The sequence below is a fragment of the Equus caballus genome, chromosome 7 (genome assembly GCF_041296265.1).
Source record: "Equus caballus isolate H_3958 breed thoroughbred chromosome 7, TB-T2T, whole genome shotgun sequence".
In the NCBI taxonomy this organism is placed as follows: domain Eukaryota; kingdom Metazoa; phylum Chordata; class Mammalia; order Perissodactyla; family Equidae; genus Equus; species Equus caballus.
In genome coordinates this window covers 94,761,264-95,914,696 of record NC_091690.1, presented here as the reverse complement: position 1 = coordinate 95,914,696, position 1,153,433 = coordinate 94,761,264, and the positions used below count along the sequence as shown (strand labels likewise).

General features: G+C 37.6%; 4 protein-coding genes, 5 long non-coding RNA genes and 1 pseudogene across 30 annotated transcripts; 4 read left to right on the top strand and 6 right to left on the bottom strand.

Annotated features, from left to right (window-relative positions):
* The first annotated feature begins 40,005 nt into the window (after positions 1-40,005).
* Positions 40,006-106,789, top strand: LOC102148103 (uncharacterized). Its single transcript, XR_001381256.3, has 4 exons — positions 40,006-40,129; positions 53,597-53,753; positions 65,075-65,143; positions 106,269-106,789. It is a non-coding gene; the product is annotated as an uncharacterized lncRNA (long non-coding RNA).
* A 62,578-nt stretch (positions 106,790-169,367) lies between these two features.
* Positions 169,368-170,996, bottom strand: LOC138925063 (uncharacterized). The gene is made up of 3 exons (XR_011440749.1): positions 170,878-170,996; positions 169,803-169,903; positions 169,368-169,501 (listed from the first exon to the last, which is right to left on the bottom strand). It is a non-coding gene; the product is annotated as an uncharacterized lncRNA (long non-coding RNA).
* A 41,218-nt stretch (positions 170,997-212,214) lies between these two features.
* Positions 212,215-259,790, top strand: SLC5A12 (solute carrier family 5 member 12). Of its 2 annotated transcripts, XM_001504990.5 has the most exons (15): positions 212,215-213,168; positions 220,481-220,546; positions 221,712-221,763; positions 222,645-222,712; positions 226,752-226,906; positions 227,027-227,167; positions 231,777-231,906; positions 232,861-232,949; positions 238,799-238,911; positions 244,445-244,512; positions 248,740-248,826; positions 251,064-251,233; positions 254,221-254,324; positions 257,345-257,472; positions 259,359-259,790. In XM_001504990.5, exons 1-15 carry the CDS (start codon positions 212,830-212,832, stop codon positions 259,509-259,511), a joined length of 1,863 nt encoding a protein of 620 aa, XP_001505040.2. In that variant the 5' UTR covers positions 212,215-212,829; the 3' UTR covers positions 259,512-259,790. The 2 variants fall into 2 exon arrangements, with proteins under 2 accessions (XP_001505040.2, XP_070129565.1); XM_070273464.1 differs by lacking the exon at positions 222,645-222,712 and having other exon boundaries at positions 212,500-213,168.
* Positions 225,071-226,871, bottom strand: LOC138925062 (uncharacterized). Its single transcript, XR_011440748.1, has 3 exons — positions 226,732-226,871; positions 226,565-226,624; positions 225,071-225,208 (listed from the first exon to the last, which is right to left on the bottom strand). It is a non-coding gene; the product is annotated as an uncharacterized lncRNA (long non-coding RNA).
* Positions 259,791-263,296: 3,506 nt separating the features above from the next.
* Positions 263,297-714,901, bottom strand: ANO3 (anoctamin 3). 9 transcript variants are annotated; one of them, XM_070273456.1, is made up of 30 exons: positions 712,968-714,901; positions 702,656-702,746; positions 702,294-702,467; positions 578,765-578,839; positions 454,921-455,115; positions 453,813-453,884; positions 440,373-440,491; positions 392,959-393,117; positions 382,094-382,194; positions 368,118-368,162; positions 362,898-363,029; positions 359,742-359,848; positions 355,260-355,315; positions 351,433-351,554; positions 347,013-347,147; positions 340,576-340,672; positions 335,659-335,719; positions 307,904-307,986; positions 307,372-307,512; positions 306,658-306,822; positions 299,187-299,223; positions 295,026-295,137; positions 294,194-294,251; positions 287,146-287,243; positions 284,340-284,473; positions 283,302-283,454; positions 279,778-279,925; positions 275,567-275,647; positions 275,283-275,388; positions 267,744-270,827 (listed from the first exon to the last, which is right to left on the bottom strand). In XM_070273456.1, the coding sequence occupies exons 3-30, from the start codon at positions 702,433-702,435 to the stop codon at positions 270,645-270,647; spliced, it is 3,117 nt and encodes a 1,038-aa protein (XP_070129557.1). In that variant the 5' UTR covers positions 702,436-702,467; positions 702,656-702,746; positions 712,968-714,901; the 3' UTR covers positions 267,744-270,644. The 9 variants fall into 9 exon arrangements, 8 of the variants coding, with proteins under 8 accessions (XP_014597374.2, XP_070129557.1, XP_070129560.1 ...); XM_070273459.1 differs by lacking the exon at positions 712,968-714,901 and adding an exon at positions 671,752-671,851 and having other exon boundaries at positions 702,656-702,844; XM_070273460.1 differs by lacking the exons at positions 368,118-368,162; positions 712,968-714,901 and adding an exon at positions 671,752-671,851 and having other exon boundaries at positions 702,294-702,832.
* Positions 322,429-340,427, top strand: MUC15 (mucin 15, cell surface associated). Of its 6 annotated transcripts, none has more exons than XM_005612224.4 (4): positions 322,429-323,179; positions 329,200-329,927; positions 332,157-332,306; positions 334,169-340,427. In XM_005612224.4, exons 2-4 carry the CDS (start codon positions 329,237-329,239, stop codon positions 334,327-334,329), a joined length of 1,002 nt encoding a protein of 333 aa, XP_005612281.1. In that variant the 5' UTR covers positions 322,429-323,179; positions 329,200-329,236; the 3' UTR covers positions 334,330-340,427. The 6 variants fall into 6 exon arrangements, with proteins under 6 accessions (XP_005612281.1, XP_070129568.1, XP_023501960.1 ...); XM_070273467.1 differs by having other exon boundaries at positions 334,265-336,422; XM_023646192.2 differs by lacking the exon at positions 322,429-323,179 and adding an exon at positions 326,117-326,356.
* On the top strand, positions 412,012-547,151 carry LOC111774385 (uncharacterized). The gene is made up of 9 exons (XR_002809396.2): positions 412,012-412,344; positions 443,116-443,246; positions 446,513-446,678; positions 495,422-495,487; positions 499,613-499,661; positions 504,350-504,465; positions 510,850-510,942; positions 515,445-515,502; positions 546,301-547,151. It is a non-coding gene; the product is annotated as an uncharacterized lncRNA (long non-coding RNA).
* Positions 713,616-761,279, bottom strand: LOC138925061 (uncharacterized). Of its 8 annotated transcripts, none has more exons than XR_011440744.1 (4): positions 760,847-761,275; positions 757,899-758,078; positions 717,326-717,508; positions 713,616-714,901 (listed from the first exon to the last, which is right to left on the bottom strand). XR_011440744.1 is itself a non-coding variant. In XM_070273470.1 (3 exons), exons 1-3 carry the CDS (start codon positions 761,198-761,200, stop codon positions 717,497-717,499), a joined length of 498 nt encoding a protein of 165 aa, XP_070129571.1. In that variant the 5' UTR covers positions 761,201-761,275; the 3' UTR covers positions 717,326-717,496. The 8 variants fall into 8 exon arrangements, 2 of the variants coding, with proteins under 2 accessions (XP_070129571.1, XP_070129570.1); XR_011440746.1 differs by having other exon boundaries at positions 757,899-758,072; XM_070273470.1 differs by lacking the exons at positions 713,616-714,901; positions 757,899-758,078 and adding an exon at positions 739,558-739,689.
* Positions 761,280-832,693: 71,414 nt separating this feature from the next.
* LOC100072226 (NEDD8-activating enzyme E1 regulatory subunit pseudogene) lies at positions 832,694-834,154 on the bottom strand (annotated as a pseudogene).
* A 270,957-nt stretch (positions 834,155-1,105,111) lies between these two features.
* On the bottom strand, positions 1,105,112-1,128,726 carry LOC138925298 (uncharacterized). Its single transcript, XR_011441233.1, has 5 exons — positions 1,128,593-1,128,726; positions 1,116,376-1,116,464; positions 1,113,571-1,113,682; positions 1,113,088-1,113,282; positions 1,105,112-1,106,083 (listed from the first exon to the last, which is right to left on the bottom strand). It is a non-coding gene; the product is annotated as an uncharacterized lncRNA (long non-coding RNA).
* Positions 1,128,727-1,153,433: the final 24,707 nt, after the last annotated feature.

Sequence of the window (1,153,433 nt, the reverse complement as noted above, 5' to 3'; positions counted from 1 at the left end):
GTCTCTTGACAATGAGTTATCTTTCTTACCCAACTGGTTTCATGTGTTATTAATTTTGACTAAGTGTTGGACATCACGTATAGAAAAACAGTACAGCTTGAGGTAATATATTTATACCTGAAAACGGACATACCTCTTCTTCTGTCGGGCTGTGAATGAGGGATTGAGTCAGTTTGGTCAAAAGTTGACCTCCGTTGGATTTTGTTGTTGCTAAAGTCACCTTCAGTGCACAAGATACTTCAGTTTACTCAAGCAGTGCACTCTTGCTATTTTGTGTCTTGGAGTGCTGGATTTTTCTCAATTTACTGTTCCACTTTCAGCTTTCAGCAGTCCCTGCATGCTGTGTTACGTTGGGAATCTCCTTCCACAGCCTTAACCGTCCGCCAGCAGTATACTTCTGTTGCTTTTTACTTGGTTCTGGACTTGTTTTGGTGGAAGGGAATCTCCCCAGTTCTATGAGTCCAGCCTCAGTCCTAGGCAGGATCTTTGAGCTTGGGTCTCAGGGGTGTGACTTTCTCAGTATTTTTGCCCCTCACCTCATGGAGTCCAAAGTCTGCCTTGTTTCTGTAGGGGACCACTCAAGGGAGAGGAAATTTTCCCGATTGTCTTTCATTGGTAGCTGATCTCTACTTTGTATTAGTGCAGAGGCCTCTCCAAGCACAGAGGATTATTACTTCTACCTCAAGCGATTTCCTATTCTTCCTTCATGTGATTCTTCTTTTATTACTCTTTCAAAGTAGTGAATTTTGCCTGAGCTCTGAGGTCAGAAGACTTTTCAGCTTAAGGCATCTGCTTCATATGAGAAAATGGTCCAGGGAAGGAAGTGAGGTTTCTTGCCTGTGCCCAGCGTCATTCTATCACCATCTGCGTGCGTGTGCCACTAAGGGGGTTCTCTTCAACTTACTGCCCTGCTCCAAATATTTCTCGTGACTTACTAACAGGGGTCCATGGAAAAGAGCTTTTGGATTAGTGTAGACGCCCTTGTGTCTGGGCTCCCAGTCATCCTAAATTGTCATGCTAGTCCTTGACTCTTCAGAGTGTATTAAAATTTTAGCTGTTTTCTTTTTGTCCTTTGTTTCTTGTGGCTATCTCTCCCTCCTATGTTCTGTTGACTGTGAAACAGTTCATGCGTCTCTTCTTAGAAGGACTCGCCACTCTTTGGGATTCAGTTCACTTGGTTGCCCTGCACTTTCAGTTATCTGATGGACTAAGAATGATCTAGAACTTTGAGGATTATCTAGCTTTTTCTTCATTGTTAGCGTGGGGGCAACATTCTCTTGCAACTTTCTACATCATAAGTAGAGATGCATCCAAAAATGTACTTTTACTGAAAACACATATTTACAATACAAGTTTAAGGTAAAGGAAAATAATGGAATGGTGAACATAGGATTTAGGGTGATGGCTACTTTATTTGGGGGCGACAGGGAATGGCTTGGAGTGGAAATAAATGGTTAGATATAGGTTATATAACAGTTTTAGCTTTTTGAGTTTGGATTATTTAAAACACCTAACTAATCACATAAACAAACAAAAAAATAAGTGGGCCACACATAGACTGATGATGAGAGGGTACTGTAAAGCAAGGACAAGTTTAATCTAATCCAGTGCACCTGAGTTTCAAAAAAAAGTTCTGATAAAGGATAGATATTTATGGAAACAACCAAAATGTCTATTGATGGATGAATGGGTAAAAAAAATGTATATACATACACACACACATACATGAATATTATTCAACCTTAAAAAGGAAGAGGGCGAGCCTGATGGTGTAGCAGTTAAGTTCGCATGCTCTGCTTCAGTGGCCTGGGGTTTGCTGGTTCCAATCCTGGGTGTGGACCTATGTACCGCTTATCAAGCCATGCTGTGGCAGACGTCCCACATATAAAATAGAGGATGATGGGCACAGATGTTAGCTCAGGGCCAATCTTCCTCAGCAAAAAGAGGAGTATTGGTGGTGGATGTTAGCTCAGGGCTAATCTTCCTCAAAAAAGAAAGAAAGAATCACATTAAAATATCAAAAAGGGAAGAAAATCCTGCCTTTGTGACAACATGGATGAACCAGGAGTACTGTGCTAAATAAAATCAGCCAGACACAGAAAGACAATTACTGCATGATCTCATTTACATGTGGAATCTAAAATAGCCAGACTCACAGAAACAGAAAATAGAATGATGGTTACTAGGGACTGGGGGGAGTGGGATACGGGGACATGCTGGTCAAAGGACAAAGTTTCAGTTATACAAGGTGAATAAGTTCTGGAGATCTAGTGTACAGCATAGTGACTGTAGTTAACAATGCTGTATTGTATATGTGAAATTTGCTAAGAGAATAGATTTTAAGTGGTCTCAACACACAGAAAAAGAAAGAAAATCGTAACTATGTGAGGTGATGGATATGTTAATTAACTTAATTGTGATTATTTCACAATGTTTATATAATCAAGACATCAAGGTGTATAATTTAAAATATCTATTCGTCAATTATATCTCAATAAAGTTGAAAAAAAGGATAGATATCTATTGTAGGGGTTATTTGCCTTCATATCATAAAGGAAGACAAGCATCGATCTTACTGTAGTGATACTGAAATGATTGATCTCCTCCTGTGATGAAAATATTATTCAAAATCTTTTGCTCTTGGTTAACTATCTTTGGAATGACTGTTCAGATTAAACCTGTTCTAGGTGAAGATATAAATTAAGCAAAGTTTATTTCTAGCACCTTTCTGTGAACTCATGGTCCATATCTTCTCCACGTCTGTCACCTCTCACCCTTCCCATCCTGTGTAACATCCCACTTCTCAATTTATCAAGAGCCTTCTGGAGTTATGTGCTTATCCAAAGGCGTGATTAAACGTCAGAACCTGGAGGCCATCCCCAACTCCTCTCTCTTCTGCTTCACTCATATCCATTTTACTTGTTCACTATCTCTTGACTTAATCACCTCTTCCCCATCCCTCTTGCTACTTTCTTATGCAACTAACTCCTTGTCATTTCTCTCCAAATTATTGGTGTAAGTGCCTCCTAATTGGTCCAGGCTTAACCAGGATTGCTCTCTGGGACACACTCATTCATCACTTCAATTTTGTCAACGTCTCCTCATCAGCTACAAGATAACACCCAAGTCTCTTAGCATTGCACACTGAGCTCTCTTTGACTTGCCAATCTGGATCACTATTAGAGTTAACCAAATCCATCTTTCTCATAGCTGTAGCCACTAGGACCTGGAGGTAATATCCTAAGACAGAAACCATTTGGCTGTGTCTTTGAGACTTTTATTGACCTATGGCCTACACCATTAAAATGAGTCAAAAATGCCCTTAATCTCTTAAGCTTTCGCTTCAAGTGATACTTTCACAAAGTGGTTTTTGTAATAACTTTCCAAGTTCTCGTCCATCAATTCTACCCCTTGTTTAACACAATACTCTAACCACATGCATTTAAACAATCAGGAGAGAGAGGTTGTTGCTTTGACCTTTGCCCTTTGGTAGTAGACGTTTTCTAAATGGGTCCCACGCCAAACTTTAATTTTCAAAATTCCAGAATTTGATATATCAAGATGGTAAAAAATAGACGTTTCATATCTTTCCAACCTACACTTTAATTTCGAGGGACTGTAACCTGGATCAAGGTCCAGAAAATAAAATGAACAAAGGAGAGCTGATGAGTAGCCATGCAGTCATTCAGAATAACCTCGTCTTGAAAGACGTCTTAGTAATAAATGGAGGAGGGGGCAAGGTTTAGATGCTTTTTCACCCCGTAACTGTTCACTGCTAATTGTATTTTAACATTAGACTTGAATGTAGTTAATCACGTAAGTCTGCTCTCATGACTTCCTCAGGTGCACTTGTTCTCCAGAACTAACTTGCAGCTCCTCAAACTTCCGCACTGTTCCACTGAGAGTTGGCATGGATTCACATTTAGGAGATTTTGTTCTGGAATTACAAATAACTAATCTTGAATGTTGGCTCTGGCCTCTGTGAGTGTGAGAACTTTGGCCTCATTTGCAAAATGTTGATGAGAATTTTGAATTCAAGGATTGTTTGAGATGTCTTGAGATAATGTATACAACTTAAGCGTGGTCCTTAGCACAATCACAGAGGAAGTGCACATTATTATGATGATTATTATTCCACTCTGCCTTTTCAAATGTGTTTTTTCTTTCTCTTGAAATTCTCTTCATCCACCCTCTTTTGCTAAAGCTGCCCCAAATCTGGGTGGCTTCTTTTATTAGATACTGCACTTGTTACTGAACCTCTTACTCTCAAGTTCGTGTGCCCAATGCCCAGCAAGCCAAACCCTGAGACAGCAGTGCCTGGAGATGGAGACAGGTTTATTCAAATTGGCCAAAACGAGAAGGCGGGAGCTTGGGTTCACTCAAATCTACCTCCTCAAGACTAGAAAGTGGGAGTGGGGGTGGTTATAGAGCTAAGGGGATGGCAGGAGGAGCTTCCAGAAACAAAAGGGTCACTCCCGATAAGCTGACAAGCCCTTGGGCAATCTGACTTCTGGGTGTCAATGGCTTCCAGCTCCAGCCATCTGGGAGCATGACCTCCCTAAAGGTATTCTCTTTCTTCTGCAAAACGAGCTCGCAAATCTTCTAGAAAGCAAGCTCACAACTCCTGGAGACCTCTGAGTCACTCCTCAAGTTAAACAGGAAAACAGCAAATTGATTTAATATCTACAGTACCCCTCAGGTATCCAGCTTCACTCTTACTGCTTTTATCCTTTGGAAGGTGGGAGATGCTACTCTCACCAAGTGCCCGTTGCCCCAGAGTAAGTATGCACTTGGGGTAAACGATCACAGAGAAATTTCTGGACTTTATGCTGGGGATTCTACAGGCTTCTGGCCTTCTCTCCAGCACCTGCTTCTTCATTAACCTTTGGAGAGGATGAGGTTTTGTGGCCTCTCAAGGCTAGCTCACAATGGACATTTAGCCTTTAACAAAGAAACAAGCCTCTTTCCATATACATTCAATAGGTGTGCAAGCAAGGCTAGCAACAGGGTAACACAGCTTGTAAATGTTAGGTCTTTTTTCTCAGTGCAAATATGCAGATAGCCTACATGAAAATGTGTAGCTCACTTTGGTACAACTTGTTGAGCAACAATGATCAATGATATCAACATTGTCTGATACCACAAAAAGAAAAAATCATACACATGGTTTGTACCAGAAGAATTTCATAGGGTTACATTTTTCTGTGACTCTAATACACCTACAGTTTTCTACTTGTTATCTACACAAACTGTATGTCATAATTCATGTTACTTCTACTATTATGTAATTTTATTTTGAAAGCTCGAATCACTCATATTTGTTCCTCAAATGTACCATATCTATACATGTGTGTAGATACACACATATTTTATCTCTGTGATTCCAGCACATAGCGTGAACATTGGCATATAGTTGGCAAATCTCTATCTGTTCTGAGAATGAGTCAGTGCTGGAAATCTGAGGCTTGCTAGCAGTTCAGTCAGGAAGCTAGCCTGTCCCTTCTGTGCAAAGCTGATTTTTACATCTTGGTCCCCTGGATCTGGTGCTTTTCTGGTCTGCATACACTTGAACTGAATCCCCAGGGTGACCTCTTCCACGTATTCCCACCAGCCATTGAATCCTTCCAGGGAGAACAGGAAGTCTGGCACTGCTTTTGATGACACATCAATGACGTGATGTCTGGTTTCTATTAAAAATCGAAAAGCAAGAGATATGATGCCAGAAACAAAAGTATAGGCAATGTCATATATAAACATTAGTATATTGCTTAATAAACTGAGCAACCAGGCTTGAGGGCTGCCTGTGGATCCTGGACCACAGGGGACAACGATCGAAGCCCCCCCGGGCAAGGATAGATAGCACATACCACAGGCAGCCACAGGCTACTTCCACTGTGATCTTTTTGGATTTTCTGGTAAATAGACCCAGTTACATTAGCTAGAAGGGTGTCATGAAGCTTCTGAGTTCAGAGTTTTAAAGTAAAGAAGACCCATTGCTTAAATTTTGCACACACGTGTGGTGCCCCTAAAGTTGTCCCAGGGGAGGGGTGTGACTTGGCCCCATAGAGCCTCAGGACGTAGCTGTATTTGTGCTATGACTTGAACTAGGACCCAAGGATTCCTCTATCTAAAAATGTAAACCAGTGTATTATCTAACAAACAGCTGAGTATCTACTCTGTGCCCTGCTCTGCATGAGGTTCTGGAAAAAATATAGATAAATAAGATGAGTGTTTTGCTCTCAAGGAGCACACGATATAGTGGGAGAGATAGGCATGTAACTTGCAAAAGCAGTTCAGTGTATGAAGAGAGATGATGGGGGACGTACAAAGACAAGAGATCTAACAGACTGGGAAAGGGTCACTGGCTCTTTTCAGGGGGAGAAGATGGCAGTCAGATTCCAGGTGCTCACCATTAGTTATTCATTTTTCTATGACCCAGGAATTAGTGATGCTTAAAATGAAGTGTACTGCGTGGACAGGCATTATGAACTGAATGCTTCTGTGCCCCCAAATTCATATGCTGAAACCCCACCCTCCAATGTGATGGTACTGGGAGATGGGGCCTGTGAGAGATGGTTAGGTCATGAGGGTGGAGCCTTCAGGATAGGATTAGTGCTTCATAAAAGAGACCCACAGAGCTCTCTAGCTCTCTTTCAGCCATATGAGGACACAGCAAGAAGATAGCCATCTATGAACCAGAAAGAGTGCCCTCACCAGACTGAATTTTCTAGCTTCTTGATCTTAGACTTCTTAGAATACAGAATTGTAAGAAATAAATATTTATAATTTAAGCCACCAAGTCTATACAGTATTCTGTTATAGCAGCCCAAACTGACTAAGACAACAAGGTGCCCTACTGATATAACAGAGCAAAGTGCCATGAGGTCACACAGGTAGGACAATTTTTTTGTCAAGAGGAAAGGAGGAATATTAATATTTAAGCATTAATATCTAACACTTAGTCTTACTATGTGCCAGGAAATAGTCTAAGAACTTGACGTGTACCACCTCACTTAATCCTCTAACAATCCTATAAGCTAAGTATTATCTTGAGAATGAGAACTTTCTGGAGAAAGGAAAGAAAAAAGTCACAGACCCAGCAAAGGTGCTCCGTTGTGGAAGACAGAGCAAGGGGTAGGAATTGAGTACACCCTGGGGAGAGCAGCTAAGGAATGTCCCATCCAGAAGATACCTTACTTCGACTTGAATCTGAAGCAACCTAAGGAAACTAAGGGTCTCAAAAGGACTAGTTGGAAGGGATCGGGGGGCACAGGAGGGCCAGGTGGGTAATTAGCTTTGTCTGAAAGTTCATTTAAAAAGTTAGACCTCAAGTTTGATAAGTGGTCTATCCTCAGATTTTTACTTCCTTAGGAAAATGACCTTCTCTTTCTTTCATGTGGATAGAAACGGATAAAAACTCATAGTAATTGCTTGTGTTTTTTGAGAGTCTGCTGTGTGCGGGAACTGTTCCAGGCACCCAGCACACATTATTTCATTTAACCCCAGTAACAACTGTGTGAGGAACGAGCTCTCTTCATTCCCATTTTATCCATGAAAACACTGAGACTCAGCGAGGCTCAGCCACTTGTCCAGGGTTCGCGTCTCTCGGGAGGTGACTGAGCCATCACTGAAACCTCCAGCAGGCTGTTCCAGAGCTTGCTCTTTCATTCCCAAACTGAGGAAAGTGGGAGACTGTAACTCAAGACAAAACATTTCAGCTATGGTGGAAAAATCAGAGAAACAAATTGTAGCAAGATGTGTTCTTTCAAAATTAAATGTGGTTTAAGTATTTAAAGATTTTTGCTATGAGGCATTCCCCACGATGGAGAAATGTGCGTGGCGTGGAGCGTTGGGAGCAGCGCTGGGAGCTCTTAGCCATCGCTCTGCGGTTTCCTGCAGCTGTGACTGTCCGCGGGGCTGCAGTCTTGGGTTATCTTGTCCCTAACCTCCTGGTGCCAGAGCCTTGGGCATATGAAGATCTTCATTTGTGTATTCGTTTCTTGCAGACCCCTCCATCTCTGAATCGCCTCTGGTTCTCCCCAGTCGGGTGCTCTTTGTTGTGCTAAGACCTTGCCCCGCAGGAGGCTGTTTTTTCCTTATTTCAATTGCCTCATTCTTCTCCAAAGTTATTTTCATCTCGAGGCGAAAAATAAGCCTGTCTCTTGATGATTTTGTTGATTTTTCTTTGGAAGAAACCTGCAAAAATGCTTTTCAAAACATTTTAAATGGCAGCAAACAGTCGGAGAGGTGTTTAAATGCAGTGGAAAAATAAGGGATTCATGAGGAAAGGATTTTAAGGGAGTTTTCATAGAAAAAATGTTCAAGCTGTTGAAAATGCAGCTTTGTCTGCCAAAGTGACCGTTCTGGTGTCTTCACACAGAACTCTTCTTTCCCAGAAACTCAGGCTCCCAAGGTGCTGAGGTGAGGCAAATGCAGAAGAATGGGGGCAGCCCAGCCCAGCAAGCCGAGGGGCGGCCTCCACTCCTGATGGCTACCAGTTGGAGGACCTCTGCCCGCCTCAGTTTTCTCATCTGTAAATTGGGGATAATTGTAATAATTACCTCATGGTTCTTGTGAAGATGAAGTGATATGTGTAAAGCTGTTTGCAAGGTGCTTGGTACATATGAAGAGCCAAACACCAGTAGATATTATCATTAGTAGACCATTACTACTTTATAGGTGTCTTTGCTCCTGCATTGACTTTAAAATGACAACAGTAGAAATATCTGTGTGTTGGTATTGCCTCTTTCTTCATTGAAAGGAACCCCGGAAGCCTTCAGCCTTCATCTAGTCCTGCCTTTTACCAGATGGGGAACCCTGCTCGATTCTCCCAGAGGCACAGGAAGGGCTCATTCCTGCTGTGGACGGACGCCTCACTCTCTCAGGAGAGCTCATTGCATTGTTGGAAAACTGGCTCAGACTCTTAGAAGGTCCCTGTTCTAAGTACTGCTTTCCAGCAATTTCTACCCATTGGTCTGTTTGGGTGGGTCTAGTCCCTTTTCCATATGACAGGTCCCCGAATGTATGAAAATACATGCGGAAGTTACTTACTACTCTGGGTCTCGGTTTACTCATATGTAAAATGGGGATGATTGTTTCACCTTCATGGGGCTCTCCTGAGGATTAAAAATCTATGTGTTTGAATAGAGCTTAGCATACAGTAGGTGCTCAATAAGCAGTCATGAGCCAACCCAGCTTAAGTGCCTCCCCAGGTCCCCTGAGTTTCTGGTCTAGGTGACTCATGACTCTCAAGGAAGACGGCCTGGCATCACCTGCTCTCCTGCAGGCCACTGAGCGGGAGGCTTGGGTCTTTGGTGGGCTACACGCCAGCCTTACCCCCATCGTGGTGGCCCAGTCTTCTTGGCGCTCTCTCACAGGGTCAGCCAGGCCCACCGTGCTGACTTTTCTTGGTCCCGCACGTCACTGGCAGTCGTGCCCTGGTGGTGCCTTGCCTCACTTCTTACCTCTGCTCCAGGGCTCCCTGTGCCCCTGGGGCTCAGTAGACCTGGGGACTCACTTGGTACCAACAGGAGTGCTGTGAGGCCCTGGGAGAGGCCATCGAAGATGCTGGATACAGGCTGCAGATGAGGGTCACAGACACTGACAGGCCGGCCCCGTGTGCCACGGCTGACACCGTAGATGTCACTACTGCTCCCTCTGGCCAGAAGGGACAATCCTGAGATGTGGTGGAGTCAGTGTCCCATGGGCACTCTTTAACTAATCAGAGCTTGGAGCTTTCCTTCCTTTTCACTCCTGGACAGAGGGTTTTGGAGCTCAGTACTTTCCGGCAGCTCTCTCAAGATGCCCCAGGAGACTGAGCGCTCAGTACTGCTTGGAATAAACGCTCTTAAAATTGTTCTCCATCCTTCCCTGCCCTGTTTCTTTCTTCCTTTCACCCCGTCTTCTGGGAATGTGATCTCAGTACTTTTTTGAGAGTTAGCGTGTAAACTTTTGTCTCGGGTGCTGTGTTCTTGAGAACCGTGGCAAAGGGGTAACATTATTATTTTATTGCTCCTCCTGTTCTTCTTCAGACTTAATGTGATTATCGGCTGATTATCAGCTCTCCACTCTCCTACTCACAAAATGAAGCTTTCTTCTTTGCTTTATGAGTCAACATTTTTGCCCAGATTTTCATGTCTCTTTTCACTCCTGCCAGAGAGCTCTTCCCACAGTCCTCACTCTCTGCCTTGAAACGTCATGTGGCGATTTGATCTAAGATAATATGGTAACAGAGCAAATGGCTTGATACATCACTTACTGGAGGTAGTGTGTTTGAGTTTTCAGAGGAATTTTCTGAAGAAACACAGCCTTAACCAGAAACCAGGAGACAGCAAGCTTTTTCTGTAAAGGGTCAGAGGGTCAGTATTTTAGGCTTTGCCAGCCATGGCCATATGGTCTCTATTGCAACTATTAAACTCTATAGGTGTAATGAGAAGGATGCTATAGCAAATACATAAATGAGGGGCATAGCTGTGTTCCAATAAAACTTTATTTACAAAAACAGGTTTGGGGCCAGATTTGGTCCATGGGCTGTAGTTGCAGACCTTTGCTGTAAACAATGGAATTATAAGAAAACAAGTAAAGCAGAATTTGGGGAAATTGTGGGATATTCAATATATCTCAATTTCAGTTTTTCATTTCAACTCATTTTAATTCAGTGAAAACATATTGAGAGAAGGAAAGAGAAAAACTCTTACTGAAAGCCTCCAATGAGCCAGGATCTAGGCAAGGGATTTCTATATGATGTAACTGTTGGAGGAGGTCATTGAGAGGATGTGACTGCCAGTCGACCCACAAGCTGGACCTAGGCAATTGGAGCTTCTTTACCCCTTCCCCTCTTCCTGAAATATGCATTCTACCCACTGTTCTCACAGTAGGAACTATTTTCAAGGACACAGCTGACAAATTGAAATGGCAAGCAATAGGATATATTGGAGTATATGAGGAAGCCATTTGGTATAAACCTAATTTGGCCTGACTTTGTTTTTTCCAAAAGGGCCTGACTATGGGCTTTGAGCATGCATTGTATATACATTTCCTATGGCAAGGACAAAGGCCCTTGAGATAAAGGTGCAACTTTCCTCCCACTCCCAACGTTGGCATTTCCTTAAAGATTAAGCATCTTTCCTTAGGTTAGGAACTGATTGCGGTGCTTACCTGTGACCACTCAGCTGGAGACAACAGACCTGCCATCCTCCTGTGTTCACTGAGATAGCAGACCTACCTGCTGTTTCCATCAATCGCTGTGCTGACAGAGCAGTCTTGCGACTATTGTAAAAGGGACATATCAATCCTATGTGAAACATCCTGTTTGGGGGTATATAACCACTCTGTGCACCCCACTTCTTTGGTGCCCTTTCTTCCTTCGGGAAGAAAGGCCCCGGGCCGTGGTCCTCATATTTCAGCTCAGAATAAACTCACCCAAATTTTCATCTATAGATTGGTTATGGATTATTTTCATCACACAGCCTTAACAGAATAAGGTGTTATTGGGACCATCTGGATGGCAGACATGACTGAACCCAGTTAATGTTGCTATATAAACTTTTAAGATCCTGGTAGGTGGATATGGAGATCTACTCATCTTGCAGCTGCCCAAGAGGAGCCTCATAAGTTCACTTGCTTGTTAGACTGCCACTTCCCAATCTGGAACGGGCTGCCTCTTTCTTCAGTCTCTCCTAGCCCTTTGTTTATGGGGGCCAATTTGCTAATCAGCAATAACATTTACTGTTCTTAGCAATCTTCTTCTTGTTGTTCTATTTTTGGATGAGATGTGCAAACTGAGACTCAGAGATGAATGAATCATCTCTTCGTAAAAAGCAGTGTCAAGATTCAATAACCAGCTCCCTGAAGTCCTAGATTAAAGGATTCTAATTAAGTACCTACTGTGTGCAAAGTTCTGCACTTCTGGCTGCATAACATACAGGATGAATAAGACGGTGCCATTTCAGCTGGAAGCAAAGTAAAATATCAGCAAAATAAGATAAGACAGTCTCATGTCCCAAAAGAGGTCTAAAGTACTAAGGGAGTTTAAAGGAAGTGCACACCACGCAAGTGGGGAGCAGGAAAACCCTGCAGAGAGGGTGGCAAATAGGTTGAGATTTGAAGAATAAATATGATTTTGAAAGGTAGAGATAAGAAAGAGTGTTGGTCCAAGAAGAGGAAAAGTAAACAAAGCTGAGAAGTCTAGAACAAGTAGAAATATGCCAACTGAGAAGGTGCAGGCCATCAACAGCCTTGCTTTCTTCATAATTTGGCCAAACACTTTGCTCAGCCCTCTCTCTGCTTAAAGGTCTCCTCCGAGTCTAGCTCTGGCCTGGGCCTGGCCATTAGTTAAGTGAGGTCAACTTTGTCTAATCTTCTCTTGGAAGGGTGTCTCACTGAGAACTTAGGATGAATAAATAGAATTTTTTTTATTGAGGCATAATTGACATATAACATTATATTATTTTCATGTGTACGACATAATGATTCAATATTTGTATATATTGCAAAATGATCATTACAATAGTCCAGTTATCATGTCACCATATATAGTTACATCAGTTTTTTTCTTGTCATGAGACCCTTCATGATCTACTCTCCTAGCTACTTTCAAATATGCTATACAGTATTAACTCTAGTCACCATATTACGTTACTTCCCCATGACTTACTCATTTTATAACTGGAAATTTATACCTGTTGATCCCCTTCACGCATTTTGCCCACTCTCCTCTCCACCTCTGGCAACCAGCAATTTGTTTTCTGTATCCATGAGCTCATTTGTTTTGTTGTTATGTGCCATAAAGTTGGCTGTGACTCCTGGAGATGCTATGAATGAGTGATGTCTGCAATGTCCTGTCCTCAGCAGCCCCACTCAGCTCCTGCAGAGCCTATGGCTGCCTTTATGGAACCAATCCATCTCATATTTGGTCTTCCTCTTTTCCTGCTGCCTTCTACTTTTCCCGGTATCATTGTCTTTTCCAGAGAACCTGGTCTTCTCATGATGTGCTCAAAGTAGGACAGCCTCAGTTGTATCATTTTTGCCTCCAGTGATAGTTCAGGCTTAATTTCCTCCAGGACTCATTTGTTCACCTTTCTGGCAGCCCAGGGTGCCCGCAGAGCTCTCCTCCAGCACCATATCTCAAATGAGTCTATTTGTTTCCTGTCAGCCTTCTTCACTGTGCAGCTTTCTCACCCGTACATAGTAATTGGGAATACGAGGGTGTGGGTAACCTTGGCCTTGGTCTCTAATGACACTACCTTGCACTTGGTGATCTTTCCTAATTCTTTCATTGCTGTCTTCCAAGTCTCAGCCTTCTCTGGTTTCTTGTCTGCAGTCTCCATTTACATTGATGACTGAACCAAGGTAAACACAATCTCTAACAGTTTCAATGTCTTCATTGTCTATGTTAAAGTTGTGCAGTTCTTCTGGAGTCATGATTTTTGTTTCCTTGATGTTCAAATGAAGTTCTGCTTTGGCATTTTCTTCTCTCACTTTCGTCAGAAGTCGTTTCTTTCTGTCTTTTTTTTTAAATTGCAGTAACGTTGGTTTATAACATATACATTTCAGATGTAAATCCTTATATTTCAATTTCTGTGTGGATTACATCATGTTCACCACCCAAAAACTAATTACAATACATCCCCACACACATGTGCCTAATCACCCCTTTTGCCCTCCTCCCTCCCCCCTTCTTCTCTGTTAACCATCAATCCAGTCTCTGTTGCTATGTGTTTGTTTGTCCTTATTTTTATCTTCTACTTATGAGTGAGATAATATGGTATGTGACTTTCTTCCTCAGACTTATTTCACTCAGCATAATACCCTCAAGGTCCATCCATGTTGTCACAAATGGCCGGATTTCATCAATCTTTCTACGGCTGAGTAGTATTCCATTGTGTGTATACACCACATCTTCTTTATTTGTCCCTTGATGGGCACCTAGGCTGCTTCCAAGTCTTGGCTATTGTGAATAATGCTGCGATGAACATAGAGGTGCATGTATCTTTATGCTTTTGTGCCTTCATGTTCTTTGGATAAATACTGAGGTGTGGAATAGCTGGATCATATGGTAGTTCTATTCTTAACTTTTTGAAGTATCTCCATAGTCCATAATTTCCATAGTGGCTGCACCAGTTTGCCTTCCCACCAGCAGTGTATGAGAGTACCCTTTTTACCACATCCTCTCCAACACTTGTTTCCTATCTTGTTAATTATAGCCATTCTGAGGGGAGTGAGGTGATATCTTATTGTAGTTTGGATTTGCATTTTCCTGATAGTTAATTATGTTGAACATCTTTTCGTGTGCCTGTTGGCCATCTGTATATCTTTTGTAGAGAAATGTCTGTTCAGTCTTTTGCCCATTTTTTAATTGGGTTGTTAGATTTTTGTTGTTGAGATGCATGAATTCTTTATATATTTTGGATATTAATCCCTTATGTGATATATGGTTTACAAATATCTTCTCCCTATTGTTAGATTGTCTTTTTGTTTTGTTGATGGTTTCCATGGCTGTGCAGAAGCTTTTCAGTTTGAGACAGTCTCATTTGTTTATTTTTTCTATTGTTTCCCTTGTCCTGTCAGACATGGTGCTTGAGAATATGCTGCTAAGACTAATGTTGAAGAGTGTATTGCCTATGTTTTCTTCTAGAAGTTTCATGGTTTCAGGTCTGACATTCAAATCTTTAGTCCATTTTGAATTAATTTTTGTGTAGAGTGTAAGATAATGGTCTACTTTCATTCTTTTGCATGTGGCTGTCCAGTTTTCCCAACACCATTTATTGAAGAGACTTTTCTTTCTCTGTTGTATGTTCTTGGCTCTCTTGTTGAATATTAGCTGTCCGTAGATACATGGGCTTATTTCTGGGCTCTCGATTCTGTGCCATTGATCTGTGTGTCTGTTTTTATGCCAGTACCACACTGTTTTGGTTACTGTAGTTTTGTAGTATATTTTGAAACCAGAGAGTGTGATATCTCCAGGTTTATTTTTTTTCCCTCAGGATTCGTTGGCTATTCAGGGTCTTTTGTTGTTCCATATGAATTTTAGGATTCTTTGTTCTATTTCTGTGAAAAAGTGTTGTTGGAACTTTGATAGGAATTTCATTGAATCTGTAGATTGCTTTAGGAAGTCTGGACATTTTAACTATGTTAATTCTTCCAATCCAAGGGCACAGAATATCTTTTCATTTCTTTCTGTCTTCTCCAATTTATTTCAACAATGTTTTATAGTTTTCAGTGTACAGATCTTTGACCTCTTTGGTTAAGTTTATTCCTAGGTATTTTATTCATTTTCCTGCAATTGTAAGTGGGATTGTATTCTTAATTTCTCTTTCTGCTACTTCATTGTTAGTGTATAGAAATGCAACTGATTTTTCCATGTTGATTTTGTATCCTGCAACTTTGCTGTATTCATTTATTATTTCTAAAAGTTTTTTGGTGGATTATTCAGGATTTTCTATATAGAAAATAACATCTTCTGCAAATAGTGACAGTCTCATTTCTTCCTTTCCAATTTGGGTCACTTTTATTTCTTTTTCTTGTCTGATTGCCCTGGCAAAGACTTCCAATACTATGTCAAATAAGAGTGGTGAAAGTGGGCATCCTTGTCTGGTTCCTGTTCTTAGAAGGATAGCTTTCAGTTTTTCTTCATTGAGAATGATATTAGCTGTGGGTTTGTCATATATGGCCTTTATTATGTTGAGATACTTTCCTTCTATACTCATTTTATTCAGAGTTTTTATCATAAATGGATGTTGTATCTTGTCAGATGCTTTCTCTTCATCTATTGAGATGATTATGTGATTTTTATTCTTTATTTTGTTAATGTGGTATATCACGTTGATTGATTTGTGGATGTTGAACCACCTCTGTATGCCTGGAATAAATCCCACTTGATCATAGTGTATGATCTTTTTAATGTATTGTTGTATTTAATTTGCTAGTATTTTGTTGAGACTTTTTGCCTTGATGTTCATCAGTGATATTGGCCTGTAATTTTCTTTTTTTTGTATTGCCCTTTTCTGGTTTTGGTATCAGGGTAATGTTGGCTTCATAGAACGAGTTAGGAAGCTTCTCCTCTCCTTCAATTATTTGGAAAAGTTTGAGAAGGATAGGTATTGAGTCTTCTTTGAATGTTTGTTAGAATTCACCAGGGAAGCTGCCTGGTCCTGGACTTTTGTTTTGGGGGAAGTTTTTAATTACTGTTTCTATCTCCTTACTGGCAATTGGTCTGTTCAAATTCTCTATTTCTTCTTGATTCAATTTTGTAAGGTTGTATGATTCTAAGAATTTATCTATTTCTTCTAGATTATCCAATTTGTTGGCATATAGCATTTTGTAGTATTTTCTTATAGTCTTTTGCATTTCTGAGGTGTCCTTTGTAATTTCTCCTCTTTCATTTCTGATTTTACTTATTTGAACCCTCTCTCTTTTTTTCTTGGTGAGTCTAGTTAAGGTTTGTCAATTTTGTTTGTCTTTTCAAAGAACCAGCTCTTGGTTTCACTGATTTTTTTTTCTAATTTTTTTCAGTCTCTATTTCATTTATTTCTGCTCTGATTTTTATTATATCCTTCCTTCTACTGATTTGGCACTTTGTTTGTTCTTTTTCCAGTTCTTTAGGTGCACTGTTAGATTGTCTGAGAATTTTCTTGTGTGCTGAGGTAGGCCTGCATTGCTATAAACATCGCTCTTAGAACTGCTTTTGCTGTATCCCATAAATTTTGGTATGTGGTATTTTCATTTTCATTTCTCTTCAGGTATTTTTTGATTTCTCCTTTGATTTCTTCATTGACCCAATTGTTGTTCAGTAGCATTTTGTTTAATCTCCACGTATTTGTGGACTTTCTGAATTTCTTCCTATAGTTGATTTCTAGTTTCATACCGCTTGGTGTTATTTCAATCTTCATAAATTTATTGAGGTTTGTTTTGTGGCCTAATATGTGATCAGTTCAGGAGAATGTTCCATGTGCAATTGAAAAGAATGTGCAGTCTGCGATTTTTGGATGGAATGTTCTGTATATATTTACTAAGTCCACCTGGTCTAATGTATCATTTAAAGCCAATGTTTCCTTATTGATCCTCTGTTTGTATGATCTATCCATTGGTGTAAGTGGAGTGTTAAAGTCCCCTACTATTATTGTGTTACTGTCTATTTCTCCTTTTATGTCTGTTAATAACTGCTTTGTATATTTAGGAGCTCCTTTGTTGAGTGCATAGATATTTACAAGAGTCCTATCTTCTTGTTGAATTGTTCCCTTTATCATTATGTAGTGCCCTTCTTTATCTATTGTTACAGTTTTTGTTTTAATGTCTATTTTGTCTCATATAAGTATTGCTGCCCTAGCTTTCTTTTCTTTGCCTTTGGCATGGAGTATCTTTTCCATCCCTTCCCTTTCAGTTTGTGAGTGTCTTTAGGTCTGAAGTGTGTCTCTTGTATGCAGCATATATATGGGTCTTTTTTTTATCCAATCAGCTACCCTATGCATTTTGATTGGAGTATTTAGTCCATTGACATTTAAAGTAGCTCTTGATAAGTATGTACTTATTGCCATTTTATTACTTTTTTTCTGGGTGTTTTAGTAATTCTTCTCTGTTTCTTTCTTTTTCCCTTATGGTTTGATGGCTTTCTTTAATATTGTTTAGATTTTTTCTCTTAATTTTTTTGTGTATTTATTATAGGTTTCTGGTTTGTGATTACCGTGAGGTTCATATATAATAACCTATGTTTATAGCAATCTATATTAAGTTGATGGTCTGTTTAGTTTAACCTCTTTCTAAAACCTCTGCTCTTTTTCTCCCCTCCTCCTACGTTTTATTTTTTGATATCATATCTAACTTCTTTTTGTGTGTGTATGTATCCGTTACCCTCTTATCATAGAAATAGGTAATATTAGTACCTTTATCTTTTGACCTTCATATTATCTTCATAGGTAGTTGATCTGCAAACTTTACTATATTTTTACCTTTCCTAGTGATTTCATTGTGTTTTTTGGGATAATTTTCTTATTCCTCTTTGTGGTCTTCTCTTTCCCACTTAAATAAGTCTCTTTAGCATTTCTTGTAAGATTGGTTTCTTGGTGATAAACTCCTTTAATTTTCACATGTCTGGGAAACTCTTTATCTCTCCTTCCATTCTGAAAGATAACCTTGCTGGGTAGAGTATTCTTGGCTTCTGGTTTTTTCCTTTCAGCTCTTTAAATATATTGTGCCACTGCTTTCTAGCCTGTAGTGTTTCTGTTGAGAAGTCAGCTGATAGCCTTATGGGGTTTCCTTTGTAGGTAATTTGTCGCCTTTCTTTTGCAGTTTTTAGGATTCTCTCTTTATCTTTAATTCTGGACATTTTAATTATGTGTCTTAGTGTGGGCTTCTTTGGGTTTATCTTATTTGGTGCTCTCTGTGCTTCCTGTACCTGGATATCTGTTTCTTTCTTTAGGTTAGGGAAGTTTTCAGCTATTCTTTCTTCCAACAGATTCTCTGCCCCTTTGTCTCTATTCTTATTTTGGTACACCTTTAATACAAATGTGAGCATGCTTGATGTTGTCCCAGAGGTCTCTTGGAGTGTTCTCATTATTTTTAATTGTTTTTTAGTTTATCTGTTCACCTTGGGTGATTTCCTCTAGTCTTTCATCCAGCTCACTGATCTGTTCTTCCGTATCATCTACTCTGTTATTGAGTCCCTCTAGTAAATTTTTCAATTCCAATATTATATTCTTCATTTCTGATTGGTTCTCTTTTATATTTTCCGATTCTTTGTTGAAATTCTTAGTGAGTTCATCCATTCTTCTCCCACAATCAGTGAGCATCTGTATGATTTTTTGTTTGAATTCTCTGTCAGATGGATTGTTTATTTCTATTTCATTTAGTTCTTTTTCTGGGGTTTTGTCCTTTTCCTTTACTTGGAATCTGTTCCATTGCCTCCTCACTTTGCCTCATTCTCTGTACTTATATCTATGTATTAGGTAGGTCAGCTATATCTTCTGATCTTGGACAACTGGCCTTATGTAAGAGATTCCTTATGAGGTAAACCAGTGTGCTTCCCTCTCATCACCAGTTCCACATGTTCCAGGAGTGTTCCCTGTGTGGGTTATGTGTGCCCTTTTGTTGTGGTAGGGTTCCTCTTGCTGCAGGTGCCCAGGGAGGCTATGCTGTCTCCCTGGCAGGCTGGTTGTAATTCTCAGTGGCATTTGGCTGCTATGGACACTTCAGTCACTTTCTTGGGTGTGGGGAGCCCCAGCACATGGCTGCAAGGTCTAATAGCACATTCCTGCTGCAGTTTTTCTGTTAAGTGAATAGGTCCCCAGCATGGATGGTTGCTAGGCTCAGGGGCTCAGAATTGCTATAGGCCTCTAGCCTGCAAGACTGTTGTCAGCTCTCTCAGGATTGCAGCTGAGTGGGGTTAGCCCCAGACATGGGAGCACCCAATTGATTCAGGCATTGGAAGGTGGAGCCAATCCCCTATGTTGCTGTATGAGAAGCACAAGTCTTCTGCAGCTGACGAGCCCCATGGCCCACAGGTCCACACACACTGTCAACAGAGTCCTGTGCTGTGCTTGTGCCTAGACCCACTGAAGCAGACCCAGCCGCCCCACTGCAGAGGCCCCACACACTCCACCAATGCCCCACACACTCCACCCACTTCTTGCACATGCCCTCTCCATCAGAGGTAGACCCACTCACCTGGCTGCAGAGGATCCAGGCACCCAGCCTATCCAGCCCACAAGTTGCCTGAGGGCTTGCTGTTGGGTGGGGCCAGTCCCTAGGGCAGACTACCTGCCTTGGCTGAGCTGGATTAGATCAGTGCACTAGTGGGCAGGGTAGACCCCTGGGCTAACAAGCCAGGGAAAGAACTCCAATGGCGTCTGCCAGTGTCTGTGTCAGCATGCCAGTACTAGGTCACAATAATGGCTGCAGCCAACGTCCCAGTCCCTGGAGAGGTCTCACCTCTCACCAAGATGCACCCAGAGGGTATCAGGTGAGTCTCTTCTCACCAAAGGACGTTGCACCTTTCTTTCTGGTGGCTTTAGTTTGCTTTCCAAAACAGGTGAATTTGTGCATGGGCCCTTTAAGAGCCAGCCTTTTTTCCCTTATGCCCAATAGCTTTTCTGGGGGTATTCCCTATTATAGTTAATAGCCAGCAAAGCCAGATATTATGATACTCATCTCAGTTGTGCTGAGTCCAAAAGTTGCTTATAGCAGTAACACTCCCAAGCTCAGGCCCCCCACTCCTCCAGGGAACACTGCATACCTTAGGATTGTTCCTGTCTGGCCGTGAAACACTGCAGCTTGTAAAGGCGGCTTTTTTCCTCCCAAGAAAGGAATTTCTGCCTCTTCCACCTTGGTCAGCATGGTCCCTTGTTGCAGGGGTTCTTTGTATCCAGTTTTCAGTTCTCTCTCAGAGGTAATTAGTCCAAGAGTAGTTGTAAATTTGTTGTGTCCATGGGATGAGATGAGATCAGAGTCTGCCTACACCATCACCTTGACACCAGCCTCCAGAAGTTATTTCAAGTCATTGCTGCTTTCTGCAAGTAAGATGGTATCATCTGTGTATCTCATATCTTAGACTGTTGATATTTCTCCCATCAATTTTTGCTCCTCCTTCATGTGAGTCTAACCCAACTTTTTGTATGATACATCTGCATGCAGATTAAACAAATAGGAAGATAAAATGCACCCTTGTCTGACACCTTTGCCTATAGGAAATTATTGTTTCTCTCCATGTTCTGTCCTGATCACAGCTTCTTGTCCACAATATAGGTTACTCATCAGGACAATCATGTGCTGAAGCATGCTCACATTTTTCAGAGCAGCCTGTAGCTTTTCACGATCTGCACAGTAAAAGGCCTTACTGTAGTCTATAAAACATAGACTAACCTTCCGAACTTCTTTGGAGCATTCCAACAGATAATCGCAATTAGATCTCGTGTGCATCTCCCTTTTTGAAATCCAGTTTGGACATCTGGCATTTCTTGCTCCATATAAGGTCAAAGCCTTTGCTGCAGCACCGTGAGCATCACTTTACTTACATGGAAAATTAGAGCAATGGTCCTGTAGTTACTGTGCTCCTTGGCATCTCTTTTCTTGGGGGCTCGGATATATACTGAGTGTTTCCAGTCTATCGGCCATTGTTTTGTTTTCCACATTTGTTGGCATATTCTCGGTAGGATTTTGACAGGTTCAGTCTCTGTGGCTTGAAATAATTCTATTGAATTCCTATCTACCCCTGGTGACTTATTTCTTCCAAGTACTTTCAGGGCAGCTTTCACTTCACCTTCTAGAATTATGCGTTGTTCCTCACGAGACTCTTCTTCAAAGGCATCTGTCGTCCTTTTGTCCCTTCTGTGTAGATCTTCAGTGCACTGTTTCCACTTTCTCTTTATTTTCTCCTGACCAGATAATGTGTTTCTTTGTGGGTTGTTCAGCATTCCTAATCTAGGTTTAAATTTCCTTTTTATTTCTTGAATCCTCTGGCATTTTGCATTGTTCTCTTGCGTCTCTTTGCATTGGCCATTATAGTGGTTTTCTTTATCTTTATTTGACGTTTGCTGAAAACTGTGTTCAGGATTCTAACCCAGCTCTTGGCACCTTTTGCTTTTGCTCCTCGCCTATCCTTAACAATTTTTAGTGTTTCTTCTGTCACCCATCTCAATTTTTCTTTTCTTTTTTATTCAGTCATTGTCTTTTTACTCTTTTATTCTTTATTCCTTTTACTTCAGAATTCTTCCTTAATAATACTTCTGGTTTCAGTCCATACTTCTTCTGGTTCTCGGTCAGTTAAATTTAACAATGCAAATTAGTTTTTTATGTAGACTTTAAACTCCTCAGGAATGTTGTTCATGTCGTATTTTGGCACTGAAGTTTTGTTAGTGCTCTTCCTCACCCTTACTCTGATATTTGATATTAATAGTTTGTGTCACTACCACAATCTGCTCCTGGTCTTGTGTTTTTTTTTCTTTAGATTCTACATAGGCGTGAGATCCTATTGTGTGTTTGTCTTTTTCTGTCTGGCTTCTTTCTTTCTTTTTGTGTTATTTCTTGAGGAAGATTAGCTTTGAGCTAACATCTGCCACAAATCCGCCTTTTTTTTTTTGCTGAGGAAGAGTGGCCCTGAGCTAACATCCATGCCCATCTTCCTCTACTTTATATGTGGGACATCTGCCACAGCATGGCTTTACAAGTGGTGCATAGGTCCCCCTGGGATGTGAACTGGTGAACCCCAGGCTGCTGAAGCGGAACGTGCAAACTTAACTGCAGTGCCACTGGGCCAGCCCCTCTGTCTGGCTTATTTCACTTACCATAATGTCCTCAAGGTCCATCCCAATGATTGTTACAAACGGCAAAGTTTCTTCTTTTTAATGGCTAAATAATATTCCATTGTGCATATACACCATGTTTTCACCCATTGATGGACATAGGTTGTTTCCATGTCTTGGTTATTGTAAATATTGCTGCAAAGAATATGGGGGTGCATATATCTTTTTGAATTAGTGTTTTCATTTTCTTCAGATCAATACCCAGGAGTGGAATATTTTTTTGAGAAACCTCCATACTATTTTTCATAGTGGCAGCACCAATTTGAGAAATAGAACTTTGATCAATAGGAAGAAAAGGGCATAGAATAGGAGATAGTGGGCTAGAGGCTGAGTAGATATTGGAAGAAGGGAATGCAGAAAATAGTTACAGGTAGGACCAAAGCTGCAGAGTCTAAGATTCATCTCATAAAAGAATGGGCACCCCAAGATTCCTTAATTTCCTGTCTTTTACCCTGCCTAGATGGTGAGGTCTACAAGGGCAGGGACTCTTGTCAGTTCCTATCAACATACTATCCCCTGCATTTAGCACATCACCTTGCACATTCTATGTGCTCAATCAATGTTTGCTGATTGGTTGCTTGAAAAGCTGAATTCTGCCAGGTTCCTTTCTCAGTTAGCAGACTGGAGCCTGAATCTTGCAGTAACTTGCCACAGCCTTCCTCAGCAGGAACAGCCTCTTCCATAGAAGGATTCCTATAATCCACTGGTGCTTCCCACATGCTCCTCTCAGTCTGCAAAGGCTCAAAGCCAGGAGGAAGTGCTCAAACCACCTAGTGTAACCAAGAGTCTTGCATCATTCATAGACAGAGGGAGATTTTCCAAATTCACGGTGCTGCGGAGAGATGAGGTCAAACTGTAAGAGGTCAGTGGTGCTCTTAACACGGCCTTTGTGTTGTTTTCATATAAATATTTCTACCGGGACATTTTCTGGCAATCAAAGCTGGCTCCCAGGACTGTGGGGAGAAGGGGAGCTTTGCTCACCACCTGCAGATGGTATGCACTGGAGTCGATTCAGGACCCGTGTGATTTGATAGCATGTCCTTTTTCACTGCCGTCTTGATGTTTTCCCACTGAGTCAGTGTCTACCCTTGATCGTTTCTTCAAATGGGAAACAGCTGGGCTAAGTGAAGTCCACGTCCACATTCCCCACCTCTGCCCCCTCAACAGCGTCCCCACCTCCTTCTCTGGCCAGGAAGCAGCAGCTGTTTCTGAGACACTAATCCTATTACAGATGTTTTGCTAATTACTAAAAAGCTCAATTTGACAGCTTGTTGGGGGGACAGCTGCATCAGATACACACATTTATGCACTCTTTGCTGCTCACCTCGAGAAGTTCTGTCTGAGGGCTGTTATATAATTTGGTTGGAGTGGCTCTGATAGGGTGCCTCTTCACTGACATAAGTGAGTTTCTTTAAGAAAAATCAAACAGTAACCTCTCAATCCTTTCACAGAGAGTGTAGCTGATTCATCTGTGTGTCCCTCTTGCCCTGCAACGCCTAATCCATCATGGTGCTAGTGATGCTTGGAGGAGTAAATGAATGAATTTAAAATTATATGATGCAGTTTTCTCTTTGTCATGGTTGTACTTTGACCACAATGCATTTGATCCATTTCCTTGTGCTAAAGAGTAAACTGAAATAGTATCTGGGAGTAAAATTTTGTGATAATAAAAATACCTTACATATATGAAGAGTTTTACATGTTGTTTTTTTCATGTACTTTATTATTATTATTTTTTTTCAAGGAAGATTAGCCCTGAGCTAACATCTGCCAATCCTGCTCTCTTTGCTGAGAAAGACTGGCCCTGAGCTAACATCCATGCCCATCTTCCTCTACTTTATATGTGGGGTTCCTACCACAGCATGGCTTGCCACACGGTGCCATGTCTGCACCCGGGATCCGAACCAGCGAACCCCGGGCCGCTGAAGCAGAACGTGCGCACTTAACTGTTGCGCCACCAGGCCGGCCCCTCGTGTACTTTCTTATGAATAACGTTCCTTCATTTTCACTATTCTGTAGGGTAAGCGAACACATTATTTTTATGTCTAGGTTTTTGCTCTCCCTCAATCCCTATGTCCAACATAAACCTAAGCCATTGATTCTGCTTCACAATGGTTCCTGGTCAGATCCTTACACTATCCTGCAGCATTGCCAGCTTAGCTCGGACTGTCATTTTTCTCTCACATAGATCCCTTGCAATTGTATCCTAGCTGGTCTACTAAACTTCTGATACTCCTAGTCACAATATTGTCATGGTCTTTCCAAAGCATGGAGTTGATCTTGCCCTTCCCTTCTTCTGACATGCCAATAACTCCTCACTGCCCACCAGATCAAGTCCAAACTCATTATTGTGATGCGTAAGATCCTTGCTTGGGTCCAGGCCCACCTCTGCTTAGTTCCCAAATGACTTATTGTTGCTCTAACATCTCACGCCCCTTCATATCTCTGTGCCTGTCCCATGCGGTACAGTTTATCTGGGATGCCCTGGTCTACTCTGTGTTTACAGAACTCCTATTCATATTTTATGACTCACCAAAACACTCACCTCATGTGTGAAGGTTGCCACGACTCAGGAAGAGTCAAGTGCCTTTTTTGTTTTTTTAAAGATTGGCACCTGAGCTAACATTTGTTGCCAATCAATTTTTTTTCTTTTTTCCCCAAAGCACCCCCAGTACATAGTTGTATACTCTAGTTATATGTCCTTCTGGTTGTGCTTTGTGGGATGACACCTCAGCATGGCTTGATGAGCAGTGCCATGTCTGTGCCCAGGATCCGAACCAGTGAAACCCTGGGTTGCAGAAGCAGAGCATGCAAACTTAACCACTTGGCCACAGGGTGGCCCCTCCAGTGCCGTTTTATGTAGCACTTTAGAAAAACCCTCCCTAGCACTCAACAAACTGTAAGAACATGGTTTGCATGACTAGTTCCTCCACGAGGCCATTGGCTTAACTTTGTACTGCCCTCGACTGTAGCCTAATGTCAGTCACATAGCAGTTACTCAACAAATGCTTGTTTAAGAAATGAATTTTATGAATGAGGAAAGAAACTGTGCGATAGTAGCAGGGAATGCCACTTTGGAGACAAGTTCTAATCCCAGCTCTTCCACTAACTAATTGTAACCTCTCTGGACCTCTGTTTTCTCATCTATAAAATGAAGTCACTTGTTTGGACTATCTGTATGGTCTCTCCCAGTGCTGAAGATTTAATACTGCACGAAGTTCTAATGGGTTTTCTTTTTCTTAGTTAACAAAGCCAAGGCCAAATTCAATATCTCCTGACTTGGGGTTTAGTTATATTTAATGTTCTTAATTGTTTCAAAGATTGAAATGAAATAGGAAGCTATAGTAAGAGGAAAGGAATTATGGATCCTAGTGTTGGTAATATGTTGCATCAGTCCCTCTGGTCTCAATTTTTCATTAGCATAATGAGGGTGTTGGCCTAGATTGCAAATATGTGGCACTCCTTACACCACTTATTACTACTATGCTCGAGGCAGGCATTGCTAATCAATTACTGAACTCTTTCTCACTGAAGCTGTATGCAGGGATCAGAATTCATTTCTACATAATGCTGCAAGAAGCCACTTCTATTCTATTGGAGTCTTTTAAATGCCAAGAATGTACATGAGATTCAAAACAAAAGAAACCTCTCACTGTTTTTGGTGCTAGATATTTTCTGAAGATGCTCTCAGTTCTGTTATTTTCTAATAGATCCCTAGTGGGCTTTTGGTGTGTTTGGACTTAGGTTTCTAACCGCTGTGGGTTACAATGTGGAAGAGACCATGCCTGGATTCCTGGAATGAGTGGGCTTTTTCATAATGAGCTCATGCATAATCACCATCCTGTGAGTGACAAGCAGTCTTTTATTTTATTTCAGGTCGAATGCCATTGACTTGGTCTCATGAGCCAACAAAGGCTCCACATTGGAAGCATCTGAATGGAATGGAAACCAGTCATCCTTGGGGACCGATGTCATAACTGGGGACAGAAATGGTGCATGTTCTCATGTATATTTTGTCTGCTAGTGGACTGCTGCGAAGTGTTAACTGATTTTGGCATCCTCATCTGCTTTCCAGAAGGCCTGGTTAGCACAGAATTTGAGCACTTGGGGAATCCTTGATGCTTTTGGAAAGTAGGTTACATCAGAACATTCTCTGAGTCCTAATTAAATTAATTTTCCCTTTTTGTTTCTGAGACACAATAAATTAAAAATAAATACTTGTGGAGTGAATGAATTCTTAGGCTTCTCCCTAGACAGCAATTCAACTGCCAAGTGCCATGTCCTCTCTGGACTGGCCTAACTCAATCTAGCACATATAGCATCCTCCTTCTGTGAGCTGCCCTAGCCCCCCTGACTTTGGAGACAGCTGACTGTGGGATGTAAATAGATACATTTGAACACACGGGTCTCTGAATAGCCTCTCGGTCCCTCAGGCAGGACAGCACCTTATTCCTCTTTGTGTCCATTACAGGGTCCATTGCATAGTCAGCATTCAGTAACTACTTAACAGTAAGTTAAGATCCACAGTCATGTAAGATAGGCTCTAAGATGAGAGTACCAAGGGAAGAGAGGAAGATTCACTGTGGCACGGGATAATGTAGGCGTAAGCCACGGAAGCAGAATCATACCCTCAGGAACACAGGCTGAGGTGGTCCCCTGGATTGGTGAGATAACATGTTATATTTGTTTCTAGCCACTACCATCTTCAGAGAAATAGAGACAACTTGGAGCACATTCAGAGGAGAGCAACAAAGCTGGTGATTGACCCGGAAAGCGTGTTGCACAAAGCCTGGCTCAGTGCTCTGGAGGCACATTCCACTCAGGGAAGAGAGGGCTGAGAGCTGGGTTGACAACTGGTAACAGTGTCTGAAGGCTGCCCTGTGGCCACAGGATTAAGTTTATTGTATGCATCCTCATGAGGCAGAAGTGAGATTGGTGGGTAGAAAATACACGCAAGTGTGGAGATGGGAGCCCTCCTCAATATGTTCCATGGAATAGCTCATGCTTGCCTCTTACGGGCATGTGTTTAAAATCACAAAATCCCCAAGCAGCCATATGTTTACCAGATTAAAAGATGTGTATTTACTACACAGGACTCAACATTCCTTTTTGGATGAGATATAGGATGACATATTGCTACACGGGGACAGATACTTGGTGCCTATCCTCTGCTTGGAAAACTTCAGCCAGAAAATGAATCTGAGAGAGGAAGCATGTCACACAGCAGACGACCTAAATAATTACATAAAAATCTAAACTGTAGGACTTGGTTACCAGGTGATCCATGGTACTAGTCTGTGAAACCTCTGGACTATTTTAGGAACTAGAGCTCAAATATATTCAGTTTGAAAACCATTTGACTAATTTCTGTCGTCATCACTTATTTCTAACAGAGGCAGGGGCAGTGGGTCTGGAGGTCATGGTAAGAGCATGAGCCCCATGATTTGCCAGTGAAGCAAGGCTGGTCTTGTTACAATCTCCTATTGGGAGGTTAATAAAAGGGATGTCTTTCTAGAAGCTAGAGTTGCCAGAAGACGACATGTACTGCCTTGGTACATGGTGGGGTTTCCAGAGGGCTTCAAGCATGGACTCAAGAAGCACTCTTCTGGCACACCACAGAGAGTAGAATAGTTAAGCGCATGGGCTTTCCAGAGTTTCAGTTCTACTATGCCCCTCGACCACTTCTGAGCCCCAAACACAGCCATGGGGAAGCCACAGCACACGCTCTGTCATTTCCATCTTCGCTCTCATCCGCTTTTCTTAAGCCATTCTCTGCACCTGTTTTCATCTGATTCTCTCCATCCAGTAATGAATTTTACTGTTAACTGTCCTAAAGCCATGCCTTTCTCACCCCTAACACTTGATGTTTTGTCCTGTGATTCTCACCATCACTTTGGCTTCTCTTTAACCTAGCTATGCTCCTAGGATAATCATAGGTTCCCTTGGCCTGGGAGCCTTCTATCCTGAGATCTCTTTCCCCTGGTCTCCCTTCTACAGGTTGCCTTTAACTCCTGTGAACAGATACAGCGGCAGTCTACAGATTCCTCGATTCTCCAAATCCTTTCTCTGATGCAAGCTCACCTGGTTCTCCAGGTTGTGCAGACACGTACCTATGTAGGAAGGAGATGCCCTCTCCTTTTAGCCAAGCATGTGGAAGGTTGAGTTCTTCCAGCTGGCTCTAATTCTACCATTTCCAAGTGTAGAACAGAGATGTTGCTAAAAAAGCAACAAAACTGAGTGTGCTACTCTCCCCCAACATCTGTGCTTCCCTCACTGAAGCATGGTTTGTACCACACCGCCTCATTAAAATGCTTTTACAGACGACAACATTTTAGATTTGATATCTTCTCAAGGAAAAAGCAAAACTGAGCAATAAAGGAAAATGAGCTGTGTCAACAAAAAACATCTGACCTATTTTGCAACTTTTCTATTTAGGTGCACTTGTTGGTAAAACTGTATATTCTTAAGTTTTCTTTACTAACTTGTCGTATAAGCCCATGTTAATGACATAGAATAATGACTGTCTGGAAATGATTTTTTTTTTAAAAAACCTTTCCATCTGCCTACTTCATATGACATGCTTGATCTCTTATGCATACTTTACCCTCAGAAAGCTGGTCTTAGATGTGTCAGTGCAATCAACAGAGATGTTTCATCTCAGAATGCTGTTGAGGATATTTCTTCATAATTAAATATGAGCTAGTAGAGTATTTTAAAAACACATTTCTCTTTGGATGGGAACCAGAACAATCACAAACAAATTATCTGGAACCTAGAGCATGACAATGAAGCTGAACTGTAAATGTGGAAGCGGAGAATGGGGCCAGGCACCAACCATGGGGCTAAAGTGTGTGTTTCTATGCATCCACCTGAGTCAGACCTTTGGATCAAAGAGAATGAACAGTACTCTGGTTTCTTTCATTCAACTGACATTGCTTAGACCAGTGGTTCTTAACCTTTTTGGGGTCACAGACTTCTTGAGAATTTGATGAAAGCTTCAGACATCTTCCCCAGAAAGAGATGCACTCTCCCCTGAGTAATTTTAGTCATGTAGAGATCAAACAAGAGCCTCAGGCAAGGAGGTGGTGGGGTCGGGGGGGTGGGGGGCGGTTAGGAACTCCATATAGATTTAAGGTCTGATTTACAGTTCAGAACTCAACTAGCACTATTTTTCACATGAATTATCACCTCTGGTTTTAGAGTTTCAGACCCATATTTTAACAACTTGCTAAACATCCCTACTGAATAGGCATCTATATGTGTCATCAAGCAATTCAAATTCCACTACCTAAAATTTAACATCTAAGCTCAAAATCGGAGTCATTTTGATTTCCACTCCTGAATTTCTTTCAGTAGTCAGTCAACAGGGTCATCCCTTCCCCCCCAACCCCAGCATCTCTTACATCTGCTCCCTCCTTGCTGCTCCCTTGGGTAGTCAGGTCCTGATCACCTCTAAGATGGTTTGGCAGAAGATTTCTAATTGGTCTTGTCTGTATCAGCAAAGCACAGCTTCAAGCTTTTTTACCTTTGGCTTAAAAGCATTTAGTTTTCTTCTATATCTCATAGATTACATCCAAAATTCTTAGCATGATATTTAAGATTCACCATCCAAAACTTTGATTTCTGTTTTATTAAAATGCTTCCCTTTACATGGTGAGTTCATGTCTGCTTGCAGAACTCTTGCCCTACTTGTCTTTCTCTCCCCTTTTCTCTTTTTCCTGTGAACTTCTGTATTCTATACTTACATTTCTTTTCAAGCCATATAGATATGGGTTTATTGAGGTATAGTTTACATACCATAAAATTCACCCATTTTCAATGTGTGATTCAGTGATTTTTAGTGAATTTACAGAGTTGTACATCCACCCTCACAATCCAATTCTATTTTTATTTTAACTGAGTAATATCTATAGTGCCAGGCATCATGATGAGCACATTATTTTTACAATTATAACTATTCTGATGGTAGTAATTATTTCCAGTTTATGAATGAAGAACTTAAGAATCAGGAATGTTAAGTAATTGTCTGAAGTCACACAACTATTAGTAGGTTACATTGGAGTCCAGATCTGCCTGACTGCAAATACCATACTTTTAGGCAATCTCACATAACATTTCTCAAATAAGGAAAAAATCCTACTTTAAGACCATAATCTACTAAAGCAAAAGTGGATTCGTTTTATCCATGGTAGTATCCAAATGTCTAGCACACTTGTAAGAAAGCAGTGAAGATTTGTTAAGTGACTTCATGAATGCAGACCAATGTTTCATGATATTTTAGAATTACTCCACTGTTACTTTTGCTCAAATGGTTGGCAGTTGACTGTTTTAGGTGTTGGTATAATTTATGTAGCCGTGACTTGAGATGGGATAGGGGCAGGGTTTGTTAGTTCTGTTGCCACGTGAGGGGGATGAATAGGGTGACTAACTTATGTCATCCCTGTGCTAAATAACCCTATGGGGTTTTACTTTTGTAGTCTATAACATGGGATTTCAATACCCTATGTACTCACCTTGAACAATGAATGCAGTGAGAAAAATGTGAGAGTAAAGGTGGGAAAAAAATAAAGGAAGAAGGAAGGAGGGAAAGAAGGAAAAATTACTAACCCCACTTGGGGGAATGTGAGCAACTTCTTTCTCTCTTGCTCATGTCTCAATGGCATATCCATCCCCTTTCCTCCTTACAAAAAATAAAGAAGAGATACGCTCATAATTCTCTTTTGATTGTCCCCCAATTCTGAGATTTTCTAGTTAATATGGATCAGTATAATCACAGTCACATAAAACATTGTCTGTGGCAGGCTTTAACTTCATTTACAAACAATTAAACTTTGCCAAGTATGATGAGAGGAAAGAAGGGAAGAAGTAAAGAAAAGGAAAGGAAAGGAAGCGAAGAAATGGATGAAACTGCTGACAGGGAACGAAGAAAGGCATGAAGGTCAAGAGACAAGTCACTGAAAGAAGAAAAGGGAAAGAAAGTAAAGGGACAAGAAGAAAGCAAAGAGAGAAACAAGAGAGAGAAGAGAGAAAGAAATAAAAAGACAGAGCGCAACAGGAGGCGTGTAGAAAAGTATGAAAGGCAGAGAGAGAAACTAAGTTCAGACTGTTTCGCCAGCCCTGTGCACTTTGAAGCAATACTTTCTGAATCCATGCTTTAATCGCAAGCCTTGAAATGCAGTTGGAACAGGAAAACAGCCTCCTCCCTGACATGTCTCCAAATGTTTTTCTGCTGAAAAGACTGCCTAACACATGCAATCCTTCTGTGTCCCAGGACATGTTTGAAAGCAAACCTGGAAGACTTGGTCTTCCAATTCTATAAGGAGTGAAGGGTTTTTGCCTTAAGTTAGCAAGACTTGGAAAAGCTCAGCTCACAATGCACACTGGCCAAGGGAGCGGAATGTGAGTTTTACATTGCTGCAGGAGGGCTGGCTTGCTCAAGTCTTCGTGGTTCTGCTCCAGTGTGATCTCACACATCATGACAGGGATTCTATTTCACTCCAATGACAGTGGTCCTCATTAAGTCAGACCTAGAAGGCTTGGCAAGGCAGAATAAAGATGACCTTGGCCTGTCTTGGGGGACTCAGTGAAGGGGAAACACGCTGGACTTTCTATCGAAATTTTGTAGTTCAATTCTCAAGATAATTCAAGAACCATGCAAACCTTTTGACTCCTTTTTCGCAAGTGGACTATATGTTCTGTTTATCTGCAAAAATGAACACAGCCATTTCTGCTCAACTGTTGTGTTTTTCAAGACAATGATTTGCTACTTGTTTTATACTGAGGCAAAATGATAAGACACATCTGTAGCTCACAGAGAAGGCTGTTTATAGCATCTGCATTTTTACCATTCCTTCACTAGTACACCGGAGATTCTGATCGGGCCATTCATATTTGTCAGAGCTCAATTGTTTGTTAAATGAAAATAAAGCTGGCCGCCAAAAATGTTTTATTTAATTGTGATGATACTTGGGCCATATTCACTAGAAATTCTTCACATTTCAGAGCCCTGAAAAACAAATTATGAGAGTATATCTTTTTTATAGACTGAAAGTTTGTGTCCCCTCCCAAATTTGTATTTTGAAGCCCTAACCCTCACTGTGCTGGATGTGGAGATGAAGTCCCTAAAGAAGTCATTTATGTCAAATGAGGTCATAAGGGTGGGGCTCTGATCTAATAGGATCAGTGTCCTATAAAAAAGAGACACCAGAGAGCAAGCTCATTTCCTCTCTCTCTCCTCACACAGACATGTCATGTACGGATGCAAGAAGGCGGCCCATTTACAAGCCAGGGAGAGAGCCGTCACTAGGAACTGAATCAACTGGAACCTTGATCTTCGCCTTCCCAGCCTCTAGAACTATGAGACATAAATTTCTGTTGTTTAAGCTACCTGGTCTGTGATATTTTGTCATGGCAGCCCTAGCCAATGAAAACAGATTTTTGTACTGAGAAGTGGGGTGCCCTTGTAACAAATGCCTAAAAATGTGGAAATGGCTTTGGAACTGGTTAATGGGTAAAGGTTAGAAGAGTTTTGAAGTGCCTGCTGAAAAAAGCCTAGATTGCCATGGATGTAGAGATAAGGATGTTAAAGGTGATTCTGCTGAGGGCTCAGAAAGAAAAGAGGAGAGCGAACAGAAAGGCTCCATCACCTCAGAGAATGCCTAAACAATCATCAACAGAATGTTGGTAGAAATATGAACATTAAAGGCCATTCTGGTAGGGTCTCAGATAAAAATGAGGAACAAGTTATTGGAAACTGGAAGAAAAGTGACCTTTGCTATAAAGTGGCAAAGAACTTGGCTGGATTGTGTTCTAGTTTTTTAGAAGATAGAATTTGAGAATGGCGAGTTTGGACATTTGGCTGAGGAGATTTCTGAGCAAAATGTTGAAGGTGTGGCCTGAGTCCTCCTGAATGCTTATAGTAAAATGCAAGAGGAGACAAATGAATTGAAGAGGAAATTTTTAGGCAAAAGGGAACTAGAACTTAAAGATTTGGAAAGTTCTCAGCCTGTGTATATTGCAAAAAATGAGAAAGCATGTTCTGAAGAGAAAACCAAGAGTGTGGCTGGACTATCATTTGATAAAGAGATTATGAAATTATATGAAGAGAAACACTGCCAGTTTGAACTGAAAGAGATCGAGGCAGAATAAAATGAAGGAAGTCTGTAGGACTTCTTAGATTCTACGGGATGGGACAATAGAGCTGTTTAGCTGCAAACATGTTATTCTCCAAGAACAGGGAAGAATGACTCCAGAGTTGGATCAAGATCATCAAGGCTGCCTCCTTGGTTTCAAAAGGTAGGGCCACCATCTTGGTTTCAACAGGTTGGGTGGCCCCTGCCCAAAGCCTCGTGGGCAAGACGTCCACCCAGCAGAGCCATGGAGAGGGGACCTTTGCTGGACAGAGCTGTGGAGTTGGGGTGCTGCCCCAGTGGGTCTGGAAAGTGGGGTCACTGCCCTAGTGGGGCCAGAAGTCAGAACATCGGACCAAAGAGGATTATTCTCATGCTTTAAGATCTAACAGAATTTGCCTCAGTAAGTTTTAGATTTGCTTAGGACCCGTCACCCCTTTCTTCTTTCCTATTTCTCTCTTTTGGAATGCAAATGTCAATCCTATGCTTTTCCTATCACTGTAGTTTGAAAGCACATAATTTGTGTGGCTTCACAGGTTCACAGCTGAAGAGGAGTTTTATCTCAGGATGAATCGTGCCTTGAGGCTCACCCACATCTGATTTATATTTAGACGAGACTGGACTTTGGACTTTAGACTTTAGAGTTGATGTTGGAATGAGTTAAGACTTTAGGGGTTGTTGGGATGGAATGAATGTATTCCGCATATGAGACGGACATGAATTTTACGGGGACAGGAGCAGAGTGTTATAGACTGAATATTTGTGTCTCCCCGAAATTCGTAGGCAGAAATCCTAATGCTCAGCGTGATTATATCAGGATATGGGGCCTCAAAGGAAGTAGATAAGGTTAAATGAGGTCCGTAAGGGTGGGGACCTGAGCTGGTAGGATTAGTGTTCTTTTAAGGAGAGACCCCAGAGGGCTGTGCTCCCTTTCTCTCTCTCTCTCCATCTCTCTCTGTCCTCAAGCACAGGCACTGAGGAAAGCTTATGTGAGAACATGGCAAGGTGATGGTTGCCTACAAGCCAAGAGACGAGGCCTCAGAACGAAACCTACCTTGCCAGGACCTTGATCTTGAACTTCCAGGCCCCAGAGCTGTGAGAAATAAATTTCCGTTGTTTAAGCCGCCCAGCCTGTGGTATTTTGTTGTCACAGCCTGAGCTGACTAAGATAATATTCTTTACTTTGGTAGGAAGGAAATGGGATGGATACGCAATCAAGATGTGACCAGAAAAAGAAGTCGATTGTGTTTCCTTAATGGTAGACAGTGATTTCTCCTTATTTCTGAGCCCAACACTTTCATGCTCTTAAGACGTCTGGGGTTAAGTAAATATTCCCAGAATGTTTTGACACTAATCTACTGATTCCACTCTCATATACAAACGTGTGAAACGAAATATTCCAGATACCATGTTTTTTCCTCAGAGACATTAGTGGACTTACATTGAATGACTGCCTTCAAAGAAGAAAAGAAAATTCTACGGGAAGGGACTTTTCATGTTGTCTTCAGCCTATAGAGTCAAGGTACCCATTCACAAAAGCTCCAATAGTACGATGACTGTGATATTTACTAAGTAGTTCAGACTTGGTCCAATTTGTTAATATTTTTAGAGGATTTTTTAGACATTAAGCATTAGGACCCTTCAAGAGACTCTCTCTTTAAAGAAATTTGTGATCTAAGCCTGGTGGTGCTGCGTCTGCTCTCAGGAGCTGGCTTTCATCAAGGGCTTTCCACCTACCCCACTGCCTCTCCTCTCTGGTCCCTCCTCCATTCACACCCCTGTCCCCACTGTCCTAAACATACTGAGTGACCTGCAGGCCCCTGAAGGTTCTAGACTCACTCACATCTCTGCCTTTGTACTTGCTAATCTCTCTGTTTGGAAAGTGCTTCCCACCCAGATAATCATATTTATCCATTTTAATTTTATCTATTTAACTAACACTTAGTGAGAGCTTTTTCGGGATTTGAATACAGGTCTTAGGACTTCAGTCTGTGCTTTTAAATGTGTGATATGTTCTCACCAAATCACCCGCAGACGCACTTTCTCTGGGAAGCCTTCCCTCAAAGGCTGGTTTCATGGTTTGGTTGTTTTTCCCGCATGTGCTGACAGCCCCTTGTGTTCACCATCATTGTACTTAGCACTGTGCTGTAATTGTCAATTCCTTTCTTTCTTTCCACAAATACATGGTGAGCTACCTGAGAGAAGCACTATCCCTTTTATCCTTGTCTCCCTCTTATTACTTGGCACATAGTAGGCCCTCAATAAATGTTGAAAGAGTGAATGAAGCAATTGACTGGGTCATATGCTGTCTCTAAAGTGTTGCTTCTCTGGATTGACTGGTTTATAGTAAAAACCACAGGGGGACTCTTGGTTTGGAAGTTCCATCCTGTTTTTATAAGTATCCAATTTTGTTTTTTGTCATTATGCACCATGCAGAAGAAGCCGGATACAATCATCAAATATTTATTAAGAATCTATTATTTGCCTGTGTCTGACGCACTGGGGATATATTAGCATCTGTGAACAAGATAGACAAACATGCCTGCTCTCGAGAATCTTCCATTCTAGTTGTAAATCACAGGTTGGGTTCTCTGGGAAGCACACTCTGACATGGAGTTTACAGATGAGGATGTTTGTTATGAGGAACTCTTGGTATCAGATTCTGCGGAAGGCAAGGAAAGGAAGTAGGATCAGAGAGAGGGAAAGTGGAGCAGCAGTGCAGGCATGATGACACTCCTGGCCACCCCACGGGGAGGTGTGGAGCTGAAATGGCCTATCAGAGTTGTCCCAACTGAAACGGCTAGGCCTTTGTCCCCCACCTGATTAATCATTGTACCTGAGCTCTCCCAGGAAGGGGATGACTTTGGGCAAGATGGCTTTGTGCAGCTGAGAATAGCCCTGAAGCGACAGACAGCGGAAGGCTTCCCGATGAGCAGGAGGGGATCTGATAGCGCGTCATCACGTCCACTGCGTCATATATGGTGCACATCCTATAGTGTACTGAAAAATACGTAAGCCCAAAGCCCAGATCCAAGGGGTGTTTTGCTTATTTTTTGGTTTGTTTCAGCAACAAACTATTTTAAAAAATAGAAAGAGTTGATCGAATTTATACGGTTTGGGAAAGAAGAGAACACTATAATGCTGATTATTATATAGGAGACTGTAAGTAGTACAGAAATGTGATTATTCCAATTTCAAGAAATTTCATTATTTTCAATACACATAATTTTTAAAAACAAAGCGGAGCTTTAAATCCTTTTTATAAAAGTATCATGGAAAATACATACAAAATGCTCATGTACATACAGAAAAGGGAGTGCTTAATGTGATTCAATGCTTACAGACTTACAAACGTTACAGACTTATAGTCTAAACTGAGAGAGTTCAAAAACTTAATTCACCAAGAAGAGCACAAATCTTTGTCAAAATTCCTGTTCTAAACTTCAGCTTGGAAAATATAGTCATTGTCCAATTTGGGTCCATTCCACCATTTGGGGATGAGTAAGCTAATGAAGATGTTGAGACCCATCAAAGAAAGACCTCTTCTTGCTGGCTCTCCAATCTCTGATTATGCTACTGTCTCCTCCCTTACGTGCTGACAAGCATTTGGCTAATTCAGGAGGCATCCTTTTGGCCACCTTCACTGTCTCTCTCACTTCCATGATTCTAGGGAATAATTCTAGCTGTCACTGTGCAGCAGGATGGACACTTTTTAAGATTCTCTACCCCGACTTTGAGAACTAGACCGGATGTGTGTGTACATCCACTGTCTTCATCAATAACATTTAGCTGTCTCCCAGGTCCAGTCAAGGTGACCAAGAGATAGAGAGGTGGACTATAACTCTGGTTTAACCACTAGATCCCTAAATTAAACATATCTGATTAGAGTGACAGATGTCTCCCCGCCTAACTGTGTGATCTTGGGACAGTAACTTAACTTCTCTGAGCCTTAGTTTGTCCTCTGTAAAATAGTAACTACTAGAGGAATGTGTTAAATAGTGCATGCTAAGTGCCTAGTACAGTGTTTAGCAAACAATAAGCACTTAATAAATGTCATTTCTAAACACTTTTTATTGTTATTCTCGTTAACATCGGCACGAAGGGACTGCGTTCATGTAAACCGTCATGTAACTATGACCTGCTCAGCTGCGTCCTATTGTCCCACAGGAGGCCCTGACATTAAGAGAAGAGCAGCAGCTGGTGTGATAGATAAAATATGGACAACCACGGTGTAAAAACAGACCAGTACAACTCCAGTCTCTTCAAGAGAGGGCATGGTAGTTTTTAGGCACTGCCCCTTTGTCCCTTGAGAGGAGAGAGGCAATTTATCAGGCTCCTATAGCTTGATAGAAACGCTGCTTGCAAATGTTCACCTCATCTTGGTCTGAGTCTCTCTTTCTTAAAATAACATCTTGTAGGTTCTCCTTGAAATGGAGTTTTAAGGTCAAGTACATTTGGAAAATGCTGTAAGTCTATTCTTCTAGTGGCAGCATTAGCGTATTAAAACCTCTGAACAATCTATGGTAAAGAGTCCCATCTCACTTTAACCCAGTGTTTTCCAAACATATTGGCCATTTTTCACACACACTGCCACCTCACTTCTGATTTTTTTGTCCTAGAACCAATACATAGCCCTGGTTGATTTTATTTTCCTTTTTTTCTTTTTTTTGTCCATGCAAACCACAGACCATGTCTCTCTCACCTTCCTAGCACCTCTGATAGCTAAAGGAGCAGGGCACCCCTGTCCTGCCATCTCCTGGGCACATACAGATCCAGGACCAACATGGCTTGCTTGCCTCCTACCCTGAGGCCATAGAAAAAGGCTCACCGAATCTCAGCCTCTACTCACCACAGCACGCCCTGGCATGTCACAGGCACACACCAAGGGTCCAAACAAGGGCTTGCGGCCCTGACCTGTGGCAGAGCAGACCTCCTCACAACTAGACCTGGGCAGCTCTCCCATTGAATGAAATGGCCTTCCCAGCACAAGGCGGGCCTGAGAGTAAAGACAGCCCTGATGCCCAGAACTCAACGTCGAGTGACAGGTGCACAGTCTACAGCAGGACCCGAGGCACCCTGGGCCCCTGCTGCACACTGCTCCCAAGAAACGGGAAGGCGCTTGGTCAAGTTAGTGTACCTCACGTAGTAAGTGAAGAGAAACACAGAAACCCACACATGTGCACGCACATCCAGACAAGCACACACATTCCTTGTGTGTTTTCCACAGAACTCCACACCTTCCTGGGCAGATAAGTGTCTCTTACTCCAAAACCGGTGATTTCTTCTCCCCTACCCAGTAGAAGGGAATCTTCTGTGAGAGAGGTTAGCAAAGCCATCTTCCAGAACCCTGGCATTTCTGAGTGAACGGTTAAAAATCTAGTTTCTGAATGTGCAAAACTAAGTCCATAAAGTATCTCCATGAGCGGATGTGATAGAGGAGAAAGGCAGCGCTCTTGATGTTAGGACACTGGGGTGTGGGTCCCGGTTTTGCTATTGAGTAACTGTCTTTAGCAAGTCATTTGTTGCACTCTTTGTTCTCCATTTTCCCCTTTCTTTAGTGCAGGCCAATAATGCCAATTTCACACTTTGCAGTTGAATGTGCTATGTACACACACACTGTCCTCATGATACGGAAACCCTGAAACGGTTATTCCCATGGCCGGAAGGCATTTGAGAGATTCTAGAGCCTGCCTTTAGAAAAGGGAATGTCTGAATCACTACTGAGAGAGCCCTTGCTTGATTTAATTCCCAACTCAAAGCAAGAAAGTTTGCACATGGGAAAAATATGGCTTTTCAGACATCACAGCAGGCTCTCCACAAATACTTGTCCAATTGAATTAAGTTGAAAACATTTAACTGATGCTAAAACTTCAAGTATGCGAAAACAATCTCTCCTTTTCCTGTAACTGGTCTTTCTATCCCGACTCTGTATTCTACTCGCTGCAGATCACCCGATTAGTCACTTCCGGGTGAGCTCAGTCAATTTGGTGGAAAGCTCAGGCCTATTCAGGATTTTCTTCTTGTTCTCCCCAGTTTCTGTGAGAGGCGTCTGTACAATGGTCATCTGCCCTGGTATCTTCTAGGGAGTACGATTGTCCCGTTTGCTCTCTAATCTTCTGCCGAGGACACTGAGCCTTCCCCACGTTTACATCTATGGAGGTCTGCGCCCGGCGCTGGCTTCCACGGCCGTGGTCTCCGCTACCTTCCTCGTCCCGTTGCTCCCTTCTTCCTCCGCCTTCCCACGTCTTCCTTGTCTCTTCCCCTCTTCCCTTCGCCTTCATTTATTTCTTTGTTTCTCTCTCTCATTCCCTGCCCCCACCCCCACACATACCATTTGTTGAACGCACAGCGTCAGTCCTACAAAACTTGCTAAGATCTGGTCCTTGTCTTAAGAAGCTCTCAAATAAAGGAGCCTGCATCATCAAAGTGAGGCCAAGAATTTCAGCCTTGAAAAAGCCTGAATCTCTCAAAAGAAGTTTTCCATTCAGGAAGCCAAATCCCCAAGCCCCAAAGACACTGACTCCTAAAGTCATCCATCTTGTCTGCGGCTCATCCAAGCCCGGAGCCTACCCACCTCCTGGCTCAGTGCCAGAAACTAGGGCGCTGCGGGGAGTCCGGACGCTTCCTTTGCGCGAGGCTGAGAAGAGGGAGGCTCCTGTTCGCTGCCCCTTGTTAATGGCCGTCCCTTGGACTGTGGTTCCTGATGAGGTAAATTCCCTCGGCAGGCTGAGGCAATATTTTCCAAAAGAAAGCAAGTTGTGTTTTGCGTTTGCCCCTCCTCCTCCTTGCGAGCCGCGCTCGGTTCCCAGCCGGGTCTGCCCACAAGCGACCATCTGGCTCGCAGCTGCTGTGTCCGAGTGGAAACGCTCGGCTTGAGGCCTGAGCGTCCAAGGGCTCCTTTTCCTTCTTGTAAATGACAACGTCTGCGTTGTAGGTCAGCCCATCCTTTCCACTGGAAAGGCAACAGCTGCCATTTTCTTTCCTTTTTCTTTTCATACGAGGTTGTTTCCAGGGGGAGCACATATGTCAGGCATATGGCAGGGAACTAGTTGGTTTAAATCGTGAGCGTGAGCAGCCGCGTTTCATCGACCCTGTGAGCGCAGCTGCCCCGGAGAAACGGTGGGGTTAGAGTGGTGGGATCCGGCCAAATGCGGGTCGGTTTGGTCGAGAGCGCCTGCTGATTGAGCGTTAACAGTGGTCTCAGCACCAGACAAGAACCTCTCCCTCCCATTTTCCTGCCCTAAACAACCGCAGTGACCGGTTAGAAATAACAATAGGTAGTATTTAAGAGTGCTTGTTAGGTGCCGGGCGCTGTGCTGAGTGCTTTGCATGCATTATTCTGTTAAATACTCTTATCGGCCCTAGGAAGTGGTTATCAATGTTACCCCACTTCAACATTTTGAAACCTGCAGCTTCAAGGAGGTGGGTCATCTGTGCATGGTCACACAGCTTGTCTGGCCTACTTTGTGCTTTCTCAATGGCGCGATTAGATTATCCTCAGCTCCTTGCGGGCAGGAGTCATGAATTGTCCACCACTGAGGTCTCAATACTTAGCACACAGCCTCAGTCACAGAAGATGCTAAAACAAAACAACACCAAACCCCCAAAACCCAAACTCCCCCAAAGCCAACAACTTGTGGAATGAACAGATGTTGAATGAACGGATAATAAATTTGTGCCTTTTGCGGGAGAAGGCTGTCTGTTTTCTCTCCTAAAACCACGAATCTCTCTGACCAACTTTACTGAAGTCGTCTACACTCAGGACTATGGTAGAGAAAAATGCCACTGCTGGACCGACCTCTCCAGAAACTGTTTTCGCCGCACATCATCCGGCAGTTGGCCCTTTTTATATAAAACTATATTGCAATTAATGTTGTCTTATTTCCGCCTGCAGTTTTCCTTTAGTCAGGCTGCTTGCTTCATTAATATATCCTCTTTGTTAGGCTTGCTCCATCCTGTCCACCTTCAAGTTCCAGCTCAGACTTGTCTCCTCCAGCACGCCTCTCCCAGGGTTCCTTGATCTCTGCTTTCTCCTACAGTGCTTATGACTCTTTAACACCAGTTAGAATGTAGTGATTGCCAGGAGCCTAGCAGATTACCTTTAGAGGCTAAGGGTTTAAGTCTAGTAAACTAGGTAAAGAGAACTGTAAGCAGATAGAGTTCTGTGTCCTGGACAGACCCTGGGGTAGTGGTCAATAATAACTTAATGCTCTAGCTTTTGGGCCAGATCCTTGGTCTCATGTCCTTCACGGCTAACACACCCTTCTTTCCTCTGCTTCTTTACACCTGTAGAGTTCACACTGTCTCTGTGTACACAGACACAGCCTTGTAATAAGAGTATTTCTTCATACTGAGGTTTTAGACAATGTTCTAATTGACATTTAAGTGTTTACTCGGTGCCAGACACTTTATCTACGTCACAGCATGACTCCGGTACTCAAAGAGCAGAGCCAGTCTAAACTGGAAGTATGCAAGTTTCTCTGGTTGGGGTTTTAGGAGGACCCGAAGGTCTTGTGCAGTCGAGGTCTTGTGGATTCCTTTTCCCTGAATCTTCTTTCTCATTTCTTGCTTCTTCCTCAACTTCCGTTCTTGGAATTTCATTCTCTTAGCTGGTCCTATAAAGGGGTTTACATTTGGGTTTTGATGACCGTAACATTAGACCTTGAGCTTTTGTTCTGGAAAGGCTGGCCATGCAGAGACTAGCTGTCAGACTGGCTGTGAGTTTTTCTTTACTCTCTGAACACTTCTGTGTCTTAGAACTAGGGTCAGAATAACCTTGTGGCTGATATTTGCTCAGAGGATCATAGTTTGTGAAGCACTTTCAGAAGACCTCTCTTGAGCCTTCAACTCCCGGTAAAGATGAGAGGGTTCTTATCCTTATTTTGCAAATGAAGAAACCAAGAGTTAAAGACAGTGAATTTCTGGTCCATGTCACACAGTCCAATGTCATTTGAATGACTGACGTGGTGTGCCCCCAGCTTTTTCCAACATACCATGCTTCCCATTCTTAAAATCTCCCCAGACAGTGTTAACCACCTTAGGATGACATGGGACGCTTATAAAAAATACCAATGCTGAAGCCCCACCCCAAGTGATTGGCATTTCATTGGTATGTTGGGAGCCTGGCCGTTATTATTTTTTCATGTCCCTGTTTTTAATGTGAGAATCATTGATCTATAGTCTTTATTTCCATAGCACTTGGTGAACTGCAAAGGATTCTAAAAATTGATAGCAGCTGTAAAGACTAGTGTTTTCTTCTTCGCAGCAGTTGCTGAAAGCCAGACTGTTAAACGGTTGAATCTCTGGAAAGGCAAATTTTCTGTTGCTACATGAGCTTCCAAATCCAGCTCCTCAGTCATTCTAGAAGACAGTTTCCCGCTCCAGACTGTATGCTGCCCCAAGCGAAATAAAAGCCAGAGGTTATCTCCTTCAACTGGCCAGCTGTTGGTATTTATAAAGCTATTTGTGCTCCTGTGATCGTTCTGCCATGGAAATTATATTTATAAGAGCTATTACCAGCTCACTTTTATATCTGACCAGCAATCCAGAGGAAAAATGTTAGCTAGTTTACAGTTTATACTTCCTCAGAAGTTTCATGGTGAAAACACATTTTCCAGTAAGTACATTCCTCTCTTTCTCTGGGTTTCAAGCAGAACATTTTAGATGTGATCAGTGGCTTGGATCCGGAAGCACAGTCTGCTCCTCCAGCCAGGGAGGCTGGTTTGCTAAGAAGCAGCAGGCCAGTGTGGAGTCAGCCTGAAGGCCGGGTTCTCCAAGCTCAGTGGACTAGAAGCCCCCTGTATCCTCAGGGGTCCTCATTTTGAGTGTAAGGACGGGGTCAGTTTTTCCTTCCGTGCCTCCATTGGAAGGTGGGTCTGATGTGCTGGGAAAGTTACAGAGAAAAGTGGAGGGAGGCAAAATGAAGAGAGACTTTTTCTCTTCTAAACAATTAAAACTCAGCTAATTGGAAGCTTCAGTTAATCAGAACTCCCTTCCACTGCAGTAGAACGAGACAAACCCTAACAAGACAAATTTATTATAAAAGCAATTAGAAAAAGAAAACCTTCCTATGTCCTAGGTTCTATTAGAGTGTAAGAATTTGAAATCAGAGATGGTCTTTATTCATCTTTGTATCCTTCTAACGTAATACAGTGCCAAAAGTATATTTGTACTTAATATATTTGTGTTCAAATTCATTTTTATTTTCATCAAATAAACGTGTGCTCATAGTTTAAAAAAAAAAAAAGCCAATATACTTTCAATCCTTTTAATGAGAAAATAGTAGCCTCTAGCTTTCTCCCGTTATACTCTGGTTCCATTCTTTAGCAACTGTAAAATATTTTGGTTATTTTTTCTGACATTTTACTTCTTATTTCTAAATAATGCATTAATGCTGACTTTTCTTGATTTATAGATTTTAGAAATTATTTATTAACCTGCTGTCAACTTTGGACAAGGTCTGCTGACCTATTGTGGTAGATGAGCGTGTGGCTGAGTGAGCTGCGGGGACCCTCCATCTCCCCTGATTGCTCCATCCCTAACCTCCTTTTTAAACATAGTTATGTCACACTTTTTGTTAAGCACGCATTTACTTCCATGTAAATATTATTTGCTACTGAGTCAAGTAGTATACTCTGATTATATTTTCTTTCTTGTATGTTTTGTTTTCTTTCTCAAGTTAATTGCCTGTTTTTAAGCTGAATTTGTCTATAAATTTTTCAGTAAATTCCTTCTAACTGCAACACAGTTCCAGTATGCCTCTCAATATTATTTTTCACATTTTAATATGTTATCACATGCATCAAATAATCTCGTAGCTCCATTTTGATATTTTTCTCTTGGAGACCTCTTTTTCTACTTTGCTCAAATCTTGGTGGGCTGTTCTGCAGAACTGCTGAACAGCTGTCGTCTTGTTTGTGGTATGCAGTCTCTAGGGTGGCCTCCAGAGAGCTCATCTCATCTTGGTATTCATGCTCTTGTGTAATCTTCTCCCCTGGAGTGTGAGTGGGAATTATTAATCTCTTGTAACAAACAGAATATGGCGGAAGCGGTGGGATGTCACCTTCTGAGTACAAGGACTATGGCTTCTACCTTGGAAACTCTCTCTTAGGCAATGGGGTGCACGCTCTCTCTCTTTCTCTTTCTCTTTCTCTCTCTCCTCTTCCTAGCACCTTCTTTTTATTCCATGGATATAATATCTTCTCTTTTCTCTCTGAGTTCATTCCAGGTGGTCATTCAGGTACAGGGACACAGTTGAAGTTGTAAATAAACACTGAGCCCAGATTGTGAACACACTGGAAAGCAAGGGGTGTTCTGTAAACAGTCAGAAGATCAAATGACTCAGGTCATGTATAGTCCTTAGCGCTCTAAGAGTCATGTATATAAAACATGTATGGCATGTATAACTCTTGTGTGTTAAGTGTTCTTAGCACATGAGAGTTCAAGAAATATGGGAAGAAGAGAAAGGAGAGAAGAAGGAGGAAATCTTTTTAATAATTTGGGTAAGAGAGAGTCTTGATTTGAACTAACAGTAGCATCGGATATAAAATAAAAGGAAGGATCAGAGACCCCTTAGAATAGTTGGAAGACCATCCTATGTGATCAGTCTATCCATTGTTTCCTGGTGATCTGTTAGTATAATCTACTTAGCTGACAGAATCTACTTATCTTTAGATAATTAGCTTCTTGAGGGCAGAGAGGAGTCCTCATGTAAGTTGATTACCTGAAGTTTTCAAGTTAGAGCTGTGCCCAAAGCGGGGTACTCAGCATTTGTTGTCTCTTTCATGCTGCCTGCTGACCCTCTCCTCTCCTCACTGCATCGCACAGGCCCTTGTCGTTCTGCCAGATGACCCGGTTCATTCAAACACGATCATTTGCATTTTAACATTTTAACCTTGAATGAGGGACATTCAATCTATTCCATTTCTCTCTGGCTACTTGGACTATTGAAAGCAGAATGCCATTTATGGAAAAGGACTTATGGGGAGGGGAAGAGCAGAAATGAGAGGCTGGTGAAATACTTCCCCTGTCAGCACCAGAAAGAACCTCACTGCTTCTTCAAAAACAATCATCCACGCCTCTCTCTGAAAAGAAGCAATTTGTCTTAAGCCAGAAATATAATGAGAAGGAGACCAAGTTTCCACAGATGAAAATTATATTCATTATATAACACTTAAGCAATCTGTGGGAATCTATGAAAAAAATACTCTCTTTACAGCCTCTTGCAGGGACCTATATCCATTGCAGTAGACACACAGTGTAGATTTGCCTTTGCCATTTGTATGAACAATGTATATAGCTCATACTAACTAGTCAAAAATATTTTGGACAGATGCTCAGGATACCTGCACAGGCATTAGAAAAGGAAGGAACAGAGTGTAGCACTATGCTCTGTAGTGTCACCAGAGTTATACTTCACTCTGACACTCATAGAACCTTTATGGTCCAATTTCCTACTGGGTAAATGTGTAAGAAACATATATTCATGGTTTTTGAATGGATAATTAAAAATAGGGTGCACCATTTCCACCCTTCCCTCTTTTCTTCTTCCAGTCTCTTCTTCCTGCCACCTCCCTCTCTTCATTAATTAACTAACTATTATGTTCCATCCACTGAGTGAGGCACATTTAGGAAAAAAAAGCTTCTGTTATATTAGTTTCAAACCTGGGAATAATTTCTGCCATTAATCAGGCCTTAAATTTAAATACAGTCTCTGACAATCTGAAATAGAGTTCTGGGTGGGGACCTCGCCCATGCCCGTGTGTTATTGTGTATTGTCTGCTTCCCCTTCATCCACCTCCTCCAACTCTACTTGACTGTGAAGTCCTGGTGGGGCAGGAGACTAACTTTCGTTTGAATCTTTTTTCTCTGCCTTCTGTTCCTCAGCTTCTCACTTCTCTCATAGCCAGAAATGTAATTCTTCACATTGCAGGGCCTCCATAAAGACTCTTAAAATAGAAATTGTAAACAAGCAAAACATGCCATCAGAGAGGGCCAGAGAAATTGCTATGGGAGATTGAAGAGGAAATTTCACGAAGCAGGCTAGTGGGGCAAAATCAAAGAATCAATGGGTAGAACTCTGGAGTGGGTGAGCTGCACACACGACTGTGGAACTGTTCCCTCAAGGGACTCTGCGGAAATCACCTGCCCTCTCTCAGCGTTGCACCGTGCTCTTGGTAAAATAGGCATAATAGTCTCTTTCCTTCCCTCCCTCCCTGGACTGCAGGAGCATGAATCGTATAACATGTGTGAAAGCAATCTGAACTCCTTGGAAGTCAGGAGTGACAGACTCAAGGCATGGTATTATGATTTTCTGCCTGAAATTTGGCATCTAAAGCAATGACTTAAATAATATTATTTGAAGTTAAAAGAAATAGTATATCTTATTTATGATGATCTTTTAATTGCAAGAACCTAAAGGCATATAAAACATTGGTTCAGATGACCATTAAAAATGTGATTTGACTTTTTTTTTTTTCTGGGAAAGATTTGCCCTGAGCTAACATCTCTTGCCTGCCAAGCTTCCTCCTTTTTTTTTTCCCCTCCCCAAATCCCCAGTACATAGTTGTATGTTCTAGTTATAGGTCCTTCTAGTTCTTCTATGTGAGCTGCCACCACAGCACGGCTACTGACAGACAAGTGGTGTGCTTCCGCATCTGGGAACTGAACCTGGGCCGCTGAAGCAGAGCATACCCAGCTTTAACCACTATAGGCCATCAGGGCTTGCTCCAGATGGTTTTTTAATCAAAGCACTTACTTTACTTTATTAGTCAGGAGAGGCTAGGCTTGTGCTGTGGTAACAAATCACCCTAGAATCTCAGTGTTTTAACACTTGAAGTTTTGCTCACTAATGTAAAATCTGCTGGAAGTCCGGGCGACTCTGCAGGGTGGGGATTCAGGAGTCCATGCTACTTCAGTCTGGGGCTCCACCCTCTCAACGGGAGGCTTTCTCCGTGATTGCTGGGACAGAGGGAAGGGAGATTGGAGAATTGTGCAGAGCCTTTCATCGACTCAGCCTGGAAGTGCCACATCCCATTCCCACTCATATTTTATCAGTCAGAACTAGACACACGCTCCTCCTTTCCCCTAAAGTGCTGAGAAGTATGGTCTCCCCTACAGACCCAGAAGGAAAGAAGAACTGGGTATTGGGGAGTATTAACAATGTCCACTGTACTGCCATACTTACAAATACTGTTGGAATATGCTCCCAAGTCCACGGATAATGAGGCATAAGAGTGATGAAAATGAAACGCAATCCAGCACCAACAACTCCTTTCAGAGACAGGGAAACTAAAGATTTATGCCTGAGGTCCTGAGGTCAGTGATGATGAGTCAGGACTAGAACTCAGAGCTCCTGACTCCCAGTTCAGAATGCCTTCTGCTCCACGAGCATTTCCCAAGTGCTTTCCTTGGAAGGTTAGTTGGTCTCTTACATGCAGAAGTCACTCTGTGGTCAAGTTACTTTACAAAGATGGGGGTAAATGCTGAGATAGATGAGGCTAAATTGGTTTATTTGCAGCAGAACTTCTCCGGACCTTTAACATAATAAAGTACATTGTGAATCTTAAGGTGTTCAGAAATTACCAACCACTTTTGAACACAGGAACCATCCTCTCCTCTCCAATATTTATTTTCTTCAAGGTACCTTGTAAGTGAGGATCACACTTCAGGAAATGCTACACTATTATATTACACTTGCAAAGTTGTTATGCAGGCAAAGTTACTCTTTGGAAGTTACCCTTATCAATATTGGTTAATAAATGGGGATTTTTTTCTCTCTACCCCTCCTTAGTCTTCCATTTCTTTCATACCCTGACTTTGAGGGCTGTATCCCAATGATGCATATCGTTATTCTTACCTTCATACGTATCTCCATTCGTATAACAAATATTCAGTGAGTATACACTCTGTTAGTATCAGGTCTGACACTAATCTTGCATACGTAAAGATGAACAAGGCATAATCTTTGTTTTTACATTGCACGTAGACTAAAATGGGAGACATATTCCAAATAAACAACATAACAAAGTGTTCTAAGTGCTACTGTAGACACGGGAATGATATTCTATGGGTGCGCAAAATAGATGAGTGTGACAAAATTGTGCTCTTTCTGGTGAACTAAAGAGTCCGAGGAGATTTTCACGGGAACAATGATTAAATCTTTCCCTGCCTTTATTTGAACAAATGGTCCCCTGGACCTTGGTGCCGGCTTTACTCTTATACCAGCCACGCTGCATCTCATCCACTTGGGCCTCTGGGATAATCAGTGTCTTCTGGAATCTTGGTTTAGGAACTCATAGAGTAGGTCTTCCTCCCTGCTCCCACCGTTTGCAGGTTTAGTTTTCCTCCAAGTCCATAACAACAGTTTTGCTCAAGGCAAGACCAATGACCCACAAAGAGAACTACTCCCAGTCTTAGAAAACCTCATGCCACTAAAAACTTATCTTCTGTCTTTAAACCAATTTCAGTCCAAGTAAAAGTTCTGAAAGAAACAAGAAACATTTAAATTGTTCCATATGGGCCACTGCCTTCCAAACATCCTTCTTGTTCCTCGTCCTTGCTTTCTCCATCTCCTTTTCTAAACATTAATTGAGCTCCTATGAGAGTGCCAGGTGTGGTGATGGGTGTGCTGGGATCTTTCAGTTCAATCCCCCACAGTGGCCTCTCAGTCAGGTACTTTCCCCATCATTTTACAGGCACAGAAACTGAGACAATGAGAATATACATCCTACCCGGAGATACATATACAAACGGATAGATGAGCTGAAACTGAAGCCAAGTTGATCGAATTCCCAGATCCAAAAATTTTTATTTATAACATACTGTGCCTTATTCCAAGGCCTCAGAAGTGTCTGACTGCAAACATGTTGGCCATTTTTTTGGCATTGGATCCTCTTCCCTTGTTATCTGCCAGCCCTCCTCCAATTATCTGTGGGAGTCCACAGGGATATCTTACATATACTCTGCTCCAGCAGTTCCTAAATCTATCACCATTGGGATGACCTGGGAAAATTTTTAAAATGAGATTCCTGGGCCCCACCTTTAGAGAATTTTGAGCCCATGGGTCTAGAGTAGGGCCCAGGAGCCTATACTTTTAAGAAAGTGTCCAGGTAATTTGATGACCTGGCAAATTTTGGAATACTGGTTTTTTCACGTGTCATCATATACCAGAATTGGAGATTGAAGTCCAGATGGAGAGTAAATGATCAGCAAAGTGCCTTGTGATAATATAGTTCAGAAAATTAAATAAAGCTTTCAGCTCTCTCTCACTGGTCTCCAGTACCATCTTTCTTCCTGGAAAGTATAGTCCAGGAATCAAAGAACTAGGCTTTGGTCCTTTCTCCTTCCTTATCTGCTAAAAAAGGATAAAGAACCGTAACAACTATACCACCACAATGTATTTGGAATGTGAACACACCAGCCCACCTCACCCCCACTCTAGCACAAGCCCATCATCTCCCTGGGGGGCTATCGCAGCATCCCTCTAAATGGTCTCCCTGCTTCTACTCTCAACTCTTGCTCTAGGCGCATTGACCTTCTTGCTCTGTCTTGGCTTGATTTCCACCCTTGTAGACTCTGGGTGAAATATTTATAGGATAATTCTTTTGTGTTTGTTTTCTCCATGTTTTTCAACCTTCTCCTCCTCCACCTTGCTTCTCTCACTTCAAGTGGATAATCAATCATTGTAATGCTTTGCTTCAGATATTTTCACAGTCGAAAAGGTAAGCGGCTGTAAGACTATAGCTTTTCTAGTTTTGTAGAAGACTACATGCACTGAAGAAATTATGCAAGGTGTTTTGGAGGCAGAGACAACCAGCAAATCATCTTTGAGGGGCATCATATCTAAGAAGGTGTAGGAAGGTCACTGGGAAGGTCAGAGATGTTGATGAGACTCAAGAACCAAGGATGAAGCAAGCCTCTCAGTAGATGGCTGGGAGGTACTCAGGGTAGCAGAGATACCATATTTAAGGAAACTATTACAAGCTATGTCAGTGGTGTGGTATGTTGTGACCGTGATAGACTGGAGGTTGAAATACTTCATCTCTCATTTTTGGGGTACTGTGTAAATATCCAGGACCCCAGTTACTGGGAGGAGGATGGTTTCCCTAAATGATGGACAAAGAAGTGCACAGCCTTGTGGGATATGAATGCAGCATATTGACAATGAATATTGATAATGGGAAAAGGTTGAATTTAGAATTAATTTAATTGATAGAAAATAAAGTCCCTGTTTTTTGCACACCTGAGTTTTTTGTGAGTGGTATGTGCCATAGGAGAGAGATGGGAATATTGATGAAAGGCATCCAACTGAGCACTCCAAGTCATGTTGTAGTCATCAAAGACATCCTAGGGAAATGACCCAGAGACATTCATGTGCAGTGCTATTTCTGTCTGTCAATATGGCTGCAAAGCACTCCATAATTTCAGGCCAACTGTTTGTTGACAATAGTGCAGACCGGGAGTAAGTTCCAGATTAGGTACTACTTCTAATTTTAAATATTATTGGAAAAGCATTATCTGATAATATTTTATTTGAGCAATATCTGTGAATAATTGCAGCCTTGAACTTGAATATAATAGTCTAGTCTATTGTAATTGGTGAAAAGATGTTTTATGCTTTCCCATCTTCAGCAGGAGATTGTGATCTCCTTGAGGGCAACTCTGTAGAGTTTTAAATTTTAATTTAATTATTTTGCATTACATAGAACGATGCCTGATACTAGTAGGTGATTGGCAAAACTGAAAAAGGAGGAGAAGAATGATACATATTAAAAGAGGAGGAGAAAGTAGGTGAAAGAGCTGCTGATGAAGGAAGAAGACAATAGTAGAGAAAGAAAGGGAGAAGAAAGTAGAGGGAGGATGCAAAGAGATGAGGAAGGAAGCGGAGGAAAGAATTGTGAATACTTGACAAGCAGAAGGAAACAGGAACAGGCCAAAGTTGCTAGCCAATTTCTCCCATTTCCCCCTCAGATCAGAACAGAGGGTGATTCCTGGGCACCTTCAACCTGCACATGAGGACACTTCCACCTCTCTTGGCAAGAGTTAACCTTCATGTGAGCAGTTCTGTAAAGCATGGAGACCAACCAGTAGCTCTTCATCGACAAGTTTAGAACTCTTAGTGTGGAGCGACAAGATTCAGAAGCGTGTTCTTCCTTCTCTCTGATTGTTGTACTATTGGGCAAGGTGGCGTTGTGTTCAGGCAGAGAGAGGGGCTCTAGCTCTCATACTCTTCAATTGGTGCAGCACATAGCTGAGCTGCAGGTGTTCCAACTGGAAGGGTCTTCCATGGATATCATTATTATTGTTGAAGATTAGAAACACAAAAGAAATGGCAGGTTTTCTCTTCCTAGAAATATGAAAGTAAGTCCTTCCTTTCACTTCCTGGGAATATTGCCTTTTCTCTAAACACATCATTGATTTTCCTCTGTTTCTGAATCATAAATCCAAACAGTTGTATCTTGTTTACTTTTCTCTTTTGACTTTCATCACCCATGCCATCAGGAAATCTCAACAAGTTGTGCTGCGATAGTGGCTGCCTCCCTGCTAATGTAGGCAAACATAGCCAGGAGTTGGCAAATGCGGCCTTGGCAAAATCACTGTGGAAAGAAAAGAGGAGGTAGGTATTTATTGGAGTAATGCAGAGGAGTAGCCAGAGACTTCCATCGGGCAGATGTGCCCAATAGTCTCTTAGAAACGAATATACACCACTTTATAGCTGCAGAGTGTCGGTGCGCTAAGTTTCCTTAGGAACGTACAGCTGTGCTTAGGTTAGGCTCCTTTACAAAACTCACTCTCTGTATAAATGAATTTTTCTCATAATTGAAATTGCTCATTTCAAGTCTAAGACTGAAAAATGTTAACAAATAGTAGTATTCAAGAATGTATTCTCTACTCATTTGCCTTCTTGCACAAGGAATAGTGAAGTTGTAATGACAGTTTTCTCTTAAACCAAGGCCACTTTTATGGACCTCCACTATTTTTTACTTTTATTTTTTTGAGGACGATTAGCCCTGAGCTAACTACTGCCAATCCTCCTCTTTTTGCTGAGGAAGACTGGCCCTGAGCAAACATCCATGCCCATCTTCCTCTACTTTATACGTGGGACTCCTACCACAGCATGGCTTTTGCCAAGTGGTGCCATGTCCCCACCCGGGATCCAAACCAGCGAACCCCCGGCTGCCAAGAAGCGGAATGTGCGAACTTAACTGCTGCTCCACCGGGCCGGCCCCCCGGACCTCCGTTGTTGATTGACGATAAAAGTTTGTGTTGCATTGCAGTTTTCTGTCTTCTTCTTCTATGTTAAACAATAAATTGTGATTTTTAAAGGTCTATCTTTCTCTTTCTCTCTCTCTCTCAGACTCTGCTACCCTTAGGCTTATTCTGTAAGCCTGTCAAAGTGTATGGTTTTGGTGTTTGAGCTTTCTGATGGCTATTTCGTGAAGTAAGGGTCACTTTTTGCTTAATTTAAAGGCATATTTGGAGGATTTCGTTTGCTAGAAATATGAGCTGAGGAAAATGGACTATTGCTTTATCTAAATTCACATATTGCTTCTTAACCACCGCAAGAAACTCTCCAGTCATTTATTACTTTTAACCACACAGGGATTTTATACTTTCAACTGCTTACCAAACTACTTTTTGACTTTCTGCCAAATTACTACCTTGTGCCAGTGCAAACTGTCATCCTGGAAAAACACACTGGTCAAGTCCTGAGCTTCTGTGTGTGTGTGTGTGTGTGTGTGTGTGTGTGTGACAGAGGAGTTTGTCTCTCGAGCTACTCTCTATTTTTTTTTTTCTAGGAAGATTAGCCCTGAGCTAACATCTGCCGCCAATCCTCCTCTTTTTGCTGAGGAAGACTGGCCCTGAGCTAACATCTGTGCCCATTTTCCTCTACTTTATATGTGGGACGCCTGCCACAGCATGGCTTGCCAAGCGGTGTGTAGGTCCACAGCCAGGATCCAAACCGGCAACCCCTGGGCCGCGAAGCAGAACGTGCAAATTTAACCACTGTGCCACCAGGCCGGCTCCTCAAGCTACTCTACTATTGAAAGAAATTAAAGACAAGTTTTGCACAAATAAATTGAAGTCATTAGGATGTTTTTGACTTAAGCTTATTTTTATAAGGTCATCACTTGAAAATACCTTAAGATATAACCAACTTTGCTTTTGTTTTAGGTATGGCCTGAATGCTTTCTATGCACCAGCTATAGACCTTCTGGTGCCCAGGACTGCTGTTTAGCGGGAAGAGATTGTAATTCCATCCTCTGCCATTCGTCATCAGTCATCGATGACTTCATCCTGAGACTCAGTTGATTCTCTCTCCAAAACACAAGTAATTTTAGTTACCGAATTCTATGAGGTTACCATATTCACAGTCTCTTAGTGTCAGCTTTTCTTGTATATTGACTATGACTAAACTAAGCTAGTTTAAACTCTATCTTCCTGTGTTCCAAATGTCCCACACGACAGTCCCTGCTCAGCCGTGCTGCAGCATAACATGATACTCTGCTGCCATGTGTGTTTCCAGTATAAGGCCACTATACCTCGGCTCCAATTTGACCAAATTCAGCTGCTTCCAGAACACACTATGACAAATTAGAGAAAGTCTATAATCAGCAGAGGATTTTTGTGGCTTGCAAAGGCACCCCAAATTGCCAGTAATGAATATTCCATAAGCAAGAAGGCTTTTTTAGCTCCAAATGCTATTAGGGAAGCAAAGATTCTGTGAAAAATACTTATTTTGCTAAATACTTTTGAACTTAGCAAATGACTTCAGAGATTAAGCAGAAAGACTCCAAGCAAGAGTGCCATTTACATCCAAAGTGCGATTTTCATGTACAAGCTGACTTCAGATGAAACCTCTCAAAATCATATTCATCTTCCAAAGGAGATGAGAAATTTGTTCATATTTTCCAAGGTTCAATCTCTAAGCCCAATCAATTTTGTTTGTATTACTGGAAAATTTCTATTTATAAAAGATGGGAAGTGTCCTGCCAGTGATTAGGAAATAAATTGTTCACTGTTTGGAAGACGATCGGCTTTCTCAGGTGGCTAGATGACTTCGTATGCTTTGGGGTTTTGCTGCAAAAGTAGAACTGCGTTAAACAACTTGATTTCACACAGATATGTTTGGAATGTCTTAGAGCTGAAGAGGCCTTTGAGAGTATCCAGTTAAGAGGCATGATTTTAAAGATGAGAAAGCCAAGGCCTGGGAGTGAAAGACACATCTCCAAATTTATGCTGCAAGTTAGGCTGCTCTAACCCTTGTGAGTTTCATTCCCTCAGGTATCTCATCACATTAATGTATCCTCATTTTTCCCCCTATTTTTTATCAGTTAGTTATTTAGGACATACTGTGTACCGGGCACTAGAGTAGGTTCTGGAGACACAAACACATAGGAAAGAGTCTCCATATTCATGGAGCGAAATAATGCAGCGAGGGCAAAACAGCTACAAAACCAGTGATATATTTAAAAAGTTGTTATATTCAATGTACTATGAGACCATGGAATAGAGTGTGAATGCCTTAGTAGGGGAGGTGAGAGGGGCTGATAAAGACCAAGAAGGGAGTTCAAGAGCCGAGGCTTACAGGCTCGTTAGGATGAAGAATATTTCAGGTAGAGAGAAGAGCGGGTGCCAAGAATATGGTGGACGATAATTTGAAGGACAGCAAGTAGTTTAATGTACAATGGGATCGAAAGGAGATGATGCTAATGTGATGGGCATCAGTCAGATAAGGAAAGGCTATGTTTACTGTATAATGGTTTGAATTCTGTCACTACATTATAGGAAGATACTGAAAGGTTTAAGTCAGGGCGTGTTGTGATACTATTTGCAATTTAGAATCACAGAGATATCAATATAGAGATTGTATCAGAGAATAAGAAGACTAGAGGCAAGGAGGAGACCTTGGAGGCAATAGCAGCAAGGGGGCAAGAAACAGTGATGGTAAGAACTAATGTGACAGTGGGGATAAAGAGGAGAGAAAAGGAGGCAATGAATTTGATAGGTCTTCATAATCGTTTGAACGTGGGGAGTCAAGGAAGGACAAGAACTGGGAATAGTTTGAGGATTTCTGTCTCAGACTTCTGGTGGATTACCTTTCATCATGATAGGGATTCCAAAAAGAGAAACAAGTTTGTGATGGGAATTGAGTTTGAGATGCTGTGATACATCCTGATGGAGGCATCCAGTGAATCTGTGGTTCTAGAGATCTGTCTGAGCTACAGTTAAAGATTTAGGGCAGTTTATTCTTCCAACCCTAAGAGCTACTCAAGGAGAAGTTCTGCTAAGATAGAGTTCACTGTTCTATCTTCATTCTTCTTTTCCTTCTTCCTTTTGTTTTTCCTCCTAAAATATTACTTTAGTCTGGAGCCATAAGGTTGAATTTTGAATAACATTTCTTCCATGTTCAAGTCTTGTAATATTATTCAAGTTGTATACGGTCTGTGAAAATCAAGTTTCTCTTCTGTAAAAAGTCAATGATATCCCACAGGGTAGAGGTAACTCTAAAATGAAGTAATGGATGTCAAGGGAGTTTGAAGTGAAATGCTGATAGGAAGATTTTGTATTGTTTTCATCATGAAAAAACCATGGCTCCAAAGCCATCTCATAACCTGAGGGTATAAAAATGTACGTATGCAGGCTTGTGCACACACACACAGACACACACACAAGACATATATTGTTGTCTTCTCTTTACTGTGTTAGCCACCATCTTTGTTAAGGTCTCTAATGTCTTCCATTTGGATTGCCAAAGAATCCTATTCTTTTTTCTTCCTATTTGTGATTCTCTCTTTTAGTTACGTGTGCTACAACAATTCAAGACTGCTTTTCTTTTAATATTTTCAACTTACTACTTAGTAGCTTGCTAGAGCTTGGTCAAATCACTTTAACTCTTGAAACCACAGTTTATTCTTCTTTAAAATGTGGCTAATAACACGTAACTCCCCAGAGATGTAAGAAGTGAAGGAGGTAATGAATATGAAAGAACCTCACAAACTACAAATCACTACATGAATAGTAGATGCTTTTCATTCTCCTTGTTTTTATTATTACATATTCTAGAGCCAGCCCTGGAAGCCTAGTGGTTAAAGTCTGGTGCTCACCACTTCAGTGGCCCAGGTTCATTTTCTGGTCACAGAACCACACCACCCATCTGTCAGTTGCCATGGCGTGGTGGCGGCTCACATGGAAGAACTAGAATGCCTTGCATATACAAGCATGCACTGGGGCTTTGGGGAGCAAAAAAAAAAAAAAAAAAAAAAAAAAAAAAAACAAACCATAAGAAGTATTAACAGAGTAACTTTAAAAAAAATTCTATCATGTCATCCTCCTCACAATTTTCAAAAATTTCCTACAGCATCAAGATTCAACACATCTTCTTTGTTTTAAAAGGCCACTATTCTGATTCCAGAAGACTCCCCTGACTTTATATTCCTTGTCCTCTCCAATTGAGCCCATCTGCTCACTATGCTCTAATCATTGACCCTATTAAGCCCGTGCTCATATTGCCCATATGAAAATTCTCATCTTAAAAAATACTCCCTCTTCATCCTCAGCTACCTCCCCTTTCCTTTGCTTACATTTATAGCAAAACTCCTCAAATATCTCTGTTAGCTGTCTAAACTCCCTTGCCTTCCATCTTTTCAGCAGCATTTGGCACAGTTACTCCCTTGTTCCATTCTGAGATACCCTAGGACACCACTTTTCTTGGTTCTTCTTGTGACTCAATCACTGCTCCTTCTTAGTCTCCTTTGTTAGGTCCTTCTAATCTTCTTAACACTGCAGGGTCTCAGGGCTCAATGTTTGAGCATCTTCCCTATCCAGTGTGCTGTTCAGGTGAGCTCATTCTGTGTCAGGACATTAATTACCATTTATATGCTAATAAGTCTAACATTTACCTCTTGCCCCAACTTGTCCTTTAAACTCCAGACTCACATATTCACCTTCCTTCTGAACATCAACATTTAGATGTCTGATTATAATCTCAAACGTAACATGTCTAAAACTCTGTTTTTTTCTCCTTCAAATCTGTTCCTTTCACAGATTTCCCCATCTGAGTAATTGGAAATGCTATCCCTCCCACTTAATCAGGTCACAATTGCTTGAAGTTGTCCTTGACTCCTCTCTTTTACATACCACATCAAGTCTGTTTTAGTTTCAGGAGGCTGCTGTAAAAAATTGCCTCAAACTCAGTACCTAAAACAACAGGAATTTATTCTCTCACAGTTCTGGAGACCAGAAGTCCAAAGTTTAACTGAGCCCAAACCAAGATTTTGGAGGATCTAGGCTAGAATCTCTTCCTTGCCTCTCCCAGCTTCTGGTTGCCCTGGCAGTCCTCAACTTGTGGCAGCATCACTCCAACCTCTTCCTTCCTGGCCTTACTGCTTCCTCTTCCTTTTTGTGCCTATGAAGCTCTCTCTGCCTCCTTCTTAGCACACTTATCATGAGTATGACTACATTTAGGGTCTGCCTGAATAATTCAGGAGTATTTTCTCAGCTCAAAATCCTTACCTTACCTGCAAAGACCCTTTTTCCAAATAAGTAACATTTTCAGAGATAGGATATGCTATCTTTGGGTGGCCATTATTTAGTCTACTACAATATCTGTCAAGAAATCTTCATAGTTCTGTTTTCAAAATATATCCGGAATCTAACCATTTCTCACAGCCCCTCCGGAAGTCCATCGTCTCTCATCTGGGTTGTTGCGGTAGCCTCCTACCAGGTCTTCCTGGGGCCGAGCTTGTCCTCATTGGCTGATTGTCAACCTAACAGCCAGGGGAACTTTTAAATTTAAATCAAAGCATATCACTGTTTCCGCTCATAAGGGTCCAAGCCTTTCCATCTTCCTCAGAATAAGATCCGAAAGTTTAACCAGGATTTACAAGGCTCTCTTTAATCTGGTCTCCCATCACCTTTCTGATTCATCTCTTACCACTAATTCTCGTCTAGGTTACTCAGTGAAAGGCATGCAGCTCCTTAAACACACTGAGTGCGTTCCCACCTCAGGCATTTTGTTCTGTCAGGAAGGTTCCTCTTCAAGTTGGTGTCATGATTTGCTCCTTCACATTCTTCAAGTTTATACTCAAATATCGTATTTTCACAGTGACTTCACCTGACTGCTCAATTTAAGAGCAAGTTTCCTCCCTGTATCACTTTCTAATCCCTTACTGTGCTTTATTTTTTCCCTTTAAAACACTTATCACCACATCATAAATCATAAGTTTTTTAAATTTATTGTCAGTCCCCCATAATACAATGTAAGCTCCATGTCAATTTCATTCCTTGACTGGCATATGGTCAGCACTTACACTTTTTGAAAGGGCCTAGAAGGCACTACTAATACGATCGCAATATATAAAATAAAATCTTAAGTATACCCTGCTGAAATTGATGAACAGCATTCATTTCCTCTTTAATATACACCAAGGGATAAGCCATGCACATCTAATGGAGTGCTATCATGAGATTCTTTCTGTTTTAGTGTTGACTGATGCCCCAACGTCTGAGAATAATACAAGAAATTCTAAGTGCCCTCATATTCCTGAGTGAGATGTTGATCACCTATGCAGATTTACAAAGGTAATAGTTGAGCATCAGTTTTGTGGACAATAATACTTCAAAGCTTGGAAGGTTGGAGAGGCATTTTTTGGAGAGAATTTCTATGGAGAAGGTTGTTGGATTTGAGCAATGTTATTCTTTGCCCTACCTAATCCTGTACCTCCCAAATGGGGTTGGATGGGGTGGGCTGCTTATCTATTATCTCAAGCCAAGTGACAGTGGCCTCAAAAGAACCATGCATGGAGTCTGACTTGTGTCCTGGAGTTCATAGGTTATAGGGACTACTCACAGTCTGATGCCTACAACATTCTGAAGGGAATAGATCATGGCTTTCTACTATCTTAGAATAGCTGTATTGGAAAGTAACTTCACTTCTACCAACATTAAATACAAGTTGAGTGTTTTATTGATGATTGATTTTTGACTCTATAAATGGAGCCAACTTAGGGTCATTTTGGATTCTTCTCCAAGGAAAGTCTAGAGGGATGATAGAACCCCTATCCTTGCCTAAGATGAAAAACCTTGGCTTCTGTTTTATAGTCTGGGCTTCCACGAGAATTCTCTCAATATAGTGGGTAACATAAAACAACAGCTTGAAACCCACCAATCTGTTGGTGAAGAAAACCAAAAATGATCACTGCATGATGTGATAAATGTTATACGTCTGGGTATTATAAGGCATTAATCGTAGCAGAGAGGTGGAAACAATGAACTCTTCCTCAGGAGGACTGGCAAAGTGTTCTTAAGGAAGTAAGCTCTGAACTGGGTTTTGGAGAGAGAGGCAGAGCAAGGAGTGGCATTCTGAGTAGAAGAAACACTCTGTGAAAAGGCCCAGGGGAAAGAAAGAGGATAGAACGTTCGTGGAAGAGAAAGAAGTGTAGGGTGTATAGTCGTGGGGTTGACAGAGTGAGGGGAGATGAAGTTAAAAGGAAGAAGGTCCCTGGAAGGGGTCACAGATGAACATGTCATAACCTGAATTTTTCTCATAGATAAATTCTAGAGTATTTATTGATACTATTGCATGAGTCTCCGAAAGAGTCTTCTCTCATTTACTCCTAATTCTTTCTCATCCATCAATGCAAATACAAGAAATGACATCTTTTTGCTTAAATCAAGCCTGTTACACTCCTCAGGATGAACTAGTAAAATCCTTCGCCTGGTCCACCATGTCCTGCTTGGTCTCACTTCCACCTGTAGCTCGTGCATCCCACGCTGATCTCCATTCCCTGTACTCCCACCAAAGTGACACCTCCTTTTATTTCTTTTAATGTGCCGCTCCATGGGGCTTTCATTGTTCCTTGTGCCTGGAATACACTTTCTTTTGCTGCTTCCTCCTCCATGACCACTGTCACCCTTGGCACCTAAATTGACTGCTGTATCCCCTCCATCTCTCACCGGGATCATCGCCTCCTCTGGGTGACACCTCCAGAGAATTCCAAATGCCCCTAACATTTAGTCTTACCACATCACGTAAATTTCTCATCGTTGTCATTGTATATTATTTGTGCAATCTCTGTAAGTTGTCTCAGGGAAGTTGCCATGCATTTTCCTGCTCACCATGGCACCGTTAGTGCCCAACGCATAGGCTCAAGTACCCTCACACATAGTAGGTGTTCAATAAATATCTCTTGGATGATTTATTAAGGAATTCAGTTACATATAAGATAAATACAGGTAATGATTTTTGGCTCTTTAAAAAAATAGGAAATGATAAATATTGGTCAATCTAATATATCCCCAAAAGTCTAATTCTAGTTTTCAGTGTCTACATTTAAAGTTTTTCTATTCTCCTTATGCAGAAGGAAAAACATTAAACTGTCTCTGAAGTAATTTTTACAAGTGAAAATTGAATGCATTGCAAAATATACAATAGAGGTGATCTGCTGTGACAATAAAAATAAATACTTACACTAAGGCTTGAGCAAGTCCAGATGCTTTGGTATGGCCTTTTTATGAAAGCTCCTTCTATATTACCACTGTCGAGACTAATTTGCTTTCTATAAAGCTTTAGTATCTATTACACCTGAAGCATACAAAGGAAAACTGCCTGGGTTTACGACGGTAAGTTTGCTGAATAGAATATAACATATGGTTTGAGTCACTGAATAGAGGAGCTTTTATTTCAAAACCTGAACACAATGCTAAGAGCCAAGTAATCTTCTCTTTAGGAGGGAAAATGCCGTCACTTACTGATAATTGTTATTGTTTTGTGGATTCAAATATGTGGCTGTTTTAGTTCCATAATGGTTTTAGTTCAAACAACATGATGTGTCCCTTTGAGGTCTGTTCCCCAGACCTAGAAAGGGCCCATAAAGTCGCAATGGAACAAACTGAGGCAGAGTGAGGCCATGTCATATGATTCTTTAATGTATTCGTTTAGTCAACAACCACAATCAAATTCCTTTAATCAGATTACAGTCTAAAGAGTAAACAGATGAGATTTAGTCGTCTAGTTAACTGACCTTCCCTCTTCCTGCCCCCAGGGTCGGCTGGAGCAGTGCCTCTAGACACTTATTTTGAGTATGAATCACCTTGGAATCTTGTTTAAAATACAGATTCTCATTCAATTGGTCTGCGGAGATGCCAAAGATCCTGCATTTCTTTGAGGCTCCCAGGTGGCTCGAGTGCTGCTGGTCGTGGAGCACATTTTGAGTAGCAACGACTGAGACCACAGGGTCACAGAAGACTGGAGTGCTGCCTTTGTACTGGGTTCTGCTGGGTGGTCTGTATGCACTAAATATTGCGCTGAGATAGCCTAGTATAACAACGTCCTCTAAAAGTCTTCGCAATTGTTTTCTTTTCCTTTTCAAGCCTGAACTTGAAACTGGCTGGTAGCCCTGATTCTGTTACTGGCACCACCATTCTCCCAGTTATAAACACGTGAAAGTTCTGAGTTGTCTTTGCCTACTCCTTCAGCCTCCTTCTGTCGTCTACATTCACTTCTATGGCAAGTCATATTGCTAACCCAGTCCTGCACCTGCCACTTCTGTCTCCTTTTTTTTCCCCCATCCTTAATCATCACAGGCATTTACTGAGAACACACAATATGTTGGGCTTTATAAGCATTATTTTTTAAGCCTTAAAACAATCATGAGTCAGGTTGTTTTAAATTTTTGAATTCACTTTATTAATGAGGAAACTGAGGCCGAGAGCACAATGTGTCAATTCCATTAGTAATAAGCATGGAGTGGAGGTGTAAACGCAGATCTGTCTGATTACAGACACTTCTCCTCACCAGTGCAGCTGCCGCCTTCTCACTCACATCCCTTCCCTTGAGTCTACATTAATTTTGACCAGATTTATTAGTGCTTGCCGGAACCTTAACTAGTATGCTGTAGGTATGTGACCTTAATCATATTATGAGCATTTAAGTCTTTCCCATTGAATCTATTATACACACCCATGCCAGAATTTCTTCCCAGTGCTCATTTCTAATGATGCCTTATTGCCTCCCCAAAGTCTCAGTGGCATTTGAGCTCCTGCATCATGTGGTCACAACTTACCTTCCTTCACAAACTTTCCACTCCAGCATAATTGAGATGCATGCACCCCCTCAATGCCTTTTATCAGGACAGTCTTTTCCCATCTCAACAATTAAAATCGTATCACAGAGTTAGGGATAAAATATTAAATATCACCTTCATGAAGTATTTTTTGGTTTTTGGACTAAAAACATTCTTTAACTTCCTGCATATATGTAGCACTTTATGCCCTCTTTTGACACTTAGTATAAAAGAGGCAACGAGGGGTCATAATTTAACTACTAGCTAAAGACTTGAATTCAAGTCTGAACACTATTAAATCAAAGCAACTTTCTGGGCCACAGTATTCGATTATGCCGATGAGGGAGCGAGTAGGGGCTCCATCCAGTCCCACCCCGAGCCCAGCAGTCTTTCTCAAGTGGACTTCCATGAGACTCCAGCTCTACTGCCCTGGTGCATCCGCTGCATGCAATGAATTCACATATCTGCTATGCATCCAGAGTGGTACCCTGGATGCACCGTCCTTGGAAGCACTGAGGACAGAGTCACTGAAATCATTTTTGATGTTCTGTGGTTCAGATGAGGAACACTGTTGGAGACAGATTGGGAGGATGAGGCACACTTTTGTAATTCATCCACCTGGAAGGGACACTTCTTTGTAATTTGCACAAGGGCGCTGCAGGTGCAAGCAGAGACCTTGGACGCTAGAGTTGTTTATAAGCTTAACCACTGTAGAAACTCCAGGCATAACTGTTATTATAACTAGTCTTATTGATATTTCCCCGGTGGACTGTAATTTCCTTGAGACAGAGGTCGTGTCCATTTTGGTACGCGCCTTGCCATCACCCTCTCTGACCCTGCGCTTGTGTTGAAAGTCCTCATTCATACCCAGTCCTATATAACAAGTCTTTTGTATTTTCTTCTGGTTTAAAGAAACTTCGTCTTGCTACATCTGTGTTTTTTCTTAAGGCGTTATAAATTACTTTTGAAATTAGGTAAGACAGAAGGGAAAAAAGAAGGAAAGGTAGGCAGAAAGCAATTATAGTGATTGAAAAAATGTTGCTGTCTTTGTTTAATTTCTCCTGCAGACTTGCCATGCTGGGAGAATTGGAGGGCCCTGCTCTCTGACATTCGGGCGCTAGGCTTTAGGAGCTTGGGGCCGCTCCTCATGTTTCTCCTCGTGGAGGAATGTGCCTGCTGCGGGGCTGCCCACTTTCACGTTATCCTGGGAGTTAGAAAAAATTATTAATAGTGGTGACCATAGTGGGCTGAGAACTAGAATGAACTTATTTCCTCTTTTTCTCGGACCAACTGCTGGATATGCTTAGATCTCACTGGACGTAGAAGAGGATGATTCTTACCAACACCCTTTTGCCAACCTTGTTGGCGGGCCCCCACCTGGATTTAATTTAACTTAGAGAGACAAAAAATTGGGGCATTTCTCATATTCCTTGTATTTTGGAATAATTTATATATCTTACAGAAATAAGGAAGAGACTGAGTGAAGGAGGCTGAGCCACATTTATATCTCTTGTAATGCCTCGAATTGGTTGCAAAATAATTAGCATAAATTAATTGGTTCACCATTATAGAAGCCCCTACAGACCTCTTGTTTTATGTTTACTCCCTTCACTTAGACAAAAACGCCAAACCCAACACTACCCTCTGCCTCATTGTCCTGAAATGCTGTAGTTTCTCGTGAAGCTGAGCACAGAGGAGCCCCACTTAGAACTCCAGCAGCGCCCGGTCTGCTCTGCATCCACTCTTTCTTGCTTGCTCCTTGGCTGGCTCACCTCTCCATCACCGCCTCCAGGTTTTGAAGTCTGTTTCTGATCCCGTGATTTTGAAAACCCATTCAGAATCTACTCCCCAGTGTCCTGGATGCAGGTCCCTAATTAGTGCTGAGATCTTTGCCCTCCCACTTCTGCTGTCTTCTGCATCCCCTCAACCTTTGGGTAAAAGACTCTGCCAACCTCTGCTCCTCAGGCCCCCACAGCAAGACGAGTGTATGGTTAGGGAAAGGATATCTATTCAATGACTATACTGTTTCTTATTTTCCTACAGATTGTTTTTCTTGGTACAGATACTCATTCCCATGTTAAAATATCTGCATATTTGAGAATAAGCAGTATATAGAAAACATTTGGGCAGCCAACCAAAAGCTGGCTTTCAACCGGCAAGCTTAGGGATCACGCATCATGAAGCCTTCTAGGGGAAGGGTCTTCCTCCCCTTCTTCTCCCATAAACTCCAGTATTAAATCATCTACCTTCAGAATCTCCTATGCTATAGCCCTCTGAAAGCTCACAATAATCTCTCTTCGAAATGTTTGCAATAATATGTGTGATAGTCCACAATTCTTTGTTGATAAGTCAAATTGCCATGAGAGTCACCTTCATTCAGAATCTGAACTTCTGTCGCCTTTACCCGCTGGTGTTAGTCCTATATCCTAAAGCAGTTTCTTCTTTCACGTGGTTTTGCTTCAAATGGTTGAAGAAAGTTATAGTTCTTCCCCTTATTTTAACCTAAATACATTTCAGTTCTTTCTACTGTTCTTCATATAACTGCATTTTCAAATTTGTTACTAAAATTATCTCTTTCCAATCACAGGCTCTAGAACTGGTCTACTTGGGTTGAATCCTCGCTCCGCCACCTACCATCTACCATCTGTGATCTCAGGCAAGTTGTTCAGTGCTCTAGTGTCTGGTTCTTTATCTGTAAAATGCCAATAAAGCTAATAGTTATCTAAAAGCTTCTGTAGAAATCAATTAAGAAATATGTAGAAGGTTTGCACTGGATTAAAAAATCAACCCAATGCATGGTTTAGGAAAGTTCAGGAATAAAAATGGAAATACCACTTCTTCTGATAAAGAAATATTACTTCTCTCCAAGATACAAAGATTTCATTGGCTAATTTAGCTGTTTCACTACATTCTTAGGTTATATTTCTCTCGCAGTAAACTGAAAATCTCAGGAGAGCTCTTATTAACCAGACTCCCTCAGCTGGGGTTGGAAAATTAACTTTTAGAAACAAAATGCATGACTTTACATTGATTCATATTATATTTAGCATTTTTTTGTCCATTATTTCAGAGTTTTAATTCTCTCTGAAATCCAAAATATTTACTATCTTTCTTGATTATGGCTAGCCACTTTAAACTGATACTAGCTCATAGTTTGGTTTCTTGTGTTCCTTAAATACAAACTGAGGCACCAGAAACCTTTAAAAGGAGGGCTCTATTTCCCTGGGAGGCCCTGAGAAGGCTTCTCCCTGTAGAACTCATGCTTAGCACATGCAAGTTCATTGTCTGTTGAATTTCTCCTCTTGCAAAGCATTTTTTAAGAGTGTAAATAACTGTGCTATTCAATCAATAAGAAGTATTTTTCCAAACGATGATGCTATTTGGAATAATAGATCACGTCTAACTGGTTAAAATATCTGCTTCATGTGGCTGCTGAAGTAAATGTGATGATGCTCCTCAGCTCTTCATTAGAGCCCATTGCAGCCGGTATTGCTTTTAGCAACTTTCTAAAAAGCAATAATTTGGTTTCTGATGTCTAGACATTCTTTTCCCCACAGGACTCCACTGAGGCTGGCTGAGACTCAGGCTGTCCCAACCTACAGAATTTATATAGATGAGGCCTATTTTCACTGTCAAGGAGCCAAATCCCTCAGGCAACTTTGCCGAAGGACTGTTCCACTCATTTTTTCTCATCCCCAAGGCCTTCATTCTAACATTGGCTTCCCTTATTAACAAAAAGCAGGAAATAAGCTCCTATTTGTGAGAAATGTCCTTTCCATTAAGAAAAATGGAATCCTCAGGGAAAAATTGACCCTTTTCAGCTGGTAGCTTTCCCAGGAAGTTGACTGTTGAGGAGTGTCTTCAAACTTACTTGTTGGGTTCAAATGACTAAATGGATAGTGTTCCTGGTAAAATGACATCTTCCTTCTGGGTCAAGTCTTTCTAAATGGCCATAAATATCAAAGATCAGTCGGGTACTTTTTCTGTCTGACTACTCTTACACCAACCTTGTTGGGGTGAAAGTGGGAGGCCGGGAGGGAGATTCCAAATCCAAATTTAAAAATTATAAGATCACAATTAGAAACTATTCTTATATGATAGGTGATATGTTAACTCATGTGTTTTCCTTTACAACAAGGCATAAGGATGGTAGAAAGATGACTTGGCTGAAAGTTAGAAGACCCAAGAACTAGTGCTGGCCAAAGTATGGTCTTGTAAACTTGATCTAATGAATTTTCCTTTCTGGACTATAAGTTCCTTATAGGTAAGGAGGAATCTGGACTCAGATAGAGTCTATAGCTCTTCCCAGCTTTTATACTTTGGAAGATACCAGTTGAGGCCTCACCTTGAACGAATACAGTGCAAGTTGTGTAGAGAGTGAGAAAAGAAGGAAGAGGAAATTCGGGGGTGTGGAAATGTTTCTAGATCGTGAAGATCAGAAAGGAGGAGCAGAAGAAGCAGCAGGTTGTATAGCCCAGATCAGCTATTCTTGTAGGACCCATTTCCATACAAGAGAAGAACGAGGAGAACTTTAATGCTTAGAGAGATGGGGAGAGGGTGTGTCACCAGCTTTGCCTTTATAGCTTTATACTTTTCCTCACTTCCCACCCATGGAAGTATGATTTCTGTGCCTGAACAATAAAACATACCCAGGGAATCAGAGACTAAAATATGGTGAAGGCTGGAGGCATTGTGAGGGTTCTGGTGGTACTTGATTTTGAGAGCAGCAAAAAGCATGGAATGTGCTGGTACTGGTTGTCCCATGGTTTAAGGGACCCTATGGGTATTCAAAGGCATCATGTTTTTACTGTCAAAAGAGGCCCTGCCATAGCATGTCTTTCTTGTGGTCATATGGTATAAAAGAGAAGATGAACCAGGGTGGCGTGAGAAATCTTAGGAAATTTTTACACAATAGTTTCATGGGAGTAGGCAGAAAAATGTAGAGAATTTAGTTTCAAGTATCTTTTTAGATAAAGTTTTATTTTATGTAGTTATTATTTATGTGTAAATAGCTTATAACTTGTCCCTCTCCAAACCCCCAAACAATCCCACTGCCATAACAGATAATGACAAGGACATTATCAGGAAAGGTGGGAATAGGGAAACTAAAACTGTGTCTTCTTTCAGGCTTTGTCTGGCACTTTTATCATCCTCTTGTGGGCTCTTGTCATCTTGTGACATACTGTACTTGTCCCTGAATACTAAAAAAGGCTCCAGATGAATCTAGCAGATCCAAGATTCATGTTACCAAATATATTACTTACATTTAAATGTACTCAAATAAATTGCCTCCATTATGTCCTTCATTGGATGAAAGTTACTAGATTATTTAACTTCTACATATAGAAAAAGGTCCTGATTTGACTTTTCAAAACATCTTAAAACAAGAGGAAGTAAAGTGTATCATTATATGGCTCGTTCCATAGATAAGAAAAAGTAGAACAATGGAGAACTTCATAATGCCTAATTATAATACTGAGGGAAAGAGGGACTTTGGGAATGTATTTTGGGGAGCTCCGTGATTTCAAAACTTTGACCCTTCATTTGTGTGCCTCTTACTTCAATTTCAACTCCGTAAAACACTTTAAAACAATTAAAATTATGCTTTTTGTCATTGAAGGCAATCATTGATGATAATTTGAGCTGCGATCTTGAAATGTATTTCAGGAATAATGACAAAGTTTTATAAGTTGGCTTCCTAGGAATCAGTTCATTCCAAAAAATCTATCAGATATTACAAAATCCTATGACCCCACTGACCTGGAAAAGCATTACTACAATTCTGAGTCTCAACTTATCTATGGAACATTAAGATTTTATAATTCTGGGCTCCTTGAATATGCTACATGTTACACTAACTGTTTGCTAATTTACTAGTCATTATTTTAGGGAGAATGAGCTCAACCAGAAATAACACACTGTGACAAGCATATGTGTGTGTGTGCTAAGGCATGACCCAACACTCAAACCATGGGTCAATCCAGTGACTGATGGGAGCAGCAAGAGCAGGGCAAAGGCAAGCAAGTGACTTTGATCTCCTCTTTTCCCGACACTGGGCAAGTGCCAGCTGCAGTTCCCAGCTTTTGCCAGCCTTGGCAGCTTGGGAGATGGGAAAGCAGAGAGAGTTTCTTCTGATGCCAGTTGTGTGTCTCAGGTCACAGGCGTAGACCTCTCTGCTTCCTGCCAATCAAAGGACTGCTGCCACTTTGGGCGCCTGAACAGCTGGGCCTGAGATCCACTGACCAGGCAAATAAATGCAGCAAACAGAGAGAGAAAGAATCAACAGAAGACTCAGAACAGATGACTCCCGGAGGAGCAGTGCTGTTAGAGGAGACAGACAACAACATTTGTTTAAAATATAAAAGATCACTGATAAGGAATCAAATACAAAAACTCCCAATCTTTTTATATTTATAAATATGACTTGAGAACTGAAAAAGCATCTGATCAAGTAGAAAAAGATGAGGGTCATGTCTGTGACCTTAGTTAGGGCTTGGAATAAATGTTCCGAAACAAAGAAAAAATATCAAGAGATGGAAATTATTACGGACAGGAGTCTTGGAGAACAGATCCAAGATACTCAGTATGTTAAAATAATAAGATTTCCAAAGGAGGAAAGAGAATAGTTGAATAAAAACAACAAATAAATTAATAAATTGTTATGAAGATGGAAAAGTACTCACTGAATTTTAGATAGTCATGATAAGAGAAGATAGAGAAAAGTTTTTGTTTGTTTGTTTGTTTTTGCTAAGGAAGAGTCACCCTGAGCTAACATCTGTTGCCAATCTTCCTCCTTTTTTGATTGAGGAAGATTCACCCTGAGCTAACATCTGTGCCAATCTTCTTCTATTTTGTGTGTGGGTCACTGCCACTGCATGACCAACAATGAGTGGTGTAGGTCCATGACCAGGAACTGAACCAGAGGCTGCTGAAGAGGAGCACATGGAATTTAACCACTAGGCCATGGGGCCAGACCTTAGAAAAAGTTTTTGATGGAAAACATAATTTTCTTACTAAGAAGAAAAATCAAATCAGTACCTGATTCTCATATGAAACACTGGAAGCTAGAACATGGTGGACTAACATGTACAGAATAGTTAGCAGAGAGGATTCAACCCAAGTGTAACATTTGTTTGGATAAGAGACAGAAATGTCAAGATGTCAAAGACTACATACCACTCATCCATCCCATCTGAGGGAATATTTATGTAGGAACTCTAAAAAGAAAAGCAAACAAATCAGAATTGAGACTTCAAGACAGTGGAATATGAGTTGGAGAGAAAGAAAGGGTGATACGTTTTGTAATAGTTATAACCAAAATCTAAGTGAAAAATCAGAATGTGACTGGGAATGTGGAATCTAAGCACAAAATAAGAATGACTGGACTAGAAAAGACAGACTGCAGGGGAAACCCTAATAATTGTCTCTAAGGAAAAGAACAGCCTACTCAGGAGTTTAAGGAGGCAGATAGAGGGGGAAAGTAAACACCTCTTACAGATTTCATGGGGTCAAGAAGGCATCGTCTCTCATGGTCTAGCTGTACTGGGGAAAGAGAAATCACTGATGACATAGAACGTCTTGATCAAGGGAAAAGCCTCCATCATTTAAACAAATAATTAAACATGTGTCTAGTTATTGTGTTCAGAAAGGAAAGTTAACTATAAATAGAAGGTAAGCGCACAGTGGAAATCTCACATTACAGGAGGAAATAAAGAGCTTCTCGACCAAACCAGTAGAAATAAGAAAGAATGCCAAGAGGAAAAAGGTGAAAAAAAAGCCAAACAAACTAGGAATAGATTGATTTACCTGGATGCAGGGATCATGGTAATACTGGGGTCTAGTATGTGGTATACTCTCATGAGATATTTATTGGTTGAGTAAACAAATGGTAAGTATGAGATCCATCTTCTTGGCCAGATTAGTAACATTACAGGTTAACAGCATTTTAAATAAAAATCCTAAATGAAAACCATGATCATTCAGTGGAAGGTATTTCCACTGGCCACTCTTTCCCTTGGTCTTCATGCCTAGCACTAAACAACATCTGTGCAATTACTATAAAATGTGGTACTGGAACAGGAATTCCAGATTCCCAAACTGGGTGGAGTTGCTACATTTCATTTTTTGCATTCTGATGCTGGTATTCCACCCCCTAAAATTTTCTAAACCTGCAGCAGAGAGAAAGCCCTTCGAGTTAAATAGAATTCAAATTAGAGCAGAGATTCTTTTCTAGATGGGGGGCCTTGAGCAAGTCAGTTAACCTCTTTGAGCCTCAATTTGATTGTAATAATTATGATGATAATGAAGGTGACGATAATAACTTTTAAAATGTCCATCAGTGATTGGTCACTTTGTGCCAAGCACTGTCCATGCACCCCCCAGGTACTTGCTTCCCTATGCAGCCTGACCTCATTCAGCTGTTTCCTCATCATATGGATTGGTCATCAAGCACCCACTATGCCTGGTGGATGTTCTCCAGGCATGGACCAGTTATGAGTCACTGGAATCCATCCACTTCTTACTCCCATTCTGCCCTTTCTCAACACAGCTGGCACAAATTTTGCTCTTTGTTCTCCATTTTCTTACCTGGTTTGCTCTAGAATTTCGATATTCTCTTGTCTTCTTGCCTGCAACATTCTAACTATTACTTTTAAAATTCTTTTCAAAAGTTAAAATTTTTTTTCAGAAAAACAAAATGCAAGAAATAAAATGAAGGAAAAATATTCTTAGCCTCAGACTTTTTACATATCAAAATGTTATGAATAGTTTTCATATCCTTAATTTTTATTCTGCATTATCATTTCTGTTTTTCTTTGGTGAGGAAGATCAGCCTTGAGCTAACATCTGATGTCAATCTTTCTCTTTTTGCTTCAGGAAGATTGTCCCTGAGCTAACAGCAGTGTCAATCTTCCTCTAGTTTTTGTATGTGGGACACCGCCACAGCATGGCTTGATGCGTGGCATGTAGGTCTGCTCCTGGGATCTGAACTGGCAAACCCCAGGCTGCCAAAGTAGAGTTCATGAACCCAACCACTGCGCCAACAGGCTGGCCCCTATAATACAACTTTTAAAGGTTGTTTAGTTTTCCCTTTATGGATCAATCATGATATAGCAGTCATAAAATGGAAGCTATTTCCAAGTTTTGCTCTTTTTATCACTGCTACGCTGTTGTAGCGAAAGCTGTGTGTCTGTGAACAACTATTCCCTTAGGATAAGTCACTGAGATGATGAAGACTTGGATACATAATTCCAAAATGAACTTAGAAAGATGATATTAATTTCTTATTCCAGTAGCAGAGTGTAAGATTTCATATTTGCCCACATCTTTACTAAGACACAATACTGAATTTTTTATCCACCAATTTTATGGATGAAAATGGCATTTTATAATGGCATTTATTTCATTAATGAGCTTGAGGAGTTTACTGTATTTATTATCCATTTATATTTCTTCTGTGATTTGCCTGTTGGTGTCATTGCATCATTTTTCTATCATTTTTCTATTAGGGTATTCCTTTCGTATATGGATTTGAAGGAGATCTTTATGCATTAACGATATTAGTCTCTTATGATTCATTTAAAAAAAATTTTCCCACTTTGTCATTTGCTCTTACTGTTTTTTTTCCCCCAACTTTTTCTTTTAAGATAAGCCTTGGTTTACAGAGTAGTTGCAAAAATAATCCAGAGAACTCTTGTATACCCTATAGCAGCTTTCTCTTATGTTAACATCTTACATACCCACAGAACAAGGATCAAAACCAAGAAATTAAGTTAGGCCCAATTCTATTAATTGAAGTAAAGAATTTATTTGGATTTTATCCATTTTCCACTAATATCTTTTTTATTCCAGGATTCCACATTGCACTTAGTTGTCATGTCTCTAGTCCTTCCAACTTGTGACAATTCCTGAATCATTCTGATATCAAACCTGAAGTGAGTTCGCTCACCCGTTGCGCAGCAAGCCAATCTCTGACATCTGGGGTAGTGGAAGAAAGTAGGAATTTTATTATTGCACAGTTCTGGGCAAGGAGAGAGGGTAGCTAATGCTGAAATCCCAAACTCCTCAAAAAGCTAAAAGGAAGGGTTTTTATTTGGGGCTTCAGGTAGGGGAGGGGGAGCATATGGCCTTGCTCATTGGAGCTTTCCCACCAGCCTGTCTTTGGCCTTGAGACTACTTGCAGGGAGGAGAGAGCCCATGACCCTGCTGGTCAGCAGCTTTCCCTCCAGCCTGTATCTCCTTGTGGGGAGGAGATAATCCAGGTGCTTGTCCTTGGCGGTGTCTGTCTCCATGGAGGATAGTGGATTCTGGAGCCAGGAAGCCAGAGAGTAAGCTGGGAATGAGTGTTTTGGTTTTAACCCCATATATGCTGGGTTTAATGTAGGGAAACTGACATCAGGGTCGGTATCAATTCCTTGTCTTTCATGACTTTGACACTTGAAGATTATTCGTGTAACTTTTAAATGTTATTTTTAGATATGCTTAACTCGTTATAAATTTTTATGTTAAACACATTAGTATTCTTCTTTATGGTTTCCACTTTTGATGTTAGATGTAGAACGCTTAGAAAGTAACGTCCTGCCACAAGATTAGACAAATGCTTCATAACGTCTTGTGGTACTTTTATTCCTCCATTAAAAAATATATTTAATTTTATTCTTTCTGGAATTTATTTTGGTATAAACCATGAGGTAGTAATATAAGTTGTTCATTTGTCCTCAGATATCCAGAGCTTTGTCCCAATACCATTTATTGAATAATCCATCTCTTATATAAAACTTTTATGTGCCTTTGTGATTGATCTATTTTTCTTCTCCTTTACCATTCCCATAATGTTTTAATTTGTGTACTTAACAACATATTTCAATACTGCTATTTTCCATTTGAAGAATGTACTGCCTATTCTGCTCATCTTTTTCTTCTAGATAAATTTCAGAACTATCTTGTCAAGTTCTAAATATTTCCTATTGATGTTTCCATTATCTCTTTCTAAAATAGATAGCTTTATAGAGGAAATGACTTTTATTCCATATCTCCAAGTTAGTTTTCAGTTATGTGCAAATCTAATTGTTCAACTCAGAATTTTTTTTCTTACTTTTCACTGTTTCCATTTTTGTGGTAACTTTTAAAGCATTTATTAGTTTCTATACTTATTACTCACATAGGATTAGAACTAAGACTCACTGATAAATACTAAACAACTTCAAACTGCCAGTCAATTTAGTAAAAAAACCCAACAAATAAACACGTGGAACACTCTACAGAAAAAAAAAAACAAGGAAAAATTCTATGGTGTTAGATATTAATTAATGCTGTTAGAATATTTTTAGTTGATGTTTTATTTTACATAAAGAGGTATGTTGAAAATTGTTAGCAAAGAAACACCATAGAACATTATCATCAGCTTTGTGATATACATAAAATTTGTCAAAACTATGTTCTACTTTTACCATAGAATTTTATAGGGTCATGACAATTATGTTTCAAAACAGTTTACAGCCACAGAAACAATGCTTACAGCATAACGTTGCAAGTCTTAGTGGTTGATAAGAAAGAAAAATTGTAATTGCAGTGAAATGATTGAGAAATGCCGTTAGATTTAACTGAACAGGACCCATTCAGAAGGAGCTGTTGCAAATCAGGCTTGTATCTGATGTCTACAAAAATCAAGGCACCGAGAACAAACATTTATAAAGTAGACATTTACCAGACCACACTGTCTAGTAGTATACTCATAACATCAGATTGATGATGATAACAGAAATTGTGCACCCCCTGCCCACACAGACATACACACAAATCAAAGCGATAGTTGGTCAGAGTTCATCATTCTAACAGTCTTTATGCAATGGATAAAGTCTAAAAACAGGGCCAGCTTAGTTGCATAATAAGTGTAGGTAGAATCTTCTTGGAAGATATACCCAAGACTTGGTTCTCAGTTCCAGTCTTCACTCATCACCCTCTGCCTCAAATCAAACCATATCTTTAGGTTGGGGAAGTAAAATTATAGCTTTTGGAAGAATAAGAAATAGGAATCAGAATAAGAAAAAAAGGTAATAAAGAAATAAACAGAAATTCACAATATTTTGCACTGTTTAAAGGGTTTTTACATAAATATCTTGGTTCATTTTATGATTATTAACAACTTGTGAAGATTTTTTCTGACAGTAAAGATGATTAAAGCATTTAAAATGGTCTAGTATACTTAATTTGCGATTTTTATGATTAGGAGAGTTTGACTGAATTTGTAGTCATTGGCAAATATTGGAAAAGCCTAGTGTGTTGAATGAATATTATCGATTGTGCAAGTGGTATGTATATATTTAGTGAAATTTTTATTTTTATTAACTAATGCATTGGATGTTACAAAAGTCATACAATACTGGATTCCTTTCTATTCATATAAACCATTTGGGTACAAAAGGATCCATTAATACACTATAATATACTTTAAACTAATTTTTTAGAAACGTACATGAAAAAAATTTTCTAGATGTATAGGAAAATGACTGGAAGAAAGTACGTGGAAATGTTTATGGCAGATCTTTACGGTAAAATAGGAGTAATTGTTATTTTTAAATATTGTTTTGTAACTTCTAAGAGTTCTACAACAAACGTATTTATCTGTCAGGCTAGCAAGATTATGCTATAGTGAAAAACAACCATGATGGTTAATTTTTCTGTCAACTTGACTCAGCTGTGGTGCCCACTTGTTTGGTCAAACACTAGTCGAGATGTTGCTATGAAGGTATTTTGTAGATATAATGAACTTTTACAACCATTTGACTCTAAGTAAAGCAGATTATCTTGCACAATGTGGCAGATCCCATCCAATCAGTTGAAGGCCTTAAGAGCAAAAACTGAGGTTTCCTGGAGAAGAAGGAATTCTGCCTCAAGACTCTGTTGTGGAGATCCCGCCTGAGGTTCCAGCCTGCTGGCCTGCCCTTTGGATTTTGAATCAAGACTCTAATATTAACTCTTACCTGAATGCCCAAACTGCCAGCCTGCCCTTCAGATTTTGAGCTGGCCAGACCCAACACCAGACCCAACAATCACATGAGCCAATTCCTTAAAATAAATCTCACCGTATGTGTGCTATTGGCTCTGTTTCTCTGGAGAACTCTGACTTACACAATAACCCCCCAAATCCAAGTGGCTTAAAACGGCAGCGTTTGTTTCTGAATCCTGCTCTATGGTTGCTGTGGCATATCTATGGGTGTTGCTTCCATGTTGTTGTCATCCTCTGCTAGGCAGAGTGACAAAGCTACCAATACCTGTAACCTTGCCAGGCTCTGTGGCAGAGGAAAAACATGATGTGGCCAAGATCCTGCAAGCCCCTTGGAGCTTCTGCCTGGGTGCGTGTCACTTCCACTCACATTTCATTGGCAAAGGCAAGGTGTCTGGCCACATCTGAGGCCCATGGTAGCAAAGCACACTCCAGCCATTGCCTCAAATTGTGAAGAGCCCTAACACCTACTGCGACATAACATTGACCACTACCTGATTAAAATCAGAAAATGTATTTATACAAATGCATTTAACAAAATTGCTAAAGTTAGTTGGACCAGTGCTTTTGTGTAATGTGAAGATATTTGATGTGTAGGTTTAAGCTATAAGGTCAACATAACTCTTTCGAAATATGTCTGTAATTTGTGTGAACAGATAACATTTTTCCCTGCACATATGTTCTTATAGCCTGAGCAGACAGGCTTTTACTAAACGTGGTTAAACGACCTGTGGATTGTAGATAGGCTGACCGTCAACCCTGCAGTCTTAGGTCAGTGTTCTTACGGTAGTACGGTGAGTAACAGCACAAACTTTCTCTCTCAAAAGTGTCCCATTTTGGATAATAAAACATATATTTACCTAAAATTTATTGTTATATTGTAATAAAGAGTCAACTTGCCTATAAACATAACTATTACAACAGTAATGAAAGCACACTTGCTAACTAGTTATTAGTGTCCCTTTATCTCAAGTAAGCATTAGAGAAATACGACAATTTATTACCTCATCTGGTTAATACTCATCATAAAACCCTGTGTCCCTTAACGACGCTCATGCCTCATTGTGGGATCCCAGGCAGTTTGATATCAAAACCCTTTGGGAGAAGCCTCTTTCCAACACTCCCTTTTGCTTCCAGAGCTCCCTCAGCAGCCGAGAGCTAAAGAGAAGCGAGGCTTCTTGGGCCTTGCAGCCTTCTAGAGCAAAAGAGGCAGATCCTTCCGCGACTCCTCTCACACCTCAGGGAAAAGCAGGAAGTAGAAGAGAAACACCGGCCGGCCCTACTGAAACAGCCCTTCTGCTGGAGCTAGGAGAGGGCGGGAAGGGGCCAGGCTGGGCTTCAGGGATGTGCTGGGGTTTCTTTGGGCATCCTGGAACGAAAAGACTAAATCTCGCTTCCCAGAAAGAATTGAGGCTTTTGTAGATAAATCAAGTCCATGCAACAATTTAAAGAGGGAAAGCAATGGATCTAAATATTAAAACAAGGCAAAGGTCAGATATTGAGAGGGAGTGTGATGAAATTCAAACAAAGTCAAACAAAACACATGGGGATCTGACTTGGGCTGGCTAGTGCAATCAAATATGCGGTGTCTGTGGCTCGTTTTTCTCATCACTGGCCATATGGAACAATGGGTGGTTCAAGTTGGATTAAACATTTGAGTCTAGTGTGGCTTCTTTGCAAACTAATTTCTAAGATTGGGCACAGAATCAGTTAGACTTCTTGTCTGAAAGTTAAAAAAATATCTCAGACTGGGACTTGATTGCTTCACATAACCAAAAGGCCCAGGGCTATATCAGCTTCAGATATGGCTTGAACAAGGGCTTGATTTGGGGCTTGGATGGACTCTCTCCCCGTCTCAGATCTGCTTTCCTCTATGCTGGCTTAATTTTCAGCTAGTCTTTTTCCCTGTATCCTAAAGGTGGCTGACAGCAGTTCCAGACTTTCACCCTAACGTCACAGGAACTCCAGTAGAAGAGAGCACGCGTCTTTTCTAACAGTTCTAAAAAAGAGACCTAAGGGGCTAGCCTGGTGGTGTAGTGGTTAAGTTCACGCACTCTGCTTTGGCAGCCCAAGGTTCACAGGTTTGGATTCCAGGCGTGGACCTGCATGCTGTTCATTGAGCCATGCTGTGGGAGTATCCCACACACAAAAATATGGAGAAAGATTGGCACAGATGTTGGCTCAGGGCCACTCTTCCTCACCCAAAATTAAAAAGTTAAATAAATAAATATATAAATACCTAAAACTAGATCTCCATTCAACATCAACAGAGATGAATCACACGCCCCTTTAGAATGTAAGCTCTGTGAAAGTAGGGAACTTACCTGGATATCATAGGTGCTCAATATATTGTATTTAATCAATTTCTTTAACAGATGCCAATCCTTGGAACCAAGAGTGGGGTTAGCCCTATTCGAATCCCATGGACTGAAGGTGGGGAAGTAATTGACTCCCTCAGTCCTCCTTGAGTGTACCCATCAATGACAATATCTGGTGTTTATCACTCAAGAATAGTTTTTCTCATTTTTGAAATTCATATGAATGAAATCATACAGTATATATCCTTTTGGTCTGACTTTTGTCTTTCAATATTATGTCTCTGAGATCCATCCGTGCTATTTTATATATCTGCATGAGTAATATGGATACACATGCAATTATATTATCTATGTGCATATAGGTGTGTGTTTATGTGTGTCATGGTCTGTTTCTTTTTATTGCTGTGCAGCGCTTCATTATACGAATATACCACAATCCTTTATTCATTTTACTGTTGATGGGTTTGGGAATGTTTTCTCTTTCTGGTGATTGTGAACTGCTGCTATGAACATTCTTGTTCATGTCTTTTGGTGGATAGAAGGCTCGATTTTGTGAGAAACAGCCAGGAGTAGAATTGTTGGGCCTTGGAGTTTCGTTTAGAAAGGTACTGACAAACAGTTTTCTTAGATGGTTGTACCAACTTACACTCAATATAAGTGCCTTCTACATAAGTGTTCTAGTTGCTCTCCACCCTTCCCCAAGCCTGATGTCCTCAGCTTTTTAAATTTTAGCCCTTTTGGCAGGTGCATAGTGACGTCTTTCTGTGATTTTAACTTGCGTTTCCTGCTGTCTGGATATTGAGCATCTTTTCGTGTGTTTATTGGCCTTTTAGATATCCTCTTTATGAAGTGGTCATCTAAGCTGTCTTCACATTTTAAATTCGTGTTGTCTGTCTTTTTCTTATTAATTTGTAGAAATTTGTTGTATATCCTGGGCTATGAGCCTGTTTTCAGTTAATTTTTGCTATCTAAAAAATTATCCTAAATCTCAGTGACTTAAAACAGATGTTTTGTTTTTCTCACAGCTTCGTGGGTCGGGATTTCAGACATGCTCACCTGGGGAGTTTGCACCTGATCCACAGCTATGGTGGCGAGGGCTGGAGGGTCTACTTCCAAGGATGGCTTCTTTACTCATCCATCTCCATCTGGGACCTTGACCCTCTGGCTTTTCTCAGTATGGTGATCTGAGGCTGGTGCACTTCTTAGGTGGCTGCTGTATTCCAAGAGACAGAAAACAGGGCTGCCAGGTGTATTAAGAGCTTTTTCAGAATTGGCACAGTATCAGTTCTGCTGGATTCTATTGCTCAGTGCAGTCAAAAGCTGGGCCAGATCCAAGGAGGTATGAGAAACAGACCAACTCTTTGTGGAGCAGTAAGGTCAGAAGGCAGAAGAGCGTGTGTAACAGATGTGCACATATTGGAAAATACAAGTCCTCTTGGGGAAGAACAGGGTATTTAAAATACAGATAGAAAAGTGTCTTGTCACGTATTGACCAAACCAACAAACTGTTGACTATATCATAACACTTGGAAATTATATACGTTGAACCTCATCACTCACTCATACCAGCTCCCATAGGCTGGGTGGCTTATAAACAATACAAATGTGTTTCTCAAAGCTCTGGAGGCTGGGAAGTCCAAGATCCAGGCACTGGCAGACTCCGTGTCTGGGGAGGGCCTGCATCCTGGTTCATAAACAGCCATCTTCTTGCTGTGTTCTTAGGTGGCTGAAGAGAGAAGGGAGCGCTCTGAGGCCTCTTTTAATAGAGGGTTAATCCCATTCCTGGGGGCTTCATCCTCATGACTTTAATCACTTCTTAAAGGCTCCACCTCCTAAGACCATCACTTCAAGGGGTAAAATTTCAACATGTGAATTTTGGTGACAGAAACATTCAGTCCATTGCTCTTTCTTTTCTTTCTCTGTTTGTTTCCACTGTCCAACTTCTAAAACTCTTGTATACAGTTTTTGATAAGCTTTCATAGGAAAGCCCAGAAGCCCAGGGCTAATTGAAAATAAGCATTTCCTCCTTACCATTCCCAACCTCGAGCACCACACCTCTTTCTTCAAAGAACAAACTGAGAAGGGTTCACCACCGATGTCCATTTTTAGAAGATTTTTAATCTTTGTCAGTTATTGCACAACTGCTTTGTTAACTTTGCAATTTCCATGTTCACTTGGAGGGTGGCAAGTCCGAGTAGCTATATAGCCATGGCCTAATTCCAAACTTAAAACTTTTCTGGCGTTAATTAATTTTGAAACTAGCCCCAATTGCCACCATACTTATAAAAAATGATTTAAAATTCAATATCCAAAATCATAATTTAGAATAATGGACTGAGAAAAAAAAAGCAATAGCAAGGTTTTTTATTAGATTTTAAAATTTTTTCCATATACTTCATCTCATTAAATGTCATAAAAACCCCATGAGGTTCACATTATTATTATTCTCTTTTACCTAAGGAAACGGGATGAATGTGGGTCAGTAACTGCATTCAAGTCACATAGTTAGCGTATGACTATTCTGGGACTGGAAAACAGCACTTCTGGTTCCATGCTGTTTTCATTAGACTACATTTTCTGCATTACAATGTAATATAAAATGGTTGCTACAATGACAGGAAACTGCCCTCTTTCCAGTAAAGCTGCGAGACATATGGTGATGAGACACTTCGATGATGATAATGATAAGAAAACATTTAGTTATCCATCATGTTCAGTAAGAATTGCAATTCAAAGTGTTAATTCTGTAGCCCTAAATGTTCCTCAGTCATCAAATAAATATTTAATTATTATCTAATAAAACCAGAAGTCTTAATTGAAAGCTACAATGTATGAAGTACTATGCTAGGCTCTATGAGACCCAAAAACATCGCCCACATGGGCCCTGCCTTCAAAACACATAAAACTAATTAAGGAAACAAGAACGTTCACTTGGAATAATTAAATAAGACTTATGTGGCTTAGGTGGAGTGGGAAAATGAAGGTGATAGTTTTGCAGATCATTAGAATATGGACAATAGTGAGATGCAGGGAAAGAAAAGAGATGTGGTATCAGTGCTGGACTCTTAAGGGTTCAAATGTATCTATGGAAACCATTGATAGCAGTGATTAATCTTCCAAGACTGAGCCAAACCATCTGCTTAGTCGTGACATATGATAGCTGATTAGATGTCTAGAAGAAGGAGCAGGAATTAGAGAGAAGGCCAGTCTTTCCTTCCTGGGGACTGGGAAGTGGAGACAAGCCACATGAAAGGGTGTTGATTAGCATGTTGCCAAGGGCCGGGGGAAAGCCTGGGTTTGGTTGGCCACTGAGTTAGCAATAGGTAAAAACTCTGTTTAAAGTAGAAAGAGTATTCTCTTCATCTCTGTGGAATGTGGGGATAAGGGGGGGTGTCCTCTAGGACATGCTTCTCAAACTCAAAAGTGTATGAAATGCTCCTGGAAATCTTATCAAAAGAAAAAAAAAAAAGATTCTGACTCAGTAGATTTGGTGTGGAGCCTGAGATTTTGAATTTTAAAAACTCTGTTGCTATTGGTCCACTCATCACACTTTGAATAGTGAGACCGAAGGGCACAAGAAAGAATCATGTGAAGGGAGAAAGTTCAGGAAACACAGGTGAAGAAGCAGGGGCAGGTTGTATGGGTTCAGAGAGAGGCATAGCAATGAGAATTTTGTTGGACTGGAGCCTCTGGATGGGAGGTAGAATAGGGAGTACAGGTAGGGAGAGAGATGGATTGGCTGCGAATCTGATGACCAAAGCCTTAGGGACTCTCACTTGATAAAGGGGACATAGTGAGACATTGTTAAGCGCCACTGCTTAAGGCTGCTGTCTCTGCATTCTCACTTCTGTCTCACTCTTTTTCTTGTTTGGTGGTGCTGGAGTGACTAGGGATATTTTGGGATCCAACTAAGGGGAAATTGAGTTGAAGATACATTTAGTTTGGGTTTAGCAGGGTATATTTATGTGGCTTGCAGTGCCCTCAATGTATACTTGAGTCAGTGTTAGCCATCTCAGGGGAGCAGTGCCTTGCAGGAATAATCCTAACTCCCACTGTGCCGTCTCACTCAGTACTGAGACTAAATGGTGCAGGGCCAGATGCCGTACCAAGATATGAACTTTCCTGATGCCCCTGAGCAGTGGAAGGACGCAGTGGAGGAGAAGCAAGGTTTGAAAGAATGAAACCAAAATCTAGTCGGAGGAACATTTTTCCAATCATGAGATACAATATTTAATGCTGCATATTCAAGCTCTTAATAACATCTAGTCCAAATAGATATTCTCTCCTATAAGGAATGTTCTCAATAATGTAGCATATAGTATTGTTAACAAACCATACATGAAATTTACTGCATACAAACAATAGAAATTATTCTGATATTGAGAAGTATATCATGATAATTTTTTCCTGATTACATCCAAACCAGTAATTTATTAAGAAGAGATACATTTTGATTATAAGTAATGACTAGGCTATTATTTTTTTTTCATTATTATTATTTTTTTATTGAGTTATTGATAGGTTACAATCTTGTGAAATTTCAATTGTACGTTAATGTTTGTCAGTCATGTTGTAGGTGCACCACTTCACCCTTTGTGACCACCCCCCACCCCACCTTTCCCCTGGTATCCACTAAACTGTTCTTGGTCCATAGTTTTAAATTCCTCATATGAGTGGAGTCATACACAGATTATCTTTCTCTCGCTGGCTTATTTCACTTAACATAATTCTCTCAAGGTCCATCCATGTTATTGCAAATGGCATGATTTTGTTCTCTTTTGCAGCTGAGTAGTATTCCATTGTATATATGTACCACATCTTCTTTATCCATTCGTCTGTTGATGGGCACTTAGGTTGCTTCCACGTCTTGGCTATTGTAAACAGTGCTGCAATAAACATTGGGGTGCACAGGACTTGTGGGATTGCTGACTTCAGGCTCTTTGGATAAATACCCAGTAGTGGGATGGCTGGATCGTATGGTAGTTCTATTTTTAGTTTTTTGAGGAATCTCCACACTGTTTTCCATAGTGGCTGCACCAGCTTGCATTCCCACCAGCAGTGTATGAGGGTTCCTTTTTCTCCGCAACCTCTCCAACATTTGTTGCTATTAGTTTTAGATATTTTTGTCATTCTAACGGGTGTAAGGTGATATCTTAGTGTAGTTTTGATTTGCATTTCCCTGATGATCAGCGATGATGAGCATCTTTTCATGTGCCTATTGACCATCCGTATATCTTCTTTGGAGAAATGTCTGTTCATGTCTCCAGCCCATTTTTTGATTGGGTTGTTTGATGTTTTGTGGTTGAGTTGCTAGGCTATTATTTTGATTAATAATTAAATTAACCAACCAGAATGAATCAGATGAATACATTAGAAAGAGAAGTGGATACCCCAGTGATTTGAAATGAAATACTAACATGGACAAATCAACATAAAACTTACACTACAACTCTACAATAAAAACAGCTAGGACAACCTTGTTAAAGGTTACCATTAATTTAAAAATTTTAATTTCATTCACAGAATAAGAAAATTTGAACTGTCCCAAAATCTGACAGTCCATATATGAAGAAACATTTGATATTGTTTTTTCCCCCAAATTTGACAACTATCTTAAAAATTTACATGAAATTATCCATCATTGTTTAGAAACTGAAGAAAGTTCTCTATGCTATCAATAGTAAAAAACAAATTTTGATCAACAATGATAGAAGAAAGGCTGACATCTTTCTATTCTCTCTTTAGATAATGATATTACTAAAGTTATTTTCATATGAACAGACATTCAAAGAGTATGCAGGCCAGGAAATACAAGAAAAATATTATAAAAGGATATTAGGCAGTTAATTATGTTTATCAATAATAATTAACTATAAATAATAAATGTTGTATTTCTAGAGTTTTTGATGTTTATGATGTACGTCAGCTTTTAACAGTAGTTTGTTGTGATTTCATTTCTAATTCTAAGCAAATCATCTGACTGGGAGAGAGATCTGAAGTGTCATGGGACTCTTTAATGTGTCCATGGCGGGTGGGGTGTTAAACATGGAGGCATGAGTACTCTGAGAAGTAAAGTCGAGGTGAGCAGTGTTATGCTCACATAACGACACTTAGACACACATGTACACGTGCTCCTCCCACAGGCTCACTAAACCTCAGGGTTCTAAATGAAGCAGTGCTCCAAAATTGCCTCTCCTTGGATCTCAATGCTTCAGGAGACTATAATGTAGCAGTTCAGGGCTTAGCTTTTGGGAACACAGTGGTGGGATCCTAGTTGAGTTCTTGTGCGCATTGGCTGTGGGTCCCTGGGCAAACCATTGAGCCTTGCTAGGCATCGTTTTCCATATTGGTAAAGTAAGGATCACAGAGTGGCTGTGAGGATGCTTAGCTCTCATCATCATTATCTGTGACTCTTGGTATAACCATTCAGTTGTCTCCAGTGGGGAAAGAAATGGAGGAGGTCCTGGGAGAAGTATGGAAGTTCAAAGGCAAGTCGTCTCCCTTTATCTCAGTATCTTAGCACAATTTTCAGCAGGCAGGCTTGAAGACGAAAAAAAAGAAGTACGTTTCTGTTAAAATCAAGTACAGTCCCAGGACTATCAGATTGAAAATAGGGGTAACTTTTGAGAAAATAATGCACAATAATGTAAAATTTTGGGACCCTAGCACTAATTATAAGCCAGCCATATTTTACTGGGTAGAATATGAAATAATTATGATGTGCTTTTTTTTTCTTTTGAACATATGTGATATCTACCTATATAGAAAGTTTTGGACTTGATTTTGAGTTTTAACTCTGTGACTCCCTGGGCCTATGAGGGTGACAGGTGAGGTGCAAGTGTGCTTCCTGCCTTCCGGAAGCCGGCAGTGATGCCAGTGGCTCTAAGTGGACACTCATGCCCCAGCTCTGCGCTGAGGGCTTATGAAGTTATCTCACTTCATAATTATAATAACTCTAGTGGTAGATTCTGTTATTATCACTGTTGTATAGATAACGCATTTAAGGCACAGAAATGTCAGGAACTTGAGTGAAAGTTCCGATTTGACTGCAGAAATTCTGATTGCTGAGCACATACACTATATACCATTTCAGACAGGAGGGAAAGAAATAATATGAAGAAAATGATGTAAAACAAGAAAGCATATTACGAAGCACCACTTCGTGGCCTTGTCTTTAAAACTCTGAAGTGCTGCAAAGGCAGAAAAGGCCACTGGAGCCTGGTCGACGCTGGGGAAGGCTTCATGAGGGAAGTGACTCATGCTACACCTGCAGGAAGAACCAACATTTAGATAAGCAATTAAAACAACCAAATAACATGATGTGACAGGAAAGACAGGCAACAATTCAGTTGCTGTTACCACTGGTGGAGCCAGATCTCAGCAACGAAAAGAAAGAAGGCCTTGTCCTAGCAAATATTTTGACCCAAGTTAAAGTCAGTAAAAGTGGTGGCCCAAATAAGCCATTGGAGTTTCCCCCCTGTCTTAAAGAAATGGAATGCCCTGATTCAAGTCATAAATCTTGCTGGTTGAGCTTTCAAGAGTAACAGCAATAAGTTATTGTGTGTGTGTGTTTAACGGACAAATGGCCATTTCTTCTCCAATGGGAAATTATTTAAAAATCATACAATAAGGCAACAGAAGAATGTGAGTCACGTTGCGCCAAATCGAAGTTTAAGGAATGTTTCAATACCAAAGTTTACCTGTACTTTCCTTAGCAGGAAAGCGGTTATTGGGATCTACGAGCTGGGTTGTACAAGGTGTTCCCGCGGTTCTGGGAAAATCATGAATCACAGTAATTCGTCCCTCATGGGATCTTGGCAGAACTCTAGCGTTACTTCACAACAGTTGTGGAATCTGCCTGGGCTACCTCTGCGAGCGGTCAGTGATGAATGGCCAATAGGAACACGGGGCTTTGATTTGGTTGAAAGGGTTCGAACTGACACAGCACACCTGTGAGCACTGCTCTCTGTATTTTGAGAGTAGCAACAAATGTTTCTGATCCTTTGGTCCCAGAACATCTAGTTATACTTATCGACTGGATAACTGAAACAAGACGACTCTGACATCTCACAGCATTGTTGAATTTCTGTTTCTGTTTTTGTTTTTTCAAATCTCAGAGCCAAAACCATCACTTCATTTTGAGTCCCAAATGAGCCGAGTATAATATTTAGCCTGACATTGATCTTTAAATGTGAAAGCTGAAATTATCTGAGTTCATGTTAGCCCTGCAATCACGCCAAGAGCTGCCACCTTCTTGAGAAGGCTCGGGCCCGGATGGGGAGTGATTTGTCTAGCAGGTGGCACTAGGGATGTGTGGTTTAGCTTTTAAACTAGGTGGTTTGGCTCCTAAGACCAGAATTTGATTCAAATTGTTATTCGTATCTGCCTGGCTCATGACATCTTCATAAATTCCAACAGGAATCAATAAGGGTGTACAGGCCCTTGGTCCTTGAATCACAGAATTTTAGGACCTTAGTGATTTCAAGTCCAATTTCTTCCAATTCCGTTTCCTCCTTCCTATGGTGATAGGTGAAATATTTAACAATTAGGGTGGCTGGACATTGACCAATAAGAAATGAAAAAGCATTTAGGCTAGCCATGAGAAAGGAACCCATACCAGTAGTTTACTGCATGAACATCAGTTATCTGGTCCATTCTTCTATTCAAAACCATCCCAACAACTAACAGCAAGAAAAATAACATCCAAAGAACTTACAGAACATAACCAAGTTCACATAGCTAATTGATAGCAAATGAGTACAAGAGCCACACTCTTTTAACTTCCTAAAGCAGAGAGGTCCAGTGGAGAGAGCCTTGGTTCAATCAGTTTGCATCTGAGATGCACAAGTTAGTCTAATAATGACATATGAGCCATGAGACCAGCAGTTGTACATATATTCATTCATTCACTAAATATTTATGAAGTGCCAACATGTACCTGACTTTTAAACTAAACCTTGAAGGACAGGTCAATAAGCATATTTCAGATAATTAATACATAGTGGTTAAGTGATGGCATTGTTGAATGACAGCACTATTTCATAAAGATCAGGGCAGATTGAATGAGGAAGCATTTGTAGTACCTAGAAGATAATAGTCCTCAATACATATTATTAATTTATTTGATTTCCCCACGTATTGCATTCTCTTTCAATGTATATCCACAACCCATTAAATATATATTTCTCCAGCCTTCAGAGAATTTTCAATAGATGCTCTTTCTCTCTCTTTCTCTTTTTTGGGGGGTTTCAATAAACTTGTTTATGGTTTTAATAAATTGATATCCATACATCTTATGGATAACTTGTACTTCTAAATTATAAATTTAGAACTTCTACTTATAACTTCTAAATACCTATCTCACAGATTCTATCACTCAGTCAATAAATGTTTATTAAACTCTTACTCTTAGCTCTAGAATTTTGTAGACTTTATGAAAAACAAAATAAGGCATAGCAAGGTCTTTGAATGACCTTCGGTGCTGAGACAAAGTAAAACTTGCATGTAAAGCTAGGGGAACATGTTCTAAGCTGTGTGCTGTGGAGCACTAGTGGGTTTGCACAATGTTTGTGGGCAAATAAGTCTAAGAAACTCTGGGTTGGACTTTTTTTAATTATAGGACTCTATTGACCTTTTAGTATCTCATGACTGTTGTGGAATTCTGAAGACAATGGTAAAATTATATTATGCAGTGTTTCTCAAACTCATTTGACTTGAGATGCTTATTTTTATCAGAATACCTATTTGCATTTACCTAGACACTAATATTTCACAGAACTGATTTTGGGAAATGATTTAAGGGCTGGGAATAAAAAATACCTGGGCACTCGTCATTTTTCTGCCACCAAACAATTATGTGACATTAGACAAATTTCTTAATTTTTCTGTGCCTCTATTTCCTCAACTTTTAAATGGGTGTAACAAGACCAATACTGCCATCCTCTAAATATTGTATAGAAGAAGAAGTGGGAAGACAACTGTGAAAATAATTTTGAAAACTTAACAGTGGTATGTAATTGAATGCCCTTGTAAGTCAACTGGAAGAAAATAATAAAAGATAATTTACAGGAACATACTAGAAACTACTTCATTGTGTGATTCTGCTAAAGCATTTCCTGTGCTGATCATGAAAATCTTAAAAACACTCTTTTTAATAAAAAATTGAAAGAATAGCTTAAATTGTCAAGCAAAGATCATAATGCTTGTAAATTTATCGGTCTGCATAAAAATGATTCTGGTTTCTGCACTATTACTCTAGCAACTTGATAGAAAGCCTTCAGTAGCAGATGGCCGAGGGTTTCCAAATAGTTTCCCACAGAATTGTACTCATATGTAGAATCAAGCGGCTGATGTAATTTTTGGATTGTTTTCAGAAAGCAATGTTAATGTGTTTCACTTAATTCCCAATGAATATTCAATTATAAGACTTTTTTCTATCAAAAGACAATATGCAATAGTTTTTAAATTCTTTACAGAATCATTGAACAAGGCCAAAATAATCATACACCAGTCCTTTGAAATACTTACGGAAACATGTATTGGATAAGCAGTTTCAGGAGAACAGAAGTTTCTCTTTCAGTGTGTCCCAGGGAAATTGGTTATCTTTATTGTTATCATAGATTGAAAGATTTCCAGAAACATTACTAGTGTCTTGATTTGGGTTTTAATGGTGTGTGGCTTTCCTAGTATGTTGTCATTGCCAACAAGGCAAACTGGCACAAGGATGGCGGACTTTCCTCCTAAAAGTGAGAGAAAGCAAAGGACATAGGAAGGCTAGCGGGAAGGCCAGGGATGCTCAGTGACCAGAATGACTGTAAAGAGAGCAGGGCATGCAGTCTTGTCTTCTCCTATGCTACCAAAGGCACTGCCAGCCTGGGAGAGAAAGACAGAATGCTGCACCGACATTCAGGATGGAGTAGACAAGAATCTTGGCTGCTCACTCTCTAGCTGTAGCGTCTGAGGGGCAAGTCTCATGGTGCTTCAACCCTCATTTTCTCTTATGTAATATAGGGATACTATTATTTATCTCAGAGATTGAAAGGAGTATTAAATGAAAAAATAAATTAATAATAGTGGCTGGTATGTGGTAGGCATTCATATATATTCTTTTCGGAACATGAGTTGGGAAGAGAAACCACCTTGCTCTTTCACCAACTGATGGTAGCAATATTCTCATTATTTCTAACATTCATTTCATATGCACCCCTTTAATGAGACACCAGTCCCTTTGAAATCCTTGGGAGCAACAGAAAAAGAACATAAACAGGGTGTTTACTGTGCATACTCCAAACACTTCCTTCCTGTGCACATGTGGGAGCTCCACACAGGATCAGGAAACTGTTGGTTCTACCTTTCGAGGCCACCCAGAAGCTCCAGCTGGAGCAGTCAACTCTGGCTCATTTTCCCTGGATTGGGGACCAAAGGGGACCCTATTACACATCTGATCTGCTCTCTCTCTGTCTTGCATACCTAGTGTCTTATAGTGTAGCTCTAAGAAATGGACCAAAGTCTAAGCCACATTCCTTGAAGACTGTCTGTCTTTTTGAGCTTTCTCCTCTTGCCATTAGCCAGGGATTCCTGGCCCTCTCAAAGGTATATGAGTCACTTTCTTAAATTCTGTCTATAAGCAATGTCTGCTTAAATATTTTTTATTAAATTGACCAACCCAGAAACTAATTAATATGTGTTTTCATGATGCTAAAAGAATCCTCCAAATGTTTGCTATCCAACCCATTAAAGACTCTTTCCTTCAACACAGGTTCGTATTCAGCTATCCCATTGGTTTACTGAAGACAATATCTCACAGCCAACAATCAGAGGGCAATATCATGCATAACTCAGATTCAGATGACTCTAAGTGCTACAGATCTGATCCCATTGTGCAGATTCACTAGTTACTATTTCTATGACACTGAACAAAACACTTGGCTTCTCTCAATGTCACTTTCCTAATCACGAAAATGATAACAGTATCTGTCATAGGACTGTTGTGAAATTCAAATGAGAAAAATACGTACAGAGTGCAAAGCAAAATGCCTTGGCCACAGTAAATCTTCAATTGCTATTACCTATTTTTATTTATTTTTTTTTGAGGAAGATTAGCCCTGAGCTAACATCTGCTGCCAATCCTCCACTTTTTTGCTGAGGAAGACTGGCCCTGAGCTATCATCCATGCCTATCTTCCTCTACTTTATATGTGGGATGCCTGTCACAGCATGGCTTGACAAGCGGTGCCTAGGTCTGCACCCAGGATCTGAACCGGTGAACCCCAGGCAACCAAAGCAGAATGTGCGAACTTAACCACTGCGCCACCGGACTGGTCCCTACCTACTCTTATAATAATCATTAGTATATTTTTATTAAAAATAAAAATTGAGTATGGGGAGATAGGCAAATATAAAATGTCTTTGGATAAGTCAAATTAGGAACAGGGGAAGGTGCAGCCTAAATTACAAATCTGTGAAAGAAGAAATTATTTCTGGAAAATAGATCCAGTTTTGGAAAACAACTCAGAAGATGCAAATTCGTATCTAATGGAAAGTGGCCAGCTGCTTCCCAAAAGAGTCCTCCAGTTTTCCTTTATGTCCCCAATATACTAAAAAAGTACTTCTAACCAGAGGACAGTTCTCGAACTCAGCTGTTAGATGTGTTTTGCTAACTGAATTCTATCAGATATTTTAGATTTGTGTTTTGTTGCATTTTTTTAGGTTAACAGTGACTTCAGTGACTTTTTACAATCTCTTTTTCTTGGGTTTGTGTACCAGATTTTTTCCCCCCAAGTTATTTGTGTTTTCTTTGAATATAATAAAATTATACTTTCTATTAGTGAAATTTGGGAAGTGAAATGAGGGTGCTATTTCGATTTTTCTAGGTTTATTGAATTTGCTAACATAATCAGAAAAATCTTTAACTTGGTGCTGTTTCAGTAGATTTCTTTCAAAATATGCTGATTCTGAGTTAAACTTTGGACTAGTTCCTAAATTGAAGATACCTCTTAGTGTATCTGAAATGCCACTTTTATAAACTTTTGTTCTTTGCTGCAGCTGAAAATGACAAATTCAATAAAACTTGTTATATATTCTTATGTATAGCTTTTTCCTCAAACCCCACAATTATTTAACTAGATCTAAAAGTTCATAAAAAAATCAATATAATATTTTCAAGTTTTCCATGGTTAAGTTACGTTGTAGATACATGACCCCATAATCACAATTCCTTGGATCTCTAATTATATAATGGCTATGGTTAGTGGAATAAGGACTAAACCAATTTTTTATAATGCAGTTTAGAAATAGGAAGATTTCATAGACATTCATTGTTGCAATATTTCCAAGGGGAGAGAAAGCTATTTGGATATTATGCACTGAGAACAAGACTTCACCTAATATATTCAGACAACTGCGGCTAATTTTTCTGTCTAATTTGCTTTACTTCTCCAGTTTGCTGTATTTAGGTTGAGCTACACTCAAAAATCTCATTTTGCTGAAACTGCTCCTGGGTGACAATCGTAGGCCCATCAGACCAACTTAATGCCACGTTAAATCCATGGGCTATATTTTTCACTCTGCATTTTGTGAAAAATATTATCCCTAATCTGCATGTGCAGTAAAGGTAGCCTTCTCATTTTGTCCCATTTCCTTCCCCTTATCCGTATCCAATGTGGAGAGAACTTTGAGAATTATAAGATTTGAAAGATATGACCTACTTTTTTCTAATTTCATATATTGTTTGTGGAAAATAGAAAATAATCAGTGAGTCTGATAATAAATATAAATTCCATCCCTATAATAGAAAGTGACTAAAATTATTATCTCTGTCACTTTTGAAGAACTTTAAGAATGGTCACTTTATTACTAATTAGCACCATGTCTTTTGAAAGTAATTTGATCTATGTATTAGAAGCCACAAAACTTTACGTCTTTATGGATCAGTTCTTTAGCCGCCTAGAAATTTATTTCCTATGTAAGAGCAAATAACAGTTACTCAAAAATATTTATTGTAGCATTATTTACATTAGCAAAACTTGGAAAACAATAAAATTCCCAACAGTAGAGTGGTTTAGGTGGCTTGTTTTTCAATTAGATGAACTATAAAGAGCTATTAAACAAGGTAGTCATACAAATTATTATGACACCTAAAACAATGGCTGTATCTATGGCAAAAAGTTTAATGTTTGATATGGAATCAAAATGGTATTTATTCGTGTTCACAGCTACAAAACTATTCATACAGAGAAGAGAATATGAAAATCGAAGACAGTTGTATGTTCAAGGTATGGATTAGAGGTAGCTTTCTCCCTCCTTCTCTTCTTCCCTCCCTCCTTTCTTTCCTGCGTTCATTATTTCCTTTAGTATTATTAAGCGTCATTTGTAAAATACATAAAAATTAGGGGAAAAAATGAATGCATTGTATCATCCCTCCTCAAAAATATCCGTATTAGCAATTAAACTTTCTATTATATCTACACATGAAGTGGATAATTGATTTGGTTTATGGTTGGTATCACACAATGGAAATCTTTCACCTAAAATATTGAATATTGACATAAACATACAAACATATTTGTTTGAATTGTTCATATAATTGCCTTTGTTTTTCATGCCAGTATCTCTGGATTAAAAAAAGAAGCAATCAGGCAACTATATTCTATTCTGAACAAGCAATTGATCAGGCAAACTTTCTAAATTAACTGCTTCAAAGATTACATAATACTAAGTTAAATGGGATAATACGGTAAATCCAATGAACAAATTAGTCTCAGAGAAGATAACCATGTTTAAGATTGATACATATTTTCCAGACCAATTAGAATGTTCAGTTTAAAGACTATTGAAAAACATTTTGAAGGCTAGATTCCAAACATCTGAAACATGTCTTAAATTAAAATTTTCTCATTCATTATGGCTATTCTCTATATTTTGTAATCTTGAGAGAAACTCCTAATTTAGTAGCAAGATGTTACAGGAGGTATGTTTGATAGGGGAGCCAAAGACCTGTGTTGAGAACGTAGTCTGTCACACTCTTTTGTTGACCTTGGGCGATGTAATAAATCCCTGGAACTTGGGTTCTTCAATTCTGAAATGAAAGAGAGAGTCTATAATTGCCCTGTAGGATTTAGAACACCAATATTCACTAATAGGACTCCAAAAATAAAGCCTTTATTTGGGTCTCTTTTTTTCCATGAATGAAGTAGATGACTACTTATTTAGTTCACAGCAAGAATTTTAGGACAAAAAGTATCTCTCCTTATAGTCTTAGAGACTAAGAGTTCCATAAGGACTTCAGCTGATCAAGGCATACTATTTTCTGAGAGGAGTCATTAGTTAATTAGAATTTTAGCAGCTATGAGTTTTCTGATTAAGCTAACTCTTCTTTTTGTCCCTTAGTATGAGTTTGGACCCTGAGGTCCTCAATATATTTTAATGGTAAACAGAGACCCAGGATACAGGGCATTGGCAGGCTGACAGCAGGCCTTGTGATATTTGGGGAAATGGAATTTAGTAAGAAATGTGATTGGAAAGAAGTGGAAACGCAGGACAATGCACTTCTTTCAAAATACTGTGTTCCACTAGCTCTTTTCTAATCCAAGAGAAGAGTCAGCGAGGGAGGCTGGTAATTTTGAGCGACAGCTTCTTAGCAGACCAGACTAAGAAAGGTAGATTAGGAATTTTGTAAACACTAAAGCTGTCTCAAGAACTTTCAAAGCAAGAAGGATACAGTTAATTAGGTAAATTATTTGTCTCCAAAATAAAGTCACATCATTCTGTCCCTGGACTGAGTAATTTTCCTCATTTTTTTTCCAACCCAAGCTAATCTATCTCTTTGAATCCTCCGGAATACGTTATATTTCCAAGTTGCATGGACTTGTGTTGTAGAAATAGTCCCCCAACTTGCTTTCTTCCAACTTGGCTTCTTCATAGAGCAAACAGCTTATTTTACCTTAAATGACTGTAATAGCAAATGTCTGGTTGGCCTTGAAGAACAGCCGTTTGTATGAGAAGGTAGCAATTATTCTCCAACTGAAAAAGAGTCTTACTGTTTTCTTTTCCTAATCCTCCATGGATGAAGTCTTTAAGAACCATGATAGAAATGATAGATTTGAAATCTTTCTTGCTTTGCCCACTAAATTCACATTATAGAATTAACCAGGCATTCTGGAATCAGGGAACTCATTAAACTTTTAGCATTTAATTCTCTCCATTTATGTTTTCATTTCCTATTTATCGTCTACCTCTAATTTTTAAATTCACCTAAAAACCAGACGAGAAAGCAAACTGAAAACTGAAGTTGCTGTTCACTGGAAAAGGTTTCACAAGAAAACGTGAATTGCCTTTAATGGCTCCAGCATTGCTACCACTTAACTTTCATTGGGGAAAACATCTCAGAAAGGTAAAATCACATCCACTGTTATTAGTTTTGTTTAAAAGAAGCATAGAGTTTCAACTGATCAATCATAGTTTATCGGCTTTCCTCACGGTTGATTTGAGCAATTCAGCAAGGATTTTTTTCCTAAATTACATTATATATGAAGTTCCCAAGATTTACCAGATAGTTACATTACCTTCTAAATGTTTTTCTGCACATATAACCAGTTCAACTAAAATTTACACCAGAGAAAATGAATGCTAACAGACTGTTTTAATTAAGAATTACATCCAACTGCTTAAAGGGTAAAATTTTTATAGAAAGCAATTCATATCAAGTTTACAAAAGGCAAATTTCAAAATGTTATTATAAAATAAGTCCATTTTTGTAAATATGCAAGCATACAAAATATTTGAATAAAAAGACTTTTGAGTTGTTTCAATTTAATTTTGTTTGTATTCTAAAAGGTCTGCATTGCAAAGGTATCAGTTTTGTAACAAAAATAAGCCATGAAAATTTTCTTTAAAAACTAAGTAAGGTCATTACAACAGTTGGGAATTTTTTTTTTTTTTTTAAAGATTTTATTTTTTCCTTTTTCTCCCCAAAGCCCCCCGGTACATAGTTGTGTATTCTTCGTTGTGGGTTCCTCTAGTTGTGGCATGTGGGACGCTGCCTCAGCGTGGTCTGACGAGCAGTGCCATGTCCGCGCCCAGGATTCGAACAGACGAAACACTGGGCCGCCTGCAGCGGAGCACGTGAACTTAACCACTCGGCCACGGGGCCAGCCCCAACAGTTGGGAATTTTTTTCAACTATTTTATATTTCATTATATATAGTATAGTCTTCCATAAATTAAGCAAATAATCAAGGAGAGAAAAGTAGTAATTTTTACTTATAAGTGAAAATAGTATTTATTATTTCTCTAACTTCCTAAAATGCACTATTGCATGTACTTTTCATTATTTTTATTTTTTTGCATTTTAAACATTTCAAATTCTTCACTCGCATATTAGACACCAATACCTTTGTCACCAGCAGGAAAGGCTAAATGGTCAACAATGCTGGTGTTTTGACTACGTGAATGTTTCCGCTTGGACTTTGATTTAGGAGAATTAAGTTACAGATTTAGACAAGTTTGACCAAAAGGTTTCCGCCTTCGTCATGATGACCGTCCCTACAAATGTGGACTGTTGGGAAACAATTTTCTCAGAGTAGGTATTTCTTCTACTGACGAAGCTTTAATCAAGTCATTATCATTTCGTGTAGTCCTATCTCAAGAAAATATTGTGTCCCATACTTTGGATTTCATAAGAATTTTAAAATAGCTTTGCATTTCAATTCTAATGAAAATCATTCCTTTTTAAAAAAGTGTTTTAGTTGGAAATGATTTCAAACTTGTGGAAATGTTGCAAGAATAAGAGTAGCTGATTGAGGGGGCTGGCCCCGTGACCTAGTGGTTGAGTTCAGTACACTCCGCTTTGGCAGCCCAGGTTCAGTTCCCAGCATGGACCTACACCACTTGTCAGCATCTGTGCTGTGGCGGTGACCCACATACAAGATAGAGGAAAACTGGCACAGATGTTAGCTCAGGGTGAATCTCCCTTAGCGAAGAATAAAGAATAGCAAATTGAACACTAAAAAATGCTTTACCTAGACTCAATGATTCTGAAAGTTTTGGTCCATTTGCTTTATTATTTGCTCTCTTTTCCCTCATATGAGCCTATGCTGTGTGCATCATGTCCCTTCACTCCTAAATACTTCAGTGTATACTCCTCAAGGTAAAAGCATCCTCTTACATAACCACAGAACAGTTATCAACCTCAGTAAATTTAACTTTGATACAGCACTTTTTCATCTCTAGTGTGAATTCTAATTTTGTTAATTGGCTCAAACATGATCTTTAGACCCACTGCGCTGTGGTACCTCAGTGTTAGGACACTGACTTCCTTCACTGAGGAAAATTATCATAGAGACAATCAGAGGAAACTTTCTGTAATATCTACAAGAGATGTTGTCCACAGTATTCCAAGGGGGTCCTTTATAGGAATCCACAGCACAATCTTGGGTGCAGTCTCACCAGCAGAAATAGCTGCGTGCCTCCTGCGTACCCATGGACACTGAGCATGCTTTCATGTTTATTTTGGTTACCAGGAAATCTAAAGCCGGAATTAGGTGGGAACTCTTGCAAGAACGTATGGTGGTTTGTTTTCCTTTGTACTGTGCCCAGATTTATTATTTGTTTTCTCTTACTGTCTCAGTCAGCTCAGGCTGATATAACAAATTCCCAGAGCCTGGGCAGTTTATGAACAATAGGAATTCATTGCTCACAGTTCTGGAGGCTGAAAGTCTGAGATCAGGGTGCCAGCATGGTTGGGTTTGGGTGAAAACCCTCTTTTGGGACTCGGATTGCTAACTTCTCCTTGTATTCTGACTAGACAGAGAGTGCACAAGCTAGCTTAGTGCTAGAGTAGTGCTCTTCTTACAAGGGATCTAATCGCATTCACAAGGGCTCCACCCTCATGACCTGATCCCCCTCGAAGGTGCTACCTTCTCACACCATTGCCACGGGGATTAGATTTCTATGTTTGAATTTCTTGGAGACACAACATTTGGTCCGTAACACTCACTTTCCTTTGTTTCAATTTTCTCATTTATTTACTTTACCCTTGATGCTGCTTTAATTCCTTCTAGAACAAAGGCCAGGTATAAATAAACAAATAAATGGAGTGAATACATACATACGTGCATATCTAGGCAAAAATGTCGTGTATATAATATTGTAGTTAGCCTTAAGGCAAATAAAGAACCTCCATGCCCTAACCAGAGGTCTGTGGGTAGCACCTCCTCATGCCCCTTTCTCTGTCAGCTGCTACATTTCCAGCAGAGAATCAGGTGCCAAATTCACATTCTCTCAGAAGAGAATCTCTGATTCTCTAACCAACCTCAGGATTCCCGGGAACCCAACCAGAGATGCTGATCAGGGCAGACCATTGCCAACTGTCACACATACTGGTGACACTTGGATATGTAGATGCTTCAAATCCCCTTGACAGTTTGATAAGGTTTTGTAGCATTCGTGTTGCTAAATTTAATTCACTTTCAGATTCCAGACCCGTTTTGGTGTCTGGCCCCATTCATACCCTAAGCTGCTCAGTGAAGGCTGAAGTCATACGTGGGAGCCAACTGTGGGAAATGGAGACTTTCAGGCTCCCAGAACAATGGCTTTTGTTCTCCTTTTGCATTTTGAAAACCTTTTTGGTCAAAACTCTGAATGCAGCTGACTCAATCCAGAACACTTCAGTAGTAAAAAATGACAGACTGCAGGTCAGATATAAAAACATGAAATTGAGAGAGCAGTTCCTTGAGATTTCTTTACTAAAGGACGCTTCTCCTTCAGGTCAGGGATTTGTTTCCTGGGTGGGAAGCCCCATGCTGACCTACGTAGAGTTGGCTCTATTGGCAGAATAGGAGATTGGGATGGTTTATTGATGCCTCACTTGAGAACGGATTTGACAGTTTAGAAAACAGAGCCACACACAAGACCTTACCTGATTTTCACAGCAACCCAGTAAGATAATCACAACATGAACCATGATGCCTATTTTATAGACGAGGAAGTGGTGATCCAGGGAGCTTAAAGCTGCCCAAGATCAGGAAAGTTCTGCCTGTACCCTATTTGTCTTCTTGCAAACCCCAAACCAAACCCATCCTTTACCCATTTCACTGATGGCATCACCACGCTTTCAGTCTTCCAGAATAAATAGATTAATCTTCAACTTTTCCTTCTCTGGAACTCTCTGCACTTTGTGAAGAAGCCAAGCCCTGTTGTCTCTGCTCCTAAATGTCCCTGCCATCTGTTCCTTCCTTCTGTCACTTCATTACCCTTGAGTGCTATTGCTGTGTTACCGTGGACCTGAATTACAGTAACCATTTTCTAGCTAGTCAGCCTGCTACCAGCTTTGCATTGAGCCCAGTACAAATCTGTTCCCAGAGTGCTCTCTAACCTAGATAACTAATCATGACCCTTCTTGCTTTAGACTCTACAGTGCATTTCTACTGCAGGTAAGCAGTTTAGATGACTCAAGCTGCCAAGAAGAGCTCTCCATTATTAATATCCAACTTTATAACTTCATTTTCTACTACACCATACATTCCCAACCTATAACTTATATTACAACCACCACATTCTGCTTGCTATTCTCCAAAAGAACTATTCCTTCTTTAGTTGCTGGGTCTTTGCTCAAGCTGCTGGTGCCATTCCCAAAACCCATCCTTAAGGATTTGACTCAAACATGCCTCCTGCAAGAAAGCTCCTGTATTTCTCCAGCTGGAATTCATTTCCTTCTCCCACATACTCCAAGGACTCTTGGTTCATGTCTATTTTAATACTCACTGGCATCCAACCTTTTAATAATCATTTCTTTGTGTTTTGTCTTCCACATCAGACTAGAAATTCTGTAAGGATAAGGCCCAAGTCTTTTTTATTTGTCATTCCCTACATCCACTTCAGTCCTTATTAGTAGGCATTCAATAAATGTTTGCCAAGTTGAATTACTTGAGGATCTCAGGACTTTGGCTTAAGGTGTTATCTCCATTTTTGTTAAAATGAGGATGTCACCTGAAAGATCAACACTTGGAGCAGGCACATCCATTTCCTCTGACTATGGTTAGGTCATCAGAACAGCCGAAGGCAGAGCTATGTTCTGAGAGACTGGGAGAGGAGACAGGTAAATCAAGAATGGGAAGGTCTGGTGCCCGTGGCATTTTTGCGTAGATTGGGAAGAGGAAGATGGCTTATAAAGGGCTACACAAGCTTACAGAGAACACATGATGGCAAAAGAAAGGGGAGAGGGAAGGAAGGAAGGAAGCTGGCGTTTTTCCCAAGCACCAGTCCTGCACCAGACACTTCAGCATAGGTTTATATTTAACCCTCACACTAGCCAGGAAAAGAAGATGCTCTTATGCCAGCTATCAACTTATTTAACAACAGGGAAATTGAGAATCAAAGAGATTTAGCGAATTTGAACCCAAGTATATCTGATTACAAGCCTCTTTTGTTCTCTGCCGTGTTAACTTAGATGGATGCTTGGGAGGGAATGAATAGAAGTGAAAAGAGACACAAATAGCGGATGGGCGATCAGGTGTTATTGGGAAATTTCTATTTTTGTGATTTTGCCTTTGGTTTATTTTTTTGAAGAACAAAGGAAAATATATTCTGACAGGAAAAATAGACTTCAAATCAGATTTCAACCTCATGCCTTGTTAAGCCTCTGCCTTTTTCCCCCTCTAAAGACTTCCCATTTCCAATTGTACATTCTGTGGCTTGTCTTGGATCTGGGGGAAAAGAGGGGTGGTGGACATGGTGAGAAAGGTAGCTTTTCATACGATCACTTTCTTTTAATGAATGAACTATGGTGTAAAAGTTAGTCTTGCATATTTTAGGCCATAAATCTGAGTGGGGCATGCTGTCTGGCAAAAACCAGTAGCAATATGCTAAGTGTTTATTGCCAAAAGCAATAGCATCATGACAGCAGATAATTATGAACAGTGCTAGTGAGCAGTACTGGGAAGAGACGGCTCAGAGAAGAAGGCACCAGAGGCTCTGACTGGAACCAACCCGATTCTCAAACCCTTGCATCTGATCCACCTTTAAGCTCAATCCACTTTTTTCCTTAAAAAGCCATGGGCTTGTTCGGAGTGACGAAACCCCTTGAGAATCACCTGGAACCAGGAGTAAAATGATGATCAAGGGCAAAGAGGGTTAAAAAGTGTTGGTATTCCGGTGTGGGTTCCCGAGGACCCTTGTTATTTAGGCTTTTTCATCCAATTTTTGCTTGTGATTTCCTGTGGACGCATTTTTATTAGGTGCAATAGCTGGATCTTGCTGTTTCTTTCTCTTGGTCTGGAGTCAACTCGTGAATGAGGGCAATTCAACCTCCACAGCATGGTTGGGAGTAAAAATGTCTAACGAATTCAGGCTGTGAAGGAAAGTCTGCTACGGGTCTTTCATGGGGAAGGGAGAAGAAAGGAGCAGTCAGGCTGTTGCCTGGCAGTGGCTGGGGGCAGGGTGTCGTCTGGTCTGGACGGAGGGTTTCCTGCTGGAGTTAAAGAGGCCTTCTGTTACATAAGACCTGGCTGGCGCTGCTCTGTAGGCAAAGCCACCGTCTGAAGGCCACATCCCAGCCTGCTCTCAGGAGCCTTTGCCGTGGCGCTTCAATGCTTAGTTCATCTTGACAAAACGCTTCTGTTTACAAGGCTTCATTTTATCTGAACCCGTGTGCTTGCTGTGAGCAAATTTCTCCAAGAGGAAATGAGGCACAGCTACCACCAGAACATTTCGTTGATCTAATCTCATCAGGGATTTTGGTCTTCTAGCGAGCGAACTATCCCCATAAATCATGAATAACCACTTTATCTGTAGAAAAAATTTTATCCAGGGAGGATCAAGATCTTTCTTTAGAAGTATTATCTACTTCTTTTTTAGAACGTTCTGAATGTAACCCGTGGTCATAATTAAACGTGTTGGTTTATTTTATGGTATGGTACGATGACGATTTCCTTAGGCAGAGGAGAGAAGCAAAATATTTGGCATGGTACATAATGGAACTAACCAATCAGAATGGTTGCTGGCTGTGAATAACCCACGTGTTGTAATTTGTGAGCCCTTGGAGATTATCAGCCCTGTCTTTAGGGGTCAATGCCCTCTAGCTAAATACCCGTGCTGGCTGGCTGACTTTTATCAAGTATCTGCTTTACTTATTTTAGCTGATTTAATCCTCATGACATTATGATGTGGATAAAATTATTTACATTTTATTGAGGAAAAAAAGCTCAGAAAGGCCAAACAATTTGCTTAATGTCACACTATAAGCAAGCAGTGGAGCCAAGATTTGAACTCTTACCATCTGCCTGACACCAGTGTCATCTACAGCACATGGTCTTCTTCATTCCTGTTGTCTCTGATTGTCTGCTGTAGACACTCTACACACAGACAAGTATATTAAATTGGCAGTCTCATTTGAACACCACTTGGTCCCCTCATTATTTCAGTAAACAAGCCTATATCGAATGAAATGCCTACAATGTGCCAAGCACAGAAAAATCAAATGGCCGATACAATGAATGAGCCCTAAATACTGCTTTTATTAGTACCGTGTTCTACGTCCAACCTACTCGAGTCATCTTTACCACTTTGGTCAAATGTGAGTGCTTCGACCTCTCCCCTAAGACAAAATTGTTATCTTTTGGCCTCGTGGAGACCCTTTAGGTCTTATTTCCCATTTCGTGTTTAGTGGATGAGGAGGATGGAAGGCTAATTCTGGATAAGCAGGTTATTGGTAACAAATGTCTCCTCGCCCCCTGCCCACCAGCCTGGTTCCCCCCAACCTAGAACACACAGTTAAGGAGAATGTGCTGAGCAATCCACATCTGTTGGTACCAGTACAGACGAGAGGAAAAAGTCTCCCTTGGTCTTAATTCATTCCGTGTGTATTTACTGGGTGCCTACTATATGTCAGACCTACTATGGGAACCAACCTTCCTGTTTATTTCAGCTATGACTGTGCTGCCCAATCCCTGTTCTATTTGCAGCAGCATTTGTACTTTTGTATTTCCGTATGCTTGCTTCAAGCCTTTCCTCGTTTATGGCCAAGAGCAACATGAAGTCTTTGAAGCAGAGTTTATAACTTTGTTTTTCTATTACTAATATAGCATGCTGTTCTCATCACAGGTCTGATTTGGATATTGACACAGTGACATTTTGGAATGTTTTCTCTGAGAGCCAACAGTAAAAAGAAAGCAACAACAACAAAAAAAGCACAGAGAGTTCAGAACAAGTAGGTTCCTTCCAGAAAAGTCTACTTGAAGGAATTAATTTCCTTTGGTGCCTTAAAAACCAAGTGTTTGGCGTCATAGGACAGGTCTTGGTATTTTCTGAAAAAATTACTGAGGAGACCTGGGAAGAATGTGAGGCCGACCCTGTCACTCCTCCTCTTGACTCTTCAGTGGCTCCTCGCCATCTCTTGGGTGGATACGAGCTCCTCAGCGTGACATGTGAGGCCTTTATGATGCAATAACTCTTCTTCCTCTCAGAATCTGCTCAAGAATCACCTCTTCCAAGAAAGCCTTCTGGATATCCTCTCCCCAATAAAACGGGCCAGTCCTTCTTTGTGTTCCTACTCCACTCTTCATGAACATTTATCATGTTGAATTTCAGTATTGATTCCGCACTTAAGCTCCACAGCCAGAATGCCGGGGACTAAAACTTGATTTCCACAACTTAATTACCTGACTTTCAGCAAATTTCTTAAAATCTTTAAATATTTGGCTCAAAGATGTTAAGAATCTTCCTTATTCTTATACAGTTTCCTTATCAGTAGAATGGAATAATAATAATAATATCTTCCTAAAAGGTTTGTAATGAGGATTAAATGAAATAACATGGGGGCCGGCCCAGTGTCCGAGTGGTTAAGTTGTCACGGTCTGCTTTGGTGTCCCGGGGTTTGCCAGTTCAGATCCTGGGTGTGGACCTACACACTGTTCCTCAAGCCATGCTGTGGCAGCATCCCACATAGAAGAACTAGAGTGGCATACAACTAGGATATATAACTATGTACTGGAGCTTTGGGGAGAAAAAAAAGAAGAGGAAGATTGGCAACAGATGTTGGCTCAAGGCCAATCTTCCTCACCAAAAAAAAACCACTTTAAAAAAATGAAATAACATGGATAAAGTAGCTACCATAGGATGTGACATATAGCTCTTAACAATCTTACACCTTATTATTATTGAATGCCTATTTGTCCTCCTAGACAGTGAATTCTTCAAGTGCAAAATCTGTGTCACTTATGTTTGTATTTGGTGTCTGATGATGTTCTTATTTAATTCACGGATAAAAGCTTCATAGAATAAGGTACAATTATTCTGGGCTGTATTATGGGCTATATTAGTTAGGATACCATTAAACAATAACAAAATAAGGTAAAGCAATACAAGTTCATTTCTTGGTTCTGTAAAATTCCAAACACGTGTGTCTGATCATCAGGTCTCTCTCCTTCAAAGTGTGCTACAGAAACCCAGGATCTTTCCAAAAGGTGGCTCCTCCATCTACAATATATAGCTTCCAAGATCATCAAGCTCATCTGGATCTGAATGGCAAAAGTGGGGAGAGTGGGGAGAAGGCACACTTGCTTCTTGACCACCTTGGCCCAGAAATAAAACGCCTCACTTCTGCTGCCATTCCACTGTAAAAACCATGCTCTCCGTCCCACAACTGTATGCCGTGGGAGAGGTGGGCAATCAAACATTTCTAATAGATCTTAAAGAATATGATAAGTAGAAGATGACAGGGAAGGGTGTTCCAGGGAAAAGAAAAGATGAGTGATGGAGGAAGGAAAGCTTATGGTTAGAGAACCAATAAGCTTCTCATTTCAGGAGGAATTCAGGATATGTGCTGGTCAGCACAGGAGACAAGAATGGGAGGTTGGACTCAGTACATGCACTCCATCGTGAATGTGCACTCGGTGTCGCACTTGGCCTGGGGCTCCATACTTGGAAAGGCTTCACATAATGCCTCAAACTCCAGTGTGAAATCGGAAAATGGGAAAATGCCTGAGCCCATTAGGTGATGACTGATTGTGACCATCTTAAGTAGGATTGCCAGATTTAGCAAATAAAAATACAGGATGCCCAGTTAAATTTGAATTTCAGATAAAAAAACTGTTTTAAAAAGTATAAGTAAGTCTCATAAAATATTTGGGACATTATACTAAAAGGCTATTTGTTGTTTATCTGCAATTCAAATTTAACTGGGCATCCTGTATGTCATCTGACAACTGTATTTTAAAGGACAAGAGGAGATATCTAAATCATTTTTCTCTTAGTTGTAATTGTAATTCTCTGTAACCTAGATAAAGATTTTAGGGATTTTTTCGTTTTCCAGTCAGATTTTGCACCAAAAAATAATCCTCTGCCAAATCATCCTCCTTTCAAATTGACTCAAATGGTAAAAAAGAGAGATGCATTATGCGGAACCACAGTTGGCCCTAAAAATAATCAGCCCATTATATGATAGGACTGCAAGCAGGGAATACAAATTCTATGGCCATTTTCTATAGCATCTGCCCTTTTAAGAGCTGGTGCCAAAGGCTAGTTACAAAGCTGTGGTCCATCAACTAGATCATGAACACAGCTGTAGTCCATTGACTAGATCGATTGGTTAATGATGCCAAGTTTAATTCTCCTGGGAATGTTCAGATTTTTATCCCAGACCAGGCTGTACCTCTAATACAAGCCAGTTGTCTTGTAAATATATAGTAATAATAAACAGTGTTAGTATAGTAGGAGTAACAGTAGGAGTAATAGTAGGAGTAATAGTAATAGCATCTTTATGGATCACTTACGGTGTGACTTTTACAATTGTTTCCTGTGAATTAAGCTATTTGATTTTAATAAGGTAAACTTTGTCACAGAGAAGTTAACTAATTTGCCCCAGTCTAAACAGACAGTAAAGGGAAAAGCCAAGGCCACGGGGTGAAGGATTGGCAGGAGCCTGCCGGTGGTAGTTGGCTGCGTTAGTACAACTGCCCCCCTGCTGGGACAATGACTCAAAGCATGGACACTTGCATGTTGAGGCGCAGCCTTGGGGTGAGCCAACTGACTCAGGTTCCAATCTGCCTTTGACACTTTCTAACTAATAGTTTGGGTAGCCCGTTTAATTAACTTCTCTGTATTTTAGTTTCCTTACCTATAAAATGGAATTATGGTCGCAAGTTTATAAAGTTATAGTTTAAAATGGAATTATTTTGTGCAAATAACCTGACGTAACATAGACTGTCAATAAATAGTGATCAATATTGTTGCTATGAATATTCACTTCTGTCCAAACTGGTTTGCACAGATTTTTCTTGTCCTTATAGAAATGAGGTCCCAGTGTTCACATGTGGATGAAATAGAGAAAACAACTCTGTATTATTTCTCTAGTTACTCTTCATCCTATTAGTGTAATATCTTGTATGTCTGTTTTAAATAAATGATAAACATAGAGTAACAGATATTACCGTGAAAACTAAGAAATAAAGGAAATAAAAAGCTCAGCACTCTTTGGTGCTTGTTGGTTCAAAACGTCATGATATTCTTTAATTTTGCTCTCAATGGAATGGCACTCTCTCTTTCCTAATGACTTAAATACTTATTCCTACCAAATAAATTAAAACAAGACAGCCATTTTTTGATGTGAAATATGTGATTGATGCTTTGAAAAGAAAATGCTGATATAACACTGAAAAAAATTCCTTGATTTCTACTCTCTGTTCTCGGACATACCACATACACACTCACTTTGTGCCTTTGGTTATGCTCTTCTCCTTGCCTCTCTCTTTTCTGTATTTCTACCCTTTATTCTAGGTTCTGCTGCCTCAATTTTCACCCTGTAGGTCTACAGAAAGAAATGTAACTATTTCTGAGCATCCAGTCTTTTCTGGCCAATCCCTTTTCCAAACTCATGTAAGATTTAGCGTCTTTCCAATAACTATAAGTTAGCATCGTTAATTTGTAAAATTCATACAATTAAAGCTGATTGGTAGAGACAGCGTAGAGTTGAGAATTCGAGTCTCTGTGGTTCCACTTCCAGGGAATTGAAGAGAGTTAATCGTATTTACCTTTCCCACAACAATTTCAGTATTGATACATTAGAGACATTTAATAAATGTTTGCTCAAAGATTACCGTAATTAGGTAACTAATATATGGCAATGACTGATGTATAGTAGATGCTGAAAGTACTAATTTATTTCCTATTTTTATTGTAACCCTGATTTTTACATGGCCATGCTAGCTCATGGGTCCCTCGCTGGGAGTTGAGCTTGACTTTGTGCAGGCTCCTGACTAGATTGGCCCTGCTTTCCCCAACCTGAGCATCTCAAACCCTGCTTCTAACTGATTTAACAAGTCCTTAGTCAATCAGTTGGCTCTGATTTCAGCTATTAAAAGCCGCTGCCATGAGTAGGATGCTGTTAATATATTTTCAGGCATAGAGGTTTTGAAGGGATGTGGTAGATTGTGTTTTCCAAAGACAATCATCTCATCTATTCCTCTTGCAGTGTGACATTGACAGACTTGCAACAAGAAGCTGCATTTATGCCTTCTTTCCACCCTGCGAACCTGGATGGACCATTGTAACTGCATCTACCAACATGCATACCAGAAGTGACATCATGTCTTTCTAGCCTGGCTCTGTCTCTCTTGGAACATGCACCTTCTGGGAATTAAGTCAACATGTAAACAGTCCAGCTCCTCTCAAGCCCCCATCCTGGAGACAATATGTGAAGAGGCCGTAGATAGATAGATAGATAGATAGATAGATAGATGGATGGATGGATAGATAGACAAAGATATATATAGAGAGATGCTTAAGGTACCCCAGCTGCTCTAGCCTCTAACCTTCTCAGATCAGGTATCAAAACATGCCAGCGAGAAGCCCTCAGTGTGATACCAGCTGCGATTACTGTCTACAACCTCACTAGAAGAGCCCAAGTCAGAAAGCCCTTATGGGCTGCTCCTGGATTCCCAACCCACAAAATTGTGAGAGATAATAAATGATTAGTATCGTTTAAGCCAATAAGTTTTAGGGTGATTTGTTGTGCAGGCATGGTAACCGGAGCAGGGCAATTGGGAAAAAAAGTTCTTTGGCCCAATGAGGTCCAAACTGTCAGACAGATGAGCCATGTCTTAGAACATTCCATCCTTAATCCGTGACCACTGTGATGGGCAGGCAGGGACTCTGCCCAATTTGTGAGGTTTCCATTGATTCCTGGGATTGTGGCAGCTGAAGAGGTCTAAGTTCTGTCCTGAAAAACTCATGGTTCTGGAAGAATAAAATATACTTTCTTCCTAATAGCTTTTCCAGTAATTAAAGTTTTATTTCCACATCCTTTTTAGTATGTGTAAAAATACTTTCCAAATCACTCTTTCCTTCAAAGTGGGAAAAGGAGGGGGGAAAGCAGAGGCCGTATGTCTCCAAATAAATGTAATTACCGGCCCTGCCTTCCACGAGGTCACACACCTATGCTGAGGGCATAGGATGGCAGAGGGAGATTTTCACATCTGGATTGCATCAAATCATATTGGTTGCAGCTTGCAGACTGCAATTTCTTGCCAATTTTCTTGTTAATAATCCCTTTGTACCATGAAAGAAAAAAATATGGTTCTAAGCTCTTCATAAACTGGAATTGGGCGATAGCCATGGAGGACAACAGGCAACCCAGACTTGCTCCATGTTAGCAAAGCTCCCCCCTCACTCCCATAACGGGAGACAAATGTGAGGTCTACACAAGTGGAAAGGAGGAAATGGGACGGTTGTGCTCCTGGCCATGAGCAACGTGAATGAAAACAAACTGTGCAAATCCTGAAGGGGCTGAGAGAAAGAAGGTACACACAGTGCATCAGTGGAAAACGTGCTGAATGGTCCCTGAGTCGGTCTGGAACTGCCCCAGAGGGAAGGGTTTCCTGAGGCCTCAGTCTGGCAGGCTGCACACAGCACTGCTGATAGATGATTGTCAGGCCCAGAAAAAAGGGGAAGGATTGAGGAAGGCAAGTGGGGGCAAAATTCTTTTTACCACGTGTTTTAGCCTGACTGTGAGTAGAGTCAGGAAAGGAGAAATCATGATTCTCAAACACAACTTGGGCTCTTGACATAAAGAGTTGGCATGAACTCTTACAAATTTAAGAACTGAATTAAAGTGATTGGGAAACAAAAGCTAGGTCCTACTTCTTGGCTCCAATGAATAAAAAGCTGTGGTTTATAGTTGATGCTTAAAAGCCTTCTAGAAACGTTTCACCCTAAACTATTTCTGGACCATATGACCAAGTATTTTTGAACAAGTGAGTACCCAATGCTCCAAATTAGGTCATTCAGTGTATTCCTTTATCCTTAATTTAGAGTCATGGCTAAGAGGATGGATCTTGGGCTTATATCCATATCTCTAGCTCCCTGATTGCTTGGGCAGGCTTTGTAATTTCTCAGTGCCTCAATTTACCCGTCTTTAAAGCTGAGGTACTATGTGCCTACCCCAGAGTATTTTGTGAGGATTAAGTATAATGAAGCACATGCAGGACTTAGGAGTGATGCCCGGCACATAGTTAGTGCTCAACAAGTTTTGGTTATTACTCTCATGTTCTGCTATCCTGGTCTGACCCACTCTACATCTACACATAATTTTCTAGGCTGGCTTTCAGTCTGTTGCCTTACTTTCCTCCCTATGGTGTGGCGAATTGACTATTGCCGCTTGTGGCATTTGTTGTCACAAGTCATAGGTAACGACGAATCTCCTTGTCCTTCCACTTAGTCTGAGATACTTTATCCACAGTTTAAAGAAATCTTTTTCACATTGTCTTACTAACAGTATTTAAAAATCAATTATTTAAAAAACCAGCCAACCAAACACTAACCTCTGGGTGTGACTGAAGAGATCATTAGTTGGTCATATGCTCCATGCAGCCAAGGACCATGTCTGTTTTGTTCACTATGCTAGAGTACATATAATCCAACAACATCAGTTTTATTTTTCATATTTTTTTGCTACAGTTAGTTCCAGAATACGCTGGCCCCCTGCAGAAATGGAAGCTCTATCAATCAGGGTTCCATCAGGAAATAGATGACTTACTCAAACTGGGTAATTTGAGGAGAAATTAATAAAAGCAGTCATTTGAAAAATGTGGGTAGGGTTAACGAAGCGTAAAAAGGTCTAGTGCATTCACTCAGGGCCACTAAGGGTGGGGGAGCTGGGACCACTTACGGACCTGAAGAGACCAGAGCAGAGGAGATCTCCTAGGAGTCAGAGGAACGGCAGCTGTACGGAGGGAGAGGCCTGGCAGGAGCTGGTCTTGGTAGGACACAGGCAATCCATGGACAACCAGCAGGGAACCAACCAAGGACATGAACATCCTACCTCAATGCCCCCCTGCCTCGGGTCTTCTGCCATGGACAGAGCATAACTGGAAACCAGAGGTTAAAGGAGCCTAGGCTATAGTCCCTTACGTTTAAGCTCCTGGAGCCCAGCGGAGGGAGGGAGAAGTGGGGAGACTGGATCTGGGAACAGGCAGAAGACCCACAGCACTGGAGGGAATATTGCTATCAGCCACTCCTATGCTGTGCTTCTTCAAACCCTCTAACCTGAACTCTTCCCACTCAACCTTCAGGTACTCAGTGTCCTCAGTCTGTCCTCCAGGAAATACCCCGTGATCAGGAAGTCACAGCTTCAGTTATTTCAACAAATATCCATGGAACAAGGGCAAGTGAAATAAGCAACTGCTCTTGCCCTCTTGAACCTCTCACGTACTTGAGGGAGAGACAGGCACGCCAACAAATAATTACAATCCAACGTAATAGGTGCCAGGCAGGATAGAGCTGGCATTAACTGCTATGGGAAATAGAGAATGATTTACCTTTTCTTTTGTGCTGAAAGGCAGGGCCAGTCAAGAAAAGTTCCACAGATCATATGTCAATTACAGTGGGCATTCAAGAACAATTAAGTGTCGTGGTTATTCCTCCCAGAGACATTATTTTAAGCCTTATTTCTGACTCTTATATTAAAAGCTCCCTCCCTTTTTTGTAGTAAGCAGCTTCTACAATGGCTTCCAATGATTCTCACCTCCTGATATTCATGTCCTTGTGTAATACCTTCCCTTTGAGTGTAGGCCGGCCCAGTGACTTGCTTCTAATGAAGTGAATATGGCAAAAGTGATGCGAGGTCACTTCTGAGATTAGGCCCCAAAAAGACTCTGGCTTTCAGCTTGCTCTGCTTCTCTCTCTCTCTCTTTCTCTCTCTCACTTGCTTTGAGGGAAGCTGGCTACCATGTCATAAGCTACTTTATGGAGATCCGCATGTGGCAGGGAAGTGATGTCTGCCAACGCCAAGAACCAGTGAGGACAAGAGGGCAGACAAGAGCCACATGAGTGAGCATGGAAGTTAAGACCTGCCTATTGAGTTTTGAGAGATGATTGCATCCCCAAAGGATACTTTGACTGTAGCCTTGTGAGAGACTTTGAGCCTACTGACCCAGCCAGGCTGTGCCTGGATTCCTGACCCACAGAAACTACTAGATGTAAATGTGTGCTACTTCAACCTGCTATATTTCTGAGTAGTCTATTATGCAGCAGTAGATAATTAATAGACTTCTGGATGACATTTCAGGCATCACTCATTAGGCAGAGAATGGAAATGCAAAGCAGGGCTTTCCCGAACCTCTCATCTTCATCGCAATGGACCCAAGCACTCCCCAGGCTGTCTGTGCCTAAGACCAAATCTGACTGCGCTCAATCTTGCCACAGCACGGTAGTTATTGATCTTTTTATCTGTATTTACATAATTTAAAAAATTAAGACCATTTTTTTAGAGCAGTTTACGGTTCTCAGCAAAATTGAGGGGAAGGATTTCATATGCCCCCTGTGCACACATTTCCACAACCTCCCCCATTATCAACGTCCCACACCAGAGTGGTACGTTTCTCACAATTGATGAACCTGCACTGATGCATTGTGATCACCCAAAGTCCATAGTTTACGTTATGGTCCATTCTTGGTTTTGTACATTCTGTGGATTTGGCCAAATGTATACTGACATATAGTGGTTGTTATAGTATCATTCAGGATGTTTTCACTGACCTAAAAATCCTCTGCCCATTCATCCTCTCCTTGCCCCTCACCCCGATCATTTTACTGTCTCCATAGTTTTGCCTTTTCCAGAATGTCATATAGTTGGAATCGTATAGTATGTAGCCCTTTTAGGTTAGTTTCTTTTACTTCATAATATGCACTTAAGGTTTTTCTATATCTTTTCATGGCTTGATAGCTCATTTCTTATTAACCCTGAATAGTAGTTCTTAGTCTGGATGTACCACAGTTTATTTATCCACTTATCTACTGAAGGACATCTTGGTTGCTTCCAATTTGGGGCAATTATGAACAAGGCCACTATAAACATCCTTATGCAGGTTTTTGCCTGGATATAAGTTTTCAACTCCTTCGAGTACATACCAAGGAGTGCAATTGCTGGATTATATGATAAGAGCATATTTAGTTTTGTAGGAAGCCACTGAAGTATCTTCCAAAGTAGCTGTACCATTTTGCATTGTCACCAGCAATGAACGAGAATTACTGTTGCTCCCACACTTGCCAGGAATTGGGGCTGTCAGTGTTCCAGATTTTGGTTCCAGATTTCAATTTCTCTGATGTCATATGATGTGATTATCTTTTCATATGCTTATTTGCCCTCTGAATATCTTCTTTCGTGAGGTGTCTGTTAAGGTCTTTGGCTCACTTTTCAATTGAGTTGTTTGCTTTCTTATCATTGAGTTTTAAGACCTCTTTTTATATTTTCGATAACAGTCCTTATCAGATATATCTTCTGCAATTATTTTCTCCTATTCTGTGTCTTGTCTTCTATTCTCTTGATATCGTTTTTCGCAGAGCAAAAGTTTTTCATTTGAATGTCAATTATTTAGTCCGTGGAGCATGTGTTTGTTTTTTAATCTAGAAAGCATCACTGCGTCCAAGGTCATTTGTGTTTTTTCCTGTTATCTTGGAGGAGCTTTATGGTTTATATCAAGCTCTATTATTCACTTTTGAGGTAACTTTTGTGAAAAATGTAAGGTTCATGTCTAGATTCATTATTTTGCATGTGGATGTCCAGTTGTTTCAGCCCCAGTTTTTTTCTTTTTTTTTTAAAGATTGGCACCTGGGCTAACAACTATTGCCAATCTTTTTTTTTTTCTGCTTTATCTCCCCAAACGCCCCCTGTACACAGTTGTATATCTTAGTTGCCAGTCCTTCTAGTTGTGGGATGTGGGACGCCGCCTCAACGTGGCCTGACGAGCGGTGCCATGTCTGCGCCCAGGATCCAAACCCTGGGCCGCCCAGCGGAGTGCGCGAACTTAACCACTCGGCCACGGAGCCAGCCCCTCAGCCCCAGTTTTTGAAGAAGCTATCTCTGCTCTATTGTATCGCCTTTGCTCTTTTGTCAAAGATTAGTTGACTGTGTTTATGTGGGTCTATTTCTGGGCTCTCTGCTCTCTTCCATTGATCTGTGTCTGTCCTTTTGCCAAGACCACACTGTCTTGATTACTGTAGCTTTATAGTAAGTCTTAAAGTCGGGTTGCATCGGTCCTCCAACTGTGTTCTGCTTCAATGTTGTGTCGGCTGTTCTGAGTCTTTTGGCTATTGGGATTTTGATAGGCATTGCATTGAATCAGTAGATCACTTTGGGTAGCATGGACATTTGAGAAATATTGTCTTCCAATCCATGTACACAAAGTAACTATCCATTTATTTGTATCTTCTTCAATTCCTTTCATCAATGTCTTACAGTTTTCACTGTACAGGTTTTTCATCTCCTTAGTTAAATTTATTCATAAGAATTTTATTGTTTTTGATGCTTTTATAAATGGGATTGTTTTCTTAATTTCTATTTCCAATAGTTTGCTATTAATGTATACAAACAAAACTGATTTTTGCATATTGATTTTGTTTTCTGCAATTTTACTGAATTCACTTATTAAAACAAATCGTTATTTTATGGAGTCTTCAGGGTGTTTTTTATTTATATAAAGTCATGTCATCTGCAAACAGGGACAATTTTACTTCGTTGTTTCTGATTTGGATGCCTCTTATTTCTCTTTCTTGCCTAGTTGCCCTGGCTAGGACTTCTCGTACTATATGGAATAGAAGAGCAGGGATTTTTGCCCTGTGCCTGATCTTAAAAGAAAAGCTTTCAGTTTTTTACCTTTGAGAATGATGTTAGCTGTAGGCTCCTCATATACAGTCTTTATTATGTTGAGGTACATTCCTTCTATACCTAGTATGTTGAGAGTTTTTATCAGCAAAGTATGTTAAATTTTGTCAAGTGCTTTTTCTGCATCTATTGAGATGATCACGTTTTTTGTCTTTTGGTTCTGTGACTGTGGCGTATCACATTTATTGATTTGTGTATGATGAGCCATCCTTGCATCCCAAGAATAAATCCCACTTCATGTTTTTAATGTATTGTTGAATTGGGTTTGCTAGTATTCTATTGAGGAATAAGATTTTTGCATCTATGATCGTTAGAAATATTGGCCTGTAATTTTCTTCTCTAGTAGTGACCTTGTCTGCCTTTAGTATGGGGGTGATGCTGGCCTTAGAGGATGACTTTGGAAGTGTTCCTTCCTCTGGAATTTTTTGGAAGAGTTTAAGGGTTGGTATTTTTCTTTAAATGTAGTAGAATTCACCAGTAAAGCCATCAGGTCCTGGGCTTTTATTTGTTAGGAGATTTTTGATTACTGATTCAATCTTCTTACTTGTTATTGGTCTGTTCAGATTTTCTATTTCTTCATGATTCAGTCTTGGTAGTTTGTATGTCCCTAGGAATTTATCCATTTCTTCTAGTTTATCCAAGTTGGTGTCTAATTGTTTATAGCAGTTTTTTTTGCTCTTTTGTTATTTCTGTGGTATCACTTGTAACATCTTCTCTTTCATTTCTGATTTTACTTGAGTCATCTCTCTTCTTTTTAAGTTAGTCTAGCTAAAATTTTGTCAATCTTATTTTTCTTTTTTAAAAACCCAGATTTTGGTTTCTTTGATCTTTTGTACTATTTTTCTGGTCTCCATTTATTACTACTTTGATCTTTGTTATTTCCTTTCTTCTGCTAATTTTGGGCTTAATTTGTTCTTCTTTTTCTATTTTCTTGAGGTGTAAAGTTAGGTTGTTTATTTGAGATCTTTCTTTTTTCTTAACGTAGGTTTTTATCTCTATCAACTTCCTTCTTAGAACTTAGAACCACTTTTGCTGCATCTATACGTTTTGACATGTTGTGTTTTCATTTTCCTTTGTTTCAAGATTTTTAAATTTCTTCTTTGATTCATTAGTTTTTAAGAAGCGTGTTATTTAATTTCCACATTATTTGTGAATTTTCCATTTTTCCTCCTCTTATTGATTTCTAGTTTCATACCATTATGGTCAGAAAAGATACTTGGTATGATTTCAATCTTCTTAAATATGTTTAAGACTTTCTTTTTTGTGACCTAATATATGATCTATCCTGGAGACTGATTTGTGTGCACTTGAGAAGAATGTTTGTTTTGCTGCTGTTGGATGGAATGTTCCATAAATATCTGTTAGGTCCATTTGATCTAAAGTATTCTTCATATTCGATGTTTCCTTATTGATTTTCTGTTTGGATAATCTAGCCATTGTTGAAAGTGGAGTATTGAAGTCCCCTACTGTTATTACCTTGCTGTCTATTTCTCCCTTCAGATTTGTTAGTATTTGCTTAATACATTTAGGTGCTCTGATGTTGGGTATTTATATATTTACAATTGTTATATCCTCTTGATAAATTGACCCCTTTATTAGTATATAATACTTTTCTTTGTCTCTTGTTACCGTTTTTGACTTAAAGGTTATTTTGTCTGATATATGTATAGCAACCTCTGCTCTCTTTTGGTTTTCATTTGCATGGAATATCTTTGTCCACCCCTTTAATTTCAGCTTGTGTCAAAATATCTTCTAATTTCCCTTGTGTCTTCATCTTTGACCATGGGTTATTTAAGTTTTGTTGTTTTATTTCCAATTATTTCTTGATTTCCAGATATTTTTATGGCTTGTTTTTGTCTGAGTCATTGTAGTCAGAGAACATGCTTCATATTTTTTCAATACTTTTAATTGTGTTGAGATTTGTTTTGTGGCCCAAAATATAGTTTATCTTTGTTCCGTGTGAATGTTTAAGATGTATATTCTGCTGTTGTGTATGAACTGCTGATAGTATTTATTTTTCAGGTTTTCTGTATACTTAATATTTTCATCTAGTTCTATGGATTACTGAGAGAGGAGTATTATATTCTCCAGCTATAATTATGGATTTGTCTATTTCTTACTTTAGTTTTATCACATGATTTTTCCATATATTTTGAAACTCCCTATTTTAAGATCATACACATTCAGGATTGATATATCTTCTTGGTAAATTGACCTTTTATTGTCATGTAATGTTCCTTTTTATCTCCAGTAATGTTCTTTGTTCTAAAGTCTTCTTTTCTAATATTAATATAGTTATAAGATCTATTTTTTATTAGCATTTTAGGATATATATTTTTCAGTCTTTTAGTTTTAAATTTGTTTGTCTTTATACTGAATGTGATTTTCTTGTAAACAGTTTTGCTTACTAAATCAATATGACTATCTCTGCCTTTTAATTAAGGTGTTTATATTTAATGTAGTTATTCAGCTAACTGGATTTTCATTGATCATTTTGGCCATTTTGCTGTTTTCCACGTGTCCCCTTTGTTTGTTAATTTTTTTCTTCCATCTTTTAATTATTTTTATGCTTCCATTTAAAATCCACTATTAAAAAATTGGTAATTCCTCATTTTGATTGCCTTAGTGGTTGTTCTAGGGTTTACAATGTATGTTTTTAATTTGTTAGAGTCTACTTTCAAATAATATTATTTCACTCCCCATACAGTACAGTTGCTTTGCATCAGAATAATTTGTACTCCTCCCTCACATCTTTTGTGCTATTGGCATAATACATTGTACTTTACATCTGCTATAATCCACCAAATATATTATTACTAGTTTTGCTTCAGGCATTCAATTATATTTTCAGTTTTTAAATATGGTGAAAGTATCTTTTATATTGTGTTTTTGTTTATTTTTTGCCATTTGCAGAACTCTTCATCTTTTTCTATACATGCAAGTTTCAGTCTGGTATCATAATCCTTCTGACTGAAGACATTTCTATACCATTTCTTGAAGCACAGCTTTCCTAGCAACAAATTCTCTCATCTTTGATGTATCTGAAAAAAACAGTTATTTTTGACAGATATCTTCACTGAGTGTAGAATTGGAGTTTGGAAAGCATTTTTTGCACTCTGAATGTCAGGTTATTATCCCCTAGTTTGCATATGGTTTAATGAGATGTCCATTGTAAATCTTACCTTTGTTGTTCTGTGTGTAATGTATTTCTTTCCTGATTGCCTTCAAGATTTTTTCTTTATCTTTAGTTTTCAGCAGACTATGATGCATCTAGGTATGTGTATGTGTGTGTATTTGTGTTATTTATTGTGTTTATAATTCTCTGTTTCCTGGATCTGTGATTTTATGTCTTTCATTATTTCTGGAAAATTCTCAGCCATTTTCTCAAAATATTTGTTTGTCCAGTTTTCTCCCTTTTCTCTTTATGGCATTCCAATATGTTTATGTTAGACCATTAATATTGTCCCACAGCGATTGAGTGTTTTATTCTATTTTTTTTCACTCTTCTTTCTTCTTTATGTTTTCATCTGGATAATGTCTATTGACCCATTTTCACCAAGCATAATCCCTTTGAGGTCCATCTGAGTTGTTGTGTGTATCAATATTTCATTCCTTTATACTGCTGAGGATTGACCTACTTTTACACTTATTGATTTTTTTCTCTGTTATCTTAAGTCTACTAATGAGCACCATAATGTGTACATTTCTATTTGACCTTTTCGTAAAGTTTCTATCCCTCTGTTAAGATTCCCCATCTGTCCATTCATATTGTTCACCTTTTCAACTAGATCATTTAGCATGTTTATCATAGCAATTTTAAAGTCCCCATTTGATAATCCAATATCTCTGAGTCTAGATTTATAATTTCTTTGTCTCTTGACAATGAATTTTGCTTTTTAGTATATCTGATAATTTTTATATTGAATGATGGACATCACAGTAGAGACAAATAATATTTACACCTGCAAATGGTTACACTTCTCCTTTTGAGTCACTAATATGATGGTTGAGTCAATCTAGACAGGCATTTGTTTAAGTGTAGGTTTTATTGTTGCTAAAGTTACTTAGTGTTCTATAAGATTAAAATTCCTTAAGGCTGACTTTGTGATTAGGTTGGGGCTGGGATGTCAGAGTTTTCCTCAGTGTTTGTGTTTCATTTCAGTTTTTAGTCATCTCTTTATACTTCTGCTATGGGTGGGGTACCTTGATCCATATTCTTGCCCTCTCCCCCGTATAAAACTGCTGTTATTCTTTACTCAGTGCTAAGCTTATAGTGGGAACATTGAGGGTTCTCTATTATCCAAGGCCAACCCTGGGCTTCGATAAGCCTTGTGTGTCTGAGCCTCGGGTTAGGTTTTCATCATCATCCCTGCCCTCCTATCAATAGCAGCCATCCTTTTCTTATATCTGTGGTTGGCTTTGTGTAAGAACTTTTCAACTCTTCCCCCAGTGGTAACTAATCTCTCCTTGGTGTCAGTTTAGGATCCTGGGCCCAGGTTGATGTTCTATCTTTCTGCCAGGTATTGAGGCTTTTATTTTCTATCTTTCTACCAACTGCAATTGTCTTTGCCTGTGTCTTGGAGGTGACAGAGTTTACTTTCTCCTTTAGAGGATTCATATGAGAAAAGGTTCTGGGAAGAAAGGTTCTTAACTCTCCTACAGCTGTAGCTGGTCACTTCTTGCAGGTCTGCATTACATTACCCAAAGGGCTTCTATCTTGTTGCCTGCACTACCCTCAAACTTTCTCATTAGTAGAAGTTCATGGAACAGAGCCTGGGAGTAAATGTGAACTCCCCCCATGTCTGGAATCCCAGCTGTTCTAGACGGACATTCAGCTCACGTTTGTCCTTCAAGAATTTAACATTTTAGCTGATTTCTCCTTGGCCACTTATAAGGTCACCACTTTTTTGCTCTATGTTCTGCCATAGTTTGCATGTACTATCTCTTGTTGGAAGAGCTTGGCCTTCTTTGGAATTCAGGTTATTTGACAACTTTGCAACCTCAACTCTCTGTTGAGTTCAAGAAAAGTCAAGAGGATGTAGTTTATCTGAACTTTTCTCACTTGGGGTTGAGAATGATGCTGTTTCCTAGGCAGAAAGAGCTTCATCTTAAGTAAAATCAGAAATTGAACAATATTTTCTTGAGGGCTCCACCATGTGCATATCATCCTCCTTTCTGATTTGGGGAGATACAAATATTGATAGAATGTTTATCCTCCATTTTAGAACATTAAATTTTGCAATTTAGGTAAATTAATGAAGAACATAGAACTGTTATTTTCTAAAAATAGTAATTTATTTGTAGCATGAGAATATCTTTTTTTAAAGATTGTTAAGAAATAGAATTAGACCTAAGTCAGAGATGGAATCATAGGCTAAACCAGACCCCGTCAGGGTGTCCATATTTATATAGAACACATCTTCAAAGAAAGAATTTTAATGAAATGTCATATAAGCCTATGGTGTGCCTCTTGCTTTCATTTATGAGGAAATATTTGTGCATGATCAGATATTCTTTTGTTGAATTTCAGGTATAATTTACTCCAATTTATTCAAAATGTCCTATACGGTGACTATACATTCCAGTTTGTCCAGGGCTGTTCCAAGTTTAGCTGAAAAATCCCTTATCCCAGGAAAATCCCTCAGTTCCAGGTAAACTGGGTAGGTTGGTCACTCTATGACAGAGACCAACAGCACTGGTATTACCCAGGGGCTTGTTAGTAATGCAGAATCCTGGCTGCATCCCTGACCTACTCAATCAGAAACTGTATTTTCATGAGATCTGCAATTGCTTCATAGACACATTAAAGTTTGAGAGGACTGTTCTAGAAACAAGAGATGAGAATCTGCATATCTGATATCTAAAATTCCTAGGACATTTTAGAAAATGTTTTCAAATGTTTCTATTCTTCACTCTCTTTACTACAACACCAACATTAATCAATTTTATGAGCAAATCTTCATGTGTGACCCACCAGGACTTAGTTCATTATAATTATCCTTTGGGAGCACAGAACATCAATTGGGTATCAACTGTTTTAGTTCCACTAACTTTCTGTGTGTGTGTGTGTGTGTGTTCTGTGTGTGTGTGTGTGTCTGCTTTGTAATTAGATTCACTTTTTTTCAAGATATTTTAATTCAGATATACTTAGGTCCCTGAAGAGTGATAGTTAAATTCACTAAAATATGCAATAAGCAAATTACTATATTGAAGAACTAGCTAACCAATAAAATGAGTAATTTTCTTCTATTTTCTAATAGTTTGGGGCTTGAAAACTATATCATTGAACTTATCTAGAAAAATTCATGAAATTTTTCTAATCTTTGGGCATAGCAATACATTTAATTTTCATTTTTCTGAAAATGATAATCTAATAATTATATTTAAACATTCATAAAACAAGTATCAACATAATAAATTAGGTCATTTGTATATAACAGAAGATCTTTGTTCGTAGGTCCTTCCAGCTCTCTGTATAATCTAAACATCTACATATAATCTAAACATACAGATTCTCTTCTTTCCCCTTTGGGAAGGCAACATCCACCCTACAGAATAGTAGAAAATTTAATTTTTCGTATTTTGATTTTGTCCTCTCTAAAGCACTTTCCTTTAGCATTGCGAGTTTTCCACCTCTGCTCTCAGATCCACAGAATACTCTTCTGAATCCCCAAAGCTTGTTTAAGTTGGCAGAAAATACTAGAAAAATTCCAGCAAGGCTCCCTGTGGCCCCGGTCCAGAGACAAAGCCCAGATTCACTACTGGCCCATTACCTGAAACCTTGATTGCTAACAGCACTGCAGGGTTGACTGCAGCTCAGGAATGAAAGTGTGGCTTTGTGGGGGGATTAGGTTTTTCTGGCCTTTGCTTCCCTTCGTCCTTATTCCAGTTTAACTAAGGTATTATACAGCACAGCTTTCTTAGACAAAACACCCACTTTTCTTTCCAAGGAAAATGGTATTGTCAACATAAGATTTAAATCAAGACAGACCTGAGTCTGTCTTTACTCTCTCATTAAGAACTGAATAACTTAGGTAAAAATCACAGAAGTTCTATGAGCCTCAGTGTCCCCACTCATAGCATGAATAATAATGAATATCCTGCAGGGCTACTGTGAGTTAAATGAATAAGTACGTGAAAAGTACAGGGCACAACGCCTCCGCATATGTTAATTTTTTCCTCATAAATGTCACCAGGGTGGATCTCCATGGTATTTGTAAAGTGATAGCACTTGCAGTCCTAAAAATGAAAATTAAGAAAAATCTATAATTCTGTACATATGGCTAGGCATATGTATTTAAACATGTTCATGTGTTTTCCACAACTATAATTTATTTTCACAATCTTTTCCTAGTTGACTGCCCAAAGTATTAAATGCCTTTGGGGAAAGGAAATAAAACAACACATGCTCTGATTTGTCCCAAGCCAATTCCTTATCTTTTAGACAGACTATACAAAAATGAGATTGTTTCCTCGAACATATATCAGTATACACGAAAGCTCACGCGAGAACCTTCTTCCGTCTTGAGTACCGACCTGCACTCTTTTCAGGCACAGGATGTGATGAGTTTCCCCTTGACGCTGTTTAAGACAAAGACTGCATTTTTTGCAAATATTTAAATGTATATCCTACTCTCCTTATACACACAGGGGACAGTTTGATAAAGGGATTTGGAGTCAGAATACCTGTCCTTTATAACTGTTTGATCCTGGGACTTTCACTTAATCTTTCTCAGTCTTAGTTTTCTCGCATGTACAATAACAATAATAATGATAATTATTATAGTAATAAATACAACAATGACGATAATTGCCATTAACATTTATTGAGTGCTTACTATGCTCTAACTCATATATATTTATAATCCAGTTTAATACTCACAATTGTGAGGTTGGTATTAGTATTGGATCCAGTTTACAGATAATAAATTGAGTCTCAGAAAGGTTAAGTGGCATGGCCTAGGTTTTGCCAGACGATAAACATTAGAGCTGGTGTTCACAGTTCTGCTTCTATGCACTGCACTCTACTGCTCGCCACCAAATGAGCACAAAAGTTACTTTTCTTGGGCTTGTAATTAGGAGCTGATGAGTTAATGCAGAAAAAGAGTACTTTCTATACTATAAAGCTATACCAGTGTTTGTTATTATTCTCCCATTTTCTCTATTAAGATCAAAATGGCAGGTACACGTTTCTCTTTATTCCATTGCAAATAGGGATGATTGTATTAATTTCCTATGGTTGCTACAATAAATTACCCCAAATTTGATGGCTTAGGACAACAGAAAATTTTCTTACAAAATTAAACATACTCTTCTATTTCATCCACTAATCCCATTCCTTGGTATTTATCCGAATGAATAGAAAACATATTTTCACAGAAAACCTTCACACAGATGTTTATAGCAGCTTTGTTCATAATTTCCCAAACTTGGAAACAAACAAGGTGTTCTTCAGTAGGTGAATGGATGAACAGGCTGTGGTCCATCCAGACAGCGGAATGTCATTCAGCACTAAAAAGATGGGCTGCCAAGCCGTGAAAAGACATGGCGGAACCACATATGCATAGAACTCAGTGGAAGAAACCAATCTGAAAAGCCTATATACTTGTGGTGGTTAACTTTATGTATCCACTTGACTGGGCCAAAGAGCCCCCAGACATTTGGTCAAGCATTATTCTGGGAGTTTCTGTGAGGAAACATATATGGTATGTTGGTAAAATATATGTATATATAGATACACAGAAAAAGAGAACTTACATGATATTCAAAAGGTTACAGGGTTAGAGTCCAGGAAAATAAGCAATGGTCTCAATTGTCAAGTTGGCTGAAAAAAGAGTAGCTTGGAGGTTGTTCTAAGAATACAGATAGAAAGAACCATGTTAATCCTTAGGAATAGGGATGAAGAGAGTTAGCCTACCTAGAAGTAAGAAAAGTGGGGACCAACTTCTAGGCTGTAAATTACATAAAGTCAATTAGAACTGAATTCAGATGAATAGACACATAAATTATATCAAACGTCAAGTAGCTACTTGTCTTGTTTCCAAACCTTGCACGTTACACGGGCAAACTTTGAGATCTTACTGGGTATATAGTAAAGATATGTATTCACCAAATTGAAAAACTCAGATTTTTATGTGTAGCAACTTGTGAGAACTATTGTGAAGCAGACAGAGCCTGATATAGTGCTGTATAATAGGAGCTGGATTTGACACAAACTTACGTAATAAAATGCCAGACAACCTTCTGCTTCTACTCCAACCACCACTGGCTCCATTTGCAGTAACAAAAGCATGACCTAGACAAGTTCTCTTATGCACACACAGCCTGACATGCAGCCGGGGAAGCTTGTGAAGATGGGGAATAACCCTCCATTATGAAGGTCACGGAGTTGTCCTGTCAATGTGATTCAGGGACCATTACTTTTGATTGCTGTCAGATTTTACAGCTTTCCACACCTGCAGCTCCCCGCTAGACTTGAGATAGCTCTTTTGCAAAATTCTTTTTCCTTTTCCGCATCTACGAAACGGAACTTCATTTCGCTGGAGCCATGCCAGGTCTTCCATTTTGCAATCAGCAGGTCTTTGATTTAAGTCGACGACTTAGCTCCCTGGTCTGACGGGGAGCATTTTTTCTGCTCCACCATTCTCCTCAATCTCTGCCTCTCAAAGCTGTCTTCACTCCTACACACATCTCAAAGAAGTAGACAGCATTCCTGCCCCGTGTTAGACTCATGAAGGATTCTCAGTCACAGCATCATGAAACTCTGCCTTTTTGTGAGGAGTCTCCCTTGCCATACCTAACGTCCTAATCACCATCTCTCTAATCACCCAAAACATAGCCCCCTGTAGTTTTGTTAGTACCCAGAAGATGGTCCCTGCCCCGTTTCAGGTTTTAGGGCAGAGGACAGGCAGCTCCTGTTTTAGAAAGAGATTATAATACTTAACCAAGACAATGTCTTGCCTTAAAAATAGCTAGCATTTACCAAACAATATTCATGTCTCTTTTAATCCTCATAATCACCCTATTTAGTAGGGACCATAATTATCCATTTTCTAGCTGAGAAAGTCCCACTGACAGGTCAAATCACTCAAAGTAGCATCAAATAACTAGTAAATGATGGAGATGAGGTTCAAATTCAACTCTGCCTGTGCTTTTAATTTCGATGTCTCATCACACTATTGAAGTGTTTGCTGGAGCTACATTCACACCATGGCTCTGCCATCCTGTGATCTAATACATATAACCCTCAGAGAAACCTCTAGCTAACCAAACCTTCGGGAGAAGTGGGAAATACTTTCTACAGGGAGTGTTGAGGCACCAATCTCTCAGTTCAAGTTGGCAAAAGTGACCAGCTCCAATTACGCAATGTAATTTCGGCCTCTGTCTACTTCCTAACAGTTTTCGCACGTTGCCAAAGGGCTAGGACCAGAAGGATAACTTGTAGGATGTTTGGATCAGGGTGAAGATAGTCCCTTTCATCTGGAAAAGAGCTTTTAACTCTTGGGGAAAAAGTGAGTTTGAAGCTCTGAATGTGAGATCAAAATTGGAGAAAGAGGTCAAAGATGAAGTCCCTGAAAGAGGCCATATGTGTGCAATAGTGTGGGCTGAGCAGAGGACGCAGACAGATTTCAATGTCTCCATATGCAGGAAATATCAGGATCTGGGATTCCACATGGGCCTCAACAAGACAGCTGGGGAGTAGAATCTAGATGGGGGAGACCCCATATCTTTACCACATCAAAAGATAGTCCAGCCCATTGGTTTTAATAAAGGGGCTGTGTCTTTTGGGTGCTAACCGTGTGCCATGTATTGTGCACAACAAAATACACCAAGTCATGCTGTTTGTTCTCATGATACTCCCACAAGAGACACAGTGCTACATTTTTTATTCCTAAAGAAGCTGAAGCTCAAAGGAATTAAATTCCTTGACCTCCTTCTGGTGCTTATATTTGAATTTTCAATCTGATTTAAAAGATGATGGAAATTACCAAACTTTGGTGATATGTGTTCATATTTAAGTTCATGTTAAACTATCGTGTATGGTACCCACACAGAAACCAAAGGGTGGGCTCCAACAGGTGTTCCAAATGTTGGTCCACACATGGTGATGGTTTGTGTCAGGTATGCCTGCATAGCTTTGGATAGTTTTGGGTTTTTTTTTTAAGTAGCTTCAAAATCTTGCCTCTCCAGGATTTGGGGAATATTGCCTTCTACGCATTATCTAAGCATAGCAGGGGCTGGGGAAAAGACAGCTTGAGAGTAGTTCATGTACAAAAACTCCAAGAATTTAAATAACTGTTAAATGAGTCTCTGATGTGAATAAGCTGCAAAATGAAGTAATCGAATTTAGGCTTTATAAATAAATGAAACAATATTTAAAAAAAATTTTCTCCCCAGAGTAAGCTTTTTAAAAAAGATCTTTAAGGAGAATGTTCCCAGTATGTTCTCAAATCCTAGGCTTCACTTAAAATGAATACTTGTTTTATTCAAACCTATATTCTTTTTCTTTGAATCCTAGACATTGAACTAAACCAAAATGGTAGCCTGTCACAGAACTACTCTCCACGGCCCTACGCTTCCTGTGATGCTGTATTCACTAGACACTCAAAGAGCACTCCTGGGACTTTCTGGTGTCTCAGGAACAGGCTCTAGTTTACCTCAAGTTCAAAGAGCCATTTTCTTCACTGGGGCCTTTCTATATCACCAGCCACCCCGCTGTGCAGTTATGAACGTTCCTCTAAGGTCCAGACCTTTTGGCACCTCTCAGGACGTCAGAAGAAGCTCCTTGAGGGAAGTGTTTCAAGAGCAGGGGCTGTGATTTTCCAATTGTCATTGCCTTTGCATGAATCTTAGCATCTGGGAGCTGCTGTCTGTTGAATTATGTGTGTGTTAGTATGTGTCAGATTTGGGGAAAGGCGTTGTTTCAGCATGACATTTAGCATCAGTAACTGATTTTAAGAAACAAAACCCATTCTATTGAAATCTTTTATTAGAAAACATGTCCCACAGTTTACCCAATTCATTCCAGGCCTTTCAGCCAGTGAAGTGTTTATAGTTCTGACTTGGGTAAAATAGAATCTTTCAGGGATATGTCAGTGTTTCCATTACGCCCCTCTTTTTCACCCCAAAGTAGCACAAGTTTATTAGTGTGTCCATAAAAATTAATATTCCACTGAAACCTGGCACCAAACCCTAAAGTAAATGTTTACATATCCCTTCAAATATTAACTCAGTTGTTTCTACAAAATGATAGACCTGCCAGGCAGGAAAATTCTCAATTCATAGACTTTCTCAGCTAATTCAGCTGAGCTATCCTTTCAATGACTAAAATTAGCTAAAAAAAACAGCACCTGAGATGACAGGATGGCAGAAAAGGGCTGAGAGAGAAGAACTTTATTAATTATCCAGAAGCTTCCAACATGAGGTCATCCCGAAAAGTGGAAACTATCAAACTAAGCAAGTATAGCCAAGCAGGAGAGTTATTTGCACAAAAACATACATCCCTGGTCTCTGTCAACTGCATGTTAGCTGTCAGGAAATGGCCTGAGGGCCAACCCACGTGTGGCCGCTGTGGGGGAGGTGCTTGGGACAGAGTTGCAGATGGAGTGCTGACTGAGCTCCCGGCTTATTTGGCTGACCCAATGGCAGTGAAGCCAGACCCCTGCCAATGTTTAAGACAGCAGATCCATTTTGGAAGGCTGACAAAATGATTCTCTGGATGACTGAAGGACCAGTGAGGGCAGGGGAAAGGAAAATGTGGTGAGCTCAGGGGTGAAGACACAAAAGAATTAAGAAGCCAGCGTCTCTTCTTTCATCAGCCCCCATCCTGGTTCTGCTTAGATTGAATCCTTGTTCCGAGTTCTCCTTGACTCCTCTCATGCCTTCCTCTAAATACCTATTGTAGTAAAAAGGTATATCAATGTACCTATATGTCAAAATCAGAAGACTTATTTGATTCAGGACATGCCTCCACCACTTACTAGCTGTGTGGTTTTGAGCCAGATACATCCTTACCTGAATAGTCCTTTCTTTATCCATAAAGTACACATCTAGCAAAGAGTTCTCAATTAATACTTAATGTTACTAAGTGCTGCCCCTTCTGCCTAACATGGTTAGGGTCAGAATCACATGAGCTGACATATGTGAAACTATTTTGTTCATCATCATCATCATCATCATCATCATCATCATGATTATACTACTAATAATAAGTATTTATTATGTGCCAGGCAAGGGTTAAGAATTTGGCATAAAATGTCTTACTTAAATCTATACAACTCACATCTAAGTCATTTTTGTTTTTTGACTTTTCAGATAAATAGTCAGAGGCTCTGAAATTTTTAGCATCTTTCCCGAGATGCTCATTCTCCCCAACTTGCCAATATATTTAGCAACCTAAATCCCAGATGGCTTACATTTTTTGTAGATCTTGACAAACTGATTTTAAAATTGATATGAAAATGCAGGGAACCTGGAATAGCCAAAACAATTTTGAAAAAGAAGACAAACAAAACAATTTAGGTGAAATTCACTACCTGATTTCAAAACTTATGATAAAGCTGCAGTATGCAAGATAGTGTGGTATTGGCATGAAGGTAGACATATGTATCAGTGAAACAGAGAGTTTAGAAATAGACCCACTTAAATGGCCATGTGATTTTCTACAATGCCAACAGGGGAATTCATTGGGAAGGACAGGTTTTTTTTAAAAATGAAGCAGCAATAACTCTATCCACGTGGACAAAATGTACTTTGACCCTTATCCCACATCGTACAAACATAATTAAACATTCATTATAGATAGAAATATAAAAATTAAAGCTTTAGAACTCCTAGGAGAGAATCTTTGTGACCTGGGGTAAGCAAGGAGTATTTTTAAAATTGTATACAAACACACTATCCATAAAAGACAAATATATATAAACCCGATTTCACCAAAGTTAAAACTTCTGCTCTTCAAAAGATGCTGTTAAAATAATGAAAATGCAATGTACAGTTAGGAATAAATTTTTGCAATACATATATATGACCAAGGATTAAAAATATAGAGAGACCTCCTCCAACTCAATAGTAAGACAAACACACTGTGTGCATACTTAAATGAGGTTCTAGAATGACCAAAACTAATCTATGGGGTTAGAAAACAGATCAGTGGTTGCCTAGGGTTGAAGGTGGGCAGTGATTAACTGAAAAGGGGAAAGAAAGACTTTCTCTAATAATGCGGATTTACTATTTTGTGAGTTACGTATTGGTTAAATGAGTGTGTGCAGTTGTTATAATTCATCCAAATGTCCACTTAAAATGTGTGAGTTTTATTATATATGCAAATGATATCTCAATAAAGTTGAATTTAAAATATGACCAAAATGGTCAACAATTTGGACAAACAATATTTTGAGATTATTTTGTGTGTGTTTTTGTGTGTTTGTTGAGATGGGAAGATTGTTCATAAAAGAGAGACTCAAAAATAGCTTCCTGTTTATTATTTTTTTCTAGTGTGGTGATGTCATTAGTGGTGATGTCATTTGTAGAAATAGAATAGTTAGGAGAAAGAGCAAATTTTGAAAAAAATTAGTTAAGTTTTTTAAATGTTTAGTGTTATGTGTCTATAAGACATCTAAGTAAAAATGTCGAGTAAATAGTTAAGTATGTGGGTCTGGAGGTTAGCAGGGATATCTTGCCAGAACGGGTAGATTTGAGAATCAGAATTTCAGATTATAATTAAGCCATACGATGGATGAGACAATCCTTGGAGAATTTGTAGTAACAAAATAAGAGGCCAAAGACAGAACTACAAAGAACACATGACTTAAGAGATAGGCAGAGAAAGAGATGCCTGCTAAAGAGAGTAAGTTTGAGCAGCTAGAGAGCTAGGACAAAACCAGCAGAGTAAAGTGTCACAGAAGTTAGAGTAGAGTAAGTGTCACAGACATTCAAGGAAGCAACGTGTATCACTTCAACTAACATTTAGTTTAACAAAGCAAGTAATAGGGCCGCTCTGACTTCAAGGGGGCAGGGCGGTGCCATCCTACCAGGTGCCAGAAAGGGACAGAACAGAGACATTCGTGATTGCCACGGGTGCCTATGATGCTAAATTTCCTCCTCCTATTTTCAGCCCCTCCTCTCATTGCCACCCTCCACTGCTAAACCTATTTTTGCTGGATTCCATAACTCTCCAGTCTTTGTGGAAAATCTACCCCTTTCTTCTCTATATTATTTTTTGCTAACACTGTAACCTCTGCTCTGTTCCAACAGTACCACTGCTTTTGTCAGAGTTTTATCGAATTGCTCATCCACTGATGATGTTTTCTGTCATCTTCATTGTTTATAATTAAACAACTTTAAAAGTTCTCATATCCTAATTTCAGTGGAGTCTCCAGAGGGAGAGGATAGAAATAGATGGGTCTAGTTTATTATCTTTAAGTGGACATTAAGTAATTACGTTTAATTTATCATGTTTTTCTTCTATACTTCTTGCTTTATGTACCCTGAATAAGAAATCATTACCCACCCTCGAGATGTGAAGATATTTACCTAAAAGCTTTATAACTTCAACTTTTATGTTTGGGAATATAATTCATATAAAATTAAGGTTATGTACAGTTTGAGGTAAAATAAAGTTGCAGCATTTTTCCACGTGAATGCTTTCCATGGACCATTTGGTAAAAAGCCCTTCCTTCACACATTGTATATCTTTGTCACTTTGTCAAAAATCATTTGCTGGTATAAAAGTGGCATATTTCTGGGCTCTTTATTCCATGATCTATTTTTCTATTCTTATGACGGTACCACATTATTTATAGCGATATTTGAAGTTGGGTAGTGTCAGTCCTCCAACTTAGTTCTGATGGTAAAGGATGCTGCTACAGAACTGAATCCTTAGTAGCAAGGGGAATGGTAGACTTCCTGAACAGTAGAGACCAGGTGACAACACTTAACCATCAGAGGCATGGTGGGCATAATTCCCATATGGCTAGCAGAGTCCTAATGGCCTCCATAAGATCCTGATCCATAAGGATCTATGGATATGCCTTTTAGAACATGGTGTTCGTAAAGTCAAAATAGATGGGCAGCCATCTGAACAATAAGTCATGATCCATCACCCGGTTTCAAATCTTAGGCCTGTTCTAACCCTCGGAAGCCATCAGTTAAATGAGAGCTCCCGTCACCTTAGTGGTGATTCCTTCATTGCTTCCCCAGACGGACCCATGAGCATTTGTAGCAGGGAAAGACAAAGCTCAAATTGCGAAGATCTGCTGGATGCAAGGTCTGAGCTGACACTCACACCTGGGGAACCAAAATCCCATTTTGGCTGTCTTGTGAGAGTAGAGGTGTGTGGGGGTCAGGTAATAATTGGAGTTCAAATCTGTCCTGTCTCACAGTGGGTCCACTGCATCCAAGGGGGCACCTAGTGTTCATTTCTCTGGTTTCTGAATATGTGTTTGGAATGGGCGCATAGGTAGCTGGCAGAAGCCTCACACTGATTTCTTGGCCTATGGAGTAAAAGCAGTTGCAGTAATAACATTATCATACTGACTTAGAACCATATGTAGCTGGCTAGTCAGAACTGGTCGTATTGAATCCAGAATAGAAGATTCCAGTCTGGGTTCCCAATATAGAAGTCTATTTTGAGGTTTAGTAACTCAACCCAGAGACATTATTTAATCCTAATTTCTTTATTTTTTTCAAGATTCCTTTGAGTAAAAAATCTATTTGTACATGAACACCAAGAGGTAGTTTATCACATTGTTATTTTGACATCTAACTAGAAATTACTTGTCAAGAACTGTGAAGGGTCTGAGATTTCACCCTATTTGTAAGCTAACAAGTTAGCCTACCACAGTTTCATTGATGCTGGCAGACGACATGTTATCTATAGGCCAAAAATCGCATTATTCAGGGCACAGCATGTTGCATGATCTTTATTTTTGCATTGGTTCTCCTTATACTCCAAGTTCCATGGGAGTAACTTGGAGTAGCGCACGGTAGATCCTGCACACATAGCTAGTTTGCATCAGAGTTGAGGACCCTCAAGCTTATGAAACCCCGTTTAATGGACCCTAAGCAAATCTACTCGACATCTGCCTTAGTGAGAGACCTTGTCACACCTGACCCTAAAGAAACTTGCCCTCTGCTCTAGAGGAAGACATTGTCTTTATCTATGTCTGTCCACCATTCCAATATCCTTGAAAAATAATCTCAGACAAAGGCAAGATGTGCAAAAACACGGAGAATTGTCTTTCAACATTAGTATATCTTTCTCTTTCAAATTTTGATTAAAAAATTAATATATTACATGAGATATAAGAGCTATCAATAGACAACTATTGAGACACTATTTTTCGTAGTAGAACCCCGCTCATAGCGTCTCAGCCTCCACCATTGAAAAAAAAAGGCAGGTATTTTTTCTACATTAATTGCACCATTTTTCCAGGAGTTTACACTTTTCTCTTTTTACTTTTTCAAGCATCTTTGGACTAAATTTACACCCTAAATTAAGGCAGAAATTGATTGTGTAGCTGAGACCATCATTTTAAGTCTCAAGAGAGTCCCTTTTGGGTTAATGTTGATGTATTTGTTATGTCATTCCCTTTGGAAGCTCAGCTGTCAAATAAAGGAGAGATTTTCCAAAAGGGCCCTCAACTGAACTTCACATTTTTTTCCCAACCCATTTCAGCCAAGCGCTAAATTGGCATTCTTTCTGATGTGAGCGCATAGTGGAAAGAACACCAGACTGAGGTCCAGGAGACTCATGTTCTAATCCCATTTCTTCCATGAGCTTGCTGTGTAACCATGGACAAACGTGTAGGGCTTTAGGTAGCACAGAAGAAGAATCGTTTATAAACACATCAAGCCAAAAACAATAAAAGAAGTTTTGCCAATTTCAAATTACATATCTGGCTTCTAAATTTCAAGGTGGATTTTTTTCTTTAATAGTTATAACAATATTCTTCCATGTGAGAATCAGACCACTTTAATGTAGTTCTTTTAAACACAGAGAGGGAAAGATCAAATAAAAAGTATAGACATTCCAAGATGTTTCTAAACCTATAACTAGGGAATGAGTCAATCTTTTATGTCAAAAATATTACATCACAGAATATCACAGAAGTTTTAAATCAGAGAAATTCTCAAATTTTATACTTTATATAATATATTCAAAGTTTTTCTTTTCCTCCCCTTTGAAAATATTGCATTTCTTATTTCAAAATAAGATTGTTTTAAGTATCTATCTTCCTTTCTTATTCTCTTGCCGCTCTAGATTGGCCTAGAAGATTAATCATTCATCTCTTTATTGATTTCTAAGTTTCTGGCTTCTTTCCACTTTCATTCTGTCCTTTCAATTTAATCTTTTTAAGACTTAAACCACCTCTGCCTATTGGGTCAAGTCCAAACTATACCTTCTGGCACTTTTAACCTAGGATTATCTCGCCTAGTCAACTTCATCTTTCTCTGTACCAAAAGGGAACTCCTGTCCCAATCAGATGAAGACACTTATATGTGCCTTTAAGACAACATTTTCATCTCAACTTCTGTGACTTTCTGATTTAGAACTTTCTCATCCATCATCTCTACCTACCTGACTTTAACCTTTTCTTTAAGGTTCAGTTCTATATCCAAATCCTTTCTAAAGCATTCCTTGATTTTTCTCACATCTTAGCAAATCTTTTAGCTTTTTGATAACCGTTTGTAGGACTGGGATTCTAACATAAACAACAAACACTTTAGAGTTTTGTTGTCTTATTTTTCCATAGGTTGGATTTTTTTAAGGGCAGAAACTTAACTGATTTATTTATCACTCCTCAAAGCCATTGACTCCCACAATTTTTCTTGATTTGATTGGTTCGATAGTGACTCAGTATGGCTGTGTTTGCCATTCTTTTCATGCTTCGCCATAAGCAAGTCGAATATTCCTTTGTTGTTCTTCTGCATCATGGGGGTGATGCAAAGTGCGTGGGTTTAGTGGGTTGGACCAGGATTTGTAACCTAAGTTTACACCGATATCTTCACTTACAGTTTTAACCATTTAGATGAAGAATGAGGAGAGGGTTTTAGATTTAGCAATTTGAGAGTTATTTGTTAGTTTTGTAATTGCAATTTCAATAGAGTGGCAGGGAATAAATCCAGATTAAAGTAGGTTAACTAGAAAATCGATAGAGTGTCTACTAATTTATTCATACAATCTTTCCGTTCAATAAACTCATTTTTCAATTGAACTATTACTGTGGTCTCTAATTATTCTGATCTCTAGTCCTCTCTCTTACTAAACCTTTCTCACATAGTTGATTGGATAGTATTCATAAAACAGAAATCCACCACCTCACTCTCTTGCTTGAAACTCATAGATGGCTTCTTACATACCGAGTGCAAAATAAGATCCCAGCTTATAAGCATAGCTCATAAGGGACCACCATGTGTTCTCCAATGTCATTTCATAGCACTCCCTGCCTCATGCTTACTGCTATAGAAACACTGAACTGTTAGAGATAAATAAAACACACATATTTAAAAATGTATTACTAATCTAGAAAACAATCACTAGAGAGACAGTCGGATATTACATGTCTTTTATGAATTATTCTTGCCAAAAATCTAGAAACTGGATCTGATTAAGTAACTTAACCTAACTACAAATTTTAGAAAATACAGGGTTGAAAAAGGTTGTGGAGTCAAACCATGAGAAATCAATCATCAAAATACAGGCTGTAGGAATCTCTAAGTAATAATTGCCTGGTTTCTTCAAACAGAAAAAAAAAGTGATAGAGGGAAATCTACAGTTCAAAGAGATTTAAGACACATCAATCAATTGTAATATGTTGATGTTATTTAGATCCCGATTCGAGCAAACAAACTATTAAAATTAAAATAATATTTTGACAAATCAGGGGGTATTTGAACACTGACCAGATAATAAGGAATTGATTTTTATATCAGCTAATGCTATTTTGGATTTTTTAGAGTACTTATCTTTTAGAGACATGTACTGAAATATCTGCAGATGAAAGGATACTATGTTAAGGACTAGCTTCATCTTAATTTGGTTTTTGGGGTGGGGGTAGGTTGAGAAATAAACGGAGATAAAGATGAAACAAGACTGGCCAAGAGTGGATAATTATTGAAGCTGGGGGATGAGTTCACATTCTCTTCTCTACTTTTGAATATGTTCAAAATTTTCTGTAATACCAGATAAGAAAATAAAAAGCATTATCAAAGTAAGCAATGACTTATAAAAGTGTATTTTCAAAACAAATTGATAATAAAGTATAATTACTTGAATGTGAATGTTAAAAAGGAGTTTTGTTGCTTAAAAAGATTGAGAACAGCTAGCCTGAAGTATGCTCCAGGGTGGAGCAGGGGCCCACCAGGCAGGAGGCCGTGCTCTGGAGCAGCCACTCCCATTGAGACAGTCAAGTGTGGGTCCTTCCCAGAGCCCTGGTGTCCTAAATTCATCTTCTCTTTTCTACAGAATCATAGCCTAGCCCTGTTCTGAGTTATTCCAAAATGCTGGCCAAAGGTCTGTCAACTACAACTTTGAAGGCCTCAAGGCTTCAGAACTTCCCTCTTGTAATACACTGGACAACTACATCCTGAATGTGTGTATGTATACTGGTAAAAATACTTTTAAATTTATATACATTGTGACTAAGGGATTATATTTTTTGTAATTTGTATTAATTAAATAGTAGGACATGTTCCATCAGGTGCATTCAAAGGATGTCATCAAGGCATGGTTTATAATATTGAATAATTGCCAGTTAGTTAAATGACCAATATGCTATTGAGTGTAAAAAGTAGGTGATAAACTGTATTTATATAGTGAGCCTTGTATGATAAAATAAAATTATATATAGTGTGAGTGTGTGTGTGTGTGTGTGTAAACATGACTGAACTGAATTTTGAGACATGAATTATTGAGTTTCTATCCTCTTCACCCTATCATCACACATACACACACGGACACCTGAATGGTCTTCTCCTAGACCAGGAAATTAACATTTCCTTTCCACTGCTCTAAATAGTCTTGCACACTCACACGATTTAAATCCAACAATCACTTTTTAATTCAGAAGGGAAGATTTCGATCTCCTGAACAGGTAGGAATTGCTACCATAGACAGAATAAAATCTTGACCTTTTTTTTAGGACACCCAAAGAAGATCCCTGTCACAGGCAGCTTCTGTGCTCTCCGAACCTTAGAACCACTAGGAGTGGTTCTGATGGATCTTCAGAAAGACGGGTCTTGAATCTCTATGTGGACAAAAGCAGAGAGGAGAGGACAGGGAGATGCGAAGAAACTGTGAAAGAGGTGGTGCTTGTAATCCCAATTCAACCTCACAGTTGACAGTGGAGTGCCATACCCAAATGGGAAAAGAGGTACCAACACAAAACAACTAGTTGTGAACAAAACAGAAACTAATTGTGGGAAGATACTGCTGATTGGAGGAATTCCCAGGATTTGGCTGAACTGGGGGGAGATGATTATTTTAGAGATTTTGAGAGACAGAAAGGGAGAATGAGGGGACTATTGGGCCTAGTAGCCAAGGAGGCACCAAGAAAGGAGAGTTGAACATTGTATTGGAAAGACAAGACAAAACTTTAAGTGAGCAAGAAACTAGAGTAGAAGCCACGAGGCTCAGAAGCAGATTATGGAAAGGGTCAAGCTAAGCAATTAGGGAGTAGGTGGGATTGTAGATAAAAGAAGGATACCAAGATGGGACACCAGGGCTTGACTGGAAGGGGTAGTTTTATGGAGCAGATGATCAGAGGGGAGATTAAGGAACTCTGCCTCATTTCATGGGGGATTGATTCTACATTTCTACCATTCTGTACTTGGGCTATGTTTTAGTCATGATGATTGGACTTCTGCTTTGTTCCTGTGACTATATCTTTACCATCTTTACCGTGCCTCCTTTTGGTAATTTGTTCTGTTATCTTTAGTACCATCCTTGATAAGGTAAGCTAGTGAGTATCTCAGGCTCTTTTGAACCTTGGCTGGAGCATCTTTTGCAAGGGACCAGAGTTCTATCCTTGAGTTTTGACCTTGTAGTCCTGAATATGCAAGGAGTCATAAAAACTAAAAAAAAGTCTTAAGAGAAAATTATTTCCCTTCTAGGTTATCATAGGCATTTGTTGCCAGGATCTTTATAGCATTTCATTCTAAACTTCCTATTGTGACTCTTCACCGTCTATCTCTCTTTCTGGGCTTCTTGGGTCATGTTGAGTCTTGTTGCCTTGTCAATACTTCATTAGTATCACCAGATATCCTGGATACTACATGATGTTATTGGGTTGAATTGTGTCCCCTCAAAATTTGTATGTTGAAGTCCTAACTCCCAGTACCTCGGGCGGTGACCTTACTTGGAAATGGAGTTGTTGCAGCTGCACTTAGTTAAGATGAGGCCATACTGGAGTCCGGTGGGCTCCTGATCCAATATAACTTGTGTTCTTATAAAGAAGGGAACCTTGGACACAGAGACTCACACACAGAGAGTCACTTGTGAAGATTGGAGTTATGCTGCCATAAGCCAAGAAACTACCAGAAGGTCTAAGACAGGCCTGGAAAAAAATCCTTCCCTAACTCCTTCATGGGGAGCACAGTTCTATCGACACCTTGATGTTGGACTTCTAGCCTCCAGAACTGTGAGGCAGTAAATTTTTGTTGTTTAAGTTTGCGATACTTTGTTATGATAGTGTTAGCAAACTAATACACTGTCTGCAAAGCGCCTGCCTGGAATTCTTCCTTGTGTTATTACACATTTCCACCTCTCCCTAAGCCAGTGCTGTCCAAAGAAATTTTGGCCTTGACGGAAATGTTGTTTGTCTTCTGTCCACATTATTAGCTAATTGTGACCTTTGAGCACTTAAAATATATCTACTGCACCTGAGGAAGTGAACTTTTCATTTGCTTAATTTTAATTAATTTACATTTTCATTAAATATCTACATGCGGCTAGCAGGTACCATATACAACACTGCAGCTCTAGCACTTGCCCCAGCACAGTGGGAGCGTCTACTTCTGGGTCCTAGTCCTGCTCAGTTTGCGTTTGGCCTTCTATGATCTGCACTATCATGCAATGGAATAAGCCATGAATCACAGAATTTGCCACTCAGTTTGCTAAATCCTGTTGATGAACCTTCTCTCAGTGGCGAGAGTTCAACCAAACTGAAGGGAGCAATGAGGAAAGGGAGGGATGCTGGATTCTAGTCCATGCCCCATCTTCTGTTTAGCCTGCTGTCAAATGTTCCCATTGGGCTAGTGGGTTTTAACATGAATCATGACTGCGAATTAAGCACTAGGCGGTAATTGTTGATTAATTTCAGCCAAGTCACGTGACTAGCCACAGAGATTACTTACTAACTTAATGGCCTTAGCTGACACTGAATTGGTGCCCAGAAAATATAAGGTTATAACTCATATTTCCAATGGTGTACGACTTCCATGACTCAGTCAAGCCGCAGGAAGACATGCAATCTTCCTTTATAATCTTATTTTTCTGTTTCTTCTCACAAGGACGTTTCAGTTGCTCTTGTTTTCGTACAGCTTCTTTGTTTGGATTAAAGCTTTCTCTTACATTTTCACTGATTGGGATATTTACTTCTATTATTTGAGGAACTTGCTCAATTAATTTTTGTATTATAATATCAAATATGCACACATCTTCCTAATGAGACTAGGAATTTGTGCAACTACATTATAATTTCAAAGAAAATCAGGTTTTTAATCATTGGGGCATTTACCAAAAAGCCTTAGGGGAAATTATTTCCTGATACCTTGCTCTGTTTTTTAATTGTTCTACATTAATCTTATTTTTCTTTTCTTTTCTTTTCTTTTCTTTTCACATGTGACATAATTTTGAAAATTCTGTTTTTGATTTGGAAGACCTCAGGAGGTATTTAACTTTTTTTATGAAGAAATTGGTGAGGGAATTATGAGGAAATAATAAACATTTTGTTTAGAAAGTATGGCATTGAAAAAGCAATTTGAAATGGAGGGGCAACTTCAATGTACTTTTTAAACTGTTAAAAAATGATGTAACTAAAATGAAAAATAACGATAATGTGAAATGCTGATGAGGATGCAGAGAAACTGGACTACTTATACATTGCAGGTTGGAATGTAAATTGTGTGTCTACTCTGGAAAATGGCTTGGCAGTTCCTTTCAAAACTAAAAATGAACTTACCATACGACATATCAATTACTCTCTTGGGCATTTATCCCATAGTATTGAAGACTTATTTTCACACAGGAATTCATACACAAGTGTTCATAGCAGCTTTATTTGTAATAGATCCAAATTGGAAATTACCCTTAAACAAACTATGGTACATCCATACTATGGAATACAATTCAGCAATAAAAAGAAACAAACTATTGATATGTGAAACAACTTAATGGACCTCAAGGAAATTATACTGATCGAAAAAGCCAATGTCTAAAGGGTTTATACTGCACGATTCTATTTATGCTACATTTGGAAATGACATAATTGTAAAGATGGGGAACAGATGGATTAGTCATTGCCAGGGGTTAGGAGTGGGAGGAAGGGGTGGATGTGGCTATAAAAGATAACACCGAGGACTCTGGTGGCAATGCTACAGTGGAGTATGTTGATTGTTATGGTGGTTACACGAGGCTACACATGTGACAAAATTGCATAGAATCACACACACACACACACACACACTAGTTTGTGCATAACTGGTGAGAGCTGAATAAGCTCTATGGATTGTAGCAATATCAATTTCTTGGTTTTCATATTGCACTACAGTTGTGTAAGATGTTAACATTGGGGGAGACTAAAGTAAGGATGCATGAGACTTCTGCATACATTCCTTTCTAACCTCCTGTGAATTTATAAGTATTCCAAAATGAAAAAAATCTGAAAGCGTTCCATTGTGAAAAATTTAGTTTCTTCTCCATAATGCTTATGCTAATTTCCTTGACCACACCTAAAACATACTTCTTTTTTTAAAGCTTTAAAGCTTTACTGTTTTGTTTTTCACATTTAGTTCTATGATCCATCTGGAATTCAGGTTTTTTCCCCAGCTTTCCTGAGGTATAATTGACAAGTAAACTCATAGAAATGGAGAGTAGAATGGTAGCTACCAAGGGCTGGGGGATGGGAGAAATGGGGAGAGGTTGGGTGTACAAACTTTCAGTTACAAGATGAGTAAGTTCTGAGAATCTAACATATAGCATGGTGACTATGGTTAATAATACTGCATTGTGTACTTGAAATTTTCTAAAAGAGCAAATCTTAAGCATTCTCATCAGGGAAAAAAGATAACTATGTGAGGTGATAGATGTGTTAATTAACTTGATTTTGGGAATAATTTCACAGTGAATACATATAGCAAATCATCACTTTGAACACATTCCTCTTTTGATCTAAAGAATGGAAAACAAGAAAATGCTATATCATGTGGAATACATGATTTTATGTTTTACATTTAATTACTATTATGAAAACAATATATTCTGTAGTAAAAATAAATTCAGATATTGTAGAAGAGTAAAGTAAAATTCCCTTTCTCTCAGGAATTTAGCTAAACTTCCCAAGAAATCACACTGTAAACAATTTCTTATATATGATTGAGTATCTAGTTTGCATGGATTTCTAAGTCTGGACAATCCATAGTGAGCAGGACAATGTGTCTATGCTTGGAAATAAAAAATCAACAGTAAACAAGATGATAAATAAATGAGACAATTTCAGATCGTGAGAAAGATATGAAGAAAACAAGGCTATATGGTAAAGGGTAATACGTGAGACCAGGGAGAAACATTAAATCAAATGGCCAAGGAGAGCCTCTTGCAGATGACATTTGATCAAGACCAGAATGACAAGAGGAGCCGCGTAGGTGAAGATCTGGGACAAGGTCTGTTTCAGGCAAAGGGATCAGCTAGTACAATGGCCTGAGCTAGGACTGAGTGTAAACGTTCTAGGAACAGGAAGACATTCACACGGCTGGGGTATAGTGAAGAGTGGATCTGGGACCTGAGGCTCAAAAAGGAGTCATGACAAGACCATGTAGATTCTTGTAGACATGGTAAGCAGTGCAGATTGTTATAAGTGAAATGGAAAGCTACAAAAGAATCTGAAGTAGAAGGATGACATAATCTGATTTTCACTGTTAAAAGATCAATTTGGTTACTGTATCAAGAATGGATAATATAGAGGTGAGGAAAAGAGAGCATAGTGGAAGCTGAGCAATGAGTTAAGAGCCCAAAAGTAAAGATAACAGTAACTTGGATCAGAGCGATAGCTGTCATAAACTTATTGTAACAGTCCAGACAAGAATGTGAAGGTTTGGGTTTAGAGCAGTAGCAGTGGTGATAGAGAGGAAGACTTTAGTTGGGGAGATATGTAATAGGCAGAATCAATAGGAGTTTTGACTAATTAGATGTGAAAAGCAGTGAGTGAAGAGTTTAGGATGACTCTCAAGTGACTTACTTGGGTAACTGGGTGGAAGATATTATCACCCACTGTAGAAAGTGTAGGAAAAAGAAGAACATTTTGGAACAGGCTCCGGTTTGGATATGTTGAGTTTAAGGTGCTTGGAGAATAAGTAGGTAAAGTTGTGTGGTAGAGAGTTGATATATGGATCTGAAGTTCTGAAAAGATCAAGGCTAGAAATATAAATTTGAAAATTATTAGCATATTCATGTATGTCACATAACAGCCTATCTGTGGGTCTGAGAAGACCACTGACCTTAATACTGTGGCATAATAGTGATACTTAAGTGATGCTCAGATTGTGGTCTGACTACAACTGTATATATATACACACACACATGTACATTCTGTTCTCATTCAGTTCTCTTCAAAGTACCACGGACACGAGACTAGTAGCCTTTTGTGATCAAAATGCCAATAAAATTCTGAATTTTCTTAGGAAAGTAACACGGAACAAAGAGCAAACATGATTCAACAAAACAATGTTGCATGTGCAACTGGAATATGGTGTGTAGGCTAATTGTTATCTTTGGGATACTGGGAGATGAAAGAATTCTAAAGAAAGTTATATGCTAAAAATACATGTTAACTAATCATTGTTAGAGGAAGGAGGAGGGAAATTCGACCCACAGATTAATGGATTGGACTGAAATCACACAATAAGTAAATGACAGATTGGACAGTGAGATTGAGATCTCCTAGCTACTTATCCAGGGAATTTTGTTTTTAATCACATAACACTGCTGGGTAAAAAGGCTGGAAGATCTAGCATATAAGGCCAGGCTAAAATAATTGGGATTCTTTTAGTTTTTCAGGACCTAAACTAAGAGAAAAATGGCCGCGATTATGAAATAATTGGGTTTGATGAGACAGGATCTGATACTGAACTGTGGCACAGGAGAATGTTGTGAACAAAAGAAGGCATAACTACTCAAATTTCCTTTACTACTTTGTTCTCATATCCCTGTTTTCCACTGCAGTTTCTTATCCTTCTGGCTCCTGGTACCCATCCTCTATCGTGGAAAGTGAACCTTGAGGTTTCCTAGAGTCATTTCCTGTGTTGGGCTTTACTATCAATCTAAGACTTTGGCCTCAGAATAGGGACCAAACATTGCCTGGATTGACTCCTCATAACCTCTGGATTCTTCACCACCCCTAAATTCTATCCTCAATGATAAAGCCCAAAGATTTAGTTTCAAAATTCTAGGATACAGGACTAAGAAGGATCCCTTGAAAGCTAGAAAAGATCAATTTAGGACAATCTAAGGACCTTGGATTAGCAAATTTCACTTCAACACAACCATGAAATAGAAAGCTAATTATGAACTTACCGTGAAGACTCAGTAAGGCACTAAGTGACTCCATGTAGCCGCTACCTAAATAGCTCTGGATACGCAATCACAAGGAATAAAAGTAAAATAAAAAAATCATAATGAACAATTCTGGAACAATTGCTATGTGCCAGTCACCATGCAAGTCACTTTCATATACATCACCTAATTTAGTGCCAGCAAATATACAAAAACATTACTGCTGTTCTTACTTTACTGATGAAGAAATTGAGGATCAAAGGGTAAGTGACTAGTCTGAGATCTATAGCAAGCAATTCTTAAATGATGCAGGAAACAGAAAATCTGGAAAGATCCAGAATGGAATGGAAGTTGGATGAACCATGTGAAGGAGAGAAGGCCAACAAATGACTTAAATGTGACAAATGAGTGTATACAGACGCTAGTGCTCAGATGGTCTCTATCTTTGCTGATGTCAGAAAAGGGAAATTCGCTAAGCCTTAACATAAGATATTGGTGTCCAACAGAGGGCGGGATTTCCCAGCAGATAGGCCTGCAGAGTGCTGGAATAGATAACTAAGAGATGTTTTGAGCTCTCCACATTCTTTCAAAGGAATTACTTTACGTGTAATCTTTTCTCAGAACAAGAGAAGATATTTTACACACACATAAACATATATATGATTATATGAATTATGTATATATTTACTCACATAATATTAGTTTAAAAAACTGATATGCTAGGTTCTATGCTCAGTATTTTGGGAGACACATGGTGGAGTGTGATAGATCGTCCCTATCTATCAGCCTCCTATCAGATTCTTAAGCAATGCTAGTGAAAGCTGTGGAGAAACAAGTAAGATGCTGAGGGAGTGTCTAATCTAGTCTAGTATCACTCAGAATAAACGTTCCAAGGAAAGTGCTGCCTAAACTGAGACCTGAAGGATGAATAGACAGGATCCGGGCAGAGAGGAGCAGGAAAAGTATTTCAGGCAGAATAAAAAACAAGTTTGAAGTGGGAATTGTGTGGCTTCTCAAAATCTCTCCAGTGGTGGAATCCATTTCTTAGGTCCCTCCTGCTCTCATAAAGTTCCTGGCATCACTGTCCCCTTTATGGTTTTGGGGAAAGCCACTAAACCACTCTGCACCTACTTTTCTCATGTGATGAGTGAGAATTCAGGGAGTGTCTCTCCAATGCTCATGGTGGGACTGATGTGAACCCACGGGAGTGAGCGATAGGAATGGACTCAGACGACCGGGCTTCAAGGCCTGGCTGTGCCACATACTAACTTGATGACCTTAGAAAAAAATCCAAAAATTCAACAGCCAAGAACAGAAACATGATCATGAGTACAGACAGAATGCTATTTCCTGGCAACAAAAATAAGGAACTTCATTCCAGCTAAGAGGAAAATTTATCCCTCTAGATTGTTTTCAAACTTTACTGGCATCTCATTCACCTGGGCATGTTAAAACACAGATTACTGGGCCCCACCCCCAGAGATGCCTATTCAGGAGGTAGAGGATGGGGCCTGAGAACGTGCATTTCTAACAAGTTCCCAGGTGATGCTCATGCTGCTGGTCTGGGGGTCACACTTTGAGAACTTCTGTTTCAGAATATGTGGTCTATTAACTAATTTTCATGCTGTTGCTTTTTATATCAGTGAATGCAACTATTTCTTCAGTTCGCATGGCTCCTTCTTTCAGGCAATCTCAACTACCACCCGAAAGTGCTGCAATGCAAAGGTACAAACAAGCAGATTTTAACCAGTTTAATATTCCAGCCTCTATTCCAAGCTCCTATTTTGGATGAGGTCTTTCATTTGGTCATTTTTAAAGAAAATAAAGTAATTGACCGAGTCATCAGAAGCTCCCAAGGATTCAAAACCGCTAAGTATAAGTGTTCATTTTCGTTAAGGCTGGGAAACCACTTATGATTATTTTCTTGAGAATTTAAACGACAACAAATGCAGCAGTGTTCAAATGGGTATTTCATCTCCTCTCGGCAGCCTTTTTACATCGTCTGACAATTCCCACCTCCACAGCATGGGGGTTCATAAGCTTGTATTTCTTTGCTAATTATTTCCTCTTTTCAGAATATCTTTTTCTTCCATCCTGGAAGAACGACTTCCAAAAAGAGATATTTTCAGATTATATCATTAAAAATTCCTGACGTAAAAAAATCAAAACCCTAGGCATAAATAGTCAATTGCTAATTCTCCGTTTGAAGCAATTATATTCTCAACATCAGTGACATCTACATTTATACAAGACAATCTTAGGATAACATTAATTAACTTAGGAAAGCATTGGGTTTGTATCACAGTTTGTTCATCTCTGCAGCTCCTGGCAGCTTCAAGTTGACCTGAGTTCTCCTAAAACTTGGGAGACCAGTTTTCACGTGACCACTGACTATAGGTTGGGGAGAGGACCAGCTGGGAGATGTAGAAGCAGCTTTTCATGTACTACTTAGAAGGATAGGACATCTACATTGTACCCAGAAGGCCTTGGAGCATTTTTACAGTTAATTTAGGCAGAGCTGAAACTATAACTCAGGACTCCAGCCTCCTAATCACGCTGCCGTCCGAGGTTCGCGCGTGTCTCTCATTACTTCTTTCAATGTCTCTCATTCTGCTTAACGCCGGATTCCGTGACTCCGCTCGTTTCTCTGTCCTGCCTGACCCACTCACATGATTACCTTTAACAACTACTTCAAAGCTCCAGAGGCGTCGAACCCTTTTTATGGTAACTCACAAAATCCAACAGTTTCAAGACCTCATAAAATTAATCTTTCTTGGCCCACAAGCCTAAAGTGGATCTCCCTGAGTAGAGAGTTGTCCCAAACTGTGCCTGTCACTGAATCACTCTGTAATCAAACGACCTGGAATCTCTAACTGCGCTTTCCCATCCTTCCATTCCCAGATCCCAACCACCACCAGGATTTCTGGACTTTTCCTATAATAAACAATGGATGCCTCCTCCTGCCCCTCCAGGAGACAAGACTTTATACTTGCATAGAAAATTGCTGTTCAGAGGGTCTAGAGGCCTGAGAACTCCCCCCACGGACAAGCGGGGAGGTAGAGACAACGTTCCAAAGACGGAAGGAGACCGCAGTCTCGAGCAGGAGGACTAGCCGACAATGAGAGCAGAGTAAAGAGTGTCTTCAGTGTGACCTAGTTATCCACTGAAGAGCCACTGACGAAGAGGAGCAAGACTGGAGAGAAGCACAGTAATTCATTAGCTTTAATTTAATCTGAGGCCTCTAACGAGTGTCCATTCCTCCAAAGGATTAAATACTATATTTGCTGGTCACTTAAATTCACCATATGCACTCACAAAAAGTGATAATCTGATAAATAAATCTGGATAGTATAATTTATACTCATAAGATCAGATATCTTAGTATCATCAGGTATCTTAATAACAACTAAAACCAATAGAAATCAGTAGCAAATCAGTAACAAATAAAAACTTGTGGCCTTATTTATGGCAAAGCCTCATATGTGTGAAACAACAGTTTACAAAGCGTGTCTTGCATATGTTATCCCAACTGATGTCCATTAGGATCTAATATATAAGAGGAGATTATTACTCCCCTTTCACAGATAAGAAAGTTCTAACGACTCACCCAAGGTCACACATCTAGTTCATAACAGGTAAAGGTCTCAAAAACTTGTGTCCTTCTTTGAACTCCTTATGTATAAAAATATTGTACGCATGAGGCTAAAATGGCTGTATTTTCTCGGTTTCCGTAACGATATAATATCTTATTTTTTCTTGTTTCTGCTTTGGTGTTGTCTTTCCTGCATCTTTGCCATTTGGTCATCCCCTGCCTGACTACCAACGTTGGAACTCCTCAGAGTGCAGTCCAGGCCTGTCTTCCCATCTCACCTCACACTTTGCTTAAATGACTTTATCCATTCAAATGGATTGAAGATTCTATCTATGTGCTAACAACTCATAAATATTTTATTTCCACCACATTCTTCTGATTCCAGATGTGACTACCATTCTTACATCTCCTCATGCCAGTGCAAGTTTAGTGGATCGAATCTCGCTATCTGAACTCTTACTCTCGACCCACCTTCTACCTCTTCACAGAAACTTGTTTCTCATCCAGTGTTTCCCAAATCAATAATGATGCCATCATATAACCAGACACCAAAGTCCCAAACTAGGAGTGACATCTGTGACACCTTCACCCCCTTCACTTCCCACATCAAAGCAGTAAGCAAACCCTCTTGATTATGCATCACCCAAACAGGTCTTAACTCTGTTTCCCACCATCCTCACTGTTAGTATACTTTCCATCAATGAGGTCGGTTCTTTTCAAATTGCTCCTTTGAGTCTAGTTTCAACAATGGAAGACGATGATCTTTCAAAAATGGAAATTAGGCCATGTCACTCATCCCCTGCTTTCAAACCCTCAGTGTCTTCCTTTTGGCTTCTGGAAGGCAAATTACTGACAAAGCTTCTAAGGCCCTTCTCTTATCAGCTCCGTCCAAACTTCAACTCACAGCTCACGCCTTCTTCCCTCCTTCACCGCACTTCTGAGCACTGGCCTCCTCTCAGTTGCTCCAATGTGTCAGCCTCTGTAATGCCTCAGAGCCTTTCTGCGTGCTCGCTCCACTTCCCACAGTATTCATATATTTTACATCTCGTCATTCTTTAAGTTGTGGTTTAAGTGTCATTTACTCAGGAAGATTTTGTCTGACTCTCATCTCTTGATCTAAATTAAGGCCTTCTTTATATACTTTCAAGCATCCTATTCTTTAATAGTACTTATCACAGTTTGAAATTATTTAACTCTTTGTATGATTATCTGTTTATTTCCTCTGTAATTCTTAGTAGATCATAAGAGCAGGTATTAAATCTGTTTTTCTCTCCTCTGAGCCAAGGATCTAGCATAGTCCCTGGTGGAATATATATTGATATTATTTATTTTTGAGTGAATAAATGAAAAGCTTTTAAAGTTTACTGTATATTGACTTGGAAGTCCGAACTGCTAGTATCTGGTCCTTATTCGGAAACCAAATGCCATGTGAGCTAGAGCAAGCCTTCCCCTCTGGGCACTGTGGTTTCCTCACCTGCATAAAGAAGAGGTGAAAGTCTGTGTTTTCTAAGTTTCTTTTATCTCCAAACTTCCCTAGATTTATTACTCCAGTAAAAATCTATCTGGCAACCATGGCTGGAGTCTCAGAATACTTTGAATAGGTCTCCAAGTGAAGGGGAAATGGCTTTATTTGTATCATTGTGACAGTTAGGAAAATTCTGCTGCTGCTTTTGTATATTTGGAAGCCAATTTACTATTATATCTCTTGACTCTGCCTCTCTCTTCTACAAGAAGTTTAAATAAGATAAACTTCATAGTCATTAATCATAAACTGGATTTGTGTGTGTGTGTAAGATCTCATCCAGCTCTCCATCATGAAGGGCACCTTGGCTCAATAGCATAAATTTCAGTCCGAGATTTAAATGTATCATCGGTCTAGTCTATGTCTTCCATTCATTGTATAAAAAGCCAGAGGCTACTGAGTTATTTGGGATCATAAAAATTATACAATAATCCAAATAATTTTTATAGGCCATTAGTGGTCCCAGCAAGGAGGAATCTGTCATGTTGATTTCTTATTAGAGAATGTCTGGAAGACAATACAAAAACGGACACATTCAAGCAAGTCAACACCACTCAGAAGACAAAACAGTCCTTCCAAATGTCCAGTGTTTATCTTCCACTGAGTTTCCATTCCTGCATAAGGTATCTCCTCTTACCAAGTCTTACTCTCCCTTTATTATAGATCACAGATGTTGGGCTAATAGTTTTATAAACTAGTCCATACTTTTTGCTTTAAAATTGGTTCCACATTTACAAGACAATTTTGGAAAGTTGTGTGAACTCAAATATTTATGATTGCTGTTAACCTCAGAATTAAATATGGTCTTCCCCTTAAAGCACAAGGAGGCATTTTTTTCATTAGGTTCTGGAAACTTACTGGCTCTATTCCCCAAGAAGCTTGAGATCATTTATCCTAAAATTATCTAGTAGTTGAGAAAACTAAAGTAGACATTGGGAAAGCCTGCCCTGCCACAGAAAGGCAGGGACATGAGCAGTGAATGGCATGCCTCTGGCTCTGCAACTTTCCACTTAGGCTCATCTCCAAGAGCTCAAGTTAAGTACATGATATTTTTCCTCTCTCCCTTATGCCTAGGACCTTGGTAGGGGAGTAGGTATATTTTTGCTTGTACTAAAATTTCCCATAAAAAGACATTTATAGTGAGTTTTCATAGATGTGTGTGACTTCCATTTACTTTATTTGCTTCACTTTCCTTTGAAAATTTTTTAACTAGCAAAGAGTAGGGTAAAGAACATGTATTTTGAAACCAGGTAGAACATGCTCAAATCCTGGTCCTCTTACTCTCTTCTCTAAGCCTTAATGTCCTCATTCACATATTGAGGACAGTGCTCCCTACCTCACCAAGATGCTGGAGGATTAACAAGAAAGATGTTCTAAATGCGGTGCTTTAGGATACGATCAATATACAAAATATTGCTATTATTATAGTCACTATTATGAATGGCCTCCAATATTCCACTTCCTATAGAAAATCGTGGTTCAATGATATGTATGCAGAGTAAGGAGCAACAAATGGTGTTTCAACAAAATTTTGGGTCATTGCCTCTTGGCTCTTTGGTGATAATAACTTAAGCACTTTCTCAGCTGCTATGCCATCACTTTCTTTAAACTACTTATTGAACATCGTTAGAACAAGTCAAGAGCCTGCAGTCACACAACTAACAAAGCAGTGGAGCCAGGAATCAACAAAGACTTCTCGATTTAGAATGCTGTACTTCTTCCTCTCTGATGTTAGACTTTTTTCCTCCTAATTCAAGGGAACAATGATAGCTTTCCACAGCTTCTGAAGCAGTGCTTCGTGGTACGTACTGGATAAAGATGTGCTGGATGAATTAATGAGATTTTCATATCACGACTATCATGGGCTGTGAGTTTAGTTAAAAAACTGAAGGGCGTCTATTCCAATCATATGTGGGGGAGGACGGTAGAAAGGGGTTGCTGTGGAGCATGTTCCACTCATTGAGGGAAAAATTAAGGCCAGAGCATCTACTCCACAGCCGTAGAGATTCTTAGCTCCATACACAGTAACATCATGAACTTTCTACCTGTTAGGCTGAGGATTTCGCCATGGCCAGTGGATAGGAAATATGAGAAGCAGAGAGGAGTTACAATGCCCATAGATTTCTAGCTTATCCAACATAGAAGATGATGGAGGAATTAACTGAGAAAAGGAAAGATAGTTGGGAAAGCAAGTCTATGGAATCTGATAAGTTTAATGTTGGAAATCAAGATGAAGTTCTCTCAGCCATATGATTGGAAATGTCTATAGTTTGTTTGTGATATGAAATCAAAAGTCATGTGTGAGAACAGAGTTTTAGATCCAAATTTGGCAGTTGCTGAGGCTACATTAGTTGCTGAAACAATGGAAAGAGGTGCCTATAATATGTAGATTCTGAAGGTTTATGCAGCCACATATATTACTATAGATAAACAGGAATTATAGAAGGAAATAGGTGCCGTGTAACTTTACATTCATTTTGCATGGTAAATATGAGTTTCTAGAAAAATTTTAAATTTGATGCGTGCTAAGAGGTACCATGGCATAATGCTTCTCAGTGTAGACTCTGAAGCCAAACTGTTGAGTGCAAACTGACTGCCGCTAACCAGCTTGCTCAAGGGACTCAGGCTCTCTGTGTTCCAGTTTCCTCATCTGTAAAACAGGGCTAATAGTAGGACCCACCTGACAGGTGCTTGGGAGGATTAAACCAATTATTTCATCCTTAGAAATTATTTAAACAAATTCTGGCACATCATAAGGTCTCGATGAATGTTAACTGTGATTGCAGGGGGAATATGAGCAAAATACTTTGGATGCACAAAAGAGGAAAAATTTATTTCTTCCTGGAAAGGTCAAGAAAGGCTTTCCTCTTCCTGGACTGCTCTTCCTTGGCCATTTTATCTGCCTGCCAACCCACATTTGTGCCTCAAAATCCACCCAGATGTCATCCTTTTCCGTAAACTCCTGTGTTCTTCCTGCCTCCCTTCTTTACCGGCATGAATCACCCTACTTTCTATGTTGCTTCTAGATTCTGTACCTCACCACCATCTGTTGAATTGTTCTTATTTACTTTAGCATTTGTTCTTAACTTTGGTGAAAATTCTGCTTTGCATTGAATATTGGAGGTTATCCTTTGAACATGCTAGGAACTTATAGTATAATAAGTGTAAAGAAAAAGTACAAACAGAAGAGGAGTAGGAAAAAAATCACCTGAGGATTTTCCCTAGCAACCATTAAACCATATTTTACTACAAACAACTAAACCAGAATGATGTCAAAAGAGATCAGTAAAAGAAGATAGATTGTCCAAAGAAAGAAAGGAGTTTTCTTTTCAATGAATGGAGTTCAGAGAGCTGGATAATAATTTTGGGAAAATAAAATAAGAGCTAGAAACTCACATTACATTTTAAAGCAACATAAATCTCAGATGAATTTGACTATATTGCTTTTATTAAAAAATAAAATACAAATAAATATATTATTATTAGGTGTTTGGAATAAACGTTTTCTAAGTTTACAAAAAAGGCAGAAACTATACTTTTAAATTGCATTTGATAGAATAAAATGTATAATTTCCATATAGCAGAAATACTGCAAACATAGATGTATAAACTATATTGAAGAGACAAAGCTGAAAAAAATATTTGCAGCCAATACAGTCAAATAAGGGTTAATAAACTTGACTTACAATAGTTTTTTAAATAAATAAGAAAAAGACAAACTCATACAAACAAAATCAATAAATGACATAACTAGATAATTCTAAAAAGAAGAAATATTAACCACTAATAAAAATATTTTACCAAACAGATAATTAAATATATAACATTAACCCCTATTGAGACATCAATTTAAAGCTATCAGATTATCCATTTTTTTTTTTTTTTAAAGAGTAAAATCCATTGTTGGCATGGGTATGGCCAAATGAGTCTTACATAAATTGTAAATGGGAATGTAAACAGATGCACCTTTTTGGAGAGTAATTTGACAACAGGTTATGTAACCAAAGCTCACAAAAACATTCATTCACCCTGAGCCATCGACTCTGCTTCTAGAACTTGATACTAAGGAAATAATCGGGTTCATGGGAAAATATGAATGTATGAAGACTGCAGCACAGAAGTCTTTATTTATAATTCTGCTATCCATAAGCATTTTTAGCATAAATTCTAGGGTACCCATATGTTGGTTACTTATCAGTCATTAAAAGCTAATAAGATCTGTATTTATTGACATAAGAGTGAACACAATGTATTGTAAAATATAAAAGCTGTTTTAAAAATATCACATTTATCATGAATTCATATTAGTAAGAAATACACATATTATGTCAGGAGGAGTAATAAATTCATATAAAGTTGTGAAAATGTACATAAGATTATGTGTAGGGTGGTATTATAGATGATTTTTATGTTCATCTCTTTATATGTTTATAAGACCATGTTGTCTAGAATAAATTTATAGCGCATTTGTAATTGAAACATTATTATTATGAAAAAAAGAACAATGTTGCCCAATGACCAAATGGATTAAAAAATAATACACTTCTGTAGTTTGCAATGGCATTAGCTTGACCGTTGGAAACGGTCATCTTAAGGCCTCCCCCTGGGTAATTGGAAACACAGCTGCTGAGTCTCACACAGGACTAATTCTAGACGCCAAATTATGTTTTCCTATTTTTCCTTCTCTTCTTAATTTTCCAGAGTCTAAGAAAACAAAATACTGTGAATTATTAGTCCATGGAAAAATTACCAAGGGAAAAAGACCATTTTTAAAACCTTCATTTTTTATAAATAATTTACTTTGTTCTAAGACCTAAATGTTCAAAACACACATGATTTACAGTTTAGAATGCCAGATCTATTTCCCATGGAATGCCAGATACATTTTCCAGCTGTGTTGTTTATGAGGCTACATTATTTATCACAGGTGTCAGGGGGTTTTTTTGTCTTTAAAATTCTCTAATTAGCACAAGAGGAAAGAGGAAACCTGTTTACTTCATTTTAGAAACAGGATACAGACGCAACATAAGCAGCTAGTCTCAAGATAGATGTGCTAGAAGCTGGCAACAGTTGACATGTAACATTAACATGTATCATTTGGGGTGTATTTTGTTAGAAGAGCATCTCCTAATAAAAAATATATTGCTAAATTGAGTACGAAATAGAATCCTAGAAATGACATGATTTTTATTTTTTATTTTAATAATTCATATAGGGTATGAATACCCAACAAACAAATAATAGTAGCCCTCTAGCTGATATTGAGATAACATCTTTATATTTCTTTAAAATCTTCATCAAGTACTAACTGCCTTTTAATACTTCCATCATGTCTCGTCTCTGTTTCACTGTTGGAAGACAACTTTCTGTGCCTTCTTAAGAATTTTCCTTTGAATAATGATGTTGATGCTGCTGCTAATAACCACAATAAAAATCACTATATTTATTAAATACTTTACAGGAAAACACAGCAACTCTATTACAGTTATTCCCATTTTATAGATAAGGAAATTTATCAGAAAAAGATGTCTAGGTAGTCATTGGTAGAGATGGAAATCAAGACCAAGTTTGTCTGATTCTGACGTAATCATGGCTTGATACTGTTGTCTTTGCCAATGCATTCTGACGGAGAAGATATGTTTCATTTAAGTAAAAATAGAATGTAAATGTAAAACACCTTTTTGTGCCACCCAGTATATTCTTGGTTCTAGGGTCTTATCTTCTTCAAAGTGTTCTATAAATTTTTAGACACTTGCACATAAGAGGAATAAAGAAAAATGAAACAAAAGGTGACAGCTGCACTAAGGACATAAAACATCAACCTAGAAATAAATGAAAATGATGCCCAGCTATTACAGAGCATCTGCTACAAGCCCAGTACTTTATGCCTTAGGTTTTGTGGTACACCATTCTCAAATGTGCTTGATTTTACTTCTGCCCCATAGTGTGTTAGGAGAAGTCAACCAAACGCACACACACACACACACACACACACATGCACACAACTATTCAATGTGCCATATGCATGTCTTTTCTTTAATTGAAAATACATTATGCACTTGAACACGAACTGGATGAATTGGTTAACCTTTTTTCTGGATATATGTATGCAGATGTGGATGCAGAATTTTGTGTTATAAGTAGCTATGTGAGGGTTTTTCTTTGCGATGTCATTTCTAATAGTCTTTACCAGTGCCAGCTTTAAGATTATTACGTCTGTCTTTCCTCAAGTTATGGCCCCACTGAATTCAGTGGTAAGCAAGAGAAAATACCTCTTTCTCATGTTTTGCTCCTTTTTCTTAATATGGAAATTGTTACACTGTCTTTTTTTCTTTCTCTTCCCTCCCTTCTTTCTTCACTTCTTTCCTTAACATGTAATAATGAATTTATTTTTATAAAAAGTAGCTGTAATATATGAGACAGATCTTCGTGCATGTATTCTGGAACAGTATTGTTGCTGGAATATAATGTCAAAATATCTACTTGATTTTAAAATTACATTGAAATAAGTATATTTTCCTTTCACGTGCCAAAGTACTGTTTGTGTCTTGGGGACTGTGGTGGACAGAATTTTGTTCATATCCTATGAGGCTGGTACCTATGACTTGCTTCTAACAAACAAAACACGACAAAGATGATGAACTGTGATGGGATGATGTCACTCCTGTGATTTGTGATTGTTACTATGGGTGTGCGTGTGTGTGTGTGTGTGTGTGTAAATATGTATTGGTCTTGGTATCACACATGACTTTTCTCCCTTCTTGATGAAGTAAACTGCCACATTGTGAATGGCCTATGGAGAGGGCTGGGGGGTGAGAAACTGTACCTCTAGAAGTTGAGAGCAGCCTGCAACAAAAAACCAGCAAAGCAACGGGAACCTCAGTCCTACAATCACAAGGAGATGAATTCTGTCAACAACAGGAGGGAACCTGGAAGCGGAGCTTTTCCTATTGATGACTCTGATGAGGCCATGGCCTGGCCGACACCTTGGTGGTAGCCGTGTGAGAACCTGAGAGGAGGACTCGGTTAAGACGTTCTTGGACTCCCGACTCATGGAACCTTGAGATAATAAATGTTTGTTCTTTTAATTTAACTTTGTTTGTGGTGATTTGTTACACAGCTTTAGAAAACTAATGCAGGCTCTGAACATCAATTTGCATTTTACTGATTCCTGTGTGCAAGTGGAGGCTCATATAGTCCAGTAGATAAACTGCTGGGTGAAAGAGAGTTTACTTTACCAGAGTAGTTTTTATCAGTCTTTTGAGTTGAATTTATGATGAGTTTCTCTGAGGCAAGGAAAACTGGTTTGAATCTTTCAAATAGGAAGAGAGATGCCTTTTTTAGGACTTGATTATAAATACAACAATTTCACATCTTCCTTTCACCTTATGGTCTCAAAAATTTTTAAGCCTCTCTTAAAAGTATTTTAAAGGCTGTGGGAAAAATCTACTATTTATGAGCTTTGGGAAAAACAGGAACACCTCTTTCCAGTTTTAAAAGATGCTAATTTTGATTAAATAATTTCTATATGAAATTATGTATGGAATGAGTATATTTTAATGTTCTATAACTATGAAATGAAAAAATCTATAATTTGTGAATCAATTCATGGGGGTAGAGAAGTCATCACTCACTTATTTTTAAAAAATTAAGGGAAGAAGTTCTTGTCTTGGGAATGTTATTTGCACAGCTTTAATGATCACGTACTGAAGGAAAGCCAATAAATTTAACAGCCAAGACAGAAAGGTTTTAAGCAGATACATACACAAGCATTCTTGCTCACATCACTCTAGTTTCAGGACAAGTTCCCTATTTTTTCCAAAGAGTATCCTTTTGCCCATGATCTGGATTCTAGAACCTCCTATCTATTCAGCTGTCTTGATCTACCATTTAACCTTCTCTTCCCCGGATCCTCAGCATTTTTTTCTATTGGTTCTTTCCTTTCTGCACAAACTCTCTCTGCTCCATAATCTTTCCTCTTCTAAAAATCCTTTTCCAGCTCTGCCCCTCCCTCCTTCTCTAGCTATTATCCTCTCTCCATATTTCCAGTTTCAGTTGAAGTTTTCCTTATTTCCTTTTAGAATTGTTCCTTACGATCTTCTCTTGGTCTCTCCACTTTCCAATCTGTGCTTCACCTTGCTAACACACAAAGGGGAGTGTAGTGGCTCCCATTCTCCTTCATGCTGAAAACAATCCTTTTGTGTCATGTGGAGTCCTTCGTGCTCCATCATCCGTCTGTTCTGCAGCCCTTTCTCTGCCATTCTCCTACTCACTCTTTCAGAGTCTGTGTCCTGGACATCTGTGTACTAATCTCATCTTGCCTGTCAAGCTGTATGCTTCTTGAGAATAGGACCTGAGCCTGGTAATAAACGCTTATTAAAAGCATGAATGACTCAAATTCTGAATCTAACGTTGGGCTTGCAACAAAAGGTTGATATGGTTTATGCAGCCAATGAACCTGAGTAAGATCATGACACAGATGTGGAATTTATTTGCAAAATAACCGCTTCAAGACTTTCAGCAAAGTGGTGTACATGCTCCATAGAATCCATATGGTAAATGTTCTATCTTGGGTCAGATTTCTTCCACCTTTCATGCACACCAAGGCTACACCCCTGTTCTCAGAGCTGTTTGACCTCTCAGGACACACTGTCCTGAGAGCATCTGGGAGCACCGAAGGGCTAAGAGAAGTGGTCCTTTTCGTATTTTCATGCTTTCCTTAGGTTCTAAGTAACTTCTCTTCTACCTAGAGAGGACAGGAATAAGTAATATTTGCACTCAGAGAAAGAGACTGTCTTGGGTCTCAGCTAATAACCTGGGAGGTAGATCAGGCATGCCTGAAAGCTGAATACCAGGACCCAAAACACGCAGCCCATATATGGACTCTACAGTTAGTCAAAACAGACTCTCATGTGGCAGCTGCTTTTCATTATATACTGCAATCTCTGAAGTTTATTTCTTGCTTTTATTCCCTCAGGATCAAAATCTTCTCTGTTGGCCTTGAACACAAGAATTTCATACTCTGGATAGGCTAGACGTTGACCATAGGCGCTGTAATCAGTTCCATGAGTACTAGAAACTGTTATGCTTATGGAGCTTCTGAAGATGTGATGCTTGACATCGTTGGGGAATGATCCAGCTGGAAGATAGCCTAGAGAGATGATAAACAGACAGCCTGCATTTTCTAGGGTAGTTTTCAGAGGGCTAGCTCTGTTGTGGCTATAAACATATTAGCACTTGTTAGGAAATAAGATTCTTGTTCTTAGAGATCTGGTGACCATTACGATAATAGCTCCCCTAGAGAGCAGTTTGCATTATTTGCAGCAGGGTTTGAGAGCATGAGCTCAAGAATCAGACTAACTGGTCCACATTCTGGCTCTCCCATTAATAGCTGTGGGATCTAGACCAATGGAAAGCTACTCAAGCTCTTTGAATTTTGCTTCCCTCACCGTAAAATGGGAAGGAAAGACTACCTACCCCATAGGGTTAGTGTGAGGGGCAAATAAGAGGATTTGTATAAACCATTCAGCACCTAGTAACTGCAGAATAGATGTTGGCCATTCTGATTATTATTGAAATTTTATAGATGAAGGAACAGAAGCCTAGAAAAGTGTAAATAAGTTGCTCGAGATAGGTAGCTGGTAAACAAGTAGAAACAGAGTTTGGATCCAGATCTCCTTAGCACCAAACCCTGTGCACATTCACCTCACCACGTTGCTTTAAACAGAAATACCCCGTGACGTGCTGAACCACACACTTCATAGCTTCTTGCTGAGGGAAACTCAGGCTCAGGTTTGTTACACCTGCTTCCTTTTCCTGGGAGGAGCTGCGGGTAAAGTGGGAGGGTTGCGTGGGAGTGATCTACAGAAGGAAAACCCTCACTCCTCCCTTGGTTTCTTGTGGCTGAGCCTCGGTTGGTTAGCGAAAGAACCAGAGGATGCCCTATTCACTGGGGTAGAAGCAAGGTACTAACAAAAATATTTAGTAGCTGGTTTAGCGTGGACACCAAACAATCAGAATGGACACTGTGGCTAGCCCCCGATCACTGTCCTGGAAGTCCCTTGCTATGCCAAGTTTGTGTCCTTTAGTTGCTAGATTGTGGGGAGGTCTGTGGGCTGGCTTGGGGCAGAGACTTTTTCAGACCAAAGGAAGTATTTCAATATTTTAACTATGGTACAAACATGCAGCAGCATGCCAACTGAAGGTCAGCGCTGGAGGGACGTGCCTTTCATCCTGGTGACTGGTTTGGCTTCCAATCCTGGATACGCTAGTGCTTTTACTTAACAGTGAGTTTTAAGGTGAGTTATACTCAGTTTCTTGGCAAGGGAGGACTACTTCAAATCCAGAGTCAAGTCGGATTCCATAGCCTGAGTCCTTAATCCTATGTCAGACTACCCCAAACTCAAGATAATAAAATTCAACAGCTTCAGTTGATAGTCGAGAAAACTGAGACCTACATGGCTGATAGTGACGGAGTCAGAACTTGAACTCAGAACTTCTCACTTTTCATCTGGAGATTTCTCATCATGTCACATTTGCCTTTCTAATCAATGCCAAAAATAATATTAGTCTTCCTTGTAAAAATCTCGCCTGCTCGTTATTTCATCTCCCTGGTCGGGAGGACTCTGATAAGACAGCGCCTTATGCACTTTGAATCCTATCAAGCATATGCAGTGATCAACCATCATCATGTGCAATGGCTTAGAACTTCCGAGAGCTTCCACAGCTGGGCGGTCATTCTTGTGGTTTGCTAAGTTTCACCCAGGATTATTTTTTAACACAAAAAGAGACTCCTGTTCAATCGAGCCTCTCAAGCTGTTTTTGAACCAGCTATACTTGCTCAAATCTGATGAAGGTACTAGTTTTTTCTTCATTTCTGTGTGATATTGATAATTTGTGATATTTTTGAAACTCAGAACTTATCACAACTTCTCCCGTGTCAAGATGAGCAATCAATATATTTGCGGAACATATTGGCTTAATCAAATACCCTGGCATGCTTGATGAAATAGTGTTCTCCAGGCCTCTGATCTCCATTTCAGGAAAGGAAAGAAATCAGGGGATAAGCAGAATGTATGTAAGCAAATGAGTCAGAAAAGTATCTACACGGGGCACATTTGGCTCCCTTTCTGTTTATACTTACTTGTCTTGCTCAACAAGAATTTTAATTTGGTTTAATTTTAATTTGTCCAATTTCCTGACTTCTAATTGCCACCATAGGTTTCTGAGGAATGAAAATGACTTGTGACAAGTCATGCCACTAGAAACAACGTTGAAACTGTGCAGAAGTCCCTTTAAAAACAAATTTAAGCTAAAGACTCTTGCCAACTCTATAGGGTTTCCATAAATAAGACAGTTTTGCATTTTTTTTTTAGGAAGATTAGCCCTGAGCTAACATCTGCTGCTAATTCTCCTCTTTTTGCTGAGGAAGACTGGCCCTGAGCTAACATCCGTGCCCATCTTCCTCTACTTTATATATGGGACGCCTACCACAGCATGGCTTTTGCCAAGCAGTGCCATGTCTGCACCTGGGAACCAAAGCGGTGAACCCCAGGCTGCGGCAGTGGAATTTGTGAACTTAACCTCTGAGCCTCCGGGCCAGCCCCAAATAAGACAGTTTTTTAATGTTTTCACTCTTATTTATTTTATATATTTCCTAAAGCCTATCATTATTCAACTATTCACATTCTGCTATGCTTTTCCTCTCACTCAGGTTTAAGTTGAATTCATATTTCTCTAGCAGGTCATGTGTCATAGTAACTAAAATAATAGAATTTTCATTTATTTCTTTATATGTTTAGTCTGTATCTCTGTTTGCTGTGCAGTAGTCCTTGTATCAACATCATGAGTTTGTTGTGAGTTTTAAACAAAAACTCATGTAAAACACTTAAAAAATGGCTGGCATTCATTAGTTATTAATAAATTTTACTTTTAAAAGTAGATTTCAGGTCTAGTCTATGAAAAGAAGGAAAAGTACCCTTGGGAATGCATTCAGCTGATGGCAGGGGTCTCTGCACTCACCTCAAGGGACACCTTTGGGTCTCTGATTCTAGAATTACCCTTGAGATGCCATCTCTGGTTGTGCAAATTGTGCACTGCACAGATCTGAGAGGCACAATTCACATGGACCTGAGGCTTAAAGCAGCTTCTGTTTAGAAGCCACTGCTGACCAGACTGGGATTCCTACAGTGCCCTCCTAATTGATGGGCAAGTTGGGAAATGCCATAAAAAGTTCTGTTTCTACATTTCATTTCATTTCTCTTTTCTTGTCTCTCAAGCTGTGTTCTCCATCTTGCTGTGTCCACTTGACTTTGATTGCTTCCTATTTGGTTTTTATCACCCTGGACTTTCGGGTTGACACCTGTTTGCACTATGGGCTTATTTTGCATTGAACTCTATCTTTCAAATGACTTTGACATCACATCTTGGTGCCACAGCTTATCCTGTCCTACACATATATCTGAATATAGCTGCTGATGTCTAGATTTCCTTCCTGCCTAGAAATGAAATCCACATACCTGCCTTTTCATCTTTCCCAAGTCTTGGAGAGAACCACACCCCTTAGAATCTATGGCTCTTATGCTGCCCCAAATCTAGAGAACGGCATCCCCTGCTGCCCCGTTTGATTCTTACTAACTCAAATCTTCTCCAAGTATGATCCACAACTGTTGCACAATCATCTGGGAGTGGACCACAGGAATCTGAATAGTAAGCTTCCTGGTGATCCTTTTGCACTTTAAATTATGTGAATGACTATTTTTAAACCCATTCTACTCTACCGTCAGATGGCAGCTTCCCCCCATTTTAGACCATCACCTCTCTTCTCAAAATTCCAATAGCCTTCTCACTTTCATCTTCCTACCGCTTAGTCTGCTACCGCCGGCATCAGTGTCCATATGCTCTGTCTTCTTTCTGTTACTTCAAATGGACTCTCCTTGCTCCTACAGAAGACCAATCACACCGTGAATGTCCTGGATACCATTTCATCTTGTGCAAGAACTTTTGTCAAAATTACAGCAAACCTTTTGGGGTGTACTTGAAAACTGATTCTAAAGTGTATATGAAAGATAAGCTTTCAAGAATAGTAAAGACTACTACAAAAAGAGTAAATTGGAGCTTTAAGAATAACCAAGTATTAAGGAAAACTATAAGAATGTATTAATAAAAACTGTGGCGCTGGTATTCTCATAGGCAAATGGATTTGTGAAATAAAACAGAGAATACTGAAACAAATATCACATGCACACAGATAATTTACACATATATATTTTTGTATGATACAGGAGGCATAAAAATATCACTGGGGAAAGAGTATATTTTTAGTGCATGTTCCTGGGAAAAAAAGACTCACTATATGGAGAAAAATGCAGTTGGATCCCTACCTCATACATTATACAAATATAAACCATAAGTAAGTGAAAAGCTAAATATGAAAAATTGACTTACAAAACCAATAGCCAACAGAAAAAATGTAGGAAAATATTGTTGCAAACTTCAGACAGGAAAGCATTTCTTAAACAACAGTAAAACAGCACAAACTTTAAGGAGGAAAATGGATTGAATTGACTAAATCAAAATTTAGACTTCTCTTCAGCAGAGGACCCTACAGACAAAGTTAGCAGATGAGTGGTTTATTGATAAGAGAATAATATTTGAATATAGTAGAAAATCAACTAGAAAAATAAAAAAAGAAAAAAGAAAGTAAATATATGAATAAAAAATCAAAAATGGGAAATGAAACACAACATAACTTTATGATGAGATACACAAATTTATGGTGATCTTTGAAATATGAATTAAAACAATAACTTCACACCCATCAGCTTAACAGAAATATAAAATTGGGTTATACCAAGTGCTCTTGAGACTGTGAGGGATCCTTGTGCTCTGCTAATGAATGTGTAGCCAGTGGGACCCTTTCTGGATAGTAATTTGGCATGACCTAGTGAAATAAGTTACTGTATCTCTCACAAACAAATATTCCTCCTCCTATAAGTATATGCGACAGAAACTCTCCTGCAGCTCCATAAGAGGACAGCTATTAGGAAGTTCATCAGGGCACTGTTTAGAGAAACAGGGTGACCTGGAAGTCAATTACTGCAGATATGGATAAGCAAAATGCAATGGATACATTTGCAGTGATGGGCTACCATGCAGCAGTTGGAAGAAATGAATTAGATTGATGACAACAACATTGATAGATTTAAGGAAAAGAAGTCTTGAGTTACTACTCAGCTATCAAAAAAAAGATGAAATCTTGCCATTTGCAACAACATGGATGGACCTTGAGGGTATTACGTTAAGTGAAATAAGTCAGAAAGAGAAAGTCAAATACTGTATGATCTCACTCATAAGTAGAAGATTAAAACAACAACAGCAATCAAACACATAGAGACAGAGATTAGACTGGTGGTTATAAGAGCAGAAGGGGAGGGAAGAGGACGAAAGAGGTGACAGGGCACATGTGTACAGTGACGGAGGGTAATTAGACCTTGAGTGGTGAACATGACGTAGTCTACATAGAAATAAAAATATAATTATGTACACCTGAAATTTACATAATGTTATAAACCAACGTTACTGCAATAAAAAAGTCTCGAGTTTTAAAAGAAGAGAGATTTGAAACAAGACCTAGAAGCCAATCATTTTTGTCTAAAACATATACGCCTAAAATAATGCTATATTTTGTTCAGGGATACATACATATCTAAGACCACACTGAAACTTTAGAATGGATTCACCTTAAAGGTGGGGGTGGTAGGGAAACGACTGTGGCGGGGATGAAGGTGGGTACGCTAATAAAATGAATGCAATTACATGAAATAAGAAAGGAGCCTTACCGGGGTCATCAAGTATCACGTGCAATGAAGTGAGGAGAGTGAGGTCTTCATTTCCTTGTCCCTGTTGTCCAAGAAATAAAATTGTCCCAGAAACCTACTAGCACATTTTGCCCAGAACAACTCAACTTGAAACTGTGCTCCACTTTTATTCCTTGCCATCAGAATTTCTCAGGAGTTCAGTCTCTTATGTTTCTCCTATGCCAAAGAATATACTTTTTTTCTCCTAAAACATGTGGAATATCCATTAATATTAATAGGAGTTGAGGATATACTTAAGAGAAACCAAGAAGTACTTGGTGAAATCCTGACAAAGCTCATCTTCTCACGCTGTACACCATGTCTTCTCAAGTGTGGCACTGTTGGAGATGCTTGTTTATCCATGGAGCTCAAAAACTCTGGCCCATGTAAACCACACAATGTTTGTATAAGGCTGCTTGGCAGACACCAGTAAGGAGACATACCTCCAGTGTACTAGTTCTTTATACATATATAGCACACACATATATATATATATCTCCTGCACCTTGAAGGTGTGTGGAACAGACGCAGAGTAATTCGTAGTAGACTGAAGATAGACCTGAAAATACTAAGTAACTTAAAAAATTGTTGAACTATAGACTAGAAAAGTAATTTTTGAGCTCGTCACTGGGCCCTTACAAGGCTTGCTGTTCCTGAGAACTAAGTGACGACTTGTGTGTGACAGGATGAAACGTGCAGAATTTACAGAAGTTTCCCCTCCAAGTGCTCAGAATGGTGGAAACCGTGGGGAAACTTTCCAGGCAACCTTATATAGTGGAAAGAAATCAGGACTAAAATTGTGAGGCCTCGCCTCAGATTCCCCACACTGCTTCTTTGAGAGGAACAACTTGAGAACTCCTGTGCTATCCCGGAGCATGACTTCCTCATCTGTAAAATGGTGGATAAACCCTTCTTAGCTGCAAGATTGTTGCGGTGTTCTAATGGTGTAACAAAGGGGAATGAGTTTAGCAAACTTCTGCTGTAACAACGTAAGGGACACTAGTGGTGATCGTGATTGTTTACCGCCCCAACGATGTCACCTCACTGGCTTTGAAGGTGAAAAGGAGAAGAAAACAAAAGGTGAGAATAGAGAAAATCACTTTGAATGTAGGACAAGAGCAGAAGAGATTCTGAACTTTGCATCTATTGAGAAGTTGAAAAGAAAAGTCCTATCAGCCCAAGAATCAGCACCCATCTCCATAAGTTTCTTCCCAGTGTTAAGACAAGAGCCCTGAAGTTGAAGCTCACTGGACCTGTGAATTTGGGGTCTTCAGCGTGATCAGAGTTGAACATCTTGCATTTCAAAATGTGACTATTGTAGGATGGAAGGAAAAATTGGGTGAAAAATTATAATTTTTCTTTCATATGGGGACATTTTCTGAGTTACTGGAGGTGCAAACACAGTAGGGAAACCCCTGGCAATTGGGACATGCAGTCACCCAGAGTGAAGATCACACTTGGGTTTCCTACGCTGCATTAGCTTCTGGGTTAAATCACTTCACAAACACAGTAGCGAAGCTGAATTTCTCTAATTCTATTCTCACTACACAATTATGAGAATCATGGGAACTTTAGTCTCTTTGAATTTTGTTCCTTCCCAGCTAGTTTATGGAGTCCCCAGAGAGTAACTTGGGGCTTGTGAATTCACTCCTCTCAGCTAACATTGGAATTTTTGCCATTTCCTCAGGCAAGTGTAGTGCATGCAGGGAATGTAGCAATTTCCCCTGCCACGTCCCGGTGCCAGCCATTTCACTTCACTCAGACATTGTGAGTCAGGATGTTTGTCACATCTGTTGTTTTCTTGGCTTCTCCTCCCTTCCTGATGTGACTTGTCAGCTTTCTGCCTCCTACTGTGTGCATCCACAATATTCCAGTCATCCTTTCTTAAGTTTATTCTTTATTCTGCCAGGCCCTCTATAGACTAGAGGGCATAGCATTCAAGGTCTCAATCAAAATTTTAGCAGAATTTCTTTTATTGTTAACCACTGCTTCTACCCAAGACTCTGGCACAAGTTCCTGGAGAAAAACATTGAATAAACGGATAATATGAGTAGCTCAACCACTATTGCACTAAAACAAATTCCTCTACACTATAACTGGGTATCCATCTTTATAATAGTTTAGGTGCCTTATCTCCCTCTTTCATAGACTGATTTTTTCATAATGATTCTTGGCTTTTCATAAAAATACAAAAAAGTTAGAGAAAATACAAAGAAGTGAGGAGAGAAGTGAGGAAGACATTCTCCAAAGGAGGAAAAGCTTGCTCAAAGCTGTAACAGCAGGAATAATTGTGTCCATACTGTGGGATTCCACAGCTGATCAAGTTGAAGGACGCACTTTGAGAAGTCATTAAAACCGGAGCTGCCTTAACTAACAGTTACTCAGTTCATCCAGGGCCTTGGAGTTGATACAGTAGAAGAAGGGAGGCTTTGTAGATTTCTAAGCAATAGATAGCCATGGACAGTCACAGTTACAGGATGGCTTGGAATGGGGAAAGATTACAAACAGAGAAAACTCCTAGGAGTATACGAATAAAACATGTGTGAGATGATACAAACTTAGATTCTAGTGGTGGTAAGGATGGCAGGTAGTGGTTGGAAGGAGAATGAAAGACATTTTAAAGGGATAACTGAGATAGCAAACTCTTCAGGAAAAACTTAAAATTCCAAGTCCATTTCAGAGAGTTTAGCAAATTGAAATTCATGAATCTCCTCTTTACGGTGTTTCTATTCAGGTGATTTTCACTCCACGGAGTCTCATCTAGGAGTTGCTCTCTCACAACTTTCTGTTCTGGAACAGAGAATCAAGCCCAGCTGGATTCAGGTGACTTCCTCGGATCATGTTAGGACGGCTGCCTTGCAGCTTACAAGCTCTAGGCTCTCCCGGATCAAGGCTTACATGTCGGTTCCCCCAAACATATATATTACAGTGTGGTATTGGCAGGTTCAATGTGAGCAATAAAGTATACAAACCATCAATAGCTTCCAGGTTTTGACTCCCAAAAACTGGAAAATAAAAGCAGCGATGTGCAAAAATGGGAAGAGAGAAGATGACATCAACCTTGAGGGCAGGGCAATGGCAATGATTTTGGATATGTGGTTTGATTTTGGATGTGTGGTTATGTGGTGAAACATCCAGTATACAATTGAAAAGGAAGGAAATAAATATTTGAGTCACTGGCCTAAGGGTAATAACTGAAACTCTGAGAATAAGGACGGAAGAGAAGCCTGAGGTCACTTGTCTCATCATGGATCATGGGGAGAAAGTCCTTGTGGTTCCCCTACAGGACATCCAGCTGTGAACACAGGCTCTTTTCACTGCAAGGCTGTTATCAGAGATGTCGCCTACAAATCAAATTGCTGGTTGCGGGACCTGTCCTGGCCACCCATCTGTTTGGGGTCATGCTGACCAGTGTGCAGCTTCCTCTTCCTGGTCTCCAATGCGTCCGCTCTAGTGCCTCCACAGAGAAGTGTGCGCTGGGATAGTGACTCGGGTGTTCCCTTCGTGTTTGCACAATCACTGCTTCATAAAGTCTGACTCCAGAAGGAGAGGTGATATATTACTTTCTGACTTTTGGAAATATAAGGAAATCCCATCATTTAGTGAAATAATGCTTCTTGTTTCCTTCACTTACTCCACAGGTGTCGTTCAGCTTTCTTCCTCTAAACCCTCCGTAAGTGTCTTGGGGAGTGGGAAAAGCAAGAACACTTTCACTGGGAATCACCACTGTGTTCAGGAGGTCTCCGCAGCTTTTTAAAATGCCAGGTCAGCAAAAGACACAAGCTTCAGAGACCACAGAGCACGATGTAATATTTGCAACCACAGTGAAATTGGCTCAAATAATTTATTTTGAAAAATTCCAGGCTGAGGCCAAGGTATAGAAAAAGAGCTGCATAATTTATAGGTCCCATTTAAGTCGTCTCCCTGTAAAATTAAATTCCACCCTGTTCCTACTTCTTGCAACAGTGGTTTCCTGGCACTGCTGCCCGGCGTTGCTCCTGAGAGCTCTACTCCTTAGAGCAAGGGGAGGCTGTCTGCAAGCGCCTGATTAACCTGCCAACTAACTGAATACGAAGCTGTCGTTTAGGAAGTATCAAAACAATCTCCGCTCCATTTTCCAGATGGACTGTTCCAAGGGCCAGAGCATAGCTGGCCGAAGAGAAATCAGTTGTGGTTTATGAGAAGGCAAGTGAAGCATGGGCTTTGGAATGATGCAATGCTGGAATCTAGTCCAAACGTTTTACTGCCTCAGGGTCTTTGCACTGCTATTCCCCATGCCCAAATCACTGTTCTCTGAGCTTAGCTTATTGCACTGCTGACATCTTCTCATCCTTCACATCTCAGCTTATTGTCACTTCTCCAAGGAGACCCTCCCTGACCAGCCCAGTTAAAGTAGCACCCTTCTTATGCTCTCTCTAGTTATCATCATCATAATCCTGGCTGTATTTACTCCAAAGCATTTTTCTCCAACTGTAAGTATTTTTAAAATTTGTATGTTAACCTGTTTTTAAGCTTTCCCTTCCCTCTAAGAGAGAAATTACTTGAGGGCAGAACTGTAAGCACATCTGTTTTATTTTCGAGAAGTGGAATAGACAGTGTCATAGCTCTCAAATTTTTTGTCTCAGGACTCGTTTTATATTTTTGCAAATCTCTGTAATGTCTGGCTTAGTAAAAGAGAGCTCCATTGCCACATAGGCTTCTGCATTCAGTTTGTTGTGATGTCCTATTCTGGTTGAAGAACATAAAAAAATCAAAATATTGCACACTGTCTTCCTTGCTGGTACACCGAAAGTTGACGAGCGGTAGTTCCCTAAAGTTTAGCTGTAAAATGGAATTTGAAACCATATCAATGAACTTCTCATTAGCTGTTACATTATAATTCATTGGTCTTGCCCTTTGAAAGCATCTTTTATCTCTGAATTGTTTTGTAATATCATTCATTGACCATCTAAATCGATACTGCTTAACTCGTTATGCATATCTTTCAAATACTGACATAGTTTATGACAGAATATCACAAAGTCTCATTTGTTCATATCTCCACTAATGTCGTGAGAACAATTTTTAAGTATTAGAAAGCTATTAAGCTCACAGTGACATATACAAGTTTTTCTAACTCCTAATTTTCTCTTGAAAGCTTAAATGAATGGCAACAAATACTGTCAGCTGCTTGTCTTGTAGTGACAGGATCACTTCATTTTTTTTTAATTCTTTTTATTAAGATCTTATTTTTTTAGAGCAGTTTTAGGATCATAGTAAAACTGCAGGGAAGACACATATATTCCCTGCCCGCACATACACCCAGCCCCCCACTGTCAACATCCTTCGCCAGGGTGGCACCTGGGTTCCAGTTGATGAAACCACCCTGGAACATCGTAACTACCCAAGGTCCATAGATTACATTAGGGCTCACTCTTGGTGTTGTACATTCTATGGGTTTGGACAAATGTATAACGTCAGGTATCCGTTAGTATGGCATCATTTAGAGTATCTTCACTGCCCTGAAAATCCTCTAGGTTTGACCTATTCAGCCCTCCCCCACCAATCCCTTGCAACCACTGATCTAATATTTTGTTAAGGATTTTTGCATCTATGTTCAGGAGAGATATTGACCTGTAGTTTTATTTTCTTGTAATGTCTTTGTCTGGTTTCTGTGTTAGGGTAATGCTGGCCTCATAGAATATGTTAGGAAGTGTTCCCTCTGCTTCTAGCCTCTGAAAGAGATTGTCTAGAATTGGTATAATTTCTTCCTTAAATGTTTGGTAGAATTTGCCAGTGACCCAGCTGGGCCTGGTGCTTTCTGTTTTGGAAGGTTATTCATTATTGATTCAATTTCTTCAACAGATATAAGCCTGTTCAAATTGGTTTTTCCTTCTCTTGTGGGTTTGTCAAATTGTGTCTTTGAAGAAATTGGTTTCTTTCATCTAGGTTATCAAATTTGTGTCACAGAGTTGTTTATAATCTTTATTATCCTTTTAATGTCCATGGGATCCGTAGCAATGTCCACTCTTTCATTTCTGATATTAGTAATTTGTCTCTCCTCTTTCTTTTGTCTTAGCCTGGCTAGAGGATTATTGATTCTGTTGATCTTTTCAGAGAACTGGCTTTTGATTTCATTTATTTTCTTCTTCTTCTTTTTTTTTTTTCTGAGGAAGATACACCCTGAGCTAACATCCATTCCCAATCCTCCTCTTTTTGCCGAGGAAGATTCTCCCTGAGCTAATATCTGGGCCGATCTTCCTCTATTTTGTATGCGGGATGCCATCACAGCATGGCCACTGACCAGTGGTGTAGGTTTGTGCCCAGGCACTGAACCCAGGCCACCAAAGCAGATCATGCTGAACTTAGCCACTCGGCTACCAGGGCTGGCCCTATTTTCTTTTTTTGTTTCCTGTTTACAATTTCATTGATTTCTGCTCTAATTTTTATTCTTGTCTTCTGCTTACTTTGGATTTAATTTGCTCTTCTTTGTCTAGTTTTCTAAGGTTGACACTTAGACTGTGGAATTTAATCTTTCTTCTTTCTCATATGTTTATTCAGTGTGATACATTTCCTGCTAAGCACTGCTTTCGCTGCATTCCCCAAATTTTGATAAGTTGACTTTATTCATTTTTCAGAAATTATCTATAAAATATCCAAGTGTGAGTAAGCTTAATTTGACTCTTATTCTTTCAAATAAAAATAGTGTTCCATGAAAAATGTTGCTAGTTCATCTTCCAATTCAAACAATCACACAAGTGGTTTTCCTCAAGACCACTATCATATACACACACATTATCATATCACACACACAAGAATGTTTTTGTGTGTGTGAACACAATGACTATTAGTGAAGTTTGGTGCCACTGTGTTGATTTTACCCACTGTTATTCTGAACCATGAGTGCAAATGTCAGCATGGTGAAATGGTCAGCAATGGTCAGCATGGTGAAAAAGGCAAATAATGTTGTAATGTTATTATAAAAATTTCTTTGACCTCATGGATCTCATGGAAGGGTCTCAAAGACGCCAGGGGGGTCTGGCACTTTGAGGACCACTAGAGCAGTGGTTAGGAGGATAGATGGATGGCTCTGGGGTCCGTACCTGGGCTCTACTCCTTACCATTATATTCACAAGCCCTCTGTTCTCACCTTTCCTCAGTTTCTACATCTCTAAAATGGGTGTGCTAAGGATATGTGTCATTATGCATTTGTATAACACCAAGGTAAACTCTAATGTAAACTGTGGATTCGAGATGATAATGATGTGTCAATGTAGGTTCATCAATTGTGACAAAGGTACCACTGCAGTGGGGGATATTGATAATGGGGGAGGCCATGCATGTGAGGGGGCAGGAAGGTATATGGGAAATCTCTGTTTTATCTGTGAATCTAAAACTGCTCTAAAAAATTGTCTTTGTGAAAAAAATGGAGGCCGGTAATAATACTATCTGCCTCAAAGGGCTATTGTCAAGTTTAAGTAGGTGAATGTGGGGCAAGTGATGAGAACAGTGTCTGGCATAGAGTGAGTGCAACATGATGTCAGTTCTCTCTATTGTTTGTTGTTGCTGTCCAAGCAATCAGCAAGCATCTGGCACAGAGTTGGTACTCCCTAAATATTTGTCAAAAAGAATAAATGATTAGACCAAGTCCCACCACATACTAGTTCTGGGTTCTTGGGTAAATGATTATCTTTGAGCTTAATTATCTTTTAACAAGGTGGACAAAATTAACAGCTTTACAGATCTATCATGAGAACTAAACAGAAGCATATATGTGGAAATGGTTTCTAAATTTCAGGTGCTCTAGAAATGTTATTTTTTGCAAACAGTGAAATTTTTCCCTTATGGACTTGCACTAGGACTCTTTCTGCTACAAGTGATTAAAACCATGTAAGGAAAAAAAAAAAAGCCAGTCAAATAGATGTCAGTACACATTTCTTAAAGTACAGTTTCAGGCATAATTGAGTCCAGATAGTGCCATTTTGTCATCAATCATCTGTCTTTCTTTACTTCTCAACTTCGTGCTCCTTGGTATTGCCTCATTTCTCAGGTTGGCTCTCAGGATCTAGTGACAGAAGCAATCACCAAAAGCTTTAAGCTTACAACCCACCAGCTTAGAAACTGTAGTGGGTCAATCATTTCCCAGTTGATGTAGTGAAGTCCTGGGTAGTACTCTCATTGACCCAGCTTGGGTGGTCGTATGCCCATATCTTCACCACTCAGAGGGCTAGATTCTCTAAGAATTCCCAATAGTAATTGACAGATGTGGACCAAACGCTTTCCTTTAGAAGCAGAAGGTGAGTCAGTCCTACTTTAACTACATGGATTGAAAATGGAAGAGGCATAGTGTCCCCAAGGAAATTTCATGTCCTGTGACCAAAAGAAGGGAGAGGATTGTGGCAGGCAAAAGTAACAGGTGTTTACTAAGGGTGGTATCAGACAAATGTCGGCATGTTACCTTTATATAGATTGATCGCATACAGCATAAGTCCAGTATTTTAACAAGACTCTTTCTAGTCAATGGAGTGACTCTGACAGAGAATGTCCGAGGGGATGAGGCACGCAAGTTGGTGAGAGTGATTGAAAGCTTTGCTTTATTTACCTTCAAATCCCATTCTGTGAGTGGTCTCTTGTTCCATCCATGCAGGAGGTAGGCCTTTCCCTAGAAAACTGGGTCTTTCATTTCTGTTACTAAGTGTCATAGTCTCAAATGAACAATTTTGTTTTCTTCTGTTTCTCATTTTTCACTTTCATCCAGCTCAGAGAACAATCTCTAGACTTACTGTTCTGATGGCCGTTCTTCCAATTTGATTTGGTTCTGTTGTTCTGTTGAAAGGAAGCATAAAGTAATGATGTGAGTACTGGTAGGCACGCAGGATGGAGTTTGACTCCTTTACTCTCTATGCCAATTTAGAGTTGTTTGACCTCTGTGAGCATCAGTTCTTTCAGCTGTAAACTGGGGAAGATATTAGTGGTTGTGAGTATTCAATGGAGTAATGTGTGAAAAAGCCCCCTTATAGAACCTGGTCCGTAGTCTGTGTTCAGTAACAAACAGTTCCTTCCCCAGACCCTCTGTCTCCCGCTCCAAATGTGCATTCTTTCCGTATCTCTCATTTGCAATGCCCACCTTTGTTTCATCATGCTGAACCATAACCCTCTTCCAATTAAACTGGTGTTTCCAATCGAAGCATCCTTGAAGTCTCCACAGATAATCCCCACTTTCAACATCTGTTCAGAAAGACAAAAGTCTAAGGCCAGACTTAAAAATAAGCAGAGTAGGTGACCACTTAGAGGCAGACAATGACTTAAACAGTGAGCATCAGAGGCCTTCTTGCCCTCAGCTTTCTTTCCCACCCACTTGTCAATTGTAAGAAATTTCCATTTAGGATAATGTTTCCCATTTAATCAATGAATCTCCATTAGCCTTGTTTAGACGTAGATATTTTTCCTGAAGGAGGTAGTTTATAGCCATTAGTAAAGAACAATAGTAATTTGTTAGTCAGATTAACCTAGAAAGTAGAGGAGTTTGAAAAAAGTGCATAGAGGACAGGATAGAGCCTGCGACACTCTACAGATGACAGAGGATAGTAGTGGTGGTGGGTAAATTTGGGGCTGATCCTCAGTGGATCATGCATTCTTCGTTCACCCACTTAGCCAGCACTTATGAAATACCCATTTTGTGCCTGGCAGAATCCTAGGTATAAGAAATACCTTGGTTGAAAAAGATAGGCAAGTTCTGAAGTCTCATGAAACTCACAGGCTAGTGGGGATGACTGACATTAAACAAGTAGTTGCAATAAAGCCTGGTGAGTTCTATAATAAGCTAAGTCCAGGTCCTCTAGGAGCAAAGAACTAAAACACCTCACCTCCTGAGCCCAAGGGATTCAGGTGAGGCTGTGTGGAAGATGTGCCCTTTAACCTGAGACTTCCAGGATGGCTCAGATTTAGCCAGAAAATTAGGGAGAAGAGAATCTCTAGGAAGAGGAAATAAAGGTTATGCAGGCCTAGAGACTAAAAACTAAAACAAAAACGCATTGTAGATTGAGGGCACAGAAATAAGAATTCTACCTACCTGAAATACAGAATACACAGAAAAATTAGATTAGAGACAAGTCTGGAGAAATAAGCAGGGATTGAAGTCATGTGAAATCCAGTTAAGCGGTGTGAAAGGGAGTATGTGCGCCTTGTTAAGGCAGTTGTACCTTACTCTACACAGGATTTTAAGCTGAGCAGTGGTAAGATCACATGTGCCTTTCTCAGGGTCGCTCTGGTTATAACAGATTGGAGGGAAGCATGAATGAAAGCAGACAGATCACTTAAGTTGCTGCAGCAATCCAGCGATGGTTGGCAGAGCTCGTGTGGCAGTGATCAGAATGATGCTGCTGCTGCTGCTGCTGCTGATGGTGGTGGTGGTGGTGGTCATGACTGTGAGGACAGCAGTGATGATAATGGTGGTGGCAATGATGGTGCTGTCTTTAGGCACCATTAGGCTTATTTGTCTTTGAGGCTTCTTGGCTGCGCTGTTGAGCACTGTAGCCAGCAGCAACACATGCCTATTTAAATTCAAATGAAATAAAATTAAAAAGGCAGTTCCCCGGTTACACTAGCTACATTGCAAGTGCTCCTTAGCCACATGCAGCTAGTGGCTACCCTATTAGATAGCGCAGATATGAACATTTCCCTCGTTGTAGAACATCCCTTCAGACAGCCCTGCTCATCACACGTAGAACGGCTTGACTTCCAGCTATATTTGTACCGTGCACTAGATTTACGACTAATCTTATCTGTAGCAGGAGGAATTAAAGCGCGGACACAACACTTGAAACACAGTAAGAACATAATGAGTGTATTTTAAATGAAAAACATTTCCCAGATTTAACTCTTGTCTTTTATCAAATTATTTTTATCAAATTATGTTTGCATGTAGTCAAGCTCAAATTCCACTTCTGAAAATCAAACTCTGCCTTGTGCTTTTGGACAGGCCTGAGTTACTCTCTTGCTAACCAATCTAAAATCCCATCCATTGCATCACAAGACGGTGTGTCTTGGTGCAGGGGTTTTTAAATTTTATGCTAGCCATAAACCTTTTATTTCAAGTCAATATGTTAGGAAAGCCCAAAATACATAAGCGATAAAGTCATAACTTCTCTGGTGAAGTGGTGGGAGAGAGCCCACCTGTTCTGCCTCTCTCTTGCTCCCCCACATTTCTCTTTAGACAGATTTATGAGATTTTAGGGCTCAACAGAACACAGCTTGAAAACACTGTTGTAACAGAAAGAGCGTAGGACTCAGTGTCACAAATCTGTGCTGCAATTGCAAGCCTACTGCTTACCAACTGCACACCCTTCAACAAATCTTTCAACAGCTAGGGTTTTCATTTTTGATGTCTCTATAGTGAGTGTATCAATAGCCCTTTGTTCACAGGTTTCTGTGCAGCTCAGCTGAGGTAGTATGTGTAAAAGGAATTTGCAATCTGTAAAGCTATATTCCAAGAGGATGTAATGCCATGATTGCTTCTCTTGTCAGATTCCATTCAGGAACGAGAGCCGGTCACCTGCTAACACACGATCTCTTCGTCAAAACTGACAAACTGCACACTGAATTCTAGGATCTACCAGAATGGGTCAGCTTGTGGGAACAAAGGAGAGCCTGAAAAAAGAAAATTGAGTTTACTGATTCTTGCTTTGACCTGCTCACACAGGACTTCCAGATTCCCTCAAATTGGCTCCCAACTATTTCAAGGGGTCTGCAGGGGATTTCTCACATGTACTTATGAGCAAGTATGCCATTTATAGTCAGTAAGAAGCTTCTCCTATTCCTTCCTCTCGTGTGGTGAATCCCCTGTTCCTGTAGGTCCTGGACGGGACTTCCCTGCATTTTCTACCTCTGACCATTTCCGTGAAATCTCTGCTGTCTACATGGTTTCCCAGCACTCCTGAAATTGCCATCCATCAAGGCACCAAAGAGCACTGTGCCCCCATCCTCTTCACTGTACCCGCACTTCTGTGTGTTCTTCCCAGAAGACCAGAAGGGTATACGTTTTCCTGACTCAGTACCACATGATTTCCCAAGGGCACAGAAGCATCACTGCTTGGCTGCCATAGCTCACAAGGTCAACCACAGAAAGAGTTCTCTGGTTTTTGGCCAGGAACTGCTCTCTGCAGGAGTCACACATGGGTTCTTGAGGATGTGATGAAGCAGGGGGATAAACTGACATCTAGGCAGGGATGGGGCCAATGTCATAGTCAAGAAAACAACACCAAAGTGCCATATTAAGGTTGAGTGGGGTTGGAAACAGCTTGTGATGGGTGTATGGAGTGAGTCAGGGTCCGTAGCTCAGGTCTGAGTCTATGAAAAGTGAGAGGGTTAAGGGATTACTTTCAGGGACTTAAGTTTTTCTACACAGATGTAAGGAATTTAGCCACTTGTATCTTTTAATTAATGCTGTTTCAATAGAATGGTAATTCTAAAACCTTGGAGTGTATACTAACAGAAGGCACATCAGAATCTTGGCAAATGAGGAGGAATGTCACATGTAGTTTGAAAAACTCCTTGAGTGGATGGCGTGTGCTTTCCTCCCACACATGGCAACGCTATTACAGTGTGTAGTCTACATGGCCCATTGGCTGGCGAGGTGGTTAAAGGAATTGCAGTGTTAAATACTGACCACATTCAGTCACTGACGGCAGTAGTCAGCCTCCAAAATGTCCCCCGTGATCTCTGCCTCCTGGTATTTATGCCCTTGTGTAATCTTCTCCCACAATGAATCAGCACTGGTCTGTGTGACCAATAAATTATGGTGGCAGTAAAAGTATGTGTCTTACAAGACTAGGTCATACAAGGCATTGAAGCTTCCTCTTTTCTCTCTTTGACCAATTGCTCTTGGAGAAGTTGGTGGCCATGCCATGAGGTCACTCAGGTAGCCCTGTGGAGAGGCCAATCAGAGAGGAACTGAGACCTCCAACCAACCACCAACATGAGCTTGCAAGCCACATGAGTGAGTCACCTTGGAAGTGGCTCCTCCAGCTTCAGTCACGCCTTCAGGTAACTGCAGTTGTGGCCATTAGATGGTTACAACTTCATGAGAGACCTTGAGCCAGACTGCTCAGCCAGCCGCTCCCAACTTCCCGACCCGTAGACTACAGGATAAATAATAAACATTTATTCTTCCTCTAAGTCATTAGGTTTGTAGACGATTTGCTATGCAGAAATAGATAACGAAGAGAAACTTACTCTAATTTCGTTACTGACACTTGGGGTCAATTGTACCCTTTCTTTTCCACATTGGGCTACATAAACATTCTAAATTTTTAGAGATCCACTAAGAAGGGTGAAAAAAAGACACCAAGGGATGAGTATGCATACAGAAAAGTTAATTTTTAAAAAATTTCATATAAAATATTTGCTCATATGAAGTTACCAAACTGTCTTTAAAAATTAGAGGAGAGGAAAAAGGTGCTCCTTACAGATAGCGATATATTTATCAGACATTCGATGACAATATTAAGGACATATTCACCATGTCTGCAGATCCAATGAAACAGAATCGGTTAGGGAATAGTTATTAGACAGAAAAAGATTAAAAAAAATCATCTAGATAGTGTGGATCAATAGGCCACAAATAAAAAAAATAGTTTTAATTGAAAAAGACTATAAGTCCTCTACTCGAGTGTTTCATTTATGTATTCTTGGATTGCAAGTCACAGAGTGCAACCTGGCTATTCTCAATAAAAAATAATTTATTGGAATGATATCAGGTAGCTCCTAGAAATTATGAGAAATCTGGAGAACTTACCTCAAAAATGATAGGAATAAGTTCAGTCTTGTTATCTAGATAACAAGGACATCTCTGATTCTCATGAACAGCCCCTCCTGGAATGAAAATGTGTGACTATTTTTATTCTCAGTCTGACTTCACTTTGTATGAGAGTAAGTATCCTGGGCACACAGAATCTAAGTGCTCCATTATATGCCCATTTCTAGGCTAAGGAAGCGAATAGCATTTTAATTATGCTCTCCGCTCACCCTGAGTCATGTGAAGATGTAATTTTCCAAATGAAATTTGTTATTGTTATTATCAATAGGAAGGAAAAATAGGTTCTGGGTGCTGTAAAACAACAAATGTTAACCACCAAAGGCAAACTGTTCAAGCACAAAATAGCAGAGATATAGTGTGCATGTGAGAAAGAGATTCAGGATTTTAGACACCATTGGGTTCGAATTGCATAAATTAGCCACCAAATGCTCATCAAACTTAGGCTATACTGATAGCCAAGGAATCAAACATGAGAAAAGTGATAAATATATTCTAACCTGACTACACTAGGAAAATTGGCCGTAATATATTTTTGAGATGAAGATAGATTATTCTAGTATGTTTATAAAGACACACACACACACACACACATACATATATTTGTAATGAGTAGAGCCCACTTCACCAGCTCAGGGCATATATAAGGTCACAAATATAGCATTTTTGAATAAATTGCTCAAGGCTTCGTTGCTGTAATTTGGTAGGATGTTTTGTTTCTCTTGCTCTCTATCTTCTAGTATCTGAAAACTCTCAGTTCAAAGGGCCCAATTACACCTGGCTTCCAAACACCAGGCAAAAAAAGAATTAAAGAACTAAAAGTTATGGCACATACTTATCACTACTGTAGGCCAATTTCAGGCCCGAACATAGTACCCTGAATGATTGCTCGTGCTATTTCTTCCGCTTCCATGGCAAACGGGATTATGCATTACAGATGATGACATCACAAAATGGAAGCAGCCCAGATCCCAGTGATCATGTGGAGGAGAGCTGTGTATGAAAGATGTCTGGGAGAGTTGTCCATCAAACTGGAAGTGACGCATAAGCCCTTATCTTGTTAAACCGCAGAGACTTGGAGTTATTTTTACTTCAACATAATCTATGACTAAAACGGAGCGCTCCCTATTTGAGTTCCTTTGAGGATTATAGTTCTCCAAGAATATGAACTCATCTCCTTAGTCATTAATTCCAAAGCATAAGCTTTTTTTAAACTAGATTAGTTAGTCATGAACCATGACTAACTAATGTTCTCTTCCCCAAATATTTAAGGGTCCAGGCCAATAATCTAGATGGCTAATCTCTCATAGCTAGCTCAGCTTGGATTTGGAGCTCTTGGGCTTTCCAGCTATCTCTCTTCAGCTGGGAACATCCCAACCTATCAGAAAGATTCCAATAAAATTTTATCTCAAAGAGGTGGTGTTTGAGGTCTCTATTCCCTTCTTCCCAGGAAACTCTTTGATCGCTATGCAAATTTACCAAATCTTCCCAAGGACGCAGCTCTATATATGAGAGAGTAGTGAGGGGGCAGTCTTTGGGAGAAATTGGGAAGCTGGACAATGGATGGGCAATCTATAGCTTCCTGGCAAATTCTGGTCAGTGACCTGTTTCCGTATGGTCTGTAAGCTAAGAGTGGTTTGAACATTTTTTTGAGTTTGTAAATGAACAAGAAAGAAGGAGAAGGAGGAGGAGGTGGAGAAGAGAAGCAGCAGCAAGAGAGACCCCACAAGGCCCACAAAGCCTTCAACCCCTACTCCATTGACTCCCTGGTACTTACAGGGAGTAACCATTTGTTGACTTCTGCTTTAGGAAATTGAGTTAGAAGTAGGCTTAAATTTACGTAACTATGAGGAATCAGTTAAGTGACACATCCTGGAAAAGTATCTACTCCAAAGTGATTTTTTGTGTCCCTATTTTCAGAGATAGACATGGATAGCATCGCTTTTTAAGTTCAGCCTCACCCCACTATCCTGCTAAAATGTAACAGTATACGTTTGCATGGAAATAATTTTGGAAGGTTAAATGCCAAAATATCAAAAGCAGCCCTTTTTGTATAGAAATTCTTCATAAGTAATTTAAAACTACTTTTTGCCATTCTGTATTTTCCAATTTTTTTTCAATACACATATACTGCTTGTATTAATTTCAAAAAGGAGTTGTGTCTAATCCTGGGAGACTTGAAAAACAGAGGGACTGACACATGGAATGCATCTAGAGGCAAGGCTTATGAAAAACAATTTCAGAAACTAGGAAAATTTTTTCTGGAGAAGAGAGAACTTAGAGGAGCTGTGATAGCATCTCTGAAATTTCAGAAAGATCCATCAGAGCAGAAAGGCGTTAACTTATTCTGTATGATTAAAAGGGGTAGGATTAGGACAAAAGGGCCATCCCACAGGGAGACCAAATTCTGCTGATTGTAAGAAAGCTCTTTCTCAAAGTCAGAGCAGGCCAATATTTACTGTCACGGAAGGCATTAAGAAATACATTCAATAAAGATTTGGAATGGAATTCTAAAAGACGCTGGATCATATGATGTGAGACCAGACAGGGGGTTCTGAGTCTTTTTTCTACAAGCACACAACATTTTGTGCATTGGAAAACACTGCTGATATAAATAATACATCCTCCATCAATCTACTCATCGACATGATCCCTAATCATTGCAAATTTTTTTCTAATCATTAATTTTTAGCATCTCTTCAATCAAATTCATAAGTTAAGAATCAAACAATCTGATTGTATTCCTCCTTTCCACCCACAGGAGTCTTTCAACAGAAACCTGGTGCCTGAAATGCCTCGGGTCCCACCCCTCAGCATGAGACAAGAGAGCAGGAGTAAAGGAGAAACAAGGGAAGCAGAGGAACAGCAGAGCAGGGGCTGCGACACCGCCAGGGCTCTTTCCCAGAACTGAGACGAAATCACCAGGCAACTATGTTTTCCCTCCAGGAAAATCAACCCTGTCTTGCTTCTTTTCATTGTTTCTGTTTCTGTTTTTTTTCTTCCTCATCTTTTTATTTTATTTTATTTTTTTTTAAATTTTCCTTGTCATGCTTACCTGAAAGTGATCCAAAGAGAGCAGTAATGTGTCCAAATGGCAATGTTAAAGCAACCTGGGGAAATGAGCTAAGTAAGTTGTGGGATCAAAGACAGCTGCGTTTTCGGTACAATTAAACACTTTTTGGGAAAAACCTACAGACAAGAGCAGGGCTCAAGGGGCAGCCATTGGCCTTCAACCTGTAAGTCAGGAGCCAAACAGCATGGAAATCAGCCTCACAGTCTGGGGACGCAAGGAATCTCTGAGACAGATCACAAGATCCGTCTCTTTTCCTTGGCCTGAAAAGCTACTTAAGATTGAGTTATAGGATGCAGAGAATGCTTACATGTCCCTGGAAAGCACTTCCCTTCTCCGTGCCTCATTTTCATCTGAGATAAGGTTAGAACTGCTGTTCCTCATCTGAGGTCCCTGGGATCCTTAAGGATTTAGGAACAAGAGGTAGTGACAAGAATTGTTAAATTGTTTTTAATATCTCTGAAAGTTCAATGGAAATCATAAGGCCATGAAAGTAATCACTATTGAGTTTGATTTTGTTTGGAATTCATTAATACATTGAGCTCATGCTGGTTACTTAAAGGTGATGAAAAATGATACCTGGCAATTGATAACTTTGAGGGTTTTCTGGGATGTGATCCGTGGACCAGACATTGGTAACAAAACATGGTCATCTTGGTCATGATCAAGAGTGAAGCTCTCAACTCAGTGAAAAAAATAAATAAAAGAGGAAAAGATAGGAAACTTCAGAGTAGGCAACGTATAATTGTCCTGTAAGTCCTCACATTCTCTGGTTTGAAGTTTCTAATTTCTGTGGCCTAAATTGTCATGATTGGATTTTAAATTGTTTATTTCAAAATTAATTTCCCAGGGTAATCTTGTGAAACTCACCCTCCTATGAAGAGGCAAATGGATGACACTTTTCTCTACAGAGGCAGTAAATTCTCCTATTCCTTTCTTTGACTGTATTGTAGGTACAATTTAAAGGATTAACCAGCATTTGGAAATGGGAGCATCAGGCCTCACTTGCCAGGACTTTGTCTCTTTGAGAGTCGCTATTGATGATCTTAAGCACACCAAGACATTTTTTCTTTATATTTGTTTATATGAAGCTCTTTTTTAAAGAGAAATATTTACTTTAGATCTTCCCTTTGGGCCATGACAGGGATGGAGTTGACAACCACAGGAAAATCTCAGTGCACCCCTTCTCAAACTACAGATGTTTTTGTGGGCAGAGTACGGTCCCTTTCTTTTCATAATGTACTATTTTAGGTCTTAAACATCTGCCATTGGTATTATTTTAATCCTATAATTGGTTTCCTGGCCTCCAATCTATCTTACTATTGCTGCCAGATCGATCTTTCTAAGGCACAGTTCTGAAAATACTTCTTGCTCAAAATCCATCAATAGCTCCTCATTGAGTGTAGAAAGAAATGAATCTCCATGGCCTGGGATTCAGGGCACTGTATGGTCTGACCTTGAAATTCTTTTCAGACTTTCTTCCCATTACGGTCCCCTCCACTTTTAAGTCTAGCAATAACACTGTACTTGTCATCGTCCATTTTATCAGGCATTTTTCATGCCTCCAAGCCTTTGCCCATGCTGTTCCCTACAGCTGGAATTCTCTTTCTTTCTATTCTTAAAAAAAAATCTAAGTCTCTGGGGACCAGCTAAAATGTTTCTCTAAAAAACATAAAGTCATTTTACCTGTGTACTTCCATAGAACTTTGCACGTATTTTAGTCAACTTTATGTTGTATTTTACAGACCTGCTTGTAACGCTTGTAAACTGCTAGAGATCAAGAATTAGCTTTCATCTTGACTCTCTGCAAGAGTCTCTAAAATAATTTAGTTGCCCCCAAAGTGGTCAATTGCTACGTTATTCTTTGAAAACTCTCATGGGGAGAGAAACTGACTATGTAAGAAGAAGGGATATCTTCCTGTTACTTTAGAACCTAAAGATGAGACTGCATTCAAAATATTCATGTTTAAGATAAGCCCCCACAATTTTTATTAAAAGCTTTCCTTAGCTTTTTAACTTTAATCTTACCAAGTTCCCAAATGGAATAACCAATAATCTGGGTTTTTAATTTAATTTAATTTTTCTAGATCAGGAGCCTAGGTGTCTCTGGTGGCTGCTGCTGGAAAATCACCCATCCACTAGATACTTGCCAAGGGTCCTGAGCAAAGATTCTGCTGATTGCAGGAAAGAGAACATTCTAATCAAGAAGAAGTAGATTCTATTCTACTTCTGCAGGAGTCAAGGAAGAGAAGCTTGAAATTCTAGGTAGGAATTATCAGCTGCTCAGAAGTGTCAGGTACAGAGGAGGGTCCTGATATATAACTAACGTGATGGGTTACTAGGTGGGACATGGAAGGGATAGAAACTGGAAGATGAAACAACAGGTAGAATTCAAGAAATAGATGAGACTCAATGTTGACAGTAGGGGAAAGGATCAAATTATTAAGTATGGTTAATTGTTTTCCCATTGTTATTAAAAACATAAGAAGGTCTATGTCAGAAAGTAGCATGCTTTATCCAAGTGAGCTGAGATGCTTTCAAACAAGGGAAAACTCTTGATATTTAGCTAAGTTAAGCAGCCTTATTTGGTAAAATGTTTGATTACTATTAGATTTGAAGAAATATTGAAAATGGCTTGCAGACCCCTATTATAATCTGTGTAGACTCCTAGGAGCCCATGATGTAAGATTTGGGGGAATGGTTATAGTGGGTCAATCCCCATTCTTCCACCTTCATTTTTGGAACACGAGGAACTTGACATTTCCCTTAGCTTTACCTTCTCCTCCTATTATTTTACTCCCAAAAAAGGTCTTCATTTTAAAATCTCTGTTCCCTCTGAAGCCACTCATGTGTAAATGACTCAGGTCTGCTATCCACGCTATTTCTTCATGAAACCTCACTCCACCATCTGCAACTATTTGAAGATAAAGAGGTCCAGATCCAAGCCTCACAAAGAATTTTCTTCAAGAGAGGCTTAAAATGCAACACATGACGCGAGAGTCACATGGCACCAGGTGAGAAGAAGGCCTTTCGAGGATGCTGGAGAAGGTGCTCAATGGAGGGAGACCGGAGGGCTGTCCCTGTCAGCTGTGACCTGTGCATTTTGCAGAACTGTCCCCCTTCCCTTCTGTGCATGGATAAGCTGTGCTCAGTGAGATTTTCTCTTTTTATCCATTTATTTTTATTTAGAAAAACAATACATGGCTCCCTATAAAAATCCTAAAGCTATAAAAATATCAAGTAAAAAGTCAAATTATTTTTTTACTATGCCCTAGATCTCCCCTTTTACAGCCAGTCCCAAATCAGTCTGTACCCTTATTCATCTCTTCATGTGCATTTACTAAGATGTGTGTGCATATGTGCCTTTTATCTACACATATCTTTTCACTCTAAATATGAAATAATTCTATTTCATGGCCATCATTTCACATAAATTATCATGTCAGAGGTGAGTGTTCTTTCCGCAATCTTATTGTTGAACTAGAAGTAGAAATATGTTTTTGTGTCTTTTTTCCCCCTGAAGATTTGGCCTTCTGCTGAATTCCAAATCATAGGTTAACCTTCCTCTGTTCCACAAGCAGAGGATAATGTCAACTGTTAAAATCTGCCCTTCTCGTTGCTCTTCCATGTTCTTCGGGGAGAATCTACCGGCCTTTAAGAGAAGGGACAACGACAGAGCCCTGTCTGTCAGCAACGGACTATTTCAAAGGGGCAAAAATACAGGCCGACAGTCTGAAACCTCTCACGCCAATGAGCAGCCCGCCCCGGGCCGGGGTGGCCTGGGCATCACCTCTGCCCCCTTCTCCTCCTTCACCTCGTTCTGCCTGGCACGCACTCCTTCTCCTCTGTGCTCTTCTTGCCTTTCTTGGCATCTCTTTGTTCAGTGTTTCCACTTTTCTATTTGGCATCTCCTCTTCCTTTGCTCATATTCTCCTTTTCTCTCCTTTCTTACTTAACTATTCTGTAGAATTACAGTATTTTCAAAAACACGTTTTTGTAAAGGCTTAATTAAACATACTATACATATTAACACAATGAATACTGTATAACCATTAAAATTTATGACGTGGAAGCACATTTTTGACACAGAAAAATGTATATAATACGCTGTTAAATATTTTAAAAATCTACAAAAGCATCTATATATAGTAAAATCCTACTTTGAAAAATAATTCTGTCTATATAGACGAGGAATGTTATAAAACGGTTAACAGGGTTTATGTTTGGGAGGTAATAATGTTATATTGTCTTACGTTATTCTTTTTCAATTTTTTCGTATTTTAAAATTTTTCCTTGTTTAGTATACATGGCGTGTAAAGTGATTTTGCAAAGGAACTTCAAACACGCTGACTTTACTGAATGAAGTTATTTTGCCTTTTCTAAAATTGTGGTAAGATAAATTACGCAGTTAAAAATGCATAGTAAAAGGAGAAAATGGAATTAAAATGAGAATTTAAAGTCAATAAAAGATAAAGTGAATTTTCAACCACGTAGAAGACTAAAGAAAAAAAAGAACAAGAAGGAATTCTTCCACGCAGGGGAGGCAGGACCTCTGCCACCACCGGGAAGACTGTCTCTGTTCCGTTCCAGGCTCACACTGGGCCAGCAGTCAGCCCAGAGGGCACTTTGGGGCAGAGCTCTGCAAATACACTTGTGCTTTCAGTATCTTCCTGAGGACAAACAAAATAATATAAATTAACTATAAATATATATATATATGTATACATATACATAAAATGTATGTCTGTATACAGGCAGGTAGGTAGGTATGTATGCATGTATGTCTAAACTTAAAAAGGAAAATAAATTGTTCTTCATTTATATACGACTCTTGATTGAATCCCTACCCCCAGTCCTCCCCTCTCGCCTGAGGTTCTTGCCCCTAAAATCAAACCCAGAAGATGCAGGGCAACCACACAAGAGATAAGCATGCAGAGGCTGCCATCTTGTGGCCCTCTGGAATTGCTTCCACTGGCCATCAGTTTTACTGTTCTACAACACAGCTGGTTCAGATTAGACTTGTTTCAGACTGTAGTCTACAGACTATGAATGCAAATCCTATTCGTACGTTAGAGCAGGATTGGGGTCTCACACAGTCATTTTTCACCACTTTTTAAAAAGAAAGGATCGTTTGAGTTAGGGCGTGTGGCTCATTTCCGGCAGTTTTGCCATTAGCGTTGTTCTGAATGACCTACTGTCTTCAGCCATTGGAGGCATTCAGAAGTCCACAGAGCACCTCCCTGTGTGTGTTTGCTGCATTCTGAGGACTTTCCCCAGACAGCCGGGGAAGGGACAGCCTCACAGAAGCCTCTCTGTGTGTTAGCCTAGAAGAGAAAATATTGGAAAGATGTCTTAGAATTTCATAGTGTGCAAAAAATTTTATCTAGCAGCTCTGTTCACACACACACACACACACACACACACACACACACACACACTTCCTCTATTCATTTGCTTCTCTAGTGTTGGAAAAGGCCTGGTGGACTTCAAATTACCTTGTGTCATTTTGTCAGATGTGCAGATGGCTCCTTAGTCAAATAATCAACACAGAAATTACTAAAAAGACTTCATATCTATTCTAACATAGGCTCATTGGACATAAGAAGCACTGTACATACCAACTGCCAACCAACGTCTGAGAGTTGCGGCTTCTGGAAACAAAACACTGAAGCAGTGAGTGAATCTTTCAATGCAGCTCCATAGCTGACTCATCCTCTCCTCCTGCTAATTCATTTCTGGGGAATCTGTGTCCTCATGGGCCCATCACACTCACACATCAGACTAAATTGTCCCTCCACCATCTCCCTGACCCGGGGTTTCTAAATCTCCCGATGTCTTGCCTCTTCAATCATCTCTCTCTTTCTTTTAACAATATTATTTCCTTCAGCAACTTCCTCTTTTAGTGTATAAATTAACTAAAACTCCCTCATCTTTAAAAATACAACAAAAAAATCCCAAAATAATAAAGCTAGTTTTGCACAATCATATATTTCTCCTCAGCCACCATCCCTAGTCTTCTTTCTTCTTTCCCTGCAAACCTCTCAGAGGCATACTTTATATTTCTGCATTTCTGCGACTTTCACGATGTGATTTAGATGCAAGGACGCAAGTGAACACACGTAGGTTAAGATGTCATCAACACTGTGGCAATATTTTAAGTCATAAAAGTGTAGAGGTCATCTGGGGAAGGAACATAGTTTGAGAATAAAAGAGGGTTGATGGCTAAAGATCAAGAAATGCCTGAATATAAGGTGTGGACAAAGAGAGAAGAAGTAGAAAACAGTCGATGGAGGGGGCAAGAAGATGAAAGAACCAAGAGAGTTCAGTGTCACTGAGTACCAACAGCAGTAGTATAAGCAACAGTAAAATAATAATAACAATAATAAATATATTGACCACCCATTTTGTGTTAACCCCTCTTTTAGGTAATTGTATTTTTAAAATTTAATTCTCACTTCAATCCTCAAGGTAGATATCATTTTTCTCTTGTACAGCTGAGGAGTCTGAGGCTCAGAGGATTTATTTTTTTTCCCAGTTTTACAAAATCGTATGGCAGAGGCAGGATTAGAATTCAATCCCCTTTGTAATATTTCGCATACCTCAAATGACACTTTATAAATCTGTATGTAAAACTGTCTCCTTTTTTCTGTCCCTGTCTTCATAAACGCCCAAGCACTCTCTGGATGAACACTCTCGTCTCTCTCCCGGCCTCATTGCTCTTGGTCCCGTCATCCTTCTGCAATGTGTTGATTCCTCGAGATACTACTCTGCTTCTTCATCTTCGTTTCCATCACAAACCAACCTTCCACAAGATCACAGATCCTGTAGATAAAATCTTACTTCCTCAATTAAACCCTCTGCCTCTAGGGATAGCTTTCTTAAAAACCATTCTGATAAACTTCTCTCTTTCATCTTCCATTTTGAAAAAAGAAAAGAAGAAGAAGAAGGCGTGTATAAGTTTTCTATTGCTTCTGTGATAATTCCACAAACTTCGTGGCTTGGACAGTACGAATGCGCTATCTTCCAGTTCTGGAGATCAGAAGTCTGACGTGGGTCTCACTTAGGTACAACATGTCAGCAGGGGTGTGTTCCTTCTGGAGGTTCTAGAACGGGCAGAATCTGTTTCCTTGCCCTTGCCAGCTTCCAGAGGCCATCTGAATTCCTTGGCTAGTGGGCCATTCCTCCACCTTCAAGGCCAGCAACATCAGGCTGAGTTTTTCTCACGCTGCCATTCCTATTTCTCCTTCTTCTGCCTCCCTCTTCCACTTAGAAGGACCCAAATGATTACTTTGGCCCACTCAGATGATCCAGGACAACCTCCCCATAGCAAATTCAGCTGATTAACAATCTTACTTCCATAAGCAGTGTTACCGGCTCTTTGCCATGTAACCTAACATGTTCACAAGTTCTAGGGATTGAATGTGGACATTTTGGGGGGGCCGCTATTCTGCCACTATACTGCTTACCACATGGAGTTAGAGAAGATTCACTAGAATAGTGCAATGAACTCCCGTGTTCCCTTCACTGTCATGACCCTTCTCTCCATACATCCATATCTACACATATTACTTGTGTAGATAGACATATGTGTATTGTATCTGCACATATAGGCATATTATATATATATTATTTATGAAACATTTGAAAGTAAGTGGCACACATTGTGACCTTTTACACTTCAGAATGTAGCTCTTAAGAACAAAGACATTCATTTATAAGCACAGTGCAATTAGCTGGTACTGCATTTTGGCAGCAATACTACCTGAGTGATGCTGTGTCCGCTCAGTGCGCTACACTGGGAAGCACATGCTCTCAGGCTATTCTCCTGTTGGTGATGCTCATCTTCATTACTCGACTTGTGGTGTTTGCTGAGTTTCTCTGCTACACAGCTACCATTTCCCCTTCATAACGTATTAGTAGTCTGTGGGGGGTACTTTGAGACTGTAGACTTGCTAATTCTCATCCTATCAAACATTTCCACAATGTTGTTAGCCTACATTGCTGATTCTTGCCTGAATCAATTATCAGTAAAAATGACTGCAAAGTTGGGATTTGTTGAAAACCTTATCATCCTTTCTGTACTTACTAACTTGTATTTTATTATAAAGATTATGCCAATCTTCAACTCACAAAGTTCCAGTAGCTGTTCAGGGTCTGTAGAACAGGCTGCTAACCAACGTCGTGAGAACCATGGGGGAGTGCAGGGCCACAGGATGTAAATTTTCCACTCGATAAAGTCATCTCCTATGGAGACTCCAGCTCACCTGTCAACTGTTCTGTGTTTGTTCTGATTGCGCCTTGGTCTATGTGATAGGAAGACAGGTCTTCAAAGAGAAAAGGGGTAGCATGAGCTCTTCTCCAGCTGGCCCACTGGGTCATGCCAGTGACATGAGTGAAGAGGTATGCCTGTGCTAAGTGTTGGGATGGGAAATGGTAACATGCGTGTCATGCAGTTGACTTCCCTGGTAATGAGGCATTAAGGGTATATGAATCTGGGAAAACTCAGACTAACTTTTCAAAATCCTGAGAAGGGATGCGAGTCTCTTAGACATGAAAAGAAAACCCAAATTCATCCTCCTTGACAGCTGTTTACAGTTATTTCCCCATGACCACATTCAATCACAGTTTATAGTAACCAAACTCAGGCCACAGACATTGTCATCTATATGATGTTGGAGACTCTGATTATATTGCAAAGTTCACTCAGTATTATCATCATGAAATGCTTGGTTGGACAGATCAGGCCATCGAGATGTCCCTGGGGTTTCCCAGCCCTTTTAGTTCACTGATTCTAAGTAGATAGCCCTGGCTGATACTGGACTACGGTATGAAGTGATCAAGGTTCAATAAGTCTCTACTAATTTTATACTAACTCTCAATGCTGTGCTTAATGACATGACCAAAGAGAATGACAGACTAGTATGCCTGCTATTAAGAAATACATTATTCAGTTGGATAAAGTGAAAATAACAAAACAACTAGCATATTTGATGAGGAACAACCTCTGAGATTCAGGACCTTTGTGAAGGAACCACCGTTTAATTGAGTCTTAAAAATTGGGTGGGATTTGAACTGAAGGAGAGGAGAAAGGATGGTATTCTAGGTAATGGAAACTGCAAGAACAACCTGTGGGAAGCAGAAATGAAGATGGCACTGCTGTGTAAAAATCAGAATTAAGACTGAAGAGGAAGGTTCATGTTGGAGAGCAAAGAGGAGAATGATTTGTAGAAGTAAGACGAAGCTGGTGAATGAGAGATGGTGGAGCCCAGGCAAAGAAGTTTCACCTTAAGATGACAGACAGTTGTTCTTGAGAGAGGTAAAAATAGTACTTTAAGAAAATTACATTGTAGAGACTTGCAGGATGGATTAGAATGGATGGAGATGAGAGGTAGGGACATTACTTAATAGGTGCTGTGAAATGCTTTGTAAACAGAATGCATGATGTGAAGGAGATAAATATGAAGGAGAACCAGAAACAGAATGAAATCCCTTGGAATGCAGAAGGCAGAGTGAGTTTAAGAGATTTCGGAGGAAAAATCAAAGTAGGTTAGAGGGACCTCGCAGACTAACAGCTAAACCCCACAATCTACTCCTGGCCCCCAGCAGACAGTGAGCACACACAGCAACTGGGTGTTTCTACCAAAAAAAAAGGTGAAATGAGCACATGAGATAATTATTCAGTTAATTCTCATTGAAACACCTTCATACTGACTACCTATTCATTATTTCAGAAGGCTTAGAAATGACTTGTAGAGCACAATAAAATATGATAAATTGGCCTGGGTTAAAAGAGATCCAAAAAAATACAGAAAAATTCATAAAAGACTAGACACAGGATGAAAGCATAAATAAGGTTAATCATTAAAACTATAAGGACCACACCATTAATATGGGTGTGAGCCAGAAATTTGGCTGTAAACTATCCAGCAGCTAATCCCAAAAGGAAAAACTTGACAATTAAACAAACCAGTGTTATCAGATAAAGCTATATGGCTTACTAGATCGATTTTAAGTAATCTTGGTTCTAAATTTAGCACAACAACTTCCCATTATAGGTATTTCAGGTTAAAGTTATTTTTCTCTGCTACAAGACTCTCCATTTCTCTCCCTACATTCCTCTCCCTGACACACACTCTACACACAGATACACAGAGAAAAGTATTAGAGCCGAAAGTAATTAAAGAAGAGCTAATGTCTGGCCACTTCAGCTAATATTAATGGATAATTCAACACTCCTCCACCTCCTCATCCAAAAAAAAAAAAATCTTAGAAAGTATTCCCTTGAGATACAAATACAGAATTGATCGTTGTAATATTATACCTTGTGATGGACTTGATAAAATTAAGAATTTATAGGTAGACAGGGTGGGCAGGAGAGAAGTGAGAGAGAAGGAAATGGGATTTTCTTTTAGATTTTTTCCACGATCTGAAAGCTTATCACAAACCAGTGTTTGACCTTGATTGTAAACATGAATTTTTGCTGAATCTGTTCCAAGAAGTTAGCTAAATCTGGCAGGCAGATAATGTTGCATACCTAAGGAAAGATTAGGAAACCCCTGCAAGTCAGACGTGAAGGAGATCAAGGACAAGTTGAAATAACATTTAGAAATAAGCACACAGTGTTGCTTGCAGTAAAGTACGATGGGCTGTTTAATCAGATACTGCGGTCTTAGGGGAGGGAAGCATTTATGTGCAAACTCATGGCACAGTGAGTTCTCCAAATGAGAAAGAGCTCATCAAAATATAATGTTCCTTCTCTAAATTCCTGTTGTGATGGGTCTCAGGTACTTCACAACAAGGTCTTAGTGGATTCCTGCTTTTATAGGCAAAGCCACTGCAAAGTCTTGGGATGCTTTCATTTTTGTTACATCCCAGCCACCAACCCCAAAAGACTCTGCCTCTCCAGTCGGAGAAAGTGAAATTACAGCTTATATAATACAAAGAAAGAATGTTTTATTTTAGCAAGGGGGATTTTATGGAAGTTATTCAATAATATCCTTATGAGCCAAAAGGGGGCGGAAAAATGACTTTGATTAGAGTGTGAAATTGAATGGAGAATCAAACACATGTATCGGATGACATCAAAACATATTCAGTGTATGAGAATTGAAAGGAAGCTCGTGTCTAAGAAAGCAGCAAGCCCTAAGGGCAAGGCCATAGCTTTAGAATCACACAGATCTGGATTTGTGTTCTGGCTCTGGCACTTATTAATGCTATGACCTTGGGATAGTCAAACTACTTTCTCAGTCTCAATTTCCTCATCTGTAAAACAGGAATAGTGATACCTATTTCTTAGAGTTGGTGGAAGACATAAGGGGAGATTCTATTTAATACAGCTTGTATAAAGCCAGGCACATGAGAGGTAATTAATACACGATGACGACTTTACCCATTTAAAGGAGTTTTTGAGATTCTGGGGGTTTAAAGATATAGTTCTTACCCTCAGGAATGCAGAGTTTAACAGAGGAGTCAGGGAAATAAAGAAATAACAAATAATGTGATATGTATTACAGTAACAACTTGTATAATATTTCAAGAGATCACAGGCTAGTCATTGATGAATTCTTTTCTGGGTAGCTGGGGAAGGCTTCGTGGAGGACACAGCATCCGGACCAGTCTTAAAGATGAGGAGCAAGTTTTCCATTTCTCAGCCTGAACAAACATAAGGATGTGTGACAACCCTGGAGTAAAGTCTTAATGGGGACAAGGCACAAAAACTGAGGACTGAGAAATAAGTTGGAGTTAGATTTCAAAAGGCAAGATACATTTTGCTAAGGATTTGGAATTTGTCTTTAGACACTGGGGGCTATGGATGGATTTTATGATTTTTAAGCAAATGAATGACTGGTTTAATCTGTTTTAGAAGGAGCCCTGACAACTCTATGAAAGAAGAAGTAGAGAATTGAGAGACTGGAGAGAGAAGATAAATTGGCTGTCACCATAGTCCACGTGAAAAATAATAAGTGCCTGGACCAAGGCAGTGGTAGTGAGCATGGAAGGGGTAAGCCTGAAATTCCAGAGACTTTCCAGAAGTAGATGGATAGAACTTGGTAATGGCTGCATACTGGAGATTAAAGAGACAGGAGTTTTAACGACACCTACAACAGATGTGGACATGATAGCCAATCTGACAGAAGAGGAAGAGCAGTCCTGTGGACACAGTATTGAATTTAATTTTGGACAGGCTGATCTGCAGTGCTGAGGAGTCATCCAAATGGAGATGTGCAATAAATAGTTGTGCATTCTGGTCTGGAGCTCAAGAGTCAGAGATGAAGATAAAAGGTGAATGCCTGTAAAGAATTATGCCAACACAGCAATAGTTGCTACTGACTGACACTGATTATGTGCCAGTCACGATCTAAAAGCTTTAATACATTGTTTTATGTAACTCTGTCACTGTCTTCCTGTTGAAGCTGGGAAACCTCAGAGAACCTAAATAACTACCCATAAAGAAAGTGAATTTCACTCCTTAGAGGGAGAGCATACAAGGTCAGTTGAGAAGATGTTACTGTGAGTAACAGGAAGGTAAACTCAAACTCTGTAATTTATTGTATTCACATCATTGAAATGTCCCCAAATGGATAGGTCCGGCTGAAATTTGGCCCTAAACCTCAACCATGTCTCATAAGAACCAGCTTCCATGCGACTCCTGCTCTGCCGTCCACAGGTTTACTCTGATTGACCAGTTTAAACCATATGCTCACTTCCTCCCAATTAACTTGGCTGGAGGAACATGCTGCGCTGACTCACTTATACCCGGTTTCATGTTCATCCTGGTGAACCAGCCACTATAGCCAGAAAGGAGGATGGGATTATGCTAATTGGCAAAGGCCTAGCAGGGCCTGATCTTGCTTTGTTGATATGGGCATCAATCCCATTCAAATTTTAGGATTGGAAAAAGTTGAGTTCTTTAGGAAGGGAAAGGGGATGAAGCAGAGACAAGTAACTTACCAAACAGAGTAACCATGAAAGAGGAGCAAAGATGAAATTCTGGAAGGCACTATACTTAAGGGACAGGTAAAAGAGGCGACAGTGCTGCAAGAGAATGCGAAAGAATGAGGAAATAAGAGGAAAGCTGGGAAGAGCAGTGTCTCAGACACGGAAGACAGAGGAGTTCCAGGGTACGCTGGAGGCTGACTGCAGAAAAGTCCCTTTGTGTTAGTTCTTGGGAAGGGATTAAGCTATTACTAAACATTGCCAAAGCCTTTTTAAGTGAATAGAAGTAAGAATTATACTCTAATATGATCGTGAAACATCACTTGATATTTTCCAATAATTTTCTCGTGCTCTTGAAATAATTCTACGATTCCTTTTTTCCTTTAAAGAAGGCAATGTGGAGAGTCTGATGACAGGCCTGTTCATAGGTTCTTCGTTGTGGAGGGCCCTCTGACTTCCTACATGGTGGAGGAGCGCTCTGTGGTGCCTTTGGACTGAGCATGATCTCCATTGAACCCCATCCCCAAGGCCTTAGCAGGCACTCAGCCTGTAGCCACACACTTCCTATGCACAAAACATCCTCTCCAAGACTGAAGAGGCAGAATGAAAAACTGTTTCCTACTGGACTGGGTTATTCACAGCAGCTAAAGATACAGCATTGCTCTATAGAGGAGCAGAGGTTGGGGGCAGGGGGTGTGACAGACCCGTGTTTGAATCTAACTTCAGATGCGAGTCTTGTGAATTTAACCAAGTTACTACATCCTCTGGAGGCTCAGTTTCCTGACAATAAGATGGGGAAATTAACGCTACCTTGAAAAATGTTTATAACTTTAAATAAGATAATATATGCTTATTAACTATCACGACACATCATAGTTGTTCAATAAATGGCAGTCGTGAACTCTCATGTGTGATCTTTAATAGCTGATATTATTATCTATCATGAGAAGGAGGCAGTATGAGTAGTGGTTAAGCACACAACAAAGAAAACCAAGTTGCCTGGGTTTGAACTCCACAGCTATTTTTATTTTTTTAAAGATTAGTACCTGAGCTAGCAACTGTTGCCAATCTTCTTTTTTTTCTTTTTTTTCCTTTTTCTCCCCAAATCCCTCCAGTACATAGTAGCATATTTTAGTTGTGGGTCCTTCTAGTTGTGGCATGTGGGATGCCACCTCAGCATGGCCTGACGAGCGGTGCCATGTCCGTGCCCAGGATCCCAAACAGTGAAACCCTAGGCTGCGAAGTGGAGCCCTCGAATTTAACCGCTCAGCCACAGGGCTGGCCCCCTCCACAGCCATTTTAAATCATATGTCCTTGGACAACTGTACCTCAGTTTCCTCATCTCTAGGCTACTGGTAATAATAGTACTTTCTCAATGGGTTGAAGGAGAATTAAAAGAGAGGATAGATATATAATTCTTAGGTCTGCCTCCGAAACTCAGTAAATGAGCAGTAAACACTGGCTTGAATTACTACTACACAGGGTGATGATGGGAGGGTTGTAACTTTAATAGACCATCTCAGAGATGTTCCAAATGCTAGGGCACTTTTTATCACCCGACCTCATTTCATGAGAGCGCAGATGAGTTTTTCGTTGGTTATCTTTAGACACACAATCTTGTTAAGGACATGTGATCTCCTGGTGGGTCCACACTGACCTTTGCGCCCAGCACTCAACGTACAACGTGGTCAGAGCAGCAGCAGCCACCTCCAGGAGCTGTAAAATATAAATGACATACATTCTGTGACCCTCCAGATCCAGATAAGATCGAATCGGAGCTGCACTGTACACTCTCTGGAATTTCCAGTCCCTCCTCAGGCAGGACAGGGTTTGGCATTCTCACAGTCAACTCTGATGCTGAGCTTTTCCTCTCTTCTGAGTTTGTTCAGGAATGTGACCACTCTTGCCTTCTCTCTCATGCTCTCGTCAGTTCTGTAATGGTTTTCCTGGAAGCTCTGTCTCCTCCTTGAATATCAGGAGAGAGGAAGGCAGAGAGGGAACGATGACAGAGGTCATGAGGGCACTTCAGCAGACAGTGACAATCACTGACAATTTGGGAGAACGAAAGAAGTGTTTGTATGGTAGTAATTTAAAAAATTTCCAGTTAGACACATGCTGTTGCATAAAGTCTTCATAGTACTGGACTTTTGACACATTATTTCACCTTTCAGTGTATAGCAGCCTCACCCCACCTAGCTAATGTCTCTCTTTTCCTTCTTTTTCTTGTCTCTTTAGCCTTTTGCAACTTCACCCACCATCTCCAAAGGGGTTTATTTCTCTCTTGTTCCTTTACTTCCATTGACATAGACCCTTAGATTTTCACTTTCTCTGATGTGGCTTTCTTAGAAAGGAGTTTGCTGAACAAATGCTTTATCGTGTTACCTCTGAGTAACACTTAGTAAAGTTCCAGCACATAGGACGTGCTCAGTAAACATATCAGTTCATATTAATGGTGATAGTAATTATCAATATTGTGATTTTACCAAGGGGAAGGGCACTGGTCACGGGAGCGAGATATGAGGGTGAAGCATCCTCTATTGTTGCTTAGATAGGACCTTTGGACAAGTTTCTTAACCTCCTTGTTCTCATATTCCTCAACTATAAAATAAGGTATAACCTCAGTCTCTACCTCAGAAGGGGGTTGTACGGATTGCATGAGAGAATATGTAATTTGCTTAGCACTGTGCCGAGAAACACTTAACATTTAATATGTGTTAATTATTGTGATTATTCATGAAGTGCATGCTAGTTTGGTAAACACATTTTCAAACCCTCAGACACTCACAATCAGGTGTACCCGTGACTTTCCTTTCCAACCTACTTCTGAATGTCTGGTGCAGTGGTCTGCAAAGGGGAGTTTTTCCACTAGTGGATCCAGGGTACAGGAAAAAATACAGGGGAGATATATATATATATACCCTTAACAATATGTAAATATGATTATATAATAGACATCATATAATATGACTAATATCTATATATCATATCATACACCCCAGCCTAATATACATATAATATCCTAATATATAACATAAAAATAATATATCTATCCTGACATTTGTATCTTATATATTCTCTTAAATATTTACATTTAAATAGACTTTAAAATGTAATATATTAGTACATGTAAATAACTTGTAAGTAAACAAAATACACCTATATGAGAAGTGTGATAGAAAATTTTGCTGATAGGGAGTGAAATTTTTTTAAAGTTTGGAAATCAACTTACAAGTTTCTTGGCACAATAAACAATAATTTGCTACAAGATACCAATTTGCCAGGCCTAGCCAAACTCCGAGGAAGACTAGCAGTCGATGACTTATAGGAGAGTCACAGCATGGGCTGAAGCTTAAGCATAATAGGTATCTACGATGGAGGCCATGTATAATAATAATTACTGCAACAACTAATATTTATTAAGTGCTTATTATACATCAGACGTTGGGCTAAGTGCTTTGCATATGCCATCTCCTTTAAACCACACCATCACCTTCTGTGGTTGCTGCTAGAATCTGTATTTTACAGATGAGGAAATGAAGTCCCAAAGAGGCTAAGGAATGTGCTTAAAGTTACAGAACTAGGAAGGAGGAAAGTCGGAGTTTATACTCACCAGCTCTGGCTGCTGGAGACATTACAGCTCATGGCTGTCTGGCTCTATAATTCTTTGTCACACTTGACCAAATGCAAATTTTAAAATCTGTTCATGGAACCAATCTTATCTGAGCATCAGAGCAAACCTTCAAGTTATAGTTAGCCATTTTTATGGATAGCATCATTTCATAGAAATTGATGTGCTAAAAGCAGAGGCCACCAGACCACCGGTCTGCAGACTCCATATGGTCCTCTTTCTCCTATGCAACCATTGTTCTCAGTGAAAACTTGAATTTTGACAGAGTTGAAACATCAGAGATTTGATATATTTGTCTGATGCTTCTACTTTAATTCCAAATGTCAATGTGAAAGTGTCTGGAACATCTTTTGTTTCCGATCAAAAGGTTTTTTTAATGAATTCTAAAATCTATGAACCACACAACTTCAAATTACTTGTGAAATGTAAATTCCTTTTCTTCTGTTAATGGCCGCTAAAGTCCTTTCATCAAGTTATAAGCTGATGAATCAAGAAACAACAAACAACTAACTCCTTTTTGTGGAGCACGAGCAGGGGATGGATTTATTCTACTTCTTGGCTGACTATTACCTTCACTGATTTTTAAGCTCCAGCAAAAACACGAGCCTGTACTTACACCTTCATTGATAAGCACATTCCCTGCAAAAAAGATGCAGTCATCTTAGGAATAAATGTGTGCCAGTGGATATAGGCATATATGGTTATCATGCCAAAATTTCACAGCAAATGTTTGCTGTTAAGTAGGAAGCAGAAAAGGGAAGAATGATTCCCTGTGCTTTCTGTGGTTTCTGAGGGACATCTAGAGTGAGAGAGAGAGAGACTTGTAAAAAACTTTGAAAATTCTCTAGTCCAATGTTTCATGAGCAGTAGAAGTAAAGAGAAGAGGAGGGCAATTGTGTGGCTCACTCAGTCCTTAAACTCTTCCATACAAAATAATGACATGATGAAAAGGACTTGTTTTTGACTTGAATGATCAGGAAAATTGCACGAGTACTCCACTCCACCACGCAGATTAGACCACAGCACATAAATATTTTCTATAGCATATGCTCTACTGCTCCAGGATCTAGAAGAGGCGTTGGCAAACTTTTTTGTAAATGAACAGACAGTACATTTTTTTTATTGCAGTAACATTGGATTATAACATTATACAGCTTTCAGATGTACATCGCAATATATTTTGAATTCTGTGTAGATTACATCATGTTCACCACCCCAAAACAAATTATAGTCCATCACCACACATGTGAGCCTAATCCTGACTTTTGCCCTCCCCCTTCTCTCCTTCCCCTATGGTAACCACCAATCTAATCTCTGTTGCTATGTGTTTGTTTGCCCTTGTTTTTATCTTCTACTTACGAGTGAGATCATATGGTATTTGACTTTCTCTCTCTGACTTATTTCACCCAGCATAATATCCTCAAGGACCATCCATTTTGTCACAAATGACTGGATTTCATCAGTTCTTATGGCTGAGTAGCATTCCATTGTGTATAAATACCACATCTTCTTTATCCATTTGTCCTTTGATGGGATTAAAGATTTGAATGTAAGACCAAAAACCATGAAACTTCTAGAAGAAAACATAGGCAGTATGCTCTTTGACATCGGTCTTAACAGCATATTTTCAAGTACCATGTCTCACTGGGTAAGGGAAACAAAATAAGAAATGAACAAATGGGACTACATCAAACTAAAAAGCTTCTGCACAGCAAAGGAAACCATCAACAAAATGAAAAGACAGCCTAACAATTGGGAGAAGATATTTGCAAACCATATATCAGATAAGGGGTTAATATACAAAATATACAAAGAACTCATACATCTCGACAACAAAAAAAACAAAAACCCAATTAAAAAGTGGGCAAAAGATCTGAACAGAGATTTCTCCAAAGAAGATATACAGATGGCCAACAGGCACATGAAAAGATGTTCAACACCATTAGCTATCAGGGAAATGCAAATCAAAACTACAATGAGATATCACTTCACTCTGCTCAGAGTGGCTATAATTAATAAGACAGGAAAAAAGTGTTGGAGAGGATGTGGAGAGAAGAGAACGCTTGTACACTGCTGGTGGGAGTGCAAACTGGTGCAGCCACTATGGAAAGAAGTATGGAGTATCCTCAGAAAATTAAGAATAGATCTACCATATGATCCAGCTATTCCACTGCTGGGTATTTATCCAAAGAACTTGAAAACATAAATGCATAAAGATACCTGCACCCCTATGTTCATTGTAGCGTTACTCATAATATCCAAGACTTGGAAGCAGACAGTGCATGTTTAGGTCTCTGTTGCACTCATTAACTTTGTCGCTGTAGCAGGAAAGCAACTGTAGATTGAACAAGGGTTGAGTTAAGACTAAGGACCATTGTTTGATGATCCCTGATCTAGAATTCCAAAGGCTCCAAAACACCTTCACCATCAGTCGTTTGAATACCGAGCCTACATATGCATATAACATGTTCATATGTATAAGTGTGTACGCATATAATAACATCTCTCATGACGGAAACTGAAATCCTTCTAAATTGTTTCTCATTTCAAATTGATTCTCTCATTTAGGTGTCATATCAACTTCATGACATGGGACGGGCAGGCTTTATTATGTATGTGCTTTCATTTTGTAGAAGATAAAGCTAAGATGCTAGCTAATTAGTAGAACTTGAGCCAAGTTTTTCGAAAGCCAACGGTGGGCCTTTCTTGTTGGGTGATTTGAAATAAGTCAATTATAGCAAATGCTGACCCCACTCAAACAAATTTATGCCCAGATTTTACAATGCTCTCTTTCAGGAAATATAGATACCAGGTACACCTAAATCTGGAATTAGAGTAACATACAATTAAATTTATATTAGTTTGTATTTCCTAACAAATGGAGTTCGAAGGTTTAGTTTACAGCTTCATCAATATGGACTTCATTATATCTGTATCTGGAGGAGCAAACACCCCTGCTCCCACACCAGAGGCATGGCCTCTTAGAGCATGAACGTGAAGCTTCCTTTATGGTTTGCATCGGTCCACGGAGGCCCAGAACTGAGTTAGGGGGTTGGTACTGTACAGAGCTGAATTCCTCTGAAGAAGAAAATGGGGGATTTTTATTTGATTAGTTGATTGATGGATTTTGCTCCTGAAGAGAAAAAGAGAGAGAAGAGGAAAGGGAAGAAAGGAGATGAGATGACTAACCAAAATAGAAAATGGCCAAAAAATACCAGTTAAGAATAGCGGTGGCTGGTATTCAGTTTCAAGCTGTTTGCATTGTGGTGATGTAAACAGCCCTCCCATCCACAGCTTCCCAAAGCTTTAGTAACGTCAGCTCCACATTAAAGGCCCTGGTGCAAGTTCACGTGCGTGTCAGTCAAGAAAGGAAGGCAGTGCTCCTGTTTTGGGTGGTGCTGTCTGAGGCTCTGTGGACAGGAAAGAAAAACCCATGCTTGGGTTAAATGTCCATTCTCTGAGAACAAATTACCAGGCTTTCCAAGTTGGAAGGGGCCCAAAGTAATCAACACGCCATCAAGTGGCTTATTGATCTACTTGAACAACAGTGCTATTCCAGAGTCCACCTGAGTGAGGCTGTACTGCAGCCGCTGTCGATTTTTGTCCTCCACTTACATACCAAATTCACCCATCCTTAAGCCAAACCTAGTTCTGCTTATACTCAATCCTAAACAAAAAATTTTTATCTTCTAATGGATTTCTGCTAGAACTGGCTTTACGACTGGCTTGGCTTTATGACTTGGTCAGTCCAACAGAACTAAGTTTGTGAAGGGAAGTTCCAAAAATATGGTCACTTGGTCTCCATGGCCAAGCTTTCTGTCTCTATCAGAGTCAAGAACCCAGGAGCCTACCCATGGATTCTCTTACTGGGGCCTGACATAAATTCTTCAGTACATTTTTTTCCACCAGTGACATCTCCAACACCACAGATTCTGTCGGATCATGTGACCCAAGTGGCAGGCCCACTTGCACTGCAGCTGAGATCTGCTGCAGAGCCCTTTCTTTCTCTGAGCCCTGATCAAAGCTGACATCCTTTCATGGCACCCAGTGTACGGGCCAGAGCAGTATTCTAATGTGTGAAACGGGTTGTCTCCAGAAAAGAGAGACTTCCAGGAATTAGATTTCTTCGTGGAAGAGGACGCAAGATGAACAATTTGCCTTTTTCTTTAAGGGAGTGTTCTGGTACATGCCTGACTTCTGGCCCTCTAAGATGTTTCTCTAAAGTGGCAGGTCTCTAAATATTGTTTATTTACTTACCTCTGCAACACTGCGTCTTAAAAGCATTTGCATGTTAGTCGCCTCTAGCTTATCCTGGTCAATCAGTATGATGTCCATGATGTCCTGGATCAGTGTGATATTCTGCAGGATGTCAGGACAGAACCTGATCTCCTCACCATATTGTGACAGAGAGAAAGAGAGTTAGCATTACCCTGGGGTAAAATTTTGAATATATTGTCAACTATTTGTTGTAAATGTCAGCATTTGTTGTAAATGTTTCTGATCTTCATTCCTGATAGGATGGAAAGGAATACCTTCACCAAATTAATGGTTCATATCATGTACCTGAAGCCGTACCGTATCAATCTACTCTAGGGAGAATATCTTGTTTGACATGGTAGCTGTGAGTGTGGCTACTCCTTGGTTGAACTTGCAATAGTCTATGTCATTCTCCAGGATCCATCTGATTTCTACAGGAGCCCAGACTAGCAAATGAAATGGAACTATGAGAAGGACTCTCACTCCTGCTTTCTTTAAAGCTTGTAATGGTTTCCTCTGTCTGCCATCTGCCCTGGGACGTGATGTTGTTTTTGATTTACCATCTTGGCCAGGTGTGGGAGGCAGTTCCAGAGGTTTCTGCTGAACTTCTCCACTGAACCAGCAATTACTCCAAAGGCCAAGGACCCAGTGTGGGGGTTACTCCAATTGCCAAGGATGCCAGTCACAAGTACACATTCATGGATTGAGGAAATTACCACCAGGTGAGTTCATGGACCCAGTGGACTCCCTGTCATTCAGATTCTGGGGAACATGCTGATACCTTAGATCTCTAGGCACCAGAACCCTTAGAGACACTGTGTTCTACTTACTATCTCGACGACACTCATTGATTTAAGACTCCTTGACTACCACTCTGACTTTCCCATTTGTTATAACAATTGTGACATCCTAGTTTCTGGCAGTTAAGTCAGCCACCCAGCTTCCTTTGCTTTAGGGCCCCAGCATCCACATTACTATCAGTGAGCCAAGCTCTGTGACGGCCCCTCCAACACCTGATCTCAGAGGTGTTGGTGCCTCTCTCCCCATCACATACCCACTACTTGGTGCATAGCCTGTGTTCTAGACCTTCTGGTGAAGCCTAATCCTCTGCTGGGTCTTCTGGCTTCCTGTAATATATCTGTCCAGCTTGCTCACTTACCTTTTTTGAGCCTACTTTTTCCTTAATAAACTTTTAATTTTAGAATATTTTTTGATACACAGAAAAGGTACAGAGATCATACAGAGAGTTCTCATACACCCACCCAACCATTTTTCGCTGTTGTTAACCTCTTACATCACTATGCTAAAATTGTCACAACTAATGAACTAATTTTAATACATTATTATTAGCTAAAATCCATACTTTATTTGGATTTCCTTAGTTTTTACCTAATGTCCTTTTTCTGATGTAAGATCTCATCCAGAATTCCACATGACATTATATCATCGTGACTCTTTTGGCTCCTCCAGACAGTGACTGGTGACTGGTGACAGTGACATTAACTCTAGCCAGCTCTGGTGATCTAGTGGTTAAGATTCAGTGTTCTCACTCCCACAAGTTGTTGACACATCATCCATCTGTCGGTTGTCATACTGTGGTGCCTGCTGTTGCTGTGATGCTGAAAGCTATGCCACCAGTATTTCAAATATCAGCAGGGTCACCCATGCTGGATGGGTTTCGGTGGAGCTTCCAGACTGAGAGAGACTAGGAAGAAGGACCTGGCCACGCACTTCCGAAAAACTTGGCCATGAAAATCCTATGAATAGCAGTGGAGCATTGTCTGATATAGCACTGGAAGGTGCGAGGATGGTGCAAAAAGATGGGGCAGGGCTCTGCTCTGCTGTACACGGGGTCACTAGGAGTCAGAATCCACTCCATGGCACTAAAAGCAAAGACAGTGACAGTTTTTCAGAACTTCCTTATTTCTGATAACCTTGACAGATTTGAGGAGTACTTATTTTGTACAATGTCCTGAAATGTGTATTTGATTGATACTTTTTTCATGGTTACACTGGGGTCCTGAGTCAGTTACTCCCTTTTTCCATCATCTGCCATGGAGATTCTGACACTTCAACTTTACTCATCATGGGCCATTACTTTCTTCAGTCTTCTAGGAGCCATGCTAGTGGCAAATTTGCACCATTCCCTGGGGTCCTTGCCAAGGTGTTAAATATAGTATCCTAGGAGAGGTCCCCAGGTCAGTAAATTCTCCTTTTTCTCATCTTATGTTATAGACTCGAGGTATTGATGACCATAGAAAAGATAGGTTCTCAAGAACTAATGAAATTATGGAGGTGTCTCTTGATATTCATGGTAGTTTAATTAGTGGGGCTCTGAGAAAATCAAGATTCCATTTCAAGAAGCCAGGGGACCCCAGATAACATTTGGGTTGGCCATGCAGTGTGTAGTCCTCTGACTGGCACACAGTGGATAGACAGTCCACAGAGGTGCATTTCTTTTCTGGTCTTTTCCCTTCTGTAGGCTCGTTCCCATGAGCTGGCCCTGGGAACAAGGTGGCATAGCATGCCCCCTCAATGATCCCTCGGTTCCCCGGAAAGATGGGATATGAAATCAACTTGTAGAAAAGTTTCATCCAAGATGATTCAGATCCTAAAAATTATTGAGAATGTCTTTTTTATTCTACCAAGTAATACTATTTTTTCCTCCACACTTAATGACTGTTCCCTCCAATGAAACTTTATGATTCATGAAGAACTTCAGCTAAATTTCCATCTTTATGCTTGTGACCTGTGACCTTTGGTGTAGATAGGCAGTAACATCTTATTACTAGATAAGACAATGATTAACAAAAGCCAAAGTCCAAAAATAAATCTTTAACTGAAGGAAAAATAGTCTTGGTTGTGTGCAAATAGCTAAGTAAAAGTCTTAAAATTTTTAATGAAGTAAGATTTTCTTATAAGTTGCACGTCTATAAACTTTATATCCTCAGGAGTAAGACCCTTTATTGTTATCACTTATTGAACTCCATCTGTATGCGTGGTACTGTATTGATTAACTTAACTACTTTACAAGCATTATCATATTTAATCTTCACAACTACCTTTGATAGTGTTATTCCCATGTTACAGCCGAAGAAACTAAGTCTCAAGGTTTTCGTAAATTTCCTCAAACCTGCAGTGTGCAGCTGAGCTTGGAAAAGAATCCAGATTTGACCAAAGCCATGATCTGTCCACCAGGGTACTCTTCATGTTAAAAATAAAATCTACTTCTGCCTTACAAGGTCACTAGTTGATTTTTAAGACCCCCTCCCACACTTCCTTTTTTTTAATTTCATTCCAGATTTTCAAGTTCAGTTGGTTACTCAAGACCAGAATGCAAGTGTAAGAACTCTCTTAGGGAAAGAGAATGTCAGGTATACAATAAACGGACAGACAGAGCCATGCTTCCTAAAAATTGAATTGTTTCTCTTGAGTGGGAAAAGTGTCAATTGATTCTTATGAATAAACTATATAGAAGCTCCTAAATTTAACACACAAAGTCAAACACAAATGTTTCTATTATTAGGTTTATTTGCTCTTGTGGTTTTCCCCTTTGTCAGTGAGGTTGACTTTAATCCCTGGCCATTTGGGGCGTTTTCATTCTTTGGTGACTAAAAATAAACACATTAAGAAGTCAGGCTTAGTGGGAGAATTCAGGGCACGGCAGCATATCAGCTACAGCGTGTAAGTCTTCCTCCACCTGGGTGGGAAGACTGCGTGGGAGGGTGCTTTTTCACAAGATGTTGGAGGATGGGCCCCTTCTCAATCTCAAGCATTTCCGCAGTGGAGACATTGCCAGGGAGTGGGGGCTGGAAACCAGAACATTCTGGAACCTTCTGTGACCAGAAACAAAGTACCAAGCACAGCCTAAAAGTGGGCCTGAGGCAATTGCTGGAAGTGAACTGAATTCATTCTCCCTTTCCAGGACCTCACATATCCCCTCTAGAGAGGGTGACCGTACATCTTGGTTTGCTTGGGGCAGTCTCAGTTTATATCTTTTCCCCAGTGTCATAGCACTACCCTTTTCAATGTCAGTGTTCCCAATTAAGATGATGAATCATAAATGACCCAATGTCTTCATTTATAGATGACCTTCTTATCTTTCCATCTCCACACCCCCACTAGATAATAGATATCTTGGCAGTATGACCAAGTTTCATTTACCCTTGCATATTTCCTCAGAACTTACCTCTGCCTCTTTTACAAAGCTTGCACTCAAGGAATGCTTGTTTTCTTAAATTGATTGCCGTATTAATACCCCCATAGTAAAAAAAAAGAAAGCAACTAATATGTATGGAAAATCTACTGTGTGGTAGATGATGTCCTAGGCATTGATTTCTATGATCTCTTTTGGTATTCATAACTACGCTGCAAGGTATTCCTATTTTACTGAAGAGGAAACTCAGAGAGATTAAGTAATCAGACTAAATTGTGTAGTTAGTACATAATAGAGCAAAAATACAATTCAGTTCCATTTGATGCCTAAGCTCGAGATGCTGTTATTTTCCTCCCTGCCTCCCACCAGCTGCATATGCCAGTAGCCTCATATAACTCTTCTACAGTTTATAATGCCTAACAGTATGGAAACCTCAAAACAGCCCTTTGAGGTAAATAGCATCGTCTTCGTTTTAACAAATGTTGTTTGTTTTGCTCAAGGTCACACTACAGATTAGCAGTAGAGCTGGGTTCCAACTCAGTTCCTTTCACTAAAAATCTCAAATTCCTTTGATCCAATATTTTAAAAAGTACGATAGGGAAGCAGCTCAGCTGGTGCTCTCCGCGTGCTGGGATTGCTGTGCCCTCCCCTCTCTCTCCCAACCCTCCTTCCTCGGAGACACTGGATACAGTCTTTTAACTTATACAGATGATGAGTTTTCAAAAATAAAAATAGTGCATTTATTTGGCTTGCACTACGTTTTCCTAAAATTGTTATCAAAAGTGCTTATGATTAAAAATTTCACAGTATATTTTTCCCAATTGATAATTTTTGCTACTAACCCATGCTTTCCCATTAGCAAAACCTCAGCTATCTCAAACAGACCTCAGAGACCTCAAGCAAAGTCTAATGATTTGGAAACATACTTGGCAGGGACAAGGAGTGGGACGTTGAACTTGAAATGCGGTAAGTAAACACACAGTATAATCTCATCCATGTAGGCATTCCATACATAGATATATTGTAAAACAAATGGGAACGAGCTTCTTCAGCCCATGCCTCCCATGGAGGCACTGATAGTGTAAATGTTTGTCCATAAATCTTTCTTTCTAATCCCCTAGAATTTTTAAATATAGTGCATAGCAAGATCATTCGCAAATGTGCTTTGTTACACATTCTTCTCTAAGTTCTAGTTGTTATGATTTCCCACGATGTTTTTGCTTCACAAGGAGTCTGAAATAACGCTGATTTGGAAAAGCTTAAAATATTTGCAAAATGGGCCATACACTTGCTTTTCTAGACTATAAAAATAACAGGAAGTTACTTAGAAGCATAATGGCCGCAAATACCTACAGCATCACTAAGTAAACTCAGCTGCAGCCTTGCCTGACAGGTTTCAACTGAGCCAGAATTTTTAACACATTTATAAGGACATCCTCAACCCAAGATACAAAGAGCTCATTTAAAAAGAAAGAAAAAAGTGATATAAAAATGCAGAAAGTGATAAATTACATCAGTGCAATGAAATTGGGAGGATTTCCATAATCTAGACATTATAGATACAGAAGTAAGAGCAAAAACAAGGGAATTCCAATAGGAAATCGGACTTTTGTCCCCCTGGATTGGGAAGTAAATATTTACAAGTGATAGTATAGTATATCCTGTGTTATATTCCTATAGACTTTGTTCTTTTCAGAATAGTGTTGGAAGTTCTGGTGCAAATGTTGAAATGTGACAGCTATTGCTAATAGCGATATGATTGATACCACTTTTGAAGTTCCTACAATGTGCCAACTCTGTGCAAGGTAGTTGGCACATACCTTTCATACTCACAACAATCCAGTGAAAAGGGTCTCATTTCTATTTTGAAGATGTGCAATGAAATATCAAAGAAATTAAATAACTTGTTTGAGATAAAATTAGTAAATGGCTAAGCAAAAATTGGAGCCTATCTCTGACTCAAATCTTCCACTTATTAATAAGAGCTTCCAATTATTGACACTTAAGTATGTATCAATCACTTGATTATCACATTTCAGTCTGCTAAATTATCCCAAAACTATAAGCAGAACCACCAAGATCAAGCTTCAATAAAAAAAAGAGAGAGAGATAAATGAAATAAAACAAACTCAAGTCCCCCCGCAAGGGAGAGCTAGCTAAAAAGCTTTTCATGGTACTTGTTTGGGTGCATCTGTGGAACTCCTGCAGAAAGCTATACTGGCAAATTGCATCAACTTCTTCTAACTCCCCTCACCCCACTGCCCACTGTGCCTCGTGTATGACAGGTATTATCTTGAGTTTCATGATGAAGAAAGAAATACATAAAGCAACTTTCCCAAGGTCAAAAAGTTGGTAGATGACTGAGATGAGATTTGAATTCAGTTTTTTCTGCTTTTAATGTAAGATGAAGCATTTCTCATTAATTTAAACCATTTCTAACCAGGCACCTGAAAAACTGAACCCTGATGGACTTCTTTTTATGAATTTTCTATGTGTCATCAACCAAAACAAAACATCACCCAGGGGTGTGCAACTTAACCTACTGAGGTAGTCAAGTCTTAGAGTAGAACTGGAAAGTATAGAATTAGAATAGAATTTCTAAGAATTCTCTCTTAGAATAGACTTCCAAAAGACACACACACAAATATCATTGAGACTCAGCACTTGAAGAAGAGTGAGTGACCTGTGTCCAGTGTGGATAGACCTCCATTATTACTAGCTTGATCTCTTATGATGGAGGACAATGAGATCTCTGATTTGTCGCTAAACACTGAAGAACTTAATCATCCCAATCATGGCTTCAGACAAGTCACTATTGGAAAAAGCTATATGTTGTAGTTACCATGCACAATGCAGTTTGGTGAAGTTTTCTTTCGATGTTGCATTTGAGGCTGGGCCACATTTATCCATATGTTCCCAGTGATGACAAATATTCAGTAAAATTCAATTTAGGAAATATGCAAAAGTCTTTCACTTACAGTGGTGTCTAGTGATGGCAGGGGTGGCATGACGAACACTGGAATTGATACAAAATTAGGGACTAAAGAGTTTCCATGGTAACCAATAAAACTGCAGCAGAGCTTGCCAACTATACTGTACCTTCGAGTGCATTTCCAAAGAATCTGAATAATAAAAATCACTTAATATTAAAACTTGCTTGAATTTAACTGAAATTTTTGTATTTATAAGGTACTTGAACATGTGACAATATCACAGGACCGACACAAGGGGCCTTGGTTATCACTGATCTATTTCACTGGTGATGTGTTGATTATCAATGTTCAGGCAGACAGGATAGATAAACCCATCTATTACTTTTGAAAAGTCTCCCATCAAAGCTAGAAAAGTGAGTAAGCTGAAATTGATTTTGTAAGAAACGCTCAGTACAAAGGGCGTAGATTTTGGAGTCACCCAGACTAGACTTGAGTCTATAACCACCACTTAGCAGCTGTATGACCTTGATCTTGACCTTAGACAAAGCACTTCGATGTACGTTTTTTTCATTTGTAAAATGAGACTATCATTTCTACAGATTTTTATAGCCGTATAAGGACCAAAAGCTTATGGTATATGAAAGTGTCACACAGATAGTAGATTCTGTCCCCTTTGGAAGCTCATTTAAATAGTTCTATTTTAATGCCTAGAAGCCTGAACCAAGTGAGAAATTCTTTTCCTCTGTGCTTGTTTAGCAAAATCAAGCCCATAGTCAAGCATGCTGGGGGGTTTTCCCTTTGCCATTCTAGAACATTCTATAACTGCTTGGTACCCAAGCAGAATTAGTGAAGGACCTCGATCCTTGTGCTCAATTGCCCTCCCAACTGGATAATCCCCTGAGATGTTCCACTTGTTTACCTTAGATGTGCACTGCCATTAGTCTGCTTTAATATTAAATGGCATTCTCTACTGGACTTTGAAATTTGCCTCAAAGTTTTGAGTCACGATCTCTTCACATTTGTTAAGTGTACGCAGAATGAGTGAATCAAGTTTTAACTAAAGTAACATTAACGTTTAACTACACGAATATTTTAACTACAGCTACAACGAATTCTGGGAATCTGATAGGATGGAATCTAAATTTCAGTTTTTATTTATTTACATGGAAAATGTGTTTGGAGATAGACAGATATTTCAGCTTTTTTTGAAAAGCTTGAAAATTTTCTCTTAGTTTTTCCCTTTTTCCCAGTGAAACAGGAATCAAATGTGGATTATAAAGTTGGAGGGCCCCTAGAATTCATATAACTTAGTTTAATTTACTGAGTGTCTACTATGGGGAAGGAACTTTTAGGCACTGTGAGCACCTTGGAGAACAAAATAAACAAAGCCCTTTAGGGAGCTTACATTCTGGTGGAGGGATGCTAACTTCTAGAACATTAGACAGTATGTTAGCAGGATACAGTTTACGGAGAAAAAATAGAGTAGAGAAGGTGAATTTAGAATGTGGTTGTTTGCAATTTAAGTAGATTAGTCAAGGAAGGTGACATTTGAGCAGACATGAAAAGGTGATTTATTTACTTACATTAATCTAAGAATCTAATTATTAATATGACATACCATATTTTTACAAACATTGTAGATAAAAACCAGATAAATTTGCTAATTACATGTCCAAAACCACCAGATGGCTTAGTGAGAGGGTGGAGAAAGACACTTGGTCTCTTCTTGCGGGTAAAGGATGCTTTCCACTCTATCACACCAGGGCTTGAGGAACCAACTTTTTCTAGTGAAAGTACGTGAAGGAAATTCAAGTGTCAAACCCTGAGTGTCCCAAATCCTCCAGCCTTCTCAGATAACCTTTCCTTTTAATAAGGAAGAAAGAAAGAAAAAGAAAGAAAGAAAGAAAGAAAGAAAGGGCAAGACTAGAAAGACAAGACAAGAAAGACAAGAAAGCTCAGTCTCCTGACTGATAGAATAGGACCTCGAGTGATGTCCCCACTTTCACCTCAAAGAACATAAAGAATCTCATGAGGTCTTTCTCCAATTTTCGCTTCTTCTAGAGTTTCAGTCTCCCCTATGTGTTTTACTTCTCTCAAGTTTTCCTTCCTCATCCCCCATCTTGAGCCCAAAGATGAACACAACTTTCTTTCCCTGTAGTTTAATGATGAAACACCAATACAATACCAGTGATGTAGCAGGTTTTCCCTAAAGATTGGGGTAAAGAAGGGAATTACACTCCAGCACAACACGACAAAAATTTAACATTTATCTGGGGATTTAATGTACGGCGTAGTAACTATAGTTAACAATACTGTATCATATACTTGAAAGTTGCTAAGCGAGTAGATTTTTTTAAAATTTACTTTTTAAGTTATTTTATTGAGGTCATAATGGTTTATAACATTGTATAATTTCAAGTGTACATTATCATATACCAGTTTCTGTATAGACTACATTGTGTTCACCACCAACAGTCTGGTTTTTATCCGTCACCATACATATGTGCCCCTTTACCACCTTCGCCCCCCGACCCCACTTCCCCTCTGGTGACCACTGATCTGTTCTCTTGATCTCTGTGTTTACTTATCTTAAGAGAGTAGATCTTAAATATTCTCACCCACTCCCACCCCCCAGAAAGGTAATTGCTAATTGCTTGTGGAGTTGGAGGTGTTAACTACCTCTATTGTGGGAATTGTTTTGCAATATAAAAGTGTACCGAATCATCCAGTTGTATACCTTCAACTTGCACAGCCTTATTTGCCATTTATATTTCAATAAAGCCAGAAAACATTTTTTAAGATTTCCTATTAATTATTTCTACTGTTAAAATTCCTTTGGCTCTCCCTCACAATGGGACATTCTCACCGATTTTGAGAAATGTCCCTGCCTCCAGCCAGATTCTTGTACCGTTTCCTCGTCTTCACTCCAATGCCAAGTGTCCAACACCATTCCCACTGACGGGAGGGGGGAGACCTATTGACCTGCAAGCAGAGTTCTATTGCCTTTTCCACTTTGTCCTTGAACCCGCCCTTTCCATATTCGTAAAAATACCAGCCAATCGAGAGATTTCTATTGTGGGCCACGTATTTTGCAGCTCAAAGGAGGAGCAGAAACTCTGGATTTGCAGTTTTTTCTTTCCTGACAAAATTCTTGGATATGGCCCCTTTCTCATCAGTCTGTGTAAGCAGAAGCAAGCACTGTAGAGAATTATCCTCTTCAGAAGAGGGATTATTTGATGCCCCCTGGAAGGCAGAAATGGCTATAGTCCATTTGCAGTTAGAAAAAAAGCAACCATTTCTGTTGAGCTGTAACTTGCTATCCCCGGTTTGTGCCCTAGGGCCTTGTTTGGGAATTATGCTCTCAGAAGGAAGAACTCTGGGGGGGACTGCTTGCACAACCTGGCTTAAGCAGTTTATTCACATTCTGGGGAGTTCTTTGAGCCATCCTTGATGATGTCCACTGGATTAAAAAAATCCATCACGTAAAATTATTAGAGTAGATTAATGTTACTGAGGCACAGTTCTGATCTTGTCACTTCCCTGTTTAAAATCAAAACAAAACAAAATGGCAGTCCTTTTATCCCACTGTTCTGCTCCGGCTCCCATTGGCTTTTAGAACAGATGAGAGGAGGAAGTCTAGTGACAGTGCTGTCTCACGACGGCCAGGGCTGTCGGTGCGTATTTTCCTCCTTTCCATCCCAGGCCGAAATAAACACGGTGTCCACGGTCTGCTATTAGCAACATTGTGACAATGGTGTCTTTTCTTCTGATCCCTATCTTGCCAGTTCTTTACCCCTCCCTGTCTTTGGTAGTATTCAATGTCCTCAAACTCTCTTCCTGTTCCCTATTGTAACTTGCTCCATTCAAGGCCCAGAAATATTTCACACTACAGAGACTATTAATGATAACAACTACAAGTCTAACCTATTAGGTGGTGAGTTACTGGATGACGGGGGCTTGTTAGGAGAGTGTGTATGTGTGGCAGGTGACAGTGTTCTACATTCTAGCAAAGGTCCCAGCCTTACACTCAAGGCACAAGGTAGAAATGGAGGCATTTGGGGCACCAACAAGAGGGTACAGGAGATACTGGGATTTCTTCAGATCCAAAAAGCATATTTTCCTCTTTCCCCCCATGTTAATACTTCTGACAAACCTTCTAATTGATATAGCCATTGAATGTGCTAGTTCTTTTGCTTTCTCTTAAAAGTTACCAATAAATTGAGGCTATGCCTTATAATCAGCATGAACTTTGCATAGAGTGAGTTTTAATGGGAAAGAGGAAGAGAGTTGGAAGGCATTGAATGCTACCAAAAGGAGGAAAGAGTAAAGAAACAGAAAATTACTGAGAATTAAACTAATAAATTGATGCTTTGCCAATAAATTGATGCTGTGCCAGTGAAATGTTGGAAGCAAGGAATACCTTGCTATGAGAGGCACGAAGTTTCCTTCACATATCAAACCATTAAACATTCTGCTTGCCGACTGTCTTGAAATCCAAGACTAATGGAAGTTATGTAGACAATACCGTTTCTTTTTTTATCTTTTCTTTATTTTTTTTTAATGGTTTATAACATTGTGTAATTTCGGGTGTACATTATTGTTTATCAGTTCCTGAATACACTTCATCGTGCAACCCTTGGTAGTCTGATTTTTGTCCATCATCATACATATGTACCCATTTATCCCTTTCACCCACCCCCAATCCCCTTCCCCTCTGGTAAGCACTAATCTGTTCTCTTTATCCATATATTTGTTATCTTCCACATATGAGTGAAATCATGCAGTATTTGTCTTTTTCTGTCTGGCTTATTTTGCTTAACATCATACCATCAAGATCCATCCATGTTGTTGCAAATAAGAAAATTTTGTCTTTTTTATGGCTGAGCAGTATTCCATTGTGTGTGTGTGTGTGTGTGTGCATACACATACATATATATATACATATATTTATACATGTGTATACCACATCTTCTTTATCCATTCATTTGTAGAAGGGCACTTGGGTTGCTTCCACATCTTGGCTATTGTGAATTGTGCTGCAGTGAACATAGTGGTGCATAAATCTCTTTGGATCATTGATTTCAAGTTCTTTGGTTAAATACCCAGTAGTGGGATAGCTGGGTCATATGGTATTTCTATTTTTAACTTTTTGAGAACTCTCCATACTGTTTTCCACAATGGCTGCACCAGTTTGCATTCCCACCAGCAGTGTATGAGGGTTCCCTTTTCTCCACATCCTCTCCAACATTTGTTGTTTCCGGTTTTGGTAACTGTAGCCATTCTGACTGGACAACACCGTGTCTTGACAAAAGCTAATTAAAACCAGCAGAACACGTCGACTCTTGAGCTTCAAGCTCCTGCTATTTCACCTCAGGACCTCATAGATAGAAGGATGGTGTTTTGAACCAATATTCACCTGACTTGTACAAGTTGTTAACATGCCTTGTGGATTGAATATTAACAATTAAGTGGTGTTAATATAAAGTACGAAATAGTCAAGTCTCCAAAAGCCAGAGTTCTGATTTTCTGCTGAGACCATTACAAACAAAAACCTGTTATACAATTAGAATGCCTCATGGTAAAATAATTAAAAGCTTGGGTTAAGATAAAAATATTAAAGATCTAGTTTTCCATGAAGACTGATCATACCGAGTCTGCAACCTTGGAGGAGGAATTTTAACCACAGGACACAGATAGCTCCTGGCAGAGTCTTTGTGTATTTATTTGTGCCTAAAAGCACATTTCAGGCAGCAGAGCTTCCTGTGGCCTAATTCAAATCAACGGAGCACAGTAGGGAGTGAAGACGGTATCCAGTCTAAGCAAATAATCAAAGCTTTATGCAGTTCTCCAGACGTCAATAGCAAAATTAGAGTTTCCTCTGTTTAATAGAGGAATGCGTCTGACCTTGGGCATTATGGGTAATTTATATTTTCTTCATTTATTTTTTTGATTATCTCCTTATTTTAGACAGTGGCTGCTGTTTACTGGGCACTATGCACCAGGCTTCGTTCCTCTGTCTTCAAGAAGTTGGTCAGCTACGACAGCTGACTGACTCCTTCAGACACACAAATAGAGGTTCTTTAACAGGTGAGGACATTGCAGAGAACAAAGGAAGACCCCTTGAAGGCTGCTTCCTGCGTGGGTTGGGGCGCAGGAGATGCGAGTCAGGGAAGACTCCCAGAGCCCAGGAGACATGAACTAGATCTTGTGGAAGAGACAGGCTTTGTAGAGGTGGGGTCAGCAAAGACCCCTGAGAAGGGAGGAGAAGTCTGAACAAAATAGAGAAATTGTCCCCCAAAGGCTTGCTGGGGGCACTTCAGAACTATCCACAGAGTCGAACCAGAGCAGAAACAGGAATCTATAACTGGATTTTCATTCCTTCTCTTGTTTGTCCTGGTCCTAACTCTGACTTAGCCTTTGGGTACAAGTGTTTTAAACCAGTCAAAATGAAGGACAGATGGAGAAGAGAAACCTGAGGACTACAAACAATTTATTAATTACTGGTAAATCCATTTTCTAAGGCCTAGAGTAGAGAGAATGGACTGTTATGGTCCAGAGTGCTCCACTGTAAACACAGATAACAGCCAATGAGGTAGATCTTACTGTCTTTCATTTTACAGATCCATCAAAAGATGGTCAGGAAGTTTGAGGTGCTTAAAAACTCGTAATAACCCTGCAAGGTCTCCTCCTCCCCATGCTCCAGATGAAGCTCAGAAAGCTTAGACGACTTGTCAATAGTACCACAGCTCACTTCTGGTTGAGCGGACTTGAGCAAAGGTCTCCTGACTCCTAGCTCTTTGCTCCTTTCCCTCCACACCCACTGCCGCAGGCAATTGCAGGTACACATCCTCCACCCTCCCTTACTCCAGAGAAAGACACCACTGAGGGTTCTGTTTGCATTTTACAGATTCCATTTCACTAACTGAAAATGCTGAGGTGGTCAACTTGTATCACTTCCATGTTTCCCAGTAATGTTTAACCTTAAGTCAAAACAATCTAGGAGATAAAAGAGCATGTTATCTGGCAAGTCCATTCCACCCCCGGTGTATTAATTTCAGAACACATCTGAATTCCTTCTCTGTGGCATATGCTTTAATAGAGGAACAGACAGCTCCTGGCCAGGGTCAGATTCTGAGTTCTCCTCTGTTGGTACCAGTACCACTTTGTAGTCCACGTTGGAGATCTTCCCTGAGCACAACCTGGGGCCTGAAGATACACACCAGTGCCTCTGGTCATCACTGTCTTCGGAGAATCACAGCCTCCTCAAGACAGAGCATCCGCTGCACTGAGCTCTGCTTTCAGAAGGAACTTGTCCCTGAGACCTGGTTGAAAGCAACTCTCTGGTGCCGTCCCCCCCAGCTATGGAGGTGAAGAGCTTCGTGGTTTGGGATTATGTCGTGTTTGCAGCCCTCTTTATCATCTCCTCTGGAATTGGGGTGTTCTTTGCTATTAAGGAGAGAAAAAAGGCAACTTCGAGGGAGTTCCTGGTCGGAGGAAGGCAAATGAGCTTCGGCCCCGTGGCTTTGTCTCTGACAGCCAGCTTCATGTCAGCTGTCACTGTCCTGGGGACCCCTTCTGATGTCTACCGCTTCGGGGCTTCCTTTGTGGTCTTCTTCATTGCGTACGCACTTGTCATCGTCTTCACATCAGAGCTCTTTCTCCCCGTGTTCTACCGCTCCGGCATCACCAGCACCTACGAGGTGAGACAGCTACTCTCTTCTTCTTCACCTTGGGAGGAGTTGCTATTTTCTCTCCACTTGAACCTTTTTTGTTATTCTTTTTTTCCTCTAGTAATGCACAACCTCCCGAAGATAACACATGGTGGCTGAAGAACGCTCTCTTATTTCAGGACAATTACACGTCATGGGAAAAAATGTGTCATTGTCATTGGGAAAAGCTTAAGCTTGGGCTGCACACACCTGTTTTTCCACCTGTAGAATGGGCATGTGAGGTCAATTCCATGAGGCTCTTTCAGTGATTAACTGAGAACCTGTGTGTAAACACCTAAGGAGTTCCCTAACTTGTAGGAGATTCCCAGTGAAAGGGAGCTGAATTCATTGTTTAGATTATTACCATCATTATTCCAAAAAGCACACAGAACACATACTGTGAATGTTGTCATTTTCCAGCTATGAAAACTGAGATACAGATAAATGACTTGGCCAAGACCGTATAATAGATAAGGCCCACTGAGAACCCATTTTGTCTGTATCCTTTTCCATCTGATAGTAGAGCTGAGCACTAAAATACAAATTATTACTACGCTGCAATTTTTAGTGAGGAAATGGTAATGTTATTGAAAAATTAGAAAATATCTTAATGAGAAGGGATTGCTAAATGATATAGGAATTATTTTAATGAGAGGAAAATGAGGCAGCAGTGTTCTTATTTTGCAATAATTCTCAAGAAAAATATCATGCTAAACATTGAATCCGCATGTCTGATATTTAAGTGTGATCATAAATCAGTTTCTATGAAAAGGGGTTTATTCCCTTGTCGAACATCAGCCCTACTGAGTCAGGGCAGAGGACTCTTAAGAGACCTATTTTTTTTAATTCTGTAAGCCAAATGATTTTAAAGGATTACTCTAGACTTCAAAAGCCATTTAGGCAAATAAACACTTTTTAGAAAGTTTTAAAACTTATGATTCCACAGATGATCATATCCCAAATATCCAACATCAATCTCCCCTCCCCCCAAAGAAGGTAACCAGGATGGGGTCTTACCACAGCTGCCACCCGGGATGCAGATTCAGGAGAAAATGACTAACTTTATGTTTAATCCTAAACATGTAGGCACATATCCCTGCTGCTCAGAAGTGTGCTTCAGAAAATATAAATATGTCCTAGATTTTCCCATTTAGCTATTAAGGTTTGACTCCCAAAGGCAGTGCTAGCATTTTAAAAAGAATCGCCTAAGTAACAGCTAGAGAGAGAGAAAGAGGGAGCGACAGAGAAAGGGAGAGTCAGAAAGAGGAAGAAAGACAGAGAGAGGAAGAGGGAGAGACAGAGAAAGGGGGAGAGAGAGGGAGAAAGAGGGAGAGGGCGAGAGAAGGAGATAGAGGGAGAGAGAACTTAAGAGTCAGGAATTAGGAATTCCATTCCTAAGTCCATTGGTTAACAACAGGATGGCTTTGTGCAAGTTTCTTAACATTTATCAGCTCCAGTTTCCACACAGAAAATAATAACTCCCCACTTTCCTGAAGGCTTTGTCAAAGGTGAAAGAGCTCTCTAAACTATAAAAAACTACCCAAATGTGGAAAATCATTTTTACCCCTAACCAGCCCTTCGATAAACGCGCGTTAAGCAGCTACTATGTCCTAGGCACACTCGAAGCCCTGGAGACAAAGCATTGAACCAAGTCCCTGCCCTCATGTAGCTAACTATGTAGCAGAGAAGGGCAGTCAACAAACATGCTGTGTAAGACAATTATAACTGAAATTTATATGCTATTTAACGGTGTGCGGAGCACTGCTTTGAGTACTTTACATATATTAGCTCCTTTGGCCTTAAAATAGCCTTTTTAGGTAGTTACTATTATTATCATCCCCATTTAACAGACTAGAAAACTGAGGCACACAGAGTTAAGTAATTTGCTGTGTGTCACACTGCCAGTAAGTGGCAGTTTTTCGAACCAAGGAGTCTAACTTTAGAGACTATAGGCTGAATCCTTGCGCTGTCAGGCCTGCTAAATATGGTACAGAAAAAGTGAATGGGTGTGGGAGAGGGAACTGACGCTGGTTTGGGTGGAGAATGTTGCTAATTCACTCAGGGGGGTTAAATGAGACTTCAAGGACAGGAGGGCAGTTCGGTGGAGATCCAGCGAAAGCAGGCAATCGCAGTTTAGAAGGGAAGACAGCGCGGGCTAAAGGAGCCACAGACGCTAAGGCCCTAAAAGGGGCGTGTGAGCAGCACATTTGAAGGATGGCAAAGGAATTAGGGCTCTCGGAGAAGAGGGGGCTGAGGGGAGGAGGACGAAGGATGTGATCAAGGAGGTGGGAGAGCCCTGTTACCTGGAGGAGCTGCGAGAGGGCGGGGCGTCAGACAGACGGAGGGCGTGGGCTATTCACAGGGCAATCGGGTTGTCACAATGATGGGGGCACGACTGGAGCTGGGGACACTAGATGTCTCACAGTATGTGAGACACACACGTCTACACGAGGTGATTGTACCATGAGCTTAGGGATTTCTTAGGGCGTCTTAGGGATGCCTCATTCTCAAAACCTACTGCAAATGCAAGTTAGTAGTACTTTACTACATAATAATATTAGCTTTTGAAAATAAAAAGTTAGACACACACACTATAAATTAGTATATTTTCCCCAAATTAAAATGGAATAGAAGCATTGTCTCGTGGTTACTGAGCAATCTGCGCGTTCCATTTGTGCCCCTCAACACAGACTTTGTTGGTGTTAGTAAAGTGCTCCCCTTACGACATTAAACCAACTGCAGATATGTGAAGAGGAGACTTGAGCCTCCCTTCTAATTATTAAATTAGTACAGACCCAGGCAACATAGAGATTTCATTGAATTTAATCTACAAAGTTTGTTGCCCTCTACATATTTTTAAATTTTTAGTACCCCAATAATAGGAAATCCAGATTGTGTAGCGTCCACATGAGGTTATTTTGGGCTTGGCTCTTGCTTTCTGAGAATCGGCAGGATGGCGCAGGGGCTCAAACCTGGACTCGTGACTCAGGCACTTGGCTTTGAACTCTAGCTCTGCTACTCACCAGCCGTGTGACTTTGGGAAAATTACTTAACTTCTCTGGACCTGATTTTCATGTACGTAAAATAGCGATATAAAAGAACCACTCTCGAAGGAGGTCTGTGAGGAGTAAATGAGGTGTGATACGCAAATACTTTTAACAGGGCCTAGCAAACGGTAAATGCCACATAAGAGTTTTGTATTATTATTGTTGTTCTTGTTCTTGGTGTTATTGTCCCCAAATTTATACCACTCAATCTCTCTGTAGCAGCTTGAATTTATGTTTCTTTGTTCATCTTCCATTTCCTGTTACTTATCCATAGATATTCTTTCTAGGGTCTTTGAAAGGACTAAAGGCTGAAAGAGGTGGAGCCTATGTCCATCCCCCCCCCCCCCTCTTGGAACTGTGATGGCCTTGGCACTTCCTTTGACCAATAGAATGTGGCAGAAGTGCTGTGTGAATTTTGAGTCTGGGCTTCATTGGGCTTATAACTTCTCCCTTTGCCCTCTTGGAATGCCGTCCTGGCATTGCTGTGTCAGGAAGCTGGTCTCGTTGGTCCAGCTTTTGGAGGATGAGTGGATACACAGAGGAAAAAAGAGGCACCCTAGTCAACAGCCAACACCAACCGCCAGGCATGTGGGGGAGGCCATCTTGGGCTTTCTCATCCAGCTGCTTGCAGCCACATGAGAGCCCTGGGGAAACAAGGAGAGGAATCACCCAGCCAATCCTCAAAATTATGAGAAATAATGAATCCGTCGTTTTTAAGTCAGTGAGCTTTGGAGTGGGTCTTATACAACAATAGCCAACTGATTTAAATGCTTTGAAAGGCAGTGGGATTTCAAGACTGAGACGTGCCGTCTGTGCTCCGTTATCACCAAGCCTGCCCCGCGTCAGAACATAAGGAATTGTTCTCACTCTGAAGCTACAAATAAGGTTCAGCTCATTTGCAATATCATCCATTTTCATTATCTCCACTTGGACAGTTTATAATTAGTCTCATCATGTCTCCGCTTCAGTTAAGTTAATTCCTTCTTTCTGTTTCATACACGAATAAATCCAGTCTGTTATCATCTACCCTTAGCACTAGTTTACAGGCTGGTGTCTACCTGCTCTCTCCTTTTTCTTGGACTTCCTACCTAAACCACGTGGCTTCTGAACTATTCTCTTTAATCCAAACTTTTTCATTATAATAATGCACAGGCTACTATTTCAATACATCTTCTTTTGTAATGGTTTCTAAGCATTATAGACTACATACTGTTTTTTTTGTAAATCGCTTTCCTTTTAGTTTTCCTTTAAATTACATTTGTGGTATTTTAGTAATTATATTTAAATTTTGAAAAATTAGATGTGTAGGTATAGGATACTATTATTGAATATTATTTTAGTATAGTAAATGATGTTCCAAAATATTTATTGTAAAATGGATGTTTAAGGTCTGAACTATCGTTACGAGGCCATCATAAGGTCCCTATAAGGCCTAGCTTCTCCTCCAGGTGAGAAGGGTCACTTCAGCATTTGGGCAGAGGAGTGACACGATGTGATTTGTGTTTTAAGAATGCTACTCTAGCTGGATGCTGAGCGTGATGATAAGGTTTCGACAGCTGAAGCAGGGGCCTAGTTAGGAGGTTGTTGCTGTAACTGACGTGGGAGATGACGGCGTATCAGAGTGGCAACAGACGGGACAATGCAAGTGGACATATTTTGAAAGTGGGGGAAACGTACCAGGATTCTTTTATGAACTGGATGTGCAGGGGAGAGAGAAAGAGGAGTCAAGGATGGCTCCCTGTTATTTGGGCTTGACCCAACAGGAAAAGCGGAACTGCTATTTTCTGATAAGGAAAAGAGTGTGGCTAGATCAGTTTTGGGGTTTTGAAAATAATCGAACATAATGATGGTAAATATTACCTGCAGTATGTTGTTTTTGTTTTTTTTTTTTTTTTTGAGGAAGATTATTGCTCAGCTAACATCTGCTGCAAATCCTCCTCTTTTTTCCTGAGCAAGACTGGCCCTGAGCATCCGTGCCCATCTTCCTCTATTTTATATGTGGGATACCTGCCACAGCATGGTTTGACAAGCAGTGCACAGGTCCATGCCTGGGATCCAAATCAGTGACCTCTGGGCCACCAAAGCAGGACATGCGAACTTAACCACTGTGCTACCGGACTGGCCCCCAACCTGTGGTATTTTTTAAAGCAGGCAATGAAGCATGCAACTTTTCTGCTGAACTTCCATTTTTACTTTTGACTATAGTAATAGCTATGTACACATCAAAATTCACCACTGAATGAGTGAGTGACTACATGGAAAGAAGGAGTGAATACCCTCTTCTTTCAGACGTAGAATTATGCAGTTGGAATAGTCTCTTTTGTTTTGTGAATAAGAAACCAGAGGCTTGGATCACAGAGTGAGATGGTGGCAAAGCTCAGACTAGAATCCAGGGAGGTTTACTTCCCACCCAGTCCCTTCTTTGCACGCATCTGTTTCTCAAGACTGTCTCTCTCGTTTGACTCAGTTGGCTGAACTTAATGGAACTAAACTGAGATTTTAAAACCATTGACTCTTTTCTGGATCCCTGCTTCAGTTTTCTCACAGCCTTCCCATTTTTCAGGAATATTTTCCCTCTGCTTCCCCAGACTTCATGTGCCATCCAGTTCCAAAGCCAACACCACATATTTTTAGATTTTGTTACATTTCTCCACTTCGGTTACCAATTTGTAGACAATTACCTATTGCTGTATAATAAAACAGCCCAAAATAAATCTTTTAAAACAACAATTTGATCTTCTCACACTTCTGTGGATCGGCAATTTGGCCTGGGCTCAGTAGCGTCCAGTAAGACAATAAGGTTCTTCTGCTGGTCTCATGTGGGGCCATCTATACGACTGCCATCAGCTAGTGGGTCCGTCTAGGATAACGCAGATGGGACAGCTTGTCTATGCTACATATGGTCTCATCCTCCAGTAGGCTATTTTGGGTTCTTTATGTGATGAGAAAAGAGTCCCCATCAACAAGAGGACATACCTCATTACACAAGCAATTTTAAGGTCTCCACTTGTATCATATTTGGTAGAAATATTACTGTCTTAAATTGTGTTCCCCCATAAGCAAATCCTGAGACAAGGAATTGAATGCAAGTCATGTTTTGAGAAAGAGATTCTATTAAACATTGGTAGGCCAGTAGCAAGTAAGACATGGAAGGAAAGGAAGCCAATCAGAGGTGTGTTATTGAGCAGGTTACCACTGTGAGCAACTGGGGTTCCATCTCACCAGGGACCTCTGGGAGACAGTACAGATCATGTCTCAGGGCTGTCCTCCCCAAAAGGCAAAGAACCAGGAAAATTATGTTCAATTCCTTTTTGTCATTGGCTGAAAGCCATAACACCCCCAAAGACTTCTAGAGTGCCCTGTGCAAGGGCGGAGAGAAAGCCCTGAAGCAGATTATCACAGGACAGGTGCGCTGAGATGCCATCAACATGTCCTGGAACAGTGAGTGCCAATAAGCTGTGGGTGTTGCACCCACAGTGACTACTGCGGTCACTAAGCTCCTACCACATTCCTCTCCCTGTACTTGGCATTATCATACACTATACCATTAGATCTTTGTAAGTGCCAATTTTAGAAAGGGAAAATCAGGGTTTAGTGCAGTAAACGAATCTTCCCAAGGGCATACGATTTGAATCCAAGTTGTCCTCACTACAAAAGTTTTGCACTGTTTTCTCTCCTCTGATACCTGAGACTTTTCATTCCGCACTGATTCCTTACCTCTTTAAGAAACGTTCCTTATATCTGGTGCCCTCATTCACACGTCTGATGGAGTACGATCTGACTCACAGTGTACTGGATGTATCGTCTGAAGAAAGAGGGTCTGAAAATGAAGTGGTTCTTTACTTGGGGGGAGGTTTGAGCAGGGAAAGTTGGGAAATGGGGATCAGTGTGAAACTGAGTGACAATTCTGCCAAGAGGAGTTCTTTCTAGAAAGAACTTCATAGAGGGGCCCACCTTAAGCCATGAAACAAAGCTTGTGTCTCGTTTCCAGGAGAAGGACAAATTACTAGTTAACTTCTGACTTAATCAAAACGATTTTTCTTAAATTCAAACAAGAAAACTACTACCAATTAGAAACTACTCCCAAGCACTACTACCATATTTTTTCCTGTTGTCCCAAGCCTATATAGCGTAAAATCACATTATAAATCCAAAGCACTGAACTGACAGGAATCCCAGGAGAAAGAGGACTTTCTTCGCAGCACTTTTGCAAACCTCGCTCACTCTTTGCACGTCCTTCTCTCTGTTCTTTCTAGTACTTACAACTGCGATTCAACAAGCTGGTTCGCTACGCAGCCACGGTCATCTACATCGTGCAGACGGTAAGGGGTAAGGGCTGCGGAAACGTGGAAATGGGGGTGACAAGACATGGGTTCATTTATTTCAGGGGGCAACTGGCTCAATTAATGGATAGGCTTAATCCTAAGAAAAACCACTTTCTTCCAAGGATAGCACTTTCAAAATATATGATTACATCGAGAGTTGTCTGCATTGCACAGACCCCTATATGTCTGTACAAACAATAACAAACAAATGTATATCATAAACCACATAGGAAATAAGACATTTTCTTAAAATTTACTTTGAACTCATTTAATTTGTACAAGTTGCTTTGGATATGAAATGCTCTGGTAATTTCTTTTTTTTCTTTCTTTCTTTTTATTTTTTTAAACTAGTTAACTGAGTTGAACCAGAAATACCTGTTTTGCTGAAAATCATTTTAAGACAATATTTTCAAACCAATACTCCCCTTTCCCCTCTGGGACTTCTCTCCACCTCCAGCTCTAGGACCTTCATGCTGCCCCAGGCTGTGGCACACAGTGGTCACGCCTTTCCTCCTGCCTGCTTCCCTTTTCTTCATCAAAACTCCCACTCACTGACTGAAGGATTTAAGAGAGTGAAAAGGAGGACAATAATGCTCCTTGACCTGTCCGTAGATATTTATCTTTTAAAACCCTCACATGAATCTCTAAGGGGTGAAATTCCATTTAAAATAAAGTGGGACTGCGCCCACTTCCCTCAGTGCTGGGAGACGGCAGACATGCTCCCGTGGAGAGCAGCCATGGTGTCAGCCTTCCCTGCACAGCACCCACTCCTCACACACCTTCCCATGTCCACTCGGAAATCCATATTGCACCAAACTGCTAGGCGTGTTTGTGTCATAGTGATACGTGCCTAAGGAAGGCGGGGATCAAAAACTTAACTGGGAGCCCATTTTTGTGTCCTCCAGAAATACACCATATCTAGCCATAAAACCTCAAAATTCACAGCAATCTTAAAAGTCCAACCCTCTTCATCTAATGCCTATTATCCCTTTGGCAAACTAGTTACAGTGGTGGATGCCTTCAAAATTAGAGTGGATGGAAATGAGATGCTGGTGAGCAAGTTGAAGGAGATATATCTCCAAGTTCAGCGAAGAACTTCCTAGGCAGCTCTCTCCTCCATGCCACTTTTCTCACTGTTGACCCGATCCTCATTTCTACCCAGATTCTCTACACGGGAGTGGTGGTGTATGCACCTGCTCTGGCGCTCAATCAAGGTGAGTTATGGACACTCCCCCGGGTACACTCCACCATTTGTATGCCTGCGTGTTCACCTCGCAGAAATATACATAAAACCTCTTGTTGGGGCGACTTCCTGTGGTTAGTGTGCTCTGAATTACTCTCGTAGTTACAACAGAAATCTAAAAATTGAGCATTGAAAATAATGCAAACAACTGGTTACTTGATTTTGCCCACATTGTTCCGAACACCTAGTTTGATTGTTTTTTGTTTGCTCATGTGTTTTGCTTTTTAGTCACTGAAATGATGGCAGTTTGCATATTGTATATGCACAACCACTAAGTAAGGTCATCTAAAAGTCGTGGTCCTGTCTCAAAGATTTCATGGCATAGATAATCCAAATGCACGAATAAAAGGTGCTTGTAGTAATTACTTTAAGATTTACACTTGACCTTTTCAAGAGAATAAAATCCTAGAAACAAAAAGGAAAGGAAAAAACAAAAGTGAAATAAATTTCGTAGTGATACCTATAATATCAGAAGGCCTCAAGATTCAGTTTAATGGTGCTATGTACTTAGATGGAGAGGTGTTGACTCATGGTTGGTGTCTAGGTGACTCTGGAGCACTCAGACGAACTTTAAGAAAAGAAATATTGGTGCAAAGATTGGAAGCTCCAGAAGCTTAGGAAGAAAAGTTTGGCTTTTAACATTACATGAAATGTATGGACTTGGTTGAAGTATCATAATGTAATAAAATAATCTTTATCAGAGGTGAGAAAATTTAACCTGAGAAAACTCTAATTTGATTTCCATTTGCTCACAAAGAACACCGACAGAAATATTCTGACTTTTTCCTTATAAAGCTCGCTCTTTTGCCTTCCTCAGAGAAACCTCTTTCACTGCTTTTTCTCCTTCCGTAGTGACTGGGTTTGATCTCTGGGGCTCTGTGTTTGCAACAGGAATTGTCTGCACGTTCTACTGTACGCTGGTACGTATCTAGCCGTGAACAAGCATTTAGCACCATCTCCTAATATGGGATACCAGCAAATCCCAACCAGAGGGCATCTAATTATAGCAGAAATTGCTGTTCCAAAATTAAACAGAAACATGCTGGCTTATCTCTCACAGTTTCCTGAGGAAGGTGCTGTTATATTATTTAAAATTCTTTTAATTCTTTTACCAACCCTGCGTAGAGTTTGGGCTCTGAGCTCATTCGAGAAAGCCATGACAAAGGGAAGATTTAATGAAAGAACTCCTTGTCTAGAGGATAAGTGACTACATGCAACTTCTGAGAAAACAATTTGCTCCTTAACAGTGATTAAAAACCACAGGTAGCGTTCATCCTCCCCTGTCTACTGGCTGAGAAATACACCATGCGTGTGTGAGTGATCAAGGATGGCTGGTGTTTTGTAAACATGAGGATTCCACAGCTGGTTCTTGTCTCTTATCTTTGGCTAAGCATGGATTACAATTATCATTTGGCTTTACACACGCTCTGTGTTTAACGAAGGAACCTGGGTGGTATCGGCAACATATTTATATAACTGTTCCAATCAGTTTAGTTCAAGGAACATTCACTGAGTGACGATTTTTTGCCATGCCCTGCAATGGGAATCTTTTTTCTTCTGAGTCATTGGCACCATATACAGAGGCAACAAGTGACCAGCTCAGAATACGGCAGTGGTTCCCTGACAGCTGGATTCTCTTACGTCCTCTATAGAGAAAAATAGAGTAATTGATATATTATCAGATGGTAGACCATGTAAGTATTTTGGCATTATGTGCACATCACATATTCTTTTAACATATATCACAATACACAACTTTAAAATGCCCTTATCGCTCTTTTTCATACTTGCAAATCCCAACATTTCTTTGCACAGGAAGTTTTATCTTAATTGTTTTCCTTTCCATTCTTACTCCCATAGTTCTATTTCAGACACGTCTCTCCTACTTAGGTTAAAAATAGCCTCCTGCTCCTCCCACATCTGTGACAGATCAGCTGCTCTGAGGAATCTGCCCATAGAAGGATAACTGGATGCTCAGCTAGGGCCTGGCTAAGAAGCCACAGTAATGGGTGACAGAGACAGCGGAATACTGTCTTCCAATCATCATCATCATCATCATCATTGTATGTAATTTTGGGATTAAGAAAAAGAATAACTCTTGTTTGAACAACAATAGAATATAAATCAGGAACAGAGTAATCAAACAGTTTATAATCCTTGCCTTGTTGGGGATTAAGACATTTCTTAAATTTAGACCCTAAATTAAAAATTCATGGCAACATTTCAGGGGATCCATTTAAATAAAATGGTCAAAGCAGAAAAAGAGAATTAAAACAAAACAAAACCTCAACTGATTTAAGCAAGAGAAGAAAAGAGGAAAAAAAACACATGGAAAAAGTAGAACAAATGGAAAACAAAAAGTAAGCTGTCAGAAACAAGTCTGGATATTTAATCACCATGGCAAGCCAAATGAACTAAACCGACTACCTCTTCCCCCGCCCCTGCAGGCCTCTGTCAGATTAATCTTCTAAAAACATCCATTTCTTCACACTGCTTGACTGACCTGATTCTCTTCTTGCTTCCCATTGTTCTCAGGATAAAGTAAAAGCTTCCCAGCCTGATGTTGAAAATCTTCCATTATGTGAATCTATCCACCCATCTAATGTCTTGTCGCCTCACCTCTGTTCCATCCGTCCTCTCTCCAGCCGTGCTGGAGGCTTCAGGGTCTCTTCAAAATAGTGGCTTATTTATCAACACTTTTGCTAATATTGCAGTCGCTCGACTCTGATAGTGCTGGTGGTACAGAGCATTCCTAAGATAACCAGTGAGAGAGATTAAAAAACAAGTAGTGATTCCTGCCATCCAGGGGTTTGCAATCTAGTGAGGTCAAGAAACACTAGGTTCCAAACAACATAGACTGATTAACATATAAGTGACACTAAAGGCACAATCAGGGTTATAGATCCGTGGGGAGAGTGTGTATGTGTGTGTGTGTGTGTTTTGCTGTATGAAGGAGTCATAGAGTCAGAGAAATTTTCACGGTGGCCATAATCTGTCTTTTGACGAACAATTGATAAATCGGTTTGGTCCCTTGCCTCGTGTCTAGCTGATGTTCAGGTCTATGCATACTTTTTCATAACCAGCGCCAAGTAGCCTTGGAAAACTGAGGTCTCTGACATTTGGTCTTCATATCACTAAAATCTGATGTTGTGATTTGGGTTTGGAAGTCTTACCATCTGTAAAGAAAATCAAAATACCACTATTTAGGAAGTGGGAGGTAAGAGATTGATTGTTCCTCAAATCAGGATTTGAACAAAATATACAAATACAATGCTTCTGGCAGGGACTTTAATGTCTATTTGTTTAATTGAAGTTTAATTTTAATTATAAAAGAAATGATGGGACAACCTCCATGTCTTCTTTCTTCTCAAGATACAGATGAAGCCTGTCATCTTTTCACACAAGTTCTTGACACTCTGGAGGAGTAACAGGGAAAGATAATTCTATTTTTCAAGTTAAAAATACCATATGCTTTCATTCTCATAGTGCTTATTCATTTTCAAAGCACTTTTTCTAAGTATCACCTCATTAATCTTTCCCGATTTGCTCACTTCACCTTTGCCACCACCTAGGGATTCTATACCTGGATCACTCCAGCAGCCTCTTTCTTTCCTTCTTTCTTCTTGGCCACGTGTTCTCAATGAGAATTCCACCTTGCAATCACTTGGGGAGCTTTCAAATAATACTGCGGACTGGCTCCCGCCCAGATCCCTCAGTGGATTCAGAATCTCTGGGGTTGGGGCTCAAACATTAGGGTTTTTTTTTGGCTTATTTGCAAGGTCCCCAAGTGACTCTAACAAGGAGCCGGGTTTGATGACAGCCACTGTAACCTCTTGCCTCATCACTCCATCCTAAGTTCTGCTATTAGATTTCTCTTCCTGAAACTCTGGTTTGCTCACCTCACTATTTGACCTCCTCTAGCTTTTAAAATTCCCTTCTGCGTGAACATCTGAAATCTGTCATTCTCACCTAGTGCTTTTCTTCTTTATCAGTATTCGATCATCCCAGTTTTCCAGAATTAATTCACTGTCACTATTTCCAAAAAAAAAAAGGAAACTCACATTGCACAAGACAGACCCAGGTGATTACCCTCAACTCCCTCACCATTCATCACCTGTATTCATTAATCACAAGCAGTGTTGATTTCACCTGGCAAATATCTTTCCAATCCATCAGCTTCTTTCCATCTCTACCCTACTTGAAACGCCTGTTATCTTGGGCATGGACTACTGAAATAAACTCTTAGCTCATCTCTCAACTCCTTTTCTTCTATGGTCCTGCAATCTACTGTCCACACACCACTGCAACTACTGTGAGACAAACAAATTCTCTCAGCATATAAGTCTCTTTATTTTCTCTTATTGCTGTTGAGAAATCATTTAAGCAGCCTTGTCAAAACTGGTGTATTCTGGCCTTTTGCAAATTCAGCAACCTCCCTTCAGGTGTTGCTCTACACATCCTTCAGTCTGTACCTCTAGCATTCTTGCATTTCTTCAGGCAGCCATCCTGGTTCCTCCACACAGGCTGCTGCCCTCTCCTCTCTGTCCTCTGTACCTGGTAAGTTTGTACACATTCTTCAGAGATTATTTTGAATGGCACCTCCTCAAGACCAGGTCAGGACTCCCTACTATATGCTTCCATGGTAACCTGTCCTTCTTAATTGCACTTTCCACAATTTTAAATAAATAGCTACATTATTGTCTAGTATCTGCTTCTCACACTAGATTAGTATAACTATGAAGTTGAGGAAGGAAGCTGTCACTTTCACTTACCATTTTTATTCCCACGCTTAACATAGTACTTGGCACATAAGAGATGCTCAGTGACTGTTGCTGAATCCAAAAAAGAACGGAAGAAAGAAAGAATGAATGAATGATTGCATTAGCAGGGAGGCTGTGAAGAAGTGGAAGAGCTGCAGGCCTCCTTTTCAAGAACTCACCTGCGTTCTCTCCATTTCAGGGAGGACTAAAAGCAGTGGTATGGACAGATGCCTTTCAGATGGTTGTCATGATTGTGGGCTTCTTAACAGTTCTGATTCAAGGATCGGCTTATGCTGGTGGATTACACAATGTATTAGAGCACTCAAGAAATGGATCTCGACTAAATATCTTTGAGTACGTCCAATGCTACGTTCCCATATTTTATAAAGATTTTGCTACATGACCACGTCACCTAAAATAGTATCTGGGCATCAAAGGCACATCTCTGTTCATTTACTTCCCTCTGCCCCGCAGCTTTGACCCGGATCCTCTCAGGCGGCACACTTTCTGGACGATCTCAGTGGGAGGCACCTTCACTTGGCTGGGGATCTATGGAGTGAACCAGTCCACCATCCAGCGATGCATCTCCTGCAAAACAGAAAAGCACGCAAAGCTGTGAGTTATTAACAAAGAAACATTTCTACTTTTTCTCCGCCTTTATTGGTAGTTATTATATGCTTCCGTGTGTGTGTGTGTGTGTGTGTGTGTGTAAGAGAAAGAGAAATGGAAGGATTCATTTAACCCTTGTGAAGCAGCATCACCACTCCCATCTCACACGAAAGAGGTGGAGCCGGGTTGGAACTTAGGTCTGTCTACCTTCGCTGGCGTCTTTTGTGACCTCCATGAATTGAGAAGTTACTAGATTAAATTAGGTGCCCTGGGTGGCAAGACAGAGGGAAATAGTACATTTTTCTTACAGTTTCTGTGAGGAGATGGTCCTTATCACTTATTTCATTCAGCATGTGCTCTCTTCAACTATTTTTCTTTCAATGGATATGCCCTTAAAGTTTCCAAGGAGAGGTTAAAAAGGAAGAAATCCTAGGGTAATGAGGCAAGCCATGAGGGGACCTTAGTGGTTCCCACTCTTGCTGGGATGGCCGGTCCCAGGCCTGCTGGGCCTGCTTTCTCTGTGGTACTCCAGTAGGCACACAGCTGGTTAAGCCTTTTCCGAGTCCTGCATCTCATCTTGGATGGCGACCAAAGGAAGCTGTGCATGTTTTTGCAAAACGGGCAGAAATGAGCTAGAATTGCTTCTAAAATGGGCATTTCATCTTCATCACTGTTGTCCAAGGTTCTCCCCGGTTGTCAGGATGCTCTTAACTTTTCTTGGAATGACAAACAGCCACTGTGAATATTTCCACAATTGATTTTAAAATCCTTTCAATGCACAGTTTCTTATTTAGACTGAATAAAAGATAAAGTGCCAAGACATGGTTCGCCATTTTGTATCTTGAATTCCAAAAGGGAATATATTACTTATATATTTTGCACACTCTCAAAAGGAAGAAATAAAAACATTATCTAGTATTCCATCAACTCGCTGGAACATATTTATATCCTATAACAATAAATAATACTAGCGAACCCTCCACACCCATGATCATCACTTTATCAAATAGCAGAATTGTTGAAAATGTATTTAAGATCAAATGTGACTTTGATCTCAAAATCCATTTAAAATTAAAATTCATTTAAAATAAACTAGAGTTGACTGTGTGTCTCTAAAGGGGAAAATCTTTTGGTGAAATAAACATTCTCTGTTAAACCTAGTTTAAAAAAAAATCTTATGTGTTTGTGTTATTTTTTCTTGAGAACATGCCTAATTTCTATTACTACAATAATACCTGAAAGTTAGGAAATGTATCCTTTTTTATCATATTTTCCCCACAAGGTCAAGAACAATGTTTCGTGCTTATTAAAGGTTTATCACTTATTAAACAAAGTAATGCTTCAAGAAGATCATGGTTGTGTGTGTGATAAATATGTGTGCATGATGTATAAACACATATACGTGGACACACATGTATATGTAGGAGTATGTATATGTGTGTATAGAGGAGTATATATATGTGTGTGGGTAAATAGAGGAGTATATATATGTGTGTGTGTCTATGCATACACACACTCTTGCTCATACACTCTCATATGTATGTTTGTGTTTGTGTAGCTCTAAGTCTCATTTAGTGGCTTAGTTTCAATCAACAGAGTCAATACAGTTCCATTCATGATGGTTGCTTGGAATTTGGAATTTGTTGCATTAGTATTTAGCAGATCTGAAAACTGTCAGAAAGGAGAGATACTTATGAGTAAAGAAATGTATATAATTTCCTAAGCATTTAGGACTGCCCCTCAGGTTCCACTCATCACCACCCCTGTGGAGGGACCAGAGCTATGATAGGAATTTTGTGAGAATAGGGAATGATGAAAAAGTAAAAATTTTCTTTAGAAAAGACTTCCCTGAGAGAATCGAAATTGATTAGTTGACATGATTCAGGAGGGAGGAACCAGTGAAAATGGTCCGTGCAGCTGGAGTGCTCATAGCTGGAGGGGAGGACATGGTGGGGCTCTCATTAGTCACATACCTAGAGCCTCAAAGGCACTGCGGGGGCGCTGGAGGCCACTGGGAGCCAGCTCACCTGGAGGCTCTGCAGAACGTTGATGAAACGCACTGCTCTGCTGGGTTATCTGAGTCGGATGTGATGAAAACACTCCATGAGAGTTTAGGAAAACCTCTGCTACGTGGGGAAAACACATCCTGCCACATAGGTAGGTGAAAAATAGATCCATAAATTTCCCACTGATGTGGCCATGGTTCAAACCACAAGCGACTTATTATATATGCATTTAATTGCATGGCCAGGAATGCTGGGTACTCACTAAAGACAACTTCATGCTAAGTCAGATCTTCCTCGCACCTGCAAATAATACCACTTACCAAGTCATATTAGAGCTGCTCCCTGGAAGCTGACTTGCACCCCTGTAGTCTCTAGACCCCAGTTTATCTTCCAGGACTGCTGACAGCACATGATGCTGTGAGGGTGGGAGGAGTCCATGCAGGTATTGGGCCCCTCCCATCACCACCCCCTCTCCCAGCTAAGATAAGCACACCCACATGCAGTCACTTTTGTTGCATTCCCACTGCCTTACTTTGTTTCCCTCGTATCTCCTATCACATCTAAAATCATCTTATTTATTTATTTCATTTCAGTGGTTACTACCTGCCTCCAATCCCAGAACATAATCTCCATGAGTGGGTTCTCTGTTGCTCACTGCTGTATTCCCAGCACCTAGAACAGAGCCTGGTACATAGAGATGCTTAATAAATATTTTTTGAATGAATCAATGAAGTGGCTTAACAAACAGGAGTATTAGCCCTGTAGAGAATCGAAGTTCATTTCTAATGAAAACACATTCACAATCAAGGACTTGAACATTTTATACAATCTTGCCATTGGTTGCTCATTTCCCACAGTTGACTGGTGAAGTTTTAAAAATGTTTTGGGTAATGTATGAATGTCCTCTATATGGCTATATAGCCTACAATATTTTTACAGGCCTACATATATCTTTACTCATTCAGTCCTCATGTTAGTCCTGTAATAAGTAAAGTAGGTGTGTTCCACTCTTTTTACAGATGATGTAACTGCCCCACAATGTTATATGACTCGTCTAAGCTCACATCGTTGTTAGGATAAAGTCTTCCGATCCCAGATCCAAAGTTTTTATAAAAGAATAAATGATATAAAGAGTGCAATCATATTGTACTGAATTTCTACCATTCATTCAATCATTTATTACCCAAAGTAAAATAATTTTATGTGTGCTCTGTGCGAGCTCAATCTATGCTTTGGGGACATAGCACTGTGCTCATTTGAGTGAGGGAAACAGATAAATAAATGAGTAGATTTTACAATTTCAGATAATGATAAATGCTAAAAAGTTGTAAAGCAGCATAAGGAGTAGAAACTGATGAGAGAGCAGGGAGTGACTGTTTCAGAGTAAGGCAGTCAGGGCGTCCTCCCGAGGGACGCCGGAGCGGAGGCTTGAGTCTGCCCGCGCTGACAGCACGAGTACAACCAACGCAGTTTGTAGGTATCGATCGCCTTAGGCACCAGTTGTCTCGGCAAGGGGATCTCTGAATCAACCCCTCCAAACACAAACAAACAAAGAAAACCCAAAGATAAACCTGTTAGAAAACTCCCAAGGAAGTAACTGCTGAGATAAGACCTTTTTCTAATGTAAATAATGTGAAATATAAACTTCTAAATGGAATAATTATGTACCACGTTTGCTTCATAAGTGAGGTCTTTGATTTAAGCGTTTTTTCAAAGTCAGGTACACCTGTGCAATGTAGGTTTCGGGGAGCTTTGAATGTGTGTCCTTACATTTGAATGTGGACGCGCTCGAGTCCATTCAAACGATGGCTGGACCCAAGAAAACGCCCGGCATCACTCTTTACCCCTGCGTTCTCTCCAGAGCGAGATGAGTGCTTGCTGAGACCAGGGTGAGCCCAGCCAGCATGCAGGTCTTCCCTGAGATCAAGAAAATGAGTAATATTTTGAGTTTCAGGGGATAGTAGTGAATACAAAATAACCATAGGATCCTGCAAAAACACTCCAACTGGAATCCAGCATATCTGTTTGCTGTGGGACAAAAAGAATAGCTCCAAAGAACAGGGTAAAATGAACTTAGGTTTTTCATACTTTCCAATGTCTGTAAAAAAACTCAATTTTTTCATCTGAATTAATCTACAAAGTGAATATTTCCAGAACTTGTCTACTTCTACATTTACCTCACCATCCCTCTGGAAGAAAAGATGTTAAAATGTAAGTTGGCTTTTTGACAGTCTTCTGAATCGAGTGGGGGGAAAATCACTTGAACTTACATAATATGACTGATTGTTACAGGAAATTTCATCCAAGAAGATAGATCTCATACCACACTCTGAAGTTTTGCAGAACAATTCCCAGTTTCAAGAGAAAATTCATTGAAAACCTACCACATTCAAATTTTGTGATGTCTAAAAATGTAATATTCTCAAAAAAACAAAATACAAAAGTATAAAATGTAATGACTCTTGAAAGCTGCAGAATTTTGTTTTATGGCAAGAAGGCCAAAAACATTTTCCCATGTGTCTTTGGTAATGACGTCACCACGTGGTAATGACGTCACTGCACTGTCATATGGAGTGGAGGCTGCAGTAGACCCGTGTGTTCTTTTCTAGAGCACTGTATTTCAACTTGTTGGGTCTCTGGGTCATCCTGCTGTGCGCCGTCTTCTCTGGCTTGATCATGTACTCCTACTTCAGAGACTGCGACCCCTGGACTTCCGGCATCATCTCGGCCCCAGACCAGGTGTGTGTTCCCTCGGGCCCGTGGGGAGTGGTGGGGATGTGTGTGCTCCTGGCCATCGATGGGTTATGTGGGGTCCTTCTCTTTCCTACCTGGACCACCAGCCGCTTCTCACACCCTGAGGACTTGGTTTCTTTCGTCTCCTCTTGGGTGACATCACCACACTTTGGGTTCTGACATGGAGGAGTGAGCCTGTAAAGCAAAGGTACCTTACCTTGTCCTTGAAGACAGGCCCAGAGCCGGGGCAAGGTGGGGGAGAGTGAAAGGGGGGCTTGAACCCATGGCTTTGGCGGTTGATGCTGCCTGTGGACTCTTTTCTTCTCTATGTCTCAACTTTGATTAATGATGCTTTAATCTCAAATTGAACAAAATGACCCTTATTTCTATAATGATTCTGCTTATGTCTTCTTGTCATAGCTTAAACACCATCACCCCCAATATACTATGGTAAACGTGCTTTCAAAAGCCCCATTTATGGAGAGTGTGCTCAGGAGGTGCAGTTGCCCCCTCCTCCTCCCTATATATTCAACTGCCCCTCTGTCCTGTGGGGGCTCCTCTCACACAAATCCAGCTACAGAGTAGAACCGTAATACCTGGATTCCCTGAAGACCCGTTTTAAGCATTTATTTTCAGGGTATAATTGTTAATATTAAGGGTAAACTGGCAAGAAAAGGGCATACATCGCGAACATAAGAAAAATTTTAAAAGTTCCTGAACCTCCTAAAGTTCATCCAACCCTTTTTCCTAATATTGACTGTCTCCTTCCTACCCCTACAGCTGGGCCTCAGGTCCACAGAATTGGACTGATCATAACCTTAGTCCGTGCAAACTCCTTGATTATAACTTTACTTTGTATTTTTTTTCTTTTCCATGTCCTTTTGCTATCAAGCTACATTCCCACATTTCAGACAGTGCTGTTGAGACCACTAATCCTGTCTTGTTTTGCCCCCTCGCCAGCTGATGCCATACTTTGTCATGGAGATATTTCCCACAATGCCAGGACTGCCGGGACTCTTTGTGGCTTGTGCCTTCAGTGGAACTCTGAGGTTAGTATACTGACAACACTCTGCTCTGAAGATGATGATGACAGTGATGGTAGTGATGGTGACAACAAGGATGACGAGGATGATGGTGGTAGCAATCACAGTATTCACTGAGTACTTACTGTGTGTCGGCTGCCTGTTGAACGCTTTATTTGTGTGTGCTCATTAGTTGTCACGCAATATTTGATACTGAAGCTTTGCTCATGTTATCGTCAGTTTACAGAGAGGGAAACAGGTTTAGCAAGGTAGATAACTTACACGGAGTGAGCTAGTGACCTGCAGAGGCAGGATGTAAGCTTGGGTCTGCCCCAACGCTAGATCTCTCTGTTTATTTTCTCCACCTTGTCTGAGGCCAGCTGCCCCCACGATGTCACACGACCTTTACACAGGCAGCTCACTCTGCTGGCTTTCTCAGTCAGCTGCAATGTATTCCTGCAGAGCTATCCTTTCAAATCCATTTCCCTGCATCTTCAATAGCACACTCAGGCTGCTACAAAATTATTCATACATGTATTCTGACAAATATATCAGAAGGTTTATATTGTGCCAGGCACAGTTGGTGATGGTGGGGATACTGCAGAGAACAAGACTGACGTAAGGGTTGCCCTATACGGAGTTTGCATTCTAAGAGACATGGAAGATGGACAATATATAAGTAAACAAAATAAACCAGATATTGTTTGATAATGACAAATATCATAAAGGAAAAGACAGAGTGACGACCCGGAGAGAGGTGAGAACTCGGGGTTCTACTTTTAACAGGAATTTAGAGAAGTTCTCTTGGAGTTGGTGACATGTGTGTTGTGATCTAGAGGATGCCAGGCAGGAACCTTTACAGGCAGGGGGAAGAGCACAAACGAAAGCCCGAGGAGATAAGCTGCATAGAGCAGTGGAGGAACAAAGAGAAGAGCTGAAGCATAAGGACCTGGGAGGAGAGCAGATGGCAGAGAATCTGAAGAGGGGAGCAGGCCTCAGATGAGGAAGCGCCTCCGTGAAAGGGGAAAGAGTTTGCATTTGAGGTTGAATGGGAAGGGATTTGAAGACTTGAAGCAAGAGAGTGAGTGATGTCACACAGTAGAAGACCAGCCTGCTACGTAGGGACGGGACTATGATAAGGGCAAGAGTGGTGAAAGCGGGTGATCAGCTGGGAGGCACTTGTCTTAGTCCAGGTGAGAGATGACAGTGACCTGGAGGAGGCTGGCACAGCAGCGCCGAGGGCAGTGCACTAAACCATGATGATGGGGTCATTACTTTTCTTCAAGCCACGCGCTCTGCCTGGTGAAGCAGAGACTCAGCGGCAGGGTAAGCCTCATTGCCCTTCCCGGAGCTCAGCTGCAAAGAATCAGTTATAGGATGGGTCAAGGGCCCGTTTTAGGAGAGTAAAATGATCAGGGTCAAAATTCAAACAGTACCAGAGGATAAAAGTAGAAACTTTGTATCTTATTCCTCAAATGCCTGTCTCACTCCACAGAGTCAACCCCTATTAATGATTGCTTTTTAATAAACCAGAAAATTTCTTTGCTTGTGTGAACATACGTATTTTTTGGCGTACAAAAAAGAGATCATGTTATATATCCTGATTCATTTTTTTAAATTAATATAATCTAGAAATCTTTCCATATCAGTAGTTCTACCTTATTTTTTTTTATCTACTCTAATGTATTTGACCAATCCTTTGATGTAAGGCATAACTGACAATGTGATGTCCTAGTCTCTTCTGGCTGCTATAACAGAATACCATAGACTGGGTGGTTTCTAAACAGACATTTAGTTCTCACAGTTCTAGAGGCTGGGAAGTCTAAGAGGAAGGTGCTGGCAGTCAGTGTCTGCTGAGGGCCCGATTTCTGGTGCATTCATGGTAATCTTCTCACTGTGTCCTCACATGGTGGAAGGGACAGGGACGAGGGGCCACTCTGGGGTCTCCATAAAAGAGAGTAATTATGTAAAGTCGCTAATCCCATTCCTGAGGGCTCCACCCTCATGACCTAATCACCTCCCAAAGGCCCCACCTGCTCAAACCATCACACTGGGGGTTAGGGTTCAACCTACAAGTTTTGAGGGGACACAAAACATCAGTGTGTAACACACGACAATGTATATCTTTCTGAGATTGTGTAAGGATATATGTAGGTTACATTCCAAGAAGTAGAATTAGTGTGTCAAAATACATATTGATTTAAACTTTTCATGGACATTGCTAAACTGACTTCCAAAAATTTGCACCAGTTTGTACACTGAAAACACTAGTGTCTCCTGCACACCACCATCAATGCTCAGTACTCTCAAACTTTTAAACTTGCCAATTTGATAGGAAAGAATGGTAAGTAATTTTAATATGAATTCCCTTGATCTTAAGTGGGACTGGCTACTTCTCCCTACTGCCTTTGGACATTTGTATTTCTTTTCTAGAAAATGTCAGTTCATGTTCTCTGTTAATTTTTTTAAGTTTCCTCTTTACATGTAAGGAAAATACCCTATTGACATACGTCTCATTTTTTCTCATTTTTCCTTTGTGTATTTGCTTTATTAATGGTATTTTTGAGTATATGGAGATTTTAATTTATATTAACCAATTCTTTTACATTATGGATTCTGGGTTAATATTCTGAGAAAGGTTTCTCGATTCCATCATTATAACTAATCACCCAGACACCATTCTAGTATATTTATTGTCTTATTAAATGTTAAAATCATTAAATCATCTAGACTATACATATGGATAAGAAATGAAGTAGAGCTCCTGCCTTATTTTCCTTCTAAGTCAGTAGCCAGTTGTCCCATTACTTTTTAGTAAATAAGCCATCTTTTTATCATTGATTTGAAATACTATTTTTATTATCTCCTACATTCTTCTATGTACTCAGGACTTTTTCTGGATTCTTTTTTACATTTCTTTGGTCTATTTGTCCACAACTATGCCAATATTAATAATTTTAATGACTATGCTTTAAAATATGATAATATCTGTTAGGCTGGTACTTATTCATTACTTTGTTTTTTTTTGGTGAGGAAGATTGTCACTGAGCTGACATCTGTACCAGTCTTCCTCTATTTTGTATGTGGGATGCTGCCACAGCATGCTGATGAGTGATGTGTAGGTCTGTGCCCAGGATTCAAATTGGTGAACCCCAGGCCACTGAAGCAGAGTCTGCAAACTTAACCACTAAACCACTGGGTGGCTCCCTCATTACTTTTTCTATGATAGAATTTCCCTTGATATGTAGGATTTTTCCCAATTATTTTCAGTTAATTCTTTGGAATTTGTACTGAAATCATGATATCTGCAATTACTTTTGAGTTTTCTCTTTTCTAATAGTTACAGTTGTATGTTCATTATCTTATATAATTGTGCTTTGAGAACAGTGATAAATAATTGAGGGAGAGCAGAAAGCCTTGTTTGTCGTGTACTTTAAAGGGAACGGTTCTTGGATTTCACCATTAAATATGAGATCAAGTTTTCATTTCAAAGATTTTTTTACGTTTAAGAACATTTGCATAAAATTAATGAAATTGTAAAAAAACAACAAAAAAGCATATGTTTATTCTACTTTTACAAAATATTTTTATGAGAGAGAGATATTGGATTTTGGTAAAATTTTGGCATTTTCAAAATGGATATTTTTTCTTTTTTTAACTTTTGACATATTAATATGTTAACAAATTTCCAAAATAGCAACATCCTCAAATTCATATAATGACTTTAACTTGCTTATGCTTACTTTTAATCTAGTGTACTGCTGAATTATTTTCACTTATATTCTTTTTAGGATTTTTGCAACTGTACCACAAAGTGAGATTTTTCTGTGGTGCTGGTACTAGGATCTTAAGGGAACTGAGGACAGAAACCGTGAGCACCAGACGACCAAACAGAAGTAGAGGGGACACTCTAGCTTTTATGTCGTCCCTCTCTACAGAGTGCTTTTTTTTTTCCCTCTTACTCTAAGGCTGACTCTCTCTGGACTGGAAAAATAGACCTGTGAATAGGTATTCCCCCATAAAAAAATGGTTCACTCTTGTGATCTCAAATACAAAAATTCCAAGAAACAGACACCCTGGACAGTGCATGTTATAGAGAGATGACTTTTGCTACAATGTTAAGGAGGGTGTCAGATTGGGAAAGGGAAAGACAGGAGTGGGAATAGAATAAAGGGATAGTGGTTAAGGGAGAGAAAAAAAAAAAGATGTCCACCATCTTGTAGCTGTTTTAGAATCTTAGAAATTGCAAAAGCACCCCAGCAGAGAGTCTACAAATCTGATCCTTCTGGGCCAAATCTAGCTTTTTGCTCCCTCTCTCCCAGTGAATTTACTGGTTAACCCTAATGGTTGAAACTTTCCGCCATATACGTTGGGAGCATGGAAGCTCTTTTCACTTGATCATCTCCTTTCTTTATTTGACCTTCACGGAGCTGCAGACAGAGGAGGAGTCTTACAGGGAACGTAAACCATGCCTTGATTCTCAGGAAAATGAGAATGGTACCCTGAAGTACTTAGAGTTTCACTTTCCAGAAATGGGTCTTAGGAAGTTTCTACCTGCTACATCTGTCATTTAGGGCAGGAATTTGTAACTCTTGCACAAGATTGGCCTGGAACTATTCCAACTGAAGTAACCTACAGCTAAAATTAATGGTCCTATTATTTTGCATTACAGAAAAAAGGGAAAGTTAAAATTTTCTTCCATGCCATTGGAAGACATGGAAGACATTGGAAGACAAGCTGTAGCTTGTCTTCCAATGAGCACGGAGGACAGCAAAGTAATCAGCTAATGAATATCAATGGAAAACTTACACACAGCTGGCCAGGTTTTGTTCATCAGCTTGTTTCTTCCCCAGAAATTTGTGGTGGTGACTTTGCATCACAGGAATTTAATATAGATATCTAGTCTACTAGCTAAAATAGTCCTGATGTGTCTGAGGAATTAAATAAGCTTTCCTGCTATTCTGCAAAGAAAACCCCCACTTTCAGGTCCTCTTCACCTGAGTGAGTTTTAGAGCACGAGACTGCACTCTGGTTGGACAGTTGGAGAGAGGATATCCGAGTTGTCACGCAGCTGTGGCTTTCCCTCTTCTCAGTCTCGCCGTTTGCCTGTCTCCCTAACTAATTGCATTCTAGCCACTCTGCTGGTTTCAGTTTGTTGGATGCAACAAGCTTTCTACCTTGTGGCATTTAAATGTAATTTTCCTTTATTCTTGACCATCTTTTCCCCAATTTGCATGGGTCCTTTCAGTGCCTATCCTAACCATCACTTCCTAAGGAAGAATCTCCTAACTTCATCTCGGTTTAGGTCTCTGCAAGACATCCTCTCATGGCACCTTGTCATTTTCCTTCATAAGCATGGTCATCAAGCGTATAATTGGCTGTTAAATGTCTATGTCACTAAGTAGAGTGTAAGGTCTACGTCTTCCTGGTTCACCACTGTATGCCTAGCACCCAGAATGAACGGACGCATACGTGAAGGAATGAAGGAATGAATGATTAACTGCAAACTGTGCTGACTCCTAGATGAGGATAGTCACTACTCTCTGCCTCAAGTCCAGCCTAAACACACACACACACACAGTCTCTCTGCTACTGCCTGCTAACTCATTTAATGTCTAAGGGGAATTAGTGGAAGTTAGAATGTGAAAGCCCAGCGTCTTCCTGGAGTCTGAGGAAGAAATCAAAGGGCATTAAGGACAGAAGCAGCTTTGAGGAGTGAGCAGACAGGCCACATAGTTCCTTGGGAGTCCGAGAATAAGGACATGTCTGCATCTGTGTTTTCTAAAGCCCTGCCTTGTCTACTTGCCCTGGACAACAGGGCAAGCTGGTCAGCTTTATTTAGCTTGGACTGTGTTCTCGCTTTTCTCTCCCTGCAGCACCGTGGCTGCCAGCATCAATGCCTTAGCAACAGTGACCTTCGAGGATTTTGTCAAGAGTTGTTTTCCCCATCTCTCCGACAAGCTGAGCACCTGGATCAGTAAAGGCTTATGTAGGTACAGCTGGTGGATCTGCTCTTCCACGTCATGAAATGTACATGGGGTACATGTCAAAATCCTGCACATGCTATTCAGGACACTCCTACAGGCACAAATGCACACTGAGATACACGAGGAACCTCACATGTAGATTCTTGTACTTCCACGAGTACCGGGAAAGAATGGCCAGGTAGCTTACCTTTCACCAACCTTATTTTCCACGCTCCTCTGTGCTCACCCTAAACTCTAGATCCGCCAGATCTCTTGATTTTGCTCTGTACTGATCATTTTAGTCCCTCTACATGGGAAGATGTTCTGCTCACCATGACCAGTCACTTTGTCTAAGAAAACCAACCTCTTTTCTAAAGAATCCTTTATTACCAAACTCCTAGTAATCTCAACTCAAAGAATAATTATTCCTTGCTTAATTTTATAATTGCGAATTATGTTTATAATCACTGTGGCACTTATCATATTGAGTTATAGTGTTACAAAGTTTGCTTCTTTATAAGTTTAAACAAATTATATGCTTATTTACCTATTATAGAAAATGTAGGTAATTTTGGAAAATATATGTACTTTTTAAATAAAATTATATTTAATTTTGTTCTTGGTTATTTTTTTCCTAGCATATTTTAGTGAGCGTTTTCCTGTGTCATGTATGTATTCTTTGAAAACATGGTTTTTGAGTGATTGTTTAATACTCTATAAAATAGCTTATTTTCTTATTTTTGTTATTGTTACTTTTTGAATTATTTTTTCATTTTTTCGTGATATTGTCATGAAACTCATGTACATGAATCTTTAACTGCATCTGTAATTTTTTTTTCTTGAGTACAAACTTCCAAAAGAGAATTACCTGATCAAATAATACAAACTCATTGACAATTCTTAAGAAAAATAGTTCCGACAAGGTCCAAGGACATCATGTATGGCAGCAGCGAGTGGTGACATAGTTCTCTGTGCTCTTGATATTAGTATTTTTAAAAGCTGGCCAAATTCATGGGCAAAATAACATCACGTTTTTGCTTTAATTTACATTTTTTGATTTATAGGGAATTTGAACATTTTTCAGATGATAAGTAGCCATTTGTATTTCTTTGTGAAGAATCTATTTGGGCTGTTTGTTGATGAGATATTAGAAATTTTATTTGTAAAATCTCTTCATATCTAAAAGAAATGTGGTCTTTGCATTTTGCAGAACATCTCCCAGATCTTTTTAAAATACATTTTGATGTGTAGAAATTATAATATTATATGTGATCATGCATATTATAATTTCTTTAACTATTTCATCCATTTCTTTATGCTTACAAATTTCTTCCCATTCAAAACCCATTTATATATTTCCCTATAGATTTTAAGTAATTTTATATTTCATGTTTAATATTCAATATCTTTAAATTACTTGATTTATGATTTATGATGAGGATCTAAATTGTTCTTTGTCTTATGTAGCTAATTTTCTCAGCATCATTAATTAATCCAATATTCTTCAGTGGTTTTTACTATTTTTAATCATAATAATATACAATATAAAATTCTTTCATCCATAAGAATATATTTCATAATATATACTTATTTTCATTCAATTAAATTTAAAATTTATCAATTGCAGGACTAATACTAGCTTGTCTTATGTTATAGTTTTGTTGTGTTTTATTTCAAATATCTGGTAGAGCTACTTTGTCACGTTTTTTTAAGTTTAAAATTTTAAAATTTTCTACTGTTACTTTTCTTTTTTTATGAAAAAAATGTTTTAGTTCTTCATGCTTATTTATTCTTTCAGATGAACTTTAATATAATTTATTGCATGTCACCCAGCTGTACCCCAGCCCAATGGGGTTGCATTAAACCTAAAAATATATTTGGGAAGAAGTGCCATCTGTGTAAGCTTTCCAACTAGTGGTAGCATTTATGTTTCCATTTAATAATATATTTCCTCTCTTAGATATTCATCATGCTCATGGCTTCCTTCTTAAGCTTCCCCCCCTCCCCCCCTTCCTCCTCCTCCCACCCCCCTTCCTTGTTGCCCTCCCCCTCCTTCTCTTCTCCGTCCTCTCCCTCCTCCTTCTTTTCCTTTTACTGATATTATGAATGGGATGCTTTTGCCATATCTTCTAAACTGTTTATCGTCACTGTGGAAAAGCTGTACCTTTTTGTTTGTTTTTATTTTGTAAAGCATGTATTGGGCCATTTATCCAACTCTTGTTGATTCTCAAAATTTTAACTGATTTTCTAGTAAGTGTATTTATTGGCTGCAAATATTGACAGTTTTATCATCTCCTTATTCTTGTGTTCTCCCAGTTTGTGTTGTTTGCTCTCCATATCCTTCACCTTTTCTCTTATATTCATAACTTTGTCCTTTTCCTCTGCAAACTTGAAGAACTTAAGTTTTTTCTCAATGTTACTGTGGTTCTCCACAAAGAAAATGTCTTAAAAATAATGATTTTAATTCTGCTACTGTGTTTTGTTCCTTACATTTTATTATAAAAAAACTAATCATACAGCAAACTTTAAAGACCTTTGCCACAAATTCCCATATTATGCCACCTAGATTCTCCATTAATATTTTCCTAAACTTGCTTTTTCACGTATCCATCCAGCTCGCTATCCATCCATTAATCCTTCAAATATTTGATACATTTAAAAGTAAATTGCAGACATCAATACACTTCCCACTAATTATTTTAGCATATATATTACTAACTAGAATTCAGTAACTGTTTAAAGTTTTTTATGTAAAATTCGCCTACAATAAAATGGACAAACGTTAAGTATACATTTGCTGAGTTTTGACAAATGCATGCACTTGTGTGACCCAACCACTAAAGATATAAAGCTTTACCATCACCCTGGGAAGTCCTCCCTTGCTCATTCCAGTCAATCCCTGCTCCCACTCCCCTCAAGGGGCAAGTGCTGTTTTGATATTTTCCTCCGTAGATTAGTTGTACCTTTTCTAAAATTTCATATAAATGGAATCACACAGTATGCGCTCTTTTTTGTAAGACTCCTTTCACTCCGCATAATGTTTTTTGAGATTTATCCATGTTGTTTTGTGCATCAGTAGTTTGTCCTTCTTATTCCTGAGTGGTATGAAATTGTGTGGGTGTACCATCTCTTTAAACTTCTACTTCTATGGGTGGACTGGAGCCGTTTTGAGGGTATAATGAATAGAGCCACTAAGAATGCTTGTACAAATCTTTTCGTGAACATGTTTTCACTTCTCTTTGGTAAATATCCAGGAGTGTAAGTGCTTGGTCAACTATCATGATTTTTACAGCCCTTGCAGTCCTTTCTTATCACACCTGGACCCATCTTCACCTAAACTTACTGGTGTTGCACCCTGTCTTGCTGTTTTTCCATCTCATTTGTTTTCTCTTGACCTGTACTTGTGTCTTCACTAAGTCTGTATTTTTGCCTCATATTGAGATTGCCAAACAGTTTCTCAAAATGCTTTCTTTTCTTGTTCCTAAGATAAATTATTTGCAGAAAGCATACTCTCTGTTTGAGCTTTTAGGTTAATATATTCACGCCCTTGTTTGACAACATTTTGCCATAGATCCCATATTTCTTTTTCTTTGTACTTATCCTTGAACAAAGAGAGATCAATGCTGACCACATGTTCATTACCTGGGTATCTGAGTTACCTTGATTCTATTCACCATCTTGCATAATGAGTTAGAGCTAACGGCAGGCAGATGGGCATTACTCCCAGGACAATTCCCAGTTTCCAGCAGATATTATGAATCTGCTGGATCGAGGCAAGAGTTTCTCCTATGCCCATTGTTTGTTGTCTGATCCTCTGAGCTGATGTAGCACTGGGAAAATCCACAGCATTTGCTGCATCTGTGGAGCTCTCTCTCTCCCATATCTACTTTTTTGTCTGTGAGGCCATACACTCTAGGTCTTTATGGAACCCCCAGCAAGTTCCCCACAACTTCCTGCCTTGCAGGTTGCTATTGATTGCAATCTAGTAGCAGTATAAAGATTTGGGGCTGGGGGCCGACTGACTCAATCAATCAATCAGCACAAAAAAAGTAGAACCCCAGGGTTGAAGGATGACTGCCTAGACTTTAATTTGATACGTGCTGGCCCAGCAAGGGGGCCACCCATAGTAGAGAGAAAACATGTCTTTTGTTATTTTCTTCAGGGAGGTGGAGTTGTCCTTATCCATCGAGAATACGGAATCAGGGCAAACGTTGTTTTTTGCAATCTAGTCTATCATCCTTAAAGATAATCAGAACAATTTTAGAATTCTTAAAAGTGTTTATTGATCAGACTTGATTTTCAGTATGTTGTGAGTTTTCTTATTTTTCTGCGTCTTATTGAGAAGTTGAAAATTATGGCATCAAAAGCTGATAGGCTGATTTCAATTTGAGTGAGTTCCTGACAATAAACATCATGAATATCATGTCCTAAACCTGAAATAAAATAATAATAATAATGACAAACACATAGGGCTTGCCAGGCACCAGACACTGTTCTCAGGGATATTTGTTGTATATCAACAAATACATGTATTTGTTGGATAAATTAATTTATTTATGTGTGGTCCCTTCCTAGAATGTGAGATCTTTGGGGCAGGAATTAGGCTCTGACCTTATAGCACTGGCAGCTAGTAAAGTGCCTGACCTGTGGTCAGTACTCAACAACGTTGAATTAATAGTCACACTGGGAACTCAGTGAGATATTTAGCTGAGAGAGAATTTCAAATAGAAAGAACAAAATCATTTTCTCTCCACTTTGCCACTGTCTCTATCTCCAGCCCTTTGTATCTCTCACTCGCTCCCTCTCTTATTTATGTTATAAGTTATAATGGGAATTGAATGTACGTTTAAATGATTTTTAAACAAAGGTCTTTTACAAATATGGCTTAAAAGAAGGCATCATCTTAAAAAGATGACTAAGTCGCATGTACCGGTTGCCTCAGAGGGAACTTCTGCCTCCAGAGGTGCTTTGGAGCAGTGCCTGGTGGCCCTTACAGCGCTCCAACATAGACATGTCAACAAACAGATCATTGCGTGAGAGACTAAGGGCCCCGGGAAGGAATGAATAAAGCACTAAGGGAAAAGACCAGAAAGTCTTTCCAGACTTGCAGAACCTGTGAGGTAAAGTGTATAGATATTTAGCCATTCTAAAGATGAAATACTATCTGAATCCCAGAGACGTTATTAACTTCTCCTTCAGCTGATTGTTGGTGAGTGGTCGAAATGGGATTCATTCCCACTAACTTAGTCTGGATTAGTCTAAACTAGTGCCTTTTCCAGATTTTCATGTTGCTTCCGCATGATGGTTTTCTTCTTGAATCCTGGAAGAAAAAATCGCTGGAGGCTGGATTCCAGCTCATTCTGCCTGACCTAGGAAAGCATGTGTTTGGGAGAAAAGTCCCCCAAATGCCCTTCCTGGGGCTCGTGCTGGCTGAGTGGGGAGGACAGTTCTTGCTGAGATCCCCTCCCCGAGGGCTTCCTCAGACGGTGCTGGGCAGGGGCGCCGGGAATCCCTGCCAGCCAGCTTGCTCATGGTCACGAGTTTCCCTTCTTGCAGGTCTCTTGTTTGGTGTGCTGTGTACCTCCATGGCCATGGCTGCGTCCCTCATGGGGGGCGTCATACAGGTAATGAAAGAAGGGGAAAAGACACATTGGACTTCATAGCAACTTTTTACCCATTTTCTTTTCTAATGCTTTGCCTATTCCTCCAAGTCCCAAACGCTAAGACTCTCTGATACTGGGTCCAAATTAAACAGACATGTAAAATTTCAACCAAAATTATTTTCAGATGGGGAAACTATTAAAAACTAGTAATAGGACTCAGTGACAAGGTACACTGTAATAAAATTAGACACCCTTTTAAAATCCAGATCTGAGAATTTATGATCCTGAAATAAAAGTGGTAATGATAATTATAATAGTAAAAAAACAGTAATTAACATTAGTAGAACACTTAGTGTGTTCCAGGTGCAGTCCCAAATATTTTGCCTCATTGAATCTTCATCGCTTCTCTAAGAGGTAGTGTGACTAATGCACTGATTTTACGGACGAAGGAACTAAGAAGTAAGGAGGTGAAGTAAGTGCCCCCAGACCACGTGGTTAAAGAGTGGTGGGGCTGGGATATGAACCCACCTCTATCTGTTGTCCAGGCTGAACGGCCTCCTGTATGTCCAACTTCCGGTGCCATTAGATGTCAGCGCTAGAAGGAGCCTTAAAGAGAATGTTTCAGTCTCTTCATTTTGTAGATGATTACAGAAAAGAGTGGCAGTATCCTGCTCAGGTTCTCACAGCTAGTTAGTGGCTGAGCCAGGTTTGTGACCCATCTCCTGAGTCACCTCCCCCCTCCACAAATGGCCCCCACTCCCAAAGCAGCATGAGAGAAGCAAGTTTTCTGATTCTACTTCAACCCTCTCTATCCCATTTGTATCTTTGCATAATTTGGACACCCTTTATATTTTCTTGGCATGACACAGGTTTTCAATAAATGTCACTTAAATGAAGAAATGAACAAGCGTAAGAGAGTAGTAATCACTGACTTTTAGAGCATTTGTTCTAGTTCCCAGAGCAGTGTCTCTTTCTTGATCCTTCCAATGACTGTTTACATAGGGTCCATTATTTCCAACTTAAGCTTCAGCGAACTATGTCTGGGAGAGTTAAGTGACTAAGTGATAATTCTCTTGCATTCAAATCACCAAATTGTTTTCTTCCAGAGATATTTGCATTTTAAGCCTATTTGCAGTTGAGGTCTAGAGGGGTCCAGAATAGACCAGGACTCCTCCCAGTCTGGGGTGAGACCTGGGCCATGGTGAGGAGGCAGTTATGGCCGATGCTCTCATCTGCTTGTCCTTATGCAAACAGGTATGCTGGGCCCACATTCTTGATTGGTTAAAATGTGTGCCTCCCTGTTCACACAGTACAGGAGATTCTGGTAGGCAGGGAATGAAAACTCTGATCTTGTGTTTCCTGGGAGAGGTATTTGTCTCTAAGATGGCCTCTCAGTTCTCTGAACTTGACAGGTGGCAGGAGGACAACCGTAATTCCCCTATTTAATTTTCTGAAGGGCTCAGCTACATTAAATCGAATGGAACAACATTCACATGCAGGTTTTAGATATGGGGAGATGGAAAGCAGGTTCCCCAGTGTGAGGCTAGAGCCCAGTTAAACGTTGTGTTCACCACGCCAACCCACATTCACGGCGTGTGTTTGCCGGTGGGCCTGGGGGCAGGCAGCCTTCAGCTCCTGAAACAAAGGCTCTTTCAGTGTTTTAGTTTAGGATTTTACAAAGTGGGATCTGGAGACCCTCATCCTGTGAAACGTTCCAAGAGTGAAAATTTCCAAAGGCGTAGGCTTTGGGGAAGTGCTGCCCCCTGCATTCGCCCCTCAGAAATCCACAGCCCCCGTGAGCACAGTGAAGGCTCTGGGAAGACCCACAGTAAAGACACCTGTTTCACTGTAAATACGTGACCATAGACCCGCCTGTTCAGGGTGGGGTGGGAGGAGAATGGGGCGGGGGACAGAGAATAGCTGCACAGAGCTCCCGTTGCCTGTTGCCCAGTGATTTGCAGAGCTCCCTTGGGGAGAGGCCCTTCTCTCCAGGCGGCTCTCTAATGACTATCAGCTAGTCCTACTAAGGGCTGTAATGACTTTCAGGCACGTCTGTATCTCAGCTTAAGAAGGTGCTTTCCGAATCTCAAAACAGTCCAACAATCAAATGGCATGCCTCTAGGTAATAACAATGATTATAACGTAATAATAATAGTAGATAACCCTTTGGGGGGCACTTGTCATGTCCTCCAGAGTGCTCAGGCACTGTTCTGAGCTTTCTCTTGGATTGCACACTGAATACTCATAAGGCCCACAGGAAGCTGGGATTGTGATCCTCACTTGACACGTGAGAAAGCTAAGCCTCAGTCAGGCACCTCCAACCCCCAAACACAGGTCATCAGCCGTGGCCGTGTCCTTGCAGGAGGAGCTGAGATGAGATTTGGCCGTGGAGGAGAAGGCTGCTGGGTGAGCTTTGAGTATTCCTCCCACTGAGCATGCTTAACGACGACAACAGAAAGAAAGAGAAAATGAAGATTCATTTTGTACACTACAGATATACATATTTTTTAAATCGAGAAACTCTTGGATTTTTCTTTCTCTCTATCAAATGAAGACCTTTATTTCTGGAGGCATATTGGCTAATGACTTTGCAAGAAACTGTAAATTTTCTTCCCCCAAAGGGGAAGATAAACAACTCTCCTGACTTATTGACTCCCCCGTATAATTGTTAGTAAATTAGCTTCCAAATCCAGCAACGATGGCAGCTAGGAATTCATGCTATCAATCAGCAGAGGGAATGTCAAGAATATTAGATTAGCATCGACATTGGAGAGAAGTATCACTTTTAGTCCTGTCTGCCACTGTCTTGTCAAAAGACTATTTGTGGCATTGACGTCTCTAAAAGTTAACCTGGAAATCAATCATAACAATGCTTTGCAGCTCATCTTTCTGGAAAAAAGAACTTACTTTAGAGCTTGGAGAGGACTTGAAGGCCCCTTGGTCCTATTTCTTAATTTTTCGTAGAGAAAGAAGACTCTGAAGTAGAATGAATCTGCGTTAATAACAGAAGATTCTCCAGATCACAGTTATGGAGGCAAAGCCAAAATCAGAATCCAGATATTACAACTATTGATGATGGAATTTTTCAAGAACAGTTTTTCCTTAAACAAAAAATGCAGGCCATTATGATGGGTTTGGTCTGTGCTTTTGACTCGTTGTTTTTTTTAAGATGGTCTTTAGGAGACAAAATGTGGGTTTTAGATCCAAAAAAAACTAGTTTAAATATTTTGAATCTCTCATCTGCCACTTTCTAAATGGAATTATGCCTTTAGTATGTTTCTGTCACTCCAATTTTCTTGTCTATAAAATCTGCTTAGTGATACCTACTAAACAGGGTAATGGTGAGGAGTAAATGAGGTCATTTACTTTGGGTTCCTGGGAAGTTCATCTTGATTACCTGGCACATAGGTGGTGCCCAACAGACATGAGATATATAAGATCTCAGATGTATAAGATCTGGAATAATCTAAACCCCTTGATCGAAGAGCCGTCCAGTTGCATTGATAGCACTAGATATGGCTGCATTGCAGAGTAGCTTTATGTGTGTGTGAGTGTGTGTGCAAGGACGTGTGCACATGCTTACTTGCATGCATGTCAGTGCATGTGTATGCTCCAGACTCTTGGAAGGCCATGGCACAAGGCTCTAGGTTGATAGGCTATTAGTTTAATGAAAGCTGCTTGCCAACTCGCTGGGCTCACTAACAGGTAAGTTGGATTTGGTTGATATAGTTTTCCCTCAAGCTGGAACTCATTGATTTGTTTATGTACCAAATAAATATATCTATAATTTATGTCTCATATCTTACACAGCTTATCAGCTGTTCTTAGTTTGAGCAATTCTATCATTTTGATAATAATTGTTACCCTACTCCTGTCATCCCACCCAGAACACCTCAACAATGTTGAAGCATTAAGTTGGGACAAGGTGGGGAGGCCATTGGATGCTCCATATCCCGTTTTTACGGCTCTATCTTCTTTGGAAATTGAGGGAGTTTGACAAAGGCATTTCCATATCTCTCTCACACACACATACACAAATGCATGTTTCTATGTACAGGTGTTTTTATTATTTTACAAAATGCCTATAATGGAGCCCAGAAAGGAGAAATGATTTCCAGAAGCCATATAATGAGTGACACAGTCAGGACTAGGACTGAATTTTATCTCAGGTCCAAGGGAGAGCTGGTCCCAGGTGGGCCGGGGGATCAGGGGAGTGGAGGTGTTTATCTGATCTGCTGTGCCCCACAGGCTGCCCTCAGCATCCACGGCATGTGCGGGGGGCCCATGCTGGGCCTGTTCTCTCTGGGCATCCTGTTCCCTTTCGTGAACTGGAAGGTAAGAGTCTTTCTCTTCTCTCACGACTCCCAGTTAAGACTGGGCCCCAGGTGTTTCCTCTCTCCTTTCACTCCTTCTGTTAACAAGGCCATTTGTCCTTATTAACAGAAAAACTGTAGCTTCTTTCCACAACAGAGCACGAGCCCTCCTCTCTCTGACTTCAGGGAAGGCTTTTTCGAAGCAGAAAGCAAGGAAAGTAAGAGGTGATCAAGAAACACTGTGTGTCAGGGCATCAAAGCTGACTCTTTGGGGTTTAAACTCTCTTCTCCAAATTAAAGGCCCACAAAGTGAAATTTAAAATAGATTTGAGTTCAGAAATAGTTTAATTTAAAACACAATTGTGAAAACTTAAAGAAATTGTAAATTTCATTTTTTTCTCTATTTAGTTATGTAAAATCATAACTACGTTAATGAACTAATTTAGGAAAGGGAGAGCAGACAAGCTTGGTGTCTTCTGACATATGAATCTTCTTGGTTTTGTTGGCTGACAAGCTAATCACATATCTTTAAGTAAATGTTGGTTGCATGACTGTGTGGTAAGTATAAATAAAAATGAACATTTATTTGGAAAAATAATATACTAGTTTTTAAAATATTTAAGCTATGATACTTTTCTCAATCTAGCAAAATTGCCAGTTTTTCACTTATTGCCATCCATACACTTACATGCATATATTTTTAGAAAATCTTTAGACTCCAGAAAACCTGACTCTGTGCATATTTTTTTAATATGCTATAGGCAGTCACATGGTACACCTAATTAGATCTCTGTGGCTCCCTGACCCTTATTGACCTCTATTCTAGATCAATCTTGTGGGGCTAGGTGAAGAGAGGGGATAAACAGGGGCATCTGGGGACGTGTAGTACTTCCTCTGCTACTAGGAGACACTTTGTTTTAATGACCTTTTCTGATATTGAGGTTGACAAGGACACTTATGTCCTTGGGGAAATAATATGAGGGAAAGTAACATCATAGCCACAAAATACTAACAACTAGCTACATAGCATCATAGTACATTCTAAACATCAATTTTTTGTCTATGTTAGTGGATTATGGTCCTTCTATTTAGTCAGGAAAACCACCTTGTTCTACATTAGTTTTTGAATTTTTTTTCTTATTTCCTGTTTCTTAAGCCCAGGAATACAAGGTGTAAGCAAAGAAAAGATAGGTGAAATTATTGCTTTTGGTATGGCTTGCAAGCTGAAAACAGTTTTGACATTTTTAAACTGTTGGAAAAAAAAATCACAAGAAGAATATTTCATAACACATGAATATTATGTGAAATTCGCATTTCACTGCCCATAACGTTTTACTGGAACACAGCCACTTCTTTGTTTGTGTATTGTCTATGGCTGTTTCTGTGCTACAATGGCAGACTCGAGTAGTTGTGACAGACACTGTACGGCCCACAAAGCCTAGCATATTTATGAGCTGGCTGTTTATAATAGAAGTTTTTGGACCCCTGGTCTAGACCGTGGCACACATATTCAAATCCCATGCATTGCTTTAGTTTCCCCAAACAGTAACGAACCAAACATTGTGCTGCTGTTATTGAGGAAGTTTTTTTCTGAATAAATAGAGAAAACAACAAGCTGTTTTTCTCACAGAGAAGGCTCAGCTACCTAGCAGAGGCTGAGGAGCATCCAGATTTCCTATTCCTGTGGTCCTGGTCTCTGCTACGCTGTTCTGTCTCCATTAGAGGAGAAATGACTCATTGACTCTTCACTGTTTGTCAAGAAATATAACCCTTAAATGACAGGAGTAGTAGATACACTGGATAGTATTTAGACTCAAACAAAAACCCCAAGCTTGGGAGTCAGAAGAGTAAACGTTTACGTTTAATGGCTTAGAACGGCTGTCGATGAAAAGTGACCACATTGTCTCCATTATTTGAGGACTACCCGAACTTCTGAAATTCTCCTACTGGGAGTTGAGATTTCAACAGTTTTTAAGTGATAAGAGAAAAAAGTCAAAAGGAGAGAGAAAAATTTTCTCCCAGAAATCTAAATATAATGACCACTATAAAGCCCTCCCGTGTCTTCATTTAAGAAACACGTTAGTCCTAAGTAAAGCTGAGTGTGGGAGTGGGAAGGGAGGCGGTCTGAGTGGGCTGCTTCGAGTGTGGCCCAGATTTGGGGTGGAAAGTCAGAGGCTCTGAGGCACAGGACTCCTCATCTCATTATTCCTTCAACGGTTTGGTCAAATCTCTAATTAACTCTCCTTTCTCTTCGTCAAGGGTGCACTAGGAGGGCTGATATCAGGAATCACCTTATCATTTTGGGTGGCCATTGGGGCCTTCATTTACCCTGCACCAGCCTCCAAGACGTGGCCCTTGCCTTTATCAACAGACCAGTGTGTCTCATTGAACGAGACGGAACCGATGTCTCCTCCAGCGCTAACCAGCAGGTATGCTGACCTTAAAGACGGTGCGAAGTCCCAGGGAGAGGGGAACCGGGTGAGAGGAAGTGCGTTCTGCAGCAATAAGCTGGCGAGACTTATCTTGCTCTCCTATGAGAATCGCTCTGGGCCGTGCCAAGCATAGAAGAGAGCCCCCAGGGCCCAGCTTTCTGCAGCTGTCCATGCCTCTACATTCCTGTGGACAGGAGGGAACGTGGCAGAGGGTAATTGGCGGTATGAGCACAAAACAGAAAAAATAGTGGAGGATCTGAAAATAGGTGGATGGGCATGAGGAACAGTGTCCTCAAAAAAAATAAAGGATCTGAGTAGAAGAGGTTTATGAACAACGAAATGAGGAGAAAAACTGGACATATTGAGTTAGAAGCGTGCTGTGAACTTACAGCTTCTAAATCAAACTATCCAGGCTTTAACGAAGGGTTTTCCTTTCTATTTCTGGCTGGGATAAGTAATTTAAGATACCAAAATACAGGAGATGATATGGTGTGGGGAGAAGACCACGGCCTTTGAAATCAGAAGCACTGGGTTTGGATTTCGCTTTTCCCATTTATACACTCTGTATCTTTACCCCAGTTACTAACTTGTCATTTCTTGAATTCTCTGAGTCCATGACTGAAAAATGAAGGTGATAGTGTATACTTCAGTGGGTGTTTGAGGGGATTAAACGCGTAGACATATATAGCCAGTAGCTCTGTACCTGGCTTTAATAAATGCGCATTCTCTAATTGTGTGTAGGGACAAATCTAAGAAATGTAGGATTTGTGGAAAAGTATCTCAATTTTGGGCAGCACTTTTCTGATTCTCATCAACACTTTCATGTTCTTGGCCCATTTCCTCTGGGTCCTATGTTCTTAAAATTACCAGATAACTTGACAAATTGCAATTCCGAAGATCTCTCCAGGCCTGGCACAACCTCTCCTCTCCACTGCCATTGTCATCCTTGACCTTCTTGGTCTCATCATTACCAGCTGCAGGACAGGAGGCTACCTTCCTTGCACTATCAGGTTCCCTCCTTCCTCCCGTTTCTTCGCTTCTAATCCATCCTGTTCAAGCGGCCACTACGTTCATGCACCTTTCTGAACTCATGACAGCTGCGCTGAGATGTCTTCAGCGCTCCATGTGCCTACAGAAGGAAGGACACACTCTCTCCTGGAATGAAGTGTCTTCCAAGCCTTGAGACTACCCTGTTTCCAGTGTTACTGCCCTGCCTTCCCCTTCTTCTCATTTTGATTCTATCAGTTTTGCCTTAGGCACATCCCACTCTTTCCTACTTTTGGGTCTTTCATCAAGCAACAGTCACTTTTGCATAAAATGCCCACAAGATGACGCCGCTGTCTCCTAAGGCAGCCTGGACGTGGTCTTCACCCCGTGTACTATGTTGTTCTTTGCTCTGCCCTCCTCCACTTTTGTCCCGCTTTTGCATTAGACAATAAACTCCTTGAGGTCACGTAATGTGTTTCATTCATTAAATGAGGAAAAATTGCATGAAGGAAACAGTCAATACATTCAAGTTTCTTCCATTCTCTTTTCCTCCCTAGAAAGCAGGACTCATCTTTACCCCCCATCTCATAGCCCATCTTTGCAAGCAGAAAGGACCTCTCATTACTAGGATGTCACGCAGTCCTGAAATAGTGACTCTGAGCCCAGGGCAGAGGTGCTTGAGTGTAGCGGGTACAGTTAGCTTAAGAAAGGGAACCTCTAGCACAGTTTCGTTTGCATTCCCACATAGCATTAAATAAGAGGGGATGTTTTCAAATGGCAGGTAAGTCATCTTCCCAGGACATCTATTTAAAAAGTAAAATCAAAGCACTCACATTGATAGGAGGTTGCTGGCCCTGAGAGAATGTAATCATCTGTGTCACATCTTTTGCCACCTGCCTATTGTAAGTGGGCAGTTTTCCCTATGATGTAAAGTTAAGCAAACTTGTTTGCTAAGTATCAGCAGTGTCTTTATAGGACATTACTGACATTGCAACAAAAGCATCACTCCACTAAGAAAGGAGATAAACTCTAACGGCTCTCCCAGGAGATCTGCGTGTAGACTCCATTTGCATCACTCCAGATTCAAACAGTTTGAAGCTGCCCAGAAACTGAAGAGTTATCAGTGCCTCCTTTTCTTAAAGAGACAATCAGAGCACTCCTTTGCTAGTTAGCTCCTTGACTTTGCATGGCAGGTGGAGAACCTACTGTGGGCTGCACTGGGCGGCGGAGTAGGTAGAACACGGCATAGGGCTGTGGTCCCGAATAGGTGGTCCTTTCTATATAGTGTATGAGCACTCCACTATCTTCCTTCCATTTGCCTCTGAGTTTCATTTAGTTTAGAGTCATTCCCTTCCAGAAGTCTTACGGACAAACACTATCAACTTATTTATAGTTCTCAGGCCCACCATGTTGTTTCTTCCTCCCTGCCCATTTTTATTCTGTCCTCTTTTTAGGATGCTAAATCAGGGTCCTGACTGTCTTCTTTACTTAACTACTAACTGTTCTTCAAGAATGAGCTGAGGTACCATCTCCCACATCTGCCTGGGTTTGGTACTCTTTCTGAATGCTCCCAGAATCCCTTGCTCCTGTCCCACTAAGGCATCACCACTCCATTTTATGATTGTTGACTCCACATCTAGACTTTGGTGGCTTACCATCTTTTAATCTGCAGTGTCTATCACAATTTCTGGCACCAAATATGGGCTTAATAACTATCTGAAGAATAAATAACACCAAAGAAATGGAAGCCATGGTCCTCACTGCAATCGTACTTCAGTAGCAATGTTTGTATTTCAGTGATGAAGAGGATTGAGTGGACTACAAAGCACAACCAGTCTACAGTTGAGTGTTTAAAAAATAGTCAAATAGCAAAAGTTAAACTTTAAGTTTTTGAGAGATGCCAGGACATAAAATGAGCCCTCAGCAGTCTTTAAGTCACTGTGGATCACAACTTCAGAACTCTCAAAACTGGTGACATGTGCTGTTGTCGTTCACAGACCTGCAATCGCTGAGACCTGGTATTCGCTCTCCTACCTCTACTACAGTGCAGTGGGCTGCCTGGGATGCATTGCTGCTGGAATCATCATCAGCTTCCTAACAGGTTGCTCACGTGGATTCCTCTCTTTGGGGCCAAGGAAGACATGGGCTAGTCCCATGTATTGCTGGAGTAGGGGGCTGTCTTACGGGTGTGATTTTGGGTCCACCACAAAAAGCTCTTCTTCCCAGAGAGAGATATCTACTCTCTCTGAATTGTTATGCAAAAGCATCCCCCTGATTATTCTATGTATGATTAATAATATATATGAGACACATTTTTAAATATACCCCATATATTATGAGAAAAAGAGATATTTTGACACATGGTCCCCAGAGGCCTGAGTATGAAAAATCCTTTGTGCCATAACCATCAGTAAGGAAGTTTAAATATCAGGAGTGGTTTTTTCCCCCTTCATCTCAGTAAGAGAGTGGAGTTTTCCCCATAACCACCTTGCTCTCTCAGAGGCTAACCTTTATGAACCTAATGGATCAGCCGAGGAGAGTCTTACGCTTCCTCTTGCAAATGTTGTCCTTTGGAGGCCAAACCTCCAGGGTCATGGAGCTCTCTACAGTGAGCACCTTCACTGTCAGCCATTTTTGGTACCGCTGTTTACTATCTGTACTTTGAGTCATAGTCCCTCTGTTGGTTCAATGTCCTTTTTATGCCAAAGCCCATGAGGGGTTGGTGGGGGAGGATGGGGTAGAACAGACCCACTGTAATCTTGCAACTTTGCCTCCTTGGAGCATATATTTTAGCTGAATAAAATATTAAGATATTCCACTTTTCCACTACCATTACATACCCATAAGCCCCATCGGCAATGGGAAGTCAAGATTTCTACTCATATAATCTGGATGGCAACATTTCTGGTGACTGGAAATGCTATGTGTAAGCTCCCATGCCCTAGTACTCTGGGCATGACATCACCAGCTATTCACGTAAATTTAAGCCAATCTTGAGTGTGAAAAGGTATAGAACGAATTTTGTAACCCCAGCCACTCATTTAGTTACAACTTCCCAAGTAATTTTCTTTATATAAATGGATTCAGATGAAGGGTTGTCTGTACATTGTGTTTAGAGTCTGCCCCAACAACTGTGGGGGCTTCCTTGATGCTGGTGGGATACACCTGTGCTTATCAGTCAAGTGGCCCGTCACCTTTAGAAGACAGCCAAAGTTTTAGCCACCTGGTTCCAAAGTAGGAAATCCTAAAATTTAGTAATTTCTAAATTACTAAATCCTGTGGCTTGTCAGTCTAGATATTTTCCAGATGCATGTCAGAATTGACATGTTCTTGTGTTGATTGCACATATTGAAAATTTTTTGCCATCTTGAGCATGAATAACTGTCCTGGTGTTAATCCCTACATTTTCTTTTTCTACAAATGTAGAAAAAGTCATAGTGAAATATCCTTAAGACAAAAAGGGAGCACTTTGTCAGAGTCTAATTGTGCCACTCCACCAAATCTTTGGAAAGAGTATTGATCCTTGCCTCTGGAGACTCTTGCCTCCATGGCACCTATCTTCCGAATGAGGCCCTAGTGCTAACTTGACACGTTTTGGTCTGGTCACTTTGAAAATGTCTTAAAAATGTCTAAATGTTTGTAGGAGAGGGTCAACAGGGAAGACCAGAGACGTTTTGTGGGCCTGCTCATCTTGTGTCCTATTTTATCTCGGTCTTGCTATTTGTCTTGCTTGATCTTAATGGGTGATGATTTCAATTCTGCCTCTTCTGGATAATTTAGCAATTCAAAGATATGCTATTTAGGTTACTCATACATATTGATAAATATAGTTACATCTCTGTTAATCAACACCTTCAAATAGTTTATATTATGAGTCATTCTCTGCATCAGCTGCTGGAAGTTGATTTGACCCAAGATATGCTTTAAAGTCTTCGTTTCTACTGGTAAAACTCTACGGGGCAGCTAAAAGTTATTTCCTTTCATTCCTTTAACCATGTGAAATGAAAATACCATTTCCCAAATCAAGAACTAATACCCTTGTTGGTTTATGCAGTGGCCAGAGCATCACACTACGAGGCCACTGTGCGTAGACCCATGCTGTCCTGTTTTCCCACGTGCAGCAGTTTGACTCATCTGAATCTTGCCATTTGTTTACCTCATCTATCATAGGGCTGCAGGTCTCAGATATAATTCATTAGTTATCAATTCATTAACTTTACCTCTTAGGTCAGGGTCAGCAAACTAAAGCCAAATCTGGCCCGCTACTTGTTTTTATAAATAAAGTTTTAAAGAAATATAGTCACGCCCATTCATTTACTATTGCCCATGGCTGATTTCACTCTGCAAAGGTAGAGTTGAGTAGTTGCAACAAAGACCCTCTGGCCAGCAAAGCGTAAAATATTTACTGTCCATATGTACACATGATTCCTGGCAATCTGATACAATCTAGAAAATTTCTCTGAGAGGATCAAAGATCTAACACAGAGGTCAGCAAACTTTTTACGTCCAGAGCTAGACAGCAAATAATAGCTTAGGCTTTGCTGGCCAGAGACTCTTGTTCCACAGCAGGATTGAAGGGCTGGACATTGAACAGGTGTGTCTTAATGATTGGGAAGGAGGGGTCAGGAGAGTCTGGAGGAGCTGCAGGGAACATGAGGGATTGCCTGTTCGGGATGCTGGACTGGAAGGAAGAAGAAACGGTACAAATAATCTTCCTAATTTTACCAATATTGACTCTGATGACCTCTAATATACCTCATTCAGTTGAAAACTGAGAGCTTTCCTGAAAAAAGAAATTATGTAATTCCTGCTATTCCCTCTGTTGGCCTACAAAGGGGACTAGTAGAGCTTTCCATAATCAATATTTAAAAATAAATATGTTCTCTCTATCTGTTGAACTCTATAGCTGTGAGCTTGACTGCCCTGACAGTTTGTGGATGTTTAGAAATCAACTGCCCTCCACCCAGTGAGCAGTTACGCATTTCTGTCTGTTAACCAGTCAGTCTTGTTTTCCCCCTTATGTTAAGAAGTGACTTACTTCTCCAGCTGACAATGCTGAAATCCTTAAGGGAAGTCCTGGAAGCACGGAACCACCTAATCTATCTGTCCTTTTGCTTATAGGTCACCAAAGCGGCCAGGATATCCAACCACTGCTAATTAGACCGGTTTGCAATCTATTTTGTTTTTGGTCTAAGAAATACAAAACTCTGTGCTGGTGTGGAGTTCAGCATGACACTGGGACAGAGCAGGTGAGCCGATGTGTGAGCTTCTGAAAAATATGCCCTGGCCCAAAAGAATTCTCTTCTTGCCCATTTAAACCATCTGCAAGGGTGGGTGCAGGGAGGGAAGGCAGTGAGTGCGAGAACCTGAAAGAACATGGGTGTCAACTTCATGACCTCAGCTAATGAGCTTCGAAGCAAGTAACTATGCTAACAGGTAAATGTGCCTTTGGGCTGAATTGTTGGCATTGTAAGTCATCAATTTCCAAAGTTCCCTTTAGGCCCTGTGAGTGTGAATTCTAGGAAACATATAAAAATGAATACTAGACAAGGAAAGAAATAGGGGCCCTGTCTAGAATAAGGTGAGAAGTGTGTGCTTAGAGTCAGGCAGCCTTGGGTTCAATCCCCAGGCCATGTCTTACCTTCCTTGGGTAATTTATTTGACCTCTCTGAACTTCAGCTTTCATCCGAGAACTAGGGGGAGACCATACAGAGTGACCTGGAAGCAAGCTTCTCTACCTCTGTGGGGAGCAAATAGAAAGTAAGATTTATTGGGGCAACTTCTTAGGTAGAGGAGCAGCAGGTGCACATAAGCCCCAGCTCTCCTTATCCCCCTGAGGACTGTGAGTGGGCCAGGAGGGGCTAGCGATGCTGTTCAAGGACTGGTAAGGTCACATCAGCCAGAGACCTCTGGGAACAGCCTGTAGTCAGACCAAAGTGGACTTACTAACTTGGCACAGTGCAGGCGGGGGCGGGGGCACTCCAGAGGAGCCAGGGAATGTTACCAGTGACAAGAGGGAAGATGGATACAAATTTTGTAAGCTTTGGGTTGTCACTGAAGGACTGAGAGGGGCCTAAGGGCAGTCGGAATGAAGACAAAGCTGTCTGGGAAGCACTGGTATGAGAGCGAAAATCCCTCACTTATTGTGGCTTTGACAACCGTGGGACCTCAGGAGAAGCAATGTTTCCATTAGGTTTGCAGCTGGTCTTATCCATGTCTGTCCTCTCAGCCTGATTAAGGGCAGGAATGTAAGACTGTTTTTTCTTTTTTAGTTAGGGCTTATTGTCATTCTTTCAGCCTCAGATATTTCACTCTCTAGTAGGGGGCTCCTCACCCATGTCACATCACCTAAGTTGTCGGATGCTTGTCTACCCGCCCCCCCCCCCCCCCCCAATGCCAGAATAACATGTCTATGAAGTAAAGCTGAGTTTAATCCTTGTTGCAGTAAGGAGAGTGCCATCTTGATGGGCTCAGAATGGGAAGGTGGCTGGTTGGGCAGCATATTATTTGGATAAATGGATTTTGAAACAGTTCTAGAAGGAAAGAATCAAGTTATTTACTGGTTCTCAGACTTATCTTCCTGGGCAAGAATTTCCTGGAAGAAATGATAAATCCTATTGATGCAGGCAGCTTCTGTCCCCAAGGCTGAGGTGAGAGTGGGAGGGAACACTTAGTATGTTACTCTTGGGCTCGTTTGCCAAAGAATAACGCAGAGCAGCCTCCAGGGGAGTCTGAGTACAGGTACCCCTGTTCCGATCAAGAGGTCTTGCTGTTTACAGGACAAAAGGCGCCACCACCATCTGAAGCACAGGTTAACCTGTCCTTAGGAAGAAACACTACTACCTCACAGGGTGGCTGTAGAAATGAGAGAGACATACACTTCACACAACACAAGATATATTGTAAATGTTCACTAAATTTTTCTTTCTGTTTTTATTATCATTACAAATAATACCTATATGGATTGAGTCATCAAAGTTATCAATTAGGAAGTACCTTAGGTCAGAGCTATTTGTACTGATTTCACTCTGTATATCATTTTTTTCCAAGGAGGAAGCCTAAGCAAGATCCCCTCAGTTTGATTTGGAATACGTCAAGACTATCTCACTAATAAGTGTCTTTCCATTTTCCTCAGGAAAACCTTGAGAACGGCAATACCTGGAAACAAGGGGACGAATCGGTCTTACAGAATGGACTTAAGCAAGAAAGCCTGGTCCATCTTCCAGGCTATGATCCCAAGGACAAAAGCTACACCAACATGGCGTTAGAGAAGATTACCCATTTCTAAGGCAACACACGCACACAAGCGCACACATACACACACACACACACACATATACGCAGTCCACATGCTTCTTGCCTTTTGGTTAGTAGACTTGTGTAGTTGCCACTGCTAGAAGACAGAGATGTCTAATGTCTATTTATATGTATTTATGAGTACAAATAAAGTGACTGTTCCCCAGGCTGTTTTTTGGAAGACCTCAACTTTCACGTGAGAAAAAACAGCCAAGCCTTAGGTACCCTAGCAACTTCCTTCATGAATGGATTAAAACTGGATTTCATCACAGTCCAAGGAATCAGTTTTTTTGTTTTGTGTCATATTAAACTTCAGGGTGTTTTTGTTTGTTTTTTTTGAAGGTTTTTAACCATCAAATACCTTGGAAGTTACAGGCAGAAGGTGGGAGAAGATATGCACATTAAATGCTTCTCTGTTACTGCTGATAAAATGAGGGAATTAGGCCCACTCATGCACCATACTTCACACACATGTAGACACTTTTCACATCCCCCATCCTCAGCTTCAGTTGGAACACTTAACTGCTATTAACACCACCCCCTCCCCACACGCACATACTTTTAGGTCCTTGCTACTACTACAGCTGTCCTGACCAAGCCTGAAAAGAATTTTGCTTAGCACAGGAGGAGAGACTGGTGTGTCTCAGTTAGTGGGAGCGATTACAACTAGATACGCTGCTCCCTCAGTGCTCTTAGTGTGGTATTTCTTCTTCCTTTCTATCACCTTACGATGGAAGATTGGCCTGTGCTCAAGAAGAAGTCTGGAGTCTTTCTCCAGGGCTGACTAAAGGAGAAACGGATGTCCTAGAGGAGGCTAAGATAGCTTTGTGTTAAAGCACCTTGCAAATAGCTTACCAGCCCACAGGAGATTTCACTAGCCATAGGGTCTTCTTTGGTGCAACATACTGCGTCCCCAGGATTTCTCCTCTGCTCTCTCGGCTCATGCCTGCCAGCTCAATATGTTCCATCAGGCTGAGGTGACGGAAGTAAATATCTTAATAGTTGAACTTTAGAAAATAATTTTTAAAGCTCTGGAGTAAGGTGGGACTACAGATCAAAAGGTGAGTTAACCAATGGAAAAGCAGTGAAAGCTTTTTGGAAGAAGCAAAGAAATGAAATCCGTACAAGGTAAAAAAGGAGCAGTGCCACAGGGGCTAGATCAGAGGAATGATAGTGGGGAACAGACCAATGTCTGGTGTTAGGTATGTTAGGGCAGGTGTCGGATAGTTATTCTGGTGGCCGGGAAGATCAAGAGGCCTAGAAACAGTATGTCAACAGAGTAAGAAGAAATGTCCGAATAGGCATGCATGATGAGTCCCCAAAGCTATGTTGTTTAAATGTGACCCAGGAGGAGAAAACCTTAAAAGAAACATGAGATATGGAAAAAATTGTGGAATCGGTACTTATCATTAGAGAGAGAAGATAGAAGGAGTGGAAAAATCAATAGAGGAATTGAAAACAAAAGGAGTTTCTAAGCCCCAGCTCAAGGCATGCCTTCTTGCCCTCCAGTCTCAAATAGGAGAGGAGGACAGAGGAAGAGGACGAGAGAACTGGCTATGGTTTATGAGAGAGATGAGAAAAAATACATTTGGAAAAAGGAAGAAAGAAGTAAAAAGGGGTATGTTTGGAAAAAAATCAGAAAACGAAAAGGAACAGAATTTCTAGAAACATTTTTGAGGTCCAGCAAGGTAATGAAGCTGTCGATCTAAGACTCTGCGTTTTGAGGGTGCAATTATTTTCCAAATGATTTAGTAGTTAGGACACTCCTATGAATTAGAACCTAAAAAATTATCAGGTGAATGTTGAAATTTGGGCCAAATCTCACTGGCTTAGTTAATCTCTTATGATAGGGAAGGAACAGAACAACAAGCCTAAGAATGTGTTAGAGTAACAGAAGCCATAACGTATAAATATATTTCATATTTTTACATATATTTTAATATACATGTTCTATTTATTTATGATGTGGAATGCATTTCAAGATTTTGAACTTTCATTTGGAATTGCACAAAAACAAAATGTACCAGATAGTTTTTCATTTTGCTCAGATTCTCTTGCAAATTTTACTTACAAATTATCCTACAGATATTTCATTAGGTCAGCACTTTCCTGAAAGTTTTTTAGGATCCTCTTTCCTTTCTAGTCACTAATTCTCTTGCCTGAAGTGTTATCAAAGCATAAAACGACTTGCAACAGGAGGAGACTATTATTATTATAAAAATGCTCTGTCTTCTTTCACGTAATGGAACCTATGGCATTATGAGGTAGCATTTCAAGAGCTTTTGGAGGTCAATATAAGGATTTCACCCAACCCCCTTCTTCATAATTGAACATGCGAAAATCTAAGGCTTCGGGTACAGAGCACATGGGAATCCACGTTTGCCGGGTAGCGAAGCAGAGGGGAACTACGAAGTGCAGAGTCAACAGAGTCGCCGGGTAGTCATAGTCCCAGCGCACCTCTTGCATCCTCACTCCTCCCTTGGAATGGCAGCTGAGTTTTGTCAAAGCTGTTGGTGCAACATAAGTTCTGTCCAGGGCCAAGTTCAATCCAAGCCATGGAAATGGGTTAAACTTGTGTCTGTTTTTGCATGGAATGAGCAGGAATATTCTCAATAAATGGGGCTATGAATGATGAGCTTCTAGGAAGGCCTTAAATGTGCCAAACTTGATGCCAGTCTCTCTATCTTTTGAACACAATCACAAATATTGAAAAAAATGGAGCAGAATGATCTTGATGTGTCTTTCACTCATTCTGAATGAATTCATTTTATTCTTTTGAGGAAGATTAGCCCTGAGCTGACATCTGTTGCCAATCCTCCTCTTTTTGCTGAGGAAGGCTGGCCCTGAGCTCACATCTGCGCCCTTCTTCCTCTGCTTTATGTGTGGGATGCCTACCACAGCATGGCTTGCCAAGCAGTGCCATGCTTGCACCCGGGATCTGAACCAGGGAACCCCGGGCCACCAAAGCAGAACATGTGAACCCAACCGCTGTGCCACCAGGCCGGCCCCCTGAATGGATTCATTTTGATGACTGACATTCTCTTTGTCACTGTTTGGAGCAAGAAGTATAGCTCCTTGACTGAGGTGAGAGATTGGAGTCAAACAGCTTAGGTTCATATGTAAGTTCTGGCACAAATTATCTTGGGCAAAGCTTTTTAAATGTTAGTTTATTCACAAATTAAAAGGAACAAAAATTGTCCTTACTTAACAGGGTTGTTTGAGAATTTACAGAGGTAAATCGTATAAAGTAGTTAGCATGATGACTGGCCCTCATGGAACATTCAATACGTTAGTCTGCAATATATGAAGAAAATGGCATCCATTACAGTATTCATTTTAAGTTAAATTGTTCCACTGCTTCTCTTTAGGATTTTCAAGGTATTGGCTTAATAAACGTATTACTGAAGTAGTTTGAGAATTAGAAATAACACGCTAAACATAAGGTATAAATTAAAAGTCATGCCATAAATTTGCAAACAGTAGCCTTTTCTTTTTTGGTGAAGAAGATTGTCCCTGAGCTAACATCTGTGTCAGTCTTCCTCTTTTTTGTATGTGGGACACCACCACAACGTGGCTTGATGAGCAGGGCACAGGTCTGCACCTGGGATCTAAACCCTTGAACCCTGGGCTGCCAAAGTAGAGCACTGGAACTTAACCACTACGCCACCAGGCCAGCCCAATAGCCTTTTTAATGCTGAGTTTAAATAAAATGTGATTTTCCAGAGCTTAACTTTTCAAAAGGTCCTAAATTCTTGGAAAAAAAGAAAAAAACTGCTGTTAAAAAGATAGACAAGTTTATTACTGAAAAATGCAATATTCGTATCTGTGATTTAAGTATTACATTTGTACATGTAAACCTTGATAAGTAAAGAGCATCTTAACCCAAGTTTGTGACACAACACACAGCTGAAATCAACTGCAATTGTCTAAACAACAACAGAAGGGAAGGGCTTTTCCCTTTGTTCAGTTCAAACAGTGTTTCTTGATTTAAATTTCATTATTTTGCCATTTTATGGGGTTATATTGTTTTGTTCTAAAGAGAAAAAGAAGTAAACCACAGACCAGGGGGCTTGCAAAGAGAATGTTACTGAAATATTTTTATGGTATTACAATCTTAAACATTATTACAAAGACCAGATCAGGAAATAGAAAAAATAGAGGAATTGTCCTTTAATTGTTCTCTTAGAAAGAAATCATTAAAAAATATTACAGAACTTTGGCTCTCTCTATATGCACTTGTGTATTTACAAATCTCATGTGTTCAATCTTAATAGTGCAAGGTAGCAGGGTTTACAGCAGAGTTAACTTCTTTTATCGAGCATTATAAGCCAGAAGTATCTATTTTCAAACAACTAAAATTCAAATGATATTATCAATGATATATATGAAAATTCTAAAAAATTTTAGATTAATCAAGTGTAACTCATAATTGATAGTGAATCATGTGATGGGTTACTTTTATTTGTAATTCTTGGAAAGAGTTAATGCTATTATTTCCTCCTCCATTCCAAACTGCTGACCAAATCCACCTAGATTTACAAACATGTGACTAAGAGAACTCACAAGCCCACTTTTCTAACTGCATATTTGGTGTCTGAAATATCAGGCATCTTCAGAAGACAGAGTTAGGCTTATAAATATTTGGTTACTTAATCACAACATGGCCCTTACTTGGGGTGTCAGGATATCAGTGTGGCTCTCTCATGAGACTCCCATGACAAAGTAGAAAAATAATCCTACCCTATGATTGAAAACGTTACTTGATAATGGTATTTCTGTATATCACTAGGAAATTCAAGATGATATTTTTGTATTTCCAAAATTTTATGCAGCTTTTTCAAAGAGCCCTGGAATACTTCTAAATTTAATGCTGTCTTTATACAACGAGTTAATTTTAGGAAAAAGGCCTACAGAATAAGTATAGATATACAATTATGGTATACAATTATTTTAATTATTTCTTTTAAAAGTAAGTTCAGATTTAAGTGATTTCAAATGATCCATGTGAATATTCTTTACAGTGTTAGGAGTGGAATGCAAAATAGTTATCTACCCTAAAATCTTTTATATAAACAATAGATTAAGGCAGGTCTACCAAGAGACCTAGCAAACATATGTCAAAATAAGGCTTGACGTATGACGTAGCATGACTTCTTTTTCAGTGTTTTGGGTTTTGGATAATTCCTGTAATATTTGGGCTATCCAAGGGCTTAGGACACACACACACAGAAGTAATCATCTAGAGGACTTCATGACTTAATATAATAGGCTGCTATAAATCAAGAAAAGCGATATATAATGGTGACAACTTTTATGGACCTTGACCCATTTGTCCTCAGGAATTTCCAGAAACAACAATTCATCTGTTTTTTGAAAATTTTAAAGCAATTTTCTACACAGGTGTTCAGAACATCCAGTTTCCAATTACAAAATCTGCGTTGACACATTTAAAAAGCTAAGAATAATTTTATGTAGTGTATTCATTTAATGCCCTAATGCAATCGCCATGTAAGAAAATTAATGAGCAATCCCTAAATTGCTTATTTGTACCAGTATAACACAGGCAGGGAGAATTTGGAGAGAACTGAGCAATCAGGCAATGTTATTGACTGACTTGGAATCTACATTATAGAGGTTTCTGTACCTTTATGCTTGACTCTTTTCAAGAATGCTGACCTGAAGACACTGCCTTAAAAATTGATTCAATCTATTTCAACAGAGCAAAGCTTCCTAAAAGTCACTTTAAAATGTCTTATGAGAGTTTAGAAGGAATGTTTAATGATTAACAATACATAATGTATATTCTTTTGATTTGCAAATCAAAAATTAGGGAGTACAAAGAAAAAATCAATATTTAAAATCATATGGCTAAATATACGGTTGCAACATAATTTCTCCTATTGAGAACAAAATGGTTGGAGAAATCCACTGGGTTTCTTCTGGCACTCCCTAAATTGTCTCCTTAATTATGGGACTTTAGTTGCTCTTTCCTCTTTGAAAAATATAATATGGAAGCCAAAAGCTCACATCGGAGGAAGATAAAATTGCATATATTTTTAAGTGCACTTTTGTCTTCAGCAGTGAAAATTGAAACATTTATTTTTTGGCTTGAGTTGTCAATGAAAACTAAGCTTACTAGATTTAGCTTCATAAATCTTAAAATAGATAAAGAAAGACAAGAAAAAAAATCCTTCACTTCTTCTGAATGTTAAAAGATGGACTAAATCGCAGTTGTTTTTCAGTTGGAAAGAAGGCAGGGTGTGTGCACAGCAGCTACTGAAATAGGATTCTGCAACTTAGACGTCTCTGCTTTGCTAGGAAAGTCCCTACGTCCCTTCCACCATCCCCAAAACATTGCTTCTACCACTGTCTTGGCCATCAGATTTGCCTGGCCATTTAATGCCCTCCTTCTCACGTAGAGAAAAGCATCACAAAAGTATACTGGGTAAAAGCCAGTGGGAAAAGTCTTTTCACACTGCTTGTTAGAAAAGATATTAAATTTGGCCTAACATGTTCACCTGGTGGTGTTGAGTGGCATGGACATTGGCAAAATAATTTTAAAGCTTTTGAGGCAGCTTGACTACCACATGGGGCTAGCCATCCATGTGACAATTACTTTTGTGAGAAATGTCTAATTAGATCTCATTAAGTTTTGTTATTCAACTAATAATTTAGGAATATTTTCCTTCTGAAAAACAGAGAGCAGACACTGCTTTTCCAACAGAGGGAGTGAGAATTGAGATAGAAATAAATCTTCTGAGGAAGACAATATAGGTATATGCCTGGTAATCTCTCCCCTTCCTTTGTGGGGAAAGATGTACAGCAGCATCCACAGAGCTGACTGGTGTGCTCAAGACTTCCACCTGGGGCGGCTGTCTGCGGAACAAGAGGCTTTCTCTAGGGAGAACTGCGCTGGGGCTCACACTGGCACAGTCACAGAGCTGTAAGCTTGGATGTAGAAGCTTATTCTCCCTGAGAGTAGACTTTGATTGTACAAGAAATTGGATCTGGTCCTAAATAGGAGACTCTTCTCTTCCAACCTTTCTGCTTTCATTTTTCTTTCCTGAAAAAGATGCCTTAATGCGATGTGTGGATGTGAACACAGTGGCTATAACACTTGTGTTCTCTAGAAAGAAAACCACCGAATGTGGTTGTGGGTGTGGTTTTTCAGATGAACCCAGATGGCAAGTTCAGGTGAAGTAATTTCTCATCATTACAAATATATAAATCCTAGCTGGCAGGAATCAAGACTGACCAATGATTCAAGCTAGAGCCCAATCAATATTCCATCCAGGCTCTGTACTGTGGGCACATTAGATTTTGAGTAGAAACAATTCCAGGGAAATGCTCACCTTTCCATCAGGAGCTGGCTTTTTAGGCCATTTCTAAAATGTTCTTTTCTGAGCTACTGAGAATACTAGAAAGGAGATGTTAACTGATTCCCTGGATGAAACCTACAACTATCCAGAAAGCCTGTTACAAATCTTGTGATTTGGGGGAAAATGGAATGGAAATAACCCGATGACCATCGTAGGACTGAACTGGGCATATCTCACAGAGAATAAGTCCTCACTGGTTTTTATGCAAAAAAAAAGCCTAACGTGTGTGTGTACAAACACACACACACGCACCATATCCTGGGCCTGTGTCTACCTGCCCCCAATTGACAGACTAATCAATTCAGCCATATCAGTCAAGGAACTCTTCAGGCAACATGGATTTTCAATTTTGACTATCAAGTGGAGAAAAAATGGGCAATTTGGTCACCTCTTGTTGAAAGTTGTCTAGGGTGCCCCCACATGCCCTACTTGGCATGAACCACATTTGTGCTAAGTTTCTGTCCTAAGGAGATTTTGATGGTGGTTCGTAGAGCCAGCCTGAGTGTGAAAAAAGAAAATCCTCTGTGTGATAGAAGCATTATTACCCTTCTAAGAATGAATCAAGCTTCCTCTCCCATCTGTTGTTAGCACAAAGCATTACTGGGATCAATATGATACTCCATCTGCACTTTCATGTGCAAAGACTTGATGATGACAATGAGTTTATCAGAAGACAAAAAGTCAAAATTTTTAAGAGTGGGCTAAGGGCTTACAAGAATAGGAAACTATTGCCTTATAGAGCTAAAGAATGGGCAGTCCCCTCTCCCCATACACACTCCACAAATCCCAACCTAATGTTTAAGAAACAAGTAGGATTAAATTTAACATGCACATTATAGGAAAAATACCGTATCACATGATAATTTATTGAGTGAAAAAGGTTCTTTTCATTCCATTACACAATAGATTGTTCTGAGAGTCATTCTGGAAGAATGTGCAGCATTCAGAAGTTGTATCTCATCATGCAGTCACATTTTATCTAAAAGTATGTGCACAGACTCACAGACAAGTGCAAACTATTTTGGCTATGATCCAGAGCAATGTTTAACACACTGTACTGTGAAAGTGCTTCAGCTTTGAACAACTTGGCAAGGCAGACTGCATGCACATATATATTACTTATTTCCTTGAAAAGACAATGTTTTAGAATATGAAAATATATAAGCAGCATTCATGTAATACAGAATTCCTGAGAATAGTGTGTGCTATATAAATCTTCGAGAAATAATTTGTATTCATATGAAAACCATGATATAAAACATTTATCTCATCTAAAGCAGAGTGAGCTAAAACTAACAATCTGTGAAGGCTGTCAATATTTTTCTGTCAACATTGATGAAGGCATAGCTATATTCTACTGTATGATTTCACAAAAGGAAACTTTCAGATAATTTTTCATTGTTTCTCCATTTTTCCATCGGTTTCAAAAAATATTAGAAATATTTTCTAAATCAATGTGTTATAATTTTGTTGTTGAAAACACCTTTCTCTTTTCATATTTTTCTAAGCAATCAATATGATTTTAAACAGAGTGGTTATATAAATATAACTCAGAATGAAAAGAATTTTCAAGGTCATGACTATCATTATTCTTTGCTCTACTGTATGACAAATGCCTTTGTCTCGTGTCTTTAATTTGGTAAAGACATACAGTCTTTATGTCAAGTTCACAGATGTCTTCAACAGGCATAGAGCGTATTTATTCTCAGGCATGTGTATACATTTAACTAACAAAGAAAAGGAAATGCAGACACCACAAAAATGGAGGAGCTTAAAACTCTTTTGTGTCTTTAGTGGAATTAGTTGCTATGAATAAGCAGATGGCAGAAAGAGAACCTCTGTGGAAGTTCAATGGAGGAGTCTCATGTGGCGAGAACTGGTGAGAGGAGGTGAGAGTCTGAGGTCCTTCCTCTTGCTCAGAATCAAGGGGCAAGTCTGGAACTGAATATTTATGACAAAAACCAACCAACCAACCAACAACCATAATCTTATTGGCTTTTCCCTCGAGAGAAAGAAGGAAAAGTTAAAAAAAAAAAATCAGTGTTAGAATTATAAACATAATAAGAGAAACTTGATAGTTTTCCTACTAGAGAAACCACAGCATGGATACAAAGTTGTTTTATTTATACTGTGTGTAATCTGGTCTTTATAAATTTTGGAGATAACTGTGCTTTGTTTAATCAGACAAAAATTAATTGGACAAATAATCATAATAATCATAGATATGTATGAATGTGTGAGTATGTGTGATTCCCAGGAAAGGAAAACTGAGATTAATTTTGATTGTTTTGCAAGGAAAGTGTCTTGATTTCCACCATACATTTCCATAATTCAACTCTTCTAATAATTCCCATGCTGCCCCCATAGCTTATGCCTCCACCAGACTTCCTTTAGCTTAAGTTCCATCATTCCCATTTCATCAGTCTGTGAACAGTCACGCTCACAGATACTGAGCTGACACTGAAATCGCAATTCCACTACAAAGCAAAATGATGTCTTTCACAATTAATTTGACTTTGTTTCTAGAGTGTCTTCAAACATAAGCCAAATCAACCTGTGAAAGAAATAATAACAGAGAGCCCCCTTCAGTAATGAAAAGAAGATGAAACTCAAAAAACGATTTTTTGTTTTACAAATATAAATTTATATTCATGCATCGTTTTCATTAGCTCATGAGCAAGAGTACACACTTGGAAAAGCACGTGTTGCAAGCATCTGGCTTCTGTTGTCTTGAATAAACAAGTCACAATGGTAGGCTGTGTAACTCGTCTCAGAGCTGCATAAATGGTAACTTGCATTATGTATTGTCAAGGTGCAAAGGTACAAGGAAAACCAACATATTTACAGCATTTTAAGTTATCCTGTGGGACCTGTTGTGATAAATCAGGGAGGGAAAAATAAAAGATACTATAAAAGAGCCTTCTGCAGTAAAATATGAATTAGTTGTGTTCTAAATGATATGAGAATAAATACCCATATTTTATAAGTATGTGGCTCTATTGGCATTTAGCAAAAGAAAAAAAAAAGGAAGTGCAACTGTTTCTGCAAGTGATAAAACAGATTGAATGTAGCCAATGCAAAGAATATTATTTCAATGAATGGTAGTCTTTTCAGAATCTTAGAGTTTTGGTTCGATTACTGAATGTGATGCGCAGCTCTTCAACTGCATAGTCAATGTTAACCAGCATAAATTCTCTGTGGCACAGATCCATAATCTCAGCAAGAAACAAGGGGAATTCCTATAAACCTGTAAGCTCACGGGGCGGGGAGTTCTGGCAGCAACGGCAATCACGGCTTTAAGTCATTTCTTGTAAGTATCTCAACTCCACCTAAGGTTCCAAAGTCAGATTAGCGTGTGAGTGAAAACCACACGATCCATTCAGTCATGCTTGGCTTGTGAATATTTACATGGAAATCTGTCTCTAGAAACCTCCCCATCACCCTTCCTATTACACTGCAGCTGATGGAAGGTGGAGGTCTCTAACTCACAATTCCCTGAGGCTGGCTCTGAGGATTTGATCCTGGCTTCCTGCAATGCCAATCTAACCATTTTTTAGGGTCATGAGTCATCTTTATCTTCCCTAGAAGCCTGGATATTCTAATCCCAGAGATGACTGTGAGGCATTTCCAAGTAGCATACTACACACATGGTTTGCCAGGTATACCTTTCTCCTAGATCCCACCTAGAATTTGAAGTTGCCGTCATTCCCACTAATGGTGTTGCCCCTGTGGGCACCAGGTATCAGCTAAGGCCATTCGTGGTGAATAGGATGACCACTTTTTCTCCGCTCTTGTTGCAAGTGTTCTAGTTCAGCCTCATACATCATTTCTTGGACAAGGTACTTCTCCCGTCGTATTCGGTCATACAGGTGCTTTGGTACGTCTGGAATCAGGTATGCGATGATTGACTTGATCCCAAAAACAAGGTGCTGCAAATTTAAGAGGGGAAAGTATGCTTTTCAAAGATTCTGAAATGCTAATTATAAAACAGAACAATCATAAACAATGTTGCATTTGCCTTATAGTCAAGCATCAGAACTCAGTATGTACCATCTAGAGTATTAATACTTTCAAAAATTATATTGGGAATCTTACTGTTGCCTTCCATCACATAATTATTAGGAGGAAACAAAGAATTGTTTCCTGTTTTCATTGACACATGGCGATATCACTTTATAAACATTGAATGAATCTTCCATTCGCATCTATAAAATCCTCATATATTATACAGTACTATTACGACAGGCACTGTCATACACGGATGAAAAAGTTCCCATCCAGGGAAAACCCACGTCTGATAGATTGTAATACACAGCGTATAAATAACCCAGGAGATAGTCTGCCTGTGATGCTGGGATTGGGGGTCAACCTCAAGCACACATATTTTTCAGAATTTCTGGTCTATTAAATTCATATATCATTAAAATTGCTTTAAATATTTTATCTCTATTAAATAATTCTTTCATGATAAAAATATATTACATTCTTAAAAACAGACTGACAAAAGTATTGTATAAAAACAAGCAGGAACAAAAATCAAGAGGGAATATGCCAGTGGTTAAAAGTACACATGCTGAATGAGACTGCCTATGTCTGACCCCTGCTCTGACAGTCACTAGCTGGGTAACCTTATGCAATTCACCTACGTTCTCTGTGTCTCTTCTCTAAAATAGTGGCAATAATACAATCTCTTAAAGGTTGGCACGAGGACTAAATGAGTAAATATATGTGAAGGGCTTAAAGGAGAGCGTGGCACAGTATAAGCATACTGAAATATCACCTCCTAATTATTATGAAGCAGTTCTTATTTTCTTGTAGAAAAGCAGATCAGGAGCTTCTTTCCTGACCAGATATTTGATATTCATAGAAATGTCCAGCAATGTGTCTCAAGAGTACAGAAATAAAAATTTAAAACATTCCTTACAATTTAAATTAGTAAAGAATACGCGCCAAGTCCTAAGCGATGGTAATAAATGACCCTATAAACTGATTCACACAGAGAGAGATGCAGGGATAGTTCAATAGTAAAGAGGAAATCTGTTTATTAAAAATCTAAAATTTAATACCCATTTATCAAAACACTTTTATAACAAGTAACACATGACAATTTTCTTAAACTGATAGAATTTATCTTAAATGAAAAACCTATAGCAAACATCAAACTTAAAGGAAAAAAATCAGAAGTATTTCCACTAAAGTTGGAAAGAAGCCACAGTTACTCACAGCACTGCTGCTGGACACCACACATAAATTTCCAGCAACAGAAAAGGGCAAGCAAAAGAAATGAGGCATAAACCCTGGACGTGAAGCAACAAAACTGCCATTATCTGCACCTGGTATTATCATTTGAAAAGACAACCCAACAGATTTGACAGAATATTAGAACCAGTAAGAGACTTAAACAAGGAATTAAGCTCATCTTAGAAGGACCACTAGCGTTCCAGCACATGAGCAAAAATCAAGCAAAATGTATAATGGAGGATAAGATAGTGTTCATAACAGTAACAAAATATCTACAAAGTTTCTAGAAATAAAAAGGAACAAACAAGAAGGAGAATATTTTAAAATTCTATTAGAGGATACAAGAATGATTTAAATAAATTCCGTGTTCATTAATGAAACAGCATATATTTTGTAAATAAGTCAAAATTTGATTCTTACAAATGTAATTCCAACCAAAATCCTTGCATGATATTTGCAGAAACTTGAAAACGGCTTCTAAAATTTACATGATTAATAACTCCAAATCCCTGAGGCAATTTTAAAAAATAAGAGCAAATGTGGCAGGAGCAGGTAGTGGCTTGCTTTATCAGATATGAAGATGTACAATATTACAAAGCACAGCATTTAAATAGCGTGACGGTGACCGAGGAACAAACAAATGGAGAAATGAATCAGAATCTTGAGGCTGGGATACACCCATGCATGCACAGGAAGTGGGAATATTACTGAAATGGATTCACAACTCAGTGGATAAACAATAGATTGATTAGCAAATAGTGATACAGAAATTACCTCACTCTATGGAGAACAAGGAAAACAAGCTTTACCTTCAGACTCTATAAAAACTCCAGATATCTTAAAGACATGTGATAGGTAAGACTATAAAATTTTGTAAAAAATGTAGTAGAATATCTTTTTGAATTGAATACTGAGAAAAATTTCCTAAATAAACTACAAAAAATAAACACAAACCATAAAAGGAAAACAATGATGGGCTTGACTACATTAAAATTAAACATTATCTGTTTACAGAGAAAATTAACAGGTCATGGACATGGAAAAGATATCTATGTTTATAATTAGTGAATATGTAGAATTTTAACTAGCTAGTATGTAGAATATATAAGGAGATCTTGAAATTTGGCAACAATAAACTGGAAATTCAACTAAAAATGGATCAAGTTTATAAATTTACAGAAAAGGAAACCAAAATGGCTTTCTAGTTCTAAAAATGATGGTCAATGTCATTAGCAAACAGATTAAAACAAAAAAAATTAAGGTAAAATATTACCTTACTCTTATCCAATGGAAAATATTAGAAATTCAGATGATATGAAAATCTGGTGAAAATCTAAGGGAATTTTGGAGAGCAATCTGTCAGTATGCCACGAAACTGCGTATGCATATACGCTAACAATTCCACACCTGAGTATAATATTCCTGAAAAACTCTTAAATGCGTTTACAAGGTAACATGTCCAAAATTCTTAAGAGGAGATTTATTGAGGTAGAGAGAATTGTTGCAGGCCTAAGTATCCATCCATCGGGGAATATGGTATTTAAATTTGATGAAATACCATAAGTAGATAAAAGAAATTATCTAAAGATGGATAGACCTCACAGATAGACCGCTCTCTAGATCTAAAAAAGTAAAATGAAGAAGAGATAAAAGTGAGTTATTACATGATACCTTTGAAATAATTTTGAAAAAAACACTCAAAATAATAGTATATATGTATTTTTATAAACAAACATATATCTAAATAAACAAGTGGAAAAATCCCCTTGAAGAAAAGAAAGTGGGTGCATTTGGAGTGGATAGGTGATGGAGTTAGTAATGCAAATTAAGAGGAAAAGAACAAAGAAGGAATCAGATGGCTCCACGATGACAGGATGCTGTGAACTAAGGCATCTGATTAACTCAGTCTGTAAATCTGAGTTCCAAAAGAAGGTGAAGAATAAGAAAATAGTGTACATTAAAAACACACACACACAATAAAAAAAGACTTTTTAGAATCACTGGATTGGAAACAAGGTTAAACTCTTATGCCACCTGTAATAAAGCAAAAACTCACACGTCATCAGAAGACATTTTTATAGGCCCATACAGTTATTAAGTGATAGAATTTAGTCCTGGATTAAACCTTAGAGGAAAGCATTTCACTTTACACATGAAGGACATTTCCTTACAAAATTTGAAGCACTTTTTGGAGAGCACTTAGGAGGAACAGGTGCCTTTAAAAAGGCAGGTAAGGATGCCTGCTCTGCTTCGGTGGCACGGGGTTCGCCAGTTTGGATCCTGGACCTGGACCTACGCACTGCTTGTCAAGCCATGCTGTGGTAAGTGTCCCACAAATAAAGTAGAGGAAGATGGGCACAGATGTTAGCTCAGGGTCAATCTTCCTCAGCAAAAAGCGGAGGATTGGTGGCAGATGTTAGCTCAGGGCTAATCTCCTCAAAGAAAAAAAAAGACTTTTTCCAGAAGTCTTACATATGGTAATCTTTGTTTCTGTGTAATTTTGGCCATAGGAAACAGATGCATTTAAAGTTTTTCCATAGATCCTAAGTGGTACCTTAGAGAATAGATACTCAATATATTCCGTGGTAAGTTCTTCATGGTACCAAGCTGGTTATATGCTAGGCCAGGAAATAAAACTGTAGCATCTCTTAAAATTTCTTCTCAGAACTAATCTAATATTATTGCATGACTCTGATAATCAAAATCTATGCACTTTTTATCAGTGTTCTCAGGCATAGTTTGTTGAATTATGCAATGTCTCGTGTACAAATACACGCGACTGACTGTAATTAGAGTTGATTGTTCAGAAAATAAGGTTCTCTATCCTGATTAATAGATATGGATTCCTCTATCAGGTGATAACCATCCTTTCCTTTCTAAATTTGGTTACTAGGAGGCTCAAACTAAGTTTTCAGTTCAACTATGAGGAGCTTCTTTCATCCTAGTTTTCTGGTATAAATACCCACTAATCTACCTTCTTCCATTTTCCAGCTCTTGCTTTTTGCACTTTTTATAGCTGTGTCATTACACCCGAACCTTTCACTGGGATATACTCAAGTCTTCTTTGGAAGTCTTCAAAGAGGCAACTAACACGTCAGTTTAAAAGTGGTTGCCTACAGCGATTCTCCTCGCCCGTGACTAACCTCAAACACGATGATGAACGCCAGTCGAGCAGCGAGGATGTGCCAGTACTGTAAGGTGAACTCATACGGTTTGGAACTCCAAGGGGGACCTCTGTAGTCTCGGTACCTAAAGTCCACGAAAACAAAGAATTTGAAGTGCAGAGACCAAAGTGTGGAGGCCCCAAATGTTCTTGATTTCCCCAAATTCCAAAATGACAGGTTAAATGGGCTCATTTACATGTTGAAGGGAGGAGATGGAAGAGTGAAGCAAGAAGAAAAGATAACAATAATTCATAAGGAAGTACCTGCAATAACCTGATTTCCCCATCCCAAGCTCACTCAGGTCAAAGAAGGATAGGCTGTTGTTGACATAGCCCTTCAAACAGCTGGGAGAAAAGAAAAGTACCAGTGATTCAGAGATTCATAAATTTCTAGTCCAATTTCTTTGTCACAAATGACAGGATTTAATAAGGGCCATTATTCCTTTCATGCTAGTTAACTCCTAGCAACCCAGCTCTCCGATTCTATTCCCTAATGTCCACTACGTCTGTCCTTGGAGCTTGCTGAGACAGGCTCTCGTCCTCTACTTTCCCCCAATAGTCCTGCCTCGCCCTTACATTTAAGTGTATACCATACACTAGGCATTGTGGTAATTACTTCCTATGCATTAAAACCCTATAAATATATGTTCCATAGATGTACATGCATATAATGTTATGTGATTAATTATAATTAAGGAGCCAATCAATAAACTTGTTTATTTGTGATTTATTAACTTGTTCAATATGTATTTTTTGAGGACCTATCGATTTGTTAGAAAAATTTTAGATGCCTTGATATTCAACAATGAGCAAAACAGATAAAAATTCCTATCCTGATGGTTAGGTATTAAACAGTGGTCAGGGTTAACTTTTACAATAACCTTAGAACATATATATCATTATCTTCATCATACAGATTAAAGAACTAAGGTTTATAGAGACTAAATAACTTTCTTTAGGCCTAAAATTCCCCGAATTTTTGATCCCAGTTACTATGTATATTTTTAAAAATTATTGAGGTTTTTGTGTATGGGTATATCCACTAAAATTTAACATATTAGAAGGGCCAGCCTGGTGGCACAGCAGTTAAGTTCGCACATTCTGCTTCGGAGGCCCGGGGTTCACCGGTTCGGATCCCGGGTGTGGACATGGCACCGCTTGGCAAGCCATGTTGTGGTAGGCGTCCCACATATAAAGTAGAGGAAGATGGGCACAGATGTTAGCTCAGGGCCAGTCTTCCTCAGCAAAAAAGAGGAGGATTGGCAGCAGATGTTAGCCCAGGGCTAATCTTCCTCAAAAAAAAAAAAAAAAAAAAATAACATATTAGAAATTAAAACTGAGAAATTTAGAAAATATTTATCTATTAATCCATTTAAAATAACTACCAAATCCAGTATAAGTTAACATAAATAACTCATTTTTAAGAAAAATATCGAGATTTTCCAAAAGAAAAAAATATAGTGAGAAGAATGACATTGTTGTACCTGTTTGCAAATCCCTTTGGTACCTGTCTTAACAGGAGAAAGCTAGATTCTCACACGGATTCTGCGTTAAACCTGACGCAACATGCTGTTCTGGTTGAAGAGTAAGTAGAGAATCTGGCCTCACACAGATAAGTAGTTGAGAAAAGGAGGACTATTTTCATAGCATTTCAGATAATTGTTGATATTTTTCTTTGATATTACACCAAAGCTGTACATGTGGTCATTTCTTAAAATTTAGTTGCAATGTGGGAGAATCTTAAAGTATCAATGAAATTTTCATATGGATTTTACATTAAAATCTGTTGGTCTATCTTGTACTTCGAATTCATCTTTACCCATGCATGATTTTGTGACATCAAATATGGGTCATTTGGAAGATATTTTCCCTGAATTATGCAGATCTTCCAAATATTGATACACTTCTACTACAGACTATGAAAAATCACACTCATTAATATCTCCATTGATTTTTATCAGAAAAAGAAATTTGTAAGTACTAAGAAACTTTTAAGCTCACAGTGGTAGATAAAGTCATCCAAAATTCTAATTTTCACTTCAAACCTTGAACTTTATTAATGGCAACAAATACCATCAATTATTTTCCTTAAAATGACAAGCTAGTTTTGTGCATTTTAATAAAAGAGTGTCTGCTAAACACCCAAGTCTGAATAATCATAGTTTGGCAATCCTTATTTCATGATAAAAAAAAGTTTGCTTACTTTGCAAATCCAACAAGCACATAGTGCTTTTCTTTGTAACACCATCATACTTCAGCATACAGTAAAATACTTTATGCACATTTTGTATTTTATCAAATAGAATATTGAAAAGACAATCATTCAAGGGTGGAGACTCAATAAAATTAATAATTATTACTGTTTCATCAAGGACATTCTGAAATTCCTTACTGGCATTTTAAAAATGGTGATTATATAGTGAGGAATACAATCAATACTAGTACTTTTTGGTGCCACTGCCTTGAGTTATGCAAAACCAGAAAATTTTATCCACAATTGCTTTTGCACCATCTGTGGAAATGTTAACATGGTGAAAAAAGCAAATAATATCTTAGTATTATTGTGGAAATAGCATTGACCTCCTGGACTCTGAAGGAGTCCTGCAGACCACCACCGAGAACCACTGCCCCAGGACAAACCGTTCTTAGAACCTGGATTCAAATCCACAACTGTCTCACCTAAACCCTGGATTCTCCAGTGCAGGGACACACCGGCTTCACTCCCTTCCCATCCATCCCAGACCTCACAATTTATCATTTCAACTGCTCTCTCGCCAATACCCTCCCTTCCATTGCCATCTCGTCCTTTTGCCACCTTGCTGTGAAATTCTCCTATCTGTACGAATCTACTCCAGTTTAGCTGCGAAGCAAACCTGGAAAAAATTAAACAGGATGCCCCTATGAATGTGTTGTTTCAACCTCACATAAGCCCTCTATATCTCTTCTTGACATTATTCTACATCACTAGTCACTGAATAAGGAGCTGAGGACAGGTGCATGAAAGGCAGGACCTGAAATGTAAACAGAGCAGGTACCAACCAATCCTATTATGATCTGCCACCAGGTGGCAGCAGAGACACCAGCAAATAATGCTTTAAGGCAGAGGGCTGCCAAACATGCCTACGTATTTTAAACCCTTAAAATCTGCTTCTAGATCATTTATATTCAGAAAAAAGGGACTGTTTAGGTTTTTCACTTTGAATACTAAACCCCTTTACTTATATATATATACTGTTTTGTAAATAGTGCATAAAATGTTACCTTAGACCCCATTTCTTAATCGTAGGTCCAGATTGATGATTAGTCATTTAGTAAAAGGCTAAGTTAGAACTAGATCCCAGGGTGTTGGACTTCAAGTTAAAATCCCCTGACTAGACTCCAAAATATAAAATCAATCGCATGCTTTTCTTGACTGTCTGAAAGGTTGAGACGTTTGTGTTCAGAAAAGCGTTTCAGTGTTCCGAGAAAACACCAGTTCATTGGCAGAGCTAAGGGCTGATTTCATCCTAAACCCGGGGCATGTGTCCTGCATGGGATAAGATACACGCCCAAAGCTGCTCCCGAGGGCAGGAGATGCAGCTTCTCCTGTCACTACTTCCACACCAAAGGCTAATCTCCAGCTAAAACTCCAATTTCTCGCTGTTCCCCAAGTCCAGGGCTTTCTTGCATTCTTCCCTAATACCTGCTTTCAAGAAGGAAAGATATGAAAAATCCGTATCTCCTAAAGCATGGTTCTAAACTGGGTGATTTTGTCCCCTAGGGGATATTTGACAAAGTCTGGACACAATTTTGGTTGTCACAACTTGGGGAGTAGGGAGGTTGCTATTGGTATCTACCAGATAGAGGCCAGCAATGCTGCTAAACGTCCTACACTACACACGACACGTACTCCGCCAAATACAAAATTATTTGGTCTAAAATGTCAATAGTGCAGAGGTTGAGAAACCCTGCTCTAAAATGTGGATTTAAATTTTAACAAGAAGAAGAAAACAGGTCTAGGAACATTTTCTGTACCTTAAAATACCTAGCTGTAAATTCCTTTTGAAAAATCTCTAGTGATATAGCTGACAGTACCTTCACATCCTGTTTCTCCTTACAAACTAGCTTTATTCCTTTCAGTAATTTGATTAACTAGCGTGGGCCTCAATGTCCCCATCTGTAGAGTCATAAGACTGTACTGGATGATTTCTAAGTTCACTTCCAGTTCTAAATTTGACTTCTACACACATTATAATGTTTTTAACATTTTGATACCAGTGATGCATTTACAAGTAAAAACAGAGAGAGACTCTAAAATTATTTGCTGTAAAAAACACTGTCACCCTTTTTATCCCGCTTGATTTCATCCAACAAACATTATAAATGCAATGATCAGAAACATTGCCCTTAATAGTCACAGAACAAAGCTTCCCAATAAGTTCCCATTTTAATTACAAACAAAATGTATCAGGAAAATGTCTAAATTTCAACCTCACTTTTCACCATCTCCAAGATGATTTGCACAGGGGCCATATTTGTATTCATAGACAAAACGTGGGATGTAATCAGATGTAATAGCAATTACAAAGGCATTGGTGATCACAGCCAATATACCAATTCCTTCAAGAATTCCATACCAGATACCTAGAAGGAGAAAGATTAAAGATAGTGAATAAAATGGAAAAATTAAAACCTTCAAATCAATCTTATTCTGGAAAGAATGTTTTACTAATATTGGAACCACAGCTCTGTCCATTATTTACTTTCTCAGTGTAGCATCTCACTATAGATATTACAGCCATCGAGTACTTTTCCACAGAGGGACGGCAGACCCCATCTAGAGAGATCTGAACATTAAAATCTCATAAGAATTGATTCATATCTGTAATGATGAGACATGGCGCAGTTGCTTAAGATTCTTCAAAGCCTAACATGCAGAACTTGCTGAGGTAATACAAACAACAAAAAATTTCCAAGTTCTGCATCACTGTGTAAAATGTGAAATATCTATATTCACTATAGGTTTTGCCTTCATCTTTGTCAAGCACCTTTTTAAAGTAAAATACAAAAAAGTAAAACTAGTTTGGTTTTAAGACCTGCAAATCTCTAGTTGATGTTTTCTGCTTCTTAAGAGGCCAATCTGGTATCATACAGACACACAAAAAGGCTTTGAAATTGTATATAGTATTAACATACCATTGACTACAGTCAAAACTGATGTTTCAAATAGGACTAAAATTGGCTTTAAAAATATCTATATGAAAAAAGAAAGTCCTGGAAAGGAATAAGCAAAAGTGCTACAGGTGATTGATAAGCCTGCAACTCCCCTCCCCCAACCTTCTTTGTTTTTGAAAATCTTCATAATGTGGCTACATTGAGTTGTATTGAAAAAAGCAAAAATAAAAAAGACATTAACATTTACTAGTGGGAAAGATCATAAGACAAGAAGTCAGAATTCACTAAAAAAACAATATTTGAGCCCATCAAAATTTAACATTTACTTTTACAAGAGTAATGATATTCAGTTAAAAGAAACAAGAGCCAGGGAGAAAATATTTGCTTCAAAAAAAACAGACAAAGGGTTATTATACATAACAAACAAAATGTCCTAAAATTTTAATAAGGTAAACCACCCAAGAGAAAAATGGGCAAAGAATACAAATGAGCAATTTGCAATGGAAATGCAAATAGCCAATAAATATATTAAAAAGTTTTCAATCACTAGCAATCAGAGAAATGTCCTTCAAAAACTAAGTTTTTTTTAATCTACCAGGCTGTTGAAGATTTGAAAGTCTTATACCATCCAGAGCTATTTAGGGGTTATGGAAACAGAAACTCTTGTACATAGCTGTTTGAAGTATGACTTGTTACAACATTTGTGGTAATTAACCTGATATCTTTTAAAATTAAAATATGAATACATTTTAATGCAGTAGGCCTACTTTCTGCAATCTATACTACAGATACACTGAATATACCCATATATTGATACTAGATATATATATATTTATGTCTATATCTATATTTATCTATAGCTATATTTATGTATGGTTATTCCTGCGTGTAGTGGGGAAGTTAAGTTAATGACTATAAATTTATGGTATATCCATACTATGAATATTACTACTCTATTAAAATGAATTATACCAATGTGTTTTGAGTTGGAGGATCCTATATATGTGCATAAATATTTTTTTGTATTCTTGTATGAACAAGAAGAACATTGACAAAGGACACATGCCTAATTGATACCATCGACTTCCTGTGGTGGAAGGGAAAGGGAAAGGGGAGAAGGATTGTTGATTTGATACCCTTGTGTTGCTGGTTTGAACAAGGCAATCCTGCAAAGTTGAAAAAGTAATAATCTATGCATTGGAAGGTGCACTAACCACTATCTAAAGCTGTAATGGGACCTTTTTTTTTTTATTTATTTTCTAGATTTTCTTTAATGTGTTTACATTATTTAAATAATGAAATAATAAATATATCCAGATTAAATAACAGCCATAATTTTATTCCTTCAAAAAATGAGAACTCAAGTTGAATGGCATTAAATCTTTACAGGTTAGTATATTTTAAATAGACTTTGTTGGTTATGGAATACATCTAAGTGAGTAAAATTAACTGAAAAGGTAATCTTGCAATATGAGCCAGAAAATTCCCAAAAAAGAAAAGAAAAATTATGTATTTGTGTTTCCATATACTTAGAATTTCTATTATAAAACTACAGCAAACAGTATGCCAAGAATAAGTAGTCATGTCAATAGGATAAATGAAGACTCTAGAAATACACCTAAGTTTATATAGAATTTAGTATAAGCTAACAGAGATATTTCAAATAAGTTTAAAAAAAGATGGATTTATTTAATAAATGGTTTGGGACAATTGGTTATCCACTAGGAAAAAAAAGCTAGGTCTTAATTTCAACCCCTTTATTAACAACAAATTCCAAATAGATCAACCATTTAAATAAAATCATAAAATGCCAACAAACAAACAAAAACTAAACAGCACACATACATCTAAAATATGAAAGAAGAATTAAAACAATGGGTGAAAACTCATGAGTTCTAAAGGAACTTTCTAAGAATGCCATAAATAATAGCAACTATAAGAGAGATATATCAATTTGATTATACACACATTTTAAAACCTTATTCGTGACACAAACCAGTATTTGAAAATGTCTACAACCTGTATAGCAAAGGTTAATATTCTTAATATGAGATAAAGATGACCAAATCAGATATAATGGCCAAGGGGATAAACACAATTAGTAAAGAAGAAATACAAATATATTTATGTATATTTAATCTCATAGTTATAAAAATGCAAGTAAATATAACAAGATATCATTTTTTCTTCCTCAGATTGTTGAGGATGGAACAATAACACACACACACACACACAAAAAAAACCCAAAAAAGCCAAAAACCCCTTCTTATACCTGGAGTGGTGGAGGAAATGGAGAAATGGGCATCCATTCACTTAGGGTGGGAGTACAAATTGGCACAATATTTCTGGAGAACATGTTGAAAAATTATCAAAATTTTAAATGTACATGCTCTTTGACACAGGAGCTCCATCCCAGGAATTTATCTTGAGGAATAATCAGACAAAGTATGTATGAAGATGTTCACCTAAGTGTTGTTTATAACAGTGAAGAACTGAAGCAATCCAAACATCCCTAGTTAGAGGACTGATTGTTTTTAAATGTCGTACAACATATAACAGAAATATGTGTAGCAATTATAAAGAACGAGGCAGAGCTGTATTTATTAACATGGAAAGATACACATGAGATCATTTTTAGTTACAAAGAAGTTTATGAAATAGCATGTTTAGTATGAATCTACTCTCAGCTAAGTTAGTGTTCATTTCCTCCTTTTGATGACTAAAACTGCTCAGCTTTGTTATGGCTGGAAGGGAGCCCGGCAATGGAAACCCACATGGTGCTGAGCAAGATCAAGCCCACTGTTGGCCTCAGCAATGCAAAAACCACTGAATTTCTGAATCTTACCTATGTTAGTTGCTCGGGCTGGCAGAGGCCTCCGCCACTGGGTGACAAATTTGTATGCATCCAGTCTGAGCTCAATGATATTGTTTAACAAAGCCAAAAGAGGAGCCAGAGGGAAAGCGGCAACAAAGATGGTGGTAAAACCAAACTGCAAGACTGCAAAGGGAGAGCGTGGGAAAATTAGTGCTATCAACTGCATCACTTACTGAGTACCTTCTTGGTGTTTTATATAAATCACCCTTAAGCTTTCCAGCATCCCTAAAGGTAAAAACGTGTATCCTATTTTACAGTAGAGGAAACCATAGCTCATACACATTCAGTAAACTTGCTAAAGGGTAGATTGCTAGAAAATTATAAAACCTGCATTCACACTCAGATCTCAATAGATGGAACGTCCCTGTGCTTTCCCCTCTATACCATGGTGGCAGCATGAAGGAAGAGTAAAGAAACAAGAAGTCAAAGAGGAGGCCGTGAAGAAAAATGCCTAGCTCTGGAAGGGACCAAGAGACCTAATGTTGCCCTCTCTTTTAATAGATGAGGAAACTGAAGGTGGAGAAAAAGCAAATGTCAGGACAACACACAGCAGATTTTAACAGTTGGAATGGGAATCTTCATTTTTTTTAATATAATTAAGCAAGTTTCTCAAAGAAGCCAAAACTCAGACTGAGTCTGTGCAAAGGTTCATTGTCAGAAAGAATTATTGCTGTATTTGGGTAGGATGGTACATTTGTTAGTATAGGAACGGGTTCTACTTTATTTTGTTCCTTTAAAATACTTCTTCAAAAGCTAAGTGCTTTCCTATGAGAAAAACCTTCATTTTGGTAAAGCGTGATGGCTGATGGAGGGCAAAGCGTGGGAGCCTTCCAAGGGCACTGCCTTAATATCCTCTCTAGCTCTGCTGAGATAAAGGTACAGATGTGTTTTAGAACACATGGGGTCAGAAAGGAGAGAGATAGTTTTCTCTCTTGAACCAAAGTCTGTGTGAAATAGAAAAACAGTATCAAGAAGGCCAAATAGCTCTGCAGAAGGTTCCTTCCTTACCCATTTCTAAGTACTCATCCATTAGTCCGTGAATATTCATGGGCTGCAGATTCCAATCATTTTCCCACTGAGGTATAGAAGCGTTTTGTATTTCTTGCTTAATTTTATGTCGTGACCACCAGTTCTGGATCAACCTACATCACAGGGCAGACAAAGGGCTTCTGAGATCTTACTTAAGCAACTGGTAACCAATTTATAATGTGTTAAGAAAAGAAAAACACCAACTACTCTGGGACTACACTAAGCATTCCTGAGAAATGGAGATATCTGCATGGTCTCAACTTCCAAGTTCAGCATGGGAGCAGGCCTCAGCCTTCCCAGACTCTATAAACATCTACATATTTATCTGGGAATTTATCCTCCCATACATTTAGGTGCTTCCTGATACTGATCAAACAAACATCCATTTCTATGATTCCTTCCCCCACCCCTATCGAGGAAAATACTTATGTTGCCTGTTGTGGTTGGATCTGAGCCCTTCATTGCTTATAACCCAAAATCTTTTGGGCTGTGCTCTCTGAACATGAGTAAAATCATGTTCCACACTCAATAACTGAGCCCTAGATAGGGTTTCAAAAGATGTAAGTTCTAGTCCCTAACCTGCAATGCATCAGCTGTGTTACTTTTATCAAGTCACTTCACTTTTCTGAGTTTATAAACATGAAGGGTTGGACTGTTAATGATTACGTTCTGCTACTACAGTGAAGAGTAATTTTCAGGCAATGGATCTGTGTCTGAGTCCATTTCTCAGACTTGGAAAGGAAGTAACAATACTCTTTTTCCTAGCCCAGGGGCAGTTTTGAAATTATGTCACAGAAACATCTTGGTATGCAGATATTGTGGACTTCTGGGTAATGAATTATTTTAAGAGTTAGATGAAAATTACCTCTAGGATAAGGTGAATCTCAGAGGACTTGGAGAACAGTACCTAACTCTAAATTTTAATTATCATGGACCTAGAGCTTCGGTGGGAGTTGGAAGAACAACCACAGCTGGACCAAAGCATCAGGCAGTGCTTCAACGTGCCTCCCACGGAGATGGTCTCTCAAGCTCCATGTGGAGAAGAAAAAGGGGCCAGGAGTTCTGAATTCAGTCAGGGCTGTTTGTTTATATTTTATTTATTTCAGTTCTGCTTAAGATTTCACCTGAAGAAAGAGAATTATGGCTTAAAAGTTTGAAAATCATTGCTTTTATGACTGGTCCACTCCTGTAGATTTTCTTCAACAAGGTCTTTGCCCAGCTATTGGAAAAACACCAACAGGATGTCCTGTGTCGTAATACCCTTGGGATTTGATATATGCAATCCACGGTGACCACTTGGGCAAGGCCATGGTGAAAATGTGCTGTCCAAAGTGCATGGTAGATACAGAAGTCCATGGATAATGAGAACAAGAATCATTCTTAATACTATAATGAGCCCTACAACACCTTGTCAGTGCTTATGAAGTACCCACAGCATGTAAGATCCTATGCTAGGCACTGGATACCTAACTCCCTCAGGTATTTTCATATGATTTTCCCAAAGCCCGTGTTTCAAAGAGGTGAGCCAAGGATAGGAAGAGATATGAAGAATGGACTGGGCTCCCCAATCCTTCATTCTTCTTCTTTCTTCATTTAGAAGAGATTGATTTTAATCTGCTTTGAAAATTGAGTATCTGCATAAAATCTCTTTACAAAATGTTCTGTCAGTTATTTGAAAAGGTTTAAAGACCATTGGGTCACCTCATTTAATTTTTATAAACCCCTTATTTTACAAATAAAAAAACATAATGTCTCAGAGAGGTCAAGTAAATTATAAGCATCTTTAGCTTATAGGGACAGAGAAGGAATCTGAACTTGGTCTCAGTAATTTCATAGTCTACGCTCTAAGACTGCCTGCAATTTAACACAATACTTTACAGTAGATTTCAGGGTTAATATCACCTGTGCAGCCCCAAGATCTCTGCTCAGAAATGTCCTGATACCATTTGTGGGCCAAAAAGGAGAAAGAAGCATGGTATAATTTGATGACTAAGCCTAAGCTATTTATATCACCAATTAGCAAGTTCTTCCCTCATAATTAGGAAATTTCTTAAAATAGTCATGTGTTTAAACTTGATTAGGCCTCAAAGCATCCATATCACAATATTCTAAATACACTGTATTTCACTGTATTCTAAAGGATAATATATTTTAATAGATGTAAAAGTGGGCATTCAGCATCCTTCTACGTCAGCATTTCACAGACAGTTAAAACTTATCTAAATGGTTAAAATAGAACGCTCTTATTTTGATGTTATCACAATAATCCTGTTCTAATGATTTTTTTCTTTTTTTGGTGTAACAAAGAGTACAAAACTTCCCCATCCAGGATTTTACCTTTGTTTTATTCTCTTTGGGCGTGGGGAGCGCAGATGGACGCTCTCTTTAATTAAACAACAATCACCTCGGTTTTTTGGTAGCCGAAAGAAACCAGAGAGTTATTTTTATCCTCAAGAACCTGGACTATCAATGATGTTTCAAGGACAGGAACGAGTGTCTTGATGTGTTGAACAGAGTACCAGTCACTCCACATCCATTATTCCCTTTAATCCTTCAACTGTTCTTGAGATGGATATAGCTGTGAATCCCATCTTAGAGGTGTGAAAACTGAGGCTCAGACAGGTTTATGAACTTACACACGGGCCTCCATTTAGTGAGGAGCAGAGCAGGACCTGAGCCCTCAGCTGTCTGATTACCAAGTGCAAATTTTTAACAACTATTCACACTACCTCTATCTTTCTTCTTTGTAACTATATAAAAGGCAAATTTAAAAATAAGTGCTCACGGGTATCCCAGTTCCATGAAGTTGTTCCATATTTGCTTCAAAAACATGATCACTCCCATCTGGAGGCAGAGGTCTATCAAACAGCCACTAGGATGACACTGAAACAGAACAACAATAATAATAATGATCTTGCTCTTCTGGGCTGGCTTAAACATCCCCACCTTCAGACTGTATAGCCAACTCTAAAACCAGGTCACATTATCTCAATGCATAAAGAAAATAAGAACACGGGGGCTGGCCCCGTGGCCGAGTGGTTGAGTTCGCGCGCCCCACTGCAGGCGACCCAGTGTTTCGTTGGTTCGAATCCTGGGTGTGGACATGGCACTGTTCATCAAACCACGCTGAGGCAGTGTCCCACATGCTACAACTAGAAGGACCCACAACGAAGAACATACAACTATGTACCGGGGGGCTTTGGGGAGAAAAAGGAAAAGAAAAAATCTTTAAAAAAAAAGAAAATAAGAACACGGAAGAAACAACAAGTATGAGGACACTTGATAAGGAAGTTTTCAGGAATTATATTGGAATATTGATGAAAATTATAACAGCAATAACAAGGAATCTAAATTTTAATGAGCACTTACTATCTACCAACCTCTGTGTTATGCATGATCACATTTAATGAATGTTCTGGAATCTATATATCCATTATCAATCAGGAGATAGAAAAATCTTTAATTCTATGGCAAAATGTTTATAATATATTCTTTTAAAATAACCTTTTTATCTCAGAATAATTTTAAATCATTAGAAAATTTTCAAAGATAGTACAGAGAGTGTCTGTACACCTCTCACTCAATTCTCCCCATTGCCCCTTACAGTACCAAGGTATATTTATCAAAGCTAAGAAACTGACATTAGTATATTGCTATTAACTAAACTCCAGATTTTATTTATAATTCACCAGTTTTTCAATTAATACCCTCTTTCTGCTCCAGGACCCAATCCAGGATACCCCATTGCATTTATTTGTCACGTCTCCCCAGTCTCCTCTGGTCTAGACAGTTTCTCAGTTTTTCATATCCTTGACAGGTTGGAGGCCTTCTGGACAAGTATCCTGTGGAAAATTCCCCAGTCTGGGTTTGTCTGGTGTTTTCACACATTTAGACTGGGGTTACGTATTTGAGGGGTGGAGGCAGATCACAGAGGTGAAGTGTCATTTGCATCGCGTCTCATCAGGGGCTACATGATATCCACAAGATATCACTCGTGACATTAACCTTCATCACTTGGTTGCTGTAGTGTCTGCCAGGTGCTCCCACTGCACAGTTACTCATTTCCCTTTTTCTACCTTTTCTTTAGAAGTGAGTCATTAAGTCTAGCCCACTCTCAAGATGGGGGCAGGTGTTAAGCTCTACCTCCTGGAGAGGAACCATCTACATATATTATAATGTATTTTTATGTAATAAAAACATGCCACAAAATAGTTTGTCAGCATGATCCCAATTTCGCCTTCTCTCTGTCCTCTGCTTTTTTAGATTTTTATTAAACATTAGCATCAGAAATATACACAAACAAAAATGTGATTAAAATGAAAATTGCAATCGATGGGGTTTGCTTGAAAATTTTGCATTATAGAAGACATTTGGGTAGGAAAGTGTGGGTCTGTTTCTTTGGAAATGGGTTCATGTCCTGCTCATAAGGATGACAGTCTCTATAGCTTTGATCCAGTTTCTATTTCTATCAAATTGGGACCAGTGGGACTTCAAAGGGAACAAATAATTAGGACACAAAGAGCCTGCTTTTCCAGTTCCAGCTCAGTAACTTAAAACTCTCTAATCTGAGGCAGAGAGGAGTTTGCAGTGGTGCTTTTTGCAATGTGAAGTCTCAATTCTCCCATCAAAGCATGCCCTTTCTTTCTAGGATGAATTTAGGACCCCCTGAACATTGCCACATATATATGATAAATGGGTTTGGTAGAATGTCTGAGGCAGAATAATTACAAAGCTACAGAAGCAGATCGTACATCAGCTGCAAACTGAAACTCTTCATTTTTGTAGAGAGACTCAAAGAGGCAAATTAGCTTGCCAGGATCATGCAGTGCTGACTCGCAGTGCGGAATGAATACCTGGGTCTCCAGCACCCAGATCCACTGCTCTTCTACATGACGCTACGATGAGCTCTATTTACCAAATGCATTTGTCGCCTGGAAGGGCTGGCTTAGCAAAGCATATTATTACATGGGAATGGAGAAAGAACATCATCACAGAACCATGTGGTGGCATCACTTTGCACAATGGTAGGAGAAAGTAGGGAGGCTGGATGATGGGTCATTTATAATTTTGTTGAAATTGACCCTTGATGACTTTGTGATTAATACAGCAGAGAAAAGAATCCAGCAGTTTCAGTGGGTCTGTCCCCTTCACATAATGATTCCTGTGAGATAAATTCAGCACTTCAACCCTCTAAAATTCATTTGGCAAACAGAGTCCATACTTAGAATGAGTGATGGGGCATGGATGAGCGTGGAGGAGACCCAGGCTGTCATTCCAGTTACACACTCAAAATCATATAACCTCGGACAACTCAAGTCTGGGTGCCTTCACATATTGTTCTCATTTGTTCCTCATGAGAACCTAGTGAGATGTGTGTTGGTATCTCCATTTTGTAAAAGATGAAGCTAAGGGGCAGATAGGATTATCAGACTCCAATACGCATGTTCCTTTCACTTCATCCACTTTTGTGTGTTTACTCTAAACCCAATTTACATGTGAGCCAGCAATCATTCAGGGATCTCTTAACAAAATCAATTTCCATTATGTTCTGGATTGCACCCATGTGTTACACAAAGGTGGCTGGAAAGCACTGTGTTCATAGCATAGACTCTGAAGCTAACTGCCTGAATCAAATTGACATCAAATTGATGACTTAATCAATTTATAAACATGTTTCTATAATTGTAGGCAAATTATATAACTTCTCCAAGCTTCTGTTTCCTCATCTGTAAAATGAGTGTAAACTACAGTTTTGTGGGGCTAGTGGTTAAGTTTGGTGCACTCCCCTTCAGTGGCCCGGGTTCGTTTCCTGGACACGGACCTACATCACTCATTGGCAGCCATGCTGTGGTGGCGAGCCACATACAAAATAGAGGAAGACTGGCACAGATGTTAGCTCAGAGCAAAACTTCCTCAAGCAAAAAGAGGATGATTGGCAACAGATGCTAGCTCAGGGTGAATCTTCCTCAGCAAAAAAAAAAGAATAGAATTTTTGTGAGGATTAAATGCACAAAGAACACTTAGAAACGATTGATGGAATGTGTTGACATATAGTAAGTACTCATTAAATATTAGATATTATTCTTTGTATATAAGATTTACATAAAATATTTATGTGAGATATTATATAGCACAGTATGAGGAAAGTCCAGGATCGTCAGTCACAAATATTCTAAATAAAATTGTGGCAATTTTTCCTTTCTTTATAATGGTTACCATTATTTGTACCAAGGGTTTTACATGCATGATCCAATTTAATCCACCTATCACCAACACTACTGAGATAGCTATTCTTACCACAATTGACAAAAGAGAAAGCTGAGACTTAGGGATACTGAGATCAAGCGTTTGAGTTGGGCAGGTTAGGGTGTAGACTGTCAGACTCCAAAGACAGATATTTGTTACACGTCACGGTTATGTCCTTTTCTTCAAGACTACTAACACCAATCAATGAAAGGAAAGAGACTTCCTCATTTGTACACCCCATATTACCCAGCAGAGCCTGGAAGAGAGCCTGTGTCAATAAATGCTTGTTGTAATCTGAATTCAGAGTGTCAGTTCTTATCTTCCATTATGTACCCTTTTTATATCTACACTTCTAGGGTTTCTAGCATCTATCACAAACCCACATTTTTCATTTCAATGACTTTTTTTCAACATAAGTAATACTTTTTTGGAACATATGGCCACTACCTATGTCATATATATTGTGGAAAATGTCTAGGATGGTTATAAAACATTTTTCCTGACACCAGTATTATAATTCTTTCCCTGTGACTTTCAAAGGGGAATCATGACTTCCAATAATTTCACAACTAAGAGTAAGCACATCCAATTAAACAAAATTATTGGTGGCAGCAGTTCCTAAAATGGCATTAGTATGCACATCTACCTGCCTGTAACCACTCTGTGCCCCACCCTACACTTGCTCACTCCAGTTGAACACTCCTGGAAAAAAAGGAAGGCTTGGGTCTCAAATTGGGTAGATGAAAGGCCTTTTAGCAAACATAGTCACACTTTTGGGCTATGAAAGAAAACTGCATGTTTGATTTGGGGACTTCTCAGAGGCCTGGGATTATGAAAGGCCTTAGTCTGTCTCTGGCCAATAGAATAATACTCAGGTAGCTTCGAGACAGAGCATAGATAATATCAGCTACAATTTATAGAGTGCCTACCCAGCCCAGGGGGTGTGCTAATTATGTGATGCAGATTTTCCCTCATCTATCAACATCTTTGTAACCCAGTATTTCTATTGCCAGTTTACAGATGAGGAGACGGCTTTTCAGAGAGGTTAAATTGGGGACAAAGAATTAATAAGCAGCAAGGTTAGCAGTTGAGCCCAGTTTTCTGCAATATAAAGCATAAGTTCTTATAAAGCTTGAGGCTTTGTCCATGCATCCCAAGCAATTTCTAGAAGACTCTGGGGAGACAACATCAATGAGGGCTCCCCCTGAGTTTTGGGGACTTTTTAGACAGAGAGTAGGAATACTTCTATCCTCAGTTTTCTCGGGAAATCTTTCCCTAGCCTCTCTCTAAATTAAGGTCTCCTACGAATGCTACCTTCTATTAAACTGGATTTTACATTAGAATAATTAAAACAATTTTGAACTGGAGAAGAAATAAACAATCTAACCAACGAGACTGAACAGCGTCCAGAAACAGACATGATTTCAAGATATAAAATGGGATAAATCTTCGAATCTCATTTTGCTGAGTGAAAAAAGATATTATTTATTAAATGTGTGGCTGCCAATTGAGGCAAAAATCTTGATTACTCTTTAAAACAACAACAAAAAACTCCCAATGGGCCAAAGATATCAATATTTAAAAGAATAACATTAGTGAAAAACAGAAGTGTGAGATTTTTCTTATTTCCAGAATGGAGAACACATTTTTGGCATGATACAAATCCCCAAAGCCATTAACATCAGTGAAATTTTGATTAGAAAAGGCTATACAGTTTTATAAGAAATGCATCAAAGTTAAAAGATATTCAAGAAAATGGGGGGCCAGCCCGGTGGCGCAGCGGTTAAGTTCACATGTTCCGCTTTGGTGGCCCAGGGTTCACTGGTTCAGATCCCGGGTGCAGACATGACACTGCGTGGCAGGCCATGCTGTGGTAAGCGTCCCACATATAAAGTAGAGGAAGATGGGCACGGATGTTAGCTCAGGGCCAGTCTTCCTCAGCAAAAAGAGGAGGATTGGCAGCAGATGTTAGCTCAGGGCTAATCTTCCTCAAAATAAATAAACAAACAAATAAATAAATAAATAAAAGAAAATAAGAAAAGGAAAATGGGAAACATATCTGTAGCAAGTTGGAAAGATTAGAGCCTCATTTTATTTATAAATTTAGGGCAGAAAAAACCAGTCTAATGAAAATGAACAGGAATAGTACACACATAGATGCACAGAAATACAAAATGTCCAACAAACATATGAAAAATATTCTCCATCTGACTCAAAATTAAAGGAATTTAAATCAAAAGAAGATATCCTTTCTAAGAAATAACAAGTGTTGGAGAGGGTGTGGAGAAAAGGCAACCCTCATACACTGCTGGTGGGAATGTAAACTGGTGCAGCCACTATGGAAAACAGTATGGAAGTTTCTCAAAAAATTAAAAATAGAAATGCCATATGATCCAGCTATTCCACTACTGGTTATTTGTCCAAAGAACATGAAATCAATAATTCAAAAAGATATATGTACCCCTATGTTCACCGAAGCATTATTTACAATAGCCAAAATGTGGAAGCAACATTTTGATCTGTGCCCATCAACGATGAATGGATAAAGAAGATGTGGTATACATATACAATGGAATACTTCTCAGCTACAAAAAGACAAAACTGTGCCATTTGTGACAACATTGATGGACCCTGACAGCACTATGCTAAGTGAAATGTCAGAAAAAGACAAATGCCATATGATTTCGTGCATATGCAGAATATAAACAAACAAACAAACATATAGATAAGGAGAATAGATTGGTGGTTACCGGATAGGAAGAGGGTGGGGGGAGGGCGAAAGGGGTAAAGGGGAAAATATGTATGGTGACAGACGAAAACCAGACTATTGGTGGTGAACACGTGGAGTCTATACAGAAACTGATATATAATAACGTACACCTGAAATTTACACAATGCTGTAAGCTAATATGACCTCAATAAAATAATTTTTTAAAAAAAGAAGATATCCTTTTGACTATTCTATTCACAAAAATTAAAATGCTTCTCTTGGCAAAAGTCTGAGGAAGCAAGCTCATACACTATAGGTAGGGGCTAGTATTTTGAAGGACAATTTGTCAGTCTCACTGAAGCTATGCAGAAGCTATGCAAATGCTTACCCTGTGATGTTTCTACTACTAGACATTTTGTTTCTGTGATGTATGTCTTATAGATCAATGAAGACATAGGAGATTTGGAAGATATATCTACATATTTATAGTAATATTTCTTTTGGACTAAAGTTTCCCTGCTTAAAAGAAAACATATTGTAAAATTTGAAAACTCATGAACTAGATAATAATAATTCCCCAAAAGAGGAAAATTCCTGGCCCTAAATTTCTGAATGGAAGAAATGAATTTGATAGAGAATTAAAGAGATCTGAGGCCAGGACCTTGAGGTTTAACCTTTAAGTTCACCTCCTTTTTTAGAAAGATGTAGTTCCTTCATTTCTGAACCCATAGGAACTCTCCTCTACCAAACATGTGTCTTCAGCATGCCTGAAATTCCCTGTTCACTTTCTCTCTCTGTCTTTCTCACCCTCTCCCTCCCACAGCCATTGGCCAGTATCCATGCACATCCCCACACCCACCCTTACAAGGTTACTTACTTCCTCCAGTCTCCAACGGTTAAAAAGTTTATTGTAATGTCCTGGGTGGCCTACGAATCTGTAAAAAGCCATTTAATTCATTAGCATTTATGTGGGGTTGACTGAAACATCTACTAAAGCATCACAACAAGTACGTGTGTGGGTAGACATAAATGTTCACTGGTGCAACTTGTCCCAAATGATCGACTTAGGCCATCCTTATACATCAAAGTACCTGACTTCACAAGGAAAAAGTGACGCGTGATTCAGTACCAATGAGTTGGGAAAGTACAGACAAACCAACCGAATGAAATTTCCCACTTTCATCTGTAGAGTTTTAACGTCTTGTTGACCTAGTTAATGAATATTAGTATAATGTGCTGAATTATTTAGTTTAAAATGTTTCTAGCTTCAGTATGTTTCCATGGCAATGGCTGGACTGTTAAACATATGGCAAATCAGAACCAGTAGTTTAATATGCCTCTTTTTCATATTTTGTAGCAAAGATAGGAAAAAAAAACATTAACATGATAAGTAAAAATTTCCACACCAAGTAACTGTAACGTAGGGTTGCACAAAAGTTATTTTTTTATCTAACAAAACCATTACTGGTGACTGGATAGTCACAATCAAACCCAAATATGGTTTTATTTTTTATGTCAACTTTACTTGGTAGTGGTGGCTCAAAGCACGGTACGGAAAAGTCTTTTGATTGAAAAGGCATGTGAATGCTAATTAGCACAGTTTGCCAAGGCAGGGGACAAGAATTTGCCACCTCTTTTAACAAACTGGCAATGGAACTGTTGACAGTGTTTTTCACTGTGCAAAGATAAGGTGCATCAATTTGACTTACCTCCCCAAAAAGAAAGCGATATAGAAGATAGAACTGTTTAAATTGACAAACTGGAAGAGGAACATCTTCAGAGCAAAGCTATTTTCCCATTCAGATTCCGTTCGAGGATATTCTAAAAAGACACACAGGGCGTATTTACACAGATGAGGTGAATGACAAGAAATATGGATACAGAATCAGAAGCCCCAGGTTCACGTCCTCGCTCAGTCACTTACTAGTTTCATGAGGCACTGTCTGAGTTCTAGTGTCTGTGTCTGTAAAACGCGAATGACAACATCCTGCACAGAGCTGATGAAAGCATCCATGAGATCATCTTTAGACTTTTCCCACAGCCACAAAAATATGATGCCAGTTATTAATATATAAAGATTTTCAGGATTCTCTCTGCTATTGTCGTTTGGAGGGAACCATAAATATTGGAACAGTCCTTCACTCAAACTGGCTATGCTCAATATAGAACGTAAACTGGTGACGGAGTTCTTTGAAGAATGAATATTTTATGTGCAGACTGAAGTGGAACGGTAAAGAGAAAAGAGGGCTACATCAGTCAGAAAAGCTGAGTTGTTAATCTCAATCATATACCTAATTTGTTGGTAATCTCAGGTAAGTCTCTTTACATTTTTTGCAATCACTTTCATCATCTATGAAATGAGGAATTTAGACAAAGTGATTTCAAGAACCCAGTCAACTCTCACATCTTATGGTTCTATGACTCTTAAAACAAAACAACCAAAATCAAACAAACTAAAATGATGAGAGAGATTGGATGAAGATGGCAGCATGTACTGCAGCCTCTGCTCCCACCCAAAGTTCAAATAAATCATAGAAAATATACATGCACCTCTAATGTATATTCTAAGATAATTGAAGAATTCAAGAGAGGTAGAAAATGGGATCTAACTTAAGGAAAAGGTAGGCCAAAACGCACGCATGAAAACATAGAGGGAACAGGTCCTGGGGAAGTCCAAGCTCAAAGCAGGTAGAAGCCAGAAATAGGAGTCACAAGAGCGATGGTTGGTGGGCACCAGTGAGAGCCCTCAGGAGAGCTGACATTTCTCCACAGGTTCTGATAGGACGTGTTTTCACTGTTGTTTCCTTCTAAATAGTTTGTCAATTTAGCACAAACCTTATTTACAAATGAGAATGTGGATTTTTAAAAATTCCCTGGTGTGTAGATTGTTTTCAGTTCTCCATTTCTAATTTTATTACATCATGATCCACAAATGTGTCCTGTGTGATTTCTGCTTTGGGGCAAAAATCTGCAATTTCATTTGTGGCCAAATTACATGAATAACTTTTGTCTATGCATCAAGTGTTTGAAAATAATACTTATTTTTCTGTTGAGTATATCAGTTACATATATTTTAAAAGAAGCTTGTTACTTATGATATTTAAATACGCTATATCCTAGTTTATATTTTGAGTGTGGATTTGTTGATTTATTTTTGTATTTCTATCATTTTTTTGCTTCCTATTTTTTGAAAGTTTCTGAAAAGATTTATAGAAATTGTAACTATTACATTGACCTGGTAGATTATTTGCCAGTATGAAGTATCCCTCTTTCCTCCTCAAATATACATTAAGTTTTACTTTTCCTAATATTATTATGGTGACATCGGATTTTATCATTGCTACTTTCTTGATATAAATGCTCTTATTCCTGAATTGACCTCTGTTTGACAAAATCAAAACTCTTTTCATCTGTTGGCTTGTTTCTTGAAATCTAGTTCATTTTTATACATAATTCATATTATAGATAAACCACAGTTCATCTCTATAGATAACACATTATTTGTAACAACTAACAACCATTCTGATCTAATCTTCAACAACCATAAAACCAAACTGAAAAAAAAAACCCACCGTAGATCAAATATTATATATTTCTTCTCATATAAAAAAGCAAATGTGACAGAATTGAAACTTTGAATTTTTTTGTGGTTTTTGAAAATAAAATATTTGTCTGAAAAATAAATCGAGAAACATAACATTAAAAAAGTCCTTTAAATAAAACAGTGTGACCTCTTCTCAGAAGTAAAGCCTAATTTCTAATTTGAAGCATAAATTTACACAGCCAAAATGATATAGAATATAATGCCACATTTATATTATATATCTATTTATATATGCACACACAATGATATTATATTATTTTAAACAATATCAATATTTTTATTAATTTAATTAATATAGTCCATTCATCATTACTTAATAATTATGAATCCCCAGGCACTATGCCATGAGTTATAGATGGAAGAATTAAATATCAAGTGCAAACTTTGGTATTCCTTTGGTATTTGGTATTAGCACAATAGGTGTTCAGTTTCTTACTATTAATTATGGTTCCCCAAATCACTTCCTTAGATTTGCTTCCATCCTGGGTATAAAGTACTTTAAAAGCAAATGAATAGAAGGAATCAGAGCTAGAAGAGAGCTTTGAGACAATCTAGTTCAAGTGCTTCACGACCAGCTGAAGACACTGGAGCTCAGAGGCTTTAAAGAACGATGAAACAGACCATTCCCATTTATTGAGCACTTGCCATGTGTCAGGCAGCCGACCCACAACAATGGTGAAATAGGAATTATTATCATTCTCATTTTATCAATGAGGAAACTGAGCCTCAAAAAAAAAGGAGGAGGAGAAAGACTCGAGAGAGAAGACCAGCTCACAGTCACATAATCCCCGGGGGATATGACCACTCGGCTGCAGGGGGTGGATTAGCTCTTCCTCTACACAGGATCCCTTCTGTTACTACTTGTACTTGTAAATACATCACAGGGGAAGTGATATGTCATAGTGAAGGCATATAGTTACTCCACAATAGTTAAGTGGAATCTGTCACATTTGAGTTTAAATTCTATTTATTTAACTTATCTTGGTTTCCTTATCCATAAAATGCGGATCCTACTGTCACAGAATTGTGGTGACAATAAAACACAATAACGAATGAGAAGTGAGTGTTTAGCACAGTGCCTGAGATCGGGTGAGTTCTCAAACAGTAAAAGATCACTGCTCAAACAGCTCTGTAATAAAAATGTGTTCCCCAAACTGGGGACCCAAATCAAGTATGAGGAGAGAAAAAAGACATCTTCTGACATAGAAAGTCTCAAGAAATTTAATTTCCAGGTAGCAAAAGAAGGAAAAATAGTGTTCAGCTGAGGAAAAAAAAGGTGAAAGGAGTTCCTGCGGTGCAGGTGACAGAAGTGTGGATGCCACTGGGCACAAGCTGGAGGGCGACCACGGAGAGTGGAGGAGACGGTGGATCAGGGAGGGTGATACTAAGGAGAAAATAGAATCAGCAGGATACTTGATGTTTTTGAAGGTATTTAGAAAGAATTTAGAGTTGGGATACATTAAAGAAAGTATGTAGAAAATTAAGCAAAAATTGCTATTATTAGCGTCGTCAAAAAATAAAAGTTGTACTAGGAAACAGTCGTAGTACACACCATGCCTTAGATATGAAAATAGTTACACAGACACAATGATGTGAACACTAATTATTAATTTGGCTAAAATGCTGATACAACTACTTTGGAGGGAGGGGAAATACGGGTTTGTGTCAACAGGTGGTGGGTGGGGAGGTGTGCGGGACAGGGCACTGCAGGGAACAGCCAGACCTGAGTTCCGTCTGTCACAGTGGGAGGGCAATAGCTTCCTGAAGCTGAAAACCCAGGAATGGCAGTGGAAGCACGTTATTTAGAAATAGGGTAGGAAATAGAAGAAATTGATAAAATTGTTAAAAAGTAGTTCCTTTGGGATATAGAAAATAAGAATGGGTAACACGGCAAAGGCTGGTCTTCATTATAAATCTCTTAATACTATTTTGCCTTTTAAGTTGTATACATGTGGTATAATATTTTGATAAAAATAAATATTTGGGGGGGAACCCAAAGAAGTGAAAAGGTAGGGGAAAAGAAACACTCCCAAACGGGGAGGACTAGGCTTGCTAATTTCTAGCAAGGAGATTTTGTAAGCACTTGCATCGCCTCTCTCTAGTTATGCAGTATAGTCCAACTTCCTATGCCACCTCTTTCATTTTTATTGACAATTATATAACCGAAGTTGATATTAAAAATGCTAAAGTCCATAAAGCGGCTACAGACTGATATGCCCATATATTATTTTCTTACTAAGGAGTAAAGTAAGAAAAATGGACTTACCTAAATTAGTGAGAAAGTAAGCAATTTTTTCATAAGCCTGTAACAAGAGAGAACAAATAGTGAACGTATTCTTTTCTTTCAGAAAAGGTTGTTATTCAGATTATTCAAAGAAACATCTAAAGTATATTGAACAAAATGGCTATATTTTAAATTAAGTAGAGGTATATTTCAAAACTTAGTAGGCAGTGCTTTACATAAACACACACATGCAAAATGCATGTAATACAAATATGCTGTATGTATGTGTATATATTATAGAGACATACTTGATTTCTATAGTAAGAAGTCTTTTCTGGTAGCTATCTTTATTTCCATTTTATAAATCAAGGAAATGAGACTTAAAAAAACACAAAAGTTGCTCAACTAGTTAATGGGTGACCTGGGATTTGGTCATCAAATTGCGCGCACATTTTCTTTTTTGTTGGTGAGGAAGATTGGCTCTAAGCTAATATCTACTGCCAATCTTCCTTTTTTTGCTTTAGGACGATTGTCACTGAACTCACATCTGTGTCAATCTTCCTCCATTTTATATGTGGGACACCGCCACAGTGTGTCTTGATGAGACGTCCACACCCAGGATCTGACCCCGTGAACCCTGGGTCAATGAAGTGGAGTGTGCCAACTTAACCACTATGCCACTGGGCCAGTCCCATGTATGTGCATTTTACTACACTGGAAGGCTAAGTGAAAGTTTGAATTCTTTACTGTTGATTACAAATTTTCCAAACTATGACAGAAATAGTGTGCAAATTTGAATTCCCAAAGAACAAAATGTGTTCGGTAGTTATTTAAAACAAGATTGATAAATCAAATCTGTTGAAGCTGTAAGTCAGTCACATGCCAATAGATTTTTGTAGCATTTTTCATATTCTGCCACCTTCTCCCTGACCCAACATACTCTGCCCATCATTCATATGGATTCAAGGAAAGAAAACATATTTCACAATATTCCAAGTAAATATAGTTGGGAATGCATATTTGCTATAGACAGAAGGCTGATATGTGTATGTGGGCATATATGTGTGTGCACGTAAATATGCCTACGTAACTCCATAATTCAACAAATTATCCTGTAACTTATAAATTCCAATAATTATGCCCATTGGCATGCAAAATTTAAAAGTTGTTTCCCTTCCTTGCCTTCTTTCAATAGAACTATTGTGATTATTCATCTCAGCCATGATTCAAACCTGCCCCTCCCTACAATCTAAAGTGTTATCTGGAGACAAAGATTATATGGAGTGAAATAGGCTTATTCTACCTCTAATGGATTTTTTTAAAGCTATTCACACAAGTTATCATTTTAAAATTTTCGGACAAGATTAACTTGAATATATGAGCACCAAAGTTGTCCCGACAGTAACATGTTCTTTTCCACGCCCCATTTATCAAGCAAGACAATCATGGAAGGGTCTCCAAGGAGTACAATAAGATGGACTTATCAACCAACAAACAGTACTCAAGCAGTCCTGTGCCTGGAGCACTGAGCTGAGTGCCCTCACGAGAGCAAAGGCAAGTTTTATTGAAGTAACTGCCACTTAGAGCATCTGGCTGGTGCCCAGTAGTGCTTTACATATATGATTATTGCAGTTAGTTTTTACAACAATTTTATCAAACAGGTCTTATGATCTCCATTTTACAGAAAAGATGTGTGGTCCAACCCTTTAGTCTACCCTATTCATAATAATCTATTTACATTAGAATTGGTAACCAGTGGTAACCAGGTGTTAGGGAAAGATAGGTACGTTTTGAGTTCTCCACTGATCAGGCCCATGACAGAAACATTGGAATGTATGCCCTGGACTCTAGAGATGGAAGTGTATCATGTGGAAGAATAAGGACCAACATGGAGTATTTATGTTAGCCCAATGTATCTAGGGCTTTTTTTTTGGTTGTAGTGTACTCCATATGTGGTACATGAATTTTAAAATGAGAGGGAGGATGCTAGCAGGAGTTCATTCTGTTATTGACAATGCTGAAATGCTTTAATTGGCCTAATCCTAGATATTTCAAACTATAAGAGTACTTCTGCTGTGATCTTCTATTTTTTCTTTAAAATTACACATTAATCATGAGACCAGACAGCTGTGATGCCACTCTAACCTAACCTTAAGTTAATTAAGGTTTGATTGCCAAGTGACAAGAATGTGCATTTTTGAAATAATTGCACATTATTTATTTTCATTAAAATATTTTTGGAAATATTTCCTTTTATGATAGTAATCATGCTATTTATGGCAGCTTTAAATAGCATAGCATTTTGACAGGCAGCAAAATATAGAAGGAAAAGGATGGAATTGGCAAAGAGCAACTCCTGGTTTCAAATTCTGCCTTCGTGGTTTTTAGCTTTATGCCTGGTGAAAGGAGGTTAAAAATAATAAACTGAGGAACCAGCCCAGTGGTGCAGTGGTTAAGTTTGTGCTTCCACTTTGGCAGCCCAGGGTTCACAGGTTTGGAAGCAGGGCGTGAATCCAGAACCACTCATCAGGCCATGCTGTGGCGGTGTCCCACATGTAATAGAGGAAGATTGGCATAGATGTTAGCTCAGCAACAAACTTCCTCAAGCAAAAAGAGGAGGATTGGCAACAGTTGTTAGCTCAGGGCTAATCTTCCTCACACACACACACACACACACAAATAATAATAATAATAATAATAATAATAATAAATTGAAGTCTTAATTACTGTTAAATTATTTGCAATTTATCTTTGGAAGATGTGGTTCCTGATCTTGTCTGTTTATCAACATTACCCTGGATTCCTTTTAAAATCAGTGATTTCCTAATACTATTGGAAGGACTGACTGGGTCAGAATAACTTGCAGAGTACTTTTGAATATTTTGTTTTGAACACAAATTTCCTAGCCCCACAAAGAAGATTCTGAATGGGACTCGGGGTGTGTAGTTTTCCAAAAGTCCTCCAGGTGACTTGAAGCATAATGAGAGCAAAAAACACTCTTCAATTACTTTCACGATTTGTAAAACGGACTTGTAATCAAATTTTATTGTCCTGGCCCACATTTTTGTCCCAAATTGAATATTTATTTAGGGATGCCATGAGTCACCTGTTTTGAAAGCATAGAGAATGTATATTCTTTGATTATTAGTGTGAATTAAAATAACAAGTGCTGCAAACTTGAAAGATACTGAAGATATGATTCCAAAAACGAAAACACTTTTAAGCACAAGTAATATTCTAGATGCTACAATATTTGAAGAATGAAATATTTAAAATTTATTCAAAGAATATATTCTAAGTGTCTTTTAGGGATTAGGCAAAGACCTGGAGATACAAAAATGAGGAAGCTGCAGCCTCTGCTCATAAGGAGCTTATGCCCTGATGGTGGGAGAAAAGGCAAATCCCAAGCTGTAACAGAAGAGTATTCCCAAGAGGGATTGCTTAATTCCAGCAGGAGAATCTGATGAGGATGGAGAAGAGGCGTGTCCAAGCACCTTACAAGAGGAATAAACACAAAGAGGAGATTATTCAATTCCAGATATGCGATTGAGATCAAACTTTATGGAGAAAGTGAGCCTTAACTGGAATTTTCAAAGATGAAGAGATATTCTCCAAGGAGACAAAAGAAAAAGAGGAAGCACTGTGAACCAAGAGACAGGGACGTGAAATAGCAGAATGCCTGGGAGCAAGCACAGGTGGTTCTTAGGCTTGAGTGCAGAGTGTCAATAGGAGGGAGCAAGACACAACCTTAGACATGAAGAGAAAGGAAAACTGGCTTTAAATAATGGAGGGCCTCTTGTGCCATCTAATGAGTTTGAAATTTATATCAGAGGCAATGGGAATCCATTAAGCAGCTTCAAGTACAAAATAAAAATGATCAAATTTGCAATTGAAAAAGATTCTTCCAGGGCCAGCCTGGTGGCATAGTGGTGAAGTTCATGCACTTTGCTTCCATGGCCTGGGGTTCGCTGGTTCAAATCCCAGGCAGGGACCTACACACCGCTTATCAAGCTATGCTGTTCCAGGTGTCCCACATATAAATTAGAGGAAGATGGGCACAGATGTTAGCTCAGGGCTAATCATCCTCAAAAAAAAAAAAAAAAGATTCTTCTAACAGCAGTATGCAAGGGAGATGGGAAGAGTTGAAAAATAGAGACAGGAAGACAGTTAGAAGACTGCTGTAATAGTCCTAGATAGAAACGACAAGTAGCCAAACTGAATATGTAGAAGTGAGGATGGTGAGCAGGGAATGGATAAGAGAGATGTTACAGAAGCACAATTCACAACAGTCACTGATACGAAGGAGACTGAAGAAATGCAGGAGGAATGACTTAAGGTTTCTGATTGCATACATTAAGCATTAAAAATTCCAGGTTAAAAAAACTGTTTGACTGATTTCCACTATTTTGCCATGCATACATTTCATAATTTCATGCAAATGATAGCTGACAAGCATATTAGATTAACAGAATATTTTGACTGAGGACAAGTTCCTCATCTGGGGGAAATGGTAGCACAGGGATCCTAAAGTCAAGCTACTAGGAAACAAAAAGCACATTTTTATTACCTGTATATTTAGTGTTGGTCCAAAAATAAGAGGTAGCATTTGGTTTTCAAGGTGAATCTTTCTGAAGGCATGATTTTGATATTAATGGTTTTGATCTATCCTTATTTGATTAGGCCTTTAAATCAATCCTGTGTGGTCAGGTGGGTCAGAAGGGCTGTTTAATAATCTAAGTGCCTTAATCTCCTGAGTAGGAAGGAGATGCGTAAATTCACAAGGGCATTACTGTTTTACTCTGATGGAATCTGAGGGATACAGCATTCTTTTCACATTTGTTGAGTGGCTGCAGAGTTCACTTCCTTTATGCTAAATTCATTTTAAAATCTTCTCCTGAGCTAGTTGCAAGGGCAAAAGAGAAGTTTTATGGTATATTCCACTTCCAACAACCCCTGAATCTCTATGCCAAAATGCCCGACAAGTAGAAATGAGCATTTAGAAAAAAGTCAGTCCTGTCTTCTCCCAGGAACTGTGGACGCTTGTTTTATAGCACTAGGCGGTTAACGTGCGTTCTTGTACTTAAGTAGAACTAGTGGGGTTTGAGGATCTCAAAAGATTGTTTCTATGATGATAATAATGCTATCCTCACCCACCTACAGAGGTCTTATTTCTACAATTAGAGATTCACTCTAGCCAGTTTATCCTTTATCTGTGCAATGCAGTATTTTGGAAGAAAGAATATATTAAGCCTCATCAAAGATATAAACTTAGTGAGAACAAGTTGTGTCTGAACCTTGAGAGAGAGGCCTGCATGTACGGAGGCCAGCTGTGACTCCAGGGAACGGCAAGTGAGGACAGGGACTGGAGTGAGCAGAGAGTCGGAGTTTAAGGGATGGGCGATTAAGAAGCAACTGGAATAATATAAAGCTGGTCTGGTACACCAATGGAAACTTCAAATTTTGCATATCAATGATAACAGAAAGAACTCTTTTGTAAGGAAACTATTTGAAGGCAAAAGCTACTATTTTATTCAAATGCAGGTTCTGACCATGACGAGGTCTTCAGCTTTACTGAAAAGATAGCTATTCCGCTGGGTAGGAACCGAGGTCTGAACCCTGGACCTGGAAGTTCTGTTCCCAGAGCTTGTCATGCTTGCCTTCCCAAGCAAAAATTAATTAACTGCACTTGGCTTCTTCATTTTACTTGTCTGTGAAATATTTTCCCTCTTCAAAAATATTAGGCCAGTTCATTAATTCACTCAAGATATTTTTGAAGATCACTAGGTCTTTGGAACAAATCGCCAAACAAACACAGGAACAGAGGGTACTCTTTTCTAAGGCAATAATAATTGATGGCGGAGAATAAATAGACATGAAACCATTAACACTGATTACCTCCAATGGGTACAATTAGTTTATGGTAAGAAGGGAGATGAGTGGCACTTTGTGTTGAGAAAAATAACTTTTACTTAATATATTTAATGTTTTCATACTGTTAATACTTTCTTTGTGTGTGTGAGGAAGATTGGCCCTGAGCTCTCATCAGTGCCAATAGTCTTCTATTTTGTATTTAGGATGCCACCACAGCATGGTTTGATGACTGGTATGTAGGTCTGTGCCCGGCATCCGAACCCAGAACCCTGGGCCACCAAAGTCGAGCGTGGGAACTTAACCACTATGGCACAGGGCCGGCTCCAGTATACTTTTGACAATAACAATGTATTGATTTTATAATTCAAAGCTAAAAAGATAAAAATAATAGACTTTAAAAAGGAAAAAAATAAAAAAACACTAAAGAGAAATAAGACTGCTGAAAATTAGCATAGTGGTATGATTTCTGCATGAACTAATTAAACATTTCAAATTTTCTTATATTTTAGGCACATGTTTGATAAAAAGACATAATACAGAAACTTATATGTGGTTCTCTTTCCCTCCACAGCCAACTCTGAGTATTTAAAAATTTATGAACGGGTAATAGATAACATTTAAAGAAAAATGAGTGAAAAAAATATAAATAAATGCAGATGTGGTCTGAAGAATTTAGAAAGACCAGAGAAGAGATAATCAGCATTTCTACATCTTGGACTGAAGAGAAATAAATAATCAAACTCTATTATTTAAAGATGAGAAAAATTGGAAAAATAAAGAAGATGTTGATATTTTACAAGAACGAGAATAGGAGTATAGATAGAGTTATAGAAAGAAATAAAATTTTAAAATATTGAAGAGAAGCAAATAGGAAAAAAGCTAACATCTGTCAAACATCGTCTATGGAGTAGAAGCAGATCTCATTTCATTTTTCAATACCCCTATGTGTCTCTTTTACTACCCTCGTTTAAAAGATAAAGAAATGAAAGTTCAATGAAGTTAAATGGAGTGGCCAGGATCACACAGGTCCAGCAGCACAACTTGCCCGTGTCCAAAGTCCACCACTTTTCATCAGGACCCCAAGCTGAGGACCTGGCAATACAAACCTGGGCAGTTTTCCCAGGGGCAGAGGAGAGGGGACAAAGGAGAACAGAAGGAACTCTGTGTGTGTGTATGTGTGTGTGTGTATGTGTGTGTGTGTGTGCGTGCATATGCATGCATGCTGGGATGTTGCTCTGCCACTGATTAAACTTTTCTTTACTTGGTGAAAGAGAAATTTTAAAAAATGACCCAAAGTTGCTAGTGAGGTGGCTGTGGTTTTATGGTGACTCATATATAAAGTTAAAATAAAGTACATTCCATTCCTAATTTGTTCTAAATTTTATATCACAGTAGAAAATTTTAAAAGTAAAAGTTATTTTTTTCTGATTATAAATCAACACCTACATATAGAAATTTTAATTTTAGAAATCCATCATCTAAACCACATGGATGAAATATTTTCTGCTAAACTCAGTTGTTTTGCTAGGAATGTGGTTGGGTCTTATATTGGCTTCCTCTAAATACCATTCAAGTATAAAGAAAACACAGACTTCTCCCCTATACCCCCAGTTTTCACCTATTGACAAGTATAAACACTTACCAGATTCAGTAGCATAATGATGACAAAATTGATACAGACAGCAGCAGCAGATGTTGCAAACTGCCAGTGTTGTTTGATAAAATTCCACTTGAACGATGCAAACCGCTCCATGACAACTAGGCGATAAACCACGACTGCGAACACTGCCGTGATCACCAGAGAGATCTACCGTGTGGGGACCAGAGGAGAAGACGGATTTCGCATCATTGACAAAACAGAGGCAAAACCAAAGATCCAACACACTGCCCTCAGAGCTAAAGGATTTACTTTTCCAAGAAAGAATACATATATTTTTTTTCTCCTTTAAGGAACTAAGTAAGTTAGAGTCAAAATAAATAGTGTAAGATTGTTTTGGGGTGATAACTTAAAATGCAAATTTTGCTCAAATTTCCACTTTCAAATGCAATGAATGGAATGCTTGGTTTTAAGACAGGATATTTAATTCATCAGGGCAACTCACATAATTTCCATTTTATTTTAGATGATCTTTGTTTCTCCCGAAAAGTGTTTTTTTTTAAGGATCTGCAGAAACTTCCTTTGTAATTACTCCGGGCCCTGCTGTGACTATCATTTCATTTAATAGCATGTGTTATGAAGGTATTGATCAGGTTATGGTTTCTTGCATCTTGAGGGTCACAAAATGAGTTGGTATCCAAGAACTTCCTTCTAAACCTGGAATCCCACAACATTCTGATATCGAGGGCTATACTTTACCATGAAGAATATTCCTGACATAGAAACAAGAAGACGCGTGACTTTGTCTGAGAAAGGCTGATGTGGCTCAGGTTTTCCACTGATGGGATTCACCCTCTCCATCTTGTAATACTTTGCTTCAAACTGGGGACGAACTGTTTCCTATGAGAAAAACTAATGTTACCTAAACATCAAAGTCATAAACTTAAAAAAAATCCTCCAATTTGGCCTACTTTTACATCAAATTTTGGCAAAGAAGCAACTTTCTAAAAATAAGATGCAAATTATTTTCCAAATAAACCCTAAACTATATTTTAATTAGTACAATTTTCCACTAATGTAATTTAAAGAAACATCATAGAAGTGCTTTGAAAAACTTACTTCATCACTGATCACTGATCTTCATAAAGTAAGAAATCTTATTAGTAAAAAACATCAAGGGAAAATCTAATGGTGTTTAGCAGCTTCCAGCTTGGACATTAAGGGCAGTGAATAATTTTCTGCATCATGTGCTATCCCAGCTTCCTTATCTCCTGGTTTCCTAAGATCTTACCTCCTCTTCTTCCCACTCGATCAGGTCCCACGTGTAGGTCAGTGTACTTCTTCTCCTTTTCCAAAACTCCAGGAAGACTGTGGCTATAAATAGTAATATTATTATCATTACAATTCTTTACTCAACCACATCACATTCTTTCATCATTTTTTTTCCTTTGGACCGATGCATTTCATATTATTAAATTATTAAAATTAATTAAATTCATACAATTGGAATTTTATTTTTCCATCACTCTCCTCTCCATTTCAGTGTGCACTCCTGGAGGGGAGTGAGTTCTTTCCTTGGGCTAAATAAGGAGAGATTTGTTAGCATGACCATCAAAGTGACACTACAAGAGAAGGTCAATCAATATTAGTGAACTAAATATTTACTGCCCCTCTTGAGTTGTACATGCTTATTTAAAATTATCAAAAAGACCTAAATAAGCCTTCTCCAGGAATGACAGTAAAGACCAGATGCTACTCCTCCAGGACGCAGACAAGGATGGGGTAGGCGAGAGAGGAAAAGAGCAAAGTTATCATGGTGGAAGGAGAAGGAAAGAGAGACCACAGAAGACACTCTTTATACATGGACTCAGCATGGACTGGAAGAGACTCAATGGAAAAAGTACAGAAATGACTGAAACATTATCTAGATTTTCTGTGTAAACAGAGATTGTTTTCTTTCTGGTTAAGTGGACTTCACCTCACAGTATTTTAGATTTTGTGGACATAACTAAGAGTTCACACATGCATTCTTAAAAATTTGTGGTATCATTCACCCATCCAACCATCCATCTATCTATCTGCTATTCACTGATTTTGGGCAAGGTACTCTAACCTCAGTTATCTCCGTACCTAGTAGGGGGAGATAGTCATTTAAAGTTAACTTACAGTGTAATAAGAGTTATAATGAATTACAGTACAAGCATAGAAACAATGTTTTTTGAAAAAAATCATAAGCAGTTGATAGGGCAAAGGAGTGAGGTCGTCTTCTCCAACCTGCCTTCCTTCTCCTCTTGAAGTCAATGCAAAACAATGTCAGGGGAAGATGATTCTGATGTTTTGTTGTCTATTTTCTTTACAATTAAAAATCAGCACTGGTATTGGTTAGAAAAAAATACAGTGTTCATAATTACATTATCTTACATTTTATCACACTTTGGAATTTACAAAGTGCTTTCTCACATAGGATTTAATTTTCATTGTCACTTTCATAACGCTTACAAGTAGATATGGCAGGTATTATCATCCCCTAACTTTGGAAACAAAGGTGGTAACTGTGTCCAAAATGGCAGAGCCAGGACTGAAACTCTTGCTAGTTATTCTCCACTCACACTGACTGGCAGATACAGTCCTCAGGTTCTTAATTGTTTTTTCAGGCATACTATAAGTACTACCATCTACTGATTCTCTGTAGTTTTCAAAGAGTAGGTATGTCTCAAAGAAGCTATACAACCAAACTCCATGGATGGCAAGACAAGTGAGATTTTCCAAATACTGATCTTCTTTTAAACTAGTTGGCCACAATCATTGTCACCAACAGGGAGACCTGGAACTTAAGAGCGAAATGGGATATGGAGGAGTAAATTGAAGGAGACACAGAGAAATAGTTCCTTATAAAAGGAAAACTGAAGGAAAAAACCCTACTGTGTTAAGTAAGAAAGTGATTACAAGCCTGGGACTTAACATCTTTAATGTAGCATAGGACACAGAGAATGTGCAACAAATTGCTCATTATCATTGGTCTTAGTCAACGTTTAAAGTTTAAATGTGTCGCATACTTTCTTCTCAATTCATCTTTCCAGCATATACTTGGGCTAGAAATATCTCCCAGAAAATCTAATAAATAAAGCTCATCTTGGTCTGTGACCCTGAAAACTGCATTTGGTGTGACTGTAGGTTGAAGGCAACAGCATTACTGGAGACATATGGATCTTTTTCAGAAAGCAGAGTGTGTACTTTATTTATTTTTTTATTTTATTGTTTTTCCAAGGAAGATCAGCCCTGAGCTAACATCTGCCAATCCTCTTTTTTTCTGAGCAAGACTGGACCTGAGGTAACATCCATGCCCATCTTCCTCGACTTTATATGTGGGATGCCTACCACAGCATGGCTTGCCAAGTGGTGCCATGCCTGCACCCAGGATCCGAACCAGCAAACCCTGGGCTGCCAAAGCGGAACGTATGCACTTAACCGCTGCACCACCGGCCGGCCCCAGAGTGTGTACTTTAAATTTTAATATTAAACTAGCCTTTGTGGTAAAAATCCATTCTCAGCTTGAGATATATTCATCTTATTCACAGATTATTTATTTAAACTCTGAAGTGAATCCATATTCTCACTTCCAAAAATTTTAATTAGAAACAGGGCATACAGAGTAATTTATCAGTATGTCAAATGTCGAGGAAAGAAGGAAATTGCCATTTACTAATCCCTAATAACTTAATAAAAATACAACTAATAATAAAATAGCTAACTGAAAATTAGACCAGCGGTTGCTTCTGGGGGTGGGGTGACTGGCAGAGGGCATGAGGGAATTTTTTGAGGTGATGAAAATATTATGTATTTTAATAGGAATGGTGGTTATTCAAGTTTACGTAGTTTTCACAAGTGGTCAACATATACTTAGGATCTGTGGATTTCACTGTATGTAAATTATACCTCAAAACCCAAATCTTATAAAATAAATATTTTTTAAAATACTATATGATTAAAAATATTTGACTTGATCTCTGACCACCCCTTAGACCTGCACAGGTTTGCAGCAGGAGGCTCGAGCTTGCAGTGGGAGCCTGGGAAGGAATTAGGGGGCTGGGAGGATCGTATCCCCTTCCACAGCCAGTTTCAGGGCAGCTGCAAACCCAGATTACAAACAGAGGCAATTAGACTGAATCTGAGGAGTAGGCTGAGCAATAAAAAGGCAGGCACAATTCCCTGACACAACTAGATTAAATAACCTTGGACAGGAGAAAGGGTATTTATTTATGCCAAGACCTGAGAAAAAGAGTGATGCAGAAGCACTCAGCTGAAGTGACCTCGAGGTCCTCAGGTAGCTAAATGTGTGTGGCCTCGTAGAATATAGTAGGAAAAGCTGAGGCCTACCGTAACCTAGAAAGTGCTCAGTCCATCTAAACACACTCAAATTTCAACAATACCTAACAAAATAAACCACTATGCTGCCCTAAGTCAGCAGGATCTGTCCCACTGGCTCCCATTTTGCCCCCTGGACAAATGAGTAGGTTCTAAGTGATGGAAATGTGAGATGGTGGGCAAAAAGTTCACTCAATTCAGTGCCGTTGTTCTTCCAGAAGAGCTCTGTGAATTTAACCCAGTTCTTGATAGCAGAGGATGAGAAAAGGGGTTGAGCTAGCATCTAGTTAGGAACTGAATGCTGAGTATGGGAATTTCAAGAAGATACAGAAATCTGTGAAGGGCTCCATAAATCAGTGACTTTGAAAAAAGTACCTTATAAATGATGAAAATGGTAAGCAAACATTAGTCATTTTACTATAGTTGATGGTGAAAAGTTTGGCATGCATAATTAACTCTGGGATCCTGGCTGGATAAGATGGTCTCTGAAGCAAGCAGCAGATTCAAAGAATACAGGAACATTAATCACAGACAGGTTTTAGCGAGGATGCAAATGTAGGAAGGGTGGAAGAGCTAGAGAACTGAATCAAGGGTGATGTGGATCAAGGCTGGCCCAGGGAGAGAAGCCCAAGGTGTCCTGCCCTACGTGCCAATCTATATGACCTGAATCATATCTAAAGCTATACGACCACACAGTAACCAGACTCCACCTACACTGATACCATTTTAATAACTTTTTACATTATCTTTCCTTTGTCTAGTAAAAAATAACTCACCTACCCACGCCTTATAAATTTAGCCCTAACCCTCAACACATTGCAGCTCTTCTCTGCCCATGGGTCCTGTCCCCATGCTGTTCTCTGAATAAAGGAGCACTACCACCAGACCTTAAGTGTCCAAGACATCTTTCTTTCAACTCCTCGCCTTGCCGAGCCCACATCAAAGGGGATTTATACAGCTTAACATCTTACAGCTTTAAAAAATCCCAATACACAGGCTACGTCTCAGACTAATCAACATCTCTGGAGACAAAACCCCAGGAACAGTGTGTTTCCAGAGCCTCCACAGACTTCCCATGTGCAAGCAAGATGGAGAACCATGTCCTAGAGGAAAAGCAATTGTGCTTATGAGAGAAGCAGAATGGAAATTAAAGTCATGGTTATTGAGGCAGCAGAACCTCAATATCAGAATGCTGAGGTTGAGCTGTCAGAAATAATGGCTGTCATTTTGTTTTGATTTCTAACAATTTATAAAGTATTTTAATAATCACTTTAGACACATTACTTCTAACCTCTATCACAGTCAAACCTCTATCACAGTCATTCTCAGTTGTTAAAAATTTGAATGACAACTATATATACCAGGTATATATGTAATGTGCCATAAATTGGCTATCATCATTACTCTAAATTTTACAGATTAGGAATTTGGGATTTTGAGAGGTTAAGTGACTTGCTGAAGTCACACAGCTGGTTGGAACCTAAATCATTCTAACTCAAAAATTCACACTCTTTCTACCATCCTACAATGCATTAAATATAATAAAATGACATGTTAATGGATAGACTTGAGAATGGAGATGCTAATAGGTGGAAATGGAAATCTGAGAGCAAGTTGTGAAAGTCATCAAGAAAGAAGTATACTGGAGATGGTAGATATGGATACAGAAGGAGTAGCAGGAATCAAGAGCCTGGGGTTCAAAGGAGGGGACTCTGTCCTAAGGGCAAAGAAAATGGCCAAGAAGGAGCATGGTGACAGAGTTCATGGGATGGTGAAGAGGAGAGGGAGCATATTAAACTTACTTCATGTTAAAATGGAAATGCTTTAAAAAAGAAAGTGTATAACGTGAAAGCCGATTCACTTACAAAGAATGAAGTGTCAATACAGATGCAGATGTAGATAAATAGAATATGGATATATGTGTGTGTGCCTAGGTAAATTAGATATATTACAGCTATAGATACATAATGCCCAAAAGAATATACACTAAAGTGTCAACACTAATTGTCTGTGGGAAGTGGATTACGGAGCACTTTCACTTTCCAAAGTATATGTTGTACAAGAAGCAAGCACTGCCTACCTTCCTTTTACCATCCTAGGTGGAAAGTTTATCAACTCTTCCCCTTGGTTCTGTGAACCCAGGTTGGGCATGGAGTTCGAGGATAAGAGGCCTCCAGTGGAGAAGGGCATTTTGTTATCAGCAGAAGTGGGGTTTCACATGAGTCATGGAGGTAGAAGGAGTATTGAGGAAAGGCCAAAGAAGATACCACAGAATTCTGTTCCTTAGCAACCATACATTGTATCTATTTTTTTACTCCCGCCTCTCTGATTATAATGACGTATTCTTCTCAACCTTAGAAACACGTCCACGAGGCACATGCTGCATCTAGTCCTTGTACTCCCGTTTCCTCATGTGCATTTCCAATGGCTTTTCTTTGTGACCTAAGTCTATGGCACAGAGTAATAAAATCAAGAGCCATGCATGTAAAAGAGGTTAGATTTCATGTGTAGTTTGTTCAAGTCATTTATTTTAAATTTACAGAAAACAAGGCCCAGAGTGGTTGACATGTATCACGGACTTGCCCAGAAATCTGCCAATGCCTCTCGATACTTTATTACACGGCATTACACTTGCGCCTGTACCTGCTTTCTTCTATACCTGAAGGTAAGTTTCTTGAGTGCCTTTTTCCCTAGCATTTTTAGTGCTTGGCACACAGAAAATGCTCAATAAATGGTTGTTAAATTGTGACTCTAACTCCTGGTCGAGTGCTCTTGTTCAAATTATGTTGCATGGAATTTCACTGAAGACATGCGAAGAAAGAGGTCCCTCACTAGAGAAGCCCCTTCTTGATCTTTTTTATACATTGAGCAATCAAGTTCAATTTTATTTGGAAAAATAATTATCACTTAAAAAGTTTTGGAAACTACTTTACTATACTTTGGTGGGGGGGTGGTTATGGGAGGGCAGGGGGGAAGAAGTCAATTCCAAACACAAATGAAGTTACATATGTCTGAATATGGAGAAGTAAAAGGAATTCCAAGTATTGTTTTCATCAGAAGAGACAAAGCCTTCTCAGAAGACAAGCCAGCTGAAATAACAATTTATCAGAACGAGAGCTCTGAGCCGGCCAGCTTGGACAGCACCCAGGCACTACTGAAGACTTTCCTCCACTCCCTAGATTTATTTTCAGCAACATCCTCAAGCATAGTGTTTTCCCCATGCAGTATTGCAACATAGCTATATGTGAGGTAGAAATACAAATCTCACTAGACAGGTTTCACAACTAGCAGAAGGGCCATGAATGTGGAACATTTTAAATTTCTACGCCTGGGGAAAGTTACTGTTTTTTTGGTTAACATCTTACAGAAACACAATTAAAGGAGTTCTCTATGTGAGTATGGAGTGGGTGAATGAATATAAAGAGGCTATAAGCAAAGTTAAGCGGGAAGTGGCTGATTTTGAGCATTTGGGCTGAATGGTACTTGACACAGCCACACCTGGAACTGGTTAGTCAAGACCTGCTTGTCTTGTTACTCTCCTCTTCGTCTAAGGACATGGAATCTCTCTCCAACTTTACTTCCAGTTTTCCTCCCCTCCTCCTCCTTCTCCAACAACATTCAGTAAGAAAGAAAACAATAAATAACTAGATTCTAAGATCATGGTAAGGCCAGCCTTTGAACCCTCAGTGCTGAAAATCTTCACCAATTCCTAAAATCTGACTCAATATTTTCCCCCCTAGGAAAATTCATTTAGAAATAAGAAGCTACACATAAACAGCATCATGTTATAGTAAAGCAATGAGAACTCTCACCACAATCTTGACCAGAGCAGACTCTTTAACTTTGATGTAGAGTCCCTCTAAAGCTACCTCTTCATGTTACTCAATGTGCTATTGGCATTTGTATATTAGATAGACATTTCAGTAGCATTTGTTCAAATTAAAATGGATACTCTCAATTGAATTGCTAAAAAATTGGAGGAGTCCTATACGAATAAAAATTTGTCAGCTTTTTGTCATGTATTTTTTTCATAAAATACATCATAATATTTTTAAAGCACAGGATTAATTTTTCTCAGGCCCTTTCCTCATCTTACCATTCAAGTATTTGATACACTTTCTTTCCTTAATTCTGTTGAACATCATCTGATTACTAATCTAACACTAGCAAAAATAACTAGAACAGTACTTTGTCTTGCTCACTTCTGAAATATAGGGGTCTAGGAATATCTGCTGTATACTGGGCTTTCAATAAATATATGCTGAATGAATTAATTAAAACCATAAAAAAGAAAATAAAAGTCACCTACAATTCCATCATCAGTACACAGCTAATATTAAAACATTGGTAATTCCATCCAAGGTATTTTTCTTGAGCAGTATATTTAGGACTGTTATATTGCTGATACTCAGAGGTATGCCCATGCTGGTTGTTAATTTATGACAGAAAAAAGAAAAAACAAATTCATAGCTGAGCCCCTTAATAGCCTCATCCTGCTCATAGGCTGGTCTGTCCTCCCCAGGAAACTCCACCAGGATGGGACACTGATACAGTTAATCCCTGGAACAGCTGGGGCAATGATCCTCAAAAGAACATCTAGGAATGGCAATGTGGTGCTGGGCAAAGAGCATGGCTTGGAGTAGGAATGTTCTGGGTTTGAAAGCTGCCTGTACTCTCTTCTAATTGTGTGAGCTTGGACAAATGACTGAACAATGATAAGCCTCCGTTTTCGCAACTTAAAAATGAGAAAAATAAACTCATCTTCATAGGGGTGTTGTACAAATTAAATGAGGTACAATTTGTAAGTGGTCTAACTATGCTTAATTCATTTAAGAATATAATATATTATGACCGATTTGTTCAACATTCTGCTAATTGTTAAATGAAGAAAACCTTGTAGACAAAGTTATTGGTTTCTACTGCATAAAGATTCTGTACGTTTTTCTGCAGGAAAAATGGAGCGAGTATCAATTATATATATTTCAATTGTTTCACTTTTATAAAAATTCAGTCACAATCAATCACTTTCCACATAATACTTTCCATCTTTTGCCCATGACCTAGCAAGGGACTTATATCGTCCTTTTTATACTTTTGTATTTAAGATATAGAAGCTGCCTCTAGGGTAAATAATTCAACTAAAACATTTTTTGAGAGCACAGTGTTTGTCTATTCTTACAAAGAGCATACAAAAAGTGAAAATGAGTTGCATCACACTCCCAAAGAGGAAGAAGAGAACTAGCATTTATCGGGCACTTTCAATGTTCCAGACTTTGTGCTAGATACTTTTAAGTTGATAACGTCATTTCCACAACAACCCAGGTAAAATAAAGATTATTAATCTCACTCAGTAGGTAAGCAAATTAAAACCCTCGGAGGTTAAGTTACCTGAGGAGGTCATTTGTCGGAATTTCAAACCCACATCCAAAGTCTGACCGTTCTCCACGCCAAAGGAAAAACTACTCCAAACATAGTTTGGGATAGAACTTTTTGAATTATGTAATTTGTAACATCCTTCTGGGAAGAAATTAGCATCACAAACAAAATGTTTAAACAAATTCCTCACAGACATACATGAGATGGAGAACTTCTGGGAGGTGATCTGCTCATCTACCCAGTGGCCCATCAACCGACAGTCTAAAGTCCTTTGACATGACATCCTTCTTGTTTCTTTTTGTAGAGTCTAAAAATGATTACTAATCACTCTCTTTTCTTACAAATGCTTCTACCAAGACAGACATCTTTGCCCTGGTCTTTCAGAGGATTTTTCCTTTGCAGTAAAACTCTAATAAGATTTTGATACATGCTAATAACTTAATGCTTAAAAATATTTTATTTTTTCATTTATTAGACCACTGAATTTGTGGAGCCAGACATGCAGAGGCAAACATAATGTTTCTTGGTCCACAATTCAAGCAAATACTCAATTAGTCAAAGAACAATTACATTTTTTATATTTACACTTTTCATGTAACTAAAAGCTCCCTGTAGACACAGCCAGAATCTCTGACTTCCTCAAATATTGGGTGGTAGAGTGGTGGCCAGGGGTGTTTTTGACAGTTGACTAATGGAAATGTTGAGTCCGGGATACATTTCGTTTGGGTTTAGTAAGATATATTTATGTGGTTTGCAGGCACTTCCTTGTGTTGCTCAATTATTACTAACTATCCAAATGTAGCCATGGATTCTGAGGAAACTCCTTCCAGGTCATATGCTGAATCTTTCAGGTATCAGGCCAGGGGTTGATGGTGAGGTGCACGTGGCCTATGGTGTCCACCACTGATAATGGAAAAGAAATAAGATCTGAAATATATGGAGCCAGAAACCACTCTATGGAAAAACTATTTCCAAAATTTCATCTCATATATGAAACATACTAGAGATTTTCTCAAATTTATGAGAATATTACAAATGTACGTGACATTACCAGTAATGAATGAAGCTGAAATAAACTTTTCAAAACTAGCAATAATAAAAAAATAACTTTCAATTAACCATTCTAGAGGAAGAGGAAAGACTGAACTACTTTTCTATAGTTTCTCTGAAATATCTTTTTAAATATAAGAGGTAAAAAAATTGCAGACATAAAGCATTACAGAGATGTGTCAGGAAGTTAGTTAAAATGTTGTTTTTCCGGCTTTTGGTTTTCTGTGTATTTTGGAGCTTTTTAAAATTTGTAAATTTGTGATTTTTCCAGATACTTTTGTACCTCATTTATATTCATAATTTTGTATTCTTTTCTTAAAGAGAGCCTCCAAAATTGTATATCTCCTTGTCATACATAGCTATAATGCATCAAACACCCATGTGTCAGCCTCTCTGCTAAATGTTGTACACACGTTAACTCCATAAATCCTCACAGCTTGATGTACAAGAAATCATTTTACTGCTATTTTATTGGCAATGATACCAAAGTTTAGAAAGCTTAATGAACTTGCCTCAAAATGCACTCAACTCTGTACTCCAGCTCACTCTGACTCCTAGGGCAGGGGTTCTGGTTTCAGACACCCATTCCGAGGAGGGGCTTTCTCACAAGGCCACCCTCTCTCATGTCCTTTCTGGAGTCTCTCCTGATTCAGCACAAAGATTTCTTCGTTTTTCTGTAGCTAAGAGCTTCTAGGAACTGTCAGGTTAGTTAACAGAACATGTTTTCATTGTTCTCTACCAAGTGTTTAGGCCCTGATATTCCTCTAAGTGGACGAAAATACCACCATCATTGTACATTCACCCTTAAACTGGATTTCAAACCCCCTTCAGGTCACAGGTTTCCTTTTCTTCTGTCCTGGCTTTTGAGCCAAGGAACAAATCAAGATGCTCCTTCAGAGTGTAAGGACCTAGACGAGGCCCCTCATTCTTTCCTTACCTTGCCCCTTTCCAGGTCAAGGCTCAGTGCTGAGAACACTCAGTGAATAACAACGACTGCTGCTGACACCTGGGTTATTATGGAGCTATTTCAACTTTTCTAATTAGAAAGAAACGAATTAGAGATGTCAGGACTTCCTAATTATCTGCCTTAATATTTTTTTTTCAGAAAGCATTAATAAAGCATTTGGATCTTTTCCTAAAAGTGGCAAAATAAGTTATAACATTATTAATCTGCCAGTTTCGCCATTTTATTATATTTCTGTCTGGTTGTAACTTCACTTAATTGTCCATCTAAAAATAGATTACATAGTTGATAAACTGGGCAACAGTTGTCTAAACAGATTAGACTCTATAACAAAATTAGGGTTCTAAAAGAAGGAAAGTTGTATAACAGTATATCCTCCATCATACAGGAATCCATCAGGTGCATGGTACTTCCACACAACAGAACATCATGTCATTGTTAAAGAGAGAAATATCATTTGCCAGCAGGCTGTTACTTGCACGGTTGAAAAGTTGTTTCGGGTACTAGGAATAAGAGCCTTCACTTCACAACTCTTCTATCAGCAGGAGCCTAGAGGGAGCCCAGAACTCCATCTTGGCAAGATGCCCTCATCCCCATATCCTACACAAACATGCGTGTGCACACACACATGCGCCTTTCCCTCCTGTCATCACTCACAGTTGGGTGCATCAGGACTAAATCGTTATGCTCCTAAACTCTGTTCGTATCAGTTACCTCAAGACCAAAATTTCCAGATCAACCCCTTACCCTCAGATTCTGATCCTCTAGTTCTAGGGAAATGGGGATTGCCTTTGTGACCATCTCCCACTCCTTCCCAACTCTTTGAGACACTTTCCCCACGCCCTCTTTCACTCAAAGTCATGAACAGCAAAGTCTTTTATGTTCTCTCACATTCTTGCTCTAACTGAAACCTGGGACACCCCTGAAACCCCATGTTCCATGTGGCATCCTCAGGAGTTGGTTATTTGTCTCCCATGCCAACAGGTACTGAAGATGAGGTATCAAATTTCCTCCTCCTCATTGCCGCTTCAAGACCATTTTCTCTCCCTCCTCCTTAAAGATTCACAGATTTGAGTCTTACATTATAAATCCATAATTCCTACTCTCTCCTTGTGGAAGTAATCTACTGCTCCCTGGGGACACTTCCACTCTTCTCTGAAAGTTTTTTTAACTCTTGGCTTAAAGTAACTCTTATCAACATGACTCCCAAAATAATTCTTTGAAATTACAATATACACAGATAATACTTCCAGGACCTTAGCTTCTCAGTTCTTCACTCTCTATCTCCAAAGTTGTTTTCTCCAACTCTACCTCACTCATGTACTCCCACGGCATACTTTTGATCAATGGCTGCAGACCCTCCATAATCTCCAATTATCACCTCCATCCTTGTAATCCACTTCCTGTAAACTCCACTTCCAACAATCCCTGGATCCAGATTTTCAATCCATTGACTCCATCGTATTTTCACTGTCCTTTCCCCCCTCATGCCCTCACCTTCTTCTTTATGCATCTTAAGGGTCAATCATTGCACTTAAAATAATTTTTAAAATTCCCTGTGAACATGAGGCTCTTACTTTAAAAAACCAATCTGAATTGTTATCATTACAATAAAATAGAATTTATTGCAAAATTTAATTAATATTAAACATAAAATCTAAGATTTTCTTATAAACACATGTCTTGAGGATATCAGTGGGCTTTTTGTTTGTTTTTCAACTGGCTCAGGTATCCATGGATGCCTCTTACTTATTACTACAACGAGATAGGTTTTAGCATCAACTCTATTTTAATTTTTTGTCTTTATAAGGCTATTTACTGAGAAAACATGCTCACATAATGTGTAGATAGGAATACAATAGGATTTGTTACAGTTAGGTCATTCACTTCTTCGAACTGAATTAAAGTTTGTATGTGCTTTACCAGTTTTACAACATTTCTTAGATCCCCATTTATGTATGTATGCATGCAAGTACATACACTTGCATGTGTGTATATGCTATGTCACAGTCTCTACTTAACAAATGACATTGTCCTAGAATGTCCTTAGGGCCAAAATGAATGGTTTGACCTTTCATAAAGTTAAAGTTAAATGAAGAAGACCATATTATATCACCATATGACTTAACTGGAAAAAAGACAAGCTTGTATGTTAAATAACTGTCAGCATTCATGAATAATCCCTCTATTTCTCTTCTAACAGAAGATTGAAACAGCTGTTATCATCCTAAAGAAAATTTTCAGCCATCAATTTCCATTGTATTTATAAAGTCTATCATTGAAGTATTCTCAGATAATACAGCCATGATGTTATTTATTTTATTATTCATCAAGTATTTCTTTTTTGCACAAAAGTGTCCATGCTCCGAGGGGGAGACAAAACATGAATTCAACTTATATCTTTTCAAACTCAGAACCTGCTATTAATGAATTTGATCTATGAAAAGAAATTCTCTATGTGTGACATCAGCATCAGGCATGTGATGCTACAGGATTTGTAAAAAAAGATGCCATTTTGGATCTAGAGCAATGTTTTAATTTTATTTGAGGCATGGTCCCAAGCTACATTCTGGTTCTATTTTCAGATCCATCAGTGACAATGTGATTTCGTATTCTGGAAACTCCACTTGTAAGTGGTTCCACCATTTCAGACAAAGAGGAGTTATGTCTTCTTCTAATACATATTGTGAGACTTAATTAATGGGTGTGAAGAAACAGGAGGGTTCCAGATGAAAGGCACCACAGTGGCTAAGTAAGCATTGCACAGTGTGTCATCTCAGCTGGCCTGGCTGATCAAATTGTCTGGTAATTGTCTCTTATTGTTGAGTTTCTCTGGAGAAACAAGGTCCAAAATGGGATCAGTCCTACCTAGAACATGATATATACCTGGAAAAGTATCTCAGAGAGACTTGTTTGGCAAGAAATTACTTTTTAACTCCCACTCAGGTGATTTCACAAAAGTTTCTGATCACAACCAAGTGAGCTAAGTAATAACTGAGGCATTAAATTTATGCATAGTTTGCATTTTATGGCTTTACTTCCAGATGTGCTCATGATGGGGAGGGTAAATGGGGTTTATCACTAGAGTCAGTTCTAACCAATTGGCTATGGTTGTCAGGAGGGCAATGATGAAAAGGATTATGAGGCCACAGCTAGGGTCTTTAGAAAAGAGGGGCATGGGAGATGAGCTTTGACTCTCACGGCAGTGAAAGCAGAGTTGTAGCAAAAGTGCCTTGTAATTTCCATGCCTGGTATAGGCCATAATTTATGGTCAAGTCAGAAAGTGGTAATGATATTCACACACATATCTAGGAAAATCCCTAAGGGTATGGTATACCCAATCCTGCCAAGTCATGTTCAGTTCTCTAAGTACAGACATAAAATATTTTTTTCAGTTGAATTTTTTCCTAGCAACTGGCTAATTTGAAAATAACCAACAGAATTCTATTAAGCCACTGCCCATTAACCAGTTCTTTGGTTAAATTTAAGTTGCTTTTCTTCATACCAGTGAAGATACAGCTTAAATATCCTTGAGTAAATATGTTTTAGGGGTTGGCTTAATTTCTAATCAAACTCTGAAGGGGTCTTTGGGCTTCAGAAAATTTAAAACTATGGAATTACCTGTTCTTTCCTGGGGCCATATAACTGGGCAGATTCTTTGCATTCAATTTGAAGTTCCTGAACCTTAGCTAAAGTTTCATTTTCTCTCTCAGCAGTGGAAATCTATCTGGTCGCACAACAAAAACTAAGCATAAACCTCAGGCATACTGAGCTGAACAGACCTTGGCGCCAGTCCCCAAACGTTGATGTGCAGAGTGTCCCAGAAAGTGCAGCTTCACTCTTCTCCCTTTCATAAGCCATGAAAGGAAGTGAAGGAAGTATGCCAGGTTGCTCTTCAACTCCAGTACTTAATCAAGCATTGCCTGGCACTTCTGAAACTCTCCAGCTTCTAAATTGAGAGTGAGCAAAGAGAGCACAGGATGGAAACGACTTAATCGAGAAGGCTCCCAGGACTACTCAGGATCACGTGGCCATTTTCAGACAGGCCCCAGATACTCCCCAAATGCCTGAAAGTCAGCAAGAAACCTCATCTCAGTCCTGGTGATTATTTCTACGTAATGCTTCGCAGTTTTATCAAGGATCCCAGTACACATCAATTCACTTTGTCGTAAGTGTGTCCTTCTATACAAGCGATCTCAGTGCACTGCAGACAGGGCCCCTCACCATGGACCTGACTACACCTTCTCCATTCAGGTTTTAAGTACAGAATACGGCACCTTACTATGGGAAAGAAAGATCTGTTTATGAGTTAGGAGAGCAACACGGGGCCAGCACAGAGCTACAGGTGCAGGGTCTGACTCACTTTGGTTTCCTCACCTGCAAAGGGGGAACTCAGCATATGTTAGAAATTCCAGATACACCAGGGGACGTTACCAAAATCTTGTCTTTTTTTTCGCTGAGGGCAAGAAATGGATGCCCCTTGTTTTGCCGCAGCTCAAGAGAACTAGCCCGCCCCAAGTCAAAACAACCAACCTATGAAAGCTGGAGGGCTGGGCTTTTTTTTTTAACGCCTGAATGAGGTGATATCTTCATGCTGACAGCTGAGAAGCAGGTCAGTCAGGTTCTTGGGTGCTCTATTACACAGGCAAGATAGTCTGGCCCCGCCCAATTTTGCTTCTCTGGCACCCTCCTGCTCAGTGGAACATCGGCACACTTAACCCGTTTGTTTTCTCCAATGCACAGCAGACTTATTCCAGCCAGGACAGCTGTGATATTTCAGTTCCTGGTTGTAAACACCTCCTAGACCTGAAGGTAAGTGTGCTGGGTCACAGAGGATCCCTCCTCCTCCATCTCTCTCTCGCTCTCTCTCTTTCATTTATTTACCAAACGGCACAAAAGCAGGCTCAACTTTTGACAGAAGAGTCTGACAGGGAGCTATGGAGAAAGACAGGTAGTTGTTTCATTAAGTAATTACCTTCCAAATGAGCATTTGCACTGTTGAGTGAGTTAACTTTAAGAATTACTGCCAAATTTGCTAGATGATGAAACCAGATGAAGAGCTCAATATAAACCTTACATAAAGCATACATGACTATGAGAGAGAGTTTCTTTAAGTCATATCTTAGTAAAAGTTTCCAAATGTTTAAAGTGGAAATAGTGACATAAACATATAAATTGAATATTTAGATTAAAATGCATTTGCACTTAAAGGTTCTTGCTAAAGTATTAGAATACGAGAGTTTTTGAAAAACAATCTTCTAATATGATGAGTTACAAACTTCTATACATCTTTGCCAAAGATTTTCTTAATCAAAAAATTGGCAAATGTTGTGTATATAATTACTTTACTTAGACGGTATGTGCACATGTCTAGCACTCACTGGAAATCTAAAAAGCTAAGTCAGTTGCCACAGAAGACACTCTGTGGAATAAGGACGTGGATAAAGTTTCTTAAAATCTTTTTCAGTTTGCGGCTAACTAAGCCTCCTTTTATCAAAGGGATGTCAATTTACCATTTACCCACCTTCTATTTGGTCCATAGATGCTGTTTCTTCTGCCAGTGAAACATGATAGAAGGCTGAAAATCCCATGCTTGGGGATTTAGGTCCAGAATATTTCTTTTGAAGGCACAGTCCTTCTTTCTAAGCTTGACACCCTTCCACCTAACTGTTGTAGTATTGAAGTTTATGACTGAGAACACCCAAGTTAGCAGCAGGCAGTGTGACCTTCTGTAGAATTTTCCTGGATTTATGCACACCAGTCTGTTAATTAGAATGATATTCACAAAGCTTTGAAATTTTTTTCCTGAAGGAAAGTCATATTTTTCTTTTCTTTTTATTTTTTTTCATTTCTTTAAATCAAACAAAAGTGAAATGATATGTCTAAGTTCCTCAGGTACAATCCTACTTTCTGGCTAGTTAAGTCTTCTCACCTTTTTAAAGCCCTCCTATAAAAGAGGCATTTCTAGAAATATAATTCGTTATGTCCTAATTTATTGTGGCTCTTTCATTTAGGGAAAGCAAAATACTGTCCAAGAGTTTTAAAGGCCACTCAAAGTCACACTGAAGGTGTGCCTAGGATACGGGCTACATGTCAGACTAAGTTTCCTAGGACAAAGACAAAGAAAACCCATCTATCTTAATTTGTAGCCTGACATCTATAACAAGAAATGATGAAAAGCAACTGAGAGAAGTGACACAGTGCATACTCTTTCGTTATTTCACTGCAGAAACATGTTTTTATATTACTCCCTCAGTGTACCTCTACTAATATGTTTATTTAAAATTTCTGGTTTTGACTGAGTTTAGAATGACTCGCATTTCTCTTCCCTTGCATGGGTTGATTACCTGACATAAACCAGAGTACCTTCTTAATTTCAAAGCTTGGTATAAAATTGGTATGACTCAGTTACAACAGCAGGGCTGGGTAGGATAATGACTTTATGCATTTAAGGAGAAGCAAAATTATGCACGGAGAATGTGGATTTGCTTCCTTCATGGTCACATTTTTTCCCTCTCTCACCACCTCCTGCAGCCCTCCATACAAAAGTAGTAATGTGAAACTGCTTTTTATTGCCACCACCAAAGACAGGGCAGAAAGTAGTGTTCATTTTCTCTGTGGAGAGGAATTATTTAAAAAGTAGTAAGCAGTGAAACTCACACTTCGAAAGTAAACTTTAAAAATTGTGAAATACTAGAAACAATACAAACATTTCAATATATATAGAAAGGTTTAGAATCTGTGTTTAAGGTACCACACAGTGGCTGGAGATCCTGTTCTTTTTTCTGTTCCCTATAGGGAACAGATAATTCTAATCCTAGGAGTTTTTCAAGTTTGTAGTGATCTTAGCTCTGTTTCTATGTTACACCTTCAAAGTTCCTCTTAGGAGTTTCCACCTAGGGGCAAGAAGAGGCTAAGAACAGGAGGGGAAATGATGCTACCTGGTTCTCCTGATTTTCTCTCCTACAATTGCACTTTTCTTTCATCTCATCTTCTTTCTGCCTCCACAGTGTACCTGGTTGAAAGATGAACTTTGGCACGCACCAGTATGCCATCCATCATAAAGCATAACTTTAGCTTTACATAACAAGTGTGTAACAGCTTAGATATTTGAACTCTAGAGATGGAGAGGGGCTGAGAGAAACATGCAAAGGGAAGGAATACAGATTTCTTTTACTGCCCTCTGGAGCTTCTGTTTCACCTGCATTAGCCTTTGCTGTTTACAAGCATATGTTTTGCTCAATTCAGAATAGGGTCAAACTTAACCAGAATTTCCTAGTCCTTGCTCCAGCAAAAGTCCAGGGCTGGGGTTCGGGATAGCTGATGGCTTCAATTCCTGGCTGCTTCTATCCCTTTAAGATGAAGGGATCTGAGTAACAGGTGTAACCTGGTTCTCTTAGAAGCCAGGGAGCAAAGCAAAGTTATAGCCTTACCTACAACTGTATTAATTTCAGAACAAACTGCAAATAGTATTCACAATATACTGTCTCATCCCTCTTTTCCCTTTCTCTCTTTTCCCTGGAGATAAATTATAGGCAGTAACAGAAGGCTTCGCTTATTTGGGGTGTTGATACCTTAGGTTTTCAAGTTACAGTCAGAAGCTGGGTGAAGGGTAGAGAGATCCCCTGGTGGTTCAATGTTACAGGCAAAGTGAAACAGGAACAACAAAACTCACTTTGTTGACTCTTGGTATGTAGGTTCTCCTTACGGGAAGGGAGCGAAAGCTCAAGGCCACGCTCCTCATGTAACAATATGAGAAAAGTAGAAGAACAGCAGAGAGCTGATTTTCTCCTCTGGTGATCACTTCATTAGGAAGAGAAAATAACCAGAAAGCCTAGGTGTAGAGAACGTAAACCCAACTCCATGATAATGATAAAACAGGCGGCCAAGTCCAATTCATCAACTAATCAGATTACCGGCAGCAGATAATGAAAGAGCTCTGACATTTGCTGTGAACTTGAGTTACAGGAGAAAGATGTTTCTGATAAGGTACTTGTAAGTAGTTTTACACTAAACTGAATTGCATTTTAAATGTGCTAGGTGAGGCATCAGTTCAGCGAAATGTTGGTGAACTACAGGTCCTGGGAATAATCACTCGTTTTGTTAATGTTAATCTGTAAACTACATGGTAAAGGTGCCCAACTAGAAACCACAGAGACAACTGTTGGGGTTTTCTTAAATTAGAATAAAAGTGTATTTAGTGTGTTTGAGAGGTACTTCAGGTAGAAGGCCCTATTTTTCCAGTGCTTAAAAAAATGGGATAATAAATTGCTTTGGTTAAAATAAGAAAATTTGGAGAAGGCGTGCTATGAAAATGTTGGTGGGAAAAAGTAGCTGAGTATGAAATTCGATATTCCTTTGTAACTTTTGTCAGATAGATGAGTGATTACTAGCTTTAAGGCCAAGGTTGGAATCCTAACCCTATCTCTCAGTCACTAGCTGTGTGTCTTTGGACGCATTATTTACATTTTTTAAACCCCATTTAATCATCTATAAAATAGGATTAATAATCCCTTCCTCATTGTTTGCTAGTTTTTAGTAAGAGTTAAAAGAGAAAATATGCAAAGCATCTGATATAATAAATGCATAATAGTGTATATGCTTTCCAATTATGTTAATAATGCTTTAGGATCTAACTGAATTTTCTTGGTTATCACAGAAAAATGAATGAAATATAAATAAATAGAATTATCACAAATGCAAACCCCTATATAGCCCCTACCAGATCAAGAAACAGAGTGTCAGGAGCACACAGCAGCCCATCCACGCTCACCCAGTAAATATTGTCTCTTTCCTTCCCACAGCAACCTAACCTCTAACATTCTAGTTTTTTGCCTGTTTTTGTACTTCATATACATGGAGTCACACAGTACAACTGGAATTTTAAGCTCTGCACTACGTTTGTTATAATCATCCATGTTGTTGTATGCAGCTCTAGTTTGTGAATTTTCAGGTATGATTATTACAGAATTTATTATCCAGTCTATTACTGATGGATGTTTAGGTTGAGACACTTACAAATAATGCCCCTGTGAATGTTCTTGTAGGTCTGCCTGCCTTACTTTTTAAGTAGACTTTTTTTAAGTGATAAGCAAAAAGCATGGAAGATATTATATCACTAAAACCTTAGGAATCCACAGGAACGGACTGCTTGCTAAAAGCTTTTGAAGAAAATATTATATCAGGATGTATTATAGATATATTTAGGTTGTGCCACTATGAAAGAAATCATTCAGCAAGGAGGAGGCCCTTAAAACCAAGCGATAATCAGAGGATCTTTAGAGGCTCCTCAGACCCTAAAGAAAAATCATCAAGGTGGGAGATACTTGTAAAAATTTCTGGGAGAGCTTGTAAGAAATGGCAGGTAGTACTGGACCTAAACAATACCAGTTGCACCTCCTCCCTTTTCTTATCTCAGTCTTCCTGGAGGATTTTAGTGACAAATAAGCTCTAAGGTCCAATTCAAAGAATAGGACATCGGTTCTCAGACTTTATTGTTTGAGGAGGAATAGTCTAACACTTTTTTAAAGAATATTTTTTTCAATTAAAAACACTTTAAATTCTAGCATCCAGCTAGGTTAGAGTCAGTAGACTTGGCTTTCCGTGTCGCCTCTTCCATTTACTAGCTTCCATTACTAGGCACTCTGAACCTCAGCTGCTTCATCTGCAAAATGAGGATAATAGAAGCTATTCTTTTTGCCTCAAGGATCATTGTGAGGATCAAGTGAGATGATATTGTAAACTCTGTCAACTTATGTACGACACTTGTAGAAATATTATTATATTTTAATAGTAATAAATGGAAGTTAATGTTTATTAACTGCTTACTTTAGGCCAGATATTGTTCAGAGTACTTATACCTAAATCATCTCGTTTAGTCTTCAGAACACTGTGAAATCAGATTGTTATGATGATAAAGCAATTGCTTATTATGATGATTGTTTTTTACAGGTTATTAGTGACAGAAGCCAGAATTCTAATATAAATCTAATTTCAAAATCTTTTCCTCATATCCTCCTATCCATGAACTGTGGCACTTCCACACTTAAGAGGCAGAATGATGTGCCTGGATTGGAGGTCAGGACCATGGTTTCAAACCCCAACTCTGCCACTATCTAGCTAGGTCATTTTTTCCACACCCACTCCCAACCAGACTCTTCATTTATACAGTAAGGGAATACAATTAAACATGCTAAAATCCAGAAGTCTTTCTGATTTTCTCTAATTTGGAATTAATAGGGCAAAGGGCATCATGAAGAGTACCGTGAAAAAAAGGATGTTAATTTCAAATTCAAAAAACTCAAATCGGGTACTAATAAAATGTTTTCAAGTTGCGTTCCTGACTGACTCACTTTAAAGCGGTACGCTTAGTATATAATCAGTAACGTCAGCTTCGTAATAAATCTCCCAAATCACATCTTTAGAAAGAACATGTTTTCTTAAATAAGTTGAAGAAATCAGACAGCTCTACATGCCCTATATTTACAATATATAAAAAGTTTTACTTAGCAGTCCATATATAATTATATATATTTCAACTTGTCCCAACCTAAATGATCTTTGAAATAATGGAATAGTGGTGTCTGACTTGACAAAGTTTTCACATGGCATTTGCCTAGAGGAAGGAAGGAAGAAATATTATATGAATAATATAATGCAGTGACTTTAGTTTTAGTACATAATCCAAGGAAAATAAAATTGTTGAATAAAGAGTATGCTATTATCATCTTAGCATTATGTCTCTAGATTTTTATCACTTTAAAAATGTAGATCCAATTAAAAAAGCCTCAATACTTAATTTAATAATTCAAATGGTTGTTATTTTCTTTCAGATTCCCCTTAATAACATCAATACCAAAGAAGGCTACAATGTTCACCTCAGCCAAAATTCTGTTGATTTCAACTTTGTTTAGTTTACTACTATTTGGAAGCCATGGGGAAGGTCTAGAAATTAACACAACACAAAGCATTGCAGAAGGCTTGAAAAAAATAGAAAATGAATCTGTTCCTTTTGGAACTGAAGCAAATTTAAACTCAGATAAAGAATATAGAGAAACCTCCTTTCTCAAGGCAAATAATTCCTCTTCTTGGGATCCATCAAATAAAATCCATAGAACAACAGATTCCTTCAACAATTTATCACCAGACAACTTTACCAGGAGCCCAAGACCCACACCCATGTTCTCCATCAGCCCTCCCTTGATCCACAGCTTTGTTTCTAAATTACCTTGGAACTCATCTATAGCAGATGAAAATCCTCTGCCAGCCTCAGCACCTGCCAGTGCTACATCTGCCATATCTTCAGAAAATGTTACTTGGTCTTCGGCCAACGATACCATGAAAACTCCTGACAACAGTTCCACTACAATTAGCATCCTCCCTTCAGCACCAAACACCATGTCTGTGACCCCCATGACAACGGAACCAGATGAATGGCTTACCCCAACCAGTGATAGCTCGGTGGGGTTTACCCCCTATCAAGAAACAACAACTCTACAGCCCACCTTAAAATTCACCAATAATTCAAAAATCTTTCCAAATACACCAGACCCTCAAGAAGGTAAATATAAATGGATTTAACTTTCCTTTTGTATAAAGTTGAATCTTCAAATAATTCATACAGATTATGTCTAAGGAATGTACCATACTAGAAAAAACGAGGAGACTGCAACAGCACAGTCAGTTCTCACTTTTGGGGGGCAACCATGATATTCACTGGAAATAGTGAAGGGATTTCAGGGCTTAAGTCAGGAAATACTAGTTATTACTATATGGGAACATGATGAGACAGTGGGACAAAATGAGAAAAGTTAGTTTGAAAGGAAGGAGAGACAGGTAATGGTACAGTTTTGAGACACTAGGTAACAATTTTCATTGAATCTTTGAAAGACTACCTGAAATTTCATGTGCTTTTAGAATACCATACAATTAAACTTTAAAAATATATGTATGTGAGTTTTGAAAATTGAATGAAATAAATGAATTTATAAATTATCTGGTACCACATAGCAATCACAGGAAAATAGAAGACTGATACTAAAAAAAATTTAAATAAACTCAACGAAAAGAAATACTCCTTAATTTTTAGTTTAGCACCTAATGAACATAATAAAAATGGAATTTTGCTGCGAGTATCACAAGAAAATTGTATTATGGGGAGATTTTTATGTTTCATTTGAGGGATTACATCAAGTTTTAAAACAAAAAGTAGAAAAGATCTCTAATATTTAATGAAAATTTATTATGTTTTATTTTTTCAGGTCTAACCATGTTTTTCTTTCCCTGAAAATTTAAAAAAATATTCTTTTTTCCCCTTATGAATTCACTGATTTCTAATACAACTTACGAGCAGATTATATTAATGATGTAAATACCAAATCATATATAAAAATTCCTATTTGAAAGTTGCGGCTAGTGTACAGGAACAGTTCTAAGTTTTGAAATCTAGGCTTTATTGTAGCACTGCAACCAATATATTATATGTACATATATTTTAATTTTATCTACGATTTTAACAAATTATTTCATTCATATATATTTTGATATTCCATCAGAAATATTTTTAAAAAGATATTCTCTCTTTTCTTTCTCTAAACCCAATATACATATTGAGAATACTCAATATGAACTCGTACCATCGCCCTTTAATCAAAATAAACTTAGTTAATTTTGCTTCACCTTTATTTTAGCAATAATTTTGCTGTTTATCTTCCAACGTGAAGGTTAATTTTTTTTTTCGCTGAGGAAGATTCACCCTGAGATAACATCTGTTACCAATCTTCCTCTTTTTGCTTGAAGAAGATTCGCCCTGAGCTACCATCTGTGCCAGCCTTCCTCTATTTTATATGTGGGTCACTGCCACAGCATGGTTGCCAATGAGTGGTGCAGGCCCATTCTGGAACCTAACCCAGGCCACCTAAGCGGAGTACACCAAACTCAACCACTAGGCCACGGGGCCAGCCCCTAATTATGTTTTTATAAATGGAGTTTTGTATAGAATTAGAGACCCTATAAGACCCCTTGTCTACCTAATTAATAAGCTTCTTAAGAAATGAAAAAAAAAACATTGAAAATAAAATATACTAAATATGAGTTCAGAGAGCATTAAGTAGTTTATTGATGACTTAGTCTTCAAATAAGGTACTCGGTAAAGGGGATGATAGAGTGAAATTTGGACTCTCTCAAACTCAGACCTACACATCTGTTCTTGATGTGCAGGGCACCGCAAATATCTTGCTTTGGTCTATTGGTTGTATTTGGAAAGATCCTGCATCAGAATATATTGCTTTTTCCTTATAGCGCCTTTTCACTTGGGGTTTTGAGGATTAATTTTCTACTACCTGCTTACTCCCATTAGCTTTTTGCTTTTGAATTATTATAGAAATAAGTTCAAAGTTCATTTCATCATTAAAGACCATCGGAGATTCAGAGTTGATTAAAAACTTAATATAGCATTCAACATAGAAATTAGATCTTAATGAAGCATACACATGGCATTTCAGTACTATTAGTGTTAATAAGTAACAAGAGAGTTATAAAACTAAAACTTAGAAGTATTTCAAGGTAATTCAAAATTTGAAGTGTGGTTTTGTCAGGAAGTATATTTGCCAGTACATCTCAAACACTCAGTAATTTATAAAACATACACACACGTCACCATTATCTAATTTTTAAAAAATTGTTAACATTGTTAAACATTCTTTGGAATACAGCAAGTCCATGTATATATTTCTGTTCTTTGAGTAATTATTTTCTATTTCTTATCTGTAAATTATTTTTTCCTCTCCAGAGAACAGAAATACAGGAGTGGTGTTTGGGGCCATTTTAGGTGCTATTCTGGGTGCCTCATTGCTGAGTCTCGTTGGCTACTTGTTGTGTGGAAAAAAGAAAACGGAGTCATTTTCCCATCGGCGACTTTATGACGACAGAAATGAACCAGGTAAAAACAACATTCAGAATTTCACCTGCACACAATGGTTTCAATTAAGTGAGGATGCTAATGTTCACCACCTTATCTAGAAGGGTTTCAGAGATTCATACGACAGAAACAGACTAAAGATTTAATGCTCTCTGTTTCTCACAGAACACAACCAAAATAATCATGGACCTGTGAGTGAAATTAAAGAGCCATTTGGAACTGTTGCTAATTGCATCACAATTTGTTTAAATAATAATCCCAGAACCTAAAACATATCTATAAAATTGGAAGATAATGGTATGATATTAAGGAAAAAATGGCCATTTTTGTTAGCAAGTAACTGCAAAGCCATTCTCTGCCATTGTTCGAACTCTTAGTAGCAGTAATTTGAATAATAATTTACTCTAATCTGGAGCTCTTCAAAAATTTACACAGAGTAGCCCTCTATTAATTATCCTAATGAGTCTCTAAAACAGAATCTCTAAAGAGTTGCATACATGGGTACATAAAGCCACATTATACCTTAATTCAGGAATGTTCTACTCATGTGATGGAAACGACCAACCATATCTATGAATGACAAATGTATCTGCTAAGAACAAAGCACTGAGTTTGAGCTTAATTATATAACATTAATTGGAACAGAAATGAAATCACTTCAAATGCTTGACTCATCTGTTTTTTTATACTTCAGGAGAAAAAAAAAAAAATCTGATTTCTGGTTTACACAAGGGGCACCTGCCAGCATAAAAAAATAGTTAAATGTCCCTGGTGGATCCCCTTGATAAAGTCTTGTTGATTTTTCATAAGTTCAGGTCTTGCCTGACATATTGTTCATTTTCAGAGTCAAACACATTATTTTAAATTTAACTGAATTCTGCTTATGGGTTTCTAGCAATGCATATAAAATAAAGAAGTGGCACTTTTCAAAATTAAAGGATAGGATTTCGAACAACAGGGGTTTCCAAACTTTCTTTAATCTCAGAATCTTTTATCTATAATCACACGCAAAGGTTCAGTCTAGCAAACTGAGACAATCTAAGGTGTTGTGATTGAGGCACAAGGGAACCACCGAATCTCACTTTTGTTTGACTCCCTCAAGACAGCTTTGAGACACCTCTCTCAAATCCCTAAGGTTCCTGGGAGCCCAGTTTGTAAACAGATGCCTTAAGGAATAGGTAGGATATGAGAATAACTAACTGAAAAATTAGACCACCGATCTAATTAGTCACTACTTAAGTATTTAAAGATACCTAGTACATGCCAAGGTTTCTTTGAAAATAAATTCAAGATCATTAAAGAAATTGGCTGTTTGTTGAAAAAGAAAAAAAAAAATCTCCTATATCGTTAATCAGAAAACCTCAAGCTCATAACTTGGATCTATTGGAAGGAAACATAAACTTTTAAAAATATTTTTCTTCTGTTTCCACCTTCACTCAACCATAAGGCTATTGAGCCACTTGGAAAATCATGACACTGATTTTAGCTCTTCACTGTTTAAAAATTATTTTTTACACCACAAATAAAAACTCCGAATATGCTGACAAGGCTCTGCATTCACAAGCTTCAAAAGTCAATGAGGCATATATCTATACTTCTTTATATCAAGTATTGCTATATTTTTGTTGTCATCTCTCCCTTAGTTCCCTTATTTTTGGTCCACCAGCCGTGAAATTTTGGAAGTTAAACTGTTCTCTTAGTCTTGGAAAGAAATGTGGCTTGAAAAATATCTACTTATTTAAAATCTCAAAAGTAATATTTGCAAAGCCCATATAAAAGACAGACCTATTTACTCATCTAGAACAATTCCTATAGTCTGGCAGATGCCTGAGCGTGCATCTTCCAGACTGTCACCACAAAACAATTTTTTGTTACTTTTTTAGTGCTGCGATTAGACAATGCACCGGAACCGTATGATGTAAGTTTTGGGAATTCTAGTTATTACAACCCAACTGTGAATGACTCATCCTTGCCAGCAGGCCGAGAAAATGCACGTGACAGCATTCCTATGGATGACATACCTTCACTTCGTACCTCAATATAAAACTAAGGGAAAAAGTCTTCAGACGACAAATGTTCGCCTGCGTCCTGGCCTTTCCACAAACCCATCTTCCACAAGCTGAAGCAAGATCACTGTCATATAGCTTGTGCCAAGGAGAGCTGTAAAAGTGTGAGACTAGTGGCAGAAACATAAAGAGAGGAGAAATAATCCAAAAGGTTTCCTTTCTTACTGTTTTTGGCCATGCTGAAGCATCTAGTGAGTAACGTTAATTTGTATTTTGGTCTATTTTTTTCTTAGTAGGCAATGTTTGTGGAATCAGGTAAAACTAAATGCTTTCACCATGATCACCCTGCCTGATAATTTAATTAAAGGAATCCTTCAATGAACAAAGGGACCCAAAACTACATTTTCACTTTTTTTTGTTTGGGGGGGACAAAAACCAATGGATTGACTGACTCTTTACTGCCTTCCCCCATCACGCACACACCTTCTGCCCGCCAGAGTCCTTATACCATGCATCAAGATTGGCATTCTCTTGAAGGAAAATTGGAAGAGTGATTTTTTTTTTTTTAACTTAGCCTTAAAGCTAGAAGGAAAATATGGCACAGAGTCTCTGTTCCTGGGAAATTAAGGTAATGGGAGAGAGGACTGCATTCTAATGCCCTGTACTTTTCTGTGTCAGCACATACACGGTCAGCCCCTTCACTTGCCAGGTTGACAATGGCCTGCATTCAACAGGGCTGTGGTAGGAAAGCTGATCCTAACCAGGGAAGTAACTGATTCCCTTCAAAGGGTGAGGAATTCTGACCTGTCTGATTTATTTGAGGCCTCAGTTAATTGGGTCATTTTAAAAACTCTATGAAAACATGGTGAAAAAGTCAGCCAAAGCATAATCTATATATAATTTTCAGTTTTAAGATGTTAGGAGCAAGATTTATTATGTATTAGACATTATTGCTCAATCATATATGGAATAGATTCTGTGTCTCTAAATGTATGAAGTCCAAGGCTAAAAAAATAGATGAATGGAGATATTAAGCAAACAAAAAGTTTTCTGAGCATCACTTTCAAGAGCAAAAATACTAGAAGCCTAATTCGGATTCTAGTACGTTTCAGTTTGTTTTTAATTACTACCTGCTTTTGGTAGGAAAAATATACTCCTTAGAACAGGAAGGTCGAGGCTTTAGGGATTAGAGGATTAGATCAAGAGTTAAAATTCTCAAAGAAGCAGTGAATGTGTGAAGAGGGCTACCAAAGCAAGAGGCTTTGTTGTTAAATTGATACTTGGGGGGTGGGTGTGTGTGTGAAGAAACCCAGCAAGAGCCACAGAAAATGAGGGCTAGGAAGTAAGTAATGGAAGAACATACTTACCCCATATTGCCATAAAAATAGCAAAGAAGACTGTCCCTCCATTATCAAACAAATATGACACCTTAATGGAAAACAAACAAAAATATTAGTTACACTCTTGGTTATAAGAATCCAGTGTTTACTGTTTGCATTTAGGTCCTATGATTTCTTTTTTCCCCAAAGGAATCACATTATTTTAGTTTGTAAATATAAGCTATCAGATGTTTTCATGGGTCCTGCAACTGTTTCACGTGATTTTCTCTTGGGAGAGAGGAGGGGTCGCATGGCTCCTCTTTTCTTCTCTCTCCTCTTGGATTCCCTTTGGACTGCACTTTCATTTCTACTTAGAAGTGGGCCTAGTACCCCAAGGAAGTATTTGTAGGCCACAGGTAGTCCAGCTACAGTGTCAGCTGTAAGAAGTCAGCTTTTCAGTTGAGGCATAACTAGGTTCACCTCCTGTTAGTGAAACGTCCAGGATTGGGGAAGTTGCAAAATGCAGACTTCCACCAGTGAGCCAGCACTTCCAACAGAAAGGTATCACAGTGCTGTCCTTACCCTCTGATGTTTCAGAATGTGCCATAGGTCCAGTAGTGGCCATAGGAGGTAATCTCACCTTAAACCGTTTTTAAGAAGTTTCATGTATCACTGGACATTTAGCATATAGTCCATGTGTTTTTGAATCAGACATTACCTGAAGTTTTATAAAGAGAAATGTACAATTTATGATATTATCATATCAGGGTTGCAAGGATTGTCTGATTTTAATAAAGTGTAAATTCAATTTACCTTTGCTTTTCATTTGCATAATGTCCTGACTGTATTTATAAGTTAGTAAGGGAGATTAAACCAATACAGCCAAAGCAATATATGTTTGGCAGTAACAAATCTACCATAGAAACTATAAAGAAAATAGGGGCACTACCCTCATAGGAGAGAGAGGCCAATTAGAGGCTAAAGAACCTTATTATAAGAAATGGGAATGCAATGGTGTCTTCTTTGCTCAGTCTACAGTCTAGACGCTGCTTAATGGGGGCATTAAAACAACAGTAATGTATATTTTAATTGTCACATCTGGAGCACACTGCAAAACAATATGTAAAACAGATAAAGGTAGGATGTATTTTCTTGTAATGTAGCATTATTAAAAATATCATTATACAGAGATGTGCTCCTTTTGGAGATCCGTGGATGGGTGCAAGATGCTCTAGACGGCTCTAAACTTCTATGATTGTTAAGACTTGGGATTTCTGAAAATGCCATAAGAACTGGTTTTCACAGCAATCATCAGTATATATTATGCACAGGAGAGAAAGGACCATAACAAAATTCTCCTACAGAGCTCGTAAAATTACACCCGGCAGGAGAATCCAGCTTTTTTGTTCCCAAAGGCATCCCACAGAGATGCCTACTGCTGCAAGCAGCTGCACCGCTGTCTGCTTTCCTTTAGGAACAGACCTAGTGCAGGAAATAGCTTCTTAGAGCGTCAGAACAGAGACGTGACACATGGGGATTTAAAGGTCACCAAGAAATAATGGCTCTCCCCTGCTCCAGAATAGCCATGCTTTCAGGAAAGTCACAAATAAAAAGCCATACTTAACAAAAACTGTGTTGCATGGACATGATTTGCCATAGTTTGTGCAATATTTTCTTTAAAAAACCTTTGCATATTTTTTCTTGCTAGGTTTCAGGCATTTTTTAACTCAATAAATTTAAACATTAACTCTTTAGAAACACATCTACGAGACAGTGAAGGATATCTGTAATATACATGCAATGTGGGATTACATACACATAATGGGAGATAAAGGTAGAATGGGAGTTAGGGAAGACTTCAGAACCTGCCCTAAGGAGGAGTGTAAACACATGAGATCATCGTGTTAGGTCCACTAAGCTCTTACCTGAGGGATATTATGGGAGACCGTACAGACAAGAAGAACAGTTACAAGCCTGAGGGTGCAGCTTGAGGAGCTAAGGGCGTCATTTTGGGTCTGATATAAGGTGCTGAATGAAAATGGGGAGCAGGTGAAGGAAGAGTCAAGCAGAGTATGGGTGGCTCAAGGTTAGATCAAGGGCCACAGGCAGGAGAACAGGAGAAGAGGCTTTCTGCCTAATAGGAAAGGAACACTTGCTCTATAAAAGAAAACCCCAGAAGAAGTCTCAAGAAAATTCCCAAAGCAATATAACAGACTTTTCTAAAAGTAAAAGAGCTTGTCCTGTCTACAAACATATATTTGCAATGAATTATTGTATTAGAAAAATAGCTTGCCTTTATGCATAGGGGGCCTCTGGGGAAGCATTCTATCTAACTTTGTTCATGTGAGTAGGGAATATATGAAGACAGAAGGAAACTGAGCCGCAAACACAGCTATGTGTAAGCCCAAATTCTCCATTATCTTTGACATTGGATTTCTCTTGGAGAGCTGAGTGTGGCTAGAAATCAATAAATGTAGGTATGGTTTAAGGAGATAAATTTCTTATTAGGTTGGAAGATTAAAGTTTATGTCTCCTCTATTTTAGTTGCTAGATCTCTCTCTAGGATTGTTTGATGGCTTCAGAATAACAGAAAGCTCTGGAAACTGCCACTGATATTCCATTAAAGCCCCTCTGGGCTAAGGACAGCAAGGCTCCTCTGGGCAGATTCAACCCTGCTGGCCAGGCTATTGGGCCAGGGGGCAGGGAGTTGGGATCCTGGCTGGTGTTCAGCCCTCTCTCACTTCCTCAGTCCTTAATTCTTGGACAGGGCAAAATCTGTATAACCACCCATGTCCTCTGGACTTGGGCACAAGCTACATCAAACATGGCAACTTCATTAATCCCCTCCCTTCTCATGACCTTTTACTTATTTAGGGCAATATCTTTTTAAAAGGGGATCCTAGGAATCTGAATCAACTGACGAGCTTGTTAACACATGGACTTTTTCTCAGCTCCATCCTTGACAAACTGATTCTGAATTTTAGGACCTGAGGCCCAGGAATCTGCTTTTTAACAAACGTTCTAGGTGATTCTGATGTATAGTCTTATATGGACTAAACCATGAAGTTTGAGTGGCTTTTGATTTTATACCCAGCCTTGTCAAAATTAATTGTATAGAGACCTCTACTTCTTAACAAGATGGAATACCAAAGACTGATTTTTACCCCCATTCTGGAAACAGCCAAAGAATGCACAAAATATACAAAGCACTTACATAAATATATATAAATATAAAAGCATTTCAAGACAGTGGATGTTAGGCAATGATCCTTGAGAGGTGGGAAACAAATGAGGTGAACGTTATGATGGCCTCAGCTTACTACACTGAAAGAGTTACCAGGGTGCAGAGAGGGACAACCCAGACAGCGCCCAGTGAGCATGTATGTGAGCACACTACCTGAGGCAAGAACCACTTGAAAGGACTAGAGGTAACAGTCTCAGGAGCTCACACCGAGTCGGGAATGGTGCCAATTCCCACCAGCCAGGTATGAGGAAATACTCAGTATTTGCAGTGCATTGGGAAGAGTACACAGAACGATCTTGCAAAATAATTGTGGGGAAAAAGATAGTGCTAGGTAGAGCACTGCTGTGAGCCCATCTCATAAATCCTAAAAGCAAGACCCAAAAGGATCCAATTATTTTCAAGTAACTAAATTCCAATGAGATATCTCTACACATCTATTAAAACAGTTAGAATTAAAAAGGCCAATCGTTTTAGGATTAGTGGCCATATGGAAAACTGGAACTCTCATACACTGCCGGTGGGAATGTAAAATGATATTAATGCTTGGGAAAATAGGTTGGCAGTTTCTTAGAAGGTTAAATGTCCACCTACCATATAATCCAGACATTTTACTCCTAGGTATCTACCCAAGAGAAATAACAGTATTCATCTATATGAAGATTTGTAGATGAGTGTTCATAGCAGCTTTATTTAAAATGGTAACAACTTGAAACAACTCAAAAGTTCACAAATAGATGAATGGATAAACAAACTCTGGTCTAGCCATATAATGCAACAGTACTCAGCAATAAAGAGGAGTGATCTAATGATAAATGTGACAACATGGACGAATCTCAAAATAATCATACTGTGTGAAGGAAGCCAGAAAAAATCACACACTGTATGATTTCATTTACATAAGGGTCTAGAAAATACAAACTTGTCTATAATGACAGAAAGCAGGTGGTTGCCTGAGTGCAGCCGTGGGGTTGGGGAGGGGTGGGAGGCAGGGATTACAAGAGGACTTCAGGAAACTCTGGAAGTGATGGCTTTGTTCATTACCTTGATTGTGGTGATGGTTTCACATATATAATTAAAATGTATCAATTTATAGACTTCAAATATGTACATTTTATTATATGTTAATTATACTTTGATAAACTCTTTTACAAATAAACAGTAATAATTGTAAAATTCAGTTTCTCAAACTTGTATGTACATTGGAATCACCTGGGAAGCTTTAAAATATGCTTCTGCCTCGGTTCCAAACCCAAAGACTCTCATTTAAGTGCTCTCGAGAGTGGCTTGGGCTTCAGGAGTTTAAGAAACCCTTCAGGTGATTCTAATAGGCAGCAATTTGAGAACTTTTGGTATGCTATTTCACTTTCTTTGTAAAATTAGAAGTAGTTTAATTTCATGAGCCTGCATGCAAGATACAAATTTAATCATTAGCAATAGAAATAATCTTCTCTTAAAAAAAGAAAATCTAAATATCATTTCACATGGAATTTTATGTCTCTGATGGCAACAATCAGTTATAAAAACAAAGGAAGACAAAGATATTCAAATAAAAATGTATTCGTTTTGTAATTGCCGCAGGGTGACGTTTTATTCAGTTGTCAATGGTATGGATTGCTGAAACTCTTAACTTTGGTAAAAAGCAGTTTCCTGCAGGACCTTTTACTCCCTGCTTCTTAGAAAAAGTAGAGCTCAGGGAGGAGAATGCAAGGGGCTACACTCACCTTGGCATAGATACAGCTATCGTTGAGTCTTTGCAGCGAGCAGTTCTTGTCACAGCGAGGGCACATGAAGACTTCAGTGGCCTTGCAAATTTCATTGCTTGAGAAATCAAGGAAGAAAAAGAAAGCATGAATCTTCAACCTTAGGAAGGTGCTTAGCCCCTGTGGCCAGTCCTGTGGGAAGCAGCAAGGTGGAGAAGAAAAGAGGAAGTGGAAACAGAGGGGAGTGGTGGGCAGATAAGGAGGAACGTAAGGCTGGGGCTCAGATCGAAGTTTTGAGATATTTGTGATACAGAAGTTTTTGTTTGTTTCCTTGTTTTTAGAAATCTCTGCCAAGATGTTGTAACGATAATAGGACATATTTTACACTTATGAGTCTTGGTGGGGCTTTGTTACAGAGACACTTTTACACGTGATTTCATGGCAAGTAGGATAATATTGTGAGGAATACGCAAGGGAGTTTCAACCAAGATCAAAAGCTTGGAAGTGGCTGAGCTGGAATCATATCTGATTATACTGATTTCTCAAGTCTACGAATCTTTCCGCTGGGTTTTGCTGCCTTATAATCACCAAAATGAACAGCATCCACAATTCACACAACTACATAACTCCCACTGCAGTCAGTCGGTGCATCATGTTCATTGGGAACTTGAGGGAGGTGATATTTTTGTGGTGCCTTGACACACACTGTTAAAAAAAGCATAGATCTATCAAACACCAAGTCTAGAATCCTGGCCATCAGACTGAGCCCTGTTTCTAATTCCAGAATCATTAAACTCCTTTTCTGTAAGTTCCTCAAAGTTTAACTTGACACGTAACATAAAAAATATTAAACAATTTTTGACACTGTGTTTTTTAGCCTAGAATAAGAGGTTGGAGACTATCCCAAATTTCTTTAACTTTACTTAACCACTGGAGGCAGGGAGAATGCCCAGCGCTTTGCAATTTCTTTTGCGGATTCTGATAATCTAAACCACCACTTGAATTGTGGCTTTTTTTTGTTTTATATCTCTTGTTAGATCTACACATCAAGCGCTGATTCGAAAGCTATAATAACCACCAATTTAAGATGATGGGAGGAGGGAGCAGTTTGTGCATTTGAGGGTGAACGTGTAGACCCACTCCAGGGTCCTGACGCTCCCTGTGATTCTGTTAACACGACGAAGCACAGAATAAGATGCTTGCTGATGTTAATTTGGGGGAAATGTGAAGGTAGGCTTAAGGGATGGCAGTGTGGAAGCATAAGTAAAGCACGGATTTTAGAATCAGATATATTCATACGGGAAAAGCAAATCAAATCACAAGACATCACCTCACAGCTGTTAGGATGGCTATTATCAAACAAAACAAAACAAAAGAAGTGTTGGTAAGGATGCGGAAAATTTGAAACACTTGTACATTGTTGCTAGGACGATAAAGTGATGCAGCTGGTATGACAAACAATATGGAGGTTCCTCAAAAAATTAAAAATAGAACTACAATATGACCCAGCAATCTCACTTCTGGGGATATATCTAAAAGAACTGAAATCAGGATCTCAAAGAGACATCTGCACTCCCAGGTTCACGGCAGCATTATTCATAGTAGCCAAGGTATGGAAACAACCCAAATGTCCATTGACAGATGAATGGATACAGAAAATGTGGTGAAAACATACAATGGAATATCATTCAGCCTTAAAAAAGAAGGGAATCCTGCCATCACAACAATGTGGATGAACCTGGAGGACATTACGTTAAGTGAAATAAGCCAGTCACAGAAGGACAAATACAGCATGAGTCCACTTATTAAGCATGTAAAACTGTCATACTCATAGAAATAGAACAGAATGGTAGTTGTCAGGGGGTCGGGAACAGGGAAACGGGGAGTTGCTGTTCAACAGGTATAAAGTTTCAGTTACAGAAGACGAGTAAGTTCTAGAGATCTGCTATATAACATCGTGCTTATAGTTAACATACCACAGTGTGCACTTAGAAATTTGTGAACATGGTAGAGCTCACGTTAAGTGTTCTTACCACAATTAAAATGAAATATCAGATACAGGTTTGAAACTTATCTGATCACTTACTACATATATTCCCCTGATCAAGTCACTTACCTCTCTGAGAATCAATTTCTTCCTCTCTAGATGGAGATAATCTCTAACTAGGATATTACGTAAGTGATATTGGTAATGTGCCTGGTACATCATAGTCACTTGATAAATAGAAGAAACCCTTATTACTAAGAATGTTGTCAGGAGAGGCATTGAGAGATCCTTTAGGACTCAACAGCTTTTGAAAAGCTGGTCAATACTGAAGACCACATAAATTGCTTAATGAGTTCTAAAGCCAAAGAGACAAGAGTGGACCAGAAAGTTGAGGTTTCTGCCCCGTGGACCTGAAACCCCTGGCTTGAGAAGCAGGCCATATCTACCTGCTTATTCATTTTCATATTCCTATCATATGTGCTCTCCCAGGCACAAATCTGACCACATTTGGTTTATGTAAGACCAACGAACACGTGTAAATACATACATGAACATACACATACAATAAATAATCTTCAACTTGATTGCTACATAATTCTACAATTAACTGCAGGGCAATTAAGAAATATGACTTTTGGGGCTGGACCAGTGGCATGGCAGTTAAGTGCGCATGTTCTGCTTCCGTGGCCAGGGGTTCGCCAGTTCAAATCCTGGGTGCGGACATGGCACCACTTGGCACGCTATGCTGTGGTAGGCATCCCACATAGAAAGTAGAGGAAGATGGGCATGGATGTTAGCTCAGGGTCAGGTTTCCTCAGCAAAAAGAGGAGGACTGGCAGCAGTGAGCTCAGGGCTAATCTTCCTCAAAAAAAAAAAAAAATAAATATGACCTTAATTTATGTGAACATAGCTGGTAGAAATAAAATAAATACAGCCCAATCTTCAGCTTTTTAATATTTTGTTACCTTGCAGTAAACAAAAAAGAACTCAATAACACAATACTAAAACAAAGCAACATGAAATATAAGCCCTGTGTCCTCCCCCAGCCCACCATGATAACATGTACGACTTAACCACGTCTGACGCCTTCAATGGAAAATTTCAGACCCATGAAATTTTGAAAGTCAAGATATTCAGTGATGCTAAACCTGGTTTAGAATAGAAGGTCTGACAAGGTCTTAATTACAATGTGACAGAAGTAGCAGTGATATAATGCCATAAGGCACTGAAGAAAAGAGCTGGCTAACGCCTTTTAAAACACTCCTTGTACTAAAGGTTAAAGAATACTCATCTCATACCAAAGCAGCATAATTGACTCCACTGGTGCATAAATCAATAGGAACAGCAAATCTATTCTTTTCATTGCCTTTGTTCACTTTCAGCTTAGCATGGGTGGAGGGGGAGTCTACATCGCATGGTAAAACTTTGTGAATGTGTTCTTCATGGAACCAGCTTGAACAGTAGCTAACTGTCTAAGAATCATTTTCTGCTGTTATAAATTCACTTTAAAAGAGTGTTTTTCTAAAACCCTAAAGACTCCACCAAAAAACTGTTAGAAATAATAAACAAACACTGAAAACTGTAAGACATTGATCAAAGAAATTGAAGAAGACACAAATCAATGGAAAAATATTCCTTGCTGATGAATTGGAAGAATGAATATTGTTGAAATGTTCATACTACCCCAAGAGATCTACAGATTTAATGCAATCTCTACCAAATTTCAATGTTATTTTCACAGAAATAGAAAAAGCAATCCTAAAATTTGTGTGGAATCACAAAAGACCCCAAATAGCAAAAGCCATCTTGAGAAGGAAGAACAAGCCTGGTGGCATCACACCTCCTGATTTCAAACAACATTGCAGAGCTATAGTAATCAAAACAGTATGGTCCTGGCATAAAAATAGACACACAGATCAATGGAACAGAATAGAGACCTAGAAATAAAACCATGTATATGTGGTCAATTTTTGATGAAGGAATTAAGAATATACAATGGGGAGAGGATAGTGTCTTCAACCAATGGTGTTGGGAAAATTGGATATGCACATGCTAAAGAATGAAGCTGGACCCCTATCTTACACCATACCCAAAAATTAACTCAAAATGTATTAAAGACTTTAGTTTAAGACCTGAGACCGTAAAGCTCCTAGAAGAAAACATAGGGGGTAACTCCTTGAAATTAGTCTTGGGAATGATTTTTAGGATTTGACACCAAAAACAAAGGGAACAAAAGCAAAAATAAACAAGTGGGAGTATGCCAAACTAAGAAGCTTCTACACAGCAAACCATCAACAAAATGAAAAGGGAATCTACAGAATGGAAGGAAATATTTGCAAATCATATATCTGATAAAGACAACATCTAAAATACATAAAGAACTCACACAACTCATTGGCAAAAACTCTCAAATGATCTATTTAAAAAATAGGCAGAGGAATTGAACAGACATTTTTTCAAAGAACATACAAATCAATAGGTACATGGAAAAAATGATCAGCATCACTAACCATCAGGAAAATGCTAATCAAACCACAATGAGATATCACCTCACACCTGTTAGAATGGCTATCACCAAAAAGATAAAACATAACTGTTGGCGAGGATGTGGAGAAAAGGGACACTTTGTGCACTGTTGGTGGGAATGTAAATCGGTGTAGCCACTATAGAAAACAGTATGGAGGTTCCTCAAGAAGTTAAAAATGGAACCAGTATATGATCCAACAATCCGACTTCTGGGTATATATCCAAAGGAAATAAAAACAGGATCTGGAAGAGATATCAGCAATCCCTTATTCATTGCAACATTATTCACAATAGCCAAGATATGGAAACAACCTAAGTGTCTGTCAGCAGATGAATGGATAAAGAAGATGTGGCACATACATATACATATATATATAAATATTATTTAGCCATGAGAAAGAAGGAAATCCTGCCATTTGCAACAACATGAATAGGCCTTGAGGGTGCCACACTAAGTGAGACAAGCCGGACAGAGAAAGAAGAATACTGCATGGTATCACTTTATATGTGGAATCTTAAAAGAAAAAAAAACAAATTCATAGAAACAGAGAATAGAGAAATAGTAAAAAAAAAAGCATTTTTATTTCAAGACACTATAACTCCGAATCACTACCTCTCTTCTTAGCCTCAGAGGTTACTGATTCAAGAGCATACAGAGAAGTGCCCAAAAAGGGATGTATGTTTCCAATGGCACAAGTTTGCCCAGGAAGATGCTGCCTTCCAGAGTGATAGTGAGTTTGCAAAACTCTGAAACAGATCTGTGACTGGATGAAATGCTTTTGAATAGCAGGTGTTTCTTTGTTTTCATGCTAATTATCATTTGGCCTTCATGAAGAACAAGGGGACTCTGAGATGACAAATCAAGGAAGTTGCTTATGGAACAGGATGCAATTCTAGGACAATGAAAGTCTTTTGTTTTTAAGCAAAATTGTTATACATATACAAACATATACATATGCATATTATACATATTTAAAGAAAACTCAAAGAAATGAATTTTTATGATCCCATTACTTGTCATTATTATCCAGTAGCAAAGCTATGGTTAAAGGATTGACTGAAGGAGAAAAAGTGCTGAGCTTTGAAGGCAAGGAGAAGTGCTTTTTCCCATTTTGGATTGTATCATACAAGGTTAAACTTGACGATATCCTTGTGATATATTAAACAGAACATGCTGTTAAGAGGATTCTTTAACGCCAGGATGACTCCTGCCTCTGCTGAATAATAATGTATTGTTCCTATATCTAAATCTTGAGTTGTTTCAACTTTAACAGAAGAATTATCATTCTGATAAATGTTTGATTTTTGTCAAACCTTATTTCACTACCATATTGACGTCTTAAGTTCATGCTAAAAACATTATAAAGAGGGTATGAAGAAAGTAGAAAGGGATTTTATCTTCTCAGGAGAGGACACTGCTTAGAGCAGGATTTATGTGGCATAAATATTTTGTTTAGATTTCTTTAACTATGTAAGTTTCCCTCAGGTGCAAAATGTAATACTCATCTCCAAGGGTGGGAGTGAAGGTTATATCAAATGAAACAATGTATTTGGAAGGTTTTGATATATGGACATAAGTGTTTAAAGAATTGTAGCTATTATAATTACTTGAACTAACATATTGAGAGGGTATTCTAGAGTATCAAATACTATACAAGTGGAAATTATATAAAACTATCTATTGCATTGTTGAGTATTATGTGGGGTATATTAGAAAGAGAAATTTAGCATAAAGAAAAACAGTCTTAGAACTTATCCAAGAAAATTTGCATATAAAAGCATGGAAATGACCTTTTTTATAGTGCTTCTCCCTTACAAAAAAAAAAATAAAGCAGCAAAAAAATTGTAGTACCACCACCTCTTTTTCATAGTCAGCATTATCATAACGCTTTTGCCAAATCAGAAGAAAGCCCAAACTTTTTTATTAAGTCTGCTAATAGCTTACCTTACTTGACTTGCATTCATTGTTAATATTCCATAGAAGAAAACGCACAAGCCAACAAGAGCTGCAGGAATGAGCATTCCAGTGTACCAGCCCAGCCAAGCAAAGTAGAGCCCGATTTTCTCACCAAAGTATAGCCTGCCAGAGAAAGCAAATCCTTAGCTCAAGGCAACCTAAGAGACACAACAGATATTAATGTCACACCTGGTCAGAACTTCAGATGGACAGTTGAGGCTACCAGTTCAGTTCCTCATCGGCTCCATCTGGGATATCTTAATATTCCTGCCTGTTAATGAATCTAGTAATAGTGATATTGTTTATCTTTAAATATTGTCATTATGGGGGCAATTTATAAAATGTGTTTATTTTTAGGTCAAACTTCTTAACATGGCTCACATAGGTTTTTATAGGCCAGTTCTTGCTTTTCTCTATCCTCCTAGTAGAATCCCTTTCTGTTTTCCATATTGCCTTTGTTTAAATTAGAAAACAGTCTCCTATCTAGGTGGATGCTGAAAGCAGAGTCGATTTCAGTCCATCCGAACCCTTGCCCGGACTCCCTTATGCTGGACACAATCGGTCTGCACAATTCGGTCACACCTTCCTCAACAAAGTTCGACTCTGCAGTTCCTGGAGCAAAGGATTCTTCCCTTGGTTACTGCTGTTCCCTGCCTTTGGAATATTACTTTCACCCCTTCCCTTGTCCAGCTTGTACGTTCCTTCACTTTATATCCAGTCTTCCAGGAAGCCTTTCCTGACTTCCACTCCAAGCCTGAGTTAGATGCCCCCGCTCTTGGTCTCACACTGCCCTCACTCACATTTCAGTGTTCTAGACTCAAAACACTTCACGACAATCAGCCGTCACTCCTCCATTCCTCTCCCTCCCTGTAAGACTGCAAGCAGCTTGAAAGGGGATCTGTGTCCTGTTTCACTAGCACCCACCCCAGGAAGTATTGAAGAAGCTAAAGAAATGAATGCATTTTATTTCCCTTCAGCTGATGAACACAGTTTCTATGGAAAGGGCAGATCAACAAGGCAGTTTTAAAGACTGCTCACTCGCTCTTTCCTCACCAAGTCCACTGACAGTATTAACTGCCACAGAGTTTATAAAAGCTCTGGTAGGACATAATAATTTTTGGAATTCTCTACTACTGTTTGGTCGCCATCTTCTAAAAACGTTTACTTAACACATAGTTCTGTCTCAGCGATAGTTCTAAAGATTGGCGTTTGACAGTTCCTTTGGAGATATTGCACTGGGCAGTGATAGCTGCAGGGAAGAAAATTTTCTGGCTATTTTTCCCATAACAAGATTTCTCTTTCTGAAAAGCATTCTCTTTCTCCTTCATTCTTTGTATTGTGCCAACTAAAATTTGTGCATATTCTACTAGATGTAGAATGGAATCATCCTTCATAAGCATCATTTATCTAATTTTTTAGTTTTTTCCATTTATTTCTCCTAGGGGACATAGAGCAATAGTCTATTCATTTCTTATACAATGATAATGTTATACTTTGAAGAGGGAGCTGATTATATTAACAGCTATTGTAATAAAGCCACTTGTTCCTTTAAACTAGTGTGCCTCTGTAGGTGGAGCAGGGATTTTAGCACATATGCTGCCAGAATGAATTATCTTTATAGTAGTGATCAAAGAGGACTGCACAGACAGATCCCATTATACAGAGAGTATTATACTGAGATTTTTAATTACACATTGTTCAAGGTTAAGAGGAACAACAATATTATTTGACAGAAATATAATCACCTGAGTTACAGCATATTTCAGATCTGTTTCAGGAGAGGGAGAAGCTATTTCCAGGCAAAGAAGACTGATGAAAATGCCCTGACCTGGAGCATTGGTATTCCCAGTCTTCTTAGACCTCTGAGTGTTCTTAACGGATCTTGAAAACCACGACAGGACAAGGAGGAAGGGGGGTCGCTAGTGATATCACTTTATCACACTTCACCCATAGCCACTCTCTTTTGATCTGTTTTATATATTGATTCCTTATGTGACATTTCATCGATGATAGGATTCTGCTGCTGAAATAACCTCTATCATAAAATAAATAAATGTTGAATGGAATAGTTTCAGAGAGAATTATTGTAGTTTTTAAATTTAAATCCCTCTGATGCCTATTGTGAAACATTAAAAAAGGCCACACAACTGTTTTGTTAAGCAGGTTTTGTAGCTGACAATTTTTAAAATGTGCTCTTTGCAGATTCAAATATTTTCCATGGAAAATTAGATTGCAACTAAAATAAACATGGGCTACTAAATGTTTGAATTCATTCTTAAAATGGAAAATGCACAAATACATGTCCAGAAATGATAGTTTATAAAAAGGAAAACGATTGACAGCCCCTCGCCTTTCATCCGGTATTAATGAACTACCTTTTTCAGCATGAGAGAACACAGGCCTTGCCTGGGGGTCTCCATCATCCGTGACCAAAGTATATAAAGAACCCAACTCCTAAACACACTCTTTCTCTCAAACAGATAGGAAGCAACACAACAGGAGACCCATGTCCTCCAAACTGTGTAGTCTTAGAACAATTTAACTCCAAATAATTAAAAAGTCACAGATTTTAAGGCAATCTTCCTGCTGGCTGTAGAAAACTGGGCCTTGTATGAAATTCTATGCACAAGACCCTGTAGTTTAATATGCATGTCTGCCTCATCACCATCTCACTTTTGGTAACAAGCAAGTTCCTAGGAACCTGTTGAAATGCCATTTGTATTCTTTTATGGCCTTCATCTTGGCTGATCCCTTCACCACATCCCTCTCTGCTTGGCCAACTGAATATGAAATATACCATTTTCATAAGCAAAATTTCCCATCTATGTCAACAGGCAAAGAACTGGTAATAGCAGCTGAATAACCTGTTTATTAAAAATAAAGGTTGTTTACTGAAATTACCTGAAGCAGCAACAGCAATGTCTCATATAGATAAGAGAACTAAGCTTTGCACATCCGGATCCATGCTCCACTCTTTTCCTTTCTGCTATGTGCCCCAGGAGGCTCTCCTCTATAAACTGTATCAACTATACTCCCTCCTTCTTCTGGCTTCCTGATGGGCTCATTGGCCAACTCAACGTACCAGCAGGAGATCACAGGGTTGGACAAAAGAGATGCTGGAGTATTTATTCCTTGACTCTCTCCTTCCTGGGCTATGATTTGGCTATAGCTGCATTCTTCCAAAGGCCATAGCTTCTGTCAGGCATCCGCCCTTCTATGGTTATAGCTTTTGACAGGTTCTGCCAACTGCTCTCTCCCCTTGTCCCTCCAGGCCTAGGCTTGGTAACAGCATCCACCTTTTGCTAGTCCCTGGAAGCTTCATCATCATTTGTTGGCTCCTTTGATCCTATTTACACTTCTGTATATAGTTCTTTTATTAAAGTCTCATCAAATACCCCTTCTAGGCTATCAGTTTGATCAGTTTCCTGCTGGGACAATGACTGATTCAGTTATGAGTTATCCTTGATATTTCGGATTCATGAACAGTTCAAAATACCAACATATATAACCTTATAATGTGAATGATCTTTTTTCTTTCAGTATATAAATATTTTTAGTTAGCTAGGGAGTTAATTAAGCTCTTTTTAATACATATTTCCTGAATTTTTAAAAAAAGAACAAATTATCCTCCATCAAAATAAAATAAATCATGAATGTAACAGTATTTCAGGACTAATTCAAATTGAGGGTAGTTACTCACCAGAATATATTTCCTGGAAAGGAATAGACACTCATTAAATCTGTGCTGAACAATAAGTATGTACACAGATGCTATGTTGGTCATTTTCTTCTTTGTTCTTAGATCTATTTTCTACCTTTCCTGGTTTTGATTTATTTTCACAGAGAAGCAGATTACACAGGTTCTCTCGTAAGTTGCTCCCGGTTAAGTTGGGCCAGGAGGTACTAGAAGACTCAAAGGTGGAAAGAAGGGAGAAGCCAGGATCTTCTCTCCTCTCCTGCCCATATCTCCAGGGCTCTCTAGAATGGCCACGCCCACTCCATGGCTCCACTCCAATGCTTTCATTCCTCTGCAGGCAGTCCTAGTCATGGATGGTATAGCTCTTTGCCAACGGCCTAGGAATTTGGCTCTAAAATACACTTTATCCCCTTTTCCCTCCAGTTTGAGGGTGTTTATCAATTTTCTGCTGTTGTTAATGTCTTTATTAGCTGTCTTTATTAATTTCATTGACTTTCTATTCCTGTTTGATTACTCAGCTTTCCCATTCCCTGTGTAGCCAATTCCCTAAATCAAGTTCCTTTTATTGAAAAGACCTATAGTGACTTCTTTTTTCCTGATTGTATCTCTAATGATACAGATGATTTAGTAGGTAAATGAAATAATTCAAAATCTAAGAAAATGACAATAAAATGGCATACTAGTCTTCCATTATCACTCCATCCACAGTACCTGATTAAATCCAGGGGCTGATGCTTGTACCACATGCCCCAGCGTGCCCAGCGCTCATATAATAGATGTCTGTTATTCTGAGGTCCATAGGTTTTGATTGGCAGGCTACTCTTGTAGGCTCCCTGAAACAGATAAAATAAGATAAATTTATATAAAGTCTCTTACTGAAATTTGAACTAAACAGGAATTTCTTTTTCTTTTTTTTCCTTATAGAATAATGACTTATTGAAAGCTTCAGAAATTGTAAACTTAAGCCCATTACGAGAATACTGTAGTAAATGCCTTTATATATCTTTCATTGAAAATATTCTGATAGTTCCTTAAAAATCCTTTCTTAAATTTCTTTTTTAAACCAATGAGATCTCTTCCACTTAAAGTAAACTAGACTTTAGGCTTCACTGTTTGGAATCTAAGGTCTTTTAATAAACACAAGATCTTCACCATCATTGAGAGAAATGGTTGTAGTCTTTAGTTCATAAATTAAGACTATTATTCTGATTTAAGAAGTGACCCAGTCCCAGAAAATATGTATTTCTGTTATAGAAGCAAAGGAATAGAGTAAATACTCATTCACGGAAGGTAAGAGGCCCAAGTCTTAGTCTAAGCGTAAGAGGCCTACAGCATGACCAGTGCTGGTATGTTGGTCATGTTCTTACTTTCAAGGATCCTAAAAACCAACTTCAGATAAGATATTCCAAAAATTGAAGCATGTTTTCAGATTCTTTATATCCTCCCTCAAAAATCTGTCATATGGGTTTCAATTTCAGAAACATAGAATATATATGCCTTGTAGAGGGAAGTGTTCCCTGAAGGCTGAACTGCTCTGCTTCTATAAAGAAAGAGGAGGCAAAAATTTGTGGTGATTATATTTTCTGAAGCAAAACTCAGGACACAGAATTTGACAAAGTCCATTTCCTCACTGCAATGCATGACTTTTACGCAAAAGTTTGATGAGAATTTAAAACAACTGGAATTATGTCTATTTCCTTTCCAACATCATGGGAACAAGAATGAGTGTTAATGATCCCAATAGAGGGATTTTGTGAGGGCCCCCTTGGAAAATCAAAGTGCCAGGCACACAGGCACATAGGAAGTACGAATCAATGTTAGTTAATTTTTGTGTGTGTGTGTGAGGAAGATTGGCCCTGAACTAACGTCTGTTGTCAATCTTCTTCTACTTCATATGTGGGACGCTGTCACAGCCTGGCTTGAGGAGCAATGTGTAGGTCCACCCCCGAGATCTGAACTCATAAACCCTGGGCTGCCAAAGAGGAACATGCAAACTTAACTATGCCACAGGGCTGGCCCATTGTTAGTTAATTTTAGGTATTTGACATATTGGGACCATTGAAAAGTGCAAAACTACCATCTGAATGGTCCCAGAGAACCAGGGCTGTGCATTCCTATGAAGAAAGAGGACACTTTGAATCATAGTCTGCAGGTTCCTCAAGGCTGAACTGGGAAATACACAGATTTCACCTCTGGCTTTCTAACAAAACAGATAAATTAGTTAGTTAAGGGTGGGAGTACAGCTAAAGTGCAGTCCCAGAGTTTTCTGCCCTAAGGGAGCCCACGGTGTTTAAAGCTTAAAGATTGGAAGCTAAGGAGATGGAAGCAAAGACCAAAATTCTGAGCAGGGGACATCCACTTAGGAAAAGTTTGCTTATAAAATTAGACTGACCTATTAAGGTAAACTGCCCTGAGATTGGGTAGGTAAGTGAAAGTGAACCAAAATCTCAGCTTTCTCTCAATCATTATTGATAATCCTTCTAAAATACGTGATTTTCCTTCCTGGCCTCAGTGGTCAGACAGAGGCGCTTCACGGGCTGTAGGTGCTAAGCTTTAGATTCCCTGCGCATCGTTGTTCCAACTCTGCTCAATAACTTCACTCAATCGTATTGTTCTGAGTTGGCAGTGACATGAGGTGGGCTGAGAGAGAAAACTGACCAAAGTGAGGACTCCTGTTCATCCAGGTATTTTCATCCCTTTCCAGAGGACTACGCACCTACCGCCATCCCCATGATCGGCCCCCTCCTCCAAATAACACACTTTTCCTCTGTCTCCACTATTCATTATTGACAGAATTATCAATTCTATCAACATCTTTAGCAAACTCTTTCTCACATATATATCTCTCTTCTTCACTTTCTTTCTTCTTTTTCTTGACAAATTCCCCTGGAAATGTCTTTCTCTCCTCTCTAGGTATCGTCCCTTTTGTAAGTAAAAAATAAATCTCAACTATAGGTGAAAAATATGAGACTGACACTAGTAATATTCCTGCTTCAAGGGAGCAAGTGGCCATAAATTGCGAAGTAAGGTTAATCAAATTATACAGTTGACTTTATTTTCCTCTAAGTAAGCCTTATTTTTCTTCTCTCAAGAAGTAGCATATAAAACCAATAGAAAATTCCTGAGTCCATTTTATTGACTTTCTGTTTTGTTTTAGTTATGCACATTTCAACAATATTGTTTTATAATTGTTTCATGTATGTGTTCCATATGTTACTATCTCTACCAAATAATGAGAATAAATGGGAAAATGACTATTATTTACAACCTATTCCTAATAGGTTCCAAATTTCACACAAGAAACCATCAAATGAACTGTTAGAACACAGACTAGTTATGTAGACAAAATTACTTACAGAGAATAAACCAAACCTTCCTTTGCTAAAGACGTTCTCCCCGGACCTTAGGTTTGCTACTCTGAACACTTTACCGTTCACTGACTATGTCGCATTTGACATGGTGTCTAATTTGTCTGAACCTTGTTTCTGTACCTCTAAAATGTAAAAATAATATATCTACCCCTCCAGGATTATTGTCAGATTAGTGGTAAAATATATGCACAGGGCCTGTCACTTGAAACACACTAACATATTACATGTTATTGTTATTCCTAGTCCTACTATAAGTAGCCACACCATTTAAGTCTGGCTTCCTGGGCTCGAAAGTGTGCGTTTGATACTTCACCTTTCTGTGCCCCAATGTTTTATTTATAAAATGGAGTTAATGTTACTATCTATCTCAAAGGGTTATTGCAAAGCTCAAATGAGATAATCCATATAAAACATTTAGCTTAGTGCCAAATAGGAAGTGCTCAATACATTTTATCTTTTATGAGTTATACTAGACTGAAGACTTCAGGTATAGAAATTTTGTCCTGCGAGCCCTCAGCCTTTAAAAATAGAAAAGGGGTGGATTTTGAAAGTGCATACATTAAACCTCTAAAGACCTCGCTCTTTTTTTAAAATGCAAAATTGCCTTAAAAAGAATATTGTGTGTATGTGTGTGTACGCGTGTGTGTTGGCAGAGGTTGTTTAAAACTGATTCAAATGACTAAGCAGGCAGAGACCCCTAACAGCTTTCAGCAGGCACTTCTACTTAAAACTGGTAGAGAGATAATAATCTGGCAGAGAATCATGTAAATTGTGGGATGTAGATTTTTGTTGAGGGTTTTCCTTAGATTTTCAGGTATCCTAATGGAGTAGGGACAAACCAGAACCTGCCCTGTTTGGGAGTGTTGTAGATACCAAGTGGGTCAGGCATGGAGCTCCATGTTGGAGCAGAGGGTGGGGGTCGGAGTAGCTGAGTGATGTCCAGGAGCTCCATCTGAGGCTAGGATTCCTGACACAGGGCAAATTGTAGAACTCTGGAGCACAGAAGCCAGTATGCAGCCACGCATTATAACAGGGTCTCGGAAGGGACCAAGCCACTTACTGATTGAACACTACTGGGAGAGGGCAGCCGGACTTAAATGAAAAAAATGGGATCAAGCATTGAGCATGAGAATTCTTTTTAATGGAAACTGTATTTTTCAAAATTACCTCATGTGGGGGAAAAGCTGCTATATATGAACCATTGTTTATAAGTTTACAGATACCTGGAAAGAGAAGAAAAGAACAGTTCCTGAGTCAGTTTAAATGACGACTTCCCTCTGAAACAACATACATATACTTGGGATAATAAATTAATTTCAAAACTTAAAATGACCCACATGACTTCCATAGCCACGTCACCTATGAGAACAGTGAGGTTGTGAAAGAGATTGATACTAAGAGTCAAACTGTGTCTTTATCACATTAATGGAGATTTGCAAGGTGCACCTGGCATTTGCCATATCATGAAATATGATGCATTTTAATACTCACTTATTTCAGATCACATGAGCCTGGAGCAACTTAGTTTTCCCTCAAAACAACAAAATTTTGTCAAGGAAGCAGAGAAATTCCCCATCCCCAAAAATGTCTTAAAAGAACATTTGTACTGAGAAATTTTTAATTACTAAATACTGAGCCAAAGAGATATTAATAGCAATCTGTGATACTTAAAATCTCCTCCATCTCAGTGCAAGTGTGGTGAAATGGACACTCTCATACAGCCCTAGTAAGACTAGATAGTGGGAAAACCTTTCTAGAGAGCAATTTTTGTTGCAATGTTAGTATCAGTAAAGAATTAACAATAGTTGTACATCTAAAATTGGAGAATTATTTAATTATTATGATATAATCAATTATATTAGATGCTCAGTAAGAACTGTGATTTGATGAATACTTAGTATATAGTACACCTATTTATAATAATGTTTTCAGACATATTAAAGGACTTGAGAAAATACTCATAATGGTAATTTTTTTATTGCAGTAACTTTGGATTATAATATTGTATAGCTTTCAGATGTACACCATAGTATATTTCAAATTCTGTGTAGATGGCATCATGTTCACCACCCAAAACCTAATTATAATACATCACCACACATGTGAGCCTAATCCCCACTTTTGCCTTCCCCCTTCCCCTACCCCTATGGTAAACACCAATCCAATCTCTGTTACTATGTGTTTGTTTGTCGTTGTTTTTATCTTCTACTTATGAGTGAGATCATATGGTATTTGACGTTCTCTCTCTGACTTATTTCACTCAGCGTAATACCCTCAAGGTCCATCCATGTCGTCACAAACAGCCGGATTTCATCATTTCTTATGGCTGAGTAGTACTCTCTTGTGTATATATACCACATCTTCCTTATCCATTTGTCCCTTGATGGCACCTGGGTTGCTTCCAAGGCTTGGCTATTGTGAATAATGCTGCAGTGAACATGGGGGTGCATGTATCTTTATGCATTTGTGTTTTCAAGTTCTTTGCATAAATACCCAGCAGTGGGATAGCTGGATCATATGGTAGATCTATTCTTCATTTTCTGAGGATACTCCATAATGCTTCCCATAGTGGCTGTACCAGTTTACACTCCCACCAGCAGTATACAAGGGTTCCCTTCTCTCCACATCCTCTCCAACACTTGTTGTTTCCTGTCTTGTTAATTATAGTCATTCTGACCGGAGTGAGGTGATACCTTATTGTAGTTTTGATTTGAATTTCCCTGATAGCTAGTGATGTTGAACATCTTTTCATATGCCTGTTGGCCATCCGTATATCTTCTTTGGAGAAATCTCTGTTCAGATCTTTTGCCGATTTTTTAATTGGGGTTTTTGTTGTTGAGATGTACGAGTTCTTTGTATATTTTGGATATTAACCCCTTAACTGATATATGCTTTGCAAATATCTTCTCCCAATTGTTAGGTTGTCTTTTCATTTTGTTGATGGTTCCCTTTGCTGTGCAGAAGGTTTTTAGCTTGATGTAGTCCCATTTGTTCATTTTTTCTTTTGTTTCTCTTGCCTGGTCAGACATGGGACTTGAAAATATGCTGCTAAGACTGATGTCAAAGAGCATACTGTTTATGTTTTCTTCTAGATGTTTTATGGTTTCAGGTCTTACATTCAAGTATTTAATCCATTTTGAGTTGATTTTTGTGCATGGTGTAAGATAATGGTCTACTTTCATTCTTTTGCATGTGGCTGTCCAGTTTTCCCAACAGCATTTATTGAAGAGTCTCCTTTCTCCATTGTATGTTCTTGGCTCCCTTGTCGAATATTAGCTGTCCATAAGTGTGTGGGTTTATTTCTGGGCTCTCCATTCTGTTCCATTGATCTGTGTGTGTGTTTCTGTGCCAGTATCATGCTGTTTTGGTTATTATAGTTTTGTAGTATACTTTGAAGTCAGGGATTGTGATGCCTTCAGCTTTGTTCTTTTTCCTTAGGATTCCTTTGACTATTTCGGGTCTTTTGTTGTTCCATATAAATTTTAGGATTCTTTGATCTATTTCTGTGAAAAATGTTGTTGGAACTTTGACAGGGATTGCACTGAATCTATAGATTGTTTTAGGAAGTATGGACATTTTAACCATGTTAATTCTTCCAATCCAACAGCATGGAATAACTTTCCATTTCTTTTTGTCTTCTTTGGTTTCTTTCAACAATGTTTTATAGTTTTTGATGTACAAATCTTTCACTTCTTTGGTTAAGTTTTTTCCTAGGTATTTTATTCTTTTTGTTGCAATTGGAAATGGGATTGTATTTTTAATTTCTCTTGCTGTTACTTCATTGTTAATGTATAGAAACACAACTGATTTTTGTATGTTGATTTTGTATCCTGTGACTTTACTGTACTCATTGATTATTTCTAAAAGTTTCTTAGTGAATTCTTTAGGGTTTTCTATATACGAACTCATGTTGTCTGCAAAGAGTGACAGTTTCACTTCTTCTTTTCCAATTTGTATCCCTTTTATTTCTTTTTCTTGCCTGATTGCTCTGGCTAAGACCTCCAATACTACATTAAAAAAAGTGGTGAAAGTGGGCATCCTTGTCTAGTTCCTGTTGTTAGAGGAATAGCTTTCAGTTTGTCTCTATTGAGAATGATATTTGCTGTGGGTTTGTCATATATGGCCTTTATTATGTTGAGGTATTTTCCTTGTATACCTATTTTATTTAGAGTTTTTATCATAAATGGATGCTGTATCTTATCAAATACTTTCTCTGCATCTATTGAGATGATCATGTGATTTTTATTCTTCATATTGTTAATGTGGTGTATCACATTGATAGATTTCAAGATGTTGAACCATCCCTGCATCCCTGGAATAAAACCCACTTGATATGATATATGATCTTTTTAATGTATTATTGTACTCAATTTGCTCATCTAAAATTGGGGTTATTTAATTATTATGATATAATCAATTATACTAGTTTCCTGGTAAGAACTGTGATTTGATGATTACTTATAATAGAATATAGTACAGCTATTTATGATAATGTTTTCAGTCATATTAAAGGACTTGAGAAAATACTCATAATGGTAATTTTAAAAAAAAGATAAAACATGGTAAATGATGCCTGATTCTAATTATGACGTATATTCAATATTAATTTGTAACAATGACAATTGATAAGAATTCTTTAATTTTATTTTTATACTCTTCTGTTTTTATTGTATGTTCTACAAAGGGCATGATATCTTTACAATCTCTTAAAATGTCATATTTTTATTTTTAAAGACTACATAAGCACACAATGCTATCATTTAGACACATTTTTAGTTTATACTCTGGATTTCTCTTTATTTCTTGTTCAGAAAACTTCTGATTAAGTGTCAGATTATTTTCTGTAAGGATTTAGTGTCTAAATTAACTATTTTGACTGCTCAGTAATAAATGAATTATTAATCAGAGGAGAAAGAAAGTCTGAATGTTCTTCTTTTAAAAATGACTGACTTGAAACATAGTTTATTTTACTTATATTACACTCTATTTTAATGCAAATCAGTAGAGATTGGTACAAGTTTCCATGGGTAATCTGTTTTTGTTTTTTAATTTCTTTTCCCTTAATAATGCTTTGTGGATATCTTTTGAAGTCAATAAACAGAGAACTAAGCACTAATTTTCAGTCTCCATGAGTAAAGGGTAGTATATGTTATATACTTTCTATAATATATAGCATGAAACAAATGCCTAATAAATTTGAGGGAAGAGTGAATAAATAGCACATAATTTTCAATGGGTGCATTATGAGGACGTAGCCTAACTTATTTGTCACTTCCTAATGATGGACAGAGTATTTCCAGTTTTATTTCATTACAAAGACACAATGATCAAATTTCTACATATATTGTTACTCAAAAGTCTGATTACTTCTTTGAGATGAATTTCAAGATATAAAATTTCTGTTCCATATTGTTTGCACATCTCACATTTTGATACATATTGGCCAAATGCTCTTGAAAAAAGTTTTCTGTTTTATTTTGTTTTGCTTTATTGAAAGGCTGAAGAATAGAATATTTAGTTTGTGTTCAAAGTGTTGTTATATCCTCATAATTAACACAGGAAAGCAAAGCTTCAGTTGTTAAAATATATTTCGGGGTCTAATTAGCAACAGAAAATTCTACTTTCTCTGTTTTTAATTAGTCTTCTTACCCACTTTTGATATCCCATGCTCATATTTGGTGTGCTGCAACATGTGATAGACTATCCTGCTTCGAGTAGCATTGCTGAAGAAGGTGTCCTTATTGTTTATTATGAAGCTGTTAAGAGAAGGGGATTGGTTTTAATATTCAAAGCAGAGCACAGAATCCAGCAACAGTTACAAGTTCCTGAGTAGTCATCCATCTGTTTTCTCCTCTAAATGAATACATGTGGAGTACAGTAAATCAGAATAGAAACCATCCTCCTTAAAAGAAAAAACATGAATTGGCAGAGAAAAAATACACACAAATAATACAGGACATTATCAAATATTCATTTTGCTATCTTTCAGTTTATAAGGAAGCCTAGATGTCCTCATATTTCTTGTTTAGCATGTAACAAGGAGAGAATAGATAGTTCGTTGGCTCCCGTAAATTTTGTACTACCTTAAGCAATATAGTTCCAAGTAGAACACATTAAAAATTGATGTAATTCCCCATACCACAATTTCCAAATTAGCTGGTCTTGTTTTCAGAAACTTAGCAATGAGCAACAGTTCTCGCTTTGCTTTCATGCCCTATACGGTGAGAGCAAGTGATGTAAAGAGCACAAAGGTGATCCCCAGAAGAAAGAAGGCTGTGTTCTAGCATCTACTTTACAGTATACTGGGAGCAACGAACGAATGGAAGCATCCCAGGCCTTACTCAACTTCTGACACTTCCTGTTTCCAGTTGCTTTATCTCTGAATGATAAGCCACCATTTTCTCAGGCACTTAGTCCTGAAAGATTAGGTCTTCTATGGTTCTTGCTTTCTTTTCACCATCCATATTCAAACAGTTGCCAGACTCAGTAACTTTTCTAAATGAACTACCTCTCCTCAGCTTTGTGCTACCCATCTTGTTCTGGGTCTCTTTGCCTCTTGCCTAGATTATGAGAATCCTCCTAACTGGTGTCCAATTTCCCACGGGACTTTTACAGCTTGCCTCTGATCCTTGGAGCACTCCTCTCTAAACCTGTCAGGAGCTCTCTGTTCCATGCATAATTAAATTTGTTATTTTCCTCTCATGCTCTCTATTCTTGCATTTCAACCTCTCCCTCAGCCTTATTTCTTACAGCTCTGGCTTCTTGTATCTAATTGTCTACTTGCAGGATTTATCACATCTATGCTTCTTCTCAGGATTTTGTTGTTTCTGATAGCTGTTCCCCCAACTCTCCCCACCTCCTTCCATATTTTTACCTGCTTAAAAAGACTATCTCCTTCAAAAAGGCTTTCTGGATTCTCTCCTCTGGATGTAGCTTCTCCCTCACTTATAAAAATGTGCATTTTATTTGTGTCTTTCCTAACACGTTGATTTTACTCTGCTGTGTTTTATGGCAAGCTGTATACCTGCCCATTTTAATTAGACTCTGAGTTCCTCCAACGTTCTGACATTGTGCTTTTTATTTTTGTACTGGATGCACCAAGTTAAGGCTATTAAGTGTAAGTCCTAACAGTCCTATTGATAGTAGGTATTTATTGATTCAGATTCATCAGTTTGACTCAGAATTCCCTGAACAAATATTTCTTTAGCGGATAAATTCCTTTTTTCATGAAGTTACATTATGGAAAGAAGAAACAGATGATATATAAGTAAACAAATAAATTACATGATTTCAGATAATTGCTATGAAGAAAAATGAAACAGCACAACGGCATAGAGAATGCCTGGGACAATGGAACTGTAGATAACATTTTCAGAGAAGGTCTCTCAGAGATGGTGATGTTTGAGTGGGAGTTGAATGATAAGAAGGGTTATGCCATGTGAAGATCTGTGGGGAGAGCATGTTAGGCAAAGAGAACAGTGAGAACAAAGACTCTGAGATGGAATTAAGCTTGAGCTTTTCAAGGATAGAAATGAACCCTGTGTCCTTAGAGTAAGTAAATGGTGGGGAAAATTGTAGAGGAAGAGATGATAGTGTTGGGCAGGGACCACAGCATATATGGCCACATGGCAGATGATAAGGAATTTGAATTTTACTATAAGAGCAAATGGGAGCCACTGGGGAGTTTTAAGCAGGACAGTTGCATGATCTGATTCATATTTTTCAAAGATCACTCTAGTTTCTTGGGTTCAAAAATGAAGGGTAGAATATTTCTATTTGGTGCATCACAGAGCCTGAAAAAGTATAGCAAAAAGCTAAAGAAGCTTCCATGAAACTGTAACCTCTCTCTAAATCTGGAAGTCATTTGGATTTCCACTCCTTCCTTTACTTCTCATAGCTGGACTTAAAGGGTGTTCTAGATCCACCTCTAAGAGTTAATAATGAAATAAATAAAATATTTGGAAGGAGAAGTTTTCCCATTGATTATTGGCTCTGTTACACGTTCTATGATCTGGAAGTCTGTTTCATCCTCACTCTCAACTTCCCATATTCCAGAATATAAGTCAATCCAGAAGAGTGTACAGCAAAGAAGACCCTATAGCTGTAGCCATATAGTACAGTGTGCATTGCTCTATCTTTATATTTATCCTATTTTATTTATTAATTTACATTTTTGTCTGCCCCACTAGACTGGGAGTACCATGAAGGCAAGAACTATGTCACATCCTCAATCTGTATCCTGTAGAAACTCAATAAATACTAGCTGAATGATAAAGGAATAAAGTTATGTTAGTATGTAAAAAGATAGATAGTCATGAACAAATCCTTAAAAAAATTACCCATTCACCTTAGTTTAATAAAATTAAACTAAAATGAATCAAACTAATAAGCACATATTAATTAAATTCAATTATAAATATAATAATTTATTAATTAGAACAATCCATTATTCAAATATGGTATTTAATAGTAATTCTATTATTACTATTATCATCATTAGTTACTTTAACTAGGTGAGTTACTACAATAGTAATTATTTTGAAAGAATTGGGTGCTAGACCATCAACCCATGAGTTTATAATTAATAATTCATTACTTGAATGTCTCTAAATCATAGCTGATAAAGAATTAATAATGTTCACTGAATGTTGTTTATAAGTTAGGTATACATTTCAATACAATGATACATTCTGATTTATTTGGAAAACAATGAAACTGGTTCCAGGTATTTTTATTCTGTCAGCTACTCTCAGATAATGCAAGGTGCCAAGGCAGGTGGTGGGAGAGAAGAGAAAGGGAACTCACTGGTGGATCCGTGCACGGCTGAAGGGGCCAGTATAGCAATCTGAGTTCTCCAGGTCTGGAAAAGCTGTCTTGTCGAGAACCATTGGGTTTTGGGCCATCCATTTTTTGATTCTTTTAAAATAATGTTGCACACTGGAACAAAGTCACATTTTAGAAGCAGATTAGGTTGCATTGCAGAGCTCTGCCCACCTTCTACTACCGTTGCAAGAAAGAGTTTCAAAAAAGACATCCACACACCCACACTCACATCCACACACATGCCTTCCTCCTGCTCCCACAAAAAGAAATTAATTCCAAGTCACAGCAAATCTTGCATTTGTTTAAACTATTTCAGGGTAAGTAGGAAAAATCTTGTGAAAAATATTAAAGAATCATCATACATAAAGATGGTGGTAGGAAAGAACACACAACAATAAAAGCAGCACGGCATGTTTATTCCAGTTGTGTGTCTGTGTACGTATGCATATGTCTACATGTAGCTATAGAGCACTCCCTGACTCTTTAACAAATCCACAGAGATGTGCCTTTACAAAACTGGAGACGGAAAAGAAATACATGGCTAGGACACGCTCATTCAGCAAGGCTAGGAGCCATCAGTGTGATGGAAACAGCAAGGGTTTCGGAGTCAAGCAAAACTGGGTACAAAGGGAGCTGTGCATTGTAGTAGCTGTGTGAACCTGTACAAATTATTTAACTTCTTCTTGCCTCCGTTTCCTCACTCATGAAATAAAGACAATAATACTGACCTTGCTGGAGAGCTGTGAGTTGGTGTTTTAATTTAAACCTGATCATTAACAATAAGAAAAGTTGAGGCAAAAGGCCTTCGCAGTACAAAGGCTCTGTATTTTTGTACAAAAGCTTTGTATTTTTAAAACTTTAATCGGCATATGAATCATCTGAAGATCTTGTTAAAATGCAGATGCTAATTCTGTAGGCCGGGGGCGGGGCCTCAGATTCTGCATTTCTGACTAGCTCCTTGGGGATCGCATGCTGCCATCCACCAAGGGCACTTTGAGGAATGGATTTAGCATGGACCACAGCATATAACATTACGATACTGTTTCAGGAAATCTTACGTCAGGACACCGTGGCCTCGGCTTCAGATCACAGTCAGAAGCCAGTTCTACTGAGGCATATATACTGATTGGAATCATACTTATTTTATGAGGAAAACAAGAAAGAGATACTGACTCCAGAGACTGAGTCTGAAAATCTAAATTCTGAGCTACTCTAATAACAGCTGTGTTTACTAGAAAAAAGTGCAATATTTACACACTATTTATGAGGTCTTATATTTGGCAATTTTGGGCTTCTGTAATAGTAACTCAGTAATAAACAGTAATAGTAATAGTAGCAGGATAGAATATTTTCCCAGACAAGTACAATGTATCTTAACATTTGTTTGGCAAACTCTGCTTAAAATTTAAAAAATTTAGTACAGCAATATGCAGGCAGTTAACATTGTATTTTACGAATTATTTTATTCAAGTCTATTATGGTAAAATTACCATATAAAATTTGAAATAAGAATCAAATCCTGGGGCCAGCATGGTGGCACAGCAGTTAAGTTTGCACGTTCCGCTTCTCGGTGGCACAGCACCAGTTGGCAAGCCATGCTGTGGCAGGCATCCCACATACAAAGTAGAGGAAGGTGGGCACAGATGTTAGCTCAGGGCCAGTCTTCCTCAGCAAAAAGAGGAGGATTGGCAGCAGATGTTAGCTCAGGGTTAATCTTCCTCAAAAAAAAAAAAAGAAAGAAAAAAAGAAAAGAAAAAAAAATGAATCGAGTCCTGATGTAAAATTTAGCATGTGAAAAAATATGGACCTTTCCTTTGCCAAGTAAGGGTATTATTTAGATGCCAAGTCATTTTTGGTTTTGGAGAAACCAAAGTATTTCTTTCTAGTCTAAAATAATAAATGAGCAGTATCTGAGGTGTTCATTTTGCTTTTTCTCATTATAGAGAAAGTCTCTGAAACCACAGACTGTCGCCATATCCTAGCGACTAGGGTACAGACATGTAGAAAACAATTACTCCAGCTTTGCAAACTTAGCATAGTGAAGAAAACAATGGGACAGGAGCTGGAAGATGAATGTTCCAGTAGTTAATTGGCCAGTCACTGAAATTGAGCCAAACATTTCCAATCTTTGAGCTTCAGGTTTCTCATCTCTAAAGAGAGGAAGTAATCCCACCTGTCCTACATCACTAGTTGGCTAGAAGGATCAAATAAATGGAACCATTCTGACCACTTCGAAAGCGCTGATGAGCCACAGAACCTAAACTACTATTTCGGGAATAATTACAAACATACTAGAAATGAATGGGAATTAAAAAATTTTTTTCAATGAAATAAAAGGATTTTCAGACCATCACTGATCTTTTTACAGAAAATAAATAATATTATCAGTTTAGGCTTTTTGTACACGCTTCCCATGAAGGAGCAAATGATGCCTAACAGTGATATGTGGTCAGGGCTGGATTTGAATCACAGGATGCAAAGTTGTGGTTAATTAATTAATTATTTCTTTGATTCTCATTCATTTTTCTCATCTCTTAAGTGAAGTGCTATTTTGAAAATTAAATAGGTAATGCCTGATACAACAGTGCCCAGCACACAGTAAGCACTCAATAAATGTTTATGATAATAATGAGGAAAAGGAGAATTACTATTACTCCTAGTACCACTCCCACCACCATGCCACCAGGGTAACTACACTCCACCAAATCTTTACCATGTTGGCCATCTTGCAGGCTCAAGATTTTATGGCATAATGGGAAGATGACTTCCAATAGAGCTTTAAGTTCCTTTGCTAAAATCAGTGGAAAGGAGAGAATTCTATGGAAATTCAAAGAAATCTGGATTAAAGGATCAAAAGAACTTGGTCAGAGCACAAACTCTACCAAATCAGCTGTGACAGCTGAAGGATAAGGTGTGGGGTGGTGGGGAGTGGTGATAACGGAGTCATTTCTTTTCCCTGATCAGGTTGATAGAAACAGCAGCAATATTAAAACTATAATCATTTCCCATCAACCTGCCTGGAGAAACGACGATCTTCAAAAGCTGGATGATTGCCTGTACATTATTTATCCCTCAGTGTTTACTGGTCAAAATACCCAGGCACAAAACCTCTTTCCCACTTCAAGAAAGGAAGATCCAAGTGAAATCTAAGTGCACAAATTTGACTTTAGTTTCACTCTTTCCAACTGTCTACAAATTGAGTTTTACAATTTTATAACAATGATGAACACACACAAACACACACACACAGCATTTAAATTTTCTTCTCCAAAGGTAGTTAAAACAAACCAAAATCAGTCATTTCTTTAAGAAAGTTTGAACTTGGGCAACTAACACAACATTCTTTTTTGCAGTTTAATATGTCATAAAATTTATAAACGCCTTCCTATTTATTCACTACCCTCCCCATATGCATCCAGAAAGTCAAGGAACAAAGAGAACTATTTGTAATAAGTAAATTGTAAAGAGGTTCGCTATTAGTAATATCTAGGATACTTTAATAATCATTTGGAATAACTGATAACTGAATTTTCATTCATCAAATTAAACAAAATAATAATAAATACAAAAGATAATAAAACATATTACAACATATAATAAAGTATTCATTTTTCTAGTTTACTAAGTTTTACCAAAATACAACAAAAGATTTTTTCCATTATTAAAAATGTTGTTTCGTTAGGACTTATCAGGCATTCGAAACATGAGTTTACTCTAAAACTAAATTATGACAGTATTACATATACAGACATTTGTTGCTATTTTACTATGCAGGATATTATCCTTCTGCAAGTCTCTGAAAGAAAGATGCCTGTTTATCAGAAGACCCACTTATTATACAGTAGCAAAACCTCACTAATTCTATAGAGCACAAGGAAGCAAACCCAAAGATATTTTATCAACACATCCAACATTAAGCAGGCACATGCAGAGAAAAACAAGAAAAACCTGCAGTTGTAAATTTGTATACCATAATATTCCAATGACTTTGACTTTATTATGCAAAAACAACTTTGGACATTTACTATGTAGACAGGGCCAAACAGGCACAAGGGAAATACTGACTGCTCATTCTAATCTGAGCACGTTACCTTGACAAACAGAAAAATCTGACCTGAGGAGCATCATTAATAATTTTTTAAAGGTCATTTGAGTACTAATTCCTTTAATATTCATTCTAATTTCAAGGTTTTTTCCCCCATGATTTACTTTTCTGCCACCCATTCCTACCACACCTGAATGTAATGTTTAAGAGAGATCAATAGTCTCCATTCTAAAATTCAAATTTTTCCTATTCTAAAGTTCTTTATTATAGTCAGCCATTTTCCCTGCTAAAGGAACTAGATTTATCGAATCCTTCCTAAAATGGTCTGATATTTACACTAAATGATTCTTCCAGCTTTTGTGTCATTCTGACTTGTAAGATTCTGCAAATTGTTTAACGGCATACTCTACCACATTCACATTTTGTTTTTGTTAATTGATTCTTTTACAATGAACAGAAAAACAGCACAGCGTAAGAAGCCTTTGGGTTGTAGAGTTCCTTAAATGGAAGCTCATTTCCCCCATGAAAGGAGGCCAAGGCTATTCGGGTGGGAGAGGTTCCTCTGTCTCAGGGTTGTGGTTTGATTAATTGCTTTGTCCTAGCTTCTGTTACCAGACTAGGTAAAGAGATGTTGTTTTGAGATGAAGCTCTGGAAAAGAGGTTGTTTTCAATACTAGGATAAAAGAGACAGCTTCAGTTGGTGAAATTAGAATAGCTCTGTGATTCAAAAGAAGCTCTACGGCCTTGGTACACCACTTCATCACTCTGGATGTCTTTTCTTTGCCGCTTCTGTCAAATAAGAGATTTAGACTGAATGATCCAGAAGGTCTCTGATGGGTCATTGTTTACTTTGATCTTGGTTTTAAAACTATCTTTAAAATTAAAATCTCCTGAAATGCTAACTTGCAATTAAAATCCTCCTTCCACAACATTACAAGGGAGGATTGCAGGAACTGCAATGGTAAACAGAAAAGAGATGATCTGAATGTAACATTGTTAAATTTGGCACAGTCATTCTGGAAATATTTTGAGCAAATCAATAAAATTGTTCTTCCTGAAATTTACAACTGCTGATGTGGATAGTCGAATGTCTTCTTTTATTTTTTTTCCCCAAAATGACAAATTGGTTGCAAACAAATTATGCATCATCCACCAACCTGCCCATTGATTTGCTCCTCCGGTCAGTGTAATAGGATTTTTTCCTGAAAAATAATAGAAATCAGCTGAAGAAAGTCACATGAAAATAGTGACATCAGTGAGCAACAACCTTCAATCATATTGAGCATTTCAATACTCCAACTTCCATGCTTAAGAAAGACACGAAATAAGCCAGTATAATAGGAAGAACTCTGAATTTACATTGTTTTAAATTCAGAAACTGAGTTTTTAATAAGAAAGACACTTTCATAAATCAATAGATCACTTTTGAATATTTGACTTTTAATTCTATATTTTGAAAGTCTGTCTTCTGCTATATCATGCATATTAATCGAGCAATTTGCTTACATGTTGTAAGAAGCCATTCATCCTTCCATCCGCTCATCCATCCATCCATTCATCTACTCATTTATCTATCTATCCATCTAAACACCTATGTAATGAATACTTCTGATTTTGTAAGGAATGTTAAGGTATAACCACTAAAAATTCAGAAGAAAAAAGAGGGTTTCTACCCTCAAAGAAGTTCCTTTACAGATGAGGAGACAAGTGATGGTTATAGCACAGTGAGAAAATGCAGGAAAACAGAGAGGGTTATGCAGTACCTAGGAAGGGATCTCAATTAGTTTTTAGAGATGGTTGAGAAAGGAGACAGGGAAGCCTTCCCAGAGGAAGCATTAGCTAAGTTGAATCTCGAAGCATGAGTGGGAATACTCCTCGGAATACAAGCACTTAGGGCATGGCATTCTAGACAGAGGTAGCAGCATACGAAATGGCTATGGAGCAGACCAAGCACTGCAAAATTCAGGGAACTGCAACTTGTTCCATAATCACTAGAGTATAAATTGCAAGTTGAGGATAGTAGTAAAAGAGGTGGGGGGATGATGAACAAGGCACAGATGATGAGGGGTCTTACCACTAATGCTAAGGTTTTTGGATGAAAAGCAATGGGAAAATATTGAGAGTTTTAAGAAGGTGTGTTGCAGGTCTGATTTTAGAGAAACTAAAAATTCTAATGACAGAAATTAATTCATCTCCTAAATGAGTCTCATTACATATTCACCTGGGAGCTCAGGAATCTCATGTTTGGGGCCTTCTAAAATGCCTCTTTATCCCCACCCATCAAAACCCATTTCAGAGGATCAGTAAACTTCTCCATAGTGTGATATCCAGAATGCAGGCTGAGAGTCAAGACAACCGATGTTTAGTCCTGACTATGTTATTAACTGCTTAAAAAACTTGAAAACCTTCTGAGCTACCATATTTCATTGGAATCACTAGTCATATTACAAGAAAAGAATTTTTAAGTTGTCCCTGTCATACCCCAACACTAACTTCAAATATGGAATTTAAGGCTTGCTATATCTCTCCTAAACTCACACTTTAAATATATTTCCCCTTCATCTTTTTCAAACATACACAAGTTTTTGTGCATAGCTAATTCAATTCTCATTGGGCTATAAACCCGTCTTCTCTCTGAACCTCTTCTACATGGACCATCTTGCACTTTTTACCCATCATCACATAACTGTTCACTAACTATCTTCTATAGGAGGCTGGGCTTCTTGAAGACAATAGTTTCAATTCACTTGACTTTGTATGCCTGGTGTACACTTGGCACATTGTTTGATAAATAGTAAGCACTCAGATGGCTGATGAATAAATGAATGAGCATCTGTTTAATTCAAAGTTGTATTTATCTCCTTTAGTGCCTGAGAGCACTTTGCATTCAGTAAACATTTGCTAAATAAGGTATCATTTTTAAGAAAACTACAAATGTAGCACTGGCTTAAAATAATTTTCAGCATCAAGAAAATCTAGGAATGTGATAAGAGGATATAAATATTATAGAAGCACAGAGGGAAGTGGGATTAAACACTATTCTCTATCTTTATTGCTGCTAGCTTGGAATATTTCTCTTAAACAATTTTTTATTTATTTATTTATTTTTTTGAGGAAGATTAGCCCTGAGCTAACTACTGCCAGTCCTCCTCTTTTTGCTGAGGAAGCCTGGCCCTGAGCTAACATCCATACCCATCTTCCTCTACTTTATACGTGGGACGCCCACCACAGCATGGCGTGCCAAGCGGTGCCACGTCCACACCTGGGATCCGAACCAACGAAGCCCGGGCCGCCGAGAAGTGGAACGTGTGAACTTAACCGCTGCGCCACCGGGCTGGCCCCCTCTTAAACAATTTTTTAAACTCATTGGGAGAAATAAAGAACAAATGAAGGAAGAAAGTCATACAAGATGAATATACATTTTTTAGATGATTTATCTTGTAAGAGCAAATGAAAATTAGAAGAGACTCAATTTTGCCAATTAACTAACACCCCAATTACCCATTAAAGCTAGGATGAACTCTGTGTGACAATTATTGCTACCAAGTCGCCTTCCTTGAGGACTGGTTCTCACTCATATTGAGAACACGTGTGTAATCAGCTGTGTCTGTCTGGCTACATAAAGGGCAAGGTCTCTCTCTGTCTTTGCCGTCTCCTGGTAGCTTGCCCGTGAGGCACATCACATTCTCTCTTGATGCTTGTTCAGTAATAAAAGTGCTTTCGTCTCTTCTAGACTTTGTGGAGAAGTTTTCTGGGTTGGGGGAGATTTTGCTTTTAATTATATTTCCCCCAACAATATACCAGGGTACCTTTAATCTGTGAAGTCAACAATAACCTGAAATTCTCCTTAGTTCTTCTGCATAAATGAACCTGCAGGGCGAAATCATTTCCTACCCATAATCCTCCAACCTGTAATTTATTAACTACATATTGTTCACGTACAGAGCTTTCTTTATTTTTCCCCTAATTTTTCATTGGAAAGATTCTACTATTTTATACCTTGCATTTATCTAGCTATCTACCTACCCACTTATTACAACAACCACTAAAAATTATAACTAAATAATTATCTCCACCACCATTTCCAACCAGTGTTTCACAAAGCCAAGCTGCCACATGGGGAGATGCCTGCCAGGCCAAGAGAGGGAGGCAATCACATGACTGGGACCCTGTGTCCCCTGCTCCTTGTCAAGCAGAGCTGCTCCACTTTATTTACGTATGTTTTTATGTTATTTTATTTTTGAGTGAAGTGTTCTTTGCATGACAAAGTCATCTACATTTAATACCAATTGTGGTAAAAGATTGTTCTTAATGTTTTAAAAACATTTCCCCCAAGTTTACTATGTTTAAAATATTTGTGGGAGGAGAAGCTTGAGAAAAGATGAGAGGTCGACATCATCTAGGAACTCAACCTGAGAAGCCACAGGATGACTGAATCATCTTAAAACACGTTTGACCCTTTTAATGTGAGAGAGGGGTTAGAATAAACAGGAACCACCTTAGAATCAAAATAAAAATAATGAAAGCAGAACTTCATATTTCTGGAATGTTGAATATACAAGCTCAGTACTTCCTGGTAGGATAAAAAGTAGAAAATGTGGACTATTTTAATTCTCTGAAATTTTTTGGTTAGTTAGTTCTGAAAAATCAAGTCCAATATGTAGGCCATATTTACTTTGGAAGAATAATCAAGAAAAGAAATAGCTAGAAAATTTAGGTATATAAAATTCTACATATTTATTCAAGCAGAAAAATCTAGATAAAATGCTCAATATTCATGTTCACACAATAAGTTAGCAGAAAACTTCTGCAGGAAGGGTTACAACTCTAATAACTTTTTCTGAATAATTCTGCAGCTTTTCTTTGTAAAATGTAACATGTAGATTTCAACCGCGAATAAACACATGGAATAGCTGAGCATGAGTAAATATTTTTATACATAAATCTTTAAAAAAATCTTGTCCTAAAGAGCTATGTACTTTTCCTATTTAAGTTCTTTGCTAGTCTTGTATATTTTAATTTTAAGACAGTATTTATGTTTTTAAATCTGGTAACAGCTGACAATTGGAAACTGAATTGGCCATTATGTAAACACTTTGCCACTTAGTTTATGCTTGAATAGCATTCTCTTTTTATGAGCTGCTATCCCAAATTTCAGGTGTACCTTATAAATAAATAAGAAGTAAGTTACTGAGTTAGTTAATACTACATCTATTATTTAAATTGATCTGGAAAGATGTTCCAAAAGAACTCTGTGTTCCAGCATTTCTCAAACAGTTTTCCCAAAGAACACTATCAAATTAAGATAAAAAAAAATTTCATCATCAGATGGAAATCAGTGAAAAGCTGCTCTGTATAACTACCTCTTGAAATTTATAAAAAATTGTAAAGTTATTAAAATATTAAAATTTCTAAGACAATATTTCTTTACTATCTGTAACAGAGTCATTTGGGATGCTTGTTAAAAACGTATATACCCAATCCTATCCTAGATGTATTATGCCAGAATCTCTGAGTGTAGGTTCCAGAAATCTTCAATTTTACTAAGTTTCCCAGGTGACTCTGATGCACTTTAAGACTAAGAACCATTTCCCTAAAAATTCCTACAGTAAATAAACATGTTTAACTCAGAAATTCAGAAACATTTTTAGTCACAGGATATTTTTCTCTTAAGATCCTCTGAAACTAGTATTCCTCTGACACACTTTGGAAAAAGCTGTATACTTTCTAATATTTATAGAATTTCAATGGCATTTTCCAAAAGTTTCCATAATGTGTCCACCATGGGTGATTCTGCTTGTTTTTGAAATACTGGTGGTATAGTTTTCAGCATCACAATAACACACAGCTGCTACAGAATGACAACCAAGAGATGGTGGTGTCATGAACTCGGACCAGGGCAGTGAGAGCCCTGAATCTTAGCCACAAGACCACCAGAACTGGCTAAATGTAATCTTACCAGGAAATAAAAAATGAATATCATTTATAAAGAGCAAAGCCTTCAAAGAGAATATCTTCTTCAAAACCTCCCCATGGATGGACGGACAATATGGTACACAGCTTGGAGATCTAAGCTCTAATTTATACAAACTGAGGACACTCACAATCTTGCAAGGGAATTGTTTTTAATGAACTTCTAAGGAAAAGAAACAATGGAATTAAATTTGGTACAGATTTCTTATAAAAATGAGAATACATGTGAGAAGACTGATTATTCTTTCAATTAGAGTTCCTTAAAACTTACCTGAAAAGTCAAGAGCTAGGGACATGAGAGAAAGGGGACCGATGTGCTCTAACAGACCTTCAATGCTTAAAGCTAGTTAAATACAAGCAAGACGGTGGAAAGACCTATATGAAAAGTATGACACCAAAATTGTGTTGCAATTGTCTTTATAAGACTTTTCCCCCACAGACTACAGCAGAATGAGCATACTTTGAAGGCAGCTGATGAAGACAGAAAAACTATCTTAGAAATTATGAATTCCAGATAAATGGGTAAAGCAAATGTGTTAACTGACATTTACTTTTACACCAAATAAAAGTATAACTGTGGGAGTGACATCAGCATCATGGTGGAGTGAGCTGAGCTTTCCCAGTAATGTCTCCTCTCCAACATACAATGATAAAGACATTCATACTTCAACAGAGGACATACAAACACAACATAAAAACGTTGGACAGACCCATGCAGCCATTAAGATGGAGAGCAGAGAGACTGGAGCCCTCTTGGAGGAGGTGCAACGGGGTAAGAAAAAACTTCACTCCCTCCTATAAAGACTGTGATCCAGGACAGCGGGAGGCCTCCCAGAGGGAAGGAACAGGGGAGGGGACATTCATTTGTGGGAACACCAAGGATCCTGAGGGCCCTTGCAGCCAGAGAGAAGACCTCTACAAGGGGTGACTTCATCAAGCCAACACCCCAGGAGAGCAGATAGTGAGAGCAGAGGGAGAAAACCCATGGAGCATGCAAGAGAGAGTGCCCCTCCCCTAACCTGCCCAGCAGTCAGCTCCAGTGTCTGGAATCTCCACTCAAGGCAGAGGGCTCAGAACACATGGCTCTTGAGCCCAATCCAGTGGTGATAGGTGGTAACTGTGACCAAATAACACCAGGATTCAAAAAAAAGAGAGCCACTCCCTCTAGCAATAACAAACATTATATTAGATCTCCAGACCAGAGAGAAAATGACAAGTACCCAGAAATCAGTCCTGAGGATACAAAAATATGTAATCTAAATGACAAAGAATTCAAAATAGCTATCATCAGAGAACTCAATGAGGTAAAAGAGAATGTAGAGCAACAATTTAATGAGTTCAGGAGCTACTTCTCAAAAGAGATAGAAACTATAAAGAAGAATCCATTAGAAATATTAGAGATTAAAGACACAATGGAAGATATAAAACAAAATGTTGATTCCCTGAACACTCGAGCAGACATCATAGAGGAGCATATTGGCATAACTGAAGATAGACATGTTGTGATGCTCCAGATAGTGGAGGAGAGAGAACTAAGATTAATAAGAAATGAAGAAAGTCTTCAACAAATATCCGACTCAATTAAGAAATGCTACATAAGAATTATAGGTATCCAAGAAGGAGAAGAGAAGGAGAATGGAGCAGAAAGCTTGTTCAAAGAAATAATAGCAGAAAACTTTCCAGACCTAGAGAAGGAGATGGAAATCCATGTGAAAGAGTGTATCAGATCTCCCAAATATATCAATATAAAAAGACCTACTGCAAGGCACATAGTAGTGAAACTGGCAAAAGTGAATGACAAAGAATACTAAGGGCAGCAAGGCAGAAAAAAATAACCTACAAAGGAGCCCCTATCAGGCTTTCAACGTATTTCTCTGTGGAAACCCTACAGACTAGGAGAGACTGGAATGACATATTCAAATTTTTGAAGGACAAAAACTTTCAGCCAAGAATACTCTATCCAGCACAAATATCCTTCACATATGATGGAGAAATAAAATCAATCCCAGAAAAACATAAGCTAATGGAGTTTGTAGCCACAAGACCTCACCCCCTTTACAAGAAATCCTCAAGAAGGCCCTCATACTTGAAAAAAAAAATGGGAGAAATGGGTTACAAAGCATGGAGTAAGGAGATAAATAGGTAGCCAGAATCAGAGCAGGATAGCAAATACTCAAGAATTGCATTAAAGACAAAGGAAAGGAAAACACCAAAAACAAAGATAATCTTGTCATTTTAACCACAAACTCACAACACAAGATGGAATAAGATGTGAGAAAAACAACTAGGAGGGGAAGAGGAAAGGTACTGAATTGGTTTAGTGTAAGGAAATAAGAGGCCATCAGAAAACAGACTATCTTATCCACAAGATTTTGAATACAAACCTCATGGTAACCACTAAACAAAAAAAGCAGAAGAGACACAAATAATAAATAAGGAGAAAACAAAGAAACACAACATAAAAAAAACTACATAATTTGCTTGGTTGACCAAAATACACAGGACGAGAAACAAAGGAAATGCAGGAGAACTGGAATACGAGTGATAAAACGACAGCATTAAGCCCTCATATATCAATAATCACCCTGAATGTTAATGGATTGAATTCTCTAGTAAAAAGATACAGAGTAGCAGGATGGATTAAAGAACAAGACCCAACAATATGCTGCCTTCAGGAAACACATCTCAACTCTAATGACAAACGCAGGCTCAGAGTGAAGGGATGGAAGACGATACTCCAAGCTAATGGCAAACAAAAGAAAGCAGGTGTTGCAATACTTATATCAGACAAAGTAGACTTCAAGATAAGACATGTAAAGAGAGACAAAGAGGGGCAGTATATAATGATCAAAGGGACATTCTATCAAGAAGAAACAACGCTTAAAATATTTATGCACCCAACACAGGAGCACCAAAGTACATAAAGCAAGTATTAACAAACCTAAAAGAAGATATTAACAATAACAAAAAAATAGTAGGAGACCTCAACACTCACATAAATGGATAGATCATCTAGACAGAAAATCAACAAGGAAACAGTGGAATTAAATGAAAAGCTACCCAGTTGGACTTAATACACATATAAGGAACACTCCATCCAAAAATAGCAGAATACACATTTGTCTCAAGTGCGCACAGAACACTCTCAAGGATAGACAATATGTTAGGAAATAAGGCAAACCTCAATAAATTTATGAAGATTGAAATAATAAAAAGCATCTTTTCTGATCGCAATGCTATAAAGTTAGAAATTAATTATAAGAAAAAAGCTGAGAAAGGGACAAAGATATGGAGACTAAACAACATGCTATTGAAGAAGCAATGGATCATTAAAGAAATTAAAGGATAAATAAAAAAATATCTGGAGACAAATGAAAATGATAACATACCATACTAACTCATATGGGACACAGCAAAAGCCACATTAAGAGGGAAATTCATCACAATACAGCCTCACCTTAACAAATAAGACATCCCAAATAAGCAGTCTCAAACTACACCTAACTGAATTAGAAAAAGAAGAACAAACAAAGCCCAAAGTCAGCAGAAGGAGAACAATAATAAAAATCAGAGCAGAAATAAATGCTATTGAAACAAAAAAGGCAGTAGAAAGGATCAATGAAACAAAGAGCTCATTCTTTGAGAAGATAAATAAAATTGACAAACCTCTAGCCAGACTTACAAAGAAAAAAAGAAAGAAAACTCAGATAAATAAAATTAGAAATGAAAGAGGAGAAATAACAACAGATACCACAGAATTACAATGGATTATAAGAAAAACTATATGGCAACAAAATGGACAATCTAGAGGAAATGGATAAATTCTTAGACTCTTACAAACTCCCAAAGCTGAATCAATAAAAGACAGATAATCTGAATGGACCAATCACAAGGAAAGAGATTGAAACAGTAATCAAAAGTATCCCAAAGAATAAAAGCTCAGGACCAGATGGCTTCCCTGGGAAATTCTACCAAGCTTTCAGAGAGGACTTAATATCTATCCTTCTGAAGCTATTCCAAAAAACTAGGTAAGATGGAACACTTCCTAACACATTCTACAAGGCCAACATCACTCTGATACCAAAGCCTGACAAGGACAATAAAAAAAGGAAAACTGTAGGCCAATATTGCTGATGAACATAGATGCAAAAGTCCTCAGTAAAATGTTGGCAACCCAAACACAGCAGTAGATCAAAAAGATCTATTAACAAACCTAAAAGAAGATACATCATGATCAAGTGGGATTTATACCTGGGACACAGGGATGTGTCAGCATCCACAAATCAATCAATGTGATACACCACAATAACAAAATGAGGAATAAAAACCACATGATCATCTCAATAGATGCAGAGAAAGCATTTGACAAGATCCAACAGTCATTTATGATGAAAGCTCTTAAGAAAACAGAGATAGAAGGAAATTACCTCAACATAATAAAGGCCATATATGACAAGCCCACAGCCAACATCATACTCAATGGGGAAAAGCTGATCACCATCCCTCTGAGAAGAGGAACCAGACAAAGATGCCCACTATCACCACTCTTATTCAACATACTACTGGAGGTTTTGGCCAGGGAAATTAGGCAAGAGAAAGGAATAAAAAGAATCCAAATAGGGAGTAAAGAAGTGAAACTTTGTTTGCAGACGACATGATCTTATATATAGAAAACCCTAAAGAATCCATCAGAAAATTCTTAGAAATAATTAACAACTACAGTAAAGTTGCGGGGTACAAAATCAACTTACAAACATCAGTTGCATTTCTGTACTCTAATAATGAACTTACAGAAAAAGAACTCAAGAATACAATTCCATTTACAATTGCAACAAAAAGAATAAAGTACGTAGGAATAAATTTAACTCAGGAGGTGAAGGACTTATACAATGAAAACTACAAGACATTATTGAAAGAAATAGATAATGACATAAAGAGATTGAAAGAGATTCCATGCACATGGATTGGAACAATAAACATAGTTAAAACGTCCATACTATCTAAAGCAATCTACAGATTCAACGCAATCCTAATCAGAATCTCAGTGAAATTCTTCATGGAAATACAGCAAAGAACCCTAAAATTCATAGGGGGCAACCAAAGACCCTGAATTGCTAAAGCAATCCTGAGAAAAAAGAACAAAGCTGGAGGCCTCACAATCCCTGACTTCAAAAGGTACTGCAAAGCCATAGTGATCGAAACAGCATGGTACTGGTACAAAAACAGACACACAGATCAATGGAACAGAATTAAGAGCCCAGAAATAAAACTGGACATATATGGCAGCTAATATTTGAAAAAGGTGCCAAGAACATACAATGGAGCAAAGATAGTCTCTTCAATAAATGGTATTGGGGAAACTGGACAGCCACATGTAAAAGAATGAAAGTAGACCATTATCTCACTCCATACACAAAAATAAACTCAAAATGGATCAAAGACTTGAAGATAAGTCCTGAAACCCTAAAACTCCTCGAAGATAATATAGGTAGTACACTCTTTGATGTTGAACTTAAAAGGATCTTTTCGAATGCCATATCTTCTCAGACAAGGGAAACAAAAGAAAAAATAAAAAAGAGGGGGGTGCATCAGACTAAAGAGCTTCTGCAAGGCAAAAGAAACTAGGCTCAAAACCAAAAGACAACCCACCAATTGTGAGAAAATATTTGCAAATCATATATCTGATAAAGGGTTAATCTCCATAATGTATAAGGAACTCACACAACTGAACAACAAAAAAAAACAAAGAGCGTGACCAAAAAATGGGCAGAGGATATGAACAGACATTTTTCCAAAGAAGATATACAGATGGCCAATAAACACAGGAAAAGACATTCAATATCACTAACGATCAGGGAAATGCAAATCCAAACTCCATTAAGATACCACCTTATGCCTGTTAAAATGGCTGTAATCACTAAGGTTAAAAATAACAAATGTTGGAGAGGGTGTGGAGAAAAGGGAACCCTCATACACTGCTGGTGGGAATGAAGCTGGTGCAGCCACTATGGAAAACAGTATGGAGATTCCTCAAAAAACTGAAAATAGAACTGCCATGTGACCCAGCTATCCCACTACTGGGTATCTACCCAAACAACTTGAAATCCACAATCTAAAGTAACATATGCACCCCTATGTTCATTGCAGCAGTAGTCACCATAGCCAAGACATGGAACCAATCCAAGTGCCCATCGACTCATGATTGGATAAAGATGATGTGGTATATACACACGATGGAATACTACTCAACCATAAAAACAGACAAAATCATCTCACTTGCAACAATATGGATGAAGCAGGAGGGAATTGTGCTAAGCGAAATAAGCCAGAGGGAGAAAGACAAACACCAGATGATTTCATTCATATGTGGAATATAAACAAACACATGGACAAAGAGAACAGTTTAGTGGTTACCAGGGGAAGGGGGTGAGGGGTGGGCACAGCCGGTGAAGGGGAATGCCTATGTGGTGACAGACAAGAAATAATGTACAGGGTCTAGCCCGGTGGCGCAGTGGTTAAGTTCACACGTTCCGCTTCTCGGCAGCCGGGGCTTTGCTGGTTCAGATCTGGGGTGCAGACATGGCACCGCTTGGCAAAAGCCATGCTGTGGTAGGCATCCCACATATAAAGTAGAGGAAGATGGGCACGGATGTTAGCTCAGGGCCAGTCTTCCTCAGCAAAAAGAGGATTGGCAGTAGTTAGCTCAGGGCTAGTCTTCCTCAAAAAAAAAAAACAAAAAAAAAACAAAAGAAAGAATGTACAACTGAAATTTCACAATGATGTAAACTATTATGAACTCAAATAAAAAAAAAAAAAAAAAGACAAACCAGATTGGGAGAACTGATCGTTCCATGATGATAGATAACTCATGACATGATTGATAGTTTTGATTGATAATGGGCTCTTACAAATCAATGAAGAAACTGCTAACACCTTCCAATGGACAAAGGACAATATAGTCTAAAAATATCAAATACAAATAGCCTATAAACCTATAAACAAAAGTTCAATCTTTGTAGTAATTGAAGAAGTACAAATAAAAACAATAAAAAGGTATGAACTTAACTTTCCAAAAAAAAAAGTATAAATGCAAATTAGTAATAAGCACCTTTGCCAGTATCTAAGAGTCAAATGATGCCAAATTCCCCCTTAGATAGCAAAAAGGGAACCAATCTTCTGGACTCCTGACAAACATCTGTTTTGTACAAAGTCCAGAGGAGGTAGGTGTGAGACATGCTCACTTTCTGATGAGATATTTTAACATAACATTCATTCAACCTGAACTGAACCTGAACATTGAAACCCACTGCGATGGTACACTTTGTGATAGACTGCAAGGGCTTCCTCCTTTTAGATCTACAAGGAAACTAGTTTGTGCATAAATTCAACTATAGCTCTTAAAAACAATGCTGAAATCACAGGAATAGGGGCAGGGTGAAGGCATGGGTAATCACTTAGGCTCAATTTGGAAATTCTTTAGCAATTTCACCCTGATATCTGAAGGTAGGTCATTGTCTTGGGTGTCACATTTCTTTCACATCCTTGTTTACATCCTGCAGTCAAATTAGAACTTTTAAAAATAGATAATATCATAAGGATGTAAACCAATAAAATAATAGGAACCCATAATTCCACCCATCAGAAGCAATCATTTTTAGCCTATTATATTTTCTTGCAATTTTATTCCTATTTATTTTACATTGTTGAGATCACATTGTATGAATAAATACATATCCCATATGCATTTTATTTGAACTTTATTATTTATGATATCCCTTTGATTAAGAAATCCTTGTACCCATTATTTTATAAATATTACATTTCATTACAAGGGTATATTGTGATATACTTAAATCTTCCACTATTGAACATAGAAGCTATTTCAATTTTCCGCAATTATAAATAATACTTCAGGGAATGTTTTCATACTTTTTTCAATTATCTTCTTGAGGTAAGAGCTTGAGAGTATGAAAAGCTTTAATGCTCACAGAAAATATTTTCAAATTGAGTTTCAGAATATTTTATGAAGTTTGACTACCACCATAAGTAAAGGTGATTATTTACCATATCTGTACTAGGTTTGAAGTTTACTACTTGAAAATTCTTTGCTAACTTCATAGGTTAAAATTTATTCATTCTTTTAATTCTGCCTGATTTTGTGTATCATGAATATGTACAGACCAAACAAGAAGAAATCAGATGGAGCAAATGGCAAGTACTCTCCCATTATCAGCCTGTCATAAGTCCCAGGTAAGTATTTCAAAAAAACTCCTTTTAGAAGAAGACATAGCATCAGTAGGAAAAAATTCTTCAGAAATCAAGAAGTTGGCCTCTTCCATACTATCAGGTTGGAGACATTTCTTCATATTTTTGAATTGAGCTTTTAATGTTAATTCATATTCATTATCCAGAGGCTCATTTACTTGGTGTCCTGTTACTTTGAGCCTCTTTAAACCTTCTTAGTACCTGATGAAGCGTATAGAGCTCCAAATAAATGTAAATGTTCATATCTTTGCACATAGTAGGAAAACTATTGAATTTAACTTTAAGAAATGATGGAGGAAAGCGATACATTCTGCCTATAACACAAGAACACAGTATAGGGAAACTGATGTGTATTCAATCTTTGCTTGCCTATAGGAAGTACTAAAAAAATCTTTGAACTGAGCTGGGCTCTCATTACCATTTATCCTTTGGTACTGAGGACAGAGCTAAGAAAACATCCTAGTTGAATTGCACATGAGGAATAATTCTTGCTAACCATTGTACAGAGAAGAACACCATATTTGTATACGCAACGATGCTACACACTTACGTTTCCTGCCTTCCACTAAAACAACAGGAGTTCTATCTATCCATATGAAATAGGAAATGAGATTGATCTTGGGAATTATGCTATAAGTTAACATTTGAAAACTACTGTTTTTCCCTCTCTGTAGGCGAGTCCACCTAGAAATGATATAAAACGTCCAGGGAACCAGAAAGTTTACCACATTAGACAAGAAAATTATAAGAAAAAAAAACTGTTCAAAAAACCTAACCTTTGGAAGAAAAAACATTTCTTCTGTAGAAAGAGTTAAATTTATTGCTCTGAGGTTTTGGAAAAACCAGACTCATTTTAATATACACTGAGATAGAATGAAATAAAATTTGAAAGTACCTGAAAGGCATCCTGATATTCAGCCTCTCTGCATACTTGCACAGCGTGTCCCATGGAATGTGAATTTTAATAAACATGATATCAGGGTTTGCAACAGCTGGCTGCAAAGGATAGCAGGACAGGCACCATTATTCAGAACAAGAGCTGAGGATAGCATGCCACAATTTGATCTGAGAGGAGAGAACGCTGTCCCCTTGCCTACCCATGAATCATTGTCACTCCTTTAAAAGGAATATGGATAACAAATTCTTAATACAGAAAAACCATAATAAAAATGCAATAATGCCATTGTTTTAAGAAATAATCACCTACGTGAGTTAGTGCATTTTCTTATACTGACCATTATCAACATGAGAATCCTCAATCAGAACAATCATGAGCCAGTTAGGAATCCGGAGTTATTCTTGGTGAACATTTCATCATGATCCTCTCATTCCTACTCAGAAGGGGTAGAAAACACTGACACTTGCCACCAGCCCTTCATTATTTCATTCACTTATTCTTCTACCACAATTTATTTAAAAATTACTACTTTCTGGGTGCTATGAAAATTCTGGGGAAAAATGGAGTATAAGGCATACAAGTCCATGACCTTACAGAGCTGTCAAACTTGCACACTTACTCTAAGCTTTCCATCCACTTATACTTGTATCAGGAGATCATAAGAAATTACGCATCTTTGATAGACAAGTGGTGTTTTAGCACAGTCAAGTGTGCATCAGAATTATCTAAGGAGCTTTTTACAAAATTTTCTATCATGGTCTAATTTTGAAGAATTCCCAGAATTGGATTCTATTGTTGCAAATATTTTGCTTATATCACTAAGAGAATCAGACGTCTTTCTGAACCAGATGATCATCAAGCTTCTTAGATTTTGTCCAGTAGTCTAACATAAGTAACCATTTAAATAACTGACTATTTTGGCATTATGTATCATTCATGGTCATATTCTACTTTTTTACAAAAAGCCTATACAGTTATTTTCTGAAGATCCTACACTGTCTGAGGCCCGGAGAGCAAGGATCAAGTTTGTGACCATTCTAGCAATGAATTCCACAGAGCTGATCGTTCATGTGATCACAGGAGCTGAACATTTGTAAAAAAGAACTGCGGTTTGCTTCCATTTAGACACATATGCCAGGTTAGATACAGCTGGACTACATTTGGTTAACATTGTTCATTTAAATTTCAACTAGAAAGAACTTGTCAAGAAACGTGTCAAGCTCAAAAGCTTAAAAGTATGGTAGAAATTTATCAGTTTAATTTAAAATCATATATGTTTTATAATTAAATGGCACAATTTTTACATTCATAAATTCATATTTTGCAAATCATTATGGAAAAAATAGCAAAATATGTTTTTACATCAGTACAATTTCCAAAGGACTTTCCTACTTTGAATATATTTATTTTACGTTAAAGGTAAAGAATGATGGAAATAAAAATTGACAGTGACAGAACACATAGTATATTTTAAATATCTACAGGCCTTTGAATTCAGACCAAGGTTACACGCATTTGCTATGCTTGAGGAAATAAGGTGTACAATTTTTTTAAAATGAGCACTAATTCATTCAAACAATTATTTGCTAAAAAAATATATTTTTTAACTCAGCTGGAAATCTGTCATTGATGAAGGAAAAGGGGAACAATTATGATGTTGATATCTCCAAGCTCTTTTTAGTGACTGTCCCAGACTTGGTTGAAAGCTTTCAGTGCAGGAGAGGTAAAGACAAGAAAACCTTTTTAAAACATAAAGCGGCATAGGCATTCACCTATTGAAATGACTGCAGCATCTGAGGCAAGAGAAAGAAGCATTTCATGTTTTACTATAGACACACATTGCTTAAGGATGGGGATAAGTTCTGAGAAATGCATCATTAGGTGATTTTGTCCTTGTGCGAACATCATAGAGTGTACTTACACAAACCTAAATGGTATAGCCCACACACACCTAATGGTGCTAATCTTATAGGACTACTGTTGTATACGCGGTCCGTCATGGACCAAAACATTGTTATGCAGTGCATGCCTAGCTTTTCCTGCTTTATTCATGCAAAAGTTCTTATATTCAATATGATAACAAAGATCCTTCTTTTGAAATTGTGGTGTTGGCTACTAGTGCTACACCAACTTGCCTTTCACTGCCTGGCACAATTTAAATTTCATCAATCCTGACTGCCTACTTAGAAGAAATCACATGGCATGGTAGAAAAAACATGGTGCTTGGAGTCACAAAAACTTAAGTACAAACTGGATCTTTACCATTTACTAGCTCTATGACCATGGGAAAATTACCCAACCTCTCTGATACTCTGTTTTCTCTCCTGAAAAATGGAGAGAATGATCTTAACTCACAAAGTTGTTGTGAGTGTTATGAGAGACTGGACATATGAAGAGCCCAAGGATAACAGGTTATCCAGAACTGGGCATTCTCAGTTGAGAGCATTCCTCTCCAATCAGACCATAGCCAAAATAATGGATAATTTCAAATGTTCACTAGAATCTTTGTATTTTCTTTTTCTCAGTAAACGGCTAACTGATTCATCTTTGGTGGAGCCTGTCCCTTGATATTGTAAGCCTTCGATAATAGGACTTTGAGTTTTACAAGTATAAAACCAGTAACAATCTACGATTTCTGGGAAACTCTGAAGTAGAGTGACTTGAATCAAATGATTGAAGAGTTAAATATTTTTTCTGGTAATATAAACTGGGTATAAATTATAATCAAACTTTATGTGTATATACTATAGTTTCCTTGGAAGATTTATCTCTTCCCTCTGTATATATTTAAATTGTCCTAAGCCTGAATGTTATTGTTTGTTCTTGGGGAGATGTGGGTTCTTTTGCAGCAGTTATTCAAAGAGAGAAAAAGAATGAGACCTTCCAGATTTCAGAAAACATATCTAATGCTCACTTTCCCCAGAATCTGGAAGAGAGACTTCTCTGAAAATAAATGAGTCTAGACTCAGACAAAATCAGTCTATAGGAGACTCATGCATTCTATGTGTAAGATAATTTAAGGCTGAATAACCAAGCCCGTGAGAAATCAACTGATGAATGATGATTGCATTTCCTCCCGGGGTTCCAAGTGAGCTTGAAAATGGAGATCTCTATTGAAGATTAGGCAAATTCTGAGACAAAAACTAGTTTCTCAGGAGCTGGGCCTTATTCTGGTAGGAATGGAGCTCTTTCTCCCTCAGAGTGTCACAGTTCCTGAAGCCTAGGCACGTTGGTCCAGAGTACAGAAGCAGCATGAAGAAGGAGTGACTAATACATGTATGCCTGTTAGGAGACATCTGGAAAGGTTTAACCTCCACAGCAGGAGAACTTGGGTTTCATACTACCAGATAGTTTCTCATTTGTTTTACCTTAGAGTATGTACAGCCAGAATCTGATCACTCCCCACCTCCTCCACAGCTCCCACCCTGGTCGAAGCCACCATCATCTCTGGCTGGATTCCTACAGTGCTTTCTAATGGAACCTTTGCTCATATTGTTGCTCCAATAGTCTATCCATTGCATAGCAGCCAGAGTGATCCTTTCAAATGTAGCTCAGATCATATCATTTCTCAGAACCCCATTTCATTCAGAGTGAAAGCCAAAGTTTTTGCAATGACCTACTCAGCCTTTTATAATCTCACTCTCACATCTCCCTAACCTCTTCTTCCCCCACTCTCCCTCTCACTCACTCCGCTTCTATCATTTGTTCACTTGCTACTACTTGCCTGTCCTTGCCCCATCCTTCTTAACGTTGCTGTATTCTTTTTCCTGTAGAAATATATAGGAAATGATCTTATGTCCTTATTATCTTCTAAGGAATGGGTCTATTTATTATGTAAGTACCATGACGGAAGGGATCTTTGTTTTTTCATTTGTTCATTTATGTATACCAAGCACCGAGTTCTACGCCAGGCACACAGTAGTCACTTACGAAGCATGTGTTGAATGGATGAATGAATGAATGAGTTAACATTTTGAGTACACATTCTACGTACTCTGTGCCTAAGCAAGAGATGATGGAGACAACAAAGCAAATAAGCCAGAATTATTCTCAAAGAGGTGCTATGTCAGGATTCCAATTAGCATCATGAATAGCTGGCTTACCACTGATTATTAATTCATTCCTGTCAAACTCTAAGATGTGAAATAATCTAAGACACTTAAATAAAAGGGATGCTTTAGAAGGATGTTTCTGCATTAACTCTACCATAAAGGAGAGAAAAGTCAAGCTAAGTGCACATACACCTAAGACATTTCTAATTTTATGTCGTCTTCTTTTATAACTTCCTCAACTTAATTTTTTTTTGTTATACCTCTACTTAAATCAAAACAAAACAAAAATAGTTTCATTTTCTTGTAGCTACTGAGCAGGGAGTTGGTGAATGGATGGTGCTGTCAGGAAGAAAGATGACCTTCTCCCTTGGAATCAAAAGCTCCCAAGCGGGCACTACTCTGCTTAGCTTCTGATGAAGGCGGGCTTTTCTGAGGGAATAAAACACCCAGTGCCTTCATACTTCACCTTATTATTTAATAATTCCATCCCAAATTCCAAAGAGGTAGAACATTCACTCTGGAGAGTAGACGAAGTTTAAAAATTGTGGTTTTACAATGTCACTCTGCAAGTCAGTGACAAAGAGCTGAAAGAAAATAGGATGTGGTAGCTCATGGTATTAAGTCCAAGATAAAGACAAATTTCTGATATGATCTGGAAATCTACTTGGATAAAGAAGCACCTATTCTAACAGTTACAGGTCATCTACCCACTCAAATATGCATCATTATCTGCTGATTAAGTGACCATCTAGACACTGTCTAAATAAACATGCAACTTAATGAGGATGTGAGATCTACTCTGTGCCAGGCTCAATGCTTAGCTTAGGCGAATGTAAATTTACAAAATGGGGACTTGTTCCCTTAGGCATATGCTCATTTTCCAGCTAACAAATCTGATACTTGCTGACATTTTCACCATTTCATTTCCCCAAAACTCCTGTCACAAGCCCTAAATATTTTCAATGTAATATTGATTAAAATTAAATTGCAACCAAAGGCCATAGCCTCCAATAACATAAACTTGGATAGGAAATAAAAGTTTATGATAATGCAAAACACTGATTTGGTAGTTCAGATTGCTGTAAGTATTTATATACCAGTTAGTCATCAATTAACAAAAGACTTAAACTAAAAATATACTTAGGTTCTATCTTGTCATCATAGTTAAGCTTCTTTCTGTTTGTTTAGAATGGCAATAGACTTTTTCATGACACTGATTTTTTCTACTAGTGTGGTTGGCAGAATTCTAAGAAGTTCTCCAAGATCCTCATGCCCTACTGTCCTTGTCCTGTACAATCCCTGGGATATGCGGATATGATGGAATATTCACTCCCATGATCGTTATGTTATATGGCACATTTGCTGTTAAGAAGGGGAGATTATCCTCCACGGCAGATGAGCCCCTAAAAGAGACTCAAAACAGCAGAGGGACACAAGGAAAATTCTCCATTGTTGGCTTTGAAAATGGAGGGGGCCATGTGGAAAGGAATGAGAATGGCCTCCAGGAGCTGAGAATAGTTCCTGGCTGACAGTCAGCAAGGAACTAGGGACCTCAGTCCCTACAACCACAACGAACTGAATCCTGCCACAACCACATAAGCTTGAAAGAGTATCCTGAGCTCCAGATGTGAATGCAGCCTGGCCACTATACTGATTTAAATCTTGTGAGAAACTGAGCAAAGAGCCCACGTCCAATCCAAATCCCTGACCTACAGAACTGTGTACTAATAAATGGGTTCTGTTTCAAGCTGCTAAATGTGTAGTAATTTTTTTTTTTTTTTGGCTGGGTAAGATTTGCCCTGAGCTAACGTCTGTTGCCAATCTTCCTCTCTGTCTTCTCTTTTCTTCCCAAAGCCCCAGTGCATGGTTTTATATCCTAAGTCCTTCTAGTTCTTCTATGTGAGCTGCCACCACAGCATGCTGACTGACAGACAGGTGGTGTGGTTCCACAACTGGGAACTGAAGCCAGGCTACCAAAGTGGTGAGAGCACCAAACTTTAACCACTAGGCCATTAGGGCTGGCTCAGTGTGTGGTAATTTTTAAGCAGCAACAGGAAACCAATACAAAAAATGTCAAGAAATCTTGAATTGAAAACTTAAGGCAATATTTTTTAATGATATAATGTTAGAATGCTTATTATGGAAACACGTTTTTGTTCACCTAAACTGCATTTGTCATAGCAGGCTGATTTTAGGCACTAATGTTGGCATAATTAATCTAATCCTAATTAACTCGACCATTAAAAACATCAATGTCCTTACTCTAAGAATTAGGAACATAAGTAAAGATAACCCTTTTGTAAAAATATCTTTGACAAAATAAGTAATTTTAGAAAATTAACTTTTCTACAAAAAAAATACAATCCAGGAATCTTGAATTTCTTTGATATTACACTTGATATTCAGTGTATTGGATCTTCCCCAAAGGCCTTTTATTTTTCTTTTTTAAAGATTTTATTTTTTCCTTTTTCTCCTCAAAGCCCCCCGGTACATAGTTGTATATTCTTCGTTGTGGGTCCTTCTAGTTGTGGCATGTGGGACGCTGCCTCAGCGTGGTTTGATGAGCAGTGCCATGTCCACACCCAGGATTCAAACCAATGAAACACTGGACCGCCTGAAGCGGAGCGCGCGAACTTAACCACTCGGCCACGGGGCCAGCCCCCCAAAGGGCTTTTATTTTATTTTATTTTTTTTGTGAGGAAGATTGGCCCTGAGCTAACAGCTGTTGCCAATCGTCCTTTTCTTTTTTCTCCCCAGAGCCCCAGTACATAGTTGTATATCCCAGTTGTAACTCCTGGTTCTTCTATGTGGGACACCACCACGGCATGACTTGAGTGGCATGTAGGTAAGAAGGAAGTAAGTGAAACTTCATGAGACCTCTTTCTTTCTCTGGCTGTTGTTTGCCATCCTCCCATTCACAGATAAGCAAGTTGATCACTTTTGCTGCTGCCTCTAATTTTCTATTGTCTAGTCACTCTTCAGCTCATGCCCATCTAGCTTGCAAGTCCATCTCCTCAGAGAAATGATTCTCCTTGCTTTCACCAAAGAGCTCCACATCCTCCAACTAAACGGACCTCTTTCTCTTATCTGATTCTCAGCAGTGTTTTACCCCGTAACCACTCTTCCCTGTGACTCCTCATTCTTCCCCTTACACCTACCTCCAACTCCTTCAAATGTCTATTCTCCTTGCCTACCTTTTATAGGTCACTCCCAGGCTCACTGTTTTCTCATTCTCTCTAGGGATTTCATCCTAATACATGGCTTACATCACCATCTATACCCTAAAAATGAAAGCATTTACCTTCAGTTCAGACTCCTCATTTGGGTCTACACACAAATTTCGAACATTTCTATTTGTATTTCTCAAATGTACCTCAATCACTAGTTTCTGACCTTCCTTCCCATAATCCTATCCCACTTTCTCCCCAAATGAGCTCTCTTCTGGTCAACAGTGTTTTTATACTGGTGATTTCTTCTGCAGATAACATTCTGCCCTCTTGTCTTCCCATCATGAACTCCTTTTCTATCCAATCACTTTCTTTCAGATCCCACATGCTAACATAGATACCTAGTCACACTCTCTGTATAACACTATTCTGTTGTAATTTTTGAGTAACCTTCCTCACTATGCCATTTTTCTTGTCTGTTTATGGTTTCTCTCCTCCCATGAGAACATGGCCCATTTTTATCTTCATTCCTATTCATCTCCAGAATATAGCATACAATAGGTGCTTTGTTAATGCTCTTGAATGAACAAAGAAATTGCTCAAGCCACAAGCCCAAATTGTCCTTGAGATGTTCTTTCCTTTTCCTACCATATCCAAACCACCACCAAATATCTATATTTCAACTATATTTTAAATTATTTATCAAATTTGTTCATTTCTCTCCATCTCTAATGCCACCTGTGATCTCTGTGCCTCCAGTCTTGCTCTTCAAATCCATACTCTTTTCAGCAATCCACAGTATCTTTTTTGAAAACAAATATGGGCATGATACTTCCCTGCTTAAAATTATTCAAAGGCTTCCCATTTTTCTTAAGAAAATCATCCAAAGTCTTAAACCACAAAATGGAATTATCTAACCCTAGCCATTCTTTCCAACCTCATCTAGTACCCTTTATTTCCGGTATTGAAAAATACCAGAGTCCCTCCTCCCACTACCATCCTGATATTTGTTCAGTCTACACTATGGTAGAGTTTGGCATCGCTGGTGTAAAAGGTCCCCCGGTGATTCTAATGTGCAGCCAGCATTGTAAAACCACATCTTTTATTAGACCTACATCAACTACTAGTCATTTTTTAAATTTCAATTCAAAGTTTACTTCTTTAATTTCACTTCTTCTGTTTCTTCTAGTCTTCTTTCACCTTCCAGACTAGATTGTTGCCCTTGATATAAGCCATTCTAGCAACATTTACTTGTTTTTAGGTCACTTATCACAGTTAGAAATTATAAAGGGTATCTTCATAAGAATGAATTTTAGATCTTATATCATAAGTACAGATTGAAAGTCACCTTTCAATGAGAATAGCTTCATGCTGCAAAGACACTTAAGTATCCTCTTAGTTATGCAAGTATTAGTCAAGTGGAAAGAGTGTAACAAGATTTTTTTTTTTAATTTGCAGCACTTTCCCTGCTTGAGTAGGCAGAGCTCCTTAGAGAGTTTTGGATCAAATTTCATAAGGCTTCTATGCCCTTTTTGGAGGGAAGATATGCAAATCCCTCAACTGTTTCAAAATGAATAACATCTATTCTGGAGAACTGGGATAGGCTTTACTCTTTCCACTATCAGGACAAGTAGTCATTTGCCTCAAAGCGGAGGTAAACGGGAGGAAAGAGGAAGCAGAGATCATAAGTTGTGCTCAACACAATGGCCACAGTTTGTGGGGATGGTCAATTCCAGTGAAATGTGCAGTTGAGGTTGAATACACCTCCTGGCCAGCTGTCCTGGCACTTTATTGAACTGTGGGAACCAAATCCTAAGCATGTAAATGTGAACTCAAAGAGCTGTAATTGTGGAACCCAGAATTAAAAACCTCTCTTTCCAGGAACAAGAGTACACATAGGGACACTGTCCTGCTGAGAGCCAATCTAGACAAACTGAAAAAACAAAACAAAAACATCTGTTAGCAATGACTGAACAGTGAGAGCTCAAGAATGAATGGACTTCCCTTTAAAAGCAGAACAGGACTCCTTTTGGCTGAACAACATTCAGCATTATTCTTGGGAAAAATCTGGAGGAACAAGGGAGAATGGACATTCCACCAAGAAAACTAGGTGGAGACTGTGAGGCAAGTCATGTCTCTTCCAATTAGACGATGTTCACGATCGATTCCCACACAGACTCTAAGTTTGGTGAAGTCAGGGATGTGGTCTGCTTTACTCATTGGATCCCCAACTGTTTGCACAGTACCTGTCAAAATTATTTGCTGAATTAATAAATAACAGCAGATATGTGAGCAAAATAACTACCAGTATAATAATAGAATGTACATATAAACTGCCCTGGGAACAGATGAGGAAGTGATTGATTCTGTTTGTATGGAGGAGAAATCGCAAGGAAATCAAAAGAACAAAAGCCTATCACAAAACTGAGCTCTTAAGATTTTTTTCAATAAATATTTCTTGACTGAATTAGTCACCAATGATACGGATATTTTAGGCTAAAATTTCCAGAAGAGGCATAAAAAAGGAAACACAACTAAAGGAGTCATTAGAAATTGAGATCAGAATTCCACTTGCCCAATTCTGTAACACTAGGCAGTGTGCAACTAAACCCTTACCTTGTAAGGAGTCAAGGCATTGTATGGTTGTTATTTTATACATATTAAAAGAATTTTAATAAATACAAATGGATAAATTTTTCTAGGGCCACCTCAGGTTATAGTTCAGTAATTTTTAGTGTGTGTTCCTCAGAAAACAAATCACAGGAGATATGCCCTGGGGAAAAAAAAGAGGAGGCTCCAATATCACATCTAAGTATCGGTGAGTACTCTGTTTCATTGATAAAGCTTATTTGCAAATTATCTAGATCTGAATGAAAAGGAGACATTTTTCATTGGCCATTCTAATAGGTGTGTAGTGGTATTTATTTTTTAATTTTCATTTTCCTGATGACATATTATGTGGACGATCTTTTCATATGCTTATTTGCCAACTGTATATCTTCTTTGGTGAGGTGTCTATTAAGATCTTTGGACTGTTTTTTAATTGGGTTGTTTGTTTTCTTATTGTTTATTTTTAAGAGTTCTTTATATATTTTGGATAACAGCCTTTTATCACATGTGTCTTTTGCAAATATTTTCTCCCAGTCTGTGGATTGTCTTCTCATTCTCTTTTGTAAGGGCAGGGATTAAATGGGAAATCTCTGTGTCTTCCTCTCAGTTTTGCTGTGATCTTAAAACTGGTCTAAAAAAATAAAAGCATAAAAGAAAAAGGATTGGAAACAAAATGAATTATAGTTCCATTTAAAACCCAGAAATTAACAGTTTGGTTAACTCTTTTTTTGAACATTTAGTTTTTCTTTTCATGGAGCTTTGTACTTTACATAGGTATAAGCATTCCTCATTCAATTTTTAAAATTGCAAAAATAGTTATGCCCTTTGAAAAATATTTAAATTTATAGAAATATATAGAGTAAAAAAAGAATACATAATTTAAATGGGACTATACATATGTATTTCTTTTACATTTGGGAGAAAATGTACATTTTATAAAGCCATGTGGTACACAATTTCTATACTAAAATATAAGAGATCATATTTCTTCCAGCATATTATATCATATAACTAATATTATTAAAGCACCTACCTCCTTTTCCAACATCAAGCCTTCTGTTCTGAGGTTCTTTTCAAATGTGTTTCTTTTGTCATATTGTATATTTGACTTTCGATAAACCAGGATGTAATCAATCCGCTTTTTGCCATCTTTGAATAGAAGTCCACTGGAAGCTATGTAATTCATGTCATTCTGCAAATAAAGCAATGCTTGTTAACAGTGTGAGTTACACAAGCACACACATTTTGGTTTCAGTCACTTCTGTTTGAATATTGGCAATCCGATACTAAAAAATGAGATATGGAGAGATGATTTAAAAAGTTTGCAATCTACTACAGGAGACAAGCTAGCAAGTGATGTTCCAGGATTTGAAATCAGGCAGTCTGATACCAGAACCTGGGTTCTCTCATGCTGGCATCAAACTGCATATGTTTTCTTCAATAAGGCCCTATAAAAATCACATCAGCTAATGTATGTTGAGTATTTACTTGACATGAGGCCCAGACATAATGCTTTACATGTTTTATCTTATTTAATACCTACAACTTGAATTTCAAAGATAAAGATATTAACACTTAAACAAAATCAGTACTGAGAACCGAAACCAACATAATTTCCTATATTAAATAATGCTCAGACAAGACATTATTTTCCTAAACCTGTGTTCAACAACACTGAACCAAACAGTAATTCTTGAGCTGCTTGCTGCAAGAAATGCTTGCTCCCGGGATATAAGACTGTGACCCAACTAAAACAGCTTATTGACCAAGACGAATCACTCGCTTCATCAAGACAGCTTCAACGCCCTCACCTTGCTGTGCCCACTCACTCCAACTGTATTTCACAGACTCTGCCCCATTTTCAACCATATTTCTGCCTTGCAAGACTTACCTTAAAATCTCCCAGACGAGGTCTGAGAAGCCTTTGAAAACTCTTCCCTAACTTCACATTTTTGAAACACTTCTAACAATACCCAGATAATATTATTTGCTGTAACTTTAATAAAATAAGCTTTATTGATCAAAAGATTTTCCTGATGGTTTTCTTAGAGGGGATGCTTTACCAGCATAATGTCCAAGATCACTGAAGAGCCAGGACTTGAATCCAATTTTGACTCCAAGTGCATGTTCTTAGCTATTATATACGTTGTCCTTCTTTCTCCACATTTTCCATTAAACTATTTGAACATCTGCACCACCTCTCTATTCCATTTTTCTCATACAGGCATTTGAGATTCAAAAAATTTCCTAACCTTTGAGAGCTAGTTGATAATTTCAGACAAAGGCATCTCAGACTTCTTTGGAGGAGCCTGCTTGGGACAGATATGCAGCTAAAGGTAAAAGAAGTGAGGACCAGAACAACCTAGTGGCCAAGGAGATAAAGGCCAAGGGGTCATACAAGTGAAGCAATAAAAAAGATATCTGAGAGACTTTCATCCAACAGGGACAGCTTAGCTTGCCTCAGGAACTCTGGCTTTTTAGAGAGAACAGGTTCAAGTGGGTGAATTCAGAGTACTAGAGACTTCCAGGCAAGGTCAAGAAGGCTGTGCACAACCTTTTCTTCAAAGAATAAAAAGTTTTGAGATTTCCAGGATTATTTTATTGGGTACCACAAAGTGGCTAAATAACCAACTTCAATGGAGTCACCAAAACCTTGTAGTTGCATAGTAATAACAATGACAATAATAGCTGTCACTAATTGACCACTTACCATGTGCCAGGCAATGTGCCAAGTACTTTATAAGGGTAGTTGATTTAATTTTCACAACCCTTTAAGGCAGATGTTGACTAGAGAACATAGATGCCAGAGGTTAATTGACATCCCCAATGTCTTGGACAAAACAATAGGGAAGCCAGAACTCTCGCCTATTTGATGTTAGGTGGTCTTGACATTTATATTAAAAAAGATAAAGAAGCATATACAAGTACACATTACTGGACCAAGGCTTGAGAAGTTACAGAAGGCTAACCAAAAAAAGGCCATTTACAGCTCTTACATGTTAAAGATACTGAGGACTTACGGCCACAGAAGACACAGTTAAGTTCAGACTTCAGACTGCTTTTGCCTCCACTACTCCAGAGACTTCTCTTGTCAAGGTCACCAACAACATACTCATTGCTGGATAGAATTATCAATTTTCTATCCTCTTCTTACTTTACCTTTCAGTCGTTGAATCCCTCACTCCTCCTGTAAACACTGTTTTCCTTTGAATCCCAGGACATCTCATTTATTTGGATTGTCTCCTACTTAAATGGTTACTTGTTCTCAGCTTTTAACGGTTCCTCTCTTCCTTCCTCTGATTTGTTAATGGAGCAGTCATTGTTCCCTTGCCTTCTTTATCTATATTCCCTTCCCTGTGATTCTGTCCAGTGTAGTGGCTTTAAATAACCACCTCCATGCTGACAATTACATAATTAATGTTCATAGGCTTCTGTATCCAATTGCCTTCTTGATTCTTCACTTGGATGTCTAATGGACGTCTCAAAGTTGACTGTCCAAAATGGAATTCCTTATTTTCTCAAACCAAGTGTTTCCCAAAACCTTCTTTACTCTGGTTGATTGCAACTTTATCCTCTCAATTGCCTATCTCAAAAGTCTCCAGTTGTTTTTGTTTCCTCTGTTTTCCACCCACCTAACTTTCAAATCATCAGAAAATTCCTCAAAAATATATTTAGAATCTGGCCACTGTCTTAACACCTCATTACTACTACTATGGTCTCTGCCATATCATCCCTTGGCTGGATTAGTGCAACAGCCTGCCTCCTCTCCTGACTTCAACCCCTGATCCTCTACATTCTGTTCTCCACATGACAACTGAGACCCCTGAGTGATGCCTCACGTTATAAATTATATCATGTAACCCCTCGCCTCAAGACCCTCCAATTGCTTTCCATGATACTCTACTCTTGATCCTACTGTCCCTATTTGTTTTCCCTTAGCACTTGTTAACTTTCATATTATTTAACATGAAAAAATGTATTTATTAATTATCTTTTGTTTACTGTCTGCCTTATTCTACCATAATATAAATTTTATGATGGTAAGAAGTTTTTACTGTTTTGTTCACAGAGTATTTCAAACATCAAACCCAGGGCCAGACACATAGTAGGCATTAATAAATATTTGTGGGAAGAAGGAAGGAAGGGAGGGAGAAAGAGATGGTGTATGTATAGTTCTGTGTATCCAGGTAGGGTTACCCTCAAAAACATAAGGCCAAGAAAATACTATGTGGTCATTTCTCATCCTCTTCCCTTGAATATTTATAACAAACCAAATTATAACAGGTTAAGATGAATAATCACAAAATTGTAGCAGAACTGCAAATGCCATGGCTTGCTCTCTGTTTTATACCTATAACCCACTGTCTTTAGGCATCTCCATGCTAATCTAAACAAGGATTGGGCTAAAATGAAATCATATACAAATTTTCCTCTGTGTTTTCTTTTGTTTAAAATAGACTACCTTCTCCACCTAAGTATCACCTGAGTCTTATAGCACTAATAACATATTTAATCCCAGGTGAAGGCAAAAGTCCTTTAATGAGAAGACACAGAAATCAAATGATTGGTTGGAAAAAAAACTATGAGAAGACAAGATAGTTTTTACTAGATTATATGTGCTTTTCATATTTTAAGAGCAGCATAGACTAAAAGTGGAACCCTGAGAGTTACTGTTATTCATTACTCCAAGTCTAAGCAAAATATATGTTAAACTCCCCCAGAGAAACAGCTACCTTAGTATTAAAAAACAAACAAACAAACAAAGTACATTGGGGCTGGCCTGGTGGTGTAGTGGTTAAGTTTGCATGCTCCACTTCACCAGCCTGGGTTTGCAGGTTCACATCCCGGGCATGGACCTACACCACTCATTAAGCCATGCTGTGGAGGCGGCCACACACAAAAGAGGAAGATGGGCACAGATGTTAGCTCAGGACCACTCTTCCTCAAGCAGAAAGAGGAAGATTGGCAACAGGTATTAGCTCAAGGCCAAGCTTCCTCACCAAAAAAAACACTACGTCCTTTTTACAATAAGTGACCTTAGGTATTATTCAGAAGTTTTGTCTCTCTCTAAGTAAACATGTTCACAATCAGACTCTATTAACTAGCATTTTAATTTATTATCTAATTATTCTATCAATTCTAAATTATTAATGATGAGTATTACTAGTTTTACCAGGCACAATGAAAAGTAGTTATCAAAATGGTAATAGAGAAGCTTGCAAGATTTGGAAATCTCTTCTGATTTATGTATAAAGAATGTAATATAAATTCTATATAATTTTAAAGTTGAGTATTATATTTTATTTTAATATGTGGGGGACTGGAATTGGCCACCCCAAGATATGTCTCTTTGGCACGATGATTATTTTGGGCTGGTTACTTTTAAAAACTGCAGATAGGAAAGAAACTCTGAAAAGTAGAATTTGCTTACCCTTTGTTAAGAGATATTTACATTCGTAAGGGAAATCTTCATCTGTAAATGTGTCTCCCTCTCTGTACCAGGAATAAGGGGGATGACCTTATCTCTAGAAACTCTTAGTCAATGCGGAAGGCAAGGACTTAAATCTGCATAATAATCTTACTCTTGTTTAGTGTACTTGTCTGGTGATCTCCCATAACTGATGTTCTACCCCCAACATCCTCCTTTTTCTTCAGCTGAAGATGATATTTAAGGTGGTGGCTTCAGCCATTTTGGTGAGTTGCTTAGTTTGCATGAACCTCTCCCATGTATACATGTTATAAAGCTTTGTTTAATTTTCTCCTGTTATTCTGTCTCATGTGAATTTAATACATTGTTCAGCCAGAAGGACCCAGAGCGGGTAGAAGAAATGTCTTCCTCCCCTACAAATACATACAGGGCCACTATTAACCAAGTTGTTATTAACCTATGTCCAAACCTGTTGCTTAAAAGCAGAATTGACAGGAAATTTATTACATATAGCATTGTACCTAGACACCAAAAGAACAATTTATTTAATTGTTTGCTATAACAACTGTTGTCCAAACATGAAGTCAAGACTCATCTCTTGAGTTATCTGAAATAGTGAACTACCTTCCAATCACAGTGTGGAATGCGATCAATTTAGAATCAGGTTTTTCATGTTTCCTGTTCCTAGAAAACAGAATAAAACTAGCTCTTTTCAGAAAACCCGGGATGCAGATCATCCCCCGGCGATCTAATCTTTAAACAGTTTTGAAACAACGTAATTATTTAATGCAAACCATGAAGCTCAAGTGCTTTCAGAAAAGCTGGTCTTCCTAGAGAACACCTTGAGAATATGCAAGTTATGGCTCATGTTGATAAGGAACCTGTTGCAAAGATTTTAGCCAATTTGCAAAAAGGCAATACAAGTCTACCTATTTGCATGAGAACACATTTTAGAGTATCCTTCAAATAAAATTATGGCAGTAACTGCTTGTTTGTGAGTTGTATATTTTTTTCCTAGCATTTATTCTTCTCAAGCTAAAAAGCATTTATTGATCACCTAATGTGTGCTAGGAGCTGTGCTAAACTCTAGGGATAAAAATAAGAATACCCTGAATACTCTTAGGGATTTTAGCATATATATGGAGTGACAGGCATGTAAATGTTTAGTTACAGTGCTATCTTATATGTGCAATAGAGTTCTGAGCTAGAGAGTTGAGGAACATCAGGGTGTAGCCAGAGGCAGCCTGATTAACAAGTACTGATAGCAAACAAGGGTCATATTATGTTGGTGAATTTACTGCAGTCCTCTATCAGGCAGATACAAAATTACAAAATCAGCTCATGTCATTAATGTGTAAGTGATTGCTGATTATTTGTTAATCATACTTCTGAGTCAGTAAAACGCAGTATCACACATTGGTTAAGGTATTGAGATCTGGATCAGACAGACTTGGGTTTTAACTGTGTTCTTAGACATGTAATCTAACCTTAGTTCCTACAGCTTTTATGCAAAGATAATATTATCAACATTGTAAGATTATTGTTATGACTAAATGAGACAATGCATACAGAGCACTCCCAATGTTGTCTGACCCACATGGGAGATCCAAAAAATGTTAGCTATTATCACAAGAATGTTGCAGGAGAGCATAGCAACATTATTGCAAGGCTTTAAGTTTAGCAAGAACAAATTACAAAATGGGTGACTGAGAAACAGGAAATTTGCTGATTCTCATAAATTACTATGCTAGATTCTTTGTGCTTTGGAATCAAAGACCAGAAGGTAGTATTTTATCAAACATGATGGCAAGGGGCTTAAGAACGCTGGGCCCTTGCAGGAACGGAATGCCGTCTGCATAACTTGCCAGATTGTTTGTTCCCAGGATACTCCCTAAGAGAATGGCCTTGTGTAGGGCCGGGGTACATTGAAGGGGGGAAGACCAGAACTGCTGAGCTTTGACTTGTATATTCCTGCTGGCATGAGTTCCTGCTATGCTTGTACTTTTTGGCCTGCAAATAAATATGTGGCAATCAGAGGGATGTCACCTCAGTCCTTGAGGCTGATGGTCCCCTGTCCCATTAAATAATATAGAGTGTGTTGTGTCTATTGTATAGACTGTGTTCTGTCTATTTATTCCATCCGCCCCTTCAGCTGGTGCCTAGCTGGTCTCGGCAGCACAAGAAAACAAGGTAAAAAAATGTATAGAATGTATTAATTGGCATTGGGATTTTTCTTGTTTTCTAATGATCCAAAGGACCCCTTTCACTCTCTGGAAAATTATCTTTCTCAAGACAAAGAGAGATGGAAACACAGATAAGCAGTCCAAAGGATGTTGGTGTGAATATGCAATTAGAGAAAAAGAAAGCAGGGATCCTTTACATACACTTGTGCAACATGATTCACTATTAGAGAAAAAGTGCAATAAATGAATGCACAGCGTAATGAATTATTATAAGATAAACACCTGTACAACTACAACCTAAGTCAAGAAACAGAACCTCACCAAATCCTCCTGAAGCCCCCTCGTATCTCCTCTCTCAATCATGATGCCCTCCACGTCCCCTCCCCCAAGGTAATCATAATCCTATAGTTTTTGGTACTACTTTCTTACTTTTCCTTAGTTTCATCACCAAAGGATATATCCTTAAACACAATATGGTTCTGTTTTCAGTTTATGTAAATGCAAATAGACAATGAACAATCTTTTGTGTCTGGTTTCTTTCATGTAATATTATGAGTGTGAAATCCGTCCCTAATTTTCATATATGTGTAGTTCATTTTTTAACTGTTACAATATATTATTTTGTGGTTAAAAGAAAACTTATTTATGCTTTTTACTAATAGTGGATATTTAGGCTGTTTCCAGTTTTGGCTATTACAAATAAACCTATAATAAACATCCATGTGTATATCTTGCAACACGCATGTGCATGCATTTCTACCAAGTATGTGCCTAAGAGAAAAACTGCTGACTCACAGGGAATAATTATTTTCAACTTTAGTGGATAATGCCAAACAACATTCTAAATCAATTTAAATCTCTACCAGTAGTATTTAAGTTCCCCCTGTTCCATAACTTTTTCTTCAGTCTTTTAAAAAAAAATATTAGTTTTTAGCCATTTGCGTGAAATGGTGGTAAGTAGTAATTTTGGGGGATTTTAATTTGCATTTCCCTGATTACTGATGGCTTTCCTAAGGATTTGTCGTCTATGGGCGTTCTAGATAACAAGCCCTTTCACATTCATATGTGTTCACATTTCAAATGTCTATCTGCCGCTGGACTTTTCACAATTTTAATGATGTTTTAAAATATACAGAAATTCTTAACTTTAATGTAGTCATATTTATTGATATTTTTATGATTTGTGATTTGTGCTTGTTTAAGAATTTTTTCCTTCTTCTAAGGTCATGAAAATGTTCTCCTCCTTTATCTTTTAGAAGATTTATTGTTTGTCCTTTAACGTTTAGCTTCAAAGTCTACTGGAATTGCTTTTGTTGCCTAAGATGTTGGTAGGAGCCGCATTTTATTTATTATTTCCATGTGGTTATCCAATTGTGCCAGTAGCCTGTCGTAAAAGATCGTTCCCTGTTGCTGCAGTCCTGCCTTGGTGTTAAATCTAGTTTTTATATACGGGAATACTGAATATTATAAAGATGTTTCCCTTAAAAATATATTTGTGGAATGTTCATAGTCCATTCACCAATCCTTTGATTGTTGACAGAGTCCACTGGCTATTACAAATAAAGTAGTAATAAACACTGTATATATCAACTAATTTAATCTTTAGAAGAACCTGATACATCAGTTCTATCATTAGCCCAGTTACATATGTGAGGCAACAGGGTGGTGGTCAGCAAGCCCGCCAGCGGCAGAGTGTGGATCAGAATCCAGGTAGTCTGCCTGGAAGCACCAGCTTGTAAGCAGCACATTTTACAAGCCCTCTCTGTTCACAGAGATGCTATTCCTTTTCCTTTTACTCTCTGCACCCTTGACTCTTGTTCTGTATTGTGTGTATATTTCATAATTGTGGCATGTTACTGATTAAAAATCACTATTGACCATGGAATTCGATCAATTTACAATTAATAAGGTATTGATTTCATTTCCCCCCAGAGACAGCTCGTGATATCTTGGCAGCAGGGCCTCAATATGTGATTGGCTTACTATTTAGCAGGCAATGGCACACTGATTTTTGGAAAACATATTTTAAGATTCACAAAATAGTATATCACCCAAGGATCCCAAACGGTGCCTCGTCACAGAACTGCAGAAGGCTCCCCTCATGGCCTGGCAGGGTACTGGCATACACGGAGCTTAGGGCAGAGAAGAGAGAGCGGGTGACTCTTCTTTCATGGCACCACAAGGGCAACAAAGTGGCTGGAAGCAGAACTCAGAAATCAGGCATAAAGCTTCTTCTCTTGGTAGCCTAAGAGCAACTTGTCCCTTCTGGAGTTTCCACAAGGGTTTTCTTCATCCCCCTTTTCTTTGACACTTGGTGGATGTGCCAAGTGGACGCTCCATGTACGCTCAGATTAAGGGATGAGGTTTGGGAGAAGCAGGGCAGTGGCTCTTCTCTCTCACAGTTTACGCTTCTTGGGAATACAGGAAGGAAGCAAACCACTTCCCCCTACCCTGACCTACAGGCTGGTGCAGATGGAGTCTGCAGCCTCGCCTGTCCACGGGATATGGAATTGGTGGGACAAAGCTATTTGCTCCAAATCGTAAACAACAGAAAAAAACAACAGCAAAGCACCTTAGGCTTTCCAGACCTTACTCCCAACATGACGTAGATCTAATTCTTGAGCTTCACTCTCCCAGGAAGAAGACTTTTAGAGGAAGAGAGACACTTGGGGATCGGCAAAGATGCCTGTTCTCCCTATTGCTTGGTAACTTCATAGCATTGCAAGTTTCATGGTTTGTTTCTATATCATATTAAAATTTTTTCAGCTTTAAAAATGACTGAGGTTCCAAGTGAAAGAAGTCAGTCTGACTTCCTACTGAAGCTTCCAACCATATAACAGTCTAGAAAAGGCAAAACTATGGAGACAGTAAAAAGATCAGTGGTTGCTAGTGGTTAGGAGGGAGAAAGGGACAACGAGCCAGATCACAGAGGATTTTTAGGGCAGCGAACCTTCTCTGAATGATACTATAATGAGGGATATATGTCATTATAAATTTGTCTGAGCCTACAAAATGTAAAACACCAAGAGTGAACACTAATATCAACTACGGACTTTGGCTGATTACAATGTGTTAATGTAGGTTCATCAATTGTAACAAACGTACCACTCTGGTAGGGGATGTTGACAAAGGGGAGGTCTGTGCATGTGTGGAGGCAAGCGGAATATGGGAAATCTCTGACCTTCTGCTCAATTTTGCTGTGATCCTAAAACTGCTCTAAAAAATAAATTCCTTTAACAAGTTTTTCTTTTTTAAAGACTACGTTAAATGTCACATACCTTATAAGCAACCCTGTATCTCTTATTGCCACTTTCCTAGCAGTACTAGTTAAATGTGCATCTTGGGGACTACAGAGACATCTTCAACCTAAAGAGAGTGCCTAATATAAAACTGAAGGACTATATTTCTTTTCATTTAGCTGCATGGTCCTTTTTCTCTAATAAAACAATGTATTTATTCAACAAATATTTATTATATATTTACTGTGTGCTGGGAATACAGTGATGATCAAGGCAAATGAGGTTATATCCTGTAAGGCAGATATAGTAAAGAAATAAATGCATGACAGAATTCAGATAGTGGCAAGTGCTACGCAAAAATAAGTTTGGTGCATCGGAGGGACATTAGTAAAGGCCATTTTAGATTATTAAAAAGAGAAGCAAGCCCTTTCCTTTTAGTGGATAAAAATTAAAATGTGGGGTTTGTAGTTAGGGCAGTAAGATTCAAGATATAGATGGCAGTCAAATTCTTTTTCTTATAAAAGGGGGTATTAACATCAATAATTGACATAGTTACTGTGTCATGGCGAGTAAATAAGGCAATGTGCATATGTAAGATGGTCTCTTGTTCATGTTAATATTCTATCATTGAATTTATACACAGGGCACTCAATATATGCATGTTAAATGAAACAATGTATAAATGGCAGGAGAAAAAATCATATAAACTATTACAGACATGCTTATTATTACTACTATTATTGTTATTATGTGATGTTTTGAAGTAGGAATATGGAGGAGTGGGAGGAAATTCTAAAGAGGGAGCTCTCTGTGCAGCCAGGGAAGTAAGCACAAAAAAAAGATTTTTTAAAGAAAATACAGCTTCTTAAAGTCAAGAGTTCATGAGATTAGTCCACTGTAATTTTTGTCACACTGAATACTTGGAATTGTCCTGACAGAGCATCTTGTTGACTTAATTTTTATTGAATTGATTTAATGAATGCTTATGAGTTATACAAAAATAATTTACTCAGAACTTCAAATTTGTTATAGTCAGGCAGACAGAGCATATTGTTATTACATTTGCCTGGACTGCTGACAGGTATCTGCTGGTGTATTTCAGTTAGATTAAAAATTTTCAGTTTGGTACATTAATGGTACACAAAAAATCCCTGATGAGGTTGCATTTTAATGTATCAGATTACCACATTTTATGGTAAGTGTATTAGTTATCTCTTGCTGCATAAAAAACAACAAACATAGGAGCTTAAGACAATGCAGATGTATTATCTCCCATTTCTGTGAGTCAGGAGGTCAGGCATGGCTTAGCTGGGTGCTCTGTCTGGTGCCGCGTGGAGCCGCAGTAAATATGTCAGCAGGCTGCTCTCTTTTCTTAAGGCCTGCCTAGGGAGAATCCACTTCCAAGGTAAGTCAGGTCCTTGGCAGAATTCAATTCCTTGTGGGTAAGGAACGAGCGTCTGACTTCTTGCTAGCTGGTAGCTAGAGGCCACTCTCAGCTCCTGGAAGCTTGCTACTGTTTCCCGACATGCGGGCATTCCCTGTATGGCTGCCTACTTCATCAAAGAATGAGAAGAGTCTCCAGAGGGAGTCTGATAGCAAAACACAGTCTTGGACACTATAACACAATCACAGAAGTGATGTTTCCTCTCCTGCCCTCACACTACTGTTCAGAAGCAAGTCATAGGGGAGAGGACTAGGCAAGGGTGTAAACACCATGAAGCAGAGGTCATTGCACAGTCTGTCTTTCACAGTCAGGTTCATGAATTAGATAAAAATTAAAGAGTTGGTTTAAAAGATTAAAAGGTTGATTTTACAAAGAAATCTTACAAAATTCTGTACGAGGGAAGAAGGGCTTATGCCTCAGCCACCAAACTCTTCAATGGAACAACTGGAGGATAACATATCAGTTTGGAAAACATCACAACAGAGGAAATAAACAGGGGAGAAAGAGGACTGTCAAGGGACTGGGCTTTCCTCACGATGCTGACATGTCTTTAGAGCGCTGGCCCTCCTCGCTGTTGCTCAAGTGCGCGGCCTGTAACAGAGTGGGCGCTATCACAAGTGAAGACCCTTGGAGCTCTGATATTCCAGGGTGCTCTTTTTTTCCCCAATTATTTCACCAAGAGGCTGTTTTCTAAGATCTCTCAGGTTTTTCAACTAACTCTGGCTAGAGTTTTTATTTCTGTACAGAGTGAAGCTCACATAAAAACCTGGCAGCTGAATTCACTCCCTAAAGTGCTCCAAAGGTCTTTCCAGGGAAAATCGTAAATGACAACTGAGATTTGTTTTACTCCTACCTGAGAAAACAGGAGATAAGGGCTTCTCTTGCTGCAAAATGAAAAACAGTCCCTGATCTAATTCAAGGTTATCAATTTCACAAATCAGCTGAATACAAAGCACATACTTTGAGATGTGGCACTATTTTTGACCACTGAAATAAAGTTTGAAGGGGAAAATGCAGCTATAAAACCCTCAGTAAAATCTAGCACCGAGTTTCAGAAATAGGGCATAAAAACAGAAAAGTAGCCTGTGAGGCCAGCAATATGGCAAATAACTTAATTTCACAACCCTCATGTGATAAGAAACCTAGAGATGATAGACAAAATAAAACATATGTCTTTTGAAATTCATAGAGGAATTAACAGGAAAGAATGCAAAACTCTAACTTACAGGTGGAAAAAAAAGGTAGAAAATCGTAACATATTCTGGATTGATAGTGTGGCTGCCCTGAGTGGGATCTAGAAATCAAAAAGAAAAATAACAACAGAAGTGGAAACAAACATTTATAAATCTAAAAATAAAATTCTAAATAACAAGCTAAAGAAATAAAATTCAATGGAAGCTGAAAAATATTGAAAGTGAAAATATGGTTCTTCTACTAAATCATGCCAATTCAGATGACTTGGATATCCATATGAAAATAATTAATTTGACTCCTACTATAGACTATATTCAAACATAAATTCTAGTCTAGAAATAAACCCATAAATTTACGGTCAACTGACTTTAAAGAAGAATGCCATGGCAATTCAGTGGGGAAAAATGGACTTTGCAACAAATGGTGCTAGAGCAACGAAGTGTAAAAGAAGTTGCACCCTTTTCTTAAATCATACAGAAAAATTAACTCAAAATGTATCATAGACCTAAAATGTAATAGAGAAAACTGTAAAATTAACAGATCAAAACTTATGAGTACGTATTTGGGACCTTGGGTTAGGTAATGATTTCTTAGATACAGCATCAACAGCACAAGCAACAAACAAAAAAAGTTAAATAGGGGGCCGGTCCCGTGGCGCAGCGGTTAAGCGCGCATGTTCTGCTTCCGCACCCCGGGGGTTCCTCGGTTTGGATCCTGGGTGTGGACATGGCACCACTTGGCATGCCAGGCTGTGGTAGGCATCCCACATATAAAGTGGAGGAAGATGGGCACGGATGTTAGCTCAGGGCCAGTCTTCCTCAGCAAAAAGAGGAGGATTGGCAGCAGATGTTAGCTCACGGCTGATCTTCCTCAAAAAAAAAAAAAAAAGTTAAATAGGACTATCTCACATTAAGTACTTTCATACTACAAAAAAATGCCCTCAAGAAAATGAAAAGGCAAACCACAGAATGGGAAAAAATATTTAAAAACCATATATCTGATAAGGAACTTGTATCCATAAAAGATACGTAACTCAGCAATAAAAACTCAACCCAGTTAAAAATGGGTAAAGGGGGTACCAGCCTATTGGTTAAGTTTGGTGTGCTCCACTTTGGTGGCCTGGGTTCGGTTCCTGGGCACAGAGCTACACTATAGTGGCTATGTTGCAGTGGTGACCCACATACAAAATAGAGGGAGACGGGCACAGATGCTAGCTCAGGGCCAATCTTCCTCAAGCAAAAAGAGGAAGATTGGTGACAGATGTTAGCTCAGGGTAAATCTTCCTCAGCAAAAAGGAAAGAAAATGGTTAAAGGATTTGAATAGAGATTTCTCCAAATAAAATATACAAATGGCAACAACCACATTCAAAGATTCTCAACATAATGAAAATTATTAGGGAAATGCAAATCCAAACCATAGTGAGATACCACTTCTCACCCATTATGATGGCTATATCAAAAAGACAAAAATTAAACCAGTATTGGCAAGGATATGAAGAAATTGGAACCCTTGTATATTGCTGGTGGGGATGTAAAATAGAGAAGAAGCTTTGGAAAAGAGTTTGGCAATTACTCACATTGTTAATTAAACATAAAATTACCAAATCATCAATTTCACTCTAATTATATATCCAGGAGAAATGAAAACACACATCCACACGAAAACTTGTACATGAACATTCATAGCAGCATTATTCATAACAGGAAAAGATGCAATGTCCACCTGATGAATACATAAAATGTGGTGTTATCCATGCAATGTAATATTATTCAGCGTTAAAAAGGATCTAAATATTGACACACGCTACAACACAGATGAACCTTGAAAATATTATACAAAGTGAAAGACCATATATAATATGATTAACAAAAGACCATAGATAATATGATTCCATTTATATGAAATGTAATAGTAGGCATATTATACAGAATATAGATTAATCATTTCCCAAAGTTGGAGGAGCGGGTAGAATGGAGAATAACTGCTCATGGGTACTGGGGTTTTTGGGGGAGACAGAATATTTTAAAATTATATTGTGATGATGGTTGCATAACCTTATGAATATACTAAAAACACTGAATTGTACACTTTAAATGGATGATGGATTATATGGTATGTGAATCTTACCTGAATAAGCTCTAAAAATCAACCTTAGATGAGTTATTGATTGTGAAATGCACAAGAATATAGCTTCGAGAAGCTAACATAGGAACTCAGAGTAGGTGAATATTTCTTAAACAGGATACAAAAAGAAAAAAGTGGATAAATTTGCCTATATTACATGTAAAAACACCTGTTCACCACAAGAAGACTCAGTATTGAAAAATACCCATTATCTCACATTCATCTATAAAGTTGATATCATTTAAGTGAAGATCTCAACAGAGTTTTGTGTGTATGTATGTAACTTAAGAAGCTAATCTTAATATTTATATGGAAGATCAAAGTGTCTTTGATAGGAAATATTTGAATAAGAACTAGGTAAGTGAGCTTATCCTCCAAAATACTAATATTTGCAACAATTCTATAGTAATTAATGCAGCATGATATTCATACAGGAAGAGACAATGGAAGACACAGAATAGAGATCCCAGAAAAAGATCTACATATATATGATTGAAATGGAATTACAAATCCATGTACTCATCATGGACAGGGTAGACTATTCAACTAGTGGCACTAAGAAAATCAGTTATTTTCATTGAAAAAATAAATACTCATAACATAAAAAAAGAAAAAGGATTAAAGACAAATATGAAAACCAAAATTTTAAAACTTTTAGAATAAAATATAGAGGACATTTTTATGATTTTGGTAGGAAAGTAGTTTTGTTTATGTGTTTGTTTTTAACATGAAAGAAAGCACCAGCACCAGTAATATACGGAAAACTATGATAAACACAACCACCTGCAGATAAAACCTTTGTACAGTGAAAGACACCTTAAGGAATGTGAACAAGTAAGCTTTAACTGGAAGATATTTTTCATGAATACAACTAATAATGGACTAATCTCTAAGACATATAACTAACTTCCCTAAATCAACAAGGAAAGGCAAAGAATCCAATGGAAAAAAATGTGATGGTGTTACTAGGCATTTAACAAAAGAAGAAACATCGTTTATTATCTGGAACAAAAGACGACTGAAAACAAATAAAACTCCCCATCATCCAGAAAGGGAATAAATAAATTGTGGCGATACACTTAATGCCACTTGTTTTGTAGTCATACAATGGAATATGACATATCTGCTTAAATATCCCCTAAAGAAGAGATGTTGAATTTTTAAAAAAGCAATATAAAATACACTATATATTTCTTCATAGTTTAAAGACTGGAAAAACAATATCTGATATGGTTTAAGGATATATCATATTTACTAAAAGTACAAATATATTCTTAAGAAAGCTAGTCACCAAAATCAGAATAGTGGTTAACCCTCTTGAGACAAATTGAGGAAAAGGATCAGGGAGTGTCATACAGGAGCCTTCAATTTTGTCCATAATAATTTATTCTGAAACAAATACGGCAAGCAATTTAGATCCAGTAAAGCTCAGTGTTGGACATAGCTTGCTATAGCTCAATATGGTCTAATAATACAGTTTTCAGTATGCCTGAAATATTCATAACAATAATGTAAAAGATCAGCATTGCTATTGACCTCTTAAATCAACAGTTTGGGATTATATATTTGTTTAGCAGTTAAACTCTTACTTGCAACTTAAGCCTCAGTATTCTCACCCTTGTAATGGGGACAATAGCAACCCTTCATGACCATGTTAAGAACTAAATGAGTTAAACACTCTGGGAAACATAAGACGGCACACACAGTATAGTTGCTTTAATCAAAGACCTTTAAATAATAAAACTCCAATTTTAATCATGGTCACTAAAAAGTATACTCCCTTCAGTCAACTACACTCATACATCATCATTTAAAAAAAACCCCAAAATATGGTAAAATAAGCTTATCAGAGACATTAAACTGGACATATTTGATCATCAGTGATTCAGAAGGGATTCCATGAGACTAAGGGGCATCATTAGGAACAAATTATCACCTCAGCGCTCATGTGCCAAAGAGATGTGAACTGTCAAGTCCTAGGTCAGCCACCAAAGACAACTTTCCACATAAATTCTACTCACACCCAGCCTGAAGTCACTCTGCACTTCTTCAGTGATCAGTTGGAAATACAACAAAAAAATAAACTTAAACATTTACTGTAAGTTTGAGAAAGAAGATTTTTAGACTAAAAGATCAAATTTTAAATGCAAAACCAAATCATATTCCATTTTACTGTAAAGGAGTTTGAGGAAATGAAATTTGTAGGGCGTCTGAAGAAAATCCATGTCATCAAAGCATTGCTTGCTACCATGATTGCCATACTCTCCTCACAGAGCTATCAAAACAAAACAGTTCCTAATCAAGACAGACTTGAGGATCTCCAACAAGCGCTTAGGAGACTGATTTAAAATATTGGTAATCTTACACGTCCAATGAAAATATTCCTAAAAAATGCTGCACTATTTCTAGTTATTCAAATCAGTCTTTCCCATGAAAGCCAAGCAAAAACTTAAAAATATGAGAGAATTCACAAGATAACGAGGACCTGCTGGGTCAAGTTCAGGACACACAAATCGGAAATGGAGAGGTAAGCTCCATACCTGAGCACTTATGTCACTTTTACCCTGGGGACATTTGCAGATTCTGCAAATGTGGGCTCTTGTATTAGCACTCCTCTGTGCACTGGGCACCAGGGGTACAATAGTGAATAAGCCAAACAGCCAGTCTGCCAAGATATTTTTAGGACACCTTGGTAGTAAATGTACTTGAAATATTAAGATACTCCCTTCTTTTGGCTCTGTATTCATAATAAATGAAAGGTAGGCAGATGCCCAAAAAGAAGGGGAAGCGCAACACGGAAAGGTCAAATTATACAAGGACAGGTTGAATTCATTTGCATTTTTGCAAATGTGAAGTAAAAAGTTCAAGTCAAAATATAGAACAGGAAAAAAATAACTCTGAAACATGCTAATGGCCCAGAACATTGCCCTGGTCAAAGGCTACTGTTTCACTTGAATATTTAACTTGAAATGGCAGACCTCCAGATCCTGGTATCAAAGTTTCTGGCACTGAATAACTGCTTAGTATCATCAATGGTGTCCTTGACCATACACGGAAGTTAGGAAAATTCACATATGCTCTGAGGCAAACTACTCTATAAACTATTAGGTGTTTATCATTAATCACATACTCTAAGAAGGCAGAGAATAAAATTCCCCACAACCTGCACACCAAGATGGATTTGATCTGATGAGAAATGTATCGGTTCCTGCGGAAAAGATGAGCCCTATGCTGTGTTCCTCACATTTGCAGAAAATTCTTTTTCATGACCTAGCAGTCCTATGTTCTTTTTTCCTTCTCCCTAAAAGCTCTATCAGTAAGACAAGAATCTCTTAAGACCCAGCAAGAGGGAGAAGGATTCTCAACCAGCTATTTTTGCTAATATCATAAAGCAGATGACCTTATCACACTGGCTACAAATAACCTACTCAGAGTAAAAATGAATCAGGTCATGTTGGAAATTTTGGAAAGCTGGCATTGAAAATATGTCACAGAATTTTAATGCCTATTTTACCACAAGCTTAGTTCTTTCCAGTACCAGAGTTACTCTTGTTGTTAAAAGTTAGATATTTATAAAGAGATAGAGAGAAAGATGAACTCTCTGAGGTCCCCATGGATGTCGTTCAAGACTATGGCCCTCGCTATTGGTACTTGTATAGGTTTTTCCAGTGTTAGTAGTTTAGTTTCCTAAACTGTAGAAGAATAAGTCAAGACAAAACCAGTAGTTTTTAATCCTTCTTTGGTAATAGGCAATATCCTGAGAAAAAAACACATGCTTACAATTTATATAATTATGCATACAATTTCAAAGAGTTCATGGATCCCCTGGAGCTGATGTGGGGGCCCCTGAGAGCCCCCTGGACACCCGGCTAAGAACATCTGGATCAGGCAATCTCAGAACCCTCCCAGTCCAGGAGCACATGCCTCTAGAAACGAAGGTCCCTGGCAAGACTGGTTAGAAAGGGTTGAACGTCTTAACAGCAAATCCTCCAAGCACTTTGGAAGCCCCACAGCTAAACCAACAGCGTGGCCAGTATGAATTTATAAGAAAAATTGGCATTAGTGAAGGTACCCAACATTTCCTTTCCCCTCTTAACCTTGACACGGGCAAACCGTTAGCCATTGATGATTAACTAGCTAGTAACTAAAGTTCTTTTCCTTTTTGCAATTACTGATTACAGCTTTTAGTTGTCCCCCTGCCCAAAGTTAACTGTGCCGTTTAGGCAATATGCTATCTGACCCCCACCAGGCTCCTATAGACAACATCTCCCGGGAGCCTGGGTCTCCATCATAATGGGTGTGTGAGCTGTTTTTCAGGAATTAGAACCCCTTGTCCACTTCAGGCTGGTTAAGACCACCAATCCATCAACTGGGCCCACACAGATGTCCAATAAATGACCTTTTGATGTCAAGAGGCTAAAAGCTCCACCCTTAGATCATATTAACGTCACCATTTTGTGAGCATGTGTCATATGAAGAGCCACGAAGTCTGACTACGCTTGTGCAGATCACCAACTGCCTCACCTCTCCTCACCTCCAAGCACCTCTCTCCACATTTCAGACCACCTTGCCCCCATCCCATACATATCCCTGAGTCCCTGTTTTCGGGGAAGCAGATTTGAGATTCATTCTCTCACTTGCTCACTTGGCTGCCTTGTGATTAAAACCCTCTCTCTGATACAATCTTGTCCTCTTGGTTTTTGGCTTTCCGGGTGACGGGCAAAAACCAACCTGGGTTTGGTAACAATCTTCCCTTTTTCAAGACTATGAAAAACCAACACACAACGCCTCGTGTTTGAAACCAAGGTAAGTGAAGGCATTCATATTTCTTTCATTTTGTGAAGACAACATGACTTGTAGTCAGGATCCCAGACATGAAGACCCACTTCTACTTCTGACCTCATATTACTGCACCAATAATCAAGGTTTCAGAATCTTTATCTATAAAATGGTAATAATAAGGCCTATTTACTTCCCTGAAAAATGGTGACTGTAAAATAACTGGCTTGAGTGTCAGACTCCTTAGGTGCTAGACAAACGACAATTGTCATCTGAGAAGTGATTAGACAAGTTACAATATGGCATTGTTTCTCAAAGTTTAATCATATATATATTTTGCCAAAGCCACAGACTACTTATTTAATATTTTTTAAGATTGCACTCTTTCTTAAAAAGATAGCATTTGCCAAAATAACGTTAACCTAAAAGCAAGTTTAGTGTGCTGGTTATGTTTTTTCTAGCAGACATTAAAACAAGGTCATATCTATTAAAAATTTTTAAGTCGTTACTATGCAGCTTAAAATTTATTTTGAAAACTATGCTTTGGCAAACATGGAACTATAACAAGTCACTAAACCTTAGCTTAAATTAAACCTAAACTGGGTTTATTCTTTTCCTTGGCAAACAACAAGACTTCAGACAAGGTGGTTGGAGTTTTGATGCTGGAAAGGGAAGAAGGAAATGCTCCAAGGAGGCCAGGTGGCAGTACCTTGGGCATCTGACGTTCAGCCAGTGAGTGACAGTCCCCGAGGTCTCTGAGCAAGGAGGAGGAGGAAAGGAGGCCAGGACAGAAGACGCATAAAGTGTGAAGACTGCTGTTACTGTTGTCAGGTCCGGAGCGGGAGTAGCTTGTGTCATTTTCAGCATGTAAAAGCTGTATGTCTATTTAACGGCTGTAGTATTTTAAAGTTGGCAAAAAGTAATAGATAATTTGCCACTTTAATAAAGGAGAAACAAAACATAAGGCAGGCATGGTCAGGACATTAGCTTGGAAGGCAGAAAAACTGGCTCTCTGCTGCTAATTTACTGATGCAATTTTTTATAATTCACCTGTGTTTGGAAGCTAAACACAAGGTTGTAATTCTGTGAAAGATCTGAAAGGCCATTAAATCACTGCTCATCTTTTAGCCAATATTGCCCCTGGAACTGCCCATGGCAGTCCTTAGCCAGCATGTTCCTGTATGGACAATACAAAAATATGTCAATAAACAAGGATGGAAAAAATTCATATCTCATGAAAGTTGGATAAGTAAAACTCAGAGGTGCAACTTTCATTAACCTAAAAAGCACACATATATACACACCTGATGTACTTAGCCATTACTTTGAGCCACATGCTAGAGAAACAAAGAGGCACCTATCAATCAACAAATCTCCTTTAGTGCCTACTCAGTCCCAGATGCTATGCAAGTGATTGGGGATAGAGAGGTGAACAGCAATCAGAAGAATAACATGAGTACTAAATGAGTACTGCATAGTCTCTTTGAACAAAAAAAGTTTATTAAGCACCTTTTATTTGCTGCAAATTGTGCCTTCCTCTTTATCGTAGTTCTTTCCATCATATGGGAGCCAGAGCAGCCTAAAATTAAATGCTTATTTTTTGGAGGTAGACAGATCTGGATTTGAATTCTGGTTCTGCCTCTTAACTAGCTACATGGACTTGGATTTTACTAATCACTGTGTTCACTAGTTTGCTCTTTCATATGTATGAGGCATGGATTCCATATGATAGAGAATTAGGTGCTCACTAACAAGAATTGATCTAGCGTTCTTCTGTCCTGGTTAGTTTTAGGTATGGGTGAAAAACAGTAAGCTAGACAGACACAGCCTTACCGTACAGCCATGGGGCTAAATGAGAGGATTCATCTGAAAGTGATAGCGGGCAGTTAATACAGTGAACTTATCGCTGTAATTATTAAACGATGATACTTTGAATGGGGGAGAGGATGAGGAACACATGTACATAGAGGAGTATTTTAATTAAAGTGGCAGGCGTTAAATGACAAATGACCATCTGGCAAATAATAAGCACTTTAAGTTATACATTTAAAGTGACAACTGTTGCCGCGGAAATTCAATTTAAGAAGTGATCATACCAGCCGGAGCTTACCAAAGGTAGCTTTACCGAACAGAGAGGTTCTACTAACCACATAACATACAAGTGGAATGACTCATATCAGGTCAGGTACATGCAAAAAAAGTGAAAAAAAATAAACTACAAGATAAAAGCAGATCAGATGGTGTCATAACCATTTAGGCAAGAGTATATATGAAAACTCACTCTAGCAGTGACACAGAAGAGTTGAGACAGAGCCAAAAACAACGTGCATCTCAGCTCCCTGACTCTAATGTCAGACATTAATGTTCAGTTTCATTCTAACGTCTCAGGGAGAAACCCACTTTATCAAATACCATTTTAATTCTAGATAACTAAGCTATTCCTATGCCATGGCCCATGGTTCATGACCCATAATCAACATATTCCTGCTTATCCATATTGGAATGAGAAACTCTAGAAAAAGGAGGAGCCCTTTGCCCATTTAATGACTGATTTAAAGATGGTATTCTTCCGAAGTTACAAACAATATTTAGAGAAGATATTAAACAGAACTTACAAACAAATTAAATATCCTTAGCATAAGTTAACATTTAATAAATAATGTATAGGTAGTTAAACATTCCACCTTTGAATCTTTACATTTTTGTTTTGAAGAAAACGTCAAAAAAGTTATAAATTTTAGAGCAGAACTGCTCGAATTCTCGTTCCGTTTAGTAGAAGGCGGAAGTGGGAACTGGAGGTGGCAACTATGTGGGCAGGGTTAGGTTACAAGTCACCTGCTTTCCATCTGGGTGTGCAGAGAATATGGATGAATTGTGTCAAAAAGCAGAATTTCTTTGGGTTACCTTTCCATTACCAAAAGAAAAAATAAAACGCTGAGGGACAAGAAGAAATATTGCTGTTTCCTCATTTCTGGGACTTCTCGGGCACCCCCAGCAAGGAAGCCCTCTGGTACCCGCCCCCATCTGCTGAACACCCTTCTGCACACTGAGATCTTTCCCTTTTCAGAGCCAGCCTGTAGCTGCTCACAAAAGCCAATTTTTAAATTTTCAGGAATTTTGTGAACTAGCTGACCTCACATTATAGGTTAAATAGGCCAAGGTGGAAGTATTTACACAATGGAAATCAGCAAAGCTTTGTTTTGAGCCCTTTTACCATGACTGCTTGTAGATGTCAATGCACAAAGAGAGGACACATCTTTGTTGTCTGCCACTGTTCACGTGATGCTTAGTCTAGTGTCTGCTATACGGTGAGTGTACATGAGCTAGACAGATCAGATAGGAGAGTCAGAAAACACATTCAATAATTCCTCTCAAAAACTCTCTCTGGCCTTTCAAATCATAACCACCCAGCCTCATAAAAATCCCCAGTTGTGTAGTTTCCATAACTCCCTCATGATAAGGAGGAGATGTATAGGAATGAATTTTATATATTGGGGAAGGCAGAGTAAAACATGAATTTTAGAACAGTCTCTGGGAACTCAGTCTACTCCAAGGGAGGACTTCTCTTGGCTGGGGGGAGGGAAGCACTCGTAGCAGAAGAGTTTAAATAGGATAAACAGCCTGCTTTCCAAAGAGAGTTTTGGGGAGTTATAGCTTGTGTTTTTGTGTGTGAGGAAGATTGGCTCTGAGCTAACATCTGTTGCCAATCTGCCTCTACTTTACGTGGGATGCCGCTACAGCATGGCTTGACAAGTGATGCTATGTCCACGCCCGGGATCTGAACCTGTGAACCCAGGCTGCTGAAGCAGAGCATGTGAACCTAACCACTATGCCACCAGGCTGGCCCCAGGGAGCCTAAGTTTTGCAGTTGCTTTTTTAGCTTCCTGATATTAGGAACCACCATGGTGTAGGAATAAAGAATGCAATGTTGTTTGGGCTAAAAGATAGTTGTGACTGATTTCTTGGGGACTTTGGAAGCCAAACAATTGTGAGTCATCTAAGATGCCTTGCAAATCAGGCTGGGGTCTGTAGGGCAGTGGCAACTGCATTAAGAAATGGTGAACTAGGAGTACACAGCATTAGAGATGATTCTTAATAACAGTATTCAACAAATGTTTAGATAATGTTATTTTTTCCACTAAAAGCCTCCCCTCCTTTCTGCCTGTTTTGACCCAATCAAACAAAAATGACAGGTTCCAAAGGCCAGGTTCCACAAAAGTAGTGCTTCCTCTAATTTTTGTCCCTGTCCCAGGATCCCTTTTCTTTTTAAAGATGGCCATTTTTCATTCATTAGTGGAAAACACTGTACTTCAGCATCAAAAATGCTGGTAGCATCTGCTAAACTCTAAGATCTCGTGTCAGGATGAGAAATCTCTTGAAGGATTAATCCTGCATATCTTCTTGTTACCAAAGGAAGAATGGCTTACCTAAGAAGGACTAAGATAAAAATTTACATCTATAAACACATAAACATTTTGAGCACTCTGGCAAGCAGTTACAGTTTTTGAAAATATTGCTTTCTAATACAGTGACACCACAAAGGAAAACATAAACACAGTTATAGATAATGTCAGTCCAGTGGCCTCTATTTAGGAATCCTAAAAGCATTCTCTTTTAACCACTGAAGCTCCCTTGTGATTTTTAAAATAAATTCCCTAAAGAATATTTGCTTTATTGATGTATGCATATGTCTTTTAAAAAGACAATGTTCAATATATTTTTAGATACAATGGAATAAACACAAAAGAAACTCAATTATATGCATATATGAACTTGTCCTAAACAGCCATCCCTCAGAGATATTTCAGGTTCAGTTCCAGACCACCACAATGAAGCAAATACCACAATAATGCGAGTAATGCAAATTTTTTGGTTTCCAAGTGCATATAAAAGTTATGTTTAGAGCCTACTTTAGTCTATTAAGTGTGCAACAGTATTATGTCAAAAAAAACATACACACTTTAATTAAAAAATACTTCACTGCCCCAAAATGCTAACTGTCATCTGAGCCTTTAGCGAGTCATCATCTTTTTTGCAGGTGGAGGGTCCTGCCTTGATGCTGATGGCTGCTGACTGATCAGGGTGATGTTTCTTGAAGGTTGGGGTGGCTGTGACAATTTCTTAAAATAAGATAACATGAAGTCTTCTGCATTGACTGACTTCTCCTTTCATAAATGATTTCTCTGTAGCATGTGATGCTGTTTGATAGCATTTTACCCACAGTAGAACTTCTTTCAAAATTGGAGTCAGTTCTCTCAAACCCTGCCTCTGCTTTATCAACTCAGTTTATGTAATATTCTAAATCCTTTGTTGTCATTTCAACAGTCTTCACAGCATCTTCACCAGGTGTACATTCCATCTCAAGAAAACACTTTCTTTGTTCATCCATAAGAAGAAACTCCTCATCTGTTAAAGTTTTTTCAAGATATTGTAGCAATTCAGTCACATTATCAGCATCCACTTCTAATTCTAGTTCTCTTGCTCTTTCCACCACATCTGCAGTTTCTTCCTCCACTGAAGGCTTGAACCCCTCAAAGTCATCCATGAGGGCTGGAATTGACTTCTTCCAAACTGCTTTTAATGTTGACATTTTGATCTCTTCCTATGAATCATGAATGTTCTTAAAGGCATCTGGAAAGGAGAATCCTTTCCAGAAAATTTTCAATTGACTTTGCCCAGATCCATCAGAGGAATCACCAGCTATGCAGCTGCAGCCTTACAAAATGTTTATTTCTTGACTAATAAGACTTGAAACTCAAAATTACTCCTTGATCCATGGGCTGCAGAATGGATGCTGTGTTAGCAGGCATGAAAACAACATCAATCTCACTGTACATCTCCATCAGAGCTCTTGGGTGACCAGGTGCATTGTCAGTGAGCAGTAATATTTTGAAAGGAATTTTTTTTCTGAGCAGTAGGTCTCAACAGTGGGCTTAAAATATTCGGTAAACCATGTTGTAAACAGATGCGCTGTCATCCAGGCTTTGCTCCATTTATAGAGCACAGGCAGAGTAGGTTTAGCATAATTCTTAAGGGTTCTAGGATTTTCAGAGTGGTAAATGAGCACTGGCTTCACCTTAAAGTCACCAGCTGCATTAGCCCCTAACAAGAGAGTCGGCCTGTCCTTTGACACTTTCAAGCCAGCCTCTGACTTCTCCTCTCTAGCTACTAAAGTCCTGGATGGCATCCTCTTCCAATATAAAGCTATTTCATCTACATTGAAAATCTGTTTAGTGCAGCCACCTTCATGAATTGCCTTCTGGAGAACTTGCCGCAGCTTCTGCATCAGCACCTGCTGCTCCCCCTGCACGTCTATGTTATGGAGGCGGCTTCTTTCCTAAACCTCATGAACCAACCTCCGCTAGCTTCCAACTCTCCTGCAGCTTCCTCACCTCTCTCAGCCTTCACAGAATTGAAGAGAGTTAGGGCCTCGCTCTGGATCAGGCTTTGGCTTAAGGGAATGTGGTGGCTGGTTTGATCTTCTCTCCAGACCACTGAAACTTTCTCTGTATCAGCAATAAGGCTGTTTCACTTTCTTATCATTTGTGTGTTCACCGGAGTAGCATTTTTAATTTCCTTTAAGAACTTTTCTTTTGCATTCACAACTCGGCTAACTGTTTGGCACAAGAGGCCTAGCTTTCAGCCTGTCCTGGCTTTTGACATGCCTTCCTCACTAAGCTCAATCATTTCTAGCTTTCGATTTAAAGTGAGAGACATATGATTCCTCCTTTCACTTCAACACTTAGAGGCCACTGAAGGGCTATTAACTGGCCAAATTTTAATGTTATTGTGTCTCAGGGAATAGGGAGGCCTAAGGAGAGGAATAGAGATGGGGGAACGGCCAGCGGTGGAGCACTGAGAACACACATGAGATTTACCCATTAAGTTCTTGCGTGGGTGCAGTTCTCGGTGCCCCGAAGCAATCATAACAGCAACATCAAAGATCACTGATCACAGATCACCATAACAAATATAATAATAATGAAAAAGTTTGAAATATTGCAAGAACTACCAAAATGTGACACAGGCACTGAGTGAACAAATGCTGTTGGAAAAATGGCGCCAATAGACTTGCTCGACGCAGGGCTGCCACAAACCTCCAATTTGCAAAAAATGCAATATCTGTGAAGCACAATAAAGTGAAGCTCAACAAAACTACTCAGTATGCCCGATACAGATATGAAAACATCTGAAGTCAGGTAATTTCTAAGCAGCAAGTTTTCCTAGAAACACATATAAAATATCTGTATTCAACTTGCTTCTAAATGGGAAAATGAAATGTAAATGACCAGATTTGTAAGTAATCTACAAAATCATAATCTCCATGAAGCTCCCATGATTTAAGAAGCACTTAGCAGTCAAAGAGATCTGAACACATTTTAAATTGGTAATGGGTGGGGGGGCTGATCTTTTTTATATATTGCTTAGGTTTTGCTCGCCTTTTAAAAGTTTCTCAGAGCAACAAAGGACTCCTGTTTCGTTAACAAGATTTCTTCCCCCTCTTTGCTTTCTCAGCTTCACGTAACCTGTTTTTATCAGGTGCCTTATTTCGTTGTCTACCTTCCATCTCCATCTAATATTTGAAGATAAATCTTATCAACAAGATCCGACCCAGACATTATCAAGCCCTTTCAAAGACTCTTCACCATTTGTTTAGTGGTGCAGGGAAAAACTCGCTTTCCAGTTTCAACATCTAGGTCTAGTTTTAGGTTATAAACAAATAACATATAGCATTTATGAACTTCCCTTCTTCCTCTTTTTACTTCTCTCCGTCCATCGCCTCCAACAAAATCCCATTTGTGGAAAGCATTAGTAAATATAGCATAACTTGCCACCTATAGTGGAGAGGAAAATGAGAGGTTTGACATCACACAGTGCATTAGACAAATCTCTTCTTCTAGATCATTTTTCCTTAGTTTCTCTTTTTTTCTCCTATACTCCTAAAACTTCTAAGCACCTGCCTCCTCCTTCTGGATTTTTTTCTTTCCATAATCCCATTCTTGCTCCTTTTCTCAGCCCAGAATCAGACCACCTAGGGAGAAGGTTAGCTTTGCCACTCACTATGATTGCATGTCTTTAGAACAGTTATTTACTCTCTCAAATCTTCAATTTTCCCATCTGCAACAATAAGAATACTTTTTCTTTACGGAGAAATTACTATGTGTCAGCACTATTCTAAGTTTTGTAATAAATATTCATCCTTTGATTCCTCACAAATATCCTATGAGTTAAGTATTATTGGCTGCCACCACTCCCCCACCATATCTTATAGATGATCTGAGGCACGGAGAACTTAAAAAGTTTTCCCAACACAGCATGTAAGAGGCAGCACCAGGATCCAAATTCATGTGTCCTTAGTCCAGGGGCGAGGTTTTTAACTATTATCTTATATTGAAAGGTTTATATCTATAAAAGGATGACAAGAATCATATCTATTTCACATACATTTATTACGTAAAGGCTTATGTACTTGGCACATATTTGTCAATTAACTTTAAACTTTGTGTTAATATTTTTAATTTTATTTTTATTTACTATTTCTATTGAGTAAATAAAAGACCAACATCCTGACACTTGGTGCTTCATAAACAAACCATCCTCTAATGTCATTTTTGCCCTTCAGAATCAAACTGAGGGGTTTATTACATAAACTTAAAGGTCCATTCTGTCATTTCTGTAAGGGTTTACACATGGAAGCCAAGCTAAGTGGGAACATAGCTCCAATTTATTTTAATGACGTTTTAGTCCTTCCAGCAGGGGCTCAGCTGGCGAACTCTTAATCTAGCTGTGTGAGTGAAACTGCTTGGTAAGTCTACAGGACGTCGCAAAGGTTTGAGTTTACAGGTATGAAGCAATAGAGGCTCCTGAATAAGGCTCGTGATGCCAATGCACATGGCCCCATACCTGTAGTCTCCCACAGCCTGTTTCTCCCACACTCTGTGTGTAGCCAGCTGTCTGTTGCCTTGGCCACTGCACATACGTGATCTGGTCCAGACTCTGTACTGTGCTTATGCTGCTCCTCCAATTGCCCCAACCCTTCCGCTGCTCCTATTGATAGCACTTTTCAAGTCCCTTTTTATTTTTTCCAACTATGCTTTTGTTTTCCTAGTAAAGCATGACCGATACAAAATAAAGTGAAAGTTCTGCTAGAGATAACAGCTCAGAGAGAACTGCTATCACAAATTCAGAGCTCTCTTTCTCTCATTCTCTCCTCTCTCCACCCCCCAAAACAGATGTAACTGTATGTGTGTATGTGTATATACATATATATCACATATAATATGTAATACATAATGCAGACACATATGGAATTTTATACACACTGTTACAAAACCTGTTCTTACTCAACAGTATACCATGGATATCTGTATTAATCAGGACTCTTTCAGTTCCAAATGACAGAAATCCAGTGAAAACCAGACAACCATAACTTCTCCCCACCACAAAAGACTTTTTCTATGCACACAGTACAAATTATTCAACTCTCTGCCTCTAAAAAGTCCAAGAGTAGAGCTGGTTAGCTTCAAGAGCAGCTGGTTCTGGAGAGTCAAATGTGGTTGTCAGGATTCACTCTCTCTCTGCGATTACATCTCTTCTCTACTTCCATCTCTTGTTTGTTTGTCTTTTTGGTTTTTTTTCTGTTTGTCTCATTGCTTCCGTGTAAAAATATCTTTCTTCCTATAGTTGAGGAGGCCGTATCTTTCCCTATAGCTCTGGGAGAACATCCTAGAGTGCAATTCAGCTTGGGGACCTTGTCCACCAATGCATCTGTCATTATAGCAAAGAGGATGGAGAATTCTATTGGCTAGCTTAGGGTAAAGAAAGAGGGTCAGTCCCACCTGAACAACAAAGGAAGTGATATTTGGGTAAAACAACAGGAAAAGTCCATTATACATCTCTATATCAATTCATTAAACTTTATCTAATTTCATTTGAGTTTGGCAGAAAACAAAGGCTGCTCTAGGTGAGAGTGATAGGTTATTTTCACCTTGTTTTAGCACAAAGAATACACATGAGATCAAATATACACGATACAGGTGTTCCCTAGCCTTTTTCTAGATTTTCAGGGAGGAGTGTCTGAGGCTTCGTGGTCTCAGCAGCCCGTGTAGGGTAGATCTGCTGGGTCAGGGTAACCCAAAACCAGTGTGGGGAATATCACAGTTTTAGATTCCTAGGTTTTATTTGTTGCTGTGCCATCAGCCCACTTGAGGATTAGTGGTGCAGGTTGGCTATGTCTTATTGCACTGTTAAATAGCTGAACGCTATTCAGTTTTATGTTTATATCATTATTTATTTACCTTCTACTGAAGGATATTGAGGCTTGTTTTGCTAAATTACTCTTTGCTATGATTCATAATGATGCAATGAATATCCTTGCTCATCTATCTCTGTTAACATCTCTCTTTTTTTTTGCTGAGGAAAAAATTCACCCTGAGCTAACATCTCCTGCCAGTCTTCCTCTTTTTCTGCTTGAGGAAGATTAGCCCTGAGCTAACATCTGTGCCAATCTTCCTCTATTTTTTATGTAGGTTGCCACCAAAGCATGGCTGATGAGGAGTGGTGTAGGTCAGCTCCTGGGATCCAAACCCACAAACCCAGGCCACCAAAGCAGAGAGCCCCAAACTTAACCACTATGCCACAGGGCTGGCCCCATCTCTAATTGCTTTATTAATACAAATTCCTACAAATAAAATTACCCAAAAATTTTCTCCATTTTTAAAGACAAACTTGATTTCCTCATTCTCCACAAACTTTACGTTCGCTCTTGAAGGCCACACTGATAACTCTATTCCACTTAAAGTTGTAATGATTTCCTAGCATTCTTTTTCATGTTCATTCATTTAACGAGTTTATCGTGAGTTCGTCTGATGATTCAGGCTTTGTGCAAGGTGCTGATGTAATTACAAAGAAAAATAAGCCATGGTCCCCATCATTTAAAAGAGAGTAATTTGCCAGGTAGGCAGATAGGACAAGTAATTACAATTTGGTAAGATTTGTGCTAGGGAAGGGTACAAGTGCCACGAGAGCAAGGACAAAGTGACTGTCCAGGGAAGGAAAAAGTCTTCATTCAGAAGTGATACTCTCTCTTCAACAAGTGGTGTTGGAACAGCCAGATATCCAAATGCAAAAGAAAAAAAAAGAATCTAGACACATACTTTATACTCTTCACAAAAATTAATTCAAAATAGATCACAGACCTAAATGTAAAATGCAAAACTGTAAATCACCCAGAAAATAACGTAGGAGAACACCCAGATGACCTTGCATATGGTGATACCTTTTTTAGATGCAACACCAAAGACATGATCCATAAAAGAAATATTCATAAGCTGGACATCATTAAAATTCTGCTCTGGGATAAAGAATATCAAAAGAATAAGAAGAATAGCCAAAGACTGGGAGAAAATATTTACAAATGACACATCTGATAAAGGACTGCTATCCAAAAAATACAAAGAACTCTTAAAATCTCAACAATAAGAAAACAAACAATTGATTAAAAATGGGTCAAAGGCCTTAACAGACATATCACCAAAAAAAATATACAGATGGAAAATAAGCATATGAAAAGATACATCTGTCATCAGGGGAATGCAAATTAAAACAACAATGAAATACCATGATGCATCTACTAGAATGGTCAAAATCCATAACACTGACAATATCAAATGCTGACAAGGATGTGGAGCAACAGGAACAGGAATTTATTTGCTGGTGGGAATGCAAAATGGTACAGCCACTTTGAAAGACAGTTTAGGGGTTTCTTAAAAAACTAAACATACTCTTACCATATGACCCAGCAATTGTACTCCTTGGTATTTACCTAAAGGAGTTGAAAACCTCTGTCCACACAAAAACCTGCACATGGATGTATATAGCAGCTTAGGAAGCAACCAAGATGTCTTACAGCCAGTGAATGGATAAACAAACTGTGGTACATCCAGACAAATATTATTCAGGGCTAAAAAAAAGAAATAAGCTGTCAAGCCATGAAAAAACATAGATGGACTTTAAACGCATATTACTAGGTGAAATAAGCTAATTTGAAAAGGCTAAATACTGTTTAATTTCCACGTTACAACATTCTGGAAAAGGCAAAACCATGGAGATGATAAAAATACTAATAAAAAGATCGGTGGTTGCTGATGGGGGGGTGGGAGGGAGATATGCAAAGCTCAGAGGATTTTTAGGGCAGTGAAAACGCTCTGTATGATATTATAATGATGGATATATGTCAGTGTACATTTGTTGAAACCCATAGAATGTACAACACCGAGAGTGAACCCTAAGGTAAACTATGGACTTTGTGTATTTATGATGTGTCAATGTAAGTTCATCTTCAGTTAAAAAAACACCATTCTGATGAGTGATGTTAATGAGGGACGCTATGCATGTGTGCAGGCAGGGGGCATATGGGAAATCTGTACTTTCCTCTCAATTTTGTTGTAAACTTAAAACTGCTCTAAGAAGACAAAGTCTTAAAAAAAGTGATATATGACCTGATTCCTGAAAAATGAAAAGAAGAAAGGGGAGGGTGAGCTTTCGTAAGCAGAGGAAACTCCACACGCAAAGGCATGAGGCAAGGAAAAGGACGGATTTGTTCAAGACCTGTGAGGGTGTTGGTTGTGAGAGGAGCAATGTCAAATAAGATAAAAAATAATTCTTATGTCCTCTAACATTTGAGAACCATTGTTCTTATCATCCTATTGTTATCCTCCCCCAATAAATAAACTGTAAACTTTTCAAGGACAGGAACCATATATTATTCATTTTGTATCCACTATACTTTGTATAGTGCGTGGAATACATATGCATACACAAACACACACGCACACACAAATGACTCAATAATTCAACTTGTGATTTTTTTCTTTCTTTTTTTAAAGATTGGCACCTGAGCTAACAACTCTTGCCAATCTTTTTGCTTTTTTTTTCTTTGCTTTTTCTCCCCAAATCTCCCCAGTACATAGTTGTATATTCTAGTTGTGGGTCCTTCTATTTGTGGCATGTGGGACACTGCCTCAGCATGGCCTGATGAGCGGTGCCATATCCGCACCCAGGATCTGAACCAGCAAAACCCTGGGCTGCTGAAGTGGAGCGTGCGCGACCTTAACCACTCAGCCACCAGGCTGGCCCCTGATTTTTTTCTTAAAGTCACAGTTTTTCCTTCTCAGTGAAATATTTAAATTTAAGAATGTTATAGCAATGCGTGTTTTTTTCTTATTGCATAAAAAAATAAAAGGAATAAAAACTCACCTATAATCCCACTACTATAATTGGTGTCTCTCTCTCTCTCTCACACACACACACATATTATAATTTTGCCTTCAAACTTTTCTTTTTTCACTTCCTTGACATGTTCTCAAGTCTTTACAATCAATCTTTTGTTAAGATTGGATCTGAGCTAACATCTGTAGCCAATCTTCTTTTTCTTTCTTTTTTTTCTTCTCCTCCCCAAAGCCCCCCAGCACACAGTTGTTTATTCTAGTTGCGGGTCCTTCTAGTTCTTCTGTGTGGTTCGCCACCTCAGCGTGGCCCGATGAGCGCTGCTAGGTCTGCGCCCAGGATCCGAACCTGTGAAAGCCTGGGCCACTGGAGCGGAGTGCGCGAACTTAGCCACTCCCCCACGGGCCCGGCCCACGGTTTCCGCATTTTGATGTTAGAAACTGACGCATCTGATGTATCCACTTCACCTGCAACCGCTCCTGGCTCCACCACAGTCATCTTTCAGCTGGACTGCTGTAACATCATCCCGCTTCACTGCTCCCTCATCCTCACGTACAGTGATTTTATGAAAACAAATATGTTCAAAACCCTTTAAATTTAGGATAAAATCCAGACTCCCCATCATTGTCCCCCTGCAATACTGTGCTTGCTTATGTCTCTCTCCTCTCATTTTGGTCATCCTGGTATTCAGTCTCTGTGTTCGTGCCACATAGGTCACATATCAGTTTCTCAAATGTGCCAAGCTCTTTGCCACCCCAAGGCCCTCAGAGGTTACTGCTCTGCCTGCAGCGCCTCTTTCTCCCACTCCTTCCTCAGTTAATTTGTCATCTTTCAGTTCCTGCCTTTAATACCTTCTGAGAGGTAGCTTCCCTGATCACTTGAGTAGCTCCCCTTGCACTACTGAATGACCCACTTAATGACAGCTTGTGAAAAGATATTTCTGTTTTCACGTACTTATCTTCTGACTCCTCCACTAGACTACAAGTTTTGCAAGGGTAGGGATTTTGCCTATTTTATTTATCCACGCATATCAGACTTAACATAGAGTCAGTACATGGTAGGCTCTCACGATGCAGTTACACTGGAGCTATTAAGGGGAGATTTAAGGCAGTGATTCTCAAATGTGGTACCAGCACCGAGAGCATCAATATCATCTGAGAACTTGTTAGAAATGTAAATTCTCAGCCTCGACTGGAATTATTCCTAGCAGAAGCTCTGGGAGTACAGCCCAGTCATCTGGTTTTTTACAAGCCCTACAGGTGATTCTGATATCCCCAGTTTGACAAGCACTGTTGTAAGGTATCTACTTAGAAAAAGAAACATACATATTTTGATCAAAAGTTGCTGCAGCCAAAATTTCTTAGAATGTGAAATTTGAACCTTAAATATCACTGACTGTAATCTCCCATTTTATTGAGAAAAATATGTCCAAAGAGAATTTTTAAAAATATTTCAATCTAATAATAGATTAGATAGTTCTACATGTAACTTTGCTCTTAACATAACAAAACATACATATTTCTTATGAGCATTAAGTATAATTATGCAGCACATGCTCTTCCCTGAAAAAGAGTCCTCAAATATAAAACCACTTTCTCACCGATGGCTGAGCATTAATTCAGTTAAAATCAGGTATAACTATGGAAAAATGCATTTCCTACTTCTCTCAAGATGGTTCAAATGATGAATTGATCTAGATGATTCATCAGACACTCTGCCTTTGCGGTGAGTTTTTCTTACAGTGATTTTAATGTTTTATTTAGAGTGCAATCAGTAGTTTTTCACATGTGGAGTGTCCTAAGAAACAGAGCTGTTTCACTGCACAACACAGTATCGATGGGGCTACACAGAAGACAGAAACCTAATCAGTGAAGAAGAGACCAGACTGGATCAAAAATGCCCGTTCTCTGACCTGTATAACTGGATAAAGTGTGACTCAGAATAGCAAATAATTAGACATATACCCACAGAAAGAATAAAAATTAGGAAGCATGTGTAAATACACTTTAAAAAAGTTAAAAGTGAACAAAAAAAAGAAGAGAGAAACAAAAGATTGCTTGAATTTCCGTAACGTAACAGGCATTGTACTAAGCGCCCTTTCTTGGACCATCTTCTATTCTCCTCTCTCCACCCATTTTCATTCACTCAAAATCAAAGATTTTCTGGTTTATCTAATGAAAACCAAAAGCCAAGCCTTTCTAAGTAGAATAGTCTATGATGGAACATGGAATGTGGTTTTTCAACTGGGTTCTCAATGAAATAAATGCTTTCTAATATGTGAGCTTTAAATATCCTGTTGGAAGGATGTCTGGAAGAGGGAAGTAATTTACAGGGAATACACTTGAATATACCTTTCCCCCTCACTGACTTTTACGTTTTAGATACTACATAAGGGATATTCTATTTATTTTTTTTAAAGGAAAGAACGCTTATTTCCATGCCAGTCATTATCATTTTAAATGATCTAACCTTGAATGAGATTTAGAAATTGAACCTCTGGTCTCCCAAGGGAAGTGGTTAACATTTTTAAACAATGAAATGAAAATAAAGCCTTCAGAATGGGATAAAGCTAATTTTCTTATCACCTTTAAAACCATGAGAAAATAAAGATAGCAGGTTGAAAAACACTTTGTCTCCCAGCTTAAACCACAGGGAATTGCATAGTTGTGTCACCTACTTAACATTTAATGCTATAAGATATGCTTCTTTAATTCAGACTTTTTTCTTAGATTTTTCTACTTTGACTGAATTTACTAAAACATCTTGTATAAAAATAATTTCTTAAGGACATTTAAAAAATAAGTACTTTTACAAGTAATTCTATTTTATGTATTTTTGAATCAAGAATTAACTTCAGAGTAGAATTTGTGAATAACTATTTCAATGAAACCAATAGTCAAATGCATTTAAAAATAGACAAAACTTCAGAGAGGAGGCATTTGTTTTGCATGCAAGATAAACATTGACACCTAAAATATAACAATTTATATCACATATTTCTTATTTTAAAAAATACATTTGTAATATTTTGAAATAACAGCTACACTCATCCCCAATTCTGAATTCAATATCAATTATTCTTAATTGGCATCTCCTCATACTTCTAAGAAAACAAAAATGTAATACAGAATTCCTAGATTGATGTACTTTTAAACATACCACAGCCACAGTTGTGGGTTCAGCTGCATCTGGAGTCCTCTACCGCTGACAACAGTCTCAGCTGACAGTCTTCTTTAAAGCCCGCTTCAGCACGACAGCAGAAACTTCTCCCTTCCACCACCGGCTTTTCCCATTAGCTGAGGTGTTACATATTGAACGCTGCACGAATGCTGCACGAAGCATTTGACTGGAGGGTTTTTAGACAACTCTTTAAATGCCTAAGCCTGAATAATGATTTTTTTTAAAAGAGGAAAAGATAACTCACCTCTTTATAAGAACTTATTAGTTTTTATAAATTTATTTTAAGGGGGGTGGTATGGAGTGGGGTAGGGGGCTGCCTTCATGTGTCATTGGTTAATAATGTCTATGTATGATTCACCTAAGTGGCATTTAGTCATAATGTCAAAGACATTTTGATGATTTTACTGTCAATTTTAAATAATCCATTACATATTCTATGTTATTTGAATCAGTTGAGCAGATTAACATAAAAGGTGGGAGGTATGTCTCAGTCTGAATAATAGTGGTCTGGCAAACAAAACTTTATTTTACTGGTGAGCGAGCTAATGTTTTTTTGAGAGTTGAGTGGGGTTCAGTAGGATTTCCTATATATTTTTTCAGATTTTCATCGAAATTGTCTCATTTTCTTGTTCACTGGAGAAAGGTACAACAGAAACCTTTGAGGTTTTTGAAAAATCCTGCATCTGTTAAACTTAACACTGCATCATACTAGCTCTGGGCTGCACACATTGAAGTGATTGTAATCTGAAAGCAATAGAAGTAATTGTTATCTAAAAATAAATAAACAAGGGCCTGCCCGGTGCCTCAGGGGTTAAGCGTGCACATTCCGCTTCGGCAGCCTGCGGTGGTTCCCTGTTCAGATCCCGGGTGCGGACATGGCACCACTTGGCAAGCCATGCTGTGGGAGGCGTCCCACATATAAAGTAGAGGAAGATGGGCATGGATGTTAGCTCAGGGCCAGTCTTCCTCAGCAAAAAGAGGAGGATTGGCAGCAGATGTTAGCTCAGGGCTAATCTTCCTCAAAAAAAAAATAAATAAATTGAAAAAATAAATAAAAATAAAAATAAAAAAGCAAATAAATAAAATTGAACATTTTTGCCCCCCTGTGGTTAACATTCACACAACAAGATGCAACAGAGGATTACATTTATTTCTGTCAAGAAAACCCACACAGGACAGCTTGTAATTGGGACTGAAAAGATACTGAAGCAAAAAGTAGCCACTTAATGGATATGGTCTTGAATTAATCAGTATGCTTAAAAACTGATTTTCCAGTAGGCTCACTAAATAGGAAATTTTAACTTCACACTATAGTTTGAAACCTTTAAAGAACAAATAGTACATTACTGTACTGCTTGTGTTTAAATTGCCTGTGGCATCAAGGGATTAGTAAAGTCACATAGGTTTCTATGACTGGGACCCTCACCTGGAATCGTGATTTCTGTCTTGCAAAGAGGTCAACAGCAATGAAACAATTTAAAAAACTCCACAAGCATCAGAAATTGTTTAATCAACACAACAGTGTTCCATTTTTGTTGACATTTTCTTTTCCTTTCAGTAGTGATAACTGCTCAAAATATTCATATTTTGATGGACTCATTTGGTGGGATTAAGAAGTCTGTATGCCAATGTGAATGGAGGAAAAGAAAAATGGGAGGTCAAGGGCTAGAAGCAGCAGGGAAGAAATGAGTATTTTAAAATTTATTGGGATTTGAGCACAGGAACCTCAAGCTTATTATATTTTCTTAAGCATAAAACATCAAGAAAAGCATAATATTTGTGCTCCCTAATGTTTTATACCTGATATACGTGTCTCATGGCTTCTATAGCCCTTTGTGCATACCTCCATTATGTACAGCATATCACAGTGCTTGACAGTGTGGTGGCCTCTCCATAATTCCCACCTACAGCTGTAGGATAACAGGGAAGTCACTTAGCCGTTCTGAGCCTCCATTTTCTCACCTGTGAAAGAGGGGTAAAATATACCCTACTTTTTGGAGTTGTTATGAACATAAAAGAATATAGGTCATCAACAAAAATCCCTGAAAGGTCCTTAACAAATGTTAGCTGTTGTAAGTATTTAATGTTATGATTATTATGTTTCAACTCCCAAGCCAGTGTTCGTTTTGTTACACACATGACATGGAGGGCCTGGAAGTGGGAGATTAATGAGGTAGATTTGACTTTTAACATGTTCAAATGACATTAATTTTGATCTGACTTCTCTGGCGGTCTTCATGCCTAAGCACTTAGAGAACTGGTTTGATGTGAGCCTATCATTGATCAAATATATAAATATCAAGTAGAACAATTATCTGTACCATTTAACTGGTACGCCCACACACTAATTTATTGAATTTACTTTCACATCCCATAAACGTACGGAAAATTTCTGCAGACAAGTCATTGCAGCTCAAATTTTAGACCTAAAGGGCTCTTAAACTCTCATGGATAAAACCAGTAGGTTCATGTTTCAGGAAGCCTTCTGTGTGTCTAAATACCAAGACATTAGTGCCAGGAGAGAGAAAATATCCATGGCATCCTGTTTGTTTCCTTGTATTGTTTATGAAATAAGACCTCCTAAATAGACAGGTACATTTTTTCCTATGTAGTCTTTGAGGGGACTAAAAGACATTGAGCCAAACAAATCCATCTTTTACTTAATCTACTCCCATAATTAAAATGTCTCCATGTCTTGATTTCCCAGCCTTCTGCTTAGACATAGCTGTTGGCAGCTATAAGGGCTTCTGTGCAGGAGCGTGGTGACTTGTGTTTTTGTTTTACATGTATGTGTGGTTTTTTTAATTGACAAAGGGGGTTCCTACACTCTGTAGTAGATGCATTTGAAAATATTTATTCCACTGATTATTATGTAATCCCAAGGAATATACGCCTTCTCCCTTGTGACTACTTCTACTGAGGTTTGGTAATATTAAGTTTGTAACAAATTCCCCGTATATTTTTACTTGGTGGAAACAAGAGTCCGTTAGAAACAGGTCAATCCACTCCTGGCATGTTGTGAGTTAGCTGCACAACTATTAATGCAGAGCTGCCTACTTCAGGGTGATGTTTTAGGGCTTTAGAAAGGTATGATTAATGCATGTGAGTGTATTTCCCACAGTTAGCTATTGAACTAGAGTCAGAAAAGCACAGGGTACTGGAGTCAGAGACATTGTTCCTGCCTCGCTCAGAGACTAGGCAAGACACTTCCCTCTTTAAACCTCATTTTGTTCACTGGTAAAATGGGACAGCCGCTACTTACTCTTATTGAGTTATTATGAGAATTAAATGAGATAACACATAAAAAGTGCTTACCACAGCTTTTGGTACATAAGTGATCTATACATATTAGGGGGAAAAACTGAAATGCTACTTAGTCGCCAGACTAAAAAGGCGAGGTCCTGAACTGTGCTTGTCTTGCCAGTGTCGCAAAGTAGAAAAGTAGTTTTGGGAAACAGAACCATCTTATTTCAAATCCTGGACCAGTCATTTACTAGCTTGCAAAATTTTAAAGTGGGAATGATAATATGGTAACATTTATGGCTTAAATTTAAGAATATATGGAATGAGCTTTACGTCATTTGAATTTTACCATCCAGTGTAAACACTATAAACAATTGCTGTATATAATTCTAAGTATTTTCTCTACCAAAAAGAGCTGGATTATTTTTGTATAATTGGCATCAAACTGTACATATTGTTTAAAACCACCTTCTTATTCTGTAACCATACAGTCTGATCGTTTCCGATCATCCTAAAATAGTTTGGGGAGTTAGTTTTCAACATAGTATAGCCTTGTTTGAGGGTAATACTATTTTTAATTTCATCTTTTACTCTTGAACACTTGTTTTATTCCCTCCCACCGCTCCAAAAATTACAGTATGAGAAACATCATTACACATAATTATTTGGGCTAACAACTAATTACAGTCCCCAGATAAATTCCTAAAAGTGGGCCAAAGACTTTTAATCCTTAGTGTCAAATTGTTTTTTTAGAAAATTTGGATCAATATACACATCTACCCATAAGGAATAAAAGTGACAGGGTTTAGTGTTGATATTGGGTTTCATTTTGTTTTAAACTCTTTTCTAATTTGGTTCAAAACACATTGCTTACAACAGTATTTCTGCAATGACCAATACTGCTAAACATATTACGTTAAAATTATATTGCTTTTCAATTATTTTTTCACTCTTGTATTTATCTATTATATATCTTTGTAGTTTAAAAATATTAACTAACCATTGTTTGGCATGTCACTAGGTCAGTTCATCACCACATCTTATGTTTATCTCTTACTTTTTAATTTTATTATAATTTTGACACTGATTAGTATTTAAATAGTCAAATCTATCAAGTTTTATAAGATTAATTTTATTATTGGTCATTTAGAAAGGCCACTTGTCTATTCTGCACTTAGGAAAAAATGCTCATTGTATTTTTACATATTCATTTTGAGTTTATTAACTGTTTAGCTTTTCAGCAATTCATTTTGGTGTCAGACGTGAGGGCCTCTAAAAATATTTAGCCTCTTCCAAATAACTGGCCAGTTATTGTGAGAATATTTATTGAAAGATCAATATTTCTTTACTGATTTGAAATGCTACCTTTATCATAACACACACACACACACACACACACACATTTGAGTTAAGCAATCCACAGGTAATGTGTAGGGATTCTGGAAAATCTTATACTAAATCTTCGGGAAAATCTAAATTAGCAGTCAGCAATGTAGAACAAGTCCTTGCCATTTACTTGGGAAGATTTCTGAGGGTCAAGGAAAGTCACTAAATGGCACTACGGAGGGAGAGGCCCCGATGGTTCAGGGAGGCTAATATCCTCCTCTATATCAGACACAGACTTTGCCGATAAGAGGTATTCTTTGGGTTGCTGGAAAAGGAGTTTTCCTTTTCTAGGCAAGAAAATAAATTTAAAATATTGGTCAAAAAGATTAAAAAACCAAGATAATTTGCTATGGCCCTTATTTTATATGAAAATTAAATATTTAAGATAAATTTCCCACAATGATATATTAAATATAAAAAGAATCACTTCAGGTCTTAAAGTTAGGTAAATATTAACATTTTCTTTAGAAACTGACTATTCCAATAAATACAAATGATCAGCATTTAATTTCAGTGTAATCTTGTCAACTAAAGCAGTCACATAGGACCAAGTTTAGTCATTTAGCTTGTAGTTTAAGTCATCATTATCTCACAATTGTTAGATAAAATGTATGCAAGTTTAGAATACTGATCTCTGTACACAATTTGGAGACAAAGAGCCACTGAGGCAAATGACATAGTTGCCAATGCCCACACGAAAGGTCCACTGCAGAGACTGCAGAGCCCGTCTCCCTGTCACCCGCTCCATTACACGATGTGTCTCCAGTCTCAAAAGAAAATTATTCCAGTTACCGGCTGAGTTAAAGATGAACACCATCTGCCAATGCCAGTTGGTACAGCCAAACTGAATGGCCTTGTGATCTAAATTTAATGAATTGCTAAAATATTCATGTCAAGATTTTCCTGGTCCACAACCTCTTTCCTGTCTGACTTGACACCCAGCATCCTTTAAAAGGAGAAGTCACTGTAACTTGGAATACAGATTCATATTCCCAGATTCATCACTGACAACTTCGGTAGCTATTTTTGGCATCCCAAGGACTAGTAGCTGCAGTAAACTCCTCATTAACGTCCACTACAGAAACCATGGGTTCTGCTTCACAGGTTTGATCCTGGATTAACTGCAGACATTCCCCGAAAATTGTACACATCTAGAGGCCTCAGCCAGCATGTGGGACATGGTTCCAGACGGAGAGAGGGATTTTCCTTCTGATGATCATCCAATGATACTTGTCTTCAAGTATTATTCAAAGTGCTCTCTCTTCTAGTCAGACAGAGAAAGGCAATATTGACCCAAACTATCTGGAAAACAATCCCTCCCTACTCTACAACTTTGCTTGCATGCAGCCCAGGTGCTCCAGTAATGAATTTACAGAATTTTTCCTTTTCTTACATTACATACGTGTTTCCTGAAATTTCTTGTCCACACAGGTGTGACAGAGACTTTTTGTCAAAATGTTAGAAAAGAAATAAACTTGCCTTTAAAAAATTAGTTCTTCACCAATTTTAATGGGTGGTTGTGATTGTTGCTAACTGTACACATACGGTTCAGTTGAAGGTAATCTTGAAATTCTACCCTGATTTAATGTTATAACAAAGAAAGCAATTTTGTGAATAAAGTTTTTAAGAAAAACTGATAAACAATTTCAGCATGTTTTAGATAGGTTGCTTAGATACCATGTAATTTAGGTTATGACATCTAAAATATACTTGAGCTCTGTATAGTTAAATGGATAACATGAGTATGTTGTGGAAAAAATCAGGGTAATGTTTGCAAATCTTCCCAGTAACTGAGGAAAAAACTTAGTTTCTGTTAATAATCACCAGTATCAGCCAACATGCTGCCCTTTAACATTTGTGGCTGTACCCATTATCTATGGCTGAGAAACAAACCATCCCCAATCAACTTGTTTTTTTGTTTTTGTTTTTGTTTTTTGCTGAGGGAGATTAGCCCTGAACTAACATCTGGGCCAATCTTTCTGCACTTTATATGTGGGTTGATGCCACAGCATGGGTGATGAGTAGTGTAGGTCCACGCCCCAAAACTGAACCTGCAAACCCAGGGGGCAAAAGCAGAGCATGCCAGACTCACTCACTATACTACAGGGCCAGACCCCCAAACAACTTTTATTTAGCTCATGATTCTATGGGTAGTCTGGTCCCAGCTTGGTAGTTCTTCTGGTCTCAGCTGGACTTTCTCATGGGTCTGAGTTTCCTGGTCTTGGCCACTGGATTTTCTCACACCTCTGCTTCAACTGGGGCAACTGGGCTCAAAGGATCTGGTCCGCATGGTCTCATCCTCCTGCAGGCAAGTTTTGGCTTGTCCACATGGTGGAGGTAGAGTCCCAAGAGAAAGAATGAGAGCACAAGATCTTTTGAGTCCCAGGCTCAGCAGTGGCACACTGTCACTTCTGCAGCAGTCTATTGGCCAAAGCAAGACCCAAGGCCAGTACAGTAGATTCTACCTCCTGATGGGAGGAGCTGCTAAGTCTCATTGAAAATAGAGTAGATAGGGGAAAGAAAGGCCAATTTTCTACTTACCACAATGCCTCAAAGAGATGTACGTATTTATTTAAATTATTTATTTATTTTTATTACTATTTTATTGGGGTCACATTGGTTTATAACACTGTGTAAATTTCAGCTGTATATCATTATATTTCGGCTTCTGTATAGCCTGCACCGTGCTCATCACCAGTAGTCTAGTTTTTATCTGTCATCACACATATGTGACCCTTTACTCCTTTCACCCTTCTCCCACCCCCTTCCCCTCTGGTAACACCCAATCTGTTCTCCTTATCCATATGTTTGTTTGTTTATTTTCCACACATGAGTGAAATCATGCAGTATTTGTCTTTGTCTGACTTATTTTGCTTAGTATAATACCCTCAAGGTCCATCCATGTTGTTGCAAATGGCATGGCTGAGTAGTATTCCTGTGTGTGTGTATGTGTGTGTGTGTGTGTGTGTGTGTATATGTGTGTGTATATACATGTATATACACACACTACATCTTCTTTATCCTTTCATCTATTGATGGGCACTTAGGTTGCTTGTAAGTCTTGGCTATTGTGAATATTGCTGCAGTGAACATAGGGTGCAAATATCTTTTCGAATTAGTATATGAGGGTTCCCTTTTCTCCACATCTTTTCCAACACTTATTATTTCTTGTCTTTTTAATAACAAACATTCCAACAGATGTGAGGTGATATCTCATTGTACTTTTGATTTGCATTTCCCTCATAATTAGTGACATTGAACATCTTTTCATGTGCCTGTTGGCCCTCTGTATATCTTCTGTGGAAAAATGCCTGTTCATATCCTTTGCTCATTTTTTGATCGGGTGGATCATAAGATATTCATATATGGCTTCTATTATAAAACTTGAGGCTAGCTAAAGCTAGATTTATTCCATATTTAGTGTCATCTCTAATTTCTAGAGCCTCTGAGCTTTCTCCATTTATATGCATGCATCCTGTACTGCATACAGTATCTGCACAGCAAAACCTACCTGTGTTTGTCATCTTTCTCCATCCTAAAGTGCCAAGCTTTAGAAATAGTAGCTTCCAAATAAATAAAAAAAGATACACCATTACTTTATCAATATCACTTAATCATCTTAGATATCAATATTACAGATGTTTTTAATCTCTAAAACACTAAATAATTTTAGTGTAAAGGACACATGCTAAAAAAATTCATGATTTGAAGCAAAATATTCTAAAGATATAATTCGTCTGAAGATTAATTCTAGAACAAACTATAGTGACTTACCCATATATTAGCTTACTAAATTATCATAAGCAGTGGATACATGATCAAAGTAAAAAGTCACCATGCTGAGCCAACATCACTCAGGAACTGTTTGCACAATGGTTGACAAATCAAATGCTTAAACAGATGTAACAGACAATGCCCAGTCAACTAGCCAGATGTATTTCTAGATGTTTGTTCATTTGTTTGTTTTTACAGGTGACAAGCTCAACAGAGTTTCCACATAAATTCAATGCAAGACACCACCTTAGAGGGTTTGGAGTTATTTCCTATGAACCTAGTTTATAGCTGATGGCAAATTTTGTTAGAAAGTTCTATTTTTTTCTGTAATCCAATATTTATCATTACTCATAATGTAGTTTACATTAGGATTTACTTTTCCCTGAGAGTTTGTGCTCCTTTCCTGTTAACTCTTTATAAACCTTCCTGTCAACTTGAAAATGGTCCCTTTCCAATAGAGTAACTTTTGTAAAGAAAATAAAATATCAGTTACATTGCATAATATGTATGGGCAGGTTGCAACCAGTACAATTATCCCAACAAATAATGTGTGAGGCACAGATCTTCAGGCACGTAATTATATACATATATATCAATACATGTTAATTTAAGCCATATGGAAGTTGCTATTTTGTAGGGCATAAATGAATTAATAGCATCAATTACATAAGATACAATTTAAAATATATACACTTTCATACATACACATTTACACATATATACTCATATCATTTAATGGTGGGGTAGAATAAGAGGAAGATCAACAAATTTATAAATTGAAGGGTATCCAGAAACATCCAAAGAGTAGAAATATAGGTCACTGCTTTTTTTTTTCTAATTTTTTTCTGTGAGGAAGACTGGCCCTGAGCTAACATCTGTTGCCAATCTTCCTCTTTTTGCTTGAGGAAGATTGTCACTGAACTAACATCTATAACAATCTTCCTCTATTTTTTTTTTTTTAAGTGGGATGCTGCCACAACATAGCTTGATGAGCATTGCTATGTCTACACCCAGGATCCAAACCTGCAAACCCCAGGCTGCCAAAGAGGAGCATGAGAACCTAACCACCACGCCAACAGGCTAGCCCCTATAGGTCATTGCTTTTTGAGGTTTCCTGTGACAAATGTGCACAAAGAACACATTCTGAGCAGATTATTTTGCCCTTCATTTGTAAATAAGCTTTGCAAGCAACTAGCTAATGGACTTTAAACACCTTTTTCTTTTTGTAATGGAACCATTTGTTCAAATGTAATTTGTGCTGTGCTTTGAACTATGAAAAGGATAAAAGTGGGCATATTTTGATAAAAGTTAGAAGAGCAACTCCAAAATGTTCAGGTGATCCATGACAATTTTTTGTGTATGTGTGTGAGGAAGATTGGCCCTGAGCTAACAGCTGTTGCCAATCTTCCTCTTTTTTCTTTTCTTTTTTTCTTTGCTTGAGGAAGATTAGCCCCAAGCTAACATCCATGCCAATCTTCCAGTATTTTGTATGTGGGTCGCTGCCACAGCATGGTTGGCGAGTGGTGTAGGTCTGTGCCAGGGAAAACCCTTGAACCCCAGGCCACTGAAGCAGAGCACACTAAACTTAACCACTATGCCACGGGGCCGACCTTGCATGACAATTTTTTACAGTTTGAGTAGAAGAGTATGTAATCAGGCAGATTCAATAAGACATTAGACTAGGATATTTTAGATTGAACAACTGTGGTCTGTTACCATCACCACACATCATTCTCCTATTTTAATGCCAAAAACAAAATATGCATGCAGGTTTAACTATTTCTTCTTAACTTTATATTCTAAAATTCAAGTCTATTCAAAGTGATATTTGGGAAATGGCCACTATGGAGCATAAATGAAATGGTGGGTGTCATTGGTGGCATCTGGTAAATTCTAAAGAAGCAGGTAACATGGATTGCATTTAATCTCAGTTTATTTTCTAATAATGTGAAGCATACTGTGTTTGTCTTCCCATTGGTGCTATCAGCATCTTAAGGCAACATCTGTTGTTTTCTCAATTTTTCTTATAACTCCTCTCAGGTAACTTGGAACAATGCTGTACAGACATAGCAGAGACATTCTAAACATCCATTGTGTTGATCAGACAGACACAGTGAGGCAGATGAAGTAAACGTGGGAGATTAACTCCTGATTGGTGAAGATAATCTAAGAATTATTAGCATAAAATAGTGACCCCATTTAGCAAAACAAAACCAAAGAGGAATAAAGAAATTTCACACAAGTATTTATCCCTGCACCCATTTGGTCTCACTTGTGATAGTAATATCTAAATTGTGCCGCATTTCTTCACTAAGGCTTTCATGGTGACTAACGAAGGGTTTTGCAAAATTAATCCAAGTTGAACCAAACCAAACATCACAGAGAAATATATATTCAAGGATGAGATTATCAGACATGCAGTGACAATGAAAGCTAAGTCATTCCTTGTGTTAAACTGCAAATTTCTTTTACAAGCCATTTCCACTTAATCCGTAAGAAACAATGAAAAAAGAAGGAGCTTGCGTTGAGCCAGGATTTGTCTTGGAAAGCATCAAAAGGGTGGCTTCTGGTTGGATTACCAGACTCAGATGCTCTGAAGAGTCCACAAAATCGCTCTGTCTGAGGGATGGTGAGATTCTGGAGCCAGGGGCTTGTAAACTGAACTCCATCCCAGTTATTAATTTGTTGATGAACTATAAGTTTCAGTGAGGTATTCTCAACCTCTAAGTTGTTACAAAACCTGCCATAGACTCAGCTTTTACTGTGCTCTAGATGCTTCCATATGGTTATCTCACGTAGTCATCAAAGAATTTTGTCAGCAGACAACGTGAGTCTAATTTTACAGATGAGGAAAACAAGACTCAGCAAGTTTAATGAACCTGCTGAAGTCATCATAACTAGTCAGCAGCAGAACTAGAATTCAAATCCTGGTCCATTTGATACTAAACTCCATGTTCTCATTAAACCATGCTGCCCTTCAAAAAATATGAAAAATGAAGAAATAAACACCTAACGAAAATATTACTGAATAATTTTACATTTCAGATTTTTAAAAATTCTGTTTGATAATATAAATGAATATGACGTCTACACGTAACTTTTCATTTTTGAGTCTTTAAAGGTGTCTATTAAACTGTACGCCCTCTTATACTCTCCAGCACAATATAGATTAATATTGAAAAGAACTGAATGGTTTTAGAAGTTACGGTCTTCACATGACTTACTGGCAGTTTAATTTGCATTACCTTAGACAATCTTGTCTTGGATTCAGAACTATCTTTGGGAACAGAGTCTTTAATGAGACGAGATCGGTCATAGTTAGCATGTTCTGATTCATCCATGTAATCTTTATCTTTTCCTAGGGCTAGAAAAGAGAGAGAGAAAATTACATTCATTTTTATTGTTCTTCCTTTTCTCTCTCTTATTTTTTTAAAAAGAAGTAAGCCTAGGGGCTGGCCCTGTGACCGAGTAGTTAAGTTCGCACGCTCCACTGCAGGCGGCCCAGTGTTTCGTTGGTTCGAATCCTGGGCGCAGACATGGCACTGCTCATCAAACCACGCTGAGGCGGCGTCCCACATGCCACAACTAGAAGGACCCACAACGAAGAATATACAACTATGTACCGGGGGGCTTTGGGGAGAAAAAGGAAAAAAATAAGATCTTTAAAAAAAAAACAAGAAGCCTCTATTTCTTTGTTTCACAAATAAAGCTGGCTGAGTTGGTTGTTTTTTGGTGATTAGTAAAAACGACCATTCTCTTTCTTTAAATGTACTGTTCTCTCTTTGTTTCACATTTTCCCAAGGTTTGCCCAAATATAATTTTTCAAATGACCCATCCATCCTATAAATAAGCAAAAAATGCAATAACATGAAAGCTTGCCTATTACTGGATTAATGCCAACACTACAGTAACTTTCATAACAAATAAATGCATCTCTGCTATTTAACATACTTAAACTTTTTGAAAATAAAATTAGAATCATGCAAACTCTATTGGACATAAGATCTCTTTTGAAACTTGAAAATAGAGATATTTCTAAGAATTAAATAGATTCCTAAGCATTTATTTGCTTAATTAAAAACTATCGATTTTGAGGGGCCGGCTCCGTGGCCGAGTGGTTAAGTTCGCGTGTTCGGCTGCGGCGGCCCAGGGTTCAGATCCTGGGCGTGGACATGGCACCACTCATCAGGCCACGTTGAGGTGGCATCCCACATCCCACAACTAGAAGGACCTGCAACTAAGATATACAACGATGTACTGGGGGGGGGGGGGGGGGGCGCTTTTGGGAAATAAAGCAGAAAAAAAAGATTGGCAACAGTTGTTAGCCCAGGTGCCAATTCTTAAAAAAAAAAAAAAAAAACTGTTGATTTTAGAATTTGTTTTATTAAAAGTTGAAAAATTTTATATATGTGAATTTAACTGAAGGATGTAAGAAGTCTGAGAAACCATAGAAGAAATGCTAACAAACATTACAGGAAAGATTAAACGTATATTAGGAGGTTGAAATGAAACTATAACTTCAAAAAAGGAAAAGAGAACATTGCAAAATGATAATTACCATTGGAATGACAAAAAAAAAGGTAAGACACTGTAATATAAATCACATACAAGGATGTACATGAATAATGAACAAGCCATAATCAAGGTAAAAGAGTATAAAATAGGAAATATCTATAGTGGTTGTAAGTATGACCAAGAACTTCTGACATCCTTCACAAAATTGTATTCCATGTGATATAAATGTCTCTTCAAATCCAAAAGCAGACAGATTCCTATATATTTAGCCTTTCAAATAAATGAAAATTTTTTGGAGAGATGTAATTTATTCAATCTAGTAATACCTTTCAAATATGAACTTTGACATGGACAACTATATATAGTGCTTTCAAGAGTTCAGTCATGTGACTTAGTATTGTAACAGAATACAGAACAATTTTGTCTATAAAACACATATTAATTTCTTTTAGTAGTAATGCTTAAAATCTGCCATAACGTAATGCCATGCACAGTTAGTAGTATCACGTTCTTAGCAGTGGTATGAACTAAGATTGGACAGGTCAGATTATGTCTTAAGATGCAGTTAATTGCCAATTATATTAAAATGTTCTAAGCATTTAAGGTTATACCTAGACCTCTTAATAACAGCTAACACCTGATTGGTGGTTAACATTTGCTGAGTACATTCTAACAGCCAGAAACTCTGCACGTATTCTTTCCTTCAATCCTTCTAACAGCTCTACAAAGTGGGTATCATTTTTACCCCCATTTATTAATAAATAAACTAAGGCATACAGAAATTAAATAGCATGCCAAAGTCACTAAACCAGTAAGAGGTGCATCCAGAACTGAAACACATCTGGATGTGGTTCCAAAGTAGATATTTGTGAATATACTATAATGTTTCCCCTAGATTTAGGTAAATTACATCTCATTCATCTGTTCAATAATTATTTATTATACATGTATGCTATGCAGATATTCTTTTAAGCCTTGGAGATATAGCAGCAAACAAAACTCTGCCTTCACGGAACAGTCAAATAAGAGACAAACAAGAAAAAAAGTGAAGTAAAGTATTAAGTATGTTTTGTGGTCGGTGCATTGGAGAAAAATATAGAAGAGAGGAAGGATGCAGGTGTCCAAGGTGTGGAGGGGGTGTTATTTTAATTCAGAGAAACCTAGGAACATTTGAGCAAAGACCTGATGAGGTGAAGCAGTAAGTCACACAGGTAAACTGGAGGATAAAGATAAGGACTATCGACAGACAAGTAGTAAATTTTTATGTCGTTTAATATTCTCTGTGACCAAGAATTTAAAATAAAAAATGGTACTATTTTATGCTAGTATATAAATATTCTTTTGCATCTTTTTTTAAATAAAAAATACCCATTGGTGGCAAGATGCTAGGGAAACTGATATAATCATTTATGTTCTGTAACGATATAAATTAGTAAAACTTATGGAACAAAATGTGTCAATATGTCTTAACAGCACAATGGGAGAGTGATCCTAAAATCAAAATCTAAAGGAAAGCAAGTCTACGTCCACAAGAATGTTCTCTGAAGCCTACGGATAATAAAATACAGAAACAATTGCCATCTTATGACCCGCCTCTTCCCACTGTAAGTGCCATCAGTGCAGTGTCTGTTTGGTTCACTGCTACATTTCCAGCATTTAGTTCACTGTATAGTGCATCGTAAGCAATTAGTATTTGCTGAATAAATTGGTGAATGAATGGTATACTTATATGTGGGAATATTTTCCATCCATTAAATTGCTAATTTTACAGACTGGCAACATATACACATAGTTCAAATATAATATTCAGTTAAAAAGTTGTTTTTTGACTATTTTGATATATTTTATTTTAAATGTGCTTTCTCTTCTGAATGCAACTTTGTAAAAGTATGTAAACTTAAGGACAAAGAGTGAAAAACTACAGCATGAAACAAATGTGAAAGATTTTATTTATTTTGGCTGTGAAATGGTAGTTTCCCCTCCCCCTCAGACCTTTTCCTGTTATTCTTGCCAGAAGATTATTTGTATCATAAATGGCAGAATTTTAAAAACTTTTTGGAGTTGGTACTAATGCCAATCAATAGCTGAGAGCAACAAGGAAGAGGACCACATTTCATTTTGATTAATGAAGCTAATCCCTCTTCCATCAGTAGGATCCTCTGAAATAGACATGAAACCCACCAACATGTTTTGGTTCTTATCAAGGGCATAAACTCTTACTTGTATGAAATTTACCCCATGTGGTGACAAGACCTTTCTTTCACATATGCCCAGAGCATCAATTAAATGTCAAATAAAGTGAATAGTTTAAGCAATGATTCTAAATTACAATGCCAAATATATATCACATTTACTTTTCTTAAGACGTTTTTCTCCCACATTTTAGTATTTCTGAAATTAGGATGGAGTAAATAGTCCGTGTATTTATTTAACATGGTAGCAAACCATTTTTCCTAAAAGTGCTTATTAATTTGATGATCCTTCTTGCAACTGATAATGCCTTAAAATCCATAAAGTTCAATAATTAAGAAAAATAGACTTTCAAACAACTAAAACATTGAACAACTTTCTCATACAATAGGTAGGATAATTTTGATTATGACAAATGGAAATCTTACTGCTCTCTAGTAGGTGAATGATAGGAAGACACACAACATTTTAAAAAAGAAAAAGTAGACAAATTGGATTTCATAAAAATTCAAAGTTTTGTGCTTTAAAGAACAGCATCAAGGAAGTGAAAAGACAACCTACAGAATGGGAGAAAATGTTTGCAAATAATTAAATCAAATGTGGTTTATCCTTACCGTGGAATAACTCAGTAATAAAAGGAATGAACTAATGATTAATGCTAAAACATGGATGAACCCTGGAAACATTATGCTAAGTGAAAAATGCCAGTCAGAAGAGACCAAACATCGTATGAGTCCTTTTATATGAACTGTCCAGAATAATCTATAGAGAAATAAAGTAAATTCATAGTTGTCTCTGGCTTGAAGGATTGGGGTGAGAATAACAGGTGACTACTAAGAGGTATGAGGTTTCTTCTGGAGGTGACGCAATGTTCTAAATTGATTGTGGTGAAGGGTGCACATCTCTGTGAACATACTAAAAACTACTGAACTGTGCACTTTAAACAGGTGAATTGTATGGTACAGGAATTACATCTCAACTAAAGCTGTTATATTAAAAAAAATTCTCAAAGCTTAAGAAAATCATTTAATATGTTGAAGCAGGGAGCCTGATCTAATGGAAAGAGAACTAATATTCTCCAAGGATTAAATGGAAAAATTTATGTGACTTGTACACATAAGGTCTTGAAGAAACATATACTCTCTTTGGTCTTTCTTTAAATTCACAATTCTAGTACCCAGGAATCTACAAAACAAATTATGTAATTTGGGGCTACCAAAAAAGCCCTATCTTTCATTTTAAAGCTGAAGCGTATAGGAAACAATGTAATTACCTTGAGTATGCCAAGGAACAATTTAAACTTTAATCTACAAATCCCTTTTCCTATCATCAGTAATATGATTTACGATGAAAGCTTTTGTTGAGTCAAGTGAGAATCCAATAAGTCTTCTAAATTTTGTTTGCAAACCAGCATCAGCTCAAGATTTGAGGGAACTGATCAATATGGCAGAGTAGTATGACTACACCATAAACTTGACAGCTATCTCTAGGATTGTGATTTTAATAGCCAAATTATTCCAGCTCAATCATTCTTATTATAATGCCATTTTATTTCATTATTTTGTTACATTGTATTATAACTCCTGGAGCATTAGGAAATGGATGAGGTCGCTCATGAACAATTCTCAATATGCATGAGTGATCTTATTAGTTGGCCTCCACTTATGTGCAACTGTGCAACCTTCCCATACAGGGCTAATGATGCTGTGTTCCAGGGTTGCCAGAGTAGTCAAGCTTAAGCTTAAAATAATAATAACAATAATGGCCCAAGGTTATTTTCATACTTTATTATTTATACATCATCTCCAACATATATTCTCACTAGTATCTTATAAAAGCTCTTAATCCAATTCTGCTCAAATAATCTCTATTTACATTATAAGAAGGAATCAAACCATAATACTGATACCTCCATTTCGCAAATCAGGAAACCAAGGCACGGATGGTGCGTACCCTTGTAGTTAGTGATGTAGTTAGTACCTGAAACTGGATTTCTGACTGCTTGTAAATGCCATGACTTTTAAAAGTATTATTCCACCAAAGTTTCCTGTGAGGAGTAAATCTAACGGTCCATAGATGGTTTACTCAGTGGTTAGAACATGGTGATAATGAAGCTCCAGGCTTATTCTCTGCAGGTCGATTGTTATCTATTTCTCCTTAATGCTATCATTGTTCTGAAGTCCTATCTAGCCAGTCAGAGTGAGGGTACTGCTGGAGCTGTACTCAGTCAATCCCACAGCTAAGCAAATTCTGCAGATAAGCTGCTTTCCATTGTGTCAGTGTGCCAGCGTTTATTCTATCCACATTCATCCTTCCATACATTTACGCAATCACCACTTATCCACTTACCCTTCATTGAGTAGATAGTATGTGCTAGGCAATACGAATAAGATAGATATAGAAAGCAGTTATTATCATCTAGTGAACTGAGTGTGAATAATCATATCCAAAGTGCTATATTAATACAGAAGAGGAAGCATTTAAATGACTGAGTACTAGGGAGCACTTCACATAAGAGTAACGTTAAAAAGGCATCCTCCTACTTCTTAAGAAGAGTGATGACTATTAGATCTTTAAATGCTCTACAAAAAGGTTTGTCAATACAGCTTAAATGAAAAAGAATAAGGTAATCAGATTACGTTCTCAGTGAGAAGACTAACAAAGTATTGATTACTAACAGGTGAGAAAAACCACAGTGATGAATGACATCAGGGAGAGCACAGTGTTGGGCGAATTCTACAGCAGACTCTTGAAAGAGATGTGTGTGTCAATATCCTCTCTGTCATTCATTTGTCAGTCCTTTCACTGAAGCTAAAAATATTCTTTGAGCACCTACTATGTGCCAGGTACTGTTCTTGATTCTGGGCTATAGGCTTCAATAAGATTGAAAAAGTCTCTGTCCTCTAGAAACAGAAAGAGGGAGAAAAATAAATCATATAATTTCAGGTAATACTTCTAAAGTATTATGAACATATTTCTTTCAGTGAAAGGCCCTTTGATAACAGCAAGATTATCATGAGCAAGGAACAAAAGAAGGTTGAATTTGCTGCGGCATCATGAGTGATATGTTCTGGAGGCCGGGCCCAGATACCCAATAAGGCCTTGGGAGGCCACAGTAAGGAGTTCACATCTTAAATGTAAAGGGCAGCCTGGAAGGATTTGAGTGGAGAAATGCGGAGATTTAATTTTCCTTTTATTAAGGCTTCCTGTAACTGCTGTGTAGAAGACAGACTCTAAGGAGACAAGAATTGGAGCAGAGAGACCCATTTGAAAGTTATTACACTGGTCCACCATGCGATGGCGGCCAACTGGACCAAGGCATAGCAGTGGATACAGCACGTGCAGCAGCAAGTGGAGAGCAGGGTCAGATTCCGAACACAATTTGAAAATTGAGCCAAGAGGAGTTATTTAATGTGTTTAATAAATAATCAGAAAGATTTATAGTGACTGTGAGGTTGTCACAATTGGAAAAGAATATGTTCTTTCAGTGTAATGCCCTTAATTCTGTAATCCTTAAATAGGTTGGTAACATTGTAGAAATTTCTTTTTTATACCATCTTAATATGAAAATTAGCGGAGATGATCTAATATTACATAATGAAAGCAAAATTACCATTTACTCATTTGACCATAACTGTTTTAAGAAGTAAGACCAATAAACACTCCACCGAGCTACACTACTAAGCTTGTAGAAAGCAAACAAATGCCTCAATGCTCTAATATAAACCACTTCCCGAGGGAGTCGGTTCATCACCTTAGCAAAATGTTGACTTCACAAGATTAGATACACATATATTTTGGTTGGTTGGACTCAAATTATGTTGGTTTTAATGAACGCTGTTGATTTCATTTCAAAGTTACCTGATTTTACTGCAGCATGGGCATGGGGAGAATCAAACATCAGGTACTTGTTAATATAAATTTCTCTGTCCTTGTCATTTTCCAGCATAAGAACAAGGAAAAGGGTGGGTGATGGTAGCAGGGACTCTAGGGTTAATGGACAAGATTATTGCCACACCAAGATTTCAAATTCACTGTTACATGGCTCAGCACTTTCAAGAATGATTGTGTGTATGTGTATCTGTGTAGCTGGGGACACTGAGCGGAATGGTGCCCTGGCTTTGTGAGCTGCTGTATGAAAAGTAGAATTAAAGGCTCAGAGATGACAATAAAAAGAATGAAAGAAGAACACCTAACAAAATTCTAAACCTCCCAATCTGATTGGCTTTTTGTAATCAGTCATCTCCTAAATATATTTTATTATGCAAGGTTACCCGCCATCTTTCCGTGCTCCCAGTCTGACACATATTAACGTGTTGCATAGCTAGTGTTCTATGGACATCATTAACCTCTTTCTACCTTAAAGGCCTCTGTCCTCACTGTGGTGATTAAGAGAGGAGGTGAGGGACAAAGACTCCCTGGGTTGGAGTCTCAGTTCTCCATTGGCTAGCTATCTGGCATCTGGAAATTGATTTTATCTCTTGGCAAATCAGGTTCCTCATCTGTGAAGAGAAGTTGATAACTGTAGCTAACTCAAAAGATTGTTATGAGAATTAAGTGAGATAATGCAGGTAGAGAGTTGTGCAATAAGAGTTCAGTAAATTATAGTTATTCCACTCTGCCATAAGAATCACATTTTGGTGATAATAGGAAGACAACATCTCTGAACCCAGCAGAATTTTGTGTGAAAGACAACATTATTAAGAGATTGCAGAAAGCAATGAACGAATATTTTTTGAATCTCTACAACAATGTGCTAGGAGCTGTGATGGAGCTGTGCCTCTTCATTTGATACAACATCTGGCAAAGCATGCATCATTAATTCCAATTTACAAATGAGATCACTGAGGTCAGAGAGGTCAACAATATGGCACAGTCGCACAGCTAGTGGATAGAAGAATGGAGATTTCACCAATGTCTACCTGAGAAAAGAGCAATTTACCCATAATATACTACAAATTCTGTTAGGCAACATTAGTGGAAATTCCCAGCTCTGAATTACTAGATCCATGAATATTCCGTCCTCCATGGCTCTCATTCTGAACAATGAGAAGTATCAATCCTCTGTGAAACGCTGGCCACATGCAGTTAACTCTGCTACAGCATTAATATTCTCATTGTTCAATACAGTAGTTCATTCTAAACAGTTCAAAGCAGTTCATTGTAAAAAATAAAATCTATTAATTAGATGCATCAGTCAGGTTCAAAATATTGTATCAGAGCCTATTGGTACTTGGAAACTCCCATGCAATAACGAACCCAATGCTAGAAGCTGGTAGCTGCACTATAAAAGCAAAATTAGAGAATGCAACTTCATTGAATTTAAAAGAGATATTGTATTGTTAAAATACTTAGCATAAGTAAAATACTTAAGCATAAGTATAATAAAATATATGCTTTATTTAATAACACTCTTGGTATATTTAAGGTCATTTTGCTTGACTTCTCAAAGACAGCAAAAACATACACATGGTAGATATGCAGCTAACTCTAAAAGAGTATTTCTCAGTCAGGTGTTACATCCAGATGGACTCCTGTAATGTTTGGTGATACTACAGTCAGCTAGTCTCACTCTCACCTTCATTATAAAGGTGAACACCTCATGTGTTCATGTTTTAACTCCTTCAGAAGCTGTGATGTTTCTTTAAATTGAAAGAATGATAGAATGATGCTGGGGGATGCTAAAACATTGAGTATGAGTTAGAATGCTTGGAGAGATATAAATACAAGTATGTCAAATGATTGAGACACACTAGAATGAGGAAGAAAGAAATGTGGAGTTATGGCATTCAATTACACTCAGCATTTAGAGAAAATATTAGTATTTGTGATGGCAAGCTGGCAAAAATAAGATGCATGGAATTGAATAGAAAGGTTTTCACGTCTAGAGTTACTGTTAGGCTATTAACTAGTAGCAATTTCAGAGAATTTTTAGTGAACTGTGCTGTGCAACTGTGCCACCTGTATGGATATTTTGGACAAGATTTTCATTTTGGGTTTTTTTTCTTATTAGAAAATAACTTACAAGAGTAACTTGTTTCAGAATTAATTACTGTGGGAAAGACCTTTGTACTCTGATTCAGTGTATTTGTTCTGATGAAGTGGTCTTTTTGGTTTTTTATACGAAATGAGCCTGCTGGTGGCTGTCTTCCTTTAATTAGGGAACAGTAATCTAGCACTGCTTCAATGCCATCCACACAAAAAGGGGCTTTATCAAAAATATAACTAATTTACAGTCATTCAGAGTGCTATTTTAATAACACAGCTCATTGCTTAAAAAGTTATGAAAAAGTACCTTAATCATGTCCTCAGAAAGGAAGCAAGATATAAGTTTTAGCCTAGAAATTCTTAATTCTGGCTACATTTAATATTTGCTTGGGTAAAAGTTAAAAGTATGCATCACTGATGTCACTTTTTGGACCAATTAAAATTGATTCTCTGGATTTGGGACCGAAGGAATTTTAAAAGCTCTCCAGTGACTTGAATGTATGGCCAGAGTTGAGAAGCCCTGACGCAGGCAATGCGGCCAGGCCACCAAACTGTTCACTACTGAAAATTCAGGGCTTAACTTCTGCAGGTTATAAATAAATTCACTCTGAAGTTGTAAAATAGTGTCGGGGCAGATAGTACCACTTTTTGATAAATTCTGGCTTTATTCTATTTCTATTCAATTTATGAGAAGGAAAAGACCCAGTTCAGTGGCATTGCTCATAGGAAAGTCCAGCAAGCTATGGACATGAATGTAAGCCTTGCTCAACTGAGCAAATCTTATGTGATAACAGCAAAAGGATAGAGAGGAGGTTGAGGAAACTTGTCTCTGTTAGAGGAAAAGTAAGATTATATTGCCTGGGAATGGGGGATCAGAATAGAATCTTTCTGTATCACTATTATTCCAAATACTGGATGACTATCAACTAGTTTCAAATTTCAGATTTGAAAACTATCAATAGAACTCTGGGCTATTTTGACTGAAATATGAGCATTTTTCCCTACTTACTAAAAACTTCTGATGTGAATATTTTTCTTTACATAGTCATATTTGTATATGTGGTTTGGAGAAAAAAGAAAGAAAATACAGACATCAAGTAGAAATATAACCACAAATTATCCCAAAACGTGGAGATACTCACTATTAGCTAGCACGCTGGTACATATCTTTCTAGTTCTTTTCCAATACATTTTTAACTAAACTGAGAGGTCTACATTTGTATTTAAGCTCTTTTTAACCCACTTATTAACATGTCACTAGACATTCGATAATACAATTTATTAATGGTTATGTGATATTCTAGCATGGAGATGTTCTACAATTTATTTAACCACTCCCATATTACTAGAATATTCAATTTGCTTCCATTTCTAAGTTTGATACTTATAAATAAAAGTGTGAGCAAAAATGTTTTTCATTTCTGTTATTATTTTTATTGGGATAGATTTTTAGATATAAAATTAATATATATAAAATATAAAATTTAGGGACTGTATTGAGTCCCTAAAATAAATGTTGCACAGGTTTCCTCCTTTGGTCCAGACAGTGAAATATCTCGTCAAAGAACCATTTATCATCAACTAGTTGATAGTAAAGAAGCAGAGTTCGAGATAGCTGAAGGAGCTTTCAAGTATGTTTGTAGTCCCTTCCTCTGGAGACTGCATCTTACGATAAAATAACCTTCAGAAAGTAAGAACCTACAACAGTTTTCTGGCAAGCAAAATTCTGATGGAGGAGTGTAAACTGATGGAGTTACTTAACCTAGAATTTCTACAGAGGCAGGAAGAGAGAGTGAATCTCCTTAGCCAAATCCTAGAGATGTCTGGACATGGCAGGTAAACAGAGGCCAGGAGCGAGAATCAGGGGTGAAAACATGAAGAAAACTGAAGGTCTGACCACAGAACATGCAAACACAAACCTTTTCTCTAAAGAAATTCCGGGTGCGAGAGCAGTAATGTGGGAATGGGCACGTTAGAGCACAGTCCTCAGTGTGACACTGGTGGGTCATCGAAGTCACGGCTTCTTAGCCAGCCACTCTAGAGTGAAGTCTTTTTGTTTCTAGGACTTGTTTGTGCACTCAGAGTTCTGAGTCAGTTTTCCTGTTCTTTTATTCTTAAATGTAAATAGATGACCAAAGATCAACAGAAATTTTAGGAAATTCTATAGCCTAAAAGATCATGACTAATTTAAACAGTCAGAAAAACTGATTCCAGAAAAACAGACTCAAATTTAAAGAGTAAAGAAAAACTTAAGACAATCACAAATGTTATTAGACACATCAGAGATGTATTCATGAAATAGGATCCTCTGAGAAGTTACATTCTGAAAACAAAAATGTGTCTTGGAAATTAAATACCCATATATGATTGCACACCCCCGCCACACACACACAAATGAAAAAGACATTTAGAAGAAAAATTCAGGGAATCTTCCAGAAAAGAGGCAGAAATTGAAACCATAAGATGAAAGAAAATGTCTAACTTTTAAATTGGACTTCCAGAAAAAAAAAGGAGGAAATAAAAGTGCATAAATTACAGGAAAATTACACAGAGGTGGAAAGGAGGCATGAGACATACTGAAATATGAAATATGAAATATGCAAATAATCTCTAGGGCGGGATGACTGAAGACACTCACACGCACACACACATGCACACGTACATGCACATGCATAAGTGTGCACACACATGGATATACTCACACATACAAACATGTAAACTTAATGTGGTATAATTTTATAACACAAAAAGTAAAGTAAGATACTAAAAATGTATAGAGAGAAGAAAAAAATAAATGTCAAAGGAACAAGAATCAGACAGCAATGGGTTTCTAGCATTAACAATGGACCCTAGACGACAATGAATCAGTCTACAAATTTAGAGGGAAATGATTTTTAATCTAGAATTTTATAACCAAGCAACATCAATGAAATGTGAGAGCAAACGGAAGTCATTTCAAATATACAATAACTTAGAAAGTTTGCATCTAACATAAGCCTTCAGAGGTAGTTGCTTAAGGATATGCTTTGAAACAATGAGAATGGAAACTAAGAAAGAGGAATATATGGGATGTTAGGAACTAGAATTAACCCAGTAACACAATGAGAAGTCAATGAAATCCAAGAATTTCTTATAGAAGAAGACTGAGATGAAGGATATAAAAATAATAATCTAGCACATAATGGGTACATTTAGAAGAAGGCATATTCTTTTCTCACAGGAAGAAAAAGAAATCAGATAATCTAGGAAAATAAAACTAACAAAACTTTGTGATATAAACAAAAAAGTAAGCTTAGTGTAGCATGATTTTGAGTATTTGATGGAGGGTTGGAAAGTGGAATCAATTTGACCTTGACTATAGGGCTATTCAAGAGTGGCAGAGAGGCCCTAACAACTCGAGACCGTAGAAAAAGAAGTGATAGCGGATGCTACATTTGCAGAAAACATTATTTTCATAGCTGTAATAAATTTGCCAAGTGAGGAGTCAGGAGATATTGTTGAAATGTGATAGAGTATGGTATAAAGGCGTAGATGTACTATTTAAAGTTATAGATTTAATCAGCAGAGAGGTTTAAAATTTTAAATGGTAATATAACTATGAAAAATTGAAAGGTTATGCAAATAGGCTAAACCGTTATGTGGCACAACAGGGGGTCAACAGATAATTCTGAAATTTGATAAATCTAGAAATAGGAGTATAAATAGAGAATTGAAAGAAATTTTCAAAAGACTAGCAGCAGAAATTGTTAACTTTTTTTTTGGTTACCAGATTGTTGTTCATTACAATTCTTCTTATATTACTTGAATTTCAAACTGTACATAATACCTTAATCATTTTTTAACCTTAGAATACTATACTCACCCATCAAATGCTAAAGACAAAGCATGAATTTTTTCTTTTTTTCTTAAAAAAATAATATTCTAGATTTGAGGAAGACAGCTTACCTTTGGAGAGGGGGAAAGGAGGAAGGAAGAGCTAGAAATCAACTCACCCAAGCAAAAATCACCGAGGTCAGCAAAAGAACATTTGAGCACAGAGTCTTTTTTATCCTCCTCGGTGTTAACTGAAAAAAAAAGACATTTCATAGTTTTGGGAAATAAAAACATAACAACTGTTAGAAAAATGACCATGGTGACTGATGTCCAAACAATAGTCAAACCTCCAGAATTTTTTTAAGTTAATGAATTGAAATTAGTTATTTAAAATTTCACTCAATAAGGGAAAGATAAGTCTCTATTATATTTTAATACCTTCATCCTCTTGAACAGTTAGTCACTTTCCTTATTGGACATAGGTGTAAGGTGACTATTTATAATCAGTAGTGATTTTGAAATATTATTGAAAAGAGAATCTTGGTATTTTCAAATTCTCCAGAGGAAGAAGCAACGTTAAGGAATCATAAGGGAATGAACGCCTTCTCATAAGACAACAGCCTCTTAGAGAGGGATGGGCAAGTAAAAGCACACCCCATCCACTGAATGACGGGGACCTGATTGTACTTTGACTCCTGACTTGTGAAAAGGAATTGTCTAAAGGCATAATGGTGTGCCTCAGATGGGCAGATGTGTGTAGAAGAGCGCCTGAGGACAGCCACAGAGTCTCTTTAATGTGGCATCAGCCCTTGACTATATTTCAGCCCTTGTGTTATCCAAGGCTTTGAAGCCAACATTTGGTTGTGAACACCTGTCCAACCATATCTTCGTGCAGGTCAATCTTCACATTTTATTGCCAGTATTATTTAAAGTCTTTGGTCTTTCTTTTTAGGAAACTGAGTTTATTATTGCTGACATAGTCTACCTAATCTCTGGCTATAAGTTCTCTCCAGAAATGGTAATGAGTCATATATTCATGTAGCTGGTCTGTTTTCTCCTGCAAACAGCAAGGCTTAGGTCCAGGTTCCCATGGGATTGGCTATTTTCAAGATAAGAAAGAAATGAAAACACATCTGACAAACAGTGGCCTTTCATCAGTCTGGCACAGTATACTGTTCCTTCTAAAGAGCTTGATAAATACTAGCAAAACGGATGAAGAAAGGAAGGAAGTAGTGGTTTAAAAGCACTCTTTATAAGTTGAACCAGAAAATAGGAAGAGCTGCTCACCTTGCTCTGCTTTGTCAGCAGAGACTGAGGTCACAGAAGTGGGAGCCTGAGATTCACTCTCTGTTGACTGGAAGAGTGAGGTAGATTGGCTCAAGTTCTTGGAGTACGCAAAGCTCTGGGCGAGGCATGGCAGGGATCTCCTGGATGGTTTTAACGATGTTTCTTTCGCTATCTCACTCTTGCTTATATTTATACCTGCACATTCAAAATGGCAAGTTTTAGCAATAAGAAATAATCAGCATAAGTCAACAAATAATTTTAATCCTTGTGATGGCTGTTTCAGAAAAGTACTCCTGAAAAGCACCACCCAGGGGGTAGAACTAATTGAGGTAATTTTGTTGATATTTTATCAGGGAACGTGTTTGAGACTTTTGTCAAATAGTTCTGAGAAATAAAAAGCTCCTCTTCCAGTTTGACATTTCATCATTTTTTAAAGGTTCTGTAAAAAAGAAACATAACTAAGTTCAATTGGAGAGTTATGAGTTATGAGAACAATGATTTGGATCATCTTTGGATAAATCTATCCACATAGGTTTTCCAGCAGCAAAACAAATAAAATCTAACGCATCAACATTGAAATTACTATTACTAAATGGAGCCCTTCTTTGTATATCCTACCCTCCCTTCAACACGTGTATAATGCCTAAGGCACTAACTCCAATAATGCACTAACACCATCCTCCTCTAAGTGCATGCATAATGCACTAACGGTGACCGAGAGGCTGGAAAGCAACAGCATAGTATAGTACAAAAACTGGCCAGCAGGCAGGGGTCAAGAGGGAGCATTCTAGTGCTCAGTGTAACAGCCTCTCTCTCATGCAGAGAAGGCTGATCTGTTTGAAGTATGAATACCCCTCAACAAGACTCTGCTTCCATTAATGGAAGTCCCAGCAACTGTGTGTTCCAGCAAAGAATGGCCCCACTCCCCTGTCCTCATCCATCATCATCCCTGGTATGTCAATCTCAGGCCATTCCTCATCCCTGGAGTTCTAATTTCTAAATGTCTCTGGATACTGCTATTTCTGATAGTATCTCCTACCTAGACTTTGTCACTATGTAGCTGGAAACTCATGTCAAAGATCAGAAAACCCATTTAATATCATCCTCAGCTTTCTCTACGGATAATCCACTTCCCTCCACAATGTCACCACACCTGGCACTGCCCCACATTCCCTACCAAGAACACTGCTTTCCTTGCAGCCATCTCCAGGGGGGCCTCTCTTCTTTTTCACAGCCTCACATTTCACATCAACCTGACTTCACATGGAGTAGACATCTCCCTTACTCCTAATTTTTTCTTTCAATTCAGTCTTATTTTTCTCCCAACTTTATCAAGGCATAATTGACAAATATAATTGCATATTTTAAAGTGCACAATGTGATGATTTGATATATATATACATTGTGGAATGATTGCTAAGATCAAGATAATTAATACATCCATCACCTCACATAGTTAACTCTTTTTTTGTGTGTGTGGTGTGAATCCTTAAGATCTACTCTCAGTAACTTTCAAGTTTACAATACCATATTGTTAACTATAGTCATCATACTGTACATTAGATCCTCAGAAGTTCTTCTTCTTGTAACTGAAAGATTGCACCCTTTGACCTACATCTCCCCATTCTTCTTCATCGCTCCCCCCTAAAAACAAAGAAACAAACAAAAAACAGCTTTCAAATTCCTACCAATAGACTACTCCTGTACTCTTCCTTGTTCATTTTCATTTATCACTTCCTGGTTATTTCCCACCATCTGTGAAAAATTTAGCTACTAGGTCACTTCTCTCTTGCTTATTTTCTGACTCACACTTATCACTCTCACCACACTATATATATCACTTACTTAGTTTGAGTATGTCTGTATATCTCACTAGAATGCAAGCTCCATGATGGCGCTGACCTTTGCCCTGTTCTCTTTACTGCATTATCTCCAGTGTCGAAAATAGCGCTTGGCTCATGGTGGACCCTCAACAAACATTCTTTTAGCAAAAGAATATTTGCACGTGAGTCGACTGACCACCCCTACAACATTGTGTACTCCTTAGTGGAAGGTTTATGTCAGATCTTCTCTGTATGTCCATTGCCGCCTGCCAATGTCTGGCACATAAGGTACTCAGGAAATTTTTGTGGAATGGAGATTTGGCTATGACTCAGCTCTCTCAATAACCTCAGTGCCTTTAGGAAGTCTATAAAACAGACCTTTACAGCCCCATCTGCATAAACAACGAACCAAGTCAACGCTGTGACCTCCAAGGAACTTGGCACTATAAGGCATAGTTTTTCAGAAAAATGGTTATCACATTTCCCCATTTCACCTTACCTTGGTAGAAGATAACTTTCACAAAGCTGCTTGATTCTGAATGACTCCCCAAAATGTTTCTGACTGACACCTGAGTGGAGCAGGTGGATATGTACACTGTGTGTATGATGTGAATACAACCATGAAATCCCCTCACTTCACTGTGGGGTTTGGGGTTCATGCCACACAGGGCAAAGGGACTTCTGAGTGACTTATTACTAAGTGCCTATTACATGTCAGGCTTTGTGGTTGGTGAATTTATTTATTCGTTTTGGGATTGATTTCTTTACACAGTGGTTAAGTGTGCATGTTCCGCTTCGGCAGCCCGGGGTTCGCCGGTTCGAATCCCGGGTGCGGACATGGCACTGCTTGGCAAGCCATGCTGTGGTAGGCGTCCCACATATAAAGTAGAGGAACATGGGCATGGATGTTAGTTCAGGGCCAGTCTTCCTCAGCAAAAAGAGGAGGATTGGCAGATATTAGCTCAGGGCTAGTCTTCCTCAAAAAAAAAAAAAGTTAAAAAAAAGTTACACAAGTAAATGCATAAAAATATTATTATAAAGGTTTTAAATTATAGAAGTAAATAGAATAAAAAGTAAAAACCCATTTTCGTTCTGATTCCCAAATTCTAATTCCTTCCCTAAATGAAACAAATGTTAGTTTACTGATCTTTGTCTATGCATTTCTATATGTAAGTATATACACAAAGTAGTTTTCTTACACAAATGGGATTATACAATACGTCACATTATACATTTGTCCACTTGATACGTCTTGGATACTTTTCCATTTCAGTCCATGTAGATCTATCCCAGCCTTTTTAAATTACTGCATGATATTCCACAGTATGCATAAACCATAATTTATTTGATCACTCCCCTGTCAATGGACATGTAAGTACTTTTTAATATTTTGCTTTAAAAATAATACTGCCATTATTCTTGCATACGCCTTTGCTTGCACATTTTATCATTCTTGCATATGCCATTTTTGTATACATTAAGTATTTCTCTAAGAGGAAATACTTAGATGTACAATTGCTGGTTGGAAGGAAATGAATATTTGCCATTTGGATAAATAACGCCAAACTGTCCTCCCTAAAAGCTTTATCTTTTCACACTTCCAAAAATAATACAATATGGAATCCATTTCCTTATATCTTGGCCAACTCCAGATAGTATCAACTGTTTGAGTACTGAAGAAAATAAAAGCCAACCAAAAACTATCTTATTTCCATGTTACAGATTGAGCATATTTTCATATATTTCCTAGCCAATTATAATTCTTAAGTGACTAAGCTATTTTATAGTTTTTCTGCTATGCTGTTAGGCTTTTTATTATTATTTTATAGGCACTTTGTGTGTGTATCTATATAGTATTTCAGTGAACGTATAATATATGTAATATATGTCTGTGTTTATCTCACTTAATACTCCAACAATATTACAAGGCAGATATTGTTATTTCTTTTTCTTTTTTTTTTTTTTTTTTTGGAGGAAGATTAGCCCTCAGCTAACTACTGCCAGTCCCCCTCTTTTTGCTGAGGAAGCCTGGCTCTGAGCTAATATCCGTGCCCATCTTCCTCTAGTTTATACGTGGGACGCCTACCACAGCATGGCTGCCAAGCAGTGCCACGTCCGCACCCGGGATCCGAACCAGCGAACCCCGGGCCGCCAAGAAGCGGAACCTGCGAACTTAACCGCTGCGCCACCGGGCCGGCCCCAAGATATTGTTATTTCTATTAGCTATGGGGAAACTGAGATTTCGAGAGGAGAAGTAACATGACTTAAAGCTCAGAGAAAAGGAAATAGAAAGGAGGTTCATATTCTAAGCGGTTTCTAGCACTAAAACCATCACATAATGGTGCGTCTATAAAATAGTGTGAAACTCCTGAACACCATTCACCTCAAAATTCACAGACACTGAACCGTCAAGAACATTTAGCAAAGGCCACAGTGGTGGAGGCTAAAACACAGAGGGAGCATGTCTAGAGACACATCTGCTCTCACTGCCCTCCCTATTCACCTGCCCAGATGCTGATTCTCTATAGTAAATTTTTTTTTGGAAGATTGGCCCTGAGCTAACATCCGTTGCCAATCTTCCTCTTTTTTTTTTTTCCTCTCCCCAAGGCCCCAGTGCAGGTTGTATATCTAGTTGTAGGTCATTCTAGTTCTTCCACGTGGGATGCTGCCACAGCATGGCTTGATGAGCAGTGCTAGCTCCGCACCGAGGATCCGAATTGGCAAAACCCTGGGTGGCCAAAGCAAAGCATGCGGACTTAACCACTTGGCAATGGGGCAAGGCTGTATTAAAGTGTTATTTTCTATTATTATCTATATTAAAGTAAATTTTGAATGTAGTGATTGAAAGGTGAAAGAATAATGCAAATGCATCAGTACATAAAGTATTCGATTAACAAAACTTTGCCTTGCAGTTACTCATCTTAATTTTATTTTTGAGGCAGTGCAGAATCTGGATCATAACAAGTATGGGCAAGGGTGAAGACAGAGGAAAGTTACGTTTCAGTAATTATCATATTTATCATAAGACAAATTTAACTAAATTCCACTCACATGGTTCAGGTCAATAATTTTTAGCTACTTAATTTTATAGTCAGTTCATGAATTAACCCCAAGTTTCTAAGGAGTTCTTCAAATGCATGAACTCAAATAAAGACAAGGAAAGGTATTAGGTGCATTGCCCTTGGAGACAAATGAGAATCTTGAAAAATAAAAAACAGAACAAATTTTGAAAGCTGTGCTACAGAAATAAGACATAGTTGACCAGATGAAATTCATATAAAGCTAGGAGTGTGGATTTTATCTTTCTGTTTTATAAAAATATATATTTATTTCCACATTAATTCTCATTGTGCAAATAAAATGTGAACTAGAAAGAGATGCAAGGAAGAACTGTGAATTAACTGGAAGAATAACACCCAGTCTCTCAGCTTTCCGAGTCTCTGTAATTACAAGGAAAGAAAATACTCTTTTGAAGAGGAATTGCCAAACATCCACAGAAAGTATACTGAAATCCTTACTGAAACACCATACAATTCCCCTTAGTTAAGGACCAACTAGTGTCTTCTATAGGAATACCATAGGACAAATCTGTCCCAGTAAGTTTTTATGCCTATGAATCGTTTATAATATGATCTGATACTTTCTTTTATTTAAGCAACACTGATGTAGAATATCAAATGGTCACTCTCTATTTTGGGGCCCTAGTTGAGAACAGCCTTTTACTCTAACAGACCATATGAGTAAAAGAATAAATATTCTTTTTGGTGGTGGGAAAGAAGGAAGGTACAGATGGAAGACAGTGATAGTTGATGGTGAAGATGTTGGATTGAAAGACAAATGCCCTGAGTCCCTTGACCCCAGAGAAATGGCCTAGATGGGAACCCTATAATAATACCATTCTCCTTAATCCACTTATCCCCTAGCATGTAGCTTCAAAAAGCAGCAACTTCTATATTTCCTTTTCTTATAATATTCAAACACGAGTGAAAGCTTCAACCGTTCTTTGGGAGAAAGGTGACTACTGCATTGGTAGATATTATTTTATAACCCAATATGGGGTGTGACTAACTTAATGATAGTCACCAATGCTGTCAGTATTTTCTGTCATTTGATTCATTCCTATATTCACCTAGTCATTCAACAGATATTATTTGGGCCTTTGCTCTCTGTAGGCACTCTGATGACACTGGATACACAGTGGTGAGCAAGGGAGACATATAATTCCCACCCTCATGGGACTTCCATTCTAGAAGAGAGTTAGACGTTGAACAAAGAAATAAATTTGTATAAATATATATGTATGCATAAATTCTTTGAAATAGGTACGTATACATAAATTGCCTGAAAATACAGGCACTGCTATATAATGGAGAATAATAAAGGAGACCTCCTTTAAGAGGTGGTCAAGGACATTTTCTCTGAAGAAGTGAGGTACCATGAGGTAGGAAGATTACAATGTATTTACAGAACTGAAAAAAAAATCTGTGCAGCATAGTAAGTGAGGGAAAGGTGTAAAGGAGACATTGCTGCAGTCCAGGTGGGGGGGAAATTAGCTACTGCTCTTTGGCAAGATATTTTATTTCTGTATGTTTGTTTGCCTTTTATTTTCCACAAATTTATGTGTCTTATATCATTTTCTTGAATAACTGCATTTGCCAAAATTCATAAAATACTTTAAAAAAAGCCCACCTCAGATGGGAAATGAAACTAGATATTAAGAAACTTACTTACTCAAGGTCATAAATCTAGCAACTGGCATAACTGAATGTTAAAGTTATAGCTATTGGATTGCAAAACCAGGATCTTTTCAGAATACTACATGGCTCCTTGTGAACCCTAATCCTGGATGGTTCGTTACCATGGTTTCACTTGGTATATATATCACACAGATTTTAAGCAAAGAGCTCTGAATGTAGAAACCACAGAACTGAATGTAGAAATCACAAAGCTAAAGCAAACCTCAGAACCTATAATTCTATATGCACAATCTTAGTGAACTGTGGGATATATTTTGATGAAAAATGAACATGTGCTGCTTGGTACATATCAATAGGAAATGTCTACCCACAGTCAATCAAAATATATTTCTTGTGCTGATCTATAAAATGATAGATATGAATAATATGTAATCTTCTATGATTTAACAATGTGTGTAACTGATACAAAATAAGCATCCATTATTATTATTATTATTTTTTTTTTGAGGAAGATTAGCCCTGAGCTAACATCTGCTGCCAATCCTCCTCTTTGTGCTGAGGAAGACTGGCCCTGAGCTAACATCCATGCCCATCTTCCTCTACTTTATATGTGGGACGCCTACCACAGCATGGCTTGTCAAGCGGTACCATGTCCGCACCCGGGATTCAAACCGGAGAACCCCAGGCTGCTAAGTGGAACGTGCGAACCTAACCGCTGCGCCATTGGGCTGGCCCCATATTTTTAAGACTAATTTATTCATTTACTTTTCCATTGTTTATTTAATAATTCCAAACAATTCTTGAGTTTTTCTCTGAGCCAGGCCTTAGCTCAATGTTGGGTATAAAATGGTGCTCACTCACAGGAGAAGCAGACACATAAAAGCAGATCTTTATATTAAAAACCAATATAAAATATATGTAGGGTATTATAAAACCACCCAAGAGGAATTCCTAATCCAGGTGGTAGCACAAGTAGAGTCTTTCCTGTAAAGGTAATCTGAGCTAATTCTTTTTGGTATATTCCTTCTCCTACACTTTCATTTATTTATGACTCTCTGGTTTAACACATTTTCTTGAAAAGATTATGCACATAAGCTAAGAAAGTCTGTAGAAAATTCTCCATAAACACATAACTGCTGAAAATATTTGTCAAAAGCAACACTTAAAGAAAATTGAGACAATAATGTTGAAGATTTGTCCTTCCTCCAGCTATGCATTTTCCGTCCCATAGATCTTTAATGCAGTGCTTTCGCATTTCCTGAACTATTGAGTGTTTCCAAGGCTATTATACAGGTCTTCTCCGCTAGAAACCAATGTAACCCAAGCTGAAAGTCTGATATCCTAATGTTCTCAAGAGTACAAGGTTTCTTTTCAAAGTCCCACATCAAATGCCATAGCATTCTGCTTGGCATAACTAGCAGTATCTGCTCTTTGTTTGGCACGATTAACATTAACTACCCCCACAGATATCCAGGACTTTTTCTTCTATGTTGCAAACTTCCATTTCTTTTCTTATATGGCTTTGCCTGGTACCCTTGAATAATATTTGATAACTATTCATTTTAAGCTAATAGCTAGAAAAGGAACCACAGTAAAATGTCAGTTTTGGCAGGCAAATGCAACTCCTGAGTTCAAGGATAAACCTGAAGAAATGTAGAAAATGTGCCGTTTCCTATATTTAGAACAGATATTTCTAAAGCAACAATTAGAACTACTTCCAACTGTTCTAAAAGCTTCACAAATGCTCATGTATTTAAAAGGATCTAATGAAATGATAATTTCACTTGGGTATCCACCGAGGTCCAAGAGATGTAAGTGTAACTAAGATAGCTTCCAGAAACGCCTCCACATAAGATATCTGGCATCAAAGGAGGAAAAGTTGCTATTCAGATACCATTAAACTCAATGGACTTCGAGCGCATATGGAATTTTAACTGGAAAAATAAATCCTTAGAAAACTTCACAGAGAAAATTAGTGAGTAAAGAAAAGTGAGTTGATTGTTCTCAGTGCATAAATATACATTTTTCAAAAGATCCATTCTTTTGGTAAAATTTCTCTTCAAGAAAACTAATTCATCCTAAGAACTCATGTGAAAGAAACAATCATTTTCTTTTACAGTATGAACTTTGAAATTTCAACCAAGTAAATTGTTAGAGGAATTTTGGAATATTTGTAGCAAGAGAACACGATATTGTTATCTACTGGATTTTACATTACAACTACAAGAGAGAAATTTCAAAAATAACAAATATATTTTTCTGTCTCTTGATATATTCTCAAGACGAATTATGTGGTTTAGCAAGACTTTATACATTTGTCAGAAATATTTTAGAATTGATTGGCTGAGGATAGGTGGTGTCTCAGGATGCCATTTAATTTTATAAAATCCAAACACACTTTTCAATATTAGTTTATATAACCAAAGCATATTTATCTAAATAATAAACGTTGGGGGAAAAAAGCATAAATGGACACAGAATTTGCTTCCTTGTCAAAATCATCATAGCTCTGTCTTATCCAAAGGAACATTTCTGCATTGTTTTTTCAGTGGCCCTTTTTGGCAGAAGTTATTGCTAGTTATAACAGCACCATTTATTGAGTGCCTGCAACGTGCCAGGTGCATCCTGTATGTTGTCAATAATTCTCATAATAGTTCTGTTAGGACTTGTCATCCCCACGTTACACATGAGAATCCTGAGACACAAAGGACTTAAGTAAGTCATCTCAAGACCCACATCTAGAAAGTGTTGAAGCCTGGAACAAAGCAGGTCCATCTGATTTCAAGCCCCTGCTCTTTGCAGTATAACATGCAACTTTGTCTACTCAGAAACTTTTTACAGTAGTTCGCTCTTCACGCGCTTTTCAGCCTTACTCTCACTTTGAACAAGGGAAAGTATGTTTCTTGTACCAAAGTCTTACTAAGGTAGAGATGGCTAACTCAGAGTAACTGAAGAAAGTTTAATAAAGCAATTATTTACAAGGGCGCAGGCAGCATTAAGAGAAACCAATAAAGGCTGGTGAGGCTCCCTGCAACTAACAAAGGCCAGAAACGTTTATCACCCTTGGACCTGCAGAGCAAAAAGAGGGGCAGATATAGGAACCGGGAGACAATTTTAGCTGGGAGAGGAAATCTGACAGGACCTGTGTGCTTCGATAGAGGAATGTAGCCACGGCCAAATCACAGACTGGCTTGGAGGGAGCCAGGGAAATAAAATACAGTATTCTCTGCTTAGCTGTGGTTTCAGTTATTGGTGGTCAACTGCAGTCCAAAATACTAAAAAGAAAATTCCAAAAGTAAACCAGTTTTAAATTGTGCACCATTCTGTGTAGGGCGATGAAATCTCACACCCTCAGCTCCATCCTACCGGGGGCGTGACTCATTCCTTTGTCCAGCAGATCCCCGCTGTGGATGCCACTGCCCATTAGTCCCTTAGCAGCCCTCTCGGTTATCAGATCTCTCTCGTATCACAGTGCCTGTGTTCAAGGAACCCTTATTTGACCTACTAATGGCTCCAAAGCACAAGAGTAGCAATGCTGGCAATTCGGATATACCAAAGAGAAGCTGTAAAGTGCTTCCTTTAAGTGAAAAGGTGAATAAGGAAAGAAAAAAATCGTATGCTGAGGTTGCTAAGATCTACAGTAACTTTTATTACAATACATGGTTCTAATTATTCTATTTTATGAGTAGTTATCATAGTTAACTTCTCACTATGCCTCATTTATAAATTAAAATTTATCATAGGTATGTACGTATAGGAAAAAACATAGTATATATAGATTTCGGTACTATCCACAGTTACAGGCATCCACTGTGGGTCTTGGAACGTATCCCTTGCAGATAAGGAGGGGATACTGTGCCCCAACACCTCTTTTGTCAACTTCTAATCTGCTGCTGATGCCTCCCACTGGTCAAATCTAAACTGTAGCTAGAGGTAATGTGAACCCTTGTTTGTTGTAGTCCATAGATATCTGCTTCCTGGCATGCAGGGGAGGTAGAAATCGGCACAGGATGGATCTGGAGGGATAAACAAAGATCGTCCACCTCACACAGACAGATGTATAACTTCAGAAGAACTTTCAGCATAACCTTTGGGAATAGAAAGCAATGTTATGCAATTTTACCGCTAGAGAATAAAATGTAAAGGGTTTTTAGTCATAAACTGTAAGTACTCTAAGATGCTTACAAGTAAACATGGGAAAGGCAACTACTGACTGTAATGTACTTTTGGGTTTGCTCGCTTGTGTGCAAGACTCTATGCAGGAGACAAAGGTGCAAGATACTCAGGCTTCAAACAAAAGTAACTGGCAAAATCAAAACAGCTCTTCAGGGGCCGGCTCCATGGCTGAGTGGTTAAGTTTTCGCACTCCACTTCGGTGGCCCAGGGTTTCCCTGGTTCAGATCATGGGCACAGACATTGTACCACCCGTCAGGCCCCACTGAGGCAGCGTCCCACATGCCACAACTAGAAGGACTCACAATTAAAATATACAACTATATACTGGGGGGATTTGGGGAGAAAAAGCAGAAAAAAAAAACTACCTCTTCAATTACAATCTATTACAATGAATAAGAAAAGCTCTCATTAAGTTTAATGCAAGACAGAATACTGTAAGAAAGGCAAAAAGCTATGAAGGAATTTGTAAGTTGGTGACAAGACATTTTTCAAGTCCTAAAGGGGAATAGAGCACCTTCATTTCTATCTTTATCTGTGTGTACTGCTCCCTAATTTCCAAGTTACATGGCCTATCCCCAATAGGTTCATTTTCCTTGCTATATGCCCTTTAAGAAACACATACTTCGCTTTAATAGGACTTATCAAGTTTGCATTATTTATTTATTAGTTTATTATTTGACAAACCATGTGTCTAGTTATGAGGAAAGTTCCAGGAGGGCAAGGACCATGTTTCTCTATTTCACAACCACAGCTTCTGCACTTTGCACTGGGTGGGCATATCTAGTATGCAAATGAATATTTACCAAATGAAAGATTGAGATAAGACTCAATTAGCTTACTAATTAATATATTCATTTTACAAGTGTTTATTGTAATAGATGCTAGATATTATTTCTAGATAATGGGGATATAGCAGCAAACAAGCAGATAAACTTCTCTGTCTCTGTAGAGATTAAAATCTCAAGGGGACCTCAAGAGGCACGTACTCTTCATAGAGCAGTGTTCTGAACGTGAATGTTCGCCTAACCTCTCACTCATAATGCTTTCTGAAGTACAAGTGAGATTTTTCTTTAAATTCAATACTCATTTGGTAATGCCATAAGTAAGATAAAAACATTATCATTACAAAAATGATGATCTATATATTGATCTGAGCTATTCCAACCCCCCTCCCACACCACCACCACCAATGCAATTAATTTCCTTGCTTTCATTTTAGGACTTAAACAGATTTTGGCAGGAATTGAACTTGAGAGTCATAGAAGTTCCTATTATTTATGCAAGGTGCTAGCATGCAAAGGGCTCTCTTTAGAATGCAAAGAAAGAAAAAAAAGCAGAAGTAAAAGATAAATATTTAGCACAGGTTTTTCCCAACATTTCCAACTTAGTCAAGGTCATAAGCTCATGATGTATAGTCCATCCACAGGCAATGTCTCCTTATTCCTTTAATAGCCTGGTCATTCACTCACCTACATTTTCCCCATGTTATTTCTTCTCTTTGTTCTGAAAACTTCTACCCTTTAAAGTGGGGCTCACATGTTACCACCATTGGAAAAGCTTCCTTACTTCCTTTATTCAGTATTAGCTGCCATGTCTCTTGTGCTCTGTAACACTTCCAAGCTACTTCTATTCTAGTACTGACATGCATCTTTCTGTGAGACCTTGAGTTCCAAGTCTCATTCATTTTGAGATGTTAGCATCTTGCACTTGTTTGGTTTATAGAGAAAGAGATGGTGGATGGATAAGACTGAAGATTATACTAGTACACAATACCTGGCATAGTATGAATTTTCGATCTTCAACAAACATTGTAATCTCTCTGTCTGTTTCCTCACCTTTAAAGTGAGAATAATGATACTTAACTCACAGAATTCTGAGTATGAAAATTAACTAAATAAATATACAGTGCTAGAATAATGCCTTGTACTTAGTTTATCCTATATGTATTTGCTATTATTATAACTGAATCAATGATGTCACGCATACATAAGATGTAATCACATTTAAAATCAGAACCATAAATATGTGGCATGTAGAATAACAAAAAGGAACCTTCCAGAGCTTTTATATCAATAAAATAATGAGTAGCCTGCTTTCCTAAAATGTTCATATTTCATGTAGCACAAAGATACAGAGCACTATAAGAAAACCAATCTTCTGATTTAGGTTTTCGTAGTCAGGGTCAAGGACTGCATCTGGTTCAACAAAATTACAGAATATTTGAAGGAACTCCTGCAGAAGTGCTTGAAGGAAAGACACCTCTATGTTTTTTGAACAAGGAATCATGACATCAATGCCCAAGAGAGAAAGAGAGTTAGTGGATTCCCTATACAACCTTAAAGAAGATTAAAATCCAATGGTGGAAGCAAACACTCTACCAACACAATAAGAAATAAGAGAAATTCAGGCAAACTGACAATGGTTCCAAAGGAGGGACCTAAATGGAGGCAAATCTTCATCCTGAACTGCTTGTCTAATTACCACCTCAAACAAGGCTATTAAATACTCTTTTTTCCATATTCCATCTAATTCTTTCGTGTTAGGAATTCACGGGAGCACTAATGGGAGACAGTGTTGTTAGGACAAGCATCGCAAATAACTATGAGCAGCTGCAGATATCCTGTTGAAATAACCTCCACTTAACCTTTGAAACCTTGAATATTATCCTCTAATTAATGTAGCACAGGTCTCCTTCGTGGAGAAAGATGGGTAATGATGTTGGTGGAACCACCAGTAGTGATCATTGGAGGAATTCTGATAGTTGACAGTTCTTCATTCCATCATGTGTGCCTGAAATCTATGCTCCTTCACCCATTCCCACTATGATCGGCTTGGACCCAAAACACTTGTTTGAACTCTCCACTACAGAAAGGAAAGGTATTTTCAGGATTCTGATTCCTGAGCTGTCTCTTGCCTGAAGTTAACTAAAAGCAAGGAGATTACAGTAATGGTCATTCACCATAAGTTTATATTCAAATGGATATGTAGTACATGGCTGTCAAGTTTAACAAAAATATTTGTTTTTGTTTTTGTTTTCTGTAGCACCATTATGGCCACTGAGATTCTTTAAAAGCCTAATCAAAGCATTGGCATCTCCTTGGTTTCTCAACACATTGGAGAAGGCAGGAAAATGAAAACTTTAAACACTCTTGAGTTCTTATTATGAAAACCATATTGGTGCTTCTTGCATCACATTCAATGTGCTTTTTGTGTGTTCTTGTAAAGGGGTGAAATGGAACTCCTGATCATCCTTGCTTGCCTCACGGAAGGCAATTCCAAATGAAAACAAATCTTGTGTTTGGATTAGGATACAAGACATAAAGTCTTATAGTACTTCTGACAAACTGCAAAGTTACAATGTTTACACTACCGACAACAGCAGGACAGGCTGTTCCACTTTGAAGAGCACAAAAATGTCATTTGAGGAGTGACGTGAGCATCATGGTGGAGTGAACTTGCCCGGGATTCTTTCCCCTCCAACATAGAATGAAAAGGGACATTCATACTCCAACAGAGGACATCCTAACACAAGACAAAAACGTCAGAGACAAACACGCAGCCATATGATGGAGGGTGGAGAGGCTGGAGCTCCCGTCAGAGGAGGTGGAATGGGTTAAGAAAAAACTTCACTCCCTCCCCTAAAGACGGTCATCTGCAACTGCAGGAGGCCTCTGAGAGGAAAGGAATAGGGGAGGGAACATTCGTTTGTGGGAACATCAAGGACTTCTGGGGGCCAAAGCAGCCAAGAGGAAAGATCTCTATTGGAGCAAGAGCTTTTGCCAGGGGGTGACCTCATCAAGCCAACACCCCAGGAAAGCAGATAGCAAGAGCAGAGCAAGAAAGCCCTGAGAGCATGTAGGGGAAAGCACCCCTCCCCCCACCCACCCTGAGCCCGCTACAGTGACTGGGATCTTGGCTGAAGGCAGAGGGCTCAGAATACAGGGCTCCTGACCCACACTGAGTGGAAACAGGTGGTAACTGCAACCAAATAAAATCAGGATGTGTAAGAACAGAGCTGTCCCCTCTAGCAATATCAAACATTATCTAAATCTCCAGAATGGAGAGAAAACAGAAAGTACCCAGAATTCAGTCCTGGGGACACAAAAATATGTAATCTAAATGACAATGAATTCAAAGTAGCTATCATCAAAATCTCAACTAGGTAAAAGAGAATGCAGACAAACAATTCAAGATGTTCAGGAGCTACTTCATAAGAGAGATTGAAACTATAAAGAAGAATCAATCAGAAATATTAGAGATAAGAGACACAATGGAAGAAGTAAAATAAAATATGGATTATCTGAATGCTCAAGTGGACGTCATAGAGGAGCGTATCAGCATAATAGAAGATAAACATGTTGAAATGCTCCAGGCAGAGAAGGAGAGAGAACTAAGACTAAAAAGAAATGAAGAAAGTCTCAGAGAAATATCTGACTCAATTAGAACATGCAACATAAGAATTATAGGTATTCAAGAAGGAGAAGAGAATGAGAATGGAGCAGAAAGCATGTTCAAAGAAATAACAGCAGAGAACTTCCCAAACCCAAGGAAAGAGATGGAAATCCATGTGGAAGAAGCTTCCAGATCTCCTACATATGTCAATGTAAAAAGACCTACTGCAAGGCATATAGTAGTAAAACTGGCAAAAATGAATGACAAAGAAAGAATATTAAGGACAGCAAGGCAAAAGAAAATAACCTACAAAGGGACCCCTGTCAGGCTTTCAGTGGACTTCGCTGCAGAAAGCTTACAAGCTAGGAGAGAATGGAATGATATATTCAAATGTCTAAAAGACAAAAATTTTCATCCAGGAATACTCTATCCAGCAATAATTCACTTCAGATAAGAAGGAGAAAAAAAGTTTCCCAGACAAGGAATGCTAAAGGAGTTTGCAGCCATGAGACCCCCCCCCTCAGAAATCCTCAAGAAGGACCTCATACCAGAAAAAAAGGGGGGAGAAAGGGGCTACGAAGCACAGAGTAAGCAGATAAATAGGAAGACAGAATCAGAGAAGGATAGCAAATACTCAAGTATAGCATTAAAGACAAAGGGAAGGAAAACACCAAAAACAAAGATAATCTTGTCATTTTAACCACAAACTCACAACAAAAAAATGGAATAATATGTGAGAAAAACAACTTAGGAGGGGAGGAAGAAAGAGAGTGAATCGGTTTAGACCAAGGAAATAAGAGGCCATCAGAAAAAGGACTATTTTATACATGAGATTCTGAATACAAACCTCATGGTAGCCACTAAACAAAAGAGCAGAACAGAGATGCAAAAAAATGAATAAGGAGAAAACAAAGAAACACATCATAAAAAACTACATAATTCAATGGGTAGACCAAAACAGACAGGACAAGAAACAAAGGAAATGCAGGAAAACCAGAATATGAGTGAGAAAATGACAACATTAAGCACCCATATATTGATAATCACCCTAAACGTAAATAGATTGAATTTTCCAATAAAAAGACAAAGAGTGGCAACATGGATTAAAGAACAAGATCCAACAATATGCTGCCTCCAGGAAACACATCTCAGGCCATTGAAAAACACAGGCTCAGAAGGGATGGAAGACGATACTTCAAGCTAAAGACAAACAAAAGAAAGCAGATGTCACAAAACATATATAAGACAAAGTAGACTTCAATATAAGCAAGGTAAAGAGAGACAAAGTGGGGCATTTTATAATGATCAAAGGCACATTCAATCGAGAAGAAATAACACATAAATATAGATACACCCAACAGAGGAGTATCAAAGTATGTAAAGTAACTATTAACAACCTAGAAGAAGATATTAATAATAACATAATAATAGTAGGGGGCCTCAACACTCCACTCACATCAATGGATAGATCATTCAGACAGAAAATCAACAAGGAAACAGTGCAATTAAATGAAAAGCTAGAAAAGTTGGACTTAATAGACATATAAGGAACAGTCCATCCCAAAACAGCAGAATACACATTCTTCCCAAGTGCACACGGAACATTCTCAAGGAGAGACCATACATTGGGAAACAAGGCAAGCCACAATAAATTTAAGAAAATTTAAATAATAACAAGCATCTTTTCTGATGACAATACTATAAAGCTAGAAGTTAATTACAAGAAAAAAACTCAGAAAAGGACAAAGATGCAGAAACTAAACAACAGGCTATTGAACAAGCAATGAATCATTGAAGAAATTAAAGGATAAATCAAAAAATATCTGGAGATAAATGAAAATGATAGTATACCATAACAACTCATAAGGGATGCAGCAAAAGCCGTATTGAGAGGGAAAATCATTGCAATACAGGCACAGTTTAACATACAAGAAAAATTCCAAATAAGCAGAGTCAAATTACAACTAACTGAATTAGAAAAGGAAGAACAAAGTCCAATGTCAGCAGGAGAGAAATAATAAAAATCAGAGAATAAATAAATGTTATTAAAAAAATAGTAGAAAGGATCAAAAAAAAGAGCTCATTCTTTGAGAAGATAAATAAAATTGACAAACCCCTAGCCAGACTTACAAAGAAAAAAATAGAGAAAGCTCAGATAAATAAAATTAGAAATGAAAGAGGAGAAATAACAATGGACACCACAGAAATACAATGGATTACAAGAGAATACTACAAAAACCTATATGCCAACAAAATGGATAATCTAGAGGAAATGGATGAATTCTTAGACTCTTACAACCTCCCAATGATGAATCAAGAAGAAACAGATAAACTGAATGGAACAGTGACAAGGGAAGAGATTGAAATAGTAATCAAAAATATCCCAAAGAATAAAAGCCCAGGACCAGATGGCTTCCCCGGTGAATACTACTAAACTTTCAGAGAGGATTTAATATCTATCCTTCTCAAGCTATTCCAAAAGATTATGGAAGATGGAATGCTTCCTAACACATTCTACGAGGCCAGCATCATTCTGATACCAAAGCCTGACAAGGACAACACAAAAAGGGAAAAGTACAGGCCATTATTGCTTATGAATATAGATGCAAAAATCTTCAACAAAGTATTGGCAACTCAAATATAGCAACACATCAAAAGGATCATACATCATGATCAAGTGTGATTTATACCAGGGACACAAAGATGGTTCAACATCCACAAATCAATCAATGTCATACACCACATCAACAACCTAAGGAATAAAAACCACACAATAATCTCAATAGATGCAGAGAAAGCATTTGACAAGATCGAACAGCCATTTCTGATAAAAACTGTTAACAAAATGGAGATAGAAGTAAATTACCTCAACATAATAAAGGCCATATATGACAAACCCACAGCCAACATCATACTCAATGGGGAAATACTGAATGCCATCCCTCTGAGAAGAGGAAGCAGACAAAGATGCTCACTATCACCACTCTTATTCAACATCGTAATGGAGGTTTTGGCCAGAACAATTAGGCAATAGAAAAGAATAAAAGAAATCCAAACAGGCAGTGAAGATGTTTAACTCTCATTGTTTGCAGAGGACATGATCTTATATATAGAAAATCCTAAAGAATCAATCAGAAAAGTATTAGAAATAACATATAACTACAGTTAACTTGCAGGGTACAAAAGCAACTTACAAAAGTCAGTTGTTTTTCTATACTCTAATAATGAATTTACAGAAAGAGAACTCAAGAATACAGTTGCATTTACAATTGCACCAAAAGAATAAAGACCTAGGGATAAATTTAACTCAAGAGGTAAAGGACTCATACAATGAAAACTATGAGACATTACCAAAATAAATTGATAATGATATAATGAGATGGAAAGAGATTACATGTACATGGATTGGAGGAATAAATATAGTTAAAATGTCCATTCTACCCAAAGCAATCTACAGATTCAATGCAATCCCAATCAGAATCCCAGTGGCATTCTTCATGGAAATAGAACAAAGAATACTAAAATTCACAGGGGGCAAACAAAGACCCTGAATTGCTAAAGCAATCCTGAGAAAAAAAGAACAAAGCTGGAGGCATCACAACCCCTGACTTCAAAATGTACTACAAAACCACAGTGATCAAAATGGCATGGTACTGGTACAAAAACAGACACAGATCAATGGAACAGAACTGAAAGCCCAGAAATAAAATCACATATATACAGACAGCCAGTCTTTGACAAAGGTGCCAAGAACATACAAATGGAGAAAATATAGTCTCTTCAATAAATGGTGTTGGAGAACTAGACAGCCACATGGGAAAGAATGAAAGTAGACCATTATCTCATGCCATACACAAAAACAAACTCAAAATGGATCAAGACTTGAAGTTATGTCCTGGAACCATAAAACTCCTGGAAGATAACATAGGTAGTACATTCTTTGACATGGAACTTAAAAGGATCTTTTCGAACACCCTGTCTTCTCAGACAAGGGAAACAAAAGAAAAAATAAAAAAGTGGGAGTTCATCAGACTAAAGTGCTTCTGCAAGGGAAGAGAAACTATGATCAAAACACAGGGACAACCCACCAATTGGGAGAAAATATTTGCAAATCATATATCTGACAAGGCGTTAATCTCCATAATGTATAAGGAACTCACACAACTGAACAACAAAAAACAACAGCAGCCTGATCAAAAAGTGGGTAGAGGATATGAACAGACATTTTTCCAAAGAAGATATACAGATGGCCAACAAACACATAAAAAGATGTTCAACATCGCTAACCATCAGAGAAATGCAAATCAAGACCACACTAAAATACCACCTAATGGTTGTTTAAATGGCTATAATCACTAAGATTAAAAATAAATGTTGGAGAGGGTGTGGAGAAAAGGGAACTCTCATATGCTGCCGTTGGGAATGCAAACTGGTGCAGCTACTACGGAAAACAGAATGGAGATTCCTCAAAAAACTAAAAATAGAACTACCATGTGACCCAGCTATCCCACTACTGGGTATCTATCCAAGCAACCTGAAATCAACAATCCAAAGTAACATACTCACACCTATATTCATTGAAGCACTAATCACAATAGCCAAGACATGGAAACAATCCAAGTCCCCATTGACTGAGGATTGGATAAAGATGTGGTATACATATACAATGGAATACTACTCAGACATAAAAAAGACAAAATCATCCCATTTGCAACAACATGGAAGGACCTGGAGGGAATTATGCTAGGCGAAACAAGCCAGATGAGAAAGACAAACACCAGATGATTTCACTTACATGTGGAATATAAACAAATACATGGACAAAGAAAGCAATTCAGTGGTTACCAAGGGAAGGGGGTGGGGGTAGGGACAGGGGGTGAAGGGAAGCACCTATGTGATGACAGACAAGAAATAATGTACAACTCAAATCTCACATTGATATAAACTATTATGAACTCAATAAAAAATTTAAAAAAATAAATGTCATTTGGATTTCAGGCAAAGTACCTGAACCCAGCAAGAAAACTTGGATTACACCCTGTCCCTGAAGTGGAGTGATTCTGAAGACTCCCATCATATCTCACATATCTATGATGGCATTTTGAAAAAACTAAAAATCTTGTCCAATCTCTTCCAACCATATAGTTATTGGTGAAAACAATAACTTAACTAGAAGCAAATTTGTGATGTGTAGAATCTGAACCCAAATGCAAGCATGACTAGTCTAACCAGTACTGCATTGGGGCACAACCTGTTATATATTTTCAGCCTGTCATGAACATTTGCAACCATAGAACTTCCCCCTCGTTGCCACCTGCTCCTGTTATTACTTTGGGGTTTCTCCATACTGTGCCAAAGGCTGGCAATTTCTACATCTGTGTTTGAACATAGTTTGATGTTTTATAATTGAAAGTTCTTTTCAGAAGCTTACGAATGGGAAAAATTAGTTTACTAATGCTAGAAAAATACCCAGAAAAATAGTATTTATTCTGGGTAATTTGTTCAACCAGTTATGGATGAGAAAATTTTAGCTGTTACTATGGTGTTTAAGAAAAGAACAGTCCATCTTAGTGCTCCAGTGAAAAGACACAGAGTGGCTGAAAGGATGAAAAAACAAGACCCATCTATATGCTGTCTACAATAGACTCATTTCAGGTCCAAAAACAAAAACAGACTGAAATTGAAGGGACGGAAAAATATATTCCATGCAAATGGAAGTGAAAAGAAAGCTGGAGTAACAATACTCCTATCGGACAAAATAGTTTTTTTAAAGTCTGTAATAAAAGACAGCGAAAGGCATGACATAATGATAAAGGGGTCAATCCATGAAGAGGATATAACATTTGTAAATATTTATGCACCCAACATGGGAGCACCTAAAAATATAAATCAAATATTAACAGACATAAAGGGAGAAATTGACAGTAAAACAATAATAGTAGGGGACTTTAATGCCCTACTTACATCAATGGATAGATCATCTAAACAGAAAATTAATAAGCAAACATTGGCCTTAAATGACACACTAGATAAGATGGACTTAATACATATATACAGAACATTTCATCCAAAAAATTGCAGAATACACATTCTTCTCAAGTGCACATGAAACATTCTCCAGAAGAGATCACACTTTAGACCACAAAATAGTCTCAATAAACTTAGAAAGACTTAAATTATGTCAAGCATCTTTACCAACCACAACAGTATTGAAACTAGAAATCAATTACAAGAATAAAATGGGAAAAAACAAAAATATATTAAAATTTATCAACATGCTATTTAACAACCAATGGGTTAATGAAGAAATGAAAGAGGAGGCATAAAAATCTCTTGAGAGAAATGAAAATGGACACAACTTTCGAAAATCTATGGGACACAGCAAAAGCAGTTCTAAGAGGAAAGTTCATAGAGATAACAGGTCTATTTCAAGCAATAAAAAAACCCTCTAATACACAATCTAACTTTATATCTAACAGAAGTAGTAAAAAGGAACAAACATAGCCCAAAGTTAGTAGAAGTAAGGAAATAATAAAGACCAGAGTAGAAATAAATGAAATAAAAACTATACAAACAATGGAAAATATCAATGGAAATAAAAGCTAGTTCTTTGAAAAGATAAACCAAATCAACGAATCCTTAGCCAGCCTCATCCATAAAAAGAGAGAGGGCCCAAATAAATAAAATCGGAAATGAAAGAGAAGTTACAACTGACACCACAGAAATACAAAGGATCATGAGAGACTACTATGAACAATTTTACACCAAAAAATTGGAAAACCTAGAAGAAATGTATAACTTCCTAAATACACAACCTTCTAAGACCAAATCACAAAGAAATAGAAAATCTGAATAGACTAATCACAAATAATGCAATTGAATCAGAAATTTAAAAACTCCTAAATAAAGAAAAGTCCAAGACCAGAAGGCTTCACAGGTAAATTCTACCAAACATTTAAAAAAGAGTTAATACCTATCTTTCTCAATTTATCCCAAAATATTGAAGAGGAAGGAATGCTTCCTAATTCATTTTACAAGGCCGGCATTACCCTGATACCAAAACCAGACAAAGACACCACAAAAAAGAGAAAATTACAGGCCAATATCTCTGAAGAAAAACAGATGCAGAAATCCTGAATGAAATATTAGCAGACAGAATTCAACAATAGATTAAAAGGATCATACACCATGATCAGGTGGGATTTATAGTAATGTGTCACTTAATGACTGGGATATGTTCTGAGAAATACATCGTTAGGTGATTTTGTCATTGAGCAAAACATCGTAGTGTAGACTTACACAAAATTAGGTGGTATAGCCTACTACACTCCTAGGCTATACAGTACTAATCTTACAGGATCACCGTTTCTTAAGCGGTCTGTCATTGACCAAAATATTATGTGGCACATGACTATATTTCAGGGATGCAAGGATAGTTCAACATCCACAAATCAATGTGACATACTACATTAACAAAACAAAGGATAAAAATCATATAATCATCTCAATAGATGCAGAAAAAGTATTTGACAGAATTCAAAATACATTTTTTATGATAACAAGTCTCAACAAAAGTGATATAGAAAGAATGTACCTAAACATAATAAAGGCCACATATGACAAATCCAGAGCTAACATCAAACTCAATGATGAAAAGCTGAAAGCTTTCCCTCTAAGATCGGAACAAGACAGAGATGCCCACTCTTGCCACTCTTATTTGACATAGTATTGGGAGTCCCAGGCACAGCAATTAGGCAAGAAAAAAATAATAGGCATCCAAATTGGAAAGGAAGGAGTATAACTGTCACTATTTGCAGATGACATGATACTATATACAGAAAACCCTAAAAACTCCACCAAAACACTACCAGAACTAATAAATGAGTTCAGTCAAGCTGTAGGATACAAAATTAATGTACAAAAATCAGCTGTGTTTCTCTACACTAATAATAAGCTACCAGAAAGAGAAATTAAGAGAACAGTTCCATTTACAATTGCATCAAAAAGAATAAAATATCCAGGAATAAATTTAACCATGGAAGTGAAAGACCTGTACTCTAAAACCTATAAGATATTGATGGGAGAAATTAAAGACAACACAAATATACGGAAAGATATTCTGTGCTCATGGATTGGAAGAATTAACACTTTTAAAATGTCCATACTTCCCAAAGCAATCTACAGATTCAATGCAATACTCATCAACATACCAATGACATTTTTCACAGAATTGGAACTAAGAATCCTAAACTTTCTATAGAACCACAAAAGACTGAATAGCCAAAGCATTCCTGAGAAACAAGAACAAAGCTGGAGACGTCATGCTCTCTGATTTCAAACTACACTAAAAAGCTATAGTAAACAAAACAGCATGGAACTATTACAAAAACAGACACATAGATCAATGGAATAAAATAGATGGCCCAGAAACAAACCCATGCCAATACGGTCAATTAATCTATGCAAAGGTGGCAAGAATACATAATGTGGAGAAAATAGTCTCTTCAGTAAATGTGTTGAGAAAACTGGACAAAAATGTGCAAAAGAATGAGACTAGACCACTACCTTACACCATATACAAAAATAAATTCAAGATGGATTAACGACTTGAATGTAAGACGTGAAACCATAAAACTCCCAGAAGACATAGGAAGTCAGCTCTTTCACATCAATCTTAGCAATATTTTTTTGGACCAGTCTCCTCAGGCGAGGGCAACAAAAGCAAAAATAAACAAATGAGATTACATCAAACTAACAGATTTGCCAGTGAAGGAAACAATCAACAAAATGAAAAGGTAACTTACTTAATGGGAGAAGATATTTGCAAATCATACATCTGATAAAAGGTTAATATACAAAATACATAAAGAACTTATACAATTTTATATCAAAAAAATAACCCAATTAAAAAGTGGGCAGATAACTTGAATAGACATTTTTCCAAAGAAGACACACAGATGGCCAACAGGAGCATGAAAAGATGCTCAACATCACTAATAATCAAGGAAATACAAATCAAAAGCACAATGAGATGGCACCTGATGTCTGTCAGAATGGATATTATCAAAAAGACAAAAAACAAGTGTTGGCGAGGATGTGGAGGAAAGGGAACCCTCGTACACTGTTAGTGGGAATGTAAATTGTTGCAGCCACTATGGAAAACAGTATGGCAAAGAATTTTAAAAAGTTCTGTAAAGGGCTGGCCCAGTGGCATAGTGGTTAAGTTTGCATGCTCTGCTTCGGTGGCCCAGGGTTCGCGGGCTTGGATTCTGGGCACAGACTTATGCAATGCTTGTCAAGCCATGCTGTGGCAAGTATCCCATCTATAAAATAGACGAATATGGGCACAGATGTTGGCTCAGGGCCAATCTTTCTCAGCAAAAAGAGGAGGATTGGTGGCAGATGTTAGCTCAGGGCTAATCTTCTACAAAAAAGAAAAAGAAAAAGCAAAGGAAAGTTCTGCAAAGAATTAAAAATACAACTACCATATGATCCAGCAATTTCACTTCTGGGTATTCATCCAAAGAAAACAAAAACACTAATTCAAAGAGATATCTGCACCCCTATGCTCATTGTAGCATTATTTACAATAGCCAAGATATGGAAGCAATGTAAATGTTCATCAATATGTGAATGGATAAAGAAGTTGTGGTATACATATATATATATATATATACACACACACACAATGGAACATTACTCAGTCATAAAACGAATGAAATCTTTCCATTTGCAACAACATGGATGGACCTATAGGGTATTTAGCTAAGTGAAATTAACTCAGAGAAAGAAAATATTGTATAATTTCATCTATTTGTGGAATCTAAAAAAGAGAACAAATAAACCAACACAACAAAACAGAAACAGACCCATGGATATGGGGAACAAACTGGTTAACATAACAGGGAAAGATTGGAAGGTGGGTGAAATAGGTGAAGAGGATTAAGAAGTACCAACCTGCAATTATAAAATAAATAAGTCATGGGGATGTAATGTACAGCATAGGGAATACAGTCACTAATATTGTAATAACTTTGCATGGTGACGGATGGTTACTCAGCTTATCATGGTGATCATTTTGTAATGTATATAAACATTGAATTACTATGATGTACACCTGAAATTAATAGGATATTGTATGTCAACTATACTTTAAAAAATTTAAAAACATAAAACAAATTTCAAAATACAAGTGATAATAAGGATAGTATATATTATTATTAATAATAATTATTATTGTCTAATTATGTTGTTTGTATTGCAAATAATTAATTTACCACCTATCATTTACCAGCTACTCTTCCCAACGAGATTTTATAGAAAGTCAGAATCTAAGTTTTGAATTAATACCATTTTGGTCTTCATTTTTTAAGAAATCATATTTTTAAAATCATGGTTTACACTCATCAGGAAAATTACACAATTTCTGCAAAGTTTTGAGTTGAATAAAACCTAAGCTGCTTTTTGATACGTACTTTTTATTTTCACTATAAAAACCACATGTATTTTTAGAGATAACCCAATGTGCCTGTTTTTTCTCTTTTGTTTATCTAATTTTTAATTTACACGGAATAAAATTAACTTTTTTGGTGTACAGGTCTTTTAGTTTTGACACAAACATAGATTCTTATAACCATTCCATAGACACAGTACAGAAAAATTACAACATCCCACATAACAGTTCTGCCCACCTGTGCTCAGGGTGTCCTTTCACCCTTAACTCCTTAAAGATCTGTTCTTTTTACCTATATTTTTTGCCTTTTTCAGAGTGCCACATAAATTGAATCATACGCTATATAACTTTTAAGATTAGGTTCTTTCACTTAGCAAAATGCATTTGAGACTCATCCATTTTTTTTCAAGTATCAAGAATTTGTTCCTTTAAATACTAAGTAATAACTCCAGTGTGTGGGTGTTTCATAATTTGGCTATCATTCACCCATAGAAAGATATTTGGACACAAAAAACTGTGTCCAGTCTTTGTGATTATAAATAATGCTACTATAAACATTCATATAGAGGTTTTGAGTTCTCATAAATACATTGAAGTGGGCTTGCTGTGTCATATGGGATGCACATAGTTAATTTTTAGAGAAACGGTCAAAGTTTTTCAAAAGTGGCTGTCCCACAACTAACAATGTATGAGAGAATTTCTATTGCACTATATACCATCAAAAGGATTTTCGTTGTTGTTAGACATTTTAATAGGATTGTAGTGATAACTCATTGTGGTTTTAATTTGCATTTCCCAAATGACAATGATTTTGAGCATCCCTACATGTGTTTTTTGCCATCTATATATTTTCTTTGGTGAAGTCTCTGTTGAAATATTTTGTTCATTTTTCAATTGAGTTGTTTGTTTGCTTACTATTAACTTTTGAGAGTCTTTCATGTATTCTGGATACAAATCCTTCATTTGATATGTGATACACAAATATTTTATCTTAGTCTGTGGCTTGTCTTCTCACTTTCTTAACAGTGTCCTTTGCAGAGAAAAGTTTTTATTTGTAATGAAGTAAAATTTTATGGATCATGCTTTTGGTACTGTATCTAAGAAATCATTGCCTAACCCAAGATTATGAATATTTTATCTTAGGTTTTTACAGTTTTATATTTGACATTTACATCTATTATATATTTTAAGTTAATTCTTTATATATAGTGTGACATGTAGAACAGCAATTATTTGGGGTACATGGCTGTCCAGTAGTTCAACTATTTGTTGAAAAGATTGTCCTTTTTCCATTCAATCGCTGTTGCACTTTTGTCGAAAATCAGTTTTCCATACTTATGTGGGTCTCTTCCTGAATTTTTCTATTCTGTTTCATTGGTTGTCTATCCCTTCACTTATGCCATGCCGTCTTGACTACTCTAGCTTTATAACATATCTTAAAAACAGGTAGTACCAGTCCTCCAACTTTGATCTTCTTTTCTTAATTGCTTTGCCTATTTGAGTTGTTTTATCTGATTTTATACATTTTACAATCAGCTTATCTATATCTACAAATGATCTTATTGATATTATGATTGAGATTGAATTAAATCTATATATAGCTTTGTGAAGAATTAACATCTTAACTATATCAAGTCTTCCAAACTATGAATCTGGTATGGTTATTTATTTAGTATTTTCTTTGATTGATTTCATCATATTTTTGTAGTTTTCTCCACAGAAATTCTACACATATTTTATTAAATTTATAGCTAACTATTTCATTCTGTTGGAACTTTTACAAAAGTTAATATCTTTTTTAGTTTCAGCTTTTCAGTTTCCAATTGTGCATTGCTAATGTATAGACATGCAATTGACTTTTGGCTATTGATATTGTATTCTGTGAACTTGCAAACTTGCTTATTAGATCCAGGAAAAGTTTTGTAGATTCCTCAGAATTTTCTACATAGTTAATCATGCTGTCTGCAAATTGGGGTACCTTAATTTCTTACCTTCCAACTGAATATCTTTGATTTCTTTTTCTATACTCATTTTATTTTCCGGGACTTCCAATACAATATTGAGCAGGAATGATGAAAGTGGACAATATCGCCTAGTTCCTGATCTTCAGGAGACAGCAAACAGTCTTTCAACATTAACTATGATGTTAGATGTAAGTTTTTTACAAATGCCCTATATCACAAGGACAAAATTTCTTTCTATTCCTAGGTTGCTGAAGTTTTTGTTCTGTTTTGTTTTGTTTTGTTTTTGAGGAAGATTGGCCCTGAGCTAACATCCATGCCCACCTTCCTCTACTTTATATGTGGGACGTAGGTGATGAGCAGTGCGTAGGTCCACGCCCTAGATCTGAACCAGCAAACCCTGGGCCACAGAAGCAGAGTGTGTAAACTTAGCCACTATGCCACTGGTTCGGTCTCTGCTGAAGTTTTCATCATGATGAATGCTGAATTTTTCTTCTGTATCATGTAGTTTTCCTATCAAGTCTGTTAGCTTGGTAAATTATAGTGATTGATTTTTGAGTGTTGAGCCAGCCTTGAATTCCTAGGTGATATTTGATATATTTAGTTCTCATAATAATCCTGAAATAAAGCTTTAATTACGCATATTTAAGAGTGAGAAAACTAAGATTAACTAACTTAAGGACACTCAGCCCAGTAACTACTAAACCTATGAACTGAACTCAAGTCCACGGGATCCCCAAGCCATATTCCTGTCACTATAGCACCATGCCTTTCACAGATATACAAGAAAAAATATTACCGACAGGCTCCAGGATAATCACAGAGCCTCTCCCTTTCTACACTCCACTTCCAAACTAAAGAGGCCCTCATAAGGCTCTAGGAAATGGACACTTTTGTTCCAGGGTTCCTGAGAGTGAAGTCAATGAGTACATTGACAAAAGAGATTATAAACTGTGGCAGGTGCAAGTCTCTCTTGGTCTTGCCTTCTTGCTATGTTTGTCTCCCACGTGTCAGGACTTGTGAATGTGAAAGAAAAACAGTGTAGGTCTTATGCGGCTAACCTTTTGGAAGATGGCTTAACCAGTTTAGACTATGCCTTAGGGATACATTTTCATTTTCCTTCAAGATGTCCCTGTGTTTATCAAGGCTTTGAAAGGATGTGATGTTAAGTTTCTAAATTAGATAAAAGCCTAGAAGAAAGAAACCTAGGAGGCCACTAGGTCTGCTGTTTTATATCCTAAAGCAGAGTCCAGTTCAGCAGTCAATAATTTCACCTAGAATTTTGAGGCCAAGGCCCTAGTTATAAAAAGCAAAACAAACAAAACACAGTGTGGTTTTGTCTGAATGTGCTTTGTGTCTTCTCTGCATACCTTCTCAGGAATCTTTTTGCGTTTTTTGGCAGGGAAAGATTTGTCTTTAGCTAACATCTGTTGCCAACCTTCCTCCTTATTTTGTTCCTCATCAAAGCCCCAGTGCATGGTTGTATATCCTAGCTGTAACTCACTCTAGTTCTTTCTACGTGAGCTGCCGCCACAGCAAGGCAACTGACAGACAGCTCCTCTGGTTCCATGACCAGGAAGCTAAGCCTGGCTGCAGAACTGGAGCATGCTGAACTTTAATTACTAGGCCATCAGGGTTGGCTCATCATGAATCTATTTTAAGACTTAAAGAAGACTCCATACTGGGTCTCAGCTAAATCTTTGTCTTAACACAAGAAATACTTAAAATTCCTCAGGAATTCTAATCTTTGTCCAGTTACACAGCATTATTGGAACTTCCCTACTGGACAGAAATACTAACATTCAAATAACGTTTAAGGAACAAAAAAAATATTACTTTATTTAGAATAGAGAAGGAGACTAGAGTTTGGATGATCATATCAAGAATATGATTCGAGAACGGAGAACAAGGCCACTAGTTATGTAAAATGGAATTAATGAGAAAATAACTGCCAACCTACACAAAATCAATGCTGAGCCCTTTATCATTACATTCAGGCTGAAAACAGTAAAAAACTTAAGAATAATTCACTTAATTTAGTCAAAGTCTAATGTCAAAAACTTCAAGGGAGTTTCATTGCCTCCTAATTTTCTTTTAAAAGATGCCTGAATATAAATGTTCTAATCTTGTCACTATAGAACGAAGAATTTATTTAAAATTGACAGACTGACATTATGGAAAAGAATGCTTTCAAAATCATTCACATTGTGCAGAGATTTAAGAGACTTGAACTGTGCCCAGTTCAAAGGCAGGGGAAAAGGGAACACGTGCCTGGCTTCACTTCTTGTTTTCAAGGAATCACTGGTCCTTGACAGGTTTTCTTACAAAGTGCCACATAAAAGAATGAAGAAATGGTCTGGAATTTTCTTTTCTTTCTTTAGAAAGGAAAACGGACTGATAAATAAAGAAGTGTTACTTTTTGCAGTGGGAAAAATGCAAAGACAAGAAATGCAAAGTCAGATTCAAAAGACAAGAGCAGACTAGCTGTTTTCTCTCTTTATCAGAAATTGTAGCCATAATTCCTGATTCAGACATGCATTGTCAGTGGTGACTTTTTCTTTTTTTTTAATTTACTGACTGGATTACAGGCCCTTTGCAAGTCAAAAAGAGGGCAAACAGATGGAAGTGGAATCAGTATAGGTCACAAACCCAGTTCAGGGTAGAGCATTGAAACTTTGAATGTAGCATCTTCAATGAGGCTTGACAAGACCTTTCTGAGTACACACTATTATGTGAATGAAGAGGTTTAGACGGGACTCTCATTTCAAAAGGGAATATCGTCTTCTGAAATTCCTGGCAGGTCTAGCACATGGTATTTTTCCGTATACCAATCAGTATGGTGGCCTTAGGGCAGCTCTAGGAATATTCAGAAGCTTCTAAAGAGATTCTAGGTAGATCTGAGTATATAGAGGCCTTAAGGTGACTCACATACACTCTCAAACACATACACCAAATAACATTTGGTCAGTCTGGTTGTGCCTTGATACCTACAACTACTTCATGACCACAAGTGTGTGTGCTGAGGCTAGGAGTGTGGTTTCAGGATAAAAGAAGTCACTCTTCTAAATTACAAGTAATTTCCCCAAAATCAAGACAAATAAATTGGTCAGATCATAATTGTCATGGACAATTCTGAGGGAGAGTATTGTATATTATTAAAAAGAAAAACATCCCGAATACAGGGATTACACCAACACTGGATTTGGATTAACTTCCAAATTCTGGACAATTTCAATTCCAAGATTGTAACATTCTATGGTTTCAGTAGTTAAATTTTGTTTAGAAAAAGTCATTCTGTTTCTAGGAGAAGTCTCAAGACTTTTATTTCAAACTTTATTCTAGTGACCCTCATAGTCTCTATTCAACCTCTTTTCAAGTCCTTTAAGTGCGCCACTGTGAAGCTGCCAATAAACACAAGGAGGCTATAAACTCAGTTGACATATTTTTACAGACTTGGGCAGGAGCCATTCTGTGCAACTTCTCTCCACTAATCCAATCATTTTGTTTTGTTTTTGAAAGAAAGAACAGGAAAACTCAACAGTTAAATTGATAAAAGGAGTACATAAATATAGTTTATGATATTAGTGTTTTGGGGTTAAGTTATAACATCCCTCCTAAAGTAAGAAGCTAGTTTCACATTAAAAGCATTTAAAACAAAACTTAAACTGGTTCTCCAGCATATTAAAATAGACTGAAATTTATGATATTTCTACATATAGGATAAATTAATAAGATTTCTCTACAAACAGAGAGAGTAATTATACTGAAATTGAAAAATTAGAGAATTCCAAGGAAATGCATTTAAGCCATGTTAAGATAATAGTTTTCCAAGAAATGCATAGCATGCTTCCCTTCAAATATTATTATTTAGGGATTGAAAAAATACACTACACAGACTATCTAATTATCTCTAGCTAAAAAAAAGACTGAAGTAATTTTCTCAGTGAAGTACCTATGAGAAAGGCATACAGGGATGATAGGATGACTGTGCAAATATCTGTGACTGAACCAGGCAGTTCCCTTCATTTCCTTCTCATGCTTTTATGAGCACCATGTGCAACTTAGTGTGAAGGCAGCTCTACTGGGCAAACAGAGTTCATGGCTGCCACAGGATCACCAGAGGAAGTAAGAGTGCTCTCGCTCATCCCATTGTAAGGGACACAAGTGAAACATTCTGTGTCTTGTGAATCCATTGGAAGAAGACCCCAGGCTTCTGAAAGTATGGTGACTGCCTACAACATTCATTTCTTGCAACAGATGGAGATTTTTGTGACTCCATTTCTGACTTTAGAGGTTAATAGGGAGCAAAATGGGAGCAGGTATTTTATTCAGAGTAAAGGGGATATGAGGAATGTGCTTCTGTGTCACTACCTGCTCTATAGTTTCATATACCCCATAATGCATCCACAAACATCTATACACTCACACAAAAAGTCTCTTTCTTTTGAGTACCTAATCTGCTTAACTAACAATGGTGATTCTTATTTGCATTATAATTTTTGTGAGCAAGCTACATCTCTACCATTGAACTCAACCAATTGAGGTCAGGGACCACATATGCTTGCTTATCTCCTCCACAGTAGTGGGCTCAGTGCTTTACACTCATGGGACAACTTGAAGCATTATGTAGACTTCAGGACACGAAGGTCCAGCCATGCTTCTGAAAATACACCTTCAGACTGGGGGCTGGCCTGGTAGCATAGTGTTTGAGTTCACGTGCTCTGCTTTGGTGGCCCAGGGATTGACAGTTTGGATCCTGGGCAAGGACCTAAACACCACTCATCAAGCCATGCTGTGGTGGCATAAAACATGCAAAACGGAGGAAGATTAGCCCAGATGTTAGCTCAGCAACAATGTTCCTCAAACAAAAAGAGGAAGATTGGCAACAGATATTAGCTCAGGGCCAATCTTCCCCATCAAAAAAAAAAAAAAAAAAAACCTTCAGACTAAAAATCCTAAAACAACTATATACTATACTGTAGTACACTATACTATAGTTGTAAGAAATTCTTTAAGTATATTACCTTTTAAAATGTATATGCACAGATATTACTCATATCATTTTAATGATTGTGATGAGGTATTATTTTTCAATCAAATCCTTTATTTGACTTCCCCATTTTTGTTTAATCGATATTATTATAATAATGATTACATTCAATAAGGGCTTTTTGTATATCAGACACTGTGCTAAATCATTTAATACAATATTTCTCATCGCATAAAATGTATCATTATCTTCATCTCACAAGTGGCTGATAATAAAGGCCCAAATGGCCCTATTAAACTGTTTGAGGTCACATAAATGGCTGAGCCATTATTCAAATCCAGATTTGTATTTCTTCAAATCCTATGAGATTTTCATAATAGCTCTCTTATATCTCTATAAATACTTTGAATTTTTAAATTATAATTTACTTAATTTAAGAAATGATCAGTATATAATTTGGAAATATTTATTGTTGGAGATCATACTAAAATTAATGGACATAATGACTGATTTTATGTCATTAATTTTCCAATTAATACTTATCCAATTTTCAGGATCAACCACACACACTGGGAAGTGCCTACTTAACTGGCCCTATCTTGAAGTTTCCTTTAGAAGATGTGAGGTTATAATATTTAATCTTAGAATCTATGATGGAGGAAGGACAAGTCAAAATGCAATCTTCAAATGCAAAGACATGTCAAAACAGTCATAAATCTAATTGTACCTATAACATAGAATGTGCAAAGTTACAAATAATGAAGAATATGGGAAAGGCAAAAATAAGTGTAGGTTTTTTGGATTGAGCAAATGAACAGAGATGCTAAGAAAGAAGTGAGACGAGTATAGGAGTATTCACTAAGTGCATACAAACAGGCTAGCATGTCACCTGGAGATCATACTGGATAAAGTTTGTGAACATATTCCTGAGTGTTTTGACTTGAATCACTAAAAGACAGTACGTGGAGAAATGCAAAATTGTATTAGTGTGATCAACCTATTTTTAAAAATCTGTAATAACTTCCTTTTCACAAGGTCTACTTCTATAAAACCTAATCTTCACACTATTATTGTCATATCTCCAAAAGAAGTATTAACTTAGGGTTATTATTAGAAACATTATAAATGATAAATACTTTTCTCACACTGGCAAATTCTCTACTCTAGCTAATCTAATTAATCATAACATTTTTGTTACAATGATTGCCTCCTTATCCAGACTACAGCTATTCATTCACACCAGCCTTCTCTCTTAGATTATATGCTACTCACAGTCAAGATCCACAACTAATTTATCTTTATATCTTCTACACTACGGGACACCATACTTGGCATATTTTGCAGAGTGAGCAAACGACAAAATGAAAGAATGAAATATTTCAATCCTCATACATCTGACTTGGTTTTCCATGTGAAAAGTCTTACAAATGGATGCCTCTGCTTCCATCGAAGTTAAGAAAATTTTCTCTTTCTTCTACTCTAGAAAGTTATTATAATTTAAGCCAATAGATTTATCCTAGAACCAAACAAACCCTTCATCAGAGATCTAGGAATCTCAGGTCCCAGAACAAAAAGACAAAACTGCTTCTGACAGCCAGCGGCATCCTGAGTACATGGGACACCCATCCTCCAAACAATGCAAATTTCTAATGATACCTTTCTAACATTAGACTCTGCAGTTCTTAGATTGTCATTCCTGGCTTTAAAACTGGCTCCCCCAGAGCAGCCTGTTTCACATTCAGACAGTTCCAGTTGTTAAGAACTTCTTTTTGTAGAGCACAAATCTGTCTTCCTATGGTTCCCAACATTGGTCCTTATTCTGCCCTTCAGAAAATCAAAAAAATAAATGCAGTATTTCTTCCATAAGACAGCTCTTCAAATATTTGCAGACAACTATCAGTTCCTTTTTAAATACTTTCTTCTCTAAACTAAATATTTTGCTTCAACAACTGGTTTTTGAGATGTTGTCAAATCACATCACCTCACTTCAATTCCTATTAGAATGATTTGGGATTCAGCTCAGAATCAACTACTAACCTGTGTTCAATTCCGTTGTTATATCTGCCCACTTCAACACCAGTTCTTGATTTCACAAAAGAAGGAAATTACCTCCAGCTACATAGGACATGTTTTCTGATCTCATTTCAATTAAATGAGGTTTTCCTGCTTATGCCCACTTCTCATTGTAATTAAACAATTCTCCTGGTAATCATTTTTTAATTGAGGTAACATTGGTTTATACTATTATATAAACTTCAGATGTACATCACTATATTTTAATTTCTGTGTAGACTACATCATGTTCACCACCCAAAATCTAATTACTTTCTGTCACCCTATACAGGTGCCCTTTTACTCCTTTTGCCCATCCCCCCCATAATCATTTGATTCTTGTCTGCACAATTGCTATACAGTAAGTCCCTCAAAGGCAGGAAATATGAATTATCCACAGCTACATTGTGAAACTACCAGTAAGGCCACCACAAGGTCTGGCACACAAAGGCACTCAATAAGCATACTCAATAAATACTGAATATGTATTTACTCAGCAAATACTGAGGGACACTTGAACACCAAATAATACTCCTTTAAGCTTTACTTACATTTATAAATGTCAAAAGCATTTTTTCTTTAAAATTTGTCCTTGGGATTCATGAAAAGACTGAACACGGCTGGGTCAAGAAAAAGAGCTCTGGATCAAGAGGTTTCCAACCACGTAGAAAATTACTACAGTATTGATCACTATCACTGAGATACAGTCATTTAATTACTCCACCACATTCACAGTCGGTCATATGGCTGCTGTGTCTTTAAGGGTATCATGTCACCATCCCAATTATGACATCACTTTGCTAGAAGCAAAAGGAGGACAACCCATCACTTAAATTGCCATCCTACTAAGACATAATTTAATATCCCTGCCAACGCACAGAGACAAGACAATTAAATGGAAGTAAACTGCTCTGGGAAAAATAGATGATATTCATTGCTTTCACGGGAGATTCTACTCTGGTAAAAATGAGACACGTCATGTTCTTTCATTACATAGATCTCAGTACTTAGAATTACAACATACATATATAGTGGATTTAATGTAAGGGCATGATTCACGTAACTGTTGCTCCTCCAATGTCAAGTCATTAAAGTACATAGGATAGATATGGGAATCAAGGCCAAGGGTTGTATACTGGGGGTGGATAAACAATTTCATGTACTCTTCAAGTCTTCATCAACTGACTCCAGCCCAAAAGCATCTCCTTTCCTTTACTTTCCAAGAAAAATATGAACCTAGCACATTTCATTTCAGTACTTCCATGTTTGTTGAACTGTGTGCCATATAGTGTCAGCCCAAGGGATGAATGCGACTTAGGTAGAAGGGAGCCCTTAAGTGTATAAGTACTTATGCTTACGAGAGTGGGAGAAATGTGATGGCAGGGAAGTGCCAAAGCAGCATGCAGAGGGAGTCTTACCCAAACTTGGTGTGGGACTCGGGGCAGGGAAGATCTCCCATAGGAGGTGATTTCTAAGCTGTACTTGAAGAATAAGTAGGAATTAGCCAAATAAAATGGAAGAGTGAAGCTTTCCAGAGAGAAGTAACATCATGCAAAAACATCTGGAGGTGAGGGAAAAGTTTGGTATTACTGGAAAACACAGTAAAAAGTGATGGAGAAGGGGGCAGGGGACAGAGATGGGGCCACCAAGGAGAGCAGGGATCAGCCCTTGAATGGCCTGCTTTGACCTATGGAGCTGTTTAGACTGTATTTTAAGGAAAATGGGGAGTTACTGCAAGCTTTTCAGCTGCAGAGAGACCCGGTCTAATGCGTCTTCTCGGTGTGGAGAATGGATGTGAGCAGGATACAAGTCAAGTCACGGCAGCTGTGACTGGGCTGCTTCAGTTACCCATGGGACAACACGTGGTGGTTTAAAACTGCAGCTGTAACTGTGAGGTTACAGGAAATCAGACAGACACAAGACACATTTAGAAAGAATTTACAGGCTATGAGGTTTAACTGAAAATACTCATTTAATACTAAACATAAAGGAACATTCTGTCAGCACTGGAATATGTTCTAATAGCCTAGAAGCAGAGAGATACCAGACATTAATTCCAAGTGGGTATAGCAACAGTAGTAGAAGGAAGAAAAGTGTCATTGGAGTTGGGTCTTGAAGAATGCATACGATTTTCAGAGGGCAGAGCTGAGCATACAAAATCATAGAACAAATTAACAAGGCACAGAGGTAGATAACTTCAGCATATACTCAGGGAAATAATTGTAACACTCAATTGTAAATATGTTTATTTCTACAATTTCCTGATCAATGCACAATGTTGGGCTTTGGGCTCTATGACATAAATGTTTTCTAATTCATATATATATATATATATATGATTCTATGGAAATTAATCAGGCTGATAAAAAGAAATGAGTTATCTTCTATTTCCCAGCACATAAGAAAATTAAAAGAAGTCTTGATTTCTGTAAAACATAAATTATCATCATCATAGTAGATCATAAACTTGAAGGAAAATAGTAAGTATATTTTTTATTACTGGAACAACTCAGGAAATTGTCATTATAGATCATGTCAGACATCATTAGTACCCCTTCAGTACCTCCTGGCCCTTCATACACAGACACACACTGCCATAGTTTCTGGGACCTTTTTACACTAGGCTGGCTTAACATTTTATCTCCTGCAAAAATTACCACCCAAAGTTAACGATAGGTCTTATGTTCAGTCTTATTTTGCCAGTGTGATCAGGAGGTCCATATGGATGCCCAATCTTTCTTTTCCTGTCTAATGCAGGGCTAAGTATGCCAAACCAAGTTTTCCAAGAACTTTGTCATTTACTGAGAAATATTCTATCAAAAGATAAAACAGAATTCTTACAGGAATTCTCTCTGATACTAAAAGTCACATTCAGTGGCCTATCAGCAAAGGCTCTGAGTGATGAAACATGGTGGCTAGGAGGATTCTGTTTGATCCCACTTAGTGAGTGTGCCATCGGGGCTTAGAATACAAAAATGCCACTTCCAAATACAATGCTCAGAAGAAAATGAAAAAAAATTAGAGACTGTAGAGTTCAAGGATACCTTAGAGACAGCGGATGAAATTTCAGTGTGAGGTCCATGGTGACTGCACTGTGTATTCTAACGCAGATGCCTCGGCACTTCTCCAGGACTGCTACATCTCTCAGGGAGGAGTCCAAGAGTCCAAATTTTTAATACATACACTAAGGTCCCCTAAATTTTAAAACTGATGAAATAATGTAACCTGAGTATTTAATCAATAGAGAAACTGATAATCAGAGAAGGTAAATGACTTGCTCAAGGTTGCACAAACAGTTTCTACCAATGCTAGGCCTTGTCTCAAAACTTCTGAGTCACAATCATTTGCTCTTGATCATTTGCTCAAATGAATGTCATTTATAGAGAGCAGTCATGCACGTACTATTTTCATCAACTAACAGGCTAGCCTATAAAGAATATCTGCAGACTTCACCATTAATATCTTTTCTTTTTAAAGATTTTATTTTTTTCCTTTTTCTCCCCAAAGCCCCCTGGTACATAGTTGTATATTCTTCGTTGTGGGTCCTTCTAGTTGTGGCATGTGGGACGCTGCCTCAGCGTGGCTTGATGAGCAGTGCCATGTCCACACCCAGGATTCGAACCAACGAAACACCGGGCCGCCTGCAGCGGAGCGCGCGAACTCAACCACTCGGCCATGGGGTCAGCCCCTCCCCACTAATATCTTGAGGTTCAGTGTCTTCTCAATGGTTTTCAATGACGTGCTATTACTCGCTTTTGTCAACAAAAGTAACAACATCTAAAAAGTAAAAAGCTAAAGACAAAAACACACATACTTCTGTAATTTCTTTATCAATAAAAAGACATACCTCCTTCCTGTTTTCCTTGATAGAACCAAGAAAACAACTCCAAGAATGGAATTTGTGACAAGCTCAGAAAAGATTCAGGCCATATTATGACATCATCCAAGTGTGATAGAGAAGAATTCCAGAAGTGGATTATTTCAAGCATCAGCAATTTGTTGATAGTAGTGATACCATATAAAACAAACGGCATTTTATCCAATTAAATCATCTATTTTTTACTTTGTAAATTTATTATTATTTCTCGTGAAAAAGAGTTTAAAACTATAGTATGTCTGTGAGGAGGAGAAAAAAATGTTTTTGAATGACTGCTGTGAAGCAAACACTAATGCATTAGGCACTGGTATATAATGTGACTTCAGAACACACACGATTACTTATTATTGAAATTGGCCACTGGCTATTAGCAAACTTACCAAGCATTAGTAATGCCATTTTAAAACTTTATTTCACTGTGCAACACATGGAATTTTATGGTTTTCCAGAAGTATGTCACCTTTTATGAGGCATTTTCTGCAAAATCACCATTATATTTTCCCATGTAGTTTTCATCACAGTATTGATAATGGACATATTATAATTATTAGTTTACATAAAATTATCCTCCTTCCAATTCCTTGCTCAATTGTAAACGTTTTAAGGAGAAACAAACCCAAACAAATTTTCAGTTGAGTAACAATAACAACTACTTCTACCGCTCTTACAAATACTGCCACTAGCCCTGCCAGATTTTATCAAGCATCAGCAATATTTTAGGAATTTTGCACGCTTTAATTCTAATCTTTGCAACATACTTGCTCATTAATTATTTTTTCTTCTTTAAATAGAATCAAATATAGAGAAAGATTTAGTTAGTAAGGCCAGCAATTATTCTGCAAATCAAATATGGAATAAATTTGACTTAGGAAGCAGTTTCCCAAAGTGATTAGGCAATACAGCATTAAACTGGTCTCTTAAGGTGTGTAAGCCTGGAATTCTTGCATGTAGAGTCTAACAAAATAAAAGCTCAAACTCATCACATAGTGTCACCTGGACAAGGTCTGATGAAGCCTGGGAGTTATTCAATGTAGTTTCTTGTTCTGAATGGTTCATTCATCCTTTTATTCAAACATTTACATTACTGGGCACCTACTATGTGACAGACACTGTTCTAGTCCTATCATATTAAGAGGATGAGCAACACAGACACAACCATCCTTTATGAACTTCACATACAAGTGGAAAAGACTGTTGATAAAAGCATCCAATGTCAGGTATTTATAAATATGCAGAAAAGAAATAAAAATCAGGGTCTGGAAACAGCAGTACAATTTTAAATGGGGAGATCACAAAAGGTCATTTTGAGGAGGTTAAGGATGAGCAAAAATCTGAAGCAAGTAGGGAATGAACAATGCAAACATCTGGGAAAAGAGCATCACAGCCCGACTGCAAAACCAGTGCAGTCAGAAAGTGCTTGAAATATTCGAGGAAGAGCAGAGGCCTCTGTGGCTACAGAACAGTGACCAGGAGGAGAGTGGCCCAAAATGAGGTAAGAGACAAAGCCAGGAGCCATATAATGTAGAAGCCTATAAACGTTGATAACAAGTTTGCCTTTTATTCTAAGTGAGATGGGAAGTCATTAGGAGGTTAAGAACAGTGACTTGGTTTAACGGCTGTTGTGAAAGCTTGCTCTGCTACTATGTGGAAAATAGGCTGGAGGAAGTAAGGCTTGAAACTGGGTGAATAATTAAGATGCTAGGAAGTAGTCCAGGCAGCAGAAAACAGACATTGTGCTAATGTGGTAATGAGGGAGGAGATGTAAAAAGGTCCTATTCAAGCTATATTTTAAAGTTAGAATCAAAAGGATTTGCTGACGAATTTTGCCACACTTCCTCTTTGACTATGTACAAGTAATTGAACGTAACTGAGCCTTAGTTTATATATCTTTAGAAGGAAATATTGTCCTAGCGACATAATAAATCTAGCCAATGATCACCAATGACTGCTATTATTGCAAAAAGAAATAAAATAAGGCACTATGTGCCTCTTGATAGAACTATACAACACCAACTATGAGATACTCTTGACAAAAGTTGAATCTGAATCTGATCACATTTCTAAATCTTTCGGGTTATAGGAAACACCGGGGACCAAGGGACATGTTGAACATCACCAAGGGAATGTAACCAGCAAAATCTAGAAGGTGGGTAAATCTGCAAGACAAACATTTAAGTGTCCATCAAATAAACTGCAAGAGACACAGTGAGAGTGAGACGACCCAGGCGTTAAGGGAGATTGGAGAAACATATCAGACAATCGTCATGAATGGACCTTCTTAGGTTCTGATGGGAACAACTACATGAATCAATCTATGAGACAATCTGTGAAATACAAGCAAGGGCTGGAGAGTAGTATCATGATATTAAGGATGATGATTTTTTAAAGTATGAAACTGATATTTCGGTTTTGGTTTCTAAAACTTCCTTAAATTTTGGAGATATACACTGAAATATTAAATAAAACGATGAAAATCGATCCAGTGGATAGTGGGGGTGAATAGGGGAATAGATAAAACACATTTGGCCAGTTGATGACATTGAAGCTGAGTATATGTACATATGTATTCATTATATGAGTTCCTCTACTTTGCATACATTTGGGATTTTCCATAATAAAATATTATAAACCAAAAAATTTGAACAATTGAGTAGAAACATTGGAAGGATCATTGTATAATTAATCTATTCTTACTCTCCAAGTTCATTCTTTCAACCTTTTGGGAAAGAAAAATGTAAGCATGAGTGATAAGAATGTGCCTAATATTTCGGCCAACACTGGTGGCCTAGTGGTTAAGTGTGGTGCGCTCTGCTTTGGTGGGCCAGGTTTGGTTCCTGGGTGCAGACCTATACTACTCATCTGTCAGTGGCCATGCTGTGTCAGTAGCTCACATACAAAACAAGAAAGATTGGCAGCAGATATTAGCTCAGGGCAAAGCTTCCTCAGAAAAAAAATATATATGTATTAGGTATACATATATATGCCTAATATTTGATGAATTAATTCCTCTTTTGAAATATTTTCCAAAGGAAATAATTCACAAAGCACTATAAGTGTGTTTTTCACATTATTGGTTTTTTACCCCAAAATCTATTTCCCACATCATTGTAATCAGGACCTAGATTTTGTTCAGGCATCCTCCATTTAAAAGAGGTTACTCTATCCTCAGTCAGGAATAAATCCTGAGAAGTCCAAGCCAATGGTGGTAATGCTATTTCCTGTAATTGTGATTTGCTTGCAAGTGAGCATGTGGCCCAGTTTATGTCAATAAAAAGTGAGGGCAAGTATGTAAATGGAGGCATATGGGAAAGTTTTCTCACCCTGTAAAGGAGATATAAGGAAAAGACTCTTTTTACCGTGGGATGCTGTGTCTGCATATAACTGCAAGGCTTCCTGCAGCTATCTTGTGATTATGAGAGGCACTAGCCTGAAGATGAGTCTTAATCTCTCAAGATGGTAAGGTAGACAGCTGTTTATAACCTGGGCCCTTGCTGATAACACTGAGCTAGTATATTGGTGCATTAAACAATTCTGAAAGGGGCCCTAATTTGGAATTGCTGGTTATATGAGAATATAAATGTTCCTCATTGTTTAAAATGTTTTGAATTAGGTTTCCTGCTATTGTCAAATCAGAATATATTTAGGAACAGCAGGGGTTTGAAAGTAACAGACTCTAAAATGTGGAATTGGATGAGCGAAGGAGTTAAGAGTAGAGGTCAGAAACTATGGTCTGCAGGTCAAATCTGACTTGCCATTTATTTTTGTAAATAAAGTTTATTGCTATACAACCACATCTATTTGTTTACATATTGACTACAGCTCTTTCATGCTATAATGTCAGGATTGAGTGGTTGTAATAGAGACCATATGGTCTGCAAACCTTTATAGAAAAAGTGTGCTGAACTCCAAGGTGGAGCACAGGGCTCTGATGACCCAACTATTTCAGGTCTGGGAGATGACGGCCCTTGTTAGGAGCTTATAAAATAGTTACCTAATTTTCACCTGTTCCTCAAGTGTGTAATATTAGGGGGAATAATAAAAAAAGGAATCAGAACGCTTCCATATGAAAACTGATTCCTGCTTTTTTTTAGTAAGGTCCTCCAAGAACAGACAAAATTTAGTTAAAGTTGGCTCATCAAAAAACAAATGCAGGGAGGGAGTACAATATAGCTTTTCTAAGGAAACCTTTTGTGGCATACAGTAAAAATGGATGCTTTGGAGTCTTAGAGGGTTGGAAAACTTAATTTTCCTTTTCACACTGAAGTTTGGAGAAGAGCCAGAGAAGTAGAAAATTTAACAAGAAAGTTGGAAAAATATAGAGAAATTTGGCTAAGAGGAGAAAATCTCATGTTATATAAAATCATAAAATATCTGGCTGTTGCTATTAGTGCATGGGATGGGTAAGAAACAACTGACCAGTGGCATGCTAAATCAGAATGAGGCTCTAATGCTACAGAAACCTAAAACTGTTTCGCAAAAACCTCTAATTGTTCAGCTATTAAGGTCATCCTTGTATCCCTGAATTTAGACACCAAGAAGTGGATTACTAACCATGTGCTGTCCTTAGAAAGGCCTTCTCCTAATTGCCCATCTCAGATAAGGCCATGAAGGAGAAGGTCAAGGGAGATTCTTTCAGAAGGTAGGACCAGGACAATGGAGGACAATAAACAAAGGAAATTATTTTAGAGAACAGAATCAGGAACTGCCCTATGATTGACCGATCCCGGAACTCACTCCACTTCCAGGACCCAGAGTCTGCACTTGTCCTGTTCGCAGGAAGAAGCTATATGCCAAGTCCCAGCCACCACTGTGTTTTGATTCTGCAGTCCCCTTTTGGGCAGGGGCTTTTTTTGCAGATCTTCTGTTCATTCTGTACCATCATATAATGGGTATCTAAAGACGGGTGACTTAATTTTTAGCCATAGGAACTTTCTGAAGAGAACAGCAACACTATCCAGGGATACTTGACTTTTGGATGAAAGCAGTTCATGGAAGCAACTTAGTATTCTCTCTCCTTCTGTGTTGTGAAGTATAAGTGTTATTGCAAAGACAGAGGCTTTGGGAGATACTATTAATTACCTCTTGAAGCATTCTTCCCCACTTCTTCCTCACAGAAACCTCATTTTCTTTAATTATTTAATATATACATATACATACCTATATACGTGTGTGTAATTTGTATTTCTCATGAATGCTATGTTCATCACTGTATCTTCAGCACCTAGTAAATTCTCTGACAGAAAGCAAATATAAAAATAAAAGGAAAATATTAAAGAAAAATTACAGAATATAAAGCAGCATTCCAAATGACAGATGCACAGGTTTATGATAAGCAAAACAAATGTGGTAAAATTTGTTACAAGTGATTTTTTATTTCAAAATGATTTTCAATATTGCTTTACATTATATTTTCAATAAACAAAATCATAAATAAAAATAAATAAAAAATAAATAAAATTTGGGAGTTGTTCAGGATGATCTCTTCCTTTCACATGCTATGGTTTTTTCATGCCCTGTACACACGGGACCTGCCTTATGTCCGCGTTGGCTCACAGGATCAGCAAGTGCTTCCTCAGCATTAGGAGTTGATTCTGAAAATGCTCCAGCAATCCACCCTAAGCTCATAATCAGCAGTAACATAAACCACTTCTCCTGATGACCTCACATATTACAGTGTCCTCAATGTGTGGGTTCATGCCCAGATTAGGAGCACAGAGGCAGAACAAGGTCTGTTTTGCAGAATCACTACTTGGAGGTGCATAGGCCTCACCACAATGGTGACACTGTGGCAATCAACTTATTCTACTTGTGGTTAGCAGAATTGTTTGCATTTTTTAAACCTTCTAAATACTGTGTGTTTTATCATGAGGTTAGCCTTTGCACACTGCAGAATGTGAACAATTTAGATCCAGAAGCTGACATAATATATCTCAGATTCGAAGAAGGCAGTTGATACAGTGAAGAAGAGAAACACAAAAGAGAGAGGGGGATGAAAACCTTACTTTCCAGGGTGGTAAGGACAGGATAAAATGGGTCAGGTTAAACCCATCAAAATGGTGTCGTTGGGCAGTGGGGGGAAGGGGGAATGGAAGGGCTCAGTCCATTCAAAAATTAACAAAAGCAAAGGGCTGCATTCAAAGATGAGTGAGAAAAAAAGGAACTGACCATGTTGAGAGTTTGCCATCTCTAGAAAAGCTAAGCACTTTACACTTATTTTATTTAAATATAACAACCACCTTGAACACTAAATATTTTTATCTCACTTGCACAGGAAGAACCAAAGGTCCCTGAGGAAATAACTTAGCCAAATTAAACTGCTGGTAAGTGTTGAAGCCTGTAATTGAGCGCCATTCGCATATGAGGTCTGGCCTCCAGGCCCCACCACCAGTATGGGCCTCTAAGGGAGATGGAAGAAAGCAAAGGTGTTGAAATGAAAGTGGCTGCAGTGCGGAGAGTAGGAGAAAACTGAATGAAACGGTGCAGATCCTTAAGTGTCTGAAAGCCGTGCTGTGGACTTTGTATGTGATAGGTCTTGTGTATTTGATGGGAGGTAACTGAAGCCTCTCAAAAGGAGGGGAGCTTGATTTGAGAAAGGCCACTCTGGTGAGGGTGCTCTCTTCCCTTAGAGCACCATGCCTCTACGCGGGTCTGTGCTGGAAGGAAAATGCTCCCGAGAGAAGTAAAACCTACAGTTCTTAAGACTTTAGCGCAAAAGGGCTCACTGAAACACAGGAAGAGACTCATGGATGGAAAAAGGTAAAATTGGACTCTGGAGGAGAGCAAAAAGTAAATCGGGTCACAATTTTATCTCCTCAGAATTTGAGTTTTTCCAGGTAACAAAGTGTATTGGACAAATTCTGAGCTGGAGGAATGTACAAATACACTGTATTCTCAACTCTATGACTTCACCCTCACTATTCCACCTTCCAGAAATGGCCTGCCTCCCTCCCTTATGCCACCACTTACCCAAATTCTAGTCATCTCTCTAGACAGAGTTCAAAAGCCACCACATTCATGAAACCAGTCCTGCCTGCTTCGTTCACTTCAATTTTAAATGGCACTTCAGTAATTTGTGTTCCTCTTTCTCAGTCTTCCTCCCAAGGGCTGATGAGTGGACCAACACCAGGGGTCACAAGTCCCGTGATAGTCTATATGAATAGCATCTCTGGAGTACTGCAGGGCCATTCCTGCCTGGCTCTTGAGGAAGCCCTCGCTCTATCAGACAGTGAAAACATTGCTGATGTTTCAGTCATTCATGCCTGACAGAGTTACTTTCACTCTAGTCAGTCCTAATAATAAAATAATCATCCGTGCTGCAGGACACCATATGATCCTGTTTGAAAATCAATTTAAAACTATCAAATATCTCAGATATACAAAAGCAACGGAGCATAATACAGTGAACATCCATGTGGTAAAACTTCACAATTTGACAAACATTAATATTTGGTTAAATTTGCTTTGGGTCATGCTTTTTAAGTCATAAAACATTGCCTCTACACATGAAATCTAACTTTTTACTCCTTTCAAGCTTTTCCCTCCATTCTTCTCCTAAGGTAACAGTATACTCATGGGGGTCTTTCGAAAATTCACAGAGCTCATTCCTCTTGATTATATGCTGGCTAAGAGTTCTTTATTTCCTGCAAAAATTTTCTCAAGACTGCTTTAAAAATTACTTTTGCCATTTGGCTTCCCCTAAATTTAGTGTGCCCAGCACCTTAAATGGAGTGTGTTCTGGGTACATTCTCTCCTAATGGATTGTAAATCGGAGCTGCCATTTGGCATTGTGCCAGCATATTTTCAGAGTGCTCTTTTCCTAAATATCTGTTGAGCTCTGCAGATTTTAATCACACACTTCTTATGTAATAGAATTCTGTTGTACAGCACCTTTTATTTTCAAGGGCTGTTTTCACCCATCCTTTTAACTATTGAGAAAAATTGGAAGAGAACAGCTTTTCTTCACCATTTTAGAGCTGAAACAAACCAAGGACTAGAGAATGTAAGAGACAGGCTGAAGGGGTCACAATCCATAAGGGATTGGACAAGGAAAACATCTTAACATCTTACAGCTGTGCCTGCATATCTTCTCAAAAGATACACAAAACAGTGGCATTCTTACCAAGAGGTTTTCTTTCTCTATCAGAGAACTTCAGCTCCATTTTTATGAAACAAATAACTTTCTTAGAGTAATCTTGGGATCCTCTGCTATTTCAGAGTTTTGATTTCTTTTTAATTCCATACACATTTTTGTACAAAAAGGAAGCATGCTAAAAAAATATCTTATGATACTAGATGCAAACTTCTAAAGCCTATACTGTGATGCTAGATCTTATACATGACATCTCTTCAAAAAAATACTTATAATTTTTACCACTGAGGAAATTGAGGCTCAGAGTAAGTACATATCTTTTCTAAGGTTGCAGATATTGATATTCAGGATTGAGACTCACGTCTGTCTGACAGATGCCCCATCACTCTGTCTTTGGTCTTCAATATTTTCTCTGGCTTAGTTGATTGGGTTGAACAATCTGAAATGTCCACTTATTGGAAATTTCCTCAGTTCTTGTGATGAGCTTGAGGCAGCATAATACAAGTTCCAGCATCTACATCAGAATGGCAATAGCTGCACCTAAATGCCCTAGGAACTGAGGAGAATAAGAAGCTTGAGGCTCTGCAGCAGGATTCTGCCAGCCCCAGAGGAGGGAGAAAAGCCAACCAACCAAACAAACACACACACTAAAATAGCGCCTATAGTATGGGTCATCGTGAGAGAAAAATACGATAAGCCATTTCAAGTGCTTAGTCAAGCGCATGGTCCATAGTAAAAACAATACACAGAGATAGTATATTATCATGTTATTTATATTATTATGGAAATAAATTTGACTCCACACCATCCAGAGACCACAAAGAATAATGAAAGGACGAGACATTCCCTTCATAACCACGTGCTGACACCTGCTCCACAGTTGAGGATACTACATCAGGTGTAGCAGGACACTCACAGCATAGGACTTGGTTCTTGCACTTGAGGAATACACAGTCTAAGGGAAGAAATGGACAGTTTCAAGTAATGGCAATGGAGTAAAACAAGGGCAGTGACAGACACAGCCAAGGGCTAAGGGAATGTGAGGCTGGGGAAAGAATTCTCCGAGGATTTTAAAGGCATCACATATAAGCAGCCCAAAGATGCACCCAGTGCTGCCACTGTAGGACTGTGGACGAATGAACAGAGCCCACAGCCTTAGGTTTCTCATCCACAAAGAGACGGCAACAACATTTTTTCCACACAAGTTTGTAATGAGGATCACACACATATCTACACATACACCCTGGCAGAACACTAAATTCAAACGTAGAGTTTATCCAAGTCTGCAGATCTAGTCTGAAAATCCACAGGAATTTTCCTACAATATGATGTTGCTTCCAGGAGCCTCGGTAGACTGGGAAAAGGGCTTCTGGAGAAATAATATTTGTTGTATGTTTATTTATTGATTACTATCTATAAGATTGACAACGGTGGAAAATTGTAAAAATCTATAGAAATCAATTTAAATTTTTTTCAATCCAGCTCCTATTACTGAAAACATTAATTAATACTCTTTTTGAGGAGAGATTTAGAGTTTTGACTAGTTTTGTTATTTGGCCAAAGTCATCACTGATGGCATTCTAACTCCATAAAAGTTTTGCAGATTTTCTGACTTTCTAAACCTACTTGTAATATATAAAATATTTATAATTCTGAATCAGCTAGAAAGATTTCAAAGAAAGAGAGCTTTTAGGAAATAGTATGTAAGGATACATAATATATAGTGAAATGTCTAGAGAATGCTCTTTACAGGTATTACATGATGGGAAAAAAAAGCAATTGTGAGTCAGAAGGCCTAGATTCTAGTCTCTGTTACGATCCAAAGAAGCAACACAGCTAAGTTTTTTCAAGCTATGTGTGAGTGGATCTAACAATCACTGTAGAAAATATTTTATCACAAGTTAGAAAATATCGTTGGAATTTTACATAGGTATTGATGGACAATGCAAGTGATTTGGGAAAATAAATAAAAGCAAGTGACTCATGGAAGATCCTTTACAATGAAATGGTGAAATTTTGGCAATTAAAATTAACTTTTGATATCCTAAAAGTTAAATCAGCTTTCTTTACCAAGTTGGTCAAAACATTCCATTATTTACAAAGGCCACTTGAATAAATGTTAACATGCATTTACAAATCAAATGGATATAGTTAGATTAGTCTGAAAGTAAATTCACTTTAACACTTCCAGGTCAAAATGTTTTGTCTAAATGTAAAAATAATCCCTTACATTTCTACCAAAGCATTAAAAAAACATTTAGCAGTATATACATTAACCACTTATTCATTTGAGGTTTTAAAAAGATCTTTTTATGCTAATAACTATTCCTAAATTGTATTAGTGAGTGATATCAAAAGAAAAAACTTGAGATTGATATATTTGCTAGCATATTTACAAACTTTAGTCTTATATTTGTTCTTTTAATATTAAATACCTTCTGATCATTAAAGCAAAAATGTCAACCATTAGTATGACTACAGTTGTGTGCTGCATAACATTTCAGTCAATGACAGACTGCATATACAAAGACAGTCCCTTGAGATCAATATCATATAGCCTAGGTGTGTAGTAGGCTATACCATCTAGGTTTCATGTAAGTACACTATATCACGTTCACACAATGACAAGATTGTTTAACGATGCATTTCTCATAACATGTCCCTGTTGTTGAGTGACACATGATGCACGACTGTACAGAAATTACATTTCAACAAATATGTATCCATTAGAACCATTAAAAGGATGGAATAACGATAAGGTCAGGGGTTCTCCTTCATTGTGGGGTGCAGCATGCAGCTGCTCATTGCATTATGCCAGATGAACATTTTACATTGACTTCTTGGCCCTTTCTCCTCTGCCTGCAAATATTGATTTCTTTCTTTTCTTTCCCTCTTTCTTTCTCTTCCTTGTGGAAAAAGGGGCATGCTGCAGTGCTGTTGAGTTTACGTGTCTTTTGAGAAGGAAGCACCAAAGAAATGACACAACCTGCATTCACTGAGCCATAGGGGCAGACTGTGATCAGCACGAGAGAGAGGTAGGAACAAAGATGTCTCGAAAATCTTAAAAGGACACATAGACCTAGTTGTTCCATTACCCATAGGTTTTTAAAATTATAAGGTACATTCGAAATCCTTTAGTCCAAACCTTGCCAAGGACCTTTCTGCATATTAACAGCAGAGCTAGAATCTCTGTCTATTATTATTTCTCCACTTCAAATTTTTAAACTTCTTGCTCCAGTCCTCAATTTCCAGACATCTGGCCACTCACATCTATTCTCCATAGCTCTATCCTGACTTCTATCCCAAATAAGAGCAGAGTCTCCTCCTAGACATCTCCAATGATTTCCTAATTTTTAAATATATTATCTTCTTTTCAACGTCTTTTTTTGGTAAATTCTTTTAGCAATTGTGATAGTTAATTTTATGTGTCAACTTGACTGGATCACAGGTTGCTGAGATAGCTGATTAAATATTATACGGGTGTGTCTGTGAGGGTGTTTCCAAAAGAAATTAGCATTTGAAGCAGTAGATTAAGAAAAGCATATGGCCCTCCCAAATGTGGGTGGGCATTATCCAACCCACTGAGGGCCTGAATAGAACAAAAAGATGGAGGAAGGGGGGACTTGTTGGCTCTCTGCCTGACTGCTTAGGGAAAATATCAATCTTCTCCTACATTCTGTACTCTTGGTTCTTAGGCTATCAGACTAGGACTGGAATGTACACCATCAGCTCTCCTCTCTCACTCTTAGCCCTTAGAACTACATCACCTTCCTGGGTCTCCAGTCTGTAGATGGCATATCATGGGACTTCTCAGCCTCCATAATTGCAAGAGCCAAAGTATACCAATACCTTTGCACTGCATGGGTGGCAACTGTGAGGAAAGCCAGGTAGATTACCTCTTTACAAAAGAAAGGTAGTGGGTATTTTAGGTGAGTGACTTTTTGTGTGTATGTGTGAGGAAGATCACCCTGAGCTAACATCTGTGCCAATCTTCCTCTACTTTGTATGTGGGACACTGCCACAGCATGGCTTGATGAGCGGTTTGTAGGTACGTGCCCAGGATTGGAACCCACGAACCCTAGACCACTAAGTGGAGCATGAGAACTTAACCAGTTCACACCGGGCCAGCCCTTGAGTGACTTTTTAATATAACAAGATGGACTAGAAGCAGTCAACTGCCACAAATAACCAGCATATCCTAATTGATATGCCTAGCAATTTCAAATTTCATTTAAGGGAATGATTATCCAGCTCCTAGTAGACACAACTGTAATGTAGAACTGAAGAAAACACAAAGAAATCAAACATGAGAAGTGAATAAAGGATCTTAATATTAAACAATAGGAGATGTATATGGATCTCCTATTGTTTCTTTTCTCTGAAGAACACTGACTAAATAGCATAATACAGCAACGCAGTATGTGCTTTCTCTAGGTCAAATTTTTCTCCTCTGGATTAAATTACACTAATTTTTCTGACTACTGTTTATGTATCTTAATTTTGTTTTTGTTTGATTTTGTATTTTCCCTGTCTCCTCTTCATGTTCCTCTCCTATAAATGTAAGTATTTCCAAAATTCATTCCTTCAGCCTCTACTTTTTCGCCTCTGTCATTCGTTCTTAAACTGTGGTATGTGTAACAATTGCCTATGAGTCTGTGTATAGTGTGCATGTGAGTTGGGAAAGGGGAGAAAGACAATTTAAAAGAATATTCCTGGTACCTACCTCCAAAAATTTTGATTTAGAACTGTGGGATGGAGGCTTGACTCTGAATTTTTGTCAGTCCCACAATAAATGTAGATGGTCCTGTACCTCTAAGTGGCCAACGAATCTCTCTTGAAACCTACCTTTTCACTGTGTTGCCTCCAATGTCTAGTTTCACCTCTTTGATGAAAACCATCGAAGAGAAACTTCCAATTCTTTGCAATAAACTCAGTTATATTACAAACTACATTTTTTTTTCTTTTCAGTTTCACAATATCTTACACATCATGAATGTTTTTCTCGCAGCACATCACATTGTGTGCAGTAACAGGTGAGAAAATGTAAAACCTATCACATGGAGAGGAGACAGAAGCTGCAAGTGATGAAGCCTTAGGACTCCCTCAGGCCTCACTAGTTTGTAATGCTTATAATGAAGACCTGGTCAGAGCCCAGCTCAATATCACTTTTTCTTAGCACTTCCATTGGCTTGATCATGTTTTAAGTATTCTAATTTTCCTAACTAAAAAGCCCTGATTCTTAAAAAGTCCATGCCAAGGCAATAGGCTAATTATCACAAAAGTAGATAAATAATTGAGAGGCAGGAAAAAACATGTCTGCCTGGGTATATGTATCCATCTTTCCATTTAGAAGCTTCCCTGGATTGAAAGAAAAATTAGAAGAGGAGACTCATGGCAAAAATAGACTACCAGGAATGGCTAAACTTTGACCTCAATTAACTACAAAACCATCTAGACTTTGATTGAATAGGGAGCCAACAAACTAGAGCTTCCTATTGTCCACTTCTCATGCCACCACTTGCAAAGTCAGATTAGGACCCCCAGTAGAAGACCTGAAACAATGATCCTTAGTAAGACCAAAAAGAAAGAAAGAAAGAAGGAATGAAGGAAGGAGGTAGGAAAGAAAAAAGAATAAAAGTGCATTCTCAGAAATACAGGATTCATCAAGCTAATTACATATTATTAGTGAGTGATTGGTACGGATGGGTACAATTTGCAGTAGGAACTAAGAGTAGAGGTTAGTTTTAACAAAATCAAAAATCTTCTAGTCCACAATATATTACTAAAGGAAATGAATGATGAGCCACTGGAAAATCTGGTTATCAATAACAGTCAAATATCATACCAAGAATATTAGAATATTCTCTATTCTATATACATGAAGGATGGTGGTGGATAGAGATTGGTCTATGAATTGGTCAAATATAGAGTGAACGTTAGTGGGATTTGTGAAGTAAGGAATGATATGGAAAGAGACTTAGACATGGCCTGAGCAGTAGGAATGAGAGGGAAAGGATGGATTTAAAAGATACTGCAGAGAGAAAGAGAAAGAGAGAGAGGGAGGAAGAGAGAGAGAGGGACAGAGAGAATGACCAGTGTTTGATGGCTAATGGGGAGACTAGGTGGCTGAGGCAATACAGCATCAAAGTTAAGATAAGGTCTTAGAGTTAAACAAGGGCTGGGAACCTAGGCTTCAATATCTGCTAGCCTTGTGGTGTTGGATAATTTAGATTCTGGAGTCACAGTTGTTTCACGCGTGAAAGCACAGACATGAACACGTATTGAGTTGTTAGATTACACTGAAACATTTAGCACCATGCCTTGTACTCGTAATTCCACTTATTATTTAAAAAAAATAAATTGAAAAGAGGTGAACACTGAAATGTGAGGAGATAAGCCCTTCAGGAATATAATATAGGGAGAAGAGTTGAGAAATGATTCAAGATAATGGCTTATATTTATGGAGCAAGAGGAGGAAGAGGAGACAAGACGGAAGAAAGGATAGGGAGAAGGAGGGAAAGAAGGAAGGACGCAGGGAGTCAGATTAGGAGAAAGAGAAGGAGGAAAGAGTGAGTTACAGAGGGTTAGAATGGTGAGAGGTCAATTAAGTCAGAACCATACTTTTTCCACCACATTTCAAAATAAACTCCAGATGATTTTAAAAAAGGTAAATATTGATAAAACACAACCTACAGAAAAAAATAACAGAGGTAAAAGGAAAAGAGGATATATACCAGTTCTGTGAAGAAATACTATATTCAACTTTGAAACAGAAAACAAAAATCACGAAGGAAAAATACATACATGTACGAAAAATAACTATAAAAATAAATATTTATACAGGTAATAAAATAAGTTAAAAAGAAAATAGACTAGGAAAACAGTATCAAATGTGACTGGCAAAATTTCAATATTTTAATTATTTATTTTTAAGTAATTATTTTATCAATGTAAGTCCTTCATTATTAATTAATAAAATGTTAATTATCAAATATAATAAATTGTTACTAATAAGGCTAATGTAAATAACATTAATTGTTTTATTCAACAATATTTATTAATAATAAATTGAAAAGTAATTGGACAAATATTTCAAAAAAGAGAAAATACATATAGTTTAAAAATAATTGTAAAAATTGTTGAATTAAAAGCATATAAATTAACATTGGAGATCTTAATGATCACAAAATCAGAGAAACATTTATAAACATTAAACTCAGGTCTGATGAGGTAGCTGAGAAACTGGTAAAATTCCATTCTACTTGTAACCTGGAAAACTAGTCCAATCACTGTGGAAAACAATACAGAAAGAGTATAATGATGTTTCTCCTTATGAATGATTTTAGTCCTAGAAATTAATTCTAAGGAGATAACTGAAACGAGAAAGTAATAAAGAAAATAAGTTTCAGGTACTCTCAGTGTAGTTCTGAGGCAAATGTTTATGCTTTATAAGAGACAGATAGGGATACTGGATTCCTTTATTTTACCTATGTAGTTTTAGACTATACAAAGCATTTTCACATGCTTTTAAATTGCACAATAATCCACTTGGCTGAGTATCACTATTCCAATTTTAAGGATGAAGGAGAGTCATTATCCAAGGTTATTCGGCTACTGAGTAATAGGGCTTAATTGAAAATAATTAAATCATTTCAAAGTTTAAAGAGTGATTACAAGTCACATACTGTTTTCAGTTAATTCAGTTTCTCTCTCTCTCACTCTCACACACACACACACAACATAATGCCAATTCTTACATAACTCAATATGGAGGTGGTTTCGCAGTAGGGCTTGGGGTCTCTTTCTCTTCCCGTCAGCACTTCTATCACCTTATTGGAATAACCTCCCTACATGTGTCTCTCACCTCTCTGGGTCTATTCCCTTCCACCTATAATTCACACTGTACGCAACTACAAAAAAGTCCTGTTTTGAATTACCGAGACATTAACAACCACCAAATACGAAAGAAATACTGGAGGTCTAATTTGAGTGTAAAGTTCCATTAACAGGAGTGTGAAATACACTCCTGGTGATATTCCGAGAGCTTGGCACACCATTCTCTGCCAACCACAAAATTACATGCTACAGATGCTAACAGCTTGAGACACTTAATAAAAGCCAAAACCATCTTACGGCGGGAAACAGTCAGTGGTTTATCGATTATTGATTGCCTTCTCTTTTTTCCTTTGCATATCTGCTCTCAAGTGTTACCTTCCAATTCAGGCCCTTACACACATACTGAACTTCCCAAGACAGCTCAGTACATACTTCTTGAGTTAGGCTGCAGAGGTATACGGTGTCTTTTAATTATAATATTTCAAAAATACATCACGTTTATTATAAACTTCTTTTAAATTCTAGAATTTTGCAGAGTACATACAAAATTAGAATTTCAATATTCCTCAGAGCTTTTATTCAAGAAGAAAATAATACCTTTCAGTATGCATAATGAAAAGATAAAGCACTATAAAATGTAACATGAGATATTCAACTTTCAGACAAAATTAGCAAACATGTGGTACTTTATACATATTCATGATTATAAAGCAAGACTTTTCATAAGACTCACAAAATTCTTTTCAAATGTTAAAGATGATAAGGTCTTTAAAGAATAGTATCTATAGCTATCAATTTTCAAGGAGTGCTCATCTGAAAATAAGCAGGTCAGCGTGGCTAAGGTTGGAGAAACATAATTAAAAAAACATATACAGTGCTAATTATGTGTCAGACTCTGGAGTTATTCATTCACTTATTCGTTCACTCAGTTAGTGACTGAATCCTTATCACACAGGTGCTTTTAATATTCACATTATATTCATGAGTAAACTGAGGCACTGAGAGGTTACGTTAGCCCAAGACCACAGAGTAAGTGGTTCAGCTGGGATTTGAACCCAGGTAGTCTCAGCACATGTTCCTATTCCTTGCTGTACCATTTTAATTCTATATTTTTTTCCTAATAAAGAGGGAAAAAAATCATGTTTGGAGTAGTTGCTGATATCTCTCTGACATTGGCCTTACCTTGTTGCTATGGAAATAAAAAGAAATCAAAATATGCAAGTTTATAAATTAATTTAACATATCACAAAAAGTTGTTCTAAGAATTCATCGCCTAGGATGAGACTCTGTGGGCCTTACCTCTAAGCACTGAACTTTGTGTTCTAAAGACAAAATGTCCTCTAGGTTTGCCCTGAGTTTCAGCTTTTCTCAAGTATAAAATGTTCCCAACATTACTTTCAAGTGCTAACAGGGTACAGAAAGTCCAACATTACTCTATTTGGGTAAGGTTTACATGGCAGAATCCTACTAGAAAAATCCAAGAAAGAAAGCTATATAGAAAGGTGTGTGTGTACTGTGTGTGTGTGTGTGTACACGGTTAATACTTATTTTTTATATGTGCTTAAATATCCTCTTTTGTGTAGATGCTGACGTTCTCTTAATGGGGGGTAATCAGCAGTGTCTTCAAATGGCTCTGTGACCAGGGAACATCAAAACGGGTCATAACGGGACTACTTGTAAGTTTTGATTTTAAACAAATCATTTCACTTTCTCAGTCTGCTTCCTAATCCGTAAATTGAGAAAACAATTAGTACTTAGGCATACATATATTATGAAGGCTTCAATGAGATATGACATGCAATGTACTTAAAACATTGTTTGCTATATTTAAATGCTTAAAATTTTAGCTATTATTAGACATGATAAAAGCTACTGTCAAGAGATTTCAAATAGACCTTCATTAATTAATTTTCCGTTGTCTTTACAGTCAACTATTTTATGTGGAACTCTGTGCTAAAGCCAAGAAAATAAGCATATACAACATCAGTGTTATCCATAAGAGACTTACAGTCACTTTAGGAAGAATAATAAAATATGATATATAAAATATTCCTGGTTTTGCAAAATGAAAGACATTTCAAAGGGTTCTTCTGCTAAATTACTACTTAATTCTGGTTAAAACGTATTTTAATGTATTTCTTGGTTCATAGGAAGTAATGAAACTTTCTAAGGGTCAAAAAAGTAGCATAAAAACCAAATCAAATCAAACAAAAGCTAATCAAAGAAATAACCATGATTTGGAACCAGAACAGAGATAGTCAGTGTAAGCACATGAAAGCCTATGTTACCCAGCAGACTGGACCTCTGGCCACTCCACAGTGAGGAGCTGAAACTGCAATTTCCACATTAAGCTCGGGCAGTGAAAGCAGGGAAAAGTGGTCCCAGGCACATTGCCCCCTAGTTCCCAGCAAAAGAAATTGCAAATCTTCTCTAGAAAAAAAGCATCCCTGGTTTAAGCCCTCAGCACTCCCACCAATCCAGATGTGGCAAAAATAAGACACAACAGAGATCACATAAAGAAACAAGGAAATGAAGCTCTGCTAATGAAAATCAGGACAAATAAAAACACAGGTTTAGATCCTTAAGGATTTCACATACTGGTATAATAGCACACAGAACATGAAGTAACTAAGGACAAAATGTTTAAAAAAATAAAATATAGAATCAAAAAGATGAACAAGCAAGGAGTAATCATAAAACTTTGGATTTGAAAAATCCAATCAGAAACTTTAGAAATAGAAAATATAATTATTAAAATATAAAATAGTGAAGTTATATAGTAGATTAGATACAGTAAAAGAGAGAACTGGGGTACTGGATTTAAACAAATTACACAGAATGCAGGACAGAGAGAAAAAGAAAATAACAAGAAAAAAGATAAGAGACATGAAAAAAAGAATTATGAAGTCTCAGATTCAACTTTGGTCACCTTCATCACTACCACTTAAGACCAATCCATCATTTTCCACTTTCGTTCTGCCTCTCTCTCCCTCTCTGCCCCTCACACTAATTATGATGAGAAATTTTCAAGACCTTTTGAGAGCTACTGTCATGCTATCTCATTACCCCTAAATACCTGAGCGTGTCTCCTCCTCTCCAAAACAAATCAGACACAGTTCCACGTGAACATATTCAAGATTCCAAGTTAGGAAATCAACATTGATGCAATACTCCTCTACAATCCACAGATCTGATTAAAATTTTACTAATTACCTCAACAATGTCTCTTTTTCCTTTGTGGGCTAGGATACTATCCAGGAATACATATTAAGTTGTCTTGTCTTATGGTACCCTTCAATCTGGAATATTTCTCAAGTCTTTGATAATTTTAAACATTATAGCCCTTATATTCCATAGGCTGACCCTCACCCTGAATCTGTCTGATGTTTCCTTATAAAAAGTTCCTGGCAGGAATACCACAAAAATGTATTCTCAGTGCATTGAATCAGTAGGCCCAGGACGTCAACCCACTGCACCACTCTGATGCTAATGTAGGTCACCTGGTCATGTCGGTGTCTGCCAGGTTTCTTCACAATCAAATCAGCATCTTTCCTCTGTAATTGATTAGTATTTTGTGGGAAGATAATGTCAAATTATGGAAATTATATTCCTTATCAAACTTCCTCCCACCAGCCTTAGCCTCTATTGAAAATTCCACCTGCATTAACCAGCACTATGATGGTTACTAAAAGGTGACCATCCATCTCCACCATCCCTTCTCCATTCATGTTTGCATTGTAATGTAAGGAAGGGCCTTCCTTTGCCCCCAATTTATGTACATATTTATTCATACTTATTTATATAAATATGGAGTCCTAGATTCCCATCTTATTCAATGGGTTGTACGTATTATTATCATTATTTATTTTATTGCTAAAATTACCCCAGATTTGGCCTGTGTCTTTTTCATATGTCCCCACATTCTTTGAGTACACTCTTACTTTCTAGCACAAAAGGTCGGTGCAGGCTTACCATGTATTTTCTCTGCCCCCATCTAATTATTTCTAAAGGAGCTCTGGATCCTTTTACTGGAGGATGGTATTCAAAACCAAAATGTGGGCACTTGTGTTTATTGCCGCTGAGTGCCCTTGCTTTTAGGTTCTCTCAGCAGAAAAAGTGAAGAAAGTATACACACATACATACAAACATACATATATATGTACACATGAATATATATATATACCTCAACACACATCTGTAAGCATAGATATATATATTAAATATTCTCTTCATCAATTTCCATGCATCAAATGTTACACAATTTTAAGTTAAAAATATCAATACCATGTAGGAAAAATTTTGAATATAAATAGAATTTAGGCAGGTTAAAAAAAAAGGGATACTTTAAATGAATTAAACTTGAGAAAAAGTATATATATATGGACTAAGCATACAAGGGGGAGGGTAATTTTGGAGCCCAGAGAGGGAAGAACACGATTTTGTATATATATAAATAAGAAGCTGACATGTTCATATTGATGTTTCCAATTCTCCTCTATGGTATGCAGAATAATACCCCTTCTCTCCAAAGTTGTCTGCACCCTAATCCCTGAAATTTGTGATTAAGTCAAGGATGTTGAGATGGAAGGAGTAACCTGGGTTATCCAGGTGGGCTCAATGCAATCATTCTAAGATCATTAGAAACCTTATAAAAGGGAAGGGGAAGACTCAAAGCCAGATGAAGAGATGTGATATTGGAAGCAGAAGTCAGAGAGTTAAAAAGAGAGTTGAAGAAGCTACCCTGTTGGCTTTGAAGGAGGAAGGGACCACTAGCCAAGGAATCCAGGCAGTCTTTAGAAGGTGGAAAAGACAGGAAAATGGGCTTTTCCCTAGAGCCTTCAAAAGGAATCAGTCCTACTGATAGCTTAAATCTACCCCAGTGAGTCTGATTTTGAACTTTAAACTCCCCAAAATCTAAGAGTATAAATTTGTGTTGTTTTAAGCCACTAAATTTGTGATAATTTGTTACAGCAACAATATGAAGCTAATTTACCTGCCAAAGGACCTCAGAGTTATTTCTAGCTTTCTTCTTTTCTATGTTTGTAAACACTTTCTTCAACAGTGAGAAATTTGGCTCCCAATATCCTCATTGTATTTAATTTTTTAAATCTATTTTCTTTCTGTCAATCAATTTGTTTATTCCCTTATTATGTGCCATATCTTCAATGTTCTTTTCATATAAAACCCATGTATCAAATGTTGCATAATTTTAAGTTAAAAATATCAGTACCATGTAAGAAAAGTTTTGAAGGGTAAATAGGATTTAAGCAAGTAAAAAAGGATTCATTAAATGCATTAAACAACTTGAGAAAAGATATACATTCAAGACTAAGCATACAAGGGTGAAGAGACCAGAGAGAGAAGAACATAGCTAAACAAGATGAAGCAAAGTGGAATTGCCAGGGTAGATGTTCAGAGAAGAACTAAAATGCCATATCAAAGAGAGAAGTTCAGAGAACTAGGGTCTCTAAATGCTACTAAATTTAGGAAAGATGGAGTATAGCCAGTAAGAATATAAGCAGAAAGAGCAACTAGGAGCTACTGCATTAATCTAGGTGAGAAATGGTTGTGGCTCAACCTAGTGCTGAAGTAAGATTAACGGGGAGAACTGGAAAGATTTGGCATATATTGGGAGTACAGCTGAGGGACGAAGTGATGAATTGGTGAAAACATCCTGTTACACATGTCAGATGTCAGAATTTAATAGTCTAAACCCATTTAGGATGGGGTAACCCTTTATAAATTGCTGTCACTTCCTAAAACAGCCAATCCACTATCCTAACTTGAGTTTAATTATGAGGAGCACTCTAATACATGATTGTGGAATGTTCACAAGACACTGTATCATCAAAAGTGGAAATAAGTCAAGATTCTCACAACTAAACTCACAGTTAAACATGATAGAATATGTAGTTTTAATGACCCACTCTTTAGTTAAAGTTACTCAAAGCATGCCTTGCGGATTTCTTTTAGAGTATGTTAGTATATATTGGTTTAAAACATCTTTGGCCAGAGTTTGGTAAAACTAACTTATTTGTGTCTTCAATGTGCTAATTTTTATTATTAATATCCATCTTGGAGTGATTAGGGGATAGTAAAATATTATTAAGAGACAAATTCCTACCTCATTTGATCATGGACCTCCTTTTTTTCTTTGAAAATTTAATGGAATTCCCAGGACCATACTTTGGAAAATGTAGATTATAGACTGAACTTCATCAAAGTTGCTACAATCTGTGAGTAAATATTTCTTTTTTATTGAGTACTGAAGATCACAGTGATAATGACATTTACAAATATCTCAAGTTCGGCCTATGTTCACTCAAAGTCCAGGACATCACAGATTAGGATAAATACAATTTTCCTATAAGGATTCCCCAATGCAGGAAAGCTATTATGACTCAAAAATAGGTAGGCCTTCAGGGCCTGAAATTCTTTGGCTTCTCTTCAAATAATTCCAGTGTTTTCACAACTAAGGAGGGCAATCTTCCAGTACAGGTAACATATAATTCTAACTATATAAGCAGTGCAATTTTTGCATAACCTTGGAGCATCGTCAAGGAGGCAGAAACTTGGGTTTATGAGGCTAAGTTCGTAACTGTTGTAATCTCACTACCAGATAGAAATGGGCTTTGAGAGAATATTCATGTAATTTCTGAGACATCATGACTAACCCTACAGTAGACGAGCAATTAGGGACAACAAGCCTGCTTCTATAACTGTATCTTCATAGGTACCCAGGTTTAAAAAATAACATTCATTTTTATTAAATTTTCTTAAAGAAGGAGTTCATACTTCTTTTTATCTGAGACATTATTAGAGAGGGTGGATGAGGGAGGAGGAAGGAAGAAGAGTGGAGGAGCAAAGTGTAATGTGTTAGAGGATGTTCTTGCCAATTACATTCTAATCTCTGGAAATCCCAGCAAACTGGAGAGTGAGGGTGTCGTGTTGGCCACCAGCTATGCAGAGACTATTACTTTAAAAACTATAAGGTTGTATATTCATTGTATGGATATTACTATTATTATTACAATAGTATCAGTAGAGCCAAAATTACTGTCTTGGAACTTCTAACTTTGGAAGTACAAACTGACATGTTTTATGATTTTACCCTTGTTTGAGCAACCTATCTCACTTCTGATGAAACTGCTAAGCCCAGAAAGCCCTCTGCACAAATTCAATATATACTACATAAATTGAATATGTATGCATGTGTACATATATAGGTGTGTATATATGCTAAATTATTACCCATATTGGCCAGAATATAGAAAGACTATAAAAATAGAGTGAATAAATTTATCAATGAAAATTGCATCATGATCCTATCCTCAAAATACAGTTTGAGAAACAAAGAATATAATCATGATTTTTCTTGCCATTAAGGGTATTTTTCCAAGAAATTAGGAAAAAAGGTTTATACACAAATCCATTTTACATTACTTCTAAAGATAAAATACCCATTCTCCATTCTACTGGAGAATCACTATTAAGTTATAAATCATAGCTGAGAATCACACTCTGTAGGAAATGGCCCTGCCCCCAGGTCCCTCATGAGGAAAGCTTTGGACAAGTCATTCTCTGGACATTGCTGGCAATATTCTACATCAGACACACAGAATGGAGGGTTGGGGTGGATATGCTATAGAAATGAGGCTTTATCAGCTATATATGGCAGCCAATAAAATCATTCCTTCAGTCAACAAACATTTGGTATGTCCCTACTCTGTGTCAGGTGCTGTTCTACATGCAAGTGAACAAGCCAGACATGGTTCCTTGGAACTTTTGAGTGGGATGAGACAGCATGAAGTCAACGCTACACAAATAATTCCATATGGTATAAAGAAAACAAAACATAATACCGGGATGGGATAGGATGAGATGTAAAGCAATGTGAGTGATCTTTAGAAAGAGTGGGCAGAGCAGGAAAAAGTCTATTGAAGGTAGTGATACTGAACTGAAGCTTGAATGATGAGAGGAAGTCAACTATGCAAGCTCTGAGAGAACACTCTAGGAAGAGGGAACAGCAAGGTCTACAGTGGGGAAAACAACAACAACAAAAACACTGTTACTCTGGTGTAGTGTCCTATGGATCTTCCATAATCACATGCTAATAAGTTTCTGATGATTACGTTCAAGTTAAGGGAGTGGATGGAAGGTTTTAGGAGTTGACAGCAAATTAAATAATGGGTCACCCTATTGTAAATCAGTTCAAATTATTAAATTCTGACTACTAATATGTTAGGCTTTAGTTTTCACAATAATCTCATGTTGCCTTTAGAGAAGAACTACATTGAAAAAAGGAAATGACCCTGAATCAAGTGCCAGGATTCGGCGTGAATTAGAGGGAACAAAGAATACAAAGTTATGACTTCAGATTAAATCGACTCATGTTTGCTTATTTCTAATCCTATCACCACCAGGAAGGAAATGACAGTAAAGTACTCCAAAAGATAACCCACAAAGACAAGTAGTAAAATACAGCAAAATAATAATAACTAACATTTACATAGCACATACTTTGTGACAGGCATTTCTACTGCTTTGTCTCTAATAGTGTTTACAACAGATGGCCTGGCCATTCGAGAATCTGAAAAATTGGTAGCTGTAGAAATGAGCTAGATGACAAGCTGATAGTGCATAGAGAAGCCAACAAGAATCATTCCATCAGCTCCCAGAAGGGCTCAGAAATTCTAACCATCAAGAAGCTCTGAGTGGGCTACAGTGGGTGGGACTTACACAGGATTAACTGAAAATCTTTGGTTTTTTGTTGTGGTTTTTTCTTTTGTGAGGAAGATTGACCCTGAGTTAACATCTGTTGCCAGTCTTCCTCCTTTTACTTGACGAAGATTGTTTCTAAGCTAACATCTGTGCCAAGCTTCTTCTGTTTTATGTGGGATGCCATCACAGCATGGCTTGACAGGCAGTGCTAGGTCCATGCCAGAATCCAGGCCTGCAAATCCTGGGCCGCTTAAGTGGACCACATGGGCACTTAACCACTACGCCAATGGGCCGGCCCCTAACTGAAAATCTTTTAAAGTAAAGAAAACCCTCCAACGCATCCAAGTGCTCAAGACACAATTCCCAGTTTTTCTTGATTCCTTCTTTTCCCTTTCTTCTGCAACCAATTCATCACCTAGTCCTTTCAGCTCTGCTCCCAACATATGCCAGATCTTTCCAGCTCCCCCCGTTCTTCCTGCTCCAATGCTAAACCACGCCGTCACCATCTCTTACCCAGATCACTACAGACCTACATCCAGATCTCGCCAGGATCCTAAGGGGCCTGGGCCTTTCTTGTCTACTCTCACTCCCTTACTCCACAGATCAGGCTAAGCGATTTACAAACGGAATGGTTAGAAGAAGCTAATGATTTCTACTAAACTCAAGGGGGGGAAAATCCAAACTTTTAAAACCAGGTTTATAAATTTCCACATGGATTGTCTGCATCTTTGATCTTCACTCTTTTCTCATCAACGAAGTCCACCTTCTCTTACTTCTAAAATGTGTCAGGTTCTTACTTCCTTGGGATATTTATAGGAGCTATTTCCCATGTCTTTCCAGGAATAGCTCCTAACTGGCTGTCACTCAGGTATCTGCTGACATGTTACTTCCTCAGACACTTTCTCTGACAACATTCAGTTGTCTCCCGGTTGCTCACTGTCATACTGCTCCTTTCATGCCCTGCACTGCTCCTCATTATTTCTTGGTTTGTTTGGTTTGGTTTTCGTTTAAACTATATCAAATGGAACCACTTTTTTTGACTCAGAGTTTCAGCAGGTACCCCAAAAACTTAGAATAATACAAACATTACCACGCACCTTGAATCCTAATACTGCATGATAGGGGAGGCTTGTCTTGGTCCAGAGTTGCTTGTGAATTGATATGTCTGCCTCCTTCAAATGGTATTGTTGTCCATTAGTTTTGATGTATATTTACTTACTTACCCAAGATATTATAGATTTTTATCATTTGTTTACATTTACCTATATGTTTTTTTTTTATTCTGCATTATATCTTTCATCTCAGGCCTTCAATCTGCGTATTTCTTTTCCATTTGAGTCATATTTAGACTGTCCTTTACTGAGTGTTTCTTGGTAGCCAACTCAGCTTTTGATTCTCTGCAAGTATCTTCATTACACAGTTGTTTTTGAAAGATGGTTTTATCAAAGAGTATAGAATTCTGCATTGACAGTTATTTCTTCTCTACAATTTGAAGACATTGTAGTCTAATGGCTTCCATTGTTACTCTTGAGAAGTCAGCTCTCTGTCAAATTACTCTTTAGTTGTAGTTAATCATTTCTCTTTCTGGATGCTTTTCGGAGTTTTTCTTTTTTCATATTCTGAAGTTTTACTACAATGTTTCTAGATGTGTATGTATTTTAACTTATATATCTGGTATTCATTGGGCTTCCTGAAATTGAAGATCGATGTCTTTCAATAATTCTGGAAGCTCCCCTCATTCTCTCTATTCTTTTTTCCGGACTTCCAATTACACATATGTTAAAATTTCTCATTCTATTCTCCACATCTTAATCTATGCTTTATAGTTTCTAACTCATAGGTCTGTTACAATTTGCAATTCTGTGATTGCAAAGGAAAATTTTTCAATTTTCTTCAGATTTATATTTCAATTCATTAGTTCTCTTCATATATGTCAATTCTGTAGTTTAACAGTGAGCTTTTTATGATAATAATTACATTTATAAATCAAGAGGTTCATGTAGTACCTTTTCAAATCTGTTCTTTTAATTTATAACCCCTGCGCTTATACTTTCGACTTTCTTATATTTCCTTATACATAAATAATATTATAATCTACACTTAATAATTTCAATACGTGACGCCCTTCGGCACCTTTCAGTTTTGGGAATTCTTGCTCATTGTGATTTGCTGCATACATTGTGTTTATTGTGATTTGTGTAAATCTACAATGGATTTACTATTTTTTGGAATAGGCTTTTTGTCCTTCTCACTGAGCCACAGCCAAAACAAACAAGATTTCTTGCCTCAATTTGCAGAATATGGTTTTTCCAGTCAATTCTTTCAATAATGGTACAGACAGTGCTTGCTTTACATGCCTCTAAAAAGGGCCCATTCCAATTACCACAGTGTAATTAAATAATTCCAGGTCCCCAATGAGACAATTAAAAATTCTTTACCATGATATGTTAACTATGTATAGTTGAATAAAGTACAAACTCTGCTGCTAGCTTTTCAATGCACAAATCACTACCAAAATAACAGATGCACACCAAGATCAGGGACCAATCACATGCCTTCTTCCAAAATCTGTTCATGACTAGTCACTGAGCATCTGCTATTTATTTCAAGCACAGACAGCAAAGAGTGTATTGTGTTAACACTTTGTTTCACAGTGATAAACCCACATAACATTTTAGAAAAACGGGTAATCAAGAGAGACTGGCCAACAAGATGTAAGTATAGCATGGAAATGAACATTGATAATGCTGGAAGTGAAATTAAATGAAACATAAACAGTTTACTGCTTTTTCTAACACAGTGCAATCTATCCCACCATTTCAAATAATGTACTGATTTCAGACTTATTTTCTCAAAATAGCAGTATTTTTATCCAATTCTTAATAGGAGATTCTTTCCCTAAGGAGAGGCTTATTTTTTGTTGGGTGAATAAACTTTGAAAAAAATCTTTATGTAAAGACTGAGGCCCTCAAGGGGCATGTTGGCATGGCATCCCTTTAACCAACTGCTGAGGGTTCTATTTGTTGATTGGGATAAATGAGTTGTTTGGGACAAGAGTGGGAAAGTGAGATAAGAAATGTCTAAAGTGAAGATTGGAGATACTTAATGTAGAATTTAAAGCTCCTCTTTGTATTTACTTATGATGTGACTACATTTCCTCATGTCTTTTTTTTTAATCTTTAATACATTTCTTATTAATGGGTTTAGAAGTTGGATGTGCAGGGGACTGTGGCTAAGAACTGAGTGCAATTTTATAAAGGATGGTGTGAGGAGTGAGCGGGGGCTGCAGTTAGGAGGCCTATGGATCCACTACAATTATTTCACTCTTTTGTTCATGTACCTATAATGACGTCTTATCATTTGGTAATCAAATACATGCTCTTTGGCTTTCAAGGTGGTGTCTGATTTAAACTTACCTCAAAGTCAAGTGTCCTCTATAAAGTCTTTCTTCTGGGCTATATTTTCTTTACCATCCTTAATGTGATGCTACTCTTTGTATTTTGGGGGATGTGATTGCATATATCTGAGAATGCATGCTTTTTTTTTCCACTGGAAAAACTTCATTTTCCCTTACCCCTACCAAGTAAAAGCAATTTAAAACTTAACATTTGAACATCCACACTATACTCATGGGTTTTTGTTATTGTTGTTTGTTTGTTTTCAAGAGGCCTTGGGGATGACATTATCTTCCCTGGCTGAAAATACTCAATGTTTTGCTAGTCTGTGCTATATCCTGAGAGCTCTGCTATTATATTGCTATTGGATTTTCTCTCATTGTTTCATGCATATACATCTTGTCTCCCCTTTCTTCATTTGAAAACTAAACTATAAACTACTTGAATATAAAAGCATGTCCTATTTTATACCCTCTAAAATGTTTATCACAGTGCTTGAGCCCACAGAAGATGGGGAGGAAATACTGATGAATTTCCCATGGTTTTGCTATTTTAAGTGTTGCAGCCAGGAATAATCCACTCTCATTCCTGCTTTTAACATTAATTTCTCCACCAAACACCAAATATTTATTAAGAATTTATTATTTGTAGATGGATAAATTTCTGGGCATGTGTATAATTACATTCTACATGAGTAAAAGTAGTTCTTTATATTCTCAGGGGATGGAAATCTATCATTTTTTATTATTACAAAAATCTTAATGCTATTTAATTTCAAAAGGTACCCTGAGTAAATTATATAATTAAAGTGGAAAAATGATTATTACTCACCTTTTCTCTGGTTCTATTGGAATTTGATCTGTTCCTTCCTAACGACCAAGTTTGTTAATCTTTAATATATCAATTAGAAACATTGATTCCAGAAAGAGATAGAGCATTAAAGGTAAATGGGTCTACAGTAATGTACGCTATATCCTAGTTGTTGGCGCTTTCACTTCTAAAATCTCCTATGCAGGACTGAGCAGCATCTCCCTTTGCCACTTCCAGAGCAAATCATAAATCATAAACGTTTAATACATTTCAACTTCTAAATATGATGTTGATCACCGTAAATAATATTTGATGCCTAAAAAGTTTCTTTGCCACTCAAATAGCAATAGAAATGACAAAGAGCAACTGTTATATGATGAAGGAGCTCTCTCTCCCATGAAAAAAAGAAAAGATTAATTCCAGAAACCGAAGAGCCTAAAAGGAATATGGGTCTTAGTTGACACTCCACAATATACGCTCATTCAATGCTACTTTAAGTTACCTCCATCTATAAGATCTGGCAAACACAAGCACCTATGTCACAGTTATGAATCTGGAAGTAAATAAGATCTCAGAACTAGAGAAGATTGAAACCATTGGCATATTTTACTCTGCTGCAGTGGGTATAGAAATATTACCTGTCAATATGCTTTAAATCTGTGTAAAAAATTAAAGCAGCAATAAGTTCTGACAGGGAAAGAAGCTAGAAAATCATAGACTCTGGCCAGTTGCATTCAATCATCCTTCCTGGAAAATTATTTGGGGCTTGTTCCTTAGTTACTAAGCTCTGTTAAAGTAGAATGCTTGTTCTTCCATATTCTAATATGTATAAACACTTTCACCAACAATTTTCGTCAATAATGTTGTATTAATTTATATTAATAATGAATCATAATAAAGTTCTTACCAGATGCCATATACTATTCTAAATACTTTCTGTATGCTTTCTGTATGTGTGTGTGCCTGTTTATGTCTGTTTGTATAAAACTTCCTTAACCCTTATGACACTGTGAGCCAGGTGTCATTATTATTCCATTTTACAGATTTGACTAATCAACATACATCTATACTTTGTCCAAGATCACAAAATTAGTTTTCAGCAGAACTTAGATTTGTACCAGAACAATTTGGTCCTAGGATCTATGTTTTTACCCAATATACTATAACCACCAACATTGAATAGAAGTGACTTTTCACCAAACCCTCACAACTATGTGCTTATGTCTGTATACATGTACACAAGTATAAATGTATGCATACATTTGTATGTACAAATTTTTAGACTTAGAAAAATAACTGGAATGAAATAAACCAATAGGATAAACGTTGTAATTTCTAAGTAATAGTTTATGATTGATTTTGTGTATCCTTTAAATTTTTAACATTTTCCAACTATTCTATAATAAGCATGTATTGCTCTTATTTCCATAAAACAACATCTTCAAAACCTAGTGTTTATAATATGAATATAAATGTTCAAAGTAAACTGGCTAACATTTCACCTTTACTCTGCCTCTTTCTTGCCCCTTTCCCTGCTCTAATTTTCTCTTTGGCACCAATCACCTTTGTTTGATACATTAAGCATTTTCCTTACTTACATTGTCCCTCTCTATCAGCAGAATCAGAATTTTTGTTTGTTTTGTTTACTGCTGGACTTAGAACGGTGCCTGGTGCATTGTATGAGATCAAGTAGTATTTGTTCAATAAAAGAATGCAATTGATGGAGCTGGCCCAGTGATACAGTGGTTGAGTTGGCATGCTCTGCTTTGGCGGCCCAGGGTTCATGAGTTCAGATCACAGGTGTAGACCTACACACTGCTTGTCAAGCCATGCTGTGGTGGTATCTCACATGCAAAGCAGAGGAAGATTGGCACAGATATTAGCTCAGCAACAATCTTCCTCAAGCAAAAAAAAAAAAAAAGGAAGATTGGCAACAGATGTTAGCTCAGGGCCAATCTTCTTCACCAAAAAAAAAGTGATTGAAATGGTATAAAAAGTACTGTTAGGTAAAGACTAACACTTGAATTAAAAGGAAAATATATCCACTGATGATACTTTATAAAAGTGCAGTAACCTTTTTCACAAAAAGAAGACTTATTTAGGCTCTTTTATCCAAGTCTGACTTTTCATCATGAAGAGGACAAAAAGGCTAGCAATCCATTTTTTAAGGGTTTCAGTCACTCCTAGTGCAAACGCTCTTCTAAATAGGGCAATTTAATTTTCATCCAAGAGCAGATTTAATCCTCACATCAAAAGAGTAGTCTGAGGTCAGCGTCATGGCAGAGAGAGCTTTCCCAGGACTCTCTCCCCTCCAACATACAACAAAAAGGAGCAACCACATTCCAACAAAAAATATCTTAATAGCACAGGAATCCTCAGAGATCCACAGCAATCTAATGACAGAGGGCGGAGAGGCTGGAGTCTCCCTTGGAGGAGCTGGAACCGGGAAAGGGAAAACTCCGCTCCCTCCCCTAAAGAATGGGATCACTGCCAAGGGAGGCCCCGTGAAGGAAGGAGTAGGGGAGGGGCCGCATATCAGCAGGATCACCCAGGACTCCCTAGCACCCTTGAAGCCCAGACAGAAGCCCTCTAATGGGGCAAAAGCTTTCACATGGGATGACTTCATCAAGCCAAGACCCCAGGAGACCAGATAGCGAAAGCTGATTAGGGAAACCCGGGTCTGCGTGCAAGAGAAAGCACACTCTCCTCCCGCCCACAGTGACACGCCAAGGTGCCAGGCCGGCCATCTTGGCTGAAGGTGGAGGGCTCAGAATATGTAGCTCTTGACCCCCCCCCCACCTAGTGGTGACAAGCTGTAACTGCAACTGAATAATATCACAAGGAGGAAGACCCGTCCATCTTCCAGCATCCATCCATCTTCCAGCATTCATCAGTTTATCAAATCTCCAGACCAGAGGGAAAACAAGCACCCAGAATTATGTCCTGAGGACTCAGAAATAAGTAAACTAAACGACAATGAATTCAGAATAGCTATGGTCAAAGAACTCAATGAGGTAAAGGAAAATATAGAGAAACAAGTCAACAAGTTCTGGAGTTACTTCACAAAAGAGATTGAAACTATAAAGAAGAATCAATCAGAAACCCTAGAGATGAAAAATACAATGGAAGAAATAAAAGATAATACAGGTTCCCTGAATGCCTGTGTGGATGCCACAGAGGAGCAAATCAGCACAATAGAAGATAAGCAGGTTGAATGGCTCCAGACAGAGGAAGAGTGAGAACTAAGAACTAAGGAATGAAGAAAATCTCCAAGAAATAGCCAACTCAATGAGGAAATGCAATATAAGAATTATTGGTATCCACGAGAGCAAAGAAAAGGAGAATGGAGCTGAAAGCGTGCTCAAAGAAATAATAGCAGAGAACTTCCCAAATCTAGGGAATGAGAGAGAAATGTGTGGGGAGGAAGCTTTCAGGTCTCCTAGATATGTCAATGTAAAAAGACCTAATGCAAGGCATATAGTAGTAAAACTGGCAAAAGTGAATGACAAAGAAATAATATTCAGGGAAGCAAGGCAGAAGAAAATAACATACAAAGGAACCTCTATCAGACTTTCAGCAGATTTCTCTGAAGAAACCTTACAGGCTAGGAGAGACTGGAATGACATATTGAAAACTTTAAAAGATAACAATATTCAGCCAAGAATACTCTATCCAAAAGAATATCCTTCAGATATGAGGGAGAAATTAAATCTTTCCCAGACAAACAAAAGCTAAGGGACTTCGTAGCCAAGAGATCCCCATACAAGAAATCCTCAAGAATGCCCTAATAACTGAAAAAAGAAAAAAGGGAGAAAGGGGTTACAAAAGACAGAGTAAGTTGACAAATAGATAGAATCAGAATAGGATAGCAAATATACAACTATAGCATTAGGATAAAGGGAAGGAAAACACCAAAAACGAAGATAATCTTGTCACTTTAACCACAAACTCACAACACAAGTTGGAATAAGAGATGACAACAATAACTTAGGAGGGGAGGAGGAAAGGGACTGAATCACTTTAGGCTAAGGAAATAAGAGGCCACCAGAAAATGGACTATGCTATACACGAGATTCTGAATACAAACTCCAGGGTAGCCACTAAAATTAAAAACAGAACAGAGACACAAAAAATAAATAAGGAAATAGGAAACTGCAGAAGTCAATGGGGAGGCCAAAACACACAGGACAAGAAACAAAGGAAATGCAGGAAAACTGGAAAACGAGTGACAGAATGACAACATTAAGCCCTCATGCATCAATAATCACCCTCAATGTAAAGGGATTGAACTCTCCAATAAAAAGACACAGACTGGCAAGATGGATTAAAGAACAAGATCCAACGATCTGTTGCCTCCAGGAAACACACCTCGGCTCCAATGACAAATACGGGCTCAGAGTGAACAGGTGGAAGACGATACTCCAAGCTAATGGAAAACAAAAGAAAGCAGGTGTCGCAATACTTATATCAGAGAAAGTAGATTTCAAGATAAGGCAGGCAAAGAGAGACATAGTGAGTCAATATATAATGATCGAAGGGACACTCCATCAAGAAGAAATAATGCTTATAAATAGCTATGCACCCAACACAAGAGCACCAAAGTTCATAAAGCAACTATTAACAAACTTAAAAGAAGATATCAAAAATAACAATAGTAGGGGACCTCAACACCCCACTCACATCATTGGACAGATCATCCAGACAGAAAATCAACAAGGAAATGGTGGAATTAAATGAAAAGCTAAAACAGTTGGACTTAATAGACATATATAGAAAACTCCATCCAAAAACAGCAGAATACACATTCTTCTCAAGTGCACACGGAACATTCTCAAGGATAGACCATACGTTGGGGAAGCAAGGCAAGCCTCTATAAATTTAAAAAAATTGAAATAATAACAAGCATCTTCTCCAATCATAATGCTATAAAGCTAGAAATTAATTACAAGAAAAAAGCTGAGAAAGGGACAAAGATGTGGAGACTAAACAATATGCTATTGAACAAGCAATGGATCGTTGAAGAATTTAAAGAAGAAATCAAAAAATTTCTGGAGACAAATGAAAATGAGAACATGCTATACCAACTCATACGGAATACAGCAAAAGCTGTATTAAGAGGGAAATTCATCGCAATACAAGCACACCTTAACAAACAAGAAAAATCTCAAATAAGCAACCTCAAATTACACCTAACTGGATTAAAGAAAGAAGAACAAACAAAGCCCAAAGTCAGCAGAAGGAGAGAAATAATAAAAATCAGAGCAGAAATAAATGCAATTGAACCAAAAAAGGCAGTAGAAAGGATCAACAAAACAAAAAGCTGGTTCTTTGAGAAGATGAATAAAATTGGGAAACCCCTAGCCAGACTTATAAAGAAAAAAAGAGAGAAAGCTCAAACAAACAAAATCAGAAATGAAAGAGGAGAAATAACAACAGACTCCACAGAAATACAACAGATTATAAGAGAATACTATGAAAAACTATATGCCAACAAAATGGACAATCTAGATGAAATGGATAAATTTTTAGACTCTTACAATCTTCCAAAGCTAAGTAAAGTAGGAGCAGACAATCTGAACAGACCAATCAGAAGGAAGAAGATTGAAACAGCAACCAAAAGCATCCCAAAGATAAAACCCCAGGATCAGATGGCTTTCCTGGGGAATTCTACCAAACTTTCAAAGAGGATTTAATACCTAGACTTTTCAAGCTATTCCAAAAAATTAGGGAGGATGGAACACTTCCTAACACATTCTACAAGGCCAACATCACACTGATACCAAAGCCTGACAAGGACAGCATGAAAAAGGAGAACTACAGGTCAATATCGCTGATGAACATAGATGCAAAAATTCTCAACAAAATTTTGGCAACTCGAATTCAGCAACACATCAAAAGGATCATACATCATGATCAAGTGGGATTCATACCAGGGACAGAGGGATGGTTCAACATCTGCAAATCAATCAACGTGATACACCACATCAACAAATTGAGGAATAAAAACCACATGATCATCTCAATAGATGCAGAGAAAGCATTTGACAAGATCCAACAGCCGTTTATGTTAAAAACTCAGAACAAAATAAGGATAGAAGGAAATTACCTCAACATAATAAAGGCCATATATGACAAACTCACAGCCAACATCATACTCAATGGGCAAAAACTGAGCACCATCCCCCTGAAAACAGGCATGAGACAAAGATGCCCTCTATCACCACTCTTATTCAACATAGTACTGGAGGTTTTGGCCAGAACAATTAGGAAAGAGAAAGGAATAAAAGGAATCCAAATAGGGAGGGAAGAAGTGAAACTTGTGCTGTTTGCAGACAACATGATCTTATATATAGAAAACCCCAAACAATCCATTGGAAAACTTTTAGAAATAATCAACAACTACAGCAAAGTTGCAGGATATAAAATAAACTTACAAAAATCAGTAGCATTTCTACATTCTAATAACAAACTAACAGAAAAAGAACTCAAGAACACAATCCCATTTACAAGTGCAGCAAAAACAATAAAATACATTGTGGTGAATTTAACTAAGGAAGTGAAAGACCTATACAATGAAAACTACAATGCTTTCCTGAAAGAAATGGAGGATGACATAAAGAAATGGAAAGACATTCCATGTACATGGATTGGAAGAATAAACATAGTTAAAATGTCCACACTACCTAAAACAATCTACAGATTCAACACAATCCCAATCAGAATCACAATGACATTCTTTACAGAAATAGAACAAAGAATCGTAAAATTCATATGGGTCAACAAAAGACCCTGAATTGCTAAAGCAATCCTGAGAAAAAAGAACAAAGCTGGAGGCATCACAATCCCTGACTTCAAAATATACTACAAAGCTACAGTAATCAAAACAGCATGGTACTGGTACAAAAACAGGTGCACAGATCAACGGAACAGAATTGAAAGCTCAGAAATAGAACCACATATCTATAGACAGCTAATCTTCGGCAAAGGAGTTGAGGGCATGCAGTGGAGAAAAGAAAGTCTTTTCAACAAATGGTGCTGGGAAAACTAGAAAGCCACATATAAAAGAATGAAAATTGACCATTCCTTTTCACCATTCACAAAAATAAACTCAAAATGGATCAAAGACCTAAAGGTAAGACCTGAAACCATAAGGCTTCTAGAAGAAAATGTATGCAGTACACTTTTTGACATCAGTATTAAAAGGATCTTTTTGGACACCATGTCTTCTCAGTTGAGGGAAACAATAGAAAGAATAAACAAATGGGACTTCATCAGACTAAAGAGCTTCTTCAAGGCAAGGGAAAACAGGATTGAAACAAAAAAACAACCCACCAATTGGGAAAAAATATTTGCAAGTCATATATCTGACAAAGGGTTAATCTCCATAATATATAAAGAATTCATACAACTCAACAACAAAGAAACAAACAACCCAATCAAAAAATGGTCAGGAGACATGAACAGACATTTCTCCAAAGAAGATATACGGATGGCCAACAGGCACATGAAAAGATGTTCATCATCAGTGATCATCAGGGAAATGCAAATCAAAACTACACTAAGATATCACCTTACACCCATTAGAATGGCAAAAATAACCAAAACAAAGAGTAACAAATGTTGGAGAGGTTGTGGAGAAAAAGGATCCCTCATACACTGCTGGTGGGAAAGCAAACTGGTGCAGCCACTATGGAAAACAGTATGGAGATTTCTCAAAAAATTAAAAATGGAAATACCATATGACCCAGCCATCCCACTACTGGGTACCTATCCAAAGAGCTTGAAGTCAGCAATTCCAAAAGTCCCATGCACACCTATGTTCATTGCAGCATTATTTAGAATAGCTGAGATGTGGAAGCAACCTAAGTGCCCATCAACAGATGATTGGATAAAGTAGATATGGTATACATATATATACAATGGAATACTACTCAGCCATAAAAAAGAATACAATCATCTCATTCACAGCATCATGGATGGACTTTGAGGGAATTCTGTTAAGTGAAATAACCCAGATAAAGAAGGACAATCTCTGTATGACTCCACTCACACGACGAATTTAAACATGTAGACAAAGAGAACAGATTAGTGTCTACCAGGGGAAAGGGGGGATGGGGGGACACAAAGGGTGAAGGGGTGCACCTATAACACGACTGACAAACAATAATGTACAACTGAAATTTCACAAGATTGTAAATTATCATAAACTTAATAAAAATTAACTTTAAAAAAAGTAGTCTGAGTATATAGAGGGAGAAAAAAGATGAGAAGGTGTTCACCTGCTTAATTTCATTTTCCCTCTGGGCAATCAGCAGGTAGGGGAGGCAGAACCACTGATGTTCACAAACTGATTCTTTTGCGTATCCAAGGGTAACTCCCATGTGACGGTCAGTGATATATAACCAAACAAGGAGATTTCAATTTAGACAATAACAGTAAAGAGGAGAGCAGTCAGTATTGTTTGAATAGAAAATGGAAGAAGATGCTTCTTTACACAGGAATAGAGTAGAGAAAATGAGGACAAAGTCAGAGAAAGAGATTGTGATGAGTACATAATTTGGGATTGTTAAGAAACAAAATCAGACCCTGTTGAAAATAAGAGCTAAGATTGGAAGAGTATCCTCAGGGATGCCCAGGGCACTAGAACAAACTTTATAAAAAAAAATGAATTGGTAATTGACAGCACATTGTTGCTTCCTACTTAAAAAAAAATCAGACAGTATCAAAAAAATCAGTTTTATGTTATACCTGTTAGCCTCAGAGCTCTCAAACTGAAACAAAAAATAATAATTTTGGAGGAAGAAGGTGAGGTGAAAGAAGAGGAGGAGGAAATTGAAAATTAGAAAATACCAAAGAGAAATGGTACATTTCTTTGACATTTAAACTGTTTCCAGATAGCACAGATTTTAAAAATTTCCTAGATTCTCTTCTAAACTCTGATAAGTACTTCAGAAGTCAGCTTCTGCTGCTTTTTCTACCTTTATTCTCACTACTCACCTCCATGCTTCCAACGCACACGCGCGCGCGCGCACACACACACACACACACACACACCCCTATATCATTTGAAAAGATTTCTATTACTTTGAGTAATACTTATCTGATTTAGAATAGAAAAATAAATGAGAGTGTATTTTATTTACCTCTATGAATACAGTCCCCATAAATTGAGGGGGGTAGGATAAAATTAGCTATGCCATGATTGTAGATCTTTGTGCTTTTTTGAACCATAAAGTACCAGATGAAAAGGCATCTTCCTTAAAAGGATTCCTTTCGCTCTCCTCTCTCCTCCCTCTTTCCTTCCGCTTCTCCTGCCCTCTCTCTTCCCTCCTCTCTCCCTCTCTTCTTTTCACCTTCTACCGGCCTTCCTTCCTTTCACATACGGCACTGGCCAAAGATACTATTTCATACAAAATTAGTAAGAATAAAGAAAATCAAGTTTTACTAATTGCATTATTTCCAGGAAACGTATAATTTTATTTTAAATTAAGTTCAATCATAGTGAACTTGTTGATGTAAACTTTAATGCAGAGCTCATTCAGAAACTCATGTTAGAACTAATTTTTAATTACTGTAGGAAAGTCACAGCTCATAGATTCTTCTGGTTCACTCTATAAAACCCACAGAGCTATCTGTCATTAATATTTGTATTCACAGTGATGAGGCAGAGAGAGCTCTCTCAGCACTTTTGGACAAGAGTTCTTTCTTACCAGGATTTGTTGCCCACTCAGATGGAATTTAATACTTATAGAATTCAGGACTTCAACTGGAGAGAGAATCAATACAGAGACTACGCTGTCACTAAATGATGGCCTTGCAGGCATGAGCAGGAAGATTTAGAGAGAAGGGCCTTTTTGAACCCACGGCAAAGATGTTTTAGAGTTACTGCAGAAGTTACTGAAAATTCTAGCAAGGCATGCACTATTGAACCAGTGAGGTTATCAAACCCAAGGAGTGGATCCAAGCTCTGTGGTTCTGTATGATCTTCAAAGAAAACAGGGGCCGGACATGCAGAGATGGAATTAAGCTTGCCAAAGACCCATTCCATGTGGAAAAATAAATGAAATTAAAACCTTCTCAGGTTCTTGGATTTGGGGCAGCACCCAGGACCCTAGAGCTATGTGGACCCACATAAGACAGCAGCATCTACTGTCACGTTGAAACTGTGCAAAAAGATGTAGTTAAAACATCTGTACTGCAGATGTAAGTTACAGTTTCCATTAGAACCCCTCCTCTTCTAAGTAACGTTACAAATTAATATACCCTAACCCCTGCTATAACGGCAGTCCTTTAAGGCTTGTCATGGCTGAAGGGACCAAAAATAGGCACTTGAACTTTGAAAACACGATCTCTTGTCTTCTCAGAGACCTATGGTATCTTCTTCCTTTGAGAGACAGGTTAGGTCAGTTAGTTTCATCTCTCTCTTTCTGCAACTTATAGTTGGGAACATGAAAGAGATATATATATTTATCAGTAAGAAGTGAAGCTGACAAAAGACGAAGAAAAGAGAAACTCACTAGGAAAGAGTGTAGCTTGCTTCAAAAATATGAAAACAACCCAAGGACACATCCTTAGGAAGCATAGGCTTGGATCCTTTTATGGACTGAACTGTGTCCCCCCAAAATTCAGTTAAGAAGTCCTAACCCCCAGTGTGAGTCTATATGGTGATAGGGCCTTTAATGAGGTAATTAAAGTTAAATGAGGTCATATGGGTGGAGGCCTAATCCAATATGACTAGTGTCTTTATAAAAAGACACACTGTATGCGCACAGAGAGAGGCCATGTGAAGACACAGCAGGAAGATGGCTATCTGCAAACCATCAAGCCTCAAGAGAAAGGAAACCTGCGATACCTCGATCCTGGATTTCCAGCCTCTGGAACTATGAGAAATCAATTTCTGTTGTTTAAATCATCCAATCTGTGCTATTTTTTACGGCAGTGCTAAACAGAACCCTGACTAATGCATACCCTAAAAATGGGCATCAATTAATTAGGATTTTGCACATGGATTCCCTGATGAGTTTGTGTTCTGCCATTAAACACGGATAATTATGGGAAGTTATTTAATCTCTATAAGTCACAACTTCCTCATCTGGATAAGGGGAGAACTCTATCTCGAAGATATTCACAAATTAAAATTTAATGGGAATGACGGCATTCCTAATTATACCAATCCATGGAGGTTTCCCATTTTTTTTCCTATCCTTTTGACAAATGCATTTAACAGACTGTATTACTCATTGTAGGAGAAACATCCAGTTATATCATTTGTTCTGGATTGATACATGCTTATTTTAGTCCCATCAAGTGAGTTATAAGAATCTTGAGAGAAGATTCCGAATTATGCATTTAGCTAGTCATATCAGTAATATCTATTAAATGTATTCTATGTGTGAAGCACCATTGATGCTGAGAATAAAATCATAAAGAGGATGTGTATGATACCTTCCCTCATGGGAGAGACTAACAAGAAAATTATGCAAGTTAATTCAGAAATACAGCAACTAACAAGAAATAATCTACTAATATTTGCTTAATGAATATTTGAAAAAACATTGTAATGTTATACTGGAATTCACAGGAAGGTAATTCCTTCCTCCAAACATCAAATTAATTTAGGAGATGGACTGATCATCTGAGGCATATAACAAAAGCACAATTTGTTTATGTATTTAAAATCACTGGTGAAACTCCTCTGGTTAGGGTCAGCCCTAGCTAGCATGATTTCATAATTGCCACAAGGCCATCTGCTCAAAAACCTGCAAACTTTACTGGCCAGTGGTCATTCCTTTAAGATGAACTAATTTGCTGAATGGAATAAGAGGGATTTCAAGGTCAGGTATAGCTGTTTTTGAGTTCATAAAGAAAAATCTGAAGTTAAGATACTTAAACTTTCAGAACTTCAATGTCCATAACTTAATGATGGAAAAATACAATCTACCTTGTACATTTACTGTGATAATTAGAGATAATATACACAAAACTCCAAGCAGACCATTAATGTTCAATCGGCACATATAGCGCTTATCATTATTATTTTGTTTCAAAGCAAAAATGGCCAAATGATTTTTAATGATTGATTGTGGCTTCCTGGAGCACATGAGAACAACATAAGTCTGTAATGTGACTCAAGATCCATGGCCATGATCCATGAGAATTTCTGCCATGGAAATAACAGGTGAGAAAATAGGTGAGAAAAGCTGCAATCCGAGTCACATTTAATTGTCATCCTCATATTCAAAGGAGGGAATGGTGAATGGAGAGAGAAACGTGCAGTTCCATAAACTCTCCTGAATCCGTGAACCAGGCACTAAGTCCAAAGAATTGACAACTGTTCAGCTAAATTCTAATGGAGACATGTGGAAGGGGAGAAAAAAAGGTATTTTACAAAGATCTGGAACAGGGTTTACCACCCATAAGCAAAGCCAGAAGACAACTAGGTATGGAGAAGAGAGGAAAATCTTAAAGAAATAGAGGGTTATTGCGAAGAAATCAGAGTGTCAAAGGACTAAAGATAAATATTTACTAACGGTTTGTAAGTGATTCCCACTGTATACCTGGAACATGCTAAAAGTAGCTGGAACAGTATTTTCTGAAATATTACCTTCTAAATCATCAGGGCAGCACCCAAAGTTGGTGACTGACACCAAAAGCCTAATTACCACCCCTTTGCTGTTCCTTCAGCATAAATGTTTACTGCAAATATTCTCTCCTCTTTTGCCTGGCACTCATAAGGGAGAAGCACAAACAACAATGGTTCAACTAAATCATTACAATTAGATCATCAGTTATATTACAAGAGGCAGTTAAGTCACATTTCCATGTTAAATTCAATTATGTTTTATTACAAATTTTACAATAAAGAATAGGTCTTTTTGAAGTGCGTTTTCCTTTTGTTCTGCTGTGGTGTAGGATAAAGCCTGGAACAATAAAATGCTATCAGGCATTAGAGATAAAATATAAATCTAATATCTCCCAAACTTATGCAAATATGAAACACCTACAAAAGCATCCATGGGTCTTTTTTTCCCCAAGACAGTAGAATGCTTAACAAACACTCATTAAAAACCTGGATAGCTCTCATTTCAAATAACAGCTTTTTGTTACCCTGTAAGCACTGACCTCTGCTATGGTTAAACCAGCCCTCAAATTAAATTAAAGTGGCCTTTCTTGGCTTCTGGCAAACAAGTATAAAATATAATCACATGCTGAGTATGAAGCTTAATAGGATAAAACTTAGGGGTGAAGTTGCATTTATATACCTAACGCAGGACCATCTCTTTTCTAACTGAAGTATAATTGACATATAAAATATTAGTTTCAGATATACAATATAATTATTCTGTATTTGTATATACTGCAAAATGATCACCACAATAAATCTAGTTCATCACCATAGGTAGTTACAAAAGTTTTATTTTCTTGTGATGAGAACTTTTAAGATCTATTCTCTTAAGCAACTTTCAAATATGCAATACAGTATTAGTAACTGTAGTCACCATGGTGTACACTACATTCCATGACTTATTTATTTTATAACTGGAAGTTTGTAACTTTTGAGCCCCTTGAGCCATTTTGCCCAGCCCCAACCTCCTGCCTCTGGCAATCACCAATCTGTTCTCTGTATCTATATGCTTGGTGTTTGCTTGTTTTAAGATTCCACATATAAATTGAGAGCATATGTTATTCGTCTTTCTCTGTCCAACTTATTTTACTCAGCATAATGCTGTCAAGGTCTGTCCATGTAGTCACAAATGGGAAGATTTCCTTCTTTTTTATGGTTGAATAATATTCCACTGTGTATATATTACCACAATTCCTTTATCCATTCACCCATAGGTTGACACTTAGGTTGCTTCCATGTCTTGGTTATTCTGAATAATACTACAGTGAACATGTGGGGGCAGATATCTTTCTGAGTTAGTGTTTTTGTTTTCTTCATATAAATACCCAGAAGTGGAATTGCTAGATCATGTGGTAGTTCTATTTTTAGGTTTTCGAGGAACCTCCATACTGTTTTCCATTGTGGCTGCACCAATTTACATTCCTGCGAACAGTGTATGGGGATTCCCTTTTCTCCACATCCTTGCCAACACTTATTATCTCTTGTCTTTTTAATAATCGCCATTCTAACAGGTGTAAGGTGATACCTCATTGTGGTTTTGATTGGCCTTTCCATGACGATTAGTGATGCTAAGCATCTTTTCATGCTCCTGTTGGCCACTTGTATGTCTTCTTTGGAAAAATGTCTATTTAGATCCTCTGCCCATTTTCTAATCAGATTTTTTTTTTTTTTTTTGCTATTAAGTTGTATGAGTTCTTTATGTATTTTGGATATTAACCCCTTACCAGATATATGATATGCAAATATTTTCTCCCATTCAGTAGGTTGCTTTTTTCATTTTGTTGATGGTTTGTTGTTCATAAGCTTTTTAGTTTGATGTAGTCCCATCTGTTTATTTTTGCTTGTTGCCTGTGCTTTTGGCATCAAATCCAGAATATCATCACCAAGACCCATGTCAATACAGGGCCTTCTCTGAATGTGCAGCTGGTACTTATTCAAAAGTTGTCACTGCTACAAAGATAAAAGGTTATTGACTTAACAACAGAAGATTTATCACAAACATATTTATCACTTGTCCATCTATCCCCAAAATTCCACTAAAATAAGAACGAAAGAATATAAATCATTATTAATTTATAAGGTCAAGGAAAACATGATTAAACAATGTTAGCTGAGATATTTGAATGAACATTTGGAACACAGAAATAAGATGACAGAGGAAACTAATGAAATAGAGTAGAGAAAGCTTCAAATAACATGCAGAGGGGATTCCATGAGACCTTCATTAAGAGGTTCGGCATATTGATGTATCATTTACCATGGGAAGCTGGGTAACTCCTAGAGCTAAAACAGACTGACATGCTGTCTACAGAGAGATTCATCCACCTGGTCCCCTCCCCTACTGCATAAGGACACCATGAGGCACAGGAATGAACTAAGTGGGATTAAATGAGAGTCTACCGCATAAAAGGGATAGCCTTAGCCTCCTCTCATTGTTTCCTCCCTAAAATGCCAGCACCTCTTTGTATTTACCACATCCACAACTATCTTAGCCAGGGAATTGAATGTGTCTCCTCTACTATCTGACCTCCCTACAGTGAAGTACATAAGGAACCAGGCCCAGCCGACAGATATTCTAGGTGGCTTTTTAGAGCTTCAGGTTCAGCCAGAGATCTGCAGATGTTTCAGAAAGGCTGCCAACCGAAACACACCGGGAAACCATACATAGGTAAAAGGAACCAGGAGGCAACAAAAATAATGCAGTATGCTAAAAAAAGGGATTTTATAAGAAAAAATATTATAGAAAACAAAAAAGTCACAATTAAAATGTTCAGAGATATTAAAAAGAAAGATTTTGTATCCATAAATCAAAAATGGATGCAAAGAGGAATAAAGAGAATAATAAATAGATATTAGCACTTATATATATATTTAACTTATATAATTTATACCTTATATATAATTAAATATAAAGTGTACATATATAATTTTCTATATGTATATTTATATGCATGTATATGTAAGTTCTAATAAATATATATGAATATATATATATATATATATATAAATTCATACACACACATTAGCAATACAGTTCCACTCTAAGACAGAGTAATGGAGACCAGATATACCTTCCCACCTGAAACAATGGTTTGCATCAAGGGATAGTAATCCCTGAGAGACAGGTAATAAATGAAGCGATCCCTATGATTCTGCCAGTTTCTTGAGAGGTTCCAGGATGTGTTCAACCAAGAGGGAATCCAAGCAGGGTACAGCAGAGGGCCTGGGTAGGGCAGACAGGGAAGAGAGTCCAGGGAGACCAAGGTGCCTACTGTTTGCAGGAAGGAGTACAAGAGAGGAGAGAGCTACACAGAGAGAGAACCACAGAGATCTGCAAGAACTCCTCAAGTTTTCAGGATAGTATTGATGAGTGCATGTATGCGAAGAAACCTCCCGAGCATGGAGAAAGAACCAGTCCAAGGAACAGCGATTATGGTACAGAGTGCTCACACACCTCAGGGAATACTGCCTGTTTCCACTAGCCAGACTAGAGAGCCTCGAGATTCATGAGTCTTGCCTCCAAAGGGAGAAATAGCTAGATTGTTCACTGCCCTGGTCACATCTCACAAAACTTAAAAGCAAGATGTAAAAGGATCAAACTAGTTCCAAGTAACTGAACCGCCTTCTAGAACAAAGCTCAAGCGTATTTACAGTAAAAGAAAAGTGTCCAGCATTCAACAAGGTAAAACTGACAGTGTCTGGTTTACAATAAAAAAAAATTATTAGGCATTCCAAAAACCAGAAAAATTTTGAATATAATGACAAAATAATTCAATTAATCAAAATTAACCTAGAACTGACACATGATAGAATTAGCAAATAAGGACATTAAAATAGTTATTATAACTTTATTCTATATGTTCATGAAGCTAAGTAGAGATATGGAATAATTTTTAAAAAGACCCAAATCGAACTTCTAGAGATGAAACCAAAATTGTGTAAGAAAAAACATACACTGGATAGGATTAACAACAATTATGGAAGAAAGAAAACATTAACGAATTTGAACTTGTAGGAACAGAAACAATCCAAAATTAAATGTGGAGAGAAGTTTTTTTAAAATGAAGAAAGCATGAATGAATTGTAGGACAACTTCATATAGCTTAATATTGTGTAATTGGAGGCCACAAAAGGGAAGGGGGTATATGTGCAAAAATAGTGGCTAAAAATTTTTACAAATGTGATGAAAGCTGTAAACCCACCTAAGTTTAATAAACCACAAAGAATGTAAAAAATTGCAAGAAGAATTAAACAGATATACCATGCTTGTAAGTCAAAAGAAGTAATACTGTTATGATGTCTATTCTCCCCAATTGATTTGTAGATTAAATGTAATCCTAATCAAAATGCCAACAGGTTTATAAAAGTGGAAATTGACAAACTTATTTTAAGTTTCATACGGAAATGCAAATAACATAGAATAGCTAAAGGAACACTGAAAAGAGAACAAATATGGAAGAGTAACTAACTGGTTTTCAATATTTATTATACTGCTAACTGGATTTCAACATTTATTATAAAGCTACAGTATTCAAGACAGTGTGAGATTGGGTTAAAGATTGACAAGTAGAGCAGTGGAACAGAAATAGCCCAGTAATAGATCCACATATATGGACAACTGATTTTTGACAAACTGCAGAGGCAATTCAGAGGAAAAAGGATATTTTTTTCTACAGATGATGTTGGAACAATTGAATATTCATATGAAAAACAAACATTGATCTATATATCATATAAAACATTTATGAAAAATGGATCATAAACATAACTATAATATCTACTTAATGCTATCAACACTTCTAGAAAGAAGCGTAAAAGGAAACATTTATGACACTAAATTAAGCAAATATATCTTAAATATGATACCAAAAGAACGATCCATAAAAGAAAAAAGATTGATAAATTCTACTTCATCAAAATTAAAGGGGCCAGCCCAGTGGCACAGCGGTTAAGTTAGCATGTTTGGCTTCGGTGGCCTGGGATTCGCTGGTTTGGATACTGGTGTGGATCTATGCATCTCTTGTCAAGCCATGCTGTGGCAGGTGTCCCACATATAAAAGAGGCAGATGGGCTGGATGTTAGCTCAGGGCCAGTCTTCCTCAGCAAAAAGAGGAGGATTGGCGGTAGACGTTAGCTCAGGGCTAATCTTCCTCAAATAAAAAAAAATTAAAAATATTAGCTCTACAAAATATTCTGCTAAGAGGATGAAAAAACAAGTCACAGACTGGGAGAAAAGTCTGAAAATCTTCTATCTAATAAAGAACTTGTATCTACAATATACAATGACCATTCAAAACAAAATAACTGTAAAGATGAGCAAAATATTGAAAAGATATACTACTAAGTAAGATATATGAATACCAAATAAGTACATGAAAAAATGCTCAAAATAACGAGTCATTAGGGAAATGAAAATTAAAACCACAACAGGGTACGGCTACTCTGCACCTATTAGAAGGAGGGCAGTTAAAACGTGTTGGTGACTTTATGGAGGAGCGGCAACTTTCATACGCTGACAGTGGGAGTGCAACATGACAGAAACGCGCTGGAAGACAGTCTGACAGTGTCCTAAAAAGTTAAAAATACACCTACAGTATGATCCAGCCATTCAACTCCTCCATATTCAACCCAGTGAAAACATATCTCCATGCAAAGATTTGTATCTAACATTCATAGCAGCTTTATTTGTAATAGTTGTCAAACTACATGCAACTCGAATGGCCATCAACAGGTGAATGGATAAAGTGTTTGGTATATCCATATGGGATCAGCTGAATGATCCAAATCCTCCTCTCATTAACTGTGAATGTAAATTTATACGGCATAAAGGACTCTGCAGATGTGATTAAGTTAAGGATCTTGAGGTGGAAGAACGATCCTGGATTATCTGGGCAGGCCATAAATATAGTCCCAAATGTCCTTATAAGCCAGAGGAGGAAGGAAATTTGACTACAGGAAAGAGGGCCATGTGGTGATAGAAGTAACTTGAAGATGGAGGAAGAGGCCATAAACTAAAGACAGGCAGCTACAAGAAGCTGAAAAGGCAAGGAAACGGATTCTCTCCTTAGAATCCCCCCCAAAAATTAGTGCTGCAAACAATTTGACCTTACTGAAATGCAACTAATTTTGGGCTTCAACCTGAAGAAATGTAAAAGAATAAATTTGTGTTGTTTAACCACTAAATTTGTGGTAATTCGTTACAGCAGCAATAGGAAATGAACACCCCATATAATGGAATATTAATCAGCAATAAAAAGAATGAGCTATTGATATACACAACACAAGTGAAAATAAAAATCATTTGTGTTGGCAACGATTTCAATTTTGGTGATAAAAAATTAATAAGGGGGGGCAGCCCCGTGGCTGAGTGGTTAAGTTCGCACACTCTGCTGCAGGTGGCCCAGTGTTTCGTCGGTTCGAATCCTGGGTGCAGACATGGCACTGCTCATCCAGCCACGCTGAGGTGGCGTCCCACATACCACAACTAAGAATATACAACTAATGTACCGGGGGGCTTTGGGGAGAAAAAGCAAAAAATAAAAAAAAAATCTTTAAAAAAATTAATAAGAACCTGTTTTGAACAGATTATAATTTATTGGTTGGGAGCAGTGGCAGCATGGAAACAGAAAATTAGAATTCACTGTGATTATGCTCAAGCAAGTGGCGAAGGTGGCCGGGTTGAGTTATCAAGAAATTTCCAAACTGGGATAGTTCCAAGTTTATAGAAAAACTCCTTGCACGGACAATGTAATCAAGATAACGAAGGGGGAAGTGTGAATGACCTAATATTTACTGACCAGCAGGCACAGGCCATCAAAGCATTAGTAGAATTTAAAACAGAATATATACTTTCCAAATCATTGAAGAAGTTGAAAACCAACAAACTAAGTTTAGCAAAGCAAAGAGAGAAAGCAAAGGAAGTGGTAAAGAAATATAAAATCCAAGGAGCATTAAAACAAAATGAAAAAAAGGAAAGGCACATCCATTTTGACAAATATAATTCATATATTGGTAAAGTTCTTCAATTAAATTTCTAAGAAGAGAATTCTGGGGAAGTTACTTGTTAAGGATAAGCACCTAATATCCTCTATCTGAAATTTCAATGAAATGACCAAAGAGATGAGAGAAAGAAAGAGAGACAGAGAGAGTAAATGAATGAATCCTCATTCCTACCCCAATGCTAGAAAGTAGGAAAGAGTTATGGAATAGACAAAGTCAGGTTAAATAAAGATGTCCAGTCATCTTTGGTGCTATTGCTGAAAGAAAGTTGTAATATTCCTTGAGTGGAAAAGCAAGGACCAGTGGACAGGGTAGGCTAAGGGAATATTTGGCATCCCTTCATCTCTAGGTATTAAGGACCAAGAAGCAATAGACCAGGGTAAGTGTGTCTATTCCAAACAGAAACTGAAATTTGCACAATGTTATAAACCAATGTGACCTCAATAAAATAATTAAAATTTTAAAAGATAATAAAATGATTGGAAGTGGAGTTTTTCATTGATCCTACTGGGTATACCTTAATACAGGAGGAAACAGAAACAGGAATGAATTAGACAAAAACACATAACTTGGGGGTCGGCCCCGTGGCCGAGTGGTTAAGTTAATGCACTCCACTTTGGTGGCCCAGGGTTTCGCCAGTTGGAATCCTGGGCGCAGACATGGCACCGCTCATCGAGCCATGCTGAGGCAGCATCCCACATGCCATAACTAGAAGGACCCACAACCAAAAATACACAACTATGTACCGGGGGGGCTTTGGGGAGAAAAAGAAAAAAATAAAATCTTTAAAACAAAAAAAACACGTAATTTGCCTACAGTAGAAACCAGGCCCCAAAAGACAATTTTTGTTAGTAAATGTGTCCAGAGGATAGCTACTGAAAAAAAAACTTGAACAAAAGATGGCACATATAAAGACTGCCCAAAGACCCACTTCTTCAAGTCATCTCAAGATTCTAGGCCACTGAACTGGTAAACTAACTGACAACAGTCATCCACCTTCGAAGCTGACTGCAGGGGGGCAACAGAGAGAAGCGACGAGGAGAATCCTCTCCAACTGCTCTGGGTCAAATACCCGGCTTGTACAGACCTCTCCTTCCTCAAGGATGAGAATTAGAAATTAAGTTATAGGACTGATGAAAATGCTTCATCTTTTTTTTTTTTAAATATAAACCAAAATAATATGTCTCAAAGGTTGCAGAAGAGTAAAGCTTTGAACAGAACGTGCTGCAATAAACAAATAAAATATAGACAGCATCTGCAATGTCCCCTAAATAAAAATAGCATTCTCAAAAGAAAGTTACAACACATTAAAATGAAAACAGACCTGGGTAAATTGAAGAAATAATTTAGGATCACTAATAATTTGTTGGTAGATATTTAAAATGCTTTTTGAAGAAATAAAGAACAGAATCTACCCATGGAAACCGAATTATTTATAGAGAAGACAACCTTAAGCAGCCCTACCAGCATATAGAAACAACAGGCCAGGGGCCTGCCTGGTGGTGCAGCGGTTCAGTGCGCACATTCTGCTACTTGGCGACCTGGGGTTCACCGGTTCGGATCCCAGGTGCGGATATGGCACTGTTTGGCAAAAGCCATGCTGTGATAGGCGTCCCACATATAAAGTAGAGGAAGATGGGCACGGATGTTAGCTCAGGGCCAGTCTTCCTCAGCAAAAAGAGGAGGACTGGCAGTAGTTAACTCAGGGCTAATCTTCCTCAAAAAAGAAAGAAACAACAGGACAAAAATGATGACAATAACAAGAAGAAGATAAACTGATTTGAAAGGTGTATATTCCTGACTTTACACAATTAAGTGTGATAGCTGAACAAAGAGGCAAGAATAAGAAATAATAATTAGAGCATTGCTACGTTAAACTCCCTGGGCTGAAAAAAAATACACTCTGGAGCTCAAAAGGGCTGCCCATATACCAGGCAAAAACAGCACGAAGAGATTCAATACTCAGACATAATTATTGGAAATGTGAATTGCATCGATGAGAAAATCTACAAGAATTTGGGAAGAAAAGAGCAGCTCACCCTAAATAAAGTAAACATTGGCCTGAATTTAGATTTCTCTTTCATTGTACTGAATTACATAAGATTATGGAGAAGTTATAATATTTAGCGAAAATTATTCCTTCAGTCAAAAAGCTTTCATTCACATATGAAGGTTATCAAGAAAATGTATTCCATCAGCTATATCTGTGTTTTCTGGAAAAAAAAAATCCACACAGTTGTATTCTTCAATTGAGAGATCAATAAAAATATATATAACTAAAAAAATGCTAAATTTGAAAAAAAAAATTGAACATGGATGCACCTAAATACAAATGAAGCCTAAATAATGATAAACTAGAAAAATAATGAGAGATAAATTAAGCCTAAATAATGATAAACTAGAAAATCAGAATCTAACTATTAAAAAAGTTGTAGAATGTTTCAACAGGTACAATTTTAAAAGGTAATAATTTTACATTTTTTCAAGTTTCCTACAATGATCATGTGTTATTTGAAAATTAGAAAACAACAAAAAAAATTCATTTAGGCCAGGTGCAAATATAACCACAAATATAGTTTCCACTGGGCAGCCTGTTTTAGACTTGGTGAGCAGCTGGAGTTGATAACCAGTCCTAGACCAGCAGGTCACAGGTCTACACGTGTGCAGGACCCACCACAGCACTCTGAGGCTGATGGGTTATCCCTTGCTGACTAGTATCACGCATGCCTCTCAAAGGAGAATGCACACGGCTTTTATTCTTACCCATAGTCCTCCTAAAGTAGTCTAAAAATTGGGTTCTTGGTATCAACAGTGGACCAGCTTCTAAATTTTGGGTTGCTTTTGCAGATTTCTTCACACAGTTCGGTCTGGTTTTTCCCTCTATCCCTCCTCTCCTCCAGCTCCTGCCAACCCCCTCCCTGCCCCCCGCCTTCCCTCTTTCTTCCAGATTAATGACGTTCTAAGGTGAAGAAAGCATTGCCAGGGGAACATCTCTGCTCCACTAAGGAAGAAGGTCGCTGTGCTTAACTAGTAGTTTCTGCTCTCAGGGCTCTTCCTAACACTAGGGAAGATTCTTTCTCATTGACTTCTTATTTTCTTTCAAACAATTCTCATTTCTCACATGGTTTATATCAGTGAGTAGTGGTTCCTGCTGATTAGTATCATTTACAAAGGCAAACTGGGAAATGCTAGTTAAAAATAACAATAATCCCAAGTACTTGAGGTGTGTGTGAGGATTGTGTGATCCTTATATCGTATTTTTGAGATCTTATACACTATAAACAGTTGTTCAGTGTAAGACATTATTAAAACAACTATGCATTACCATTTTTAATCTTAATTTCACTAAGTAGTTCACAGAAGGGATATCTAAACTAGGATTTAAATTTTGAATGTTATTTTAAAGCTCAGCTTCAAGGGTCAAACCCTAAGCTATGTTACGGTAATTCTGTAAATGTAGTATTAAAATGATGTACACATTAAGGATTAATAATGTGTCTAAGTTAATCAACTAAACAAATTTTCTTACTAACGCAAGAATCCACTATAGTAATAAGAAGCTCATAACTTCCTTTCAAAAAGTCTCATAAACCTCTCTGATTACATTAACCATCACAGGCCCTCCTTGGTAACAAATTTTGAAATGAAGCCAAAGAAGTAAAAACTTGATAATTTCTTAAGAGCAACCACACACTTCTCTAAACACCACCTCTTCATCATAGATTAGGGCTCTTTCTCCACACTACGTGCCACCCAGTGTGTATCCCATCAACATCCTAACAATACTTCACTCTTACCTATGTTTGCCCAGCTGTCTCCTCAGAAGAATGTCAGATTGTGGAGAGGAAAGATCGCTTCTGATTTTTTTCTCTAAATCTCTTGTATCTTCCACAATGCCTAGTAAAATTCATTGAATGAATAGCTGAATGAAAATATGGGTAAATGAGTGACTTTGTTATATCTCAAGATTCATTTAAAACCTGGTTTTTAGGAACTCAGAGGTGTTAACCATAAATATGTGATAAATAGAAATGAGGTCAAAAGGTTTATTTAGTGCCCGTTATTCCCATTATCGCGGCCTACTTAAGGAAAGGGACGAATTGGTCATCTTTGTAACACTTAAGCTTAATTAAGCTTATAGATTCTAAACTTTAGAATACAGAATGTGGTAAGAATTCCATCAATATTTTATAAAATAAATCCCTTTCAGATTCTCAAGCTAGGCCTCTAAGAATGTGGCAGTAAAGATATTTCAGAGATTCTTGAAGGACTGTCACATGGCTATCACAGCATGAGAGGTTTAATGCATCTAACCTTACTCTTTACACCTAAGAAAATGACTTTCTATTTGACCAAAAATAATCATTAGTATTATAATTATTATAAGTCAGGCTTAATTATTTGCTTATATCAGATCTCATTTGGTAAGTACTTAAGGCAGAATACATTTAAGTGGTGATGTTTGGGATTTATGTTTGTTTCAGGATCAGGAATGGAATAAGATGAGGAAGAAAGAAAAGAGAAAAAAATATTATTGCAAACAAAGCCATATATTAAAATAAATAGGGAAAGAAGACACAGGATTAAAGATGAAATGAGTGATTTTTTTTTGAAGGGAATATTATTGGGAGAGCATTTACACCTTTTTTCTTTACCTCTGCAAATCGTACTCGACAAGCAGGGCCAGAGAAGACCACTGATCAATCATAACAAGGGTTTTTGGGCCCAGGACCCCTTTCTTGCTCCCCATAGAACACACAATATTGCACAAAGTGTTGTAAAATCCATCAATTTTGAAGTAAACCAGAAGAGAGCTGGATTTTCAAGATATAAAGCAAGCAATACTTGGATTATTTTCATAACTACATCATAAAATGCAATTCCAAACTTTTTTGTTTTGCTCTGATTCCTATTTTCCCCCCTTTTGTCTTTATGTCCTTCTTCTCACAAGTACTAATAAAAAGTAGAAAAAAATGTGCCACCTTGTCCTTAAGGGATTGATAAGGGCAGGACAAATTTCAGTAGGAGAATGTAAAGGAAGAAGTGATGTTAACTAGTTTTCACCATGGGAATAGGTAGAGATGAAGTGCTTACTCGACAACAAGTTTGACGAAAAGATTTCATTTCCACATGAATGCTGTCCTGAGAATGCCATGTGACGAAGTACTCTGAAGTCTGGTTTGACTTGGACAAAAGAGGGGCATGATCATTTGGAACAGATATTAGCCTTCTCTGCTCCATAGCATCAAGACTGCATTTACGTCTGCTAGATACCTAATAGATATATGTTGTTTATCCGCCATCACTGGAGTCATATTTTTGATGATCAAGAAAGGTAAACTTCAATATAGTTAAATATTTATCGACTGCCAATTCTGTGACAGGCACTTTGCTAATCAGTAGGAATTATCCTAACTGCTGCACATTTATCACCAGATTTCATGCTCAAAGCAATCCTGTGAAGTCGGTGTTATTTTATAGATGAGAAATAAGTTTTAGATAATTTTTAAAGTTGTCAGGATGACACAGGTCATAAGTGGTAAAGAATTTGAAGCTTCTGAATGCAACTACCACCTTTATACTACCACCTTAGAAGAAGCAGATACTGTGAAATTTTATTTAAAATACTTCCAAAGTTTTAATATGGGCAGTGCATTTTGGATTTCAATGCTGGATCAGCTCCCAGGCATTTGCTCCAAGGACGAGGCTGACTACAGCTGTTCTTAAAGCTATTTGCTTGCTTTCAAAACTTCAAGTGATTCCTTGACCACAGAGCACTTTTATGACTAAAGCCGGTGTCCAAACTGATGACAGCCAGTTATTTCTTCAATAAAGATGACTGGCTAAGAGATAGCTCTATGTTGAAATGCCATGAGTATTGATGGAAAGGAACATAAATTTTAGCAGAGCTTCCTCAGGAGATGTCAAATTTTATTAACTGTTATGTTTTCAATGTCTAGCATAGCGCCTGGAACATAGTAGATATTCGATAAGTATTTGCAGAAACACAAAATCATGGGGCTTAGGGTAAAACAAGTCATGATTTCTGGTCCCCTGTCACTTCCTATCCCAGTACACATATGCCAGTACACATAAAGTTAACCCTCAGTATTCACATCCAGGTAAAATAACATAACAATCATCCAGTCCAGATTTGAAAGAGTAGGGTGGAGGATATGTGGCTAAAGGGGTTTGGGTATTCCTGGAGAAGGTGCTTTAGAGGAGCATGAAATTGGAAGGGAAGCTTTCCGAGATGGTAAGAAAACCTTCATAGAACGTGGCCATCCTATAAAAAGTGAGATATAAACTGTAACAGAAATTATGAAAGATTCTTTGTTGATCTCCCTGTTGCACCTTGTGATTGACTGAATTTCATAAGAGCCCATAATCCCTCCACTTTGCATAACATACACAGATCATAACCTGGAGAGTTCACCATAACCATCTATCAATAAACTATTATTCCTAATCAAATTTTCTCAGGGTGATTTATAGCAGAAACAAGCTAATCTTCCTAAACACAATGTATCTCATGGTGCACTAGCAAGTCTATGGAATTTTATCCCAGGTTTGCCATGTATTAGCTTTGTGGCCATGAGCAACTTACTTTCTCAGTCTGTTTCCTTATCTGTAAAACAGATTTTTGCCTCAGCGTTAATATAAGAAGTTTGTGATATAACATGTATACAATGGCCAGCACATTGATAGACATACAGTAGGCTCTGAACTACTACCAGCTCCTTTCACCCCCTTGATAAAACTTTTATGCTGTTTTAGAAAACAACTTATATAGTCATACTGCTGGTTCAAATTCCAGCTCTGCTGAACAACTGTCTTATAGTACTAGGTAAATTATTTGTTACTTTGTGCCTCAACTTCCTTATCTTTACAACAGTACTAATAGTATCTTCTTTGATGTGTTTTCCAGAGATTTAGATGAGTTAATGCACATCAAGCACACGATGAGTTACATACAGTAAATTCAATCACAGATCCTCTGTGGCTTTAAGACAGGTATTTTTCAAAGTGTTCAATAAACACTTGAAAACATCTTTCTATTTACTGAAAAGTTGAAGCATAGATTTAAATCTGACAAAATATTCTTGGCAGAAATAAAATTCAAATATATTAAGCTTTATAACTGTTGGGGTACATTCACAGTAAGGATTTTTATCTTGGTTGAAGGAAGGAATATCAGGTAATTTCAAAGAAAGCCTTGATTGCCACATTTCTAGTTGTCTATGGAAGACGTTTTCAAAACAAGATCTGAAGCAGAAAAAAGTTCAGAATCTCTCCATCCCCTTTTCACTTTTTAATATCAAATCACGCCATTTTTAAAGACAATGTGATACTCAAGGACCATATGAGTCTCAGATTATAAGAGGGAAATTATAGGAATTATGTCTTAAACATTACATTTAGACAGAATATCTCTATGTATACATTCACTGTTCAGTTCTATCATTATACAGTGTTTTTAAGAGCATACAAAACAAGTTTTACAAAACATGTATTTATACAGACTATATACTAAAGTAACTGCTATCTGTGATTTAAAGCCTAGAGCAACGTTGTCTAAATGGGCATAAGTGCCTGAGTGGGTGATTTCTTCAAATCTGGCAAGAGTTATGACTAATTTCAAGCTGCTCAATGTGGTGCATACCGCCAACTCACTCATCTTGGAGCAATGTGTGAAAAGAGAAGCAACATTCAAAATATAAGTGGCCCAAAGGAGGCATTATACTGAAGACAGTATTTTAAAAGACAGTATTTTCCTCAGTAAGGAAATTTGAATTTACTATTTTACCCCCAATTTTTTGCCTATTTTCAGTGACTGACATCTTAAATCTTTTTGTTTCATATTATAGCAGGCATAAAATATGGTGAAGAGAAAGATGTAATTTGAACCCTACCTAAATGAAATTCTTTCTGGTTGTCATTTTCCATACTTTCATTCCATGAACAGTATTGCTGTACAATTTTTGTAAGCATAACAATAGATCATAAACAAACAAAAATTACTAAAGTTATAGCAGAAATAAATGCAAATTCAGAGATTAACAATACATGTGGATCATTGTAAGATAAATTTGTTTTCTAAATTTAAACCCTTATTACGTTGAAATTCATAGATATGCCATGATTCCAAGAAATTAGCCTAAGTACTGAAATATAAGGAAAGTGTGTTAAATTTGACTTTTCCTAATCTAAGTTTTGTAGAACCATTTATAGGGCAAGCATAAGTTGTACTGAAATGTCTTAGAACTTTTTAAGATCAGAAAAGGTAGCAAAAAAAAAAAAATGAGGAGGTAGATTGGTAAAAATCTTATTTTTTTAGTATGCACTATAACAATCCATCCTCAAAACCACTCTATCAGCAAAATTTATATAGAAGAAAAATAGAAATTTAGAGAAGTAAAAATTATGGCAAAGATGATACAATCACACATAGCAAATCATATAGAAGCATCATTTGAATCCAAGCTGTTTGACACCTCCACTCAAATTCTTAACCATTTATGTTTCTGTTATTATAAGTCTGAGGACATCTTGCATTAATATGTTCAGTCTGTACTCGCAGTAATTTTAGGCAAGTAGCCTAGGAAGTATACCACTGGCTGGAAGTGTACCACCATGTCTGTGAGCTCTACCAGTTCACAGCTAAAATACACTTTTTTGTCTTTTGAATAGGTCTAAACTGAGCTGATTTTAGTAAATTAAACTCACTTTACCTAAAAGGAAAAAGAAGTTGAATCTTTGCAATCAGCTAAACTTTGGGAGAATAATTTGAAAGACGAATTGGGAAATGTTGGTGCAACCAAGTAGGTAGTGAAGATTACGTAGGTAAAGAGCAAAAACCCTGTGCTGAGTAATGGACAGCCTTTAATCTTAGTGATTTGGAGGTGGAGTAGGTAGCTACTGGTGTTTTACAAATACATTAGTTCTGGGGCCAGCCGATGGCATAGTGGGCTTTGGAGGCCTGGGGTGCACCAGTTCTGATCCTGGGCATGTACCTACGCACCACTAGTCAAGCCATGCTGTGGCAGGTGCCCCGCGTATAAAATAGAGGGAGATGGGCACAGGTGTAGGCTCAGGGCCAATCTTCTTCAAAACACACACACACACACACACGCACACACAAACATTAGTTGCCAGATATTGAGCCCACTCTACAGCAAGCCCCGCAGGAGGAACTAACCATACAGAAGAGCTAGCCCTCAGGACATCTCTGCCTGCCAGGCAGGCGTCTTAGCCTACACAACTAGTAGCAGTCTTGAACACTTGCTAAACTTTCCTGTCCTTCAGTTTCCTCATCTACGAAATTACAATACTAGAAGTTCCTCTTTGTGAATATTAAGTGGGTTTCTACCAGCAATCATTTTAAACAGGGTCTGGCAAAGAATAAGTGTTTAACAATAGCACTTACTATTATTCTGATTTCATAAGTAAGGAAATTGAAACCAAGTGAAATTAGTTAGCTTGCCCATGATTGCTCACAATGTAATAGTCTTAAGCTTTAAATACAGTTCTGTGTGATTCCATGTCCTTGCTTCTGACTTCACCCACTATCTTTCTCACAATGACTGTAAATTATGATAGTAAATTTAAAAAAAAAACAAACACACATACCTAACACACATCTTCCCTATCAAGGAGAACTCTAAACTTTTACCAGGTACTTTATTTTTAAAAAGCCATTCTAATATTTCATTATGAGAGAATATTCACCAAAGCCCCTTCTTTTCCAAAAAGTTAAACAGTAAAAAATAAGAACTAAAATATCTAGAGCAAAGATAAAGAATGGCAGCATTTGGGGTATTTCCATGATAGAACAACTGAAGACAAAGTCTGAGAGCTCTCTACAAGTCTAATAACTCATTGACCCAAGGGTCCAGTGAACGAGACAAGACAGTAACTCTCATTTAGGAACCTCATCAAACATTAAAAAGGAAGGATCAGGGAATTATAGTTAATATTAGAAACACACTAAAGAAAGCTCACATTATCTTTTCATAGTACTAAACGCATGTATACAGCTAAGGTATCTAGAATCTATATAGTTTGCCTCTACTAATAACAGAGAGCATCTATTTACAACTTACTATAGTCCCCTCACTTAAATTCATTATCTCACTCAGGGCTTAAATAGTTATAGTATTATTTTACAAAGTTGTTTCTCAAATGGGCTCAATTGTCAGAATCCCTTAGGATGCACATTTGTTAAGAACACAGATTCCTAGTCTCCTCCCCTGGAGACGAGATTCTCTAAGTCTTGAGAGACTGAAAAGTTTGCATTTTAACAAGAACTCCAGATGACTTTTTAGATCTTGTAAATTTGGGAAACCTAGATCTTATAGTTGAGGGAAATGAACTAAGGTAGATGAGACAAACCGCTTAAGATACCAGTGAGTGGGGGCCGGCTCCGTGGCCGAGTGGTTGAGTTCACGCGCTCCGCTGCGGCGGCCCAGGGTTCGGATCCTGGGCGTGGACATGGCACCGCTCGTCAGGCCACGTTGAGGCAGCGTCCCACATCCCACAACTAGAAGGACGTGCAACTAAGATACACAACTGTGTACAGGGGGTGCTTGGGGAGATAAAGCAGAAAAAGAAAAAAAGATTGGCAACAGTTGTTAGCCCAAGTGCCAATCTTAAAAAAAAAAAAAAAGATACCAGTAAGTGATGGAAACTGTGGTTTAAACCACATCTCGTGCATATATTTGCAAAGCAGCCACCCTCCCACCCCCAAATTGCTGTTAATAGTACTCCAAAGTCAAACATATATATAGAGAGAGAAAAATATATATACACAACTTTAGGAGTTAGTTTTGGAAGATGACTTTTGGTCAGCCTATTAACTTTGTAGAAACGTAATGATAAAAAATGTGTCATGACTATTTCAGTGCATTTGCAAAATACTTTCAGCAATGTACTTTCATGTCCACCCAATTTCACCCACAGAAAAGTCCTCTCCTGCAAGGCCAATTGCATCTCAGTCATACTGAAGATGTGAATACGGGGACTCATTGTTTGGTGAACCTGGATCCTGCAGCTGGCACCGGCTTCTTGCATGCCTGTTGGGTTGAAACCAATCAGAATTTAAAGTAATTGCCACTTTACAGTACAATTTAGGAGGAAGGGCAATAATAGAAGGGACAGCTGGGCTGGTTGTACAAATGCACTGCCAGGTTTAGGATACGATTTCACACTTCTGTAACCTGTGATGAACTGTAGAGTCGGAAAGGATCGTGAAGACTATTCTGTTTCCGTTTTACTAAGGCCACAGAAGGGACAGTGAACTATCCATGACCAAGCTTGGAAACTGTACAACTGTGCCTTGAACTCTGAAATTTTCGCAGAGGAGAGGGAGGGCAAGGGAACAAGCTGCAGACAGCTGTGGTGGAAATCAATGGGCGTTCGATGCCTTCCAGCTGCTTAAGTTCTTTGTCTTGCAGAGAACCTGCAGCAAGGAGGCTTCCCACTGGGAGGTGGGTCAGTTAGAAAGGTGGACTCGAGTCAGGGAGGGCTGTGTTCAAACCCCAGCTCTACCACTCATTAACAGTTAACTTGGCAATGGATGTAACATCTAAACCTCAATTCTCTCACCTTGAAAACAGGAAAAATAATACATGTAACCACTAACGCTTTAGTAAGTTTATGAAGGAATGCAGTGTGCTTTTCAGTTTGGGGACAGTGGGTGGTAGGAGCGGCCCCACAACATTAGCTGCTGCTGCTGCTTTGCTGTTGCCGTTATTATTATCCTTTATTACAGTCCTGAGAGGTAGGGATTACCACCCCAAAATTTTGGAAAAGAAACCTATGGCTCAGAAAATGTAACTACCCAAAGTTACAGAGCAGTGATGGGATTCAAGCACAGGGAACTTTGAGTCAATCCTCTTCTTATCAAGGTACAACTTCTTTACATTAATCCACAAATTTTACATTAATATTTTCTAAACATCTGCACAATTATAAAACTAAAATAATAAACAGAGGAAGGCAGAGTTTTTCTGTGCTTTTTTAAAGGTTTGGATTTCTTTTGATAAGTTGATTTATATAATCATCAACCCCCATTTTTTTTTCTTTTTTCTTTTTTGGTGAGGAAGATTGGGCCTGAGCTAACATCTGTTGCCAATATCCCTCTTTTTCTTTGAGGAAGATTGTCTCACTGAGCTAACATCTGTGCCAAAATTCCTCTTTTTGCATGTGGGATGCCACCATAGCATGGCTTGACAAGCAGTGTGTAGGTCCACACCCAGGATCCAAATCCATGAAGCTTGGTCTGCCAAATGGAGTGTGCAAACTTAACCACTATGCTACCCAGCTGGCCCCTCCCAATATTATTTTTTCAGTAACATCCACATGCAGAGTATAATGTTAAATCCTAGATTCAAATGAAAATGTCAGTTCTCTAGATTCCTCAAGAAATATGATGTTTTGGATAAACAAACTTCTAGATAGCTTTAAAACACTCACACTTTTCCATTATAGTTACTTTGGATGGAATTTCTTTTAAGCTTTATCACTTTTCTTTATTCCCAAGTACAGAAATGTATTTATCACATAATATACACTATTTTCACTAATTAAAAAGTCATCATTTCAGACATCAATGTTCTTACTTTGAAGTAACACATAATTCCTCAGAGCCATTGGAGGGATGCAGCATGTTTTTAAGAAATGGTCCCAGACACGTGTGTTTTCTTTTTGGATTGAAATATCTCCATATTCCTTTCATAGTTTGGTTTACCCTTACTTGAGAGATTATCCATGGGGAACTAGAGCTGTAAATATCTAGGAAATCCCCTGTGGAAGGAAAGAGAGGGAAGGGTGAATATTAAGGGCCAGAGCAGAAGACCCGAGGGCTCTCAGTGAGATCAGACACTTGGTCATTTCTGATGCTCCAGGTTGACATGTAGTACCAGCCTGAGAGAAGGGTAATTCCTGAAACTAAAATATCTCCCCGAACTTTTGTTTTCCTATATAGCTATATAGCTTGGAATTATTTTAACAAAAGACAATGCCTTCTCTCCTTCAGTCATAAATAAATAAATAGACAGTCAAAATACCAGGGAGAGTTATATATACACAATGGAATACTACTTAGCCATAAAAAAAGAGAAAATCGGCCCATTCGCAGCAACGTGGATGGACCTCGAGGGTATTATGTTAAGCGAAATAAGCCAGACAGAGAAAGACAAACTCTATATGACTCCACTCATAGGTGGAAGTTAATATATTGACAAGGAGACCTGATTGGTGGTTACCAGGGAAAGGGGGGGTGGGGGGAGGGCACAAAGGGGGAAGTGGTGTACCCACAACATGACTAACAATAATGTACAACTGAAATCTCACAAGGTTGTAATCTATCATAACATTAATAAAAAAAAAAAAATACCAGGGAGAGTTAACATACATGTAAATGCATTTCTGTCAATGCATAAATGGCTTCAGATTTTTTTCTGGTTTCACCAAGGTAAGAGTATAAGAAGGTTCTAGATCCTAAAGATATCAGTGCAAGGGGAAAAGGAGGCTTAAACAACGTATATCAGAGATTCTGAAACTAGGTATTTTCTCCAACACTGTTCCTTCTGTTAAGGGAGTGTTGCCAAGAGCCTTTACAGGTGGGCACCTGCAAGAGTGAAAAATTTATTTTGAAGAAAAGAGAATAAAAATGCTTTGCAGTCTGCAAATCCCCAGGTAAGTGTAAAGATTATTTTTATGAAACCACTTATTTGAGTGGGAAGTATCTGACTCTGTGAAATCATTAAAAACATTCTTTTCATGTTTCACCAAATGTCCTTTGGTTAAAGTATAGTGATGAATCACTCAGCTTTAGCTGACCCCATTAAGCCCAAGCCTTTAGGGACAGGCTGTGTTCGGTGTGACCTCAGGTTTCTCTGAAAGTCTTACTAGCTGTATTGGTAAATAGCCATCAGAAGCCAGAACTAACACTCTCCTTCTCTCACCCACTCTTGTATGACACATGAATCCATCCTAAACCAAGTGAAACAGAGCAAGGCAGGCTGGAAAACACAGTTGGACTATCACCAGAAATCCCTGCTAATCTGCCAACTAATGCATTCCCCCAACATGTGCGAAGGCAGAGGCAAACATGCACTCCCCATTGTCTGCAAGCATAGCAGACCCCAACGCACCCCTGGGACCTCAGAAACAGACAAACTGTGGAATGAGGATTCTCACTTTTTACCTTCTAATTTATTAAGCCTCTTAATAAAACAATCTAGAATTTAATGAAAGTGGAATAAAAATTCAAAAATACATATGGATTTCTTCTTCAGAAAACAAAATTTAACTGACATTGCCAAGAAACAAAATGTCAACATCGTCCCAGAAAAATGCCGAGTTGCCTATAATTCCCATGAAGGCTGTGTTTAGTAAACCTGTCAGACTTCCTACCTTACAAAGTTCTCTGAAGGAGGAGGTTGTTTCAGTAACAGCTTCAGGAGTGAAAGAGTTCTTGATGACAGCACTAAGCACAGGGCCTGGCATATAGTAAGAGCTTGGGTAAATATGGGTTGAATGGAGATTAAACAAACACAATTTCTTTCCAATGGAATTTTAAAATTATGAAATGAATTGAATATCTAAATTTACTCTACAGGAGTTTTGGGGAAGTTTTCCTGAGGGATGGGCAGATGAGTTGGGTAGTTTAGAATTGTAACTCAAGACTACTGTAAGGAATCATTAGATGGACTCCAGTCTAGAGTCCACTTTTCCTTCAGAAAATCCCAAAGTAACAAAATTGAGTAAGACAAAGGAAAATAAAGAGCAAAAAATTATATAAGGGCAACACTAAGGGTTTCTTTTACTTCTAAGGAGTCAACAAAAGATGGATGAGCCTGGGAACAATAATAATAACAACTACTATTATTATTATTCACCATATTTTTGAGCCCAAATTGTGTCCTAAAGTGCTAAGTACATTAAACTTTGCAATGTAGATTTTAGCTTCATTTCACAGAGGTGGTAACCGAGGCTTAGAGAGATTAAAGAATACAACTTGTAAATAGAATCTGTAGGATTAAAATCGAGGGCTGAAAATGAAGATCATAAATTAAATTAATGGCGAAATTTGGTTTCACATATAATATTTCATTTTACAGATAACTATTCTGGCATCTATACTGATTTGTTGAAAAACAGGGAGTAAACTCAGTGAAGGAATTTGGATCCAGGATTGATTAGTACGTAGTTCTCACATATATGGGAAAGTCTCCATGCTGGCTCAGAGTTTAAATATACAGTGCGTCTGTTTTTCACGTGATGGTGGAAATTTTTAGTCTTATAATAAGGGTGTTTTCTGGATATCTCAGGTTCTTTCTAGGTATAATAAAGTTGAAATCAAAATAGGAAAAACTATCTCACTTTATCAAAACAAAAATAATCCACATAAACTGGTTTACTCAGCTAAAGTACTTCCTACAAATGAACTAAAAGCAGGGTTTTCTTCTTTATCTGGTCCAGGAGGAAATCATCTCTACTTTCACATTGTCACCTGCCCCTCCCATAAAACAGACCAAGAGAGATAGAAAAGGCCATAGGTTTCAGGAGTTCAAGCTCTTCATTATTATATACGAAGCAAAATCCAAAGAAATTAAACACTTCACTCAAGGTTTTTAAGCTAGTTACAAAAATGAACTTAGAATTTAGGACTCAAGAGTTCCAATACAGAATTTTCTCCACTTCAGTGTGCTGTTTTCAAGTTAATATTATGGTGAAAAAGACCCCTAAAAGTTTTGTTTCATGTCTCCTGTGTCAGAGAGCATCTAGAATATTATTTTGCCTCTTCTTCTTTGAAAAATTAAAATAGCTAATCGTCAGTTTAGTATGTCTTCAAGGTTAAGAAGCAATTAACTGGATGCTGATCATCACTAATCATCAGGCAAATGCAAATCAAAACTACACTAAGATATTACCTTACCCCATTAGATTGGCAAAAATATCCAAAACCAAGAGTGACAAATGTTGGAGAGGTTGTGGAGAAAAAGTAACCCTCATACACTGTTGGTGGGAATGCAAACTGGTGCAGCCACTATGGAAAACAGTATGGAGATTTCTCAAAAAGTTAAAAATAGAAATACCTTATGACCCAGCCATCCCACTACTGGGTATCTATCCTAAGAACCTGAAATTAGCAATTCCAAGAGTCCCATGCACCCCTATGTTCATCGCAGCATTATTTACAATAGCCAAGACGTGGAACCAACCTAAGTGCCCAGCAACTGATGATTGGATAAAGAAGATATGGTATATATATACAATGGAATACTACTCAGCCATAAAAAAGGACAAAATCATCCCATTCACATCAACATGGATGGACCTTGAAGGTATTATGTTAAGTGAAATAAGCCAGACAGAGAAAGACAAACGCTATATGACTCCACTCATAGGTGGAAGTTAACACATAGACAAGGAGAACTGATCGGTGGTTACCAGGGAAAAGATGGGGGGGTTGGGGGGCGGGCACAAAGGGGGAAGTGGTGTTCCCACAACATGACTAACAATAATGTACAACTGAAATCTCACAAGGTTGTAATCTATCATAACCTTAATAAAAAAAAAAAGAAGCAATTAACTGGAAGTACTTTAATGGTGCTTCCTCTCCTATCCTTTCTTCTCTCCATATTTATCCTTCTGCTAAAGTCGCCTTTTGTGCCAAAAAGTGAAGGAAGACTTGAAAATAAATAGCTCATGATGTATCATAAAGGAAATGATATGAAGTGCCAGGACTTGCATAATTGTTTATCACTCACTTTGAGCAACTACAGTTGGTCCTGTAGTTGGCAATTATTTGCTTTTTAAAAACACAATATGTTATGTGGGGGCCACTTCAAGGTTCCAGGTCCCAGAAATAAGTCACTCATAACCGTGCAGCAGAGCAGGATATTAATTGTATGAAGCTGGTACAAAGTTCCTATAACTTTTGTCTTCATTCTGAAAGTTTGTCTGTGTTTAAAATAATGATTAAAGAGCACACAACTTCTTGAAGCAATTTAGTTTTCTTTGGAACATTTAGATTTGAAGTAGCACCGCATACTAGCTGAAATTTTTGTCCACCCTGACAGTCTCTCACTTCACTCCCAATTTCAACATATTTTTCAGAGAACCTAGAGAATTTGGACTTGAACAGAGTATGAAATTATGCAAGCTGAAGCTCACTCAGTCCAATATTCTGCCCACCACAGGAATCCCTACTAAATTATTCCTGGCGTGTCCATCCAGTTTTTGCTCAAAAACAAGTCAAAGATCTACACAGGAACAATTGTTGACAAAAAAAAAAAGAAAAGCATAACATCTGTGAGGGAAAAAGTAGGAATATTTAAGTAAATATTTACTTCACTTTGCATGAGCAAATTTACCATTCCAGAATTCACAAATCTTAGGTACCATAAGGTCAACTGTGGAACAATTACCATTATTAATTCATAAAACGGCAATTATATTTTTAATAAATGTTTTTGGATAAACTCCAGAAAACTGGGAATATGCCTAAAAATAAATGTGCTCTATAAAAAACTTTTAAACAAAATAAGGATCAAGGACCAAGGAGTGAGGATAACTTGGAAAAATTCTTGATTTGACTCTGAACATACAGACACATCACTGCATCCAGAGAATTGAAGGAGGCGAGAGAGAACACAAAGTCCCCAGAATAGGAATCTACCAACGACAACAAACACCTGAAACCCAGAACCAAGCAAGAACGAGAGCAAAATTAAGTTTTCCAAGAAAGTTTCAAAACCCCTTCAACAGGCCAACTTCCGGAACTCTAAAAATTCATTTGTCCTAGGATCGTGTAAAAGAGTCTCAAATACGATAGCCACTTATGTGAAGCTTATTAGCCGACTGAATCTCAGCCTGGGGTAAACATGGTCCAATACTCCTGTCTTCAAACCTCAGAGCGCTGTTGGGCTGGCAGAACCATTCCTACTGACTGGATTACTGCAATACATTGAAAGTCTTAGCAGAGAGCGACGTAAAATCACTCCCTGAAATGACGAATTCCGCTTCTCCCGGGGACCGTGCGGAGGCTCAGAAATCAGACTCATCCCGGATGCGAGTGAAGAGGCATTAAAAAAAAAAAAGGAACAATTTTTTTTAACTTCACAGAGTTCTCCACCTCTGCATCGCATTACCTGGAAAGGATGCTCCTACACAACTACAAGGGCATGCAGTGGGGACGTGACGCCAGGGGGACCAAGATTCCTACTGACCTTTTTGCTGTTTAAAGGACTGAATCGAGCCTGAATGGTGGACCATTTTCACTCTGTGCGACCCCGCTGGGTTAGGAAGCTGTCCAAGAGAGGGAGGCGAAGGAACAGTAACCAGACAACCAGAGGCAGCCGGACTCCTGCAATTCCAGAGCCTCCGCGAGAGCGCTGCAATCCGACACCTGCTTTAGCCGGCACTCGGCTGCCGGGGCTGGGCGCCTACCGTCGTCATGGCAACGTCGGAGGGCGGTCCAGCGTCCGGCTCCCCTTAGCGGCTACTCACGGAATAACCCGGCATCCCCGCAGCGTCCAGTGCCGCAGTGTGGGTGGGCGTTGCGCGGGGTTTGCAGGGCATGGGAGGGGAGGACTTTTCTTAACGACTATAAATAAATCCGAGCAAATCTCTAGGGCCACTAATAATTCCCTGTTTTTCAAGTTTTTCGGCTGGTTATTATATCCAGGCACAAGCATTGATTTCCTAAAAAGTTGGTCTGTAAATACTGGCATTTACAGAAGGGAAAAGTTGGTCTCTGCTCTGAGAGGAGCCCAATGGAAAATGCAGAGACGTTTTCATCTTTCCCTCTCAAATTTGAATATGGGACATATAGATAACCTCCACTTATCCAGTAGAACGGTTTTACACTTGAGTTCTTGTGCTTTTCAGCTGTTGAGACCTTGAATCATATATGATAGTGACACTGGACGTTTAGTATCTACTAAGTAACAGGTGTGGAAAAAACACTATCCATGATACTTAATTTAGTCGTCATAAAAGCCCTATGAATTAGATAGAATATTATTATTCTAATATTGTGAAAGTGACTGAGGCCCAGAACAAGTCTCAAGATCACGTAAACCAACACCTTACCCAAGAGAGAAAGGCACTCGATACCCAAAGGGGTGAAGCGACTTTCCAAAGGCTACACTGCAGTGGCCAACATAGGGTCAGGAGCCAACCCAACACATTTTTCAGTACAGTCTCTTTTCCTCTTACACTGCTGTCTAATTCAAACCTCTAAGTTCCTCCTGGAAGATGTCACATTTTGCTGAACAGACACAAAGCAAAAGAGTCTATAGTTTCCTGAGTTATGAAGGTTTGTGAGATCAACGCAAAATCAAGTGAAGCATCCAAACAGCAGCGGTTGGAAAAAAGAAAGATGCGGAGATTTCCAAATTTCCAAAACCTCAAATAGGCTGAGCTGCTGTCATATGCTCTTTGATTTTACTTGTGGCATGATACAAGGACAGTAAAGAGAACATAGCTTTGAGCAAGCAGATGTTTCAGTTATATATGACTGCATAGCAAATCACCCTGAAGCTAGAGGCTTAAAACTAACATTTATTCTCTCTCGTGGTTTTTTTACAGGTTGGCTAGGCTCAGCCTAGTGGTTCTGACTCAGAGTCTCTCTTGCGTTTCAGTGACTGGGCCTGAAGTCATCTGAAGCAAGAAGAGAGAAATTGGATTCCTCTCTCAGTGGGAGGTTTATCAAAGAATGTGCAGCCTTCTTTAAAGAAGGATAATGGTCTTTCCAGAAAGAAAATGTTGGGCATTCAATAAGAGTTCAGTATGCAGTCACTAAATACTGGGCTATGGAGAATGAACTCAGCGTGAGTTTATCTCGAACTGAAAATCTAGAACAAACCTAGAGCATAGCTCCACAAAGGCTCATTCTATGGATATTTTTTAGAAGAGGACACTGAAACCCAGAGCAATAAATGATAATTTCCCTAAGGGTGTTTTTTGTTTTGTTTTGTTCATTTGCAGTTAAAATTCTAATACAACTTAACCTACAGGTCATTCTGATACAACCCAACTCACAGGATTCTACTACAACGCAATTCTGAAAGGTGAGAATTAAATAATGTTTTTAAGGACTAGTTCATGGCAGGAAACAAATGTCAATAAATACTAAATTATATTACTATAATTATGACCCCTGAAGATCTGATTCTCTTTTTAAAACCCTTTTAAATCATCAGGATTAGAGTCAGAAATATTTTTGAAATGTGAGCATTAATTAAATTCATCATCAGGAGGAACAGTTGAGAGAATTACAAGCCTCTGGTTCTACTCCACATCTCCAGGCACAGGTAACAGCTTCTGTTTCCTAGAACCTCTTCTTTCTGCTGAAGTCTGATTTTCTCCAACCAACTCCCTGACCCACAGCTCAGCAGGAAGCAAGGATGTGTGTGCTGGAGCTAGAAATGAGTTACAAATTTGAACCTCATTCAAAATTTTTTTTTCCAAAAAGAAAGTAGTTTGTATTATTTCTAACATCATTTCATCCTAACCTCTGCAGTGCATCTATGATTAAATTATCTTGTCATAAAGTTGATTGCTTTTAATTAGAAACATTTCAGGCAGCACTGACAAATTAACTAGCAGGGGATTCAAAGAACGTCTTTGCTTGTTTTAAAATCTGTGTTTTAGGGAATGTTGCTAGAGGAACAGCTTTGTGAGGGACTGAGGAAATTTCAAGCACCATCTGCTTTACAGGAAAGGCAACACAAAGAGAAGGAGAAGCTCTGTGTGTGTGTGTGTGTGTGTGTGTGTGTGTGTGTAAAGAGAGAGTGTGTGTGTTTTGGAACTGGGGAGTACAGAAAGAGAGGTTTGAGCAAAGACCTTCCTGAAAACTAAATGTTCCTATGATCTGATAATAGGAAATATTTTGATAGTAACATCTCTATTGTAGAAAGTTTAGTAATGAATATAAAATAGCCTCAAGGCTAAACTGATTGTTGCTTTGGTTTTTCTTACTATTTTTGGCTTCAAACTTCTTTCTTCAAATTTTAATGATGAGAAAATAATTATATAATTTTCAGAGAGGGGGTATGATCAAAATCATATGTAGTATGACATTGACTATGTTTGGCAAGATAGAAAAAAAAAGACAGGAAAGAAACATACAAATTTTCCAGAATAATTAATTTTTCAAGTGAGGATTAAGGTTTTTATACTTCCTTGTTTTTGTCATTGTCATGCTTTCTACAAATGATCTATATTGATTTTTATATTTATTGTATACATATATCTTTAAACTCCCTCCATATTTGTCGTTCACCAATTTTTCTGTCTTTTTCAGTCTTGGACCCTGTTTATTTTCTTCCTTGCTGAAGATTCTGCTGCATTCTCCTCCCCACAGCTCACCACCTGTCTCGTGTCCTAGGTAAGTAATTACTTTATCAGGCTCCACGCTAACTTTCGCCTCGCAGAGAGGTAAGGAGCTCTGCTGTTTACATCACCGGGAGGCTTTTTATTCTTTTGCATCCTGAAAGAGGACCACTCAGCTCAGTCAATGACAGGTTTCTCTGTATTGTGCTCTATTGTAGGAACTGTCCTTGCCTCTTTGGGTCTTCAACTACTGACTTAATTGAAATTGAAATTGCCAATTCTGCTCCTCATTGCCTAAATGGAAACAGAGATAGAGATAAAAATTCTCTTTGAGTTATTCCCTTTCTAGAACCCAGTCATTTAAGGTATTGATGGGCAAAATGAAATAGCCAAGTCATGTTGATAATGGATTTATCTGCAGAGTAGGAAGAGAGAAGAAGAGAGAGATCTCCTTGCAAGACATTATTAGAGGGAGACTGGTCCCCTTGAGAGCAGATTGAGTGTAGAATGTCTGCTTCTTCAGAGACTGGTATAGTTCTTGTCACACAAGCTTTAATAAATGCTTACTAATGAATAAGTAAAGAAACCAATGCAATTAAAAATTTAAAATGACTTCAAGAAAAGTGCTTGTTTAGTGCCCTGGGTAGTTGTCATCTTCCTTATGCAAAGCCAAGGGAAATTATATTAAAATAGTTTGTGTATTTTATATCTATATTTATATTTAATATATTCAGTATTTTCTTGTTTCTAGTTGCTATCCATACTTTGTTAAAGACATAAGCAAGCTCTTCAAAAAACCATATGCTGTGATAAATGGAAGGGTGGAGTGCAACTTAACAGTTATTTCCCAAAAAGCCTATGATTCTTGGCCACATGTGACAGTATAAGCACAGAATTAAGGAGGTTAGTCTTGCTGATATTCAGACTATATGCTCAGAGAAGCATTCAGAAGTGACATTCCTGATGGATATAAGTGACTAAGAGAAAGCAGTGGAGGAAAATCTGGAGCCTCTACCTTCTCTGAATCCAGCACACAGTATTTTGAAGAGACAGGAACACAAAATGATTTGCTTAAGAAGACAGCATCAAAAGAAAGCAGATGTGTGGGACAAAGTAGGAGATGATAAATTTAACACAGTTTGTATGTTATGTCTCTGCTGAAAAACTTACAATTACTTCTTCAAATTGCCTCAAAAATCAAGTCCACGTTCATTGGTCTACCATTCAAGGAGCTCCATGATCTGCTCTCAGCACTTTGCAATCTTGTTTCTAAGACTCTCTTTTAGAAACTCTTTTGATCCTATAGGCCTCTCTTCTTCCTCATAGGCCTCTCTGCTTGTGCTGCTGCTGTGTCCTCCACTTGAAATGCTCATCTTACTTAGAACTCCTATCCTACCCGTAAGTTTTCTCAACCCCTACCCATCCTTCGAGGCCCCAGAGCAATGCATTTCCAGGACGAAATTTTCCTTTATCCACATCCACCCAGTATAGAGCCAGTTAGATGTGAATTTAACCTCCTGTAATTCTGATAGAATATGACTAACATATTTCATGGCATTTTTACATGTTTCTACTATGCAATATATATATAAGCTTTCAAAAGTAGGCACATAATTTTCTCCTAGCTCAGAAGAAATGCTTTAAGGAAGACCGTGTTGATTCATTTTTTATCTCTTACATTGCCTAAAAGATGGTCTAGCACATAAAATATTATCAAATTCACATTTGCTGAATAAACGGTTTTCCACGTTGCTCAGCTACTATTTATTATTTGTGAAAATAGTCTAATATAACACATTCAAATATAAACCCAGTATATTGATTATATATAAACCCATTAAATATAAACCCAGTATATTAATTATATATTAATTAAATATAAACCCAGTGTATTAATTGCCTTTCAAGATTGCCTTACATTGCTTTGTGATCTTATTTATTCCAGTCTATTAATTTCATAAAGACTGTTTTTCCTGTGTTGTTTTGAAAGTCTAAGAATGTAATAATTGTTGATTTATTTTTATGTCTGCTCATCTTCATAAGTTCTTCAACTGATACTCTGGCCAGAGTGACCACTCTACCACATTTTGGTGAATTTCTATACTTTTGAGCAAAGCTGATGCTCAGCTGGTGTTCTGGCTGTGGTGGTACTAGTTGTTTATGGCTGGTTCTCATCTGGTAGCTTGATGCCTCTGTCTGACTGGTCTAGACCTGTGCTATATTGTTTGTTTGGGTGTTTGTCAATGGGAAGGTGGAGATGAAGGCAGCTTTTGTAATTACCTATTTATTTGTCAGAGATAATGTATGCTTGACCCCTGAGAAGCTAGAGTGACTGGTTGTGAATACGCTGTTGTCTCTGTTTGAACATAAACAGTTCACCTGAAGCAAGGAATGTGTCTACTGGCTAGTCATTTTTTAAAAAGATATTAAAAATGTAATGCTAAGCAATACTTTAAAAAGATAGTGTGCATGAATATTTCTTTACTGGAAAAAAGGTTCCTGATACATTGTTTATTAATAAAAGCAGACTATGAAAGAATATTGCAGTGTCAGGTAATTTTTTGCAAAAATTATGTATGTATAGATATATCTATAATGATAAAACTCAAAATATGGCTAAATTTACATGGAGAAGATATGAGTGAACTGAATTTTTTTTCCCTTTTCTTACTGATATTTTAACCGTATCCTCCATTCATTCCTAAAGTGAGCTTATGTTCTGGGTTGCTTTTTTTACAGTGCAATTATTAATAGCCTCAAACTTTAAAAAGTGTTCTGTTTTGAACAGTAAGTTATGCAGTCCCCTTAACCATCAAATATGTATTACTTATGTTAGAAAAATATATGTAAAAAAGAAATACAAAATAAGTATTTAAAAATAGTCTGGATAGAAAACATCATTATGCCATTTTAATCTAGTTAGAGGAAAGATTGGAAATTGAAAAAAAATCAGCACTTGGCCATGGAGGCCCCCTTGTTAAACTATGAAAGAAATGTGGAAGGAGGGCATTGCTTTGAGACTCTAGAGTCTCACACATCTCCTGGTGTCTAAACTGGCTTGCTGGCTTACAGTGTGAAAATCACTTTGCTTCTTGGCCCAAGGTGTCTCATCTCTAATAAGGTTGATAGATTAGATGCTCCCTAAGGTCTGTTCTGCCTCTAATAATCTGATTCATGTCTGCCAGAAGAGAATTGCATGTGCTCTGACTTGGGAAATACAATATTTATGGTTCATTTGACCAGGGTTATTCCTCTTCCCCTCTGAAGAAAAGTAGTGGAAATGGTACAGAAAATCTTCGTTGATTCAAATCTAAAATTGGAAGCTTTGTGGGAATCTGAATTTAAGGGGTCTCTGAAATCAAACATTTTAATATGATGGAGAGACAGAGTTTTCCAAAAAAGAAGTTACAGGATGAAAAGAGCATTGAATTAATTATTTAGCTAATGAGATACCATTGAATTTACTTAGAAAATAAATATTGGTGACATGAAACCATTTATGTATCAATAATCAATGTGTCAATTATAGCTTTTGTATTCATTAAAGTAAATCTAAAGAAGCTATGTTAGCATCACTGAAAAGTTGATCACATTATGCCTCCTTGAAAAATATTCAGTAAATCACACTTTATATCAAATGAACCTCTTCCTCCCTTCCTATAATTCCTGTAAGTAATAGGAGAAAGCTAGATATGTTCTTTTTAGTACATTTAACAAATATATATTGGAATCTATGTGCCGAATTCAGCCAGGATATATATTTTTAGTTTTTGCATGTTTTATACCAGAAAAAAAAGAGTACATCTTTGTAATTACTTTAAGAATAGATAGCAAATGGTTATATAAGCCCTAAATGTTTGAAGTGCCAAGTCTTCCAAGTTTGTGGTGTTTTATTGTAAAACAAAGGTTGAACTTTTGGAAAAAATTTTATGGCTTTACATTTACACAATAAAAACAAGGATTTTCCTACGTTCTTTTCAAGAAAGTTTACATGTTTACTCTAGTGAATATATTTTCCAATCCCTAAATTAGTTTTTGTCACCTGAAGATCAGTAAAATATTGATGAAGGAAAACAGAAAAGAGACTGACATCAGAATTTTTAATCTGCAATGCTAGAAACTAAAATAGCTTCTTCAGAGTGAGGATAAAAATGACTTCATCCTGGAATCACGTACCTAGACAAGACATAATGTATTCTCAAGTATAGGAAGACATTTGAGGATTTTCAATAATTTGATAAAGATATAACTTACATAATCTGTTTGATTAAACAATTAAGGAAAGACTCTACTAAAAAAGAAGATGAATCAGAAGAGAGACTACAAGATAAGAGGAAAATATAGTAGTACCAAAGTTAATCTATTTATTTAATTAAATTCAAGTGGATAATAATACACTTTAGAGATAATTGACATAAGAGCTATAAAAATACTGAAAATAAAGGACATGCTATAAAATAAATTCAAATTAGTTATCAGTTCTCTCAACAAATCCAGGTAGTTGGGAGTAGGGGAAGTAAAAATGTTTCAGATATCTAATAAGGGAGAGGAGAATGAGAGAGGAAAAGTAGAAAGTGAAAACAGTCCTAAGACCCTCTTTTATTGGAGAGGGGATCAAACAAGAGGTAAGTAGAAGTATGTATCTTAATAGACAAAATAATTTGGTTTAAAGCATCTGATTATGCAAGCAAGGAAAATGAAAGTAATATTTAATGAATGAGAAAAGAACAGTAAATTGTCCAAGCAGAAAACAAATGAAATACATTGCACCTTAATGTATATTAGCCGGTATTCCAAAAATAAACAGACTCATTTTTTTCCATTTAAAGACAGTGACTTATATTGGATTAAAATCAAGATACGTACTTTGTAAGAAATAAAAATATTTAAGGCAAAGCAATAAAGTGGTGGTCAAAGTAATTCCAGGTAAATGAAAATAAAAAAGAAAGCAAGTCTAGCAATACTAATATCACTCAAGACAGAATTTCATACTCGAAGGACTAAAATGTTAAATATGCACAGTATGTAAAGACAAAGGTTTAATTTATAATAAGATATAACAGTCATACATTTTTAAGTACCAAACCATCAGCATTTAATACAAAAGCAAAACTATTAGACAATCAAGAAATTAATAAAATTGCAACTGTAATGGAAGACAATATATTCTTCTCTAAAAATTTAAACAATATATTTGACCAAAGTAAACAAATACCTCAATGACATACTAACAATAAACACACTTCGTTTAACAGACATTATCTTTGTATTTTGTGGCTATTCATAAAAATTGCTCAAGTGCTTTGTCACATCTGCTTAACTTCACTAAACTACAACTGTGTTTTCCAGAATTGCCTTCTCTGTATGGTTCCAGGTTAAAGTGGATCAAAAGAGAAATTCGTGCAAGATTAGGCTAGCTGAGAGGAAGTAGTAGCCACTACACTCTGGAGGTCACTGAGTTTACAAGTGATGAGAGAATGACACAGAGGTGCAGACAGATTCTAGTTAACTCTTGTTCTTCCTGGGACCATGTCCTGCTCATTTTTCACCACAGAAATGCCATGCCAGCATCAGTTACAAAGGCAATAGCCTTTCCATAGGCTGATCCAACAGTGTTCCACCATGATCCCACTCAAGATTCCCTGACACAGTCTAATTTGTCTGCCACCTCCGTGCTTCAGAAGGGCTGCTTAGCAACTTTTCTCTTATCTCTCAATATCCCTTTTTGGACCATTATTCTCTAAAAATTCCTACAGTAGGGTATGTTGTTATTCCTATAATAAATTCCTGTTGCATAATACGTAAAGTATCTCTTATGCTATTTCCCTGAATGAACCCTGATTGATGAAAAGAACAAAAAAGAAGGAAAAGAAAAGCAAAACAGAAAAAATAAAAGAAAAAAATGTAGAGTATTCACAGACCACATTCTCAAATTCTAATCTAAAAAAGTCATAAATAATTTAAAATGGGAAAAATATTTTCTCTGGTAATCAAGGAAATACAAGTTAAAATAACAAGGCATATTTTCAAGCTTTTCACTTTAGCAGGAAGGGAAAGCAGCCTTGATACCTCTTTTTATAGCGGATGTTGGGAAAAGCCTTCTTTCAGACATTGCTTTGGAATTGTGAAGCGTTAGAGCCTACTTTAACCAATAATCCACCTTCTAGAAGTCTATCCCATACAAACAAAGCAGCCATAAATTATGACCCATATGTCAGAGTGTTTATTGATCATTGGTCTTGGTAGCAAAACACTGGAAGAAAACTCATACCCAGAAATATGGTAAATTACGATTTATCCTACCATGAAATCTCTCTGATTATTTGAACAGAGAGAAAATATGTAGAAAGCTACATACTGGATTGTTAACATGGCTAGGAAGTTTAATACGGCTGGAAGGATGAAGACAGGGAAAGAAGGAAGCCAAAAAAGGGAAAAAGAAAAATGACTATACATTCAAAAGCATGTATATAACCACATTTATGCATTATGTAAAGTTATGTATATGTATGGATAAAATAAAATTACACATTAAAAAAATTCTCAAAATCTGGCCCCATCTAATTTATCCACCATATTTCTCTCAATTCCCCAGCACAAACTCTCAGTTTGGGTCAGAATATATTCCTTGATCTGCCTTACAAAAATACTTCTCTTTGTTTTCTATTTTGGGAATGTTCTCCACCTGTCGTTCATCATCCAAGTTCTTCAATGCCCGGTTGATGTACCACCTCTCTTTGAATATACTAGCCCACATGAAATCTCTTCGGAACTTCATCCCTACTGAATAATTTAGCACTTAATTATATGGAATCACGGATTGTTCTCATTCTTTTATGCCAGTTAGTTGTGTCTCCCTAACCATTAGTCGTATTCTAAGTTTTCTATTTCTCTTAGCAGATGCATCACCAAATTGTACCTTTAGTGTCGTGATTGTTATGTATAGCATAATGGTTGGTCTTTTGTTTCCAAACAGGGAGACTGCAAGGAAAGTATGCAGTCTTGACCTCAGAAGATCTGTGCTCTGTTACTTCTTAAGTGATGTGTCTGAGTACATTTTATTTCTTTTAGCCTTAGTTCCAGTATCTGTAAAATAGGTCTCTGATGCTTAAAGTAAAACTTTAACAGCCTGAATTGGAGAAAGTTATGATTGTAGAGTTGGCTAACCTGGCTTTGAATCTGGACACTGTAACAGTTCTACCTCAGATAGCACCTACAATTAGTTACTTGTCTTCTCATCCATGAGATGGTGGCCTGTTAATAGCTATGACACTTGGTTAACCAGCACTAATGTCACCGTATAATTTATTTCCCTAACTTGCATACTTCTGAGTATGAACATATCACTATTAATAATTACACTGGGTGGGACAACAGATGTAAACAAGAACTGTCCCCAGCAAACTAGAACCTATGGGTACCCTATCCAGAGTAAATATTTGAGCCATAGGTACCTCATTTGTGAGTGGCAGGAGATGATTTTTTTTCTGTACTCACCCCTTCTGTTCTCACCCCTGCCCTTAGTGGAGACAAGAGGTCTTTAGTAAAACAGAATAAAAAGACAGATTCCTTGTTGGCATAATTCATCAGTCACTTGATGAAGGACAGTCGATATTAACAGGGCTATGTTTTGTTTATTTTGTCTCCTCTCAAGCTTTTGAAGGTTATAAAGCAGAGGTTTCAGGTTGATAAACAAGGGACAAATCTAGCCTTGGGGTCATTTTATTAGGCCTACTCAGTGTTGGGTTATTTTTAAGGATTTGAAAGTATCACCAGTATTCTAAATTGAGATATTTATACAAACATCCAGATTTGCAACATCTCTTGCTAAATTGGGGACACTTGTTAAAACTGAAACTTCATTATCACTTGTCAAGGGTCAAGTGGAACTGAATAGTTAATGCCTCCTCTCTAATTCTCTCTCCAACTCATCACATTTCCCATGAAATTGAGGGTCATTTCTCGTCCCCTCTATGATATGATGGACTGCCTGCCTAACTCACCCACACATCCTTCTAGACCCTGAAAGATTTAGATACTGTGAGCTTCCGGTGAGCCTCCTTCCAGTAGCCTGTAGCAAAGACTTTCAGAGTGGTGCCAGAAGCAAGGGGGAGAGCAGAGAGTTCGAAAAACTGAGGAGATTTTGAAAGGGAAAAAGGATGGAGACTAGAAAAAAGGAGTGAACTCTGCCATCTGAAGTGGATCTCTATGAACTCATAAATAATGAGATGGGAAATAATATGTAATACATAGATATTTATAGACTGATGAAAACTAGATGGACTGTTCATCATCTGAACATCATAGGTAGGTGTGATCATCTACACCCTGCTTTCCTTCTTCAAATAACATACTTACAGACCTGTCTAGAATTTACAGAAAGGAAACAAAGATTACATGTAAAATAAAAATGATAATACTTATTTAATGTATACAACTGTTGGGATTACAGCCAGGAATAAGTGAATGTGACTTATAAACTGTAAGTAACTACCCAATGTTAAATGGTTGGATGATGATGATGCTGATGGGTCTATGTTTATGGAGCATGATTGTTGGTTTGGGAGGTTCATTACAATACCTGGATAAAGTCTTTATTTCTCACTTATTTCCTCATTATATTCACTGAACACCTATTGTTGAAAATAGAGAGAAAACCCATTAAGTCATTACTTATATGACTTGATTGGTTTATCATTTATTTAACTTGTGACCTGTGCTCATTGATCGCTGAATGTTGGAGTCCTCAAGAGAGGAAGAGGCAACATCTCTGAGCACCAGATGGGATTGCAGCAAGGGGCCCCGGACAACCCATATTTTGGAAAGTGGAGACAATAATATACAGAAGAAGATAAAGAGAAAAAGAGAGAAGGGAAGGAGGGCCACCTTGCCATTCTGACTTATAATACCAAGGGACTACTTATATCTCTGCATGGCATTCCTGAAGATCCATTTTTGGCAACAGGAATTTTGTATGTTGCCATTTACAATAATAATAGCAATAATAAGTAGAATAACAGCACCTAAGATTTAATGGGAGCTTAGTATGCTAAGCAATTATCTTAATCCTCATATTGGCCTTATGAGATCCATGCTATCATCTCAGATTTATAAATGAGGAAATTGAGGAACAAAGGGATTAAGTGACATACTCAAGATCATGCAGCTAGGGAAATGCATAACCACGATTTGAAAACAGATAATCTGACTCCAAAGCCCATGTGGTTGACTGCCATGCAGTCCAGGTGCAATAGACTATCTCCTAAGGCCATCTTAAGTGGGCACGAATGACATGCTAGCAAGCTTCTTCCCTTTCAAGGCGTTGCTCACATGCTACTCTGTTGATAAGGCCTCACTGAATGTGCTGCATTGAAATTAAAGTTTCCCTCTGCTGTGAACCCACAAATTGTATTTTTATTTCTCTATGCATAGGTAGATATTGCTTTTTGTTACAAACATTTATATATTTTTCTCCTGCTGACTATTTTATGTTGAGAAAAGAAACTTGGCAGTCATGATCTCTTTCTCTCATTCTACCTCTTTCTTTCTAATATATTTCCTTCTTATTATAGTATGAAATAATTTATGGTAATATTTAATTTTATATAAAAACAAAACTTTTCATTATAATGTGATCATGAAAAGGCTTACATTTATATAGCATTTTACAAATTGTTTTATAATTCAATAATTCTTCTAGTACTCACACAAAATCTAAGTTTGTGAAATATGTATTATCACGTTCATTTTCTTAATAAAAATATGAAACTCAAAGAAATTAAATTACTTTCCAGGGTCAGGTTGTTGTTATATTCCTCAGGCTGACTCACCCGTGGTTCTTGTAATTCTGAATCTAAGATTCTTTCCAGTCTCTCTTCATGTACTTTCTCACCCAGCTAAATATCTGTTGCAAAGGAGACCCATTACATTGGTGTGATAAATGAATGAGAGAATAAGCAGATGTCCTAATGGAGAAAGGTCACTCCATTGCACATATTTTTGTATAGATCTGCCAGCTTTCTGTTTTCATCAGTGGAATAAAATGACTACATGCTAAGATTGGGCTTTCCTAGGCTCTTGTTTAGGAACAAATGGTAAATAGAAGAACAACTTTTGGTTTGTAACAAGGAAGATTAAATTACATTCTCCCTTAAGAATTTGGAATTAATCTAAAAAAGAATTTCCTGAGGAAATGAAAGAAAAGTATATTCCTTTGATATTTCATCTTCTGCCATGTTCAGGAGAAAAAGAGCTGTGTTAAGAAAGGGAAGCTTTTAATAAAGTAAGGGGAAAATCTGGACCAATATCCCAGAAGAATCCTGTGAATCTCCCACAGTTTCTAATCTGGCTTTAATTAAGACAGGAAGACCTATCAGTCCTGAGTGTGGGAGGCAAGTAGTTCTCTGCCACACACTCGGGATGTATATACAGTATTCGTGATTATCTTCAGAAAAACAAATGTAACAAAAGCAGACACTGCTATCTAAGGAGCTTAAATTGATGTTAAAACTCACCCCAGGGAAATTAATATAGTACTGCATAAACTTCCATCAGTTCTACTTTTTAGACACATTACTGTGTAGTTCATTTCATCACCAATATTTCTGAGAACCTACCCTTTATTAGGCACTGTTCTAGTCACTGAAGATAGTGATCAAAACAGAAAAATTAAAGAAAGTAAAACTTCTTTCTCCTATGTAGTACGCAGTCTAGTGGGAGAAGAGAGAGAATAATATAAAAATAACAAAGAATAAAGTATATCAGATAAGTGCTGTGAAGAAAAATAAGTGCCAAAAGGGCGTGGAGAGAGAGGCATGCGATTTTAAATATGGTGGCCAGGAAAGGGCCACTCAGGGTCCCACTGAGGAAGTGATGTTTGAGCCAAGTCCTGAAGGCAGTGAGGCAGTGAGCCATGCACATATCTGAGGGAATAGTGTTCCAGACAGAAGCCACAACAAATGTAACAGCCCACCGGTGAGAGGAGCTACAAGGAGCCCTTGTGCCCTGTGGGAAAATTAGTAGGAGATGAAATCAGAGGAGTGGTAGCTGGGAGTTGCAGGTCATTTTAAGTAAGGTCTGTATGAGATAGGAAGCCTTTGGAAGTTTTTGAGCAGAGGAGTGACATTAACTGATTTAGGTTGTAAAATAATTGTTGAAGCTGCCCTGTCAAGAAGAGAATGTGTGAGGGGTAGGAGGAGGGAGTAAAGGTGAGGCGATAGCAGATGTTAGTTGGGAGGTATTTCACAGTTTTCCAGGGGGAAAGACAACCGTAGTTAGACAGAGTGGTAACAGTGAACGTGGTAAGAAGCAGTTGGACTATGCATACACTTTGAAGACAGAGTCACAGGATGAGTTGACTCATCATATGCGGGGAGTGAAAGTAAGAGAAGCATCAAGGAAACCACAGGGAGTTTCACCACAGTAACTAGAAGGATGGAACTGCAACAAAATCTGTTGATTAAGGTAAACAAAAACATGCAACATAAAATCTCCCCTGTTAGCAAAATTTTAAGCATAATACAGTATTATTAACTATTCCGTAGCCCCCCAGAGCTTAATCATCTTTCATAACTGAAGTTTTATACCCTTTGACCAGCTCAACTTCTCTTTTTCTTCTCCCCTCAGGCCCTGGTAACAACAATTCTACTCACTACAAAAGAAAAAGAACAAATAAAGGGGGCAGGAGGATAATTTGGGAGTGATGGACATGTTTATGGCATTGATTGTGGTGATGGTTTTATGGGTGTATACTTATCTCCATTTAATCATGTTGTATACATTAATTAAGAATAGCTTATTGTATGTCAATCACCCCTCAATAAAGTGGTATAAAAGAAATAAAAAAGCGAAATGCAACAAAACTTGACCCCCACTCCCAAGAAAAACCAAACTAGTAAATACCCTGACTTGACACTAAGGAATATACAAAAATGGGCACAATGTACAGAGGAGTGTTTCAATTGGGCTTCACAAAGAAGGCACAAGGTCTTCTCTGGCAGGTCTGGTTTGTGGCCACTTAGTCTTGGAGAAGGAAGGCCTTGGAAGCCTAGGCCTTGCTAACAAAGAGACATGTTAGCCCCTGGATTTCAATTTCTTGATTAGAAACAGAAATTCCTTGGTATAAGAACCCTACATGAAATTTTTACAGAGTCGGATAGAAAGGACATACCATTTAATATTACAGGTGAATCTAAATTGTGGAAAATGCAATTATTCACTTTTGATAAAAATAAAACCTTCTGTGGAATTGTGGGATTTGAAATAATCAACTTAGAGTTGCCTAGTAAGTTATCTTTCTCTTTAGCAATTTATTCATCTACACAGGACTTTGGTGATTTATCTTGTAAGAATACTTTCTCTTACATACATCTGAAGACAAACTAATAATATTACTTTCCAACAACACTTCTAATTCTGATTTCCACAGTTGGTGGAAATTTTATGCATCACTAGTTTCTAGGATCATGCCAATATCTGTGAATGGTCAAGAGCTCTGTCTCTTTCGGAGACAAACCTGGCTTCAAGTCCTGGTTCACATCTCTCTGAGGGCAGAAGTAGCTAGACTGCAGACAAGTTGCTTCACACGTCTGACACTCATTCACCTAATCTGTACTTGATAGAAGTCCTGGCCTCATAGAGTTGCTAGGAGGAATCAATGAACCTACATAAAGATCTTAACACAGTACTTGGCACATAGGCTAACTCAATAAGTACTAGTTCCTGGTAATATTCTTAATGTTATCTAAGAGCCTGTTTTTACTCATATGATTCTTCATTTATTCACCATTTCTCTTTGCTAATTTTCATTCCATAATCCACTTTTATTTAGGTATACAGAAACTTCTGATAATTTCCTCTAGATACTACTTAATATAGGAAAGCCATTTAGAGGAAAAACGAGTGATGTTAAATAGTAAAGAAAAAAGATAATGGCAAACTTTAGGCTAGAGAAAAGCTAGCCTACTGGTTGCCTAGAGGCATCCTAAGGTAGATTTTACTTAATATATGGTAAGGGGTTGATTTTAAGTTATAGTCTCAGAAATCTGACTTTGACAGAAGGAAGCAGAAACTTTTTCAAAGGTGGATTTATGGCAACAAAGTTCACAGTATATATTAATAATATCAATACAATGTTGGGAAAACTGGACAACTATATGCAGAAGAGTAAAAGCAAACTCTTATCATACACCACTAACAAAAATTAACACAGAATGGATTAAAGGCTTAAATATAAGACCTGAAAGTGTAAAATTACAAGAAGAAAGCATAAAGGCAAAGCTTCTTGACATTGGTCTTGACAATAATCTTTTGAATATGACAAAAAATCTCAAAAAGTGCAAGCAAGAAAAACAAAGATAAACAAGTGGGACTACATCAAACTAAAAAGCTTCTGTACAACAAAGAAACAGTCATCAAAATCAAAAGGAAACCTATGGAATGAGAGAAAATATTTGCAAACAATCTATCTCATGAGTTAATATTCAAAATATATAAGGAAGTGATACAACTCAATAGCAAAAAGCAAACAATCTGATTAAAGTATGGGCAGGGAAGCTGAATAGACATTTTTCCAAAGAAGACATACAAATGGCCAACAGGTACATGAAAAGATGCTCGACATCACTAAGCACCAGGAAAATGCAAATCAAAACCATAATGAGAGAACACCTCACCCCTGTTAGAATGGCTAGTATAAAAAAGACAAGAGACAACAAGTGGAGAAGCTGTGGAGAAAAGGGAAACCTTGTGCACTGTTGGTGGGAAGGTAAATTGGCACAGCCACTATGGAAACAGTATGGAAGTTCCTCAAAAACTTAATAATAGAACTACCACATGATCCAACATCCCACTTCCGGATATATAGCCTAAGGAAATGAAACAGAATATCAAACAGATGTCTGCACCCCTGTGATCATTGCAGCATTATTCACAATAGCCAAGACATGGAGACTACCTAAGTGCCCATTGTTGGATGCATGGATAAAGAAAACATGGTCTAAATGTACAATGGAGTATTATTCAACCCTAAAACAGAAGAAAATCCTGCCCTCTGTGACAACATGGATGAACTTTGGGCATTATGCTAAGTGAAATGAGTAAGACAAAGAAAGACGAATACTGTAAGTTCTCTCTTATATGTGGAATCTAAAATAGCTAAACTCATAGAAACAGAGTAGAATGTTGGTTACCAGGGGCTGGGGGATGGGCAAAATGGGAATGTTGTTCAAAGGTTACAAATTTCCAACCATAAGATAAGTAAGTTCTGGGGACCTAATGTGTAGCATGGTGACTATAATTAACAATACTCTATTATGTACTTGAAAGTTGTTAAGAGAGTAGATCTCAAAAGTTATCACCACAAAAAAAGGTAATTATGTGAGAAGGTGGAGGTGTTAACTAGCACTATTATATAACCTTGTTAACACGTGTACATATTACATTTCACAATATACACATGTATTAAACCATTACATTGCACTCCTTAAACTTACAGATGTTATATGTCAACATCTCAATAAACTTGAAATAAAATAACACCAATACAATACTAATACAATTATTCTTATGTTCTAGAAAATAGTACTGCTTTGGGGACTGACAGATTTAGCATAGATCCAGTACCTACATTTTCCCAAAACACACATCCACAGCATACACTGGAAGATAGATTCTAATCCAAAGATTTCTGTCAAGCCCAGAATCAAGGCAAGGTAAGTGAGTTATGCGATCTGAAAGATTAATAGCACCAGGCTATGATAGCTCAATGTACTCACTTTGGTTTGGTGTTGGGACAGGCAGACCTCTTGGGCCAGAGCAAATTCTTCCATGAAAAGTTTCTAACAAGTACTGCCAATGTTTGCCTCTCTATTTTTCTGTTTTCTTGTTTCAGCTGTCTACTTTATATGATTATTCTGTCTAACCCTGACAATTTAATTGATTAACTTTATTAACTAATAACCAATCAATTGGTTAACCAATAGCCTTGTTCTTTCACTTGATGATTGGATCTCAAAAACTTGATTGCTAAGTATATTTTTTGTTGATCTCATTTCATCTATTATATGTTGGTTTATTGTTAACTTTTAACTTTTGAAGGTATTTAGGTTAGTTTGCTGTTTTATATAAGCAGATATGGGTATATTCATATATATAAATTCTACAGTGACCATTTAAATCTACATTAAATTTCTTACATTAAAAGTTATAGGTGAGTGTATATCAAATGGTTTGCACAGTGGTCTTTTGCTGATTAACTTATTCATACTTATTGGGATTACAAATTATTATTTTATAATGTAAATATATTTCTTACAAACAATTCATGCAAAGGTTTTGGTATGTAAGGTCTTGTATTAGACATTTATGAGTAAATGCAATTTCACTAGAAGCTTAGGATAAAACTAAATAAATTACAGACATGAATGTGCTGTGCAAACTTCATTATAAGCTAATGCATCACATTGATAATTAATAATATGAATATGATACTGAAAATCTGTGTTAAATTTTCATATGCTGCAAAGACTCTGGAGTTGCTACTCCATTATACTGAAGAGCAAAGTTAGTGGGAGTGCCTGAAACTCCATCCTCAAAACTCACCTTCATTATATTTGCCTTTGGCAGCCCACACACTCTTCTCAAGCCCACGATGAGATGAGCACAACTTTTGCAAGCCTGTAAGAGGGAACAAAAGCACAAGATAAAAATTGCTTAGAAACTCAGTAGACAAGAAAGAGAGTAAAAAATTATCATGAAAAAAGAGCTTTTCATGTTGACTATAGCTGCCATAGAACTACTCTCTGGTATAGGTCAAAGGAGTTATGAAGAAGTGTGTAGGAAGACACAACTTTCAGTAAAGTGCATTAAAAACTAAGCAGGTGGGTAGGTTCTATTTGCTGTTACGCAAGCTGATTTAGCTGTCATCTTTGAAAGTGCTTAGAATGGCTAGCTTTTCCAACTACATTTTCCCTGGATGAGTAACACACTCTTCTAATATCCTGCCCCCTCAACCTCAAAAACTGTATCTTTCCCTTTGCTTCTTCTCTGTTTTTCTTTGTAGCCATGCTAAATCACCATTTTTCCCTGAAGATGACCTCCACTCCCTTGCCTCTGGAATTTTGCTCAGTCTATTCTCTGTGCCTAGAAGGACTTGTGTCCCCACCAGATCTATGGAAAATCTACTCCTCCTTTAAGACTCAGCTCTAAGGCTACCTTCAAAGGAAACTTTCTAAGTGACACATCCATTTCAAAGTAATCATTCCTTTTAAGTAAGTATTCCTAGAGAAATGTTTCCAAGCCTCAAAAGATGCCTAATAAGGTAATGGATAGTACATTCCCATCACTCTAGCTATGTCACCTGGGGAAGATTAAGATCTCCAACCTAAGTTTTTCCCTCTGCAAAATAGGAATGATAATAACTGCCTTGGAATATTGTTGTAAAAATTAGAGTTTATGCATATTAATTAGCATTTGTGTATGTTAACTCCCTGGCATAGGTCCTTGTTCATAAGTAATCAGTAAGTCGTAGCAATCAACAGCTTCTTATACTTAATTACAGTAATTCCTTTATCTGTATGCCTCTCTCATTAGACTATCAATTCCTTGAAGGTGGATACCATGCCTTTCAATTCATTTCTGAATCCTCATCCCCATTCCAAGTCTACTAATGTTTGACACAGTGCCTTGTACTTAGCAAGCTTGCTTTTCATTTCAATAAAAGTTGCCTAAGCTTATTCAATTACGATATTATGTAAGTAACCCCACATTTTAATAGCATGTCAATTGAATAAAATTGTTTTTATACAGTAATAGAAATAAAACAACCATTCTGTAACTTATTATGTTGATTCCGAAGTTTGAATATTCTTATAAGGCGATAGCTTTAAGAAACTTAATGATTACCAGATAAATAAATAATGAAGTAGAGTCTATTTTATAATAGTAGAGCCTGTTTTATAATAGCAGAGTATATTTAATACTATGTTGTATGAAATGCCCTTAAACACTAGTTTTTGGATCATCAACTGAAAGAGACTTGGGGACTATCTGATCCACCCCTTCAGAGGTTGGATTACACACACTAACTCAGAGTGTGTGTTAAGGAGCTTGTTAGGGGATATGCAGCTTCGAAGCCACAGAGTTGAAATTTCAACCCAGGTTTCCTCACTATTCTTTCTTGCCTAGCACTTCTGTGTCTTCATAGAAGAATATTTATATTTGCCAATTGTGCTATTAATATGATTAAAGAGATGAAATGATTTTAGTGAGACAAAGACCAGATATTTTCTGAATGGCAATAATAAATTTGAACTGAATATCTTCAGGTAAAGATAAAACTTAATCTGAACTACAAAAATAGAAAGATTTGAATAGACTAAGGTGATTATAAGGTTATTTCAGGTGTGAGAAATAATGAGAGAAAGTGTGGAAGCAGAATAGAAAAAGGCTATGTGAGAGAATGGAGAGGAAAATGGGATTAACAGGAAAGCCTGTTAACAGCACTCCAGACCAACAAAGGCAGAGAATGGCATAATTATAAAAAAGCTGAAAAACATGCAGCCCAATCCAATCACATGATGGTCAACAAAACTGGAACATCTTAGCTTTTCCACTAAGTCGTTAACTACATCCAAAGGAATTAAGGAAGAGGCCCTAATTATTGAAAGGAAGTTTTAGGAAGATTAACCTGGTAATTGTATGTACAAGATTATGAAAAAATCATAGTACATATCCCTGTAGATCATCCCTAAAAGTGGACTGAAGCTCCAAGCAAGGTTGTGGCAGTAGAAAATAAAATATACGAGTAACATTACAAAAGAAACAGCAGAATTCTGCAATTGGCTGAGAATGGATAAAGGGTAAAGATGCAGATAAGAGGAAATCATAGTTCATGCTAATATTTCAAGCTCAAGAGACCTGAACCATATTTTCCATTGACCAAGTTAGGGATGCAGGGAGGAATGTTAGGCTGGTATGAGATACAGTAGCCTCCGTTTCAGACATACAACCTTGGGTTGAGTTTGGGACAATTTAGTATATGTGTTCAGGAGCCAGAGAGAGAGGTAAGAGTAGGAGATATCAATTGAGACGATATGCAAACAAAGGTGAGGGCTGAACCTATATAAGGAATAAGCTCTTGAAAGAGAAGAACAGGATGATAAAACCACAGGGGGCTAAGACAGAGTCTTAGCCAAAACTCACAGCTCATTGATCAAAGAAAGAAAGGAAACCAGTAAGGAAGTGAAGATCCATAAGTGGAGTATTTGAAACAACAAAAATAACAAACTATGGTATTTTCAGCTCTACCTTGGGGGAATTCTATATCCTAAATGTAGTTGGAGAGATTGCCTGCAATCCATACATATATCAATTTCAAAACGCTAGTTTTTGTGTCAGGACATATATCAGGTTAACTGTTTCAAATCTTGTATGAAAAACAGTTATAAAAAGTTCAATAAAGATCTTTGAAAGAAGAGAATTACATTAGACTTAGTTCATCCTTAGAAAAGTGAATTGAAATATTTCATTAAAATTTTGGTTTCTAAGTAAAAGTCTCTCTAGATTACTTGTTAAATATTAGATATTAAATTTACTATTGCTGTGAAATCCCTCTTTTATCAGGATTTATGACTAAGCCCAAAACTAGGTCTGTATTCTGACTCAGTGGAAAGCCTACACTAGTCTGGTGAAATCACTTAAATAAGGTGACAAACCTGGAGACCACTATCATCGGAGGAGCTGCATATAATCTTGAAAGAGATGGGGGTAGGAAGGGCAGCCAGTGTCAGAAGTTGTTTAAATGAAACATCTGAGACTTTTCACCATTGCTTGCAACCACTCACTGATTCAATGAATAACAATCTCTAAACCAGAATGACTCATACACTATCAATACTGAAACAAAACCTAATCTACAATTGTTTTTCTTGATTAAGATCAAAGCAGTTGTGTAAAATATTGTTTTCATTTTTTAGTTTAGGTTTTCTTTTGTTTTTTGCTTTTCAGAGAATTAATGATTCAGTTCAAAATGAAAGTGAGTCATGACCAACTAACCAGATAACCTTAGGGAATTCACTTTTCCTTAATTTCTCTCTCTGTAAAATGAAGAGATTGAAGTGGATGATCTAAAGTCCCTTCTCTCTTTAAAAAAATTCAGTAGTTTCCAAATTATTGAACTGGAATGACAATATATTTCTTATCAAACCTTCTGCAACCTCATTTTTCTCATAGTTGTAATACAGATGTGGATAAGGGTATAGAATATGTAGTATTATACAGATAAAGCATTAAATTTAAACATCATATTTAAGATAAATAGATTAAAAAGTGAATTTGTAGGAGTTTTAAAGTCAAATACAGATATATGCTATGTGGGAAAATAAATACAAAATTTTGTGAAACATAAGGATGCAAAAGTTCTGCTTCTAAGGCAGGAAAGATTTTAGGAAATGAGAAGAGAAGACTAGCTGGTTGTTTAGCTCAAAGACAGTGTGTGAATGTGTGTGTATATATGTGTAGTATGCAATCATTATATAAAAATATGAACGCAACATACAGAAAATAGAAGTTTTTAAGCACTCATGAAACAACCACTCCAAAGTGAATGTTTTGTTGTTGTTTGGTTGGTTGGAACAGTGTCTCAACTCTATCCACAGCAACTTTAGGTCTTGGCAATTACCCAAAATGGCAGCACAAACCAGGGCACATCTCTAGGCTACCAGAAACAGATAGTCACAGGATTTTATTTTTATGGAGCCAAATAAGTGTATTTCTGGGCATATTCTCTGACTACAATCCAATAAAGTTAGAAATTAATTATAAAAGATTTTTAAAAATTTAATCTTAACAAATAAGTGAAAGCATAAATCAAGATACAACGATTGATTGCAGTCATACCTTCACATGTATAAGGAAATTGTTCTTGAAAAGAGAGTGTGAAGTCTTACTAACACTTAAAAAGTACAAATTAAAACAAAATGCCATCAGAATGCCAACATTTCTAAAAACACTGCTAATAGCCAGGGTTACAACATAGAGAAATGGGTGCCATCATATACTGTTGATGGGGCTTTAAACTGGCAAATCCCATTTGGAGGGCAGTTTGGAAGTAACTTAAAAAATTTAAAGCACATATTAACTTTAACCCAGCAATTCTACTTCTGAAAATCTCTCTTATGGAAACACATGCACAAAGCCAAAATATAAATGTGCAATGCATGTTTATTGCCATACTGTATATAACACTGAAATTTTTTTTAAAAATCCTAAAAAAAATTGTGTATCAGAATTTTACAATCCTATGAAGCCATTAAAATGAAAGAGCTGGATCTACATGTATCAATATGGAAAGCTGCTATGATATACTCTTAAGTGAAAAAGTTTCAAAAACTATTATCTATGATCCATTTATAATCCCCTCTATTGTACATATTTATCTTTGTTATATAAATTGGAAAGACTAAAGAAGGATATACATATTAAACTGTAATAATGGTTACTTTGGTGAGTGGTTTTGGGAGGTAATGGGGAAATTTATATTTTAGTTATATACATATATAAAACTTTAAATTTTTATAATCAGTGTTTGCAACTTGAGAAAATTAATTTTAAATAAGAAAATAGTTTAATGGGTAAAAAGGTAATGCTGCATTATTACTCCTTATTGGTGACTAGTTATATTACATATGAGTCTTAACACTAAAGCATTATATAGAGGTTAATCTAGATTGACCATTGCTGCATATATTTAAGCATACTATTTAAAAAGTGATAAGTTTAAGTCACTAAAAAACCCTAAAGAGAAAGCTTGCTCTATTCTAAAGAGACTTAAAATATGAACATATTAAAAATTATATAAAGACTAAAAATATTAATCCTCACTACTAATCAAAGAAAGAATATGGCATCATTTAACCAACATATAAAGCTAAAATGAATAATATTTAATATTTGTGAGGGTGCAATCACAAGTTACTTTTATATATTGCTGGTAGTGACCATTTTTTGCATGGCATCATTACAATTTCAATAATAAATATATATGTCCACACAAAAGCTGAAAGTAAATATTACAGAATATTAAAAGTACTAATCTCTATAGTAATATTTTAGGATTGTTATTTTCTTCTCTGAATTTTAAACAAATACCAGCATTTGCACTATGTTCTCTATATTATTTCCAGAGTGAGATAAATATAAAAAGAATTTTTAAAGTAATATTTGTTTAATGTCCTTAGCTTAATTCATTGTAACAATCAGACGCATTCTAACTTTTTTCCTTCTTTATTTTTAATGTCTATATGATGGAGACCATGCCTATATGGTCTATATGAAAGAGACTTTTTCCTCACTTCTCCAAAGATTGGGTAAAATTCAGTTTACTTATAAGGAATTACGTGAGACAGTTACCATGTGATGACTGGCAGAATGGCTGGATCTTGGCAGGTGCCTTCACAGCCTCTGCCAAGTACCTGGAGCTTGGTAGAGCTGAATCACCAGTTTCTCCCCTACTTTGCAATTTGTGATATTAATCACTCTCCATCCCTTTAACCATGAAAATTCTTCTAACAGATGCAGGTTTATCTATATTATGGGGCTTAAAAATGAAATGAGAAGGCAAAGGTTTACCTCAACCTCACTTTGAGCCCATTTCTTTTCCTTTGAGACTACATCAATGGGGGAAAAAATGAAACAGTCAATGGTATAAGGGTTTAAAAGGTTTTTACAGCTATAGGTGCACAAGCATTTTTTGCCTGAAACTTTCATTTATTACACACATACACACACGTGCATGCATAGACACACACACACACACTTTATCACATGTTCATAGAATGACAGAACCAGAAGAGAGAGTAAATCCTCCAGTTTAGTGATTTTAAAATCATGATCCCTGGAGCACTTGGGTTTCTGTGCAGCTGTCTCAAGGAAACCTAGTAAGGTGGGAGGGTTTTGAGAGAGTGGCTAACTGGGCCACTCTACCTCTGATTCAAACAAAAAATCTTCTGTTCACTTTTATTTTTCATGCAGCTTGGATGCTGCTACTTTAAAAATATTTAAACCAAGGGGCTGGCCCCTTGGCTGAGTGGTTAAGTTCGCGCGCTCCGCTGCAGGCGGCCCAGTGTTTCGTTGGTTCGAATCCTGGGTGCGGACATGGCACTGCTCGTCAGACCATGCTGAGGCAGCGTCCCACATACCACAACTAGAAGAACCCACAACGAAGAATACACAACTATGTACTGGGGGGCTTTGGGGAGAAAAAGGAAAAAATAAAATCTTTGAAAAAAAAATATTTAAACCATGAGTCAAGTCTATTTTACTCATTTGATGGTTTGAGAAACTAGAGGCCCAGAAAGTTCAGTTACTTAACCAAGTTTACAAGGCTATGGCAGAGATAGGACAAGAATCCAGGTATCTAGATTTTTAGTTTTATCTGTAAATTAGAAAGCTAGTGACAGTGGTAACCATCTGTAATTCTGGATTTTCTGTGGGGTTGCTACAGCTTATGAAACTCACATTATAAAAAGGCAATTAAGAAAATAAAGAGGTAATCAGGCAACAGTAGTGCCATTTTCCTAACAATAATGTAAGGGATATTATGCAGGGATAGGTTACTTTTGCCAGCTGAGCTGTTGAATATATAGGAGAAGATAGGTCGAGCATCTGCTGGGAATTAGCATAGAGCTTTTTCTATACACCTGTTCTGCAGAAGAATATCTATAATGAAAGCTCCTAGCAGTTTGTTCCTACATGACTGCCAAAACCTGAATAATTAATACCCCTTGGCCATCTCATAACATAAGGCAGAGTTTCGTTTGTGATCTGGCTCTAAAGAAAACAAATAAGGTGAAGATTGGTCAGCAAATTCTATGGATAGAATTGTATGGAATCTTGTATACCCTGGGCCAATCTCTCTCCTCCGGGCTTTAGTTTCCCCATCTGTAATGAGGTGAATGGGATTGATCTCTAAAATAATTTTCAATCCTTACATACTTGTTTGTGTTAGTTGAGGTGTGCTGCTTTTTGTTTATTTTTAAAATCAGGATCAATGTTGAGAGGGAAAAGCCAAAAGGAAGAAAAATATTAGTATATCTGGTAACATGGCCATGAGTATTATTTAAAAGATGCTTTTGAATAGAAAAGATACAAAACAATTTCTTTTTAAATATGAGATGTGTGTGTGTGTGTGTGTATGCATATACCCACCCATTCCATTCTTGTAGGCAGTTAAACCACAAAAGGAGGTAAAAATACGCCAAAACAAGGACTGATCTCCCTCATATTTTTAACAGTCATCTCAAGTGGGTTCTTAATATTGTCTAGTAGTCAAAATTTATTTCCCAAAATATAATTCCACTCTCCTAGAAGACCATTTCATGTTTTATTCCCTCACTTCAAACTCTGTCTTCCAACACCTCCTCCCCAACCCTCACTCTCAGCTGATGATTTTGCTTTCTATTTCACTGAGAAGATTGAAGCAATCTGAAGAAAACTTCCGCAGCTACACCATCTACTGGCATCTGTACTCAGATATTCTGGCTTTCTGCTACTCTAGATAAACTAACTACACTCCCAACTAAGCCCATCTCCTCTACTTATGCAGTTGTTTCCACCCCCCTCACCTACCTCAGGACATCAGTCCAAGAATTTCCCTACACTCTCTCCTTACAGAATCGAATCCATTCTCCATTGTCCCTTATAGTTGATAACTCTCATTACCATACAATCATGCAGTTTTAATCCTTAAAAATATAGAAAGTTAAAAAAAAAAAAAAAAGCAACGTCTCTTGACTCGTTTTTCTATCAGCTTCTTCTGTATTTGTTTCCTTTTGCTCTCAAATTCCACAGGAGTAGAGTCAATGGTCACAATTTGTAATTCTTCTTAAACTTTCTACAATAAGTTTTTTGTCCCCATAACTCCACTAAGACTACCAAAGTCACCAGTCACCTCTTCATTACCAAAGTCAACAGTCAATTCTTAACCTTCAGCTTTAATATATTAAGGGCATTTGACATAATTGCTTGTGCCTTCCTCACTTGGCTTCCAGGGTGCCACGCTGCCTTGGCTCTTCTCCAACCTCACTAGATCCTCCTTTTCAGTCTCCTTTGGACATTCGTCTCATCTCTTGACACATTAGTTTGGGAAGGCCCATGGCTCCATCCTTGGGCCCTTCTCTTCTTTATCTTTATTCCCTACCTTTGGTGATCTCATCCTGTCTCATGGTTTTGAATATTTTCTATATGCTGATACCTCCTAAATGCACGTCTCCAGTCCAGATATCTCTCCCTAACTCCAGGTATTTATATCACATATCTGTCTTCTTCACTTTTACACTTGTTCTGAAAGAATCATCTCCAAACTCATTCTCAAATGAACCTTCTGATATTTGCTTCCAGAAAAATTCACCCATAGTTTTCTCATCTCAATTGATGGGGAAAAACTTGGAGCCTAAAATCTTAACTCCTTTTCCTCACAACCCACATTCAATCTACTTTCAAAGTGTGTCCAGAATCTAATCATGACTTCTCACTATCGCCACTGCTTCACATCTCTTAATTGGCTTCTCTACTGTCACTATTGCCCAGCATGAAGATAAGTTTGGGGTTGAGAGTGAGTACACATCAGACAGATGAATTTAAAATGAAATCCACCTAATATGACTCCTTTGCTTGAAACTTTTTGTTCAATTAACTCCCATTTCACTCAGAGTAAAAGCCCAAGTCCTGACAATTACTATGACAACAAGCCCTACAAGGCCTAAAATATACTTGCTTGGCATTGCAGATATAAAAACACTTCTGTTTCAGGGAACAATTTTTCCACATCCCTCATGTTTCCATGTGGAAGGACTTCAGTAGAGTACACTCTTGGCCTCTCTTCCCTTGCGGAAAAATCTAGTTTATCTGGGTTATGCGATTTGCGAGTTTGGGGGAGAAAAAGGAGCTAGGAATACTTGGTTTGGCAATTTCTTCTTTCTTCTTCATTTTGGTCTGTTCCCCTCTCTCCTGCCACAATCATATGTGTCTGATGCTACAGGCGTTGCCTGAGGTTTCCCAGCTGTGTCAATTACTTGATGAGTAGGTCTGATTCAGAAGGATAGAAAATTGGGAAAGCTCATTTGGTCACACATCAAAGTCTCATTATTCTAGTTTGCATCAATTATATAGCTGACCTTTTTATATCTACCTGTCAGACTCTAGTGCTCTATTTCTCAATTGGTTCGGAATTCAGTCAGGGAAGAGAGAGGCAGTACCTATGGAGTCCATAAAATCCCTACATGTTCAAGGACAGAGATACTAGTTTCTAACCATCTCATTTTAGCATATAGAGCCTGAGGGCAGGAGGTTGCGGTGGAAAGAATGGTGCTCTAATGTCAGACAATCTTGGCTTCTAAAGTCAGATACGTTATTTGATGACTGTGTCACCCTGAGTCAAGTTGTTGGTGTCCTTCAGTCTCTTTTCCCTGATCTACACAATGGCATGAATAATAACTTCCTCACTGCACAGTTGTAGAGTTAAAGGAAATAGTATACATAGAATACATAGCAGGAAAACTGGTACAACTGTGTACTCAGAATTATTGTCTTCCCCTTTATATCAATAGTCCATTGAACAAATGATTGAAATCAAGTCAGAAATAACAAGATTTGCCAGTAGTCATGAAAAAGTTGTTTACAGACCATAAAAAGTTAAGTGGTAGAAACAGCAAATGGGGGAAAATGTCCAGTCTTTTATTTTGAAGGGAAAGCAAATTAAATTATCTTCTTGCAAAACTGAAGTAAACTAGTGAAGACAAAAAGGCAAGAATAAATCTATCCAAAATTTCTACAGTAGCTGATGTAGGTAGAATAAGAGGACCTTGATTCATCCAGCCCACTGCTTGTGTTCTGCATAATTACAAGCTTTCATAGCTTTCTGCAAGGATATTGTTGATCATTATATGCCAACAAACCCATAAATATCTATCTGTGTTGGAACAGTGACACTCACTGGTTATTTCTGATATTGACAGAAACTCACTACTAAAAACCATCTCCTTATAAAGCAAAATTTAAAATGATCCTTATATGTGACAGCAAGGTAAAAAGAGGATATCCAAGGGTATCTATAGGTAACAAAAAGAAATACTGAAATACTAGGGGGTAAAAAGGAATTCACTCACACACACATAAACTCACACGTGGAATGGTTGAGGCAATGAGGCAAATGGGGATATTTGGCCAGGAGAAGAGAGGATATTGGCATACAGTGATTGCTATCTTTAAATCATAGGAAGTAATCTCATAAATTAAATCCTAAATTATGCCTTGTAAATATTTGGACCAACGTAAGTTTAAGAGTTATCCAATATGGAATGAGCTGCCTTGGTTGTGGCTCCCTATGTCTAGACATAACCAAACATATGTTGACCAGTCATTAATTAGAGTAGCCGGAGAGACGATTCACGCATAACATTAGGAATTCTAGATGATCTTTAAAAGTGCTCCAGTTTCTGGTTCCTGATACTCAAGGGCTGAGAGCAAACCCACATTTATGTGACTTGGAAGCTAAATAATATTTTTCAGAGTAAAATCTGGCTCCTTTGCTGATATGTAAATTATGAGAAATTTTTCTAATTGTCAAGACCCTATTGGTTTTGCAAATGTCAGTCTTGTCAGAGAAGTGCCTTTGCCGTCATTCATCAATATAATTACTCACTGCAGTGAGATGTAATAGAAGAGTCTAAACTCCTCACCCATGGGATGATTTTCCGTCACCCAACACAAAAGTAGCAAGAATGACTGACCCCTTCTCTTCTCCTAATTCCTAACCTCAGTAAAAGCTTCAAGTCTTATGGTAAAACAAATCTCAGGTTTAAGGAGGAGCTCAATCTGCATGAGTAAGTGGTAGGCCTATACCCTGAGAGCATATTAACTTTTTCTCTCCCTTGTAGACTGATAAAGGGGAGACACGATGTGAATTTCAATGATTGAAATACGTTGCTTAATATTAGTCACCTTCAAAAAATTAAAGGAGAGCCAGTTAGTCTAGGGCCAGGACCAGCCTTGGCATCTCGTATAGACATTTTCTCATTTCTTATTTTAGAGATGTTTACATTCAGGGATTCATAATGAAACTGCTAACTTGCTCAAGGCCATAGGACTTTAATAAACTCATTCTTATAATATGAGCTTGTTTTCCTTAGGTACCAAGAACATTTTTATATGCAAATTAGTGCACATAAGATCAGTTACCCATACAAGAGAAAAAACTAATCTTGGGGCTGGCCCCGTGGCCGAGTGGTTAATTTCACGCACTCCGCTGCAGGAGGCCCAGTGTTTCGTCGGTTTGAATCCTGGGTGCAGACATGGCACTGCTCATCAAACCACGCTGAGGCAGTGTCCCACATACCACAACTAGAAGGACCCACAACCAAGAATATACAACTATGTACTGGGGGGCTTTGGGGAGAAAAAGGAAAAAAATAAAATCTAAAAAAAAAAAAAAAAACACCTAATCTTGCTGCTTACCATCACTTTATTACAGAAACTATTAAACCACTTCATTTTCTTTTCTTCATTAAAAACCAAACAAACAAACACACATTTAGGGAATGAACAGTAGTTGGCAGCATTGTGTTTAAGTACCTGTTTCCACCATCTCGTTTTCAGTTAGCACTGGAGTGTGCTTATCAGAAGAGAATTTCCAGGTTCATAAATAAAAACAGAATCATCTAGAGAGAGTCAGCTCTCTAGTTTGAGAGCAGGAGGAAAAACAATCCCATGAAGAATATAGAATGCGGAAGCATGGGTGGGGGTGGGAAACGTGAGGAATTTGGCTCAAAATGTCCATTGTGCTCTGTTTTCTCAGACTGATTTCCAAACAATAACATCCACAAGAACAAAACTCAGAGAGATATTCAAAGACATCTTTGAAAATTTCAATCTGATCTGATATCTGATGGGAATATGAATTGATTTATTTCACATCTAGACTTTTTATAAAATATATAACTTTTAAGTGACTTTTTAAATATCAATAACTATTTTTGCTACATGATATTTTTAAGTATCATAAAATACATTTAAAGCCTTTTATAAGCCTTACTGTTCTCTATTAATCTGTTACTCAAATGAGTTTGATTGTTGCTAAGGGAAAAACAAAGGCTTTATCATAAGGAAGTTATAAACAATGTGTTGGAGAAATGAGAGATATGGAAGGCTGTCAATTGGTGACATCTACACCCATTGCCTCAGATAGATTTCTGTCTCTTAAAGATATGAAAAAAAAAAAGAGCATACATTGGTTTTCAATTTTTTTAAGTTTCAGAGGAGAATTATAAATCAAACTGTGATAAACTCTTTCTCAATGAGGGTCAAGGCATATGGAGGTGGTAGAATCAGAGAGAACAGGGTCTAACTCTCAGTTCTGTCAGTTTTGCTGTGTGACCTTGGGAAAGTTGGTTAACCTACTGAGCCTTTGGTTTCCCCACTTGGAGAGTGGTAATGATAATTATATAACAATAATAATAGCTAAAACGGTGTTTTTGTGAGGATTCGGTGAGATCATATATATTAAGCATCAGTACAGTGGCTGTTCCTGATAAATTCTGCAGGCATAGGGCCTCAAGGAGAGCTCAATGGCTCTCCATCAGTTTTATAAAATTCATGAGGAAAATATGATCAGAGTGTTTAAGCAATCATGTTTTCAGAATGGGTCAGCTTCTGACTCCTAAGAAAAGATTATAAACCATAATTTCCCAAACTACGGACAACAGTCTTTTAAAAACATTGTATTTCTACAGAGCCCACTTTCTACTCCTGTTCTTTCAGTTTCCACTACCCATATTCACTCAACTCTTCAAAATGCATCATCTTCCTGTGGGCTTCTCCACCAAATGCACAGAGACTCACCTTGATGTGTAATCAAAAACATTGGCAACATAAAGTAGCAAGAATATTTAGGGGAAAAATGCAAAAATCCCAGCTACGTCACTTGAGTAAGTTATTTAATCAATTTTAGGACTAGTTTCCTTACTTACAAATTTCTGTCAGTAATACCAGTCTCACAAAATTGTCACAGAGATTACATTTAATAATAATAAAATAACAAATGCAGAGCACATGGATATCTAGTAGGCGCTCACGAAAGGTTAATTACATTTTCTATCCTCTGGCTCCATTTCTCCATCTGTAAAATGATGGGTTTACATAGGTCGTCGTTAAAGTCTCTCTTAGTGTGATAAATTCTGTCTACATACATGTCCACAAACAACCTTTTTTTCCCCTGGATTTCTTCTATTACAAAGTCAAACAGTGAGAAATAAGAACAACAGCAACAAAAAAACAAGTGGACCTGCTCTAGATTGAAGTTGGTTCTACAAAAACACTACAGAAGCATAGATCTCATAGTTTCCTGGCAGTGTAAAACCTGCATCCAGTTACTTGGAAAAACAATCGAGCTAGGTTATGAAAACTCACTCAGGATTAAAAAAAATGGACATTCAAATGAGAGAATAACAGAATGAGTTTCAGAGCAATGTCCTCAGCCACTCTTGCTGTTTTTCTATTTAAAGGGAAGGGGATTTTCATGAATTGCTACAACTGATCATCCTTCATTTCCAGAGTTCTGGGAGCCCCACTTTCTCTGAGCACTTTGCCTCCTCGTACCTGAAGAAAAGAGTCTTGTGAGCAAGTATGAAAGAGAGAATGCTCTCGAATAGCAGCTGATCGTTTCTGCCCTAGCTACCTACCTACCAGTCATTTCTGCCCTAACCAATGATCTTGAACTACAGAAGACCCTATTTAAAAATACTTGAAAATTCATTTATTTTTTAAGGTAGGAAAGACAATCTACTATGTAACATTTGAAGCAATGAATTCGTTTCTGGCAAAAGCCCATTTTGATAAAATATGGAACAAACTTTCATCCGGTTTGTCACGCTTATATAAAGGATGATATCTGCTACTAAATTTATAGTCACTATAACATTTTAAAAACCTTTTGCACTGAATATTTAGTGAAAAATCATGGAACAATTAGAAAACAATTCACTCTTGGAACACACAGCCCCATTTCACAGTATGGTTAAGCACGACAAATTTCCTCATTGACATGAGTCAAGAAGAGATATATGATGATGTATAACAGGGCTATAAAGATGATAGACTTCATTCTTACTGTATAAAATAATTCTTTTCTTTCCTTTCTTACAAAAGTTTGCCCCAAAGCTTCTAGAATTTAATGAGTATAAAATAGCTCACACTTCCAAGGCAAACTGTGTTAAGTCCCAAATAGATTATTTAAAGCAGGATTTATTTTAACTTAACAAACATAATTGGGCTTTGGAGATTCTCTGAATCTTCTAAAATTATAATCAAGACTTTTGTGTATGAATGTATATGCACTTTTTTCTGGGGAGTTGATCCATAACTTTCATCAGGTTTTCACAAGGGCTAGCAGCCCCAAATGGTTTCAAGCTACTGCTTTAAACTGTTTATCAGCAGAATGCTGGATAGACACACTTTCTCTAATCACTATAAAATAAATCATAGATGGGCCAAACTGACCTTGCAAACTCCTTTGTGTATTCATACATAGTTTTAATTTTATAAACCTATACTATGATTTGTTAGTGCACCTAGGCTTGAGAAACACTGAGTAGAAGTAAAGCAAGAACAATATACACAGATGTTTTGGCTTCTAAAACTTTTTGCCCTTAAGATTATATTTCCCTAGTAATTAATGAATAGAAGGGAGCGGCTTTACACTCTTGAGCTTTAAAATTAGTCATACTATGACCTCTTAGGCATTTGTGGTTTAGTGTACCTTCCAAAATCTCCATGTCACTTCAGCAGGACATGCAGAAAGTTCTACATCCATTGCATATCGTTCACAGACCACAGAATTCTTGAAAAAAATCCTTAGGTCCATCTATATGTACACCTCCTTTTCATCCCTGTATATGTGTATGGACAAAAGCAAAGCCTGGAGATCCTAGAATCCTCAGTCAATGCTTGTGCATGTACCGCAATAGCACAAATATTCTTAGACTCTCTTCTATAGATATTCATACTACCCTTCTTCTTCTCCTGCCAGAGAAGGAGAAAGTCTGAATCCTAGTCTCAAACCACTTTGTTCTACACATTTCTCTCCTCTCTTTCTCACACTTCACAATAGTGGAAAGTGCATATTTTCTTCTTCTTCTTAATATACTCCAGGGACTTCCCTTATGTAACATTTCAAGATCTATCTATTCCTAGCTTATATGTTCCTGTCTGTAGTTATGAGGCAAATAAGAACTAGGGATAATCAAGAACAAAAATGTCAATAGATATGTTTACTTATGTGAATTAAATGAGAGAGTAATGTAGCATGTTACATTTTAGTGCAATGGGTATTAAGTTTTCAAGTTAACACACATGCATGGTATGATAACACTGTGGTAATTATTCATTCAAACATCTACAGGAAGTGTGTAACAATTCTTAGCTTAGCAAAGGAAGACACGCCAAAGGCACTAAAATCAACAATGGGATAGCCTACGACATTACAAGTATCAGTGAAAATATAGTGGAGCATATGGCAATAGGATACAGCATCATACCACCTGTTTATTACTGTGTTCCAACACATGTATATTATTCATTCCCCCATTGAATTAGCTATGATTAAGTGCAAGTTTCTTCAGAGGTTCCCAAGTTGATGAAATTGGACTTGGCCTCAGAAAGCTTCATCAAGATCATCATCATCATCATCATCATCATAATCATCGTCATCATTCAGATCCTTCGTGTCAGGCATTATACTCACACCAACCTCACAAATGGGTTATTATCACCACTATTTTAAAGAAAAGGTAGCTGAGGCACAGTGAGGGTGAATACTCACTTCGCAGACACATAACAAGGGAGCAATAGCATGGGGTAAATGCCATGTCTCTCATACTCTAAAACTCATGCTTTTAAATAACTCGTAGCTTGTTTTTCCATGTATACACATTATAATAGAAGGAAAGAAGTAATAAAGCATTGTGATGGAATTTCAGAAAAGACATTATTTTTGGCGAGGCAGGGTGAGCAAACATGTGAAGAAAATGTTTTGATTCGGATCTCTAAGATAGGGAGGTCTCAACTCTGAAAATAGGTGTGATAGCCTTCAAAGTGAAGAGGGCTGCATGAGCAAATGCTGTGGGGGAGTAGGGTGGGTAGAAAAAGTACAGAAGCAAGCAGACAATTTCAGTTTTTCTGGAGTGTTAAGTCTTATCAAAGAAAAGAGAAAGGAAACAACATTGTTGAGTGTGTTCCTTAGTGCTCGTCACCTTGCTGTGTATTTCACATGAAATACCTCATTTTATTTAATCTTAAGAACTCAGTGAAATGGGCATTATTAGAGTTTTGACAAAAATAAGTAATTGAAAAGATGACAGAGTGAACATGTCTTCGGGTGAAAAGTTGAAATAAGAGCTAATTATAAAGCCTATTTTCTTTCAAAAATGTCATATTTTATATCAAGAAGAAAAACCCTAAGGATAAATTTAGAAATGGAAACTGGGACCATATTGGGTAGGGCCTTGAATTCCAAGATAAAAAATTGGAATTGGCTTTGAAGATAATCATGAGTTATTGTTGCCATATTCATAGCTATACCTTAGAAAGATTTCTTTGTATGTCAAAAGCACAGTTTAGTCCTTAACTGAATAAATTTGTCTGCTATAAAAAACTAAGGTCAATAAATTCTGAACTGTGTTAATTGAAATTTATTCTCTCAGCCAAACTTTAAGCTCCTGAGTCATAACTCCCATGCAACAATCAGAGAAGAAAATCAAAATACTTTAGTGGGTATAAAATTCATGATGAAAAATTTGTTGCCAGATTACTCACAAAAGGAGGAAAATAAAATGGGCAGTAGGATGGGTTCACGAAAGGAAGCTGTGGAGTACTATTTATATAAATAGGACTGGACCATTTGCTTTGGCAGAAGAGGCAGGCACCTATCTGTCAATAGCCAAAATCCACCTCTAAAATGTCACTCCTTACACCTTTTCAACTGATAATCGTTTTTCTGACAATTGATCCTTCAAAAGTAATCCAATAAAAGCAATAGTTAGGTGCAGAAAGATATATGTCTAATCAGATAATTGTGCAGGGTAAAACCAATGTAAGGGTATATCCTAAAGTATTAGAGATTTGGAAGATATCTGCTTTAAGGTTAATTTTCATTCTTTTTCATGATATATTTTTGTATTTTAAAAAGTTTGTACAATTAGCACATATTATTTTTATATTGAGAAAAAAGATCATGCAGTAATAGAAAATGGAGAAAGTGAGAGAGGGACAGAATTGGGAGTTCAGGGAAGATAGACTTTTTCCTATTCTCTTACTCTCTTTCTGCCTTTGCCCAGCTCTGGGTAGAGGAATTGGCGCATGCTGCACCTTAAGTATAGATCAGGACAGGAGCTCTAGTCCAGTGTAGTTTTCCAGTCTCTTGGTGCAAAACCTCAAACCACAGGACCTAAGTCTAGATTGGGCATTTGGAAAGCAATATGACCTAACAGGCCATCAATTTATTCTCAAGCTGGAATTGGCATGGTTCAATATATAAGACACATTCTTTTTCTGCCTGGAGAAAGGCAAAATTCATTAGAGTTGTCAAGTGGGGAGTGGAATGTGACTTTGTGTAAGAGATTTTTAGAGCTCATTTCTTATTCCCAGGATCAAGGATCCATTACTCATGTTTTATGTCAGTAAAATGCTTTGGATCTTCAGAATATCCTTGATCATATTTCTTAAACTTTAAACTCAGCCATGTTGTCTGATAATTTTTTATTTCTGTAGATGTGTATACAAAAAATTTCAATCTTTGAAGATTACATTAAAATTTAACTATACATTTAATTATCACTTTAATGGAAAAATAAAATTGATTTTTCTCAAGAAAATTAGATTTTTTGTTACATATATCCACACACTTATAACTCAAATATATCTGCCAATATTTATGTACCAAATGAATATCTTTCTGTAAGTAGTACTGTGATGGCTACAATCTTATATCACCATTTTTTTCTTAACTATCTTATCCAATTTTCCATTCCTGAGGCTATTCTGTTCAAAATTTTGAATTATATTAGTACTAGAGTTTTTTATTCAAGCAGGCCAAGCATAAACTTCTTTATCTTTTTTCAATTTGTATTTCTTTTAATGCTTTGCTTCATGGCACAAGTGAAGAGCCCTAGGTAAACCATTCAAATGATAAACTTGTTTTGAGAGAGTCCTATCTTCAGTAAAGAAATCAATTCTGTAACAAAGGCTATTCATACATTTTGATAGAAGGTGAAATATATTTGTTTAATAAGAATATGGAAAAGCATCAAAACAGGGTTTTACTAAGCAGAACAAAGCCCAGTTGAATAAGAATAATCGGAGTCTTTAGGAGGGTTCACCAGAGACAAAAAGGAGGACAAGGGTATTTAGATATGGGTGGAAACCTTCAGGTACAATTACTCTAGCAGTAAATTGAACATCATAAATATATGTCGTTTATACACGTAAACACATGCAAAATACAAACACACACTACCTTATAAATCTCGTAAAAAGTATGTGACAGCAGCACAGACTCTTTTCTCTTGCCATATACAATTGTTCTCTGGATTCAATGCAGCTTCATGGCTGGTGTTCTCCTTTTTCTGTTTCTGGTGATTATTACCATGTCTGCATGCCAGCAACGAGTACATGTTAGTGCGTCAGCATGAAGACATGCCTTTGTTGTGTTTTGGAAGACAAACAATTTCACTTGAGTATTAGATGTGCTTGCAAAGAATGTGATAATCTTTGAATTTGACGTTCCTGGAACTCACAGTCTCTGAAGACTATAGCAGCGCCTTGTCTTTGCTGTTTTAGTACATGCCTTCCTGAATTTTGCTGCCAGCATCTGGGTCTCCCTACCTAAAGGCTTTCTCTCAGAAAGGCGCCTGTTCTGTTCACGGGAAAGGCAGGCTAGGAGTTCCAGGAAATTAGCTTCCCTGGGAACATTCCTCAACCAATGATTAATGGACGTTAGGAGATAATACCCCAGTTCCCTTGCCCTTGCGGTAGGATAAATCCAAGGCACGTGAAATGACATAGGTCATTTCCCCAATTCTCTGGGATTCCCAGCAGGACTAAGCAGCAGATACCCACAATGGAGATTTTATTGGCTTCTTCTGTTCCCTATCTTACTCCTCTACTTCCTGACCCTCTTTCCCTGGAGTCACCTCTGAAATAAGTTGTAATAATTTTCACTTGCATTTATTTCTTTGGCTTAGAGTCTAACAACTATTCATCAGAGATTCATGGAACATCAGGGATGTTCATTCCAAGCTCGAATTGAATCTCCTCATCTGTTGAAACACTGATACATTATGTTCAAAATCAAAGTCATGGACCAGGAGAAGTCGGCTCCTCCTACTGACTTCCCTATGCCTAATTATCTCTAGAGCCCAGTCAAAACAGCCTTCCATAAATCAGTGACTCCTTCTCCTTTGTCTTGCATATTCAATTAACTGTCAGAATTGTCAACTGTATCTCCAATATGTGTCTAACCTCTGTAGTCCTCTTTCCTTTCTTTTCTGTTATTGTTAACCTAGTGAAGGCCCCTTCATTACCTCACATTTAAATTGTTGCCATATTAAATTATTTTAAAAGTGAATTATTAAAATGTGCTTTATCTCTTTTGTCCAAAATCAGGAATGGATTAGTTCACTGCAAAAATGGTTGATAGTCAATAGGGAAGGATGGTAGTATACAAGACAAAGAAATAACACAGTCATTCATTGCCGAACAGAGTGAGAAGTTTATTTATTTATTTGTTTATTTATTTGCAGGAAAAGACTCACCCTGAGCTAACATCTGTTGCCAATCTTTCTTTTTGTTTTTTTGTTTTTCTCCAAAGCCTCAGTGCATGGTTGTATATCTTAGTTGTAAGTCCTTCTAGTTCTTCTATGTGAGCTGTCGTCATAGCATGGCAACTGACAGACAGGTAGTGTGGTTCCACGACTGGGAAATGAACCCTGGCTGCCAAAGTGGTGAGAGCGTCAAATTTTAACCAATAGATCATCATGGCTGGCTCACTTATTTATTTTTTGAAAGCTGTTTTTTCCCTTCCCGGCCAGCATGCAAGCTATGTGGTCAATATGAGTGATCCATCAATTGCTCATCTACACTGTGTCTGTCAATACACTCTCATTAAAACATAAAATCCAGGGGCCAGCCCCATGGCCAAGTGGTTAAGTTCTTGCGCTCTGCTTCAGCAGCCCAGAGTTTCGCCAGTTTGGATCCTGGGCGCAGACATGTTACCACGCATCGGGCCATGCTGAGGCGGGGTCCCACATAGCACCACCAGAGACATTCATAACTAGAATATACAACTATGTACTGGGGAGCTTTGAGGAGAAGAAGAAAAAAAAACAAACAAACAAAAAGAAGATTAAAAAAATAAAATAAGGGGCTGGCCCCTTGGCCGAGTGGTTAAGTTCGCGCGCTCCGCTGCAGGCGGCCCAGTGTTTCGTCAGTTCGAATCCTGGGCGCGGACATGGCACTGCTCATCAAACCACGCTGAGGCAGCGTCCCACATGCCACAACTAGAAGGACCCACAACTAAGAATATGCAACTATGTACCTGGGGGCTTTGGGGAGAAAAAGGAAAAAAATAAAATCTTTAAAAAAATAAAATAAAATAAAATAAATAAAATAAAATAAAATAAAATCCAGTCATGTCATTCATCTCTTTAACAGTTTTGGAAGTATGGCTCATTGCCTATAGACTAGATCAGCATTCTTTAGGTATGTATGCAAAGCTCTGTCTTACTCCCCTCATAATTTCCCCACAAAAGTTCTTTGCTCTAGCTTTACCTACCCGTTTGGTTTTCCCTTACGTTCTTTATAACTCAGAATCTTTGCACAGCTGTTCCTTTGACCAGTAAAGTTCTTGTCAACTAGTACTCTTAGAGAGCCTCGATATTCAGCTTAACTTCTCTGGTAAGCCTTTAATGCACAATTCTTACCAAAGGTGAAGCTATGTGCTTTTCCTCAATATCCTGTAACTCTTCTTTCATATTTTTTAATTTTTCTTCTTTCATATTTTTTATTAGAAATATAAATTTTTAATACAACTTATTTACCATATCTTCCATTAGCTTGTGAACTGCTTGAGAGAGGGATTTCTTTGAATCTCTTAATAATGAATGGCACATGACTTGGTGATAATAAGTGGTCAGTAAATGGTCAGATAAATGAATGATCATTGAAGTTTCAAGAAGGATGATAATGTATTCAGTGAAGAAGGTCACAGTTGTCTTGATATATGATGTATTAAGGAAGATTTAAGAAGATCCCGGAAGCTGGTGGGTGATTTTAATGGAGAAGAAGAAACGTAATATAGTTGAATGGTATAAGATTAAAAGAGGAAAATAGGCCAGTGTGTGAAACTGGACAAATGATAAAGTGGAGTATACCAGAGCAAAGAGTATATAATAGACTTGTCTGCCCCAGCACACTTAAGCATACCAACATTTGATTCACTCCATAATTAGAGAAATGGAGTAAGATACAATCTTAACTTCTGTGTGGACACTTAAAGATACTTCAGAACATCAGGATTAAATGGAAGCCCAGTGACCTTGAGCTTGTATTCACAGTGAGTTGATTGGTATATTGTAATATGAATGGAGAAAGTAATTGAAAGCCTTTATTTGTAACAAGTCACATCGTGATAAATAGGTGGGAATTGCTGTGTACTAGCAGGGTCAGCAATGGACATGAGAACTAGAAAACATTTTGTCACCAGTTTATGTTGCATCAACCATCCTATAAACATCAGCATTTGTTAATACTTTTACAAGTACGGGTCCCTTTGAGAATAGGATGAAATTTGCTGAGGCTCTCCCAAGAAAATGCAAAATCACACATACGCACTAAAGGTTCTGTGCATTTTCAGGTAATTCGTATATTGCACAATGCTAGTATATCAATGACCACCTTGCCTTTTCCTGGGGTGTACACTCTGGGTAAAAGACTCTTCCTCTAAATAGGCTTAGATTAACAGCAAAGAATTTAGAGATTTCTCTTTGCTCATATTATTAGCCTGTGCTTTCTCTATATCTTGGCAGCAAAATGTATATTCACATTTGTTTTCAAGGCCAAACACAAATAAGTTAATATCTATTCTGAATGGAGTCAGAATGGCAAATTATATGGCATCTTATATCCGAAGTTATTTTCCCTTTCGCCACCATTGCCTGGTTTTCTTTTACATGCCTATATTTGTCCTAAGTTCTAGGAAGGATTTATTTCCAAATGGGCAGTGTAGAAATCAAATGTGCTTCCTTTAAAACTTAAATCAGTTTCATAGAATAGTATGCACTGGAAATTGTTCTGAATATATATATAATCTGATGAGCTACATACAATTATATATTTCTTTATATTATACCTTAAAACACAATAGTAGAAATCAGTCACCTAAAATACAGTCTATCTGATTATAAGTCTAGGTTTAAAGATTTTTAATAGTGAGAATTGTTTACATATAGTTCATATTATTTCCTTCATTTGCTTTTCAATAAAGTGAACTCTGCTACAGATGCTACAAAGCACAGAGCTGTTTGAACAACGAAAGCTGTAAATCATATACAGAAGGCTTTTGTCTCCCCAGAAAATGAGTATAATCACACTCATAAATGTGGTAAAATGCTCATTTCAGCCGTCACTGGGACACAGATGAAATAACAGCACTGGATTACCTGGTCAGTCGCCCTCCCGACAGCGGTGTAGAAGCACTGCTATTTTTACACAGTGAGAGACTGAGAAGGAGAAAAGGAGGCTTTATCCACCTTCCTCTCTGACTTCTGAAAATAACTTCTAAGTTATTTCTCAGTCTCATAAGATCAATAGCCATATCGTGTAACTGACTTCTTGAATTGTTTTTTAAGCATTTTAAGAATACAATTTGATCTCTCAAGTAAACATATCTAATTCTTTGATATTAGCCATGGGCACCTTTTCTTAAAAATCCACATATAAAGGGCCGGCCCAGTGGCACAGCAGTTAAGTGCGCACGTTCCTCTTCGGCGGCCCTGGGTTTGCTGGTTCGGATCCCGGGTGCGGACATGGCACCACTTGGCAAGCCATGCTGTGGTAGGTGTCCCACATATAAAGTAGAGGAAGATGGGCACGGATATTAGCTCAGGGCCAGTCTTCCTCAGCAAAAAGAGGAGGATTGGCAGCAGTTAGCTCAGGGCTAATCTTCCTCAAAAAAAAAAAAAAAATACATATATACACATATAAATGAGATTTTAAAAGAAGATTAATTTTTGAAAGAAAAAGTTAGTTTTTAAATAACTTGAAATCCTTATAGAAACAAATAGTTTCCTGTAACAAGACATACACATACCTAAAAATCACCACATTATGCCAAATGCACAACTAAAACCATAGAGCTTATGGGAAAATAGGGTTAGAGACACAACACTCAAAAACTTCTTAGGTCACAGAAAAATTGAAACATAATAAAAAATAAAGCATAGTTTCATATATATTAAATGGTTAAGATATACATTCATACTAAATAAACATGGCATTTTACCTTGATAGAGACCTAAAATTTGCTTATGGAAGGGGCCATTGGAAAGGCTGTGGATTGTGAAGCGGTGGAAGGAGGGTTATCTGAAATCTAATGGAAATTTGCAAAGCAGATGTGGATGGGTGTGGCTCATAACACACAGCGACTGAGGTGGCTGGTTGGTGTTTGAAGGCTGTGTATGTGTGTGTTTTGTGTATTCTTATGTAGCTGGGTTCAGCTGGGTGCACTTCTGTGTTCACATATTATTTTCTCCAGATGAACTCATGCACAAGCAAATGCAAACTTTACATTATGCTCAAATTGTTCCCTAATATATCAGTTGTGTTTAAACAAATTGTTATTTTCAAAATAAGCTCTATAGAAGAACAGACTTCTCATAAATATAAGAAATCTCCATCCATTTCACTTCAATCAAAACAATATTTCCAATGCCGAGAATGAAAAGAGGGTTCTAATAGGACTATCAAGTGAGGGATCTTGGAATGTAAAAATAATTTTTGAATAATTAGATATACACACTCAAAACAATGAAGGTGGACTCTGTTATTCCATAGGCAAATGTTAACTTAAACTGGATCACAGAACTAAATACACGGGCTAAAACTATAAAACTTTTAGAAGAAACATTGGACAAATCTTTGTGACTATGGATGAGGCAATGACTTCTCAGGTATGATATCAAAAATAGGAGTGACAAAAATATTAGATAATGTTGACTTCATCAACACCCAAATCTTTTGAATTTCAAAGTACAACATCAAGACAGTGGAAAGATAACCCCAGAGAAAGGGAAAATATTTGTAAACTATATATCTGTTGAGAGACTTGTCTTAAGAATATACCAAAAATACAACTCAACAATAAAAAGACAAACAACCCAGTTGAAAAACAGGCAAAAATTTTAAAAGACATTTCTCCAGAGAAGATATATAAGTACCCAATAGAACATGATATGATCCTCAACATCGTTAGCAATTAAGGAAATGAAAATCAAAATGTTATACCACTTCACACTCACTAGGAAGGCTTTAATCAAGAAGTTATATAACAAAGTGTTAGTGAGGATGTGGAGAAATTGGATACCTCAGACGTTGCTGGTGGCAATAAAAAAGTATACAGCTGCTTTGAAGAACAATTTCGCAGTTCCTCAAAATATTACACATGGAGTTACCATATCACTAAGCAATTCTTTTTTTTTAAAGATTGGCACCTGAGCTAACATCTGTGGCCAATCTTCTTTTTATTTTCTTATTCTTCTCCCCAAAGCTCCCCAGTTTATAGTTGTATATTTTACTGGTGAGTGACTCTGGTTGTGCTATATAAGATGCCACCTCAGCATGGCCTGATGAGCAGTGCCATGTCTGCGCCCAGGATCTGAACCGGCGAAACCCTGGGCTGCTGAAGCAGAGCACATGAACTTAACCACTAGGCCATGGGACCAGCCTCTGACTAAGAAATTCTACTTCCAGGCATATTCCCAATAAAAATAAAAATTTAAGTTCACACAAAAACTTGGACATAAATGTTCATAGCAGCATTATTCACAATACCCAAAAAGTGGAAGCAATCCAATGTTCATCAACTGAATGGATGCATAAAATGTGTTATATCTAGACAATGGAATATTACTTAACAATAAAAAGGAACGAATTACTGATACATGCTACACATAGATAAACCTTGAAAATCTTATGCTACATGAAAAAGCCAGTCACAAAAGACTACATGTTATATAATTCCTTTGATATGAAATATCTAGAATAGGAAAATCCATTGAATTGAAAGTGGACTAGAGGTTTTCTAGAGTTGAGGTCAGGGAATGATGCAGGCAAAGGGAGAGTTCTGGGTATTTTTTTTTCGGGTAAAAAAAAATCTCCTAAAATTGATTGTAGTGAGGGTTGTACAACTCTGTGAATACTAAATCCCATTGAATTGTATACTTTAAATGGGTGTATTATATGGATATGAATTGTATCTCAATAAATTATTTAAAAAATCCAAGTGAAGATGCTGAATAGACAATGGATGTACAAATTTGGGATTTAAAGGCGAGGTCAGCATCAAAGACATAATATTTAAAGCCATGAAACTGAAGGAGATGGAATATGGCAGAATTTTTCAAAGCTTTTAGTTTCAGGAATTCTCTACATTCTTAAAGAAATATTGAAGACAAATACTTCTGTTAATATGGGCAATATATTAATATTTATTGTATTTGGAATTAAAACAGAAAATTTTAAAACACAAGAAGACACAAGCTCACATTCCTTTATCTGTCAGAGCAATGGTATTATCACATATCATACTTTTTAGCAAAGTTCAGAGGCCTTAGCATTCTAGCATTTAGAAATTAGAATGATGAGGAAAAATCAGCAAAAGAGACTGAGCAAGAGCCATTAGCCAACGAGGTAAGAGAACAATAGAATGGTATGTCTTGGAAGCCCACTGAAGAAGGTGGTTCAAGAAGGAAAGACTGATAATCTATGTCAAATAATTTGATAGACTGAAAAAGATGCAAACTGAAAATTAAGCCTTGGAATTAGTAATACAGAGCTTATTTGAAATATTTGGTGCAATGATGGGTGGGCCTTCATTGAATGGAATCAAGAGCCAGTGGAAGTAGAAGGAGTGTCCATAAGTATCATTGAGCTCTGATTATAAAGCAAAACAAAAATGAGGCAGTAGTTGGACTAGGAAGTAGACCATGGGTTTAAGAAAAATGATGGCATATATTTCAACATATTAGATATCCGTACAGTGATTAGTATTATCCAGCAAAATGAAGACATCCAAAGGCGCAAGAAAATAAAGGGGAATTGTAGGAACAAAGTCCTTGAAAAAACAGATGAACATAAAAAGGGATCTCACAAGATGAGAAAAGTCATTGGGTACTATCTGATTAATGGTAATGCTTTGTTTGACCTGGGCCTATGCCCTCTGTCTATGCTGCATCAGAAACCTAATGTGTGTAAAACTTACTCTTTGAAATAATGAAACTCTCTCCTCTGTGAGAAGGGCTCATGCTTAAATTACCTTCTAATTTCTGTTAATGACACAACCATGTTCTAAGTTGCTTACCAATAATCTACAAGATATTTAGTGAATTTTTCTCTACTCTTCATGCCTCTTCATGCCTTTAAAAAGGGCCACAAATTCTTTTACTCTCTTTCTGCTAAAAAGTGTAGGTCTAGGTTTCTTTCTTGTTTGTCTGCGAGGACTCTGTGACTGATTTGATGAAGCACAGATGTAGTAATCTATTGGTTCAGGCAGTAAGATATTGGCAAAGACAGGTACTTTGTTTTTCTTGAAATATTCACTCATGGAAGCCAACTGCCAGGTGAAAAGTGTGATTTCCACGGGACCACCAGGCTGTAAGAAGCCCAAGCCATGGAGTGAGGCTCTAAATGACAAGAGATTTTGTGAGAGGAAAGAGAGAAGGGGAAAAGCCATTTTGGAAGTGGACCTTCCAGCACCAGCCATCCCAGTCAGGGCCACACTGACACGATAATCAGACATAATCTGATGCTGGGTTTCTACACAGTAAGAGATGACTAGGACAGTCCCCACATCCAATCCAATAATGAGGCCTGTTAGCTCTACCTCCACAACTTGTCCCGATTCTGCCCATCCCTCATCACCTTCACGGCCCTTCCAGTCTCAAACAGCATGGTCTTTCATCTAGACTAATACAGAAGACTTTAATTATTCTTTCTGCTTTTACCTTACTATCTATTCCCTGCACAGAAGCCATGAAATAATTTTAAAAGTTAAATTAGATAATACTGCTTTACTTAAATTCTCCATTGACTTCTCATTGCAATTGGAATAAAATTGCTCATGATGGATGACAAAGCCTGATGTTAATGACCCACGCTTTCTTCTCTCATCTCATCCCCCACCATTCTGCCTCATGGGCACTGTGCTCTACCCGTATGACCTTCTTAGGGTATGACCTTCTTGATGTCCCAGGAAAAGAGTAAGCTCATCCCTGCCCCAGGGTCATTGTTCTTGTTGTCACCATTACCCAGGACGCTCTTTTCCAGTTCTTCACTGATTTACTCTTTCTCATTATTCAGTTTTCTGCTTAACTATTGCCTCTTAAGAGAAGCCTTCCCTGACCACTCTAGATAAAATTGCCTCTTCCAAGTTAATATTGTCTATGCCTTTAACCTGTTTTACTTTTTTATAGCCCTTATTGTCTAAAAATATTTTATTTATTTGGTTACTTATTTATTGTTTATTTCTCCCCTATTCAAATATAGCATGTATAAAAAGAGACTTAAACTGTCTGGTTCACCACTATATTCCTAAGGTCTGATGCATTACCTGACAGATAGTAGACACACCATAACTGCTGAATGAATGTAATATGAAATAGGGTAAAGTATACACCATTTAGAATCTATTACCAAGGAACTTTTTGTTAGTAAACTTTGACTAGATTGAAATCTACCAGGAAAACAAAAACTGTGCTAAGCTGTAACATTCGATGGCTGGGTATTGGGCTTACCCCACCACTTGAAGCTTCCCAGGAGGTCATTTGCAGGCAAATAGATATTGCGTATTTGATCCATGGCACCATTTAATTTCTTCAATTTAGAAACACCAGTGTGGACTAATTTAGTGTCTACAAAGCAATGTTCCTCTCTCCTCCTACCCTGCCTCTTTCTGGGTCATGGTACAGATCTAAAGAGGGAAATGGTCTGCTTACCAAGTTTTCTTTCCTTATTGCTCCAGGCACACAATGACCAATGAAATTGCCTTGAATTTGGAAGGAGGACAGAGGCCAGGGGAAGTGTACCTGTTCATCTACCCCACTTTGTGTTCATTATTATTGAAGCTAGAATGGCAAGCTCTTCTGGGCCTATCAGAAAAAAATAAATAAAGCCAGGAATCCCTTTCCTATCCATTCACATAAAGATGACAATTTAGGAGTCTAAATTTATATTTTCTTCTGTAGGCACTTTCTTAGAACAAAAAAACAAAAAAGAAGTAACAGAAAATCTCACTTTTACTGCCTACTGACACATTTGTCCATTGGGTCCATTTGTGTTTTTCTGACCAACCGTTCCCTCAAATGTCAGTGATCATAGATACTTGGGAAGTAAACTTCCTCTTGTTTATCTTAAAAGCAAGTTAGGAAAAAGGCAGGTTGATGGTTTCCCCTCAAAATTCACTGCCCTGTCATAGGTAGAGTGTTGTCAGCCCCCTGTCTCAGGCCTTTTTGCTTCCATCTCTTTCCTCAAGGGCACTTAGCCTCCTGACCCAGGGACACTCAGATTCTCAGCAGGAAGGAGGGTTCCTATCTGCCTTCCACAATCATTTGATTAATTTTATGACAACATTAGCCCCTTCTCTACAGGGTAGACAGCCCATAATATATAGGGAGAATAAAATGGAAAGGAAATTAAATCCACAGAGTGTCCTCATGACTCTTCAGAAGTTAGCATTTTCTATTTGACAAAATTCTCCTTTGGTTTCAGTAGCCAAGTGGAGAAAAACCTGGACACTATAAATTGAAAGAAAATAAATCTGAATTTCAACCTAACCCCAGCCATTGACCAGGGATTCAAGTAAGTCACTTACATTTTCATGGTTCTAATTTCATCATTTATTAATTGGTTCCTAACTATCAGGTTTATTACAAAGCTGTATAAAATAGTGGTTAAGAGCGAAGGCTTAGAAACACCTATTTCCTGGTTTTCAATCCTGGTTTCACCAATTACTAACTGTGTGACTTTAGGTAAATTGTGTGACTTTAGGTAAGTTAACTTCTCTGTGCCTCAATCTCTGACTTGGTGGAAAAACATCTCAAATATCCATGGACCTAATTTTACCTACTGTAGCTGGTGACTCGATCATCAGGTGGGTAATGTACAAGCAGAGTCATTGTGTTCCTATTCACTTATAACAATTTATTGTTTATAAACTCCTTCCTGCTGAAAATCTGAATTTCTGTTGGCCCAGGTTTCCTGAAAGAAAAATAATCTACGCAGAGAATGTTAATAGGTTCTGGAGCAGAGCTAAAGACCCTCAGAACATGGGCTAAGGCTTGTGTCAACAATCCAAGAGATTCTACACAACCAAGCAACAATAAATATCACTAAATGAGCAGAAAGGGTCCTGGGATCTTAGTTCTGTGTCTATCACGAGAGGAAAGCCCGTCCACATTGCCTGGTGCCCTTGTTAAGAGTGGCATGTTAGTAGCAATGTCGCCAACTCCTGGGAATTTCAGGCTTCACCCCAGACCTACTGAATAATCTGTATTTTAACAAGATCCCAAGGTGGTTCCTATGACCTAAAGTTTTGGGAAACACTGCTCTGACCAGCTATTTTCAGAAGTGGCCTCATATTGTAATCACCTGGGAAACTTAAAAAATGACTAACGCCTGGGTTTTAACCCCAGAAATTCGAATTTAATTGATATGGAGTGTGACCTGAGCATCTGAAATTATTAACATTTTCCCAGGTGATTTCAGTTTGTTGCCAGAATTCAGAATCAATGAGCTCAATACTAACATATCCCAGGCCTTTACATCAAATGTAATGACTTGTTTTATGTATTCTGAATACAAGGAATGTTAAGATATATCAAATACACATCTTTTGTGGTTAAGAAAGTTTTCTTCTCCAGATTTTCTTGTCAAACACTGTTTTCAGAACCCCCTGAGCTATTTCTCCCATTGTAATTTCAGCATGTGGAGAGCTGACCTGCTTATTTTCAGATGGAAGACAAAAGGTTGATTCCTCAGCAGGCTGAGCTAAAGGCCATCTGTTAGGATGGAACAGTGCCATTCAAAAGGTGGTATTTGCCTTTCAGAACTCACAACACCTTACACCTTAAGTGTCAGATCCCCAGGAGGAAGGCAATCCTAAATTAGAAACCCATGCTTCCTAGGAGTGTGCTCATCCACTGGCACCTTAGGGACTGTTCTCTGAGTGACACCTTCATCACTCATACCTTCCTATGGAGTGCTGCTACTGTCCTCATGCAGCGTTTCATGACTCAGCACATGACAAGGGGAAGGGACACCCCAGGGCTGCCCTGTCTTGCACTGTATTTGACACAACGCTTCACATCTAATAGGAATGATTAAAGAAGACTCTATATACAAAGTGATTAGCAGATCAACTAGCACCCAAATGGTTGCTATTACTCTTGTTACGTTTATGCTTATTTTGTGTTATTAAATTGCAGATATTTACCCCTATGACTCAAGAGCTCCTAAAACTCCCTATGGTAGAAAAATTTTATATTCAGTAATGAATGACTTTATAGGCAAAAGAGATTTAGGGATCACATTTACAAGGTAACTTTTAATTGTTCTTAAATAGTTATTAAATATTTATTTAAAATTTTAAAAAAAGACAGCACAGTGAATAAGGCAGAACCAATATAATTTTTTACCTTGTAAGGCAATAACAATATTTTGTGTTAAATTTTATATACCCTTATATGCCTTACTTAGTAAAATATTTTCAGATTCTTCCTCCACCACAGTTTAAATTAGATATTTTGTTGCTGATGATATATAAATGACAAGCAGTAGGATATATTGGAATATATGAGGAAGCCATTTGGTGTAAAAGTAATTTGCCCTGACCTTGTTTTTCATCAAGGGCCTGACGTGGCTGTTAAGCACGCATTGTAACTCTGCTTTAAACATTTACTATGTCCCAAAGACAAGAATGAAGCCCTGAAAGATAGGGATGTAGCTTCCCCCTGTATCGGCATTTCTTTAAGGATAAGCATCTCTTCCTGGGAACTAAGGATTAATTACTGACCTGCTGTGCTCACCTTGTGACCACCGATCTGTTGTGTCAGCAAAGCAATCTCATGACTATTGTAAAAGGGACATTACTGTTATATGTGGTGCATGTTTTTTGTTCCAAAATGGTGTATAACCACTCTGCACACTCCACATTTTTGGTGCCCTTCCTTCCTTGGAGAAGGAAGGCCCCAGCCTAGTCCTCAGATCTGCCTCATAATAAACTCACCCTAATTTTGATTTACAGATTGATTGTGGATTATTTGTGTTGACACCAAATATGCCATTTTTCCCTTCATTTCCTACATTTTCTCCTTCCAAAAGGTTTTTGGCCAAGACTCTAGGCTCTTGTGAAAAATATGCATACGATTTTCTACAAAATAACAAAGTGAGTTTTATTAAGATTAATTCTGTGTGTGACCAGTAGATACTGACTTTACCATAGCTATCAAGAACTATGAACATGGTGAAGAGAAAACGCATTGTGGTAGCTCCCCCTGCTGGAAGTTCTGGAAGCAAGGAGGTTCTAACAGAAGAGTCCTCACTCATGCCAGAAGATGATCCTGAGAGAGTAGCTAAGCCAAACATCCAAAAACTTGGTGGGAGGGAGGAAGATCAGTATTCAAAATGTGAATTTCTTTTTTTTTTTTGAGGAAGATTTGCCCTGAGCTAACATCTGCTGCCAATCCTCCTCTTTTTGCTGAGGAAGACTGGCCCTGAGCTAACATCCATGCCCATCTTCCTTTACTTTATATGTGGGACACCTGCCACAGCATGGCTTGACAACTAGGACAGAGGTCAGCACCCGGAATCCGAACTGGGGAACCCCGGGCCACCAAAGTGGAACATGTGAACTTAACCACTGTGCCACTGGGTCAGCCCCAAATGTGCATTTCTTAAGGCAATAAATCCAAGAAGAAATTGATTTATATTCTTCCACTTCTGAACTGAAGGGTAGGAGGGAAGTTAAAGCTCTCTCATTATCTGCTTTCATATACACATAATGAGTACAAAAACACTCAGCTCACAGGATTGCTTTAAGGATTAAGTAAAATGTGTTTCTCCCCAATCTTTCTCCACTTCAGTAAAAGTGTGCAGCACAGGGAATCTGATTTGAATCTTCTTTCTCCCATACTCTGCTTCACATTCAGTTCATCAGCAATTACCATTTATTTTATGCCATGCTGCTCCATCTGCAATCCATTATCTAGTGCAAGCCACCACCACCTCTTACCCACACTGCTGGAACAGCCTAACTCCTCCCCACTCCCTGCTATTGTCTTCCTATGCTCCATGCTGCACACAGTAGATTAATGGAAAGTATGTCACAATAGCCTCGGATCAACCCTTAAATCGCTGGTACCCTCCCTGCCCTGGCGTCAGGACTACAGTGATCTGGGAGTTGCCTGTACCCCCACATCACATCACATCATACTGACCACCCACCCACTCCATTCAGCAGCTGCTTTTCTCTCAGTTGCCCCAAATAACTAATGGCATTTTAAGTCTCAGGGTCTTTGCACAAACTGATCCCACTCTCTGATGACACTTTTCTCATTTTTCTTGAGTCTGGTTACATTTTATCCTGCAGGTATCAGCTTCAGTATTGCTTTAGAGATTTCTAGTATATCTAAATTTGGTCTCTTACCTGTCAATCATCTTTCTCATAGCACCTTATTTGTTTCATTCAGAGCACTCAGTACAATTTGTAGTTATTTCTTTGTTTAATCATTTATTATCTATCTCCTCCATTAGAATTTAATGTACTAGGTCTGTCTTATTGATGATTACATTTCTAGTATCCTGGAGAATCTGTGCTTTTAAGTATTTATTGAATAGATAGATTCATATTTGGATTCATTTTTATAAAATTACTCGGCACAGGTTGGCCTGAATTGGCCCTCATTAAATGTTAATCCTTTTCTCTTTCCAAGAAGATATGGAATCTATTAGTTCTCAGTTCTAGTAGCAATTGTGAGCTACTCTTTTTTTTTTGAGGAAGATTAGCCCTGAACTAACACCCACCACCAACTCTCCTCTTTTTGCTGAGGAAGACTGGCCCTGAACTAACATCTGTGCCCTTCTTCTGCTTTAAATGTGGGATGCCTACCACAGCATGGCTTGACAAGCAGTGCGTAGGTCCACACCTGGGATCCAAACCGGCAAACCCTGGGCCCCCAAAGCAGAATGTGCGAACTTAACTGCTGTGCCACTGGGCCAGTCCCAATTATGAGCTACTTTTTATGTTGAACTAATTGCTAAATGCTTTAAGGAATTAACTAGAGATGTGGTGTTTCTGTCCTTGCTTGCAGAGCAGATTTATAGTGAAGCTAATAAACCTTAAGCTCTAGGATCCCTCTTTTTTCCTGGACCTGTCCAAGACAAAGAAAGGGACCCTAGAAGCATGCTCATAGGGTCATATTTTTTTTTAGTTTTTTAAGATACGGTTAGGCTAAAAGACTGGTGCATGAGTGACATTAATTCAAAGAGGGTTCCAGAACAGTCCTGTACAAGAAAATGTGAAATGCAACCATGTCATGTAGCTCATATATGAAAGAAAATTGAAAGAGGACTTCCTGTATTCTATAGAACTTCTATAAATTTGCATGGCAATATCAATAAATTGTGAAACAAACAAAACACTTTAAAAACAATAATAATTTAAAATATCTGATCAACCATTTTGAAGGAAGCAATGAATTGTCTTTAAATTTTTTTCCTGTAGAAAACGTTATAAAAATGTATTAAAAAATATTGAATGAGTATGTAGTCAAAAGATAAGAAAAATAATTCTAGAGTTGTAATAGGTAGTTAGGACATACATTATTGTTCTGGATTTTGTGATTATTTGGGTTTTTGTGACCACTTAAAAATTTATAATTTGCTTTTGATGTATTCTCTCATTCCCTTTCAAATTCTATATCCATAATTTTGTATTTTTTCCAAAGATTCCCCCAAATTAAAGACTACTGGGGCTGAATGAAAGCTGAATTTTCCCCTGATGCTTGGTTGAAGTAATATATGATAAGTATTGTTTTCAACTGGATAGACTGGAGATATATTCTTGTGTTTTCCATTTTATTTAGTCAACTTCATCAACTTTTTTTAATGCCACAAAGTGACCTACATAATGCTAGGGATAACAGATTAAACTTAATTTAAAAAGGTATCGTCTTGTCTTTTTCAGAAAGGAATAAATACGCATGATAGGATTTTAAAAGTAGAGAAGAAATAGAACAAAAGGAAAATATTATTGGAAGAAGATGAATCCAGAAGTGAAATTAATGTGCAAAATTCAGGCTATGGGTTTCTCTAATTTTTTCAGAAGTTGGCAGCAAATGTGTCCCTGAGTTTCCTAACAACCAACACAAAAAGATAAACACAGACACAGGAATCAGATAATCTACTAAAGCAAAAACAACAAAAAACACAAACCTGTTTGCTCCAGAAAAGCACAGGTCAGATGGATTCGTGGACCTCAGCTATATGTTTTTTTTTCAGTGTGTTATAAGAGGATACTCCATGATGATATGAACAGCACTGTCAACTATGTTTTCAATTGAAAACAAGGAGTTTTAAAAAGTTTTGTCTAACACCTGCAATTTGGGCTGATGAAATAGTTTGAGAGCCAAAATACTGTAGCCCCAAGCCGTGCTTCACAATTCCTTGCTGCTAATATTAATTTTAAACCGGAAAATTGTGTAGGTGCAGAGTAACCATTTTCACAGTTTTTATTAGGCATAGGAGAGTATGAGTTATGGCTGATCCAGGGGCTCCTACCACTGATGAGCTACGTGATTTCAGATGCACGTGAGCTGGGCCAGGGCAGACATCTTCCAGAAGAGAATAATGATCCTAAGGAAGCCATTGGCCTGACTATCAAGTCTCCCTGGCTGTAGCTGTAGGAAGGGCCACAGAAGGACGAAAGTCAAGGCTATGTCTCTTCAAGCAGGATTTTCTGGAGCCCGTCAGCATGTAACCAAGTTCTCGGGTTTATAACTCTATGTACTCTTTTGATAAATATAAATATCTCATGCACTCCTGCCAAAACCTCTGATGGAATCTCCTATAAACACTTTTGCTGACCCTTACTTCCCCAAGAGAAAATTACTGTAGTGGGGTAAAAAAGTTATTATACATAATTATTCGACATTAGAATACCTCTGCTGAATCTTAGTTTCTGGAACTAAAGTTTTCCATAATCTTTTTAAGGTAAGTGTGAAGAGGAATATCCCTTTCAAGTTATATGAGGTGGAGTTCAGATAGTCTTGGCTAATGAGAATTTAGGAATTGAGTCCCTTAAGGCCTATCTTAATTATTTTATTCTCTTGATTTTCCTATTCTCCCCATGAGTTCAGATTGGATTAGAAATGCTATTCTAAAGATGAATATGAGGAGAAAACAGTTATTTCCTATCGGTTCAGTCAGTCATTCATTTCTTTAACAGAAACTAATTATCTACTGTAGCATTGAATAGACCACATAAATTCTGAAATTTATAAGCTGTATGACCACGGACAAGTTACTTAACCTTTTCATATCCTTATTTCTTCATTTGTAAAACAGAGATAATAATTTTAATTATTTCATAGAATTATAATAAAACTTAAACGTCACTATATGAAAAGTACTTCAAACAGTATTTGGTATACAGTAAAATATTACTACTATGTGTCAAGTGCCAGTGATAGAACATGATAGAGACAGATATATATATGTTCTTACTGATTTGGGCTGCCATGAAAATGAGCCTGTCAGATCTCTGACTCTGGGGAGCGTGAATGATTGGCTTCCCAGTTGCAGTGCTCTTAAATCTCTGATCATTTTTTTGAAGAGGACTCACAGCTGCTTCCAGCTAATAACTGAGCATAGCAGCACCCTTTCTGGGATTATGGGGACCTCTTGGGACAGGCGATGTCAATTGCAGGACAGATTACTGGTTACCGGGGTTTTGGAATGGTGGAGGGTGGGGGGTGGGGGAACAGATGTGACTATAAAGAAACAGCACAAGAGAAATCTTTGTGGTGATACAATAGTTCTGTATCTTGATTTCAGTAGTGGTTACACAACCCTACACATATGATAACATAACGTAGAAGTGCACACACAGGTACCAATGTCAGTTTCCTGGTTTTGATATTATGCTATAGTTATGTAAGGGGCAACAACTGGGGAACATTGTCATCAAATATGGTGGAGTAAGGGCCCTCCCAAAAAATCCCTCTTCCATAAAAGCAGTGAGAAAACTGGCAAATATTTTCAGAATCAACTTTTTCAGAACTTTGTAAATGAACCAAAGATTTACAGCAATTCATGAAGAGTTTATTCAGGAAAAATGGCTGACTCTCATCAAGAACAGCAAGCCTTGGGGTGTTTTCATTTATTCTATTCCCATCCCATTCTCTAGCTTCATAGTAACCTTAAAATATAATAGCCCACTATAATGGTAAGATCAGTAGCCTAGCAGCTACTGCAGGGAGCCAGAATGGGGTTGGGCCCCTTCAAAATCTCATTCCCAGACAAGTGTTATTATTTGACTTGTCTGGTGGTTCCCTGGAAGACCCCACTTGCAAGGCTGTCTTGATTTGACTTAACTCAGAGTGCACACATCGCCAAAAGACTAACGATATTGACTACCTTTTCATGCTTATTGGATATTTCTATGTCTTCTTTGGAGAAATGTCTATTCAAGTCCTTTGCCCATTTTTTAATTGGTCTGTGTGCCTTTTTGCTGTCACATTGTAGGTTAGTTCTCTGTATATTCTGGATATGAAATCCTTTTCAGATAAATGATTTGCAAAGTTCCTTACAGTTGTTTATCCACAGGACATCTTTTCATTCCAGGACTTAGAATTAAAAAAGCAGTTCAGATAGGCAACAGTCTGGTAAAACATCTATTCGTATGTACTATATGTGTCACAACATTTCTTTCAATGTTATAAAATGATAAATCTGACTTAAGCAAAATTGTGAAGCACCTTTAATTTCTCTGTTTCCAGACCTGATACCTGTCACCACTTAAAGGTCACTAGCTCAGATAGAGACCATTAAAAAAAGAATCTTAGAGATTCAAGGGAGGAAACATTTATTTTTTTAAACCTGGATGATTGTGAGGGACGCCAGGCATTCTTTCTTGCCTCCAATTTCTCCCACCTTCAGTTCATCTTATACATAAGGTGCCTCTTGCCAAGACACTGGAATTTACCTAAACTAGCCATTGGAGGCCATGTGATGATCTCTAAGAACCAGAGCATAAAGGCAGGAGAGTATAATGTCTATAGAGCAACTTATGTTAGACAAGGGTCCTAGTATACAAATCCCAGGACACAGTACACACATCACAGACACACACACACACACACACTCGCACACATCTCAGTCTTAGTTTGGGTGCCCCCAGAAGAAGACTCTGAGACGAAATTTCAAATGCAAGTAGTTTGCTTGGGAGGTGCGGAGAACACTACTAGAGAAGTGGGGAAGCAATTCAGGGAAGACAGATGATAAAGGGTCCATTAACCAGAAAGTTACTGCTGCATGTAATTGGTGTTTAACGCAATGGGGAACTCTGAGAAAGAGGTGCAAAACTCAATATCTCGAAATTAGGACATCTAAGGTCCAAACCAGCCATGGTATTTTTATGCCAGCTATTCAGAACTATCTATTGATGGCTGCTTGTTTTCTTGCTGCTTGAGCCCAGTTAAGTAAGGATAAATAGAAAGGTCTGAATAAGGATAAACGATTTAAAAATATGTAATCTTTTGTGACTCTTTGGACTTCATAATGATAGAAAACCCAATCTTGACTGGACCACATTTGAAAATATACTCTATTCAGTCATGACAATTTATATTCTCAGTGACATCACCAACACCCAAATTTCTCTACCTCTCTGCTCTATGATTGTAATGTTGATTTCATGTGGTAGCAAAATAGTGGCAGAAGTTCTGTTCCTCACATCTTTCATGATTTACAGTTAGTGGAAAGTACGAGTCTCTCTTCCAGGAGAATTAGCAAACATCTCAAAAGTGTCCACCCTTGAGTCAATCACCAAGGCCAGAAGAATCTAATGCTCTCATTACTCAGACCTAAACCACACGTTTGTTAGTGGAAGCCAAATTGGATGGAGTCAATATCACTGGAATCACATGAGAGTCATGGAAGCACAGAAGGAGAACCTGGGAGTCCTCACTACAATGACGGGACTGGGAGTCCTGACTTAAACAATGGGAAATGGATGCTGGCCTGCAATAATGACAGGCACCACCAACAATATCTTAGAAGGAAAACCATAGGTAGAATTAAGTTCAGAGTATGTTCACCAGTTTATACTTGGAAATACAACGCAGTTTATTTATACATTACATCAATACTTTATTCATAGAAATGTTTTAGATTGCAGGCACACTGCCATGCTTTAAGAAGACATTCAAAAACTCAGCTTATTATATTAAATGATGATGTTGTAAACGTTCAAGGCATGAGTGGGAAAATGAAGAATCAGGAAAGTTTTACAGAGAAGATAATATTTCAGTTAAGAAAAAGGAATTTGGGGCTGATCCCGCAGCCTGGTGGTTAAGTTCGTGCTTAAGTGGTTGAGCTCTGCTTCGGTGGCCCAGGGTTTTGCCTGTTCAGATCCTGAGCGTGGACCTATCAACACTCATCAAGCCATGCTGAGGCGGCATCCCAGATAACACAACTAGAAGGCCATACAACTAGAATATACAACTATGTAGTGGGGGGCTTTGGGAAGAAGAAGAAAAAAAAGAAGATTGGCAACAGGTGTATCAGCTCAGGGCCAATCTTAAAAGATAGTAAGAGAAAGGAATTCTGTGTTTGGACAAATCTCTGAAGGAGGGAAGGAAGAGGGAAGGAGAGAAAGGCATTTCGAGTGGAAGGAGCAGCATGTGTAAAAGCATGGAGGTATGCATGGATATAACTTGTCTAGATATATGTAGTTTGATTTGGCTAGAATCCCAGAATTCAAAATGAAGGAGTAGCAAAAGATTAAAAAGATTATTTCAACCCAAATTGTGAAAGCTTTATTTATGTTGTCCTAACAAGTTTATATTTAATCTTATTGTCGATAAGGATCCAATGAAAGGTTTCTAACAGACTGGGGAGATGATGAGATGAGAATTCACATATCCTGGGAATCAATATTGATTCTTTAATATCAATCATAATGAGGTATCTTATAATAGAACCTATTTATGCTAAAGTCTAGACGTGACATGGACAATTCTATCTCCTCCTTGCAAGTTGCTCCCTCCTCCATTTATATAACAGGAAAGTCTTTTACTAAACACGTGTACACTCTTAAGTCATCCCTTGATAACTGCTTATTTTTATTGAAATGCTATTCGTGTCAGCTCTTCCGAAATAATACTATGAGAAAACCCCTAACACTAAGAACATTACTATTTGGTGAAACTGAGAGATAGCTATTTTTCGTGTGGATAAATTTATTTCTAATTTAAATTTCAGTCCTCCTCCAATGAATGAACTAAACTCCTGCAGCGCAATATGAACGGCGGCCACTAGAGGGCAAGCTTATTTCGTGCTGGGACAAGCTAGCGAGCAGCAGCGTTAGTTCAGAGCTTGATTGAGAAATAAAGGTGAGCTCAGCAGAGGTTAGCGAGAACCGGTTACGGTTAAACGAGAGGTCAGTCTATCAAGTGACAGAGACGAAATGTCATTTGAGTTACTTTGAAGCCAAGCTGACCAATTATACACATCAAGACCCAAAGATAATGAAAACTAGAGAGGTGAAACGTGACATTTTGATGGAAATGACCTCTAGAGGGAGGAAGCTGGTGGAGAGTCAGGTTAACCAGTTTTACCTTTACGTGAGAGAGGTGGGGGCATTTTTCAAACACATTAAATCGGCTACCGAAAACGTGTCCTAGCTGGTGTAATCCTACAGACAAAGAACAGAGTGGGCAGTGCTGTTTTAACGGAAAATAATGACTTATCTGTTACTAAAATGTTACCCCTGAGGGAAATTGGGAAACTGATCCCTATTTGAATATGAACATGAGCATACTAAAATAGTCTGTGCGCAGACGGCCTCAGTTCAGATTAAAACCTCGGATTATTTTTGGAATGATCTAAAAGTTATGCAAATATCAAATTCACCTGTAAAAATGAAGCCAGAGTTTCCTGAAGGGACCCTGATGGGCCACCTGCCTCAGAGTCATCTGAGGATAGTTGTTAAAATTTTAATTCCTAGGTTCCATCCCAGATCTTTCTAATCAGAATTTCTGAGGTGGAGTCTAGGCATCTGCATGGTCGACAGCACCCTTGGGCGATTCGTTTCATTCTCAATGATATTTGAGGGCAAAGAAGTGTGGTGTCACTTGGGACACCTGCATGGCACCTGTGTGGGCCACTTTGTTGAGTCAGCTTCCTGAGCGCAGCTAGCTAAGGGTCATCTGTTTGCTCAGGTACAAATACACGTTATATAAAGTAGGCACACCCTCCCTTTTGTGGAGTGCCTGTATTTGTTCACAAACTCTGGTAAGTATTGTATGCACATTATTGTATTTTAATCTCCCCCAAACCTGTGAAGAAGACACAGAAGTTCCCCCGCCCCCTGCCCTTATCCATGGGAAGATACATTCCAGGACCACCAGTGGATGCCTGAAACTGTGGATAGTACCAAACCTTAGACATACTACGATTTTTCCTGTACATACATACCTATGATAAACTTTAATTTACAAATCAGACACAGTAAGAGATTAACAATAACTAATAAAAAATAGACAATTAAAACAATATACTATAATAAAAGTTACCATAGATCTTAGCAACCTCAGCATATGATTGTTTTTTTCCTTAAAGTGGAGAACTTTTATCTTTTCACTTGAAACCCTTTATGGCTTCTCTTTGGCATGTCCAAATTGCCAGCAGCACTACTCTTCAGCTTTGGGGCTATTCTTAAGTAAAATAAAGGTTCCTTGAACACAAGCCCTGCACTAGTGGGACAGTGGATCTGGTAACGAAGTCAGCTGCTAAGTGACTAACAGGCTGGTGGCATGTCCAGCGGGGATCAGTTGGACAAAGGAATGAGTCAGTCCTGGGTGCAACGAAGTGAGACAACCTGAGATTTGATCGTGTTACTGAGAAGAGTGAGCAATTTAAAACTTATGAATTGTTTATTTCTGGAATTTTCCATTTATATTTTCGGACTGCAGTTGACCATGAATTAAAAAGAAGATCTATTTAACTTTGAAAGTTCTTTAGCTAAGAAGGAGAGGACAAGGTAAGTATTTAAAGGTTTATTAGGCTCCATGTATTAATTTCCTCATTATTTCTTAACCCTCGGTTATAGGATTAGATGTCACGTAGTCTGCTTATATCAAACTGAAATCTGCCATTCTAGAACATTCACCCCAATATTCTGAGACCTGATCTCCAGTTGTACTGGCAAAAAACTAATGTCTGGACTACAACATGACTTTAGAGAAAAACATTAACTCCTGCCTCTGTGCTGAAAGAGGAGGTGGGGAAGACTTCCTAATGGTTTCCCCTTGACAGAAATCCATTTTAAATCCATTTTTAGTGGATTTCTTTGGTCCACAGATGTGTTTGTAGGATTTTATAAACTGTGGGCCTCAGCATTTAAAGTTAAAAGTTCAGGCATTTCATCTCTACCAAAAGTAAAGTGAATAAAAATCCTGAAAAAATTATTGTAGATTTTTTAGGCTTCTCTAAAGAATCATATTTTACTCTAGTCAGAGTGTAGTCATGAAATATTATAGCATGAAAATGAAATATGGCTTGTTTCCCTTCTTTTTAGTAGATCTGGCCATTCTCATCAAGTAAAGAAAACATTTTTTGGTAAATTGTATTTCATTTCAGTAGCATGCATCTAAATATGTCAGGTTACAGATCAAATCTAGATTTCCATTTTTATATGTATAATATTGGTCAGCCTCACAAAAATGTGTATAAAGAAACAAACACAAAAAAACTAACTCAAAAAACAAATAACAAAAAAATACCTCTGAAATCCATGATGATATTCACAGGAATAAAGATAAATTATAGCATTTTCAGTTAGCCTTTTTTTATTTTTTAAATTATGAAGAATCTATATTTGGCATTTCTTCCTCAGGCATTTTTGCTCTATTTATTTATTTATTTGACATCCAAAAATCTATACCTAATTAATGTATGCAACCTGGTGAGTTTGGAGAGAAGTATACATTTGTGAAAGCATCACCACAATCTATGCTATTTTTATAAATAATAAATTAATGCATATATCTGTAAGGTAAAACTTATGTTTCCTCCTCCTTCCGCCCCTACATGCCTCCTTCCTAACCATGGCTCACTGTCTATTGTGTGTTCTTTTTTACCTATATAGGGAAATCAATAGTTGAGGAAGGGTAGACAAGTAGGAGTGTAAGAAGACAGATTGTCTTTTTTAAAAAAAATTTTAAAAATTGTATATCACTGAAATGTCTCTGTATACTTTATTTGAATTGACACATTTTCAAACAGCAAAATAATGCCCAGACCTAAAGCCAAAGTACATACAACAAAGTCGCCGGCAGATGGCATTATATATCATTAGGATATAGCCGCTTTAGACTTATGAATGAATCGATTTGTGGTCAGAGTTTGGGAATGTAGAACCTTCATAATATCAGCCTTGCCAGCACTATGGCTATGCTTTCTCCGAGTCACCTCAGACAAAGTTACGCTGTAGTAACAACAAATGACTCTAAAATCACAGTGGCTTCCAACAAGAAAGGTGTGCACTCACACCATGTGGCTAACAGGAGTGGGCAGCAGCTCTGTTCCGCGAATCCACCAGTTCTTCACTGTGAGACCAGACTGATGGAACAGACACTATAGGGACATTGCATGTATCATAGCAGAGGGAAGAAAAAATGCGGAGAATGGAATTCATATAATGTTCTAAACCAATGTTACCCCAATAAAAACATTTAAAGATAAAAAAAAAAAAAAGAAAAGAACCCCATCACTGGTTATTTTGAAGCTCATCATCACGAATTATTAGGTCCTACATAGGACAGGATTTTTCTTCCCTTAGTGAATTATTCTATACCCTTCTGGATTCAGCTCAGGAACATCTCAAAAACAAAAACAAAACAAAACAAAAAACACAAAGGAAAGTATATTAAACCAGTTGAATCTGATTAAGTTCAAACAATGAAACATAGCAGTTTTACGATGATGTTATTTAATTGAAACTGAGCCAAGACTTTAAGATTGTAGATATGATTCATTCAGGTATAAACTAATCCATTTCAAAGTTTATCACCCTTTGCGGCCCCCCGCACATCTTTTTAATTGACCTTAGTTTAATGGAGATAGCATGGGGTTTGTCCATAGACATGCCTGAGGTAGTATGGAAGTTTAGTAACATAAAACTATTAAGCAAAGGTCAGTTACTTAATGTCTCTTACAGCTAGTTTCTTCATCCATAAAATGCAGTTTGTAGGCCCTATCTTTCAGTATTTTAGGAGAATTAAATGAGTCAAAGTTATAAGTACTCAGGACAGAGCGTATGCTCAATACTCAATATTGCCATTCACTCTTTCTTATTTATACAGAGCTTTGGAAACATGTGCTCATTTAAGTACTGCCCACAAATTGTCAGATATATAAATTACTGTCTTAGGCTAAAAAAATATTTACCTTAAATAATTTTAGAAGGAAGACAACAAAAAATTTTTCAGCAAAGTATCAAAATGGCATTTACCCCATTTGCAACAACATGGATGGAGCTTGAGGGAATGATGTTAAGTGAAATAAGCCAGATAGAAAAGGACAATCTCTGTATGACTCCACTCATATGAGGAATTTAATCCTGTGGACAAAGAGAACAGATTAGTGGCTACCAGGGGAAAGGGGGGGTGGGGGGTGGGCACAAAGGGTGAAGGGGTGCACCTATAACACGACTGATAGACAATAATATACAACCGAAATTTCACAAGATTGTAACCTATCATTAACTCAATAAAAAATTTTTTAAAAAAGTAATCTTTTAAGTTTATAATGCTTATAAAGATCTGCTATATTTCTTTCTTCAAGTGGCAACATTACACCTCTAAATTATTAATTATACAAGAAATCAAAAAAAGATGACAAGACAATAACAATCAGTAGAAAGAGCTTAGGGAAAAAAAAAGAGAATACTAGAGCATTACAGTTATTTTCTGTCCTAGATAACATTCACTAAATCATATTTCCTCTTGTGTAACTGAAATTCTTGAATCTTTAAGAACATCCTTTTTGTTGTGATTTTCCTCTAATAGATGATTTTTAGACATAAAAATTTTTAAAACTCCCTTATCAAGACTGTATCTGTAATTGCCAGCCCTTTGCCAGCAGGTGCAGATGTCCCTCCCATTAGATGTATCTGCTTCAGACTAGACAGGAAGTAGGAAAAAGAGCCACATGTTGGCCTCATAATGGCTTATGTGAATTCTACTTACCCATCTCGTCTCTCACATGTCTAGGGTTTTCTCTCGCACCTTCCTCTCGCCCACCTCCTACTGCTCTCTTTATACAATCCAGTTGTGTTGAGCCACTAGAAGTTCCCTGAACATGTCTCTCTCTTTTCCAGAGACTTTTTTTCTTCTCCTAGCTTATACCAGCAGATTTTTCATGATTCAGTTCAAATGCTCTCTCCTTTTAAAAGTCTGCTTTGACCTTCTTTTATTTGCATATGTCCCTCTATGTGTACAAAGCATCCTTTTCATATGTCAAGCAGGATATTTAGTACCATGTAATGTGGTTACCTCCCCCGCTAGAGTATAAATCCTAAAAAGATAGGTCTATATTTTTCTCCTTTCTTTTATCCAAATCTAGATCAATTCTTGGCAAATAGAGAATTCCTAATAACTGATGAATAAATCAGTTTGTGATATATCTCTAAATGAGCTCATGTCCTAACTCCTATTGCTCACTTGCTTTCAGAATGCTAGAAGTGAAAATGTTAGGAAAATCCTTCTTCAACTTAAGCACTAAAGAATGAGGAAGCTTAAGAATACAAAAAGAGGGAGAAGATTTCAAGCCCAGAATGAAAACAGGTGCACAGGCAAAATTTTAAAATATCATAGCACTGGGATGATATGGGAGAAGAGAGTGTATCACTGGAACTGAAGTGGAAAATTTGAGCTGGGTAATAGTAGATGATATGGTTAGAAAAATAAAATGGGGCCATTTAGCAGATTGTTTTTAGGCTCAGATCAAGAGGTTTAAATATGTCCTCAGGACATTTAAGAGTTGTTAAATCCTTTGGCACAGGTGAGTGATCTGATCAGAGACTAATCTTTCAGTACACACAGAGAATTAGGTGAGATGTCCTGGAATAGGCAGGTTAATCGTGGAAGAAATGAAGCTGATATATTTCAAAGCTCAAAACAAAGAAAAATAAAAGCTGATATTTCTTTGGTATTTAAAATACTCTTTACTTGAATTGTCTTATCATTTTTTAAATGGTGCTATAACTCAATCATTAATTTATTCCCAAGCTACACAGAAGAAAATTATGGCCAAGAAAAGTAACATCACGACTGTTGTGTGACTCTGCCAGGGCTGCCATAACAAAGTACCATATAATGGTGACTTAACAGAAATTTCTTTTATGACAGTCTGAAGGCTGCAAGTCCAAGATCAAGATGTTGATAGGGTTGGTTTCTTTTGAGGCCTCTCTCCTTGACTTGTAGATGGCCATCTTCTCCCTGTGTCTTCACCTGATCTTCTCTGTGTATGTGCCTGTGTCCTAATCTCGTCTTCTTATAAGGACAATAGTCATATTGGGTTAGGGCCCATCTTAATGAACTTATTTTAACTTAATTACCTCTTTAAAGACCTTATCTCAACAAACAGTCACATTCTGAAGAACTAGAGATAAGGACTTCAACATATGAATTTTGAGGGGTGACACAATTCAGCCCATAACAACTGTCAAACAGTAAAATGAGGCATAGCATGAATTTAAATCCAGTCATCTAACTCCAGATTCTGTGACTGCTCTGGATAACACCCCATGCTTCCATGTGGTATGGAAGTGGATAATGACTGTCAGGAGCAGGAGATGAGCCGGAGAGAGCTGAGCTGCCAGGTGTTGGAGTAGCCAGTTAAGACAACAAGCCAAAATGGAAGTAAAAGTCTAGCTTTCAATCACTTACAGTATAGCCAAAACTAGTATAAGCTAAACTGGAGAAAGCACTGGCTCTCCGCTGTTCCATTTTCCCCACAGCACAATGCTAGTCTAGGGTTAGCTGGATCAGCACATATGTGGGTTACCTCACTGCTGAGATAGCCCCAAGGGGGAGGGGAGAGGGGAGAGGGAAAAGGGCTGGAGGGGATGACCACTCAGTACTGAGCCAGAGTGGAGAAACAGTGTTCAAGATGCCCCTCTCTTACCCCCCAAATAAGGAGGCCTCAGCTGAAGTGCCTGAGAAAGTCCTCTGCCAAATGCCCCTGAGAGAGGCGTCCCATGGAGGGGCCTGTTCTGGGGATGCAGATTCTATGTAAGAGCCTGGCCAGCTGAGGGGGTGGGGGAGCTAAGTCCTTGACTGCCACTCTCTTCAATGACTGCAGTGCATTGACAGTGCCCTAAATCCCCGTGCACAAGGGCAGTTTCCCTTTGTGAGGTTTGTCCAGTAAAGCCTTTGTAATTGCCTATGGTTGGGCCTGAAAGATCACACATAGGTTTCTGGCCAGTGTCCAAACTACTTAATAACTGAATGTTTAAGAGTTAAGGGAACCTCCCCCAAGACTCTGAGCCTATGAGTTGTGGGAAATACTATATTTATGTATGTGGAGTAATTTTTCCTTTGAGGTGCTTTGACTAGATCATCATCATTTCACTTGTGTCTACATCACATTCTTGCAATGACTTATTCTAACTCCCTTCTAGGTCCATTAAGCCTCTACTGTGGTGAGTGGGACTGTGGAGAAAATCATACAGTCAGTGAAATCATTTAGGAAAGAAAGCTGCTCAACTTAACGTAGTTCAGTGTCAGTGGTTGCGCTGATCTGGGACTAGGATCCGTAACTTCTTTGGCATTCGACGGAGACAGCAAACGTGACCCTCAGATCACTAGTTCTAGCAATCTCCTCTTAATTTAAAGAATTTTAAAAGCCAATAAGCCAGTATTATATAAATATGTCAAGGCTGACACCTTTGGCTTAACACTCCAGTAGATACAATTCTGCAGATGGCAGTGGCCTTTGGCATCCTCATATGCAGCCTTTCTGCATTTGCTTATGCCAGAGGTCTCTAGAAGGAACAAATATGTGGGTGATCATTTGGGTTATATGCTTGGCACGATCCTTGGGGGTTTGGATACATTATTTCATACAATGTTCACAACAATCCCATGGGTAGGTAATGTCAGGTCCACTTTGTAGATTTTGAAACTGTCAGAGACTGGACGTTGATACTATCAATCCCATTCGAATGGAAATTGAAAAGAACTTGAGCTTTCTTTGGGATCAGATCTACCTGGTTTTGGCCTCAGCTCTGTGACTATCCCATTCCTCTATGACCTTGTACCAAATGTTTGAAATGACTCTTTATCTACTTATATTTTTATATTTGGTGGTGCTTATGACAGTGCCTGGCACATAGTAAATACACTGTAAATACTGATTTTCTCATATTCCTTTCCAGATCAGTATATATATATTTTGTTAATATTTTATTTTTTCCTTTTTCTCCCCAAAGCCCCCCGATACATAGTTGTATATTCTTCGTTGTGGGTCCTTCTAGTTGTGGCATGTGGGACGCTGCCTCAGCGTGGTTTGATGAGCAATGCCATGTCCGCGCCCAGGACTCGAACCAACGAAACACTGGGCCGCCTGCAGCGGAGCATGCGAACTTAACCACTCGGCCACCAGGACAGCCCACAGATCAGTATATTTATCATATAATCTAGTCTGTTCTCTGCTCCACAGCAATTCCTCTTTATGTTATTAGTACTGTGTTGCTTAATTTTGCTGTTAGTTATTCCCAAATTTCTTTCAGAGTTCTAAACTTATTTACTAAATTTTTGTCTTAGTATATTATCCAAGGTTTATAAGCTAAGAGATCAAAGAGAAAGAACAAAGTGAGACAAAAGGAAGTTACAAAATCTTGTAGAGAAAATTAAGGTAAGCAGATGTTTTTTATCTCAAAATTTTTGCCCAAAAGATCCAGCAGAAGAAAAATGTATAAAGAGTACAATAAGATTATTTTGGGGACCATAAAGAAGGGCAAAAAAATTGGCAAACTTAACTGGTGTGTACTTGCATAATAAATCCGACTTATCTACTGCCGAATTTGAAAAGAGAGGCCTAGTCTTTCCTTTCATGAGAAGAGGAAAACATTATGGAAATGATTGCAATTGTACCCAGTAACTGTTTTATAGTCTTAGGTGATGCTGATGTTTTAAAAGTCATTTACAAAAGCATGAGCAAAGAAATTTTTGCAAAATTACCTGCTGAACCAAGGATGAAATAAAGGAAACTGATAAAGCAGAAAAATAATATTTTAAGATATGTTTCCTTAATACTTATATAAAAATACGAGTCTCTGAATATGAATTTTCTATAGAATGAAATATTTACCATGTAATATAAATTATTAGTGATGAATTTTCTCTCATAGTATTTTAGTAACATGAAGCATTTAGGATTTCAGAGTGTTACCTCAAATATTCTTAATACATGCTCTCAAAGCAAAGCTTTTGGTGGCTTTCGAGAGTGATGAGAAAATCCCAAGTAAATTTAATTTGAACTATCACAGATTTTAGCGTGTATTTGGGAAGGTGGTTCTCATACATCCTCAACTAGGACTTTGGACTTTTTAAAATACTTATCACTGAATACTCTGTACTTAGAAATATTTAAATTTGTTGCTTGAACTAACTATTAATTCCTTGGATTGAAGCTCCATAACCCCAGGAATTATATGCACTGTCTGGGATATAATAGGGATCCAATAATAGTGTTAAAATCAATTAATGAATAAATTCTAATAAATAAATCTTTAAAATATGAACCATAGGCAAAGGAGAAGTGATGAATGAGAGAGGGGAGAGATTTCAGAGTAACTGAGTGTTGTGCATGAGCAAGTTTGAAAATATTTAATTTCTAAAGTTGAGCAACTTTGCAGAGGTAGACTAAAAAATCCTCCTGGATAATATAGAGAGGGATTTGATAAATCCTACTGTAAATATCTAGTTATAAAATTGTATTGGATCATGAATTTCATCCCAGAGATGAGAGGGAGAGAATGTCTTTGAAATATCTTCCTTATTCCTCAGAAGGTTTCTCGTAAAGAAGAGCTGACACTGACATGATTTCCCCCTCTATTGTATAGCTTGTGAAGTAGGACACTCAATTGGAATTAAAGGTTTACTTGACATTTATTCCATTTATCATTGCCATCATTTAAATTGTAACCATTTCACCTCTAGGTTTTTGGATTCATAATTTGTCATGTATCCTATTCAGGAAAAAAGTCACCCTATATTAATTTCTGCTCCACACCTAAGCTTTGAGAAATGGCCCTACATTTCACAGTATTTGACTCACTACAAAATTCAAGTCTTGGGCCACTACTACTTGTGCTACAAAGGATTACTAAGAATGGAAGGAAATCCTTGCCCAAAGAATATAGTGTTCCTCATAAAATTCTACTTGTCTAGATGAGAAGGTGTAAAGGATATCTTTTTGTGATTATGGATAGTGATGATGCTAATGGTGAGGGTGTGTGCAGTATGTATTACTTCTGAGATTCTTTCATTAAATTGTTTCAGTAGAGCAGGGACCGTGTTAGATTTTTCTCATCATTGTATCCTCTGTGTCTGCCACAGAGAGGACACTGAACAATATCTGTTGGATCAAGGAATTATGTTTATGTAGGACCTATTAGATGCTAAGCCCAGCATAGATGATATGGAGACAAAACAGCTTTTCCTGGTCCTCAAGGAGTTCTCAGTTTAACGGAGGGAATAGATGTATATGGTTATTGTCCAAGATGATAACCATACCAGTGCTGATAAATATCCAGATGCTGAAGCAGCACAAAGGAAGACCACTCAATTCAGATCAGTAAGAGTAAGATCAAAGTTTCCCTGCATGGGATGCTGCTAAAGTTAATTCTTAAAGCATGTCTAGGAATTAGCCATGTAAGAAATGGAGAAATAATCATTATTGACAGAAAATGTATACAAATGTGGAAAAGTATGTCACACTGGTACATGTCTGAGTGTAGCATAGTGAGAAGCAATTCTACTTTTCTTTTTATCTCTTTTTTTCACTTGACTGTCTCCTATTTTCTCCCTTTGTTTCATTCTCAGTACCCAAACTAACAAGTCCGATATATATTATCTCCAAAAGAGAAATTCAACTACTATATGTGTTATGGGCTAATAGTGTATTTGGACATAGGGCCTTTAACGAGGTGATATGTTAAAATGAGGAAACTATGATGCGATCTACTCCAATATGATTATTGTCCTTATGAAAAGAGAAAATTAGGACACAGACACATAGAGAGGGAAGACCCTGTGAAGATAGGAAGAAGATGGCTGTCTATAACCCAAAGAGAGAAATGTTCAGGAAAAACCCACCCTGTTGACACCTTAATCTCAGACTTGTAGTCTCCAAAACTGTGAGAAAATAAATTCCTGTTATTTAAGCCACTCAATCTGTAGTACTTTGTTATGGTAGCCTTAGCAGACTCATACAAGGGGCCCTCCTCTACTGGTGTAAAAGTAAAGATTCTTACATAAAAAGTATCAAAATAAAGTTCCTTCCTTCACTTTGTATTCTAGAAACAGAATTAGAGCAGTTGGTACATTAACTTTCCCTGGGTCTTGGTATTGTCTTTGCTGTAATATTTGCGCATTCCCTGGACTCCTCTCAAAGATTATATGGTGCCAAATTTTTACCTAGGCACATGTTTTGAGGGTATTATTGCTAGCTTTTCCATGCAAGGATACTTGATAAACCCTGAAAATCATTTGATTCATTCAATTACAATTATTGAATAAATTGGGCTCCTGGTTAATTCAGAGCTAAATGTTATAGTTTCATTTCTTGGAAATATTAAAAAATCTACTGGGTGTATTTTTTTCTCTTTGAGTAACTTGAAGAAAATCTATTTTTACCACTTCAGCCCACATGAACGCCTGGCCCTGAGTAGTTGGAGAAAATATATTATCTGACATTTCACACAACAGAAGTGAGAGTATTTAATTTCAATCTTTTTAATGAAGGTGAATAATTTAATACGGAACTATATGTAATTGATTTACTTTTAGCAAAATAAACTTGAGAATCGTGAATCAATACTTGTTCTGGCTTAATTAGGTTTTTAACCAAGAAAGAAGCTATATTAGTCATTATAAGCATCAAATGATAATCATGTGTTCATTTGCATTTGCATTTGCTATTATTTCTGTTTCCACAGAGCTTCCAGTAATCACTGAAGCCAATATGACATGAAACAACTATTCAGAGTCACTGTAGTCATTCAGAAAACATGGAATTTTTACTGTAATTCAAAAATACACCAAGAAAAATTTGGCCAGTTTCTATCTATATCTCCAAATTTACTTTATTAGTCAAGATCCAAGCAGCAAAACAAACAAAAAAAACATTCTAAGTATTGAAAAATAAAGGAAATTTAAATCAGTGAACTAAATATACAGGCTGTGGAAAAGCAGAGGAGCTATGCAAAGGGTTGTGAAGCTGCCTGGAAGTGAGTAACATTAGGAAGGAACCGGTACTCTTGGAATGGAGTGACAACAGGAAGAGGCAGTGTTACTGGAAATTGAGGCACGGGATTTCCCAGAAGAACCTAAAAGTATGGCAGACTTATCAGGTGGGAAGTGGAACTGAGGAAAGGATATCGCCCATGCAGAGGAAGGAGTAGGGTAATTTCCTTGGTTTCTTCCCTTCTTCTCCTCTCTAGTGTTCAGCCAGTGCCTGCAGAAGCCTGAGGCAAGAGAGATTGTTTCATGTGACTCAGAGCAGGATGGGGGAAGGATTTGGACATAACTACAAATTTTAACAGGATTTTAAAAAGTTAGATCTCAAATAATTTTTGTGTGAGAAAAATTTACATGTTGGATATTGGAGAGTAAATGTTGGGGCAGGAGACAAAGAGGTAACAATGGAAGAAAAACGGGGTTAGGAAGGACTGGCTGAGAGAAAGCTTGGTAAGGGACTGAAGAAAAGGGGCAACGTGATAGAAGAAAATCACGTTGCAGATGGAAATAAAGGCAAAGAGTTCAGAAATCTCATTCGTTCAGTCACTTATTCAGTAAACATTCAATGACAGCCTATTAAATTTCAAGTACTGTGTCACTTAAAGAAAGCAAATACAATAAAATATCAATCCCTGTGGCCCCACAGTGCTCACAGCCTAATTGGAGAAGCTGAGTCTATAGCATCAATTTTTATACATGCTCCTAAAGGCTGATAAAGATAAGCACAGTGCATTATAGGGCCTCAGATGAACAGCAACTGGGCAGAGTAAAAGTCAAATGGCCACTTGACTTTGTCCTAATGAAATTTAGCTGGCTGAAGAAGGATCATTGAGAGAGTGGGAACTTGCTTCAGTCAAAGAGAAAAGTACATGCATAAAAATAGAAGTGTGAGAAAATGCAACATTTTACACAATTGTAAGAAGTTTGAGATTAATGAAGAAAAATATTCTTGTAGTTTTAGATGATGTTATAAAGGTCAGTGTGGATGGTCTTGTGGGCCAAATTTCCTCTACTCTTTTGTTTCAGGCATGCATAAACCATAAGCAGCTGTCCTCCTCATCTGAGCACTCTGTAAATTTGTAGCACTTGCCATTATGGGCAATGATGCCGGCCTTAGATTTGAACACCTAATTCAAAGGTACACAATCTCAAAGACCTTATACCACTGACCATCCTTTTACAGCCTATGCTTTTGATGAACTTTGCAAAAAAGGGCATACTGCACACATTACTCTGAAATCTATCAACGCGTGTTGAATCCTAATCTAAAAGTTTCAGAATATATCTATATGCAAAACTTATTTGATAAAATGCTCTCAACCCTTTTTATGAAACTAAAGCATTACTCTTAATTTTCCAGAAAAAAACCCACTCTTCTTCCTTCAAAATGCCAAGATTTCTATTGAGTTTCTGATGAAGTAAAGCTTAAGGACCATCTAAAATGGGACATTTTATTTGATGGTGCCGTGGCATCTGTCAGTTGTGGAATAAAATGAGTTGCTTGGGGTCAACATGGTCATTCATGAGTCAGGTAATCAGAGGAGGCTGCTGCCACTGGTGGGTAGTGTAAGGTGGGGATATAAACACTTAGGAAGGAGGAAATCTACACAAAGGAAAATGGGGTGTTGGTCAAAGCGATAAGGTAATGATTTTGAAACTGAGACAAAATATTTTGGAGTCTCTCTCAATATGCTTCTTATCATGGTCAGAAGATCTCTCACGGTGTGGTTGATTTTAGGACTGTAAGATACAGAAGCTAGGCACATTTTGATGGAGGAAAAACAGAATCAGGCTGTTCTTTAGCTACTTGTGCTAGGTATGTAGATCAGTAGTGAATCTCAGAAAAATGTTTTTCTTTCAAGAAAAAGCAATAAAAATGGTGAAAAGCTGTTCCAAAGTGAACTGTTGAAAAATAAATTAATAGTTCTATCTTGACATGTTCTTTACAAGGCATTTCAGGCCCCTTAGAATAGTGGAAAAGTTAAATTCTCTTTACTGGGTTTCTTGTGCCTTAGTAATTTCCTCCTGAGCCACTTCAAAGAGGCTTCCTAGCATCACAAATCCGCCCACCAAAGTGGGGCTCTACCAAGGGCCTGCAGACTTAGCAAAAGTGAAAATCACCAAGGAAAATTTCAATACATGGTACAATTTCATACAGTATGATTTTGACATCCTAAGACATTTGCTAAAAATCATCTATTGACTTGGATTCAAAGAATTCACCCTTTTTTTCCTACCCTATTAACTTACTGAGTGCAGGGAATAGTACCCAACCATTTGTCTCTGGGCTTAATGAAGTCTTCCTATGTTTATCCTGCTTCTTTGTAGTCTCCAGCCTCTCATTCCCCATTCCTCCAATTAGCCACCTTTATAATTCTTCTCTTATAACTTGCCATCCACTCGAGTGAAGATCACCCCAGAGGCCTAGTGTCAGATTACTGAAGTCTCCATTCTGTGACTGGCCTCTCTAGTCAAGTCTCTAGGGTACTGAATAGGGTTCTGAGAATGCAAGGCTTCCCTCTAGCATCTGATGTGACTTTGCTGAGAGTTGAGAGAGCATTTTTGCCATTATGACTTACATACAACCGTAGAGAACCTATGTCATCATGACTTAGTTTCTTGTTCCAGGAAACCTATGCATGGGAAAGATAAATTTGTAAACTAATATATAACTTCACTGTTGTCTCTAGGAAGTCCCTCCTTATTAATTTATCTGAGTCATTAGTCTGCTCACCTGGGCAAACACTCGCTTATCAACAATAGTTCATTGATCACAACTTACTTCATGACTCTTGCTTTGCTGTGTCCATCAATCCTCAACTCATATCATGAAATTTTCCCATTCTCAATCTGTTTCCCTCCTTAGAAAAACCCCATCTTAAACCACTTGAGCTTGGACCTCAAAGCCCTATAAATATCCTATTTCTGGCTCATCTTTCCATTAGGGTGGTGGTCTTTGCTACTAGCATAACTTCAACTTACAGGTTACCTGGTGATATTTTGAGGTTCACCACCATGCATGGAATTGGACTCGAGACACCTAAGGATTGAAATTGGTCCAGAGGCAATGCCAAGTAAAGAAGGCAACTCAGCTTGAGGCAGTTAGAAGACCGTCTTTGTGCCCACTTTCTAGAAGGCCCACTGGGAAGTGCTATTTCATCAGCCAAACACAGCTTGTCTAATCCATGACTAGAGAGAATCAAACCATTTATAATATAATTTATCATTGCATTTATAACATTCAGATGGCGCTTAAAATGCAACTGAATTTTTGTGTGTGTATGAGGAAGATTGACCCTGAGCTACCGTCTGTTGCCAATCTTCCTCTTTTTTGCTTGAGGAAGATTGTCACTGAGCTAACATATGTGCCAATCTTCCTCTATTTTATGTGGGGTGCTGCCACAGCATGGCTTGATGAGTAGTGCTAGGTCTGTGCCAGGGATCCAAACCTGTGAACCCTGGGCCGCCAAAGCAGAGCGTGTGAACTTAACCACTGTGCCAGCCTCATACAACTGAATTTTTAAAAATCTCAAGAAGGAAAATATGATATATGCATATTTATGTACTGAAAGATAAAAGTGTTGAACATCAGAATTGGAGTCTGATTTTCACAGGAGACATTTCTGTTCAGTTTGCTAATGTTTGATGTATGTAAGACGCCAAAATCCCCTCTCATCTTCTATATCTCACTGGTAGATTCAACCTCCTCTCAGGAGCGCATCTCCAATTCTGATTCCTGCTAATAAGATTCAGTTAAATTAAAGATAGTACTGTCTGAAAATGTAAGGAAAACCTAAAGTAAAGTGGTCTAATATAAAGCAATAAATGGACCATAGTTAACATGCACCAGCAAAATTCCATTCACAGTGCACATTTAATCCCACAATGCTACAAAAAGTACCTGCGTTGGAGTAGCTTACCAAAGACCACTGCTAGAATGGAGGTGCTGGGATTCATGTATCTCTGAACCTATAGCCCATTTCTCCCCAACCAAAGTACCACACAGTCTCTACAGATGTATTAACCAGGGAATAATGTCAGATGGAGAGAGGGCAGCCCAGTAGTGCAGTGGTTAAGTTCGCATCCTCCAATTTGGTGGCCCAGGGTTTGCCCATATGGATCCCGGGCGTGGACCTTCCCACTGCTTATCAAGCCATGCTGTGGCAGGCGTCCCACATATAATGTAAAGGAAGCTGGGCGCAGATGTTAGCTCAGGGCCAATCTTCCCCAGGAAAAAGAGGAGGATTGGCGGTGGATGTTAGCTCAGGGCTAATCTTCCTCAAAAACAAACCAACCAAAAAATGTCAGACAAAGGGACACAAAATGAAATTAGAAGAACAAAATGCCTTTTCTGCCTGAAGATAAGATTAAAAGATTATTCTAACTGTCCCACAAATGCCTCAGCAGCTTTCCTAATTAATCTCTTTAAGATATACAGAAGGAGAGGAAACTCTAACCTAGCTGTCAGATCATTTCTTCCTGAAGGATAAAAAGCAACATGGCTGGACACAGGATTACAGAGAAACAGCTTGAAGGACTAAACACAGCGTGAACTTTCCTGTGTCTTGAATTTGAATTCTGGCTCTATCACTTGATTTGGGCAACTTCTTTAACCTTGATGAACTTTTTTCTTCGTCTATAAAAGTGAAATATTGAGGCCAATCTCAAACGGTTGTGCTAAGGACTAAATGAGGTAAAACACTGAGAATGCTGTGCAGGAATGCCTGGAACATAGCATCTTCCTTCTAAATATTTAGTAACACTCACTGAGCTTCACAGAATTTTTAACTTCACATCATTCAACTGGATATAGAAACCCTGCTATTTATACTGATGAGTTTTTATTAAATCTTATTAATATTTGCTTGGTATGTTTTCCTTATAAGGAGCCATTCTATGTTAAAACATATCTTGTTATGTTTTATTTAAAGTTGTTATTTAAAGGGTAGGGAGACATTCAAAACAGCATTAAAAAATGCATAATGGTAAACAGAATTTTGAGTATTGCCAGCCACCAATAAGGCTAATCTCAAGCTTTAGGAAGAACTGAATTGTTTTTAAAATGCATTTTGTCTCCATATGCTAAGTAATAACCTCCTAAAACAATAGCAATGTTGGTAATAATTTTTAAGAACTTAGACAAAGATTGTAATTTCACTTGTGATGATTTGGCCATTTTAAATATAGGTTATCTGGCTCAAATAGTTTATTCCTCCAGCCTTGCTTTTATCCTTTGGTGTGTTCATTCATCTTTTCTCCATTCAAGGTCATTCTAGTTAGACAAAAAGTGCAGCAATATACTAGATGCTAAAATATTTAGGCTCTCTGACCCAAAGAAATTGACTGAATTGGGGCAGTTACAACCTTTACTTTAGCGCATGGTATATAACCTGATAATACCTTTCCAGGAAACGCTACAAGCAAGCACTCGTAAGTCATCAGCATTGAAAGGAAACACTCTAGCCTTGTGAAGGTTGAAAGCCTGGCATGTGAAATTTGTTTCCAGACAGCTGAATCCACAGCAAAAGCCACAATACAGTTGTTGGCAATTCCTTATAGAATAAAACTGCAGCAGGCAGAGGGCTCCATTAGAATTGCATGTTAATATTGAGCATGCCTTCTTGTATTTTCCCAAACTAACATCTTGGCCCCTATATGATCTGCTCAACATCCAGTAGAGTAGACAGAACCAAATGAGCAGTTTGTGTCAGAGGATTTGTACTTGAAGCCCAAATAAATCGGGGAGGGGCACAGACTCATCTCTAACACAGGGATTTGCCTTGGAAGTTGGCAAACACAAGCTGGGTTGGCAAAGTGGATTAGCAATGGTGTTATCTGGCCTCAGATTCCATTTTTACCATTGATTGGCTATTAGGCCTTGGATAAGACTGTCATTATCTCTTAAATTCAATTTCTTTATCTGCAAAGAAAAAGCGTTTGACTCATTGATTTCTTAAGTCTGTCTCAAACTAAGGCATTCTCTAGTTGCAAATTGTTGAAAATGTGTCCAATAAGTTTCCCTCTTATTCTTATGTATTTTGGTATACTCTTCTTGAGCTGTAAAGCATTGGTGCAGAAGTCTGACGACTGTGCTTTCTATGTGCAGAGAAGTACTATGGGCCACACAATGGCTTCCAGTAAAGACAGTGCAGTGAGAAAGAGTTTGCCTTCTGTGGACATGATCATCATTAATGTAAAGTTTTAAAGAAGTCCTATGCATCCTGCTTTTCCATGCCAGACAGGATGGCTGCAGTTCCAGTATCATTATCCTGTGTGGAACTGGGCTTTCAATTAACTAAAATCTAACAGGGAAAGCTCTCACTTTCATACTGCCCAAGTGTTGCTTTGAGGGTCAGTGACATATGAGAGTCTTTCAGGTGGGCTATTTAAATGGTTTATCAGGGCACTAGCACACTAGCATTCTACCTTACTGTGAATTTGTCCAGACCTTAGAAATAGTACAAAAAGATCAAAAGAAGTTTTTTCTTTAATGAAGTCTGATTCACTGGGTGAATGGTGAAGAAAAATAGGCATGAAGTGTGTGTAAAGGCACATGTGCATCTGTCTCATCTGTGTAAGCAGGAGTTTATATGTGGGAGGTGGTCAAATATCTTCATGAATCTGTGTGTGAAAAGCCTAGAATAAAATAAATGAGAGAGAGTGTATATAGATTACATAATTAGGAAAACCAAATGGTCAATGTCATCCATTAGAGTGACTCACTTTTCTAAAGGAGATGATGGAAGTTGTATTCCATGGAAGAGTTTAAAAACTGCTCAAATAATTTAAATATTAGAAAACTAAAGAACACAAATTCACATGTCTGTGCTCAGGGTCCTCCTCATCAGCCTCACTGCATAACAGACTCTGAACTTTAATTCAGAAAGCAGAGTGAAAACTATTTGGAATGTAAAAGAGATTTCCTATAGGGATTCCAGTAATCCATGGCTTTGTTAGCACATCAGTGTCTCAAAATAACTTTTCTCATGATGTTTTTGGGTATTTTATACCCCAAAATCAGACTGAATCAGTAATTAAAACAGTATACCATTTTTAAAATTTGTAATGAATAATGTTATTTTCTGAGTCTCTTTTGGAGTCAAGGCTAAAGTTGAATTTAGTTTTATGAAAACAAAATACTTTGTAGGTTGAATAAGAGAATAATTCTCTTAATTTTGTACTTAGATCTTTGACATAAAATTTTAGGACACATCCTTTTATCTAGGAAAAAACATAAACCAAGGAACACTTGAGAATATTTTATGCATTAAATACACATGGCAATACCTCACTAATTTAAAATATGACTTTTTGTTGCCTTCTATCTTACATGTTAGATAACTGCAGGGAAACATTATTTCAGTGAAGGGAAACTCAACTCCTACATCTGATTAGTGTTTGCAGTGAATTATTAACTTTGATCTAAAGAGGAAAGACAAAACCAAAGCCATCCTTCCCTTTTGAATTATAAAATCATAGACATTAGTTGGAAAATTCCTGAAAACATCTGATTCAGTAGATTTCCAAGCCATTCCTTGAAGATATAGAATTGGATAGCTGTGCCTCAGATTTTGACCCAGAGTACAAGGGTAAGCCTCCTGCTCCCTACTTGTGCCCCCTTTCCAGTTAGAGACTTTTCATTTTCTTGTTTATATTTAGGGGTCCCAAGACAGATTTCATTTAAAAAACAGGCTGATGTGTGTGCGTGTGTGTGTGTGTGTGTGTGTGTGTATGTGGGGGGGGGAGGGGGGTGTATGTGTGTGTGTGTGTATAATCTGGAAAGAGACTCAGAAAATAGCACCTTCATTTAACAGATTAAGAAAGTAATGCCTGGAGAAGTTAAGGGGATTGCTTAGACAGTAACACAACTCTAGCTAGAGACAGAACTAAAAAGATAAATTAGTTCTTCTGATTATCAATTCAGTGCCTCTATGCTATCTTTCAGGTGGTAAACTGCTTTGACATTAAAGGATGACAGTAATGAATCCGATTGATGTTTTTGCATAGAATCAGTCACTGTCAGCATCTGAAAGCCTCAGGCAGTAGAAAACCTGTAAAATAGTATCCCTTGGAAATTCAACCATTTAACTGTAGACTGTATGTTGAAATGAAAAGATTAAACAGAAATACACAGTGTCTTGACATAGGGGTGCCTTAATCATGTTACACAGGGAGGGTTATGGCATCTAGATCTGTGCCCATTGTGGGCCTCCTCAGCTCAGAACGCAATCACAAGATTACTTTGTCCTCCAGAAGCAGCAGATTCGACCCTTTCTCTGCTTCTCCATATTCACCAACACAAATGGGAGGAACAAAGGAAGCAGCCAACCAGAAAACATAAAGTGCTCAGAGCTGCAGGAGAAAGAAAACTTCAAACACATGTACACAGAAGCGGAAGCTTTTCTTAGGTTTATGAGCAGGGCAAGTGGCAGAGAGAGTTATTGCTCACCAAACACTCCATAAGCCAGCCTATACTTCCCAGCCTCCCTGATAGTTAGATCACCGTTAGGTTGGGGCCAAGTGAATAGTTCTGGCCAATGGGCTGTAAGTTCACATGACAGTGATGCGGACCACTTCCAGTCAGTGGAAACAACAGATGCTTGTCCTCCATGTTCTTTCTTCCTTCTATTGCAGTGAGAGTGGAGGTCACATTTTGAGAGAACAAAGCCCTCAGATCCATAAATGTAGGTCCCTGAGACACTGCTTGGAAGGGAAGTAGAGAGGTTTTTGCATAGGAAAAAAAAGTACATAATCTGTGTTAAACTACTAAGATTTTTTTGGCTTTGCCCAGTAGCAGAGTTTAGTCTATATTAGAAAGAAATTATTTTTATCAGAATTATTAATAAAAATTACATAATGTAAAATTTATACAAATTCATAAACAGAAACAGCTTATAGTCAGTATATTAAATAATGTAAAATATATTTAAAGAAATAACAATGTTCAAAATATTTATATTTACTTTCCTATTAGTCCTTTAAAAATAAAACAAAAGCCTGAATTAGTTTAGCACAATCATCATGAGCCACCAGAAGAGGCACAGAAGTGTACAATTCAAGAAGTAATAGAGACCAGAACACCACATAATTCATTTCCTTAGCTAACGCTGACTAAGGCCTCTCATCTGTTCCTTTGAGTAGCTGTTGAGAATTAATAACAGAATATCACTATATCTTATCAATGTGTTATATATATTATCTTCTCTGTTACCTATAGTCTAATGTGTTCAATTGCCATTCCATGCAATAAATTCAGTTTTATTCAGTAACCCTTTGTTGTCTTCCCAAACATCTGTATAAACAAAACTCTGCAGGTATATAGTGTTATTGAAGGATGTCTGGATTAAGTGGGTCCTGTTCAAATATGGCAATTGATATCCATATGCCCCAGTGGCAAAGGTAGGTAATCATCCTCCGTTACAGAATATTTTGAAGAGCTATGCAAATATAAATCATGGTCAGTATTTTATCTTTGCTTAAGTTAAAGTTCTGATATAAAAGAAATGCAAAAATCTAAAGGCAATATAAAAGAATGATGCATTAACTACAGAACTTCAACCAGTCATTTCAACAGAATGAGTCTGTCTTAGTGAAAAATATCTGCATACATAATACAGTTTAGTCCACTAACTGATTTCAAGAAGATATAATTGAAAAGAATCCTTGAAAGAAAGTCTTTGTCTCTTGTTGTAATAAAAACCATTTGACATAGTTTTTATTCGGTTTCACTATATTGTCATTCAGTCAAGTAAACAAAAATCAAAGCCAATATCAGTCAGATATAATAACTTTCTCATTTGGGAAAGAAGACTAGCTTGAAAGAGATCAGCTTGGAAGATGTAAATTTTAAATTCTTCCTCTTAAAAGTGACTGGAGTACCCAACTAAATAAAACATCTGGATTTTTCAATACTACTCTTGTCTCTTCAAAACAAATAGCCAGATAACACGGAGAGAGATGGTAATTGCAAAAGGCTCCAGTACTAATTGAGTTGAAACAACGGTTTCTGCAAATACCATTTCCTTTAGCTCCCAATGGCCTGTCTCTTGGTTTCAATGTCTAGCAAAAACAAAAGTGCTTACAATTCTAATAGTCACTGAGTAACTGATGCAGTATATTCCCCTTTAGGTCTTGTCACAGGGATACACAAATAGCTCAGTGAAATAAAAGAGAAAAATCAGAAGTAGAACCATGTACATAAAGAAATTTAGTTTCTGGTAAAAGTGGCATTCAAATCACTGGGGAAAGATGAAATATTAAAACATGTAGGTGGACGACTGGGTTACCATGGGAAAATCAAATAGCACTGTATCCATACTTCATAATATGCATAAAAAACACTTCAAGTGCATCAGAGAACTAAGAATAAAAGTGAAACAACACAACACTAGAAGTAAATGTGACTGGCCTTTTAACCTCAGTGTGAAGAAAGGCTTTTTTAACTGAGTCAAAAATTCTGATATATTAGAAGAAATTATTAATAAATTTGGCTATGTAAAAAATAACATCATAAGTAAAATCAAAAGAAATTAAAAACTAGGAGAAAATATTTTTAATATATATCACAGAAAATGGGATAATATCCCTAATATATAAAGAAATGTTAAAAATCAAGGAAATAAATACCCCAAATTCAAGAGAAAAATCAGCAAAAAACATGGAAATTCTCAAAAATTTATAGTTGGCCCTAAAACATGACAAAATGTTCAGTTTTCAATCATTAAAAATAGGAATGTATATTAAAACTACACTCAGATACCATTTCTCATTTATCAGATCGGTGAAAATTTTAAAAATATAGCACATTCTGTTTATGAGTCTGTGGGTTAACAGAACTTCTCTTACATTGCTAATGGGACTACAAAATGTTACCACCCACTGGAGTAGAAATTGATAATAAAAATAACAATTAAAAAAACCCTTTCCATAGCATATACTGGTTGACTCAGCATACTACTTCTAGGAATTAACCCTGAAAATTCACCTTCAAAAATACCAAATACACTACCATGCATTTACAATCTTATACATTTGACATTATTTACAAAAACAAAATATTAGAACCACCCTTTTGCCTTTTACTCATGTGTAAGAAAATCATTCGATAAATTATGATGATGCATTATCACAGTGAAGTGCCGTTAATACACAGCTATAAAAAGAAAGTCTTTTTTTCGAAATGATATGCAGTGATTTCCAGGATATATTATTCATCAGTAAAAGCAAGTTACCTAAGAGCATATACTGTATGTACTTTTGTTTTATAAGATAAAAGGGAACTAAGAAAAAATATGCAATCTTAGTTTTGCAAAACAAACACAGTAATAATAAGGCAGAGTTTAGTTAAAGTGGGTGCCTACAGGGTGGGAACAGGGTAGAAGGGATATAGCAGAGGGAATGTGATTTTGCTAAGTATATTTTTGAATCTTTAACCATGTTAATATTTTATATATGTAAAATATAAGATTCGATCAACAAGGATAAAGGAAAATCATAAAATTGAACATAGTCAGATACGATTAATCTTAAATGCATATAAAATTGATGACATTAACACACTGAAGTTGGGGAAAGGGAGAGAAAAAAGAAAATAATTAACCCAAATACTTGGACTGTACACACTCAGTGGAATATAAGTAAAAACAACGATACAAAAAGCAAAGAAGTCTTTAGTAATAATGGTGGTTTTGTTGTTGGTATAGTAGTTCTGAAAATAGTTTTTGTATGCCGTACTACTGAGCGAATATGAAAATAGTTTTGTAAACTAAAGATTTCACTGAGAGACAGAAGATTATATAAATATAGAATAGGCAAAAGAAAGGAAATGTGGTATTGAGTTGAAATTGTATATATCAGTATAATTTCATTAATTGTATTAAAATATGTTTTCCCAGCACTGTCCACTGAAAGAGCCTAGAAACACTGGCTCTGTGATCTTCATTTCTAAATATCATTACTTACTAAAAAGACCAAGTCTCTTGGGAAAAATGGCTGATTCTAGGTCTAGATCTGGGAAAATTCAAGGCAAGCCAAGAACATCTTATTGTGTCAGAAAGTAAAGGAATACAGAAAAACTGATGGAATTTATTAAAGGACACAGAAACCCGCCTGAAGCAACCGGCTAAATTTAGGAAATGTGAACATCAAATGAAATTCCAACAGCAATGGGTTTTATCCCATTGGTTTAAAAAAGAACAACAGGGGCTGGTCTGGTGGCGCAGCAGTTAAGTGTGCACGTTCCACTTTGGTGGCCCGGGGTTCGTTGGTTCGAATCCCAGGTGTGGACATGGCACTGCTTGTCAAGCCATGCTGTGGTAGGCGTCTCACATATAAAGTAGAGAAAGATGGGCACAGATGTTAGCTCAGGGCCAGTCTTCCTCGGCAAAAAGATGAGGATTGGCAGCAGATCTCAGCTCGGGGCTAATCCTCCTCAAAAAAATAAATAAACAATAATTCTTAAAAAAAGAAGAACAACAATAAATATACATGTTTATAAGTTCACTAGAAGATATGTATGCTAGGATATTCTGATAAATAAATGAAAAGTAATAGGATATCTTGGAGTATGTGAGGAAACCATTTGGTGTAAAACTAATTCTGCCTGACCTTGTTTTTCCAAACAGGCCTGATGTAGCCTGTTGAGTATGCATTCTACATCTGCTTTAAACATTTACTATGTTCCAAAGATAAAAATGTTGCCCTTAAAGATAGAGATGTAATTTCCCCCCACACGGGCATTTCTTTAAGGATAAGCATCTCTTCCTGGATACTAAAGATTAATTACCAACGTGCTGTGCTTACCTTGTGACTACTGACTTGCTGACCACCAAACTGCTGTGCCAGCTAAGTATCTTGTGTTAGTAGTAAAATAGATATTCCTGTCATATGTGATGTATTCTCTTTGTTCCAAGATGGCACATAACCATTCTGTACACCCTACTTCTTTGGTGCCCTTCCTTCCTTGGGGAAGGAAAACCCTGATCTTTAGTCCTCAAACTTGGCTCATAATAAATTCACCCCAATTTTGATTTATAGGTTGACTATGGATTATTTGCATTGACAGTTGATCAGATTATTTTTGTGTTGGTTTTCAAAGTACCCAAATGTCCATTGATAATAGACTGGATATATGAACTGTGATATATTCACATGATGCAACACTAGACAGCAAGGAGAATGAATTATCTACTATTCCATACAACAGTATGGATGAAAGGTCTGAGTATTATGTTTATCCAAGTAGTCAGACACAAAAAAATACGTATTATATGATTCTACTTATCTCAAGTACAAACACTAGTAAATGTTGTTAGATTTCAGATAGTAGTTACCCTTGGCATGTAGCTAATTCAGGGAGCTACATTGTGCTGTAATGTTCTATTCTTAACCTGGAAGCCGATTACATGGGTGTCCTCAGTTTGTGAAAGTTCATTGAGCTGTATTCTTACTATCACTGTGTATATTACAGTATGTATTTTGCTACTTTTTTTTTTTGAGGAAGATTAGCCCTGAGCTAACATCTGTTGCCAAGCCTCCCCTTTTTGCTGAGGAAGACTGGCCCTGAGGTAACATCCATGCCCAGCTTCCTCTACTTTATATGTGCGACGCCTGCCACAGCATGGCTTGCCAAGTGGTGCCATGTCTGCACCTGGGATCTGAACCAGCGAACCCCATGCCGCCGAAGTGGAACATGCACACTTAACCACTGTGCCACCAGGCCAGCCCCTAAAGTATGTATTTTAAATTTTAAAAAAAATCAAAGAAAAAATCCATGAGTCCTAGGTGATAGTAACAAAATAAAGTGAGAAGGAGAGGAGGAAAAAGCTCTACTTTTCAGAAGAATGCCATCTGAGAAATAAGAGGGGATGACAAAATTAAAAGTAGTTATTATGCAACCATTGTTGTAATAATTGATTCAGGCAAGAGTCACCAAAGAATGCTAAATTATTGAATAAAATATTGTGGTGGAAGACAACACTCACACAAACTCCATGAATCACCCCACAGATTGCTTATTAATTACAAAAGGGAAAAGTTACTTTCACAATGAAGAAATCATGTGGACACCGCCTTCACAAAGTGATGAAAATTTACATCATCAAAACTGGAACCAACTGACATTATACATGCCTTCTTATAGAATGCCCTGATAATCAGGACACTTCCCATACATAGTTTCCTTCACAATTATATTTAGCTACTTTTCTTCACTATTATATTTAGCTTTTTTCTAAATAAGAGGAAATAAAAGGGCAAATTCTATTTGATGAGTTTTCTTCAAGACAAATGACTTCAAAGCATAAAAAACGTCAATGTCATGAAACACACACATACACACAAAGCAGGAGAATCATCTAGATTTAAGAAAAGTAAATAAACCTAAGAACTATATGCAATGTATGATCCTTGATTGTGCCTGGGATTAAAAACATAAACAACTATGAAAGATACTGTCATGGTAACTGGAGAAAATTGAACTTGGAGTAAATATTAGATAATAATGTTAAATTTCTTGAGTGTGATATATCTATTTTGGTTACCTAGGAGAAATATTTTTTTCCATGGGGAATATAAGTCGAAATATATAGAATTGACATGATTACTGCAATTTGCACTTAAATTTTCAGCAAAATAAACAAAGAAAAAGAAATATGGCAAAAATTTTATTTATCAATGGATCTTGGTGATGTATATACTTGTTTGTTGTGTTATTCCTTGAAACTTTTTTGAGGTCTACAATTTTTAGTAATGAAATAAATAATAAAAATAACAGAATAGCTTCTGGAATGGTTCTCAGGCCTTTTGCCTTCTGGGTTCCTGGTATCCTTTTCTTTTCCACGTACGAGAAGAGGCAACAAGATGATTTGGTTTCTGGTGGTTCTCAGTTTCTAACATATTTAAAATCATCAGAAAATTTTGTTTTCACTGTGTATTTCTGGAGCCACCCTCAGAGATTTCTGATCCAATAGGTCCAGGATAAGAATCAGGTATCTATGTTTTTAGCAAGCATCTTGGGTGGAATTGAAGCTAGAAGCCACACTTTGGGATGTTGATGGTTCTCAAATCTAGATGATCATACTCATCTGGCAGATTTTTAGAAGTACATATACCTCAGCCTCATCTAAGAGTTTTTGAGTCAGAACCTCCAGAATGAGGCTAGATATTCAAATTGTAAAAATCTCAAAGCAGCAGACAAAATCAAAATAAATTCATTTTCCCACGAGATCTTGATTTGAGAGTTACTGATAGGTGGTGGTATTCTATGCCCATGTAAAATTCAGGCGGCTATTCAACAAACAAAAAGTGTTCTGTTTTTGAGAATAGTTAAAATCACAATGGAGAACTTTTAATTGCATTTTCAGAGACAAAAGACAAACTTAGTCAACCAAATAAAACTGAATATTTTATATAGGCATAGCTTTTGTCTTTAAATTACTGCTACTATATAAATATTTCTTCTTTTCCCTTTTTGCTTTATTACATATTTCCTTTGTTCTTTGAAAATCAAAGAAATACGTGAGAGTTCTTATATGTAAGCATCAAAGCTTATATTCTTGCAAAGAATACATAATCTAGCAAGATCATGCATAAAGAAAAAAGCTTGTTTTTGCCTTCTAAAATGAGAGAAAGGAGAATGGGAAAACGATGGATAAGAAATTGATTACATCCAGGCTGGCACATCTGGCTAAATAAGCATATTGTTTTTCCAACTGAGAATTTTCATTGGCTGCTTTGGCATCTCCTCAGAGTCTTCAAAATATGGTCCCCAGACTGTCTATTGTAGAGTCACTCAGGCTGCTTCTTGAAAATGGAGATTCTTCTCCAAACCAAGATTTAGGGAATCAGGGTATCTGAGAGTAAAGCCATGGAGTCTGCATTTTTACAAGCTCATAGGGTGATGATTATATACAAAAAGATAAAGACTAAAAATTGAGAAACGCTGCTCTATTTTCATCTGTGATTCTTAAATGTCTACTTCTGAAACTTTCTGTTTATCTCAACAATAATAACAGTGATAGCTATCATTGTGTTACTGCTCACACTGAGTTAAGAGCTTTGCATTTGATATTCAATTTAATCTTCACAACAGTGCTCTGAAAGACATATTTTATGCCCACTTCTGGGATGAGGAAATTTAACTTCAGATTGCTTAATTAACCTGCTAGCTAGTCTGTAACTAGTAAACTCAAAACTAGTATTTCCAACAGATGGTGTTATAATACAAAGCCCAAGATCTTAACTGCTCTTATGCAACTTTCCATTCACAAAAGCTTTTCGGTAGATTTTTGAATTTATAGATGATAGATAGATAGATAATTATTAAGGGATGAATGGAATGACACATAAATACATATATAGATAAACCGTATGGGGGAAGCAATGAGTACCAGGGAGAAGTATAAAGAAAGCAAGTGCTGTGGAACAGAATAGGAGAGGAAATGGAAAATTCTTCCCTGGGAGGAAATGTTTTATGAAGGGGAAGGCATTTCTATACTAGGCCTTGAACAGTAAGTGAAAGATGGTCAGGTAGAGATCTACATAGTAGATTTCATAGGGTGCGATAGTAGGAAAGAGGAGATAGATGTAGGGAAGATAGAGATGGGAGACAAGACAGCACATATTACAATTTGTAAAGTAGATAGTAGAAGACAGGACTAGATATTTAGGTTGATGGAAGATCATATAAGGCCATAAATGCTAGTTTAATTAATCTGAACGTTATTCAGGAGGCAAAGAAATGTTTACCACAGTTTCAATTACCATCAATCCTTCTTTCCTTGCTTTTGTTCAAACTGTTCTCCCTGCCTGAAATGTCCTTTCTTTGATCATCTGCCTAGAAAACTATTCATCCTTCAAAACTCATTGCAAATGTCATATCATCTCTCATTTTCCTTGAAGGCTCTCTACTCTGCTTCTCATCTAAAAGCTTAATAAAATCTTACTTATTTCTGTCCTCTTAGAATTATATTCATACCTTGATTTTAGCAGAGTAATTAAAAGTTTGGCCCTGAAGTCAGATACTGCCTGAGTTAGAATCCCAGCTCCACCACTTGCTTTCTGAATAACCTTGGTTAAGTGATTCAAACCCCTTGTGGCTCAGTTGTCTTATCTGTAAAATCAAGATTATTATTAGTACTACCTGATATTATCATAGGAATTATTAACTTAAGTGAGCTTTATCAAATGCTCTGTTACTTTCTGTAAAGTCATAAATGCTCTGCAAAAACCAGCTATTCATTGATACTATAATGGCACTTATTGTTTGTATTAAAATTATTGGTCAACATCATTCTTACTAAAGAGTAATTTCTTTAAAGGCAGGAATATATCTGAGCATAAGTAGGGAAAACACCTAGAAGGTTAATTTGCATAAAGTTGGTACTCAGTATATGTTGACTAGGTCTGTTAACTGTATTAGAGTAAGAAAGTGAGAATTCTATGGTGAAGCTTAAGACCTCAGCCTAAATCAGAGACTATATTTTGGGGCAAAGGGCCTTTTAAGGACATATGCCTCCTGGATTACTTTTCTGTCTAAATCCAGAACTGTCAACTCTCATATTTCAGAAATGTCCTTTATTAGGATGAAGGAGAGATTTTAATGCAAGCTGTCTTATGTAAGCAATTTTATTTGTACATATTGCAAATTTAAAAATTTTAAGTATTAATAGCCAAGATCACTGTTTCCCACATGAGACACTAGACTATCTCAGTTCCGGGAGAACATACTGATTTTTTTGCAGTATTTTTTCTGGGTCTTCCAATTTTCATTATGGTGTTGAATCTGGTGTTTGCATTTAAGACATGACTTAATTGTCATGTTTGAAGCCTGAGGAATCTCATATAGGATATTCAAGTCTAATTAGATGTCTCTTTCCACAATGTGGCAGTTTAAGTTTGGGTGAATGCCTGGGTCAAGGGAATTATTAAATTGCTATCACACACTAAGTTTAGATGAAATTTGACTCACACTATTTATCCAGGCAGTAAAAATATTTTTATTATGAAATTAAAAGTAAAGAAGGGAAAATACATTAAGAGAATGTATTTTAGCAAAGTTTGATTCTGATATTTCATGTCTCCGGGGACCAATTTCAATGAAAAATTTCCCACAAGACAGAGGAACATGAGGACAAAGTGCAATGCTGCCCCTTTATATAATTTCCAGCAAGTACGGTTTTCAGCACTCACATACTCATCATCTTTGAAATAGCCCAGTGTTTTGTTTTTCTATAATAGCATTGACCAAAACGGGTCTCTGAAAACAGCTGTACTATCAAGGGAAGCACTGGTATGATTAGAGATGTGAACAGCGCTCCCACCTGAATTTTTATGCACAACTTTACTGGATATGTGGGAATTATACCTGTGCTCTTTTTATCATATGCACAGAGGCCATCACAAGAATGAGAATTAGAGTCTTTGAATAATAATAATAATAGTCAATATTGTCAAATGTTTACTATGTACTGTGTACTACCGTAAGCACTGTAGAGGAATGAACTCACTTAGTCCTCAAGATAAATGAAGTGGGCACTATTATTATCTTGACTTTGCAGATGAAAAGACACAGAGAGCTTAAGAATTTGCTCAAGTAAGTAGCTGAGCCAGGATTTCCACCCTGGCAACCTGGATCTACAGCTCACGATCTTAACCACTATGCTAAACCTTACTACACTATAGTCCACTATACTATACTATACTAAACTAAACTTTACTATACTATACTTTTCTACTCTATTGTATATGCATTTTGTTCTTCACAAAGTGTCAATTTAATTCCCACTTAATCTGGTACTGAAAACTTAACTAGAATAAAAATGCCAAATTAAGGAGAAAAATTAATTGCCTGGAATATTTTAACTGTGGAAAACGTAGAGTGCTCATCAGTTTTCATTCTTCACTCACCAAATATTTCTTGAGCACTTTGAAACATGGCTGAGACCAGGGTTATAGACGAAGACAGACAGGATCCAGATACTCAGGGAGCTAAGGTACGAGGATGAGGTGACAATAAACATGGAAACAAAATAACAATTCAGCTTTAGTGCTATGAGGAAAATGAAATAGGTGATATGAGAGAAAGTGACCAAGGGGAAGGCCTGCTTTAACAGCTTGAGAGGAAAAGTCTGTCTGATGGGATGACATTTGAGCTGAGACCTTGGTTGTGAGAAGGGGCCACTCTGGGCTGATCTGGGGAAAGAGGGTTCCAAGCAGAGGGAGCAGCCAGTAGGGAGCTGTGAAGGCAGGGGACTGCTTGGTGTTCACAACAAATAGTAGAAAACTTTGAGCCACAAGTCATAACCCATTTTGCTCTAATCTTATGAAATGTTACGAAATAGAGCTCTACTCAGCATAGAAGGGAGGTCACCAGCTTGTTGTCACCACATGAATATGGAGGTTCTTTATTTTAATAACAATGTGTTTAAGGAATTACTTTTCTGCTTAAAGAAGCAATACATTATCATATAAATAGTTTAATAATATCTTGATGCATTTATGAATATACAATACAATTTTTATTAGGTAAATAATTTAAAATTCAAAAACCTGAACACAAAACCATAAATGTCCTTTAATCCAATCATGATTAAATATAAATATTGAAAAATATGCTGGACAAAATTTACACAATTCCATGAAATGCTAAGAGAACTTATGTCTAGTTAGTAGAACTTTCAATTTAAATTTTCCAAATTTTGCATAATGATTTGAATCAACTTAACTGTCCAAAAATAGAGGAGTAATTAAATATATTTTGAAACCTGTATATAATGAATTTCTGGGCAAGAAATAAAGTGATGTTTACAATAATTTGTATTAATATAAGTACACTCAACCCTCCTTTCTTTCCATTATATTTTACACACAATGCTTATCAACATACCTATTACACAAAATACTAGATAATTTTCATATTTATTATATTTACTGTTTATAGATTTTCTCCCACTCTAGAATATAATCAACATCAGTACAGAAATCATTGCCTGTTTTGTTCAAGTATATGGAACTTAGAACACTTCCTGGCAATAGTAGGCACTCAATAAATATTTAATGAATGGATAAATGAAGAAATAAATGGATGTATAATAGTTTTTAGTGGTTGAAACTTTAAATAAAATATTTCGAGCATCTAAATTATATTAATTTAGCATATTAATGTTGCATATTATGTTGACTATTAATTAGTCAACATATTAATGTTGAACTAGATTACCTCCTAATCTCTTTTCAACTTTAATCTATGATTAAATTATGATCCAAATTATAGAGCATATTAATGTTAAACAGATTACCTCCTAATCTCTTTTCAATTTTAATCTATGGTTAATTTAAGAGAGATTCCCATAAAAATTGTTCCTATAGAAATTGTGCTGACAAAATAAATGAGCAGGTTTCCCTTTTGTGATTTCCACAAGCTAAATTGACAAGCTGGTCTAATTGAGTTTAATATTGTATGAATTTTATTAGTTTATTCTATGTTATACACATGCACACACACATATACAAACAATCTTACAGACAATACACAAAGGATGGTAGTAGGGATGGAGATAGATATTTTCATAAAGAGATTCTTTAAACTGTTTAACTTGGAAACTTTGGTTTATAAAATTACTATAAAGTTTATCTAACAGTCCATGTAAACAGTCTAATTTTTGTCTTCCATACTTATACACAAGACAAGGACTCTTTTTTTAGAATCAGCGTAGCTCTTAAATTTCATAAGGCTTATGACATTCATAAACACTTTCATCTAAGCATAGAAGAATGTTTAAGTAAAGATTAAAAATTGATATTCAACGTGCTAAGTTATAGACTACAAAATACTTGTTAGAATTAGGGACTGATGCCTAAACTTTGATATGTGCATTTGGGCATATATAGCTTTTCTGTTATCAATTATTTTCAATTTACAAAGAAATATCTACTAATGAACCTGTCTGTGCCAGACTATTTTCACCTCAGAGTCGTCTGACCTTTTTTGTATGGCACGGATCCCAGGGGAAAGCAAGGATGCTCTGATGCTGAAACAGAATGAGGCTAATAATAAAGGATCAGAGTGTAGAGATGATTTTTACTATAGTGAATTAAATAGGAGAAAAAGAACAGGAAATCTCTAATCATTATTCTTCTTTTATCCATGTTCTAATTCTGGCTTTATTTGTATATTGATATTTCAGATGCACGCATTAGTGATGTAGGAACTTGAATACTGGGTAGTTGTGTGTATATACAACTTTTTCAATTAACCCCTCTTCTAACCTCTTGTAGATGTAGAGGGTCATGAACTTAAATAACAATAAAAATATATGCTTTAGGGACCTGCCGGTTGGCACAGCAGTTAAGTGCACACATTCCGCTTCGGCGGCCTGGGGTTCACCAGTTTGGATCCCGGGTGCATACACTGCACTGCTTGCCAAGCCATGCTGTGGTAGGCATCCTATATATAAAGTAAAGGAAGATGGGCACGGATGTTAGCCCAGGGCCAGTCTTCCTCAGCAAAAAGAGGGATTGGCAGCAGATGTTAGCTCTGGGCTGATCCCCCCCCCAAAAATATATATATATATGCTTTAGACCCAGCAAACATTGCCCACCAAGAAGCAATGGTTCGTAGTTCAGCACCTAGCGTAGACTAGTGAAGAGGGGAGGCTCTGCATCAGTTTTGAAAAAAGACAAGGGTCATCTATCATTTAGAGGTAGTAGTAGAGATTTTTAGGACAGGAGAAGTAAAAACAAACCAAAAAAAGGAGGGGATAGGTTAGCATTTAAAAAGAACAGTGCATTCTTAAAAAGAAAACAACCTAGGATACAGCACACTGAGATACGAGAGGGGTCTGTGTGCCCATAACTACGAAGCTACTCATGGTATTATGTCACCTTTATATCCATTTTCCTATTCACAAAAGGGTGAGGTAGCTATTAAAATGCTGAGTTAACAAAATAGGGTATACTGAGTCAGTGGCTTGTTCAAGGTCATATAAGAAGTAACTAGCAGATCTAGGCATCACATCACACTTATGACTCAAAGCTTTATTCGCTTTTGACAATAATTATCATTAAATTGGATAATTGTGTTGCATATTATGTTTCGCAAACATTTAAAGACACTATCTTTTTTGAATCTTACCAACACAGAGAATTCTAGGCTGAGGGAAGTTAATGCCAGTTGGATCGACAGGTCAGGAATGTCAGAGAAATTTGTACCTAAAGTCACTTTGGTGAAGCTTGTATCTATGCAGAAAAAGAGTCCACTTTATCTCAGATGTAAGAGTCTGAAAAAATTTGCTGTGGGCTGTAGCACAATGCAAATATTTGGGGGGCTCAGATGACTTTGGCTTGGAAATGGCAGTTCTTCCCACAGGATGACATTCTTGATTATTTTTTCTTATTTGGTCAAAATCTTGCAGTTATTAATTTAATTTCTAAACAGATAGAATCAACCAGATTTGAAAATATACATATTGCCTTGGCAAAAGATTCATCACCATATCTCCCTTCAGCTTTTAGTCTTTCTAGGATTGTCCTAATTGCAGAGAACCACTACTTCATCCAAGAACTTGCTCTTCCCTGGGTGGTACACATCCAATGACTGATGGAGGTATGGGTATAAAGGCCCAGCTGTTTTGGCTCAACATGGGAAAACTCTGACAGTGACAGACCATTATGTTCCAGAGTTCTCTGCGGTGCTAACTTTGTCATCAAGGCTTCATCACAGCAGTTCAGCTCTCCTTCTGCTCAATCCTGTTTCCCTCTGTTCCCTTCCATGGGCATTGATCCCAAGGGCATTCATTAATAAATAATAAATACCCTGTACCTATCTCAGTCTCAGGGATTACCTACCACAAGACAGAACTTGTGACAACTGATGCCAGGAATGGGATGAGAAAGCAGAAAATAATATCAGGTTTTAGTGCCAGATCAATCGCTGCCCAGTGGCAGTGAGCACTTTGTCCTTAAAGGAGCAGATGCAGCACTCCGGCACCATGTGGCAGACCAATTTTAAAACTTTTACCAAAAGTAAACTGAGATGCATACTGAACAAGTGAATGAACTAGCTAGTCTGAACAGATCAGGCATTTGAAAAGTATGTGGGTCACAGAAGTCATAAGGACTGAGTATTGCATTTGACATTTCACAACACCACGAACTAAATTAGTTTAGAATTGTACAAAAGCATCAGTTGAAAAGTAATCATGCCCTCTCTGCTAAGCCAGGCTACAAACCACATGTCTCAAGCTTAGAGTCAGGTCTAACACCTGTGAACTCAACAGGTTAAGACACATTGCACCTGAATTTTTGAAATGACAACTTATGTCTCCCTCAGGGAGCTCTTACCTGTGTTAAAGCCAGGTAAACAATAAGATTTTATAAGCAGGCTTATATTTTTAAACTCTTTTGCCAGTTTTCCTTTTTTTGGAGCTGACTTACCGAGAAAACTGAGCACAACTTCACTTGTGTGACCAGCAGGTTAAGAAATCAAAATCATTTTAAAAGGTTCATTATTGTATACAGTAATAGCAAAACATCTTCAACTCATTGGTTACACACAACTGGGACTGTCTGTTTGAATTGCTGTGCTGAGAAGGAGGATAAGGGATCAGAGGAAGAGAGAGGCATGAGTGGAGAGAGACTTTTGCCAGAAGCACATGGAAAACACAAGCGGAAGCATGCAAATCAAGAATCTTTCTTCATCGTATAGCTCAGGATGAATAAATGAAAGTGGAGAGCTTCTTATAAGACACAAGGGGAAGGAGCGTCTCAATATTGACTGCAGAAATGAATCATTGATTACTTCATCTCTGTTTTCTACAAATGGATTTAATTTCACAATATTTATCAACACCCTAATCATTTCAAGAAAAGAGTTAAAAATGTGTTCTCAACTATGACCAGTAGATGACAGTAGTACATAGATGATCCAGCCATGACTTTTATACTCCAAATGGAGGCAGGTGTCTGACGAAAATCACTGGAGTCATAAAATGAAATATACTAAATGCATGAGGCAATAGTAAATTTTTTTAGTAATATAGATTTTCATGATATTTTTCAGAGTGTAGGCTGAAGTTTTATAAATTGACATTTAAGGATGATATATTCAAGTTAGGTATGGTAAAATTCATTTAACTAAAATAAGATATGCCATGCTATTTATCTTGCCTTTTATTGAAATGTAATCGGCTAGCTTTGCCTACGTGACTTAAAGAAAAATTCATCTGATCAAGTGTTTAATATCTAAATAGGATAGTGTAGCAGGGCAACAATTTTGCGCCGTTTTATTAAAAGATTGAATATGGATATAAGGGGTTAATAAGAACTTTGCGGGGATTGTACATACTAGAGTGACCCAAGCAAAAACTGTTCCTTGGGGCACTAGAGCCAAGAGGTGAGAAATAGTTTTAGCAACATAAGAAATTAGGTTTGTCATTTCTCTGCTTAAAACCATCCAATGGCTTCTACTAATTTATAAGTAACTTGACATTATAAATGCAAGGCCTTTGGAGATCTGGTTCCTGCCCACTTCTCTTGCTTTACTGCCTGCTATTGTCCTATGTACACCCCATGCACCAGATGTAGAACATTATTTTCTATGCTTTGAACACATTGATTTCTTCTGTGCCTTTTTCCTTACTATGCATTATGCTTTCCATTGAGAATGCCTAGCCCTGTTCTCTGCAGGCTAATCCCTACTCATGGTTTAAAAGTCTCTACTCAGACTTCACCCCTCTTGAAAACTTTTCCTGACTCTCCAGAGGACAGTTCAATTGTCCCTCTACTGTGCTTCCATGTTGTTCTGTATAGGTCCCTCTTGAATTCTAAATCACAGCAAATTCTCATTGATGTTTACTTTTCTGATCACTTCATTAGACTACAGGCCTTAGAGAGTAGTAACTATTCATTCATTTGCCATTGTCATTCAACAAACATTTCAAAGTGCCCACTGCACGAAATCTACGAGGTATCAGGGGTCCATTTGTGCATCAAGCTACAGCCTAGTGGGGAAGACGAAGTAACCCAGACACAATTTTACTATAAGATAAGAAGCACAGGAAGTGGAAGTGCAATGCCTGGATATTCCTGGATAATCAACAATCCTCTCCTGAAAGAGTGACTTTTAAAAGTAGGTGGAGCCATAGCTATACGCTAGCTAAAACGGTGACTTGGAAGAGGTGAGACAAGTATTCCAGGCTTCATGAACAGAGTTTGCAAAATGGAAAAAGGCAGAAGGCAATCAAAGAACCAAACCAAATGCTAGCCAATAGGGATACAATATATTACATAAGGAGGGAGAAACAGCAAGAAATAATGAGGCCAGAGAAATAAGCAGAGAAGAAGATTCAAGATTCTGATTTCCACCCTGAAGACAATGAAAAATTTTTGAAAGGGTAGTGGCAAAAGAGGGACATAATCAGATTTACTTTTCAAAAAGAAGATTCTGACTCACTGTGTGGAATGACTTGAACAGGGACACAAATAGAAAAAGAGAGACCAGTTTAGAAGGCTTAATAACAAACTGGGAGTTAGATGGTTGACTTGTAAAAGTGAGAGCGATCTCAATGATAATAGAAATAAATGGGCAGTATGCAAGAACATTCAAGTAGAATTGACAGAGCTTGACTTTTGATTAGATATTGTGGCCATAAACATTGGTGAAGGGAGTTTCTTCTCTTAATTTCCATAGATTTTTACAGTGGCTGGTATATAGAGGAGACTTTCAAAAGTATTTTATGGATGAATGGATGAATAGGTAAATTAGTGAGTGAATGAAAATAAATGTATCTCTGGACTGAGCACTATTTAAGGTTACATTTGAAATCAACTTGGAATTTGCTTCCTCAACTTTGGGACAGTTTATTCTCTACCAGAAGGACAAAGGAACCCTGAGCTGATATTATCATCAGCACTTCGCAGTGATCTGACCTCATGAGACTTTGCCTAGCCTGTTTGGTTGGTGCTGGTGTATATGTGAAGGTAGCAAAATATGACAGTATGTGATGATGGCCTTTAGTTAAAGTCTGGATAAAAGCTTAGAGATCTAGGAGTCATTTAGAATTTCCACTGAAGATATCAACTCAGTATTGCAGTAGACAGCAGGCTTGAGGACACTGTGCCAAGAACAACCACACATGCTGGGATCTAATGAAATGAGATGACCAAGGGTGGGAAGGAGGAAGAGCAGAGGGTAAATGCCACATTATGGTCTATGTCATATGGAGAGAGTTTTGAAGAAGGTCAGAGTAGTGAAGTCAAATTAGTTTTCAAGCCTAAGAATTAAATGGAAGCCCAGGAATGAAAGACAACAAGAAATAGTTTAAATGGTCAGTTAGAAATTAGTGATGATTAAAGGCTAGAATGATTCAGGAAGATGGCTCAGGTTTTTACTTATAAAAGGATTGGCTACAGAACGTGCAGGGGATGTGAAAGACTGGGATGAAGGCACAGAACTGGGAAATCCAGGAAGTTCTGAAGCAAAGCCTCAGTGAGCAGAAGGCAAAATATTGGCTTCCAACATTGAGGGAAAACTGAATGGTCTCCAAAGTCTAAGGCTAGGACTGCAAGAGGTGTGCAGTGAGAGACTGACACAATACTGGCAACATAAGGGCTCACCACCAACTACTTGTAGAACACTGTTGTGTTCCAGGTACTGTATTGAGTGCTTTACATTTAGTATCTTATGAAATTATATGAGGAGGAAATATCTTCTCCAAGTAGAGGATGAGGAAATGGAGCATAATTAAGTGACGTGAACATTTTCAAGGTAACACAGGTAGTAAATGTGCACCCGGGATTTAAATCCATGCCTGCCAAACACACAGCCAATAACCCTAAGCCTACAGTCTACTGTTTTAGCAGAAAGAAGTCCAGGAACAGACATAAGACCCAGCCTATTTCTCACACAATCATGAGATGTTCATGCTGTGCCACATAGTATAAACCATCTCAAAAAAGTCAAGATACAAAAAAGTAGTCAAAGCGATGACATGGCTTGTGTGTAATGACAGAATAAAATCATGTTTCTCTTTTATTGAAGATATTCCCCATGCAAAAACAGATAATGAAGACCACAATTTGAGGTGCCTCACCATTAATGTGTTCCCGTGATTGCATGTCTTTGTAAAATTCATAAATGTCATAATGCATTAGGTCTGTCTGCTCCAAGTTCCTTCTGTCTTACCTCACCTTTTATCATGTGGGCCCTTGGAGCCTTGGAGTGATCATGAGTATTTTTGTGACCTAATAGGGAAAGTTAAAGTGGGAATGCATTATTTTTGGTTTAGTGAGCTATAATTATGGGCTTGTTAGCCATACCTATGTAGAATTGTTATTGCTGACAGTCCCAGTGAAAAGATGGCTTTTCAAAGAGGAACATGCCTACCTTCTGCTGTATGAACTTACCTAGCTCCCTGGGATGAAGCTGTGAGGATAGTGATTATGATTGTGAAATGGAAGTGTCCTACATTGCTTCACTCCAGAAGTTTGTGCTTAGAGAAGGAGAAACAGTGTTTGAAATGTACCAACCCAGAAACATGTCTAAGAAATCATACCAAATCTTATAGACCATAAATAAAATATTTGAGAGAGAGATTTCCAAATTGGACATTAATCCCAAAAATTTACATGGCATTGCCAAAATTGTTCTGTAGCTGAAAACAACTTTTTTTTTAAATGAAAATAAGCTATTTCAACCAAGTATGAGATGAAATAATAAATTATTTTTAAAATTCTTGCTATAGAAAAAGTTATTATGAAATCAATGTCATATGAAGAGGTTATCAAAGAGGATGAAGCCAAAAATTATAGGGAAAAACCATGATAAAGAGTGCCAGGCAGTTAATTAATAAAAATAGCATGCTATTTTTTTGCAATCTGTGCTTTTGTGCAATTTGTCAGCATTGAAAAAAAGTGTAATTGTAGTAATTTACTTTTCTCACTCCAAATAAATGTTCCCTTTCTTACCAACTATTGTATATATAATTTTGTATTATTATTTTTTGAAAGGGCCCTGATGATTACGTAAGCTTCAGGGTCCACAAATCCTGGACCATTCCTTATTCTCAAGCCAGAAATAATTTCTCATTTGAGTTTTCTCTGAGACTTTTATGGTCTCTATCTTTTTCTGCCACTTACTCATTCTTGAATAAAGCTGAATTATTCTAGTTCACTGCCTACAAAATGCAAAATGTTATGCAGAGTTAAGAGGACATTTTAAGTACAGAATATTTTCTTCACATGACCACAGTAGTAATTTAATAAATGGATTTTTTAAAATTTTGCTACAAAGATAACATGCCTTTTTCATGCTTAAAATAAAACCATAACCCAAAACAACAGCAGTGAGTGGCTTTCAACTATAATCAAAAGAATATGGACGTAACACTCAGGGTTCCTACTGGCCTCTGGGTATCTGGTTAGTGCCTTAGAAGAGACGATATCTTTTGTGTGTTTCACTTTCCTCAGCCACACAAACTGTATAATATTTAGCATTATCATATCTCAAAGAAAGAGTTCATAAAAAAACTAAGAGGTCCCAAGGAAAAGAGCTTTGTTTATTTTACCATAATAAAAACAAGACATGATTTCCTTTTGCACTGCTAGTTATTAGAGATTTCTACTCAAATAAAACAAACACCAAGTACAAGATGGAATGATTAAGTACGCTCAGATAACTCAAGACTTTAATATAACTGTTTGAAGTTCCTCCCGACTTTCTAACTCATATTTACTTTAAAGTCCCCCATCTCACCATATCTTCTTTCCATGGGTTTAAGCATCTCCTAGAAAAGAATTTTTAGAATGCGTAGTGCTGGAGTTCTCAACTGGAGGCAATTTTACCACCATGAGACATCTGGCAATGCCCAGAGACATTTTTGTTTGCCACGACTGGTGGGGGTTCTACTGGCATCTAGTTGATTGAGGCCGGGGATGCTGCTAAATATCCTACAATGAGCACGACAGCCACTTGCAACAAAGAATTTTATGGCCCACAGTGCCAAGATTGAGAAACCCTGATCTAGCAGATGGCAAACACCCATAGTTCAAATTTAACATGACAACTTAGAATCAAGTTTTCAAATGATGACTGAAACTGTCACTTTTCAGGACACCAGTTCTTCCTTCTTCCTTTTAGTTTTGTTTTCACATAAAAATACATATGTGCCATTTTCTGGGGCTATCGGTTTATGTATCTTTTTCCTTTTTTTAAAAAAAATATCTTCTTTAATAGTCTGGAGCTCTACTTCTATTTCTCTTAAGAACTTTGCACATTTATTCACCTTGTATAAAAAATTCTTATTATTAATATCATCCTTTAGGCGAGTTCGTATCAGTATAGCTGTTTGGCAAATGAGAATTTGCAGTAACATGAACACTGGTGTGAAGCAGCCTTTGGGGATACCAAGGGTCAGGGGTGTGACTGAACATAGATAATATCTAGGAAAAAAGTGAAGAAGCAGAGAAGTGCCCTGGGAGTGTAAGTATAAAAATTTAAATTAAAATGTTCTTGGTCAAACAAAAGTAAGAATTATTATGGGAAAATACAGAAGAGAAAACTTCAAGAGATTATACATTTAAAACAGAAAATAGAGAAGAAACAATCAGTCAAGGGTGCTAGACAGCTCCAGGAAAAGGCCATCTTATTATTAATATTATTAGGCGTGCCTACAGTGTCATTGCACTGGTCTTTCTTCTTTCCAAGGTCAGCACTCAGAACTGGCTGCAACAGGCAGTCATAGTCTGATATGTTTGGCATAAAGTGAAACCAGGATCACTGTTCCTCAAGAAAGATTCTGTATTTCTGTTAATATGCACCATAAAGAATGCTACCTCACTTACTGAAAATTAATGAATACTTAAATTTCAGAAATGTTCAACCTGTTGAAGAGGGAGTTCCCTATAGTGTAGGATAGCTGAAGCCTACAGCCATGGCTGTGCCCAGATTTGCCTGTCCACAGTTAATGTCCATAATAATCACACTCGTCATGATGGAGATGACATTCTCCACTTAACATTCCAGTCCACGCATGAACACAGACACCTACCCACCCCAACTCCAATCATTCAGACAGAAACACACACACACACACACACACAAAACAAACACCCTGCTAGTGACTAAGGATTTTTAAAAAATGTTAAAATGTTAAAAAAAGTAATAAATATATAGAGATAATTCGAGTTTAAATTTGCATTTATATCTCAAATACTTTTCAAATACTTTTCGAGTATGTACTATAACCCAGATTTTGTCCCAAGCACTTAGCAAATATTAACTAATTTGACTTTACAACATACCTATAAATAGGTACTACTATTATCCTAATATAGATGGAGAAACTGAGACACAAGAGGCTTTGAAAACTGCCCAAGGTCAACTAGTTGGTAAAAGATGGGCTTCAGATTCTAATCAGGTTGTCTGTGTCCAGACTCTACGATGTCTCACTGTGATATCCCAATCTTTACTTTGTGGTCCACCTAACTCCCATAAGAAAGCACTTCACGTGGCAGAGGCTGTTTTTACCCCATTTGTTGGTAAGACATGTAGACATTCAGACTCCTTGAAATTCAGGCAGAGAGAAAGAGAGAGAGAGAGATTTTAAATCCCCCCCACCTGAATCCAGGCACTGCTCCAAAGTTTTCATTGGCTGTCTGTAACCTAGACATAGACATTCTATCTTTTGCAAAAATTAACTTAGATGGATCACGGAACTACATGTAAAATACAAAACCATAAAGCTTCTAGTAGATAGTATAGGAGACTATATGATCATGAGTTTGGTGAGGAGTTTTTAGATACAACACCAAAAATGCCATTCCTGGAAGAAAAAGCTGATAAGTTGGACTGTATTAAAATTAAAACTCTTGCTCTGAGAAAGACACTGTTAAGAGGAGGAAAAGATAAGCCACAGATTGGGAGAAAATATTTGCAAAACAAATATCTAATAAAGGACTTGTATACAAATTATAGAAATAACCCTTCACTCTGCAATAAGAAAACTAAAAACACAACTCAAAGCTGGGCAAAAGATCTGAACAGACAATTTCTCAAAGAAGATGTTTAGGTGTCAAATAAACATATGCGAGATGTTCCACACCTTGTCATTAGAGAGTTGTAAATTAAAACAATTTAATACCCTTACACACCTATTAAAATGGAGGAAATTAAAAAAGAAAAATACAAATTGCAGAGCAACACAAACTCTCATTCATTGCTGATGGGAATGCAGAATGGTACAGTTTGGAAGATAGTCTGACTATTTCTCTCAAAGTTAAACATAATCTTACCATACAATCCAGGGATCATGCTCTTAGGCACTTAAACTCATTGAAAATTTATGTCTACATGAAAACTTGCATGTGAAAATTATAGTAGCTTTAATCATAATCACCCCAAACTGAAAGCATTCAATATGTCCTTCAATAAGTGAATGTTAAACAGACTTTGATACATTCATACAATGGAATACTATTTAGCCATGAAATGATAAAAGCTATCAAGCCACAGAAAGACATGGATAAACCTTAAATGCATATTGGTAAATGAAAGAAGCCAATCTGAAAAGGCTGCATACAATATGATTCCAAATTATATGACATTCTCTAAATGGAAAAACTATGGAGATGGCAAAAAAGATCAGTGGTTGCTATGTCTTGAGGTGAGGGGAGGTTAATGGGTGGAGCACAGTGAACAATTATCGATCATATTGCAATAAGGAATACATGACACTACATATGTGTTTAAACACAGAACTTTGTGACACAAAGAGCAAACCCTAATATATGTAAATTAAAAAAAATTCTTTTAAGTGGTCAGGGTATTTCAGGATAGAAGGCAGAACGTGACAAAGCCATCTACATGTATTGTATGTACATGTATGAAACGACGTAACTGAAGGAAGTGGGGGAAAACATTGCTGTCTTAAGTAAGTTTGGAAATGAAGGGAATCTGTAAGACTAAAAGCAAGAGGTTGTATATAAATACAGTACTCCAACTGATAAAGTTCTTTTTGATGACGGAATGAGTTAACAATTCTAACACTATGCATGTATACTAGAATTGAGAAATACATACATAAATGAGTGGTAGATAGTGAAAAATAAGTTTCTCATTGTTAAGAGTAGGATGTCACAGATAAATGAGGGAGGAGGCTATAATGATCCACATGGTAATAGATTAGAGTTCAGATACATCAGCAATGAACTCATGTTCACCTTAATATAGATAGTTACACATAGAAATTTTTATAAACAGGTGTATATATATGTGTTATCATATACACATGCATTTCATTGTTCATCCAGCTGAGAGAACCTAAAAGCAATGATATTACAGTACTAATAAGGATACTTAAAGCCCAGATCTTGTTGTCTAACACCATTCTTCAATAAAATGAACCAGAGGTTTTAAAGAAATGGCTCACTGTAGGACTGGGGAAGAGAACATACAAGGTGAACCTGGAATATCTTGTGTTGTCCAAAAGTAAGGAGTATTTTCATAAGGAAAAAACCCCTCATGTTGGTGGTACACCAAAGTGACACAAGAGACAACTAAAACAGCCCCAAACGGCCAAAGCTGGAACAACCTGAGCAAGAAAATAAAGAAAGTAACATTTTATTAAAAGCCAAAGTATAAAATGGGTTTACATGTGTCCATACTGATAAAAATAAATGAATAGCTAAACACATGGGGGGAAACAGACAAATCTCCCGTGAAGAATAATACCAAAAGATTTATCTAGATACCATTCCCTTAAGGAGATGGAACATAACACCCTACCCCTTAAGTGTGGGCTGTACATAGTAAGTTCCTCCTAAAGAGTACAGAATGGTAAAGAGAAAAATAAGAGAACTTTTATAATGGAGAAGCCTGACAAACACTACTTCAGCCAGTTGATAAAGGTTAATTTCAACAGTGATAAGTCATGTTGATAGTATGAACCTTTGATGTGAGGTGATAAAAATGGCATTTTACTTTTGGGTCTTTACCCCAAGAACACACGATCCCAGTCTAAACATGAGATAAGTATAAGACAAATACAAATTGAGGGACTTTCTACAAAACACCTGACCAGTACTCAAAACTGTAAGGATCATCAAAAACAAGGAAAGTTTGTAAAACTGTCACAGCTAAGAGGAGCCTAAGGAAACTGCCAAAAAAAGTACTGTGAGGTTCTGAAACAACAGAATGAGATTCTGAAACAAAAAAAGGGCAATATGTAAAAACTAAGAAAATTTCAGTAAAGCATGGAATTTAGTAAATAATAGTATATCAATTGGTTTATTAAAATTGTACAAATGCACCATAGTAATGCAACATGTTAGTAATAGGGGAAACCAGGTGTGGCGTATGTGGAAACTCTCTGTACTATTTCCTGAATTTTTCTGTAAATCGAAATCTATTTAAAGTGTTATTTTGAGAAGGAGAAGGAAAAGGAGGAAATGAGTAGAGGATGGAGTATAAAGAAGAATCAAACTATTTCCAAGATTGTGACCCTGGATTTAGCTGCAAATGTCCAAATACTGTTAGTTAATAGTGATGCCATCAATGTTGTTCTTGTTGTTATTGTTACATTGTGGAACGTTTTTGCCAGAATCCAAGCCTAACTTTGAATCAATAATTCTCCATTGGAAAGGAAATAATGAAGCATGACAGTCGTAAACTCATGGAAACTGGAAGGTGCCAGCCTATTTTACAACTACCATCACTGCCCACCTTTAGCCTCCAAAAGTAAAAAAGAAAAAAGTGAATTTTGTTAGTTATATTCATAAATATACATACATATTTATACATTTTTTACATAGGTGATGTTTGTAACTTGGCTTTCTTTATTTTGCCAATTTAAGACAGGGATGTAGTACAGTCTATTGAAATTTTTATTTCAAGGAACAAGTATTTGTTTGGAAATAAGTGTGCTGGTATAACATGAAAGGTTATATACATGAAAATTACCTTTCAAAACTCTCCTTTATTACCAAAAGCTTTGCAAAATTAAAACTACTTTTAATTTTAATTTTAATATTCAGAAAAGATACCTAAAATTATTTTGCTTTTTAAAAGCCATATATGGATAAACCAAATTACATTCCGGATTCAGAAATATAATTAAATTAGCAGTAGTCCAAGTAGTAATCAAATCAAGAAATATTTAAATGTAATGTACTTCGAAGAGAGAGAGAGATGCAAATTTGCATGAATAAAGACTGAATCTTTGAAATAGACCTTTTTCATACATTTCAAGTCTACAAACATTTTCATCAAATCTTTATTAATTTGCACATCAATCAAAATATATCATTTAGTTATTTTATAAAAAGCAGAAAACTTATTTTTCCTTAGGTTCCCCTTGAGATTAGCTTTATCGTTAAAAGGAAGAATACTCTTAAGACTGTTTTCCACATAGCAGCCCCTGATAATTCCAGGCTGATGTCATCCTTAGTGTTTGCAATCTCAGCATTAGATCCTCTTTCCATATGGTTCCTGTGATATCCTAAGCAAAATTCTCATTGGCCCCGTTTGGCCACATGTAAATCTAGGAAAGGACAGTTACCCCCAAGTGGATTATGTGCTCTGATTGGACAGATCTAACGGATGTTCATCAGGATAGTACTGAAAGTTCCCTTATCAAAATCAGCACTCAATGATTTACTAGTTTATAGGGAGACTTCTTATTGTGTGGAAATAGTCTTGATTAGGTCTGGATAGGACAGGCATTTGCCTCTACATTTCCCCACTGCCTCATTTGCCCTTCCTCCACTTTTAGCGCTTTTGTAAACTTTTTAACTTTTCTTCAAAATCCAACTCTTTTCACTTACTTCCCCAAATTTCTTCAAACCACAGAAACAAAAGTGAACTTTTCCTCTGAATTATGAATGCATGCTATTCATGATACTTTACATAGAGATACTCAGAAGATATTTTGAATAAGTGCACAAATTATGCGGGAAAGAATAAACTGTTGTTCTCATCAGATGTTGAATAAAAGTGCAAAATTAGCTTATGTGACCTTATTTGTCTTAACATCATCACTGAGAAATATCTAATTGCAGCTATTGAAAATTTAGTTGAATAAGCATAAGCTTAAAAATTTGGTTACATAAGAGAAGAAGGCGGAATTGTATATTGCATATAACAACCATTAAATTAGTGCTGATTAATATAAAGGGGCTTACTGTATACTTTTGATATTCTCAGACGTATTGGAAAATGGTTGGATGGAGGTAGATGTGCGTCTAGGAAGAATGGCATCAGAATACTGGCTTGGGGAAATGTATGTAGCTACATATATTTGAAAGCTTTAATTTGAATTAGGATGCTATTCTAGTGTATATGATACGACAGGACTAGATGTTTACGTGTGTGTATGTGTGTAGGGGCATGGACACACATATGGAAGATGAATAAGAAGACAAAGAAGATAAATGAAAAGGGGCAACATTTATGTAACTGCTATTTCAACAATTCTAACCACTAATTCTGAGCTGAATATAACATAATACTCATGTTTTTAGCTGCTGCTATTACTAGAATACAAAAAACTTAAAAGTTTACATTCTTTCTCTCTAAGTTTTATGCTCAATTAAGCAGCCTTTAGTTAGTAAAAACAAAAAAAACAAAAAAATGTCTGATCCAAGACTTACTTAACTTTCAGACTACCTAGTATGTAGCAGAGATTTTTTTTTTCAAGAGAGAAGTTGTCAAGGAGGAATGATGAGAGATTAGAAGTGCATCTGACCAGCATGTTTGACCACAAGAAGATTTAAATTTAGCAAAGAAGAGGGATATACAAAACCAACATCAATAAATTCACTCTTTCTAGTCAGGAGGAAGCTATTATTTATTGGTTGAGGCAATGGTTTATGAATTCATTTATTATACTTATTTATTAGTTGTCATCACATTCATATAGGATAAATTAATATTATTCACAGTAAAATGTTTGTAGGACTTGACCAATTCATATCAAATTAGGGAGTAAGTGGAGAGTTGCTTGACAAACAGGGTCCTCAATTCTCAATTGCAAAAAAATGAGTAGAAAATAAATCAACTTCCCCTAAAAGAAATCACTGTTATTACTAGGGGCAATTCATTAACTATGATATACAATCTTATAGAAATTATATTATAATCTTAAATTTTGTATGATTTTTCATACATGAGGCCTTGGAAAAGAGGGCTCAAGTTATAATTAGGATCTAAAAGTCTAATACTTTCCAGAAACCAGTGGGGTCTACAGAGAAGGCAAAATTGTCTTTTCCTGATTTCAACAGAAAAAAATAAATACCCAACCTTTGTGCACACAACTTACATTTCACTTCTGACACACCTACTCCTTCTAGTATTTGTTTTTAGATAATTCCTGAATGCATGTGCAGTGGTTTGGTGAGTGGGGTCATATCTGCTGTCTCTGCCCTAACAGGGAAAGTTAATCATGGTAAGGTGCCCCTGAATTAGGACTTTGTTAGAATAGCGTGTTACTATCATCGAGCGTTTAGTGTTTGGGGAGTATGAGCACAAAAGATTTATCTAAAGAATATTTTAATCCCTGAAGATTGATCCTCTTTCTTGACAAATGTGGAAATGTTTGAAAATCACTCATGAGAAAGGTTAGTTGGATTTTAGGTGCCCTTGGTATGGGAAACTTCTGAACTGGCTAGTCCAGTTGTTAAAGGCTTTTTACCTTAGACTTCTAAAGAATATTTTTAGTCCAATTCATCCATCCCAAGGCCCACTGCAAGCTTTGTTTGTTTGTCTGTTTGTTTGCATAGACCATAGACATTTCACACACGAACTTCAAAGTCAGCTCATGACCTTGTCAAGAATATAATAACTTCTCTATAAAATACGAAAAGAATCCACTGATGCACTAAAATTAAATTTATTCTCCAGTTTTGATAAAGCAAAACCAAAGGTCTTTATACAAAGTTAGATGCATCTGGTATTGAATGCCATTAAATTTCTATTATTACTATTAATATTATGATTACTATTACTACTAAACCACATTAGTTTGTTATTTATTATGCTTTTAAATATAAACTTTTTAAACAGTTTACCCGGCATTTTTGTACCAATTAGCTCACATTGATCGTATCAAAGCTATGCCCATTATATACCTAAACCAAGCCTGGCTCCAGTGGTTATTTATCTTGTCTGGAGTTAGAAAGCTACTAAGGGACAGAGCCCATACTGGAATCTAGTTCTTCCAACTCCAATTTCAGTGTCTTTTCTTGTATAACATGGATTTCTTCCTACTCTAATCCCTTACGAGACTCTGATGTCTGAGGAAAATTCAAATTGAGGATGAAGAGCAAGCTGGAGTCACACCAACACTCAGATCCCCACCTTCTCCTCTCGTTTCCTCACCTCTACAATGGGAACAACTGCCCAGAATGTCCTTGAATAGTCAGAAGAAACAAGCAGATTAGAAAAGGAGATCCTTTGAAGCAAAGGGTTAGAATACAAATTAAAGGTCTCACATATTCTTTAGATGCAATAAAATAAAACAATTTTTTTTTCTTTTTAAAGATTGGCACCTGAGGTAACATCTGCTGCCGATCTTCTTTTTTATCTTCTTCTTCTTCTCCCCGAAGCCCCCCAGTACACAGTTGTATATTCTAGTTGTGAGTGCCTCTGGTTGTGCTATGTGGGACACCATCTCAGCATGGCTTGATGAGTGGTGCCATGTCTGCGCCCGGGATCCGAGCTGGTGAAACCTTGGGCCACCAAAGTGGAGCACAAAAACTTAGCCACTTGGCCACGGGGACGGCCCCATAAAACAAATTTAATGAATTGGAAAACTGAAAATACAAGACAAAAGTGAAACTACCTTGATACCCTTTTGTTCTGGCCACTGTGTCCCAATGCTGCTGCTTCATTCAGATCCAGACAAGGATGTGCTAACTGCTTTGATTTTTAAAAAATATACCTATGTGTATACAACTCAATAAATATTTGTGTAAAACTAAAAACATTAATCAAAACAGTCTTTAAACAGGTGCTTTGGACACCTTAGGACTTTTTTTTTTCCTTCAATGAAGGCTAACAAGAACTTCATACTATAGGGAAATATTTTGAGTTTTGAAATTAATTTTCATATGTCATAAATCATTCAATTCACTGTAGTTAAATGATCTACAGAGTTGTGCCTTCTCTGTGGGGAGCCTCCTTTTTCAATGCACAGCAAACAAAGTGTTAAAGACTTGGTATTATATGTCTTTAGTCATACATACCATTTGAAAGGATTGTGACGTCACTAGCTCATAGAGATTTCAGTGTGACCGATTATGAAGTATATTACTAAAAATAAAATGCCCTATGGTCACTTTTACTAGTTCTTCATTTTACTGACCTTGTTGTAATCTACTGTAGGCATTAAGAGCAAATTAACCATCTTCGTATCCCACCCTGCTGTACCACTTACAAACTGTGTGGTCCTTGGCAACCTGCTTAACATCTCTGTGGCTCAGTTGTTTCTTCTCTGTTAATTATAGAAAGTTCTTCACTGAGCCACTTTGATGAGTAAAGAAATTAAATTATAAAAAGCATGTAGAACAATGTCTGATACTGAGAAAGTACTTAATAAATGTATTGTTATTATTCAAGCTGAAGAAACTTTGGAGGAGCAGAGAATTTGAAGGCACTTGTTCATGTAAATGGTTGGTAGAGAGAGGTATGTAGATTTAAACCCATATCTTAACACTTAATGAAGCAATTAGGCTATAGGTACAGAAGAGTGGTATTGCTGAGCTTTTTCTTTCAAATTTCTAAAGGTAATAGAAAAAAAAAACAATACCTTAGAATATTAACTATGCATTTAACTCTGATTTATCGCAAACCATTTATATATTTAAAAATAAGCTATAATTTTTTAAAACCTTTAATCCTTATAAGATGATTCCTCTGGGTACATTTCCTATTAATTTGACTTTATTTTGGAAATTTACTATAACCAACTGAAACAGCGCAGTTTTTAAATTAGCAAAGCAAAAATATGGTATCACGCTAAAATGCTCCTTTCCTATGTTAATTTATCTGCTTAATGCCCAACTTTATGTTTCAATGCACATAATTCCCCAGCATGTCAAAACCTCAGTACAACTATTCCCTAAACAAGAACAATAACTCACTACCAACCTTGAGCTAGATCATTTTGATTGAGAATAGTCTAATTAATTTGTCCTTATACACATTTTTCTTTTCAGTCTCTGAAACAGCTTTGTACCAGGAACATAAAATCATCTTCATTTGTCAATAATAATTATGCTGATGTCCTCTATAAACCACCTTGTCTTTCCCTTGGAGATATTAGTTTATGTTAAGACATAAGCTAAAATTTTCTGATACTTGCCAGGGAAGAAATAGAGTTGATGTTATTTTGATAGAAGTAGTAAAAATGGACATAAAGATAATAAGAGTTTACTCAGAAACATAAACCAAGTTTATTAATGAATACTAGATATCTGATTCCTTTCAGAAAAAGAATTCTAACTATGCAGTACATCTAATAATATAATATTTGCATTTGGAGATGGATGGATTGAATCAGGTATTATGTTAGGAAATCAGGGAAAGGTGAATGTTGACTGCAAGCCAGATGGTCCACCATAGGCAAGATTCAAGTAATATAAACTGGAAGCACAAATTGGTAATTTAGAAATTAAAAAAATATTACATCCATATAAGCCTGTTTAAATAGTTCCAAATTACTAATTAAACCAAATTTCCTAATGTTCAATCAAATTACGTTTCATAACATCTTCACCTCAATCAGAAATAGCTTAAGCTTAAATTTCTATGATATATTCAATATAAAACCAAACAATAAAAGTTGAACTGTAACTGGGAAACAAGAATACACTATTAGATATCAATATTTCCTGCTCTCTCTGCCTTTTTCATATATGGAAGTACCTCTCTTTTTCTTAAAGGCATTTGGATTTTCCTTTAACATGTAAAAGAACAGAAATTACTAGCAGAGAACACACATGAAGCTTACGCCTTAGCTTGGGACTTAGACAATGACTTCTTCACCGTGGATTGGTACCTTTGATTCAACTGCCATTTGACTTGGAAATACGACTACACAATTTAATGTCTATGGGAATGACTGGGTCCTATGACTAAAGACTGGTATATTCAAAACAACTTGGTAGTTAAGCCACTAAACTCCTCAGCTTGTCAGAGGAATCTTCAGGAATATAGAGCCTTTCCTTCCTTGAGAGTGACTGCTCCTGCTGATGCTGACCAAACACCAAAATATCCATCGTTCACATATGACCTCTTGGTCCCAAATCAGTGTCTATTTTGTCAGCAGCCTCCTTGCTCAAACATTTCAGAACTGAGCAGGGTAGGGTTGACCTTTAAAGTTAGACACAGCCAGATTTATAGCTGAGTTCTGCCATTTGAAGGAATAATGAGCTCCACATCAATTTACACATCTGTAAAGTAAGGATAATAATACTTACCTCTCAGAGCCATTACGAGTATTAAATGAGCTGTAGAACATCTAACAGGATGGAAATGAGATTTGTCCTGTTTTTTTCAGTTTTGAAAGAGGCCCCAAAGCTGGAAACAATAGGTAAAAATTACTCCCACGTTCCAAAGAAAGATGCTAAGCATATTTATAGATTATAAAGCACATGACTGCTTTCCTTAGCACATCTGTCAGTGCCAGTCCAAACATGAGAGAGGCCAAGAGATTAATAGGGAAGACAACATGAAGACTGCTGCACAGAGGAGAAGCATTTGCACACCTCCCCCGTGAGCGTCACCTTGGTCTCAAACTAAACGGTGGCAGATTTCAGAAAACTCCAGAGAGTAACTGTGACTGCATGGGGAAGATGGGCTTGTCCCACACACATGAGTTAAAACAAGGAAAGGTTCTTAGGGCTTCAAGAGACTAGAGTGATAAGTGATAAATGCCTTCTCAGGAAAAACTCACCTACGTTTCCTAGAGTTTCCATGGCACTGAAATCGATGCCTTAGTTTTTCCTGGAAAATTCTGAAGACTACATGTGCTGGAGATGTCCCTGAGGACAAAGCAAAGAGAGAAAACTGGAGTGTAGGTACTTAGCTGCTTGCCCTACTGGAATGTGTTGGGTGGAATATTATTGTGCTATCCTGTGGGCTAGGTAAATACTTAGGAAAGTAACTGAGCCCCAGACACCTTGAAAGAGACCTGCCTGAGAAGAATGTCTGCCCAGGTGAGAAAAACTTTATAAGAAAAGGTCTGTGTGAGGTGCAAGTTCTGAGGAGGCATTATAAAATGTCAGCAGGGGACTGCAACCAACCTCCCACGGAATGTGAAGTAGAACTCTAGAGGAGGTGTGGATGTTGGGATTAGAAGGAGTCTCCAGAAAATCCCCAAAAGACTATTCCACAAGAAATGAGAGAGAGAGAGAGACAGAGAGACTGGGTTTGCATTTGGGCAATTAGAGGTCAGGTTACAGTAATACTAGTCAGGTAATATGTTTATGCATCCTCCTCCCACCATCTACCAGCTCTGGAAGAGCTCATGTATCATAAAAACTGGGAGAGGAGCAGAAAAGCAAGGTGAAGGAACTGAACAAAAGGCCATACCCCTTTCCTCCTCTTCCCCACTGCTGTTGTTCTGCTGTTCTCAGTCCTGAGAAAATGTCTTAGTCCATTGGTCTGCTGTAACAAAAATTCCATAAACTGAGTGGCTTATAAACAATATACATTTATTTCTCCTAGTTCTGGAGGCTGGGAAGTCCAAAATCCTGGTGCCAGCAGTTTAGTGTCAGGTGAGGATCCACTTCCTAAATGGTCATCTTTTCACGATGTCCTCACGTAAAGGAACGGGAAAGGGAACTCTCTTGAGCCTCTTTTTGTATTTTTTCATTTTCCCCTGTTTATTTATATATTTTTTATAGCAGTAACATTGGATTATAATGCTATATAACTTTCAGGTGTACATCATAATATATTTCGATTTCTGGTAGATTACATCATGTTCACCACCCAAAGACTAATCATAATCCATCACCACACATGTGTGCCTAATCACCCCTTTTGCCCTCCTCCCTCCCGCCTTCTCCTCTGGTAACCACCGATCCAATCTCTGTATCTATGAGTTTGTCATTGTTTTTATCTTCTACTTATAAGTGAGATCATATGGTATTTGACTTTCTTCCTCTGACTTATTTCACTTAGCATAATACCCTCAAGGTCCATCCATGTTGTCACAAATGGCCAGATACCATCATTTCTTATGGCTGAGTAGTATTCCATTGCATGTATATACCACATCTTCCTCATCCATTCGTCCCTTGATGGGCACCTAGGTTGCTTCCAAGTCTTGGCTATTGTGAATAACGCTGTGATGAACATAGGGGTGCAGGTATTTTTATGCCTTTGTGTTTTCAAGTTCTTTGGATAAATTCCCAGGAGTGGAATAGCTGCATCATATGGTATTTCTATTCTTAATTTTCTGAGGAAACTCCATACTTCTTTCCACAGTGGCTGCACCATTTTGCCCTCCCACCAGCAGTGTATGAGGGTTCCCTTCTCTCCACACCCTCTCCAACATTTGTTGTTTCCTGTCTGTTAATTATAGTCATTCTGATGGGAGTGAGGTGATACCTCATTGTAGTTTTGATTTGCATTTCCCTGATAGCTAACGATGTTGAACATCTTTTCATGTGCCTGTTGACCATCCGTATATCTTCTTTGGAGAGACTTCTGTTCAGATCTTTTGCCCATTTTTTAATTGGATTGTTGTTTTTTGTTGTTGTTGAGACTTATGGGTTCTTTGTATATTTTGGATATTAACCCCTTATCTGATACATGGTTTGCCAATATCTTCTCCCAATTGTTAGGCTGTCTTTTCGTTTTGTTGATGGTTTCCTTTGCTGTGCAGAAGCTTTTTAGTTTGCTGTAGTTCCATTTGTTCATTTTTTCTTTTGTTTCCCTTGCCCAGTCAGACGTGGTACTTGAAAATACGCTGCTAAGACCGATGTCAAACAGCATACTGCCTATGTTTTCTTCTAAAAGTTTCACTGTTTCAGGTCTTACATTCAAGTCTTTAATCCATTTTGAGTTGATTTTTGTGCAAGGTGTAAAGTAATGGTCTACTTTCATTCTTTTGCACGTGGCTGTCCAGTTTTCCCAAAACTGTTCATTGAAGAGGGTTTTCTTTCTCCATTGTATGCTCTTGGCTCCCTTGTCAAAAATTAGCTGTCCATAGATATGTGGGGTTTATTTCTGGGCTCTCTATTCTGGTCCATTGATCTATGTGTCTGTTTTTGTGCCAGTACCATGCTGTTTTGGTTACTATGGCTTTGTAGTATATTTTGAAATCAGGGAGTGTGATACCTCCAGCTTTGTTCTTTTTCCTCAGGATTCTTTTGGCTGTTCAAGGTCTTTTGTTGTTCCACATAAATTTTCGGATTCTTTGTTCTATTTCTGTGAAAAATGTTGTTGGAACTTTAATAAGGATTGCAATGAATCTATAGATTGCTTTAGGAAGTATGGGTATTTTAACTGTGTTAATTCTGCCAATCCAAGAGCATGGAATATCTCTCCATTTCTTTGTGTCTTCTTCAATTTCTTTCAACAATGTTTTATAGTTTTTGGTGGAGATCTTTCACCTCTTAGGTTAAGTTTATTCCTAGGTATTTTATTCTTTTTGTTGCAATTGTAAATGAAATTGTCTTCTTAATTTCTCTTTCTGCTACTTCATTGTTAGTGTATAGAAATGCAACTGATTTTTGTATGTTGATTTTGTATCCTGGGGCCTCTTTTATAAGGTCACTAATTCCATTTACAGGTCTTCAACCTCGTGACATAATCACTTCCTGAGGGATCCATCTCCTAATAGCATTACATTGGGGGTTAGGATTTTAACATATGAATTTGGAGGGGACAGAAACATTGAATCTGTAGCAGAAGGTAAGGTGAATGAAACTTTGAATTTCATGAAAGGTTGAAGATTTTATATCACATTATTTTCTGAACTTTTTAATATTTGAAAACTTGACTCTTATAAACCTGAATGTGATTGGCAAAAGCAGCATAATCAGCCTGTGTTATTGTTCAAGAGCAAGGAAGGGAGATTTCACAGATTAATGTATAGAAATCTTAGCATAGTAACCAGAAAAAAAATACATATACATTCTTAAAGGGTATTCTATAGTCTAAAATTTCCTTTGATATGCCTTGGCAAAGATGTGACGTGATGCGTTTGTGCATGCATCTGAATTTGTATGTGTATGTGTGTGTGTATGCGTCTCTTCCTTTGTCCTACTCTATACCCTAGGAGGGTGGGAGTTAGCTAGAGTTAATCCATACTCCAGAATCAGTTACTACCGGTTCTTCACCTATTATTATCTGCAGCCAATATCAATGCTTTATCAATTAAAACAATGGATATTAGATATGATTTTCCATTGGTGAAAACAGTGATGCTTAAAACATGTAGCTTATGTAGAAGCAGCATAGAGGCATTCTTGCCTTTACATAACAGGGTATAGAAATCTGAGAACCCATATCCCAGATTTTTTAAGAATTGTTTCCTAGATTTAAATTCTAAACAGTTCTGTTTTACAGCTGTTAATTCAGAGGCTTCTTGGGTGCCTGACTTCAATTAGGTGAATCTTGCTCTTAGAATTCTGTTGCATTGTCTCAAGTAAATCTTTGGCTCAAGGCACTATCAGAGCACCTAAAAAGATTAGCCCTAGGACTTCATAAAGCTTACAGACTTGGAATGACTATTTTTCACTAGTCTGTTAATAGTGTGTGTGTGTGTGTGTGTGTGTGGCAATATGTGTTGATTTCATTATAAATTGGTAACAAGGGGGAGACACTGTCTACACCCACCTGTTTGGAAGCTCTTTAATTATTAAAAAACTCAAGAATTGTGTTTGACCAACCTAAAATATTTTTACTAAGACAATTAGCCTTCATTTTGAGACCAAAGAAAATATCTTTTCTTCTTTTGGAACTATCAATAGCATAGTTCAGATCATGTCACTAACCTGCTTAAATGCCAGCAGTGGCTTGTCTTTACTGAAAGAACAAAGGCTAAGCTGCTTGTTTTAACATTCAAATCCCATTACAAATTGACCCAGTTTAACCTTCTTATCTTCCAATCTCTGTCTCACACAACCCACAGTCCAGCTACTTTATTACTCATTTAACAACTATGTGTTGAACAGCTACCAAGTGCTAGCTATATGTTTTGTTAGGTAAATCAGAAATGTTCCCTGCTTGGAAGAACAGAGTCTGATGAAAGGAGTTAGCCTAAGAGACTCATAAAAAAATAGTCTACCAAATATATGAACAACATTTTAGAAATTCAGAGGAATGATTGAATATCTCTGGTGGTTTTGGGGATGGCTTTAAAGCCTGATTTTGATTTCTCAGCTATAGGTTGCTTTTTCATGCCATTCTGTGGTTGGCCATGATGTTCCCTTCACCTGGACTAACTTTCCCCCTCATACTTCAATTTTCTGGAAAAATTCTACTCATAAGAGTCTATTCAAATGTCTCCTCCATTGAGTACTTTCTTTGCAGCTTCCTTCCTAGCTCTCTGTCAGAATTTATCACTCCCTCCACTGTGTTTCCACAAAACAGGATTCATAAATTTGCTCTAGCACTAATCATGTTGCATTTTAATAGAAGTTTTAAGTAGCTATCTTCACACTAAACTATGCACAATTTGTTTCATTGATCAAGATCCATCATGTAAGACTCTAAAAAGTGATTTTGTGAAAAAACAAATTAATGAATGGCATTCTGGAAATAAATATACCTTAGAAGACTATTTAAGGTCAGTTAGAAATTCTGGATAAGCTGCTAATAAGAAATTTTAGTTGCTGACTGTCTTACCTTAGACCCTCCTAGTTATATGTAGGTTAAATGTTAATGCTAAGGAAGATGATATCTTGAATCCAATCTCCAAGAGATCAGTTTGCTTCATTCTGTTTCAATGTCAGCTGCATCCCAAACTGTAAATGACCTTTTCATAAATGAATATAAAGATATCAATAGACTATAAGCATAAATGAGAGTGTTCTGTCTAAAATTAGCATAACTCAATAGGGTTTAACTAACTAGTGGGCAACTTTTCATTAGCTAAACTGTATGTTAAGACCTGGAAGACTCTGAGGGAGAGTAATAAAAATGTAACCTCATGTACCGATTCTGTAAGTGACAAACTGAGACCCAGAGATATTCAATGTTTTATTTACATAGTTTGAATATACAAATCATTGTTCCTTCAAATAACTTACAGTTTCATTGAATGAAACATATTATTCCACAATCATAGCGTTCATGAACTTCATATTCATGGTTTCTACATTCTTGGCCACATTGAAAATCTAAAGTATGATTCACTTGTGATTTCTTGACTCACAAAGTTGAATAGTATGAGTCACTTAGTTTTTGATCAAAGCCAGCATCAGCTCATAAAATGACACTTTTTTCGTCTTTCCTCCATTCGTCATTTAAGTAAATAATAACTCTTGAAAGGTCATATATGCAAATATTTCTTTTGCAACATTGGCCCTGGCAAAAGGCAGAATAAAAGTCCAACTGAAGAAACTGGTTAGAGGAAAAAATAAAGTCAAGAGATATAATAAATCCTTGGTTCTTGGCCTGGATATAATAGTTTTAGATACTCTCATGAATGAATTGTCAAATTCAGTGTTAATCTGTCACTCAAACATAATCTACAATATGGTGCATATGGGGATAAGAAAAAGTATTTCTTAAACTGTTGCAATGAGTTCTCTAGTTAAGGTAATATTTTTATAATATAGATGATAAAATGCTGGTGAAAATTTAAAAGCTGGCAAGCATGGGCAGTGGGCACATAGTGTTATAAATGTGACTTTTGTTGACATTGTGATTGAGGGAGAATTTACCTGCTTTGGTAAATATTTCTGCAGTTTTTATTTGGAAATCTTTGAAAATCTAAAATATATGACTTACAAATGCCAGGCATCAACTCTCAAAAAGTTAAGAAATAAATGAGGGCAAAAATGTATATTCAATAAAGATTTAAGATTTTTGTGGAGTAGTGTTAGTCAAGAAAAGTTAAAGAAGAATATGTTTTGAATCATGCACTAATTCAGTAAATTTTTTCAAGTTTCTTTTGTATACAAAAGTTGAAATAGCCCCCAGTGATTCAAAACAAAACAAAACAAAACAAAATGCCATGATCAAGAGGTCAATCCTTCTCTAGGAATCATACTATCTTAGCACTGTGTAATTCCCCTTTTTGTGACTCTCCAAGTATATCACATAGGTAATCATTTGTTTATTAGCCATCTTCTATAGCTTCCCTAGTTCTTCCTTTGGCTAAAACATATCACATCTTTAATGATCAATTACCTGTCAGTTCAATAATTCACACAGAGAATAAATGTATCTTGTTCAGCACCAAATCCCCAAAGCTTCACACAATGTGGCAGAGAAACAGGTGCTAAATATTATAAAGTGAATTACAATAAGCTACAATATGAGAGATACAAATAAGTAAACATATCATTGTGCTATGTGCTAAAGATTATGATGGATTGACCAACTACCAAGCTGCGTCAAAAAAAATTTCACAGAGGAAAGAAATATTTGAGAGAAATTTTGAAGAAAAGGTAAGAGCTTTCCAAGGCAAGGAGCAGAGGGGGAGAATATTTCCAATAGTACCAAACTATAAAGAGCAACATAAATCCTGATATAAACTGGTTTAAGGAGACATAATGAACTTAATTTAACTGAGCTCTGGATTCAGACCAGCTTCAGTTAGAGTTTGATGTGTACTCAAACATTATGGAAATATCCATCTCCTGGTTCCACTTCCTCTGGGTTTTCTCCATTGTGAGGCTCTACAGAGTCCCTGACAACACCAGGCTCTCTCACGATTGCTTCATGTCTTAATTCCAGCCTCATATCTTTTCCCCAAGCCCAGAAGGTAAGCCTAGCATTCCTAATTGAAATCCTAAAGTTCACTCTGATTGGACAAGCTTAGTCTCTCTTCTAAATCAGTAAGATACTCCACGGTCATAAACCAGTCAGACAAACTCCCAGAGAGTACAGTTTTATCTACTAACATCGTGATTAGAATGTGGCAAAGAAAAGTTTCATAAAAGAAACTTGGCTAACAGTTTCCATAAAGGAGGGGAAAACATGCACTGCTGCAATTGTTACATACCACAATGGCCAATGTAGACCTTATGTATTTAGTCCTAAAAACATCCTCTGAAAAAACTCAGTTTCCTCATATAAGGAAGATAAAACCCATTGACATTTTCTCCTAAGGTAACCCGAAAATACAGAAATGTAGGAAGTCATTAATATCAACAACTTCTATGGCCATATATTCCCAGAGTGTAGAAGAATCTTTGGCACAGTTCCTAACCAGATGGTTAAATGTGACATCTCTCAGTGGTTATGCAAGTATAAATTTATGCCTAGGACCCATCTCTGCATGAAATGAAAAACAGGAACATGAAAGACCAGCATGGATTCCACCCTGAAATAGAACTGCATCCAATAGGCTAGGCCAATCTAAGACCTTTGGAGGAATTTCTGTAAACAGCCTAAGATTAGCCACTTCCTCCTCCTCCCTACAAATTAAATAAAAATTTCTTTTTAATGGGAGGAAGAGAAAATCTCAATGTCACCTTGGGGACACATTAAACTTCTATATGAGGCTGAGTTTTCATCTATTTTAGCTGCAAAGGATACAGAGTCAGGAACCTTGAGAGCAGAGGTTAAGGCCAGAGTTTGCGGGACTTCTGCGAGTTAAGAATGACTGTCTGGCTGTGGGCCCAGCCTAATGTTACCAGACCTTGACTAGAATAAAAGAGGAAAGCTAAAATGGGTCTCCCACAAATAGTAAGGTGTCTACCAATTGTACTGGCCAAATGCTATTAATTTAGCATTTAAGGTTACTAATCCGTCTATACTTATCTTCCATTACTCTACAACATGGATCTTCCACTATAGCCAAGCCAGCGTTTTTATGTCATTTTCCTACTCAAAACTGAAAATTTATCACCACATCTACCATTGAGAACTCTTCCTGTTGTAAGTGATAGAAGAGTCAAATCAAATGAGCAACAGCCAATAAAGAATTCATTGGACAAAAAATTGAAACACTTGGAAGGAAGGCTGACTTCACTCACTGCTTGAATTAGGGACACAAACTATACCATCAAAGAGAAGAAAAGGGATTAGTTCCCCAAGAAAAATCCAGAGTATCCATACTGGAAGAAAGAGGTATGTATGCACGGGTGGCAAAAATTAAACGAGCAAACACATGCATACATGGCACAGAAATGAACACTTCATGACAGTATATTCTTATGGCCAATCTATGTCATTCCATTCCCCAGGAATGCCCTCCTCCTTTCTTTTAAAAAGTATGTTTCTCTTTAAACTTTCTTTCCTTTTCTATTCTCTTTGGGCTGTATTGATCTATTCTTCTGAAAGTCTAGCACATATTCTTTATCATTGATTTTTCCTTTGGCATATGCTATAATGAATAGTTACCTCATTTTTCCCCTGAGTGATCAGTCCCAACTTGTAAGCAACCTGTGTGTACTGAGAGAGTTAAATTCTAAAGTCCACTGCGTGGAACATAGATAACCCTTCCCTAAAGAAACAGTATAACACAGTGTTAGTTTTCCAGGATATCTTAGCAAAATTTAATTAATTCATCATGTGACTGAGGTCCGATATTAAAGTGCTAATTTGATTTTCTAGAACCATCCTAAACCGCTCACTGTTCTCTAACACCTGCCACTTATACTGGGAGAAGCAAGAACACCGCTTCCACTTCTTGCCTCACTGGACATAGGAGGTGGAAGGGGGTGCTCATTCCCAACCATTTGTGATGGCTCCCATGCAAGGGTCTTCAGCAATACAGAGGCTGGAGTCATGCAGGAAGCACAGATGCTCCAACAGGTGGGCTTGAGTGGAGATGGCATGAGGGGCAAAGGATGCAGAACAGAAAGTTATATTTATGGGGGATGAGGAGTCTAATGTGGATAAGGATTAGAATGGTGGCCAAGTCAGGGCCCAGGAGGGTGTACATCAGAAAGAAACAGTAAGGGAAGGCTAATACAAATACAGCATTATTATGAGACAGAACCATAGAATGTAAGCTTTGGAAGAGATTTCTCTAGCTTAACTTTCAGAAAACTAAAGACTAAAATTGAACTGGCATGAACACATTCACACAGTGACTATATTGCAAAGTTCCCCATGTAGGTACTCCTTTTCTTCTTGGTTGCCTTCTCCTTCTTTGCAACCATCTACCACTGAAGATCCTAATACTGGCCATGCTCAGGGTAAGATGAAAACAGGGGCCTACAACTGAAAGGATGACCATAACTACTGCTGGACATTCATGGATGAGAATGAGGTAAGGGATGCCAGTGATGTCTGGGATGTCAGGGAGAACAAGATTGTTACCAGCCCAGGCAGTATACACACAGTTACACACATAAATGCATGTGTATCAAAGTACATTGTATACATGACACATAGTATATATGTACATAATGGTATACTATATATATGGTTACTCAGTAAATATTAATGTAATGAATGAATATCTTTAATATTCAATAAGAGCAGACACCATATTTTAGTTTCTTTTTAATTAATTCCTATTCTTGTACAATGTCTTACATTTTAGTAAATCTCACATTATATTGTTCACCCATAAATAATAAACAATTTATACATTGGAACTTCCACTAATTCCACTTATTCTCCTCACCATTTCTCTGTGACAAATGATCACTTTCAATTCAAATTTAAAAGTGTCTGCATATGTATTTACGGAGTTAATAAAACTCTACGTTTTAAAACTTCATCTTTTAAAGAATCCCTATAACAAATATATGAATTAAATTGTTGAGAAGAGTTTTTGACTTTACAAGGCAAAACAAGATGAAAAACTGACCTAGGTCTCTGTGGTTTCTCTTGCATTCATCAGAAATTATGAAATACACAGCATTTGTATGTAGAAGTCAGGTGATTTCCAAAACCCACTCTCTTGGCTCTGCTACAGAATTCACCACGTCCTTAAATACTTTTGCTTTGAGTCTTGTCTCCATTGTGGCCTTGAAAATGGAGTCTGAATGCTGAAATTTGACTGGCTGGAACCAAATACTCAATGGAAAGGAAGACCTACGAAACTCTGAATTGTGCTTATCTACTGTGGAATCAGAGAATAATTCTGAAGAAAACATCTGCAGGACAGATAGAGGGGAAAATAATTTCTTCAGTGTTAATGGAAAAATAACCCAATAAATGATAAGATCAGGATTCTTATATTACCAAAGATGTTTAGACGAATATTCCCATATCTTCACCTTTTTGGAATTAATCACAAATCACTCTCGAGGGAGTTGGTCTAAAGTCATGTAGTTGCAAGAATTAATAAGGAAACTCATAGCGATGTGCGTATTTGTAGAACACATTCAGATTCATTATCTCTTACCCTCACAGCAACTTATATGAATGGTACAGCAATTTTTGGGCTGAGAAGCCACAAGGTTGTAATATAAGTAGGCAGAACGCTTGAAATGGGAAATGGGGAGAGATCTCTTATGTATTAAATATGTACTCTAAGCCCCTTCCCTGTATGAGGTATTTTTTTCACACATTTTCTCAATCCCAGAGTGAACTCTGCAAAGTAGGTGCCCCACTGAAAATAGGCAAAGATGTATTAAGTAACTTGCACAGGCTCTAAAATCTACTATGTGTTCGAGTCATAGCCAGAGCTGTCCTATGACAAAGCCCATGCCATATCTCTTGTCAAGATGATCCCTGGAGGTAGAAGACACTGAGGTCCTAACAATGTAGTATATAGAAAATTGTAGACTGACCACTGTATCTAATTATTTTTGAGATCTTAGACTACCTACTCATGCTCTCTTAGCCTCACTTTAGCAGTCTCATATAAGAGAATTTTCTGAATCTAGCTCTTCCTATCTACAAGTTCAATTTGGTCAAGTTAATGCAGATCATGCATGATTGTCACTAATATTTCTGCCTCCTTGTTTAATGCACTGTTCAAATTTCAGAGAAGGCATCTCATTCCTAAAGGCTAGACTACGTCTCAAAGAGGACACAGCGAAGACTTTCCTCTGCCTACCTTTATCAGCAGTGGAAACAAAGTAAAGAAGTTGAATTTCTAGTACAGGAAAAAGCTCACGTTTTCCTTTCCCAACTCTCACTGAAGTAAAGTAAACTTCCAATTGCTTCCAAAAACCCACCATATCCTGAGAGGAGAACACCTTCATGATGTCAATGCTTAACATTAACACAGCCTTACCGGATCCAGGACAAATTACTGACCTCATCAAAAGCACTGAGCACCCACCGCCACCGTGAGGCATCAACACCCAAGCAGCTGATGGATTCCCAGCCACAGTCCCCATGCAGCCAACACCTTTATGTTTTCTTTTTAGTGCCTCGCAAACTTTCCTATAGAATTATCTCTCTCGTTAGATACAAGTGAATGCCCACAGGCACTCTAAACGAACAGAAATGTTCTTTGAAGTCCAGCATTTTATTATAAAAATTAATCTAGGTACTTATTCCACTTCCTACCAAATCTCTTTTATTTTAATGTTAACAATTTATAAGATTACTTGTCAAGTAAAATAAATGCTCCTGAAGTTTGTGATGTTTACTCTCTACACAGACATGGATTCCTGTGGACAACTGTACCTGAATTTAAGAAGCTCAGTTTATACTACATAGATTCTGCAATTTTCCTCATACAGATTACAATCCTCAGAATGTTGCTAATCCCCACATTGTGCAACACTAATACCTATAGAATGTATTTAGAATAACAGCATTTCCTACATGCTTACTAGCTACAGGCATTGTGCTAAATGCTTTTTTGGTATTATTTCATTTAATATTCTTAACTACTTTGTGAGGTAGAGATTTTTCACCCTTATTACATATGAAGAAATAGAAACACACAGAAATTCATCAAATTTTCTGAGGTCACATAACTAAGAAGTATCAGACCAAACTCTGAACTCCAGCTTGACTCTAGGGTCTAAGCAACTACTTCTCTATTGCTGTCAATGCAGAATAACAATTTTAATTTACATGGGGATACTGTATTATCTGACAAGCTCCATCCCGAGGAACACAATATCTACTTCTTTTTTTTTTTTAAAGATTGGCATCTGGGCTAACAACTGTTGCCAATCCTTTTTTTTTTTCCTGCTTTATTTCCCAACACCCTCCCCGCACCCCCGCCCCCCCCCCCCCCGCCAGTACATAGCTGTATATCTTAGTTGCAGGTCCTTCTAGCTGTGGGATGTGGGACTCTGCCTCAATGTGGCCTGATGAGCGGTGCCCTATCCGCACCCAGGATCCGAACCCTCGGCCGCCGCAGCGGAGCGCGTGAACTTAACCACTCGGCCACGGAGCCGGCCCCACACTTCTAAAGCAACCAGTTTAACTGAACAGTCAGTGTTCAGTTAAAATCAGTACCTCAGAAAATTACAAAAATAAATGCCATAGACTTTTACTTATGAAAACTAGAAAATGAAAATATTAAATCTATATTATCATTGTAGTTTATATTTTCTACTCATAAACAGGAGCAAGAACCTTCTGCATAGAATTTTCAGAGAACAGAAACAAGCATATTTAGCTTTTGAAAACTCAAATTATAGACCAGTAAACAGCAAAGGACAAAATGAAAGCTGAAATATAAGAATGTGAAAATAAGATACAAACATGGGAAATATAGGTAGTTCATTGGTCATCTAAAAATAGGCAAAATACTACTATCAATAACAGGTTCCACACAGCTGACTCAAGGGACAAGCAATGGTTTTTCCAACATTCTTGAGGAGATGAAAAATATCTCCATGTCATGCAGCACATTGCGCTTAGAAAAGGCCCAAAGCTGATGGGTGACACCATAGCCATAGGAACTTGGGGGATCAGAAGCCAATGATGAGTTTCCCCAGTGTGCAAACTTACCTTAAGCAGTGAGTATTCATAATTTATAGTGACCTGCAGGACTTCCTGAACCCTCCCAATAAGGAGCTTTATTATTTTTTAATCAAATGCAAATGAAAATTAAATCAGAGAATCTTTGAAAGAGGTTTAGAGAATGTACTGTCCAAGTCCCTTGTTGTTCAAATGAGGAAACAGGTCCAGAGTGGCTTTTTCTTGATGGATACTCCCACTGCTTGCTCTCAGCCAATGTGTCTTGTGTGAGGTTCATCCCACTCCAGTGCTAGGAGTTTGGTAGTGACCAAGCAGAAACCAGTTAGGGCATAGGCTTGGGTTGGAGGGGTGTCACTTGCGTCTTTTCCTGTTCACTCAGTGATTTTCACTGTAGTCTTGGGGTCAGAGCAGAGGTAAAAGGTTTGTAATTTCTACAGAAGCAGCATGACTCTCGAGTTGCCAGCTGCTATGCCTCTTTTTAGGTGAAATCATGGTATGGTCTATGATTTTTTTCCTGAGAACTTAGCATAGGGCCTGCTTATCAAACTGATACGATGATTCTGTGAGCTATAAAATATCTTCCTAACAAATCTATGCTTAAACGAACAAGCCCTAATTCATAAAAATTATTTTATTGTGCAATTATCTTCCTCTTGCTTTGCACAGTTTTGTTGTTGTTTCACTTTTTATAGATGTACCTTTCCCTTCTCTCCTATAGTTAGCTTTTTATGCCTGCTGAATTTTTGATGCTCATAGCTATCATTATTTATCTTCTCTTCCTTTCTGCTAACTCCAGTCTTTAAAAAGTGGATAAAGAATCTCAGTTTGTTCCAGTGCCTTTGTCTTCCTTGAAGTATTCTCTTTCTCGAATGGAGTAAAATGATTTCTTTTTCTGAGAAATTAAAAATAATGAAGCTCATAAAGTGAAGGCATAATTTTACTTAGATAGAATAAATGACCATTTATGTGTGTGTACTACCTATTTCTATACATGGGAGAATTTTGTTGGGAATAAGGGTAAGGGTGTGTAGGCCTGGGGAGAACAATGGCTGCAAAAATACTGCTAGATATTAATATCCTCTGCACTCTAAACAATTGCTTCCTGAGTATCGAATGCTTTTATGTGGGCCTTCATGCTTTGGTCCCAGCATAAAGATGAGAGTGGAATAAAGAGGATCATGGAAATGCTGTGAGACAGGTGTGGAGACCCGAAAATTCTCAGATGTCAAGAAACTTCTATTTAGCCAAGGACTCAGGCACAATTTACTTCCTTCTATGTCTATTTTCATGTAAGTTGTTTCTGATTTTTCTTAAGTGTATAAAAAGGTAAAATTCCTTTAATATAATTTTTTTTATTGTAGAAGTAATACATGATCAAACAAGAATATTTGGAAAACATAGCAAAAAACAAAAGGTAAATTTCATTGTTATCCCATACACCAGGACTAATAGATTTTACTATTTTGGTAAACATTTTTCTTGTATTTTTTTGAGTGTAAATCTCACATGATTATAAACCCCTACACAAAGATTGTATAATAATTTTTCTGCCTCATTTAATGGTATGCTCTATTTTCCAGTGCCAATAAAATGCTCTATAATATCAGTTTTATAAGTCTCTAAACCATTCCTTCTTGGGGGGTATGTTATAGCTTAATCATTTAATGATTTTGATATTGTTGGGCTCAAGTTGTTTCCCATTTTCTCTATTAAAAGAAACAGTGCAATGAACATCTTTATTCCATTATTTCTGTGTATACACTTGATTTTATTTGAAACAAATTCCTACAAGCAGAATTTCTGAATCCGAGGCTATGCATGATTTTAAATCAACTTGGAACATAATGTCAAATTTCCTTCCAGAATAGTTAACTCACTGACCTCTACCCTCCTGCTTATATAACTAAAAATAGTGGTTTTCAGTTTTGTTTCCACCTTTACACGTGGACAGACTCTCATATATGCAGGGTTTGACTAACTCACAGTGTGAACCTGTACCCCACTACTTTATCTCCCACTTAAAAAAAAAAGCATTGGAATTAAAGTGAGATCGATTAACTACAAGAGAATCTTGAATCTATTGTACTCTGAAAGAGAATAATACTTCCAAGCTGCAGTAAAATACGTTTTTTATAATTGGTTATAAATTATTGGTAGCATGCCTGATTCCATATTTTAGATAAGAATCCACCCACTACTTTAGAGAGAGCTCTTTGCCAATTGCTTTCCAGAAAGAGCTTTATGAATAAAGATTGTGGTTATATTTCCTCATGCCAACATGAGAATCTCATCATAAACATTTTACTACAAGCCTTGATTTTTTTTTGTATAAAGTGTTGGGTAAGGCAAAGTATCAAGGACTATTCAAAAAACAGAATAAATTTTTTCCTCTGATATCAGGAAGACATGATACCAGGAAACTTTTGAGGAGAGATATCTATGTATCTGTGTCTGTCTCTATCTCTATACAGTTTAGTGAACTCTGCCACGTATTATGCAGTAATGCAATGGCCACTTATCAATACTTCCATTAGCACTCCCCTGTAAGTTATCAGAAAGGCCAGTTTTTAATTCATCATTTTGAAGTACAATAGATGTTCTCAATTCCTAGTAGAATATTTTCAGCAAGCATTTAAAGAAATGATGGTTGTTGGGGTTATTTCTTTTTACAACATCACATTAGCATTAACTTTTCATTTTACCAGGACAGCCAAAGTATGCATATTATATGAATTTAGATGGCTCTTCTTGAAACAGAATAAGCTGAAGGCCCTTAGGCTGAGCCATTAAGAGATCAGAGTTATATTAAAAAATTCCACAAAGGAAGTGAAATTTTCCATCAATTGTGCATCTTTGTAAAGTCATATTAGGAAAAAGCAATTCAGCTCCTTCTGTTCATAGAGTTCTCAGCCAGTCCCTCTTTGGGGAATAGAAGAGTAGTACAACATATCTCTTGTCCTGTGGGAGTTAATTCTCTATTTGGTAAAATTACATTGAAATCTACATCTAATATCTAATATCTAAAACATTTAAATGTAGAAAATAAATGTTTCACATTGATATCAATGCCTTATAAATGAGTACTCTGGGCATCTAAGACAGGAAAAATGAGACATTTTATATAAGGATGAGAAGGAAGGCTTTTAAAAGGGCTTGAATCTGAATTCATCTGAGGGTAATATGTGTATGTAAGAAAAACAGAAAAACACTCTGTCAAGTATATAAACGGGTCAACAGCCGTTATACAAAAGCTTGCTGACAAAAAGGCTATAGTTGATTGCAAATTACGATGATCAAAAATTATCTGGAAAAATGTCATAATGTAGAGATCATTGTAGGGAGCCCTTGCCAATAAACCTATCATGACCATTGACAAAAGCACCAGTTCTCAAACTTTAGTGTGTATGGCCACAATGTAAGGAATTTCTAAAATCTAGATTTCTGGGTTATATGCGTAGAGTTTATAACAAAGAGTCGGGATGGGATCCTAGAATCTTCATGTATTGCAAGCATCCAGGTAATTCTAATGCAAGGGCGCCATGGGCTCCACTTTGGCTTTGTGAACTACCCTTCTAAAAAACACTATTTTCCCAGCTGATATGTTCCTGCCCTGAATGAGACTGGCAGGATGAAATGGTCCTCTGTTTCAATCACATATATGGGCTTTTTTCATAACTAGATTTAGAGAGTACATTTAAAGCAAGCATTGGACCTTCCAAATACTGTACATTTCTCACAGAGACTAGCAGAAAGTGGGCACAGAGTAGACATCTAATAAATGCAAATAGGTGATGATTGTAGCATTATAGATATTGTTAATCATGTGGCAAGTGATCATAGTTCTAAGTCTCTCAATAAGTTAGAATCTTTTTATACTGTTGCCTGTCTTTTACTCTTTGGTCAGAGAGGGTCTTCTGGGCTACAATTAGATGGATGATCATCCTCTATTCCAAGCTCAGAGAACAGAGAGATTATTCTTTGGATTTCCTTGCATATCCTTAGAAGTCATACTTTTCATTTCCTGAGACAAAGAAATAATCATTGCAAAGCCCACCTCATAAAGCCCTAAACTACCCAGGACAATGAAAATATTTTTTTTTTTATGCTGACCTTAGCACTGCTAGACTTTCAGCAGAGTGGTCAGTCACTTCCGGGTTCCAGGACATACATAGAAAGATAAATATAGTTTAATTCTCTAAAGAATGCAGTGACTGAATGTGTGTGTGTGTGTGCGCGCGTGTGTATATATGAGATCATGTGGTTTGATGGGGATATTATGTAATGTTTATAAAGGATTTATGTTTGTTCTTCTGGCTACTACTGGATAGTCTAATGCTCTTTTGCAAATATGGCATTTGTTTGGGATTGTATGAGGCCTTAAAGTCAGTTATTCTTAGAAAAGCAAAACAGTTAATTGTCTTTATGGCTCAGTTATACTTCAGCAGAGTAGGTTTATTTTCAACTGGTATCAGGGACACAAACAAAGAAACTTTTGAATAAACTTCCTAATTTTAGATAGGAAAATATGACTAATACTATTAAGTGATTCTATAATTGCCTCCCCAAATATACAGAACACATTCAAAATTAACATCATCATTATTTAAAATCAGTCTAACACTTACTTTTCTATATGCCAAGTAATCTTTCATAGACTATCAAATTACTTGTAAATATCTTTTCTTACAAAGATATCAACTCAACCATTCTGAAATGAAGATAGCAAATTAGAGTGCAATTTAATGATCTATAAACCTATATTTGAAATATGATGAGTTAGTATAATAATATTTAAATTATCCATGCTTTAAAACATTATTGGGAAGGTAAACTGGGATGAGAATGTCAATTGTTTAGTATTGCAATTAAAATACTAAATGTTGTGTCTGTTACTCAGTTATTGTCGCAGTAGCAGGTTAAGGAGCAATAGTGGTACACATACAGGTAGTAGGTATGGTGGCAATAACATCTGGAGTTGGAGAAAGTCTGGATCTAAGTTCTTGATTAACCATGTATTAAAATTTCACTGTAAAATATCACTATTAGATATGCAGTTTCTTTTGCAAAAATGGGTGTAATAAAATGACTTGATCTACAGAGTGGTTGTGAAAATCGAATGTAAAAGAGCTTTGTAAATTATGAAGGTCTTTGACTATGTTGACCCTCATGATTATTGTTCTAAATTACATGCAAACAGAGGGTTTGTCTTTACCCATCTTTATATTCTTGGCTTTATATAGCTTAATGGAGCGCACAGGAAATGCTTTAAATCTAATAGTGTTCATTAAGCTTTTTTATAGTTGTTGATGGCCTTCAAGATCAACTAATCTATTCTAGACATTTTTTTCTTCACCACCAAAGTGTTTACAGCTTATATACCAGGCTTTAAGGTCTGTATGTGTATATGAATGGGTGCGCTCTGGCATTGCTAGAGGAGCACAGGGCTCTCTGCATGACTGAGGATTTAGTTAAGTGTTTAAAATTTAATGAGGTTGACAAGAGCAACCAATCAATCCTCCTACATTCACCTGAGCACTCTTCTATGTCTGGTCCTGTGCTAGGCACTAAGGGAAAACCTGTCTTATTCATTTATTTATTTCACTTTCTGCTTTATCTCCTTCCTTTGTTTTTCTAAAATAAGCATGTTTTAATTTTTTAAACAAAATTTAAAGAGGCTCCATATTGGGATAAAGTCAAACTAGGAAAATGTAGTCTGAAGGAAGAAAATTTAGATTGAGAAACAGTCTTGTGAAACCATAGTTAAAGCAAGCAACATCATTTAACCAATTGTTTTTCATTAATAAATGCCAATATTTCTGGCAGCTCCTCTCTTCCTCCAGCTTCCTATGCCAGGGAGATGGCTCAGAGGAGAAGGACAAGGGAAAAGGCCCAGGAGAGAAGGTTCAGAGAAGAAAGATCACAGGAGAAGGCTCAGGGAAAATGGACAGGTGGAAGGCTCAGGTGAGAGGGAAAAGGCCCAGGGGAGAAGGATCACAGGAGAAGGCTTAGGGGAGAAGGCCCTCTATGTGGCTGAGCAGAGGAACATAGTGGGAGCTTCGGGTGCTTTCACATTAGAGCTCCCAGGAGATCCCCCAAAGGGCTCAGACATTTTATAGATAAGGAAAATCATCCAGGAGGGATGTTAACACCTTGCCTGAGGTGACATAGCTTGTTGGTGACTGAAGGGACCTTATCTGACTTTTTATTAGAGTTCTGCAATTACTTTATTAGAGTTACATAATTACTTCTTTAACATCAAATCTTCCACACCAGTCTTACAGGATGTCAGGAAATGTTCTATGTAAAAGGGTTCTAAGGTCTAATAAACATATGAAATTCTAGATTAAGTGAAATTAACAAACTTCTTTAAATTTGAATCACATGCAGTTTTGAATATGTTAGACTGTATTGTGAAACCCTAGAAAGAAGCTATAGTATGCATTATGGCCAAAAGTTTTTGACCATTGAGAAATTTTTAAAAGATTCTGCTAATTGCTAAGTGAATTATGGATCACATATTGGTTAAAATGCTACTTTATCACACTGGAAGTTATGTGACAACCAGTGGGACGTATTTGTTTTAGAAGGAAAAATAGATGAAGGACCAAATGACTTTGAATTCTTTGGAATTAGCACTGTATACTTACCACCATTGTGAACTATTTATATCAGTACTTATGTGAGTTATATTTATATTGTTTAAATATGTATTCCATTGTTCCAATTTGATGTTTATTGGTATTGACATTTTCATATAAATGGGATAACTGACAGAACAACATTTTAAAATAAAATAAGATTTTTTGTTAAGAGATTATTAAATTGTATTGAAGTACTTATGTTCTAAAGGAATGTCATGTCTTTATCATGGGGCAACACATTAATTTAGGACTAGAAAAACAACAATTCATGAAAGTTAGAAATGATAGGAGTCCCTGAAGAGTTGGCAAGTAAGCAAGCATTCATAGCATCAAGGATACAGAAAACAGATGTAAAGACAGATCAGTAAGTCAGTTTAAGAAGTAGACATCCACAGAGGCAGATTCTGCAGACAAGGGGAGAGAGCATCTTTTAAAATTTCATCCAGATCTGCTTAAGATGGTAGACATATCTTCCTTATGCTATATTATAGCGACCATAACATGAACAAATGATCAGCTTCCTAATTTGTGGGCCTCTAAGCTTCAACTAGAGTCAATCACCAAAAAATCATGGAAGTCAAAGACATAATTAGGTTCAGAGAAGTTTTCATCAATGATAGACACTAATAGATTACCATTGGAAATTAAAGATGTTAGAGTTTACAAATGTCTATGAATCAGTGGTAATCACAGTTCGTTTTTATGTACACATAATTTGCTTCTTGTTGTTCGTGTTGACCATAAGAAATAGTGTCACACATGTGAACCACTGATCTCACAGTGGGGAACAACCCATTGCTCTACTACCAATTTCTTAATGTCTAGGAGAGATCAGTTGATGGGCTAGTACTTTATTATGGAAATAAGGTCACCTAACTCCTCATAGGGCTGAATGTTGAGGATTAAATATATATATATACACACTTATTTACATAAATATAAGTTATACATATATAAGTAACATTTAGAGAACTGCCTGATACATAGGAAATGATACATATGTGTTTATCATTAATACATAATGGTGATCCTGATGACCATGAGGACCATGATGATGAAATGTTCATGGCCTTAAAAGTAATTGAAAGCACATTCCAGAATCCAGAGATGATATTTATATTCTCATTACTGATAACTGATTAAATCTATTTCTGGAACACAAAGAAGCTGTCCCATGGCACTGCTTTTAAACTTAATTTCCAAGTAGTGTTGAGGAGAAAAAAACACACTAAACTTAGAGACAGGAAACAGGTTTATAATACAGGTCACAGAGAACACCAGGTTTATAACACAGATCACACAGTTACAGAAACTGCAGAGGAGATCTCGTCAAGATGGCGGTGTGAGCAAACGTTGAACTCATCTCCTCCCATGAACACAACCAGGTTACAACTATTTTTGGAAAAATTACCCCAGATTAAAAAGTGAAAACTGGATAAAAAGAACCCCCACAACAAGGGACAGTCCTGACGAAGGCAGAAGAAGCAGTAAGTCCTGCTAGAGAGGACAAAAGCCACCTTAGGGAGCAGCGGAGTTTCTCAGCTGGCCAGGCGGGAGCCACCCTAAGGTACGCAGGCCTCCCTGGAGGAGTGAGGTCCGGAGCCGGGGCAACACTGCTATAAGCATACTTCAGGCTCAGCCCAAATGAGAAGGGGGTCTTACTGTCTGGCTTTGCTGGCTATTAACCACAGCGAGGATACCCCCAGAAAAGCTATAGGCTGAATGCCGAAAAGACCTGGGTCTTAAAGGGCCCATGCACAAACTCACTCATTGCAGCAACCTAAAATCACCAGAGAGAAGGCTGACAGTCCTTTGGTGAAAAGAGACTCACCTGGTGGGCTCTGGGGGCATCTTGGTAAGAGGGGGGACCTCTCCAGAGACTGCAACATTGGTGGGGGCCATTGTTCTGAGCTGGTCCAGGCATGCTGACAGGGTCCCTAGTGGTTGCCACTGAGGTTCATCCCATGGCCTCTTAGCCCTGAGGTCTGCCACACCCACTAGAGCACAGATTTAATCCAGTTCAGCCAGGGCAGGCAACCCGCCATAGGGACTGGCCCCACCTAACAGCAAGGCCTCAGGCTACTTTTCAGCCTGCATTGACTGGGTGCCTTGATCCTCTACAGGCAGGCAAGGGTGCCTGCCTCTGTGGGGCAGGGCCTGTGTGAGGACCAGGTGAAGTGTGGGGGGCATTGGTGGAGAGGTGGGGGCCTCTGCAGTGCGGCATCAGGGTACGCTCCAGGGGGTTGAGAAGTGTGCATGGACCAGAATGTATTGACAGTGTGTGTGGTCCTGGGGGGGATAAGGCTTATCCGTGGCAGAAGACCTGTGCTTCACAAATAGCCATAAAAAGGATCAGCCTCACCTTCCAAAGCCTGAAACAATTGAGTGCCCCTGTGCCTAGGGCTAGCCCCGCTCAGCTGCACTCCTAAGAGAACTGACAACAGCCCTGTAGGCCCTGAGGCCTATCACAGCTGTAAGCCCCTGAGCCTAGCAACCAGCTACACTGGGTACCAACCCAATTAAGAAGAAAACTGCAATAGGAGTATACTGATAGACTTTGTAGGCAACAGTGCTGAGGCTCCCCAAACTGGATTTACAAACAGCTGGCCAGGGAAGGAAAGATTAGACTCCCTGGGTACTTGCAGTGGGAGCAACCCTGACACAGCAAAAGGACACAAGTAGCCCACAAAGGGGTCACTCCTGGTTCTTATGGACTGGTGAGGAGAGGGAAGCACACTGCTGGGCCTCATAAGGCATCTCATACATAAGGCCACTTCAACAAGATCAGGAGACATAGTCGACTCACCTAATACATAGAAATAAGCCAGAAAAAGAGGCATAATGAGGAGACAAAGGAATACTTTCTAAGCAAGGGAACAGTACAAAACCCCAGAAACATGATTAAGTGAAACAGAAACAAGCGATTTACTTGACAAAGAGTTCAAACAAAATATCATGAGGATGCTCACAGATATAGGGAGAAGAATGGATGAACACACTGAGCACCTCAGCAAAGAACTGGAAGATATTTAAAAAAAAAAATCAGAAATGAAGAATACAATACTGGAAATGAAAAATTCACTACAGGGACTCAATAGTAGAATAGAGGATGCGGAAGAATGGATCAGCAAGCTAGATGAAAGACTAGAGGAAATCACCCAAGCAGAACAGAAAAGAGAAAAACGAATTACAGAATGAGCACAGTCTAAGAGAACTCTGGGACAATATCAAGCATACTAACATTCAGATTATAGGTGTCCCAGAAGGAGAAGAGAGAGACAAAGGGGCAGAAAGTTTATTTGTAGAAATAATAGGTGAAAATTTTCCTACCCTGAGGAAGGAAACAGACATCCAAGTTCATGAAGCACAGAGAGCTCCAAACAAGATAAGTCCAAAGAGGCCCACACCAAGACATATTATAATCGAAATGTCAAAATTAAAGACAAAGAGAGAATCCTAAAAGCAGCAAGAGAAAGGCCACAAGTGACATATAAAGGGAAGCCCATCTGGCTATCAGTGGACTTCTCAGCCCAGACCCTATAGGCAAGAAGAGAATGGCATGACATACTTAAAGTGCTAAAAGGAAAAAACCTATAGCCAAGAATACTCTATCCATCAAGACTGTCATTCAGAATGGAAGGGGAGATAAAGAGCTTCCCAGACAAGCAAAAATTAAAGGAATTTATCACTAAGAAACCAGTTCTGCAAGAAATGCTGAAGGGACTTATTTAAGTGGGAAAGCAATCACCACAAATAGAGATAAAGAAAATTATCAAAAAAAAAACAAAACAACAACAACAACAAAAAACCAGGCAATAAAATCACTTGTAAGGTAAAAATATAGTAAAGGTAGCAGATCAACTACCTGTGAAGATAATATGAAGGTTAAAAGACAAATGTATTAAAATCACCTGTTTCAATGATGAGAGGGTAATGGATAGACACACACTAAAAAAGAGACTATATGTGATTTGAAAAACATATAATGTGGGAGGAGGGGAGAGAAAAAGTAGAGTTTTTAGGAAGAGATCAAACTAAAGAGTCTATCAAGTCAATATAGACTATTATATGCATAGAATATTAAATAGGATCCTCATGGTAATCACAAATCAGAAACCTATAACAAGCAAGAAAAAAAGTAAGACAAAAGAAATCAAATATGTTACCAAAGATATCCATCAAACCACAAGGGAAGAGAGCAAGAGAAAAAGAAAGGAATAGAGAAGAACTACTAAAACACCCAGAAAATAGTGACAAAATAGCAATAAAAACATATTTACCAATAGCTACTTTAAATGTCAATGGACTAAATGCTCCAATCAAATGCAATAGGCTGGCCAATTGGATAAAAATACAAGACCCATGTATATGCTGTATACAACAGACACACTTCAGACCTAAAGACACTCACAAACTGAAAGTGAAGGGATGGAAAAACATATTCCATGCAAATGGCAAAGAAAAGAAAGCAGGGGTAGCAATACTTATATTAGACAAAATAGACTTTAAAACAAAAACTGTAACAAGAGACAAAGACAGGCACTACATAATGATAAAGGGAACAATCCAACAAGAAAATATAACACTTGTAAATATCTATGCACCCAACACAGGAGCACCTAAATATATAAAGCAATTATTAACAGACATAAAAAGAGAAATAGACAGTAACACAATAATAGTAGGAGACTTTAACACTCCACTAAGACCAACGGATAGATCATCCAAACAGAGGATCAATAAGGAAAGACTGGCCTTAAAGGACACATTAGACCAGATGGACTTAGTGGATATATACAGAACATTCCATCCAAAAACCACAGAATACACATTCTTTTCAAATGCCCATGGAACATTCTCCAGGATTGATCACATATTAGGCCACAAAACAAGTCTCAATAAATTTAAGAAGACTGAATTAATGCCACGTATCTTTTCTGACCACAAAGGTATGAAACTAGAAATCAACTCCAGGAAGAAAACCAGAAAAGCCACAAAAATGTGCAGATTAAACAAAATGCTACTGACCAACGATTGGGTCAATGAAGAAATCAAAGGAGAAATAAAATTACCTGGAAACAAATGAAAATAAAAACACGACATGCCAAAATCTGTGGGATATAGCAAAAGCTGTTCTAAGAGGGAAGTTTATAGCAATTCAGGCCTACCTTGACAAAGAAGAAAAATCCCAAATAGACAATCTAAAAGTGCATCTAAAGGTACTGGAAAAAGAACAACAAACAAAGCCCAAAATCAGCAGAAGGAAGGAAATAATAAAAATCAGAGCAGAAATAAATGAAATAGAAACTAAAAAACAATAGAAAAAATTAATGAAACCAACAGCTGGTTCTTTGAAAAGATAAACAAAATTGACAAATCCTTAGCTAGACTCACCAAAAAAAATAAAGAGAGAAGGCTCAAATAAATAAAATCAGAAATGAAAGAGGAGAGATTACAACGGACACCTCAGAAATACAAAAGATAAGAGAATACTATGAAAAGCTACATGCCAACAAATTGGATAATCTAGAAGAAATGGATAAATTCTTAGAAACATACAACCTTCCAAAACTGGACCAAGAAGAAGTAGAAAATTTGAATAGACCAATCACCAGTAAGAAGATCAAAACAGGAATCAAAAACCTCCCAAAAAATAACAGTCCAGGACCAAATGGCTTCCCTGGTGAATTCCACCAAACATTCAAAGACTGAATACCTATCCTTCTCAAGCTCTTCCAAAAAACTGAAGAGGAGGGGAGGCTTCCTAACTCAGTCTACGAAGCCAATATATCCTGATACAAAAACCAGACAAGGACAACACAAAAAAAGAAAATTACAGGCCAATATCACTGATGAACATCGATGCAAAAATCCTCAACAAAATACTAGCAAATCAAATACAACAATACATTAAAAAGATCATACATCATGATCAAGTGGGTTTCATTCCAGGGATGCAGGAATGGTTCAACATCTGCAAATCTATCAATGTGATACACCACATTAACAAAATGAAGAATAAAAATCACATGATCATCTCAATAGATGCAGGGAAAGCATCTGACAAGATACAGCATCCTTTTATGATAAAAACTCTAAATAAAATGGGTATAGAAGGAAAATACCTCAACATAATAAAGGCCATATATGACAAACCCATAGCAAATATTATTCTCAATGGAGAAAAACTGAAAGCTACCCTCTAAGAACAGGAAGCAGACAAGGATGCCCACTCTCACCACTCTTATTTAACACAGTATTGGAAGTCCTAGCCAGAGCAATCAGGCAAGAAAAATAAATAAAAGGGATCCACATTGGAAAAGAAGAAGTGAAACTGTCACTCTTTGTAGACAACATGATTTTATAAGTTGAAAACCCTAAAGATTCCACTAAAAAACTTTTAGAACAATAAAGGAAGACAGTCACGTCACGGGATACAAAATCAACATACAAAAGTCGGTTGCGTTTCTATACACTACCAATGAAGTAGTAGAAAGAGAAATTAAGAATACAATCCCAGGGGCTGGCCCCGTGGCCGAGTGGTTAAATTCGCGCGCTCCGCTGCAGGCGGCCCAGTGTTTCGTCGGTTCGAATCCTGGGCGCGGACATGGCACTGCTCGTCAGACCACGCTGAGGCAGCATCCCACATGCCACAACTAGAGGAACCCACAACAAAGAATACACAACTATGTACCGGGGGGCTTTGGGGAGAAAAAGGAAAAAATAAAATCTTTAAAAAAAAAAAGAATACAATCCCATTTACAATTACAACAAAAAGAATAAAATACCTAGGAATAAACTTAACCAAAGAAGTGAAGATTCTGTACACCGAAAACTATAAAACATTGTTGAAAGAACTCAAAGAAGACACAAAGAAATGGAAAGATATTCCATGCTCTTGGATTGAAAGAGTTAACGCTGTTAAAATGTCCATACTTCCTAAAGCAATCTATAGATTCAACGCAATCCCTATCAAAGTTCCAACAACATTTTTCACAAAAATAGAACAAAGAATCCTAAAATTTATATGGAACAACAAAAGACCCCAAATAGCCAAAGGATTCCTGAGAAAAAAGAACAAAGCTGGAGGTATAACACTCCCTCATTTCAAAATATACTACAAAGCCATAGTAACCAAAACAGCATGGTACTGGCACAAAAACAGACAAACAGATCACTGGAACAGAATTGAGAGTCCAGAAGTAAACCCACACATTTATGGACAGCGAATATTCGACAAGGGAGCCAAGAGCATACGATGGAGAAAGGAGAGTCTCTTCAATAAATGGTGTTGGGAAAACTGGACAGCAACATGCAAAAGAATAAAAGTAGACCATTCCCTTACATCATGCACAAAAATCAACTCAAGATGGATTACAGACTTGTATGTAAGACCTGAAACCACGAAACTTCTAGAAGAAAACACAGGCAGGATATTTTCAAGCCCCATGTCTGACCAGGCAAGGGAAACAAAAGAAAAAATGAACAAATGGAACTACAGCAAACTAAAAACTTCTGCACAGCAAAGGAAACCATCAACAAAACGAAAAGACAACCTAACAATTGGGAGAAGATATTTGCAAACCATATATCAGATAAGGGGTTAATATCCAAAATATACAAAGAACTCATACAGCTCAACAACAAAAAAACCAACAATCCAATTAAAAAACGGGCAAAAGATCTGAATAGATATTTCTCCAAAGAAGATATACAGATGGCCAACAGGCATATGAAAAGATGCTCAACATCACTAGCTATCAGGGAAATACAAATCAAAACTACAATGAGGTATCACCTCACTCCAGTCAGAATGGCTATAATTAACAAGACAAGAAACAACAAATGTTGGAGAAGATGTGGAGAGAAGGGAATCCTTGTTCACTGCTGGTGGGAGTGTAAACTGGTGCTGCCACTATGGAAAGCAGTATGGAGTATCCTCAGAAAATTAAGGATAGATCTAACATATGATCCAGCTATCCCACTGCTGGGTATTTATCCAAAGAACTTGAAAACACAAAGGCATAAAAATACCTGCACCCCTATGTTCATTGCAGCATTATACACCATAGCCAAGACTTGGAAGCAACCTAGGTGCCCATCAAGGGACGAATGGATAAAGAAGATGTGGTGTTTATACACGATAGACTACTACTCAGCCATAAGAAATGATGAAATCTGGCCAATTGTGACAACATGGATGGACCTTGAGGATATTATGCTGAGTGAAATAAATCAGAGGGAGAAAGTCAAATACCATATGATCTCACTCATAAGTAGAAGACAAAAACAACGACAAACAAACACCTAGCATTGGAGATTGGATTGGCGGTTACCATAGGGGAAGGGGGAAGGGGAGAGAGCAAAAGGGCTGATTAGGCTCACATGTGAAACGATGGACTATAATTAGTTTTCGGGTGGTGAACATGATGTAATCTACACAGAATTTGAAATATATTATGATGTACATCCAAAAATAAATAAATAAATTAATTAATTAATAAAAAATAGATAAGAAAAAAAGAAATTGCAAACAAAGGTGGGAATGGGTCAGACCTGTGCTTAGGAACCACTGTGTGGCTGTCAATGGCTTGTTATGGAAAACCTGTAGGTGAGATCGGTTAGAAGTCTATACAGGTGTATGCACTAGAAGAAAGAAGAGGCAGTCTTTCATTCCCTCAGCTAAGCAGTCACTGAGTCAAGACATAAGGAAGCTTTTATTGCCAGGCATCCTGTTGAGTACTGGAGCTATTGTAGTGGACAAAGAGGTGGGGAAGACAAATGTTAAACTAACATGCATACAAATAAACATGAAATTTTTATTGCAATAAGTGCTAAGGAATGTTTGAGATGACAAGTGTTATTGACAAAAATGAGGATGAAAGAAGAAGGAGGCATTTTTAGGGAGTTTAATTTATTTGTGTTGAATGTGAGGCACTGCCAAGATGTCAAGGGGGAAGTGTGTTCCAGGCTCTGAGGAAGTTTACACCCAAGCTATGGATGTTTGAGTCAACTGAATAAAGACAAGTTGAATCTGTTGGAATATATGTGTTAACAGCGACAGAAATGACTAGAAGACAAAAAATGGTGAAAAGAACATGAGTATTTAAGCCATGTTTAAATGGTTTATAAACCTCTTTTCTGTAAACCTCTTTTTCTTCTCCAGGTCTACTGTATAAAGCTATGTTCATTTGTAAAAAGCTGATTTTTCCACTTCATGAAATTCTAAGTTCAATACCTAGTAGGACTTTCAATTTAAGAAAAAATATAATAGTGTAAAGATTTCTTTTCTCACAGCTGAAAGAAGATTTGCTAAAGGATGTTATCTCTCCTGATTACAGAACTGCTTATACAGTAAAATAAGTCATATAATACAAAAGAATCTACGAACAACAAATCAGTAATTGGTTGGGAGTCACATAAAACTTCTAAAACATCTGAAAATAAAAAAACGTGCTAAAGTCTCTTTGAAGAATCTTATGGTTGCAAAATGGAATTTATTATTTCCACAAGTGTTTCTCATTGGACAAAGATTAATATCCAGTAACATCCAGGTCTAAGTAGACTTTGCTTAACTCCTACATTCACATTACACTGCCTCTGCTTATGAGGAAGGATAACTAAATCATAACAGAATTTTCCTTTAGAACAACATTTAAAATATTATCTACTTATTATGCAAAATTTTTCTACAAAGCACAATTAATTCCTTATTGAAATCTATCACTGTTCATTATAAACCAAACCATCAGAATTTTTTAATGAATGCAGACTATCAGTGTATAGCATTGTTTCCTCAAAACTGCAGAGCAAGAATAAAAACCGTGCAATTCTGGGTAACACCCATTGGTATCAAAACAGACATTCTTCACATGCAACTTTATCAACACTGTCAGCTCATACAGAATGTAAGTCAGGTCATAAAACAACATAAACAAAAGGAATATTCTCTTGTCCTTAATGAGAAGGTAAAGCATGTATTATCCTTTAAATACTTATGTAAAAGTAAACAGAAATAAAAGAGATGAATGAAAGATGACAGGACTTTTTTCTGCAGTTTATAGATAAAATCCCTGATTTCATCAGTCATGCCAAGCAAAACTAAACCTTGATAGGCTTGAGTGTTCAGAAAACCAAAATCTACTTCATTATTAACATTTTTCTGAGTTCACCGAATTTGTTTTCTGACATTTCACTCTGTTGGCAAAACTCTCAGGGTTTTCTGTAGAAATCTATTTACATATTTTGGGGGAAAAAAAGTAACTCAAGAAACTAAAATTGGCATCAACTATACCACACAAACAAAGTGGCATCAAGATTATTTTTTTACATGTCTCATATTAAAGAAGTACAGATGTAAGCTAAGTTACTAAAAAATATTGATCTTCAGTTTAGCTTACCAGCGGGAGCGGAATTGAAGTGCCGAAGTTCCAGTTGACTAGAATCACCAGAGAGTTCAGTCAAACAGGTTACAGTAAAATCTGAGGTGGAAGCCTGCTCATGCCTGAAGCCTTCAGGAGGAAGATAATCCAGTTCAAACATCACAGTTGATATTACAGAATTCTTAAAGAGCTCTGTAAATCAAAGTTCACGCTACTGAAGTTTTAAACATCATAGATGGGGAAAAAATTGTTGTATTATAATTTGTAATACTCCAGGCTTTCCAGTAATTATTTTCACTTGGAAATCCAAAAGAGCTAAAACACGCAGAGCTGACTCTCAAAGAAGTTTTCTGTATTCATGCCTTTCCTAGGCAACTAACCTCAACAGAATGGATGGATTTCAGAGCTGTTTTTCTTGAAGATATCTTGCTTCTTTTAATTGATAGCAGCACTAACCTCATCTCAGAGAGGCTGCAGAAAAAAGTAAAGTGGACTAAGTGAAGACATAGGCAAGGCTGCAGAGAGATGCTTTTAGTAACTTGGTATTAGAAGTTCTCATTCACATTTCTGTACACAAAAGATCAGCTGGGTGGGGCTAAGGATTGTCAGAGAATGCAACTTTATTCCACAGGGCAGCTCATCAGAGGAATGTTTTTAATTTGGAAGGAAGTTAATCCTTAATGATATTTCCTCGGTCAGGATTGTGAGACTGTAGTCCTTATGCATACTGAAATATGACTATGGTTGTGGAGATTAAAAGGTGAATTAAACTAAAAAAACTTCTGTACAGAAAAAATTTAAAAAATCAACAAAATGAAAAGACAGAATAGGAGAATATATTTGCAAATCATATATCTGATAAGGGGTTTATATCCAAAATATATAAGGAACTCACACAACTCAATAGCAAAAAAGAAATCTGATTTAAAAAATCGGGCAAACAATCTGTATGTCTTCCAAAGAAGATAAACAAATGTCCAACAGGTACATGAAAAGGTGCTCGACATCACTGATTATCAGAGAAATGCAAATCAAAACCACAATGAGCTAACACCTCACACCTGTTAGAATGGCTATCATCATAAAGACAAGAAATAACAAGTGCCAACAAGGATGTGGAGAAAGGGGAACCATTGTACAATGTTGATGTGAATGAAATTGGTTCAGTCACTATGGAAAACAGTATGGAGGGGCCTCCAAGAATTAAAAATAGAGCTACCCTATGATCCAGCTACCCCACTTCTGCGTATATATCCAAATGAAATGAAATCACTATCTCGAAGAGATTCTGCACTCCTATGTTCATCATAGCATTTCTCACAATAGCCAAGACATGGAAGCTGCTAAGTGTCTATGGATGGATGATTAATAAAGAAAATGTGATATACAATGGAATATTATTCACCCATAAAAAAGAAGTAAATCCTACCATTGGCAACAACATGAAAGAATCTTGAGGGCATTATGCTAAGTAAAATAAGGCATACAGAGACAGACAAATACTATACGATCTCACTTATATGTGGGATGTAAAAGAAGTTGAACTTGTGGAAACAAGTTGATTCACAGTTGCCTGGGGTTGGGCAGTGGGGCAGAATGGGAGATGCTGGTCAAAGGGTAGAAACTTTTGGTTATAAGATGGACAAGTTCTGGGAATCTAACCTACAGCATGGTAACTATAGTTAACGATACCATACTGTATACTTGAAAGTTACTAAGAAAGTAGATCTTAAATGTTCTCACTGCAAAAAAGATAATTATAACTTGTGAGATGAAAACTGTGTTAATGAACCTTATTGTGGCAATCATTTCACAATACGTACACATATCAAATCATCATGTTGTACATCTTACATTTATTTGTTATATGTCAATTATATCTCAATAAAGCTGGGGAGGAGAGGTGAATTTACAAACTGGTGATCAAATAAAATGTACAGCTTGAGAAACAAAAAAGATTGGATTTCATAATATGAGAAAGTGATCAATGGAAGGAAAAAATGCTAAACAGGTAGAGATTGAGAGGGCTCATATTGTACTACTTGAGAGGTAAAACATCTATTCCCTCGGAGTAGCTGGAAGAAGGTTGTGTTGCTCATCACAGAAAATTTAATTTAAGCTCTCACTCTTACTCATCTTCTGTCCTTTAGTCCATGAATCTACGATGACCACAAGGAGGTACCCATTGACAGCTTGTCAAAGAGTAATTTAGCAAAAACCATCCTTCAGTTTAGGGAGTCAAACTAGATAAGGTTCAGATTAGTTCTTCGATGGTTTGTTTTAATCTATTACTTATTCATTAATTTATTTCTTCATTCAAATAAGTATTTATTGAATCTATATTAGGTATTAACTTAGATACAAAAATGTCAAGGCAGGCATGCTGGATAGGATGTGGGCTGGATCTGGTCTCAGTGGGAAAGAGAGCTGTGATTGATCAGGAATTTTAATTATAACCATCGTATTAAGTATGGTCATAGATATGCTGCACATGAGAAATGGCATATTTGAAGCAATTTTACTTTCTCTGTTCAGCTCTCTTTGAGAAGGCAAAACATACATATAAGAGGTTTGCAAATCCATTGCTGTTACAATATAAACAGTATTCTGGACAAAAAAATGACATGTCTTAGTCATCATCAGTTATTATAATTGAACAAACAAGTAAAGAAAACTGGCCCCCTGCTCCACATGCCTTTATAAACGATTGCTCATGACTGGGAAATCACTGTCATTCCAACAGCATGGACAATAAACAAAATATACTATGCAAGCCTAGCCCACCACTGTTCTGGAACAGGCATGAACAATCTTTGATTAAAATGACTAACATGGCCAAGTTCCACTGGTAATTATATCATACTTTGCTTAAATAAGAAAGTAAAAGCAGAATCAAGATTATAAATGATAATTAGGCAAAATACTATCACTACTTAAAATAAAAATCGAGGTTCAGTAAATATTCTGAATACCTGACAAAGCACTTTCACAGTAATATAAATTCTTACTTTTCTACTACCACCTATGGATTCTTTTTTTTTTTTTTTTTTGAGGAAGATTAGCCCTGAGCAAACTACTGCCAATCCTCCTCTTTTTGCTGAGGAAGACTGGCCCTGAGCTAGCATCCATGCCCATCTTCCTCTGCTTTATACATGGGACGCCTACCATGGCATGGCTTTTGCCAAGTGGTGCCATGTCTGTACTGGGGATCCGAACCTGTGAAACCCTGGCTGCTGAGAAGCGGAAGGTGCGCACTTAACCACTGCACCACTGGGCCGGCCCCAACCTATGGATTCTTAATGTCTGAGTTAAGCCTTCTAGAAAAGAGACAGATTGATCAGTAGTGAGAAATGGGTTGTAGTGAGGAAAAGATGGTTGATAGGAAAAGAAAAGCAAATATAGGGGAATGAATAAAGGGTAAAAAAGAGCATATACAATTTAGAGAAGGAAAGTATGTTCTAGAAACATGAAAGATGGGCTTTACAATTCTCCACTGAAATACCTATTATGGTATATAGGAGGGGGCACTTTCTGAGAGAGAGAGTCTAAGTGCTTTGATTTGAAAGCTGCTCAAGGAAGTTTAACTAATAGATGATTTCTACCCTCTATATCTCTAAGTTTGCACAAATCCTGACGTGTTCCCTCTTTCAAGCAATGCTTTGAAGAATCTGGTTATATGGAATGTGCTTTTGCCTGGGAACTATAGATAGAGTCACCTGATAAATGATTTCTAGCAAGACCCTGAGGGGATGATCTCTGATGTCACAGAATAGTCTTATACTCTTTAGCAGTAGGTCTTAATTTTTGAGCATGAAGAGAATACCTTTATTTATCCAGTTATCCATCCCTCATGAGACTATTGTATTTTGACTATGAATATATGATACAATCATATAAAACTATTTAAAATTTACTAATATTTAAGTATTATATTTTATTAATCATATCTATATGCCTTTGAAAATTTGTTCATGCATGTGTGAGAAATGTTACTGATTTTCTCTAAGACAATTGTTAACATACAGGTGGATTTATAAACCCCACACAATTACTTGATGTGGTCCATATATCCATAAACTGGAATTACTATTCTCTAGTATATAAGGAATAAGATTTTACTGATATGTGTAATATACGTGAGGAAACTCTGTCAACAAACTCACTTCGCTGTACTTTTCCACTAGTGACTCACATACAAACATCTCCTGAAGCCTCTAGAAATGTTGGTAATAAAAACCTTTAGTTAATGTGGATACTCAAGAATTGGAGTTCTCAGCACTTCTGTATTCCTGGGCCTTTGATGAGACCTTTTAACTTTCACCCGACCCTCTAAGTCTTTTTTTTTTTTTAAGTCAATAAGCACTTTATTTTCCTCCAAGTTTTATTGAGATATAATTGGCATATAACATTGTATAAGATGGAGGTGTTACCTAACCTTATTGTAGGCTTCAAGTCTTTAGTCAAGTGTTTTCCATGACATTTTAGCTAACACTTTTATTTACAACAGTTTTCTGTAAATATTAGGAAATGCCAGTGTAAACGTTTTACTCATGTCATCTTCCTAATACCCACATCACGTCCTCCAATTTTTTTCTTCTTAGAGTGCAAACAGAAGATAGCAGGAAATGTCACACAAAAACTTCCTTCCTTTTGATTGGTCTAGGTGAAAATATTTTTCTCTTAATCTGGATTGGTTTGTCTCTGTTATTATAGTAACCACCTGCTTGCTAGTGGTTACAGTAAATTCAGATCTCTGGCCCTTCACTCATTTCAAAACATAAGCTACGTTTGCAAAACTTTCTCCTTCTCAGCTATGCTTAATTTTGGTATAATCTGTCTTGGGTTCCCTTAACAGGCAAAATAACTTTATTTTATTTTGAAAATACATAAACTTATTGTGAATAATTGCAGTTTTAACTAGATCATAACAATACATTTTTTAATAAGTATAAGCTTGTTTTTTACAAAGTTTTCAATAGATTTACAAGTCTCCAAATGAACGATAGTTAGGAATATAAGTCAGACAATATATTTTCATTATCTCAGATTCTTTGCTCTCCCAAACATTATGTGAAACAATTCACTAGACATATATTTATTATTTTTCTGGTTTCAGAATGACTCTTTGAGCCCGCACGTTTATCCTGTCCCTTCCATTGAACTAACTGAATAAATTACCATAGAATACGAATGAACTAACTGAAGAAATTTTAAAACTCTAAGAGTAGCAAGACAGCAAATTATCAAAAAACTTGAGAAAATTCCAAAATGTATGATGGAGGTGAGTGCTGAACAGATTGGCACAGAGGAAGTTACCTAGAAGTAAGTGAAGCATTTTATCCTGGAAAACCATAGACAAGCCCGCAGCCTTGCCGAGTGCAGAGCAGGCCAGACAGAAGGCAAGACAGGATATGTTGCTTTGTCCCTAAGCATCATTTGATCCCAACCTTGCACTAAGAAAACAAGAGACAAGTGCACAATTATTTCTTAAATGGATGTCAGAGCAAGATAGAGAAGGGGGCATTCCCCAGCTAACTGCAGAATGCCCCAAGAAACTGAGGAGGGGCCGGCCCCGTGGCACAGCGGTTAAGTTCTCATGTTCCGTTTCTCGGTAGCCCGGGGTTCGCCGGTTCGGATCCTGGGTGCGGACATGGCACTGCTTGGCAAAAGCCATGCTGTGGTAGGTGTCCCACATATAAAGCAGAGGAAGATGGGCATGGATGTTAGCTCAGGGCCAGTCTTCCTCAGTAAAAAGAAGAGGATTGGCAGTAGTTAGCTCAGAGCTAATCTTCCTCAAAAAAAAAAAAAAGTGAGGCAAGTCAGTCTTCTCAATAGTGAAGTTTTAGTACACACTCTGCCTCCCCCAAGTCTCCTTCCCTAAGTTGCACCAAGTTCCATCCAACAGTGGTGGAAGCAGAAGCCAAGACAGTGAGTAAGTCACAAGAGTTTGACAATTTTAACAAAATCCTATGCACAGACTCTCCAGGAGTAGCCATTGGCACAGATCATGTGTTGAGTAAAATGTAGATAATTGCCGGTCAACACAAGAGTCATCTCAGCCTCACAGAGAAAGAAAAAATATTTAAAAAGAGACAATAATTTAAACAACCAAATTGAGTTATCAAATCAAATGAACTTCACCATATCATAGTAAATGCATAAAACACAAGATAATTTTACTGCCCACTTTCAATGAAATTTGAGTGAATACTGTATGCATATGATATAAATAAGCTGCTAGGAAAAGGGAGGAGAGTAAAAGAAAAAGTTGTTGAAAATAAATTAAAAAAACACTTAAAAGTCAACTCAGCAGAAGCACTGGATAACAGGTGAATCAGTGCTAAAAAGCACATTAGTTAATTAGAAAATCAACATGAAGAATTATTTTGCATATAGAGCAAAAATAAAAAAACGTTGGAAATTATGTTCGACGGGATAGAAAATACAATAAGGAAAACACAGAAACTCGAAGAAAAAGAATGGAATTTATGAAGAAAACATAAGAAAATGAAAACAAATAGGTTTATTGTGTGGATGAAAGTACTGATTCTTCAAATTCAAGGAGTTCAAATTCAAAGGCAAAGGTACCAATATTGAAGGAAGGTACATGCCTTGACATCAAACATAGCTTGATGTGACCTGAATTCCATGGTTAAAGACAGTATCTAACAAATTTCAAGATAAAGTTGGGAGTGATGTGAGGAGTATTGTGCAAATTTGACAGAGGGCAGGACTTCTTAGCTTCAACATCAAATGATAGAAAAATATAAAGCAAAGTTCACAGATATCTGATTAAAAGAGATCATGTCTCCTTAATTGAAAAACAAGGCAATAATAGAACATTGAAACAAGCAAGGTTCAACATTATGTAACTCGAGTGTTATTTCTGAAAACCATATTTGAGGAAATACTCCAGCCAAAAGGGGAAAAAACAAACAAACAAAAGAGTTGGAAGAAAGGTTTCGAAGAAGCAAAATAATTATAGCAAATGATGAGCAAAAATAATGTGGTAAGACATTTATTTATGACTAAAGAATTGCTGAAAGTTCTGTTCTGAAACAATACAAATAATTAGAAGAAAATTTCATAATTTAAAAATCCAGGTTGTTTTAACAAAAGAAAGAAAACTTCATCAATCAAGAAAATATAAGACCAATTAATTAGTTATAAGGAAATAATAAAAATGATGATAGATAAAAATGGCAACAAATAAGTAAAATATTAATGAAAGTGGATTCCAGGTGGAAGTGTTGTTTATGATACATTGTTTCAGGTTGAAAAAAATGTATAAATCACCAAAAATATTATACTAGTTAAGAACATATATGAGAACATGTTGAACATGATATGACTCCTAGATCAGTTCTGATAAGGGTCAATACAATGATAGCAATTATCTACCTGGAAACATTCCAACACTTAACTTTTCCTTTTTCTTTTCCTTTCTTCCCTGACTAGCAAATCTACTACAATGTTGATATGTTGACTGAAATGGTAATAGCAAATACTTATCTTTCATTCCTAATCTCACTGGAAAATTTTTCAATCTTTCACTGAGTATACAGTTTGTTGTATGTTTTCTGCAGATACTCGTTTATTAGATTAAGTACGTTCTATGCATAATTTGATAGGAATTTATTGCTTTTACAAATAATAAATGTGAGTTGACATTTACCAAAGGCTTTTTCAATTTCTATTGAGATGATTAATACCTTTTTTCCCTTTTAGAGTGGTAAATTGATTGACTATCAAATTTTAAAAGAATTTTTATTCCTATATTTAGTTCAACTTGGTCTTGATGTAATGATTAGTTTTATGTATCACTGGATTCAGATGCAAATATTGCATCTATGTTTATGAGATAAATCAGCATATAATTTTTTCCTTATAGTCCTGGTAAGATGTAGTATTGAAAATGAAGCTGTCCTCATATAAAATAGTTAGAAACTATTATTTTTCCTATTCTTTGGAAGAGTTTTTTTTTTTTTTTTTTTATGATTGGCATTCTTTCTTTCTTACATGTTTGAAAATGTTAACTGGGGAAATCATTTGAGTTTGTAAGTTTTCTTAGTTTTAAAATCCTCAATTAGTGATTTAATCTATTAAATATAGAGCTCTTTTGTTTTTTCTGAGTCAGTTGTGAAATGTTTTTTTCAAGGTATTTTCCTTATCTACTTTTTAAAAAATCTTTTGCATAATGCTACTCATAATATCCTCTCAATAGATTTTTACTGTATGTAGGTGTAGGGAGGAAGACTTTTCCTCTACCTAAATGTGGGTTCGTCTGGCTGGAGAACAAATTAAATTCACATGAGACAGAATAGCAAGAGAAAATTAAACAAAGACTTATGAGGAACCATGGCCCAGGGCCTTTCTTCCCCAAGGAAGAAAGGGCACCGAAGATGTGGGGTGCACAGAGTGGTAATATACCCCCAAACAGGATATTTCACATATGATTGAAATGTCTCTCCCACAATAGTCACAAGATTGCCCTGTCTGCACAGCGCTTGATGGGCACAGCAGGAGGCAAGTCTATTGTCTTGAGCTGGTGGTCACAGGTGAGCACAGCAATCAGTTCCTAGCCTAAAATGCTTAATCCTGAAGGAAATGCCAACTTTGGGAGGGGGTGGGAAGTCAGTTACAGGAGGTTACCAGACAAGCACAATAAACAAATGCAGATTTAAGTCCTTGCCTTCCCCATTGATTAAGAGTTTCTAGAGATATCTTTACAGATGGAGAGTTCCTTTACAATGTAAATGTCTCTTACAAAGGGTAAGTAAATTCTACTTTTCAGTTTCTTTCCTGTCCGCAAAGTAACTAGCCTCAAATAATCATCATGCCAAAGAGACATATCTTGGGGTGGCCAATTCCAGTCCCCACATAGGATCTGAAATTATATCCATTTTTTCATTCTTATTATTGGTAGTTTAGGATTTCTTTGATTTGGTCAGTCCTGTTCAGGGTATTATCAATTCTATTAATATTTTCAAATTGCTAATAGTAAGCTCTGTTAACTTTCTCTCTATTCATTTGTTTTCTATCTCAGGTTCTGGTTTTATCTTTAAAATTTCCCTCTTCTAGTGTCTTTGAGATTAATTTACTGTTGTTTTCTAGATTCCTAAGAGACATACATAGATCATTAATTTTCAGTCTTTCTTCTTTTCTAAAGTATAAGTTTAAAGTTACTTATTTTCCTCTAAATATGGCTTTAACAATATCTCACGTTTCAATATAGTTTATTCTAATTAATATTATCAGTTTTATTCAATTCAAATTATTTTCTAATTTGCATTGTGATTTCTTCTGTCAAATAAAAATGGCAAGTAATAGGATATATTGGAATATATGAGGAAGCCATTTTGGTGTAAACCTAATTTGGCCTGACCTTTCCAAAAGGGCCTGACCAAGGCCATTGAGCATGCATCGTATAGCTGCTTTAGAGATTCCCTATGGCAAGAGCAAAAGGCCCTTGAGATAAAGGAGCAACTTCCCTCCCCCTCCCAATGTTGGCGTCTCCTTAAGGATTAAGTATCTTTCCTTAGGCTAGAAACTGATTGCTGCGCTCACCTGTGACCGCCCAGCTTGAGACAATAGACTTGCCTCCTGCTTTGCCCACCAAGATAGCAGACCCACTACCTGCTGTGTCCATCAAGTGCTGTGCTGACAGGGCAATCTTGTGACTATTGTGGGAGGGACATTTCAATCATATGTGAAACACCCTCTTTGAGGGTATATAACCACCCTATGTACCCCCACTTCTTTGGAGTGCTCTGTTCCTTTGTGGAAAGACTCTCCCGGGTTATAATCCTAAAATTTCAGCTCAGAATAAACTCACCCAAATTTTCATTTACAGATTGGTTATGGATTATTTTTGTCGACACCTTCTATATCCTTGATGATTTTTATCTGCATGTTTATCTTGATGTTTCATGAGTAATTGAGAAAGGTTTGTTAAAATATTTTACTATGAATGTGAATTTATCTGTTTCCTTTAATTTCTGCCACATTTGGTTTATGTAGTTTGAGGTTATGTTATTAGGGTGCATGCAAAGTTATAACACTTCTTAGCAGATTTAACCTTTAAAACAAATTGAAATACTCCTCCTTATGTCTACTAGTATTTATTGATTTATAGTCTACTTTATCTGATAGTAGTTTAGCCATACCAGGCTGTTTTTTATTAATATTTGTATAACATTTTCCCATCTCTACTTTCAAGCTTTTTGAATTATTATATTACAGACTCTTTTTTATTACTGACTCTTCTAAGGAGAAAATAATGAGATTTTAAAAAATCTCATTGATAGTTTTTGTACTTCAATTATAATTCATGTATTTACGTTAAATGTAGTTACTGATATATTTGAGTTTAAATCTACCATTGTTTTCAATTTGCCTCTCCATTTTGACAGGTTGATTATTTCGTCTTGCTTTGTTTTGTGTTACTCCTATTTTCCTATAATGTTATTATGCATACTTCAATCTTTGCTTAGTCGTTACCATAATACAGCATACTTATTTGAGTTTAATAAATTGGTACTTTGCCACTTTGCGGAAAAATGCATAATAAGCCTTAGAACTTTTTAACTCCCTTTATCTCCTGCCTTGGGGGCTATAACTATAATTCTATATATATGTTTAGTCTCTACAAGAAAACATCATGGCTTTGCTTAGATTTATTCAAGCATTTACCCTGTCCTTTATTCTTCATTTCTTTTTGCAATGTCAATTTCTTCTAGAACTTGTAGTGGAGGAAGAAATATTCCTTTATCCTTCTAGGTTCTTCTGACTGGTCTAAGAATTAAAGTAACATGAGACAGAATAACAGGAGAAAATCAAACAAGCTTAATAACATGTATATATGGGAGAAACCCAGGAAAACTAAGTAACTTGACACAATGGCTGAAGCCATCACCTTAAATACAATCTTCAGCTAAAGATAAAGAGGGATGTTGGGGGTAGTGGTTTGGGATTTGAAGGGGAGGAAGGCAATTCACATGGAGACAGAAAAGCAAATGTTTGATAAACAAATGTTTGAAATGCTTTTCAAAGACAATGGGATATGGGGGACTTTGATCAAATGGGCTTTGCTAGGTTCCTCCCTGTCTACCATGCCTAGTTCATATTATACTATAGTTATCTATAGAGATAGCTTCTTCTGAATCAGGTCTTCTATCTTAAATTCTTTTAAGTAGTTAGGTGGGAGATCAAAGTTTCTTCCTGAGTCTTTTGTCCTTAAAAATAATCAAGCTAAAGAGACACATTTTTGGAGTGGCAAACTTTGCCTCCCTACAGATTCTCTCAGATTCTTCTATCTAAAGAACTTCCATTATTGTCTTCTTTATTATGGGTTTTTGTAGGCCACAACACTTGTTCCCAGAAGTGGCTGGCAGGGCAGTGGCCAAGAATATTTCACCAGCTGCCACTCGTGATTGTTTTGGGAGGGAATGTGTTTCCCTAGCTGCTTGATCTGGGGGACACTTGTTTTATCAGCAAGAACTCTCCTGAAGAGAATCAAGTTTGTTTTACTCATGTGTGAAAGTGAGGAAACTGTTTAGTACACATGATCTCACACTACTACACGAGACCATGGCAGCAGATGGAAACAGTGTCATGGTTTGCCAAACGCTTCCAGGCTTATTTAAATACAAATATTAATTATAATTATTAATTATTGTTTGTTAACAAATTAAAAATCCTGGACAAATGCTAAACTGAATGAAAAGGCAGAATCCAGAATTGTACCAGGAATCCATTATAGAAGGTATTTGATTAGAGGGTGGATCCTTGCACCCTTTCCCACAATATTTATTTCTGCAGTGATTAATATATTGTCATACACATCCTTGGGCCTTCAGGACAGAATCAAATTGAATTTTAGTTCTAAATTTCTAAGTATGTGGCCCACAGTGTGCCATGAATCTTTTCTGAACTTCAATTTCATCAAAAGTAGTATTAACTTGTAGGAATTTACAAATTTAAATCTTACAAAGTGTACTGTTCTTCAAGTAAATTTCATTAATAAAAGGATTTGAGGGTTACCAAACTATTTTATTCATTCATTTTATTAAAAAACAAAACTGCTGAGGCAGGCTGTGTGCTAAACTACTTGGAGATTTAGAGGAAGAAAATAGCATGAATGTGAATATAGGGTAATTTGTTTTATTCCACGTAATATTGTCTAGGAAAATCTTGTGTTCAGTTTTCATGAGAGTTCATAAGAATCCATACTTACTGTTAATCTAAAATTATTCATTGTTTCTCAAATTTCTTTAGGGCACATTTTCAATTAAAATATCTTCATAATGCAGGTGACAATATATTTAGTGAAAAAATGGATACCTTCTGGCATTATTGGATACTTGAGAGTCATCTTACATATTTCCTGCCCCAGTCTTAGATTAGCCATTTCTCTGTGAAGACCTGGTTTTCTTTATTGGAGAATGGTATTAGAAACCAAGATCTGGAGCCGGCCCCATGGCTGGGTAACCGTGGCTGAGCGGTTAAGTTCGCACGCTCCGCTGCAGGCAGCCCAGTGTTTCGTTGGTTCGAATCCTGGGCGCGGACATGGCACTGTTCATCAAACCACACTGAGGCAGCATCCCACATGCCACAACTAGAAGGACCTACAACGAAGAATATACAACTATGTACTGGGGGGCTTTGGGGAGAAAAAGGAAAAAGATAAAATCTTAAAAAAAAAAAAAAGAAACCAAGATCTGGCACTCAATATGTTGTTGCTACTTGAGTGTCATTTCCTGTAGGCCATCTCAAGCGACAGAGCAAAGAAATACATGTGTTTATAATAACTGGTATATATACACATATTTATAAACACTTTGTATAACCATATTAATCCATACTAAGCTACATAGAGTTTATACTGAGGTCTCCAAGTCTAATCCATTATGACAGGTATCATTCTAGCCTGCTCCACTTGCTCATCTATAACCTCCCACTCCAACAGTGTATCCAAGTTTGGTTCTGATATTAACTTTGTCTCTTCATACTACTTTTTTCTTGACTTTTAGCATGTCTTTTCATTTTTTGTTGAAAACCAGACATAATTTGGCAATAGAAGTTAATCTGTATTTAATGTTTAATGCTGTACCTAGAGATGCCAGAGGCTTTGTTAGACTCTGTTGTCCTGTTTTTGTCTCCCTAAGTTGTCTTTGGATTTCCCTAAGAACTCCTGAACAGAGTCTACACATTGCAGCTCTTTCAGTTATAATCCACTATCACGTTACTAGAGCCCTGTTGTAGTAATGGTAAGACGTTGGGGAGAGGGAGCACTCTTTAAGCCTATGATTAAGTTACAGTCCTACAGAGGGCCTATGTCTTACTCAATGTAGATAAGAAAGGTAGTCCCTGAATTTTTTATCTTTTTTATCAGCAAATTTTTATCTTCATCTATAAAAGTCAAGGTAGAAATGAGTTATGAAAAAGAAGAGCAAGGCCAACTCTAACTTGAATCTTGAGGTTTTAAGTGTCATCACAACCAGAAAAAAAAAGCAGCGACAGGATTAAAAGACTTCTTTTACTTGGTATCCAACTTTACCTTTATTGAATGTCATTTTATCTTATGGCTTTTGATCCTAAATCTATTGATTGATCATTTTAACCTACCTAGAATATTTTCTAGCTATCGTTTTATACAGTACCTCACATATAACAGGTCCACACATCGTATCGAAGTTGCTCAAAACCCTATAATCAAATTGATTATACTTTCAAGTATATTTTCATCCAATACCAATAACTACTGAAAGAGGAAAAGTGTTCTAATCTTATTATGTTTACTGTTCACAAAAGTAAAGGATATTCCCAAAGCCCCGGATATTTGCTTCCTAACTTTCTCAAATGAGCTGCTGAATACTAACTCATGGGAATCAATCTCATACACCAATGTATGTTTAAAAACTCTGCTTAGAGTTGGAAATATTCAACTTAGCACAAGATTCATTAGAAATACCGGAAAAGCTATTTGAATGCATTAGCTGCACATCCCATCTCTTATGAACTACAGCCACAAAAATCCTTTTTGTCAGACCACATCTTCACTTATCACATCACATGACTGTTGTCTTAAACTAAAGGTGCATTCTAACACAGGAAAGAGGATTATATGAGTGTTCCTAAAAAATGAGTTTAGAGCAAAGCAATCAAGCACTTAGAAAATCCCAGGATTATATCATGATTATATTTCTCAAGAATATAAAGCCTTCATAAAATAAATTTGCAAGAACAAAAGGAAAAGGAAACATTCCTTTTTCTTGGAATGGAGCGGAGATAACTGTGGCCACTTATGTATCAAACTTTCAATTTTGTGTTATGACAAGTATTACAATTTTGACTCAGCCCCAGGGCTCATGGGGTTAAGGATAAATCTGCCCACTAAAGCCCCTAGATTCAAGAAATTGCACATTATTTTTTAGTGAAAAGCTTAAATTGCATGTCTCAGTGGAGTTACTAAGACAAATGAAAGTGTATTAGAGAAAAACAATCAGAGCTTTGATTATAATGGTATGAAGAAACACCCTTGTAAAACTACAGACTTAGTTTAATGAATATCTTATCCTAAAACACGTTGTCATGCTATAAAATAATGACTTGCAGCACTGACTTTTCATTCAAAATAATTAGAAAGCAGCAGAGTAATGGAAATAGTTGGAACTCGAAAATCATATGGACCTAAACTCAATCTTGTCTTGGATATTTAGTACTTATGTGCATATGTTAGATTTATTTGACATATTTGAATTTGATTTATCATGTGTTAAAAGTGGAATAATGATGCCCATGCCTAGAAGGATTGTTTTAAGAGTAAATGAGATAATATATTCAAAGCTGCTAGCATAACATCTAGCTCATGACTACCTATTCATTCAATACATTTATTAAGTGTCTGCAATATACCAGTCATTACTTTCAGCATTGTTTATCAAAATAGTGGGAAAGATAGACTACAGCCAATAAATCCACAATGTGACATGAAGAACAGTAAGCATTATCTTTAAAAAACCCACACATCAAGTATAAAGATAGCATACCAAAGGGTGGTCGAGGAAGTGCTCTTGGGAGGTGTTGTCTGCATGGAAAGTAGAAGGAAAGAAGGAGTGTGCTTTGTGGGTATCTGGAGCAGGAGGCTTCCAGGCAAAGCAGAAAAGTCCATGAATAGGGTGTGTGCTCCATCTGTTCCAGGGCAGTGGGTTCAGAGAGGTTCAAATATGTCCCTAGAATGCAAAATAGCATATAGTAAACTATAGCTAAGAACAAGAACAGTGGGATCAGAGTGTCTGTGTCTATGTCCTGTTTCCACCTTTAGCAAGTCACTTAACATTCTGGGTTTAGATTTCCTCATCTGTGAAGTGGGAACAACTATCTCCTAGGATTGTTGTGAGAACTAAATGTGCTAATGAATATTAAGGGATTAGCACACAGTAAACACCAAAGAACTCTTACTTTTTAAATTAATAACAGACATAGAATAGAGTCTCATGCTCCTCTTACTGGAAAATCAATCTTCATTTTCCAAGAACATAGTCTAATCAGAATACTTGGATTTAATATTTTGAAATATATTTTGTGTGAATCTTATGGATGTTTTCTATTCTGAAAATATGTCTTTCCTGTTCTCTTGTTTTATTTTTAGGTTTTCTTTTGGATAGAATTAGGAGTTTGTTTCCTTCTGAACTTTAGAAATCTTACTTAAAAGCTTTGCTATCTCTTGAACATCAGTGAGCTACAGAATCAAACATTTTGAAGACTGATGAATCATAAAATTCAAAGAATTTTAAATTCAAGAACAAATAGTTCTGATGTTTTCTTTTTGAAAATTTTTGACAGTTGAGTTAAAGATTTTATCTACTTTAAACATCATTGGAATTTGGTATTAAAATAAAAAGCAGATCTCATTGCCTATAATAATACCTTTTGTGTTTAGACTGAATTTGTTTCTTGCTTTTCCGTGCATTTTCCTATCCAATCTTGTCAACAACACAGTGAGGTGTGTATTATTTCCCCTGTTTTGAATATATAGAAACTAAGATTTATAGAGTAGTTTAAAATAACTGTGAGGTTAAATGTGAGAGGTAAAATTCAATCTTAGGCATCTTACACCCAATACTTATTCCTTAATTGCTATGGTTGAATATTTGTGTCCACCCAAAATTCATTTGTTTAAATCCTAACCCATAAAGCTGATGGTATTAAAAGGTGTGGGCTTTGGGAAGTGTCTAAATCATGAGGATGGAGACCTTACCAATGGGTTTAATGCCTTACAAAGAGACTCCAGAGAGATGCCTAGTCCCTTCTACCATATGAGGATACAAGAAGTCTAGGACAAGAAAGTGGGCCCTCACTTGACCATGCTGGCTCCCTGATTTTGGACTTTCAGTCTTCAGAATGGTGAGAAATAAATTTCTTATCTTTAAGCTACCCAGTCTGTGGTATTATGTTACAGCAGCCTGACTGGAATAAAACAACTATCTAAAAACATCTGCCAGTTTCTGTTAGTTTTGCATGTACCCAATCTACCATAGAGCCCATATCAATGGCTTCAGCTTATAGTAACAATTTATTGTATTTACTAGCCATATAATACACAATTGGGTTTGTGTTTTATAGCTCTTCATGTCTAACACTTGTTATCTCTTCCAATTTGATTATAAACTCTTTGATAGAAAATGGAAGATCTATATCTATATCTACATCTATCGATAGACATAGATATAGATCTTTATAGTCTATAAAATGAGTCTGGACATGTAGGAGTTACTTGGAAAATCTTTGATAAGCAGATTAAAATATCTGCACTTTGAAGGATTACAGGATTTAGAGCTAAACAGATTTAGATTGAAATCTGCTGTTTGATAATTCCTAGATCTATGATCCTGGGCAGTGGTACTAAGCCCTTATTATCTTCATCTATTAAGTGAGATTAATAATCTCTTTCTACCAAGGCTATTATATGGATTGAATGTGTAGGGGAGTAAAAATAATTTTCCATCTACTCTTGGGAGTTTTTTGCCAAGACCTTTGTTATAAAACAGATTAACAAGAGCAAGATGAACAGAAGTTTATTAACACGTGTAACCTTATATATTCATGGGACATACCCAGGGAAAAACGGATAAGTCCTTAAAGTGGCTTGGAATTCAGACTTAAATAGCATCGTAATAAGGAAAGGGGAGGGAGGGTAGAGGTCTCTTAGAGGAGAGTACAAAGTTTGAGTGTGATGTCAACTTTTAGCCTCCTCTCCTCCAATATGGGTCAGTCTTCCCTGGCTGATGAAACTTCTGGGGAGGGGACTTATGACAACTGAGTTTCTTTGTGGAGGGTCTGTTTTTAGGCAGATAAGGGGAGTTCAGAGAAAGCCTCTACCTGCATTTGCTGTTTTTCAAAGTGCCTACAGCTCAAAATAATCAATATACCAAAGCAGCATATTTTGGGGTAGCCTGTCCTGAACTCCTACAGTCACATTTTGGGGTGGTATATTCTGCTACCCTTCAAATATAAATCACCCACCATGATCTTGGGCACATTGTGGCCATTCCAAAGGTGTTAATGTTAATCATGCCATCTGTGGGAATATATTGAACAAATATTGCATGCTACCTCTTACAACAAAAATGAATCCATTTTTAATTCAGCATTCCAAATACCCACTAATGCTTTTGGTTTGTCGTTCAAGTTATTTAGTTTTGAGAAAGAGAAGGTGCTTTTCTTTGGGTGCATGCAAAACTAACAGAAACTGGAAGATGTTTTTAGATAGCTGTTTTACCCCATTCAGGCTGCTGTAACATAGTAGTATATTGTGCTCCATTTCACACATAATTCATATTTAGATTTTCAATTCTTCTTTCCATTTAAATAACCTTTAAAAGGATTTCCCATGAGTCTCATCCAAGAATATGAGTGATATTGGAGAGGCATGAGAAAGTCTTTATAAATAATGTCATCTGTTATCAGAGACTTTAATGTACAGGGTCGATGGTGTCTGGTAACTTTCAAAAATTTTTACAAAGCTTTACAAGTGATCTGGCAGCCATGAGAATGTACCTTGCAGACCTCCAACTACAGAGGGAATAATTTACTAAGAGCGCTATCTATTGCAATCTGAAATCCACTGCAGTGTTTTTGCTAAGGCCCTACTTCCCACAGGCTGTTCCCAGCCAGTGACAGTGTGGCAAGGCTACTAAGGCAGACCTATTCCTGGAATACTTGGTACTCCCAGAGGACTCTGACCTTATCCAAAGTTTCTTAAACTGTACTGCATTCTAGGACAATTCTACCCAATTTTCCTTCCTCCTCTCCTTCACATGGAGTTGGATTTGCATCACACTGAACTTACTCTCCCAATCTTTCCTGATTCCTTCCCTATTTTCTTTCTAATAGGTCTTTCCCTAATAAAATTCTTGCTTATTTAATCCTGTTTGTTGACTGTTTCTCAAAGGAAATGGATTAACACAGCATTTTATTGTCAAACTGAAAAATAAACAGGAAAAGCAACTAGACGTTCGAGGAACTGTAATGCTTAACACACAAGGAATTGAGAATGTTTAGCTAGAAGAAAAGGGCTATAAAATACCCTCTACCAGTAACTATGCCAAAGGGTCCTTCCAAAAAGCAAAACTGAATATACTTTAAAAGACGTTAAAAATGGCAAGATCTTGAGGTTAATATGGTATTGGCAAAAATTGTGGACTTCCAAGTGAGAAAGGCTCGATTTCAGTAAAAGCCCTGTTACTTATGGACATATGCATGTAAAATTAGGTAAGATAGTTAAATCTGTTGAATCTCATTTCCCTTTTATACAAAATAAGAATTATAATAGCTACTGATGCAGCTAACACCCAGTAAAAATGCTTTCCCAGTACCATTGCTTTGTTTATAAGTTGTATCTTGAATCCAGTGACTCCATCCTGATTTGTTGCTTTATATTCTCACCTGATAACCTTCTTGACCCTGAGCCACTATCTCCCATCTTTATTTCTGTACTCATGGACCTGATGCTTAATACTGTTTCTCTTATTCTTTACACCAAGTTTTGAACTTACACAATATATTCTATCTGCTCTAACTGTACTAGGTAGAAAATTTAAAAATCTGTCCTTCTATTCTGGTACACAGTTCATGGACTAAATGAATGTCTTTCTCTCAGGTTTGCTTCAGCTCTCAAAAGGGGGAAGAATGAAGAGAAGACTGCACAGCGAGGGTAGAGTCATAGCTAGGTTCCGACACTTGAAAGAATGTGATGTAGTATGATGTACATTCTCTAAGATTTAGAGAACTCATCGAGGTCAAGGGAGATGTAAACGGTGTTTCTAAAGCCTTAATGCATACCTGTACTTCTTGAATACACTGTATGCCTTGAGCATGACTTTCTAAAATTTTCTTCTTTCTTTTCCTTCACAGACAATTAATGTCAACATCCATATCTTATGCCCTAAAAAGGTTACATGATTCCTCTTAGTTCTTGGCTTTAAGCCTTCTGCACATTAACTTTCCTTTAAACATTTAGATTGGCTCTTACAAAAATCCAGGAATTAATTTAGGATTGACATATATTACACGTTATTTTATATTATTGACTTTATTAGGACACTATAAAAATTTTAACTACAAATCTTAATACAAAATATCCCTAGTTACATGAAAGAACACTTCCAATTCTCAGTAATAGAGAGGACGGCATTGTGTAGAATGCTTCTTTTATATAACACAACGGTGAGTTTGTAAACTACTGTCACTGCTTTCATTCAGAAACACATCACTTCCTACTAGGATTATTGCTTTCATCTCCTGCCTGGTATTGCTGCCCTATTCTTAATTTCATTAATCTGTCACTCAAACAACAACAAACAAACATATAGATATAGAGAACAGATTAGGGGTTATCAGAGGGGAAGAGAGGTGGCAGGAAGGCAAATGGGGTCAAGGGGGACTTGTTCGGGACAGATGGAAATTAGACTTTTGGTGGTGAACACGATGTAGTGTATACAGAAGTAGAAATATAATGATATAGACCTGAAATTTATATAAAGTTATAGACCAATGTTACCTCAATTAAAACATAAGAAAACAAATTTCCAATTACATAATCTCCCTTTAAAGTGAATAAACCTTTAATTTTAGATGATTTAAAAAATATTTTAAAAGTTTAAGGAATAAAAATTTTAATTGATCATATTCTTATCTTCCAGAATCAAACACCTTTAATATTTTGACAAAATTGTTTTCATAGATTTTTTCCAATTTATAATTTTGAAAAAATCACGGTAATAGTTATTAAAATAATTAATTTCCATTGGAAATTATACAACATTACAGATAAAACTTAAGCTCTTCTTTGACCTTCACTGGCCTGTTGTCATTCCTTCACCCTAGCACTTTCTAGGGAAAAAGTAGGAGGATGTCATTCAAACTGATTAGCCAGAATAAAGTTCTTCTCATGTCCATTCAGGATCCACAGTTTCACATAGTAGTGCACTATGATCCCATAGCCTTATATTCTATTTCAGGTCTAATAACCTGTTGCATTTTTCCAAAACATACTTATACCTGAACAGTCTTACTTTTCTTTTTTGCTCATAAAAATCTGGCTCAATTCAAGGCCCTTTAAAAAATATATAGCATCTGAGATGCCTTTCTCTCTTCATTAGACAGAGATGAGTATCTCTCTGTCATACTCACTCATGATTATACCTACATCACAGAACTTGCCATACTTCTCTGGTGTTACTAATATTTGTGTTGCCTTTGCTAGTGGTCTGTGAAGGACTTGGGAACAGAGGCCATTTCCTCTTCATGTTTGTAGCTCCTGAATGAAACATGCTACTTGTCCTTAGCATGGGTTCAGGAAATTTTTGTTTTAGATGAAAAGCAGAGGAAATGGTGTAATGGGTATGGAGGGAGGGGAGCAACCATGGAATGAAGCTCTAACTTGGTATTAATTTATTCAAATTTGGTCAAATGTTTTGGATGAAATAGTAGAAAAAGTATATACAATGTGGAATGAAAAGGTCTGAATATACTCACAGGTGGCACCTATTTGAAGAATTCAGTAGCTTTCCTGGTATAGAATATTTTTAAGCTTTTAGCACTAGGAAAATGTTCTGCTTCACTGAATGCGAATTGTTCTCACAATTTTAGAAATTTTAGGATATAAAAATATCAAATGAAGACATATGCACAACTCTTAAAATTTAAATTTGCCTTCAAAATGAGAAAATTAATTAGTAAACCATGTCATTAGTTAGCTGATGCTTTTAGATCAATTAGATCAAATGTTGAAAAAAGGAATGAGTGGATTTCAACCAACCAATTATAACAAGAAATTTGATTTAGGATTTAGATATATAATGGTGTGGAAATGCTGCTTGATTCCTTGATTCATGGAGACTACCTCACTAACAGTAAATTTGCCCTACAGTATATATATTGACGAATCACATGTGTCTTCAATCTCAAGCAGACCAGAGGTTGCTTTGCAAAGTTGCTGAGACTATCTCAACTTCCAAGCCTACAGCAAATAAAATGACAAGAGGACTCTTACTAAATTAGCCTTGTGAGCCCTTTTTGATAAGTTTTTCTACATTTCAAAATGAATTCCAATCTTGCCAATTATAACACCACTGGTTATACATTGTATATAAGGTACTAGCACAAAGGACTAATCTAGATGAGAAACTTAGATAAAATGTGCCTCAAAAATGGAATGATTCAGTGGCTTTTAGGTAACAGAATTAATCAGATATCTATTAAATTAGAAAAAAAGGAAAGTAGCAGATTGTATTAACTAGGCTTGCTGTGTATCAAAGAATATAAAAATCCTAATGTTTATTGCTCATGTATCTGTGTGTGTCATACAGAAATAGACATTAATCTTGAGCAAGAACTGGATTCTTTTGAAGTAGTGGCAGTTAAAAAAAATCATCTGATCTTTACAAAGATTTCATTAGTGACTTATAATGTATTAAAGACTTCACAAGAATAAATCTCCAAAGAAAGAAAGGAATAGTTCATGTCCCAGATGGAATTTTTTCAACTTTGTTTCCAATTTAATAAAGAACCAGTTTATGACCTAAATCACATTGAGTCAAATGGTGGGAAAACTTCTGCTTTCAGTTTTACATTGAATACATTTTCTAGTTAATTATTCAAAAATCAGAACAGAGAAATATACTTCAAAATTTTGTACATGCTTTAACTTTAATCATTTTAGAACTATTTTTTTCTTTGAAGTCAGTCAAGTCCCCCAGAACTAGCACTGTAGGATTATCTAAGTGCATATTTATATTGTCAGGTGAAGTGTGACAATTCTCCAAAAAGAAAGATTTCTTACACTAACTGGATAGATTTTCCTAGCAGGATTCTAAAAGCCTGTCTGCTAAGATTTGGGAGTGTCTGTTTCATATATGAACTCATTATTAATCCATTGAGGAATGATGACATGTGCTAACAGTTGAGCGCTTAAATGTACCATGTTTTCTGATAAGCACTTCAAATGAATTGTCTTTTATAATCTCACAGCTATCACAAAAGGAGTGAGTATTTTTAATGCTTACATTACAGAGAGAACAGAAAGGCTCAGAGGTTAAGTAACATTCCCAGTTTACTTGAGTAGTAATGAAGAAGCCAGGATGTGAAACTAGGTCTGTGTGACCTGGAGCTTGCACAGTAAACACTACTAATGTTCGTTCTATGTTTGCTGCTTTACAGATACAATCCTAAAACCAATCCTGTGAGGTGGGTGTTTATATCACCATCTTACAGGTGAGGAAATTGAAGTTAAATAATTTACACAAGGTAACAGCTTTATTTAGAACCAGGATTTATAGTAATGTCTTTATGACTCCAATGACCAATTCAGCAACAATTTGACTTGGTACTTAATACTCACAATGTCAAGAAGGATCAGTCATGTGAAGAACAAGAGAGAGAGAAAATCAAGAAGTTCTGACAAGGGGTTGGCCTAGTGGTGCAGCAGTTTAGTTCGCACGTTGCGTTTTGCGGAAGATGAGGGTTCCCAGGTTCGGATCAAGGGTGCAGACATGGCACCGCTTGGCAAAAGCCATGCTGTGGTAGGCATCCCACATGTAAAGTAGAGGAAGATGGGCATGGATGTTAGCTCTGGCCAGTTTTCCTCAGCCAAAAGAGGAGGATTGGCAGTAGTTAGCTCAGGGTTAATCTTCCTCAAAAATAAAAAAGGAAGTTCTGATGAATGAAATCCCACAGCAATGCTCAGAAATATGGAAGAGAGAACATGATTCTAAGACACAAAATGAATCCATTGAACAATGGTTGTTTTTGAATTGGACCATCAGTGACTTTATTTGGGAGGTACTTTTGAGCAGACGTGAGCAAAATATTTTTCCTTGATTTCATTACTCTTTTTCTTTAGTCCTCAAAATTCCAAAAGCATCATTTGAGTGAAAATGAAATAAGTTAATAAGCACTGTTTACAGTAAAAAAAAAAAAAAAAATCAGAGTAAGAAAACTCACATATTTATTTCTGGAGAAACTGAATAGTTGAAAGTAATATGATCGGCAAACAAACCTGAGTTTGAATCTTGGCTCTAACACCGATTAACTACAGGATTTAGGGCAAGTTCTTTCATCTTGAAGAATTACAATTGTCCACTAAATAAAATTTAGATAATTTTAAGTCACAGTATTTTTATAAAAATCAAATGATCTCAACCTATGCAAATAACGTAACACCCTGCCAAGCATAAAGTAATTATTATATTGTTAGCTTCTTTCCCATTCTTTCTACATGCAGCACACATTTCTTTGCTTAAATCAGCATTAACATTATTTTTCCCTCTATATTCCCTTTATCTTCTTGGTATGATTAACCCAACTCTGTTCTCAAGTATCACATATACTGAACAGAATTATTGAACATATATTGAACATAACAAGGATAAAATATTGTTTATTAAAAGATTTTTTCATTACATATATGACAAAGTGTATATGTGAATATTGGATTATGATATAAATTAAATTCTTACCGTGGGTCACCATCAAAATAGTTGAAAAACATTTTTTTCAACTAGCTTAGTACAGTTCGGGGGGAGAGTGAGCTCTAAGTAAACATGTGGTAGAATATTTGCATCAGATAACCATTATGCTTGGCTTCTAGCAAAAAGACCACCTTTAAATAGTCAAGAGTTCTTTCTCTTGTGTAAAACAAGCCAAAAGGTAGGCAATTGTGGGCTTATCTAATGTTTCATACAATCATCAGGAACCTTAAATACTTTTATCTTTCTGTACAACTGTTGATGGTTTTCATCCTCAAACTTCCCTACTTGTCCAAGATGACCACTGCAGCTCCAGCCATAACATCAGTATCACACCTAACAATAAAGAGAAGAGTAACGCATCTGTCCTCCCTCCCTTCCAAAGAGCAAGTCCTAAGTCCCTTTAGCAATTTAATTCCCATTTCATTCACCAGAACTTAGTTGCATGGCCACAGAAGCTGAAAGGAAAAGGCTAAGACAGATATATCATTCAGTTGAGTTAAATTATTAAGGAGGATGGTAAAAGTGTATGTTAGAAGGCTCTTGCCCAAATAGGGGTCTGTGCTTCTTCTTCCCATTTGTCTGGCCTCATAGGAAAAAGGTCTTTTAGCATTCGCACACATCAGAATTATGCTATGTATGAGAGGTAATCAATATTGAGAAGAGAGATTTATGTTTTTCTTGTAGATGTTCCACTCACAGCAATGTCAGCAATAATTAGAGGAACGATTATAAGATAAGGCAAAGTATCCAGGTGTGAAGTGGGTGGGAAAATAAATGTAGGTAAAAGAATGAAGGAAGAGGGTATTTGGGGTAACCAAGAAGGGTTAGCAAATACCAGTGGACAGATAACATTAAGTGGATGGAAAATAAAAGTTTTGTCTATTCTTCAGACTCCAAGATGCTATGAGTAAGGCCAAATCCTTTCTGTGCACACCAAACTTGTGCACTTTCTCATCTATTACCAGGTAATCCCAGGGTTACAAATAAATGAAAGTATCAATGAATGGTTGAAAGACTTACTGAGTAATATTTGCCTATAGCCCCATAGTACCACAGGAATCAGGTGCTTCATTCACCTCAAAGGGATTAAAACAATTCAAAAACTTTCGTCACATAGACAAAACCTCTTATTGATTGACTATTTCTACCTTTTCAAACGGTTACTATTTTGTCTTAATGTTTTTCAGCAAGGAATACATAAATACTCATCACTTCTCTTTTAGCTATTTTGGTTGAAAGGCCCTTCAGAAACCTCTAGCACAGTTCTTTAGATGAGCAAAAAATATAGAATTCAATAGCACTTTGCTAGTGTACAACTCCAATCAGTGTCACTTGTTGTTTCTATTCCAAGTCTTTATTTTTATTGGTCCTGACTAGATGCCTTAATATTTCTAAATTACTTTAAAATCCACTGTGATGCATGTTAGGGAGATTTCTTAATATAATCAAAAGTCTTAGATGACTAAAATCATCCAGAGTGTTGGTCAGTTAAGGAATAAACACACTAGTTATGGTCAGGTATGCCAGGTCTGAGACTAGTTTCAAAAGTCATCTTTGTCTTCAGTCAACTTAGTTTATGTTCTGCCTCATAAATTTTTGTTTCCTCCGAACCCTCCCCAAACAAATATTGGTTGATGCTGCTCTGAATTGTATAAAGGTTCTGAGATTCAATATTAGTGGAAAGAGTATTTCAAAGAGCTTCTACTAAGAAGGCCCCACATATTTACAGGGACAAATGAGACTTCTCAAATTGCAATAAACATATTAAATCTACAATCACAGAATGTTGGTGTGAGAATGGATTTCAAATGTTATTTAGGGGAGTGAAGGAGGCAAGGAAGGGAAGAAAGCAACAGAGAAAGAGAGGGAGAGGGAAAGGGAGAAAGAGAGAAAGAAAAAGCAGTGTCCTCAAGTTTACAGGGTGAATTGGTAAAAAAAAAAATGATGAAAATGCTCTAGAATGGTTCATCCATCCCCTGATATATCAAAATACATATACAGTCATGTGCCACATAAGGATGTTTTGATCAATGATGAACCACATATATGGCTGTGGTCCTATAAGATTAGTACCATATAGCCTAGGTGTGTGTAGGAGGCTCTACCATCTAAGTTTGTGTAAGAACTGTAGGGGAGGAAGAAATTTACCCCTACCCTTCTAGGTTCTTCTGGCTGGTCTAAGAATTAAATTGACATGAGACAGATTAACAGGAGAAAAAATTACAAAACTTAATAATATGTATACATAGGAGAAACTCAGGAAAATCAAGTAACTCACCAAAATGGCACTCACCTTAAATGCCATCCTCAGCTGAAGACAAAAGAAAATGCTGGGGATGGAGAGTCAAAGCCCTCTCCTTAAAAGCTATTCTCAGCTAAAGACAAAAGATGATGTTGGGGGTGGAGAAAGTCAGAGATTTCAAATGGAAGGAAGACAATTAACAGGTAAGTGAAAAGGAGCAAACGTTTGGAAAACAAGTGTTTATTTGACATGCAGAAACAGAAGAACACAGAGAGATACCCAACAAATAGCCTTTTCTAGGTTCTTTCTTATCTACCACCTAGTTCATGTTATGCTATAGTGAAAGCTTGCTTCCTGAGACAGTTTTGTTTGTTTGTTTGTTTGTTTTTGGCGAGGAAGATTAACTATGAGCTAACCTCTGTTACCAATCTTCCTCTTTTTTGCTTGAGGAAGATTGTCGCTGAGCTAACATCTGTGGCAACATTCCTTTATCTTTTGTAAGTGGGACGCTGCCACACCATGTCTTGATGAGTGGTGCATAGGTCAGCGCCTGGGATCTGAACCTGCAAACCCTGGACCGCCAAAGTGGAGTGCACAAGCCCAACCACTACGTCCCTGGGCTGGCCCCAAGACAGGTTTTTTTTTAATCTAAACTCTTTTAGGTGTTAAGGGGTAGGTAACAAGAAAAACTTTCTGAGTCTTTTGTTTCTTAAAAGCAAGCCTCATGTTAAAGAGACACATTTTGGGGTGGCAAATTTTGTTCCCCTTCAGTACACCTGTCATGTTCACACAATAATGAAATTGCCTAATGATACATTTCTTAGAAAGTATCCCTGTTGTTTAGCGATGCATGACTGTATAAGCAAATTCAAACTGTGTTCCTTAGAACAGTCATTTATTTAGATGTTAAAAGTGTTCTCATAAATTTGAAAATAAGCACTTTGACAATATGTAAAATATCCATTAGAATGTTAAAATCTCTGACATGTTTTCAAGAAAGAATTGGATTAACATCAATTCAATATTTCTCTAATATATGTATTTGAAAAGAGATCCACTCTTTTTTTTTGGTTGAGCAGTTAGTAGCATTTTGGGAAACTCAGTGTAACATAGGACACTGTGTGAGAAAAGCCAAATTCATTAAACCAGGCTATCATCAATATTACAACTAATGATTAGTAGGAGGAAATCACACACCAAAATGTCATTTCACTATAATTGTTTTCAAAAGTTCAGACTGGTTAACATTAATATAAATTATCAAAGCAGCATCTAGCTTTCATGGAAGGTAGATTCTAGGATCAAAATATAATTATTCCCTGGGCCAGTCCATGACCTTTGCTTAGGGAAGAATTTGTCAGAGGTGGATGTTCCTCCCTCTACCCTTCTTGAGTTCTTATGGCTGGACTACAAATAAAATTGACACCATACCAAATTAACAGGAGAAAAAAGAATTTAATATGTACACATGGGAGATCATAAAAAAATGATGCTCTCTGAGATGGGCAAAGCAGGATGCTTTTATATCTTTTACATGAAGACACAATAAATTTGTCAGTAATTGACAGGACAAAGAAATTTAAGATTGGGGGGATGTAATTAGTGAGGAATTTGAGCAGAGTTTAGGCTTGAGGTAGTAAAATGTAAAAATAACAAAGCTTATTTATGCAGGCTTCTCAGCCCTGAATCCCCTAACTTTGGTGATAAGGATGTAGGGAGAGCACCTTTCACATGGAAGATTTATTTCCTGCTTTCAGGGGGAACAGAGAGAGGAAAGTGAAATGCCTTCTTTTTTTTTTTTTTTTTTTTTTTTTTTTGCATTCACTCTTCTCAATGAGCTTAAATTCAAAATAACCAATGGCATATTTGAGGGTGGACTTCCCTAGGCCCCAACAAATTCAAAAGGATAAAAATGTCTGCATCTTTACTACACAGTTTTATTTGTCAAGTATATGAGTACAAATTTAATGCCATCACCAACTCTTGTACTACATAGTCCTAAACAGAACTTTAATTTTTTTCTTTGCATTTTTCCTCCACACATATTATTTCCCTGACTATTTTATGTTTCATGTTGCTTTAACTTAAATCGTTTTTCCATGAGAATAAATCTTTCTTTCCCTAAAATTAAACCCTATAATTTGTTTGAACTGCAGAAAGAATTCAAGCCAAGGAGGATGCTGATTTGGCATTTACTTACCACAAATATCTCTTGTTATGATACTTTGTGTTTTTTTGCATATGGTTTCTTAAGAAAAAAGAAATTCATCAAACCTATGTGTTTCACTTCCCTCTTATTTTTATACAGTGTCCAAGTTTTGCTTGCTACTGTAGCTTAGGCTCTTTATTGTTAAAAAGGCAGATGGATTTATGTTTATTTTGGAAATAGCAATCTTATTTCTCACAAAACCAAGAGATCAAGTTAGTGTGTGATGACAATCACACTTCAAAGACAGCAAAATGTTTTAGAACTGGAATTCCTTGAAACAAACTAAAAATAAATGCAACAAAATAGAAAAAACAAAAGTGTAAAAACTTTGGTAAAAACCCAACCAATGATCTAATCTCTCAATGAGTCCTTAAGCACTTTAAAAAATTATAACTCTGATGAAAATACAGGTTAATCATCATATTCTTAAAAATCTAATAAGTACAGGTGACAGTAAAGGGAGTTATGATAAAGAGCTACATATGCTAAAGAACCAGACATATGATGCAAACACGTGTTAGCTAAACTGCCTTTAATTTCAAGTAATAAAAATCCCAGTGGCTTTAGTACTGGAAGTTTATAAATATAACTAAAAGGGCAGAGGTGGGGTGAGTTCACTAGTCATGGTGAGGTTCAGAGTTCTCAGGTTTTTGCTGTTTCTCTGTGGTTCTCTCAGGCTGCCTTCTCTCCTGTCACTGCCAGCAGCCTCCCAGCCTCCTATGGCTTCCTCACGGACAGTAGGAAGAGAGTGGTTCTCTTTTCCCAGCCATCAAAAATAAAGAAAGAAAGTCCTAGATTTGTGAAGACCTCTGGAATTGAAGCACATGGCTGTTGCACAATGGCAAATGGATAGAAGGATTCCTACAATGTCCTCTATAAGGTTCAGAACGCTGGTGAAATCAAATGAGAAAGGTGGTGACAGGATTCCTTTCTTCTTTCATTCATCCACTCATTTATTTATGCAATAAATATTTAGTAAGAGCTTGCTATGTGCCTGACACTGTTGTAGACACTGAGGATCCACTAGTAAACAAACAGACATATATTTATAGAGCTCACATTCTGTTGAGGAGTCAGACATTAAAAAAGTATATAATGCAATTTCAAACAGTAACAACAGCTGAGAAGATAAATCAAGCAGAGACAAGAGACTCAGGTGTGCTTTTTTCAAAAGAATAATCAAGGAGGGGCTTTATGGAGAGACCCATATGAAAAATGAGTGTAAATCAAGGGGAAAGCATTCCAGATTTAAGAGAAAAATGGTCTGAGGCAAGAGTGAACTTTGCCTGATTTGAATGTCACCAGGACCAGCGTGGCTGTAATACAGTAAAGAACAGGGTATGGAATGAGGCCAGGGAGGGAGCCAGGAGTGAAAACAAAGTTTGGCAGGACACTTCTGGAGGATTCAGAGCCGGGTAAAATATGATTTGATTTACATTTTTAAAACCTTGCTCTTACTGCTTTTGGGAAATTGAATGTAGAGGATCAAGAGTAGAAACTGAAAGGCCATTTCAGGAGAGATTTCTAGTGTTATAGGCTGTAGATAGTGGCTTAGACTATTGCATTATTGGTGAAAACAATGAGAATTGTTAGAAATCAGGATATACTCTTGGGGGCACAGTTAATCCAATAGATTTTAAGAACATCATATGGTAAATACACTTCAATGGAGATATTACTCTGAACAGTGCTTTGGTAATTCATCTATCTTTTAGCTGACTAAAGAGTAGACAAAGGCAAAAATCTCTTTTTCTATTGCAATGTTTAACTCTAAAATCCAATTGGGATGTGTTCAATAAATGTTAATTTGCAAACTGTGTTCTTATAGTAGAAGTATTAATGCTATACAATGCAACTAACACAAATCCAAATCTTTTCTTCATTTAGCAGCTTTGTAATTTTTGACAAATTTCACAACTTCTGTGACTCAACTTCCTCATTTATAGAGTCAAGATAGTAACATAGAACTCAATAGATTGTCCCCAATATTAAGTGAGAATGTGAATCTCAAAGCACACTCTCTAGCATGCATTAGCAACAACTTAACAGATATTAGTCTATTTTCTCCTATAGTCTGAATAACTATTCTCAGGATTTGGATGTCATGAGAAATTTCAGGGTACAGGAATCACTGCCAAGACTTTGATGTACAATTGTTTTTAAAGGAGAAGGTGGTCTTAATGACATGCCCAATGGTCCAACAATTTTCTAGCAACTACCAGGGGCTCTTGAAATAAGATGTGACTATGTCATGGAAGTGCTGGGAATTTGGCCATTCTAGGCACAGATAATTTTCCTTTGGCAAGAGGCCTGAATGTTTACTGGCTTTTGCTTTCTATTCTCTGAAAAAGAAAAGAACTAATTTTTCCCAGGAAAATTCTAAGTTCCCACAGCTAACTATCAAGATTTTGAGTAGAAAAACTTTATTATAATTTTAATTAGGCATTCTGTGACCTTCAACTGTCACTGAATGAAATCACTAATCTTTATGACTCTTTTTCAAAGTTGCATATTTTTTTCAAATTTATATATGATGATGTAATATATGTTCATTTGAAAAAAAATTGGCTACTTTTTTTATTTATGTTGGCAGACTGAAACAAGTTTAACTACTGCAATATATCTTGATGTCTATTAGTTATAGTCCTTGTAACTATGAACTGCACTCTAGTTAAAGTGCAAAAATAAGCCAAAGAGACTCTCAAAATTACTATTACATAGGTAAAAATATAAGTATAGCTTAATTTTGATAGAGTACCTACACTCCAGTGAAAGTTCACATAAACGTGATCTGTTTCACTCTGGTAACAGTGCTTACTTGTTCAATCAAATACCTACTTCATTGATCCCTTTCTGGTGAAAGTCAACCTAAAGCCTACTGTATCCAGACTTTTCCCGTATTCCCCTATGCTATTGCTCTTGATTTGCTCTCATTTGGACTTGGACAGCTGTCTCTCAACTAGTCCTATTCCTTCTCCCTCTCGCTAGTATCTCTCACTCTGGACTGATCTTCCTGGTTCACAGATTTGATTATGTTACTGCACAAAGATGGGGTTCTTCTTCCCGATGTGTATAAAAAGCCAATTATTACAGCATCAGCTTTGGAGAAAAGATAAAAGCTTTATTGCAAGGTCGACTTGCAAGGAGACAGAAAGCAAAAGCTCTCATATCGGTCTCCCTGATTCAGGGTTTGGGGCAAGGTTAGAGAGAACAGGCTGGTCCTCGGAAATGCTGGCAGGGCAGGTTTTGATTAGAGGGCTTTAAACATTTATGGTAAGATGTGAAAGTGGCTGTAACACCAGATCTCCCTATACAATGGACCCCTCGCTCCTGATAAGAGTCTGACTTTTACATTCCAGTCATGTGCTGGTCCTTTGGTTCTGTGTAGTGGGGAGGATCTTTGGTTTCAGTGTCATTTCAGGTCATGATTTTCTCCCCTGCCCCTCTGGCTATGTGACTTGCAAATGTTTTGCTTACTGCTTCTGAAAAACAACTCTTAATCACTTTGTTGATAAGGTGGGGTCAGTTCTGTAGAGGTAAAATAATCAATAACCATTCTATGGATAAGAAAGAGAGGTGAGTTTTACTTGAGCCAGGGTGAGGATTATAATCTGGGAAGGCAGTTCCACAAAGGAAGAAATCATTGCGGAGAAGCATGGTTTTCAGTACAGTCTTATACCTTTTTAGAAGAAAGAATATACATTAAACACACCCAGGATACATATTCATCAAGTTTCAAAGAGGTATTCAGTTGCAAACTAACAGGTCAACATGACCCTGATGTTGGGAAAGGGACTAACTTGAGCATAACTGATAGGGTATTACTGATACTGGCGTAGATGTGCAAGTATGCATTCTTATCTTAATAGAGTACATTCTTCACATTAACGTTTATAGCAGATGTACAGTGTATGTTTGATAGGCCATAAATCAGGCTTCTTTAGTTCAAGATAAATCAGTTTTGAACCCCAGTAGTTACCCCACAAACCTCAATATGTGAAAATCTCTTGTCAGTTCAAACTGGTCTTAGTGAGCCGATGGTTACAATTATGTTGAGTTCTCTGCTCAGAAACTTCATGGGGCCACTTATTGCCCACCAAATAGTTGAAGGGGGGCAGAATTTACCATCAAAAATATGCTTCTTTCGCACAAAGACTATTTCAGGTTAATTATTTTTAAGAAACAGGAGAAACTCTGAAAACCAAGTAGAAGTTATCCTTTTTTTTTTTCTTGAGGAAGAGCTAACATCTGTGCCCATCTTTCTCCACTTTACGTGGGATGCCTGCCACAGCATGGTTTGATAAGCAGTGCATAGGTCTGCACCTGGGATCCCATGGCTTGATAAACAGTGTGTAGGTTCACGCCCAGAATCCTAACCAGCTAACCCTGGACCGCCAACATGGACCTCGTAAACTGAACTGCTATGCCATTGGGCTGGCCCCCGAAGCTATCCTTTTGTAAGAGACATTTACACTTATAAGGGAAATCTCCATTTGTAATGATGTCTCCCTTGCTGTACCAGGAAGAGGGGTTTGACTCTAAATCTCTAGAAACTCTTACCAATGGAGAAGGCAGACATTTAAATCTGCATAACAGCCATACCCTTGTTTACTGTGCTTTGCCTGAAAACCTCCCATAACTAGCACCAATGCCCCGAAATCTTCTTTGTTTTTAGCTGAACATGGTATTTAAGGTGACGGCATGGGTCATGTCAGGGAGCTACTCAGTTTTCCTGGCTATCTCCCATGTATATAAGAGGTATGTATGCTGTAAATTTCTGTTTGTTTTTCTCCTGTTAATCTGTCTTTTATTGCAGGGGAGTCTCAGCCAAATACCTAGAAGGGTAGAAGGAAAATTATTTCCCTCCCCCTACACAGTCCAATTATTTTAGACTGATGTTCAGACCTTGGGTATGTGGCTTCAGTCTTTCTTTCCACTCGTTTATGAAGCCCTACATTTGTACATAGTTCCAATTACCAAATATCGAATTCCAACAAGTGTAAGTGAATTATCTCTTCTCTGAACTCCGCTATATTTGCAGTTCCCTTTGGGCACCCATCTCATTGCATCTTTTATTGTTGACTAGTAGGGTACTTTGAAACTAGTATCAACTATATCTGAAATTTGTAAGCTTGTTTTCCTACTCCTACCAGGTGAAGTCTATCCCTTTGCTAGAGGAAGGGAGAGGCAACAGCAAGGAAAATAAAGGAAGTGACTGCACCTTTATGTGTGTGATGACTAAAAGAAACAACTTTAATTGGGTCTTTTGGCCATGCAAAAGTAAACTATCATCCTGTTTTGGAATGAAGGACTTGTCTCTAGGGGCCAAGTTGCTCAGCATGATAATAAAAGGAATTTTGCCTATTATTAGTTGAATTGTGACGGATGCAGGAGATGGTTAAGATGAGGTAATAGTCATGACAGTGACCATGAGGCTCAGATATCTCCAGGATAACAAGGCCTAGATTTTGAGTCTGGCCCTGCATTCAGGCATATTCATATTAAAAGAAGGAAAAACTCCCCTGAAGTTCATCAGAAGGTGGTAAGGGCAAGACAGATGACCAGGGGGGAGCCCTTGCCCTTAGAGGAATGGGACGCTAGTAGCAGTTATTCTGATACTCAATCTTACATCTTTTTTCTGCATTTTAATATATTAATCCATGCATTTAACAGCTAATTTTTATGGACCCACTGTGTGCCATACCCTCTAGGTTCTGGGGTTACGGCTGGAGTCAGATTTTCTGGGAAGCTAATGGAATAAAAGATTTAAGGCCCCTCACTTACACAAAGCCTCTTCTAAGGGGCCTTAATTAATATGATTATGTGATCCTAAAAAATCTGCAAAATAAGACAGTTTAACCACAATCAGTTAAAAATGTTTTGTCTTTTTATTTATACCTCCACTTCATCATATTTCCCATCCTGTCAGTGGCTTTTAGGGTGACAATTGGCATTTTTGGAATCTAATCAAAGGAAAGGAGGGATGAGAAGGTACATTAAGTTTGGGATTAATGGAATATATTTTTCAGTTAATAATCATTTTCATGTAGATTAAGTTGTAGTTAAATTATCACTGGCAATCTGGGAATAGGAACGATGTCTAGTAATACTCTGACCATTGACACTAGACGATGAGTTTCCACTTAGATCTAATGCAGCTATTGAAAGATCTAAGCAATCATAAAATCAGGGCAGGCAAGGGATTGGGATAAAAGTGAGACTGCAGGAGATGTTGGCTGAGATGATGGTTGACAAGGACACTATAGTAAAGAGAAAATGGGAATTGGCAGGAAGACTGTCCTTTATGCATCTGCGACATAGAGTGGTTATTATAGAGACATCTTTATGAATAGGGTACCCACAAGTGGCTGGCAATAATTTGTTATAACTGAAAGGTAATTGCATATACTACAGGTTAACGTGGCGTCATATTATGACATGAGTCATCCATTTTGGCAACATGTACTTTCCTTTGATGCCAGTTTCTGGCAGGTTGTACTTGCATGTGTTAAAAACAAGACAACAGGCCCAAAATGGAGTCACTTATGTTAAGCCCCATGTCACCAAACCAAGACTTAATTACAGTTTTGACCTCTCCCAGAAATGGAATCTTAAACCAGTCAATCAGGAATCACCTGGTCAACACTACTGAGGTAATCTGCTTGACAGACCCCTGCCGTCCCCTAAAGGAAAGTGACCTTGCCACAACCAATACACTTTTTTTGGTGGTATAACTTTGTTCTGTTCCCTTCTACCTATAAGTCTTTCATTTTGTATAGCTCCTTGGAGCTCCCTTCTGTCTGCTAGACGGGATGCTGTCCAATTCATGAATTATTGAATAAAGCCAGTAAGATGTTTAAAATTTACTCAGTTGAATTTTGTTTTTTAACATATGGCATATACCTAGAGGATACAATATATTTAAAGATATATTTTTCAGTCTTAATAAGCCCTTTGGTATATTAAATATTGCTAACTTTAATCAGTGCTCTCTATTTTTCTTTGAAATTAATATGTTTTCTCTGACACTTTCATATTCTATAGCCATAGGCTTGATTACAAATATTCAAAAGCATCTCTTGACTAGTCAGAGACATCATTCATATGTGATCCTCTTTTTCTTCTAGTTTAAACTCAGTGCTGAACATAAACATGGACTTACGGTCCATTTTCTCTTTTAACTCATATTCAAGAAAGGTAAACTGAAAATGACAAACAGATGAGTTTCCTATAAACTGTCTATTACACGGCTTGACCTGGGCATATGTGCTGTGGGATTAAGGCAACCTTCTCAAATCTGTGAGCAGATTTTTAGGAAATATTGTAGCATCAGAAACTAAGATTGCTTATTCCAGAGCATCACTTCTTTGTGCAATATGCTTTAAAGGAAAATAGTTCTTCTTACCACAGATGGTTAAAATATGTCTAATTCTACCCTGCCCTGTTCTGTCAAATAAAGAAAATTCAGTGCTTATGGGGCTAGGAGGAGGACATTTCACCTCTACAGTCTTTCTACCCCAACACTGCACAACTTTATTTTATAGAGTGGCAATAAAATTTAGTTGATTTTTTCCCCTTTTTTGGTTTTCTGTGTTCTCTTGTTTGAAAAACTTTTAAATCTACCCATAAACATAGCTAAACTCTCCTTGCCCATAACATCTCTTTCATATACACCTTAGAAAATTTACTCCTCATGAAGATCCGGTTTTGAAAAAAAAAATTCCAGTTAATGTTGAGCACTTTCCTCCATGATGATCCTAGGAGTGCAAACAATGCTGACTATATTAATCTCCAGACAATCTCTCAGAAACCTATCAATCCACAGGTTAACTCTTAAACCCATAATACAGGGCATCAATCTCCTGTAATCTTGGAAAAGAAACAAATAAAACCTTCATAGTTTTCTTAGATTCATAAGAAATTTCACGGATGAAAGCAAGGTAAACACAAATCATGGAGGATGTTAGACTTAAATGTAACGCACCTCAGAGATGTTAAAGTGGAGAAACTGGTAGTATTTTATGAAACACTAATAATTTTTGGATTTTAGCATCAAGGTTATCATTTGCATCCTCACTGTAAGAAACGTCAGGCCAAATCATAAAAGTTAGCAAATATTATATTATCAGGAGCAAAACACCAATGCAACAGTTAAGGAAGTATGTTGCTGACAGAGAATTTAATAGAAAAAACAACGACACAAAACCATTCAGTTTACAGATCTTCTCTACCAGATCATTAGGACCAAATTTGCATTTCTGTGAAACTCTCTGAGATTTAATGCTGGGAATTCTTCTGGAGGCTGATCAGTTACTCTTCTCTTATCCTTCAACTCTCCTTTCTGGACCTTATTTCTTCCACAGCTGTGTAAGATCTAACTCTTATAGCCCATCCCTTATCTGATATGTTCTTAGTGGTCCTGCCTCTCTGTTGGAACTGCCACTGATAGACATGCCCATAGGTTCCCTCTGGATGAAATCATTGACCAATCTTGTTACCACAACTGATTGAACTAGGAGAGGAAAACGATCAAAGAATAAGCCCATCCACAGACAGGCCAGATGAGAAAAGATTTTCTGGACCAATTAGATAACTCTTCTGCATTTTAGTATCAGAACACAGAGACTGTGTCAATTAGCTAGTGGATTTACCCCAAATGACTTTACATAGAAAAAGGCCGAGGGCAGTATTTGTGAAACATCTTTAAGTTGAGGGATCAGATGAAAGCTCTATAGAGAGAGAAGAAAATAAAAAGAGGAGTAGAAAATAATTTCTGACCCTGGGAGATGGAGAACTGACCTGTGTTTCTGATGGCTTAGCAGTTTTCAAGAAGTCTAACGCTACATTATTTTCTGTATTTGGCATCTGGGAAACTTCTCCAGGTTCCTGAAATAAACACCCTCTTCTCTTATGCAAATATAATTTTTTTCCCTTGAAACAAAAAAAAATACAGTTAAATAGAAAAAAAAATTAAATTATAAAGATAGAGACTAAAGCAGAGATGTCAAAATTGAGCACCTTTGGGTAAGGAACTGCTTTTTACTTCATCTTATCTAGTTTAGAGTCCAAAGACCAGAAAGTAATTATATTTATGCCAGTAATTACTAAGATACAATGACACTTTTTAAGCCTACAGTGACAATGTTCTATTTAGCCACAAGATGGTGATTTTGCTCCAAAAAAATAAAATGATTTCATAAAACACTGGTAGGTTACTGTGTATCAGACTGTGCTGAGCACTTAAAAATATAAAGAGACTCTCATCTTTTAGAAGCTTTCAGTGTTGTTGAGAAGAAAGACACATAAACAATAATTATGACATAACGCTGTGATATTAGTGTTGTGACATTAGTAACAGAGACATACACAGAGTAATATGAGGAGAATATGGCACTCCATCTTTTACAAAACACAAGGCTATGCTTTTTTCCAATTAGAAAGGGAAGGATTTCAGGAACACCTGCATTAATAAGGTTGATTCAGGAAAAGAGCACAATCTCTTCAACAATGTTGATCTTATCTTCTAATTTTTTCTGAAAGCACGTTTCTTTTACTAATGGTAGGACGGTCCTGCTCACACTTACTGATATCTGCTTCTTCACTCTAGCACAGTGTTCTCCAAAAGAAATATAAGAAGAGTCATGCATGCAGTTAAATAATCATAATATTAAATTACTAAGATATTTTGCATTCCCTTTTTCATACTAAATCTTTGAGATCTGCTGCATATTTTGACTGACACAACATCTCAATGTGGATGCTAAATTTCCATCAGAAATACTTGATTTATAGTGAGACTTCATAAAATTATCCATTGAAAACGTAGATTCCTATTTCCAAATTGGTTGAAACACGCTTAAAAGTTTCCCAATATGTGAATTAAATATTCATTTATAAAATTATAATTAAACTAATTTAAATGAAGTAGAATGAAAACTGCAGTTTCTTGGTCACACTATTTCAAGTGCTCAATAGCTATATGTGGTTAGTGGCTACTACATTAAATAGTATAGACCTAGTCACTTAGGAAAAAGAAGAGTCTGAGTTCCAGCATGCTGTTCATGTTGATAAGAACAGATATCACTAACTTTGAAGTGATGCAATCGATCTGATCTGGAGACAGATTAGATCTGGGGTTATGAGGGTTTAAGAGGAAATTCCAGAATAATTTGCATTACTTACCTAACATAGTTCTTAGCAACGTTTCTCAAAACATTTAGCGTAAAGAAATTTTCTTGAAGAGCTACTTAAAAATACATATTTCCTCTCCCTCACCCATCCCTCAAATTCTGCTTTAGAAATTCTGACTTACAAGCTCTACTGTGGGGCTTAGAAAACTGCATTTTAGTTAATTCAGCCTTGGATTGTTTTGGACAAAACTTTGAGAAACACTGCCTTCCAGAGTTTGACTGTATTAAAACCAGTTTCCAATTCAGTATTAAAAATATTTACTAAGTTCCTAATTTTTCCTGCATTGGTTAGGCAACGCTGAGCCAGTATCATTGCCCCTGTTTTATACACCTGTAGTCATAATTCACAGAGTTTAGAATCTTGCCAAGAGATGTGGATAAACATTGGACTATCAGATCATTAAAAACACAGCCACTGATAAATTGTCTAAGTGATTGATTCTAAACAATGATGTCTACTGCTATCCCTCCCCCAGATCGCCAATATTCAAATAGTGGCTGTGTTTCTACCCAAAGCCATTTTCCTGGCCTACAATTATAGAAGGTCAAGAGAAGCAGTGTTTTCAACACCATTTAGAGATTATTCATTTGTAAAAATATATATATATATATTAGTGTTTTGATCATCTATACATCGACATTACTTTCTGCTTTATTTTACATTGTTTTGCTTTCTTTCCAAAATTTTATAAATGTGTATAACACTAGACTTAAACTTGTATTAATATTTAAGTATTTAAACTTTGTAATCTTGTATCACATACTTAAAATGGAGTTTTCTGTTTTCTAATATCTGATGTTTCTTAATGACTCATCATCTAATCTTTAATCCTAATTACTATTTAAGAAAATAACAAGACACTGAAGGGGAAAGAAAACACAAAACTTTATCCAGGTAATTCTACATATAGCCTCATTTTATAACAGCTGTGCCAACGTTACTTGATTGTAAGTTAAAGAGGGAAATTGAGTATATGAGAACAAAATGAGTAAAAAGCGAAATTTGTGTCATGGCAGTCTGAATGATATTCACAAAGAGATTTTTCTGGGACTCTCTACAAGTACTAATGAGAACCTTAGTGTCAGACAAATATCTGATAGCATCAACAGAACATCTCATCACTATAATGTTCTGTTATGGGCTTTATTATGGACAACAAACCCTTGCTTCTCTTTAAAATAATATGTCAGTGTTGAGGATGAAGTCTGCCATGCTCAGAAGTGGTCCTTTCTGAAAAGAAGTCAAATATTGTGTGATAAAAAAGTCTCTTGGCTACAGTGTAATTGTACTAGAGACCCCATTAAACTCTAATTGCACAAATCATTGCTATAAGAGATCTGCCACAGATGTGCCAAGATCAAGAGATGTACCCTTAGGTTACCAGCTCGGTAGGAGAGACTGGCCCCAAATAGAATAGAATTACAAGCCCTGAAGGGACTTCATGGCTGAAATTTAAGCAAGTTCTTATGGAACACATCTCTAAAGGAAGGAGTGACTTTATTTTTTTGCATGTCACCCCTCCAACCGGACACATTCATCAAAGACACATTTCAGTCCCCTTTCACCCTGTTTTTTACTAGTTTTGTCTAGGCAGCTACTATAGGTCACTGCTTGTTTCACACCCTGAAACAAGAACAGGGATCTCTCAGTTTTCATTCTTTTTCTTTTTATAGCAGTAACATTGGTTTATAACATTATATAAATTTCAGGTGTACATTGTAATTTGAATTCTGTGTATATTACATCATGTTCACCACCCAAAGACTAATTACAATCCAGCACCACACACATGTGCCTAATCACCCCTTTCACCCTTCTCCCTTCCCCCTTGCCCTCCAGTAACCACCAATCCAATCTCTGTTGCTTTGCATTTGTCATTGTTTTCATCTTCTACTTATGAGTGAGATCATACAGTATTTGACTTTCTCCCCCTGAATTATTTCACTTAGCATAATATCCTCAAGGTCCATCCATGGTGTCACAAATGGCCAGATTTCCTCATTTCTTATGGCTGAGTAGTACTCCATTCTGTATATATACCACATCTTCCTTATTCATTTGTTCCTTGATGGGCACCCAGGTTGCTTCCAAGTCTTGGTTATTGTGAATAATGCTGTGATGAACAGAGAGGTGCATGTATCTTTATGCATTTGTGTTTTCAAGATCTTTGGATAGATATCCAGTAGTGGAATAGCTGGATCATGTGGTAGATCTATTCTTAATTTTCTGGGGAATCTCCATACTGTTTTCCACATTGGCTGCACCAGTTTGCATTCCCCCCAACAGTGTATGATGGTTCCCTTCTCTCCACATCCTCTCCAGCACTTGTTTCCTGTGTTAACAATAGTCATTCTGATGGGAGTGAGGTGATATCTCATTGTAGTTTCGACTTGCACTTCCCCGATTGTTAGTGATGTTGAACATCTTTTCATGTGCCTGTTGGCCATCTGTATATCTTCTTTGCAGAAATCTCTGTTCAGATCTTTTGCCCATTTTTCAATTGAGTTGTTAGATTTTTGTTGTTGAGATGTATGAGTTCTTTGTATATTTTAGACATTAACCCCTTATCTGATATACGGTTTGCAAATATCTTCTAATTGTTAGGCTGTCTTTTCATTTTGTTGATGGTTTCCTTTGCTGTTCAGAAGCTTTTTAGTTTGATGTAGTTCCATTTGTTTATTTTTTCTATTGTTTCCCTTGCTCAGTCCAGACATGGTATTTGAAAAAATGCTGCTAGGAAAGATGTGGAAGAGGGTACTGTCTTTGTTTTCTTCTAGAAGTTTAATGGTTTTAGATCTTACATTCAAGTCTTTAATCCATTTTGAGTTGATTTTTGTGCATGGTGTAAGACAATGGTCTACTTTCATTCTTTTGCATGTGGCTGCCCAGTTTTCCCAACGCCATTTATTGAAGAGACTTTCTTTTCTTCCTTGTATGTTCCTGGCTCCCTTGTCGAAAACTAGTGGTCCATATATGCATGGGTTTATTTCTGGGCTCTTGATTCTGTTCCATTGATCTGTGTGTCTGTTTTTGTCCCAGTACCATGCTGTTCTGGTTACTATGGTTTGTAGTATATTTTGAAATCAGGGAGTGTGATACCTCCAGCTTTGTTCTTTTTTCTCAGGATTTCCTTGGCTATTCAAGGTCTTTTGTTGTTCCATATAAATTTTAAGATTCTTTGTTCTATTTCTGTGAAAAATGTTGTTGGAACTTTGATAGGGTTACATCGAATTTATAGATTGTTTTAGGAACTATGAACATTTTAACTATATTAATTCTTCCAATTTAAGAGCACCGAATATCTTTCCATTTCTTTGCATCTTCTTCAATTTCTTTCAACAGTGTTTTATAGTTTTAACTGTACAGATCTTTCACCTCTTTGGTTAAGTTTATTCCTAGCTATTTTATTCTTTTTGTGGCAATTGTAAATGGGATTGTATTCTTAATTTCTCTTTCTGCTACTTCATTGTTAGTGTATAGAAAGGCAATTGATTTTTGTATGCTGATTTTCTATCCTGCAACTTGACTATATTCATTTATTATTTCTAAAAGTATTTTAGTGGATTCTTTAGGGCTTCCTATATATAAAAGCATGTCATCAGCAAATAGTGACAGTTTTATTTCTTCCTTTCCAATTTGGATCCCTTCTATTTCTTTTTCTTGCCTGGATTGCTCTGGCTAGGACTTCCAATACTATGTTAAATAAGAGTGGTGATAGTGGGGATCTTTGTCTGGTTCCTGTTCTTAGAGGAATAGCTTTCAGTTTTTCTCCATTGAGAATGATATTAGCTGTGGGTTTGTCACATATGGCCTTTATTATGTTGAGGTATTTTCCTTCTATACCCATTTTATTTAGAGTTTTTAACATAAATAAGAGCTTTATCTTTTCAAATTCTTTCTCTGGCTCTATTGAGATGATCACGTGATTTTTATTCTTCATTTTGTTAATCTGGTGTATCATGTTGATTAATTTATGGATGTTGAACCATCCCTGCATCCCTGGAATAAATCCCACTTGATCAGGGTGTATGATATTTTTAATGTATTGTTGTATTCAATTTGCTAGCATTTTTTTTTTTTTTTTTGAGGAAGATTAGCCCTGAGCTAACTACTGTCAGTTCTCCTCTTTTTGCTGAGGAAGCCTGGCTCTGAACTAACATCCGTGCCCATCTTCCTCTACTTTATATGTGGGACACCTACCACAGCATGGTGTGCCAAGTGGTGCCATGTCCACAAACGGGATCCGAACCGGCGAACCATGGGCCATGGAGAAGTGGAACGTGCCAATTTAACTGCTGTGCCACTGGGCAAGCCCCACGAGCATTTTGTTGAGTATTTTTGCATCGATGTTCATCACTGATATTGGCCTGTAATTTTCTTTTTTTGTGTTTTCCTTGTCTGGTTTTGGTATCAGGGTAATGGTGGCTTCACAGAATGAGTGAGGAAGCTTCCCCTCCTCTTAAATTTTTTGGAAGAGTGAGAAGGATAGGTATTAATTCTTCTTTGAATGTTTGGTAGAATTCACCAGGGAAGCCATCTGGTCCTGCTCATTTACTTTTTGGGAGGGTTTTGATCTCCTTACTGGTGTTTGGTCTATTCAAATTCTCTATTTCTTCTTGATTCAGTTTTGTAAGGTTGTATGATTCTAAGACTACATCCATTTCTTCCAGATTATCCAATTTGTAGGTATGTAGATTTCTGTAGTATTTGCTTATAATCTTTTATATTTCTGAGCTGTCCATGGTAATTTCTCCTCTTACATTTCTGATTTTATTTATTTGAGCTTCTCTCTTTTTTTCCTGGTGAGTCCAGCTAAGATTCATCAATTTTGTGTATCTTTTCAAAGAATCAGCTCTTGGTTTCATTGATTTTTTAAATTTTTTTTTAATTTTGTATTTCATTTATTTCTGCTCTGATTTTTCGTATCTCCTTCCTTCTGTTGATTTTCGGCTTTGTTTGTTCTTCTTTTTCCAGTTCCTTTAGGTGCACTGTTAGATTGCTTATTTGATATTTTTCTTCTTTGTTGAGGGAGGCCTGAATTACTATAATATTCCTTCTTGGAACCGCTTTTGCTGTGTCCCATAGATTTTGGCATGTCATATTTTCATTTTCATTTGTATCCAGGTATTTTTTTATTTCTCCTTTGATTTCTTCATTGACCCAATTGTTCAGTAGCATTTTGTTTAATCTCCATATACATGTGGCTTTTCTGATTTTCTTCCTGTAGTTGATTTCTAGTTTCATACCTTTGTGGTCAGAAAAGATGCCTGGTGTTATTTCGATCTTCTTAAATTTATTGAGACTTGTTTTTTGGCCTATTATGTGATCACTCCTGGAGCATGTTCCATGAGCATTTGAAAAGAATTTGTATTCTATGGGTTTTGGATACAATGTTCTATATATATCTACTAAGTCCCTCTGGTGTAATGCATCCTTTAAAGTCAATGTTTCCTTATTGATCTTCTGTTTGGATGATCTATCCATTGGTGTAAGTGGAGTGTTAAAGTCCTGTACTATTATTGTAGTACTGTCTATTTTTTTTTATGTCTGTTAATAATCACTTTATATATTTAAGTGCTCCTATGTTGGGTGCATAGATATTTACAAGTGTTATAGCCTCTTGTTGGATTTTTCCCTTTATCATGATGTAGTGTCCTTCTTTGTCTTTTGTTACAGTTTTTGTTTTAAAGTCTATTTAGTCTAAGTATTGCTACCCCAGCTTTCTTTTCTTTGCCATTTTCATGGAGTATCTTTATCCATCCCTTCACTTTCAGTTTGTGAGTGTCTTTAGGTCTGAAGTATGTCTCTTGTATGCAGCATATATATGAATCTTGTTTTTTATCCAATCGGCCACCCTATGCCTTTTGACTGGAGCGTTTAGTCCATTGACATTTAAAGGAGCTATTGATAAATATGTATTTACTGCCATTTTGTTACTTTTTCTCTGGGTGTTTTAGTAGTTCTTTTCTGTACCTTTCTTCTTCTCTTGATCTCTTCCCTTGTAGTTTGATGTCTTAATTTAGTAATAAGTTTGGCTTCCTTTCTCTTACTTATTTGTGTATTTATTATAGGTTTCCTGTTTGTGATTACCGTGAGGTTCATATATAATAAGCTCCGTACAGAGCAATGGATATTGACTTAATAGTCTCTTTAGCTTGACCTCTTTCTAAAAGCTCTACTCTTTTACTCACCTCTGCTTACATTTTATGTTTTTGATCTCATATCTAACCTCTTATTTTTTGTGTGTGTATCCATTACCCTCTTATCATTGAAACAGGTAATTTTAGTACTTTTGGCTTTTAACCTTCATATTATCTTCATAGGTGGTTGACCTGCTACCTATACTGTATTTTTGCCTTTACTAGTGATTTTATTGCCTTTTTTTTTTTGGTGGTTTCCGTATTCCTATTTGTGGTCTTCCCTTTCCCACTTAAATAAGTCATTTTAGCATCTTGTAGAATTGGTTTCTTGGTCATAAACTCCTTTAACTTTTGCTTGTTTGGGAAAGCCTTTATCTCTCCTTCCATTCTGAATGATAACCTTGCTGGGTAGCATATTCTTGGCTGCAGGTGTTTTCTTTTTAGCACTTTAAATATATTGTGCCACTCTCTTCTAGCCTGTAGGGCTTTGGCGTAGAAGTCAGCTGATAGCCTTATGGGGTTTCCTTTCTATTTAATTTGTTGCCTTTCTCTTGCAGCTTTTAGGATTCTCTCTTTATCTTTAATATCGGACATTTTAATTATAATATGTCTTGGTGTGGGCCACTTTGGGTTTATTTTGTTCAGTGTTCTCTTTCCTTCCTGTACTCAGATGTCTATTTCTTTCCTTAGGTTAGGAAAGTTTTCAGCTATTATTTCTTCAAATAGATTCTCTGCCTCTTTGTCTCTCTCTTCTCCTTCTGGGACACCTATAATATGAATGTTAGTGAGCTTGATATTGTCCCAGAGTTCCCTCAGACTGTTCTCATTCTTTTTAATTTTTTTTTCTTTTATCTCTTCAGCTTGGGTGGTTTCCTCTAGTCTTTCATCCAGCTCACTGATCGGTTCTTCTGTACCACCTACTCTGCTACTGAGCCCCTCTAGTGAATTTTTCATTTTCAGTATTGTATTCTTCATTTCTAATTGGTTCTTTTTTCCAATACTTTCCAATTCTTTGTTGACGTTCTCACTGTGTTCATCGAGTCTTCTCCCAAGGTCAGTGAGCAACCTTATAACTCTTTGTGTGAACTATTTGTCAGGGAGGTTGTTTATTTCTGTTTCATTTAGCTCTTTTTGAGGGGGGTTGTCTTGTTCCATTCTTGGAACGTATTCCTTTGCTTCCTCATTTTGCTTCTTTCTCTGTGCTTATATCTGGGTATTAGGTGAGTCAGCTATGTCTCCTGATCTTGGAGATGCAGCCTTCTGTAGGAGGCATCTTTTGAGGGCCAGCAGTGTGCTTCCCTCTCATCACCAGTCCAAATGTTCCAGGAGTGACTCCTGTGTGGGCTACATGTATCCTTCTGCTGTGGTAGGCTTGTTCTTGCTGCAAGTGCCCAGGGAGTCTAGGCTTGCCCCCTCACTAGCTGTTTGTAAATAGGGTTTAGGGAGCCCCAGCAGAGTTGGCTTTAAGGTCTAATAGCACACTCCCTGTTGCAGTTTTCCTGTTAAGTGAATAGGCCCCCAGTGTGGCTAGTTGTTATGCTCAGGGGCTTACAATTGCTGTATGTCTCAGGCCTGCAAGGTTCTTGTCAGATTGTAGCTGATTGGGGCTGACCCCAGGCATGGAATCACCTAATTGTTTCAGGCTTTGGAAGGTGGGAGAAATCCTCTTTGTGGCTGTTTGAGAAGCACAAGTCTTCTCCCACTGATAAGACCCACCCCCAACAGGTCCACACACCATCAACACAGTCCTGGCCCCTGCACATGTCCTGATCCCCTGGAGCATACTCAGTTGCCCCAATGCAGTTGCCCTCACAGTCTCCACAAATGGCCCTCACTCTACCTGCTCCTCACACAGGCCCTGCCCCACAGAGGCTGACACACTTGCCTGCCTGAAGAGGATCAAGGCACCCAGTCTATGCAGGCCAACAAGTAACCTGAGGGCTTGCTGTTGGGTGGGGCCAGTCCCTATGGCAGTCTGCCTGCCCTGGCAGAGCTGGATTAAGTTGGCACTCTAGTGGGTGGGGCAGACCCTGGGCCAACAGGCAAGTGGAAGAACTCCAATGGCATCTGCCAGTGTCTCTGTCAGCACACCTGTATTAGGTCACTACAATGGCTGCCACTGTCTCGGTCTCTGGAGAGGTCTCACCTCTCACCAAGATGTGCTCAGAGCCTACTAGGTGAGTCTCTTTTCAGCAAAGGACTGTGAACCTTTCCTTCTGGTGATTTTAGGTCGTTTTCTGAGATGGGTGAATTTTTGCATGGGCACTTTAAGAGCTGGGTCTTTCTGCTTATGTCCAATAGCTTTTCTGGGTGTATTCCCCATAGCAGTTAATAGCCAGTGAAGCCAGATATTCTGACACTCATCTCAATTGTGCTGAGTCCAAAAGATGCTTGTAGCACTAATGTGGCTCTGTTGGGTCCCCATTCCTTCAGGGAAGGCTGTGTACCTTAAGTTTCCTCCTGGCCAGACTGCTGTGAAGCTCTGTGGCTTGCAAAGGTGGCTTTTTTTTCTTTCCAGAAAGGAATTTCTGCCTCTTCTGCCTCAGTCAGGACAGTCCCTTGTTGTGGGGGTTCTTTTTGTCCAGTTTTTAGTTCTCTCTCAGGGGTAATTTTTCCAAGAATCGTTGTAACCTGGCTGTGTTCATGGGAGATGAGTTCAGAGTTCACCTACACTGCCATCTTGATGAAATCTCCCTCAGTTTTCATTCCTTTACACACACCTACAAGTTGATCTATCCCTAAAAAATCATCCTGCCCAGATTAACATTCAGATTATTTTTGATTTGTCAGAGTACAGAATGTGTTTTCTTCAGTGTGCTGACAAGGAAAATAGGAAGCAGGATAAAGTCAACTTCCAGTTGATGCTTAGGAATACGGGAGAATATGTCCTCTAGGTGTGAATAAGGATTGACTAAATTTATTCTTGGAATTCATATAACTGAAAAGCTGTATAGATGAATTCAAAACTAAATCCCATTTATAAATTACTTCTTTCACCTAGTTAGATCATTGGAGAGAAAGAGATGGGGATTGTTTCAGAATCCCTGTATAAATAACTGTATTAATTAATTCTATCTTTAACAACATTTTGTAATACTTCATTCTTGTTGTAAAATTAATAATCAGATATTTATACTAAATCTACTTGTCACATCCATAAATTTCAAAGCTAAGAATTGACTCAGGTATTTTTATATACAAATACTAGGATAAGCCAACCGTAATTGACTCTTTCTGTAAGACACTTGTGCCCAGCCATGGCCAATCCAGGTTAAACTGTCTTCTTCAAGAACTCATTCTAAACTGATAGTGTGTGTCTCTTGTTTCATACCAGTAAGTTAAGCCTGAAGGATACAAACATGTCACCCAGAGTCCATGCCTTTAAGAAACTTATAGTATAGTAGGAGAGTCAAGAAAGAGAACAAATAGTAATTCTACATTGTGCCATGAGGTTATTGTTTACAATGAGGTGTAATAGATTTGAGGTGTTTCAAATTAAATGTGTGAAAATTTCCCCCCATAGTCTAAACTGTAAAGGCATTCCAGACTGAAGGACTAGCAGTCACAAAACAGAGGTGGCAGTTATTGTGTGTTTTAGGAAATGCACAGAGTTCAACAGTCAAGAGTGTAGAAGAATATGTAGGATAATGGTGAAGAATAAGAAGATGAAGCTGAAAATAGAGGCCACGCTATTGAAAGCCATGAGCACCACGCTAAGTGAACTGAAATCCCGTAGGTGGTTGGACATGATGGGAGGATTTTACATAAAAGAATGCCAACTTAAAACATATAGTCAGCCAGATTATTTGAGATAATTGTTTAGAAACTATAATAACTGCAACCACAAAGAAATAGACTTCAGTCCCACAATCCCTAACTCACTTTTTTCTCTATTTTTCATCTTTTGCCTCCAGTTCAAGGGATAATAAAAATATTCAGCAAATGAGGAATGAAAGGAAATTTTTTCAATTTGAAAAAATGTATGCAAGGAAAACTTACAGATAACATTATACCTAATGGTTAAAGACTGCATATTTGTCTTCTAAGATCTAGAACAAGGCAAGAATATCTCATAAATTCTGTTCAACATTGTACTAGATATCCTAGCCAATGCAATAAAGCAAGAAAAATAAAAATTATTTATATTAAAAAGGAAGAGATTAAAGTACTTCTGTTTGCAGATGGTATGGTCCTTTATGTTGAAAATACTAAGGAATAAATAAATATTGGGGCTGGCCCAGTGGCGCAGCAGTTAAGTGCACACATTCCACTTCAGGGGCCCGGGGTTTGCCGGTTCGGATCCCGGGTGCAGACATGGCACCACTTGGCAAGCCATGCTGTGGTAGGCATCCTACATATAAAGTAGAGGAAGACAGGACCAGATGTTAGCTCAGAGCCAGTCTTCCTCATCAAAAAGAGGAGGCTTGGCAGCAGATGTTAGCTCAGGGCTAATCTTCCTCAATAAAATAAAATAAAACAAAATAAAGCTTCTATAACTAACAAGTAAGTTTAGCATGTTTAGAACATTTATATAAGAGTAAAAAAACATGAGACATCCCATGCCTATGAATTTAAGGATTCAATATTGTTAATACATAAAATTTTCCCCAATTATAGATTTAGCTCAACTGCAAACAAAAATCAAAATCATGACAGCTTTTTTGTAGAAATTGACAAGCTAATTGTAAAATTTACTTGGAAATTCAAATGTCCTAGAATAGCTTAAACAATTTTGAAAAATAACAAAGTTGGGTATGTTATACTACATAATTTCTTTGTGTAGTATATGCAAGGTGCACAATATGTATTTTGTTAAATGAATGAATGAATATCCAGTTCCCCTACATTTAACAAAATCTTACTGTAATGAGACATCACATTAATCTCTAGTAGGAAAAATGAATTATGAGGATGGCAAATGATGATATTAGGAGAAGTAGGAAATAAAAAGAATTAGCAGATCTTAAGCTCTATTAAGTTTGATATGGACACATTATCAGGTAGTAGGTGTCTTTGATATTTGTACAAGAAAAGTTTTCCATAGTCCCTTTTTCAAAATTTCAGCTCAGCATTATGGCCTTTCACTGCCACTCCCATGTTATTTCTCTTGTGATGTATTTAAAATTGAAAAATATATAAACACTTGGGTCATAATAGTCATTAAAATAGAAATAAATCACTCCATACTGAAATCTCTAAGCTTGATAAATCTGTGAAAGGTAAAAAAATGAATGAACCTTGGGTTCACTAATGAGTAATGGATTTAATGAGTAAACCTAATTATCCCATAAATAATCAAGCAAAAAAAAAAAAAAAAACAGTGATCTTATGCCTAAATTAAAGTCTCTGAACTAATTATGCTGAAATTAACAGAGGTCCACATGAGCTTTCTCTTGAGAAACACAATTTATCTATTTTTATTTTATTTAGCAAGATTTTCACTATGCCTATCTACCTCAAGTCTGATAATATCAGCCAGCAGACTACTGCATGTAATTGTGCCAATGATTTGGAAATTCTCCATGTACCTGAGAAGATACACTAATTATTGCTGATCCTAGCCTAACAACGGCTACCAATGAGGAGACACTGCCATGTTTTGTAGGAGTGGTCACAATGGCCTAAGAAAGCAGATATTCCTAAATTGCCATCACACTATTAAAATGGGATTTGCAAGAAATTAGTTTTTCCTCTTCTCATAAGCAGTAATGTCTTTCAGAATTACAGATTTTTCACATATATGGAAACTAAAGCATAAAGGAAAATTTACTCTAACTTGAAAGATTTGTTGATTCTGGATGGACAACCTGCCATTAGAGAAAACAAGAAATTTACATAACTGATATCAAAATTTTCACTGTACTATCATTTGGAACATCTTTTGTTTTATGCTCAAGTCCAGAACAATAGTATGAGCTGAAAAATGAATAAAAGGAATAGAATGAACAAAATTTAAAAATTCCAGTTTTTTTTGTGGAGAGTGGTGTTGAGAGGGAAGCCTGAGCTATTTTATTTATACATTAGTTACCACTCCATTCACCTGGAAGAGTTGAGGTTTTCTAGGTAACTCTCACTCCATCTATATGGTTCAGATAGTTGATTTTCTTCCATTGTTCTACAGGGATTAAAACAGCTAATCAAATACTCCAGAAATAAAGTAAACAAACATGACTACAACAATTAGCAGCACAGATAATTTAAAAACAATCTCCTCTAAATCCTGAAGGAAGAAGAGTGCACATATTTCACATTGAAGACTCCAAAGCTCTCTGGAACTTCCAGGCTACTTATAGATTTAATATGACTATTAATTTAAGTAGTTAATATTTGCTTATAATTCGATAATGCACACGAGTTTTTCTCAAATATTTGCTATAAATTTTCTAACAGCTCTAGCTGTTGTCATCCAAATTGTATGTGTGAGAAAATGGAGCATCTGAGACATGAAGTCACTTGTCTCTGGTTGTGCAAGTAGACAGCGTGAGAGCCAGGTTCACACACCACTGATTTCACATCATTTACTCTAGAAACAATGCTCATTTCATTCCCTTACCTCATCTCATGTTTTCCTGTCATTTGCTTTATAATACGTGACCTGAACTTTACCAAAACTGTTGCTCCACTTTTTCTTTGAATATTATCAAAAGAGAGTAGCTCTTGATAGCAAGGAGAAATAATTACAGAGAGACAGACTTTAAATTCCCCCAAACATAACACATAATTTTCCTTAAATGGCTATAAAGTTGACTGGAAAAAAAGAGCTTTCAGACATAAAGAAAATTATTGCATACAGAATACCTAAGTTCAGTGTATATGAATGGTGTGAAGTGAGCATAATTTATTCTCAATCAGCCACATTTGGTACATGAGTTCATGACTTAGCAGAACTAATTTGGTGCATCCTGAACAGCTAAAGCTGCAAATACCATTCTGGGACTGAAGGGCTTTCTGCATCCATAACTTTTCTCTTTTTAAACAACCAGTTTTTCACTTGGCAATGCTTATCAACTTACCTCTTTACCATCTAAAAACCAATTTATTTCTCTCTAGCTTAATAACAACCTAAGCTGAATCCCGTCCACAACTACAACTTCATCATGATGTGGCCACTCAGTTCATATTTTGACATCTGCTACCTTTTGAGGCAGTTTATCCCATCTTTGGAATACTCTCGAGTAAAATAAAGTTCCTTCTCACACTGAATTGAAATCCAAGGCTACTGTTTATCCATTGAGCTGCTCAAGTCAAATTTTCTGGTTAGTGTTAACTGCTTTTTCTTACTTCTCAGTTTCCTAATTATTCTAATTACAGCATACAACAAAAACATAAACAAAACACAAAATTTAACATGAAGACTTTTTTATTTTAAAAAGTTTTGCCTAATTTTTTGGCTTAATAAAGAGAAGGGATTTTTTTTTTTTTTTTTAAAGAGGTTGAAGCCTCTCACAGAACCCAGAGAATAATTGAACACAAATGAGGTTTGGCAAGAATTGAAACCAGGGAAGGTCCAAACTGTGGTGGGATAATTTAGAAGCATAGTGCGTGCCTGCTTCCTCTTGAATGGGTGATCTTGGATTCCTTTGCTATCTCAAGATACAAACATCCTTCAGAAAAGGAAAGGAAACTTTTCCCTTCTTCTTCTAAAATTTCTCCCAGTGTCCTCCTGTTCTCGTTCAAACTGATATATGAACTACTTCACTCTTTCAGTTCAGATCTTCCATTCTTTGAAAAACCTACAAAGAAAGCAATAAACGAAGCCCTCTTTGGCCCGCTGCAGACCCTTGTTTGTGGATCAAAAAGTCTCGAGTCACGAAAAACAATGGTATATGGATGAAAATATGTATTAAGAATCCATCAAGTCTGTAACCTACCTAAGCAATTACAGAAAAGTGATTATCCCTGTCAGTCATAAAAATAATTGCAACATATTATGAATGCCCTGATGTCCAACTGTTCTCATTTATCTTTCCACAAGTACAGACTGACTTTATATAAGCCCATTCTGTCAAGTAAATATATTCAAGCTTTGCCATAGGATTTTGTCATTAGACATTGATTTTGTCTTTATTTTATCTGGTAGTCTTTGTGACCTAGAGTCTATAATCTATGATTTAAGTTTTCCTTCTACTATTTTACTTTATAAAACATTTGTGAGTTGGAAGAACCTTGAAGTCATCTAGTTCAAGCTATTTATTTTAGAAATGATAAAAACAAGACTCAGAGAGAGTAAATGCTTTGCCCAAAGTCCAAGTACTATTAAGAGGTACACTTGGGATGGAAGTCCATTTTTTGTACTTATTCCGCATTCTTTCTACAACACCATTCTTTCTATATTACATATTGTGCATGTAAAATCTGAAACAAGAAAATCAGATGATTCGCATAATATCACATGGATGCAAACCTGGTAACTTTGGAACAAAAGAAAATGCCTTACCACTCACCTCATCCTCATCCTCCAGCTCTTCCTTGGCTAACAACTCCAGTAACTCTTCCCTCCTCTGCCAGTTCAACTCTTTTAGTTCCTCTCTGAGATCCTTGAACTAATGCCATTGACACTCACGGTCCCAGTTTTAATACTCTAGAGGCTTCAAACAAATCCAGATAGCAGCTCAGAGTAATGAAATTCTGACTCCAAATGGAATCATCATCTAGAAATGATGCAGACGACAAAGATCAGCCAATATGTCTGGTTTATTTAATATTTTTTTCTTTCATTTAAAAAATGAGGCATGATTTATATATAACAGAATGCATAGTTATGATTTTAAAAATGTGTAACCAGCATCCCAAATAAGATATAAAACATTTCCCTCATTCCAGAAAACTCAACTTTCTCTTTTTAGTCACTATTCCCACTCTTCTCCAACCATTCACTGACTGACATCATAGACTGTCTTAATGGAAATTTAATCTGACACTAATTTGCGTGTGTATTTGCCTAACTTCTCTCATTAATGTCTATGCTACTGCATGTATCTGCAGTGGATTCCTTTTTTTATTGCTGGGTACCATTTCATTGTATGAATACATCACAATTGCTTTTATCCATTTTCTTATGGATGGGCATGTAGGTTGTTTCCAGATTTGTTTCATCTTATTTTATTTGCTATTATGTATAATGCTTTTATGAAATTTTTGTACAAGTGCTTTTGTGGACATAACTTTTCATTTCTCTTTGGTAAATATCGAGGAACAGAATTGTTGGACCATGGAGTTGATTCATGTTTTACTTTGTAAGAAATTGCTAAAGAATTTTGAAAGTTTACTGAAGTAGTTGCAGTATTTTACCTTCCCACCAGCAAATTATAAGAATTTGTATGGCTCCACATTCTCATCAGCATTTAGTGTTTTCAATCTTTTTTTTATTTTATCCCTTCTAGTAGACATAAAATGGTGTTTCACTGTGTGTATGTGTGTGCATGTTTTGCTCTGAATGAATATTCTTCTTTCCCAAGAGAAGCGAAATCAACAACTTCCGGTATTTAATGTTCTTGAACACTCTGGTGGGCAGATTACACCATCGTCTCTGGCAATATCCTCTTTTCCCTTGGATTCTTACAAATTGTGACTCAGAGATAAGTCACAAATAGTTTTGACAAAGTGCAACACATTTTTAAAAACAAGTAAAAGATACTACAAGTTCCTGATATTTTATTTGCTTTACAATTTAGCATACTCAATGAGAATATATTCTAACAATGTAAAAATATCTTTATCTTGTGCTTTTACAACATTTAATAGAACAACATGCATAACAGGTGTCAATTCACATATTCCTTTTTCTTACTTGCTAATTTTGTTTTTTCTGCTTTATCTACCCAAACCCCCCCATACATAGTTGTATATCTTAGTTGCAGGTCCTTCTAGTTGTGGCATGTGGGATGCCGCCTCAACGTGGCCTGACGAGTGGTGCCATGTCTGCACCCAGGATCCGAACCGGCGAAACCCTGGGCTGCCACAGCCGAGCACGTGAACTTAACCACTCAGCCACGGGGCCGGGCCCGCTAATTAATTTTTATCCATCGATGTCTGTTATGATCTTCCTATGTAGTTTAAAATGCTTACTAGAAAGAAAGTGAACTGATTTTTCCATAAAAATATTCCTGCCACATGGAAAGGATTTTTTCCCATTTTAAGAAGCCTAAGAAAAGAGTTCTAACAATTCAATGTGTACCTTATAGCTCAAAATCCATATGAAAATGGATGCAGTTAAATATTATCCCTTCTCTCTTCCTTTGGCCTGATATCTGATAGAAGATTAATTAGCTCTTAAAAGAATCAATAATAAGCAAAACAAGAAAAGGCTGGCCATGGATAAACAACAACAGCAGCAGCAACAACAACAAAACATGATTATTCAGTCTAAATATTGTGAAGCTCATTGGGCCTCCTACTTGACTACAATTTTAGCTATTTTTTGAGAGAGATTTTCAAGTGTCACCATATTAAGGAGAAAGGGAAAGTTACTGCCCTTAGAAAATGTGTTGTCTAAAGAAAAAAGAAAGGACATTTGCCAATTACACGTGTTTGTGAGAGATCAGTTGACAGATGTATGTATATTTACACACGTGGTTAGTATACTTATCAAAAGTAAATAATTTTACAGTAAAAGAAGGAAAGAAGGCCAAGGCTAAGGACAGGGGAAAAAAACTTAAGTCAATTAAAAAAGCTAGTAAGACAAAATTGGCTTTAAAGAGGCATGAAGTACAAAACAAATGCAATTTTATGCAGAAGGAATAAAGGCACTATCAGCCTATACTTAATTATCCCACAGGTACCTCAGATTCAGCATACTCAATACTATACCTTTGAGTCTCTAACTTCTCCTCCTAACGCGAATCTGACTGTAGCACTCTATTCCTCAGTTCAGGAAACAGCACCATCATCAGGGTATCATCCAACCGGGAGATCACATTCATCTTCTCACTCCCCTGGTCCACTCAGTGGCAGAATCCCATCACCTTCTAATTGTCTTCCTCCCTGTAACTGCCAAAGTCTTGTTTTAGGCTCTCTTCATCTTTCCCTTCTGACTAGGCTTCTCACTTAGCCTCCCCTTCTTTCAGCCTGACTTCTGTACTGCAACTGTACTTTATAAAAATAAAATCTAATTAAGCAATCTCCTGTTTAAAATCATTTGGTTATACACTGTCACATATAAGATACAATTTAAAATCTCAGCTTATGATTCAAGGATCTTTATGAATTAGCTTCTGCCTATACACCGAGCATTATTTCCTGCTAAATCCTCATTCACACCCTAAATTCCGAGTGCATTGAGCTACTTTCACTGCCCTTTCTTATACCTCACTGGCTTTGCATACACTGTTGACCCTGTGGAAACTCTCTTTAAATTTCATATGCACCCTCTCCCCTCATGTAATTCTTTACCTGGCTAGGTAGCTCTCAGTCATCCTTCAACACCCAACTCAGGCATCATCTCTGGGAAGTCTTTCTCGTCTGCCCATTCCCTCTTTTGCCTTCGTATATTCCCATACTACTTTTGAGATATATTATGCTGTTTTCTTTGGAAAGTTTAAGTCAGATTTATCAAGGTATAATTTTTATGCATAAAATAATCTCTTTTTAGATGTGCAGTTTAATGAGTTTTAACAAGTATAAACAGTGTTAAAATAAACACCACAATCAACATACAGAGTAATTCCATTCCCCCCATGCCCTTTTACTATCAACTGCCTCTCATCACTTCTAGACCTGGGCATCCACTGATCTGATTTCCATCCCTGCAGTTTCTCCTGTTTCAGAATGTCATATAAAACACAAATTTTATGTGGCAATTTTTGTCTGGTTTCTTTTACTTAGCATATCGCCTTTGAGATTTATTTACATTTTCCCATGCATCAGCAGTTTGTTCCTTTTCATCACTATGTAGTATTCCATTGTATGACTTGCCACAATTTATTTTCAATTCATTAATTGATGGGCATTTAAGTCATCTGCAGTTTTGAGGTATTCTGAATAAAGCCTCCATGAATATTCACATACAAGTCTTTGGTTGCACATATTTCATTTCTTTGGGTAAATACCTAGGAGTGCAATTGCTGGCCTGTATTGAAAGTGAATGTTTTAACTTAATATGAAACTAGCATATTGTTTTCCAAAACATCTATAGCATTTTTCATTCCCTCCAGCATTGTATAAGAGTTTGAGTTACTCTGCATCCTGGTTAGCACGTCTAAATTTCAGCCATTCTAGTGGATGTATTGATGTATCATTGTGGTTTCACTTTGCATTTCCCTAATGAATAATGATGCTGATCATCTCTCATGGACTCATTTTCCAACTGTACATCTTCTTTGTTGAAGTGTCCATTCAACACATTTGCCGTTTTGTTAAATTTGGTTGGTTCATTTTGTATTATTGAGTTGTAGGATTATATATGTGTATATATTATATGTGTATACATATATGTATAATCCTACAACTCAATAATACATATACATGTATATTTATATACATACATAAATATATGTATATATTATGTGTATATGCATGTGTATATGTGTGTATAATATTCTGGATATTAATATTTTATATATAATTTGTAAATTCTTCTCCAGATTTTGGGTTGACTTCTCATTTTCTTAAGTGTCTCCTGAAAATAGAAGTTTTAAATTTTGAAAATTTAATTTTAACTATTTTGTAAATTTTTTTTAACAATTATTTTTATCATTCATTCATTTTGTTCCCTAAGAAATCTTTGTGGAACCCAAGTTTACAAATATTCTCTGTTTTCAACTAAAAATTTTGTAGTTTTAGTTCTATAATATACTTCAAGTTTTTTATATAATGTGACACACCGTTCATTTTTATATGAGACTATCAATTGTTCCATTTGTTGACAACACTAACTTTTCCCCATTGAATTACCGTGCAGCTCTGCTGAAACTCAATTGACCATACACCTGTGCGTTTATTTCTGGACTCTCTATACTGTTCCAGTTATATATTTGCATATCCTTGCACAAACACTATACTCTCTTTATCAATCTGGCTTTACAATAAATCTTGAAATCAAATAATGTAAGTCTTTCTACATTTTTTTTTCAAAGTTGTTTGGACCACACAATGTTCCTAGAATTCCCAAATTTCAGCTTATCCATTTGAAGAAAATACACCTCTCCGGAATTCTGATTGGGCTAAGAGTCAATCTATATAGCAATTTAGAATGAAAATTTAATTTATCTCAGCAATGGTTTGTAGGTTTCAGTGTACAAATATATTTGTCAAGATTTTTCCAAAAGTATTTAATATATTTAGGTGTTAGTGTTAATGTATTTAATTACAATTTTCAATTGCCCATTGCTTAAATATAAAAACAGTCAAGTTCTGTATACTGCCTTGAATCTTGTCAGACGGATCAATGACCTAATCAGATCTCGTGGGTTTTATACGCATCTAGAGATTTTCTACACAGAGCAACGTTGTCTGGACTGTCATTTGACGTCTACCGTGCATAAACTCTAGGGACATATTTAATCAGTTATTTGCACCTCCTGGTAGCTTCGCTGTGCCGCAGAGGGCTGTCCCAGGCCGCGGGCGGGCAGGCGAGGCGGCGCAGGCCCCGCTCCCCACGCTGGACTAAACGCGGCGTCCGCGCAGGAGCTGGGGGAACAAGCACGCCCTCCCGGGTCAGCTCTGGCCTGAGACGTCGCTGTTTCTGAGGGACACGCGCCGAGAGAAGGGCCTGGGCCGCGCCTGACCCACCCGGGGCAGCACCGCGGGCGAGCTCTCACCTCCGCCTCTCCTGGGTTCGCGGAGTTCCTCGAGGCTCCCGCGCCGCCAGTCCGCAGCAGAGGCTCGTGTCGGTGGCGAGTTCTCGGGCCCCCGGCAGGGGTCGCGCCTGCATGGCCAGCGCGTGGCCCCGCCTGGCCGCCTTGAGACAGCGGCGTGGACGGCGCGGCCCTCTTGGGGGAGCTGCCAACCGCCGCGCTCCCGCCGGGCAGCTCCTGCACCTCGGGGCTCAAGGCCGGCTCCACCTTCACTGAAGGGCAGCCTCGGCCAGATCGGTGGTCCTTGAGCCCGTGCTGCGCCGACAGACCCAGGACGGGCCATGAGACCAGGCGGCCCCCACAGGGCCCTCTCAGCATCACCGGGCCAAGCTCCTCCACCCCCTCAGAGGGCGCTAAGGGCCGGCCTCCCTGTGGCAGGAAATGGGTCTCTGCCCTGAGGTATGCTGGGAAATGGGGCCCTTGGTGCACCATGGGAGACTGGGCAGGCCACGTGATGTCCCGAGGGCTCATGGGAACCATAGCCTCTGACTTTTCAGCCTCGTGAGGGCAGCCGCTGGTCCTAACCAGGGCAATACAAAGAAAAAGGGGTTTCGTGGGAGTTGGGATTGTTCCATCATGTTGTTGCCAGTAGATTTTCTAGATCAGCCAGTGTAAGTCTTCTATTTCACATTACAAGAAAATGAGAGTTTAGTCCATTTATTGAATACGTAGTTGTTGTGCACCGGACCTGTAACCAAGCAAAGAGGGGCTCGTTCTGCTCGTGGCAATCTGGTGTCAATCCATTGTAGACATGCAGGTGGTTGAGAAAGGAAAGTTTATACGATGAGCTAGCGTAATCAGAAGATGGCGGACTAGTGTCCTGAAGAACCATCTTAAAATCATACAGGGTCTTGAGGCAGTTATGTGGGGGACATGGGCAGGGAAGGAAGGGGTTTAGGAATGTCGGCTATCCAGTGTGAGGAATTTTAAGGCACCACGTATGTCTTTCTTCTGTCGTTTGTGATGGGTACCAACGCAGAATTTTCCCTTGTGGAGGTCGTCATGTTCCTGGGGAACTCAGAGAACAAAGTTGTCTTATCACAGCTGGGAGATATATGTAAGCGAGAGTCATAGAACTAGCAGATCATGTATTTTGTAAAAGCAAGAAGTACTTAATCATATAGGCTACGTGCAGCCTAGAATGTATTTACAGAAACTAGTGAGTCAGCATCATAGTTACAATATTGCTTCTTTTCCCTAAGATGGCTTCCTTTCTGTTAGCTTAAGATCTGGCTGTTACAGACCCGGTGCTGGAGGCTGAGGCATGAAGACAGGCCCTGTCCTCAGGTTTACAGAACGCTGGAGAAGATGGGTCCGTGAATAGACGATTGCAACAACCTGTGCTAAGTGCTATAGTGGGACTAAGCACAGGATGCTAAGGAAGCATGTCACCGGGACTTGGGGGCTTGAGAGAATTTCTAAAAGGAGATTTAGGGGAACAGTCTAAAAGAGACAGCGTGAAAATCCCTTTCTCAGTTGCCCTTTACCAGCCCGAGGCAGCAGCACTAGCAAAGGCCAAGAGGAGAGAGAACTTGGGGGGAGTAGTTGCTGCCCATGTGTGGAGGTGTAGTTATGTATAGTGGGAGCCCAGAGAGCAGAGATGATGGTGGGGGGAAGCAGTCAGTGGATAGTGGTGAGGAAGAAGAGGCGAGGCCAGGACCACATGGCCTCATCCACCTCCTTCAGAGGTTTTTTCCTCAATCCTAGGACTAGCGAGAAGTTAGGGACAATTTTAAGCAGGGTGTAACAGGGTTAGGTTTTTCCAAGATGATACACAACTTTTAAAATTTACTCAGAATTTACTTTATATCCTTAAATATTATTTTCATAGACCTATTCACATTGTACTAGGCACTTCCCCCAACTTCTAATTTTGAAAAGTTGAACAATACAAAGGAATACTCTCTACCCTTTACTAGATTCATCACTTTTTACATTTATATGTGTGTATATTTATATATATTAATAGACTTCATTTTTAGAGTAGTTTTGGATACACTACTAAAAATTGAGTGAAAAACACAGGAAGTTCCCATATGCCCCCTCACTCTCCACCCCCACACACTTTCTCCCATGATTAACATCTTGCATCAGTGTGGTACATTTGTTACTACTGACGTGCCTTGTACCTCCTACGGTTTTGACAAATACACAATGGTATGTATCCACCATGACGGTGTCCTACAGAGTAGTTCCACTCTCCTAAAAGTCTTCTATGCTCCACCTATTCATCCCTCCCTCCCTCCAAATCCCTGGCATTTATTTTTTCCTTGGCTATCGCTTACTTGCAATGTTGAATAAAACTAGTAAGTGGACATTTTGCTTTGTTTCTGATAATAAAGGGAAAGCATTAACCATTAAATATGAAATTATGTGTGATTTTGATGCATGCCCTGTAACAAGTTGAGGAATTTCCCTCTGGCCTAGTTTTTTGGTAATTTTTGTTATAAATAGATGTTGATTTTATTAAATATTTAGACAATTGTGTGATTTCTTAAGATGACCATATGGTTTTTCTCCTTTATTCTGTTAACATGGTGAATTACACTGATTCCTTTTTAATTGGTAGACCAGTATTTTAGTTCTGGTAAAACTCAGTTGGTCCCAATATGTTATCCTTTTTTATATTTCTTAATTCTATTTGCTAATCTTAAGAGTGTTTTTGTGTATACTAGTGATGGATATCAGTCTTTAGCTTCTTCTTCTTGAAATACTTTGGTGTGGTTTTTTTGTTGTCACACAAAAAGGAGTTTGGATATTTTCCTTTTTTCTTGTTTTTCTAAAAGATTTAGTGAAAGATTGATAATTCTTCTTTCTTAGATTTCTGATGGATTGGACCAAAGATGTCATCTGGGCCTGAAATATTTTATAGAAAAGTTTTAAATTCCAAAACCCAGGGCTGGCCTGGGGCCGAGTGGTTAAGTTCTTGCGCTCTGCTTTGGCTGCCAAGGGTTTTGCGGGTTCGGATCCTGGGTGCAGACTTGGCAGCACTCATCAGGCCATGCTGAGGCGGCGTCCCACCTAGCACAACCGGAGGCACTTACAACTAGAATATACAACTATATACCAGGGGACTTTGGGGAGAAGAAGAAAAAGAAGATTGGCAGCAGATGTAGCTCAGGTGCCAATCTAAAAAAAAATTCCCAAACTCAATTTCCTTAATAGATATACGGCTATTAAGAGTTGATATTTCTTTGAGCATCAATGTTTTACTTTGTATCTCTTCAAAGAATTTTTCCAACTCATGTAAAGTGTCAAATTTCTTTACATGAATTTATCATAATATAGCTTTTTATTTAATATTTTATATGTAGCATTGTAGTGATGGGTTGTCTTTAATTCCTGTTATTGATAATTTTGTCCTCTCTCTTATTTATTTTTGATTGGTTCAGCTAAAGACTTCAATTTTCTTGATCTTTTCAGAATAACTGCTTCGGGTTTCAATGATTTTTCTCTGTTTTTATCCATTTCCTATTTTATTTAGTTTTCTTATTTATTTTTTTCTAATTACTTTGATTATATTTTGCTCTTGTTTTTCTAGCTTTTTGAGAAGTAGAAGCCTAGATCATTGATTTTGTACTTTTCCTCCTTATTTAATATAAACGTTTAAAGCTATAAATTTCCCTATAAGAACTATGTTAGCTGTAGACATAAATTTTGGTTCATTGTTCATTTATTTTTATTTAGTTCTTAACATTTGATAATTTTCTTTGTGGTATTCTCCTTGAACTATGGGTTATTTAGAAGTGCATTATTTAATGTTTAAAGTAGTTATTTCATACATTGTGTCCTGTTTTCTGGTTTTTCTATAATGGGAAGTAAATTTAGCCCAAGTTATTTCATCATGCAGAAGTCCCATTTAATGACTTTCCAATGTTTGGAGTATTTGCCATAATTTTGGCGTCTGTACTATTTCCGCCCTTTAAGAAAGAAGCCAGAACATTAATTTCTCAGTCTTCCTTGCAATTAGAAAAATGAAAACAAAAACCTAGATCTACTGATCTGCAGCACCAGTATATGACCTCAATTTAGAAGAAAGCAATGTGAAGAAGTGGATACATTAAGAAATCCATTTTTTTCTAGTGATGTTGGTGGTAAAAACAAAGCTATATGACGGGGTGGCTGAGGTTTTGCTGTCCAGTGCCCTGTTTCAGCAGTGTGGTGGCAGTGTTCTCTTAAGTTGGATAGCCTCTAAACTTAATACACTGCCCTTCCTTAAGCCCTGAGTTTTTGTGAGATACCTTTTAATAAATTGCTTTTACACTTGAACTTACTAGAGTGGCTTCTGTTGTTTTCAAGTAGGAAATCTGACTGATAAAGAGGTGATTGTTTTTCTAAATAATTTGACAGTCAGTTAATCAGCTTTTAACCAGAGGCGTAGTACTTCAAGACAGACCAGAATGGTGTTGGACACCATCAAATGAGTGAATGGACACTCATTAAATATCGAGTTAATACTAATGAATTGATGTACATTCATGTTCTTAGAATATGCAATCATTCTTGAGATTTTCTTTCAGTATGATAAATTATCTACTAAGTAGTCACAATCTCTATTACATAAAATATTTTTGCTGATGTATTTTATCCTCCATATCTCTTCTATTTTTTCTTTATTCTATTGCAAATAGTTATGAAAAGAGTCTGGCATAACATGGGAGTCTGTGGAGCACTGTGTTTGACAATTCATTTCAAATTGCTGCCATGAAAATTTCTGGGAATTGATCCAATTTAGTGCCTAATTTGCCTATTATTATTGTAAGAAGAGAAGAACAAAAAACTATCCCTGACAAATGATGCCAAAGCTTGCTCACCCTTCAGATCAACTCCATCATGATGCATGTGAAATTACGGGCCAGCCGAACAGTTAGTTCCCAGCTAGAGAATCTTAAATTTCAATTTTCAGAATGTGAAAATTATTGAGGATTGGTTGGCCTGACTCTATAAATCAAAAATTTCAGCACACTTAGTCCACAAAATTACTCATTGTTGTTATTATTTTATGTTCGATGGTGGGTGGCTAGGGACCTGCTAGGTGTACCCTAATAGACATATAAGTGAGAAATGACTTGCCCTTGGCCTGTATCTTCTGTTGTTTCTATTATTTCCACTTTACAGCCCACTTTATGTTGTTCTCTGCCTCAGAAGTGTAATCCTTGTGAACGCTACCATTTGGAATGCTTTGGCTGGCAAACACGAGACACGGGTAGGAGATCAGAGGGTGAAGGGAGAGGCAGAGAGAATTATTCCACCCCTTCCTTCCTGGTATGTGGTTGGCTGTGGATGAGTTCCTTTATTGAAGGTTGCAGCTTCTGTCTGGTTATTTCTACCTGAGTTTTCTTTCTGAAAACAGCTCCCTGTCTTCATACCTTCAGAATCAAAAGCGGTATTGTTTTCCAGTCCAGTTAGCTCCAGGGTGCTTAAGCTTTTCTTGTTACTTTTCCTAACCTTGCCCAACAACTTCGTAAGTGGAGTTTCCTTGAATTTATTTAATCACAACTTTTGAGTAGATGGTCTGTTTTCCTGCTAAGACCCTCACTGATATAGTAATTAGACCAGGAATGGCCTCAGGAAACAGGTTTTCCAAATAGGAATCTGGGATTGAGTTGCTCATATATTTGATGAGTACATGGATATCTTTCTTGTGAGGAAAAAATGAGAAAATTGTAATCCATGGCTTTCAGTGGCTTCAGAGTTACTCAAGTTATTGGTGGTTGTGGTAATGAAAGATGGAATATAGGCAGTACCAAGTCCATGGGCATACAACCAGTGCAGTCACAAAGCCCTTGTGCTTGAGATGTAATGCTCTGTAGTCACTGTCTTGAAATTCTTAATAATTTTACCTTTGAATTGTGTTATGTAAGTGAAGTTTCATGGGACAATGGAGCATGTGACAAGGGCTTGGAGCTTCAGCTCACAGGCAGTCCTGCCTCCCCCTGCCTCTCCATCATCCTATGATTGGTTCTTGGTCACCTTAACCTACCCTCCCCCAGTGACTGCTGGCCCTCTCTGCCCCAAGTGGGGACCTAGGTGCTGGCACAGAAAGAATTGAGGTCAGGCGTGCACACTCTGTTCCACTCTGTCAGGTGACGGACCTGGACACCTGTGAGGGCCCAGCACATAGTGACTATGGTTAATACTGAGGATTACAAACAGTAGAAATGTGCTGCAGTTTCTGACAAAACTAGAGAGTGTACACAAAGAAAAGAACAAACGAAAAACTTTAAATGCCTAAAGAAGAGCACAAGAGGAAAATTGGAAGGCCTCTATAGCAATTTTTAGAAGTGCCTTGTCCCCAATAGTAGATATTGCTGAAAATCAGTCCTGGGGTCTGAATATAAGTTTGTTTTTTTTGAGGAAGATCAGCCCTGAGCTAACTACTGCCAATCTTCCTCTTTTTGCTGAGGAAGACTGGCCCTGAGCTAACACCTGTGCCCATCTTCCTCTACTTTATATGTGGGATGCCTACCACAGCATGGCTTTTGCCAAGCTGTGCCATGTCCATACCTGGGATGCCATGTCCACACCCGGGACCCAAACCGGTGAACCCCGGCCACTGAGAAGTGGAAGGTGAGAACTTAACCGCTGTGCCACCAGGCTGGCCCCTGAATATAGGTTTTCAGGTTGCAGTACCAATTAAGTGTGCAGCCTGACACATCTGTTATGCTAACGCAGAAGTAGGCAAACTCCTGCCCAAATCTAGCCCACCACCAGTTTTTGTAAAAAAGTTTTTTTTATTGCAACACACCCATGCCCATTCATTTGCGTATTGTCAATTGGTGTTTTCTAATGGTGGAGTTGAGCAGTTGCAATAGAGAACATAGGCCAGAAAAGCCAAAATATTTACTATCTGACCCTTTACAGAAAAAGTTTGCTGACCCTTGCACTAAAGTGATGACAATGCCGAGATAGAGTAGGATCTTGAGACATGGAATGGGGACATTTGGTTAGGACACACAAGGCTGAGAATTCTGAACCCTCAATTCCCCAGGGCACTTCTTTGCTAGCAAGGACCTACTCCTACAATGTCCTCTAGACTCATAGTGAGAACTTGATACCAGCCTAGCTATGACCAGAAACGCAAGGCTTGAACGGGGAATTTTTTATTCCTGTCCTTTACAATCTTAGGTTTAGTAAGTTTAGTAAGTTCATGCCCAAGAGAGTACTGGGTCTATCAGGGAATAGAGTCATGGTTGTGTGGGCTCCTTATGTCTGTAAACCAAGAGACAGAGATGGTGCTTACTGTACTGGCCAGAATCATTGATCTCAGGATTACAGAGCAGACACTGGGCTTCTGCCAGACAATGGGGCTAAGGAGGACTCTGTCTGGAACCCAGCGGATTCAATATTTGAGGGGATTTGTGATGCAGCAAATGATAACTCAAACAGATTTCAGTACTTACAATTTTGTGCTACCATAACAACAACCTAAAACATACGACACTGACTTTGAGACCAGGTGGCAGGTGGAAGTCAGAAGAGACTTGAGGCAAGTGAGAAAGCCTAACGGGCATCAAGGAAAGTGATAGTGGAAGTCCAAATTACCTTGAACTTAAAGAGAGGAAAATGTTATAAAACTGGAGGAAACGGGATTCTTGTTATACAATGACAGAAATTTGGCAACACTGACCTATGAAATAATGTGGAAAATAGGAAAGATTCCTAATGGACTTGCTGATCTGCCTAAAGAGATTTCTAGGTGAAATAAACGAAAGCGCCATCCTACTTCCTTCTGCTGTGTGTGATAAAATGTGAAAAGAGAAAGATGTGCTAAAGAATGAGCTTAAGTAAAATAAAGCCAACATTCTGGGTACAAAAATTAAAGTTTCACATTTGCAGTATCTCCTCAGAGCAGAAGGGATCCAGGCCATAGATTAAAATCCAAGGTGAGAGTAGTATGACTTTTTTTAAAGATATCAGAAAGATCTTAGGCAATCATTCACAGAACCATTTAGACAGATGAATATTCTTTAGGGATTGTGCATGCCAAAGAGATCCACTTGGTTAAACAGTAAAGCTTCTAAGCATCATGAAGATGTTGTCACACAGGAGCATCATAGGGAAGCCAAGGTACAAAAGGATGTATCTTAATAAGATTTGTGGTTTTGGCTTTTGCCTAATCCAGTAAACCCAAATTAGATTCATAGAAATCTTTAAATTTTAAAAGTCATTAGGTTTGGTAGAAGTACCACCAGCCTGTACTAAAAGTAGAGAGACCATAAGAAATGAAGGGAAGCCTTTGGGCCCTTGATCTAATATAGTTCAAAAGCTGGATGAGGAAACTACCTAGCAGCAATCACTGGTAATTTCTAATGAAAAAAGAAAGGGTGAATCAGAGCACAGAACCAAGAGCCAAGAGGACAGAGCCAGAAGCCACTCAGAATCATTCCCAGGGAGCGGGGCTGATCAAGAGATGGACACCATGTGCCCAGCTATATTTCAGAGTGACTATGGAGCAGAGACTGCTGTGTGAATCCTATTTCCCCCCCTTTTGAATGAAAGATATTCTTTGCCTTTCCTGACATCGTGTTTGGTTGTAGAAGGACAAAAAATTGTCTCTTTAGTTGAGAGTTCTTCATATTGAGAGGAAATATACCAAAAAATGCATATTCTGGGAACCACACGCTGGGAGTTCATCTGGACATGCAACTGATGTAGATAGTATTCAGGACTTGAGCTAAGAATGATTCCATGAAGAGACGTTACTTTAGGGTAGAGTCTTGGAAGTGATTGAGAGTTTTGTGCATGTGGTTGATATGTAAGTAGTTTGTGGCCAGAGGACCAACTCTGGCAGTTTCAATATATAATCACCAAATTCACTGACATTTGTCCCATCAGGTGGTGGGACATAGGTCCCTTCCTCTTAAACTTAGACTCTCTCCTTGCTTGAAGAATAGAATATGGTAGAATTGATATGTGACACTAGGACAGTTTCTAGGCCTGAGGTTTAGGATTCTGGCAGCTTACTCTCTTTCTTTCTTAGAATGTACCCTTTGATCTTGGCCACCATGCTGTGTGGAAGCCTAAGCTACACGTAGAGGCCATGTGTAGGTATTCTGGCGGACAGCCACAACTTTAGGTCTCAGCTGCCAGCCAGCATCAACTGCCAGACACACAAGTGAAGAAGAGTTAAAGCTGAATCTAAGTCCAGACGCCATCTGACTGCCACTGTGTAAGAGATCTAGAATGAGAATTCCTTAGCTGAGCCCAGTCAACCTCCAGAATGATGAGGGATGATAATGAAATTATTCATATTGTTTTCAGTCATTAAGTTTTAGGCTGACTTGTTATATAACAATAGGAAACTGCAGTGGTGTTCATCTCAAAAAGAATAAATTCTCTTTTGAAATATGTATATTATAATTATCATACATAAAATGAACAATAATGAGAATAGAGATTTATTTTTAATAAAAAATTTACATACATGCTGTGTGCTAAATATGCCTTCATCCTATCTTCTATATGTAAAGCTAAACATACTAAATAGGGAAGGCTATGTCTAAGACAGTTACTAGTAACTCAGAGATCCTTCATTATCTTTAATTATCCAGAAATAAATAATGTTCATTAGACTGTACACCTTCAGGCAACTCTAGGGTTGAAACAGACAAGAAAAAAGGGTTTCAACTTAACCTACCGTAATTTGAAAATATACAGGGTCTGCATCCTCTTTTTACCAAGCAATCCAATAGAGATCTTTCAGATATCTCTGATTAAAATGGTTAAGAGAAATGAATGAAACATTTGGGATGTGAAAGTATAATGACTGGTTGTCTATACATCATCCTATTGTTCATTTATTAACTCAGTTTTAATTAGTTACAATTGGGTATGGATCATCAATTTCCCTTGATGTTTATATAAGGGATTCATAATTAAGACTTATCTAATTTATATCACATTTTCTGGGTTATGTACTCTTTGGAAATACCACTACTGTTTTTTTCTCTGTAGAGAGATAAGATTGGAAGTTATGTATACATATATTCCTCTAGTAAATAATATTTTAATAAAAAATGATGTATAGTCTTTTGTTTTGGATTGGACTCAAAATCCCATGTCTTTTCTCATATGTAACCACGTTCTACCATTTTATATAAAATTTTTCTTTGTATATTTTTGAAATAGTCATAGTGGACCAAAGTAATTTGTTTTAAGGAAGGAAGCACACAGGACTTATCGCCAGAATTTGCTTTTAGCCTTGAATCCGTGTAAAAGTTTTCTCAACTGTAAAATGGAAAAGGCAGTATCTTCAGTGCTTGTTTTATGGGATTGTTAAAAGTATCTGTGAGATTAGCCATGTGAACATGCTTTGCAATCAATACGTATTCATAACGTAACATCTATGGATCATGCACTATTCTAGATGAGTTAGAACAAAATCCCCCATAAAATGAAAGATAATCATAAAATTCAACTCCTATAACAGACATTAAAGATAATCACTCTCAAACTTATAATTTTATAGGTAAGTATGACACAGTGAGTTTTTGAAGTTAAAATTTGTCTAGAATCAATGCCTCCTGACTCTTAAAATCATCACTGAGGAAATAAATGCTTCCTTGAATAACATAGTATATTTTCATTTTAATAGTTTTGATCCCAATGCAATAGCCTAGGGTAGATTTTACCGTCACCTGGGCATCCCCATCAGGGGAATGAATCAGGTGAAGCCCTGAGTTTCAGGCAACAGTAAATCATAATATCATCTTCAACAACAACAGTGTCACTAGTCTTGGCTCAAATTCCTCAGTGCTGCCTAAATACTCAGCTCAGAGAAGTGACAGATGACCCCAGTGGCAAACACAGATCATGTTGAAAGACGACAATAAAGGAGCTGAAGCAAAGGCAGTCAGGGCTTTAGATTCTAGGTTCCACGCATTTCAGCTCCTCTTATCCCTCAGTGGAACAGAAGTTAATGTGTGGACATTTTGGTTTCTAAAAATTTATTGTATGCATTTTTAAGCAGAACTGAAAGCAGTATTGAAAACGTTATATATCGTATACGGAAAAATAATAGTAGTCTCTGTAGTTGGCAATGGGAGGGAAGCAAATTACAGTAAGATGTGGTTAACTGCCCCAAGGAGCTTATAGTTTGGTAGGTGAGATAGAACATATGTCAGCAATTAATGTATAAACAGAAGTCAGCATAGCATGCTATGAAATTGCAGAGAAGAAATATGTTAGTGAGTCCCAGGGCAATAGAAGTTTTTCTGGAGGAAGAGGTATTTGAACTGAGCACCAAAGAACAAAAAGAATAAGCCAAGAAACAAAAAGAGTGGAAGGGTTTCCTGGCAAAAAGAAGAGCATGCCTAAAAGGCTGGGAGGGAAAAGGTTATTCATTTAGATAACACTGGGGTCATTATTTATGAAACAGAAACGTATGCCATAAGCAGAGAACTAATATTTTTTGAATACAAAGAAAGTAGGTATATATTAATTCCTTTAATCTTTACTATTTTTTGGTTTGGTGTATTTTCATTATCCATACTTTACAGAAGAGGAAATTGAAGGTAAGAAAAGTTCATTAACATGCCAAAGGTGATATTATTAAGAAACAGTAACGCTAGCATTCAAACTTTCTTCCTGACTCTACAATCTGTACTCTTTTCATTGACTTTTGGTGCCGTGATAGTTAAATATTGATAAGATCAACCCGGATATACAAGAAGTTTCCAAACAACAAACTTTTTCCCGTATAAACTAAGCATTTCGGTTGGCAACAATGTGTACCCACTATGAGGAGATATAAGCTTAGTTTTTATTTTTTTTCCTACCATGGTGTCAAGATTTGAAAATAATGCATGTGGTGAACAAAGGGTAAATGAGGCACAGTAAAGAATGCTCTGTGACTCTAGCTGGTTTACATATTCATTCAATTTATTTTGATCTGGGTTGATTCAGATCAATGCTCTTTTCCCCTTACCGTAAAAAGTCAGGGACATTTAAAGAAAACCAATGTAATTTTAGCTAGATGATATTTTATTCAGAGACATTCTTTGCCTAGTATAAAAATGAAGTGATTTTTTTGTAAAATAACCAGTACACAAGTTAAAAATATCCTCTCCTGTGTCCATGGATGACATAACCTCTCCCACTTCTCTTTGCTTCTAAGGGTAAGCATGGCTTCAGAATCCTTTCCACACAGTGTTCCCGGCAGCACAACAAATTAATCAGAGAGTCAGGGTTCATAATAATTTCTCTTCCCTTGACTAGCAGGTCTGATGTCTCTGCGGTCTAGAAAATCACTATATGATTAAACTGTATTAGGATTCTAGGATGCAAATTGTTACTCAGCAAATGGTTAGTGAAGAATGATTGTGACATTAACTGAACCAATATCAGACTGTGGAAAAATTCCTCGTTGCTAGAATTGCCAACGTGTCCACAAAGTTACCAAAACTATGTTTGGCACAGTGAGGAATATAAGTAGGTTCTATATATCATCTAGTTTCAAGGGCCTTAAAATCTTTCTAAATACCTGTTATTTTCTCCGTTTTGTAGTTCAGGAAATGCAGAAGAATGTGACATTCCATAAAGAAGTGTGAGATAACTGTATGCCTTACGTTTAGAGAAGCATCAGGAGAGTTCATGAGGACACAGAGTAGCGTCTCAATCTGTCCTGTCCCCTCATGCACTATTTGATATTAGCTCCATTCACAGTGACTTTATCTTAGACTATATTATAGCATGCTGAGATGCTTTGCCCTGAGTCACTCAGTCCCAATTGCCTTTTATCAACATTTTTGGAATTATTTAATGCCCGTCTTCTTCTGTAGGACTTAACTCAATGAGATTAGATCCTATGTCTCTCTTTATCACTGTATTCCATCATTTAATAAAGTGTTTGGCCTGTGGTAGATCACAGGGAAACAAACAAGCATGTGATAAATGAACATATTAATGCATTTACTCAACCACACCCTCCCACACAGGTCTAATGTCTGTTCATAATAGGAATGAAGATCCTCTGCTTGAGTGTACCTTACTCCAACTTCCTTTATTTCTTTTAAAAAATACCTTACAAAAACATTTATGTACCGTTTATATCATATCCTTTAATTTCCCCTTCCTCACAATCTCTACTTTTCTCTATTTTGTTACTTCTAATTACTTCCAAAATGTTTGGACAACACATTACAGTACATTAAGCAACGAGAGAATGATGTCTAGAGAAAATCCTTAAGGATGGTTTCTTAAGTTTTCTCACAGGAAAGTTGACAGTATTGGAAATTTTTCTGATATTAATTATAATTGAGAGATGCAAGTTAATGAACAGACTGTGCAGTATGGCATCTCTTATCCATCTCCTAAAGGATTCTTCAACTACGGTCAGAGTCACCCAAGACTGCTGAAAGAACAATGATCTTAAATCTCCCATTTTTTAACATAAGACAAATTGCATCTCTTGGCATTGTGGTGCATCCAAATGTATTCTTCATTGTTTATTGAAAACAAGGATTGGAATATTTTATCAGCACTAATGGGTATGTATTCTAGAGCATAAATATCAAGGACACTAGATAATTGTTCAAAAACACAATTTTCCATATAATATGAAAGCACCAACAGTAGCATTGTCAAGCAGACTAGTTGGGAAGGTAAAGTAAATATGGTTGCTTCGCTCACAGGTGTTCTCGCCTACACTGGAGGTGAGACTTCTAACTCTTTCAGAATATTTCCTGTGCCAGCTGTGAATATATTGCCTCTCACGTACAAATCCACACTTCTTTGCCTTGTTTTTTCTTATTAGATTTGGACCTTGAAAATATTCTTCCTTTCCATATTGGCTTGATGTTAAACTTTGTCAACAGAGAGCACTGGAAGAACTGCCAGGTCACACAGACAGAAAGGGTCTTCTCTTCCTGGTTCCAGTGGACTCTTTCGGGTACAACTGCCTGCAGAATGGCATATGGGAGTCCTCTTAGCAGCTTTTAGGGACCAGCTGTGTTTTTACTGCATTTGGCAGCAAGTTTTTTCTCAGCCAGCAAGTCTTTCCTAGGGACCAACACCAGGATGCCTGCACCTTCCAGTCAACTCTCAACCACCTGGCTGGTCATTGTTATGTACTGGCCCTCTCCTACCCACACCATGCAGCAGAGTAGTCACCTATGATACTCGTGAAATTACTTGTATGGCACATTTAAAATTTGACTTGAAAGCAGAAACTTGATCACAGAAAAATGGAAAGAAGAACGAAAATTTCTAGGGTCAATAAAGTACAAGTTCTGAAATATTTACAAATTAAAAAAATTTTCTGAGCACCTTCTAAGTGTGAGACATTGTACAAGATACGGAATTAATTTAAAGATGAAGGAAACTGGCCTCTGCTCTCAGGAGAGGTGGAGAGAGGCGACTTTCCTTCCTGCTACTGATAGTTAAAGAGTAGCCATTTGTGCAGTGCACTGATAGTAGATAGATGGAGAAAGAGAGAAAGAGAATTCTTGACTCAGTACTCCAACTTAATAATAAACAACAAGGAAGGTAGATGTTAAATAAATAAGGACAAACGTGATGTGCTTTCCAGAAAGTGTCGTGTGGCCAGGGCAGGACTTCTGTTCATGCTTTGCAGCAGGACCTAGTATAATTCCTGTTAAGCAACAGAAATTTAATAAGGTGTATTTAATGAATTCAAGAATGAAAACGTACTGTAGCTTTCCTTGAATATTCCACAAAGCATTGAGTACACATCTTCCTTAAATAATTCACAAAAGATTGAATAATTGCAAAATTCTTTCATAGACCAAATTCCTAATTTCTATGTTGAATGTCCTTACCTTTGCTTTCATTTATTTTTTTTTTCTTGAAGAGGAGGTACTTGGCATTCATAAGGTAAACATCTGAAAGCTTAAGGAATTCCCATAATCATGAATGAGAAATAGCTGCAAAGGCTGTGAATTTTCTCTGAAGTACAATTCCACCAGAAGTCACAAAGCTGATGCTATATGCTCACACTAAAAGTTAACTGTTTTCCAAAATCTGCCTACATTTTATTTCTTGATTTTTGAGAAAATTTTACATCATCTCAACGACTCACATTGAAACTAACAAAATTTTTCTTATTTCAATGCATAACATATGGTACATTTTTCAAATGATTGGTCCACCATAAATTTGATAATCTAGTCTTGATTTTGTCTAAAACTTTGATTTTCTGACTAAGAACCAAGAATTTATTATATCTCTTTTCTTCCTCTTTACTTCAAATCCAGGGTTAGCAGTTGGATTTTGATCTTTCCATTTTGCCATGGCTATTAAAATGGAGAAAAGTTGAGCAGAGAGCACTGTTATTTGGGTAACTGTTGTTGACTTTGGTCACAAACTGAGTGATTTATTGTTATTCAATGTGGTGCTTTAGTAAATCATAAATGATTTAAAAATGCAGTGGATTTTTAGGGATCAAGTGTACTAAAAACCATGGTAAACAGTAACAATACTTTATTGCCAATTAGATTTTGCTTCTTCATAGGGTAAGATTTAGATAATCAGATCACAACCGTAAAAATACGTGATATTGTAGAAGTAGCAGAGAATAAGAGGAAGACAAAGGTGGTACCACTTCAAACTACCTCTCAAGTGTTGTGTAGATAAATCGCCTAATCTCTGGATCTTATTTTCCTCATCTACAGAATCAGTTTAATGAGTCGTGTTTTTATTTCTGACTTTGAGGATTTGTCAATGCTTAACACATAGCTTATAAATTGGAGACAATGTTCAAAAACAGAACACATGCAGAGTTATAGTAATGAATTTAGGCAAGCTAAATGACCACAGTGCTTCTGGTCTCTCTTTTGCCATTGATACTCATTCGTGAAAAACTCAGTTAGGGTATGAGACACAGCCTGTGGCCAAGGAACAGAATGAAGTCAATTATATTCTGGGGATGGGGTTCAAGACATGGACTTCATCAATGTTACTTTTTAACCCAGTCTTGTAGTTGGTTTGATTTAGGTAAGACAGACAGCAACATAAATTTCTTGAAAGTGTATATCCAGATTCCTTGAATTATCTTCTAAATTGTAACTATTTATTGTGGATCATTTCTTAATTTTTCTAACAAAAATATTGCATAATTTCTATATGCTACACATCATTCTAAACATGTAAATGTTGAAAGTATGAAAGTTAAAATGACATTTACAGGGCTGGCCCAGTGGAATAGTGGTTAAGTTCCTGTGCTCGACTTCAGTGGCCCGGGGTTTGTGGGTTCAGATCCCAGGTGAATACTTACATACCGCTCGACAAGCCATGCTGTGGCTGCATCCCACATACAAAATAGAGGAAGACTGGCACAGTTGTTACAGATGTTAGCTCAGCAACAATCTTCCTCAAGCAAAAAGAGGAAAATTGGCAACAAATCTTAGCTAAGGGCCAATCTTCCTCACTTAAAAAAAAGAAGAAGAAGAAGAAGACATTCATTCTAGTCTCAAAAGGGCAAATAGCCCTAATAAAATAAATGAGAATTCTCCTTTGTAGAGAACCAATCTAAGTTATTTTGGTCATGTACAGCTATTAGTTCTTTAGTAAATATAGTAGCTTCCAACAATTAAAGGTTGGTAACAACTATGGGCATTCTCCTTACAATTTTGCTACCACTTTACAAGGAAATCAGGCCTCAGATTGAATTCTGCTACACACATACAAATATTTATTAACGAATTGGCACAGATCAGCTATTCTGGTTCTGTGAGTTGAATGAGTTCACAGCTTTCTATTCTTCTAGATGATGTATCAGAATCTTCCAAGAAAGACTCAGTGGAGAATAATGCAACACTATTCTAGCAACAGGAAAGCTAATCACCTAATTGGAGTCTGACAGCCAAGTAGCCTCTGAATCAGCAACTGAAAAAACTACTCTTTAGGAATCAAATGGAGATCATTATTCTTTACAGTATAGGCTATGGGCTCCCAGATTTGTGTCGATGTAAGGGTAGGACTACCGTATAAACTATTTATAGACAAACCAGATATTTTACAACTATTTCTAACATTCACTGGGCTCATTAACAAAGTATCTGATGTTGACTGCTTATAAAATTAGGTGACATTCCTTGACCAGTTTCACCCAACAGGGCTCCAGTGAAATTAAATTCGATAGAAACTTACTAAGCAATTACTAAGTGGAAGAATTGGGGCTAGATGTACTTGGCAAGAGAAAAGAAAGATTAAAATGTCAGGAATTACATGGATGTTATACTATGACCATTGCTATAATTGACAGTGGTGTTAACTGCTTTGTGTGGGGAATTTCTAGAATTTCTATTTCTAGATTTTCATAACTGATCAGATTTCAAATATTGTGTTCCATCTTCAGAGCATACTCCTAAGCTTTGTCTTAGGATATATAATCATTAGAGAATCAAAACATATTGCTAGGAAAAGTCAGGATGTACTTTCTAGAGAATATGGTATTAGAGCTGAATCATGAAGAATAAATAAAACATTCACATAATTAAAAAAAAGGAGGAAATATTATTTCAGAAAGAGAAAGCTAAAGATGCAAAGAAACAAAGGACACTGAAGAAAGAGGATGAGTCGGTGCTGAGGTATAACCAGAGCTACATTTCAACAAGAAGGTTGGTAGAGGACCCCACATCCTTGCTTCTAGCTTCAGAGGTAGCATCCACGAGGAAGAATGTGAAGAAGAGAACTGGACCCAGAATGGAATCTTAAAGTGAAAATACAGTTTAAAGGGTGAGAGTGGCAGAGATTGCCAGCAAAGGAGCCTGAGAAGGAGCCATCTGGCTGTAAGGAATTTTCACAAATATGATGTATGCATTGTGTAATAGACAAAATATGTATGTGGTGTAATATAATACACCTTCTAAATTGGCAAATACAAATATACACATAGTAAATTACAAACATACTCTACTTCTAAATCATGTAGAAATGTGTATATAATAACAAATATAACATTGGAATCTTTTCTGTTTTTCTCCATGTGTGTGGTTAGCTATCTTGTCTGAAGCCGTGAAGCTATTGAGGGGTGGAGGTGGGATTAGGACTCACATTTGTGTGCCTCCAAAGCCCACACTGTGACACATTCTGCTGCTCTGCCTCAAGCCCTCAGGGCCATGCCTTCTCTACTATATCTCTCAGGTACTCACCACTCTTCTTCAGGTCCTGGGTATTTTATGCCTTAGAAAATACCTCTTAACCATCTCCAGAACATCCCTTCTCCATGCCATCTTGAAAGATGTGGAGGAAGGTGGGAAAAGTATACCCTAGTCTTTTATAAATGTTTATAATAGTAGGTCATGAAACTATGAAAGTTCCTTTGTATCTGTCACACAAAATCATATTAGGTAGAACCCAGACTTTGGAGGTGAGAGGGTACTTGGCAAATTTAGAAAGTTGTCAAGGTCAGGTGCCACGTTCTGTTCATTTGTGTAACCCAAGTACATAATGCAATAGTCTACCCATGGCATACAGCTTGCTTTAGTTGGGAACCTTTGGACAGACGTGTATTTGAATCCTGACTCCACCTTTTACTATTTTTACTTAATTTCTCTAAGTCTAATTTTCTCCTTTAAAAAAATAGACACCTTTATCTTGCTTATCATACAGAATTGTTATGAGGGTTATATGTAACATAAATCATTTAGCACCTGCCTGGCAATCAGAAGGAATTCAATAAATATAACTTTTCAACACACACACACACACACACACAGAGTTAATTTTCAAAAACTCTGCAAAGAAAAAATATACCTTATGAGAGGTTAGACAACAGAATCTGTGTGGAGGTGTGCCCTGGCATTTTGGAGAATAGTTAACATGATATGAATCTTCAGTGAGATATAACAGTCAAAAATTGGTTTGTGGGACATATGTCGGCACATGTACGTGTATCTTTTATTGCATGAACGTTCACATGAGTACCTGTTGGTTCATGAGGTCTGGGCTTCCCAGTGTTAATTAACCAGGGTCTAAGTTGGTTCTCAGACAGCAACTCAAAACGGTGGGTCAAGGCAGAGGACGCAGAGGTAGGAGAAAGGATTTAATCTCTCTTTGTCTCTCTCTCTCAATGAATTTCATCAGACACCTGCCTGAAAGTAAAAGTTTCTCCTTTGGGGTAGCTTTAAGAATGTAAAAGATACAGATAAAGTGTTTCTTTAACACTGCTATCTGCTGAAAAAAAGTTGAGAGTGTACCTCTCTGTCTTTATGCTCTTCTCCAGGAAGCACTTTCAATATTCATAAATACTGTAAAATAAGCCCTATTTGTAGAAGTGGAGTAATCAGTGATTTGGTTTTATAGTTTATATTGAGAAATACCCTCTGTAGTAATTTATCATTGCTCTTTCCATTCCAATATTCATTCTGGGACATAAAATCAATCAGTGATAACTACTTTATTTACATGGTTCCAATCGTGATGCCCATGTCCCTCTGGCAGACATCTCTGAGGTATTCTGTCCCTCTGAAGCCTCAGACTTCTTCTCAACGCAGCACCTCAGGCAGCCAATCCCAACTGTGTCTGGTCAATTAGTTGAAACCTCTTTGCCATGTGTCTATGAAATACTGAATACTTTTAACGAGGTCTTTAATGCCTTAAACCTACTGTTTACTAAAGTAGTTTATGTCAGATCTGATGAAAACTCAGCACTCGGAAGAAGAAATAGTATAACAAGAATTGAAAAAGGCATTTTGCTGAGTGCTGCACAGACTGTTGCATGTGATACACACAAGAACCTCTTTGGCGAATTAGTGTTAACCTTATTACAGATAAGGAAACTGAAGCACAGCAGGGAGAGGTGGTGTGCCCACTGTCGCGCGAAATAAGAGGTATTGCTGTGGATTGAATCCAGGGAGTCTGACTACAGACACTGGTTGTGGTGGGGCGGGGTGGGGGGGGGGGGTTTGTTCCCTAACTGCAATGTCAAACTCTTCTGTGACAGCAAAGATTTATGGTTTTGCTGATCATGTGAATATATAGTCCAAATTATAGGGCTAATATTTTTCAGTTGTTTAGAGTATACAGGGTACTCTCATGTCTTTTTCATATTTTGTCTTTTTAATAGTCATAGGAGCTAATTATGGTGATGATCTGCACCTTGTAGATAGAGAAACTATGACTGAGAGAGCTCTAATGATTTACCCAAGGTTCGGAAGCTATTGAGTCAAGTTGTAAAGCTCGAGCTTTAATCCAGCTCTTCTAATTAGAAACCATGTGCTATAAACTGAATTGTGTCTTCCCATTATGACTGTGCTTGAAGACAGGGCCTCCATAGCAGCAACTAAGATTAAACAAGGTCATAAGGATGGGGCCTTGATACAGTAGGATTAGTGTCCTTGTAAGAAGAGACACCAGAGAGCTCTCTTTCTCTTTCTCCACCATCTGAGGACATAGCGAGAAGATTTCAATCTGTAAGTCAGAAAGACAGTCTTCACCAGGAACCAAATAAACTGGCACCATGATCTTGGACTTCCCAGGCTCAGAACTGCCAGAAAATAAATTTCTGTTGTTTAAGCCACCAATCTATGTGTTTTCTCATGGCAGGCCAAGCAGACTAAGACGCCAGGTTTAACACTTGCTTTGAATTTTGCTATCAGGTGCTCACATGGTTAACAATGCATAGACTGGAAGCACAGATGGGAATCTATGGAGTAAGTAAACTCTAAAGTCACCCAGTGGCAACTCATGTCACTGAATGACATTTCGATTTGGAAAACCCATCCAAGTGCATTGCAGTTACAAAAGTTAAGCCAGGAGTTTTCAGCAACTTTAAACTTCAAGGCATTATGTTAGAATGGAGACAGTTTTGTCAGAGGAACGCTGGTCTCTACATGAACTACCAAACAGCACTGGGCAAGGCCAGCTCTCAGTGGTGCCTGTGTGATATGCCAAAGAAACCAACTCAAATATTTCTCCTACTGTCCTGTTTTTGATGCCCTCAATTCCCCTAGCTACTCATTCCTTTGAGTTACAAGTTGTAGTTTACATTTAAATGCAGATGTGCATCAGGTGGTGAATAAATCAAGACACTAACACCATTCTGTCTTCTGTCAAAGATAAACAAAGCCAGTCACTAGTTAAAGTGGTAAGGACAGCTTTTTATCAGTAATGACTATTACGATAAGAAAAGAGTCCAGGGGGGCTGGCCCCGTGGCCGAGTGGTTAGGTTCGCGCACTCCGCTGTAGGCGGCCCAGTGTTTCGTTGGTTCGAATCCTGGGCGCGGACATGGCACTGCTCGTCAGACCACGCTGAGGCGGCGTCCCACATGCCACAACTAGAAGAACCCACAACGAAGAATACACAGCTATGTACCGGGGGGTTTTGGGGAGAAAAAGGAAAAAATAAAATCTTTAAAAAAAAAAAGAAAAGAGTCCAGTGTGAACAGAACTGAACTTTGATTTGTGCAGAGATGACTGGGCATTGTTTATTATTTTAATAATTAACTAGTTATATCTCATTTCCCATTATGACTATCAATCATAGTTTCTGTTGCTTGTTGAAAAGCATATATACATACATTTAAAGACAGAATGAGGGACTAGAGAGGATGTGATGAGTGGGGACTTGAGAAGAGTCAGTGAAGTGGAAATTTATGAAAAGTAGGAAGGCAGGCGGGTTCATGTGACTAGGCCATCTGGGTTTGCTGACTGGGTTTGATTTATCAAAGTTGCATTCCTACCTTCCCAGAGAAACCAGGAGACAGAGGTTCTATCGTCACTTGTCGGCTGAAACAAGCAGCAATTTTTTTGGCAAACTTTCCCAGGCAGGAACTTAAGGGAGATGGAGTCATCGCCCTAGGGATGCAGCCTTGAGATGTTAAAAACTATGTTAGTGTTTGTTCAAGTCTCTTATTGTAGTAAATGGACAAAACCATTGGTGCTGAAAGTCTTCAGTTTTTATAGGCAAGTTTGAGGCCTAATTGAGAAGAGGGTTTGGAGGAGTCTGATTAGAGGTTGGTCAAGGAAAGACTGTTCGTTACTATTCTTCTTCTGATGTGTGAGTATGGGGGGTGGGTACAGTAGTCTCTGGGGTAGTGGACAAGATAGACTTTTAGAAGTCACAGAAGAACAGTTAGTTAGGCAACAAATACAAATTTCGCCTTTGGGAGGGAAAGAGAAGAGTGGAATGTATGTCCAACATTCCAGCTTTTCAGAGATCTGCTGGAGGGACTGGTTTTTCTGTCTCTCTTGACCCAGGGTGCTGATGGGAATTGGCATATTTTGGGTGCCTGGGGGCCACTGATGACAAAGAGCTCAACAGCTCGTTGCAGCATGAGAGAACCTATGGAACCACGTAAAGACATCAGATAGAACAAGAGATTAAGAGCTCTTGAAAAAGAAACCAGTAAAACTCTCTAATTGGGTAATTACTCACACAAGCCGAGATACAATGCATCCCCAGAAAAAGTTTGAGAGGCCACCAGAATCTCTAGTCAGGCCAGTTAGTGAAGATCTTCCCCTGTATGAAGCCAGTACATAAAGACTGGAAGTAGCTGTTTTTATAAACACACAACTCCCAGCAAAAAATGACAAATCATATGAAGAAACAGAGAAACATAATCCAACCAAAGGAACAAAATTAGTCTTTACAGACCAAACCTAAAGAAACAGAGATCTATGAATTACTTGAAGAAGAATTCATAATTATCTTACAGAAGCTGAATGAGTTACAAGAGAACACAGGTATACAGCTAAATGCAATCAGGAAATGATAAATGAGCAGAATGAGAATATCAGCAAAGAAATAGAAACTATTAAAACCAAAATAAACAGAAATTCTGGACCTGAAGAATACAATAACTGAATTGAAAAATTCACCAAGGGGGCAGATGCTCAATGGCAGATTTGATCAAGCAGAAGAAAGAATCAGTGAATTTGAAGATGGGTCATTTAAAATTGTCAAATCAGAGAAACAAAAAGAAAAAAAAATAAAGAAGTGTGATAAAACCCATAAATCAGACCAATATATGCCTCATGGGTGTCTAAGAAGGAAAAGAAAGAGAGAAAGAGGAAGAGAGCTTACTTAAAAAAATAATAACCAAAAATGTGCCTGATGAAGGAATCTGATGAAGGAAATGGACATCCAAATACAAGAAGTTCAAAAGTCTCCCACTAAGATGAACCCAAAGAAGTCCACACTGAGACACTTTATAATCAAATTATCCTAAGTCAAAGGCAGAGACAATCTTGGAAACAGAGAGAGAAAAGTGACTTATGTAAAAAGGAGCTCCCATAAGATCCTTAGTGGATTTTTCAGCAGAAACATTACAAACCAGAATGGAGTGGGATGATATATTCAAAGTCCTGAAAGACAAAACCTGCCAACTAGGAATGCTATATCAGGCAGAACTGTACTTCAAATCTGAAGGAGAAATAATGACCTTCCAGTTATCACTGCTGTACTGTACACCTAAAAATAGTTAAGATGGTAAATTTAATGTTATGTGTGTTACCACAATTAAAAAAAGAGACCCAAATGGAATTATGCATGATTCCCAATCTGTGATGTTCACCTGGATTCATTAATTCACTCTTTTAAAAAAATTCTTCTTTAAAATGCTTATTTTTAAAGTACTTTTAAAATACTTTTTAAAACTCCCTTATTCTGAACCAGGCACTATTTTAGGGGATATAGATTCAGTGGTAAGTATGATATTTTAAGTATCATGGGAGGTCCTTAGGGTGTTTTGAGTAAAATAATCCCATGATGTGATTATGTTGTAAAAGGTACACTCGTTCTGCTCCAAGGAGAATAGACCATATAAGGTAAGAATGAAACCAGGGAGATCAGGTGGGAGTCTGGGATGATCAAAATATGATAGCATTATTACTTACCTTCATTCATTTGTGTAGTTCTTGATAAACTTTACTGAACACTGATGTCCCATAGCTTGGTGTATACAGTGTATAATGTGGAAAAGTATGGATATGTATAATAGGACCCTTCCCTTTAAGGCAATGTCATCTCTCTCTTAGACAACAACACCATCTTCTAACTTGTACTCTTTGGTCCATATTGTTCTCAAGATATGGTCCCAAGTTTTAGACACTAGTCTGAGAGGCTATACATGCCTGGCACCTGCCCACCTTCCTAATACCATCCTGGTTCCCTCCCTACTCCAACCCAACAATTCTTTTTTCAGTTCCTTGAATTCAGGCTGTGCCTCATTCTAACTTATGGGCTTCACACAGGCCTACTTCACTCCTACTCACTCTTTAAATTTTTGCTCAAAGTTCAAGAGATGTTTATTGAGCAGCTACTATGTGTCAAACAAATAGTAAACAACACAGGTAACATCTCTGTTCTCATAGAGTAAGAAAACAATAAATTGTATCAAGAAATACACAGATTAGTGAATTAAAACAGGGATTAATATTTCTAAAAAATTGCATTAGATTGGAATAAAAAACACTTTCAATCAAAAATTCACTTATTCAAAGATTTAAATTAATCGAACTTCTCCCATTTCTCTGTCTTAGTGTTCCCCTTTCTCCTCATAATTGCAAGTGGAGAATGGCAGTAGTATTAAAAATTCATAATAAGTCAAATATGATTAAATCCTGAGTTTGTCACTCTCTTGCCATGGAAATTTGTTTATCATATCTGTGTCTAAATTCTTCAACACAATGATATTATACTTTCCTTGAAGTGTTGTTGGAGGATTAGTTGGGGAAAAAATCATGTAAAAATCTTTGTAATCAAATCTAAAATCTCTACTTGGACCATTTAGACCAGAATAAGCCTCAGTGCATGTCCCTTCTCTTTCCCCAATTATTTTGATTAATATAAGATTGGCCTAAGTTTAACATATATGTTTCCTCATGTTATTTTTTCACTGAGAGTCAGATACACTTTCATTAATTAGGAGAATATTAATTGAAGATTTTTTCTTTTGCTTGCTGAAACAATAGGGTTTTTATTAGGCAAGATTTATATATTATTTTATTTCAATATTCTGCACTTAAAACAAGGCTGACAGCAATAACAATAAATAGGTCTTAAGGAATTATTGTTTTTAAAATTTTTAGTAAAATAGATTAGCAAGTTTAAAGACAATTTTACCTTTAAAATTGCTTAAGCCACTGAGGATGTCCATGAAAATAATGAGTTTTATATCTGGATCTTATCTGAGCTGGAATTCTTTTTTTCTTTATATTTTTCAGTTTTGTACAGAATTCTCTACAAAAGCCATTTCTTTTTTATCAATAGAAAGATAGAAAAGGAGAAAATACAGATGCCAAAAGCATGAGATGAATTTAAGGCATCTAGTCTCTATTTCTGACTTGTATTCTGCAATTTTGGGGATTATTACCTTTTACTTTAGTCTTTTGTCTTTACCGTTATTTTTAAATGAATTCATTTTGAATACTACATGTTAGTAGAAACTTCTGTGATTCTAAAATAAATATTCCCATATTGTTTTGAAGTTAAGAATTGGACAGTTTACACGGAAAATTATTTAAACTGTATAATAACCATATAAACCAAGGTTTCCACATTTAAACAGTTTAGAGATTCTATGAAAATGTTTATCTCCCTTTAGAAGCACTCCTTGTGTATTGTACATAAAGTTATGTGCACGTGGATGTAAATACAAACACAGAAGAGACTTTTAGAGTTTATTTTACATTCAGCCCAATTAAACTTTCTTTTTGAAGATTGAATTATCATAGACATGTTCTAGTTCCAAAGAGGAAACCTATTAATAAAAATATAAAATCGCCCAAGCAACTGTACAATTTTTACAGATTCATGGAAAGTAAAAGCATCTTTTTTAATGCTAAAAATTAACAAAATATTTACTTAGTATGACATTTTTACAATGACCAAAGTTAGATCTTGACTCAAATCATTCAATAATCATAGTTGTTTTTGAAAATTTTTATAGAGTGACTGTCATTCTCAACCTTGTGGTTGTACCTGTGCATACGATTCAGAGCACAAGAATAACTCTTGCATACAAAGTAAGGCTGTGGCTGAAGATGTAGGTAATTATGTTTTCAACCAATCCACTGCTTCTCTTGATGGGATAGTTGTTTTCAGAAACCCATTTAGGTTGGTGAATTGTAGAAAACAAATGCTGTGTAAAGATGGGCCATCTCAAAGCTGCAGGAATATATGACTGCTGGAATCTGCATTTGCTGCAAATTGTCTATAGTCTCTGTGATGCACTTTCTTCTGATGTTCCTCAGTCCTCTCATGTGTTAGCAGGAATATGTTTTCATTGAAATGGGTTCTCAGAGACTGGAAGCATCAGAATGAAGCTTTGCTAAAATATATTTAAGTACACTTTTAAATTTGTATCCCAAATTTCTGAACAAAAATGATTTGGCAGCTTGGGTAAATAATGTGAGTCAAATTTCAACTATACTTGAAGTATGATAGTAACATAATAATTCTCTAGGCCTAGGCATTCTCCAAAGCTTACATTAAAGTAATACTACTTTGTGAAAGAGACACTTTTCGTTACTTCTAAATGCCTGTGTGAGATTCCTCTGACTTCAAATGTGTCCAAGTCCTCTCATAAAAGCGGAAGTCGGACTCAATGGCATTATCAAAAGAGGGAAACCAGAAATAAAGTGCCTCAGAAGACTACTATATTTCTTCAGAAGTGAGAAAACAAAACGTTTCATGAGAGAGAAAATGGCCTTGGGAATTGATATTTAAGATTTTCAAATTGGTGCAATATGTGTAGAAAGAATTGGTAACTTCTGACATCCCGTGTTAAATTTTCTAGTCTCTTTAATAAAGCACATTTCTGAAATATAAGCGTTGACAAGAGCTCTGGCTTCAACAGTGAGATAGTTTGTGTGATGCAGGACTTATAAAGAAAATACCCCCCTCCTTATGCCTAAATCCTCATACTGGTGATTTATTCTAGAATCTTAAGTATTGCTGTAGAATTTTCACTCTAATTCTCCCAAGAAACGTAACAACCTTAACCAAGTTACTTCAATTAATCACAAGTTACCTCTCTAGGTGATTTATCCATTTGCTCAGACACATTTCTTATCTTTAAAGAAACTGCTAAATTTGTAAATCAGGTTCTGATAAGGGACTTGAATCTGGAATATATAACGAACTCTTAAAACTTAATACTGAAAAGATAACTCAGTTAAAATTGGGCAAAAGATCTGAAGAGACATTTTTCCAAGAAGATATACAAACAGCTAATAAGCACATGAAAAGATGCTTAACATCATTACTCATTAGAAAAATGTAAATCAAAACCATGAGATAACATTCATACCACTAGGATGACTGAATTTGAAGCTTTTCAAATCTCAGCATTGCCACCTAAGTAACACTTAAATTCATTCAGCTAGCATTTAATGTCCTATATCACGTGCTCTCTATCTCGATTTCCAGTCCTATGTTCTACCATCATCGCCCTCTGCTCAATCAATTACTTGCTCTGACTTCTATCAGCCCTGCCACTTGTTGGTGTGGTCCTGCAGCTCTGTTTTTAACAAGTCCCAGGTGATAGAATTGCAGCTGGTCTCTGAACTGTCGCCTAGCTGTCGTCTTGCAAACAATAGCTATGAAAACTCTCACTCCTGAAAAGTGGCGTGCTTATCTCTCCAGATGCTGCCACTCTGCACATAGTTCTTTTGTTTTCCCTTCTCAATGTTTTGTGTGTGTTGTTTGTTTTTTTTTTTTTTTAAAGATTTTATTTTTTCCTTTTTCTCCCCAAAGCCCCCCGGTACATAGTTGTGTATTCTTCGTTGTGGGTTCTTCTAGTTGTGGCATGTGGGACGCTGCCCCAGCGTGGTCTGACGAGCAGTGCCATGTCCGCGCCCAGGATTCGAACCGACGAAACACTGGGCCGCCTGCAGCGGAGTGCGCGAACTTAACCGCTCGGCCACGGGGCCAGCCCCTGTGTGTGTGTTTTTAAGGAAAAAAAATCTTTCTTTCCTTCACACATATCTACCCAAATTATGTGTACCTTGCAAGTGCAGATTCCTTCGCGCTTATTTGTTTGGTTTACAAAGAACCAGGGAATTGTTGTAGTACTACTGTTAATCAAAACTCTACCACATGGTGGTTGTGAAGGTGAAGTTGAAGTTATTGGCTGAAACAAATACTCACTTGAATTTTGAAGATGGAATTTATCTTCTGTTCCTGAAAATACAATTTAAAATGACTTCTTGGAATTTGTAACTTTTCCCTAATGAATCATGCCACACTTTGTTTGATAGGAAGCTACCAAGAAGTTTAATAAGATTAAAATGTCACATAGTATTGATTCTCAAACCAGAATCTCATGGGGGATTGTGAAATTGTTTGCTTTGTTGTTTTGCTCGTTTGAAGTTTTAAAAATAAAAATCCTGGGTATCATTCTGGAGAGTCTTGCTCAGTAGGGTTGGCTGCAGCTCAATAATCCATGCACTTAAAAAGCAGAGGTGTAGAGTTTAACATGTTTATTGGAGAGCATGGTTCTGAATGTGAATGGTCCCTCCTGAATTTGGAGCCTTGGGAATAGAAACTGGGCAAGACATGTTGACTAAAATTTCAGTTTTAAAATTTGATAGATTGAGTGACAATTGAAATAGTAGCCACAGAAATAACTATATAAAAATAAAATTAAAAGATCAGGCATGAAACTTTGAGGAATGCCCTCATTCAGAGGGGAAAGGAGTCAAGGGAGTCTTTACACGAATTTGAAAAATATCAGACATGAGAGGAGGAAAGAATTTTCAAGAGCAGAGCATAAGAGAAGCCATTCAAATGCTGCAGAGTACTGGTTACTAGCTATGTAACTTAGATCTCTGAACTTGTATATGTGTCTATATAGTGGGAACAAACATGCAAAGGATGTTATGAGAATTAAAATAGATAAAGAAAGAGGCAGTGTGGTGGGTTGGATAAGAGTGCTAGTTCTGGAGCCTGAAGGCCTGGAGCATGTAATCCTGTCTCTGGCACTCAGTGACTGTGAATTTAAACAAGTGGCAACCTCAACACCTCAATTTCTTTTCTTTTTTTTTTTTCAACTTTACTGAGGTATAATTGACAAATAATATGGTAATATATTTGAAATGTACTTTGTGATGATTTGATATACATATACATTGTGAAAGGATTTCACCCTGCTAGTTAATTAACACATCCATCACCTTACATATTTACCTTTTTTGTTTTTACTGAGAACATTTAAGTTCTATTCTCTTAGCATATTTCAATTATACAATATAGTGCTATCAACAATCATCACCATGCATTGTAAAGTAGCTCAAAGACAATGAAAGGAGCAATCCTCCATAGAATCAGATAACCTAGAAGGATATGCTAGACACGACTTGTTTTCCATTGAAGATACCCAGTAATCTTTTGTTCCACTTAAAACTCTTTTACAATTTTGCCTACGATTCACATTTTACAGACTAAGAAACTAAATGTAGAGAAGTAACACCTTAACTTGGATCCCACAATGATAGAGCTTAAATGGGAACCAAGATCTATCTGATTTCAGGGACATTTCTCTTAACCTATAGAGAATTAATTTTCACCTGGGTGTGATTTTTGTGCCCCAGGAGATAGGTGGCAATGTCGGGAGATATGTTTGGTAGTCCCAACTTGAGCGTCTAGTGGGTAGAAGCTAGGGATGCTGTTAAACACCATGTAGAGTGGAAAACAGCCCCTCACAACAAAGAATCACCCAGCTCAAAATGTCAATAGTGCCGAGGTCAAGAAAAGTATTTTAGTGCATAGACTCCCCTAATCAACTCCAAGCTGAATACCCCAATTCCTTTGCATTTTTATTTACCATAACTCTTGTATCAAGTGGAATGAAACATTTGAAATAACAGGTGCCACCCAACATTAAAGCCATGAAACTGTTTGTGGGCTTTTCTTCCTCCAAAGCTTCAAATGATTTTAACAAACACATTTTCCTTAGTGATATTTGTTTTAATATGTGTGCAGGACCTTGAGAGAATCTGTGATGCTGCAGGGCCTCTTTGCCATGGCACAGGAGGAAAATCTTGAGGGCGCAGAAACCAAAAAGAGCACTTTACTTTTTTCAGAAATTTAGCTTTGAATTAAAAAATATGTCACACACAACAGGTGATCCTGCATACCCTCTGGTTTAGCAGCAACCCCTTTAAAACTCTTTCTCCATGCCAGGAGAGGTTGCTAATCTTCTGTAGAGAAGTATCATAAAGAAAATAAGTGGACTTGACTTCCAGGCTTTCCCAAAAACCTCAAATAAGTTTAACAAATATTTCAAACTGGAACTATAACTTCTAGTGAGTCACATTGTTATCGTTTTGCGCCATTGTTTTCTTATTTGTCCTGGAAAATCAAGTTCTGATTAACTTTTGTATTACTGTTCTGTAAATATCATGACGTTGTGCAGGTACATGAAGAGCAGCTTTGCTTCTTTTCCCTTCTGTCTTGCCCTCCATGGAGATGTACATAGTTTATGTCCTTTGAAGATTTAAACTCAGCCAACAGCCTAAGGGTTTTACTATCCCTAAGAAAAAAGTGACAGTGTCACACAGATTTTGACCATGTTTCAGGATCTGATCTTATCACCACAACTCATTTCCCTTGCCTAGTTTCTCCCAGGCCTGTAGATCCCCCGCCTCAGATATAGTTGTGTCTCCTGCCTTGGCCTTCCCACTGGTGTCTGTTGCTTCCTAACAGTCACCTTCCTGACTATGTAACCCATGGCTGCAGGTGTCCCCAGCTCCTCAACTTACGCCACAATCTGCAACTGCCAGGGCTCTACCATGACAAGATGTTCCTTCTACGATTGATCTAATGTTGCCTCTGGATGAGACAGGAGGGCAAGGCTTAGCATTTGGAAGGAAAGAGAGTAGATTTGTTTTTGGAAAATGAAGGGCTTGAAAAATTAAGTGAAAAATGTCTTAGTCTGCAAAGGGAATTAAGAATGTTTCATCAAATATGTTTTGCATCTGTTTAGATCCTAATGTTTTGCATGAGGCAACTGTACTTTTTGGCTGTTGATCTGTAACAAATTATACCAAGAGTAATACTAATTTATTAAATCTCATGATCTTATGGTTCAGGAATTCAGACAGGATTCTGTTAGGCCAGCTTCTGCTTCATGTGGCATTGACTCAGTTCACTTGGTGGAATTCAGCCGTTGGCTTGTCTGGTTGGAAGGGTGCAGAATAGTTTCACTCACAAACTGACACCTTGGCAGTGGTGGCTCAGGTGGAATTGATCACTAGTGTACCTATTCATGCTTCTCAGCAAGGCAGGCTCAGGGGAGTCAGACTTTCTGTATATTGACCCAGGGCTCCCAGAGAGAGTGTTTCATGAGACAAGAAGTAGAAGCTGAGTAAACTATGGACTTTAGTTATTAATAATGTATAAATGTTGGTTCATTAATTGTGAAAAATATACCATATTAATGTAAAACATTAAGAATAGTGTAAACTGGATATGAGATACAAGGAGGCTTTCTATAGTTCCTTCACAATTTTTCTGTAAATCTAAAACTGTTCTAAAATAACAAGTTTATTTTGAAAAAAAAAAAGAGATTTAGTTTAAATTCCTCAGCATAAATTCAAGAGAATCTATATTCTGCCACATACTTAACTTCTTTAGTGCTGAAATGTCCTATCAATCTGTCCAGGCACAGATCTTTTTTTTGGTTATTCCTTAAATCCCATAGTAAACAAAATGTCCACATTCTAATCCATGAAACCCCTGAATCCGACATGCTGATTGGAATAGGGACTTTGACGATGACATTAAGGTTATTATATTCCTTAAAATTTGGGAATTATTTTGAATTATCCATGTGAGCACAATCAAATTATATGAACCCTTAAAAGTGAAGAACTTTCTCCAACTGAAATCAGAGACAAGGGGCAGTAGGAGAAGTCAGAAAGATTGGAAGCATTAGTGGGACTCACCATCGTTGCTGAAGGGGCTACATGGAAAGTGATAGAAAGAATGGCATCAGGCTCCAGGGATAAAGTCTGGCTCCTACTGGCACCCAGCTGATAGAAAGGAAAATGGGACCCCAGTTCTACAACCCGAAGGAACTGAATTTGGCAAACAATCTTGAGCCAAATGAGCTTAGGACTAAGTTCTTCTTCCAAATCTCCAAGAGGAAACACAGCCTTGTCAACATTTTGATTTTAGCCTTGTGAGCAGAGAAACCAGCCGAGCCCATCTGGTCTTCTGACTTACAGAATAGCGAGATAATACATGAGAGTTGTTTTAGGCCACTAAGTTTCTAGTAATTTGTTACAGAAATAGAAAACTGATACAAAGTCTTCCATTATGCTTTAGAAGTAAATCTTACATCATAATCCCTCTTACACATGTACGCATATACACATATACACAAACAAGCGAAAACAAACAGCAACCACAATGACGACCACAAAAAGAAAACTTAGCTAGATATAGTAACTCTGGTCTTTTTCTATATTTCTCCTATCATCCATAATTAAATGATGATTGACTGTTTCATTGCGGGACATGACTATTGTCATCTGATGTAGTTTTATGGTGGAATTATTGTTCTTCTGTGTTGGAATGACTAATACAATTTGCAGACAATTCTTAATCTCTCAATATGAAGTTGTGCAAAGTTCTAGTCTGAACATAGTCTTTATTAATTGTATTTCTAAATAGATTTTTTCCCCCACGTTCAGCATACTCAAATTCTAGCTGCCGACTTGTTTTTGCAGCTCTGCTCTTGGTCTCTCTGATTTGAAATATCCTATAATCATGCCCATATGTGTTTTCTATGTGCCGAAATAGAGAGTGAGATTATATTACTTTCTTTTTGATAGGAACAGTAGCTTCCACATGGGTATGTTATGGATTGAATTATATCCTGTCAAAATTCATATGCATTAGCGCTAACCCTCAATGTGACTATATTTGGAAACAGGGCCTTCAAGAAACTAATAAAGGTTGAATGATCGTAAGGGTAGGGCCTTAATCTGATAGGACTAGTGTCCTTATTAGAAGAGAAAGAGACACCAGAGATCTTTCTTTCTCTGCTGTGCACAAAGGAAAGGTCATGTGAGGATACAGCAAGAAGGTGGTGTTCTGCAAGCCAGGAAAGGAGGTCTCACCAGAAACCAACCTTGCTGGCACCTTGCTTTTAGACATCCAGCCTCCAGAACTGTGAAAAATAAATCTCTATTGTTTAAGTGACACAGTATGTGGTATTTTGTTATGGTAAGCTGAGCAAGCTAATATAGGTATGAACTGGAAAAGTATAGTCCATTTACTCAGTCAGATATTAAGGAAAAATTGATTAAACTTTTACTATGGCCATGTACTCCTCTAGATTCTGGCAATAGAACAGAAAAATAAAACAGACAAATATCCCCGGAATCGTGAAGATTCCATTCTAGATGGAGAGAGACAAAATAATCAAGGTAAATATATAGGATGAAGGAGGATAGTAAATTCTAACAAGAAAAATAAAGAAGGGAGAGGAGAGTAGGGGCATTTGAAGATGCAGATATGATTTTAGATGTAGCAGTGGTGGAAGGTCTTGATGAAGCCTGGGTTTTGACTAGGAACCTTTTAAAGAAATGGAGGGAGGGAGTCCTTTGAATAGTGGGGTGAAAGCACTCCATGTAGAAGGCACAGCAAGTGCAAAAGCTTTGGGAGGTGTAGCCACCCCTGATGCAGGAAGGGTTAATAATCACTGGAAAAGGCTTGCCAACAAACTGTGACCCAGAGGTGAGAAGGCCAGTTAGCCAATGATGGGTAAGACCTCCAGGGCGAGGCAACCTAAGCCAGGCACGGTTGCCTGGGGACACAGATGGAGACATGATATTGGGATCAGGAGGGACCACTGCCTAGGAGGGCTTGCGTGTTCCGAGATAAAATATACAAGCACAGCAATAACGTGATAATATCAAAACAGAGGCCGAGGGAGGGCTCCTTGAGAAATCACTAAGAATTCTTGGCATTTGCTAATTACATTGTCCAGAACACCTGTGTATGTTTAACAGATGTAAGCTATGTATATATTGAAACGCTGGTTATAATAAACTCAGAGTGGCCATCAGCCCTCTCCGCATCTATCCTGATGTGTACATTTGATTGCAACACCAACAGGAGGGAGTGTGCGTAGGCAGTGGAAAGAGCATGGGCAGCCGATCTGCCTGCACTGGAGGGAGTTCTCGAGGAGGAAGACTTGAAGGGAGCCTTAAATCCCTCTGAGGATTGTATGTCTTTTTCTCTGAGTGAGCTGGAACACCACTGAAGGGCTTTGAGTAGAAAGCTGAGGTGATCTGAACTCTAATTTTAAAATGATGACTCCAGGTGTTCTGTCAGGATATATTGCAGATGGGTTGGGAACGGAGCAGTGAATTGAGTCAGCAGGCTGTGATAATAATCCAGGTAAAAGAAGAAGATGGCTTGGATGTCAGTTGTAGTAATGTAAGTGGCAAGAAATGATCAAAATTTGGATATATTTTGATAAATCTGGATTTGGAATGCATTTAAATGGTACAGCCAACAGAATTTGAAGACAGATTAGGTGTGGGATATGAGAAAAAGAGCAGTATCATGAATGACTCCAAGTTTTTTGTCTTGAACAAAGAAGAGAATGGAATTGCCATTCATTGCAATAAGTAATTTTTACTGTCCGTAATTTCTCTTGTAATGCATATGTTCTAGAAAAGTTATTCCAACTTTATATCACTAGTTGCACTTCAGTTTTAAATTAACAATTTTTGAACAGTAAGTTGATGCACTTGAGAACAGGTAGGTGAAGAAGATTAATCCATTAAACAGATGCATTATTTTTAGCATTTTTTATGTGCAACTGAACCTTATGAGGTTCAGATTAAATATCTAGTACTGTCTCCTATTCAGAATAGCATAATTAATTTCAGCATTTCTAAAAGTTGATTCCAAGAGATGTTAGTATGTATTATACACAGCAGCCACAGCAATACAGAGATGTGATTCCATAATTTAGAGTCCCTGATTAAACTGCGTAAGTTCTCAAAGACCGAATACATTAATGTGCTTTGTAAATCTCCAAAAGAGGGGATTACATATGACATTTCCCAAACATATTTAGTTACAGAAAAATATATTAAAAAAAAATTCTGGGGAAAGTCTTTGGCAATAATAATCCAGTTGATAGCAATAAAAGAGAAAACAGAAAATGCTTAGGGAACAAAATGGCACAAAACCAAAATGAGGATGATTGTTATTATGACTTTCTCCTTACTTATAGATCTATTATTTAAGAAGTCTTACAATGGTATAAAATGTGTCCACTTTAATTCCCATATTGGACAATTCACCTTTACTACTAAGATTAAAATTAAACAATTTTGGCACTTTCCTGTGAAATATGGAAATGTTGTTTTCTTTAACCACAGGAGTTGAGAACAGGCACATCTTTGTGAACTATGGTAGAAAAATTTGATTTCCTAGATGAGTCTGTTTTAAGGATGAATAAATAGAGCCTGTTAGGAAATGCCTTCAGCTGCAGGAAATAAAAAACATCATTCCAGTAGCTTGAACAAAAGGGGATTATTTTTCTCACCTGGCAAGAAGTCTGAATGGAAGTTGTTAGTATCTGTTCAGCTGCTCAGTGGTGATATTAAGGACCCAGGTTCTTTTCTTCCACTCCATCGTCAGTTACTTAACCAGGACTAAGATCTGTGCCTTCTGATTCTACATTCAGTGATCTCTAGACAACAGTATCTCTCTGTCTCAGGGAGTAAGAAGGTCACTTAGTTAACAGGTTTAGGAAGTCATAAATCATTTTGCATAGAAAATAAAATGTGAACAAATAAAATGTATGAGCATAGAGTATTTGCAAAACAAAATTCATTCCTTCGTAGTAACTCGTATCAGAGAATTTAGAGAGGTGCAATTTGTTTTTCAAAAGGCTTTGTTACCAAATCTTCAGGATTTGACTTGGGAAATACGTGTTCTGTGAAGCCAGAAAGACCTGATTTCAGGTTCTAAATCTTCCAGTTATTAGCTCTATAATTTTCCTTGGATTATTTAATACTTCTGAGACTGTGTAGACTAGGGATATTAATTGTATTCTAAGGGTTATGTGAGGATTAGTTTTTTTTTTTAAAGATTGCCCCTGAGCTAACATCTGTTGTCAATCTTCTTTTTTTTTTAATTTCTTCTTCTCCCCAAAGGCCCCTGGTCCATAGTTGTATAGTCTAGTTGTGGGTTCTTTTAGTTGTGCTATGTGGGACGCCTCCTCAGCATGGTCTGATGAGCGGTGTCATGTCTGTGCCCAGGAGCCAAACCCAAGAAATCCTGGGCCTCCCAATGGAGTGTGTGAACTTAACCACTAAGCCACAAAACCGGCCCAGGATTAGTCTTTGTTTGGAAATGACAAAGAAAATAGATCCACACACGTTTTTAGAGTGTGTTGCATATCTGGAAAGATGCTGCTGCCTCTGATGTTGATGACTTCTTCATGGGTAACAAAAACAAAGGCTGCAGATTGTTTTCTTTCAAAAATGGCACACCAATATCTCGTCTTACGTGTTCTTCCAGAACATCACCAATTCCTGACCAAGGTGTGTAGTCCTTTCCTTTCTTTGAAACTTAGCAGGACCTTCTGACTGCCTCAACAACTAAAATACAGTGGGAGCAGTATTGCATGACTTCTAAGCCCAGGTCACACAAGGTGATTCTTCTTCTCCATGGCACTTTTTCTCTTGGGACACTCACCCCTAGAACTCAGCCACCAAGTTATGAGGAAGCTTGGACCACACTGAAAGGCCACCTGCCTGTGTTTTAGCTAAGGCAGTAGTCAAGAGTCAGAATCAACTGTCAGGCATGTCAGTGAAGTAATTGTCAGATAATTCTAGTTCCAGCCTTAGAAATATTCTAGCTGTGGCCGAGTGGATTTACAGACAAGCTATTCTCACTGAGCCATGCCCAAATTGCAGCTTCATAAACACAATTATATCACTGTTATTTTACGCTAAGTTTCACAAAGGTTTATCGCATAACATTAGATAACCTGGTCACATAAGAAATTGATACTCTTAATACCCCCCTCATTGCAGATGATGGAAATGATCTTCCAAGAGGTGACATTCCTTATCTAGTAGGGGACAGTGAAGCAAGCTCTGATCCAGATCTGTCTGACTTCATAGCACATTGTCTCAACTTGAAGGCTTGTCTTTTTGTTACACTTTAATCATCAGTTCCCTGAAGTAAGGGACTACCTATTTAAATACAATATTGAATTGCTATTCTGTCTTAGCTTTGGCTGAAATGTGAACACCCTCGATATCTGATATCAAAGAGTTTGAAGCAAACCACGCTGGAGGAATTGCAGCCTTCCTACAGATAAATTCAGCATCATTTTTAAACAAAATAACAACTTGAGATTTAATAGGAAATAGTTTCTTTTTCCATATTTCAGCAAATGGCTTTTTAAAATATTATATACCTGTGGTAAAATAAGATCAGTGTTTCTTTCAAGTGTAAGAAGACTGTAAAAACCACAATTTTCTTTGATTTCTTATCTTTAGTAAGTATGACAAGATTTTACACATCTTCTTAATCTTAAGGGACTAAAACATTCTTTCCATTTAATCCAAATATCCCTTGATGGAATCTAACTTTTTATCTTCAAAATATCTCTATGGCGAAGAGTCTTCATGATACCATGCTAGATATGAGGGAAAGAATGCAATATAAAATGATCTAATCACCAGAACTTGAGGGGAAGAAAACCTCAGAGAAGAAAGGGTGTTGTCCCAATCATTTTAACTGCCATTTGTGGTGTATTTATCATGAACTTTGTCTGGTGCTAGGGGGCTTCACAAAATTATCTCCAATCCTCACTGAAAAACTGTCAGTTTAGGATGATTTTACTCCCTTTATAGATGGACAAGGGAGTTGAGAATGTTTCACTTACTTGCTGTTAATGCAATTATTAAATGGAAAAACCAGACATATAATTAGATTGCAACATTATTTTCCGCAACTAAGGACATGAAACAGATATGTCAGTACTAATCCAAGTTCGCTTCTGAATAGAGAGCTCAGCATCTCCACCTGCCTGGTTGCAGGACACAAATATCCTCTTCCTATCTGCATGGTTACCAAAACACTAAACTTAGCTATTAAAACATTTAAATACAGCAGCTTTATATCCTGTAGAGCTATTTGATACTCAATCTGAGATGGAAACTGGTGTAGTACCTCCAGCTCATCATAAAACATATTTTGCCAAGCTATTTTGATACTATACAGAGCATCACGCACCTGTAAACTCATGAAATAAGAGCTACATTGGCTCCCCAGGAGGACAATTCACTAACCTAAGTGGAGGCTGAGAGGTCTGGAAGCTGAAAAACAAACCCATCTATCCTTTCTTTAAATGAGATGTGATAAGCTGCTTACGGCTATTCAGAAAGCAAGAACACCCTAGAAGCCATCAGAAAAGACTCTATTTTCTCTACTCTCTGCTCTTATTTACTTGGCTCCACTGGGCCCCTGCAGTGTTTATTAGTGAAGTACACACAATTTATTACAGATGATTTCTTAAATTGCTCACTAAGGGTAAATGTTGAGGGACTAGGAAATCCAATTCAGTATTTTCCAGAATCCCTAAAGCTAAACTCATGATTATCTCCAGAGATGCATTTTTTAATATTTCTTCCAACATGCACCAAAGTTGATAGAGAAAATGCTTTCAGAAAAAATATATACATACATATATATAAGAACCTCATTGATTCTAAACTATTAATATGATTTTCACAGTTCTTTAATTTTTAATGTATAATAAAATTATGGAAATAAATTATGTAGATTCATTAATATTGGCATTTCTATAGAAAAGTGTGTACTAGTATCTAAATATGGATATTTAAACTAATATCCAATTTAAGTTTTCCTATACAATTTTAAATAAAGCTATGAACAAATCTCAAGGTATGAAATCAATATGGTTTAGGAAGACAGATTAGTAAGGATCAAAGTACAATCAGCATCAATTATACCTAAACCAACAGTGAAAAGCCACTCATGTATTTTGATACGAATATCTCCTCTCGGGCCTGCTAAGATGTAACTACTACGAACCATCTGATTCTTTCTGCTCAACAAACAATTTTAACTTTATCGTGTCAATGAAGTAGTCAGTTGGAAATTGGAGAGGAATTTCTCCAAAGATAGGAATGAATGAATGAAAAAGGGCTGTTCTCCCTGGAAAATTCATTTCAGAACATAAGGAAATGGAGCATTCACATATAAAAAAAGAAGCCCATTTCTCATATGAAGCTCTTGTTGGCCACATATTTCTGAAGAGTAAAGAAGAGGCTTTCTTTCTCCTCCCCCTGGGCTATTTCCTGAGGGAGTCCAGGAGCCATACTATTAATTCATTTGTTCACTTAATTTCTTATACACTGCTGTATGCCTAGATTTGGCATATAAATAAGCCCTGACTCCTACCTTCAAAATATCCTTCCATCCCAGGTAAGCAATATTGATACATAAACAAATAATACTGATCATATGACAGTGATAGAAAACTATGTGCACAAGCCGGCCAATGAGGGTAACATATGGAGTCATTAGTTCTCGTGGTAGGAGGAGAAACATGATAAGAAAATTTCATAGAAAAGAGACAAATTGGGCCTTATAAAAAGCATAAATTGAAGTGGGCCGAAATAGAAAAATAATAATAGTGAACAATATAAATCCCACACTATGTGCTGGGCAGATTCTAAGTGCCTTATGAATGTTAAAATTGTATTTTATCTACACAAAGTCTATCAAAGTAGATATTATTATTTCCACTTTAAAGATAAAGAACCATATTTTGGAGAATGTCTTTAGCCAGGGGATGGAGTTGGGATTTGAACACAAGTATCCAGGAACCAAGACTGCCCCAGACTACTAAATTCTGCTGTCTCATATGTGAAAGTAAGGAGGGAATCTCTGGCAGAAATCACTTGTGCAAAAAGCTGGAAGTGTGAAAATTGTACCTTCAGAGAACCATTAAGTATTTCAACATGACTGGAGCCAAAGCTCTATCGGGAATGCCTGGTTAGGGTAGGCTAGAAGGAATAGGAAGGAGATCAAAGAGGACCCTGTAGGATTGACAAATAAAAATGGCAAGCAATAGGATATATTGGAGAATGAGGAAGCCATTTGATATAAACCTAATTCAGCCTGACCTTGTCTTTCCAAAAGGGCCTGACCTTGGCTGTTGAGCATGCATTGTATATCTGCTTTAGATATTCCCTATGGCAAGAACAAAGGCCCTTGAAATAAAGGTGCAACTTCCCTCCCCCTCCCAAGGTTGGCATCTCCTTAAGGATTAAGCATCTTTCCTTAAGCTAGAAACTGATTGCTGGGCTCACCTGTGCCTGCACAGCTCGAGACAATAGACTTGCCTCCTGCTACGCCCTCTGAGATAGCAGACCCACTACCTGCTGTGTCTATCAAGCGCTGTGCTGACAGGGCAATCTTGTGACTATTGTGGGAAGGACATTTCAATCATATGTGAAATGTCCTGCTTGGGGGTATATAACCACTCTGTACACCTCACTTCTTTAGTGCCCTTTCTTCCTTTGGGAAGAAAGGCCCGGGCCATGGTCCTCAGATTTCAGCTCAGAATAAACTCACCCAAATTTTCATTTATAGATTGGTTATGGGTTATTTTTGTCGACAGGATATAGAAATACAAGAATGAAGGGAAGGAAGCTAGATGAGAAACCATCACAATAGTCATGCTGAGAGACTGATGGTAGTCTGAAGTAAAGTGGTGACAGTGAGGGAGAGGGGGAAAAGGGTAGTTAGCAATATGCTTAAGAGGATAAGTGTATGGGATATGGAGATGGAGTAATCACTGGTGATCATCTGGTGAGCAGAGAAGATACTATAATTACTCCTTGACTTACAAGCAGGGAAACTTGGTATGGCCACAAATAGGGCATAATGAAGAGAGCTGCTTTCCAAGTTGTGGCCTTTAAGGGTTTTGCATGTATCTTTCAGATATGTAAATGACTAGTGAACTCTTAGTTCTTGAATTACCCCTGGAGTCACCAGAGGAAGTTTCTCCAAGAATTGAAGGCCACCCTCCTTAATCCTTTTACAACTATAAATAATTGGGTTCCCTATTTCACGCAAAAGGATTTTTCCCTTATCCTCAATCTGTGAAAATCACAAGGAAAAACTAATTCTATAGATTTGCTCTTCAAGTGCTTTGAACACATGCCAGCTTTGTGTGTGTGTGACATTCGAACTGCTCTGTGGAAAGTCTCTCATCAATAGTCACCTCACCTCTGAGAAACAATTTACCTCTGTTTTTAAAAGGCAGAGAAAGGTTAAGTGATTCTTCTGGAGAACTGGCAATAGAAAACTCAGTCTCTGGAGTCAGTTCTTGCTGTGTAGGAGCAATTGCCTAATGACTTCGTGAAAGGGCATAGTTTGAAAATTATTGATACTTCACAAGGCTTGAATTATTGGAACCTTCACTTATAGGTAAACAGCGAGCTCAGAAAAGAAAGGAATTCAGGAGGGATTTTTTTCATTATTTTTGTTAAATATGCCATTTATTGTTATTTCTTTGCAGCTTTGTTGTCTGACCTGCGAGGCTGAGTAAACAAGAATCTTAAGATGATATTCAATATCAATGAAATATACATAGCATGCAAAGAGAAATGATCGTTGTGTGAAACTGATTTTTATATTAAACATCATTCTATACTCCACTCTAATACAACACTTAAAGTATATATTTCAGATATTGCTTCCATATAAAGAACATTCTAGAACTATAGTTCTATAGAACCTAGTCTTTATTATGCTTATGTAAAGAACTTGGATTAAAAACTTCAGTGCACATTCCGTATGAGGAAATGTATTAAGTGTGGAGAGAGAAGGCAAATTATCACTTTTCTTTTCTCTGACCATATTGCCTACCCCACCTGATCTTTGAGATCCTTGATTTCCCTTCTGGTTCCTTCTCAAATCTATGACACACAGAATTTGGAGTACCTTAGGATGTAGTCCTTGGACATTTCCTCTCTCCTGTCTACACTCATTCAGTAAGAGATGTCATTAGCATCTTGACTTCGAATACCATTTATGGCTGATCACCTAAAAGCACATTTTAAGCCCTCTTGCCTGAATTCCAAGCATGCATGGGCAAATGCCCATTCTTGATGGTTTTATATTGTGTCACATGTGCTAAGCTAGAACTGTGTTTACCAAAATTCCCTCCTAGCACATTTCAGGTTAGAGTTAGCCAAGTAAAGTTTTGTCTAAGAATTGAAAATGGACTGAAATAGCTGTTGTTATGCTCTAAGGTATAGGTATGTCATTGCTGTTGCAGCATAACCACGTTGTTGCTACTCCACTGGGTCACCTTGCTGTTGTGCAATATCCAGATCCCCATCCCTTGGGTTGACATTAGACCCTTTCTTTTAGCTTCTCCGAGTCTTAGTCTAGGAGTGTGTGCATCCCATGACAAGGGGCTTCAATCTCTTTTTTAGGTCACAATTAGATTAGGGCATTTGTCTTCTAAAATTTATCATATCCAAAACTAAGTTCTTGATATTCCTGCTGGCATAAACTTACTTGCATCACATTCTTTCTTAACTCATTTCATCAAAACTTTGTCTTTCTTGTAGGTCAGGCCAAAAATCTTGGAGTCATCCTTGATGTTCCATTTACTCGCTTCCCATGTCCTGTGCATCAGATTCAACCCTGTTTACCTACTTCCACTTCTACTTCACTCCAAGACACCATCATATCTTGCCTGGATAATTGCAGTATGATACTAGTCTTCCTTATTTTTATCTGCATCCAAAGTCTATTCCCACAGTGGATAATTGATTTCTTAAAATATTTTCTTAAAATATTAATAAGTAATGATACTTCTTTGTTCAGAAGCTCTGATGGTTTCTCAATTCATTTATAGTCAAAGAAAATCTTTAATATACTAGCCCCTCTGTGATATGGCTCCACTGTTACAATTGACCACTCCTCACTCTTCCTCTTGCTCACTGGTTTTCTTCTGCTGTGAGTGCTTTCCAACAGATATTTACGTGGCTAACTTCTCTGCTTCCTTCAGATACTTACTCCTTCTTGTGGCTTTCCCCAAATACCTTATTTTAAAATTGTAATGCCAACCTCATACCATGTCTTATTTCCATGCTTTATTATTTTTTCTAAGGTCTTATTAGTATTCAACACACTGTACATATATTCTACTTATCTAGTTTATGTTTCTCCTTTCTCTATCTTTAGTTATTGTCCACTAGATTTTAAGCTTTGTGAGGGTGGGGATATTGGCTAATTTGCTCAATCCCAAGTGCACAGTACAATGGCATATAGTAGGCCAAGTATTCAAATAGTTCTCGAATGAAAGAATGAATACTAACTTTACCATTATTATAATAGCCTAAATTCTTTTGAAATATGCTGATTATTTGAAGAAATTCTATCTTGACTGAACTGTTGCTATGGTGGGGTAGATCCATGAACATATGTACCCATTCCATACATTAGGATGTACCACATGAAATTGCCAATATTCTACTTTTTTGACCTAATAAAATAGCAGTGTCACACAATTCAGTCTATATGTAAAATGAGATCCATAAACATGGACAGCAATCTAGACAAAGCTGATTATTTTCTCCATTTACTTTCTGACGATTCAGAGGCATAGTTTCCTTATTCTCAAATCTACAACCTAAATAAGTACCAGTAACTTCAGTGAAAAAATGGGTTATCACTTATCCCAGAACCCAGCTCTTCAGGATTCAGCTGTTCGTCTGCATTTATGCACAGGTTGAATACAGGCACTAGATAACTCGGTGGAGAAAAGCTCTGAAATCCACTGTGATTTTGCAGCATCATGAAAAGAGAGTCATTTAATGACTATTTTTTCTCCTATTATAAAAATACAAAAAGAAAAAATCATATCAACTACTGAAGATTTTGAAATATTGAGTCAGGTTTTTATTTTTTCCTTCTATCATTATAATTCCCTTTTGTGTAGTCTTCCCCTGGGCAAATCCAACAATAGCACATTGCACAAAATCATGCAACTTGTCTCCTTTCGCAGAAGTAAAGAGGAAGATAAGATGAAAAAAAGAAGTTATCACTTTGCCCTTGAATGGTCAGTAACTACCAGAGACACACTCCTACACAAAACAAAATAAAATCATTAAATGACCCTCCATTCTTCACATCCTACCTACCTTCGTTGACTGCGCCAGATATTTATACCAGTCTATTTATGCTGGATAACCAGAAATTTAAAAGATTAAGTGTATTGAAACAGAAGAAAAGTGGGACTTCTCTTCATAGTATTCAGTGGGTAAGGGAAAATGAGTACTAAGTGTCCTTGGAATCTAGGAAGGCAGACCCGAAGGAGATGGTAGAATGGAAATGGGATGCTAAAATGAAGCTAATGTATTGATCATCTTTTAGCAGTCCATGAAGCCCTAATCCTTTACCATAAAAATCCTGCAAGTTAAGATTTTCCTATCCTCATTGTACAAATCAATAATCCCAAGTTATAAACATACCTAAGCTAAAGTACTTGCTTGATCACTAACCTATGTATCTGTCTATCTATCTATCTATTCACAACTTGCCTTGTGGCAGAAGATTTGAGAAAACGTTGAGAATATACAGTTAATAATTAAGGGAGTCAAATCTAATTCCTTTTTAATCAAACTGTTTGCTCTGTCAACTAAACCAAGCTGTAATTTCTTAGTTATACGAAAGCTTGGCAGTGACCAGGTAAGTATTTTTTGAGGATTCATCTTTACTTCATCCAAAACAACAGAAAGTAGCTATTTGGAAATCAGTCAAAGATACTAATGGCTGACATAATCTATCTGCCAAGAAAATCTGAAATGACTATAAACCATACTGTTCTTAGATATGAATTAAACCGTAGTAATTTCAGAATGTTTGAAGACACAGCACATCTAGGAAAATCCTTGACTTCAAAAAAAAAAGTCTCTTTAATGTAATACTGCACCAGCTGTTCTTTCAATTTTCAGTTCTGTAACTAAGCAATTACAGGACTCCTTTTGTTTCATTAATTTGATTGATGGGAGTTTCTAGCCTGACCTGGTTCCATCCCCAAAGGATGTTGCATATTAAAATCTAAGAAAAATCACCTACTCTGAGGTTTTAGCTATCATGGCCAAAGCTCTCAAGCATTTCAAACAAAATTATTCTATTTAAATGTTTCAATTCCCTCACTTGTTTTCCATACTTGTAAAATCATTTGCTTTTTACAATTCATTAGAGGACAGATAGCTTTTCAGATAGCATTTCAACCACTGATGCTGAAACAGCCCATCGTCAATAGGCAAACAAACAAACTCAATCTAAACTTCATGCATTATACCAAAGTTAGCTCAAAATGGATCTGGAATTTACATGTGAAATGTAAAACTATAAAAAATTTAGAATAAAATATAGAAGAAAATCTTCAGAACTTGGATTGAATGAAGAGTTTTTAAATATGACATTGAGTATGATAAATAAAGTGAAAATTTGATAAATATGATTTTATCAAATTTAAAGACATTTATTCTGTGAGCGATCTTATTAACAGGATGAAAGGAAAAGCTACAGACTGAGAGAAAATATTTGCAAACTACATATCTGACAAAAGACTTATTTCTAGAATATATAAAGAACACTCAACAATCCATAGCAAGAAAATAATAGGAATAATCCAATTAGAAATGGTTAAAATGCATTAACAGATATTTCACTGAAGACGATACGCATATGACAAATAAGTATATGAAAAGATGTTCAACATCATTAGCCTTTGGGAAATGCAAATTAAGAGCAGGTTGAGCTATCACTACATACCTATTAAACAGCAAAAATACAAATAGTGATAATACCAAAGCTGGCAAGGATGCAGAGAACCCGAATCTCTCACATATTATTGGTGGGAATGTACAATGGTACAGCTACTCTGGAAAACAGTTTGGCAATTTCTTGTAAAACTAATCATACACTTACCATACAACCCAGCAATTATCCTCCTGGGCATTTATTCCAGAGAAATGATTTAATGTTCACACAAAAGCCTATACACAAATTCCAAAGAAGCTTTATTTGCACTAACCTAAAACTGTGAACTACCTGAATGTCCTTATTGGATGAATGGTTAAATAAACTGTGGTACATTCATACCATGAAGTACTATTCAGCAATAAAAAGGAACAAACTATAGATGCATGCAACAATGTGGGTGGATATGAAGGGAGTCATGCTGAGTGAAAAAAGTCAGTATTAAAAGGCTACGTGTACCGTTTTTGAAATGACAAAACCATGTAGGTGGAGAATAGATAAGTGGTTGCCAAAAGTTAGTGGTGGAATTGGAGGGGTTGTATGGCTATTACTCTATAAATATAGAATTAGCCGCTCAGTGTGTTACCTTTAACTACACTCTGCTGCCTTGTGCACCAGCAAAATGGATGATACAGATCTAGACTGTTTCTCATGCAACTAACTTTTATATCTACATCTTGCAGGGATATAAGTCTGACTAGCAAAGCCAATGTATGTCTGCCCCCTAGTTGCAAGAGACCTTGGAAAAGGGGGGTGAGTGCTACGCTACTTTTTTGAAATTTTTGTTGGAAATATGGGATTAATTCTGTGGAAACTCTCAAATTTTGGAAGGAATATTCAAAAAGTTTGGGAAGTAATGTACAGTACAGGAACCTTCCTTTCACAAGAGCTGTAAGCACTGAAGACCCAGCTACCTAGGATCTCATCATCAGAATCCTCACAGAAACGTAGCCCAAGGCCCCAGACCTCTGAACCCAGAGTGTGTGGAGTAAGACCCCTTTTAGCACCAAAGGACAGAAGCACATTCTCTTCCACCAGTGCTTAAACAATCAAGGAAACCTGAAAATCTAAGTCTAAAGTTGGAGAGCAAGGCTGATTTCCCTAATTCACTATATATAGTATAGAATGGAGATTCTCAGTAGTGTAAATGGAGTAGGGATGGCTATTAAAGAAACGCTGAAATGGTAACAAAAAGAAAAGTTATATCTGTATATGAATATTTTTAAGGTGAGAGAACTCATAGCTTTCATCAGATTCTCAAAGGGAGATGGCTGAAAAAATAGAAAGGTTACCAACCACTGATCTAGAGAGAACTCCAGTGAGTTTTAAGAAGAAAACCAATTTTCATCCAACTCTTGTGGCTGTAAATCTCTCTAAAATAAATCATTCCATCTTCTTGCCTCATTAAGAACATGAAAGTGAAGATGACGGGTTATTTCATAATGTGACAGAGTGCTTCAGGGTCATCATTCTGAAAATGGATTCTCATGCTGTCTGCAGATGAAATAGGGTAGGAGTTTGAGTCACATATATATTGAGTCTAAGACATGTCTATATTTTTGTAATGATTTTATCACTGTGATTTGCTTTATTTCATTTTTACCCATCGTAAATGGTGAATCTTGGGAAGTTCTTGTTAACTGATTGTTTTAGTTAATTATGTATACAGTATTTAAAGTTCACCTTAACATATCTCTATTTAGTGTGTGTTTCAGGCAAACAGCAATTTTAATTAATAGATAAAGAGGGAACATATAATTAGACAAAAGGCTGTTTATAGACTACTCTAATATTTCTTATTTAGTATATACATATAGTGAGGTTCATTTACCAAGACATTTTAAAAAATAAAAATATATTAATTCCTAATTAATTCCTAATATTTTCCCAGCATTGTTCTAGGTTCTACAGAGGAATATAAAAATTATTAAATGTAAATCACAAAAAATAACCCCTATTCTTCCTGAATGTAAAGAAGACCAGTATTTACATATTACATAATAAATGCTATATCATACCATATCCTAAAATATATCATTATATAATAATATTTATAAAATGCATGTAAATTGCTTCAACACAAAATGGATTGAGATAAGTATCCCATTAAAATAAAATGCAGTTAAATTCTCTACATGGTCAAATGAGGGCAACATCTCATCCAGGTGTGGTGACTGCTGAAAGCTTCATGAAAAACGCAGCTTTTAAAAGGAATGACAGAGAAGCACAAGTCAAAACCACAATGAAATATCACTTCATGCCCGTGAGAGTGGTTGTCTGCAAAAAGACAAGCGATAAGTGTTAATGAGGACATGGAGAGAAGGGAATCCTTGTACACTGTTGGTGGGAATGTAAATTGATGATCTTCTACACAAAACAGTATGGGAGTTCCTCAAAAAATTAAAACTAGAGTTACCATATGATTCAGCAACTCCATTTCTGGGTATATATCTGAAGGAAGTGACATCATTATGTTGAATAGAGATCTGCAGCATTATTTACAATAGCCAAGACGTGGATGTGGAGACAACCTAAGTGTCCACCGGGAGATGAATGGATAAAGAAAATGTGATGTGATATAAAATATATATATTTATATATATCATGGAATTTTTTTAAGCCATAAAAAAGAAGGAAATCCTGCCATTTGTGACAACATGGATGGACCTACAGGGCATTACGCCAAGTGAAATAAGTCAGAGAAAGACAAGTACTATATGATCTCACTTACATGTGGAATCTAAAAAAACAAATTCATAAGAACAGAGAACAGATCGGTGGTTTCCAGAGGCAGAGGATTAGGGTGGGTAAAATGGGTGAAGGTGTTCAAAAGGTACTAACTTCTAGTTATAAGATAAATAAGTCCTCAGGATGTAATGTACAACCTGGTGACTACTGTTAACGATACTTTATTGTGTGTTTGAAAGTTGCTAAGAGAGTAGATCTTAAAAGTCCTCAACACAAGAAAAAGATTTTGTAACTATGAGAGGTGATGGATGTTAACTAAACTTATTGTGGTAATTGCCTTGCAACATATACATATATCAAACCATTATGTCATACACCGAAAACTAATACAGTGTTATAGGCCAATTATATGTCAATAAAACTGGAAGCAAACGTTATAAAAAAAAGATAGAGAAAAAAGGAATGACAGCAGAGGAGCCTGTATCTATCCCCGTACAGCAAAGAAAACAAAACAGCACAAGACTGATACCTCAAAATTTTGTTTATGTTGAAAGATTATGATTTGTTTATGTTATAAAGCCAGTTATATTTGATAGCTGCTGTAAGTGACTACAGTTTCAGGCCCACTTGTTTGCAAAGACTGTCCTTGCGATCTTCAAATAAATGCTATGAGTATCTGCTTTAAGGAATCATTTGAGCAGCCTCTCCTAATTGATACAGAATACACTGTGCAGAAAATAAATCTGAGAGTTTTCTCTATCAGATATAACTACAGCCAAGAACCCCTACTTTGCAAGGACAGATCAATTTTACCCATATTTTCATTGGTTATTTGTAATTCTTGGTTCATGGCACATTTTCAACATTGGTTTTGCATTGTTCTCTTTCATTTAGTTATTTTTAATACTGTAATAAGACCTAGTTTAGGTTGGGCCCTCCAAGATTCTCCTTTAGTATTATTAGTCACAGTTTATAAATGAGGAAATTGAAGGTTCTAGAGGCTAGGTAACTGCCCAATATCAAACAGCTGAGCTTCGAACCCAGGCTGCTTGTCTGCAGAGCTAACACTCTGTTAGGCAAAAATCTTACTGTGAATTTAAGTCACGTATTTCTTCTTCCAGATTTTTACATTAAGACTGATTGAGGATTTGACACATTTTGCGTTCTCTCCTTCAAATATAATTTCAATCATCAGCCAACACTTGCCCTTGTTTCTGCCTGTTTCCCCCTTTCCTCTTTCTCCCTCCTATGTATAAAAACCTCCATGCTTTCTTGGGTTAAAATATAGATTTATTTCAACTTTGAAGGAAATAAGTGATGTTTTGAACTCTGCACTGAAGGAAAATTTATGCCATTCTTGCAATAGATTTAACCATCATACCTGGTCTCTCAAAAACCATATCAAGACCCTTCTGACCTATCTCTGAAAGTTAAAGAAGGTAACATCCTTTGGAGGTTTTTCCTTCCTTAGTCAGTGAAACTGCACTCCAAGATTCTTTGCAGTCCTGAATAAGGAAAGCTCTTGGTAGTTTTCCTTTCTTTTCTTTTTTTAACAACACGCTTTTCAATAAAACAAAAGTAGAATTTAAAGAAATTCCCTTTGACAGAAAGTTCACATACCAAAGGAACTCTGGGGACATCTAAAACCATATACTCCACTTTGGTTGTTGTCTTTGTCATTTACTTTTTGCTACCCCTAACCCAATGCTTTTTTCTTTCTTTCCTCCTGAAACTGTTGTCCCCAACAGTGCTTCTAGAACTTGGGAGTCTTGTGAGAGTGTCTCATTCAGTAGCTCCAGGGTGAGAACTGAGATTCTAAGTTTCTACGAGCTTCCTGGTGATGTTGATGTGGGTACTAGGCTCTTAAGGAGAGAATGCCAAATGCTGGTCAGTGCACAGGTGCTGCCTGGGTACCATCGATCACATACATTAATACGAAGAGTACTAAAATCTCTTTAGTGATTCTTCCTCAGAAGGTCTGACTTGAGACTTAAGAATCTGTACTTTTTGAATTTAGGTAAGAGGGATTTCATTGTATGGAGTAGGTTTCCATAGAATTGATGAGGAGGCTGGCAACCCATTAACTCTGAAGGGATAGGAAGGAGAAGCTTCTGGAGTGGTCTAGTAACATAAATAGTCTGGTAGGAATATAGCTACTATGCCTCCAGCCATCTTCACTTTTAGTTATAAGGAGAGAAAATCCTTGGCCTGTGTGAATATCATATATTCTTTTAATCTAGGCAAAAAAGGACTTCTGATTAATTGGTCCCAAAAGACTGTATCCAATGAGAAAGAGTTCTGTTGTACTAATTGGGATGTTAGGACTGAATGCTAATGACCAAGAAAACCAAATGGGCATGGTTCATATATTACAGCTAGGACTTAATTTGCAGTTATGATAAATAGGACCTATGGATTTTTAACAAGCAAAATCCAGGTTTGAGAACCACTTCTCTGAAGCATATGTATGACCTGGTCTCCCTGCCATATAGCTACAGAACTGCAAGAACTTACTCTTCTTGCCACAACTGAGGGAAAACAAATCACTCATTGTGTGCTACATAAAGAATTATCTGACAGGGTGAATGTTACTCTTCCCATCTTCCCATGCACTCTTCTTTTCTAGATAAGGGATGTACTTCTGTTGCAGGATGAAGAGCTGTTTCTCTGGGTTTTCCATTAAATTATAGTTGCCCTTCTGTTCCAAATAAGATCAGACTAATTTTATAACTTTTCTCTTACTTCCATTCTATCTGGGGAATGTTGATGTTTGGATATGATTTTTATATAAATCAGATCTCTTTTGACCCTCCCCACCCCCCGTCACCTATTGCTCTGTTTCCAAATAGGAGTCCGTTAATTTTCAAGTCTGAGAAATTGGTTCTTATAAAAATGCTTGCACTGCCGTGGTATGCATGATAACATTTTACTAGTGATAGAAAGTGTGCATTGATAATTGGCAAATGAAATGTGTTTTCTTAAAATAATTTTTTCTGGGGACTGCCCAGTGGTGCGGGAGTTAAGTTAGCATGTTCCTTCAGCTGCCCAGGGTTCGCTGGTTCAGATCCCGGGTGCAGACCTATGCACTACTTGTCAAGCCTTGCTGAGGCGGCGTCCTACATAGCACAGCCAGAAGGACCTACAACTACAATATACAACTATGTACTGGGGGGGCTTTGGGGAGAAGAAGAAGAAGGAAAAAGAAGAATGGCAACAGATGTAAACTCAGGGCCAATCTTAAAAATATAAAATAAAAGCAGTGCTACCTAGAATTCTGTAAGGGGTGCTTACACATTCTCTGCCATCCCTTCCTTCGCCTGAATTCTGGACACTGGACTTTAAAATAATATAATGTGGCAAAGACAGTTAAATATATACCAGTATCTATTCTCCTAATCTTCCTTTTGGTAGTAGAACATCTAAGTTTTAACTAGGCACGTATAACTTAGTTAGAGACTGCAATTCTTAGCCTACCATACTTCCTTTCAATTGGGCATTACCATGTATTAAGTTTTGACAGCTAGAATTGAGCAGATATGATTGGTACAATCTCTGAGTCCTGCCCTTAACAGGAAGCTACTAGCCATCCACTTCCTGTCTCCCCTTGCCAATGGATGGCAAGTAACCTGGTGATACTGGCCATCTTCAACTGTGCAACCTGGAAATACTCTAGGTAATGTTAAAAGAGAGGAAAAATTGGGTCCCCAGAAAATCTTATCAAACTGCTTTCTAGTTTCCATAAATATGACTGTCCCATTCACTATACTGAGAGCTCATATATATGTGTAGATATATATTTACATATAAATATATATGAAATCTATAATATATAAATACATGTATATTTAATAGTATAGCATAATATATTTGTTTTCAGTTGAAGAAGGAACAAAGAAAGGAAAGGAAGTAGAGAAGAAGAGAGGGAAAGAGGAAGGAAGGAAGGAAGGAATTTAGATTTAATATCCACCAAGTTGGTGGATAAAGCTGTAATCATTAAATGATTAAAGGAGTAATCATTTAACTTAATTGTCAGTATGTGAATTATTAAATAAAGTGTGGACCTTGCTTGGAAATGCATAACTAAGTAATTTAAACAGGCTGTGAACTAGAAAGACTGTTATTTACCTAAGAGTGTGAATGATAGATCTGTAGAAGAGTCTGACATTTCATTAGGAATTTTACTGAGCTTGAAAAGACCTTGGTGACCTTTTCCATTCACAATGTGTTATTATAATATGACTATAATAAAGATAAAATAACATTTAAAACAAGTAAATCATTGTGTTTCACAATGAAATTGTGGCTAAGATTCTAATTAAGTGATAGTGTCTACATGATCAGACCTAGAGGAGTTTCAGACAAGATCTAGTCCAGCCTATTTCTTTTACAGTTGGGAAGCCCTAGGCTGACAGAGGTTAAGCTCTTTTCCTGAGAGCTAGATTTCTCCTTGTAGACAATTTATTTCAAATTGACACTGGCTATTACCCACAGAAACTGTACTTAAACTTGCTTTTAAGCGTTCTCCAGATGTGGTTACTTGAGTTCACACTTTAAGTTTTGATTATCGAGGTAAAGTTGTGAGTTGTGGCACTGAGCACACTTTTGCATTCACCTTATGTTCAATTGGTGGCAGCAGATGTCACCCACTGACTTCTGGGAAATGATGTCGTTTTCAAGCTAAGCTCTCACCAATTTCTCAGAGTTGTCAAATGATTATAATATACGGCTCACTTGTACAAACCTAAAGAAAGAGGCATATGTATTATGTATTTCACTAACACATATTGTTTTAAAATATTTATTAAGACACTTGAAGGAGTAACTTATTTTCCAAATAATAATGGCAAAACATGTTCATGCAGGAACAAAACACCGAAAGAAAATTATAGAAAATGATATTCCCTTTTCTCACCACACATATAAGTACTTAGATAATATTGTTGTAACTTATATATTTAAAAAATATGATTGGAATTCCACCATAAACAGATTTGTATTTGTTTCGTATCATCTGATCCTTCTCTTTTGTTTGCTAATTTTTTCTATATTCATTTTCTTTTGAGGGGGTGGGCATCATCTGTAGATTTCTATAACCAACAAAATTTTAAAACCAATTGTTTATGTTTTCTTTCTGTGCTTACTGATTAGAAAAATAATCTTTATGCCAGTCATCTATTAAATATTCATCGTCATTTTTTATAGTTATTTTTGTGACAAGCTGAATTTCAAAAAAGTAAACACAACATCAATAAAGAGAATGAAAAGGATTATATATTCCTTGAGAGAATTTAAATTATCAAGAAATCATATCTGACAATAAAATATGACAGCATTGACAGGATTGCTTGCTTCATTCATCCCCAGTCAATCAGAGTTTTTGAAATGAATATTTGGGTCAATCAAATGTCCTTGTTAACACAAGTAACACAACTTCAGCCCACTTCCTTCCCTCCACATCCTGTGCAAATGAAAAAGCCTTTATTCTTTTAACAGCTGTAAGTTGTAATCCTTCTAAAGCCCCAAATGATTAATTTTCTCTAACCATAAAATCCTCGAAAATTTAAGATTTTTCCAGTGTCTCAAGCTCATCATTTTGAGGGTGAGTTCTCATTATGGTAGACTCAACTGCTACAGCTCAAGGAGACTGGGCTGAATACTTACTGATTCTAGTAAATTCAATACCTCAGTTTTTGGGGAATTTTTTGCATCAGTCCTTTCATGTATATAACAGAGACAGTCATCGTCTCCCCTTCGTGAGTTTATTGTGAGGGCAGGACGTGTGGCAAGTGCTTGGAAAAGACCCAGGACAAGGTCAGCATCCCTTCGTGTCAGCCCTCTTCACAATCGTTGTTATTTTTATTTAATAATCATTAATTATGAAAGCACAATCATTATTATTTCTTATTTTTACCTAATGTAAAATTGGAAAAAAGTTACATTTTTTTCATCAGGTGGTTGTTCCTTTATATCTGTTAAGAGTCTGAGAGAGGTGCTAGGGTCGTGCTGCTAGGATAGACTTCTTAGTTGATGGTTCTAATTTACTTGTTCCTAGCGTCAAAGTCTCACTGACCCTTACCTCCCCACCATTCGTCTTTTTTATCTTTTTGCACGATGTTGAGTTTTAAATGTTATCATGAGACAGAAGCAGGGCTTCGTGTATGATAATTGTCCTTTACTGCTCATAAAATTATTTCCTCAGCACAACACACTTGATTGTGGTATACCTGGGGGCGGGGGAGTCAGCATAATCTTTGTTATCATGGCCTGTATGTGCTGTGTGTAGAAAGCCCAGTTCACTAGAAGATCCTGTGACTGGGAAACCATTGCAGCAGAACAGCATGCTGCATTTATTCATTCATCTTCCTTGCTCAAGACCATTTCGCACAATTACACATGAACCGCTAAAATCAATGACAATCCCCCAACCTATTCCTCCCACAGGATACCTCATCTGTGGAAGTTACTCGGACAAAACTAAACAAACAACAAACCAAAACTTGGAATCATCTTTGATAATTCTTTTTTTTCTCACACTCCGCAGTGGGTCCAGTAACCAATCCTGTCTGTTTTACTTTCAACACTACCATGCTGGTCCAGCCACCATTCTCTATTCTCTGAATTATTATAGGAACATCTTAATTGGTCTCCCTGAATCCCTCTATCCCTCTTAACATAGCAATCAGAAGAATTCTATTGCAATGTAAATTATATATGTCACTCCTCCCCTCAAAACCTGTCAATGGCTTCCCATATCACTCAGAGTAAAAGTCAAAACACTTGCAAAGTCTGATAAGGCCCTCAGATTTCCTCCTATGTTACAGCTCTATCTTATCTCACTCTACTCTATTCTGGAAACTGAAATTGCTTTTGTGTTGTAAGACTCAAGCTTCTTTTGAAATAAGCTTATATTTTGATTAGAGAGAGAGAGATATATATATATAAATACACGTATGCATGTTTCATGTGTATACATTATGTATATGACATATTACATTATATTTTATCTATAGCTGATTTCATAGATTAGTTTTTGTTGGTACACAATCTGGTTGACTCTGATTCCTTTACATTCCTGAGAATTCGTGCCTCTGCTGTCCTTCCACTAATTCCACTGCTTTGCATTTCATCTTCCTGTTTCCTTGGTAATCCTGGGTGAAAAGAAAACTGCTATGGCATAACTGTTTGGATTTTGCAGTCAGAGGACCTAAGTTTGGATTTCAGTCTGCAACACACCAGCTGTAGACAAGTATTTCACTTCACTTTGTTCTGAAGGGGTCTTGTTCCCCATGTTGGTAAAAGTCCCACAGTGGCCCAATGGACCAGGTCAGATTGTTTTGTGGTGTTTATGTCATTGTTAATGTATTAACTCTTGAGAGTTTGCTCTCTCTATTCATAGTTTGGCCTTTAAATTATAGAGCCTTTTTGCTTTATAGCATCTTTATTTTATATTGATTTCCATTATAATTTTCTGCTCTAATTTTTTGGTAAACAATTTCAGGTAACTCTGTGGAGCTATAAGAATGTTTTTGGGCACTGCCCTCACCTGGAAACATGAACTGCTGATGTTGACTTCCTGAAAAATGCCTGTGACTGCTCTCTGCTCATGGATTGGCTGTGATAAGGAGAGTTTTATGGATCATTCTGACAGTAATTTGACACAAAGAAAAAAAATAGCTGCAGCTGTTCTAGCATGCTTTTTCTAGCTGCCTTGAAATGCTGTAACTGTTTCAAGCATTGTCATAGTGAGTTATGTTTGTTAACATTTCTCTTTTCTCTTTTGTGCTTAGATGATCGTTAATCATTTACTGTTCGCAAGGAGAGAAACATACAGTCATTCTAATGCTGAATTTGAGAGGAAAGCAGAATCTATTTTCATTAACCCTGCCCTTTGCTTTCTCATTTCAAATAACCTGAGCTGAAAAGGATGCTTTTAAAATGTCAAGTTGTCCATCAGATCCTAGGCAGAAGGTTAAGAGTCTTACCCAAGAGCCTAGCCCTGCTAGTGTGGTAGAACTCCCCTTATCTGTCCTACCAAGGGCTTGGGAAGAAAGTGTGTTAACTTCAGGCTCATTAGAGGTCAAAGTGCAGGACCAGATACTTTCATTCCAGATGTGTGCAGGCGAATCTTCTAATCAGCCAAGGTGTGCTTTTTGAGTTCAGTTTCCAAAAGTGAATGATGAGGACACACTTTCATCTTCAGAAATTCACATGCTCCTGATGGCACCCAATAGTTTTTTTATTCAGAATGGCTAGGATTGGGGTCTACAGCAGAGAAATCAACAGAAATTACCAGACTTAGAGAAAATCAAAACCCCAACCCTGGACTCCTGAACACTTTGTTTTTCTCACTTGAACCAAATATTCGCAGAAATTTTGATATCATTTTGGAATGAAGAAGCATGTATAGTTCTGTAAACTGGTATGGAGTCAAACAATTTAGAGTGCTGTGATTCACACAAATAAAGTATTTAATCTGTATTTGTGTTAGCTTTTACTTAGATGAGAATAATAATCTCTGTCCCATTTTTCTCACTTGCTTTATTTCAAGGATCAAATAAAGCATGGATGCGAACACACATGTTGACTAAAGTAATTTATGATGTTATGTTGTTAATAGAATGGGAGAATAAATATGCTAATTATAGTAATCTTGTGATTATCTAGATTCTAGAAGCAAATTCCAAATATCACAGAATTTTAAAGGTTAGGGATCATTTGACTCTGGATAATCATCTCATATTTTAGTTGAATAATGGGCAGAGGAAAGTTAAATATTTTCAATGTTGACCACAAAAGTAGTGCTGAAATTTAGTTGTTTAAATTCCTAGCCTAATTCACTCTCCATGGTGTTCTTTCTTTATAAATGACATATTATAAATTTTGATTCTGGACCACTAATATGATACAAATGCGGTGACACATAGATAGTATTAGATAGTGTGCAATCTTTAGTGATAAAAAGGATACAATTATGAGTAGGGTGATTTTGCTATTTTTCACTATTAATATTTTTACTATTAATTTTTTAACTTTTTTTTTTTTTTTTTTTACTATTTTTACTGTTAATATGTTCTCTTTTCACATAAAAGTGACCTCAAATCTTCAGATGTGGTGGAGGTATTTTACTCATTTTTATTTGTTTGTTCTCTTTATTTTATTCTGACTTTCTTTTCTTGAAAATTGGTACAAGGTCAGTAATATAAATTTATTTTTATTCCTGAAGAGGTTATTAATTATTCTCCAACTGTCTTATCTATACAGCACAAGAGTGTATAAGTTATGTGAATAAGAGGAAAATAAAAATAAAAAATATTGAAATTGTGTAGAGGGCTTTGTATCTCACAGAGCACTTTCATGAGCTTATTACATTTAATTCTCCTAAAACTGTGTGAGGTATAATTTATTACCTCATTTTATCAGTTAAGAAATTTGAGGGTTACAGAACTTAAATGATTTAGTACAAATCCCATTACTAACAAACAACTTGAAACCACGTCTTCTGACTCTGAAGCCGGAGTACCCCTCTGCTTGGACAGTTGCCTGTGTAATTTAGATTCAGGACTTTGAGATTAGGGAGACATGAAAAATCACATTGAACTAGACTATATTGAGATTATACGAACGCATTGTCAACCCCTCACCTCCTTTACCTCCCCCAAGAGACACAAGCTCTCTGTATGTTCTGTTCCTGCCAGCACGACCCCACAGCTGAAGAGAGCACCGGCGTGCAGTGACTGTGGCCTTGTCCTCTTCTGTGACTGGCTCGTGACCCATGCTCCATTTTCTGCTGGCTAGAGAAGATTAGGAAAGTCACTTCCCTCCACAAACTCAAGCTTTCCCTCAAGCAAATTATTTTGAATTTTCTCAAATATGGCACAGTTTTCTATTTAAAGTACAAGTTTGTTTTTGGAAACAATCACAATCCATTTAGAGTAAAATCTGATGAATGAGGTTGAGGACGACATAGCGTCACATTTCTTGAGGGTAAGAATGTTTTAGTATCACAAACCTTAGACAAATGATACATGTGAAGCAAGTTGCATTCTTCCAAAGTCATGCTGATTTGTCTTTTTGAGTAACCTGATTCATATATTTCCCTTTGATTATATTCTCTGGCACTCAAAATTTTTATTTGGTAGGGAGGATATTAAGTATCATTTTATTATTTTATTATTAACCACTGCTCTGACAGTAATTCTCTGACACCCACTGGTATCCTGCAATTCAGTTCAATTCTGACACTAACTGCCTGGAGTTGGTGTCAGACTCCACAGATTTCAAGGGTCAAGTCAGTCATGCATGAGACTGCCCTCACTTCAGCTACTAGCTACAAGTTTCAGGGCCACATATATTTCTGACTAACCAACTATAAATTTGGGCATTCCTATGATCCCATCAGTTTTGATAATATGCTGGAATGACTTACAGAACTCAGGGAAAAATTATGCTTATGATAAATAAATGAAAAGCAAGAGGATACATTGCAAATGAGGAAGCCATTTAGTTTAAAACTAATTCAACCTGACCTTGTTTTTCCAAAAGGGCCTGATGTGGCCTGTTGAGCATGCATTGTATATCCGCTTTAAATACTTACTATATCCTGAAGACAAGAATGATACCCTTAAAGATAGGGATGTAGCTTCCCCCCATATCAACATTTCTTTAAGGATAAACTCCTCTTCCTGGGAAATAAGGATTAATTATCGACCTGCTGTGCTCACCTTGTGATCACTGACCTGCTGCCCACCGACCTGCTGTGTCAGCTAAGCCTCTCCTGACAGTAGTAAAAGAGATATTCCTGTCATTTGTGATGTCTGCTCTTTGTTCTAAGATGGTATATAACCACTCTGTACACCCCACTTCTTTGGTGCCCTTTCTTTCTCTGGGAAGGTAGGCCCTGGGCTATAGTTCTCAGTCTTGGCTCATAATAAACTTATCCCAATTTTGATTTATTGATTGACTATGGATTATTTGCATTGAGACTTACAGTTCCAGTTTTATTATAAAAGATACAACTCAGGAACAGCCAAATGGAAGAGGCATATAGGGCAAGATCTGAGAGGATTCCAGCTGCTGAGCTCCCACGCCAGGATGTGTCACCCTCCTTGATGTGTTCACCATCCAAGAAGCTTTTCGAGCTTTGGATGTCCAGAATTTTACTGAGGTAGTGTTAGGTCACAGTGGATGTGCCTGAGCTCGAGCTCCATTCCTGTCTCCTCCTGAGAGGCAGAGCTGGGGGCAGGGGTGAGGCTGAACGTTGCAGCCATCCAGATAATTACCTTGTCATTCTAGTGTGCTCTGCCAGTCTCTGGAAACTAAGGGCCCACCATGAAGCACTCAATTAGTATAAATTCAGGTGCAGTCAAAGGAGCTCATTATGAATGACCAAAGATACCCTTATCATTCAGAAAATTCTGAAAGGTTTTGAAGCTCCATGTCAGGAACCCAGGACAAAAAACAAATATGTTCTTTGAAGCACAAACACCTATCATTTGTAATTTACATTTTAAGTTGATTTAGCCAATCAATTGTTTATAAAAGGTAACATAAACTACTATTGTAATTTGGTTTTAGAATAGCAAACATTGTATATGAGTGTGTTTTATTTGTGCCTGTGTTTGTATCTGCTGTGAAAGAATAAAGGACAGAAAAAACTAATGCCAAATCTGTTGCAAAGGGGAGACAGAGATGACTACAACACAAGCCAGCCCTAACTGGAATGTCTGTGCCTGGGGCACTGGTGACATACAACGGCTTGGATTTGCTTGTGTTCAAATTCTGCTGAAGTTCAGACCCCTATAATACTTCTTACAAGGAAGCACTGTTGCTTATTTGTCATATTTTAGATGATGATAGTTTTTGTTGGTTACATATCTAGGAAAGCTCAAATTAATGGATTGTGAAGCTACATAGACAGATATGTGCCGCTCACAAAGCAGCTGAAACTATCTGCATGTTCATGTTTTATCCTTTAAGGCACACCTGAATTCTGTGACTCAGGGGCATGTTTGGAGGCGACATTGCGTCATACACAGGGTTTCAGGATGGACTGGATCAGCTGTCTTCACATCGAGCTCCATCCCTCACTCACTGTGTTCCCCTGGGCAAGTGTTCTTCCCCTGTCTCAATTTCATTGTGAATAAAGTGGGGAAAGCAACAGTATAAGTCTCAGGGCAGTTGTGGGAAGAAAATTAACTCTTAGGCTTAAGACAATTAGTAGTGCCCAGCAAATACTAAATTTTATAATAAAATGTTCATGGAGGATTCTGAGTTTTCATCCTGGCTTGAGAGGACTTTTACTGTAGCCCATAATCTAATACTCATTTTTATTTAGGGTTTCTGATTACCTCACTGAAAAACTAATATTATTACATTATAGTTATACATAAATATATCCACATCTGTATCTACAATTAAATGACATATGGCTTATCAATCCAAGGCAGTTGGACATTCTAGGAACCAAAGTTGATGGAGATGGTCATAAAGAGGAGAATGGTGACCACCTTTTCTTAGATAACTTATGTTTGGCATATACTGTGTGAGTGTGATATGTACATTATATCACATAGTCATAAAAATAATATTTCAAGTTAATTATTACTTTCCTTCATTTAAAATGAGGAAGTTTAAATATTTTCTTCAAGGTCACAAAGTAAACAAGCAGCAAAGCCAAAATTCGATCCTCAAAGTCCTTTCTTTTTCCAATTAGTCTCTCTACATACAGTGAGGATGCTCCCTGTCCATTTATGGAAAACTTTTCTCACATGGGAGAAAAACAGTTGTTCACTAGTGTTTTAACTTCAGATTTCCAAGGTAACAACCATTCTCAGAATTTATCACAGAAAATATACAAAACAACTGATATCGATCGTGAGCTCTATTTATTGACCAAGGCCTTTTAAAACATTGACTGCAAGACATTAAGGAGGACTTTGGATTAAAATTTGAAACATGCTACTGAATTATACATTTTCCCCTTTTTTTCTTTGAGGATATTTTAAAGGCTTCGTGATTTGTGAAGGGACATTCCAAGGGTAGTCTCTGAAATGGTATTAAGATAGGCACAAAGTAAGGGATATAAAAAGGACGGATGTTGCAAATATGATAAGACATAGCAATACAAAGAGTATTTTTTAAGTTATTTTTCTTGACACTGATGCTCTCTGAAATACAGAAGGCCTTCAAAATAAGTCACCTTTTGAAAAATCAAAGTATTTTGCTGGCTCATTTCTTTGAAGCTCAAAGCTTCTTATTTTAAGTTAAGGGACTTGCAAAAAATAGGAGCCAGAAAGGTGTGCTAGAGTAGATGCCTCGAAATTTTCACCTGTCCTGTGGGCAATCTGAGCAGAATACATGAGGGAGAGTCAATTTAGAGGATTAGGATGAAAAGCACAGCTTTCCCTCTACCTTTTTAACAAGTTGTTCAGGCATGTGAAGAACTGGTGTGCCTATGCTGAGCAATCCTCTAACCCCATCCCCACTCCCCTGGGAGAAATGAAGATGTTGCCAGAGCTGGGGATGGGAGTGAGCAGGAGAAGAAGCTGCATTTCCAGCTTTTGTGGTGGACCTGAGGACACATTTCCCACAGAGACAGCACTGAAGTTAGTGATCAAGGGCAGTGGAAGCATTATGACCAGTATATGAAACAAAAATCAAGTGTGGCTTATGGTGGCTGAGGCTGGCTTTTTCACCATCGATTTTTTTTTTTAAAGCAATCCATTCTTGATTTTGGATATCATTAGCACCAAGGAATATTAAGTTTTACCCATGAGAAGAGGGTGAAAACAGAACCCATTTCTTCCTCTCCACCGCATCCTCCTCAGGTTCCTTCTCCCTTTTCGTAATCGCTACCACAAACTGAGTACTCTCCACCTTCAGATTCTGTTCTAAGTGCTTTGTATTCAGTAACTCAATTATCACAGCATTCCTTTATGATATAAATTATTGTGTCCACATTTTACAGATGAGAAAACTGAGGAGCAAAGAGGGGAAGCAACTTGTTCAAGTGTCAACAGCTAGTAAATTTAATCCAGGCCATCTGATTCCAGAGTCCATCTCTCAATCACTGCGCCATATAACCTTCTTGAGGTTTTTTTAGATCTTTGCTCTAGGTCAGTTCAAAGTGTGTTCAAATATTAGCCCTGCCAAATCCCAGCTTTTTGTTTCTAGCCAATTATAGTAAAGTAACTTATCATTCCAAGCTTCGGTTTCCTCACCTATAAAATGGAGTACATAACATCTATCTTCTAGAGATGTTGTGAATATTAAGTAAAATGATTAGCATAGTGTCTGGCAGTAGGGACTCAGTATCCCAAAGGAAAACTTCATTAAGCTTTCTTTTTGCTTACTTCAGAAAGAATTAATGAAATTTAATGTTCTCTTACATTCTAGCGTAGGTACTGATAAAATCTTGTTACTTGATTGCTACAGTCAAGGAGACTTTTCAATAGAATTGTTGTGGAAATAAATGAATACTACCCAAATGAGAACAAGCAAAGGCTATTTATTCAGAATTAGCTTAACACTGGAGTCAGCCTCCGTCACTTGGCAGAGACTCAAAGGCAGGGAGGGGAGTTGGGAAGCTTCATAGTGGAAAAAAAGGGGAGGCTTCAGGTGTGCACTGAGTGGAGGCGGTTCCCATTGTGAAGCTGAAGACTAGATGCGGGGCATCTCACGTGATTCTTTAGGGGAGAGTTTAGGGCTTGGTCCTAGGTTGGATGTAGGGGCAAAAATTAGGGAAGCTGGCAGTTGTTCACCAAGTTTTGTCCATTTTGGGTGGATTATTGCAAAGGTTGGCTTCCTGGGCTGATTGCTAGACAATTATGAGTCATAATTCTATAGGTATATATGGTCTGGCCCTTGTCCATTTGTATAATCAGCCTTTCAGTGTTGAATTAATTCAGGTGATAAACGACACTGCTAGAACCCATGGTAGTGAGCCAGGGGGTGTGCAGATTTCCAGTGCTCTGGATTCCACTTCAGAGCACTCTGTATCTTCCTCTTTTTGTGTCTTACTTCTCATACTTTTTTCTCCCCTGTGCCTTCCTATCTTCTTTTTTTCCCCTCTTTTTATTAGAAGGAAGATAATTTGTTAGAGTTGGAATTTGAGAATGAGAGAATAGTTCAACTCTTCTCCCCCAACCCTCTCCACACACATCCCTGAGCCCTGAAGGAGATGAGACTGAAAACCTCCCCCCCACTGCAGACTTCCCAGAAAGGAATTATTTGGAAACCCTGGGAAGGAGCTTTGAGGCACCCTCTTGTCTTACACAACAAACAGAGCTAGCATTCTTGACCTTGTGTCACACTGTATTATACTGTGACTTTGTCGCATAGTAACTTCAAATTCAATTGAGTTAACAAAACCAACCAGGTCCGTAACGTTACTGTTACTATCAACATCTGCTGGATGCATGAGATGCAGGGCAGCAATTCAGGCAGGAGGTACTGAATAGTCAGAGGTGAAGTGTATGCATGTTCAACCTACCCATGTGACTTTCACATTCAATTCAGCAGTGACTCTAGGAAGACTAATGTGTCATTTGCTTTCCACAACATATTCTGTCATCTTCAATTCACTGTTCATGCTGGGAGAATGAGTAGCATCTGACACGACTGTTCTCTGCGATTTTAGACAGATGTGCATTGTAGGTCAATTTTACTAAGGGTCCAGTCAGGATGTTTCCACAGCATAAGAGAAATAAAAAATGCAGCATTTTCTTGGGACCATTTTCTATTTGAAGTCAATTTTGCTTTTTGTAAATGACTCCCCAAACTCTTCCCTGGAAGGACAATTCTTTAAATGGATTCTTTTCTTTTGCTTTATTTGCACTTATTTTACAGTTATAGTGTTAGTGTCTGATGCATTACCGAAAGACTATTGTGAATTATATCTGCATTTACCACCAGAATGAAAATGATTTGTCCAAAAGTGCAGAGTAGATCTAAATATTTTTTTGTTTCATGCTGCATCATGAAATCTGTTTTTTTTTTCTATTTTTAATTTGCTTAGCCCAAACATTTAAATTTGTGAAAAGGACCTTTGTTTATAATATACAATTCTCTGAGGGTTCATGGATCCCAAGGGAATGCTGCTCCTGCTGAGTCGGCATACTACCCATCACATCAAAGGTATTGATGAAAGAATGTCTAAAACTACCTCCACAGAGTTTGAATTTTATTAACCATGGATAATAGGGAAAGGTTATCTCCCTGTTCTAGAAATAGAACTGCCTACCTTTATGGCTCACATCCTCTGTCTTTCCAAAACCTTCTTGATACATCATGAAACTATCTTTTATTCAGATCATTAACAATAGTGGCTTCTAGTTTTGGGTGATGTGTTGTGCTCTAGGAATCACTTTAGATTTGCTATTTCATTGGCTTGTTAGACTAATACCATTAAGTAGGCACTCTATTTTACCCTCCATTTTGTTTTATTTTTGTTTTTTGAGACCAAGAGAAATTAAGTAAGTGTCCCAATGTAATGGCTAATGAAAAATGGATCTGGGGCTGTGAAAACTGGGCTATCCCTTCATTGGGGTCTATTCATCAGAATTTACAAGGACACCTACTATGAAGTGTTGGCAAGTTGTTCTTAACTTTGTGTACATATGCATTTGTTTTTAAGGAAAAGGAGTGTAATATATTGAAAAGACTCTGGATTATACATACTTAAATTTGAAACCTGACACTAGCTTAATAGCTGGGTGACTTGGGGAAAAATTATTAAATTTTCTGAACATGTTACCTTTCCAAAAAATTAATAGAATACTAATTACTTCAAGTTATTTTTTATTAATATGAGATGAAAAAATATATAAAATGTCTACTCTGCATAGAGCAGGCTCTCAAAACTGTCAGTGTTATTAAATTAAAGAGAGCCTTTTATTCCCAGAATTAAAGGTGAATTTCAAAGGCTTAATGACTGAGTATTTTGTAGGTATTTTCCAAACTAAAATAAGCAAAAGAATAGAGAATGATGTTGGGGGGTTGGATTACTGGAGGCAAGTGCAATGGAGGAGACAAAGAGGCAGCACAAGTATTGGTCAACTGAAGAGGCAGTGGACAAATGACCAGGACACTCAGTGAGAGTCTAAATTTCCATTATGTTTCCCTCCAAACAAGAAGATTACAGAAGGCAGCAACTGGCTTCATTATTTTTCTTTTTCAAACATCTATTGACATAACTATCGAGGACAATTAATTTATTCAGAAAACATTTACTAGATGATTTATTTAAGTCATGTCATCAGACATATTTTCTTGAAGTATTTAGGCCATTTAAAAGCAAAGCTAGGGGCCAGCCAGGTGGTGCAGCGGTTAAGTTGGCACATTCTGCTTCGGCGGCCCGGGGTTCGATCATTGGGATCCCGGGTGCGGACATGGCACTGCTTGGCAAGCCATGCTGTGGTAGGAGTCCCACATATAAAGTAGAGGAAGATGGGCAGGGATGTTAGCTCAGGGCCATTCTTCCTCAGCAAAAAGAGGAGGATTGGCAGCAGATGTTAGCTCAGGGCTAATCTTCCTCAAAAAAAAATAAATAAATAAAGCTAGATATGGTCATGGAGATCATCTAGCCCAATATGTGTCTTAGTTTGGGTTCCCCCAGAAGTATACCCTAAAAAAGCTTTGAGTGCAAGTGATATATTTGAGAGTGGAGGAAATACCAATAAAGGAGTGAAGAAGTGAGCAAAGGAAAGGATGGCAACCAATACATGGTATATTTTCAAGTAAGAAATGGAGACAAATAACGTTTAATCCTACCAGGGAAACAGTGAAAATCACCAAGGCGAGAAAGCTGGCAACTTCTCTCAGATAATGTCCGAAGACTTCTTTTGGGGACACTCACACCAGGACACATTCTAGTCATGGCCCCTTTCGCAGTTGACACTGGCCAGAGACTGTAGATCCCAGTGGCCATGGTGGCAATTCTGTAGGGTAGAGCTGAGGTCAGAAGAGAAATAAAAGTGCAGACATCAAATGGAACTTAAGTCACATCAGAAAACTTTGGGGAAGGTTTTGCTAGAAGCTGGGATGGCTCCGTTATCCAACTCTTGAAAGAATTCTAAAACTGATGTTACCAGGATAGTAAATGTAAAAATACATAATATGTTTTTTTAACCCTTTGTCATTTGCAAAGCACATTCATACATATGATATTCTTCAATTTCAAATAATAAATAATTCAAGTTTCCCTTGTAAGGGAGAGAGGAGGTCCATATGAGTACTTTTGCCAAATCCTTGAGCCCTATACTCATTACACTTGAGTATAGAGAGGAAAAGTATAATGTATATTCCTGAAAAGGTCACAACTGTGCCCACTATGTATTATCAAAATGCTTTTTACTACATGTGCGATCTACTTTACTCTCAAGGGTGGTAAATTCCAGCAACAACAATAACTATTACTGGCAGATTCCTTCCCCCTTATCTAATAAAATGCGGCTAAGAAATTTTGAGTTCCTTTGTCAGGAATAGTACATTGTCATAACCAAGACACTAAGCTAAGTGTAGCATCTAGATTCCAACACCAGGTTCTCCTAGCAGACAATAGGTTTCAAAATACACAATTCAAATCATAAAATCTTTGGTTAATTTCATTTATACTAACTATAAAATAAGCATCTTAACAATTAATTTATATGACATACATTAGCTTGAAATTTGCTTGAGTTTACCTTATAGGTTGGTTTTTGTTACCATGCTACAGGAATTTGAAAATCTACATGCCTAAACAGCTACTTTGTTAAATAGCAACACATGTAACAAAAATCAGTGTCAATGCTAAATGTAAGAAAAATATGTTTATCTTAGGAGATAGACACATGTGTTAGAATAGTGCACTTTATTTCTACAACTATGATATAACCAATACATAACATAGTTTTAACACATAAAAGCATATGCATACTGTATTAATGTTCAAAGTTAGAACATATAATTAGTCCCTGCAATTATACAGATAACTTTCTACTTGATAAATATTCTAGGGACGACCTCTATCAACAGGAATATTTTAACATGAGACTCTCTTCTAAAGCTAAAAAGCACTATGATGATTTGTTTTACTTTTTAGTAGATATAGAAAGCAAATGTATGAATTTAAATGAGTAAAGAGAAGACATTTTCATGAAATGCCTGATAGCTGTAGACCATAGTAGCTAAAATCTGATCGAAGGTGATTTTCTCTCAGATTTGACTTTGCAATATCCTTTGGGATAGCCAAGCCAGGTAAGGCTAGAAATTTCCACCAAAAATTAATCAATCAAACAGTTATGAAGTCTGTGAGCTACAGATTTACCATTGAAAGAACTATAATGCCGAGGACATGTTTCTCTAAGAAGTCAGGAGTTTCATTAGAGGTAATGGTGTCATCCTAGAATGGTGCTGACTTAACTTAGAGATTCAAACCCCTTTTTAATGAGTTAAATGAATTGCTCTTACTCTTGGAAGATAGATAATACCAGCCTTAGTTCCTTGATCACATTTGCAAACTAGTAAATATAAACTCTTTCGAATAGAGAAAAGAAGCGTCCATTATGAATATTTATCTGGTCATTAAACACTTTCATCTGCCTAAAGAATTATGACATAATTTACTTAACAGAGCAAAAAAAGTCATATCAGAGATGTGTTCTAAATTGACTTCCATTTCTTGTTAGCTGCACTATCTTAAAATTACCTCAAATCATTTTTATGACAAGGTATAAATATAGAAAATATGTATATTATGCATCGAATACACATGCTAGCTTGCATAAGTTCATTATCTTTAGTTTATTCTGATGAACAATGAGGATAGAAAAATGTGCCTAATAGGTTTGCTAGGGGAAAAAAACCAACACATGACCGACCACATCACAGGGGATCAATATGTTCCTTCTTTTCTTTTTAGCTACTCACCCATTTATCACCTCTTTTCCATTACCAAGTCAACATCCCATCTGGACCTGCCTCCACAAATTACAAGGACACTTTTCTCTTTTCTCATACCTCATTGACTCTTGTGAGTAGATGTTTCAGTTTTCCTCATTTTTATCTTACTTGAAGGTTTTTTCTGCCCTCATAGAAATAGACTGGAGATAATGGCTACATCTTATTGTTAGGTTAGATTGAAAATAAATAATGGAGAAGATGTCGATGTGAGTATTAGTCTATTATTTTAAAGATATTTTTGATGAGTGTCAAACTCCCTGGTAATCATTGTCCGCTGAAGGGTAAAGGAGCTAGCTCCTTATTTTCCTTTTTACCTCTAAGAAAGAAAGAGACAAACTGTGGAGTTTTGTTCAGTATTAAATAATCCAATCTGCTCAATGGACAAGTACTTAAAAGTGAATTATAAAGGGGAAATGAGAACTTCACTCGATATTTCAAAATCTTCAGTGGATGATATTGATTTTTTCTTTTTATATTTCTGCCATAGAAAAAACATAGACATTTAATGATCATTTTTTGTGATGCTGAAAAAGCACATGGATGTCAGAGTTAAGTTGTGTACCACTAAGATATCAACGCCAGCATTTAACCTGAACGTAGTTACAGAGGGGCAGCTGAATCACAAGTGGTTGGGTTCTGAGTAACTGGCAATCCATTTATCATTAAAGTTACTGATATCCACTTTGTGTGCAGATTTCAGAATTTAGGAACTGTATTTGTAGACTATCAGAAGTGAAAAGCAATCAGCATTGAGAAAAAACAAACAAAACAACTGACCAATATTATTCATAGGAGATTTGGCCAGATTGTCGTGAATTTTTTAGGATCTCATTTTACACATTGGTTGAACCATATGAAATTCCATTTGTGTAAATAAGAAAGAGTTAAATCTTAGAAATTGCATATAGTTCAACATAGACAAAAATGACAGAGGTCTTTTCATGAAGCCATGCCATGATAGCAGCCCTTTTTTCAGGACTTAACAGGCCTGAATTTAGGCCACTGTATTAATTCTAACATTAATATTCCTTCATTCATCCAACAATATTTATTTAGGGCCTACTATTTGGCAAACATGGTACTGTGGACTTGGGTTAAGCTATTGGACAGGACAAACAATATCTTTACCTTCATCAAATTTACAATCTAGTAGATGACACATAGAATCAATAAAATAAATAAGTAAAATATATGTATAGTATTTTAATCAATATTAAGTACTAAGAACAAAAATATATAGCAGGGAATGAAAATATTTTGTGAGGGAGTAAGGGTTGTAAATTTCAAGTAGTCATTCTGGAAGCTTTCAAGAAAAAACGAAGTCTGGAAGGTCCAAAAAAGCAGTCAAGGCAGAGGGAAAAGCAGGAGAATGCCTGATGTGATAAGAGTCAGTATGGCTAGAAGAGGTGAGCCAGAGGGCGCATAATGAGTAAGAAGACCAGAAAAACAGTGGTGGGCCAGATGAGGTAGAGTCTTTTGAATTAGAGCAAGGACTTAAGCTTTTTCTGTAAGTGAAATGGGAAGCCTCGAGAGGTTTGAACAAAGAAGTAACGTCTTATTTCTCTTACAGACTCGCTCTGTCTAGTGAGTTGGGAATAGATTTAGGAGCAGGAGTAGATACTGGAAGACAAACTAGGAGGCTGATATAGTTGCCCAGTGAGATATGATTTGCTTGGGGTACAATGTGCTACGGGGCAGGGGATGGAAAGAGATTGGATTCTGGAGAAATTCTAAAAGTAGAACTGAAGTATTTCCTGCCCTACAGAATATGACTGCGAGTGAAAGAGAGGTATCAGGAGTGATTCCAAGATTTTGGGCTTATTAAAGATTGAAAATAAACAATGGAGAAAATGTCAATGTGACTATTAGTCTATTATTTTAAAGATATTTTTGACGAGGATCAAACTCCTATTTGTGTGACGGGTATTACACTTCTATTATTTTAAAGATATTTTGATGACTATCAAAATCCTTCTCCCTATTAAGGAAGGAGGATAGAGTTGTTATAAATATGATGGAGAAGACTGTGGGAAGAGCAAGTTTGTGGGTAGAAAGAATGTCAGGTTTTCAGCTGTGGATATGCTGCATTTGAGAGGTCAATTAGGTATTGAGTGTCAAGTAGCACATCAATTAGGATTCAATTAGGGAATCAGAACAAATAGAATGATATGCAAGAAGGGGTTTATTATGGAGATTAGACTTCCAAAATTGTTGGAGAATTTTTTGGAAAGCTGTACACTTGCATCTGGTGGTGGTTCTAAAATCACTGTTCAACAGCAGGGTTGGCAGCTGGGGAGGAAGCAGACAGTGAAAGAGAGTTAGCAGTACAAAACAAACCGCAAAACGACATGGAGCAACCTGCAAGGACAAAATGGAATCTGTGAGAACAAACCAGAATGTGTCTCTCTTACTGTCTCTAACCTTGGTGATGAGGATTGGCTTCAGAAGATACTGGATTGCTTTGCTACAGAGAAACATGATGTTCTTGGCCGCAAACCAAAGAAGCTGAAAAGAGAAAATGCAATGGCAGCCAGAAAGGAGTGGATATGGTGACCTTCTTCATTAGCAAGGTGAGCCAGCAAATCAGTGAACATATGTGTGAGCTGCAGCATCAACATTCAGTGCTTAATGGCCATTGCTTTGCTTCCAAATCTCATTTTTACCTGTGGTCAGCCCTAACTTGGAAATATACATGGAAGGCAATTGTAGGAAATATTATCCCAGCTTAGCCAGGTTGACACAGTACAAAACTACTGTAAGTGGGTAGTTACATAGTGTGCGTAGAATGCAGCGAGGAGCAATGGGCTTAAAGTTTACACCTCGATTTATTCCCTTAGGGGTGCTACTCAATGCAAAGCAATTGATTTACATCACCTGAGGTATGCATGTGGGTAGAAGAGAGAAAAATATCCAAGAATGAAGCCCCAGGGCACTCTAATTTTGGATGTCAAGGATATGAGGAGCAACTTGCCAAGGACGCTGAGAGGAAACAGTCAGAGTGTAGGGTGAAAATCTAGTCAGGATGGAATCCAAAAAGTTAAGTGAAGCCAGAGTGATTCAAGAAAGAAAAGTGATCATTTCTCTTTTTCCCCTCCATTATTGAATTCCTTCTTTAGGAAAATAGGCTTCATGTTTTCATCTTAATTGTTTACCAAGACACAGTAAACAGTGTAGGATCGTATCAGTCCTTTTTGTGTCATTAGATGACAGAACCATTTGAAATACATTTTTTCTTTTTACAAATGAGAAAAATGTTTATTAAGGAAACTACAATTAGCCCTTGCTTAGGAGAATTTTGTAGACTAGAGCACAATCTGAAGACAATTACAGTTTCAATCATTAATGCTACATAGCATACTTTGTAACCGGGAAGTTGCTGAAGTTTGTGACCTGCAGATAGAAATGTCTTATTAAAAATGACAATGTTTGGTGGTAACTGTGATAAATTCTTGAGCAGTAGCTCCTTGAAAGAAGGCAGCAATCATGTATGGCTCAGCAGCTCCATATCAGCAAAATTTGCGGACATAATCATCTTTCAGCATTACCGATAAACTGTATTCCTAAAGGAAGCCAGTGAGACAAGACTTTTGTATATTTTCTTCAGCCTGATAGTTAGATACCCCTGGGTGTCTACCGTGTTGTTTATGAAATCTATCAGCAGCCCATAATATTAAGTCCAATACTATCCCATTATCTGGAATCTCCATACTGGAAATGATTTCGTCCTTAGTAATTATGTCCAAACCAGATTCTTTAGTTAAGGATCGACATCTTACAACTCGAAGAAAGGAAGAATTGCTGCAGAATAATTTTAACTCTTTCTTTGAAATGGCCTCTGTTGCTGGCCTCTGGACTGAGATATGTTTTCAACATGATTATTCACAGCCAAAGTATCTTTCTTTGCTTTAACACAATAAACGTTTTGCAGTTTTATGTATGCACCCAAATCTAGTCACATAGGGAGTTGTGCCTCTTTGTCCACAAAGTCCTTTAAGGCATAAGCTAAAAGCTAAAAGAATGGAGTCTGTTGGCTGATATTTATGCAACAATTCTCATTAAAATATCTTTAATATTGATTGGGATCTGAGCTGTATTTATTGCTGTGTTTATATTTTTAATAGCTTCCTCAAAATTCTCTTCATCTTCTGGAGCCCTCATTTCATTCTTTAGAATCCCTGGTCTGATCAAATCTCTGAAGTCTTCTTTTCCTTTACACATTTTGGGTGTTCATCCATTTGTGTCACTATTCCACTATGCTAAATATTTAGCTATGATCACAATCTACAGTGTTGCTATGGTCTTGTCTTTTCCTGTATAATCCAAACTGTAAGATTGAAAATGTTCTCTCAGTTCAGAAACGGTTTATCCAGTTGTAGATCTTCTTTGTTTTATCTTGGTGAAATTCTATTACCGGATGTTCTTTTATAATGTTCCTCCTATCGCCAAAAGCCATGTATGTCCCATAGATTAAAAGGGAGATTTGAGAATTCTGGAGGACATCAGCTAAATATAGTAATGTACTTTCAGGGAGCCTAGGTGCAACCACAGCGGTAAATCTACAGGAAGAAGAAAGGTCATTGTTTAGAAGGTTTTCTGAACTTTCGTCCACAGACTTCCAGATCCATTGTTATTTAATTCCTGTAAGAAATTCATGACAACTTGATCTTGCTTCTTGCTGATACTGCTTCTTTGTAGGAAAAAATAATGTTTCCAACATCTTCTCTGCTGATCTAATTTACATCAATAATTATAAATGAATCGACACCTGGTAGTACCAAGTTTTTATGAATTTCAGTTCCTGTGGCTGTTGTGTTTATTAGGCAAACATGAGCAAACTCTGCAGCCTCTTGCCCATGATTACTGCACAACCTTAGCTGCACCCGGAGAACAACCAAGACTCTGCAAAGTGCCACCATCACCTCCTGAAATATTTTTTATCAGAAATCCTTCTCTTTATTTTCCAGCTTTATTGAGATATAATTGACATTTAACATTATGTAAGTTTAAGGTTCACGACATGTTGATTTGATACACCTCAATACATTTTTTTTTGTTTTTGAAGAAGATTAGCCCTGAGCTAACATCTGCTGCCAATCCTCCTCTTTTTGCTGAGGAAGACTGACACTGAGCTAACATCTGTGCCCATCTTCCTTTACTGTATATGTGGGATGCTATTACAGCATGGCTTGACAAGTGGTGCATAGGTCTGGTCCATACCTGGTATCCGAACTGGTGAACCCCAGGCTGCTGAAGTGGAATGTGAGAACTTAACCGTTGCGCCACTAGGCCGGCCCCTGAAATACATTTTTAGTATCGTTATATTTTAATGTAGTGCAGGATGAAGTTTAATATAAAAATGGAATTTCACTGTGAACATTTCTTTCCATATGTTGTGGTTCTTTCATTTATGTTGAATGTTACCTTGATATTCGTGTTTACTGAACCCCACAGGTGAGAGAGGAAGTTTGCCAAAGAGTAAGAATAAACTACTTATCTTGAAAAAAAAACTCAATTCTGATTTCATTCTGAGCCCATTTTGCACTAGTACGGAAGGCTCCAGTATAAATTACATAAACTGTGTAAACCTGTACGCTGTCGTGTAGTCATGCCAGTCACTCTTACACAGAGCTGATGTTACACACTGAGTGTCCATTTCCAACTCTCCAGTTTGGTGACTTAACCTCTCTTTCCCTTTTAAAATAGGGATAAACTGTTCTTTGACTTACCTCAATGAGATGATGTGATTATTGATGAGATAACATTTGTGAAACAATTTGGTCATCTCACAAAATAGTTGCCATATGATTTCAAAGCCACCTACTGGATTTTTCCTGTCTGAGGAAAAAACCCATGATATTAGATTATTCCTGTATCTTTACATGGGTTCAGAATGAAAGGAGATTCTTTCCTGAAAAAAGGAATCAAATGATGTATGGTTACCAAAGGTGGCCTGTCTGTCTCAGAAAAATCTCTCATGACTAAACGATGCTTTTATACATGTACACTAGGTATGTCCATCTCTGAAAGATGCAAATTGGTACCTCAAAGACAGAAGACTTGAGAACTGATTCCTGGGAAAGCAGTTCTTTTCCTTGTGAACTGTTTTGTGTAATTACTATTTACTAAATTCCCCAGATTATAGAATGCAAGCATTTTGGTCTATTTACTACATAAACCTGAATCTGAAAATCCTGCCCCCTCTTCTTCCATCTTTTACTATGTCTTCTTTCTTTATCCTCATTAATTGGCTTTATTTCCAACTGTCATGATCCTCTCACCTTGAATATTGTGATGATCTCCTGTCTGGTCTTCTTGCTTCATTAATACATTTCTCCCTTACATTCTCCAAATTCATGGCATGTGTGTTCATCTTTGATTTGGTCTCTATTTGTTCTATCAGTCCTATACTCTGTCACTTCCCAAATAGAGCTTTTGCACTAGTCATACTGAAAAACATACAGTTTTCTCAAGATGTGATGTGTTTTGCACTCTAGCCTTTGCACATGTGACTTTTGTCTGAAATGCCCTTCCATGGGAGCCACGGTAGAATGTGGCAGTTGGCGTAAGGATTTTGGAGGCTGGATGCTTGTGTTCAAGTCCTGCATCCTCCCTTCCTACCTATTTGACTTTGGGCAATGTTGTTTTTTTGTGTGGGGGGAAGATTGTCCCTGAGCTAACACCCATTGCCAATCTTTCTCTTTTTGCTTGAGGAAGATTGTCCCTGAGCTAACATCTGTGGCAATCTCCCTCCATTTTGTATGTGGGATGCCGCCACAGCATGACTTGATGAGCGGTGCATAGGTCTGCGCCCAGGACCCGAATCTGCAAAGCCCGGTCCACCAAAGCAGAGCATGGGAGCTCAACCATTATGCCACTGGCCCAGCCCCATCGGGCAATGTTTTTAACCAGTTTGTCCTTCAGTTCCCCATCTTGAAAATGGAATAATAATAATAATAATAATAATATCATCTGCCTTAAGGGTTTTTGTGAGGCACAAATCAGGTAATTAATGCATGGAAAGCACTTAGTACTATGCCATGAATGTAGTCAATAACTGGTTCTGTTACCTATTATTATTATATTTTGGCCAATTCCAGCTTATCCCTTGTTTAAGTTCCAACTTATTACTTCTTTTTTTTGTGGTGCCTTTTCCACCATGTTTCTTCCTCTACTACTAGGAGAATTAATCACTCCTTTTTTGTGCCAATCTTCTGTATTCTATAGATAATCTTACATTATAGCACTTACAAATGATTGGTATTATATATCTGTCTTGCCTATTGAACTATGAGTCTCTCTTGAAGTTAGGGCCTAGGTTTTATTTATTTTTCTATTCCCACTTTTTATTATAGAACATGTCATAAGATAGATGCTTAATAAATATATTGAATATATGAATGAAAAGTAGAGTCCAGAGAGGTTTGTCAGAAAATATTCCTGGAGGTCCAGTGGGAATTACTGCTCTCTAATTCTGGGGAATGTGTGACACCTAAAGCTTGATCAGAGAATTATTTTCCTCAAGCATGTAAATGCCCTCTTTTCTACTATTCTGAAATGAATACTTCATGGAGAAGAGTCATTTTCCTTTCATTTTTACCTTTGGAGAAATTCTTCCCCTGCTTCCAGTTAACTGACTTTCTTATTGACTCAAAAAGGTAAAATGGTTTGTTCAGCAAAAAGTCCCAGATAGCTTTTGGCAGTTACAGCTCAACACACTGAGGGAGCACAGTAGGCGAGATTTGTGTTGAAATATATCAGATTTTTTTGCACTGTTCGTATAGCCACAATTTTGGAAGCAACATTAATTACTCTTCAGCAATATTTTCTGAACCATATTGATTTCATAATTAAGAATGGGAGAGTAAAGCCTTGGTTTTAATTTTTTTCAACTACTTTGATTCAGACTGAAAATGTGTTCATATATCCATAATTAGATCACAATACATAAATTTCCTTATTAAAATGACAACATTAGTGGATCTCTTGATCTTTTTAAGTAATAGAATTGTGCAAAAACATCAATTTTTAGTTCTCATAGCCAATGCTGCTTGTTTTTTCTGAACTCTTTTCTCTGCTGTCTTTTGAGCATATTGAAAAAAAATTTTTAAATCAGTGCAGATGATGAATAATTTACTTAGAAATTTAGCTTTAGACATTTGGGAGAAGATTGAATTGGATTTTCTAATATTCTGTTATTTGTCCTTGGTGCATAAGTTTGACAAGTCATTTTTTTATTATTTGCCTCAACAATATACACTACCCACTACAAACCTACCATATGCGTAAGCGATGAGTATAAAGAACTTCTCTGATGGCTTGAAGAAGAGACTTACTTTTTCCTGATAAGCTCTGAGCAACTTTAAAAACCTCTCTTAAATCAAGGACGTAAGGATCTGTTTTCAGCTTCCTGGTTTAACCTCCACTCAGCTTAGTCATTTACCCTCTACAACCACCAATATATCTCTTATTTAATTGATTTCAAAGTGCATTATCAAAATATATTAGCAAATTACAGAGAGGAGGAAGTAATACCTCAGTTTCTGTCCCAGATTATCAAACAGAGCCACAGGATGTAGACCAATTGTACGTACATTCTTAATAGTTAAGTGTTGTAATCTGTGCCGCATAGGGAAGGGATATTTGTTTCCTACAAACAGGATGGTGGGCACGTTGAGCTTCTATTCCAGAGTGGTGCTAGATTTGTACTGGTGTATCTGCCTTATCTCCCCAGATCTGTGTAATAATGATGAAACATAATTATGGGCCTGATCCATAAAAATGGATCACTGTTAATGAATTTCTTAAGGTTTTCTGAGTTTTAGCTGATATATTTTCTTAATTTTAATCACCCTTAACCAGCATATTTTCTGTGAGGATTAGAAATAATTTTGTGAAGCCCCTAGCACCAAGCACAAACCATAGTTGATAAAATGCAAATGGTAGTTACTATGACTGGGACAAGCCATTTTATTCTCTGCAGTTTGCCTCATTACGGTGATTGAACCTCTTTAAATCTAAGTTATTTTTCAACCCCTTACATTTTTTATCCCTGTGACAGTGACTCCTTGAAGATAAAATTTTAAGATTCTGCTAAAGAATGGTTTGATGAAATAGGAAATAATGTTTTTAAGCCCATTATAGTATACTTAAGAAGTGAAATACTTAGTTATGTTTAATACCAAGACTAGAACTCAAAGAAACTGTAGTATTTGTGGCAGTATTTTATTAATCTCACTTAATTCTTTGTGTGTGTGTCTGAGATTAAAAATATGTTCCCACAAGACATGGATATATGGAAAAAAGTAAACTTACTAAAAAAAAGCTCTTGTCCCTCTCTCCCCCAACAATACACCAAAGATAAGGATCCCATTTTAGTAGCTTTGAATATTTCCTTACTCTCTTGAAGACATAGCTCCTGACCTCAGGTAACTTAGCACTAAATCAATAAAAAGAAATATATGTATGAAAGAAAGAAAACAAGTTGAAAATTCTATTAAAATAATGTGCTACGAAGACAGATCTGGATTCAGAGTGTTCTCCTTTATTTAGTACTTTGCAAAGTAACATCATTTCACCGCTCTGAGAATCAGATTCATATTGTATAAAATTGCAACACTCAATAGCATCAATTTCCTGTGGGTTCCAATTAACTATGATTATGTACTGAACACCCCAAAACAGTAGTTCAAAAACAGTGTAACATTGATTTAGCTCACAGATCTGCAATTTGAGGTGGGCTTGACTGAGACATCTTGTCTCTGGCCCACTCTGGTTTAGTTGGTGGGGTTCTAGGCTGGGGTCTGAAATTATCTGAAGGTTTATTCTCTCACTTGTCTCTTGGTTAAGGACGGCTGTTGTTTGAGGATTTAGCTGAGGCTGTCAGCTGAGACGCTTACAAGGATGAATGTCCCGGAGTGTGATCCAAAAGGACATCCTATTACTTTTTATGCCTTGCCCCTGGAGTACACAGCACCACACCCACAGAATCTATTCATTAAGGCTGTTACAAAACCTGCCCAGGTTCAAGGGGTACGTGTGTGGGCGGGTGCAGGATAGCCACACTTCTTACGGCAGATTCACGATATTCCAGAAAAACATAAGGGACCTAAAATATTGTTGAGCGATTTTTAGAAAAAAAATCCACACTACATTTTTGTGGCCAATGAAGAGTATTTATAATAAACAAAATATGTATATATTTCAGCATATTATAACTAAGATTTTTCAGATGGTGTACTAGGAAGTTCCCATTTAGTAACAATCTTTGTAGAACCCTTGAATAGAAATTAATATCCTCAATTTACAAATAAGGAAAGTGTTAGGAAGGCTAAATATCCCATTAAAATTGCAAAAACTATCAAGTGGAAGAGTTGGGATTTGAAATAAGGTTTTTCTAGATGTAAACTCCAAATATTACTGTAAATAACATCCTAAGGGCTTGGAATAAAGGCTATTGAGAAACAAATGCTAACTCTCCAAAAGTCTTGAGGATAGAATGAGTCACTGAAGAATAATATATTTGTTTTGCAAAAACTATATGCTCAAACTTTTTCTTAGTTGTTCGCATTTTATTATTGACACAAAATATTTTTGTGAGTTCCTGCTACCTGTTAACGTAGTAGTTGGCTCTCTTCCTCCTTGACAAAATAAGATAAGGTAGTCTAAATATCAGTGCACTTGTAATCAGAAGGTGTGGATTTGAATCCTGGCTACATATGAAAGAAGGATCGGGGGAAAATGAGCCTTAGTCCCAAAAGTCATCACTGAGAGCTCAACCATTCAGACGCCTGTCATGTGAGTAAAATAATGCTTGCTTCTCTTTGCTCCTCTCACTAGGCTGAAAGCTCCTTGAGGGTATACACCAAGAATTATTCTTCTCTGGTGATTCCGCACAAACATAAGAGAAGGCCTAGACTACATAAAACACTCAATAAATGTCAAATGAGTGAATAGGTCCATTCTCGTTCTCGCTCTCCTTCAAATATCCACTATCTTCAGTAAATTAAATTTATGATTAATTTTCATTTAATACCTATCCGGAAAGCAAAGCAAACAGCTCTCATTTTCTATACTTAGCATCATCTTCTCAGTTTTATTAATGTTTCAAAGAGAAAATCTTCATCGTGTGAGCATTTTTACTACAGAAAGATCTAAGTGTAAAGCAACTCTGAAACTTAACTTTGTAATAGACATCGTTGTCTCATAAAAAGTCACCATTCTGAAATACATCGTTGCAAGGGAAAAAAATATCTCTCTGTTGAAAGTTGGAAAATGAAAGAAAATCCAACTTTTGGGTGAGTGGTATGAATCAGATTAACAAAAGAATCACATTATATACCATAGAGATTTTACTTGCTATCAAATGTGAAGAGTAATTCAACATTTCGAATTGAGAAAGATAAAATCATTCTCAAAGAAACTCAGAAAAGTTTTAAACTTTAGTCATAACTATAAATGTACATTCCATTAGGAGTTTCTATGCATATGTCTCAAAAGATACACCTAGTGATTCGATTATTCGGATATCCTAGGCCTGTAGTGTTTGGATATTTGAGACGTGAAGCAAGTGCTCACTCACCATCCTGACAAGAGCGTTTTCTTTATTCTCTCATATAGAAATACGATCCTATTATTCATTCACATACAGTTCCTCATTATCTTCCCATCACCTGAAAAATATGCTAAAAATGCCATTATTATTAAAGAAGACTTTTTAGAAATGGGTTCTCACCACTGTGGGGAAGCAGTTCTCAGACATTTCTACATGCCTCGTGACAGAGTTTGTTCACGAGGAGGTTTGCATAGCAAACAGCCTTGGAAACTAGAAGCAATTTCTCTTCCTCAGATGGCAGATATGTTTTCTTACCAGGATAATAGAGGTAATCCTCCTTTCTAAGCAAGGCTTGGCCAGGTTTCTCTTTATAAAATTGGGGTTTTTCTAAACTCAGTTTCCTCAGCTGTGCCATAGATCCACTGTGTGTATGTTATTCCCCCGGGCCTGCGTCGCATCATCCCCGTGGGACCTGGGGACAAGGGAAACTGATAGGAACCTGAGCTCATGCTGCCTTCTGCATGGTGAATAGTAAACTGTCAAAATCCACTCAACTCGTTGTTTCCCTATGGGCGTGGTACACGGAAGTGCAGGCAGCGTGGCTGGACCATGTGGACAACTTGCTTCCCTGGATTCACTCTTGGCTCTCGGCACTCACAGTCTGTGCCCCAGTTTGTACTTGCCCAGACGTGCTGTGCTTGTACACGTTTTTTGTTTCATGAGCCCTTATATCTGCTTGGCCTTGGTTATATTCCTTGCAGAGTAAATTTTATCTTATTGTCTCCTCTCTATGAAAATGTTCCTGACTTTTACAGGTACCAGGGTTTGCCCAAGTCACGGGCTCCTATTGTATCTTTTAGCAAATCTCTACTTTATGTTTTATTATTTTCATTTATGCAAGATGCAGATAGCAAAACTACAGAGCAACTGTTATGTGCCAATCAGAAATAGATATAGGAGGGGCTGGCCCCGTGGCCGAGTGGTTAAGTTCGCGCGCTCCGCAGCAGGCGGCCCAGTGTTTCGTTAGTTCGAATCCTGGGCGCGGACATGGCACTGCTCATCAGACCACGCTGAGGCAGCGTCCCACATGCCACAACTAGAAGAACCCACAACGAAGAATACGCAACTATGTACCGGGGGGCTTTAGGGAGAAAAAGGAAAAAATAAAATCTTTAAGAAAAAAAAAAAAGAAAGAAACAGATATAGGAGATACGTTGAAAAACAGTACAGACACAGTTCCTGATCTCTGGAACCTTACAGAGAACTGGGAAAGACAAATGTCATAAATGAACAGTGATGATACTTTTGATTGATTCGTAAAAGTAGACATAGGAATATATGATAAGGGGGTCAAACAGTACAAGGCCCACTCTTGGAAGGCTTCTCTGTGGGAAAGATGCTTCAGTTGAGGCCTGAAGGGAAAGTAGAAGTAGCTCATAGAAAGACTTGATAGACGTTGTCTAACATAGTCAGTAAATAGTTGAGGAATGAAATGAATTTCCTCAATTTTTAATATGCTCTCCTCTAATTCCTGACACATTTTGGAGAAATTTATTTTCTAAGGCTTACATATTACTTCCTAAAAGGGATCAAAATTGTCCTTTTAAAACAAATATTTTCAAGTCCTATAATGGCTATGGCTGTGTGTCACTTTCTTCCCTCTAGGACACTTGATATTAACTCTAAATGATATGCTGGGATCCTAGAAGTATGCCCATTACTAAAATCCCACTTGTTAGCTATGGTGTAGAAACAAAATGGGCCTGATATTTTCCTACTTAGATAATAATCTGAATTACCTATTCTCATAAAACCAAAAGAAAGTTTTCCATCAGCACCTGCCTGAGCAGAAACCACCTGTGGCGTCTGCTTACTGGACACAAAGAACCTGAACATAACCCGCCTGCAAGACAGATCATCCGTCTTGTCAATGTATGGAAGGAGTTTTTTGAAACTTTTCCCATTGACAGGTGTCTCTACTCTGCCAGTCTATTGAGAGGAATTGAGCCAATGCTATTTAAGAGAGCTAAGTTGTAGCCACTCAAAGTGCTTGGAGAATTATCAAGCCTAGTATCTAAACATTTTTATTTGATTACAACAAGTTCATGTCTACCACTTTTTAAAGCACTAGTTCCGTGAGACTATATATTGTGCTAGTAGCAAAAAGGAGCCATGGTGCTCTAGTGGTTAAGATACGGTGCTCTTACTGCTGCAGCCCAGCTTTGTTTCCCAGTCAGGGATCCACACCACCCATCTGTCGGTTGTCCTACTGTGGTGGCTGCATGTTGCTGTGATGCTGAAAGCTCTGCCACTGGCCTTTCAAATACCAGCAGGGCCACCCATGGTGGACAGGTTTCAGCGGAGCTTCCAGACTAAGGGAGACTAGGAAGATGGACCTGGCCACCTGCATCCAAAAATTTGACCATAAAAATCCTTTGAATAGCAGTGGAGCATTGCTCGATATAGTGCTGAAAGGAAAGAAGATGGGACAAAAGACCAGGCAGGGTTTTGCTCTTGACAAAGCAAAGAAGAAAATAATAAATTTTATTACCTACATTTGCAAAAATGACCTGGAAAATGTGTTCATATTACATGAAGATATTTTGCAGTGAATGATGAGCAGCATTTTTGGAAAGTAATAAATAACAAGATCAAGAAACTGTGATCTACTTGCTAATTTCATTGCCAGAACAATGAGTTTTACTGCATTTCACTCTGCAGTTAGACAAAATTGCCACATCCACTTGTTGTTGCCTACAAAAATCTAACACGTGCTGCAGCTTGAAAAATTACTGATTTCTCACTCCCCAGTTTTCTTCAGCAAGCCTAATTCACTCAATCTAAGATGAATATAAAAGAAAACATTAGAGTTGCTAAACGTTTAATTCCTCAAATTCCATCAACTTTAAAAAAAATTTTTATACATTTTTTCCTTAAATGTAACATACATTCCATTGAAGAAATATCAGGCAAAAATGAAATGCTTGACTCTAAACTTATGTGTGAATCTGAATTTTCGTACTACGTGTCAGTCACATCTCTGCAGTCCAAAGGACCTGTGTTCTTTGATGGCTCCAAAATAAATCCTGAATGCTAATTATGTGCCAGTTATCATTCTTGCCTCTGGGAATACAGAAGAAAGCAAGAAAAACTAATTCTGTACCCTCAAAGAGTTCACATTCTTATGGTAGTGACAGATCAAAGAAATAACGTAGAGTGAAATATAATATAAAATGAGAATTGTGACAAAGAATATAAAACAGGGTTATATCATGGAGATTAAGGGAAGTGTTGATAGTGGTGGACAATGGCGATGAGGGAGGAAGACATTTTTAAGCAGATGCTTTCTGAGCTAAAAATCCAAATTATGAGGATCCAGTCAAAGAACTCTCGGTTTATGGTTTCCCCTCTGTAAAGTTGGAAAAAGGATATTGTTTATCTACTTTATAAAGTTGTTCTGATAATTTTTAAAAAGCTAGTGTAGGTGAAGTGCATAATAAGTTATTTATAAGCAGGCAAATGAGGTCAGAGCAGTAGCTGGTTTGGTGACCCTATTTTCTTGAGATTACTCTGCTACTCTATAAACATAAATAATCACTAGTTTCATAATGAAACCGTTTTCATACCTTCCATGACCCTCGACCTGGTTAGTCCTATTAAATAAGATTTGTGTTCTAGACTTGCTCTTGTTTGGTTGGTCAATGTCTGTTTACTCCCATACACCTGTATAAAAAAAAATTAAAACAAATATCCTTCTAATTTACCTATAGTTTTTTTCTTTTATTGATTGTATCAAACATTTAAGTTTTCAGAAGACAATCTAGTAAGAAGAGACAGCACATATTTTGAGGTTATTTGGAGGTACAATAAAAGAATAGCTAAGATGATGAGAACTGTAGGTGGGGTATAGGGAGGCATGACAGAGATCAATGCTTCCAAATTGTTTTCACTGCAGGGCAAATACAGGAAATGGTGAAGTTGTTTGTAAATCATTGTATGTGCAAAGAGTCTAGTGACAGGATAAAATGTTTATGAGTTTCTTAGTAGGAAAAGTAGAATATACATTGTGGAGTTAATACTTTGTGTGTCCATTGGGCTTAATACCTTTTATGTCCATTTGCTCAATCCCTGTTTCTTTTCTTTAGGTGACAACAGATTCAAGAGTGTTAGCTATTTATTTAGTTAGTTTTCAGCTTTGCTGCAGTGTAATTGACAGGTAAGATTGTAATTTATTTAAAGCGCACAACTTAATGATTTTATATACAAGTAAAAGGATTCCATCGAGTTAATTAACACATCCATCACCTCACAAGAGACTGTTAGCTCTTAATAGTAATGTCAGAACATCTCTTTCACCCTTTTTCATTCCTTGTAATCTATATTGCCTTTTAGGAATGTAGAGCCCAAGAGATACATCTGATCCAGCCATGTTGTCTTGTCTTCACCAATGACTCTCACTCAACGGATCAAGGGCCATTGTCAAGGGTCTCAGCCTGTCTACCTTCCTAACCATTATTCCTTGATGATTGCGATTAAATCTAAGGCAGTATTCCTCCATGTTACTTCCCTTTTGTTTGGAAAAACAAAGCTTTAAGCCCAACAAGACAATTTCAAATCCCTACATTTAGCTGGAAGATGTTTGCAGTAGATTAAATGATGTTTGATATTCCAGTAATCATAATTATTGTTTGCCTTGAACAAGATTTAATATACATATCACAAAATCCTGGTTATCTTTTTCCTTAAGTGAGGGAAGCTTGTTAGTAAATATTCTGCATCACTTGTGGAAGAGAGACAGAGTCTCATTCATTCATTCATCAAATATTTGATTAAGCTAGGCTTAGTGCGAGTGAGACACTATTCTAGAGCTGACGATACAACAGTGAAGAAGACAGGCAATATCTTGTAAATATGTGTATGAACGTATATGTGTTATATATTTATAATCTACTGATTGCTATAAATATATTGCCTGTAATGTATGACATATAGTATATTATGCTATAAATGGTACATAGAATAATGCCTCTGCAAAGATGTACAACCTCTGTTCCCCAGAGTCTGTGTATATGCTACCTTCCATGGCAAAAGTGACTTTGCAGATGTGATTTAGATAAGGAACTTGAAGTGAGGGAATTATCCTGGGTTATCTAAATGGACCCAATGTAATCACAAGGGTCATTATAAGAGAGAAGCAATAGAACCAATGTAAGAGAGAAGTGAAGTGGTGATGGAAGAAAAGGGAAAAGTGACAAGTAAGGGCAGCCTTTAGAAGATGGATAAGGAAGGAAACAAATTCTCCCTAGAGCTTCCAGAAGAAACGAGTCCTGCTGACACCTTGATTTTAGGACTTCTGATCTCTAGAAGCATATGAGTAAACTGTGTTGTTTTAAGATTGTAGTAAATTTTTATAGCAGCAATAGAAAACTAACACAATATAAAATATGCATTATATGTATATACCATATGTTACAATATATATTACACATAATATGTACATTAGTATATTTACATGTAATATGCACTACACATACTATATACTATCTATACTATATACACTATATGATACACATCAAACGTGAACTTATATTTACAGAAAAACATACACACAAATGTTCATAGCAAATTTATTTGTAATAGTCCCAAACTGGAAACTGCACATGTGTCCTTCAGTGGATGAATGACTAAACAAACTGTGGTATATCCAAACTATGAAATACTACTCAAAAGTAAATAACAATGTACTATTTACACATTCAGAAACCTGGATGAAACTCCAGGGAACTATGCTGGGTGACAAAAACCAATCCCAAAAGTTCACATACTATATGATTCTTTTTATATAACAATTTTCAAATGAGAAAATTATACAAATGGAGAACATCCTAGGGATTACCAGGGGCAAGAAGGAGGTAGGGGAGGGTACCCAAAGGCAATATAAGGCTCATACGGTGATGCACAGATTCTCAATCTTGATTGTATCAATGCTAATATCTTGGCCATGATATTGCATTATAGTTTTGCAAGATGTTACCATTGGGGTAAAATGGTTTGAAAATATATGAGATCTCTTTATATTATTCTTATAAGTGCATATGAATTTTCAATTATCTCGAAAAAGTTTAATTTAAACAAAAACAATGTGTACATACCAGATACTTAGTAAAGTTTGGCTGCCTTCCTTCAAAAAAAAAAGTTGGGATTGAACAACTGGATGTTTCCATTTACAATCATGGAGAATAATTGAGGATACTGTTATTTGGAAAAGCATGTTATGTTAGAGAAAAATGCCTCGGGTGGAATTTAGAAGACCAAGGTTACGACTGTTGCTCTGTCACTAATGAACAGTGATCCGAGGAATGAGTCATTTGACTCATTGGACTTCACTTTCCTTGTGTGAAATATGTGTGGATTTGTTTAGATGATCTTAAAGTTTGCTTCAATTAATGATATGATGATAATTGAATAAATTCTAGATTTTCTCCGAAAGCATTCAATATATTTATTTCCCATAAATATCTCTTTCTGAATTTAAAATAATTTACTTAATCCTGTATGTCAATATGTGAGCTATATGCTTTCATAAAATCTCACTGTTTTTGTATACCATAAAATGATATTGAAGAATTAGTCATTATGAATTGCTAAACTTTAATATTAACAAAACTGATTACAATTACACATTTTATATTTCAATGTCAAAACAAAAATCTGTGCTTACGTTCTCCATTTGTTCACAAAACATATAAGCTCAATCTTTCATGTACGTTGTGCCCAGTGAAAAATGCAGGCAAATTTGATAACTTGAACATTCATGCACGTAAATGTGAATGCATGCACAAGACTACAGACACACAAACACACACACACATCAAGGCAGGATTTTTTTTTTTTTTTTTAAAGATTTTATTTTTTATTTTTTATTTTTTTCCTTTTTCTCCCCAAAGCCCCCCGGTACATAGTTGTGTATTCTTCGTTGTGGGTTCCTCTAGTTGTGGCATATGGGACGCCGCCTCAGCGTGGTTTGATGAGCAGTGTCATGTCCGCGCCCAGGATTCGAACCAATGAAACACTGGGCCGCCTGCAGCGGAGCGCGCGAACTTAACCGCTCGGCCACGGGGCCAGCCCCAGGATATTTTTTTATTTACACATTTTATTCAGAAAATTTAGTTTTAAGAAGTCATCTCGTTTTTTGAGTTAAAGTAAAATGTAAATACGTATTCTAATTTTTCAAAGATTTATGTTATGATTGTATTTACATAAGAAAGATATTCAATGTAGTAAAAAATATTTCTGCGACCGTTTATTAAGTAGGGAAAGATATGTGTGAAGTTTATATTCCCACTAGATTTCTACCATACTAAGGCAACAACTCCTGGACCCATCTGTATAACTTATAAATAAATTTTCCTCAAGAACATTTTGATAAATACATAAGCTTTTGGAAAATGCATGCCCAAGCATTCTACATCCTCTCTTCCACTCCTGTGAGCCCAAATGATGTATATCCTTTTTCAGAGCCTTTGGGTATATCTCTCCCTTACAGAGGCACTATACTTGACACTGGCCTTGGAACTGAGAAGATAAACAAGATCATGTCAATGTCTTCTAAAGATAAAAGAAAAATCCAAATGATATCAGGGTGAGATCATTTATTTTTCTATAGAGGAAATAGAACAGCATATTTAAGTAACATTAAGAATTTTCTTTGAGTGATGATTATTTCCACTGCTCAAAAATAAAACCTTTATTTTTTTTCTTCTTTGAATGCTTCCTCATCTACTCATGTCATAGAAGGCCCCTCAGGCTGATCCCAAATGCTTGACGCTTACATGGAATCATTATTGAAGCCTATGTCAGTTGCATTATTGGCTAGAAGATTCATCTAGATCTCTAATACAACTGAAGGCCATTTAAAAAATATTATTTGAACTATAAATTGTAGGGAGTAATTTAAGGAATCTGTGATCTGTCTTATAACTCCTTGGGCTTGTGTACCTGAACTTTCAAGTCTTATAATGTAGTGTCATAGCCTTACAGACCTTGATTGCATTATGATAACTGTGTCCCTTTGGGATCCAGGATGGCTTACAGAAGACAGAGACCAAGTTGAATGCCAGTAATTTTGAATATCTTGTTATCCTTTTGCAATCAAAAACCATACAGAAATCTCTGTGGCATCACACCTGCCTCTGACTAGTAAATTATTAAGACTTTCACAGGCCACCAGAAATTCTTTCTGTTAGGACCAATTTACACATATTTTTTTTCTTTTTACCCAATTCAATTCTTATTTCAAAAAATGTTAAAACTATCCAGTTGACTGTTGTCATGCCGGCAACATTATTAAGAAAAACAGGATAAATCAGGTTGGCATGACGATATTTGGCCTCTATCCTGAAGATCTACTTCTATCTCACTGTTACCTTGCATTCTATGGTCTTCAGTACCTGTCCATTTTAAAAAGAAGGATACAGGAATGGCTTATGGGCGTTTGTTGCAGTCACACAATCACACAGGGACCCACAATAAGGGCCTTGCACTTGGGATTTAGTGCTCTGTACCTGTTGTTTTAAAATTCTTAGTAATTTTATACTTGAACTTCTGTTTTGTGTACGAAATCTGATGGAGCAATGGAGCACATACAGGAGGCTTGGATTCGGGTTCACATATGGTCTTCTCTGCTCCTGGATGGGTTCCGGGCGACCTACTCCACTACCTCCCAGGCCCCAGGGCCCTTCATGGCTCCACCCATCTATGACTGCTGCCACCCTCTGCTCCTGGTAGGGTCCTGGATGTGGCCATGGGGAGGGTCAGGTTTGGTCCTTGTGCCCCACAGCATCTCAGGGCAGGGCATGGGGGGCCAACCCCTCCCATCCTGGCAGCACCATGACATATAGGATGAGTGACCAGCCAGAGGGGCTGCCTCTTAGCAGTGGTGAACTCTTTCTTTACCCTTGATCCAGATATTGAGTGTGTCCTCACACAGAGGTTTAAAAAACCTTGGGGGCACTCTTCTACCATGAATTGTAGTATTGGGCCTATTGAAAGGAAAGCCATGTGGCTCTCCCAGTCAGGGGATGGTGCATCAGTCTTGCAAGGGGTGGAGCTGTTGACCTAGAGGCCACTGTTAGGGACGGAGTAGAGCTCCGCGGTGCCTGTGAGTGTCTGCACTTGCCCCACGAGCGTCACTTACCCAGGAGAACTTTCTTGACCAGCTCTGTGATTTAGGGGTGGGGAGTGCCTCTCTTCTTTTCAACCTTCCTGAGTACGGTTTGTGTAAGTTGCTCTGGCCAGTTTTAGGCATCGTCCCAGGTCAAACCACAAAATAAAAATTGTGTTAACATCAGTGATTCCACATGCAAGTTAAATGTTCTGAACATTCATATTTAAAACTGACCTTGCACAATAGTGATAAATTGTAAAAAATTATGCTATTAAGTTAAAGCTTTAATTTTTCTTTACTTGGAACATTAAATAGCAAACATTAAAAAAAACACTATGACACATTGAGAGACAGACCATAAAGAAAGGAAAACGCTTCACTAATGGCATTTTTTCCCCTCCTTTTTAAACAAGGGGGCCTACATTTTCATTTTGTGCTGGATCCTGCAAATTATGTAGCCAGCACTGGAGGAGTCTGGGATTTTGGTGTAGATATCGCCCATTCTCCATATCCTGATAAAAATGTCTTTCCTGTGAAATTATTAAATGCTTAAAGCTATTCTAAGACTGTTAAAGATCATACTTTCTGAGCAAATGATGCTGCTTAATGGTTAATTAAAAACAGAAGAATGAAATATGGCTTAGGGCAGAATAAAATATTGCTTAAGAAGCTGACATATCATCTCATTCTGGCACAACTATGGTGCTTACATGAGAAGCCCAGAAGATGTCCCGTAGCATCATTAAAGTTCTGTTGGCATGAGGGTGTCAAAGCACGTGGGATCCTCCTATTAAAACTACAATAACTTTGATTTTCAATTAAAATAAGAAGACTGAGAAAATATGCAATAAGCAGTAAGCTGCATCAAAAACTGTATAGTCTTAACTTGTAAACCAAGAGTAAGTTAATTCTATAAAATGATGGATAACCAAGTTCTAAATTTATATGATGTAGCATGTTCAAGTTGGGCCCTTTGGACTTGTATTTTTAGTTGCCTGTTAATCTGAATTTGCTCAGGAAATAGAATTATTTCCTAAAAATTTATAGTGGGCTTTTCCTTGGCAGGGAAAAGGCTTCTTCCTCCTTTTGGCAGAAGGAAACACTGCAGGCAAATAGAAAGGGCTGGAGCAGAAAGAGGAAGGGGGAGCCTGGTGCACATTGGGTGGAAGAGATGGGCCGGGCCTCAGTTGTGCAAGGTCTTGTGGGTCATGGCATGAACTCTGTCTCTGAATCAGCAATTTTTGAGGATAGAGTCTGGGACTCTGCATTTATAACCAGTATCCCGATGTTTCTTATTTACATTAATTAAAATTTGAGAGCTCTGGCCTGTGAAAAATTCTTGGTAACTGTCATTAGAAACTCAGGCTTAGTGGCTAACCCCTTAATATTAAGGGCAACTGCAAAGGAGTACCTAGAGGTGGTGATGACCATTCTCCAGACCATAAGAAACTTCCTAGTATGATTTATCTCTTAGAATGTAGATGGATCCCAAGGCCTGAGTCCACAGCAGTGCTCTTTCCTTTTCTACTCTCTTACCAGAGGTCACATTTGCTCCCTATCTGCCATGATGATGGCAGTATTTGAGTCAAGGTGATTACATGCTATTGGAATTACTGATGTGCTTTTCCCATTCAACACCTCATGCACTTAAATCCTGCTGCAAGGACCATAAGATTATTTTTAATTGCTTTTCCATAAATTCACTATATTTACTACTTTACTGAAACGATGAAAGAAATCCCACGTAAAGGTTTTAGAGGGCAAAAAAAAAATACTCATAATAAAGCACCTAGTTAATATCTGGGCAAAAATAATTATTGATCTCTCAATTATTGATCCTCCGCTCAGCAAATACTTTTCGTAGTCACCATTCCTGTAAGAAAAAAATGTGGTCCCTAATATTACCTGTCTGGCTTCGTGGGTTGGTGAATTTTTATCAGCTTCTGAGTGATGTGTAATAACCTGGGTGAACAATAGAGAAGAATTCAAAACTATGATGTCTCAGTGTCAGCCCAGCATTTATTTTTTATAAGCCAGAGGTGGAGGGGAGGCAGCTGCCCAGAGACCTTCAAGTTGAACCACAAAAACCATGGGCAGGCATGAGGGTCAAGAAAGCCAGAAAGAAACGTCAATTTGCTTTTTCCTTATTTTTGGTTTAATGTGTTCATCTTTAAAAAATGTTCAGATTAATAGAAAGTCAACAAGTAGGAGGGAAATGGAACTCTTAAGATCACTGTAGGTAAGAGGACAGACAGTGCATGGCCTGGCTTTCAAATTCAAATCAAAGAGGAAGAGCAAGAAAATCGATGTGCCCTCCTGTGCCTTTGGAAAGAGAGCCCGTGGCATGATGAATCCACACTAATTTCCTTCAGAAAGAAGCAGCTGACTGCTGAAAAAGAAAGGCTCCATTACTAACTCTGGTATTCCCTATGAAAAGAAGAGCAGAGGGAGACAGACATGCCTGAGAGGTCTGTTAGAGAGAGCAAACAAAGAGAAAGTAATGAAGAAATGGGACCTGAAGAAGAATGAGAAAGAGGCTGGGTAGAGAGAAGGCTTAGCAAGGCTTTAGGGGAGGTAACGGAGAGGGAGGGTGATCTCCAGCCAATAAAGGGGACAAAGTGTCAGGCAATTGAGAGGAGCAGTGAAGGGTCCAGAATGCGTGTGGCATAAAAATTATTTTGAGCAGAGGCACTTGCATTTAAATACTTGAAATCTCTTACCTGCCTAAAAGCAGAGCCTCCCAAAAGAACTCAGTTGTCTTAAAGCCTCTTCCCAGGACCAAAGAGAGAAAGTTGACTTTTATCACTGGAGATAAGAAGCCACCACACCACAGGTATACAGATGTTGTCACAAATGTGTCGTATCTCCTATCTTTTGTCCTAAAGGACTGTTATCTTTCCAAAAAGTCATTTGTTTCCCAGTAAGTGCGCCTCTTGCCCTCTCCTTCCTTTATTAAGATAATATGTAAGCCATAAATTCTAACCTCATCTTTGAGTCACATTTTCCTCTGAACTCTCTCTTACACATAAATAATTAAATTTGTCTTTTCTCTTGCTAATGTGTCTTTTGTCAGTTTAACTCACAGTCCGCAAGTGCAGACTATAAATAAATAAACAAAGCAATCAAGCTTTTGGCCAGGGAAAGCCGGATGTTGAAACACATCTATTAAAGTTTTCAAAGAGAAACAGAGTTGTGTTGTGGATTTTAAATGACTTTGGATTGTTTTATTTGAGTTGCTCTTGATGGCAGACTAGCGGTGGCTGTTTAAGCGACCTGGGGGAAAAAGCTGACAGTAGCTTTCTGCAAGATACATTTTTGGTTGGATGAAATTTGTATCAAATATTGGATATTCTTCACTTGGCTTTTCCTGATTTCTGTCTTGGATAATGATCTTCCTTTGTGAAACGGGACACAGTAATGTTTAAAAGAGTGTTTAAAGAGTTTTAAAGACTCAGTCAAATAGTTAACAAAGTATCAGGAAAAGGAATAACTGAATTGTGGAAAGATTATTAAAACTTCCTCCAAAATAGTCAATAAATCATATATACATTCTCTAAGGCAAAAATAACTTTAAAAATCACAGGAAAAAACTCTCATAATTGCTTCAGTTGCCAACACACTTACTTACATGACAAAAATTCATGCTGTAAAAACAACTAACATCTTTTAACTACCGCATTATATTGAAGTTATTTGTTATCTACCATCTGGACAAATAAAACTCCTTGAGAACAACACCATATCTTACCCATCCCCATTGTCCCATCTAGCACAATGTTTCAGAGCTTGAGCTCCAATGAGATATAAAAATTCAACTTTAATTATTGTCCAGAGAGGTTAGACCTAAAGGGCAGGAAATTCAGTTGAACAGCTAATTCTGTAGAGCTCATTCCTTAGAATAATTGAGCTCTTAACTGCAGAAGAAACTTTGGAATATCCTCCATACCTGCTTGGAAAAATCATTAACCAAGAGCAAACAAGAAGAAAAGTATGAGAGGAATAGCACATATCTTTACCAAACAAATAGTGCAGATATATATATTGTGTAAGATCTTAGTTATTCCAGATGTTTTCCAAGTAACCATATGACCATCTCTGAAGGTAGAATATAAAGCAGAGCTTGGAAATAGCGGGTAAGCCTGTAAACAAAGAGCTCATTCAGATCTACTAAATTAAAGGAGAAATGGATTTTTTCTGTTTGTCTTTTATTACACAAACAGAGAGGAGTGGAAATCATCATCTCTCTCTCTCTCTTTTTCTCTCTTGTACAACTCTTAAGAGATTTACTTATTTATTTTTCATCATAGTAAAAAGTACATAACATAAAATTTTACCATTGCAACCATTTTTAAGTGTACACTTCAGTCGCATTAAATATATTCACATTGCTGTGCAACCATCGCATGAGATTTATTTTAAATTTAATTGTACCACATTTTCAGAACTTTTAAAAGAACACTTAAATACATACAGAAAAGCGCACATATAAGTATGCAGCTTGACTATTATTCAACAACTGAACACAACCACGCGACAGGACCCACAGCAAGTAATAATACATTACCAGCACTCCAGATGTACCCCTACACATGCGTATGCTGATTAAATTTTTGTTGGACAAATAAGTAAGCAGTGAGTAAAATAAGGATGTCTCTGCCCTGGGGGAGCTTTAATTTCAATATCTATAAATAGTCAAAGTGAAAAGAAATCAAATTCGTGTGGGGTGATTGTCCTTGTTAGTGGAAAATCCACAGTAAAGTCTTTACTTATTACTTTGGGGTAAGAAGACAGAGTGCCTTTTCTCAAATGGTTCAGGAAAAAACAAGTCACTTTCTTTGTGCTATTCTTTCAACTCCTTCTGTTTGTTTGAGACCGCTAGAAGGAGAAGGAGCAGGAGGAGAAGATTTATGTGTAAAAGCTTTTGATATTTTCAAGAATGGTGGGCAGAATTTAGATTCTCAGTGTTTTAAATTACCCTTTCTTCTACCTGTTTTATATCTGTTTCCTCTTCTTCTCCACCTCCACCCCATCGTTTTCTGATATATGGTAGGGATCTCTGGTAGTCATACTAAATTTTAATCTTTTGTGTGTGTGTGGATGTGTGTGCATGTGCTCCAGGCAAGCGTAGAACATACAAATTTAAGATGATTATGTATTAACTAATATTTTTAAAAGACGGATTCATGCTTGGCAGCACAAACGTGGCATTAAATTTCCAGGCTTGCTGGGACAAGCAATGATTATTTAAGAGGCATGGGGATCTGGTTTAAAGCCTCTGACCAAATAAGACACAGTACACACCTTTAAATTCATAGTCACAGATTGTCTGAACCCTGAGACAGATATTAAAAGAAAGTTATCAATAACGAATGACTTCTGGAATGAGGACAAAAGAAATGATCGTCAGGACTACGAATAAAAAGCATCAGCATGACCAGTGCTCTACATTCTTTAAATGACCTGTGTGGAAACAACTCCACTCTTACTGGGGAATCTAGAAACATATAGCAGCTTATTCCACAGCAAATAGATTCAAGCCTTGAAGGGGGAGAGATGAAATTTTGAATCCCAGATTTTCTGCCTACAAATCCTTGTGACTTTTGGAAGTTGTTCCAACTCTTATCCTCTCAATGTTCTGAGCTGTAAAATGGGTATCTCTTGTGAGTTGTCGTGAGGCTAACTGGCTTCGTGTGATGTTATTATATATAATAATATAATAAGAAATATATTTTTTGCCTTCGTCCCTGATTCCTGGCATAGAGTTCCTAAAACTCTTGTAATTTCCTAAGTAATAGGGGTGCTAGAAGCATCTTTCGTTATAATATTTGGTGTTAGTTCCTAGTTTCTGACACGAGATCTTCTAAGACCCTTGGAATCTCCAGAGTGCTAAGAGTATCCTCTGTATGGTAACGGGATGACTGGTGGCTGAGGGCCCCTGGAGAGCTTCAGGATGGGTGCTGGTCCCCAGGAACACCAACCCATGATGAGAGAGTTGGAACTTCCAGCCCCACCCCACCTCCAACTTCTGAGGAGGGGAGAGAGGCCAGAGATTGAGTTAATCACCAATAGCCAATGACTTAATCATGCCTATGTAATGAAACCTCCATAAAAAAACCTAAAAGACACCATTCAGCGAGCTTCAGAGTCAGTCAACACATCAAGGTGCTAGGAGGGTAACACACCTAGAGAGGGCATGGAATTTCTGTGCCCCTTCCCCTACGCCTTGCCCTATGCATCTCTTCCATTCGGCTGTTCCTGAATTGTATCTTTTATAATAAACAAGGAATGGTAAGTAAATTGTTTTCCTGAGTTCTGTGATCCATTCTAGCAAATTATCGAGCCTACAGGGGTGGTGGTGGCAATCCCCAATTTACACCCAGTCGGTCAGAAGTATGGAAGGCTCAGGACTTGTGACTGGCATCTGAAGTGGGGGCGTTCTTGTGCTGAGCCCTTAACTTGTGGGAATCTGATGCTAAATCCAGGTAAATTGAATTGTGGGACACCAGCTGGTGTCTGGAGAGTTGAAGAACTCTTCGTAAAACCCCACACATTTGGTGTTGAAGTGTTCTGTGGGTAAAACTAGATCTTAGTGACTATGTAATGATTTACCTTCAATCTACAGTAATACACGCTCAATATATTCTGATTCTCTCCATTGCTCCCCATCTTAGTATAGGCCTTCCAGTTACCAGAGTTTGTGTTTGATCTCCATAATACCCATGTGAGTAGTTACATAATTTCTTTCTGATGAAGAAACTAGCCTCAAGATATAATTTCATGATTTTGTACAAGGGAACTAATAATAGCTAATATTTATTAAGCACATATATGTCAGGTACTACAGTAATCCTTTTATGTATCATAATCCTATATGTTATATGCTCTTATAGTTCTTATTTAACATGCAACCAAACTGAGACTTAGAAGAAAATGTACATCATTTTCCCAAGATTATATCATCAATGTATAATAGAACCAAGACAAATGCAGGACTATTTGCTCCTCCAACTAAAAGTGTTTTTGCTATTATTATTAATAGCAATAATAATTCCATTATGGTACAGGTCTTTTACAAATTATTCTCCTACAATTTTGTGAAGGGGATATGGATTATGTTATTTTTATGGCTCAGATCATTGTGACTTTTTATTTTTAACAGATAAAGAAATTGCGACTCAGATAGGTGGAGCCTTTGTCCAAGGTCATTGATGAGCTGGGACATAGCCTGAGTTAGCTGGAGTTGGTTGCATATTGCTGGTAAGAGTAGATTATGCACATCTTCAGCAACGTCATGTTGGGAGCTTGAAATCTGCCGTGGTGGGGATATTTGCACCTTCTTTGGTGTAAATTGGCAAAAATTATAAATGAAGTCTTCCTCCCTTCCCAAAGCTGGCTTACCAGCACACCATTGACATAGCCATTTGAGAAAAGCCACCTAAACTGACATAGAACAGAAAGAATGCTCTCTTTCCAGTGCACTATTTCTTTATTGGTGTTAATGTGATATGTAATTACACATGCATGTGTGTGTTGTTTAATGTCTGTGTACCCACCTACTTCCGCCCCTCACCAGACTGTAAAGTCCAAGAGGTAGGAATTATATTTAATTCACCTTCAGATGTTAAACTACTATTAATAGTCCCTACTTATTGCAGGCATTCACTGACGGCATTTTGAAAGAATAGGTAATGTATTTAATTGGCATATAATATAATATAATTATTTATAGATATACAGTGTCACTTTTGAAATTCTTTACTTGTAGGCTTCATACTATAATTTTCTTTTTTAACTTTTTGTTCAAGATAAATGAGAATCATGGCTTTTAAAAGAGGTTCTGCTGCAGTATAAAAGCATCAACTCTCAAATCTAGCTCTCTGCCTATTTGTGTGTGTCCCTCTAGCTAAAAATTGTCTTTATATTTTTAAATGGTTGAAAGAAATCAAAGGAAGAATGATACATTGTGAACTTGAAAATTATATGAAATCCTAACTTCAATGTTCACAATAAAGTTTCACTGGAACAAAGTCGCATTCATTCATTGATGTATTGTCTGTGGCTGCTTTTGCACTACAACTGTGTAATTGAAAGGTGGTGACAGACAGTGTATGACCTGCAAACCCCAAAATGCTTACCATCAAGCTCTGTATAGAGAAAGCTTGCCAACTCGGGATGCAGAGCGTCAGACTCCTGCTGAACTGCTTCCAATGCTGGTGAGTTTACTTGAGAGACGTATCCCTTCCATGAGGAGACAGCTGAGTTATAATAAACACTTTCCTTACGTTGAGGCGAAATCTGGCCCGCTGCATGTGTTATCAATAAGGCTGTAGATTATTGTGCAGGAAGAGCTGGCTTTCTGGAGCAAATTTGACTTAGTTGGAGTCCTGGTGCTGCCCTGCTCCAGCTGCGTGTCCTTGGATAAGCTACTGTACCTTTCCAGGGCTCATCGACCTAGATCTTGGAATTGTTGTGTTAAATCAATGCTAATATTTATATATTAATTCTTAGAGTTATATAATAGTTTCTACTGGTAGTTACATGTATTTTTTTTTTCCTGGGGAGAGGACTCAACTTTTATCATATTCACCCAGGAGTTTCAAAATCTAGAATTATTGACACTATTAATACGGTACTCATAAAGGAGCAACACCTTCCATGTACTCTGTACCCAATCGAGAGTCTAGTTTGGTTTCAGTAAATACTTCAAGGTCTCTTTCTTCTGCGATATCTGTTGATCTCACTTTCACGAGCCTGTCCTTAGAGAATCATCCTCTTCCTGTCTTTGGAAACTGAATTTTACCATCCAAACCTTGTCCCTTTCCTCAAATGTAAAACAATTCATTTCTGCCCTACTTCCTTTTGATAAATTATAACCACTATATTGAAAGACACTATTACTCTTAGATAAAACTCTTCCTGTCAGGCAGCAGAATTGTTTCCAAGGCAACTCAGATAACTTGCAGGGACTAAGTGGCTTTCTTTCTTCTTTCTCATTGCGGGAGAAAGTTTCTGAGTAGGTCCTATCATCACACCTAGGGAAAGTAGAACGTAAAGTAATGTCACATTGTTCTTTAGAGCTACTTCTATTGCCTGTCTCAAGAAAAACAGTTTTAAATATAAAAAAGAGCTGTTGCCAAATGAAAGGTACTTTCAAGACCCATATGGAATTAGAAAAGATTGCTACATCCTAGCCTTCTGAATCGCAGTGTCTGGGAACCACATAGCCTTCATAGAAAGTATGACCCCATGCAAAGCAGGGTAAGTGTGGTTTGAATGGTGAGGATCTGATACTGTTTGATGGAAGGGGGAGGAGAGGGGAGGGACAAACAAATAAACAAGGAATAATAATAATAATAATAATAATGTTCCAAGATAGTATAGATAGCGAGTATCTGCAATCCCACCTTCTGGCATTCTTCCTTTACTTGTCCTACTCCAATTTTGAAATGCAAGTTATTAAGAGGTATGATAAATTTAACAAGTATTAATCATACTAGCAGGATGCAATCATTTTTATTTATCTTATTATGGACTTCTGAGTGCTTTGATATTTAGTATCAGCCTTTAAATGAAGTTGACTCCCCTGTGTCCATCCAGCTGCCAGGAGTGCAGTCTATCCAAAGGAGTCCAAGACATTGTGGTTCTGTGCTAAGTGGTCACTGCTCATTGACCCCCATCACACTGCTCACCCCCTCCCAATTCGTTGTTCCCACTCTTGAGCCTGCTACCTCTTTTCCAGCTTATGATCTTCGGTGAAGATTATATGTACAGAAGTGGATAGATTGACCGTTTAACACTCTATGTTTATCCAGCAATAGTAAAACATGGAGTCAAAGGATACCAAGCTAAATAAGGTCTAGGTTAGTATTAGAAGGTTTCAAGGAGGAGGGAGGACTTAGAGCTCCATAGAAATATATATAACTAAATGATTTAGATACACTTTCATTACAGAACTTACGTATTTCATCGCATGTTACTTTTTCAGTATTTGTACTCTCTCTCCTACTGTGCAGATGCCCAGACTAGAGATGAGCAGTTTTGGAAAGTCAAGTTCTATTTCTTTTTTGTTTTTGCATTCCCATTCATCTGTCACAGTGCTTGGTACAGAGCAGGTGCTCACATGTTTTTCTTTTTAAATTAAAGATTGCGCACAAATTGATTGGGCAAAAATGGGAGAGAGAACTTCCCATGCTCTTAGTTTCCTCTACTGACGATTAGACAGTGTTAAGTGCACCTTGGAAGAAGACAGCATGTTGCTTGGAGGCCTTCTCACAGCAGGCCCATGGGAAGCTTGCCCTCTGACCTGTAATACCTCATCATTGTTCATTAAACTCAGAGTTGACATTCAGCTTATGCTGAAAGGTACTATGCAATTTCTGTTGGCTTGACAGTTGTCTGAGTTGTCTTCTCTTATTACTTGTTAGAAATAGTGATTCAATAATTCTAATTCTTTGCCATTAAACCCCATCAGTTGGGGATTTGAATAGCAGACTCTACTCTTTCTAAGGCAGTTGCACGGCCCGCTGCTGACCAGGATTGCCAGTAGAGAAGAGTGTGGTATAGTAGTACTTAGGCTTCCATGATGGGAATTGACTCATCCTCCCCAGTCTAGAGTGGTGGATTGTTGATAACATTTGGGAAAGTGATGGCAAGGTTGATTCCCTGACAGTTTTCATGTATATATCCCTAAACTCTTGTTCTCCAATGCTTAAAAGGAAATCATCTTTCCAATCTGGTGGATAAAATATTGGGGAATATATAAGAAAACTTCAGGTCATATTTAGATTATAGATAAGTGGTTAAAAGCAGGGATTTTTGAGTTAAATCAACCTGTGTTTGAACCCCAGAGTGCGACATACCTATTCTGTGACCTCAAAAACTGTGGCTTAACCACTCTAACGAAACCTTGCATATAAAATGAGGTTAAATTCTTGGTAAGTATTTACTAATATTCACTAGCATTTTTGTTGTTATGATTATTATTGCTTCAGTTTCCTTACCTATAAAATGAGGATAATTTTATCTACCTCAAGTATTTGCAATGGGGTTTAGAAAACATTGTGTATGATGTTGGGACATGATAAATATTTAATAAATAGTGGCTATTTTATATTAAAGTTTAGGTTATTTCAAGTTTTTTGCTTTTCTAATGCTGGTTCTTTTAAACGTAACTGACTAATCTATAAAAACAAGCAGTAGAGGTATAGCAGGTATTCATCTTAATACTCTTTATCAAGAATTACCCAGGGTCATCTCCTACCGGCACCTTGTTTCTTACTTAGCTGGCTCTATGAGGTGTCTTCCCTACGTTTACCACAAATCTTTTTATGTTCTTTTCTCTCATTATTCTCCCTGCCTTGTGGAGGGGTGTGCTATTTAGACTCCTTTTTGTTGATCTCTGAAACTCCTCTTCACAAATTATCACAAGCATTTTTCAGTCCTCTTCCCTCGCCTGTCTGTCCTCACAGGACTGTGAGTAAAGAGCTCAGCAGAGTTCCTGGCTCCCAGGCAGAAGTAAACCATCTCATGGGGGTGATTCTCCCTTTTACCACCTCATCAGGGAGCAAAATTGGACACATTTCTTATTGTAGCCCACAGTGACTCTCCTTATATTACCTTAGATGGGACGTAACAGTCAGCCTGGAATACAATTTTCTAGGGGCTCATGTCCAAGGGTTTCTTTCAGACTCAATGTATAATCTTCCAGATTGAACGTTATGTTTAGTGGAATAAAACCTCTTTTTCCTGGTAGAAAATGTTTATTGAGTACAACAGTATGCAAAGAACTGTGCTAGTGACTAAGAGGAATACAGCAAAAATGAAGATACTATCCTACCTAAAAATATATAGCAGTGCATTCTAGGTAGATGTGTCGTTAGACATAACAGTTGTCATGAATAAAACCGACAAAGTTGTTTCCAGTCTTGGAAGAAGAAACCACTAATATGTACTTGAAAATCCAGGAAGACTTCATTTTAGCTAGGCTTGGGAGATTTAGTATGATTTCAATCAGTGAAGAAGTGTAGGATGTGAGGAAATAGCATCAGTATGATCACAAGGTCTGGGAAATTTTCTGAATTACTAGAAAATGGGCACGTCACTGTGATTTAAATTTGGTGAGAAACGAGTCTGGAGCTAGACCGAAGCCAGCCTGGGCACATGAGGGTCACATTGTGGTGTGTAGGTGCTGTGAAAGGAAGGCCATGCCATGGATATAGGTGCTATGAGGGGTACCAACTCAGATCTTAAAGCGTATTTCCTGGAAAAGCAGAGCACAGATAAAAGTGGAAAACATAATTTGCCTTCAAAAGTCTTTTGAAGAGTTAAGAGGCATTCTAATTAAGTGGAAGAGTATAAATTATAGAATAAAATCTTTATTATTTCCTGTCAGTGTGTAAATTAATCATAAAAAGAGAACATTTCTACCAAAGGAAGGAGAAAGCATTTCATTTATAGAGTAGCCACTTGTATTCTCATCTAAAAATAATAAGGGAAATCTAGAGGACAGGATATCTTTGGGTTTGGGCATCTAGGGACATATATGGAACTTTCACTTGTGCCTCTGCCTAGGATAATGACCATTTTTGATTTTTGGTGTGTCGTTTCTTATGGCCCCATTTGAAAGGAAGTTTGAGGTACAGAGTATGTGTATCTCTGAAATCACTGATACTCTTTTTGTGAGAAGTTTCCTTAAATTCCAGTTATCATTTATAAAAAAAATAACAAAAATAAAATATAACCTGATTCGCATGAACATGTGCGCATGAACACATGTCACACATACACACACAGACACAATCACACGTTACCCCATAACACAGGAAGTGATCTCAGGGTCTTAAAACATATACTTGGACTCTGTTTCCTGAAAGGTGCAATACACATTTATTTTAGTTTTCCTCCCACTAAGTACAATTAAAAAGTCTGGACAGAGGTTTTTCTTTTCAGAAAATAACTGATATTATTTTTACTTGTTTTATTTTTATTATTTATATGAATTTATTTTTGCTATTTTTAGAACACAACTGATACTCTCTTAACAAATACCAGAGAAGAAACTGTGGACCCAACCTCACCATATATTTATCTCTCTATCTATCTATCTATCTATCTATCTATCTATCGAGAGTTGCTCTAGGTATTACGTTATATATTTAATATATATTATATTTGTTTATAGTGTTATTGAGTATATCTCTTTCTGTTGCTATTTTACTGGTTGTCTAGGTATTTCATATATAGTATATATTTTATAGAAAATATAAATATTATAAAGTACTTATAATTAAAATATATATAATTCCTAAAGCAACCAATAAAATAACAATAGAAAGAGGTGCAGAAAGAGGTGCACTCAATAATACCATAGATAAATCCGATGGAATTCTAAAAAAAGTTTAAGGTAACACGTAGGAAGCCAAGAAAGAGAAAACAGAGAAATGAAAAATTTCTTCAATAAAGTCTCCATTTTCTTAACTATAAATCTACTTCCTTAAGAATTTTCAGAGACGTATCTCTTGCTGTTTAAGAAATCATGCAAATAAAAGTTGTTTAACTGTAATTCAAATTCCAATTTTTTTTGTTTTAAGTAAACAGAGGATTACATATGAATTTTATATATGAGGTCAATACTCTCCTTTTCATAATTGAAGTGAGATGCTCGAGGTCAGATATCTTGCCTTATTCTTTGTATTTTTAATACCTGGTTCACAGAAACAGTCAATGAATGTTTGAGGAATGGATACATAACTGAATGATTCAGTGCACAGAAATCATAATTACAAATTAGAACGCTGATTTTTTCTTTTTACTGTCCTTTCTATTTATTTATTTATTTTTGGTGAGGAAGATTGTCCCTGAGCTAACACCTGTGCCAATCTTCCTCTATTTTGTGCGTGGGATGTTGCCACAGCACGGCTTGATGAGCAGTGTGTAGGTCCACAGCCAGGATTCAAACCCATGAACTCAAGGCCACCAAAGCGGAGTATATGAACTTAACCAGTACAACCACCGGGCCAGCCACAAGACTTTATTTTTTGAGTAGTTTTAGGTTTACAACAAAATTGAGAGGAAAGTACAAGTGCAATGGGGAAGTCGCAAAACACTTCATCAAAGAAGTTGAATTTGTCCTGGTCCTTAAAGAATTAATTATATTTAGTCTTGCAAAGGAATGACTATTTCATGAAGGAAAAATAAAAGTCTGGGTCACAGAATGTGAATTAATGTAGAGTTGTTTCTCTTTTCCCTTGCCATATATGCTCCTTTCTCTGAAATTTCTGTTTCTCTGGGTGTTAGATGTCCAGATGAGAGGCTGTCTAGGAGAGTGGTTAGGATAAAAAGCCCCAGAGCCATATGCCTGCTTTGAAACCACAGCTGTCTTGTGAATGCCGTTATGCAAATCCCACAGCCTCTTCATGATCCACTGTAAGTGCAGATGATAACAGGACCTACCTAATAGACTCTACTGAAGAGTTAGTGGAATTAATAAGTCAAAGCACTTAGAACCATGACTGACACAGGGAGAGTGCTCAGCATACTGAGTATTTCTTATTAATGAACAGATGATGGAGACTGCTTGTCTGTGACAGGGATTCCCTCCTTGACATCCCAAGCTTGTCGCTTGATTGGTACAGTGAAATGTAAAAGAATTTTCTGACTAATTCCAGCAAAACTCAGTATAATAAATTAATGCTTGTGAACCTGTCTTAAATTCAGGGTGAAATGCTGGACTCACTTGAAAATGGATGAAAACTAGTTTAATGTGATAACTACTCACCTTTCTCTATCATCCTCATATGAGGTTTTTCCTCTCTTCAATTATCTGTCCCCTAACAATGATATATCTTGTCTCAAATATTCTTTGAGGTCTCAAGTATTCTTAAATACCTCATAAATAATACAAGAGGCACATCTTCATTTACCACCTTGGTTCTTGACATGTACATAATGCAGAAAATTTCAGTTAACAGTTCTAATAAAAACAATAATCTCAAGATCTAAGAATCAACCTTGAGTTTACAGCACAATCAATTATTAGGTAGGCAACATCTTATAAATTATAGTTAGTCTTTACTAGAGCAATTATAAAAACCACTTTATATCATAGAAACTTAGATTAACCCGGAGGTCACCAAAGGAGTAATTATCTGCTATATTTGTCTGGAACTTAAAAAAATTTTTATCATATCTCAACTTCACCACTCATCAAAAAGGACTGCATTATAACATCCATTTCAAAGGTGAAGAGTCAAAAATATAAAGAGCTGAGGTGATACACACAGACTCAAAAGAGTATAAAGTTAAATAATCGAATCCCCACCACAGCAAAGTATCTAGCCCTGTGAATAACACATAGTAGGAGCACAAAGAATTTTTATTAAGTAGATGGATTAATGAACATGTGAATGAATGAATAAAAATCTATATATACCTTATTGTAAGATCCAAGGAAAATTAATGCTTATAAGATTTACTTAAAAATTTTAGCTGAAATCTGCTCTGGTGAAGTTCAGAGGGAGTAGTAGTCATTTAGTTCAAAACAGAATGGATCAAGCTGTAAAAATGGAAACACAGTATGTTGTGTTGTGTAAAGATTTCCCAGGGTCTGCTTATGGGACTGAGTCAAAGCCAAGCCAGAACAGAGTCCATAACTGTCTCCATTAAATTATAGGGGCATGGCATGGGTCAGGATGGAAGGAGAGCTGGCTGGGCCAAGACAGGGCACAATAAGGATAACTTGAAGACTGCTTGAGATGGAAGGTTGGAGGTGAGAATGGAGGATTGGTGGGAAGTGTGTGGGCATAAGGAGCTTGGAGATCCACAGTGTAGTCCAGGAGTGGAGTCTAAAAGCCAAAGACAGAGGTGGTAAAGCTCAGTTCAGTTGTCAAAAGGGCAAGTAAATCAGAACCAAAGGATTAAGAGCAGATTGACTTAGAAGAATGAAAGTAACTCACAACTGTGGTCATAAAAGGCGAGAGGATGCTGTGTCTTGCTGATTCCACGGCCTTGGGGTGGTCTTGGCAATATCACTAGCTCTATGGACTCATACAATTACGTCAATGTTCAGACCGTTAAAAATTGGAAATTTTACATTGTCTGTGTAGCAGCTGTTAAAAAGTATAGCTTAAAATCATGAATATAAGTGCAGAGATCCATTTGTTTCAGCATGTAAGTTCTATTTTTAAGGATTGTGTTTTATTAAGATAAGACAGTTAAGTCAGCATGTACATTTAATCTCTAGAGACATGATGTTATGATGCGCATGAAAGTAGGAGGATCAAGCACCTGAATATAGAGAAGATGTAGTCCCTTGGCCCAAGCAATAATAACCGTCATTGCTTCCTGCCGGGTCTGAGCATTTCAACTCTATATTTCAAAGCCAGATAGGCTTTGGGTCTGGGCCAAGACACTCCAAACCCTGTCACCTTGGCTCTTTTCCCATTGCCATACTCTAATACGCAAAAGAGGGATCATGATTAATTTTTCAAAGCTAACTGGCTGATTTCACACCTGATACAGCATTCAATGTCATGACCTTCTATTCTATGGTGACAGAGAAATGAAGAGTCAGCCAAGACGATTGCAAAATCCCCTTAAGTTAGACTGCTTATAACTTCTTTCACTGCCATCCTAGGAAAGTTTTCCTATTGCATTAGTTAGATTCATGTATTAAAAATTCTCTGTTAACGTTTTTCTCTGTGTTGGGAACTATGTATAAGCACTGTGTATAAAATGTGAATTGATATATGAATATACTAAAATTAAGATCAATAATAGATTATCTGAAGGAAACTATCAAAGTGCAGTGATAGAGAATAGGGGTGATGAAGATGAGGAAACCAAGGGCCTTGGCAAGTAAATCCAAAGTGACAAATCTGAAAAAAATTGTGTGGGGGTATGTGTGCATACTTTCTGTTTTACGTATCCAGCACCCTCCTCCCATGTTCCACTACCCTCTGTACCCAAGTTCTGTATTAGGCAACTTGACAAGGCAAGGTCGATGAGAGGAAACAGCACGTCTGTCTTATTTCTAACACATCTCTAATGACTAAAGTAGCTGCTTCCATTATAGCTGTGATTACAAAGATCACAAAATGTGACACTTCCTAAACAGCTATTCCACAATAGACAGTTTTGTCTTAATGATAAGTACTAGCACTTGTCACACATGAGTGGAAAGCAGACTTCTTGGTACTTTGAAGGATCTAGTTATGGTCCTTACTCTCAAAATTCTCACCATTTACTGGAAAATTTTATAAACAAAATAAATAGAGGATGATTTTAAAAGTATATTCTTGACTTCAGGCCTCTAGTTCCCATGTGAAGAGCTAGGAAATTGCCACTTTGTCAGAACAAGTAAAAAGCTGAACAGACTGAAAAATCAACAACTCTTCTTGGATTCATAAGAGGAAAAGACACAGGGCAAACCATCGCCCCCAAGATTGGAGAGGCAGACAGGTGAACGCGGGGAATCACAGTATGCTAGAGCAGATACTCACATGTGGAAACAACTGTGGGAACTAGGGCCGGGGGGGAACACTGCGCTGTAATTGACAGATTGCTGGAGGCTCAGTGTGGATGAGTCTGAGAGTTAAAAACTCTGGGGTGACCTAATTGTTAGCTATGCCACATTTTTGTGAATTTTACCTCCAGGAGTTTGACCAAGTTCTCACATAAATATGAGAAAAAAATCACCTCATGCTTCCAGAAATGAAAGGGGGAAATGAACCATTTTGAAATATGCCAGAACACTTTGTTCTTCTTAACAATGCCTGCCCTCAGGAAAGACTAGCTAACTAGACCCAAACCTGCTGGGGTATTGTCAGAGCATAACTGACCTGGGAGAAGTGAAATATACCACTTCAGCTTGCTCTAGCCATCCCACCTAAGGGGGGAAAAACTTTGAGAGACGGTTGTGAAGTTCAGAGTCCAGAGGCACAGGCTCACAAAAAGACTGAAACCTAATCATGAGTCTATAGAACACTTTCCCTCACCCATGCTCCCCACCACGTGACTAATGGCCTATTTACAGCAGTTCCTTTAACCTGGTACATCATGCCCGGCCATCAAGAAAAACGTGCTAGTCATATGAAAAGGCAAAAACCCCAATTTGAAGAGGCAGAGCAAGCATCAGAACCAGATATGGCAAGGATGTTGGAATTATCAAACTGGGAATTAAAAAACAAATATGAGTAATATGCTAGGACTCTAATGGATAAGGTGGAAGCATGCAAGAACAGATGGGCAAGGTAAGCAGAGAGATGGAAATCCTAAAAAAGAACCAAAAAGAAATGCTAGGCATGAAAATCAATGCAACAGAAATGAAGACTGCCTTTCTTGGGCTTATAAATAGACTGGGCATGGCTGAGGAAAGAATCTTCAAGCTTAGGGGATATATTAACAAAAGTCTCAAAAACTGAAAGGTAAAGAGAATAAAGTCTGAAAAAACCAGAATAGAACATCAAAAGACTGTGGAACAAATACAAAAGGTGTAATATATACATAATGGGAACACCAGAAGGAGAAAAAAGAGAGAAGAAAACAGAATAAATATTTGAAAGAAAAATTACTGAGCATTTCTCCCAAATTAACGTCAGACACCAAACCACAGATCCAGGAAGCTCAGAGAACACTAAGCATGATACATGTCAAAAATTACACCTAGGCATATTGTTTTCAAAAAACAGAAGATCAAAGATATAGAAAAAATTCTGAAAGAAGCCAGAGAAAAAAATCTCACTTATAGAGGAACAGAGGTAAGAATTACATCCGACTTCTCCTCAGAAGCCATGCAAGGAAGAAGAAAGTGGAGTGAAATATTTAGTGTTGAGAGAAAAAAACTCACCAACTTAGAATCCTATACTGTGAAATTATTCTTCAAAAGTGAAGGAGAAATAAAGGCATTCTCAGAAAAATAAAATTTGAGGGAAATTGTTGCCAGTAGACCAGTCTTGTAAAAAAATGCTAAAAGAAGTTCCGTAGAGAGAAGCTCAGAAATTCTGATCGACATAAAGAAGAGCATCAAAGAAGAAATGAGACAAGATAAAATAAAACTTGTATTTTTCTTATCCTTAATTGATAGATCACACTTTGTGCAAAATAATACTACCAGCAATGTATTCAATTCTGTGTGTGTGGGTCTGTAAGTATGCTTATGTGTAAATGACATGAAGTAATGGAAGTTAGGATTATTTTGTTATTGTAAGGCACTCACACTACCTGTGAAGTAGTACGGTATTATTTTTTGTTTCTTAAGATTGACACCTGAGCTAACACCTGTTGCCAATCTTCTACTTTTTTTCCTCTTTTTCTCCTCAAAGCCCCCCAGTACATAGTTGTATATTCTAGTTGTGAATGCGTCTGGCTGTGCTATGTGGGACGCCACCTCAGCATGGCCTGATGTGAGGTGCCATGTCCGCACCCAGGATTTGAACTGGCAAAACTCTGGGCTGCTGAAGCAGAGTGCGTGAACTTAACCACTCGGCCACTGGGCCGGCCCCAGTACAGTGTTATTTGGACGCACACTCGGGTGAGTTGTAAACGTACATTGCAAATTCTAGGGCAACCACTTAAAAAATAAAAGTGTAACTGATATTAAAGAAAATATAGAAGAAAATGGAATCATATAAAACGCTCACTTAAAACTACAAAAGCACAAAAAGAATGGAAGAAAATATAAGAATAAGGAACAAGGGCAAAAAATAGAAAACACTAAAAGATATGGTAGATATTAATCCAACTATATTAATAACCACTTTAAATATCAGTGATCTAAATGTACCAGTTAAAAGAGAGACTATTAAAATAGATTAAAAACAAGCCCCAAGGTGGCTGGCCCAGTGGTGTAGTGGTTAAGATCATGCGCTCCAGTTCACAACCTGGTGTTCATGGGTGCAGACCCTGGGTGTGGACCTACGCACCACTCATCAAGCCATACCGTGGTGGCATCCCACATACAAAATAGAGGAAGATTGGCACAGATGTTAGGTCAGTGACAGTCTTCCTCAGGCAAAAAGAGGAAGACTGACGATAGATGTTAGCTCAGGGATGATCTTCCTCACCAAAAAAAAAAGAAAGAACAAAATCCAAGACCCAACTATATGTTTTCTACAAGAAACTTACTTTAAATATAAAGACACATATAGGTTACAAGTAAATGAACGGAGAAAAGTATACAGTGCTAACACCAATTAAAGAAAAGCAGGAATAATTATATTAATTTCAGACCGAGTAGACTTCAAAGCAAAGAAAGTACTCAGGAATAAAGAATGGCATTACATAATGATAAAGGGGTCAACTTTCCAAGAACACACAACAATTCTTATCATGTAAGTGCCTAACAAAAGACATCACAATACTTGAAGCAAAAACTGAGAGAACTGCAAGGAGACATAACTTAATCCACTATCATAGCTAGAGACTTCAACACCTTCCTGTCAGAAATGGTCAGATCTATCAGGCAAAAATCAAGGAGAAGATAGTTGAACTCAACACCATCAACCAATTAGATATAATTGATATCCATAGACTACTTCATTCAACAACTGCAGAATGTGTGTTCCTCTCAAACTTACATGGAACTTTTAGCAAGATAGACCACATTCTTGCCCAGAAAACACTTCTTTACAAATTCAAAAGAATAGAAATCCTGCAGTGGTTGTTCTCAGACCACAATGGAATTACAGTAGAAATTAAAAAGAGAAAAACAATTGGAAAATCCAAAACTAAGCAGAGATTAACCAACACATTTCTAAGTAACACATGGTTCAAATAACAAATCTCAAGAGAAATTTTAAAATATTTTAGACTAAATAAAAATTAAGTAAGAGCTTATCAAAATATGAGATACAACAAAAGTAGTGTTTAGAGGGAAATTTTTTCTTTTTTTTGTAAGATTGGCACCTGGGCTAACAACTGTTGCCAATCTTCCTTTTATTTTTTTTTAAGAATTGGCACCTGGGCTAACAACTGTTGCCAATATTTTTTTTTCTGCTTTATTTCCCAACCGCCCCCCCCCCCCCCCCCCCCGTACGTAGTTGTATATCTTAGTTGCAGGTCCTTCTAGTTGTGGGATGTGGGACGCTGCCTCAATGTGGCCTGACAAGTGGTGCCATGTCCGCGCCTAGGATCCGAACCCTGGGCCACCGCAGCAGAGCATGGGAACTTAGCCACTTGGCCACAGAGCCGGCCCCTAGAGGGAAATTTATAGCATTGAATGCACATATTAGAAAAGAAGAAGGATCTAAAATCAATCATCTAAGTTTCCACCTTAAGAAACTAGAAAAAGATGAGCAAATTAAATCCACAGTAAGAAGACGAAAAGAAATAATAAGTGTTAGAGCAAAAATCAATGAAATTGAAAACAGGACATTAAAAGAGAAAATTAATCAAACCAAAAGCTAGTGTTTTGAAAAGATACATAATATTGATAAGCCTCCAGCCAGACTAACAAAAGAAGACTTACAATTATCAGAAATGAAAGAGTGGATCACTACAGATCCTATCGGCACTCAAAAGAATAGTAAAGGAATCTTATAAACAATTCTATGCCCACAGATTTCATAATATGAATGAAATGAACCAAATCCCTGAAAAACACAATCTGCTGAAACTCATAGAAGAAGAAATATACAACTGAGTAGGCCTATATCTATTAAAGAGGTTGAATCAATAATTAATAACCTTCTAAAACAGAAAGCACCAGGCCCAAATGGATTCACTGGTAATTTCTACCAAAAATTTAAGGAAGAAATTATGACAATTATCTGCAATCATTTTCAGAAGATAGACAGCAGGGAATGCTTCTAACACATTCTATAAGGCCATCGTTACCTAATACCAAATCCAGACAGACATTACAAGAAAATAAAATTATGAAGAACTCTTAAAGCTCAACTAAGAAAAATAATCCAATTTAAAAAATGGGCCTAAAACCAAACAACCCTATGAAAAAATCGGCAGAAGATATGAACAGGCATTTTTCTAAAGAACATATACAGATGACCAGCAGACACATGAAAAGCTGTGCAACATCACTAATTATTATGGAAATGCAAATCAAAACCACAATTAGGTATCACCTTACAGCTGTCAGAATAGCTATAATTAACAAGACAAAACAAAAATTAACAAATGTTGGAGAGGATGTGGAGAAAAAGGAACATTCAAACACTGCCGGTGGAAATGCAAACTGGTGCAGCCACTATGGAAAACAGTATGGAGATTTCTCAAAAAAAAAAAAAAATAGAAACAGCATACAATCCAGCTATCCCACTTCTGAGTATTTATCCAAAGATCATGAAATCAACAATGCAAAGAGATTTATGTGCCCCTATGTTCACTGCAGAACTATTCACAATAGCCAAGATGCGGAAGCAACCCAAGTGCCCATCAACTGATGGGTGGATAAAGAAGATGTGGTGCATATATATACAATGGAATACTATTCAGTCGTAAAAAGACAAAATCATCCCATTTGCAACAACATGAATGGACCTTGAGAATATTATGTTAAGCGAAATAAGCAAGACACAGAAAGGCAAATGCTATGTGATTTCACTCATATGTGGAAGATAAACAAAAACATGGATAAAGAGAACAGACCAGTGGTTACCAGAGGGGGAGGGGATGGGAGGTGGGTGAAAGGGGGAAAAGGGCACATATGTATGGTGATGGATAAACATTAGACTATCGGTGGTGAGCATGATGCAGTCCATACAGAAACTGATATATAATAATGTACACCCAAAATTACACAGTGTTATAAACCAATATGATCTCAATAAAATAATTGGGGAAAAAAATGGGCCAAAGATCTTAATACACAGCTGACCAAAGAAGATATACAGATGGCAAATAAGCATATTGTAAGATGTGCCATATCATATGTCATCAGGGAAATGAAAATTAAAACAACCTGAGATACCACTACACACCTGTTAGAATGGCTAAAGTCTGAAGGATGACTCACTAAATTCTGGTAAGGATGTCGAGCAACAGGAGCTGCCATACATTGCTGGGTGGAATGCGAAATGGTACAGCTACTTTGGGAAACAGTTTGGCGATTTCTTACAAAACGAAACATTCTCTTAATATGCAATCAGCAATTGCGCTCCTTGGTATTTACCCAAAGGACTTGAAAACATGTATACACAACAACCTGCTCATAGATGTTTATGCCAGCTTTACATGTCTTTCAGCAGGTGAATGGATAAACTTTGGTATAGCTAGACAATGGAATATTTTTCAGTGCTAAAAAGAAATGTCATCAAGCCACGAAAAGACATGGAGGAACCTAAATGGGTATTACCAGGGGAAAGAAGCCAACTAGGAAAGGCTACATACTGTATGACTCCCACTGTACGACATTCTGGAAAAGGGAAAACTATGGAGACAATAGAAAGATCAGTGGTTGCCAGGGCTTGAGAAGGGGTTTGGAGGAGCACAGATTTTTTTTTTTTTTAAAGATTTTATTTTTTTTTCTTTTTCTCCCCAAAGCCCCCAGTACATAGGTGTATATTCTTCGTTGTGGGTCCTTCTAGTTGTAGCATGTGGGACCCTGCCTCAGTGTGGTTTGGTGAGCAGTGCCATGTCCGTACCCAGGATTTGAACCAACGAAACACTGGGCCGCCTGCAGTGGAGCGCGCGAACTTAACCACTCAGCCACGGGGCCAGCCCCAAGCACAGAGGATTTTTAAGGCAATGAAAATACTCTGTATGATAGCATAATGATAGGTATATGTCATTATACATTTGTTAAAATCCATAGAATCTACAAAATCGAGAGTGAATTGTAATATAAACTGGAGTTGGGGTGATTATGTTGTATCAACGTAGGTTCATCAGTTGTAATCAATGTACCACTCTGGTGGGGACTATTAATAATGAGGAAGATTATGCATGTGTTGGAGCAGGGTATATGGGCTATCTCTGTACCTTCCTCTCATTTTGCTGTGAACCTGAAACTGTTCAAAAAAATAAATTCTTAAAAAAAGTGTATTCCTGCTGCATTTTATAAAGGGCAGAGGTTTTGTTGTTGTACATTATTTTTTCATACACTAACAGCATGAATTGCTTCTTCACTGATCCAATGGGTGACTTGAAGCATCAACATCTGCAATGTTCCCAGGCTTGTCCACACGTCTGAGAGGAATTAGTGCCCTCCTCTATGAGTCTTTTGGTCACAAGCTCATATCTCCAAATAGGTATAACACCCCAGAATGGATGTTAATGCACCATCTTCTTCTTAGGGTCTGTATTCATACCCCAAATTGACATCATCCTATCAAAGAATCACACTGTGATTTTTCCTTTAGAGTTTTATGTTTCCCCTTCATTTTGACAAATATGGATTTCCCTTTCTTTAATTTGAGCTCAGCTTTATAATATTGTTCTATTTCATTATAATCTCTAAATTTTTAGCATTGTGTAGAAGATAGAGGTTGTTAGTGATGTCTACATTAGTTCAGGCTGCCTTCTTGCTTAAATCAGAAATCCACCATGTGAATCTTTGAATCTTGATTTCTTCAAATGTGATAATAATGCTAGTTTCACCAAATTTGAAAATATGAAATGAATTGTTGGATATTCAAATGCAAAGGGTATTGTGATATTTACGTGCTTTTGAGGTGTTGTCAATATTATTCACTATCATATCAGATTACCTAATCTCATCTCATAAGAGTCAGAAGTAATGTGAGACAAGAAAGAAAATATTTGATCAAAGCCAAAAACAAAAAAAAAATCCAGTACAGGGAAATTGAGTGGAAGACAGATTGATTTGAGTACTTTGAGGAGGAGAGATTCTGAATAAGGGATTTGTTCCACTTCAGAGTGAGACTAGATTATGTCCTTTTGAATGTAAACTTTGCAGTTGAAATCTTTATATCAACGCATGAGAAACAAGTAAAATTTTTCTCTGACTCCTGGGCATTCCAAACACATCACGAAAATTATCACTCCCCTAGAAACAGGCTGAATATGGAATAAAATGTTACTTTCCTTAATGTATAAAATAGTTACTATTGAACTCCAGTGTACAATACTCCAATGCGGGGATTGAGGGTGGAGTATAAGGAAAGAGAAGGTGAAAATAGATAAACAATAGCCAAAGCCACTTGTACAGAATTTGTGCCTCTTTTGTTTTGTTTGTTTATTATTTTAGAATGAAAGCTCTGAAGGAGACTATATGACTCCATCTGACATCATTTTTCATGATCAACCTCCTCCTGTGTGTCTCACATTAATCCACTTCCGATGTCACTTTCACCCAGTAAAATCAACTCTAGTGTCCCAGATACAATGGCAAACCAAAAAGTACATCTTATTCTTGCTTAGAAAAGTAAAATCAAGCAATGCATTTCTCTGAGAGTATGTTCTATAAATTTATCAGAGTGGAACCAAGAAGGATTTAATTTTCATTGAAAGATTGGGAAGACTACAGAGGATTGTGGTAACCCAGTTTGTGAAGTCTCCGTAGTTACTTGGAGAAAGTTGGAAGGCAGCTTTCCTGCTGTGTTGTAACTACGGACTCCCTTAGGCAGTGCCATCTGAGTGTTTAAAAATGAATTATGAAATAGGTTAAAGAAAATACATATGTTTCACATTCAAATACATCTTGCATTCTAGAGATGAGAAAATACTTTTTCTTAGATGGTTAAACATTTTTCTTACAAGCGTATTTTATTTCTTTACTTAGACCAGTGATTCTCAACCCTCCTGTGCATAGAATCACCTACAGTTAGAGGTAGATGACATCCCACACGCACAGCAGATCTGTTCAATCAGAATCTTTGGGGTTAGGTTCCAGACATCAACATTTTAAAAGAGCTCTCAAGATGGTTTTCACATCTGTTTAAATTTGAGAACCACTGAGATAAGCAAAGCTTCCTCCCAGCAGAGCAAAGAGGACTTTCAGTGCTACTGTGGTTGGAGTGATCAGAAACTTCAATTTCTAAAGTTCAAATTTAAAAAGACTTTGAATGAAAGATGACAATACAAAATATATAGAAGAGAAATGCTTTTGGTTTCCTACAGTGTTTGTTAAAGACTCGCCTTTTCATCACCTGACAGAATCATTGGTATGTGGCGTTAAAATGAAGATTTACACACACCATTCCCACTTCCAAATTGAAAAAAATTGTCAGAGTATGGGCCAGGAATAGATGAGTTTCGCTGATGGAAATTCTCAATGCTGTGTTCACAACTTATTTCCATTATTTCTTTGCTAAAATTGGAAATAGGGAACATATTGTAGATTATGGAGATAACCAGATTAAAGATAAATTGTCAAAAATAAGTTAAACAAAATAGAAGTTCCTAAGTCCTATTTTTAACCTATAAGTAATCAATTACTGTGAACTATACAAAGTTCATCTGTGTAATTTCAGCATGAAATCTTGAAAAATCTTGCTCAGTGAATAAACTTTTCAAAAACGTCTGATGCCATTATATTTTATACTCTATTAGGTCTTCTTATCTTCTGAAAGACATCTAATAACTATGCTGGGCTTCAGACTCGTTTTTTTCTTCTTATCTGAAATTTTCTATTAGTTTTTGTAAATTGTCTTCGTAATTATGTAATTATCATCCACGTAGTAAGCTTCCACTAAAGAATGATTAGTGAATATCTGAAATACATGTGTTGTCCTTTCATACAGCATACATTTGCTTGAAGCTTGCCATAGTCTATGCACTCATTGTGTTAGGTGCAGAGATTATCATGGAAAATACAATGGACAAGGTCACTAATGTCTTCCACAAGGATTTTTTTTAAAAGGTAAACAGAAAAGTGACACATACTGATGTGGAATTTGAAGAAAAGAAACAACATGTTAGGATAGAGACTATCGATAAGAACCTGCTTTAGAGATGGTGGTCAGTGAGGGTGGGCAGCTCTGAGGAGGTGACGCTTAAACCGAGACCTAAAGCAGAAGAAGAAGCTGGGCAAAAATAGATGCCAACTAGGCAAGAGGATATAAGGGTCTGGGATACAGAGGGGAGGCCAGTGCAGGGGGTATAAATGTATAAGTAATATATGGGGGGGCAGTTGGGATTGAAAATGTGGGCAAGATAACTTTGAGAATGAGAATATGGATTAGAAGGGGACAGGACAGAGATTTCCAGACCTGCTGTATTTAGAGGTTTGGAGAAGGAAGAGGAGATAGAAGAGCAGGGAGATTAGAAGAGTTCAGGCTCTAAGGATCCTCTAAAGATTCACGGAGAGTGGCAGACAATGGTGTGAAGCTTCTAAGAATCTGTGTGTGATATCCTCAGATAAGAAGGTCATTGGTGACCCATGAGAGAACTGCGGTTGTGAACTCTATGCTCTGGGCTTGCGTTTTTTGAAAAGTAAAATCTTCCTGGACTAATTAACAACATCTAATTGGTTATATTTATTTACCAGTTCTTCCAAAAAGTGAAGATATTCCGGTGCATTGTGATGTTTGGGATTTAAATATTTCTGAAGAGTGTAAGTATTTAAAAATCACTGAAAATATCCAACTCTGAGTCAAGGTAAGAACATGTTGCCACTGAATCACACTTTTGATCTTCCCCCATTGACCTTACAATGGAGAATGTAGTCTCCACTGGAGCAAGAATTTCTGAGCATTTAGCTTAATGCTTCACTCCTATCAATGTATAACACATGGTAAGCATTCAATAACTATTTGAATTCAATGAATGAAATTGCTTCTAAAAAAGCAATTAAGAAAGCATATGAAGCATCACTCAATGCAATGCCTTTGTCTGATCTCAAGCTTTCTAAACAGGAGTTTAAATGTGAAAATACATACAAAGATTCCATAAAATGGGCTTTCATTAGCACTGGGAAATGGAGTAGAAATGACGAAAGTAGCTTCTTCCAAAAGTCTTAGTCCAGCTCTTTTAATCCAGATGACCTGCCCTCTGCCTTTTCTGAAACTCCGTTGCCTTTATATGGAAGAGAATGGAGTTGAGTAACTCCTTAGTCTCTGAGAACTTGTGTAAAATGCAATTCATTTCCATTTAGACTTTGTAAGATTCTTGAAAGCAGGCACTGTGTCAGCTTTTTCTTTTTTTTATATTGATTAGGGCTAGTTAAGTAAGGATTGGCAAATGACAGTAAATAATTGATAGAAAAACTATTCAATTCCACTAGAAAGACTGATTATAGAAATAGACTAATATTAGTTTTAAAAAATATTTGCTTTCCTGGCCTCAGCTAATTCAGTTTGAAGCCTCTGCTCTGTGGCCCAAAGACTCAGTCTTTTCATCTACCCCTTAACCGGTTTCTTGTAGTGTGATGTGAACATAAACTTAGATTTTTACTAAAAATGCAGATTAATGGGCCATAGTCCATATCTACAGAATCAGAATCTCTTAGGGTGGGGACCAGGAACCTGCGGTTTCGATAAATACCCCAGATTATTCTTTATATACTACAGATTGAGAACCACGTTGCTTATTGATTATAGTAAAGATCTGGAGTTTTTCATTTCATTTCCTCCAGACTATATAGTCCACTTTTCTCTTTCTAGTTTGCTGAAATGAAGAGTTATAATCTTATGTTTTTAACCAAAAGCCTTTTTTAAACAGGTAGTGGTGTATAATTTTCTCAAAACTTTGATCCCACTTGCTAAGTGATTTTTTTTGGACCTAACCAGGCACTCCTAGCTCTGTCACTGTCTTAATGGCCATTTTGCACTGACATCTGACAGCCACAGTAGAAAATGACTCTCTCTTGCAAGATGCCAAATGTCTCTAAACCACAGTGTTGGTTACCCAAACTTGTATCATGGTGCGAATTTTATTATTTCTGAAATATTCATAGCTGCCACCCAAATAAAGTTGTGGCAATCTGATAAAGTGATAAAATTACTCTTCCTTTAGCTGAAAGAATGCGGCAAAGTCAACTATTAGCTGAACTTTACATATCAGGAAAAGTGTAGGATCAGCTTCTATCATTTGCAGAATGTTGAATTCACAAGCACAATAGAAACTAGGCACATAGCAAAGAGTTGGGTTTCAATTAATCATCCCAGACATTTGAATTGCAAGGGGAAAATGATGAAATGTTTTTTGCTGCATAACTTCCTCTTTCTTGATCTTTTCTTATTTCCAGAGGCCCACTTACTGGACAAAAAGAGCAGGTTAGATAAATGCGGCACACTGGGCATTTGTATTTAAATTTTTTTTTTTTTAAAGACAGGATCCTTTTTTTTTTTTAAAGATTTTATTTTTTCCTTTTTCTCCCCAAAGCCCCCTGGTACATAGTTGTATATTCTTCGTTGTGGGTCCTTCTAGTTGTGGTATGTGGGACGCTGCCTCAGCGTGACTTGATGAGCAGTGCCATGTCCGCACCCAGGATTCAAACCAACAAAAGGCTGGGCTGCCTGCAGCGGAGCGCGCGAACTTAACCACTAGGCCACGGGGCCAGCCCCTATATTTAAATAATTTTTAAAGCAAGAACAGTTATATGTAAACTCTTCTCATTAAATAGCTCTATCGATTGTTAAAGACTTAACAATAGAGAATGAGCGAAAGGAATTTAGACAGTAAAAGGACAAAAACAAAACGAAACAACAAAAAAAAGACAGAAACAAAAAAAGTGAACTTCATGGACCTGTTTTAAACTTTGTACGTTTCATCAACACTATAAAACTATTAGCATAAGATGAGTAAATAATTAATGTTAACTTTGTCTTGAAAATAATAGAGTAAAAACATTTGCTAAAAGTGGATTCTGATATATTTTTAAACTTGAAACTTAAAGAGAAAGAATCTTACAACGTGAGAGGCTTTGGGAAGTAGAGCCTGGATGTCTTTTGCAAGAGTGATTTTTGAAACTTCATAATTGATAATAACCTTTAATTTTCAGGGATTTCCTACTACCACTGGGAAAAAATCTTAAGCACCTTAATATAGTATAAAATATATTTTAAAATGGACTTTTAAGCTTCACTTTTTGGTCTGCTCTCTTCCCTCCACTTTGATGAACTCATAAACTAGAGTCTTACATATTGTTTCTCCTCCTTTTAATGTCCTTCTGTCTATGAGAAATATCTGTAACCTTGAATCTGTAACTGTTCCTGCTCCTGAGAAATCTGAGGCAGAGCCCGTCACTTCTGTGCTTTCATGTCTTTTTGTCTGTGTCTCTAATATGACCCTCATCACATCACATTTGTTTACCTGTCTCTTCAAATAAGCTCCGAGTTCCTCAATTCTGGGACTAAATCTTAAATTTATTCATGTGCACAGTGCTTAGAACAGCACCTAGCACATATTATTCACTAATATTTCAGTGATGAGTAAATGAATAAATGATTGAAGAAAGAATGAAACAAATGGAAAATTTTCTTAAGGAACCTAGATTTGATGCTTATGTTTGGTATGCTTTTTATTTTATGTCCTTCAGTCCAAATTAAATCTTCTGATATATGGGATGATAACTCTCCTTCAGTCTTGAAATTATTTTGGGATACCCTAATGAGGCTGAACCAGGCCAAAAGACTTGGCAGGCTCAGTTGAGTTGAAAATCCCATGTGCATGAGTATGTGTGAGAGGATGGATCTGGGTTGAATTTGAGGTATGTGCATGCCCAAGATTGCGTATTTATCTCTGAAGCACTTCCAAATTGCTAAATAATTCAGGATTTTCAGATTTTTTTCTTGCAGAAACCAAATCTGCTTTACCTACACCACAGAGCTTATCATAGAAACAACACCGTATACTACCTATGGAAAGACTTTGTAAATGTAAAAAGTATACTCAGGTTTTGAGTATCATTGTTCTACCATTCGAAATGGCAGAAAGATGGGAGAGGAGAAAGTATGAATAAATTAATATTTCTCCATATTTCCTTTTTTGGAAAAAAATCTGCCCCTTCTCTGAAAACACTAAATCTGTAGTGTTTTAAGTTAATGAAATGAAAATAGAAGTGTGGCATGATAATCTCGTTTTCAGTTCCTGAAAAATAATGGGTTAGTGCTATGGGATTGGTCACTGGTAAAATATAAAGCCCCCTACCCAGTTCCATGCAGGCACTGGGAGGTACATCCTGACTGCAAGTGCTCGTTTCACTTTAAAGGAGGAGCAAAGTTTGGGGTTAATTTGGTCCAATCATTTTGAGTGAAGCAGCTTTATAATTCTATGAATGTGTTACATTTGTCTCCAACTCAAAGTATATTTGGTTAAGTCGTTACATTAAGTTTTTTTTTTTTTTTTATGAACTTGAATGTGTGGGGATTTCCTGATTTCTAGGCTTGAGTGATTTACTATAAGTACACCATTTGTGGAAATAAAAATTATTGTTTATTATTTCTCTTGGCACATCACAGAAAAATATAGAAAGCATTCAGATGGGCTTGTTTATGGGATTACTCATTTCTCAAAAACAGTATCGGAAAAATCCAGTTGTTTCAGATAAAATTCCAATCAATGTCAGTTAAAATATTCTAGAACATATTAGCATTCAAAACTTGCTTAGATTTGTGTTGTGTGCATATTTTGAGTCTTTCCACACTAGCAAAAATATTTATAAACTTTAGTCTTAATCTGTATGCAGGCATCTCACACATAATATTAGAAATAACCCCAATAGTATAAATGAATGAGTATAGAGCAATTGAAGAAAATAATGTTTCTCTACATATAAAAAGTAACTGCTTTAAATAAGAACTTTTAGCTGGTAAGTCTTCAGAGTTGGGTGATTATGACAATGGTGATATAATGTGCCTATTTGATTGAGGGCTATGACAAAATCACATCTTAATTTCTCTCTCCTTGTTCCTCAGTTTTCTTAGTACCATTCTCATGGTGTTACAAGCATTAAATAAAAGTAATAAAAGTAAAGAAAGAAACGGGACAGGTGCAGTCTCAAGGAACCAAACCCTATCACAAAATCAACAGGGAAATCTATTCCAATGAGCGTAAACTCTGTTATTCCTTCACCTGCAGCCAAAAATCTTTTCTCATAGTTAATTGTCCAGGTTAGAAAATAATGATTTTGCATGACAGAGATGATGACATTTAAGATGCAGTAAATAACATTTCAGCGCCTAATTTCTAAATAGTTGAGATAAAGTGAATTTCTAGATAATTCCTTCCTTCTTTCTTTCCTTCCTTCCTTCACATATTTAATAGATTATATGGAGCTGTGCTAGAGTCCTTCCAAAGCCATAAGGCTAATAAAACAGCAAGGATTATCTAATTCAGCACTGTTGCTTGACCTATATGGTTGTCTGTGGGTCAAGGGAATTGCCCGTGGTAACACTGCCACTTTGTGGCTGAGTCTGAGAATAAATGTATTCATTTCTAGTTCATTTCTTCTCTAAGGTCAATAGGCAGTTGTGTTAATATGTGAGGTAGGGAGACTGCCTCATATTCTCCTTCGGAAGATTGGTTTATCTCTATCAGAGAAGGAATAAGAAGATCGCTTCCAGGATTCAAAATTCTTGAAGTTATAAAGACATTCTGAAGTTACAGTCGCATACTTATCCTCTTACACATTAAGTTAAGGTAAAAACAAATGAGCTACTTGGCTTACTGTACACACATTGAGAAAGTAAAGTTTTTTTCTACTATGAGAAAATGAGCTGCTTGACTTACATTTTCAAATTTGTTCATTTCTTTACCTTGATTATGCCCTAATTCACTTTCTCAGACGTACTTAGCTAGTTTTAATTTCTGCTCACTCAGAGGAAAATAAATGATGTACTCATTAGTCAAAGCTTATAGATATTCTTTCATTCTCTCACATCACTTTAATCTTGCAAATATTAAACATTTAGAGCTAATATGCCCTAAAATTTCTACATAGTCATTGTGTGTAATTGTACTGGAAACAAATCTAATATATAAATTTAATTACATTTATACATCTTCACTCACCAAGAATGTCTAGTAATATATATATTAAAATAATGAATTTTAAGGGCATCCTAACCACCCCACACCTTATCCATATGTCTAGTGTCTCTCTGTTATTTTCTGCCAAAATCAACTGCAGTAAACTCAGGAAAAGTTGCCGGATTTAGCAAATAAATGTACAGAACATCAAATTAAGTTTAAATTTCAGATAAACAATAAATAATTTGGGGTCATACTTAAAATATTATTTGTTGTTTATCTGAAATTCAAATTTAACTAGACACCCTGTATTTTATCTGACACCCCTGTTACCATGAGCTCCTAAAAAGAGAACCTGTAATGAATTTGACTCATACTGCAAATATGAACACTTCAAGACATGGAATCTGGATAATAATTGGGATATCACAATTTACTTATTCAGGAAGTTTTTCCAAAGAAGGATTTGAGAAGTTCCTGCCCAAACATGCATGGAAGGATCAAAGATCCACATAGAAGATGATTTGAAATTTATAGGAATAAAAGGGCTGACTTGGTATGACCTTGGATGTGCTATTGACTTAGTGGAATGAGTAGGGCCTGATCAGAGATATAAACCCTCTATTCAGTTCTAGAGGGAGATTAAAGAGGGAATAAGGGAACATACACAGATCTTGTTTTATTTTCTGATCAAAATGTTTGTGTAGAATATTACAGCTATTCCAGCCGTAAACAGCTTAAAGTTCTGTTTTTCAGCTTTATTGCAGTATAAGTAATGCATCATAAGCTATACATATTTAAATTATACGATTTTAGACTTTTGATGTGTGTATACCTATGAAATTATCATCATAAGATAAAGAACATATTTGTCATCTTCACAGCTTTCCCCATGCTGTTTGTAAACCCTCTCTCCCACCCTCTCGCCTTCTCCCTTGACGACAGCTAATCTCTTTTATATCACTATGGATTAGTCTATAATTTGCTAGAACTATGTATAAATGGAGTCACGGAGCAATGCATTCTTTTCTCTCTCTCTTTTTTTTTGGCCTCTCTTTTCTTACTCAGCTTTATTCATTTGAGATTCATTCATTTCATACATGAATCAGTAGTAAACTTCTTTGTATTGCCGGATAATATTCTGTTATGTGGATATCCCACAAATTTGTGTATCTATTCCACTGTTGATGGACACTTGGGTTGTTTTTAGTTTTTAGCTGTTACAAGTTAAGCTGCTCTACATATTTATGTACAAGTATTTGTGTAAACATTACTTTCATTTCTCTTTGGTAAATATTTAGGCATGGAATGGCGAAGCCATTTGCTAGGTGTACATTTAATTTTCTTAAGAAATTGCCAAGATGTTTTCCAAAGTGGTGGCACCGTTTTGTGTTACTAGCAGCGGTGTTCTGGTGCTTTTGATGCTCTACTGGATCCACATGCAGGCGAAACAACAATTTTTAATTATCTGAGCCTAACCCAAGACTGTTTTACATGTAAACACAGAGCACTTATGTATATTTTAATACACACTAAATTTTCTAGGACTGAGACTACTATGTAAATTGGCAGAAGTTATTATATTTGTTTGTAACTTTGACAAGATTTATTCTTAGTTTTGTAAAATCTTGTTTTGAACTGCCAGTAGTGTATATCAACATCAGTGTGACAATATCAATATGTCCATACGTTACAGCATTATTTTTGTGACAGTCATGGTACTCATACAGTTCAGTGAAGGTATGTGACTGCATCACTGTGGTTTTAGTGCAGTTGTGCTCAAGCCTCTACATACTCTATAGACATACCTAGGTCCTTTCATGATTCTAGTCTTTTCCAAATAACTTCAGTATTTTGACTCTATTTCTTTGTAACTAGTGAATTTCTAGTCATCTTTTATGGATTCATTTCAAATTTCACTGTTTCTTTGGCTACGCTTTTGAGTCTCTAATGCAATTAAGCATTTTTTCTGTGTTCCTAAAACATTTATGAACAAGCCCGTTCTGGGACTCACCACAGTGTGCTGTAATTCTGCCTCGTGTGTGTGACCTTTGGGCTGGCCTGGGAGCATTCTAAGCCAGGAGTCTTAGTGTGTTTGCCTTCGTGTCACCTACTCCAGGTTATACCTGGCATATAGCTAATTCACAGATAGTTTTTGACTTACTTTAGCTTACTGCTAAAAGTGTGGATCCTGCCAAGTGCATAAAAAGAAATATTTTTTTGGTCATTAATTTTGAAATATTTATCTTAGTATGTTTATAAGTAGCGATTGACCATTTAACATGCTTTACTGAAGATTAAACATGATATCAAAACCATATTGATCATAAACTATATTGATTAACTAAACTGAAATTCTGTAAGATCAGGACCTTTGTCTCTTTCTGTTCACTGATGATTTCCAAACATCCATAACAAGATCTACCCAGCACAAAGAAGGCAATCAATAAATATTAGTAGATGGGATAAATTATGAGAGAATCTGAGGATTGCTTCTGCATCTCATCAGTTAAAGTACCTGGAACTTTTTCTGTTACTATACATTTCTTTTTCTGGATATACATTCTCTATATTTGATTTAAACTATGTCATTGCTTCATAGTGTCGAGGCACTAACTAGACCAATTTATTTGATGACTCTTCTATTGAAATTTCTACCCTTTTGTGTCAATTTCAATTTCCCAAAGCAAAAATATATTTCTATAAATTATGCCTTCATTTTTCAAAATGATTATGCCTATGTGGCCTCATCTTCTCTTTCTTCAGACACCTTTTTATGACTCAAATTTGAAATTCATCTTAGGGAAAATAATTAATATTTATGAGTTACCTAATAGGTTTCAAGCATAAATATTTCATTGAATTTTCAAACAATCTTAGAGGCTAAATTTTCCATTGTACTAATAAAGAATCTGATAATCAAAGATATTAAATTACTTAACAGAAATTATACAATAGCAAATGGCACAAATGGGACTTGAATTTGGTTGTCTCTGTCGACAAAATGCAGGTTCTTGTCTCCATACCCTGGTGTCTTCCTTATACTGAAACATCTGGGCCAACACTTAAGGGATATGGACTGAGAGAAAAATCACTGGCTACAAATCCATCTGTTTTACTTCAACTTCCAGTTGCAAAAGAGAAAACAGCTGTTAAGTAGAAAAATAGAAGAGCTACAAGATAAGACTTTGAACCGGCAGTGACCAAACTCTATCAACGTGAAACGATTTTTCTTATTTGCAGCCAAACTCTAGGGCTAGTCACTCAGGAACGTGTTGAGGAAATCATCTCTTCTACAAATCGAGTAACTAGGCTTTTTCCTTTTCTCCTCCTTTCTCCTTCTCCTGTCCCTGTCTATGTTAGTCAGGGCTCTCCAGAGAAAAAGAACCATTAGGGTATAAATAGATGTAGATAAGAGGAGATTTATTGTAGGAATTGGCCCACCTGATTATGGAGGCTGAGAAGTCTCACAATCTACCATCTGCACGCTGGAGAATAAGGAAAGCCGGGGGTGTAATTCAGTCCAGTCCGAGTCAGAAGGCCTGAGAACCAGTGGAGATAATGGTGTAAGTCCAGTTATGAGGCCAAAGGCCCGAGAACTTGGAACACTGGTGTCCGAGGGCAGGAGAAGATGGATGTCGCAGCTCAAGCAAAGACAGCAATTCTGCCTTTCTCCATCCTTTATTCTATTGAACAGACTGGAGGATGCCCAGCCATGTCCATGAAGTCGATCTTCTTTACTCAGTCTATCAATTCAGTGCTAATCTCTTCTGGAAACACCTTCACAGCCATGCCCAGAAATAAAGTTTTACCAGCTATCTAGCCACCCCTTAGCCCAAATAAGTTGACACATAAAATTAGTCACCACAGCCTCTCACCTCTCCTTGCTCCACCCCTTCCTTTTTTCCTCCTTCTCCTTGCCCTCCCCCTTCCTTCCGCTCTTCCTCCTCCTGCTGCTTCGTCTTCTAGTCATTTATGCTGAAATATTTTACATTCTAAAAGAATCAAATAGAAGGAAATAGACGTAAGTTGCAGAAAGAATGGTCTAGGTTAAACAAGGTCAAATATTTTCATGAGAAAGGTAAAGAAAGAAAGAAATATAATGCTGAAGAGCATGTAAGATCTTATTTCCTCAAGATGTCATAGTGCCCCATTAAAATACATATGCATCCTTAGGAAAGAACTAAACAACAAAATTCATCTGCTTTTCTCCTTTGTGCCCGACGCTTCCTCATTCTGAATAGATAAAACCTATAGCATTATTTATTTGTCTCCAACAAACTTTTATTTTGTACCTGCTAGGTGTCAGTTCCGTGAAGTATTGAAGATGTGATCCTCTGCTTTTGAAAAGCTCAGAGTGAAATCCAGCAGAGAAAGCATAAAACGTTTTGTTATAATGTGATTTTTGGAAAAAAAAAGTTTTCCGACAGAGCATTTGTACTTATATGAAGAAGGGGTGACTCTCTGTATAGCCAGGGGCTGAGGACAAGTCCTACCAAGGAGATATCTCTGTTTCAACCCTTTTAGTTCTCTCTTCTTCATTGCCCACTACTCCCTGTACAGGGTTGTTATTCCTGAACTGACTTAGATGCGTTGCCCCCGAGTCTTCTCAGCCAGGTGAAGCTTATTATAAGACATCAGCGAGTCTAACAGGCTGTAATGGGTATTCTTCAGCTCTCCATTCTCGGCCTCCCAGTTTTATAAGTGTATACACCAGCATTTGGTTTGAATGATTGCAGTGCAGTCCTCACTAGAAATAGCGAGGTGTGAACTAAATGTCTCCTTAGTAGCTTTTCAAATCTTTCAGTTCTTTATATCCACTGTTGTGCAAAAGATTCAACATAATAATATCCAGCCATTGCCTTTTTAATATTCATTCTTCTTCTAAGGAAGATAAAATCGCATTATGTTTATAGTTATTGCCATCGTTCTCCCCAGGTTCTTTCCAGGCCCAAAGTATTTTTACCATTTCTAGCCTGATTTTGAAAATACCATTTATCCCCCAAAAGTTATTTTTAAACAATGTAGATGTGCCTTCTTTGACACATTTAATAATACTCCAGGCCACTGGGAAAATACGAAATGCCTCTTTCCTTACAATTCTGCTCACCCCCTCTTCTTCCTTCTGCCTCGTTTATCTGCAGACCTTCAGTTAGGCTTTCGAGAAGGCAGAGGAGCGCCGTCGCCAGGTCCGTAGGGGACCGTGGGAAGTGATGTATGCAGGTGGTGCAATGAGAGCAGGTGGAAGAAGGGCTGTTCTCTCCTGTTCAAGAAAATAGAAGTGACGCCCCTGTAAACTTTCAGAAATGCAATATCAAATTCATCCTAGGCGACCATACGCTCAAAATATGGTGAGAAACCAACCCATGCTGCTTAGTCATCATTATTATTCACATAACAAAGAAGGGAGCCCTGGGTTAAAGAGCTAGCATCTCCAAGAATCCTTTCTGTTTGTTCTCATGGGAAAATGGGAAAAGTCACCAGTTAGTTAGCTGAGTCTTCCATTTCAAAGTGAGGCCTTTTCCACTACAGTTAAAGGAAAAAATTAGGGGCTGGCCCCGGGGCCAAGTGGTTAACTTCGCACCCTCTGCTATGGCGGCCCAGGGTTTCAATGGTTCGGATCCTGGGTGCGGACATGGCACCCCTCATCAGGCCATGTTGAGGCAGCATCCCACATGCCACAACTAGGAGGACCCACAACTAAAATATACAACTATGTACTGAGGGGGCGGGGTAGGGAGAAAAAGCAGAAAAAAAAAGAAAAGAAAAGAAAAGGAAAACATGCTTTGATAACCCAAGTTTCTTGTATTTATTCCTGCATTCCGTTGCATTCACCTCAGATCTAGCTCATGTTCAGATCAGCAATTATCGGGTTTATTGCCCTGGCCCACCTGTGCCCTTTGCTTCTGATTGCTTGTCTTACTGCAATCTCCCCAACCATACTGCTGTTTGTCTCCTTTTAAAATTAACCATGTGTGTTAGTAGAGGTTATGCAGAGAAATAGAACTAATAGGATATATATATGATTATATATTATATATATGACTATGTATTGCATACATACTATAGAAAATAAATATGTTAATTTCCTTATAAAAATTCCTCATAATCTCTTTATACATGATATATATGTTATATATACTATATATAAATATATATAAAGAGATTTATTATAAGAAATTGGCTCACACAATTGTGGAGGCTGGCAAGTTCAGAATGTGTGGAGCTGCTCTCTCAGTTCAGGTCCACAGGCCGGCAGGCTGCTGTAGAACCAGGAAGAACCGATGTCCTAGTTTAAAGACCATCAGGCAGGAGAATTTACTCTGACTCAGGAAAGGGTCAGCCTTTTGTTCTATTCAGGCCTTTAACTGATTGAATGAGGCCCACCCATTTTATGGAGGGCAATGCACATTACTCAGTCTACTAATTTAAGTGTTAAGCTCACCCAAAATCACCCTTACGGCAGCACTCAGAGTAATGTTTATTCAAATATCTGGGCACCTCATGGCCCAGCCAAGTTGACACATAAAATTAACCATCACACCATGTAATTCATCTGTCAGCAAACTTTTTCTGTAAAGGGCCTGATAATAAATATCTTAGGCTTGGCAGACAATAAGTATCTCTTGAAACTTGTTGAAAGAAGCCACATACAATATCTTAAACAAATAGACATGGCTGTGCTCCAATAAAATTTTATTTATAGAAGTAGGAGAAGACCAGATTTGATCCACAGACATTAGTGTGCTGACCCCTGATATAACGTATGTAATAATCACATTGTAATCTCTCAACTTGGGAACTATGGTTAACTCCCCAGAAGCCGTGGTACCAAGTCCTTTGTAGTCTGGTTCTAACCCAGCCTCTTAGCCTTTAATTTCCTTTGTTCAGTCCATATACTCTGTATCCCATTCAAACCTAACTCTTAATTTATGACTTTCAGGCCCAATATCCTAAATTCATTTTGTTCTGTCAACTTGGAATGTCCAGTAAACAGTGAATTAAATTTCCAGAAGACATCGCTTTTTGTAGCCAGCTGGTTAAAATTCTCTTTAGGTGGGAAACGTTTTTCCTCAATCACCAGGTTCAATTGTCTGCGAACTGCTTCTCTGCCATTTGGTTGGCTGAGGGAGAGTCTCCTTAAATTTCAGGTTATGCAGTCTACATTTCTTTTTAATATTGCAACCAACACTTATAGACTTATTAATGCCTTTTACACGACCATTTTCAAATTGTTAGTTTGCCTGCTTGTTTAGTTATTTGCTATGTATTTATCTGCTTTTGTAAATAGATATAGATCCTTTATAAATGCTATGTAACTGACTGATTCACAAGTTTCTTCAAAGTCCTATCTTCTGCGAAGGTGAAACATAACCCAGTCTCCTCCCATCCCTAGTGACAATAATAGTTATCACCCACTGGGCATTTAGCATGCAAAATACTGCTCTAAGCTCTATTAATAAATTAACTAATTTAATACTTAACGATAACTTTAGAATTTCAGCTCCATTTTTATCTTCACTCTATAAATGAAAAACAAACAAACAAACAAAGGACAGAGCCTTTGTGTCTTGACCAACACTGCAAACTTGCAAATTCAAACCAAGAGTCTGTCTCTAAAACACTATGTGGAGCCAATTCTCATATGTATCCAGTTGCCTAAATTAGGAGGGAGAGAAAAGGTTGATATTTATACTTTTGTCTAAAGGCTGAGCTGAATTTTTGATACATGAAAGATTGTGAGCATTACAAGTATGGTATACATATAAAAGTATGTTATAATTTGGTACAACTACTATTTGCTAAGAAATACTAGTTTATTATGCAGTTAATTGTGCCTCTCCATTCAGGTATGAGCAAAGGAAGTTTCTTTCAAAGACGTATCCAAATGCCTCTCAGTATCTAACACATGACATGGACCATGATAGGCTTTCAAGAAACTTCTTTTGAAACAAATGAGTAGAAAATGTGTATATGTATAAAGCTTTGTTTTATGTCAGCATATGGAATTTGGGATCCAATTTCTTTGGGGACGGGAGTGTGTGAAGGAGTGCCGTGCAATGTCCACACCTGGGATCCAAACCAGCGAACCCCAGGCTGCAAAGGCAGAACATTTGAACTTAACCGCTGCACCACCAGGCCAGCCCCTGATGAGTTTTTAAAAAGTAAATAAAAAATTGAATGAAAGAGGAAATTGTTCTGCAGTGGTCACCTTCTGATGAACACATGCAAGGCTGCTTTTTTCTTATTGGGTTTGAGCCATCCTTAAAGGCTTTTTATCAAGGAATCATACTCATTTTAATGAACATTATATGAAACTCATGTTCTCATATTTTATCATTAGCCATGTGTATGCTGAAAATTTCAATCCCCATCACTGTAAGAGTTTAGATATCCCTTTTAAAACTAGACTTCAGTTATACATAAGAAATTTGAGCTTGGAGCGCTAGTCATTTGTTCTATATGAGGGAATGTAGATATTCTAATTTTTAATTTAAGGAAAAATATTGAAAAACAAAGAAACAATAGAAGAAAAAACAAAGTGCCTTCTCACGGAAGTGACGCACTACTGTATTCAAGTTATCTGCAACTCCACAACCAAATTTTGATTCTAAAATTATGGTCCAGATCTTGACCAAAATACAGAATGGGGTCAATGAGGTCATTAAAGATCTGGCTTCCTCTCACTTTGCCTCCTCTAACTCCACATGGCTAAATGCACTATTGAATATCACTGTTAGACACTCACTCATTCTCTTCCTAAGTCAAACCTGACAAATTCAGAATGTATATCATGATCCTTCCCACCAACCACTGGCCCTTGCTGCCAAAACACCTACATCACTGGGAGTTTCATTGGATGCCTCTGTTCAGCCACAGGGGCAGGATCCCCTACATGCTTTCTTCCCACAGTTTTCATCATCTGTAGTACCAAATGTTTCCTCATTTTTGTAGATTAATATATATGTTTCTTATCAGGATTTGGGCTTATTACTTAATGCCCATTTGCTTCCTTGAACACTTGAGAAACCCCATCTAGCACTTTTCCAGTTTCTCCCCTAGGGAAAATACAATATTCTTTCCACTTATATTCTCTCTCTCTCCCTGATCTCAATAATCAGGGAGCTAAAATGACAATGATGCTCATTGACTTCTACTATTTCATGTTACCTATAAAGCCATGTCCTACAGCTGCTTTAATCTCTTATCTTCCCAACTTCCCCACATAGTTGCCCACCCAAACATGCCTAAACTTGCCACACCCACTACATACTGTAAGCATTGGACTGCCAGCTGGAGCCAGGCTTTACAACTGGGACAAAATTCCTATCCACTGCAGAACCACTTTTCCCTTCCTCCTCAGCGCTGCTGTCCACATTGCCTAGTCCCATCGATGATCTGTTAAAATCCCAAATCTTATCACAGCAGCACTGAGAAAGTTGTGTAGATCACCCCCTTTTATTATTTGAGCCATATAGAAGATCACACCTTCCCCAGCTTCTTCACACCTTGATTATTTTCTTGGTTCGAAGTGGAGAATATATTTTAAATTTCAACCTTAAAATAGATGAAAATGTATACATTGTTACTACTTTTTAAACTTCTAGGTTTTTTCCCATTTTTTAAAGATGGATTTATAGTAACAATAATTTGTTTTATGTTCCTGCTCCTAAGATGTAAGACCCCTCAAAAACATCAAATTTGGATATTTTTCTTCATATCATAAAAGTAATGCTTGTTTGTCATGGAAATTTTATAAGATTATAAGAGTAAGGTAAAAACATGATTTTATTTTCACAGAAGTTTTATAGGATTATGAGTAACATAAAAACAAAGGATATTTACTGATTCCTTAGTATGTGCTGTGAAAAATACTACTCACACGAAATTACCTAAACCTCTCAAAACTTATATAGGGTATAAACTATTACCATCTTCATTTTCCACATGTGCAAACTTAAGCACAGAGAAATTAAGTAATTTGCAGAAATCATACAATCGGTTAGCATTTTATAAGAAATAAATCATATTTTGTTAAAATTTATTTTAGACATACTTTTAAAAATTCCATATCACTTATTCACATAGCTATACCATAATTCCTTTAGGAATTTCACTATTTCTGAAAATTTTTCCAATTTTATTCTATTTTTATATTTCAAGTGACATTATAAATACAAGTCTGACATCCACTTCTACTAAATGAGCTTCTTGAAGGAAGAAACCCTGTTTGATTCATCGTTAAATTCTCCTTCCTTCTTAATTTATCCCCTCTCATCAACGGCATTTAATATAGTAGCTTAAACACACATAGTGAATGACCAAGAGTTGTTTGTGGAATAATTGATTAACGGCTCCGTTATTGAGTTTAGGAGTCTGTCGGGCACACATTTGAAGCTGACGGTATGGAGTTTCCTAAGCTCATTTCTGATGTTTCCTGTGGCCACTACAAGAGGCAGAAATATAAGCAGAATGGCACCTTGATTTGACCCAATGTGACACGCTTTCCGTGCTAACATGCTTACTCTTAAGAAGTCTTCAGGATTTTCATGCTGAAATGTGCTTTTCTATGATATTATTTAAAGTCTCATTGCATCTTTGAGTCTTTTCCAGCTGCAGCAACAGCAGGAGCACGGCTCCAGACCCTTTCAAGAATCCAATGCATTTTCTGACGACTTCTGTATTTTTATGTATAAATGAATGAATAATCTAAAAGCGGTAACAGTTTCATAGTAGCCTTACTATGATGTGTTCAACAAGAATGATATAAAGAACTTTATTTTGGAGGGAAATTAGCAAACTGCTCAGCCCCTCTGCTTCATCTGAAACTCCCTAAGCAATTTTCTGAACTTTATTTTTGAGCTTTTCTTAAAAGTAAAGAATCTTTTAGAAAAGTCCATCCTTCTATTTGCCATTTTGTAATAAAGTATGATTACTTACCTCTCCATTTTTAATTAATAACATTTTCATTGAGAATTTCCAGCTGTGCCTATTTTCAGACACCACATTTGTTGAAATTAAATACGCGGTTTTCAGAACAAAGCTATATTCTTCTTCACTTAAATGATCAGTTTTATTGCAGAATTATACATCTTTGTTAGCTATACTTCGTGAAATTGTTCCTCATGTTATCATCTCTCAAGAGTTATATTCAAGGTGTTATATGTACGGCAACATATGAATTCTGCTATTATCAAACATCTCAGCTTTTATTCCACATTTAATTTCCCATAAACATTATGTTTCAACTTCTCAGTTTCTCTCTCATATATATTAACTTTTAAGAAAAATGTGAATGCATGGACTTATTTTGAAGACTTGTTCATCATCATGATGTGTTAGGGTCCTTCGAATAAATAATTTTTCTAAGATCTTTTTTAAATACCTTGTCAATTTTTTTTACATAGACTTTACTGTCTATACTACATAAAATATGAAACAGATTTATTATTCCTGAGATAAAAAATTCATGCCTGGCTTACTATTTTTGAAATAAATAACTTCACTCTGAATATATTATACGTCTAAGTATTTTCAAAAATTTTAATACTATTTGTATGAGGACTTTTAAGCTATCCTATTCTGAAATATTGTTTGTTGAGCTTGATGATATATTTATGAAACTTTTGCAAACTGGCAACAAAGTGTCTTAGTGGAAAAAAAACACAGACCGAAACTCAGGATTCCTGGATCTTAACTCCAATTCTTTCCAGCTAGATTTCCTTGTGCAACTCACCTCATATCTCTGAGTCTTTACTATTATTTGTAAAAGTTTTATAACAATAATCTATTTCAATAGTAAAAACATTTTGGAAAATATCTTACACAGAATACTTTGAAAGCAGGAAACATGCATGGTGAGTGGAATATTATATGCATGTAACGATTTTTCAAAACTTTCGTCTTTGGTGTTCAACATGGCCAGTGGTAGAGAAAGTTGACGTGAATGACCTCTCTCACTTACTTACTGTGTAACTTAAGGCAAGTTACTTAACTTCTCTGATTCAGTCTCCTTATCCTAAATTTGTGATAACATTAGGAGTTGTGATGAATGTGTAGCAATGTATATAATGCAGCTAGATTTTTCTAGCACGTAGTAAGAACTCTTGAGCAATAATTAATATTACTAAGCCCTTTCTCCCGCCTTGCCCCAAAAGAAAACTCAGTTTGTAAGTCCACACTTTTAAATTGATAAAATCCTTTCCCCTCAAATAAAGCCTTTTTTCCAGCTTTTAAACATGCTTCCAGTGCTGGCTGTTTGAGCCTCTTTCTGCATGTCAGCCACACACATAGGCCACACATATATTTGTATATGTGGTAAAAAAAAAAAAAAATCTGTGAATTACTTAAAGAACCTTAACATTATAAACAACAATTCAGTTACAAGCTGTGCATTTAAGAATAATATCGCAGACTCATTCTGATGTAAACAAGGATTTATTTCCTATTGAAATATTAACAAATATTTACTAATTATCTTAGAATCAGTAATTCAGTTTACTATAGCAATATTCAACTTCAAAATTCTTTGGCAGCATTAATATCTTATTTCTCTTGATTAATATAGGGTCATTGTCTTCCTGAATAAATAATACATTATTTACATTACATTACTTTGACCTCATAATTTATTACCACTTTTAGGCACTTCGGAGATAGAATTTAGAAACATCTATGAAGACATTTTCTGGATCTTTTCAGCTGTTGTTTAAATTGTAACAGAATTATTTGATAATGATTGGAGTGGCACATAGCAGCTCTGTAAATAATTATGTCTGAGACTGTGTGATAACTTAAAAAGTACCAGTTAGATCCCAACTTTTCTTCTCCATTGCCTAAAAGACGGAGTCTTACTTCCTCTGCCTGTGGACCAAACCCGTGAACAACTTGATAAGACACAGCCTTCCACAGTGGAAGCTTTCTCCTTAGAACAATACATATACCGACTATTTTTCACTCCCGTCAACCTCCATTCTATTCTCTCCTTCCATTTTATGTCATCTAAGTCCAATTCCTCTTCCTCGGATGTTCTTTTCTTCCCAAAAGAATAAATTGCTCATTTAAAGACAAATTTCCAAATTGTTAATTGTCTGCATTTTTTAATCACATAAAAACTGTCAATATCTTTACAGAAATAAAAGAAAGCACCAAAAGTATACCCAAAAAGACCACAAAAACTTTCATAATCCTACCTACCCAGAAATAATTCACTCTCTATATGTTCTCATATATGTACATAAACGTAGTTAGACATTTTTACAAAAGAGAATTATATTATGCATACTGAGTGATAGCTTATTGTGTTAATGTATGAAGAATTTGTATGTAAATTGGTTTATTTTTGCATCTCTATTAAAGCTTAATTATACAATATTTTATGTTTTTATTTTTTGATGAGAAAGATTGACCCTGAGCTAACACCTGTGCCAATCTACCTCTATTTTGTATGTGGGATGCTGCCACAGCATGACCTGATGAATGACGTGTAGGTCCGCACCCAGAATCCAAACCTACAAACCCCGGGACACTGAAGTGGAGTATGGAACTTAACCACTATGATACCAGGCCAGCCCCCAAAATTCAAGGATATGTGCAACTTTGAGACATAATAAACCCAACACAAAAAATTTTGCAAATTTTTTAAAAACCAGAACATTATCAGACTTGCTAAAGTTAGCTGTGTATTCATTCCCATTCACATAATACAGAGTGACCACTGTCCTAAATTCCTATTTATCATTTTAAATTTTGTATGCATGAATTTACCACACATTTATGTGTCTCTAACCAATATATTTAGTTTTGCTTGCTTTTGAAAGTTTTTTTAAATGGAAATCATTCTGTACACTTTTATGCAAGTACCCTTATTTACTCAATGTTGTGTTTCTAAGTTGTATCCATGTTGTTTAATGTAGTTGCATTAATTTTCACTACTGAATGAAGTTCACTGATTTTTACTACTGTGTGTGAAATCTATAAATGTACCATAATTTATTTCTCTATTCCTCCATTGATGAACACTGGGTTAATTTTAGGTTTTTGCTCTTATAAACATTGATGCTATGATAACTCTTGTACATATCTTAATAAAACTAGACAAGAACACGGACAAGTTATTTTTTAGACTTAGTTTCCACATTAAAATATTTAAAGAGGAGAAACTAGTTTTAATACTAAATTTTATTTAATTCATTATGTCAAAAATATTTTCATTTCAATGTACTGACTAAGACAGCCTTAACCATTCCCCTCGGTTTGACTAAACTTTAGACAGGTTTCTTCATGACTGTAGGTCTCTGACCTCTGTTTCCTTAGAGCCTTTACTTTAGAAAGCTTGTGATTGTAAATTATTTCTGCACCATTTTGAGACATAAATCTTCTTCCAGTCTCATGATACTTTCTTCTCAAGGACTTAAGAGTTATCCTTTTGAAATATAATCACCATGAAGAATGGAAGCCCTGTCCTCCATTCTGTGTGTCAGGTAAGAGCCTAATTTAGCTAAGTGTCAATTAGCAAACACAGGTGGCCTAATCACAGCAAACAACCTCTCAGCTGATATCCTCTAGTACCTTCCCACTGGCTCTTTCAGCGTAACTGAGTTCGGTCTCTCTCCCCTATTGCAATAGTCTTGAATAAAGTCTTCCTGGCCTCTGGTGCAATTTTTCTTTGACAATATAAAACTATAAAATCACTAACGATATATGTTTCATTGTATTGGTTGCACTGACTCTTTGAAGTCTGGTATGTATTTCACCTTTACAGCAAGCACGTCTCAACCCAAGCTAGTCTCAAGTGCTCAATAGCCACCTGAAGCCAGTGACTATCATTTCTGATAGGGCAGCCCTCAATATATACCTAGCTTAGAAGCCAAAAGATTGGATAGAAGCCAAATAACCTAGCATGGAATTCAAACGACTGGATCAAAGGCTATATGCGTATTGAACTTTATAGTTTATTGCCCAAATGTTTTACACAATGGTCTTAAATTCTCTCTTCAACAGTGGGCAATATAACTGTTATTTAATGTTCTCGCCTATACCTATTATGTATAACTCATTAATTTTGCCAGTCTTGTTGGTACCGATGGTAGCTTATGATGTTCTTAATTGCATTTTCCTGAATACTAATGTGATTGAGCATCTTTTCCTAGTTTTATTCACTGTTGTGTTTGTTTTTTGTAATATGCCTGATTATGTAAAATTCCCCTTTCCTTACTCAGATTTTACTTTTTCTTATTGATTTGCAGAAGTTGTTTTTATGCTACAGATACTCCTTTTTTACTTGCAATTATTTTCTCTTCACCTGTGTCTCTTTTCTGATTTTTTAAGATGTCTGTTGATGAACAGTAGTTCTGAATTTCAATGTAGTAAAGTTAATGTTTCAATTTATTTTATAGTTTGTACTTGTTGCCTATTTTTAAGAAGGCTTTCCCTAATTGTGATGTCATTAAACATATTTACTCGGCTTTCTTCCAAATGTTATAAACTTGTCTTTTACATTAAGTAGTGAATCAATTTGGAATTGTTTTAGGGTATATTTTTGTTTAAGGATGTGACTTTATTTCAATATGATCATTATTTTTTACAACATTTGATGAATAGTGCACTTTTCTCAAGGAATTGTAAATTTTAGTTCTGCTATATAATTTTTTTCCTTTTTTTTCAGTGATTATTGCTAAGTTACATTTTTTCCATCTGAGATTTTAAATGTATTGGTTTAAAGATTTTCAGTGTATTCTCCTTGTCTTTTGAAACATTGCCCAAAATATTATTACAATGCCACTTTGATTTTTATTATTTGTGTTAGCTTATTTTTCCTTTATCAATCTTAAGAATTGTTTATTTTGCTAATATTTTCAATTAACTTGTCACTTTATTTTCCTTTTCATTCTAGCTTTTTTTCTATGCCTAATATTTATGCTTTTAGCCTTATAATCATCAACTTTAACTCTGGTTTTACTTTCCTATTACCTAAGTAGAATGCTTAGGATGTTATTATTTCACCTTTTTCTATTTTAAATATAAACATTTTGAGGCTCCATCTTATTTTGCAGGTTACTGGAGATGCAGTTTTAAAATTTGAAACACAACGTTTTCATTATTAGTTCTAAGAATTAAAAAAAAAATCCATTTAATTTTCCTTTTGGGAAATATGACATTTTTTTAGAAGTGTATTTTTAAATTTTGAAATATATGAGGAATAGTCCTATTACTTCTACTTTAATCTTATTTTGGTCATAGGATGTGAGTTTTAGAATATAAATTCTTAACAAGAAGTTGTCTTCTTTTATAGCCTAGTATATGCTACTCTCCCATGAGTACTTGAGGAGAATGTGTATTATCTAATTTGTATACAAAATTTTATATATGCCACACAAATTTAGCCTTTTAATAGAAAATTGTTGTCTTCAAATATTCTGAATGTTTACTGTATTTTTACCTATTAATATTAGAGAGACATGCACTGAAATCATTCCACATAATGCCATATTTGTAATTTTTTTCCTACATTTCTATCAAATTTTCCTTCATGTATTTTATAACCATTATTGTAATCAGATATACAAGAATTTGTATCTCTTCCTGGTAATTAACCTTTCATCCTTGTGTTGTGACTCTCCTAAAATGTGTTTTACATTATCTCAACATATATTTTATCTGATTTTGATACAGCTACACCAATATTCTTGGGTTAAAACTTTTCCCATATATTCCCACCCACTTCCAATCTGTCTGTGTGTATATCTCAAAAATACATTGCTCAAATTTAGTTTATCTATCCAGTCAGACACACTTTGGCTTAGAACTAACATATTTAATTCATTTATATTTATTGCAGATACTGACATATTTGGACTTCTATCTACTAGCCTCTGGTATGTTCTACCACTTATTTGTATTAGGTACTATTTTTTCCCTTTTGTTTGTTAATTTTTCTGTTTGTTTTTCATATTGATTTCCTTTTCCATTGCCTTCTCTGTATTTTGTACTTCTATCTCTTTAGTAGGGGAGTTGAAAGTTTACCACGTGTACTTAAATTCGTAAAAAGTAATACCTGTATATCTCTGAGACAGCACTTATTTTATTCTGATTGTTGTTCTATATTTCATTGCCTCCACTAGCTTTTGAATAATTTGTAAAGGGCTGGGTTTATGTCTAATTCAATGTTTTATATCACAGTATCTATGTCTGATGCATGATAAGAGTTCAATTAATATTTTTAGGCTTAAAGTTATTTATTTGAAAGCTGAAAAAAATTTAGTAAACCAATGGAGGTCTTAGAACACTCCTGAAAAAATATTTGCATATTTTTTCTTAGCAATAACAGGGAAATAAATTATTCTTATTTCAGAAAAACTCTCTTTCATATTGTGATTATAAATGACATGAAGAAAAAATGTTCTTAAAGGAAATTTGTTATTACATACATAAAATTGTTTCCGTGTGTAAGGAGGAGATATAATTTGATCAGCATTTTGTTGCATATAGGTAGCTAGCTGTAACTGAGGTCTCCACCCTAAAATCGTGTTCATGGAAATCTTGGTTCTGTGACTCCATTGTGCTGATTAGGATTTGAGATTTTTGCAGACAGAATTAGTCAACCCTAGCCATGGAGATTGTGAAAGAATAAGTCAAGATATGTGGGGTAATGTAATTCTGATTGTCTGGTTTGTTGTACCATTGCCTAGATAGCAGAATGTCTAAACTGGTTAAACATTCTAAGGCTTACCTAGTTCCCTCTCTATCACTGTGTTCAAAGGTACAGAAACACTTTGTAAAAGCTGGATGGCACTGATTCTTCCCCAAGAAGGAATATTAAGCTGTGATCAGTACTCAGGTTTCTCTGACACTAAAGTCTAGTCTCTTTCCTCCAGGGTAGGTCTCATTCTGGAATTAATTCATCAGACTCAATAAAGCTTCTTTTCAGACAGGGACAAACAACTTTTAGAAAAGGTCTATTTGGTGTTGCATTTATAATGTTTAAACGCAAGCAGCTCTTCAATCAAATGATATGTTTTAAAGTTGAAAGCGTAATTTTCATGTTTTATTGCTCACATTGGTGTAGTGATGTATAATTCCTTTTTATTGTTAGAAGTAATTCATGCATGGCCCTTTCTCCTAAGGTGAAATGGGTTGAGATAACTACCGAGATAGCAGATAAGCTGGCAATTTGGGGACCCCAGCTGTTTAATAGATAAGCACTAGAAAAGTTGTCAACAAACTGTTGGAGGAGAGAAATTTGCAGTTTCTATCCTCTTGTTTTTTGTGCACCTAAATAAAAATTCAAACCCTCTTATTATCCTTGCTTCTAAGTAGCAAGGGCTCATTTCAGCATTCCCCGCACAAAACTCTCTAAACAATGCCCCTTATATTCTGGGCGTATCCATTGCCTATGACTTTCCATTAAAAATGGGGACCATTTCCAAGATGCATATTTTTTATGAGAAAATAGAATAAACATATAAGTGGAGAAATATCCAGTAATCAGAGACACACTAATTAAAACTGTATATATATAATATATATATATATATAGTTTTAAATATATCTATGTATAGACATATAGACACCTAAAGCATACACATAGTTTTAAATGTGTATAAATGTGTGTATACGCATATGGAATATATACGATTAGCAAATAGTTTTGAGTGACTCAACCATCCATCCATCTTCGTGAGGTTGCTATTACTCTCTGAGCTTCCCACTTGGGTCACTTAGCCTTCCTGTTGATTCCCGGTGTAAATCTTTATCCCACCACTTGTGCTTATTTCTCAGTTTTTAATTACAGGTTTCATGTATGCCTCTTGGGTTATAAACAACAAACAATGACTTTGCCCAACTTAAATGCAGATAATTTATTGCCAGAACATTTGGAGAAAAAAGTCTGGGAATGGACTAGAAAAGAGCAACCCCACAAGGTCAGGGAGCATGTGGTAAGTAAACATGGTTTTGTCACAGAGACCCAGCCATTTTTAATCACTCTCTATTTAGTCCAAGATTCAGATTCTAGGGAGGGAGGCTCCAGTATCTTGAGTCCAGGTGTTGAGTAGGGCTGGGCATGTGATGTGCCAGACTCTACGTGGATGCTCCTTTCTGTATCCCGTGGGGAAGAGGCTACCCTCCAGAAAGAAATCAGTTACTGCTGCGAAGGGAGAAGGGATGATGAGAAAAGATGTCCACTATTTTTATGAGCTCCTTGAGTTCTGTAATCATGTTTCTTTATTCTTGTCTAACATAATGCGGTCACAGAGTGGTAGTTTAATAAATTTGTGCTGACTCATAGTGCTGTACTAAATAAAACTGACGCTGTTTGGTGACATAATTATAGAAATAAAAACATTCATTTTCCTCAGCAATTACCTTTTATTCTCCTCTTTCTCCTAAGAAGTGTGTCTTAAAAAATGATCGAAAGAAGAAAACAATTTACCAAAAAGTGATTGACCTCAAAATATGCACTAGATTCAGCAGATACAATGGTAAAAAAGGCAAAATGTCTCTACCGTCGGAGCCCCCAGCTTACGAGGAGCGAGTCATGTAGACCAGTGAGTCATGATGCTGTTCTCAGAGGGGCTGGTACCGAGAAGATTGATACTCCTCACAACATTACTAAAATACACGCAAACTGGAAACACCCCAAAGCTCCCATCACAGGGGAATGGTTCTGTAAATTCTCTTAAGTGCACTAAATGGAGTATTATTCAGACACTAATCATAAATATGAAGTTTCAAGGGCAACCTGGAAACATTAAAAACAAATACAAAATGGTATGAGTTATATATAATTGTGACTATGAAAATATGAATTTATATGACTACGTAAAGACTTGGAGACAACACAGAGAAATGAAAACAATTATTGCTAGAAAAACAGGTGTTTTATTTTTCAGTTGACCTTAGGCAGTTCTAATATGGTTATATAATGAGTTAAATTTATATGGAAAAGTTTGGGCTATTATTCAGTTTTCTCATTATTCAACAATAAAATACTCTAAAATTGCTCCCTTACCTGTTAGTGGGATGTAATTCTATTTTTTAACTCACAGCTGTGGTTTCTGCTCTGGATGCCTGGGGAGACTGTCATTCTGCGTTCATCTTTATTTATTCCTCATAAATTCTTGTCTCTGCTCTGTGGGAGCACCTGTGCTTTGGGGACAAGGAAAGAAATGTGTTGGTAGTTCAATAGATTTTAGTTAGATTAAATGGCTGCTTTAGACCCTTGCTAATATGGTTTTTTAAATTACTTTTTATTACTCTCCAATAGCACATCTCTATGTAGGAGTTTCAAGTGCTTTAAACTCTCTTTATCCAAACTTAAAACCTCATTCTCACCCCAAATCTTCTCTTTCTCCTGGATACTCTATTTTGGTGGAATTCTCCAGAGTGGACCAGTTCTAACATTATCTCCAAATGCAAGATCTATGACTGATGCTGTGGATTTTGACATGCCCACTCTAGACTGTTCAGTCCTCTGTTATCATCTTCCTTGTCCTTCTAACAGTGCCTTTCTGTTTTGCTCAGACTATTTTTTTCTGTTCCAATTCTGCTTATACACTGCTGCTACACCTTCTGACAGGGATCAAATGACATCATCTCTCTCTTTTAAAACCTCTAAAAGGCTCGCCATGCATTACTTAAGCACAAATTCTGTAGCTCAAACTCTTGCCTCCTTTTATGGCATTATCTTCCATGACTATCCTACTCCTACCTTATAAACTAACCACACTGGCTGCCTTCCTGTTCCTGGATCCCATACTGACTCTACATCTCCATGTCTTTGCTCATGTTTTGTTTTTTCTTTACTTGGAATGTCCTCCCCTGTCAGGCCCTAATCATTCAAATTCCTACCTATCATTAAATAAATATTTAAACAATTTTATCATGCTTTTTGTTATTATTCTAAATAGATTTCATCTCCTTTCTTTCAATCCAAATGGAACCCTGCGTGTGTCCCCTTTTACAGTGCTTCATCTGCTTTATTATAATCTAAACAGTGATTAGACTGTGTACTCTCTGAGCACAGGGACAGCCCGTTTTCATCCTGCCATCCGCCTGCAGCATCTAGCCCAGAGCCAGGGCTTGGTTTTTGTCTTGAATTAAAGGCAGCCTCCAAAATTGTTGAAAATAATTTGTAGGATTAGAGAGCATGAATTTTTATTTCCAGTTTAACTATCTTCTTCATTCAGAGGAAAGATACAAATGGGAAATCAGAAGGGGGTCCTAAGGAGGGAAGGAAAGGAGAGAAAGATGAGGGAGAGAGGGTGAATAAGAAGTGTCTTCTAGGATTTGATGACTAATTTAAACTTTGATAAATTTAGAGAAAGGATAAAGTTTTCTGTGTGTGTGTGTGTGTGTGTTTGTACTCCAAACCAAGCAGTTTGGGTGTGTCAGTTGAAGAAATGTATTAGTGAAATATGATACTTTATTACATCTTCTGAATGTTTTGATCAATTAATTTTTAATTATTTTAATGTGACTTGATTTTTTATTTTATTAGAGACATCATCTTTATAGCCGGTACCCTGCTAAGATGTGTAGTGCTTGTAAAGATGGTTAGTTCCGCATGGAAAGTAGCACAGCTGAATGAGCCCGGGTAGCTTTCATGTCAGTGGGCCTGCTTTACATTCCGACTCAGCTCGCTGCTATCCACTCCAAAGGAAATGTTAGACACAGCACGTTGGCATTTGCTGAACTGATGTTTCCACCACCCTTAGTAACCCTTAGTAACTTCTCTGACTGTTGAGGGTGAAGGCGCAATGAAACCAGCTCTGCCTTAGGAACAAAGCGCTGAGCTGAGTCATCATTCCTTCTCATATTGCCCTCAACTTCTTTTTCTCTCCCCAGTGCAAACAGGTATTTCCTCTCGCCAACTCCAGGCTTGATCTCCACCAGGGTCAAACCCTTCCCATGTGCAGTCATAGTTACCTCTTTTTCTGTCGCATTATCTGACTGTAATATTTTGTTTGAAGTACTTTAATTCATACCCATCCCGGGCTCCCTTCTGTTCATGCTGCCATCTCTTTTTCCTACAGTCTCCTTTTTATCTCCTTACAGCCCAGTGCTGAATGTTCTCCCCTGATTCTTGGACATCTTCCTCCTATGTGTTGCTGGGTACCAAAAAAAGCAATCAGGTGGCTGTTTGGCATAGACACTTAAAATTGTTATTGATAATATTAGAAGCTAAGATTAAATAAGTATCTAAAACATGCCAGATTCTGTAGAAAGTAGTTTACATTCTTGTATTTTGTCTTTAAAGTTAACCTAGAAGATGGGCACTATCCTAATTTTAAGAAGGATGGAATTGGGGAAGGTTAAGGGATTTGTCTGAGGGGGACCAAGCCGGTAGGTCCCAGAGCCAGGACTCATACGCTAGCAGTCTGCTGAAGAGCCTGAACTCGTAGTCACTAGGCTTTGTTGTTTTCTATTGTATTGGGGCATTCTGGGTCACTTGGAATGGGTGGTTAGGCTTGGCAAGATGTGAAGTAGCTTTAACAATTAGGATGTGAGCGGTCTCTGAGACAATCTTGGTTGGATTCTATGACATCACTTTTTTGCTGTGTACCCTTGGGCACATCACTTGGCATCTCTGAGATTCTCATTTCTCATCTATGGAAGGAGAATTATAATATTTCTCCCCACCTGTGTTCTACTAAGATTAAATGAGATCATCCAAGGGAAATTCTTTTGAAATTGTACAGACATTAATCGTTGGTGTTTTAACGGTGTAATTTCAAGTCAGTATTACGTCTGTCTTCAGCCTGCACAGACCTGTGACTTCCTGGGGCATCAGAGGAAAACTGTGGACAGACAAATCCTCTTATCTAGCTGCCAGAATTTCACAGATGCCTAAGAGAAAGAATTACCTACAGCCATACGTTTCTAGACCCTCAGTCTCCTGTTCTCAGTACTTCACTCGAGTTGGGGGGAGGGGAGGACCTACAGACAAAGCCACATCTGTACCTGATGTAATGATACATTTCTGGATCAGGAGGGAACCTATGATAGACATACTTCACCTCTACAGTGCTTCAGAGAAATTTAGACTGTTGTATCCACAAAGATCCGGAGAATTGGCAAGGTTAGTGGACCGACTGAGGGCACATAATGAATTCCTGGCAGTGCCAATTTTAGAACCCAGGGACTCAGAGCCGCAGACCAGCGCCTGCTGGACTCTGGCAGGAGCTGCTCCTGGATACGGCTCCAGCAGGCTAAAAGGAAATTTGGAAGCAATTAGTTGAACAGAGTCCAACTGTGTTCCTCTGTTTCTCCTAATGGAGAAAAATGCTTCATGGGGGAAAAACCCTTCATAGGCTAAATATTTGAAATTTAACTATTTGTTTTGCCCTCCATCATGCTGCTCTGCAATGATTCTTCCAAGCCTAGCGATTCTGAGCCGATAAGAAAAAGAGAGGCCATAGAAGAAAATCTAACACTACATCAGTAACCTAGCTGGGTTTTCTGACTCCTCACTGCTCAGCCAGCATGAATGAGAAGTGAATCAGTGATTAAATGCACGTTTTCCCCTTCTCCCAGTACAAAGAAAGTGAAGCCCCAGAATTGGAAGCTTCTGAAATAGCATCTTTTCTGTCTTTCCTATTCTATCCTCCCACTTCTTAAAGTCTTGAATTTGGAGATTAATCATGGCTAAAAGAAAAAGAAATTTGCCATGCTTTGTGCAAAAAATAAAAAAATAAAAATATTTACCAGGCAGGCAAAACTATGAAATTTTCTTTTGGAATCTATCCAATGTTTTGTAGTTACTTTATGTTAATATTCTTGGGTAGGTTTCCGGGAGATCATGAGTTTTCTCTAATTATTTATGCATTTGCTCGTGTGTGCAATTGTTGGTCATCTTGTCCACTGCTGATTGCATGCAATTTGCAAAGTAGCCCATGACTTTCCAAAACAAAAACAAAAATGTAACCAGTAATTGAAGGAGAACATTAGGTCATTAAACTACACATGGAAATATAACTATACACGCAGAATGTTAGTGGGATTAGTGCATTTTTTTGTTGAAGGAAATCAAATTATATTAAAAGGTTTAGCTTCATAAGCATGGAACTAGAGCAAACAATTTGGGGTAATCTCAACGGCATGTGTCAAGGTGCAATAGCCTGAAGTATATATATTTATGATAGGACTAGACCTGTCAAGAGACTGGGCGTTCATCTAACAGCAATGACGTCCTCTCACCTAGATAAAGCTGGAAACTGTTTCTTGAGGATGGTGATGATGATGATGGTGATGATGATGGTGATGGTGATAAGAAAGTATTCTTAAAGGATGTATTTTTGAATAAACTTTTGTGTTTTCCAGAGAATATCATTGTGGATAGAAAATCACAGCTTAGAAAATTTGAGAAACATCAGGATAAGTGTAAACCTTAGTGTGTATCACAATGATAGGGACAAAATAGTCTCTGTGTTAGAAGAATTTAAGTGTGCTCTTACTATGTCTTATTCTGGGGCTACAACAATTGAAAAAAAGAAATGATTCTACTTTTTGATGAACAGAGAATTTTAGGTAAATCTTACTAGCCAAAGATACCAATTTTTTTTGAAATATGATCCTACCATGTATCCCTAGTAAAAGGTGAATAAGGATTATTTGACTACATTTTTTAAAAATGTTATCTTATAAAGCAGTTTTTGGTTCACAGAAAAATTTAGGGGATGGTACAGAGATTTCCCATATACTTTCTGCCCCCACATATGCATAGCCTCCCCCATTATCAACATCCCCCACTAGAGTGCTACTTTTTAAAAAATTGATGTGTCTACATTGATACATCATAATCAACCAAAGTTCATAGTTTATATTACAATTCATTCTTGGGGTTGTACATTACACAGATTTGGACAAATGTATAATTAAATGTTTCCATTATTATGGCAGCATACAAAGTATTTTCACTGCCATAAAAATCTCCTGTGCTCCACGTTTTTGTCCCTTCCCCTCCTACTCACACTCCTGGCAAGAACTGATCTTTTTACCATTTCCATAGTTTTTCTTTTTTCAGACTGTCATACAGTGGAATCATACAATATGTAACCTTTTCAGATTGGCTTCTTCTACTTGGTAACATTCATTTAAGCTTCCTCCATATCTTTTCATGGCTTGTTGACTCATTTCTTTTTAGCCCTGAATAATATTCTGTTGCCTGGATGTAACACAGTTTATTTATCCATTCACCCACTGAAAGATATCTTAGCTGCTTTCAAGTTTTGGCAATTATGAATAAAGCTGCCGTAAACATACATGTGCAGGTTTTTGTGTGGATATAAGTTTTTTACTCCTTTGGGTAAATACCAAGGAACCTGGTTGCTAGATCACATGGTAGGAGTATGTTGTTCTGTAAGAAACTGCCAAATTGTCTTCCAGAGTAGCTATACAATTTTGCATTCTTGCCAGCAACAAACGAGAGTTACTGTTGCTCCACATCCTCATCATCATTTGACGCTGTCAGTGTTGACAGATTTTGGTCATTTTAATAGGCATGTAGTGGTATATCATTTGTTGTTTTAATTTGCATTTCCCTGATGACATACCACGTGGAACATCTTCTCAAATGCTTATTTGTCATCTGTATATCTTCTTTGGTGAAGTATCTGTTAAGGTGTTTGGCTCATTTCTTAAATCAGTTTATTTATTTTGTAACTGTTGAGTTAAGTGTTCTTTGTAAAATATTAGTAAATTAAATCTAACAATATATAAAAAGAATTATATATTGCTCAACTTGATAAAGAATGTCTACATAAAGAATATCTACCTAAAAGAATATCTACATAATGTCTGAGAGCAGACATTATGATTTCTACTCTTTCAAATTTGTTAAGGAGTATTTTATGGCAGACATTTTTAAAATGTGAGTTTCATGAAGCACAATGTTCAAGGTCTCTGACATACACAAATATATGCTTCAGTTTCACTATTGTTTGCAATGTTGCCATTCTATCATGTTTTATATTAACAATTTGAATCTATTTCTTAAATTCTTCTGTATATTTGTTTTACCTTTATTTTCTCCCTGTCTTTGTTTGTTTTTGTTTTGTGAGGAAGATTCGCTCGGAGCTAATATCTGGGTACCAATCTTCCCTTATTTTGTATGTGGGATGCCTCCACAGCATGGCTGATGAGTGGAATATGTCTGCACCCAGCAACCAAACCCCCAAACCTGGGCCACCAAAGCAGAGAGCACAGAACTTTCACCTCAGCCACGGTGCTGGTCCCCATCTCCCTGTCCTTTTGTTAAGTCTCAAAACATACGCCTCGGAAACATTGAGACATTTCAAGATTAGTCAACCAAGGAAGAAAATCCAAGGAGCAATGAGCATGAGTCTCAAGATACAAGATACACTCATAAAGGATTTCATGGCACTCATGTGAAAATAAACATAAGCATTTACAAAATGTCAGTTGGTGCCAATATGAAACTTACTGTTTGTGTATAATATCTGCGATCTGGACATTGCACCTTCAAGGGTGAGAAAGCGAATGTTCTTTGGATGTAAATTAGGTGGATTTCCCCGTAGGAACTGTCACCATGCTTTTAGGGGCTTTTTGAACAAGAGCTCGCAGAGAGGTGAGCGGGCGACCAGCAGTCTCAGCAGCCTGCCCATCCCCACAGCTAAGGCCTGGTAGCTGCTAAAATACGAAAAAGTCAGTCTGAGATTCTATATTATTCTAACAATTAAATAAAGCCATCATTGTAGAATCTGATACTAAAGCAAGAGACAGTTTTGCTTTGAAATAAAAACAGAAGAGAATTTTTAAAGTGTGAAAATTTGCTGTTTTTGAACAATCTAAAAATGTTATGAAGTTTTGATTCAAGGGCCTTTACAGAATCTTTTAGCTCTACTCTGTCGAGAGATAAGAAACAGTATTAAATAAACTCAGAACCAGGTCTTCAGTGCAGGTGACGAATTTGGAAAAGTACTGAAACGTTGACTGTTTTAAAAGAAACCAGGCTGCAGCTAAAAGAAATAAGGCAAGGTATAAAATAATTTAATCACTTAAGACTTTCTTGTCATGACTACCAAAAAGGATGAGGGGAAAAAAAGAATTACCTAGTGAAATTGCCCTACATTATAAGATATTTAAACATGTACCAAAATAATGCAAGGAAGAACGTAACATGGTTAATAAGAAATCAAAATAAAATACTCCACAGTTTCAGAGGATGGTAGATTAACTAGTTGATTTTTAAAGACTTTCTGTATATTTATTTTTAAAAGAGAGGAATAGAAAGTCATGCAGACCTCAAGTAAGATTCAACATTTGGCTTCTATTTTGAAAAATAGATACATTACCGACGGTGTGAGCAAATATGCTGAGTCATGAAATTCAAGACATAAGTAAAATGAATGCAACATAGTGTAGAGTATTGGATTCTGCAAGGAGTGTCATGGGATAAGGTCCTGGGAAGAAGAGAGTTTGGAACTAGGTTGTGGAGGGCACTGAATGACAAACCATGGAGTTTATGCTTAGGTAAGGAGATAATGGGAATTGTTAAAATTTGAGGAAATTTTATTGTCCTATTTTCCTGGAAATTAAAAAAAAAAAAAAAAATATATATATATGTATATATACCACCACATATGTTTCCTACGAGAGGAAATATTTGAAAAATTCCATGTATTCTGCTATTGATTTATTTAAGTGACTTAAAGCGTCTGCTTTTCTTGTAGAAAACATGCCTTTCTAAAAACGTGGAGCTTTGTTTTGTTTTAATTTTCAAGTCACTCTCCCTTCTGTTTGTGTGCTTTCCTCTCTCTCATAACTTTTCACGCATCACCAGTTCCCACAGGCCTCTCTGATTGTCTTAGTGACCTGCCCTAATTGGAAGCTCTCTCTAACCGCCCCTTCTGCACAAAGACTTATGACATCTGTGTCATCTACTTTCAGGAAACTGCTTTTTAGTGTCAGTACTGTTTTGAATTCAGAGGTTGCAAAGTCAAATATGTTCAAGAGTCAAATGAATAATGAAAATGAGCAAAATGAACCAGTGGCAAGGCCTAGATCCATTCTTCTTATCCCTAGCTGCACAGTAATATATGGAGGGCTTTTAAAAGTTCCTGAGGAGATTTCAATGTGCAGAAAAGATTAAGAGCCACTAACAAATCAATATTCTCAAATGTATGTGAGTAGAAGAATCACTGGAGAGGGTTTTTGGTCTTGTTTCATTTTTTGTTAATGAATATTTCCTATCATTGATGAGAAATTAGAAATGAAAATAAGAGCTATGTGGATTCCAGGAAACTTTATTTTCAACAAAGAATATCCCCAACACGCACAGCTGATAATTAAGAGGCAGGTGGTTTGTGGACCACAATTTGAGACACGTGGATGAACAAATCTTTTATTATAACAATCATCAGAAGTGTTCTGCTTCTTCCACCAAGATATTTTACCTTTTAAAGAGGGAAAAGCCTTAATTAAGCTCCCTATGGATTTTCTGGTGAAGGTTGTAGACTTAGTCATGGGTTTTGATTATGGGTGGTTGGGTGTCATCTCTGAAATCTTTATCTGTTAGGGACTAGAAATTTATCCTAGTGGAAGTATCCTTAAACCGAGTATTAGATAATGAGAAATTGTATGCAGAATGTACTTTAGTACAGGTGCACCCTCAAGAGAGGAGAAGCTCCCAAGCAAGACGATAGTATTCCAGATAGAGGACACAGCTTGGACAGAAAATGCAGAGAAATCAGAGAGAAATAAAATGGTCTGGCAGATCCAGGGAACTCCTAGAGTTGTGTTAAGGGTATAGACTGAAGAGGACAGGGATTGAGGTCCTAAAAATGGTAAGGCCAGAAGGATAGGGAAATGAATGCAATACCTTGCTTTCCACTGAGGAGTTTGCATTTTGTTCTAGACAAACGTTTTTCAATTTTAGTAAAGTATGTCCCACCAGCACAATTTTTGCCCAGTCTCTGTACTCCCCGTACTATTATTTATGCCGTATTTTAACCTCTAGTCTCAGTTTTTACCTGAATACGTTTATTTTAAAATGAAACAGCTTGAGTTGATATACTAATTTCATTGATATTTTTATAATGCACATTAAATACTAAATCTGTATTAACAATTGAGTCTGACGCAGGAGGGCCACTGAAGCAGAGGAACAGTGTGATAAGATTCGTGTTTCACAGAGATCACCCCTAGCACTGTGTGGAGGGTACATAGGAGGGGTACACACAGGACATAACTTTCTAATTGCATGTGCCAGGAACCATGCTGGCTCTTGACTACAAGTTTTCTCGGCACAGAGTCCTGCTTACACATATCTCTGCCGACCGCATGAGGATGGGAATATTCCCAGGCTTAGCAGCCCCGTGAGTAATCGTGAGCTCGGAACCCTACTGTTCCCTGCTGGGAATTCCCAAAAGAGAGAAGCTGCTTCTGCTAGCCGATAGGAAAAGAGTGGAAAGACTGTTGGGAGTTATGGAAACTGTTGCTTCTTGGTTTGTCTAAATTTACCAGAATACTCTAATTAGTGATAACTACTGGCAGATGTGTTGCTTTCTTTCAAAGCATTGTGATTGTTACTGGTTATTAGCTTCATCTCAAAAACAGCGTGCTTAGCAATCTTAATATTTAAGATACTTGAGCCACGGCAAAGGTTCCTAGGTTGGTATTAGAGACGCGTTTAGTCTGAGATATATTCTTGGGTTCCACATACTGTGTGTAACTTCTTGAAGCCTGGCAGAGCCATTTAGAAAATGATCTTACCTGTAGTTTCTCTTGAATAGTTAGAGAAAACTTAAAATGAATCAACGCGGGCTTAGGGGAATGTAAAGTTTTCAGTTTGGGATATGTAGAAATTACTCTAAAACGGATGGATACTCTCAGCAATATTGCTTAAACGATAGCATTGAAGTGATATAGAGAAAGAAAAGGATGTCCCTGTGCCAACCCATTTTCCTTCAGCTCGTAAATGTGCCTCATATTGTTTAACAGTGTAGCAAGAAGTAAAGACATTATGGAACCTTTTTTAACTTAGGGGTTGAGCTCTAATATTTGATTTAAATGGGTTCTGCAACATTTCCCACTCTTAGAGGTAAAAACATTTCTTTCCTTCTCTCTCTCTCTCTCTCTTTTTTCCTAATGTTCCGAGGGAACAAAGGGCAGCAATGGCTTCTAATTAGCCCTGGGAGCCCTGCTCAGCTTCCTGTGTTACACTTGCTTTCACAATTCTGACCAGGGGGAGTTTCTTTAACGGCATGGCATGTCTAGGGACAAGGAGAGGAGAGAATGAGTAGAAAATAAGTCCTAGAGCAGCGGAGAGAAACTTCTGCCAGCTTTTTCAAATTAAAACTGAATTTGGCAATACTTTGTGAAATCCTCATTTGCTGTTACTCCATGTTGATTGTGTGACATCTGCAGGCTCAGATGAATTGTTGGCAGATATTTGATTTAAAAAGTCCCTAAGCCATTCATTTCCTGCTGTATTGGTCACAGAGACCGCGTACCATTGTCACTCTGACTAAAATGCATCAATGCATCAAGCCATCTGAAAAGACTGGCTTCGTCCACAGCATGCTCTCTTCTCTGGCATTTTTCAAGAAGAGACAGTCTTGCCTCCAGATAGGGCAGACATGATGGCTAGTTTCTGAGGTCTCTGGACCAAGTGGCTGCTTTTTCCATCAAATATAAATCTTAATATCTGCCCTCCTGTAACATATTGGTTTAGAGCAGTGATGTGATTGCATTTTTATGGTCTTAGAAATCTTATGGATATCTTAAAAATAGTAATCATATTCTTTTGGGAGAAAAAAAGCAAAGAAAAAGTAGGCAACGTTTAAGGTAATTGTGAAAGCTCAAACGTACAAACACATGGATAGATCCAATCCATTCTTCTGTGACCCACTCAACCAGGACAGGTACTGGCTTCTTCCTCTCTGCCTCAGGGTGCTTGGTCCATTCAAGTATTACAGCCGATACCATCATCTACCTTATTTATTGTATGAGGCTTTGTTTGCTCAACTACCTGCATAGGGTTTCACTGCTTCAAGTAGATTAAAGAAATTTGAAAACCTGGACTATAAGAATCTGAGTATTCACTTCAGCACCTCCCAATAAATGCCCTTGCCCTAGCAGATGCTCAACAGTATTTATCAAATAAAATTATATCATTTTCAACCTAGAGTGATTGGAGACTTCAACAAACTGAGCTCATTCACTCTACAAATGAGGAAATTAAAGTTTAGAGGGATGACCTTCCTGGAGTCACCTGGACAGTCAGTGGAGAATCTTTACTAGAACCCACCCCCCAGTCTAACATTCATTCTCTTGGCTCTCAATTGGCTTCAGAGTCATTGCTATAATTTAGCATCCTATTTTCCATTTTGTAAATTCTTTCTCCCTACTATTATCTTCCAATTTCTGACTTTTTCTTAGTTATAGAGTATTCAAGCAGTATTTTTTAATACATGTATAGAAGGTGGTATTGTTAAAATATTGGTTCAATATGCAAAGGTACCCTAAATAGTGTGGTACTTAATTCCAAATTTTCCCTTTGAAATAATTTGTGCCTGTTTCTAACTGCTAACGCCATCCATCTCTCAAATAAATAAGCAGAGGAAATTGGAGAGTTTTTTGTCTTTTTTTCTAATGTGTCACAGATAGTTCTTGCTGCTAGAACTTCTCATTGCCCAATTATGTATTTTGCTTAAGTATGCTGAGTTTTTAAAATGTACTAGGAAAAGGGCATAGTAGTTCTAACTGGTCTCTCTTACAATGCAGAACAAGTGATTAATACCAATAATGGGGTTAGGGCAAGAGGCAGGGACCCAGAATCAAACTCCAAGAGGTGCCAGGAGTAACTGTTAAACCATCCATCTACGTTATTTTTAAAAGCTGCTAATTCAGTCACAGGGCCTTTTGACGCAGGCCCTTCTAATTACAGATTTTATAATGATAAATAATTTCTGTTAAAGACAAAATGCGCCAGGCAATTGAGCTGATCTTATTCAGGCTATCGCAATAGGGAGAGCTGCCCACCTGGTGGGGGCGGGGAGTACGGGGGGTTCTCAGCAGGATGGTTTGCCTTGAACTTGTACAGGGACAGGTTACAAGTTGCAGGTGGGGTGACTTACAACCAGAGGATATCTCTTCAGCTAACTAAATAGGAACTGTTTATCTCTGCATTAGTGAGTTTCAGGGGGACAGAGTCCTCATTTTAGTTAGTTCCTCTTGAGACGAAGAATGGGCCATTGGCTAGGAGGGAAAGGGGAAGGGTCTGTGTCTGGCCTTGTCAGCAGGTTCGGGCAAAGGGGAAAGGTCTATTCAGTCTTGTCATTTCTTAATGGGATGTTTGTGTTGAAGACAAAGATGTGTGTGAATCATGATGGAAATCTTTCAGCCTTCTCAGGTGAAGTTTACCTTGAAGAAGATTTCTTCTTCTTCCACTTTTTTCCCCCCTCTCCGTAAGACACTAATATCAGATCAGCCCATCCAATCATCTTAAGAGATCCGCGTTAGCTTCCTGTGGTTGCTCTAACAGAGGACTACGAACTTGGTGGCTTACAACAACAAAAATGTACTCTCTCACAGTTGTAGAGGCCAGAGTCTGACATCAATCTCATGGGTTGAGGTCAAGGTGGTGGCGGGGCTGCCCGCCTTCTGGATGCTCTAGAGAAGTCATTTCTTGCATTTTTCAGCTTTAGTGGCTTTCTCCATTCCTTGGCTTGTGGCTTTCTCCCTTCAATCTTCAAGGCCAGCATCCGTAAATCTCTCTCTGCTTCATCTTCCTACAGTGTTCTGTGTGTGTGTCAAATCCCCTTCTGCCTCTCTCTTGGTTGTTGCCAGAGGGGGTCAGGGGAGGAGATTGGGTGAAGGTGGTCAGAGGGTACAAACCTCCAGTTATAAGACAACTAAGTCCTGGGGGTTTAATGTACAACATGCAACATGACGACTATAGCTAACAATACTGTTTTGTATATTTGAAAGTTGCTAAGAAAGTAAACCTTAAAAATTCTCATTTCAAGGGGAGAAAAAAGTTGTAATTATGTGAGGTGATAGATGTTAACTAAACTTATTGTCACAATCATTTCACAATACATACATACATCAAATCATTATGTTCTACACCTTAAACTTACACAAGCTTTCTGTCAATCATGTCTCAATAAAACTGGGTAGCAAATATACTTGTTATTGTATTTAGGGCCCACCTAGATAATCCAGGTTAATCTCCACATCTCAAGAACCTTAATTAGGTTTTCAAAGATCATTTTTCTGTAAAAGATAACAACTATAAGTTCCAAGGATTAGGGCCTGATATCTTTGGTGGCCATCCTTTAGCTTAGTATGGACTCATACATTTATTTCCCCAAATTTATACAGCTAATGAGTGGTAAATGAATTCTAACATGGGATGGGCACTTTGCTCTTTTCTGTAACTATGTTAATTCAAGAAAGGGGCCAATAGATTAATTCACATTTTTTGAGCACTTCCTATATATTTTCCAGAGGTTTGTTGCATCCATTATTTCATTTTACTTCTACATCAATATTTAGAGAGTAAATGGTAGTATTCTCATTTTACAAATGAGGAATAAAAGACAAAACAATTTTGTGTGTGCTTTCCCAGCACTGATCCACAGATAACTGATTCACAGAAAAATGTGGTGAAGTTTTCAAGAGTCCGGAGATACAGAAAAATGATGAATAAATCAAAAGCAATAGGATATATTGGAGTATATGAGGAAGCCCTTGCTTTAAAACTAATTCAGCTTGACTTTGTTTTTCCAGAAAGGCCAGACGTGGCCTGTTGAGCTTGCATTGTACATCTGCCTTAAACATTTACAATGTCCCAAAGCCAAGAATGATGCCCTTAAAGACAGGGATGTTTCCTCTCCCGTATCAGCATTTCTTTAAGAATACGCCTTTCTTCCCAGAAGCTAAGGATTAATTACCTACCTGCTTTAACTCATCTCATGACCACTCACTTGCTGACCACCGACTTGCTGTGCTCACCTTGTAACCACTGACCTGTTCTGTTAGCAAAGCACCTCATGACAGTAGTAAAAGAGATATTCCCGTCACATGGGATGCATGCTCTTTGTTCCAAGATGGTATATAACCACTCTGTATACCCCACTTCTTCAGAGAGCTTTCTTCCCTGTGGCAAAGTTCTCCTGGGCTGTAGTGCTCATATTGACTCATAATAAACTCATATCAATTTGGATTGTAGGTTGATTATGGACTATTTGCATAGACAGTGATATGGAAAAATGAAACAAATAATTATGCATTAGTGACGTTTCCATGGATCAATCTCTTTCTCTAGCCTCCACACTTCAATTTAAAGAATCATCATTTATTTTGAAATTTGATCCTTTCAATATTTTGGATGTCAAAATGTCTTTTCTGACAGTGTTGAGATATTCTTTGTTCTATTTCTTGGTATCTTTGTTTTAATATCAAAATTTTATGTTTATAATTTAGATTTTTATTATTACTACTTAATTTTACTCTTCCATGAAATATCGCAGTCCAGGAACTTCTGTGTACATTAGCTTGCCACAGTATCGCAGCTGGTGTGTAGTGGCATTGTGATTCAAATTCATTTATGTGGTTCCAAAGCCTGTTTGCTCCCACTGAAAAAGGGTCCTGCTGATTATTGGGGAAGAGAAAGTGTGACAGCTCCACCCCCCACCACATGTTATTGTGCGTTGTTTTCATTCAAAGATTTAAGTAATTAACAAACAGGGATTGTCTAATCTACAATGTGTCGTGATATATTTTCACAGTTTGGCAGACTGCAGTCCATTGTCAAAAAGAACTGAAATAAACTGATTATTCTAGTGATGTAGGTAGAGGTATGTATGTAAGAGAGAGGGAGTGTGGTCATTTTAATACAGGTGTTTTAATGGCTCATCCCATTTCCTCATTTACAGACCCAGCGGTGACCTTCCCTGGGGCCCCTGTGTCATTGAACAGATGAGCTGCATACTGAAGCAGCTGCGTTTGTACATGTTTCCTAATCAAACCACATCTTTCATTACTTGAATTTCCAGAAAGGAGTAGTTTGCTAACGAAGTTGAATTTCTAAATAATTGAGATGATAGCAGTGGTTTGAAGAACTGTGCCTACTCTTTGATGGTACATAATTCTCAAGCTTAAGCATTTTAATGATTTGCTTTTTTAATACGGAAAGTAGTCCCTTTGTATAACCAATCGCCTCATACATCTCATTATATCTAGATCCCTGCTTGTTATAATGTACATCTTCTATGAATGAAGAAAAGTGGGATCTGAAAATTTCCTTTTCTTTAAGAAAGTTAATTTGGAGTTCAGTTTGACAAAGGATGTAGGAGGGTCCTGTTTCCAGTTGAAAAATCATATTTAGAAAAATGTATGAACTTGTGCATTAACTTATAGGCCAACTCTATAAAGATAAGCAGTTACTTTATACCTAGACGTATGTTTTGGGAAAGTGCTAGAACAACCTTGCTCTCATGTAAAAGAGGAAGAAATAGATGGCGAGATATGAAGGTATGCGTTTGTGTTATTTCAAACCCAACTGAAACCTCAATACAATAAAAGAAGAAAGAAGGAGAGGGAATAGAGAGAGACAGAGAGGCTGAACTGCGATGCTATCAAATGTCTAATACTTTAAGCATTTTTGCTTATACCACTTAAAACAATGACAAAAGTTGCATATTGTCATCCTGATTTTTACTCATGATAAAACTGAAATCCAAAGCAGTTGAGTAATTTGTCTAAGGTCATATGGTAAGAAAGCAGCAGGCCAGAAATTTGAACCCACGTCTGTCTGATGCCCATATTCCACCCTCACACCTACCCCACCTTATACTGACTTTTTTCCAAGGAATGTGGATGCTGAAAAAGTCAGCGCTTTTCAGGATGGGAATAGCACAGACTCTGGAGTCAGAGATCGTTCAGATCACTATTAGGTATTGGCATGGTACAATCAGATTAAATATTTTTAAACCATTTAATCTAGTTAAGCATTCTAATTTCCTCCTCTGCTCAGTGGGGAGAAAAAGGAATGGAAGAGAGAGCAGAGTTAGAGAGCAGGACAGATGAGTATGAGGTCTACTAACTTGAGAACAAATGAGCATATGGTGTTTAGGGCTGAGTGTGAGGCAGCCATGTACCCTCAAAACTCACATGTTGAAGTCCTAAGTCCCAGGACTTCAGAACATGACTGTGTTGGAATTAGGATCTTTAAAGAGTTTTTGAAGATTCAATGAAGTTATTAGGGTGGCCCCTAGTCCTTATAAAAAGGGAAGATTAGGACACAGACCTGCACAGAAGACCATGTGAAGACAGAGCCAAGGAGAGAGGCCTCAGAAGAAAGAAACCTGTCTTGATTTGGGTGTCCAGACGCGAGAACTGTGAGAAATAAATTTCTGCTGTTTAAGCCACCCAATCTGTGGTACTTTGTTATGGTGGCCCTAACAAATTAATTCAAATGGTTTAACCTTAATCAAGTGACAACCTAGACACATCAGTTTCTTTTTCTTTCTTTTTTTTTTCAGCTTTATTGAGTTGCAATTGACAGATAAGATTGTAAGATGTTGAAAGTCTAAAACTTGATGATTTTAAGGGACTTTGCCCTCATCGAGTTAATTAGCACGTCCATCAGTTATTTACACTTTTTTTTGGTGATAATATTTAAGGTCTACTATTTTAGCAAATTTCAGTTATACAACAGTATTATCGACTATTGTTACCATGCTGTACATTAGATCCTCAGACCTTATTCATCTTACAAAACATCTTGTATTTGAAGTTGGTCCTCCTCTTTTTCATTGTAAGGGTGGGAATGGCTCTCCTTCCGGCGCTCTGTATCCCTGGGCAGATGACAGCCTTTTCCATCGTGGGGATTTTTATAAAGCATTTTCCAAAACTCTGGGACACGGAGGGAGAGAGGAGATGCTTTGGGATCAGCAAGTAGAGATTAATAATGTTATTGAATGAATCATATTCAAAATATATTTCCATCACTTTCAGGGAATTCTTCACATCAAAAGAGAACTCGCCTCAGGATGTAGTGAGAAGTTTCAAGTTCTAGTGCTGTTTTCCAGCTTAAGCTTGTTTTTGCTTCTGAGTTAAATATTGTAAATGCTAGTGGTGATTATAACCATTTTAACTTGTATGAGTTGTACTATGGAAGAGTAAAAATATAAATGGAAAATGGTATTTTTTTCCCATTTTCTATGCTTATGCTTAGGGAAAAATCCAGAATTCTGGGTGGTAAGAAAATGATGAGTAATGTCTGACAAAAATATAACCTGATTACAGTTAAACAACCTTAAATAAACTAACTGGACAGAAGTATTGGCCTTGCAGGTGGATTTTGCTTATAATATGAAAGCAGACAAACAAAGGCGACTGGGCGGAAGGGGTGTGTATATGTTTGGCTTTATTATGGTGGGGAGAGGTTGACAGTAGAAGGTTAATCTATAGATGAATAAGGTAGAAAAACACATCTTTGCTTTTTTCTGTAAAGAAGACAGGAATCTTCCTGCTTAGGAATCTTCCTCTGTTTAGAACCTGGAGGCTGCCATTATTAAGGATATTGGGGATCAATTAGGTTTTATGTTGTTTGAAGGTGTTTCTGGGAAGCACTTGTATGGCTGGCTTAAGTATCACTTGGCTCTTCTAAAGTCTTAGGACAAATCTCAACACTACACAAATTCTATAATTTATAGAAGCTTATCAATGATCTGTAATTAGCTTTTGTCCTTACAAATTTGTGAGTGAATAGATTGGTCTAAAAGTGTTGTAAAACCATATGGTTTGAGGACATTAGCTGGTATATAGAGATTATTTATTCTTAAAAATCCCCTCTCAGTAAGCATTTCGAATGATATGTGGAACACAGACTTTTCTGCATGTAGTTTTGCAATTTTTACTATTAGCATAAAATATTCTAATGCAGTTTTGATACATCAGAATAAGAAGGCCACTCTACTTTTTGCCATTTTCATATCTTTTCCAATAACCCACTTAATATAATCCCAATTCATAGGTGTTTCTATTCAAAGTTGAAAATAACTGTCGTTTCAGTACACCAGTAAATGGCAGGTTCTTGATTTTTGAAGTGGCCATCAAAATAAAATTAAATCATGCATTCAAGCATTTATTTTTCTTTCGTACAGATGCATCTCAAACTTAGGGGAAAATATTCAATTTTAGATTTGCATTTACTTTTTGTTTAAAGTTACTATTTAAAACATATTGAGGAGACAATGTGGTAGAGAGACAAGGACCTGGAAATTGGAGGCAGAACGGTCCTTGGTAACTTAGGTAACTTCTCTAGATACAGTGCTCTGGTCTTTAAAATGAAATACTACCGACTGCTTACTGTTGTTGTAAGAATGATAATAATTCTAAAGAATTTTAAAAAAATTATAAAATACTTGAGAAATTTTAAAGAAAATGTGCTTATCTTTTCCAGTATGTATTCTTTATGAAGTAGAATAGATACTTTGTATAACTTTCTATGCACAGTGGGAAGGAAAGGGATAAGAAAACGACTGGCCCCATTCTCTCCTCTTCCTGTAGGAAGCCCAGGAAAGAAATGCAACCTGGTCAGATCTTCTTCTGAACATGCTAATAACAGATCAGACAATACTAATGGTGTTTACTACCATGAGAGTCCTTCATTATGGAATGCTTCTAGCACGATTTACCCCATCTGTCTAGGGCTGCTTATGGTAAGTAAATCTGGAATCTACGAATTCATGAAGCATTACTTTCTTTTGTTGAAAATATACGTGTATTAGAGATTGCTTATGTTCAGTGTGTGTAATGTGCATCCTAATGCAAAGAAAGGAGCTGGATACATTAGAAGACCTGACTTCCCCCTGTTACCTGTGGCTTTTATCCTATAATTACAGTAAGAATTAGTATTGAGTAAGATCTTTGATTCCTGTGAATCTTATTTGATAATCCTATTTTTTTTCTCACAGGTAAAAATAAATGTTTGTAACAGCAATGGTCACTCAAGCTAAGAAACTTTGAAGTTGCTTTTGATATCTTCTCTGTCACCTCCATACCTAATCAATTATCATATCCCATAACTTTTAGTTCTAAAAATGTCTTGAATGTGTTTGTTTCTCTCCGTTCCCACCGTTAGCCCCTAGGGCTAAGCCGTTATCATCTCTTCCATCTTTCTTGGGATGGCCTCCCTCCGTCGCCCAGCTCCCTTCAGCATCCTCCTTCAATCCATTGTCCACACAACAGAGTCTCTATTTAGAGGCTCTCAGTAGCTCCTCGAGGCTTGTCTTCTAAAGGTCAAAATCTTTAACAGTGCATCACAGGCCCTGCCTGCCCTGACTTCCCTCTCTGTGATCTAATCACAGCATATTATTTCTATTTCTCAATTCTGTCAAGCTTCTTCCCGCCACAGGATCTCAATTCATGTTGTTTTCTCTTCTTGGCTCATTCTTCCCCAGCTAGTGAACATCTCACATATCACTTAAATTGCACCTTCCCCAGAAGATCCTTTGACCCCAGATGCTAGAATAGGAGTTTATTATAATCTTAGTACTTAAACTTCTTCAGATAACTTAGTTGAGTTGTAACTAACTAGTCACTTTTAAAATGATCTATCTGTCTAGTTTCTGTAGTCTTATTTCTACCACAAGGTCCATAAAGGTAAAAATTATGTCTCTTTTATTCACTGCTCCATCATAGTGAAAAAACAGCAGCTAGCAAGTAGAAAGTGTTCCAAAAAATAACTAAATTAACATTACAAGTTATTTCTAGATGATGAAATTACATTGGTTAGATGCTGTGTGTTACCAGTTCTTTAAACAGACTAACTAGCCTGGTTCTTTCCTCCCCAATCTCTGCTTTTGATAAATGTTCTATAGGAAGAACCCTTACTTTAAGGGGAAAGCAGTTACTACAAAGGAATAAGTTGGGTGATCTATCAAGATTAACACATTGCGGGGCCGGCCCCCTGGCCAAGTGGTTAAGTTCATGTGCTCTGCGCTTCTGGGGCCCAGGGTTTTGCTGGTTCAAATCCTGGGCGCAGACATGGCACCACTCATCACTCCATGTTGAGGCGGCGCATCCCATATGCCACAACTAGAAAGAATCCACAACTAAAAATACACAACTGTGTGCCAGGGGGCTTTGGGAGGAAAAAAGGAAAAATAAAATCTTTAAAAAAAAAAAGATTAACACATTGCTTTATTCAAATGCAGGCAATTTCTTCAAAGTGCTTAGTGTTTAAAGAAAGCATTACTTGAGAATGAAGCAGGTAAAATATCTTCTCTCAACGAAAAGAATATCAAGTGTTCAAAGAGAATAATGGGTGAATGTCTTCCGTGGAGCTAAATGATGAGTTACAGGGTTGGGAGTAAATGTAGGACAGATATTCTAGACGTCAGATTTTCAAGGGGGCTGAACTTGGTAGGCAAAATATGTGCGTTCAGAAGAGTGTTCATGTTGTTCAATTTGCCTTCAGCACAGGGCTGTTTTTCATTCTTTTTCTGTTCTATACACACATAAAGTTTGTGTCTGTATGGCAGGGCTAGCATTTATCAGCATGTCAAATGGGGAGAAATCGAAAGAGACTGACACAGCGGTCATTAGCTTTCTTGTAGAAGAGGTGAACTTCTGATTGTTCTCAAAGGTGTTTCTGGCTTTTAACAAGCAACAAAGCAGAGCATAAACAGCTGCAAGCAAGACAGAAGAGATCACTCATCTGATTCTAGCTTCTATTTCACAGCCAGTAAGGATGAATGGGTTTAAATTTTGACATACCACCTATGTCACTGGTAGAAATGGCTCAGTGGATTGGAAGGATGCCTTACTGACAACTAAATCTTTTAGGAATCTCTTGGTTCAGTGGCCTGATGTAGTCTCATCAGTTAGAGGTGTCACTGAGCACTGGTTCTTCCCTACAGCAGTTTGGTACGTTGTCTAATACAGGTGATACATTCAAAGATTTTAAACTCTACCAAAAACTTATGGTAATGGGATTGTAACTACTACTTATTTTGTTATACATTCTCCATCTTGAAGAATGATTTGAGTTTATATTTTCACAGAATAAATGGGATGTCATGATTTGTATGGCTTGGGATGATCTAATGAAATGTCTCCTAACCTGTCAGTTTCACACACTTAAACTGTGTTTAATGCTCCATAGACTGTGTGTGCTTCTAGGAGATGATGGCATAATCCATGTTAGCCTACTATTATGAGGTAGTACGAACCTGGAAAAAATTAGAGTGCATAATGTTATAGGAAGAAAAGACTTTGGTTTTGTGGTGGAGTAGTAAGGACAAAAAAGACCAATAAGGACAGAGTTCTACACTTAGAGAACGCACCTGGGCTAGGAATGCAAATGTGCAAAAAAGCATCACCACCCAGGAGGTGCCTGAGTCCCTGGCTACAGCTCCCCTTAAAGACTGTAATGCACTGGCTGAGCACTAGGTCTGGGCCAGGAGAGCAGCTTTCTCCCACGATGCTTGCCAGGCAAAGCCTTTTTGATTGCATGAAAAGTCACAGCTAGGTTTTGACTGGGAGCCGTACTCCTCCATTGCCTGTCTCTGAAGATGGAAACATCAAATCCCTGAAATACAATGGTCTTCTTCCTCCCAGGACAGTTCTACGTTAAGAAAATGGAGAAAGGGAAAACAACAAGTGAAAGAAGAGATGCATTTAGCTGGGTGGGGAGTATCAGATGCCTGTAAGTCTCTTTTGAGTGTTGTTGAGTAGAAGTTCAGGCAAAAAAAAAAAAAAAATAGATAATCAAAACTATGGGCAGTTTGTCCGGTATGGGAAGGAAAGATTGTAGAGCAATTTTTTAAAGTTTTTACTGTCTGCGAAGGCAGCGTTTTTACAAGGATGTAAGTTAAAAATTTCGTTTCTTGACTAAGAATTGTTGGGGGCTCTTCAATTCTGACGTTCACCCCTGACACTGAAGATTGAAAATGAGTAGGCAGTCAGTTTTTAAGATTTTTTTTTAATTTTTCTCCTTTTTCTCCCCAAAGCCCCCCGGTACATAGTTGTATATTTCGTTGTGGGTCCTTCTAGTTGTGGCATGCGGGACGCTGCCTCAGCGTGGTCTGATGAGCAGTGCCATGTCCGCGCCCAGGATTCGAACCAACGAAACACTGGGCCGCCTGCAGCGGAGCGCGCGAACTTAACCACTCGGCCACGGGGCCAGCTCCAGGCAGTCAGTTTTTAAAGAGGAGAATGGCATCATCAGAGCTGTGCTTTAGGAAATGGCCATATTTAGAACTGTCTGGAGGGAAAGAAACAGGAATCGGGGGACCATTTAGGATGCCATATATATAGTTCAGGTAAAGATGATGTTGACCTGAAGTAGAACAGTTACAATGGAAATGGGTAGTAGTACCCAGGTACAGGGTATACTTCAGAATTTAACGTATACATTTTGAAAATTTAATTTGTCTAAGAATGAGAGAGAAAACAAACAAGGGGAGGCAACACAAGAACTGATTTTAGAAATACTTGATTTGGTTTCCTGATTCTAACATCCACTAGATGTGTGACCATGAATAAGTCATATGCTTTTCTTAGTCTTAGTTTCCTCATCTATAAAAATGGATGGTTATAATAAAAAGCTGTGAGGTTTGTTATGAAGTTTAAAAGTATCATAAGAGAGGCTTAGTAAATGTCAGTGTGTGTGTGTCTGTGTGGTATAATATAGATATGGATATTCCAATGGGATTTTTAGTATTTTTTTGAGGACAGGTGATTATTTCTGGAATTCTGAGTTTACGCACAGTGCAAATAAACGTAAGACAATAGATCATAAAATAATATGCATTGTACATTCTACAGCCAAATCACAAATGATGGGACTCAGATCTTCAAGAGTAGTAGATTACACTTATTAGGCAAAATTCTTGGTATTTATATACACATTTTGTGCTTACAAAAGCATTCTGGCAAGTTGAGTCCCCAATTGTTTAATACTAAGCTGATTTAAGATGAAAATAGCCAATTATAGAGGAAAATATAAAAATGAAGATGCTTTAAAAATAAACATTAAGCATTGTGTGCTGCCTACAAAATTATTTTGCCTACAGTGCACCCTTGTATTAAAAAAATTGGCCTTGGGGACTTGTGCTGTGGCCTAGTGCTTAATGTTCAGTGCGCTCTGCTTTGGCAACTTGAGTTTGTGGCTTTGGATCCCAGGCACAGACCTACTCCACTCATCAGCCATGCTGTGGAGGCATCCCACATACAAAAGAGAGGAAGATTGGCACAAATGTTAGCTCACAGCTGATCTTCCTCAAGCAAAAAACAAAGAGGAGTATTGGTAATAGATATTAGCTCAGGGCAAATCTTCCTCACCAAAAAAAAAAAAAGAATAAAATTGTCCTTTACAGATGCTGTGGGTATTGTATTGATTAGTAGCTCAGTAGGAATAACCAGACTTTGTTAATTAGGAACAAGTAATTATGCTGTATAAGTAAATGTGACATGCATTTTCACATTGACCTCTACTGAGAATGTGATCTCTTTATAACATTATTTTTGTGGACAGCCCTGCTTTATTGGTGAAAATGCTGTGCTACATGTGTAACAAAGCCTTATGAACAGTGCTCATCATCCCTGAAGTCTCCAATCCTTTCATTTAGTGCTGCAAGTATCATTTAAATATTATCGTGAACTTTCATTTACGCTGCTGTATCAGTGACTGATGATCGGTCAATATTCCTCTTGTTAGAATAGGACTAAGATTATAAATACTTGATTGTGAAGGTGAGACATGGATGAAGATACAGATAAAACAAGAATGGCAGAATGTTTGTAGCTGTTGAAGTGATGGATATTGTGTTGATTTTGTATGGATGTGAAATCTCTTATAAGAAATCTGACTCTGGAATCAGATAGATCTGGTTTCACTTTTGGGTTTATTAGTGACTAGTTCTATGACTGTGGACACATTTCAGTCTTTCTAACCCTCAATTTCTTTATCTGTAAAACAAGAATAACACTCCTTCCTAAAGGCTTACCGTAAGGACGAGAGTCTTTCACAGTCTGAGCTTAGTTCAGAGACACCATTTTCCGATATGGTGTTTCTCGTGTGTGAATTAGAAAAGCTTTCCTTGTTCAAGACATGTTCCTGCTATCTTTCAGAAAAAAATTATATATAAAAATCTGTAGTACTACGAGGTGAACAGAGCCCCTAGAATTGTGCAGTACACACCTGCATGTCTTTATGCAGTGGCATTGAGTCTCTGACACATACCAAATGCCACACAGACAGTTGCTCTAATTCCCATCACCAATGCCACGGAGTGATGGTAGGACGTGGTGAACTCGAATTTCAGATGAGCGAATGTGTGGAGAGAAGACTGAGTCTCATTAGGGTGCAGTTCAACCCCCCTTCTACCCTAACCTGATCAATTTTCTACTTTGTACTTAATACTTTCATGTATTAAATGTCCTAGTTAAATCATGTTTGTTTTTTAGGAAATTAGAACAATATACTAAAGTTTTGCCCATTATTTTCTTTAACTGCCGGGAAGCTGCCAAGTGGCTTCCCAGTGAGGAGCACTGTCATCATGGCCTGTCCCAGGGAAGGGGTCTGGCAGCACTTCTGGTGGCCTAACTCACTTTCCATTTGATTTCTGTCCCTAATAGTCCCATGTTGCACCATGTGTGCTTTGTAAGCTGCTTCAAGTAGGTTTGATTTGGAGAAAATTGGATAGAAATCCAAAATAAATACATTCATAAACACAAATTGTATTTGAAACGGGAAATGGGCGAAGCTCCACATTTTCCGGAGTTGCTGAGCAGAGCACTTTATAATCGTGGGACTGCGCTGAGAAGAATGCTAATGAGTATGAAGAGTCAAGCTTGTTTCATGTTACTCCTATACTTACCAGAGTTAGGGCTCAAGGACAGCAGAAGTGTTTCTCACTAAACGTTATGAAGAGAATGACATTTTCTTTGATATCATTATATATGTGCTTTGCAACTGCACCAACTAAAGGAAGAAGTGTTAACAACACCAAATGCAGAGCTTTTACTTTCTATTAATTTGTAGGTATATTTAGAAAGTTGATTATTAAATTAGATATTTTCTTAGCATAACTGTAGGTACAGTAATTTATCTCCATGCATAAATCATTATTTTTATTTACATTGGTTTTTATTAGTTAGATATCCCTTACTGAAATTAATTTTGATTAATTCCAATGATTCATTCATTGTTTTACATTTTACCAAGTCTTTAATGTTTCTTTGGATTTCTACATATTCTGTAATCAATAAGAGTTGAAATCATTAACCAGTTTGTTCTTAATATCACTAATAAGGTTATAATTCGATACAATGGTTGTATTAGTAAATGAACTAGAAGTGTATTTTTTAACACTAAGGTTTTAGCACTACAAAATAAAATCTATTTTACTGCACTTATAACGTTTTCAATTTAATCAAATAGTGTTAAAACTATTATTTATAAACAGTTACTATGTAGCAAAAAATTTACATGCATTTTCTCAGTTAATCCTAACAACAACCCTATGAGGTAGAGATCATTACTATCCTCAATTTACAAATGAGATAACTAAGCAAAAATGAGCAAGTAGCTCCCCCAAGCTAGTAAGTGGCAGAGCCAGGGTTCCAAGCCAGCCTTTAGCTTCAAATCCTCTGCTCATAACACCACACTGTGTTGCCCAGTAGGTAACATGCCGTTAACGTAAAGAGGGAAACCATCCATGAGCTTATGGAAGTCATGCAAGACTCACAGCTTTTCTGTCTTCCATGGTGGAGAGCTGTTTAACTTTGTGTCTCTATAAATGAGAAAAAAAAATGTTTAAGGACAAAACTAACCCAATCCTTTCTCCTTAACCAAATTAGTTAAATGAGTCTCAGGTCAGAATAATAATGAGTAGGAATGGGGGCAGGGCTTAGAGGCTACTAGAATACTTCGCAAGGATAACTCAGATTTTTAAAATACCTCACATATACCTCCACTCACTGGGGATGGAGGGAGGTGCCTGCCCCTCACGAAGCGGGAGTGGTGAAGAGAAGACACGTGCGGCTTTTAGCAGCCCCACAGGACTGAGATGCAGCCCTTCGACAGGCCAGTGAGTGCCACTGTTCACATCCTTATTTGCCCTGTCATGTAACGAAAGGCACAGCCAAAGTGGAGGAAGGCTGAGGAGTAACAGTCTTCAAGGAGTGCCTGACTGTTCTGTCCCTGATGGCACTAGAATGCTAGTGCCATTGGTGGGCAGCAATTTACATACGTATCTTTCAACACAGAAGAGGCTGTTTAACTTGACACTATTTAATATCACTATAAAGGGCCATGGGAGTAAGTGAATCCTCCTTTTAGAGCTACAGTCAATGCAGACGTATCTTGTATATGCTCCTCATGAGAGAATGTGAGGCGCTTCCTCACGAGCGAATTGGTGAAACTGACGTGGGAACATGGCAAAGTCAAACAGCTGGGAGGCGATGGCATCCAGATTCTTTTGTCTAAAACTTGCCCTCATTCTAAATCATCCCTCATCTTCTGACTCTTCCTTGCTTCACTTTGATGGCTATTTTTTGTACTGGAGTGTCAACTCATTACGAAGATATCTTAATCTCTTTGTCTAGGATAGCTCATCAGGTTTGTGCACTGTTCTACTAACTCTGGCTCAGAGGAGATATTGTATAGCTTTGTGTAAGTCTGCAGTTTAGGAGAGTTTGCTCTAAAAATGCCGGTAGGAGCTGCCTGGAGTGCCTCGTCTGCAGTTCCTCAGAGTCAGAGCTGCAATAAAGGAAAACTTTTAGCAGAGATTTACGAGTACCTTAAACAGTGAAGAAATAATTTATTCTATTACTTTATGTGTTACAGGTACACTCCCTCTTCCTTGCTGCCACAATCCAGGATTTGATTATGTAATCATTTCTTGTACATTCATACGCATAGTAATAATTGTAAATCAGAACAACGGTCTTGGTTATTATGCTGTCTGTAATTCACTTTGAAACACTTCACTATAAGCAGGGCAACATGTGTGTGTGTGTTAGTTCCAATCTGTTCTTCAGGGCAATTAGTTAATATTTGAAGCTATTTAATTAGTTACGCATTCTTCAGGATGAAATATGAAAAGTGCTTCCATTAGGACTATATGATCTTCACTTGACTATTCTTTAATTAGCAAGTGACATTAGAAATAAATTTTCCTTAGGGAAATTTCTGGTTACCAGGGTATGTGGATTGTTCGGGAAAGACTCTACAGATGCCTTTGCATTAAGGAAAATCTGAAGAACTTAACTGCTTGTACCCTCACAGTGTGGCTCGCAGGCCTGGGCTCTGATTTGTTTCTGTGTTTCTGTACATAAGAGATGATTCTTCCACAGTTGGACGACAAAATTTGCTAAACTTGCCATTATAATATTGTTACATCTGTCTAAAAGGAACAATTCAAGGGACTTTTCAATGTTCTGAGAAAAAGAACTAAGACTTCATGTATTTTACAAGAAGAGGATGTGGAACTCTTGTGTGTATACATTTGTATATGTGTGTGCACTTGCTGATAAAAATCTCCATGTGCAGTAAAATTGAGGCTGAGATTTAAATCTTTTCAAAACATACCACATGGTAGTAAAGCTGTGGGGATAGAGAAATAGAGCCATAAGAAGTCACCAGTCTGTACCTAAAAGAAACTGACAGCTGTGAAAGTGAAATTGGCTTAGTTCTGATCACAACAGTAACAGCTGCAATAAGTAGCATCTGATAAATAGGGATAAATATTACTGACATCATAGCATGTCGTGAGGATCAATTGTGAGAATCCATGTAAAGAACTCAGAACGGTGTCTGGCTCATAGTAAACCTCTATAGACATGATTGCTGTATAATTACATTATTTTATGATTTTTGTAACATTTCAAATTTTCCACTAGATATTTATATTTAAAATTTAAAGAGACCAAATACATTGCAGGTCGTTTATCCCAGATATCAAAAAGAGTGCCATTTAAATTATTTAATTTTCTTCAACCTAACTTTTTTTTTTTATTGAGTTATTGATAGGTTACAATCTTGTGAAATTTCAATTGTACATTAATGTTTGTCAGTCATGTTGTAGGTACACCACTTCACCCTTTGTGCCCACCCCCCCCACCCCACCTTTCCCCTGGTATCCACTAAGCTGTTCTTGGTCCATAGTTTTAAATTCCTCATATGAATGGAGTCATACACAGATTATCTTTCTCTCACTGGCTTATTTCACTTAACATAATTCTCTCAAGGTCCATCCATGTTATTGCAAATGGAATGATTTTGTTCTGTTTTGCAGCTGAGTAGTATTCCATTGTATATATGTACCACATCTTCTTTATCCATTCGTCTGTTGATGGGCACTTAGGTTGCTTCCACGTCTTGGCTATTGTAAACAGTGCTGCAATAAACATTGGGGTGTACAGGACTTTTGGGATTGCTGACTTCAGGCTCTTTGGATAAATACCCAGTAGTGGGATGGCTGGATCGTATGGTAGTTCTATTTTTAGTTTTTTGAGGAATCTCCATACTGTTTTCCATAGTGGCTGCACCAGTTTGCATTCCCACCAGCAGTGTATGAGGGTTCCTTTTTCTCCGCAACCTCTCCAACATTTGTTGCTATTAGTTTTAGATATTTTTGTCATTCTAACGGGTGTAAGGTGATATCTTAGTGTAGTTTTGATTTGCATTTCCCTGATGATCAGCGATGATGAGCATCTTCAACCTAACTTTAAAGTAAAAATAATTAAGACAAACACACACATCTGTTCTATTTTCGATTTTTGAACAATTTTATGTTGTTATATTTTCTAATATTTGTATATGCAATGTGTAATGGGACGTTATTTTGGCCCATTTCTATTGACAGTGATTGGATATTTATTTTTAAATTTCACTATAATAAATGTAAAGTGAATTTCTTTATTTTTTAAATTTGCACTTACTGTCTATTATTGAACTTAAGCATATTTTGACGTGTGTTGGCCAATTCTATTTCTCTGTATAATCAGGTTACATCCTATGCTTATTTTTCTATTTAGTTACATATTTTTTCTTTCTGCCATTTAAAGTGTTCTTTTTATATCATTGCAGTTAACCATGTTTTCTCTTTTGTAACACAATCTGAGATGTCTAGGCCTATCAAAATCACCATCAATCCTTCTATGTGTGGATCTTCATTCTTCACAGGAAAGATAATTGAACAATTACATGTTTGTTGAGTATCTACAATATACGTGCCAGGCTGGGGCACCATTATGCTTTACTACAAAGATTGCTAAGGCAATTTGTGCCCCCTCAGAAACTCAAGATGGGAGCATTGTGTTTGCGTAAGGAAGATAAAGCCAGCACCTTAAGCTTTCTACCAGGAGACCTGACAGAAAAATAAGAACAGCTATGCTTAATTTCTGGTTGTGACTCCTCCTTGTTTGCTATTTCATTCCTGACATCTAAGACAGTGTGTGCCATATACGACATTTAATAACGTGTGTTGAATGAATGAATAATGGATGAATGATGGATGAATGAATAAAAGAATACAATCTAGGACCAAAGAGCATGTGTTTCAAAGTGAAAGCATCCATCTAAATTATTTGAAAAAGGCACACAATAAGCCACATAATTACAAACCTGCAAGAAACTGGGGATAAAGAGAAGTTCCCGTAAGTTTCCAGAGGAAAACATTGGTTCACATACAAAGATTGGGAACTACAAATGGAATTGAACTTTTCAACATCATTAAGAGCTAGAATGCAATGGAGAAATGCCTTGAAAATTTTAGGGAAAATACTTTGAACCTGGAAATATATTCTCACTTAATTATGAAGGATGTGTGTAGAGCAAAAATGTATTCTTAGGCATGCAAGATCTTAATATTCACTTCCTCAGAAATATTCTTGAAAATACGCTAAAAGAGAAGATCCTACCCAAGGAAGAGTGATAGGAATTGTTTCCAGTTCAGCCAGACAGCAGGAGTAGAGAGCAACCGATAACATGGGGAAAGAGCTCCGGGAAGGGTTTCTCCATAGGAAAATAATAACAACAACAGTGAAGTAGTTGACAGATTACCTGATAGAGTTGTATTGTGAAGAATTTAAGAGTTATGTCAGAAGATTTTGGTTTGAATTACTAACAGGAACATAGCGAACTTAATAATGCCTCTGTCAAATGGAGGGAAGGGCACTGATATTCATAATAAGCTATGATTGTTTTAACATGCATGCCTTGGTTTGATTAAACTAAAATGAAGAATAAATTTAAAGATCTCTTGGTTTAATTTAGGAGGGTTGGGCTTGTAACTAGGGTGGGCTGAGTGGAGGAGGGGCTTTATGTGCTGGCATTTATTTTTATTTCTTGAGCGGGGTGGTAATTATACAGGTATTTATAATTATTTAACACCAAGCATATGTTTTATGTTTTCTCTGCATAATTATGTTCCACAATAAGTTGTAAGTTTAAAAAAGATCCTTTTCGTAAACCTACACAGAGAGGGGCTGAGGAATCTGCAGCCGCCCAGTGAGAGGCCCCGGGTATCTACCTGACACTGGGTCTCTCTCCTCTCCGTGTCACCCACCTTGCTTCCTCTGCTTCCGTTTTGTCCGGGTTCTGACCCCAGCTGACTGACCAGCCCAGTAGCTTTCTTAACTGCTATCTCTCAGTGAATCTTGTTTTTTTTCCTGCTTTTGCTCAGACACATTTTATCTCTCTGTCACCTAAGGATGAGCTTCAGTGTTCACCTTCAATCTAGAAGCTTGTGTCCATCTTTTGTCTGTGGATAGTCCTTTATTCCAATTTTTCTATTCTTTCAGCACTTCACAAAACCTGTTTGTTAAAAGTAATCATTAACTGGGCTTGGCAAGTCACCATTGTAGCCCTTAACCACCTAAATCTCATGATCTTACTTTTATTTTATTTTACTCTATTTTTTCCAAAAAAGAAATTATGGATGTGGAAGTGGTAAAACTCCTTTGAACAGTACAGTATTGTAGGTTGTTAGGAATTTCCAGGTTTGAAATTTGTAAAGCAAGGGTTGGAAAATGGGAGTTGAGTAGGGTGGTTGCACCATATATTCATTAAATCAGGATTTGTATATTTTAGTGATGAATTTCTGGTAGGAACATTTTATTATTGCTGAATCTGAAATGAGCAGTCAAATGCTTGGAAAGTTTTAAACTTTTTGACTCATGGAGGAGCTTGAAATTTTAATTTAGTAGTTGTGGAATGACAAAAGTAAAAACTGTGAGTTTCATTTACAACTTATTTAATTTCCTACAATATACATATTCTATAGGTCCATTCTGTACTCTATATTCTAGAGATTAGCTTTAGTAACATTGTTTGCGGTCATCACATGAGTTGATGAAGAGATTATATTTCAGGGAAGTATTTCAGATCATGAAGATTCTATATCCTTCTTGGTGACTATAAAAGAGATCAAGCCTTTGTAGATGTGAATTAAATACGCCCTTTCCTTTGCTTGTCACAACTTTTAAGCGTCTTTTTTTAATCTTATTAGCTCAGTACATTAAGGATTCAAAGTACTTATATCAGCAAGATTCTTTTTAAGACTTCAAATACCAATATGACCTACAGAATATTTCAATTTTAACCAAGGTGAAATCTTTTTTTTTAAGATTTATAATTTATATCTATTGTGTCCAAAGAATATGTAAAACAAAGATCATTAAAGTCAGTATTTCTGGGTAATAATAAGTTGTACAATTGATCTTAGGATATGCATTATAAGTGTAGAAAAGATAATTTAAGAAAAATTTTAAAGAATATTGTGCTCTATCATGTAGGCAAAAGAAACAAATGAAGATTTGCTTTTTCAGAGAAAGATCATTCTGTAGACTGTCAAAATGGTCTATCAGTTGGGATTCTATTAAAGTGGAATACAACTTTCTCACAATTGTTACCTTCAACTCTATGTTGTTGAGTCCTTTTACTCTATTCCTTAAAAATATGCCAGGCAGAGCCTATAGCTTTACTTTTACTTTGTTGTATCAAAACTCCAAATATCCAATCTCATAGTAAATTTAAATGTCACTTTTGTGGGGGAGGTTGAGGAAGATTGGTCCTGAGTCAACATCTGTGCCAATTTTCCTCTATTTTGTATGTGGGATGCCGCCACAGCATGGCTTGAAGAGTGGTGTGTAGGTCCACGTCTGGCATCCAAACCTGCAAACCCCAGGTCACTGAAGTTGAGCATGCAAACTTAACCCTTACATCACCAAGCTGGCTCCTAAATGTTATCTTTCTAACCCTTGTCTGTTGCCAGCAGGCCTTGGGGATGGGAAAAGAAGGGTGGTGCTCTTCATTCTTCCTCTCATTCCTACCACCTTAGATTGCAGGTATGGGTAAAGGCTGGTTCCAAGGCAATGACGCTCCTTCTCTTTGTACAAGATTTTCCTTATTTGGGGAAGGAAGAATAAATAAGAAAAACAAAGGATATTATATGCAGTTTACCACATGCTGGTTATGGGGCTACAGAACATTTGATCTGGTCTTTCTCTTTATTCTAGGATCATGGTGTCTCCTTAGATGGCAGGTTTGCTTTTTCTTTGGGAGGTGACATTTGGACCTGCCCTGGTTACTGCCAGCGTTTATGACCCATTCCAAGAATAGTAGCTGAATCTACCACTAGCCTTACCAGAACTGCCCACTCCATACTGATTCCAAGTGAGACGTTGGTGTTATACTCTGACTTTCCTCTTAACTTTTGTGCTTCCTCATGTGGATCCATGGAATCTCTGAGGATTGCAGAGTATGGCTGAGCCATACAGGGGCACCTTTCTCTAAGATGTACATTTTCTTGGCATTTTTCTTCTGTGTCTTATCATCATAAGTCTCCCATCTGCTGGGAACTTCAAACGAAAATCAAGCCCCAGTCTTTATGTCTATGTATGACAATAAAATAACCTGAACATACATCAAATTCTCCTGAGATCTCTTTCATCATAATCCACTAAGCTCCCATAATGTGACTAACGTGATTTTATAGGATATTAGCTCACCAAGTAATCGACTGGAGAGTGAGCTGGCAGTTTCCCTTCCTATAAACTGCATGAGTTCGCTAGAGTTGCCATAATAATATACCATGCTGCATGGCTTAAACAGCAGAAATTTATTTTCTCACAGCTCTAGTATGCATGAAATGAGTACTAAATAACTACCAGAGATGGGACGGAAGAGGCAGAAACCTTTATCCATTGTCCATATTTAAATCATCCTTCAAACATTGTATCTTATTGAAAGCCACAGTGTCACAACAATCGGTGGCCAGGAATGCCTTCCCCACAGGGGATGTCCTCCAGCTGGTATGCTTCCATTTGCCTGGACTGCTTTCAGAATCTTCCAGTTTCTGAAGTAGTTCGTATAGGAATCATGGGCCTAGCTGAAAAGGCATGGTCTGTATTAACAAGTCAGCCAAGATTAGGATATTAAAAATATCCATCAGAAGACAGAAATGCATTTTCTGTTTGAAGCACCAAAATGAATATTCAAATAAACTGTTGTCTATTTTAATAATGCAACTCTAGTTTTTTAAAACAGAACTGTTTCTATTGGCAAAGATGATAATTATAGAGTTAAATTTAAAAAAAATATTGGTCTGAGGGACATGGAAAAATGTGGCCAAAGACATCTTATCCTGTTAAATTTGGAAATAATCATAAAATCCCTTGAGGTCTGGGTTCATGTGAACTCCACTGGAGGACTCTTATAATTCTGCTGTGTTCTAGAGGATATTTATTTCACCATTGCCAGAGCATTGTTGTCTTTTTGTTTTACCAGTTTTTTTCATACTCTGTCACTGTGGTGAGGATTTAAATAATCTGTGACTCCTACTAACTCATGTATGACTTCCCAGTAGTCATTACCATATGCAAATTGTGATTATTCTCACTGGGTTGGCATGGCCAACTGATGCAGAATTTTCTGAACATGACAAATTATAGTGCTAATGAGGCTGTGTGCTGGGATTGGGTTCATTGTAGACAAGGCTTTCTCAAATTTTGGATTTTTTTCTACCAGCTTCAAAATGGGAACATAAAGTTGTTTCAACAAAATAAAAAATAATCGTGCCAGGAAAAAAGCCAAGTTGACAAAATTTCTAAACAAAAACAGTTTCTGTGCCTATCAGCATTTCCACAATGAATGAATTGTCTCATGTCCACCTAGAAGAGAGGCCCGTCACATTCTCAGAGAGGAATGTGAAAGTCAGAGTGGTTTCACACAGAACTAAGTGGTTCTCATTCAGAAGTGATTAATCTCCAAAAATTCACACAGCTATCTCCCAAAGTCAAATAATGCATAAAATGATAAAACTGATAAAATATTTGACTGTGGTGCATTTATTAATATTACAAACTTGGAAAATTCAAGAGTGAGTTGAAATTCTTATCTTTCTGTAACGGAGAATCTTCTATTCCTCTGTTTTCCGGATTCTGCATACATCACAGTTTGATTTTTATTTTCTAAAATAACTGATTAGTCTGTGAACATAGCATGCGGAGCTCAAAGTGCTATAAGCTGGGCTTGCACCCAAGACTGAAGTAGAAACCTGAGTGCCAATTCATATATCTCCAAAGGAAGCTAATTTGATTTCATTGTCAGAATTATTAATGTTAGCTTGATTAGCACTTATTTTTTAAAAAGTAATTAATAATAGCTATTTCTTTTAGATGCATTTGAATCACTGTATTATGGCAACCAGTCTACAGAGGCTAATACAGGTTTAGGAGATGTATTATTATTAATATTCCCATTCCACGGATGAACCAAACAGAAGGACTAAGAAAGTGATTTTCTCAAGTTTAGGTAGCAAGTGCTTAAGAGACAGTACTCAGATTTGTCTGTACAAAGAGCCCTTACAGGCTACACTGTATGAAAATGTCCTCACCAATGGGGTCAGAAATAAGGCTCAAAGTCAATTAGCTGTAATTTGTTTGATTTTCCCCTCTCTAGAGTGGATATGTCTCTAGGACATGAAATAACCAAAAGTTTTATAGCTAAGACAAATAACATTAATAATTATAGAACTTGTCATGTCATTTTCTTTCTTACAAATCTTCGATATCTTTTATTGCAATTATAATTAAGACTAGAATCTCTATCATGGCCTAAAAGACCCAGCGTGCCTCAGGTCTGATTTGTATCTATGTTTTAATCTGAGTCGTCAATACATAACATTCCACCTCTTTTCCTCAGCTGAGGTTGAAAACAATTTAGAGAGACAAAGTAAGTACAAAAGAAATTAAAATATCACCTTAATTTTGATAATGCCTAGATTGCCGTATATGGCTTGGATCTGTTAGCCAAATAAACTTACAAATGTGTTATTCCAAAATTAAGCTTAACCACCTGGTAATATGCTCAGTTATACAAGGGCAGGCCAAACCCCTTAGAAGGCCGGCTTGTGAAACTTTTAGCATGAGAGGCATAGGAAATCGTGGACTTCTTGAGAGCAGTCTTCAGAGAAAAGCGAAAGGAAGGAGTTGGTTCACGTCTCTTCCTTTGTCCTTCTGTAAGAGCGTAATTAGTCCATGATACTCCAATTAATGTCCTCTTTCATAAAAACATAAACTAGGAGAAAAAATTTCCTTCAATGTTCACCAGACACATCCTACATTACTCTCTACTTTCTGTCACCGCTTCGCTAACCTTGGTGAAATTCCTCAAACACATCCTCTGTCTTTCTAGACTCTGACTCAACAGGCTGTTCTCTCTGCCTCCTTCACCTACTCATCTCCTATTCATTCTTCACATCTCAACAGACCTCTCAGTCATGACATGTATATGCCATGAATGCCACACACTCTCTTGACACATTGTGTTTTTCTTTATGTCACTTATCATGGTTTAAATTACATATTTGCAAAGCTACTTAATTGAAAAATGTGTATCTTCCAATACACTGTAGGTTTTGTGGGGTCAAGGATGGTAACATTAGCTGGATATTTTACCACAGAACCTATCTGTGCTGGGCATAGAGTAGATAGACCAAGTATTCAATAAATATTTATTGAATAGAGTAAGAACTAAGTTAATACTTCTGTACTGGTTTGCATTTTTTGAAATACTTGCAAAGTTTCCAGATTAACATTGAACCACACACTCTGGAAATAATTACTGGTTTCTTATAAGCAAAAATGTGATTTATATATGTTAATAATAGAAATGAGGTGAGCCTCTTTCTAGACCCTTCAATTTTGGAGCAGTACAATTGGAGTTCAGGAAATTTGCAAGCTAGCTACTTCAAGGCTCAATAACTCAATCAAAGCCTTTGTTTCTTCACATTTACAAATATCCGAGAGCCTGCCTCAGATTTTCCGTCTCCACTAGCACTATCCTCTCCAATATATCTTTTGACTCACTCTGAGATTAGTTATAACGGTCTTATAACAACAATATTGGCAGTACCAAAAGATAATAACAACGCTATAAACATGTGTATGGCCTATCCTGTATTTACTTTTTAAAGTGCTTTCCCATCTTGAATTTTATTTTGTTCTCACCAAAATCACTGGAGATAAGTAATTTTATCTTGCTTAATGTATAGTTAAGAAAAATAAGATTCAAGAAAGTGAAGTAACTAAAAGAAAATAACACAACTAATAAGTGATGGCTCTGGGTTTCAGATTCACATGTATTATATTCAAATTAATTGATATTTCCACAATAATAATGTACAGATTGAATACCCACTCAGAAATGCACCCCCAGTCCCAAACTGAATTAACTGTGTATGCTCTTCTTTGAAGCATTCAAGGACCACCTCATCTTGCCCCACCACAGCACACCCCACCACAACCACATAATATAGCCTCAGTCTACTTTATCAATATCATCAGTGTCCACCCTTAAACTTTATCCTACTAGATTTATTCCTCTTTCCTTAAACAATGCTCTACAGTCCTAGTTGTTTTCTCTTTCATAAAATCTACTTTGCCAGGGAAGATAATTCAATAGTCTCTGTATCCCACTGCCTGACTCTCCCTCTCTCTCCTGTATGTACATGTGTACACACGTGTACTTGCAAATTTCTTCTGTTAAACAGAGCAGCTTCTATATTCATTTGAAGCCTCTCTTTCTATTTTCTCATACTTTCGCTTATCTATAGTCCTTTCTATATTCATGACTTGTAGCAATATAAAAATTGAGTTCCTGCTATCAAGGATGTTATAAATTTGCTGAAGAGAAAAGATGGGCATGCACAGAGAATTAAATATATAAGAAAGAATCATAGAGTGGTAGAAATAATAAGGCACGGAGGTAGAATTTAAGAATGGTGATGATGATGATGATGACAGCTAAGATTTATTGAGCATTTCATAAACAGGATATGCACTGTCTTATGTGCTTTGCATAAAAATCTCATAACAAATTTACCAGAAAGCCTCTGAGGATCCATATTTCAGGTGAGACGAGAGAAACTGAATAACTGGCTCAAATCACACAGTGAGTGATGAACGAAGTCAAGATTTCAATATAGATCTCTGCGACTCCTGAGGGCGGTTGGATGAGTTAGAACAGAGGAAAGCCAGAGCCAACTTTTAAATCATGCCATTTCTGCTGGAAGCTATGTTGGAGGAAGTAGAACCTGAGATGAGCCTGAAAGTCATTCGAAATTTAGATTGATACGAAAGAAAGAGGGAGAGAAAGAAGCAATAAATCTAGTGCAGCATTAGGGAAGTAAATGTATTACCTCTATCTTAGCAGCAATCAGTCTTCCCTTGGTCAGTATTTTCGGAGATTGGTGAAGGATATGAGATGAAGATTTGACTATAAATCTTTGGTTTAATATTCACTCTTGCTAATCATGAGTTGGAATGAAGACAGAATGGATTTGAAAGATACAGGCTCTTAAGGTTGATCCTGAACACACCATCTAGAAAAGCCTCAGGAGAATCAAAAGAATTTGTAGACATTCCTTTATCACTCATTGATTAAAAACAAAAAGATAAATAAATGTTTCCAGTCCAGTGAAATGCAGGGAGCCTCGTTTCTAGTGCTGAAAGATTCATTATTCCACATGCATGTCCACATTTTGTGTGTAATCCCACCCAATGCAGATGGAAATGTTTGTGGCGAACCGGAAACAACTCAGATTACTGAACAATATAATGACTTGTTCACAAAATACTATCACAGTAAGCGTCAAGGCATGAGTAATAAAACAGCTTGTGAGAGATTAGAAGTGATAAAGCTTTGGAATCCAAACCCTGACCTCCAATGTGTCAGTGATTTGTTTCCATCAGTAATAACATAGAGGAGCCTGCCCAGATGGATCTCTCAGGAGGAAACCCAGCAACAATCAGCATCTGCCTCAGGTCTGTCTAGAAGCAGGGGATGTATCATTTCTGCTTCTGTCTCAGAAAATAAGCCTATTTTCCAAGTGGCTTCTTGGCATTACCAAAGATGGAGATTTTATTAAAAAAAGAAGAAAAAAAGAAAGTTTGGCAAAACCACATGCTGTGTTGCTGTGTGTGTGTGTGTGTGTGTTTATAAAGAAAAAGGAGAAAGTAAGCTGTTCTGTAAAATAAGCCACAATGTGTGTTCCCCCATACGCTCACACACACCCCTTCACATTTGGAGTTCCTACTGGGAGGTAACCGTTTTAGTAATCTTTGTAGTATAGCACAGCAGTGCTCCATAATGGTACGTATGTTCTAAGTACTCACTAAACATGAAATGAGTTAAATTGTCTTCCCAGTGAAGAATAAAAATCCACACAGAGAAGGATTGGTGGTGATATTGACAAGCCTGGATGTCTCAAAATCTACTACAAAAGAGAGAACTGGGGACATAGCAATGCTCCTCATCCAGTAACAATGCTACATTGAGACAGTAGCAACTCCCCATGCTTTGCCTTACTGCTATTGAACCTTTAAAATGATCCGTGCCTAGTGATTATTGAAGATAACACAGTCTCCTTGTCTTTGTGTCGAATCTCATCTTATCTGTACTTATAAGAACTGTGCCCTTTGGTTTCAGTAAACAATAAGGAATTCCTTTGTCTCACCATGATGCTATGCAGTCTTTGCTTTTCCATTCATGATGCGGACATGTAATGCTCTCACAGCAGCCCTGGGTAACTCTGACCTTAGTTCAAGAATCCGATAAGAGATAGATATGGAAAACTACTCCACAAAACCTACACACCTACTTGTTACCCTCAGAGACAATTATCAAATTTCCAAACTCTAACAGTCCACTCTGGCAGATAACCAAAATATTTTCCTGAAATATTTTGTCTATATAATAAATTCTAGATTAGATCACCCTCTGGTAGTTAAATCTGTTTTACTCTCAAATAATTTGGAAATCATTTGAAATAAAAGTAATAGGAAAAGATGATACAGAGATTTTGGACAGGAATTTTGAAGGAAGTGGATATGAATAGCAGAATTCGAGTAAATAAGTATTTTGTCTATAGGTGCTGAAAAAGATTAAATCTGAGCCATGCGCACATGGGTAATGGACGTGCACATTTACTGTGAAGGCAAGAGGGCTGAGATGGCATAGAGGCTGAGCACATTTATTTAATTGAGTCAACACATTTTATCATATCTTGCCTTGGGTCAGGTGCTTGTTAAACAATGTGGATACACAGATGAAAAGGATGCTGTAACCTCCTGGGTGATTAGTTTGGTAGGGAAAGCTAAACATTAACTAATCCCACAAATAATGATGTAAATGGTGACCGCTATATCATTTCAGGCTAAAATGTTTGGATAGATCCTACAGAGAGTGTGTGTTGAGGGTAGGGACAGGAATGGCTGCCATGCCCACATGTGGTATTCTTCAGGTACTATTCCAAATATAAGAACAAAATTACTACGCATTATTATTTTGTAAATCCTCATTATCTTACTTCTCTTGAGTTATAGAATAGGAAAGGTAAAAGTTATCTAAAATAGCCTCTAAGATATTAAACAATAGGAGCTATATTAACTATGTCTTATATTCTCCTTTTGCCAAATATAGTCCTGACGACTTTCTAAGCACTGGGGCAATTTTAGCACTGAGGAATTCCTCCACAGCCTTATATTGACTGGGATAATATCACAGTTATGTTTTGAGTAGCCATATGCATTTTAGAACTCCAACTTTTTGAAAGTGGTTATCTCTGAGGAAATTAGACAAACGGAAGAGATCAGGATTAGATTAGGTGGAGAACCTAAAACAAGAGTTTCTCTGATTTAAAATGATAGCTGATCAATGGCACATTAAAAAATGCATTTCTGTTCATGTTGAGGCTCTGAATAGTGTGATTTCCTTCTTTCAAGGGAATTGTGTTACTCCGGAAACTGAGCCTTGCCGTTGGAGAGCTTCATTTCAGTACCCGTCGTAAATAAACAGGATTCGGGGATGTTGCATCGTTTGAATGATGCTTACATCCTGCAGGACAAGCCTATGACTGCTAGAGGAAGGGATCAGTGTTGAGGCGGAACTGCATTTGTATGCATCATCAGGCGGATTCCAGGGACATTACAAGCATTGTATTTGCCACAAAGGACTTTTTGCAGCTAAACTGCTGTTTAGCAAGTAGTTTCTACCTAGGAAATCATGTTAAAAAGATGTCGTCTTGTATTATGTTTGAGAAAAAAAAATAGCAACCTGAAATAGTACAGCCAGCGATAAAGGGTACCAAAAAGAGAGTGAGTTGCATACCTCCTACTTATGACTTTGTGAGCTTCAGTTTCTACATGTGTGTAATGGAGGCAGTGCCTGCCCTGCTCTGTCTCAGCTCTCTCTCCACTACCTTAACCTCGCCCCATCAACTAGTCATGATAACAAACAGCTGATCTCTAGCAAGCACTTACTATGTGCCACGAAGTCTTTTATGTGTTTTGTATGTGTTAACTCTTTTAATCCTTATAATAACCCTGTGAGGCTCACAATATGATAATATGCATTTTGCAAATTGAAAACCAAGAACAAGAGAGGTAGGGAACCTGCCCAAACTTACACATCTAACTAACCATCTGGCTCCAGATCTGCAGTCCTAAATCTCATGCTGTCTTGATTCATAGCTCTATAACTTTGTGCTTGGATGTTGGTCTGCCAGAAATGTTTTTCCTGCATCCTTCCCTAACATAATTCCTAGTCACATTTCAAGGTTCTCCACAGGTATGATCTCTTTTGGAAATATTTCACTGAATTCTCCCACCTCAAGCTCCTCTATGCTGCCATGGGAATAATGTTAGCCTGAATCACACTACAATTCAATTTCTTTTTCCTGCTTTTTCTGTTTACCCCAACTACTCTGAGAATCTTGAGGACAGAGACATCGCAATTTCTTAATAAGTATTTTCTGCATGTAAATGGTAATATGCAGAGATAACATGAGATAATTTGGTAAAACTGTTTTATGAATCATAAAGAACCACACAAATGTTACATATAATGATTATTCATTAATAAGGCACTCAGAAAAGTGTTTTCTATATTGAAAAGAAAATAGGGAAACCATGAAAGGAAGGTGGTATAATAATGAAAGCACTACTAATTGATGCCTGATAAAATAGACAATACTCACTTTAATTGAATAGCAGATATTAAGTACAGAGATTTTCTGTCAGTGAGTATCATGGTATGATAACAGATGCTGATAAAGAAGATCGACAATGCAGTCCAAATCCATTATATACTTTGTTGAATAGCTGGATATGGAGGTGAGAAAAGGCTAGCTACGTTGGTGCCTGAGCATGTGCAAGGAAGATAGAAATCTCTATTCCTGAGTGATTGCACAGTGAGAGTGAAGGCAGGGTTGCCAAAGAGGATTGGCCAGGCTCTCTTTCAAAGTGGATTAATCGCCAGCATCTTTGTCTAAAGTGGAAGCAAGAGTGGAGAGAGTCTTAAAGTAAGCTAAGAAGGAGAGGATATAATTGTTTTCCAAAGTCAGAGACACCCTCTTCTGGCTATCGATTTGCCGCCTTCAGAAGCTTATGGTACAGTTCCTAGTCTTTCCCACGTGGATAGTGATGTCTACCTCATCGGACTCTCGTGGAGATTTGAAGGTGATTACGTAAAGTTGCACAGGAGCTCATACACAATAGGCGTTTAATAAATTTCAACTTTGTGTAGCCCCCAAACCAGTTTTTCATTCATAAAACCGTTTCCTCATTTGTGTGGTGGCTAAGAATAGTTAGCAAGCCAGGGTGTGACATAATTCTAACATTTTGGTTTTAAGTGATTACAAATATAAGCCTGGTTTTAAATTGAGTCTTCTTTAAAACTCTTCTTAACTAACCCTTTTTATATACATATACTAAATGCTACTGATTATGACAGTCACCTAAGTTACGGTTGTACTGACCCTCAGTAAGTGTAAATATCTACAGTGGTTTAACCCTAATGCCTTAGTGATCAGTGTACGATAGCACTGTCCAAGAACAATAGAAATTAACCATCCACTATTAGATATAAAATACTGATTCCTAAGAAATTCTCTGACTGAAAATCAGATAAAATATAGTAATAAGGAAATAAAACAGACTGAAGAGGGCATAGATTATTTTATAACAGCTTTCATTCCAATTTTAACAGGATATTTGAATTTTTACAGAGCATAAACACTAGATTTAAACATAATTCAGCACTTATCTTGAAAAGAATCCTGGTTATTCATGAAAAAGGGTGGGTGAGATAATATGCCTGAAGTGATGCATATTATGGTTTAATCAAGGCTCAAGGACTAGGAGTGGAGAGAGAGGAAGTTGAGAATTATAAAGGAGGACTTCTAATATTCATTCACTTTCACATGCATCATCACAGATAGCCAGGACATATATTAATTTTACCCATTTTTATAATGAGAAAATAGGTTCATGGCAGAACTAATGCCCTGGGCCAAGCCACACAGAGATAAGAAAAGTCTCAGAAACTTTAGCGACAGTAAAGTGTTCATAATGATAACACTTAGTATCTATGAAGTGCCAGACACTGTCCTAGAGGTTCAAGATATAAAAGTTAGTAAGGCAAAAAGAGTTCTTGATTTTACAGAATTTAATTTTCCTTCTGGGGATGATGGGCAATAAAGAAGTCATTAAATAAATAACTAGCATAACTTTCAGAACGATGAGAGCAGTGGCATCGATGAGGCTGGAAGAGAGGATAGATCATGATGAGAGAAGCACTCATACTTTAGATAGTATAGCTATGAAAAGCTTTTCTGAGATGCGAAATGTGAGCATTATCCAGGGACGTGAAGTAGAAAGTTATGAGAAGTCCTAGTGCAGATGTTTCTACTTGAGGCCTTTGGTAGAAAAAATTGTGGCATATTCCAAGAATTGCAAGACCAATGCAGTGGGACCAGAGGGAACCATGGGAGGAACGATAGGAATTGAGGTCAGGGAAGGAAGCAGCAGCGAATCCTGCATGACCTTGTAGGGACTTTAAGCAGTTTGAGCAAGGGAGTAAAATAACCTGATTTTTGTTTTTAAAGGGTGAAAGAATTATTTGATATCACAATTCCTTGCCATCTCAGATTTCGATAGTTCTCACATTGATCATTATATAATTTCTGGTCCCTAAAAGAAAGAGATGACACACCCCAAAACAGGTGTTTAATGAATGGAAGGTTTACAGTGGTCTGAATAGGGTTAAGAGAAAAAATGAGGCATAGTAGACTTTTATTTGTTCTTAATATGAGTCCTTGGTGGCCTTGTCGGTATTTGTGTAACACAGATTTCCATTAACTAATACTGTCGGCAAGAAAGTATGAAGGAGCTCCCCAATGTACTCAATGTATTCAGATATAGTTTTTGCTCCCACAAACCAATTTCTGTAGTGTAATCAATATCGAGTACCTGGGCCGATATAGTGACTCTGTTCTCTGCCTCTTGTCTTAATGGCGCAAAGAGCCCCACCCGAAGATGAGAATGTGTCATGGGTATATTCCCACATTGAGGCATTCTTCCATTTGTGCAAGGCTTCTAAACTTATGAGCCAAAGGATAGAGGGACAGGAAGCAACAATGGAGTTATTAGGTGAAATAGTGCCAAGAGCCACTTTCATTTCTACATTTTCATTCCTGGACACATATAATGCAGCTACAAGGGAGACTTCACCTTATATTATTCACCTGTCTCAAGCATATACCATGTCCTTTAAATCAGAGCCACATATTGCAGGGTGTTTTCTCCTAGCTGTTACTCTAAGCTTTCAACAGGTCATTCCATGATTCTATAAAAACAGCTTTTTCCAGGTAATGGGATTGAGATCAGAAAGCTAACACAAGCCAAGTCAATACTTTAAATCTCAAGTGAGTGCATCCATGTTGGCAAATTAAACAACAACAACAAAAACCAATTTCATACATATGCTTGTGATCCTTCCTATTTAAATTGGTGAGATCTTGTAATTCTTCTGTTATATGTATAGCCTAACTCCTCTTGGGCCAGCTCTGCTGGAATCCAGCTCTCAATATGGGCTCAGGGAACGTAGAAGTATGTTCTTTTTAGCAAGGAAGTTCAGTGGGATTTAAATGTTCAAAGGCCTTTTCTTTGACTGTGTCAGATCAGTTGTCTCCATCCTATGTCTCAGAGTCCCAGGCCTTCCCCTACACTGTAAGATAATTGGATGGATTGAACACTTAATTGTTTTGGCAACTTTACAACCCTTATATTCAGACCTGGAGATTGGTCCACAATCATTAAAACTGGTAAATAGTCTTTCCTCCCCTCTCCTGAATTGAGCATTAAAAACATTTACTTTGTCCATTTCTCTGTGTAGGCTCTAGTTTTGCCAGAAGCAGCATCCTAAGCTACCATTTTTCTTTATTCTTCGTTGTCATACTGACTGAGTTGTTAAGCGCTCTCTAATTCTCTACATCTTGCCCTCCACTTGCACTACTCTCTTCATGCCATTATCACTGTGAGTTTTATAATCATGATGCCCTTGCAATCCATATAGTACCGAGTCCCATTTTCTCTGACCAGGATATTCATGCGTTTATCAAATATATGAAAAGTCCAATCCCACATTCCCATTTTGAGAATGTGTTTCTTGGGCCACTCCTGATATTGGTGTATCAGAGTCTTAGCAGGAAAATAAGTTCAGGCTCAAAAAGAGTTATTAAATCAAGTTTAGTAGAAGGGCTATTATGAGAATGTGGACTGAGTTAAAGAAAACCAATATTGATGAAGGACCCTGGGATAGCAGGAAAGTTAAGCAATTACTACCTTTGGTTTTAATGGGACAAAAGGTGAGAGTTGTTAGCAGAAGCGGAGAGCAATCTAGCTGTAGATTAGAACTGCCAGTTAAGAGATACGGCCTCTAACAGAGGAAATCCTTCACTGCCAGCCTAGAGCCCAGAAAGAAGAGAACCTCTTTTTCCCACTCTTCGGTCTCTTTCTAGTATGTATCATTGTTCCCAAACAAATAGAAATCAGAGAACAAAGAAACCATAAAAATAAGACTTCTGGGACACTCTTGGGATGCCAAGGATGCTGGAGAGCATGGAAAATGGATCTAGAAGAACTGATAGTCACCTTTCCTTTTTGTGCACAATGTCTAGCAATATCCACGAAAAGAGGCAATTTCCCTTGGATGTGAGCTACTGAGAACCAGGCTAAATCATTCTCATTTGCTTTCAAACTCTGCAACTTTTGGTGCCTCATTCGAGGAATTCTGTAGCTGAGCCACAGTCGCATGCACCCTGTAAGAGCTGTTCTGCAGGATAAAAAGTAAGCTTTAGAGTCATTTGTCAAGGACAGTGTTTTGTTATTGATTTCTTGAAAAACAATCAGGCAAGATAGGCATTAAAATTACATCGATTTTCTGGAGTTGCCGTGGCTTTGATAACTCCTGTGCAGGCTGCAATTTGAGATGAACTGTCAGACACAGTGCTCCACAGCATCCCTCATTATCCCAGTCTCTTGTCATGCTGTCTGTAATAGAATAGAACAAAGATAAAGAGAACAGGTTTAGGTGTAATTCACTTTAGAAAATACATTTTTATCTATTATGAATCATTAATGCCTGGTTGGAAAATTAAATATGATTCTCAAAAGGCATTCCCAAGAAAGTTGTTATAATTTAGTAAAGTGATAAAAACAATCCAACATCATTTATTTAATATCTATTGTATGTCTAGCCTTGTTGAAGGTTGTCTTAGAGAACGGGGAAACTGTTACATACTACATTTCAAAGGTTAATTAACTGATCCACATATACAGGCTATAGATACAGCAACTTATACTGCTGATGTGGGGCTCCAGACACCAATCTGAAGCTTTTCTTTTTTACGTAGAAACTCTATCACTTCCAATTTGATATTTTGTCAAAGATCCACACTTATGTCTCTGTATAACACAATTGGTGTTTGCTGATACGTAGAGTAACTTTAAATTTTTTTTCTATTTAAAAAATATATTAAGGAAATATAATAAGTCAAAAATTTGAACCAATTTAGAGAAAAATATTAAACAGATAGCACCGATTGTATATAGATAACATATGAATGTGGTATATGAATGAAAAAATTTGGGAAATATTACCTTATAAAAAGCTACTTACAAGAGATAATGAGGATTATAATAGGATGTATATGGTGGAAACTATTAGGAAAAGTGAGTTTGTTTTGGGGATTTAGCATGTAACTTTACTAGGCATAAACGTGATGTCAATAATCACCTACTAAATGGTTAACAATTATTAGATGTTAAGTCTACTTTTCAGTAGGTTGGAATGATAGTTTCACAACCACACACAAATAAAATACAATATATCATTATTCTAGATTGTGGAAAATAATATTCTTGGAGTTGCCAAAAAGATATTCTCTTCCTAATTCTATTAAATTATTGATGTTCAGACGTGAGAGACACAGGAAAAATAGAAAACGTAAATGAAATATGAACAAGAACAAGGTATATAACATGGAGTATGGTTTGATTAACCAGTTATTATGTATAAGTTATTTGTTTGATTGCAGTAGAAGAAACTAAAAGTTAATTGTATAAAAAAGTAAATATTTTTAACTACATGTGAAAAAACCAGGGCAATGTCATCCAGGGGGCTAAGAAATGGCATTCTTATACTTTGGCACTATGCTGTCTTTATTCTTAGGCCTCATAAAAGTGACCACAACATTTTCAGCTTATATCATCCTTACGGCCAACAGTTTGACAGGAAAAGAAAATTTCTGTTCCTGATAACTCCAGCTTACCTCCTGGGGTTCGCTTTGAACCATCTTGAGTCAGGTACCATATCTAGAACAATTTTTGTTGCTAGGGATCGAGGATTATGTTAATCATCCAGGATTGGGTCAATTTGTTTCCCCTTAACCAAGCTCGCTTCTATACGTGGATAGAGTCCCACTGACCCCAGGAGAATTAGAGTTAGAGGAAGGGTTGCACTCCCCTATAGGAAAATTGGAATATGATTCCTTGGCCAAAGGGAATGGTTACCAAAACATAGTGCCCCATGACCATAGGTATGACCAGGAACTGAGTTATTTCTCAGTGATTGCTTCTGTGAGGTGATCTTTTCATATATTGTTAAAAGCTTGACATGCAGTCCACATTTTCTATTCAATGGGGATTTATTTTTAGATTGTACTTGAAATAGACATTACTCTTCCCACAAAAAAAAAAGGTTTTAAAAGCCATGTTCCCATTACTTTGCCAGAAGAACTCTAATATTTTAATAATAGCTGGAAATGAGAAGACAAAAATAGCCAGAGATTGCTGACCCCGGGCAACGATTGTGCACAGCATTTCAAAGAGAAAAAAAACTTTCAAAACAATCAAATAATAATAACTCAGCAGAGGCACTACTTAATACTTTGTTGTAAGAGACCTAAACAAGACCAAATCTTCAAGGCAAACAGCAGAGAATAGCATGGGCCATACACAAGAAGACCCAATCAAGATCACAACTATCCTCTAGCATCCAGGTTCAAGGTCATTGCCTTTCCCAAAGGAGGAGAAACTTACAACTGATATTGAAATTCATTGCAAAGTTTTTATATTCCGTTGTACATAATTATACAGAGTGAATGAAAATCATTTGTATTGACAAATTATTGGTTCAACAGACTCAGTGCAAAATGAAAATGTGAGGCCTTTATCTAAAAATGATTAAGGATTTCAAGATCATTAAACTGACTATGGGATCTTTCTAAGGGTGGGACCCGGTGCCAGTGCAGGTGAGGCTGTCCTTGGGGCTCAATCATTATCAAAAATTCGTTTGCGATGTTATGCAGTCCAAAGCTGAGGAATCTATACAGATACCTGCATTTGATGTCCACAACCTGACCACTAAATTAAGGTCTCAGGAGCCCAGAACAGGCTCCTCAGATGAGCCGCACTACCTAGAGAATGTGGGTTTAAGAAGTCAAAGTTAGGTTGGAAGTTACACAAGACTCCCCTACGCCATAAAAGAATATTTGATTTTTTTGTATCAAGGGAAGACTAAAACACTCAGGACTTTGTGGAAAGATTAATAGTAAATTACTTGGATTCTTTTGAGTTAAAAACTTTATGTATACAATTCTTGGGGTTCAGAGAGATTATGAGATCTAATATACATCACAGTGCAAGATTAATATGATTATGATATAAACATAAGTTTATATAACAGGTGATAAGATTTGGACACTCAGCTGTTCAAAATTAACCTTCAGGTAAGAATCAATTGAGCATTAAACACTCAAAATATGTAAGACTATCATTCGTTGGTATTACAGTAATTAAACTAGTAGCTACTATTTATTGAATGCCTTATATACATGCTAAGAATTGCAGTACATTTTTAAAATATATGTCTATATGCCCTAAATAAGTTTTATTTTCCCATTATATACAGGTGAGGAACTCAGGTAGTTTATGTAATTTGCTTTTGATAACACAGCTAATAAGTTAAACTTGGTAACCAAGAGTATTTATCTCTAAAATCCATGCCTTTATTTCATTATTCTTGGTCCCTGCCATTTTCCTTCAAGACAGGGACAAAGAAAGCTGTGTTAGTTACAAAGGTTCAGTGAAGTCTACTGGCTTTGAGAAGAAGCTGGATTGGGGCACAGAGATGAGAGAGAGCACGCAGATTCCCCACCTTCATAATTCTTTGTGTGCTATTGAATTGAAGGTCCCCATCTTACACAGTAGCCACTTTCTAAGAAGCTTGCAGATTTTGATTGATGATTGATTCCTATCAGAATGTTACAGAATGCCTTAGAGATGAGCAGAATAAATGCAGTTTGGAAGAAAACAAAACAAAGCAAAAAGGCTTAACATTATTTGAGCTCTTGGCAAAATGGCAGGCACTGGTCCCAAACGTTACAAGTATTGTCACAATAACCTTATGAAATGAGTTCTATTATTAACTGCTTTTTATAGATGAGGAAACTGAGATTTTCAACATCATCTACCAAAGCTGTGATCAAACACAGGTTATTCCAGATCATGAAAATTTAAACGATGCTATATTAAAATGTCAGATATGAAATATCCCATGCTCTATCATTTAAACACCATTGTATTTGCTGTTCCTGTCTTCAAAGACAGGCTGTGAAGGAGTATGGCTCCTGGCCAAAAACCTACGTGTGACTTTTCAGGCAATTACAAAGGCTTTGCCTGGCAGGCATCGTGGGAGAAGGCTGCTCTCCCGGCACCAGCCAATGCATTGGTCTTTAGGGGGAGCTGTGGTCAAGGACTCAGGACCTTCTGGCTGGTTGTGCTCTTTTGCACGTTCGCATTTCTAGCCCAGGAGCCTTGATTCTAAGTCTCTTTATCTGGGGCCTTCAGGTGAGGTCTTCCTCAGGCATCTCTGCTGAGGCCCTCTTAAGAGGTCGAAGGGAGGAGAGGAAAACTTTGAAGACATTTCTCCACTCTGACTTAGTACTCAGTACTCTTCCACTCCCAGCTCTTCCCTTTTGCCCTCTCCTCCAGCCTCCTGGGGTCCATAAAACTCAGGAGGCTTTTGTTCAGCCTCCCTTGGCAGTGAGATGACCCCCACATCTATGCTGAGCCATCTGACCCTTGACCAGTGCACTGTCCCACAGGGGAAAATGGAATGAGAGAGAGGTGGCGCTTTCTCTGGGCTAGACTCTTGTTTGTACTATCACAGTAAGTGATGAAAAACTTCACTGTTATTTTCATTTTGGCTTGTTGTTTTTAATCAGTTACTCCCACACCTGACAGCTCAGCTCTCTCACCAGCTCAGAGCAATTCCTGACACACAAGAGTGATCTGTTGATGTTTTCTAACTTTGTGAAAGATACTTTAAAATTGGATGAAACGCATGTTCCCTTCTGGTGAGGATATAGAAACTCACCAGAGACTTCCATTCTCAAAGCAAGGCAAATGATCTAAAAAATTCATAGTCAAAATCAGAGAGCTGAAGTGGCCAGGGCCTCCCCCAGTGCAAATATGGCCACCCTCTAAAGGCAGCAATCCAAGCAGGAGGGCTGAGAGGAATCCTTCAGAGGCCCTTTTAGGTATCAGCTATCAGGAAAGTTCAGAGGAATTTCCTTCATCCAATCTCTTCTATCCAAAAATACAATTAAGAAAATGGTTGGGTAAACATACAAAAGGCAACAAATTATTTTCACAATATATTTCTGTCAATGGACTTACAGTAAAAATATGAGGGCTGGTCCTGTGGCCTAGTGGTTAAGTTCCACACGCTCCACTTCAGCAGCCTGGGTTCGGTTCCCGGATGCTGACCTACACCACTCATCAGCGGCCATGTTGTCATGGCAACCCCCATGCAAAGCAGAGGAAGATTGGCACAAATCTCCCTCAGCAAAAAAGAATTCTTACAAATCAACAATGAAAAGACAAGTCACAAAAAGAAAAAAAAAAAAAGGAAAATACTTGAATAAAAGACATTTCACAAGTGAAGGTATACCAATGGCACAAAAACACATTAAAAAAGTCCTCAAAATAAACAGTTATCAGGGAAATGCAAGTTAAAATGACAACTGTATATCATGGTACAATTAATAGAACAGGTGAAAAAAAGCAACAAACCAATAACGTCAAATGTTCATGTGATATAGAACAAAACTGGAGGTGTTGGGTAAAATGATAAAACGAAACTGAGGTACTGCTTGGCAGTTTCTTATAAAGTTAATCATATACTACCCAAGGACCATATTGTAGAAGAATGAATCCTGAATAAGTCACGAAACACGGACATCTGCCGTTAAGTCTTATCCTTTAACATTACTTGCACTACAGAAATATCATTTACTCTTTCTGAAGTTGTTCATCATTTGTAAAGTAAGTAACTTGAAGAGGTCACTGTAAAGATTTTTACAAGCTCTCAGATATACATATAATTCTATGTAATGAAGACAAAGAATGAGCGTGCAGACCATAGGTTACATCCTAAAGACCACAGATGGCTGCCAGAATGAGAACAAGACACACAAATATAATGGCAAACTCTTTGGCCAAAATTGGAAACAATATTTAAATAATAAAATAGGCAGGTTAAACAGCAGTCTGTACTGGTTATTTTAATAGGCTATCAAATAAAGCTTTGTGAGCATAATATGAACTCCTTCTCTTGCCTTTTTCCTTCCCCTGATTCCAGGCTTTCCGGTTCATAAGCAGATGCCTGAGGTGTGAAACTAAGACAGAAACAGTTTTTATTTCTTTGTGTGTTTTTCAAAGATATCATTTCAAAGATACGAACGGGATTCTACAGTGAAAGTGTAAAGCATTTTATTTATTGGTACTGCACAGGATCAGGAGAGAGTTGGAAAATAAATTTTAGAAGAGAAAGAGGAAGGCGCTTCTGTCTCCAAGTAGTTTTCCATTGTCTTTAGGATCCTGTGCCTTAGTACAGCATGCAGCCGGAGCTCAGTTCCATTTCAAAGGAAACCAGCAGGCAGAGTCCTTCAGATCAGACCATCTCCAGGGAGTTCCCTGGAGCCTCTCTGCTTCCAGTTCTTGCTAAGGCCCACATGTGTTCAACCCTTCCTTGGATGTCGGAATTCTCATTAAATGCCGTCTGCTGGGTGGAGAGCCCAAGGACCCAGAACCGCCTTAAACCTCCATACTCCCGAGTGCAGTGTTTGGAATGTGGCTCCATTGGTTGGCTGCATTCTTTTCTCTTAAGACTGCTGGGAGCATAGTTTTGTGAACTTTTTTTGATAGCAGTAATTTCAAGTTAATAACCACATATAATATTGCCAAATTATGCAATAATGCACTTTGGTATGAAACTTTCCCAATTGCCTGAGTATAAGTGACCCGCACTTTGGGGAATTTCTCCAGTTTAATGTGGTGGAAAATTTCACTTTTTTTTTGTCAGTGACCTGCGTGTGAAAATTATGGTAGAATCAAAATCTATCTTGGGCAATGTAGTTACATCCAAATTCAAATCAGATTTTGATTTGAAAGTCTGGGTAAGAGGGAGGAGGGAGAGCCACATTTGGTAAAATGCTTCTTCCAAGACAATCAATCTTGGTCTTATACGCCTTTGAAATAGTTTGGGGAGTTGGGGAGCTCAACTTTTTTTTCAAGGCTTCTCGTTGGAAGTCATTTACATGTTCTGGTGAGAGCAGGTATGATGAACTGGGGTCGGGTGTGTTTTTTCAGTTTGAGCTTAACAGACTCCTTTTCAGTTTAGGAGAGTTCTACAAAGAATTGTTTTAATTATGTCACAGATTTTAATCAGGGTTCTTACAAATCTACCCTTGGTTCCATATTTACTCTAAGGCTATTTCTTATTTTGAAAATTTTTGTTGGCTTCAGAAAATCACCTGGATCTTTTTCATTTATTTTAAATTATTCTTGAAACGGAACAATTTTTTCTTTAATTTGTCTCTCTCTTGTAAAGACATCGTATACAGCAGAAAGAAGCCACTTGGAATTGCAGCATGCTACCTGGAAATTGCTTTAGCTAGCTGTGCACATTCATTAGGTAACTTTTAGAGCTTCCAAGTTACAACAGCCTCTAATAGCAGATTTCTCACTGTTCTTCACGCCTCCACTAACAGTCTCACCTCTCTCCCAGCATTTTTTCCCCTACTCCATCCTAAAGTCACTGCCACGTCTTTTAGGTTTTAGTTATGGTAGCACCCCACTTCTGGAACTGATATCTGATTCAGTTATCTATTGCTCTGAAGAAAAAAGAAATTAAGCTACCCAAAATTTAGTGATTTAAAACAGCAAGGATTTATTATTTTTCACAATTTTTTTGGTTGTCAACTAAGGCAATTCTTTGGTTTTCTCCTGGGTTCGCTCCTGAGGCTGCAAATATTTGATAGCTTCACTGGGGTTGGAGGACCCAATATGACCTGCCTCGTGTGCCCACTTGTTTATGTGGGCTCTCAGCTATACATAATGTTCTTCCGGGTGTCCTCTCTTCCTCGTAGTTGGCTAACCTCGGCTTCTTTATAGCAAGGTAGTTTCCAGATTTCAAGAGATTTAGAATGCAAATTCTAAGGCATCTTATGGCCTAGACTCAGAAACTCACTTGTCACTTTTGCACCATTATATGGTTCAAAACAAGTCACAAGTCCCTTCTAGATTTAAAAGGTGGAGAAATTGTCTCTACTGCTTGTTGGGAGGAAACACATTCACATTGCGAAGAAGTGTGGGCATGCTGAGATGTTTAATTGGGGTCCATGTCATAATTACTAATATGCTATTAAAATTTTTGTTCTATAAAATTCTATAAAGTTTTCTTCTGGTTATAATGAACCTCTTAAAATTATTACATCTTTCCTGCCAATCTGCTGGCATCACTCAGTCTTCTTCCACATCTAATTACAAATGTCACCGATTACAAAGTTCTGCCGACCTGAATATCTTCTCTCTTTGCATTTCCATCTGGATATTGATGTTCTGGAAGGTTACCAAACGGCATGTGCTTTGCTAGAAGTGCTTTAAACTCTACTTCTTTTTAAAATATTTATTTTGCACCATTTAAACTCTAAGATACTATTCTGTTATATTCTTGCTTGTATATTTTCTGACAAGAAAACTATAATCAATCTGATCTTGACTTCTCTCTGTAATGTGTCTTCCCTCCATGTCCCCACACCTTTGGCTGCTTTTTAAATGGTTTCCTTATTGATAGTTTTTCAGCAATTTGATTTTAATATGACTTGGGAGGTGTGTGCGTGCATGTTGGCCTTGCATTTATTTTCTTAGCTTCCTGGACCTGTTGCTTTTATAGTTTTCATCAAATTTGGAAAAATTTAGCCATAATTCCTCCAAATTTTTTTCTACTACTCATCCCTTTTTTAGGACTCTAATTACCCATACATTAAATTTCTATTAACTTTTCAGTTACTTTAGCATGAATGCTTCAGCTTTATAGATCCTATTGCTATATCTTTAAGTATATTGATATTTCTTTCTGCAGTGTCTAATCTTCTGTTAATCCTACCTAGCTGACTTTTTATTTTGGATATTTTATTCTTCATCCCTGGATGCTCCATTTGTTTTTTAAATATGTTTTATTTCCCACTTCAGTATGTCTGTGCTAACTTTTAAGCCCTACCGCTCGTGTGTGATAACTACTGTGGTGCCTTCGTCTCTGGTTTCTGAGTCTCTGTAACTTCTTCCTCCTCGCCCTCTTGACTTATTCTTGTCCTGGTGAAAAGTCATGTTGTTATTTCTTGGCATGTCTGGTAATTTGCATTGGATACTTAACCTCATGATGTTTGAATTTATCTTCCTTTAAAGAATATGTGTTTGTCCTGACATTGAGTCTTTTTGGGAATCAGTTTTACACTTTGAGGCCTGTGTCTGTACTGGATGAAGAAGACTCAGAGAAGGCGTCCCTCCAGGAACAGGTCATCCCTACTTAGAATGTGGCGTGTCTGGGGGCTCGATGGAATGCCAAAGGAATTCTCCAAGACCTCTCCATTCTGGCTGTTCAGAGCAAGAACCTCTCCACTTTGCAGAGAGGCGCTCTATGCTTTCAGAGCCTCAGACTCACCAGTGACTCAGGGAGACCTCTCAAGAGATCTGTCTTGCAAATTCTCACCACTTCATCCTTCCTGCACTTGAATCTCCTCTCGAACTCGGAGAAACCACTGTGGGTTCCCCTCCATGTGCCTGTGCTGAGAAAATGCCTCCAGGCAGACAGTTTCAGTCAGTTTGCGAACAGCTGTTTCACTGATTTTTGTCCTGTTTCCAGATGTTTACAACATGAGGATAATCTGCCCCTTATTATTCCACATGTTCAGAAGCAGGAGGCCCTCAGTCGTAACATTTTTAATATTCTCTCTTTCACACACACACACGCACACAAACACACTCACAAATCTGAGAAAGTTTAAATTGCATTGTTTACTATCATTACCATCATTTTCTCCAGACCATCTTTATTCCAAGAAATAATGTTAAATACTCTTAACTTATTTTTAAAAGTACTACTTGTTTCACCTTGTTTTGTGGTAATTGCAATTAATGACATACAGCCTTTAGTCCCCTAACACCTTTCAAATATGATTATGGTAAAATTGTGAATGCTTTCTACCTGATCATGGCCATTTGTATTCCTCCCTCACTTATCTGTGGTCTTTCAATTAGTCTTCTGAGAACACTGCAGCTTTTATTGTTATCCAGCTCCGCAGGAAACCACAAGCAGAGAAATAGATGTTGAAAAGAAATAAGGATTATGTTTTTTCCTCTCTCTCTCTCGCTAATATTCTGTTTTATTCCAAAACATAGAATTCATTCCTGTTAACCCTTCAGAAATACAGGCCAGATTTCACACTGGGCTTCAGGTATGTGAGAGAGTGATGGCAAATCACTGCATGCTACTTATTTATCATTTATCACACATAATAAAAAACAATGCTCAGCCCTGAAGGATCAGCATGTCTAAACACCATCTTGTGCTTTCTTGGGAAACAAAATCCCCAAAATGTCCTCTAGGGTTTCCTCTACCAAGGGTCGCTTCTGATATTGTAGTAACAACTTGGGATGTCGTCTCTCTATTGATTCCGGACTACCAGGACAGCTCTTAAGAACCACGAAGGAGGGAGATGGTACTTGAAGGAATAAATAATAGACACTAAATTCAAAATAACGGTGTTCACTTTATCTCTACTTCAAGAAGGTTTCTGGCAGCCTGGATAAAAAGGACCCCCTAAATATTTTTTCCTTAGAGCTCTGGAATTGATAAATAAGCTGTTTTTCCAAATTTAATTTAGAAGTTTCTGAAAGAATGAAACCCAACTGTGATTAGGGAGAAGGAAAGCAACCTTAATTTAGGAGTGCACGTTTGTTATTCTTTTCATCTTTAAGCAGAGATTCACAAGATTTTCTTCTTATCTCAGAGGAAAGTTGCTTTGATAATTTGTGGCTGCAACAGGCTTTTCTCATTGTTTATCCTGGCCTTTGCATTCCAATTGCAAAGAGCCCACTTCAGCCCCAATCATCAATCATTTCACCTGGTGCCGTAGCCCCCACCTAGTCACTGTGCTTCTGATCTCTCCCTCCACATTGCTGGCTGCCCCCTTTCTTAATTGTGGATCTAAATCCAGTAATTTACAATGGGGAAGCCTGCCTAATTACTCAGCAACGACCGGATCAAATCTAACTATGGTCCTTCTGCCATCTGGCCCCAGCCTGCCCTTGTAGATTTCAGTCCACATATCCTGTTCCCTATTCACACCTGACTATTAGTGAAAGACCATGATTTCATCCCTCAGCCCTTAACTCATTTTATTTTCTCAGCTTGCAGTGTCCAAAACAGAGAGAATTAAATTTCTAGAATACATCCACATGCAAAGCAAGCCAGCTAAAATTTTCTTTCCTCCATAAGAATGCTCGTTCTTGATCACCAACTCTAGTTTCCCAGGACATACTACTGAGACATCTTGATTGGCTGAGGCAGATTATTCACAAGGTTTAGGTTTACAGTGTGTACTTCTTTTAGTGTTTATGAAACACCATTTGTGACTTTAAAATGCAGTGATCTGCTGCTTTCCCTTTTATTTATTTGTTTTTTCACTCATATATATCTTTTTTTAAAAATGCCTTATAAGTACTGTGTAATTAACTCCCTTTCTCTTGAAAAGGAAAAACACAGTAAAATCTCTGTCATCACTACTAATAATAATCATTATAGCCAACCTTTCTTGTCCACTTGCAAAGTGCTAGATACTGCTCTAAGCACTTTTTGTGAAAAACTCATTTCAAACAATAACGTTATGAGATACATTCTATTATTTCTTCCTATTTTATTTTATAAATGAGAAGAACAAGGTATAGGGGTCCCAAGTCCTGACCAGCAAGACTGGAATGTGGTGAGACCAGGGTTAGAATGCACACCCTGTGGAACCATTGATGAGCTAACATGCCCACACCATCTACTTTAGGAGGGAGGGCGATGACTGTTGGTTCAGTTCTTTTGCTTAAAGTGTCTGAACCAGATCTTTGATATATAAAACATTGTGAATGTCAATATGATGACATACAAATATAAAAATATGCTAGAAGTTGATATAATTCTCATTGGTTAGGAATTACTTTAGTTCATTGTGTAGTTAATTGTCTGTCCTTGCTCAGCTGTGAGCAGGGACAGCTTCTGTCAAACATCCATGTGTTTTAATATCTAACATACAGCCCTGTACCTAATAGCCTTTAATAAATATTTATTGAAAGATAAAGATGAATAAACAAAAGTGTGTAAAGCTATAAAACTTTGTCCTTATGTAAATATTCAGAATTATTGAGGCAAATTTAAATTTTCAAGGATGTGTACATTCTAAAACCTATTTACGTGTGTGGTTTGGGGGAGAGAGAGTTACTGTGACTCTAAATGACCTATATCACCATTCTTCATCCACCTGCTCATACTTAATTATGAACTACAGGAGCCCTGTGAGCAATGAATTAAATGACCTTTATTGACCCTCAGAATAAAAGACAGAGTAATTTTTGAGATTTCCCACTAGCTATTCAGAGTCTAGGTAATCCATTGGTTGTACTTTGTGTCTTTGTGCCTAATAATTAGCAATTCTTTTTCTGTGTGGTGTCATACCTTCAATCTGGGACATCAAGCTATTGTGTAGAAAATTAAAATTTGCATTTATCAGAACAATCATGATAGTACTTCATAATTGATAGTAGCTCTTATTATGGGCTTCACTAAAGCATTTAAGCATTAATTAAATTTTATGGGGTTGTATTTCTTTTAAAACATGTGCAGAAGGACCGAGATATCTATATATTTTCCAACAGACTGGAAATACACAAATGATTCTGGAAAAAAAGATGCTATTTTCTCTTTTACTTGATTTTGAGAATATTTGAGAGACTCCTGACTAACAAAATGTATTAGCTTTCTAATAGATTCTCCACATAAAAGATGAAAATATTTAAGATTTCATCAAAATAAAATGCCTGTTTTATCTTCACGGAGAGGAAACCAACCATCACAAGCCAATAGTACTTCTCAGTTAATGTTCCTTTCTTCAACTCTAAGCATTTCCATCTATCTTCCTTCTCACTGTGAGCCTTTGAAGGATGTATCAGTCTATCTTGAGTTGTGCAAACAATTTGTGATATTTCTTATTCATATGTTATCAGGAAAGTATTAATTGCATGAAAAAATTTCCCAAGGCACTGATTAATGTTCAAACATGCTGTCATTCCAGAATTTTCCTAGTTTAAACATTTCTTTTAATCTGCAAATCAGTATAGAATAGAGACCAAGTGTTTCAGAATCAGCTAAATCTGAATTAAAGCCTCTACTCTGCCCATTATGAGTGGTTTGACGTAAGACAAGTCATTTTCAATCTTTAAGCCTAAAATAGCTTAGCTCTAAAATTGTTTTGTACAACCTCATGGATTTGTAGGGACAATCGAATGAGATAATAAATGTGGAGGTCTTAGCACACAAGGAACTCAATGAATTCTAGGTGCTCATGGCTATGACCTGCCCCTTTTCTACTTCTCCGGCCTCTTCCTCTACCACAGTACACCCAACTCTCTGCTTCAGCATCACTGGATCCCCTGCTGTTCCTCTAAACCATCAATGTCCAGTAGAACTTTCTGCTATAATGGAAATGCGCTGCCCTATACAATTGCCACCAGCCATATGTGGCTATTGTGTACCTAAAACGTGTGTAGTATGTAGTGCGAGTGAGCAACTGAATTTTAATTTTATTTGATTTGAGTTCATTTGAATGTAAATAGCTAGAGACTCCCTTACTTGATTACATGGCTCTAAACATGATGGACCATTGGGTCTGCTGTTCTGCCTTCACTGCTCATATATTTGCTTGCCCATGTCCTTAAAGTATCTGTTCAAATGTCACTTTATTAGAGATACCCTCTTTGGCCAACCTATGTAAAGTAGCAATACCATGTTCAAATATTCCATATTGTCTTTATGTATAGGGAAGAATATAGACCATGCCCATTGGGGACGTGTATTAGTTTCCTATTGGTGATGTAAAAGAAAGTCACAAATGTAGTGACCTAAAGCAGCAGTCTTACAGTTCTGAAAGTCATAAATCCAAGATCAGTATCCTGGGCTAAATCAAAGTGTCATAGGCCCGGTCCCTTTTGGAGGACTGGAGGGGAATGTACTCCTTGCTTCTCCTAGCTTCTAAAGGATGCAGGCATTCTTTGGTTTTGAATCAATTTAATTTCTTCTTCTGTCATCATATCACCTTCTCTGTCTCTCTCTCTGACCTCTGATCCTCCTGCCTCCATTTATAAGGACACCTGTCCACATCCTCTTCTATATTTAGTGAAATAAAGTTGAGAATGATCAATTCAGTGCTTATTTGAAGAGAGAGACAGGCTTTTAACTAAATTCTATGGTCTATCTCCACAAATACCCACAAAACTTACTTCGTAAGTTGAAAGATGTTTTACTGGAGCCTTACTCTGATTTGTCTGTATATTCTCATTTGGAAAACTTGATGAATTCAGTTACACACTTCTATTCCTCATGTTATCCTTCCCCAAGGCTCCTCTTCCCCAGGCCTCTTTTCAGCCTTACTCTTCATAAAATCTTGTTTTAAAAAAAATCTATTTACTATTGCAAAATTTTCTTTTTGATGACCCCAGGCTTTCAAAATCACAACTGTCTTTTGTATTCTTCAAAAAAAAACTCATATATTCATTAATAAGTGCTCTTAAAGACTTAATATATGATATCTATTGTTTTTAAAACTCTGAAGAAAACAACCCCTTTCTCCTAGTCATAAGAAATGCCAAGGATGAAAACCTGTAACAGCAGCAGAAAAGCAGGAGAGAGTGAGAGAGAGAGAGAGAGAGAGATGATAGATAAATATAGATATAGATGATATAGGGATAGATATAGGTGGATAGATATGCTATACATATATACACAAACATTTGTTTCCATCATTTATTTCTGAAAGCCAATAGGCTTTCAAAAAATATAAGAGAGTATATCACACTTAAGTATGATGAAACTGATGGATGTGTAAAAGGGAACAACTGACATTATTTGAAGGAACTCACCATTCCTTTGGCTTTAACATCAAGCTAATTGAGTTTGCATCCAAAATGGAAACATGCCATAATAAATTCATGAAGCGAACAGCAATCCAAATTCAAAACAATGCATTGCTAATGGAGAATTTAATAGTGGAAATCAACAACGTTTTGCCTTTCACTCCCAGTAATAATACATTTAAATATCCCTTCAGTTTGCTGTCATCAGCCCCTGTGTGAACTGTATTTTTGTTAACAAACCATCCCTCTGCTACTGTCTCCCAAGAACGAGTTGACAAATCAAAGCAATTTTATAGACAATAAAGTAATTTCCCAGCCACCCACTAAACTATCTGTTCCTCTTTACACGCAGGTATTTGCTTCTGCTTATTCCTCCAACCAGAGCGTCTTTCCACTTGCGCAGATCCTATTAATTCTTCACAGTCCAATAAAACTTTATATAACACAATTTATTACTTGATTCATGTCTTCCTTTAATGCCTCATATAATCACTTCAGAAATCAAGATTATAATATTCAAATGAATTTTCAAAACTGTAAATTCTTTGAAGTCTGAATTTTTGTCGATTACTTCCTTTTATGCTGACCTCTCTCCATCCGCCAGGGTCTATCCCTAAGCTATAAACATAAGAAATTTGTCAACCTGCAAAATCAAAGAAACCAGTTTAAGAGGCAAAGTATTTTTTGGAATCAAAGAATTGCAATTTGAGGAGCACAGATTCAGGTAGAAACCCAAATAGTGTCCCGATTACAGGAGACGGCTTGCGATTTTTATTGGAAAAAGAGAGGAGGAGGTGAGTTGTATTAAAGAAGAGTGCATCGGTGCTGCATAAGGTATGGCTAGGTTTGTACTTCATAGATTGACTTGAGATTCAGCCCCCAGGGAAAAGGCTAGTCCTGTACTTCATCGATTGCTTAGCAATCTGGTCATCAGCAAAGTCCAGTTCCATCAGTCCTTACAGACAGGATGTTCTTGTCCCGTCTCACTTCTTGGAATGTTGGCAGTTTGGTCCAGTTTGGAAGATGCAGAAAACAAGACACACAAGGCAGTTCCTTTGAAATAGCTGCTCTGGTTCTATTTTAATATAGCTCCACCATGTCATCTTTCACAAATGGTACTCGAAATCAGATTGTAGGTATAAAGCACCTGGCAGGGTAGCTGGTGTATATTAATTAATCAAATGATTTACTTAAAGTAAACCTCATTTGATGCTCAAAATTTGAGTATCAGGCAAATCTCCCTAAACTTTTTTGGTATTCTATCTAATTCTTTACAAACTAGTAATCAGGGGAATAGGGGGGAAATCTGGTACACAAAAATAATGTTATTTAAAGTATGATTTATAGTGAAATTCTGTCTTTAAAGTGTTGAAAATAAATATATATGTATATATGTACATTCATATACGTATATATACATATACACACATATATATAGTAAGCATAGATTTCTTTATATAATGAAAATATCTTTCAAATAATAATGTCAGAAATAAAACTGAGGGAATTTGGTGTCAGCAAGCCTGCACTACAGCAAATAATAGAGAAAATTTCTTGGAGAAATTATAGGAAATGAAAACTCAGATCTTCAGGAATAAATGTAAAGTGTTAAAATGGTAAACAGATGTGTAAACACAACATTATTTTCTCTATTAATTTCTTTAAAATACATACGATTAAAGAACAATTTTGCCATTGAATTGTGGATTTTACAGCGTATGTAGATGTAATGTATACAACAAATATGCTACAAAGAACAGGGAATATGCAAGTGAAACCAGGCGTTTTCAAGGATTTTACATTGGAGGCAGGTGGTACTATATTAACTCGAAGTAGAAGTAGATTTCCAAAATTTAAGGAAATATGTTTTAGTTAGTAGAGCAACCATTAAAATGAAATAAATTAAATTAAGAAAAATAAAATAATGTAAAGAGGTCCAAATAAAAAGTTAATAGAAAAATTAAAATGGAATTATAAATGAGATTTACTTAACCCAGAGAGAGGATAAGCATGGTGGAGACGTACCTAAGAGTCTGATTTTGATGGACCTCCTGCACATTGAGGATTAGTGTGAAGACCATGGAAAACCCCTGCAGAGTCTTGATCTACAAACAAGTTTGATTTTCCTTTAGGACGATCACTCTGGGTCCTATGTGCTGTAGATTAACGGGTCATTTAGATAGGAGAAACACAGATCAATGAATGAACTGTTACAGAATCAAAGCAAAAATCAGGAAAGCCTGAATTATGACAATGGCAATAAAAGGTATTAGAAAAGAAGGAAGTGATATCAATAATTCTGAGGAGAACAAAATTGATCAGATTTACCCACTGACTGGATTGAGGGTTATGACAGGGAGTGGGGGAATCTGAAACAACCTTCAGGGTCCTGATTTGTGTGGCCCATCTGACATTACAAATTCCTGTGATAAAATTCCCAAACTGTAGTCAGAAGGAGCGTCTCCCCGAGGAGCTAGGTAAAGATGTATATTCAGTGACTCCACTCTCATCCCCTGAAATGCTTGAGGATTTTGGTTCAGGTTGAGGAATACCGTCCTTGGAGTTTAAGGAGGCATTTATAGCCAGTTTTCAAGTCCAAGACTACAAATACTTCCTGAATATGAACTGTGATTCCTGCATTGATAGGCACTTCTGGGATGGAGGATTGCCTGCATTTTTTCAACAATGTACATTTGCGCTCACAGACTTTAGACTTGCCAAGATAATAGGTAAACAGTGGAGCTCTTAGATAATTACAAAAGATGGTAAGTAATTAAATGTCAAAATGAGTGATTGTAGATAACAAAATCTACTCCTATCCCTGGCTTAAATCGTCAAAATACAAAGGATAATGCTGGTCTTCTCCAAATATATTTTCCTGGCCTGTACTTACAGAAATCAACAAAAGCCATAAAGACATTTTGACGGTCTTAACACCATTTATAGGCTATTTCTTTTTTGAGGAAACAGTATTGATTTTCCAAGCATCTAAATATTGATTCCACTTTCTGTTTTGTTTTTGTTTTACTTTCCAAAATGTATAAGTCTACTATGTAGAAACAAACCTGTGCCTAGGTTAAAATGAAGATTTGTGTTTATCAATACCTACTATTTCTGAATGATGCTTCATCAAATTTTTAATTCTTTATTACTTTCAGGAATAACAGAACATTAACAGTATTTAAAGAATTGTTTTGTAAGAATTTCTGTGTATCATAGGGTAGTATTAGAAATGCATATATCCTATTAAAAGTTAATAAGACAAATTAAGCATATGAGAAGAAATGAGTACTAACAGGATTAATTTTGCTGGCAATCTAAATGGTATTCACAATTTTTTCTGGAAGGCTCTGTGTGTGCTGATGGGGACTTCGGTGTCAGACAAATGTCTGCTGAAATAAAAAGAGCATTTCATCATCACGATATTCTGTTATAACTCCCTACATAGCCAACCCATGTCTCCCCATTAAACAGAAAGTGGCAGCATTGGTGCCCCTTGCCCAGGAATGGTCCTTTCTGATGGAAACCTCACTTGGATACAATTCAGATAGATCTCACGAAGGTCTGAACTACACAGGTCATTGCTCTGAGAGAGGTGCCACAGAGGTGCTGAGCAACTCGGAGAACCTCCTCAGCTCACCTTTGAGACAAGAGAACTGTCCCCAGACAGGACTGTTAATGGGCTGAATTGTGTCCACACAAAATCCGTATCTTGAAGTCCTCCTAATTCCTAGTACCTCAGAATGCCGCTGTTTGGACATAGGGGCTTTAAAGGGGTAATCATGGCAAAATAAATTCAAGTGGGTGTGTCCTAATCCAACGTGGCCAGTATCCTGATAAGAAGAGGAGACTGGCACACAGACATGCACAGAGGAAAGGCCAGGTGAAGACACAGAGAGAAGATGATCATTTACAAGCCCGGGAGAGAAGTTCTCAGAGGAAATCAGCCCTGTTGACACCTTGATCTCGGACTTCCAGCCTCCAGAATTTGCAGAAAACAAATTTCTTTTGTTTAAGCCACGCAGTCTGTGGTACTTTGCTATGGCAGCCCTAGCAAATTATTGCATGAGCATAAACTCCAGCCCAGGTGGAGCTTCATGCTGTCAGTTAGCCAGGTCGTTTTTAGAGTGTGTCTCCCAAGGAAGTAAAGACTTTGTCCCTTGCATTACAGGAAATTTGGTGTGACATCTAATTAAACCATATGCTGGTGTCCTTAAACCCCTTTGTTTTCTAATGCTGTCTAGGGAGCGACTTCAAATCAACTTTTCTTTCTTTATTTTTAGGAAGATTAGCCCTGAGCTAACATCCACGCTCATCTTCCTCTACTTTATATGTGGGACAACCAGGACAGCACAGCTTGATAAGCAGTGAGTATGTCCATGCCCAGGATCCAAACCAGCGAACCCGGGTCCGCCAAAGCAGAGTCCGTGAACTTAACAGCTAAGCCATCAGGTCGGCCCCCTCAAAGCCACCTCTTTTTGACCTTCTGAATTGGGAAGAACAGTCATCCTTTGATTTTAGTTGCAATTAACGCAACTACAATGTCTTTTTACGCCCAAAGAATGATCCTGTGTTTCCTGGCAACAAAACTACTCTTAGAATTTGAGAATGAATCGCAGTACTGCCCTTTCTTCAGAAAGCAAGTGTCCAGGAAAAGTGCCCTCGTTCTGATGTAGAGGGATACGAGACAATAGACCCTCAGATGTGATGACCAGAGTTTTTTACCCAAATTGAAATGCATGGTGTAAAAAAGGAAATTCATATGGATGAAAAGTTTTACAAATGTATAAACTAAATCCATTTTTTGGTCCACTTAATGAGTTGCTATTACTATAAAGAGAAAAGTTTTAGAAAATTAGAATTATGAGGAAAACTCAACATGTATATTGGTTGTGCCTCTAGGGAAAAACTTACTAGCTCAAATTTCCAAAGGGAGTTTTAAATAATAAAAAAATGCTTGAAGAGAGTACAGAAAGCTCTCCTTCCAGTTTATGACATATTCTTATTTCTCAAGAAAGACCCAGGCGTACCAGCTTCAGGCAAGGATGCAGGTTTTGATTAATGAAAAGGCCCAGTTGATATGATGCAGAATAATTAATAAATGTTTCCCCCACATAAAAAGTCTGTTATCAGTTCATAAATTGGGAAGAAGGAGCTGTAGAAGGAGTCTGCAGGGTCACTGGCATCAGGGTGCAGCGGCCCTGGACACCCAGTGCTTGTAGACACTCTGTCAGTGATGAATTTGCACCAGACAATTGCTTAGCAGCCAACACTAAGACTAATGACACACTCTTTCCCGTCAAAGGATCTTGGGATGAGAAAGTCTTAGGCCTCAGCAAATCTGAGTTTTAAACACTTAGAGAAACATGAGTTTTTTTAAAAAACAAAGTTGCAGAACCACTTCTTAATGGTGTTTCTACATTTTTTGTGTAGATTCAGTTTTATACCGGGACTTATTCTCCTTCAGCTGAACCCCACTGGATTTTTTGTTTGTTTTGTTTTGTGTTTGTTTAACATTTTTTCTCTTGTAGATGTGCTGGTGAAAGTTCTCTTAGCTTTTGTTGCTGGAATATAAATTATTTTGCTGTCAATTTAGAAAAATATTTTCACATATATAGAATTCAAAGTAGACGATCTTAGGATGTTTCGATACCTTTTGGATTATGTTTTCCTAATGGTAAATTATTCTTTATTTTTCATTCTTATTTTTGTTCCAGGGTTCATAGTCTACATTTTTTTCTATTGCTGCTATAATTTTTTTTCTGCTATTGATTTAACAATTTGGTTGTGAGATTTCTAATTTGTGGTTACCTTTGTATTCTGGTTTGGATTCATTGAATTTCTTAGGCTCATGGGATAATATTATTCACAAAATCTGGATTTTCTTTGTTGATTATTCACTCAAATATCTTTTCTACCCTTCCCCCATCCTTTTCTTCACTCTGTAAATTAGTTTAAATATTCAGTTTCCATTAATGTCTTTAAATTTATTGATCTTTTTCTCTAGAGTATAATTTGGTATACATTCCATTCGGTTGACTTTTCACTTCAGACATTCTTTTGCAACTTCTGGAAATGTTGTTTTTCCTTTTTTGTTTCTATTTCTCTCTCCATTATGTTAATGTTTTCTTTTACATTTTTGTACATATTTTCATATCTCCATTAAACTCTTTATCTTCCAATTCCATTATCTCTGTTGCTTCTGCTTATATATATCATTTTCTTGCCTCCTTGGATTCCTGGTAATATTTTATTTTATCCTGTACCTTAAAAATGCTGCATTTTTGAGTGTCTAGATTTTGTTGTCTTCCTTAGGAGAATTTTGTGCATTGTTGTGCCAGGCAGATCAGCTTGGACCTTTTAAGATGTATTTTTGGTTGTGTGGAGTTTTTTTGGTATGTAATTATTTATTTTTCCAGCTTTATGTGAGGGACTGGAGGTGTTAACCAGCCTCATTGGAGTAATCCAGGCTTATTTTTAAGCTTTTTTATTATGAAGTTAGAGTGGCCTATATTCTCAGGTTAGAATACCCTCACTCCTAAGGTGTGGTCTTTATTCAAATCCTGAACACCCAGAGTTTTCCATGAAATCCCACCATTCAGATTGGTTAGAACTTGAATATTTCTCAGCCCTCTATGAGCTCTGAGAAGTGTTACATGTACTGAACATCAGCATTTTCCCCTCTCAGCTTATTCTTTCTTCAGTCCCATGCGTCTCACCCGGTGAGTGCTCAGCTTTATATTCAAATAGTCTAACGCAGTCCTTATGCTAATTTATGGAGTTCTTTCTCCTAATAGCTCCCGTATCTTCAGTATTTTACATGTAAGTTGCATTCATTTTGGACTACTTAATCTTTGATCTTTCTTTTCTTAGCTCAGAAAGATAATGTGCTCTTGAATCCCACATTCTTGTACTGTGGTTCAATAAATGCCTTCAGGCCAAAAAACAGGGCAGCGATTGAACTTACCATTCATGTTCCCATTCTCTCAGAAATAACAGTCCCTCACTATCTACTGTCTAAGACATGAACACAGTAGCTTCATGAATTTTGTCTGGTTTTCTAGATGCATATAATTGAATGGCTAATTCATAGTATTTACAGCATCATATTGAGAAGAGGAGGTTATGAACAATTTTTGGACTGACAATTGATATTTGTCAATAATTTCCTATAATTTACTACTTGCCAAATATTTGCTACTTCTCAAATATTTGCTAAACCCTGAAAGGCTTACAAATATAAATGATTAAGCTTTTCTGTCATTCATTAACTTGCACTATAATGAATGAAATATTATGTGTACACCTAATGATAATTTAAGGTAAGATTTTATGATTTTTGCACCAGAGAAAGAGATTTAGGTTGACAAAGAAAGAAAAATTAATTCTGTCATTTGTTAATTAATTGTGATATGCGAAATTCTCATAGAAGACCTCATGGAAAGATCTGGAAGAATGAGATGGCATGTTTGGAATGATGGTAGAGTGGAGTAGGTTTAAATAGTAGTGCCAGAAGATTTAATAATGAAGGGAAATAAAATCTATATTTAAAATGGAGTTTGGTGCTGTCGAGCCATTAATTACTTGACTGAAAATGAAGATGACTAGAAAGGTAGGATGGATAAGAGGGTGAAATATTCTGAATTTTAATTCAAAGACATAGTTTCTATATGTTCCGTAATATAAAATATTTGACGTATTTAATGAATGGAGAGTCATTGCAAAAAGCACTGTTTTAGGAGCAGTCTGACAGCTCTCTGTGTGGAGAGCTTGAATGGAGGTGGAGATGAAGGGGAGGATGCTGTCTAAGAGATGAGCTCCACAGTCCGTGGCGGTGAATCCCCAGTGCCGCATCTTCAGCATTGGGTATCCAAATAGGAGGGGATTGCTGTAGGATGTATTGCGGAGGGTAAGACCATGGAATTTGGCAACCTTCTGGATGTGGGAGATAGAGCAGGTTGAAGTGTTAATTAATATGCTTGAATTTTCAGTGTATTTTATAGGTGTTTGATTTCTCTTTGTATGACGTGTGGGAAGACCTGGAAAGGAGAAGGCCTAGTGTACAGACACTGAGCTTGGGTCCGAAGTGTTGTAACTGAGGTGGGTGAGCCAGAAGTAAAGGAAGGATGAATATAAAGTGAATTAAAGAGTAAAGGCCCAGAGTCATAACCACAGCAGCCAAATATGTTGTTAGATCTGAAGGACAAGCATAGGTTTGTAAAAGGATGATGGATCATGATCGAAAGAGCCAAGAATAATGGATGAAGTATAAGGTGAAGCATTCGGTCAGGGGCTCCACACTGTCCCTGAAGGGGCTCTGAATATCAGGCACACTAAGCACTGGGCCCGCCTCCTTCTGTGCATGTCACGGTCCAGGTTAAGGGTACAGTTTTAAGTGGAAAAAAAAATGAGAAACTCTGGAGGGGGGAAATAATAACCAGATTGTTCAGATAATAGAACCCTGGTATGTCATATTCATTATCTGTTATTATGTGTTAAAAATGTAATGAAAAACTGAACAAAGTGTAATTAACTTTAGTTCCCTCCTACGTGTGGCTGAAGTGTAAGGAGTATAAAAACAAATATAGAAAGAAAAATAAAACCTTCTGTCTACACAACAGGCAGTATGGCCTCTTGCTATTTGTCTCTCTTTTCTGTCTATTTCTTCCATTAACTAGGATTAGGAAAATGTCCCTTGGCATTTAGAAATATGAGAAGAAGACCTGCCATTTTGCTCTCTTTCTAACAATCATCTTCATCTTGGGACTAAAATTATTAATTGAACTAGGTCTTCCTTTCCGAACATGTTTGGCTGCCTATGGCAACTCATTCTCCTCTTTTTATCGCATGCTTATGTGAAAGCACTCATTGCTTTGGACCTTGTACCAAGTGTCAGTCAAAGGATAGTAAGTTATTACTACTTGGATATAAGTTTACCACTATAAAGAGTTCACTTAGAATTTTAGGGATGCCCAAATCTGTACTGCTATAGAGTTTTGAGCTGGGATTTACGGAGCAAGCCTATGTAATAACAGAATGAGGTAGTTACATTATTTGCCAGTGTTCGCTGATGTCTTCTGAGATAGCAAAATCAAGCCAAGGCAGAATTAGGGCATTCGTAATCAGCGGAGCTGGGAAAACACACAAAGAAGTTTCCCGGTTTCAGCTTATGTTCTTGATATCCAGTATCAAGTGGACCCATAATTCCTTCGCACCATCACCCTAAATTTTCCTAATTCTTGAACTCTGTTTGGCTGCTAGGTGACTATTCTTATGTACTCCTGTCTCGTGATACCTTCCACATCTCCTCTCTATCTTCATTCTCTTCTTTTCAACCTGCCTCACCGCATCTCCCACAGACTTGCACCTTTACCCGCATTCTCCGCCTAACCTCCCATGGTAGTAGGTAAATATTTTGTGTTTCTAGCAAAACAAATAGCATCACTTGTGCACTAGATCCCATGTCTTCTTGCCTATGAAAGGGTATTTCTCCAGTGATGACATTTTCCTTTACCTACATCATCAATTTTCTTCTACTTGTTCTTTGCTTAGCATTCAAACTAGATGATGTTTCTCACATTCTTAATAAATCCTCCTCTCACCCTATGTTTCTTCCTTTATGGCAAAACAAACAAACAAACAAACTGCTTTCCTCCGGTAGCTGTCTATGGTGTCTTCTCCTATTCTATCTTTAACTTATTTTAATCAGCCTACCACTCTATCAAAATAGCAGTTCTCAAGATCCTCAGTGTGCTCCAGTTTGCAACATCTGATTTTTAATTCATCACTAGTTAATGACTCATTTAATCCTTCCACCCTTCTTGAAATATTGCCTTTCCATCTTCCAAATCACTTTGTTGTCCTTGTTTTTTTCTTCTACCAATCTCACTTCTTCTCATTCTCTTTTACTGGTCCTTCCTTGTCTTTCTGATGTCTTAACAATGAAATGCCTTGAGATTTAATAACAATTTAATAAATAAGTAAATAAATAATAATTTAATGACTTAACTATAATAGTGATCTTAACTGGGCTCTGAACTTCAAATTCCATATGTAGACTAATTACACCTAAATTATATCTCCAGTCTGACCTCCAGACTCATTTACCCATTTACTGAACAACTCAGCTTGGTTGTTCAATAATCATCTCAATCTCAACATGTCGAAAGCTGAGCTCTTAATCTCCTCCTTAATTCTATAATGCGTTTAGTTTTCCTGTCTTACTTAAGGACACCCCTTCCTTCCAGTTGCTCAAGCCAAAGCTTTTTGATCATTTTTAACAACTCCTTTTCTCCCCCATTCAACTACTACACCAGTACATCAGTGGCACTTCCACCATCAGAATATATCCCTCACTCCTCACACTTACTGCTAGCATTTCCTGCAGACCACCATCACGTTCATTGTACTTACTATGGTAGCCCCCTAACTGACCTCACTGCCTCTGCATTTGATCTTTGTGTGTGTGTCCATGTGTGTGCATGGGGGGGCATTTCTCAACAGAGTAATAAGAGTGATCCTGTTAAAAGTTAATCAGATCATGTCACTCGGTTGCTCAAAGTCCACTATGCCACTTGGAATAAAAGTCACAGTCAGTACTAAAAGGCCTACTAAACCCTGTTATCTGGCTCATTGTTAACTCTCTGGTGTCTTCTCCCAGGTTCTTCGTGTGCTCATTCTATCTAAGTCACACTTCCCCATGGCCATGCTAACATATGACTCATGCTGTTACTGGTGGCACTTTCCATTTCTTCTGCCCAGGATGCTCTCCCACTATATCTGCTGGCTTCACTTTCTAAGTCTTTCAGGATTTTATTCAAATAACACCTTCTCAGGGAAGACTTTCCTGACTACTCTCTTTAAAATTAGAACTGTATTCCTGAAATTCTATAGCCATTCTCTGTGTTTTTCTCCATAACCCTTAAAACTCTCTGGAAAAAACACATTTATTTCAGTTTTTTTTTGTTTTTTTTTGAGGAAGATTAGCCCTGAGCTAACATCTGTGCCTATGTTCCTCTACTTTATATGTTGGACACCTGCCACAGCATGGCTTGACAAGTGGTGCATATGTCCGCACCCAGGATCTGAACAGGTGAAGCCTGGGCCACCAAAGCGCAATGTGCACACTTAGCCGTGGCACCACGAGGCCGGCCCCCTTATTTTGTTTTTATTCTTTCTCTTTGTCACTTTCCTAGAATCTTGTGACTCACAGTGTGGTTCCTGATCAGAACAGCAGCATTATTACTCCTTGGGGTTTATTACTAATACAGAATACCAGACCATATGCCAAGTCTGCTAAATCTGACTCTGCATTTTAACAAGATCCCCAGGATAATAACCTGCTGAATTCTCATAAGGGATAATGTGTTGTGTGTTTCTTTCTGGCGTACAGACAATGCTTATTCCATACCTGTCAAGTGCATGGATGAATTCCCTAGCCTTAATAACATACTGGGATTATCAAATCTCACATTCTACTCTAACAAGAAGGATGGACTGGAGGATGAGAAGTGATGGTACAGGGTGAGGTAGGAGCAGCAGGAGAATTACAAATACCGCGTTCTGTCAGGTTTGATGTGGTTTTGCCTCTTGTAGATTGAAAGCAAAATTCCAAAGCGCGTTCTCTAAACTTAAGATCAGCATTGCACCCTTGTATAGCCAAGTCCACATTGTTTCTCTACGAAAGAACTATAATTGTAGAATTTATACACACATGCACTGATGCTACAGTTAGAAGAAAAAAGTCAAAAGAGAAATGAAACATTCGATACGGAAGCCTCTAAACTCAAAGGCAACTAACCTGCAAAAGACAAAGAGTAATTTGAAAATAGTTTGAGCCTTGGGAGAAATGTATTGCTTTACATACTCGAAACTGAACGCAATTGTCTTATAAATAACCCAGCATGTAAACACAAGCAGTGGTCATCTTCAGCCGATAATAGTGTGGTAGAAACAGATTATATTAAAATGAATAAATACATCCATGGTCTTGTTTTCCAGAGGTCCAAAATCTAAACTTGTGTTTTTTACTTAGATTACTTAGATTTTCATGCTGCGTAGAATTTATTGTGCTTATCTCCAGCATGTCTGCTAATTTTGGACTGCTGATGATTTTCACATGATTTTGTTAACAACTTGGAAATTCTGTATGTGTCGTTAATATGAAATTCTAGTAATTGCTCCGTCTTAGCCTAGCACTGGCTTCTATTGTGAATAAATTGCCATTACAAGTGGGTTAACAATGGGCTGAAAATGAGATTTTCCTGAATTGTTACCACCCAATTGAAATGAGATTTGCACATTTTTTGGTACTATTATTAAGAAGTAATGTCTTTCAGAATTACAACCTTCTTCAAATATAGGAAAATTAAAGCATAAGAAGGTTGGGTTCTAACTATAAAGCAAAATGTGCTGATTTTGGCCATATACTATGATTGGGGGAAACAGAGGAAAATGAAATTATTGATATGGAAATTTGTCAATGTGCTGACATTTGAAATATTTATAATTATGTTTTGGTTGTTGTTTATGTCATCCAGAACAACTATATAGCCTGGAAAAGCGTTAAAAATGAATAAAAAAGGAAACACCACTCCCTGTAGATTTGTAAAAAGAAACTGAAGAAAATTGGAGGATAAAAGTAGAAATAACAAATAAGGACAAAGCATTTCACCAGATGATAGATGAGAGTGCTCACTGAGGAAGAGGTCAAACCACGAACTTAAATAGGAAATGGCAGCATTTCTCGTCCAGGCTAAGGAGGTCTGAGGTTGACATTCTTTTCTGTAAGACATCTTTGCTTATCTCATAATGTGGACCCATTTCTTAAGCATTCTGATCCTCTGTTTCCTCCTCTCTAACATGGGGAGTTTAGTATGGGTCATGAAAACCCCACTCATTGATATGTACAAGGGTAAATGAGATGAACTATGCAAAACCATTTTGGACAACTAGACAGTACCAAGTTGATAAGGTTGTAACACTGGGGTTTGAGGAAAGCTGGTGGTGAGAAGACTTGATCATTTTGTTCAGCCCCCTTCATGCCATCTGAGTTGTCATCCTTTAGAAATCACAGAGGTCACAAGTCACAGAGAATAAGAATTACAGTAGAAACAAAGAATTGGAGCCAGAGGTGGTCAAGAGAAATAAAAACACCATCAGAATTTCCTAAAATTTTGAGAGCAGGGGAGTAAGTGTTGCAGTGGGTTGGGGATTTGATCGTGTTCTTGAGCCACTGGCACTCTATATGGCCAAAGGTGTAAGTACTTCCAGGCAGCAATCACTTAGGCCAAGCTCTGAATAATACGTAATCTTCTGTTGTGCTGCAAAAGATTTAAACAACTAATCAAATATGCCAGATGGAAATAGTGGTTTCAGTAGGCAAACACTGCAAATACTTATAGAAGCACATGGCATCTGACTACTGTTCATAGTTTTAAAGTAATCTCCTCCATTATCCAAATAGAACAGATAATGCTTGAGTGTATTTCACACCAAAGAATCAACAGTTCTGTGAAATTCTCATGCCACCCATAGGTTTATTAATGCTGCTATTAGTCGACTCAAAAATAAAGATGGTTAATATTAGTATACATTTAAGAGGATATAAAGAGCTTTCCTCAACCGTCACCTGTTCCCCGAGGGAGATTTTGGCGTCCCCACTTTACATATGACAAAGTTGAGGCTCTACTGGCAAGGTGGCTTGTCCAATCTATCAGGCACAAGTGTGGAGGGAGAATTCACACATTACCTGTTTTTAGTTATATTACTCTACAAATATTGCTAATTCTTTTTCACTACTTGATTTTGTTATTCCTGTGATTCCATTAATGGTAGATGTATGATTTTCCATAGACGCTCTTTACTGGGTGGAGGAAGTTCCCTTTTATTCTTGGTTGCTGAGAGATTTTATCATTAAAGGACAGTGAATTCTGTCAAAGACATTCTATACGAATATTGCAATTATGTATATAGAGATTACATATATCAATGTAAGTCATCTTATTTAAATTATATATTATGAACCTAATAATATATATTATATATTAATAATAAATATATATTTATAAATAATATATAAAATAATATGTTAAATATAATTTTAATAATGTGAGTTACTTTGATATTTGAAGATTAACACATTTTTATTTATTTCCTGGGATAAACCCCACTTGGTCATGAGTATTATTCTTTTTATGTACTACTGAGTCTTGCTGGATTTGATTTGCTAAAATTTAGTTAAGGGTTTTCATGTCTGAGTTTAAGAAGGGAGAGTAGTCTGTAATTTCTTTTTCATGTAATGTCTTACTTTTATTAAGAGTAGTGTTAGTGGTTGAGGAGCGGGATCTTTTTGTGGGGAGTTAGCATTCTGTCATGTTGCGATTAATGCTAGAATTTCCTGTGCTGTGCCCTAGCTACGGCTTCCAGGACAGTGTTGACTAGGAGTGGTGCTGGTGGGTACCTTTGCCTTGTTTCCAATCTTAGAGGAAAAGCTTTCAACCTTTCACCCTTGAGTATGATGCTAGCTGTGGGCTGGTCACATATGGACTTTATTATGTTGAGTTATGTTCCTTCTATACACAATTTCTTGAGAGTTTTTATGAAAGGATGTTTAATTTTGTCAAATTCTTTTTCTGTGTCTATTGAGATGATCGTATGATTTTATCTTTCTATTAATGTGATGTATCATATTTATTGATTTGCATATGTGGAACATTTTTGCAACTCAGGAATAAATACCACTTGCTCATGATGTATGATCCTTTTAATATACTGCTGTATTTACTTTTTTTTAAAAATTTTTCAATTTTCTCAATCCCATTTCCCAGGACACCAACCTTTAATTAAGCTATAAGATACATAGCTCCTGGAATTTTATTAATCCACATTTTTCTATAGAAATTAAATTGCTTTTAATATAAATAATAATTATTTTTGGTTTAATTTACACTACACAAAATTTAAATCTTCTTTAAAGGACTGGAAGTGAAAGCAATAGAGCCACACTTAGCCTCAATCTTCCTTTTTCTTTGTGGTTTAATTTTGTTTTTAGGAAACTCTTTTATTTTTGACAGTGAATAATTAATTTATTTACCATTAGACAATTTTATGATACATAGATTACTAACAGGATTCAGGGTTAAAATAATTGCCAATTAATCACCCACGGAAATTTTTTGGCAACCTTCTGTTGTTACTGCCATAAATGTCTGTAGTTCACCAATAAATGGCATTAATTATGATGACTTTCAAAATTAAGTACATTAAATTGGTTTCAATTTTTAATCAATGAAAACAGAAATTACAGTAAACAAATTAGCAATACTTATTATTGAAGCTTCAAGATGTAGTGAAAACAAGACTTCTTAAGTTAGATAAACCTAATTGAATCTTGAATTCAGTTTGAACTTCACTATTTAAATTTTGCAAGATTTTTAACTTTTCTTAGTCTTTGTTTCCTTACACAATATGGTTTGTGATAAGGATTTGTTTTTTTAAAAGATAATATTGCAAGAGATTCTAGCAAATAATCTTAGCAATGATTCAAAAAGATGTTAGTGCCAAAAAAAATAGAATATAGTTTCTGATATTGTTGAATTTGATACACATGAAGCATATCTCTTATAAAAATGAGGCTACTCTTATTTGTCATTTTGTGATGAATACTCCTCCTAGAATATATACACAGAAATATTTTCCTAAAAAGAGCAGTGATGAATATTCTTGTCTTTTATCATCTTTCAAAGACGTATTTCATAGTGTCTGAGTACCGAAGAAAGACCATCTGACAACTGAGGCAGATAGAATAGTAAATATAAGGTTTTATTAGCATAATGTTTTTTTGCTTTAGAATAATTATTTCAGGTTAAGTTTAGTTCACTGTTGAATTAGAATTAAAATATTTTCTTATAAGAAATTGTGAAATAAATTTCTTGGCATATTATATGATTAACACTGCAGCTTTCTTTGAAGCTGCAAGCTTCTTTTGACCCAGCTTGGAATGCCTGTAATACCACTTCCAGTGCATTCTATCAGCCAAACAAATTACTAAGGCGGGTGGAGATGCAAGAAGAGGAGAAATAAACTCTATCTCTTAATAATAGGGATGTCAAATAATTTTCTGCCATCTTAATCTATCATAATCATCGAACACAATAACTTTTGCATTTAATAGTGTAGTTTATTTTAATTGTGTCCCAAAGCATTCCTACTATGATCTCTTTTGAAAGTAACCTGGCGTTTCTCAAGAGAGAAATGAATCAGGAAGAAAACCTCTCAGTGAAAGTAACAGAGAACAGCAGCAACAGTCACAAAGCCTTGGCATAAACTGTTAGTACTTCTTAGAAACTCAACCTTTGAAGAGACCAGGCACAGAGGAGGGACCAGTAACTACATTTGCAAACATCAGTCACGTCTTGAAAGGGAAAAGAAGCAGAAGCAATCGGGGGCTCACAGATCGAGCTGTTTTTTCTTACTGTTCCTCTCATTGTACATTGGATTAGAGTACAATGTCTGGAGAGATTGGTTTCCAAAATTTTAGCATCCGTATTTTAGGATAGAATAAAAAGAATTTATATTGCATCTGAAAAAAATAGTACGGCACTGTAGTTGATAATGGCAAACTACTCCGTCATCATTCACATATAGCCATTACAGATCCTTGTGGCACTATTTCAAAGCTGTGGATAAACTCAGTAACATAAGAGATTGCATCTCCTTTAAGCCAATAAGTTCATGAGTAAGAGAAGGATGGAGTATCTAGATTGTCTTCTAGTCAGGCTGCCTAATTAATCACTTTGGGTAAATTCCAAAAAGAATAATTGAATAACAGCTGTTAATGTACCTGATGCCTGTCTCCTAGGAGACAGAGATGAAAGGTGAGCAAGTGTATAGAAGGTGCCTGATACCAGGCCAGGCACAGAATAAGTGATAACTCAGTGGGAGCTGTTGTCTCGGAACATCTTTGAAAAGTCACTAATTTTAGGTATGGAAACCAAACTCCTATTCAGACAGACATGAGCATTACATCATGGAGAGGTTTTGCCATACCATGTAGATCAATGTCAAAACAACAAAAGAGTTCAATTTTATACCTTCCAAAACCATGTCATCAAATCATCCACACTAAAATATCAAAAACATAGCTTTTGTTTTTCCACCTTATGTTGACTAACTGGAGAAACTGGACAGCTGCCGGGTATTTACTGGGTCACCTCTTTGCAGCTAGCAATATTATTAACGCTATGAATTCCAAGCTGGTGTCTGGAAAACGCTTTACACTCTTGTAGGGAGAGAAAATGTTCACAAGAGGAATTCTTAAAGATCAGTTAGAAAACCTGAAAAGCAGAGAATCATGGAATAAGAGAACACCATGAATTAATAAATTCATCCAACAAGTATTTGGGAAATGAAGATGCAAATTTCAGAGAGACACAGCTATGTTGGGAGACAAGGCTTCACAAATATTTTCACATTTCTGCGTGGTCTGGGCTTTATGAGTAACAAACATGCCTTGAAGTTGGAGATAGGCTCTTACTCTGGAGAGATTTAAATTCCTGTCTCCCCTTGGAACCATTTGCTTACTTCCAAGGTAGTAGAGATCTCTCTTCCCAGAGAGGCTTTGTTTGTGTCCCAGGGTAAAGATCTCACTCTCTCTTTCTCTGGAGGAGAAGAGGGGCAGTTTGCCAGCACCCTACGCAAGCTGCTGAGTTTTGTAATTTAAGAGTTCCTTCCTCCTCTGGTATATCTGGCCCCCACTGGGTCCAGTGTGGGGAACTGGGAGTGGGGAAACGACACAAGACGCAAGATGCTCTGTGAGCAAATGGTCTGTTCTTTGATTCAGAGGTCTCTTGTACGTATACATGAGTACATATATTAACATATTTAACATGCACACATGTACACCACACACACATATGCACGCACTGCACACTATGGTAGGCTAACTCGGTGGCTTGAAAGTTGCAAGTAGGGTAACATACAAGATTCTTCAGCGTATCACACTTAACAAGTTATGTTTCCCAAAGAGCTTATAGTTTGGTGGGTCTTAAAAGTAGCTAAATTCGAATATCTAAGTAGCTAAAAAGATGCATCAACACTCACTGTGAGTTCTGATAACTGCCTTGGCAAAAGTAAACACAGGGCTAGGGGAAGTCAGACAGGGGACATACTAATAACTCGGGGAGTAATGAAAGTTTTTGTTTTTGTCAGTTTTTTTCTGAAGATAAAAAAGAAAAAAAGCAATGCAAAAGGAAGAAGACTCTTCTAATAAACTGAAATCGCATGCATTCAAGGCTGGGAGGGGATGATTAGGGTGTTTATTCAGATAACACTAGATTATTAATTAGGAAGCAGAAGCAACGTTTGCAAAAGGAAAGAAATTAATATTTCTGGAGCGCTTGTGTGTTGGGTACTAGATACTTTGTATATATTAACTCATTTTATCTTCTTTCTGTCCCAGTTTGGGAGAATATTATTATCCACATTTTATAGATGAGGAAATTAAACGACACATCAAGCAATAGATAATTAAGAAACAGTGGACCTAGCATCCAAACCCACGTGTGCCTGACTTCAAAATCTGGACTCTTCCCGTGAGGTCATGGCTCTGAGTTTTTAAATATTAATATCATGGACAAGAGAAGTCTAAAAATCTAGATGTTTTCTGTTTTATATTAACTGGATATGCATTTGTTACCTCTTTACCCACTCTGGGCAGACTTACTCTTAGTTTTATTTTTTATCCATAATGTCACATTTTGAACATAGCCCAAATAGGGGATAAAAAATAAGTAGATAGTGACCCTGAGGCTAATTCATATGCTCATCTGATTTTTTAAAAAGTTTAGAGTGATTCATGTGAAAGCTCTCTTCCATTACCATGAAAAATTAGTGATTAAATATGAATAACAAGCAACTAAAATGAATATCTAGAGAAAAGTACATTAATAAAGAAAACCACTTTATGAAAAATTACAATTGCAATTACAAAAAAGATGATTTTATATTTTCAAAGAATATTAGTTGCTGAGCATAAAACTGAACCATGTAACTGATGAATAGACAAACCAATCCAGGCAAGGTAATCCTAGTCAGTCCTAAGAAGAAACTAAATGCTGATACGTGCTACCACATGGAAAAACCTCGGAACTATATGATGCTGAGTAACAGAAGCCAGACGTAAAAGATGACATATTGTGATGACCTTTACATGAAATATCCAGAATAGGTAAACCCATTGAGACAGAAAGTAGATGAGTGGCTTCCGGAGGATGGGGACAAGGGAAGAATTGAGAGGCACGGGGTTCCTTCTGGGACAATGAGAAGCTACTGGAATTAGACACTGGTGATTACACGGCATTGCAGGTATACTAAAAACCACTTCAGTGTGCACTTTAAAATAGTTAAAATGGTGAATTGTACAGTCACGTGAATTTTATCTTAATTTTTTTAATGGAGTATGTGATATCAAATATCTGGGGTATAGATTACTAATATTCTTTTCTATGCCCATGGGAGACATCACTAACCCCTCCCAACAATCTCTTCTAAGCCCAACAGTGCTTCAGGGTCCTTTTCAACACAGTACTCCAGGCAGCTCAACAAATCAATTAGAGAGTTTGCACTGATACTTGTCTGTCATCCCTGGACCGGTTTATCTCTAGAGTATCTTTCCACCCAAGCATATCCTTATAGCATGAGTTTGTATTGGGATTCCAAGGCACGTATGACTACACAGTAAATGTTTAGTTAAGATGACTATTAGCTAGACAATACAAAGTAGTGGAGGAATTTCTCAATGCTTGAATTTTCAATGTACCCTGGATTGCCCAAGACTATGCTACCAACAGCGAAATTATAAGAAAAGGGTAGTGTATGTCTTCAATTCTTTTATATCTTACAATATTTTTGCAGTAACTCATTTGCTCCATTTTATGGTTTGGAAGATGCAAGATAATTCACACATTCAAGTTAGAAATGTGATGTAAATATACTTCTGTATTGAAAGTATCATCGGAGGGAAACCTACGGGTACACAGGGCAACCATTCCAATCATTTTCCTCAAAATAGTCTTTCTGTGTTAGCTCCATCCATAATTGCTTTGTCCAGAGGACATTACAGTATGCTAGGAATGCTTTGACCTGTGTCACCCAGTTGAAATAGTTTTCTTCATTATTTGCGTACTAGCATATTTTTCTGCCATCTACTTGCATTTTCCTTCTTTACCACCTGTGCTTTTTCTATTATATTATCTATATTTTTCATAAAGGTGTGTCAACATATGATATAACCACAGAATAATCTAAAGTAAAATACACTAGAAAGACAAAAAACTTAAGAAAGACTTCTTGAGTTTTCACGAAGGAAGGGTATTAGTATTTGGAAAATGTTCTGTGATAATTGAAGCTGGATTATGTGCTTTGCATACAGCATCCTTTATCCACTTTCTAATAAGATTACTGAACCAAAGTCGAGTCACCTAAGGCCACCATGAATGTTTTAAGTGGAAACCAATGGAATTGCATGACATTTTGGTGAATCCAAATGAATCCTTTACTGTTAAAGACAACGAGAGGTGCAAACTGCAGAGACAAAATGAGATCTGGAGCATAAAAGCCCAGGACACCATGTCACCATTCAAAAACACAACATTCACTGATAAAATATAGTCATTAATAGCAGCTCTGCAAAGCAAGCCCACTCGGCTGAGAAGGGTAAGGGCTGTTGCTTCTCTCATGGTTTTTCTCCTCTGTGTTGGAAGCTAAGATTTAAAAAAAAAGTATATGAGGGGCTGGCCCCATGGCCGAGTGGTTAAGTTCGAGCGCTCCACTTTGGAGGCCCGGGGTTCACCGGTTCAGATCCTGGGCAGGGACCTACACACCACTTCCCAAGCCATTCTGTGGCAGGGTCCCACATAGAAGAATGAGAATAATTTACAACTAGAGAATAGAACTATGTACTGGGGTTTTGGGGAGTGGAAAAAAAGTGTGTCAAAACACCACCCACTCCTTTTGCTGAGGGCTACATTCCTCAGAAGGAAGTATTTTAACTCACTTCATGTTTTTGATCACCTACAATGTATACACTGGTGTGTTTGACTATTTGGAGACCATTATAAATGCTACTAAGGTTTTCCCTGCCCTCCAGGAACCCAAGAGATGTGTGTGTTTGTGATGGGTGTGGGAGTGTAGCATGTTCTCAATTATCCTTAAAGCAAGGCGTAATGTTTCTCTTTATTTTCACTCTAGACTGAACTAGCTTGATGGTCCTGTGCCTTGTACAAGCTACCTATTTCAAGGAAAACTTTTTTTTTTGTCCTCTCTCTCTCTCATTTAAAAACAATGTCATTTAGGGTTTGCCACAAGTTATTATAACGTTGATGCAAAATAACCAATAACCATTCTATAGATAAGAGAAATAAGGTGAATTTTACTTGCGCCAGAGTGAAGATTATAACCTGGGAAGACCTTAGAATGCGTTCCACAGAAACATGATTTTCAGTATGGTCATATTTTTTTAGAACAAAGAGCATACATCAAACATGCCCCGGGTACATATTCATCAAAGTTTCAAAAAGGTCTTCAGTTGCAAATTACCAGGTCAACATGACCCTGATGTCAGGAAAGGAACTAATATGCGTGTCACCAATAGGGCATAGGAGAGGAAGTATGCATTCTTATCTTAAGAGAGTGCATTCTTTACTTTAATGGTTAAGCAGATGTACATCGTATGTTTGATAGGCCATAAGTCAGGCTTTTTAGTTCAAGCCAAATCGGTTTTGAACCCACATAGTTACCCCACATGCCTCAATATGTGAAGATCCCTGGTCAATAACATATCTAAATAAAATTACCTTCCTTCTTTATGCAAAGTAGCTAAATTGAAATTGATTTGTTTTCTGTGGTAGAGATGAAGTGTATGGTCTGTGATAGCGAATGGTCCCAGAGCTGTGCTGCTGTTTGCTGGTTTTTCTCCTAAGTGCTCCATCTGAGTCATTGCTTTCACATTGTTACCAATGCCACCAATCAGTAGCTCCTTGAATGCCAGGGTCTGTCTTCCAAAACTTTATTGTGTCCCATCTTTCATCAGCTCTTTATAGCTTTTTTTTTTTTTTTTTTTTTTTTTTGGCTGAGGAGGATTCACCCTGAGCTAATATCTGTTGCCAATCTTCCTCTATTTTGTTTGTGAGCCACTGCCACAGTACGACCACTGACGAGTGGTGGTCTGCACCTGCGAACTGAACCTGGGCCACCAAAGCAGAGCATGCCAAACATAACTACTAGGCCACTAGGGCTGGCCGTATAGCTCATGTTTTGAACTTATTACTTTTTGCGCATCGCTACGTCTTTCATTAATCTGAGCTGCTTCTTGAGATTCTCCACCAAAAATTCTGTTAGCCTGGATTGTGATTATAAATAGAGTACAGAAATGCAGCTGGCCTGACAGAATGATGAATCTTTCAGGCACTGAAATGAGGTTTCATGGATTTGGCTGGACAGAGTAAATTAATTTTTCTTTTTTATTTTCATACAATGAGACCAAGAGAAAGGAATCAAACACCCCCTTCTAAATTTCTTTCAATAACAACGTGGCTTTTCTAGCATTTGGATCATCCTGAAAAACCTAATATCTGTCAAATTCATTCTGTCCTCATCCAATTTATGATGAGCAGCAATAAATGTTGAAGCAGAGATATTTATTTATAGTCAAACTTTCAAATAATTCTCTGTGCTGGTCCCCAAAATTGCTAACCAAGGGGCAGCCATGTGCTCTTTCTATATTACATGGGTGATAAATTTACTTTACACTGAGCCAGAGTTGCTATTTTTCCTTCTTGTCCTCTCCACCAGCCTAAATCTTAATGACGTCCAAGGTCTACTCAGTTTCTAACTTTACAAGGGGCTACTTCTGATAACTTTAGTTCCCATCAGAAGTAACGTGATTTATAGTTTTCACTCCAGATGCAGACAGACCTGGAGTGGAACCTCGACTTCATCTGTCACCAGCTGTGTAATTTTGGCTAGCAGAAAACATCTCACATCTCAGTTTCCTCACATGAAGAATGAGAATTTTCTCAACATATTTTTCATAAGGTTGTTAAGATAACTGCATCATGAAGAACATAGGGGAGTGTATAGCTCACTTTTTTTTTAATTGAAGTAACATTGGTTTATAACATTATATAAATTTCAGGTGTACATCATTATATTTCAATTTCTGTGTTGACGACATCATGTTCACCACTCAAAGACTAATTATCATCCATTACCCACTGTAAATACTCTACTTGGACTATCGTGATGATGATGATGATCACAGTGCTTAAACTCTGCCTGTATCACCTCTATCACTCTCTGGACCTTTCTGGTTTATTTATTTATGCATATATTTGTACCTTCCTTCTTTAACTATTTTTGAAATATCACCAAATGCAGGAGCTGAATTCTTACATGTGTTTGTTAAATAGAGGGGATAAGTGGTGGGGCAAAAAATAGGATCGGGAATCTGGCCACTGTGAAGAGAAGTCACAGGGAAACTAAAAGTTACTTTTTGACAAAAGGAAGGAAGGAAATAGAGAGAGAGGGAAGAAAAGAAAGGAAGAGAGTCAGAAAGAAAAGAGAAGAAGCAAGAGAGAGAAGAAAAGAAGGAAAAACAAAGGAAGGAAGGAAGGAAAACACAGGCACCTGCATGTACACACACACACAAAGAAGAAAAGGCGACCATAAGTGTTGGGTTTCCTCCAGCAAAATAGATTGTTAGTAAGTTTCAGAGTGTGCGAGGCAGATGATGCCGTCTGAAGGAGTCTTAGAATAAACTTTAGTTTACAGGTCTCAGAAGCAGAAGAGGAAAAGCAAACCTGAAATTCACATTATGTCAGGGTGACCGTTGTAGGCATCAAGGTAGTTAGAATGTTAATCTTTCCATTATCTCTGATCTAGTGACCCTAATTAATAATATGTAGCCTGTAGAAAGGGATTTTATTAAGTTTACACACTATTGAATTAATGCTCTATTAATATGTCAAATGCATAAATATAAGTGTGTTAGAAGACTACTAGTTCCCTAATTAATTCAGTAAGTCATTTCCAGTGAAACCCTAGGTGTGGAGATTTTGTGTGTGTGTGTGTGTGCGTGTGTGTTTGTATGACGTGGAGAGTCAGTGTTGAATCTCCAAGACAATATTTCCTCATGATATCAATACATAAGAAATTCATGTTTTCTGTTCTGGTTTTAGTTTCCTTAAAACAAACAACTTCTAGGAGAAGAAACACAAAAGCAGTTCAGGTTAAATTGCTCGTATACTTTCCGTTTCCACTTTGTGCCTTTGCAGGAAGAACCCATATCATCAGTGAGATTATAGCCTCATTTTTAGCCCAGAAGGCACTGCCATTTTTCAGAGAAAGAATACCATCTTAATCTTAGAGACAATTTCTCCACAGCAATGTATCCCTTTTCATGCTTGTCTGGACTTTCAGGATGTCACAATTAGTTTATTATCTGGTTAGGTAGTTCTTGCTGTTGGCCCAAAGAAAAGCTATCCACTACTGCTATCATTAGACAAGCATCAACTGAGAACCTAATTGTGAGCCTTACACTGTCTTAGGAGCTTAGATACATCAATGATCAAAGCAGATAAAGATCCAAGTACTAATGGAACTCACATTTTTGCAGGGGGAGATATACAGTAAACCACAAAAATGATAATCAAACTATAGTATAGATCAGAACTCAATAACATTATGGAAAAAGAAAGGTAGAGTAAGTTAAAGGGCAGAGTTCACTGGCAACTTTAAATGAGTAGCTAAAGAAGAGCTTCATGGAGACACTGAAATCTGAGCTCAGACTCGAGAAACATTGGAGAGTGAGTCCAGTGGCTATCTGAGCAAGAACATTTCTGGCAGGGGGAAAAATCAGAGTAAAGGTCTGAAAGCAAAGCATACCTTATGTATTCAAAAAGCAGTAAGGAAAAGGGGCTGGCGCAGTGGCTAGTGGTTAAGTCTGTGTTCTCCATTTCAGCAGCCCAGGGTTTGCAGTTTGGATCCCAGGTGCAGACCTACACATCGCTCATCAAGCCATGCTGTGGCAACATCCCACATATGAAAAATAGAGGAAGCAAAAATTCCTCAAGCATAAAGAGGAAGATTGGCAGTAGACGTTAGCTCAGGGCCACTCTTCCTCATCAGAAAAAAAAAAAAAGAAGAAGCAAGGAAGACAATGTGTCAGAACAGATTAAAATAGAGGGTGAATAGTGGAAAATGTGGACAGAGGCAAGAGATTGCCATGTAAGATTTCTAGGCCATTGTAATGAATTTGACAATGTGTCTATATCAGGTCCTTGTTAATTTATCTCCTTAATTTTAGGGTGAGCTCCATCTCACGCTAAGAATAATAAGCATAAGTAAAGACCTAATGGGGTTGTTCAATAGGGAGGGTGAAGTTTTAGAAGAGATAACAGTTTTCTTCTACACTGTTAATCAGTCTTTTTCCTCTGATGTGGCATGTGCTTCAAAGGGGTTCTTATCTTCAGTGGACTAAGTGGATTCAGATGGCATCACAGGGAAAGAAAGCAGGCTATTTTCTGCTAATGTTTGCTTACAGGAAAAGGGTTTAGAGAAGGGAGCAAAGGAAATTTATGTTGTTTCTAAATGGTTTCCATCACAATTTACTAGAGTAAATGGCCTCCTATATATTTGAGACAAAAGAGGGGAAAAACGTAATTTTGTTATCATATTATGTTCTGTCATAACCTTCAGGAAGAAAGGTAGGGAAGAATCCTGGCTTTTATCTCAGCAAACATTCCTAGTTCCATGCCAATCTGAAAAGATATCTCTTGCATGGCTCAGTTCTACTACAGGAGGTGATCATGGCGCCTCTTTCTTGAGACTGGTTATGAGGATTGAGAAAATGCTGCTACAAGAAGAGCATGAGCTATTCAAGATGCCTAGCATACAGCAGTTGCTCAGTAATGGCATGGGAGGCTATTAATTTGATTATTACTTTCCCTTGGAAGCTATCTCCGGACTCTACCTTCCAAACCGTGTTACTCTGTCTTTCCCGCGTCCTGTCTCCCAAACCCTCTGCACTGGATATTGGCATTATGCAGCCTTCGCTCTGTTCTATGCACAACAATTAGAAGCGCCAGTTCCCTGACTGGACCTCGCTCCAGCCAGGTAAGAACAATACTGTTCCACTCCTGCCCGCGCTCACCGCAACTTCCCCAAGGAAGACTGGAATTTATCTGAATAACTGTTAAGTCAATTCGGTCAATTATTAGACAGCCAAGTGAGAGGATGCTAGTTAAAGAAACACCAGGGTCAGTTTCCTCAATTGCCATGTTTGCATCTTGCTATATCTGTAATTCTCTACTTGAAAAGAATGTTAAAATTAAAATAAAGACATATATTTGCTCACTTTTTTATTCAACAATAGCTTGTTGAACATTCACTGGGTGCCAGATGTTGTTCTCGGTGTGGGACATATTAATGCACAAGTTAGACAAGATCTCCACTTCATGGAGTCTCCTTCCAGCACTGAAAAAGGATAACAAGTGAACTAGTACTCAGCCTCGATGGGCGCCATGAAGAAAGCATGTCAGTAACTTAGCGGGTGCTGCTGGTGGTGAGAGGGGATGGAGTACGCTTCTTCAGAGGGGCTTCTCAGGAGCATCTCTCCACGTCTGCACATCTCCTTCATCTCGAGGACCCAGAAGAGCCAGTCAGTGGGGAAATAGTAGTCCAGACAAGGGGAAGAGTAAGGAGGAAGTAAAGCCTTGAGATGGAAGAGTCTCTGGTGTGTTTGCACGAGAGTCGGAATGTCAGTGTGGCTGGCTTGGCAAGAGGGTGATTAGGAAAGGAGAGGCAGGGTGAGGGGAAGGCAGGGTTTATATCATAGAGCACATGGCAATACAATGTTTCACTGTAGAAATTTTACACAAATATATACAAGAAAGTGAAACAGAAAAGACAGAAAAAAATAAAAGAAAGAAATAAGAAATTACACTATGAGACAACTAGTAGCATTTCAATGTTTATTCTTTCAGTCTCCATCTCTCAATGTTTTTGTATTTCTGAATTTTCTATTTCAAATTCTTTCTGTTCCTATTTACCTCTTTAGCTCTTTCTCAACACATATTTTGGGGATCCACTGTTCTCTCTCACATTCTAATTGTTCTATGCCTCTCCATTCTGCATGTCACTGAGACACAGAACTTCTTAACTCTCCTTCAGGATCCCCTAGCTTAAGTGTGTAAGTCTGGAGTACCAGCCTTGTGCCAGGCCTGAGCTAAGTTGCTTGGGCTATAAAGATGTGTGAGATGCCACTGCTGCCCTCAGAAGCCTGATGTGTAGTGATTTATCTCTTTCTTTCAGGAGTAGCCCTTACTTCAGAGTCTGTTGATTTTGGCACAAGCCAATGGCCTGGCGCTCTGCATCCTTTCTCATTTTAGCATAAGGGACAGGTCCAGATGGCACTGGCTTTATCAAATCATTAAGGTCCTTAATCACCGAGGTTTTGAGGGAGGAAACTCTAGATAAGTGTGAATTTTATACTCACACGACATTTACATAAAATATCAAAACTATTACAGTAAAATGGAGGTTGATGTAATCTGTCACTTATTTTTACCAGTTCATTTTGGACGTTTTTATGAAGAATGTTTATTCGCCTGAGAAAAAGCTATTACAGAGCCAGAACAGTAGAATACAGAAGGAAAAGATTGAAGGATGTTTTATATGTGAGGTTCAAAATTTTGGGACTGTATACTCTGCTTTCCAGATCCTGACAATCTTGATCTTACAGAAAAAGTATAGCATTCAACCTCCTTTTAAAATCAAGGTTGTTCACCCCCTCACTCTGTCCCCACTCTTAGTATTGTAAGACTTTCCAATAAAAAGTGAAATGACAGAATCATAAATTCTAGGATGTAGAAAGGCTCTTAAATGTCGTATTGCCCTATGTTTTATGTGTTGGATGAATATCTTCTATACCATAAAAATTCAATATAGTTGACTGAATGTTGGCAAAGAATTTGTGATTGAACTTCACTGTTATAACTTGTGCTACAAGAAGGCGTTAGACAAACGGCTTCTCTGAGGTCCATCACATGATTTTAGTTTGGTCCTAGTGCCTATCTTCCAGTATGGCATACTAACCATGGCAATCAATGGTGGTATAGTATTTCTGGGTAATGCAATCTAACATAAAACTGAATAAACTAATCACATAATTTGTAGTCAGTTCTTTTGGGCTATGGAAAGATAATATTCCCCCAAACCTTAAAAAATTATAGAAATAATATTGTTCTCTAAGAGGTAAATTGCAAGATTAATGAATAATTGGGCAACCACTAGTATACTTTCTGTCTCTACAGATTTGCCTATTTTGGACATTTCATGTAAATGGATCGTGCACTATGTGGGCCCTTGTGACTGGCTTCATTCACTTAGCATGTTTTCAAGGTTCATCCTTATTGGAGCACATATCAATATTTCATTCCTTTCTTTTTTTTTTTTTGTGAGGAAGATTATCCTTGAGCTAACATCCACTGCCAATCCTCCTCTTTTTGCTGAGAAAGATAGGCCCTGAGAAACATCTATGCCCATCTTCCTCTATTTTATATGTGGGACACCTGCCACAGCATGGCTTAATAAATGGCACGTAGGTCCACACCCAGGATTCTAACTGGCAAACCTAGGGTGGCTGAAGTGGAGTGCATGAACATCAGAGCTGGCCCCTTTCAATCCTCTTTATTGTCAAGTAATATTCCTTACTATGATTATATCATATTTTATTTATTGATTTATCAGTTGATGGATGGCTGGCTTATTTCCGCTTTTTTGGCTATTATGAATAATGTTGCTATGAATGTTGGTGTAATATTTATTCACGGACATATGTTTTCATTCATCTTGGGTACACAGCTAGGAGTGTTTTTACTTATCTTGGGTGTACACCTGGGCATCGCTGGGTCACAGAGTGAGTCTGTGTTTAATCATTTGAGGAACTGCCAGATTGTTTTCCAAAACTCCTCCCCACTTCATATTCCCGCCAGCTAAGTATGAGAACCTTCCCATTTTTTCTCCTCTTCTTGTTACCCAGTGAGTGAGATCCTTACAAATGGAGATTTCCTTATAAATGTAAATAGCTCTTAAAAAAGGGTAACTTCTACTCAGTTTTCAGAGCTTCACCTATGTCTGCTCTTTCTTAAAAAAATAGCCAGCTCAAAATAATCCTTATGTCAAAGAGACATATTCTGAGGTGGAAATTCTGCTCCCCTTCGCTGCAAATCCTACACTGAGGAAAGGGAGTTAGATAATCTTCCTTGCAGGTCTCACTCTTATTCTTCTAGTGTCTTGTTTATGTTTTCCTGCAAACATTGCAATCAATTACATTGCAAAGCAAGTGTTCATATTATTTTTGTTATGTACTCAAGAATAATTGCCTATCTTTTAAAAGTGAGTATTCAAGGGAAATGTAAACTGTTTTGTTCCTTGACTCCCTTTTATTTATTTACTTATTTATTTATTTATTTTTTAATGAGGAAGATTGTCCCTGAGCTAACATCTGTGCCAGTCTTCCTCTATTTTGTATGTGGGACACTGCCACAGCATGGTTGAAGAGTGGTGTGTAGATCTGTGCCTGGGATCTGAACCCGTGAACCCTGGGCTGCAGAAGAGGAGTGCATGAACTTAACCACTAAGCCACCAGGCTGACCCCTTGACTGCCTTTTAAATGGTAGTTTTCAAACATTACCATTTCAATTTTATTCTGCCTTTTAAACATTGTAAGCCTACTCAATAAGGCAATTTTATCAAAAGAGCTTCTGGAATCATGGAAATACTCAAGATGCTCTGGGAATGTGGTACAACATTCCTACAGACCTTTCAAATACCTGGGTTCCTGTCATTATGTGTCATTTATTTGAGTAGATATAACAATGTTGCATATAGAAATATCAGGTGAATCCTTTTTTTAAAAACTCTCACAAGTAGCTCATAATTACCAAATACAGAGAAAATGTCTACCTATAATCTCCCACATTTGATGCTAAAATTTGAAAAGTTAAATGAATGCAAAATTCATTATTAGTTGTTAGTTTTATGAGTGATTAGTTAACACAAGAAAGGCAGATAGTAAATATACACAGTTAAAATGTTCAGCTTTGAGAACGACAATAACGTTTAAAAATGTGCACATCAGATCCAAGAAATGTATATAAATGTAGATTGAGGCATTATTTTTTACCTTAACAAACTGTAAAGTTATAATTATAGTATCCATTACTATCAAGATGTCTTAAAATTGGAGCATAACTATACTATTTTTTGCATTGTAAAGTGGTATAAACTTTTTGGGAAAAAGAAAGTAATATGTAGCAATAGTTCTAATTACTTCATAATCTGTCTCTATGGAATTTATTCAATAATTACAGCTACACAGAAGCAGCAAGTTTAAAGCACAGAAATGTTCACTGGTGCATCACTTATTATTAAAAAAGGGAAAGAGATTATGAAAAATTGAATTGCTCAATAACATTGAAATCATACACTAAAACAACTGACACTGTGCACCTATTAAGTTCTAATTACCACAAAGAGAAGCATGAGGGAAAAGTTTGCATGTTATATGAAACCATAAAGTAAGGTTGTATTTATACAATAATTACGATTGTATGTGTTTGTATACCTATATATATTTTGCATATATATATATGTGTGTATATACATATTTTTGCATCTCAACTTCCCCACCAGAGAATGGAAATAACATATTATTTACCTAATAATTTTGTTGCAAAGATGAAATGTGATGATGCAAATAAAGTGCTCAGAGCAGTTTCCAGCTCATCAGTCTTCCATAGATACAGTCCACTATTTTGTTTGTTATAAACTGATATAAGCCAATTTGAATTTCATCATTGTGGGTTATTTTGGGTAGACGTGACAGCCTCTAAACTCACATAAACTATGTGACAGATATTAAATTCTTAATTTCAGTTAATTTTAGTTCATTTATATTTAAATAGTTGCATGTGGTTAGCTTCTATCAAGCTGGACTGCACAGCTCTGCACAGGTCGGGGGACACTGGACCAAATCTGAATCCTGGGCCAAGAGTTCCGCTTGGGAGAATTGGCTGCCAGGCTCACCAGATTTTTCTATTCTTAATTGTATCAGAGTACAGCATTTCTAATTAATCCTCATATCTTAACACCATTTATTTCATCAATGCAAAAACATTTATCACCCCTTACTGTAATTAACAAGCACTCTAGTGAAGAGCACACACTAAAGCTTCTGTCGAACAGAACCAGCAGACGGTGCATCACCAATTAGAGAGCTCCCAGATTAACTCTCCCGAGGTGACAATGAGAACGAACTGATGCATACAGCCACTTTACATCATTTATACTGCGGTGGCTTAGAGCAAATTACAAATAACGCAATAAACATAATTATTGTTATCATAGAAGAGCAGAAATAATAGATACACAGCAAACTGCTGGGAGGGTGGGAGTGAGCTGCAGAAAGGATGGGAGATGAGAGTGGATAAAGTAATAAGGTCAATAACTTGCACAGAATAAGATCATTTTATAGAGATAATTCTGTTTAGACATGATCTTCCTGCTAAGAGTCAGCCTCGGTTTCTCTCCGAATGCTGCTGAGCTGCAGAGCAGGCGCTCCAGGGAGCTGTAACAGGCATTTCTAAAGAAAGGTAGATGCTCCTAAACTTATGCTTTATTGAACCTGCACCGTAGCTAATAAGGCCCTGACTAGACAAGTCAATATGAACAGCCAATGGGGATCTTGAGTGAGCTACTAGAGACGGAGAGACTGAGATCTGTTTGTAATTAATACAGACATTCCAGTAGAAAAAAATAGCCAATTCAATGCAAAGTGATGGGAGAGTTGCTAAACATATATTTAATTTGTTGCCTATCAAAGGCAGCAACATTGTTCTCTTTGTGTCCGGTTTCCTTATCTGTAAGTTGAGGATAATAATAAGGCCTATATATGAGGTTGTCATTAGAAGTAAATGAGATAGTGTATACAAATACTTTGGTACCTCGTAATTGCTTTGTGAAGAATGCCTTTATCATTACCTCACTAAATTGAAAACATGCTACATGTTCAGTAAACAGATTCAGTTTTCTACTATGATTGTTTGTGTTAAAAGTACACACATAGTTTATTTTCTATGATAACTGTAATGTCTAAGTATAATTTAATTTCAACTTATTTTGACCATAGACAATTGAGAAATATTATGGCACAATTTATTAAAGTTGATCACCTTTAACATGTGGTAGTAAAATGTTGAAAAATGAGTAAAGCATTTTATTTAATCTAGATTTATTTCATTACAAGGTAGTTAACTTGTAATATTCAACATTAATAAAACAAGGGAATTATTTTCATGAACATGAATGATTTTTTCTAGTGTTATGCAAAGAAAAATAATGATATTTAAAACGATTTTCTAAAATTTACATTGGTATAAATTACACATAAAGTATCAAAAAAGGAATAACATATTTCCAGCTCTGTTCTTGAATTTGGACAAAGTGTGCACCTTCAAAGCAGAGATATGATAATATTAAGCAAACAGTCAACCATTTGGTAACATTCCATGGGAAGCATTTCTGCTATCTTGAACCTCAGTTTAAGAAAATAAGGGCAACCAAATTATAGAAGGAGGATTAACTAAAGTTTACTGGGTCTCCCTACCTCATTAGCTTCCACATAATCTCGCAATTCATGAAATGCCTCTGCTCAACAATTCTGGAAACTGGGAAGCTAAACTCATTTTCTATTTCAGATATAATGTATAATTATGGTTATACATATGTTTAGGATTTAGACCTCATTTTCTCCAAATTTGGAGCCGCTTATAAGGAAAACAAAATGCAAGACACAGCAATTAGGGATAAAAGTCCACACAAATGTTGATGCTGAAATTGAGCTGAAGAGTAAAGAGGAACAGTGAAGTGGCTAGTACTTTCTCCCAGGGAAACTCCTGATTACAGTTCAGCACAGGGAACCCCTCATACTTTCCCAGGTGCTGAAGTAAAATGAGCAGATCGTGGTATGTTGCTTGCACTGTTTAACCAACTAATATTGTCTGAGTAATTTTGGATAGAAAAAAAGCCAAAAATCCCTTGGGGCAGGGTTCGACATGGAGGATGTGGACTACCACCCAGTAACCCTCAAACTCACCTCCCATTCACAGACTGGATGAAACTCCTCCCATCTTCGAAGGTTTTGTAAATGGGAAATTGTTATCATAGCCATGTATTGAGCACCTACTTGTGCCAGCCACTTGGGGTTGGCCGCCTGTTGTAGACGTTGTATACTATACAACTCTAGGGGACAGCATTTGCTTGGTGATCTTTGAAATTATTTATTATAACAGTATACTGGCAGATGTCAGTAAAGTGTACTGAAGAAGAGGAGGTTCTTCTAAACCATACAAATGTGTCACATAAGCTACCAGTTCCCTGAGCGTGCTTCAATATTTCATACATTACCATGTTACCTTTAAAACATTCTTATAATAAATATATGACAATAAATATAATAAAGATATTAACTTAATTTTTTACATTAAGAAACTGAGGCCAAGAAAAATAGACATTTGTTCAAGATCAAATAGTTGTACTTGACAGAGCAGAGCTTTGAAGCCAGGGCATGGTAATTCCAAAGCCCATGCTTTCAACTAAAGTTCTACATTAAAGGATGGATGTGGAGGTTCTCAGCTATAAATATTTTTGTGTGAATAAAAATTACATTTAGATTATATTTAGGATTATATTTAGAATATATCTGTAGCATGCATCGAGGTACTTGGTACATTGAGGAGTTGGGAGGAGCATGGGGGTGTTGATAGATGATGCTTTGTCATTCTTATAACAGACAGTATTCATCAGCTGGGTGGGGTTCTCTTTTTGAAGAAATGGGCTGTTTCACATGAATTATTCTGAAAACATCACATTCCGAGAAGAAGTCAATTTGTGAATGCACATCACAGTTAATTCTCCAATATGATTATTTTTCCCTAACCTATAAACACAAATTAATCCAAAAGGGCTTTAGATAAGTGTTATAATCACTGTTGCTATAAGGGACAATTTTCTTAGTATGAGGACTCATTGATGGAAAAATCATTTCAAATGACTTTTTGTCACCAGCCTATAGTTTCCAAAGTCCTTTTTGAATGCGTATATATTTTCACATCTCGCATCTATAATTGACTGTTGTCATACAAAATCGGCTGATTGAGTCCTGAACTACTGAAGACTGAGGTTGCCAGATTGCTTTTATGAGCATAAAGCATATATTGACCATAAATGCGCCCTATGACACTCAAGTCACATAGTGAGCAGCTGAAGATGTAATTCTCAGTTACTCCAATTTAGCTGAAGAATGTAGTGTACTTAGAATTTCCAGAACAACATATTTATCTTTCAGATCCATTGTCTGATGGTCTTTATCACACATCAACGGGCATTAGACTATTGGGATGCATCATATTACTTGAAAAATATAATTATTAAACCTTTTAAAATATGACTAGGTGTAATAATTTGCAGCGTTCACTAATATGTCCACTAAGTACTCCACCAGATTTCTTTTAAAAGTCACAATGAACTTAGGCTTGGGTACAATTACTAATATTTTAATGTTGAGGAATTTAAGATAAAGAGGAATGTTAACTTATTTAAGATCTCAAAGCTATCAAGTGTTGGAGTCAGGGATCAAGCCTTCACCAATCCCAAGCCCTTGCTATTAAGCATTACTCTGGGGGCTGGTCTGGTGGCGCAGCAGTTAAGTGTGCACGTTCTGCTTCTCAGCAGCCTGGGGTTCGCGGGTTCAGATCCTGGGCGTGGACATGGCACCACTGGGAAACCATGCTGTGGTAGGCGTACCACCTATAAAGTAGAGGAAGATGGGCATGGACGTTAGCTCAGGGCCAGTCTTCATCAGAAAAAAGAGGATTGGTAGCAGATGCTAGTTCTGGGCTAATCTTCCTCAAAAAAAAAATTCTTTAGTGTTCATTCCTTTCTATTTCATTTGTCTTTTAATCAAATATCAAATCATATAGAAACAAGGTCTGAAATGCAACTTGTATTTCTGTTGTTTCATTAATTCCCATATTAACCACTTTGTTTCAAGCCAGCATCATTCTTCCTGAGATGCAGCTTCTTTTCCAAACTTTCTGAAACATGGTCAACAGGTTTTTCTTCTGAAAACAAAGCTCTCATCACATGATTCCTTTGCTCAAAAGAGTGTCTCCCTGTCATCTGTTGAATAAAATTGATATCCCTAACTCCATGGTTTCAATCCTTCAATCCTTCTGAATACTTATTGGAAATGTAGATTCCAAAGACACATTCCTAGAACTTTTGTTCAAGAACTTGTATTTTTAAATAGCAACTCTTTAAGGACTACTGCTGCCCTAGTCTGGAATTCATTACTTTTGATTTAAACATCTCTACTTCACATAACAGCCCCAACTACCCATCCCTTTGATTATGTACTTTGTATTTTGTTCTGGGCGTCTAGGAGACAACACTCAAAAGCTATGTAGGGTTCTGAATCCAATGTCAGCCCTGATGTAACACACCCAGCCAAGCAGACCCGTTCCTCTCCTATTTCTCCTCTCTTTCTCTCCTTCTTCTGTGTATGCTTTGTAGTTCTATTTTTTGCAGAGGCTTGAATAATAAATTTTTCTCTGTTTTCCGTGTAAACATGCTCATTCCGAAGGACTAATGACTTGTGCAAAAACCTTCACTCACATTTTACTGTCGCCTATTGTCCTAGCCCCCACACTTTCTTGTTTTAATGACACTCCACTCAGATCCCACAGTGTCAAGTGGCCTATGATTCAACGACACTCCACTCAGATCCCACAGTGTCCAGTGGTCTATGATTCCTAGATTCAGTTCTCAGGATGTCTCCGTCATCCTACAGCTCCCCCAAAATGATAGTCCTATTGATTTTTTCTCAGATTAGTGCTCTTCTCTTCTTTCTCATACTCTACTCCAAGCCACTATCATCTCATCATCTTTCAAATCACTTGGGCCTTCAGAGGGTATCATAAAAGAACCTCCAACATTCATTACTTTTTCAATTATTTTTGTGAATTCTTATAAGCTTTCACGTCAATCTCAACTCTTGCTGGAATTCCACCCTCTCCCTATAGTAGTAGTCAAATCTCAGTCATCACCTGCAAATTGTTTATCCCACAAAGAGACTGTCTTTGTCTTCCTCTTTTGCTCATGTACTGTCACTATAGGCAGGGGAGAGTGAGTCTCAATGTCTGTAGTCTCCCAGGGATGAGAGGAGCGTGGGTGGACCTGGAGGAGACTGAGAAGTCAAGTTTTGAGGAAAGCATGCTGAATCTTTCATTCTGGTGGTGTCTTGCCTTTTTCCTTTTTTTTTAATTGCTCAACTATAATACAATAGTATTACACCAAAATGATTAATTCAGTTCTAAAACCCCACACTATGCCAACCTCCAGCATATTTGAAAAATTCGTATCTTCTTTTTGAAGAAATATAGACTTCTTATGAATCCATATATTGGCCATATCATGTCTTGCCTAGCTACTTCACAAAGTGTTTGCTTATTTGAAACTAGAAGTAAGCAGACTTTGATATTCCAAAGTTAAGCATACTTTAATGGCCCTTTAAAATATTTTCATATAAAACTACATTTTTTACCTTTGTAGACAATCATGGTTACTTTAATTAGCTACATAATTTAGGACTCAGATAAATATGTTTGAAACATTATTATTACCTATAAGGGTAGACTCTGATATGTTGCATCTTCCAACTAATTCCATTTCCTCAAAAAGTATTGGGGTAAAAAATAATAACATAGAGCACACTGTCACATGGAATCCTTTATCTCCTGCTATCCTTCTTTTTCTCCTGTCACATTGGCAACATCTTTTCATGTATTATCTACAGTTAGAGGACTCAGATTTGGAAACCAAGGGTCAAAAGAAGGGCAATAGAAATTTATGCTATTAATACACAGTTACACAGACATGTGGAAATATAACTTTCCCTGAAGCCAATGTTTCACCTGTTGAACACCCATCATGCTTTCTCAAACCACTCACATTATATTTACAATAACAATGTAGGAACTTGTGCTTTGTAACACATGGAGGACCTTACTTTAACAGTACATGTACTTATCAGTAATTCTGGGCCCTACAGACCAAGGCTGCCAACATGTGCTGTGGTGCTGTGACCCAATGCACAAGTCCATCAAACCTGAAGTCCAGCATATGGGAAAGGTAAACTGATTCCCTGGTTAAACATAGCACCATTTTGTTCTTTTTCTTGAAATAGAAGTTTAATAATTTTTTCTGCAAGAAGACAATTTTTATTGATTTTCTTAGAGTATTTACCAGTCGTATGAAGAATAATTTATATGTTCAAGTTCTGATGTAAAGGACCTTTCATGATTAGTGCTGCTTTTTAATGAATAAACCCATTTTCTAGAAAAAGTTTATGTGGTAGGTATATTCTTCTTTCCTTCCTTCCTTCATCCTGTGTTCTTTCTTCTCTCTCTCTCTCATAAATAGCAAATTGGAGAGTCCAATGTCTATTTTATAGGGTATCTACTTTGAAATTAAGATAAATTGGATTGAAATCCTAGACTTGGCAAAAAGCTTCAAGACACTGATTACACTAGTTTTTAATTGTTGTGTAACAAATTACCACAAACTTACAAGTTTAAGACAACATCCATTCATTATCTCACAGTTTTCATACATCAGAAGTATGGTCATGGCATAGTTCTCTGCCCAAGTTCTCACAAAGCTGAAACTAAGTTGTCAGCCAGAGTTTCAGTCTCATCTGACACTAAGGGTCCACTTCTAAGCTCATGTGGTTGTTAGAAGAGTTAATTTCCTTGCAGCTGTAGAACTCATGGAGGCTGCATCTTCAAGAATAGAATCTCTCTGACCTCTAGACCTCCTATTAAGAACTCGCCTGTGGGAAGAGTGACATCAGCATCATGGTGGAGTGGGCTGTTCTCTTAAGCTCTCCTTCCTAAGATACAAAAAAAAGACATTCATTAGCCAACAGATGACATCCATACAACACAATAGACATATGAGAGATCCACTCAGCTATATGTCTAAAGGTCAGTGTACTGGATACCCCAGGAACCAGTGGAAGGAAGTAAGGGAATATCCTCCATCTCCTCAGTGGCAATGACCTAGGGCATGGGACCTCATGCAGGGGACAGTGCAAAACTCTGAGAAGAGATGGGGGAAAGGGCAGCCCTCCATTGGAATGCTTTTGCTCTCAGAGTTGCTTCCTAGCCTATGGGAATGCTCCACACCAGTGGCTCAGTCACCAAGAGGGCACCTCCACCAAGCCCAGCAGCTTAGGTGGGCTGCCAAAGAGTGCAGGGTGGGAGCATGGACAAGAAAGAAAGGGCCCCTAGCCCCTCATCCCACCTGGCACACCCTCTGGGCCGGTCAGCCAGGCCAGGAGATCCACTCCAGAGTGCCTTCACCTGCGTATGAAGCAGCAGTGGCCAGCGCGAAAACACAAATGGGGCCTGTTGGCACAGGAAAATGGACAGGCATAACTTCCAGCAGATGTGGTGACCTCGTAAAACACAGCTCTTACCTACTCCTCTCCCCTGACCCCCATAATGGCAGGTGGAATCTGCTACCAGATACTACCACTATGTGCGAGTAAATGTCTACCTCATAGAACAGTAAGGAAATACATTAACACTCCAGACAAGAAGTAAAATGACAGGTGTCCAGAAACCAATCCTGAAGTCACAGAAATTCACAATCTAAATGACAGAGAATTCAAAATACTTATCATAAAGTAAAGCAATGAGTTACAAGAAAACTCAGAAAAACAGTTGAGTGAACTCAAAGATAAAATTAATGAGTAGAGGGAATTCTTCACAAAAGAGATTGAAAATCTAAAAAAAAAGACAAACAAATGGTGGAGATGAGAACACAATGAATGAGTTAAAAAAAATCTAGAACTTTTTAAAAATAAAGCTGACATTATGGAGGAAAGATTTAGTAATTTAGTGGGCAAAAACATAGAAATGTTTTGGGTGCAGGAGGAGAGAGCACTAAAACTAAAAAGAAATGAAGAAATTCTCCAAGAAATATCTAACTCATATGGAACTGCAACATTGGGATGATAGGTATTCTGGGGGGAGAAGGGAAGGAGAAAGGAGCAGAGAGCTTGTTCAAAGAAATAATAGCTGAGAATTTCCCAAACCTGAGGAAGGAGCAGGAATTGCAAGTAAATGAAGCTAATAGAACTCCTAATTACATCAATGTAAAAAGACCTTCTCTAAGGCATGTTATTAGTAAAACAGGCAAAAGTCAATGACAAAGAAAAAATGTTAAGGGCATCAAGGCAGAAGAAAATAACCTACAAAGGAACCCCTATCAGACTTTCAACAGATTTCTCAGCAGAAAACTTACAGGCTAGGAGAGAGTTGAATGATACATGCAATATACTGAAAGACAAAAACTTTCACCCAAGAATACTCTATCCAGTGAAACTATCCTTCAGATACAATGGTGAAATAAAAACTTTCCAAGATAAACAAAAGTTGAGGGATTTCATCCCCAGAAGATCCCCCCTACAAGAAATGGTCAAGAAGGCCCTAATACCCAGGGAATAAAAGGGAAGGTTTGCAAAGCCTTGAGAGAAATTGACAGATAAAACCAGAAAATTTCAGCTCTCTATCAGAACAGGTTATTAACACTTAATTATAACATTAAAGATAAAGGGAAGGAAAGCATAAAAAATAACTATAATCACTTCATTTTAATCACAAACTAACAATACAAAACAGAATAAATTGTGACAACAAAAGCTCATACAGGGAAAAGAAAAGGGATGGAATCTGCTTAGGACAAGGAGATAAGAAGATATCAGAAAATAGACTATCTCATCTACAAGATCTTTTCTACAAACTTCAGAGTAAAAAATCAAAACAGAGATAAAAATGATAAATAAAGAGAGAACTGAGAAAACCATCATAGAAAATCACCAAACTGAAATGGCAGTCAGATGGGATGAGAAACAAGAGAAATAGAGAACAACCAGAAAACAAGAGGTAAAATGGCAGTATTAAGCCCTCATATATCAATAATCACTCTAAATGTAAACGGATTAAATTCTCCAATCAAAAGACACAAAGTGGCTGTATGGATTGAAAAACAAGGCCCAACTATATGCTACCTCCAGGAAATACATCTTGGCTCTAAAGACAAACACAGGCTAAGAGTGAAGGGATGGAAGACAATACTTCAAGCAATTGGCAAACAAAAGAAAGCAGGTGTTGCTAAACTTATATCAGACAAAGTAGACTTCAAGATAAAATAGACAATGAAAGACAAAGAGGGGCAGAATATAATAATAAAAAGGACTTTATACCAAGAGGACATAATGTTTTTGAATATATATGCACCTAACACAGGAGCACCAAAGTATATAAAGCAAGTATTCATGGTCCTAAAGGAAGAAATTAGCAGCAGCACAATAATAGTAGGGGATCTCAATACCCCACTTACATCAATGGATAGATCATTCAGACAGAAAGTCAACAAGGAAATAGTGAAATTAAATGAAAAACTACATCAGATGGACATGATATATATAGAACACTCCATCCAAAAACAGCAGAAAACACATTCTTCTCAAGTACACATGGAACATTCTCAAAGATTGATCATATGTTGGGAAACAAGGCAAGCCTCAATATATTTAAGAAGATTGAAATCCTATCAAACATCTTTTCCAAAAGTAATGTTATGAAACTAGAAATCAACCACAAAGAGAAAGCTGGGAAAGTCACAACCATGTGGAGACTAAACAACATGCTGCTGGACAATGAATCAATGAAGAAATTAAAGGAGAAATAAAAAAAATATCAGGAGACAAATGAGAATGAAAACACCCCATACCAACACATGGGATGTGGCAGAAGTGTTCCTAAGAGGGAAATTCATAGCAATACAGGCCCACCTTAACACACAAGAAAAATCTCAAATAAGTAAGCTTAAATTACTCCTAACAGAACTAGGAAAAGAAGAACAAACAAAGCCCAAAATTGGTATAAAGAGGAAAATAATACAAATGAGGGCATTAATAAATGAAATAGAAACCAAAAAAACAGTAGAAAGGATCAATGAAACTAAGAGCTCATTCTTTGAGAAGATAAACAAAATTGACAAACCCTTAGCCAGACCCACTAAGAAAAAAAGAGAGAAGGCTCAAATAAATAAAATTAGAAATGAAAGAGGAGAAATTAAAATGGATGCCATAGAAATACAAAGGATTATAAGAGAATCCTATGAAAAACTATATGTCAACAAATTGGACAATCTAGGAGAAATGGATAAATTCTTAGATTCCTACAACCTTCCAAAACTGAATCAAGAAGAAATATAGAATCTGAATAGATCAATCACAAGTAAGGAGATTGCAAAGGTAATCAAAAATCTCCCCAAAAATAAAAGTACAGAACCAGATGGCTTCTCTGGAGCATTCTACCCAACATTCAAATGAGATTTAATACTTATCCTTCTCAAACTATTTCAAAAAATTGAAGATGATGGAACACTTCCTAACTCATTTTATGCGGTCAAAATTACCCTGATCCCAAAGCCAGACAAGGACAACACAAAGAAGGAAAATTACAGGACAACATTGCTGACGAATATCAATGCAAAAATCCTCAACAAAATAGTGGCAAATGGAATACAGCAATACATTAAAAGGTTGTATACCATGATCAAGTGGGTTATATACTAGGGATGCAGGGATGGTTCAACATCTTCAAATCAATCAATGTGATACCCCACATTAACAAAATGAAGAATAAAAATCACATGATCATCTCAATAGATGCAGAGAAAGCATTTGACAAGGTCCAGCATCCATTTATGATAAAAACTCTCAATAAAATGGGTATAGAAGGAGAGTACTTCAACATAATAAAGACCATATATGACAAACTCATAGCCAACATCATACTCAATGGTGAAAAACTGAAAGCCATTCCTCTGGGAACAGGAACAAGACAAGGGTGCCCACTCTCACTGCTCTCATTCAACATAGTACTGGTGGTTTTGGCCAGAGCAATCAGGAAAGAAAAAGAAATAAGAGGTATCCAAATTGGTAAGAAAGAAGTGAAACTCTCACTGTTTTCAGTTGACATGACTCTATATGCAGAAATCCCTAAGGAATCTAAAAGAAAACTATTAGAAATAATTGATAGCTACACAAAGTTGCAGGGTACCAAATCAACTTAGAAAAATCAGCCAGCATTTCTATACTCTAATAACGAACTAACAGAAAGAGAACAGAGGAATACAATCCCATTTACAATTGAAACAAAAGGAATAAAATATCTAGGGAAAAATTTAACCAAGGAGGTGAAAGACCTATACAATGAAAACTATAAGACATTACTTAAAGAAATCAATGATGACAAAAAGAAATGGAAAGATATTCCATGCACATAGGTTGGAAGAATAAACATAGTTAAAATGTCCATATTACTTAAAGCATTCTACAGATTCAATGCAATCCCAATCAGAATCCCAATGACATTCTTCATGGAAATAGAACAAAGTATTAAAATTCAGATGTAACAACAAAAGACTCCAAATGGCTAAAGCAATTCTTGGAAAAAAGAACAAAGCTGGAGGCATCACAATCTCTGACTTCAAAACATACTACAAATCTATAGTAATCAAAACAGCATGGAACTGGTATACAAACAGACACACAGATCAAGGGAACAGAATTGAAAGCCACGAAATAAAACCACACATCTATGGACAGCTAATTGTCAACAAAGGGGTTGAGAACATACAATGGAGAAAGGAAAGTCTCTTCAGTAAATGCTGTTGGGAAAACTCGACAGCTACATGCAAAAGAATGAAAGTAGACCATTATTTTACACCATGCACAAAACTTAACTGAAAATGGATTAAAGACTTGAAGGTAAGATGTGAAACCATAAAACTCCTGGAAGAAAATATATGGAGTACACTCTTTGACATTGGTCTTAGCAGCATTTTTCGAATACCATGTCTACTCAGGCAAGGGAAACAAAAGAAAAAAGAGACAAATGGGACTTCATCAGACTAAAGAGCTTCTGCAAGGTGAAGGCAATCAGGAACAAAAAGAAAAGACAACCCACCAACTGGGAGAAAATATTTGCAAATCATATATCCAACAAGGTGTTAATCTCCAAAATATATAAGGAATTCATACAATTCAACAGCAAAGAAACCAACAACCCAGTCAAAAAATGGGCTGAGGATCTGAGTGGACACTTTTCCAAAGAAGATGTACAGATGGCCAACAGTCACATGAAAAGGTGTTCAACATCCATAATCATTAGGGAAATGCAAATCAAAACCACAATGAGATATTGGGGCTGGGCCCATGGCCCAGTAGTTAAAGTTCTATGTACTCCACTTTGGTGACCCAGGTTTATGGGTTCAGATCCCAGGCGCAGATCTACTCCACTCTTCAGCTATGCTGTGGAGCCATCCCACATACAAGAAATAGAGGAGAATTGGCACAGATGCTAACTTTGTGATAATCTTCCTCAAGCAAAAAAAAATAAAATAAAAAAAGAGAAAGATTGATAACAGATATTAGCTCAAGGACGATTTCCTCACGTACACACACACACACATACACACACACACACACACAAAACTGCAATGAGATATCACCTTATACCTTTTGGAATGGCTATAATTACCAAGACAAAAAATAGCAAATGTTGGCAAGGTTGTGGAGAAAAGGGAACCCTCATACACTGCTTATGGGAATGCAAACAGGTGCAGCCACTATGGAAAACAGTATGGAGATTTCTCAAAAGAATTAAAAATAGAACTACTATATGACCCAGCTATCCCACTACTGGATATTTATCCAAAGAACATGAAATCAACAATTCAAAGAGACCACTATGTTCACTGCAGCATTATTCACTATAACCAAGAAGTGGAAGCAACTCAAGTGCACACTGACTGATGAGTGGATAAAGAAGATGTGGTATATATACACAATGGAGTACTATGCAGCTATAAAAAAGACAAAATCGTCCCATTTGCAACAACATGGATGGACCTTGAGGGTATTATGTTAGCGAAATAAGCCAAACAGAGAAAGACAAACACCACATGATTTCTCTCAAATATGCAACAAACTCATGGACAATGAGAACAGATTAGTGGTTATCAGAGGGGAAGGGGGTTGACGAGGTGGGCAAAAGAGGTATAGAGGCACATATATATGGTGACTGATCAATAGCAATGTAAACCTGAAATTTCACAACGTTATAAACTATTATGACCGCAATAAAATAATAATTTAAAAAAGGGAACTCACCTGACTAGGTCGGGACCACCAGTTAATATCATATTTGATTAACAAAACAGATTAGGGATCTTAATTCCATCTGTAAAATTCCATTTTACCATATTTCATAACATAATCACAACAGTAATATTTCCTCACATTCAAAGGTCTTACTTGCACTAAAAGGGAAGGTATTCTATAAAGCTGTGGGTCATTGGGAGTTATATTAGAATTCTGCATACGACCCTAACTAAGCTGCAATATTACTCTGTTTCCAGCTTCCCTACTGACTGAATCTGAAAGTTTACTGAAAGGATTGAATAGTATAGTTCATATAAGCCACCCTGCATAATGCTTCATTATTTGCAATAATGGTCTATTATTTGGAAATAATGAAAATATTGATTTTCAAGACCTCTATCTTCACAGTAGGTTTATAACAGTCAGACTAGGGCATAAAGACTATAAAAATTTGACTCTGTATGTTAATTTGTATACCCCCTTTCTCTGAACAACAAACCTCCAGGTTGAGATGTAAGTAAGTGTAAGTAAGATGAACAGTAAGAAAAAAATAAAAATACTCTGGGTAATATCAGTAATAACATGTATCAGAAATAACAATTTGAGCCAACCTTGTTGGCCTAGTGCTTAAAGTTTGACATGCTCTGCTTTGGCGGTCTGGGTTTGGTTCCCGAGCACAGAACCACACCACTAGTCTGTCAGTTTCAATGCTGTGGTGGGGGCTCACATAGAAGAACTGGAAGGACAAACAACTAGAATATATACAACTATGTATCAGGGCTTTGGAGAGGGGAAAAAAAGAGGAAGATTGACAACAGGTGTTAGCTCAGGGGAAATCTTAAAAAAACAAAAGTCATTTATGAAACAGAGCAAAAGAAAAACAATGAGACTTGGAAAACATATACTGCTGAATTTATAATTTTTTGGACATTTGTGTTAGGGTTCACTCAAAGAAGGAGAGTCACTATAAATATTATAGGAATACTGGATTTAAATGAGAATTAGATCTTATAATCAAATGGGAGCTGACAGAGAAATGAAATTCTGGAAGAGAGTTGGAAGGTTACAGAAAGAGCCCCGAATGTGTCCATCTGACGTACTGCCTTGGGTGAGCAAGTTGGACCATGTGAAGAAATCTGAAAAAGAAAAGTGCCTCAATCAGGTAAAATGAAATCACAAAAGGGTGTTTATGTATGTATCTGTGAGAAGCTGTTCCCAGCCATGCAGGTCCTGCCTCTGTGGGTCTCTAGCCAAGCCCCTGGGGTGCACGTGGGGCTGCTCTTCCTGAAGATGGGAAGATGAGTTGGATACAAAGTCAGGAAGCAAGAGTTCAAATGGAGCCCAATGAGCACCTCTGTCAGTTCTGTATCTAACAGCAATGGCCTTCCGAGTGTTGTGCTTCTGCTTCACTTCTCGCTTCCAAACCTCGAGAAGCTCCTCTTTTGACAAACCTAACTTGGAACCATAAGGCAAAGTTGGTGCCAGGAACGTAGTTCCCAGTTTCACAAATTGACGTTGTGCAATCCATCAAAACATCAGCTTAAGAGAAACTAATCATGAGCAAAATCAACACTAAGCATAAGATCGGTAAAATCAGTCAGTTATAGTCAACTATTTAGAGGGCTATGCTATGCAAGTACTATAGACATACATTTTACACATGAATTTCTTTTTTTTCATTTAATCAAGGAGGAACTGTAAAAAGAAAATCATATTTATTGAATCTTCTAATAGATATATCTATATATTAGGAAACTTGAATATATTATCTTCTTCAAATCTAAAACCAAATTTCCACCATTCAATACTAACATACCTTTTTTAAAAAATATCAAAACTGAGCCTAAGTCACCTATGAACTCTGGATTATTTAATATTGTTTGTTGCAAGATGAGTCAGGTAAAACAAAATTGAGAACAGTAAATTGTTTACCAATAACTGACTCTGAATCCTCCTTACGGAAATAAAGACAAGAACAGAAATAAGCAGAATTGTTGTAAAACTTGCCTGTCATGTAGTTTAATGCTCTCATGTAAAGTCTTCATATAATTCACCCTCCAATGGATAAAAACTCAAACATCATGACAATACAATGTTCTGAATTTGTAAACCGCTTTTGACCTTTGGAGGCTGATGATCTTGGATAAGTTACATAAACCTTTATAAATCTCCATTTCTTGTTGGCACAAAAAAGAATAACATTACACATCTCACATTATTGTGAGAATTAAATGAAAGGATGATAATTTCTCACAACATCCACACAATATTAAACATCCAAATAAAGCCAGCCACTGTGAGTAAAATGAAAATATTAAAACTTCATCTCTCTCTCTCTATCATCAACCTCTCTATCTATCTCTATCTCTCGTCTCTCTCTCTCTCTCTCTATCATCGGTCTCTCTATCCTCGACTGCCAACCAACTCAACAGAGGTAAATGATGCCGAACTGCGGTTACCGCATCAGCCCAGCAGTTTTTGGACTAACACCACCCACATACCGTCTGTCATTTTATTTTATTTCCATCTCATCAGTACTACTCCGCATAACTTTTATGACAAACTCCCTCAAAAAGTTTTGGAAAGAAGAGTGGTAATAAATCAATAATTAAAGAAATGCTATTAGCCTTGACTTTAATGGGCAATAATTTTGCCCATTGAGTATGACATTACAACTACTTTTAATTTGGAATATTTACTATGCTTGGGATATTACTTTGCAGTCAAAATGTTAGAAGCCTTGATAACTCTCTGAACCATATAAAACCCAAAGATGCATTTCTCATAGTGGCAAGGACAATTTTTGGTGAATCCCTCACTAAGCTGACTTAGTAATAATTTGCCTGCCTTCTTAGAGCTGATATAAGCAGACTGTTCATATCAAAACTTTGAATCGTGAGTCATTTGGAGCAATGTAAAAAGTCAGCAATGCATGCAATGATGCCAATGGCTCCTTAAGCAAATTCAACTGGACCAGTAAGAAACCCAGGTGATCTCCTAGAGATGGAGGGAATGGCTTTTCATTAAATTTAATGTCAGACAAGATTGATTTTACTCGTAATGGTTAAGTAGACTTATTTTCTATGCTTTTCTAGTAACGTTACATACTGGGGCCCCTTGTCCTTTAATGAAGCAACAGGATGGAAAAACTAGTCCTACCATTTCATGGCTCAGTGCTGCAAAACTGCTGTACCTAATAGAGTATTGGTTGGGCAGACAGATATGCAGACAAACAGCTGAGAAAAGCCCCAGGACAGCTGAGAAGTTAAGTGGCATTACATTTTAGATTTTTGCAAAGTGTGCGTACAATTCTCTTAAGAGTCACTGTCACGTTATTTCAGGCTGTACCTTTAGAATAAAAATGCTGACAAACATCTAGAAGGCAATCAAGAGCTCCTGGGAACAGAAGTTCCTCTGGCCTTAAAAGAGTCAACAGAGTACCAAGTGACTCTCTCAGCAAGATTATTTTTTTCTTGTAATCTATGGATGAAACGTGTTCTTCCAATTGTCTTCTATGGCGTATGCTCTAAATAAGCTATATATTTCCTTTATCATCTCTTGAAACATTCCCTACTAGAGTTAATTTTCTCTTGTATAAAATGAGAATAAGAAAAGGCTAATATAAAAGTTTATGTCAACAATTAAGTAGGAAAATTTATTGTCAACTTTTCATAGGTGCTCAATAAATAGTCACTATTATTGTTTCAGCTGGATTTCTTTTAAGGTTGCTTTAAATCACAAGAACAAGGTCATTTTTTTTTTTTCTCTAAGTGACTCCATGCAAACTAAAGAGAGTTCTGGAGACAAATTTGACGATTAGTTGGAGAAAGTAGACAAATAATACATCTTTCTTCACATAAGAAATTTTCAACAAACTGATATTATAGAAATGTAAAATAAGACTCAGATATTCTAAATTATTTTTCCTGAGTCCAGACTGAGAAAATATAAAAACTATTACTGGAATAAATACCTTCTGATTACCAGTTATTACACTGCAGATTCAAGTATTGATAATGTCAGAGTTTGCACCTAGTATTTTTATACACTTTATAAATCCTTAAATTTGTGTTCAGTATGCCCTCAATTTAAATGAACTAATTAATCCTTAAAAATGTTGTATAGCCCCATTTTCTTGTGTTTCAGTTCCTAAACATTTTGAAATCACCTTTTCCTTTATTGTTTGGATAAAACAAAGTTGTAGAGAACCACTTCCGTACTTGATGGTAATTCCAGGTCTTTACCAAGATTTGTATAGGTTCCCAAAGAGGATGCATGGGGCAAATCTCACTCAATCCCATGTTCTTTTTGACTTTGGAGAATTTTTTTTTTCTCAACTACTCTATATATTTTCTTCTTTCAGCCTAATAGGGATGCAAATGTGGGCTTCCTTTAATGACCCCCAAAAAGCTCATCGACTCAATGGATTTATGAGTAGCATATTTTACTGAAGATTTGAAATCATGATGTAATCAGGATAGACACAGCATTATTGAATAATTTGCATGAGACTATACAACAGAGATCAATAAAAATTTAAATATATATATATGCATACATAAATAAGGGTGTGTGTGTGTGTTTATCCTAAAGACACTGCTGCCATGACAATTTCCCATTGTCAGCTTTCTCCAATGTATCTCCTAAGCCTCCCTTATTTCCGTGATTGTGATTCCCTCTCACCACATCCTGGTAAACTTTGACTCTACAATGCTGCACGGAAGTACAGGCCAACAGGCAAGCTTTTCATATGATTCTTACTCAAAATGTTTCAATGTTCCTCTTTGCTCTCGGAATAAAAGCTACGTCTTGCCTAACCCACAAGACAATCTTGAATAATAACTCTGCTTATGGTAACTGTTTTAATTACAGTAACTCTCCTATCAAAATTAACTCTCAGTTATTTTATCTGAGCCTGAAAAATAATCTTATGAGTTATGTTATATATTGAACACAGAATTTCAAGTAAAAGCATCATAATTTCTCTGCAGTCACTTGGGACTCGGGCTCTGTGCCTGCCTTGGACCACAACAGAGGCAGCAGCAGGACTTGGCGACAGCAAAATGCCCGGATTTCAAAAGAAATATTTCATTGTAACAATTTAAGCAGAATTCTTCTTCTAGTACTAAGGAGCAGATGACCTACAGTTATAAATGAGTTATTAGAGTTAATTGCTAAAAGTTGAACAGGATGAGAGCAGCTATTCATAAAATAATCTATAGCAATGAGGAAATATAACTGCAGTTAAATATGTCAAATTGGTTGTGAAATCAAGACTTGACTGTACTTAAATATATAAACCTTAACAAAAATCTGTAATTAGTTATATAAAACAAATGACAACTTAATCATGATCAATAGTAATATCCATGTTCATTCCATCAAATGATAGGCCGCATTCTATGCTCTTGACGTTTAATTGGAGTGGAAATTGTGCTCAGTCTAGACAGGAGCATGTGGATGCAGATGTTCTGTTGTGGAGCAGGAGCAGTTTACATGGATTTTGAAGGAAATTAGTCTCCCAAAGCTACCCACTTTCATTGTTCCATGCATATCAAACCGCAATGTAATTACTAACTGCGCTTCAATACTAGGAAAGAAGAGTTCATTTTAAAAGTCATCTCAGTCACCCGAAGGGCATATTCTTTCATTTTTTTGTTGACATTTTTATTGAGGTTTAATTTATATGCAACATACTGTGCATAAAAAAATTCGCAGTTGAATGTCTTGACATATGTCCTTATCCATGAAGCTGTCACCACAGTCAAGAACGTAAGTGCACGTGGTCCTCCAAAAGTTTCCCCGGGTCCTTATAATCCATTTTTTCTGCCCCTACCTGGACCCTCACCTCCACATTCTCCACCCTGCCCGTACTCCCACTTCCTAAGCATTGACCTGGAAATGCTTAGGAAATGGAATTGCTCTGGAAATTTCAGACATTTCCTCATTTGTTTCCCATCTCTTGGGGATCTCTTTGCTTCATTGTCTGATGTCCAGAATCTCAAAAACTGTTGCTTCACTTATTTTATCTGTTTTATTGTTGTTGTTGCTTCAGATGGGAGCTTAAACACAGTCCCTGTTCCTTTAGCTTGTCCAGAAGACTATGCTTTCATTTTTAAATAACTAAACAGCCTTTTTGTTTTTTGAGCAGCTCACCTTGCATAGTAGCAAAAACACTCCTGTCACTCAGGAACTTACAAGGGTACAGAGCTTATCTCCCAGGAATCAGGGACAAAGGCTAGCCAAATCCTTTATCACACAATATCTGTATTAATACATGTTTTTCTGGCAGTAAATATGAAGTTTCTGGAGCAGAGGTAGACCAACCCTTTACTTACAGAATATCTTGGTGCTAGTTCCCCAGGCCCCATTTCCCCCCTTGACATAACGCAGTGTATGCCATGTAGACCTTGCACCCAGGAGAGGAATCCCAAAGTTATGATGTCTCAGAGCTTATATAGGAGCTAATATATCTCTCCTTCTTCCTCTTCAGAGAAAGGGAGAGAGAATTTGGAATGTAAACAAATCTCTTGGGGGAGGGGAGATGCTCTCTACCCTGAAATGTAAGCCTTTGGCTCCAGGGCAAAAAAAAATGTATTAGTAACCTCTCTTAGTCTGCTCAAGCTGCTATAGCAGAATCCCATAGACTGAATGGTGTAAACAACAGGGATTCCGCTGCTGTAGGACAGACGCCTCAGTGTGTGCAAGGTCTATCTGGCATATATTATGTTTGAGCTGCAAATACAGTTTCCATAGGTGCCATATATGGACTGCCCACTGTGTAACTGACACTGTGTTGCACATTCTTCAACACACATGTGCACACTTGCACATAAGCAGTCCAGTGCAAGGAGATCCTTCCTGACTGTGTTTAGTGGGAACTGACCATATCATGGTTACCGGTTCTAATAATTAAGATTTTATTCCAATTTAACCATAACTTGGGGTTATCTGTAATGTCATTAGTGATCTTCTTCAAGTTGGTTACAAGTTATTGATATTTGGTACATATTTTAAACATGTATATATATGTATAAACTATGCAGTATGTACTATGCGCTATATTTGTGAGTGCTGTATATTCAGTTTCTTCATTCTATAGTGGTAATTAAAATAGTTAGCCAGTGGTGTAAAGAGAATTGAATCTTTTATGCCTGTTCTATATTCCTATTCTTCTAGTTTTTACAGATACTTTTTTGGTTTTCTCACAATTCTTGTTCTACATCATTTTGTGCTAGGATTCTTAATATTTTAATTCATAAAATCTATTTGCAATAATTCTTAATCTGTGAATTGGTAAGTGCTCAAAATTCAGCTAAACAAAGTCTTGATTCATTGGCATCTTTAGATACTTTGCTTTTCTCAGATGCAAGCAGCAAAATGCTAGCTGTTCTGTATTTCTAAGAATAACTCCTGCCTTTAATCTAGGTGTTAGGAAAAATGTAAACATTTTTTGTATGATCAGAGCTTTATGAGAAATAGAAATTGACTTGCACTTACATCTCATTGGCCAGAATCTGGTCAAATAGCCACCTCTAGAATTAAGATAGCTGGAAAATCAGGAAATATGATTGCCATGGTGGCTCATGATCCAAGTCATAAAGAAGACACATAGGAAAGGGAAGCGGGTATTTTGTAGGTTCCTAACAGCATATTTCTACTTCTTTTGCAAAGTTGATGAGAGAATTAACTGAGAATGTGTGAAGTACCTGTCTCAAGGGGAGTACTCAATGAATATTAGTCCTAAAATATTAGATACAGTTGCTTGTCCTACCTAGTTCTACTCATTTATCTGTACTTGACGGCAGAAACTCCTTCATTTTTTGATATATCTCACTACCAAGAACATTGAACCTGAAATTAACATTGTAACAATTAGTAAATTTACATGCGTGTTTTTTTTCATTTTAATTTGTGTGATATCCACTATTCATCACATGCTACCATTTGTTGGAAAGTCCAAAATTAAATTGTAATATAAGCTTAATGAGACCTGGAACCATGGGTATTTTTTTCCTGAGTGAATTCTTCATATTGTAAGTCTTCAATCTGTTCCAGAAATAAATTGTCAAGCCAAGTGGGCAGGTATGTCTTAAAATCCAGCATAATTTATGCTTGGCATCTTTAAACAGGATATCAGGTTGATTGACTTGATTTCCCGAAGTTGTGTTGATGAAGTCACAATGTTTGATTTCTCATTTACATATTGGGTGTCTATCGAGACATTGTAGTCCATACTTCTAAGATATTCTTCAAATGAACTTCTTCTGACCTTTAAAAAAAACTTTTATCTGACACAGAAGGAGAAGAATTATAAATAAAAGGAGACATTTCCTTGGAGATCTTCAAATTGATTATTAATTGCTAATGGTTTGCTAATATTTTTGACCAAGATGAAACCCCAGCAGATGAAACACATATAAGCATAGACTTCATGTTATAAGATGGAAATTGTGAAAGGAATTCTTGGAACTTCTGGACATAGACAACTTGCAGGAAAGGTTAGGTCTCTCTTGAAAATAAAAATCACTTGTCATGACTAGCTTTTTCTAAAAACTTTCCAACAAAAGTCATCTTGAATGCCATTTAAAAAGGCATTCTGAGGCTAGCAAGTCTGAGAAAATTGGATGCCACATTAAACAAATTTGTTTATTGAAAGATTCTTAAAAAGTTATTACTCTAATATTAATGATAACGTGGAGCCCAGGGATGACTGGGAAAATACAGTTAAATGAAATTACCTCCTGCGGTGTTTGTAGGTTATTTTTTGTCAGTTATATTACGATGCTTTATAGTTAAGAAATATGTCAAATATACAGTTACAGAAAAATTAAAACCATAACCCAAACAGATGGATTTTTTTTTTTTGGTTAGTGATTGCTAATATAACATCCGTATAAAACACTCCATATGATTTCAATCCTTTTAAACTTGTTGAGATTTGTTAAATGGCCCAGCATATATATTCTATTTTGGTAAATGCACTATTTGCACTTTTAAAGAATGTGTATTCTGCTGTTTTTGTGTGGAAGTTCTATAATTTTTGAGCAGGTCAAATTGCTTCATAAAGTTTTTGAAGTCTTCCCTATTCATACTGAATTTCTGGATGCTTTTTCTACAGCAATGAGAGAGGAATTTTGTAGGCTCCAACTAAAATGAGTATTTGTTCCTTCCTTCATTTGTCTGAGTTTGCTTCACCTAGATTGTAGCTCTTTTATTTTAAGTGCCTGTTCGTGTGTGGTTGTTATGTACTCACATTGAATTAACTCCACCATTTGATATGTTTCTCTTTATCATTGCATATGCTTCAATTCGAAGAATACTTTGTATGATACTAATATTCCACTGCATTTATCTTTGGTTTAGAGTTGGGCATTTCCCTTTTATCTAACCTGACAATCTCTGATCATTCTTTTGATCTGATCGCAGGTTTTGTCACCATAAACTACAAAGCTTGATCTCTTCACCTGTGTGGACCCCTTGGGTGATGTTGGAAACACATTTAGATAAAATTCTTTTAGGGCATGATTATAGGTCACGTTTTGGCAATTATGCTGGAAGAAACTTTTAATTTATAAATGTATCAAATATAGAATTTCAGAAAATAATAAAACCATACCTAAGATGTAACAGAGATTAACATTTTGCCCTTTGCATATAGACTTTTAAAAAATTTTTAAATTTTAGAGAGAGTTGAATTCTCCACATAGTCCTTTTCCTCTCTGTTCTGAATTGTAGTAACCACCATTCTGAAGAGTATGAGAAATAGAAAAGTCGAAGGCTGGTTCTACAGCAGGAAACCGTTGGTTCCCATGGTCTCATCTGAGCACCCTCAGAGGGGAAAAATCATGGGCTAAGTTCTGCTATCGATTTTGAGAGGACGCACTCAGGTTGACCAAGAGTGAAGCAATGTATCTTGACCAATTCTGTAATTTTAAAGAGGAAATACAGGCCAAGAGAGGACAATTTACTGACTCAATGCCATCCAATCAGTGACAAATGGGAGACTAGAGGCCAAGTGTCATGAGAACTAGTCCATGTCCATTGCTCTGACCCCCACGGATTTGTGTGTTAAGGGTAATAATATTCCAAGCAGCGTTCTTTCTTGTTCCCCTTGCAGCAAAGAGTAGGCATTTTAGTTGGGGGTTTCCTTCTCTCTCCTCCTGAAAGAAAATAAAGCAAACTGTGCAGTACTGTGCCGTGGGGGCTGGACTTATGAGCAGGTGGATTTACATGCCCTGGGGAGACGGTGCTATGGCAGAAGCTCAGCATTATCAAATCCAGGCATCAAGAAGCAGCCCTAGGATCTCTGCTCTGGGGTCAGATTTAACCTGGTGGCTCAGCAGATAGCAACAACTCCAGTTTTCTCAGGTTTTAGCACTACAAGTGTGACTGTTACGTTCATGGGACTGCTCCTCCTTAAAAGTTTCACTTTCCTTGTTTGCACCCAACTGAACTCTTTCCTAGGGTCCTTATTTATGAAGAAAAGAAAGACACAGCAAATGCCAGCTATCAAAAGGCATTTTTTCCCTTTTACTACACCCTTGAATCCATGCAGTCAACAAACACTTCATTAAAAGCTGTCTAGATGTCAGGTCTAAGAAGTATTTGAAGAGATGTAATAGAAGAGAGACAGTGGCAAAGATCAGACATATCATGAGTGAAGACAGAGAGAGTAGAGAGGACGAGTAGTTGAATGCAGGCCGGCCTTCCTGGGGTGGACAGAATTTGAACTGAGTTTTGACGGGAAATGGGATGTCTTAGGAGGGGAAAGAGGAAGGGCATTGTGAGGCAAAAGTTCAATGCACAGCTTCCCTAAGCTCTGGCTTCTTGTCTTGTAAGCATCTTTGAGTCATTTCCAGCTTTCAGCCCTCCTTCTCATCCCAACTACTGAACTTCTTGTTGATCCTGATGTCCCTCTAACCACATATTATTGGTATATGGAGTATCCTCTGAGCCCTCCCGTGGGACACAGTCCTCTGGTGGGTTTTCTTACACTTAGTATCAACTTTAACCTGCCCATTTCTATGAGTATTTTAATCCTTTCTTCCACCATCGACCAAGGCAGTTTGGCATTTTGGCCTCATTAGTGTGGCCTATTGCTTTTTCTACATTTTTTGGAGCCACCATAGCATCATATCTATATCATTTCCTAGGGTCTTTGCCAAGGTGTTGAATTCTGTAATCCATGAGAGTACGCCCGTATTGATAAAGTCTGCTTTATCTAAATATACAGTTCACCTTGCTTGGTCCAGCATCCTCAGAATTCAGTTTCACGTGGACTCTCCCAGTTCTTGCCAGTGTACCTTGGATAGGTCCCTCAAACCCTTCAGTTGACTAGCCATTAGATGAGGGCCACCTTTAGGAGTAGTGGTGTCTGCACATGACCACCACATGGCCTAAGTTTCAGCTTTGTACGAAGCAAGGCAGTAATTAAAGGAAATAGAATAAGTAGATCAATAGAAACATCTGGTGAAGACCATGTTTGAGTGATTATAAGCGCAGATTGAGATTACTTATAATTTTATTTAAAAAATTATAAAAGCCTAGTAAAATGTACAGACATTTCAACACAAAATGATATAAAAGTCAGGAGACTGAGGATGGCATGGAATTGGGAAAAGTTAGAGGAGAAATAGTGAGTGTATGATCAGCTTTTGCTGTTTCCCTTAGCTTTATCCCCCTGGTGCTCTCACCAGTCTTCCAGGGAGTAGGCATATGACAGTCACTTCAGAACTTTGCTACACCTAAAATGTGGACCCTCTCTTTTCTTTTCTCCCTGCCCTCTATGTGTGTGTGTGTGTGTGTGTGTGTGTCTATGTTCCTATTATGTAAAATATATGTTTGCATTAACTCAAATTCTATAGAGTGCATTATTATTCTCCTAGTCCATTCTAGCAATTTTACATAATATTGGATTAGAAACCCCCTTTAATATGGTTTAAGACGTGCATTTAAATTGTTAAGCACCAATGGCATCAGCATTCTGATGCCTCCAGTGACAGAACATTCGATTCGACCCACCCTTTGCAATGTTGCTCCATCAGCGATATTCTGCTTTGGTTTCTCTCTTATTATACGATCATGAAAATAAGGTTATAACAGTGATCTTCAATTTTCCAGTCAGGAGAGCTTAATCTCCATCTCCTGTGGAGCTTTCTAGAACTGCGTGTGTCTTGTCTTCTTCCCTCCCCTTCCTGAGATTCAGATATATCGTTTCATCCCTAGTCAGGTGGAGGCAAGGATCAGAATATTACCAGAATCTCAGTGTCTGTGTAGAAAACTTTAGATATTGCAAGTTTGAGCTCTTACTCTAAGGCTTTGGTATAATTTTGTTTTCTTAAAGAAATTTTTGTTTTTCTAAATTACAAGGGCAATATAACAATATTATTAAAAGTTATATAACTCTCTGAAATAGGGTAGAACGTAGAAAATAATTACTCAGAAAAATATTTTTCTTCCGACTACTTGAGGTTGTAAATTATTTCACTGATGATATCTTGTCTAAGAGGCAACAGAATTCTTAAACTTTGGTAAATTTTGGTATTGAAAACGTTTGGATTGAAATCTGGGCTCTTTCACTTACTAGCTATGTGACATGTGGAAAAATGACTTTCTTTGTGTCTCTGTTCCCTTGTCCATAAATTAGGGGTAATAATACTGTCTGCCACATGGGACTGCTATGGGTGAAATGAGATAATCCATGTCATTGCTGGGTATACAGTAATTCCTTTGCAAGTTATAGCTTTATTGTGATTTTATTTGTCTAAATTTAAAACATCTTGCATGTGTAATAAAAAAGATTTATTTTTCCATGCTGATTTTTGTGATAAAAATGTGCATGTGGTTTATTTCCTAACATAATTATTGCATCTACTTTAGCCATTATTGTTGGCATTAACAATAAGCTGACTAATAATATATACTCACATTGATTAAACACTATAAAGAAATTTTATGGCAACATTTAAAGTTGATCACCGTTTTTTTTTTTGGATGAGGAAGATTGGCCCTGAGCTAACATCTGTTGCCAGTCTTCCTCTCTCTTTTTTTTTTTTCTCCCCAAAGCCCCAGTACATAGTTATACATCTTTGTTGTAGGTCCTTCTAGCTATTCTATGTGGGATGCTGCCATAGCAAGGCTTGATGAATGGTGTGTAGGTCTGCGCCCAGGATCTAAACCGACGAACTCCAGGCTGCCAAAGTGGAGCAAACAAGCTTAATCACTTGGCCACAGGGCCGGCCCCTAAAATCGATCACCTTTAAAACTTAGTACTAAAATGTAAAACATTGAATTAATCTTTACTAACTTCAGTAAGATGTGGCTAACTTATACACAAAATCCAATATTGATTAAAATAAATAGTATTTATCTTTGCACAGCTAAATGAAATAATCTAAAGTTTGCTGAGAAAAATAATTACAATTAGCAAATGACTTCCTAGAGAAAGTTTAGGTTTAATAAAAAGTGCTGGGTCAAAAAATATTCCCATCTCTACATTTTTGAATTCTATTAAAAAGTAGTCTCTTTACTGTGTACAGTTACAAATTACAGATATAATAATAGCAAACGAAATATCATTCGTTTCCCATCATTCAAAGGAAGCCACAACTGCTGATCTTGAAGGTCCATTTCACAGAGCAGCAGGCCTGTGGGGAGCGGGGACGAGCTTGTCGAGTGCAGCTACCGCATCAGCATTCTTTACTCAACATGGTCTCACAATTTGTATAATGTGTCTCTCTTAAGCAATTCCAGAAAATGTGCACCTTCGCTTATTGTTCATTTCGGATATCATTTGCATTTGTTGGTGTATTGATTTAGGATTTCTACCACATTTTCTCTAAAACAAAACTATTTGAAGCAGCTTACAAGATAAATATATTGGAAAATAAGATGTGAAGGAGTAGAAGCCAAATGGGACCATGGCGAGTGAGCTGGGACCATGCCGCCCTCCCAGGAGAGGCTCTGCTCACACAGTGTGGCACTGGAACCCACTGCACAGTTCCCCAGTAGGTGAGTTAAAATTACCTAGCTAGCACGATTTTGGACATACAGAATTTGAAATTCATTTACGTCAGAAAGAGCAGAAAATATTGAGCGGATGCTGATGATCTTCAAACCCATCTCCCATGCTCTGGAACTCTCCCATGCTCTGGAACTCTCCCATGCTCTGGAACTCTCTCATGCTCCGGAACTGGCGTGTCACGACTTCCCACCATTGTTCTACAGCATTAGTCACTGAGAATTATTATAACAGCAATACATTTGCATTTATTTTATGCCAGACATTTAATGCTGCTGCACACAGTTTTGAAGATGTGTGCCCCGCAATACCAATGGCATCATTCTCCTTGAAGTCCTTTTAAATTTGTGTATTCATTACCATGTTTTCTGGGTACATGGCAGGAAAGTGTTTTGAGGAAAAGAAATATGCATATTTTTCCATTCACATAAAAATATCATATGGTCAAATCATACCTCTGAAGTGTGCTTGGAGTGTTGCAAGTGTTACTGTTGATTTTGCTCCTTGTTTATGAGGGAGTATTACCCTAATTTTCAGGTGAATAAATTGAGGTTTGCAATGTTTTAACTACTTAAGATCACAGAGCTAGGTTTATCAAGCTAGGATTTGAACCAACATTTACCTGATATATATATATACAGATAAATATACACGTATATATATGTGTGTATATATATTTATATAAGTATATACACACACACACTTGAGCATGAAAAACAAAATATACATTTACAAAATAAAGAGAGAAGCATATTAGTTACCCATGTATATGCACCTACTTCAAACATTATCAATATTCTGCTATTGTTGTCCTCTCCTTACCCCAAGCCATCTATAACCTTCACACAATTTTAATCACTGTTATACCCTGAGCCAATGAACATTGGGTCATTTCAGTGTTTGATATTTTAGTGTAAATAAAAGCTTAATATCATATTTGCATTTTAGCCTGGAAAGTGTATGAAGACTCTTGATGTTCAGGAAAACTGAGTGAAGCACCAGTAATGATGATTAATGGTGCTCTGTCACACATGGGGCATAGCATCTCCAACAAGGCAGAAATTTAGCAACAGACATTATTTCTTTCACTTAGTTTATTCAGAGAGGATCATAATCTTAATAAGGCTCAATGAGACAATGTATGACACATGTACTTATACAAAAGCTATTTATTTATTCCTAAACTGCATATAAGGATCATTCCTACTGAACTGAAACAGCAAATTATTTTAATTCAAGGACATGCTGATAGATAAAATATTTCAAATAATTTTCGACACATCCTGAAGTTTCCAGTGTTCATTTGTGAATATGTCTACATTTTCATATCTTCCACCTGTAATTGACTAAATCTTCTGAAGTCAGCTGTGTGGACTCCGAACAGTTGAGGACTCCATTTCTTCTCTAAGCACAGATTACACATTTAAAATCTGAGAAATGTCCTCCAATGTATTTAATACAGTTTTTCTGCATCTCAAATATCTAATTCTCAGCCATCATAACATGGCTGCACAATGTATATACTCCAGAATATATTTAAACACCACAGCAAAGCAAGTAATTAGGTGTTGTACCCTCCCCTGTTTTATTAATGAGGAGAACAAAATTCAGAAATGAACATAACCTATTCAAGGTCACACAGCTGGTTTACACAGTCAGGTAACCAAACCAAGTCTCCTGCAATCAGAGCCTTTGTTGGGTTGCCTCCTTAAGTTTGTTTTCTCTTTTACTCTTCATCCAAATCAACTATCAAATCATACAGAATCAAGTTCCAAAATTTGTCTTTCACCTGTGTCCTAACATCCACTCGTATAGTAACTGTTCTAGTTCAGGCCAACACCATCCTTCCCTGAACCATGTACACGGCCTCCTACGTGCCATCCCCACTTCTATTTTCTTGTCCTTCCAACTGTCCTAAAAATAGCCAATAATTATTCTTCCTAAGCTATAGTTCTGATCATGTAACACTCCTACTCAAAAGGTCTAACTCCCCATTGCATACTGAAAAAAATCAATTGCCTTTAGGATAAAATCCAGAATCCCTTATTATGGCTTTCACTGTCCTTCTTGATCTGGCCTGTTCCTGCCGCAACAGACTTACTTCACTCCCTTTTTACTTCAGAATTCCCCAATCTTCTCTAAATAACAATCAATTTTCAGTTCCTATCCGTAAATGTTCTGTCCTCCCATATTAAATGTCATTTGCCCATCGACTGCCATTAAGCTGGGGGAGGGGTGCTCAGTGTTGGACTCCTTGGGGTGGATATGAAGTCCTGTTGGAGGTTGGGTGCAAAGTTGGGGTTTTAAGAAACAACACTAGATCCTCCCGTCTGTCTGGATTTCTTCCTCCTGTTGGGTATCTAAGTACATGAAAATTAACTCAAAATGGATTAAAGACTTGAATATAAGATCCGAAACCATACAACTTCTAGAAGAACACATAGGCAGTATTCCCTTTGAAATCTGTCTTAGCAGTATATTTTTGAATATCATGTCTCCTCAAGCAAGGGAAACTAAAGAAAAACAAATGGGACTGCATCAAACTGAAAAGCTCTGCACAGCAAAGAAAAACAACAACAAAATGAAAAGATAACTTAACAACAGGGAGAAAATCTTTGTAAATGCTGTATCTGAGAAGCAGTTAACATCCAAAATATATAAAGAACTCATGCATCTCAGCAACAAAAAAAATGAACAATCTGATTAAAAAATAGGGACATGATCTGAACAGTTTTCCAAAGAAGATATACAGGTGACCAATGGGCACATGAAAAGACGTTCAACATCACTAATTTTTAGGGAAGTGCAAATCAAAACCACAATGACATATTACCTCACACCCATCAGAATGGCTATTATTAAAAAGACAAGAAATAACAAGTGTTGGAGAGGATGTGGAGAAAAGGGAACCCTCATACACTCCTAGTGGGAAGATAACCTGGTGCAGCCACTATGGAAAACAGTATGGAGATTCCTCAAAAAATTAAAAATAGAACTACCATTTGATCTAACTTTGCACTTCTGGTATTTAAAGAACATGAAAACACCAATTTGAAAAGATATATGCACCCCTTTGTTTATTGCAGTATTATTCACAATAGCCAAGATTTGGAAACAACCTAAGTGCCCATCAACAGAGGAATGGATAAAGAAAATGTTATGTGTCTATATATATATACATATATAGACACATACACACAATAGAATACTACTCAGCCATAAAAAAGATGAAATATTGTCATTTGCAACAAGATGGATGGACCTTGAAGGTATTATGCTAAGTGAAATAAGTCAGACAGAGAAAGCCAAATACCGTATGATTTCACTCATATGTGAAAGACAAAAAACAATAACAACAACAAACAAACACATAGATACAGAGAACAGATTGGTGGTTACCAGAGGGGAAGGGGGGGAGGTGAGAAGGGCAAAGGGGTAAAAGGGTACATGTGTATTGTGATTGATGGAAACTAGACTTTGGGTGGTGAACATGATGTAGTCTACATAGAAACTGAAATATAATAATGTAACCCTGAAATTTATATAATGTTGTAAACCAATGTTACCCCAATAAAAATTAAGTAAATTTTTTTGAAAATTGAAAAAATGTTGGGGATTATGTAAAGAGAGTAGGGCCCATGTCGTGTTCATCTTATGTGTTCTCATAGCCTTTAGGAGGTCAGCACTTTGTAGTGTCTGTAATCATAACACTTTGGAATACAAGAGATATGGAAAATAAGACTCGGAGAGTCTGGTTTGTTTAAAGTTACACACTGAGTCGACATCACAAACAGAATTAGAACCTATGTTGTCTAATCCCCAATATTTCATACACATTATATTGAGAATGTCATAGTTTATGCAAAGCTTTTTCATTAAAAATTCTTTCAAATTATCCTTAACATTGTAATTTAAATGGCTCTAGTTTGTATGTCCACATGTTTGCTAGGATTTGGGGAAAAATATTCCTTAATATTTTTCTCCTTAATATTTAAATAAAAAAATATAAAGCCAAGGGGAGCTCTTCTTACATATGATGATAAGTTCGTAACTTCACCCATGGTTCTGTGAACTCTCAGAGTCCCTTGGTCAACTTGCACTTCAATGTCCTACTCCTTTTGACTGTTTTGAAGCATTCTATGTTGACTCTTATGGATAGTCTCTTCTCTTCTCTCCATGTCAACCCAAATGCCAATGACTCAAGACAATGGTGGATTGCCTATTTTACAAAAGTAATGATGGATAATGATAGAGTGACATTACACAACAGGATTTTGAAATTAGATGAATCAGAGAAAAAATTGTAAAAAATATGGAATTAATTATCAAAAATTATTTGCCTAGAGTTTCCCAGTCTTTCCTGTCACCAGCAATTTCTCACTTGTCAGCTTCCCACTTGTGATGGTTAATTTTGTGTGTCGACTGGATCAAGGAGGGCCCAGATACTTGGCTAAACATTATTTCCAGTTTTGTCTGTGAGGGTGTTTCCAGGTGAAATTAGCATTAGAATCGGTGGACTCAGTAAAGTGGTTTGCCCTCCCCAAGGTGCATGGGCATCCTACAATCCAGTGAGAGCCTGAATAAAACAAATAGGCAGAAAATGGAAGAAGTCAGCTTCTCCTGCCTGGTTGCTTGAGCTGGGAGACCAATCTTCTCCTGCCCTCACTGCTGCCGGCTCTCAAGTCTTCAGACTCAGACTGGAATCTACATGATCACCTTCTCTGTTTCTCAGGCCTTCAGACTTGTGCTGAATTACACCACCAGCTTTCTTGGGTTGCCAGTTTGCAGACAGCAGATCGTGGAACTTCTGAGCCTCCATAATTGCATGAGCCAATTCCTTATAATGAATATCTTCCTCTATATACATCAAATTGGTTCTCTTTCTCTAGAGAATCCTAATACCCCCCTCCGACACTCTTCCCAAGGTTCCCTCCACGCTGTGATGGTGTGTCCCATTAGTTATCCACCAGATTACTGCAATAGACACTCCTTACTAGTCTCTCTGACTTTTGCTTCCTCATCTCATTGCTTCCGAATTATAGTCTGTATTTCTGCTATGTACGCTTACTAACAGGTAAGCACGTCAAAATGGTTCCAAGTCCTCTTATGCTTCCAGGACAACATCCACATTTTTTGAATAATACATGAATCACTCCTGCTCTCTGATCTGTATCAGTTAAAGCCACTCTCCTGTCAAACTTCCATATATATTTTATGGAAAATAACATAAGCCTCATGAAGTATACTATATTGAATACGCAATTTTAAGTAATACAGTAGCCTGGGATATGGGCTGCATAATTGACTCAGCTGTTTAAAAGGAGTCTGATTCCCAAAGGATTAACTCATTAAAGCCACATACGTGTGTGATTCCCAGTCACAACTAAGTTATATTTATCACTAAAGTTTAAATTAGATGTGAGCAGATATCAATAAAAATTGACCTAACCCACAGAATAGTGAAGAGATATGTCAACACCAGTTGCATTAAATTGACTATAAACTTAGAAAAACAAGATTATATTTGTAGAGATGAAGCTGTAAAACAAATAAACTAAAATATAATGTTATAGCTTGATCATAATCTTTAATAATAATTAGGTCCAGGCTATAAACAAACTGTATGCTATATTTTATGTATAAAAATTTTCATCAAAGGAGCAATTTAATGAAATTTTCATCAAAGCAAGGCATGCCTGGGATTGGGATAGAGAAATCTGAGGGACGTTGGTTTGCTGTGGGTAGGACTAGTTCACATGACTTCCTTAGAATCTGGGTGAACTGGAACAAAACGTTTCTCCCTCTTGTGCTCTATTTATAAAATGATATCCTGATTGCTAGTGGGATTTCCAGGTGCCTAAATACTGGGAAAAGAAAACCTTTCTAGAACTCAAACATTTCAGTTACTGAAAAGGAAAAACATTGGCCCTTTAGTTCTCCCATTTTCATTTCCCCTGATTCAACACACTTTGTAATGACTAAGGAAAAAAAAAAACAAAAAAAAACCTCTTAATCCTAAAGGCTGAGAAATACATTTGGATTATAGTGAATCAATTCATGTTTGCTTTTTCTTATCTTTTTTTAAAGATTTTATTTTTTCCTTTTTCTCCCCAAAGCCCCCCGGTACATAGTTGTATATTCTTCGTTGTGGGTCCTTCTAGTTGTGGCATGTGGGACGCTGCCTCAGCGTGATTTGATGAGCAGTGCTATGTCCGCGCCCAGGGTTCGAACCAACGAAACACTGGGCTGCCTGCAGCGGAGTGCGCGAACTTAACCACTTGGTCACGGGGCCAGCACCTCAATTCATGTTTTGACCCAAGAAAGTTCTGCATAAATGAACAGTTACCAAAAATGACTTCTCTTTTTCTCTCATATTCTTCAATGTCCTTTCAGGGGTTTGTTTGATTTGTTCTCACAGTTTGTTGGCACAGTCCTTAGAAAGCTTTGCAAACAATGGACATTGTCCAGCTGTGCATGGGGGCGATATGAACTATGTTGCTATGTGGAAATAAACTAATAATAGTTTACTGCACTGAGAAGTATGCAATTAATTTTTCTAAGAAAATGGAGGAGCCAGTCTGAAACCTTCCTGACCAGGTGAAAGCTTTTCTGAATAGTTCATAAGAACCGGAAATCAAATCACATGAATGTTCTTATCTTATAACTTCAGTACACCTTTTAAGAAATAATGGACGCTCAAAACTGCATTGTGGTTCTTGGAATTAGTGATATTAAACTTCTCCTAGCTACTCAACAGTTGTTTTCCTTACATGCCTATTCTTTCACACATTTAACAAATATCTATCAAAACACACTTGTCCTCAGTGCAAGTCAAAGCTTAAAGATCGGGTGTGGATGGTTAAAGGCGTGCTGCTCAGTTCCTGCTGATAACTAGGCACAGAATGGTACACACGGAGTGAGTCGTGACAACAAGCAAAGGAGCAGCATTTTACTTAGAGACTGAATAACAATCCAGTTGACACTCTCACAAATGTATCAATATGTGGCCCAATTTTCCACTAAAGAGCCTCAGAGATTAGAATGAGAATTGAGAAATGAACAGAACAGAGACCCAGAACGGCTAGATCATGAAGATTAAGAAGTCACCCCTGGGAGGGCCAGCCCACAGGCATGGTGGTTAGGTTCCTGCGCTCCGATTAGCAGCCCAGGATTCATGGGCTCGGATCCTGTGCACCACTTGTCAAGCCATGCTGCAGTGGTGTCCCACATACAGAATGGAGGAAGATTGGCACAGATGTAAGCTCAGGGACCATCTTCCTCACCAAAAAAAAAAAAAAAAGAAGTCACTCTTAGGTGAATAGAAAGGTTAGCATTTTGTTAAAGCATTACAGAGAAGTAAGGCATTGATAGAAACTAATTGATCAAGATACAAGAAAGTAAATTTTGAGCCTTTGGAAATATCAGATTTTGTGTCATTTGCAAATGGAAAATATAAATAAGAATATCAGAAACACTTCATGTTGGTGTGGGCCAAACATTGTAAGCTATCCAGAAATCATCAGCACGTGTTGAAAGGAGAGGATTTTACACCAGGCAATAACATGGGCTAAAAAATTTATTCACTTCTAGCAAAAGAAGAAGATACAAGCTTCTGTACAGATTGTATGTATGTACCCCTATATTAACATATAAACTAGGTACTTCATATTTTTAACTAATTTGAATACAACTCAACCAGTTTGATCAACGGGAAGGAGATCTCAGAGCATCCCAAATCACAGTTAGTTTGGAATAAATTCGTAGTTTTGAGAGGCAGATTGATTGTGACATTGTGACTTCCTCAGTCCTGGTTATGCTTAGACTGTAGCTGGATCTCTTATATGTGCCTGGTGGTGTGGGCAGGTGTGGGGCATGGGCACAATGTACCAACTGACATATGGTTTACACTCCATAAATGGTAGTTATACAAAATGTATTTGAAGCTGATTTTTATAACTATATGGAATCATATGACCTATGGATCAACATTCTATCTGTCCACAGTCTTTATCTGCTCATTTACATTTTTGAAGCTCCTAATATTACACTTGAAATTTTTTTTATTATTTTATATTTCTTTTTTAAACATTATTTTATTAAGGTCCTATTGGCTTATAACATTGTCTAATTTCAGGTGTACATTATTATATATCACTTTCTGTTTAGACTGCATTGTGTTCACCACCAGTAGTCTAGTTTCCATCCATCATCATACATGTGTGCCCCTTACCCCTTTTGCCCTTCCCCAACCCCCTTCCCTCTGGTAACGACCCATCTATTCTCCTTATCTATGTGTGTGTTTCTTTACCTTTCACATATGAGTGAAATCATACAGCATTTGTCTTTCTCTGTCTGACTTACTTTGCTTAGCATAAAACCTTTAAGATCCAACCATGATGCAAATGGCACAATTTTTTCCTTTTTATGGCTGCATAGTATTCCATTGTGTGTGTGTATATATACACCATTGTGTATGTGTATATATATATATATACACACCACATCTTTTTTGTTTTACTTTTTCTTTATGTGTATATATCATTTTTATTCAAGAATGTGTTTATTCAAGAATCAAACTAAATATTACTTTTTCTTTATGTGTATGTATTTGCTTTACAAATAGCTACGTGGTTATTAAAACATACACACTTATTAAGGTGTCTGAACCTAATAACTTAATAAACGGAACTACTAGGTATTTCTTTGGTCCCAGGGGTATTGTGAAAAAAATTTTTAAGGCACTAATGGTACCACAAACCAAACTCTGAACTAGCACAATGTCTATTGATTAAAAAATTGAATGCTTTATTTTTTTTCAATTATTTTATTGAGGTCATAATGGTTCATAACATTGTGTAATTTCAGGTGTATGCTATTATTTATCAGTTTCTGTATAGACTGCATTGTGATCATCACCAATAGTCTAACTTTTATCCTTCACTGTATACATGTGCCCCTTTATCCCTTTTGCCCACCCACAGCCCCAATCCCTTCTGGTAACCACTGAACTATTCTCTTTATCCATTCGTTTGTTTATCTTCCACATATGAGTGGAGTCCTGTGGTGTTTGCCTACTCTGTCTGGCTTATTTTGCTTGACATCATACCCTCAAGGTCCATCCATATTGTTACAAATGGGACCATATTGTCTTTCTTATGGTTGAGTAGTATTCCACTGTATATATATATATACCAGATCTTCTTTATCTATTCATCTGTTGATGGGCACTTGGGTTGCTTCCAAGTCTTGGCTATTATGAATAATGCTGCAATGAACATAGGGGTGCATAAATTATTTCAAATGATGTTTTCATGTTCTTTGGATAAATACGCAGAAGTGGAATCACTGAATATGTGGTACTTCTTAAAATATTTTATTTTAGGCTATTTTTTTGGAATTAAAAGTTACCTCCAATTTTTTATTGTATTAAAAATGTCACACAAATATTAGTGAGAAAATAAATGAACTAAGATTCAATTTCTTGACTGTTTTGTTTTTCAAATTTTGTATTGACTTTTCTAAAAAAAATTAAGACTTTATTCTTTAGAGTAGTTTTAGGTTTACAACAAAATTGAGAGGGAGGTACAGAGATTTCTCATATACTGTCTGCTCCCACACATGCATAGCCTCCCTCATTATCAACATCACTCATTAGAATGGTATGTTTTTGTTTGTTTGTTTGTTTTATCAAGGATGAACCTACATTGACACAGCATAATCACCCATAATCATCCATGGTCTACCTTAGAGTTCACTCTTGGTGTTGTACATTCTATAGGTTTGAATGAATGTACAATGACATGTATCCATCATTAGAATATCATACAGATGATTATCACTGCCCTAAAAATCCTCTTGGCTCTGTTCATCTCTCTACCCTCCCCACCCTTGGAAATCACTGATATTTTTATTATCTCCATAGTTTTGCCCTTTCCAAAATGTCCTGTAGTTGAAATCATACAGTATCTAGACTTTTCAGATTGGCTTCTTTCACTTAGCAATATGCATTTAAGGTTCCTCTGTGGTCTTTCATGTCTTGATAGCTCATTTCTTTTTAGTGCTGATAAATATTTTTAAAGTGAGAAATATGAAAAATAATCTCAGATATCCATAGTGTAACTAAAGAGAAATAAAATGAGTAGTCTTAATGGAAAGGGATAGGAGTAAGAAATCTTGAAAAGCTTGCTGATCATTGCAGAAAACTGACACAAACAAAATAAGCTTTTCAGCAATTACATCAACAGAGCCCATTTAAGCTCAAAGAAAAATCACAGATTGACACACATTCAAGATGGGAATGACCTCTGAGGTCACACCGTCCATTCTTGGGCTATTGAAGATTGTGCTCTACTTTGCTTCACAATTTATTTTTCCCATCTGGTTTATCACATCAGACAGCGTGAACAGACACAGGAGAAAACGGCCTTCAGAGAGCACAACAAGTAACACCATGCTTAGCCCCACAAGGTCAGCTCAGTGAAGAGTCCATATAAATTGTCACCAAATCATTCATTGGCTGCAGAAGAGTCACAGAGAGATGGTGTCCTCAGAGATGCCCAGTGTCTTCATAGACAGGACTGATTTTTCATCCATGACTTTCACAAAGCTTAGATAAGAACACTCACTAAGCAAGGAAAATTTTAATTTTGGAAAAATAAATTGAGAAAGATGGATGTATGCACAGTTCTAGTATTTCTTTACCTCCTCCTTAGTCTGGAGTAATACTTTTTACTAAGTTTTATCGTTTTCTGGATGATACGGGACCTCAGTAAGTGTCTTCTTATGACAATGACTTTCTCAATATTACCCAAATGGTAATTTTCACATAGGATCATTTTGCTACCCTATTTCTGTGAAATCCTCCTTAATCTCCTGGAGGAATTGTCATTATATCCTTGTAGAGTACAGTATATGTGATAGAATGAGTATGGATTTTAGAGTCAGCTCAAGTCTCAGCTCACTCACTTATTTTGGTGTCACCTTGAGTCATTTAGTGTGTCTAGGCCTAAGTTCTCCTTTTATCATCCTGCATCAAATGGCCAGTCTTGTCTTCTAATCAATCCTAAATGATTTTTGGCATGACTATAGTTTAAAAAATGTTTAAATATGCATGACCTTCTGGTCCTTGCTGGACTAATAATGCACTAGACTCCATGCTCCCTGCCTCCAATATCATCTTCTTATGATCTTCCTGAGATATTCTAGGAAAAACCAATAATTCTATATCTGACTTACTAATGTAACGCATTAAAATTAACAGTGACATTTTATATTTTCAAATACTACCACTGTTTCTAAATACTGTTATCCAAGAATAATCCCAATAGCAAGAAATAAGCAAAACCATAACTTCTCTGAAATCAAAATAAAACTATGAGAGGTATCTGGGTTGAAAAAGAAATGGCAAACATCAAAATATGCTGAAAGACTCCATAACACACTCAATATTAGTCATTATAAGCACTGTCTAAAGTCCATTCCACTGAAAACATTTGAGATGTCATCCATGTTACATTAAAAATGTATTCCGGTCAATTAATCCTAGGAAAAATTGGTTGGACAACATTATAAAGATTTGATTTTTGTTGTTTTGTTTATTGCATGACTCCTAGAATCTTTAACACATCAATATCCTGTGAGTCTCAAGAGGAAGAGATGGCACACAGTGTTTCCCAAACTTGTTGTGTCAAAGAACTCCTATACAAACAAATAGTGCACAGGTCTAGTGCTTAAAGGAGCACATTTTGGAGAAGACTGGATAAATAACTCTGTCCAAAAATATTACTGCCTGGAAGACATTGCTCACACTATTAAGCAAAAAGGGGTCCATTTTCAATTATAGCTCTAAGAAAAAGGGGTGCTTCTAGACAGAAAGGGACCTTAAATCCCATTATGTGGGCCAAGAACATGGAATCCACTAGCACCAGGGGAGAATCTCTCCTCCTGTAGAGAAAATGCAGCCCCTGCAGTTTAGAGAGATGACTTTTCTAGTAGAGGCAGACACTGCAACAGCACGATGCTATTACTGAAGCCAGGTACCTGAGGGTTACTGTAGATATTCAATAAGAACATGATTGTGTTTTGACCTTGCTCCCAACACAGACACAGATGAATCTTGTCAATTTGCTGTTTTCTTTTTTAAATTGAGGAGTGACTCAAGTCTCAAGGATTTGTGAGCTTGTTTTGCAGAAGGAAGAGAATGCCTTTGGGGAGGTTGCAATCCTGGATGGCTGGCCCAGTGATGCCCAGAAGTCAGATTGCCCAGGGGCTTATCAGGAGTGACCACTTTGTTTCTTGCAGCTCCTCCTGCCAAGCCCCTTGGCTCTATAAAGCCCCTGCCTTCTGTTCTTGGGGAGGAAGCTTTGAGTGAACTCAGGCTCCTGCCTTCTCATCTTGGCCAATTCGAATAAATCTTTCTCCATCTCCAAGCACCGATGTCTCAGTGTTTGTCTTGCTGTGCATTGGGCACATGAATTTGAGATTACAAGTTCAGTATCATTACCAGGAATAATAAATATTGGGAACTGTTTGCAGTAAGATCCCTAAAAGAAAGAGTGTGCTTTCAAATATAGAGCAGAGCATAAGACACAAGAGCACACAGTCTCTGTGTCAGCTACACACACAGATTTAGACTCAAATGAAAGTAATTCTTTATCCATCGTGGATAAGACATGCTGGAGACACATGTCAGCTCCCACTATAAGTTGTTGTTTTAGTTCGTGTACGTTATTTGAGTAGGCTTGTTTATATATTTCTTAATACAAAATGTGGATTCAAACATTCTTATAAATTCTTAGACAATTTTCATACAATATAAAGTTAAACACCCTCTAGAAATTGCCATAATATAGAGATGCTGGATGCTGTTAATCTTACTTGGTTAGTACCTGCAAGCATCTTGAAACCTGAATGTGCAAAAACTCATAGAGCCTCCACAGAATTCTGTCTGCATTCCTAAACATTGCAATGAACACAATGTATTCCTAAACGCAATTAAATGTGCTTCGAAATCACATTTCTCATCCGAAAAAAATAATGTATAAAAGTTTAAGTGACTTTGACATTTCTATCCCTCTATAATCTGTGAAATATACTAGAATAGAAACTTCATGACGCCATGGATCTTTGCTGTGCTTGCTAACTGTTCCAAATAACTAGAACAGAGGTATTCAGGAAGTTTTGATGAATGGATGTCAGTAAAATTTCAGTTATGTGCTTAATAGTAAGTAAAACAGAGACACACACACTTCCACAGTCAGACAGCTGAGGAATTCCTGCTTTTCAGGATCCTTATCTGCTAGGTCTCCAAATACGCACATGCAGTCATAAGCCTACATTAAATGTTTAGTAATTTGGGGAAGGTGCCAAACATGATTTATGAAAAAAAAAGTATTTTCTTCCAGAGAAGACTCTTCATATTTGCTCATATTCAAGCTTAGATCATCTCATTAAATATTATAAATATTATAAACTTAGGTAAGTTTCTTGTAAATGCAAAAGGCAATTAGCAAATGTTATTTAGTGAACTGATGACAATTGTTATACAGCACAGGAAACTGTTAATGTAGAGAAATTCGACACTCTCTATGAGCCTCACAGAAGAGGTGATCTCCAGAGTTATCAATTCAAAATGTTATTCTGTCTCATGTGAATTTAATTCGTTGGTGGACAAGAAGGACCCAGAGCGGGTAGAGGAAATGTCTTCCTCCCCTACAGTTATTTTGCATCAACATACTTAAAAGTCTCTACTTATTTTACTTGAACTGGACTTGACTCAACATCAATCTGAAAGATGGAAAATTTCTATAAGAAAGCCACCTGAAGAAATAATTTCTGCATGTGCTATAAATAATATCACCACAAACATAAACACGTTTTCCCTCTCAGGATACTGCAATTAATTAGATGATTTTTAAAGTTCACTTTTTACATTAGTTACAAATTAGTCTTATGAGTATAGTAGGAAAATGTTAATTAAAAAAACAGAAAGAATCTTTCACTTCTAAGAGATTTTTGGCCTTCAAAGGAGCCCAGACAGACCGGAAGTCAGAGGCTTTAACCCTTCCTATATAAATATTTAGGTCCCTGGGAAAAGTGCCAAAGATAACTCAGACTCCTTATATTTATGCCAGTGCAAACATCCTTCATATTTTTACATTTTAAGCTTAAGTAGTCACTGGTAATAACCATCACTCTCCAAAAGAACCTCATAAACCTAGAGAAAATTAATAAATACTAATTGATGAAATAATCCAATCATCAAAGAGGACAGGAATCTCTTAACCAAAAGCAAAACAAAGACACAACTGGGCTTTAAAATCCTGGGTTACTGAGGTGAAGAAAATCACTAAATTAGAGAATCTCATGATTGATAGGGCCCTTGGATATGATCCAATCTACCTTCAATGAAATGCTTCAGTCCTGCCTCTGATCTACCTACGTCTATTTATAAACACTCAGCATCCATTTTACAGTGGTAAGATGATCACAGAAAACACAAGCAAAAAAGAGGGAAAGTACATATGAAAGACACATCAGAGGACAAAGCCAGTGATCTCGAGCAGTGTGCAAAGGGACACTTTAACACCACTGTTTGCAGAGGCCTTTGGTTAAGGAATTGACCTACCCATTCTTTTCAGCATCTAAGACTGACTTTCAATTCTCAATGTTCATTTGAACATATGAAATGAGTGAACATACTTCAGAAAATTCGGTTTATAGGATGGGATACTAATATATTATTTTTCTAAAGAGATAATTTTCAAGTAAAAATGAATCTTGGAAAGTCTATCAGAAAACATTTTGCAAAAACTAAGAGACACTTCTTAAACGTACTTTTCTGAGCCAGGAAATCATCTAGCCACACACACACACACATACATGCACGTGCACCTGCACACACACATTTCATTAGTGTATTTTAAGAGTTCTACAGAATAATAAAACCATTTGGTTAAGAAGAAAATTAAATTAAAAGCACTATAAAAAACTACCAGTTAAAACAGCTGTGGCAGGTACTAAAAACATGGAAATATAATTAATCATGGCCCTTTTCTTTATCCTCTGACTTCCAGTAGAATATATTTCTTGGCACTTACTTGCTTCTGGGTCATTTTAAAGCAATAACAAATGTTAATGGGTAAAGAAAATTAAAAGAAGCAAAAAAAAAAAAGTCCTAGATAAATTTAAACATATATAAAACAAAAAAAATGCATTGCCAGTGTTAGCAGACTAGAGATGGACATAAATTTTATATCCAACTTTAGTCATTCTAATACAACTAATGTATAATACATCTAGTATATATATGTCATATATAATAATATATACTGTATAATAATATAAACAAATATATAATGACTAATTATATATATATATATGTCCAATTTCTTTAGTTGCTCACTTCTGCCAATACTGGAAATGCATTATATACATATATACACATATATATATATACACACACACACACACACATGTATACGTATAACTTTTTTAGTAATCCTAATGTGACTAATATATATGTCATATATAATAATAACTACAATGATTAATTTTATATATGTATGTATGTGTGTGTGTATATATATATCTCCAATTTCTTTAGTTTTTCTCTCTGCCAATACAGTCATGTTTCACTTAATGCTGGGGACACATTCTATGAATGCGTTGTTAGGTGATTTCATCATTGTGCAAACATCCTAAAGTGCACTTACACAAACCTAGATGGTATAGCCCACTACACGTCTAGGCTATATGGTACCAACCTTATGGGATTACTGTCATATAAGTGGTTCATCACTGATTGAAATGACGTTGCATGGTCCACGACTGCACTGAAAGTACTTTTTTTTTCCTGTTTACTTGTATACTTGTAAATTTATCTAGGAATATTTTTGCATCTTTAAGTTCCCTTTACTCATTAACACTTATTACTGCTTTAAAATAACCCAGGAGAAAGCAAGTGCAAAAAGAAATAAGTATTCTACTGGAAGTCAGAGGGTTAAGAAGGAGGCCACGAATAATTATACTTTAATATTTTTAGTACTTGTCACAATTGCTTTGAGTGGTAGTTTTGTACAGAGTGTATAGTATCTAGCTAGTTATATATTTTGAATGAGTCACAGACAGAGATAACAGGACAGGAAATAATTACCCCAAGAAAGACAAAGGTCAAAATCCAGAAAGACAAGTCTTGAATTTGAGGGTACATCTGTCCTGGGTGTTTTGTTGTCAATCTAAAGTGGTGGCTGAAAGACAGAGCACTGCCTCGCACAGCCCCAAGGATGAGGAGAACACAAGTTTCAACCCACTGCAGGGGCCGGGATTGCACTTCTTTCCCACAGTGTGAGTTGGAACACAAGAGGTTGCATCCCAGGAGTTAGGGCAAAATTTGTTAAAAAACAAACAAACAATAATAAAAAAAACTATCTCTTACAAGGAATACAATCCAACGTAGAGACATATGGTCAACTCAGTTCTTGAAACTGGAATAAAGTTATCCTTCGTTGCTGGTGCCTAGAGTCACCTGGTAGAAGTCAAAGAAATCCTTTCTGGGATAAGCTGTAAACATCCTTGGTTTTGTGCCACTGTCACATACAATCTGTAAATGTCATTTCATGACATGTAATCAAAGATAACCCGGCAAGCAAGGAAAGAGGACAAGCCAGACACTTACCATTAAGTAATTAATTTTCCTAGTTAACTGCGTCCTCTTAGGCAATTCCATTTCTGTTTGCTACAAGTCCATCTTTCCATTATCCTTCTGACGCACTGTAACCTGCCTGATATTGTGTATTAAAATGTTAATAAAGTGCAGCTTGTTTGGGAGATGAAAGCACATTTCTGTCAGTATATGAAGGGAAGCCTGGCACCCAGGTAAACCCCAGTTGGGGGTGTGAGGTGGATGGGCAGTGACTTGAATCTACAGGTTGCAACCCATTTAGGAGGTTATTCTGCATGTCAGTGGGAGTTCAAAATAAGCCTTCTTTTTGCCACAACTTACAGAAATTGCATAATTCAATGCAAAGAGAACAGAGCATGCAGTCCTGGAATAAATCTTATGTATCAAGTAAACAGCTAAAGAGAGAGATCAATAAGAGCTTATCAGCATGTACTGGAAGGAAATGCAATTCTTAAAAATATCATAGGCACATATTATAATAGGGGATAAAGAAAAAGATACCTGTATTTTACTAAGAGGATAAGGGTCCTGATATAAGAAAATGACATTCCAGCCAAATGTGAAAGAACAAACACATAGGGAAAGTGGAAAAGAAACATCAAAGCCTGGAGTTCACAAGGAGGATTCCAGACTAAACAAGAAGAGGAAATCTCCTAGTCACAGTGGATATTTTTCGCAAAATTTTATTGATAAAAGTATCAGAAGTCTATATCTCTAATTTTCATAATGTTCTTAGTGTTAATATCAATATTAAATTACTTTAGGAAAAACAGAAGAAACTTATAACAATATATTTCTAATATCACCCATCCTTTACATTTTTGCTTTCATAGTTTACGTATATACACATTACAAACCCAACAATATAATGAAGGAAGCGATCAAGAGTAAATGAGGACACAACTCAAAAACAAAAATACAAACAATGAAATTAAAAAATGAGCAAAGGAATTGAATTCCTCCAAAAGACATAAAAACGACCAATAAGCACATGAAAAGATACTTAACATCATTAATCATTAGGAAAATGTACATCAAAACCACAATGAGATGCCACTTCACACCCATTAGTAAAATAAAACAAAACAAAACAAAAACAGAAAATAACAAGTGTTGGCAAAGATATGGAGAAATTAGAACACTTGTGCACTGTTGGGGGAAATGTAAAATGGTACAGCTGCTATGGAAAAAAGTATGACAGTTCTTCAAAAAATTAAAAATAATATTACCATGTGACCCAGTAATTCCACTTGTGGGTATATAAACAAAAGAACTGAAACCGAAGACTTGAAGAGACAGTTGAACACTCATGTTCATAGCAGCATTATTCACAATAACCACAGGATGGAAAAACCCATGTGTTTATTGATAGATGAATGAATAATAAAATACGGTATACACATACACTCAACGTATTATTTAGCCTTAAGATGAAAGAAAATTCTGACACATGCTACTATGCTGCAACATGGATGAACCTTGAGGATATTATGTTAAGTGACATAAGCTATGACAATATGTGACTCTATGATTCCACTTACATGAGGTACCTAGAGTAGTGAAATTCATAGAGATAACAAGTAGAATGGCGGAATGGGGAGTTATTGTCTAATGGGTACAGAGTTTTAGTTTTGCAAGATGAAGAGTTCTGGGGATGGATGATGGTGATGGTTGCACAAGAATGTGAATGCACTTAATGCCACTGAACTGGACACTTAAAAATTGTTCTAAATTTTGTCTATATTTTGCCACATTTTTTTTAAAAAAAGAAGAAGTGAGCACATCTGTGGAGATTAAATTTGGGGTTTCACAGAAGGTGAATACCCGTTCTAAGGCAACTTGATGTAGAAGAAGACAATCCATCTTTACTGCCAGATAGTGCTTCGCACAGGCTGTGCAAAATCTCCACGTGAGGCAGCCCAGGCGACGCTGAAAGATCTCCATATCAGCGCTTTAAGCTCATTGCTCCATTAGAAAACCTTCTGACTCATAATGCTGCCCCTATTAGAATGCATTTGTGCTAAACTGTTTTTAATTGGCTCACTGCAGAAGTTAAACATCTGTCAGAGCCCTGCTCACTGGAATATTTCTCTACCTGTGCAATCTACACATTTTACGAATTTCCTATATTCTTGTCAAGGTGACTAGTACTTTCTCAATTTAAAAAAATCTTTCTAATTCAAATATTATGAAAGCATATTTCTTATCTGAAAAACTAATACATTCAAGAGGAATAAAAAAATAGAAAATTGTAAAAGTAATCAGGAAACACATCTCTGTAACTTTTAACAATTCTTTTGAATCATACCATCATCATCCTGCATTACTGAAATTACTTCCAGTGATTTTGAACAATAATTAAAAAGACAATTCACATTAAAGTGATATGACTATTTCTTCCTTCTGGAAAACAATGACAAGGGAATAATATTCTTATTCTCAGATAAAAAGAATATTTAAACTAATTTTATCATTTTTATTGTCAGAAATTTGAATAACATCACTTAAATCATAAAAACAGTGATAAAGAATAAAACTAACACATATTTTCGTGTTTGGCCCCATATTGTGATCTTTCTTTCAAAATCACACAGCTTCAGCAGTAAAAGATAATTAAATAGTGAGTCTTGGAAGCCAAAAAGTGACCGTCAGACTTTAATCCATTTTTTAATAGCTTCAATAATATAATTAAGTAAATGTATACATTAGTTGTAACTATACAAACAATGCATGCAATTTTTATCTGCTAAGCAAGAGAATGGGTCCAAAATCCTGTATGACTACTTTACAAAATGCAACATATTTTTCAGGAAAAAAAAAATTGTTGAACTTCTTCCAAGTGCAAAGTAATATAAATCTTATTCACTTAATGAACCTTTTATTAGAAGCTCTTGGAGGAAGCGTGGACTCCCTTCATTCATACACTCTTGGTTGCCCCATGGCCTTGCTTCCTCTATTGTGTGACTGCATAGTGTAGGTAGGTAATCAAGTGTCATTCATTTATTTTAACTTGTAGGAAACAAATCTTCAACTATTTAAGCTACTACACTGTCACGAATGAAAGTAGTTACATAGATGGAATAATAATAAAATAGTTATGTATTCAGCATATAAATCAGTAATTCTCAACTTATTTTGGGCCCTGGACTCTTGATAATCTGATAAAAACTACAATTTTTCTCCTGAGAACGTATGTATATGCACATAAGACAGATACAGGAATGAGAAAAACAAATCTGGCTACTGATGTTCAGCTCCTTGAATTAGAGCAGAGAGAATGTTAATCAACAAGTAAGCAACTGAATAAGCTGGTAAGATATTTTCGAAAAATTAAAGCTCTATAAACAAAAGAGAAGGAGGTGATAGAGAATGGGTGTGGTGGAGTTTACTTTAGATCAAGTGATTTGGGGAGTTGGTTAGAAGATGATGTTTGAGCTAAGATCTGATAGAGGGAAAGCCAGCTATCATGTTGTGATATAATAAGGAACATATATTTTGGTCTTTGTCATCAGCTCCTGGCTAGAGATCCTAAAACCTTTGTAATTTCCTTAGCAATAAAGATGCTAGGAGCATCTTCTGTTCTGATATTTGGTCCTTGACCCTGGTTCCTGACACAGAGCTCCTAAATCCCTTGGAATATTCTGGGTAATACTAGCATCTTTTGCTCTAATGAAGTGACTCTTAGGGGACTTTTGGATAGCTTCAGGATGAGGGCTGGTCACGAGAAAGACCAAACCATGATTAGAAACTTGAAACTTTCAGCTCCACTCCCTGTCCACTGGGGAGTGGAGAGGGTCAGGAGATTGAGATAATCGATCATATCTACATGATAAAGCTTTCATAGAAATCCTTGAACTATGAGGTTTGGAGAGCTTGCTGGTTGGTGAATACATCTATGTGCCAGGAGGGTGGTGCACCCCGCCTCTACTGGGACAGAAGTGCCTGTGATTGGGACTCTCCCACTTCTCACCCTACGTACCTCTTCATCTGGCTGTTCATTTGTATCCATTAAAATACCCTTTGCAATGGATTAAAGACTTGAATGTAAGACCTGAAGCCATGAAACTTCTAGAAGAAAAAATAGGCAATGTGCTCTTTGACATCAGTCTTAGCAGCATATTTTCAAGTACCATGTCTGACTGGGCAAGGGAAACAAAAGAAAAAATTAACAAATGGGACTACATAAAACTAAAAATCTTCTGCACAGCAAAAGAAACCATCCACAAAACAAAAAGACAACCTAACAATTGGGAGAAGATATTTGCAAACCATATATCAGATAAGGGGTTAATATCCAAAATATACAAAGAACTCATATGTCTCAAGAACAAAAAAACACAACAACTCAATTAAAAAATGGTCAAAAGATCTGAACAAAGATTTCTCTAAAGAAGATATACGGATAGCCAACAGGCACATGAAAAGATGTTCAACGTCATTAGCTATCTGGGAAATGCAAATCAAAACTACAATGAGGTATCACCTCACTCGAGTCAGAATGACTATGATTAACAGACAGGAAAAAACAAATGTTGGAGAGGGTGTGGAGAGAAGGGAACCCTCGTACACTGCTGGTGGGAGTACAAACTGGTGCAGCCACTATGGAAAGAAGTATGGAGTTTCCCCAGAAAATTAAGAATAGATCTACCATATGATTCAGCTATTCCACTGCTGGGTATTTATCCAAAGAACTTGAAAACGCAAAGGGATAAAGATATATGCACCCCTGTGTTCATTGCAGTATTATTCACAATATCCGAGACTTGGAAGCAACCTAGGTGCCCATCAAGGGAGGAATAGATAAGGAAGATGTGATATATATAGCAAGGGAATACTACTCAGCCATAAGAAATGATGAAATCTGGCCATTTGTGACAACATGGATGCATCTTGAGGCTATTATGCTAAGTGAAATAAGTCAGAGGGAGAAAGTCAAGTACTATATGAGCTCACTTATATGTAGAAGACAAAAACAATGACAAACAAACACACAGTAACAGAGATTGGATTGGTGGTTACTAGAAGGGAAGATGGGAGGGAGGAGGGCAAAAGGGGTGATTAGGCACACGTGTGGTGATGGATTATAATTAGTCTTTGGGTGGTGAACATGATGTAATCTACCAGAAATCAAAATATATTATGATAAAAAAATAAAATAAAATTGAAAACTAAAATAAAATACTCTTTGTAATAAATCAGCAACAGCAAGTGTTTTCGTGGGTTCTGTGAGCTGCTCTAGCAAATGGTCTAACCTGAGGAGTGAGTCATGGGAGCCCTAGTTGGCCAGCTGACAACCTGGATTTGTGGCAGGTGTCTGAGTCAGGGGCAGTCTCGAGGGACTGAGCCCTTAACCTGACTGTGCTAACTCCAGGTAGATAGTGATAGAACTGAATTGAATTGTAGGGACTCAGGTGGTGTCAGAATATTGGTCAGTGTGGGGTACAGCACACACATCTGGTGTCAAAAGTGATGTGAGTATGAGAGTAAGGAATAACACATGAGTTTTCACAAATGTCAGCCATGCACAGATATTGCAAAAGAGTCCAGGCTCAGAGAACAGCAAGTGCAGAAACTCAAGGTGGGGTCAGGCAGGCCCATTTCAGGTACAGAAAGAAAGCCAGTGTAACTGCACATGTTAGCCACAGGAGCACAGGCTCAAAGCGAGGCCAGGCAGCAGCAGAAGTCAATTCATAAAACGTCAGCATAAAGAGTTTGCTTCTTGGGAATCTGAACTATGTAACAATAAAGTCATGAACCTGTTAGCAGTGGGCCCTGAAGTTAAAAAGTCCCTCTCTTGTGAGTTTTCATGAGAACCAGGGGCAAACTCGAAACACTAATGAACAGAAGGAGCTGATCAGAGAGCAAAGAGAATGCACTGGACACCCATGAGCACAAAGACCCCGTGCAATCCCAGCCAAGGTACAAATGGAAGAAAGGGTATGGGGAGCGTATTCCTAGATCTACGCTGAGTCCTGACAAATTGTGTTTTCCACTTCTAATTAGCATGTGTCCTTATGAGAACAAATATTTGCTTCCTTGATTTCAAATGAGTGAATCTGTAAGGAAGGACAGAGAATACAAGACAGGAGTGAGAAGGGGCATTTCAACACTGAGAGGGTTGGGCAGAGGGTGAAGAGACAAGAGATGTTGTGAAGAAACTGCCAGAGAGAAAGCTATGAAAACGTTTTGCTGTGGCAGCCAAGAGAAAACAACATTATTGAAAAAAATAAAGGCTTAAATTATTAAACACTTGATGTTCCTATATGGAGAACAAACAAACTGGAGGTAGAGTATTTAGAAGATGAGAGAAGAAGAAATAACTGGAGAGAAAATACTAAAGGAGAGAGATTTGCACCACGACCTGAAATGAGCCCTTCGACATTCCCCAAGCTGCGTGGACTGGGGATTATATGGGGATTACAGTGAGAGAACCGACTGTTTATTGATTACAGACTTTGACCAGATATTGTGCACTGCCACCAGTTGAGAACACAGGTCTGGAGACTGAGATACCAGCTGTGTGACCCTGGGCAATTTACTTTCACTTTGTGCTTCCATCTCCTCACTGTCAGGTAGAGCTTCAGTTCCTATCTTGTAGGATTTTGTGAAGTTAAACTGTGTTTAACATGGTACCAAGCACACAGTAAGTACTCCATAAATGTTAGTCATTATTAATGTTATTTTTCTTAACCTTCACAGTAACTCTGTGAGGTAAGTAGTATCATTCTGATTTTATGGATGAAGAAAATGAAGTTCAGGAAAACTTGCTGAAAACTACACTGGTGGCTCAAAGATTAATCTCTAGGTCCTCCAGTTCAACGGCGCATGGCTTTCCCACTCAGTCTTGTTCCCTAGAGAAGGCTACAGCATCTCCTCAGTCTGCCCTGAGTCAATATGTGGATACAGTTCCAAAATGAGATGAAAATTTTCACTCAAAGAAAATTGCCTAGAATTGCTCCAAGTGGCAATTCCATGTTCTACCAAATAAACCAACGAATTGTACAGCTCCATTACAGACCCTGGGGTGGGGGATGCAAAGAAATGAGCAAAATACGAACCCTATGGGTTAACGTTCAAAGCTAAAGTTGGAGAGCAGAGAATTGCTCTCCTCCAAGAGGCATCGCTGTGGTGAATTCACTGCATTTGAGAGTCTGTTCTACAGTCTTTCAAAATTGTGTCAATATCTCAAGAGAAGGTCTACCTCTCAGGGACAAATTAACATTGACCAGGACTCTGAGAACATGTTAAAATCTATGCAACTCTCAAAAGAAACTTCTTTGAAATATTAGATTCACTTATACCAAATTCCCTTATATCTTTACATCAGAGCTTTAAATCAGAGCAACAAAAGTACAGTTTTTATGAATTCACATTATAGTTCATTAATGATCACTCTTTAACAGAAGGAAGATATTTTCGAGCTTACTGAAAACATCTGGATAGCTATACAGGGCCTTTACAATTTGCTCTGATTTATACTTTATGTATCAGGAGACTTTTGAAAAAAAAATATCGGCAGAACGCTTGAGAGGTCAGTTATATATGATTTTCTTTACAAAAAGCAAAACCTCATTATGGTCAAAAAAATCTCAAGAACTCTTAAATGATTGCAATGGAGATAAGCACTCTTATAAAAATTTGGCCACATGATCACAAAATAAATTCCAGAATGAAGAAGTCATATGTCTCTAATAATGTTTGGTTGAGGATTCAGCACAGAAGGAAGCCAAAGAACAAAACCACCACAGGGCAATTAATTTTGCACAAAACATTAACGACCCAATTAGTTAAATGTGGAAACCATTTTGGAAATTCTATCTTGATTTAAAAATCGAGGAGTTAGTCAAAATCAAACCCTTTCGGGGTGACAAGCTGTTTCTGGCAGAACGGCAAAAAGCTGCAGACATAGCATGACATCATGAATCATCAATCATTATTGAAGCACACACATACATGAGTATTTTCATGGCCGCAAGAATTGGAGAGAGACTGCAACTCCGATCCTTTCACTTTGTAGGGGTGGGTAGTGGAGAGAGAAAGGAATATATTCTTTTAAACATCTACTTTGAACTAAGCAATGTATCAGACTCTTTAAATGTATCATCTTATTTTTTATATGCTGGATATTTGAAAGTTTTAATGGAAGGAGAACCATCAAACAGGCTTTTTCTAAGAAATGAGATGCAGTTAAACATATAATTATTTAACTCAGTAGAAGTTATATAATAATTTATAATCTCAGCTATGAAGGGTTATACTTTTATTCTGAAATATTGGTTGACAGCTTTGGGTATCAGCTAAAACATTAATTTCCTAAAAACACTATATTTCTGGAAGTTGATTAGAAAGAAAAAGAAATAAAGAAAGGGGCTTCTAAATATCAGAAGGTCTCAAAATTTGCTCTAGGATATTAATCTAAGTAATCATTTACAGAAATTTATTTTTAATAGGTATATAGAATAAACCTATTTTTTCTAATTTATCTATTTCACTGGATCCTGTTCATTGAAAACTCAATAAGAGAAGAAAAAAGCTGATGTTTACATTCCTTTCCAAATACTAGATTTATATAGTTCAAACATGCATGAGTCTGTTGTCTTTTTCTTTTATATTGAGATATAAATTGCTATCTCTGAGTTGTCTGGCAATAAAATACTTCCAAAAGCACGGTCTAGAAAATTGAAATAACTCCATGATTATTTTTAGATAGTTTAAAATCATGCAAAAATGGCATATTTTCAAAATACTAGTTAAGAAATCCTATGATTTCCCAGCATCCAACCCTAGATATCTTCCCAGTTTGGACTTTCATATGTGTGACTGGGTTTTTGAAAGTCTCATCATTTTAGGCTCGAGTGGACAACAAAGAGTGAGAAATGAGAGACACAGCCTAGCACTGTCATGAGCAAAACTAACTAGACTTCCATATGTCTGCAGCCAGTGTAAATCCACAGGATGATTCCATTCACCTGTGCCTTGCCATATAATGCTTTACATTTTCTAAGACAGTTCATGAGCCTTCTCTGCCTGATAAGCCTAAGGCAGCCTTTAAGACTCAGTTCAAACCACTATCCTCACTGGTGTATATCTCTCTGTGTTTGTTTATTCCTCCCACTAAGATTTCACATCACTTTGTATAAATTTTTACCTAACAACTCATTTTTATAACAATTATTTGTGTCAAAACCATTTTTTCCCTTCAACTGTCTTACCTGAGGATAGAGACCATCCTCAGTGACTAGCAAAGATACTGGCATACCTCGTAACCAAGAGCTATTTCTTTTAACCATACGAGGATGTGCAGTCACAGGAGAGCATTAAGTGGTGAAATTATTTTTGAGCCTTATGCAACGTCATGTTCCCGAGCAAAGAGAGAAAATGCCTGTTAACTCATCTTTAATTAGTTACTTCTTCCGCTTCTCTGAACCACTACATATGTCCTTCAGTTGTCCTCAATTATTAGGCCATCCCTTTTTTGCAAAACCAAATTGATGATAAGAAATACTGTAGCATTAGTCATGGGCTCATTTCCAAAAACACAAAGATAGCAAATTTCCTAAACTTTAAAGAACAGAAAACACAGTGACACATCAAATGTGACAGAACATGAAATATAGTATTAAATAAGAAGAACCGTAGATAATGTAAAACATCAATAATTGCTTTTATTTGTCCCATGAAAACATAACCTTCCCAAGTCTTTTTTCAATATGGAGGACTTCAAAGCAGAGCTAAGGAAGTGTACCACCTGAAGGATGAAATTAACTTCATCACGTCAGACTGTGCTTTCCTCTGTGCTTTTCCTCCAACTACGAAAAATGGTCCAGGATATCTCTGTTGAGGAATAACTTATGTCTTTGTCTTTCTTCCCATTTCCCTCTTATCTAAACCTACATATGCTGAGTTTTTTAGAGCTCAGCTCTCCAACTGTAAATGAAACCAATAGGATATGTCTACCTAGGAAAGAAAAAAAGGCTATAGCATTTCATTTGGAGCAATCATGGCTGAGTTCATCAGATTTTGTGGTACAGTCCAGCCATAAAAACTCCAGGCACAGACTATAAAGCAAATGGGATTTAGAGGTCTAGGTCAGAGCTACCAAGTCCAGAGTCCAGAGAGGAAATGAAATCTGGGTCATGGGGCATCAGCGTTGTGTGGTCTAAGCAAGCTCAATGATGCAAGAAGTGGTAGCGAGCAGGAAGAAAAGTAATAATAAAATAAATCAGCCTCAAATTCCAGTGACACATGAATGCCTGGGAATATTAGTTAAACTTCCATACCAAATATTTTCTCCTCATAAATTAACTTATATATATATCCAAAACTCTATTAGTCAATTATATAATGATTATATAATTTATATTCCTTTGTATAAATGACGAAAATGAGATGCAAGAAGCTATGTAACTTATCCAAAAAATAACGGTTAGTAAATGCTACAGTCTAGATTCAAACATGGTAGAGTGTTTCCAGAACCTGTGCAATTTGCCATTATGTATGTCACAACTGGTCTAAATGGTACAAATCTATTCTTATGTGCTCCTCCTATAATTGACAGTGTAAGGTTGGCAACAGGTCCTTGGAAAAATACAGATATTGCCTTATTAGCAAAAAGAGGGGAAGACAGTTTGGAGATGGGGAGAGAATCAGATGTTATAGAGGGGATTTAAAAACCTAACTACCTGATGGAACCAAAAAGAATGCATAATTGACTCTGTTTCCTAACAGACAAGTAGCGTGAAATGGGGCCAAATTCACTACCATACAGACCTGGGTTCAAAACTGATCTCTTTCAGTTCCTTGAGATCCAGGGAAAGCAGTCCCCTTTAAAATTCCCTTTCTTAAATTTCAAGAGGATAATATCACCTACATTGTAGAGTGGGGAAGATTTATTTAGAATTTATGTTTAATACATTGCAAATTCAACCTTTTCAAGGAATAATTATGTTTCTTCCTTCAAAGTTGTTGTCATTGTAATAGTTTGTAGTCGTTGTAATAGTTCCATGAAGTGAAATAATAAAGTATCTTAATGTGAACTCTAATTTTCATAAAGATTCAAAGGTGTTAACATGGATGTTAAGAGGGAAATGCAAAAAGTAGTCACAAATTTCTTAAATTCCACTGCCCTAAATTTCAAGAACAGAAGAGGAATAGCATTTTACTTGGGTGTCAATTTATTCTAAATAGAAAACAGAGGTAATTACCACTCACATTTATGAAGCCATAGAGTAGAATTCAGACCTAAAACAAATGTCAGAGTCAATACTCTACTTACCAGATGAGGATACTGAAGCCCAGGGAGGTTAACTGACTTCCCGAAAGTCCTGCAGCTGATTAGTAAGGGAGCCAGGGTTTGACTTTGTTTTGTGTCAAGAGTGTGCACGGAAGATGGACAGCTTTCGAATACAACTAATAGCAGCAGAAGAGAGATAGCAACCCACAAAGAAAAAGATAAAGCAAGAACACACAAAAAACTTCCTTTCGAATGTGGAAATTTTTAGAATGAAATAAGAATGCCCATTTGCTCTAAGGCGCAGAGTCTTCAATAAAGATTATTTTATTCAGAAATGTTCTATAGATCTGACTGAATCATTTTACATGTAGAAATAATATGTACGTTAATTTGGAGGAAAAATATCAAGTCAGCAGCTAAGCAAACAGAGTCTTCATTGCAGGGATCTACCTACATTGTCTTAAATGTGGAGAGAAGAGGGTGGACAGGATAAAGGAGGGAGAGGGTGAGAGGGAGAAACAGAGAGAGAGAATTTCTGTAGGTGTGTGGAGGGGAGGTGGATAATTTATTTCTCTAAAGTACTCACCGTTCCAAAAATACAGTATGTGTTTATACATGAGTGCCGTGGAACAGAGTTCCATTGCCAAGATGCTAAACCCTTTCAGAAAGAGCTGTCCCTAGTTGTTATTCCACATCCAGCTGAAAATCACCTCCTGTAGGTTGTGCTACTCACCCCTAACTCCCAGGTAAACACTCAAAGGCTATGTATGGGCCTTTTATAATTAACCTGAAAGTTCCCTACACTTATGGCCTCATTTGTCTGAATATAGAAGATACCAAAATCCTTCTAATTAACATATAATCAGCAATATATTTTATGCTATTTTTTATTGAGTTAATGATAGGTTACAATCTTGTGTGATTTCAGTTGTACATTAACGTTTGTCACTCGTGTTGTAGGTGCACCACTTCACCCTTTGTGCCCACCCCCCACCCCACCTTTCCCCTGGTAGAAACTAATCTGTTCTCTTTGTCCACATTTTTAAATTCCTCATATGAGTGGAGTCATAGAGAGATTATCCTTCTCTAGCTGGCTTATTTCACTTAACATAATTCCCTCAAGGTCCATCCATGTTGTTGCAAATGGGATGATTTTGTTCTGTTTTGCAGCTGAGTAGTATTCCATTGTATATATGCACCACAACTTCTTTATCCATTCATCTGTTGATGGGCACTTAGGTTGCTTCCATGTCTTGGCTATTGTAAATAATGCTGCAATGAACATTGGGGTGCATAGGACTTTTGGAATTGCTGAATTTAAGCTCTTTGGATAGATACCCAGTAGTGGAGTGGCTGAATTGTATGATAGTTCTATTTTTAATTTTTTGAGGAATCTCCATATTGTTTTCCATAGTGGCTGCACCAATTTGCATTCCCACCAGCAGTGTATGAGGGTTCCATTCTCTCCACAACCTCTCCAACATTTGTTACTATTAGATTTAGATATTTTTGTCATTCTAATGGGTGTAAGGTGATATCTTAGTGTAGTTTTGATTTGCATTTCCCTGATGATCAGCGATGATGAGCATCTTTTCATGTGCCTATTGGCCATCCGTATATCTTCTTTGGAGAAAGGTCTGTTCATGTCTCCAGCCCATTTTTTGATCGGGTTGTTTGATTTTTTGTTGTTGAGTTGTGAGAGTTCTTTATATATTATGGATATTAAGCCTTTGTCAGATATATGACTTGCAAATATTTTTTCCCAGTTAGTGGGTTGTTTTTTTGTTTCAATCCTGTTTTCATTTGCCTTGAAGAAGCTCTTTAGTCTGATGAAGTCCCATTTGTTTATTCTTTCTATTGTTTCCCTTCTCTGAGAAGACATGGTGTCCAAAAAGGTCCTTTTAATACTGATGTCAAAGAGTGTACTGCCTATGTTTTCTTCTAGAAGCCTTATGGTTTCAGGTCTCACCTTTAGGTCTTTGATCCATTTTGAGTTTATTTTGGTGAATGGTGAAAAACAATGGTCAATTTTCATTCTTTTACATATGGCTTTCTAGTTTTCCCAGCACCATTTGTTGAAAAGACTTTCTTTTCTCCATTGTATGCACTCAGCTCCTTTGTCGACGATAAGCTGTCCATAGATGTGTGGTTTTATTTCTGGGCTTTCAATTCTGTTCCATTGATCTGTGCACCTGTTTTTGTACCAGTACCATGCTGTTTTGATTACAGTAGCTTTGTAGTAAGTTTTGAAGTCAGGGATTGTGATGCCTCCCGTTTTGTTCTTTTTTCTCAGGATTGCTTTAGCAATTAGGGGTCTTTTGGTGCCCCATATAAATTTTAGGATTCTTTGTTCTAATTCTGTAGAGAGTGTCATTTGGATTCTGATTGGGATAGCGTTGAATCTGTAGATTGCTTTGGGTAGAACGGACATTTTAACTATGTTTATTCTTCCAATCCATGTACATGGAATGTCTTCCATCTCCTTATGTCGTCATCCAATTCTCTCAGAAAGGCCTTGTAATTTTCATTATATAGGTCCTTCACCTCCTTAGTTAAATTTACACCAAGGTATTTTATTGTTTTTGTTGCGATTGTGAATGGTATTGTCTTCTTGAGTTCTTTTTCTGTTAGTTCGTTATTAGAATATAGAAATGCTACTGATTTATGCAAATTGATTTTATACCCTGCAACTTTGCTGTAGTTGTTGATTACTTCTAAGAGTTTTCCAATGGATTCTTTGGGGTTTTCTGTATATAAGATCATGTCATCTGCAAACAGCGAGGGTTTCACTTCTTCCCTCCCTATTTGGATTCCAATCAGCAATATATTTTATTTTTAGGGTGAAATTGAATATATTAAGCATATACATCATTAACAATCTGTTTGGTTATGACTGCCTGAAAGACCAGGATAGACCCACAGATTCTAACACGATACAGAGCAGCTGCAGAATGTGAAAAAAGGAGAGCTGTGCTGAAGGTAGATGGAATGCCAACATGAATATTCTTCCAAATACACTTGTCTTGCATGACATGTTCAATCCATGAACATGTAAAGTCTTGAGTTTTTGATCTACATTCATTTCTAAGCTCTCACTTCTAAGCTTCTAAGAAGCACCTTCACCTACACTTCTCTATATTCCATATTCCATTTCTAGAAGGAAGACAATCTTTCACCTGCTTCAGTTTTAGCAAATTCCTCCACTAAAGAACCAGAGAATTTCCTTATCTTTAAAACACAATTCTTCATAATATGTACTTTCCCATTAAAGAGAATTTTCTCTATAGAATTAAAATAAAACAACAAACAAAACAGGGGTTAGGAAGGAAAATATGCAGACTAATTCTACCTTAAAAATTGAGAATTATTTTACAGTTACGCAATATTCCTTTATCACTTGGAAATAAGTTGTTACATTCATTCCATTAACATTTTTGAGCACTGAAGAATAGGAACAAACTATAGGATTCTACACTTTAAACAAAACACACAGAGTTTGCTTGTTGGAAAAGCAGCCATCATGAATGCATTTATCAGATATATAAATGTTATTATTTAAAATAGAAGATGTTAGCATCACTGTGGTATGATGGGAAAATACATAAAGTGAATATCAGTAATAGTCGCTAATTAGGATCAAAGTTGCCTTTCACCAAAGTTTTTCTTGACTCCATTTAACTGTTATTAGTTTATGGTATCTAAGTGATGGGCAAAGTCTTTTGGAAGATTTAGCATCTTTTAAAAGAAGAATAAACCGATATAACTATTATTTAAAATGAATCACTTGACATTTGCAGGGGTCTATTGAAAAATATAGAAGTAAAAAAAAATTAATATAAAGCATCCAATTATGGGTTTTTCTTTTCTGTTTTAAAGTGGGCCTGAATATTTCTTTATGAGGAAAATTATTTAGGCCAACGAAAAGTATAATGTTAGCATCTTTGTTTTTAATAATCAAAAAGGATTTTACTAGAGAGAAAGCTACTTGTCACCAGTAATAAATTAAGTTGTCTAAGAAGTCACAATTTCTCAGTGTTAGAAGGCACCTTATGTGTCATCTCATACAAATGATTAGTTTTACAGACAAGGAAACTGAGGACCAGGAAGTTAAGGAATTTGCTGAATTAGACAATAGCAACATTAGTCTCTCATATCACACAGAATAAAAATACTTCTAATTATGGAAATGCTTTTCTACCATTTTCAGTGTGTGTTCTGCCATACTTCTTCCGCCAGCGGTATATTTAATCTGCATAGCTTGAACCGAAAGTCTTTCTTTTTTCCATTTTCTTATTCATAAGAATAAAAATGAGGTTTGAAATTAGAGGAACAAAATTTTACCTATATTTTCTTTGATTTATATAAATAAGTAACCCTTCAATTGCCTATCAAATGCAGGCTGAGTTTTCTGAAGAAGAGTTTTCTCCTAATGTATTTTTCTTCCAAATAACATTATTTTCTATGACTTTCAGGTAAAAATAAATAGTAGTGTCACACACATACCATTTTCTGAGCTTCAATTTTCAAATGAACTGGTTCCATAAAAATCATTCTAAAAATGAATGACTGTATTTCTTACAAATCAGCCTACATATAGTATTTTTTTTTTTTTTAAAGATTTTATTATTTCCTTTTTCTCCCCAAAGCCCCCCGGTACATAGTTGTATATTCTTCGTTGTGGGTTCTTCTAGTTGTGGCATGTGGGACGCTGCCTCAGCGTGGCCTGATGAGCAGTGCCATGTCCGCGCCCAGGATTCGAACCAACGAAACACTGGGCTGCCTGCAGCGGAGCGCGCGAACTTAACCACTCGGCCACGGGGCCAGCCCCAGCCTACATATAGTTTTAAAAATACGCCAGTGAATCATTACCTGTCTCTTCATTGGCTCCCATCTGGAGTGACATTTATAGCATCTCTCACTTATTAAACTTCCACTCTCTAGCAATTTCAGCCTCCTCTGTGTGGAATTATAGTGATTAACGGCTTCATTCTGACATGAGCCTCAATCGCAATGGAACAAAGTTCATTAGCAGTTAGACTGCGCTCTAAATTTTCAAATCAGTACAGAAATAGAATTAAAGTATCTTTCAAACAAACTTTACTGAAATATATAAAGTTTTATTATACACAAAATCTAGAGGAACATCGGTTAGCAGCCAACCTACTTAAAAGAAACATGGCACTTGGAATAATAATTTCTGCCTTCAGATGACAGTCTTGCCACTTGAAATGTTTGATCTTGTACAATTCCTTTGCTGCCTATATCTTTCAGGTTTATTTATAAAAAGTAAGGATATCAACGTTATAATGTGAGATATACAATTAAATGGTATAATTAATGCAATATAAATGCCTTCAAACTATATAAAACCTGACCAGCAAATAAAAGCTACACAATAAATGAAACCTCATTAACCAGTAAGGATCATACAATAAATATGAAATTACTCACTCATCCATGAATGTCTAAAGTACTATATTTACCCTCAGAAGGCTAACTTATAGAAAAGTTCTCAATAAATAATAATTGTTATAAACTAATGAGATAATACCTCCCATCTCATGGGATCAATATTTCAAGATACAGGGTTAGGAATACAGTCCGTCCTCCATATCTGAGGGCTCGGAATCCTTGGATTCAGCCCACCACAGATCAAAAGGCCTACAATGGTTCCACCTGTACTGAACATAGGCATACTGTTTTCTTATCATTATTCCCTAAACAATACAGTATAACAACCATTTGCATAGCACTTATGTTGTATTAGGTATTATAAGTAATCTAGAGATGATTTAAAGGCTGCTGGAAGATGTGCCTAATTTATATACAAATACTATATCATTTCATATACGAGACTTGGGTATCCACAGATTTTGGTATCCATGGGGGTCCTGGAACCAATCCTCCTGTGGATACCAAGGGACAATTATAAAGGGAACTAGATGTAAATGAGAAAAAAGGGACAAAGGAAAAGAGGGAAATGGATAGCAGATGAGGAGTAGATATTTCCATTGTAGTAAAAGAAAGTAGAGGCAAAATCCCATAACCCTTTAAAATAAATCTTGGACTATTAGGCATTGACAGTTGGCATTTACGTGCAAGAAAGCTAATGTCAGATTATAGCAATGTGGTAGATACTGATTATCTCTGGCATGATAGTACCATGAAGAGATCTATGGCTATATGGATCCTTGTATGATGTGGAAGGGGATGGGGTTGGGGATTGCAATTCTCAGACAGAAAGAGAGCCACTTATCTAGAGATGGGCAAGTTGGTAGTTTAGATTACTGCATAAAATTTTTGACTCAGCACTCCCAAAAGTATACACACCGTTAAAGTATATACTTTCCTCCCCACTGTTAATGGGCTCAGCCATGTGGCTTGTTTGGCCTCATGGTGGGAGGAGTGTGTATTCTCTGCTTAACTCTGGACATGCCTATTTGACTTGTTTCAGCTAATGAGATATAAGCAGATATGAGGGAAATAGTGTCTTGATGTGTTTGTGCAGAGGACACGTTCAGTGTGCCTGCCTTGACATCATGAGCAGCACTTCTAAATACTGCTGCACCGTCTGCAAGCCAGGAAGAGAGTCTTTACTAGAGACTGAATGTACCAAAACCTTAATCTTGGACTTTTAGCCTCCAGAACAGTGAGAAAATAAATTTCTGTTGTTTGAGCCACCTAGTCTATGGTATTTTGTTGTGGCAATCTCAGCAGACTAATACATATGAATATAGGGTCATCTAAAAATATGCACCCAATGAAGATTTGGGTTTCCTAGTAGGAAAAACAAACAAATAAACAAGCAAAAATATGCTGAGCTGTTGAGAGAAGGGGAATGCAACATGAGATGGATGGTAGGAGACAGCAGCTTTGATTAATTCTGCCTCCTTGTAGCTACAAATGAAGCAGCTATACTTTACGATAATTTTAACTCCTTTTTACCTGCCATCCTCTCTGAAGATTACTGATGGTGCCTCACTTTAAAATCTAAACTCAGTTAGCAGTGTAACTGGATAGATGCCATCTCCCCAATACTTGCCCCATTATCCAAGGATTATTCCCAAGGAAAGGAAGAAGGAATGTGTGTAATTCTAATGTCCTTTTAAAAGTATCAGACCTTCTGTAAATAGAGTAATGATATTTTCCAGGAGAAGAGTGAATATCTATGGAACTATCTTAGTAGGACATCCCTAATTACAACTGCTTATGGGAAACAAACCTGAGCTATCTGATTTATGGGGCCTGGCTTCCTTGAAAATGTCATATAAAATAGATGATCATCTGAGGTATAAAATGGAGATGTTTCATGAACTAAAACTGCCCATGTATTTCATTAATAAAGAAGGACCTGCAGGATGTCCCTGAATGTGCCAGACCTTTTCCAGTTTAAACTGTGTCTCCTGATTGTTTGTATCCTTGAAATCATTAGGAAAATATAACACTAGATAAAATCTCCAATTTGTGTGACTCTGATTTGACAATCTTGTCTTGCGTGTTATCTCACCCCATATTCATTCACCAGCTTATTTGTCCCACCATATGACCCAGGAGATGCATCTCTGTAGACTACATCTGTATCTTTTGGTTGGCCAACGGCTGACACTGACAAGACTTTGGAGTGTAGGGCTAGGAAAAAATCGGGATGTTGATACTTACACCTGCCACTGCCATTCTCTTACTTCCTTGCTTTGGATCCGACAGTGCTATATTTTCAGGTACCACCTCTGTGAGATGGCAGTTCTTCTCCGGTTTATTTCCAGGCCCCATTACCCCTATTACCCTCTCTTGCTCTTTAGGCCTAGATGAGGTAATGGTTTCCTGATGTGGCTTAATCTATGGCTGCCTCACATTTTTTGTTTGATATTTTAAGCTGTTTACACCTCTGAAGTTGCCCTACATCAAATTTTGGCTGTGACCTCTGTTTCTTGTCAGGTTTCTAACTCCTACATTCATCAATGAAGTTTTCTGTGAACTCCAGATTTGTTCCTAGTAATATTTTCTTTAGTCTCTACTTTCTACCTAGACTGAAATTTCCTTTAGAGGAAGAATTTTAGCCTGTGTTTTAGTAAAGATTTCAAGCTTTTTGTTTCAAATAAGTACATCCAGCTATGAGATTATTTGTAAACTACGAAGTTCTTGAATAAATGGCAATGAGCCTAGGATCCACGGAATTGTAGCCAATAGAGCTGGGTGAGCCTGGGGATGTCTGGTTTCCTTTGAGGAATTTTCCTCCTTAAATATTCTACTCTTTATACTTCTATACTTTTGTAAACAGCATCTTTGAACTTCTTCAACTTTTCTAACTCATAGATTCATAGATTATTAGAACTAAAAGTCACCTTAGAGATAATCCTGTCAATTCCTTGGATTGGCATACAAGGCAACTCTGAACAGGGTTGAGAAGTAATTTGTTTCAAATTTCACAGCTCATGAGCAGCAAAGCCAGGTCTGGTTCTCTTTCTCCTAACATGCTATTTATATCAAGGGGAAAAAGTAATATGAATTCCTGGCTATAAATTGTCCTATACCTAAAATTCGTTTTTGTTTTTCAACTGTATTCTTATTGAATTTCCTTTTTTCTTTTATTTTCCATTTTAATTTTAATTTAGTTTTATTTTTAAACACTTTTTTTATTGTAGTAACATTAGATTATTACATCATATAATTTTCTAGTTTATATCATAATATATTTCAAATTTTGTGTAGATTACATCATGTTCACCACCCAAAGACTAATTATAACCCATCACCATACATGTGGACCTAATCACCCCTTTCACTCTCTTCCCTCCCCGTTTCCCCTCTGGTAACCACCAGTCTAATCTCTGTTGCTGTATGTTTGTTTGTTGTTTTTATCTTCTACTTATAAGTGAGCTCATACAGTATTTGACTTTCTCCCTCTGACTTATTTCACTTAGCATACATAATACCCTCAAGGTCCATCCATGTTGTCACAAATGGTCAGATTTCATCATTCCTTATGGCTGAGTAGTATTACATTGTATATATGCTTATACCTCTCTGTGGGTCATGGGGCTTGTCATTTTCAGTAGACTTGTGGTCTCAAATAGCCACATAGGGAATTGGACCCATCTTCCAAAGCCTGAAACAATCAGTTGATCCCATTCTTGGGGCCAGCCACACTCAGCTACTATCCTGAGAGCTGACAACAGTCTTTCAGGCTTGAGGCCTACAGCAATTGTAAGCCTCTGAAACTAGCAACCAGCCACACTGGGGGCCTATTCATTTAACAGAAAAACTGCAACAGGAATGTGCTGTTAGACCTTGCAGCCTACTGTGCTGGGGCACCCCATGCCTGATAAAGTGACTGAAGTCTCCATAGCAGCCACAAACAGCTGAGCATTAGAACTGGCTGGCCAGGGAGACAGTCTAGTCTCCCTGGGTACCTGCAAAAAGCACAACCTTGCACAAAAGACGGTCACATGTAACTCATACAGGGGATACTCCTGGAACATTTGGAACTGGTGATGAGAGAGAAGCACACTGCTGGGCCTCATAAGGCATCTCTTACATAAGGCCACCTCTCCAAGATTGGGAGATGTAGCAGACCTACCTAATACACAGAAATAAGCACAGAGAAAGAGGCAAAAAAGGAGACAAATGAATACATCCCAAGTAAGGGATAAGGACAAAACTGTAGAAAAAGAGCTAAACAAAACAGAAATAAACAATGTACCTGACAAAGAGTTCAAACAAAAAGTCTTAACAATGCTCACTGATCTTGGGATAAGAATGGATGAACTCAGGGATAACTTCAATAAAGAATTGGAAAATATGAAAAAAGAGCCAATCGGAAAAGAGGAATACAATACTGGAAATGCAAAATTCACTAGAAGAACACAATAAAAGAGTAGGTGATACAGAAGAATGGATCAGCGAGCTTGATGGAAGACTAGAGGAAATCACCCAAGCTGAACAGATAAACGAAAAAAGAATTAAAAAGAACACAGACAGTTTAAGGGGCCTCTGGGGCACCATCAACTGCACTAACATCTTTATTGCATGTATCCCAGAAGGAGAGGAGAGAGACAAAGGGGCAGAGAGTCTATTTGAAGAAATAATAACTGAAAACTTTCCTGATCTAAGGAAGGAAATAGACATTCAAGTACGGGAAGCAGAGAGAGCAACAAACAAGATAAATCCAAAGAGGCCCATACTAACACACATTATAATTAAAGTGTCAAGAACTGAAGATAAAGAGAGAATCCCAAAAGCTGCACTGAAGGCAACAAGTTGCATACAAATGAAACCATAAGCCTGTGAGCAGACTTGTCAGCAGAAGCCTTACAGGCCAGAAAGGAGAGACACAATATATTTGAAGTCCTGAAAGGAAAAAAACCTACAGCCAAGAACACTCTACTCAGGAAGGTTATCACTCAGAATGGAAGGAGATATAAAGAGTCTCCCAGACAAGCAAAAACTAAAGGAGTTTATCACCAAGAAACCAGCCCTACAATAATTGCTAAATGGGCTTATTTAAGTGGGAGAAAGAAGACCACAAATAGGAATAAGAAAATTATCAAAAAAAAAAAGCAATAAAGTCACTGATAAACGTAAAAATACAGTAAAGGTAGCAGATTAACCACCTATGAAGATAATATGAAGGTCTAAAGACAAAAGTACTAATATCATTTCCATGATAATAGGGTAACAGATACACACACACAAACGAAAGAGGTTAGATATGACATCAAAATCATAAAATGTGGGAAGAAAGGAATAAAAGAATAGAGGTTTTAGCAAGAGGTCAAACTAAAGAGACCATCAACTTCATATAGATTGCTATTTACATAGGTTATTATATATGAACCTCATGGTAATCACAAATCAGAAACCTACAATAAATACACAAAAAATAAGAGAAAGGAACACAGATATAATATTAGCGAAAGACTTCAAACCACAAGGGAACAGAGCAAGAGAAGAAGGAGGGAACAGAGAAGAACCACTAAAACACTCAGAAAAAAAGTATCAAGATGGAAATAGTACAAATTTATCAATAGCTACTTAAAATGTCAATGGACTAAATGCTCCAATCGAAAGGCATTGGGTGGCTGATGGAATAAAAAAAACCCCATATATATGCTGCATACAAGAGACACACTTCAGATCTAAAGACACAAACTGAAAATGAAGGGATGGAAAAAGATACTCCATGCAATGACAATGAAAATACAGCTGGGGTAGCAACACTTATATCAGATAAAATAGACTTTAACACATAAACTGTAACAGGAGACAAAGGACACCACATAATGATAAAGGGAACAATTAACCAAGAGGATATAACACTTGTAAATATCTATATACCCAACATAGGAGCACCTAAATATATAAAGCAATTATTAACAGACATAAAATTAGAACTAGACAGTAACACAATAATAGTAGGGGAATTTAACACCCCACTTACACCAATGGATTGATCATCCAAACAGAAGATCAATAAGGAAACATTGATGTTAAATGATATATTAGACCAGATGGACTCAAAAGATATATACAGAACATTCCATCCAAAAACTACAAAATACACATTTCTTTTTCAAATTCACACAGAATGTTCTCCAGGATAGATCACATATTAGGCCACAAAACAATTCTCAGAGGCCAGCCCCATGGCCAAATGGTTAAGTTCGTGCACTCCACTTTGGCAGCCTGGGGTTTCACCAGTTAGGATCCTGGGCATAGACATGGCATTGCTTGTCAGGCCATGCTGAGGTGGCATCCTACATAGCACAACCAGAATGACCTACAACTAGAGTATGCAACTATGTACTGGGGGGCTTTGGAGAAGAAGAAGAAGAAAAGAAAAGAAGATTGGCAACAGATGTTAGGTCAGGTACCAATCTTTAAGAAAAAAGAAAACAAGTCTCAATAATTTAAGAAGATTGAGATAATACCAAGCATCTTTTCTGACCACAACAGTATGAAACTTGAAATCAACTGCAGGAAGAAAATCAGAAAAGACACAAATATGTGGAGATTAAACAAAGTACTACTGAATAATGATTGGGTCAATAAAGAAATCAAAAAATACCTGGAGACAAATGAAAATGAAAATATCACATTCCAAAATTTATAGGATAAGGAAAAATGGTTGTATGAGGGACATTTATAGCAGTACAGGCCTACCTCAACAAAAAAGAAAAATCTCAAACAATCTATTAGCGCTCCTAAAGGACCTGGAAAAAGATGAACAAACAAAGCTCAAAATCAGTAGAAAAAAGGAAATTATAAAAGTTAGAGCAGAAATAAATGAAATAAAGCCTTAAAAAAATAGAAAAAATCAATGAAAAAATAAAAAAAATTGAAAAACCTTTAGCTAGACTCAACAAGAAGAAAAGTGTTGGGACCAGCCCCATGGCCAAGTGGTTATGTTTGCATGATCTGCTTTGGTGGCCCAAGTTTTCACCAGTTTAGATCCTGGGTGTGGACATGGCACCACTCATCAGGCCATCCCACATGGCACAACCAGAGGCACTCAAAACTAGAATATACACCTATGTACTGGGAGAGTTTAGGGAGAAGAAGAAGAAAAAAAAAAAAAGAGAAGATTGGTAACAGTTGTTAGCTCAGGTACAAATCTTTAAAAAAAAACAGAAGAAGAAAAGTGAGAAGGGTCAAATAAATAAAATCAGAAATGAAAGAGGAGGGGCCTGCCCCATGGTTGAGTGGTTAAGTTTGTGAGCTCTGCTTTGGAGGCCCGGGTTCATCAGTTCAGATCCTGGGCACAAACCTATACACTGGTTATCAAGCCATGCTATGGCAGCATCCCACATACAAGAACTAAAAGGATATACAACTAGGATATACAACTAATAGGTACTGGGGCTTTGGGGAGAGAAAAAAAAAGAAGATTGGCAACAATGTCTGCTCAGGGCCAATCTTCCTCAACAAAAAGCCTACCTTAAAAAAGAAAAAGAAATGAAAGAGGAGAAATTACAACAGACACCTCAGAAATACAAAGGATTATAAGAGAATACTATGAAAAGCTATACACAAACAAATTGGATAGAAATGGATAAATTCTGAGAATCATACAACCTTCCAAAATTGAATCAAGAAGACATAGAGAATTTGAATAGACCAGTCACCATTAAGGAGATTTAAACAATAATCAAAAATCTCCCAAACAATAAAAACACAGGACCAGATGGTTTCCATGGTGAATTCTAACAAACATTCAAAGAAGACTTAGTATCTATCTTTCCAGAACTCAATCAAAAAATTGAAGAGGAGGGGAAGCTTCCTAACTCATTCTACAAAGCCAACATTATCCTGATACCAAAAGCAGACAAAGACAACACAAAAAAAGAAAATTACAGGCCAATATCACTGATGACCATCAATGCAAAATTCTTCAGCAAATTGAATATAACAATACATTTTAAAAAATTAGACACCAAGATCAAGTGGGATTTATTCCAGGGATGCAGGGATAGTTCAATATCCACAAATCGATCAATATGATACACTACATTAATAAAATGAATAAGAATCACACAATCATCTCAGATTCAGAGAAAGCATTTGACAAGATACAGCATCCATTTATGATAAAAACTCTGAATAAAATGAGTAAATATTTCAACATAATAAAGGCTATGTATGACAAACCCACAGCTAATATTCTCAATGGAGAAAAGCTGAAAGCTGTCCCTTTAAGAACAGGAACCAGACAAGGATGTTCACTTTCACTACTCTTATTTAACATAATATTGGAAGTTTTAGCCAAAGCAATCAGGCAAGAAAAATAAATAAAAAGATCCAAATTGGAAAGGAAAAAGTGAAACTGTCACTATTTGCAGAGGACATGATTTTGTATATAGAAAACCCTAACGAATCCACCAAAAAGCTTTTAGAAGTAATAAATTAACATGGTAAAGTTGCAGAATATAAAATCAACATAAAAAAATCAGTTGTATTTCTGACACTAACAAGTAGTAGCAGAAAGAGAAAGTAGAATGCAATCCTATTTACAATTGCAACAAAAAGAATAAAATACCTAGGAATAAATTTAGCAAAGAGGTGAAAGATCTGTACATTAAAAACTATAAAACATTGTTGAAAGAAATTGAGGAAGACACAGAGAAATGGAAAGATATTCTATGCTGTTGGATTGGAAGAATTAACAGTAATAATGTCCATACTTCCTAAAGCAATCTATAGATTCAATGCAATCCTTATCAAAGTTCCAACAACATTTTTCACAGAAATTGAACAAAGAATCCTAAAATTTTTATCGAACAACAAAAGACCCTGAATAGGCAAAGGAATTCTGAGAAAAAGAACAGAGCTGGAGGTATCACACTCCTCAATTTCAAAATATACTACATAGCTATAGTAACCAAAACAGCTTGGTACTGGCACAAAAACAGACACACAGATCAATGAAACAGAATCCAAAACCCAGAAATAAGCCCACATATCTATGAACAGCCAATATTCAACAAGGGAACCAAGAGTATACAATGGAGAAAGGAAAGTCTCTTCAACAAATGGTGTTGGGAATGCTCGACAGCCACATGCAAAAGAGTGAAAGTAGACCGTTATCTTACACTATGCACAAGAATCAATTCAAAATGGATTAAAGACTTGAATGTAAGACCTGAAACCATACAAATTCTAGAAGAAAACATAAACAATATGCTCTTTAACATCAGTCTTGGCAGCATATTTTCAAGTACCATGTCTGACTGGGCAGGGGAAACAAAAGAAAAAGATAAACAAAGGGGACTACATCAAACTAAAAAGTTCTGCACAGCAGAAAAAAAAAAAAGAAAAAACCATCAACAAAATGAAAAGACAATCTCAAAATTGGGAGAAGATATTTGCAAGCCATATATCAGATAAGGGGTTAATATCCAAAACATATAAATTACTCATACATCTCAACAACAAAAAAGCTAACAACCCAATTAAAAAATGGATAAAAAATTTGAACAGACATTTCTCCAAAGAAGATATACAGATGGCCAACAGTCACATGAAAAGATGTTCAACATCATTAGCTATCAGGGAAATACAAATCAAAACTACAATGAGATGTCACCTCACTCCCTTCAGAATGGCCATAATTAACAAGACAGGAAATAAGTGTTGGAGAGGATGTGGAGAGAAGGGAACTCTCATACACTGCTGGTGGGAGTACAAACTGGTGCAGCCACTATGAAAAACGGTATCAGATTCCTCAAAAAATTAAAAATACCATATGAATATGGTATTTCACTGCTCAATATTTATCCAAAGAACATGAAAACACGAATGTGTAAAGATACGTGCACCTCTATGTTCATCGCAGCATTATTCACAATATCCAAGACTTGGAAGCAACCAAGTGACCATCACGGGGCAAATGGATAAAGAAGATATGGTATAAATACACAATGGAATACTACTCAGCCATAAAAAACAATGAAATCTGGCCATTTGTGACAACACGGATGGACCTTGAGGGTATTATACTCAATGAAATAAGTCAGAGGGAGAAAGGCAAATACCATACGATCTCACTCATAAATAGAAGGTAAAAACAACAATCACATAGAGACAGAGATTGGATTGTTGGTTACCAGAGGGGAAGGGGGGAGGGAGGAGGGCAAACAAGGTTATTAGGCTCATGTGTGTGCTTATGGATTGTAATTAGTCTCTGGGTGGTTAACATGATCTACACAGAACTTGACATATAGTGATGTACAGCTGAAATTTACATAATGTTATAAACCAATGTTACTGCAATTAAAAGAAAGGGAAAAAAGATTATTAAGCACTGGGATATAATGTACAATGTGATTACTATAGTTAACACTGCTATGTGGTATGTTTGAAAGTTGCTAAGCGAGTACATCCTAAAAGTTCTCATTGCAAGGGGAAAAAATTTTTTTCTAACTATGTAAAGTGATGGATGCTAACTAAACTATCATAGTAATCATTTCACAATATATATGCATGTCAAGTCGTTATGCTGTATGCCATAAATTTAAAGTGTTATATCTTAATTATATCTCAGTAAAACTGGAAAATATAAAAAAAACAAAACTTCAATAGTCATGAAATGAAAACTGATAGAACTTTAAGAAGACATAGAAAAATCCTCAATTATATTTGGAGATTTAAACATCACACTGTTGGTAATTTGTAGAATAAGTACACAGAAAATCAGTAAGGATGTAGAAAATTTGAAAATATGATAAACCAACTTGGCTTACTTGATACTTATAGAATACTTCACCCAACAACAGTAGAACATGCATTTTTTCAACTGCATGCAAAATATTTACCAAGATAAATCACATCCTATTCTGTGCTATAAAATAGTTACAATAAATTTTAAAGAATTGAAATCACACAAGTGTGTTCTTTCACCACAAAAGAATTAAATTAAGACTTAATAATGGAAAAACATCTGGAAAAAATCTACATATTTGGAAACTAAATAATACCTTTCTAAATAAACCATGAGTCAAATAAGAAATCACAAGAGGAATTAAAAAATATTTAGAAATAAGTGAAAATAAAAATATGGCATATCAAAATTTGCAAAATGCACCTAAGTCAGTGCTGCAAGGGAAATACAGAGCATTAACTACAAATCAGGAGAGGTTGGAGAGTAAAAAACAAGCACTATTTTCATAAAAGGAAAAAAATAAATGTGTAATGAAGAACCATTTGCTTAGAAAGGTGTAGAGTTTGCACCCATGTTTCTGAAATACTACCACTGTGTACCAAATGGACATTTCATTTATTAAAAAGTGCTGATTTAGCACTATTAGATTGTCTTTAAAAGTCCAAAATTCAATGATAATAGAAAAGAAAAGTTCTAAAGTGGAACATAGGATGCCTACTCAAGGCGATGCCTCTCACTCGTTGATGTAGTTGATAATAGACGTGTTAGATTAGGAGTTAGTCCTTCTAATAGTCATGCTCCCTAAATGACCACATCTCTGGGCAAGTCACACTTCGCCTCTGAAACCTAGTTTCCTCACTTATAAGGTGAACAAATTATATTTGTTGAAATACATAGTCCCACCTATCTTGAAAATTGTACATTTTTATTTCACAAATATTATTAAGCTCCTGATAACATGTATTTTGCAAAATGCTAAACGAAATACAAAGATTTTTATTGTTCCTTTTTTCAAATTGCTTATAATCTGTATAAGATAAACTTTATACAAGTAACAGAAATGCAGATTGGTCTGTGATAGAGGCTAAAATGTAAGCACAAACGAAATCCTGTGAGGATCACAGAAGTGGTCACATTTTTCTGAGGGCAGGTCACGTAAGAGCGGACATATGTATTTGCACATTATCCATTTAGTGACTTCCTGACCCAGCATAGATTCTCTTCAGTTCTCCATGTGAACAAATTGACCCCCAATCTTTAGAAGTCCATGAGATTTATGGTAAGAAAATGAAATGTGTCACATTATCACCAGTTCTAAAGCCAGGGATCATTCAGGATGCTATCTAACAGGCAAAGTAGCCAGTTGAGCTAAAAAATGTGAAAACTTCACTAGGTCTGCAATATCTGAAGGCACAAGTGTTTCTTTTTCAAAAATCCCACAGTAAAGAGCAGGCTTTGTCTGAAGCAACCTCTTCAGCTTGTTTAATGTAGTGCAGCCAGAGTGATGTTTCTAGACACGTGTTCTCTGGGTCAAAGTTACAGCAGAGCACAACTGACCTAGAGAAAATTAATCAAGCTTATGTCAAAAACTCATCTGCAATCGTGACATGTATGATAAACACTGGGAATAAGGGTGAATGAGAGTTTCACAAATCCCTGAAAAAACGCAGTTTTAACTTGTACAGTCTGGCATGGTTTTCTCTCCTTTGTTCCAGGATGTAAATTTTACACGTTTTGTTTTCTTCCTGTCCCAAGGCACCGACTTGCAATGAAACACCTCCCCCTGGTAAGAGATGAGCGCGTGACTGTAACAGCAGGAACCCCAGCAAGGCCTCCCAGTTCTGGCCATGTTTTCTTTTCTTTCCCTCAGCTCATTAAGGAAAAATGAATATTTGCTACATTTAAGAGTTGAAAACATTGGAAAACACATTTTCATTGAGCATTGTCTTAATCCCTAAGTGAAAAATAAATAAGTTAAAATAAAACAGTTTCTTTAATTCTTGCTATACTGTATGAAATGATATGAAGCACAATTTCAAGCTGCAGGAAAATGGGATGGAGCGGGTATATCCTTTATTTTCTCCATGTGACTCCAATATTATCTTTTAAGAAAAGCTGCTGAAAATAACCAGTCATTTTGAAGTAATTTAAACATTCCCCAAACTGAAAATTTACTATCCCCCTGAGCCCTCTGTGATGCCTTTCAAGTTTTCTAAGTCTATTTTAAAAACTACCAAAAAATCCAAAGGCCATTTCCTAAATGGCCCCACCAGCCTTACACAGGACACGTGCAGCATGTGGAATGAACCCAAGAAGGAATCGGGGAATAAGTACAACCTCTGAGCCAAACCTTGGCCAGTGAAGACTCGGAGAGCTAGAATATTAAAAAGCTGCTAGAGCAGCTTTTTTAGAAGTTGCTGATAAGGACACTGGTGATTTTAATATTTATCAAAACACTGTGCATTTAATATTTATTATAAGTGCACATCTCAATAAATCTATAAGATGTTAACCTCAATGTTTGTCAAAATATGGATCAAAAAACATTGACAGCAGATACTTAAGTGCTATTGTCACAAGTTCACCACATATGTGTAATTCACCCTTAAAGTTGAGAACATTAGTGAAGGGAAATGGAGGTCCCATGGACAATCAGACTGGAGCAGCTTCCAGGCAGATGTAACTCAGCATGTCTGCTGCAGGCAGCACATGTGTCAAGCATGTATGTAAACACCTCATGTAACCTGCATAATGTAAACATTCTATGTCATCTGCTGGCTGTATGCCACTTTTGTCTAGTAGTCATATAAAAGTGGCCACAAGGAGAGCTGCTGCACTCCCACTGTCTGTCAGCCAAAGTGAATAAAGAGTATGTCTGCCTTGCCATCAGCTTCTCACACCTTCTTTCAATTCCCCAAGTCCTATGGTCCAATCCTCAGCTGCTTCTCTCTTGCATACAATTACTCTATAGTATATGCATGAGGAACCCAACACTTAGAAAATAGCCACTTGTCCAAAGGACAAGCAAAGTCAGGACCTACATTTATTTAATTTCAAGATTAAGTAGATCTTATGTGACTCAGTCTCATGTGTTATCCACAGAAATCAAAATGCCTTTCGTTTGCTACTTATTCACCAAAATATCAAGCATACTCCTCTCAGCTTTCACTGCAACCTCTTGTGGCCATTGAATCCTGGAGTTGAAAGGAATCCTAACATTACCTAGTCTCTACACTACTTACCCCTTACAGTCCCAATGCTTTAAATACAAGTGAATATTTTTCATTATTAGACAGTACAATTTACTACCTCCTCACGTGGCTCCCTCTATTTCTAGATATTTTGAAAAAAGAACTAATTTTATATTTAATTGAAATGCTCTCCCTGCTGCTAGTTCCCCTGGCTAAATTAGACTCTCCTGTGAAGGTGTATCATCTATAGTTCTGCAACACCACCTGTATCACCTACGCTATTTAGACAGATCTTAACATCTAACTTATCCACCAGGGTATTGAATCTCTAACACCCAGCATCGTTATTGACACATGACAACTAATTGTATTGAATTAGTGCAATGTGTCCACTACTGGGTAGTAATTTACACAATGCTTCTATTCACAAAATAATAAGAATCTTACGAGGTTTAATCATTCTGATGCACTCTTTGGGAATTGTGGAGGCATTTTATTTTGAGAATCTACTCCAACCATCCCAAACAATTCTAAGTTACAGTATCTCTTTCATTGATCATTTCATCTCTCTGGCACACATGTCAAAATGCTCAGGCTGGGCACTACTTGCTACAGAGACCCAATTATATCACTGGTAGGCACACAGGAGGAACCCAAGATTCAATCTCACTCATCTGAGACTTCAGGATAGGCCCAACTGTACACTGACAACTACAGTCTTAGTACTTGTAATCTTTCCAGATGAAAACGCCTCTGGGACTTAGAATATGTTTAAGACTTCCTGAAAGAACTTTTCCAAGAACTCAGGGAATTTTGTCAATATCTAGGTTTATGTCAACATTTCATATTTTAGTACCTGTTCAGATTGTGAGATCGTGCTCTAAATCACGGGAATACATTTGTCCAGGAGCCAATACGCAAATTTTAGTTCTGGAAGGTAATTCACATGGAAATATTTAATTTATTTTGATTCTTACTGCTGCCCCTCCCTGCATGCTCTCCCCACCCACAAAAGAATAATAAGGGGAATTAGAAAGAAAAATGGACAAAAATATTACCTGCTAATCTAAAATAGTGATATCAAACAATGATTAAAGTTAACTATAACATTTACCAAGCACCTTCCATGTGACAGGTGCTGTGGATGTTGACTTCACTTCATCTGTGAGTCACCTATTGGTAAGGCATGATTCCCTTTGAAAAGATGATAAAAATGAGGCTTAGGCACACTGCAAAGAAACAGCATTTGAACTCAGGTTCCAATGACCTTTGACTATACCATTCTCATTCTGTGAGGTGGGGGTTAAGAATGAAAATAGATTACTAAATTTCCATTGGATAATCAAAAACTTCCCATCTTTGTCTGCAATTTCCACAGTTAGTGCTGTGCTGTTGTTTATATGGCACTACAAATTTTAAAGGATCAACATTTACTGGCACTCTATAAATGATCGGATGATGATGCAGGCTCATTCAGAATTAGTTAAAACTTTGAGCAAATGTTTGAAAAGATTCCCTAGGTATTTTCTAAAAAAAGTATTTCTGGGTAAGAAAACTCTAGAAATAGTGGAAATAGGTATCTAGAAACTGCCAGATTAAAATTAACCACAATAGCATTGACATTCATATTTAAACACACATTTTAGTCTTGGAAAAATAAACCTATTTGGCACAACTTTTCTCTGCTGCACAGAAGTCAGTATCACTGCAAATGATGTGATGAAAAAGCTAAAGATGTCTTGCTTTGTATGGAAATAGGCAATGTGTTTTGTGAGTATCATAGCAAGGCACTGAAGCAGCTCTGGAGATAAAACACTGTGGTCAAATCCTTACTCCGTCATTTCTAATGGAAGGCTTTACACACTTCACATAATCTAAGCATCTGTTTCTTCAGCTGTAAAATAGGGCTAAGGTTAAAACTTGTATCTTGGGGCTTTGGGAGGCTCAAAGGAGATCATCTAGTACACTTGTTTGCAAACTTGGTTGCATATTGGAATCACTTGGGGAGCTTCAAAAACTGCTTATGCCTGTATCCACCACCAGTATCATGGCTTAATTGGGCTAGTGTGTGACCTGGGATCTGGAGAGTTAATGAGAGCCCCAGGTGATTCTAATAAACAGGTAAGTATGGGAACTACTGGTCTACTAACATACTGATGAGCACTGTGTCTCAGCAAATAATGGTTCCATCATTATTATAGATAATGTCAGATATGCAACCCTGGGCACACCGATTAGCCTGTCTGAGAAGGAGTTTCATTGGATGGTAGGTAAAAATAAAAACATGATTATATTTACTAGATTGTTGTGAGATGCTTAGTAAAATGCCTGGGCAGGAGCACATAGAATAAATTTTATTTTCCCCCTTTCCCCCCAAATTACCTTGTGGCTCTTCTTTCTAAGTCATTATGAATATTAATAAATTAAAGACCAATCTGAATATAGTGTTCTGGGCTCTGTGTAACACATAAAGCACTAATCCATTCTTACACAATTTACTTTTGCTATATTGAAAGAATTACCCCTCTCTGCTCTAAAATCTCCTGCCTCTGCACGTTTGCTTACGGAGTCAAAGACCTATCCACTTTTTAAAAACAGCTCAAATGCTCCTTCTTGTCAGAAGCCTTCCTTACCACCTGTTATTCCACTTACGAAAGTAAATCATTCTCCCTCTGAACCTATAGATCAATCTCTACCTCTCCTTCACGTTGATAAGTTCCACTTTGGATTATATTTGTATGTCTTCAATCTCTAATATTTGAGAGCAAGATTGTTGAGTAGCTTACTTTTTTCATCTCTTTGGCAACTAGCACAGAAAGGGAGCTAAATTGGTACCTTATTTTATTTATTCTGACTTTTTACAGGCTCCAGCCTGATTTTGTTTAAACACCAACAGTTTCCAACAGAAGACATTTCCAATTTTGTCAATCATGTTGAAGACTGAGTTTGAGTACATCCAATAGGATCATTAACGTTTACTGTTGTTCAAGCAAGACTGATCTATAAGCTTGTCCTCTCAAAGTCCTAGAACTATAACTTTATCACATTTCTGAGGTGTGACAAAGCTCTGGGCACAGCTTCACAAGTTACAAAACCATCTACGATTATCATTAAAGGCACAAATCTCACTTCCTTCAACATGATGCCTCTGTAGTCCAGGTTTTATTTACTCGTTAGAAAGAATATTATAAAAGCACTTGACTTCTTTTTCCAGCAATATTCCATGTAGTGATTATGGGAATAGCAAATCGCTAAACCTGCTAGTCATCCACTTGTCTATCTGAAAGTTCATCTTCATAAAAGCCGTAAATCCCAGTTCCAAATTCTTAATGGGAAGCCCATATACTTCTAATAGAGAGCCAATTTGCTCTCTCCACTTGATAATAAAAATTTAAATGTTGTAGATTACATATAAATACAGTTTCATAGTGACATGAACTAGAATCTTAAAATTATTAAATTTCTGCTTTCATGTTAAATACCATTTAAACCTTCGTTAAATTAACTTCACACCTTGAGAATTCTGCTGCAGGGAACTGGGATTTTCTTCCTTTGTTGACTAAACTTGAAGGATCTTTTTATTTTTGGGGCCATTGTGGTAGTTACAATATTGGCCCTCCAAAGATATCCATACCTTAATCCCTGGGACCTGTGAATATGTTGCTTTAAACAGTAAAAGGGATTTTTCAGAGCTTATTAAGGTAATGGACCTTGAGATAAAGTGATTATCCTGGATTACTCCAGATAGGCACAATCTATTCACAGGAGTCCTTGAAAGTGGAGGATTATTTCTAGTTGGAGTAAGAGAGATGAGGTGACAGAAGAAGAGGTAGCAGAGATTTCAAAAATAAGAGAGGCTCTATCTTCCTTCACTGGCTTTGAAGGTGGAGGAAAAGTGCCAAGATGCAAGGAATGCAGGTGACCTTTAAAAGCTAGGAATGGCCCTCAGCAGTCAGCCAGCTGGATGCAGGCCCTCTGTCCTACCAATGCACGGAACTCAATTCTGCCAACAAACTGAATGAAGGGGATATATTTTCCAGGAAGAATTTCCAGAAAGAAACACACCCTTGTTGACATTTTGACTTTAGCACTTGAGACACATGTCTAGTTTTTGACCTACAAAATTTAAGACAATAAATACCTGTTTTAAACTGCTGTTGCTGGTAATTTGTTATGGCAGCATTAGAAAATTCATACACTTCATTGAGGCTTGAGAAAGAATGAAGACAACAAAATTTTTAAGAAAAAAGAAATAGTTAAATAGATGCATTGGTTAATGTAAAATATGATATGACTGCCTCTTTGCACACAAAGATTAAAATAGAAAGATATATATATATAGATATATATATATATATCTATATATATATATCTCAGAGTCCTTACATATTGAATTATATAGAATTCTTAACTTTAAAATTATATCAAGTAATCCCTAATTGTTCGTATTACTACTACTCAAGGTGATTAAGTAAACATGGGCCCTCCAGGACTATTTCAACTGACCCCATCTCTTATCAACAGAGTGATTAAGAATTACCTGTCAGAAAATCTGCAAAGTCATGCAGCCAAGACATGTGCAAAAGAAGAAATCATGACCTGAAACAGCCTCAGAACCAAAGATCTTGCTTCCTAGGGAAACCAAAGACCAGGACACTACCCAAATTTGAAAGTCAGACTCTTATCAGAAGTGAGGGGTCCCTCATTCAGGATCCGGTGTTAAAATTCCTTCCTTACCTCATCTTCAATGTTTAGGACCTCATCATAAACGTTCAGAACCCTGTTGTAAATGTTTCAAATCTTGCCATAAATGCTTGAAGCCCAACAATCAAAACCTGTCCCACCAGCATCTCCACATGCCAGCCTGTTCTCCCTAACCTCCTAAATTTCACCCCAAATCCTGGATCATGATGACAGATCTGAGGGTACGTACGTACGTACCCCCTGTTCTCCCTGCAGATCACTCTCACGGAATAAAACTCATCTCTTTTCCCAAAGGCTGATGCTGTAATTGATTGGCTTTTTTTATGTTCATCGAGCAGAAAACCCCAATTTTGTGAGGTAACAGTTCGAAGCCCGGGTACCTGAGGTTTACTAGATATTCAATAAGAACATGATTGCCTTTAAGAGAAACTAATCTTGTCAATTTGCCATTTTCCTGTGTAACTTGAGGGGTGACTCAGGGGTCTAGAGGGTTTGTGAGCTTGTTTTGCAGAAGAAAGAGAATGCCTTTGGGGATATTGTGATCACCAGCTGGCTAGCCCCCAGGTGTTATTGATGCCCAGATGTCAGATTGCCCAGGGGCTTATCAGGAGTGACTCCTTTGTTTCTTAAAGCTCCTCTTGCCAAGCTCCTTAGCTCTATAAAACCCCCTGCTTTCTGTTCTTGGGGAGGCATATTTGAGTGAACTCAAACTCTCAACTTCTCATATTGGCCAATTTGAATAAAACTGTCTCCATCTCCAAGCACCAATGTCTCAGTGTTTGGCCTATTGCCCAGTGGGCACACAAACTTGAGACTGAGGTTTGGTATCAATCATTTTCCAGTAAAAATTATATTTCTTGCATAGCAGGATTTTATTTTAAAGTTGTTTATTCCTCAACAAGTGGAGATCTTATCTTTTGTCAGTGGTGTAATCCCCAGAATGCTTGGGACATAACATATGCTCATTCAATTTTCTCAGTGAGGCGAAGGGCGTTTTTGTAACATCTCACTGTAATTTAGGGCATCACTCTAAAGTTTTCCTAATAAAGATGTGACTTAAAGCATAAAACACATATGTTTCCCTGAAGAATATTAAATGTCATTCTAATATATATCCTTTCGGAGAGGCTAAAGAAAAACGCCACCAATTTTTCAGCTGTACTTAGGTGAGAGTTTGTCATACTTAAGAGGTGGGAACATTCCAGTCCCCTCAGTAGGTCTCTTCCTGCAGTTAAAATGGATGTGACATGATATTTCAGCTTGACCCAAAACATTGAGATTATCCACTCAAACTTGCTTTCTTTAGCCCATACACCCCAAGAAAATATTTTTATTATAAACTGGCATCCTACTTGCCTTAAAAGGAAGAATACCTTGATTACTTTGATATTCTTGCCTAAGTTCAGATCTATTTATAAAAATGATTAATAATATTGTCATTATACTATACACCTTAAACTTATACAGTGCTATACATCAATTATATCTCAATAAAACGAGGAGAAAAAATTAATATTGAATTATTCATAAATCAGTCTTTTCTATCGTTAAGAGCCATGGAAATCTCAGAAAATTGTATGAAAGAAGTAAACCATCTTTTCAACAAAGGAATTTATTCACACGAATCTACATGCAACATTAGGAAAATTATAACCATCCAGAAACTTTTCCGTGGATACTAAGTACAATTAGCTAGAAATAAATAAATCTAATATACAGCATGGCGACTAGAGTTAATAATAATGTATTGAATACTTGAAATTTGCTAAAAGAGTAAATCTTAAATGTTCTCACCCCCTTTCCAAAAGGTAACTATGTCAAGTAATGGATGTGTTAATCAACTTGACTGTGATAGTGATTTCACGATGTATGTTAAATCATCACACTGCACACTTTAAATATATAGAATTTTATTTGTCAGTTATGTCTCAAAAAAAACAGAAAAAAATATAGTCCGAAAGAGCATGACATACTTATATTTTTCTGTGAAATCCCTGTACATATCCTAAAGAGCCGTGTTTAGTACTGATTAACGTAAGGAGTCAGCACTGCAAGAAGGAAGTGGGAAACCTGATAGCAGGTTTAAAATGCACTATTTTAGATGTTTCTGTTTCTAGGGTACCACCTTCTGTGCAGAGGGAAGACTGAAAACTAATGATTTAATTACTGCTATTTTTTTCCCATTCAAGGTTTAATAACATACATAAAAGTTATGAAAAATAGGACAAAGGATGAGATGGAGGGAAATGAAGCATCTTATGGCAGTATGCTTATTCTATGTGTGCAGTGGCATAATATCATAGAACATTGGGCTGTGTTACATTAAGATGTGCCTTGTCAGGGGTCCTCAACACCATCTAAAGCTTCAGTGGTTCACTAGGAGGACTCGCAAGACTCAGCATGTGGTCACTCTCACGGCTAAGACGTATACAACGAAAAGATACAGTGCTAAGTCAGCAAAGCGAAGTCACATGGGATGAAGTTTATAGGAAACCAGGTGCTAGCTTCCAAGACTCCTCTGCCAGTGGATTCACACAGGATGCAATTAATTCTTCCAACAATGACTGGGGAAATCACATGTGAAATGTTGTCTGCCAGGAAAGCTCATTAGAGACTATGTGCCCATGGTTTTTACTGGAAGATGGGTGCATAGGAATTCTCTATTTTTCCTACTCCAAAATTCTAGATTCCCAGAAGGAAAGCAGGTCTTCAGTGCAAACTGCTTTGTGTGTGCCAAGATTCTATACACTGTGAGCCACTCTTATCAGGGAACGGTGAGAACCTTCCTGAAATCCACGTGCCCAGATGCTAGCCAAGGGTAAACCTCACAAGAATGCCTTTCTAAGGACAGCAGTCTCTGGCTTGCTATTTCAGGTTTTTCCTGCATAGTTGTAAACATTAGAGCACCAATTAAAAAAAAAGTTTAGCTAATAAGCCAATGGTGAAGATAAAAATGAATCATCCAAAATAGTCAAAAAGAATTATATGGAAAGAGAAAAGGAGAAACAAAGACAAGAAAGGACAAATAGCAAACAATGAATCTAAATCCAACCCTGTAAAGAATTCCTTTAAGTGAACATAGTCTAAATCTGTGCTGGCCGATGTGGTAGCCCCTAGACCAGTGTGACTTCTGAGCACTTAAATGTGGCTACTCTTACTTGTAATATGAGATGTGTTAGAAGTCATAGCATAGATGTCAGGTTGCAAAGACTTAGTAGCAAAAAGAATGAAAAACAGTTTAATACGTTTATAGTGATTGCATGTTGAAAATCACGTTTTTGATTAATTGCAAAAATAAAATTTTACTAAAATTAATTGCACTTATATATCTTTTTAGATTTGTAATACCTTGAAAAAATTTAAAATTTCTATCTTCTTGCATTTTTAGCTTGCATTATATCTCTGTTGAGTAGCATTTATCCAAACAATCAAATTAAAAGACAGATTGTCAGGACGGGTAAAAAATAAAGTGTTAACTATAAGATTCTAGATTCCCAGAAGGAAAGCAGTTGGAATTATCTAGACACACTAGTTTAAAAAGATGTACATACAAGTTTAGAGGGCTATACTTCGATAGGCAAATAACGGCCCTGCAAGATGCCCATGTCCCCATCTCTGCAACCTTTGAATGTGTTACTTTACATCGTAAGAGGAACTGGGCATATGTGATGAAGTTCAGGATCCTGAGGTGGGAGACTATGCTGGATTATCTGGATGGGCCCGATGTAATCAGCTGTTAATATGAAGAAAATGTCATAAAATGTAATCTTCAGTTAGGCTATTACTTAAGCTGTAAGAAGAAATGTTTCCTTGGAACTCATATAACGAAAGGAAAAACACACTCTACAATAAACCTTCTTAGTTTCTGATACTACAATTTTCCAAATATTGTTCATTGATTGGAAGTGATTACTTCTGATCTCACAGCACCTGTTCCAGGTCAGCAATGCGAGGGAGGGAGCTTACAGAAAGCTCTTTTCTTTGTTACTTTCAGTTTAACTTCTTAAAAGAAAATAGATAGATTAACTCTTCTGCAGACCAACAGTAACATGCAGAGTCCTGGGTGTAAATGGGGAGGGCGGAGGGCAGATGGTCTCGGAGGAATGCTACCCTGGTTTAGATAAGGATGATTCTGTATGTTTCACACAGGCCGACAGTTCTGGATTGCCAGTGTCACAGGCAAAATATTTGCTTGAGTTGTTAAAAATAGAGCAGTGTTCAAAATTTAGAACTATTTATTGTATTTAAAAACCTCAAAAGGGCTGGTAACTCTGTCTGTAAAATGTTCTCTTTCTCATGAGCACATCATTTAAGTAGCGCCTGTCAGAAGCCAGCATCAAAGGAGAGTGCATGTTGCCAAAATAAATTACATAGTTGTCAAAATATGTCACCAACTTGGTGTGTAATATTTGGGGAAAGTAGTGTGAGAGGCAGGACCCAGTGAAATCAACTGGAAGCTGTGACAAGTTATTGTGTGTACAGTTGGGTACACCTTATTCAAAAATGTAATATCATTTGAAATATCAGAATTTTATTTTGAGATCAAATTGATTTAGTGGTATTGAAAGGATGAAGTTAGGATGCTATTTGCAAGAATTGTTTGTGACATTGTTTACAGCATTCAGATTTTGTCACAGTTGGAGAGGTTGGAGGAATCCTTTACTCCTGTGTTTTGTTCCTCTGTCTCCTTAGGAAATACTCTCCCCCTCCCATCACCTACTATAAGTAAGAAGTACAGGTCAGATGCTCCCTCATCCGTGGAGAATAGGGCCTGTGAATTCCGACATCTTGGGATGTTGTATGAAAAACAACTAACCAGATATTGATGTGACTCTAGTTTAATCAATTAACATTCATTGAGCACTTACACTTTCTCAAGTAATTTGATAAACCTCTGGAACAAGAAATGAACAAGATATGTTTTTTTGCCTTCAAGGAGCTCTCTGTCTGGCTTGGGAAACATACTATGTAAATAAATAAAATACAAACTAAAAATAGAAGCAAGTGTTGGGTTCTGAAGTGGGATGGACATAGCTAGTTAGACCTGGCATGGATGAGTGTTTCGGGGTCAACTCACTGCAAGACATTTTACTGGAGCTTGTATTTAACATAAAAATAGTGTAATTTTCCAAGAAAACAAAGAAGAAAAGATGTTCCAAGATGAGGACTCTCCATAAGCAAAAAAAATGTTCTATCAATCATAAATTGTTAGGTATTAGAAGGAAGAAAAAAGAGATGGAAGAATATGGGATGACTCCCAGTTTCAGACCTTTGTATTGTGTGGACAACAGAGTAATAAGATGGGGAGTATAGGAGGAGGAGCAGTCAGGGGAGGGGAGGGCAGGAAAATGGGTAACATAATGAGCTCCATTTGGGGATTAGACAAAGCAGAGGATGCGAGTTGTATTATTCACTGTCATGGCAAGAAACAGATAACGTATTAAATTTGGGTGATTTAAGGATAGTTTATAATAAAGGAACAATTTACAAAGGGATTCATAGTTGTAGATAAGCCACAAGCTACAGTGCAGTACCAAGGGGATCCTAACAGCAAGGCATGGTCACCAGTCCATGGGGAAAGACAGGCAGCAATGATCTGAGGATGGACACAGATCTTTGTGGAATGAACCAAACGAAAACTACTCACCAAGGGATCATCAAGGGATGATGATCATCCAAAAGATCATCAGGGATGATTAAGTTTAGATCCAGCTTCCCCAGGCGGCCCTACAGGAAGGAACTCGGAACACAAATATATTTCTTTTTTCTCCTTTCTATCTATTGTTGATGCTTCCCATTGGTCAAACTCAAACAGAAGCCAGAAGCCAGAGAACCACTGTTTTCATATGGATCAGCTACCTGGGACACAGAGCGAAAAATGGTGAGTGTTTATTTGAAGAAGCCAACAGAAGATTTCCAGTATGTGGGCTAACTTCCACCTTCAAGATTCACTGTTTAAAATGGTTGAGATAAACATTAATCATTTCCAAAGCAACTGTTTTTCTCATAAAATGCATATATATGGCTTTTTAATAGTACTAACAATAGGATATATATATATTCATAAGTTATGAATATGTCATCATATCCATAAATGTGTTTTGTTTACATATGCAGAACCAATTCTCTGAAAGTCCCCTTGTGTGTCATGTGCTCATGTTGGAGTCAATTTATCCTTTTCCAGTAAAAAATTTGTTAGGTTTCATCCATTGTCCCAAGCTGCAATGTACTTAATTTGCTATTAATTCTCCATTTACTGTGACCTAGGTAAACAGTAATTATTATTGACATGGTTTTAATTTTCCAAGGAATATTAAAAGTAAAATCTTGAGAATTTTATGAAATTATCTCTTTAGGAGCGCTCCCAGATAAAAACACAAACAGAGCAGTTTTCCTGCATATAAATGCCAAGAGTATGGAAATTGTTTTCAAATATTGTCAGTTACTCAGTGCCACAGCACCTCCGTGACTTATGCTGGTGTGGAGAGAAGAAGCAGTCATTTGTCAGAATTTATAGTCTAGAAAACCTTTGCCATGCAAATACAATTTCACAAGATGACTCTGGGAACAAATATTAGGAACTTCTTCTATGAACATAATATTTGCGGATCACCAAAGCATTTTGCTATTTCTTGAAACTATAGTGTGGTAACTGATGTGAATTATTCTTTTTGGTACCATCCAGTAAAGTTATTAAAAGAGCTATAAAAGATAAAATAAATACGTTTACGGACCTTCAGAATGAACCACTTTTAAAAGTTTGTATTTCTTATAAATACTTGCTAAAAATGGCAAGCCATTTCTGAATGACTAAGGATGATTTAAGATAGATAACATTCAATTACTTCATAATAATGTAGACAAATTATACTGGAGCTTTATAACACAGGGTTGACGGGCCTGGGGACATAGTGTCAGGAGGGAGCTGGGAAGGAAACTGAGTTAAATAAATAGTGAAGGTCGAAAACGTTGAATTATTACACATTTGTTGGATGTCCAGGCTACTCTATTCCCTATGGGTGTGGTATTCATGACAGTTATGTTTTGAAAGGAATTACTGGATTTTTGATATATAAAAACCTCAAGAAATAAATCTTGTAATTCTTTAATTATATAAGAAACAGTATGGTATAATAAGAGATAATATTGAACAAATTCAGAAGAGTTAACCTTCCACTTCTGAACCCCTGAAAGAGAGTGACTTTGGAAAAGTGATGTAATCTCTCTGGACACCATTGCCGATGTGTACATTATTCCAGGTGGGCACTGTTTAAAAAAATTATCACTTTTGTTTTTTATCTTGATTAACATTAACTTTATAACATGTTCCTGAAAGAGACTGGTTCATACATAAAAGTTTTTTCAAAAAACACAAAGGATGATGTAGTTCTTATTTTGAGTCTTTTTCATTTTATATTTATGATTATCTAGAAAGCAGTTCATAGTAGAGGCTATAATGAATTTCAACTATTATAAGCAGAGTACACGATTTCTTTGAAAATTATACAGTAATGTGTTTATAAACTAATCAGAGATTCCTGGTTTAGTCGCATTTAGACAATTTGTTCCTAAATGCTAGTATACATACTGGCTGCGAGAAAATCCCACATGGATGATTTTAAACAAAGAAATTCCTAAACCTCAACTCAGACGTACAGAATCACTCATGTGATGTACGTGATGGGAAATTTGTAAGTATAGCAACCGACCTAGGTGATTCTGATGTGCAGACAGCTTAGAGCATCATCTTCCTAGCACACCCCTACCACCAGCACCATCACTACCACCCTGCCACCACCGTCGTCAACACCACCACTAATATAATACGTTGGAATATCCTCAATAACAGTGATTCTTAATTGCAGAGACACAGACACTTTTTCGGAATCTAGACACTAAATGTAGTAAATAATTTCAGGGGGTGGGTTGCAGATCAAAGTTCCAGTGGTCCCTGAGGCTGCCTAGTCCATCCTAACCTCTTGTTGAGCATTTGAAAAGAATTAACTGAATACATGTTGCACTGCTCCTGTTCTCATGCAAACATGGAGTTTCAGTATTTGGATTGGAATATACTAGAAGGAATCAAATTCTAGTATTCTCTAGGATGATAGTAAAGAGAAAATAAAGAGAAGATGCTTTCTGACTAATAAGAGAACAAAGATGTAATGGGAGACCAATGAAATACAGATAGTTAGACCACTTGCAGTGCTGGGTGAATTATAACAAATGTGGTAAATGTGTTTACAGCATAAAGGGAAAAATACAACTTGCTGAAACAAACATGTGGCTGGATCAAGGATGCCATTTCCTGTAACAAAGATGTTTTACTAAAGCCATGTCATTACAAACCTCGTGATATACATTACATTTTTCTATGTTGAGGAATAAATAAAACTTTTTCATTAAGATTAACTCTCATAGCAACAAGAAAATAGTAGGCATTTACAGATTTACTGTTAAAAAGAACTTCATCCTCTCTGGCTGAACTCCAACAGCGCTTTTTACTTTTGTGGTCATCAGAATGAGAGGATACTCCACTATTCTTTTTGTTAAAAGTCCTGAAGTGAAGCCTTTCAAAAAGGGTGGAGAAAAGGGAAAGCTCGACTGCTGCTTGGGTAGAGGGTGGGTTCAATGTGAGATTACCCCGCCTTCTGCAGTCAGCGGATAGTTTACAGGTTATGTGCATTAGGATAGTCATGAGAAAGGAATATTGAGAAACAGGAATGTGCTGTGGGCGGCGTGAAGATATCCCTTAAGGGTAGTTACACCTGATCTGTTTTCATGAGTAGGTATCAGGGCAAGGACAACTGGGAACAGTGTTCTGCAATTTCACATTTGGAAAGAAAGATATTTGATTTAGGATGAAGACATGTGATTTTTGGTCATATTTGCTTGCAGAAATCCTTAACCCTTTAACTGTTTCCAATTTTGCTGAGAAATGTATTAACTAGTTGATTAACTCAGTAAGTTAATATCCTCTTCCAGATTTCCCTTAATTACTAAGGTGATCTTCAGTTTCTTCTGATGTCAACCTAGGATTAACCAATGTTTTGATCTTATCATTTTATTCCACAACAAACTTATGCAAAAAGAGGATAAAATAGAGACATGGAGGAAAATTAGCCACTAGATTCCACTTCACTCATTGTACACTCATTAAAACATTTAGTAAATCAAAGAGTGGAGGAAACAAAAATGAATTCACCTCAATCATTCATTTTCTGAATGTTACTTTTTCCTGCTGCTCTGACTATGTCTCCTGACCACCCATCGTCTCCTCACCAAATTTAGCAGCTTTTCTAGGCTACTGTGGCTCCACTGCACTGGTTCCTCCAGGAGCCCATAAAATTCATCTAACAGCAGTCAATTGAAAAAGAGAAAGACCTTTATTGAAATACAAATCTCATACCACAAAATTAAAATTTTCATAGTATACAAATCGGTGTGTTTTAGTGTATTTGCAGAGTTGCCAACCATTATGCCATAAAATTTTAGAACATTTTCACCACTTCATAAAGAAATGTCAGACCCATTAACAGTCACTCTGCATTCTCTCCTTTTCTTTCCAGTTCCTGGCCAGCCCTCATCTGTTTCTATGGCATTATCTATTCTAGACATTTCGTATAAACAGAATCATACAATATTTGACCTTTTGTGACTAACTTTTTTCACTTACCATGATATTTTCAAAGATTAGCAGGGTTGCAGTTACGTATCAATATTTAATCCCTTTTTATTGCTGAATAACACTACATTATATAGATATATCACATTTATCCATCCATTCTTCAATTGATGGACAGTTGGTCTGTTTCAATTTTTTGGTTATTATGAATAATGTTGCTATAAACCATTCACATATAAATTTTTGTGAGAATGTAGTTTTTTTCATTTATTTTAGGCATTTTCCTAGGAGTGCAATTATGAGATATATGATAACTCTATGTTTAGTATTATATAGAACCCTTAGAATGTTTTTCAAAGTGTCGCTAACATTTTACATTCTGACTGTTAGTGTATGAGGGTTTTAATTTGTTCATATCCTCATTAACAATTGCTGTTATTGCTTTCTTTTGTGTGTGTGTGTGTAAGGAGGATTGTCACTGAGCTAACATCTGTGCCAATCTTCTATTTTATATAGGATGCCGCCACAGCGTGGCTTGACAAGACGGGGAGGTGCCCGCGCAGGACCCTAACCTGCAAACCCTGGGCCGCTGAAGAGCATGCAAACTTAACCACTACACCACCGGACCAGCCCCTGTTGCTATCTTTTTATTTTACCCATCCTAGTGCTTACGAAGTGGTGTATCATTCTGGTTTGGATTGGCATTTCTCTAATTACTAATGTTGTTAATCGTCTTTTTGTGTGCATATTGATAATTTGTATATGTTTTTTGGAGAACTGTCTATTCAAATCTTTTGTCCATTTTTATAAATTGGGTTATTTATATTTTGTGCTTGAGATTGTGTGGAGTTTTAAGAATACTATATATATTCTAGATATAAGTCCTTTCTCAGATGTATTAATTGAAAATATTTTCTTCCATGCTGTGTTTTTTTTTCACTTTCTTGATGTTGCCCTATGAAGCACAAATTTTCAATTTTGATAAAGTTCAATTTATCTTTTTTCTTTTTATGGTCATTTGTGCTTTTGGTGTATGCCTAACCCAATGTTGTAAAATTTTTACCACTAATTTTTCTTTTGAGTTTTATAATTTTAGCTTTTACATTTAAGTCTTTCATCAATTTTGAGTTAATCTTTGTATATGGCCATGGGTAGGGGTCCAAGTTCATTTCTTTTCATGTGGATATCAAGTTGTTGCAAGATTTGCTGAAAAGATTTCTTTCCCACTTGAATTAAATTACCAACATAGATGAAAATCACTTGGCCATACATGTAAGAGTTCATCTCTAGACTTTCAGTTCTATTCCATTGATCTATACAGGAGTCTCCTTTATTCCCGGTTTTGCTTTCTGAGATTTCAATTACCCGTGGTCAACCACAGTCCTAAAATATTAAATAAAAAACTCCAGAGACCAACCTGGTGGTGCAGGGGTTAAGTTCGCACGTTCCACTTCAGCGGCCCAGGTTCGCCAGTTTGGATCCTGGGTATGGACCTATGCACTGCTTGTAAAGCCATGCTGTGGTAGGCATCCCACATATAAAGTAGAGGATGATGGACATGGATGTCAGCTCAGGGCCAGCTTTCCTCAGCAAAAAGAGGAAGATTGGCAGCAGGTGATATTTCAGGGCTAATCTTCCTAAAAAAAAAAAAAATCTAGAAATAGACAATTCACAAGTTTCAAAGTGTGCACAGTTCTGAGTGGTGTAATGAAACCTTGCATAGTCCAACTCTGACCCAACCGAGACAGGACTCATCCCTTTGTCTATCGAATCCCTGCTGTGTATGCCACCCACCTTGAGTCACTTAGTAGTGATCTAGGTTGCCAGGTAAACAGTCCAGATATCTCAGGGCTTCTATTCAAGGAACCCTTATTTTACTTAATAATGGCCCCAAAGCACAACAATTTGGCATACCTATTTGGATATGACAAATTGAAGCCATAAAGTACTTCCTTTAAGTGGAAAGATGAAAGTTCTCAACTTAATAAGGAAAGAAATAAAATCACATGCTGAGGTTGCTAAGATCTACGGTAACTTTTATTATAGTATATTGTTACAATTATTCTATTTTATTGTTAGTTATTGTTATTAATCTCTTACTCTGCCTAACTCATTGATTAAACCTTACCATAAGTATGTATGTATAGGAAAAAGCGTGGTATATATTAAGGGTTCAGTACTATCTGGGGTTTCAGGCATCCACAGGGGGTCTTGGAACGAATACCCGGGGAACAAGGGGAGACCACTGTGTATCTACTGTTATGCTAGTACCAAGCTCTCTTGTTTACTGTAATTTTGCAGTGAATTTTTAAGTGAAGTGTGAGTCTTCCAACTTAATTCTTTTACAAGATTCTTTTGACTATTTGGAGCATTTCCATATTAATTTTAGGATAAGCTTGTCAATTGTTGCATAAAAGGCTGCTGTGATTTTGATAGAGATTACATTGCATTTGTAGCTCAATTTGAGATTATTGCCATTTTAGCAATATTAAGTATTCTGATCCATGAAAATGGGCTATCCTTCCATTTATTTAGGTCCTCATTAATTTACTTCAACAACATTTTGTTACTTTCGGTGTACAATGATTGTACTTCCTTAGTGAAAATTATTTTTAAATATTGATCTTTTTAATGCTATTGAAAATGGAATTACTTTTTAATTTCTATTATTTTGATTTTTAATGGCTAGTCGATAGAAATAAAATTTTTCATATTTATCTTATATTACCCAAGCAGTTTACTGAACTAATTTAATAGATCTCATTTGTGTGAACGTGTGGGTGTATTTCTTAAGATTTCCCATATATAAGGTGATGCTATTGTGAATAGAGATAATTCTATTCCGTCCTGTCCAATCTGGATGCCTTTAGTTCTTTATTACTTTTTCTTGCCTAATTTCCCTGTTAGAACCTCTAGTATATTGTCAAATAGAGGTGATGGGAGCAGACATCCTTGTCTTGCTCTGACTTTTAAGGAGAAAGTACTTAGTCTTTCACCATTAAGTGTGATATGAGCTGTGACTTTTTCATAGATGCCCTTTTTCAGGTTAAGGAAGTTCCTATTATTCCTAATTTTATGTGTTTTAATCATGAAGGTGGGCTGTATTTTGACACTTTTTTTCTTTGTCTCTTGAGATGATCATGGGCTTTGTCCTTTATTCTATTGATATGATCTATCACCTTGATCGATTTTTAGATAATGTACAATATATAGAGAGACACACACACATCTATATATAGAGAGACTAGATGTTTCAGTCTTTAGTCTGTCTAGGTTGACGAAAATGAATATTTGCTATTGAGAGTTGGGTTTCATAAAGTACAAGCAACAAAAGCAAAAATAGACATGTAATCATTTTTTGACCTCATTGAGACTATTTAATTATCTTCTATTTGTTACACCAATGATGACATATTTCTCCCTCCTGTTTTACCTCTCATTAATTGTGCCCTGTTCTGCCTTCCCTTACTATTTAGACTTGATTAAAATGGTTTAAACACTTATTTTCCTTTACATTTTATAATGTCTCCATATTTTTTTACATACATTTGGCAAATCAAAGTTCTGCTTTCTTCTTTCTCTTTACTTGTATATGGGCAAATAGAAGCTGCTGGGGAAAAATAGCACACTATCATGTATTCGTATTCTTATATGTCAGGATTCAGTTAGGATTATAAATACACGACAGCCATCACAACTTGATATATGCTTCATGCTATACCATCCTATTACATGCCATTGCTTTGCTTCAGTCAACCTATTTTATCACTCAGAAACTCCCTGAAACATTCTTCTCTCCTCAAACTGTCTGTTTTCTTCCTCCCAAACTTCACATTATCTTCCATATGCTCAGTAGAAAAGACCATATTCTATTCCTAGAGCAAGTAGCCATCAATCAAAATCCTCAGCTTTTACTGTTCAACCCACAGACATCACTGCAACTGTGCTCGTCCTCTTCTTTTTCATTACTTTTTAAGGGGGAGGGAGTGGTGGTGCCAGGAACTGTCCTCTGTCTATATAAGTCAATCCCTCCTCCACCTGCATTCTGAATGCTGCATTCTTTCTTCGCCTCAAGGATGTAACAAGATGTTTTGTTCCTTCTATTTTCCCTGTATTATCAACTTCTCCCTCTCCATGGTGAAAATCTATATGGATTTGTGATACTGAACCTCTGAATCTCAAGTTTGTATGCCTCATGTGCAGTAAACCAATCACTGAGACATTGATGCTTGGAGATGGAGAAAGGTTTACTCCAATTGACCAAGTTGAGAAGGTGGGAGAATAGGTTCTCTCAAATCCACCTTCCCAAGAGAAGAAAGCAGGGGGTTTTATGGAGCTAAGGGGCTTGACAGGAGGAGTTTTGGAGAAACTAAGGGGAAATTCAGTTTCTTCCACTCTAGATAAGCCCTTGGGCAATCTGACTTCTGGGGTCAAGAGCAGCTGGGGGATGGTTATCTGATGATCCTTGAAGGCATTCTTTTTCTTCTGCACACAAGGTCATAAATCCTTGTAATCTTTGAGTCACCCCTCAGGTTAAACAAGAAAACAGCAAGTTGACAACGTTAACTTCTTTTCATCTATGTCTGTGTTGGGAACAAAGGTAAAAGGTAAACTTATTGAATATTTACGGTAACACCCTCAGCTACCCAGCTTCATTTGGACATTAGGATGTAAGCATGCTTATATTGCATGTTAAATGTAAACGGGCCAAAAGGAAAAAAAAAAACAAAACTCTCCTTCAACTCATTTTGATGATCTCTAATTATGATCCTGTCTCCTCTCCTTCACAGGCAATTTATCCATTGAATTACATATATTCACTACTTCTGTGTTTTAATCTCTTAGTCATCAATCCAATCTGGCTGTATCACCTTCACTCTCATTAACGTTACCATTGGCCTTTTTATACTTGGGTTTTTTTGGTAAGGAAGATTGGCCCTGAGCTAACATCTGTTGCCAATCTTCCTCTTTTTTTCCCTCCCCAAAGCCCCACTACATAGTTGTATATCCTAGTTGTAGGTCATTCTTGCTTTTCTATGTGGGATGCCTCCACAGCATGGCCCAACCAGTGGTGCTAGGTCTGCACCCAGGATCTGAAGTGATGAACCCAGAACTGCGCTGAAGCATAGTGTGTGAACGTAACCACTTGGCTATGGGGCCGCTCCACCCAAGAGCCTTTTGTCACTGAATGTATTGGAAGATTTTGCTTACCATTTTGCTTAAACTTTCAGTGGCTTTAACACTACTGATTACTTTATCAGTCCTGAAAAACTTTTCCTTTGATTCTGAAGACACAAAATTCTTTTCATTTTCCTTCTCCCTCTCTGCCTTTTTCTTCTGTTGGCTACTACAAAAGCCATCCAGAGGTACCCTCTTGCTTGATTCCTACAATAAACTGTGTAAAAATAAAATACTAAATTTCTTTATCCCTTTTTGCAGCTGGATGTTGCCAAGTTATGCACTGCTATTAAGCTCTGTCAAATGTGATGCAGTCAGAAGTATCCGAGGAAAGTTGCCCTTTATGTCCTTCCCTCTTTATTCATTTTTTTCTTATTCACACATTCCACTTTTTGGAGATGACAACAGTTATCCTAAGATGTGAAAATAAATGCCATATGCTAAGGATTTGGGAGCAGAAAATAGAAGTTTTCTGAATTTTTTATGACATTTTGAGTAACTGTTCCAGCCTTGGACCGCATATTATCAGATTTCTTACCATGCAAGACAAATAAATTCTTATGTGTTTAAGGTTGCTTTCTCAATTTTTCTTTGTTTCCAGCTCAATAGACATTTCTATATCATAAAAGCTTCAATTCATTCTCATTATTCTAAGGATATATTAAGCTAAAACATTAGTTAGAAAGCCTTCTAGGATTCAGCCTTCTCCTAGTCTTCCAGACTCATTTCTTACTACTCTTCCTTCATAACTTGAGCTCTACCCAGGTTGACTTCTTTTCAGTTTCTTGCATATGCCTGTTTCTTTCCTACCGTTGTACATACTGTTCGTTCTGCCTGAAATTCTTTCCCATTCCCATATTCTGAATCTCTTTAATATTACTCATTTTCATATCTCAGTTCGAAGCCACTTTCTTGGTAAGCCTTTCCATCTCTTCAAATATGTTTCCCTGTCACATACACTCATAGATTCTTCTTTCATGTTATAGTGTAATTGCACATTTCTGTGATTATTTGACTAGTGCCCATCTGCCCCACTAGACTGTAAATTCTCTGAAACTAGGACTGGATTGAGCTGTGTCCTCTAAAAAGGTATATTGACATTCTGACTCTTTGTACCTCAAAATGTGACCTAATTTGGAAACAAGCTCTTTGCAGAGGTAACCAAGTTAAAATTATTAGGTCATTAGGGTGGACCTGAATCCAATATGACTGGTGTGCTTTTAAAAAAAGCAGAAATTTGGATACAAAGACACACATACATAGGGAGAAGATGTGAAGACTCATATGGAGAATGCCATGGGGAGATGAAGAATTTGAGTAATGCAGCTACAAGCTGAAAAAAGCCAAAGACTGCCAGCAAACAACCAGAAGCTAGGAAGAAGGATAGAAGGAATCCCCTACAGGCTTAACAGGGAGGACTGGCCCGCCAACACCTCATTTCAGACTTCCAGCCTTTGTGGCACAATAAATATCTTTTGTTTTCGGTCACCCATTTTGTGGTAGTTTGTTATGGTAGCTCTAGGAATCTAATACAATGCTCAATCACCGTTTACTGAATAAATAATTGAATGAATGAATATGAGTTCTATAGGCGGATTTGGAAAACAATGACACAATGCAAACTTAAAAAGAAAATAAATCATTAAGAAAGAGAGAGAGATGAAGGGAGGGAGGAAAGAAGTAAGAGAAGGAGGGAAGGAGGAAGAGAGAAAAAGATAAAATCTATTCTTGGTGCAATGAAAACATTTTGCTTGGTTGTGAGGCTGAAGAGTAAAAGGGCTTTGTTAGCCTAAGACAACTAAATGTGTTTCAAGAATCTAAAGTGTCTTGTGAATGGAGTGGAAAGTATTTGAGTGATTATTTCTTGTTGTAATCCAGAACCTGATCATGAGTTAATGTGGCATATGTTCTATGGTGCTCTCAAAGTTGTCAGGAAAAAAACAGTGTTTTTAAAAATGCCATTGGTATTTGGTAAGGATTGCATTGAATCTGTAGATTGCTTTGGGTAGTATGGACATTTTAACAATATTAATTCTTTCAATTCATGACTGTGGGATGTCTTTCCATTTGTTTCTGTCTTATATAATTTCTTTCATCAATGTTTATAGTTTCCAGCATACAAATCTTTTACCTCCTTAGTTTAAGTTTATTCCTAGGTATTTAATTCCTTTTGATGCTATTGTAAAGGGGATTGTTTTCTTAATCTCCTTTTCAGATAATTCATTGTTAGTTTACAGAAATGTAACTAATCTCTGTATGTTGGTTTTGTATCCTGTAACTTTATTGAATTTGTTTATTGGTTCTCACAGTTTTTCTTTTTTTCTTTAAAGGAGTCTTTGGGTTTTCTATATATAGATCATATCATCTGCAAACAGTGACAGTTTTGCTTCTTCCTTTCCAATTTGGATGCTTTTGTTTATTTTTCTTGTCTGATTGCTCTGACTAGGACTTCCAGTACCATGTTGAATAGAAGCAACAAGAGTGGGCATCCTTTCCTTGTTCTGGATCTTAGAAGAAGGCACTATCTAACTCTATTGTTGCTGATTTAATGCTAACATAACATGATTGAATAACCTCATGCGTTTTAGATGTGTTACTGTCTATTAGGCCAATTACTGGTAAATGAGAGTATGGGAATAATTAGGCCCAAAACTTGAGTTCAGTTGTACTTTATAATGAATAAGCCAGTAACTCCTTCCCAAAAGATGAAGAATATCTGAACTGATTCTTCAACGTTTGATCCGTTGCTTGGGTCACATTTTACTAACAAGCCATGTTGTTGTGCTTTGGAAGTAGGCAGATTCAAGTGATAGCCTCACCCCAGCTCTAACGTAGTAAGCACTCCAGAGCTGAGCTTACTTTGAGATGGGCCAAGCTGTCCTCTGCTAACTCTCTTCCCCTTCCAAGTTTGGTAAGCCCACAGGAACTGGCCTCTTGGCTTTACTTTCCTCATCTGTGCGTCCAGGCATGTTGGTGGTCTCAAGGTTCCTCTAATGTTTAAAGTCAGGAATTCCTTTTCCATCTTTAAACCTGAATCCAGGGCTAACTTCATGGACCTGGGTCTTGTGTATCATACAGGCCCCCATTTCTCAGAATGGTCTCATCATTGGCTTTATGCTCTGCTGTGACTGTCTTGAAATTCTTACAATTTTATCTTTGAACTTGCATGTTATAAGTGAAGTCTGATGGGAAATGGAGCACATGTGTGAGAAATGGAGATACGCAGATAGATTGGGAGCTATGGCCACCTTAGTAGATTCAAGTTCCCAGGCACTTACAGTTGAAGACACAGTGATAGAATTCATAAACAGGCATTTTAAATTATGTACAAATCATGAATCCAATTTTGCTTCTTGTAGAACCTTCACAATTTATATGAAATGTTAGAAGAAACATTAAAATGCCATAATATAAATTTAAATCTTAAATTAAACTCAAACAAGCAACTGATTTGTTTGGGGTGCTAAATCTTTTTAGAAACACTGATCCATGAAAATCATCAAGTGTAGATGCATGCAATTTATATTTTGAAGTGCCATTTTTTTTCAAATACATCAATTGAAAATAAATTGCTAGATGGATAAATTTTGATGACCAAAAATGATTTTGCAGAAATCCACCCATACAAATCTTATGGTCAAAGTATCATCTGTTTATAAAATAAAAATATGACACTAAACTTATTTTTATGCAGTTTGTCCTGATAGGAACAACATAAGATTATGTTGTTATTTATGCGTTTTCATTGCCCCTACTATGTTTTATCCGTAATAAAATATTTTTAAAAGGAACACCTGTACATTTCAGTCACTTTAATAGTACTTTTGTTCCCCTCTGTTTAATAGGAGGCCGTGCATTTTCATTTTACATCTCACTCTCCAAATTATGTAACTAAACTTCTCTAAGCCTTGGGATATAAATCATTTTTATTGAAGACGGAAAGAGAACTTCCTGGGCAGAGGTTCTTTACATTATGGGACTTTCTCATTCTGTATTGCTTCCTGTGGGATTGCACAGAGTAAAACAACAGTGATGGGTAGAATTCAAACCCCAAAACTCTACCTGACTCTCATCCATATTATATGCCAGGCGAAAGTGGGATTGAATTTAAATAAGAGTGAGTTGAAAGGTCTGGGCTTTTTTTTTTTCCTTAAGGATTTTATGGGAAGATTTAGAGCACTGAGCAATGTCATATTTTTCTAAACTTAGATGTGAGGAAATTCATTGATGTGTACTCTCTGCTTATGAATCCCAGTCATGACCTTCTCAATTTACAGCACGGCTTATACAGAGGTCTAGTTATTGTTTATTTTTAAGACTTTATTTTTTTATAGCAGTTTTAGGTTCACAGCAAAATTGAGCTGAAAGTGTAGAGCTTTCCCATACACCACCTTCCCTCACATGTGCATGGTCTCCCCCATCATCAACATCCCCCACCAGAGTGAGACGTTTGTTACAAATGGCATGTCAATTTCACCCAGAGTCCATAGTTTACATTACAGTTCAGTCCTGGGGTTGTTCTATGGGTTTGGACAAATGCATACTCAAAAGAGTATTTGTCGTTATAGTATCATGGAGAATATTTCCACTGCCCTCAAAATCCTCTGTGCTCTGCTTATTCCTGCCCCCACCCCCACCCCTGGCAAACACTCATCTTTTACAGTCTCTTCAGTTTTACTTTTTCCAGAATGTCATATTGTTGGAACTATACAGTACGTAGCCTTTTCATATTGGCTGCTTTCACTTAGCAATATACATGTAAGATTCCTCCATGTCATTTCATGGCTTGATAATTCATTTCTGAGATATAGTTTTAAATTCCAAATTTTCTTCCATTTATTAATTTGGTCTAGATTAGGCCTTCACTAATTATACAAAGATGAACGAGTTATGGCTCCAACCTGCTGGAGTTCACAGTTCAGAAGGGAAGACAGATGGGTAGACTGAGAATGAGAATGAGTAATAAAATGCTGTGGCGGAGGTAAGCACGCAGTCTTACAGAGGTGGGGAAGGAGCACCCACTCCCAACGAGATATAGGAAGCAGCTCAGAAATAACATGGGGGCTGAAAACTGCAAGAATAGAAGACTGAAGAAGAGGGGAAACTGTGTACTATGGAGAGATTGCTGAATTGTACAAGGCACAAATGTGGGAAAGGTCATGTCTTTAGAGATTTAGAAGTAATAATTACATTGGTTAGAACCTGGTGTTGAGGGAGGAAGTAGCACTATCTGTAGGACGGTCGGGTGGAGATGTGCTCATCTTCTGGTTATTCCTCCTTCTCTACCTCGCCTGGAAACCTGGCTTCTAAGTGTGTTCCTTGACCCTGATCTGTCCCCATGGCCTCTGGGACTTGTTTCTGCTTCAGGGTATCTCTGATTCTCATGGAAGAACTGATTCCAACCTACTGGCTACTTCAGACCTAAAATGCTGGTTCCTACATGCTGATTTTGGATTTCCCTGAGTCTGAATTATTTTCCTACTGTCTTGACGTGACATCGACTATGAGGTTCATAGAAACAAACAACTCAGCTTTGGCTAAGAAATGCGTTAATCAAAGTTTACACAAGCATTTCTGGGTCATTTGGCTATTTTATTTCTTTGTTTTCAAATCTCAGGCGCACAAACCTGGACTAATTATATTTTTTGCTTCATGACACATTCAGCATTGATCCATTGTGATCCACCCTGTTCTTTTATTGAACTAAATAAGTAAACCAGAGTGAAAATCCCAACTGAATTGATTTGATTATCAAGAAACTGATCATTTTTATGAGACATCACAGACAAAAAATTAAGTACAATAATTTTTTGTGTTAAGCATTTGTCTTTTTTTCAAAGTGAGTAGACACAGACATTTGGACGATGTCAGAGTAAATTGTTGATATCATAATACTTTAACCTTGGCTACAATGGCAAGCAAATCTCAAAAATAAAAACATTCTTCTATGTAATAATATTACCATTTTCTCATCCATGAAAAACCCTTAGTATTACATAACAACCAGTCCAACTTGGATTTCCCTAATTTTCTCCCTATTGTCCTTTATAGGTCACACACACACACACACACACACACACACACACACAGGACTGAGCTCATGTGGGTGGTTGAGTCTCGCTCAAGGTCACCAATGTGTTTGCCGTAATTTGGAGTCTGGCATGGTGTTGTTTGAAGCCATTCTGGTTTGTACCAGAGCCTTAAGCTAAGTTTAGTTAGCAGGAGCTCAACTCTGGACTGGTTGATTGCTGGCTGTGTCCATTTTGAGTCTGGAGGATTCCAAAGTAAAGAGTGAGTTACAAAGAGGACTTTCTCCTTTGAGAATAGCATGATATACCATTCAAATACAATGTGATGATCTCTGAAAGGTAAAAATTACCTGTATATATTTGATAAAATTAAAACTTCTGTGTTTTCCAATTAAGAGAGCTTCAAACAAACCAGAGTTGTTTTAGTAAAAAAAAAACAAAAAGAACATATTGCAAAACCAAATTCAAGCAATTTGCTGAATCTGTGAAATGAAAGAGTGAAGGATAAAAACAATGACTCTTCCTTTGCAGCTAAAGGACAGTTTTACTATGCTCCTGAGATGTCCATGTGCAAAATATTAAAACGTATGCATATTAGAGTCAAACCTTTGACCATTGAAAGGGAGAACTCCCAACTAATAGGAAAATATTCTCTGACTTTCATGAAGCTCAAAAAGAGTTGAAAAATTGGAGGCCTATGTCACTTACTCAGAAAGCGTGTCTACATTTATCCACTTAAAAATATACAACAGAGATGGAGCATTAACCAAGAACTCGGCTCATCCTCAACTTCACTTTGCATCACTCCAGTCAATCTGTACCACTCCGTGTGCTGCCACTTTGGTCTTTGTGGAACATTACTTTTCTGTCACACTTCACTAACTTTATTTTTCAAGATCCTGCACTTCTAAGAAGCCTAAGGTAAGTCACTAATGAGCACAAAACAAATGATAGCACTGCTTGAATTCTTCATGCAGAAAGGATGCACAGTGGTCGGAGGGATGGATTCAAGTCACTGGTGTGAATCCTCTGGCAGACAGCAATCACTGCCCAGTTTAATTACAACAGTGATTACTTGCTTTGTAGCATGGGACAATTAGCCTTTATAAAATAGAGTTGCTATAAATGCTGATTCTTTGTCCCTTTTCTTTCAGAAAAACATCTATTTTTTCTCAATCTCACAGCTTCTGTCAAACACCTAAAGGGTGTGGCTGAAAAGTTGTATAATCCAGGTCTCTTTCTGAAAATGGCGGAACATCTCCTTCACTTTATATCAATTATGGCTCTTCTACACATGTCTAAGTTTCTTTCAAATGATTTAATCGTTCCCTTTGGTTGGGCAGCACACACAAGATGTCTGCTCATCATTGGAAACGCCTGGGAGAGCAGTGATGTATTGTGCTGACGGGAAGTCATCAGTCACCACGAGTTCTAAATCACCTCCTTTGTCAGGCAAGAAAGTTAGGAGGAAAATAATCGAAGGATGACATATATCTATCCATGCTGGAATTTTCAGCCCTCTGTCTTAAAACAAAACAAAACAAAACGAAACAAAGAAACAAAAAACAAGACTTCTCTTTCTGGTAATAGAATTTGTTAACCATCTTAATACTTTTTTATAAATATTTCTTTAGCAAGTGAATTAAGTGAATTTGGGCCATACATGTTTCCCTTAGGCATTTCTAAAATGACGGTGAGACTGGAAAAATATAAATGAATTATTTGTAGTTATTCTCTGAATCTGTTAATTATGCATGAAACAAAAGATAGAAAACCCTGATCTTTGTATGCCGTAGGGAGAGTGCACTGCGGCATCCCATTCAAACGGCTGTGACATAATTCATTATGGAGATGCTAATGGACAGAGGAATGATTCTCTGAAAATTTTTCAATGCTATTTGCTGCCAGGCATAGTAATTAATTTGCTTTGCTAAAGTCACCAGAGTAACTTTTATTTTCTAATTCTGAAGCATAGAGCAGAATTTCCAAAATTTGAGGACAGTGTGACAAGACATTTCTCACAATAAACCTATCTCCCATTCACTGCCTCAAGAGCACTGCAATTTGTCACCATCAGAAAACTCGGCAGCAGTTGCCCTTCCAAATCTAGTGAGATTATTTATACATGGCAGCTGTTACTTGGAACCCATACATCGGAACAGTAAGCTGTGGCAGTGGGGTGACAGATTATTTTAAATCGTTACCATCACAGTAATAGATCAATAGAAACCTTATTTAAAACAGAAATAAAAATAAAAATAATTTTAATAACAATATCTCTTAGAAATTGGAAATTGTAAAGCAGAAGAGAGATAGATAGTCTGCTATTTCTCATCACCTCAAACCCAAAGGTGACTTTATTCTATTGTTCAAATTTAATAAGATGAAGGCACCTTCAGCTATGGTGACCAATCTCTGTCAGGTCAGGATCTTTTTCTTTTCAATAGCTATCATATTATTATAACTCATTTCAAAAATACTCACCTCTGTGTTCTTATCAAATTAGAAAACTGTCTGTATGTCTAGTTTGGTGATTCAAAGAAAAAATATACTCCCAATCGATGATCACAGGAGATACACTTTTAATTACTTTATCTTTGTTCCGGCATATTATTATAAGGCATGTTTCATCAACCAGGCCTAAGTTTCATAAGCGAACCACTTGTAAAATGTTTCAGAAAGCAGTAGATGCAAATTGAACCACAGGAGCAAGTAAAGATGTATGCTGTAACAGGGCTTTTCTCCCCGACCATGGAGTGTTGCTGTGGTTTTCGTGTTACTTAGAATGTCCATAGTACTCCCATATGAGGAATGAAAAAGGTTTAACTCTCCCGTGATCTACCTGTTGTGGGTGTTTCGTATTTTTTAGGGGGTGGGGGCCTCAGGAGCCATTCCTCTGCTTAATAAGTTGATTTTCTTTGGGAGGAAATTCCTCCTGATTCTCATGTTATCTAGCGCTATTGGGGAGAGCGCCTTTCACTGTAGAAACCTACATCCACTTACTACCCTGATAGAGAAAGAGAGTGGTCTCCTGACCTAGTCTTTCCCAGACGTGCTCTGTTTCTAGATTTTATTCATGAGCAGAGAGATACAAAATAGAAGAAATGTTTCTTTTCAGCTATGGCATCACAGCCAGTCTACTCCTTTATGCCATTAGAAGCTACAAAGTTCCCGCCTCACAACTCAGGAATGTCATCTTCGTTGTCAAGTCAGGAATGACTATACAGGATCTAGCACACATAAATTATAGAATATGAACAATTTTGGGGAAAAGTTTTAAATAGACATTGCATATTTTTTTAAAATCTCACAACATTATACCTTGTATAGCTTTTTCCGCTGGTAAGAATGTTCCAGACTCTCTGAATACTTTTTTTATTCCAATCTTTATTATGATTTGCTTATAACAGATAGAAGACCAAACGCTACATAAAGCCTTGTTTCATCAATGGCTCCCATAATGTGACCTCCCCACTCTACTCCCATTCCTTAAATGAAAAGTCCCTCCCCTCCCCCTGGGATTCTACTAGACAGGTCAGACACCACCTTCCTCATCCTCAGTTATTGTACAATTATTGTTTTAAAAAGAAAATCTTAATTGTATTGTCTAAATAGTTAAAAGCCACAAAGTTGAATTACTAAGTCGAGTTAATCACTATTTTTAACATCACAACAGGAGTTGTGAAAACTTGCAGGGAATCAGAGAAAGGGGATAAGGGACTACCCAGCGGAAGGGATCAACCTTACAGTGTCAAATGGCCACTGCAGACGAGTGACCCAGAGTTAGACTATGTTTGATCCAAAAACAGGGTAGGAAGAGTTTATAGAACAAATCACCCAGAGAGAAGGTTGAGGTAGAGTAGCAATCTAGGGGTAGGGGCAAAGGCTAAGGGGAGATACAGGACACTTAAGACCCGCTGGGGAACAGGACTGTAGATTTATATGGAAGCCAACTAGGCATGAAATGGGGCAGGAAATGAGTCTTTTATCTCTTCCCTCTGGAAATTAAATACACGGATATTTCTAACTTTATTGAGGTGAAATTAGTACACAATAAATGCATCAAATTTTAGTGTGTAGTGATAACTTTTGACAAGTGTATACAGTCATGCAATCATCATAGTCAAGAGACAGGATATTTCTATCACCCCAAAATGTTTCCATGAATTCCTTCCCACTCAGTATCTCCACTTCCAGTCCTAGGAGACCGCTGCTCTCCAAATGTCACTACAGGCTGTTTTTGCCCTTTCTAGTGTTTTGTATCAAGGGAATCATACAGTGTGTACTCCATATGTCTGGCTTATTTCATTCAGCATAATGTTTTTGAGATTCATCCATGTTTCTATGTGTAGCAGTAATTTTTCCTACTGATTTCTGAGGATTTCATTGTGTGTGTATATATATACACACACCACAATTTGTTTATCCTTCACCAGTTGGAGTACATTTAAGTTGTTTCCAGTTTTAGAGAATTATGAATGCAACAGTTCTAAATAGTTGTGTGCAGTTCTTTGAGTTGACAAATATTTTTCATCCTCTGGACTAAGCTATTTAATTACTCTCAGCTAAAAAGCCAGTAGCACGATTTATGGTTGTATGTTAAGTATGTAGTTAACTTTTTAAGGAAGTTTCCAAACTCTTTTCTGAAGTGATTCTACCATTGTATATTCCTAACAGCACTATGTGTATATTCCAATTGGTTCACATCCTTGACAGCATGTGATACTGTCATTCTAAATTTTATGCGTTTTGATAAATGAGTGGTGGTATCATACTGTGGTTTTAATTTGGATTTTCCTGGTTAATGATTTGCACATCTTTTCATGTGCTTTGTGGCCATTGATATGTCTCCTTTTGTGGAGTGTGTGTGCAAATGTGCTGACCATTTTGAGTGGGTATTTTTTGCTGTTACTGCACTGAGAGACTGCTTTGTACATTTGGTAAAATACCTTAATTAAATATACACTTGTTAAGATTTCTCCTATTGTTGGCTTGCCTTTTAATTTTATTAATGGTGTCTTTTGAAGAGCAGAAGTTTTCAAATTAAATGAAATTGAGTTTATCACTTTCAAATTTACGGTTTGTGTTCTTTGTATTCTATCTAAGAAATAGTTTCTTACACCAAGGTTGCAAAAATTTTCTCATATATTTTGCTATTTTAAATGGTATTTAAAAAGTACTAGTTGTTGCTAGTATGTAGACATAGATTTAATTTTTGTATATTTATCTTGTGTGTTATAACCCTATCGCACTCAATTGTTAGTCCATGTGACCTTTTTGTGGCATTTTCCACATACATGATTATGTCTTCAGTATGTGAATGCAGCGCTGTTTCTTCATTTCAATACGTATGTCTGAGGTGGACAACTGCTGAAGTCACTCCTGGTAATCCCTGCTCATAGCATTCATCCGCCTGTGGGCTCCCCCCTTTGGGAATGAGCCAGACCTAGCGACGCAGTTCGAATGACTAGAATGTGGCAAAAGTGATAGGATCTCCCTTCTGACACTAAGTTACCAAAGGCAGTGGCTTCTGTCTTTCTCACTCTCTCCCCCTCTCGTGGGCTCCCTTTTATGAAATAAGTAGCCTTATGGAGAGATGTCTCTTGTAAGGAGCTGAGAGAGGCTTTTGTCCAACAGTTGGCAAGATAAAGAGTCTCAGTACAATGGTCTGCAAGGAACTGAATCCTGCCAACAAGCGCATAGCATTGGAAGAGAATCTTTCCCATCAAACTTTGAGCTGACCGAAACCCCGGCTGATGCTGTGAGTGAAGCTTTGTGAAGGACCAGAGGCAGAGGTTACACCTCCTAGAATAGCCTTTTAAAAGGACAAACTATGGCTGGCCCCATGGCCGAGTGGTTATTTGCATGCTTTGGTTTGGAGGCCCAGGGTTTAACTGGTTTGGATCCTGGGCGCGGACATGGCACTGCCCATCAGGCCATGCTGAGGGGTCGTCTCACATAGCACAACCAGAGGCACTCACAACTAGAAGGTACAACTATGTACGGGGGGGTGCTTTGGGGAGAAGAAAAAAAACAGAGGAAGATTGGCAACAGATGTTAGCTCTTGGCCAATCTTTAAAAAAAAAAGAGAGACAGACTACAATTTTCTTGTTGTACATAATGCAAACAACAAACATCTAAGTTGTGAAATAAAATAGATTGTCACGTTTACAGAAAAATATAAATCGAAAGAGAAGTAAAACAAGGATGAGACATATGGAAACAAAGAGAGAAGGGATTCTGGCATGTGAGCAATTAAGAGGACACCTGTGTTGTCAACGAAATTAGAAACTATTCCTTTAAATATCCCCAGTGTCCCTATCACCAGAGATCACAGAGCGAGTAAGTGACAGACCCAGGGCCAGGTCCAGGCCAGTCTGACGGACACGCCCTTCCCAGGACACGAGGGTTGGCCCCACTGCTGGCTCCAGTTTTGCTTTTATCTCATGAACGACTATGGACAAGTTCTTGACCTCCCTAAGGGTCCGCTTTCCCATGTAGGCCCTTGGGGTCAGAATCCTTCTCCATTCTTATCAATAAAATTACTTTCTGAACAAAAATCAACTGAGATAAGGCATTTGCAAGTATTTAGAAAATTCTAAAGGAATCAGAAAATATAAAGATTTATTAAGATTATAATGCATTTAAAAATATTTTACTTGTAATACAAAATGCTTGTTATTGTCACAATTCTAGCAGAATTACTAGAATTAGGGGAAGTAGGTAACAAAAACAACAGAAGTTTGTTTGGAAAAAACTTGGTTTATTGTTTATTAAAAATTGCCACCAAAGTTTACAAACTGCTAAAAGACCATATATTTTCTCGAATGGTCTCTTTTATTGCACAGCGAAGAATAAGCGAAAGCCGACACAGGCGGTAAGTGATATCACCGTGTGGGTTTCAGAGCCTGATGGTCCAGGGGCACCCGGCTTCCCCATCAACACAGGGCGCACAGTGAGCACCAGCCACTTTCAGGGCCACTGTTTATAACGCCGCGCGGGGCCCCACTTTCATGAATTCGCTTTTCCTTGAGAAATGACTGCTTAAAATCTTGAACAACTCTTTCAGTGTACAGAATTAAACTAAAATGGGAACTCATTTCTTCTGTGAAGAGCAAATGAATATATTCAAGAGCAAGAGTATACACTTTCTGATAGTTTCTTAATACTTTGGTCCTCTAATTAAAAATAAACCAATGCTAGAATATATACATAGTGTTAAGTTAAATTTAACTCTGTTTACTTACACACACTTTTATTCATTACAATCTCTAGAGAAGGAGAATTTATTAACCTATTTGGCCAGCATTTAATAATATAACATTTTAGGGTGAGAGTTGGACAATGGCTTTATTGCCAGCCTGGGTCTCCTGGAGACCACCTGACACTTTGCACTTTGGCATCAAGGGGTCAGTGTGACAGCCACCTCGATGGGCCGCTTCTCACTGGGATAGGTCACTCCAGGGGTTTAAAACTCTGAAAATTTCTTCAGATGTGTTTGATAGTAAGCTTATCCCAGAGGATGGGCCCATTGCCAGGCAGTCTCTTTTCAAAACTCTGAATGACTAATAGCTCCCGTGTCTAGAAATGAGGATAAATTCTAAGGATTTCTTTCCCTAGAATGACTCTCATCTCTGTCTTGGGCCTTACTCTGGTCTTAACCATTGCTGAAGAATGGATTTTAACTCCTTTGCTCTAGAGCCATGTCTGCTCTGATTTGAGGGACAGAAACTACATCTTAGGGAAACACAGCTATTGTGAAGAAGCAAAGCCCAGAGCTGACAATGCAGAAAACAGTGTCGGTGTCGTCCAGGTGTCTGTCCTCAGCTCTCCCCATTTATCCATGCCTTTAAAAGTACTTATCCAGATCCTGTTTGATGACAGACCCTACACTGGAATGAAGAAGACAGCTCTATGCCTGCCATCCTCGAGCAAATATTCTCCAGGGACATGTGGGTATTGAACGAGTGTGATAAAAAAAAAAAAGAGAACAGAGCGTTGGCGGAGCATAGAATGGGAAACTAACCTTGTTTGGCAGATGTGGAGGGTGCTCTCCCTGCTGACGTGATAAGCTGAGATCTGTCCCAGTTGAGGGGGTTTTGGAACAGTGCTGTGGGCAGAAAGTGGTGCGTGCAGACTGTGGGGAGAGTACCACCCAGAGTAGAACCTGAACTCGTAGGTATTCTATTTTGAGCACCTAGGAACCTAACTGTGGTGCTGTCGATGGATCCGGGATGCCTACAGATAAGGTCTGCTCCAAGGATCTTTAGTAGCTCTCCAGTACAAATACACTGTTCCATATATTTAACCATGAAAAGCCAGCCAATTAGACAACTGGCATTGTGGAAATTCCTAACATGTGCCAATGGAACAGGGTGTTTTGTTTGTCTGTTTCCTTTCTTATTAACTCTTGAAAAATACTAACTAGCAATCACAGACGAAGCTTAACTGAACCATTCATGCTTGGTGCTGAATTTTGATAAAGTAAATGAATACAAAGAGGCAATTCACATAAGAAAGGCAAACGGTAAACCACCCTTGTGATTGATCAAAGAAACGTGTACCACAACTTCCCAGTACCAGGTTTACTCTAACACAGTAACTGTAACTGTGATACAACACCCACTGGACCAGAGTTACGTCGCCGTCGCCTGGCATCGTAAACTGGGGTATTGTTTTCAGAAGATGAGGAGATAACATGTAACAACAGATATACAGGCATTTAAACACTCTACTCTAGAAAGCTAATTCCAGGAATTTACTCTATGATTAGAACTCAACAGAAGCCCCAAAAATTTAACACAGAGAGATGCTTATAGATGCATTCTCTATAATTAAAATTAAAAAATACTAGAAATAACCGAATTGTACAATATTATGAAAGTGATATCTTATTACAAATAGCCATTGAATAGCCATTAAATGTGTCACTATTATGGAGTCAAAGCACAACAAGGAGAGGACATGTGGGCTTTTTATATGTTGCCTATGACCATAAATACATTTGTAATAACACAATAATTATATTTACACAAATGCATGTAGCTGTGTATAAGCGTATGTCTCATCTCACCCTTCCGAATACGGATGATAAAACTGCATCTAATTTCTAGGTTCACTGTGAGGATCAAATGTATACTTACAAAGTATGCATATAAATAAATTACGTTCCAAAGTTATGATGAGAAAGTGTCTATAATTAATATACTACTTTCTAAGTAGGTTTTAGGGTTAACAAAAATAAAGGGTCAAAATAACAATTTATATGCCCAGCTCTGCAGTTTTCGTAGACGTAAAAGGTGTGACTTTGGTTCGTGGAGTTACAAAGCAGGGAGATGATCGTATCAAAGATAGTGTCGCTCATTTCATAACAATCAGGGGAAAGCACTTCTGCTGCCCTCTAATCTCTCTTCCAGAAAGTACAGGAGCGACATGGCATAAAGCTTGCTGAGTCTCCACACCTCTTTAGTATTTTTCTGCTCAACACAGTCTCACAATTTATAAAATGAATGTATCTCTGCTCAGCCATTCCCGAAAATGTGAAACTGCCCATTTTTGATTTCAAATGGAATTTGTATTTATTGTGTTTATCTAAATATCCCATTTTTTCTGAATAAAAGTGATTTGAAGTCGCTTACAAGGATAAACTTAATAGTAAACAAAGGACAGCTGGGGATAAAATCAGAAAGGAAGCCCTAGAATGTGATCTGAGAGGTCAGAGGAGCTGCCAGGACTCTCTCCATGGAGATGAGGTGGTTGAGCTGGGGGATGTTGTTCGTACTCTCTGACTAGCAAATATGGTTTAACTAAGGGAATTTTGGATATACGAAAACAGAAAATTGATCAAGTCAGGGGTGGGGGTGTGGGATGGAGTCTCAAGGAGACACAAACTCCTTTCTCGTGCACTAGCTGATGTGAAATTCCAGGGTCTCAATTTCCTACCATTCTTACATCCCTTAGATGACTGAGGATAATAGCAACAATGTATTTAGCCCTTATTTTGTGACAACTTAATGCTGCTACATAAGTTGAGCAGGTTGTGTACTGCACAACACTGGCACCTTATTCATATTATAGTAAACTTAAATTCACATATTGAATTTATTATTTCAATGGCAGTAAGATGTCTTGAAGGAGAGAATCTGTTTTAATTAACACAAAGATATCACATGAGTAAATCGTAGCACTGAACTGTGCTTAAAAGATGAAATATACTATTTTCTTCTTTTTTTTTTTTTTAAGGATTGGCACCTGGGCTAACAACTGCTGCTGATCTTTTTTTTTTTTTTCTGCTTTATCTCCCCAACCCCCCCCCATACACAGTTGTGTATCTTAGTTGCCGGTCCTTCTAGTTGTGGGATGTGGGACGCCGCCTCAAGATGGCCTGATGAGTGGTGCCATGTCCGCGCCCAGGATCCGAACCCTGGGCCGCCGCAGTGGAGTGCACAAACTTAATCACTTGGCCACGGAGCCGGCCCCTCTATTTTATTCTTATAGAAACCTTTTATAATGGAATACTATCTTCGTTTTATAGATGAAGAAATTGAGCCTGAGAAAGATTGAGACTTGTCCAAGATCATAGAGCTAGTCATTGACAGACATGGGACTTGACTCCAGATTATTCCAATTCTAAAGCCCATGTTTTGAAAATCACTTTATTCTGGAAATTCCAAACTTATTCAATGTACAAGCTGTATTTCAGAATCTCCATGTACCCATCACCCAGCTTCAACAACTATTAATATTCTTGTCATCACGCTTCATTTATGCTTCTATACAGCATTTTTCATCCAACTTATATTTTCCAGGCTCCTAATCTTATGCTTAAAACAATTTAATTACAATATGTAATTGAATTGTAAGCTGCCTCTAGTATTCTATTTATGAAAGAGAAGCACGTGAACACATATGAATTGGTTAGAAGAGAAATGAACCAAGTTTGATCTCCCTGACTATTTATTTTAAAACTAAGGAAGATAAAAAACAATATCGAACTCAAAAAAAACATAAGATATATACGTAGATACATAAAGTAAGATATATAGAGATATAGATATTTAAGTATATAAGATAAGATACATATATATAGATATAAGATACATATCTTATTTTCTTGAGTTTGACATTGTTTTTTATCTTCCTTACTTTTGAAATAAATAGTCAAGGAGATCAGTCTTGGTTCATTTCTCTTCTAATCAATTCATGTGTGTCTGCAGGGAAAGTGATAAAAGTGTAGAGATTTTGAAATGCATACTTAAACTTCTGGCAAATAAGTTCTAACCACATGAGATTTTTAGTAGCTATATCATCAGAGTTGATTTAATCTCAAGGAAAAATCACCGGTCCACACGCATTCAAGATGGGAATGACCTCCGAGGTCAGGCAGCCAATTCTTTGTCTCTCAGAAGACTGTGCTTGCTTTGCTTCGCAGTAAGTTCACTCATCTGATTTTAAATGTCAGACACTACAAATCAACAGGCTTATAAAGACAACATAAAGGGCAATCACAAAATTGTCCAAAGTGTCTGATAATCACACACCAACTCTTGAGAAGTCAGAGAGATGGTCCCTCAGAGATGTACAGCTGTCTCCATAGGTAGGAGGTAACATTTCACCTATGATAAAAAACAAGCAAACATTGGATTGAGAATATTCAACAAGTCAAAAGAAGTCTAATTATGGCAAATGGAATTGAGTGATATAGAAATGCTAAAAATGCACATATATTTGTGTACATATATATATATGTGCATATATAAAAATATTTCTGTGTCTCTTGCCCAAATTTTATTTTATTTTTGTCTTTTTTTTTTCCATCACAAGACTGTAATGCCTACTTGTGCCAATGACTTTGTCAAAATTAGTTGACCCATCTACTGTTTATTTTCTGGGAAACGCACTTTGACCTCCTGTGCACAGTAGTCACTAACAGATTCGAAGGGGGAGGAGTTGTGAGGATTGACAGAGCCCTTTCTCTGAGTAGCTCCATCCTCCGGGAAATACGCCATGTGCTCTACACGTTTGGCAGCTTCAGCCTCCATCTACTCCAGATTCTCCCGTCAACTCAATGCAGTCACTGTGCTCTGCTTGGATCCCCTTGCTGTGCTGCGGCTCAGAAAGCGCCTTTAGGCAGAAAGCCGGCATTGATTAGAAGGGTTCATTTCACTCTTTTTTCCTTCTCTTAGAGACCAGAGCCCTGCAATCCATGTTTTTCAGTGTTTGAGGAAAAGAATCACAGATTTATTTCCCAGTTTTCTTGTTATTTAGAGGAGGGAGATAAAACTGGTGCCAGATACCCTATTATGACTGGAGGCTTAAATTTTTTCTACAAGTTTTAGCTGTTGGAGTTTTATTGATGGATTGATGCATTTATATCAAATATAGACTGATTTAAATGTACTTCCTAAATATGGCTTCCTTGGATCCCTTAGCTCTGAATAAAATTGGTCCTTATCCCCTTCTTTCTCATAGGGCTTATTTGTATTCAAATTTTAAACTGTGTGGTATTTTATTTATCTTCTGTATCAATCTGCCCATCACAGATTCAGGAGTGGGTGGAGGAGAGTCTCTAACCTTGAAAATGGTGCTACAATGGGAACATTGCATCTATTTGCATGGTGTCTTGATTGAGACTTCCTTTTAAAATCAGCCACAAAATCCGCTGGGAAAATCAGAGCAAGTTATCGAGTTCAGGAGGCCACAGGCTGTTAAAGTTACTGTCAGGTGCTGGGACATTTTAGAGTATCCTCGTAAATATAATGAATAAAACTTACATTATAGCTGTATCTTTTTAATAACAGTAAGAGACCAGCCTCTGACACTCCAAGCACATGGAAAGATGAAGCTTAATTTGATAAGGGGCAGATGTTGCTTGTCCACTCTATATAATGAAGCATTTTCTCTATTTATGAAAAATAATCTATACTGTGCTACACTGTGCACAGATTATAAAAAATCCTTTTTTTATATTAGAAATGACTCTACTGCCTCTGCCAAAGGTGGATTAGTCATCCTTCAATCATAAATTCAACTCCCCTCCATGACTATTTCATCCCATACTCCACACTTGTACAAAGCAGACACTAATAAAACTATCATGAATTGATTTGAAAATCTAGGAAATTAAACTTCAACTATTTATGCTATCATCCCGTCAATTCTAGAGGTAGTTACATATCGAAAATCATGATAAAATAACCATACTTTCACTATATGAGGGGAGAGTGATTAAAACTTCTTTAAGGCTCATAGTCAAATCTTTGCCAGTCTTGTGAATATTATGATTTTTTTGCTGGAGAAGATACTCACAGAGACTCCTACATTATTTGCTTGTGATTTCAGGGAATTCCCTATTTACTCCTGCAGGAAGTGACACATTCCCTTTACCTAAAAGATAGCACAGGCCGTGTTGTCATTTGCTAAATAGAAAGAGCCCAAGACACAAAGAACACTTTTGTCCTTACTAGAATATTTGTCTGGGTAATTGGAGATGTGTTTGTCTTATTCTGTTACTGAGAGGGCAATAAATACAGTTTTAAGATGATATAAATAATGGTAAGTATGAGGGCAGGACTTTATTTCCTCTCATTTATTCAATCCATTTAATAAACATTTAGTGCAGTCCTACTACATTGCAGACACTGCGGCAAGTTTCAGGACTACCACCATGAACAAAGCAACCTTGGTTTTGCAGTTATGATTCTCGAATTCTAGTTTGGAGAGAGAGAGAATGAACAGGGGAGCAAATAAAGATCTATGCATTTTTTACTACAAGGAATATAAATGAAATATAGCACAGTGATAAAAAATGTCTTTGGAGACCTGAAGGATATGAGTGTGGCAGGTAAACCATGTACAATAGAAAAGTGTTCCTGGCAGAGGGAACAGAACCCAAAGGACCTGAGGTTGGATAAAGTCTGACACTTTCGGTAACACAGTGGATGAGCATGGGAGCTCTCCACATAACTAGAGATTAGATCAGAGAAAGAGGCTGGAGGCAGATCATGGAGCAGCATGCACCATGATAAAAGATTGTCTGTGTTCAGACTCCAGCAAGGAAACTAAAGGAATGGATCCTTCAGCAATGAAAGCTGAAGCTACGAATTCCCGCTAATGAAATAAGTGATAATGAATTCCCTATGAACTCAAGTTCGGAGAGAACAAACATTAAGTGTAAACCAGACATGGGAAGTGAAGAGGAGAGGCTGCGACAAAGGGAATGACATGATACCCAGATGCCTGGATCCCCCCTTTTCTAGCCAGACACGCAGAAAGAAAACCAGGAGGGAGAGGTGACATGGAAACCAAGATGGCAAAGTGTTCGAAACCAAAAAGAATCTTAAAAAGTAAAGAAAGAAAAGCAGCCATGATTTCTAATGCAGCAGATGAACTAAGAATCTGAGGATAGACATGGGCAGATGCATCAGAGCCAGAAAGTTAATCAACACCACATTCAGCAGGCTGGACGTTTCCATGGCTTATGACAATACAGGGACAAGAACTCATAAGCATCCTAAAACTAAATATGTTCCCTGGTATGCGATCAAAGGGGAGATAAGAGAAAAAATCTAGGATTTATTGATCACATGCTCTGTGCTAGGCATTTTGCACGACACAGTGATAAAGAACACAGAAGCAATGCCAGATTGCCATGTTCAAATCCCAGCTTTCCATTGCTAAAGGGTAAAAATACGGTAAAATGGAAAAAATAAATCTCTGTGATCTCAGGCATTTTATTTACTTTCTCTGTGCCTCAGTTTACTCACTTCAAAGTTGAGATAGTAGTATCTACTGCACCAGTTTGTTGTGAGTTTAAATGTGCTTAGAATAGTACCTGGCATGCTTGTAAGTACTCCGTAAGTACTATTATGACTAGTATTACTACTATTATATAGACTGATCATGTCCACTTCAATAATGAGGATAACGTGGTTCAGGAAAGTTAAGGTGACCTTCTGGAGGCTGCGCTGTGTGTGACTGGTAGATGTCAAGAATCGAATTCACCTAGTTCCACAGCCATAGTCTCGCCACCATCTTTTGCTGCCGATGGAACAAAGGGAGCTTTTCTTCAGGCTGCCCTGATGCAATGTGTGGATGCAGCACCAAGACAAGATGAAATTTTTATTCACGTAAAACTGTCAAATTGCTTCAGAGGCAGTTCCATATACAGCAAGTTGATTCATATTGCCAAGGACAACCACCTGCTCAGTTCTGTCTTAGGACCTGAGTGGGACAGGTAAAAACAGATAATCCAAATGTGATCACTAAAGGGTTAAATTTCAAGGCAAACTTGATGCACAGTGGTGGCAAACAGAGCTTCTCTCTTCCAAAAGACATGACTGTGTTGCATTCTCTGCACTCTAGAGGATGCCCACGTCCCTCAGAGTTCGGAAGCTAGATTCTGCAGCTCCTGAAGAGCGGATGTGGGTCTCAGGCCTGGGACAAACTCACAGTGACCAAGGTCTAGAGACATATGCAGATCAATCCGACCCTCCAGGGAAATTTCTTTGAAACATTAAATGTATCAAACTTCTCCTTAGCTCTTTGGTCCCAGTAGGGGAGAGACAATGCAATTGTTACAAATTCTACATTATCACCAAGAATAGCCTCTTTTAACTGAAGGAAGACTTTTTCAAATTTTACTGAAAGAGTTTCTATAACTACATATAGTCCTTAGATTTTGGCCTCGTGTTTATACATATGTATCAAGAGATTGCAAGAACAATCTCTTTCCAAGAAGATTGGGAGATCATTTTTATGAGTTCCTTTAAAAAACTCAACGTGATCTTCAAATCTAAGAAATCATTAAAAGATTGCTGAGGAGTTTCCACCCTTATGAAGAATTTAAACACTTGAACCAAATAACAAGCTCTGAAATGAGGGCCGTCAGACACCACGTTGCTCTAATGACATATCATTGGGAATTTAGTATAAAAGAAATTCGCAGCACAAAACCATCAAAGAGCAATTAGTTTTGCACTAAATGTTAATGACCCCGTTTGTTAAATGCACAGACCATTTTGAAAATCTATAATGGTTTCAAAATCAAGGACCCCATATCCAACTGCCAGGATGGCAAAAAGCAACAGAGATACAATCAAATCAGTGCTTCACCAGTCATCAGTAACACACACACACACACACACCCCAACACACACACACCAACACATGTTTATACAGGTAAAACTTATTTTTATAACCACTCAGGTTGGACAGAATCACTGAAACCTGAATCATTCCACTGTGTGGGAGGGATGGTGGGGAGAACAAATAATGGCTAGTATGTTTGAAACAAGTGTCACTAACCAGGGTGTCTGCTAGGCACAATGTATTTAAATATATTACCTCCCTTATATATTGCGAATATGATAGTTTCCATGAAGAGAGATATCACATCAATTTTTTCTGAGATAAGATGTGGAAAACTACTTTAAATTATTTGCATTTGGTAGAGTAGCATGATAATTTAAGACCCAGACGGGAAATGGTGGACTTTTATCCAGAAATCCTGAAATATTTTATCCTGATGCTGCAATTCTAATAATGGCCAGAAAGAAAAAAGTAATTCATGGGGTATCCAAACATCAAAGGATGCTAAAATGCTGTTTCAGTATTTTCACAACTCATGACACTATAAACATGGTTTTAATAGGTTATTTAAAATAAATTTGTTTTTCCGAATAATTAAATTATCTCACCGGAACTTCTTTAGTGAGAGATACAAGAAAAGAATGAACTGTATTTAAAACTTTTCCAGTTACTGCTTTTATGTATTTCTATTCCGCATAGATTTAGTTAATACAATTGCTGCCTTCTTTTGTTTTGAGGATGTAATTTGGTAGCTCTCAATTCTTTGCAAATAAAATGCTTCCTAAACCAAGAGATGGGCTGAAAAACACAAATGGTCTGTTCACGTTATCAGGTAGTAAGATTAAAATCACTATGAAAATGACACATTTTAATTATTTTCTAATTTAGTAGAGAGTTCGAATACGCTAACGCATGAGACTGGGCTCTCAAGAGATTATCTCTCCCTTCCCAGTCACTCCCTCCGGTTGTTGCCTTATGTTCTTCCTGCTTCTGATAGGCAGTGTGATCTGCAGTGATGGATTTCAGCGGTCTAATGAAGCTTTCCATTTAATGTGCTACTGGAAGCTTTTGAACCAACGGGATCAGAATCAAAAGTGACTCAGTCCAGAGGAACATGTCAGTTAAGGGAGAGAACCATTAAAAGTCATACGCTTGTGTATATGTATATATACAATGCCTGCCTCCTTTTCACTCAAACCATATAGTCGAGCATTCAGCTGGCATGCACATCACAGCTCTTTGTTGTCTTTCTTACACAACCACAGCCGTAATGCTTTCTGATACCTTTTCACTGAAGCAAGATTTAAAGACACTAGAAAAACAATCTGAATGCAAAATATGTCTAGATTGTTATAATTACCCTCAAACTTCTAGACGAAAAATCAATTATTTTAGTGAGTAGCTTTTACTGATGCTTCCATACATTCATAGAAAATCAACTTTATTTATTTAATTATATTTACCTGTATATTAACTTAATTTAATTGTGCAATAACCATAACAAGCACAAAGTATATAACTGTATTTGTGAAGAAGTCATTCAATGGCTGGGTGTAGACAGGCCCCATAAGCTAAGAAGCGGCCTGATAACCTTCAAAGTTCAGTGTGTTGTGGACCTTGGTCACTGCAGTTTAGAGTAGAGAAAGAGTTAGTTCACCAATTAATCTGGTGTGTCAGTTGAGGAGTTTGCTTTAAAGAGAGTATACTGGGGTCAGCCCCGGTGGCCTAGTGGTCAAGTTTGGCATGCTCTGCTTCGGTAGCCCAGGTGTGTTTCCTGGGAGCAGACCTACACCACTCAACTGTGAGCAGCCATGCTGTGGCAGTGGCTCACATACAAAAAGAGGAAGATTGGCAATGGATGTTAGCTCAGGGTGAATCTTCCGAGAGTACACTACATTTTTGAAAATTTTGAATTCCAGTAAGTTATATGTCAAAAGATGAAGTTGCTATACTGAATGAAGGCATACTTGGTATCAATGCAGGATTTAATCTTGAATATATAACACAACCAAGTTGTTTTGTCTCTTACAGTACAACTTAATGTAGTAGCATTACCTTCAATTTCTCACAGTGTAGTCCTAATATTAATATTTTACATTGATAGTTTATATTTATATCTGGATTTTAAAGAAAAACTTTGCATTTAATATTAAAGTACAGATTTGGAACCAGATAAACCCTTTTCTCATATTTTATATGAATAAGTAATGAATTATTGGATAAGAATGAATCAAAAAAGAAATGAATCACTGACATCTGGCATTGCCATTAGACAAACCCCACTAGACGAGTGAGACGACACATCTCCAGAAAGGAGAGAACATAGCCATTGGTTCTTAAAATCAATGACACATATGGAATATGTGCATATATGCACAGCTCTGTGTTCAGACAACTAGGCAGCGTCATGTCTGATGGAAAATGAAGTATGAGGTTCAGTGATTTGGAGAGGTTTTACTTTCATCATTTTTCCCTATATGTCTACTTTTTAGAAACATAGAACATTAGAGATGAAAGATGTGTGAAATACTTTGTTGTCGGGTGGCTTGCAAACAGCATTCTTCAGAGTCTAGGATCCAGGCAAATGCTTTGGTGTCCTCTGTTGGCGATGGAGTCAGAGCTCGTGGAGGAGAGTCTAGCAACAGAGGCCAGAGTTTTCCCCCACCTCCAGCCTGTGAAGATGAGCATTTCCCTCTTCACAGAGCAGATTCCCACATAAGCTTTCCTTGGAAGAAAGAAAAAAATTCATATCTTCAAACACTGAGATCTTACCCCTCATTTTATAGTTGAGAAAATTAAAGGCCAGAAAGGTTTAGGATTCATTTACAGTCACACAGCTAGTAAGACAGAGCTAGTCCTCCACTCACATATTGTCAAATTCTCTCTCTGTCTCCCCCTCCCCCTCCTCCTCTTCTTCCCTCTCTCTCTGTTATTTCTTACTATGGAAATAAAGTTGAAGAAGATAATTAGAAAAATAATTATAGAGAAACCACTCTATACCAGAGGTACTTACTGAATACCATCCAAAGCCTGGATAGCTTCATCTGAAGTGGCATCTGAAGTGGAAAACTTTCTAGTGGCTTCCAGGGATTCTTGTTATAAAGGATTTTAAGGCTGGGTCTGAGCTGATGAAGAAGCGTGTGTGGTAAATTAGTGACGTCTGCCTTTGTCTTAGGAATGAGAGCACACAGCCCCTGAAACCCTGAACCCAGATGGATTGATTATTGCTACTGTAACAAAGAATCAAAAAGTTAATGGTTTAAAACAATACCCATTTGTTATCTCACACTTCTGCAGGTCAGAAGTCCAGGGACAGCACGGCCCAGCGAGGGTCTTTGTCCTAAGATAGGTTTTACGAGGCTGAAAGCAAGCTGTCAGCAGGGCAGAGTTCTTTTTAGGTTGTGGGTAGAATTCAGTTCCATGCAAAGATCCCTGTTTCCTTTCTGGCTGTTGTCACAGAGAGTCCTTGGCCACCTGCCCTGCTTTCTTCATCATTTCCTTCATTTTCAAGCCAGCAAAGGTGCCCTGAGTCCTTCTCTCACTTTGAATCTCTTGACTTCTCCTTCTGCCTCGTCTCTTCTTCCTCCAGCAAGAGAAAAATCTCTGTTCTTAAGGCCTCATGTGATTATATTGGACCCACCCAGATAATCCAGAATAATCTGCCTTTTTATCATGAGTAACCTTAATAGCATCTTCAAAGTCTCTTTCGCCAGGAAACTAAACCTATTGACATGTTACAAGGACTGGGCCATGAGCAGCTTTGGGAGGCCATTCGGCTGACCATACCAGTTCTTCAGATTAAAAGTTCTTCTTTATGAAAAGCAGATAGTCGTTTGGAAATGAAAGCACATATTTTCCAGTCATGTTTATTTACTAAAGGAGTTTAAATATCAGCCAGTAGGAAAAATACATTTTAAGCCATAAATCCCCAAAGTGGAGTATTTCAATTTCTACATTTTAAGAGCTGTTGCATAGGATAATACATCAAAATCTTAATCTCCTAGGTATGAGGGATGATGGCATAATACATTATCTTCAAAAAATATTATTCTGGAAGAAATAGTAAGTTTACAACACACCAAGATTATTATGTAAATCATGTCAATTGAATCAGTTGATGTACCGAGTCTGATAATTTTGAGGAGATGAAGAAAAAGAATACAGCTAACAGTAGGTACTTCAAGTGAGCAGGCAGATAAATATGAAAGTCTTTGAATCTCCAGCTTCTTCATATTCCACCTTTGGGTGCAAAGAATCAATTTGACATGAGTTATGTAGAGGGAGACATAGCCTTTCATTAAGTAGAAAATAAGCAGGGTTGTGAATATCTATAAATGCAGTATGAGTTTATGAGACGATGCTCTCTCCCTCCTCTCTTCCATACCGATAATGCAGTTGTTAGGCTGTATTAATAGAGGTAGAATATGTAAAGGGAGTGAGCAGACGGTCCTTCCCCATTGGTTACACTACACTGAGAATATTCTATTCTATTCTGGAAGTCACACTGTGATGGGAATAAATGCGGTGGATTTTTGAATGCTGGATCCATTATGTTCAGGGAGATTAAATATGATGTCTGAGGGACGGCTACGGAAACTGGACAGAGAAGAGTAAAGGGATAGATCCAGTTGTATTTGCAACGATCTAAAAGACTTTCAGGAAAGAAAAAGAGGGACTGAACGTTTTCCTGGTGACTTTAAAGGGAAGGTTTCTGACTGATTAGGTGGAAGTAACAGAGAAGCAGATCTTTGCCTTAATTTACGTAAGAAACAACTTTCTTACTCTGGGAGCTGTTCCGCACTGGCAAAGCTACCCCAGAGAGGGATCTGCTCGTCACTGCAGGTGTCTGCAGTAAAAGGCAGGTCTGAGTGAGGATCTGGAGGTGATCGTGTAGAGCAGCAGGGCTTCTCAAAATTGAGCGCACGTGCCGAGAACCTGGGGTCTGGCTAAAGGGGCGGTGTGAGCATCAGTGGATCCAAGAGGGGCGTGAGTCTGCACCTCTAACGAGCGCCAGGTGGCGCAGACTGCTGAGCCTCACAGCACGCTTTAAGCAGCTACATTGTGGAAAGACACATGCACGGAATAGCAAAATGAACTGTGATCTAAACTTCCTTTTACCCCTCATACTTTATTAACTCCTGTTGGACACACCAGGAACACGCTCGTTTTGTTGGTTAGGGAATTTCTATCAATCATTCTTTCTACTTTGGCAAAATAAATAGGGGAAATTTTACAAGAAAGAGTCAGTCAGAGAAAGTGAGACTACCTTGCCCAAAGAGGAGGGCATCTGGGACTCAGCGGGCATTTCTCCACGCCCTGTATTATTTATATTTCTTACTTTGAGGTTTTTGACGGCACATGGTGATTAGACGCTATTCTTCGTTCCTTTAGTAGTATCATTTCATTCCGTGTTACTGCTCTTGGCCTTATTCAGTATGTTTGAAGTGAAACTTTTTATTGAGATGTTTATAGTTGGCTCCTGCTTAAATGTCAAAAGAATTTTGGCCAATTACATATGGCAGGTAAGAAGCTGAAATATTATTCAAGTTGCAGAGCCTTTTGTAGTTATTTTGTTTCTTCTGTGGTCTACCGATAAAGGGAGAACTATGGAAGCCCCAGTCATCGGCTATAGAGCAGAAGTGTGGGGACTAAATCGTAGAAATTTTCTGGACGGAAATGTTTAAGCACTTTATCTTTGTTAACACATGGAATATAAACCCTATGTAATTTGACCATAATTAAATCCTGTCTCTAAGATGCAATACAGTTTCTACTACACGGAGAAAATTCCCTTCAAAGAAGGTAGTGATGGTCTTACCTCCACATAATCCATTCCAGCTGCTTGTTCAGGCATTGTCCCCGGAATATCAAAGGAAAATGGGAAGATTTTCACATAGCTTTCAAAACCTGTCATAAAACAGACAAAGCAACCAATTATTCTCCTTTCCTCCTTATTCTCCAATTTGCAGGCTTGGTGCTTCCAATTAGAGTAAAAAAAATTATTAGTAGTATAATCAATTTTCAGCCCCCAATGCTAAGATCCAGGTTAAGAACTCCCCTAAAATTCAAAGAAAGAATCTGCACCTATCAGTTAGAGAAAGCTGTAAGCAAAATAATAAAAATGCCAAGAAATGTTCTATTGCCTGGCATTTGTGTCCAATGTGTCTACTGATTATTAGCAGGTGGAAGGAGGACATAATTGAATGTTTGTTTCCGATTATACAAAAAATCATGATAAACTGGTGCAAGGAGCTAGGCTTCAAGCTTTGTTCTCTGATTAATGGAAACTATTCTCTTATTTTAGGATCATAAAAGGGGCAGTGGGCTTAGGAGAATTTAGGTTGACAGATTTGATTTATCATATTGGGAGAAAATGAAACCATATTTCCTTTGCATTTAGATGTCAATCATTAAAAACTCAATTCCTATAAGTAAATACTTTCTTGTTATCTCATCTCTCTTCCTGTCTGCTTTAAAAGGAGACTGTCACCAAACACTTTAGGGGAATAATCTTGGTACAAGTCCATGTCTCAGAGACCCAAAAGAATCTGTCAAAAGTGGGTTTTGTAGTTGAATAAATTTAAGGTTTGAGCAGTCGGGAAAATAAAATTTCCACAGAACCCAACCAAGATGGATGGGAGGTCTAACTGATTTGGGGACATTGAGACATATACAAAACTATATATATATATATATATATATATATATATATATATATATATATATATAGTTTGCTGAAGAGGTATGCAATGCTTATGTGGCAGCATTGTGTTTGGGGACAGGATGTGAAAGCAGGGAGGGTTCCTTGGGAAGATGATTTCAGGAAGAATATGGGGACAGACTATAGAGATGGGAGGAAGCTGGAAGCAGATGCTCATAGAGGAGTGGAAAGAGAAAGAAAGAAAGAAGAAAAGAAAGAAGGAAAGAAAGAGAAAGGAAGGAAGGAAGGGAGGGAGAGAGGAAGGAAGAAAGAAAGAGAAGGAAGGAAGAAAGGAAAAAGGAAAGAAGGATAGAAAGAAAGGAAAAAATCTGAAATTAGGACATTTCTGCAGAAATTGTTCAAAGGTGACACCACCTGTATTTTGAACCATTTCTCATGTTATGCCTATCGGAAAGAGAAAATAAAAGCAAATTTAAAAGTTAATTTTATTTTAAGAGGTTATATATCCCTTTCTTTTAAAATGTTATATCAAAGAAAGATAAATCTTCATCAACATGTAATAAATTCATTTTGCTCAAGATAGTATCTTTACACCTCTCCCATCTCCTGCTATTATATGTGCATTTATATCTGTATTTGATTTCATTTGTTTGTTGTTAGTATATCAATATCACAGTATTTTAAGCACTTTAAGTTTGCATTAAAATATTATTTAGTTCAAGATCATATCTTTCTATTCTATCTATCTATTTATCTATCTACACACACTGCAATTTTTATGGCTATTTCAAGCAGATGAGTATGAGATTTACTTGTAAAACTCAATAGAAATTCTAGTTGAGAACTGAATGGAGATTGCAATGAAATAGTAGATAATTTGATTCCTAGATTCATTTAATCTCATTCAATTCTGATTGCATAGGAACCAAGTATTCCAGATACTTGGAAATTGTACTTGTTTCTCAACATTCTTCAATTGAAGCCCACGTTCTTCCACTCAAGGCTCTCATAGCCAGGTTAAAATGCAGTCAGCTTTTATATGCCCTTTCAGTCCTTTCGACAGAATTTGTCTTTCTTTCATTGTTTTCAGAAACAATTTTGAGTTCTATTTCCTGTCTCCTTCTTGAAATTCCTAAGACTTACAGTCTTATAAAGAATTCTATGATCCCATCATTGTTAATTGGAAGGGATCCTGCAAAGACACACAGGAGATGAAAGTCCTATGGCCACTCACTGAGTGTAATGACAGGAAGAAGAAAATGTTCAAATGCCTGCTTCTTAGCAGGTAGGACTCTTGTTTTGTTATGATTGCACGGGCTTTATCATGTGAAGAGAAGCAAGGGCTAAGCAATAAGTAGTTTTTTTTTTTTTTTAAGATGGTGGCATTATCAAAGATATAATGAAAGTTTAGGGTTGATAAGTACACATTAAAAAATGTCTCCCAGGGCCAGCCTGGTGGTGCAGCGAAGTTCTCACATTCCACTTCGGGGACCTGGGATTCACTGGTTTTTATCCTGGGTGCAGACCTAGGCACCACTTGTCTAGCCATGCTGTGGCAGGTATCCCATGTATAAAGTAGAGGAAGATGGGCATGGATGTTAGCTCAGGGCCAATCTTCCTCAGCAAAAAGAGGAGGATTGGTGGCAGATGTTAGCTCAGAACTAATCTTCCTCAAAAACAAAAAAGTGTCTTCCTTTAAAACAAACCCTCCATTGAGCCATTTAACTCTTAGAATTTGGACTCTTTTCAGACATATCAACATATGGACTAACTATGCCAGGAGAGTATAATAATTTTCCATATTCTCAGTTTTACCAACATTACTGACTCTACAGTGGGGGAATGAAAAACAAGGGACTGTCAAATTGCCTGAGATATAAACATACATTATTTTAAAAACAATTTAAAAATGTCACAATGTTGTTAGAATTGACTATGAATTCTTATTGCATTGTCTCTTTTCATTCTATACATGTGTCTTAGATTGGAACAGCCCCAAAGGAGGTATGTCCTGGTCCTGAGTGACAGACACTGGGGATAGCTTGTTCTCTCACTCTCTGTTTGTGTATCCCCCTCTCCTCTCATAGCTGCTGATCCCTTCTGGGTTCCATTCCATACAACTTCTATGGCTGCTTTTGTGCCACAATGGCAGGTGAGTAGTTATGAGAGAGGATGCATGGCCTGCAAAGCCAACATTATTCACTATTGGGCTCTTTACGGAAAAAAAGGTTTCCTATCTTTGACACATGTTGTAAAACAGAATTTGAGTGTAAGGAGAGAGACAGATGGGTTAGAAGGGTTTCTGAAATTCTACTCTGTAGCAGCCATGACTGACCTCATTTGTTAACAGATAAATACTATGAGACAGTATAGGTTTGATTGCCATACAGGTGTAAACTCTTTTTTTAATACTTTAAGATCCTTAATAACAATCTTTAAAATTATTTTTTCTTATTTGCAAAGTGAGGATAAAGCCATCTACTTTACTAATTATGATACATATACAAAAGCTAAAATATAGCTTTTAATAAATAATAATCACTATTCTTTCTTTCAAATCCTTTCCACTAAAATAGCTATGTAAATGGAATTAATAAGGGTCTCAACATGAATTCATATTTTTGTTGCATTCAAATGAGTACCCTGTGCTTCTTACTTGAATGTCTTGGTCCATGGAGTCCCCATTGTTAGGAGTGTTCATCTTATGAGGAGACAAGTGTCAAAATACATATCCTCACTTGTCCGTGTATATCCAACTAAGAAGATACTCCTCTGTTAGTCTTTCCTCACTTCCAATCACTTCCTGGGTAACTCCAGAAAACAAAGAATTTATTTGTTTTGTCATCCCTACAGCTACTGCTAATATAAAGCCTAAAATATGGCCAATTATAAAAAACCCTAAATGAAAAGTATTTCATGTGCAACAAGCTATCATTCTGCAAAATGCATTTTTACGGTGGAAGTGAAGAAATTAAGTCCTGATAATCCATTTGATTATTTAATTATTGTATTAAATGACTCCTCTGTTTGAAGAAACTTATCATGAACTAATAGCTATTAGGTAAATAATTAGAGTCAGAATAAAAGTATCAAAATAAACAGTGAACTAATTTGTTCAAAGATGGGCTCCATTTTGCAATGTGTATGACTGTGTGTGTGATATAATAATGTCTATTTACCAAGAAAATATAATATATATGTGTATTATATACACAATTTCTTATGTATGTAGAAAAAATCAGTTTTCCAATTAATTCTGTCATCTAAAATATAAATAAGTTACAGAAAGTAGTGAAATTGTCTTCTGACCAATTAATAGACGTCATGAAGTCGATACACTAAAAACCACTTCCTTGACTAATTGAAGAGTTCACAAAAATTGTTACTGAAAACCGATTTACTCTATTTTAGAAACAATTTTAATAGTTCTAGCTGTTTAGTTTTTCAGCCTGCCAACTGAGTGGAGGGAATTATACTTTTTGCAGGAAAAAATGAAAACTGACTGAGAGGTGAAACAAAAATTCACTGAGAGAGAGAGAGTGAAAGAAAGATGGAGAAAAGAGACAAAAAAAGGATTAGAGTTGGGGCTGGCCCCGTGGCCGAGTGGTTAAGTTCGCGCGCTCCGCTGCAGGCGGCCCAGAGTTTCGCTAGTTCGAATCCTGGGCGCGGGCATGGCACTGCTCATCAGACCACGCTGAGGCAGCGTCCCACATGCCACAACGAAGAATACACAACTATGTACCGGGGGGCTTTGGGGAGAAAAAGGAAAAAATAAAATCTTTAAAAAAAAGAAAAAAAAAAAAGGATTAGAGTCAATATATGCAGCACGAAGCAATTCATGGCCAGTTGACCAAGACGTTTTCCCTTTTTTTAACTGAATTAAGCAACATAGCTGTTCCTACCGATCCACTGAGATCCTCCTACAAGTGACATAAGTGACACGTCAAACTTAATATGTCCATCCTTTCTGGCAGAGAAATGGGAGCTGAAGTCAGGTAAATTAGCTCCTTTGTCTTGAGCAGTTTATGTCAGACTTTGTCACTTGTTTAATGCCAGAAGGATCTTTGAGAACAAGCAGATGTTCATTTCTACCAGGAATTAATTGCCCTTATGTAAATTTATTCAGCATTTCCCTTTTCCCTTGGGTAAATGATGACCTGAAAGATTAGTATAAACCCATAGATTCTAAAACTATATATAGCAGCACAAATGCAAAAAACACAGCTCTGTGGTAAGAGAAATAGAATGTTAACAGGAGTGTTCAGAGTATGATCATTTTACCTGACAAATTCATCCCCGAGGAATTTGAAATATAAAGTGTTTATTCTTCATTTACTCACAAGCTCATGTCTTATCTTCCACCTCTAAGGAAGACATTCACCCATAATCTCTATAAATATTTTCTATGCATTCATAGAAGAAAATATTTCAACTAGTGCCTTTACTAAGCATTCAGGGACTGTGTCTGTCTGTTTTAAGCCAGGTGCTCTTCTCAAAAAATCACCCTTCTTATTCTTTCACAGATAAAAGGGAACTGTTACTATAGAATTTGTATCAAAGAAGGATTCAGAAGGAAAGAGTGAGGGTTAATTGTATTTCAGAATCAAAGACAATATGGCAGCCATTTGCGATTCTTTCATCACCTGGAATCCCACACTTACTAAGAAATACCTGCTATGTTATGCACGTGGGATACAGAAGAGACGAAAAAAAAAAAAAAAGAAAATCCTGATTGCACAGCACTATCAAGTGAGAGGAAATATGGAAATTAAATCCTCACACGAGTCATCAACTAGCTCATTATAACTGTGGCAAATGCTTTAAAGAAATACAGGTAGCCTTGAGAAAATGGAGACCACGAATCTGTCGTTGGTCAGGGAAATCTTCCCAAAGGAACCAAAATTTCAGGTAAGGTGAGAGATATAGGTTAGCTGGAGAAGAGTGTCCTGGGAGAGTAGACAGATTGTATTAAATTCCTGGAGTGGGGGGACAATTTAGAAAGTTATCAACAACAACATGAAATTGTGGCTTTGCCTCAGTGACAACAGTGGAAAAGGTGACATATAGACAGATTCGAAACATAATGAACTTCACATCCATGAAGGCAGGGTTTTCTCTTCCCTATTCTGCAGCTATCTTTCAGTAAGTCTCAAATCCAGGTGATGAAAGTACTGCAAGTGGCTGTCATTGTCATGTCTTTTAGTCTGTTCCTAAACAAATATGGTAAATGTTAACATTTGTTAAATAATTTTATAATTATCTGTCACGTTATTTTCTGTATATTTATATAGGTTTGAGATATTTCAGAGGGCATATAGCATTACACTGTAATGACCCACTTGTTTGTCTGTGTCTCCCACTAGCCACGATGACCTCAAAATGTTGTCTGACATGTAGTCCTCTGCCCACCAGACTGCTTTCTCATTTCAAGATAGCAGCCAGGGATGGTCTTCTCTATCCCTTTCATTGGAGGAACAAGGAGGGATCCACTGTGGGCCTTGAAGGTTAAATAAATCACTCATGTTTGTCTTCTCAGAAGAACATCTGCCATTACTTTATTTCACCCATGGGTCAATACCGTCAGTAATTTCTATTAAAAGTCGCATTTGCTATTCACCAAATTTTTTTCTTGGTGGCATTTAAAGATTAATGGTTTTTGTATATGAGGACGGATGAGACCATTGGCCAAGGAGGTCTTTTACAAGACTGAACTTACTGTTAAGGAAGAATAAAGGAGGGTAAATTCTTGGTTGGGATGAACTACTTGCCTTCCAGTGCGCTCACTTAGACCAAAACAAACAAACAAAAAGATATATATCAATGTACAAGCATCAAATTAGGAAATTATTTCCAATTTGAAAGGGATCTTTACACATTTTTATGAGCAAAAATTCTTAATGGCAAGCATCAGAAGTATGACCTTAACTATACATATAGGTATATTTAGATGCATATATAATTGAATGACAAGGGCAAGCTACTTGTCACGCGTGATAAATTTATGTTGTCTTAATAATCACAGTCTCAGAGCTACAGGGCTTTCATATAACATTTCTTCTGTTTAAAGTATAGGCAAGAAACCCAAGGCCCAGAGGAGTTAAGTAATTTGTTCAGGCAGCCATCAGCAACATGGCCTTAGCTATCAAAAAGAATAATAATACCCCTAGTTATAGAAATGCTTTTCTGCTATTTTTAATGTGCCCTCTACCACATTCCCTCAAAAGACTAGTGTGTGGGGCCGGCCCGGTGGCGCAGTGGTTAAGGGGCCAGCCAGTGGCGCAGCAGTTAAGTTTGCACATTCTGCTTTGGCGGCCCAGGGTTTGCCTGTTTGGATCCTGGGTGTGGACATGGCACCGCTTGGCAAGCCATGCTGTGGTAGGCATCCCACGTACAAAGTAGAGGAAGATGGGCTCAGATGTGAGCTCAGGGTCAGTCTTCCTCAGCAAAAAGAGGGGGATTGGGGGGGCTGGCCCAGTGGCCGAGTGGTTAAGTTCGCGCGCTCCGCTGCAGGCGGCCCAGTGTTTCGCTGGTTCGAATCCTGGGCGCGGACATGGCACTGCTCATCAAACCACACTGAGGCGGCATCCCACATGCCACAACTAGACGGACCCACAACTAAAATATACAACTAGGTACCGGGGGGCTTTGGGGAGAAAAAGGAAAAAATAAAATCTTTAAAAAAAAAAAAAAAGAGGGGGATTGGCAGCCGATGATAGTTCAGGGCTAATCTTCCTCAAAAAACAAAAAAAGAAAGAAAGAAGCAATTCCAATAAAACTAGGCTATTATTTACTATATGATTGCAGAAGTTCAGAAAGAAGCAGGGTGAGAGGAAACTCAATTATTTATCCAAACCATGCACCAGAGAATAGCGATTCTGTCTGTGAGGCATTTCCAAAATCCTGGGGAGTCTTCTGGGTCTTTGCAGGGTGAGCCTTACACAACTGGCAGTCCTTCATTGTCAGCGTGCAGTGTAAGCAGTACTAGCCTTCCACTCAGGCAGTTGTCCCTTCAGTAGTTTCTCCAGCAGCTCCCACATGTGCTGTTCCTGTGCAGGGCCCCACTGGCCCCAAAAGCACGCGCTCTAAGGCAGAGTTAGTTGCTGCTGCCAAACGAAAGTGTGTTTTAGTACTATCTTTACTCCTTGTTTAGTGTTTAATTGTACCTGAGTTGATGCCCTGAATACCAAGGTTTTATTATTTTCCCTGTAAATAGGACAAAGTATAAAATATAAAGTTGTACACTTTACATTTTGTTTTTAGCAACTTGGTTGTCAGAATCAATCTGTAACAAGTCCAAAACGCTGCCAAGCCATTTTCCCCTGCTTTCCCTCAGTTTTCTATATGCTTTATTTCTGAGCTCATCCCTCAGGCTGTCTACTGCCCAGCAGCTTACAAGCAATCTATGAGTGCAGTTTGCTCAAGGCTCCTGTTCTCTGAAAAATACATCCCAAGCGGAGCCTCGGCAGGGTCTCTGGGAGGTCTCTGAGACCAGGATGTTTGGTCTTCAATGTCACCGGGGAAGAGAGGTAATTAACGAGTTCTTGTCCCTTCAGGCCGTTCACAGTTGTCTTATTCCCTCTTGGTGAAATCAACTGGAAGGTTTTAAGAATGACAGAGCATATTGGCCTTGTCAGAGCCAGGACTACTGGTTGTTTCTCTGATCTTTGGAGAAATATTATCATAAATGAAGCCATCAGTGCTAGCCCTTAATCCTTTTTAGGGCTGCTTAAACTTTAATGAATCCCTTCCTCCCTTACTAATAGACCTCCTGATTCTAGAGGAACACCTCTGTCTATATCTTCATATCTGAAGCTCTCTATTTTCATAGATATCATTGTCCCCACACCTATTTCTATTAATCTATCCATATATTTTACCACTTACCATATACATAGTTTAATATACAAATATATATGAATGTATATTAAAATTCAAAAAACACATTTTTTATGAGGGTAATTTATAGATAAGAGCCATATATCTTGTCTCTAATGGATGCCCTCATTGCACTGGGAGTCAAGGACCCACACTGGACTTTGCTGGTCATAAATTGTGGGATCTTGGCCAAGTCTCTTCTCCACTCCTGGCTTTGGTTTCTGGGTCAGCCAAATGAAGACATGAACTAAGTGATCACTAAGATTCCTTCCATTTCGAATCATCAGTCAATGCATTAGGGTGATTGTAGCAACTCAGTAATCCTGTTCAGCAAACACATCAAAAGAAGGATATTTAAGAAGGAAAACTTCTCTGAGAAAGGAAAAGGTCCACGAGGATGAACTCTACTGTCTACACTCTGTTGTCTGTGGTGCCATCAATCCTGGATTCATTTTCATTTTTCAAGAGTAGGATATGTAACCACCTCATTATCAGTGAATCTTTTCTTAACTGAGATTGTTATTTAAATAAAATCCGTGTTATGGAAACTTATCAGCAGCACAGGCTAAAACTACCCTGTGAAGAAAATGTAAGTCTGGATGGAGATAGACAGAGGCTAACGGAGAAAACATTAGTAGGAAGATGACATGTGTTGAGGGGCAACTTCACTGACTGGTGTGGTAGTCAAGTGCTCAGCAGACAACAGAGGCTACACTCACAGGTTCCCTGTGAAGAGGATTTAATGAAGGGCCTGCTTCCAGAGCTGCAAACAAAGGTGAGGACCAAAGTTAGACACTCACATCATGTGTAATCTAGTGTGAAGAGGACAACAATAAGCGTCACGAAGACACCATTACCACATGTAGAGCTAAAACTGGAGACATGAGCAGGGTGACTGCAGCCAGGAAAGAAACGATGGAAAATAAGCCATGCTACAGAAGCTGGGACCTTAGAACACAGCCACTATCAGACCATAGTAAAGCAAGAGGGGAACGGCAGGGACAGGGCACAGGAATTATTACTCCAATCTTTCTCTCCCTCCACCTTCTGACATCCTGCCAGTCCTTTCTGTTGGCTGCCTGCATCTAGAGGATGACAGAGCCCAGACGATGCAGTTGTGAAGGTTAGAACAAGTTAGAGAGGGTGGTAAAGAAACGTGCAGTGTAATCAGAGAATAACTAGCACATCCAATCATTTTTGCCATTCAGCATCCATTGACGTCCTTGGAAGAAGAAACTCCCATTGCTCCCCCTCCCCCACCATCTAACAGGGAAAGAACAAAGTCCCATCACCCATCACAGTCATGAGGGGATGGTGCCAATTCAGTCAAACACTTAGCTGGAATTCCAATTGTAAAGTGAGGTACCATGGATACTCTTCATATGAAATTTAAGAAAAAACATTAAAATAAATAAGATAAATAAATTAAACAACAACAGTAAAAGGAGAGCTGTTATAATTCTTCTCTAGCAGGACATTAGGCTGAGTTACATCAGTGTAGCTTCCTTTTTTCCATCATTCATTTCATTTTACCCTTACCTCTTTCAACACCTCAGCAGGTTCACTGCACTATTTTTCTGTGAGAACTATTTCTTCTTATTTTATTTTGGTTTTTTGCTTTTTGGTGAGGAAGATTGGGCCTGAGCTAACATCTGTTGCCAATCTTCCTCTTTTGTTTTTTCTCCCCAAAGCCCCAGTTGCATATCCTCGTTGTAGATCCACATCCAGGATCTGAACTGGCAAACCCTGGGCCACGGAAGCAGAACATGCAAACTGAACCACTCTGCCACAGGGCTGGCCCCTGAGAACTATTTCTTGAAGAAATAACTTCATCATTGAAGTCAATGAATCACATCAATCATTCATTCAGTTATTAGCGAATTAATCTCTATCTTCATTATTTTTCACTGAGAACTATAAATGTACTGTGATATAACTAATGAATCCTAGGGATTCCAAATGCAGTCCTCCTTGCCACCATTGGAGAGGGCAACCTCATATCTCTCTGGTAATCAGAATCAGTTGTCTCAGACAGTAAAGCAGCCCCTTCAAAGTTTCTTGGTTCAGCTACATGAAGCGGCTAAAATGGCTTACATCCACCCTACACTAGACAGAGATTCTCTTCAAAGCTTAAGGTTTCTTTGCCTCAACTTCATATTATCCCCATGTCTTCAATGTAAAATACGTATACCTACTCTGCTAGGCATTTCTTCTGTAGCTCTCCTTATCAAAATCGAGTTTCGTCTTTTATAATTATTCTCAATGTTAACTTCAGATTGCCTCTTAGACTCTTGATAGTACGAAGACATTATCTGAACTTAGTTTGTTGAGCATCACTTTATAAATTAGAGAGAATGTTTGGTCCATAGTAGACAATAATGTCATTAATACATACTGGACAGATGAGTGGTTCACACATAAAATGTGATCCTAAGCTGCAAGGGAAACTGTATATTATATAACCCCTATGTGCTGGACACATTTCTTATCATTTGATTATAATGGTGTTACATTAATTATGTTATTTGCTTGTGAACTATACAATATTGATTTTTTTAATAAACAAAGCTGAAATGCAAGATAGCAAATGAATTTTCATGACTTTAACATTTACCAAGAGCAGAATGGTGACCCGAAGATACAACATCTTATTCGGTTTCATTCTCCTTTCTAAGCAATACAAAGTTGTCTGTCTGCAGGAGTGTGGACTGTTTTTTCTCTACCTTCTGCACATAACAAAACTTTATAATTTAGAGGAACTTTTATTTTAAAACCATTTTAATTCTACTCGAAAAGTGATTTAGAAATTTAGGAAGAGAACTTGGGGCTAGTGGGCTTGAGTATCAAGTCAGACTGAGGGTCTTTAATCGCCATCATTTCACACAAAGGAGCCTGAAATTCCCTGAGAGTAGAAGTTTGATAGTTGAGTGATGCTTTATAAAAACTGCTGAAGCCATAAATGGCAATTCAGATATGAGCCGATAAAGAAGCAGGTAATAATTTACGACTGTGTTTTAAAACCTACATTTAAGGTAATTTCTCAAGAATTATATTTACTTTTTTTGGAATAACTTTTATATAACCAATTCTTTTGAAAATTGCAGTTGAGAAAATAGTATTGGTGTGAACTTATTTTTATTTCATTTTAAATGGAAGTTGTAAAAGTCAATAATTATTTGGGAGAAAAGGACACTAGATGAAATAGTTCCTGCCTACATTTCAAAAGGCTGTTGGAGAATAAGCTGATGTTTGGGTCACTATCCATGCCGTAGGGAACAATCTAAAGCCGTTCACACCAGAAGAGCACATTCAAACAAAGCGATGATGATGATTTATTTTTTCAAGTGAGCTGTTGTTTCTTCTTTTATTTTCTTCGCTATCAGCAGTTGAGCTCCTGCAGAGTACCTGCTTTACCTCGCTGACAGAATCACCCGGAGGGGATTGTGATGATGTCACAGTGATAAATGAAAGAAAACTCTTGAGAGGTCCTGTCACTTACCCAGAAATTTTGAGTGCCCAGAAAACCAAGATTATAGGTGGCTGCCTGGAATCTTGAGCTGGAAGATATGTTTCAACCAAGTGACTGATTTGTCGCTGATCTTTGACTGGTTTCGTCAGAAAGATTCTTCTCTGCTCAAACAAGCAGGAGAATAAAGTGTACTCAGTCACATGGTACATTCCATGCCTATTCTGAAGAATAAAAAGGTTACTCTCTCAGCAAGCATAGTAGTAACAATCATAATGGATAATTTGTACTGACTTCTTTCTATGTCCCACTCACCCACTAAGCATTTACAACATCCCTAAGAAGAGAATCATTTTTATTATTGCTATTTACATATCAGGTAAAAGAGGTTTAGAGAGGTTAAATTACTTCCTAAGGTCATCTGTGTACTAAATGAGCCTTTTCTTTGCATTGGAATTATGCATATATTTTTTCTAATTCTGCACAGATTATCTCATTTGTTCTTTTCAGGTACCCATTTTAAAGTTCAAGAAACTGTGGCACAAAGAAGTTATCTGTCCTAACACGGAAAAGTAATTACCCACTTTAGGCAATTTTAATTAGTAATCTAATCTGAAATGTGTTCAAGACGGTCCCCCATCCCCACAAACAACTGGTTCACTTCTTCAAAGTGGATGTTCTGTCTTAGATAACTCATGTTTGGAGGAGAAGGCCTCTTAATCTTCAGATATCGAGTGACTGGTGAGCGGCACAGAGCCGTTCTCTAGGATCAAGAGCTCTGATTGGATTTTCATCATAATTAGAGCACATCAAATGCTCTAATTATTAAATATAGGACATTGTTCAAAAATTATTTTAGTCTATATGTTTTGATTAATTGGCTTTTGTTAGTGTATATATTATACTGAGTAATAGTATAATGTGAATTTTAAGAATGCTAATTTTATACTTTTGGATGATGAAGGCTATAGGTTGTGGAGTAGACTGAAATATAAATAGGATAGGATAGGATGCTTCCAGCAAGCCATGGGAGAATGAGAGGACAGTTCTCTATACGGGTTATGTAAAGATGAACAAACTGCTGAGCTGGCCTGGTGGCACAGGGGTTAAGTTCTCGTGTTCCAATTGGGCAGCCTGGGGTTCCCGATTTGGATACCGGGTGCAGACCTACACACCACTCATCAAGCATGCTGTGGCAGGTGTCCCACATACAAAGTAGAGGAAGATGGGCATGGATGTTAGCTCAGGGCTAATCTTCCTCAAGAAAATTAACAACAACAGCAACAAGAAGATGAATAAACTGCAACTGTTGTAAAGAAAATAAAGCGAAAGCTAGCCCAAATACAAGTGCCCACCCTGGTAGGGAAAAGTCTCCTTCTTGTAAGAATTTTTCTCTTTGGTCTGGCGATTTTTCACTTCTACGCATTTATTTCCCAGGGAACATTCAGAAAATAGGCTTTGGGAGTCTGTGATTTCTTCAAGAATAAACAAATATATCAGGGATTTGAAGCAATGCACACAACTTGAGTGGTGATATGTTAAAAGAGCATATCATTGCAAATACAGAACTCTATCACACATGTAATATAATTTAATGTCCGAAGTGAATTTGAGACAGAAGTAATTCTATTTTATTGTTCAGATGAGAAACTTAAGGCTCATATAAGGTTAAGCTGCCTGCCATTGGTGAAATAGAACATCTGATGCCTATTTGTATCAGTCAGGGTACAGTCAGGATACAGAACCACTCCATAATTTAAATGGGAAAAAATACTATAAAACAGTCTTAAGTAGTAACAAGCCATTAATTCATAAGAGATAAAAAGAACTGCAAAGATTACAGGAATAACAGATGTAAGGAGAAGCCGTTATCTCGATGGCTGAGACAGAGTGTCCAATAAAGACACAAACTTGGAGGATGACCACCCTCGACATAGCAAATGAAGACCTTGTTGGATGGGCTGTGCTCACTGAATAGTGGAGAAGATTATGGAGGTGCCACAGGCTGGGGTTGGCAAGCAGGAAACCACGCATTGTGATGCCAGAGGAACTAACTCTCTGAGAAGCTGCCCGCTGGGGTGCTGTCAAAGTTCACTGGAAGGGATTATCTCTAGATGTCCCACACACTCCCTGGCTGCTGGCTCATGCAGGAGCCAAAAGAAAGGAATACATCTGGACCAGTAAGAGAAAGACTTTTTCCTTCAATGCTCATCCTGTACTCTTTAAGAAAAGAGCATAATATTATGCCAGCTGGCAAAAGAGAAAGATTTGTAGGCTCCAGCCCTGGTATCATAAAACAGGGCAAAAGAGATTAAATGGGAATTGAAGAATAAATTGACAACTAGCAGACCATCTCATTAGGGTGTTTTATGAATCAAAGATATTAAGATATTTTGAAAATTACAAGGAGGGGTATAAATATAAGAAGGCATCTTCGGTCTACTATTCAACTGTAAAATCTATGTAGCATATCAATACACTACTTTTTATTCAATATGGCCAGAAATTCATTTATCTGTGTGATAGTTAATTTTATGTGTCAAACTGAGTGGGCTAGGGAGCTACCCAGATATCTATTAAAACATTATTTCTGAGTGTGTCTGTGAGGGTGTTTCTGGAAGAGATTAGCATTTGAATTGGTAGACTGAGGGCAAAGAAGATTGCCCCTACCAATGTGGGTGGACATCATCCAATCCATTGAGGACATGAATAGAGAAAAAACATGGAGGAGGGAGGATTTAATGCCTGCTTGATCTGGCACATCCATCTTCTCCTGCCCTCAGACATTGGTATGCTTGTTTCTCTGGCCTTTGGACTCAGACAAGGACTTATATCATGCCCGCTCCCCCCACCCACCAGTTCTGGGGCCCTCAGTTTTGGACTGTGTACACACCACCTTCTCTGGGCCTCTACTTACAGATGGAATTTCTCAGCCTCCATAATCACATGAACCAATCCCTCATAATAAATCTCTTTCTGTATATCTCTACATATCCTATTGCTTCTGTTTCCCTGGAGAACTCTAATATAATCCTTTTATTTTTACTTATTTGTTTTTGTTCATCCATTAATTCACTTATATATCATTCAACAAATATTTATTTGCCAACTACGTGAAATGTAGTATCATTGATTAACCAATACATTAATTAATCCTTTAATTCAATAAATATCTCAATTCCAACTATTTACAAGTCGTGGTTCTGTTTACTAAATGTTCATGGATGAACAAAATAGATATTTAAAAAATATGGCCTTCATGGCCACAAGGCATTGGCCTCCTGACAGAGGTTGTTGGAGGAGGAAATAATAAAAATAAATAAATAAATAAATAACCGTATAATATATTGATTGGAGCTAAGTGATAGAGAGAGAAATGAAGGAGAGACAGGAGGTAGGAATTCCAGGGGATTTTGCAATTTTAAATTCAGTAATCAGGGAAATCCTCTCTGAGGAAGTGACATTTGTGTAATACATTGAAGGAAATGAAGGAGGAGGCCATGGATATATTTGCAGAAAGAATAATGCAGGCGCCCGAGGGAGGATTACACCTAGTAGATTTGAGGAAAAATGAGGAGGCCACTAAGGCAGGATGAGCAGAGGGACAGTGGAAGTATTTGAAGCTGGAGAGGACTTGGAGGAGGAGATCATAGAGGGCCATATAGGACATACTTAGGGCTTTTTAATTTGCTCTGAGTGAGTCATTAGAATGTTTTGAGCAGAGAGTGACAAGATTTATATTCTAAAGCAACTACTTCACAATTGTATCAATAACATACTCTCTGAGAACCCAGATAGAAATGGAAAAAACATTTAAGAGATAATTATAGTAACCTAGGTAAGATATGACAGATAATTGGACTATGTCAGTAAAGAGATTGTTAACAAGTATTTTTTTTTTCTTTTTAGTTAAATGATATTTATCTTGCACTCTTGTTATGCATTGAATGCTTGTGTCTTCCCCAACTTCCTGTGCTGAAATCATAGCCACAAATGGGATGGTATTGGAAAGTGGAGCCATTAGGAGGTACTTAGGTCATGAGAGGGGAGCCCTCATGAAGGGGATTAGTGCCTTTATAAGAACATGAGAATTTTTTTAGAAAAATTTAATAATAACATGGATAATATATTCACAAGGAATGAGTAAGACGGATATAAATTAAATTGACTCTCTGAAACCAATTCTTAATTGAAGCTTCGGCTTTGACTTAATGTTACACCACATTACTCAAAATCAAGATACTTTTCAAACTTTTTTTTCCCAACACAATATAGCCTAAGATTAAGAGCTGAGCTTGGAGTGAAAAGATATCCCATATCCATGGGTTGGAAGAATTAATTTTGTCAAAATGTACATACTGTCCAAGGTGATCTACAGATGCAATGCAACCCCTATCAAAATCTCAATGGCATTTTTCAGAAATAGAAAAATCAATCCTAACATTCCTATGAAACCATAAAACACCTCAAATAGCCAAAGCAATTTGGAACAAGAACAAAGCTGGAGGCATCACACTTTCTGATTTCAAAATATATTACAAAGCTATAATAATGCTACAACATGGATGAAACTTGAAGACATTGTGCTAAATGAAACAAGCCAGTCACAAAAGGACAAATACTGTGTGATTCCGCTCAGATGATGTCTCTAACATAGTCAAACTCATAGAAGCAGGAAGTAGAACAGTGGTTGCCAGGGGCTGGGGGCAGGGGGACATGGGGAGTTGTTCAAGGACCATAGAGTTCCAGTCATGTGAGATGAGAAAGTTCTGGAGATCTGCTGTACAACACTGTGCTTATACTTAACAATACTGTACTGCACACTTGAAAATTTGTTAAGAGGGTAAAGCTCATGTAATGTGTTTTTTATCACAATAAAGAGAAAAATAAATGTGTCTGGCACATAGTGAAACTGTATGATAGCTACAATTCTTAGGGGTAGTCGTAGCGTATTTTCAAAGCCTGTGCCCAGCCACTGTGGCTGAAAAGCAGGGGAGCAGCCAGTGGCAGGAGATGAGGTCAGAGAAATAGCCAGAAGGCAGATCTGGCTGTGCCTTATGTGGGCCCTGGGGAGAAGTTTGAACCTTAAGTGATTTCGAGCCTCTGGAAGTATAACAACAGAGTGACGTGATCTGATTTTTCACTTTATTCTCTGGTCATCTATCCCTTTATTAAAGATTTAGTTCAGTGATTCAACTCAGAGTTGTCCATGTATATATGACCCCTCACAAAGTACTTTCTGAAATTGAAATGAGAGGCACTGTGGAATTTGGCTTTTTCTTAAGAGATAGGAAACAGACTTCTTCACTGAACTTCAGCCCGGCTGTACTTAATCTTCCTTGTGGACACAGAGGGTCTGAAGCAAACACTGTTATTTTCAAGAAATCGTCCAACAGCCAGCTCATTGCAAATTGTCACTGTATAATCCCTTTCACAGCCATTGATACTGGCCTAAGCATTACTCGCAATGCACTCTGAATTACGTGAAGACAAACTTTCGCTCCGGAAGCGAATTTTCTCCTGTCACAAAAATTGTCTGAAACTTGGAAATAGGCAAACAGCTCACTGGGTGTTTTTTTCAGTGCAATTCTGGGCTTGCAACTTTGATAGAATTTATATTGGTTGGGCTATTTTATAATCATGTACAGAAAGATATGAACATGCAGATTTTCGTCAGGTAGAGAGGCAAATCATTTCTTTCTGGCAGAAGGGATAACCTTACAGGTTATGGTTTATCGCCCTGATGGACATTAATTAGATTTCTAGATAATCAGGACTCTTCATATTTCTTTGTTAAATCTTCTATATATACTTAGCTTCCCAAGTTCCCTTTGAACTGGTCATAACATTGTACTGGTTCTTTTCTTAATTAATGTGTTGAATAAAAATCTTTGATATGTGTACGTTCCTCATTTGTATGGAATAATAATTTTTCCCTTTTTGAAAATTATATTTTAACATTTCTCAGATCTCTTCTTTCATGATCAAGGCTCTTGATCAAGTTCCTTCTTTTCCTCACCCCAGGTTTCTGCGATACTTAAAACACAATGTCAAATTCAAAACTTTTTATTTTTAATGAAAAACACAATCACAGTTCATCATGATTTACAAGCACATAGCAAAAAAACAATGAAAGCAGTAGCTTCTAAAAGGAGCTGTTGCTATGGAGAGTTAATCACAGACGTCCTGCATGGAGGATGATTAGATGATTATTAGAATGATGATTATTATTTTCAGTTGTCAGTTACCACCTGCAATATTGTGACACATTCAGGCAGGAAGAAGATATAAAGCCTGTTAAGTTGCCAGTCTGAAGACTTGGTGACAGTCTGCAATGCCGTTTGCTATGCAAGAGGTGGACCAGGAGGGAGGAAGAGAGCAAATTTGCTTCAATACTAGCTGAAAAAACTGCGAGTACTGGGGAATGATACCTTCTTTGTAAGGAATTTATAATCCACTGCTGTTTCCTTAGAGCAGGACAAATTTAGATAACAAGGTAGAGCTCATATAAAAGGACAGTGTCTCAAATGGTAGTGTTTCCATAGGCAGTATGGCATATATATGCCATTGATTCTCAAAATCGAGTGTTTACAAGTTCATTATGAGAACATAATAAAAAAGCAGCTTCTTAGCATCTAGTTTGAGAAAATTTCTTCCAGTAAATCTGGAGTGCGACCCAGAAATCCGTATTTGTAATACTAACCTCTGATTATTCAGATGCAGATGTCGTACCTGACACTTCAATGCTAGGATGGTTGACAACACTGATTTTCTCACTTTAATCTCAGTTCCATTTTCATGTGAACTTGAGCAAGTCACCTATCTTCTTTGTATGAGTAACATAAATAATATAGTTAATCTGCAATATATCTATATATCTATACTACATCTATCTATCTGTCCATCTTTCTATCATCTATCTAATCTTTCTATCTATCTATATACTGACCTATCCTTATTTCAAGTCCTTGCACCATTCTGATTAGGATAACTGTGCCTCTTCTTTCTTTGATTGTCCATGTATGCAGGCTCTTTAATCTTGTCTAATTTATTTAATACTCTGCTTGGGGTGTTCTAATGATTTGGAGGGGAAGAATGAACTGACAATACTTATATGTCTATAAAATGTTAAATATCTATCTTAAGCTCCCATTGCTTTTTTGAACACTTTTTTATCATTCAACAAAACTTACCCTCCATTGCCATTGGCTTGAAAATTTGAGTCCTTTAAATGTGCCAGTTCTTTATTATGGTGGATAGTGGATGTATCTAACCATTTCCTTTTATCTGAAGAGTTGGTGTACATGTGTATAAGCACACACACAAAGCAAAATCTGTGTATTCCTAGTAAGGAATACCAAACATGCCAAAACAGCACTGATTACACCAGGAAAAATGTATTGCCAACTTTACACAGAAAACTGAGGTATAAAAAGATGCATTCCCGAGGAGGCGGGACCAAGATGGCAGAGTGAGTGGTCTTCTTTGTCTCTCCCACTTCGAATCTACAACTAATTGGACATTCACTGGTTAACAAAGGATATGCAGATAGCATCTCAAGAGGCCGGAGAGACTTGCACTACTATACAGTGGAAGGCGGATGGACTTTCTGCCTGGGGAGGAGGTGGAAATAGGTGAAAACTCTCCAACCCCCGACCCCTGGACAGCCTAGTACCTGCAAGAGGCTTTCTTCCAGTAGACTTCCCCATAGCATCACCACGCACCCAGGGCGGGGGTGTGCACTCACCAGCAGAATGACAGTGGAAACAGGTGACAACAGCCCTACCTAAGCCCCCCACAATTACACCTAAGCCAAGGGAGAAACTCCAGGGTTCTGCACCCCCTGGCAGGGAAAGCCTCTGCTCGCCGTTAGTGGGGAGGCCCCGCCCAGCATATGGAACACTGGCAGACTCCCAGGGAGCAGATTCCCTGGCTGCTGCCATGCCCATGGTCTCTAGCTGTGCACGGGACAGTGCAGGAGGTGCCCAGACTTCCCGTGGACGTGCTTGGGGACTCAGTGGAGCTCCAGCTCCCGGTTCCGCAGCCCAGGGGGAAACTCCAGGGTCCTGCACCTGCCGGCAGGGAAAGACTCTGCTTCCATTAGCAGGGAGGCCCCACCCAGCATTCAGAACATCAGGAAGCTACCAAGAGCAGAATTCCCCACAAGGCAGTAGCCCGCCAACTGCCACCAGGCCCACGGACTCTGGCCATGTCCCAGCCAAGGCAAGGGGCTCCCAGAGATTCCATGAGAGTGGTGTGGGGCTGGGTGGAGCTCCAGTGGAATGGCCACATGGCCCAGGGGGGAACTCCAGTTTCCCACAGCAGACTCAGTGAAAGCCTCTGCACAGCACTAGTGGAGAGGTCCTGACTGGCAATCACAAGGCTGGAAGGCCCTGGGGCAAAAGTAGCACAGCTAGGTGAGCTAACCACAGACTGCAGAAGATACCTATAGCTCTGCTGGGACCTATAGTGGACAAGTGTGATTTTGTGGGCTCTGACAGTGACAAAGCTGTGATTATAGGTGATCCTGCTCCTGGCTGCTGGGAAAGCCCATAACACCATTGCAGATCCCAAGGAGGGAGCACGTCTAGGTGGGCTGCAACAGTAGGCACCAGCAGCCTGAGGCCCCCTTGCAATTGCCCCCACAACTGACGAGGGACCCCACAGGACCACTGTGACTATGAGGAGGGGCCCAGGTCCAGTCAGTAACAGCTGACAGGGTTCCTGGTTGGTGCAGTCTAAACAGCTGCTACCCCCCCCCCCACACCAGTTGCAGCAAGTGGAAGCAGCGACTAAACTCTATCTCTATGTGGAGGCACAAATCCATGCCATCAAGCAGTATGAAAAAATATATTAAATCTCCAGAACAGAAGGAAAATGATAAGCACCCAGAAAACAATCCCAAAGACAATGAAATCTATAACCTAAATGACAATGATTTCAAAACAGCCATTATTAAAAAACTCAATGAGTTAAAAGGGAATTCAGATAGACAACTCAATGAGTTCAGGAGCTACGTCACAAAACAGCTTGATACTATAAAGAGGAACCAATGAGAAATACTGGAGATGAAGAACACAATGGAGGAGATTAAGAAAAATCTGGACTCTCTGAACAGTAGGGTCGATAATATGGAGGACAGAATTAGCAATTTGGAGGATAGGAATATAGAAATTCTGCAGACAGAGGAGGAGAGAGAACTAAGACTAAAAAGAAATGAAGAAACTCTCTGAGAATTATCTGACTCAATTAGGAGATGCAACATAAGGGTTATAGGTATACCAGAGGGAGAAGAGAAGGAGAAGGGGGCAGAAGGCCTGTTCAAAGAAATAATGGCTGAGAACTTTCCAAACTTGGGAAGAGAGATGGAACTTCATGTGACAGAAGACAATAGATCTCCAAACTTTATTAATGCAAGAAGACCAACCTCAAGGCTGGTCTATAGTAGTGAAGCTAACAAAAGTCAATGACAAAGAGAAAATACTAAGGGCAGCCAGGCAGAAGAAAATAACTTACAAAGGAAACCCCATAATGCTATCAGCACATTTCTCAGGAGATACCTTACAGGCTAGAAGAGATCGGAATGAAATATTCAAAACTCTGAAGGACAAAAACCTGCAGCCAAGAATACTCTACCCAGCGAAAATATCCTTCAAATATGATGGAGAAATAAAAACTTTCCCAGAAAAACAAAAGTTAAGGAAGTTCATTGCCACAAAACCTCCTCTTCAAGAAATGCTCAGGAAGAAACTCATCGTGAAAAATCAAAAAAAGGAAAGGGGTTACAAAATCCAGAACAAAGGAGATAAGCAGAAGGACAACAACACAAAGTAGCAGCTCTCCATCAGGAGAGGTTAGCAAAAGTTAAATAAAACATTAAAGATAAACGGAATGGAAACACCAAGAATAAATATAACCTAGTCATTTTAACCACAAACTCACAACACAAAAAAAGAAGAGAAAAAAAAATATGACAATAACAACCTAGAAGGGGAAGAGAAAAGGGATGGATGGAAAGTTTTAATTTAAGGAAATAAGAGGCTATCAGAAAAAGGACTATCTCATCTACGAGATGTGTTATACAAACCACCTGGTAACCACTAAACAAATAACAGGAATAAAGACACAAATTAGAAATAAGAAGAAAGCCAATACAGAAATTTACCTACTTGAATTAGGAATCCAAAAATCATGGGATGAGAAACAAAGGAAATGCAAAAGAACTGGAAAACAAGTGATAAAATGGCAGCAGTAGGCCCCCATGTTTCAATAATCACTCTAAATGTAAATGGATTGAACTCTCCAATCAAAAGGCACAGAGTGGCAGGATGGATCAAAGAACAAGATCCAACAATATGTTGCCTCCAGGAAACACACCTCAGCCCCAAAGACAAACACAGACTCAGAATGAAAGGATGGAAGACAATACTCCAAGTTAATAGTGAACAAAAGAAAGCAGGTGTTGCCATACTTATATCAGACAAAGTAGACTTTGAAGCAAAACAGATAAAGAAAGACAAAGAGGGGCAGTATATAATGATAAAAGGGATGCTCCACCAAGATGACATAACACTTATAAATATATACGCACCCAACACAGGAACAACAAAATTTGTAAAGCAACTCTTAACAGAACTAAAAGAAGACATCAACAACAATACAATAATAGTAGGGGACCGCAACACCCCGTTAACACCAATGGACAGATCATCCAGACAGAAAATCAACAAGGAAATTATAGAATTAAACGAAAAATTAGATCAGATGGACTTAATAGATATATATAGAACACTTCATCCAAAAACAGCAGGTTACACATTCTTCTCAAGCGCACATGGAACATTCTCAAGGATAGACCATATCTTGGGAAACAAAGCAAACATCAATAAGTTCAAGACGGTTGAAATAATATTGAGCATCTTTTCGGATCATAATGCTATGAAACTAGAAATCAACTACAAGAATAAAGCTTGGAAAGGGGCAAAAATGTGGAGACTAAACAACATGCTACTGAACAAACAATGGATTATTGAAGAAATTAAAGAAGAAATCAGATATTATCTGGAGACAAATGAAAATGAAAACACCACCATACCAACTTATTTGGGATGCAGCAAAGGTAGTCCTAAGAGGGAAATTCATTGCAATACAGGCTCACCTCAATAAGCAAGAAAAATCTTACATAAACAACATGAAATGACACCTAACAGAATTAGAAAAAAAAGAACAAACAAAGCCCAAAGTCAGTAGAAGGAGGGAAATAATAAAAATAAGAGCAGAAATAAACGATATTGAAACAAAAAAGACAGTAGAAAGGATCAATGAAACAAAGAGTTGGTTCTTTGAAAAAATTAACAAATTCAATAAACCCTTAGCCAGACTCACTTAGAAAAAAAGAGAGAAGTCTCAAATAAATAAAATTAGAAATGAGAGAGGAGAAATCAAAACAGATACCAAAGAAACACAAATGATCATGAGAAAATACTATGAAAAACTATATGCCAACAAATTGATCAACCTAGAAGAAATGGATAAATTCCTAGACTCATACAACCTCCCCAAACTGAATCAGGAAGAAATAGAGAATCTGAATAGGCCAATCATGAGTAAAGAAATAGAAACAGTAATCAAAAACCTCCTCAAAAATAAGAGTCCAGGACCAGACGGCTTCTCTGGAAAATTCTACCAAACATTCAAAGAAGATTTAATACCTATCGTTCTCAAACTATTCCAAAAAATAGAGGAAGATGGAGCACTCCTTAATACATTCTATGAAGCCAACATCACTCTGATCCCCAAACCTGACAAGGACAACACAAAGAAGGAAAACTACAGGCCAATATCACTGATGAACATAGATGCAAAAATCCCCAACAAAATTTTGGCAAGCCGAATACAGCTATACATCAAAAAGATTATACACCATGATCAAGTGGGATTTATACCAGGGACACAGGGATGGTTCAACATCCGCAAGTTAATCAACGTGATTCACTACATTAACCGAATGAGAAACAAAAACCACCTGATCATCTCAATAGATGCAGAGAAAGCATTCGACAAGATCCAACATCCATTTATGATGAAAACCCTCAATAAAATAGGTATAGAAGGAAAGTACCTCAACATAATAAAGCCCATATATGACAAAGCCACAGCCAACATCATATTCAAGGGACAAAAACTGAAACCCATCCCTCTCAGAACAGGAACAAGACAAGGGTGCCCACTTTCACCGTTCTTATTCAACATAGTACTGGAGGTGTTGGCCAGAGCAATTTGGCAGGAAAAGGAAATAAAAGGAATCCAAATAGGCAACAAAGAAGTAAAACTCTTGCTGTTTGCAGATGACATGATCTTATATATAGAAAACCCCAAAGAATCCATAGAAAAACTATTAGAAACAATCAACAGCTACAGCAAAGTTGCAGGGTATAAAATCAACATACATAAATCAGTAGCATTTCTATACACTAACAATGAACTAACAGAAAAAGATCTCAAGAACTCAATCCCATTCACGATCGCACCAAAAAGAATAAAATACCTTGGGATAAATTTAACCAAGGAAGTGAAAGATCTATACAATGAAAACTACAAGACTTTCTTGAAAGAAATTGATGACGACATAAAGAGATGGAAAGACATTCCATGCACAGGGATTGGAAGAATAAACATAGTTAAAATGTCCATACTACCTAAAGCAATCTGCAGATTCAACACTATCCCAATCAGAATCCCAACGACATTCTTTACAGAAATTGAATAAAGAATCATAAAATTCACATGGGGCAACAAAAGACCCCGAATTGCTAAAGCAATCCTGAGTAAGAAAAACAAAGCCGGAGGAATCACAATCCCCAATTTCAAAACATACTACAAAGCTACAGTGATCAAAACAGCATGGTACTGGTACAAAAATAGGTGCACAGATCAATGGAACAGAATTGAAAGCCCAGAAATAAAACCACACATCTATGGACAGCTAATCTTCAACAAAGGAGCTGAGGGCCTATAATGGAGAAAAGAAAGTCTCTTCAACAAATGGTGCTGGGAAAACTGGACAGCCACATGCAAAAGAATGAAAATCGACCATCATTTTTCACCATTCACTAAAATAAACTCAAAATGGATCAAAGACCTAAAGATTAGGCCTGAAACAATAAGTCTTCTAGAAGAGAATATAGGAAGTACACTCTTTGACATCAGCTTCAAAAGAATCTTTTCAGACACCATAACCCCTCAGATGAGGGAAACAATAGAAAGAATAAACAAATGGGACTTCATCAGACTAAACAGCTTCTTCAAGGCAAGGGAAAACAGGATTGAAACAAGAAAACAGCCCACTAATTGGGAAAAAATATTTACAAGTTATTTGTCAGAAAAAAGGTTAATCTCCATAATATATAAAGAACTCACACAACTCAACAACAAAAAAGCAAACAACCCAATCACAAAATGGGCAGGGGACATGAACAGACATTTCTCCAAAGAAGATATATGGATGGCCAATACACACATGAAAAGATGCTCATCATCACTAATCATCAGGGAAATACAAATCAAAACTACACTAAGATATCACCTTATACCTGTTAGAATGGCAAAAATATCCAAAACCAAGAGTGACAAGTGTTGGAGAGGCTGTGGAGAAAAAGGAACCCTCATACACTGTTGGTGGGAATGCAAACTGGTGCAGCCACTATGGAAAACAGTATGGAGATTCCTCAAATAGTTAAAAATAGAAATACCTTTTGACCCAGCCATCCCGCTACTGGGTATCTATCCTAAGAACCTGAAATCAGCAATTCCAAAAGTCCCATGCACCCCTATGTTCATCGCAGCATTATTCACAATAACCAAGTCATGGAACCAACCTAAGTGCCCAGCAACTGATGATTGGATAAAGAAGATATGGTATATATATACAATGGAATACTACTCACCCATAAAAAAGGACAAAGTCATCCCGTTCACAACAACATGGATAGACCTTGAGGGTATTATGTTGAGTGAAATAAGCCAGACAGAAAAAGACGAACTCTGTATGACTCCACTCATAGGTGGTAGTTAACATATAGACAAAGAGAACTGATAGGTGGTTACCAAGGGAAAGAGGGGTGGGGGAAGGGCACTAGGGGTGAAGTGGTGTACTTACAATATGACTAATAATGATGTACAACTGTAATTTCACAAGGTTGTTAACTATCATAATCTTAATAAAAGAAAAAGATGCATTTCCAAGAAAATTGTTCAAAGCATCTTTCCATGCATTTCTCTTAACAAGATATTAAACTAAATCTAAACTAGACTTGATTGTAGATACACTGCACTTGTACTTGTTAAGCCATCAATTCAATTTAATCTTTTTAGAATTGTACTTATAAATTTATAATACATTTTTACCATCCTTCTGGAAGTCCTTTGAGGTGTGGAGGGAAGATGGGGATCTTCTTAGTTATAGGCAGGGATAATTAACTTCAGGAACGATGAGTGACTTTCTCAGTTCACAAGGCTAATTAGCCTGCAAGGGGTAGAACCAGGGCTTGGAATGAAAACATATTAAGCTAATTTCAGAGTGATTCTCACTATAATGCCATGACAAAGAAGAAATAGGACCAGGGAGAAAATGAGCTTTTCATGCCTTTATTCCATCATTATTTATTGAGCCCTTGCTTTGTGAAACTCTGGGAATATAGCCATAGACAAAAGAGATAAAGTCCTTGCTCTCATGGAGGTGACATTTTGGACAGCCAACAAATCAACAAATCGTTGTAGAATGTAATGTCAAGTAGTAACAAATATTATGAAGATGAGTAAGGATACAGAGCTAACAAGCGATGGAATTGGGGTGGTAGAGTAGAGGTAATATTTTGGATAGGATAATCATTGAGCACATTTCAGATAAGGTGATAGTTGAAAAGAGCCTGAAAAGGAGTGGCCATTTGACATGAAGAACAGCAGCCTTGGAAGAAACAAAGAGCACAGAAACCTGAGGCAAGCCATATTTGGGAGTTCCAGGCCCGCAAGGGGTGGGGGGGCCACGTGAGCCACAGGTAGAATAGATGGCAATGAGGCCAGGAGAGGCACAGGAGGCCCTGGGAGACCACGATGAGGATGTTTTATCAATTAAATGGGAATCCACTGGAGAGCTTTAGAGGGATGGGTGCCACGATTTGATTTACATTTTAAAGCAGTCATTGTGTCTTTTGCACTGTACAGATTCAGGAGAAGGGGTGAAATAGAATGACGGTTTCAGAGGCAAGTATAATAGTTTAAGAAGTTTAAAAAGGTTTAATTTTACAATTTTGTTGGATTTTGTGAGATCCAAACCTTTCATGAGTTCTTCAGTTCCACAGAGACCCTGCCTCATTTATTTCTTTCAAAGAAATTTCAATGTATAGCAAGGAAAGTCCTATTTAGCAATCCTTTGTAAAGGGGTAGTGGAGGGCAAAGAATTAAAACGTCTATTAGGTCTTGAAGCTTTGAAGTTGGGATAAAGAAAGATTGAAAAGGAGAGTAAATGCTCACTTTCCCAAATGAGAATAAAAATCTCATTTGAAAAAAGATATGGAAGCTAATAGTATCATTTCTACCATAAAATTTAAAATATGATTCTTTTGATTGTTTTATCAGTGTTTTAAAGCTCTCATTTTTTTCCTATAAATAATGTCAAATGAAACTTGCAACCTTAAAATTGTACTCCTATGTCTAATCAATTAAAAAAATTCCATTTCTCTTCAGAATTGTATGCTAACGAACACAGAGTAAAATTAAAGAAGAATAATATTGTAATTGCTAATTTTGAAATTTCACATTAAAATAATAAGCATACCCAATCATGCTATCTTTTTACCAATATTTCAAAAATGAAAAGGAAATGACAACTCTCAAAATATAGGAAGAGAGAGTTTCATAGAAAAATCACTTTGTTATGTTTCTCATTTTTCTGTTATTTTTTCTACATTTAGTGCATGTGGAAAACTTCAACACAAGCAACACTTATATGTGGTTCAGGGTTTGAGAAACAGATTTAACCTCAACTGGTCTCTCTTCCTCATTTATAAGTTGGGGAAAATGACATTTATTCTCAAGGTTGGCATCACAGTGAAATGAGATGATGTATGCAGCCCAACTCAAGAAGTAAATGGACCTTGCTCAACAATGTGAATCATTTTCTGGCCCCTTCAGTGTGATAACACGGTACGATCGAAAGAGCTGTGTTAGGTTATCTCAGGCTAGAATGCCTTTAACACTTAGTTGCATGAACTTGGGAAAGCTACATCATCCCATTGAAGTTCTTGTTTCTCGACTACAAAGCAAGCAAAATGATAACCACTTAAGAGAGTTGTTAAAGGGTTAACTTAAACAAAAAATATATATTGTTTCCTATATGGACATTTTTTGCACATAGTTAAGAGACTGAGCACAATTAAGCTCAAGGGAATTCAATTAAGTGTAGTATCTTTCCTCTTACCCCTTCCTCAACCTTCTATCAAAGTTTCTACTTTATAATAATAAATGTATGAGAGCAGAAAAGGCACCATGCAAGTATTTTACTTTTTACAATCCCTGATGTCAACATATTAACTATTGTCTTCAAGTGTGTTGACATTATGAAAAGATTTGCTATTGTTTATCCTTCAAGTATGTGTTTTTTTGGTTCTCATCGTTTTTCTTTTTATGATTCAACAGGGGAAGTAAAAAGTTTCTTCAATCAAGCATCTTGCCTTCTTGAGAAATATTCCCTCTTTGGATGTTTTTTCCTTCCCGTTTGCCTCTATGTTTTTTAGAAGGGCCTGTGTCAAAAATCCTTATTCGGTTCTTTTGTTTTTAATTTATTTTTAACCATATTTTCCACCTCAAAAAATGAAGATTGATAATTTTGTTAATTTGATTTTTGTAATAAGGCAGATAGAGTGGTTTATCAATTTTTCATCACCAGTTTCTGTTTGAATTTGATTTTATGCTCTCTGCCTATTGCTTTAATCCTGTTTTTGTGTTTATTACACTGTTCTACATTGCAAAAGAGACTAGTTTAACCTCTTACGACTTTGCTCAAACACATTTAGATAACTCAGAATAATTAAGTTTAAATGTAAAGCAAGCAACCAGAAATTCTAGTATGCAGGAAATATACATATCAACGGGAAAATAAGCAAAATTAAGAAAAAAATCAATTTCTACCCCCCCCAGCTCATTTATTTGATAATGAGAAAGTTTGCAGGCTAGAAACAAGAATAGTATTAGACTATTCTAATGGGAAATAAATGGAATCAAGAGCTATGTTGCTTACAACATGATTGCATTTTGAGTGAATTTTTTATTGATACAGCTATGTACCAAATGGAATTTTCACTTTTAATTTATTAAAATACTGTACTAATACTGTATTACAATTCAGACAAAGTCAAAAAATAGATTGACAAAAAGTAATTGGCAAAAAAATAGAGAGGAACGAGAAAAATCACAAGATGGAATACTAGATGCTTAACTAACAATGACTGAACCCAGTTGCGGAGAGTATCTTGTAACTGTTAGACTCATAAGCAGGACAAGACATGTGAGTTGTGATACAGATTAACTGCCCACTCTCCTGGTAACCCCAGGCAAATCCACTTCTTCTTTGATCCTTAATTTTCTCATCTGTAAAGTGAAAGAGTAAATGTGCTACAATCTACAGTGTCATCTACCTTGAAAATTATGAAATTATATTCAACAAATATTATTAAATATATGCTAAAGGCAAACATTTTGCTAGACAATTAAGTTAAAGTTTTCATGCCAACTAATCATTAATTTCTAATAATCTTATGGAAGAGAAGAAGTCTTACAAAAGTAACTAAGAAAACCTAGACAAGTCCTCACATAGGCTGTGAGACCGGCTCTAACACTGGTATAAACCAAGAAGTCTGGAGACACCATTATGAGTTTGGTGGTGAAGTTTATCGTGTAAACAGTCATAATAGCATGGATTAGACTGAGCTCTGTATTGGTATATAATTGATTTGGCATCTCTTTATCATACATTTCAGCACACTTTGTATTTTCAATTTCTTTCCCTTGAACTAATAAACTATCCCTTATTTCTGATGAGAAAATAAGATTGGAGTAGCATTACGACGTACTCACTCTAAATTCACGTGTTATATGACAGATATCCAGTGAGAAAGCAGCCAATTGATTCAAAGACTTTGGAACTTATGCATCTGCTCTGCAATACCTAGAGGCAAGGCTGTTTCTTAAAAAATGCCACTGTCAGAGTGCTGTGTACAAAGACCACCTGTTCAGATGGCCTGAAGAAGTGATTCCCAAAGTAATGAGAGTATGTGGTCTCTGCCCAATATGGCAAAATGTGAAAGACCTATGGAATTTTTTTTTAATCAAGCATCTGCCAACAACTTATGTGAGCCTGCAAATGTCATGCAGTAAACATGGCATTATAGCAAACAAGGATTTTGCAAATCTCGGCCAGAATTCAGTTTAACTGGCCAACCTGGCACAAGTTTCTCTTCTCTGCTCCAGGACTTACTACCTTATTACTTTCTACAGTCTCTCCTCTTGTTGTCCCTAGACAATATTCTGCCGATGAATAAACCCCCTTGGTCAGGGATGGGCAAGCAAGTGTAACAACGGAAGACTGAGCAGGGCTCCCAGTGCTAAGCAAAAACCAGTGCTGCTTTGCATTTCCTCAGCGCATTAAGAGAAATTAAATGTTTTTTACCTCTAGGAGTTGAAAACATTATAAGATCCATTTAAATCAAGCATTAAGTCTTAATCCCTAAGTTAAAATAAAATGCACAATTTGTTTAATTGTGGATATGCTATTAAACACTGTGAGAGACATTTACAAGCTGGAGGAAATGGGATGGGGGAAGGTATATTCTTTTCTTCCTTTGTTCGACTTCGATGTTATCATTTAAGTAAAACTACTGAGAACAACGCCATTTTAAAGTAATTTAAACATACTTCAAACTGAAAATGCAATGTTTCCCTATGTTCTTGATGATCCGTTTCAAATGTTCTAAGTCCATTAAACAGGATCAAAGGACCAAGGCTAATTCCCATGTTCCTTGACGAGGGTACAGGCACATATGGAACTTGGAAACGTATCTAAGAATGAGCATGATTCCTGACACCAGCCTAGGAAACTCGTCCATGGCTCACGAATCTTCACCATTAAAATTCTACACCAAGATTTTTGTGAGAACTAACAACTGTGATGCATGTATATATATGTTTATATATATATAGTCATAATAAACTTTAAAGGCATCAATATCAGTGTTTCTTAAAGCATGAACACAAAATATTTATCAAAGAATAATGTCTATTTCTTAAAATGTTTTAGGTTCCTGGGACCTGCCCTGGACTTACCACATCCTAATAGGAAAGAATGGAACCTGTGTACATGCTTTCTTAAAACATCTGAGACATATTTTTAACCATAAAGTTTGAGAACTATGGTTTTATATTTTATAGATGAAGGGAAATTCGGAATATTGAAGCCTCTCGTCCAAAGTAACACAATTAGGAATCAGCAAAAGTGGGATTAAATGGATGTCCTCTTGAGTCCTGGCTAGGCCACTGTCTCCCTCTATATGATTGAGTTTCAGACGTGACCAACAGGGGTCAGATGGCTCCCTTTGCTCGTTGTTCACAGAGCAGCGGGCTCGGGTGTGCTCCTCTTGCATGAGAAAGCACCTGGTATAGTCACTGGCACACAAACAGTTCTCAGGATCATTTTGTTCTGTGATTTTGTTTTTCCTTAGTCAAAGATAGCTCCCTCATACTGAATGTCAGTAAATGCATGTATTTATTTACTTGTTTGTTTTCCCAAATGAGGTCGAACAGGATAGCTGAGTGATCTCGAGGGAAGACAACCATGCTGGTTTTAATTTGAAACAGGGACCAGATTTGTCTTGTGCTTCTGTTCAGAGTCAGAAGCAACCATTTTCTACTGAGAGATCAGATATGCTATCAGCTTGCACTGAGGTCCCTGACGGTCACCGAATCCTGGAATTGACAGTCTCTTTAACCTTACCTAGCTCTGACCCCCTTCAACAATGCTTCAGGGCCTGAAAACATCCCATAGTGCTATGTATTTTTTATTATTCAATAATACATTCTCTTATTATAGCCTCTCCTTGACCCTCCAAAGAGTATCATGAAATATAAGAAAATAAAAATAGATGAAATAGCAGCTGATGCATCTACTCAAAACAACCATTTAAGATCACATTATAAAATACAGATCATAAAAATAAATTGCAGAAACTAGCATTTACCAAGTGCTTACCACGTGACAGGGGCTAGGTGCATTCATCTCATTTAACCTCCCACTCTCCAATGACCTATTGCAAGTATCCCCACACACATACACTTAAAAGATAAACTGAGGCTTGGTTACCCAGGCAAAAAAGCAGCATTTGAACTCAGATTTTTTGTGCCTTCCAAATTCTTCCACGACTTATACACACTTGAGTATTTTTGTAACTTAACCACTCTGAGTTAGCAGGGAACAAGTATGTGTCTTTTATTCATATACTCTGAGTCTTCCTGCCTAGATCTCTGTGGTCCGTGACTTTGTCATGAGCAGAGCTGAACTTCGGTGCCTTGTCGGCAAATGCAGCCCATGTTTGTGTTACCATGGGAAGCGGTAAAAGGGCTCCAGAGACAGACTCTGTGTTCAACTCCCAGCACCATGATTTTTCATATGAGGCTGTAGGCACATTTCTTAATCTCGCTGAACATCTATTTTCCCTACCACATCCCGGGGTTGTTGTGAAGCACAGAGGAAACAGTTTGCATGAAGCAAAATGCTGAATGGAGTAATGCCTGAGCGTGCAGTGTTACGTGTTATTATTACAGTTACTGCTGCACTCAGCATCAGACTTGTGACCTTAGGCACATTACTGGGTAGAAATCTAGGCTCCCCATTAAAACTTTGTTGACTTGAGTGTGGATGGGGCCCAGTTATTTTCTGTGGTGGTTTGGCTGGAATAGAAAGATTATTCTATAAAATTTTCTGTCTTGCTAGGCTATTCCTTTTCTGGTGCTGTGAATAGAAGAGCGGATGTGATGTGATTTGTGATAAGAAATATATATTTGGTCTTTGTCCCTGTTTCTGGCACAGAGCTCCCAAAAGCCTTGGAATTTCTTAAGTGATAAAAGAGGTAAAGGTGTCTTGATATTCTTAACAACTCCCTTTCAACCACACCTGAGTTTATGTTAATGTGCTGACTTTTGGAAAGCACCTAAGGATGGGGCTGGTTTCCAGAGGAACCAACCAGTTGATTAGAGGGTTGGAACTTTCAGTTCCATGCCCGTGAGCTCAGAGGAGGGGAGAGGGGCCAGAGGCTTAATCTCTGACTGATGGCCAGTGATTTAATCAATCGTGCCTCTGTAGTGAAGTCTCCATAAAAACCCAAAAGCACAGTGTTCGGTGAGCATCCACGTTGCTGTAGCAGAATGCTTCCGCGTGCCACCATGCTGGAGCTCCAGGAAGACAGAAGCTCCTTTCTTTGGGACCTGGCTCTGTGTATCTCTTCACCTGGTTGTTGTGTTCCAACCCAGTAGTGTAGTGAGTAAACTGGTTTCCTGGGTCCTCTGAGCCACTCCAGCAAATTGAAGAATCCAAGGAGGAGGTCCTGGGAACCTCTGATTTATAGCCAGTCAGTCAGAAGTACCGGTAACAACCTGGACTTGCGATTGGCATCTGAAGTGGACAGTCTTGTAGGACTGAGCCCTAAACTTGTGGAATCTAATGCTATCTCCAGGTAGATAGTGTTGGAATGGAGTGGAATTGTAGGACACCTAGCTGGCATCAGAGAGTTGTTTGCTGGGGTGGGGAACGCCGCCCCCCCCACCCCTGCCACACACACACACACACACACACACACACACACATTGTAATTGAGTGCAGAACCCTTAGCTGACTTTTGCTGGATGTTTTTCTTCCTTCCTTCCTTCCTTTTCTTTCTTTCTTTCTGTCTAATTAAATAAAAGTTAAAATTTAAATTATTAGCATGAATTTTACTGTTCATCTTGATTTGCTCCAGTTTTACATGCAAATGTAAGAACTTTTAACTTGTACACAGAATCACCAAAATTACACATTTCATATTTTGTAGTTTACACAGGCAGATGTATCTTATTCTTATCAGAGTGAAATACTGGACAAAACTAACTCAACTGTTTTTACTTTCATTTAATTCTCAATATATGCACATTCTACCAACATGCTCGACTTTTGGCTTATGGATGAGGAGGGAAAGACTGAAGACAGAAGATCCTGAGGGTTGCTCTGTCTTTTCCTTTCCTTCTACATCATCATTTTCAGCCTAAGCGATTGGCTAATACAAAGTATAATGAGTAACAAAGGCTAGGATAGGATTCCTGGTTGTTTGTATTTCTTAGAACATAATTTTTTTTCATTTTGTGTTTGACGCACATTCTAGATTGAATGGAAAGTGTGGCATCTGGGGGCTGTGTGTGCCCCTTCTTAGCGAGTCACAGACATAACGTGCTTACCTTGTACTCACTTTTAATTCTGGATAAACTTCCCAGCAGCCTGAGTCAACCAGCATTTTGCGCTTGGAGATCACAGATGGGCTGATAAGGAATAGTGTTTATTCTAAGCACATTTTCTCCTGCCACACACACTCCATTATCCCGCCAGATTTTACTTATAAAACAAAGCTGAAATTATTACAATTTTTAAGACAGTGACTGCAGAAGCATGGGGCCTTGTAAATAAGAGCCCTGTGCAAAAGGTACTGGTTGCATGCACATGAAGTTGTCCTTTTCCCTAAAGTCACTCAGTTACGCACAAACTTTGACAAATCTCTTCTGTCTCCCTCATTAGTCCAAAGTCCTTAGCTTGCATTCCAAGGCCCTCTACAAACTAGTCAAACTCTCTCACTCTACACCCTTGTGCTCTGTACACTCTACATTACTGAATGTAATCCTGACATTTCCTGCCTCTGCAGACTTGCTCACATAGGCATAGACACACCCGCCTCTCAAAGTAAGCATCAGTGTGCCCTCTGGTTTGAAGCCCTCCTGCCTTCTCCTTCCTTTTGCCCCAAGAAAGTAAATGACACTTTCCTTAAACTGTGGAATATTTTATGTTTACTTCTGGTTAATCTTGTATCATTAGTGTACTTATGTAATTATCTGAGATTTGATAGTAATCACTGATCGACTCATTTTTTAAAAATCTTCTTTGGCAGTTGGCTTGAAAGAAAAAGGCTGAATGGGTAATTTATGTTTGTTCTCTGTCTCATTTCCCTGGCTGCAACCTGATTCCTTTTCAAGCATCCAGTTTCAAGAGACTGTTTCAATTTGTGAACTCTACGGAAGCTCTAGTTCTGACTGTTCCATGTGCTCATCATTACTCCTTCTTTCTCAAGTCCAAGCAGGGTAGACCTATGACCTTGACTCTGCCAAAGTCCTGGGAGTAAAACTGTCACATTTCCTTCATGTGGGAAAAATATAGGCTTCAGCTCCACATTTAAAAAAAATCCTCTTCTGTCATTTTAAGGTAGAACGTCTCTCTTCTTTCGGTATGAGGTAGTGTGATGCCTCTATAACATGGGTTTTATTTACTTTCAGGGCAGAATACCACAGAATCACATCCTGACTGCTTCATATTTCAGCAGCTTGCATGCAGCGGGTGTAGGAATGAGCAGGTGGCTGAGCCTGCCTGTCAGCCACGCATCTCCTGAGAGCCCACATTCACAAAGGCCTAAAGACCTTCTAAAGGAGTTCACTGCGTACTTCACATCCAAAAGGCATTTGCTTTCTCATACTTGAAGGTAAAATATTCAGGTGGTTTACATTGTATATATGAATAGAAAATTTCAAGGTGGCATGCTCATTAGCACTGTGCGAGTGTTTGTGTCACTGGTTCGCATTGAGTGCCATTAAGCTCTTTTTACAATTAATCTTACATCTTTAGAGTCAAACACGGTGATACTTGGGTTTTCTTCCATGCTGGATTCAGCCTGAAAGGCCTCATTGTTTCCAGCATCACACTATGAAGATTTAATAAAAGAAAATTACAAAAATAATGAACACAAAATAGAATTAGTTTCAACACCTAGATATGTATGGTTGATGTAAAATATGATACAATTGCAAACAAAGACTGAAGCTAAAGTATATATTTTATATATTCAGAAAAATTGAATGGTGCACATTATAAAATTCTTATCTTTGAAATTAAATCTTATAATTTTGGCTCAAATTTGAACCAAGGGTGTTCAATGAAATTTGTAGCCGCCCCTGACACAGGAAGGGTTAATAATCACTGGAAAAAGCTTGCCAACAAACTGTGACCCGGAGGTGAGAAGGCCGGTTAGCCAATGATGGGTAAGACCCCCTGGGGGGGCAACCTAAGCCAGGTGGCGGCCACCCGGGGGCACAGATGGAGAAACGATATCGATATCGGGAGCAAGAGGGACCGTTGCCTAAGAGACCTTGCCTGCTCTGAGATAAAAATATAGGAGCACAGCAACAACATGATAATATCAAAACAGAGGCTAAGGGAGGGCTCCTTGAGAAATCACTAAGAATTCTTGGCATTCGCTAATTACTTCATCCAGAACACCTGTGTATGTTTAACAGATGTAAGCTATGTATATCTTGAAACGCTGGTTATAATAAACTCAGAGTGGCCATCAGCCCTCTCAGCATCTATCCTGATGTGTACATTGGATTGCGACACCGACAAAATTATATTCCAAATGAGATTATTTCATTATTTGCATAAATTAATTTTATCACAGGCCTCTGTTCTTTTGTCGTTTTGTAACCCCCAAAATACCGAGGACACAGTTACTGTTCAAATATTTCTTTTTAAATTAAAGGA

Bases quoted from the DNA above. Each gene is read 5' to 3' on its own strand.
- MUC15 (XM_023646192.2), top strand. The intron at 329,928-332,156 runs GTAAATATAAAT...TTTCCTCTCCAG, and splicing joins TACACCAGACCCTCAAGAAG to AGAACAGAAATACAGGAGTG. The intron at 332,307-334,168 runs GTAAAAACAACA...TTACTTTTTTAG, and splicing joins TGACGACAGAAATGAACCAG to TGCTGCGATTAGACAATGCA.
- SLC5A12 (XM_001504990.5), top strand. From the start codon at position 212,830: ATGGAGGTGAAGAGCTTCGTGGTTTGGGATTATGTCGTGTTTGCAGCC. The intron at 251,234-254,220 runs GTATGCTGACCT...TGTCGTTCACAG, and splicing joins CCTCCAGCGCTAACCAGCAG to ACCTGCAATCGCTGAGACCT. The intron at 257,473-259,358 runs GTGAGCCGATGT...CATTTTCCTCAG, and splicing joins ATGACACTGGGACAGAGCAG to GAAAACCTTGAGAACGGCAA.
- ANO3 (XM_070273456.1), bottom strand. From the start codon at position 702,435: ATGTTTGAACTGGATTATCTTCCTCCTGAAGGCTTCAGGCATGAGCAG. The intron at 307,987-335,658 runs GTAAGTATGTTC...TACTATTTATAG, and splicing joins TATTTTTATGGCAATATGGG to CCACAGTCTTCCTGGAGTTT. The intron at 275,648-279,777 runs GTGAGGTTGAAA...CTTTTCTCCCAG, and splicing joins CATCTTGGAGATGGTGAAAA to CTGTTTGAAGGGCTATGTCA.
- LOC138925061 (XM_070273469.1), bottom strand. From the start codon at position 761,200: ATGCTGAGAGGGCCCTGTGGGGGCCGCCTGGTCTCATGGCCCGTCCTG. The intron at 739,690-760,846 runs GTGAGAGCTCGC...TTTTGTTTCAAG, and splicing joins CGAACCCAGGAGAGGCGGAG to GGAAAAAAATTATATTTGCA.